The sequence below is a fragment of the Sus scrofa genome, chromosome 13 (assembly GCF_054392235.1).
Source record: "Sus scrofa isolate SSC_HxYL_T2T_F1_AM1 chromosome 13, Sscrofa_HxYL_maternal_Yorkshire_Landrace_v2.0, whole genome shotgun sequence".
NCBI classification, from domain to species: Eukaryota; Metazoa; Chordata; class Mammalia; order Artiodactyla; family Suidae; genus Sus; species Sus scrofa.
The window spans coordinates 69,019,690-70,173,122 of NC_139395.1; the positions used below are offsets into that span (position 1 = coordinate 69,019,690).

A 1,153,433-nucleotide genomic window follows, 5' to 3' on the forward strand; every position below is an offset into this window, starting at 1 on the left:
TTCTCCCTGTCTTCTTCCTTGGCTTTGCTCCATTCTGCGCCTGATTTTTGCCTGTTTTCTGAGTATTCCTTCATCCCTCAACTTATTTACATGTCTACACTGACATTTTCTTTGTTTTCACATCAATTTTTTTTCCTTATGGCTTTTGTTTATTTACACTTGTTTTTCTTGGTCACTTCAGTATTGTGATTTTTTAAAATCATAGTTTGTAGCGAATCAGATGTCTTCACTCTTTAGAAAAAACATAAGGAAACAAGCAAATTTAAACTTATGTCTTCATGGCAACAGAAGTTCCAGCCAATGGAACAGAGCCTGTTGCCACCATTATCATAGTTTATGGATTTTTTTTTTCATCCTGGAAAATAATATTTGAGTTCTTTCTTTTTCCTCTGGGCAATACTGCCCACAAGTTATCATATATTTATGGTATAAATTTTATCCGTGATAATGTCTGGTATTCATTGGTTGCTTATTGTATATGAGCCATTTTTCCAAGTAGTTTGCAAACAATATTATTATTTCATCCCCCATATCAGCTCTAGGAGGAAACAACCATTATATCGCCACCACCATCATTTTACAGATGTGGAAACTTGGACTTAAGGAGGTTTGCTGACTGCCCAGGTCCTCTGGGACCCCTGAATTATCCCACTTCCAGTCCACTGTCTATAAAACACGTTTCTGTTCTTGATGATCTGGGAAGGGAGAAGAGATAATATAGATGAAAGGATACTCTGATTTTTCTTCTGATCATATAAATCTTTCACATTTTACCTTTTAAAAGATGAAATAAATGATCTCTAACTTTAAATAATTTAGGAGTTCCCGTCATGGCTCAGTGGAAATCTGACTAGCATCCATGAGGACGCAGGATTGATCCCTGGCCTTGATTTGTGGGTTAAGGATCCGGCATTGCCGTTAGCTTTGGTGCAGGTCACAGATATGGCTTGGATCTGGCTTTGCAGTAGTGTAGACCAGCAGGTGCAGCTGGGGTTCAACCCATAGCCTGGGAACTTCCATATGCCAGGGGTACAGCCCTAAAAAGCCCCCCCCCCAAAAAAAAGGATCCAGCATTGCTGTAGTACACATAGGTATGTGGTCAGTCCCTGACCCAGGAACTTTCATTTGCTGCAGGTACAACCATAAAAAATAAATTATTTTTATATAAAGTGACTGTTTCAAATTGTAGGTTTGGGGGAGGTCTGCTGTGCAGCAATGGATGAATGGAATATCAGTGAAAGACAATCGAACGCACAAATGAAATCAAAGAGATCCAGAGATAGAGAAATGCATGGGGTTTGAAACAATTGCAAAAGCCTTATCTCTGATAAGTCTGGGGCTTGAGCTAAGGCTCCCAGGAGAAAAAGTACAGATAAATGAGGTTGAACCAGGCTACCTTATCTGATATGGCAGACAAGAGAACTGAAGCAACAAGCAATAGCATTAGAAACAGAGTTCAGGGCAATTGGTGAGGGTGGTGAATGTCCAGGAAAAGAATTCTACAACTGAACAGGACTATAAAAATCATGTGGTATAACCCACTATCTTTTTTAAGATACAGAAATCAAAACTCAGAGAAATAAAGTGATTTGGGAAAGGTCACATAGCAGGTTGGTGGCAAAAATTAATACTCAAGCCCAAGACTTTCTTTTCTCTAAGAACCCACAGTTGTTTAAGGAAATAGAATCACTATTCTGCGTCTGAAATTAGATAAGCTTTCTCCCCTGGCATCAAAAATACAGAGGTATATGCATCCTAAACATCTGGACAGATATTGTAGTGTTGAAAGCTAGATTCTTTCGACTAGTATCCATGAGGTTGCAGGTTCAATCCCTGGCCTTGCTCAGTGGGTTAGGGATCCAGCATTGTCATGAGCTGTGTGTAGGTCGCAGATGCGGCTCGGATCCCGCATTGCTGTGGCTATGGTGTAGGCCAGCAGCTACAGCTCCAATTAGACCCCTAGCCAGGGAACCTCCCTATGCCTCAGGTACGGCCCTAAAAAGACAAAAAGCCAAAAAAATAAAAAATACAAACCAAAACCAAACCTCTAAACCTTTTAGTCTCTGAACTTTCACCAAATTCTCCATTAAGTTTTTTTAAACTTTACGGGGGCATAAATTACATTTCATAAAATTCACTCTGTTTTGAGTGTACTAGTCAGCAATTTTTACTATTGAGTTATGCAATCATCACCTTAATCCAGTTACAGAAAATTTCTATCACCCCAACAAAACCTCTGTGTATCTGCAGTTAACCCTTGTTCCTGCCTTGAGATGCAAGTAACAAATACTTTACTTTGTGTCTCTTCTCAGGGCATTTCAGATAAATGGTCCATACAATAAGTGGCCCTTTGTGTCTAGCTTTCTTCACACAGCATGATGTTTTTGAGGTTCATCCGTGCTGTAGCGTGAATCAGTAGTTAATTCCCTTTTGTAGCTGAATAGTATTCTATTGTATGAGTTTACTGTGTTTATTTATCCTTTAACCAGTTAATGGACATTGGACTTGGTTCTACTTTTAGGCTATCATGAATAAAGCTGCTTCCACTGATTTTCTTTTAAATTTTTTATATGCCCCACGGCATATGGAGGTTCCCAGGCCAGAGATTAGATCCCTGCAGCTGAGGTCTACACCACACTGGATTCTTTAACCCACTGCTCTGGGCCAGGGATCAAACTTGTGGCCCTGTAGCAACCCAGGCCATTGCAGTTGAAATCTTAATCCATTGCACCAGAGTGGAAACACCTGCTTCCATTGATTTTTAAAAGTAGTAAGGATTACTTGGTACAAAGGAGTCTTTCGCAGAAGTTATGGGGTTTTTTAGGAGATCGTTTATTTAAATAAGAAAATACAAAAAAAAAAAAAAGAAAAAAAAGAGTATAAGTTCACCATTCAGAGATAGCCAAACTATTAAATTCCATACTTTTTTGCCAAGTATGTATAGACTTTTTCCTTGCAATAAGCACATGCTTTTTTAAAAAGCTTATTTTATTTTATTTTTTATTTTTGGTCATGCCCGTAGCATGTGGAACTTCCTGAGTCAGGGATCAAACCTCCACCACAGCAGCCCCTGGAGCTGCAGCAGTGACAATGCCAAGTCCTTAACCTGCTGAGCCACAAGGTAACTCCCCAATAGGTTATTTTAAAATTAATGTCATCATGAATAATCTGAGTTATGTTGTATTGACGTATCATAATTTGTTTATCTGATATCAATGATTAAGTAATTCAATTGCATCCAATTTGCTTCCCATTATAAACAACAATGACCTTGACTATGCTCACAAGTTGTCTCCAAAACTATTTACTCTTTTACAGTTTATTGTTTATAGTCAGCTTTTTTTCCATCCTGAAGGTAGTTTGGCATTTGTTCACCCCCAAAGTCATCCTTTCACACTGACTTAAAAAGCATTCCTTAAGGAGTTCCTGTTGTGGCTCAGGGAGTTAAGGATCTGATGTTGTCTCTGTAAGTTTGATCCCTGGCCCCACTTGGGGAGTTAAGGATCTATCATTGCTGCAAGATGCACTATAAATTGCAGATGCAGGTCGGATCCCATGTTGCCCTGACTGTGTAGACCTCACCTGCTGCTCTCCTAGCCCAGGAACTTCCATATACCATAGGTGCAGCCATTAAAAAAAAAAAAAAAAAAAAGTGCATTCTTTAATGCACAGATTAATATTGTCCAGAATTATTTCTTAGTTTATACTCTATTTCAACAAATGACTTCAAGTCCCAGTTCCATCCTGTTGTAATCAGAGCTGACTAGAGTGTGATCAAATACGTAGAAGTGTTTGTTTCCTCTTGACGCTATCATGTTTCATAGCACCCAGTTCCACATCAAAAAATCTTGGCAAATTGAATTTTAGTTAATATTTGTAGCCTGAAAATTTTGATAAAATTCACACATTTTATTACATTATTTATTTATTTATTTATTTATTTATTTGCTTTTTAGGGCTGTACCCGAGGCATATGGAGGTTCCCAGGCTAGGGGTCAAATCGGAGCTACAGCTGCCGGCCTACACCACAGTCACAGCAATGCAGGATCCGAGCCACATCTTCGACCTACACCACAGATCATGGCAACACCAGATCCTTAACTCACTGAGCGAGGCCAGGGATTGAACCTGCAACCTCATGGTTCCTAGTCAGATTCATTTCCACTGCACCACAATGGGAACTCCAAAATTCACACATTTTAATAGCAAAGTTGTTTTTGGAGTTTGTCAAGAGAATTCCTGTTCAAAGGGACTTCAGTGATTTTCGGTGACAAAGTCACCTTAGGGTGACTACTTATAATAGGTATCACCATGGGACACCCCCCCCACCCCCACCAAAGATTGGTTGGGCCCATTTTTGCATTTTAGACAAATAAAATCAAACAGTTTGTATTCAGCTGTGTCTGGCTTCTTTCCCTCAATATTAGGGTAGTTACATTCACTCACTACTTGTATGTAGCAGTATCTTATTTAATCTCATCGATAGGTGGTATTCTATTATATGAATATACCACTAAGTATCCATTCTTCTTTTGATGAACATTTGGATAATATGGATATATATAAGTTGTTAGTAATTATAACTAAAACCACCACGAACTTTCTTTTACATATATTTTGGGGCCCGTATGCATGAGTTGTATTAAATATTTACTATACCTAAGAGTAGGATTTCTGGATCATAGAAAGTACATGTTTTCTTGAGTCACCACTGCTTCTTTCTTCCTACCCCTTCTCGGGTTCAATTTTCTTCTTCTCAACATAACTCTCATACTGAGATACTATGAGCAGTAAACTTTTCAACTTCATGTGTCCATATTTTACCCTTTGTGTTAGTTTCCTAATATGAATTTATTTGCTTACAGTTCTGAAGACCAGAAATCTAAAATTAATTTCAGTGGGCAAAAGTCAAAGTGTCGAAAGGGCAGGATCCTTCTGTAGGCTCTGAGAGAGGATCTATTTCCTCGACTTCTCTAGCTTTAAAGCTGCCTGAATTCCCTGGCTTATGGCCCTATCTTGAATTGCTCCTGTTTCTTGCTTCAGTCCTCCTATCAACTACCTCCTCCTTTTACCTTCTTGCCTCTCTCCTATAAGGACCTTTATGATTAGAGTACATTTAGGATCCACCTGGAAAAGCAAGGATGTGAACAGCTTCAAAAGGCAAGAGTGGCCCAGTATCATCTTTAACATCTATATTTCTACCAATAGCCTAAGGAAATCTAAAGTTTTTCTATAACCTGCCTCAAAATTCTTCTACACTCAATCTATACCCACTTCCAAAATCTATTCAATATTTTTAGGTCTTTGTTACCTTAGTGTCCTCCAAGTTGGATGACTATTTTGCAGGGTATAGAAGTCTAAGTTCATACATTTTTCCTCCACACAATGAAAACATTATTTCACTGTGTTGGCTATGTTATAGCTGATGATAAGTCTGATTTTTATTCCCTTGCAGGTATACAGACTTTTTTCCTTGTGAATTTAAGATTCTCTCTTCTTCCTTTACGTTCTGTAATATTATTGAAATATATATAGGCATAGATTCCTTTTTAAGTTACCCTGTTTACAACTTATTAAGCTTTTTCAGTATAAGGACTGGTATTTTCTTTCAGTTCTGTAAAACTCTTAACCACTTTTTTTTTTAGTTCTTTTTATGGCCACACTTGCAACAAATGGAAGTTCCCGGGCCAGGTGTTGAATCAGAGCTGCAGCTGCCACAGCCATGGCAGCACTTGTTCTGAGCTACATCTGCAAACTACTCTGTAGCTTGAGGCAACACTCGATCCTTAACCCACAGATCAAGGCCAGGGATCAAATCTGCAGCCTCGCAGAAACAACATCAGGTCCTTAACTCACTGAGCCACAACAAGAGCTCCCATTTTTATTTTTAATATGCCTTCTCCAGCCCCCATTCTTTCCCTCTGGAAATCTGATGAGAAGTATATTAAATCTTCTCACAATATACTTCTTGTCTTTTACCCTTTTAATTTTTTTTATTTCTGTAAGAGATACACTTTCTGTATCTCTTTGTGCTACATTTTCAGTAACTTCCTTTCATCTAGTTTCCATTTTTTATAGCCTACTCCTCAACTAGAAGTTACATGCTGTTTAACCCATAAATTGTTCCTAATTTTAATCATTACACATTTTACATTTTTAGAAGATATATATTTTTGGAGTTCCCGTCGTGGCTCAGTGGTTAACTGATCCAACTAGGAACCATGAGGTTGCGGGTTCGGTCCCTGGCCTTGCTCAGTGGTTTAAGGATCTGGAGTTGCTGTGAGCTGTGGCGCAGGCCGGCAGCTACAGCTCAGATTAGATCCCTAGCCTGGGAACCTCCATATACTGCAGGTGCGGCCCTAAAAAGACAAAAATAAATGTATAAATAAATAAATAAAGACAAAAAAAGATCTTAACTGGAGTTCCTGTTGTGGCTCAGTGGCTTAAGAATCTGACTAGTATCCAAAAGGACATGGGTTTGATCTTTGACCTTTCTCAGCGGGTTAAGGATCTGGCATTAATGCAAGCTGCAGAATAGGTCGAAGATGCAGTTCAGATCTGGCATTACTGTGGCTGTGATGTAGGCCATAATAAATAAATAAATAAATAAATATTTGAACAAATAACATAATCTTGTTCAATTGGCAAAATAACATCATGGAGATGTTAATTCACTGTAAATTAATTTATGAATTTGTCTTAATACCACCAAAGTTCTTAAAATTTTAGAACAAGACAAATTCTGGGGTGATATAAGAAAATAAATAGGAATAGCTTGGAAAGCTCTAAAATAATAGGACTCATCCCACTAGATACATAAATACATTACAATGCTAAGTAAATAAAACCTCCCTCTTATGTGGGGGACAGAGATATAAAATGGAAGAGGAAGCCCAGGAATATTCCGAAATACACATGGGAATGCAGCACACGACCAAGGCGCATCTCAGCTTGACGTGGGAAATATGGACTGTGCAATATGGGTGCTGAGTAACTATCTGAAAAAAAGTAACTTTGGGCCCACCCCCCACCCATGGAAAACTTCAAATGAAGCAAAGATTATAATTTAAAAATGAAGCTCTATTTATTGATAAGAGTTCTTTACACAGGAGTTCCTGTCATGGCTCAGTGGTTAATGAATCCAATTAGGAACCATGAGGTTGCAGGTTCGATCTCTGGCCTCGCTCAGTGGGTTAAGGATTCAGCATTGCCATGAGCTGTGGTGTAGGTCGAAGATGCGGCTCGGATCCTGCGTTGCTGCTGCTGTGGTGTAGGCCGGCGGCTACAGCTCCAATTAGACCCCTAGCCTGGGAACCTCCATATGCCACGGGAGCGGCGGCCCTGGAGAAGGCAAAAAGGCAAAAAAAAAAAAAAAGAGAGAGAGAGTTCTTTACACAGATTCTGGAGAATCCTACTAACCAATTAAAGACAGGCAATCCAATAGAAAAATGAGCAAAAGACTAGAGCAGATATTTCATAAAATAGAATGTCTAGTTGGGTCAATACATACATGAAAAGATGCTTACCTTCATTAGTTCTCAGGGAAATACAAATTAAAACCACAATGAAATACCAGTACACACCACCAGAATGGTTAAAATGGAAAACAAAAACAAAATTTAGAGAGGATGTTTAGCAACCAGGACTCTCAGGCATTGCTGGGAGGTGTGTGAGTTGATAACAATCACAGGGGGAAACTGTTGGGAGGCATCCACTGAAGCTAAGCTTATGCCTACTTTGTAACACAGCAATTTCCCACCCATATCCAGTGCACATGCATTCACATGCTCACCAAAAGACAAGTATGAGAATGTTCACAGCAGGTATACAGTGAAAATATTTCTTTCCACCCCTGTCCTCCATCTGTTCTCGACTTACTATGTAAAAATAAATATATCTTTATTATTCAGTGCTTGCTACTCAAATTGTTGGATCACCACCAGCATCAGGAACACCATCTCAGACCTTCTTAGAAATACAGACTCTCTACCTGGCCCAGAAATACTACATTGATATCTGCATTTTAACAAGATCTCCCAATAATTTGTCCACATATTAAAGTCTGAAAAGCTGTAGTTTAAGCCGTGGTTTGTCAGATATTCTTCTGTTCCTTCTAACTGCTATAGACATAACCCCCAAATCTCCTGTCCTGTTCACTGATGTATTTATTGGCTTCCATCTTGTATAGCTCAGTTTACACCCTTCTCTTTGTTCAAGCAACAGATATGCACTATACTCAGGGGAGCACAGTTCACAACACAGACAGGTGAGCCACAGGAGTTAAGCAGAAGATCCCATATCTGCTTTTTTTTTTGTGGGGGGGGGAGAAAAGATTTTCTTTTTTAGAGAAAATTTTTTAGGTTCACTGGAAAACTGAGGGTAAGGAAAGTACAGAGTTCTAATACACTTACTATCTCCACATATACTCAGCCTCCTCCCCTATCAGCAGCCCAGCACCAGAAGGGTACATTTGTTACAATCGATAAACATACACATTGTTATCCCCCAAAATCCACACTTGAGATACTCCACTGTCTGCATGCAGAACACTTTATGTATCTATTCACCTGCTGAGGGACATCATCTTGGTCATCTCCAACTGTTCATGATTACTAATAAAACTGCTATAAGTATCTTTCATTCACTTAGTTGCTATATGTATATTATCTGTGACGAAGTGTCTGTTAAGATCTTTGGCCCATTTTCAAACCAAGTTGTTTGTTTTCTTACTGTTGAGTTGTAAGTGTTCTTTGCCTGTTTTGGATAACAGTCCTTTGTCAGATGTGTCTTCTGCAAATATTTTCTTCCAGTCTGTAGCTTGTCTTCCAATTCTTTTAATTTTGTCTTTCACAGAAGTTTTCTTTTTTATTATAAAAGAATCCAGCTACTCAATCATTTCTTTCATGGATTGTGCCTTTGGTATTTTATCATCGTCATACCCAGGGTCATCTGGGTTTTTTGCTTTGCTATTTTCTAGGAGTTTTATAGTTTTGCATTTTACATTTAGATCTATGATCCATGGAGTTCGCACTGTGGCACAGTGGGTTAAGGATGCAACTGCAGTGGCTAAGGTCCCTGCAGAGATGTAGGTTCAATCCCCAGCCCCAGTGCAGTGGGTTAAGGATCCAGTGTTACCACAGCTGTGGTGTTAAGTTGCAGCCTGGCCTGGGAACTCCCATATGCTTTGGGTGTGGCTGAAAAAAATCTGTGATACATTTTGAGTTAATTTTTGTGAAGGGTCTAAGGTCTATATATACATACTTTTTTTTTTTTTGGTCTTTTTTATTAGGGCCACATCTGCTTCATATGGAAGTTCCTAGGCTGGGGGTTGAATGGGAGCCACAGCTGCTGGCCTATACCACAGCCACAGCAACACAGGATCAGAGCTATGACTGCGACCTACACCAGAGCTCATAGCAATGTTGGATCCTTAACCTACTGAGTGGGGCCAGGAATTGATCCCACATCCTCATTGATACTAGTCAGGCTCATTACCACTGAGCCACAACAGGAACTCCATTTTTGTTTTTGTTTTTGCATATGGCTGTCCAATTGTTTCAGTGCCATTTGTTGAAGAGACTATCTTTACCCCATTGTCATAGATCAGTTGGCTATATTTACTGGGATCTATTTTTGGGTTCTCTATTCTGCTCCATTGATCTGTTGTTTATTCTTTTACCAATACCACAATGTCATAATTGCAGTAGCTTTACAGTAAGTCTTGAAGTTGGGTAGCATCAGTCCTCCAACTTTGTTTTTCTTTTCCAATATTATTTTGGCTATTTTGAGCCCTTTGCCTCTCCATAAAATGTTAGAACCATTTTATCAATATGCACAGAATAACTTGATGGTATCTTGAGATTGCTTTGAACAGGTATCTTGACAACATCAATTCTTTCTATCCATGGACATGAAATATTTCTCTATTTATTTAGTTCTCCTTTGATTTTGTTCATAAGAGTTTTGTAGTGTCCCACATATAAATCTTGTATATTTTTTGTTGGATTTATACATAAGCATTTCATTTTTGGAGGTGCTAATATAAATGGTATTGTGTTTTATTTAACTGTACAGTTGCATTATTTAATTATAATTATCATAAATTCTTTGATGGAGAGGAAATCAGAATCAGTTCTAAGAAGACTTCAGCATTCCAAGAATGATGTCCAATGACCCCCTTCATGGTGGATTATGCACTTATTTACTATGAGATAGATGTATTTCTTCTTCGGAGATTCCTTGTTTGTATATCAATTGTAAATTTTTGGTTTGCAATTATTCTGAAGTTTTGATATACGAGTCTACATGTATATGAGATTGTTTTAAGTTGTTGTCCTCTTAATTGCAAGTTCATCTCCAGTGCCCTGCATTTGTACCCACCTCTTCTCATGATTTCTGATTTTGGTGGTATAATTGTGCATGGATGATTTCGTATCTTTACTGTATATATACATTTACTGGTGAGCCTTGTCATTTGTGCTATTTTTGTTTCTGGTTGCAGCCTTTTCTTTTCTGCCTAGAGAAGTTCTTTTAGTATTTGTTGTAAGGCTGGTTTAGTGTTGCTGAATTCTCTCAGCATTTGCTTATCTGTGAAGGTTTTGATTTCTCCTTCGAATCTGAATGACAGCCTGCCTTGCTGGGTAGAGTCATCTCGGTTGGAGGTTTTTTGCTTTCATCACGTTAGGTATATCATGCCACTCCCTTCTGGCCTGCAGAGTTTCTGCTGACAAATCTGCCCATAACCTTATTGGGGTTTCCTTGTATGTTATTTGTTTCTTTTCCCTAGCTGCTTTCAAGATTTTCTTTTTGTCTAATTTTGGTCAGTTTGATTAATATGTGTCTCAGGGTGTTCCTCCTTGGGTTTATTTTATATGGTACTCATTGTGCTTCCTGGATTTGAGTGAGTGGTTCCTTTCCCACTTAGGGAAGTTTTCGACTATCATCTCTTGGAATATTTTTTCTGTCCCCTTCTCTCTCTCTTCTCCTTCTGGCACCCGTATAAGACAGATGTTGTTGCATTTCATGTTGTCCCAGAGTTCTCGGAGACTCTCTTCATTTGTTTTCAATCTTTTTTCTCTTTTCTGTTCTGCATCCGTAATTTCCACTAATCTGTCCTCCACCTCACTTATTCATTCTTCTGCCTCCTGTATTCTGCTGTTAGCTGCTTCTAGTGAGTTTTTTATTTCAGTTATTGTATTTTGCATCTCTTCTTGTTTAAGTTTTATATCTTGTATCTCTTTGCTCAGTGTTTCCTGTAAGTTATCCATCTTTGCCTCCAGTTTATTTCCAATGTCTTGCATCATCTTCAGTATCAACAATCTAAAGTCTTTTTCCTGGAGGCTGAGAAATCTCCTCATTGCTGATTTTCTGGGGTTTTTCCTTTCTCCCTCATCTGAGTTATAGTTCTCTGTCTTTTCATTTTTATAGGTTTTTGGTGTGGTGACCTTTTTACAGATAATAAGGTTGTAGCCTCTCTTACTTCTGATGTCTGCCCCCCTTGTGGCTGAAGTCAGTATGGAGGTTTGCTGTAGGCTTCTTGATGGGAGGGGCTGATGCCTGCCCCCTGGTAGGAGGAGCCGATTCTACTCCCTCTGGTGGGTGGGGCTTAGTCTCTGGATGGGATTAGAGGCAGCTGTGTGCCTGAGGGGTCTTTAGACAGCCTGTTTACTGAGGGGCAGGACTGTGATCCCACCTGGATTGTTGTTTGCCCTGGAGCTTCTCAGCTCTGACTGACAGGTGGGGCCAGATTTTCCCAAAATGGCCACCTCCAGAGAAAGGCACTGCTGCTGAATATTCCCCAGAGCTTTGCTTTCAATGTCCTTCCCTCACAACAAGCGACATTCACCCCTGTTTTCCCAGGATGTCCTCCAAGAACTGCAGTCAGGTTTGACCCAGATTCCCATGGAGACTTTGCTTTACCCTGAGACCTGGTGCATGTGAGAGTCTGTGTGCGCCTTTTAAGAATGGGGTCTCCGTTTCCCCCAGTCCTGTGGAGCTCCTTCGCACAAGCCCCACTGGCCTTCAATGCCAGATGCTCCAGGGGCTCTTTCTCCCAGTGCTGGATCCCCGCACGTGAGGGTTTGATGTGGGGCTCAGAGCTCTCACTCCTGTATGTGAGTCTCTGTGAGCCAGTTAGTTTTCAGTCTGTGGAGCTTCCCACCCGGGATGTATGGGGTTGTTTATATCACGAAATCATCCCTCCTACCTCTTGATGTGGTCTCCTCTTTTTCTTCTGGAGTAGAGTATCTTTTTTAAGGTTTCCAGTCCATTTGGGTGGAGATTGCTCAGCTTTTCATTGTGAATTTTGTTGTTTTTAGGAGAGAAGTTGAGCTCCAGTCCTTCAGTTCCACCATCTTAATCCTCTCTCCTGGTATTGTGTTTTAAATTTCAAATTTCACTTATTCATTGCTGGCCTATGGGAAAGTGATCCAGGTCTATATACTAATCTTGTATCTTGCAAACTTGCTGTAATTGCATATTAGTTCTAGGAGAGTTTTTCTATCAAGTCTTTTGGATTTTCTACATATACAATTATGTCATCTGCAAAAGAGAGTTTTATTTCTTCCTTCTCAAATTGTATCAATTTTACTTTCCTTTCTAGTTTTACTGAATTATCTAGAAACCACCAAAATGGCTGAAATTAAACTAGCACACAAAATCAAGTTATAGGTGAGGATGTGGAGTAAAATGTAGAACTTACCCTCCACTGATGGGAGTGTGAGTTGGCCTAATCATTTCAAAAACTGTTTGGCAGCATTTATGAAAACCATATGACTCAGAAATTCCACTTTTGGACATATACCCAAAAGAGAGGTGTGCCTTTGTCCAGCAAAAGATTTGTATAAGAAGGGGAGTTCCTGTTGTAGCTCAGTGGTAATGAACTCAACCAGTATTCATGGAGATGTGGGTTCGATTCTTCGCCTTGCTCAGTAGGTTAAGGATCCAACATTGCTGTGAGCTGTGGCGTAGTTTACAGATGTGGCTCGGATCCTGCACTGCCGTGTCTGTGGCTAGGCCAGCAGCTACAGCTCTGATTCAACCCCTAGTCTAGGAATTTCCATATGCTGCAAGGGAGACCCTAAAAAGCAAGGGAAAAAAAAAAGTCTAATTATGCTCAGTAGTAAAATGAACAAATAAATAGTGAACTATGGTATATTCATCAATTCATATAATAGAATATTATCCATCAAAAAACAAATAAATAGTAGTTCCCTTGTGGTCCAGCAGGTTAAGGATCTGGCATTATTATTGCAGCAGCTCCCATCACTGCTGTAGCGAGAGTTCAGTCCCTGGCACATTAACTTTTGTATGCCATAGCTGCAGCCAAAACACACACCTACACACACACACACACACACACACACACAAATATACAAAGAAACTTACAGATAAATGGTAAAAGATGAATTAGCCTCACAAACAAAATGTTGAATGTTGAAGAGGGGTATTGTATGTTTACATAAAATTTCCGAAAATCAGAAAAATTAATCTACAATTATAGAAATTATCAGTTATTACCTTTGAATATAACCACTGTGAAAGAGCTTAAGGAGTCTTCTGAGATGCTGGAAATGTTCTTAATCTTGATCTTTGTGGTATATCAAGCTGTACACTTGAGAATTATGTGGTTTACTCTCTATAATTCCAGCTTAAAAAATATATATATATTCATGTATATATGTACATACACAATTTGTAGTAAGTGTTGTACAAGAAGCAAAGTAGGCAAATAATAGAGCATTATGGGAGGAGCAATATCTCCTTAAAGAGCCTGGCTAGAAAACATTTTTTAAGGAAGTGGCAGTAAGCTAAGATCTAAAGCTTAAGCTTCTAGAGCCTAGAATCAGGCAAGAGAAACCACAGTGCAGAAGTACTGAAGCAAGTTATAGCCAGGAAAAGTAGAGGTCCTGATGGCAGGCCAACGCAGTGAGAGTGAGTTCCAGAATGGATGCAGAACAGGCCAAAGTCAGGGGCCAGATCGTGTTGGATTTAGAGGCCATGGCAAGGAGTTCAGACCTTTCTAATCAGCCAGGAAGAACCCTTGAATAGTAGTAAGTGGGGAGAAATTGGGATCAATTTATGTTTTTGAAAGAATTATTCTGGTTTAAAGATGGGAAGAAGTCATGGGAAAAAAGCAAAAGCAGTTGGAATGTTTCTAGGCCCTAGGATAGCCGCATCATACAATTCAGAGTGGTGGCGGTGGGGTGGGAATAATTTATGTGAAATACAGTGGGAATGAGACCATTAGGAAATGTGCACAAGTTGGTCTTTTCAAGCAATCCCTATTGACAATTCGGGAGAGAAGTAGATAAATGCCAATGATGTTTTGGAGGTAGAGTCGACAGAATTTCCTAACTCTCTGGATAGGGGAGGTGAGGGAACAGCCTTCTTTCTAAAGGGCTTCCAATAATCCTTCTAGAATTCAGGCCCTTATGTAATCCTCTCCACTTGAGTGCAGAAAGGATTTCACCACTTGCTTTCAACAAGTTAAACATGGCCTTGTGATGGGATGTCACTTCCAAAAATAGATAACAAAAGATTGTCACTTCTGTCTCAATGGAATTCTCTCACTGGCTCTTTCTGATGTGTTTATCCCAATAGAGCAGACCACCTGGCAAGGCAATGAAGCCAGCCTCTGGCCCAGAGCCAGCAAGGAACAGAAACTCTCAGTCTAATGACCTGAAAGAAAACAGTTCTTCCAACAACCATGTGTGTGGGCTTAGAGCACACATGAAAGAGGATCCTTCCCCAGTTGAGCCTTCAAATGAGACCATCAGACTCAGACCAATATTTTGTTTTTGTTTAAAATTTTATTTTTTGGTCACATCTGTACCACGTGGAAGTTCCCGGGCTAAGGATCAAACCAGCAGCAACCAGAACCGCTGCAGTGACAATGCCAGATTCCTAACGCACTGTGCCACACGGGAACTTCAGACCAACATTTGATGACAGCCTTTTTAGAGCCTGTGAAGCAGAGGATCTAGCTAAACTGTGCAGGATTACTGACCCATAGAAAGGATGAGATTATATATTTATTATCCTAAGCCATCAAATTTTGGGGGTAGTTTGTTATCAGCAGTAGACAACTAATACAGCAGTGAAGGAAACAGAGAAACCAAGCTAGCTCCTACTTAATTCCTGGCTTGAACAATTGATTATCAAGATATGTCAAATTTCCAAGGGGAGAAATAGATTTCTGTTTACGGCGACAAATATGCAAGCAGTTAGTGTATTAGACACCCATGAGGGAAACTGGGTGAGTCACAGGTATGGTATCTGGAAACCTTTTTCCATGATATTAGATGTCAGAGCAGTAACTAAAAGATGAATTTGGACTCAGGGGAAGGTAAATCAGGCCTTACCTTTTATCCTAGCAAGGCTTAGGAAAAAAGAGTCCTCCCATCAAATTAGCTGTCTCAAGTTCTGCTTTTGGGTTTGAGGTCAAAACGCCAGGTATTAATCAAGTGTTACTTTGCCTCGTTTTATCCTCATTACATGTGTCTTACTGAGGAAGGGGGAGGTGGCAAGAGAGAGTTTTGGAATCCTTGCTTCATTGGGCCACATATCAACATAACAGTGGCCATTCCTAAACTTAGAAGGCCTGAACACCAGGCCTTACTTAGCCTAGCCCAGTGTTTCTCCACAGGGCCACCATGTTGGACCCTGGCCCAGGACAATTCTTTGTGATGCAGAGTGTCCTCCTTATAGGAGGTCTCTCCCATGCCAGTAGAACCTGTCAGTTATTATAACAACCCAAAACATCCTTCCCACAATTTCAAATGCATCCTGGTGGGATGGTACCTCACTCTCAGTGAGAACAAATGGATTCTTTTGTGCTTGCTCACCTGCAACACCTGCCATCTCACCTTGAACCTTTGCCCAGCTATTTCCTAGATGCCTGACTGGTGAGAGGTTCTAGATGTTTAAATATTCTTATTCCTAGAATTTTAAATACAATGGGATCTCAAAGAATTAAAATAGAATGCTAATATGAGGAAAATTTGGAATATGACTGAATTTTAGATGATTTAGAAGGCCACATGGAATCGTGCAGAAGCTCAGAGACAGTCATAGCTGGTGTTCTTTGTTCCATGGCTGTGCCGAAAAGAGTTAATCCAACGTGGCTGTCAGTTCATGGTCAATAAGAGGAGGTGTCCTCATCCTTCAGCTTTGGGGACACTCCAAAGAATAGCTGGAAAATTCTGGAACCTTGATCTGGTGGTTGCAGCTGTTGAAGTCTCAGAAGAATTCATTTCTACACTGGCCTGTGAAGTTATTACTCTCTCTCAAGCCTATGCCAGAAAGGAATTAAAATGTGCATTTATGGGAGTTCCCATCTTGGCTCAGGAAAAGGAATCCAACTAGGAACCATGAGGTTGTAGGTTCAATCCCTGGCCTGGTCCATCAGGTTAAGGATCCTGCATTGCTGTGACTGTGATGTAGGCTGGCAGCTGTAGTGGGCGCGGCCCTAAAAAGCAAAAAAAAAAAAAAAAAAAAAAAAAAAAGTTAATTTATGTATATACAACAGCTACGTTTTACTGTATTAATTACAAGACAGGACCACTTGTGAGCCAGGCCCTGTGCTAGTTTCTTGGAACGCTTTGTTCATTGTAATGCCTGCAAAATGCCGCTGCGAAGAGCGGCAATACAATCCCAGTTCGCATGTAAAGAAATTAAGGATCAAGAAAGTTGTGCAACTTACTCAGGATCAACTAGCCATTGAATGGCAGAGTCAGATTTCACATCCAGACTCTCAAATTCATTCTGAAACTTGTTTAAAGACTACATGGATCTGGAATGATGTTATCCTACTCATATCCACCAAGTGCCAGGACCTGAACTGGGCAAACCGGGCAGAGACGTCCATGCCTGATTGGATGTATGCATAAGCACATGAGTGCCTGGATAGATAAGACAAAAATAAATGATGTGGAAAATGCGAGGAGTAATGAGGGCCTCCAGTGAAAAGGGGATGAAATAGGAGAGTGAGTGTGTGAATTGAGGGAAGTAAACGATAAAACAAAACGGAGTGGGAGAGAATGAATGAATGAGCAAGTGAGGAGTTCTGAGACCACCCTAACGAAGTCGGAGCGCTTGGCGGCTGGCCGGTGGGCGGACGGGCGGCTACTCCACACAGTACGGTAGGCGCGGGCAGCTCCTCCTTGGGCCCCGCTCACGCCTCCTCTTCCCTCCCCCTTCCTCCTCCGTTGCCCGCCCGCCCGTCGGCCGGCGGGACCCCAGTCCCCGGCTGGCGGGCGGAGGAGGCGGCTGCCGCGCGCCGCTGCCCTCGCCCCGCCGCCGCCGCCGCCGCCGCCGCCCAGCGCGCCGCGATGCGCAGAGGGGCCGCGTCGCTCGGGGGCCGCCGCCGCCGCGCCGCACCATGAAGCTCCGCAGCAAGGCGGCGGCGCTGCTCCTGCTCGCGCTGGCAGCGCTGCTGCTCGCGCTGCTGTCCCTGCGCGCCGGCCGCGCCGCACCCCCCGCCCCGCTCGCGCGCCCAGCGTCTGCCCTGCCGCGACGCCCCGTGCCGGCCCCCGCGCGCCTCCCAGGCCTGGGCGCCCTTCCCGGGGCCGGCCAGGGCCCCCGCCGGCGCTCGCCACCGCGTCTGCGCCCCCGAGCCGGCCGTCGAGGCGCTGCGAGCCTGAAGAAGTTGGTGAGGTGAGTCGTGGCAGCCCCAGAATCCCATCTCCGGACCTGTGTCTCCCTCCCTCCACCCGTGCCAAGTCAAAGGGAGGCTTTGGGCTCCAGGGACGCACACTCCAAATTCGCCCACCGGCTGCCCACTCTGTCTCTTACCCGACTAGAAATGAAAGACCGGCTTCGTGGAGTCCTCGTCACAGCGCAGTACTGGTCATCACGTACCTTTTTGTAAGAGAAGTGTCAGGGAAAGTGCATTGCATAGTAAGCTCTTAACTGTCAGAGTAAAGCTTATTTTTGGATCCTTGCAAACATGCGCCCGTTGTTTAATTTCTCAAAAGCCATCGCTATGCAAGAATGCTTTATCTAATTCTCATGTTTCACTGGTTGTTTTCTGGACGGTTTTTTTTGGGGGGGGTTGTTGTTTGTTTTGTTTTGTTTTGTTTACCAAAAACTTAGGTCTGATTGAGTTGGAAAAGTTAGATGTTTACCGAAGACTGACTGCTTCTCATTGTTGAACTCGCCCTGTGCTTCCAACAGAAGGAGGCACTGGACCTGAGTGTATTAAAAAGAAGTTTTCTCCTTGGAAGGAGTGATGTGTGGCACGGGAAGACGGGGCGGGCATCTCTCTTCCTCCTCCTACTCTGGATTCGTGTATGGTCAGAGTCCTGGAAAGGAAACATCTCAGCCTCGACGTTATCTTTGATACCCTCTTTCTCTACACAGAGCTTAACCTGCTACAGCTTTTCCTTCTGGTGTTTTATCTTTGGCCCTAGGGTTTTTGGAACGCCCGCAGGTTAGGGATTCGTATTCATTTACTTTGTTGTGGGGAGCTTTTTAACAATCCTCTCTTCTAGTGTAGCCGGTTTGTTTCCTCTACCCTTTTTGAGGTTGTTGATGTTTCTAACTGCCAGTTAGAACGTCCCCGTTTGCTGGGCTCCTTAATTATTTGACAAGAGTGGAAGAATTCTTTTTGACCGTAATGACTAAATCTGGTTTGACGTTTTTACTGTAAGTGAGAGAAAAGTCAGGAAACTTCAGCAAGTAGCTGTGTCAGCTTTTGTTTCTCTTCTGCCTGGTGAGAAATGTTCAGATGGGTACTGACAGGTTTTAGGGGGAAAAACCCAATGAGCTATAGAATTGCTTTGAAGAATGTAGAACCATTTACAACCTCTTATGAATACAGTCACTCCTTAAAAGAAGGATATCTCTGTGAGGAACCTAATAGGGTCTTCTCTCCTGTGTACTGAGGTTTCTTGTAATGAATTTTATTATGATTTCACTACAGATCTGCTATGATCTCTAAGCTGATGGGACAGCTTGGAAGATGATAATGATGGACACTATGTATCATGGCTAAATTCCTACCAGCATAGTGTTAACAGCAGTACATTCAAATAGGCGTTGTTAGCACTTAGGTTAGTTCTTTAACTACGACATCCACATCGTAGCCCTATGATAGTGGTTCTCATAGAGTGAGCTTTAAAGCAGCAGTACCAGCTGGGGCTTTGTTAGAAATGCAGAGGCTCCCTCCTCCCCTAGCCCCACTAAATCAGAACATCAGGATGATGAGGTCAATAAGCTGTGTTTTAACAAGCTCTGCTCTGGTTTTGATGCACACCAAACTGTGAGAATCTGCTCTGTAAAGTAAGCATGAAATCAGTACTGACATTATTCCCATTTTATGGATGAAAATACTACACAAGGTTTAGCAATTTGTCTGAGGTTCAGAGATAAGGATGCAGATCCACACGGTCTGGGTCCAGGTTCAGCCCTTTCCTGCTGTGCAGATGTCATACACTAGCTTGCCTGCATTTCATAATTTTACTGAGACTTTCTCAAGAAACATCGCCAATTTTTGGAACCATCTTCATTCCTCAAGGTGTTGGGGACATTGGGGCAGCACCTTCCTATCTGTACCTGAACAAATTGGCTCTCACTAGCAAGAGATCATGAATAGAATCCAAATGGATGTTTTTAGGGAAGGATTATTTCCATGAGCAACAGAACTGCCTGAAGCCATTTTTCTTTTGAACATATCTCTTAGATTATCACAGAGATCATGGCTAACATCATAAGAATAAAGGACAACATTTTCAAACTTAGGAAAGAGTGCAAAACAAAATAAAAAAAGGCCACAGCAAGTCTCAGGCTCAAATGCATCAGCATGAAAGCCTAGCATCCTCTGCAGAAGTAGACATTTCTGGGGACTTATAAATATTTCTTTTGCTACCTGGACTGAAATGGCGAGAGAAGATCGTGAAGCAGTAAGGGAGCAGCAGGGAAGATGTCTGCATGAAGTCTTTTATTGCTTTCCTAATCCTGCCTGGGTTAAATTTTTGTGGTTTAGGAGGAATTTCATTTTAGGGAGGGAAAAGAAAGCCTCATGTTTTCAGAAAATGAGTGCTTTAATCTCTGTACGTGGCTGGAATCCAGAAGAGATGAAGGCTCTGTACGTGATCGCCTATCTCGGGCCTGGGGAGCAGTCAGCAGAAAGCGTGGAGTTGGACGTGACCCAGCCCACCACCTGCTGACCATCCATGGACCCGGCTGTGCGCTCCCCCCAGGCTCCTGCTGTAAGTGAAATCCTGCCACGTCAGCGAAGGAAGCAGGGCACTCTCCTTCCACATCTTGTTTTCATTTCAGAGAAGTTTCCAGGGACTTGCCTAGTGAGCAGGCAGACCCTACAATTTTATAACTAGTCATTTGTATGCAATCTGTCCTGTGGTGGCCTCCCCTTTCTATAAATGTAAAGCCAGGAGGTAAAGTCTGAGGGTTTAGGTCAAGGGTGGGATCTGAAAATGGCCACCACACTGTAAGTAGCGGTTCTAGTGCACAAAAGAAGTGAGATCTTCCTTCTACTTTTTTTTTCTTTTTTTGGTTATTTATACCTGGCTGACTTCCAAAACAAATCTGAGACAACTAACAGTAAAAGACATATACAATAAGGCCTTTGAGATACTTGTAAAACATGAAAAATCACCATGAGGAGGGGGAAATAAGCACTGTTTGTCAAAAACTAAGGCCACTATTGTTATGAGGATTAAGTGTTAAATTTAGCTTTAAGCTTCCTAGTGGCCAGGTCAAAAAGGGAGCCAAGATGCCTTGCCTTCTTTTCTTTGAAGGATAAGAGGAAAAATTTACCAAGAGAGATGATTTGGGTATTCATGCTATGGCACAACAGGATCTCTACAGTGTCGGGGATGTGGGTTCGATTCCTGGCCCAGAGCACTGGGTTAAGGACCCAGTGTTGCTGTGGTGTAGGTCACAGCTCCAGCTCAGATTCCATTCCTGGCCTGGGAACTCCATATGCCTCAGGGTGGTCAAAAAAGTAAAAAATAGTAAAAGACGACTTGTGTTTCAAGGGACTGAATTCTACAATGAGGGTGGTACATTAGAATAGGCTTCAGACTTTGGAAGACTCTCTCCAGACTGCTTCTGAAAACTCCTCTTTGAGCCTTCATACAGAAAAGGAAGCTTAATACTTCCCAACAGCGTGATATGAAAAAGGATATGGCATCTGAAGTCCCAAGAAATTGGTTCTAGTCCTGAGCCATTTTGCCTTAATTTCCTTATCTGTCAAATGAGTGAGTCGATTCAAAAGTTTTCTAAATATCTCTTCTAGCTCTGATATTTGGTGGTCCTGTGATGAGAATATTAAGTTTAGCTGCATAATCCCAACAATGACTGTTGCTTAGCCCTTTGCTCCGCCTCTTGCAAAATCATTCTGTTTCTCATTTGTTGGCTGGAGTCTAGAACCCTTACTGATTACTCAACCTCACCCCTTCCCTGAACTTCTGTGTCAGCCTGGATATTGCTGTTGTCTCTTAATATGGTTTCTAAGGGAGACTTGGGCTACCTCTAAGCTCCTCTGTCATTTTATTTCACAGTCATTGAGCAAGTGTTTATTGTACAGGCATTTTGGGCCAGGTACTCATTGTGCAATGGTAAATGGAGTTGCTTCCCTCCAAGAATTTGGGGGAGGCAGGAGTGGGGAGATGATACAGAAACACATTATACACTTGGCAGCCTCCCCAGCTGCCCCAAAGAGAGGAAGCAAGTGTATTTGCTCATCAAGAGACGCCACTTCCTGCAGTTCCCTTTGGTCTCTGAGATAAATCTTCTCAGTGGGTTCAAGCCTGAAAAAAGGTCTCACTAAAGAGATATCATGTTATACAGAAAAATGTTAAGCCTGTGGCCATCCTGAAATTAACTGGTCTCCTCAGAGCTCATTAATGATCTCTGGATCTTAGGGACCATCTATGATATTTTATCATTGTGAGTCTTGATTGTAGTCACATTCATTTTTGTTGATTAGCCCATGAGACCCCTCTTTCATCCTCTCCATGTATTCAGTTATTAAGTCTTCTTGGTTTTGTCTCAAAATATAATCCTAGTCCCACCATTTCTACCACTTCCATGGTTCCTGCCTCCTAAACCCAATAGTTTGGCATCTGGAACACTGCAGCAGCTTCCTCTCTGGCTTGGGGTATCCACTCTAGCACCCACTTCAATCCATTTTCCATACAGTTGCTGGAATAATTGTGTGTGTGTGTATATATATGTGTGTGTGTGTGTGTGTGTGTTATATGTTAAAGTATAGTTGATTTACAGTGTTGTGCCAATTTCTTCTGTACACCAAAGTGACCCATCATACATATACATACTTTCCCTTATATTATCTTCCGTCATGTTCTATCCCAAGAGACTGGTTATAATTCTCTGTGCTATACAGTATATTGCTTAACCATTATGCTCATTGCTTATCCATTGAAAATGAAATAGTTTGCAATCTGCTCACCTCAAACTCTCCATCCATCCCACTCCATTCCTGGAGTGATCTCAAATATGTAATGGAGATCACTTTGCTGGTTCCAGTCACTTCCCATCATGCAGAGTAAAATTCAACTTAGTGTGGCCTTTGAACTCTTTCCTGATTTCAGCCCCCTTAGCTTTCTGGCCTCAACTCATACCCATCCCCACTTCATTCACTCTGCTTTCTAGCCTTCAAATGCACTCATTCCTATCTCAGCACTGTTTACTTGTTCCTGTGCTGGAATGTTCTTTGCTCACATCCTTGCATGGCCAGCTCTCTCACTTCTTTGAGGTCTATACTTTAAGGTTTTCTCCTCAGAGGGGTCTTCCCAGCTGCTTTATCCTGCCTCCTTACCCTATTTAGTATTTTTTTTTTAAACAGCACTCCATGTTATATGAAAATTCTCTTTTATTTGCTCCTCTCCCCTTTCACATGCACTCGGTGTCTTATTAATCATTCCGCGGCTGGTACCTTTAACAGAGATGATCTCACAGTAGGTAATAAATATTCCTCAGATGGCCAAATGAATGGAATGAATGAATGTGGTACCCTTCCTCTTGTGCCAGCACTATGTGAAGACTTTGCTTACATTATTAAATTACATATTATCTAATAATGTTCAAAACAATCCCACACCCTTTAGGGGAATGGTATCTTTACTAGTAATATCCTTCCAAGACAGGGAATGTTTTTCTTTTTAATAGGTTTTCTTCTTTAGAACAGTTTTAAATCTGTAGGAAAATTGGGGTCTAGGGAATACAAAGAGTTTCCATATACCCTGCACTGAGTTTCCTCTGTGGCTCACATCATACACTAGTATGATTTATCAAGTAATATCAAGACATTATTACCAACATTGAGTGTGTATTTAGATTTCCTTAGTTTTTACTTAATGCTCTTTTCTGTTTCAAGATTCTATCCATGAGGAGTTCCCCTTGGGGCTCAGCAGGTTAAAAATCCAACACAGTGTCTGTGAGGATGCAGGTTGGATCCCTGGCCTCGCTCGGTAGGTTAAGGATCTGATGTTGCTGGGAGCTGCCCTGTAGGTCACAGATGCAGCTCTGATTCAGCCCCTAGCCCAAGAACTTCCATATGCCACTGATGTGGCTGTTTAAAAAAAAAAAAAAAAAAGATTCTATCCATGATACCGCATTATCTTTAGCGGTCATGTCTCTTTAAGCTCCTCTTGGCTGTTACAGTTTCTCAGATCTCCTTGTTTTTAATGACCTTGTGAGTTTTGGAGAGCACCTGTCAGATATTTTCTAAGATGCTCCACTATTGGCATGTGTCTGGTGTTCTACTCATGGCAATACCGGGGTTATGGATTATTGGGAGGAAGACGTAGTGGCCAAGTGCCATTTTCCTCACGTCATATCAAGTGTATGTATTATTGCTATGATTTAATGTTGGCCTGGTGACCTGCCTGAGGTGGTATTTGTCAGCTTTCTCCACCCCACATACTCTTCCTACCCTGCCTCTGCTCCCACATACTGTACACTTGAGAAAGAAATCACTCTGCATGGTCCCCTCCAAAGGACCGTGGAATTATGTTCCCTTTCCTTGACGGTAAAGTATCTCTATATAAATTATTTGAAAATTTTCTGCATGGGAGATGTGTTTCCCCTCGTTTATTGATTCAATCATACATCAGTATGGATTCATGGATATTTATTTTATACTTTGAGTTACAATCTGATATGACTTAATTTTATTGCTAAAATTGTTTCAGTTTTGGTCACTAGTAGCTCTTTCAGTTGGTTGCTGTGCTCCTTTGACTGACCCCCGTCAGTATCTTTTTGGTTTTTGTTTTCATTTTTGTCTTTCTGAGTATTTCCTTATTACTCTGGCCCTAAAAGATGCTCCAGGCTCATCTTGAATATTTCCTGTTTCAGTCTTAGAATCAGCCATTCCTTCTAGGAGCTCTGATTTCTCTGATTGGAAAATGGTATTAGAAACGTAGATTTGGGAGTTCCTGTTGTGGCTCAGCAATAACGAACCTGATTAGTATCCATGAGGATGTGGTTTCGATCCCTGGCCTCACTCAGTTGGGTTAAGGATCCAGTGTTGCTGTGAGTTCTGGTATAGATTGCAGATGCAGCTTGGATCTGGCATTGCTATGGCTATGGTGTAGGCTGGTAGCTACAGCTCCAACTTGACCCCTAGCTTGGAACTTCCATATGCTGTGGGTTTGGCCCTAAAAAGACGAAAAAGCAGATTTGGACACTAGGCGTGTTGCAACTGGAGTGTCATTTGCTTTAGCCCTCACAGCTGACAGAGAAAAACAGATATGTGTGTGCATACTATCCTGTGTATGTAAACATATCTATGAGGTTTTCCATGTGTAACCATATCTATCTATGTTAAGTTAAATATGGGTTTATAGTGATGTCTCCAACTATAATCCATTACCACATGGATCATTCTAGCCTCTTCCTCGCCTCTTTGAGAAAAGGAATGTTTTTATTTCCTTGAAGCCCCAGCAAATGTTTTCTCCCATCTTATTGGCTCTGGCTGCTTTAAATGCCTATAGTAGATGGGGAAGTGGGAAAAAATAAATGGGATCAGCTAATTGACCTAAACCAAGCAAGGCCCACCCCTTGAGTTCGGAATGCATCCAGGACCACCCAAACCACCCAGATGTGGGGGATGGTATAATAGACGTTGTGGTTAGCTCCTGACCTCTGTTCTCCCAATCCACCCCCAGCTTCTCAGTGGACCATATCTCCAAGAAACAGTCCAAGCCTGCCATGACTGTCTCAATGTAAACTTGGTCAATTCAGAACTGGGACGTTCAATATAAATAATTTCATTTCTTTGGCAGCAGTTACTGGCCCATAGGTATTCCATGACCCTGGCTGACCCAATCAGCTGGAAGAGATTTGGGCTTACTTTACATCATGGGACATTATTTTACTAATTTTGCATTATCGGACAAAAGACTTTATCCTCTAAATAGGAACAGAAGAATAAATAGCTGCTTGTCACTACAATCCTTAGAGAACCAGCTTGGCTGAAGTCATCGCCACAGCCAGTAGAGAGAGAAGGAGATAATAGGTCCTTGAGGACAGTGCTGAGCCCTGGGACCCACAGATCCTGAGGTCTGCCCTATCCTGAACCCTCCTGTTCCATGTTAGAGTTGAGGTTTCAGTTACTTGCATCCAAAATCTTCTCAGCAGAACCTTTAAATCAAAATCTCGGGAGTTAATGATGGAGAGAAAGGGGAATGGCTGCAGGGGGCACTCAGGAGCCGCCATGCTGTGCACTTGCCCTTGTCCCAGATGGCAGGCGATTCAGGGGTAGGTTCCCTGGCCAAATTAGAGCCTTTCTTAGGGATTTTAAAAATTGGCGTCTGAGACAGGATAGGGCAAACTGTTGCCAGTAGCTGAAGCTGTATGATGGGAAACTCAAGATGTGGCAGTGTGTCTCTGCCAGGTGGAGAAAGCTGGTCTGCACAAAGAGCTCATGGACAATGCAGAGGGATGAGAAGCAGTGCAGAGCACCTGGGCTGGGGGCGGATCCTAACGTAGCTCCCAAGAATGCCTTCCGCCCTTCACTGGCAGTTCTGTCCCATCCCTGCCCCAGCTCCCATGAACTGAGTTTCTGTCACTCACTGCCCAAGAGTCCTAATGTGGATATGCCACACCTGCCTTTAGGACCTTTAGAAAGTTCTGTAAACAGTGGCCACATGGGCATTTTAGCCTCCTACAAAGTCACAGGTGAGATTCCTTGGAAGAAAATTTGAGAACAGATTTGTTTTCCTTGGAAATATTTCTGTGTTCTAATTCAAGTAGGAAAATAAGAGATGAAGTTTTATGTTACATCTGTTTTTACCACCATTTAAAATATTTTAAAAAAAGAAAGAAAAGAAGGGGGAGTTCCTGTGATGGCTCAGCAGGTTACAAACCTGACTAATATCTGTAAGGATGCAGGTTCAATTCCTGGCCTCACTCAGTGGGCTAAGGATCCGGCATTGCCATGAGCTGTGGTGTAGGTTGCAGATGTGGCTGGGATCTTATGTTGCTGTGGCTGTTGTGTAGACCGGCATCTGCAGCTCCAATTTGACCGCTAGCTGAAGGTGTGACCCTAAAAAAAAAAAAGAGGCTTCAGGTGAAGATGGAATTCATTTTATGTTCCTCTCCAAATCTTCCCCCGTACTTGATTTATTTCGTAATGGGAAATTTTGAAAACTGCCCCTGGAGAGGGTAGTTTCTCAACTTGCTGCCTTTATTGGGATTCCATGATTTTTTTTGGCAGCCAAGAATCACTGTGGTATATTTGAGGGTGATGTTTTAATTCCTGCCCTTACCCCCTCCCCAGCCTCTTTTAGCAACACAGAAGATAGTAATCTTCTGGCAAAAATTCATCACGGTACAATTCAGGATCCAAGCTTTACACACGTAAGAGACAATAGAGAACATATCATCAGAAATGTGATTTCCTTTTATATGGGAGAGAACTGGGGTCCAGAGAGCTAAAATAATAATAATGCACCTAAAGCATGCCGCACAGGGCTACCTCACAGTGATCCCAGAGCAAGGGACGTGCTTCTATGAGTGCTGTTATTGTCCATGGTTGCTTTATTATTTAGGAACTGAATCCTAACTAGATCCAGCTGACTGGCTGGGCAGCTTTGCATGAGTCAGTACTCCTCGGCAAATCTAGACTTTCTCACAAGTTCAACAAGGAAATGAAATGATGCAAGTCAAAGGCTGGCACAGTACATGCAACACGAGAAGCTCTTTACAAATGTTAGCCAGGGCTAAGAGGTGGATTCAGGCAGGCTTTTCGTTAGGTTGTATCTTGAAGACTCAGCTTCCGTATATAATGAACGCTACCCCAACCCCGGTGTCCTGATCCTTAGTAAAATCTGGAGGAGTAGATGGGACAGGACCCTTTGCACCCCCATCTCATAGAGTTGGGCAGTTGCTATGGAGACTTACAGACTTGGAATTCTGGCTCCGTGTGGCTATGATTTCTACTCAAGGGCAGAGAGCTATTGTTTGCCAGCTTAGAAAAGCCGAGGGAGAGAGAAGAGTTGGCGAGAATTGGGAGGTGTCCTCAGGAACCCAAATGTGGAATTTTGTCCACAGACACTGCTATTCAGGCGCCTGTGTCTCTGGATGGGCTTAAACCCTTGCTCTGCTCTTTCTTCTTCCCAATTTTATGGAATTACAAGAACCCCAGTTGTTTGATCACTGGCCCCAAAGTAACAAGCCATAGTGTTCAAGTGTCACATTTTATGCCTCAAGAGGAATGGGTTAACGGATGTTGGTGTTCAAGTCTGAGAAGTTTAAAAAGTTTACAAAACCTTCCAGTCTGATTTGCAATAATTTCGAGTATGGAGACTTACAATAATAACAAGTGTTTTGCTGCTCTGCTTAGCCCATTGTGGGCATGTATATAAAAATATTTGGAGAAAAAGGCTTCTGATGCATCTAAGTTAATATCTAATAGTAATACCGACACTAACAGCTGATATCAGATGGTGACTTCAGCATGCTGGGTGCTGTATGAAGCATTTCACCGCATGATTTCATTTATTCTTCATAACCACCTAAGAGGTAGGTACTATCATTGGACAAGTCAGGTTCTTTCAGTTGCAAGTGAGACTCCCAGCTCATCAGCTGATGTCACTTAATCTTCATAAGGGATTTACTAGCTCACAAAACTGTAAGGTGTAAAGGAGATAAAACTTCCATTACAGATGTGTCTAGGATGACTGACCACCTTGTTTCCATCTTTCAGCTCTGCTTCCTTGTGTGTGGCCCACACTCTTAGGTAAGTTTTATTCATGCTGTAGTTCTGACAGATCTGGGCTTCCATCCTCCTCCCTCAGAGACCTTGAAGGGAAAGGCTTTGTTCAGCAAGAGTCCCAAGGCTGCCTCAGTTTGGCATGACTGGGGTCACATGCATACCCAGTCACTGATGGCCACCCCTGGGGGAGGAAGCGTCAGCCCCCCTAAACCTCATGGGCTTAGAAGAACAGTCCTTTCCCCTAAAGAAAATGGAGGTGTTCTTACCGGCAACTCCTGAAAAAGGCTGCTAATAAGAAATACCAAAAGCTGGGAGCCACTAGAATCAATAAGCCCATTTTACAGATGGGGAAACTGAGGGTTAGAGGTGGTTAAAGCACTTGCCCAAGATGGAAAGACCTAGAATTTGAAGCCAGGTCCCTGTGCATCTAGAGCCAAATTGCTTACAACCATGCTGAACTTGGGAACAAATCTTGAAATTTGATGGCTTTCTAGAGTCCCTTTGAAGAAGGTCCCTTTGATACAACCCCTCTCTCTTTAAATTTCAAAATAGTTCATACTTGTAAAGGAAAAAACAGATTATAAAAATCATCCCATTCTTTAAAAATTTTGTATATTTCTGGGAATTCCCTTCATGGTGCAGTGGAAGGAATCCGACTAGAATCCCTGAGGATGTGGATTTTATCCCTGGACTTGCTCAGTGGGTTGGGGATCTGGCATTGCCGTGAGCTGTGGTGTAGGTCGCAGATGCAGCTCGGATCCCAAGTTGTGGCTGTGGAATAGGCCTGCAACTGCAGCCTCTGATTTGATCCCTAGCCTAGAAACTTCCGTATGGCATGGGTACAACCCTAAGAAGCAAAAAAAAAAAAAGTTTTTATATATTTCCGTATTTATGTACACATTCCCACAAATATTAGTTATAGTTCTGGAAGATGGTGTACCAAAATTTTAACAGAGTTTATGAAATTGGGTACCCATCCTTTTGCTTTTCTGTATTTTCCATTTTTCCTATGATAAATATATGCATTACATTTGTAATTTATAGAACAAGTTAAAGTATATAAATTATCATAAAACTAAAAATTCATTATTGGCCCGAGGCATACGAGGATGGAAATGAGTGTGGGAAACCATTTTTCCTCCCTTTGAGTTGGTAAGTCCTTCATGATCTTTTTCAGGAAATGGGACAGAGATGCCCATTTGCAGAATATGTAACCCTCATCCTTCTCCCTACCTTGTCACCAGCCTTTTATTTCCAACTCACACTGCTGGCTCATGTTTTAAAGTCTCAATAACATCTTAATTTGGAAAGAGGAGGGAGATGGAGAAATAGAATCCCCTTTGTGTCAGGAACAGTCGTAAGGGGAAAAAATGAAATGAGAATTAGTCCAGGCAGCATTATAGAGTTTTGGAAGGAGAAGAATTTTAAATGCCTTTGTGTGTAACTTTGTCTAAGGGTGGATGGATGGGTTACGGAGGCAGAGATGGTGCGAGTATCCTGTGGGGGTCACACCTGGCGAGGCTGTGAGTGGAGGGGCTGAAATCCAGTCCACAGTCTGTCTGATCACTGAGTCAGGAGCTCTGAGGGAAAAAGCCTTCATCCACCTTTTCTGACTTGTGTATCCCCAAATACAGCATCATAATTAAAAGCAGGGTCTCTTTAATTCCAACTCCCTGAGTTGGAATCCTTGCTCTGCTCTTTGCTAATCATAAAGCACATGCATGTGTACAATGATGGCTAGAAGCAGACACACATGCACATGCAGACACATAGATAAAATCACCCAGTTTTGGTCTTTGAACATCTACTGTGCAATAGACCTAGGATCACAGCCATGTTTAGGAGCACAGCCATGTTTGAAATAATCATGATCCAAACTAAATGCAAACTATTAATAACTGAGTGCACTTATCAAATGATTTTATTGTCTCCCCCTCATGGCTGATTTTTTTGGCATTGTGTCAACATGAGGCGTGTAATGTGGAGACTTCAAGGCAAATGTCAGCTTTTCGGTCTGTCTTGGATGATTAACGATGGTTGACTTAACTCCAAACCATGGGTCATTAAAAGTGATTTAACTGTTAGCACAGTCCTTAGCGTCATGTCTGGGTGTCTTAAGTGAAGGCTCTGCTCAACTTCAGTGCGGAAATTTTTTGTCAATGTTTTCATGTGTTTCCAAACCTGTGGTTTGCAAGGAACTTCGCAAGTGCCTCTTGCTGCCAACATTTGACGTGGCTGTTATCACCCATCCCCAAATTCTCCCACTAGGGGCTGAATCAAGGTGTTTCCACTTCTTCAACTGCCACTCTGACCTCATTTGCAAACCTTCTCCATGTTCAAATAGCCATGGCTTCCTCTTGTAAAAGATTCCACTGAGGAGGGGCATTCTGCTAATCTAGTCTTCCCCTAAGGTGAGCATATTCAACCTCTTAAAATTTATCTCCTTCCATCCTCCCTCCCCGTATTTCTGTGTTTCCTTCCCTGTTGAAACTAGTCACCAACAGCACTCTTTCCAGCTGTATTTGCAAGAACTGTGATTTTCCGTCTCGCTCACACTGTCTGCCGCTATCAGAGCATCAGCTTTACCTGAGTTAATTTCGCCTGTCAGTTAAGGGGAAGCCCTGATAAGAGGTAGCTGGAGAGGCAGAACAGAGGGTCTGAGTAGAACCAATTACTCGCTTTAATAATTCAGTGTGTTTTGCAGTAATAGGCTCCAAAGTAAATAGCACTACACATAAATGCCGTATTTCATTATTTATACACTCCACAAATTGAAGTTTAATTAAGTCACACGCTTGAGACTTTTAAGCAATTAAGGAGACTCTCTGTCTCGGGCATCGTGGAGGCAGTGAGGCTGTTTCTGAGCCTTTTCTATTATTCAGAGCATCATTACTGGAGCACGGGGCAGGCTTAAGCCAGAACAGTTGAGGCGGTGTTTTCCAAACCTCGGACATGCCCTATGTCAGTGTCACGATTCTTATGACTACACTACTATATGCTACCTTTGAAAGAAAAAAAAATTAAATCTATTCTTGTTATAAATATGTGCCTTTTGTACTTATTTAATGACAGCTTTATTGCATTGTAATTCATGTGCCTTTGAAAAGTGTACGGTGTGACTATTTTTTGTTTATTCATGAAGTTGTACAACCACCCCGGCTAGCGAATTTCAAAACACTTTCATCACCTGAAAAAGAAGCCCTATATCTGTGAAGTAGCCACTCCCCATTTGCTCCTATTGTGAGTCCCTAATCAGCCTTATGTCCCTCTGGACCTTCCAGTCCTGGACTTTTTGTATATATGGAATTATAAAACATGTGGTCTTCTGTATTTTCACAAGGTTCACAGTACATGGTTTTAAAGGTTCATGTATGTATCAGTACTTCATTCCTTTTTATTGCCAAATAATATGCCAATGTATGGATATTCCACATTGTATTCATTCATCAGTTGGTGAACTTTTGCGTTTGCATTTTTTGCTTTTGTGAATAATGCTATTATGAACGTTTATAAATGTCCAAAGTTTTTTTTTTCCACCTGTAGCACATGGAAGTTTCCAAGTCAGGGATGGAACCCATGCCGTGGCAGCAACACAAGCCGCTTCAGCGACAATGTCAGACCCTTAACCTGCTGCACCACAAGAGAACTCCTTAAATGTACAGTCTTTGTGAGGATATATATATTCATCTCTCTTGGGTATGTACCCAGGAGTAGAATTGCTGAGTCATATGGTAGTTCTATATTTAATTTTGAGGAACCGTAGAACTGTTTTCCAAAGTGGCTGTACCATTTTGCAATCCTACCAATAATGTTTGAGGGTGCTAATTTCTGCACGTTCTAAGTATATTTATTTCTAAAGGAAACTATATCACTGCCATAAACTCTCAATGCTAACATAAATAGGAGGTAATTGTTTCAAACACCAAAGAAAACTAAACAATGTTGTTTATTTCTAACTTGGTACTTCTGTCTGCTGAAGATTCTCTGAGGTCTGGTGGGTTTTCAGTTGAAAGGGATGAATAGGCAGTGTTAGAAAGGTGTTCAAGACATAGCAGCATCAGCTGACCCTCTTTTATTGATATTGTTGGAAAAGAACTGAAGATGGAATAACTTTCACTGTGAGAGGCAATGTTATTTGATGCAGTGTATAAATGATAACTACAACCTAGGTATCACCCCTTTGAAACATAAGGAATTTGGAAGCACTGATGCCATATGCAAGCCTGTTGCGTCTTGTTTCAGCAGTCGGCTCTTGGTTACCTCATACAAGGGGCTCAGAGATGGCTGAGCTGGTATTTGTTATGCTTTTTTTGTTTTTCTTTTCATGGTCTTGTGTTTTCTAAGAGCTCTTGGGTGAATTTGAGAGTCGTCACAATTACCACATTCTTGATAGGATAATAGCTATTAACCCAGTAAATCCATTTCTGGAAATGTGGTGGAAGGAAATAATGGAAAAGAAGGAAGAAAAGCTATTGGCTCACACATGTTTAGTCTAAGGTTTTGTTTTGTTTTAATAACTGAGAATAGTTGGAAACAGCCAACAAAAAGGAAATGATGATAAGCTATGGTGTTTTAGTTGGATGGAATAGTAGATAGCTGGTTAAAATGATGGTCCTGAAGACTTAAAAAGTAACAAGAAAGGTTAAAGAATCAGATTAAAAAAGCAAAATATAAAATCATATGTACACCATTAGTGCAGCTGTAAAAATATGTATCCAATGAAGTAAAGACCAGAATGTAGTATTTAAAAAAATTTTTTTATGGGGCAAGATTATTTTTCATGTACCAGCTTTACTCACGCAACACATAATGTTTTATATATTTTAAGCGGAAAACATTGTGTCTTATTCTGATCTTATTTTCTAAAGGTATTTTTAATTTACATTGTCCTATAATGACTGGAAATAACATCATGCACTTGCTATAAATTACAATGAAAGGACATATAAATCACCAGCTGAGGTAAGGTTTTGGAATCAAATAAACAAAGACTGTGATAGAAAATAAAAGGCAGGGGTGCCTCTTCAATGAGGTGGTCAGGGAAGGCCATTCTGTTCAAAAGAGAAGGAGGTGGCTATGCAAAGAGCTAGGGAAGAACATTCCAGAGGGAACACAGTTTATGTGAAGGCCCAGGATATGAGCACGGCACTGGGTGTCTCGGGAAGTAAGAAGGAAAAGGTGGAGGCTGGGCAGCTCCCAAAACTAAAGGATCCAGGTGGTGGAACCATCTTCTCAAGAGCAGTTGAAGTCCCTCCTGTGATGACAGGAGCTGGGGTGGGGAGACATACTGAGTGCAAGAGGCTCACCTCCTCAGGGAACGAGGAGGAGTAGCCGGGAAGATACCACCAGCGAGGAATGGGGGATAGTTGCATCCACAGACTTTGCCATGAAGCCCTGTTCCACAGCTGGATGTGGCAGTGAGGAGCAAGAAGAAAACCGCCCCATCCGCTGCCTGGGATAGGAGAGGAAGGGCTTCCTCTACCTGAGGAATCTCCCGGGGAGGTGGTACCCTCATGAGGGAGCTGTGCTTTCATTAAGGTGAGAGGTGACGAGAAGCCCTCAAGAAAAGGCCGAGGACAGAGTGGGTGTTGCTGAGGGCCTGGGAAGAGTTTGGGAGAGAGAGGAGAGGTAAGAGGTCAGCTCAGGTGGTGAGTGCCTGGCAGGAGATAAACTGTGGGTGGTTGTAGGGCAAATGTGTTAATGTGCAACTCCAAGGCCTCACCCAGGACCCATGGTCTCACCATCTCTGTGGGCTGAGGGTCCAAATACTAACACACACTGCCAGTGATTACGACACACAGCCAGGTGGGGAAGCCCCCCCGCCCCTGCACTGGGTGGTATCTGGTATCCTTGACACCTGTGAAGCTGGTGCAGGGATGAGGATTTACATCAAGGTCCTAGCAGTGAGCTACAAGCAGGGGATGGGTTCACTGAGCATTTCGGGATGACTCAAGGTGAGAATATGAGAGGCAGAGTGAGTCCAGGGTGATTGAAAAAATTATGTTTTTGGCTGCACCTGCCACATGCATATCTTCCCAAGCCAGTGATCGAACCCGCACCACAGCAGTGACCCAAGCTGCTGCAGTGACAATCCTGATCCTTTTTTTTTTTTTTTTTTTTTTTTTTTTTTTGGTCTTTTATCTTTTCAGGGCCGCACCTGTGGCATATGGAGGTTCTTGGGCTAGGGGTCTAATTGGAGCTACAGCTGCCAGCCTACACCACAACCACAGCAACCCTGGATCTGAGCCACGTCTGCAACTTACACCACAGCTCATGCCATCGCCAGATCCTTAACCCACTGAGTGAGGCTGAGGATCAAACCTGCTTCCTCATGGATGCTAGTCAGATTTGTTTCTGCTGAGCCATGACGGGAACTCCAACAATGCCAGATCCTTAACTTGCTGTGTCACAGGAGCACTTCAGAAACATATATTTGTTTTCTTTTTAGGGCCACACCTGAGGCACATGGAAGTCCCCAGGCTAGGGGTCAAATTTGAGCTGTAGCTGCCAGCCTGTGCCACATCCACCGTGATGTAGGATCTGAGCCAAAATCTTTAACCTACTCCAGATCTTTAACCTGCTGATCAAGGCCAGGGATTGAACCTACATCCTCATGGATACGAGTCAGGTTCTTAACCTGCTGAGCCACAATGGGAACTCCCAGAAACATTTTTAAGACCTACATTTAGACTCTTTTTTAAATTTAATTTTTTTTTATATTGGAGTTTGGTTGATTTACATTGCTATGTTTGTTTCAGGTGTTCAGCAAAGTGTTTCAATTATGCTTATACATATATCCATTCTTTTTCAGATCCTTTTCCCATATAGGTTATTACAGAATATTGAGTAGAGTTCCCTGTGCCAGTTTTTGATGCTGAGTTCTAAGCTTGCTTCCAGCTGACTTCAGCAGAGGAGAATTGGCTTGATAATGAATTGCCAAGGTTAGACTCAGGTGCACCTGGATTCAGGTGCTCAAATCTGACTCTACCTTGTGGCTCTGCCTTCCTCTCTGTTGTGTTTCTTTCAGGCTGTACCAGCACAGTGGTCAAGGTGGTTACCATCAGCTCAGCCTCAGCAACAGGTCTTTAAAAATCCTGGGCAGCAAAAGGTCCACTCCAGTCTTCTTTTATTTATTTATTTATTTTTTAGTTTTTTGTCTTTTTTTTTTTTTTTTGTCTTTTTAGGGCTGTACCCACGGCATATGGAGGTTCTAAGGCCAGGAGTCTAATCAGAGCTACAGCTGCTGGTCTATGCCACAGCCACAGCAATGCCAGATCCTAACTCACTGAGCAAGGCTGGGGATCGAATCCGCAACCTCATGGTTCCTAGTCGGATTTGCTAACCACTGAGCCACGATGGGAACTCCCAGTCTTTTTTATAAAGTAAATAAATGTAGTTAGCCATCAGTCAGAGTTTGGGAAGTACAATTCCCCATCTCCCATCCCCCACCAGTGCCTCGTGATTCAAGGGATTAAGAAGTCTTAGGTTCATAGACTGGACCTCCCTTCATCCTTGTAGAGTCTTCAGGTGACATTTGAGAGGGGTTGAGTGTGGCTTTGGTAGGAGTTGGTGAAAGGCACACTGTTTCAGCGCCCTTAAACTTGATTATTCATTGTGACCTCACTACACACATGCTTATTACCTGAAGCCTAAGATCTTTGATGTAACATGAGAGGTAATAGAGTGGGGGCAGCAAACGTCTCGTTAAACCCCAGCCACTGATACTTGAACTGCCACCAGGAAAAGCTTTAATTTTTCTTTCTGAGTACTTGTCATCAGACACCAAAAAAGACTGCACGCCCCAGCCCCTGTGCTTCGTACCATGCAGGCCCAAATCACTGAAGCCTGCAAAGAAGTAACCTGCTGTGCTCCAGGGAAGTGGTGATTTTCTTAATTAAAAAGAAAAAAAAGTATTTATAGTTTAGGCCCATGAATGATATAGACAATTACATCATGAATTTCTCTGTACCCTGCACTCAAGAAATAAAAACTTGAAGTTCCCTGGTGACCTAGTGGTTCAGGATTTGGCATTGTCACTGCTGTGGTGCAGGTGCAATTCCTGGCCTGGGAGCCTCCACAAGCTGTGGGCATGGGCAAAAAATTAAAAATTATATAAAAATGGAGTTCCCATCGTGGTGCTGTGGAAACAAATCCAATTAGGAACCATGAGGTTTTGGGTTCAAACCCTGGCCTTTCTCAGTGGATTAAGGATCCGGCGTTGCTGTGAGCTGTGGTATAGGCCAGCAGCTATAGCTCTGATTAGATCCCTGGCCTGGGAACCTCCATATGCCATGGTTGCAGCCATAAAAAGCAAAAAAAAAAAAAAAAAAAAACCCAGAAAAAAACAAAAACAAAAAATTAAAACCAAAAATTCTTTAGTCCCCAGAGATTATCACTATCCTGCTTGTGTTTTTCATCCTCATGCATGATGACTTTTCCTCTATGCATCTGTGAACAGCATACAGTGCTATTTTGCTGGGTTTTAAACTTCATGGAAATGGTCTCATTCTATCACCATCCTGCTCCAAATTGGTCTTTTTCCTCTTTGTCCTTATGTTGATACATAACTTTCTGAGTTGTTCATTTTCGCTGTTGTGTAGTATTCCACTTAAACTTGTCAAATATGTTCATGATTACTCTGTTCATGGACAGGAAGGTGTTTTCCACCTTTTCACTCTTACAAAGGAACTGCTGCGAATGTTCTTGTGTAGGTCTTTTGCAAAGATGTAAGAGTTTTTTCAGGTTGCCTATGCAGGTGTAGACCCAAAAACGTGAGGGTGGATATATATATCTTCACTCCTGCTAGATGTTGCCAGAAGCCACCCCAAAGCATTTGGGTCAACTTCCACTGCTTCTGAGCTGTCCCCCACCTCCTATATACTCTGAAACTCATATGATCTAACATTTGTTTTGTTTTTGTTTTTTTGGCAGTGTCTGTGGCATGTGGAAGTTCCTGGCCGGGGATCAAACCCATGCCTCAGCAGCAACCTGAGCCACTGCAGTGACAATGCTGGATCCTTAATGCTGGATCTACTGTGCTACAAGGGAGCTCTGCCAACTTTTATTTTTTAAGTTTTGCCAGTCCAGGACCAAATGGAACATCTTTATGGTTTGAATTTGTCTTTCCCTGACTACTGAGGTTAAAACTTTGTATCATGTAGAAGCCCAATGTGTAAAGCCACATTATGCACAGATATTCTGTTGGAAAGCAGTGTAATGGTCATATTTAAAGTATCTAAGGTATTGCATTTATTATTTTAGTTCCTTTGAATACCTATGTTCCTAAATATTGAGCATAACTAAGCAAGTGAGTTTGCATTAAGTCTCTTTTGTAGCATATTTTGGGTGATATTTTTACTATCTTTGTTTAAATTGACTATGGTTTTAGTGTTATCTGTGACACATCCATCCAATCTTTTTACATAAATAAGTTGGGAGTTGGCTTTAATAGCAGGTATGAAAACCCACGATTAAGTTGAGGGAGAGAGGACATCTAAGCCCTGAAGGCATGGGTTCTGGAATTGACCAGGCATGTTCCTGCTTTAGTGCCTTTGCTCTGACTGTCCCTCTGTCTGGAATCCTCCTCTCTGAGAAGTGCATGTGACCACTCTGTCCCCACCTTCAGAATATCATCGGACCTCACCTTATCAGTGAGGACTCAGTGTTCAGTGAAGACTTCTTCAACATTGTACCATATAGTATGTTCCAGCCCATCAGCCACTCCTATATCCCTCCTGGCTCCACTATGTATTTCCTCTTAGTGCATATCACTGGATAACTTTCTATGTAAGTTACTTAGTTATTATTTACTTTGGCTGTTACTCTGTCATTCCTCTACCAACTGTAGAATGTAACTTCTGCTAAGGCAGGCGTCTTGGTCTGTTTTGTTCACTACTGTCTTCTTGATGCCTAGAACAGTGCCTGGCACATAGAAGGTACTCAAGATAGATTTGTGGGCTAATAAATCAGCTGGACTTAGCAAGGAAAAGAGAGCAGAGAATTTCCTTTTTATTATTTTTTAAAATTAAAGTGTAGGAATTCTTGTCATGGCTCAGTGGCAACGAATCTGACTAGGAGCCATGAGGTTGCAGATTTGATCCCTGGCCTCACTCAGTGAGTTAAGGATCTGGTGTTGCTGTGAGCTGTGGTGAAGTTCACAAACACAGCTCAGATCTGGCGTTGCTGTGGCTGTCGCATAGGCCGGCAGCTACAGCTTCAATTTGACCCCCTGGTCTGGAAACCTCCATATGCCGCAGGTGCAGCCCTAAAAAGTAAAAAAGTAAAAATAAAAATATAGTTGATTTACACTGTTGTGCCAATTTCTGCTGTACAGCAGTGAGTGAATAATACATATATATTCATACATATATATATATTCTTTTTTAATATTATTTCCCATCATGGTCTCTCCCAGGAGATTGGATATAGTTCCCTGTGCTATACAGTAGGACCTCATTGCTTATTTGTTCTAAATGTAATAGTTTGTATCTATTAACACCAGACTCCCAGTCCATCTCACTCCATTCTCCCTCCTCCTTGGCAACCACAAGTCTGTTCTCCATGTCTGTGAATTTTTTTCTATTCTGTAGATAGGTTCATTTGTGGCATATTTTAGATTTGCATATAAGTGGTATCATATGGTATTTGTCTTTCTCTTTCTGAGTTACTTCCCTTAATATGAGAATCTCTAGTTACTTCCATGTTGATGCAAATGGCATTATTTCATTCTTTTTGGGGGTGAGTAATATTCCATTGTATATATGTACCACAACTTCTTAGTCCATTCCTCTGTCAATGAGCATTTAGATTGTTTCTATGTCTTGGCTATTGTGAATAGTGCATCATTGAACATAGGGGAGCATGTCCCTTTTTTTATTACTCAATGAATTTATTACATTTGCAGTTGTACAATGTCATCACAATCCAATTTTATAGGATTCCCAACCCACAACCCCAGCGCATCCCCCCACCCCCCAAACTGTCTCCTTTGGAAACCATAAGTTTTTCAATGTCTGTGAGTCAGTATCTGTTCTGCAAAGAAGTTCATGTCAGTGAAAGCATTTGATGTTGGTGTCTCGTTGTATGGCTGACTTCACTTAGCATGATAATTTCTAGGTCCATCCATGTTGCTAAAAATGCTGGTATTTCATTCCTTTTAATGGCTGAGTAATATTTCATTGTGTATATGTACCACATCTTCTTGATCCACTCCTCTGTCGATGGACATTTAGGTTGTTTCCATGTCTTGGCTGTTGAAAAGAGTGCTGCAATGAACATTGGAGTACATGGTGTCTTTGTGAGTCATGGTTTTCTCTGGATAGATGCCCAGGAGTGGGATTGCTGGATCAAATGGTAGTTCTATTTTGAGTTTTCTAAGGAATCTCCATACTGTTTTCCATAGTGGTTGCACCAATTTACATTCCCACCAACAGTGTAATAGGGTTCCTTTTTCTCCACACCCTCTCTAGCACTTATTGTTTGTAGACTTTTTGATGATAGCCATTCTGGCTGGTGTAAAGTGGCACCTCATTGTGGGTTTGATTTGCATTTCTCTAATAATGAGTGATGTTGAACATCTTTTCATGTGTTTCTCAGCCATCTGTATGTCTTCTTTGGAGAACTGTCTGTTTAGATCTGCCGATTTTTTGATGGGGTTGTTTGTTTTTTTGGTATGGAGCTGCAGAAGGTGTTTGTAACTTTTGGAGATTAATCCCTTGTCAGTTGATTCATTTGCAAAGAAGCATGTCCCTTTTTGAGTTATCATTTTGTCCAGATATATACCCAGGAGTGGGATTACTCTATATCATAGTTCTATATTTAGTTTCATGAGGTACCACCATACTGTTTTCCATAGGGGTTGTACCAGCTTACATTCCTATCAGCAGTACAGGAGGGTTGCCTTTTCTCCACACCCTCCCCAGCATTTGTTATTTGTAGACTTATTAACGATGACCACGAGAAAAGCATTTCTGAGAGAGAGTACATATGCCAAGACTAGAAATAAGATGGAGAGCAGTCATTTATGTAAGCGTGATTATGAATGACTGTCCATCCAGGCTGGGAGTGCTGGAGGCAATCACAAGAGATATAAGTAGGACCATGATCAGCAGTTTGGACCTGATCTTGAAGGCAGTCAGGAGCCTTTACATTTTTATTGAGGGAATAATGCAGTCCTATTTGCATTTTAGAAGAACATCACTTGGGCACCCAACAGGAAGAAATCACAGGATGGGGGTTAAGGATCAGATTGGAGGCAGGTGGATGATCCCGGAACTGTCACAGTGATCCAGTGAGGGAAGATGGTGACCTTATCAGGTAGCAGTAGGGGGATGAAAAGACATGGACAATTTCAGGGGATACGAAGAACATCTCTACTGTCTTCCTGCCATCCTCCAAGTAAGTGGAATCTGAGTAACTCTGCATCTCGACTTAAGTTAGCCAGGAAGCCATGCCCTTACAAAGCATACTCTTAAGTAATCAAACTGGGAAGCTCTCCAAAGTGCTCCACCCACATCTTCAACTTCCCCTTGGCTCAAGAAATCTGGAGCAAGACTGCCTTTGTTTGACTGAGAAGTGCATAATGGAGCAGCACGCTGATGGAGCTCAAAGTTTTTGGAAGGAAGGTAGCATTCCTCATCCAAGTTCCCCTGGTCTCCAAATCTTTTGTGCAAGTAAATTAGTTTCATTTGTCTCAGGGCACCTTTTCCAGGCCAGCTTCTTCCAACTTGCTTGCAAATGTTTCTCAGTGGTGTGTTTGAGGCTTGGCTGTGTCTCCTTGTCTGGAACAAATCTTTTATTACGAGGAAATAGCTGGATGATGATTCTGGACTTTTGGAGCCTGTTCCCCTCTCAGCTGTTGACTCAGTATATGAGACTTTGGTAGTTTGCAGCATAACCTGCCCCTTCTCCTGCCTGCTTCTTGTTAATATGCATTTTATCCTCGAAGCTGAATTTCATACCTACCAGCTCAGCACCATGGAGTGAGATGGTTGGAATTAACACCTGTTTCTTCAAGACTCTCCGGAGATGCCGTGGAGGGCCATGTGTTGTTTTCTTTGCTCACCTCCCGGGTTTGCATGATTTTTCCTTTGGTGCCGTGGTCACGCATTCCACGGCAACCTAAAACCCTCCAGATGATGGGAGTATCGTGTTGCTCTTTCACATGGGAAAGCCACTGCCCACCCTCCTCTGTTCAAGTTGCATTCAAATCTAATTTCCATGGCCCATGTGAGTGGGAGCTTCACAGCCCTGTGTCAGCTGTCAGAGTTTAGCAATACCATTTCCAAACATGGGCCACTAGGCAGCCAGCAGGCACTAGACAGTTGAATGCTGGCAGCAAAAGCCTCAGACACCTAGAGCCGTCCAAACACTGACTCACCCTGCTATTGCCAGGATAAATATGGGAATAAATGGTATTTTTTTTCTCTAAGCAGGAAGAATTGTCAAAATGCTTATCACTTTATAAAATATAACAGATTGTGCCTGTTCATGTTTTGAAATGTTCCAACCCTTTACTAGCTTGTTTTTTTTTTTTTAAGTGAATTCAATAATAGCTCTAACCTGTTTTTCTTCTTTCTAGGAGGCCTGTAGAATCCAGAAGTTTCCAAGTTGTGCTGCCCCACGAGCTCTGGATCCACCTGGCTGTGGTGGCCTGTGGCAATCGGCTGGAGGAGACGCTGGTCATGCTCAAATCGGCCGTGCTCTTCAGCCACAGGAAGATGCAATTTCATATCTTCACAGAAGAATCTCTGAAGCCAGAGTTTGACAAGCAGGTGAATGCGCAGAAATTATGACCGTATTTACTGAGTGCAGGCAGACTGCATTTTGGGAAACGCGTATCCTATTTCCTACTGTATTTCTGCTGCATGCTCAGCTGTGTGCCCATGAACCCTTGACTCCGAGGCTTGCTATTCTCATCTATAACATAGGGAAAATTACACCTCTCCTTCAAGAGAGATGGTGAGGATTAAATGAGATGATGCATTTGACCCAAGGCAGCAGCCCTCCTGTTGTTAATCACATTGTTCCCACTGGGAATTAGGGAGCTTACTTCTGTCTATCTATCTATCACCTATCTATCCATCTATTTTTTGAACAACAAATAATATATTCTCATCACAATAAATTCAAATAGTATCAATGTTGTAAATTATAAATGTAGAAGTCCTTGCCGCCCTTCATTCCCACACACGAAACTAGTGGAGTCCACACTTTTGAGGGATTCTTCCATGTTATCTTTATATACAGGTGTGTGTGTATGTTTATGTATCTGGGTGATTGTGTATGTATGTATGTATACCTGTGTTTTTATGTAAGTATAGACATGTGTAACACGTGTGCATGCATGTGTTATTACATATTTATAAACATAGAAATATGTTTATTTATTTAAACATTTACAGAATCAAGATTGTTCTCCATGGATCATTCTGGAACTTTCTTTTCCTCACTTAAAACCATGTCATGAGAGCCTTGTTCCTGGTCAGAACTCATACTTTCTCACCTCATTCCTTTTTGTTGACTACTTAGTCTTTGATGTCTTTCATGATGTGGCTGGGTCATCATTTGTTTCATTCTTTCTGTGCTGAGGAACATGTAATGGTCTCCTCCCTGGAGAGGAGCTGTGGAAATGCCTCTTCTCCAGGGCATGGTTCTTGTGTGACTGCAGACCGCTCTTCCTTCTCCTTGAGAGTCTTCTTGTGTGGTGAGTTCCTGAGTTACTGGCAGAAAGAGAAGCTGTTTCGTTTTCTATCTACTCACTTTAGTCCCCAGGGCTGCATCCCCCCCACCCCCCCGCGGTAGCCACCAAAAGGGCAAAGCAGCATGTTGGGCAAAGAAAGGCTAATCAGAGAAAAGTAGAAAACATGTTATGTTTTTGTAAAGAAAAAAAAATCACTCTGACATCCTCACCAAGAGAGCCAGGGAAGAAGCAGTCCTGGGGCTTTGAAATGCATTGGAAAATGCTTCGAGAAATCTTTGAGTCTGGGGAAGGGGCAAAGAAAGACTGAAACACCCAAGGGTAGCGTGTCTGAAGCTGGGGCGTAAGGGGCATTATAGTTAATAATAGTAGTAGTAATAATAATAATTTTAAAAGTAAAATAGCCTTTCTCAAGGGCTTATGATTTATGATTTACTCCTTTTTTTTTAGGGCCACACCTGCATCATATGGCAGTTCCCAGGCTACAGGTTAAATAGGAGCTGTAGCTGCCAGCCTACACCACAGCCACAGCAATGCCAGATCTGAGATGCCTCTGCGACCTACACCACAGGTCATGGCAATGCCAGAGCTTTAACCCACTGAGTATAGCTGGGCATCAAATCCATATCCTAGTCAGGTTCATTACCATTGAGCCACAATGGGAACTCCAATTTATGATTTACTCTTATTTTAATCCTAACCACAATCCTTTGAAGAAGGTAACAACCATGCCCCTATTTTGCTCTCTGAGATCAGTGTGGCTTGGAAGGTGTCAGTTCAAGGTTACCAACTCAAACTTCCACGAACTTAGTCACTCTGCTGTACTTCCTCTGTAACTAATAGATGGAAGGCTGGAATTCAAAACTCAGCTCCATGTTCACTTACTGCGAGATCTTGGGCAAGTCTCTTGGGTTTTCTGGGCTTCAGTTTCTCCTTCTGCAGCTTGGAGCCCGCAGGAGTGAAAAGAACTGCTTCTCTATAGTTGGGATAAGCTAGATCAGGCTGCATTGAGAGCTGTCAGGAAACCAGACATGGTTCATGCAGGCAGTGGGGGCTACATGGTTCATGCAGGCAGTGGGGGCCTGTCCACTCGGCCCCCTTGGTCTGGGACCACAGTTGACAGAGATGGTTCATGTATGTAGCCACAGTTGCTAGAGCATTTGGCCCCTGCAGTTCTTGAGATACCACTATAGGAAAGAGAGGGACGGCCACTGTGCTTTTTACTCCCTCAGCTTGACAGTGACATATCTGCTCATATTTAACTCCTGAAGCAGTCACAAGGCCTACCCAACTGCAGGGAGGCTGATAAGTGTTCACAGGGATGGAGGACAAGTGGCTCCGGGCCAACACTAGTCATGTCCTGTATAATATCCACGGAACAAGTGTTTATTGAATACCTATTGTATGCAAGAAGTTGAGGCATGAGGATGGAGCAGGACAGAGTACAGACTTGGACTTTAAAAAGATGAGAGAAGGAAGATCTGTATATATAACTATAGATGTATAACAGATTGTGTTTTCCAAGGTGTCTCCAGTGGCCCAGCCTCCTGCTATTCACACCTCTGTGTATTTCTCATCTGCACTGTCCCAGGGCTAGTCTGCATGACAGTAGCTTAGGGAAGATGTGATGCTGTGTCACTTCTGAGCCCTCTTGGTTTCCTCTTTTGGATTCCTTGCCCTGGGGAAGGCCAGCTTTAAGTCTGAGTAGCCCTCATCAAGGCCCATGTGTTAAAAAATGAAGCCCTCTTGCTGACACTCAGTAAGTGAGCTTGGAGTCAGGACTTGCAGCCCCATCCAGCCTTCGTATGACTCACCCTCATGGGAGGTCCTTATCCTAAGAGATTATATGAGATAATGAATGTTTGTGGTTTAAAACTACTAAGAAGCTACTAAGTTTGGGGGTAATTTTTCATCAGGCAAGAGCTAATCCAGATACATCTACATACATAATATATATGTGTATATAAAATAGAGTATGCCAGGAGTTCCCATGGTGGCTCAGCAGGTTAAGAATCCACTAGTATCCATGAGGATGCAGGTACGATCCTTGGCCTCATTCACTGGATTAAGGATCCAGAATTGCCACAAGCTGCAGCACAGGTCACAGATGCGGTTCAGACCCAGTGTTGCCATGGATGTGATGTTGGCTGGCAGCTATAGCTCTGTTTCAAGCCCTAGCCTGGCAACTTCCGTATGCTGCAGATGCGGCCCTAAAAAGAAAAAAGGAATAGAGTATGCAAAATGACCTACTTGTGACATCTGAGGCCACATCCAAGAAAGGATACAGCTCCTGCCTGTTTTTTTCTTGGGGTGCCTGACCCTGGAACCTGGCCACCATGTGGTAAGGAAATCCATACTCACCCATAGGGAGAGTCCCACACAGAGAAGAGCTGATAGCTAACCTGCACCACCAGATATGTGAGAAGGAGCCTATAGATGATTCTAGCCCCTAGCCTCCAAGTCTTCTAGCTGGAGCCCCAGATGTTGAGCAGAGTCAAGCCATCCCTCCTGAGTGTCTGAATTCCTGATCCTTGGACTCTCCAAGTATAAGAGATGGTTGTTTTATACTACTCAATTTTTGGGTAATTTGCTATGAGCCATAGTAACTGGGACATTATAAATCAGGAACTAGGGTCTGGGAGAATTCTTGTAGATACTTGTCAGGACGTACCATGTTTTGTGGTGCCCTGATGACTTTATTCCTCTGATGGTTTATTCCCTCAGGTCTTTGTTAGACCAGCGAAGCTCAGTTGACAAAGGAAATTAAAATTGGGTGTTAAAAATCTCAACAGGGCATATGGTGTCACCCCTTTCTTGTACTCATTTCAGAGTATAATTGTGAGGCTGAAACAGATAATCTATTGATTCTCTTGCCACAAAGATTCCTTGGAACATCTCCCTGTATTGGGCACTGTGTCAGCCCTGAAACGGTAGATCAGCAGCAGTTGGTTTCTTTTCAGCTGCATGAGTTGCTGGTGTGGGAGGAACAGGTTATACTAACCTTCTCAAGGCTGTCAATTTCAACACTGAGGCATTGTGGGAATATCCAGAACTTCTTGTGATAAATTCATGGGAAGCTCAGGGCCCCATACCTCAGGGTCAAAACAAGGTGCTAGTTGCCATCATTATCCCCCTGGAAACTGCATTGTTATGTTTAAGGAGAATTTTTAAATTTTTTATTTATTTTTATTTTTTATTTTATTTTTTTGTCCTTTGTCCATTTAGGGCCGCATCCGTTGCATATGGAGGTTCCCAGCCTAGGGGTCCACTCAGAGCTGTTGTTGCTTGCCTACACCAGAGCCACAGCAGCGTATATTTAAGTAGATTTTTTTTTAAAGCTGCTGAACTCTACTGGTTGTATTTACCATCTACATTGTTAATATTTAATATTTGAAAGTTTCATTTATTTCTGTCACCTTCTAACATAGAAGCTGAAAATGTCAACTGGTTGACTTCCTAGCCTCTTCAGGCAGTTCAGGATCAAATATATGATTTTTTTTTCTTTTTTATTTTTTCTTTTTAGGTACACACCTGTGGCATATGCAAGTTCCCAGGCTAAGGGTTGAATCAGTGCTGCAGCTGAGGCCTATGTCACAGCCATAGCAATGCATGTCTGAGCTGCATCTATGACCTATGCCACTGTTCATGGGAATGCTGGATCCTTAACACACTGAGCAAGGCCAGGGATCAAACTCCCATTCTCATGGATACTGGTCAGGTTCTTAACCCATTGAACCACAATGGAACTTCCAAATACATGATTTAAGTTTGGCTAGTCTGTGCTCTTGCCCCAGACTCAGAATCAAGAAATAGTGGGGAGTTCCCGTCGTGGCGCAGTGGTTGACGAATCCGACTAGGAACCATGAGGTTGCGGGTTCGGTCCCTGCCCTTGCTCAGTGGGTTAATGATCCGGCGTTGCCTTGAGCTGTGGTGTAGGCTGCAGACGCGGCTCGGATCCCGCGTTGCTGTGGCTCTGGCGTAGGCCGGTGGCTACAGCTCCGATTGGACCCCTAGCCTGGGAACCTCCATATGCCGTGGGAGCGGCCCAAGAAATAGCAACAACAACAACAACAACAAAAAAAAGACAAAAGACAAAAAAAAAAAAAAAAAAAGAAATAGTGGGACACAAAAGTGGGAATGGCAGAGTTCCCATTGTGGCTCAGTGGGTTAAGAGCCCAACTAGTACCCATAAGGATATGGGTCTGATTCCTGGCCTTGCTCAGTGAGTTAAGGATCCTGCATGGCTGTGAGCTGTGGTGTAGTCACAGGTAAGACTCAGAACTGGTGTTGCTCTGGCTGTGGTATTGGCCAGCAGCTGCACCTTCAATTCAGCCCCTAGCCTGGGAACTTCCTTATGCCATATGTACAACTGTAAAAAGGAAAAAAAAAAAGTGGTGATCCCACCAATGTATTCTGGGATAGGTGGGGCCCATGGTACATTGACATACTCTGTGTGTGTGTGTGTGTGTGTGTGTGTGCACTCATGCATGTGCAAGCCATGAGAAAAGGTGTCAATAGGAATTTCCTGTGGCTGGAATCAGTATACTATTCAAATAAAGAGATAGAAACAGATGTAAATGGACTAAACGTTCCACTGAAAAGACAGTTTGGTAAAGGTTGATAAACCCTTTTAGAAGAGAGGATGCTAGAGATCAAGGAATCAAGCAAATTCATAGACCATGGGCCCTTTGCCTTCTCCTACTAGGGCTGATTTGGGACCATCATGCAGTGGCACAGTGGTCCTGGGTGTTTGAGCCCAGTGTCCATTCAGGTTGGCTGTTGCTATTCCCCTGAATGTTTGTGCCCGTGTCATTCCTGATATGCTCGTGCACCTGTACTGGGTGTTGTGCCTGATGTGGGTTTTAATCAGTCAGTGCCTTCATAAATCAGTTGTCAAATACTATGACTATCATTCCTACTCTCCTCATGCTGAGATTTCTCTCCCAAATAGTCATCTCAAAATTGCAAATTTAAAGTATTCCCAATGGCATATTTTTTTCAAAAATTGTATACAAATATATAAGCAATGTATGTACATTGTAAAAAATAAGTTATAAAATCAGAAATGAAAAAAATCATCCTATTGGAGTTCTTGTTGTAGTGCAGTGGAAACGAACCCAACTAGTATCCATGAGGATGTGGGTTCGGTCCCTGGCCTCACTCAGTGGGTCAAGGAACCAGTGTGGCCATGAGTGTGGTGTAGGTTGCAGACATGGCTCAGATCCTGCATTGCTGTGTCTCCGGCATAGGCTGGCAGCTGCAGCTCCAATATGACCCCTAGCCTGGGTACTTCCATATGCTATGGGTGCAGCCCAAAAAAGTAAAAAAAAAAAAAAAAAAAAAAAAAAACATCCTATTAATGCTGAGGAGAACAATTTTGGTGTATGTACTTACATTTCTTTTCATATCAACATCAGAAGTGGAATCACAGTCTATATTCTCTTTCATAATCTTTCACAATAACTGACACTATGTTAGTGCATTTCTTCTTAAACAGGGGTTAAAAAAAAAAAAAAACCAAAATGGAGTTCCCGTTATGGCACAGCAGGAACGAATCCGACTAGGAACCATGAGGTTGTAGGTTCGATCCCTGGCCTTGCTCAGTGGGTTAAGGATCCAGAGTTGCCGTGAACTGTGGTGTAGGTCGCAGACGGGGCTCAGATCTGGCATTGCTGTGGCTCTGGCATAGGCTGGCAGCAACAGCTCTGATTAGACCCCTAGCCTGGGAACCTCCATATGCCACTGGTGTGGCCCTAGAAAGGACAAAAGACCAAAAAAAAAAAAAAAAAAAAAAAAAGAGAGAAAAAGAAAACCAGGGATTTGATCAACCTTTTCTGTGAAAGACCAGCTAGTAAAGCTAGTAATTATTTTAGGCTTTGCAGAGTGTATGGTCTCACAGTTACTCAGCTGTATATCATAAAAGTAGCCATAGAAATATGTAGACAGATGGGTGTGGCTGTGTTTCAACAAAATTTGTAGCTGTGGACACTGAAATTCAAATTTCATATGATTTTCACATGTCACAAAATGTTACCCTTGTTTTTATTTTTTCAACATTTTTTTTTCTTTTTTGGCTGTACCCACAGCATGTAGAAATTCCCAGGCCTGGGATGGAATCCAGCCTATATCTCAGCTTAGGCAACACCAAATCATTAACCTACTATGCCACAGAGGGAACGCCTATTTTTTTCAACTATTTAATTTAATTTATTATTATTATTTTTTTAGGGCCACACCTGTGGCATATAGAATTTCCTAGGCTAGGGGTTAAATTGGAGCTGCAGCTGTGGCCCACACCACAGCTCACAACAAGGCCAGATCCATAACCCACTAAGTGAGGCCAGGAATCGAACCTGCATCCTCATGGATACTAGTCAGATTTGATACCACTGAGCCATGACAGGAACTCCTATTTTTTCAACTATTTTAAATGTCTAACCTGTTCTTGGCTTGTCTGTTATTTGTAGCAGGTCGGGTGTGGCCCTTCTACTACCATGCTTTGCTGACTCTTGTTCTGCAACCCTGTCACTGAGAGCTGCGTAGTATCTCAGAGCTTATTTAACCAACTTCTTATTTATATTGTTTTCCATTTTTCACTCTTACAAACAATACTATAATAAATAACCTTGTAATAAATATCTATGCACTTTTGGAATTTTTCCTTAAGGTAAATTCTTAGAGGTAGAGTTATTGTATCTTTGAAAAGGCATTAACTAAAAAAAGTTAAGGATGAAGTTCCTGTTGTGGTTCAGTGGGTTAAGAACCCAACATAGTGTCCTTGAGGATGCAGGTTCAATCCCTTGCCTTGCTCAGTGGGTTAAGGATCCAGCATTGCTGCAAGCTGCTATGTAGATCACAGATGCATCTTGGGTGAATCCAGTGTTGCTGTAGCTATAGTGTAGGCCAGCAGCTGCAGCTCCAATTCAACCCCTAGCTAGGGAACTTTCTTATGTCACTGGTGTGGCCCTAAAAATAAATAAATCAATAAATAAATTTTAAAAATAAAAAATTAAGGACATACACAGATATATATAGGCACATAAGCATATAAAATGATGCATAAGATTCCATGTCATTAGAGAATTGTAAATGAAAGCACTGAGATACCACTACCATTCATTAGAACAACTAATATCCACAACAATGACAACACCACATGCTGATACGGATGTGGAGCAACAGGAACTCTCACTCATTGCTGGTGGGAATACAAAATAACACAGCCACTTTGGAAGATAGCTTGGCAGTTTCTTAGAAAGCTAAATGTAAGCTGACCATACAATCTGGCAGTTGTACTCCTTGGTATTTACCTATATGGGTTGAAAAATTGTGCACACAAAAACTGGCACATAAATGTTTATAGCAACTTTTTTCACAATCACCCAAAACTGGAAACAGTCAAGATGCCCTTCAGTAGGCAAATGGATAAGCAAACTGTGATGTATCTATACTATGAAATATTGGTCAGTGATAGAAAATAAGTTATGAATCCATAAAAAGACATGGAGAAAGGTTAAGTGCATACTGCTAAGGAGAAAACCCAATCTGAAAAGGCTAAATATTGTATCATTCCAACCTTATCACATTTGTAAAAGGTAAAGCTGAGAGACAATAAAAATATCAGTGGTTGCTGGGAGTTCAGAAGAGAGGAGGGAGGGAGGAGGAATGAATAGGTGGCACAGAGGGGATTTTTAGGGCAGTGAAAATATTTTGTATGATGCTGTAGTGGTAGATACAGAACAACATGCCTTTGTTGAAACCCATAAAATTATACGACATGAAGAATAAACCCTAATATAAACTCTGGGCTTTACTTAATGTATTGGTATTGGCTCATTATTTGTAGCATATGTGCCAGTTTAACACAAGATATTAATGATGGGAGAAACTGGGGAGGGGGAGGAAGGAAAGAGGGTATATGGAACTTTCTGTACTTTCTGCTCAGTTTTTCTGTAAACAGAATTGCTCTGAAAAATAAAGTCTATTCCTTGATGTAATTTTATTATAAAATTAATATATGCAGGGAAATTAATATACTTTCTGTAAAAGTTCAAGAGTATAGGAATACAGACCTAGAAAATGAACTGCCACCAACTACACCTCGACAGGTACTCACTTTTAACAATTTGGTGCAACTGCTCAGATTTTTTTCTCTGCGATAAAGTATATATACATATATTTTCTCCTGTAAGATAGAACAATATTATAAATTTCTTTTTGCACTTTGCTTTTCCTGAAAAGGTAACTGTATGTCATAACCATTTTTCATGACAGCACATACAGGTCTACTTTATTTTAACTGTCCACTGGTCCATTGTGTATTTTTATCATAATGCATTTGCCCAGTTCCTTATTATTGAGCATTTGATGGGTTCCCAAGGTTTCTTTCTTTTTCTTTCTTTTTTTTTAAGTATTATTACACACTATGTTTGGTGAAAGTCCTTGTACCTCTGTCTACGGGTTTGTTGTTACCAATTTCTAAATTGCCCTCCTGGAAGTTTGTTCACATTTACCCTTGCAGTGTTTAGGTGCCAGTTTCCCATCATCCTTGCCAACTCTGGATGTTATTTTTTTAAGTCATAGCAATAGTCTTTTAGTCAATGAGTATTTATTGTGGTGATAGAGTTAGGCTTTCTGTGTATGCTGCCTGAAGGATTTCCACCTGGAGTTCCCATTGTGGCTCATCAGGTTAAGAACCTGACTGGTATCCATGAGGATGCCAGTTTGATACCTGGCCTCGATAAATGGGTTAAGGGTCCAGCGTTGCCTTGAGCTGTGGTGTAGGTTGCAGATGTAGCTTGGATCTGGTGTTGCTGTGGCTGTGGTATAGGCTGGCAGCTGCCGCTCCAGTTTGACTCCTAGCCCAGGAACTTCATATGTTGTGGATGTGGGCCTTAAAAAAAAAAAAAAAAAAAAAAAAATTCTACCTGGCCACCCAGAAGTTTTAGGTGTTTTCCATCTTTCTGAGGTCTTATGACCCTTCTCTTCCCTTCCATGTTTTTCAGCTACGACAGTGGCCTGACTCCTATACAAAGAAGTTTGAGCACAGAATCTACCCCATCACATTTTCGGTTGGAAACCCTCAGGAATGGAAGAAATTATTCAAGCCCTGTGCTGCCCAGAGACTCTTTCTACCGGTAGGAACACCTGCTTTTAATAAGATGTTGCTTGGAAGAGAATTGTGCTTGGAAACATCATGAAATTAACTAGGGTGTGTTTAGAAACATTTTACTGACAGTTGGAAGTATGTTCCTCTTGGATTCTGTAGTTGATGCTTTCAGTGTTCAGGTTTATCAAGAGATGGTCCCTGGATTTGAGAAATTGTCTTTCCCAAGGTTTGAGTGACCAATTGAAGAGCATCCAAAGCATGTCTTGGATTCTGTGTCTTTGTGACTATGGCTCCACCATTTACTGGCTCTGTGGACTTGAGAAAAATCACCCAACTTCTCTAAGACTCACATTCCTCCATAAGTTAGGCACATGGTTGGCCCTCAGATGTTATTTTCAGTTATTATTTCTCTTATAACAATAGCCACTACCAAATGTAGCCATGCTAAGGGATGATTCAGAGACGGTCCAGGGTTCCAGCTCACCTTTTCAGTTTTGAATTTTCAAATTGAATGTTTTTGTTTCCTTTAAAAAAAAAAAATCCTAAACATGGAATTCCCTGGTGGTTCAGTGAGTTAAGTATCTGGCATTGTCATTGCTGTGGTGTGGGTTCAGGAATTTCCACATGCTATGAGTGTAGCAAAAAAATCCTAAATAGAGGGGGTTCCGTGGTGGCCTAGTGGTTAGGACTCAGCATTTTCACTGCTGTGGCCCAGGTTCAGTTTCTGGTCTGGGAACTGAGATCCCACGTCAGGCTGCTGTACACTGTGGCCAAAAATAACAAACAAAACAAAAAACAAATGAAAATCCTTAATAGAAAAATCACTGAAGATATACCAGAACTGAGACAATTACTGAATGAAGATGGAAGCTTTGAACCATGAATTGCAACCTTGACACTTGTGAGGGCTAACACCTTCAGTAAACATTTCTTGAGTGCCCATTAGGTGCTAAGCCCTGGCTTAGTGATGGTGATATGGTAGTGAACAAGATAGCCATGATCTTGCCTTTGTGGAATCTGAGTCTAGCAAGGCATTGAACAGGTAGTTAGTAATGGTATCCATGCTGAGGTGGAGGTAACATGGGTTTCCAACTGGTCTGGGGCATGTGTAGAGAGAGGGTTCTCTTGAGGCATGGCTTTTACGCTGAGATGTGAAAGAAAGCACAGTAGGGGTCACTGAGTGACAAAAGCCTGGGAGGTAATGAAAGAGAAAAGGGTTCCATGCAGATGGAATAGTAGGTCCAAAGGCCCTGAGATGGGAGGGAGCATGTATGAGAAGAGAGAAGTCCCAGTAACCAGAAAATAGAGTGTGGTAGGATGGAAGAGATCAATAGGGGCTGGAGTTAGCAGACTCTCTGAGCTATGTTGAGATGTCTCATCTTTGTGTTAAGGGTAGTCAGAAACCATTGAACAGTTTCTAGCATGGAAGTGAGATGATCTGACTTAGGTTTTAGAGAGGACTCACTGGTTCACTGTAATGTGGACAGTAGAGTTGCTGAGGCCGTTTAATGATGACTTCTATGGTAGGTGTCCTGGAGCTGGATACAGAATATGCCTGAGAAATAGAATTACTAGTTCTTGTGATTGGCTGGCTGGGAAAGTCAATGGGTAGTGAGAATGATAAAGATTTCACCCAGGTTTCTGACCTGAACAACTATTAAAGTTGACCCATTTGAAATTGCCAATATTCAGGTATTTGTGACATACAAAAAAAGGCATCTTTCTTATGGTTCAGCCTACAAAATGGATGGCAATGCTATTTAATAATGGAAAAAGCTAAAGAAAGACCATTATTTATAAGGGAAGAGATGAGTTTAATTCAGGTCATATTTTGATTTTGAGGTGCCTGGAAAGATGCACACATCTCTTGATCTGAAATCCCAAATGGCAAATGACATTTTTAGCGTTTCTACACAGAACCTGTGGGAAAAAAATAAGGCCTGATGTACTCTTAGTGCTGATTTGCTATACAAGTCCATCACTATCAAATAACCTCTTTTTTACATGCCATAGCCTTTTATACATGTTGTGAGATGGGATCTATTACATAAAAATGAAAAGAAAAGATTCCCTCAAATTGGAAGTAAAATCTCTAGGTGGGTGATATGAGAATTAACTCCCTGCTGTGCGATATCACTTATATGTGGAACCTAAAAAAGTTAAATGAACTAATGAATATAACAAAAAAGAAACAGATTGACAGATAAAGAGAACAAACTAGTGGTTACCAGTGGGAAGAGGGAATGGAGGAAGGGCACGGTAGAGTTAGGAGATTAACAGGTACAATTACTGTGTATAAAATAAATAATCTATAAGGAGGAGTTGCCGTCATGGCTCAGTGGTTAATGAACCCAACTAGTATCCATGAGGACATGGGTTCGATCACTGGCCTCACTCAGTGGGTTAAGGATCTGGTGTTGCCACAATCTGTGGTGTAGCTCACAGATGTGGCTCAGACCCAGTGTTGCTGTGGCTATGGCATAGGCCGACAGCTGCAGCTCTGATTTGACCCCAATCCTGGGAACCTCCATATGTTATGGGTGCGGCTGTAAAAAAAATAATAATAATAAGCTACAAGAATATATTACATAGTACAGGGAATATAGTCAATACTTTATAATAACTATACATAGAGTTTAATCTTTAAAAATTGTGTATCGCTGGAGCTCTGCTGTGGTACAGTGGGTTAAAAATCTGACTGCAGCAGCTTGGGTCACTGTGGAGGTTCAGATTCTATCCCTGGTCTGGTGCAGTGGGTTAAAGGATCCAGCATTCCCACATCTATGGTGTAGGTGGCAGCTGCAGCTCAGATTCGGTCCCTTGGTCCAGGAACTTCCATATGCCATGCGTGCAGCCATTAAAAAAAAAAAAAAGTAAAAATTGTGAATCACTAGGTTGTACACTTGAAACTTATATAATATTGTACATCAAATATGCCTCAATAAAAAAACATTTAATAGGAGTTCCCTAGTGGCCCAGCAGTTAAGGGTGCAGTGTTGTCACTGCTGTGGCTCAGGCCACTACAAGGCATGTGTTCGATCCCTGGACCAGAAACTTCTGCATGCCACAGCATGGCCCCAAAAAAATTTAAATAAAAATTACCATTTGAGAAGATGAGAGAAAAAATCTCAGGTTTCTGCTTCTTATCTCTGTTTTAGGGGAAAAGAATATTAGAAAGCTCAAGTTATGTTGGAAAATTGTTTCCCCAACCTATCTAAAAATATAATAGCAACCCTTTAGAAAACATTTGAAATTTCCCTGACCTTGAATTGTGACTTTATTGCTGCTGCACACACACAAAAAAAACAAACCCCACTACATGATGGTTTTCATTCATTCCCAGCTAAACAAGTCTGTGGCATTTTGAATGACAAATGGGTTCCAGCGTTCCTTATCTGCTATTGATAATGGAAACTAGCCCTTCTTAAAAATAATAAAGAGAGATTGTGGTTGACAGGACATTTACCTTCCCTGAGTTGTGTATCATAATAGCAGATTATAAACATGGTGTTTCTGGACATCAGTGAGATATATTGATCCTCAGGGTAATTTGAAATAAAGTCTAGGTGATGTTTTCCTTGAAATTCATCTTTATAAAACCAAATCAGGTATGCTGCTGAGGTAACACAAAGGAGATGGAGATTCTAAAATGCAAGCATTCTAGCCCTGGCCAGTCTTTTGACTTAGAATCACAGTCTCAACCTTTTTTCCTAAGGGCGTGTCATCTACCCCAAATCGATAGATGAAGCTCTTTCTTAGGTAAATTTTACATATCAGAATAAGATCAGAGCACAGCCTTGAGTATTAGAACTCGAATATTAGATTCTCAAGTACAATTAGTGGAATTCAGATTCCTCCAATTCAAGAGTTATGGAGTCCTAAAAATCAGTGGATGTTTACTTTTCTGTTCCTGTGAATAATGGACCTGCGAGCAGGACCATTATTAGTGCCACTTAAACAGCAGAGAGTATGATTAAGCTCTCTAGGCTGCATCCTGCTTTCAGATAATTCAGAAGCTCAAAGTATTTAAAACAATATGCCAATCACAAATAAATCAAATCTATCCGTTCAGTTGATCCTGGAGGACTTTTCCCTTTTTCCTTAGTAAAGGTTGGGAGCCTTTTCTTTTCTTTTCTTTTCTTTTTTTTTTTTCCTTGTCTTTTTAAGGCTGCAACCATGGCATGTGAGGTGCCCAGGCTAGGGGTCGAATTGGAGCTACATCACAGCCATGGCAATGCAGGATCAGAGCCACATCTGCCACCTACACCACAGCTCATGGCAATGCCAGATCCTTAACCCAATGAGGAAGGCCAAGGATCAAACCTACGTCCTCGTGGGTGCTAGTCAAATTCGTTTCTGCTGAGCCCTGACGGGAACTCCAGGAGCCTTTTCTTAATGTAAGAAAAATTGTTTTGTGAATTTATAAAACTTATCTCTCATTTAATAGGAATTAGTGAGGTTTTATAATGGACATCCATATTTTGTTATACAGTGTGCCTATTTGATTATAAAGATCTATCTTAATAATCTTCTTGTCTGGAGATTCTGGACATATTTAAAATATGACAAGAGATCATTGGATTGCAGAATCATCTGATTCTGATTGCAGAACCTTCTTACATTTGGCAAGTGACACCCAATATGGTAATATGAGGTCGGTTAAGGCACTGTCGAGGCTTCACCCTGAGAAAGGAGTTATAACTGCCAGCCTATGCCACAGCCACAGCAACACAGGCGGATTCAAGCCATATCTGCAACCTACACCACAGCTCACAGCAATACTGGATCCTTAACCCACTGAGCAAGGGCTGGGATCAAACCCGCAACCTCATGGTTCCTAGTCGAATTAAATTCTGCTGAGCCACAACAGGAACTCCGGAACAACCTTTCCACAGTACTTATCATTTACTCACATATTATTAAAAGTTTGACATTCGTGATAATAGTTACAACTTTTGGTCGCATGTGAGAGAAACTCAGTTTCAACTAGCTAAGCAAAGAAGGCAATTTATTCACTTATCTGACTGTGGAGTCCAGATGATAGGGCTAATCTTAAGCACAGCCAGATCCAGAGACTCATCTAATGTCACTAGGGCCCTGTCTGTCTCTCTCCCAGTCCCTTGCAAGGCTCAGTCTGTGAGAATGCAGATTGCCTGAGGCAGCCTGAGATCCAAATTCTAGAAGCTTAGCTATTATAGCAGAAAAATACCCTGGCAAGGTGGTGACATCTGAAATGGTGACATGAGAAGCTAAGTGAAATCACTCCCCAATGAAACAACCATAACTGATTAAAATTATTTGTAAAACAATTATCTGGACTCTTTGAAAATTCTCCTAAGGGCCTAAAGAAGAAACATATTTCTGACTCAAGAAAATCTACTAAAACTTAAAGAGTGAGAGACTTTGACATTTGAATCATGACCCTCCCTGTCCCTTCCCCTTCTAGCTCAGCATGATGGAACCCCAACTCTAGGCAGTTCAGTTAAGTACATAGGGATCCTCCAGTGTTGTGACAGCTGTGGCATAGATCACAGCTGCAGTTTGGATTTGATCCCTGGCCCAGGAACTTTCATATGCCACTGGTGCAGCCACACCTCCCATATGAGGTCTATGGTATTTCCTCGGGAGGAGTAGGTCGTCAGCATTTCTCATCTCTACCAGCTATGTGTTACAGAGCTTAAATTCCTGACAAGTGTGGCCAGGGTTTCAGAAGCTCCCTCCGTTAAGAGGAAGCTCCATGAGAGCAGCAAGCTGAACTACAAGCCAGTTAGTTTACACTGGAGAACCAGGGAAAGAGACAAATAAAAAATACCTTCCTAACTCTATCAGAACAGAGTGCAAAGACCAGCCTCTAAAGCTACCCCTGCAAATAGACCTGGATTGAATGGATCAGACTGCAAAGCAATTTAGGCTCAGGCCATTGTGAAAATCAGTAGAGCAATCAGTTGGCCATAAGTAAAGGATATTAGCTGGGTGTAATACCAACAGAAATGGACAGCTTAAGAGAATGATTGGAGGAAGAGTTAGTCAAAGAGAGCCCTGAAAAAAACATTGTCATCCTGGGTGACTGTGAGTTTGCACAAGGCTGCTCTTGTTGAAGAACAGCATCATAGGTTTCACACAGTGGGTGAAGTGGACTCCGCTGTAATAGTCCAGTCAAGATACTAAACGAACAAGCAAACAACATCAACCAGCCCTGCATGTCAGGTTGGGGTGTGGGGTGGGGAGGGTAGAGGATCATTATCCAGCATTGCCACTATATATTATCTAAAACATCCTAAAATGTATTATCATGCTAAAATATATTAATGTGGTGAAAATAGTATCTAAATTTTTTTCAACAAAAAAAATAAGAGACAGGCAAATAAACAGGAAAGTGTGACTCATTCACAAAGAAAAATACAGGCAACAGAGACTGCTGCTGAGAGGACTCAGCTGTCAGATTGCATAGAGAAACACTTAAAAACAGCCATTACAAATATGTTCAAGCAGCAAAAGGAACTTGTGCTTAAAGAAGTAAAATAACATATGATGACAATATTTCATAAAAATAAGGACTATCCATAAATAAATTTGTTATTTTTTTTAAGAGCCAAATAGAAGTTCTGCAGTTGAAAGGTAAAGTAACTGAAATAAATAAAAAAAACTGGAGGTCCCGTTATGTCACAGAAGAAACAAATCCGACTAGGAACCACGAGGTGGCGGGTTTGATCCCTGGCCTTGCTCAGTGGGTTAGGGACCCAGCATTTCCGTGAGCTGTGGTGTAGGTTGCAGACGCTGCTCAGATCCCCACGTTGCTGTGGCTGTGGCATAGGCCGGTGGCTACAGCTCTGATTGGACCCCTAGCCTGGGAACCTCCATATGCCGCAGGTGTGCCCCTCAAAAAGACAAAAGACCAAAAAAAAAAAAAAAAAGAAAGAAAGAAAAATCTTTGGGAGGGCTCACTATTGCTTTAAACCTAAAATGGAAAGAATCAAGATGGGATTAAAATGGCAGAATAGAAGGACTGGAGCTCAACTTCTCTCATTAAAACAACAAATTACAACCAAATGCTGAACAACCTTCAGCCAAATGGACTGGAAACTTTCAAAAAGATATCCTACTCCAGAAGACAAAGAGCAGGCCACATCAAGAGGTAGGAGAGGCAATTACACAGTATAAGCAAGCCCATCCCTCCCAGGCAGGAAGCACACAGACCGGAAAGTAACTCTATCACAGAGACTCACCTACGGGAGTGAGTGTTCTGAGCCCCACCTCAGGTCCCCACACCTGGGGATCTGGCATTGGGAGAGCCCCCAGAGTATCTGTCATTGAAGGCCAGAGGGGCTTGTGTGCAGGAGCTCCATGGGACTGGGGGAAATGGAGACGCCATTGTGCATTCATGTGCACTGGATCCCAGGGCAAAGTAGAGGCTCCATAGGAATCTGGATTGGACCTGACTGCACTTCCTGGAAGATCTTCTGGGAAAACAGGGTGACTGTGGCTCATTGTGGGGGAAGGACATTGGAAGCAAAGCTCTTGGGAATACTCGTCAATGTGTGTTTCTCTGGAGATGGCCATTTTGGGAAAATCTGGCCTAATCCATCAGTGCTGAGAAGCCCCAGCCTGGGATCACAGCCCCACCCATCAATAAACAGGATGCCTAAAGACCCCCCCAGGCACACAGACACCTGTAATCTCACCCAGAGACAAAACCCCATCCACCAGAGGGATAGGAATCCACCCCCACCTACCCGGGGGTTGGCCCCAGTCCCTCCAATCAGGAAGCCTACAGCAAACCCCCATATTAGCTTCAGCCACAAGGGGGGCCGACATCAGAAGTAAGAGAGGCTATAACTCTATTGTCTGCAAAAGGGAGATTACACTAAAAACCTATAAAAATGAAAAAGCAGAAAACTATAAATTAGATGAGGGAGAAAGAAACCCTCCCCCCAAAACAGCTAAGTGATCAAGAGATTATCAGCCTCCAGGAAAAAGACTTTAGACTGAAGATGATGCAAAATATCTGAAATAAACTGGAGGCAAAGATTGATAATTTACAGGTATCACTGAGCAAAGAAATACAAGATTTAAACCTTAAGCAAGCAGATATACAAAATGCATTACCTGAAATAAAAAATTTGTTAGAAGCAACCAACAGCAGAATACAGGAGGCAGAAGAACGAATAAGCGAGGTGGAGGACAGACTAGTGGAAATCACTGATGTGGAACAGAAAAGAGAAAAAAGGTTGAAAAGAAATGAAGACAGTCTCAGAGAACTCTGGGACAATGTTAAGCACACCAACATCCATATTATAGGTGTTCCAGAAGAAGAAGAGAGAGAGAAAAGACAGAAAAAATATTCGAAGAGATAATAGCCAAAAACTTCCCTAACATGGGAAAGGAATCACTCACTCAAATCGAGGAAGCATGACGAGTACCATATAAAATAAACCCAAGGAGGAACACCCTGAGACACCTATTAATAAAACTGACCAAGTTAAAGACAAAGAGAAAATACTGAGAGGAGCTAGGGAAAAGAAACAAATAACATCCAAGGGAACCCCGATAAGTTATCGGCAGATTTTTCAGCAGAAGCTCTACAGACCAGAAGGGAGTGGCATGATATATTTAAAGTGATGAAAGAAAAAAAACCTCCAACCAAAATTACTTTACCCAGCAAGGCTCTTATTCAGATTTGAAGGAGAAATCAAAAGCTTTACAGATAAACAAAAGCTAAGAAAATTCAGCACCACAAAACCAGCTTTACAGCAAGTACTAAAGGGACTTCTCTAGGTGGAAAAGAAAAGAAACAAAAATACCACAAATGACAAGGCTCATCAGTAAAGGCATATATACAGTAAAGGAAGGAAATCATCTACACACAATTATGCTACCAAAATCAGAAATCATGAGAAGAGGAGGGTACAAATGCAGGACACTGGAGATGCACTTGCAATTAAGAGTCCAACAACTTGAAACAATCTTGTATATATATAGACTCCTATATCAAAACTTCAGGGTAACTGCAAATCAAAAATCTACACTTGATAAAAAAACAAATAAGAGAAATCAACTCAAATACAGCACTAAATAGAGTCACCAAACCACACGAGGAGAAAACAAGAAAAGAAGGGAAGAAAAAAGAGCAACAAAAACAAATCCAAAACAGTTAATAAAATGGCAATAAGAACATACATATCAATAATTACCTTAAGTGTTAATGGACTAAATGCCCCAACTAAAAGACATAGACTGGATAAATGGATATAAAAACAAGATCCATATATATGCTGTCCTCAAGAGACCCACTTCACTTCTAGGGACACATACTAATTGAAATTGAGAGGATGGAAGAAAATATTCCATGAAAACGGGAATGAAAAGAAAGTTGGAGTAGCAATACTCATATCAGAAAAAATAGACTTTAAAATGAAGAATATTTTAAGAGACAAAGAAGGACATTACATAATGATCAGTGGATCAATCCAAGGAGAAAATATAACAATTTTAAATATATACACACCCAACATAGGTTCACCTCAATATATAAGGCAACTGCTAACAACCTTAAAAGGACACATCAACAATAACACAATCATAGTGGGGGACTTTAACACCCCACTTACAGCAATGGACAGATCGTCCAGACAGAAAATCAATAAGGAAGCGCAGGCCCTGAATGAAGCATTAGACCAGATGAACTTAATAGATATTTATAGGACTTTCCATCCCAAAGCAACAGAATACACATTCTTCTCAAGTGCAAACAGAACATTCTCTAAGATCGATCACATCCTTGGCTACAAATCAAGCTTCAGTAACTTTAAGAAAATTGGATTCATACCAAGCGTCTTTTCTGACCACAACGCTATACGACTGGAAATCAACAAGAAAAAAACTGGAAAAAAACACAAACACATGGAGACTAAACAACATGCTACTAGACAACTGATAGATCACTGAAGAAATCAAAGAGAAAATTAAAAAATACCTCAAAGCAAATGACAACAAAGATACGACACTCCAAAACCTATGAAATGCAGCAAAAGCAGTACTAAGAGGGAAGTTTATAGCAATATAAGCCTACCTCAGGAAACGAGAAAAAGCTCAAATAAACAATCTAACTTTATATATAAAGCAGCTAGAGAGAGAGGAACAGACAAGACCTAAAGTTAGCAGAAGGAAAGAAAACATAAAGATCAGAGCAGAAATCAATGAAATAGAAATGAAGAAAACCATGGAAAAGATCAATGAAACTAAAAGCCGGTTCTTGAAAAGATCAACAAAATTGATAAACCCTTAGCCAGACTTACCAGGAAAAAAAGAGAGAGGACTCAAGTCAATAAAATTAGAAATGAAAAAGAAGTTACAAAGGACACCACAGAAATGCAAAGGATCCTAAGAGACTACTATATGCAACTATATGCTAATAAAATGGAAAACCTAGAAGAAATGGACAAATTCTTAGAAAGGTACAATCTTCCAACACTAAACCAGGATGAAATAGAAAAGATGAATGGACTAATCACAAGAACTAAAGTTGAAACTCTGATTAAAAAAACTTCCAACAAACAAAAGTCAGTAACAGATGGCTTCACAGACAAATTCTATCAAACATTTAGAGAAGAGCTAACACCTGTCCTGAAACTATTCCAAAAGACTGCAGAGGAAGGTACACTCCCAAACTCATTCTATGAGCCCACCATCACCCTGATACCAAAACCAGACAAAGATACCACAAAAAAAGAAAATTACAGGCCAACCTCACTGGATTAACATAGCTGCAAAAATCCTCAACAAAAGACTAGCAAGCTGAATCCAACAATACATTCAAAGGATTGTACATCATGATCAAGTGGGATTTATCCCAGGGATGCAAGGGTTCTTCAGTATCCATAAGTCAATCAGTGTGATACACCACATTAACAAACTGAAGAATAAAAACCATATGATCCTCTCAGTAGACGCAGAAAAAGCCTTTGACAAAATACAACACTCATTTCTGATAAAAACCCTTCAGAAAGTGGGCCAAGAGGGAACCTATCTGAACATAATAAAGGCCATATGTGGCATACCCAGAGCTAATATCATTCTCAATGTTGAAAAGGTGAAAGAATTCCTGCTGAGATCAGGAACAAGACAAGGATGTCCTCTCTCGCCATTACTATTCAACATAGTTTTGGAAATCCTAGCCACAGCAATCAGAGAAGAAAAAGAGATAAAAGGAATCCAAATTGGAAAAGAAGAAGAAAAACTATTACTATTTGCAGATGACATGATAGAATCCTAAAGATGCTACCAGAAAACTGTTAGAGCTCATCAATGAATTTGGCAAAGTTGCAGGATACAAAATTAATACACAGAAATCAACTGCATTTCCATATACTGACAACAAAAGATCAGAAAGAGAAATTAGAGAAACAATCCCATTTACCATTACATCAAAAAGAATAAAATACTTAGGAATATACCTACCTAAAGAGACAAAATACCTGTACTCTGAAAACTATAAGACACTTATGAAAGAATCAAAGATGACGCAAAGAGATGGAAAGACATACCATGCTCTTGGATTGGAAGAGTCAATATTGTCAAAATGACTATGCTGCCCAAGGCAATCTACAGATTCAATGCAATCCCTATTAAATTACCAAGGAAATTTTTCACAGAACTAGAACAAAATATATTAAAGGTTTTTTTTTTGGAAGCACAAAAGATCCAGAATAGCCAATGCCATCCTGATAAAGAAAAGTGGAGCTGGAAGAATCAGGCTCCCTGACTTCAGACAATACTACAAAGCTACAGTAATCAAAACCATATGGTACTGGCACAAAGGCAGAAATATAGCCCAGTGGAAAGAATATATAGGATAGAAAGCCCAGAAGTAAACCCACGCACCTATAGTCAACTAATCTATGACAAAGGAGGCAAGAATATACAATGGAGAAAAGGCAGCCCCTTCAATAAGTGGTGCTGGGAAAACTGGACAGCCACATGGAAAAGAATGAAATTAGAACACTTCCTAACACTATACACAAAAATAAACTCAAAATGGATGAAGATCTAGATGTAGGACCAGATACTATAAAACTCTTAGAGGAAATCATAGGCCATACACTCTTGAACATGAGTGACAGCAACATCTCCTCCTATAGTAATGACAATAAAAGCGAAAACAAATGGGACTTAAGTAAGCTTAAAAGTTTCTGCACAGCAAAGGAAACCCAAACAAAATGAAAAGACAGCCCACAGAATGTGAGATAATATTTGCAAATGAAGCAACTGACAAGGGATTAATCTCCAAAATTTATAAACACCTCCCTCCAGTCAATACCAAAAAAAACAAACAACCCCATCAAAAAATGGGCAGATATAAACAGACAATTCTCTAAAGAAGACGTATGGATGGCCAAAAAACACATGAAAAGATGTTCAACATCACTCATTATTAGAGAAATGCAAATCAAACCCACAATGAGGTACCACATTACACCAGCCAGTATGGCCATCATCAAAAAGTCTACAAACAATAAGTGCTAGAGAGGGTGTGGAGAAAAGGGAACCCTATTACACTGTTGGTGGGAATGAAAATTGATGCAAGCACTGTGGAAAACAGTATGGAGATTCCTTAGAAAACTCAAAATAGAACTACCATTTGATCCAGCAATCCCACTCCTGGGCATCTATCCAGAGAAATCCATGACTCGAAAAGACACATGTACTCCAGTGTTCATAGGAACACTATATACAATAGCCAAGACATGGAAACAGCCTAAATGTCCATTGACAGAAGAGTGGATAAAGATGTGGTACATATACACAGTGGAATATTACTCAGCCATTAAAAGGAACGATAAAATGGCATTTGCAGCAACATGGATGGACCTAGAAATTATCATGCTAAGTGAAGTCAGTCAAACAATGAAACACCAACATCAAATGCTATCACATGTGGAATCTAAAAAATGGACACAATGAACTTCTTTGCAGAACAGATATGGACTCACAGACTTTGAAAACCTTATGGTTTTCAAATGAGACAGGTTGGGGGGTGGGGGGATGCCCTGAGGGTTTGGGATGGAAATGCTATAAAATTGGGTTGTGATGATTGCTGTATAGCTATAAATGTAATAAAACTCATTGAATAATAAAAAGAATCAGTAAATTTTTGAATATAATCAATACTAATTATACAATCTGAAGAACAAATGAAATAAAAAATAAAATTAAACAGACTCAGAGATATAAAATACCATTAGACCCACCAGGACATATATAATGGGAGCACCAGAAGGAGGGAGGAGAGAAAGGAATAGAAAAAATTTTTGAAAAAGTAATGTTTGAAAACTTGCAAATTTGATGAAAAATAATCTATACATCAAAAATTAACTGCAAGTAAGATAAGCTCAGAGATCCACACAAAGATAAATCATAGTAAAAATTCTAAAAGACAAAGAGAAAGTCTTATAAGCAGCAAGTGAAAAATTACTTCTAACATATAAAGGAACTCCAATAGGAGTAACAGCTGGCTTACTCATTAGAAACTGTGGAGGCCGCGTGCCATGAGATGACATTATTTGAAGTGCCAAAAAAGGTGGGGAACAGAGAGGATTGTCAGCCAAAAATCTTTTATCCAGAAAAATTATTTTTTAAATGAAGGTGAAATAAGTCACTGCCAGATAAACAAAATATTAGCCAGTTCATTTATAGCAGAACCATCATAAAAACAAAAGAAATTCTTCAGGCTGAAAGCAAGTGACTCTATATAGTAATTAAAATGATATTTTTTTAAAAGAGCACCAATAAAGGCATTTATGCAAAAGACAATGTAAATGAATATTTCTTATTCCTTATTCTCTTGATTTATTTAAAAAACAATTGTAGGAAACATTGTGTATATACAGTGGGCCTATAACATAGAAATGTAATATATTTAACAATAATAGCACAAAGGAGGTGGGACTAGAGAAAAATTGTATGAAGTAAGAAAAAAATGACACCAGACAGTAATTTGAATCCACAGGAATAAATGAAGAAAATTAAAAAATGGTAGGTATGTAAGAAAATTAATGTAACAAACTTCATAAATATATGCTTCCTCTTCTTCCTCTCTTAGCTTCTTTAAAACACAAAATTATATGAAGTAGCAGTTATACTGTTGCATTTGTAACATAATAGATGTAATATGTATAAGAATGATGTCATAAAATGGAAGAGAAGAAATAGAGTTATATATGACTAACACTTGTGTATATCATTGAAATGAAGTTAGTGTAAATCTGAAGTGTGGAGTTCCTGTCGTGGTGCAGCAGAAATGAATCCAACTAGGAACCATGAGGTTTCGGGTTCAATCCCTGGCCTCTCTCAGTGGGTTAAGGATCCGGCATTGCCTTGAGCTGTGGTATAGGTCACAGATGTGGCTCAGATCCCAAGTTACTGCAGCTCTGGTGTAGGCTGGCAGCTACAGCTCCCATTGGACCCCTAGCCTGGGAACCCCCATATGCTATGCGTGCGGCCCTAAAAAGACAACAGACAAAAAAATGCTACATTAGAAAATACTCAGTGCAAGGAGTTCCTGTTGTGGCTCAGCAGAAAAGAGCCTGACTAGTATCTATGAGGATGCAGGCTCCATCCTTGGCCTTGCTCAGTGGTTTAAAGATCCAGTATTGCTGCGAGCTGTGGTGTAGGTTGCAGTCGTGGCTCAGATCCTGTGTTGCTGTGGCTGTGGCATAGGCCAGAAGTTGCAGCTCAGATTCGACCCCTAGCCTGGGAACTTTGATATGCCCTAAAAAACAAAAGAAAGCAAGCAAGCAAGACAGCAAGAAAGAAAGAAAATAGTGCAAAAGAAAGCACTAAAAGAAGCCTAAAGGAATAGAAAAACATAAGACATTGAAAACAAAAGTAAATTAGCAGACATAAATTCAGCTTTAACTGTATTAACATTAAATCAGATTGGATAGAAATCCAGTCAAAAGACAAATTACTAGGGATAGATGAAAAAGAATACAATCTAACTCTGTGCTATTCACAGGAAATACACCTTAGGTTCAAAATACATACAGGTTGGAAGCAAAAGAATGGGAAAATATGTCAATCAAAGAAAAACAAAAAAGCTGGAGTAGGAGTTCCCATGGTGGCTCAGCGGAAAAAATCTGACTAGCATCCGTGAGGATGCAGGTTTGATCCCTGGCCTCGCTCAGTAGGCTAAGGATCCAGTGTTGCGGTGAGCTGTGGTGTAGGTGGCAGATATGGCTCAAATCTCGCATTGCTGTGGCTCTGGTGTAGGCTGGCAGCCATAGCTCCAATTTGACCCCTAGTCTGGGAACCTCCATATGCCACGGGTGTGGCCCTGAAAAGACAAAGGACAAAAAAAAAAAAAAAAAACCATCAAAAGCTGGAGTAGCTATACTAATATCAGATAAAATAGAATTTAAAAGGAAACATTACTAGAGAAAAACTGGCATATTTTATGATAAGAGTGTGAGTCCACCAAGAAAATATAACAGTTATAAATATATATATAGCTCCCAAAATACATGAAAAAAAATGGACAGAATTAAAGGGAGAAATATGCAATCCACCAATAATAGTAGGACTCTTCAGTGCCCCACATTCAGTGATGGATTAAGCAGTAGGCAGAACATCAACAAAGAAATAGAATACTTGAACAACACTGTAAACCAGCTGGATGAATAGACATCTGTAGAACATTCCACTCAACACCAGCAGAACACATATTCTTCTGAGTGGATATGGAATATTCTCCAAGATAGACTGTACGTTAGGCCATAAAAAGAAGCCTTAATAAACTTAAAAAGACTGAAGCCATGCAAAATATGTTCTCTGACCACGATGGAACGAAATTAGAAGTCAGTAACAAAACAAAATTTGGGAAGGGCACAAATATATGAAAATTAAACACCACATTCCTAAATAACCAATGAACCAAGAAAAAATTATCAGGGAAATTCAAAGATGAATGAAAATGAAGATACAACATACCAAAACTTATGGGAGGTAGCTAAGGCAGTAGTTAGATTGAAATTTATAGTTGTAAGCTGCTACATGACAATTAAAGTTTTCAAATTAATAACTTAACCTTCGACCATGAGACACTTGAAAAAGAACAAATTAAATCAAAACAAGCAGAAGGAAATAATAAAGGTTAGAGTAAAAATTAATGAAATAAAGAATAGAAAAACAATAGTGGATAACAACAACAGTCTAAGAGAAAAATCTCTTGATTATAGTAAGGTTGTAGCATACAAGGTTAATATTTAAAAGTCAATCACTTTCCAGAGTTCCCTTTGTGGCTCAGCAAGTTAAGCCCAACTAGTATCCATGAAGACGCAGGTTCGATCTCTAGCTTCACTCAGTGGGTTAAGGATCTGGCATCACCACAAGCTGTGATGTAGGGCACAAATGCGGCTTGGATCTGGAGTTGCTGTGGCTGTGACATAGGCCAGCAGCTGCAGCTCTGATTCAGCCTTTAGCTTGGGAACTTACATATGTCACAGGTGCAGCCCTCCACACCCCCCAAAAAAGTCAATCACTTTCCTACATACCAGCAATAAAATACGGGGAATTTGAAATTAAAAACACAGTATCATTACATTAGAACTCCGCCCAAATTAAATACTTAGGTATAAATCTAACAAAATATATGCAAAGTCTCTATGTGGAAAACTACAATATTCTGATGAACGAAATCAAAGATGAACTAAGTAAATGAAGAAATATTCCACATTCATGGATAGATAGGAAGACTCGATATTGGTAAGGTATCCATTCTTCCCAACTTGATCTATAGATTCAATGCTATCCCAATCAAAATCCCTGTAATTTTATATTATGGATATGGAAAAGACTGATTCTAAAAGTTTATATGGAGATGCAAAAGACTCAGAATAGCCAACACGGTATTGAAAGAGAAGAACAAAGTTGGAGGACCCACACTACGCAACTTCAGGTTTGACTATAAAGCCACAGTAATTACTCTTAGTGTTCTACATTGTTTACTGTGAATGGGTAAATTGTATGATATGTAAGTAATATTTTACGAAAGCCATTACAAGAGAAAGTAAAAGAATGATGCCTAATAACTCTGTCATTAAAATCTTGGAGTAGACTATGTTTTGCTCAGTAGTGTTCATATGCTTCTCCCTAAACAATTATTTATATGGCTAGGAAAATAGGATATTCTGATTGGCTTGACTTAAGTTACATTCTCTCACCTGGGCGACAGGGACCAACTGTATCTGAACTATGTGGATTCAGTTTTTCCCCTGGAGATGGAGTTGCTCTTGGCAGAAGTTGGATGATGATAGGCTGGGGTGACCAAACAATAGATACCAATCTGACTTAAGAATGAATAATTCCATAACATCTCTTCTCAGGCCTTCTGAGAGGTCCTTTTACTCTGTTAAGGTGAGGAGTATATATAAACACAGAGAGGCCTTTAGAAAACTTAATCACCAGTATTGAGGAAGCATTTAATGGAGACAGAAATTAATTTGAGATATATAGAGGCAATGTAGTATAGTTGTTGAGCCCACAGGCTCTAAAGGCAGTCCAAGTATGTTCAGATCTTGCTTCTACTCCTCTACTTACTACTTTATAACCTAAAGAAATAATTCTATCTTGCCTCAATTTTCTTATTTGTAAAATGAAAATAAGAGAATAAAATTACCAACTCATAGCGTTGTGAACATTTAAATTAGTTAATGCACTGAACACCATTAGGAATGATGCCTGGCACACAATAAAGTGTTAGCTGCCATCCTTATTATTATTGCTGTTTTCGTGAGGACTGATGAGTAGCATGGAACTACTGAAACCATTAACTTCTTTCCCAAGAGGATAGTATCTTGGTTAACAGCAGCAAGATTTTTTTGGTCTAGTTGGCTAAGCTATAACCAACATTAAACAATTATAACATGCCCTAGCAGAGAACACTCCCATTATGATGTCAGACACATTGTAGGGAATTGTTTTTTTGACCTCACCATGATTACCATCTTAGTAGTTCTGGGATTATCAAGCTTGTGCTGAAGCATAGTCTAAGAATTGTGACTCAATACTGGTGATGGTTGGAGGAGAAGGAAGGAAGGTAGAAAAAAAGGAAGGAAGGGAAGGAGGGAGGAGGAGGATGGGTGAATGGATGCCTGAATGGATGGATTTATAACAAGGTCTTTGCCAAGTTCATCAAGGGATTGTAGGGAGGATTTGAAGATAACAGTGCTTATGAAGCGCTCAGACTTAAACCCAGTAAATGTTAGTTGGATTTGATTTTCCCCTACAAAGAAAAGGAAAATTTTCTTTAAAAACCAGTCCAATTCAAGTGAAGAGCTACAGTTCCTTGTGACACAGTGATCTTGTTTCCAGCAACACCCTAGCAGCAAGCACATCCTCTGGGGAGGCACCATCTGACTAAGAAACTGGACTCTGCTTTCGGTGAGAGTTGCCATGGTTAACAGGATGTCTACAGCCTACAAGAGAAGATAGTATATTCTTGCTGGCTGGGATTGCAACACCTGATAAGAGGAGGAAGCAAGCCAAAAGGGATGGAAGCAGATGGAAGATCTGAGAGGGCCATTATCTCAGAGCACCCCAGAGAAACGAGACACCTTTGGTAACGCAAGGCCTGTGGAAAATGTCCTGCATGCAATTTTAACAGTTGGCCCCACAGCTGAGATGATGAAATCACAGACGAAACACAAGCTTGATGAGCCAGAATTTTAGAAAACCATCCTGAACAAAGCCATCATTGATTTGCCCAACTCAGAGGCAATCTGAATCTTGTTTGCCTGGAGATCAAAGGTTAAACTGATCAGAAGAGTCTATTTCATTGATGGGAACATGCGTGAATATAGCCATGACATGGGTACAATCTGCTCTTTGTTAAAACTTCATAAAAATGAATATGTAAGTTATATGTCATTCCACAAGAGGGCACAGTAGAAGCAAAAATAAAAATTGATATACTTTAATTTTCTCCTGTACCACTGCATTTTAAGCTAACAATTTAGTGACCCTTAAAATCTCAAAAGTGTTTAAATGGTGGGTCACTATTTGATCTAGCGGTTATTATTTTCATACAAATTCCCAAAAACAAACAGGAAAAAAGATTACTATATAAGAATGATACTTTCCAACTATTCATAATTCTCTCTCCTATCTTAAACTATTTTAACATTATAAAGGGTATTTAAAAACATACAGCATTAAACAGAAATGCTTTCTTTGTCCTTTGTACATCCAAGATGAAAATATCCCAAAGGAAACAATTAGAAAGTATGTATAATGTGAATCCATTGGTATTTTTAAAGTTACAAAAGCATGAGTATTTGTGTACAATCATTCATATACACAAACATACATGCATCAATACTTATTGAGCCCCAACTATCGACTGGCCTTGGAAATATGATTGTCAATAAGATATCCAAATGTCCTGCTTTCACGAAGCTTACATCCTCCTCAGGGAAGAATGACATAAACAATTAAATTTAAGTTAATTTCAGGTAGCTATAAGAATAATAAAAAAAATAAAGCATTTAGAGAGTGGTGGGCAATGAGGTTCGCTGAGGAGTTAACAATTGAATTGAGATCTGAATTCCTGGCCTTGCAAAGATTGCATATATAGATAAGTGTAGAGAAAATGTCTGGGGTGATAATCACTGAACCATGATGACTAATTAATTCTTAAAAGTGAGGGTTGTGGGGACTTGGAGTCATGGCATGGTAGGGATAGGGAGAAAAACAGCAATGGAATTTCTTAGTCTGTGGATTCCCAAATTGTCCATATTTTCATAACACACAAGCATGGGTGTGTGTATTGTGTAATTTAGACCATTTTTTGAAATGGCAAACCAGTAAGAAGGAAAAAAAAATTAAGAGCTTTTCACAATTTCCAATACAAAGAAAAGGAAAACTTTCTTTGAAAACCAGTCCAATTCAAGTGATGAGCTACAGTTCCTTGTGACACAATGATCTTGTTTCTTGTGAATGATCTTTTCGCATACAGACACACCAGAATTTCAGAGTGATGGGAAATACTGGCCTTTTTCTGACCAGGTGTTCTGATTCTGGGTATGTTTACATTAATACAAACAGTAAATGTGGCAGTGATAATAGAGAAAAGGTTGATTGTACTGATCTATTTCTCTGCCACCTGTGTCCCTTCCTTCCTTTGTGCCACTCCTGTATTTTTGGATTTTGAATGCTACTCTCCTGTTGATTTTCAGCTGAGAGCCTACCCAGAGTTCCTGTTGTCTTCTTGTCAGATCAAGTTGCAACCCCTCAGCCTGGGGTTCAAGGCCCTTTGCATTCTGACCAAATTAATGTGTTATTTTTTAGCATTATTCCCAATCATGAATTCCCATTCCAGCCAGGCTTGTCTGCCACTATCCTCTCAAAATGCTGTTGGGCATCCCCTCCCACCCATACTGTTATGTGGGCACCAAGCCTCTCCACTCTCCCACCTCCAGCCTCACTTATTAAAATAATGACCAGTAATTCAAAACTCAGCCTAATACCCTAATAATTTAAGCTCAAAATAGTCTTTCCCCTTTAACAAATTATTTCTCAAAAGCACACGCAAAAGTTCCTGAAATCAGGTATCAATATGGATTTTTTGTTTGTTCGTTTTTTGCTTTTTAGGGCCAAACCCACGGCATATGGAGATTCCCAGGCTATGGGTCTAATCGGAGCTGTGGCTGCTGGCCTACACCACAGTTCATGACAATGCCAGATCCTTAACCCACTGAGCCAGGCCAGGGATTGAACCTGAAACCTCATGGTTCCTAGTCAGATTCGTTTCCACTGTGCCACAACGGGAGCTCTGATTCATTTTTTTAAAAACAGATGATAGGTAGAGAGAGAGAGATGAGCGATATGGGAGTATACAGTGGTTAGTGTACATGTATTTCCTAGAAATTGACTAAGAGAGGCTAGAAGCAGTGACACCCCGGTAGCAGTGAACATACCTTACAACCAGATCTTGGTTTCTAAATTCCATCCTCCAAAGAATGAAACCAGGGCTCCTTGGAGAATTTGTTGACTGTAGAGCTTAGGGCAGGGAAAGTACACGACAAGCATGGAGTGTCTTGTAAAGCTAGAAAGCTTAGTTTCTGTGCAAAAAGAAAAAAGAGAAAAAAAAGGAAGGGCATGCATATTGAAAGGGCACAGGAGCCAATCTAAAAGAGCAAACAGCTTGAGCAACAAAATAATGATAGTGTTTAAATTATAACCCCCCCAAAATAATTTTCCTGATTCCATACTGATATAAATGAGTAATTCAACAAGTAAATGTATGGGAGAAATGACAACTCTTTCTTACAGAAAAATTCAATTAATAGACGTAGAAATAAATGAGGGAAATATAAAATCACCATTAGAACACTACAGTACTAATTACTACAGGTAAAATCTACTAATGAGTACTAAAATTAAGAGAACTAAGTTTAAGCAGAAACAGGATATTTTCCTGGTTTCAAAGTGTCTTCTTGACAGTATTTAGTAATTACAGAGGGAAAATAATAAGTTTACTGTGGAGAATATTGGCAGATAGGACCTTAGCCAAGTGATCAAGGGTCACATAACCAGTAATACATTGCACCATCACATACACCCAGAGAGGGGCATACATGCAGAAAGGACACTTCACCTCTGTAGTATTTTTCCTGGTGGTGCATAACCTCAGTCTAATCATGAGAAAACACCCCAATTGAGAGACTTTGTACAAAATAGCTGACTAGTATTCTTCCAAAGTGTCAAGCTCATGAATAGACAAGGAAAGACTGAGGAATTGTCATGGATTGGAGGAAAGTATGGGCAGCTCAGTGCATGGTGAGATCCTCAAGTGGATTTTTGAACAGAAAAAAGACATTAGTAGAAAAATTGGTAAAATCAGAGTAATTCTATAGTTAACAGTATTGTACCAAAGTTAATCTCTTAGTTTTAATAAATGTTTGGTGGCTATGTAAAATATTAACACAAGAGAAACTCAGCCTTTTCTCAGCCTTTTTTTTTTTTTTTTTTTTGGACTTTTTGCAACTCTTCAATAAGTCTGAAATGGTCTCAGAGTAAAAGATTTAAAAGCACACATGGGAGTTCCCATCATGTCTCAGCAGGACCGAATCTGACTAGTATCCATGAGGATGCAGGTTCGATCCCTGGCCTCACTCAGTGGGTTAAGGATCCCGCATTGCTGGGAACTGTGGCATAGGTCGAAGATGCAGCTCGCATCTGGCATTGCTGTGGCTGTGGTGTAGACCAGCAGCTGCAGCTCCAATTAGACCCCTAGCCTGGGAACCTCCATATGCCATGTGCATGGCCTTAAAGAGATAAATAAATAAATAAATAATCACACGTGTATGTACATATGTGCACATTCTGAGGGTCCATGTCATACCTTATAATTCAGAATCTGGAAGTAGGGCTTGGGAGTCTGCATTTTAAACAAGTTTCTTAGATGATTCTCATGTAGACTGAAATTTAAGAACAATTGCTCTGACACAGCCGCCTCTATCATTCCCATTGTGAATATGTATGGTTATTGCTTTGTGTCAGATGGAAAACAACATGGTGGAGCAAAAGGAATGTGAGCTTTGGTGTCTAAGAACCCTCGTTTCATCCTATTGCTGTCATTTACTAGTGCTGAGGCATAATCGCTTACACAGACTGTGGCTTTCTTACTGTACAGATGAATTGTTGCTATTCTAATTATATTCAGCTCTCTTTGTTTTTCATACATGTGGGGGTTGTCTTCCCTTGGTTAAAAAAAAGAGAAGTAGGGAATTCCTATTGTGCCTCAGTGGAAAGGAATCTAACTAGTAACCATGAGGTTGCGGGTTCAATCCCTGGCCTTGCTCAGTGGTTAAGGATCCAGTGTTGCCAGGAGCTGTGGTGTAGGTCACAGACTTGGCTCAGATCTGGTGTTGCTATGGCTGTGGCTGTGGTGTAGGCCAGCGGCTGTAGCTCCAATTCGACCCCTAGCCTGGGAACCTCCATATGCTGTGGGTACAGCCCTAAAACGCCAAAAAAAGAGAGAGAAGTGTTTCTTTTTTCCTTCTTCGTGAAACCTGTCCTTTCCTCCTCTCTGTTTTCACCTCCTGCTTTAACCCTCTTTAAATATTTTTTCTTCTAGTAATAATCACTAATATCATTTACCAGAGATACCCCCTCTGGAATTCAGTTGTCCGTGAATCTAAATGGCTGTTTTTGACTTTACATCTGTTCTGTCCGTTCCCTCTTTCAGCTCCCTTTCCATTCCTTCAGTTTCTAGGGTCTTTTAAAAATGGTGGAGAGGTAAGGGAAGAATGGTTTACAATCTTAGTGACTTAGCTGTCCAATCAAGGGGCCTGAAGGGTGATGTACTGAACAACAGCAAGCAAAAGAATGATATTCAACATGGGAGGTGTTAGGCTGGTTTTCTCTTTGGAGACTTGGGTCTTTTTTTCTTCAATTATTCATAGACCTTTTCATTTCCCAGAACCCGTCCTTACTCCTGCAGTCAGCCTTGAAGCATATTTAACATTACAATGGTTCTGAGACAGTTCAGAAGTTGAATACCTTATTTTGTGTGAATATTTATTGGATGCCTAATATATTTACTAGCCATTGTATTAGGCATACAAACTTCAGAAGTTTATTGAACTCTGGACTTTCCTTTGTGGCCCAGGGGTAGCAATCCTGACTAGTATCCATGAGGATGTGGATTCAATCCCTGGCCTTGCTCAGTAGGTTAAGGATCCAGTGTTGCTGTGAGCTGTGGTATAGGTTGCAGGCATGGCTCAGCTCCCACATTGCTGCGGCTGTGGCGTAGACCTGCAGCTGCAGCTCTGATTCAACCCCTGGCCTGGGAACCTCCATATGCCACACGTCCAACCCCCCCCAAAAAAAGGAAACTTACTAGATCCAGAAAGTCCCTGCCCCTATGGGGCTTCTTCTACTTGGAGGAAGCAAGCAATAGGTGAGAAAATAATTTAACAAAAGGCCATTGGTTATGGACAGAAATAAGTATAGTGCTGTGAAGGAGAGACTGGAGGAAGAGAGGAAGGATGCTCTCAGGTAAACGTTTCTGAGAAGGTGACACCTGAGCTTTGATCTCCAAGATGAGCTGGGCATTCAAGAATGGTAAGTGGAAAGCTCTGCTTCACATCGAGGATGCTATTGGTAGCACTTTGCCACAGGCCTGGGAAGATGCTTGTCCTAAATCACAGCAGCTCCCTAGAGCTTAATCTCCAAACCCAAGGAAAGGAGGAGAAATGTGAAGTTACTACTAATTGACTTCTGTCAACACATACTATCTGAAGACATCATTCATTTTCACCCTGATCATAGTTTTGACACTTTCAGCAATGACCTAAAATGATAGCTCATAAACCTGGAAAACGACTAAAGCATCAGGGCTGCACATATTTTTCATAACCGATAAACCCACTGTTTTTCAGCAAATTTGAGCACCTTGAATGAAGTGAGTGAAAATATTCCAGAAGACAATTCCATTGTTAAGATAGTTTCTCATTTATGTTTTCTTTCTGAAAGCCAGAGGAGGGGGACTTATGTGTTCATTTCTATCTAAGCCTAGACTTAAGAACACCTCTGACAGAGGAAACCCTGGCCACAGGCAGGAAGGGAAGTAGGAGCTCATTTGCTCCCTTTAAGTTCATCTTGATTTTGCTTCCTATACTCTGTTGATTTTGACAGTAACTGAGCCATAATGAAAAGTTGAAGGCCCTAAAGCTGGAAGAACCTTAGGCTGTCTGAAGAGCTGAAAGATCACCACTGACAGGAACTAGGTTGCCCTTAGAGACAGAGCCTGTCCATCCTGCAGAGGCTTTTTGGGACCATGGTTCATGTGTAACACAGTGGAGTGAAGAGCCCTAAGAGGTGTAAAGATGAAAGTGGCATCCTCTAATGTAAATTCTTTTTTTCTTTTTCAGGCCGCACCTGAGGCATGTGGAGGTTCCCAGCTAGGAGATACAGCTGCCAGCCTACACCATAGCCACAATTCACAATCCAAGCCATGTCTGTGGCTGCACCACAGCTCATGGCAATGCCAGATCTCCAACCCACTGAGCAAGGCCAGGGATCCAACCCACATCATGGATACTGGTAGATTTGTTTCCACTGTGCCACAACAGGAACTCCTAATGTAAATTTTTTAAAAGCCCAGGTATTTCAGTCCTTCAGGAAGACGTATTCAGCCTAAATGGGTATGCACCTAATAACAGAGGGCCCAAATCTACAAAGCAAAACCATGCTTAGACAAATAGAGAAATAGACAAATCCGAACTCAGAGTTGGAGACTTCAGCACTCCTCTTTTAATAATCGTGTATTGGTGTGAAAATGAATGATGGCTCCCAAATCGTATTTGTTAATATAAATGAATTTATAGTGACTTCATATTTTCCCCTCTTTCTTTGTGTCTGAAGATGAAAAACTCCATAAAGCTCCTGTGATTAAAATAAGCAAACAGAAAATGAGTTAGGACTTAGAAATCCTTGACAACACTATCAACCAACTGACCTAATCAGCAGCTATAGAATTTATAGAATACTCCACCCCACAACTGCAAAATAAACATTCAACATTCACCAAGATAGAACATATGCTGGGCTATAAAACAAGTCTCAGTGCATTTGAGAGGGTTGTAATCATGCAAAGTATGCTTTCTGACTACAAGGAAATTAAAGTAGAAATGAGTAATAAAAAGATATCTGGAAAATCCCAAATGTTTGGGAATGAGGCAATACTCTTGTAAATAACCCATGGGTCAAAAAAGAAATCACAGTGGAGATTAAACATCCCTCTGGCTACTCTCTGAGGAATAAATTAGAGGAGGCAAGTATGAACACTAGGAGACCTAGAATTCTGGAAAAGTGCATTGGATGGACCTTTCCAGAATTCTAAGGGAGCTGCAGTGTTGCCTTGGACTCAGAATGAGGCTGTGGAAAGAGAGAAAAATGACAGATTCAGATTTTGGAGGAAGAGCATATGGGGCTTGCTGAGGTTCGGATGTAGGCATCCAAAGGAAGATTTCTGGTCATGTCATATTCCATATTTCCATTGCTCTTAGGATCAGGTCCACATTGGTCAGCATATCTCTTGATGGAGCCCCTGCCCACTTTGCTGGCCTAATCTCTTAACCACTCCTGGCTCCTGGCCGTCCCACTTGTAAGCTCTGGCTCCACCAAACAGCTTGCCATCTACCCCTGTGCATTGTCCTCTCCTGGTCACTGGGCCTTTACACATCCCATTCCATTTATCTCCAACACTCTTTGCCTTGCTCTTCACTTACTTATCTCTTGGCTTAGATGTCATTTCTTCTGGGAAGCCTTCCCCGTTTCCACTCTAGAACAGTTTAGGAGCACTGTTGTGTTTTTCTACTATCCCTACCATTAGCCATGCCTTTCTTTGCTTTGCCTTTTACCTGTCTCTTCCACTAAAGCTCCCTGAGAACCGAGAATATCTCATTTTTTACTACTACTAGTATTATTGCTACAGTACTGCTACAACTACTACTGTTGTTGTTGCTAGTACTATTGCTAGTACTGCTGCTGCTGCTAGTTCTACTAGTAGTGCTGCTACTAGTTCTACTACTGTTGCTGCTGCTAGTGCTACTAGCAATACTGTAGCGAGTACTACTAGTAGTACTGTTACTAGTACTGCTGCTAGTACTACCAGTAGTCCTGCTATCAGTACTGCTACTAGTGCTGCTGGTGCTCCTATAGTTACCGGCTGAGAGTCAAAGAACCAGCCCTTGTGAGAGTGAGACGATGAGAATGTCATGTAGCATTTATTCAGTCCTTACTGTATGTACAGAGGCTTCCCACACATTATTTCATTTAATCATCCTGGCAGCACTCTAAAGTGAAATGACCAGTCGCACCTACAAGTTAAAGAAACTAAGGCTGAGAAAGCTTAAAGCAGCTTGCCCAAGGCCACAGTCAGTAGTGTACGCAGAATCTAAATGCAGGAAGTTAGATTTCAAACCCAGAGCTTTCTACCACAAAGTTGTGCTGTCCAATCAGAACAAGCTGGGAGCAAAATGACCTTGAAGGAGAGATAGTGGTCCCTGATCATCTTGCTGCCCATGGCGACCCTTGGTCCTTACTTAAAGCAGAGAGTCAGGGTTCCCTGAGGCAGCTGCCCAGGTTGGGGTGGTGAATGGAGCGGGGGCAGCATCATATACAAGTAGCTATTGTTTGCTGCCTCTTTTCCCCTTTCTCTAAGAAAACAAAGGCCTCATTTCTACTGCTGACTAATTTCCATAAGGGAATTAGAATGGCTAATTTTATATCCTTTCAGTAAATATTCCTCTGCCCATTAGAACATATCCACAGTGATCCTCTTCAAATTAATACCAGCAATAATTGTTGCAGAATTAGCCTCCAGAGATGCAATATTATAGGAACAGTGGGGTTTTTTCTGGTCTTTTGTTTTCCCAGATAAAAAGTAAAAAAGGCCTGTGTTCTTGTTTTCAGTTGAAGTACTAAGTGGATTATGGTATTAGAAAGGTTCAAAAACTTCCATTTTTCTGTGCTTGACTTTGACTATATAAAAGATGTTTTGTGATCGACACAAGCTTTGAAGTGCCATGGGCTTTGATGCAAATGGTAAAGAATTACATTTGACACTTTCAAAGGAAAAGCATAGAGACTTCTTATAGTAACAACCTGGCTATTTACTGAATGCTTACTAGGTACCAGCCACTGTACTGAGTTCCTTGTGTGTTTTATTTCACAGGGTGATTGTGACGACCTGGGGACAGGGGAGGTGGTAGAGATCTTGCTTTCCACTTTGTACAAATTAGGAACCGAGGAGCTTGTCCAGAGTCACAGGGCTCATGATGCCAGGATTTGAACTCAGGAATGCCAGACTCAGGATTCCGAAGGATTGTCCTCTATCCCAACTCTGAGATGTACGATTAGGACGATTTGGTGTCTGTTTGGAAATATTATCTACATACCATGAAGAGCCCACCAAAATGCTATATGCTTAGTTTAACAAACTCACACCTGTGTGACCGCTGTTGTGGTCCACAACTAGACGTAGAAATCACTGTCAGTGCATCCCTTCCCAGGCCCACATGGGCTTCTTTATATTTCAGGAAGAGCAGAAGCAGAGGAAGAGGGAGGGAGGGAGACTTCAGCAGCTGCAGACTCTGATACAAATGTGCAAGGGCCAGACAGGTAACTCAGGAATGACACACATCAGATGCAATCTCAGTTAAAGGTGATCCCAGCATACCTGCTGCTCAGGTTAAAACCATGGAGTTGCCCTTAACTCTTCCCTCTTTGCCCATTCTGCCTCCAGTCTGTTGGGGAAATCCTGTTGGCTCTATTTCAAACTATATTAAGGATTCAAGCATTCTCATCCCCAGGTTGTTATCACCTGGACCAGGCCACCAACACATCTCAGGTAAATTATTAAAATAGTGTCCTGATATTATTAAAATAGGGTCCCTGCTTCTGCTGGGCACCCCAGTCATCTTAACGCAGCATCCGAAGTGATCCTATAATCTAAGGCAGACCATGTCTCTTTTAAAAGCCTTTCAATGGCTACCATATCCCTTAGAGTAAAAACTGAAGTTCTTTCAAAGCAGTGAATGAAGTGACCAGCCCACTCACCATTCTGTCCTCATCTCCAGCTCTTCTCATTGCTTGCTGTGGTGCAGCTGCCCTAGCCTGCTGCCCTTCTGAGCATGGTGAAGCCATGCCCCCATTATTTCTGCCTGCCCTCCTCCTTCTCAGCAAGGCCCTTCCAACGGCCCTATTTAAAATCACAAACCCAGAGTTCCCGTCATGGCTCAGCTATTAACGAACCTGACTAGCATCCATAGGACTCGGGTTCAATCCCTGGCCTCATTCAGTGGGTTAAGGATCTGGTGTTGCCATGAGCTGTGGTGTAGGTTGCAGATATGGTTCGGATCCGATGTTGCTGTGGCTGTGGTACAGGCTGGTAGCTGTAACTCCAACTGGACCCCTAGCCTGGGAACCTCCATATGCTGCAGGTGTGGCCCTAAAAAGACAAAAAGACCAAAAAAAAAAAAAAAAAAAAATGCAAATCCAGAGTTCCTGATGTGGCTCAATGGGTTAAGAACCCAACTAGTGTCCACAAGGATATGGGTTCAATCCCTGGCCTCATTCAATGGGTTATGGTTCCAGTGTTGCCACAGGCTGTGGTGTAGGCCAGCAGCTGCTGCTCCAGTTCAACCCCTAGCCCAAGAACTTCCATATACCGCAGGTGTGGCCTTAAAAAGAAAAAAGAAAATTTAAAAAATAATAATAATAAAATAAAAGCGTAAATCCCTCCCAACCTAGAACCCCTGTCCCTTCCCAGGTTTATTTTTCACCTACTTCTCTACTATATAATCAATATATTTATCTTGCTTATTGTCTGACTCCCTCATGAGGACAGATATTGTCTGCCTTGGTCATTGCCGGTTACACCTGGCACCTAGTGGATGCTCCATAAATATTTATTATATGAATGAACTGAGAACATGGTGGGGGGGGGCAGGGGTGGCTGTGGCCAAACACACTAGTAGATTTTTCCCATACAGGATGCAGGCTATTCTTTGTAGATAGATAGATAGATAGATAGATAGATAGATAGATAGGGATAGATTTATATATATATATATATATATATATAAAATGATTTTTTTTTCATTATAGCTGGTTTACAGTGTTCTGTCAATTTTATGCTATACAGCATGGTGACCCAGTTGCACATACATGTATAGATTCTTTTTTCTCACTTAATCATTCCCCATCATAAGTGACTAGACATAGTTACCAGTGCTACACAGCAGGATCCCATTGCTAATCCATTCCAAAGGCAATAGTCTGCATCTATTAACCCCAAGTTCCCAATCCATCCTGCTCCCTCCCCTCCCCCTTGGCAGCCATGAGTCTATTCTCCAAGTCTATGATTTTCTTTTTTTTTTATATAATGATTTTTATTTTTTTTTCATTAAAGGATACAGACTATTCTTTTTTTTTTTTTTTTTTTTTAATTTTCCCACTGTACAGCAAGGGGGTCAGGTTATCCTTAGATGTATACATTGCAGTTACAGTTTTTTCCCCCACCCTTTCTTCTGTTGCAACATGAGTATCTAGACATAGTTCTCAATGCTATTCAGCAGGATCTCCTTGTAAATCTATTCTAAGTTGTGTCTGATAAGCCCAAGCTACCGATCCCTCCCACTCCCTCCCCCTCCCATCAGGCAACCACAAGTCTCTTCTCCAAGTCCATGATTTTCTTTTCTGAGGAGATGTTCATTTGTGCTGGATATTAGATTCCAGTTATAAGTGATATCATATGGTATTTGTCTTTGTCTTTCTGGCTCATTTCACTGAGTATGAGATTCTCTAGTTCCATCCATGTTGCTGCAAATGACATTATGTCATCCTTGCCTGAGTTATAGATTTTTCAAAAGAAGACAGAAATATTTGGATATTATTATGAAATCTCCAGTTTTTAAAAATGTGGCAACTCATTCAAAAATGTCAAATCACTGTATATTTTAAAAATCCAAAGTTCCCACTGTGGCGCAGTGTGTTAAGAATCCAACTGCAGCAGCTCGGGTTGCTGCAGAGGCATGGGTTCAAACCCTAACCCTGTGCAGTTGTTTAAATGATCTGGCATTGCTGCAACTGCAGTATGAGTTGCAGCTGCAGCTCAGATTCATTCCTTCTCCCAGTAACTTCCATATGCCACGGGTGTAGCCATTTAAAAAAAAAAAAAAAATCCATCCATGGGCTGAATTCATCCATTCAGGTCCTACTTTGTAATCTGTAGTTTAGGTTGAATTGGACTTTCCACCTTAATGAAAGACTTGCAGCTTACCAAAAGCAGCAGCTATGTATTCATGGATGTTTTTCTTCCTTGTTCTTCAATCCCAGTCAGGAAGTGTGTCTCAGAATCAAACCCCATCAGGGAATGGATTAGGTCTGGTTCTGGAGGAGGACTGTGTAAAGGGCCTGCTGTCCTGAGGGTTCTGATCTGGGGCCTGTGTGGTGGTATCTAGTAGAAACCAGCGCTGTTATTCATGTATCCCTCTATGCTTGTTGCTTGCCTTCCATACATGTATCACCGTCTGCCACCAGGCTAGATGCCACAACCAGCCCACCAGGCAAGACTGGCAGGAAATTTGGAACTAAAACGAGTTGTTAGACCAGGACCGTGGGAGGTCTTTCAGCTCCCTAGAGTCTGATCATCCGCTGTGCTGGCAGAGATGAGGGGAAAGAGGGCCCCCTTACCTTGCTGGTTGGAGCCTAAATTTACGCACGTCTAGGATGTAGCTTGGGAAGATCTGTCACATTCACACATGCATGTATTCTTTGACTAGGGAATTACATTTTAATGAGGATACACTTTTATATATTTGAAGTGAATTAAGAGGATTTTTTTCATTGTGACATCGTTTGTAATTAACAAAAGGTTGAAAAGAACCTAAATGTTCTATAGTAAGTGGCTAGATAAATTGTGGAAGTTCCATACAATGGAATGCTGTACAGACATGAAAAATAAATAAAACCTATATGTACTGGAAGTTCTCTTGTGGTGCAGTAGGTTAAGGATCTGGCATTGTCACTGCAGTGGGTCAGGTCACTGCTGTAGTGCAGGTTTAATCCCTGGCCTGGGAAATTCCATATGCCACAAGTGCCGCCAAAAAAAAAAAAATATGTATGTAGTGATATGGAAAGCCCTCCTATATTTATTTTTTGGGTTAATAAAAAAGTAAGCAGGCTGGTGACATTTGTGTGCCCTCTATTGCCATTTGTGGTGTAAAAGAGGGAATTGTGTATGCACGACTGATTTTTCTTATGTGCGTGAAATATCTGTGGCACAACACAGAGCAGTCCAATAACATGGGCACCCCTTAGAACAGGACTTGGTGATAGAAACACAGGAAAATTAACTTTTCAGGGAATTAATTTTTTTTTCTTTTTTGTCCTCCCTGAATATGGAGTCCCTAGGCCAGGGATCAGATCCAAGCCTCATTTGCAACCTACACTGCAGCTGCGGCACTGCTGGACCTTAACCCACTGTGCCAGGCCTGGGGATCAAACCTGTGTCCAGTGCTCCAGAGATGCCACTGATCCCATTGTGTCACAGTGGGAACTCCAATGTTTTTATTTTTGAAACATGTAAATATTTACTAAGTTAAAAATAAAAAGAAATGCCATATTATGGGTTTAAAATTTTCCCTAAAAATAACCCATTGTAGTGTTGTTTATTTGTTTGTTTGTTTTGTCTTTTTAGGGCCTCACGTGAAGTTCCCAGGCTAGGTGTCTAATCAGAGCTGTAGCTGCCAGCCTATGCCACCGCCACAGCAATGCCAGATCCGAGCCACAGCTGTGACCTACACCAGAGCTCATGGCAACGCTGGATCCTTAACCCGCTGAGCGAGGCCAGGGATAGAACCTGTGTCCTCATAGATACTAGTTTCTGCTGAGTCACTATAGGAACTCCTCAGAATCGTTTCCGCTGAGCCACGATAGGGACTCCCTGTAGTGTTGTTTATGATAGTAAAAAAAGAAAAGTGGAAGAAATTTGCATATCAAATAAGGGAATATTAGTTCGATGAAAATGTTAACATTATTTAAGTTTGTTCTGATATTATAAATTTTTGATAATATTTTTTGTCTTTTGTCTTTCCTGTTTGAAGATATTGCCTGTAGCTTTGTAATGGAATGCCTCCATCCTAGGAAATTTTAGGTTTTCCTTTTCCAGATCTTTCTCCAGGTCTTTTTTTTTTTTTTCTTTTTTGTTTTGATGAAGGGCAGTAACTTTTATTTTATAGAAGAAAGTCAAGAGTTCCGTCATGGCTCAATGGTTAATGAATCCAACTAGTAACTATGAGGTTGCGGGTTCCATCCCTGGCCTTGCTCAGTGGGTTAAGCATCTGACGTTGCCGTGAGCTGTGGTGTAAGTTACAGACACGACTTGGATCCTGGGTTGCTGTGGCTCTGGCGTAGGCTGGCAGCTACAGCTCTGATTAGACACCTAGCTTGGGAACCTCCATATGCTTTATGGGAAGCAGCCCTAGAAAAAGCGAAAAGACAAAAAAAAAAAAAAAAAAAGTGATAATTTTAACAATAATTAAGACCAAGGAAAAAATTAATCAAGTTATACAGCTTGAATTTTGGAGCTAGATGTCCACATAACCTTTAACTTATAAAAACATTAATATCATATGATTTCATTCAAGGCTTAGATAATCAGCCATAAAGAGAAATGTGTTTTCTTTCACATGGGTTGAAATAGCTTTCTTGTCTACTCTGATTCTGTAATTATAAATTAGCTTTTTAGTGAAACACTGTGCAGTCTTTTATTCTGTTAAACACATTCTAGAAAGTGACTTTTTTGGAGTTCCCATCATGGTTCAGCAATAATGAACCTGACTAGTATCCATGAGGATATGGGTTCACTCCCAGGCCTCACTCAGTGGGTTAAGGATCCAATGTTGCTATGAGCTGTGGTGTAGGTCACAGACAAGGCTTGGATCCCAGGTTGCTGTGGCTGTGGTGTAGGCTGGCAGCTGTAGCTCCAATTCGACTCCTAGCCTGGGAACCTCCATATGCTGTAGGTTCGGCTGTAAAAATACAAGAAAAAAAAGAGAGAGAGAGAGACTTGATCATGTTATAACCTTATTAGCCAAACTCCAGCAATTCTTAGTATTATTTGACACACTTGCTTGGACAGAACACTTTTCCATGCATTAGTTTTCCTTCGAAGTAAAATAAGATTGGCATGATGTTGAGTTCTTCAGAGGGTCTTCAGCATACAAACCATCAAAACTGCATTTATATGTGATACATAACTTGTATCGTAATTGTGTCTTTTACTAATACTTTTGTCCAGAGTTTGCCCTTTCTCCACAGCACTCTGGAGCTGTGATTAAAAAAGAAAAAAATTCAGGAGTTCCCTTGTGTTAGGGATGTTAAGGATCTGGCATTGTCACTGCAGTAGCTCAGATCACTGTATGGTATGGTTTGATTCCTGGCCCAGGGAACTTCCACATGGCTCTGGGCGTGGCCCCCTCCTCTAAAAAGAAAAGAAAAATTCAGCAGACTGGTGCTAATCTTTGTTAAAGTTTTTACCTTTCCATGGCTAAAGAGGAAAAAAGAAGTATAATGTGGTAGATTTTTTTGTTGTTGTTTAAATATGTGTATTCAGTTTAAAGAATTCATCGTAATTCTGGAATTAGGATCTCTAAATTGTTTAGATGGATGTTAAGATAATCTCCTTGTATGATGTGGTAGATGATCATTATTGACTTGTAATTTCATTTGATTGACTTGTAAATTCCATTCCTCTAGTAAATGGGGAAGGGAAGGTACGTCCTGCAGCTAATTGTGTAAATGTGGACATCTCCATGATGCCCATAACTCCATGATGTCCATGTCCATTCATTTGAAATGTTGGGATCCCAGTGGAATGTTGTCTTAGCTGGCCATAACAAAATACCACGTCTGGGTGGCTTGAACCACAAAAATATATTTTCTGGAGGCTAAAAGTCTGAGAATCCTATCTCGAGGGTTCACCCTCAGGACCCCATCTAATCCCAGTTAGCTCCCAAAGACCCCATCTCCAAATACCATCACACTGGGGGTTAGGACTTCAATGTAGGAATTTTGGAAAGACACAGATCTTAAGTGCATTACAAATATTGTTAGGATTTTAGGATGATGATCCTTCCTTGGTTAACCTACCTCTAAATTTGGGGAACAATGGCAAAACAAGGCAAATCACACTATTCTGACTAAGGCTTTAAAGCCTCAAACCCCAGAGCAAAACTCTGGTAAGCTAAACATTTAGCATAGGAGAACTTATTTACTCAAGGTGGATGCCTCATATGATCTACAACAGAGGTAGATGAACATACCCCGTAAGGCAAAAATGGTTTTCGTGTTTCCACTAGTTGAAAAAAAATCAAAAAAATGTTTCTCCGCACCTGAAAAATATATGAAATTATGATTTTAGTGTACTTAAAGTTTTATAGGAACCCAGCCATGCTCATTTGTTTGTATATTGTCCGGGGCTGTTTTGATGCTGCAACAGCCGAGTAATTGTAACAGAGCCCAATATATTTTCTCTCTGGCCCTTTAGAGTGAAATGTTAGCCAGTCTGCAGACAAAGCAGGCCAGTGACTCACTTTGCCTATTCCCAAGTCTAAATCATAGCTGAAAATATAACTCCAAAAAGATGCAGAGCCATATCCATCAACACTAGAAAAAAAGAATCCACAGACAAGAGCATTTACTTTAAAGCCTGGTTTAAAGATTGTCCACTTCAAGGGATCTAATGCCAGCCCTAGCTGTTCCAAGAAATAACTGAAAGAGAAAGACTGATGATCTCATTGGAAGATGGAAGAAGAAAGCCACAGTCATTTGCTGATGTTTGTATTCCTTGGGGAGTTCAACCCTTACCAAATATAGTCCAGGGTCTTGGAATTGGACCAAACTGAATCAAGATTGTTCTTCCTTTGAGTCTCTGCCCTTTGACACTTATCTATAAAGTCCAAGGAGAAGGGAGGAATGGGGGCTAAGAGTGGTACACTTTCTAAGATTAACATTATTCAATGACACTGATTGACCTATCAGGTCACTTTCTGTTGTTCTGACTTGCTTTGTTTTCTCCCTCCTCGCCCAATACGCACAAAGGTGATTTTAAAGGATGTGGACTCCCTTCTTTATGTGGACACTGACGTTCTCTTTCTGAGACCTGTCGATGACATCTGGAAGCTTCTGAGGCAGTTTAATTCCACGCAGCTTGCAGCCATGGCCCCTGAGCACGAGATCCCCAAGATCGGCTGGTACAGCCGCTTTGCCCGGCACCCTTTCTATGGCTCTGCGGGAGTAAACTCAGGAGTCATGCTGATGAACCTGACTCGGATAAGAAGTGCACAGTTCAAGGTAAGGAAGTATGTTATACCTCCTTGTTTAAACACTGGGACTTTGTATTCTCAGCAGTGATGTTCCTGGAGTGTCAGTGTGCTGCTTTTGGAAGTAGGTGGCTTATAGGTGAAACGGGAAGAGCCAGGGAAGAGAAAGGACTTTGGAAAGTTATGGAATATTTGTTGGTTTAGGAAAACCCCAGGTGATTATGGAATTCCAGGCTTCTGTAGTGTTACTATTCAGGAATATTATGTGGCATTTTTCTGAATTCCATGCTTAAACCCTGTGTGAATATCAAGCTTCAAAAACCATGGACAACTTCTTGGAATTATCCAAGGATATATTTACATCAATATACAGAGAAAAATGTACAGAGCTGTTCTTGGCATCCTCTTTTATCCTAGCAAAAAACTGGAAAAACTTATCTGAATATCAGTAGAGAACAAATATTTAAAAAGTATCTTCCCATTACAAAGAATTAGGTAAATCTATAAGTGAGATAAGATCTCTTAAAAATATTAATTGAAAAACTTAAAATGCAACAAAGCATAATACCATAGAGTGTGATCCCTTTTGTGCCTTAGAAACTTCCACAAGAAGTTTTTTTTTTTAACGTTTGTATGCTATTTGAATATTTTAGTCTGAGTATGTTTGCCTTTTGTCTTTTTTTTTAACGTTTTTTTTTTTAACGTTTGTATGCTATTTGAATATTTTAGTCTGAGTATGTTTGCCTTTTGTCTTTTTTTAAATGGCCTCACATGGACATTCCTGGGCCAGGGATTGAATCTAAGCCGCAGCTTTGACCTACGCAGCAACTGTGGCAATGGCAGATCCTTTAAACCATTGTGCTGGGCCATGGATTGAACTCTCGTACCTCTGCAATGACTCGAGCCTTTGCAGTCAGATTATTTTATTATTTTGCTTTTTTTCATTAGGGCTGCATCCGCAGCATATGGAGGTTCCCAGGTTGAGTCAGAACTATAGCTGCCAGCCTAGGCCACAGCCACAGCAACACGGAATCCAAGCAGCATCGGCAACCTATACCACAGTTCATGGCCATGCTGGATCTGAGACCCACTGAGTGAGGCCAGGGATCAAATCCGCATCCTCATGGATGCTAGTCAGATTTTGTTTCTGCTGTGCCAGAGAAAGAACTTCTGCGGTCGGATTCTTAACTCACTGCACCACAACGGTAACTCCTCTTTTTCCTTCTTTTTTTTTTTTTTTGCTTTTATTTTAAAAGTAAATAGTTATTGTAAGATAAGGATATTTTTTCTTAAGATAGCTTAATTATGTTATCTGTATTTTATTCCTTCACTTTAGAGGCAGGAATTAAGCATAATAAAGAGAGATTCAATTTGGGGCATGGTTTTCTGAGCCTTAGGCCCAGCTACCAGTTCCTGGTCCAACTGGTGTCCATGTGTACACCTATATAATCTGCAGCCCTAGATTTGCTTTGTTCCAAGCCTTGAGGCCAGCAGGACCCCTCCTCTAATTTATTTCATGTTCCTTCTATGGGGCAGGGTGGGGGTTCAAGGGAGAACAAGTGCCTCTGACTTGACGGTCAGTGAACAAGATGCATAGCTGTGCCTTAGCCACTCTGATGGTTTTCTCTTTTCCAGAATAGCATGATTCCAACAGGCTTGGCTTGGGAGGACATGCTGTACCCTCTGTACCAGAAGTACAAGAATGCCATCACATGGGGAGACCAGGACTTATTAAATATTATTTTTTATTTCAACCCAGGTAGGTTCTCCTTTGAGAATGCCGTGGGTGGACTCCTCCACCCACCTCCCCACCCAGAGCACATTCTAGCCCTGGGCCACCCTTGATGAAGTTTGAATGGTGACTGTGTCCCTTGTAAAGTGTGCCCTTTCATCCGCCCCCGGGGTCTCACACAGGCGGTCCTTGCACTCCTGACACAAAAGGCCAAATGTTGAAACCTCCAACGCGCGCTTCATTTTCCAAGGGTATCTTTTAGATCTGGCCACGCCTTTCTTCTGAGAAGTACACGCCAAACCAATGGGCGGCCCAGAACTAAATGCAAACGTTATTATCTAGGCTCAAGACCCTACAGAGCCTGAACAATGGCTAGGCTGCAGGGAATTGCTTCTTGGAATCCCTACAGTTAAGTGACTTGTTCAAGGGTAAAAGGGTCTAGAATAAGGATACCCACATCCCTTTCTTTTCATCTTGGGCAAAATAAAGTCTTCTTTATTGTTAAGTCAGTGATCTGGTGGAATTGGGAAAGGAAGGGAGATGGAAATTTCTCGTCTTTTTTCTTTAAATTTTATTGGTGTGTAGTTGATTCACAATGTTGTATGAGTCAGGGGACACAGCAAAGTGAATCAGTCATATGTATAAATATATCCATTCTTTTTTCTCGTATAGGTTATTACAAACCATTGAGTAGATTTTCCTGTGCTATGCAGTTGGTCCTCGTTAATCATCCACTTTATAAAGCGGTGTGTCTGTGGACTTCCCGTGTGGCTCTCAACATAAAGCAGTGTGTCTGTTTTTATATTGACACCTAAAGCTAAAAACGGTCCTTCTTTCATCTTTTCTAAAACCTTATTTAATGTTATGAAAATCAAAAGCATGTTTTTTTTTTTTTTCCTTTGAAAAAGATCTCTGGGGATGGGCAGAGGGAAGTAGTCCTCACCCTGATCTACTCAAGCCTCTCCTTTTTCTTTAAAAATCCTGAAATAGAGATTCCTGTTTATAAAGACTTCTGTGTATGGTAGCTTATTACCTTAGAAGCACCTACTCTGTACCTTTGTTTTTTAACAATATTCGGAAATAAATTCAGAAATAAAACCTCACCTCATATGCCTTTGGATCAAAAAGGAGCAAATCCTGGAAAAGGAAAAAAGCAGACTGGTTTGAAATTCATTTCAAGGAAAGATTCTTAGTCCTAATTGATTAGATGACAGGAATGTCTTGGCTATTTGCCTGTGGCATGTTTTAATCCATTTCTCTCTGATAGCAACAGGGATTTTAAAGCCTGTATTTCCTACTCTTTCTTTCTCTCTCCCTTTCTCTCTCTTTCTTTCTTTCTCCCTCCCTCCCTCTCTCTTTCTCTCTCTTCCTTCCTTTTTGTCTTTTTAGGGCCACACCTGAAGCATATGGAAGTTCCCAGGCTAGGGGTCAAATTGGAGCTGCAGCTGCCGGCCTACACCACAGCTCACAGCAACACCAGATCCTTAATCCACTGAGCAAGGCCAGGGATCAGATCTGCTTCTTCTTGGGTACTAGTCGGGTTCATTACTCACTGAGCTGCAATGGGAACTCCACCTAATTTTTCAAGTAGATTTCATCTTTTTTAAATCTAGGTGTAGTGTATTGATTAGGATTCTTGACTGCAAATACAAGAGCTCTAGAGTTAGTCTAAGCACAAAGGATACTTTCTTTTTAAAAGGTGACTTTATTTATTTATTTGGCTTTTTGTCTTTTCAGGGCCACACCCGCAGCATATGGAGGTTCCCAGGCTAGGGGTCTAATCGGAGCTGTAGCCACTGGCCTGCGCCACAGCCACAGCAATGCCAGATCCAAGCCGTGTCTTCGACCTACTCCACAGTTCACAGCAACACCGGATCCTTAACCCACTGAACGAGGCCAGGGATCAAACACGCCACCTCATGTTTCCTAGTTGAATTTGTTTCCACTGCACCATGACAGGAACTCCTAAGAGGCAACTTTTAAAAAAAAAGTTTTTATAAACTTTTTTTTTTTTAGTTTTCCATAGAAACCTAAGGCGGTAAGTCCAGCAGGCTGGGCCCAGGACCTGAAGTAGGAAAGGTTAAAGGATAAGCAATCCAGGCTGGGCTTTTCTTCTCCCACTGAGCTGTTGATTCCTCTCTTTGAAGATTCTCATTCTGTGCTCAGAGTACCAAGGTTTTATAGCCCAGGTCCAGCCACACAGAAAGACTTACTTCATCCCAGTTCCACATTCCCAGGGGAGAAACCAGATACTGCCAGCGTGGGCCCACAGTGATGTGGGAGCAGGAGCTAAAGAGTAGTGGCTGACGTTTGATTATGTACTGTCAGGTGCTCTTCTGAACATTACCTCACAACAACCCTGAGAATAGAATCCTCACTTTAAAGACAAAGGTACCAAGGGAAAGAGAGTTAAATAATCTGCAGTCGAGCTAATGCATGCCAGAGCAAGGGAACAAACCCAGGCCACTCCAACTTCACCTCTGTGTGTGGGGAGGGGGGGGAAGGTCTCAGAGCCAGGAGGTGGGAGGGTGGATCCTGGACTGCTGGACAGGCATCCCCAACTGTGCCTCTCCCCCTCATTATTTCTGTCCTTTCAATATTGCATTTTTCCTTTCTTGTTGTATGGCTAAAACCCTCTTCCATAAGCCTATCTCTTTGTATTCCCAAACTGAGAAATTCAGAAGATTCACACAATTGCCTTCTCACAAACCCTCTTAGCCTGTTGCAGATTATTTGAGAATTTGATCAGTGAATAAATAATACTCAGAGGTGGTTCCAAGCAGCTCTGAAATTAGACACAAGCCCCTTGTCTTTAATTAGGGCTGAAAACCAACTGAGTTGGATGGTGTCACACTGCCCCGTCTTAGATCCTCTGAGTACAGGGATATTATAAAATAATTACAAAGTTGTTCTGAAGCCTGAGTCTGAGCAGTAGCAAGTATAGCAGAATTTCCTAACTTTAGGTCAGTATTAGTTAACACCTTGATTGTTCTTCATATGGCCTGCCTTTGATCTTTTGTACTTTATCCAGGGACTTCATAAAACATGAGCTCTTTGACCTGAAATCCAGTGAGAGCCATCACATTGAAAGCCTTTTCTTTGTTTTATTGATGGTGAGCACTTTCTCTAAATCAGAACAAACTATATTTGAAAAAAAAAAAATCTGAGTTCCCGTCATGGCTCATTGGTAACAATTTCAACTAGTATCTGCGAGGACATGGGTTCGATCCCTGGCCTCGCTCATTCGGTTAAGGATCCAAGTGGCTATGAGCTGTGGTGTAGGTCACAGACGTGGCATGGATCTGGTGTTGCTGTGGCTGTGATATAGGCCAGCAGCTGCAGCTCCAATTCACCCCTAGCCTGGGAACTTCCATATGCTGTAGGTGCGGCTCCCCGCCACAAAAAAAAATTGTCACCTTTATCCCTGGGAAGGAGAGAGGGAGAGAAGATTGGCCCCAACCCAGGAGATAAACATGCTTATTGTTTTGATTCTTTGGGTTGCCATGGGTGAAGCAATACACACAAAACCTGAGACCTGAGCCCATGTCTAGAATGTTTTTATTATTACAGCCTCCCCTAGCCAATAACATTGCTTTTAAAATGTGTTTAAAAGTCATTAGCTCAAAAATGTTGTAAAACTGTTTCTATAATTAGATAGTAAATGCCTGTGGGTGTGTAATTGCCCTGCTGGGTAATAGACTGACTCAGGAGGAGACAGCTGAAGCCCATGAGGGCATGCGGGGAGCTCATCTCCCAGGACGTTTCTTGGCAAGTGAGCCAAAGCAGCTTCTTCAGAGGATGGCAGGCTGAACTCACATCTTTACAGGTGAATTTGAATCAAGAGCAAAGTTCTTAGGGTAAAATTTGTGGGGTTTTTTTTGTTTTTTTTTTGTTTTTTTTGGTGTTTTTTGTCTTTGTAAGACCACACCCATGGAAGTTCCTGGGCTAGGAGGCAAATTTGAGCTGCAGCTGCTGGCCTGCATCACAGCCACAGCACCATGGGATCTGAGCCCTGTCTGCGGCCTACACCACAGCTTACGACAGTGCTGGATCCTTAACCCACTGAGCAATGCCAGGAATTGAACCTGCATCCTCATGGATACTAATCAGGCTCCTAACCCACTGAACCACAGGTTCTTAACCCACTGAACCACAATGGGAACTCAAGGAAGCATAAATTTGACAAGGGCTAAAAGAGAACCCTGTGTAGAAAGATGTGCTTGGATTTGTGCATGTTGGTGGCCCAGGTGCCAGCCCCATGAGCACATGAATCAGATCACACCAGGCCTTAGGAGAACTAGTTCTGGGCCAGTGTTCAGGACCAAAGCTGATTTCTTCATCTGTCAAGAGGCTGATTTCTTCTCTCCATGCCCATCTGACTCCATTCCACCTCTCAAGCAGTCTACTCTGTTTGCACATGGCCCAACCCTGAGTCAATACAACCTTATAAGTCCATACTAATGGTAATGGATTTGCTATGTTTCCTAATTCAAATTCTTAAAGAAAAAAGAGAGAGATTGGCCTGGCATGGCCTATGAATTGATTGTCAGCCCTGCTATGAACCAATTTGCTTCATATAGGAAGACCACCCTGGATCTGATAATCAGGGGCCAGAGGAACAAACCATGTGGCATTTTCCTCTCTCAAACATGACCACCTAGGTCTGACCCTTCTTCAGGAGAAATTTTTAGAAAAGTGGGCTGTGGGTAGGGAAGGAAGGGAAACCAGCCCAGTAGAGATGACAAGGTAGGGCATCCAGCCTGAGTAGAAGCAGTTGGATTCCAACCACAAAAAGAGAAGACCTGAAAGGCCCATGGAATGTACATAGATTGCCCATGAATGGGATCCTGGGGAGTCAGGAGGGTTTGCTGGGGCCACAGGGAGCAGAACACAGAGTCACATGGAACAGGCCCCTTCGGTGGGCCCGTCAGGCTGCCTTCTCATCCTGCCTGGGTTGCTGGAGCTCTGTGCTTCAGCGTGCAGTGTACTTACTCCACCCAAAACACCCAGCAGCTGGCAGTTATGAGTGTGTTTTGGGGTGGACAGGCCCAATTATTTTGTTTTAGGACCATCCTGGAAAACCGGTCACAGATCATTGTTTTGGGAGCCTAGCAAGTTCATGAGCTCTGACACAATGCACAAGAATGAAGATTGTAGGGTCCTTGTGGGAAGAGGTCACGCTACTTTGTCTTCATAGAGTGATTCCATTGCGAGGTTTGATACCTTAAATGGAGTTAGTCTTTAGAAATGTTGACTGGTTGGATGAATGGACTTAAGAGAAGGTCATGAGAGATGGAAGGAAATGGAAGAGAAAGAGCACATCCAGGAAAGCAAGAGGAAAGGATTGTGGGGAGAGAAAGGAGAGGAAGAAAGGAGCAAAATACAGATGGTAGAGGAAGGTATAAACTTTCATTCTTCTGTTCATTCAGCAGATATCTTTTGAGCACCAACTAGGAACCAGCCACAGGGTTAGTGTCGGGGATAGGCAGCAAACAGGAGTCACTTTCTACTTTCCTGAAACCTATCTTTTATTGGGAAAGGTGGACTTTCAAAGAGTTGCAATGAGTTGTTCAAAATCACAAATTGAGGAATTCCCATTGTGGCTCAATGGTTTAAGGATCCAACCTTGTTTCTGTGAGGATGGCAAATCGATCCCTGTTCTCACTTACTGGGTTAAGGATCCAGAGTTACAGCAAGCTGTCTCGTAGGTCCCAGATGTGGCTCAGATCCAGTGTTGCCATGGCTGTGACCTAGGTCACAGCTATAGCTCTGATTTGACCCCTGGCCAGGAACTTCCATATGCTGCAGGTGTGGCTGTAGAAAAAAAAGTCGCAAATTGTGATCAATGCTATGAAAAGACAGATGCAGGTTTGAAGAGAACTGTTTTCAAGGCTGGGAGAGAGGGTTGCTTTTTTAGATTATGATTCAGAAATGTCTTCTTAGAGGAATGAATTGTCCTTTTCTGGAACAAGGTGCATTTGGGAAGAAGGAAGAAGAGGCTGGGAAAGCTCCATTCCAGAATGAGACATAAACAAACAAAATGCTATGAATCATGCAAACAGCCTCTGTTCTTTTGACAGAGTGTAGAGAGTAAATAGCAAACCTATTTCACCACGAAGTTAAAATGATCAGGCATAAGCTACTCCATCATCTTAGAGACCCCAAGAGTAGGAAATGATAGGAAATGTAAGGGCCAATCAATTCATATAGTACTTTGCAAGTAGTTAGGAGACTCTGGAAATAAATAAATGTAGGCTCCTGAAGCTATCACTTAGGGATTTCAGTGTCATGAATAATCAATTAATGAGCTGCTTTATCCATGTAAAATCAAGAGGAAAAATAGCAAAGACCCAGGGTCTGAAGAGAGGTCAGCTTGAAAAAAATGTTTTTAATAAATTGCCATGGTTTGAGGCTTTGGGGATTTGGAATTTAAAAACCATTCACTGTATTATTTCCTCAGCAGTAGAAGAAAATAACCTGCACATTTCACCATGCTGTCATTTTTAAACATTAGATTTTGACAGCCATGATAATCTTGCTTAAACTAGATTCGTTTTGGAGTAGTTATTGATCATGTGCCAAGTAGCCATCATTAATTCACGCTACGTGTTCATTGGCTGGCCTACAGCGGTTTCCATCTTCACCCCACCCCAGGATGCTGGGTAGCCCCTCTCCTCCTCCTTCCCCTGTTAACAACGTGGAGATTTCGTACTGTAACCCACGTAAAATGTATCTGTGAATAAAATGGCACATCTGCTATTTTTACCTGTGCGCTTTTTTTTTTTTTGGCCACAGCAACAGCATATGGAAATTCAGAGCCAGAGATCAAACCCATGCCACATCAGTGACAATGCTGGATACTTAACCTGTCACACCACCAGGGAGCTCCTCACCTGTGCACTCTTGATTGCCCTTTCTTTTAGTAATGGCACCCAGTTTTCTTGGGGGGAATTCCTCTTCCCCCACTGCATATAGTCTCAGAGTCCTGCCTGCCCCTGACTCGCACTGAACCAGTCAGACTACCTCCTGGGGACCTGAGTCTGGGAATCCAAGACAGAAAGTAGGCGAGGCTCGTTCATCCTGGCAGCAATGCCAAGACACTGGTTAATTAGTCCCCACACTTAGGCCCCAGGCACTGTCCCACTTGCTGCCCCATTTCAGCTTTCCCTCAGATTTTATGAAATGCCTCCTCTCTTTCCAAAGAAGAAGAAAAAAAAAATTCTTTTGCCTCACAAGTTAGAATCAAAATTGGTAACTTGCAACCAAAAATAGATTTACATTTCTTTTTTTTTTAGTTTCAATATCTGTTGGGTTTTTTTTTAATTGACATGTAATTGATTTACAATATCCTGTTAGTTTCAGGTGTACACAGTGATTCAGTTATATATATATATATATATTCTAGATTATTTTCCTTTATAGATAATTATGAAATATTGAGTATAATTCCCTATGCTATATAGTAGGTCCTTGTTGGTTATCTATTTTATATGTAGTAGAGTGTGTGTGTGTGTGTGTGTGTGTGTGTGTGTGTGTTTTAATCCCAACCTCCTGATTTCTCTCTCCCTAGATTTATATTTTTTGAATATTTTAGGTCAAAGCAATTTATTTGTGTGACAAATTTCCTACTTTTAACTGCTTTGAAGAAATTGAATTTAGCCCAGAAAAATTAAATGGCTTATCTTTTCTGAAACACACTCTGATTTCCAAACTCTTCACCGTGAGCAGGTCATTTTCTTCTCCTCGAATGCTCTTCCAAGGCTTCTATTTTTAAGTATCAGGATCCTAGCCTCACTATAGAAGTCTAAGTTTAAATAAATCTTTATTGATATGCCTTCCTTTCTATGAACTCTAATAAAACGTGTTCATTTTGATGACACTCTGTGCTATTTCCCTTATAAGTTTACAAGTAAAACTCCTCAAGGGCAGAAGCAGTGCCTTATCCCCCAGTGACACCAACGCCTTGCATTGTGGTGAACAAATACTTGTTTCAGTTATATTCTCAATGTATTTTGTGTTTCTTCCTCTCGAAAATTCAGAAGAGGAGGTAAACATGTGAATTGAATTTTGTTTGGGACTAAACCTCACACGTGGCTTTTAGGACATCTGCAAACCCCTAAACTTGTAAGCAAATATTCTTCTCATATTTTTTCAGAGACACAGTCTAAAGCTTTCGTTAGAGTCTCAGATCTGTGAGTCATAAAAAGGTTCAGAATGACTGGCCACTGCAGGTCTAAAGGCAATTGCAGTAAAACATTTACTACTGACATACTATACATCAGGAACTATGCTAGGCTTGTTCCATTTAAGTTCTCTTGTTTTATCCTTCTAGCAGCCTAATGCAATAGTTGTTGTTACAGCAAAAACAATGATAATAGTAATGATTACAGCTTACCTTTACTCTGTGCCTTCTATTACCAAGCACTGTTTCAAGTACTTGAATATATGAGCTCATTTTATATTTCCCCAAATGCTAATGGACAAGTGACATTTAAAGTCTTCCCCCTTTTACAGATGATGAAACTGAGGCCCAGAAAATCTATGCAATTTGCTTGAATCCATGCAACTAATGGCAGAGTTCTATGTTCAAACCCAGTAGACTGACTCCAGAGGTTACTCTCTCTGCCACTCTGCTATTCAGTCACAGCTAACACATGATAAACCTGGATCTCAAACCCAGATCATTTAGCTTCTCTTTATTGGTTCTAAACTGAGGTCAAATTGTTCAGTAACTCACTGGTTTTAGAGCTAGAAGGTTGAAGCCAACTTTGAAGCTACATCTCATTCCCAAGTTTTTTTTTTTTTATTAGAGTGTTATAGTTGATTTACAGTCTTGTGTGGTTTCTGCTGGGTCAGCATAGTGACCCAGTCATACACATATATACACTCTTTGTCTCATATTACCTTCCATGATATTCTACCTCAAGAGACTGGATATAGTTCCCTGTACAATACAGTAGGACCTCATTGCTTATCCATTCTAAATTGTAATGGTTTGTATCTGCCAACCCTAAACTCCCTGTCCATCCCACTTCCTCTCCCCTCCCTCCTGGTAACCACAAGTCTGTTCTCTATGTCTATGAGTCTGTTTCTATTTTGTGGATAGGATCATTTGTGCCATATTTTAGATTCCATATGTAATTAACATCATATGGTATTTGTCTTTCTCTTTCTGACTTCACTTAGTTTAAGAATCTCTAGCTGCATCCATGTTGCTGCAAATAGCATTATTTCATTCTTTTTTATGGCTGAGTAGTATTCCATAATATATATGTATCACATCTTCTTAGTCCCAAGCCTTTCTGTTTCATCTTCTGCCTTAGAGTGATGCCCTCACTGGGCTTACTCCTCTAAGAAGAGTGCAAAGAGAGGACAGTTTTCCTTTGGTGGTGAGATCTCTTCAGGAAGAGATAAAAAACCTTCATCACCAATCTTAAACACCATGAAGGCAGGATCTGTACACAGAGTAGACACTAGATAAATATTTGTTGATTCCATCAATCACTGTGTATACAAAAACAGAGATGGAGTCTAGGGCAATTCTTTCAGCAGAGAACATTATCAGGTACCTAATGATTCTCAAATGCATAATGCCAGGCAGGCATTAGAAAGGCATGAAGTGACTCACTGTGTTTAAAAAAGGCAGCTCTTCCAAAAAACAAACGCTAGAGAGGGTAGGGCAAAAAAGCAACCCTCCTACACTGTTGGTGGCACAACCACTATGGAAAACAGTCTGGAGGTTCCTCAGAAAATTGAATGTAGAACTATCACGTGATCCAGTAATCACACTCTTGGGCACACTCTTGGGCGTCTATCTGGATAAGATTACAATTCAAAAAGGTACATGCACCCCTGTGTTCATTACAGCACTATTCACAATGGCCAAGACTTGGAAACCACCTAAATGTCAATTCACAAATGAATGGATTAAGAAGATGAGCTACGTATGTTCAATGGAGTACTACTCAGCCATAAAAAAGAATGAAATAATGCTATTTGCAGCAACTTGTATATAACTAGAGATTCTCTTATTAGATGAAGTAAGTCAGAAAGAAAAAGCCAGATACCATATGGTATCACTTACATATACAATCTAAAATATGGCACAAATGAGTCCTATCTACAAAACAGAAACAGATCATAGACATGGAGAACAGACTTGTGGCTGCGGGTGGGAGGAAGTGAGATGGACAGGAAGTTTAGGGTTAATCTAAACTATTACATTTAGAATGGAAAAGCAATGAGGTCCTATATAGCAAAGAGAACTATATTCAGTCTCTTGGGATAGAACATCATGGAAGATAATATGAGAAAAAGAGTATATATATATGTGTATGACTGGGGCATTATGCTGTACAGCAAAAATTGACTCAACATTGTAAATCAACTACACTTTAAAAATTAAAAAAACAAATTTAAGAAGCAGCTGTTGGGCTGAGGTCAGGCCACAGTTCAGAAGCACATGAGCACGTTTAGATATTTTAACTCCTGTTATCCTCACATCCACCCTCTGCACTGAAATGTAAAAAAATCACACAGCAAATACAGTGGCTGGGATTCACATCTTCATAGTATGACTCCGGGATGAGCAGGACGCCCTCCTGGCTATGGATTATGTAAGTGCTAGCGTGAAGGTGAATGCAAGTAAGAGAAACCTCATGGTGGAATGGGGTTGTCCTGAAGAAAGGACAATCTTGTAGTGTGTTGCAAACAGTTAGGAATTAGAGGGTGCCTGAATGTCACAGTAGTGTGTAAGTTCACACCATCTGCCAGAAGGGAGGTGTAGTGTTGTCTTGATCCTTTGCTTTCCAGCTTGAAGCTTTCTGTAAATAACCCCCGAGCCCTCGACCTTTCCATGAGAAGGAGATGCCATCTACCCAACCAAAATGCGTGTCTTTATATTGCCTTTCTGACAGGGGTAATTGATTTGATCTAATCCTGTGCTTTCACATGGGGGCGTTGCTCATGATCAGTGACACATATTTGCAAAGAGCTCTGGTTCATCCTCCTCTAGACCTGGCCCTTTAAAAGGCATCTGGAAGGAGGAGCCAGGAAACTCAGGGGTTATGAACTTACTGTTAATTTTATATTCCTAGTCACCAAGAGGAGATTTACCAAGTCCAACAGGGTCAGAGCAGAGTTTCTCGACCTTGGCACTACTACTGTTGTGGGGGTGTGCTATTCACTGAAGGATGTTTCCTGATCCCTGGTCTCTACCCACACTGGATGCCAGTAGCACCCTCCTTATGTATGATAAGCAATGTCTCCCTTCAAACACTGCCAAGTGGTCCCAGAAGACTGGGGTTGCATCATCCTTGTCTAAGAACCGCAGGATTAGAGATGTAAATACACACAAGTATGCATGTGCACATGCTCACCCACTGTGTATATTTTCACACTGTTACCTTGATTTGGGGACTTTTTTTGGTTTTGCTTTTCTTTATTTTAGGTCACACCCTTAGCATGTGGAAGTTCCTGGTTCAGAAATCAAACCCAGACCACAATGTTGACTGGAGCCATAGTATTGACAACACCAGATCCGTAACCCTCTGAGCCACCAGGGAACTCCTTGTTTTGCTTTTCTGTTGTTTTTTTCCCCCTTCACTATTGTAATATTTTGTTTGTTGTTTTTTTCTTTTGTTTTTGTTGTTGTTTTTTGTTTTTGTCTTTTTGTATTTTTGATGGCCACACCCACAGCATATGGAGGTTCCCAGGCTAGGGTCTAATTGGAGCTGTCGCTGCTGGCCTATGCCACAGCCACAGCAATGCCAGATCCAAGCCGTGTCTATAACCTACACCACAGCAATGCCGAATCCTTAATCCACTGAGTGAGGCCAGGGATTGAACCTGCAAATGGTTCCTAGTCGGATTCTTTTCCACTGCACCAGGACAAGAACTCCTGTTGGTTGGTTGGTTTTTAATCCAAAAAGGAAACTTTGCTTCAACCTTGACTCTAAAATTCATTGCACAGAACTTCTCCAAAGAGTTGTTTATAACTGTTAGCACTGCTGGCCACCACTATGTGCTTGATATTCTCACATACATTTTATAAGCGCTTTTAAAAAACTGAATCATCAAAGTAAGAGGGAGATCCTATTATGTTCCTCTTGCAGGTGCGGAAACTGAAGCACAGGGCAGTTAAGTCACTGCGCCTTGATTGCACTGTTTTTAAGTGGCAGAGTTGGGATTCTGACTCCAATTGTCTGCTGCCCTTGTTTGCCTTCTTGTCCAAGATGCTCTACTGCCCTCTTCTTTGGGGCGAAACTTCCAACCGCACTAACGGGTGCCCCCTCAATGCCTGACCTCAGAATATTGACAAAGGTGGTGAAATTTGGGATATGAGTCACGATCGCACTCTCATGCTTTGAAATACCATGTGGTATGCAGTTGATGGAAACACTGATTTCATCCTTGGTGCTGACTGTGCACATGTCTTTCTCTTGTCCCCACGCACCGCCCCCCCGCCCTCCCAGAGTGTCTCTACGTGTTCCCCTGCCAGTGGAACTACCGTCCTGATCACTGCATGTATGGGAGCAACTGCAGAGAGGCTGAGCAGGAAGGTGTGTCTGTCCTGCATGGTAACCGAGGCGTCTACCATGACGAGAAGCAGCCGACTTTCAAAGCACTCTATGAAGCAATCCGGGATGTAAGTGTCTTCTCACACCAGTTCAGCAGAAAGTGTCTATCATGAGAAGCTGTGCCGGTGCTTTGGTCACTGTCCATTTGAAAGCCAAAAATATTCCCCAGAAGCTTTGAGTTCTACCAGTTGTCCCCCACCTCAGGCACTCTGTGTCACTCTTTTCACTACCACCTCATACTCTACTTTGTCCGCTCTTGACTTAATATTTCCAAGGAAGTCACCATTTTCCCCCCAAATGAGTTCACTAAAGAAGGAAATTTCATGTCAGAAAAAAAAAAAAAACCCACCTGTGCCAGTTGTCATAATAAAGGGTCATAAGTTAGGGTATAAATTCTACAATACACATAAAACGATATTCTTCAGCTCAAGCTAAGTGTGTTTCCTGGTTGCCAGCTCCACCCTGCCAAACACACAGGTGTTGGGATGGTCAGTTAGGACAAGGAGCCAAACCAAAGTAACCATCAGGTCTGTTTCTGGAGTGTAACAGTACAAGTGAGAGGCAAGCCAAGTACTAGCTCCCAGTGGTCCATTTTTATGGGCCAAAGGATGCTGGGCAGGGTCAAGTGGCCGCAACACAGAGGCAGGAATATCTCCTGAACAAAAACTTCTGCATCTTTACAGACCCATGAACCAGGGGGAAGAGGGAGAAGGAGGAAGATGGAAGGAGGAGAAAGGTATAACCCCCCTTCCAAAGGAGACCTCAAAATAGAAGTGCCTAGGACCAGGATGCAGATACGGGGTGGAGGGTCTGAGTCCTTGACTGCAGCTCCCTCAAGAAAACTATTATAGCTCAGTGCCTGGGCACCAAATCTGTATTGGGGAGGGCAGCTTCTCCTCCCCTCTCCCCACTCCAGACCTGCCAGGAAACCTTGCAGTTACTTCTGGTTAAGGATAAAGATGCAATTTGGTCTGGAACTGAGGCCCCCTTTTACTACCTTGAAGAGATTGGTTAGTGGGAAATAAGGAAAAGTTAAAGCCCTCTGTGAACCGTTATCTTGCAGTGAATGGGAAGATTGAAAGGACCTGGCTTTGTGGTCCACCACCTAGTACTATGCCAAGTACTGCCCCATAGGACTGCATTCCTCACTTTGGGAAACTGTGCTTTCCAAATGGCCTGTCACCTTGAGATGGCAGAGGGAGGACCAGCAACAGCTACTTTCAGAGATTTTCCTCTTGAAACAGTCATTCCAAAACATAGAGTATAGGAGTCAGCCAACTTGGGCCAAATCTGGCCTGTTTTGCAAGATCTGTAGGCTAAGAATAGTTTCTTTCTTTTTTTTTTTTTTTTTTTTTGTCTTTTCTAGGGCCACACCTGCAGCATTGGAGGTTCCCAGGCTAGGGGTCTAATCAGAGCTCTAGGCACCAGGCTACACCAGAGTCACAGCAACGCCAGATCCAAGCCGTGTTTGAGACCTACACCACAACTCCCAGCAACGCTGGATCCTTGACCCACTGAGCAAGGCCAGGGATTGAACCTGCAACCTCATGGTTCCTAGTTGGAACTCTTATTATTATTATTATTATCATTATTGTATTTTTAGAGTGGCACCCGCTGCATATGGAGGTTCCCAGGCTAGGGGGTCCAATCGGAACTCTATCTCCCAGCCTACATGCCACAGCCACAGCAATGCCAGGTCTGAGCCGTGTCTGAGACCTACACCGCCGCTCACAGCAATGCTGGATCCTTAACCCACTGAGCAAGGCCAGGGATCGAATCCACAACCTCATAGTTCCTGGTTGTATTCGTCTCCTATGAGCCACGATGGCAACTCAAAACAGTTTCTTAAATAGTTGGATAAAAATGAAAAGAAGAATGTTTCATAATAAAAGGAAGTTTTCTGACTTTCAGCTTTCACCATTCCTAAGTACAGTCTTATCGGGACACAGCTACAATTGTTCCTGTATATGTTGTCCATGGCCACTTTTGTGCTTCAACGGCAGAGATGAGTGACTGTGACAGACTGTGTGACTAACAAAGACTGAAATATTTACAATTAAGCCCTTTACAGAAAAAGTTTGCCAACCCCTGACCTAGAACATGCGTATTTTATTAAGAGTGTTTTTTCTTGAACCCTTATGATTCATGAGCAGGCTTTGTCAGGAGTGAGGGGGGGCTGAGTCCTGCAGCATAGTAACACAATTTTTTTTTTTTTTACAGCCACACCTGCGGCATATGAAGGTTCCCAGGCTATGGGGCAAATCGAAGCTGCAGCTGCTGGCCTGCGTCACAGCCACAGCAATGCAGGGTCCAGGCTGTATCTGTGACCCACAGCACAGCTTGTGGCAACACCAGATCCTTAACCCACTGAACAGGGCCAAGGATAGAACCCATATCCTCACATAGAGAACGTGGGTCCTTAACCCACTGAGCCACAAAGGGAACTTCTCGTAATACATTTTGCTAAAGAAAATCCCAGTGAATTGTCTTCTTTGCCGGGGTAGAGTTTCAAGTGCCTGTAAGCTAACACCTCTTTCTTCCCCTAAGTTTCCTCCTATTGGTTCTCAAAGGCCAGGTGATTTAATTACACAGAAAATCTGTTCTGTACTTACTAATTCTATCACAGATATTCAAATGCTGGCCCCAGGAACAAACCCCTCTAGGAGTACCTGTGGAAGTTAAGTAAGTATGCAGACATGGACATCAGAACCACAGTCCAGGTTGCTCTGTGATCTGTCAGCCTGACCTGGGATTGAGCAACTCTGGTTCTTGAGTTACAATCCATCTTGTTTGTTTTCTGGGTGGATCAGAAAGACAGCCAAAAAACGGTTTCATAAATTATCCTGCCTAATACACTCACTGACTTTCCTCAGTTGGTCCTAAAAAACGATTTTCATTCAAGCATGTCAGTCAGAAGCATCACTAACCCCATCCTGAAATGTGAGTACGTATAGACAGACTGTATCATGAAAGTTGTATTTCCCCACTCACCACTGGGCACCATAGTGTAGTGGGGTCAGGACTTGCCATGGGGCGTTGACAGACCTGGGTTCAGGTTCCAATTTTGTCACTTTCTGGTGAATAGTCATTAACTCTGTGTTCTTGCCTTACTGAGCTTTTTCCTCATGTGTGAAATGAGATACTGATATTATCTACTTCATAAAAAGCTTTGTGAGAATTCAAGAAAATGATGGTTTTTACACTTTTTTTTTTCCGCCTTGCCTCTCTCTCTTTCTCTCTCTCTCTCTCTTTTTTTTTTTTTTTTTTTTTTTTTTTTTTTTTTTTTTGCTTTTTTTAGGGCCACACCTGCATCATGTGGAAGTTCCCAAGCTAAGGGTCAAATTGAGCTGCAGCTGCCAGCCACAGCCACAGCAATACTGGATCCCATCCCACTGAGTAAGGCCAGGGATCAAACCTGTGTTCTCATGGATTCTAGTCGGATTCGTTTCTGGCACGCCACAACAGGAACTCTGGTTTTTACACTTTTAAGTACAACTTGCCTAACAGAGTTGTGCTCAGTAATTAGTAGAAGTTGTTTGGATGGTAACAGTTTCACAGTTTTTCCTCTACCTTGTCCACATTTTCTCACTTGCTCTCTCTCTATTTTTTTCTCTCTTTCTTTCACTAATATATGTCTTTCTTCCTTTGTCTCTCTGAAAATAATTCCTCTTCTCCCTCTTCCTTCTTTCCTTCCCTTCTCATTTCTCCCTTTCTCTTTCCTCCTCCCCCCCCTTTCACACACACACACACACACACACACTCTCTAACCTTGTATGTATGATTCTGTAAAGGAAAGTCATCTACCAGGCAGACATTCTGTCAGTAAATCTTTCAGTAATCATCTCAGGAGAAGCTATTTTTTCTTTTTCTTTTTCTTTTTTTTTTTTTTTTTTGAGCCGCACCGTGGCATATGGTGGTTTCCAGGCTTGGGGTCGAATCATAGCTGTAGCTGCTGGCCTACACCACAGCCACAGCAATGTGGTATCCAAATCGCTCTGCAACCTACACCACAGCTCGAGGCAATGCCAGACCTTTACCCACCGAGCAAGGCCAGGGAGTGAACCCGAGTCCTTATGGATACTAGTCAGGTTCGTTAACCACTAAGCCACGATGGTAAGTCCGAGGAAATCCTCTTTTATGCAGGAACAATTTTTGGTTCTTGGAACTCAGAAGTCAGCAAAACTGAAAAAGCGCAGTCCTCATGAAGGGTGTATTCTGGGTGGAGAAAGCTAGACAGCACTCACATAATCCAAGAACCAAGTAAAGTCCTATTAGCTAGTGAAGGCATGAAGGGAACCAGGGCAGGTGACAGGCCGAGTCCCAGCCAGAGACCAATATTCACAAGCTCAGGTTAGGGATGCCTCTGCCAGCCTGAGCCTTGATCCCTGGAGGCAGCTCCCCGGGGAAACCTCGGGGGAGAGCCTGCTAAGTGGAAGAAATAACCCAGGAAAAGTCCCTGAGGCAGCAATAAGCTGTGTGCCCAAGACAGAGGAGAGGGCCCCTGTGACCAGAAGGACCAGAAAAGGGGAGAGAAGAGGAGATGCAGTGGAGAGGGCCAGGTCACACTGAACCTTGGGGACAAGAGTTGGAATCTTTTTTTTCCCTCTTTTTTTTTATTTTTTATTTTTTTAAAAATTTTTTCTTTCTTTTTCCTTTTACGGCTGCATCTGCAGCATATGGAAATTCCCAGGCTAGGAGTCAAATCAGAGCTACAGCTGCTGGTCTATGCCATATCCACAGCAATGCTGGATCTAAACCACATCTGTGACCTACGCTGCAGCTTTTGGCAATGCCAGATCCTTTACCCATTGAGCAAAGCCAGGGATTGAACCCTCATTCTCATGGAGACTGTGACGGGTCCTTAACCCACTGAACCACAGTGGGAACTCCTGGAGTCTTATTCTAATTGCTCTGGGAAGCCCCTGGAGGAAAATGATATGGTCTGATTTATGCTTTAAAAATAGGTCCTTGGTAACTTGGCGGCAGGGGTGCAAGAGTAAAAGCACAAAGACTGTTTATGAGATTCATTGCAACCATCCAGGTGAGAGATGGGACTAGCATGCACTTGTGTGCTCTCGGAAAGATGGGAGGAAATGCCATACTCAGGATATGTTGTATAAGGCAAGAATTAAGAATGACTCCAGGAGTTCCCGTTGTGACTGAGTGGTAATGAACCGACTAGTATCCATGAGGAAATGGGTTCAGTCCCTGGCCTTGCTCATTGGTGTTGACATGAGCTGTGGTGTATGTTGCAGACACAGCTGCAGCTCCCATTTGACCAGTAGCCTGGGTCAGCCCTAAAAGGGAAAAAAAAAAAAAAAAAAATGACTCCAAGGTTTTGACCTAGTCTATTCCTGTCACTGGGGATATAGTAGTGAAAAGAAGCTTATCATTGGTCTCAACTGTACTATGAAACAAAGTGTCCCAAACATGGTCTCGGACAGAACCTTTTCTGCATTACATAATGTATAGTCTCCTTCTGGGAAGAAATTTACATTTCTGATAAACATGCTTAAGCAGTATTTCTGATGAACTTTAAATGGATTAAGAGTTCTGGAAAACTAAGCTTAAAGATGGCAAGATTTGAAGATACAAAAGAAAATAGAAAAAAACTTAAATGGAATTTTCAAATTTCAAATAAAAAAGAAAAGTTCAAAATCTAAAGAAGTGCAGAAGTATTTAGATTGAAAGGGACGACTGATTTCCTGACACAATAAAAAAGAGAAAAATATTGATTTTTAAGAAACTTTTGCCTTCAACTAGTTACGGACCAGCTAGACACAATGAGTTATGACAGCAGGGCAAAAACGCAATATTTATTTTATAAAAGAGTTTTAAAAATGAATATATAGACTTATTATACAATAAATCACAGTAATATTTAAGCAAAAAAAAAAGTTCTAGAAAACTAGACACTCACCCACTATGCTGTCAAGCAGTAGTATACTGACTTTTCGTCATTCTTATTTTCCTTTTTTTTTTCTCTAGTCTTACTGTTTAAAATATCTTTGCCAACAATGAATCCTTGACTTGACCTACTCTAGCCCTTTTCCCTTTCAACAGAACTGTGATAGTTTCAACCGAACTTTGATTCATGCTTATAACTAGGTGATCTGAAAGATTTATTTTGGAAAATACACACACACTCCATAGGAAAACAAAGTGATTTTTTTGCCTCTTTTTTTTTTTGGAGATGGGGGGCCATACCTGTGGCATGTGGAGGTTCCTAGGCCAGGGGTAGAATCAAAGCTACAGCTGCCGGCCTACATCACAGGCATGGCAACACCAGATCCTTAACCCACTGAGCAAGGTCAGGGATTAAACCCGAAACCTCACGGTTCCTAGTCAGATTTATTTCTGCTGCGCCACAACGGAAACCCCCCAAGGTAATTTTTTTAAAAAGCTGAGAAACTAATTTTTCTGAAAGCTGACAAAAGCTAATTTTTTTAAAAAGTCTGACAAACTACCTCAATGAGACGATCAGGTTAATATCAACAGTGGTAAGTATCTTGATAGTAAGTAGTATCAAGATGGAATGTGTAGGATGTGATAGGAATGGCAATTTATCTCTGTGATTATCTTCCTCCTAGAAACTCGTAATCCCAGTCTGTAATTTTTAAAAAAAGCTCATTATTAATTGGGAAAAAAACCAACCACCAATATTCGGCACCTGAACTATTAAAGTACAGTAATGATATGTTTTACTAGTAGTGTTAAACTCTAGACTTCGTGACATTACCATCATTTCTTCTTTAAGATTGCTACAAAGGGCAAAAAGTATGAAGAATTCAGTGTTTTACTGTCAGATTTTCAAGTATCTATATGAGTCTTGCTTCTACTCCTTCTATATATACTCATGCTATATGTAGAATATCCTGTCCTGGGAGATAATACTTTTACTCTTATATTTTAAGAGCTTTTAAAACTCAACTGAATTATCTTTTTTTTTTTTTTTTTTTTTTTAATTTTAAAAAGGAAAGAAACTGAGGTACCAAAAGGGTAAGTGACTAACTGGGGTTGCATAGGATTGAATCAGTGTTTGAACCTCAGCACTCAGAGGTCATTTCTGCTTTAAGAACTTACCAACCTGGAGTTTCCATGTCACTCAGTGGGTTCAGTATTAGGCATTGTCACTGTACTGGCTTGAGTCACTCTTGATGTGCAGGTGACTGAACTTCTGTATGCCCTGGGTGTGGCATGCAGGCCTGAACTTCTGCATGCCCTGGGTGTGGCAAACAAAAACAAAAACAACATACCAGAGTTCCCATCGTGGCTCAGTGAGTTAAGAACCTAACATAGTGTCCGTGAGGATTCAGTGTTCGATTCCTGCCTTGATCAATGGGTTAAGGATCCCACGTTGCTGCAAGCTGTGGTGTAGGTTGCAGATGTAACTTAAATTCAGCGTTGGCTGTGGCTATGACTGTGGTGTAGACTGGTAGCTGCAACTCCAATTTAACCCCTAGCCTGGGAACTTCCATATGCTATAGGTGTGGCCCTAAAAAGAAAAACAAAAACAAAAACAAAACAACTTGTGCCTGCATGTTTGCTGTAATTCCCTGTCATTTCTCAGTAAAAGTTATTTGCATTTTAATTGGTGTTTCAGTAACTAAAAATAAACTTTCTCTTTTTTCTTTTTTTTATATCATCTTTCAGTTTCCTTTTCAAGACAATCTCTTTCAATCCATGTATTACCCTCTTCAGCTGAAGTTTTTGGAGACTGTGCACACTTTGTGTGGACGAATCCCACAAGTCTTTCTGAAGCAAATTGAGAAAACCATGAAGAGGGCTTATGAGAAACATGTCATCATCCGTGTGGGCCCCAACCAGATGCACTGAGTAATTCACATTGTTGCAAGTCAATTAGGCATCTCACCAAGGAGGAAATACTCACCTTCAAGCTGCCTGGGTCTCTTTTACATGAATATTTCATGGTGCTCTATGAAAGTTAACTTTAAAAAGCCTTGTTAAATGTTGCTGAATTAGTTGCCCCTGAAAGGAAATGTTTTAATTTTTTTTTCTCAAATGCTATTTATCTCTTTGTCTTTTTTTTTTTTTTTTAATGACATTGTTGCTCTTTAACATTGTTGCAGCAGGTTAAGCTAGCTGTGAAAAGGAACTCTTGTGAGCCTTCCAGTTTCTAAATGTCTGACATAATGTCAGTGGCATCTGACGTGGCATATTTCATCCAGCACTTTCTGTGCAGTTGGTTCCCCCAACCCTTGTTGTCGTTTTGGGGGTTTGTGTGTGTTACCCCCTTTCCTTGTTATAAAAGTAATACATGATGGTTGTAAAACAAACACATTTTTAAAACTTATAAGGAATATATAGGTCAGTGGACCAGAATCAAGGTGAGATTAGTTATAATCCTGTTCAACCAGGGGAAATGATTGTTTTTTTAGTGTAGTCCCTTCTAGCCTTCTTCTCCCTGCCTCTATATTTATCTGCTGGTTGTCTTCTCCAGCGTAATACATATCTAAAACAGGTAGCCTAAGTAAACGTCAGTCCCTGTTCTGAGAATTTTATGTCAGAGATAAGAAATATAGACAAAATGATTTTATTTACAGCACTTTCTTTAAAATCTGGGAGAACCACATTTTAGTTAATTGGGCAGTGGTAAAGGATGAAGCATATTGGGGGAGGGGGTTTAAGAAAAATTTGTTTAGATTTTCCAAGTCATAAGAAATAACTAGGAGTTCCTGTTGTGGCTCAGTGGTTAACAAACCCAGCTAGTATCCATGAGAACACAGGTTCGATCCTTGGCCTTGCTCAGTGGGTTAAGGATCTGGTGTTGCCATGGGCTGTGGGGTAGGTTGCAGACTTGGCTTGGATCTGGTATTGCTGTGGCTGTGGCGTAGGAATGCAGCTACAGCTCTGATTCGACCCCTAGCTTGGGAATTTCCATATGCTGTGAATGTGGCGCTAAAAAGACAAAAGACAAAAAAAGAAAGAAAAGAAAAGGAAAAAAAGAAATGGCTATTCAGCCACAGCTTCTGAAATTCAGTAATTGTGTTAAACCTAAAGAGGTCTGTTTAGCAAAGAGATGTGATAATGCAAATTTTTTTTTTTTTTTTTTTTTGTCTTTTTGCTATCTCTTGGACCGCTCCCACAGCACATGGAGGTTCCCAGGCTAGGGGTCCAATCGGAGCTGTAGCCACCAGCCTATGCCAGAGCCACAGCAACGCAGGATCCGAGCCTCATCTGTGACCTACACCACAGCTCACAGCAACGCCAGATCGTTAACCCACTGAGCAAGGGCAGGGGTCAAACCTGCAACCTCATGGTTCCTAGTTGGATGCGTTAACCACTGCGCCATGACGGGAACTCCTGATAATGTGATTTTATGTTTACCAACAAACAAAAATAATTTACCTCTTTTACCTCTTTGTGGCCTTCTCTCTTTAAACTCTTGAAAAATAGGTGGAAATTAAAGGCCAACTTGGAAAATCATGTGTATAAATCCATAGTTCAGCAGATTCCATTGGCAAGAAAATTCAACTTCCTACCAGCCTTCAAAAATTCTCTCAAATGTTTTTTTCTTCTCTAGGGTTATCTGGCTGTTAGCCAAGGAAAAAGGCAGGTCTTATCACCTAGCTACAGTAGAGGAAGTTCTATATTCTTTCCCCAAAGGGATCTAAGTTAAGCTCTAGTTGCTCATGTAGCTACTCTTAGCATAAGGGCATTTTGCATAAGGCTTGATTTATCTCAGAAAACTTTTGCATAAATGATCTTGATGTTTGCAACAGCCAAGTGAACTTAGTAGGGGCCTGTATTATCTCCACAAGGCAAATAAAAAAATTGTAACACAAAGAAATAAATATATCCAATATAATTACTGTTTTTTAAGGCATACAGATGTGTACAAGATGCATCTTGTTTTACAGAGAAATTTTTGGAAACAAAAATATTAAATACTTTTCATCGTATATAGACAGTGATCTGAAAGTACAAAATGAGTTTTTTTAATTTTGGTATTGCAAATGTGGTATCCTATATATTTGAATCTGGTAGGATATCAGATTCTATAGCAGCAAAAGATGTCTTACTTTGCAAAAATATTCGAAAACCTCAGCACTACCAAAAAATACGTAAATGTCAATCAATATTAATATGTAGCACCATTATGGTAGTAACAAATTTAAACCTAAAATGGTTGAGTAATAACCCATACTTTCCTTTTGATACGTTGGGTGGTCTGTGGTTTGTTATTTTTGTTAAGGGAAATTACCATTATGATGTGAAACTCATCTTTGCTGTTGTATTTTGTTTCCTTATTTCACCACTAAAGGTGACATCACTCATTATTTTATATCTAATGCATGTGGGAGAATTTCTGGATGGGCTTTTGGATGGGGAAAATGCATCCTATACACCCATAAAAAGAGTTTTGATGGAAGAGCCAGGATATAAGATGATTCCCTGACTTCCATTCAAGTTTTCTTTCTACTTGTTCAACATGGCTAGTAAACCCCACACATGTCACTCAGATCTCCTGGTGGCTCACAGACCTAAAGAAGTTCCTTTCCTGCTTTCGCAAGTCCTGCCAAAAAAAATCTGCTTGTAAAGACTTGAAATACAACAGTGCCTTTTCTGACAGCCTTGTTTACCCATAACTCTCAACTATTGGTTCTGGGCCTCAAGATGCACAATACAATTTCCAGCAAAGGTCAGTGATAAAACTCTAAAACATTCTAGAATAGTGCATTATGAGCATGTGAAAACTTAGAACTTGGTATGGCTTTCTGCATTGTAATTCCTTTGCTGTAACCTGAAAGGTTAGGTGAGTTTGGTAGAAAATTTAGAAAAAAATCTCATCTTCCAATCCCCACTGCAAACATGCTCATTGTTTTCTGTAGTTAGGATGTTACCACGAGGGAGTATTTTCTCTGCCTTGGTTAATTTTCAAAAAACTACTACATTAGCACCTTTGAAATATGATGACCACAAATTTAAATTCAGTGGACTCCTAAAACATTCAGTCTGTGGTCTAAAGTTTGCCAAAGGTTGTGTTGCCCCATGTGGCACATTGAATCTGTATGGGTTGAGCCTGGGTCTGGGTTTCTGCTGTCCTCCTATCTCTTGTCCTGTCTTCTTCTTGTTTCCTTTAAAATTTTGTTTAATGCTTGACTACAGAGTTCTATTGGAGAATGAAAGAACACTTTTTTTTTTTTAATTTCCTTTTTTAGGGCCACACCTGTAGCATATGGAAGTTTCCAGGCCAGGAGTCGAATCAGAGCTGCAGCTACGGGCCTATCCAAGCCACATCTGAGACCTACAAAACAGCTCATGGCAATGCTGGATTCTTAACCCACTGAGCAAAGCCAGGGATTGAAACTCCTTCCTCCCACTGAGCCACAATGGGAACTCTGAAAGAATACTTTCTAATAGCAAAATATGGTAATATTTTTGTGTGCATGACAATCGAGACTGGCAATAGCATGGTCACTCAGAACGCTGACCATATTTGTCACGCTGAGTTTTCTCCCCAATATAAATCTCTGAAATTGTGACTTACATTGGAAATTCCAATTTTTGAACAATTAACTGGCTAAAGAATCTTAAGTTGTCCTTCAACTTCCAAAATGACAATTTAGGGTATATTGCTCCAAGCTTAATTATGTATTTGAAATGTCTGTCATATTCAGTGCCTCCATTGCAAATTATTGTGACTTCTACTGAATTTATTGTTGAAATAGATATGTATACAGACTCATAGAGGTTGGTGAGTATTTATTTCATTGGAATTTATGGCAAGTAAATCATAAAAAACCTTATTCACAGTCACAAAATAGTGATCCAATAATGGAATAATCCCTGCAACCCACCCTAAAGACAGCACAGCATTCATACAGATTCAGGATTAGGTATAAATATTGTATGATACTTATACAAAAAAAGATAAATTTCATGTGTAGGATAAACCAAAAACATGATTTCATGACTGAACTCAGAAATACATTGAATTTAGGAGTTCCCGTCGTGGCGCAGTGGTTAACTTTTTTGAGGTTGCGGATTCGGTCCCTGCCCTTGCTCAGTGGGTTAACCAGCATTGCCGTGAGCTATGATGTAGGTTGCAGACTCGGCTTGGATCCTGCGTTGCTGTGACTCTGGCGTAGGCCGGTGGCTACAGCTCCGATTCAACCCCTAGCCTGGGAACCTCCATATGCCTCGGGAGCAGCCCAAAGAAATAGCAAAAAGACCAAAAAAAAAAAAAAAAAAAAAAAAAAACTATAAAAAAAAAGAAAAGAAAAGAAATACATTGAATTTAGAAATACGTATCATGTTGTGGGAGTACAAATCATTATGTCTTCATTTATTAGTATGGTAAACAAGTTTCCTTATGTTTTTCTGCATGTTGCCTACATTTTTATCTTCATTATTCTTTTCTTTTTTTACCCGCACCTACAGCATGTGAAAGTACCTGGGCCAATGATCAAACCTGAGCCACAGCAGCAACCCCAGGCCACTGCAGTGACAACATCAGATCTTTAACCCACTGCACCACCAGGGAACTCTTCTTCTTCATCTTTTTTTGTTTTTGCCTTTCATTTCCTGTCTTTGATGTTAGCTTCCCAGGGGCACCAAGGTGCTTGGAATCAGTGCCAGAGCCATGACACCTGGGATCCCTGTGCCGGCAGATTGAGTTCTGATCCTAAGGTCAAATCTTTATGATGAGAAATTTCCAAAATTAAAAAAAAAAAATCACACAACATGTACACACACACACACACACCACAAGCCTTTTTAAAAAATACTCAGCGTTTGTTGTGCATTGTTTGTTGTGCTTTGTTTGTTGAAGGATCATAGTGACCCCTTGGGTGAAATCATTTCACAGTTGCCATGTTGGTTTTTAAAACTGGCAAACAGAGAAAGTTTTACAGGTCAAAACTGGAAATACTCTCTTGAGCTTTAAGATAAAGTGCTTATGTTTGTATCACCACGTGCATGAATATGTAAGAATCAGATGTAATTTCTGCTTCATCAGTTTTACATGTTTGTGTTGTCACTGAAAAGTGCACCTGTTGTTTATAACTCCCAAGGAGAACCTGAACGCATTTTTATGATGGAAAACTTTTATTTTTTAGTGATTCTTTTCTTTGGGAAGAAGTGAGCAAAAGAAAGAACACTAAAGAAAAAGAATTATTACAGCAAATTAAAAAGAACATGGTATTATGACTTAATTACTATCTTGTCTTTTTAAATGCCATCTCCTCTTTTACTTTTTTTAATTAAAAGTTTTTTTTTTAATTCCTGTCTTTTGCTGTTATTTTAGGAGTGTGCTTATTTTATGATTTCAAGTTTAAGATTTTATAATATTAAATAGTAATATTTAAGTCCTTCTGGCTGCTAAAGAGATAGTTGATTTAGCAAGTAGCTTAGCTTATTATTTTATTTTATTTTTTTGCTTTTTTTTTGGGGGGGGCTGCACCCATAGTGTATGAAGATTCCCAGGCTAGGGGTCTAATCGGAGCTACAGCTGCCAGCCACAGCCACAGCAACGCAGGATCCGAGCCGTGTCTGCAACCTACACCACAGCTCATGGCAACGCCAGGTCCTTGACCCACTGAGCAAGGCCAGGGATCGAACCCGCAACCTCATGGTTCCTAGTCGGATTCGTTTCTGCTGCTCGTGACGGGAATTCCAACTTTTTAAAAAAATCATTAAAAATCTTCTTTGTTTATAAAAATACTGTACTATGAATTATGTTATTTGGTAAGTTCTCATTGTGGCTCAGCATGTTAAGGACCTGATGTTTTCTTTGTGAGGATGTGGGTTTGATCCCTGGCCTTGCTCAGTGAGTTAAGTATCCAGAATTGCTGCAAGCTGCAGAATAGGTCACAGATATGGCTGGGATCCTTGGTTGCCATGGCTGTGGTATAGACCTGCATCTGCAGCTCCAATTCAACCCCTGGCCTAAGAACTTCCATATGCCACAGGAGTGGCTGCATAAACAAGCAAACAAACAATGTTATTTGGTTTCAAAGGTATTTGGTGTTTGAGATACAATGAAGAAAATTTGGAAGATATGAAATCAGTTCTCACCTTCCTTTTTATTTAGCAAAATCGAGCTGGACTTGTTATCTAATAACATCAAAAAAAATAACGTACCAAGTATTTTCAGTCTTTATAAGGGTTTTTTCCCCCCAATCCCAAGACTCTTTTTAAAATCAGCAGAAGGTACTCAGTTCATCTACTGAATTTTCCCTATGTTTTAAAACATTTAAAATGCTAAGGTATTTGGATATGGATTTCTGGAATAACTGGGAGCCCACCTCAAATTATTACGTAAGATAGAAAATTCATCTACTATATTTAGACAGCATTTAAATCCTAGTTCTGCTGTTTTCTGACTGCGTATGACCCAGATGACCTTTTTGAGCATCTTTGCCCTTCAGACTTCCCATTTGTAAACACAAGGCCAACAATCCCTCATAGACTATGGAGAAATAAACACAAAAATATGAAATTTTTGAAATACTAAAAATTCCTTGTTTGTGGCCCTTGTTACCTCTACTAAATTAATGACTAATGGGTTTTTAAAGAGTATCAGATTGAAAAAAATGTCACTTTTACTTATTAGTCTGCCATGGTATCAGATGTTTACCTGTCAGAGTGTCCACATGTGGAAGTTCTGCCCTCCTTGTCTTTTTAGGGAAACATTTGTGGAAAAATTTGAGCATCTCTGGCTTCCATAGTTTTACCATTCCCAAAGCAATCCTGTTTCTGGTTGGTTCCTACCATGCCCTTTAGCTCTTAAATAGCTCAGCAGTAGTCCTCTGTCCTTCATCATGATCTCATAATGTTCCCCTTTCGCTTCCTTCACTCTTCCATAAATCAGCAAATGTCACCACCTTATCCTAGAAGCCTCAGCATTACTCGTCTCCTCCCCATCTCTGATTTCACATCACCCTCATCATTGAGTCATCACACCCCTGCTGAAATACCCAACTCCCAGTACCAGTCCTATAAGTCCCTTCAAATTTTAAGTGACAACACAAACAACTCAAACTAGTGCAGGATATCTTAACTCCAAAATATTCACTGTGTCAGCTTCCTTGATTTATCATCCCTGTTGTCTCCACTCTCCATTACTCTCTGGGTTGCTGCCCTCCCTGGCCTGGATTGTTGTTCTAATGCCTTTCTTATTACTCTGCATTCAGTCTGGTCCTCTCTGAACCATAGCCCACCCCGACCCTGTGTAAAGCTACTCATTTTTTCCTGTTTGCTCCTGGGATAAGTTCCAAGCTCTTTTCCAAAGTTCTCAGAAAGTCCCCATGTATTTACCTCCTACTACCTCCCTGGCTTCATTGAGTTCTCCTTCCTCACTCCACTACTGTTCACTTATGGTGGTTTGTTTTCTGTTCCTTTGAGAAGCCAACCTCTTATCAAAGGGCTTTGCACATGCTTGGAGTCATTTACCCTAGAAATTCACCTGGGAAATTCTACTATACTTTACTACTGCCTACATAAAGACTGTTCTCCCTCTTATATTCACTCATACAGTCCTCCACTTTTTCTCTGCAGTCTGTGTTATAACAGCAACAGTACTTGTTTGGGTAAGTCTCTTAGTTTATTGACTGCCTTCCTCACTAGATATGAAGTTCTTTGAGGGAACAGTCCTTGCTGATCTTGTTCCCTCCTCTGTGTGTATCACCTAACTCAATGACTAAAGAATTTCTGGTGCTCAAAAATATTCATTCAAAATAAAGTGAATCTGCTACATCATGAACTGGGACCAGTTCCTATCAGTGAACCTTCATAATATACTATATTTGAGTGTTGTTCTCAAAATCTATTCCTCCTACAAATATTCAGGTTGCTGGGTTCTAATAACCCATTCTCTCAAGTCTCATTCGCTAAAAGTATAGTGGTTTATTTAATTTCCTGGAGATTTATTTACTTACCCATAAAATGACATGGTTGAGTCAGATGATATTTAAGTTCCTTTTTACTTGAATGTTCTATGTTTCCAAAATCTCTTTTTTATGTCTCTGTTGTAGACATTTGTGGGATTTTGGCTGCCTGGAAAAACCCCACTTCTGGTGCCAATTTCTGTATTAGTTGAAAACTTTTAAAATTGCAAGTGACAGCAACACAACTGAAACTGATTCAGAGGAAAGAGGGAATGCACTAGCTCATGTAAGTGAAAAATCCAGAAATAGCTCTGGATTCAAAGGCTTGAACAATGTCAAGAGAAATCTGTCACCCTGACAATGCTTTTTGCATTAATATTTGATTGAAAACCACACTTCCTTCTAGGATTCCAGCCATGAAATTTTCATGTCATTTCAATAGAATCATTGAATCTTTGGAAAAATACATTGTCTCTGTGTCCGGCTGAAAAAATGCTATTGTTAACTTGGGTTAATACATCAAGTAAATTGTTCTCTTAGTGTATATTTTAAAATAACAGTAATAGATGTTTTCCCCCTTATTGAGAACTACAGTTAACCAGATAAAGCCTTCATACCAGAAATGATTCAGCAATCTGAAATGAATCAATAGGAGTTTCCTTGTGGCTTAATGGGTTAAGGATCTGGCGTTGTCACTGCTGTGGCTCTGGTTAATGCTGTGAGGTGGGTTCAATCCTTGGTCCAGGAACTTCTGCATGCTGTGGGCACAGCCAGAAAAATTTTAATTTTTAAAGATAAAATGAATGATTTGGGGTTTTGGGGGGATGCATTTTTGTGAACTGTTGGCAAGAGTGGTTTCATCATTCCGCAACTCCTCAGTCCCCATAGATTCATGGAGGTGATAGACAAAACATGAGTTTCAATGTATCTTAGGCTATGACTATAAGCGGACTCCTGGGAATGTCTACACCTGTCTCTTTACTGAGCATTTAGGTCTTACCAAAATAATAGCACCTCCTTTTTTTTTTTTTCTTTTGATTGCCAGGAGGTATGAGTATGAGGTTTGTTTTTTTTTAAGCTCAATGAATTGTATTACATTTATAGTTGTACAGCAATCATTACAACCCAATTTTATAGCATTTCCATCCCCAACTCCCAGCCCATTCCTCCACCCCCCAACCTGTCTCCTTTGGAAACCATAAGTTCTTCAAAGTCTGTGAGTCAGTGTCTGTTCTGCAAAGTTCATTGTGACCTTTTTTTAGATTCCACATGTAAGTGATAGCATATGATGTTAGTGCCTCACTGTCTGACTGACTTCACTTAGCATGATAATTTCTAGGTCCATCCATGTTGCTGCAAATGCCATTATTTCTTTCCTTTTAATGGCCAAGTAATATTCCATTGTGTATATGTACCACATCTTCTTGATCCACTCCTCTGTCGATGGGCATTTAGGTTGTTTCCATGTCTTGGCTATTGTATATATTGCTGCAATGAATATTGGAGTACATGTATCTTTTTGAGTCATGATTTCCGCTGGATAGATGCCCAGGAGTGGGATTGCTGGATCAAAAGGTAATTCTATTTTTAGTTTTCTGAGGAATCTTTATACTGTTTTCCACAGTGGTTGCACCAATTTACATTCCCACCAACAGTGTAACAGGGTTCCTTTTTCTCTACACCCTCTCCAGCATTTTTTGTTTGTAGGCTTTGATGACGCCCATTCTGGCAGGTGTAAGGATACACCTCCTTTTTTAGGATTGCTGCTTTGGGTCTAGTGATGAAGTCTAAATGTCACATTAGGAAATTGAGTCCTCTTGCACCTAAATTATTGTTACTAGAAATGATTGCAAGCACACAGAGATGAAAGAAAAATAAAAGGACTGATACCAGCTTTGGTATAGTAAATGTGTAAAACTTGATAGCTATTTATAATGATAGCTGATATTCAGCTGTCATTTGCATGTGTGTTTTGGTTTAGGAGAGAACCAATATAAAATTAAGAGATTGTGTTCAATTGAGATTAAATTTAGATAAGGTCAAGAATTAATTCAGAGAATAGTTGGTGTATTAGGTGTTGGAATTTAAGCTTCTTGGAGTTCCTGCTGTGGTGCAGAGGAAACGGATCCAACTAGTATCCATGAGGACGCAGGTTTGATCCCTGGCCCCACTCATTGGGTGGGGGATCCAGCATTGCCGTGTTGCTGTGGCTATGGCATAGGCTGGCAGCTGCAGCTCTGAAAAAGAAAAAAAAAAAAAAAAAAAAAAAAGAAAGAATGAATGAAAGAAAAGAAGTTTAAGCTTCTTAAGATTGCTGTCTCTTTAGACCTCACAGTATGTGGTACATAACAGATGACTAGCACAGCATACCCTGACTTATTTCTTTAGCACACATTATTTTCATGCATGCCAGCTCCAAATATAATTTCCAGCCCTTGAGACTCTTTGCCTGAAGACTCTTTTTCCAACCTGGCCTGCTCTGCTTGCCTATGGGTAGGCTGGACATGTTGGAAAATCAGGACATCTGGGAGTAGCTTTCAACCATTGACTGAGAGGACTTGGTGGATAAATACCACAGCTCCCTCTCTTCTCAACTTTTAGCTGTCTTCTGGAATTCTGAGCCAGAATTCTACAATGGGAGCATATTCAAACCTCCCACATTAGTAACTTCCTTGATAATATATTCCCTACTGGCTTTTTTCCTTTCTCTGTCTCACTACCCCACTCTTCCATTAGCCTTTCCTTGGCTATAGGCCTGAAATAAATCACTTGCGCTAGATCTTTATTTCATCATCTGTAACTGACAATTTTGTACATGAGTAACACAAATAAATTTTAAATAAGATATTATTTTACTTATAAAAATTCTTCTCCTCCTCCTCCTCCCCAGCCTCTCCCCCTCCTCTTCTCTTCTCCTTTTCTTCCTCCACCTCCTTCTTCATCATGTCTGTTTCCATTTTGGAAAATTTAAATTAACTCCTTGCACGCAATACTTAGAAATTAGTATTCTTATACAGATTCCTAATTACTTTTCTCCTACCACTAGATTTTATTAGCTATTATTATTTGACATATTCAAGGTTTATAACATTACATTCCAATTTGTTTAGAACATTTACATTCCAATGGATATTATTTTAATTTTATTATGAATGATGCCATTGTTGGTATTAAGTTCTATCATGTTTTATTAAGTTCTAAAGATCCCCAAATGCTTTGAATTCTATTATCCCTTATTTTCCCTTTTAAGCTGCAAATTTTAAATACATTGTATTTTAGTTCCCATTGTGGCTCAGGGGAGCAAGAACCCACCTGGTATCGTGAGGTTGTGGGTTCTATCCCTGGTTTCACTCAGTGGGTTAAGGATCTGGCATTGCTGCAAGCTGTGCTGTAGGTTGCAGATGCATCTCAGATCCAGTGTTGCCATGGCTGTGGTGTAGGCCTGCAGCTGTAGCTCCTATTTGACCCCTAGCCTGGGAATTTCCATATGCCACAGGGGCAGCCCTAAAAAGAAGAAAAAAGAAAAAAAAATACATTGTATTTTAGACTAGGGTTTTTATTTAGTTTTTGCATTTATGATTTGTGTTTGGCTAGTCATTAATATTTCTGTACAACTTTTGTTAAGGTATAATTGAAATATGATAAACTACTATATTTAAAAGATACTATTTGATTGATTTTAACTTATGTTCCCTTCCTTGAAACAATTTCACACTCAAGATAACAAATATTTCCATCACCCCAATAGTCTTTTTATACCCTTTCAATCCATCCCTTGCTCCATCCCATCCCCAGCTAAACTGTGACTTACTTCCTATTACTATACATAAGAGTGCATGCTCTAGGATTTTATATAAATGGAACCATAAATTAAGTGCTCTTTTTTTCTTGGCTTTTTCCACTCAGCATAACTCAGATTCATCCACATTGTTGCATGTATTGATAGCTCATTCCTTTTTACGTCATTCTCTTATTGATGGATTTGCTTGTCTCCAGTTTTTGGCTTACAAATAAAGTTCTTATAGACATTTGTGAATAAGTCTTTGGACATGTTTTTCCATTCTGTTGGGTAAAATTTAGGACTGGAATGACTGAGCTCTATGGTAAGTGCATGTTTAACTTTTCAAGAAACTGTTTAACTGTTTTCTGAGTTGGTTGTACCACTTACATTCCCACTAACAGTTTTCTCTTTCTCCACATACTTGGCAGGATTATATGGACAATCTTTAAAATTTTAGCCAGTCTATGAGTATGAAGTGATATCTATCTCATTGTAGTATTAAGTTGCATTTTCCTAGTGACTAAGGATACTTCATGCATTCAACATTCATATGTAAAATGTCTGTTCAAACCTTTAGCCCATTTTTTAAAAAATTGAATGGTCGTGTCCTATTCTTAAATTTTGGGAGTCTTCATATATCCTGGATACAAATCCTTTGATATATATGTTACAAATCTTTTTTGTTAGTCTGTGTCTTACCTTTTCATTTTCTCAGTTTATCTTTCCAAGAGCAAAAGATTTTTTAAAAAATGATATTTGACATGCCCACAGCATGTGGAAGTTCCCAGGCCAAGGATCAAATCCATGCCACAGCAGACCCTTAACCCACGGTACCACGAGTGAACTCCAAAAGATTTTATGTTGGTAAAGTTCAGTATCTCAACTTTATCTTTTATGCTTTGTGGGTTTGTGGGGTTTTTTGGCTATGCCTGTAGCATGCAGACATTCCTGGGCCAGGGATCACATTTGTGCCACAGCAGCAATCTAAGTCAAAGCAATGACAAAGTGAGTCTTTAACCCACTGAGCCACCATGGGACTCTTGTGCTTTTTGTTTTAAGAAATGATCACCTTTCCCAAGTTGCAAAGATTTTTCCTCTGTGTCTTTTTCCAGAAATTTTAGTTTTAGGTTTTATACTATTATAGGCTGAATGCTTGTGTCCTCCTCAGATTCTTCTGTTGAAATTTAAACCTCATGTGATAGTACTAGGAGGTAGGTCCTTTGGGAGGTAATTAGGGTGTGAGGGTCAGCTAATGCCCTTAGAAGAAGAAAAAAGAGAGACACAATTTCTCTCTCAACCCTGTGAGGATACATGGTCCATTTTGAGTTAATTTTTATGTGTAGCAAGAGATAATAGTTGACCTTCATTGATTTCCATACAGTTATCCAACTGATTCAACAGTTGATCCAATTGATTTGTGTTTAGCAAAATATTAATTTGTATCAATGTTGGATAATGACAGTCAAACTTAGTAGACCCTTATCTTATTCATTCATTCACTAAATATCTCTTGATTATGTATTAAATGCCCTAGTAGGCTTTGGAGACACATGATGAATAAGACACAACCCCATCCTTCAAATATATTACACTTTAATTAAGGAGATAAATATCTAAATATTTAATAAATCTTTTAAAAATTACAATGTGGTATGAGAAAAGTATACTAAAGCTGTGTTTCATACCCCAGTCAATTTAAAAAGTTATGGTCAACTTAGAAAAATAAGACTATCAGAGTATATATTAAGGTAAGTATTATTTGGATTTCCTGTCGTGGCTCAGCAGAAAGGAATCTGACTAGTATCCATGAGGACACAGGTTTGATCCCCAGCCTCATTCAGTGAGTTGAGGATCCGGCATTGCCATGAGCTGTGGTGTAAGTCACAGATGCAGCTCAGATGTGGCATTGCTGTGGCTCTGGAATAGGGCGGCAGCTATAGCTCTGATTAGACCCCTAGCCTGGGTATATCCATATGCTGCAAGTGTGGCCCTAAAATTTAAAAAAAGACTGAAAAAATAAATATTATTTTATAAAATCGTATATTAATTTTGTGTAATAAATCAGCATATGGTTATTGGGCAGCATGATATGATGAATTTTTTACTACTAGTCTTGGTCAAAATAGTTTTCATGCTCTTATGTTAGAGATGTGTTCAACATGTCAGGCAGTCCAATGAAAGGAGCAACAAATATCTAGCAGAGAGCTGGGAAACACTTAACTCAGAAGGGATAACATTCAGGCAGGGTGTTGAGGAAACGCTTGGGGGAAGGGCATTACAAGCAGTAGGAACAGCATGTGCAAAGGCCAGAAAGTATGCACAGTCATGACAGATTCCAGCAGTGGTGAGAAATTTTCCTGTGCCAAGAGCAAAGAATGCCAGCGTATAGCCTAGCGCAGAGAGTGGGTGGGAAAAGACTAGCCAGAAAGAGAGGCTGGGGAGATATTAGGAAGGTCCTTTATGGCAGGGTAAGCTTAGCTTTAGTCCCTGCTGCCTGTGTTTCTCAAAGAATGGTCCCAAGAATCACCTTTATGAGAATCGCCCTGGATAGTAGTTCTTAAAACGTGGTTCCTGGACCAGTGGCCTCCGTGTTGCCTGGGAACTTGTTAGAATGAAGTTTCTGAATCAGAAACTTTAAGAAGTGGGGCCTACAAATCCATGAGTTTGGGGTTTGGCTTTGGTTTGGGGGAGGATTGTCTCTTTTTGTAGGGTCGCACCCACAGCATATGGATTTTCCCAGGCTAGGAGTTGAATCTGAGCTGCAGCTGCTGGCCTACACCACAGCTCACAGCAATGCTGGATCCTTAACCCACTGAGCAAGGCTAGGGATGGAACCAGTGTCCTCATGGATACTAGTTGAATTCATTACCACTGAGCCACAATGGGGACTCCGATTGGTGCTGTGGTTTAATAAGGCTTCCAAGTGCAGGCTAATTTGAGGACCACTGACCTGGGGGTTTGGTGAAATGGAAATATCTGGCTCCTACCTCAGGCTTTACTAAATCAGAATCTCTGGGGTCAGGACCTAGAGTACCCACTTTTATCAAGCTCCGCAAGTAATTCTACCTCACTCCAAACTATGAGAATTACAGTCTAGGTGGTGTGTCATCAGTTTTAGGTTTTAGAAGGCTAGAGGAAATGACAGGAACTGGGAATCCCTGAAAGAAGGCCCCCGGGGTCGGGGGGCCTGGAAAGGAAGACTGGACAAGAAACTCCAGGGATTTTGACAAATAGAAATTGGATCATGTCATTTTCTTAAAACATTCCACTTCCTATCACACTCACGATCAGAAGCAGACTCATTAACAGGGCTTGGAAGGACCCAGAGTTTCCAGCTTCTGCCTCCTTTAGCCTTGCTGTGCTCTCTCCTCTCTCATCATCCAACCCACTTCCAGATTCCTTGAACACATTATTCCCTGTCCTGTCTCAAAACTTCTGCATCTTTAGTTTCCTCACTTCTCCCTCAGCATGGTTACTTTTCTTTTCTTTTTTTTTTTTTTTTTTTTTTTTTGCCATTTCTTGGGCCGCTCCCACGGCATATGGAGTTTTCCCAGGCTAGGGGTCTAATCGGAGGTGTATCTGCCAGTCTACGCCAGACCACGGCAACGCAGGATCTGAGCCGCGTCTGCGACCTATACCACAGCTCACGGCAACGCCGGATTGTTAACCCACTGAGCAAGGCCAGGGATCGAACCCACAACCTCATGGTTCCTAGTCGGATTCATTAACCACTGAGCCACGATGGGAACTCCAGCATGGTTACTTTTCAAGTCACAACACCAAACACCTTCTTTTCAGAGAGAGACCTCCTGTGACCACCCCATCCAAAGTGGCTTAGCCAATGGCTCTCAGACCATCCTGTATATTTCCTTCTTATCCCTTACTACCGTCTGTAACTCCTGGGCCTTCATGGAGTGGACTACTTCCTTTACATCCTCTGTCCCACTAGACGGTAAGGTCGAGGAGGACCAGGATCCTGTGTGCCTTGCTGAACACTGTCTCTGTGATCAGTTCCTGATGTAAAATATACACTCTCAGAATTTCCTGAGCTCTGCTTTATGTTCTGTCTCTATGACTTTGCTGATATAGGCTGATCCTTTCCCTACCATCCTACTCCACACTTCTGGGTGGGGACACTAACAAAATCCACCTGCCATCAGGCCATTGCAGAAGTGACATACCTTGTGGAGACCCAGTAGATAGCCAGATCCCAAGAGTGTGATTTTGGATTGTCTGGAAAGTCTTTAGGGACTTAAATGTAATGAAAGGTGAAACTACACCCTGGGGAGGGGAGGGAAACAAGGAAAAAAATGTTCCAACTAACGGATACATCTTGGAAATGAAAATCGCAACACAGAGGCGTTTTGTTTTGTTTTGTTTTGTTTTCTACTCATCAGATTGACAAAAATTACTGAGTCCACAAGTATGAACTCAGTAAAATATGTACAGTCACATATTTTCACAAGGTGACAGTGCTGTTTGAGGAAGTCCATTGTCAGTGTCGATATAGGATGTCTATCCAGCAACTGCTCTCCTGGAGAAATGGTTGCAAAGAAGTTTGCAGGAGTAGCCACAGCAGCACAAGTAATAATAGTATAAAAACATAGTAATAGATTTGCCAGGTCCTACCCTAGGATCTCTTTTAATCCTCAGTCTTTTTTTTTTTTTTTTTTTTTTTTTTTGCTTTTTAGGGCTGCACTTGAGGCATATGGAGGTTCCCAGGCTAGGGGTCGAATCGGAACTACAGCTGCCAGTCTATGCCACAGCCACAGCAACGTGGGATCCGAGCTGCATCTTCGACCTACACCACAGCTCACAGCAATTCGAGGCCAGGGATTGAACCCACAACCTCAGAGTTCCTAGTTGGATTTGTTTCTGCCGTACCACAATGGGAACTCCAATCCTCAGTCTTTTATAAAGTGAATACTGTCTTTATTTTATAAAAGAGGACACTGAGATTTGAATTATACAAGAGCTTGTTCATAATAAAGAAAAATTGAATAGCCCTACATGTCATGCATAGAAGACTGGTAAATAATAATATTCCATCTATACTTCACAGTACAAAGCAAAATAAGATTTTAATTAGTATCTCTAAGATAAAACAGAAAGATCCCAAGACATACGGTTAATTAAAAAAAACAAAAATCAAATTGCTGAAGACTGTGTTACCTTTTGCAAGAAGTTTAAGCCAAAAAGAACAACTTGAATATGTTTATGCAATAAACATTTATTTATTGAGGCCCTGTGACGTATAGACACTGCACAAGGCTTCAAGGCACTTGGGAAAAACCTGTGAGCAAAACAGTTTTCTGTCCTTGGGGTGTTTATGTTCTAGTAATATAGAAAGATGAAATAAACATAATTTCAAAAGGAACTGACATAATATGTTACAAGATGAAAAGAGCTAGGAGCAAAGAAACAAACAGAGCCTGGTTGGGTTGGCGGAGGTGGTCAGGGGTGCAAGGGAGGGCAGGGTGCCAGTGTAGCCTGAGGAGGCCTCATCAGAAAGGTGGTTATCAAGGAGAGGAGAAGGTCACATGGATGCCCCTGGGAAGAGGGATCCTGGCAGAAGGAAGAGCTAGGGCACTGTCCAAAGTGGGGAGTATGCTCATAGGTTTAAGGGTACATCCTGGAGGCCAGTGAGGCTGGAGCAGCTTGAAGAAAAGCTGGGGGGGAGGGGTGGTGGTGGGACATGGGGAGGGGGAGGGGAGTGGCACATTGTGCCTATAGGACCCCAGTATGGCCCATGGCAAGGACTGTGGCTTCTCCTCTGAGTGAAATGAGGAGTAACTGTGGGGAGTGGAGCATGATCTGATCTTACTAAAAATGTTGGCTGCTGTGTTGAAATAAATTGTAGTAAGGCAAGGATGGGAGACAGGAGAACAGTTGGAGACTGTTGTAACAATACAGGTGAGGAGTTCCCGTCGTGGCTCAGTGGTTAACGAATCTGACTAGGAACCATGAGGTTGCGTGTTTGATCCCTGGCCTCACTCAGTAGGTTAGGGATCTGGCGTTGCCGTGAGCTGTGGTGTAGGTCACAGACGTGGCTTGGATCCTGCGTTGCTGTGGCTGTGGCATAGGCCAGCAGCTACAGCTCAGATTGGACCCCTAGCCTGGGAACCTCCATGTGCCATGGGTGCAACCCTAGAAAAGACAAAACAAAAAAATTAATAAAAATAAGTAAAGGTGAGACACGTAAACACCTCTAAGTCTCAGAGCAAACTCATAAAGCTCCATCATGCCATGGTGGGTATTGGGTGGGGGCGAACATCTTGAGAGATTTTGCTTGTCTCGTGTTCTTTGAATTTCTTTATAAAATATTATTTATTAGTCATTTGAAAAATTAAAGGTGACTATTATTATTATGAATACTGATAATTTATACTGTTTCTTCCAGACTAATTAAAGGTCAAACCAGTTAAGTATGGCCAAGAGAAGTAGGTCTACAGGGTGGTGGGGGACAGTACCCTGGGATAGGATGTCAGAGCCCAAGGGAGTAAAGGGACTGGTGACAGGTCACTTGCATACCGGGGAGATTGATAAAATAAATGAATATATTGAGGAGAATGGAAGCCAGTCTCTTTATTGTTGGAGAGTTAAGTACACGGAAAGGGAGAAAACTGGAATGAATCCTCTAGTGTTGGACTGGAATTAGAAGCTTGTGAACTCATAGTTTTCCATATATATATTTATATAGATAGATGTAGAAATAAATATATTCGTGGATGTGTCTGCCAAGAGAGCTTGGGAGCAATGACATCCCAGTGGCAATGCACACCCTAGCAACCTCATTAAATTCCTAACCGTCATCCTCCACTTAAAAGGAATCAGGTCTTCTTGGAGAAAAGGCTAATTCTTAGAGAATGGGTTAGGGAGGAAGACGCAGAAGCCTGGAATACCTTTTGGTACCAGAAAATAAAGAAGTGCTCTAAGAAGTTTGGGGACATGTCCAAAGGATGTAGAAGGTAGCTTAAAGAAGGTCCCATGGCCAAGTCTAGGAAAATTTAGGTATCAAAATAAATAATGAGAGCAGTGGATCATAATCCCTTGAATAAAATAGGGATCAGTGAATCTAAAGTGTTATAAGTAAAAACAAATAAATGAGAGAAGATGACTCTTTATTGTAGGATGCCAAATGTAAATGCAAAAGGAATGACGGAATTAGAAAACCACCGTTTGGCAACCATCACAGGAATGATAAATTCAGCCAAGAAACATCAACGGATGCGAAAACTTGAGAGCGAAATTTGGAGTTCCTATTGTGGTTCAGCAGCAATGAACCTAACTAGTATCCGGGAGAATGTGGGCTTGACCCCTGCCTCCGCTCAGTGGGTTAAGGATCCAGCGTTGCCATAAACTGCAGTGAGGTCACAGACTTGGCGTGGATCGGGCATTGCTGTGGCTGTGGTGTAGGCCAGCACCTGCCACTGCAATTTGACCCTTAGCCTGGAAATGTCCATATGCTGCAGGTGTGGCCCTAAACACACACACACACACACACACACAATGTAAATTTGATGAGAAATAGGATATTTACAAAGTTTCAAAATACCTTCCCACATAACAATTTTAATTGCTGTGGTGGAGCTAATAGTAGACCCCAAAATGATACATCTGCACCCTTATTCCTGGAACTTGTAATTGTCACCTTACTGGGAAAAAGAGTGTAGATGTAATTTACACTAAGAATCTTGAGCTAAGGAGATCAGCCTGGATTATCCAGATGGGCTCTTAATCCAATAACTAGTGTCCTTTTAAGAGTAAGGTCAAGGGAGATTTGACAGACAGAAGAGACAATGTGTGGAGGAGGGGGAGAGTTCCTGGATAATTCAGTGCTTAGGACTCAGCTCTTTTACCACTGCAGGCCCAGGTTCAATCCCTGGTCTGCTCCCACTCCCACTCCAAATGGCAATATGACCACAGGGCCAGAGAGGGGAGTGATGCTTGCAGTCACAAGTCAAGGAATGCCCAGAGTAGGCAGGAATGGGGAGAGGTAGAGAACAGATTCCCCCCAGAGCCTCCAGGGGATGTGATCTTAGACTCCAGGCCTCCAGAACTGTGAGAAAATGTTTTTCTGTTTTTTAAAGCCACCCAGTTTGTGGTAACTTGTGATAGCGGCTACAGGAAACTATTACAAAGGGGAACAGACCAATCTAAAAAGGAGAAATCTGGGAGTTCCCATTATGGCTCCCATTATGGCTCAGTTCCTATTGTGGTTCTTATGGCTTAAGAACCTGACTTTGTCTTTCTGAGGATGCAGGTTCAATCCCTGGGCTCACTCAGCGGATAAAGGATCTGGCGTTTGCCTCAAGCTGCATGGTAGTTCAAACACAGATGCAGCTCAGATTCAGTGTTGCCATGGCTGTGGCATAGGCCTCAGCTGCAGCTCCAATTCAGTCCCTAGCCCGGGAACTTCCATTTGCCACAGATATGGCTATAAAAAGAAAATAAATAAATAAAAATAAAAAGGAGAAATCTGGCAGTCGCTATCTTAATCACAAGGTTAAAATGAACATCCTCAGTAATGGGACAGATTGCAATTGTGGGCCACTCATGAGGATGGAATGAAAAGAACATAGTGTCCCTGCCATGGCATTCCTGCCAGGGATGCATCACCTGAATTCAAGTGTGAGGAAATGCCACGCAAAGCCAATATGAGGGACCATCTACAGCTGTAATCTTCAACAGGATCAAGGTTATGAAAGTCAAGGAAAGACTGATAAATTCTCTCAGCCTGAAGGAAACCAAAAAGCAATTATACCCCAATTTTAAAAAAATTATATATTAAAAATATGAATTAATTATATTTTACATAATTATAAAAATATGTAATTTGCTATATATTAAAATATATATAGTTGCTATATATATATATATATATATATACACACACACAATTTTTAAAAATTATATATTAAAAAAAGACAGAATAACTGAATGGAACAAGTGATCCAGGATTGGATTCTTCTCATAGAAGGGACGTTATGGAGTAAATGGCTGCATCTTAGATTGGGTCCGAGAATCAGATGGAAAGAATGGGTACTAACTTCCTCATCTTGATAGCATTGAGGCTACGTAGCACAATATCCTTCTCGGAATTGCATACTAAAGGGCATGTCATTTCAGTGGTTTTAAGGTACGTGTTCATTAACTCAAGTCTCAAATGGTTTAGAAAAAAAAATGTTCTTTGTACTGGTTGCAACTTTTTTGTGAGTTTGAAGTTATTTCAAAAGAAAAAGTAAGCAAAATCATATTATTTTGGCAATTCTTTTTTTTTTTTTTTTTTTTTTTTTTTTTTGCTTTTTAGGGCCACACCTATGGTATAAGGAAATTCCAAGGCTAGAGGTCACATCGGAGCTGTGGCTGCCCATCTACACCATGACTTCAGCAATGCAGGATCCAAGCCGTGTCTGCGACCTATGCCACAGCTCACAGCAACTCGGGGTTCTTAACCTACTGAGCAAGTCCAGAGATCAAACCTGCGACCTTGTGGATGCTAATCAGATTAGTTAACCACTGAGCCACAATGGGAACTCCTATTTTGGCAATTCTTAGCCTAAATAACAACAGTAGCTAACATTGGTCAAGTCAGATTACTTGCTTAATTCTCGTGCAAACCTATGACTCAGTTACCAGTATTAACTCCGATGTACACATGAAGAAACAGACATTTTGACATGAGTCATTTCCCAGAGTTCATATATCTTGGAAGTGATAAACCAGGAATTAAATCCAGATCTGTTTGATTTTAGACCATTTCCTCCTAAACCGTACACCATTTAATTTTTCCATATTCAATTACTGAATAATGTGGGTATATATGTTTCTGTCTTTATGCATGCAATATATGTATTTGTCAGATATCTGCAGAGAAAACCAATAGGATGTGTGGTGTGTGTGTCTACTTGGGCATCTATTATAATGAATTGGCTTATAGTAATTAGTAATTATGGAGTTGGGCAAGCCCCAAGATCTACAGGGTCAGTCTGCAAGCTGGAGGCCCAGGGAAGCCAAGGGTTGAATTTCAGTCTGAGTCTGAAGGCCCAGCAGAGTCAAGCGGTTAGTTCTAGTGTGAAGGCCAGTAGACTGGAAACCTAGGAAGAGCCCATGTTTCACTTTAAGTCCAAAGGCAGGTCAAAAAGCCAATGTCCCAATTTGAAAGCCATTAGGTAGGAAGAATTCTCTTTTACTCAAGGAGTGGGGTGGGTAGCAAACTTCTGTTTGATTCAGGCCTTCCACTGACTGGACGAGGCTCATCCACATTAGGGAGGGCAATCTGCTTTACTTAGTCTACTGCTGTAAATATTTTTCTCCTCTCAGGACACCCAGAATAATGTTTTATTGAATATCTGGGCACTCTGTAGTCTAGTCAAGTTGACAAAAAAAATTAACCATAATAGTGTATGTGTGTGTGTGTGTGTGTGTGTTGTGGTGAGGGGGGGTGCGGGGGGAGAGAGAGACTAGGAGAGACTAGGCTAACAAATGGTGATAGCAAAGAATTGATGCCTGACAGAGAGGGATGTGTACTCTTCACAAGGAGATGGGGTGGTATTTGCAAAATTACCCACAGTCAGGATAAACTTTCTCTCAGATTGCTCATTTGCTTGGGCTCCATCTGGCACCATCCTGCCTCCTACGTGAGTTGGGTTAAGGCCAGTTAGTCCCTATTGTCATCACCTTTGGGGGGGCTCTGGCCACTGCCCCCCTACTTCTCTGGAAATCTCTACGCTTGGCCTGATAGATTCCCCCACCCCTACCCCACTGCTGCCAATGCATGGCCAAAGCATTTAGGTTTACCCTAGAAGATCTTGTGCTCTAGGCCACAGGTGAGTGGATGCTGGCCCCATGTTGGGTCAGATACTCTGACTGTGACTAAGAGATGCTGGTCAGTTGTCTCAGTGAGTCACTGGAAGACCTCTTTCTACTGTGGTCCACAAACATCGATTCAGAGACAAAGAGAGAAATGTGCCGAGCTGTAGAAGACAAGGGCTATTGGGTTCATGAAAGTGTGCTGGATCCAGTGGAATACTCTTCTCTCTCCATAAATTCCCCTTTTCCTTCACACAGTTTGGAGTGAACCCCACAATTTCAGTCAGGCCTAATGAAGGCGTCCACCCAGCCATACTTACTGCTCTTTGCCAGCCTCCTCTCCTAACACTGTTCTGCAACCCAACATGGCCACTGGGAGCAAGTGCATCATTGCAGCACCATGGGAAAAAAACCCTGGATCTTTTGGAGTAGATCCTTTGTTGTCCTTATTTCCAAACAAAACAAAACAACAGCTTTTCAAAGTCTCTGGAAAAAAAGGTTAACCTTAGTGATATGTGAAGCTATTCTCTCATTTGTCTAGAAAACTGTATTTACCCTATTTTGTCTGCCTTCCTACATCAGCTTCATCTTGGTATCCATTGCGATATACAAATAAGGACTAAGAAGCATGAATAAAAGGCCGTGAGAATCGAAGACCCTCCATGTCTTTCTGTAGTGGTATTTTACCTCAGACTGTTCTGTGTAATTCAGCCCTTGTAGATGGTCTATGAGTTTTTTCCTAGACTTTTCCTCAATCCCCTCTTGTTGTCCCTCTCACAAAATCATCTCAGAGGGATGGCTCAACTCCAGGAATTCTCCCTAGGGTTACGAGAAGATCCTTGCACACTGTTTGCGACACAGACCCAGCTATTTCCTCTTTCCCCTTCTCTTTCTATCTCCAACCTCTGCCTTCTATTCTGTGTCATTGGGCTTTTCCTTCCTGCATATCCCCAGGGCCATGGGCCAGTCTTCTTGCCTGTTTATGTGCATTTAAAGTTCATCTCCTCCATTACACCCTGACTCTGGATGGAAAGAAATTCCATGCATGTCTTCTCCCCAGCCCCTACGAGGTCCTCGCAGACTGTCTGCCTGGTTAATACCATTTCCTCTGCATAGAAGCCTCTTCTCTTTTGGTGCGAATCTTTTCCAGTCTCTGGTGGAGGCCCTTCCGAAAAACAACTTCTGTCCTTGCCTGGGAGAGATATCACAGAGTTCCCACCACCAGATTTGCATTCTTGCTTTCTACTTTGCATCAATGTCTATACTTATGTCTTACGTCTCCTGGTCTTTTGCCACCTTCTTGAGGACAAGAGTCTAGGACTTTGAAATCAGTCTAGGTTTGAATTATGGGTCATTCACTTGCCTGTGTAGTTGTGTGACCTTGGATGAGTTAGTTCACTTCTTTATACCTCAGTTTTCTATTAAATGGGGGTAATAATATTGCTTATCTCATAGGATTATTGCAAGGATTAAATTAGACCTTTTTTTGGATGTGTCCTCAGCATGCAGAAATCCCTAGGCCAGGGATTGAACCCACACCACAGCCATGACCCACACCACAGCAGTAATAACACTGAATCCTTAACACACTGAGCCAGCAGGGAACTTCAAATTAGATATTTTTATAAAGTGCTTAAAAGTATACTAGCCATATAGAGAGTGTTTGCTAAATGTTAGCTGTTACTCTTAACATCCTCCTTTGCTGCTTTAGTTATCTAGTGCTATGTAACAAATCATCTCAGAATCTAGAAGCTAAGAATAATTATAAACATTAGTCATCTTTCATAGTTTCTGTGGACCAGGAATTAAGGCGCAGCTTAGTTGGGTGGTTCTGGCTTGGGATCCCTTACAAGGTTGCAGTGGTCTAGATGCCAGCTTGAGCTGCAGGGATGTGAAGGATTTCCTGGGGCTGAAGGACCCATGTTAAAGGCACCAGTTCTTCTCCATTTGAGTGTTTCCCTAGGGCTTCTGTGATGTTCTTGCAACTTGGCAGCTGGCTTCCTCTAGCGAGAGCAATCCAAGTACCCAGAGCAGAAGCCTCCACACCTTTTATAACAACCTCAGAAGTCAAGTACCATCCTTTCCTCCATGCTTAGTGTTTACACAGAACTGCTCTGATTCACATAGGAGGAAATTATACTGGAACATGAACCCCAGGAGACAAGGATCATTGGGGACAATTGTCAAAGTTGGATCCCCCCCCCCATTTTGTTTTTCTGGCTGTGTCAGGGGCATACGGAAGATCCTGGGTCAGGGATTGAACCTAAGCGTAGCAGTAACCTGAGCCACAGCAGTGACCACACCAAGTCTTTAACCTCTAGGCCACTAGAGAACTCCCTAGATGTCTTTTTTTTTTTTTTTTTTTTTTTTTTTGCTTTTTCTAGGGCCGCACCCTCGGCATATGGAGGTTCCCAGGCTAGGGTTCTAATCGGAGCTGTTGCCGCCGGCCTACGCCAGAGCCATAGCAACGTGGGATCTGAGTTGCGTCTGCGACCTACACCACAGCTCACAGCAGAGCTGGATCCTTAACCCACTGAGCATGGGCAGGGATCGAACCCGCAACCTCATGGTTCCCAGTCGGATTCGTCAACCATTGCGCCACGATGGGAACTCCAGATGTCACATTTTATTTTGTTTTGTTCTAAGAGAATTTGTACCAGTGAGAGGCTCTAGTAATCACAGACATTGGGATATATGCTAGATGGAGAAGAATTCCAAGGAAGAAATGAACCAAAGGAAATATTTCTTCAGCCTTATCCCTTGTCTTTTCTGCCTTTGCCAGACTGAACCCACCTGGCACTTCTGTCTCATTTCAAGGTCCATGTACCTATAGTTTTTCTCTTTAAAAGTTTCTCCTCTCCACTTCACTTATCAACCTTCCTCTTAGAATTCAGCTCTTAGCTTAAACACCACTACTTCCTCTGGGGAAACTTTCCCGATTCCCTTAGGCTGTCACTGCTTTGTGCACTTTGTCTCCTTTAATGGACCTTATCCAGTTTTTGGAAGTCGAGGCATCTCTAAGTGAGGGGGACAGCTGATAAAAAGGAACGAAACAAGGTGGAAGAAATTAGCATGGACGTTCTTTAACAGAAAGTTCCAGAAGAATTTTTTGGCGATCGTGGCATTTTTTCTCAGTGTTGTACAGCACAAAAGCCACTAGCCACTTGCAGCTATATTGCACATGAAATGTGGCTAGTTTGACTGAGGAAATGAATTTCATTGAAGAACTCATGAACTGAATTTTAAATTTTATTTAATTTTAATTTGTTTAAATTTAAACACCCACACATGGCTAGTGGCAACTGTATTGTTCCACAGATGTCTTATGGGAAGACACCTGCCTCAAGAGAGTACAGGGGCAGAGAGAGTGGAGGCTAAGCTTTGCTACATAGAGCAATGGCTCCTTCAGACTGGAAGAAACCGCAATAAACTAAATCTAGTGCCTCTGAAGTGCTGGCCAAGTGTAATGGTGCACCCCCCATAAGACTATTTATAATTTGAGCAGGATGCTTGGAACAATGAAATGGTCTAAAGATATTCCAAGACTGGTTCTCTTACGGCCAAATTGAGAAAAGTTTTTTTTTCTTTCTTTCTTTTTTTTGTTTAGGGCCACACACACAGCATATGGAGGTTCCCAGGCTAGGGGCCAAATTGGAGCTGTAGCCACTGGCCTACACCACAGCCACAGCAATGCCGAATCGTTAACACACTGAGCCAGGCCAGGGCTTGAACCTGTGTCCTCACGGATACTAGTCAGATTTGTCTCTGCTGAGCCATGCATGGTGGGAACTCAGAGAAAAGTTTTTTGGTTTTTTTTTTTTTTTGTCTTTTTGCCATTTCTTGGGCCACTCCCATGGCATATGGAGGTTCCCAGGCTAGGGGTCGAATTGGAGCTGTAGCCACCAGCCTATGCCAGCGCCACAGCAATGCGGGATCTGAGCCAAGTCTACAACCCACACCACAGCTCACAGCAACGCTGGATCCTTAACCCACTGAGCAAGGTCAGGGATTGAACTCGCAACTCCGTGGTTCCTAGACGAATTCGATAACCACTGAGCCATGACGGGAGCTCCAGAAAAGTATTTTTTTTTTTTTTTTTTTTTTTGAAGGAGGGCTTTTGCCTACCTCTGCCACCTGGGGTCAGGGTCAGAGCCACTATCTTTTCAGAGGGTTAATAGTTACAGTGCCTGTATCCAAATTCGCAGTTTCAACACCAGTCTAGATAATAGCCTTCTGCCCTCCCTTCGTTTCATGGCTTTGTACTAGGCTTTGAGAAGAGAAGGTGGAACAATTCAGTATCTTTTCCTTAAAAAGCTCACAGACAAGAGAAGATAATAAACATGGCCACACACTAGCTGGTTGCCAGATGTTCTAGGCTCTGCTGCTATTTTGCCAGACTAGCTAGCTCTCTGTGCCTCAACTCTCCCATTTGTAAAATGTCAGGGCAGGAGAGGACTTCTGAGGTCTCCGCCCTCTCTGACTTCCTGGGCACTTACATAATGTAATCAAAATTATAATGATAATAATAACAGCCGCATTAGCAGAGCCGCATTATGAATTCTAGGCATCGCGCTCCATGCTCCAGTGTCATTTCACTCAATCCACAGGACTGTTTTGTTAACTCCCATTTTGTGGATAAGGAAACTGAGGCTACTTGAGTTTAACTAACTAGGTCACACAGTAAATGGTAAATAGTAAATAGCAGTTGGGTTTTAAATCCAGGGATTCCGTTGCCTAAGCTTCTAATCCCTTTGCTGTGTGCACTGCTTCTCTTCAAGGGTGGATCAGTGAGGAGTTCTGGATTCAAGCAGGGAGGTATTTTTGTCACGATTATTAGCAATGACTGTTTTTTTGTGCGTACTCTGACCGCTATACTGTATATGGTGGTCCATACTAGCGCCCTCAGTGTACAGATGGGGAAGTGGGATTCAGGCTCAGTAAACTGCTCAAGGTCACACAAATAGCAAATGACAGGGGATCATATCCTGGAGGTCTGCCCCCACCCTCTCCACCTCCAGCTCAGCTCCCGCACCTCAAGCGCCGGGTTAGGGAAGAAGCAGAGAGGCCGCCGCGGACCAGGTCTGCGGGATGGCTGGGTCTGCACGCCTCCGCCGCGCACGCGCTCTCGGGCTCCGGGTCCGGGCGCGCCGCGGGCGCGAGGACGGCAGCTGGGAGCGTGCGCGCGGTGACGTGCCGGGCGCCATGTTGGAGGGCTGGTGGTAGCGGCTCGGGGAGGTGCTCGCTCTCTCGGTCTCGCTCTCTTGCTCGCTTCCCCCGGCTCCCTTCGGTGCCCCCCCCGGTCGCCTGCGTGCCGGAGTGTGTGCGAGGGAGGGGGAGGGCGTCGGGGGGGTGGGGGGAGGCCTTCCGGTCCCCGGGAGACCCGCGGAAGGAGGCGGAGGCTGCGAGGGACTCCGGGAAGCCATGGACGTCGAGAGGTTGCAGGAGGCGCTGAAAGGTGGGGGTTGCTGCCCCCTCTCCCTTCCTCTCAGTCTTCGAGGCCCTCTCCTTTCTCCTTTGGCGGCGGGGGGCTCCGCGGGCCTGGGCCGGGCTGGGAGGAGGGCGCCCTTCACCAGCTCCCCTCCCCCTCCCACCTCCCCAGGGGCGGGGAGCCCCGTGGGCAGCTCCCTCCCGCCCCGCTCTGGGCTTTGTGTCGGCCGCCGGCGTCTGGGCTGGGGGAGGGGAGCCGGGAAGCCTTCGCTGGGGCCCCGGCCCCTCTCGTACTCCCCGAGCCCGGGTCGTGGGCCCTCAGCCCCCTCCCAGGCGAGCTTCGTTCTCCATCAGGCCCCCGCACGCCGGACTTCGTGGGGAGAGAGAAAGTAAAAGGTTTCGGGGGGTGGGTAGAGGGGCGGCAAAGCAACTTTCAAGTGTCTCTCGGAAAGCCTTTTTCGGGGCCTCTGAAGTCATTTCTTAACGCGCCCTAATTTTAAGGTGGTTGCCTTCCCCGCTCTGAATTGGCAGGCTGGCCTTCCATGCAACAGGCTTGGGAACAGTGGTTCTCAAACTTAGGATAGCGTGATTTCAGCGTTTTGAGAAATAGGCGTTTTTGGGAGATAGCTACAAGAGGTAGTTGGTGTTTCTTAAAATGTAGATTTATGAACGTACCCTAAAAACAATTTGTGGGCATCGGGATCTGGGGTTTGTATTTAATCAATCTCAGATGGATCTGGTCTTGGTGTTCCCTTGGACCACACTTTGAGAAGCATTGCATTAAGGATGGTTTGTGGAGAAATTTAGTGCCCCCTTTAGGACGAGTCTTGTTACCTGTGAAGAGGTACATTTGAAGTCGAACTAGGAGAGTCAAGAGGTGGATATTTGGTTGAGAGGCTGATTTTTAAAAATTTTTAAATTGATGCTTAATATGAGGAAGGACTGGGAGGAAAGTTTGTTTTTAGAGGACATTGGAACTGGTTGGTGCACTTTGAGAAATACTAATAACTTTTCTTTCTTTCCTTATCTAGATTTTGAGAAGAGGGGGAAAAAGGAAGTTTGTCCGGTCCTGGATCAGTTTCTTTGTCATGTAGCCAAGACTGGAGAAACAATGTGAGTGAAAACACGTAGTCGTTGTTATAGTTCAATGTATCCTTCAGAATTGCTTAGACAAGGGACTAAAGTCTGTTTCAGAAGCGTTGAATAATTCATCTGTCTAAACTGTACAAGCCCCAGTAATTTAAAGCATGTATTAAGTGTATATAGCTTTATTTACTTCATAGTGCTCTATAATGAATTTTAAGAATTTGTTAAAATTTTCTTTGTGCGTTTGCACATGTAGTATTTATTATTCTCGAAGAGCTAGAGAAAGGAAGACTGCATATTCCATTATGACCACTTTTGGCCATAACAAACAGGCTTATTTCCAGAATTTTGTGGCTTTGATTCTGTTTCAGATTCTTTTGGTGGTATTTTCTCATATTGTCCAGTATTCAACCTTTTGTTGTTGTGTTTATATATGTGGGTGCTTGAAGTTTCACTTCTGTTTATTCTCTTGAGCTCTTAGGGTGATTATCTGACATATTCCAGATGCTACAGTTTTGACTGTCCTGTAAACTTTCTAGGATAGCTAGCTTGTTAACATATGCTCAGCATTTTATTAGGCTTGTTTCCAAATGTTGTGAATCTGAAACTTATACGATGAAGTTGAGAACTGTTTCCAAAAGAACATTTTAGTTCATTGTTGTGTGTGTAGTTTGTTTGCCAGGAGTTTTCACATTGAGTCTACGTTTATTTGTAGAGAGAAGTGCAGATTTGGTGATTTACTTGTAATCTTTGTGTGAGGGATAGGGAGCTGGAAGGGGAGAGGTTTCTTTGGATGTAGTATTAAAAGGGGGGCTCTTTTTGGCTCCTCTATAAATGCCTAGTTTTATTTATTTATTTATTTATTTTTTTTGAGATCTAATAGAAGAGTATTAGCTTCCACAAGTGATGTGTACTTGCTTTGGCTTTATTACCAAATGTTCGTTTCTCACAAGATTGCTTACATTTGCAACTTAGCCTTCTGATAACTAGCCTGATTTTAGAAAGAAAAAAAAAAAAACTATTTTAATGGTCAGGCAGGCAAGCTGAAACTCTTTAGTGCTTATTAAAATTACTAGTCATCTTAAGAATGTGACATGATATGTTCAATCTTAAATTTTTTATCTAGTACTTTTAAAAATGGAACCCTTTACGGGAAAAAAAAGGCAAATTTTTGCCTCAAAAGTACAGTAGCTCAGATACCTTGATTTAAAAAAATTGATGCAGAATGACTGATTTGTATTTGTATTGGTTGCTAGTGGTCCAGACTTTTACCTGTCTACAATATCAAGAGGAATAGCATTTTACTTTCAGAGTTTTGACAGACAAGATTATTTGGAGTTAAATACTTAAAACCTCTAGGTCTATACAAACTGCCTTCCCATTTTGATAAAATGCATTGACCGTAAATGCGTAAGTAGTTGAAAGTTTCTATAAGAAAGCTTTTAAATATCCTGTCTGACTGGATCACTAAGTGCCTGGGGAAATTTAACCTGATTTTTCTGGACAATTATTTTTCCTGATAGAGGACTTAAGAGGTCATCAGTTGTCTCAACCCTGTCTCTTGTCCACCCCCACCCTCCAATCCTTAGGGGTTTTTTTACATTTACTAAAGTATTTTGTATAAAAATGATTGGTGGTGTTAGTTTCTTCATGGAGTTTGGAAAATATTTTAAAATTTATGATTGAAACGGTTTTTACATTTAGCTTTTATTTACCCTTTGTTGGTTTTTTAAAAATCAATATGGGCATACCTTAACTTTTGATACATTAATTTGTAGTTTCTGTCATCATTTACAGGTAAACTGAGTTTGGTCTAACTTGTAACATTATAAACATGAGAGTGAAGACCTAAAGAATAGCAGTTCAGATCTTTTTAATGTTAGGTTGGATGGGTCCCTTAATATTAAGAATTCTGGGAGTTCCCTTCGTGGCTAAGCAGTTAATGAACCCGACTAGGATCCATGAGGATGCCAGTTCAGTCCCTGGCCTTAACTCAGTGCATTAAGGATCCGGCGTTGCTGTGAGCTGTGGTGTAGGTTGCCGACTTGGCTTGGATCCCTAGTTGCTGTGGCTGTGGGGTAGGTCAGCACCTGTAGCTCGGATTCAGCCTCTAGCATGGGAACCTCCATATGCCACGTGTGGCCCTAAAAAGGAGAAAAAAAAAAAAAAAAGAATTTTGGGACTTCCTGTTGTGGCGCAGCAGAAACGAATCCAGCCAGGAACCATGAGGTTGTGGGTTCGATCCCTGGCCTGGCTCAGTGGGTTAAGGATCCAGCATTGCCATGAGCTGCAGTGTAGGTCACAGACGTGGCTCTGATCTGGCATTCCTGTGGCTGTGGTATAGGCCGGCGGCTACAGCTCTGATTAGACCCCTAGCCTGGGATCCTCCATATGCGTATGTGCAGCCCTAAAAAAAAAGACAAAAGACAAGAAAAAAAATTCTGTAGTTCTCTTTGTTTTCATTGATACGTTATAGCAAGAAGCACAACAAGAGGTATGTAAACCTTTGTTTATGGGCAAAAATTAGTGACAGTCTAGGCTATTTATCTTTCATTTAAAAAAATTGATTTTTAGCTGTTTTTAGCTTCAGAGATATTCTAGAAGTTTAGGTTCTTACTGAGGAGGTTGTAGGAAAAATTACAGAGCATTGGAACAGTTTTCTTTCTAGTCTATTAAAAATTACCTGTAAACATCTAATATGGGAAATTGGGAGATGCCAAGACATGGGTTATTGAATGGTATGAAGAGAAGATTCCTTGAAGCAATCCCCAAATGAGTTGCTTTTGGCTACTTCAAAAAATTATTTTTGTGTTGGTAAGTTTACTTTCTCCTGAAAATGGGACATTTCCTTGAGCAACACTTTTCTGAAGGTAACAGTAAATGCCAAGTATAAAGTACTGAATAAGCAGATACACATGTGGTAGGTTTCAGTCATGAATTTAAACAAATGGGTTTTAATTGCAGTTATTCTATTTGATGGTCAAATTATCCCATATTTGGCCAGTGGGAGCCCCTTCTACTTGTTTTCCAGAGTCATTTTGACTTGACCCTAATGGTTTTTGATAGCACCCTTACTTTTCTGTTATGAGAATATGTTCTAAGCTCATTCCTGTCCCAGATCTGTAATCAGCCGTTTCTCAAGAAGCCCTGTCTTCTTTAAGTGGGAAATGGTGTTTAAAAACTACAGCTTGGGTGCTAGAGAAGCTTTTACTGAGTTTGTCATTGTTTCTAGCCTCTTCAAGAGACAGAACTAGATAAACTACTTCATGAATCATACTTTAATTTCTTCCAAACCAGTAATCATGGTTCTTAGGGACACGGGTTGGTAGAATTAGGGTATCCCATAATTATTGACTATATCTAACAAAGTCTAAAAATCATACCAATACCATTAATATAATTACTAAGAACATAAAATTTTTACATATGGTCTCCCAATATCTAGCTCCTGTATAGGAAAACTACTTGTTATCTACATTATCTGAGCATAAAGCTGTTAAACATAATTTTCCCTTTTAACTGTCACTTAGTCCTAATTTTACAGTGGTTAAGTATCCATTGCTTTCTACCAGTCTGTATATCAGTGTCCCTAGTCAGTTTGGCTGTCTGAAGCTCATTCTTTTTTTCGGGGGAGGGTCTATTTAGGGCACATGGAGGTTCCTAGGCTAGGAGTCCAGTCAGAGCTGTAGCCGCTGGCCTGAACCACAGCCACAGCAGCGTGGGATCCCAGTCACATCTATGACTTACACCACAGCTCATGGCCATGCCACGTCCCCAATCCCAAATCCCCAGTCCCCAAATTGAGGCCAGGGATTGAACCTGTGACCTCATGGATACTGGTCAGATTCGTTTCTGCTGAGTCATGATGGGAACTCCTGAAGCTCATTCTTTAGTAGATTATTTAGGCAGGGCTCATGAGAACAATATGTCTTGAGTGAGTTCTTGTATGTTGCTAACAGTTTGTCTATGCCCTTTATTCTTAAAGGTCAGTTTGGCTGTAAATAAAATCTTTGGTTTACATATTTTGTCCTTGAGTAGCTTAAATGTGTTAATTCTAGTGTTCCCCCCCAATTTAGAGTTACTGTCAAAAAAAATGTGATAATCTGATTTCCTTTACCTATAAATCACCTATTCACCTTGCCTCAATTCCCAAAGGATGTTTTCTTTAAGGTGCAGTAGTTTTTCTAGACTATGTTTTCGTGTTGGGCTTTTTGGGTTGGCATACTCAAGTATGTGATGTGCTCTTTGAACATGTATTTTCACATTTAAAAGAAAAATTCAGGAAAATGATTCGTGAATTATTTCCTTTGGCTTTCTTTTTCAGGGATTTCTTGTATTTCTCTATTGAATTATCTTTGCGTATCTTCAGTATTTTTTTATTTTGTCCCGGAGTTTTTCCCCTCATTCTTGTTTTTAGGAGAGAACTTTACTCAATAATGCTGGGGTTTTTTTTGTTTTTTTTGTTTTTGTTTTTGTTTTGCATTTTTTTAGGGCCACACCTGCGGCATATGGAGGTTCCCAGGCTAGGGGTTGAATCGGAGCTACAACTGCGGGCCGACGCCACAGCCGCAGCAACGCTGGGTCCCTTAACCCACTAAATGAGGCCAGGGATTGAACCCGCAACCTCATGGTTCCTAGTCAGATTCATCTCCTCTATACCACGACGGGAACTCCCAATAATGCTGTTTTTTAAAGCTTCATTGATGGAAAACAGTTAACTTCATTTATGGAAAATATATGGTTTGGTAAATTTTGACATCTACACTCAGTGAAAAAAAATCACCACACTCGAGATTGACAGTATATCCATTACTCTGAGAAACGTCCTCTTGCCCTTTGTAATCTTCCTTTTGTGTGCTCTCCTCCTCTCAGGCAACAAAAGATCTGCCTTTTGTCATTGTAGATTATTTAGCATGTTCTAGAGTTCTGTATAAATGGAATCATGCAGTATATTCTTTGCCTTTTTTTACTCAACATAATTTGAGATTGATCCATGTTGTTTAGAAGTCAACAGTTCATTCCTTTTACTTCTTAGCATTCATTGCATGAATATCCTACTTTTTTGGAGGTGAGGGGGGTGTGCAACCGAGAAGTAGAAGTTCCTGGCCAGGAACTGAGCTGCAGTTGCATCCTGTACCATAGCTGAGGCAACACCGGATCCTTAACCCTCTGAGCCACACTGTAACTTGCAGATACCCTACAATTTCTGATTTGTTCACCTGTTGATAGACATTTGGGTTATTTCTAGCTTTTTCTTTGCCTTTTTTTTTTTTTTTTTGGTCTTTTTGCTATTTCTTGGGCTGCTCCCGCAGCATATGGAGGTTCCCAGGCTAGGGTTCTAATCAGAGCTGTAGCCCCTGGCCTACACCAGAGCCACAGCAACGCAGGATCCGAGCCCTGTCTGCAACCTACACCACAGCTCACAGCAATGCCGGATCCTTAACCCACTGAGCAAGGCCAGCGAACCCGAAACCTCATGGTTCCTAGTCGGATTCGTTAACCACTGAGCCATGATGGGAACTCCCTAGCTTTTTCTTTGTTAAAAACAGAAACAAAAAAAACTGCTATGAACTTTTGTGTATATGTCTTTCTATGCATTCTTTTTTCTTGGTTAAGAACCCAAGGGGAGTGGTTGGATCATGTGATAAGTGTATGTTTAACCTAAGAAATGGCCAAATTGTTTTCTAGTGTGATTGTACTAGTTTGCTTTTCCACCATTATTAATGGGAGTGGAGATCAGTTTCTCCACATCCTTTCCAACACTTAGTATGGTTAGTCTTTCTCACTTTAGGTGTTCTAATAGGTGCATTGTGGTTTTAATTTGTATTTGCCTAATGACTCATGATGTTGAGCATCTTTTCATGTATTTATTTGTTCTTTGTATATCTTCTTTAGTGAATTGTTTCTTCACATCTTTGTCCATTTTAAAATGGGGTTTTCTTATTGGCTTTTAAAAATTTCCTCCTTTGAAGGGCTCTTAACTGCATTATCTTTTATGATCATTTGCTCTTGTATGGTTTCTAGTTTAGTCTTAATCTCATGAAGTAATTTTTTTTCCTCTTCTAATTGTTGTATTCTGTTGCTTCATTTTTCTGAGTTTCTCTGATTTTGACTTCTGTCATTTTTCTGTGTCTTTAGCTCATTTTGAAATAGTGTAAGATTTTGATCTGTTTTTCAACAAGTCTTTCCAGCTTCTCCTTGCTATCCTGAGGGATGTTATTCTGGTCCTTACTTTCCTTTTTTTCTTAAAATGATTTTTTTTTTTTTTTTTGGCTTTTTGCTTTTTTTTTTAGGGCCACAGCTGCGGCATATGGAGGTTCCCAGGCTAGGGGTCAAATCCGAGCTACAGCTGCTGGCCTACACCACAGCCAGCTCTGAGTTGTGTCTGCAGCCTACACCACAGCTTGCAGCAATGCCGGATCTTTAACCCACTGAGTGAGGCCAGGGATCGAACCTGCAACCTCATGGTTCCTAGTCGGGATTGTTTCCTCTGTGCCACAACAGGAGCTCCTCTTACAATGATTTCGTATTTGATTTGTCCTTGATATTTTTCTCTTGGTTCATTTTTATGTGATACCAGTTTTCCTGAATGTTGAGGAAGAGGCATGGTTCAGAGTAGCTATTCCATAACTTCACAGCGCTCACTCATTGTTTTTGTGAAGTGTTAAGAATGTGGAGCTTGCTTTCAAAATTTCTGGACTCTGTTTTCCTATTTTTATTTGGACCTTATCTTTCCTTCATCTCTATTGTCCCTTTCTCTTGTCTGTCAGCTCTTCTCTGCTTGGGAGCTCTGGTGGGTCACTTTCAGGAGCTCATGGGAGCAGGGCTGCTTCTCTCTTTCAGCATTAACTGGACGTCCTTTCTGTCCACTCCTTACTAGTGTGGGCAAAACTTTTCTTAGTTTTAGGTGCTATTCTCAGATTGATCTGCCATTATTTCTTGGGAACTACTGGCTCTTTGTGGTTCTCTTATTTGTAGGCCTTTCAGATTCACTACAGCTTGTCTGTTTTCTCTTGTAGAGATTCTCTTAATGTACAGATTTTTTGACCATCAGTTTTTCCTCATCCACTTATTTTTTGGGAGTTTCTGAGACAATCTTGTCAGCTAGTTTTGTTGCAAATGTTTTTGTTTATTGGCTTTGGTATTTGCTGTCTAGTTATGTCTGATATATAGGATTTTGGATAGATGAAAAATTGTAGCACCTCTGCCATCCTCTCAAAATTACACTTTTTAGGAGAACTTTTTAAGCCAGTCCTTATTAAGATAGTACCTCATAGTATGAGTATGTAGTACATAGAAAACTTAGGACACTGCTTAGTAAACAGAGTAAATGATCAGAAAATTGTAGTTGTTGTTATGTTGATAATGCTTACATTGAGTTTGCATCCACCACCCCCTGCAGTTTCAAGCTCTTTATGTTCAGCAATTTTGACACAGCAGTAAGAAAATAAAAGTTAAGTTACTTAGTCATGGTAATGAACAACAAATCTGCATTATTGTAAGTAAAATTTCCATAAGTTCATGAGATCCATCTTCTGTGGGCTTCTTGGGAATTTTTGTTTTGATTAACATAATTTTTATTGAACACTTCAACATTATTTCTTTTTTTAAATAAAACTTTAATTTTAGTTTTTATTTTTTTAATGGCTACTCCTGTGTCATATGGAAGTTTCCAGGCCAGGGATTGAATCTGAGCCATGCTGCACCCTTCACCACAACTGTAGCAATGCTGGATCCTTTTATCCACTGCACTGGGCCAGGGATTGAACCCACACATTTGCAGTGGCCCCAGTGGATTCTTAACCCACTGCACCAACAGCGGGAGCTCCCTGAACATTATTTCTAAAATGTCAGTTTTAGACATATTACTGTCACATACTTTCTTACTGATTTTTCCCACATTCTTAGAACATCTGTATAATTACTTACTTAATGCTCTTTTTTAGGTCAGCTTACTTTTTAACTTCGATGATTAAGATAGGACCATGAGGGAGTTCCCACTGTGGCTTAATAGTAATGAACCCAACTAGTATGCATGAGGATGTGGTTCAATCCCTGGCCTTGCCCAGTGGGTTAAGGATCTGGCATTGCTGAGCTGTGGTGTAGGCTGGCAGTTGCAGCTCTGATTTGACCCCCAGTCTGGAAACTTCCATATGCTGCACATGGGGCCCTAAAAAGGAAAAAAAAAAAAAAAAAAAGACCATGAAGAAAATTATAGTTGTTTTCATTTGTTTCATCACATATTGCTGTTAACCTGATGTGTTATGTATGCTGCACAAAATCTACTTAATGATGTGCTAGAAGCTAGGCATGCCAAAATCGTTTTCTTACTAGAATTAACCGGATCTTCAGTCTTTTTTGGTGTGCAGGTGGGTTCGTATTTTCCGTGTTCAGTCCAGATTTTTACTAGTAGTTGGTTAGTCCCCTAATTTCATGAGAGTTAGCATGTGGTAATGTCATTTTTAGAAGGAGCGTGGCTTGATTTTGAATTTAACTTGGCAGCTTATCGGTGCAAATTAGGGCAGATCATTTGTGAGTTTGTATCCTCAGTTGAAAAATGGGGTTTACACCATATATTTGCCTTGGCTATGGTGAGGAATAAATGAAAATATGTAGCTGTAGACAGTAAAATTTGGGAGATAATAGAAGTTAGGATGTTCTCTCTGTTGAGCATGCAGCAAGTCTGGGGTACTGCATCCTGTGGAAGGGGCTCTGGTTTGAGAGTTAGGAGAGCACAAGACAGACCTGGATTTGAAATCCCAGCTCCACCACTTGATTACTCTGTTGCCAGGGCTGACTTCTCTGTGCCTTAACTTCCTTGTAAAATACGAGTAATAAATATATCTTAAGGATGTTGTAGAGATTCACTGAGTTTATAAGTGTATAACGTGGTGATTAGCACATGGTGACACCCCCCTCACCCCTGCTACTATTTTAGTCTCCGTTAAGTCACTTAAATTACTGTGGGCCACACTTCCCTCATATACTAAGTGAGGAGCTTGTAAAAGATGATTTCCAAGTTTCCTTCCAGGTCAGAAGCCTATAGGAGTCTATGTTTGTGATAGTAGTTGCCCCAGTGGTATTGTGATTAACAGTGATTAAAGGTGGGGCACAGTCACAGTGGTTCTTAAATGTCTACTGATGGTGAAGATGTTAACTGTTGGGAATGTGTTTGGTGACAGTGAAAACATTGAAAATCATTTGTCTATACTTAGATGAGGGAGAACAATCAATGTTACCACTGACTCATGAGAACCACAAAGGGGCTTCCCAGAATGCCTGTCTTCACGTTACCTATTTGTACATGTGTGGTTTTTACCTTCATCTAGAGATGCTTTTTGTACCTTCCAGTGAATGAGGGTTTGTGATGCTTATTGTGGAATATTACTGGAAGCCTGTCACCAACTTCATGTTGCTTCAGAATTTCTTGTTAGTAAGAAGATAAGGAATTTATGGTCCAGAATTTACAGTGATTTATTTGCCTCTGTTTTGTGCACTGTAGGTTTTGGATATGGGAGTTTATTATTGGGGTAAGTAGGTGAGTGACGAGTGTGTGTGTTTGTGTCTGTCTACCTAAATCAATTTTTAGTATCACTAGCAAAAAATTAAATGATTAAAACAGTATGGACAGTTGAGTATAATATTGGCTGTTTTATTTAATATATATAGCTACAAAGGCATTATACTTTAAAATACCTAATGAATTTGAGAATGTTTTTCACATTTTCATTTTTGCTAGGCCCTCAGATGTGTTCAGTTGTTCATCCTTGTTCTGTCTGGTTTCACCCATAGCAATCCTTTCTGTATATCAGTCTGCCTGGGTTTTGTACTTCTAGTGTGGAATCTACCTTGTATAGTAGGCACTTCTGTAATAACCCCAAACTCCATTCCTACCAAAATAGATTGAATGTTACTGAGAACATACACCATTGTAAAGCATATAATAGCTAATTTAAGTCACAATTTAGTAAAAGTATAGAATAATAGTAATAGTAACCCATGGCTTTTAAAAAAATGTGCCATATATGTGGTAGTTCAATTACGGCTTTTTTGTTATCATCTACCAGTTTAACTTTGTAGAGGGGGGAGAGAAAGCTTTATGAGAGGATTTACTCTAGAGTGAAGACACCCTTGGATCTGTATGTGTCGACTTATTTCTGTTATCCCTGTCCTTGACCCTAGGTTATCAGGCACTCATGGTTAAAATTCTAGTTTCATTCATTATAACCTATTTGAATGACCATGGTGGAACAAGTTTAGTCACCTAAGCTATCTTTTCCTCTGTTCCTCAGCTGAAAATGTGAATAACGATGCTTAGGTCTTAGAATTTTTTGTGAAATAGCAGGCATTCAACAGATCTTATATTCTTTTGTTTATACACTGTGATGTAAGAAATAAAAATTAGTAGTCAAAGTAACATTTATTTAATACCAGTTTTGATACCTAAAAGTTTTTGCAGCTTACTGAAATGAAGTCCTAAGTTTGAAAACATACCGACTAGTAATAGTGATCTTTCTCAAGATCCAAAAGTTCCCTAATCTCATCAAGCTGAGCAAGCTGTTCATTTGGCTTGCCAAAATTTTGCTTCAGCTATTATGTTTTCTTTCTTTCCTAAAGCTAGGTCTGACTTAGATTCTCTCAGACATGCAGTACCTGTTCTTGTACTATTTCCTTATGGTTTGTCTGGCCTCGCTGCAGTGGGTGGGACCTCTTCAGTACTTTAAGTCTCATTCTAATGTTATTTTTTGTTTTATGTGGTGTTTGTCAGTACTTCTATCTACTTAGAGTCTTTGATTTTAAAATCTTTATGGTACTAGGATTTTCATATAAAAACTTTGTTTTGGGTTATTGTTCCTTTTCTTCCTAAAAGACTTTTAATGAACATTTATTTTGTACCAGACACTATCAAATGTTTTGATAATCTAATCTGATCTTTACTACTATTCTCTGGAGTAGGTGTTGCCCCTTTTTAAAAATAAGGATACTGAGGCTTGCACAACTTAAATAATTTTAAGATTGTGCAACTGATGAATGACAGAATTGGGATTTAAAGCCGGGCATTCTGGCTCAGAGTCTCTCGTTACCTGTACTTCATACCACTTGTTACTTGTTGTCTTCTCACATCTTTACTCTATCTTTCTAGAATCCTTCAGAACTACTCACAATTTGAAGCTATGCATTTGGTAGGAATTTATTATGACTGTTGTTTTTGTAATTTCTGAGGCTTTCAAGCTGCTTATCTAAGCCAGACCCCATGTACCTGTCCAGCTCTCTTTCCTTGTGCTGTTCTATAATATGACCTTGTAGGTACTGACACCACAGATAGTTTTCTGGGCCAGGGAGGGGATTGTGGCAAGTATGGGAGGAGGCTGGTTTTGGTGGTAGGTGATTTAAGAAAAACTATAGTAGGGGCTATTTAGTGAAAGGGTCAACAAGTAGGTGACTTGATGTACACTAACATTTTTGATTTTGACCATTTTCTGGTGACTTCAAAGACTGAAAACTTTCAGTAATTATAATTTTGCAGAGGTATAAATTTGAAGCATGTAGGTGGTGTAACTGATGTATGAATTTCAGCTGGAAAGTGTAAGCCTCTGTAATATATGCTTCTTGGATTTGTTATTCTCAGTCACCCAAAAATCTTACCTTTGCAATATTGGGAGGTAGTTGATAGTATTTGGAGGTGGTGAAACCTCCACTAAATGTATGCTACAGAAGGATTTGATATTTGAGAGATGTAAGAGGTCTTGTGAGTATATTTATAATTTTTGCGCTATTGTGTATTATTGGTGGGAAGGAGGGTGAGGTGGCTTTTCTGTTAACAAAATACTTCTATTCAGAATTGTTTGTACTAAAGTGCATTTAATATTTTTGAAAATTGTCAGATATTGTCCATGAGGACTCCTGGATAACTTTTGAGATTATGGCTATTTCTGTCTCAAAGTGGTTCTTGAACTGGAGGCTTGTCCACCTTTTCTAGGGCTTTTGTGCACAAAAGTGTTTCTGCTAGGAGTAATCTTGAATGTGAGTTGAATGTGGCCTGGTTTTCTTTTTTTCTGCCATTGAGGACTTTTGGTCAGCTGTGGCTTTTCCTATTCATAGGCTGTTGTAAGACAGCTTGTTTTTCTTTTCCTGCTGTATAGATATTAGTTCCTCTCTAATTTTGTCTTAACCTTATCATATTAGAGGCTGAGGGATAAAACCTTGTTACTGTGTCATCCACTTTTGTAAATATTGTCATAGCATTTAGCTTTGCTGTCTTATTAGTTGCCTCTAGTATATGGTGAAGTTAATGCCACATCCAGGATGTTGCCACTTGAAAAAACTCCAAAATATTAAGTGACTATACTAACAGTTGATAGATATTAAATACTTATTTTAGAACTTTCAGTCTTTCTGAAAGTATCTTAAATATGGAGACTATCATATAATGCTTTTAATTTAATTTTTTTAAAATTTATTTGGCTTTTTTTTTTTTTTTTTAGGGCTGCATCTGCTGCACATAGAAGTTCCCAGGCTAGGGGTCAAATCAGAGCTGCAGCTGCTGGCCTACACCACAACCACAGCAACTCAGGATCTGAGGTTGCGTCTGTCATTTACACCATAGCTCACAGCAACACCAGATCCTTAACCCATTGAGCAAGACCAGAGGTCGAACCCTCATCTTCATGGATACAAGTCTGGTTTGTAACCTGCTGAACCACAGCTGGAACTGGCATAGTTTTTACTTTTAATTTTTGAATTTTTAAAAATTTTATTGGAGTATAGTTGATTTAAATGTTGTTAGTTTTAGTAGAGTGGTTCATTTATACATATACATTTATCCATTGTTTTCCAGATTCTTTTCCTATATTATTACAGAATATTGAGTAGAGTTCCTGTGCTTATACAATAGGTCCTTGTTGGTTATCTATTTTATATATAGTAGTAGAGTATATATGTTAATAATACCAGACTCCTAATTTATTCCCCCCCCCCCACCGACTCCATGTTTCCCCTTTGGTTACCATAAATTTGTTTTGGAAATCTGTAAATCTCTTTGGTAAACAAGTTCATTTGTGTCCTTTCAAAAATTAGATTCCGGAGGTCTCTTTGTGGTGCAGATGAAACAATCCGACTAGGAACCATGAGGTTGCGGGTTTGATTCCTGGCCTTGCTCAGTGGATTAAGGACCTGGTGTTGCTGTGAGCTTTGGTGTAGGTTGCAGATGCAGCCCAAATCTAATGTTGCTGTGGCTGTTGCATAGGCCGGCAGCTGTAGCTCCAATTTGAGCCCAAGCCTGGGAACCTCCATGTGCCATGGGTGTGGCCCCAAAAAGCAAAAACAAAACAAAACAAAAACAAAACAAAAATTGCACATGTAAGTGATACTTTTTTCTTTTTTCTGTACATTTTTTCTGATTGAAGTGTAGTTGATTTACAGTGTTGTGCCGATTTCTGTTGTATAGCAAACTGACCAAGTCTTACACGTATATGCATTCTTTTTCTCATATTGTCTTCCATCATATTCTATCCCAAGAGACTGGATATAGTTCCCTTTGCTCTACAGTAGGACCACCTGGATTATCCATTCTAAATGTAATAGTTTGCATCTAGTAACTCCAAACTCCCAGTCCATCCTCTTCCTCCCTTCTCCCCCTTGGCCACCACAAGTCTGTTCTCTTATGTTTGTGATTCTGTTTCTGTTCTATAGATAGGTTCATTTGTGTCATATTTTAGATTCCACACACAGGTGATAACATGTGGTATTTGTCTCTTTCTTTCTGACTGACTTCACCTAGTATGATAATCTTTAGTTGCATCCATGTTGCTGCAAATGGCATTATTTTGTTCTTTTTTATGGCTGAGTAGTCTTCCATCGTGTATATATACCACATCTTCTTAATCCATTCATCTCTCAGTGGACTTCTAGGTTTTCGTGTCTCAGCTATTGTGAATAGTGCTGCTATGAACACAGGGGTGCATTCTCTTTTTGAATTGTGGTTTTATCTGTGTAAAAGAGTGGGATTGCTAGATTATGTGGTAATTCCATATTTAGTTTTCTGAGGAGCCTCTTTACTGTTTTCCATAGTAGTTGTGCCAATTTACATTCCTACTTACAGTGTAGGAGGTTTCCCTTTTCTCCACACCCTCTCCAGCATTTGTTATTTGTAGACTTATTAATGATGGCCCTTCTGGCCGGTATGAAGTGGTACCTCACTGTAGTTTTGATGTGCATTTCTCTAATAATAATCAGTGATGTTGAGCATCTTTTCATGTGCTTTTTAACCGTCTCTCTTCTTTGGAGAAATATCTGTTTGTGTCTTCTGCCCATTTTTTGATCGGGTTGTTTGGTTTTTTCTTTTTCATATAGAGCTGCATGAGCTGTTTGTATATTTTGGAGATTAATCCCTTGTTGATCACTTTTGAAAAGATTTTCTCCCATTTTGTGGGATGTATTTTTTTGTTTTCTTTATGGTTTTCCTTTGCTGTGCAAAAACTTTTAGGTTTAATTAGGTCTTATTTGTTTATTTTTATTTTTATTTTCATTACTTTAGGGGGTGAATCCGAAAGATACTGCTGTGATTTGTCCAAGAGTGTTCTGCTTATATTTTCCTTTAAAAGTTTTTATAGTATCTGGCCTTGCATTTAGGTCTTTTTAATCCACTTTGAGTTTGTGTATGGTGTTAGAGAAGGTTCAGATTTCATTTTTTTTTTTTTTTTACATATAACTGTCCTTTTGCCCAGCACTACTACTTAAAGAGACTGTTTTTGCTCCATTGTCCATTCTACTTTGACCATAAGTGTGTGGGTTTGTTTCTAGGCATATTTTGCAAAAACCTGAAAAGGAAACGAATCATAGTTTAATAAATAAGAGAAGATAGAAAACTACGAACAGCAGTAAACAAATGGAATGATGCTGGTGTAAAATAAAGAGGCCAAATTAAAATGAGATACCAATTTTCACCCATCAGATTTTCAGAAGTGACAGTCACTCCAATTTCTTTGTCCCCAAATGTGCTTAATGTTTACATGATCTCAGTAAAATAAAAAAAAAACAATTTAGTAAGTAGCCTTTAAAGAAGTCATCAGAAAAAACTAAAGTATACTTGAGCAAACCTTTGTGTTTTGAGGAATTAAATTCAGATTTTTCAGGTATACTTGAAAAAAGAAATCCAGTAGCCCTTTAGAAATAAAATTGGTTCAACTTGGCTTTTTTGTATTCAGTTTGAATGCTTTTTTTTCTGAATTACAAAATTTCACCATTTGTGGTTTAATTTTTCTAAATTTGTAATTTCACTGACTTTAAGCAGTTATCTTTTTTTGTTTGTTTGTTTTAGCCATAACCCAAGGCATATGGAAGTTCCTGGGCCAGGGATTGAACCTGAGCCGCAATTGTGACCTATGCTACAGTTGTGGCAATGCCGGATCTGTAACCCACTGCACCACAGTGGGACCTAATTATCTTTTTTGTACTTTTAAAAGGTGAAAAGCTCATACTGAAAAGAAAAATTTTATACATATGATTGGTTGAAATGTACAAACTTTAGTCTTTCAGATTCATAAATATACTTACAAATCAGATCTAATTTTTAACGTAGGAAAATCAGACTTTTGGCCTGATGCAGGAGCATTTATATATTTTGAAGGCCTAGGATATTTATATTGGAAAAAGATAAAATTCACCCAACCATAGTCAGTGTTGAAGTTCAAATTAGGAAGAAAGTAGCCATAAAATAATATGTCATAAAGAGATTATTAGTGTGTATAAGACATTCTGGATCTTTGACAATCTGGGGAGTTATATGTGGAGAAACTTAAAAACCCAGTTCTCTGAATACCGTGGGTATTCTGCTAGATCGAATTCTCAGATGGCTCATTTGGGAAGGCCACTCAGACTTGAATTAATGTACTACTGTTACAGCATTTTAAATAATAAAATATAAGAACTAAACTTTTAAGTTGTAATTTGAAAATCCAGAAGAGACTTTTTGCCACAGCTCAGATTTCTGCTTAAACCTAGAGCATTAAAGATTTAATCCCAAAGGAATTTTTAGCTTCCTGAAAGCATGAAATTAATTTAAAACTTTTTTGCTTTCAAGCATCACAAACTGATTTTGGTTCACATAAGCCCAGAAGAAAACAAGAAGAGAAAAAGATTTACTGGAAGAATATCGAAGTAGTGCTTGGAATCAAAAGTTGAGTTATACCACCAAGCCAAGGATATGAGGATGGGATACTTCACGGCATTAGCAGTAGAAGTTGCTGGAGTTTTTTTGGGTTTTTTTTTGTTTGTTTGTTTTCATAAGTTCCTGACAAAGGAATAGCTCCAATAAATTCCTTTCCCTGGACTCTTTCTATTTTGGGCTCTTCCTATTTTATGTTGGCCTACTTCAGGATTAATTCTCTTTTAGCAGGGGAGCAGATGGTATAGGCAGGGAACCAGCTGACTACTGCAGGTCCATCCTCATATTCTTTTCTAGGAAAGGAAAGTGGGAAAACAACTCATTGGTATATGCTGTCACCAGCATATGTATATACAGTATCCTCAATTTTTGTTATACAGGTAACATGTATTAAAATGGGCTTAAAATTGTGGTGAGGTTATAGCTCTGACTTACATATGAGCAGAAAATTACCTTGACTTTTAAGGATCTAGGTAAAATTAGTACTAACCCCTATTCTATTGTGAGAAATTTGGTATTCTTACCAACTTCTCTGAATTGCTGAAATGCTTAATTGTGATTTAAAGCTGTAGCTTTTGCCAAGTTAGTATCAAAGTGTTTTCATGACAGAGTTTCCTCCCCAAAGAGAAAGTCTGTTGAATAATTTTTAACTTCTTAAGATTCCTAACCAGATCTTGTAAGGAAAAAAAGACGTAGAACTATTGCTCATGGTCTGGGGCAGAATATAATAGTTGTTTTAAGGGTTAAATACATAAACTAAGTGTTTTGGGAGCCGTAGTGTCAGAATTTGATTTCTGGCAAGGAGAATTAGGGAGAGCTTCATGGTATAAGGAAAAGCTAGAAGGAAAAGTGAATGAAGGAATAGAAAATTCAGGGCTATGAAGATAGATTTGGGATAGATCAGGGAGTGTCTTGTTATCACATAGAATTTTGTGTTTAGAAAGACTTTACAAGTTATTGATGATTTTTGAGCAAGGGAGAGATAAATCATAGCTTTGTCTGGGGAAACTTGAGTCTAATTCAGGGGAGTTAGGGCAGTCACTTAGGAGGCTATTTATTACCAGCATTTAAGCTAGAGGAAAAGAGAACTTAAAATAGGGTAGTGTTAGTGTGAATGGACAAGTGTGAATGGACATGAGGATTCAAAGATCACATCAAGTTATGATTATTTAGACATTATCATTTTCCTCTTGCTTGAGTTTCTGTCTAGGCTTTCTAAATAGTTTCCTAACTGGAATTCTACTTGCCCTTTTTAGTCTGTCTAATCTATGCTATTATCAGTGATTGTGCCACTATGTAAGTATGTTCTTCCCATGATTAAAATCTTTACTTAGCACCTTCCCCCTTGCTCAGGTAATAGTTTAAGATAATTATAATGACATTTAAAATGTATATGATAATGGAGGTTGGCATGTGGCACAGCAGGTTAAGGATCTGGTGTTGTTGAAGTTGTAGCACTGGTTGCAGCTGTGACACGGGTTCAGTCACTGGCCCAGGAACTTCCACATGCCCCTTGTGTGCCCCCCCCCCCCAAAAAAGCATATGATTGTTCATGACTCTACTTGGCTAATCTCTGCTTTGCTTCTTTTGTTTTTCTGCTCCTAAACTACTCGCAATTCTCAGGTGAATCACTCTTCCGCATCTTAGTGCTTAAGCATATATTGTTTCCTCTCCCTGGAGCAAAGACCTTTCTTTTCCTTTGTGTTCATCTTTTAGGATATATACAAATTGTCTGAAAAACCTTCCATGACCCTGGATTAAGTGCTTCCTAGCCTATTCTAGAATTTCATTGATTACTTCTGTCATTGCATTTTTGTTAAATTTTTTGTTTAGCTTGTGAATTCCCTGAAGGCCAGTAGACTTTTTTTTTCCTGTCACAGGATAGCTTAGAGATAACATATTTGCATTGATTGGGCTTTGCCTTTTTGGTGAGGGCAGGGTTGTGGGGGAGAGCTTATTGTTTTCACGTAACTAGATGTATTGACTTATTAAGAGTCAGTGGATTCTGAAGCCAAAATGCCTGGGTTGAAATTTTGGCTCTCTTGCTAACTAGCTCTGCAACCATGGGTAGGTTATTGAACCCCACCTTATTTCTTGGTTGCTTTATTGGTACTAAAATAAGCGAAATAATATTGTTTAACTCATAGGGTTGTTGTGAGGGTTGAGTTATTAGATACATAGTGCTTAGAACAGTGATGCTAGTTGTGTGTTTGCTGCTCTTAATATTATGCATTGCATTTTAAATATGGATCTATGCTCCTATTGCTAAAGTAACAGTTGCACATATAATATTTCTCAAAGCTACTTGGAAAGTGGTACTTTTCTTCCTGATTTCTTACACTGTAGATGAATTGCTACTATTATTCTAGAGTAGGCTTCAGGATATTTACCAAATAATTACTGAGCACTTACGTTTGCCAGACATATTATTGGTACTTGTGTTATATATTGGTGAACAAATATGTGAGCAGACAAAAATATGTAATAAATACATAGTGTTATGTTACTGGAAGAATAAGAAATATAGTAAGGGAAATGAGAGTTTAAAGGTGGAGAGGTAGTTGTAATTTTAAATAAGGTGGTCAGAGTAAGCTTCATTTTTAAGGTCATATTTGAGCAAGACATCAAATTGGCCATGCATATACTTAGTAGAAGAGCATTCCAGTTACAGGACTTGCAGCACAATGGCCCTTAAGAAGGAGTGTGTCTCACTCTTTCAAAGACTAACAAAGGAGACCACTGTGGCTGGAGTAGACTACAAAGGAGAGGATATCAGAAAGTTAAGGGGATTGAGGTCAAATCATGTAAGGCAGTGTGGATCATGGTAAGGACATTAGCTTTTACTCAGTGAAATCAGGAACCACTGTGGAGTTTTGAGTTGATAAGTGACATCAGATTTAACTATTAAGAGAATTGTATGAACAGCTTTGCTGAAAACATGCTTTAGGTAAAGGAAGCTAGAAGCAGGGGTTGTTGTTTAAAATATTTTTGAAGAGATGAATTAAGTGGTAGCAGGAGGTGGTGAGAATTAGTCACAGTTTTTAAATATTTTGAAGGTACAGCTGCTAGGATTTCCTGAAGATAGGGTGTGGTATGTGAAAGGAGTAGTGTCAAAAATGGTGCCCGTTTGCCTTAGCAGCTGGAGGGATGGAATTTCTCCACAGCTGACATGGGAAAGGCTGTGGGAGGAACAATGTGGAAAAGACCAGGAGCTCAGTTTTGGACTTGCTGAATGCTCTTTTGATATAAAGCAGGTGCTCGGATGGGTGAATGTGGGGATCCAGAGATATCAGTGGCAGATAGATATTATTTAAATTCTCCAGTATTACCAAGTGTAGAGAAGTGATTGACTAAGCTTTGGATCATTTCCAGCATGGAGCAGTTTGTGAAACCAGGAAAGGACAATGAGCAAAAAGGATCAGCTAGTTAAAAGATAGTATAAGAAAGTAATTAAGGGAGTTCCTGAAGTGGCACAACAGGATCTGTGGGGTCTCTGCAGTTCCTGGACGAAGGTTCTATCCCAGCCCTGTACAGTGGGTTAAAGGAACTGGTGTTGTTGCAGCTATGGAGCAGGCCACAACCGCAGCTCAGATTTCATCCCTGGCTCTGGAACTCCATATGCCTTGGGGTGCCAAAAAAGGGGGACGGGGAGTAATTCAGGATGAATGATCAACTATGAAATACTCATTAAAGGCCAGTTAAGTCGAGATGTGAGGAATGATCATTGAATTTAGTGGTATATGGAGGTAATTGATGATCTTGATACGAACAGATGAGTTTTAGTGGTGAGACTAAAAGCTTGTTTGAAGTGAGTTTCGGGGATTATGGGAGACAACTCTTTCCAGGAACAAAGGAGAGAGAATAAATTATGTGGTGGCTAGGAGGGTAAGTGGAGGGAGGAAAAAATTTTTGAGATGAAGGAAGTGTAGATGTATTTGTATGGTAGTGAAAATGATCCATTAGAGATTAAAAAGTTGATGTAGTTGATGAAAGGGAAGAATTAACACAAGTGATGCTTTTGAGTGGATACACAAATGGAGAATATGGCATATGGGTAGATGAGAGCATGGATAGTTTATAATAGGTGGAAATTAAGAGTGTGTTCATGAGTATGCTAGTGGGTGGGTAAATGTGGGACTCTGGAAATTCAAGGTCTTTGAGTAGGAGAGTGGGGGGGAGAACTTATTGAGGTTGAGGGGAGAGAAGATATGAAATACTTGTCTAGAAGAGTCTTAAGAGTGAATAAACTAGGCAAATATTAACCTGGGAGTTCTCTTGTGGTACAGTGGATTAAGATCAGACATTGTCACTGCAGCTGCTTTGGCAGCTGCTCTGGTGCAGGTTCTATCCCTGGCCTGGTAACTTCCACATGCTATGGTCATGGCCAAAATAAAATAAATATTTTTATTTTATACATCCCTGGGATACTGGAAACCAGGCAACATGGTGATGTATTTTTCTATAACTTGGTGTTTGTACCCATGTGTGCTGCTGTATAGGCTCAGATTTGGTAGGAATTGCATTTTAACCAGTAAAATTGATCCTTGTGAGTACAGTGAAGCCAGAGAGGGACTAGAGAATCAACTGTATGCAAGGGGGTAACTAATGATAAATTAGTTAACATCCTGAGTTTCTTGAGGGCAGATAGATAACCATTGTGTGCTTCCTAGATGTCAGCTACTTTGCTAAGCACTTTGCTTACACTAATGTAATCCTCACAGCAGTTCTGCGAAGTAGATACTGTTACCCCATTTTACAGATGGGAAACAGAGGGAGACGAGAGCCATAAATGGAAAAGTGACTGAACTAAAATTGGAACTCAAACAAGCTTTCAGACCCTAGAACAGTGCTTTTAAATTTTTTTCTTTTTTACTATGTTGTTTTTACCTTTTTTTTTTTTTTTTTTTGTCTCTTTGCCTTTTCTAGGGCTACTCCTGCGGCATATGGAGGTTCCCAGGCTAGGGGTCCAATCGGAGCTGTAGCCACTGTCCTACACCAGAGCCACAGCAACGCGGGATCTGAGCCACGTCTGCGACCTACACCACAGCTCATGGCAATGCCAGATCCTTAACCCACTGAGGGAGGCCAGGGATCGAACCCGCAACCTCGTGGTTCCTAGTCGGTTTCGTTAACCACTGTGCCACGATGGGAACTCCTGTTGTTTTTACTTTCATCAAAGTTTTACACCTGTGAGATTTGGGGAGTTTATTAATAAACACAGGTAACAAAAAGAACTTCTGTATTCTTTCCTTTATTTCCTGTTTCCTAGAGACAGACCCTGTAAAAGTCATTGGTGTTTTTTTTTTTTTTTTTTTCTTTTCTTTTTCTTGAGGGGAGTAGGGGTGTTAACTTGCTTATTTCTAAGTTATGGTCATACAATATTACTTTTTTCTTTAGATTTTTAAAATCAGTTAATTAATTTTTGCTTTTTAGGGTCGCAGGTTCGACATTTGGAAGTTCCCAGGCCAGGGGTCAAATTGGACCCATAGCTGCCGGCCCATGAGCGAGGCCAAGGATCAAACCCACATCCTCATGGATATGAGTCACATTCATTTCCCTGCGCCACAATGGGAACTCCCAATTATTGATTTCTTAATAATAACAGTGGAGGATTTAGTTTCTTTTACCTGCCCTCCCTGGCTCCACTTCTCACTTCCATTGCCCATTTTCTTCAGTGTAATTAATTACATTGAAACTTTAGCTCAACATTTGTTACATACATTGTTTTAGTGAATGCTGCTTTTTCATTTAACTTTCATTATATTTATGGCTCATTCAACCCCAGACTTGAGTTATTTAGATCTCATTGCAAAATACGAGTTGTATTGGGTCTTCTGTCAATTTTATATTAAAAAAAAATAGCAAAACTCTTGTGGAGCCTTTTTAACTACTCCATCCTAGACTGATTGCTCTTAGACCTGCCTTAATCCTCCCGTCCTGAAATCTGTCTTTATCATCATCCTGAAATTCACTTGTCTTGGGTCTTTAGTTTCCTAGCTATCATGTCATACTCTTTCTTGGTTTATTTCATTGTTTTGGTGGAGTGAGAGAAAGCAAGTAGCAAATACATCTTTTTTGTACTTTCAACATCTGAAAGTGTGTTTTTCTTCTACTCACACTTAAGTGGATAGTTGGGGAACAAAATTCTGGGTTGAAGAGAATTCTCTTCAAATTTTCAATGCATTTTCCTTTTGCTTTCTTGCAGTGAAGCCCCATACGCGACCTGTTTTATATCTCTGGAATTTTGTAGACTCTTTTTGATTCTAGAATTACACAGTTTTACTATGATGTCTTATTAACCTGGGTCTGTTTGTTAGGCTTTGTGAGGCTCTCTCAATTTGAAAAGTAGTGTTTTTTAAATATGAGAATTTAAGTTTATGTATTAAATTTATATGTATTTTTTACTATGATGAAAAACACATAAAATGTATGTACCACTTAGCCATCCCCCCAGTTTTATTTGAGACATAATTGACATATAACTAACCATTTTTAAGTGTAAAGTTCAGTGACATTAAGTATATATACAATAGTGTGCAACCATCCCCACTATCCATTTTCAGAACATTTTTATCATGACAAACAGGAATTCTGAGCCCATTAAATAATAACTCCCCATCCTCACCTGCCCTGAGCCCCTGGCAACTGCCATTATACTTTTCTCTATAAATTTGGCTGTTCTAGTTTATCTCATATAAGTAGAATCATACAGTATTTTTTTCTTTTGTAGTTGGCTTATTTCACTTAGCATAATGTTTTTGAGATTTATCCATGTTAGCATATGTCAGAATTTCCTTTTTTTAACAAGGCTGAATATATATGGGAGTGTCCTTTTTTAAGGTTGAATACACACCCACATGTTTTGTTATCTATTCATTTGTAGATGGACATTTAGGTTGTTTTCACCTTTTGGCTGTGGCAGGTTATGTAGCTGTTAACATCGGTGATCAAGTATCTGTCTGAGTCCCTGCTTCCAGTTCTTTAGGGTATATCCCTAGGAGTGGAATCACTGGATCTTATGGTAATTATGTGTTTTAACTTTTTGAGGAACTGTTTCATGTGGCTGTACCATTTTACATTGCCACTAACAATGTACAGGGATTCCATTTTCTCCACATCCTTGCCAGTGCTTGTTATTTTCTGTTTAGAGGAAATGTTTTTTGATTTAAAATGGAAATCCATTTTCTGTGTCCTTATTTTCTTTGAGCTCTGATCATGGAAACCTTGAACTTCTCATGCTACCCTGATTTTCTGATAGCTTACCTTTCTTTTTTTCTGTTTCTTAAATAGTAAACCTTTTAAAAAGTGTGTTAAATGGAAATGGTGCCATTATTAAATTAGAAGTTCTTCTGTGCAGAATTACCCAGATACTGAGAAAACTCAATAGAGATTCCTATTGCTCTAATTTTTTCATATTAAAAAAATCCTAATTCTATTTGATAAGTATGAGTAGTTTTTTCCCCTTCAAAACATTAATAACCCTTTTATTTGAGGAGCTCAGTGCATTCCTTTTTTTCCCCTCCAGCTCTTTTGAGGTAAAATTGATAAGAAAGTTAAACATTGTGCTGATTCTATATATATATATATAGAAAGGATTCCTCCCATCTAGTTAACTAGTGCATCTGTAACTTCACATATTTATATATTTTCTTTTTTCTTTTGATTTTTTTTTTTTTTATTTTGAATGAGAATATTTAAGTTCTACTGTCAGCAGATTTCAGTTATACAATAGTGTTACCAAACTATAGTCATCATGTTAGGCATTAGATTCTCAGACTTTATTCTTTTTTTTTTTTTTTTTTTTTCCTTTTTAGGGCCATACCTGCGGCATATGGAGGTTCCCAGGCTAGGAGGTGAATCAGAGGTAGAGCTGCCAGCCTACACCACAGCTGCAACGCCAGATCCTTAACCCACTGAGCAAGGTTAAGAATAGAACCTGCCTCCTGAATGCCATTGAGATTTGTTAACCTCTGAGCCACGACGGGAACTCCAGACTTTATTCATCTTAGAGTTGCACGTTTGTACCCTTTATCTTCCTCTTCCTGTTTCTCCAACCCCAAGGCCCTGGCTACCACTTCATGCCCAGAAGTTGGATTTCTGGATCATATAGTAGTTGTCTCTAATTTTTGAGGAATCTCCATGCTGTTTCTCATGGTGGCTGTGCCTGTTTATATTTCCACGAACAATATACGGCTTCTCCTTCTCTACACCCTTGCCAGCACTTACCTCTTTTTGATAATAGCCATCATAATAGATGTGAAATGTTAGCTCATTGTGGTTTTCATGTGCATTTTCCTGAAGAGTAGGAATGTTAAGCGCTTTTTCTTGTATGTGATGGCCATTAAATGTCTTGGTTGCAAAAAAATCTCCTCTGCCCATTTTCAAATAAAGTTGTTTCTTACTATTGCATTGTATGAATTCCTTATGTCTCTTGGAACCGTGAGGCTGCCACAATGGGAACTCCTAATGCAGTCTGCAAATAGAGATGGTTTTATTCTTCCTTTCAGACATGGTTGCCTTTTTTCCCCCTTGCCTAGTTGCTTTGGCTAGGACTACCACTACCACTAGTGAGAGTGCACATTCTTGTCTTATTGACATTAGAGGAAAAGCTTTTAGCTTTTTGCCACTGTGGGGGCTTGTCAGTTAACTTGTTTTTAAAACATTTCTATTTTAAAAAAAAATCCAGTTTATCCTCTTAGTTTCATTTTATGTAGATGGAGATTTTCAGGAAGGGTTATCCATTTCAGTGTTGATGTGTTCATTTTTCTCATATTCAGACAATTCTTGGACCAGAATACAAATCGTTCTTGCAGTAGATGCTATACTTCTAGTGTTTATTATTTTGCTTCAGTTTGAGTATGTAGATGCAGAAAAATGTTTTCTAAATAATTATATCTTTATTAGTAATTGTAGCCCATAACACTGAAGCATACTTTAGAATACTAATAAAAAATTATCTCTCTATATATGAAATAGCACAAAATAGACACCTACCACACTATAAAAAAACCAATATTGCAGACACTGTAAGGACACTTGGAGCTTTACCTTTAGACTCTAAAAAGGATTCTCCAAGATGAAACCTCTGTACTAGAATGTACAATAATCTGCCGCCACTCCTGTGTCAACTCATTTTATATAGCAGTAACAGATTATAAAGAGTAATCATTTATGTGTGTTCACTCCAGCCTCTTTAAAAAAACTGGTATTTCATTGCTTCTTTTGTTTTGCACCACATGAGTTGGTCTCTGGGTCCACATGGAAAGGTTTTTTTGTTGTTTTGTTTACTTCACTTTTTTCAATGAACAGACGACTACACCAGAGAAAAAAATTCTAGATCACATTTCTACAGCACATTTTCCTGTATGACTGGAATGATTCATAAGATAGATTTTAATGCTAATGAATGTTTATTTTTTGAATGAATCTTAGATTTTAGAATTTTTCTTCTGCTTCTTCACACACACACACACACGCACGCTATTTTGTTCTTCACATTTTGTGAGAGTTTGGTCTTGTCCCTCTGATTTTCCCAGCCTTAGGGTTTTTGAGAAACCAGTGTACTTTCCAACTAAAGGGATTGTGTATTGCAGTGCTTTTCAAAGGGTGCAGCTCCCCCACCTCCAGTTCATTTGGTAGTGTCTAGAGACATTTTAGCTGTCACTATTTGGTCAAATTTGTGGTAGGAATTACTGCCATCAAGGTGTAGAGGGCCACAGATGTTGTTGAACATCCTACCACAACAGAGAACCCTCCAGCCTAAAATGTCAATAGTGCTGAGTTTGAAAAATTCATTTGCCCATGTTAAACTCCTTCTGTCTTTAAGGTCTATACTGTTCCACTTCCTTTTTCCTTATTCTACTCATGCTTTTAAGGTCCACCTTAAAGTCCAACTTTGTCCTGAAGCTTTTCCTTGATGTTTGTAAACCTGCCTTTCATCTCTCTTTTCTCTGGGTTCTGCTATACCATCACTAACATCTTTGCATGTAATAGTTTATGCAGTCTTATTTCTATTTATTATCTTTTGTTTTCCAAACTATTTTTTTTTTTTAATTTTTTGTTTTTGTCTGTTTAGGGCCGTGCCCGTGGCAGATGAAGGTTCCCAGGCTAGGGGTTGAGTGAGAGCTGTAGCCACTGACTGGCCTATACCACAGCCACAGCAACACGAGATCCAAGCTGTGTCTGCAACCTTCACCATAGCTCATGGCAACGCCAGATCCTTAACCCACTGAGAGAGGCCAGGGATCAAACCCGCAACCTCATGGTTGCTAGTTGGATTCGTTTCCGCCACACCACGATGGGAACTCCAGAACACTGTTTTTTGAACTTATTGTTTTAATTGGTAGGGAGAGATCAGTGTGTGGAGGAACATCAGTCTTTAGCCATATTAGAATCCTTACCATGAATATACGGGTTGCCAAAGAAGAAACCCGTTTATACTGAGGCATTATCTGAACGTTAGTGTTACCTATTGAAGCTTTATCTTCCATATGATGAGATCTTTTGTGTGTACAATCATCATTAGGTATTTAAAACTTTTTGAAAAATTCACTTTTAGTGGCAAGTACTTTCTCTTCAGAATTTGTTTCATAATTTTATTGCTTTGGAGCAGGTATTGTCCCATTTTCGAATATGAGTTTCTGAGTGAGGAAATGTATGGCGTTTCAAAGATAATATTTAAATGGGAACAATTAGATAAATATTTTAGTGTCACTTAAACATTTATATAAAACAGCAACTTTTGTTTTTGTAGCAGTTGGTATGAGAACCCAAAAGTTATGTTCATAATTGTTATACAGAGTAACTTTACTTTTTCTATATTACCACGAGAGTCAGAAAAAGACAATTTTAAAGAGGCTGAGTAGGCAATGGTTTTTGTTTTGTCTTCTTTTCTTTTTTGGCTGCCCTACAGCCTATGGAGTTCTTGGGCCAAGGATCATATTCTAAGCTGCAGTTGCTACCTGAGCCGCAGCTGCATCAATGCCAGATCCTTAACCCACTGTGCCGGGCTGGGGTTCGAACCCTGCATGCCTGTGCTCCCAAGGTGCAACCGATCCCATTGTGCTATAGTGGGAACTCCAAGTGGGCGGCGGCTTTTAACTGGGGATACCTTTTGCCTCCAGTGAACATTTGGCAACATTTATAGACATTTTTTATTGTCAAAACTTGAAGGCGGCGGGTGTAGGTTGGTCACTGCTGACTTCTGATGGGTAGACATCAAGGATTACTGCTCACAGAGTTCCCATTGTGGCTCAGCGGTAACAAACCCAACTAAGTATCCATGACGATGTTGGTTTGATCCCTGGCCCTGCTCAGTGGGTTAAGGATCTCGCGTTGCGGTGAGCTTTGATGTAGGTCGCAGAAACGGCTCAGATCTGGCATTACTGTGGCTGTGGATTAGGCATTGGCTGTGGAGTAGGCTGGCTGCTGCAGTTCCAATTCGACCCCTAGCCTCGGATCCTCTATATGCTTCAATTGTGGCCCAAAAAATAATTTTAAAGGATTACTGCTCAACCATTTTACAATTCATTAGGATATCCCCTTTTGATGAGGAATTGTTGGGCTTACAGTGTCAGTGATGCTAAAATTGAGGAACTCTGGGGAGAGGGATTGCAAAAGACTTACTCAAACTGAAAAATGTCTTGTGGCCAGTAAACATAGGTAAAAAATCACTCGCTAGCAATCAATAAAAGACAAATTAAAGTGTTTTTCTACTGTTAAACATTTAAGTGTTTTGAAAGCATGCAGTTTTCAAAATAGGTTTTTCTATATTGACAGCACTGTAAATTGATGGAGTGTTTCTCAGGGACTTTTGAAAATATGTATCTAAAATGTTTATATTTTGTACTTTTGACTTGGTAATTCCACTTGATTGGAATCTGTCCAAGATAATAAACAGATGCCTATGTTGGAAATTAAGATAACTCTGGCTCAGGTCGTCAGTGAGACATGTGGACAAGGAGAAATTTCGACAAGGCTCTTTACTTCGGCAGAAGGGCACGGGTACTCCAAAAAGCATGCACTCAGAACAAAGGACTCTCCCTTATTTATCCCTAACACAGGTGATTTACCTGTCCCCTTCCCATTGGTCAGGTCAGGGCGCACACTCTTCCCGGTTGGCCTGAAACAAATTGTTGCTGGGAAAAGAGGTAAAGAAGAAAGGGGTCGTAGGGGGTGTTTCAGCCAAAACCAGAGCAAAATGGAGTAACCAAGATTTCCTTTGATAGAAAAGACATGTTACTTTCCACACCTACAAAGTTTGTTACTGGGATTTTAACCATAGTTATTTTTAACTGTAATGTGCTGGAAGCAAACCTAGATTCTTTTAAAAAATAAATATTGGTGAAAAAATGGAGTAAAAATGTACTTTAGTAATGATTACTGGGCACATTATGGACAGTTTTCATTTTGTTTCTGTCTTTCTGTGTTATATAAATTTTTCCAGTGACTATCCTATTTATGGAATCAGAAGAAGGGAAGACAGACCAGACGTCTTTTTAATTTTTAAACTCTAGTAAAATTTTGTAGTAGTTTTGTCATTTCTCAAAATATTTATTGAAAAGTCTGTGCATATAGCAAGTTCCCATTTATGCGTGGGCCTGTTTCTGGGCTGTCTCTTCCACTGATATATTTTAATATTTGCTCAATAAAGTATAATATATATACTTTGTAATTAGGCAAAAGGAATGCTCTTTAGATTGGGCCCCACTCGTAGAGGTTTTCTGAACTAGTAATTTGTATTTTTATAGTTCATGAAAATGTCATGATTTTGTGTAAGCAGTTGTGTTCTTATTTTTGCTCTTCTTTCGCTCATGTAATTCAATATTTAGATTAAATATACTTGTCTTTGTTTGCTTCATTCAGAAAGTTAAGGCTGAATTCTTTGACACTTTGTGTCCTGATTCAAAGTCTGTCACTGTGTGTCAATGACTGTCCCATTAAATTTCCTTTGTTTTCTTTCATTTGTCTTTTTCCATATTCCCCTTTGCTTACAAGTGGTACAGTATGTGCTGTTCCTTGGAGGTAATTACAGCACTCCCATGTTCTCTTTTGTTAGCTTTCCACACAGATTTTGGGTGGAAACAGGCTAAATAGGGAGTAATCTTAGTAGAATTTGGAACTGTAAGAGGCAGCAAGTTAGGATGTGACTTGATACTTCCCCCTAAAATGTTCTAGAACTGGCTAGGAAATAACAGTTGGATTTTGCTCTTGAACCTGTGAAAAAATACCTTTAACCTGAGCATTGTCAGGGAAATATGTTCGTTTTAGTATAGACTTGTGAGTTCCTTTGGAAGAAAAAGGTCATTGTGGTGTTGGTAGGAGGATATATTTATCTGAGTTGTTTTGCCTTTCTAGAGGAAAAGCTGCATAAAGGGGAAAGTGGAAGGGAAAGAGAAGAAGAGGGAGTTGAAGTTACTTAAAAAAATTAATGGATAATGAATTTCATTAAATACTTAATTCTAGCCAAGTAGATTTAAATTCTGAGTATGTATTTTATCTTGGGAGGAAATTTTTATGTGAAAGAATTGATTCTCAAGTTGAATATGTGTTTATGTTTCATGAGCATCTGTTTAGAGTAATTTATTTTCATTTGAAAAATAAGGGTTTTTTTGTTTGTTTTTTAGCTTTTTATGGAATGAGTACATTACTAGGAAAATTATTTTTGTTGCCAAATTTTTAGTTGATTTATTCATGGCGTGGTTTTGTGCTCAAATTACATAATTTCCAGTGATGCATTTTCTGCTTTTGTTTTTATCAGATGGTTGTGTTGCATCAAAATGCATTCTTCCATTTTTTCCACACGTATTTTTTCTATTGTATATGGCACAGTAACTTTTGAATTGCATCTCAGATCTGATTTAGGATAACTTTACCTGATACATTCGAAACTTAAAATACAAGTTGTACGTAATTGATTTTATGGCATTTAATTCCTGACTGATCTAGAGTCTTTGATGCTCCTCATAGTTTTGCTTTACCTACTAGTTTCCTTCACTTCTCCTCTCCCTATTCCTATTAATATGTTGTTGATGTTTGGATGTCATGGGTAGATTTGCAAACAGTTAATGGGAAGATGGGTTAGAAAACTGTGTGTGTATGGAAATTCTAATTCGTGAAACAGGTTATGACTAAGTGGGTGATTGTTAAAACTACAGGAAGAATTCTTAATTTAAGAAATGAAAAGTTTAAGACTCCTATTTCAGTAACCTTACCTGGTGTGTTTAAGTATTAGTTAAATGTCTGTAGGGAGTGTAGTGAAATTTAAAGATTAAATTTTAGTAATCACTGACAGTAGTATAGTACACAGAAATTAATATTAGGCAAGTCAAAAATTACAATGTGCCACCTCCTGATTGTTAAACCTCAAATTCTCCTTCCCAGAAAAAAACTTGGGAAAGGAGGGAAAAGGTAATCATATAAATAGCTTTAAATAATGACCCTGAATGAATTTTTTAAATAATAATAAAATTTACCTGCCATGTAATTCACTCATTTAACAGAGTGGAGTTGTCAGGTTACATATCAGCTCTGTTTAACTTTTTGAGAAGCTGCCAAGCTAAACTTTTCCAAAATGGCTACACCATTTTGCATTTCCATCCATGTATAGGTTTCCACTTGACCTTCATCCTCTCTAGCACTTGTTATTGTCCATCATTTTTATTATAACAGCCTTAGTGGGTGAGAAATGCTATCTTGTGATTTTGATGAGTACTGGCTAATAATGTTAAGAATCTTTGTGTGCTTATTGGCTATTTATCTGTCTTCTGAAACTCTGCAACTCATTAAACAATAACCTCTTACCCATTCCTTTTCCAAGCCCCTGACAAATGCCCTTCTGCTGTCTCTCTGAATTTGACTATTCTGGATTACCTCTGACAAGTGGAATCAAAATATTTATTCTTTTGTGTCTGGTTTACTTCGAGGGTTTAGCATAATGTATTCAAGATTCTTTGTTGTAGTATGTGTCAGAATTTCCTTCTTTAAGGCCGTATTTCATTTTACATATATATTGTACATTTTGTTTATACATTTGGGTAGTTCCTACCGTTGCGTATAAGTGAATTTCGTGTGATTGAGTTTCTGTTTTCACATTTTTGGAGTGTCCAGAAATGGAATTGCTGAATCATTCGGTAAATTCTTTAATTTTTTTTTTTTTTTTTTTTTTTTTTTTTTAGGAGGACCCACCATACTGTTTTCCGTAGTGTCCTCACCATTTTATATTCCCACAAGCAATGAATAAGGGTTTCTTTACATACTGGGCAGTGGTTGTTATTTTATGTGTGTGTTTAAAATAGTTAATGTAACGGATGTGAATGAAGTTCTATCTTCCTGTGATTTTGATGTTCATTTCCCAAATGATTAACATTTAATCTTTCCATTTGCTTGTTGGCCATTTGTAGATCTTTAAAGAAATGCCTGTTAATATACTTTGCCCATTTTTATATAAGTTGGTTTGGTTTTTTGCTGATGAGTTGTGGGAGTTCTATATATATCCTGAATATTTACACTCTACCAGATGGATGATTTGCAGATAGTTTCTCCCATTCTGTGGGTTGCCTTTTCACTCTTTCTGATAGTGTCCCTTTGATGCACAAGGTTTTTTTTTGTTTGTTTTGTTTGTTTTTATGACCACACCTGAAGCATATGGAAGTTCCCAGGCTAGGGGCTCAATTGGAGCTGCAGCTGAGGCCAGCCATGGCAACACTGGATCCAAGCCACACAAGAAGGTAATCACTACCAGTATTGTTTGGTATTGCTGCCTTGATTTGTGCAAGTATCGTCCGTTTTACTCACTGCTGTTTTTGCACCTATCATCGTTGCAGATGTCAACTCAGTGAAAAAGTTATCTCTATTCTTAGGGAGATAGCTTTGACCTCTTGGGCCACACTTAGAGAATTGCTGCCTTAGTTTATAGGATTGCTGGATGGAATGGAAGAGTGACTATGGAGTAGTAGTCTTATCTTGCCTGAGTAGTCTCTTGTCTAAGATGTTTGGAGAAATGGTTGCCATTCCTCACTCTTGTATTTCCTGTAATTTAGGCTATTCAGGCTGGTATCAGCATAAAATTTCCTTATATTAGTGGTAGAATGTGAGGGGACCGGGATAAAAAGATGTTAAATTCATGAATAGATATGGAATGTACATAAGGATATTATGTATTTTTACTTTGCAAGATACATTTTGGATAGAACCCTATGATAAATACTTTTTAAATGACAAAATATTTAAAAAATTAGTTGAAAGCAAAAGAAAAAGGAGAAATTAAAGGGTTTTTTTTTGGTACTCATCAGATACAAGACAAGAAATATTTACTAGTCTTATAAGCATTATGGCTTGGATGATAACAACTTGAGGTATGGAGTCATTCTGATTTGTCCAGTTAAAATTATCACTGTAAAGTTGGGCTAGTTTCTAGTAACCTACTTTAAAATGGGGGCAGTAACACCTCCCTGGTTAGGTTTTTATGAGGAACAGAGTCAAAATAATGTTTTAAAAATGTGAAGAATGGGACTTAGACAATAAGCTTTAATTGAGAAATAGTTAATTTTAAAGATTTTAAGCTGAGATTTAGATTTTGTTTGGGTCGGGAGTAGGGAGAATTTAGAAGGAACCAAGTTGGAGTGTGTGAGTCATATTGATCAGGCCTGGTACAGGATACTGAAGAAACACACTCCCACTACTCCTTGTCCAAATCTTAAGCTGTATTTGTGCTTTGTGTTCAAGCTACATGGTATTACATTTTCAAAATTTTTTACTTATAGGATTCAGTGGTCCCAATTTAAAGGCTATTTTATTTTCAAACTGGAGAAAGTGATGGATGATTTCAGAACTTCAGCTCCTGAACCAAGAGGTCCTCCTAACCCTAATGTCGAATATATTCCTTTTGATGAAATGAAGGAAAGAATACTGAAAATTGTCACTGGATTTAATGGGTATGCATTTAATTCTACTTTTAAAGGTTTAATTTTTAGCTGAACAGTGATTGTTCTCTTAGTTCTGATGTGTCTGGTTCTTTAATAACTGATTATCCATTAGAATAAATTCTGTCTCTTGTGGTATATATAGTAGTTACTGATTTCCAGCTTACATATATTTAAAATAGTTACACCTTTTTTTTTTGAAACTCGAATCATCTTTATATGGTTTTGTGGCATTTTAGATTTTAAATGTGTATGACAGTGGAAATGATATCAGGAAATATTTTAAAATTTTTTCTTTCCATTTTTTACTTAATGTTATAAATTTTTATACTTTGTCTAGAACCTGTTTAACATTGAGATAAGTAACATTTCTTTTAAAATGAAAAATAACAATTTATGGAAGAATTCAGCTTAGTGACTTTTTATTTTAAGAATATTTTTTGGAGTCCTTTTTTTCCCCTCAGTAAGTAACCATTTTAGCCCTTTGTAAAACATGGCTCTGGAAAGTTACTCTTCACTGAAATGAAACTGACCTTTAAATGGCTGTGTGTCATACTCTATGTTGTTTTAAATATTTCTCTTTTTAGGACTTTGTATTTTTACGGTTTCCTTCATTGAAGGAACGAAGTATTTGTAAAGTTGAATTGTTCAGTATTTAGATTGTTATTAACAATTTGGGTGGTGACAATACCTAATCTGATGTATTGTGTCTATGTTAACCATGAATTCATATTTACGGTCAATTTTTATTTGAAGGGATTTCATTTGTATTTTTAGGTAGCATAAATGCTTTTGTTTTTTTCTTCAGATACTTAATGACATGGGATTTTGCAACAAGATAGTGTAATTCAGATAACCGTTTTGCTGTATGTACTGTTCCCCACTTTTAAGTTTGTTTGGTTTAAAATATCAAATCCTTAAGCTTTGGTTTTAGGTATTGTTGCCAAAATACTTTTCTTTTGGGAGAAATTAAAGCTTTATCTTTGAGCTGCCCTTGGGGATTTGGAATTGGAGGGAGACTTACTTTCACTGTCTACCCTGTTGTATTATTGAACATCATTTAATTGTATGCATATATTTACTTATAAGTACTAATTTTTTTTTAAAGCCCATACCCAGATGAAGCCACATGCTATGTATTAGAAATATGTAAGATTTACTGTTGAAATGAATGTGCCTAAGAGTACCTCTTGGGTGTTTTTTTAAGGGCCTCACCTGAGGCACATAGATGTTCCCAGGCTAGGGACTGAATCGGAGCTGTAGCTGCTGGCCTGCACCACAGCCACAGCAACGCTAAGCTGCCTCTGCCACCTACACCATAGTTCAGGGCAGCACTGGATCCTTAACCCACTGAGGGAGGCCAGGGATTGAACCCGCTTCCTCATGGATACTAGTCACATTTGTTTCTGCTGAGCCACTATGGGAACTCCGGGGATATTGTTAAATAGTGCAGAAGCAGATAGGTAGTACTTAGATATTATGGGAACTCATCTTTTATTTCAATGAATTATGGCTATCATTTTAAAATAAGAGTTACAGTGAAACAGGTCAGATTATACCACTACTTTGTGAGTGTGAAGCTACTTTACTTGTTCTGAATTAGTAATACTGTTTTCACTTCTTTCAAATTAAGCTGGATGAAACACAGATATATGGGTATTAAATAAATTAAATATTTGTAATTTCTTAATTTCTGAAACAGGTTATTGACCTACCTTTGAAAATGACTTGGTCATTAACTGCCTAAGCATAATTAAACATAGTTGCTTTTAAAACATTTTTCATCTTTGAACCATAAATGTTTTGTCTGTATATTGATACATGCTACATTGAAATAATGTGTATAATATTTTTCAATTTCACTTTTGTGTTTTGAATATACACAGATTAGTTGTTGGCTTTTAAAACACATTTTTGCTGGGAGTGGTAGGTAGAAGTATCATTTTGTATTTTTTTTTTCAGTACATGTAAGTTTGTCCTTGCCAGCATACCTTTCCTGCTATTTGTAATAGATTATCTTTCAAATTATAAAAGTGTCATAAGTGTGTTAATAGTTTAAAAAGATCCCTAGTTGTCCTCGGAATATATAGAGAAAAGAAACTAGGATAATGCTAGTTATAGTTTACTTGACCCATCTTCTTTTTTTTTGTCTTTTTGCTATTTCTTGGGCCGCTCCCGCGGCATATGGAGGTTCCCAGGCTAGGGGTCGAATTGGAGCTGTAGCCACCAGCCTACGCCAGAGCCACAGCAACGCGGGAACTGAGCCGAGTCTGCAACCTGCACCGCACGCAGCTCACGGCAATGCCGGGTTGTTAACCCACTGAGCAAGGGCAGGGATCGAACCCGCAACCTCATGGTTCCTAGTCGGATTCGTTCACCACTGCGCCACGCTGGGAACTCCTGACTCATCTTTATATCAGTATATTTACAGCTTCTGTGTATTTGAATTATTTTCTACTATATGAATAGATTATATAGTTCGTTTTCCCTGTTCCCATTGGTGGTGGATGTTTGGCTGTTACAAGTGCAAGTGCGTACAAGTGCTCATCCTTGTACGTAGTTTTTTGTGTTGGTGAATGTCATATGTTGAATATATGTATAGATTGTTGCTTTTTTTTTTTTGGTTTTTAGGGCCGCACTTGCGGCATCTGGAGGTTCCCAGCCTAGGGATCCAATCAGAGCTACAACTACCAGCCTATACCACAGCTGTAGCAAAGCCAGATCCAAGCCCTATCTGCGACCTCCTCCACAGCTCAGGGCAGTGCCGGATCCTTAATCCACTGAGCAAGGCCGCAACCTCATGGTTCCTAGTTGAAATTTGTTTCCCCTGCGCGCCATGATGGGAACTCCTAGATTGTTGCTTTTTTTTTAATTTGTAGAAAAGGAGTTAATAGGTCGTAGTGTATGCACACTTAAAATTTCTATTAATACTGCCAGATAGATCTTACAGAATGTGTTCATTTATGCTTCTGTGTGTATATAAAAGCAGATAGTTTATTTCTTCAATATTTTTGTGGGTATGTGTGTGAATTTGTGTCTCTTTGATTGCAAATGAAATTGAACATCCATATCTTTGATGAATTGTGGCTTTATATCTTTTTTCATTTTTCTTTTGCTGATTTTCTTATTGGTAAGTTCGTATTGTTTTTGTTTTTGCTTTCATTTAGTAGAACCTCTATTAAATACTTCAGAATACTTTGGCATGAAAAGATTATCCATTTTCCAAAATTAGTGTTATTAGTATATAAATATTCCCTCTTCATAAAGAGGAAATTGTCAGTTCACTTGATTAATCTGCTTGATCGATTGTTTGCTTGATTTCCTGATCTTGGATACCAGGGGTGACTATCTTTTTCATTACAAGGCCTAGAATAGTGAATGCCTGAACATCATAGCTCTCAAATAGATATTGAATGAGTGAGTGAAAGGAATAAAAGCATGTTTCTCTATCTATATTTTGTTTAATGGGGCATGGTAGATAGAAGTCCATAGTTGAATGCTTAAAGGTCTTTAAAAAAATTTTGGTCATATTATCCTTTTAAAATTATTTTTGAACTTTAAAATTTTATAGGAGAAAATGGATTATAGCTACTCTCCAGAACTGAAGTTAAAGTTTCTTAGGTGAGAAAAACCAAAAATTAAAAATCAACAAAATTTAAAATTTCAATGAATGGTCGATTAAAAGACATTTGTTAGCGTTTTATGCCCTCTGTATGGGATTAATATGGGTTTACTCACACTGGGGCCATTTATGAAAATCCTCTTCCTATCAAAGATACCATGAATAAATTTAGAAACTGCTTGTAGCTAGTAGTTCATTCCTATAATGGTACACAAAGATTTTGAGAGGTAGAGAGAATATAACTTACATTCCTGATAGTTTAGAAAGATCATTTCCTCTAAAGTAATGAAATGGAAGAATAATGAATTTAAATTAATTGCTTACGTCTTCTTCCACCTTTGACAGTCTCTGTTAGACCTAAGATCTCTCTAAAGTAAGCAGTAAGTCTCACTTATGGTGAGTAGTTGACTGAAAGGTCATGGCTATGTATTTATGACAGGATTTAAGCAAAGTGCACAACAATTTCACGCCTAATAATCTTTAATTGTTACATCATCTCTAAGGCGTCATTTTGTAACTGAGGAGTGCTTATCTTTTGTCATGTTAGTCTGACTATTATTGAATTTCTTCTCCAAAGTTATTTTAATGTACATAATTGTGTTTTGCCTAAATCTTAAAAACATTCATGATTGTTATACATATGTGTGTGCACAGATACGTTTTAAGTTTCTACCCTTGAGAGTTTGCCTCTTCATACTTTTTTAAAAGGTTCTTATGCAAAGTTTTTAATACTTGTAAATCTAGACTTGTAGATTCAAAACATTCACTCCTTTTCTGATTTTGTAATGTTTTACAATATTATTACAATCTTATTATAAGATTACTCAGGAATGGAAGGAGGGGTTCTATCTAGCCTTTTGTTACTTTGTTCTTTTACTCCTATGACCTGTTTTATTGCTTGCTGGAGTGTCTACTCCTCTGTTCAGAAAAATAAGAGTTTTTGCATTTTTTGTTAATTATTTGTGTGAGTATTTGTTGAGCATATTGAATCTATTAGGTGAAATTTTTTTTTTGTCACTCCTTTTCTTAGTATAACTAGTTCAGAATAAGAATTATTTAGTTAACTTCCCTCCTTACTCTACTTCCTGCCTTGCCTTGTCTAATAGAAATAGAGTTTTATGTGATTTTTTTTCCCATAAAATATTATAATTGAAAGAGGAAATAGCAGAAATATATTTTTTCTTAAGACATTTATTTGATGTGAGGAAAGTTTAGGCGCTACAGAAAATGATAAATTTGATTAAAACTTGACAGTTGCTATAGATTTGTTTTGGTGTGGGGAATAGTGCAGATACTAGTTCAGGGTTACTTAAAGGAGTTAATTTTTCATTTTCCTAATTTTTTTTTTTTTTTTAATCTTTTTAGGGCCGTGCCCTCGGCATGTAGAGGTTCCCAGCCTAGGGGTTGAATTGGAGCTTTAGCTGCTGGCCTACACCACAGCCACGACAACTCAGGATACTAGCCACATCTGTAACCTACACCACAGCTCACAGCAGCGCCGGATCCTTAACCCACTGAGTGAGGCCAGGGGGGATCAAACCTGCAGCTTCATGGATACTAGTCAGATTTGTTTCCGCTGAGCCACTGTGATGGAACTCCCTCAAGAAAAAATTTTCTTAAGTTTTTATACTTGCCATTTTACAGTGCTGTTTTCGATAAATTTCAGAATTTCTAACATTTGATATAAGGTATAAAATATATTCATATTAATATTTATGGTGTGCATATTTATATAGATGTTAAGTAAAGCCTGATACAGAAACAGCATGTTTAAGTAAGATGATGTCGCTTTAAGTAAGGTGATGTCGCTTTAAGTAAGTGTGGTGATTTCTGACTTCTTTAGGACTTGGGTAAATAAAAACTTAACCCATTTAACCTTTGATATTTAAGAGATATTTAAGTTAGTTTCCACTTAAATGGTTCAGGTAGTACTCAAATAATTCTGTAACAACCAAGGCACAATATAAATATGGCCATTGGGAAAATTACATCTTTATGTATAAAACAAAAGTAAATTGTTATATTAGCATTTTTTAATAGGATGTCTGATTTTATGGTTATCTCTCTCCCTTTTTTTTTTTTTTTCTGTCTTTTTTTTTTTTTTTTTTTTTTTTACAGCTGCATCTGGGGCATATGGAAGTTCCCACGCTAGGGGTCTAATCAGAGCTCCAGCTGCCAGCTTACACCACAGCTCACAGCCAGATTCTTAACCCACTGAGCGAGGTCAGGGATCAAAGCTGCATCTTATGGATACTAGTCGGGCTCATTTCTGCTGAGCCACAAAGGGAACTCCTGATTTTATGGTTATCTCCTTAGTCTTTTACTCTGATGGCCTCTGTATTTTCCCTCTTTGATCTTATTTTTATGAGTCATGCTCCTTATATAATGTAGATTTAAAGTATAGGTTATCTGATTTTTTTTTTAATACTAAGACTGAAATGTGCGTTTCTCTTTTTTTGTATGTATCTAAAAAAATATGGCATATCTTTTTTTTTCCTTTTTTCTTTTTAGGGCTGTACCCGTGGCATATGGAAGTTCCCAGGCTAGGGGTCAAATTGGAGCTGCAGCTGCTGGCCTACACTACTGTTACAGCAATGCTGGATCTGAGTCATGTCTTTGACCTACACCACAGCTCACAGCAATGCTATATCCTTAACCCACTGATCGAGGCCAGGGATCGAGCCCTCATCCTCAGGGATGCTAGTCAGGTTTGTTTCCACTGCACCACAATGGGAACTCCTTAATTGATACATCTTGATGATGAGACATTTATACAGATTAAGATAACTTAAAAGCAAAATATAAATTGTAGTCACTATAATCTTTCTTAGGTTAAAATACAGTATAAAAAAATTTCTACCTTTAGGGCTTAGTGTTATTGTTTAAAATTTCCAGGTTTTGCTTAGATTCTTTCTTTGATATTTAGTAGCTTTCTTGGTATTTGAATTCTCATAGTGTTTAGGTATACAAGATTTCATTTTTTTTTTTAAGTCAGTAGATGGGGCCAGATTGCAGAAAAATTCAGATCTGTAAGTCATGTAAAACGTATGATCCTATTTGATCAGGTTTGTTACTTTCTTTGGAATAAAAAAGAATATTTTTTAAAACATTTTTTGTATTATTGCGCTATAGCTGGTCGTTGGAGGGTTTCTGCCTTTTCACAGTCTACAACAAATACTACATGGGATCTGGATGATGATAGGAACTAAGATTTATTGAGCACTTGGTAAAATATTTCAGACCCTAAGTGATTTATATGTATGGCACCATAGTCATTGCTCATGATAATCACATGAGAAGTGCACATTTACAGTCCTTGACTTCCAGAAAAGGACATGAACACTTGAAGAGATATATTCACTTGAGCAAGGTCTGCTAGTGGACTGGCCAGTATTTTTGTTTTTAAAACTACACTACCTAATATGTAATTTGTAGACATTAAAAGTAGACTGGTTGATTGTATTCTGTAGCATTTCTTAGTAATACAGTTTGAAATACTTAATTTTTTTAAGTGTTATTGGATATTATAGATGTACATTTTTTTGGTTTGCACAATAAAATGGAAGCTGGTCGTATCCTAAAAAGTTTTTCTTTCATTTCCTTAGTTTTCATTTTATGTGGGCTAAGAAAATGATAGATTTGGTAGTATTTTTCAGAGTAAACTGAATGCATTTTATTTTGAATAACCCAAGGTATTTCTTTCCTCCTTTTTTTCTTTTTTTGTCCGTGCCTACAACATGTGGAAGTTCCTGGGCCAGGGATTGAACCTGCGTCACAACTTTGGCCCAAGCTGCTGCAGTGACATTTCTGGATCCTTAACCCACTGCACCACAAGGAAACTCCCTAAAATACGTTTCTAGTAAATGATTTTATAGTACACCTTTGCTAATGAACATCTTCCTCCATCTTCCTCATTTCAGGATTCTGGTTCACATTTTTAATTGAGTGTTAGTAACATTTTTTTTTTCTCTTTTTTCTTCTTAGCATGTGTCTTAATTTAGCTAGTGATATTTATTGGGAAGAGTGTTAACATTTTCAGGACTTAGAATAAGGTGTCTTTGTGTGCTTATGTGTAGTGAAAGAGTAACAGAAGGCAGAGCTTTCATATAGTGGTACCCGACATTCATTTTAGATTTATCTGGTTTATTTTTATACCTCCTTTTAAAGACCCACCTCAAATTAAGTTTTCCCACATTTATGTTCCATACCCTGGCATACATTTTATTCTGTTTCCATAGCACCATATATATAATTTTATTAACATTTATTTTTGTAATTTTTTTTATTTGTAGTTATTTACACTTCTGACAGGTCTGCTATTGAGTATAAATACTTCTAGCTGATAGTAGACTTTCTGGTTATATAAAGGCTAAGAAGTACAAACTTTATGGAGAGACCTTCAGTGCAGTTGTCAGAATTACTATGTTGTTTCCAATGGTTACCTTGATTTACAAGGAATGCTGTTAATTTTAAGGCTGTTCACTTGAGGAAAGGGGAAGTTGTCTAACATTTTAGTGCCATCTATTGGATACTTGGTAAAATGACTTTAAAAGCTGGGAGTGCCTAGGAATTGTTGCTAAGAATATGAGAACTAAACATTGTTTGTCCAGCTAGAAAATAAACACATGATTTTTATGTATGCATGGGTAGTCGAAGAGAAGGCATGGAATTTGAAGTTAGAGAAACTGGGTTTGAGTCTTGTGCTATTAATCACTAGCTGCCTTTCTTTGTGGGGGAGAGAGTTTTGTGTTATCAATAAAACTTATTAACAAAAACAGAAAACTTTGTGAATGATAACTATTAATTTGAGGCTTTTAAATTGTCTTTTTAAGGAGAATAAATAGATTTGTGTGGCAAATACTGAAGTCTTAAGCTTATGTTTACTTTTTAGCTGCATTTGTCATATCTCTGCTCACATGTTTGCTGTTAATGTAATTCTAAGGCATGCTAATATATGAGATAAAACCATTATTTATAAAATGACTTTAGGTCCACTTTATGTTTTATATTTGCTATGATCAAGTGAAAGTTTCATTGTGGTTATGGTTGAAATATTTGGTGAAGTTAATAATAAGGTACTTACCAAAATACTGAGTGTATTTGTAGGTGTTTTAAGTTTGATGAAACATGTAGGTTGTATATAAAATTGTAACTATGAAACAGAACTATTTTCATTGGTATCATTTGTCAGCTGATAACAAAACATTTATAGTTTTATTTGTGTGCCTAAGAATATGTGGGAAAGTTTTCGTAAATAAACTCATTTGATTATTTGTGATTCCTCTTGTAAACTTAAAATTGAATTATCATAGTTAAGAATTTTAATATTTTCATAGTTTTGTAGCTTTCTCAACTTTGGATGTTCTTTCTTAATGCTTTTTAAGGCAAGGGAGGGAAAATTGTTTCTTTTAAGAGGACTAGTGTGCTTATTGATTTGCCTGTTTTTAAGTAACTCACTCATCCATTCATTCATTTGTAGCGTTTTTGTTTGTTAGACTCAAAAAATCCTTTAATGATTTAATAGGAGTTTCTCAACTACTCTGTTTTATTTTAATAGACAAGTATATCAAGAACAGCTTTGGTGATAAAATTCATAACCACTTCTTTTATGAACCAAATGAATTCTTAATTGTTTTCAGAAATGAATCTCCACCCATGAGACATTCATAATAACAGAACAAATGAAAATTCAGTCTTTTTAAGTAATGTAGCATTTTCTTTTGTAGCTTAACACAGGGGTGACTGTATAAAGCTGTAAATAGCAAGAGTAATATTATTCCTAATTTCCTTGATAATTAATAACCTCAAACAATAAAATTATATTCTTTTGCAGTATACCTTTTACTATTCAGCGACTATGTGAATTGCTAACAGATCCAAGGAGAAACTATACAGGAACAGACAAATTTCTCAGAGGAGTAGAAAAGGTATTTATTTTATTATTGGAATTATATTAAAATGTGTATAATAGATTTCAGGAAAGTACTTTGAGTAGGTTCTGTTTCAGGCACCGGCTGCCCCAATATTTTAATACAACTTTGTATTGTGAGATAAATAGGCAAAACAGGCAACAGATGGCCAGGAGCCTTCCACTCAGCTTCCCTGAAGAACTAGAGCAGAAAAACACAGTAGATACTCAGGTTTCAGTTATATTTGATACAAAACAAGCAGGATCAAACTGCTAAGTTCTTTAAAGGCTAATTTCCCCAGTACCTGAGGGATATTGAGTCATACCTCTATTCTTCAGGAATATGGAACATTAGTAGTCCCCCTCTTCATTTTGTTTGCAATACCCTGATTGAAACTGAAACAGTTTCAAAATGTGCAAAGGATGAGGGAAGCTACTTCGATCTGGAGTCAGACAAGTCAGACAAGACGCACATTTCCTTGAAATAGGTTTTTCAGCCTACCTGAAGTATTTCCCAAGTTGTTTTCCACATTGTGTTCTAAGTTTTAGAGAAAGATTCAATAGGAGAGAGGCAAAGGAATACTTTAGATCAGTTAAGTTTGGGAAAAGCAGTTGATTATTGTCTCTTGGAAATTCCTAGTATACCTCAACATATTAACAGTTCTGAGAAGTTCTGTAATTATTATTTTAATAATAGAGGGTTTTGCAAATTTGTTTATCCCCAGAATTAATTTCTTCAGTTTTAGAGTTCAGAGATACGTTATTTGGAAAATCACTCATACAAAGCATAGATACTAAGAAAGATACAGATCGTGTTTAAGAATGATGGAAACATTAGGTTTTTAGGTAGGTGAGGGGATGTTAAAAGGGCATTCTGCACCAAGGAAACAATCTGAGAAACAAAGACATCCATGTGGTTGAGGGAAGGAAAAGCAAGAAATTATTTTGTCTGGAGTAAAGAGTGAATGAAAGAGCCCTGTGGGAACCAAGATTGGACCTTTAGTTTTGCTAATTCCCTTGGTGACTGATCCTGAAGTACAGTCCAGTATTCATTTTGGATTGATACGTTTTGTTGAGCTTCTTCTATACCTTCAATTTATTAATAAGATTCTAAAGGGCAGGAAACTGAGATGATTCTTCAGTACTTATTTTCAGCTCAGAGACTTTAAATAATTAAATCTTTGGCAATCTCTGGATGAAGAGGCAGTGTCACAGTAATCATAGTTGTGTGACCATGGCGTTTCTTGTCCACAAAGTGTGGATTATAAGTCTGTGAGAGGAGAATGAAATGTAAAGCATGTACTTGGGCTCAGCAGACTTTGAATGAATATTGACTACCCTTAAGAAAGCTATTATCAGGAAGATTTTATTTTAAAAGAGGTTTGAATCTCTTTCCTTGTGGTGTATGACTGTACACCTCATGCTTTTGATTGGGTACTGCTTTTATAAGGAAATTCTTTGCAGTAGCCCTGAAGACTTCAACTTCTTAAGTATTCGGTTTGATTCTATCTAAAATAAGAGAGCGTGGTTTCATTCTATTGCGTATACTATATAATGTCAGGACTCCAAAGTAACTGGAGTAGAGTTTAAAAGAGAGAGAGACTGGCCAAAAAAGCCATAGTTTAGAAGTTCCCACTGCAGCACAGCGGCTTGGTTTGCTGTGGAGGCTTGGGTTGGATCACCAGCTTGGCCCAGTGGGTTAAAAGATCTGGCATTGCCACAAATGTGGCATAGGTTGCAGCTGTGACTTGGATTCAGTCCCTGGTCTGGGAACTTCCATATGCCTGGCCATAAAAGTAAACAAAGAAAACATAGTTTAGTAGAATATTAGATTTTAGTCTTTTGTTGTTCTAGTTTTTGTGTAGTAGTTTAGTTGTTAGAATTTTTTTTTTTCCTTTGGTCTTTTGTCATTTTAGGGCCACACCAACGGCATATGGGCGTTCACAGGTTAGGGATCTAATTGGAGCTACACCTGCCGGCCTATGCCACAGCTCGGATCTGAGCCTCATCTGTGACCTTACACCACAGTTCAGGCAACGCCGAATCCTTAACCCAATGAGCGAGGCCAGGGATCAAATCCGCAACATCATGGTTCTTAGTTGGATTCGTTTCTGCTGTGCTACGACAGAAACTCCAGAAGTTTTAATTTTTAACTGTTTATTAGTGAAAATAGAATAAATGGAAACTTAATACCAGGGTGATTTTGAGAAATTAAAAACACATAATTGGGAGTTCCTGATGTGGCTCAACGTGTTAAGAACCCAAGTAGTGTTCCTGAGGATGTAGGTTCAATCCCTGGCCTCCCTCAGTGGGTTAAGGATCTGGCCTTGCCATAACCTGAGGCATATGTTATGGATGCTGCTTTGATCTGGTGTTGCTGTGGCTATGGTATAGGCCAGCAGCTGCAGCTCCCATTCGACTGCTGGCCCAGGAATTTCTGTATGCTGCAGGTGTGGCCATAAAAAAACAAAAAACAAATTATTAAACTTTATGTTGTATTTTTTCTTCATACTAATCACCAATTTTTGTTATTCCAGAATGTGATGGTTGTTAGCTGTGTTTATCCTTCTTCAGAGTAAGTATAAAGATTTTTCTTCTTCTAGTATATTCTTATTATTAGAGAATTTCTAATATATTGGTCTTAAAAATAGGTTGCATTTATTTTATATGTAATTATGATAACATTTGTAAGTACTTAGGAATCCTACCACCCAGTCCCCTAGGTAGAATATTATTAATGACATTACCTATATGTTTTTGCAATGAAAAGATTTGTATTAAAGAGGTTCATGATTTACTGCAGTCTTAACATTGTTGGATTCATGTATTGTCATGACATTCAGGACCTTGGGATCCCATCCTAGATGCCTCTCCAGGGCATAACTCATAGGTTTTTAATAGCTACTTGATGACATCATTCTTCATGATGTAAAAGTATTTCCAGTCTTCAATTTATATAGTAAATTAAGATAGCAGTTTAGGGTATGCTCCTTGGCACTGATATTTTATTATGAGTGGATGTTCTGGGATTACAGGTTTAGCAGTGTCCGTGGCTTCCAGTGAATGCCAGTAGTGTCCCCCACTTCCCCCAAAAAATGTCTTTAGACATTGCTAAATGTCTCTTGTGGATGAGGAGTGAGGGACGGGGGATTATAGGAGGGTGTTGCCTCCCATTGAGAAACATTGGTTTAACGGTTAAAGTATCTCTGATTTCATAGAACAACAGTGAATTTGTTTTTAAAACTCTTGAAGAATATACCTGTATGTTTTAAAGAAGATAGTAAGATAACCCCATAATTATGTGATTTCTCTCAGAGGTCTTTCATTTGGTTCTGTGACAGTGAGATCTTACCAAAGATCTTTTAGGCCCATGATTCTTATCAAAATTAAAGAACTAAACTGTCTATAAAAGTATTTGTTCTTTTTTCATAGGAAGAACAATTCCAATAGTTTAAATCGAATGAATGGTGTTATGTTTCCTGGAAATTCACCAAGTTACACTGACAGGTGAGATTATTGATTTTTATTATTCAGAGTTGCAGTTTCTTAATTTTGATTAGGAAAATCAGTATACTTTTAAAAAAATTTGAGTATTTTATGGAGCGTATAGGATACCAAACAGAATTAGTTAATTTGATAACCCATGGTTCTGAAACTCAAAATTACAGCAAGTATTTCTGTGATGTGTTCAAATAAATCCTGGGAGGGATAACATTGCAAAAATGGGAAAATGATGTTCATTTTTCTTACTGCAGGTCTAATATAAATGGGCCTGGGACACCGAGGCCACTTAATCGACCAAAGGTTTCTTTGTCAGTCCCCATGACAACAAATGGCTTGCCTGAGAGCACAGACAGCAAAGAATCAAACTTAAAGCAAAATGAGGACAAAAATCACAGGTTTGTATGCAATTTATATGTTTTTTTAAAGTTTTCATAGAAAATTGACATTTACTGATGTTTTTTCAGCACTCACTATTATTATTTACAATTTACTGTTGTTTTAAGGGCTTGCAAAGGTTTTAATGGAATTTAGAAGGGCTGTGGCTTCAGTTGCAGCATTAGTAAATGCTGACGGTAGAGAAAGGGCTTTTAAAAACAGCTAATTTGGAGAGATCCTATTTATAGGTCTTAAGTAAGTGGTCATGACAGATTATTTTGTTTGTGAAAGTTACTTAAGATACTTGTAAATGAGTAAATTTTTTGAATCATTTTTCACTGTAGATCATCAAAGGATACCTTTTTTTTTATATCACATCTTAAATTTTCTCCATCACATTAAGGTAAAGAAGATTGAGTGAGGAGAATTAAAGAGTATGTCCCTATGGAAGACTTGTAGTTTTATTACAGGACAGTTAACTTACTGGAGAATTGAACAGATAGCTCATGTAACTTACTGTCTCATTCCTAGTGGGAAATATTTATTTATTAAACAATTTAGGTCTCCTTGAAATTATTCTCAGAGTTCCCGGTGTGGCTCAGTGGGTTAAGAACCTGAATAATATCCATGAGGATGCAAGTTTGATTGCCAGCCTCACTTAGTGGGTTAAGGATCTGGCGTTGCATGAGCAGCGATGTACATTTCAGATGTGCCTTGGATCCTGCATTACTGTGGCTGTGGCATATGCCGGCAGCTGCAGCTCTGATTTGACCCCTAGCCTGGGAACTTCTATATGCCGAAGGTGCAGCCCTTAAAAAAATAAAGAATGAAAAAAAAAAAACCTTTAAAGAAATTATTCTCTTGTGTTTTTCTTTCCTACATGTTATAATTTAATTTGGACACTGAAATACAGTTAAGACATTATTAGACCTTTATAAAAATAAGAATGTAGAAGTTGAAGAAACAATCTTATTAATGGACACTTTAAAAAATTATTTACAGTGACTCTTCAACATCAGAATCAGAAGGTTCCTCAGTGAGCCCTATAAAAAACAAACATCCAGATGAAGATGCTGTGGAAGCTGAAGGGCATGAGGTAAAAAGACTCAGGTTTGACAAAGAAAGTGAAGTCAGAGAGATGGCCAGTCAGACATCCTCCAGTGAAATTTCTTCAGATATGGTAGAAGAAACAGAAGCTCCGTCTTCATCTCAGAATAAAGACAAAGAAAGTAGTTGTACCAGGCAGCACTGTACAGAAGAGGATGAAGAAGAGGATGAAGAGGAAGAAGAAGGTATTTAGAGACCATCTGTAAAAGGGTGGAGTAAGGAGATCCTCAAATTCTTGTACTTCATTTTTGCGTGAAAGAATTTAACATAATGGAACTCCTTATAATGCTGATGTTGGGCTTTTCTCCCACCTGTATGTAGTTGCCGCTGAGTTTCAGGGGATATGATTTGAACTATAGAATATCAGAATTCATGAAACTTAACAAACTTAACTGTGGAGGTATTTTGAAAAGTAAATTTAACTACAACAACATTTGCTTATTTTTAGAGTCTTTTATGACATCAAGAGAAATGATCCCAGAAAGAAAAAATCAAGAAAAAGAATCTGATGATGCCTTAACTGTGAATGAAGAGACTTCTGAGGAAAATAATCAAATGGAGGAATCTGATCTGACTCAAGTTGAGAGAGATTTACATTCTGAAGGTAGTGAAAATACAGGCCCTGTAAGTAGTGGTTCCGATTGCCATGAAACAGAAGAATTAGTAGGATCCAATTCCAGTAAAACTGGGGAGATTCTCTCAGAATCAACCATGGAAAATGACGAAGCCACAGAAGTCACAGATGAACCAATGGAGCAAGACTAACTGTTTAGAAACATTTAGATGCAGTATTTTACATACAGTTCTGGTTTTACACTGTATAAAACTTTTATGTAATAAAGTGGACCTTTAGTTTTACAAGAGAAGCAGGTTGTAAAATAAAGTACTTTATGGGATAAATCCTGAAAGAGTTGTACATGTAAGAACTGTGACTATCAGCTCCTCTGGGTCCTGCTTACCGCTGACTTTTTTTGGGGGCAAGGGGGTGGGGGGGGTCTGGTCAAATCAGTGGTTTGTGTATAGATTTTTTTTTAATTTAGAATTAAAATTTTTAAACTGGAAGATAATTATAATTTTGAAAACTTTTTGGAGATTATCACATTTAGTTTATACATCATACACAAGAAAGCTTTTTGTCTTGTCTTTTTTTCTGACAGCACTAGTAGCAGTTTTCATATTTTGGTCATAGTTTCAGCATTATAACATGTGAATTATAGGGTTTCATGCTGGTTTCCAGATTTTATTGTTTGTGTACAATGGAACTTTAAGTCATATATACACATACATATATATATATTATTCTAAGGGGGGGAAATGTTATATTTTTCTGTTTCTATGAGAGATGAATACAGTGGATACTTTTTCTATTGGTAATGATTGAGTTCACCTCTTTCAGAAGACAGTTTCTTTCTCTTCTGAGTAAATTCAAATAAAATCTGGCCCTTGTGAAACCCTGGAAATCTTAAGTCTGTTGAAATACCAGGTTAAACACATTCCAAGACATCTGTTCAAACTAAAATTCTTTTGTATACTTCTGAGGTGCCTGAGAAAAAGACTTCATTATTTATGAGAAAATGTGCTTTATCTTGGAAATTGTGTTCACACATTAGCTTACTATTTTGTAGAATGAATGCTTCTAAAGCTGACATGAGACCATCTCAGAAGGACCGGACAGGTTCCTTTACCTTTTGCTTGCTTTTCTGAACATTGTGAATATTACACATTTCTTTCTAAATTATTCTAGAGTATGCAAATGTCAGTGATATGATGAAACACCACTGTACTGGAAGAATTAATATATTACTTTAGTAATGTACCCGAGCTAAATGATGAAGCTTTAGAGGTGCATAGAAGCCACCATAATTTGTATGACATTTTGAAGTGAATTAAATATTTTTGAACATGCTTCTTCGACAGCCAGTGTTATATTTTTCAGATCAACACAAAGCACAATGATTACTCTAAACTCAATATTTTCAAATTCACATTTAAAGTCATGCAAGCTTCAACTTCCCTGTCTAAATTACTGGCTGCCAAATTTATACCTGTTTCTTCAGCTGTACCTTTTGATATTTAGAATTTTTAAATTTCTGTAAAGTAGATTTTGTAGAATGTAATGTGTTCACTGCCTTTGTGAAACGGTATATAATTGTATAATTTCTGTGTGTAAACTGAATGCTTGGGCTTTCAATACAGTATTCATATAAAGCAATAAATATTAATGTTATAAAATATTCGAGTACATTTTTATCAAAATATACAAGAATTCCTTTTTTTAATTTCAGATACCTGAAGTACACAGATGAACTTATAAAACTGATGCAAACATTTTCTGACACTGTTATCGTATGCTCTGGGGTAATTTGGGCAGCGACCACAGGTTTTGCATTTTTGACTACTTCAATTGCTATGACTAAAAATACCAAAATTAGCTGGCTCCATTTGTCTGTAGGGTATTATACTACTGACTGACTTGACTGTCAGGTTCACAGCAGCTAGATGATGTATTTGTGAATATGTCTTATAGTTGAAATAAGAACTGGATATTGACTTACTGTATCCAAGAGGGAAGAATCACACGTTGTAAATTTTTTAAAAATTTTTGCAAAAATGTTAAAATGAAGCAAATTTTAAATGTGACATTCATTTGTAGTGACCTATTCTTTATTTTGTTGAGGGATATTTTGCCAATGAGAACAGATTTTAAACATTTTAAGTTTAGAAATTTTGAAGTTTTCTTTAGAATATTTATGAAATTATTGTCAATAAACCTATTCTTTAAGATCCTGAGACCTTTTGATATTTTTATTTTAATTGTGCCATGGACCATTTGTAAACTGATTGATTTACTTTTGTTGGATATTAGTTGAAGGTTTAGCATCATGACTTTGAGGTCTGTGGTTTTATTTGTAAACTTGCAATTACTATTTTTGCAAGGGCAAATGTATTTCTTTATTAAATAAAGTACAATAATGGTGAATGTACCAAAATGCCATCACTCAACTCTATGAGAGATCTGCATTTTAATCTATAGTTTAATAGTTTTAATATTTATTAGATATTCTTATGTTGATCTTAGATCAAACTTGTTGCTGTTTATACAGATAATTGTAGAATGCTTATGGAATATTTTCTTTAGCGTAGGTGGAATACTTTAGTAGTTAAACCAGGAAACCTTGTTCAGCTGGTTTAAGATATTGATGCCCGTTGGGAAGTAAATTTCCTCAAGTATGCATAGGTGCACTTACACAGACTTTGCTTCGTAAAAATGTCAGTTCTAATAGTAACTGATTGAGATGTGTATTTTTGAAAGGCTAATTTTAGGCACATTTTTCTTAACACATCAGCAAAGTCATATTATGAGATCTAAATGGAAAATTAAGACCTCAGTAATTTAAAATACTATTTTCTGTTTGGCTTTGAGCAGATTGTTTACCTGTTAGACTCTAGACTCTGAACCCAACATGTGAAAAGATTTGAAATGCTGATGAAAGTGAGAATATATATAATATGTTTTTAGCACTTTTCCCTTAAAAGAAAGTGAAACATTTATCCAAGTGCATTTAAAAAAAAAAACGGTATCTTTCTGATTTTGAAAATGTTGGAAAACAGAGATGAGTAGTGGAAAATGCCATATTTTAAATGTTGATTATTAGGTAAATTTATTTCACTTAAGAGTTTATTATAACTATTCCTTTCAAAAGTGCGGCTGGAGCAGTGGAATTGCCCATCAGAGCTTTAAAACCCTCTGGGTTGGAAAGGCATCCCAGAAGTCCTGGGTCAGAAGGTGTGGCCTGTTAAAGTATGGAGGTTCAGAGTATTTTGTTTTGCTGGTGTAGATAGGCATGTACTTATGCATTTTTGCATTTGTAAAATCAGCAACTTTTCAAATAATGTAACTGTAATATACTAGTTTACTTAAAAAGGTACTTGGGGCAGAATCTGAAGCTATGATGTTTGATTATGAGAAATGTAACATGGTAAGGATGAAAATGCAACTTGTAGAACCAAAGGAAATAAAAATTTTGAATAGTGTTTCAAAATGTCTTCTTAACAGGAATTTCTTAAATATATTGGTTTTTGATCAAATGAAGCTCAGTTCTCTCTTGAGATTTGTGCTAATCATAAAATGGATGAATGCAAAAAAACTTGTAATTTCATATGGAATTATTATAATTAGGTTTATTGGATTATTGGCCTAGTAAGAATGCTAGTATGTATTGGTTAGAATACATCTAATATTTCACATTTTAAAAATAATCAGTACACTTTTCTTCAGCATTTTCTTTTATCTCAACTTGGAGCCTAGATTACTTTGCCAAATAAATGTATTATTTTCATAATGCAATAAAATATAAATTAGAAGACTGTCTTTATGTGTGTAATTATTTCATTTGTCATAATAGTACACACTCCTCCCAACACCCCATCTTTGCTCGCCTCAGTTGTCGCTCTAGATCCACAAGCATGTATGTGTAGGGAGAAGAGATGGCATGTCTGAGGTGAATGAACAGTTGTTCTTTGCTGGGTAGCTCAAACCTGATACCTGAAAAATTCAGACCTACTGTGAAAATGTCTCTGGGCATAATTCGACAGTAGTTGGCACGCACAGATCTCCAACGTTTGTATTTGAAATGTTTTATAAATGTCAGTTTCAGACAACTACATGGCAAGTGTAGAATGCTAAGTGGAGAGGAAGAGTACCATTTTCAGTTCTGGATTCTCATTTCTTCACAGTATTGCACAGTAGGTGATGGTAAATACCGACCTCTCGCTCTGAACTCAGAAGATGGTACTAATGCGCGTGTTTCTGGATTTAAGTATTTTTGGCTCTGAGTTTATTCACGTGAGCTCTAACATCCCCACTTATTACTAGATGGTGTAGCTTATACAGAGTTGGGTTCATGATAGGAAGACTGATTACCACTGATTAGGAATAAAGCACATAGTCTGGCCACTTGCTCATCTAGAATGAAGAGTACACTGCTGCTTTATTCTGTTAGAACAACAGATTACTTACCTTTTTTTTTTTTAGCTTAAAATTCAGCAGTAAATGGTTTGTGGTCTTTGGCTTTCACGCTTTCAGAGTTTTTCTACCCAAAGGCAGTGCATTTTTTAAAAACTAAAAATAATAAATACACAAAATATGCCAGCAACTAATTGTCCTTGTCGGAAGATGCCACTGTTTTACTCAATTTTATAATCTCAGGCTAGTCCTATGCTTGGCAAGTCGTTAACAGTTGAAGTCAGGTGTGCTTTGTGGATACAGGCTACAAACACTAGTGATTACTGTGACTACCTGCTGCCTCCTAGAAAGGTTCCAAGTTCATCCCTGAAGTCTTTCATTGCTGTTGGGTTTGTGGAGTTGGGGGCAGTACACGCTTTTGAATGTCCTGCCTATGGAATTCCACAGGCAGTTAGACTGGGAATTACCAGAAAATGTGCATCCCAGTAAGACCACTTTGACTGTACAACCAGCTCCCTCTGACATAAAGGCACAGTACCACACCCTTGCCTGATGGGAAATAGGTGTTTCTGTGGGTGCAAAGTTGGTTCCTTAAACTAGCAAGACTAGTGTCTGTGTTTGCTGAGACTTGGGATAAACACATGGTCAGTATTTGGCTGTATTCATTTTGGATCATAGATTTTCTTTCCATTGCTCACAGTGCTACAGAATTGGGGGTAAAGCCTGATTGATGGTGACTAACCAAATTCCCATATGCATTTAGGAATGCCCACAATCTCCAACTTTCAGTCTGGGCACCTAAGGTTTTTTGGTGGTAACTTGTATGAATTGCAGTGTATTGGCGGGGGCTGGTCCATTTAGTCACCTGTGGAGAACAGTAAACTAGGCAAGTTTTTAGCCAAAGGTGGCCTATGACTTGAAGAGATGCACAGGAACGACATTGTGAGGTCGTGGCAGTCTGGGAAGGCTTCTGTGATGAGGTAGGGTTTGGTTTGCCCTTGAGAGGTGCACGGGGCAGTCTGGGAGGTAGCGTGGTGTAGAGTACAGAGGCCACAGGTGTAGGAATTGCCATGATAGGGCTTAAGTCACAGCTTCACTGTCACCATATGAGGTTCCGTGGGTCACTAACAGTAATTCTTTGAGCTTCAGTTTCCTTATTTATGAAGTGGGGAAAATAATAATACCTACCTGGTAGGATTGTTGGGAGCATTCATGGAGTTACAGGTATAAAGCTTGATCTAGTCCAGGACCTGACACTCTTTTAAGGAGGACAGTCATGGACAGGGAAATATGGGTTGTTCCTGGGGAAAACATCAGTATTGCTGAAATCAAAATCAAAATCAAGGTTTCACTACTGGTCAATACCTGGGTAATAACAGAAAGCACCCACTGAATCCTTACTTTATGTGCTATGTATCCTTAGCTTGTGTCATGGATTATCTCATTTAACCTTTCCATGAACCCTATGAGATTCTCAGTATTAGCCTCATTTTACAGATGAGCTATCTGAGATGATGGGAGCTTGTCCCGGAACCCTTCGAAAGTGGAAGGCTAGAAATACAAAGCCTGATGATTTTTTTATCCATTATGCTTTGGTGGCGTCTAGTCTTAGAAGACCTGTAGACTTAAGGTGAAGGCAGCAAAGAGGAAGCCATTCCGGGCATCACAAGATTCTCAGAGACACTCAGACCTGCCCACATGCAGGTACATCAAAAGGCTTCACTAGGGAGTTCCTGACGGGGCTAAGTGGTTAACGCTAAGTGGTTAACGAACCCAACTAGTATACACGAGGATGTGGGTTTGATCCCTGGCCTCGCTCAGTGTGTTAAGGATCTGGCATTGCCCTGAGCTCTGGTGTAGATCGCAGACTTGGCTCGGATCTGGTGTTGCTGTGGCTGTGGCATAGACCAGCAGCTACAGCTTTGAATGGACCCTTGGCCTCTGAAACTCCACATGCCGTGGGTGCAACCCTAAAAAGACCAAAAAAAAAAAAAAAAAAAAAAAAAAAGGCTTCGTAAGTCACAAACGCAAGGCTTGGTTTCATACTCCTCTGCCTACATCACTTTCTAGCCTCACCTTATTTTTCCTATTACCTTTGTTTTTCCAGCTAGACATTTTGAGTATGTGATTCATTTAATTTTTTTTCTCCCTATGCTTTTATAGATAGACTTTATATTTGAGAGTAGTTTTAGGTTCACAGAAAAACAGAAAATTATAGAGAGTTTCCATATGTTCTCTGTCCCCACACATGCATGGCCCCTCCCACTATCAAAATGGTAAGTAGTGTATTTTTTATAATAGATGAACCTACACTGGCACATCATTATCACCTCAAGTCCTTAGTTTACATTTGGAGGGATAACTCATTATACAATCTATGTTGATTATTTTTAAGGGAAGAAGCATATTACAAAATAGTATAAAGCATACTATCCCTTGTTCATTAAAAATATGATTTAGAAACTTTTGATCTATGAAACAAAATATTAATGTGTATTATCTCAATACATTAGTAATGAAGTTAATTTTCATTGATATGTACATCATATATATATAAGAACATTTTATATTCTTTTTTTCTAGTTGTACAACAACCATCATAAACTAATTTCGTATCATTTCCAGTCCAAATTGGATTCATCCTCCCACCCCCCCAATCTGTCTCATTTGGAAATTATGTTTTTCAAAGTCTGTGAGTCAGTCTGTTCTTCAAAGAAGTTCATTGTGACCTTTTTTTAGATTCCACATGTAAGTGATAGCATATGATGTTGGTGTCTGTCTGACTGATTTCACTTAGTATGATAAATTCTAGGTCCATCCTTGTTGCTGCAAATGCCATTATTTTTTTTCTTGTAATGGCTGAGTAATATTCCATTGTGTATATGTACCACCTCTTCTTGATCCACTCCTCTGTCGATGGACATTTAGGATGTTTCCATGTCCTGGCTATTGAAAATAGTGCTGCAATGAACGTCGGAGTACATGTGTCCTTTCGAGTCATGGTTTTCTCTGGGTAGATGCCCAGGAATGGGATTGCTGGATCAAATGGTAATTCTATTTTTAATTTCCTGAAGAATCTCCATACTGTTTTCCACAGTGGTTGCACCAATTTTCATTCCCACCAACAGTATAATAGGGTTCCCTTTTCTCCACACCCTCTCCAGCACTTATTGTTTGTAGACTTTTTGATGATGGCAATTCTGGCCAGTGTAGGGTGGTATCTCATAGTGGTTTTGATTTGCATTTCTCTAATAATGAGTGATGTTGAACATCTTTTCATGTGTTTTTTGGCCATCTGTATGTCTTCTTTGGAGAATTGTCTGTTTAGATCCTCTGCCCGTTTTTTGATGGGGTTGTTTGTTTTTTTTGGTATGGAGCTGCAGAAGGTGTTTATAAATTTTGGAGATGAATCCCTTGTCTGTTGATTCACTTGCAAAGATTTTCTCCCACTCTGTGGGTTGTCTTTTCATTTTGTTTAGGGTTTCCTTTGCTGTGCAGAAACTTTTCAGTTTGATTAGGTCCCATTTGTTTATCTTTGTTTTTATTGTCAATACTCTAAGAGGTGGATCTGAGAAGATGTTGCTGTCGTTTATGTCAGAGAGGGTTTGGCCCTATGTTTTCCTGTAAGGGTTTTATAGTGTCTGGTCTTATATCTAGGTCTTTAATCCATTTGGAGTTTCTTTTTGTGTATGGTGTTAGGGAGTGTTCTCATTTCATTCTTTTCCATGTGGCTGTCCAGTTTTCCAGGCACCGCTTATTGAACAAGTTGTCTTTTCTCCATTGTGTATTCTTGCCTCCTTTGTCATAGATTAGTTGGCTGTAGGTGCATGGGTTGAATTCTGAGCTTTCTATCCTGTTCCACTGATCTGTGTTTCTGTCTTTGTGCCAGTACCATATGGTTTTGATGACTGTCGCTTTGTAGTATAGTCTGAAGTCAGGGAGCCTGATTCCTCCAGCTCCCATTTTTCTTTTTCAGGATGTCTTTGGCTCTTCTGGGTCTTTTGTGCTTCCAAAGAAACTTTAAAATATTTTGTTTGAGTTCTGTGAAGAATGTCCTTGGTAGTTTCATAGGGATTGCATTGAATCTGTAGATTGCTTTAGGCAGTATAGTCATTTTGATAATGTTAACTCTTCCAATCCAAGAGCCTGGTATATCTTTCCATCTATTTGTGTCATCTTTGATTTCTTTCATCAGTGGCTTATAGTTTTCAGAGTACAGGTCTTTTGTCTCTTTAGGTAGGTTTACTCCTAGGGATTTTATTCTTTTGGATGTGATGGGAAATGGGATGCTTCCTTAATTTCTTTTTCTGCTCTTTCATTGTTAGTGTATAGAAATGCTGTCCATTTCTGTGTATTAATTTTGTATCCTGTGACTTTGCCAAATTCGTGGATGAGCTCTAACAGTTTTCTGGTAGAGTCTTTAGGATTCTCTAGGTTTAGTAACATGTCATCTGCAAATAGTGATAGTTTTACTTCTTCCTTTCCAATTCAGATTCCTTTTATTTCTTTTTCTTCTCTGATTGCTGTGGCTAGGATTTCCAAAACTATGTTGAAGAGTAGTGGTGAGAGTGGACATCCTTGTCTTGTTCCTGATCTCAGCAGGAATTCTTTCAGATTTTCAACATTCAGAATGATCTTTGCTGTGGGTTTGTTGTATATGGTCTTTATCATGTTAAGGTAGGTTCCTGCTGTACCCACTTTCTGAAGGGTTTTTTTTTATCAGAAATGGGTGGTAGATTTTGTCAAAGGCTTTTTCTATGTCTATTGAGAGGATCATATGGTTTTTATTCTTCAGTTTGTTAACGTGGTGTATCGCACAGATGGATTTGTGGATGGTGAAGACCCCTTGCATCCCTGGGATAAATCCCACTTGATCATGATGTACAATCCTTTGAATGTATTGTTGGAAGCAGTTTGCTAGTCTTTTGTTGAGGATTTTTTGCATCGCTGTTCATCAGTGAATTTGGCCTGTAGTTTTCTCTTTTGTGTGTGGTATCTTTGTCTGGTTTTGGTATCAGGGTGATGGTGGCCTCATAGAATGAGTTGGGGAGTATCCCTTCTTCTGCCATTTTTTGAAATAGTTTCAGAAGGATAGGTGTTAGCTCTTCTCTAAATGTTTGATAGAATTCGCCTGTGAAGCCATCTGGTCATGGACTTTTGTTTGTTGGAAGTTTTTTTTTCATCACAGTTTCAATTTCAGTTCTTGTGAGTGGTCCATTCATCTCTTCTATTTCATCTTGGTTTAGTCTTGGAAGATTGTACTTTTCTAAGAATTTGTCCATTTCTTCTAGGTTTTCTGTTTTATTGGCCTATTTTTTGCATATAGTAGTCTCTTATGATCCTTTGTATTTCTGTGATGTCCGTTGCTACTTCTCCTTTTTCATTTCTCATTTTATTGATTTGAGTCCTCTCTCTTTTTTGCTTGATAAGTCTGGCTAAGGGTATATCAATTTTGTTGATCTTTTCAAGAACAAGCTTTTTGTTTCATTGATTTTTTCTATGGTTTTCTCTGTTTCTATTTCATTGATTTCTCTGATCTTTATGATTTCTTTCCTTCTACTAACTTTAGGTCTTGTCTGTTGTTCTCTTTTGAGCTGCTTAACATGTAAAGTTAGCTTGTTTATTTGGGCTTTTTCTTGTTTCCTGAGGTGGGCTTGTATTGCTATAAACTTTCCTCTTAGAATGGTTTTTGCTGCATCCCATAGGTTTTGGAGTGTCATATCTTCACTGTCATTTGCTGCTAAGTATTTTTTAATTTCCTCTTTGATTTCTTCATTGATCCATTGGTGGTTTAGTAGCATGTTGTTTAGTCTCCATGTGTTTGTGTTTTTTTGCAGTTTTTCTTCTTGTTGTTGATTTCAAGTTGTATAGCATTGTGGTCGGAAAAGATGCTTGATATGATTTCAATTTTCTTAAAGTTACCAAGGTTGGATTTGTAGCCGAGGATGTGATCAATCTTAGAAAATGTTCTGTTTGCACTTGAGAAGAATGTGTATTCTGTTGCTTTTGGATGGAATGTCCTATAAATATCTATTAAGTCCATCTGGTTTAATGCTTCATTCAGGGCCTGGGTTTCCTTATTGATTTTCTGCCTGGATGATCTGTCCATTGCTATAAGTGGGGTGTTAAAGTCCCCACTATGATTGTGTTATTGTTGATTTGTCCTTTTAAGGTTGTTAGCAGATGCCTTATGAATTGTGGTGAAGCTATGTTGGGTGCGTAGATATTTAAAATTGTTATATCTTCTTCTTGGATTGATCCTTTGATCATTATGTAATGACCTTCTTTGTCTCTTAAAATAATCTTCATTTTAAAGTCTATTTTGTCTGATATGAGTATTGCTACTCCAGCTTTCTTTTTCATTCCCGTTTTCGTGGAATATTTTCTTCCATCCTCTCAATTTCAATTAGTACGTGTCCCTAGAAGTGAAGTGGGTCTCTTGAAGACAGCATATATATGCGTCTTGTGTTTGTATCCATTCAGCCAGTCTGTGTCTTTTGGTTGGGGCGTTTAGTACATTAACATTTAAGGTAATTATTGATATGTATGTTCTTATTGCCATTTTATTAATTGCTTTGGATTTGTTTTTGTTGCTCTTTTTTCTTTCCTTCCTCTCTCCTTCTCTCCTGTTCTGGTTTGAAGACTATCTTTAGTGTGGTATTTGAGTTGATTTTTCTTTGTTTGTGTATCAATTGTAGGTTTTCAGGTTTCAGTTATTCTGAAGCTTTGATATGAGTCTATATGTATATGAGATTGTTTTAAGTTGTTGTTCTCTTAATTGCAAGTTCATCTCCAGTGCCCTGCATTTGTACCCACCTCTTCTCATGATTTCTGATTTTGGTGATATAATTCTGCATGGATGACTTCATATCTTTGCTGTATATATACTTTTATCGATGAGCCTTGTCATTTGTGGAATATTTGTTTCCTGTTGCTGTCTTTTCTGCCTAGAGAAGTTCCGTTAGTATTTGTTGTAAGGCTGGTTTAGTGTTGCTGAATTCTCTCAGCTTTTGCTTATCTGTGAAGGTTTTGATTTCTCCTTCAAATCTGAATGAGACCCTTGCTGGGTAGAGTAATCTTGGTTGGAGGTTTTTTCCTTTCATCACGTTAAGTACATCAGGCCACTCCCTTCTGGCCTGCAGAGTTCCTGTTGAAAAATCTGCCGATAACCCTATTGGGGTTCCCCTGTATGTTATTTGTTTCTTTTCCCTAGCTGCTTTCAAGATTTTCTCTTTGTCTTTAATTTTGGTCAGTTTGATTAATATGTGTCTCAGGGTGTTCCTCCTTGGGTTTATTTTATATGGTATTAGTTGTGCTTCCTGGATTTGAGTGAGTGGTTCCTTTCCCATGTTAGGGAAGTTTTTGGCTATTATCTCTTGGAATATTTTTTCTGTCCCTTTCTCTCTCTCTTCTCCTTCTGCCACCCCTATAATATGGATGTTGGTGCACTTAACATTGTCCCAGAATTCTCGGAGACTCTCTTCATTTGTTTTCAATCTTTTTTCTCTTTTCTGTTCTGCATTTGTAATTTTTTCTAATCTGTCCTCCACCTCGCTTATTCATTCTTCTGCCTCCTGTATTCTTTTTTTTTTTCCTGCTGTACAGCATGGGGATCAAGTTATTCTTACATGTATACATTTTTTCCCCTTGCCTCCTGTATTCTGCTGTTAGCTGCTTCTAGTGAATTTTTTATTTCAGTTATTGTATTTTGTGTTTCTTCTTAAGTTTTATATCTTGTATCTCTTTGCTCAGTGTTTCCTGTAAGTTACCCATCTTTGCCTCCAGTTTATTTCCAATGCGTTGCATCATCTTCAGCATCAACAGTCTAAAGTCTTTTTCCTGGAGGCTGAGAATCTCCTCATCACTTAGCTGATTTTCCGGGGTTTTTCCTTTCTCCCTCATCTGAGTTATAGTTCTCTGTCTTTTCATTTTTATAGGTTTTTGGTGTGGTGACCTTTTTACAGATAATAGGGTTGTAGCTTCTCTTAGTTCTGATGTCTCTCCCCCTTGCAGCCAAAGTCAGTATGGGGGGCTTGCTGTAGGCTTCTTGATGGGTGGGGCTGATGCCTGCCCACTAGTGGGTGGAGCTGATTCTAATCCTTCTGGTGGGTGGGGCTTAGTCTCTGGATGGGATTAGAGGCAGCTGTGTGCCTGAGGGGTCTTTAGTTAGCCTGTTTACTGAGGGGCAGGACTGTGATCCCACCTGGATTGTTGTTTGCCCTGGGGCTTCTCAGTGCTGAGTGACAGGTGGGGCCAGATTTTCCCAAAATGGCCACCTCCAGAGAAAGGCACACTGCTGAATATTCCTGAGAGCTTTGCTTCCAATGTCCTTCCCTCACAACAAGCCACATTCACCCCTGTTTTCCCAGGATGTTCCAGAGGCTAGCTCCGGTGGCCAGGGAGTGTACACTTTTTCCCGAAGGAGATGGACAGTGGAGACAGCCTCTTTGTCCCTTCTTTCAGGGTTCTGGACTGTTCAAATTTTATTGGCATAAGTGGTTGATTATATAGACAGTTTCTAACTACAGATTACATCATAGTGTTAAAAGTACATCGGTTAATTTTACATGGTACAGCAGCTATACATCACCTTCTAAGATCTTTGTTTTAACTAAATTTAGTGAGTACAATTTAAAGGCAGTCAGGTACAATACATTACATTAGGAATGGAGGAGACTCAGTACAAGTCCCATGGCCAGCCAGTCTCCACAAGTTGAAGAGGTCACAGACACACGAATTTGGCATTCACAAATCTTGTTTTTAGACTGGTGCTTATCTTTAAAGCATTATGGCAAGGGACAGTGTAAGAAAATATAAACCAACTTAACTAGCTGCCACTTAAAACCTTCTATAACTCATAGCTAGGTGTCTTTTGATCAAGAATAATATATGTCTAACTTCTATGAACCTCATTAAGATTCTAACTCTAAAGTTTACTGTATAACTAGTTAGTAGTTAAAACACTATGTTTTAATTAAGTTGAATTTAAACAGGGAAAAGTTCTTCAGGATGAAATTCTTATTATATTATTGTTGTAATTTTGTTAAATCAAAAATCACCGCATGAAAATAAGAATGGAAAATAAGAATAATAAGCAAATAATCAGGAAAGACTGAGGAAAAACTGAATAACAAATAAAACAGGAAAGATTAGGTCACCCGAGAAACAATCCTTGTTCTCCGGCGCAAACATGGAAATTTTTTTCCCAGGAAAGCCCCACTTCTTCCCCATCAGCATCAGAATGAGCGCTGTGTAACCTGAGGCCTGTCCTCAGTTTATACTGTACAGGCAGGCTTCAGCCTGACCAGAAGCCCACCTTTGGCATGCACTGTTCAGGCAGGCTTTTATCCTGACCAGAAGCCCATCTTCGGCTTGTACTGTTCAGGTGAGCGCCTTTTTTTGATTAGTAACCTGCCTTCAGGTTTTTCTGCCATTAGGCAAGGTCCTTTTTTCGAGTCCCTGCATCTCCTCTGCTCCCTGCAAAGATGTCCTCCGAGAACTGCAGTCAGGTTTGACCCAGATTCCTATGGAGACTTTGCTTTGCCCTGGGACCCAGTGCATGTGAAAGTCTGTGTGTGCCTTTTAAAAATAGGGTCTCCATTTCCCCCAGCCCCATGGAGCTACACAAGCCCCACTGGCCTTCAATGCCAGATGCTCCAGGGGCTCTTTCTCCCAGTGCCAGATCCCCACATGTGAGAGTTTGTTGTGGGGCTCAGAACTCTCACTCCTGTAGGTGAGTCTCTGTGAACCAGTTAGTTTCCAGTCTGTGGAGCTTCCCACCCAGTGGGGGGGGTATGGGGTTGTTAATATCGTGAAATCACCCCTCCTACCTCTTGATGTGTCCTCCTCTTTTTCTTCTGGAGTAGGATATCTTTTTTAAGGTTTCTGGTCCATTTGAATGAAGATTGCTCAGCCTTTAGTTATGAATTTTGTTGTTTTTAGGAGAGAAGTTGAGCTCCAGTCCTTCTATTCCGCCATCTTAATCCCTGGGTTCTATTTTGTCTCTTTAGGTATGTTTATTCATAAGTATTTTATTCTTTTTGATGTAATGGTAAATGGGATTGCTTCTCTAATTTCTCTTTCTGATCTTTTGTTGTCAGTATATGGAAATGCAGTTGATTTCTCTGCATTAATTTTGTATCATGCGACTTTGCCAAATTCATTGATGAGCTCTAACAGTTTTCTGGTAGTGTCTTTAGGATTCTCTAGGTATAGTATCATGTCTTTTGCAAATAGTGATAGCCTTTCTTCTTCCTTTCCAATTTGGATTCCTTTTATTTCTTTTTCTTCTCTGATTGCTGTGGCGAGGATTTCCAAAACAGTGTTGAATAGTAATGGTGAGACAGGACATCCTTGTCTTGTTCCTGATCTCAGCAGGAATTCTTTCAGATTTTCAACATTGAGAATGATGTTAGCTCTGGGTTTGCCATATATGACCTTTATTATGTTGAGGTAGGTTCCCTCTTGGCCCACTTTCTGAAGGGTTTTTATCAGAAATGGGTGTTGGATTGTCAAAGGCTTTTTCTGTGTCTCTTGAGAGGATCATATGGTTTTTGTTCCTCAGTTTGTTAATGCGGTGTATCACACTGATGGATTTGCGGATGTTGAAGAACCCTTGCATCCCTGGGATAAATCCCACTTGATCATGATGTACAATCCTTTTAATGTCTTGTTGGATTCGGTTTGCCAGTCTTTTGTTGAGGATTTTTTGCATCAATGTTCATCAGTGAAATTGGCCTGTAGTTTTCTTTTCTTGTGGTATCTTTGTCTGGTTTCGTTATCACCTTTGTTATGAGGGTGATGGTGGCCTCATAGAATGAGTTTGGGAGTGTTCCTTCCTCTGTGGGCTTTTGCAATAGTTTCAGAAGGACATGTGTTAGCTCTTCTCTCAATGTTTGATAGAATTCACCTGTGAAGCCATCTAATCCTGGACTTTTGTTTGTTGGAAGTTTTTTTTAAATCACAGTTTCAATTTCAGTTCTTGTGAGTGGTCCATTCATCTTTTCTATTTAATCTTGATTTAGTCTTGGAAAATTGTACTTTTCTAAGAATTTGTCCATTTCTTCTAGGTTTTCTGTTTTATTGGCCTATTTTTTGCATATAGTAGTCTCTTATGATCCTTTGTATTTCTGTGATGTCCATTGTTACTTCTTCTTTCTCATTTCTCATTTTATTGATTTGAATCCTCTCTCTTTTTTGCTTGATAAGTCTGGCTGAGGGTTTATCAATTTTGTTGATCTTTTCAAGAACAAGCCTTTAGTTTCATTGATCTTTTCTGTAGTTTTCTTCATTTCTATTTCATTGTTTTCTGCTCTGTTCTTTATGATTTCTTTCCTTCTTCTAACTTTAAGTCTTGTCTGTTCCTCTGCTCTTTTTTCTTCCCTTCTTCCCTTGTTCTCTCCTCGTGTGGTTTGGTGACTCTCTTTAGTGTTGTATTTGAATAGATTTTTCTTATTTGTTTTTTTATCAAGTGTAGATTTTTGGTTTGCAGTTACCCTGATGTTTTGATATAGGAGTCTATATATACACAAGATTGTTTCAAGTTGTTGGACTCTTAATTGCAAGTGCATCTCCAGTGTCCTGCATTTGTACCCTCCTCTTCTCATGATTTCTGATTTTGGTAGCATAACTGTGTGTGGATGATTTCCTTCCTTTACTGTATAAATGCCTTTACTGATGAACCTTGTCATTTGTGGTATTTTTGTTTCTGATTGCAGCCTTTTCTTTTCTGCCTAGGGAAGTTTCTGTGGTATTTGTTATAATGCTGGTTTTGTGGTGCTGAATTCTCTTAACTTTTGTTTATCTGTAAAGCTTTTGATTTCTCCTTCAAATCTGAATGAGAGCCTTGCTGGGTAAAGTAATTTGGGTTGGGTTTTTTTTCCTTTCATCACGTTAGGTATATCATGCCACTCCCTTCTGGCCTGCAGAGTTTCTGCTGAAAAATCTGCCGATAACCTTATCGGGATTCCCTTGGATGTTATTTGTTTCTTTTCCCTAGCTCCTCTCAGTATTTTCTCTTTGTCTTTAACTTTGGTCAGTTTTATTAATAGCTGTCTCAAGGTGTTCATCTTTGGGTTTATTTTATATGGTACTCGTCATGCTTCCTGGATTTGAGTGAGTGGTTCCTTTCCCATGTTAGGGAAGTTTTCAGCTATTGTCTCTTTGAATATTTTTTCTGTCCCTTTCTCTCTCTCTCCTGCTTCTGGCACCCCTATAATAAAGGGTCTCCATTTCCCCCAGTCCCATGGAGCTCATGCACACTAGCCCCACTGGCCCTCAATGCCAGATGTTCTGGGGGCTCTTTCTCCCAATGCCAGATCCCTAGGCATGGGGACTTGAAGTGGGCTCAGAACTGTCACTGTTGTAGGTGAGTCTCTGTGATACAGTTACTTTTCAGTCTGTGTGCTTCCCACCCCTCTCTTATGAGGTTGCTTATATCACATAATCACCCCTCCTACCATCTTGATGTAGCCTCCTCTTTGTCTACTGGAGTAGGATATCTTTTTGAAAGTTTCCATTCCATTTTGTTGAAGGTTGTTCAGCCTTTGGTTGTAATTCTGTTGTTTTTATGAAAGAAGGTGAGCTCCAGTCCTTCTCTTCCACCATCTTATTGCCATCTCCTCTTCAGACTTTCTGAAGACTCTGGAGACTTCCTCTGTTCTGGAGACTGGAAGTCCAAGGTCAAGGTGCCAGCAGGGCTGGTGTCTGGTGTGGCCACTCTTCCTGCCTTGTAGAAAGCTGTATTCTGGTTATGGGCTTACACAGCCTTTCCTTGGTGGGAGCTTTCCTATCTCTTCCTCTTCCTATAAAGGTAGTGGTGATTCATTTTAAAAATTTATTTTAGGGAGTTCCCATCATGGCTCAGTGATTAACGAATCTGACTAGGAACCATGAGGTTGCGGATTCGATCCCTGGCTTTGCTCAGTGGGTTAAGGGTCCAGCGTTGCTGTGAGCTGTGGTGTAGGTTGCAGACGTGGCTCAGATCCCACGTTGCTGTGGCTCTGGGTGTAGGCTGGTGGCTATAGCTCCAATTCGACCCCTAGCTTGGGAACCTCCATATGCCATGGGAGCAGCCCAAGAAATGGCAAAAAGACAAAAAAAAAAAAAAATTATGTTAGGAGCTCCTGTCATGGCTCAGCAGTTTACCGAATCTGACTGGCATCCACGAGGTTGCAGGTTCAATCCCTGGCCTCGCTCAGTGGGTTAAGTATCCGGCATTGCTGTGAGGTGTGCTGTAGGTTGCAGACACAGCTTGGATCCTGTGTTGCTGTGGCCCTGGTGTAGGCTGGCAGTTACAGTTCTGATTGGACCACTAGCCTGGGAACCTCCATATGCCTTGGGTGTGGCCCTAAAAGGAGAGAAAGACAAAAAAAATTTCTTTTAGAAGCTAGACAATGCACACCTGGCAAAAATTCAAGTAAAATAATATATATCAGACTTTCTGTCCTACTACTTTTGCTTTCAAACCCCTCAGTTAAATCCCTGCCCCCTCAGCCCCTAGGGAAGTGTCCTTCCCAGCCAGGTTTAGTGCTTGAAGCAAAGATCCCTGACTTTCAGTCCCAAATCTGCCACTGGCTGTTGTATGATTTCTACATCTGTAAGATGAAGTTGGGGTCCCAACCTCACAGGGCTGTTATATTAACCATTAGAAATGAGTCTGGCCCACATAAGCAATACATGCATATGGGTTTAAAAGTCAGAATTTTAAAGAAATTTGCTGTATCTGAAAATAACCTAAGACTATTGCATGCACAATGTTTTTCCCTCCTCCCCCGATTTCCTTTTCCACAATAAATGCACATAACACACACTGAGATAACCCTGCTCATTTTTTCTTCCAAATTTATTATATCTGTGTGAGACTTTTTCTGCTTTCATACCTGGAAAACCACTCCAGTCGTTTTAACAGCTGTAGAATTTCAGGAGTAGATGAATCATAATTTCTTTAACCAGTTTCCCTTAAAGTGACCTCGTGATGTTTTGACTTGTGGCCATTTGCTCAGTGTGAGTAGTCTGATTTAAAATCAAGCCCTCTTCCCCAGAAACCAACAACTTAACCATTGGATTTGAAGTATTTCTTAAAGAATTTTGTGTGAAACAGGCTCCTTTGCCCCCAGGAATGTGGTGGAAGAGATGATGGGAAATTATCTGTCAGGCAAGCCACATACTCTATTTCAGGCCATTTAAATTAGGAGTTCCTGTCATGGTTCAGTGGGTTAAGAACCTGACATAGTCTCCATGAGAACATGGGTTTGATCCCTGGCCTCACTCAGTGGGTCAGGGATCTGGTGTTGCCATGAGCTATGGTGTAGGTCAAAGACTTGGCTTGGATCTGTCATTGCTGTGGCAGTGACATTGGGTGGCAGCTACAGCTCTGAATCAATCCCTAGCCTGGGAACATCTACATGCTGGGAGTGGGGTCATAAAACAAAAAGAAAAAAAAAAGAAAACGAAATGTCTTAGTTAATAAAACTCACAAATTTGGGAACCACATCTTTGTGTATTAAGCAATGGAGTTGCCAGGTAGCATTTCACAAGCCTGGGTTACAAACTCCTGCAATTGCTGGAAACTTTAAAATTACATTTGGCAGATATGATCATCCAGTGAATTCTTGAGGAACCTCTTGTTAACTCTCGCAGTGTTTTTTGGGGAAAGACTCCTTTAAAGAAGAATGTTGCCCAGTCCCCCTCTTCCCTGCTCCTCCCTTCACCCCTAAACTTTGTAATAAGCAGGCTTTGGGTGATCTGTGAAACCTGTGTCATTCAAATGCTTTCTAAAGTATTTTGAAAATTCTTTTAGATCAGCCATCAACTGGATGTTGAAATCAACAAGATAGAAGAGTAAGTCCTTAACCACCTCTCTCTCTACTGTAGTAGGACAGTCTGAAGGAAGGCAGTTATCAAGGGGTGTTACTTTTTAGGTCTTTGAATTTGAAACTCCTTAAATCTTTCCTGGAAGGTCTTGTGGAATTTCAAAGGGGACCTAATTCATAATCCATAGCAACATAGAGACATTTCCTTTATGGACACTCAGAGGTGGCATTTGTCCAGTCATTTCACCTGTCCACCATGAGCATGTGAAGTAATTTAGTGTGACTTTTTTAGCATCCCAACGCTAACAACCAGAAGGGCTATTATCTCATTGTAGAAATTTATAAAAAAGGTAGGTGCAGAGAAGTTAATGGATCTCTCTAATGACACACAGTTAAATAAATATCAAAAGGGTTCTCCAATGTCAGTTTTCCTTTTTGCCTCAACCCTATGTTAGGGCAACTGATAACATCTACTTACATGTTTAAAACCTTTTCCTATTCCCTTCCCCCACTTCTTCCAAATTCATCAAACCATCCCATTTACAGTATTATTGAAGGTGACAAACAAGTTGTGTTACTACCTAAGAAGTTGATGGAGTAGGATGGCTCTGTTGGTGACAAAAGAGTCTAAGTTTCCCTTTATCCCTTTCAACTCTTCCATTAGTCTGGTTTGGAGATTCTATGATGGGGCAAATTCTCCTGAAGGCCATAACTTACAGGAGTTTTGGGTTTCTTTGATCTATGCTTATAGCTTTGACCTGTTTCACATATAACACTTTCACTCAATCCTGATAAAGAACTTAGAATATTTGAGTAAATACGGTACTTTTGTTATGTCACTATTAACTGAAGTCCTGCAATTTGTTATTTACTGTCATTATTATTAATGTTCTCCAAGCCTACTCCTGGAAGGGTGTGGGACCAATGAAAAATGAATGAAGAAAGATTAAGGGTCCAGGTGTTTTCCATCCATTTTACACAAAGCAAAACACGGCCTCAGGGTGCCCTCTCGTGGTCCTACATTTAGTTGCAAGATGGTGATGGAGTTTTTCTTAAAAATTAAAGAAAAAGAAGGAAAAAAAAGGTCGTGCATATGCTTTTAGTCAGCAATAAGTTTTGAGATGTGACAGTCCTGTCAAAACAAAACAATTCAACAAACTTCAAAGTAACCACAACAGAAGATATGCAGACACATATGGAAGCTTAAAGACAGAGCTTTGGAGTGAAATATACCAAAACCATGCTGAAGGACAAAACTTAGGATCTGAAAGGGGAGTGGGGTAGGTCATACTCAGGTGTGTGAGAATGAGGACAAGGACCTAAAGAACACTCACTGAGAAACAGAGGCAGAGAATCAGAGAAAAGGCAGAACAGAACGTCCATTTTCAATTTTCTGTGGCTGAAAGCTGGGTTTGCTGCCCATTTTTTTTTTTTAAGAACACAAATTCTCTAGTTCCTTCATTGATTTCTCTCTCCAGGAGTGCACAAGACAGTGTCTCTGTCTTCATGGAGCTTACATTTGTGGGGATGGTGGGGGGAGGCAAGATAAACACACAAGGAAAGAGATATAATTTCAGAAAGTGGAAAGCCTCCTGGAGAAAATAAAACCTCACGATGAGATGGAGATAGAAATTGAGAGCAATGCCAAGAAATGGGAGAGAGAGGGGAAGAGAAAAGATTCCAGTGAAAGAAAGGATACTGGGAGTTCCTGTGGTGGCTCGGTGGTAGCAAACCTGGCTAGTATCCATGAGGACTCAGGTTAGATCCCTGGCCTTGCTCAGTGGGTTGAGGATCCAGCATTGCTGTGAGCTATGGTGTAGGCTGTAGATGAGACTTGGATCTGGTGTTACTGTGACTATGGTGTAGGCCGGCAGCTGCAGCTCCATTCGATCCCTAGCCTGGGAACTTCCATATGTCACAGTGGCTCCAAAAAGATCAAAAAGAAAAAGAAAGACATAAAGGGTGCAATTCTGGGTACATATTGAAGGTGGGTCTGACAAGTTCTGTGCACAGATTGCTTTGGATAGTGGGAGGAAATGAGTCAGAGTGATGCCAAGATTTTTGACTTGAGCAACTGCCATATATTGATTTGGGAAGAGTCCGGATGGGTCACATTTGCGAGTCAGGTCTTGAAGATGGTGGGTTTGCAGTTGAGCATCTCGTGGGATATGGTGATTACTTGAGTTGCCCTTTGCCTTCTGGCTCACCTTTGACCTTTGCATGGCAAAACAAAACACGCACAGAGCTACATCCTTCCTGTCAAAGGAGAGTTGAGAAGGCCTGGTCTCCAGGACAGGTGGAGGTGACAGACAACAGCTCATTACTGAGCAACATGGGGGAGGTTCCTGCTGTGGTGCTGTGGGTTAGGTGGCATCTCTGGAGCCCTGGGACGAGGGTTCAATCCCCAGCCCGGCATATTGGGTTAAGGATTGCGGTGTAGGTCGCAACTGCAGCTGGGATTCAACCCCTGGCCTGGGAACTCCACATGCCAAACAAGAAAAGAAAAAAAAAAAAGCATCATGGAAAACACTACGTGGGTTTAGATTAAGTCTCTCCAGGGACTGAGCTTTGAGACTGAAGAACTTGAAAGGAGAGGCAGTGTGAGATCCCCGGGGTGGAGGGGCATCGAGAGAGGGTGACGGGAGTAGGGGCTAGGCCTCATCTCTGCCACTTCAGAATAATGCTCCTGCTCGGTGCTCTGCCTGCTCCAAAACCCCCCAACCTGGGGCTTCAGGATTCTGGGGCCCCGGTGGGGGATCCTGGGAACCTGAGTTTTAATTAAGGGTCAGGGTTCTGATGCCAGGATAGCCAAAGAAGCAGTGGACCAGAGCATCTCCAGGGCCCCTCCCACCTGCCCTAATTGAGGCAACTCTTGGAAATGAGCCACACCTGGGCTCCAGGAGGCTCTTGGTCACGCGGCCTCTTATGCTTGGTGCTCCTGACACGTGAGGATGGGGAGGGTCATTATTTCTGCTCCTTATGGTGCTGGGGGGAAGGGAAGAAGCAAAGTGGGCACACCTGGTCTGTATGGGCTCTGAGTCCATCACTTCTGCCTGCAGAGCAGAATACAGCCCCTGAGTGGGGCTGGAGCACAGGGAACAGGCAGAGTGGTACAGAGCAAGCTTTCTCATGCCCACAACTAAAAGAACAAAAAATGCTCTTATGTGTTTGGAAATGTAACTTATGGACCAACGAAGAAGTCATTGTGGAAACTTCAGTGCTTAGCACATGATTTTCGAGCTTGCCATGACCCAGAGCAAATCTGTTTATAAGAATCTGGGCATCTGCTTTTGGAGCCTGCTGAAGGGGCCTCCAGCCAGTCACATACAAGCAGAGTTCTCTGCCCGTTGAGGTCTGAGGGAAGCAAGCAAACAGGGCTACCAGGCAGGACACAGGATGGCCTGTTCCAGGTGGAATTTCAGAAAGGCAGTAACTTTTTAGTATGGGTATGTCCCATGCAACATTTGGGATAGACTTAACCTAAAATATTTCACTCTGTCTCTGAAATTCCACTTGAATTGGGCATCGTATGTATGTGCGCATGTGCAGTTTGAAGGCGGTCACCCTTGCAGGGTGCGGCACAGCTGTGAGGGAACGATGAGCTGGGGGTGGAGGGGGCGGGGGATGGGGGTGGGAGTGGGAATTGGGGGGCGGGGCTTGAGCCCAAGGCCGTTGCAGGGTCCATGGAGCCCGGCGGTTCCTCCAAGGCCTCCCTTCTTCTGCTTCTGCTGGGCCTCGTCCTGTCTCAGGAGGCACACCTGGGTGGCAGAGGGGTCTCCTCTTTCCAGGAGGCTGAGGAGCTGGCCTGCCCCATCTGCTCCATGCTAAGACCCACATCCTGCCCCGATCCCTGGGCCTGCGTCTCCTGGTTGCTGCTCCCACCGGGTGATGCCTGACCTTGAGCCCAGACTGTGGGGACCGTCCGGACCTCACTTGACCGTGGTGGAGCAGGAAAGACCACATCGGGAACGGTATTCCCCTAGCCTGAAGCTGCCTCTTTATTTTGGAAAAACCAGCAAAAGGAATCCCAGCCTGGAATCTTCAACCAAACAAAAACCCATCCAGCAGGACCTCAGGTAAATCGCCCAAGTTTTCTGACTTTGGTTTCCTTGTCTGTAAAATGGGGAGAACTGCATAATCTCATGGATTCATTATGAGGTCAAGGGAGGGGCTCACGCCTGGGGCCCCAGAACTGGTTTAAGTTTTATTTGGTATTGACGTGGAGAGTCTAAAGGGCCTTAATGTGCTGGGTGGGGATGGTCTTAAAGCCGCACTTACATGGACATCACATAAACCAAAAATGTCACTTTTGAAGGATGTGGTGGGCTGAGATGTCATGGTTTCCAGGACCCCTGATTTCCTTGTGTCTGGGCTGCTGGTATGACTTGCACCTTTCTGTGCCTGAGTTTCCTCATGTCAAGACTCCTTCCTCCCAGGACTTGAATGAGAACTCACCTTAGCTCTTGGTGCTCTCCTGAGTCGGAGGAGGAACTTGCTGTTACTGATGGTCTTAGGACCTATGTTGCCATGGCCCCCTCTCTCCTGGGTGCAGGAGCCCTGCTGGGCTTCTGGAGGAGAGGGCCTGGTGCATGGGAGCAGGCTGGTGAAAGGTCCCTTTGCTCTAAAACCTTCCTTCTGGGCACACGGGGGTCCACAGGCAGGAAGCACTGGGAATCGTTTGGTCAGACAAGTAACCTGTAGAGAGTTCCAGAAAGTTCCTGCAGGGGCCGATGGGCAGTTGGTAGTATGAATAGAACCGTCTTTTCAAGTCTTTTTCTGTTTAAGTACTGCGGATTTGAATTTTTTCTTAGACATTTGAACAAGCTCTCTCTAAAGCAGAGTCGCTTAACCTACTGTATTTCATGCACATTCTACCTTTTTGTTTTTTATGTTTTGGTGTTATTTCTCAGCCCATAAGATTTTAAATTATGTACAGGTAAATCCAGCAGTTCCCGAATCTGGCTATGCCTTAGACTCCCCTTGGTGGGGGGAGAATTATTTCCAAAAATGCAGATTCTGGGGCTCTATCCTTAGCTTCAGATAACAGGCCTGGGACGCTTAACAGACTTGGGATGCTGTATTTCAAGCAGCTGAAGGCAGGGTGTAATTCTGATGGGTAACCACAACTGGGATCTCTGGGTTCAATCTTACTTTTCTGTGTGTCATTTCTTTCTTTGCTTAAAAGGGAGTCAGCAGCCTGAAAATCACAGAGCAGCTGTTCTCAGTGTGGGGCTGTGTGGTCCCTGAGCATCAGCATCACGTTGGAATTGCTGGAAGTGCCAGTGCTCATGCCTCATGGCAGTCCTACAGAATCAGAAACTCTGGGGTGGGGCTCAGCATCCATCCAGTACCAAGCCCTCTGCCAGGAGGAGGTGCTGAAGTATACAAACCGCCAGGGGTGCCCTGTGCTTGGCATGAGGTAGTTCCAGGGCCAGGCGTTGAATCCGCATCACAGCAGTGGGTAATGTTTGGTGCTTTCCACTGAGTTGTTGAATTCACCTGGGATTTAATTTGTGTGCTTTTCCAGTCATTTCCCCTAGTTGTTAGGAATTTATCCCCAAATGATTTATTAAGTGATTCCTCCCATTCCTGAACTTTGGAAAGCATTTACTGAGCACCCACTGCATACGGGCTGCCTAGGTATAGGAGCTCAAATGCTCAAAATCTAGGGGCAAATGAGACCCAGACGGGAGTGCCGAAATAGGCTGAAGAAGATGGCAGCAGTTCCAGCAGGGAAATACAGGCAGGAGAGAGGGTGCCTGATTATGGGGAGTTGGGAAAGATGCCTCCGAAAGGACTGGAGCATCTTCTTAACCAATGAGATACAGAACAGAAAGAAAACGCCCCCCCCCGCCTCACCCCCATCTTGCCCGCTTGAAGTGGCCATATCATCTGTTTGTAGCCTACTCTTGTTCATGCAAATACATCCCAAATTTTTTTTTGCTTTTTAGGGCCACACCTGCAGTATATGGAGGGTCCCAGGCTAGGGGCTGAATCAGAGCTACAGCTGCTGGCCTACACCACAGCCACAGCAAAGCCAAATCCTTAACCCACTTAGCGAGGTCAGGGATCTAACCTCTGACCTAATGGTTATTAGTCGGATTCATTTCCTCTGTGCCACAATGGGAACTCCCTGCATCCCATACATAAATGCCACTTCTGGGGTATCCTGCACAGGACTCCACAGCTTTCCTCCCTCACCAACACACACGGCCACCCCTTTTGGTCTGGGGACCAAGTTTACACTCCTGTTTTCTCATAGGGCAGAGTTCTCCTTGGCATGGGAAACATACTCTGATTCAACAGTCTTCCCATTGATGGCCTTCAGCCTGGTGTCTAGGTTTTGGCTGCTTAGGATGAACAAAGGGGCATTTTGGTTGGTACTCATGGTGGGGCGTAGCAAAGAGTCCAGCTCTCTTTCCAGAACAGGGTCAGAAAATTGGGCAGTTTTATACTTGAGCGGAGGAAAACACTTATCAAGAAAGAGAGGGAAGGAGTTCCCGTCGTGGCTCAGTGGTTAATGAACCTGAACCATGAAGTTGCGGGTTCGATCCCTGGGCTTGCTCAGTGGGTTAAGATCCGGCGTTGGCATGAGTTGTGGTATAGGTTGCAGTTGTGGCTCGGATCCCACGTTGCTGTGGCTCTGGCATAGGCCGGTGGCTACAACTCCGATTCGACCCCTAGCCTGGGAACCTCCATATGCCACGGGTGCGGCCCTAGAAAAGGCAAAAAGACAACAAACAAACAAACAAACAAACAAAACCGGAGGGGGAGATACTGATTTCTGGCTGGGAAATCTGGGAAATGTCTACACCTTTAAAGTTGTCCAGAGCTTGAACTGTGTTGGGTTTTTCCTGATTTCCAGTGGGCGCTGGCCCCCCCTCTGCCCCCACATTCACAGGATCTGGGATCCTCCTTTGGGGTCTAGGCAGCCATCACACAGCTGGCATCTGTCTCCCTCCGCTTGGCAGGACCCAGCCCCAGCTTTCTGCCCCAAGCCTCCATTTCCCTTCATGTTCCGCCCGGGTGGATTTCCAGGGAAATCACCTCCACTTATTTCCTTAAATTTGCCCCCCCCATCAAAGGGGATGGCAATTGCATAAGAAAAGTTGGCGGCCCAAGGAGTCTGTGAATGCTTCAGATCTGGTCCTCTTAGCAGCAGGAAGTCCTTTCTTGCTCAGCATAAACAAAGGCCCCACTCCCCTCACCTCCCCTTCCCCTCAAGGTTCAGGTTTGCTTTGAAATTCACAGCAAAACATTGGATTGGAGGTGTGGCCTTATTTTGGCATCAGCCTTATTTCCCATTATCTTACAAGTCTGTACCCATTGCCCTCCCCCATCACATATAACTTAATAAAAGGCACACGTGAGGAGGGATTATCCTTCATTCAGCTGGAGTAAAAGGTGGTCTCTGTGTCTTAAGACCATTTACCATTGTTTCCCAGGGGCAGGCACTGGGGGACGAGGGTGGATACTGGTGTTGCAGTTTGAATAATGACCACCAGAGGGAGCACCAAGCTTTGAAAACTACCTAGTTCCTCCTTCCCTTTCTGGAAAAAGGGAGGCCTATTTGCTACCCTCTCTGTATAATAGAGGGGTTGTCATCTCCCTTCCCCATGTGGAGCAGCTAATGAGATAAGGCAGGAGGGTTCTTGCTGGGAATTTGAGTATTCAAGGAGAGACACATCCAATAATGCAAACATTAGGATCTGTAAATAATTCACACCACTGGGCAGCTCATGGGTGTGGACGCAGTTAGCTATAATCAAGTGGCCTTTACAGCTCTAAGTAGACAGTGGACAGAAGCTTGTTTCCTGCATTAATGAGTAAGTCAGAACCTTCCTCAGAGGCCCTGTTAGTTTTTAAAAACTGATTTTTGAGCTGAGTTGTAAACAAGTGACAATTAATAATACTTGGTCCCCAGAACCTGTTTCATAATTATCTTCAACTGTCTATAGCAGCTATAAAGAGACCGGTGCCGTGCCTGTTCTGGTAAAATTATGCATTTGGAAGCACAGGGAAGAATAGGAGGTAGCAACAGAACCTGTCATAGCTGGGTTTGCTCTAGGAAGACTTTTGTTCTCCACTTACCCTGCCGGGCACTGGTCTCTGGGCTTTGTGGGCAATATCTCAGTCTTCTCAACCATCTAACAGGGTGGGAGCTTTCTTGCACCCATTAGAAAAATAAGGAACTGACTTAGCATAGTTAGCTTTTTACCCTGGGTCATGTTATGGTAGAACTTGGATTTGAACCTGGGCCTGTAGGCCTTCATTTATTCATTCATTCATTCACTCATAGACTGTATGCTGAGTGATGGGGATGAGGTAAGGAATAAGGAGGAGGAGACCCCTTTCCTCATGGCATATACCTTCTGGTAGGGGATGGCAGACTCTCAACAAGTAAAGTAAAAGCCAGGCACATTTTTTTTTTGGACCACCTTGTGGCATGTGGTATTCTTGGGACAAGGATTAGATCTAAGCCTCAGTTGTGACCTATGCTGCAGCAATGCTGGATCATTTAACCTACTGTGCCAGGCCAGGGATTGAACCTGCATCCTGGCGCTTCAGAGATGCCACCAATCCCGTCATGCCACAGTGGGAACTCCTAAACCAAGATACTTTGTTTTTTTTTTCTTTGCTACAAATTCCTTTATTTCATATTTTTAATTGATACAGACTGTTTTGTTTTGTTCTATATTCTTCCTTTTTTTTTTTTTTTTGTTTTGGTCTTTTTATGGCTGCATCTGTGGCTTACGGAAGTCCCAGGCTAGGGGTGAAATCAGAGCTGCAGCTGCTGGCCTACAACACAGCCACAGCAATGCCAGATCCAAGCCGAGTCTGCGACCTATGCCGCAGCTTGTGGCAATGCCAGATGCTTAACCCACTGAGCGAGGCCAGGGATCAAACTGGCATCCTCATGGATACTAGCTGGGTTCTTAACCCAGTTAGCCACAATGGGAACTCCTTGTTCTATATTTTCTGATGTTGTTTTAAAATGATAGCCAGGAGAGGTATAGCTTTGGGAATGCAATTGTATGAAAAAGATTAGCAAAATGGATTTATATTCCTTTGGTTTATGGGTAGAAACATCTAGAAATATGGAAGAGGAGTAGAGGATGGACAATGAGTAATGAGGGAAAATATAAGCATGTTTTTGCCCTTGTAGTATTCATTTCTGTTAGAATTCTGCTTTCTATAGCTCAGGTGTCTGTCTTCACTCCATGATTCCTTCTCATTTCCACACTTGAAATAGTTTTTGCAAAACAGAAGGTACTTAGTGACAAAAACTGGGACACAAGGACTGAGTAGCAGAAGCATTAAGTAGGAAATATTGTCAAATCATTTAGGTATCCCTTTTTGAACAGTCCTTAGCCTTGCTTTAGGTAGATAAAAGAAGAAAATACAAGATGGCAAATAATAATAATACAATTCACCCATTTTTCTCCTTAAATGAGTATTTATCTGTTGCCCACAATACATCAGGCCTATTACATAGCACTTTACAGCTTAAAAATTATAACCATAAATATGCCTAGAGCTGGAGCCAGACTTTGGAATAAAGCTGGAATTCCTTCTTTGGGGAGATTAAAATGTCCTAAGAATTATCTTAGGGGGGACAGAGGTGAGGAGACAAGGAGTGTTTTCTTTCAAGCTGACCTGAATCTCTTTTGTATTTTTATTACCAAGATACTTTGGATGGATGCTTTAGAGAAAATAAAGAGGAAAATTTGATTGACAGTCACGAGGCTGGTGCAGGGAAGAAGGACTGTTTTCAGTAGGATGTTGAGTGGAGGCTTTGTGGAGAGGGGACAGGAGAAGGAAACCTGTGTAGTGAGACGTTTCCATCCGAAGGAGGATAGGGGGAGGTTTATTCCAGAAGGAGGTTCAGCCAGTGCAGAGCTTTGGGATGGGGATGGATGGGCAGGTGGATGAATAGTCAGGAGGCCGGAGAGGCTGGAGCACAGAGCTCTGGTGGGCGAGAGAGCCTTGGGAGGGTGTGTGTGGGGTGGGGGGTAGAGGTGAGGCAGGCAGGATGTAACCTTCTGTCACCACTACCCTGCACTTCCCCTGAAACTCTCCTCTCTGAGTCAGCTCCTGGACATGTGTGCCACTCTTGGATGCAAGCTGAGCTTGTGGCTGGAATCCAGCTCATTTCCCTTTTTTTTTTTTTTTTGGTTTAACATCTAATTCATCTTTCCTGGCCTCCCTGATTCCCAAAGGCAGACCCAGCTACCAGTTCACTTTTTATTCTAATCTCTCTCTGGATCCACCATCTGCTTTGGGTCAGGGTAGAAAATGGCCATCTTTACCTCTGCCCCAAGCAAGCCCTCCATCTTTTTTTTTTTTTTAAAACCTAACTGGCCCTCAGACACCCAGCCCTCAGATCAAGGGCAAGCTGAACTTTTGGGACAACCAAAGAGCTGAGGAAAAGAGCATTCAGCCGCGCTGAGTTGGAGGGAAAAATCTGGGCTGATGCATGCTCCAGGATGGTCATTGTGGTTTGTCCACAAAAGGAGGAAAATGGAAACCACTTAGGTGTCTATCAACAGAATCTGTGTATCAGATAAAGTCTGGTCTCTTACTAAAATGGTATATCAAGCTACTATTAAAATCATGCCCCAGAGTCATATTCATCGACCTTAAATGATGACGGCCACACATTGTGAAGAGCAAAAAGCAGACTAGAAAGAGACTGTGGGGAGTTTCCATTGTGGCTCAGTGGGTTAAGAACCATAATGGTATCCATGAGGATGCAGGTTTGATCCCTGGTCTTACTCAATGGGTTAAGGATCTGGCATTGCCCATGAACTGTGGCATAGGTTGCAGATGTGTCTTGGATCTGGTATTGCTGTGGCTGTGGTGTAGGCCAGCAGCTGCAGCTCCAATTTGACTCCTAGCCTGGGAACTTCCATATGCCTCTGGTGCAGCCCTAAAAAGACAAAAAAATAAAGTAAAATAAAAGAGACTCTGTTCTCTGCTTCTGCATTTACAAAAGTTCTCAGTCTGTGCTTGTGACCATAAGTGCCTAGAAAAAGTTTCCAAAGGATCCACAGCAAAATATTGACAGTTGGTTGTCATGTCTGGATGGTGGGATCTGTGTGAATTTATATTTGGATTCTCTTGTTTCAGACCCTAGGATGGTGCTCGCCCCTCCAAAGCTGAAGCTTTCTAGTCCTCATGTGACATGCTCACAAGGCCTTGTGTTGTCCCACCATTCCTGTCCCACCAACCTGATCTGCTCACTCTTGGAGACCACAGGCCATCTCCTTTCCTCCAACCAGCTCTGTCCCTACCTGTCTCAGGACCTTTGCACAGACTCTTTCCTTTGCAGGAGTCTTCTTTTCTGATGGCTCACCCCACCCACTTGCTGCCTCTCCTTCCTTCACCAGCTTGATCTTCATTTCCTTAGAGACCCGCCCTGCCCTGATGCTGCCCAGGCCAGGCTGCCTTCCTCCCTACCCCCAACCCCACCCCTCCATGAAGCGCCTAGCCTTCTCCCCTGCCAGGATGTCAGCTCTAGGAAGGCAGGTGAGGTGTTGGTCTCTCCTCCTATCTGCTCTGTGTCCCTCATAGCAGCTGCTCACAGCTTTGCTGTTAGGAATGACACAAAAACCTTTCTGCACTCTGTGCATTTCATTTTTTTTTTTCTTTTTACAGCTGCACTTGTGGCATATGGAAATTTCTGGGCTAGGAGTTGAATTGCTGTTGCAGCTGAAGCCTATGCCACAGCTGCAGCAATGCCAGATCCAAGCCACATCTGCGACTTATACTGCACCTTGCTGCAACGCCAGGTCTTTAACCCACTGAGCAAGACCAGGGATTGAACCCACATCTTCATGGAGACTATGTCAGATTCTTAACCCACTGAGCCACAGTGGGAACTCCACTGTGTGCATTTCTGTAACCAGCTTTATTTATGCTTCATTTGGGAAAAAACAGTGAAAAATAAAAAAATTTTCTGATATTTCATGGTCATTGCAAAAGGGTGAAATATTTCAGAGAGTGCTGGAGTTCCCATCGTGGTGCAGCACAAACAAATCTGACTAGGACCCATGAGATTGAGGGTTCAATCTCTAGCCTCACTCAGTGGGTTAAGGATCCAGCATTGCCATGAGCTGTGGTGTAGGTCACAGATGCAGCTCAGATCCTGTGTTGCTGTGGCTCTGGCGTAGGCTGGCAGCCGTAGCTTTGATTAGACCTCTAGCCTGAGAATCTCCATATGCCACGGGTATGGCCCCAAAAAAGACCAAAAAAAGAGAAAAATTCAGAGAATGTTAAATTATCCCTATTAAATCCCTTTGGGGATCAGAATACTCTTTCTTTCTTGAAAAGCACAATGTGACCAGCTGTAATGGAAAAAATAAAAATCATTATAAAATTAAAAAAATAAAAATAATTGCAAATTTTTTAAAAAAAGAAGAAGAAAAGCATGATGTGGTTGAATGTGGCCTCTGGAATCAGGCTGCCTAAAATTAGTACTTTCTCAGCAGCAGTCTTGACCAGCTGTGTGACTTTGGGCAAGTGACTTAACCTCTCTGAGTCTCTGTGTTCCCATCTCTTAAAGGAAGAAAGTAGTAATGCCTGCCTATGGCTGTTGTGAAGACCAAATAGATAATGGTTGTAAAGTGCTTAGTACAGGAATTCAACAGTGATTCACCTACCCACCCACCCATCTCTCCTTAACTAACTCAGAGCCCAGAGTTGGTCATATGAAGGTTCCAGAAAAGCAGGGACATGGTCTGTTTTTCTCCCTACCATAATTCCAGTCTTAGGATGGAACTTAATACATATTAAGGTTAAATAACTATTTCTTGAATAAATATGAAGAAATTCCTGTGCTTCCTGAGATGCTTGTCAGCCTTACTCAGTTTTCTTAGGCTGTGGCAATAATACACCTGTCTATTATTGCCTTTTCTCTGCTGATTTTAGATGCAGCAGCCTTCAGAGGTCAACAACTCCGAAAGCTTTGGACTTGAGGTCTGAGGAGCAGAAGCCCTCAGCCATAGGAGGGTAGGAACTGCCCCAGGTTGATGCTCTGAAATGATGTTGCCTGTGGTCCCTTGAGATGGAGCCACGTCTGATGGGTGTTTGGGTGTCCGCTAAGCCTTGTTCTCTTGTTGTGCAAGGCTGAGGGACAGAGCTTTGTGGTCAAGTCATGGCCAGATCTCTGTGAAGTTCATGATTGGCTGTGGGCAAACCTCAAAGATGTATCTTGTGTCATCCTCTTTGGCCTCATGAGTTAGATTCAAAATCTTTATTGCAAGTCTTCCTCCTTGCTTTCCTCTCCTTGACTTCTCTTTGTACATCTACGGGTCATTCCAAAGGGATCCCATATATAGCGCATATATAGCATCATCCTTTTTTTTCGGTTTGTTTTAGGGCCACACTTTTGGCATATGGAAGTTCCCAGGCTAAGGATCGAATCAGAGCTGCAGCTCCTGGCCTAGGCCACAGTCACAGCAACACCAGATCGGAGCTGCGTCTGCAACCTACACCACAGAAATGCTTGATCCCAGACTCAGTGAGGCCAGGGATCAAACCCGCAACCTCATGGATTGTAGTTGGGTTCATTACCACTGAGCCCCAACAGGAACTCTCTAGAATCATCTTGGGAAAATGGGGAGAATGGGCATGTAGGTGAAGAGCTCCAACCAGAATTATGAATATACTCTCACTCGACTGCATCCCGTTTTCTTTTAAAGAGGCAGTTGGTTCTAAGCTCTTGCCTGTTCATCCAACAAAGCTAAGGTCATAGCTCTTAAATTTCCTAAATTGTTCTCAGAGGAACTTGGGTTCTATAAGATTTTTTTTTTTTTTTTTTTTTTTTTTTGCTTTTCAGGGCCGCAACCGTGTCATATGGAGAGTCCCAGGCTAGGGGTCCAATTGGAGCTATAGCTGCCGGCCTACACCACAGCCATGCTGGATCCTTAACCCACTGAGTGAGTCTAGGGATTGAACCTGCAACCTCATGGTTCCTAGTTAGATTTGTTTTCATTGAGCCACAGCAGGGTCTACATATAAGACATTGTTTTACATCAGTTAAGTAATCTAAAAATGTGTGTTTGTGTGTGTATACACATTGAACATTTGTTGAATCTGTACTAAGTGATGTAAGGCACTGTCGTATTTGCTTTATCTCCATTAACTCAGTGATCCTCATAACACCTCTGTGAACTCAGTTTTCATCAGTGACAAAACAAACCCAGAGAGGGTGAGGAACTTCTCTGGGGTCACACAGTCAAGGGCCAAGTCAGAATATAGACCCAGATACTGGTTCCAGAGCTTACACTTGCCTGCTGTGCACTGCCACCTCTTAAATAGGCCTGGGGTTTGTGATGGCTTGGATTTGGTGTTGTAGGATTTTGCAGAGCCTTTAATATGCTGATGTGCATTGTGAAATATTAAACTCCAAAAGTTCAGAGGAGGGAAAAACCTTTTCTCAAGTTCACTTGACTATACCCCCCTTTTTCCAAATACCTAGTAACATCTTTAGGAACTAATGTTCCATGAAAACATTGGACAGGGAACCCTATGGGTTAGGTTGGGTCATTTTGGTTCTTTCATTAGGAATTCTTTTTTAGAATGAAATTTCAAGTGGTTTGTCCCTGGGGTTGAACTAAAACTCTAAACCTGGTATAAAGACGAACATAATTTTGATTCTGTGTCTAATTGCTTTTGCTAATAAATTCAATGGGTTTGCTTTCCTGGTCCTGAAAAAGGGACAGGGCTGGAACTCACTGGTGCCTAGGGATACTTATAAGCTTCAGTGCTGCTGGCACCATCCTTGAACCTCCTCCTGCTTTATCTTGAGGAAACATTTGCCACTTTGGTCTCAGCTGGTCTGGTGGGCACATGCCCCAGCCCACCCAAGCCAGATGAAGATGGACGTGCCAGGCCTGCCAAAGCCATCCCTGGCCGGGGCAGTGATGCCCAGGTCTGGATGTGCTATGGGGAGAGTCCGCACACCTTGAAAGTAGGATGCTCCCACCCCCTACTGGCTGGTAACAGGTGCGCATAATAACGGAAACCCATGTAAACCCACCCCAACACCAGCCCTTGCACTCCTAATTTCAGTGAATCCGGCATTCGTTCCTTTTCTTGTGGAGTGTTTGGTTTGAGACTGGCTAAGTGCTGCTGAGAATAAGACTTGATTTCTGGGCACAAGGCAGTGGTCCTCAAACTCTAGCACTTCTGAATTGCTTGGAGGGAGTGAAAACCCAGATTGCTGAGCCCTGCCTCAGAGCTGCTGATTTAGGAGGACTGGGATGGGGGCCTCAGAATGTGAATTTTTTTTTTGAAAAAAATACAGTTCCCTGTGCTGTACAGGAGGTCCTTGTTGTTTATCTCTTTTATATTCAGCAGTGTTTGACTCTTAAGCTCCTAATTGACCCCCTCCCCACCCCTTTTACCTTTTGGTAACCATAAGTTTGTTTTCTATGTGAGTTTGTTTCTGTTCTGTAAATAAGTTCATTTGTACCATTTTTAAAGATTCCACGTATAAGTGATATCATATGATATCTATCTTTGACTTAGTTCACTTAGTGTGATAATCTCTAGGTCCATTCATGCTGATGCAAATGGCATTATTTCATCAGAATGTGCATTTTTAACAAGCTTCCAGGTGCTGCTGCTACTGCCAGTCCAGGAATCACACTTGGAGAATCACTGATGTAAGAAGACCTCTTAGTCAGAGTCCCTGGTTTAAACTCCCAGCTCTGTCATTAAAAAAAAAAAATATTGAGAAATTCACCTATCATAAAAATTAACCTTTTAAAAATGAACAGTTCAGTGACATTTAGTTTATTTACACTGGTTTGCAATTACTGTCTCTGTCTTATTTCAAAATATTTCTAGTTCCCATTGTGGCACAGTGGTTAATGAATCCGGCTAGGAACCATGAGGTTGTTGGTTCGATCCCTGGCCTTGCTCAGTGGGTTAAGGATCTGGCATTGCCGTGAGCTGTGGTATAGGTGCTATGAGCTGTGGTGTAGGTCTCAGACGCAGCTCAGATCCCACGTTGCTGTGGCTGTGGCCAGCAGCAGTAGCTCTGATTAGACCCCTAGCCTGGGAACTCCATATGCCGTGCCAGCAGCCCTAGAAAAGACAAAAAAAAAAAAAAAAAAAAAAAAAAAAAAAAAATTTCCATCCTCCCAAAGTAAACCTTGTACTGATTAAGAAATTTCTCTCTGTTCCACTCCTCCCTTCAGCCCCTGGCAGCTGCCCATTTGAGTTCTTTCTCTCTGGATTCATCTATTCTGGATATTTCTTATGAATGGATCATGCTACATGTAGTCTTTTCTGTCTGTCTTCTTTCAGTTAGCATGATGTTTTTGAGATTCACCCATGTTGTAGCATGTATCACTACTTCATTCCTTTCTTTAAAAAACAAGTTTTATTGCAGTATAGTTGACTTACAATGTTATGTTAATACATCACTCCTTTTAATGCTTTGTTCATCAATTTATCTGTTGATGTCTACCATTTTTTGAGCTGTGTGTTGTTGAACAAGTTACTTAACTTCTCTGAGCCTCAGCTTTGTCTCTTGAGTACAGTAATGGTACTTCCTACTTTGGGGATTTGTTGTGAAGATAAGTAAGAGAATGTATGTAGGTTGCCTGGCTCAATTCTAGGTACATAAAGTCTCCATGAATGGAAGCAGTTATTAATATACTCTTTGCCTTAATTTGTTACTTCTTACCTCTTGTGATCAGGATTTGAGTGCAAGCAACTTATTTGGGAGATCATCCCAAGAAACATCTTTAGGGGAGTTGAGAAGTGAGACAGAGCAGGGAAAGAGTTAATCTAGATTGTGTCATCGAGCTGGCTACCACTGCAGGCACCTGGAGCTTAATCCTGTGGAAATCTCTTAGAAACAGTGTCCCACAAACTCTCCAGTGCTGTCCCACCACAGGGCAAGGGAGATGGGGTATTTTTTTTTTTTTTCTTAGGGCTGCACCAGCAGCATATGGAGGTTCCCAGGCTAGAGGTCAAATCGGAGCTGTTGTTGCCGGCCTACACCAGAGCCACAGCAACACCAGATCCAAGCCTACACCACAGCCACTGGCCTACACCACAGCCACAGCGGTGCCAGATCTGAGCTGCATTTGTGACCTACACCACAGCTCACAGCAACGCTAGATCCTTAACCCAATGAGCAAGACTGGGAATTGAACCCATATCCTCATGGGTACTAGTCAGTTTCTTAACTTGCTGAGCCATAGCGGGAACTCCTTGGGAGCTGGGGTATTTATATACCAGTCCTTCTGGCTATCTGGTAATTATCCAGCATTTGGGACCAGGGTTAAGTGTGGGACTCAGAAAGATCAGATAAAAAGATGCAGGTGCTGGTTGCTGAAGTGGCACGGCCAGGAGGGTGTGGGCTGATTCTGGCAGCATCCTTTCTCTTCTATGCAGATGTTTCTCTTTTCTTGCCAGCGCTTCCTTCCCCACCTTCCTTAGCAGTCAAGCCTATCTACGTTTGCATGAGAGAGACAGTGCTGTGAGAAGGGTCTATATTGCATCTCTATCTGGATTTCTCACAGAGCCTTGCAAGGTGCTTTTTCTGTAGAAACTCTTAGAAGGGATCCCACTTAACATCCCATCAGCTGGTGGTGTTTGTCCCTCAATAGAGTGTTCCAGGTGAGGACCTAGACTTCCTCATGAGATACTTCTCAGCGGACTGAGCTGAATATCCTCACAACCCACCTCCAACTCCCACCACCCAGGACTGAGTTTGCTCCCAAACCTGTTTATGTTGATTGTGTTGTAATTTAGAATCAATCACTTCAATTAAGTGAATTAACTAATACATGAATTAAATTGAATATCATAATCCAATTAGATACAAGTACAAAAATGATCATATCAATGAAAACTACAATGAATGCTTTGGAAAGATAGTTTACTGGGGAAAAAATGCTCTTGAATTAGATGTGGGGAAGAAAACTAAAATACTGAACAAGTTTTGTTAGAATCTAGAAGTCTATATTCAGATGGCTTTGAAATTCTTGTAGGTTTTCTCTCTTTTGTAGATGCTGTTGACTGGGTAACTCATGATCTGTTTCTACCTTCTTTCTTCCTGGTCTGTCTCTTGCACAGATCTGGAAAGTTAAGTACATAAATTCCAAACTTTTTGGGAACTGGATATGTCTGTGATTCATTTCTAACTGAAAAATAGGTGAAAATGTCCTGAGGAGGGTGTGGTTCTGATAAAATATATGTTGCTGATACAAGGAACAAATGTGTTAGGCCCTACTGTTTCATCATCTTCCTGCCTTGAATGCAGATGTAATATCTGGAAGTGCAGCAACCATTTTGTGATCATGGGGCTACAAGCCTACACCTAAGGCTAGTGGGGTGGAAAGACAGAAGAAATGTGGGTCTTGCTAGAGCATGAATGCCAAAATGCCTACTTTCAGACTCTTTGGTAAGTTAAATAATTAAATGCCTGCATTGCTTACACCATTTTTAGTTGCAGCTCAAAGCACTCCTAACTGATACAGCCTCTTCTAAGAACTTGTAATCATAATTTGCAAATGGTACATTATGGGTAGGGTTCATGCAAGAAAGATAGTGTACATCTCCAGTCAGAACATTTGTCCTCAGAAGTATTGCTCATTCATCAGTATATTGGCTAGTGATGGTACATAAATAAAATGTTATATATGTAATCTCGATCTAGAAAAACATCAGTCAAGCCCACAATAGGGGACATTCTACATTACTCCTCAAGACTGTCATAATCTTGAAAACAAGGAAAGACGGGGGAACCATCATGGATGAGGAGACCGGGGAGGCGTGATGACTAAATGAAACATGGAGCTAGGACAGGATTCTGGAGCAGAAGAGAACATACATGAAAAGAATTGGTGAAATCCAGATCAAGCCAGGAGCTCAGTTACTAGTATTATATCATTGTCACCTGGGTTTTGACAAATATATCATGATAATAAAAGATGTTAATGTGACAGGGGAAGCCTGATGAAGCCTATGTGGGATTTTCTGTTGTTGACATTTTATTTCTATAAATCTAAAGTCATTCCAAGATAAAAAGTTTACTTTAAGAACGCTTTGTAAGCATTATTTCTTGTTTTCTGGTATCCTCACTTGATCAGAGTCTTGATTAACTTAGCAGGTACCAGCCTTTCAAGCTGAGAAATGAGGGCTTCTACCATGCTTGGGGAACTCATACATTCTCCCCTTGGTGACGTGGAAGAAGAAAGATTTTACAAGTGGCTTTCTCTCCCTTTCCAGTTTGCATCTCACAGCCTCACTGCCATAGGGTTTTAAAAGTTCATTTTTTAAGAATTTATTTTATGTATATATCTATTTAAAATGTAAAGTTGTATTAAATTTAAATTACTTATTTTCACTATTTAATTTGTAACACTATTTTTTACTAAATGAATCTGCTGTTTTGCTTTGACGTGTTTATTGTGTGATGCTGGGAGAGCAGATAAACATGTGGTCAGAGTTGACATCTGTTGACATGCAGTGGTTGGTTTAGGGACAAGTGTAGGGTTCAGGATGTCATTGGTGTCCCTGGGAGTGATGCCCTGTCTTTTGGCTGGGAATGCTAAGCCGATGGATGTCTGCCCAGAGTGGGTGACATCTGTGCCATTGTTAGTGCAGAGGCCTGCATGGCAGTGAAACCAGGGGTAAGCAGAGCCCACACTTAGAGGTGAGCCTTCCCTGACATTGTTTGAGCCACTGGGATCCAGCCACGTTCAAATCCATGGCCTTTTCCATTTAACGAGCCAATGAGTTTCCTTGTTCTCTTTTTAAAGCTACAAGGAGTTGGATTTCTATTTATTTTTCTTTTTTTTTCTTTTTCGTCTTCTTAGGGCCTCACCCATGGCATATGGAGGTTCCCAGGCTAGGAGTTGAATTGGAGCTGTAGCCACTGGCCTACACCACAGCCACAGCAACATGGCATCTGAGCCACGTCTGTGACCGACGCCACAGTTCATGGCAACGCTGGATCTTTAACCCACTGAGCAAGTCCAGGGATGAAACCTGCATCTTCATGGATGCTAGTCAGAATCATTTCCACTGAGCCACGATAGGAGCTCTGGATTTCTATTTCTGTCACTTGCAACCACAGGAGTTTTGTTGAAACAGTAGCTGTCCCTGTCCCTCTGATTGACAGTTCTGTTCCTTTCCTCTGCCCTCCCATGGTCCTTAGCACAGAGCCATCCACTGCCTGGTTTTGCCCAGTATTCCTCACTCTACTGGGGAAGCATTCTTGCTCTGCCCCTTCCTAGCTATGAGCAAGTTATAACCAGGGCAAATTCCTTACGTTCTCAGAGTCTTAGTTTCCTTATTTGTTAAATGGGAACAAAAACTTTGCCTGCGAAAGGCATATTAGGAGAATGAAATAATGAAACACCTATAAGACATTAACAAGATTTCATATTAAATATTCAGATGTTATTTTTATCTTTTGATAAATAAATGGCAAGGTGGGAGTTCCTGTTGTGGCTCAGTGGTTAAAAACCCTCATGGTTTGATCCCTGGCCTCACTCAGTGGGTTAAGGACTGGTGTTGCCGCAATCTGCGGTGTAGCTCAAAGATGTGGCTCAGATCCAGTGTGGCAGTGGCAGTGGGGTAGGTGGCAGCTGCAGCTCTGATTGGACCCCTAGCCTGGGAACTTCCATGTGCCATGGTTGCAGCCATAAAAAGAAAAAAAAAGTGGCAAGGTTATCGAAGGCAGTAATCCTGTCTTATTTTCTTTTTTTTGTATCTTCTACCATACCCAATATATAATAGGAGGCTAAAACAGTTTAAAAAGTGTTAAGGGCCTCTGTGTTGGTTTCTAGGTATAAAAGGATGAGGAGGACAGTCTGTCCCCTGTAGTTCTTCAAGGCTAGTGAGAGCTGTTGCCCGAGGGAAGGTCAATCAAGAACAAACAGGGCTGTACCAGTTTACATTCCCACCAATAGTGTAGAAGGGTTCACTTTTCTCCATACCCTCTCCAGCATTTGTTATTTGTAGAATTATTCATGATGGCCATTCTGAGCATCGTGAGATTGTACCTTGTAGTTTTTTTTTTCTGTTTGAAATTAGTCACTATTTAGTAATTGACCAGATTACAGAAATAATCATGGTAGATACCTTAGTTCATCCTTCTAATCAGCCTGATGATCTGGTCTTCCTTGTTGCCAGCATCTCCACCTTCTACAAAATGGGTGGTCTTTTTCTTCATTCCACTTCGTGGGGAAGACAATTATGAGGGCCACAGGAAGTTGTTTGCTTCTTTGAAATGTTTTCCAACAGTATAGATCTCATGAATCAGATCTTCCATGCAAATGATGCCGTATTTACCAAGAGACCACACAGTCAATGCGTTATCTGTCAGGACAATTCACTTCTTGTTGATTTTGCTGTAACCATGCTTGTAGATCAATTCATTTACTGACTTCAGGTTTGGATACCCCCGGGGGATATATGGTTCTGCAATTCTCAGAATGTTAATTGAAGCCTTGTTGAGCTTCACAAAGGTGCCACTGAGGATCTGACAGTGGCAAAGAAGCTGCAACATCTTTCTGACCTTTGGGCTCATATCATTGATACCTCTGGTCCTGATGATAAATGCCGACTTAGGTTCTGCAGTTACATAGAAGTTGCCAGCTTTTCTTGCCATCCTAACCATTTGAATCTCAGTTCTGTACATTTGCCTGTATTCCTTGTTACAGTGCTTAGCTTTTTTGTAGATAAGCTTTCTCCTTGCCTTTCAAAGCATCTTCTGGGCAAACTTCTTTCTCAGGCACTTGATCTTAAACTTTGTGAAAATCTTTCGCTTTTTCTTTAGGGTTCCGGTATAGCAGGAACCTTCTTTTTCTTCTCTTTGACATCTGTGCCCTCCATGGTTCCAGCCAGGAAAGAGGGGTACCTCATAGTTTTGATTTGCATTTCTCTAGTAATTAGCGATGTTGAGCATCTTTTCATGAGCCTACTGGCCATCTGTATGTCTTCTTTGGAGAAATGTCTATTTAGGTTTTCTGCCCATTTTTCAATTGTTTTTTTTTGTTGTTGAGTTCTATGTGTTGTTTGTGTATTTTGGAGATTAAGCCCTTGTCAGCAGTTCTGTGGGTTTTTTTTTTTTTTTTTCATTTTGTTTTATAGTTTCCTTTGCTGTGCAAAAGCTTGTAAGTTTGATTAGGTCCCATTTGTTTGTTTTTGTTTTTATTTCCATTGCCTTGGGAGATTGGCCTAAGAAAACATTTTACAGTTTATGTCAGAGAATGTTTTGCCTATGTTCTCTTCTGGGAGTTTTATGGTGAAGTGTCTCGTGTTTAAATCTTTGAGCCATTTTGAGTAAAGCAACACGTGTTTACAATGGTGGGCACTGTGCTGGCAGAGCAGTGTGACAGGTAAGCCCCTGCTCTTACCTGTCAGGTGGTGAGAGGGATGCAGAACTTGCTTATCAGTTTTAGGACCAGGAAAAGAGGTATAGCATAAATGGAGTCAACCCTGAGTTTGAAGGCCACTTGTCCAAGAAGGATCTAAACTTGATGGGCTATTGGATGGATGGACCCAGAGAAAAGCTTTCCCCCCAGACAGGATGGGCTAGATACCCTCTGTTATAAAGGTAGCTGCAACTTTTTTTTTTAATTCACTCATCTATTCATTCATTTGAACTCTTTTTTTTTTTTTTTCGGTCTTTTTAGGGCCATACCTGCAGCATATGGAAGTTCCCAGGCTAGGGGTTGAATTGGAGCTGTAGCTGCTGGCCTATGCCACAGCCACAGCAATGCAGGATTTGAGCTGCATCTGCAACCTACACCACACCTCACAGCAATGCCGGATCCTTAACCCACTGAGCAAGGCCAGGGATTGAACCCTTGTCCTCACGGATACTAGTTGGTAACTGCTGATCCATGATGGGAACTCCAAACTCTTCTGTTTTTGTTTGGTATATTATATATAATTTACCATTTAAACTATTCTTCTGGGTAAAATTCAGGGACATTAAGTCCATTTCCATTGTCGTGCAACCATCTCCGTTCTCCAAGCTCAGACCTCATCAAACTTAATGTAATCTCTTTTACCTCAAAATAGTTACTCTTATTCCTCCTCCAGAGTCCATGAATTTGACAGTTCTAATTACCTCATAGAAGTAGAGTCATTCTCTGTTTCTCCTTCGTGGACTGGCTTATTTCACTTAGCATAATATTTTTAAGATTCATGCTCATTGTTACGTGTGTCAGAAATCTATTTTCTTTTTGAGGCTGAATAGTAATCCATTGTATGAATATACCACATTTTGCTTATCTATTCATCCATCAATGGACATTTGGGTTGATTCTATCTTTTGGTTATTGTAAGCAGTAGTACTGAGAACATTGTTCAAATATCTATTCAAGTTACTGCATTCGGTTCTTTTTGGCATAGATCTAAAAGGGGATTGGCTCCATCTTATGATACTTCTACGCTTAATTTGTTTCTACTTGTTAGGTTCTTTTTTTAACTGAGGTGTAGTTGATATAGTAGTTTCATGTATCTAGTGTAGTAGTGATTAGATATTTTTATAGATTATACTCCATTAGTAGCTGCAAATTTTAAATTCAGACAAAAGAAGCCAGCATCAAACTTGTCATGGTTTTAAAAGAATTATTTTCTCTAGGTATGATTTTGTAAATATTAATACAGAGAAAAACAATGTCTCTCACCACTCTTTCTAGAATTTGCCTTGAAAAATGTAGATTTCCTTTTGCTTCTTTTCTTTATGCAACAAAATCACTTAAGAAGCCAAATTTAAGCCATTTCAGAATTGCAGACATGCAAAAATCTTTATGAGGAACATTTGACCTGATTTGTTTTCCTAATTAACAAAGAACCCTCCCCTGAATGGCGTGTTTCACCCCACAGCACATTTTTAATCAAGGCATAAATTGTAGCAAACCAAGGTTTCGAAGTAAACCATGAAAGGCCACCTCTCACCGGAAGGATGGGAGGTATCAGAGCAATAACACAGCAGGGACCAGCATGAAAGGAGTAAGGAGTTAATGTGTGAGGGAATAAACAGTCTACGATGGAATCACAGCTCCTGCCCTGTCTGGACAAGCAGCAAACGGCCACCAGGAGGTGGCTGGGGGACGTCTCCTGTAACAGCTCAAGGTGAGGCCCAGCTGTCACCAAAGGCCTGATGGCATCTGCTGGCATCAAGAAATGGTTTGGAGAAAAAAGATGTCAAGTAGTGCATTTCCCTGTGAGCAGTAATGTTGGGGCCAAATAGCTTTAGTCAAGACTGAGCAGTTACAGCGCTAGGGCCGTAGGAAGAGAGTTCACTGCTGTTCCCTGGGAACTGAAATGCTGAAGGGGTCTGTGCTCTGCTTGGGGCGCAGCTAAACCCTGGTGCTGGAAGGTGGTTTATGACAGACCATAGGTGACCTTGACTTGACTAGCCTCATGTATAGAAATGAGAGGCTGATCCAGGATCACAGTCCCCCCAGGCATTTAGAGAGAGAGGCTGCATCTGGGCTGTTTATATTTGGGGGCATTGCTGTGTTTCATTTCCAACTTCAAAACATTAGTCTTTGATTGTTCTTGACTATGCAGCAGTTAAGTGGGGAAGACCCTGCATTAAAGGAGGAGCTGAGTTGCTCTCTCTCCCAATGTCCCTGACCCCTTTTCTTCTCTTTACCCCCTTCCTTTTGAAGACAAGTCTTCGGTGGAACTCTTAAATCTAAATGGTAGCTCAGGAGTTCCCTTGTGGTGCAGAAGGTTAATGATCCAGCATTGTCACTTTAGTGGCTGGGTTACAGTTGTGATGCAGATTTGATCCCTGGCCCAGGAATTTTCACATGCCATGGATGCCCCCCCCCCAAAAAAAAAAGAAAAGGAAAAGAAAAAATAAATAAATGCAGCTCAAATGAAGTAGAATAAAAAAAACCCTTAATATATCCTGTTAATTAAAATTCAATCATCTTATAAATACACAACCTCAAAAATAAACATCTCTTATGTTCTAATTTCCCAAGGATGATGACTTAGCACATTTGGGTGTATAGTCTTCCAAAGTTATTATTTTTTATTTTTATATTTTGCTTTTTGAGGCTCATACCCTTGGCATATGGAGGTTCCCAGGCTAGAAATTGAATTGCTGGAGCTGCCCACCTACAGCACAGCAACGCTGGATCCTTAGCCCACTGAGTTAGGCTGGGGATTGAACCCACAACCTCCTGGTTCCTAGTCGGATTCGTTTCTTCTGCACCATGATGGGACCTCCCCAAATTTATTTTTAATGTAAGAACAAACCTGTCTGATTGTTTAAACAGAAATGGGAGTTTTCATACATCTTTTCTTTGCTCACTCTTGGTAGCTGTTCACCTTCGTGGTTGCCAGATATCTTTGAACACCTTTGTGATGTTTTGACAGTTTTCCACTTGCTGATCTGCTTTACTTGTTTAGTGATCTGTCATGGAGATTTTTCCATATTGGGATTGATGCACTGCTTCACTGCTGTCTGTGTTTAATGACTGTGGCTTCATGGTATTCCACTCTGTGGATAGATCACTTTTTTTTTTTTTCCCATTTCTCACCGATAGGCTGGAGCAGAAGGTATGAATTTAGAATCTCTCTCAACCTCTACACATACACACACAGACAGTTGGAGTTTATAGCTCTGCTCTGCAGGGTTAAGGAAGAGAAAAATAAGGTTGATCTGTGTGCATGCATATTTACACAAACATGCAGGATCTTTATACCTGTGTGTGAATTCAGAGGCAATGGAATCTCATTGTGTATGAATTACTTATATATTATATATATTGCATGAGCGATGAGGAAAGTTGTGCTGGGAAAGATGGTGAAGATCCTGTTCTTCCTAGAAAGACTTGATGAATAAGAAAGAGACTGTAGGCAACAGATTCATGCTTTGAGATATGCAGGTTGTGGATGTGCAAAGAATAATGTCAGACTCTGGCTTGGAAAAGAGAAGCAGAGTAGCCACAAGACCTTTATAGGAATACCAGTGCATAGTAAGGAGCTGTTAAATAAATACTGTTTCAACTCAAGCAGTGTCTCAAGAATTTGGTGGTTTAGGAAGAAGGATGCTAGGAAAGATACTCTTTTATTCCAAAATATTTTGAGAGGCAAGCTGGACAGAGAAAAAAAAATAAGAACTAAACTGGAAGTCAAAAGAATTCGGTTTGATGCTCCTTTACCTAGGAATTTTGGGGTAAAATGAACAAGCCCATAACACTCTTATGGTAATTTTCGTGTCCTTGGCCCATGTAGACATGACGAGTTGATCACAGCATCATTCTCCCTTTGAACCCAAGGCGGCTTCAAGTCTCTCTGTATTGTTTCAGATCCATCTGCATGAGTCAGAGTTGACCAGCAAGATGGAATTTATTGGCAGCTCAAATCTGTAGGAGACCTTATCTAGGTGAGGGGTTTGGTGTCAAGGTGATAGGGCTTAGCACGTCCCTTGGTGGGTTCACCTACTGTATCTAAACCTTTGTCATCTCAGAAGGGAAACAGCAATAGCAAACAACTCAGTATGGAATGGTGGCACAAGCAAGGCCTTTGAAGTTATCCAGAGTAGAAGTAAACTTGGAAACCTTGGATAAATTAACTAATTTATCTTTGACTAAATTTCTGCATTTGTAAAGTAAAGACTACCCCACAAGACCATAGGGCACATTAAAAAGCGAATAGCGTGCTAATTGAGACAATGTAAGTGCTAGGTGAGCATTATTTTCTTATTTCTTTATCAACTTATTTTTATTCTTTCTCAGAAGTTAGGTGAATTTGCATGTTGGTGGGGCTGCAGAGCTCATGGTGGTCAGTTTACGCTGTATCTTTTTTTCTGCCCGCTGCAGCCATTTGATCTGAGAACCATGTCTCTCTGACCAGAGTCATTGGTTGAAGGGTTGTTCCTGACACAAATGAGCCAATCATAGTATCCTGTTCCCTGGCTGCTGTGGTTGGTCTATGAGAGAGCACGTCTTCCAGGTCGTGCAATCAGAGTCCTTCTCTGGGCTTTCTCAAATTGGAGCTGGGAAGGAAAAGTCCCAGTTCTCTCTGGCCAAGGCTACAGGGATATGAGTCGGGAAGCTGGTGTGTGTTATGTCCCTGTGACCTCTGGCATGTGATAGAGGCCAGTCTATGGGAAGAGATGCAAGACAGATGTGTAGAGAGATGATGAGACAAGAGGATGGTGCAGTCTGAGAGGGTCCTGGTTCCTGTCTTTAGCCATCTCAGTGGTCCCATGGTTTGGGAATGTGACTCAAAAATTTCCCTTTTGTCTGAGCTGTCTGGGCCAAGGTTTCTGTCATTTGTAACCAAGAGAGTGTTGAGTAATAGAATGGCCAAGGTTCTAGGCTCTGTTTTTTGTTTTTTGAATATTACTCTAGTTGAATGTAATTATTGGGGCAGAGCTGAGCAGGTGGTTTGGTCCTGAACCTACTGCTGGGCCTGCTGCTGCTTCTGCCACTTCTGAGCCACAGCTGCACCAGAGAAGGCATGACTGGAAAGAGTAGAGACATTGCTCCTTCCAGAAGGTGCCTGAGTGGGCAGGAAGGGGCCTCAGATTTCAGAAGTTTTGTTTCTTCTTCTTGGGTTATATTCTCTTTAAGGGTCTACCTACCAAGAGAAGCCCCCCCCCCCTCCATGAGTATTATAGAGAATGTGTAGGCTATGAGCAGTAAATTCAGTTTACCACAAAGAGGGGATTTATTTTAAAGACAAAGGTTCACTGCCCAGCACTTTACCTGGATTATTACATAATCACCCCCATTTAACAAATGAGGAAACTGAGGCCCAGAGAGGGTAAGGAACTTTCCGAAGAGTATGTAGCTTGTTAGAGAAATGCCCCCCCCCCCCTTTTTGGGCTGTGCTCACAGCCTGTGGAATTTCCCAGCTAGTGATGGAACCTGTGCCACAACAGTAACCTGAGCCACAGCAGTGACAACACCGGATCCTTAACCCATTAGGCTGCCAGGGAACTCCTAGAGAAACTCCTTTTTTTGTGACTATTCTCTTTCTTGCCTGTAAGTGCCAGGGTACTACTCATGGAATCTTTGACGCTTGTGTCTCTGCTCCCTTTCTTTTCTGGATTAATCATGTGTGTCTGTGTGCCAGTTTCCTCTTAGAAGGACACAAGTCATTTTGGATTAGAACCCACCCTAATGGCCCCATTTTAAACTTTGTCACCTCTTTAAAGACCCCATCTCCAAATATGGTCACGTTCTATGGTACTGGGATGAAGATGTCCACATATAAGTTGTTTCTTTGGTGAGGGGGCAGAATTAAGCCCATAGCTGTGGCAGGAAACAGAGATCACTCTAGGTATCTTAAGCAGACAGAGATTTAATACAGGGGACTAGGTATTTCCAAAGTATAGGAAGGGGTAAAGGAAAAGTCTCCTGGAATGACTCTCTTAGGAATGCTGCAGAACCCACCCACCAAGGGAGCTGCTGTTTCCTCCATAATCAGGGAAGAGGTGACTAAGGACCTTGTCACTGGAACTGTTGACTCTAGAGATGCCACCGTGGCAGCTTCTCTCTGGAGATTCTGAAGGTGCCATTCTATGTTGGCTCTAGAGCCACACTGAGTCAGAGCAGATGGCTACAGGACTTCCACCCTCTGGGGCTGGCTGTGGAAGAATCCGATTTCATCTTCCCACCGTGCTTGCCTGCCATGCAGCAGAAACTTCCATGTTGTTTCTCACATGAGTCTAACTGGTGGACCCTGGTTTCTATGAAGAGCCCTGGTTGCAAGGAACTCTGGGAAGTATGGTGCCCTCAAAGGGGAAGCACACCAGGAAGAGGGAAGAACAGGTGCTGAGCACCCACATGGTCTATCAAGCACATTCCTCATATACCTGTTGCAGCAGCTCTCTGTGCTGACTCAGTGTCTGCTCCTTTATAACCTCAACTTATAAATGGCCTTGACTTGTCATTTTCCCCTGCAGCTTTCACAGCTCCCTGCCTCTGTTTCTGTGCTTCTCAGATCAAATGTGGATGCAGAAGAGTCTGATTGGCTTTGCTCAGCCTTACAAGCTTGGCCATGACCTTGGTCATTAGACAGCTCTTGGGTTGATTGGCTGCCTGCCCTTGGTCTTGCACCCATTCTCCTCCCATTCAGCTTTGTCCAAGAAAGGTGGGCATGGGGGGCAAGTGGTAGGGGATATAGCCTGGCTGCCTTGGCTCTTGTGGCTGAGGGTAGAGGGTTTCACTTGGAAAAGTGTGGGAATATGACAGACAATCACTGATGAATCTGGCACACCTTGCATTCATGCCTCTACTGTGACATGAACACTGCAGCTTCTTTCTCTGACTCCTGGGAGACCCATTCCAGTTTCCATGGCACCGGGTCTGTCTTTAGCACCCCTGTTTTGTTTTACATGTCTCCTTGACTTCCTTACGCAAATATCAGCACCATCCTTCCTTGTCCCCTTGCCAAGCTTTTTTTTTTGATTTTATCATTATATATCTAAGAGGTTTTCATCTATTTTTATGTCTCTCTCTACCTCCCACTAGAATGTCGTCTCTGTAGGAGATTGTGCTCAGTGTGTGTTTGTGACTGTATTGTGCTGTTGTTGAGGGCAGAAGGCATAAGTATCAGAGTCTGGGTGGGTGACAGACAAGCAGAATGGCATGTGGTCAAGAGCATGCATGTGAAATGAAATAGAACTAGGCAGAAATCATATTTCTACCAAATTCTAGCTGTGCAACCAGGGGCTTGTTATTTCTTCTCTGAGCCTCAGTGGTTTCATCTGCAAAGTACAGTTACTGGTGACTTGGGAAGTCTTTGACACAGCCAGGGCTAACCCTTAAATATGTTGAGAGTCTGCTGAAGGTGGTGACAGATGAGCATGATGACCAGGGTAGTATGTCCCTGGCTAAAGAAGCAACTTCTCCTTGGTTCCTGCAGAGCATGGAAACCATGGCCTCGTATAGCCAGCCCTTCTAATATTTCTGGAGATGCTAGAAATCCAGATTCTTAAATGTTGTATCCATGAAATAAAACTGCTCTGTGGGCCAGCTAAAAGATAGACACACCCGACACTGTTGGTGTGTTGAGTTGGAGTGTGTGACTTTTTTTTTAAATTTAATATTTACTTTATATTTGGAGTGTACTTGATTAACAATGTTATGTTAGTTTCAGTGTACAGCAAAGTGAATCAGTTATATATATACATGTATATATATATATACACACACACATATATACATGTGTATATATTTTCCACTCTTTTTCAGATACTTTTCCCATGTAGGTTATTACAGAATATCAGGTAGAGTTCCCTGTGCTATACAGTAGGTCTTGTTGATTATCTATTTTAAATATAATAGCATGTATATGTTAACCCCAAATGCCCCTACCCACACCTTTCCCCTTTGCTAACCGTAAGTTTATTTTCTAAGTTTCTGAGTCTGTTTCTGTTTGTAAATAAATTCATTTGTATAATTTTTAAAGATTCCACATATAAGTGACATCCTATGATGTTTGTTGTTATCTGATTTACTTCACCTAGTGTGATAATCTCTAGGCCCCTCAATGTCTCTGCAAATGACATTATTTCATTCTTTTTTCCATTGTGTGTATGTACTACATCTTCTTTATCCATTCCTTTTTCGATGGACATTTAGGTTGTTTCCATGTCTTGGCTATTGTAAATAGCGCTGCAATGAGAGCTTGTGACTTTTGATAAGAGTGAATAGGTAGCTTTTACAAAATTTATAGGTGATTCGAAAGCCTCCTCTTTTCCTATCTTCTCTATGGCTTTGCCAATTAAAAGGAATCCCCAAATAAAAGCCCAAGCAACAAAAGGAAAATAAACTGAATTTCATCAAAACTAAAAAGAGTTGTGATTCAAAAGACACCACCAAGAAAGTGAAAAGGTAATTCAGAGGCTAGAAGAAAATATTAGCAAATCACAGATCTAATAAGGGCATAGGGTCTGGAATATCTAAGAATGCATGCATTTCAACAATAAAGGCTAGTCAGTACATGGGCAAAAGATGGAATTAGGTGCTTCTCCAAGAGACATATAAATGGCCAATAATGCTAAAGAGATCAGTGCTTAACAAATCAAAACCACAATATATTACCACTTCACATCCACTAGGATGGCTACAGTAAAACAGATAGTGACAAGTATTGGTGAGAACAGGGGTGATTGGAACTCTGATATACTTCTGGTAGGAATGTAAAATGGTGCAGACACATTGGAAAACAGTCTGTCATTGCCTCAAAAAGTTAAGCATAGAGTGACCATATGACCCAGAAATTCCACTCTAGGTATACACCCAAGAGAGCTGGAAATGTACGTGTGCACAATAGCTTGTCTGTGAATTTTCATAGTAGCCTAATTCACTGTAGCCAAAACATGGAAACATCCCAAATGTCCAGGTAAATGAAACATGGTATATACATACAAGGGAGTATTATTCAGCCATGAAAAGGAAGGCAATACTCTTACATGGATGCATCTTAAAAACTTGATGCTAAGTGAAAGTAGCCAGACACAAAAGGCTGTGTACCGTATGATTCCATTTATGTGAAATGTCCTGAATGGGCAGACCTCTAGAGACATAATGTCAATAGGTGGTTGCTAGGAGATGGGGGAGGGGAAATGGCCACTGGCAATGGTATCGTCTATCCCTTCATCCCCCTCTGAGCCTGTGTCCAGCATTCGTTTCTAACTAGGTTGACAGTGTCAACCTCTTAGCTTCCCCACATCCCATCAATCCTAAGCTATGATGACTCCACTTTCTTTGATTAATGGCTTTCAGGAAGGATTTTGTTCCTGCTGGATGTTGATAAATTGTGGGATGAACTGAGGCCACAAAACCTGTTTTCTCTTGTGGCTTCAGTGAGGTTTGAACCCAGGTCTCCAGAGATGAAAAATTACTTCTTTAACCCACTACACCAGGAGTCTTCCCTTAATATAATTCCAGTGGGGCCTGATGCGAGCTGGCCACATGGCTGTTACGGCAGATCGGCTATTAATCAAAATACCCACAAATGCGGGGAGAGCAACTCCTTGCTGCTGAAAAGACTCAGGTGGCTCAGCTGTGCCATGTCAATAAGCCGTGTGATCAATGAAGGGATGGCTGTAAAGCATCCTTTTGAATCCTTGAAAGGAAGGGAGCATTTACAATAGTGATAGGGGATGTTGGGTATCAAAGGATCAGTCACTCTAGCCATTAAAATAAAGATTTAGGGATTTATGACGGCTTTTTAGGTATTTGCCTCAATTGCGGATGGATGAAGTTTGACATATGTCCTTTCCTGTTGCTAAAACTCACAGGTCAGTTATTATACATTGCCTTCTCCTACCAGGAGGTATGATAAAGTAAGGAGCTTCCATGTTCAAACAAAGAATGAGTTTGTTATGTCCCATGTAATGTTGTTATTAAAGTAGGCACCACTCTAAATTCTTTACAGTTACATTCACCAAGTTTAAACAACAATCCTAGGAGCCTCATGCTGTTATAACCCCTATATTACAGATAGGGATACTGAAGCACGGAGAGGTTAAGTGACTTGGCCAAGGTCACACAGATAATGGGTGGTGGAGCCAGGATATAAACTGAGCCTGGACTTCTTCTCAACTACTCTGCCAAACTAACTCTGAGTGAAGTATTGCTCATTTAAAGAAGTTTCTGTACTCAAGATTTTCAGAACTTTTACTGTAGTAATAAACCTTATAAACCTTTAATATTTGGGTATAGGATATGGCATTTTTCAAATTGTTTAATTGCCCAAAGTCGGGGCATTGGTAATTTTGCGGAAGAGCTTAATTCAGACCTATACAACCTGGTTCCAGAGCCCAAACATTCATTAAACCATTCTGTCACACTGTCTCTTAATGTGGCCTAATTTTTCAGAGCTGTTTTCCCCTAAAATGAAAAAAATGAGAGTTGTGAATTCTAAATCTATTTTTAGAAGCTGATCACCACCCTAGTGTAACTAAATACAGCCTATCTATCACGGCAGAGGACATCTGTCATTTTTCCTGGCTGGCATCCATTAAATCTTCTTTTTCTTGGACTCCACATTTCCTTTGGGGTCCCACACACTCTCACTGCATGCAGTCACAGTGTCCTGCTGTTTTCTGCAAAGAGATGAGCACAGGATTGAAGCAAAGGCAGACAGACACTCCCCTGGGAATCTGATTTTTTTGTACTTGCGGTAAAGGACTCAAGTTCAAAAACTGGTGGGGGCAGCTAGGTCCCTGTATATGGGAGCCTTGATATCATTGGGCTGCCTACATCTCCGGGTTACCTCAGTTGTATTTTTTCTGAGACCTGGCTGTTGTATTAGTTATTGGTAGGCTTACTGACAATATCAGTTATGGTATCTGTTGCAATAATAATACTGTATGACAAAAAGCCACAAAACCCAGTGGCATTTGGTGATAAGCCTTAGTTGTGTGTGTGTCTGGGTCAGTTGGGATTTGGCTCTACTGATTTCCCTGGGTTACTCACAAGACCGGATGATGGCTGGCTGTTGGCAGATCTAGGATGGCCTTGGCTGGGGAAACTGGGGTCATGTGTCTCTCATCCTCCAGCAGGCTCATTCTGGCATGTTTTCATGGCCGTGGTAGAGGCACAAGAGAGAAAGTTCTAATACATGAGTCCGTTTACAAGCAAAATTCTAATTTTTTCTCTTAAAAATTATTTTGAGGAGTTCCCATTATGGCACAGTGGAAACGAATCCAACTAGGAACCATGAGGTTCGATCCCTGGGTTGTGGGTTCGATCCCTGGCCTCGCTCAGTAGATTAATGATCTGGCCTTGCCACGAACTGTGGTGTAGTGTAGGCCGGCAGCTGTAGCTCTGATTAGACCCCTAGCCTAGGAATCTCCATATGCGGTGAGAGTGGCCCTAAAAAAAAAAAAAAAAGCAAAAAATATTTTGAGATAATTATAGATTCTTATGAAGTTGTAAGAAATACAGCAAGATCCCATGTACCCTTTACCTGATTTCCCTCAATGGTGCTATCTTGCCAGACTACAGGATTGCAACCAATAGTTGATGTTGATATAGCCCGCTGATCTTGTTCATATTTTCCCAGTTTATTTGCACTCATTTATGTGCATTTGTATATATTTTGTTCTATGCAATTTTATCACAAATGTAGATTTCCATATCTCCCATTACAGTCAAGATATAGTAAAGTTCCATCAAGACAAATATCCCTTTTTATAATCATACTCCCAACACTAGGTCCTAACCCTTGGAAACCACTAATATTTTCTCCATTTCTATAATTTTGTCATGCAAGAGTATTGGATAAATGGAATCTTATATAATTTGGGGGGTGGGATTGGCCTTTTCACAGCATAATTCTCTGGACATTCATCCAAATTGTTGAGTATAACAATAGTTCCTTTTCTTTTTTTTGGCTGTGCCTGTGGAATGTGGAGGTTCCCATGCCAGGGTTCAAATCCAAGCCACAGCAGTGACAATACCGAGTCTTGACCGCTAGGCCACTGGGGAACTCCAGTAGTTCCTTTTTATTCCTGGGTAGTATTCCAGAGTACTGATGTACCATGGTTTATTTAACCATTTACTGATTGAGAAATATCTGGTTTGTTTCTGGTTTTGGTGTTAGGAACAAAGCTGCTATTAATGGTTGCTTTTTATTGTGTACAAGTTTTTGTGTAAATGTAAGTGTCCATTTCTCTGGATAAATGCCTGAAGTGAAGCTGCTGGGAGCATATGGTAATTGCATGTTTAGTTGCATAGGTGACCCTTGAACAATGTGAGGTTAGGGGTGCTTACCTGCTTCAAAGTTGAAAATCAGCCTGTAAATTATAGTTGGTCCTCTATATCCATGGTTCCAGTTATCTGTGGATTCAACCAACAGAGGGCGTAATACTGTACTATTTACTACTGAAAAAAAATCTGTGTATATGTGGACTTAGTTCAAACCCATGTTTATTCAAAGATCAACTGTATAAAAAACTGCCAAACTCAGCGTTGCTTTACCATTAGCATTCCTACTAGCAATGTACAAATGTTCTAGTTTCTCTGCATCTTGGCATTTGGTTATCACTATTTTTTCTTTTTGTGATTTTGATCAGTGTGCAGTGATACCTCATTAGGGTTTTAATTTACATTTTCCTAATGGCTAATAAAGTTGAAAATCTTTTCATGTCCTTATTTGCCACCTGAATATTATCTTCAGTGAAATATCTGTTCATATCTTTTCCCCATTTTAAAATTGGATTGCTTGCTTTTTTACTGTTCAGTTTTTGAGAGTTCTCTATGTATGCTGCAAGACTTTAGTTGGGTGTACTGTCTTCTAGTCTATAGCTTGTCTTTCTATGCTCTTAACAGGGTCTTTTTTTTTTTGGCTTTTTGCTTTTTAGGGCCACACCCACGCCATATGGAAGTTCCTAGGCCAGGGGTCTAATCAGAGCTTCACCTGCCCACCACAGCCACAGCAACATGGGATCCTAGCTGTGTCTATGACCTATACCACAGCTGAAGACAGCACTGGATCCTCAACCCACTGAGTGAGGCCAGGGATTGAACCTTGTGTCTTCATGGTTTCTAGTCAGGTTCATTACCATTGAGCCACAAAAGGAACTCCTTAGCAGGGTCTTCTAAAGAGCAAAAGGTTTTAATTTTGATGCTGTTCAATTTTTCTTCATGAGTCATGCTTTTGGTGTTAAGCGTTCTTTGCCCAGCTCTAGGTCTCCATTTTCTCCTATGTTTGTTTTAAATGTTTTAGAGTTTTACATTTATGTTTATGATGTATTTTGAGTCAGTTTTTGCATAATGTGTAAGGTTCAAGTCATGGTTCATTTTTAGCTTGTGCATGTTCATTTGTTTCAGCACCAGTAGTTGAAAAGGCTGCCTGTCTTTGAAATGCTTTTTCACCTTTGTGAAAAACAACTGAGACATATTTGTGTGTCTATTTGCAGGTTCTTTATTCTGGTCTATCAATCAGTGTGTCTCTCCCTAAACCAATACCACATTGTTTTGATTACTGCAGCTATACAGTAAGCTTTAATATCAGATAGAGTGAATACTCCTAACTTTTATTTTTCAAGATTATTTTAGCTATTTTAAGTCTTATTCCTTTCTATCTAAATGTTAGAATAAGCTTGTCTGTGTCTATACAAAGCCTTACTGGGATTTTGATAGAAAAGATATGACACCTATAGAACAATTTGGAAAGAATAGACGTCATTGATGTGTTGAATCTGACAATCCTTGTTGTCAGAGTTTTACATTTATTTAGATCTTCTTTTTAAAATTTTTTTTATTTTTAATTTTTTTCTTTTTAAGACTGCACTGCGACATATGGAAGTTGCCAGGCTGGCGGTCAAATTGGAGCTACAGCTGCTAACCTACACCACAGCCACAGCAATGCCAGATCCAATCCACATCTGCCACCTACACTACAGCTTACAGCAATGCCAGATCCTTAACCCACTGAGCGAGGCCAGGGATTGAACCTGCATCCTCGTGGATACTAGTTAGAATTGTTTCCTCTGTGCCACAAGGGGAGCTCCCTTCTTTGCATTCTCTAATCAGAATTTTGTGTTTTTCATCATATAGATCCTGTATCTAGTTTGTTGTATTTATACTTGAGCTTTTCATTTTCCTTGATGTAGTTGTAAAAACTATTGTGTTTTTAATTGGTTACTGCATGTTCTTTTTTTTTTTTTTTTTTTTTTTTGGCCGCATCCAAAGCATGTGGAAGTTCCCAGGCCAGGGAATGAATACGTGCCATAGCAGCGAGCTGAGCAGCTGTAGTGACAACACCAGATCCTTAACCCCCTGAACCCCTGTATGTTATTTTTTAATATACAAAAATGTGATTGATTTTTGTGTGTTGGTTGATTAGTTTCCTGATATTTTGCTGAACTCACATATTAGTTCTAGAAGGTTTTTTTCTTCTTCCTTTTTGGTAGATACCTTGAGGTTTTTCCATGTAGACAGTTATAACATTTGCAAATAGAGACAGTTTTATTGCTTTCTTTACAATCTGTATGCCTTTTATTTCTTTTTCCTGCTTTATTTCAGTGGTTGGAAATTTCATTGCTGTGTTAAATAAGAATTGTGAGGAAGAACATCCTACTCTGTCTCTAGTATTGGGGGGATGCAGTCAACCTTTCATCATGAAGTGTGACACTAGCTGTAGGTTTTTGTAGGTTTTTTATACCAAGATGAAGTAGTTCCCCTCTAATCTCAGCTTGCTGAGAGTTTTTTTAAATTAAATCATAAATAAGTATTGGATTTTGTCAAATATTTTTACTGGATCAATTGATATGAGCATAAGGTTTTTCTCCTTTAGCCTGTTGATATGGTGGTTTCTGATAGGTTTTCAAATATTGGACCATTGAACATAAATCCCACATGCTTAAATCCCATTATGCATAAATCCCACATGATTATAGCATATAACTCTTTGCATTGTTGGATTCTATTTGTAATATATTAAAGATTTTTGCATCTAGATACCATTTCTGTAATTTTCCTTTGTTAGCACCATGTTTTTCTGGTTTTGGTATCAAGGTAATACTATCCTCATGAAATGAGAAGCATGTCTTAACTCCTCAATTTTCTAGAAGAAGAGATTGTGTGAAGTTAGTGTTAATTCTCCTTTACATTCTCCAGGGAAGCTATCTGGTCCAGAGCATTTCTTTTTCAGGTAACTTTTAAATTATACACTGATTTTCCGACTAGGAGATTAAAATGGCAGAATAGAAGGACTGGAGCTCAAGTTCTCTCCTAAAAACAACAAAATTGAGAACTAAAGACTGAGCATTCTTCAACCAAATGGACCATAAACCTTAAAAAAGATATCCTACTCCAGAGGGAAAAGAGGAGGACACATCAAGAGGTAGGGGGGTGATTTCATGATATAAACAACCCCATACCTCCCGGGTGGGAGGCTCCACAGACTGGAAACTAACTGGTTCACAGAGACTCACCTACAGGAGTGAGAGTTCTGAGCCCCACATCAGACTCTCACATGTAGGGATCTGGCACTGGGAGAAAGAGCCACTGGAGCATCTGGCATTGAAGGCCAGTGGGGCTTGTGCGCAAGAGCTCCACGGGACTGGGGGAAACAGAAACCCCATTCTTACAAGGCACACACAGATTTTCACATGCACTGGGTCCCAGGGCAAAGCAAAGTCCCCATAGGAATCTGGGTCAAACCTGACCGCAGTTCTTGGAGGACATCCTGGGAAAACAGGAGTGAACATGGCTTGTTGTGAGGGAAGGACATTGGAAGCAAAGCTCTGGGGAATATTCAGCAGTGTGCCTTTCTCTGGAGGTGGCCATTTTGGGAAAACCTGGCCCCACCTGTCACTCAGCTGCTGAGAAGCCCCAGGGCAAACAACAAGCCAGGTGGGATCACAGCCCCACCCCTGAGTAAGCAGGCTACCTAAAGACCCCTCAGGCACACAGCTGCCTCTAATCCCATCCAGAGACTAAGCCCCACCCAGCAGAGGGAGTAGAATCAGCTCCTCCTACCAGGGGGCAGGCATCAGCCCCTCCCATCAAGAAGCCTACAGCAAGCCCTCCATACCGACTTCAGCCACAAGGGGGCAGACACCAGAAGTAAGAGAGGCTACAACTATTATCTGTGAAAAGTCACCACACCAAAAACCTATAAACATGAAAAGACAGAGAACTATAACTCAGATGAGGGAGAAAGGAAAAACCCCAGAAAAACAGCTAAGCAATGAGGAGATTCTCAGCCTCCAGGAAAAAGACTTTAGACTGTTGATGCTGAAGATGATGCAAGGCACTGGAAATAAACTGGAGGTAAAGATGGATAACTTACAGGAAACACTGAGCAAAGAGATGCAAGATATAAAACTTAAACAAGAAGAGATGCAAAATACAATAACCGAAATAAAAAATTCACTAGAAGCAGCTAACAGCAGACTACAGGAGGCAGAAGAATGAATAAGCGAGGTGGAGGACAGATTAGTGGAAATTACAGATGCAGAACAGAAAAGAGAAAAAAGACTGAAAAGAAAAAAGAGAGTCTCCGAGAACTCTGGGAAAACGTTAAACTAACCAACATCCGTATTATAGGGGTGCCAGAAGAAGAGAGAGAGAAGGGGACAGAAAAAATATTCCAAGAGATGATAGCCAAAAACTTCCCTAACATGGAGAAGGAACCACTCACTCAAATCCAGGAAGCACAACGAGTACCATATAAAATAAACCCAAGGAGGATCACCCCGAGACACATATTAATCAAACTGACCAAAATTAAAGACAAAGAGAAAATCTTGAAAGCAGCTAGGGAAAAGAAACAAGTAACATACAGGGGAACCCCAATAGGGTTATTGGCAGATTTTTCAACAGGAACTCTGCAGGCCAGAAGGGAGTGGCCTGATAAACTTAACGTGATGAAAGGGAAAAAACCTCCAACCAAGATTACTCTACCCAGCAAGGGTCTCATTCAGATTTGAAGGAGAAATCAAAAGCTTCACAGATAAGCAAAAGCTGAGAGAATTCAGCAACACTAAACCAGCCTTACAACAAATACTAAAGGAACTTCTCTAGTCAGAAAAGAACAAGAGAAGAAGGAAAGAAAAAAGAGCAACAAAAAAAATCCAAAGCAATTAATAAAATGGCAATAAGAACATACATATCAATAATTACCTTAAATGTGAATGGACTACACGCCCCAACCAAAAGACATAGACTGGGTGAATGGATACAAAAACAAGACCCATATATATGCTGTCTTCAAGAGACCCACTTCACTTCTAGGGACACGTACTAATTGAAATTGAGAGGATGGAAGAAAATAAGAAAATGGGAATGAAAAAGAAAGCTGGAGTAGGAATACTCATATCAGACAAAATAGACTTTAAAATGAAGATTATTTTAAGAGACAAAGAAGGTCATTACATAATGATCAAAGGATCAATCCAAGAAGAAGATATAACAATTTTAAATATCTATGCACCCAACATAGGTTCACCACAATATGTAAGGCAACTGCTATCAACCTTAAAAGGAGAAATTGACAATAACACAGTCATGGTGGGGGACTTGAGCAGTCCACTTACAGCAATGGACAGATCACCCAGACAGAAAATCAATAAGGAAACACAGGCCCTGAATGATGCATTAAACCAGATGGACTTAATAGATATTTATAGGACATTCCATTCAAAAGCAATAGAACATTCCATCCAAAAGCAACACATTCTCCTCAAGTGCACACGGAACATTTTCTAAGATTGATCACATCCTGGGCTACAAGTCCAACCTTGGTAACTTTAAGAAAACTGAAATCATATCAAGCATCTTTTCTGACCACAACGCTATACAACTCGAAATCAACAACAAGAAAAAAACTGGAAAAAACACAAACACGTGGAGACTAATCAACATGCTACTAAACCACCAATGGATCACTGAAGAAATCAAAGAGGAAATTAAAAAATACTTAGCAGCAAATGACAGTGAAGATATGACACTCCATAACCTATGGGATGCAGCAAAAGCCATTCTAAGAGGAAAGTTTATAGCAATACAAGCCCACCGTGGGAAAAAAGAAAAAGCTCAAATAAAAAAACGAACTTCACATCTAAAGCAGCTCGAGAGAGAAGAACAGACAAGACCTAGGTTAGTAGAAGGAAAGAAATCATAAAGATCAGAGCAGAAATCAATGAAATAGAAACAGAAAACCATAGAAAAAATCAATGAAACAAAAAGCTGGTTCTTTGAAAAGATCAACAAAATTGATAAACTCTTAGCCAGACTTATCAAGCAAAAAAGAGAGAGGACTCAAATCAATAAAATGAGAAATGAAAAAGGAGAAGTAGCAATGGACATCACAGAAATACAAAGGATCATAAGAGACTACTATATGCAACTATACGCCAATAAAACAGAAAACCTAGAAGAAATGGACAAATTCTTAGAAAAGTACAATCTTCCAAGACTAAACCAAGATGAAATAGAAGAGATGAATGGACCACTCACAAGAACTGAAATTGAAACTGTGATGAAAAAAAAACTTCCAACAAACAAAAGTCCATGACCAGATGGCTTCACAGGCGAATTCTATCAAACATTTAAAGAGCTAACACCTATCCTTCTGAAACTATTTCAAAAAATGGCAGAAGAAGGGATACTCCCCAACTCATTCTATGAGGCCACCATCACCCTGATACCAAAACCAGACAAAGATACCACACACAAAAAAGAAAACTACAGGCCAATTTCACTGATGAACAGCGATGCAAAAATCCTCAACCAAAGACTAGCAAACTGCATCCAACAATACATTCAAAGGATTGTACATCATGATCAAGTGGGATTTATCCCAGGGATGCAAGGGGTTTTCACCATCCACAAATCTATCTGTGCGATACACCACATTAACAAACTGAAGAATAAAAACCATATGATCCTCTCAATAGACACGGAAAAAGCCTTTGACAAAATCCAAAACCCATTTCTGATAAAAACCCTCCAGAAAGTGGGTATAACAGGAACCTACCTCAACATGATAAAGGCCATATACAACAAACCCACAGCAAACATCATTCTCAATGTTGAAAATCTGAAAGAATTCCTGCTGAGATCAGGAACAAGACAAGGATGTCCACTCTCACCACTACTCTTCAACATAGTTTTGGACGTCCTATCATGGCAATCAGAGAAGAAAAAGAAATAAAAGGAATCCGAATTGGAAAGGAAGAAGTAAAACTATCACTATTTGCAGATGACATGTTACTAAACCTAGAGAATCCTAAAGACACTACCAGAAAACTGTTAGAGCTCATCCACGAATTTGGCAAAGTCGCAGGATACGATATTGATACACAGAAATCGACAGCATTTCTATACACTAACAATGAAAGAGCAGAAAAAGAAATTAAGGAAGCATCCCATTTCCCATCACATCCAAAAGAATAAAATCCCTAGGAGTAAACCTACCTAAAGAGACAAAAGACCTGTACTCTGAAAACTATAAGCCACTGATGAAAGAAATCAAAGATGACACAAATAGATGGAAAGATATACCAGGCTCTTGGATTGGAAGAGTTAACATTATCAAAATGACTATACTGCCTAAAGCAATCTACAGATTCAATGCAATCCCTATGAAACTACCAAGGACATTCTTCACAGAACTCAAACAAAATATTTTAAAGTTTCTTTGGAAGCACAAAAGACCCAGAAGAGCCAAAGACATCCTGAAAAAGAAAAATGGGAGCTGGAGGAATCAGGCTCCCTGACTTCAGACTATACTACAAAGCGACAGTCATCAAAACCATATGGTACTGGCACAAAGACAGAAACACAGATCAGTGGAACAGGATAGAAAGCTCAGAATTCAACCCATGCACCTACAGCCAACTAATCTATGACAAAGGAGGCAAGAATACACAATGGAGAAAAGACAACTTGTTCAATAAACGATGCCTGGAAAACTGGACAGCCACATGGAAAAGAATGAAATGAGAACACTCCCTAACACCATACACAAAAAGAAACTCCAAATGGGTTAAAGACCTAGATATAAGACCAGACACTATAAAACCCTTACAGGAAAACATAGGCCAAACCCTCTCTGACATAAAGGACAGCACCATCTTCTCAGATCCACCTCTTAGAATACTGACAATAAAAACAAAGATAAACAAATGGGACCTAATCATTCTGAAAAGTTTCTGCACAGCAAAGGAAACCCTAAACAAAATGAAAAGACAACCCACAGAGTGGGAGAAAATCTTTGCAAGTGAATCAACAGACAAGGGATTCATCTCCAAAATTTATAAACACCTTCTGCAGCTCCATACCAAAAAAAACAAACAACCCCATCAAAACATGGGCAGAAGATCTAAACAGACATTTCTCCAAAGAAGACATACAGATGGCTGAGAAACATATGAAAAGATGTTCAACATCACTTATTATTAGAGCAATGCAAATCAAAACCATGATGAGGTACCACCTTTCACCAGCCAGAATTGCCATCATCAAAAAGTCTACAAACAATAAGTGCTGGAGAGGGTGTGGAGAAAAAGGAACCCTAGTACACTGTTGGTGGGATTGTAAATTGGTGCAGCCACACTGGAAAGCAGTATGGAGATTCCTCAGAAAACTAAAAATAGAATTACCATTTGATCCAGCAATCCCACTCCTGGGCACCTATCCAGAGAAAACCATGACTTGCAAAGACACATGTACTTCGATGTTCATTGCAGCACTATTTTCAATAGCCAGGACATGGAAACATCCTAAATGTCCAGTCCATCGACAGAGGAGTGGATCAAGAAGAGGTGGTACATATACACAATGGAATATTACTCGGCCATTAAAAAGACCGAAATACCAGCATTTTTAGCAACATGGATGGACCTAGAAATTATCATGCTACGTGAAGTCAGCCATACAATGAGACACCAACATCAAATGCTTTCAGTGCCATGTGAAATCTGAAAAAAGGACAGAATAGATGCTGACTCACAGACATTGAAAAACTTATGGTCTCCGGAGGAGACAGTTTGGCGGGGGGGGATGTGCTTGGGTTGTGAGATGGAAATCCTGTGAAACCAGATTGTTATGATCATTATACAACTACAGATGTGATAAATTCATTTGAGTAATAAAAAATAAAAAAAAGTAAATAAAATATACCCTGATTTCCTTTAATGATTATAGGAGTATCCACATTATCTAGCTTATCATGGTTAATTTTAATAGTGTGTGGTTTGCCAGAAATTTACTCATTCTTCTAATTGGTTGGATTTATGTGTAAAGTTATTTTTTAGTGTGCCCTTCTTCTTCTTTTTATGGATTCAGCATCTGTACTGATTTGCCTGTTTCATTGCTGATAGTTGTGATGTGTCTTTTTTTTCTTCTTTTTTTCGGTATTTCTAGAGGTTGATTGATTTAGTTGATATTTTGCCCTTCAGATAACCAGTTTTGGTTTCAGGGGTGTTCTCTTTTTTCTTTATTTTCAGTTTCACTGATTTCTGTACTTATTGTTATTTTCTTCTTATTTTTGGTATCTTTTCGTGGTTTTTTTCAATGTAGTAAATAGGTTTAATTTGAGATTTTTTTGTCTTTTTTAATGTAAGTAGTTAGTATTACAAATTTTTGTGTCATTCTTTCCAGCATTGCTTTAACTATACACCACACTTTTTTTTTTTTTTTTTAGGTTTGCACCTGCAGTATATGGAGGTTCCCAGTAGGGGTCCAGTCGAGTTACAGCTGCTGGCCTACGCCATAGTCACAGCCACATCAGATCCAAGTCTTGTCTGTGACCTACGCCACATCTCATGGCGTTGCTGGATCCTTAACCCTGAGTGAGACCAGGGATCAAACCGGCAACCTCATGTTTACTAGTTGGATTCATTGCCACTGTTTCATAATGGGAACTCCTACATCCCTCATCTTTTAAAATGTTATATTTTAATTTTTATTAATTTCTTGTATACTTTAATATATTTCCTTTGAGGCTTTCCCTTTGACCCATGAATTGTTTGGAAGCATGTCATCCAAAGTGTTTGAAGATATTCCTTTTGTCTTTCTGTTATTGATTTCTAGTTTGATTCCATTCTAGTTGAAAAACAAACTATACAGTTTTAATTCTTTTATGTTTGTTGTACTTTGTTCTATGTTCCTGGATATGGTTTATCTTGGTAAATACTCCATGGGCACATGAAAAATGTATCCTTCTGTTGTTGATTATTGTATAAATGTCAATTAATTCCTGTTGGTTGATAGTATTATTAAATTATTCTATATTTTTGCCTGTTTTCTGTATAATAGATGTATTAGTTACTGAGGGTAGGGTGTTGACAGCCCCAGTCATAATTGTAGACTTATCTATTTCTCTTTTTGGTTTTTAACATGTTTTGAAGCTGTGTTTTGGTGCATCCACGTTTTTTAGGATCACTGTGGCTTCTTGAAACTGTTTTCAATTGTTATGTAATGTCCTTCTTTGTCCCCTGTCATTTTCTTTGCTCTGAAGTCAACTTTACTTGGAATTAATATAGCCACTTGTGCTTTTTAAAATTATTATTTATGCTAGCATGATATATCTTTTCCCATTCTTTTACTTTCAAACTGTGTCACTGTGTTTGAAGAGAGTTTCTTGTAAACATTATATTGGTAGGTCATGTATGTTTATCCATTCTCTGAATCCTTGGCTTTTATTTCTTTTTTTCTTTTTGAGCTGCACCTGCAGCATAAGGAAGTTTCCCTGAGCCACACATTGAATCAGAGCTTCAGCTGTGAATTACACAACAGCTGTGGCAACGCCAGATCCTTAACTCACTGTGTTGGGCCAGGGATCAAACTCTCATCACTGCATTGTCTTTGGGGGTGGGACTGCCACTCCCTGTCTTTTAATTGGTGTACTTGGCCTGCTTACATTTCTAGTATCTATTGATGTGCTAGGGCTTTTTTCCTCTGTTTCTTATTTCTCTGCTCCTCTTTTCTTAACTTCCTATGATTATTTGTCTGTCTTAAAGAATTCTTTTGTTTTTTTAAAGTATATATCTCTTTCATTGTTTGTATTATCTTTTGTATTATAATTTATAGATGTACATTTTCATGGCTGCCATACATTGTATAATGTATGTATGGAGTTTATCACAGCCCATATCTGTCACTGGTATTGATGTTTTGTCACAGTGAATGAAATATTGAGGCCGTAGTTCTATTTAGTTTTGTGTACTCTCTCTACTTTAAAAATACAATTGTTTCAAGTATTTTCTCCACATACATTAAGCACCACACAAATGGTGTCATAGTTTTTGCTTTAACCATAAAATATGATTTATACAATCCATGAGTATGAGCTACTATTTATACCCCCATTTTAAGCTATTTGAGAGTGTGTGTGTGTGTGTGTGTGTGTGTGTGTGTGTGTGTGTGACATTCCAATCCTCCTTCTCTTACCATTCTCATTCTAGTCTAAGAACTACCTTTAGCTGTTCTTTAAGGGTAGATCTGCTAGCAATAAATTCTCATTTTTTTTTCTCATTTTGGAGTGTCTTTATTTCCCCTTCTTTCTTGGACAAGAGTTTCACCAAGACCCAAAACTCATGGTTGACAGCTAATTTATTTGTTGAAAAATGAGTTCAGATGAGAAATACATTGTTGAAATTCGTTGGGAGTTCCCTGGTGGTCCAGTGTGTTAAGGGTCTGGCACTGTCATTGCTGTGGCTCAGGTCACTGCTGTGGTGCAGGTTTGATTCCTGGCCTAGGAACTTCTCATGCCTTGAGTATGGCCAAAAATATAAATAACTAAATTTATATTCCCTTGTAAGTGATGTTAAGCAATCAGGTTCTCTCTGGTTGCTTTTAGGATTTTTCTTAGTTTTTAGCTTTGTATTGATTACTTTGTTTTCTGCTTTTTTGTTTGTTTGTTTGTTTTGTCTTTTTGCCTTTCTAGGGCCGTTCCTGCAGCATATGGAGGTTTCCAGGCGAAGGGTCTAATTGGAGCTGTAGCCCCTGGCCTACACCAGAGCCACAGCAACACAGGACCCAAGCCACCTCTGCAACCTACACCAAAGCTCACGGCAATGCCAGATCCTTAACGCACTGAGCAAGGCCAGGGATTGAATTCGAAACCTCATGGTTTCTAGTTGGATTTGTTAACCACTGAGCTACGACAGGAACTCCATGTATTGATTACTTTGGATTTATCATATTTGAAGTTCAGTCAACTTCTTGAATCTGTAGTTTACATCTTCTGTCAAATTTGGGAAGTTTTCAGCCACTGTTTCTTTGAACTTTTTTTTCTCCATGTTTTCCTCTTTTGCTTCAATGATTCCAAAGTTAGAAATGCTTATTGTTGTTCCATAGGTCCCTGGATTGCTGTTTATTTTTTTCTTTCTATTTTCTCTCTTTTGCTCAGATTGAACAAATTTGATTTATCTGTTCTCAGGTTGATTCTGTTTTGTCATCTCCACTCTATTCTTGAGCCCATGCATTGAATTTTTAATTTCAATTATTGTATTTTCTAGTTCTATAATTTCCATTTAAAATGTTTAATTGTTGAAGTTTTAATTTAAGAGTATTTTAATTTATTGAAGAGAATTAATAATTACTCCTTGAAGCAATTTTGCAACATCTTTAAAATCTTTTTTTTTTTTTTGTTTTTTTGTTTTTTGTCTTTTTGCTATTTCTTGTGCCGCTCCCACGGCATATGGAGGTTCCCAGGCTAGGGGTCTAATCGGAGCTGTAGCCACTGGCCTACACCAGGGCCACAGCAACGCGGGATCCAAGCCGCGTCTGCAACCTACACCATAGTTCACGGCAACGCCGGATCATTAACCCACTGAGCAAGGGCAGGGACCGAACCCGCAACCTCATGGTTCCTAGTCTGATTCGTTAACCACTGCACCATGACGGGAACTCCTAAAATCTTTGTCAGATAGTTCTAATGTCTCATTTATCTCAGTCATGGTGTTAGTTGACTGTCTTTCTCATTCAGGTTGAGATTTTCCTAGTTCTTATTCCTATTTAAATCTTTTAAATTTTAGCAGGAAGTCACTTAGTTTCGTGTAGTGTGTATGTTCCAGCCTACTTTTGTGGGCTGTAGTCTTGCTGGCTGTCTCCAAGCCCAGACTTGGACCCAGATGCCCCATGCAGCTGTATTTCATTGATGAGGCAGTCACTGTGATCCAGATGTATGCTTGCATCTTCACTATGTTGTATGGTTAAGTGTGTTACCCTTGAACTTTCTCTTAAAATGGCTACCACAGACCACAAATCCCAATGCTTCGAAATCTGGTAAATTGGGCTGGCACATGTAAACCTCCCTATTCCTCTTAGGTCATTTGGGTGGAGACCACAGAGGATGATGAGGCTTGATCTGGTCTCCCCAGGACCCTAGACTTAGATCTCACAGCTCTCCAGGCAGCTGCGTAGAAAGTAGGCAGAAGAGAGAACTGTGTTACATACTCCTAACACACAGTGACCCTTCTGAAAGGCATTGTGCCCATCCATGGAAACGGAACATAGTTGGAGGACATTTTGCCATGTTACTGGGCCAGGTACATAGAAGCTCTTTAGGTGTTAGTTTCTTTCAGTATTGTTTATTCTCTGCCATTTCAGCTTCTGCAGTGATGAAGATGATATTGCTATGAGTAGTAACAGCAATAAGGAACAAGAATTCATTTATGCAATGAATGTTTACATAAACTTTCAAAGTCCTAATAACCATCCTAATAAGTAGGCATGGTGACTCTTTCCATTTTATGGATGAGGAACCTGAGGCACAGAGCATTTATCTAATTTGAATACTATCTCTTAGCTAGTGAGGAGTGGAGCCTGAAAAATGCTCCCTTAATTCCCTGCTGCTTCATACAACCCCAGTCTTTGGGGAGGAGGAAGGCAGGCAACTGAATTCCCAAAGAAATGATCTCCTCTTTCACCACTGGGGGACTCACACTGATCCTACCTCCAGCAGTTTTTCTTCTCTAGCAGTTTTGCAATATCGGCGGATGGCCTCTGATTTCTCTGATATAGCTAAATGCCAATTCTGGGCTGCCTATTAATTTCCTCGTAATTTTTGCTTTGATCCCACACTCTCAGACCACAGCCTGTCCCTATAAGTCACTGTCAGCCACCTGTCTGTGCAATCAGATCGGAACCCAGTCCTAACAGGGAAGGGGAAGGAGTGACAGAGCAGCTGCGCTGCCATTGTCAGGAGTGCCTGGGAAATTAATTGAGAATCAAATATTTGCCTACTCCACAGTGATTTATCGCAATTAAAAGGAATAATTATTTGCCCCTTGGGTCAAGTCAGAGATTCTGAGGGTTTGAATGCCGTAATGTGTAAATAAATCAAGCTACAGTAGAGGAGCCCTCAAGATTTGTGAGGCACAGCAGAACTTCCCACTTGTGAGGCCTGTGGGCATTCAGGAGAGTTAATTCCTGGACCTGGGAAGGCTCTAAAGGCAGTGCATCAGGGGGCTATGGAGAGCAGCCCCTGTTATGCTTGAAAAATCCTTTAGGAATGCCTCCTTTTGGAAACCAAGAGTCCATCTCACATTGTGTCCAACATTGTAAACGTCTTCACCTCCCCGCCCCCTGCCACCGAAGTGGAACTCAGTGTGGTTTCTTCATTTGAGAGCAGATGTGATGGAGAGTTGGCTCAGGCCGAGAGTGACTGTGGGGACAGCTGAATCCTATTTCCAATCTCATGTTCGCCGTAGGACATATGTTCATCAAGTGGATGGAGGGCAAAGTCATTTGCACTATTTCAGCTATTTCCCTTTCCACCCTCCCCCCGCCCCTTTTTGGGCCAGTGCATGCAATTTGGATTTGCAAAAGTCAAACCCACCATACCCTAGCTAGATACCAAGAAGCTGTGACCCTTCAAAGTTTGAAAGCACTTTGGTGGCAGTTCTGGAAAATTCCTTCCTAGAAGCCACAATGACAGCTGGTATTGATTAACTTTCACTAATGATTCCGGTCAAGCTAGGAGCTGGCTCAGGTGATCAGACCTGACGTAGGAGTTAAAATGTAACAGTGTCTTGGTGGCAGAGACTTTTGTCTTGGATAAGGCTCTGACAGATCAACGTGGAGGGATGTTATTTGGAAGCAGGAAAATTTGGGTTGCGTTGAAGCTTTTTTTCAGTGAGAAAGGAGGGCTTTTCTCAAGATTGCCCGAGAGGCATAAAGCTACCCCATGAACTGTTTAGAGGCATCAGCCTGCAGCTCCAGGATATCACACGCTTGTGGAGAGGGGAGAGGTTTTGATTCCAGGGAGAGTGGCTTGTGTGCAGAGCCTGCTGCATAGCTGCCTGCCTGCTTGCCTGAGCTGAAGGCCAGACCTAATTAACTCGACACCACCTGCAGCGCGCACCTGCCTTCAGGCTCTCAAGGCCTTTGCCGTCCCAGTGACCCGCAACTCTGCCCTTTCTCCTCCCCAGGGGGCAAGTGGCTGGCCGCGTTGCACTCAGATTGGAGAAGGGAACTGCCAGCAGCTGCCCTCAGATGCCCTAACCCACAGAGAGCTACTGTTCTGTCATCCCGCCTCTGCCCTCCACCCCCGACGTGTTCTGTTTTCTGCTTTAATGACCGAGGCTACCTTTTGGGCCAGCTCTTTCCTAATGCCGTCTGAAATGGAGACTCAAATAGTAAAATATATATAACCGGCCATTTTACCCAGTCATCATTTATGAATATAGCTCGATTAATGTGTTTAGTCAGATGTAGAGGGGCAATAAAAAGTGATTGACTAAAAACAATTAAAACAGTAAAAGTAAATTGTTTGTGTCCATTAAAACCTGCTGAGGCCATCAGTTGAAAATTGTGGGCCTCAATGTGAAAATTAAAACTATTGATTTTTCCCCCGTATGTATGTGAATATCAGAGTTCTAATTTGTTTTGTTTTTACTGGCTGAAAGCCCCTGAGGTCAAAATGAAGGTGGGCTTCCAATAAGCTCTTTTGGTGGAGTTAATAAAGATTTGGAAAGGCAGATACGATAAGAAATGGCTGAGATGTTTTAGGGGAGAATTATGTGTCTGATTGGTACCAAGTTGCGCTGCTGCATGCTAATACTTTGTAATTTATTGCATTTTGGGAATGAAAATGGAAAATCAACTGCAGAATATATGATATTCATAGGTTGAATTTTTAAGGGCTCTGCCTTAATTTATGTGCGTGAGATGGATTTTTTTTTATTATTGTCATTTTATTTTTTTTATGTGCTACACTAAATCTTGTATTCCATGAACTATTATTTTTTAGTGTTCAATTAAAATACCAACATAAAAAGAATTTTGCGTGGACAAATTTTGACTCATAAGAAGAAAACTCAGGGGGAAAAACCCTCTGGATCAGAGGAGGAGGTTTTCAGTCAAGAGATATGATAGGATTAAACCTTGGAAGGTTGTAAAAATAGTGCAGCATGTTTGGAGTTCCAAGTCTTAGGCTATCTATCATTGTACTAGGTTGGGCATGAGTTAATATCAGGTTTTACATTCTTAATAAATCATACAGTGAGAATGCAAGCTGTTATATTTGGTAATTAAATTAATGATCACTAAACAAGTCAGACTTTTAGTCTTTAAAAATGAGTCAGGCATATTTTTTGGAGAAGGATTTATAAGGATAGAGATTTGGTCCTTTGACTATGACTTTTAAAAAGCTGTTCCATTTGTGAAGTTATCGGAATTTGATTTTTACACACTGATTTTTCAGGGAAAAAATATTCAAATAGCTAATTTTCCCTTTTTGGGGGATTTTTTTTTTTTTTTTAGTTGCTGCACCTGAAGCATATGGAAGTTCCCAGGCCAGGGATTGAATCCAAGCCACAGCTGCAACCTACACCCCAGCTGTGGCAATGTGGGATCCTTTAACCCACTGTGCTGGGCTGGGGATCAAACCCATCCCTTCTCAGTGACCTGAGCCATGGCAGTTGGATTCTTAATCTACTGTGCCACAGTGGGAACTCCTTTTGGGAGTTTTTGTTTTATTCTCCACCTCTACCCCACCCTGAAGAGTTTTCTGAAGAGAATATAAATTCTTCACCCGTGGGAAATGCTGTGACCTCTGAATTCTTTTTTTTTTAATTTCATTTTTCCAGCATTTTTGAGGTACATTTGGCAAATAAAAAATGTATATATTTAAGGTGTGAAAAGTGATGATTTGATACCCACATACATTGTGAAATGATACCACAATCTAATTAACATATCCATAACCTCATGTAGTTACTATTTTTTGGTGTGATAATAACACTTAAAAACTGCTTTCTCGGCAGATTTTAAGTATGCAATACAGTATCATTAATTATAGTCACCATGCTATAATTTGACCTCTAGAACATATTCATCTTGAATAAATGAACTTTTGTACCCTTTGATCAACACCTCCCTTGACTCCTGGCCCTGGGAGCCACCATTCTACACTCTGCCTCTATGAGTTGGATTTTTTTTTTTTTTTCAGATTCCACATATAAACAAAATCATTCAGTATTTATCTTTCTGTGTTGGGCTTATTTCACTTAGCTTCCTGTCCTCAAGGAAGGTGGAATGGAATACTATTCCATTATCTATATAAAGCACATTTTGTGTATCAATTCATCTGGTGACAAACACTTGGGTTGCTTCCTTGCCACATTCACTGCAGTATTAGTTACAATAGTAAAGATAGGGAAACAACCTGAATACTTCTCACATCAGTGACTCAAATGCAAGTGAGCTGGAGACCCCTGTTTGTTTTATAGATGGACCCCTAGGCACTGCCAGCAGATATTCTACAGTGAGAGGTGGCCAGGTTGTATGTGGATTTAAAAAAAGTGTTGTAGGTGGCCCTGATAGGGGAACTATTAGGACCACATATGGAGATGCATACTTCAGAACAATGATGCTCAAGTCTTTTGGGCTCAGAAATCCTCAAGAATCTTCTCAGAACAATCTACATAGTTTTTTGGTTTGTTTTTCTTTTTTATGCCCTCACCTGTGACATATGGAAGTTCCTGGGCTAGGGGTCAAATCAGAGCGGCAGCTGTGGCATACATTACAGCCAGGGCAATGCTGGATCCAAGCCACATCTGTGATGTATATTGCAGCTTGTGGCAATGCTGGATCCTTACCCCACTGAGGCCACGGATTGAACCTGCATCCTCACAGTGACAACTTTGGATCTTTAACCCACTGAGTCACAACGGGAACTCCTACATGTTTGATTTTTTTTTTTTGGAAAATGTCTGAATTTTATGGTCTTATATTAAGAATTCCTGCTATAATATTTAAAATGGGGGTGGGTGAGTAGTTTCACCTGGAAAAATTAAGCAGAAAAACACCCAGTTTCCAGTTGTTACTCGAGGCCTTCTTGTGGTCCTCAGAGGTTTACTTATCTGTGAGCTGAGGGTTTGTGTGATTTGGTGGCTTCTGGTTGGTGTCTGAATGTCAGAAATACCAGGTAAGTGGTGCCATGTATTCAGCCTGCTCTGTTGTGATCAGTCCCTCTCCTTGCTTTGCAGGTTATTTCTGTGGTCATCATTCTGAAGTTATTTGGGAACACTAAATCCTGTGCAGTTTAAGTTGGAGGGTTAAATGGTGGATAGGGATTGGGTTGTGTTTGGGATGGAGGGGGTTTACCCAGTGGAATATTACTCAGCCATAGAAAAGAATGAAACATTGCCATTTGCAGCCACATGGATGGGCGTAGAGAATATTATACTTAGTAACGTTTGAGGAAGGCAAATTTATATAACTTTATATACGGAGTCTAAAAAATAATACAAATGAACCTATGTACAAAACAGATTCACAGACATAGAAAACAAACTTAGGGTTACCAAAGGGGAAAGGGAAAAGGGGGAAGGGGGAGGGATAAATTAGGAGTATACATATACACACCACTATACATAAAATAGATTAGCAACAGGATTTACTGTATAGCACAGGAAATTGTATTCATTATCTTGTAATAACGTATAATGGAAAACAGTCTGAAAAAAAATAACTGAATCACATTGTTGTACACATGAAACTAACACAGTACTGTGAATCAACTACACCTATTCAAAAAGTACAACCAAATTTAACAATGTAGGTATGCCATGCAGTTCCAAGGTTCACAACTTTAAAAGTATAGAAGACTGCAGAACAGAAAACCTTCTCCCATCACTGGCCTCTAGTTTGCTATGTAACTAAGGGGAAATGCAAATGAAAGCAGGTAATAGATGTATATGTAATTATCTTCCTTTTTGTTTCAACACAAATGGTGGCAGATGAAAGTGGGGTTTTTTGGTTTTAAAATCTATGTTTGTATTATTTTCTGGAGCAAAATTTAGAAAGAGAATGTGATAATGCCTGTGTAAATTTTTATTGCTCTGTCTCTCATACTAAACACTGTATAATCCCAAACAGATGTGGAGTGGGTTTAGTCATCAGCTCTTTTCTCGAGGGCTGATTCTTCGAGTTTGGAGCCAAGCTCTGGGGTAAGGCCAGAGACCTTGGATTGTCTAAGACGCTGCATTTTAAGTATCCACTAAGGATCCAGGGCCGGGGTGGGGGTTGTAACAAATAAAAATATGGAGGGAGATCTGGCCATGATTGGCACCAAGTCCCCTCAAATTGGTGCCTTTGGTTTCCTGGTTCCCAGGGGGCAGAAGGGGTTCTCTGGGCAGCTAACACACTCGTATAGAGTGCTCGTTGTGGAATCACAACTGGGACTGTGGCCTGTCGCTTTGCTTTTCTCAGTTACAAGAGGAAGTTTTTGTGGTTCTCTAACCCCATGATCACCAGAACCACAGGGAGGATTCTAAACAACACAGCTTTCCGAGTTCCTTTCTGGAAGTTCTGCATTAGTCCTGGTGGGGTGGGGGGACAGCGTCTAGGACAATGCATGATTAAGGAGGTTCCCCCCACCTCCCCACCCCACCCCACCGGCCCAGGTGATTCTTATGCAGGTGGTTCATGGACTGGAGGCTTTCTAAAATTCTGCCAACTTTGAATTGAAATCATTTCATCGCTATCGCTAAGAACGTATCTTACCTGGACCAGCAGGAGTTAATGTTGATTTGACTCCCCACCTTGAGGCTGAATCTACATCATACAGAATGTTGGCATCTGTCTTAGACTAAACAAAACCTCTAAACCATGAACCACAGAGTCCCAAACTTTCCCACCAATGAACTGCACCAGCTGTGGTTCAGACACCCCTTCTGTCCTCGTTAGGAGCAGGTCTTTTCCCAACCAGCCACCTAATAAATGATCCCCACCATCCCATCACTCTTGGGAATCCCACCTTCACTGCAGTGTCTTGCTTTACAGCTTAGTACATACACAGATGGCTTCTGTGTGTGTATGTGAAGTGGGGGATATATTGAAGAGTGGACAAGGTTTACTTCTTGTCCACCTTCATCCCCAGAGTCCTCCTCTTCCTGCTGCCAGAGAAAAGCCCTTCTAAATCAAAATGATTTTCTTTTGAGCTCAAAGCGTAATGGTGAAACCCTGCAGTGTTTAGTACGCTGTGTATCTGGATCACCTGCATCAAAATCACATGGGGAGCTGGGCCCCACAAGCAGGTTTCTAGGTCTTAGCGAAGCCCATGGAATCAGGGTGTCTGGTGGCAGGGCCATGGACTCAGAATGATACTGTGTTCCAGAGGCACCCACCACAGCGCCAGGGCCAGCGTGTCACTGATGGCTGACACACAGGCTTGGTCCCGTCTGTGTTCCTGTGAGAACAAGTGGGTGGAGGCTCCCTTAAGCTTAACTTTCCGATTTTTTTTTTTTTTAGCAGAGAAAGGTTTATTGCAGGGTCATGCAAGGAGAACATGTGGCTCATGCTCAAAAGACCTGGTTGTCAAGGAAGAGTTTTTTTTCGTCTTCAGCAGATGTCTTTTTATTTCTATTTTTATTTTTTTAAACTCAGTGAATTGTATTATACTTATAGTTGTTACAACGATCATCACAACCCAATTTTACAGCATTTCCATCCCAAACCCCTAGTCATCCCTCCCCCGCAACCTGTCTCTTTGGTTACCATAAGTTTTTCAGTCTGATCCTTTTAATCAAGGGCTCCATCCACACAGATGAATAGCCGTTTTTAATTATGGCATTGTTGCTGCTGAAATTGTTTGCTTCATCCATCCTCTGGCACAGTTTTCCTCAAACTTCACTATGCTTGTGAGCCCCTTGTGGGGACTTGTTGAAATTGCAGATTCTGACCCAGTGGGTCTGCAGTGGGGCCCGAAAGTCTGTATTTCTAAGAGGTGCCCACATGATGCTGACACAGCTGGTCTGTGGATCACCCTTGGATCCATTGGTCTGTTAGGCAGATGAGTACCACCTCTGACATGGGTGCCCTCCCTCCTGGCTGAAGGTGAGTTACTTTAATAGAGCTAAGACTGTCACAAGTGGCTTCCTGGTCACATGAGTGAACTGTACTGCCTCTGAAATCCTCTGGTTTTATCCTTTTTGTAGACCAAGGCACCCCCAAGAAGCAGGCAGGACTCTGTCCCCACCACCTGTGCCTGTGGTGGAGGAGGACGGTAGATAATATCTCCAGCCTGAGACGATTGGTCTGGGACGTGGGCTGGGCTTGAGTTGGAAACAGGCAGCTCCCTGGTTTCCAGGGGCACCCCCAGAGAGTGGCAACATTCTTGGCTTTATTTTGTTACTAAGGGGAAAAGAGCCCAACCTAAAAATGGTGCTTGAGGGCCCTGGCTTTTAAATTTATGTTTCTGAACAGCCTATGAATCAAGGCACTCAGTTTGAAGCTGTTACTTCTGATACCGGTTCTGTTTCTCAGTGGCTTTATGCAAATACTCTGAGCTCTCTAGGCAGTAAGCTAAATGGGGGCTCCAGGCCTCTGATTATGGAACTGCTACTGTTCTGTCTCCTCAGCCTGGAGAACAGAGGTTACCTCTAGTATTTCAGAGTCCTGTTTGAGGGGAATGGACTGGGAAGTTCTGAGTGTGAAGATTTATAAGCCTTAAATCAGATTCCAGTACAAAGCAGTTTCAGTTCAGTAAAAACATCTCTTGAGCCCTCTCCCCTTTTTTTGGCCACATCTGTGGCATGCAGAAGTTTCTGGGCCAAGGATTGAACCCAAGCCTCAGCAGTGACCTGAGCCGCAGCAGTGATGATGCTAGATCCTTAACCACTAGGCTACCAGAGAACTCCTTTTGTTCTTTTAGAAATCAACAAAATTAAATAACCCTGAAAGACACCTAGTTAAAACATATAAAATTGATAGAAAGTAGCTATCTATTTTAGCTACTTTAGCTAAAACCACCAAATCTTTGTGTGGTTTTTAACTCCAATCATAGAGAGTTTGCTTTTATGATCTTGATGATGATTCATTTAGCCCTACCATAGACCAGGATTTTTGCTAAGTCTGGGAACAACAACAGTGAAAGAATGGTCACAACATAAGTACACTATTTCAGAATTTATAGCAGTTGTATGTGTGCCTTTCTGTTTACACGGCAGGTTTTTTTTTTTTTTTTTTTTTTTTTCTTTTCTTTTTAAGGCCACACCCACGGCATATGGAAGTTCCCAGGCTAGGGGGTGAATCAGAGCTGCACCTGCTGGCCACAGCCACAGCAAGGTGGGATCCGAGCTACATCTGTGACTAACACCACAGCTCATTGCAATGCAGGAACCTTAACCCATTGAGCAAGGCCAGGGATGGAACCCACATTCTCATGGATACTAGTTGGGTTCTTAACTCACTGAGCCATAGCAGGAACTCCCACAGTTTTGTAATAATCAGGTAATATTTTTGGTGGGATGGAAGTTTGGAGATTCTGATGCTGTGATTACATTGTTCTATCTCGTTCATGTAAAACGTAGGCAAACTGATTCCATATTAGTGCAGATGCTGGATGTGCAGCCCAGATTCCCCTGCTTGCCCCTTAGAGATCTGGTTAAGCTGGACCTGGACGTTTAATTTCTCCATCTTCCCAGGTTCCAGAGACTTGCTCCATCTTTGCTAGAGATCTGAAACTTTCTTTCCTCCTGTTTCTCTCTGTCCTCCACTCTTGTTTCCCAAATGTACTGCTTTGGTTTATAGGTGAGTTCATTTAGTCTTTCCAACCAGATTTTTAGGAATTTGAGATGAGGAACTATGGCTGTTTCTAGGGAACTGCTCCTAATTCTCAGGCCAGCATTTGGAGCATCTAATGGTCCTCATGGACCAGTTCAGCTTTGGAGGGATGTTGAACTGGTCCATGAGTACTGCTAGTTTCTCAGATCCTCTGACTTCTATCTCTGCTGTTGAGGTAGCTACTGGAATTGGGCAGCCCCCAGTCAGTAAGAAGGGATACTGAGTTCTGTTACAAATTCCAGGTCAGCTGGATCATGGGGCAGGGTGCTTGCCCATGTCTTTTAAGGTCAGTACTTAATTTGCTTCCTCTTTTTTGCTTTCTCTGTTTTATCATGCCTAGTAAAATGGAGTGCTTGCTTTACTCTTTCATAATTTCTAAGATCAAAGGAAGTTAAGCAGTCATTTCTGCTCTGATTAATTAGTCTTTTCTTTCTCCAATTAGTTTTCCATTGATGTTCTCAACAGATTAATGTAATGTCATTTATTCCTCTCCACGAAGGCCATTTAAAGTCTTAGTGGATTTAGCTTTTCATGTATTCTTGAATTTTAAATAGGAGAAAGAAATGGGAATGTAAGTTAGAGCACATATGTTTAAAAGAACACATCATCTGTTTTTCCCTTTTGGATTGTCATCTTTCTTAAGCTCGCTGTCCTAGCACCCAAGATTCCAGCATTATTGTACTTACAAGTACCAGCTATTGTTTGTTGTTTGTGGGTGAGATAGAGGGGAATCCTGGCCAGGGAGTGAAATAAATAAATCTATTGATTTCTAATCTTTGTGGCAGATGTTCTAATGGTATATTTTTATTCAACTAAATAGTGCTTTATTCCAGAAATTTTTTGGCAGTCTTAAGCTTTGGAACTTTAGGTGTGTCTGTGATCACAGAAGGCACTCTACCCTTGTGGAAACAAAAACTCTGGGGACGTTCCCATAAGTGTGACACTCCCAAACGGGGACTAGGCATTCACAATTCCAATTCCCGGGGACCTGTGGAAAGTCACTGTCAGAGCAAAAAATATGAGCAGTTCCATTCCTCAGTTCTATTCACGGACCATGCTGGACACTTTCATTGTAGCAGGAGCCAGGGTTATCTCTGGTTGAGGAAGAAAAATGCTTTGCTGTGCTTTCCTATAAGTCAGGTTGGCGGGCAGGCCCATCTATCAAAGGGAAGGTGGTTTGCGGGGCTTTTTAATCCTATTAGGTTACTTGTTAATTGGCAATTTTAAAACCTGGGACTACCTTGAAAATGAATAAATAAACCTGTGAGGTCAGGGTGGAAAAGTTGATCCACTGTGTGTTACATGAAAGTCTTCTTAAGCTGTTTGGGGTTACTTTCTGTAGTTAAAACAACATTTGAAAAAATGGAGAGTTTTCAGAGATATCAACATGCAAATATTTGTAGGAAAACAGCAACAGACCATATCTTAAAGGACTTGAAAGGATGCTTGGATGGTGTTATCTTCCCAGAAGCTAAAGGCTTGGAGCCAACCAGGGCAGAACCTCCCAGTCTGAGCCACCAACTCTTTTGGAAAAGGCTCACGGCAACAAATAGGTCCCAACCCTTATTTTCCCTTTGATTTTTTTTTTTTTAACTGTAGTTTTGATTAATGACAAATATTGATGTTTAGCTATGAGGTGTGGATGTTTTTCTGCACTTTCTCAGTGAAGGTTGGACCAAGGTAGCAAACAAAATCTAGTCCTTTTGAAGTCAGCTCCAAACCCCATTTCTTTCTAAACCTCTTCCTTTGATAGTCTAATGTTAAGTGTGTGGTCTCTTCTTTTTGTAGAAGGATTTTTATTATTTATGTATTTAAAAGCAGTTTACATGCTGTGCATATGGAAATATTTAGGGAGAAGTATACATGTGCCTGCAACTTTGAAAGCTGGGTTGACGGAGGAGCAGATGGATAGATGTGGGATAAAATAAGAATAGCAAAATGTGAACTGCAAAATTACATAGCAGGCATGTAGAGATTTACTGTCAAATTTAACTTTTATGGATGTATGTAAATTTTTGTAACTAAATATTGGGAGGGTAAAAAGGGTATGTTTCCATCATGTAGGATTCTGATAAAACCCAGGCTCTGGAAAGAATTTTTTTCATTTTAAAAAATTTTACTGAGATACAGTTGATTTACACTGTTGTATTAATTTCTCTGTACAGCAAAGTAGTTCTCAGTTATATATATATACCTTATACATATATCCATTCTTTTTCAGATTCTTTCCTTTCTTTTTTTCCCCCTCTCTTTAGGGCCACATTTGTGGCATTTGGGAGTTTCCAGGCTATGGTTGGATCGAGTCAGAACTGTAACCACCGGCCTGTGCCACAACCACAGCAATGTGAGATCCAAGCTGTGTCTGTGACCTATACCACAGATCACAGCAATGCCACATCCTTAACCCACTGAGGAATGCTGGGGATTGAACCTGTGTCCTCATGCATACTAGCTGGGTTCATTACCACTGAGCCACAATAGGAACTCCTAAACTTGCTTTTTTTAAACATAAGAATTATAGGAGTTCCTGTCATGGCTCAGTGGTAACAAACCTGACTAGGATCCATGAGGTTGTAGGTTTCATCCCCGGCCTTGCTCAGTGAGTCTGGGATCAAGCATTTCCATTAACTGTGGTGTAGGTCGAAGATGTGGCTCAGATATGGAGTTGCTGTGGCTGGGGTATAGGATGGCAACTGTAGCTGCGATTGGACCCCTAGCCTGGGAACCTCCATCTGCCACAGGTGCAGCCCTAAAAAGATATATATATATATATGACCTAAAAAAGTGAAACTTCTTCCAATATTTCTTTTTCCTAATATCCCTCATTCCCTCCTTGTAACTATGATCTCTTTAGATCTGAAAGATCTTGATGGACCTATATAGCACTTTTTTGTGTTGATACTTTCATTGTTTATTTTTAGTGTCCTTAATTTTCACACAGAATTTTTGTGTTTGTTTTTTAAAATTTTTATTGAAATAGAGTTGACAAAAATGTATTAATTTCAGGTGTACAGCAAAGTAAGTCAATTATACATATACATATAACCATTCCTTTTCAGATTCTTTTCCCATGTAGGCTATTACACAGTATTGAGTAAATTTCTTTGTGCTATACAGTAGGTCCTTTTTCCATCTAATTTATATATAGTAGTGTGTATATATCAATACCAACTCCTAATTTATCCCTCCCCCCACGTTTCCCCTTTGGTAAACATAAGTTTGATCTCGGAACCTTTGAGTCTGCTTCTGTTTTGTGAGTACTATTGTATCATTTTTATTGGATTCCACGTATTAGTGATCTCGTATATTTGTTTTTGTCTTACCTCACTTAGTATGATAATTTCTAGGTCCATGCATATTGCTGCAAATGTCATTATTTCATGCTTTTTTATGGGTGAGTAATACTCCATTGTATATATGTACTATATCTTCTTTATCCAATCCTCTGTCAATGGACATTTATGTTGCTTCCATTTCTTGGCCGTTGTAAATAGTATAGCACTTTGTTTTTCAATAGGACCATGCTATACATGTAGTGACAACTTGTTTTTAATAACACAGTGTAGGTGGGGCATCTTTCCCATGGCATTATGTGTGACTCTATCTCAATTTCTTCTTAAAGCCTCTATATTAAGTAGATTATGTAGTTTATGTAACCTATGAATATTATGTAGTTTATGTAACCAATTTCTGACTGATATTTTGTATTTGCTATAACAAAATACCACATGGCTTAAACAGCAGACACTTAGGAGTTCCCTTGTGGTGCAATGGGTTAAGGACCCAGCATTTTCACTGCAGTGGCTCTGGTTGCTGCTGTGGTGTGGGTTTGATCCTTGGACTGGGAACTTCTGTATGCCACAGGTGCAGCCAGGAACAAAACAAAACAAAATACCAATTAGACATTTATTTTTTCACATTTCTGGAGGCTGAAAATCCAAGATCAAGGTGCTGGGAGATTCACTTACTGCTGAGGACTCTCTTCCTGTCTTATGAGCAGCCACCTTCTTGCTCTGTCCTCACATGGCCTTTCTTCTGGGCTTATGTGGAGGGAGAGAGCTCTGGTGTCTCTTCCTCTTCTTACAAGGACACCAACCCTATAGGATTGAGGTTATGACTTCACTTAACCTCCTGATAGGCCTTGCCTGCAGTCACAGTGAGTTTAGGGTCAGGGCTTCAACATACACATTTGGAGGAGAAACAGTTCAGTCCAACAATAGGCATTTAAGTTGTTTCAAATTTGGGGGCTATTATAAGCAAGTCTGCAATGAATTTACATCTTCTCCCATTCATTAGGTATCCTTTTCGTTTTGTTGATAGAGTAGAAACAACCTGGAAGTTGGCCTCCCTGCAATCATCCTACATGGATTACAAATTCTCTAAATTGTATGTATGTAATATTGTGCATGTATATATATATACAATGAAATTACCATTTTCATCATTTTTTATTTTAAATTGTGATTACCTGGACGCAACATAACATTTAACCATTTTTAAGTGTATAGTTCAGCAGTTTTATGTATAATTACATTATTGGGCAACCCATCTCCAGAACTTTACCATCTTGCAAAACTGAAAATATATCCCTATTAAACTCTTCTCCCCCAACCCTGGCAACCACCATTCTACTTTCTGTCTCTATGAATTTGACTGTTCGAGGTACCTCAACTAAGTGGAATTACACAGTATTTGTCTTTTTGTGAGGGATTATTTCACTTAGCTTGTCTTCAAGGTCCATCTGAGTTATCTCATATGTAAGAATTTCCTTTCTTTTTAAAGGCTGAATAATATTCTGTTGTGTGTATATGCATAACACATTTTGCTTATCCATTCATTCATCCATGGTCATTTAGGTTGTTTCTACCTTTTGACTGTTGTGAAAATGCTCCTGTGAATATTAGTGGTCAAGTATCTGTTTGAGTCCCCATTTTTTTTTTTAGGGCTGCACTCACGGCATATGGAGATTCCCAGGCTAGGGGTCTAATTGGAGCTATAGCTGCTGGCCTACACCACAGCCACAGCAATGCCAGATAGGAGCTGCATCTGTGACCTACACCACAGCTCATGGCAATGCCACAAGGGGAACTCCTGAGTCCCCACTTTGAATACTTGTGGGTATATACCCAAAAGTATAGTTGCTAGAGCAAATGATAATTCCGTTTAAAGATTTGAGGGACCGCCATATTGCTTTCTACAGTGGCCGCATCATTTTACATTCCCACCTGTACTGCACAAAGGTTCCAATTTCTCCATATCCTTTCCAACACTTGTTTTCTGTTTTTTTCTTTGTTTTGAGACTAGCCTTCCTAATGCATATAAAGTGGTATCTCATGTGGTTTTGACTTGCATTTACCTTTTCCCTAATGACTAGTGAGTTGAGCATCTTTCCATGTGCTTATTGGCCATGTGAATACATGTGTATATCTTCTTTGAAGAACCATCTGTTTCATAGAGAACAGACTTATGGTTACCAAGGGGGAGGAAGGAGGAAGTGGGGTGGACTGGGAGTTTGGGGCTAGTAGTTGTAAACTATGACATTTAGAATGGATAGACAATAAGATCCTACTGTATAGTACAGGGAACTACATATAATCTTCTGGGATAGGCCATGATGGAAAAGAATGTATAAAAAAAGAATATAAATGTATAACTGAGTCACTTTGCTATGTAGCAGAAATTGACATAACATTGAAAATCAAATATACTTTAATTAAAAAGGGAAAAAACTACAAAAAGTAAAAAAAAAAAAGAAAAGAACTGTCTGTTTAATTGCTTTGCCTATTTTTAAATTAGGTTGTTTTTTGTTGTTGCTTTGGAGGATTTCTCCTACGTGGATTCCCTTTTCCCCAAAATGTGTTCCTTGGAGCACTGGTTCTATACGATCTTAATGGGCTTTTTGAGTAAAAAGCATTCTGAGATCAAATACCTAGAATATGTTATGAATTAAAGTTTAAACTGGTTTCTTACTTAATACACATAGTAAATCTCCAAGAGGGAGAGTATGAAATATTTCTCAAACTTAATTGACCGCAGAATCCTTTTTTTGTAGGACATTTTGCAGGACTAGAGCTTTGCAGAACAGGATTTAGACTGATCCACTCTATCAGTTTTTGTAAATTTCCTTCTTTAACCTCATGCCAACATTCTGTTCTCTCACCATCTATTTACTTACAGCTTCTGGTTTCTCCTCAGTCTCTTCACTTCCCTTTTCCTCCCTCCTGATCTCTGGACAGCAAGTCTGTTGATCCTTCCTCCCTAAAGATATCTTGAGGCCACCCCCTTCCTTGTTGCCCAGTTCTTGGTATCAGTGGTTTGGACGTCTTCAAAAGTCCAAAGTGGTCTTCCTTTACACCAGGCTACTAGAGTGAGCTTTTACAAATGTAAATTAGGGAGTTCCCATTGTAGTATAGCAGAAACGAATCTGACTAGTATCCATGAGGATGTGGGTTCAATCCCTGGCCTCATTGCCATGAGCTCAGGTGTAGATCGAAGAGGTGGCTTAGATCCCAAGTTACTGTGGCTGTGGTGTAAGACGGCAGCTGTAGCTGCTATTGAACCGCTAACCTGGGAACCTCCATATGCTGCAGGTGCCGCCCTAAAAAGCAAAAAAAAAAAAAAAAAAAAAAAAAGATAAAGTCATATCCCTCCTTAAATTCTAGATTGGCACTTAGCTGTGGTGTGTCGCAGTCATTTTGGGCTATGTTGGAAAATGTTAGTCAAGTGCCAAATTTAGTGATGTCTACTTAAAAACAATGAATTAGAGCAGATTCAGTTATTTTTGATCCTTTACTGTCTATCACTTGCATTCTTCTTGAAAAGAAAGAAAATAATCCTTTCTTGAGGGGCAGAGTTACAGGGGTGTGATGTAAATTGCATGTGACCCACAGTCTAATGTCTATACCATAGTAACCAACTGTACAATGCACTGTTGTACAGTTTGTATTTTGTGGCAGTTGTTTATGGCAATGACTTGGCATTTCTTGAGTTTTGTTCAAATGTTGATTATATTTCCAGTGTCCTTGAAGAAAATCCAAGTAAGTCTTACCAATGGCTCTCAGCAGGGGGCAGTATTTCTTCCAGTCCTGGAGGTGTTTGGAATGGGTGTGAGAGTTGAGGATGTCATAATTACTGGGGTGCTACAGGCATTGGGTGTGTGTTGCCCAGGATGTTAAATACCCTGTAGTGGGTTGAACAGTTGAACACATAAAGAATTGTCCCACCCTGAACATCCTCATGATGAGACACTGTTGGTTATCATAGCACAAACTTCAGCCTGAGATATGGCTATATTGGTGCCCTCAGTGATTATAGATGGGAAGAATGTTATATCTTTGATGTAGCACCTCATCAAACCTAACCCCCAGCTCTATGTTCAGCCTAACACATGTACCCTCTATTTCTGCCTCCCTATTCTTCTCCAATCCATACAAATTTATCAGACATTTATGTGTTGTTTTTCTATCTGGAGTGCAGCTCTGTCCTGACTAGTTAGTAAACTCGCCCTACTTAGCTGTTGTTCCTCTGCAAAACCAGCTCTGATCCTTTCTCCTCTGAAGGGAGGTTAGTTGCTCTTTTCTGTGTTCTCACAGCAGCCAGCACACCTCTGATAGTCATGGGGGATGGTCATAAATACCTAATATCCTATAGTGTGGGAAGTTGGTAGGATTATATTTCCCTGTCTCTCCTTAAACTTCAGCACAATCAAATGACTGTAATGTCCAGGTGGGAGCTTTAAGAGGCAGCCATGATTTGCCATTTTCTCTTCCTTCCAGAAGACAGATAGTGGCTGCTCTGACTCTCAGTCCTAGAATTAGGATGTCAGGGAGCTCAACCACAGTGGACATATAACATGATGAAGAAATACGCTGTGGAAGTTTCCTTCGTGGCTCAGTGGTTAACAAACTCAACTAGGATCCATGAAGACACAGGTTAGATCCCTGGCCTTGCTTAGTGGGTTTAGGATCCAGCATTGCTGTGAGATGTAGTGTAGGTCACAGACTTAACTTGGATCCCGTGTTGCTGTGGCTGTGGCTGCAGCTCAGATTTGATCCCTAGCCTGGAAACTTGCATATGCACAAGTGTGGCTCTAAGCAAAAAAAAAAAAAAAAAAAAAAAAAAAAAAAAAGAAAGAAATAAGGTGTGCTACTTTAAGCCACTGAAATGCTAGGTTGCTTGTCACTACAGCATAATCATGCTCATACTGATGATACTGACTCCTCTATATTAGCTCTTATCATGTAGTGGTGGTGGTGTTGGTTTTGCTCAGCTGAAACTTTGCAGTGGGGCAGTAGAGATTTGTCCTAGTAGAGACTATGTTGTCTTCACTCCTATGTTGCCAAAATTTTGCAAAGTAACAAGCCATATTAGTTATCTATAGCTGCATGACCGATTACCTCAACACTTAGTGGCTTAGAATGACCACAAATATAGTTATTATCCTCATGGTTCCTGTGGGCAACTCTGGCTCTGAGTCACTCATGAAATTGCTGTCAAGATGTCATTGGGTCTCCAGTCCTCCGAAGGCTGGACAGAGCCTGAAGGATCCAAGTCTAAGGTTACTCTCATGTGACTGGCAGGCTGGTGCTTGCTATTGTGAGAGGCCTCAGTTCGTGCCACAGGGCCTGTCCATAGGCTGTTTGAGTGTCCTCCCAACATGGCAGCTGGCTTCTCATGGAGCAATAACCCCAGAGTAAGTGAGACGAGTGATAGTATGTTTTATGACTTAGCTTCAGCACATCTGACATCTGCCATGTTCTGTTGGTTAGAAGTGATGTTACTGAGTTGGGTCCACATTCAAGAGAAGGAAAATTAGATTCTACCTTTTGAAGGGAAGAGTATTGGTGTGTTTGGAACAAATGTGCCTCCCCCAAATCATCCATGAAGTTCTTATTCCTGCAGATGATGGGATTAAGGTGTAGGGCCTTTGGGGAGTGATTAGGTCATGAGAATGGAGCCCTCATGAATGACATTGGTGCTTTTATAAAAGAGACTCCCCCCTCCACCCAGGGGACCCCTTGCCCCTTTTACCACAGGAAGACAAGGTGGGAAGACTTCAGCTATGAAGCAGGAAGAGGGCTGTCACCACAGTGTGGCCGTGCTGGGGTCTTGATGTTGAACTTTCCAGCCTGCATAACCATGGGAAATAAATTTTTGTTGCACAGAAGCTACCCAGTCTGTGGTATTTTTTATTATAGCCCGAATGGACTAAGACAAGTGTTTAAAAAAAGAGTCTGTGGCCATGCCTTTCAAGCATCACATGGGAATTCCCTTGTGGCGTAGCAGGTTAAGGATCCAGCATCATCACTGCTGTGGCTCAGATCGTTACTGTGGTATGGGTTCAGTCCTTAGCCTGGGATATGCCATAGGTGCAGCCAGAAAAATAAAAACCCCAAAACCCACCAAACAAGCACATAGTGTGTCCTCAGTAAATACTTTCTGAAGGAATGCTTAGCTTTTTTTCATCAGCTTGGGCCGGAAGTGCCTGAGCTGTTTTTCTCTTTTATTTCAACAAGTCCAGGTTGTTTTCCCCCCTCTTTAATTAACCTTTACTTCTAACTTCATCCCTGAGTTTCTTTAGCTTATTTATGCTCCAGCGAATGAATTATGTATAACCAGTACCACACATTTTTTTTGAGTGTGCCTGAGGAGCTTAAAATAGTAAGAAAGCTACGTCTCATGTATCCTGTAAATTAGACCCCCCCAAAATCATCACAGGAAATAGAATGGCATTTCAAGTTTTATCCTTTCCAAAGGTTGACAAAAGCATCTTTACCTTGTTATTAGCTGCCTTGCCTTAGCATGGCCTGCAATGCTAAATATATTCCTTTTTGAAATTCATGGACTTCTAGGTTTGTTAAAGTGGATCATGTTAAGTGTTAACATCTTCAATGCAAGAAATAATTATTTTACCCTAGTTTTCTTAGGGAGCAATGGAACTTCTCCTTGGCTAATACTCTCCCAGGAACTGTCTCCTCATGGAGAGGCACTTGCTGAGCTTGATTAGTGGTGATTTTTCTCAGCTTATCAGGTGGGAATAGAGTACCTGGGGGCCAGGTCTGGTGCACCCACCGAGGTGACAGCTTCCATGTTAGTGAGGAAAGGTGATAGCTAAAGCCCCTCCTTGGCCCTTGGTTTTGCACACACACGCTGTGGCAAATTTGGAGGCAGAGATTTTCTATCCTTCATAAGCCAACTCACCATCCATGTTCCATCTATGGTGCCATGTAGTGCCCACTCCTTACCCCTCCCCAGTCAAAGGAACCCCTGCGGTGCCTAAGCTATTCAGTGTCTTCTGTTTCTCTCCTTCAAGGATATTTTCACATGTACTTATGCTAATCTCCTTTATGTCAAAAGGAAACTTCGCTGTACCCTACTGTCTTCTTTTAACCTTCTTTTTCTTGTAATTTTTATAGCTGAGCCTCACCAGAAGGGTTACATGCTCTGTATTCATTTCTTCACAGTGAAGTCCCTTTTGATCCTCCTGTGCTTGCAGTATTTCCTGTCCTGCATTTCATTGCATTGATGCCTCCTGGTGACATTTTGGGAATTGGTGGGGGCCCTGCAATGATTGGGGGGCTCTACAGCCCCATAGCAGGTAGAAACCAGGGGTGTGAGAGACTCTACATATAGGGAATCATTCTATTTACTTAGTAATGAATTGCTTTAAACCTGTTTAACTCTTAAATGTCCTGCCAGTTACTTATACAAGAGAAAAACCTGTTTGATTATACAACTACTTTTTACATAATAAAATATATTTTTTTAATCCTTCAATTTTGGTCTTTTTAGGGCCAAACCTGTGGCATATGGAGGTTCCCAGGCTAGGGGTCGAATCAGAGCTGTAGCTGCTGGCCTACACCACAGCCACAGCAATGACAGATCTAAGCCACGTCTGCAACCTACACCACAGCTCATGGCAACACCGGATCCTTATCCCACTGAGTGAGGCCAGGGATCAAACCTGCATCCTCATGGATACTGGTCGGGTTTGTTAACCACTGAGCCATGACAGGAACTCAAAAACCTTTTTTTTATTTTTTATTTAAATAGTTCATGTATATGGTGAACATTGCAATAATGCTACTACCAAGAGTTTAGCATCTTAGAAAATTCCCTGACACCTGGAAATTGCTGGGAGTGTTCAGACTGTCAGTCCTACACGCTTATCCCAGTCTGTTCTTTTAAACAGCAGCATTCTTTGTGATTCTACATGTAGGTAGCTGTCTTTGTCTTTTTTATGCAAGATTCTTTTCCCTGTTTCTGAAAATCTACCTACTTTGGGGGTTCTGAACCTTGCATGTTTATGCCAAAGTAACCTAAGCAGCAATGGATTTAGGTTATCTATTGCTTTTAAGTGGAGTGGCAGCATAGTATAATTTATAAAAGTACAAATTCTGCCCAGCTTTGCCTGGGAGCAAGTCCTGGCTCTAATTCTTTTTTTTTTTTTTTTTTTTTTTTTTTTTTTTGCTGGTGGCATGCAGAAGTTCCTGGGCCAGGGATCAAACTTGAGTCACAGCCGTGACAACACCAGGTCCTTAAGCGCTAGGCCACCAGGGAACTCCCTGGCTCTAATTCTTAGTAGTTGTTTGACCTGGGAACACAGCATCCTTATCTGTGAATGATGGGACTCATTGAAGAGGTTGGGGGTGGGGGGTGAGGGCTAGGTACTCTCCCATAATATATTTATCAGGGTTACTGACTAACAAAATGGATTCAGACAAAATTCCAGCACATAAACTGGCATTGGTTAGTCAAAAAGTAACAGGTGAATGGGAAAATACATACCCCTTATTTTGTAAGTGCTAGATGCTGTGCCAGTTTTAGCTGTTCTGGCCAGTGCCTTTCATGCAAGGGTGACTTGGGGTGCTCCTAAAGGTAGAATCAGGAACATTGCTAATGTAAAGGACCAGTAAATTCATCCCCTCAAGGTGTGAAAGCCTAGGAACCCTGGCTACCTATGAAACAGCTACTCAAGCTACCCTCCATAGAATGGTGCTAATGTGCTCCAAGAAACTGTCTGGATCTGCCTTTGGAACATCAGTGAAGAATTGGCACATAAAGGTCATATTTATTTATTTGGTCTGGTTGGCAAGGAGTTTTTGGGTAAAATTTCAAGCCAGTTGTCAATATTTCAATTGGAAAATTTTACCAAGAATTTGCATGGAGCCTCTCTGAGAAAAAGCTGTGTATCTGAGAACACGTGGCTTATAATCCCACATCTGCCATTGCCTGAAGCTGACGGCAGCTTCCTCACCACAGCAAGCTTGAGCTTTCTCTTCCACAGCCCCCTGGGCCCACCCCTCCCTTTCACCTGCTGGGCCTCGAAGGCAAGGCTGATATATGCTGACAGGGCCGGTTCTGAACCCGTTGGTGCCCAGGCAGCACCAGTTGTTAAATATTTTCAATACCACCCCTGCCTGGAGCCCTCTGAGCTGCTAACCTCGCTCTGCAGAGAAGCAGCTGTCAGCTTCTTGCTAAAAAACAAATTTAAATTCTGACTCCTGGGTCACTCTGCCACACTGATTAATCTGTTAGATTGTCACGATTCTCTACCATTTCATTTATTGGGAGCAGGGCTTCTAGATGAGTCTAGGAGGAATTCACAAGTCTGGCTTTGTCTGTGCTGATGGAGGGGGGCCCCTGGGAAGCCAATTTGCATGAGGGCTGAGGCCCTTCCTGGGGGATAATTCATTCTGATGAAATGAGGAGCCAGGTACGGGGAACCCTAGCCTGTTAGAGGAAGCTCAGTTGTCAGATAATGGCATGAAGTCTGACATCTTGATTTCTCTCTGCATCCAGCTGTCTCTGGCTCCTCTGTATCCTTGGAGAACAGAGTACCAAGTAAAAAAAGAATAGCGTTCTCTACAAAATCCTGAGTATCCTTGCAACAGAGTTGAACATGAAGGAGATAGATGTTGTCCCATCAATTCCCCGTGGGCACTTTTGACACTGTGAACACACCTGCACACCTGGCGGACACTCTAGAAGACATGTGGGCCCATTGGTGTTTCAGGGTCCTAACTAATCATCTACATACCTTTCAACATCTTGAAACTATTGCAGACAGACATAAGGAGCTAAATTATTTCAAATTCAGAGATTGAGAATCTGGCAGGGTAATTATATTGTCTGCAATTTTCTTAAAATATTTCAGTGTAGATGGTGCTCTGTGTGTGTATATTAAATTCAGTATATGCCCCAGAAACTGCTGGTTAGCATTTTTCAAAAATAAATTTTATTGGAGTATAGGTGACAGAAAGTTGTGTTAGTTTCAGATGTACAGCAAAGTAAATCAATTATACATAAACATATATCTGTTCTTTTTCAGATTCTTTTCCCATATAGATTATTACACAGTACTGAGTAGATTACTCTATGCTATTCAGGAAGTCCTTGTTACCTATCTCTTTTTTTGTCTTTTGTTTTTGTTTCTTTTTGCTTTTTAGGGCCACACCCTTTGCATAATGGAGTTTCCCAAGCTAGGGGTTGAAACGGAGCTGCACATGCTGGCCTATACTAGAGTCCAGCCACAGACATGTGGGATCCCACCACCGTCTTCAACCTACACCACAGCTCACGGCAACGCCGGATCCTTAACCCACTGAGTAAGGCCAGGGATTTATCCAGTGTCCTCATAGATACCAGTCAGGTTTGATATCGCTGAGCCATGACGGGAATTCCTTCCGTATCTATTTTATATATAGCAGTGTGTATATATCAATCCCAACCCCATAATTTATCCCTCCTACCCCACATTTCCTTCCTGGAAATGCTAGTTAACATTTGGATTATCCTGGAGTTGCTGTTGTGGCTCAGTGAGTTAAAAAGCCGAGTATTATCTGTGAGGACGCTGGTTTGATTCCTGGCCTTACTGGATTAAGCATCAAGCATTGCTGCAAGCTGTGGCATAGGTCACAGATGTGGCTTGGATCTGGTGTTGCTGTGGCTCCGGCATAGGCCAGCAGCAACACCTCCGATTAGACCCCTAGCCTGGGAACCTCCATATGCTATGTGTGCAGCCCCAAAAAGACAAAAGACAAAAAAAAAAAAAAGATGATATATATTTAATATGTATACATTATAATCTGACATACATATACATAGTGAAATGATTACTGTATCAAGATAATTGACCTGTATTCTCACATAGTTATCATTTTTTGTGCGTGTGAGCCCCTTAAATCATTCAGCCAAGGTCCAACATTTAACACAGTGTTATGAACTCTAGTCAGCATGCTGTGTATTAGCTCTCTAGACTAATTTATCCTATAGAACTCCAGCTTTGTGTCCTTTGACTAACATCTCCCCATTTCGCCCAGCTCTTCTACCCTGGAAACCACCATTCTACTTTCTATTTCACCTTTTTTGGAATTCACCTATAACTGAGATCTTGCAGTTTTTTGTTTTTTTGTTTTTTTTTTTTCCCCTTTCTGTGTCTGGCTTATTGCAGTTCATCTCATGTGTTCCAGGTTTGTCCATGTTGTTTGCAACTACTTGGGAAAGTTGTTGAGAAAACTCCTATTTTTATTTTTACAAGTTTTTATTGAAGTATAGTTAACAACATTGTGATAATTCCTGCTGTATAACAAAGTGATTCAGGTATACACAGACACATGACCACTCTTTCTCAGATTCTTTTCCCACATAGACCATCACAGAATACTGGGTGGAGTTCTCTGTGACATACAGCAGGTCCCCATCGGCCAATCATTTCATACAACCCAGTGTGCATATGCCAGTCCCCGACCCCCAGTCCATCCCTCCCCCGAGAAAACTCCTTTTAAACAGAAGCCGACTTAAGACTTCTAGAGTCAATTTAACATTTTCAACTGGGGACCATCATGTCCTTCAGGGGACCTGGGGGAATGTCTGGGCACATTTTTTTGGCAGTTGTCATATAAGAAGGGATGCTACTGTCATCAGTGGGTAGGGGCCAGGGCTGCTGGTAAATATCCCATGACACACAGAACAGCCCCGTGACTTGTCCCGCCCCTACGTCACTAGCATGGAGGCTGAGAAACCACACTCTAGGTGTTACCTCTCACGTCTGCGGTGCCCTACAAGATCAACACAAACTTAAAAGCCCAGAGGAATAAGACTATAAATCTGTTGAAGTTTAAATTAACAATGTTAATGAAAAGTTAAGGATGTGGTTGTTTTGCTGAACTTGAACTGCTGCTCACAGTACAAGGTGGTCCTGGCCTGTTTGGTGCTGGTTGTGTGTGAGTTTGGTGGATGTAGAACCTTAAACTGGGCAAATCCCTTCTCTCCCAACACCTGTCTTCTCCTGCTGCCAGGAAATCTTTGCTCCTAGGGCACACAGCGGGGTTTTGTAGGCTTTTACTTGGCGCCGATATAATTTTCATCTAAAGCCTATCATTATCATTTCTCTCATTAACTCGTGGCAATGGAAGTTACACTAATTAGTGCCAATATAAACATGATTATCAAGGAGAACCCTATGGCAGTACTCTGTCCTTCAGATATTTTTTCAAGATTTCATAGAAATTAAGGCAGGAGATTAAAATAAGATGTTTATAGAGCACTCATGGAGCCCTTAGAAGCTATCCTTGGAATCCTGGGAGAGAAACGCTTTTCTGCTATTTGATGGAAAATGGAAACAGATCTCCATTCCTTTTCCTGGTTGATGATGGAAATAGAGAAAGCTTCCACTGTGGGCAGAAGGTTTTGTTAGGGGAAAACCACAGCTTTCTTCTTGGTTCTTTTTGTAGTGCCTCAAAGATAAAAAAGGGCTTTCTAATAAAAGCTTTATCCCCTAGCTGCACAGTGGGAAGTTCTCACACATTCCAATCCATGTCTTTTGCTTTCTCAGCTCTGGCTTCTAAATGAACTTCCCCTGTGACAGGAGCATAGCAACATGAGATTTTTCTCTTCATGAAAAGAGATATGTTAGATTCCCTCCTTTTTCCCCTGGCTGGGGAGTGTGTTAAGCTTCTGAGGGCTGTCGAGTTTGCAGTGTACAGATCAGCTCTCTAAAGAGCCCATATTCTAAATTCCACCCAGACCACACCAACCTTATTCCTGTATCTAATAACACGTGCGGGCAACCGTATCAATCACAAAATCTTGTGTTGCTCTTTATTTTGTTCACATGTTAGCACCTTTTGCAAATCTAAAACAATTATGAAACCATTTAGAAACAATAATGCTTAAGTGCAAATACTTAAATGTTATTAAACTGTTAGCATCTTGCTGAATTATTTCCTTATGGTTAATTACTTCATTTCTTTATAGCTAGCCATGATTGATTGCTGGTTAGGGTTGTTTCTACTCTGTAAGAAAATAGAGTTGTGTGCTTTGAAACTGTTAGGGATGCCCACCACCACTTAAGAAACTGTCTTAAAGCTTTCTTTTTGGCCATGGAGGTTTTTAATTTTAATTTAGTTTTTATTTTTAAATAAATATTTAGCTACAGTGATTTTGATGAAAAGCTCTTTACTAGCTTAATGAAGGAATTTTATGGGTCTATATAACATCAGTGTCTTAATTACTACAAATGGATAATAAACCCTTTCTCATATACGGGAATGGGAAACACACAGAGTGAGTGCCATTAGGAACAATTGGATTTTCACTTGATAATTCAGTAAAAAAAAAAAAAAAAAGTAAATACTGCAAATAACAGCCCAAGGGGTAGTCTCCGCAGCTCCACCAGAAACCATAGAGCATAACTAATTTTTACAGAGATTTTCTCCATGTTTTTTGGGCTGTGACAAGAGCAAAATATAAATTCATGCAGGGAATGAAATAGTTGTTCATTTGGTGGGTGCTAATTGATTTCTCTCTGTATGCCAGAGACATTTAATTCCTCATCATAAAAGGTCCTTGAATTTAAGAGGACACCCGTCGAGGAATCTGACTCTAGGCCATAGCTGCGGTGTGCCAGGAGAAGTGGTATGGGTTCTTATCTTGCCTATGTGGCTTTCTTTTTTTCTTTTTTTTAATTTTTAATTTTTTTGCTTTTTTTTTTGTTTTTTTTTGTTTTTTCAGGGCCTCACCCATGGCATATGGAGGTTCCCAGGCTAGGGGTTGAATCAGAGCTGTAGTCGCCCACCTACACCACAGCCACAGGAATGTGGGATTGGATCTGTGTCTGCAACCTACACCACAGCTCAGGGCAACACCAGATCCTTAACCCACTGAACGAGGCCAGGGATTGAACCTGCAATCTTATGGTTCCTAGTCAGATTCGTTTCTGCTGCGCCATGACAGGAATTCCGCCTGTGTGGCTTTCAGAAAGTCACTTGGTTTTGAAAACTGTCCCTTGGAGTTCCCGTCGTGGCGCAGTGGTTAACGAATCCGACTAGGAACCATGAGGTTGCGGGTTCGGTCCCTGCCCTTGCTCAGTGGGTTAACGATCCGGCGTTGCCGTGAGCTGTGGTGTAGGTTGCAGACGCGGCTCGGATCCTGCGTTGCTGTGGCTCTGGCGTAGACCGGTGGCTACAGCTCCGATTCAACCCCTAGCCTGGGAACCTCCATATGCCGCGGGAGTGGCCCAAGAAATAGCAACAACAACAACAACAAAAAAAGACAAAAGACAAAAAAAAAAAAAAAGACAAAAAAAAAAGAAAACTGTCTCTTACTGCTAATGCAGAGTGGACTTTTCCTGGTTAGTGAAAAGCCAACCAGAAGATAATCTCAATGTCATAGTATGTCAGTGCTTCAAATAAGCAAATGAAGAGCTGTTTAGCAGGTCTTGCGTGAACTATTGAATTAGCTTCCTCTTCATAATTTCCTAATCAGAGGTTTTCAAGATAGAGTGTGTCTAAGAACTGCCTAGAAAACTGGGGAAAAGGAAGATTTAGGAACTCCAGTCCAAGATGCTGATTCAGCAGGTTTGGGTGGGGGTCTGGGGATCTTTTCTTGGTAAGGATTACAGGAATGCACCTATCTGGAGCATATTGATTTCTTTTAGTAGGTTAAACATTCCCCTTGAAATTATTCATTTTCTTTTAATTTTCCCCCCATTACTTAAAAGTATTTAATTTTACTCAGTCCTTATTCAGATGGGTTCAAATTTCTTTTCTTTTTTTGTCTTTTTTTAAAGGGCAGCACCCATGGTATATGGAAGTTCCCAGGCGTAGGGGTCAAATTGGAGCTGCAGCTGCTGGCCTATGACACAGCCACAGCAATTCGGGATCTGAGCCGCGTCTGTGACCTACACCATAGCTCACGGCAATGCTGGATCCTTAACCCACTGAGTGAGGCCAGGGATAGAACCTGTGTCCTCATGGATACTAGTCAGATTCGTTTCCACTGAGCCACAACAGGAACTCCTCAAATTTCAAGTTAAAAATCTTCAAGCCTACTTATGTGCAGAAGGTATGCTTCTCTCACCTTCTTAGTTATCTAGCATGTCTTTGGATTATAGGAGATCAGAGATAGTTCTAGCAAATGGCAATTATTTGAAAAAAGTGGCTCATGAATTGAGTATATAACTGTCTCTCTACCTTTTTTTCACAGCTCTGGTTTGAATTCAGACAGGGGCCTAGGGAATCCATAGCCCAGGTCTGAATAAGGGTTTGGTTGGAACTAGGTCTATAGTGGTATTTGATTAAAGATTTATCACTTAAATTGGGATTTAGCTTTTATTTCCAATGGTAGAAAGCATTTCCTTTACCTTCTACTTTGTTCCTTTGTGTCCCCCCTACCCCCAATTAAAAATACTCAATGTTCCATAATGTGTCGTTTGCTTTCAGATGAACTAGTTACAAAACCAAAACATTTTCTTCTTCTACTGCAATTTCAGGATCTGACAAAACTTACCCATTTTCCCCTTTGGAAAAAAAAAAAAGGGTCCAACATATCCAACCCAAGAAGACACCTGGGGTCCTAGGTAATTCTGAGGTTTCACTTAATAGTGCAAAAATTGATTTTTTTTGTGGGGGGGAGAGGGGCGGTTAGGGCTGTATCAGTGGCATATATAAGTTCCCAGGCTAGGGGTCGAATCAGAGCTATAGCTGCCATTCTACGCCACAGCCATAGATAGCAATGGAGGATCCAAGTTATGTCTGTGACCTATACCACAGCTCATGGCAACACTGGATCCTTAACCCACTGCCTGAGGCCAGGGATTGAACCCAAGTCCTCATGCATACTAGTTAGGTTCATTACTGCTGAGCCACGACAGGAAAACCCCCAAACTGTGATTTGATTAAAAAAAAAAACAAACATTTTCAATTCTTAGAAGATTTTAAAAGTACAAAGGAAAAAGAAAAATTGCTCAATTGTACCACCCTGGCGTAACTCAGTTCACATTTGGGCATGGTTGACTTTCCATCTTCCAAGTCTAGATTTTTGTTAAAAGAGTTTATATTTTTAACAGTACTCACTCTTAGCAGTTTGGTAAAAAACCTTCGACCTAGGTGGCCACATTTTGTCCTGCCTTTTGGAGCATCTCCTAAGAGGAGAGAGTATATACCGTAGGATTCTTGGAGACAGTTCAGAGGCTTTGCACCAATTGTGTTATCAGCTCCCTTCTACCTGCTTCCCTCCCTAATCCTCTTGGGGTTTATGAGGTCCGACTTGAGGACCAGTGCAAGAAATTTCTCTCTTCCTCCTCTTCCTTCCTTCCCCTCCTCCCCTTTCCTCCTCCTCGTCCTCCTCCTGCTCCCTGTCCTATTCCCACTCCTTTCTTTCCTCAGCTGGCCCTTGTCTGGTTGAAAACACAGATCTTCCCAGGGGGATCTTATTAATCAATACCCCCATGACACACTAGAGAGGTAGATTTTTCTCTCTGTTGTGGCTGCCGTAATTTGATATTTGCCATGCCAATAGCCACTCCATGCTTTCTTGTAGTTAAGTGACATTTATTTGACATCCTTTGTCACATGAGTAATCTTTATCCTATGCCACCCATTCATCTTCTTTCAGTCTTTGGCGACAATCTTTGTTCAGATAATAACAGTAGCATGTATCTGTCAGTTAGCGACCGTTTACAGTGTGCCTGAGCCTGGTGGGACTCACTGTCAGAATCCTTGCATTCTTCTCTGAGGCTAGTGGCGGCATCGTAGTTTAACAGGTGAGGCCACAAGGTTCAAGGAGTTAAGGAATTTGCCTGGACACGGCAGATTCCCACCCTAGGGTCTTGCATGCTAAAGTCAGGGAATTATTAAAATGTTCTCCCAACAAAGGAAGGAACTTTATAGAAGGACATTTCAGGTGTCCACCAGATGAGTGACCTCATACAACAGAAAAGCTTCATTCTGCCGGGAGCTTCAGTGAACGGAAACGAACCCTATGAACTCTCACAAGGCCCAGGTTCTCATGGAGTGATTCTCAAGGTCCTACCCACCAAGTCTCTCACACTTAGGGCATCCCAGACTTAGGGTTTACTCCTCAGCCTCCCTTTGCCTGAGGCTCTAATTTGGCATCTTGAACAGAGCCCTTGAGGACTCAACAGTGGAGGGTTTCTTGTTACAGCCATGGGAAATCTTACCCGGAACTGTGGTCTGACAGAGTTAGTCATGCAGCAGACAAGACAGGGTAGGTTGTGCAAGCCCTCTGTCTGCTTGAGGATAGAGTAGTCATGGAATGAGAGCTGGTGACGTGAGATTGGGTGTCTGTCTCATGCGGAAAGAGGGTAAGTCTTCAGGCATAGAGAAGGTGAGAGACAAGGGTGGAGTCTGGGAAGACAAGAGGGGATGTGGATGCTATTGGCCCGTTAGAATAAGCTCCACTAGGTGAGCCTCACACCCTGTCAGACCTGAGTCTGCTTTTAGTCAAATTCAGCAGCTAGTTTTTTGAGGAAAAAAAAATGAATCAAGGATCCAAGCTCTTGTTCAGGTTGTGTGGAGGCTGACAGAGGAGGGGAACAAACTAAATGGTTTTTTTCTTCAACAAAGACTTACCTGCACCTACTATACCTGACCTCTCCCTTCTCTATACAACAAAATGATTTTTGTAAGAATTATAAAATGAAACAAATAATAGTAATGGATAGAAAGGAAAAACAGGAAGTCTGAATTTTTTTATAGACGTAGTATATAATAATGCTATTAAAAAATAAGAAACATTACTGAGCCAAAAAGGAAAAAAGTAATAGATTAAATCCTGAGATTGATTTTTTTTTTTGTCTTTTTAGGACCAAACCTGCAGCATATGGAGGTTCCCAGGCTAGGGGTCTAATCGGAGCTGTAGCCACCAGTCTACGCCACAGCCACAGCAACACCAGATCCAAGCTGTCTGCGACCTATACCGCAGCTCACAGCAACGCCACATCCTTAACCCACTGAGTGAGGCCAGGGATCGAACCTGCAACCTCAAGGTTCCTAGTTTGATTTGTTTCCACTGGGCCAGAATGGGAACTCCCTGATTTTTTTTTTTTTTTTTGATTAAAGGGAGAGAATCCTTATATTATTTTGCAGTGATAAATACAGGCATTCTTTTCAAGGGTTCTGAGAATTTCATCAATTTTACCTCAACAAAATTGATTTTCTTCAGATATTCAGGTTCAGTTGATGGTATAGACAGTGTTTTCAGTCTATGCCCATGATTGCTGGAAAAACTGTGTTAAAATTAGTATTAAAGCATTTCTTTCATATGAAACAACAGATGAACAAACAGTTGGGAAAAGTCTTAAACATAAGGCTAAATTGGACAGGGATCCATAAAAATCTTATTTCGTCATAAATTCCACCAATCACAACAGTGTCTTTGTTTATCCAGGATGGATTGTAGTGGCTTTCAAATATCTTTGTAGCTGGAAAGATTTAAACACACCTAAGTGGTCACACTGAAGTTCACAGTTGAAGCAATTCAAACTCTGTTTCTTGCTTTCACAACCACTGTGTTGTCTTTATTTATTTTGAAGCTCCTGTTTAAACACAGAAATATGTTGTTCCAGAGAGACTGGAAATAGGAACTGTCCCCCAAACCAGCTCAGACCATTAAGGACTCTTGAAACCAACACAGGCAGTTGAGTCCTTGCGTGTTGCGGGCCAGCTTTACAATTTATTAGTATTTCCTTTCATGGAGAATGTGGTGTTTCTTAAAGGATCCATAGCTAAACCATGCTTATTTGAAGGTTACATACATGTTACTAAAACCAAATTAGGTAACTGCAGAAATTGTTTAGAATCTCGATCAAGGAAGGTGCTTTTTTCTCCTAAGTAAGGAGTATTTTTTTCATTGGCATTCTTTAGAATTGCCAACTTGGGAGTTCCTGCTGTGGCGAAGTGGGTTAAGAATCCCCCTACAGCCATTTGGGTTGTTGCAGATTCGATTCGATCCCTGGCTCAGCACAGTGGGTTAAGGGATCTGGCATTGACGCAGCTGTGGCTCAGATTCAGTCCCTGGCCTAGGAACTTCCTTATGCTGTGAAAAAAAAAAAGAAAAAAGAAAAAAGAATTGCTAGCTCCTGGTTGTAATAAATGGAGACTGATGACTAGGCATAATTGCTGTTGTTTAAAAAATTTTTTATAGTCAACACACTTCCTTGGTTCCTGTACTTGGGAAGGATCACATCTCCCAGCCCACTCACTGGCCTTTGGTACTTCCCTGCTTAAAAGATTGCTTTGGCTTCAGGATTGTTTTGAGCTATTTCTAATCCACTTATTTTCTTTTTCCACTTTTTTTTTGTCCATGCCCTGGTGGCAAGTAGAAGTTCCAAGGCCAGAGATTGAACCTGGGCCATTGCAGTGACCTAAGCTATATGCAGTTAAAATGTTGGATCCTTAACATGCTAGGCCGCCAGGGAACTCCCTCTAATCCATTTCTTATTTCCGTTTTCCCACGGTTTTTCTCAAATGAAGGATCCTGGAGGGCAGTCTGGGCTGGGGTTAGAAGTGTCTGATAGAGGACATCACTGGTCTGAGGCTCTGAGCCCACAGCCCCACTGCCATGAAAAGAGGACCATGGCAATGCTCACTGGAGGGGCAAGTTTGCCTCAGTCATCAGCGTGCTCACTGCCTGTCCCCAGGGAGACCGCTGGCCTGGTGTCTCACACAGTTGGAATACCCCACGACCCTGGTACAGGGAGAAAGTAAACCGTCTGCATCCAGACCGAATCCCTTTCTAATCTGGGTTCTTTAGGAAGGTGCCCAGGTAAACCAGTCCCCCGTGCCACTCCCTCATTTCCACCAGAGGCAGAAACAGTCCCAACCTAGCTCTCCAGGTTCAGCCAACAAGCTGTGTTCACCAGCTGTGTCACCCCCAACCCCCCCTCTCCCCCATTGCTTTTTCTTCTACAATGTCTGCTTAACAGCACTATGTAATCTTGATGTGCTAATCCCATTAGGAGATGGTCCCTTTGCAGGGCAATCTCATCAGAAATTCCCCTGGAGAAAAAAATATTACATTTGGTTGAGGGAATCCTAATTCCATCCATTCCAGCCTCTCTAAAATATATCCCTCTTGTGATGGGACCAGAAAGGTCTATGCATTCACCATTATCTTGCTGGTACTTGCTTCTTAGAAATTTTCTTTTTACTGTAGAAATGATAAACACTGCAGGTGTATTCCATTTGGCTTTCACTGTGAGATAAAATACTCATAGAAATGAGGAGCGTTAGAAGCCTCTGAGACCAGTAAGCCCAAGAACATCTGGAGGGGAGACTAGGAAAATGCTTTTGTAGGAATTTGCTAAGGGGAAGACAAATGGGATTTGAGTTATAGGAAGTAGGTGACTGAAATGCTTTGTTTCATTGGAAAAGAGGGAGTAGGATTAGGCTGGGAGGTTCCCAAGGAGCCTTGAACCATGTGAACTAAAGCCAACTGTAGGCATAACACGCTTTATGTGTGCCTGTGGGTTTGCCATTCCTGAGACTATTGGCCTGGAATCCAATCTGGATGAGGAGCGATGGCTCCTGTGGGCTCCTGTATGAGCTGGCTCCAACTGGGCAGTGGGATGTATGGGTGGGAGGTTGGAGACATAGGTAGGGGTAGACCAGGAATATTTCCTCTCATCCCTATCTTTCTGCTCTGGGCAGTGTCTCTGGTAGCAGCTGTGACTCCTGTGTGGCCTCAGGCATGCAGGCATCAGCTTTGGCATGGCTTGGGCTTAGATAAGGCTACCCCTTCCCTCTGTTGCTTCATGGCTATAATGACTTTCTGCTGTTACTTTTTTCTAGGGCTACCTCCCTGCCCTTTATTGGCTTCTTAGCTCTCGAAGTTCCCTGCTTTAAATTCCCTCTGCCTCAAAGACAGAGAAGTTTCTGGGTTTTTTTGTTTTTTCTTTCTTTTTTTCTGGCAGGATCATGAAGGATATAATCTGAATTCTTTGGCATTTAGAAGTGGCCCTCTGCGTACCATCCATGGCAGATGTTTGGTTTAGTCTTCACTTAGAGACATTCCCATCCTTCTTATCTTCCTCCTTAGATTCCATCAAGGCCTGGACCTAGATTGTTCTAGACTTGTATCTCTGCTGATCAGAGCACCATTGGAAAAGATTGTTGGTTTCATACTGATAGTTTAACTGATTGGATGCATTTGGGGGGTTCAGTAACTTGACGCTGCAGCTGCAGAGTTGGGAAGAGGTAGGAAGCCCAGCACCACCCTGGTTGTAGAAACGCTCCTGCTACCAGCACCAGGGCTGACCTCTAACATGACTTTCAATCCTGGTTACCCCCAAGACTGAGAATCCTGGGGGAGAGCATACTGTTGGCTGAGTTTAAGTCCTGAGCCCCCTCTATCTCAAGAGGAGATGGGAGTGGGGAGGAACGCTTTGACTCTCACAATGGCTGTGAGACTCTGCCATCACCATCCTACTAAGACCACACCCAGTGGAAAAGGGGTACTTCCCCAGGGGCCACTTGGGGAAGGGGATGTGGAGACTGGGCAGCCACAGGGGGATAATACTCACCACGTGCTCATTGAAGGATAGTTCTGGTTGGTTACTATTCCTGTTCTGACTTCTCTGGGGAGGGTCTGATAGTAATTATTATTTTTTTTTGACATTCAGCTAAGTGCACCATCTCTTTGCCAGTTTATAGATGAGGAAAGGGTGGCCAAAAATGCTGAAATAAATGCCAAAGACCACATAACTGGAGAAGTAGGTTTTGGTTCAAGTATGTCTGACCTCAAGGTCTCTGATGGCAACCAGGAAACTTCTTTCTAAAGAAGCTAGTTATGCTTGCTGCTTTTGTGGTTGGAGCACTGTGGGGTTATCTGCCTGCAGGGATTTATGGTATACACCATACTAGAGGTTCTGAAAAATCCTAAAATGATAAGCCCTATCGAGCTTTGTTGAACTTGGAATTTATAAAGCTAACTTGACAGTGAAACCCATCATGCTCATTAACATCTGCATTAGGTAGAATTCTCCAGAGAAATGGAGCCAGCAGGATCCATCTTCTAAGCTGGAGATGCAAGGAAGCCAGTAGTGTCATTCCAGTCCGAAGACCTGAGAACCAGGGGTGCCAGTGGTATAAATCCCAGTCCCATGGCAGGAGATGAGCTGAGATGTCCCAGCTTCAGCAAGCAGGAAGGAAAAGGGGCCAATTCCTCCTTCCTCACCTTTTGTTCTAGTCAGACCCTCAATGGATTGAGTCCAACCCACAATGGACTTTATTGAGTCCACTGCGAATCTCATCTGGAAAGACACTTGCAGACACACCCAGAGATAATGCCTGATCTGGGTACCCCCATGGCCAGTCAAAGTGATGCCTGAAACTAACCACCCCACTATGTCTTCTGAAGGACACCCTACTGGAAAATTGTACTGCACCATCGTTTTCCCATCTGGGTGAATAGATTAGGATGCTCCTGGCTGAAGATGACCAGCCTAGGGGCTGTGGCTGCTGTGAGTATTGGGGGCAGATATCTTGGCAACTTCGTGTGCAGTGTCACCCTCGTGGGGACTATGCCGTGTAGTTTTGCTGCCCATTTGCTGAAGTCCTGGACTTTTTCTTCTCCTCCTCAAATAAACAGACATGGCACCTTGCTATGTCCCCTCATGAAATTGTTGAAATGGACTTAAATGGATTTGGCGACTGTTATGACATCAGTTAAGGTAACTAGAGGTCTCCTAGGTGTTTTTAAATTACATTTGGGGTCAGCCTTGGTTTCAGTGTTCTGTTACTAGATTACTGTATTCTGGGATTGACTGCACACCCACGTCAAATCTTTTATACTGACTTCCTTTTAGAAATCAGCACCACAGCAGTCTTTCCAAGTGGAATTTTCTAGCACATGTGTGGGTGTGGATGTTCATGGTGGCAGCATTGTTCATTTCCTAGTGTCTTCATTAGAGAATTGAAGAATGAGGTCTCTGCAGAATTACAGTGACTATATTTGAATAGTCAGCCATCTTCCCATGATATGTCGCAGCTTGTATCTTTTGGCTGTAGAGCTGTGATGGTATAAATCTGGAAAGAGACAGGCAAATTACAAATTAGGCATACTGTGCCATTAGCTGCAGATTTCATGATAAATTCTGCACATAAAAATTTTCTGCAATGGTTCTATCTGTGAGAATTTGCACTCCTTATATATCTTTCAAAATGAAGATCGATGAATAATGGTTTAGCCAAGCAATAAATACATAATGAAGCATCACCTTTGATCTTTCTTGCTTTCTATGAGGTCAAAGTTGGGATGGATTATAAATTATGATTTATGCTTTTAAATCTCTTGTTTTCTTTTTTTAAGTAGCCTTTCCCCCCATTGGTTTGATTTTGAGTTGTTTAATTATTCATCAACCTGCAGTACTTTCACCTCTTTAATATTAGGTATATTTGCTTAACTTTGGATACAGTTTGGTTTTGGAGATTTGCCTTTGTTTTTCCACTCCAGTGCACTGTCTTGGCCTTTAATCAATTGCATTTTATTAACATTAACGTGAAGCCGTAGTTGCAATTATAAAAACCTAAAACACATCTGTATATCCATGGGATCAACTGCAATGGAAATAATAGATTGTTAAATGAAATTTTTTGGCATTTTTTTCACTGGAAACATCTTTTCCTGTTTTTCTTCAAAACATCTCAGTGCTCCTAGGAGCTGTGGGGACTCAGAAACATGAGATGTTTCCCACGCAATTATCATGAATTTTAAAATACTGCCTGACTTGATGGTATAGGCATTTTATGATATGGAATTTTTTGAAATAGCATTTCTTTATAAGATAATGGGTTAATGGTGAGAGAAAACTCGAAGTGGTTTTGCAATCCTAGGGACAGAGCATGGGGGTAAGGGGGAGGCATAGGTTCTTTTCCAACTAGAGGGACAGCATGCACATTCCTTTTTATCTTAGAGGCTGGTTTTAAATTTTAGGCTTGATAGATGGACAAGACTGTAACGTCTCTAGCCTCTAAACTCTGTTCTCCAATGTTAAAATACATCAATCAACCTTTTAGCATAACTGGATGCTATAATTGGATACTGCAAAAGCTTATTTCATACATTACTTCTGTTAATTTGTTTTTATACCCCAGTTAAATTTCCCTGCTGCTTAGCACCTCACAGGGAAGAACCAGTTGACACTATACTTAAGAAAAACCCCGGAGTAGCTCACATTCAGGGTAAAATACCTCTTTTCTCCCATATATTGTCTTCCTACTTTGAAAGTTAGTTCTCTTAACAATGAGATTGTTGGAACAGCACAGAATATTTTAGTGAAACCAGCATCACCTCATTAAGCATCCCTCAGCCAGGATTGAACGTGGCCTTGTGGCCACTCTGGTGAATATAGTCCCTGCACTAAAAAACATTTATCGCCACCATTAAAAAAAAAGAACTTTTAAAATGAGTTTGAAAGAAAGCCATTACCCCCTTAACTACCAAATAAACTCAGTGGTCTATGTAGATTATGATGAAATATCTCTAGTGCTTCTACCATCTTCTCTTTGTTCCATAAGCTGTAATTCTTGCTGCATTTTGCTGACAGTCGGGTAACTGTCCCCTCACCCCCCGCACCCTGTCCCTCCCCACGCCTGTCAGCAGCCTCTGCTCACTTTTGGTTTTTGCTTTGTTTGCTTTATGCTCTTGTTCTCATCTTGGAAATAAACTTACTTACTCCTTATTTTCTTTTTAGGGGTGTGCGTGTGTGCGCGCATGCATGTGTGTTCGTATATGGTCTAACTTCAATTAAAACTTTGTTGCTTTGGGAGGGGTGTATCTTGCAAATACTGTAATTCACTGATAGTATAGGCTGCGGTGTATTTGGGTAAACTTAAATGAATTGATCTATGTCATCAAGAATAGAGGAATGTCTGGTTTCTCTACCATTAAATAGACCTAGGTTTAAAAATTTAGTTTCTCAAAGGCAGTTTTCCATTCTGAGGGGACAGAACACAAAAGCTTTTTATTCTCCCCATTTCTTCTGCCTGCTTGGCAAGGCAAGCACGTTCTGGATGTGGCTGTGCTCTGTCTTTAAATACAAAGATGAGAGTGGAGTTTGGCAAACTCTTGTAGGAGCCATATAATCCCTGGGGCCAGGGGCGGCGGGGGGTGGTCTCTACTGTTATGGCAATTGGCCTTTTCTTAGCCTTATTCCTAACATTTCCCTAGTGTCATCCAACGTGCTTTGGGCAAGAATTAGCTAAGTCTCCCTTTTCAGTAAGGCCGTAGTTTTAAAATTCATTGGCAATCATTGGTACCATTTTATGACCAGAGGTTTTCTGAAATTCAACCCAAGTCTTCCAGTGAACAGAGGCTTGCAAAGAACAGCTACCTAATAGGAAAGCAAGCAGGAGTTCCCGTTGTAGCTCGGTGGATTAAGAATCTGACCAGTATCCGTGAGGATTCCGGCTCCATCCCTGGTCTCACTCAGTGGGTTGAGGGTCCAGCGTTGCCATGAGCTTCAGTGAAGGTTGGAGATGTGGCTCGGATCTGGCATGGCTGCGGCATGGGATGGACCCCTGATTTGACCCCTAGCTGGGGAACCTCCATATGCCACAGGTGTGGCCCTAAAAATAAAAAAAATAAGCAAGCAAGCAAACAATTATCACATCAAAGTATGTGAAAATGTTTGTGACCCCTTTTCTATCATTCTGACTCCTATGTCAGTCACTCTTAATTAGATTGTACACAGGAGAGGAAAAAGAATGGTATTGAAATACCAGCTTCCTAACATCTATGACCACAGTTTGTGGTTTCATCTCACCAACTTAGAAACCTGGAAAGAAAAGCTCTTTTCTCTGTATTGCGTTAGCAGAAGTCTCCATGTTATCCTCAGGGGGTAGGCTTGAGTCTTGCGCCTATCCGTGAACCAGCCTGTTATAGATTATCCTCACCTAAGGGTCAGCCCCACTGGGGTCACATAGACAGTGAGCAGAGAAAGGGTGGGTGTCTTAAGACAGCGTTTCCCAAACTGTACCTACAAACAAAGTACTTGTGGATCTCTTGAAAATGGAGATTCTGAGTCAGTAGGCTCCTAGGGTAGGTCCTGAGATTCTGCATTTCTGATGCTAACGCTGCTGGCCCATGGACCAACTTTTGAGTAACAAAGTCTTAAGGAACACTTCAGCGTGGTTACCCTAGGGGTAATGATGTGGGGCAGGAGTAAAAAATACAGCTGGTCATCATGCTTCCTACTGTCCACCTCTTCTGCTCAGTGAACATTAAGTCTTAAATATCCCAGGAAACTTTCCTCTATCTGTTCCTCATCTATCTCTTTAATATGTACTGTATGAAATAATTCAGTTCTTTGTGATGGTAAGACATACCAGCATGAAAAAAATCCTTGAGAAGAAATATCTCCTTAAAAAAACTAAAAGAGGAATTCCCATTGTGGCTCAGCAGGTTAAGAACCCAACAGAGCATCCATGAGGATGCAGGTTAGATCCCTGGCCTCACTCAGTGGGTTAAGGATCCAGCATTGCCACAAATTGCGGTGTAGGTCACAAATGTGGCTCAGATCTGGGGTGGCTGTGGTGCAGGCCTGTGGTATAGACCTGAAAGTGCAGCTCTGATTGGACCTCTAGCCTGGGAACTTTTATATGTCACAGGTGTTGCCATAAAAAGAAAAAAAAAAAAGAAAGGATGAAGCACTGTTTCCTATGTTAGAGGACTGTTCTATAGAGCTCTTACTGTGGGGCCATCCATTCCATAGGTAGATAGGAACTGAAAGGCTTATATAGCCTGGCCCATGGAATAGAGAGCTGGCATCACTGGAGAAAACTGGTTGTGTGTTCCAAACCAATCATTTATAAAAACAGTCTTCTGGAACAAAGAATACCTGGTTGAGCAGCCTTTTTCCTTTGCTTGGGAATAAGAAATCCATTTATCATTCAAGAGTAGTATATGTTGAAATGGTTACTGGTTTACCTGAAGTTGATGGGATTGGTCATTTGTTATCTAATGCTCTATAACAGGCCATTCCTGAAACTTAGTGGCTTAACCCAACAGCCATTTACTTGACTCAGGAGTCTGCGACCTGGGCCGAGTTTGATGAGGATATCTCGTCTTTGTTCTACTTGGCATTAGTGGGTGGGTGGATAGAAGGCTGGAATCACTGGAAGTGTCACTCGTTTGTCTGGTGGAGACATGCTACAGGTGTGGTCCTAAAAAAAAGGTAGAGCAACTTTGCCCTGTAGAGTGTGACTATTCTCAGGACCCAGAGATCCCTGTCATCTTCCTCTTCTTGCTAATTCCTTTCTAAAGCCATCTTCTTGCTTGGCTTGTCTAGTGTCATGGCTTTCATGGGGTTGGGTGTGTTTGCAAACCACAGGAAAGGCAACAACAGCCTGCTTCTGCTTTCTCCCCTATTGAAAAAAAAAATCCCTGAAACAAACACTGTAGAAGGGACTATCTACCTTCCTGGAGGGAAAAACAGGGAGAAAAACACATAAAGCAACTTTTCAAAATCCATCCTTCTAGTTGCATCCATGTCCTAGCTACAAAACAGAAACCGACTCCCAGACATAGAAAGCAGACTTGTGGTTGCCAAGGGAATGGGAGGAGGGAGTGGGATGGATTGGGAGTTTGGGGTAGTAGATGACAACTATCACATTTAGAATGGATAAGCAGGAGGTGCTACTGTATGGCACAGGGAACTATGTCCAGTCTCTTGGGATAGACCATGATGTAAGATAATATGAGACAAAGAAAGTATATATTTCTATGTATGACTATGTCACTGTGCTGTACAGCAGAAATTGATACAACACTGTAAATCAACTATAATAAAAAAAAACCCATATCCTTCTGTATCACTGATTCTGGTGTGGCCTATGGATTCTGCACACGAGGAAACCAAGTCCTAGGGAGGTGAACAGATTTTGACACAATGACAACATTAGAGGCTGGTCTAGGCCAAGGTTTTGCCAGCTGAAGCCCACTGTGTCTGAGTCCATCTCTGCCAGTCAGAACCAGCTCTGCTCATCAAATAGATGATGCACCACTGAGGGTTTACTCTTGGCATGGTTATGACTTCTGTCCTCTCAGCAGATGAATGGACTGTCAGAAGGCCTCAAAATTCCAGCTTTCAAGCAGCCATAGTTGTGTGATTGATCTTGGACAAGTCACCAGATTTCTCCTGATTTCCAATTTTTAAAATTGAAAACACGTATTCAGTCAACCTCACAAGACAGTGAGGATTAGATGAAAATACTGAAAGTCTTCTGTGTGTTACAGGCCCCCCACGGGTGGAGTCTAAGTGATCATGATTGCTATGATCTGTTTTGCTTGCTTCAGACTTCAAGTGATCCTATTCTTCACCTCTCCTAGTCTTGAAAATCTCCCCAGAGTCATGACGTCCCCATGTGGGCATTAGAGGCATTTATTTGCTTATTATTTTTTACGACCTGGGACTGTATCTCGCCTCATTGGGATTTGACTCCTCCTACGCAGAAGTTGTTTGCAATGTCATCACATGGACAGAAATCACTGAACAATTAACCCATGTCCTTCATAGTTTGTTACCAATCTCTTTGCTGATGCGTGGCCCTGGCTGTCTCAATTAACCATTGTGCCTCCTTAGTCCATTGTGAAAGGGGTTGACTGTGCTCCAGGGCAGTTCTATCTTGGAGGAAGTTCTTCTTATTGAAAATAAAAGGCTCTTCTCACATCTGCTTTGTGAATACAGCCCCTTCCCTGGCTCAAGACCTGTAGGTCTTAGGTGCCAAGTAAAGTAGAATGCTTCCTTTGTAGGTCTTTGTTATCATCTGCATAATGGATCTCTTGTTCTTGTAACTGACTTCTTCCCTGGCCAGACTGCATTGCCAGGGGGTCAGGGCCCCTCTGTTCTTTCTCGTATTACCAACACCATGTAGCTAGATGTCTAGTATATTGTATTTGGTGGATAAAGCTTGTTTGAGTTGACTTTTACTAGTGAGTTGCCTTAGCTAAACAGAATGGCTGGTAATCATCTCCAAACAGAATGGCTGGTGGGCTGTTGAGCTCTTGGTCTTAAACTAGCAATTTATCCACAAAATAAGCTTGTTTTATTAACTGTAGAGGGTAGGTCCAGAGACTCATCTGGTGCCATGTATGATTGTACCAAAGAGTATGCTGGAGTAGGAGAAAGTCATGACATAGGCAGGCCCAAATGTCTTACTACTGCAGCTGCCAAAATGCATCTAGAATTATTTTGGAAATTGACTTGAAAATAAGCCAACTTGGCATTTAAGAAGATCCTCAGACCAGAAAGTATGTATGTTGGGCACGAGGGGAGCATTTAAAAATACATGTTTTGGAGTTCCTATTGAGGCTCAGTGGGTTAAGAATCTGACTAGTATCTATGAGGATGTGGGTTTGATCTCGTCTCACTCTTTGAGTAAGGATCTGGCTTTGCCGCAGGCTGCCACGTAGGTTGCAGGTTCGGCTTGGATCCTGTGTGGCTGTTGCTACGGTGTAGGCCTACAGCTGCAGCCCTGAATCAACTCCAGCCCAGGAACTTCGATATGCCACAGGTGTAGCCCTAATAAGAAAAACAAAGCAAAACAAAACAGGAGTTCCTGTTGTGGCTCATTGGGAACGAACCCAACTAGGATGAGGAAAGTGTTTAAAAATACATGTTTTGGAGTTCCTGTTTTATCTCAGCAGGTTAAGAACCCAACTAGTATCCATGAGGATGTAGGTTCAATCCCTGGCCCCTCTCAGTAGGTTAAGGATCCGATGTTGCCTTGAGCTTTGGTATAGGTTGCAGACGAGGCTCAGATCTAGTGTTGCTGTGGCTGTGGTACAGGCCAGTGGCTGTAGCTCTGATTCTACCCCTAGCCTGGGAACTTTTTTTTGCCATTTCTTGGGCCGCTCTCGCGGCATATGGAGGTTCCCAGGCTAGGGGTAGAATCGGAGCTGTAGCCACTGGCCTACGCCAGAGCCACAGCAACGCGGGATCCGAGCTGCGTCTGCAACCTACACCACAGCTCACGGCAACGCCGGATCCTTAACCCACTGAGCAAGGGCAGGGACTGAACCCACAACCTCATGGTTCCTAGTCGGATTCGTTAACCACTGTGCCACGACTGGAACTCCCCTAGCCTGGGAACTTCTATATGCCGTGGGCGTGGCCCTAAAAAACAAGCAAACATGTTTCTAGTCCCTACTGTCAGAGATGAGTGTTCACTGGGTTTGAGATGGAACCTAGGAGTCTGCATATTTAACAATCCCAGCTCTTCAGATGAAGTGGTCCTCAGAACACAGTTTAAGATACACTGGTCTTTTCTCTCAATTCATTAACAAAAAGAAAACCAAACATTAGAGTGATTGGCAACACAGATTTCTGAAGAACTATTGAAAAGTTGCATGACTCAAAATTTCAGAGAAGGACGAAATCCTTAGAATTCAACATGAGCAAAATACACATTTTCTAGGTGAAGTTCAAGTGTGGAAGATTAATGTTCTGGTTGTCTATTGCTGCATAGACAACTATCTAAATTGTAGGCTAAAATAACCATTTTATTTTGCTTTTGATTTTTTGGATCAGGAATTGGAGAAGGACTAGGCAGGGCAGTGGGGAGTCTGATTCATAGGCCATCAGATGGGTCCATGGAGCTGGACGGTCCACTTCTAATATGGCCTGTACCATCACGTGTCTGGTGCCAGTAGTTCTTCTTGGTCTTTCTCTGTCCATATCCTGCAAGGCCTCTCCATGAGTTTCCTGAGCATGGTGGTTTCAGCATAACTGTATTTTTTCAGAGTTGCTAATTTTCAAGAAGGAGGAACAGGAAACCAACAGGTCAGGGAAGGTTTCCTGTGTAATTGGCACAGTGTGGATTCTGCTGCATTGCAGTGGTGAGAACATTCACGGGCCTGCATAGGTTTAATGGGATAAAGGCACAGATTTCACCATCTGATAGGGTGTGGTGTGGTCCCATTGCACGAAGAACCTGTGAGATGTTGTTGAAGTCACCCATTGAAAATACATCCTGCCTCCCATTAACTTGCCCAGGATTAGATGAAGCAGAGTTCACTGCATAGGGGAGGAGATTATGTTGTGTGCATCATTTAGGAACAAATGCATGTATTGGTAATGAAGATGTTGGTGGTAGGACATTGTAGCACATGATTAATAATCTCCACATTTACAGAATGTTGATTCTGTTTCTTTGTATATTTTCTTGGCTTTTTTTTTTTTGACAAACTCTCATCACCCTCACATTTCACACCATTCACTGTTTGTCCTACATACCTTCTTGAAGAGAGAGACACTACATTATATATGCCTCCAACTTCCTGCATGCCTTTGGAATGTGTGCTCATGGGTCACTTTTAAATTTATATATTCTCTCTTTTATTTTTTAGTTAAAAATTCATACCCTCACATCTTTGCTCCTTAGTGGTATTTCCTCTTTTCCGATGATACTTTAAAATCCAATTCCATTGCACCATTAGATGTGGATCTTGTATTTTGATTTTTGCTTTTTCCATATTTTGCAATTGGTTGCTATCATATCAGTGATGCTAACTAGTGGCTTTATTACACTGAAGTGCAAAAGGATTGCATTTCCTTTCCTTTTATAAATGTCCTACCTACATCTGAGTTGTGCATAGATATCACTGAAATGCCCTGAATGTGTTAGTTGTTCCACAATAACTCTTCTCTGTATTAATGGCAATACTTTATGCTGAACAACAATTTCACACTTAGAACTGTCCCTGTTGGTTTGTCCATTTTAAATGTCAACTGCTCATATTTATAGATGTGGAATGAGCTTACTTAAATTAGATTTTTTGGGTCCAAGATACTTCTGATTTTCCTAATGACCAAATAACCAAAAAGCAGAACAGATTAAGAAGAAAAAAAAAAAAAAAGGAAATCTCAGGCATACTCAATCTCCAAGTGGTTAGGGTTTGTTTAAAGCTGCTTTGTTTCACAGGAATGGTTAATAAAAGAAACATTTCCCCAAAGAATTGTTGTGGTCTTTAATTAAAATCCTTTCCCATAGGTTGGTAATATAGCATTGAACAGTATTTGGTCAGTTTCTCTGCCTCTTTTTCTTAGTCACAGGCTGGACTTTATTGGATCCCAGGTCCCAAGGGAACATTAGGAACAGAGAGAGGCAGGCTGCATCGGATGGAAAGTTAATTGTGTTTAAGCTGTGTTGGAAACCAGCCTCCTGGGATGTTTCAACCAAGAGCCACGTTCACCACTATGCAGGTGCCCTGGCTGTCAGACTGGATCCATAGCTGAAAGTTTACCTGTCATACAGAAGGTGTAACAGCACGGAGACTAGTGACTGTGGAAAATGGCCAATCTATAGCTTGCCTGTTCGGCTGTCACAGGCTCTGGGACAGTGGACGAAGGAGACAATTTGTTTTGCTGGTGGAGCTGGTGATTGGGGTTTTCTCTTAGAAGAAAAATGCTGCTGGGCAGCAGTTTTTATCCATAGTTTGAGAACTGTTTCATGGAAAAGCTGTGATGAATTGCTGTAAATCATCTGGGAGCTAATCACTGTTGAAATTGTTGGGGTCTTTCCTCTGGATTTTTTCCTGCCCTTAGGTTGAGAATCAGAGCAGACACAGGCAATGGTGTGCCCTGCATTTTTGCAGAGGGCCATTTTTTAGAGAAAACACCCCCTTTCCTCTTTGTCTGCACCTAGGATGGACCACTCCCATCTTCCTCAGGCCTGGCACATCCCCAGGCCTGAACACACATGATTGGAAAGGATACTTAGAGGTTTTCTGGAAGCACTGGGAACATTCTATTTCTTCATCTGGATGGTGGTACCATTCCCACACCATTTGTGATTGCCTATCAGTTCACATGTTTTACTTACCTGAGGGCTTGAATTAAGATAAAAAATGGCTAATCATTGATCATTTTGCAACCTATAAAAATGGTAATTTTGCAAGGTAAAATATATTTTACAAGGAAATCATAAAATAACAGTGTAAATACATCAAATAGATCAATAGGCATGAGATATATGTAGGCCAAAAAGAGGCCTTTTTAAAAAATAATCTAGTGTTGGTGGTAATTATAGACGCTATTCCGTCGCATAATTGGTCCTCTCTTCTTTTGCTCTGAGAACAGTGCTGTGTCGTGCCTCCATGGCCAGACATGCTTGGAGTTTGATCCTCTGCTCTACCATCGACCAGCTTGGGTTGGCTTTGGGGAAAGTTCTGGGCTCTAGTTTTTCATCTGAAAATGGGGCTGGTAGTGGTACCCACTTTTTAGGATTGCTGTGCAGATCATGTTCAATAACACAGTTGATCCTTGGACAACATGGGTTTGAACTGCATTGGTTCACTTATATTCAGAGTGTTTTCGATAAATATATACTACTGCACTACATGATCTATAGCTAGTTGAATCCACAGTTGGTTTATACATGGATGCATGCACTGACTGTAAATTTATACTTGGATTTTCTACTGCTAAGGGAGTTTCTGCCTCTAATTCCTGCTTTGTTCAAGGGTCACATATGACTCTTTCTTGTCAGATGCCTCTCCCACCACATCCCTTTCAATGTGATGCTCTAGATGCTGTGGACTTCTTTTTACTTGGTCTTCTGGGTCTTCCCTTCTGCCCCTGAGGTTCAGCTATTTTTCCATTCTCCACAATGTTCTCCCATGCATTTGCCTAAGTGATTCCCCTTCCTGCTTGAGATCTGAGCTTATTTCTTGTTTTCTTTGCTGCCCTTGACTTTTTTAGGTGGGTCATGATTATTGACTCAAACTTAGTGGAATGCTGTAACTTTCCTTTGAATTACCGATGACAGAGTAAGATATGTGATGGTTTGATCCACCTCTCACCACCGTTTCTCTGTGAGCTCCATATGGGCAGAAAATGAGATGTTTCTTCTCATTGTTTTTCTCTGGGGGATCTATCACATAGTTGGGGTTCCAGAAACATTTGATGTATGAAAGGGCTTATGTAGTAGCAGTTCTTATAATTTAGGACTTTCTGATATTTCTATAAAATAATGAAATTGGAAACCATGTACATAGTGTGTGTATGTGTTTGCATAAGAATAATTGATAATCCCATCAGCTTTCAAAAAATCATTCTTGGCATTTTGTGCAAAGTAGTGGGTGGGCAGTGAAGTTCAAGGTATAAGAGCAAAGTCTTTGTCAGAAGTCTAGGTTCAAGCTTAGCTCTTTATTTGAGTGCTCCGTGATTTTGAAAAAGATTGTTTTTCTGGAACTCAAATTCTTTAACTATAAACTGAATATTAAAAATAGTTCTTATATGCTGCAGGTAGAATTACATCCCTCCAAAATTCACATGTTGAAGTCCTACCCTCCAGCTGCTTCAGAATATGTCTGTATTGGGTGGGGTCTTTACAGAGGCCATTGAATTAAAGCAAGTTAGTTAGGGTGGGCCCTAATGAAATAGGATGGTGTCCTGAAAAAAAGAGGAAACTTAGACATAGAAACATAGATAAGAAGGAACGTGGTCAAAGAGATACAGAGAGAAGATGGTCATCTACAAGCTAAGGAGAGAGGTCCCACCACCTTCGGAAGGAACCAGTCCTGTGGACCCCTTGATTTTGGACTTCTAGTCACCTGAACTATGAGATGATAAATTTCTATTGTGGAAGCCATTCAATCTGTGGTACTTCTTTTTTTTTTTTTCATTACTCAATGAATTTATTACATTTATAGTTGTACAATGATCATCACAACCCAATTTTATAGCATTTCCATCCCAAACCCTCAGTGCATCTCCCCACCCCCCCAAACTGTCTCCTTTGGAAACCATAAATTTTTCAAAGTCTGTGAGTCAGTATCTGTTCTGCAAGGAAGTTCATTGTGTCCTTTTTTCAGATTCCACACGTCAGTGAAAGTATTTGATATTGGTGCCTCATTGTCTGACTGACTTCCCTTAGCATGATAATTTCTTGGTCCATCCATGTTGCTAAAAATGCCAGTATTTTGTTCCTTTTAATGGCTGAGTAATATTCCATTGTGTATATGTACAAGTCTGTGGTACTTCTTTCCCCAGCAACCTTAGCAAACAATATACTGACTTACTAATACAGTAATGAACTGACACAGTAATGCATTCTGTTGAACAAGCCAAAAATCTCAGTGATCTACAGCAGAAAACATGCATTTTTCTTGCCTGTGGGCCTGTGAGGTGGTTGCAGTTCACCCAGAACCAAGAGGATTTAGGTTCAGATCCTCTTTTGCATTTATCCATCCTGGCACTGGCAGCCACCTGGGGCAAGTTCTGTCAGGGAAGAAGGTAAGAGAAATGCCCAATGCAAATGATGCAGACCCATTGAGCATCTTTCATGGCATCATCATCATCATCCCTGGTGACCTTCACTGGCCAAAGCAAATCACCTGGCCAGATCTGCTTCAAATAGGCAGAAATATACACACTTGGTTCCTTTAGTGGGAGGCACTGAAAGTCACGTGGAAAAGGCAGAGAGTGAAACAATCCAATGGACCATAATATGTACCCATGACTAGGTTGTCTTCATTAGATAAAATTTTGTAGGTAAAGCTCTTTGCACAGTGCCTGGCAACTGGTCGGTGCTTGAGCAATGGTCATTGCTGTTGTTTTTGTCCTTATTCTTGAACGTATTCTAGGTTCATCCTCGATGGCAAGCCTACGTGGACATTTTCCTTTCAAAAAAGTAGAATTAGCTGAGTAAATTACATTAATACTTGGTTACGTAAAAGTCTCTGTAGACCACATTCTCGCAGCTGTGATTAATTCTTTGAAATTCTTTTAAATGGCATGTCTGCTTCAATGGCTTGGAACAGAGATATGACTTCAAGCTTATGTTTCTCGTTAGGACATTTAGGCCACAATTAAACGTCCTTTTTATTCTTCTTTGAAAAAAATCAAAGACTCTTAAAATGGATTGTTGAGAAAGGACACATAAATATGTTTTAGTCGATAGTTGAATTCTCCAAAGCACCATCAAGACAAAGTGTTAAATGTTCTGATTAAATTTGTGATTGGTTAAGCTAGAAATCCATACAGTTGCATGTCACACAATATTTAATAAATGGCATGTAGAGTATCTTAATTGTGCCCATTTATCACTTCCCTCTGTTTCTAACTGCATAAAGTTATCAGAATCTGGAAACTCACACATTTTTATTTTCACTTGCTTGGTTAGGCTTTGTTCTCTGTATGTCTTACTGTATTGGGTCTGGTTTTGAGTTAAATGTTTCTGACACAACCTTCGTGACTCATTTACATTTAAATAGTAACAGGAAATCTCTTTGCCAAGAAAGCCATTGGAATCAAATTTTACACCAGATCTTTTCTTTTAAAGATGTTATTATCGATTATTTTGTACATCAAAGTACTTTTGTTTTTGCTTTCTTTTTTGTAAATCTAAGTACTATAGGCTGTGTACAAGTTGTTCATTTTTCATCTTGGATGATTATTATTGTTTCTGATGCTCATAATTTATGCCAGTTGCTGTAATATTAAAAATGAGAAATAGACTTCTGAGATATTCATTGCTATTGAAGTTTTCTTAAAGAGAGCTTAAAATATAATGAATGCCCTTGAACTTGTCATTTCATGTTGAATGAGATCTGCTTCTAGGATAGGGAGTATATAATTAGAGGAAAGGAGATGAAATCAAATAGATTCCTAATCAGCAAATTGAGGTGTGATTTACAGACATCCAAATGATGAGAAGATTTAATAGAGCTTGTGCGAGTTGAAGACGATCAAGAGTAAATCTCTCTAGCTGGGAAAACAGCATCTTTAATAGAGGATCAAAGAAAAAAAAAATTCCCAGGCATCCAGATGGATTTTGCTTACCACACTACCTCATCTCCCCAGGAATTCTTTTAAGGAGATGTTAGAATCACAAGAAGACTTCCAAGCTTGTAAACCAGCGTCAGTGCCTCAGCTTCATTAGATGTTGTTCTTTGCAATGTCAGTGGGAGGAAGAACAAAATCATTGTGTGCTGAGATCTTGTCATGATTCTCCCTGAACTGGACTTTTAAAAAAAGACTGGAGAAAACCTTAATAGTAACTTACATTTGGTTGAGCACTTACTCTATCCCAGGCCTTGAGAATCTTTTCTTTTTTGCTCTTTAGGGTCACACCCACAGCATATGGAAAGTCCCAGGCCAGGGGTCCAATCGAAGCTGCAGCTGCCGGCCTACATCACAGCCACAGCAATGCCAGATCTGAGCCACGTCTGCAACCTACACCGCAGCTCAGGGCAACGCCGGATCCTTAACCCACTGAGCAAGGCCAGAGATTGAACTCGCAACCTGGTGGTTCCTAGTCAGATTTGTTTCCGCTGCACCACGACAGGAACTCTTAGAATCTTAACATATATCAGTTCTGTCTGATTGCTCCCCCAAATATTTTTTTGTTTATTTAGAGGTGATGAATGTGTTTATTACCTTGATTATAGTGATGGTTTCATGCATGTATGTATATGTCCAAATTCATAAAATGGTAGGTGTTAAATATGTGCAGTTTTTAAGTATGTCAGTTATACCCCAGTAAACCTTAAATAAAATAAGACACAGAATTCTCAGAGAAATTCTCCTGGAAAGTCCTTGTGTATTTATATCACTGGGACAGGTGGGGGTGGGGGTCTCCTCCCCTAAGTCTTTTGCAATAGATTCTATTGTCCCCATTTTCAGAAGACAAAAGAGACGAGGAGGATGGGCAGCATGCCACGTGGTGGAGCTGGGTGCAGAAACTTGGCAGCCATCCTGACCCCCCAGCCTTAACTACTATGCTTGTCTTCTTGCTGCCTTTCCTGCACCTCTCTACCACAGCCCTTCAGGGACTTATGAGACATTGTGCTCTGTTTTAGGCACTGGGGATGAGATGCTTTTACAACAGAAATGATGCTTGTCTTCAAGGACTTCATAGTTGCCTCCTGGGGAAAAGAGACCATAAACAAGTAAACATATAAAGACATAACACAATTTTAGGTTGTGCAAAGTGCTTTAAAAATAAAGCCAAGTAAGGAACTAGAAATGCCAGAAGGAGAGGTGCTGTCATAGAGATGTGGATGTTTGAGAGATTTCCAACAAAGGATATCAAGATGTTGAACAATTCATTGACTTGCTTGTTGGAAAGTGAGCAAGTATGCTCTACCAGTGTAACTAAGGCTGTGGTCTGGAATGCCTGGGAACCTCTCTGTGGATCTTTTGCCATACCAGAGCACAGATGGAGAAAGTATCAGAGCCTGTAGGCAGCATTTCTAATGATCTCAGGACAATCCTGAGACTTCTTGCCCTACTTGCCAATCAACCCCCACTGCCCCCCTGTATTTCCCCTTTGAAAATTCAGGCTGGGAGAAGCAGCCAAGTCAGTTGTTTAGTCCTTCATTGGAAAGGCATGACAACTAAACTTCTTCCCTTATATTACAGACCTAACCAGAGAGAGCTGCCATTTAGGAAGATTAGGTAGGAGGATTTAAAAACATTGCAGAGTGAAAGCTGGAAGCTCATTAACATACCATAAATGCTGAAAAATGTGAGATAAAAATAGCCCTCAGTCACCTGCTTATTCCTTTCTTCATTTAGCTAAGTAGAGAAACATCAGGGACTATGGGTGTACTAGGATGGGGAAAAAACTAGTTGAGGAACCAGCACTAGGCTGCATCTCAAGTGCCTACTCTGATGCTTATTAGAGGCTTCTTGGAGTGCAGTGTTGAGAAGGATTTTGAGGTTGCAGTTGGGCTTGGTGGTAAGAATGCTGTGGCCAGTAGTGTTACCTGCTCAGAACCCAGGTAGGAGGAGTGGTTCTGTATTTGTAGAGCAGCGGTGTTGAAACCAGATTGTGGAATCCTTTATACTCTGGCTCCTTTAGCCTGATTAAGGTCAAGAAACACAGTGAGGAAATATAACAGGTGGACTTTAAGTCTGACTTCCTTCCCTTCCTTCCTTCCTTCCTTCCTTCCCTCCCCTCCCCTCCTTCCTTTGCCTCCTCACCCTCCTCTCCTTCCTTTCTCCTTCCTCTCTCCTCCTCACCATCCCCTTCCTCCTCCTTCTCAGCCAAAGAGTCCAATGTGACAAAGTCTACTGTTATGAAGATCTCAAGTTCTAGCATTGGACATCCTGGTTCTAGTACCTTTACTTGTGTGACCTTACACAAGACACTTTAGCTTCCTTATCTGAAGTATGGAAGAACATTGCCTCCTTCCTCATGCCTCTCATTTTTGGTCTCTCCTAATATTACTTTGAAGACATACACCCCAATAGGCAGTAAATTTAAGATGATTTTAGGTATTTTGCAGACAGAATGTTAATAATACTGTCTTGCCGAGTGAGATGTTAATCTTCTTTTGCTTCTCTTTGAATCCTTCTGAGAACTAAAGAGTAGAGTCTCAGATTAGAGTTCTTTTCTTTCACTCTCTTCTAACACTTGCTCATCTGTGTTATTGGCTAAAAGAGCAGACCTGACACTCAGGGCATTCTGTTGGGGCCATCTCTAGCCTGAAATTAGTAATGTCATTTGTATCATATTGCATTTTGGAATTAGATTTCTTCATGGCCAGTGATACTAGTTTTATGCTGAGGGAGAGGGTACAAAATTTCCAGTCACTTTTTTGTGCAAATAGAAGAATTCAGTCTCTTTAAAGAAAAAAATTCCAAATACACAGCAGAATGGCATATAGTCATGACTGAGAGGTGTCATGCACAAGGCTGATACTCTGGTGTGTGCAGTGGGACAGATGGAGAAGGACAGAAAGATGCCACCAGCTGGGACTAAGTTGGAACAGGGTTCCTTTGTTCAAGTCACACTGGCCTTCTCTCTCTCCTGCCACCAGCTCTTTGTAGGACTTTTGCCTGATTATTCCCTCTGCCCCTCTTTCCACTCCCCTGCACCTAGTGTTTTAATCTTTCAGATTTCTACTCATTTATCACATTCTCATAAAAGCCTTCCTTGATTCCCCACCCAAGGCCATATTCTTTGTTATTGGTCCTCCTAGGCTGGTGTTTAATTCTTGTGAGCACACATCTCTTTGATTGACATTTTGTGTGAGTGGTGTCTGGCTGTGTTGCTATATGACAAGCTCCCATGGAGAGGGTTCATGTCTGCTTTAGCTCATCAGTTATCCCTAGAACCTACCAGAATATAGAATTTTTTATGTCTTTTGTGGTTTATTGCAAACACATCAATTTGCTGTATCTCTTCATCTGGGTAAAAGTCAACTCTAAATTCTACTGTGGTGGTAGTCATCGTTTAGATTAATCTAATCATGGGCCCCTACTCCAAGGCTGCCATCACATATTACTCTCTGAATCTGCACCGTTGGGCCTATTAATTTACATAAGGGATGTTAGAAATGGTGAAATGAATGGTGTTCAATATACCCAACTTGTTGGAATCTGTTCTTGCACAGATGAGGTCGTTAAAGAGGAAGATTATTTATGACACTCATTATAAATGGTATAGATGGTAAAACAGGCTTTATTCAGAACCATCATGATAGGCTCAAAGAGTCTACTGCAAAGGGATTTTAAGAGTGTGTGTCTGGCGGGGAGAGATTGAATTCAGCTCTGAATACAACCTGGGGAAATAGGGATTTATACCGAAGGAGCAGGATGGGGTCCGTGGAGGGGAAGTTACTAAGAGGAAGCATCTGTGGTCAGGAGGATTCTGGCTAAACCAACTAATGGGATTCCTGCTGAGAATGCACCAAGATGATCAGACATCACCTGGGGCGGGGGTGGAGGATGAGGAACCTGGTCAGATATCAAGGGTTATCAGTGTGTAGGGTTCTGATGAAACTAAATCAGCAGGGTTCTTACTCAACCTGGATTTTGTGAGGAGGTGCCCAGACAGCCTAAGAGAAGGTTCCGGAGCCTGACTTAAGTGTGGTTAATAGAGAGTCTTGGTCAGAGTTTAGGAATAAGGTTAATAAAGTTCTACAACTTGGAAAGATTCTAGTCCTCTGCTCAAGGGAGAATTCTGTTGCCTGAATTGATTACGTAGGAGCTGAACCAGCCTTTGAAAGATAGTTGTAAGTGTTCCCATTGTGGCTAAGGGTAACCAACCCTACTAGTATCCATGGGATGCAGGTTTGATCCCTGGCCTCACTCATTGGTTTGAGGATCCAACATTGCCATAAGCTGTGGTGTAGGTCACAGATGCAGCTCAGATGGATCCTGTGTTGCTGTGGCTGTGGTGTAGGCTGACAGCTGCAGCTCTGATTTGACCCTTAGCCCAGGAACCTCCTTGTACCACATGTACAGCCCAAAAAGAAAAAAAAAGAAAAAGAAGACAACAGTTGCATTTACCTGAGGCTGAATCTGTGCAACGTGCTTTTTAAAAGGACAGGGACTTTGCTCTGCTTAGGCCCAGGTGGTGTTATTCTCTGGGGACCTGCTTGCTCATAAACGTTTGTAGGCGTCATGGAATTCAGCATGAGACTTGTTTGAATTGTGGGTGGGGAGAAGGGCGTGAGGAGACCTAGGGCTCTCAGGCACCACTAAACACTGGAGGCTCCCTCTTAGGCACTGAGAGAGCCTGGCAACCATTACTGGCCAATTGGCTCTGGTCATCTTATCACAAGGGAGCCAGAGACCATTGCTGAAGGAAGGCCTGCATGGGCCAGGCAGTGGTGGGTGGGAGAAGGTCGAGATGGAGTCAGTAGGTCTTGATGATAGATTTACTTGGATGTGAGGGAGGAGACACGGATGACTGCATCATCAGGAGACCAGATGACTGGTAGTGGGTTTTGAGATATGGGTTGGTTGAAGGAGGCTTATTTTTCCATCTTGTAAATTGGGTTGGTCCCTGGCTGTGTTAGGAAGCAGACAATGTTGGTCTTTGATGACTTCTCACTTCTGTCACTGTGGCCCATTTTGAGAGTTCTCCCCCCTCCCCCGCTGCCCCAGTTCTGTCTTAAATAACATCCTGCCTGTTTGGTGTGCTGTAACAGCAGGTTCCCAGTATCTGTATTGCAGAAAAGGTGCTTTGGAGCCATCTATTTACCCAAGCTATGTTGCAGTGATTATGGCTGGAAATCCATAGGACTCCAGCTCACTGAAATAAATCTGTGGTTTCAAAAAAATCTTAATTTCAACCCATGTTATTTATTTATTTATTTATAGCTGCACCTGAAGCATATGGAAGTTCTTGGGCTAAGATTTGAATCTGAGCTGCAGCTGAAGGCCTATGCCATAGCCACAGCAATGCCAGATCTGAGCCACATCTTTGACCTTTGCCACAGCTTGTAGCAGTGCCAGATCCTTAACCCACTGAGTGAGGCCAGGGATTAAGCCTGCATCCTCAAAGAGACAATGTCAGGTCTTTAATCTGCTGAGCCACAATGGGAACTCTTTAACTCATTCTAGAATCAATGAAAAGTTGCAAAAATACTAAAGTAAACTCTCAAATATCATTCCACTTGTCTTTATCATAACATCTTATATAACCACAGTGGTATTGTCAAAAGTAAGAATTTGAGAAGTTCCTACCATGGCACAGGGGGTTAAGAATCTGACTGCAGCAGTTTAGGTCACTGCAGAAGTGTGGGTTTGATACTCAGCCTGGCACAGTGGGTTAAGGATCTGGTGTTGCTGCAGCTGTGGCTCAGATCCAGTCCCTGGCCTGGGAACTTTCATGTGTCATGTGTGTGGCCATGAAAAATAAGAATTTGCTTTTTGTAAGGTATTACTAACTAAACTACAGACCTTATTTGAAATTCACCAGCTTTTACTCTAATGCTCTCATTCAGTTTCACGATCCCATCTAGTTTGCCAGGTTGCATTTAGTTATTTCTCCTTACCTTTCCTGCATTCTGGGACAGCTCTTGGATCTTTCCTTGTCTTCATGACCTTGACACTTTTGAAGGGTCCTGGTCAGTTATTTTCTACATAGACATTCTTTGTGGTTTGTTCAATGTTTTCTCATGATTGGACTGAGGTTTTGCATTTGGGGCATGAATTTAGCACAAGTATTGCGTCCTTCTCAGTGAATTATATGAAGGGATTCATGATTCATTTCATGAGGTGCTGTTTTCAATTGCAACTTGGTACCTTGGCATTTGCTAAGTTTTCCTGTACAAAGTTACCATCTTTGTCTTTGTAGTTGATAAGCACATCTGTGATTTTAAACCTGGTAACTAGCCAATGAGGGCAGTGAAATTTGCGACAGGAGAAATGGTCTCCCTCCTCATTACCTCATTTAAAAAGTCTTCATTCATTCGTTCATTGAACACTGTTCAAATGAATGGCTTGTCCTGGAAGACCCATTCAGAATGGTTAATATAGCTCAAATAAAGCTATCTTTTGGCTGTTTTGGTGGTGATTTTAAAAAATGAAAATAGTGATCCTTCCTTTCTCCCATCTGCCATCAGTATAAAAACCTATCTTTACACACCGAGGTATATGGAATGATTGGCTGATGGGGACTTGCTGTATAGCAAAGGGAACTCAACCCAGTATTCTTTGATGATCTATGTGGGAAAAAAATCTGAAAGAGAATGGATGTGTGTACATGTATAGTTGAATCATTTTTGTTGTACAGCAGAAATTATCACAACATTGTAAATCAGCTACACTTCAATAAAACTTAAAAAGAAAAACCCTATCTTCAGTTACTTTTTTTTAAAAATTAGAGTATAGTTGGTTTATAGTGTTGTGTCAATTTCTGCTGCACAACACAGTGACCCAGTCATACATATATATACATATCTTACTGATTAAAAACATTTGACATGTTCCAAATGACTATAGGAGAATGCAGAACTTCCCAATGTGCCACCCAGGACCCTCCACAATAGGACTGCAATCTATTTGCCATTTTCTTTCCTTTTCTGTCTTTTTTGGGGGGGCCACACCCACAGCAGCATATGCCAGTTCCCTGGCTAGGGATCAAATCAGAGCTGCAGCAGCCGGCATACGCCTTAGCACAGCAGTGTGGAATTTGAGCTGTGTCTGCGACCTACACCAGTGCTCACGGCCATGGTGGATTCTTAACCCACCGAGCGAGGCCAGGGGTTGAACTTGAATACTTATGGATACTAGTCCGTTTGTTACCACTGAGCCACAATGGGAACTCCGCCATTTCCTTTCCTACTTTCTCTTTCCTCTGCCCTCTACATCCATGAATCCCAAATGTCATCCTGTTCAGCCAGCACCTATCCCTGGATCTCTGTTCTGGCTTGTGCTGTGCTCTCAGCCAGACGCCTCTTCTTTTCTCACCTCTTAAAACTCTTGTTCTGTGTGCATAAACATCATTACATCATTAGTAATTAAGCTATTGTCTCTCGGCTCCCAACCCATCTTTCTGTACTCTGCTTTGTGAGGCTTGGGACACTGCAAACTGCATCTCTGCCTATGCCAACTGCTTCCTAGAAGGCTTTGCCGGTGTGGGGGACCAGAGGATCCTGGAAGATATTGTATTCCTGTAGTGTTACCACCATCACTCTTTACCTGGGCAGTGGTGGTTTCTTCCTGGAGCAGCACTAGATTTCATCTGCAGTTTCCCAACACAATCAGAAGCACCTTGTGCCTTCTCAGACAGTGGTACCAGCTGGCCAGTGCCCTGGTCCTTGGAGAGCTGAGTCCTGGCCCCATGGGAATCCCTCCTCTAAGCTTGGACCTATCAGCATCAGCCTGGCAGTTCCTCATCATTGAAGGTCTATGTTTCAGCTCTGCAGAGAACCTTTTCTAATCTTTGAGATTCTTCTAATTCCAACCTCTTCCCTTCATTCCCACGGTCCAGAAGTGGTAGCTTTCTTCCTAAGTGAGAGCTTACTGTTCTTTTTTTGTTCTGGCTCTCTTTAAAGTTAATACTCTTATCCTTAGGTAACACTTATTTTCATTAAATTCCCTGTTACAAAACCAACCAAGCAAACCAAAAACCCTGGTGTACTTTCTGTCTCCTAATTGGACCCAGTATGATATGGGCGTTGGTGCCAGCATCAGTCCTTAGAAACGTAGGCTGCAAGACAGGTTTGGGGGTTTGTTTCATAAGGCCCTAAAGCCTCACACACTGCAGAGTTTTGCCAGTAGAAGATGCAAGACCAGGACTCCATGCAATAGGTCACGTTATGATTGATCAGATCTGTGGTACCTTCTAAAGCAAGGATCAGGGGTCCAAGTGACTTCTGCCTGTGGCTGTGATGGCAGACACGATGACTGTTCAGACGACACCCTCAGGTATTTAAGCTCTGAGCTCATGTCATGATCAGAGAACCAGAGAGCTTCCTTGACATCTGGGAAACAACTTGCTTACTAAAGCTGTAGTTGGAGATGATGAACTCTCTTTGTCATCCTGACTCCTTGGTTTGAGAGAAAGAGAGAATATGAAGAAACTCAGCTTGGGAGTCCCTGTTGTGGCTCAGCAGTAACGAACCTGACTAGTATCCACAAGGGTGCAGGTTTGATCCCTGGCCCTGTTTAGTGGGTTAAGGATCCAGTGTTGCTGTGAACTGCAGCATAGGTTGCAGATGCTTGGCTTGGATCTGGTGTTGCTGTGGCTGTGGTGTAGGCTTCAGCTGCAGCTCGGATTTGAACCCTAGCCTGGGAACTTCCATACGCTGCAAGTGTGGCCCTAAAAGGAAAAGAAAAGAAAAAAAAATTTCTTGGCTCAGAAGTCTTCTGCAGGGTAGTTAGCTCTGGTCAGGCAGGAAATGCCGCACAGTGGAAACAGGGCTGCTAGCTATGGGTGGCTGTTCCCACAGCAGAGGGTGGAGGCAAAATACCCATAAGTGTCTTTTTAATAAATTGAGATATAATTGACATATAACGTTGTGTAAGTTGAAAGGGCTCATAGTGATTTGATATGTTTATATTGCAATACGATCGCCATTGTAGTGATAGCTAACAGCATCCTCTCACATAAATACCATTCTTATCATAGTTCTTATCATAATTCTTATTATCATAATTCTTCTAGTGATGGGAACAATTGAGATTTGGTCTCTTAGGAAATTTCAAGTTTTGTTGTTTCTAATCCATGTACTATGTATTAGGTCTCTAGGACTTATTTATCTGCCAGCTCAATATATACCCTTAAATTAGATCTTCCCAATTTCCTGCCTCCCCATCCCCAGCCCTTGGTAACCCATTCTACTCTCTGCTCTTTTAGATTCTGCATATATAACATTTGTATAGTTTTTGTCTTTGACTTATCTCACTTAGCATAATGTTCTTAAGGTCCATCCATGTTGGGAATGGTGGGATTTCCTTATTTTTCAAGGCCAAGTAATTTTCCACTGTGTGTGTGTATATACACACATACATACATACACATGTATATGTGTGTGTATATGTATACACACATACATTACACATGCACGTGCACACACACACACACACATGTTCTTTATCCATTCATCTGTTGATGGGCACTTATATATTTCCCTAACTTGGCTACTATAAATGATGCTTCAGTAAACATGAGAGTGCTTCTATCTCCTTGATAACCTATTCTTTCTTCCCTTGGATATATACCCAGAAGTGGAATTGTTGAATTGTACGGTGGTTCTCTTTTTTAATTTTTTGAGGAGCCCCCACTCTGTTCTCCATCGTGGCCATACCAGTTTACATCACCACCACCAATTGGTGGTGCAGACCATGGCCCTGGGGAGGAAATCTAGTGCCTGTCACCTTTGGAGAGTTGTTTTTCAGCTCAGTCTCAAAAACAAAGTCTGACCTTTAAACCAAGAGGGCATCTAGCAGATAATTGAAGATGCGTTTGCATGAAGGATTTTGAGATTCAGGGCAAAAGCTTGACAACCCTGTGCCTTGGTAACAGAGCAGGTGTCAGAGAGAGGGAAGGGACCTTCTTTCCTTTTCTGCCTAGAACTCAGTATGGCTTCAGAACAGCAAAGACTGAGGGGTCCACAATCCATGTGCACCTTAAAAACCATGTAGGTTTCCTCTTTGGGAACCTTAAGGAGACTGCACCCCAAGCAAGGAATCAACCTTGGGTGATTTCCTTATTTTTCAAGGCCAAGTTATTTTCCACTGTGTGTGTATGTATACACACATACATACATACACATGTATATTTGTGTGTGTATACATATGGGTGTCGTGGTGTCCTTCCCCAAGCAGATGCCAATCAGGAGGCCAGGGCTGAAAGATAAACCACAAGGACTCCCCTAAATGGGGAGAGCTTTTGAAGGGGGGCAGGGAGCTGCAGAGCCAGTGTAATTCAGATATAAATGTAATTTCATTTATGCTCTCACACTAGTGAGACTTGGGATTTCTCAGTTTCCATCAAAACCTGCCTAAACACCTTTAAAAAAAACAACCCAGTAGTATTATTCTGGACTGTCAGCTCATCATGGCAGGCTCTCCTCTTTCTGAAGACTTAAGCATCTGAAACTCAGACCAAGAGAATGACAAAGAAAGCCGTGGACATTAATCCCCTGGTTTTCACTTACATGTCATTTTCACTGGCATCTTTTCAAGGTTTCCAGAGGAATGAGGCTGATTGGCAAGGGGCTTCTGAGACTGTTAATTCCCCAGAGGGAATTAGGGTTTTGTTGTTAGTGGACCTGGCCAAGCACACATTGAAATAACTTATTACTTGTTCTACCTGTTGTTTTAAAAAGGCAGCTTTGAGACACTGAATATTTTGCTGTGGGGATTTTGGCAGAATGTATTTCCAGTGAGGTGGGGGTGGGGCTGGGGTGGGCATAACAAACAGTGTGAAAGAGCAAATGAATTTCCTATGAAGGATGGCTCATTAGGACACATGTGTATGTTGCTTGTGGATGTAAATTACAATATTGGGAGACCATGTGGTATTATTTCTGAGGCGCTTTACTTATTATTCATGGTTTCATTATGGCCCCTTTTATTCACACACACACACATCTAGGCGTGGAGTAGGGGAGGGGGGCAGGTGCTGGGGTTAGCCTTTAAAAAAAAACTAAACATAAAACTCATCATATATTTTAGAGTTATAGGTGCATGCATTTTTTTCCTCCCATCAAATCTTGCTTTTCCATTTTAGCCACATAAATGGTTGTCATAGTGACATTTGCTTCCAGCCTCCATGGCTTTGATAGAGTAGAGAGCTCGGATTATATCCATTGACCATAAATTCAGCTGTAACTGTCCCCTTAGCCCTCTGAAACTAATCAGAAATGAGGGCTGCCACAGAACCGCGCCTGCTATCTCAGAAAAAGTGAAAATTATATTGAAATTAGGCTACAGTGGACCCTTTGTCTGAGCTACTCAGAATGGTGCTATTCATTTTTAGGGAAAATTTTGCAAATTCAGCCTTTCAAAGATCACTTAGCCTGCAAAAGTCATGATTTCTGTGATTCAGCAGTCAGGTAGAGTCTTTTATTCCTTCTAACAGTCTCTTCATATCTCGGATCTTGAGTTGACCCTTCAAAGTTGTGAGATGGTTCAAAGAATAATTGTTCAAAATTTCTTCAAGCGGACTTCAAACTCTCCTCTTCTGTATGATTTACTAATGCTATTTTGTAAAACTTCTGTTTGTCTTCTGATCAAGCATCATCTCTAAAGATATTTCCTTAAGAATTTTTTTTTTGATTGAAAGATTTAGCCATCATCCAGAAGCAAAGTCTGCACGTTAAATTGAGCAGTCAGAGCTTCCAAGTTGTTGAGCAGTCTGTGGAAGATCACAGACGGGAACTAATTAATGGGAGAGGGGATGGAAAATAACTCCCTTGTCTTCATTTAGGCTGAGTGTCCATGGAGGACTAGGTATGTCCCTCAAGTCATTCCTGGAGGACATATGGGTCTTCCTGTGGACAGTCTGCCATCCATCAGAATAGCTGTCATCAGTGCACAAAATATGCAAAAAAAAAAAAAAGAGGCAAAATGACCTGGTATAATATATCATTTGGGATGCTTTTGGCTGCAAGAAAGAAAATGACACCTAAAAATGGCTTAGTTAGTTTGGACTTAGTTTTCTTCTTACAGTAAGAAGTCAGGAGGCAGAGAATATCAGGGTGGGCTCAGCATATCCATAATGCCCTGGATCTTGGTCATTGTCTATGCCATTATCTTACCCTTTCCCTCCTCCTGCCACTTCATCTTTACTTCCAAAGTTGGAACCCTCCTTTGTTGAAGGAGAGAGAAGATGAGCACACTCACTGCTTGCCCTTCCATCTGTCTCTTTTTCTCTTTTCTCACTCTATCTTTTTATTCTAAGATAGTTCCCTATTCCCCCAGATGCCCACATAGGGGTCATTGGTAGACTCGTATACGAGTGCCAGGAAGGGTAGGGTGAGTATCAAGATTTTCAGCCTCCCTTGTGGGAGGGGGAATCTGCCTCCAGAGTAGAAGGGAGAAGAGAACATTTAGGATTGAGTGTTGACCACCCACAGTGTCAGCCCTATATGGAGTTTGGGGACTGAAGACAATTAATGGCATTGCTTTGCCCCTCTAGTCTTACTTAGGGAGAAACTGGCACCAGAAGAGAATAGGCCTGCCCACATAGTGTGGTGTAAGATCCAAAATCTGAGTCTAGATCTTCTGGCTCACGCCATGGAACTGTGGTGGACAATGACTAACATCCGATTTGCATATTCTACCTGGCACAGCGAGGGCTTTGTGTAGCGTGTGTCAGCTTGCTTCCTTTCTGCCTTTGCACTGGGTTGGGGGTGGGTCCCTGCTGGCATCTCAGCAGAGGGCCCGTATGCTGCCATGTTTTGCTTTTCCCACTGAAAAGCAGCCAATCACGGCTCCCTAATTAAAGATCAAACATTATTTCAGATGGTCCCCTTCCTAAGATGTCACAAGAGATGTTCTTCATATCTGTCAATGGTACCGATCATGTTGTCATTCTTGGCAACTAATTCCTGGAATGACTAATACAATTATAATAATCTCACGCCAGAGGGAGGACAACCAATTTGTAAAGTCCATTAAGAATTGAGCAAAGGATTGTCCTCTAATGAGCTGGAGCACGTCAGGGAGACCATACATCAAACTGCTCTCTCACCAAGGCACAAAGGAGTCCTGGAGGGAGGAGCTCCTGTAATGCTGGCAGACTGGGAAAGTTGTCTTGGATGCACATTTACATATTGTCATTGATCAGCTGCCGGAGAAGGAGATGACAGGAAGAACACCAGGGTTCTCCATTGTGCGGCTTGGGGAGCGTTTATGCCACTGGTGATTCATTGCCTCCAGGGCAAGAAACATCACTCACCATTTCTGCATGTGCCAGAAAGAGAAATGGAATCAACGGGCATATCATCTCCTTGTTGGAAAATGACAGCTCCCTTATTATAAATCCCCAAGGAATTGATGGAAGAACCATTCAAGCTTCATAGATATAAATGTTTCCTGGGATTAACGGGAAGTTATTCCTAGAAATGACTTACAGTTGAGGAACCAGTCTTTGAATTTTGAGGTACTGGTTTTTTGTTTTTGTTCTCCTCAAAGTGGCTGAGCGCTTGGCATTTTTCCATTTACCTCATTCCTGCATCCACCGTTTCCCCCACTTCCTGTTACCAAACATTTATAACTTAATTTCAAAAGTTAAATTCCTACCTTTTGGAGGAACTCTTCTTCCTTTTTAAACTCCTTTGTAGGGAAATTTTAAAAGTACAAATCTATTTGTGTCTCTGGGGAAGACATAAACCCTACTTGGTAGCATAGTAGCTAAACGGTGGCCTGCTATTGGATTTTATTCAGTCGGTATCTTAGCCTTTTTTGCTTTTAGTGTCCTTTGTAAGCCAGAATATTGAGCCACTTGACTGTTAGCTTGGGAGGGGGTTATGCCAACAATGGCTTCTTTTCTGAATCATTAGGGTTCTTCTCCAAAATGGCCTCTAATTGTCATTTGGGGACTGTCACTTGGTGTTTATATTAACGTTGATACTCTTTAACTGAGTGCTTTTACAAATGGAACTGGATCTTTTGTCCAGCACCAGGAGCAGGTGGACACTTAATAAGTCCCAATCAATAGCTTTTGCAGATATTGAAATGTAGACCCGTCCACTTCCCAGATGGCTCTATGGGGAGAGATGCGTTAATAGCTTGTGGTTTATTCTAAAAAGGAAGTTAAGGGTTGCCCACTATATCGCCTTTGCTGAACGGGTGCTGGGTATGAGCTTATACCCATCGATGGCATTTCTATCTGCCATTGGCTGCGGAGCTAAAACTACAGTTGCTCTTTCATATGATTTGCTGCATTTCTAATTTGTCCCAAGAGCAGCTGACAGGGTGAGGGAGGGGTGAGGGTGTTGTCTGTAAGCCTGCCAGCTTTCAATATGGCCTTAAACCCACATCTTAGCCTCCTGCCTAGATTTCTAAGAAATCAGAAGAGGCCATTCCACAGGTCACCTAGATTTTCCAAGGCAAGCAGAATTCTGGTGACTGCTATCTTCTTGCCATCTCTACAAGTACTGACTCATTCCACCTCCTCCGTCTCCCACCCCGACCTCAACCCCACAGTCCCAGTACCACATGGATGTTGTGTATAAAATGTGTTACAGAATGGAGGATAAAGGAGGAGGGCAGGAGCGTAGGGAACATGTTAAATCTGATAATTAGACATCACTTAAAAAAAAAATCCAGCCTCTTGTTTCCCTCATTAAGGGAGACCTCTCAAGTGGTCTTGACTCCTCATGTTCCGGACTCCTGCTGTGCTGCTGTAACTTTGCTTATTCAGTCAACAAACATCAAGTATCTACTCTATATCAGACCATAGGCCAGGATAGAGAGCAGTAAATGCAAAACAGACACCAGCCATGACAGTTGGGGGCTTTCTGTCTACACTGGAGGGTTAGAGAGGAGAGGTTAGCCACACAACATGCACATAAACTCTCACTGTGATAAACTGTGACAAGGACTGAGGGAAGTGCTGGATTCTCTGAGCAAGAGCCCTATCCTTCCTGTTTCCTAGCTCTCTGCATCTCACCACTTCGCTGGGTCCCCTGTGAAGCTCCAAATTCCCCTCTTGTCATTTTTCTTTTCCTTTGCCTCTTTTTGTTTTGATGGCCTCATTCTGGCTGTGTTCCAGATCAAGCATCTTCCCATTCCCTATGCAGAGAGGCTGATGAGGTACTTCCTTTAAGAATGCCATCTTCCTGTCTAAGAATTAAGCCACTATTTTCCTATTGGAAAGCATCAAGGTTGTGGTTTTATTTTTTTTTAATTTTTTATTACTCAAATGAATTTATCACATCTGTAGTTGTATAATGATCATAACAATCTGATTTCACAGGATTTCCATCCCACAGCCCAGGCACATCCTCCCACCCCCCAAAACTGTCTCCTCAGGAGACCATAAGTTTTTCAGTGTCTGTGAGTCAGCATCTGTTCTGCAAAGAAGTTCAGTCTGTCCTTAATGTTGCGGTTTTATTTTAGAGTGCAGTGATTTCCTCCTTGAAATATTGTCTCAGTGTGAGTTGTCCAACATGAGTTGTAAGATGTGAGTTTTCCAGGGTGAGGGTTTAGAAGCTGTTTTAGATGGTCTGTGGGAGAATATTAAACAACAACATAGCTCACAGTGATAGAGACATTTTCTCCTTCACTTTTTGTTTTTAATTGAGATATGATTGACATATGACATTGCATTAGTTTTAGTTGTACACCGTAATGATGTAAAATGATTACCAGAGTAAGTGTAGTTCACATCCATCACCATTCACAGTCATAATATGTGTATGTATTATTATGTAATATGTAGATATGAATGATTTCATTTATTTCTTACTTCATTGTTATCCTCCTCACCTTTCTTTTGTATTTGCTACAGAGTAAAACCTAACACTTACCAGCTACCCATTTAGGTGTCTGAAAACTTTTTTATAGTCCTCGCTATGTTCCTGGCACTGTTCTAAGTATTGATTCCAAATGGATACTCTCTATTTTCAGGAGAAAATCTCGTTGGGTGGTGCTATTTCCCCCTCTGAACTCATAATGAGCATTCCTGGGCTCATAAGCTCTGAAATACCGCTAGAGTTACAAACTCTGTTTTGTTTTCCTATCTTAGTTTAAAGGTTAGCTTCTACCCATAGCAATTGACTAAAAGTCTCTCTTTAAAAAATTTATCTGTGATTTTTAACAATTAAAGTATAGTGTTTTATAATGTGTCAAAGTTTCTTTTGAAACAAGTTTATGAATAACATTATATATAACATAATTAATAAATATATGAGGGCGGGTGGTGCCTGGATATAGCAACATCATGGAGCTAACTAGGCTGTCTAAAGCTTAGCTGTCCTTGGTATCGTGTGTGTCAGCAGAGAATGAGGTCGATAGGCTGATGTTGCATAAAGTGAATGGAGAAGGACATTGGGATAGAATCAGAAGACCTGATGTGGGAGTTCCTTCTGTTGCACAGCGGGTTAAGACTCTGACTTCAGTGGCTTGTGTCACTGTGGAGGCCTGGGTTTGATCCCTGGTCTGCTGCATTGGGTTAAAGGATCCCAACATTTCTGCAGCTGCACCACAGGTTACAGATGTGGTACCGATTCAGTCCCTGGCCCAGGAATTTCTATATGCTGTGGGTGTGGCCATGCAAAAAAAAAAAAAAAAAAAAAAAAAGACCTGGTATGAATCCAGGCTTTGCCCAATCTTGTGTACTTGGTCTTGGGCAAGTCACATTTTTCTCTCAGCTTTGACTTCCTTTCCTCCCAAATTGTGATGAAAACTGGGCTGCTGTAAAGATAAATGAGAAAACGCTTGAGGAAACCCTTGATATGGTATTTAGCAAGTAGTTGATGTAGCATTAAAAACAAATGCTTGTTTTTAATCGGGAATTGCAACATTTTATTGAATCAAGAATTAATTATTTATAAATTGCAAAGTCATCACTGGGGGTAGTGCCAGTGATGGAGAAGACGGACTGGGTCTACTGCTTATGAAACTTCAATGCAAAAGGACAGACCAGACAAATTTTACAACTCCTGGAATGAGAGTTGTGATCACCTCGAGGAAGAAGAGAGAGTTCAATGTTACAGCAATGTTTCACAAGCAGGCTTCACATTTACCAGAGAATGAAAAAGGTAAAGCAGAACAGGGATGTCAAGAAATTGCTTAAACTGAGATGCTCCAAAAGTGTAGGTGTCAGCAGACAAAGGGGAGGAAGAGAGAATAACATTTTTTGATCAAGAGCCTTCTCTCTCTTGTGCCTGAGAACTTGTATGGAGCAGATAAAATCTTCCCATGAGCAAGCTCAGTTTATGGCATCCATAAATGCATTTCGTCCATCCCCACTTCTCAAGGCAGTCCCTTTATGGTGGTGATCTTTCTTCCTGTTTTATATTAGGAGCAAAGCTGTTCCTTTTCCAAATTGCCCAGCAGCCAGGGGAGTTTTATGCCTACTTGGGTCTCTAGAAACAAGTTAGGGTTCCAAGCCAGCCTCCAGACACAGCACTGTCCTTTGAATGAGAATCTCATTCTGTGGCTCCTGATTTTAAGAAAGTCTTGTTTGATGAGGATAAGAAGACCAGATTAAATACTATAGTGGAAGGCATCTCCCTTTATCTTTTTGACTCCCTTTAAATGGAGGGTCTCTGTCACTGTTCACAATGATGTGCCCTCTAGCGAGAGGGTCATGTCAGCAGCCAGGCCTGAGTTAGGATGGAGGTTATTAAACTGTTCCTATTTATTAGCTTTAAAAAAAAAATCCTATTCCTGGAGTTCCCTGGTGGTTCAGGTTAAGGACCTGTTGTTCTCACAACTGTGGCTCCAGTTAGTGCTGTGCCATGGGTTCAATCCCTGGCTGCAGAACTTCTAAATGCTGTGGGCATAGCTAAAAAAAAAAAAAAAAAAATCCCTGTTTCAGTAAGGAGAACTTGACCAGAAAGAGATAGTTTCACTAGGTTTCTCCTTCTAACTTGCCTGTTATTTCAGTCAAGGATTCTTTGTGGTTATGCAAATTTGCATTTCTGCTTTCATTGCTCTAAATATAGTCCCAATTTTGTCTAGTCTAGTCTCATCTCTTGCAGGCATGCTAAGCATGAGCTATACTGAACTTTTTAGTTTCTCAAATAATACTTGTCCCCACTCACCTCTTGGATTTGCTCATGAAAGATCTGTTTCCTAAAATGCTCCTCTGCCTAGAACACTGCCCACCACCCCCTTTCACCTGAGCTGCTCCTTCTGGTCTCAGCTGACATAACTTCTGGGAAGCTTTCTCTGAAAGTGCAAGGTGAGGTTGGAGCTCCCTTTTTTGCACACATGTTCATATGAAACTCTGTAATTCTCCCACCAGGACACTTACCATAACTGACTATATTAGCCTGATTCCTTGTTAGTTTGACCCCTGCTTTCTGTTGAAGTTGGGGCAAGCCACCATGTTTACATCTGTATTCCTTGTGTCTAGCAAAATCCCTACACTGGGCTTGTGTTCAATATATGTTTAAATGAATGAATAATGAGTAAATAATGTGAATGTTATCGTATGGGTTTGGTTTTGAATTCAGAATCACTAGAGGTCAGTATTTTTCCCAGTACCTTGACATGTTTCTTCATGTTCACTCAAGACATACCTCTCTTAAAAATATGTAAAAGACAGAATACTAGCTTGGGTTTCATGTCATCTGCATTGCTCTGGACAGTTCTTGTAGAGTAGTATCTTTCTTCCTGTTTTATATACAATTGGTCCAATTCAAAGTAGTACTGCAGTAGAGCTTTTCCAATAGACTCCTAGCAATAAACTCAGTGGCTGAAGCAGGAATATTGAGGGTATAATAAATTTAGTCAAATCCTGACTTGCCACTGGACAAGTGACTTATTACCTCTTGAATTCTTGGATCCTCATCTGTAAAATGGGAATATTCATAATATATACTTCACAGCATTGGTGTGAAGAATAAATGCTAGATATTTGAGTGATGTATAACTGAAATAGACAAAGGTGGCTGGAAAATGATGCTTGGAGCAATGACCTTTCTTAGCAGCACATGTTGTACCATAAATTAAAAGCTCACATTAATTTTAAACAGCTAGGATACAAGGCCAGGCACTGGATGAGTACTCAATAAATAGTAGCCGCCATGGTAATGCTCATTCATGCTAGCTTATGGATATACATCACTGCTTGTCTTAACCTGGAGCACCCTGGAAAATGAAAGCATGTTCCAAACTTGAGAGTGAAAGCAAAGGAATCTTCACCTCTGCTATCTTGAGAAGTCTATGTCAAAAGACATATCAAGCACCTCTCAGATGAACCTCCCATCACCATCTCTTTCGCTCTTTCTCCGGGCAACCCAGTGACTAAACTCACCCTATAACAGGGTAGATGGTGACAGGAGGCAAATGACTGTGAGGGAAAACTCTTGGGTAGGTGTTTAAGATTAAGATATGCTTTACAGATACCCCTAGAGGCACTCATCAGAGAGTTTCGGCCAGCTGACATTATTCATGATCTAGCATGAAAAATTGGTACTGAAGTTGCTTTGAGCTTTGAAGTTAATTTGAGCTTTTTATTTTCTTTCACGGATTTATGATACTGACCACTTTGGCAATGTTGTTGAACTATGAGGCTAACCTCTTTAACCCCCAAAGCAGTATTCATAGCCAATCAGATTGTTTTGATTAATTAAATACCATTGACATGTTTTTGGAAATAACCTTCAGACTTAATGATAGGGTTTTATGCTTAATTTTCATGGAACTGGGCTCACATTAGCATTTTGATTCTTCTTCAAATCTTATCTGCCTGGAAGTAGGAAACAGTATACTCAGAATGTCTTTTCTGTCTCTGTAGATGACAGTATACCTAGGCATGTGACCAGAATTAGATTAATAGGAAATCTGAAGTTCATATAGCTTAATTAGAACCATCACAATAATGGATGTGAAATGAGGAATAAAGCTGTTTTAGCATGCATGTTTTTATATGCATCTATAGATGAACACAAACATATTCTGAGATATATGTGTATCTATGTGTGTGTCCACATACACATGTGTACATACATAGGCAGAATTGCAATTCAGTGCTTTAAAACAGCTGTCACTTGCCAAGACATACAAATGACATAGAACAACCCTTTCAACTTGTAAATTATGTTTGGGACTGATAGTAATATAAATGTGATCAGCCGTTTTTACCTGTCCCATTCTTCCCCAATTGATGGATCAGTCTATCATGACATCCCCCACGAGACAGTCATAACCTTGCAAATCATTCTATCACTACACTCTGTGTGTTATTTACAGTGGTATGATTTTAAAATTGAATTATTGGCAGGACTTCCAGGTATGGCTGAATAAGGAAGTCAGTAAATCCTTTCCTCCAAATGCATCTGTATAGCTGGACAAAATGGACAAAGCAACTCTTTCAGCATTCTGGAAATTAACCAGTGGCATACAACAATTTAAGAAGCATTTATGCTTGAAAAACTGCCGAAATTCGGGGAAGAACATGGGGGGAGTCTGGTGTGCTGGTCTGGAGTTACTTCTCTTTCTGGCTCAGTTGGTGCTGCCACAGTAGAAGGGGATTTGCATGATTTGGAGCAGTGGGTGACATGGTGGTTATTGGTCAAAGTGATGATCTTGGTGACCAGCGAGTGGAGAGGGTCAGTTGCTCTACAAGCCTGAGTTTTTAGTCATGTTTGGGGCATGGTCTGAGGTTGTGTATATGCACAGTTGAGACCAGAGGGAGTGCAAGCTGTTTGTTTATTCCTGGCCAACCCTAAAACTTTGTGCATATCCACAGAATACATGAAAATTTCCATTGGAAGCAAAAGCTGGAAGAGACTTGAGAATAGCCTGGTGTTTTAATGTTCACTCCTATGCTCTTTTATCAGCAGAGGGTAGTTGACTTACTGGTTCAATAAGTACCAACCTTTGAGTAACAACCTTTTCCCAATTATTAGGTGACTACTGAGCTCTGTTAGTGCAGGAGCAACCCATTTGACACCAGGCGTCAAAGTCGAAAACTTAGAAATATTTAGGCAGAGACATCAGCAGCTACACTTTCTGCTGGAAACAGGTTTCAAAGTTTAGCCAAGGAAAACTTCTAAATAAATAGAACCAATGAAATAGCAACGATTGCTCTCAGAGGGAAAACAAAACAAAACAGAATCCAGAGTTACTACAATATAATATCCAAAATGTTCAGTGTTTAATAAAGCATATGAGGCATACAGAAAAACAGGAAACATGACCTATAATTGGAAGAAATTGCAACTAAGAGAACTATCTCTGAATATCCCCATATGTTGGATTTAACAGATAAGGCTTTCAAAGCAGGTTATATAAATATGTTCAAAGAAGTGAAGGAAACTATATTAATCGTGGTTCTTCCAGAGAAACAATACCAATACGTACAAACAAAGGGTAAGGGAATGGAGCCATGCTGGGGCAAATTTCTGTGTTTTATTAGGGTCATGTTAGTATTAATCTGAAGTAATTTTCAATAAATAAGACACACATTTTAATCCCTAGAGTGGCCACTAAGAAGATAACAAAAATTAATAGAGGAATTAAAATGATACACTAAAAGGTATTTATTTATTTATTTATGTTTTGTCTTTATAGGGCTGTACCTGTGGCATATGGAGGTTCCCAGGCTAGGGGTCTAATCAGAGCTGTAGCCACTGGCCTATGCCAGAGTCACAGCAACATGGGATCTGAGCCATGTTTGTGACCTACACCACAGCTCATGGCAATGCCAGATTCTTAACCCACTGAGCAAGGCCAGAGATTGAACCCACAACCCCATGGTTTTTAGTCAGATACATTTCCACTGCGCCACAATGGGAACTCCTTAAAAAGTATTTAATAAAGAAGACTATCAAGAAGGAACAACAAAAACAACAACAACAAAATAAAAAGGAAGAAAAAATATAGAAAACAAAATGGAAAATATTAACCCAACCATATCAATAATTTCAATAGCTGAAAATGATCTAAATATTCTAATCAAAAAGTAAATTGTCAAGCTAGATTTGTTAAGCAAGACCATCCCAGAGAGGCAACACAAAGAGCCCACCTATAAAAGAAAAAAATCTGCAACTTTGTATATGTGCTTTAAAGTATACCATTAAGAAAATGAAAAGACAAGACACACACTGGAAGAAAGTACTCACAAATCATATATCTGGTAAAGAACTGTATCCAAAATATACTTTTAAAACTGTCAAAATTGAATAGTAAGAAGACAAAAAACCCAGTTTTTAAAAATGGTCAAAATATTTGAAGAGACTATTCATCATAGAAAATACAGATGGCTAATAAGTGTATACAAAGATGTTCAACATCATAAATCATTACAGAAACTCGAAAGTGACATGAGGAACAATTACACATCCACTAAAATGGCTATAACCAAAAAGGTGGACAACACCAAATGTTGACAGCATGTAGAGAAATTTTATTATAAAGTGTGGATTTGTACAGCCTCTTAGGAAAACAGTTGCACAGTTTCTTTAAAAGTTAAAAATAACTTATCAGATGACCCAGCAATTCCACTTATAGGAATCTACCCCAAAGAAATGAAAACATAAATCCACACAAAGGCAAGTACACATAGCAGCATTATTTATAACAGCCTCAAACTGGAAACATTCTAAATGTCCATTGATTGTGAATGGATGAATAAAATGTGGAATATTAGTACAATGGGATACTATGCAGAAATTAAAAGGAACCTGTACATGCTGCCACAAGGATAATCCTCAAAACATTGTGATGAATAAAAGAAGCCAGATGCAAATGACCACATGTTGTATTCTTCCATTTATATGAAGGGCCCAGAAAAATTTAATGGAGGTAGAAAGCAAAATTTAATGGAGGTAGAAAGCAGAACAGTGGTTGGCTAGGGCTGTGAAAGAAATTAGAAGTTAAGTCAAAATGAACATGAGGAAACTTTTGGGTGGAATGGCTAAGTTTTATAGTATGTGAGTTATACCTCAATAAAGCTCTTTTAAAAACACTACATCATGAAATATTAAATTATCATTGGAAAAAATGTTTAAACAATTCAGATAAATTCTTCCAATATGTGGCTATCTGAACAAAGGATCTACTCTATGGTCACATATGAGGAAATCAGTTTGAAATTAATATTTGTAGTACATTATTTAATTTTGCTTTTCACTGGTGGTTTACACAGACCCAGAACTATACTTTGAAGTTACTGCTTTCCCAACCATTCATTTTTGTGGGATGTCATTCGCATAAAATATCTTTTTTTTTTTTTTGTCTTTTTGTCTTTTTGCTATTTCTTGGGCTGCTCCCACGGCATATGGAAGTTCCCAGGCTGGGGGTCTAATCGGAGCTGTAGCCACCTGCCTACGCCAGAGCCACAGCAACGTGGGATCCGAGCCGCGTCTGCAACCTACACCGCAGCTCACGGCAACGCGGGATCATTAACCCACCGAGCAAGGGCAGGGACTGAACCCGCAACCTCATGGTTCCTAGTCAGATTCGTTAACCACTGCGCCACAACGGGAACTCCCACATAAAATATCTTAATGAATAAGAGCTTTTCTTAAGTACAGGCCCTGTTAAGTATCAACTAGTACAGATTTTTTGCAATGCTACTTTTGGGATGCATTTTCAAAATATATTCACATATAGCCCTCCTTCATAGTATATTATAGGATGTAAATACATTCCCCTATAATCTGCATACTATATCATATGCTCTCATCTAATAGGGTTTGGCAGGCAGTAGCCTATGGATTTTGTTGGTGAGTGTCACTGTGTGTTGCATACAGTGAAAGCTTTTGGCCAGTTAGTGTTCTCCCATGTTATTTTTAGTGTGTTATATAATGTGTTCTGCATCCTCTACTTCTTCTGTTGAGCATTATCATGAAGAGTTATGACTTAAAAATGGTACCAGAGGCATGTAAGTGATAATACAGGGTCCGCTCCAGAGAATCAGTGGAAGAGCCTCCAGTTAGATATAGAGGTAAGACTAGCATTTAATAGGTGTGGCTGATGCACTTTTAGGGAAATGCTTGAGGTAAAGCAGTCAAAATCAGCAGGCACTTGGGGACTGGTGGGAGTCCTTTGACCTTATGACAAGCCTTGCCAGCTGGGACTTGTGACCAACATTTGTACGAAGGATTTATGGGAAAAAGAACCTCTAGCCCAAGGATGGAAAAAGATATTCCATGAAGTAGAAATCAAAAGAAAGACAGAGTAACAATACTTATATCAGACAAAACAGACTTTAAAGACTGTTACAAGAGTCAAAGGAAGATGTTATATAACGATCAAAGGGTCAAAGATATAATAATTGTGTATATATATGCACCCTACATAGGAGCACCTAAATACATAAAGCAATTATTAACAGACATAAAGAAACTGACAGTAATACAATAATAGAGATTTTTAACATGCCACTTACTTCAATGGATAGATCATTCAGACAGGAAAAATCAGTGAGGAAACACTGGCCTTAGATTATACGTTAGACCAAATGAACTTAGCAGATATATACAGGACATTCCATCCCCAAATAACAGTATACACATTCTATTCTGGTGCACATGGAACATTCTCCAGGAGAAATCGTATGCTAGGCCACCAAACAAGCTTTGGTAAATTTAAGTAGGTTAAAATCATATCAAGCATTTTTTTTTCTTGGTCTGTGACCACAACATGTGGAAGTTTTCAGGCCAGGGATCAAACCCGGGCCATAAGAGCAACCCAAGCTGTTTCAGTGACAATGCTGGATCCTTAACCCGCTGCACGCAAGAGAATATTTTCCAATCACAATGCTATGGGATTAGAAATCAAGTATAAGAAAAAAAAATTCAAAAAGCACAAACATGGAGGCTAAACAATATCCCACTAAACATTCACTGGATCACCGAAAAAATCAAAGAGGAAATTAAAAAATAGCTGGAGACAAATGAAAATGAAAACACAACAATCCAAAATCTATGAGACACAGCAAAAACATTTCTAAGAGGAAAGGTTATAGTGATACAACTTGACATCAGGAAACAAGAAAAATCTCAGACTAACTTTATACCTAAAGTTAGGAAAAGAAGAACAAACAAAACCCAAAGTTAGTAGAAGGAAAGAAATAAACATCAGAGCAGATACAAAAATGGAGCCTAAAAAAGATAGAAAAGGTTAGTGAAAGTAAGGGTTGAAAATATAAACAAAATTGACAAGCCTTTAGCCAGACTTATCAGGAGAAAAGGGGAGAGGGCCCAAATCAACAAAATAAGAAATTAAAAGGGAGAAATTACAACAGACATCATAGAAGTACGTAAGAGGTTAAGGGACTGCTACAAATAACTACATGTCAATAAAATGGACAAGCTAGAAGAAATGGACAAATTCTTAGACATGTACAATCTTCTAAGACCGAACCAGGAAGAAACAGAAAATGTGAACAGACCAATTACCAGAAATGCCATTGAATCAGTAATTTTATTTATTTTTTAATTTTCTTGGCATAGAGTTGACTTACAATTTTGTGTTAGTTTTAGGAATATAGCCAAGTGTATCAGTTATACGTATATCTATTCTATTTCAGATTATTTTCCTATATAAATTATTACAGAGTATTGAGTAGATTTCCCTGTCCTATTCACTTGGTCCTATTTATATATTTTACATATAGTAGTGTGTTTATGTTAATCCCAACCTCCTCCCTCCTCCTAGTGTTTTCCATTTGGTAACCATCTGTTAGGTTTCAAAATCTTTGAGTGTGTTTCTGTTTTGTGAATAAATTCATTTGTATCATTTTCTAAGATTTTACATATAAGTGATATCATATGATATTTGTTTTTCTCTGTCTGACTTCAGTTAGTATGATAATCTCTAGGTCCATCAATGTTGCTGCAAATGGCATTATTTCATTCTTTTTTATGGCTGAGTAATATTGCACTGTACATATGTACCACATCTTTTTTATCCATTCCTCCTTTGATGGACATTCAGGTTGCTTCCATGTCTTGGCTATTGTAAATGGTGCTGTGATGAACACTGGAGTCCATGTACCTTTTCAGATTAGAGTTTTTTCTGGATATACATCCAGTAGTGGGATTGCTGGATCATAAGGTAGTTCTATATTTAATTTTGTAAGGAATCTCCATACTGTTCTCCATAGTGGTTGCATTTACACAATGCAATTTACATTCTTAGTAACAGCATAGAAGGGTTCCCTTTTCTCCACACCCACTCCAGCATTAATTGTTTTTAGACTTTTTTTTCTTTTTTGGCCACCCATGGCATATGGAGTTCTGGGTCGGGGATCAGATCCAAGCTGCCGTTGCAACCTAAGCTGCAGCTGTAGCAATGCCAGATCCTTAACCCACTGTGGCAGTCTGGGGAGCAAACCTGTATCTCAGCACTCCCAAGATACCACCAATCCATTGTACCATAGCCTGAACTGCTTTTAGACTTTTTGATGACAGCCATTTTGGCTGGTGTGAGGTGATACTTATTGTAGTTTTGACTTGCATTGCTGTAATAATTAGTGATATTGAGTATTTTTTTCATGCATTTTTGGCCAGGTGTCTGTCTTTGGAGAAATATCTATTTAGATCTTCTGACCATTTTTTGATTGTCTTTTTTTTTAATATGTAAATCTGCATGAGATGTTTGTATCTTTTGGAGATTAATCCCTTGTCAGCTGCATTGTTTGCAAAACTTTTCCCCCATTCTGTGTTTTGTTTTTTTCATTTTGTTTATGTTTTTCTTTGCTGTACAAAAGCTTTTAAGTTTAATTAAGTACCATTTATTTATTTTTGATTTTATTTTCATTACTCTAGGAGGTGGATCCAAAAAGATATTGCTGTGATTTATGTCAAAGAGTCTTCTGCCTATGTTTTCCTCTAAGAGTTTTATAGTATCCAGCCTTACATTTAGTAGGCTAAATGTAATCCATTTTGAGTTTAATGACTTTAATCTGTTAAATCCAATTTAATCCATTTTGAGTTTGTTTTTGTGTATGGTATAAAAGAATATTATAATTTCATTCTTTCACAAGTAGCTGTCCAATTTTCCCAGCACCACTTACTGAAGAGACTCTCTTTCTTTCACTCTATGTTCTTGCTTCCTTTGTCATAGATTAGTTGACCTTAGATGCTTGGGTTTATTTCTGGGCTTTCTATCCTGTTCCGCTTATCTGTAGATCTTTTTTGGTGCACAAACCATACTGTTTGTTTGTTTATTTACTTATTTATTTATGTTTAAATTACTCAAATGAATTTATCACATCTGTAGTTGTATAATGATCATAACAATCTGGTTTCACAGGATTTCCATCTCACAGCCCAAGCACATCCCCCCTCCCCCCAAACTGTCTCCTCCGGAGACCATAAGTTTTTCAATGTCTGTGAATCAGCATCTGTTCTGCAAAGAAGTTCCGTCTGTCCTTTTTTCAGATTTCACATGTCAGTGAAAGCGTTTGATGTTGGTGTCTCATTGTATGGCTGACTTCACTTAGCATGATAATTTCTAGGTCCATCCATGTTGCTAAAAATGCTGGTATTTCGGTCTTTTTAATGGCCGAGTAATATTCCATTGTGTATATGTACCACCTTTTCTTGATCCACTCCTCTGTCGATGGACATTTACGATGTTGCCATGTCCTGGCTATTGAAAATAGTGCTGCAATGAACGTCGGAGTACATGTGTCTTTGCAAGTCATGGTTTTCTCTGGATAGGTGCCCAGGAGTGGGATTGCTGGATCAAGTGGTAATTCTATTTTTAGTTTTCTGAGGAATCTCCATACTGCTTTCCAGTGTGGCTGCACCAATTTACAATCCCACCAACAGTGTACTAGGGTTCCTTTTTCTCCACACCCTCTCTAGCACTTATTGTTTGTAGACTTTTTGATGATGGCCATTCTGGCTGGTGTAAGGTGGTACCTCATCATGGTTTTGATTTGCATTGCTCTAATAACGAGTGATGTTGAACATCTTTCCATTTGTTTCTCAGCCATCTGTATGTCTTCTTTGGAGAAATGTCTGTTTAGATCTTCTGCTCATTTTTTGATGGTGTTGTTTGTTTTTTTTTTTTTTTTTTTGGTATGGAGCTGCAGAAGGTGTTTATAAATTTTAGAGATTAATCCCTTGTCTGCTGATTCACTTGCAAAGATTTTCTCCCATTCTGTGGGTTGTCTTTTCATTTTGTTTAGGGTTTCCTTTGCTGTGCAGAAACTTTTCAGAATGATTAGGTCCCATTTGTTTATCTTTGTTTTTATTGTCAGTATTCTAAGAGGTGGATCTGAGAAGATGGTGCTGTCCTTTATGTCAGAGAGGGTTTGGCCTATGTTTTCCTGTAAGGGTTTTTATAGTGTCTGGTCTTATATCTAGGTCTTTAACCCATTTGGAGTTTCTTTTTGTGTATGGTGTTAGGGAGTGTTCTCATTTCATTCTTTTCCATGTGGAGGTCCAGTTTTCCCAGCACCACTTATTGAACAAGCTGTCCTTTCTCCATTGTATATCCTTGTCTCCTTTGTCATAGATTAGTTGGCTGTAGGTGCGTGGGTTTAATTCTGGGCTTTCTATCCTGTTCCATGGATCCGTATTTCTGTCTTGTGCCAGTTCCATGAGGTTTTGATTATTGTTGCTTTGTAGTGTAGTCTGAAGTAAGGGAGCCTGATTCCTCCAGCTCCCATTTTTCTTTTTCAGGATGTCTTTGGCTCTTCTGGGTCTTTTGTGCTTCCAAAGAAACTTTAAAATATTTTGTTTGAGTTCTGTGAAAAATGTCCTTGGTAGTTTCATAGGCATTGCATTGAATCTGTAGATTGCTTTAGGCAGTATAGTCATTTTGATAATGTTAACTCTTCCAATCCAAGAGCCTGGTATATCTTTCCATCTATTTGTGTCATCTTTGATTTCTTTCATCAGTGGCTTATAGTTTTCAGAGTACAGGTCTTTTGTCTCTTTAGGTAGGTTTACTCCTAGGGATTTTATTCTTTTGGATGTGATGGGAAATGGGATGCTTCCTTAATTTCTTTTTCTGCTCTTTCATTGTTAGTGTATAGAAATGCTGTCGATTTCTGTGTATTAATATCGTATCCTGTGACTTTGCCAAATTCGTGGATGAGCGCTAACAGTTTTCTGGTAGAGTCTTTAGGATTCTCTAGGTTTAGTAACATGTCATCTGCAAATAGTGATAGTTTTACTTCTTCCTTTCCAATTCGGATTCCTTTTATCTCTTTTTCTTCTCTGATTGCCATGGATAGGACTTCCAAAACTATGTTGAAGAGCAGTGGTGAGAGTGGACATCCTTGTCTTGTTCCTGATCTCAGCGCGAATTCTTTCAGCTTTTCAACATTGAGAATGATGTTTGCTGTGGGTTTGTCATATATGGCCTTTATCATGTTGAGGTAGGTTCCAGTTATACCCACTTTCTGGAGGGTTTTTATCAGAAATGGGTGTTGGATTTTGTCAAAGGGTTTTTCCGCGTCTGTTGAGAGGATCATATGGTTTTTATTCTTCAGTTTGTTAATGTGGTGTATCACACAGATAGATTTGTGGATGGTGAAGACCCCTTGCATCCCTGGGATAAATCCCACTTGCTCATGATGTACAATCCTTTGAATGTATTGTTGGAAGCAGTTTGCTAGTCTTTGGTTGAGGATTTTTTGCATCGCTGTTCATCAGTGAAATTGGCCTGTAGTTTTCTTTTTTGTGTGTGGTATCTTTGTCTGGTTTTGGTATCAGGGTGATGGTGGCCTCATAGAATGAGGTGGGGAGTATCCCTTCTTCTGCCATTTTTTGAAATAGTTTCAGAAGGATAGGTGTTAGCTGTTCTCTAAATGTTTGATAGAATTTGCCTGTGAAGCCATCTGGTCCTGGACTTTTGTTTGTTGGAAGTTTCTTAATCACAGTTTCAATTTCAGTTCTTGTGACGGGTCCACTCATTTTTTTCTATTTCATCTTGTTTTAGTCTTGGAAGATTGTACTTTTCTAAGAATTTGTCCATTTCTTCTAGGTTTTCTGTTTTATTGGCGTATAGTTGCATATAGTAGTCTCTTATGATCCTTTGTATTTCTGTGATGTCCGTTGCTACTTCTCCTTTTTCATTTCTTATTTTATTTTATTTTGTTTTTTTTTTGTCTTTTTGCCTCTTCTAGGGCCACTCCCACAGCATTTGGTGGTTCCCAGGCTAGGGGTCGAATCGGAGCTGTAGTCACTGGCCTACGCCAGAGCCACAGCAACACGGGATCCGAGCTGCGTCTGCAACCTAAACCACAGCTCACGGCAACACCGGAGTGTTAACCCACTGAGCAAGGGCAGGTACCGAACCCACAACCTCATGGTTCCTAGTCGGATTCGTTAACCACTGTGCCACGATGGGAACTCCATTTCTCATTTTATTGATTTGAGTCCTCTCTCTTTTTTGCTTGATAAGTCTGGCTAAGGGTTTATCAATTTTGTTGATCTTTTCAAAGAACCAGCTTTTTGTTTCATTGATTTTTTCTATGGTTTTCTTTGTTTCTATTTCACTGATTTCTGCTCTGATCATTATGATTTCTTTCCTTCTACTAACCTTAGGTCTTGTCTTTTCTTCTCTCTCAAGCTGCTTTAGATGTGAAGTTAGGTTTTTTTTTTGTTTCATGAGGTGGGCTTGTATTGCTATAAACTTTCCTCTTAGAATGGCTTTTGCTGCATCCCATAGGTTTTGGAGTGTCGTATCTTAACTGTCATTTGCTGCTAAGTATTTTTTAATTTCCTTTTTGATTTCTTCATTGATCCATTGGTGGTTTAGTAGCATGTTGATTAGTCTCCACGTGTTTGTGTTTTTTTTTTCAGTTTTTTTCTTGTTGTTGCTTTCCAGTCATATAGTGTTGTGGTCGGAAAAGATGCTTGACATGATTTCAATTTTTTTAAAGTTACCAAGGTTGGATTTGTAGCCAAGGATATGATCAATCTGAGAGAATGCTCCATGTGCACTTGAGAAGAATGTGTATTCTATTGCTTTTGGATGAAATGTCCTATAAATATCTATTAAGTCCATCTGGTTTAATGCTTCATTCAGGGCCTGTGTTTCCTTATTGATTTTCTGTCTGGGTGATCTGTCCATTGCTGTAAGTGGGGTGTTAACCTCCTCCACTATGATTGTGTTATTGTTGATTTGTCTTTTTAAGGTTGTTAGCAGTTGCCTTATATATTGTGGTGAACCCATGTTGGGTGCGTAGATATTTAAAATTGTTATATCTTCCTCTTGGATTGATCCTTTGATCATTATGTAATGTCCTTCCTTGTCCCTTAAAATAATATTCATTTTAATGTCTATTTGTCTGATATGAGATTGCTACTCCCTGTTTCTTTTGATCCCTGTTTGCATGAAATATTTTTTTCTATCTTCTCACTTTCAATTAGTACGTGTCCCTAGAAGTGAAGTGGGTCTCTTGAAGACAGCATATATATGGGTCTTGTTTTTGTATCCTTTCAGCCAGTCTATGTCTTTTGGTTGGGGCGTATAGTTCATTCACATTTAAGGTAATTATTGATATGTATGTTCTTATGCCATTTTATAATTGCTTTGGATTTGTTTTTGTTGCTCTTTTTCCTTTCCTTCTTCTCTTTTTTCTTTTCTGACTAGAGAAGTTCCTTTAGTATTTGTTGTAAGGCTGGTTTAGTGTTGCTGAATTCTCTCAGCTTTTGCTTATCTGTGAAGCTTTTGATTTCTCCTTCAAATCTGAATGAGAGCCTTGCTGGGTAAAGCAATCCTGGTTGGAGCTTTTTTCCTTTCATCAGTTAAGTACATCAGGCCACTCCCTTCTGGCCTGCAGAGTTCCTGTTGAAAAATCTGCCAATAACCCTATTGGGGTTCCCCTGTATGTTACTTGTTTCTTTTCCCTAGCTGCTTTCAAGATTTTCTCTTTGTCTTTAATTTTGGTCAGTTTGATTAATATGTGTCTCGGGGTGATCCTCCTTGGGTTTATTTTATATGGTACTCGTTGTGCTTCCTGGATTTGAGTGAGTGATTCCTTCCCCATGTTAGGGAAGTTTTTGGCTATCATCTCTTGGAATATTTTTTCTGTCTCCTTCTCTCTCTCTTCTTCTGGCACCCCTATAATACGGATGTTGGTTAGTTTAACATTTTCCCAGAGTTCTCAGAGACTCTCTTTTTTCTTTTCAGTCTTTTTTCTCTTTTCTGTTCCACATCTGTAATTTCCACTAATCTGTCCTCCACCTCGCTTATTCATTCTTCTGCCTCCTGTAGTCTGCTGTTAGCTGCTTCTAGTGAATTTTTTATTTCAGTTATTGTATTTTGCATCTCTTCTTGTTTAAGTTTTATATCTTGCATCTCTTTGCTCAGTGTTTCCTGTAAGTTATCCATCTTTACCTCCAGTTTATTTCCAATGCCTTGCATCATCTTCAGCATCAACAGTCTAAAGTCTTTTTCCTGGAGGCTGAGAATCTCCTCATTGCTTAGCTGTTTTTCTGGGGTTTTTCCTTTCTCCCTCATCTGAGTTACAGTTCTCTGTCTTTTCATGTTTATAGGTTTTTGGTGTGGTGACTTTTCACAGATAATAGTTGTAGCCTCTCTTACTTCTGGTGTCTGCCCCCTTGTGGCTGAAGTCGGTATGGAGGGCTTGCTGTAGGTTTCTTGATGGGAGGGGCTGATGCCTGCCCCCTGGTAGGAGGAGCCAATTCTACTCCCTATGGTGGGTGGGGCTTAGTCTCTGGATGGGATTAGAGGCAGCTGTGTGCCTGAGGGGTCTTTAGGTAGCCTGCTTACTCAGGGGTGGGGCTGTGATCCCACCTGGCTTGTTGTTTGCCCTGGGGCTTCTCAGCAGCTGAGTGACAGGTGGGGCCAGATTTTCCCAAAATGGCCACCTTCAGAGAAAGGCACACTGCTGAATATTCCCCAGAGCTTTGCTTCCAATGTCCTTCCCTCACAACAAGCCACGTTCAGTCCTGTTTTCCCAGGTTGTCTTCCAAGAACTGCGGTCATGTTTGACCCAGATTTCTATGGGGACTTTGCTTTACCCTGGGACCCAGTGCATGTGAAAATCTGTGTATGCCTTGTAAGAATGGGGTTTCCGTTTCCCCCAGTCCGGTGGAGTTCCTGTGCACAAGCTCCACTGGCCTTCAATGCCAGATGCTCCAGTGGCTCTTTCTCCCAGTGCCAGATCCCCACACGTGAAAGTTTGATGTGTGGCTCAGAACTCTCACTCCTGTAGGTGAGTCTCTGTGAAACAGTTAGTTTCCAGTCTGTGGAGCCTCCCACCCGGGAAGTATGGGGTTGTTTATATCATGAAATCACCCCCCTACCTCTTGATGTGTCCTCCTCTTTTTCTTCTGGAGTAGGGTATCTTTTTAAGGTTTACAGTCCATTTGGTTGATGAGTACTCAGCCTTTAGTTGTGAATTTTGTTGTTTCTAGAAGAGAAGTTGAGCTCCAGTCCTTCTATTCTGCCATCTTTATCCCTCCTTCCAAACCATACTGTTTTGAAGAGTGTAATTTTGTAGCTTAGCCTGAAGTCTGGGAGTCTGTAAATCAGTAATTTTAAGACTCCCAACAAACAAAAGTCCAGGACCAGATGGCTTGAGAGGTGAATTCTACCAAACATTTAGAGGAGTGTTAATACCTATTGTTCCCAACATATCCCAAAAAACTGCAGAGGAAGCAATATTTCTTTATTTAAAAAAATCACTCAATGAATTTTATTACATTTATAGGTGTACAACAATCATCATAACTAAATTTTATAGCATTTCCATCCCGAACTTTCAGTGCTTCCCCCATCCCCCAACATATCTCTTGGAAATCATAAGTTTTTCAAAGTCTTAATTTTCCACATGTAATTGATAGCATTTGATGTTGGTATTTCATTGTCTGACTAACTTCACTTAGCATGATAATTTCTAGGTCCATCCGTGTGGCTGCAAACGGCATTATTTCTTTCCTTTTAATGTCTGAGTACTATTTCACTGTGTATATGTACCAAATCTTCTTTATCCTCTCCTCTGTGAGGGACATTTATGTTGTTTCCATGTGTTGGCCATTGTATATAGTTCTGCAGTGAATATTGGAGTACATGTGTCTTTTCGAGTCACAGTTTTCTCTGGATAGATGCCCAGGAGTGGGATTGCTGGATCAAATGGTAATTCTATTTTTAGTTTTCTGAGGAGAGGAAGCAGTATTTCTGAATGAATTCTCTGAGGCCACTCTCACCCTGATACCAAAACTAAAGATATCACACACATACAAATAAAATTACAGGCTAATATCACTGATGAACTAAATCCAACAATATATTAAAAGGATCATAGACCATGATCAAGTGGGATTTATCCCAGGGGTGCAAGGATTTTTTCAATATCCACAAATCAATCATTGTGATACACCATATTAACCAATTGAAGAATAAAAACCATGTGATCATCTCAATAGATGTAGAAAAATCTTTTGATAAAATTCATTATCCATTTATGATAAAAACTCCTCATAGAGTAGGCAAAAAGATATGTACCTCAACATAATAAAGGCCATGTATGACAAACCCACAGCTAACATCACACTCAATGGTGTACAGCTGAAAGCCTTTCCTCTAAGATATGGAACAAGATAAGGATGCCCAGTCTTGCCACTTTTATTCAACATACTATTGGAAGTCCTAGCCACAGCAATCAGACAAGACAAAGAAATAAAAGAATCCAAATTGAAAGGAAGAAGTAAAACAGTCACTGTTTTCAGATGATGTGTTTTTATACATAGAAAAATCCTAAAGACACCACAGGAAATTAATAGAGGTCATTAATTAATTTGGTAAAGTTGCAGGATACAAAATTAATACATAGAAATCTGTTGCATATACACTAACAACAAACTATCAGAAAGGGAAATTAAGAAAACAATTCTATTTTTACATCAAAAAAATAAGATTCCTAGAAAAAAAGCTACCTAAGGAGGTAAAAGACCTATACTTGGAAAACTATAAGACACTGTGATGAAAGAAATTTAAGATGATGCAAGCAGATGGAAAGATATACTATATTCATGGATTGGAAGAATTAATATAGTTAAAATGACTATACTACGCAAGGCAGCCTACAGATTCAATGCAATCCTTATAAAAATACCAATGGCATTTTTCAGAGAAATAGAATAAATAATTTTAAAAATTTTATGGAAACCCAGAAGACCCTAAATAGTCTAAACTGTCTTGAGAAAGGATGGAGCTGGAGGAGTCATGCTCCCTGACCTCAGACTGTACCACAAAGCTACAGGCAAAACAATGTTGTGCTGGCACAGAACCAAACACAGACCAATGAAAGAGAATAGGGAGTTCAGAAATAAATACACATTTATGGTTAATTAATCTATTAGGCAATATACAATGCCTAAGGAGGAGGCAATATACTATGGAGAAAAGGCAGTCTCTTTGGTAAGTGGTGCTGAGAAAACTGGACAGGTACATGTAAAGAATAAAATTAGAACATTTTATCACCCACTCTAAAATAAATTAAAGACCTAAGTATAAGACTGGAAACTATAAAAATCCTCAAAGAAAACATAGGCTGAACATTCTTTGACATAATTTGTAACAATACAATTGGATCTATTCCTAAGGGAGAGGAAAAAATGAACAAATGGGACCTAATCAAACTTAAAAGCTTTTGCACAGCAAAGGAAATCATCAATAAGACAAAAATGCAATGCACTGAGTGGGAGAAGGTATTTGCAAATGATATGACTAGCAAGGGGATAATATCTAATACATGTACTGCTCATACAACTCAACAACAAAAATACAAGCAACTCAATTAAAAAAAATGCATGGTAGGAGTTCCTGTCATGGCTCAGTGGTTAACGAATCCAACTAGGAACCATGGGGTTGTGGGTTCAATCCCTGGCCTTGCTCAGTGGGTTAAGGATCCCGCATTGCCATGAGCTGTGGTGTAGGTTGCAGACACAGCTTGGATCTGCTGTTGCTGTGGCTGTGGTGTAGGCTGGTGGCTACAGCTCCGAGTGGACCTCTAGCCTGGGAACCTCCATATGCTGTGGAAGCAGGCCTAGAAAAGGCAAAAAGACAAAAAAAAAATGCATGGTATATGTGAATAAGCATTTTCCAAGGAAGACACACAGTCAATAGGCACATGAAAAGATGCTCAACATTATTAATCATCAGATGAATACAAATTAAAACACAATGAAATATTACCTCACATCTGTCAGAAAGGCTGTCATTGAAAAGATCACAAATAGAGTTTCAAAGATGTGGAAAAAAGGGAATCATATACATTGTTGGTAAGAATATAAACTGAATTGGTGCAGCCACTGTGGAGAACAGTATGGTGGTTTCTCAAAAAAGTAAATATAGAACTACTTCTAGGTATATAACTGAAAAAAAGAAAACAAAGACACTAATTTTAAAAGATTCATGCACCTCAATGTTCATAGTAGCAATATTTATACTTGACAAGCTATGGAAACAACCTAGGTGTCCATCAACAGATGAATGGATAAAGAAGATGTGGCATCATGCTCCCTGAATTCATGTATTCAATGGAATACTACTAAGTCATAAAAAGAATGAAGTTTTGTCATGTGTAGTAAAATGGATGCACTTGAAGGATATTATTGCTAAATGAAATAAGTCAGAGAAAGACAAATACTGTATGACATGAGTTATATATGAAATCTAAAAAATAAGTGAATGTAACACAAAGGAAACAAACTGAAAGATATGGAGAATAAACTAGTAATTAGTAGTGGGCAGGAGGAAGGAAGGGAAGGGGCAAGATAGATGTAGGAGAATGAGAGGTACAAACTATTCTGTATAAAATAAATAAGCTACAAGGATATATATATATTGTACAACACAAGGAATATAGCCAAAATTTTATAATGAATATAAATGGGGTATAAGCTTTAAAAATGGTAAATTACTCTTGGATATCTATAAATTACATAACATTATATATCAACTCTATCTCAATTTAAAAATAATAAATGATTAATTAGGATAAACAGAAAAAACCCTCTAGTCCAAGGTTGTCACATCTTCAAGGACTGAACAAAATGAAAGTCATGTTGTGTTTCAGGAACTCATCTCCATAGGGATTTTCTATGACAGCTATGTATAGCACAGACTCAGGTGGTGTCTCTATTTCTAACAAAGATTTCCAACTCCCACACCTGGCTAATGACTAAGGAGTGGGGTAATCTGCTTGCATTGTGCAGAGATAACCATCTCATCTTTCTGTCCTCAGTGATGCTGCCCTGGCTTCCTTGTGTCAGGTCTCGTCTCCCCACTACAAAGGTGCTCCATGTTGCAGTTGGGTGATATCTTAAAATGTTTTGATAGTGCCATTTCCCTGTTTTAAACCTACTGATGGCTCCCCATTACCCCTAGGATATCAAATATCAATAACATGAACTGCAACAACCTATCTCACCTTCTCTGCTCCTCCTTCCCCCATTCTAACCTTTGTGCATGTGTTTTCTTCTGCTTGGACCATCTTCATACTGATGCCACACATATCCCACTGCTTTTAAGTAAATACGCAGTAACTATTCCTTACTTTAATTTTCAGTCTCTGTTTGCACTTCTGGGAGACTCCACTCTCCCCTTACTGCTCAAGGGTAGCTGGCATGCCTCTCCTAAGTGTTCCCTTAGCATTTCCAAAGTCTTGATTTCTTCCACTCACTGCACTGTGGGAAGCACTGCTAATTACCACCCCAGTATCCACTCTACCTTTTTCATTACCAGAACCCTGATTTTTTTTCATACCAACAGTGTGCCCAGTTAAGAATGCTTACCTTTTCAGACTCCCTTGTAGGTATGTGTGGTCATGTGACCCAGTAGTAACCAATGAGATGGAAGGATAGGACTACTGGGTAAAATTTCCAGGCAATCATTCCCATTTAAAAGGGAAGTCAATCTAACTGGTTTGTACATTGCTTTGCCCTTGTCCTTTGTTGGGTCTCCTTTGTCCATTTGGAATTCAGCTTTGAGCCTTGAGAAGTATCAGACTTCTTGTGAGAACAGAAATGAGGCAAAATATTAGGGATGGCAGAGAAGGAAAATGAATGGAAGTGGATGTTGTCTGTGTCCTTTTTCACTGGCTTACATCTGCTTGACCTTAGGGTCCTTTTCACATGAAAACACACCTGGCTTAGTCAAACTCCTCTTTGATTCAAGTATAACATGCAGCTGATCTCATCTTCCTAACTGACAGCACAATTTTTTAATGTGTTATTTACTTAACTGGCTTTTGTTTTGTTTTGTTTTTTTTAGGGTGCAGCACATGGAGGTTCTCAGGCTAAGGGTCCATTCGGAGCTGTTGCTGCCCACCTATGCCAGAGCCACAGCAATGCCAGATCTGAGCCATGACGGGAACTCCAACTGGCTTTATTTCTAAGGAGCAGCTTCCATAGAAGCTGGGGACCCCTTCTTGTTCATGTCTATATTCCCTGTGACATGGTCATGATATTTGACACAGTGTAGGTGTTTGGTAAAAGTTTGTTGAATAGATGTTTGGTTGGATGAATGAGTCCAGGTGAAAAGTATGGATTTTCCTCATGATGTATGTTTATGCTCTTTGGGTCATATGGAGCTGGATCTGGGTATTCAGTAAGAATTTTTGGCATACTCCCTGGAGTGGGATTTCTCAGCCTTGGCACAGCCAACACTGTGGGCCAGATAATTCCTCATTGTAGGAAATGGTACCGGGTTTTATAGGATGTTTAAGAGCATCCTGGGCCTCTGTCCTCTAGATAGCTGTAGCATTCCACCCCCTTCATTTGTAACAACCACCAGTGTCTCTGGACATGGGCCAGAGTCCCTAAGAGAGCAAATTTGACCCTGGGTGAGAACTACTGGTGCGGAGGAGGGATTCTAGAGTTGAGTTCTATGAACTACTACTTAGCGTGTGTGTGTAAGTCCTGAAATAACACAAAATTTGTTACATGTTTGCACATTGTTTTGGGCAGAACATCTGTATTTCTTAGATGTCCTCAAGAGGGCCAACAGTCCAACAAAGTTCAGAACCATTGCTCTAGAATTTTCAAGCTGTTTCTAAACTTTTCATCTCGTTCTTTTAATCTCCTATACATCGTTGAATTTAATAGGTCGAGAGGCTGATTAAGACCACCGCTTAATAACTATTCAAGTTCTGATCAAGTGTTAAAGTCTAATAAACTGAAATTGCTATGAGGCCCACAGAACAAGCCATTTGAAATATTTTGAAGAGCCACTATAAATATGGAAATCGAGGAGAGTATTCTTGTGCCTTATAACATAATGGTCAGTCCACTTAACAAAGGAGAATTGAATTGCAGTTCTGAAACTCTAAATGCAGCAGTAATTGGATGAAAAGTAAGAAGAGAAACTCTCATAAACAGATTACTTAAAAATGGTCTCAGGTGAATATATACTGGCAGGAAAATTTAAATAATAAAAAAGAAATAAGATGGATGTAAGCATGACTGAACTGAATTTAATGGTTGATGTTCTCACTTATTTAATCACATAATGCCACTACTTGGGACTCTATTACTGAAGCAAATCATTTGTTGCATCCAAAGGGAGCCATAATAATGCAAAATGTGCCATGAAATACCCAATTAAATTATTTTAACACGTTGGAGAGTGTGGACTGCTGCACATGTCCTCGTCTTTTCTCTTCCTGACAGTCTAGAGGGTATGATCTGTATTTAATATCTCGTTTGTATTTCTTTGCTCTGGCTTCTGTGTGTGTGTGTGTGTTTATGTGTGTTTGGACGTGTCTACTTGTGGATTCACGGCTCTGCCCTAGCTATGAAAATGTTTAAGCATGGCACAGCTGGAAATATAAGGAATAAAAAGAATCTGTAAATAAGACAGTTGCATCCTGGTGCACTCCTAGGGGAAGCTGGGAATGTAACTTACCAGGAACTTGGAAATGAGGTTTCCTAAACTTGATCCCATGGCAGAAGCTTATTGCAACCAATATGCTGGAGACACGTTCCTTGCTAACTGATAAAGTAGAGTTGACTGCTGGAGACAATCGTTTCATTTGTTTGCATTGGTTTTGGGAGGTGGGAGGGGAAAGACTGTACAAAACTCCCCTTTCCGCCTGTGAAGTCTTTTTATAAATGTAAATTTTTATCATCCAAGTTACTCTTGACAGTAATTAAGCATGTAGACAAACCATGTATAGTTAAAATATATGTTCTCTGTATGAAAGTTATATGCATACATTATAGAAAAAAAAAAGGAAAATTAGAATTTATGTACTTCCACCAGAAGACAACTGCTCAGTATATTTCCTCTCATGCATATTGAAATCTAAAGAGCAATTTTTTTTAAATAAAAAAAAATTATCATTAATACACAAAGCTGGGGACGTAGCCCGTAATACCTGGGATCAGAGATAGTTATTCTTTTTTGTAGGTAAATGTTCCATTTTCTTCCACCCTAAAACTCTTGCACTTGAACCCACATACATACATACATAGATGGGATGTTACCCACCTGTGGGCATCTTTCCAAGCCAGTAAACAGGTCTATGTTGTACATAGAGCTTTGTTTTCTCTCTCTCTCTCTCTCTCTCTTATTTTTTTTTTTTTTTTTTGTCTTTTTGGGCCTCACCTGTGGCATATGGAGGTTCCCAGGCTAGGGGTCGAATGGGAGCAATAGCCACTGGCCTATGCCACAGCCACAGCAACATCAGATCCATGCTGCACCTGCAGCCTGCACCACAGGTCATGGCTACACTGGATCCTTAACCTACTGAGCAAGGCCAGGGATGGAACCTGCATCCTCATGGATGCTAGCCAGATTCACTTCCACTGAGCCACGATGGGAACTCCAGCTTTATTGTGTTTATACAAAAAGATAAGTTCTAGGGGATAGGAGGAAAGGACATCTACAGAAAGGTTCAGATAAGAGAGTAATAATATCCCAAGCTCAGCATCCATTAACATGGATTGACATTTAAAAGTGCATATACATTCATTTATTCAATGTTACATGATACTGTAAGAGAGCCAGCTTTCACCTAAGAAAGTGCTTTAGTGCAAATTGTGAAAGGTACTCCCTTCCTGATGTATACAGCCCCCTTTTTCCCTTCAAGTATGGGGAGGGCTCAAAGTGCTTAAACATAGGGAGTAAACCTTGATTCTTTCACTCAGCAATATGTGGAGGACATGTATTATTACATATGGAGGTACCACCCCCTCCACACATCAACAGCTCCTCTGTGAGTGAGAACACTAAGTCTGGTGCCTGTTGCATTACAGCACTGAGTTTTACAAATATCACCCCATTTAACACTTAGACAACTATGCATAGGTACTGTTAATTTTCTCCATTTTATTGATGAGAAAACTGAAGCACAGAGAAATTAAACCACTGCTCCAAAGTCATCCAGCTAGTGAGTGGCAGGGCTGGGATTTGAATCCTAAACTGGTGGTGCTCTTCACCACCCTGCTATTCAAATTAACCTCTTGTTGGCAATTTACTTTCATTTTTTTTCCTTTGACAACTTTGCAATGAATATTTTTATCTAATTATATCCTTAGGATAATTTTATACTTAATTTTTGTTTAACACACTATTAAATAACACTATATGCCTGACACTATTCCAGATATTTTATAGAAATTAACTCACTTAATTCTCTTACAAACCCTAGGATTCAGCATTTATTATATTTCTTTTTCTTTCTTTCTTTCTTTTTTTTTTTTTTTTGATTTTTAGGGCCACACCCATGGCATATGGAGGTTTCCAGGCTAGGGGTCTAATGGGAGCTACTACTGCTGGCCTACACCACAGCCACAGCAACACCAAATCCTTAACCCACTGAGCCAAGCAAGGGATCAAACCTGCAACCTCATGGTTTCTAGTCAGATGTGTTTCCTCTGCGCCACAATGAGAACTCCCTCAGCATTTATTGTAGATATTAATATCATCATATTATAGATGAGGCAGAGAGAGATGACCTAAAGTGCCAGGGCTGGAATTCCCACCCAGGCATTATGGCTCCAGGTCCTGTTCCCTGACCATCAAGTTTTGTATCTTCTTCCTTTTTCTCTCAGGAAAGCAAGGAAGTACCACGGGCCAGAAATTTGTTATACAACTGTCAGATTACATACACTAAAAAGAGTATCTCAATGGATGATTCCAATACTAGGAATTTCGTTCTAGCCATATTTTAAAATGTACATCAAAGTAGAATTTAAATCATACCCTACATATAAATTTATTCAGTAATTGTTTTTTTATTAAAAGTAATTTAGAGTACAAAATACAAAAGAAATATTAAATTTGCCAATAACAACTCATGCAGATATCACCATTGATGTGCTGTAGGTTTTTTGAATGGAAGTATAGCCATATACATATTAAAAAGCCTTTTTGCAAAGAAAATTATTTTTGACATTAATAGTTTTAAAACTTTTTTACTGCTTGTGTCACAAGGAATTGCAAAAAGTAGTATATTTAACAGGTCTTTTATTGAAACAGATTACATCAAATTTTCATTTTTTATAGAAAAAAATATCACATTGATGAACTTGAACTTTTTTTTTTTAAGAACTGTACCTGTGGCATATAGAAGTTCTCAGGCCAGGGTCTGAGTTGGAGCTGCAGCTGGCCTATGCCACAGCTGTAGCCATGCGGGATCCAAGCTGCATCTGTGACCTACACTATAGCTCATGGCGATGCCAAATCCTTTAACCCACTGAGTGAGGCTGGAGATCAAACCCACACCCTCCTGTATAATCAGGTTCTTAACCCACTGAGCCACAATGGGAGCTCTGATGAATATCTTTTTATATTATTCTTGGTGTGATTTTCTATTCCCTCAATATACATTCCTGGGAAAGGAATAATTAAGTCAAAGACTATGAATATTTTAGGGCTTTATATACACATTTTTGGCTAATTTGTACAGAGGCAATTTTCTAAGTTATTAAAGACTGTTCATAAGTACCATTTTACTCTCTGAATAATATGCAGTTATATATTTAGACCATACCATACTGAACTATTTCCCTCTTGCCTGATAAATTTTATTTAGAATGGTGTTTTTTGACCATTTAAATTTAAAGATGCTTTTTGATAAACATTAATACCTAACAACTCCTTTAATGTGGTTTTTAAATAGTATTCAAATCATTGACAATTTTAGGAATAAAAGTTTTACTTTGACTTTGAAAAATTATTTCCCTTCAGCCTGAAAAATCTCACTTTAACAACATTTTCTGGAGTTCAGCTCTGATAGCAGAAACTTCTTTGAGTTTTTTTTTTTTTTTTCCATCTGAAAATGTTTTTACTTTTGCCTTCCTTCTGAAGGAGATTTTAGCTGGGTATAGAATTCCCTTTTGACATATTTTTCTTCAAGCTGTTATAGATCTTCTATTATCTTCTGGTCTCCATAGTTTCTGATGAGAAGCCTGTGATGATTTACATTGTTGCTTCTCTGTATTTAACATGTCATCCTTCTCTGGCTGGCTTTAAGATTTTCTGTGTATTTTTGGCTATCAGTCATTTGGCTATACTTTGCTAAGCATGGTTTTCTTTGCCTTTATCCTGCTTGAAGTTTGGTGAGTTTTGTAAATCTATAAATGTGTGATCTTTAGCAAATTGGAAAAATTCTGGATTTTGTATGTTCAAATATTTTTCTGCTCTTCTTTCTTCTTTGTAGGACAGCAATTATATAAAAGCTCCTCCATATGATGTTATTCCAAATTTCTCTGAGGCTGTGTATATTTTCTCAATCCCTTTTCTCTGTTTACCTTAGGTTAGTATGTCTTTTGATCTAGCTTCAGTTTTATGAACTCTTTTCTTCTGTTGTCTCCATTCTTCTATTAAGCTCATACACTGACTTAAATTTTCAACTTTTAAATTTTGAGTTTGAGAATTTCCACTGGAGTATTTTTTCATAGTTTATATTTCTCTTCTTATTCAACATGAGAAAAATTTTAATATCCTTTATTAAACGTTAGAACAGCTGTTTCAAATGCCCAAATTGGCAAAATTTCAGGATTAGTTTCTATTGATTATATCTACTCTTGCAATTGGATTACAGTTTTTTGTTTTTTGAATATTGAATAATTTTGGATTGTATTCCCGATATTGTGATGTTATAATGTAGAAACTGTGGGTTTTGTGATATTTCTCTGAAGAGTATTGATGTTTTTGTTTTATCAAGCAATTAACTTCATTGAAGTCAAAAGGCAAACTCTTGGCTTTTGAGCAGCAGCTCAAATCTCTGTTTAATTCTTTTATCTTTAGCTTAACTCCTTTGAAATCTGCCCAGTTATGGGTCACCCAGACACCTGGGCAGAAATTATGTGTAGAAATTGGAGTTTTCCCACTTGGGCTTTCTCCTTTCTTTCCTCACTTTCTAGTGGCAGTAGTTGACCCAGCCTCTGTCCTCTAATTCTTCAGTTCAGAAATATTGGGATATTTCTTTCAAACTTTTAGCCATTCCATATGGGGCTGACTTCAGCCTCACCCCAGGCTTAAAGCTATAGAAACAGGCAACTTGTTGCCTGTTTTCCAAATTTTATCTGGCCTCCAGAATGTCTTCTTTGTTCATGCTCCAGTATTTTCAGGTCTTTACTTGTGTGTGTGTGTTTTGTCCAGAGTTTACAGCTATTATGTGCAGGACCCCTGGGTTCTATAGGCTTCTCCTTAGCTGGATTAGAAGCTGGACTTCTGAATATTCTAAAGATGTAATAATTTATGTTTCAATAACTGAACATCAAAGGCAGTTACACTGATTATCCACTTAAATAGCACTTCTTGGGTAGCACTTATGGTATTTGTTATTAGACAACTATTTGTATACTTATTTATCTAACATTTCTTTTCCATGAGAGCACATGAAATCTGGTGGTTGCATAATATAAGCTTGGTACATAGTTGCATCTCCTTAAATATTTGTTAAACAAACAAATACAGCCAGGAGATGATAAGGGTCTATACTTCCAGGAGATGCTGAGGGTCTAAACCAGGGCACAGGGTAGAAAGAATAGGGTGCATTTAAGACAGTGCTCATAGAGAGCTTTCAGGGAACTTGCTCATTGGCTAGATGGTAGGGGGAGTTGTGGAAGATAGACAAGTTTGGGTAAAACCCCAAGGCCTCTAGCTGGGTTTACTTGGTGGATGAGAGCTTTGATTGAGACTGGAATTCTGAGCATTGAGAAAAATGATTCTTTGGTCTTGGCATGTTGATGGTCACTCCTAATATTTGATTAACATTTATCCTGCTCTTGGCTCATCCTTCACTGGAGATGAGATTAAAGAAGGAGCAGTAGCCAAATTTCCAGTTCTTTGGTCCTGATCAGGTGCAGTTGGCTCTGCTGAGAGTGAAATGAGTGAGTTTGGAATTCAGGGCATCTATTAAGGAAGGGTGTTTCTCTATGATAAGAAGCTGAGTGTTGAAATGTAATCCTCCAAACCCCTGCCTCCTGAGGATTCCATTAAATTGTTCCTATTAGCGTGATTACTCCCAGAGAACAAAAGAGCAGGAGAAATATTAGAAAGCCTGAAAGTGAAGGGAGCAATATTGGAAGATGTGGCTCAGTCATGATTTAGGAGCCTCACTAAATTCATAAGTGGAACTGTCTGACAGCCTTGAACCTGAAATCTTTCATCTTCCAGGTGGAATACGGGTTAGCTTGTACAGTAAAATGAAAACCAGTGTTGAGCACCGCTGTCAAGTCCATGTTCCCTTAGTAGCAGGGTTTTGGATGAGAGCATAATTACATACAGAAACGGTGCCCTGGGCTTCCTTTCCTGCAAGTAGCCATGATAAAGGCAGCGTCTATTCCCTGATGCTGGGAAACCTGCTCTAGCCAAAGGTTTCTCATTAGCACCTCTGATTTCATCTAGAGTCACACTCGTTTGTCTAATCCTTCAGTGGAGAGCTGCTGTTCTTGCCAGCCAAGGCATTTAGCACCAGGAATGCTGCTCCTAATGGCCTCCCTCTGCAATTAAGAAAAACAGGTTTCCAAGTAGAGGAACTAGTGGAGGACTGTGATTTGCAGTGGGGTTTCTGCTGCTATTTCTGTTTTGAGGCAGGTCTCACCAGGATGTCTGGGTCTCTGCCACCCCTACAGGCCATGCACTGGGGAACTGATTACCTAGCTATTATCAGGGATTTGTATGTTCTTCTTGTCCTGCAGTTAGAGGTAGAGATTAGGAATTGTTGAAGGAAGAAGCAAGCCCAGCCATTGGACAGGACTTGTAGAAATGCAGCCTGGAGTGCATTTGTAGTATTTGCATAACAGAACACCATTGCTAACCAAAAGTCAATGACCCTCACCTGTGGGGTGACTGCAGAGTTTTCAAAGCACATCTCCTCTTTTTTTTTTTTTTTTGTCTTTTTGTCATTTTTAGGGCCTCACCTGCACCACATGGAGGTTCCCAGGCTAGGGGTCTAATCAGAGCTGTAGCCGCCTGCCTAGGCCAGAGCCACAGCAACGCGGGATCCGAGCTGCATCTGTGGCAACCTATACCACAGCTCACAGCAACACTGGATCCTTAACCCACTGAGCGAGGCCAGGGATCGAACCTGCAACCTCATGGTTCTTATTCAGATTTGTTTCCGCTGCACCATGACGGGAACTCCACATCGTTTCTTTTGATGCTTCACATCTCTTCTTTTGATGCTTCACATCTCTTCATTTGATGCTAGCTTCCTTACTGTGTTCCACTGCCCTCAAGCCACATGGCAGTGCAACCACGGCACCAGCTTGGTCCTGCTGAACAGGTGCTGCTGCCTCTCAGAGCTTCTCCTCCGAGCACCGGTATCTCTCTGCTGCTTCCTTGTGCATTGATGTCCCAGTACGGCCCACCTAAGTCCGCAGAGTCCCAAAGTCAGGCTGGAGTAGGGTCCAAGGATTCCCTCTTTAATTCCCCTGCAGAGTGACCTTGTATGTGGCCAGAGCGTCATGATATTCTTTTGGAAAACAGCCCTTACATTTCTTCCCTGCTGCCCCTCACTCCACAGCCCAGGTTCACACATATGGCTGCACAGTGGCATCGTGCAGGCAGTTTATTGTAGATAGTCTTGTCCAGATCGCAGCCCAGAGCTTGGAAATTAGCATCTCATAGGGTGGGTGTTGTGGTTTGTAAGGTTCCCAGTGACTGTCAGGTGATACCAGGGCTGAGAACCACTGCTGTCCAGGAAGCAGGGAAGAATCTGACTGCAGTGTGGGCTGGGCTATCCATGCTGTCCACACCCTTGTCTCCAGTCCCATCCTTGGATGCCTGCCTGGACCCTCTCCTCCTGCACAATAAATGTCTGTCCTTGGATGGTCCTGGTAGTGGGCCCTTCCTGCTGTTTATAGGGAAACCAGACTTTGGATTCCATTTCCCTCTTAAACATTTTTTTCTCTTGTTTTGCCTGCACCTGTGGCATATGGAAGTTCCCAGGCCAGAGAACACAGCTGCAGCAACATTGAATTCTTAACCCACTGTGCCAGGCCAGGAATCGAACCCTCACTGCCATGGAGACAACGCCATATTTTCACCCTACTGTGCCACTGAGAGAACTCCTTAAACATTTTAAAGTGGTCATTTCAAATACTAGTTTTGCTTGGGTCAGATAAATCTGATCTGAAGCTGTTGGCTCAGCATCACATAGATGGGAAAGAGGTGTGGGATAGAAGCCTTAAATTAGCCGCAGGATCCATTTCTAGCTGTGCCATCCTCAACAAGTGACTCAAGTGATCTGACTCTCAGCTCCCCTACCTATAAAATGGGACTAGAATCTACCTCGTGGAGTGGTTGCCATATAGTCAGGTGCCTAATGTGAAAGCATTTTGTGAGAAGAAAGCAACACCTTGGTATGTGACTCTTATCCAGCCATCTTGCATATCTGGGACTTCGACTTCTTGGGGTGGTTAAGAGTGGTTCAAAGAGAATTCTTTACCACTTTTGGAAAAGCTATTCCAGGCACACATTCTGGTGGTGAGAACCTGAGGTCTTATTTTTGCAAATGGGGAGCAGCTCTATCACTAGGCTTTCATTCTATGATCCTCTGTAAGAATGCTACTCCCGATTTTTTTGTTGTGTTAAAATATGCTTAACACACCTTTACCATTCCCATCATTTTAAAGTGTATATTTCAGTATTTAAGTATATTCATAACATTATGTAACATTACCACCACACATCTCCAGAACTTCATCACCCCGAACAGCAACTTTCTACATAGGAGATGACACTACACTTCCCTGTCTCCTAGGTCCCTGGTACTTCTATTTTACTTTCTATTTGTATGAACTTCCCTTTCCTCTGTACTGCACATGGGTGAATCAGGTAATGTTTGTCCTTTTCCATTTGTTTGTATCACTTAGCCAAATATTTTCAAGGTTTATCCATGTTGTAACACGTATCATAATCTTACACCTTATAATGAGATATCAACAGATAAATGGATAAATGTGACATATATACTGTTGATGGATGCTTGGGTTGTTTCCAGTGTTTGTTATGAATAGTGCTACTGTGATCATGGGTGTACAAAGTAGTCATTTAAGTTCTTGCTTTCAATTACTTTGAATTTATGCCTAAGAGTGGAATTGATGGATAGTATGGTAATTTTATATTTAACAATTGATGAAATGTCAAGCTTTTCCACAGTGGCTGCACAATTTTACAATGCCACCAGCTATGAACATCTTACTTCTCCACATTATCCCCCACATTATTGTTTCCTATTTTTTTCTTAATAGTTACCCTAATAAATACAAAGTGATATCTCACAAAGTGGTATCTCTCTCTCTCTCTCTCTCTCTCCCTCTCTCTCTCTCTCTCTCTCTCTCTCTCTCACACACACACACACACACACACACACACACACACACACAGAGCAGAATTATCAGTTTTTCCCAGTACTGAGAATTCTGGCCCTGGAGTATTTTCCTTTTTTTTTTTTTTTTTTTTTTTTTAAAGAACTAGAAGTTCTTAAACCTTAGAGGCATCAGAATCACCTGGAAGGTTTGTTAAGACAGATTGCCCCACCTTCAAAATTTTGGATTCAGTAGGTCTGGGGTGGGGTCCAAGAACTTGCATTTTAATAAGCTGCCAGGTGGTGCTTCTGGTTCAGAGTGCATACTTGGAGAACCACCAGGCAGACTTTTTCTAGTGTCACAGTGTTTCCTCCAGGGCCATGATTCTTATCCTTGACTGTGCATTACAGTTACCCCAGGAGCTTTTAAAAATGGTGATCCAGGGCCTTACCCTACAGCATCTGAGTTGGTCTCTGTGGGTGGGGCCAGGGTATCATTATGTACAAAATGCTCAGGGTCATTCTCATGTGCAACCAGAGGTGAAATCCCGAGTTTCCCTGATTTCTGTTTTTTGCCCTATAAGCCATTCTCCATTTGGCAACAGAACCTCTTTTAAAAATACAAATCAGATTATTTCATGGCCTTTCTCTGCTTCAAACCCCTCGTTTACTTTCCACTGTGCTTAGGAGAAAGTCCTAGCTGTGTACTATGCCTCCAAACTCCTGCCAGATTGTTTCCATCCTGACCCCACATCCTCATGCTGCCATTTCCACAGCTCACCTCCGTGCCAGCACCTGGGATTCCTTTCTTTCCTCTGACAGACCTAGCCCTGCCCTGTCTGAGGGCCTGGCTCTGGTCTTCTGGCTGGGATGCTGCACCCTAATACCCCACACTGCTGTTTCCTTCCATCCCTTGTCCTCAGCTCTGGTGTCCCTTCCACCTAGAGCCCTGCTCTGGTCCTCCTGTTAATGACTAATGGTGATGCTGCTACTAAAACAAATGCTTTCCCATCCCCCAGTTCTTGCACTCATATTTGCCTGATCGAATTTTAGTATCTTTTTTTCTTTTTTTTTAGGGTCCCACCCATGGCATATGAAGGTTCCCAGGCTAGGGGTTGAATTGGAGCTACAGCTTCTGGCCTACACCAGAGCCACAGCAACGCCAAATCCGAGCTCTGTCTGCAACCTACACCACAGCTCATGGCAACTCTGGACACTTAACCCACTGAGCAAGGCCAAAGATCGAACTTGCAACCTCATGGTTCCTAGTTGGACTCGTTTCTGCTGCACCACGAGAGGAACTCCAAATTTTAGTATCTTATTTATTTATGAGATTGCTTGTATATCATCTGTCTCTAGAAATTGTCATGAGGGCAGAGATCTTGTCCATTTTGTTCACTATTGTTCAATGTGCCTGCCAGGTAGAAGGGCCATAGATACACTTACTGAATGCATGAATGAATGAACCCTACAAATTATGGGCTATAGGAACCTACTCTGTTCTTGACTGTTACTGGAAGCACCATCAACTTCAGGCAAATGTGACAAGAGATTCTTCCAGATCATTGAGCTACCATTGGCCACACTGGAGGCCACACACCCATGGTGTCATCTCTTGAACTGGGTTGACTTTTCCTTGACTGCCCAGCACAGCTTAGGGCAGACAGTGGTGGGAGAGACCAGTCCCATATTTGCATCTGGCAGGGAGATTTGACAGGGGTGATTAAGGGGTCCCAGAATCCTTTACAACATGATTCCCTTACAGAGGGGTGGATCCATGGAAGTGTCAGTAATCGATAATTGCCTTTTTTCTATGGATGGTTTATAGGCTCATCGAAATTAATTGTTTCTGAAAGAGTAGTAAAATTAGGCAAGGAGGCCATCCACGGTGATGGCCTGTCAGGGGCGGTGGCACAGACAGGCTATTAGCATCGTGGAGGTCATAGTGGGCTCTCTGTGAAGGGCATCAGCACCCAGAAAGAGTCATCCAGACTGGAGCAAAATCTTCCTGGGAGTTTAAATGGCACACTAAGCTATTTAGCCTCCTGTATAAGAAAAAGGCTGAGAAGATAGAGTCTGCACTGTGGGGAAGGGTCAGATGGAAAATCGGGTAATCAGAGCAAGCAGGTCTTTTTCTAAAGTTGTGGGGTTTTTTTTCCTTAGGCACAAAGAAGTTTTTCACAATCAGTACAGCTCTTTACAGTTGCAGTATTTTCTCCTTGTCATACAAAAGTGAAGCAATGTGCACATTTCTATGTGAAACTGAAGTGAGGTGGAGAAAAAAATTGTGCTTCTCAAATAATTATCTCTGAACTCCAGGCTAATTGGCAGGATAGTTCAAAACAATGCCCCCAGCCCTTACTTTTTTTTTTTTTTAATCATTGAGAGGGTATTAGGAGTAGGTATATACGTATTTACCATTAAACAATTTAATAGTATGGGAAAAGATCTCTAACTAGGGCATCATACCTGTGTTCTTTCCTTGGTATTGTGGTGTAAAGTCTTGTGTACAAATAAATTTAGTTGAAAAAGTAGTCGATTTTAAAGAAAACACTTAAGGGACTATCAGGAGGAAGTAAGGAGATAAAGCAACAATTATTTGGGATTTGGGAACTCCTGGGAATAAGGACTAGGGTACCCAGACCTAAGCAAATGATTAAGCAACTTTTTCCTTTTTTTCTTTTGTTTTTGTCTTTTTTCTGTTGTATTTTTAGGGTCGCACCTGCGGCACATGGAGGTTCCCAAGCTAGGGGTCCATTTGGAGCTGTAGCTGCCAGCCTACGCCACAGCCACAGCAATGCTGGGTCTGAGCCCCATCTGCTATACCACAGCTAATGGCAATGCCGGATCCTTAACCTGCTGAGCGAGTCCAGGGATCCAAACAGCGTCCTCATGGATACTAGTCAGGTTTGTTAACCACTGAGCCATGACAGGAACTCCAACAATTTTTTCTTTATTTAATGGATGGCAATTGTGAGAAAAATTGGCTTTGCTCAACATCTTTGGCATAAATCCTTGAGGAAAAGAGCAAGGTTAACCAGCACCTTTGACCACCTGTTTATTTGTTGCATGAGCTGGAGGTTTCCCACCATGGGCCCAGAGCAGGAGAGATGAGTGAGGATATTAGATTTGGGTGGATTAGCCAAATCAACGTTGGTTTTTTTGTGAGTGCAAGGTGGACACTGCCACCAGATGATGCTAACTTCCTCAAAAAACCCTGTGCTGGCTTAGGACACAAGAACTCATCAATCTTTTCTAGCAATCCTTGACCCCAATAGCAGCAAGACAAAGTTGGGCAAGGTTTAGCAAAGTTGGGTCTCTTCCTAACTCAGTTACTAGAGAGGGAACAGTTTGTACCACTGACCACACTAAAATACCTGTGATTGCCTGTGTTGTGGGAAGACCCAGAGTAACAAATTTAGCATGGTAATATATTCAGATGATTAAAATGTGGGTCTTCCATTGTCAACCACTGCTAGTAGTGCCCGACAATGGCTCTTAGCCCATTTCTCTTGATGGTTTTACTCTAATGGAAAAGAGACTTGGGCAGGAGAATTTCTAAACATATAGGCACTTGGTTATTGTTGATCTGCACTGTCCAGCATGGTAACCATTAGCCACTGGGACCACTTAAATCTCACTTAATTAAAGTGAAATTAAATTTTAAATTCACCCAAAGCAACAGAAATAAAAGCAAAAATAAACCAATGGGAGCCAATCAAACTGACAAGCTTTTGCACAGCAAAAGAAACCAAAAAGAAAACAAAAAGACAACTTACAGAATGGGAGAAAATAGTTTCAAATGATGCAACTGAAAAGGGCTTTATCTCTAAAATATACAAACAACTTATACAACTCAACTGCAGAAAACCAACAACCCAATTGAAAAATGGGCAAAAGACCTGAATAGACATTTCTCCAAGGAAGATATACAGATGGCCAAAAAGCACTTGAAACAATGCTCAACATCCCTGATTATTAGAGAAATGCAAATTAAAACTACCATGGGGGAAAAATTGTGTTGGGAAAATAATAAAAAAATAATTGTCCACAAATGTAGTGTCAGAGTAATACACAACAAGAAGTCAGAGAAAATGCAGGTGTTAGATAGGTGCACTCAGGTGTGAGTTACAGTGCTGTTGGCCCTGAGTTTTATGTTTATGAATCAATAGTATATATTAAATTTTTTAAAACAGAAAAAAAAGCTACCATGAGATACCACCTCACACCAGTCAGAATGGCCATCATTAATAAGTCCACAAATAACAAATACTGGAGGGGTGTAGAGAAAAGGGAACCCTCCTGCACTGTTGGTGGGAATGTAAGCTGGTACAACCACTGTGGAAAACAGTGTGGAGGTACCTTAGCAAACTATACATTGAACTACCGTATGACCCAGCAATCCCAAACTCTTGGGCATATATCTGGACAAAACTTTCCTTGAAAAAACACATGCACCCGCATGTTCATTGCAGCTCTCACTATTCACAATAGCCAAGACATGGAAACAACCCAAATGTCCATTGACAGATGATTGGATTAGGAAGATGTGGTATATATATACACAATGGAATACTACTCAGCCATAAAAAAGAACAAAATAATGCTATTTGCAGCAACATGGATGGAACTAGAGACTCTCATACTGAGTGAAGTAAGTCAGTAAGTCAAATATCTGGAACATAATATAAGGCACAAATGAACTTTTCCACAGAAAATAAAATCATGGAGTTGGAGAATAGACTTGCGGTTGCCAAGGGAGAGGTTGAGGGAGTGGGATGACTTGGGAGGTTGGGGTTAACAGATGCAGACTATTGCTTTTGGCATGGATTAGCAATGAGATCCTGCTGTGTAGCACTGGGAACTATGTCTGGTCACTTATGATGGAGCATGATACTGTGAAAAAAATAATGTGTACATGAATGTGTAACTGGGTCATCATGCTGTACAGTAGAAAAAAATAATGTATTGGGGAAATTAAAAATTTTTAAATTCACTTTAAATGTAAGAGTCAAAGTTTAGCTTAAAATTCTTTGCACTAGCCACATTCCATATCATGTTAGATATCATATTGGATAACACAAACACAGAATATTCACTCAGGACAGAAATTTCTTTGGACAGGTAGCTCTCTGTGAAGGAATCAGACTGAATCAGCCTGTTTTCACAAAGGATCATCCCATCCTAGGGGATTTGGGTGGGTTGGGGTGGGGTGGGGAGGCAGCAATCAGTGATTAGTGAAGTTTTTCAGTTTCCCAATTCCTAGCCATTTCTCAGTGTATTTGCATCACCCCAGGATGTGCCTCTTGTCAACATACCTACTCCATCTGAGGTTGATTGGCTTCTCCACATGAGTGTGTCATCTCTTCTGGGTTTTCTAATTCCAAGAAATTCTTGTCATTTCTGGAGAGAGTTAATAGCCAGTGAATCAAAAAGGACAAGTCACAATTAAATCCACTCCTCAGACTTTCACTCTGTGATTGTCTTCTCCTTAAGGTGGTGAAATAGTCTGTAAACAATGCTTAATCTTTTTGGTAGAGAGTAGGTTTAAAAGAATAAGAAAAGAGGGGATCTCTAGGTGGGAGGAAATGTATTCTGGGATTTCTTTAGGTGGAGTCAGTATATTGGCTTTTCTCAAATCCGGAACAGGGCGTTGAAAACTCTGGACATTTTTGTTGAATGGGTCTTGCCCCTTACAGTACAGATTCCCCACCGCCCTTTGAGTGATGGCGGAAGAGACATTGATTGAGCCTCTGCTAAGAAAACAAGTATCGCCACTCTACTCGAGAAAATACAATGTGTCATACACTTAGCAAAAATCAATAAGGCAGGAAAATTTACTGGCTGCTATTCAAATCTCAGCTCCTCTAATTGTAGGGGCTGGCAAAATCCCTGGTTTTTGAAGTTTAGAGGTTTCTTAGTAAGTCCCAATCACTCCCTCTTTGGGCAATCAGAAAATAGTCTCAATTGAGCTGTTTTCTATGATAATGACATGGGAAACAAGGGGAGGAAGCCAAGGACACAGACTCCCAGACTGAAGGTACCTGTGCTCATGGCTGCTCCCCAGGCTGAAGGCTCACTGTGTAGAAGAGAATGACAAATTAGGGCTTTTGGGGGGTTTCTTCAAGCCTCCCCTGTCTTATTTGACCCACATGAGCTATCTGCCTGCACTGGTTGGGGTCTGAGTTTATGACCCAGCTCTAGGGAAACTGAGACATTGCTTATAATTAAATGGATTTGAAGGCAAAGAGGGAAGAAAAGGGGTGCCCTTCAGGAACCCTGGAATTATCTATTGTGATCAAAATGGAGGCACACGTCACTTACCAGGCTCCATCTCTTCCATTAAAAAAAGCAATTTAACAATGGGAGGAAAAATTATGTTACATGTATGTGTAACTTGGTCCCCATGCTGTACAGTGGAAAAAAATTAAAAAAAAAAAGAAAAGCCAACCAAATCCCCTAGCAGACTCCAGCTGTGATACTCATTCCCCTCAGAACCTGGCAACCACCATTCCACTTTCTGTCCCTATGAATTTGAATACTCTAGATGCCTTATATAAGTGAAATCATGCAATTTTTTATTTTTGTGACTGGCTTATTTTACTGAGCATTAATGTCCTCAAGATTCATCCATGTTGTATCATGTGTTGAAATTTCTTTCCTTTTTTAGGATATAAATTCTATTGTGTGTATATAACCAATTTTCTTTATCCATTCATCCATCATTGGACACTTGGTTTACATTCACCTCTTTGCTATTGTGAACAATGCTATAGTGAACATAGCTGTACAAATATCTCTTCAAGACCCTGATTTCAACTTTGGGTATATACCAGAAATGGAATTGCTGGACCACATTTTTTGAGAAAGTGACATACTATTTTTCATTGTGGTAATACAATTTTACATCTTGTATGATTATGATTTTAAGTATTAAAATTATGCATATAATAAAAAAAAAGCAGTTTAGAAGCAGAATAAGAGACTTGTTGAATGCAGGGCAGGGGTGGACTGGAGGAGACAGATTCGGAAGGACAGATGAGAACTTGTAACTGAGTGTTGAACTGTGGGCAGTCACATGGTGAATTACAGCCCCAGCCCTTGAATGATGGCTGGAAGTCATCTAATCTCTAGATTTCACTAAGTTGTCATTCACTTGTTCTATTAGCTGCAACTGTATCGGCTGCCTCCTTCTCAGAGGGGGAAATGGCTCTCCATGCTGTGTTACCGCCTCCGTGGTATTGATTTTGTGTGACTGGGCAGTGATTCATGAGACCCTCCCCCACCTTTTCTGCCCACAGCTCCAGATTTTCAAGAGTCATGTGTGTGAATTACCCTGGTCTAGTGACAACCCAGCAGGCAATCTTGCGATTGCAAATGATTACTTGGGATTTGTCAGAGAGAGAAGGAATAGAGAAGTACCACCAAATATAAGGTAAAATCATTAAGGCTGGGAATAAGGTGACATTTGGATCTATCAGGGGCTGAAGGAAACAGTTCTACCTGGAATTCTTGCCCTTTAACTCAGTAGCATCCCTGGAGAAGAAGATCGGGGAAGGGAAATACTTGGACTGTAGTTATCTCTATGTTCTATTAACAGTGTCCAAGCCAATCTCCCCCCCCCCCTTTTGTTTTTGCTGAAAAACTTTCCTAAAGCTCAGCTGCAGAGAAAAGAATTAAATGTTTATGAAGACCGTAGTCAAGGGCTTTCAGTGAGACAGAGCTAATTTTGTTCATCAGTGGTATTTGGTACTTAGATGCTTTTCTGCCTCTTAATTCTCAGCTGGGACTTGGGATCCAAAGGAGGCATTCATCCAGACATGACCAGACATGGAGCCTCAATTCCACTCCCCACTATGCCTCACCCCTAAACTTGGCTGATGTGAATGGTGACATTCTTGCTAATCTTAAAATCTTAAGTTTTTTTTTTTCATGAGTGATGTCTTGACCTTGATCTTTGACCTAAAAATCCACTGGTTTCATTCTGGGTATTTTATTTCCTATAATTCTCTTCTGTTTTATTCCATTCTATCTCCTTGATTTTAGATGACCTATTTAGCAAGCAGCTCTCATTTGAGATGCAAAATAATAATAAAAATACATAATAATAACAATAATCATTATCGTTATACTTTTAAGAATATATTCCATAGTATTTATATTAGCATATGCTAATTGTTGAAATTTTTATTACTGTTGATACAATAATAATTCTTTGTCACTGCTAGCATTTATTGAGCTCTTCCTATGAACCAGATAATGTGTTAAGTGCTTTTCATGTATGAAATGATTTGATTCTTGCAAAATCTTGTCAGTGAGTTTTATTATTTTACCCAGTTCATAGATGAGGAAACTGAACCTTAAAGAGTTTAAGAGAACTTCCCTAGGACACACAGCAAGATGACAGGAGAGCTTGGCATTCTGTCTGCGTTGTCATCATCCGTCACCCCTGTGAACACTGCTGTGTGATATGGCATGGCAGGACAGGTGCCTCCAGGCCCAGGTGCCTGGCCTTCCTTCAAGTGTTCTGTTCTGGGGATGATGTAGAAGCCAATTTCAGCCTCCAGAATGATGTCATTTTCCAGTTAACTGATGATGGCCCCAAGCCCCATTAGCTGGCCAGCATGGTGGGTTTCAGGTTGGCTATTTAATGGATTGCGGGGTCAGTTCACTTCTGGGTCACACCCTCCTCGCTGACCCCTGTGACGCACTGATAGATGGGCATGGGGCTCCCCCCAGCAGTGGATGCATTCTGCAGGGTACGGCTGCAGGGGCAGCGCAACGAATTGGATCTGCAGATTAGCAGGCTCTCTCCTCTCACTGCTGGCTGCCTCCTCTAAGTAATGTGTGAGGAACTGAGCGGGAAGCCGTGCAAAGATGAATGATGGCTGTCGCCAGGGCTGGAAGTGAACGAAATCGACCCGGTCCTGTCTTTGTTCTCATTGACAAGAATAACAACGAATCCCAGCTGTTGAAGGTGGAACCTTCTACCCCATCCCATGGAATCAGAATGGCCTGAGTCTGCCTTATTCATTCTGTTCTGAGGGACCCAAATCAGCATGCAGTGCTAGTCTGGGCAGCCATGTGCTGCGAGCACCAGGAAGCAAGCATCTGTAATTTATCCTATAAAAGATACCTAGGAATTTACAATAGCATTGTCCTTCCAGCCCATCCTGAGAGCCCCTGGCAGGTCCAAAGGCCCACCCAGTGGACCTTCCTGCTAGAGAATATTCCAGTGAGGTCACCTGTCCCAGTGGAAGAGGGTTGCCTGGGATAGTCACAATTTACACCTGTCATTCTATAATAATTAGTAATAGCTTCCCCTTTCACTCTGAAAATTTCCTGTTGGAATATAAATTAGATGGTCATTTTATGACCTCATAGAGAATGTAGGCTTTGAAGTTCACAGACGAAATGTCATTCTTGGGTTTTCCTATTCCTAGCTCTGTGGCCTTGGATGCTTAGCTTCCGAAGCTTTGACTGCCTCATCTCAAAACTGGGTGGAGTAAGGACCACTGTTTCAGAAGGTGGTTCTGAGGCTTAAATGAGAAGCTCTTTGTAGGAGGGGCCTGCGTGATAAGCACTCAGTGCACACTGAGTACTCATGCAGTGTGTTTGTGACTCTTGTACGTTCTGTGGGGCTAGCAATGAAAAGCAGCTTGTGTTCTATATTGTAATTGAATTTTTGATTTGGATTTTTTTTTTTTTTTGCTTTTTAGGGCTGCGCTCAGGGCATATGGAGGTTCCCAGGCTAGGAGTCCAATCAGACCCACAGTTACCAGCCTACACCACAGCCATAGCAATGCCAGATCCAAGCCATGTCTGCAGCCTACACCACAGCTCATGGCAACAGCGGATCCTTAACCCACTGAGCGAGGGCAGGGGTAGAACCCGCAACTTCATGGCTCCTCATCAGATTGCTTTCCGCTGCTCCACTACAGGAACTCCTGGAGTCTTTTTTTCAAAGTGGATAATATTTATCTAATCTATGAGTCTCTGCTCACATTTTGACTGGTGAATAGGTGTGCTTCAGTATTCTCTTCTTTTTTTTTTTGGCTTTCTGGGGCTGCACCTGAGGCATATGGACATTCCCAGGCTAGGGGTTGAATCGGAGCTACAGCTGCCAGCCTACACCACAGCCACAGCAATTCTAGATCAGAGTTGCATCTGTGAACTACACCATAGCTCATGGCAATACCAGATCCTTAACCCACTGAGTGAGGCCAGGGAGAGAACCCTCATCCTCAAGATACTAGTTGGGTTTGTAACCCACTGAATCACAACAGGAACTCCTCAGTATTCTCTTCTTTAAGATGAAGAGATTATTACGGTTTAAGACTCTGGAAGCTGAAGCCAGGTGCCTGCTCTCAAATCCTGGCTCCAGCACCCCATTGCCAGTTCACTTTGGGGAATGTTGTTCACCTCTTTGTTTCTATCTCCCATCCCTGAAATGGGTATAGAATCTACCCTATAGGACATTGTGAACTGTCCCCAACAAATAGCACTTGATGAATGTTAAATATAGTATTATTTTTCAGGGATGTATGAAGAAATTTTCTTAAAATTTCATGATTCCATCATCTGGAAATACCCATTAAAATTTTAGTGTATTTCCTTTTATTTATTTATTTATTTATTTATTTATTTTTGTCTTTTTGCCTTTTCTATGGCTGCACCCAAGGTACATGGAGGTTCCTGGACTAGGGGTCTAATTGGAGCTGTAGCCAGATCTGTAGCCGCCTGCCTACGCCAGAGCCACAGCAACGTGGGATCCGAGCCACGTCTGTGACCTACACCACAGCTCATGGCAACGCCGGATCCTTAACCCACTGAGCAAGGCCAGGGGTTGAACCCACACCTTCATGGTTCCTAGTCGGATTCGTTAACCACTGAGCCACGATGGGAACTCCCATTTCATTTATATTTTCGTATGTAATTTTAAAGAGTATAGAATGACACATAGACATTTTGCTCTGTTTTTCTCTTATGTCACACTTATTTCCCCCATTTCAATGGTGTTAATTTTTAAAATCAGCATTATATTCCATCATAGGATGAAAACTATTTTTATTTTTCTATTATTTATTTACATGATTTCTAACCTTATTCTCTGGCAAGTAATTGTTCAGCCAGTATTTTGAATGAAAAATGTAGAAATTTCAAGACTACTTCTTTGGTTACTTCCTTAGGATAGAATCTTGCCTGCAGAAACACTGGGCTAAAGAACGTTGATTGTTTTTAAGGTCCTTGATAAGATTGTCCACTTGAGCTCTAGAAATGTTGTACTGAATTTATGCTCTCAGCCTCAGTGTGGAACAGGGCCATTTTATCACACCAGCTTTGAGTGGTTTTTTTTTGTTTGTTTGTTTTTTCTCCTAACTCACTGGCTTTTGGAAACAACCTACTCTGTTATCTCTAGGCTAGTGCTTTTTTTTTTTTTTTTTTTTTTTTTGGTCTTTTTGCTATTTCTTGGGCCGCTCCCACGGCATATGGAGGTTCCCAGGCCAGGGGTCCAATCGGAGCTGTAGCCACCGGCCTACACCAGAGCCACAGCAACGTGGGATCCGAGCCGCGTCTGCAACCTACACCACAGCTCACGGCAATGCCAGATCCCCCACCCACTGAGCAAGGGCAGGGACCGAACCTGCAACCTCATGGTTCCTAGTCGGATTCGTTAACCACTGTGCCACGACAGGAACTCCTCTAGGCCAGTGCTTTTTAACAGAACTTCCGGGGATGATGGAAATGTCCTATATCAGCATTGTTCAATGTGGTAGCTGCTAATATCATGGGGCTATTGAACCCTTGAAGTGTGGCTAGTGAAACCAAGGAAGTGAATTTTTAATTTAGTTTGGATAAATTTGAATTTAAATATCCACTTGTGGCGGGTGCCCAGTGCTGGTGGGGGGAGCTCTGAACTCACATGAATGCATCAAGGCAGCACCGTACAGCATCACCCAGGAGCTTGTTTAGTGTTCTCTTCAGGTCCTCATAGGGGTGCAGAGGGATGTGATGGGACTACTGCCAGTTGGTGATATTGGGGGGACCATCTTATTTTCCTCCAGTGTCCCTCAGCAACCTTCCCTCCAGGATCTGAGGATATTCCTTCTGTTAAAGGAGATTTAGGTTGTGTGCCAAATCCTTGTCCATTTTCTTTTCCGTTTTGTCCAAGGTTGCTGCCTCTCCTACCCTACTATTTTTAGACCTATTTCCCATGGGATGTAGAAGCCCTGGAATAGTTTCTTTCTGCTCCTTATGTCACTAGCTCATATTGGTTTGAAAAGTAATAATCTGGTTCTTTGCTTCCTACAGCTACTTCTGCAGATGATGCCTCTTATAGCTCAGCATCCAGGGTTTCCTTTTCTCACTCTTCAAATGCTTGGCTTGTAACACCTCCTGTTAATGTTTGTCCGGTCATGGGACTGTGACCCCGTGCAGTTTACTGCAGGCCTGAGCTCAGGACCTCTGAGATGGAGAACTGCCCTGATCTCCTTCAAAGTATGTGATTCCATCCGCTCAGCTAGCCCTGGTGGCCAAACCGTCCAAGGCAACAGCTCCCAAATAGCTCTTGGCGGATGTAGAGATGCCTGCTTCCACCCACATCACGAGAGAAATTCACAAGCTACTGTATCTTCTCACTGTTTAATTCTTGGCAAGACCAAGCTCCTGATAATCTCATTTGTAAACAGATGTAAATAGATGAACTTAGAAATAAGGCAGCAGAAAGTGATTTAAAAAAAAAAAAAAAAAAGCCTTGAAATCTGCTTTTGGGTAGCACTTGCCCACCCTTCTGTTCAGATAAGAGTTCACTGCCATGGTCCCCTGGGGTCTGTCTTCGCCTTTAGTATTTAATCATAACTTTTAATTCCACTGATTAAAGAAAAGACCCAGAATTTACACAGGTAAACTATTATGTATGACTTTCCTCAAAGGCAAATTCTTTCCCAGATAGCTGGGACACAGAGACAGCCCACTAGGACTGCAACTATGTGTTTGCTGAGTGTCAGCTGTGTGCTCCATGTTGCACATGGGTTATTGTGTTTCATCCTTACAACATCCTCCTAGAGGCAGTGACATTTTTGTTTCCATTTGAAGATGAAGCAGTTTTAAGGGTAGGTGGCTTGCCTCATGTTACCCACTTAGTAGGTGATTAAGCTGAGATTGCCATCCAAGATGGTCTACATTCCTATCCTCTGTACTTAGCATATTTACAGGGGTGAACATACATGCCAGGCACTGTGCCGGGCATTTTAGGAGGATTCTTCTTTTATTATTATTTTTAAAAATTTCACAGCAATCTTATAGGTTATGGGTACTACTTCTTCCCCCAATTTACAGATGAGCAAACTGAGGCTTACAGCTTCTAGGGAAGGGGACCCAGGTCACATAGGAAGGAAAGTGGTGAAATCAAGATGGACTATAGGCTGGCTCTCTCCAGAGCCCAAGTTCTTGTATTTTCACCCTACCAGTTTGAAGATTTATATAGGGAGGTGCCCACAGAGAGATTTCCAACTGATAAGTAACATAGTTACAAGCTTTTCAGCTAGACTAGCTCTGCTGTGATTGGTGGGAGAGATTTAATGGTAACATCAGTGCTTCTCAAACTAGTAAACATGGTGAAGGACTAGGTTTTAAACAACTTTCCAATCTGCCATGGCCCCACCGTGCATGGACAAGATGGCAGTTGGGCCACATACAACTTGCTGGGGAGTTGGAAAGACCTGGAATTCAGAAAGACTGGACTATGGACCTATGCTTAGATGCCAACATTGTCATCTTGTCATAAAGGTTTCTCAATATTTAGTCTCATTTTTGTACTTATATCACTGCAGATAGATAACGAAGAGTTCATGGACCATGGGACCACACTTTGAGAATCATTACCAAAAATGAGATTTCAGGAAACAGTCGTTTCTAGTCTATTCCTGTTTTTCTCTCTGGCCCTAGGGAAAGTCACTTAAACTCTCTGACTTCAGTTTCTTCATCTGTCAATGAACAGGTTTGCCAGTTCTGGGCACTATGATTCTATGTGGATTTCAATGGTCTTCTGCATTAGAGAGGCCACCGATGAGAAGTTTAAGAACTACGTATTTTTAAAATATATTGAAAATGGTCTGTTTCTTAACAGCACCTGCTACAGGCAATTGGGAGCTTTGCCTAATAAAGGGCTTTTATAATTTATAGCCTGTTACATCCCTTTGTTTGAAAAATGAATTTCAAGGGCATGGAGGTAGGTTGAATTTGCTGGAAATCAAAGCATGCCCAACGTGCCCGCCTGAGCTCTGTATGGTAAATCTTTGAGTTTGATTACAGTGACAGTTAAAATAACAGGAAATAAAATGAGCTTTGTAAAGTACAATTCCCTTGTTGGTTGTTAAATGTGGTTTCTTTCAACATTAGTCAGGAAGCTGGAGCCGGCTTCCTGGGTTTCTATATCAATAGTATTTGAGAAATTGATTCAAGGGTCCCTGTTTATAGTGTAGCTTTAGTGACATTTCTTTACTCTGTGTTTTTTTGAAACCTTACCATCATCTGAAGTGTGGTCCATGAGCCAGCAGCCTTGGCATCTCCTAGGAACTTGTTAGAAAGGCTGAATCTCATGTCTCACCCCAGACTGAGTCGGAATCTGCTTTCTAACAAGATCCCTAAGTGAACCATATGCATTAAAGTGTGAGAAGGGCTGCTCAAGGTCCCTGGAATTGCTCTTGAAAAGGTGAAAGTGGAAAATGTGGTTGTTCAGTAAGTAGTACCCTTGGTGGCCTGTTGGATGGCAGGCCCTATACTGGGCACTGGACTGGCATTTCCAGGGGAGAGATGTGGTCTCCTCCTCTTAGACAGACAGCCACATGGCCATTTACATCACACTGAACTTGGAGCTCTGACAGGGCCCACGAATGGGTCTAGACCCATCCAGAGGAGGGGCAGACATCCAGCCTGGGAGAGCCAGGGAAGTCTTCCTGGGGGTGTGGCTTTTAAGCCAAGACACAAAAGCATAATTAAAAATGAAGGTGAAATGTTGTTGTTTCTAGTAGGGGGAGAGGGGGCGAGCTTTGCTTGCTGTCTTGGAAGGTTCCTGGTTCTCCTAGACCAATGGCAGGAAAATTGTGGCCCATGAGGTCTAATCCAACCTACCATTTATTTTTGGAAATAATATTTCATTGGAATATAGCATGCTCATTTCTCTACAAATTGTCTATGGCTGCATTCCTGATACAATGGCAGAGTTACATAGCTGCAACAAAGACTTGATAGCCTGCAAGGTGAAAATATATTTACTGTCTACCTCCTGACATAACGGTTGCAGACTTCTCTTCCAGAGTGTGGTTCTCAATGTGTGGATTTCAGCTCGGTAGTGTCAGCATTGGCTGGGGACATGGTAAACCCGAAAATCCTCAGGCCCCACCCCAGACTCACTGAACCAGACTCTGGGGGGGGGGGGGGCCCTTCAGATGACACAGAGAAAATTAGTGAAACACTGCCTCAGACCCACCTCTGCTGTGCTTCTCGTTGTCACATCTTTTCCCAAGACCGGGAGGCCCTTGCTGTCCTCCAGACCTCAGCTCTGATGATCCCCCGCTTTAGGAAGACTTGCCTTAAATACCCATTCTAAAGGTGTTTGGCTGGTCTGTCCCATCACCTGTTATTCTGCTACTTCTTTTTTTGCATGTGTTTTATTTTTTTTTTTATTAGCATGTAGTTGATTTACAATATTGTGCCAATTTCTGCTGTATAGCAAAGTGACATGTATATATAAATATAAACATATATGTGCATGTATATATATAAGTGTGTGTGTGTGTGTGTGTGTGTGTGTATAGCTTATATTATCTTCCATTTTGGTCTCTCCTAAGAGACTGGATATAGTTCTCTGTGCTATATAGCAGGACCTCATTGTTTATCAGTTTCTCATAGCACACACACTGTTTCCTCCACTTACTGTCACTCCCTTCTTTAAAAAATAATTCTGGGAGTTCCCGTTGTGGCTCAGTGGTTAATGAATCCAACTAGAAACCATAAGGTTGAGGGTTCGATCCCTGGCCTTGCTCAGTGGGTCAAGGATCTGGCATTGCCGTGAGCTGTGGTATAGGTCACAGACGTGGCTTGGATCCTGCATTGCTATGGCTGTGGTGTAGGCTGGCAGCTACAGCTCTGATTAGACCCCTAGATGGGAACCTTCATATGCCACGGGAGCGGCCCTAGAAAAAGGCAAAAAGACGAAAAAAAAAAAAAATTCTGGGAAGTCATTCTCATTTTGCTTCCGTTTCCTCATCTGTAAAATGGAGATGCTATCAGGTTATTGTGGGGAGTAAATGAGTGAACATGTTAAGTGTTTAGTCTCTGGCACTGGAGGTATCAGCCTAAGATTGGAGAGAGTGCTCTAGAAGTGTCCAGGGGTTCCTTGGCTGGAGTCACTTGACACAGTGAGTGAACTGGCCTTAGTTTGGAACCCACACACCCTGGATTCAGAGTTACCTATTTTCCCTGGGCTGCCTGGCTCTCTGTTCTGATAACTGAACCTTAGAATATTGGCGCTGATGAAGCTTGAAGGTCATCAGGTCTAAGGCTCTTTACAAGGGAACTGGGCTGGGGTAGGAAGCCCTGTCTGCTCTGTGGCTGAGGAATGCTAAGAACTTGAAAATCCTATCTCTTTAGTCCCATAGCCACTCCTCCATATCCCTAAGTTGAGGTGAAATACCCTTGGCTCAAAGAATTTCATGAATTTGGCTAAGATCACACAGCTGGAAAAGAGTGGTGGTTCTCAAGAGATTAATAAATTCATCCTACAGGGTCAATGCAAGCAGGTTTCCACATGGGGTGGCTCCTTTGGCGGTTGTCTTTTTCTGGAAGTGTAGCATCTCAGCTTCTCACGTAGACCTAAGACTTACTGACACTCTTACTGCTCTTTGCTGGATTGATGTTATAGCCTCTTCTCCATGGACGAGTGATTCAAGGAAATCTTGGATGGAGGAGATGCCCAAGAGATAGGATAGACTTCTTTTCTTTGTATGCTTTACTTCTTTCATAATATTTGAAGTTGTTGGAATAGCCTTTAGCAACCAGTTAGCTTGAGATCTGGTTGGAGGCGAGGTGTGGGGGACAAAAAAAGGGCACTATATAAGAAATTAAATTTTCAGCATTGCTTACAAAAGTAAGGGCAGTAAGATACAGAGGTGCAGGAGGGTTCTCTAAGATGCTATGGAAAAATATTCACATGCACTGAATAATTACTGGCAAAAACAAATACATGCTTTCTTTGTATGTTTTAAGGGAGAGGTCCTCTGAAGTGAGGCAGGCATGAGCCAGGTCCTCCTGGTTCTAAGAATTAAAAAATAATAAGCAATGCAGGGTTTCCCAGGCAGCCCAGTCCAGGACTTTGTAATTACTTTCATCCTAATAACATCCTGGGCTAGGATATTTTTATTGCTTGCAAAGAAGTGCCCTCAAGTTATCTAAGAAAAGCCTGTCAAAGGCACAGTTATAAAGGTATTGACCTTAAGATAATAATAAAGTGTGCAGCTGAGGGAGTGTGAAGGCATATTGGGTTTGTGCGAGATTTGGAAGGAAGAGGGTTGTCACGGGGGAGCGGAAGGGTGGAAGAAGAATTGGAGAGCTGAACGCTAGCAAAAGATGGAAACACATTTGGATTCTTTTATTTTGTCCTGATTTGGAGAGGCCAGAAGTAGTTAGAGAACGACAATAATCATGGTGCCTGGTGCCCGTCTGGCTTTCCTTGAGGCAACTTCAGTGTTTGGAAAGCACAGGAAGAAAAGAAAAGGATTTAAGAGAAATCCACTGGTTCAGGGTTCATACTGTCTCCTTTTCAGAGTGTCATATAGCTAGGATTACAGAAAACGAAGCTTTTTCAGATCAAATCACTGTATCCTCAATGCCTGATTTGGAGACCTTTAATAAACAAAGAGGTTTACTTGCCTCAGTTCCACAGGTGGTTGTGCCTAGAACAACCGTGACACCATGAAGCAAGAGTTAGCAAACTTTTTCTGTCAAGGCCGGACAGTAACTATTTTAAGGCTTTGTGGGTCAAAAGGCAAAATCAAGGATATTATGCAGGTACTTATATAACCATTTAAAGATGTAAGAACTGTTCTTAGTTCGTGGGCCATACAAAAATACGTGGTGTGTTTGATTTGGCCCACGAGCTCTAGTTTGCTGACCTCTGATACAGTAGATTGAATGATGAATTGATTTGTCTTTTTAGGGCCTCACACTTGGCATATGGAAGTTCCCAGGCTAGGGGTCAAATCAGAGCTGCAGCTGCTGGCATACGCCACAGCCATAGCAATAGCAACACCAGATCCAAGCCATATATTCGACCTACACCACAGCTCACAGCAATACTGGACCCTTGACCCATTGAGCGAGGCCAGGGATTGAACCCACGTCCTCATGGATACTAGTTGGGTTCATTACCTCTAAGCCACAACAGGAAGTCCTGATACAGATTTAGAAACAGACATCACCATAGAGACAGCTACCCCTACCCCCACCCCCACCCCCTTCAGTTTCCCAGAGACCACTCTGCTCCCATAGGCTGGCAGCTTCATTTATTTACATCACCTGTGTGGATCACTCAGGTAATTAAGTTTGCAACTCCTGGGCTCTTTATGTGTCATGTCTTCAAAGAGCTAGTGTCAATGTGGGGAGTGAGGGGGACAGAGACAGATGGTTGAGGGTAGGCAAGTGTTATGAGCTAAGAGAACAAGGTCTAGGGGGTTCCAGTAGTTGGTTCTCTTCGGTTGGAATGATTCATTAGGACAAAGGCCATCTGCAAGCTGCGTGGCCTTGGACCAGCCACCTCTCCAAGCCTCAGTGCCTTCATCCACAAAATGGGAGGATGATACCTGCCTCCTGGCTGAATAGGCTTGTTGTAAGACTCAGTTCATGTTCCTTTATCACGTGACGATGTGTTGGGAAATGTGTGTAATATTTTTTCTCTCCCATGTTTAGTATTTTTGACTTTGGATCATGGAAGATTGAATGAAGATGAATTTGACGTATGATTTCATGGGCCTGGCACTCTAGCCTGAGACCAGAATTGGAGACTCTTGAATGGTTTAGTGTTAGAAATGAGAGAAGGAGATGCATCAGCATTTGGCAGGCAATTCATGAGAAGCCGTTACTGTGTAAAGCCTGATGGATGAGAAGTGTCCATTTAGAGACTTAATTAGGGCAAATATAGTAACTCTCTTTGGTCCAGAATCTGGCCCTTGGCCATGTGGCCTTAGACTATCCACACTATCATGACTGACAATTTTTCAGGAAAGGACTCAGGCTGGCCAGACTCCTATGACCAACGCCCCAGACCAGACTATTTATTCATTTCTGGTTAAACGTCTGAGTGCCACAGGGATCAAAATACTGAAGCCTGGATATCACTGGCTTTTCTCCCTCTGGACATAACTACGTGAAAAGCCCAGCCTTACCTGGAAGGCTGCTTGGGGAGTGGGGCATGGGTACCACAGAGGGACATGAAGTGAGTCTGCATGCCCGAGGTGGGGGTAGCCTCCTCTTATCATCTTCCAAGGCCTATGGATGGCTTTGCCCAGGAAACTGGAAAACTCAGTCTTCTGCCTGAAATCTCCTTTATCTCTCTGTATAAATATAAATATATGCCTATTTTTTTTATTATAACAGCATTTGGAAAATATACACACACAAAAATAGCAGTTGCCTGTAATCCTATCACTCAGCTTTAACCTCAGCTAATACATAATGGTAGGTTTTTTTCTATGTATAGACTCATTTTTAACAAGAATGTCATTATATAATACAATACTATACTGGTCAGGGTTCTAAAGAGAAACAGAACCAATAGGATGGGTAGATGGGTGGATAGGTAGACAGAAGACTGACAGAGGCAGAGACAGAGTGGGTGGGGGTAGGAAATACACAAGTATACAAGGAATTGCTTTGGCTCACATGATTATGGAGGCTGAGAATACCTAAGATTTGGGTCATCAAAGTGGATACCCAGGAAAGCTGAATGTGTACTTCCAGGCCCAAAGCCAGCAGGCTTAAGACCCAAGTAGAGTCAATGTTTCAGTTCTAGTCTGAAAACAGGACAACACTGATATCCTGGCTCAAGGCAATCAGGCAGAATGTTCCTCTTATTCTAGGGAAGGTCAACCTTTTTGTTCTGTTCAGAGCTTCACTGCATTGGATGGGGTCAGCCACGTTAGGGAGGGCCATCTGCTTTACTCAGTCTATCAATTCTAGTGTAATCTCATCCATAAAACACCTTCATATCACACGCAGAACAGTATTTAACAAAGTATCTGGGTACCCCATGGCCCAGCCAAGTTGACACATAAACTGTCACAAATACTGCTTTAGAAACTACCTTTCCTGTATAATATATTGGGTACATTTTCCCATTTTATTATATATAATCTTTAAAATTTTTTTGACTTATAATGTATTAGTTTCAGGTGTACAGCGAAGAGATTCAGTTACACATATACATGTATCCATTCTTTTTCAGAATCCTTTTACACATAGGTTATTACAGAATATTGAGTAGAGTTCCCCGTGCTATACTAAGAAGTCCTTGTCAATTATCTATTTTATATACAGTAGTGTGTATATGTTAATTCCCAACTCCTAATTTATCCCTCCCCCTTACCACCACAGTTTCCCCTTTGGTAGTCATAAGATTTATTTAGAAATCTATAAGTCTGTTTCTATTTCATAAATAAGTTTTCATTTCCTTTTTATTAGATTCCACATATAAGTTATATCATAATGATATTTGTCTTTATCTGACTTACTTCAGTTAGTATGATAATCTCTAGGTCCATCCATGCTGCTGCAAATGGAATTATTTTGTTCTTTTTTAAATGGCTGAGTAATTATACATGTACCACATCTTTATCCATTCTTCTGTCAGTGGACATTTAGGTTGCTTCCATGTGTTAGCTATTGTGAGTAGTGCTGTCGTGAATACTGGGGTGCATGTATCTTTTGAATTATGATTTTCTCCAGATCTATGCCCATGAGTAGCATTGCTGGATCATATGGTAGTCCTATATTGAGTTTTTTAAGGAACCTCCATACTGTTCCCCATAGTGGCTGCACCAATTTACCTTCCCTCCAACAGTGTAGGAGGGTTCCTTTTTCTCCACACTCTCTCTAGCATTTATTGTTTCTAGCTTTTTTGATGATGGCCATATTATATATAATATTTTATAATACCATTTTAATTATACCACATTTTAAAGAACCGATTCGCCATTGCTTTACATTTACATTGTCATTCCTAGCTATTGGTGCACTTCCTGAAAAGCCTTTCTGGAATAAGAATTGTATAAATAAAGAAGTAATATACTCTATACATAAAGGGAGCAATACCACTGACCCTTCAACACCACAGACATTAGGGATACTGACCCTCCACACCCTCAAAAATCCACTTTTCATCTATAGTTTGGCCCCCATATTAATGGTTCCTCAAAATCTGGAGTTCCACATCTTCAGATTCAACCCGCATCGACTGTGTAGTACTGTAGTATTTACTATTTTAAAAAATCTGCATTTAAATGGATCCTCACATTTAAAACCTGTGTTGTTCAAGGGTCAAGTGTATATGTCATGGGGCATAAAATGCCTCCCCAGAAAACTACTTGTTATTCACTATCAGTGATGGCCCATGGGTCTAAATCATGGGACAGCTCTAGTTGTGCTGCCCGAAACCCCTTTGTGCAGATTTTTCTTTTCCTCTCCGGTCAGCATTTTCCAGCCCTTTCCCTAACAATGACTGCAGTTCCTGGCATATGACCCTGTGTTTCTTGTCTAAAATGATCTCCCCATTTTCTTATGCTGTACACTGCTATTGTTTTACCTTCATAGCTTCTACTGCTACCTAAAATATTCTTGTTTATTTCTTATTTATGTGTCTTCCCAACTAGAATGGAGACTCTCTGTGTACAGGGACTATTGTATCTTATGCTCTTAGAACATAGGCACCCAGTCAGTGTTCAACAAACATCTCGTAAATGAAAAACAAATGCCTAGTTGACGATTCTTGGAAAAAAATCTCTGAATTTCCAGAATCAAATTTGTTGGTCTGGGAGGGAAAAGTATTTGATTCTCTGTTATAGTTAAAAATGGTACAAATATTAACCATATTTTGATTAACTTTTGCCACGATTACACTGTGACTTTTTTTTAATATTATTTCCCATTTTTAATTAATGTATAGTTGGTTTATAATGTTGTGCCAATTTTCTTCTGTACAGCAAAGTGACCCAGTCTTACATGTATATACATTTCCTTTCTTATATTATTTTCCATCATAGTCTGTTACAAGAGACTGGATATAGTTCCCTGTGCTATACAGTAGGACCTCATTGCTTATCCATTTTAAATGGAATACTTTGTATCTACTAACCCCAAACTACCAGTCCCTCCTACTCCCTCCCCTTGGCAACCGCTAGTCTGTCCTCTATGTATAGGAGTCTATTTCTGTTTTGTAGGTAGGTTCATATTTTAGATTCCACATATAAGTGATGCCATATGGTATTTGTCTATCTCTTTCTGACTTACTTTACTTAGTATAATCATCTCTAGTTCCATCCATGTTGCTGCAAATGGCATTATTTCTTTTTTTCTTATGGCTGAATAGTTTTCATTGTATATGTGTACCACATCTTCTTAATCCATTCATCTGTTGATGGATATTTAGGTTATTTCCATGTCTTGCCAATTGTGAATAATGATGCTATGAACACAGGGGTGCATGTATATTTTTCAATGAAAGTTTTGTCCCAATATATGCCCAGGGGTGGAATCGCGGGATCATATGATAATTCTATGTTTAGTTTTCTGAGGAACTGCCATACTGTTTTCCATGGTGGTTATACAAGTTTACAGTCCCAGCAACAGTGTAGGAGAGTTCCCTTTTCTCCATACCCTCTCCAGCTTTTGTTATGAATGATGGCCATTCTGACCAGTGTGAGTGGTACCTCATTGTAGTTTTGATTTGCATTTGCAAAATATTCTTCGGAGTTCCTGTTGTGGCGCAGCAGAAATGAATCCGACTAGGAACCATGAGGTTGCAGGTTTGATCCCTGGCCTCGCTCAGTGGGTTAAGGATCCGGCATTGCTGTGAGCTGTAGTGTAAGTCAAAAATGTAGTTTGGATCCCAAGTTGCTGTGGCTCTGGCGTAGGCTGGGGGCAACAGCTCCAATTAGATCCCTAGCCTGGGAACCTCCATATGCCGTGGGTATGGCCCTAAAAAGACAAAAGACCAAAAAAATAAAAAATAAAAATAAAAAAAATAAGATAATCTTCACTGTGAAATTTTGAGCACTTTTTGCGGTCTTCTTTAATGCACTGGCATGTATTTGCAGTGGTATCCTTTCAAACCAGAATTTGGGAAGTATGTCCTGCAGAGTGGTCTCTTCTTGCTCTTCTGCAGCTTGGTATCTCCATTCATTAAGCTTGTCCATCTCCAGGAAAAGGCTGTCCCTGGGCAGCTGGCAGATAATGTCAGGAACATCTGTGGGTCCATCCACAGAAGGCATGGGCCTTGCTCACCTTACCTGACAGGGGCCTGTTTGTGGGGAAGAGGAGTCAGTGATAGAAGATGCAGGGAGATATGTGACTGGTCCAAAAAGACCTCCTGGGCCTTCTCTCTTTTGACCTCCATTCATCTAGTAAGCGGAAGACTTCTTTTATGTTAGGGGGCAAGACGTAGCCTGCAAAATAGCAGAGTTGGTCAGATGAGGCTGGGCCATCGTGATGTAGAAGGCTGCCACGTGGACTTGGTGTCTACTCTATGGGGAGATTCTGTCTGGCACTGAACATTATCAGTTATGGATTTTGGTCTCTTGTGCTACTCAGTTGTGTCATCTTCTTCTTATCAACGGGGGTGTTATACCATATTAGGGGGGTCAGCAAGCTTTTTCTGGTCAGGGATCGGACAGTGGCTGTCTTTGGTTTTGTGGGCGATGTGGTCTTGGCTTCAATTACCTACCTTTCCTGCTGGAGTGTGGAAGCAGCTCTGGATGGTACCCATGTGAATGGCATGGCTGTATTCTAATAAAACTTTATTTGTAGGGACAGGCGGCGGGCTCTCATTTGTGCCTCCCCCACCCCCACCCCCCTGCACTTTAGTATTGTAATTACAGATGTGGATTCTGGAAGCTGAGGCTCCTGGTTTCAGAAGCCAGCTCCACTGCTTTGCGGCCAAGTGATCTGGGAAGGACAGTCTTGAATTCTGTTTCTTTGTTGGAGAATCAGGAGCTCTGATAAGAATATCACTCAGCACAGAGACTTTGCATCAATCTTATTTTTCTCCAAGAATTTACATCAGGAACATTTTACTGAGGATCTCTTCAGTGGGAAAGAAAAAAAAATCCAAGGCAAAAAGTGAAACCCTTCTCTAATTTGGCACAGTGTGATTCGGTGCCCACCTGAGGCAGCCACTAGCTTACAGCATCAGAAAGGAAACTGAGCCACTAAAGAACCTTTTACATTTAAAGGCATCGGATGAGCCAAATTACAATTGGCGTGCTTTAAAAAGTGTTCACTGTTGTTTTCCTAGAGAAAATAAAAATAGATTTCTAAAATCAAATCTCCCTTTGTTTCCCATGCAAATGTACTTAGAATAAATGGAACAGCCTCAACTTGCCTGCAAGGCCTCCTCCGTGTGGTCCAGCCGGAACTGCCACCTGGCCGGCCTCTCACGGCAGCACTGCTCAGTGAAATCCAGGGGGGCTGCTTAATGAGGGGTGAAGACAATATGGGTTCAGGGATGCGGCCAGTTGCTTTTTCACAGTTGGTAGGCAGTGTTGCAGGTGCATTCTCTTAATGAGGGTTAATTTGTCTCATATTTTAATCTGACAGAATCTGGCCATGTTGCTCTGTGTTCCTTGGAGGTGACTTGGTTTGTTCTTGGTTGGCATAAAGAGAGAAAACGGAATGTGATTTGGGGGGTTATTCAAATGATGAAGCAGTGAGCTGGCCTTTGTAAGAAATCCTACATTAAGGGGGCCCAGAGTAACAGTTAGGTGGAGGAAGAGCATTTTAGCAGAAATGGCAAATATGAAGGAGACCTAAATGATGTTTCTGGAAGATTCCAGTTTGCAGTGGCTCACCGTACAATGAACTGAATCAGCAAATAAACTAGAGGTGTGTTGTGTGTGCAAAATTTCCAGTTTCAGATATTGCTACCCATGGGGTATTCAGTGGTCGCTTCTTGAAAATGAACAATATTCATCCTCTCCTTTATTGGAGACAAAAGTGTTTCTGGAGTTCCCTTGCAGTGCAGTAGGTTAAGGATCCGACAGTGTCCCTGAAGAGGCTTGGGAACTTCCACAGGCCACTGGCATGGTAGAAAAAAATTTTTAAAGTATTTCTGAAAAAGGCAATGTTTTATCTGAAAAATAAATCATAAAAAATAATAGATACCTACTGCAAAAATTAAAATAAGTAAAATGGAATATTTTTTTCCTACCTTAAATTTCAGCCATAGATTTTCAGGCAAAAATGCTATTAAACTTCTGGGATGTGATTTGAATTGGGGAGGAGGCATACAAAAGCATACACGTATATACTCATGGTATTTGGGAGAATTCTTTAATTTGCACACAATAGAAACCAAAACTCAAACTAGCTTGAGCCCAAAGTAGAATTAATCACTGTATTATTGGGAAATCCAGGAGTGGATCCGAATTCCAACATGAAGGAATCCTGGGGTTCATTTGAGGTCTTCCTCCTCCTTTCTCTCCCTTTCTCCTTTCGCATTATCCACTTTTTTACTTTTCATTTCAACCCAAGGGAGATGGATCTCTTCCCCTCTCTCCATTTTTGGCCTTGCCAATGGCACGTAGAACTTGCTAGGCCAGGGATTGAACTTGCACCACAGTCGTAACTAGAACCACAGCCGTGAAAACCTGCTGAGCCACCAGGGAACTCTGGAACTCCTTGGCTTGACAGCAAAGACGCTTCCCTGTATCCCCAGGCTTATAACACACCAGTTCAGTGACCCCCATGAAGAGAAGAAATTATTTCTTTATCTAGGGACCTGTGGATCATTCCCAGGAAGGGATGGTGATGGCTCTGTTTGGGCCAATCTCTGTGGACAGTTGAGACTATAACAGATCAAGGTCAACTTGGTCTTTGTGACCAGGTGGGGGTGTTATTATTGGACACATAAGTACAGAACCACATGAACTAAAAGGAGGAGTTTCCGATACTGGAAAGAGGAGACATTTCTACTTTAATGCCAGTTAAATAAGCACACATATATGTGCGTGAGCACACATGCACACTTAATTTAAACAACAGAAAGAGGACTATAGATTTCTTTCTATTCTACAGTTATAGTTTTCACTTGGTGCATAACTTTGTGTGTGCATGTATGTGTGTCCTTCTAGCTTTCTTTTGAAAAGCTAAGTGAAGTTCATAATTGGCATACATTCTGTTTTACTAAAGCCAAATGTATAGCCATTGAATGAAAAACAACCCTATTGCATCTAGCTTAGAAATCATGACAACTTATATTTCAGTATTTCCTTGTGTGTCTTTGACAGCTCTTCCCAAACTCCTAATTTTGTTACGTAGATTTAAACACAGAGAGACATCATATTATGTGTCTGATTGGCCTTCCTTTGCAGAAGAGAGAGAGATTTTGATCTGATCTGTGTCTTAATGCCTGGTGTTCCCCTTCTTCAGCCCCTTTACTTTTGGCTTGAAAAAATGAAAATCTGAGTCCTGAAGGGATGGTGATTTTAGCAATTTTTATTCCTTAATGTTAATGAATTCGTTAGAGCCTTTCTCTGCTTAGAGGTTTTGAGAGGCGATGAGGGGGAACCCTGAGCACTGCTTGGAGTGTGGGCTGTACGTGGAAGGGGGAGAGGGGTAAAGAGGTAAGGGTGACGCAAAATACATGGGTGCTTCTTGTGCGTGGTGGAGCTCAGTGCTTCATTAGAGAAAGGACAGAAAACTCCCCTCCTCTTATGGGGAGGTGGCTCCATAGGAGCCAAGACCTGGAAGAGTCCCAAATCCCCCTACCCTCAGCCACCCCACCTACCACCTGTCCTGGTCTGTGTAAAATACATACTCATCCCCCAACCATTGGTGAACATAATTTTTTTAGTGAAAATCCTTAGGGAATTCCTGGGAAAGGAATAATACTGGGATTCATGTGACTCTTTCTACCATCCATGGCAGCAACATGATTTTTTCTTTATTCCCATCTGCCTTTCTGGGATAAAAAGAAATTCTTCTGCTTCCTATCGCATAGCTCTGTGTGCAGTCCTGAGTCCTCATTACTCCAGGTACTTTTCAAGAGGTCAAATAATGTTCTCCATCTGTCTAAAACAGTGTAGGAGAAAGAACAACATGTGTTGGAATCAGGCAGGCTTGATTTCAAATTCTTGCCCTTCTGCCAGCTAACTGTGCGACCTTGGGCCGGTAACAAAGCCTCTCCAGCCTCAGTTTCCTTGGCTGTGGGATGGTGATCAAGCCGCTCACCTGAAAGCATTGCTGTGAGCATGACGTTGAGCTTCCTGGGCAGAAAACCCAATGTCTGGACACTGGTGGGGCTGGAGGATAGGGTACAGGCAACTCTGTAAGAGGTGGGATTAAAAAGGTGAGCAGAGGCTACATTCTGGAATCTGCTAAATGTCAACCCATTTTTTGACCTTAGTTTTAATCCACTTTGGAGCCATTAGAGGTATATTAATAGAGCTGGGCCTTAGAAAGATTACTTGGGGAGCATGGAGGAATATGGGTGGTCCAGGCAGGCCTGGTGCTGGTGAGCTCTGATGCCAGCGCCACAGCAGATCTGAGCCATGTTGGAGGTGGTGTCCACAGAATTGGATAAATTATTAGATTCTGCTTGGGAGTCAGCTTCCAGTCATCCCTTTCCCTCTGTATTGAGTTTTATGATTTGCTGGTATTCATTCATTTTGCCTATCATGTATTTTTTCTAACCCTTTATTATTATTTTTGAATGGCAACCAAGGGAACTCCTTTGCAAGCCATGTATCCTTTGTAGGTTCTGGTTTGCAAGAAGGAGGGCTCCGTCTTTTATCATGGTCCCCTAGAGAACTTGCATCCAGCACACTGGGGGCCTCTAATAAATATTAAATGAGCTGTTATCTTTTCGCTTGTTTGCTGTAGAGGCATGAATTGAGAGGTATGAATTGTTAGGCTGTTCAATGGACAATTTGGAAGGAAACAAATCTCTCTCCCAGGCAAAATGGCAAACAATTCTCTACAAATGGTAGTCATCTGTGATTATGGGTATCACTCAGAGTACATATCTCAATAGAATTCTGTTGCTGTGATGCGATACCAGCTCCTCAGTTGCAGGCGTTCAAGATGGTGCTTTAGGCTCCCATGATGCCTGCTCAGTAGGGCGGGATGGTTGGAGGAGAGGCACTGGAACTATTTGCAGGAAAGGGGATTGGATAATGCCATGAGAAATTCTGTATTCAGGCAAAGCATAAAGCTGCTGGTGATGAGAATTTTCTGTTTTGGCAAAGGCACAAGGGCTTCAGAATTTCCCCACATCTCAGGTGTGAAAGGTATAGTTACCTCTAGGCTGTTTGAGCTAAATTGTGTGATTGGTGCTGCTTTGATAAACCCCAGTCTCTAAAGGCTTGGCAACCAGTAAGGCTGACCTTTCATAGGACTGAACAGTTCTCAAACAATTTCCCTGGCCTTTGAGGCGTTAACTGGGCTTTCCCCCACCCCCACCCCAATCCTGCCTTGTTCTACTCTTGAGTTTATTTACTGTGGAATAGACTTAGCATGAAATTCCCCATTTGTTTATGTCTGACATGCCCCATGTTTATCAGGCTCATCTCTCCTTAATTATGAAATATAGAGATGGACCTTTGAAATAGAAGCCAAATCTTATTAAAGAGTTAATCATAGGTGTTGAAGTCATGTAATTGCTTGTGATCTTCCTCTCTCGGTCCTTGTTAAGCAAATTAAGTTAGGTATCTAAAGTTCTGTAAGGTCACTGAACTAGAAGAGGCTGTGTCCAGTAGAAGTCCATCCAAATTGTGTGGAAAAGTGTGTGTGTGTGTCTCTAGGGAGAATGGATTTTTATTACATAACTTGCATGGCGGTTTTTTGCTCTTTTTAGATGTGTTACTACTACATCAAAAGCCATGTCAGCATCTCTGGGTTCTGGGTGAACTCTGGAGAAGTGAGGCCTGCAAGCCAGACTGGCTCAGCAGAATGATCAGCCTTGTTGAATGACTTGAGTCATTTAAGTGCTACCTGCATGTTTGATGTGGGGGTCTGTGTCTGGATTTCTCTTTCAGTAGATCCAAGAGCCTTCAAACCTCATGCCCAGAGATCTTTGAGACCCATCTTTCAGTGAAACAAGAAATTTTCCTGAGTCAGATAACGTTCGGGTCTGCCTAAGGGCTGGAGTGTCAGGGAATGAGAAAATGAAGGATGCTGTGCTTATTGAACAAAGCTGCCCATCTGGAGTTCATCCTACCAAGGCTGAAATAAAATGGGTAAAAAAAAGAAAATGAAATGAGAAACTTTGCTTAGTTTGATTTCATTTCTTGCCCGCTGTAGCCAGAAGTTTTCATTGCCCATTTGCTGGATAATATGCAAGTTACCCCCTGTTATCCTTGTCTATACTTCATAGCTCTTGAAAAATCAGACTGCCCTTTATTTTGACTGTTTTTCATCAAATTCAAATGCTTACAAATACACCAAGGCATAAGGTCAGAAATCAATTCCATCTTCCTAAAATTACTTGTATGCGGGAGACGGTTGCTCCAGGGAACCTAGTTCAATATCTCACATTTCACTCTTAGAGATTACTTGTTTAGCCTCCTAATAACTGGAACATGCTATGGGATATTTTCTCTTATTTTCTTTTAAAGCAAATAATTCAAAAGTGCTTGATGAAAGGAGGCTAGTAGGGGAGGCATGCCAGTATTTAAAAATCCAGCAGCCCTGGAGAAGCAGTTAGGCCGAGGGTTCTGTTTGTGGCTCACATGGGCCCTAGAGCATCTGAAAGTTGTGTTTTGTCATGAGATTCTAGGAGTCCTTACCCCTTAAATGTTACTAGCGCTGCATTAGGGGCATTGTTTCTTTTCAAAGTAGATGGATGTTTCTTTCCATGAATAAACTTAAACGTTTGTCTTAAACATTCTTTGGTCCCATCAGTAGATGTAGCCCCATCCATTGTGAACTGCGTTGCAGGTGATTTGATCCAAATGATTATGCGATAAATCCAAACCCTTCAGTTATTATTTTTTTGAAAGGAAATGAGTGTTTGCAAGGTCATTTCTCTCACAGCACCCCTCTCACCTGAGTCCTGATAGTTTTCTTGAGTGGGACAAAAGGAATAGAATTACATTTAGTAAAACATAAATGCGTTCATCTTTCCAGCTACCTGTCTATCCATCCATCCAGTGCTTGGCAAACAGTGCTCTGTGCCAGGCACTGTGATAGGAGCTTCGGATAAGTGGTGCACAAGAGAGACAGGATTCTTAACCTCATCCAGCTTCCAGTCTATTGGGAGAAATAGAAATTAAAAGGTGAACCAAGTATTAATAAATGAAGAATTAAAAAAATAAAAAGGCAGAGTTCCCTGGTGGCCCAGTGGTTAAGGATTTGGCATTGTCACTGCTGTGGCTCAGAGTTCCATCCCTGGCCAGGAACTTCTGTGTGCAGGGGGTGCCGACAAACATTTAAAAAATGAAAATAAAATAAAAAGGCAATTCAGATAGCAGTAACTGTCATGAAATAAATGAGACAGAGAGTAGAGGAACAGAGATGGAATGGAGCTCTGTACATAAGATAATCAGGGGAGTATTTTCCTGGAGAATCAGCATTAGAGCTGAAATCTTACCCCTTAGAAAAAAGGGTCCAGGCCAAGACTGGGGGAAGAGCCTTGAAAGCAAGGAAAAGAGCAAGTGCAAAGGCCCTGACATGAGAATGAATGTGACAGAGAGGAAGAACAGAAAGGAGGCTGGGAGGGAGGAGTAGATGATGGAAAGAGAGACAGCATAGAGTTGGGTTTAAAGAACGTGGACTCGAAAGCTGTGTCTGCCTAGACTGGAATCCCGGTTGCCCCACTTATTAGGATACAGTTTTTTTTTTTTTTTCTTTCTCTTTTTAGGGCCACACCAAGGCATATTTAAGTTCCCAGCTATGGGTCGAATTGGAGCTGCAGCTTCTGGCAATCCCAGATCCTTAACCCACTGAGCAAGGTCAGGGATCAAACCCACTTCCTCATGGATACTAGTTGGATTCTTAACCCACTGAGCTACAGTGGGAACTCTTTCTTTTATTTTTTAAATTGTAATTCTTTTTATTGAATGAAAGATTGTTTAAATTCTCTAGTGTTTTACAATTTTCAAAAGTTTTACACACAGGATTTAATGTAGTCTCATAATGACCCTCCTTGGCTAAGTTTCTTACCTTTTTACCAATGCTTAGTAATTGTAGTAACTCCATAGACACAAATCTTGCAAGGTCATGTTTCAAAAAAAAAAAAAGTCGAATTGCTGACCTAGCCTAATACCATCCTTTGAGAGAAGAAACTGAGGTTTCCTTTAAATTATTAAGTACAGTGTATGAGGACTGTGTTCTTCTTATAAGAGGTTCACAGAATACTTCCAAAGCTGATTTCTGCACTGTTCTCACCCTCAATCCTGGTCCCTTTCCTGGAGGCCACCATTCAGCCCTGGCTGACATTTATTTATGCCTTTATATGTTTAGTCATCCATTTGAAAATACACAACCTTGTCTTTAAAAACATCTTTTAAAAAATTAACCATAAGGTTGCAGGCTCGATCCCTGGCCTTGCTCAGTGAGTTAAGGATCCGACGTTGCTGTGAGCTGTGGTGTAGGTTGCAGATGCAGCTCAGATCCTGCGTTGCTGTGGCTCTGGCATAGGCTGGTGGCTACAGCTCCAATTAGACCCCTAGCCTGGGAACCTCCATATGCCGCAGGAGCGGCCCCAGAAAAAAGACAAGAAAGAAAAAAAAAGAAAAAATTAAAAAAAAGAAAAAATTGTGACAAAAAATACACATAACTTAAAATTACCATCTTAAAAACCATTTTTAAGCACACAGTGGCATTAAGCGCATTCCCATTGTTGAGGCTAGAACATCTTGTCCTTAAACTTTGTTGTTGATTTCACGCTGAATTTTATTTTTTTCCTACTAAGTGTGTCTCGGAGATTTTCCTTCAGCATTTATGCAGCTTTTCCTCATACTTCTTAATTTAGCTCAGCCTTTCATGGTGTTGTAAATAGTTCTTTGAATCCTTTCTATAGCAGACATTAAATTTCTTACAAGTTTTTGCAATTGCCAGAAAACTGAGGTCGTCAATTATCTTCCCCCCCCCCTTGACTGCCAAATAATAAAAACAATCCAGACCCATACTGAGTAAAAGTGCAACTTTTTGTGTCTCCTTGTTGGTTGTAAAGCAGAATGACCCCTTCCTGTTTGGCAGAAAGACACCTTTAAGTCAGAAAGCAAGTGATGGGATATCGTGCCCTAATGATCATCTAAAGTTTCAAGTTTTAAATAAAATCCTTTCAAGTTTTAAATAAAATCCTTTTCAGAATTGCAATCTGCTTCGTCTCCTGTTTGTTTTCCTTCCTTCATAATTTGAAGGGTGCTCAGATGTAGCCTTGATAAGTAATGGCAGTGTGATTTTTAATCAGACACCTGTCTATCCCATCACAACTGTCAGGATTCACAGGGGTCCTGTCACAATGTGGTGTTGCTGGCAGCTGCCCACAGAGCTGAGCAATCTCTTTGTGCCTGAGAGAGTGTGAGAGGGTTAGGCTTTCCCGGAGGTGCCAGCCATGGAATCAAAGCACTGAACCCTCAGTTCCTCCCTCCACCCTGGGTTTTAAGTAGACTGTCCTGTGTGATGTTGTCATGGATCAGTTGAGAGGCTGCATTTGCATAGCTAGGACAGTTGCAAAGCAGGTGCACAAAACAGGCAAATAAGACTAGGAAGGGTTTTATGTTCCTACCATGCTGTACCTTACAGCTCTGGCACTTATTTAATAACTGAAAGTTTGTACCTTTTAACAACCTTCACCCATTTTGCCCACCTCATCACCCCCACCTTTGGCAACTACCAATCTCTTCTCTGTATCTGAGTTGTAAGTGTGTGTGTATGTGTGTTTAGATTCTATATATAAATGAGATCATTCAGTATTTGTCTTTTTCTGTCTGATTTATTTCATTTAGCATAACACCTTCAGGGTTCATCCATATTGTAAATGGCTAGATTTCTTTCTTTTTATGGCTGGATAATATTCCAGTGTGTGTATGATGTCTTTTTTATTCATTTATTCATCATTGAATGCTTATATTGTTTCCATGTTTTGACTATTATAAATAACATTTCAGTGAATGTGGGGGTGCAGGTATCTTTTCAGGAGTTTGATTTCATTTCCTTTAGATTCATACCCAGAAATGGTATTGCTGGATCATATGGTAATTTTATTTTTTTATTTTTTGAAGAGCCTCCATACTGTCTTCTACAGTGGCTGTACCACCAAAGAAAAAAAAAGCAAAGATTTGAAAAGATGTTTTTATAGAGTTCCTGTGATGTGACAACATCACCCAGGACAGTCTACCTAAAACCCAGGGTGGAGGGTTAAGGATCTGGCATTGTCTCTGCAGTGACTGTGGAACCCTGTGTTGCTATAGCTGTGGCGTAGGTCACTTCTGTAGCCTGGATTCGATTCCTGGCCCAGGAACTTCCATATGCCATGGATGTGGCCAAACCAAAAAAAAAAAAAAAAAGGAAAAGGTGTTTTCTTTCATAAACATTCTATGTAAGATTTAGCCATGTTGATTGTCAACATCAAGCATTGTTATTGTTGCTCTGTTGTTATTGTTGCCTCTATGACTACTTACTGGAGTGGCTTTGGGGAAAGGCAAGATTTTTTGATGGGCCTCAAGTCTCTGTCAAAATAATCCCTCCTAGCACTACTCTTTCCTTCACTCTCATCTGTTTGTTTGCAGGTAATTCTCTCTGCCACTGGTTTCTAACAAGGAGGACTCATGAACCACATTTCCACAAACTGGGCCCACTTTCCTACCTCCTCAGGTGAGCTAACCCTATCAATATCAGCTCGACCTGAAAAAATAGAGTTTAGTCTTGGAACGTTTATTTATTTATTTATTTATTTTTGGAAAAGTCATGAATTTTTCTGCCTGACACTAGTGTTTGGTGAGTGTATTAAAGAATGGGGCCTGCTGGGTGTCTTAAAGAGTTGGTGGAGTTGTGGTATGTGTGCAGTAAGGTTCAACTCTCTCATAAATCCTATGATAGGCCGGGTTTTGCTAGATCTTTTCAAAGAAAAAAGGAGACAAAACATAAAACAAACTAATGCTGTCAATAGAAACAAAAAACCTGCCACAAAGGCCCTTACCCAAAGGAACAATCCAAAATCGACCTTCTCAAGAAGACAGGAGGCTATTTGGATATTTTGGGTGGAGTGTGCACAGTTTGGTGCATTAGGAATTCCAAGTTGCCCCAAAGTGAGGGGGGAACAGAAGTTTTGGGCTCTCAAGTGACCCCGTCACCTTTATTGCTCACAGACCATTAATGTCCTCAGTGATACATTGTATACTCTGGTGGGGACAGCCACTGTGTACTTTGTAACTGACCAGTTCCAGACTGTTCAAAGGAAGATGTAATGGATCCTGGTCCCCCAGACTCCCTTCGTTTAGGGATGTTAAGTCATCAGTTGCCATGGCAGCTTGTCCAAAGTCTACCACACCAGCAGGGCTGACAACCCAGCAGGATCTTTGTCCAGGTCTCGTGAGGAGACTGGTGTCCTGGGGCATTGTCAGTGAGAAAGTGGCCTCAGAGCTTGGATTAAATCAAGTTAGTGAGTTTGCTCATAATGAGAGCTGGCATTTATTTAGTGTTTACTATGTACCAAGCCTCATGAGGAATTCTTTACCTGCAGCAGGTCACTTAATCCTTCCAGCACCCCTAGGAGGTGGGTGGTATGATTATCCCATTTTAGAGCTCAGCAAATGGCGGCTTAGAGGGCTTAACCTACCCAAGGTCACATAACAGCTCTCACTCTGGAGCTTACCCAGGGCTCAGCTAACTACGGCCCGGCCCGGCCCGTGGCCCACATCTGATGATTTTAGATGGTTCACACCCAAGAATAGTTTTTACATTTTTGAAATGGTTTGAAAAGAAATTCAAAGGAGAGTGATATTTGGTGACAGGTGACAGTTGTACATAATTCAGGTCTTGGTGTCCATAATCAAAGTTTTCCTATGGCAAAGCCCCTTCATTCCTTTAGGTACTTTTAAGGGCAGCTTTTGCGCTGCAATAGAAATTGAGTGGCCTGCAAAAAGCCTAAAATATTTTACTCTGTGGCCATTTACAGAAAAAGCCCACCCATCCCTGCTCTCAATCATTGTACAATCAATGCCTGTTGATCATCACTAATAATCCTAATCACGCTTCTCTTATACATGCTGCGTCCCAGGCAGCATCCTAGGCTGTTAGAGTTACTCAATAATGGCCCTTTGAATCTAGTGTCATCATTACCCCCAGTCAAGAGGCAGGATCTGGGCACCTTATAGAACACCCACTGCTCTGTGCACAGGAGCCTTCCTTGCCTGCATTTGATGGGGGAGGAGAAGGTGAGACAGAGAGGACCTGTGACACTCCCTGGGTTGCACAGAAAGCTGGAGGTACATGTACGCCAGCCCCCACGCTCCTAAACACCAGCTCAGAGCAGGCCAGCCTCGCCCTTGCCCTATGTCCCACAGGTGAGGTTGTGGCCCTGGGTGACCCTGTGCCCTATTCCAAGCCAGGCACACCATCTTTCATCCTTTGAGAGCCGGCTCCCCTCCTCTCCCCCCCTCTCCATTCCCATTCATCTCTCCCAGCTAAACAGAGCCTCAGTAATGATCTAACTTATATCTGGGGGGTAGGAGGAAGGAAGATTTAGTTCAAAACCGCGTGGGCAAAGGCATCTTCAGTGGTGCGCCTTTTAAGCTTGTTCTAAATCAAGGCTGGGTAATTCCTGCTACACCTCTCCTCCCAGAGCCAGAGGATTCAAATCCCAGCAGGCCCTTCCCCTTTCAAGTCAGATAAGTGGAGGCTCACACAGCATCCGTGAGAATAGTTTTGATGGTCTCACAAGGTGAGAGCCTTTCCTTTCTCTTTGAAGGCATCACTTTTCAGGCATTATTACCGAGTCCCTGTTAGAATAAATACATGTAGTATTTCTTGAAAGCTCTCAAGCTCACTCTACAGATGCATAAGTAAGACATGTCTTTTGGAGGCATGAGAAGAGAAAGGTACTCTTTATATGCTTAAAGCTGCTTCCTTTCCAGAGCCTTCCATCTCATGCTAAAACACTCTCCCCACTTTATCTCCCTCTCTCTCTTTCACAGCTTGCATCAGTTCCAAGAACATTCTCAAGCACCGCATGCCAAAAGCAACCTCATTTATATTTTTGGGACTTGTGTTTATTCCTAGAAATTCTCACTTCCTTTAAAAAAATTGGACAAAACAGAGAATTATACAGGCATCTGAATGTACTGTGAGAAAACTCTGTTGTGTGTATTTAAGCATGGGCTACAGGGAGGAGAGACGCAGGCATTTAACATAGAAGACAAAATATTTTAAAATCCACACCAAGGCAAGGCAGGGTATGAAACCCTATAGTTTATGTTGATTTACAACAACCTGTGAGTGTGCAGAGAGAGATAAATTTGTGGTGTGTGGCTGGGGACAGTTTTCAGATACTCCCTAACCGAGGTAGGATTAGGAATCAGCTTTGAAGTGAGAATAAGATTTATGGAAGAACATTGGGGATGGATTAGCAACAGGAAATGGGCAACGTCATTCAAGAAGTAAAAAGACAAGAAACATGCTTGAATTCCTTACCAAAGGCAGGAAGAGCACAGTTCAAGGGCTGGTGAACTACTGGCCAGGGGCCAAATCTGGCCCACTGCCTGTTTTTATAAATAAAGTTTTACGGGGGCACAGCCATGCCCCCATCTGTTTGCGTATTATTTTTCATTGCTTTGTGCTGCTCCGTGGCAAAGTTGAGTAGTTACAACAGGAACTGAATGGCTATGCAAAGCCTAAAATCTTTATGATAGATCCCTTTCCAGAAAAAGTTAGGAAGATGTACTAGGTAAATAGAATGGAAGAAAAGTTGCAAAAAGGGGAAAGCAAGGAAAGTTTAGAAAAGTAGTATGAGAAAGAAAAGGGAGATGGAGAGAGGTGGAAGGTAAGAGTTTACTAGGTTTTGTTCGTGTGAATGTTGAACCCACTTTCACCTGAATATGGCATCACTGTTGACAGTGCCACTCTCTGTGGGACTGTGGAATCACAGTATGATTACCGTTGGCCAAAGGAACCCTTCAGTAATAACAGCCTGCCCTAAAGGGTTCAGTGTCATATAAAATCTGAAAGTAAAAATTCAAATCTCTGGAGTTCCTGCTGTGGTGCAGTGGGTTAGTGATATGGCTTGTCTCTCTGGTGTTGCATGTTCAATCCTTGGCCCTGGAACTTCCATATGCTGCGAGTGCAGCCCACCTCCCCCCCCAAAAAAGAAAAGAACTTCAATACATACTAATTATACTGTAATACTGTATTTAAAAAAAATTCAAAATTCTACAGAGCTATAGGATGTATGGAAAAGAGCCACATGTGGCCTGAAAGCAAAAACATTACCATCCTGCTTAGAAGTTGCACACTAAATATGACAGCCAGAGCAGCTCACCAGGTTGAATGCATGGGTTAAAATACAGTTGAACATATTTACTTGCTGTAGGACTTCTCATAGCTCTTAATATGTCTCACAAAGCTCTGGGAGTAGAAGAAAAGGCACAGGGCTTCTCAAATTTATTTGACATGAGCCTCCTCGGGATTTTAAAATAAAGCCCATTTTGGGATGCAGTGGCTGAGGCATTATTTTGAGATTAATATATTCATATACAGACTGAATCTTAAAGGTCATGCAGCCCCATGCCTTCCTAATAATGTTATGACTCTTCTTCCCAGGAACTTTATAAAATCAAATTTAGGCTTGACAATTTGTACTATTGATTTTAATGTTGCTCTTGGACATTCGTTCATGGTGTTTGGGTTTAGAGATTTTGTACTTGTGATCTCTAATCAAATTGCAATCTCAGGTCCTGCTTTGCTCTTGGCCTCTGAATTCTCTCCTTCCTGAGAGGGTAATGGCAAAAAAAAAAAAAAAGAAGCTGAAAATGATAAAACTTTGTAATTGGACATTTAAAGGTCAGTTGCTGGAAAAAACGAACCAGCATGTTGCCTCAGTGGTCGTGGAGGATGAGTTTTTTTTTTTTGTTTTTTGTTTTTTTTTTTTAAATACTGTATTTCAAATGCAGCCCAGAATCAGCCTGAATTACCTGAATAGTGGGCTTCCAAATGAATGTTTGGAAATTGGCAATCAGCACAAGTCCACATCTGCTGTGATAAACTCCTGACTCCACTGTGTCCTTGATCATGTGAAGAAGCGTTGCTTATTTTCTTCATAATACTGTCACCTCAATGCAGATTTTGCTTCCTTGGTGACCTGCTTTGCAAACAAGGAAGGGCTTTGCAAAGGTGTACAGGATTTACTCAAAGCTCTAGGATAAAGCCAGTTTATTTTCCTGGAGAGCATTTAAAAGTAACTTTTTAGTGAAGTATAACACACATACCCCCACACACACATCCTAGATTTTCAGTATAGGAACATACCCACATAACCAATATACCTGGAGCAACACTTTGCATCACCTATTTTATATTAAGTCAAGTGCAGCTGTATTATCAAGTAATAGACCTGATATTTCAGAATAAACTGAAATTTCAAGTACTTTTCAGAGCTCTGCGTGGATCACTGCAGGCTCTCTCCTCAGGAGAGCTGGTGTCCACTTCTCAAAGGAAACAAGTGTATTCTGCTATTTGGTGAAGTTCCCAGAGCGGTGACTAGGCAGACATCGGACGTAATCAGCATCACCTTGAGTCCGTACCCTGCGTCGAGCTTCGGATGAGTATTGTTGTGACCGTTCCTGACATGCCTGGGGTAAGTGCACAACTCACTTGAAGCCACTGAGGCTTCCAGGCATCATGTGCGTGATAGAGCTAGGATCCTACCTCCGTCTGAGCCAAACGCCCTTTCTCTTAATCGCTCTGTTCAGCTGCCTCTGTGACATTTCCCTGTTTCCTTTTGTTTGGCGCCAAGTGATCTACAAAAGAATATTGTTATCATTGTTGGAATGAATTGGACATTCTGACTTCTTGCGGGAGCACTTTCAAAGCAGAAAATTCATTTTTAGGATGGAGACACACACCAATGGTCTTGTAACACAGCCCCCTGTCAGTTTTAGAGGAAAAGCAATCCAAGTTGAATTCGGAATGAATTACCTTCAAATGGCCATGCTCTGCAATGTACTACTGTAATCTGGGATATTGCAAGGCAGCTTAATGTGCTGGGTGATGACACGTATGACCATTATGTGGCTCTCCCTCATTGAATGCGTTGGGCGCAACCCAAACCATAAATCTGCCAGCAGACAAAACATAAAATTTACATGCAAGATCAAATCTCCCCTGTCCTGATTTTTATACAAGGGTCACCAGTGGGTAGTAAATTAAGATTCAGAATACAAGTTACCTGCAGGTGCTAAATCACTAGACCATGGCAGGATCATAGCATTTTCTTTTGTTAATAACGTCACTGTTTGTTATCAGAGCCTGTGCTGACATAAAGCACGGGTCACTGTTTGTATAAGGAAAGGTGCCCTTTGTCCCTTAGAGATTTTGGATTTCTTTTGTCAAGTGTACTCACGTGGTTTGCTGGAACAGCAGGCTATCTGGTACCAAGATCTGGATTTGAAAGCTAAACGTAGGAGAACAGACATGCTTGGATGGTCTGTCATACTAATAAATCTCTGGTTGCCAAGAAATTACACATATATTTTAATTTCATTAGCTTGCAAGAAATATTTATTGAGCACCTGCTGCCAGATCCTGTGTTAGGCACTGAGTGTGCAAATAGGAAGACGATGATTCCACTGAGAAATGATCAACCAGGGATCAGTGCAAGAAAATACCACCCTAGGTCATTTAAGCAGGTTGAGATTTGACCCTGGAAGGCAGATGCTGAGAAAATCACAGGAAGCCTTGAAAGGGTTCGGATTTCCTGAGCTCCCCCAGTCAGCAGGAAGGAGGTACCAAGAGTTGGTTGTTACCAGCCCTGCGCCTCAACTGCCTTTTGACACACAAAGACTAGAGAAGGCGTGCTGAACACTGCTGTGCCAAGCCTCATGCTTCTGAGCCCTTCCTTGATGACACACAGCATCATACAGAGGCAGGGAGGTGGTCTCTGCCTCACTCCTGCCTTCCAATGATTTCATGAGTGCAGTTAAGTTGCTGAGTCTAATTTATATCCAGCTGCAAAGGAGTCTGGGAAAAGTCATTTGAAACTCTACCAGGGGAAGGGGGATGGCACATAGATCAGGAGAGCTGGTCTGAATATCTCCCACTGGATGTCAAGCAGGGGGTGGTGTAAACATGAAAACTTCAAGATAATATGTTACAAATAGCCACTGTCCTCTCCCTCAAGTGCTGCAGGAATAGAGGGGGCCAGTGCTCACCCTAGCCCAAGGCACATCTGAGATGCATCTCTTGGTGGGAGATGACTCTGCATTGAATCTCAGAGGGCAAGTAGGAGTTATCCAGGTGGAGGGGTAGAGGAACAGTCCTGGGGCCAGTGTGCAAACGTGGAGGGGTGTGGGCATGTGCGCACGCATATGTGTGTGTCTGCCTCTGCCCACACACATACAAACCATAAAAATTCAGTGTTAATAGATAATAAAGTGTAGAGTGGGTTTTATTAGGAGATGGGTTGGAGAGAGATACAAATAGGATTAAGTTAAAAAGGCCTTGTTTCCCATCCCCAGGAACATGGATTCTCTGAAATGAGTGTTACGAACATTTATTTCCTTTTGTGTATTGTTGTTTGTCCCTCGTACCTTTAAGAGCATTGTTTAATTTTTTCTGGGGAAATTCTTCTCCCTAGTCTCAGTCAGCCTGGCTCAAGAGAGGCTGATGCCACCTTCTGACTGCCGTGAAAGTCATGGTACCCAGGCCTGCCCACCGATAATTGAGTATAGTCCTTGCCATGCAAACAGGAGACTGGAGACAAGTCACAGATAATATGCCCCAGACCTTAGACTCATACTCTCTTTATTAGCATATATAAGTACTTTTAAATCCTCCTGGGGTTGCTAAGTGAAGACACTGGCATTCCCTTGGAGAGTGCCTGAGAACGATATCAACAGGGAGAAAACAAAACCCAGAGCTAGAGAAAGGCCAGGTGCTAGTAATTTCCCTTGGGTCCACCAGCCATTGGGCTTGCTGGTCATCATCTTAACAGCCTCCCCAGTTACCTGAGCCAATATACTCTCCTTTGCTGTTCAAACCATTGGGAATTGGTTGTCAGGTTCAGTGGAAGGAAACTTGAGGATAATTCGGGACCCTTGAAAGGTTTTAAGACAAGGATCAATATGATCAGACAGAGTGAATAGGTCTATGCCTGAAAGCAGGAAGATGAGCCTGGAGGCTACCATGCTCATCTGATGGGAAGACTGTGCACACCAGGCTCAGGAGGGGCAGTGTGGAAGGGACAGACATGGGAAATGACTAGCAGCGAAGATCAGCAGTGCTTGCGACTGCTAATTTTATCTGGGTCGACGGCCACATTCCATAGCCTGGCTTGCAGCTTCACCAGTCATGTGACTTGGTAGCTGCTGCGAGGTGTGTGAAAGGGCTCTGTGCCAACCCTGGTCATGTCTTTAAAACCAAGCTGCATATCCTCCATCTCTTCTTGTCCTCTTCTTCCTCCCTGCCCACTGGTGGACTGACACACAGACCTGGGGGTTGTTGGCCAGCTCAGCCATCCAGGTGAGACCAGTGCTCTGAGGATGCAGGCTGGTAGGGCCCTGGATTCTGATGGCCACATGGAACCAAACTGCCTATCTTCTTGTACCACCCACCACCAGGAAATTTGATCTTGTTTAATACACTTGTTTTTCAGAAGTCACACTGTGGCACAGTGGATTAAGGATCCTGCCTTGCTGCAGCTGTGGCACGGGTTGTAACTATGGCATGGATTTGATCCCTGGCCTGGGAACTTCCACATGCTGGGGTAGAGCCAAAATTAAAACAAACAAATGAACAAACAAACAAACAAAACACTGGAAGCCACTAGTTCTGAGTCTATTGAGGCAGCTGAGTCATTATCCTAATTAACATTCATATTTAAATACAGAGTTTGAGGACAGAAAAAGAATCCAGAGGAATGACTGCTGGGCAGTTTGTGTTTCAGAAAGATTGGTCTGATGGATTTAGAAGGTTTGGAGGACAGCACCAGCTGAGGACTTGGAGGCTGGTCCCATGGCCCTGGGGGAACAATGGTGTTAGCAGATGGGACAGACCGAGAGAAGAGGGGGCTACATATACATGTAGGAGCTAGAACCAAAAGGACCAGATGAATGGCTGGCTAGAGGGTGAGAGGAAAGAAAGGATCAGCTCGCCTTACGCCAGTGAGTGAAAGATGGCACCACTTGCTGAGTTTGGACAGGTGAAGAGAAAGAAGTCAAGGTGGGCTCACTGAGTTTGAACATGGACACCCCAGAGCGGATGCCCGGTAGGTTTTAATGTACAAGGCCCTAAAGCTGAGGGGATAAAGTGGGACTAGAAGTAAAGATCTGAAAGTCAGCTACAGATAAATGGTAATTAAATTCATGCATCTTGAGGGAATTGGATGAGAAGAGGACAAGGTCTAGAGCAGAATTTCACGTGTGTGGCATTTATGAAAAGAGAGAGAAGAGTCCATGAAAGAGACACAAAAGGAGTGGTCAGAGAGGTGGGGAAAGGTGGCAGTAGGAAGAAGGTGGGTTTTGAGAGGAAGAAGGGGTTAGAAATAGCCTTCTGCTGAGGAGCTGGGAGAGGAGACATTCTGGAAATTGTCAAGGTGTGTTGATGACCAGTGGAGAAGTGGGGCCGGAAACTACCCTGGAATGGTTTGAGGAGTGAGTTGGGAGTAAGATAGGCAAGATGGGGTGTAGACAACCCCTTCAAGAAGTTACAAAGGGAAAGGAGGGGGTTCAGTAGCATTTGAAGAATGATATTAGACTCACGATGACACTGTAATTTTTTTCTTTACTGTTTCTAGCTCATACCAGCATGTGAATCATGGGTCTTCATAAAGGCTGTAACATTTTCTCAAGAGGACTCAGAAATGACATATTTTAACATTCTACTTAGATATTACTTGGCCATATAAAAGGAGTCAGCGTCTGGGTCTGTAATACATGTAGCAGATTCACTCCATGCTTTTGTTCAGCCACATGGTATTTACTGTGGACTTACTGTGAGCTTAGCACCATGCTAGATGCTGCTAGGGCTACAGAAGTTGGGTACAATTTCTGTTCTGCAGGGGTTTACAATAACAACATCAGGAAACAGCTCAGCATTTGAACATGACCAAGTGCTCTTGAACACATTTTCTTTTTCTTTTTCTTTTTTTTTTTTTCCTCTCTTTTTAGGGCCTCACATGCGGCACATGAGAATTTCTGGGCTAGGGGTCTAATCAGAGATACAGCTGCCAGCCTACACCACAGCCACGGCAACACAGGATCAGAAATGCATCTGGGACCTACACTGCAGCTGTAGCAATGCTGGATCCTTAACCCACTGAGCGAAGCCAGGAATGGAACCTGCATCCTCATGGATACTATGTCTGGTTCTTAACCTGCTGAGCCACAAAGGGAACTCTGAATACATTTTCTTAATGTGAGTCCGATATGTGCAGTTGCATACCTGGGAGTGTGGAGTGCTAGGTACCATGGGAACAGAGCAGCAGTGAGCTACCTAGAAGCACTCTCCACCTCCCAGAACATGGGCCCCAGAATGGAGAGCAGAGGGGAAGCCGAGCCTTTCCTTCTCACCTCAGGATTAGGCAGGCCTTCCCCAAGGGCATCCAGCCTGGGCACAGGATGAGGGTTGTATTGGCAGAGAGCCACATCAGGCGAAAGAATCTGGCTGTTCAGGGCTCCAGCGGGGGATCAAGGTGGCTTTGGGTGACAAAGAACCCAGGGCTTTGCATTAATTGTCTCATGCTTGTCAGCCTCTGTAGATGAAGCTTCCATAGCTGGAAGGCTCCTTCAGGTTCCAAGGAACAGAGTGATGCACTGTCTTTCTCAGGTGATGTTAAGGTCGAGGAGGGGTATGGGGAGTGGGTGGGGAGGAGTTAGTTTAAGGATCAAGTGTAATCAATATAGAAACTTTGGTCCAGGTCCCAGGAGGCCAAGGCCATCGTGGAGGACACAGCAGGAGTTCTATGTCTGATGCAGGTTTCCAGGGCAGTAATAATGATAAATAATCATCACCAAAGGCATTCATAGTTATTCAAAGCTTATTGCATTTTATGCACTGTGCTAAGAGCTGGATATCCACCACTTTTTTTTTTATTTTATTTGTCGAATAGGTAATAGAGTCACAATTCTGAACAGATACATGGATATTCCTATCCCCTGGGTGATGAGCCTATGAATGATTTTGGTATAACCTTGCAGAGATATTTTATGCTTACATAAGCAAATATCTATGTTTATTCTTTATCCTTATCTTGTTTCTTTTTAAAAACATAAACAGAAGGATTCCATACACCTGTTCTGTACCCAGAATTTTCACTTAACAAGGTACTATAACTTGTGATTCTTTCCAAGTCAGAAATAAAAGAACCCATTTATTTTTGTTTACTTTGGGGAAGATAGCCTTCTATTACATTATTTGGAGTAACATACTCTGTACTGTTCTCTCTTAAAAACCATTGTTTCCATTCGTTTGCAAATACATTATCATGCTGCAATGAAAAACCTTGCACATAAGTCATTTCCCAATGCAAATAAAACTGTAGGATGAAGTCCTAGAAGTGTAATTAATGTGTCAAAGGGTATGTGCCCTTGTGATTTTGGTAGTAATGCTGAAATGTCCTGCGTGGTCATCACATTTATTTATACAGCCTGCCACCCTGTATCTATTCCCCACAGCACAATGGGTTTTTCAACTTTTGTGTTGTCCACAAGCTAGGTAAAAACTGATGTCTTAGTCAAATTACAAAAGACATTTCTCTTATTCTGAGCAAGCATCTTTTTGTGTGTTTGGAAATTTGGTACTTGGATATATATGCTTTTTTCTGCTTTGGGGTTGTCTCTTTGTCTTGAATTTCCGGATATTCTTATTTATGAAATAAGTTGACTTTTTGTCTGTGATGCAAGTTGTTGATCTTTCGCCCAGTTTGTCTGTTGGTCTTTTCATTTTGCCATGCAGATTTTTTAAAATTTGTGTATAACTGAATTTATCAGTCTTCTCTATTTTGTGCTGTATCAGGATGTCTCCACTGTGATGTTATAAAAATGTACTCCAATTTTTTTCCCAGGGCTTCTATGCCTTTATATTCATACTTCCATCTTTGATCCATTACATTTATTCTGCTATAAGGTGTAGATACATGTTCTGGGTTGTGTATTTCTGATGGCTACTGGCTTAGCCCAGCACCATTTATTGAAAATCACTCTTTTTTTCTCACTGATTTGAGACGCTTCATTTATTATATGCCATTGTTTCATTTAGTTCTCACAAGCCTTTGGAGTTAGTGTTGGTCTCTCATTATACCGATGTGGTAAGTGAGGCTTGGTGAGGCTACGTAACCTGAATCACACATCTGGATAGCCAGGGTTTGAGTCTAAGTGGCCCCTATGCTACTCTAGTGGCCACTATGCTGTACTTCACTACAAAGCAATTCTAGAAGTTTCCTAGACAGGGGCTTTTACTTCTGCTTGACCCCAGTGCCCTCATATTATTGTTGCTTTCACTTATCTGTCTCCAGTGCTACTATTCCAGCCACTATTTACTGAAGTCCTATTTCTGCAGCTTTTGGACTCACATGCTTTAAAAGCGAGACTGTTTGCATCCGCCTCCAGCTGGCCATGAGAGCACTCTTGCTGAGCAGAGCTCTCAGGCAAGACTGCCTTCTAGTCCATGACCAGCTGGCTGTGTGTAGATCCACTGCCCACTCCATGGGTAGCCACAGCCAAGGTCAAGGGGCCATACTAGGTAGTGCCAGCCACCTGCAGAAAAGGAGGGACCTCCAGGCTGTGGCTTCTCAGAGTGGGGCACTCTGCTCATCTGACGAGGGGTGTGAGCCATGTTCAGCCTTCCTGGTCTGAACAAAGTCATGTATCCTCTGTACAGATCAGAACTCTTTGGATTGTAAGTGACAGAAACCCAGCTTGAACTTATGCAAATGGGAAGTTTCTCTTCTAATCAAGTCACAGAAAAAGCTGTGATCTTACAGAATTCAGGACCCTTAAAACCATCAAGTGTCTGTGTGTCTGTCTTCTTTCCCCTTGTGACTACTTCTCTTTCTGCAAGTGCATAATTTCAGAAAAGGCAGTTCTGAGCTTACAATATTACTGTTCACAAATTTTGGGGAAAGATTCTGATAGGCTGGACTTGGGACATAGCTCTTTCCTAAAACAATCACTGTGTCCAGTGAAGAGAGGCATGGGCTTTATGACTGGCCCACTTGGCCAAGGGACCACCACCTGAGTGAGGGTGAGTGAGTGAGATTGTGGGATATTCCAGCCAATAAAATTGTGTGGCTGGAATAGAGAGGGAACGAAGGGGATAACTTTTAGCGAAGGCCATCAGGCAGAGCAAGAGAACAGATTGGTTCCATTTGGTTCAAAGCCAGAGCAAAGTACTTTTCTGGCATTATTTAATTTTGGCGCCAAATACCACCTCCTTCTCTCCTTCCTGTTTCTAGAAAGGTGCTCATTCTACTTAGCCGTTCCCATGAATTTTGCATCAACGGTTCAACAGTTCTCTTTTTGATTTGTGCCTACCAGTTTGTCTCAGATAAATTTATTCACCTATTTACAGATCTTCTCCTTCAGTAAACTCACCTTAAATTCTCCTCTGTGCAGGTGGGTTATTAGCTCTGTTACCATTAATGTGGGATTGGAGATTCACAGTTTAGCAATGCTCAGTATGGGAGGTCTTAGGAGAAACAGAAATCACTGCAGCCATGGAGTTTCCATAGTGGTTCAGCAGTAACGAACCTGACTAGTATCCAGGAGGACTCTGGTTCAATCCCTGGCCTTGCTCAGTGGCTTAAGGATCTGGTGTTGCTGTGGCTGTGCCGTAGGCCAGCAGCTACATCTTTAATTCGGCCCCCAGCCTGGGAACCTCTGTATGCCACAAGTGCAGCCCTAAAAAGACAAAAAAAGAAAAAAGAAATTCCCTGCAACCAGCTCAGAATGGTGGGAACCAATTAAGGGACATTGAAAATGAAAAACCTCAGAAAGGGACCAGAACCAAGCCTAGAAAGCATTTAGCAATTCTGTACCTCTCCTGACTGCCTCTGCCCCTGGGCCTTTTTCCTTCTTGAGCTCAGCTGACTGCCTCTCCCACTGGCCACATGGACCCTCCCACCCTCATCTCTGGAGTTTTGCATTGTAGCTCTGGATACCTACAGGGACCCACTCTTATCAGTTTGCTGGAACTGCCGTAATGGAGTACCATCAGCAATGGAAATGTGTTGTCTCTCAGCTTTGGAGGTTGGAAGTCCTAGATCAAGAGGTCCATGAGTCTGGGTCCTTCTGACTGCCATGAGTGAGAATCTCTTCCATATCTCACTTCCAGCTCCCAGTGGTTTGCTGTCAACCTGTGTGTTCCTTGGCTTGCAGAAGCATCATCCCATCTCTGCCTTCATTTTAACATGGGGGTCTCCCTGTGTGTCCTGTCTGTGTGACCAGATTCTCCCCCCTCCTTTTTTTTCTTTTTACATCCATACCTGCAGCAAATGGAAGTTCTTGAGCTAGGAGTCGAACTGCAGCTGCAGCTATGCCACAGCCACGTCAACACCAGATCCGAGCTGCATCTGTGACCTACACTGCAATTCTGAATCTTCAACTCATTGAGCAAGGCCAAGGATTAAACCCACACCCTCAAGGAGACACAACATTGGGTCTCTCACCCATTGCACTACCATGGGAGCACCCAGATTTCCCTTTTTTATAAGGATGCCAGTCTGATTGGATTAGGGCCCCTCCAAATGACCTCGTTTGAGCTAAGTACATCTGCAGGGGTCCTATTATAAGTAAGATCACATTCTGAGGTACTGGGGGTTAGAACTTCAACAGGTAAATTGAGAGAGGGGTTGTAGTTCAACCTGTAAGACCAACTGATTGTCCACATTCTGAAGCTCCAGAAGAAGGGAGCTGACCTTTCCATCTTGAGTCAGGTGGCAGCTATCTACTTCTGAGTCAAAACAGTGGTTTAAGGGTTGAGAGAGGTGGCATCCACCCCTCTGGGTTGGGAAGCTTTCCAGAAACCACAACAAAGTTTTGCTCTATTAGCTCCAAACATTACCTTTTCAAATCTACTTCAAAACTTCAAATTCATGAGTGGTGGACATTATGGTGATGAATTAGCAGAGAGCTGTTAAGACTGTCCTCAACAAACTGGTAACCAAAATAAGCTTGCCCTGCCCAAACTGGGACCCCAGGTCACATTCCCTGAGCTTGGTTATGCCTGGAAAAATGTGCTCCATTTATTCAAATACCTGTTTTCTTATTTTCCCAAAGAAAGGAATGCACTTTGTTTCATGTTATAAATGTTCTTTTTGTTTGTTTTTTTAAAGAAAAATGAATAAGACAAAATACTAAGAAGAAAGTATCAAGCACTCCTAACTCTACCTGCCTTAAATAAACAGTTAACCGTTTGGTGCACTTTCTTCCATTCTGTTGTTGTTGATGTTATTATTATTATTTGTCTCTTTTTAGAGCTGCACCTGTGACACATGGAGGTTCCCAGGCTAGGGGTTGAATCAGAGCTGTAGCCATCGGCCTATGCCACAGCAACTCCAGATCTGAGCTGTGTCTTTGACCTATACCAAAGCTCATGGCAATTCCTGATCCTTAACCCAAAGAGCAAGGCCAGGGATCAAACCCACGTCCTCATGGATACTAGTCAGATTTGTTTCCATTGAGCCACGACGGGAACTCCCATTATTATTATTTTTTAATGGCTGCACCCGTGGCATATGGAAGTTCCTGGGCCAGGGATTGAATATGAGTTATAGCTGTGACTTACACCATGGCTGCAGCAATGCTGGATCCTTTATCCTGCTGCACCAGGCCAAGGATCAAACCTTCATCTCAGCAGCCACTGGAGCCACTGCAGTTGCATTCTTAACCCACTGTGCCACACAGGAACTCCTCTTCCAGTCCATTGTCATTTACAAATAAATAAATACGCAAATGCATGCACCCATGTGTTAATGTATTAATGGGATTGTATTATATATAAATTTGCCCTTTTTGCTAAAATGTTATTGATGTCATTCCACATTAATCTCTGTGCATCTACATCAACTTTGTAAAATAGCTCCCTGGCATTTCATAATATATTTGCCTCTATTAACGGATAGTTGAGGTTGCTGTCAAATTTGTATTAGTGATTATCCTTATCCATGTGTCTTTATGAATTCCTAGAAGGAGAATTGCCAGGTCAGAGGGTGTGCTCTGCCTTAGAAGGAAAAAGAGTAGGATGGGAAAAGCAGTAGCCTGACAGTCACACCCTCTCCCCACTTCTGAAACACACACAGACATTTAGAGAAGAGCTCATTTTGAGTAGCATCTAGTAAATGAGACAATGTGGTTTTCCTGGTAGGGTTCTCACTTGGCTGGAGTTTGCATCGGGTTGCTTTTGTCACTGGGCAGTTTCCTTTGCTTTCTTATATCAGTTTACAGCCTCAAGCCCCATGATCCTGAGGTAGCAGGAGCAGACCGGGCAATTAGGCACCCACCCACCGGAGAAAGTTTTGTTCCATTTCTGGTCTAGTTGCAGATTTCTTCTCTTCCTGTGTCTAGGCTGAAACTTTGCCTGTGAGATGGTCTGATGCCTGCTTAGCCCACACTGGGTGCCAAGTAGAGCAGGTGGTGGGTCTGCTGTGGCCCCAGAGGCTGGGGAGGACAGGTTTTATGTTGACTGGACTGGACAGGCAGTTTCCTCCTTTAAGCCACCTGTGAACCTACAAAATGGTAACAAGAGGCAAGTCAAATGGCCCCTTGGTCTCCAGGAAAATGTCCTGGTGTTTCTGATTTTCAAAGCATCTGCATGGCACAGGGGGATCAATATGTGGCATGTTCTTTAAGCTGGTCTTACCTGTAATGTTGCTGCCATCTGTTTCCAAATCACCTGCACATGACAGATGATAAAAATTAGGCCCTTGTGACATCTGAGTTGAGAGAGGGTGCTGGCAGAGGAACTCTGCAGGGGGGCAGTGAAAGGGGTATGTGCGTATGGGGGCACATGTGCCCGCTCCTATGCACACATGTGTGAGATGCACACCCATATCCATAACCATCAGGCACACTGTTAATGCATCATCAAGAGATTCCCCCCACCAGGCACAGTTGTACAGCTTCTTAAAAGCTTTGCATGAGGAGTTTCCATTGTGGCTCAGCAGGTTAAGGACCCGACATAGTCTCTGTGAGGATGTGGCTTTGATCCCTGTCCTCACTCAATGGGTTAAGGATCTGGTATTGCAACAAGCTGGCTCAGATCCAGTATTGCCAGAGCTGTGGCATAGGCCTCACTTGCAGCTCAGATTTGACCCCGAGCCCAGGAACTTCCATATGCTACAGGTGCAGTGGTAAAAAGAAAAAAAAAAAATGACACAAGCATATATTTTTTAAAAGTGCCCCCTTACTCACTGTCTTCCCTGTAATTCATCCTGAGTTTATTGTGATTAATGACAGGCTTTGTTTTCTGTCAGCCATTCATCAGCCCATCCCTGAGTCACAGTGATGGTGCCTCAGGGGAGTAATGGAGAAGACCAAGGGAGAGCGGGTCCACCAGGCACTGGACACAGTGGTCTCTAGGGGAGGAGGAGGTGCTAGCATGTTGCTCAGAAAAAACCTGTGCTATAGGATGTGGAGTCAGAGAAATAGATGAAGCAAATATAGAGAGATCCTGACAAATGCACATTTAAGTCATGTTTGTAGAGAGACTGGACTATGCTAATCTTACCATTTGTAAGATAAATTTTACATACCCAGAACTTACCAGGCATCTGGCATCAGTGCTCAATGCTTACAGACATCATTTCATTAAATACTCATAAAAAGCCTCGGTGGCATTGTTAGTATTTTTCCCATTTTACAGACAAGCTGAGTCTAGAAGTTCTATCATGTGCCCAGGATCACACAGCCATGATTTCCTCCCATTCCTCTCAGATTTCAACACCCCTGTGTCCTCAGCCACAGTCCCATATGGTCTCACAAGTTCATGTACAGTGTTTGGTTTTGGGCAGAATGGTTTTGCTTTTCTGAGACAATAATGAAGTCTAGGTGAACATCATCTCACCACTCATACATTTCCTCTCAACACTGGAAAGATGATTCTTTCCTTCAAAGGGTGAGATGATAACAGTAGTTGCTTATAATAATAGTTTAGAGTTGGCTAAACATGGACTGGGGGCCAGTTTTTGCATGAAGTCCTTGACATATATTATCTCATTTAATCATTATATAACCCTGCGATAGATACAGTTATGGTCCCTACAATTTCCAAAAATGTTGCCTCTTTACTTCTATTTTTTTTTAAATCCGCCTCTCTGTGATTAGAATCCAGGCTTCTTGAGGGCAGGAAATATTTTTGCTGGTTCACTGACAATTACTAGCATCTCACCCAGTGCCTGACAGATGATGAGGATTCCATAAATCATCATTGAATCCAAGAATGACTCAGTATTTTAGGGACAATAAGTGAAGCCTGGAGAGATTGGATAACTTGCCTGATCTGCAGGCTGACTAGTAAGCTGAGTGCCAGGAGCACTTTGTTACTTTATATACTCTTACTTATGTAAGTAAGAGTTAACTTCACTGATGGATGCAACTAGAGATTCTCATGCTAAGTGAAGTCAGAAAGAGAAAGACAAATACCATATGATATCACTTATATGCTGAATCTATAATATGGCACAAATGATCCTATCTACAAAATAGAAACAGACTCCCAGACCTAGAGAACAGACTTGTGGTTTCCAAGGGGGAGGGGGAGGGAGTGGGATGGACAGGGAATTTGGGGTTGCAAAGTATAAATACTTTGTAGTTGCTAAATATGAATACTTTGTAGTTGCTAAGTATGAATACTTTGTAGATGCAAAGTATTACATTTAGAATGGATAAGCAATGAGGTTCCAATGTACAGCACAGGAAAATATATCCAATCTCTTGGGATAGACCATGATGGAAGATAATATAAGAAAAGGAGTGTGTGTGTGTGTGTGTGTGTGTGTGTGTGTGTGTGTGTGTGTGTGTGTGTGTATAGATGCCTGGGTCACTATGCTATACAGCTGAAATTGACACAATGCTGTAAATCAACTATACTCTGTTAAAATAAAATAAACAACTGCACTGACTACAAGAGGACTAATGAGGATGGTTACGATTAGGGGAGATCAGAATTTTAGGGCAGATTTTGGAAGACTCTGAACTGTTTCACCTTGGGTAAGCAGTGAGTATCACCTGTGAAGATCATTAAGCCAATTACTTTTCGGGAGCGGGGCTACACACCTGTGGGCATGCTGGCCTCAAAGTCCATGGTCCTTCTCTGGTTGGGATGCCTCGATCCCAGCCTAGGAGTTAGAGCAAGCTGCACTTTAAACTCGTTTTTACCCACAGTGAGAAACATCAAGGTTCCTATGTGAAAACTGTATAGTTGTTATGCAAGAAGGGACCTGGTTTCCCAGGTATTTCTTGCTCTGAAGTTGGTCTCCTAATGAGACCACTGAACATCATGCCATGTGGCTCTGCATGTGAGACCGCTGTGCCCAGACATATCTTTCTCCAAATCCAGCAGGGGAACCTCAAGGATGACATTTGTAACAAAAAGTTATTGGGTTACTGCAACGCAGACCCCAGAGACTGGCTCATTTCCACTGCCTGAGCAGTCCCCTTGCTTCTGGACAGGGGCTGGTGAGACTAGGCCAGGATGGGCCAAGAAGGTGCCTAATGTGGGCTGCAGATGAGATATAGCTGATTTGCAAACAGGCACTGGCTTCTTTTCTCCTTGTCCCTTTTAGTCCTTTGTTACCTAAATATATTAGGCATTCAGTGAGTTCTTTCTCCATTACTAGCTGTGGTGCTAAGTCAGGGTTTCTCATTCTGGACACTCATGGCATTTAGGGCCGGACCATTCTGTGGTGGTGGAGCTGCCCCGAGCGTTTAGTGACATCCCCTGTCTCTACTCACTAGAGGCCAGTAGCACTCCCTTCCCATTTGTGATGATGGAAAATGCCCAAGACATGCAAAATCACCCCCAGATAAGCATCACTGTGCTAAGTAACTTATATACATTTTAGAGTTTAATCCTCTACAGCCCACTAGCTCTTATTCCCCATTTGCAGGGTTGGAGACTAGGGCACAGGGAAGTTCAGTGTTACACCCAGATTCCACATCCAAGAAAGCAGGAATGTTTCCCCAGGGCTGAGATTGGTTTGCTTATTTATTCAAGTACAGTTGACGTACAATATTGCATTAGTTTCGGGTATGCAGCATAGGGATCCATTATTTTTACATATTATATTCCATTTAGTTTATTATAAGATAATAGATATAATTCCCCGAGCTATATAGTAAATCCTCGTTGCTTATCCCTTTTATACATAGTAGTTTGTATTTGTTAATCCCATACCCTTCATTTGTCCCTCCCTCCTTCTTCTCCACTTTGATAACCACAAGTTTGTTTCTTATAAGTGTGTGTCTGTTTCTCCTTTCCATATACATTCATTCACATTATTTTTTAGGTTTTTAGCAGTGTTCTCTGTCACCTTGAGAAGTACAGTAGGGTCTTAGTGGAAGCCCGGGTTGCCTGCTTGAGCTCAGCAATCTATATTGAAGGAGAGGCTTCTCATTTGTTCTGTTCATTTGCTTGGCACATATGTTTCTGGAGCACCTACAATGTGGCAGCAGTGCTCTGGGTGCTGAATGGGATACAGCAAAGAATGAAGTCATATATATCCCTGCTTTGTAGGGTTTCAAATATACAAAAATGAAGCATTTCATTCCCTGAGCCCTCAGGATGTGTGAAGGGTTGGCATCCCACCTCATCACATAGGTGATGGTGTGTCACCGTGCTTTTCTTCCTATTATTAGTACTGATATTATTGACATTGTACTAATAGTGATCTCAGTTGAAGAGCTTTACTCCAGCCAAGCTATGAATTCCTGAGCACTGTCATTCTCCCTTTAGAACTAAACTCTCTACAGCTTTGGTAGAAATTGAAGTAAGGCTTATGATCAGAAAGCATATGTATTTTTAATGCCATCTTGCAAAGTAGCTGCTCAGCATTTTTTTCAAGTCCAATCAGTTAAACTTTTTTTCTCAACTTCTCTCCCTTCCTGTGTAAACAGTGAGGTTTTGATGTTCTTGTGAGTCATTTAATAATAAAGACATGGATCTTGCCCATTCAACCTCTCTCCTAATGGGCTAGAGTTGAGGTTGTAATGTTTTTTCTCAAATTTTGTTTCATTTTAGGTTCAATGTGAATTCTTACCATAAGAGCACACACATAAGTTTCTAACACTTATGGAAGTCTTTTGATAAATGGTACCATAAACACAGGCAATTTTCTGCCTCATGTTCGTAAGCTTTTGAAATTTACAAGGTTTCTCTTTAATACAATTGTCTCTGCCAGCTAACAGGCAGTTTTACAGTCTATCCGTATTTATCATTAGGATAAAAAATAGCCTCACCTTAGAGTCTTTATTCTCACAGGAACATAAATAATCCCAAATAACCAGCAATATCTTGGCCAGAGCTTGCTTTGGTAGCTCTGGGGGAAATCATTTCTATTTTGCTAACTGTTAAACTCGTTTCTACCACCTGCATTTGAGTTTTGAGACACCTGGGCAAATTCTAAAATGTGTGCTATGAATCTGATTAATATGTCCAAAAATGTCAAAATGTGGTTTTGAAATAATTGGTACATGTTTCAAGTTCCTCCAAACCCTTTCCACACCTTTCTACTAGGCTGCACTGGAGGAAAGGCAGAGTCAAGCATTCAGAGTGGCCAGAGTTTTCAGGTTCCACGTGAGACTGTCACAGCTCACAAACTCACAGAATTGTTGAAAATCAAGTTACCTTTCTCTTACATCAGTACAATTGGTCAAACATTTCATCATCCTATTAAGACTATAAGATCAAATCAGCTTGACTCCCAAATGTGTAAATCAAACTATTTCAGTAGTTCTTTTCTTCTTTTTTTTTTTTTTTTCTTTTTACAGCTGCACCTTTAGCATATGGAACTTCCCAGGCTTGGGGTCAAATTGGAGCTGTAGTTGCTGGCCTATGCCACACCCACGGCAACACCAGATCCAAGCTGCATCTGCAACCTACACCACAGCTTGCAGCAATGTCAGAGCCATAACCCACTGAGCTAGGAGAAGGATCAAACCTGCATCCTCATGGACACTATGTCAGGTTCTTAACCTGCTGAACCGCAACGGGAATTCCTCAATAGCTCTTAATAGTCATTTTAAAAACAGATTTTTGGCTCCTATTGTATGTACAACTACTACCAACATGTTATATAACAAGATAGATACAAGTGTAGCAGGAGATATAGTAAATCTTAGGTGGGTAAAAAATTATCTTTCCCTATTGGCTATTATTTATTGGCTGTAGCTCACAAGCCACTTTATCAAGACTGTTTCAGCTTTATACTACTACAACAGGTAATAGGAAAATGACAGACTTTAACAAGATCAACTTTTCTTCCACATTTAAAAAAAAAGTCTGGAGGTGGCAGATTGACGATTGAGTAGATTTCCCTGTGCTATACAGTAGGTTCTAGTTAATCAGCTATTTTATACAGTAATGTGTATATGTTGTTATTCCCACCCTTGCAGTTCTTCCCTCCCTCCAGTGGATGCACCAATGGTAACCATAACATTGGTGCTGAAACCTGTGTGTTTGTTTCTGTTTTTTAAACCGTTTTTATTAGATTCCACATATACATGATGTCATATGATATTTGTCTTTCTCTTTCTGACTTATTTCACTCAGTATAATAACCTCTAGGTCAGTCCCTGTTGCTGTGAATGGCATTTTTTATGGTTGAATAATATTCCACAGTATGTATGTACTGCATCTTCTTTATCTATTCCTCTGTTGATGGACACTTAGGTTGCTTCCATGTCTTAGATATTGTAAACAGTGATGCGATGAACAACGCGGTGTGTGTATCTTTCAGAATTAGCATTTTCCCTGGAAATATGCCCAGGAGGGGATTACTGGATCATAAGGTAGTTTTATTTATTTATTTATTTTTTTATTTTTTGTCATTTGTCTTTTTGTCTTTTGTTGTTGTTGTTGTTGCTATTTCTTGGGCCGCTCCCGCAGCATATGGAGGTTCCCAGGCTAGGGGTTGAATCGGAGCTGTTGGATCATAAGGCAGTTTTAGATTTAGTTTTTTAAGAAACCTCCATACTGCCCTCCATAGTGGTTGCACCAATTTACATTCCTACCAACAGTGTAGGAGGATTCCCTTTTCTCGACACCTGCTCCAACATTTATCGTTTTTAGACTTTTTTGATGATGGCCATTCTGACTGATGTGAGGTGATACCTCACTGTAGTTTTGACTTGAATTTCTCTAATGATTAGTAATGTGAGCATCTTTTTCATGTGATTTTTGGCCATCTATATGTTTTCTTTGGAAAAGTATCTGTTTAGATCTTCTGCCTATTTTTTGGTTTTTGTTTTGTTTTGTTTTTTGACATAAAGCTCAATGAGGTGGTTGTATATTTTGGAGATTAATGCCTTGTTGGTTGCATCATTTGCAAAGATTTTCTACCTTTCTGTGTGTTGTCTTTTCACTTTTTATGGTTTCCTTTGCTACGAAAAAGCTTTTAAGTTTCATTAGGTACCATTGGCTTTTTTTTTTTTAAATTGTCATTATTCTAGGAGGTGGATCAAACAAGATATTGCTGCTATTTATGTCAAAGAGTGTTCTACCTATGATTTCCTCTAGGATTTTTATAGTAGCTGACCTTACATTTAGGTCTTTATTCCATTTTGATTTACTTGTGTGTATTGTGTTAGAGAATGTTCTAATTTCATTCTTTTACATGTAGCTGTCCAGTTTTCCCAGCACCACTTATTGAAAAGGCTATCTTTCTTCCATTATTATGTTCTTGCCTCACTTGTCATAGATGAGTTGACCATAGGTGCTTGGGTTTATTTCTGGGTTTTCTATCCTGTTCCACTGATCTCTTTCTGTTTTTGTGACTGAACCATACTGTTTTGATTACTTTGTTGTAGTATAGTCTGAAGTCAGGGAGCCTGATCCCTCCAGTTCCATTTTTCTTTTTCAATATTGCTTTGGCTATTTGGGGTCTTTTGTGTTTCCACACAAAGTTTAAAATATTTTGTTCTAGTTCTGTGAAGAATGACATCGGTAACTTGATAGAGATTGACAGTGCCATCATTTGTGATGACTGCTTCTGGCCATTTGTTCTCCTTCCATAGAGTGTGACCATTGACTCATGGTACTAAATAGTTGCCAGTGTACCAGGAAGAGGAAGGAGAGAAGTTTCTGCTCACGTTCTTTCAAGGAGGTTTTGTGGGCATCTCATACAACATTTTGATTATATTTTATTCACCAAAATTTAATTACATGGTCACATCTACTTCCAAGGGGCAGGAGTGGGGAAATACAATTTTTTAGTTGGTTTGCAGTGTAAACAGCTGAAAAATCAGGATCCTTTTACTGAGAATGTTGGACAAAAAGCCACACTCTCATTCCATTAGGGGAGAGAGACTTGCCTATTAAAGGTAACTAGGACTTTTCCTGTTTAAAATAGCTGCTTGCAGGATAACTCTGTCTCTCAAATAAATATTGATGCTCTCCTTTCCTCTCCTTTTTTTTTTCCTGGTTAAGGAGAAGGTTAGAAAACTTATAGGGGGACACCTGGATGGAAGGAGGTACCTTGTTTGTGCTGACACTCTGGACCTGATGGTTCCTGCCAGGTGGCGATGTGGTCCAGGACATCAGGCTGGTCAGTGTTGCCCTGTGCCTGGTCTCGTTCTCTCTTTGACGGTTGCACTGGCTCCTTGTGGCTGCCAACCACAGGCATACCTTCCATTCATGTGGTCTCTTCTAGACTCTCCTGATTTCTCAAAATCTCCACAGCCATGCCCTGGAGCACCCACAAAGTTCCCACATTAGCACACGCATGTAGGAAGAACCAGAGGTGGGATGTCAGACCTGTATCTTTTCCCTTAAATGTTGTCCTCCTACGTTACACCTGATCAGAGGGGTGAGGTCCCACCACACAGTTCTAGAAGAAATGCTGGCCCCCAAGCTTCCCACATCTCCTTCTCTCATCCAACCCAGTTGCTGGAGGAAGGAGAAAATTGGAGGTTCTGATGTCTTAGGTCTTTGTCCTGTTTTCCTTTTGTTTCACATGTCTGTATGTCTCCCTGTTCTGTGGACTTCATTGTTTCAGGATATACTCCCTTTTCCTTTCCCAGTAAGCTTTATGGCTAAACCTTAGTGGTGAAAGAATTGCAGGGGAAATAATTAAAAGAAAAAACTGATCATAAGGAAAAATACTTCATAAAATGTCTTTTGACACATGCAGAAGCTACTTATTTTCTGGTACAGAGAGAGTATGGCAATATCTGGTGCTTGTGTGTGTTTTATTGTAGATGGCGTTAAAATCAGCTTTAATTCTGCCCTGGTCCAATGATCAACAACACCAAATTAACAATCCTAGTCAAAAGTTATTTATAATATTATTAATATGTGGTGTGATTAAAATATGCACCATTCGAATGAATACTGAGTGACTGAGATTGTTTTTTAAAACGTATTGTTTTGTACTACTCTCCATGTTTCTGGTTCCTGGCATGTCCTTGTTGAATGAATGAATAAATGAATGAATGAACAACAGATATATCTGAAATCAAGACTGCATCATGGAGGAAAAAAAAAAGAAAAAGAATTCACAGTTTTCAAGCTCAGTCTTGCATTTTAAGTTTAGCTATTCTTTCCCCTTTGGCATTTTGATTGTCTTAATTCAAACTCAGATGCCCCTCGGCATAAGCTTTATGCTACTCAGAGGCGATATGAAATTTACGCTGTCTGTCAGGGGCCGTAATTGCTTTGGGGAGCCTCATCAACACCGCCCCCCTCCAGCTCCCTGCGTGGGGCTGCGCCTCCCGCCACACATCAGCTTATCTCTGTCGAAATGCATGGCACCCACATTAAGAACATGTTTTATTCTGCCTCCCTTACTGGGTGACAGTCAGAAAGGAGGATCGTTAGCGAGCTGAAAGGGGAGCACTGCTGCTTCTAGGGCAATAAACATTTTCACCCTCTCTTCCCTCTTTCCTGCTAATAATTGTCAACTTTCACGACATCAGGAACAGTAAAAAGGGCAATAAAATTGTTCCTGTGAATTGTGGGGCTTTGGGCCTGTGGCGTTTACTTGTTTAGAAATTTATTTATTAAATTTTTTTCTTCTTTAAAGATCTAATAAGTCTGGTTGAGATGCCCAGGGTAGCCACTCTTATAAGGTGACCAAATATTAATCTAAAGATTAATAAAGTTCTGCCAGTTTCCCGGGGCTATACAAGGTATTCTGACTTTTGGTCATACTTATCTTTCTTTTTTTAAAAAGATTCCTTTGAGAGATGAAAATGTTTTATGATTTCAGACGGGCTTTATTGAACTGTAAGTGGAAATTTGAGGTTTTGTAATTTATCTAAGAGAAAGGGTCACCTTTGTATTACTGGTCTATCTACTGGATGTTTTATCTGTGGCAAACATTTCCTTTGGAAAGAGAAGGCAGATTTTTCACTCTTCCCCCTCTCCCACCCCACCCCCAGTGGGCTCTTGCAATGATACCTCTGGGTCAACATGGATCCTTGGAGAAGTTTAAACCTGTGAAATTCCCAAAGTCCTAAACCACTTTCTAAAGCAAAACCTAAAGAGCTATGACTGTGGGTTTCTCAGCATAGGATCCTGCATGGTTGCATGCTGCAGTGTAGGCCACAGCTGCAGCTCTGATTCAACCCCCAGCCCAAAAGCTTCCATATGCTGCAGGTGTGGCTGCAAAAGGAAGAGAAAAAGTAAATAGAAAAAGATTAAAAAATTAAAAAACATATTAAAAAGTAAGAAGAGGCAAATTAATGCCACTATTCTGTTTGATTGTAAACCAGTAGGTTCACAACATTACCATTTCAACATGTAAGAATGTAGAATACTATGTCAGATTCTTAACCCACTAAAGCCACAATAGGAACTCCTCTTTTTTTTTTTTTTTTTTTTTAATGTGGCTAACAAAATGTTTTAAGTGATACATGTGTATCACATTAGATTTTTATTGGACAGCCCTGCTCTAGGCTATGGAGCCAAACAGACCCTGGTTTCTGTCTTAGCTCCACCAGTGTCTTGCAGTGAGACCTCATAGGAGTTGCTTCATCTATAAAGACAGAGCACATCTGTCCCCCAAGAATATTATGAGGACTAAGTAAATTGATGATGAACATAAAGGCCCATAGGAAATGGTCGTCTTTGTTCTTCTGCCTTCCTCAATTATGTATTTGTTTAGAGGTTTCCTTTTAAATTCCTATTTGTCCCCCCGCCCCAAAGGTTGGGAGTGGGGCAGTTAATTTATAGCTTCTAAATGCTTCTGGAACTCAGAACGTTGGAGTCATGAGTTAGAGGAACTGGTTGGGCCAATGTCTTGCTCTCAGTAACATGAGCGAGGCCTTCTCATTCTGTTTGTGTACTTTGTCTTCCCTGGCGGGTAGAGAATTGTCTTGGATTACTGTTCACCCTGATTTCATTATTCACCGCTTTAGAAAATGCAAGTGGCTTGGGCACTCTAATAGATTATATTGGGATGTTCATCTTGAAATCATTCATCTTTATTGATTCTTTCGGCACAACACATTTGGGGTGCGCGAACAGCAAATTCCCTGTGGAATCCAAATTAATTTCCTTCATGAATCTAGTCAAAGAATGCAGGTTAGTTTATTTATCCTGATGGCTGAGCCATGAGACAGTTTGAATTTGTGAAAAATTTCTTAACTAGTTTAAAACATTTTAATATAAAGACTTCCCTCCATTTTAGTTAGATATTCAAATTAATTTATATGTATTTTATGAATATCTGGAATCTGAGAATTTCTTAGTTTCTTGCATATGTGTGAAGCTGTCTGCCAAGTATTAAAGCATCATTAATATCACAAACCTATTGATTATAGAATTTTTAAATTGTGAGTTTCTTTTTTTTTTTTTTTTTTTTTGTCTTTTTGTCTTTTGTTGTTGTTGTTGTTGCTATTTCTTGGGCCGCTCCCGCGGCATATGGAGGTTCCCAGGCTAGGGGTTGAATCAGAGCTGTAGCCACCGGCCTAGCCAGAGCCACAGCAACGCGGGATCCGAGCCGCGTCTGCAACCTACACCACAGCTCACGGCAACGCCGGATCGTTAACCCACTGAGCAAGGGCAGGGACCGAACCCGCGACCTCATGGTTCCTAGTCGGATTCGTTAACCACTGCGCCACGACGGGAACTCCAAATTGTGAGTTTCTTAATGCTATGTTAGCAATTTATGAAACTGCAAGCTTTATGCTCCATGACCCAAGTATTGGACATCACCCTTCTTTGTGGCCCTAATGCTACCTTCCAAAAAAAAAAAAAAAAAAGAGATTTCTCCTATTTCCATCAGCAAGGTGTGAATGAAAAGAGTGGAGATTGGATCCACCTTCATGGGAAGCATATAAAAGATCCATGGTTGAGGCACTGTGGTTGTCATTCCCAGCACCATCACCACCATCAGCAGCCTATGTTTCTGGGCTCTTATATATGCCAGGCACTGTACTGAGCACTTCCTGGAGCTTCTTATCTGCCACAGTGTCCATTAGCCCATCGCATTGCTTGGGATATTCTTTTCCACATAATGGGATGCTCAGTCTTCTTAATCACCTTTATTATTTAACTAGGGTTCAGCTACAAATCAAGGCTGACCCAAAGTGACTAATTTAAATAAGATCAAAGTTTATTTCTCTCCTTTGTTAATAAAGACCTGTGGTAGACAACTAGGGCTGCAAGTATGACTGCCCCAAATACCTTCTTTCTGGCTGTTTCGCAGTTCTCCACCTCAATGTCCGGAATGGCTTCTTGAACACTGCTATAATGTCCACTCACCAGTCAGCAGAAAAGAAAGAAAGACAAGTCGGCCCATAGCCTTTTAAGAGAGTATTAGATCTAATGCTTCCATTATGAGAGTATTCTAGACATAACACATGTAACACTTCTGCTTACCTATAATTGCCCAGCACTTTGGCTCTTGGTTATAACAAGCTGCCAGGGAGATGGGGAGATACTGCCTTGATTCTGATCAGCCATCCTCCTGCTGAAAATAACAGGCTCTATTAATAAGGAAGAAGAGGAGAGAAGATACTGAGGTTAAGAATCAGTGGTCTTTTCTTATCATCCTCATTTAATAATCCTTAAAAAGAGAGTTTTGTGGACTTTATTTTACAATACCTGATTCATCCTTTCTCCCAGCCAGAAGAGAGAAGTGCTATTATCTTCATTTTTCAGATAAGAAACCGAAGTTCAGAAAGTTCGCCTTTTTACTAAATCAAGGTCATAATAATAAAGGCAATTATTATTACTGTGAACATTTAACGTGAATAACTGCCATTAATTTTGGTCTCTCCAAAACCCAGTGAGTTGGCTCTATTATACTCCAATTTTACATATGAGGAAATATTGAATAACTTGTCCAAGGTCACAGGCTACTCAATAAAGAGAAGAACTTGTAAAACACAATTCTCAGCTTCAAACTTTCGGGGACTTTGTCCTCTTCTATTGCTACATAACAATTACCAAAAATTTATGGGCTCGAAGCTATACCCTTTTATGATGTCACTGTTGTATAGGTCAGAAGTCCTGTAGATCATGGACACGGAGAGCAGACTTGTGGTTGCCAGGAGAGGAGGGGGGAGAAATTGGGATGGGCAGGAAGTTTGGGGGTTGGTAGATGCACACTGTTACATTTGCAATAGATAAACATTGGGGTAGTACTGTACAGCACAGGGAACCATGTCTAATCTCTTAGGTTAGAACTTGATGGAAGATAGTATGGAAAAAAAAAGAATGTAATATATGTATGACTGGGTCACTTTGCTACACAGCAGAAATTGAAGGAGCATTGTAAATCAACTATAGTTTAATAAAAATTAAAAAAAAAAAAGTCCTGTGGCCTTGGCTAGTTTCTTGGTTGGTTCCAGGACCCACAAGTCTGAAATCACTGGGCCCCATAATCATATTTTGAGAAAATCTCCTTCTTTTAAGGGTAGCTGATTAGTAACATGAATCCCCTCTTCAAAATTGCCTTTTCCATGTAATGTAACGTATTCACAAATTCAGGGAACTAGGATATGGAATCTTTCCAGGTTGGAGTGTTATTATTCAGCCTGCCACAGACTGTGACCCACGATACCTTTTACTTTGCAAACCAGCACATGTATGCAATAAAGAGTTGAAATGCATTTCACCAGCAACAGTTAGCTATTCACATCTTCAGTACTATCAGTACAATATCTCAGTATTAAGGAAGCTGAACATAAGGCAGCAAATTGATTTCATGACCCACAGCTTGAAAAAGACTGCCTCAGGAAAAAGAATCTCCAATGTTCACTGCCACTAACTTCCTCTCTTGACCAGACTGTTTTGAGCAGTAGCCTCCCCAGTACTATCCGTTCTCAGCTCTCCCCCTTCCAGAGAACCCACCAATCCCAGCACTATTGCCCTCACTACATATGTACCACTCTTGCCCTGATAATATGAATGCCGGTGAGCATTTCTAAGGTGATCCTGAGTGAGGTGATCACTGATTCTCATAACCAAGGCTCAGGGAGAGACTGTAACTTCAAAAATTGCAAATGGATTTGACTTTGATCTACTGGTAATGTCTAAGGGCAGAAAGCCACAAAAAGCACTGTGAACTCTTACAAAGGACTGGCAGAGGGTACTGGAATCAATTAAGGATGTCTGTCATGGTCTCGGGGGAGGAGAGATGACTTCACAGTCAGGCATTTGCTGGGGTTAGTGGATGTTTGTCACACTGTTCTTTCAATTAGCAAAACCAGAATAAACACATCCCTCAAAGAGCAAAACCAAAATAAAAGGGCAGGAGCTTTAAGCAGGACTAGATCTGAATTTTAAGAAGGAAATGTTTTCCTGTACTTGTGTGGTACACAAGAGAAATAAGATGAAGTGATTTGTAGGAGTCTGGAGAATAAATGACTTTTGTAATTTGGGAGTGTAGAACTGGGAAGGATAGATATCACTCTCTTAGGTTGAAAGGATTCTTAGCTCATGAAAGGCTTCTGCTGTTCTGACAACCACCCTGAGCATCATAAATCTGTACTTCATCATTTTGAGAGGTTTCTGTATTTTCCTTGGTTGGTCTTCTCTTCCTCAGACCAGAGATCAGCAGCTTCAGTACCTACAAGGAAGACATTTGGAGCCAACATCATGACTGGATTCAGAGCTGTCTGGATTCAAATCCCAGCTCTACTTCTTACAACCTTGAATTGCAGCAAGGTGCTTCACTTTTGGGGGCTTTGGGTTTTTTTTTTTTTTAATACTGTTGACAACTTGGGGAGCTGGGAAACTGGGAGGCATTTGCCAGTTGATGGTTTGTGAATCAGGCCTCCTGCTTTGTGGGGTCTTTTTGTGGAATAAGTCAGAAAACGTGTGAAGAATGTGTGGCATTTGTCCATGACTGAGAGATGGCTGTTGTTATTATTATTGTTTAGTCAGATTTAGTGCCTCTTATCTGTACCGTAGCTTAGCCATGTTTTAATTGTTTCTTTACCTGCTTTCCCCCCTGAGAGGGTCCATTAAAGGCTGGCTTCATCTTAGCATCTAACAGAGTGGGCTGAATTTCAGTCATGTTCTTTGTCTACCTTTTCTCCCCAGAATCCCCTCTCCCCACAGTGGCCGCTCCTACACCTGATCACGTTGTTGTCCCCCAGTCAAACTCTCTGATGATTTCAGTGACCACAGGGCACAGTGACTCTCTCCATCTATATCTCTTTGACGTCATCACCTATATCACCTCATTCCATGCCAGCACACAGCTCCTTGTTAATTGAACATGCCAACCAGGTACCCACCTTAACCTTTGTACTAGCTATTCCCACCTTCTAGAAAATTCTTCCCTCAGAGATGTTCGTCATGTCTGTGCTTTTTTAAATCAAATGATTTTTATTTTTTTCCGTTATAGCTGGTTACAGTGTTCTGTCAATTTTCTACTCTACAGCAAGGTGACCCAATCACACATACATATATATACATTCCTTTTTGTCACATTATCATGCTCTGTCATAAGTGACTAGATACAGTTCCCAGTGCTATACAGTGGGATCTCATTGCTTATCCATTCCAAAGGTAATAGTTTGCATCTATTAACCCCAAATTCCTAGTCCATCCCACTCCCTCCCACTCCCCCACTCCCTTGGCAACCACAAGTCTGTTCTCCATGTCCATGATTTTCTTTTCTGTGGAAAGGTTCTTCTGTGCCATATATTAGATTCTAGATATAAATGATATCATATGGTATTTGTCTTTCCCTTTCTGACTTAGTTCGTTAGTATGAGAGTATCTAGTTCCATCCATGTTGCTGCAAATGGGATTATTTTGTTCTTCTTTATGGCTGAGTAGTATTCCATTGTGTATGTATACTACATCTTCTTACTTCATCCATCAATGGACAATTAGGTTGTTGCCATGTCTTGGCTATAGTGAATAGTGCTGCAATGAACATATATGTGCATGTATCTTTCTCAAGGAAAGTTTTGTCTGGATATGTGCCCAAGAGTGGGATTACTGGGTCATATGGCAGTTCTATGTATAGTTTTCTAAGGTACTTCCATACTGTTTTCCATAGTGGCTGTACCAACTTACATTCCCACCAACAGTTCAGGAGGGTTCCCTTTTCTCCATACCCTCTCCAGCATTTGTTATTTACGGACTTGTTAATGATGGCCATTCTCACTGGTGTGAGGTGGTACATCATAGTAGTTTTGATTTGCATTCCTTTAATAATCAGTTTGATGCTGAGCATTTTTTCATGTATTTGTTGACCATCTGTATATCTTCTTTGGAGATATTCAGGTCTTTGGCCCATTTTTCAATTGGTTCTTTGGAGACATTCAGGTCTTTGGCCCATTTTTCAATTGGGTTTCTGGCTTTTTTGCTGTTGGGTTATGTAAGTTGTATATTTTAGAGATTAAGCCCTTGTCAGTTGCATCATTTGAAACTATTTTCGCCCATTCTGTAAGTTGTCTTTTTTTTTTTTTTAATGGTTTCTTTTGCTGTGCAAAACTTGTCAGTTTGATTAGGTCCCAGGTTGCTTTATTTTTGCTCTTATTTCTGTTGCCTTGGGAGACTGACTGAGAAAACATTTGTAAGGTTGATATCAGAGAATGTTTTGCTTATGTTCTCTTCTAGGAGTTTGAGGGTGTCTTGTCTTATGTTTAAGTCTCTAAGCCTTTTTGAGTTTATTTTCGTGCATGGTATGAGGGTGTGTTCTAGTTTCATTGATTTGCATGCACCTGTCCAGTTTTCCCAGCACAACTTGATAAAAAGACTATCTTTTTCCCATTTTATATTCTTGCCTACTTTGTTGAAGATTAATTGACCATAGGTGTCTGGGTTTATTTCTGGGCTCTCTATTCTGTTTGATTGGTCTGTATGTCTGTTTTGGTACCAGTACCACACTGTCTTGATTACTGTAGCTTTATAACATTGTCTGAAGTCTGGGAGAGTTATACCTCCTGCTTGGTTTTTTGTTCCTCAGGATTGCTTTGGCAGTTCTGGGTCTTTTGTGGTTCCATATAAATTTTTGGATTGTATGTTCTAGTTCTGTGAAAAATGTCATGGGTCATTTGATAGGGATTGCATTGACTCTGCACATTGCTTTGGGTAGTATGGCCATTTTTACAATATTAATTTTTCCCACCCAGGAGCATGGAATATCTTTTCTCTTTGAATCCTTTTTAATTTCCTTGATTAATGTTTTATAGTACTTCACATATAAGTCTTTTACCTCCTTGGTCAGGTTTATTCCTAGGTATTTGATTTTTTTGGGTGTGTAATTTTAAAAGTTATTATATTTTTGTATTCCTTTTCTAATATTTCATTGTTAGTATACAGAAACACAACTGATTTCTGAATGTTAATCTTATACCCTGCTACTTTGCTGAATTTGTTGATCAGTTTGAGTAGTTTTTGTGTGGATTCCTTAGGGTTTTCTGTGCATAGTATCATGTCATCTGCATACAGTGACAGTTTTACCTCTTCTCTTCCTATTTGGATACCTTTTATTTCTTTTGTTTGTCTGATTGCTGTGGCTAGGACTTCCAGTACTATGTTGCATAACAGTGGTGAGAGTGGGCATCCTTGTCTTGTTCCAGGCTTTCAGCTTTTCTCCATTGAGCATTATGTTTGTTGTGGGTTTGTCATAAATGGCTTTTATTATGTTAATGTATATTCCCTTTATACCCGCTTTGGTAAGAGTTTTTATCCTGAATGGATATTGGACTTTGTCAAATGCTTTTTCTGCATCTATTGAGATAATCATGTGATTTTTAACTTTTCTTTTGTTAATGTGGTGTATGATGTTGATTGATTTGTGTATGTTGAACCATCCTTGTAAACTTGGGATGAATCCCACTTGGTCATGGCGTATGATCTTTATTTTTTTTATTTTATTTATTTATTTTTTTGCGTATGATCTTTTTTATATGTTGTTGGATTTAATTGGCTAAAATTTTGTTGAGTATTTTTGCATCTATATTCATCAAAGATATTGGCCTATAGTTTTCTTTTTCGGTAGTATCTTTGTCTGGTTTTGGTATTAGGGTGATGGTGGCATCATAGAATGTCTTTGGGAGTGTTCCTTCTTCTTTAACCTTTTTGAAAAGTTTAAGGAGGATAGGTATAAATTCCTCTTTGAATGTTCGGTAGAATTCGCCTGTGAAGCCATCTGGTCCTGGACTTTTATTTGTAGGGAGTGTTTTTATGACATATTCAATTTCCTTTCTAGTGATCAGTCTGTTCAGTTGATCTTCTTCATGATTCAGTTTTGATTCTTATATTTTTTGTGTGTATATAGGAGTTTGTATCCATCAATCCCATACTCCTCTTCCCTGCCCCCTCTTTTCCCCTTGTTAACCATAAGTTTGTATTCCATGTCTGTGAGTCTATTTCTGTTTTGTATATAGATTCATTTGTATAATTTTTTAGATTCCACATGTAAATGATACATAATATTTGTCTTTCTTGGTCTGACTTCACTAAGAATAACATTCTCTTGGTGCATCCATATTGCTGAAAATGGCAATATTTCATTCTTTCTATGGCTGAGTAATATTCTATTACATATATGTATACATGTATGTATTTGTGTGTGTGCATGTATTTACATATATACACATACACATCTTATTAAGCCAGTTGTCTGTTGATGGAAGCTTGGGTTGTTTCCATGTCTCAGCTATTGCAAATAGTGCTGCTGTGAACATTGGGGTGCATGTATCTTTTTTAATTAGGATGTCCGTCTTTTCTAGCTGTATACCCAGGAGTCGGTTTGCTGGATCATAGGGTAGCTCTGTTCTCATTTTTTTTAAGGAACCTCCATACTCTTTCCATAGTGGCTATATCAATTTATCTTCCCACCAACAATACATTTTCTCCAGTGCAGTGTTTATTATTTGTAGGCTTTTTGATAATAGACAGCTATTCTGACTGGCAAGAGGTGATACTTCATTGTGGGTTTTTTTTTTTTTTTTTTTTTTTTTTTGTCTTTTTGCTATTTCTTTGCGCCGCTCCCGCGGCATATGGAGGTTCCCAGGCTAGGGGTCGTATCGGAGCTGTAGCCACCGGCCTACGCCAGAGCCACAGCAACGCGGGATCCGAGCCGCGTCTGCAACCTACACCACAGCTCACGGCAACGCCGGATCGTTAACCCACTGCGCAAGGGCGGGGCGGGGACCGAACCCGCAACCTCATGGTTCCTAGTCGGATTCGTTAACCACTGCGCCACGACGGGAACTCCCTTCATTGTGGTTTTGATTTGCATTTCTCTAGTATTTAGTGACGGTGATCATTTTTTTTCATGTGCCCGTTGACTATTTGTATGTCTTCTGTGGAAAAATGTCTGTTTAGGTCTTCTGCCCATTTTTTGTCTCTTCCACGTTGAATTGTATGTGCTATTTGTATAGTTTGGATATTAACCTCTTGCTGGTCATATCATTTACAAATGTTTTCTCCCAGTTCATAGGTTGTCTTTTCATTTTGTTGATGGTTTTGTTTGCTGTGCAAAAAGCTTTTAAGTTTGATTAGGTCTCATTTGTTTACTTTCACTTTTATTTCTCTTGCCTTGGGAGACTGATGTAAGAAAATATTGCTATGATTGAAGTCTGAGAATGTTTTGCTTATGTTCTCTTGTAGGAGTTTTATGATGCCTTGTCTTATATTTTGGTCTTTAATCCATTTTGAGTTTATTTTTGTATACGATATGTCTATTCTAATTTCATTGGTATGCATATGGTTGTCCGGCTTTCCCAACACCATTCATTGAAGAGACTGACTTTTCTCCACTATATATTCTTACCTCCTTTGTCATAGATTAATTGACCGTGGGTGTGTGGGTTTATTTCTGGGCTCTCTATTCTGTTCTATTGACCTATATGTCTTTTTTTTTTTTTTTTTTTTTTTTTTTTGCTAGTACTGTGATCTTTTGATTTCTATAGCTTTGTAGTATTATCTGAAGTCTGGGAGGGTTATACCTCCAGCTTTGTTCTTTTTCCTCAGGATTGCTCTGGCAATTCTGGGTCTTTTGTGGTTCCATTTAAATTTTAGGATTATTTGTTTTAGTTCTGTGAGAAATGTCATGGATATTTTGGTAGGGATCACATTAAATCTGCAGATTGCTTTGGGTAGTATAGTCATTTTAACAATATTCTTCCAGTCCAAGATCCTGGGATATATTTCCATGTTTTTGAATCATCTTCAGTTTCCTTTATCAATATTTTATAGATCTCAGCATGCAAATCTTTTACCTCTTTTGGTCAGGTTTATTCCTAAGTGTTTTATTTATTGATTGATGTGATTTTTAAAAGGGATTTTTCTTCCTTTAATTAAATTATTAATTGTAGTTATAATCACTTTTGCAAATAATTTTTGATTGTTTTTTATTCTGTGTTCTGACTTAAGTGATTGTCAATTCTTTTATTTATTTGCCTTTCCTATTGTGTTTTTCACCTTCCTATAGATTCTTCTATTTAGAGGCAAACTTATGATATTTCTTTCAGGGTAATGTTAGTATTGCTAAATTCCTTTAGTTTTTTCCTCATCTGAAAGAATCTTTCTCCTTCTACTTTAATTGATTATCTTTCTCAGTATAATATCCTAGTTTGTAGGTTTTTCCCTTTCAGGACTTTGAATGTATCATGCCATTCCCTTCTGACCTGCTGAATTTCTATAGAGAAATCAGCTGATAACCTTATGTGAGTTCCCTTATAGCTGACTCTGTTTTTCTCTTGCTGTTCATGACTTTGTGTCATTTCATTCACAGCTTTGCTCAACTATCATCTTCTCAGAGAAGCCTTCCATAATTCCCTTTTCTAAAATAGAAAACCCTCACTTCACAATCACTCTTTGTCACGTTGCTTTGTTTTTCTTCTAAACATTTTATTGTTCCTAAGCATGCTGTATTTTCTTGATTTTTAGTTTTTAAAATTACTGTTATGGTGGTAGTGGTTTGGGGGTTTTTTGTTTTTTATTTTATCCCTTTTTTAAAAACTGTCTTTACCTCTTTAAAATGAAAGCTCCCTTAGAGGGAAGACTTATTTGATTTTGTTCACAGCTGTATCTGCTGTCCCTGACACCCTGACCAGCATACAATAGGCTCTTAATAATATTTATTGATAGAATGGCTAAAGAAAATCCACTCAGAAGTTTTTAACTGAGGCTCTACCATGTGCCAGGCAGTGCATCGTTCTCCAGTAAATACACATTGAACAAGATTGGACGTGGTTTCTGCCATCTTAATTTTATGGTTGATTAAAGGTGACACACAGATGAGCACATAATATTTCAAATATGTAAATAGCATTATGATAAAGGAACTAGAGAGGGCTTGGGGGAAATACTGATGAGGGTCCTCTCTAATCTTGGGCTTTGCAGAGGAAAGAATGTTTAATCTATACCTAGGGAATCATCAGTAAGACTTCAAATGAATGATAGAGTATCTTGGGGGTGGAAAAGTGTGTTTCAGGCTGAACTGGAAATTTAACCAATACTTGGAGACTTTCTTTATGATCTAGGTTTCTGAGACTCTATCTTTTACAGATGAAAGTAGACATTCTGTGGAGGCCCCAACATCTCTACACACTAGGGAGTGAGGGACAACAATTTGGTTGAAGGGGGATTGCTTTTAAGCTATATTGGTGCAAGAAGAAATTTATACTTAGATCTTATTTTATTTTCAGTAGGAGCCCAGGGCTCTGAGGAAGATTAATTAAGGGCTAGAGCCACCCTTGGCCACAGTTAGTGCCACAATTATGGATGTTTCTTGCAAAGGCTGTCTGGCAAAGCTAATGGAGTGTGATTTCTGAGGTAAGGCCTGGTGGCTTCCGCCTTGTCCTCTCTTGGCTCACTTTCCTTGAAGGAAGCCAACCACCACATCCTGAGGACCCTTAAGCAGCCCATGGAGAGACCCCCAGTGGGAGGAAGTGAGGTCTTCTGCTAGCACCAGCGTATCTAGCACCATGGGTGTGAACCATCTTGGGAAAGACTCTTTAGTCCCAGTCAAGTCTACAGATGCCCACTGCCTTCGGCACTATATTGAATGAGACTTAGGAGATCCAGGCCAGAACCACTCAGTAAAGATCATCTCGAATTCCTGCCCCAAGGCAAAAAAAATGTTTGTTTTAAGCTGCTAACTTTTAGGCTAATTTGACAAACAGGAAAAGCTAACTCATCCATAATTGCACTATTATTATTGTTCTGTCCCTCCTTCAAGAACCAATGCTTTCTCATCTCTTATCCCAACTTCCAAACTTGTTCTTTTTCTGCTTTCTCCATTGCTGTGTTTTGAGTCATTACTAACCCCCTTGAATAAAGTATGATTTTGAAACAAGACTTTCATAAAGAGTCCATAACAAACCTGTAGTTGGTCCCATTGGTGCTTGTTTATTACTCCACCTTTTTACCATTGATTGAGCACCAACTGTGTGCCAGGCATCTCATGGTGAGCTTTGGCATACGTTATCTCATTTCATTCTTTCATCAGCACCTTGAAATCGGTACTATTATTTCCCCTTAATTTCAAATGAGCAGACTGAGAGTCAGTGAGGGTAAGAAAGATTACTAAGATCACACAGCTCATCAATGGCAAAGCTATTCTCTCACTAATGACATCTTTAACTACACTCTTAGGACCTGTCTGGAGTTCAGGGATAGAAGCAGTAATGGGAGAGGTCAGCATGATGCTGGTGTAGTCCAGGCTTTCTCAAGCTTTAATGGGCCTGCAAATCACATGCAAACTTTGGGGAAATATAGCTACTGATTGAGTAAGTCTGGGCTGGAGCCTGGACATTTGCATTTCTAAGAAGCATCCAGGCCCCAAACTACACTGTGAATGGGTTAGCATGGGTAAACAAAACCTGAGATGGGAGATAAAACTGCCAAGGGGATCCTCTGGCCCCAGCCTAGCACCATGTGATAAAGCTTTGCAGATCAGATTTCTTGGAGCAGTAAGTGCTAAGAAAGCTTTTAAAAAGCCCTGGCACTCGGGATATTGCCTCATTTTGGAAACAGTTACCCAACTGATTTGGTTTTATCATCACAGGAAAAATGCAGACAGAAAGGAGAAGGTACACAGCCCTCATCTACTGTGTTGTGTTCAGGCTGCCAGACCTCTCGACTATGGGCTTTTGCTGATATTACATGAAGGATTTATATGTGGAATGAATATTCTTAAATCTTAGGAAGATGCCTAAAATATTTATGGTTGTTTTAGTTTGCTTTGCATGCCATATTGTGCTGTTCCATTAAGCAGTTTTTATACCATGGGGCTCTTTCATTAATCATTGTGGCCTCTTCCCAGCTATCTTAACTGATGGTAGATCTATTACATTCTATGACCAGAGCCAAATGATCTAATTTCTCCTTTGGCTGTTTCACCAAATGGTTCATAAACCGATGGCTATTATTGTATTAGGAAGACATATTGTGATCTTCAAGTGTCATGTTGACATGTTTATGTTTCTTTTTCTTAAGAGAAATCATGATTAAAACGGAATATTCTTTCACGGGAGGACGGTTTATAACGATTTTGGTCTGATGAAGTTAAAAAAATGGGGGACATCCGGCCTGCAACAATTGCTAAATTGCTTGAATCAATGTCATGGAAAGATCAAAACCACCCCCTCCCTTTTTTCTTACTAGCCAGAACTATTCCAGTAGAGCTTTAAAGAAGAGAGAGATTTGCTAAGCAAGAATATAGATGTCCTGGGAGGACAGAAGTGGGGGATGTATTTTTTAGGAGACGTGGGGACCTGGCTTGGGAGCTCTTGATGGTCTTACTATTTCCCTGTCAACTGAGTGTGTACATATTCTTGAAAAATAATTTTCTGGGTATCTCCAAGTCCAGTTTGAGTCTTCTGAAATTGATCTTATAATAGGTAAGAACTGAAGATGAAAACGGCCATTTTTTAATTTGAACCTAGTTGATGTACACTACTATATGTATCAGGGTAGAATACAGAGATTCACAATTTTTAAAGGTTATATTCCCAGTATAATTATTATATGATATCAGCTATATAGATAAATGGCATTTTTAATTAATGTTAAACAGTAGAGAAAGAGGAATTCCCTGGTGGCTCAACTGGTTAAGGATCTGGTGTTGTCACTGCTGTGGCTTGGGTCACTTCTATGGTGTGCATTCAATCCTGGGCCCCAGAACATTTGCATGCTGCAGGCACAGCCAAAACAAACAAACAAACAATTGAACAAAAACAGAATAAAGATAAAGATTTCCTCATATATGTGGTTTCCATTTATTTCTTTGGATGTCTGTCTGTGTGTGTTTGTGAGTTTGTGCATGCATGTGCTTCAGTTTTTAAAAAAATTTTTATTATGATTTACAATGTTCTAGCAATTTCTGCTATACAACAAAATGACCCAGTTAACATATATATACATTCTTTTTCTCACATTATTTTCCATCATGTTCCATTACAAATGATTTGATATAGTTCCCTGTGCTATACAGCAGGATCTCATTGCTTATCCATTCCAAATGCAATAGTTTGTATCTGCTAACCCCAAACTCCCAGTCCATCCCACTCCCTCCCCCTCCCTGTTGGCAACAACAAGCCTGTTCTTCATGTCCCTGAGTTTGTTCCTTTTCTATAGATAGGTTCATTTGTGTCATATGTTAGATGTACTTTATTTTTGACTGGAGGTTAAATGGACATGATCATTCCTGCACCTAAGCCACATTCAGACTTCTTCACATACAGGCTAATGTTAACAAGCACCATCACAAAAACAAACTTTCAGTCTAACTTCTTTAATCATGGGATAGTTTTTTAGGAGAATGCAAAGCCTGAAATCTAAGTTATAAAATTAACTTAAAATTTAACTTTTTAGGAGTTCCCGTTGTGGCTCAGTGGTTAGTGAATCCGACTAGGAACCATGAGGTTGTGGGTTCGATCCCTGGCCTTGCTCAGTGGGTTAAAAGATCCGGCGTTGCCGTGAGCTGTGGTGTAGGTTGCAGACGCGGCTCGGATCCCGCGTTGCTGTGGCTCTGGGGTAGGCCGGTGGCTACAGCTCCGATTGGACCCCTAGTCTGGGAACCTCCATATGCCGTGTGAGTGGCCCAAGAAATGGCCAAAAGACAAAAAAAAAAAAAAAAAAAAAAAAAAAAATTTAACTTTTTAAACTTCCCTTTGTTAACATACCCATCTAAAGTTAAAGTGCTCCAGGAGTTCCTCTTATGGCTCAGTAGGTTAAGAACAGACATAGTGTTCCTGAGGATGCAGGTTTGATCCCTGGCCTTGCTCAAGTGGCTTAAGGATCTAGTGTTGCCCCAAGCTGCCATGTAGGTCGAGACTGCAGTCACATCTGGCATTGCTGTGGCTCCGGTTTAGGCTGGCAGCTGCAGCTCTGATTTGACCCCTACCCTGGGTGTTTCTGTATGGTGCCAGCGTGGCCCTGAAAAGAAAAAAAAAGTTAAAATGCTCTGGAAATAAATATGTTATTTTTCACTTTACTAAAAAGAGAATTTATAAATAAGATGTATGTAAGTTCAGAAGCTGTTTTTGTAAATAGTTCCTTTCATTCACAGAGTCATCACTAGCAGAATGTGGACAGCACACAGCCACACCACATTCCTTTGAAAACCATACATCCTGCAGTAATTTTCCAAAGGATCTCTCTTTGCTTTTGACTGTCATTTTGCATTTTTATAGGCAGATAAGAAAGAACTACTCTTGCCACAGTCTGCCATGTCAACCTGGTCAGTTTGCTTCGGGATCCAAAATTACGCATGGCAGTCAGGGAAGGAAATTCCCACATAATCACAGCCAGTTCAAATCAAGCCACTGGGCTGAGCCACAAGCCCTGGAGACCCTCACCCACCCATCCACAGTCATGGCTGCTTTTGTGAATCTGAGATGTAAGATTCAGTGTTTTTATTATAACTTCTAATGTCTTCAGCAGTTCTTCCTGGAATTCTTGGAGTTCGCAGTGATGAAGAGAAATGATGGTGGACTAGAATTCAGTATTGGTGACCAGGATTCAAAACCTAACCAAAGTTTTTTTTTTTGCAGGTTGACAATCCCCAACAGTCCATTAAAAATACATGAATGCAGATGGCTGTACTTAGGCAAGTCACAGCTGTTCAAGCAGCATGATTCGTGTGCACATGTTCTCAGCCGAGGTATTTAACGCTTTAAGCAGAGAGGCACAACAGGGGGTGTCCTTGTTTTTCATATAATCACCCTTTACCTCTGCCCTTCCTTGCTCCCCTCCCCCACCTCCAGCATCATGAAGCCTGAAACACACACAGGTTCCCTGAGTCTCATGGGGCCATGATTATTTCATGATAACAACACTCCCTGGAGTGGTCTTATTGGCATTATAAAAAGTGTTTCTTGTAGAGAAAGCCAATATTTTTGGTGCTGGCAGTAAAGGCTATTGAGCGGTAAGCACAGCTGTGGTTATGATGTGAATGGATAAATCTCATGCTTTTGACATCTCATTAGCCAATCAAAGTAATCCTAAAATAAGAAAGGGATTTGTAGAGAGAGGCTAAGCACATGGATGATAAGGCCAGTCCTGTCTTCTTGCTGCAAACAGCATCCCTGCTTCTCCTTAGTCCTGATTGCTCTGCTCTCGTTGCAGGAGGAACTGATTCTAGTCAAATCCTTCCCTCCCACAGTCAAATTCAAGTAGCTCATTCGCCCTCAGTGGCCAACATGTTTCCTATGCCATGAAGGATGGGTTGCTTTTATTCTCAGAGAGATTTGGGGCAAAACAATTGAGGGGGCAGCAAAAAGTCACGTGAAGACCACCATAGGTGTGAGGATATCTGCACCATGACAGGAGGTGGGAGATGGAGGGGGTAATTCTCGTGCTTTCTGGAGGGAATGAACGTGTCCCTTGTTCAGTCATTGGCTCCAGAATCACACCTGGGTGGAGTCCTTGGTGTAGGTCATAGAAAGGAATCTAATGGCATTTCTTTAGCACACATGTCCAGTCAGGGCTTGCTGTCAGAGGCTGAGCTGATGCTGCCTGACATTCCAAACGGCACAGTGTAGGCCCCACAGTGTGGGGAGGGATGAACTTGGAGTCTCTAGGGTCGAGAGTGGTGCTGGAAGTGTTTGGTTGTCTCAAGGACAGAAATGGCTTAAAAACCTAGTTGATTCTGTCTGCCTACAAAACAGCCTTACTCTCTGGCCTCAGTGGCAAAAATCTCATTGTACATGGCTAGTGGAGTGTCAAAGAGCTTTTTATCAGGGACTGTTTATTGAGCATCTATTATGTGTGCTGTGCTGTGCTGTGCTTGGGTTGTGGGGATCTCAGAGGTGAGTGAGGCATAGACTTTGCCCTTGAGTCAAGGGGCTCAGCATCTGGGCCTTTAAGGGGTGATTCTTATCCTGTCTGCCATGACCTTCTTTACCCATCTGGTGAAACCTCAGGCTCCCTGCTCAGAATACTGGTTTTTTGTTTGTTTGTTTTTCATTTTTTAAGGGCCACACCTGCAGCATATGGAAGTTCCCAGGCTAGGGGTCAAATTGGAGGCATGGTCAGAGGCCTACGCCACAGCCACAGCAAGGCCAGATCCAAGTCGCATCTGCCATCTATACCACAGCTCACGGATCCTTAACCTACTGAGCAAGGCCAGGGATCAAACTTGCATCCTCACCTGTACTAGTCAGGTTCATTACTGCTGAGCCACAGTGGGAACTCAAGGACACAGTTTTTAATTTCAGTAAAAAAAATAACATAGGGTCACAAAGGACACTAATGATCCTGACAGTTATCAAAATATTTTTAAAAATCTGTGATCTAGTACTAAATATAGTTCTTTGTTAATGCAATATGTAACCACAGCTTGTAGTGGGTCTAAGAAGTAATTCTTAAGTAATTTTATATTAGGAATTTGTATAAATAACATTTGAATGTAGCTACAATAACTGTGACTTGATGTGAAAATATTTGCATTCTCTGTGAAAAAGTCTTGGGTACTTATTGCCTTTATTTATAATTGAAGGATAAGCACAATTTCATTAGATACCAGTGTAGGTGTAGATTTTTTCACATGTAAGTACAGAGACTCTTGAATTGTCTCTTAGGCCCAGGCTAAAAGCTGAGACCAACAAGGTATGACAGAAATTCATTCACAGCAATCTCAGGTGATTGTTATCTGGGTGATGGAAGCAGGATGAGAGGAGATTACCTATCTGAGGGAGTCCAGAAACTCTTTGTAAGAGAGCTAACATTTCAACTGAAGGATAGAGCTCCAAGGGAATGGAAGTACGGATGGGTTGAAGTAGAGACCTGGTAGGTCTGGGACCCTCTTCTAATAAAACCCCTTCTTTCTCAGTCTTATAGCTTCACCCTCCTATGTTAAGCTGGCAGAGTAACACTCTTGGGTATAGCCCGAAGGTACATAGCCTGGATGCTGCCCCTCCACAGTCCCATGCCCAGGACAGATATAACCAATCAGTCAGAGTCCTAAGCATCAATGTGGTCCCATGGATCTTAGGAAGAGTTTCAAATAGCCTTTCCCTATTTATGCATATTCTGAGATCAAACATACTGGTCATTGCAGCCCTAAGCTCAAAATTGTCCTCCAGTTCCCTGGTGGCCTAATGGTTAAGGATCTGGTGTTGTCACTCTGGTTCGAGTTCAATCCCTGGCCTGGGAACTTTGGCATGCCATAGGCACGGCCAAAAAAAAGTGTCCTAATAATGTTTAGAGGGATGATTGTTTATAAGGTCAGACACTGAATACCCAGCTCCAGCTATGTGGTGTTCATGAGCAGTCAGGTTGCTTAATCTTACTGTGTTTCCTCCACTCATGATACTTTTGTGCAATCAAATGCAGATTGTACTCAGCAGGGCTATTGACTGTGGTGTTTGGATATCTTTTTACCTGTATACACTTACAACCTCTGCTAGTATTTTCTTAACTATTAAAAATAAATCTTACTTTAAAAACTTAGCACACAGAAAAGGAAAACTTTAATTTGAAACCATAAGTAGAAAATAGAAACTAATTGCCATAAATAGGAGGTAAAAGCAAGCATTATGCTATGAAAAACAAATGTTGATTTTAATTTCTGGTTAAATACTATTGTCTCAAGGCCTACTCTCTGTTGGTTAGCAGAGTATGTAAGTATTAAAGAAGTTTTAAGGACACATTTGTACCAATGTGAGGCTTTCTCTTAAGAAGAACTGGAAGATAGTTGAAAAGGAAATATGTTTTTCTCTGTTTTTAAATTTATTATTGTTTGAAGCCTCATATAGAGACCCTGTTCCACCTCACCTTGTCCTATAAAGGAAAGCATTTCTGTTTCCATACAGTTAGATAACAGTCTCATTTTACAAGATGTAAGGAAATGGTTTATGCTAGCCAACTCATTCCCAACTAAATGTGGATGAACACTTTCCAGATTTCATCACCTCGATTCGATTGTTATTTCCAGAGCTGATTTGAGTGGGTCTTGAAGAGGCAGCTGGCATGGTTGGGGGTGGGAATGCTCATTATCAAGGCAGTCCTTTGCCCTCATCTAATCCCCATGTGTATTTCTGTGATCAAGCTGTGCTCAGCCTCACAATCAGCCCCACAGGTATAATAAGTCAGCTGCCAGGTCTCCTAGGAGCAAGTCATTTGATGAGGAAACAGCATGACAAGAGTTTTGGTTGTTTATGGGACATGTTTTCATGACTTTGTCACCACAATCTCCTGGGCTCCTTTCCCACTGCCTTCTGGTATCTAAAGAGGGGGCTCTGTTGGCCTATAGCAGGGTTTCTTAACATCAGCAGTAATTGGCATTTTAGGGAAGATTATTCTTTGGTGTTGGGGGGGGCGGGTCTGTCTTGTGTTTAACAGCATCCTTGGTCCCCTACCCGCTAGATTCCAGTAGTACTTCCCTCCTCCCCATCCTGTGCAACACCAAAAATGCCTCAAGGCATTGTCAAATATTCCCCAGAGGGTAAAATCCACCCACTCATCCATGTTGAGAATCACTGGTCTAAAGGCTTGAATTTCTTGATGTACTTTGGGATGTAAACAGACTAAGCACCAAAGGACTCAACACCTCTTTGTTGTCCTCCCCCTCTAGATGCTTTCTGTCCTCTTCTGACACTGCGTAGTTACTGGATGGGCAGTGAGTGTGTGGGTAACGGCTGGTGAGGAAATAATGGTGTGGTCGTCTTTACTCTTGAAACTCCAGCACACGATGCAGCCTGTGGCTGATATTAGCACTCTGTTTGTGGAATGAATGAGTCTGACAGGCTGCAAGAGCCATTTTTGGGATTCAGGTCATTAATGGTTTGAAAGACCAACATTGCTTTGCATATAAGAGACTCACTTTAGCTTTAAAGATATGTGTCACTTAGAGTGAAGGGATATTCTAGGCAAATGGTAACCAAAGAAAGCAAGGGTAGCTATGCTTACATCATACAAAATGGACTTTAAACTAAAAATGGTGATAAGAGACAAAAGGATCATTTTATAATGACTTCATCAAGATGATATAATATTTATAAATACATATACATCTGCCATCAGAACATTTAAATATATAAACAAATACTAATAGAACTAAAAGGAGAAATAAACAGCAATATGATAATAATTGGGGACTTTAATACCCCCCTCAACAATGGATAGATCATCTAGACAGAGAATCAATAAGGAAACCATGAATTTGAACACTTTAGACCAAATACACCTTCTAGAGATATTCAGAACATTCCATCCAACAGCAGCAGAATATACATCCTTCTCAAGCACACATGGAACACTTTTGGTATAGATCATATGTTAGGCAATGAAACAAGTCTTAACAAATCAAGAAGAAAGTATATTTTCTAACCATAATGGTATGAAACTAGAAATCAGTACTAGGAAGAAAGCTATAAAGTTCACAAATATGTGGAAATTAAACACACTTCTGAATAACCAATGGATCAAAGAAAATATTGGGAGGGAAATAAAATATCTTAAGTAAAGATAGAATCATAATACATCAACATCTGTGAATGTAGCAAAAGTAGTTTTAAGAAGAAAGTTTCCAGCTATAAACACATAAAAAAGAATGATATCAAACAATTTAACATTACATATGAAGGAACTAGAAAAAGAACAAACAGCCCAAATTTAGCAGAATAAAGGAAACAATAAAGATGAGAATAGACCTAAATAAAATAGAGAATAAAGAAAATAGAAAAGATTAGAGAAGATTAACAAAGTGTTCTTTGAAAAGCTAAATGAAATTGACAAAGCTCTAGCTAGATTCACCAAGGAAAAAAGAGTGCAAACTCAGATAAAATTTATAAATGAAAGAGGAGACATTAGCTGACACCACAGAAATACAAAGAAAAATTCTATGTCAACAAATGGATAAGTTCCTAAAAACATACAACCTGTAAAGAGTGAATCATGAAGATACAGAAAATATGAATAGATCAATAAAGAATAAGGAAGTTAAATCAGTAATCAGAAACTTCCCAGCAAAGAAAAGCCTGAATAAAAGATGGTTTCTCTGGTGAATTAAAAAGAATTAATGCCAATTCTTCTCAAACTCTTACAAAAAAATTGAAGAGGACCAAACATTCCCAAAGTCATTTTATAAAGCTAGTATTACCCTTATACCAAAGACACATGATGACACTACAAGAAAAGCAAATGGTTGGCCCATATCCCTGTTGCATATAGATGCAACTGTTCTCAGCAAGATCCTAGCAAACTAATTGTAACAGGGCATTGAAAGCACATATACCATGCTCAAGTAGGATTTATCACTGAGATGCAAGAATGGTTCAACATATGCAAATCAGTATTATAAATTATACTAGTAGGATGAAAGATAAAACTAATATAATCATCTATATATTTAATAAATGCATAAAAATATTTGACAAGGTTCAACATGTTTTCATGATAAAATCTCAACAAATTGGAGGTAGAGAGAACATACCTCAATATGATTAAGACCATAAAGACAAGCCCACGTATAACATCATGCTTAGTGCTGAAAGTTTGAAAGCTATTCCTCAAAGATCAGGAATAAGATAGGGTACCTACTCTCACTGCTCCTATTCAACATAGTACTGGAAGTCCCAGCCAGAGCAACCATGCAAGAAAAAGAGATAAAAGGCATCTAATTTGGAAATAAGTAAAATATGTTCAATTTGCAGATGACAATTTTATATATATAAAATCTTAAAGACTCCACCAAAAATTGTTAAAAGTAATTAATGAATTCATTAAAATTGCAGGGTACAAAATTAATATACAAAAAAATTCATTGTTTTTCTATACATTAACAGTAAACTATTTGAAAAAGAGATAAAATAATTCCTTGCATAATAGCAACAACAATAATGAAATACTTAGGAATAAATTTAACCAAGGAAGTCAAAGATCTCTACATTGAAAGCTGTAAGATATCAATAAAAAACTTTAAATCAGACACAAATAAATGGAAAGATATTCCCTGTTCCTGGACTGCAAAAATTAATCTTGTTAAAATGCCCATCTTACCTAAAGCCATCTATGGATTCAATGCAAGTCCTATCAAAATTCAAATGATATTTTTCACAGAAATAGAAAAACCAATTTTAAAATTCACATAAACCCACAAAAGACTCTGAGTAGCCAAATCACCTCTGAGAAAGAAGAACTATGCTAGAGGCAATCACACTTCCTGATTTCAAACTATACTCCAAAGCTATAGCAATCAAAATGATATGATACTGGCATAAAAACAAACACATAGAGCGATGGTATAGAATCAAGAGCATACAAATAAACCCACACATATACAGTCTACTAATATTTGACAAGGGACCATAAATACTCAATGGAGAAAAAATGTTGTTTATTAATGCTCTTGGGAAAATTGGATATCCACATGTAAAAGAATGAAACTGGATCTCTCTTTTATACCACTTACAAAAATGAACTTGAAATGGATTAAAGACTTAAATATTAATATAAAGATATGATACTCCTAGAAGAAAATGTAGGGGGAAAACCCCATGACACTGGGTTTGGGAATAGTTTTTGTAATCGACAGTAAACTAGGACCACATCACACTAAAAAGCTTCTTCATTGCAAAGGTAATTATCAGCAAAATGACAGGGGAATCTATGGGATGGGAGAAAATATCTACAAATCACATATCCAATAAAGAGTTAATATCCAAAATACATAAGGAACTTGTATAACTCAATAGCAAAGTAACATAATCCAGTTAAAAAATGAGCAAAGGATCTGAGTAGATATTTTCCCAAAAATAATATATAGGGTCAACAGATACATGAAAGGAAAATGCAAATCAAGATCTCAGTTAAATGTAACCTCATTAGAATGTTAGAAAGGTTATTATCAAAAAGAAAAGAGTTAACAGGTGCTGATAAGGACATAAAGAGGAGGGAGCCCTTGCGCATGCTTGGTAAGAATGTAATTTGATGCAGCCGTATGGAAAACAGAGGCTCTTATATCATCCAGTAATCTCAGTTTTGGGTATATATCTGAAGGAAATTAAACCACAATCTGGAGGACCCAAATAAATAAAATTAGAAATGAAAAAGGAGAAATCTCAACTGATATTGCAGAAATCCAAAACACCACAAGAGACTACTACAAACAATTATATGTCAACAAATTTGACAACCTAAAAGAAATACAACTTTCTAGAAACATATACCCCACTAAAACTAAATCCAGAAGCAATAGAAAAATTTGAACAGACTGATAACTAGAAAAGAAATTGAATATGTAATAATAAAAGAGACTCCCTACAAACAAAAGTCCAGGACCAGATGGCTTCACAGGTGAATTCTACCAAAAGTACAAAGAACTTATACCCATCCTTCTTAAACTTTAAAAGATTGATGAAGTAAGAATATTCCCAAAGACATTCTATAAAGCCACAATCACCCTAATATTAAAACCAGACAAATACTACCAAAAAAGAAAATTATAGGCCAATGTCTTTGATGAATATAGATGCAAAAATTACCAAAAAAGTTTTAGCCAACTGAATCCAACAACACACAAAAAAGATCATACGCCATGAAGTGGGATTCATTCCAAGTTCTCAAGGATGATTCAACATATGTAAATCAATCAACGTCATACACCACATTAACAAAAGAAGTCAAAAACTACATGATCAATAGATGGAAACAAGCATTTAACAAAATCCAAAATCCATTTATGATTAAAAACTCTTACCAACAAACCCACAGTCAATATAATACTGAATAGAGAAAAGCTGAAAGCCTTCTTGATAAGGTCTTGAACAAAACAAGGATGCCCACTCTAACCACTTTTATTCAACATAGTAATGGAATCAGACAAAAAATAAATAAAAAGAATTAAAAGTATCCAAGTTGGAAGAAAAGAGGTAAAATTGTCACTATATGAAGACAATGTGATACTGTATCTAGAAAACCCCAAGGACTCCACACAAAAACTACTTAAAGTGATAAATGGATTCGGCAAAGTAGCAGAATACAAGATTAACATTCAGAAATTAGTTGCATTTCTGCATACTAACAATGAAATATTAGAAAAGGAATATAAAAAACAATACCTTTTAAAATAATACCAAAAAAAAAAAATACCTGGGAATAAACCTGACCAAGGAGGTGAAAGACTTATACACCAAAAACTATAAAACAATAATCAAGGAAATTAAAGAGGATTCAAAGAAATGGAAAGATATCCCATGCTCCTGGACTGGAAGAATTAATATATTTAGAATGGCTGTACTACCCACAGCAATCTACAGATTTAATGTGATCCCTATCAAATTACCCATGACATTTTTCACTGAACTGGAACAAACAATCCAAAAATTCATAGGAACCATAAAAGACCCATAATTGCCAAAACAATCCTGAAGGAGGGTAAAAACCAAACAGAAGGCATAACTCTCTCAGATTTCAGACAATATTACAAAGCTACTGTAATCAAGATAATGTGGCACTGGCACAAAAACAGACATATAGATCAGTGGAACAGAATAGAGAGCTCAGAAATAAACCCAGACACCTATGATAAGTTAATCTTTGACAAAGGAGGCAACAATATAAAATGGGAAAAAGACAGTGTCTTCAGCAGGTGGTGCTGTGAAAACTAGACAGCTGCATGTAAGTCAGTGAAACTAGAATACACCCTCACATCATGCATGAAAACAAACTCAGAATGGCTTAAAACTTAAGCATAAGATATGACACCATAAAACTAGAAGAGAACATAGGCAAAACATTCTCAGACATAAATGGTACAAATGTTTTCTTAGGTCAATTTTCCAAGGCAATGGAAATAAAAACAAAAATAAACAAATAGGACCTAATCAAACTTAGAAGCTTTTTTTGCAGCAAAGGAAACCATAAAAAAAAAGCTAAAAGACATCCTACAGAATGGGAGAAAATTGCAAACGATGCAAGCAACAAGGACATAATCTCCAAAATATACAAACAGCTCATACAACTCAACAACAAAAACAACCCAATCAAAAAATGGGCAGAAGACCTAAATGGACATTTCTCCAAAGAAGACACATGGATGGCCAGTAGCTACATGAAAAAATGCTCAACATTACTAGTTATTAGAGAAATGCAAATCAAAACTAAAATAAGGTACCACCTTATGTCAGTCAGAATGGCCATCATTAATAATGCTACAAGTGACAAATGTTGGAGAGGGTGTGGAGCAAAGCGAACCCTCCTACATTGTTGGTTGGAATGTAAATTGGTACAACCACTATGGAAAACAGTATGGAGCTTCCTCAGAAAACTAAAAATAGAATTACCGTGTGAGCCAGCAATCCCAGTCCTGGGCATATATCTGAACATGACTATAATTCAAGAAGATACGTGCACCTATATGTTCATAGCAGCACTATTCACAATAACCAAGACATGGAAACAACCTAAATGTACATCGACAAATGAATGGATTAAGATGTGATATGTGTATACACACACACACACACAATGTAATACTACTTAGAGATAAAAAAGAACAAAATGATACCATTCGTAGCAATATGGATGCCACTAAATTTTATCATACTAAGTGATAAAAGTTAGAAAGACAAATACCATATATTACTTATATGTGGGATCTAAAATAAGGCACAAATGAACTTATTTACAAAACAGAAACAGACTCACAGACATAGTGAATAGACTTGTGCTTGCCAAGGGGGAGCGGGAAGTGGGGTGGATGGGGCGTTTGGGATTAGTAGATGTAAAGTATTACATTTAGACTGGATAAGCAACGGGTCCTACTGTATAGCACAGGGAACTATATCTAATCTCTTGGGAAAGAACATGATGGAAGACAATGTAAGAAAGGGAATGCATTCATATATATGACTGGGTCACTTTGTGGTAGAGCAGAAATTGGCACAACATTTTAAATCACCTATACTTTAAACAAATAAAAAAATCACAGTCTGGAAGAGATCTCTGCATCCCCCCTCGTCATTGCAGCATTACTTAATAGCCAAGAAATGGAAACAATCTAGGGATCCATTAGTGGATGAATGAAGAAAGTGTGGTATATAAACATAATGGAATATTGTTAATCCATCAAGAGGTAGAAATCCTGCCATTTGCAACAGTTTTGATGAAACTTGAAGGCATTATCTTCAGTGAAGTAAGTCAGAGAAAGATAAAGGCTATATGATCTTATGCGTATAATCTAAAAAAAATGAACTCATAGAAACAGAGAATAGATAGGTGGTTGCCAAGGGTGGAAGGGTGCAGGAAATGGGTGAAAGTGATCAAAAAGTATAAACTTCCAATAATAAGATGCATGAATTCTGAGGATCTAATGTACAGAGTGGTGACCATAGTGAATGATACTGTATTGTATATCTGAAAGATGCTAAGCGATTGGATCTTAAAATTTTCACCACACACACACACACAGAATTGTAACTGTGTGTGTGTATTTAAAATCACCATGCTGTATACCTCACTGTTACAGTCTTATGGGGAATTATATCTCATTAAAACTAGAAAATTAAACTTTAATATATAAAAAGCATAGTAGTGTTAAAGGAAGGAGGTTCAGAATGGAGTGTGGGGTCGGGTAATGGTACCAAAAGTGACTCTTGCAATAAATCAAGAATGAAGTGGTGGAAGTTAGGTGATATGGTCAGCTGCTTGGGCCAGGCTACCTGATACAGTTTGACATCTTTTCTTCCATTTGATCATTATGACAGCCTTATGAGTCAGGTGTTATTATCTCCATTTTCTTGAGAATACTGAGGGTAGGTGGGTTAAATAATTTACCCAGAGTCAAGCAAGTCCATTTTCCATCACCAAGAGGCTGTGTAACTTTTTGAAGGCCGCACCACTTTCTCTTCCCCTTTGTCCTCATGCCTTTTCTTTCTTTCTTCATTTTTCTTTATGGCCACACCTGTGGCATATGGAAGTCCCCAGGTTAGGAGTCGAATCAGAGCTGCAGCTGCCAGCCTATGCCACAGCCACAGCAATGTGGGATCCAAGCCACATCTGTGTCCTACACTGAAGTTCATGGCAACACTGGATCCTTAACCCACTGATGCTGGGGTCAAACTCACATCCTCATGGTTATTAGTCGGGTTCTTAAGCCACCGAGCCACAACAAGAACTCCTTTTCTGTAATTTTCAGGGAGGTCCTCATTTATAAAATCGGGAAACTAAACCATTTGTTCTGAGCTCTAAAGCTCTACCACAAACTGGGTGGCTTAAAACAACAGACATGTATTCGTCACAGTTCTGGAGCATAGAAGTCCAAAATGAAGGTGTCATCAGGGCCACACTCCCTCCACAGGTTCTGCGGGAGAATCCTTTCTTTCTTCTTGTGGCTCCAAGTCATTCCTTGGCTTGTGGTTGCACTACTGCAACCTCCCCTTCAGTCTTCACAGACTCTCCTTTTCTATCTATTCTCCTCCTTTCTGTCTCTCCTAGGGATGCTTGTTGGATTGAGGGCCAACCTAGAGAATTCACTATGATTTCATCTCAAGACTCTTAATTATAACTTTGAGACTTCTTTTCCGAAATAAGATCACATTTACAGATTTAGGGCTGTAGGACACAGATGCATCTTGGGCAGCTACCATTCAACCCACTACGCTGAGGGGTTTCCCCGCTGGATAAGGAAGAAACTCATTGACCCTGACACTTCTCTCCAGTCCTAAAATGCTGAAACCCTCTGCCCTCGCAGTAGGATGGTGGCACTGAGAAAGGGCAGAGAGAAATAAATCTGGGAGACACTGAAATGGAAGAAAGAACCTTTCTCAGTCGTGGCGTTCCCTGGCTGCAGTGTAGGGCAAAGCTGAGTCACTGGGTGGCCCACCTGTTGTTTGTACCTATGGGACCAGAGTTTCTTAGAAAAGTCATCCCAGAATTGCTTGGACAAGTGGCTCACCCCACAGCCTGAGACTCTCCCCAGGTTTTCAGCTCTGTTTCCCAAAGAACTGCAAAACCTTCCTACCCCCCTCCCCCACCCCCTCGCTCCCCCCCATTAAACCAAGTCATCATTCAGAAAAGACCTGCTGATGTCCTCACATTTGCATATCCTAGATGAGGCTGCAAAGCCATTTATCTCTTGAGAGCAGCCTGCTGTGGTCCCTTTTATTTTTTTATGGGATTGTCCTTAAATGGCTGATTAGTTTGAGGTGATTTATAAATGCTTCAAGCTTGGCAGTTTCCTCCTTAATGATTGGACAGCTTTGTGCCTGGCTTTAAACAGCCTTGGCTTTGTTGTTGTCCTTTGTTTTCGTGTATCCCCCACTGCCTGCCACCCTCCACCTACCACCCCATTCTGAGTTAACTTCAGTCTAAGTCAGTTTATCTTTCTCCAAGTTTTCCCAACATTTAAAAATAGCCTGTCTTTGGTCATTTATTTATTTTTTTTTGGGGGGGGGGTAAGGCAGAAAACCGGGTACAGGTAGTTTTTTCTCCTCATCTCCTTCTTTTCAGGCCCAAGGGAGAAATTGCACTCTCCTTGGAGTGGTTATTTATCCTTTTTTGAGCCCTGGTTTACTTACTGGAAAAATGGGAAAATGGTGGAATCTTATTCTATCTCAGGGGTCATTTGGGAATGGACCTAGATAATGTTAGGAAACTGCTTAGCACTATTCTCTGTTCCCCTTGATAAGTGTTAGCTGCTGTTTGCACTGTTATGATGACAGGGCAGGAGGCAAGCAAGAAAGGTGAGGAGACTGAGTTTATCCTCTTAAACCCATTTTCACAATTGCTTATGCCTGGCCTCTTCCCAGTGAAGCGTACTTATGGTGAGTCTAGTTTTCCACTTCCCTGTGATAATATACTCTCACTTGTTAAGTAACTCCTTTATATTTTGCTTTTTTTTTTTCTATTTTTACTTTAATTTTTAGTCTTACTAAAGTAATATATGTACACCAAAAGTCACTTTTCCATTCTTGGGTCTCTTTTTCCAGAGGGAAACGACTTCCATCACTTTTAGCTATTTCTTATTGCTGGTTTCTTTTATATTTTTAAGGAATGTGTTTGTATTGCATTTCTTAACTTTTGTATTTTATACTATTTATAGGCTTCCTAAAATGGAAGATGATAATTCAATTTCTTTTTTTTTTCTTTTGTCTGTTTAGGGCCACACCCCTGGCACATGAAGGTTCCCAAACTAGGGGTCGAGTCAGAGCTGTAACTGCCAGCCTATGCCACAGCTGTAGCAATGCAGGATCCAAGTCATGTCTGTAACCTACACCACAGCTCACAGCAATGCCGTATCTTTAACCCACTGAGCGAGGCCAGGGATCAAACCCGCATCTTCATGGATACCAGTCAGGTTCGTTAACCACTGAGTCATGACAGGAACTCCCTAATAATTCAATTTCTTTTATGCCCTACCATGAAGACACAAACCCATACAGCAATTTCTCTATGTATTCTTTCATTATTATATCATAAGTTTATGTCAAATAAGTATCATGTAATCATATTTTTATTATGTAAATATTGTTCACTGCTAAGCCATGAAGTGTACTATATAGTTAATTTTTCTTTTCCTATACAGACTTCTGATTTTCCTAGAGGTAGTAATTGCTTTGATTATTTTAATTTGATTAATTTTCTGTGTACTTGTCACTTATTTTTTTTCCTCAAGTATTCTGATAAAACTATAATGCTCTTCTCAGTTTAGACCAACACATAAGAGAAGCCATAATTTTATTTTCTGAGAGGCATTCCTTCTGTACCAACCTGAGCTGTTGTCCTGTAGGCCACCTGCACCCTTATCTTTTCTTTCACCATCAAACAAGGTGTTTCCTTTTTTTCTTGTGATTGATGTTCTCTTTCCTGCATTTCTTGGAAATTATCCTTGGTTTAATTACTCTTTTAGCTGGCACAAATCCCCTAGTAACTTGCTGAAGAAGGATACCTAGAAGGCCAGAAAAAAATGAAGTATGTGTCTGAAAATGTAAATACATTTTATTGTTACATTTTACTAACTTATTTGGGTGTGTACTTCTGGGTTGGAAGTAGTTATTTCTCAGGATGTTCAAGGCCTTGCTCTATTGCCTTCTCATTTTCAGGCTTGCTCTTGAGAAGTCTAATGCTCATTCCTAGTCTTTTGTAAGTGATATGTTGTATGTATTTGCCTCCCAGGAAGTCCTTAGCTCTCTGTTCACAGTATTCTGAAATGTTCTGATTACAATGGACTTCTAATGAGTTGCGTGTTCTGAGCATCCTCTGGGCCATTTCATTCTAGAAATTCATTTCCTGTTGCTCTGGCACATTTTCTTTCTCTCTCTCTTTTTTTTTTTTTTTTTTTTTTTTTTTTTTTTTTTTTTTTTGGCTTAGGTTCCCAGGCTGGGCGTCTAATCAGAGCCACAGCTGCTGACCTACACCACAGCCACAGCAATGCAAGATCCAACCTGTGTCTGCCATATATACCAGAGCTCATGGCAGTGCCAGATCCTTAAGCCAGGGATCAAACCTCATGGATGCTAGTTAGACTTCTGCCAAGCTGTGATGGGAACTCTTCTGGCACATTTTCGTGCTTTACATCATCGACAGATTACTTTCCTTTCCTTTCCTTTATTTCCCCTGTTTACCACTTCCGAGCCTTCCATTTTAGACTCTTTGGATTAAGCCTTTATCTATTCTCTTTATCTTTCCACATATTTTGTCTTTTTATTACACTTTCTGAGAAGCTTTTTCCAAGCATTTATACCATTTCCTGAAGTGATTTTTTTCCAGTATATTTTAGATTTCTAGATCCTCTTTGTAACTTTTAAAATATATTCTTTTATAGATATCTGGTTTTGGTTTTGTTTCACGGATGCAGTATCTTTTAATCTCTCTCAGTATTATGATTATGCCTTTTGGAAATTTTATTCTGTTCTCTGGTTCTATTTTTTAATTCTTTTTTTTTTTTCCTGGGCTTTTTAGGGCCACACCTGTGGCATATGGTTGTTCCCAGGCTAGAGGTCAAATAAAAGCTGTAGCTGCCAGCCTATGCCACAGCCACAGCAATGCCAGATCTGAGCCACATCCACAACCTACACCACAGCTCATGGCAATGCTGGATCCCTGACCCACCAGTGAAACCAGGGATTGAACCCAAATCCTCACGGATACCAATCAGATTCGTTTCCACTGCGCCATGATGGGAACTCCTTTTTTAAAAAATTCTGAACTCTCCTTCCTGCCCAAACTCATCCAATCAAAAAAAAATTTTTTTTGGTTTTAATCTTTCATTTTAAAAAATTGATTTATGTATCTTGTTGTCTTTGTCCAGTCTTACTATAGGAATTAGAGGAAAAGTCTCTTGAAAGTAAAGTGTATGTGTTTGAGGTGTGTGTGTATATATGTATAAAGTATGTATACATGTCTGAGATATTTAGTGTTTGTTATTTGTGGGGTGTGTGTGTGTGTTGTGCATATATGTATGTTTGGTATATGGGTTTGTGGGTGTTTGGGATATGGTATAGATGTCTTTGGGATATGTGTGTGGGGGTAGAGTATGTTTATATTTGTGTTTGTATGGCGTGTGTGTATCTAGAGTGTATGTGTGCGTGCATGTGTGCATGCATTTGTGTTTGGAAGTGAGTATGTTTGGTGGAAGAGGATTGATGGCATCACTGTAAGGTAAGCAGGTGCATTCCTTCCATTTTACCATGATACTCCTCAAATGTCAGGATTTGGAGGCTTTTTTTTCTCTCAGATCAGTTAGTTTTGCAAGCTAGAGTCTTTGACTTCTTGCTTCCTTCTGTGTCAGCTCAGCTCCCAGGACGATTCTAGGAGTCACTGTGGATAGAAGTTACAAGCATTTGTTACTAGTGTGTAGACTTTGCACCCCAATTTTCACTTTGATGCCTCGTTTGAATCTGCATGGTACTTGGAATTTTCATGTTCAGAAAGTATGTCTGTTTTGATATTTCCAGATATAAAAACTCTTCCAACTCTGGGGGTCAGAAGCTAGCCATATTGTGTTTGGGGAGATCCCCTGGTGGTTGAAATGTTCCTTTCATGAACTTTGAGCTAATTTTCCTCTTTTTTGCCTCATCCATTGCCCCTTCCCACCCCTGCCTCTAGAGATAGCTGTTACCTCTGATTATTGAATCTTTCTGTGGTTGGTTCTGTGTTACAAGTTGGCATCCTGTTGCCTTCCCCCCTCATCCAGGCACACTTAGGTCCCAGTGTTCTGTGTACAGAAAAATATATCCTTCACTTATTAGGATCTTATCTCCTATTCTCTTTGTCCTTGTGAGTTTATACCTTTTTGTACCCTGACAGTATTTACTGAGACTTTTGGAAGGAAGAAGAAACAATTGCATGAGTTTAATCAGTCACAGCTTTCCAGGAGTCTCAGTTCTTTTTATAACTTATCATAAAGTCCCTAAGTCTTTAAGCAGCGTGATGGAAAGTGGGAGTCACACATGTGCATGCACACATACGCACAAACACATGCATGTGTTTTCTGGGCTAGGTTCTGTGCATTATGTGTTGTGCAAATTCCTTCCTTCCAACATATATTTATGAAGCATCTACCATATGGCCAGGCAGCGTTGGAAATCAGGGTGTGGGTGGATGCACAGGCCAACAGACATCTCTTTGTGAGGGGACTTGTATTCTCAATGGCGATAGGAGACAGGCTATAAAATATTAGCTAAGTAAGCATTGCCAGAGGATCTTAAGTGCTATATGGAAAGTGAAAGAGGTGAGTGCTAAAAGGTTACAAAGGGACTAGTTTAAATTGGGTGGTCAGGACAGACCTTCCTGGAACTAGGACATTTCAGCTGACCCCTGAGGGACCAGAGGGAACCAATGCTGCCGAGGCCAGGGTCAGGGGGCACAGAAACCCCGGGAGCTGCTGGAGCAAGAGCTCGAGGTGGACACTGATGTCACTAAGAAGCATAAAGAAGGCTAGATGGTCAGGGCTCTGTGAGTGAGAGGCAGAGTAGTATAAGTGAGGCTGGAGGCTCAGGGGCAAGGCCATGAATACCCAGGCCAGGTGAGGTGGCCAGATTTATCCTAAGGAAGCTTTGGGCAGGTTTTCCTTTCTGTGAGGGGAGGAGGACAAAGCAGCTCGATCTGCCTGCAGCTTTTGTCAGCACATGGTGGATGCTCATTTGGGGGCAGACAGAGAGAAAGGAGGCTTGGATGTAATCCACAGAGCCTGTTGGAAACTTCCAGTAGCCCAGGGAGAGGTGCTGATGTCTAGCCCATGTGGCAGGGAGGGGACTGAGAAGGGACTTGTTTGGTAGCAGAAAAGGCAGAATGTGCAGGTGAACTAAATGTGAAAAGAGAATCATCAAGGGTAAGGTTGGTCTGGGGGCTTCTTTGGGGGATTCTCAGAAAAGAGTTTAAGGAAAAGAGCAACTGAGGAGTCCCCATTGTAGCTCTGTGGGTTAAGAGCCATAGTGTCCATGAAGATGCAGTTTTGATCCCTGGCCTTGCTCAGTGGGTTAAGGATCCAGCGTTGCCATGAGCTGTGGTCTAGGTCACAGATCTGGTGTTGCTGTGGCTGTGGTATAGGCTGCAGCTTCAGCTCTGATTCGTCCCCTGGTCCTGGGAACTTCCATATGCTGCCAGTGCGGCTCTAAAAAGAAAAAAAAAAAAAGAGCAACTGAGAGCACATGTTTCCAGAATGTTAATTTTGTAAAAAATGCTTTTTATTTCAATATGAGCTACATATAGAGAAATACAACTATCGTCAGGGATGAATTCTTACTGAGTGAATCCATTCACACGAGCTCCATGGAGATCAGGACCTGGAGAAAGTTGCTCCAGGCTGTGCTGAGATTCGGCATCCTTGGTGCACAGGCAAGAATATGAAATATGTATCTGGGGAACAGGGGTCCAGGTAAAGGTTACAGAGCCCTTGGCATCTAAATGATTTTCAAAGCCATGGATCTAGATAAAATGAACTAGAAGGTGCTTATGGTAGAATCCAGGTTTTCTGCTGCCACACAGTGGGTGAAGTGGGTTGTCAGGTTGGGAGCCGGGGGGTGAGATGACATTAGGATACTGAGCAGCAGCTGTCAATTAACACAGATGGGGGCCCAGGGTGGTCCCTGTGCATTGCTCAAGGGAGCACTTAGAGCAATGCAACATCAGATACGCTGGAAGGGGGTGGGAAACTGGGGGAAGATGAAGTCAGACCTGTGCTCTCTGCCCTGGTTGGCATGAGGGTCCCCCAGTGACGCTGGGGACTAGACTCACTTGTGGGGATGGACGTCCAGCTGGAGTCAATGAGGAAGGAAACAGGCTTTGAGGAAGTGGCAACAGCAGGAGGACATGGAATTAGATCACTGATGTGAAGGGAGATGCTAAGCTGTCTGCAGGGGTCCTGGGATTAAGTAGGAGGATTTTTTTTTTTTTTAATTTTTGGTGGAGTATAGTTGACTTACAATGTTGCGTTGGTTTCAGGTGTATAGCAACACAAATCAGTTATACATAGACATATCCATTCTTTTTTCCCATATAGGTTATTAAAGACTTTTGAGTAGATTTCCCTGTGGTCTACAGTAGGAACTTGTTAATGTTCTGCCTTATATACAGTAGTGTGTGTATGTTATTCCCATCCTCCTCATTTATCCCTCCCCCCATCATTGTTTCCCCTTGGCGACCGTAAGTTTTGTGTTGAAATCTTTGAGTCTGTTTCTGGTTTTTTTTGTTTCCTTTTTAGGGCCGTACCCAGGGCATATGGAGGTTCCCAGGCTAGGGGTGGAATCGGAGCTACAGCTGCCAGCCTACACTACAGCCACAGCAATGCCAGATCCGAGCCGTGTCTGCAATCTACACCACAGATCACGGCAACGCCAGATCCTTAACCCACTGAGGGAAGCCAGGGATTGAACCTGCAGATCCCAGTTGGATTTGTTAACTGCTGAGCCACAAAGGGAACTCCTGTTTCTGTTTTGTAAATAAGTTCTTTCGTGTTCTTTTTATTAGATTCCATGTATAAGTGGTATCATACAATAGTTGTCTTTCTCTTCTGACTTACTTCACTTAGTATGATAATCTCTAGGTCCATCCATGTTGCTGCCAGTGGCATTATTTTGTTCTTTTTCATGGCTAAATTTCATTCCATTGTAAAATATATGTTACATCTTGATACATTCTTCCGTTGATGGACATTAGTTTACTTCTATGTGGATTTTAAGATGTGAGCTTTTTTTTTTTTTTTAATGTGTGCTCTTGGATGATCCAGTAGCAAAGAAATAATGATGACGTGGAAAACAGTGGATCTAAGCTCTAAGGAAGGAGAAGCATTCAGAGGACAGTTAATTTTAAGGAATTATGACATTTTCCTGATTAGGATAGAAATTTTAAGCAGAGAGGGGCCTCTCCCTGCAGGTCAGGTGGTGGACCTCTTGGTGGAGTTCTTGTCTTAGCACTTCTACTTTCTTCATGAAGTATCAGGCTAGGGCATTGGCTAGAAAAGGGCAAGGGAGAGAAGTGTGGGTGTTTGAGGAAGAAATACCAGAGAGATGCAGTTGGCCTGGAAATCCTTGGTGCCCACCTAAGATCTGAGAGCGTGAATCTCCAATGAGATCAGCCAGCTCTCTGGCAGCTTTGTTTCCTGAAGCCATATGCCAATACGTAGGTGCCAGCATGTCAGAGGGAGTAGAAGGTGGTCAGTGTCATCCTTTAGTCCCACAACAGCTCTACCAGAGATGGGAAGAGCTGCCCAGAGACCAGAGCTTGTGGGTGGTGGAGCCAGAGCCCCTCTGCCTCCGTAGATAGTCTTGCTTTGTCCTGCAGAGCCACTGTCATGGCGTGGAGACAGATGGCAAAGTAAGAGGGCAAAATTCAGTAAGCAAATATATGTATTTAAAAGTCCTTCCTGAAGTTGGGTGCTTTGGGGTTTTTAATCTCAAAGAGGGCCCTCTTGATTTCTGCATCGCTGGAGATCCTGGCACACACAGAGGTCTGCTGCACTTTGAGCTGTGCTACTCTGGAAGGTTATTCAGCAGTGTAGCACGTGCAGAGCCCTGGGCATGGGGAGAACCCTGAGAACCTGCTTTGCCCCTGTGAAGTCCTCTATCCATGAGGCTGGTAATGAGGATTTATAATAGTTGTTCCTAAGGTGCCACTAGTAACTACTGTGCCAAGCACATCACGACAACCTTCCTTCTCCCCAAAACGAGAAAGAATTGGAAGAGCAGATAGTGTCTGCGACAGCCACTCAAGGAGAGAGCAGACACCTGAGCATTCCTGGACAGCTTCTTCCCACACTTCATGCCTGCAGGCAAAACAAGAGTATCAGGGTTTACACAAAGGAAAGGGGCCACCACTGCGTGCCACTGGCTGCTGAGCATCTCGGGAAGGTGCGCCCCTTCCTAACCAGCCTGAATAGGGACAACAGCTCTCTCCCCACAATGTGTTGGAGCTGCTCTTAACACAATATTTATCTTACCACGTAAACCAATCTAGCTGGTTAGAACAACAAGTTTTATTGCGTTCTTCAGCAGGGCACTTAGCTGTCTGGTCTCCTATAAAGCCATCTGGATCTGACAGTAGAAATAACTTATCAGCATAAAGGCTGGGTAAATTGGATTAAGAAATCACTGTGTGCTGAGAAAGTAGACAGAATAAATTTAGAAATGGAAGAGACAGAAAAAAAAAAAGAGGGAGAAAGGAAGAAAGATCTGGAGGCTGAGCTTCTCTGCAGAGCTGGAATTCCTGAGTTCCATCCCCAGCTCCTCTGCTAGCTGTGTGTCTGGGGCAAGTTACTGGACTTCTCTGTGTCTTAGTTTACACACTCAATGGGAAATTCAGTAAGCAAATATATATATTTAAAAGTCCTTTGAGAAGTTTGCATTGTGGCTCAGAGAGTTAATAACCTGACATAGTATCCATGAGGATGCAGATTCATCCTGGCCTCACTCAGTGGGTTAAGGATCCATTGTTGCCATGGCTGTGGTGTAGGCCAGCTCCGATTCAATCCCTAGCCTGGGAACTTCTATATGCTGAAAGTGCAGCCATAGAAAGAAAGAGAGAAAAAAAAATTGGTGTCCGAACAGTGCCTGCAAATAGTAACAGCTTGGCAATATCAGTTATAACAGAACTTTGTAAAAGTTGATTTGTGGGCTTTGGGGGGTGGTGCTGGGACAGGGAGAGGAGTGTGGGGCACTCACTTGCAGTGTAAAATAACACATATTGGCAAGGAATAGAGAAAATTTTGATATTTTTTAGCTATGGATTTTTCTATTCTAAAAATATCATACTTTAATATTTTTTAGAATAGCAAAATCCACTGTAAAATATTAGCAAAAATTTAAAACAAAGACAGAATATGACCCCGCAGTTGTCCCACCCTGCCTCTCTTGCCTTACTCTCATCCCAGCCCTGGACTTCCAATAAAACTTTATTTGCAAAAACAGGTGGCCAACACAAGGGCCATAGGCTGATGCTTTAATTTTTTGTAAGGATTGCATTAAAATATTATTTATCCCTGTTATTGAGGGTTTGCCCCTCCCTCTTAAATTTTATACCCAAGGGCAGTGCCTCTCCCAGTCCTACCTCTGGATGTTTTCTTTCTCGGAGAATATCAGAGAAATTCTAAATTGTCCACTGACCTCAGAGCTCTTAGGGACAAATAGAAGTTTCCCTTTGGCTGGAGGATGCAGACAATTAATTGATGACCTGCATTTGGCACTTTGGGATAGAGTGAGGCTAAAAGAACTGCTCTGAGGTCACCTTAAGACTGAACTGCCAACCCAGAAATGGGGAAAACAAACAAACCAACCAACCAACCTGGTTTCACATATTCTCCTGCCTGAAAAGTACATTTCTGAAATTAAACTAAATGTTGTGGGGAGGGAACGGCCAACACAGAGAGAAGGCTGGATGACAAATTCCAGGAACAGGAGTTGCTGCCTTTCTCTTTGTTGTTTTAACCTTCTTGGTGCTCTTCAAAAGGAGGCATTTGTCAGCACCACCATCAACTTTAGTGCCGTCTGTGTTTATAGCTTTGAATTTAATAGAAAGGACATAAACATATACTTTTCATCCATTTTCATTGTTACTTGCTCAGCTCAGACGACAGCTAGGATTCTCACCACCCTTTGGAGGGAGATATTATGGGCCTGACGTCTATCCCTGACCTAGCAGAGCCATAAAGCCAGTGCTCTGTGCGCAGAGACACACCATTAACGTGGCCAGGTCATTATCAAAGGCCCCCATCCCGCCTTATTTGTTAGGATTAATCCCCTCTTTTCAGGGCTTAAAGTCAACGAGCATTTAGCTCTCCCCTGACAGTTGCTCAGATGTTGCAGAGGATGAGTATAAAACGCAGGCTGTGAACCGACCTTTCTCAAGGTCAAATAAGTTAGGGCTTGCTTGGAGTTTTGCTACTTTGGCCCAGGAGCTAGAGCAGTGGCGCCTCTGGTTTAGGAAATAGAAGGCTGCCTACTCCCGAGAGCCAGGGAGGAAATGAGCATTCTCCCTGGCTGAGCTCCCAGCAGCCATCTGAGCCAGGCCAGTTAAGTGGGTGGAAGACAAGAGAGTGTCATTTCAACCAGGGGTAAGTAAGGTGATGCTGATGGGAGGCGCTGGTGTGACTGCCACATCCCAGATTAGGAGCTTGGGGCTTGTGGTTATAGACTTTGCAGCTTTAAAACAATACAAAACACAAACAACGTCCTTTACTAGTACTCGAAGAAATGGAAATTAAGGTAACTGGATAATTAATATTGTAAAGTGTAAGTTCTTTGCTGCTGAAGCTATGAAGGGGGAGTTTCTTAACACTCTGCTGATCAGATGTTGCAGCTTTGCAGAGAGTCCAGCATTGGAGTCTTTCAACTATTTAGACTGACATGAAGGAGAGTGCTTAAGAAATTACTCAATAGAAAAAACAATTCAAAATGTACACACACACACACACACACACACCAAACAACCATCCTTTCCTGATGAGACCATTCCAACACAGCAAATAAGGCTCATTTTTTTCTCATTTCAATACCAATAGTTCACTTTTGGGGGAATTGTTTCTTTTTGTTCATGTGAATTTTGTGACATCCAATATGGTTTTAAATTATTTAGTAGTTCTTAAAATAAGTCACTTTACTAGAGTCACACTCTTAATTTTTCCTCAAACTTTTATTTCCAATTTCTAAATCTTATTATCTTGTTTATACATCTCATGTTTTAGCAATCTCATTAAAGGAGATTTTGTTTACTATTAAGGTAATTTATTATTAAATTTAATTAAGCTTTTAAAACATTTTAAACTTAATTTTTAGCTGATTATATTTAACTTCCTTTTTAAGAACTTCAGTTTATTCAATTGTTTGAGTTCCCAAAACTTTCCACATACTCAAGTAGTTGAGAAAATTGTAATAAATTAAACTTATGTAAATATGGTGAGTCCTAAGATCTCTTAAATGTTACAATATTCTTTTTTAAACAGATTGCAGTTTAATAATTGAAAGTTTATGTCAGTTAGTCAAGATTACATCTCAAGTGGGAATTTATGGGGTGATTAATTAATTCCGTCAGGTTGATTTCTCATAAATAGTAACGGTATATAAGAAATGAGGAGTTCCTGCTGTGGCGCAGGAACGAATCTAACTAGTACCCATGAGGATTAGATCCCTGGCCTCGCTCAGTGGTTAAGGCTCTGGCATTGCTGGGAGCTGTGGTTTCGGTCACAGAAGTAGCTTGGATCCCCTGTTGCTATGGCTGTGGTGTAGGCCAGTAGCTGTAGCTCGGATTTGACCCCTAGCCTGGGAACTTCCATATGCCACAGGTATGGTGCCCGCCAAAAAAGCTCTATTTGACTCACGAATTCATGAATACTGCCATGAGTTGATTGTGTGTCCTCAAAAAAGATATGTTTAAGTCCTAACTCCCAGCATCTCACAATGTGACCTTATTTGGAGAGAGGGTGTTTATAGAAGGAATAAATACAAATTGAGGTCATTGAGGTGGGCCCTAAACACATATGACCGGTGTCCTTAGAAATGGGGAAGTTTGGACCTAGAGACAGACACGCACAGAGGGAAGGCAAAGTGAAGATGGCCACGTGACATTACAGTCAGAACTGAGGTGATACATCCAGAAGCCAAGAACACCTGAGGCTACCAGAAGCTGGAGGAGAGGCATGGATTCTTCCATGGAGCCTTCACAGTTCTTGTCATCACCTTGATTGCAAACTTCTAGCCTCCCAAACTCTAAGACAACATGTTACTGCTGTTTTAAGCCCTCAGATTATGGTATGTTAGCGGGACATCCCTAGAAAACTATTCTGCGTACTAAGGGTGTCATCTTATTCCTCTCAGTTGGATGGATTCACCTTTGCTTTAGAGCACATTGACTATATTTTTATTTTTAAAAAACACCTTCTACTTTTCCCTGGCCTCAGTCCTTCTTGTTGCCAAACATCACCTCTTCCAAGAGGCTGTCCCTGACCCCCATGTCAGGAACAGCAGTTTCCACTTGTTCTGCGTGACCTGCCCATGTTAAGGGCTTCTTCAGTCGAGAGTTGTCCTGTTGAGGCATTTGTGCAATATTTACTTGTTCTCTCCTCTCCATCCTAAGACAGGAGCTCCAGAAGGCTAAGGATCTCCTGTGCTGTCTCCCAGTGCCAGGGACAAATGGGCACCTGATCAATGCTTGATGCCTGAGTCTGAAATAAATCTGAGGTTAAAAATAATAATAATAATAATAATAATAATAATAATAGAGCTTCTATTGCTAGTTCTCCACTCAATCCTGTAAGTTCTTCCTCCTCCTCCTTTCTAGTTTCCCTGGAAGATCTTAGAATCTAAGTCCCCTCTTCCCCTCGTTCCCTCTCATCTTCCTATTTCTTTCCTTTTTTCCCCACCCTCCCTCTCTCTATGCCTCCCTTCATCACAGTGTCATCATGCAGCTCCTGTCAGAAGCACTGTGCTAGGTCTCAGCATGTCCTCATGGGGCTTAGAGTCAATCAGAGATGGCAGACATCAAACTCATTGTAGCATTTTAATATATTTTTAGGAGGTGAAATTCCGAGGTGCTCTGCATGTTTACAAAGGAAGACCTTCCTTAGTCTGGAAGGTGTATGTGGAAGGCAAAGCTTCTCTGAGGAGATGACATCTTACCTGGAACCTGAAAGGAGAGGAGTGACCTGGGAGAGAGGTGAGGAAGAGAGAAGAAAAGAATAAAACAGTGTGTGCCAAGGTCCCAAATTGGAAAGAATGCTCTGGAAGAAAGGAAGGAAGGAAGTCATTTGTGGCTGGAGCACCAGTAGGGCTGGAGAGAGATGTGGGAGTGGTTGTCTTCAGGATCTGGGATCTTTGCATAAGAGCAGTGAACAGCGTAGGATTTAGGCTAAGGGGTGACACGATCACATTGGTATTTAAAAGAGATTATTTTGTTGTGGCTCAGTGGGTTAAGAACCTGACAAGTATCCATGAGGAGGCAGGTTTGATCCTTGGCCTCACTCAGTTGGTTAAGGATCCAGCGTTGCTGTGAGCTGCTGTGTAGGTCGCAGATGTTGTTCAGATCTGGCATTGCTGTGGCTATGGTATAGGCCAGTAGCTGAAGCTCCAATTCGACCCCTAGCCTGGGAACTTCCATATGCCCCAGGTGCAGCCCTAAAAAGGCAAAAAAATAAAGAAAAATAAAAGAGATCATTTTGACTTTGAGAGGAAGCACATGCGTGATGAGTAAGACCGTTCAGTTTGAGAGACCAGTTAAAAGACTAGGGTAGTATCACTGCTGCGGGCTTGTGTTCCCCCTTTGCCAAGAGGCAGGTGTGTGTGTGGAATTGTTTCTCTGGTTGTCTGGTGGAAGGAACTTGCTAACACACTCCACACAGCTGGGCAGCCCACTCTTGGCCCAGCCTTCCTGGAAGTGGTATCACTCATAATGAAAAAGAATATTGCAGTTCCACTTCTGGGACTGCTAAATTACCAAATGATGCAGCAGAAGTGCCGAGATGATTCTGATAGCCAGTTTACTGCAGGGCTAGTTAGGGTAGTCAGATAGCGGCAACAGTATGTGTGGACACATGTGATGGCCCACCATGCACTTGTGAAAGCCATGATGCAGACTTTTATTCATTTTCACAAGGAAATGTCCACTGGGTCTTTTTTTGAAGGGGAAAAACTTCAAAAATTTTCTACAGAAAATTATTCTACTTTTGTAAAGAAGCAGACACTTGCACTCCAATCCAGGCAAATACAGAAGTGCTTCTTGGAATATTTTCTTGTGTAAGAAACTCTTAAGATTTGCTCTCACTCTGGCCTGAGAGGAAGAAAAGACTCTTTGGGGGAGGGTTTAGGTGGTCACCTACAGAAACATAAGGGCAGAGGCAAAGTGACCTCATGGGTTCATGCTTATTCCATTGGTTTTATGACTATCTTTGCACTCTAAGGGAAATCCCCAAAACATATTCCTGGTTTTTTAAAGTGGTGCCCTCAATTTCATGAGTACCCATGAGAGGGTCATGAAGGTGGTGGTTAAAAGCTCTGGCCTTGGAATGAGCCCTGAGAGTTCCCTGCATACTGTGTGTGTGACTTCAAACAGGTCACTTAGCCTTGCAGAAGGCTGGAATCCTCCCTGAGGCAAAGCACAAACTTCAGGGTTTCTTTTAAGAGCCTCATGAGATTTAAGAACTTAGTTCAGCACCTGGCACATAGTAAGTGCTTAGTAAATATTAAGAACTTGTCACTGCTGCTTTTTTAGCACCTCCTTGCTTCCAGGCACTGGTTCCTCTCGATTTTATTTGAGTTCTACGGCCCTTGCGGACATGGTAAAAGGAGCATCATGTAGTGATAAACAAGAGTCTGAAATTTTCCTGCTCTTGGTTTTCCATGAACCTACTAAGTGACCTTTAGTACCACTCAGCTCCTCTGGGCTGAGATTTTTTTTTTAATGTTAAAGTGAGCCAGTTAGATTGAGAAAGTTTCCAGTTCTACAATTCTCTGCCTGCATGGCCTAAGGATCTGATAAAACCTATTTGACCATCTTGTTGAAGCTTCCAGGTAGAGGCTGTTATCTGTGTGCCCTAGGCTAGAAGGCAACTTTAGTGGCCTAATAGAAAAGAATTCAGTTTCTGTTGGCTTTCTGATTCTGTTGCTCCAGCTGATAGGCCGGCAGAAGGCTGTTATCAACAATTTATGGTCACCTCCATGCCATGCTTTTATCAGCAAAGCTAATCACATTTTAAGCTCTTTGAGTTTTTCGGCTTGGAATAATTGCTTACTTTTACTGCCTAACAAATCTTTAAGTACTAGTTTGGTTTCTTGGTGTGGGAGAACTGGGGGATGTTTCTTACCAACTCCAGCTCTTTCTGCCCCCGGGTAGGGCCCTGTTAGGAGAAAATGGCAGTGACAAACTTTTCCTTTCTCTGCAGGGGTGCCATGGGCCCTCAGTTAGGGCTGGCTTAATACTGACTGACTTAATGCTTTCTCTTCTGTATGTCTCCCTAAATTTATCCATAACTCAAAGCTCATTACCAGCATTTCCCAATTAGTTTCCCTAGTAAGTTGTTCTCAGAGAGGTGACTGGATGTTGTGAAAGGAAATACAAGATGACAAAAAAAGTTGGCAATGAAATAAAATTGGAGTCTCTGTGGGTTATATTTCTTTCTTTCTTTTTTTGCAGACTCATAAAGTGACGTGTCTTATCAAAGTCACTACAGAGTCCTGCGGTCAAGAATTATTTTTCATTTGGTTTATTCTTTGCAGAACCTGAAACATTTTGACAAATAGTACATCTTAGCATCTTGCCAAAGTAATATTTTGAACAACTTCAAGATGGTGCTGTTGACTCTTTAAGTAAAATTGGACACAAATGGTGAAAAATCTTTCTTACATGTAGGGTTGACCACCAGTCAACTCAAGGGGGTGGCGGTATGAACTCTCTTTAGTCGATGCTTAAAGGCTCTCTCTCCCTCCCCATCAGGTTGTGTGCACCTTTGGGGGCTCCCTGAGAGGTCTTCTCTCTCCTGCTCCTCAGGCCTTTCTGGGCCAGGCTTCCAGGGTCAGAGGTGAGGGAAGCATAACCTCCTCTTACCCCTTCCCCCTTCCCTCCTGTTCTGCAGCTCTAGGGCAGGCCAGAGGTCCTGTAGCTGTTCTGGGTCCTGATATCCCAGGGGAGGGACCAGACTCCCCTTCACCTTCCTGCTCTTATTTTTTGTTTTTATTTTTTGTCTTTTTAGGGCCGCATCCATGGCGTAAGGGAGTTCCCAGGCTAGGAGTCAAATCGGAGATGCTGCTGCTGGTCTATATCACAGCTGCAGCAACGCCAGACCCGAGCTGCATCTGTGACCTACACCACAGCTCTTGGCAACACCAGATCCTTAACCTGCTGATGGAGGCCAGGAATTGAACTCACATCCTCATGAATACTAGTCAGGTTTGTTCCTGCTGAGCCAAGTCGACCTTCCTGCTCTTCTAGCACTGGAAATCTGAGCTGCCTGCTTCTTGTCTCCATGCCATTGTCCTCCCTCATATTGACCCAGGGGTGATCCCTGTACCTGGCCCTTTGGTGACTGGCTCTGATTTTATTTTATCTTTTAAATAGGTACTCGGGTGTTTCCATTGTGGCTCAGTGGGTTATGAACCTGACTAGTGTCCATGAGGACACAGGTTTGATCCCTGGCCTCGCTCAGTGGGTTAAGGATCTGGCATTGCTGTGGCTGTGGTGTAGGCTGGCAGCTGCAGCTCCGATTTGATCCCTAACCTGGGAACTTCCCATATGCTGTAGGTAAGGTCCTGAAAAGAAAAAAAAAGTAGTGAATAAATAAACCAATGGGCACTCAAAAAATAGGCAGTGATCCTACTTGAGAGAAAGCAAGAAGAGCCATGGGAAAACTTCACTACAGAGGGAGGCCATGGCAGACACCTTACCCTCTTCTGTGCTTGTGCATTCATTGACCACGCTGATGTCATGAAGTACCACACGGGGGGCCAAAGGAACAGAAATTCATTCTCTCACAGCTGTGGGTCAGAAGTTGAAGGGTCACAATGTCAGTAGGTTTTGTTCCTTCGAAGGGCCGTGAGGGAGCATCTGTTTCAGGGCTCTCTCTTCGCTTCTGGTGGTTTACTAGCAATCTTCGGCCTCGCTTGGCTTGTGGAAGCATCAGCTTGATCTCTGCCTTCATCTTCACATGGCCTTTTCCATGTGCGTGTCTGTCTCCAGACTTCTCCTTTTTATAAGGACATTAGTCATATTGGATTAGGCCCACCCGAAGGATCTCGTTTTAAATCGATGACGTTTGGAAAGACCCTGTCTCCAATAAGGTCACATTCTGAGGTTCTATAGGTAAGGAATTCCACATAGGAATTTGCGGCGGAGGGTACACAATTCAACTGTGACTTTGAGTGTTAGGGACACGAGGATGGTGGTGATAATATGGCATCCCTCCTGCCTCCAGATGGACGCCTGCCATGATCTGTGTGAGACTGTGGTGACCAAATATTTTGGACCTAGCATTCATTTAATGCTTACAGAGCGTCAGTCAGGTTTGCTTAAATCATTTCATGGAGTCCTTATGAAAACTACACCCCATTTCCCTGTACACACCTGCAAGCCTCCTCTCAGTGCCTCCCCTCACCTACCTATCTGACCATGTCTCTAGTCATTTCCCTCTTGTTTTCCTGCTCCAGCCCCACAGGTCTCATTTACTCAAAAGGAAAACATTATTGGGCAGTTTGGCAGAGGTCAGATAGAAAAACTAAGGGCAAATGCATTTGCCAAACCCTTGGCAGAAGCTCTTAGCCATCAAAGTCAGGCCATAATACATGCTGGGAGCGGATGGATTATTAACGGAGTTTCTTAGAGCAGTTAGGGCAGGAAGCACAGAATAGTTTGTACTAAGCTAAAGTCAGAAATAAAGTCGAAGGACATTTCTGTATATATTATGCACCCAGAAAGTTGTTTTCCAACTGGAGGTTGAAGGAAGGGGAGCTTGGGGAGGAGAAGTGGACCTTCAGGGAGTCTAGGAGACATGTGTTCCTAAGGATGGCTTGGATGCAGGCATTTGTGGCATCTCTAGGGTCATTTTGGGCCCCAGCTGAATAAAGCCGGACCCACCACCTGCATTATGGAGCTGTACCTGTCCACGTATAGTTAGGACCACATGCCCTCTCACAGTCTTAGGAAAGCAGGTTATATTGCTTTCATGGCAGTTTTCCAGGAGATGCCTTTTTGGCAGTTGGAGCTGTGGGGAGGAGGAGGGAGGCTTGATTTTTGAGACCATGGTTTCATGTGGCGTCCTAAAATATGGATGGTATGGTCTGTGGTGGTCAACTCGATGTGTCCACTTGCCTGGCCATGGGGTTCCCAGTTATTTGGTCACACAGTGTACTGGGTATTCCTGTGAAGGTGTTTTTGGATGAGAAGAACATATCAATAGATTCAGTAAAGTAGGTTGCTCTCCCCAAGGTGGGTGGGCTGCATCTAATCAGTTGATGTTCTGGATAGAACAAAAATATTGCTCTTCCTCCCAAGTAAGAGAGAGTTCTCCTTGCTTGGTGGTCTTTGGACTGGGACATCAGTTTTATCCTGCCTTTGGACTCAAACCAAAACACTAGCAATTCCTGGGTCCTGAGCTAACCAAGACTTTGGACAAGAATTATACCATTGGCTCTGCTGGGTGTCCAGCTTGCCAATTGACACTGCCAGTATTGGGCCTTGCCTGCTTCCATAACTGTGTGAGCCAATTCCTTCTCATACCTACCTTTCTATCTACATGGACACATTCATACATATATATGTGTTCACACACACATACCCACACACACATACATGTGCAGTGGTTGTGTTTCTCTGTAGAATCCTGAGTCTAAGCAAGAAGTTAGCAAACTAGGGCTCACAAGCTAAATCCAGCCTGCCACCTGTTTTTGTATAGCCCATGTGCAAAGAATGGCTTTTACTGATGAATGTGATCAATTTGATGACAGAACACTTTGATCCACAAGCAAGCAAAATGTTATGTCCCAACCCTGATTCCTTTCATCTTATGAGTAGACCCATTTTACTAAAAATCATACTCATGTCTTTGAAATTTATCAATAAGTCTTGTGGAAATTAGTTCTCTCTCTTACATAAGTACCTACTTCACATCCTTGATTTTGTCTCTGATCTCACATATCCTAAGATATTTATTGCAAATGTTTGCTGGCCGGTCATCAAAGTTCTGATCATATAAGAGAAAAATATATTGTATCTTAAAGACATCCACAGCACATTTTTTCCCCTTTATAACTTTAAAAGGTATCTCTGGAGTTCCCACTGTGGCTCAGCGGAAACGAATCTGACTAGCATCCATGAGGACGCAGGTTCGATCCTTGGCCTCACTAAGTGGGTTAAGGATCTGGCATTGCCATGAACTGTGTGTAGGTCACAGATGTGGCTCAGATCTGACATTGCTGTGGCTGTGGCGTAGGCCGGTGGCTGCAGCTCTGATTCGACCCCTAGTCTGGGAACCTCCATATGCTGTGGGTGCAACCCTAAAAGAGACCTCCCCTCAAAAAAAAGCTATCTCTGTTACTGTTCTGTAGCTATTTTTTTTTAACATTAAAAAAAATAAAGGGCGGGCACGCCCCTTGTGGCTCAGCGGGTTAAGAACCCAACATAATATCAATGAAGATGCAGGTTTGATCCCTGGCCTTGCTCAGGTTAAGGATATGACATGGCTGTGAACTGTGGCATAGTTTGCAGATGCTGCTAGGGTCTGGTGTTGTTGTGGCTGTGGTATAGGCTGGCAGCTGAAGCTCTGATTTGACCCCTAGCCTGGGAACTTCCATATGGCCTGAGTGCAGGCATAAAAAGGAAGGGAAAGGGAAAGGAAGAGAAAAAAGAGAAAGAAAGGAAAATTTTCTCTTTTCTGGCCGTCTGTGTGTGTTCTGCAGCCTGGAAGTGGGCCTTTCCAGCATCCTGAGTATCAGCCTTGACTTGACCCCAACCCCTTCCTCTGGCTCCAGGTGCCTTGAGTCACTGCAGTTATGTTTGTCATTACTTTCTTTCATTTTGCGCCGTTCATCTCCTTTTTATGAAGCCATCCTGGTTTTGTCCTGAAGCATTCTTTGTTTATTGTCTTTGTTTATTGTCTTGAGATGAGGAGGACTGGGTTGGCTTCAGAATACGTTGTAGAAGTGTCTCCTGCCTTGTTTACTGGGTGACACCTTGGGAGCCCCTTTGCCCAAGGCTGCTGAGAGTTCATCCTGATGGGAAAAGCAGCCAGGCTCTGGAAATGACAGCCTGGGCTGCAGCAGGCCCTGCTTGGTGCTTTTACATGCACAGCCAAACAAGAAAGGTGGTCAGGCTCACAGAGAGGGTAGGTTTTCACCTGCTAGTTAAGCTAGGAGACCTACCTTTGTGTTCCTTGAGGAGGTAAGACTCTGGATCCCAGAGTCAGAAATGGGACTCTTAAATTGCAAAGCATGGTTTGTCAAGCAGTCTGATTCCAAAGAATGTTTTCCTACCCCAGGGTTTGTGCACTTGCATTTATATTTGGCTTGGAACTTTCTTTTCTTTTCTTTTTTTTCTTTTTATGGCCACACCTTTCACATATGGAAGTTCCTGGGCTAGGGGTCAAATCAGGGCTACAGCTGTGGCTTACACCACTGCCATGGTAAGAGCATATCTGAGCTTCTTCTGGGACCTACGCCACAGCTTGCAGCAATGCTGGATCCTTAACCCACTGAGCAAGGCCAGGGATGGAACCCACATTTTTACAGAGACAATGTAGGGTCCTTAATCCACTGAGCTTCCATGTGCACTCCTGGCTTGGAACGTTCTTGCCCATACTGCATGACTATCTCTTTCTCAAACTAGATCTCAGTTTAGATAGTTAGAGAGGTCTTTTCCAATCAGTCAGCTTAAAGTACAATATCCTAACTGATTGCTTATTCAGCATATTTTGTAACATGCCCATTGTGTTGAGGCATTGTTCTCAGAATTATGGGTCAAAACAAAAAAACCCAACCAAAAATGGTCCAAATTTTTGTTTATCTGAAGTATTTATCAAGCTTTAGCATACATCTGGTAGGCTTGGAAAAATGGACTCTTTGACCCCTGAGTGTCTGAATTAGTAGGTCCCGGATGGGGTTCAAGAATTTACATTTCCAACAACATCCTAGGTGCTGCTGGTCCAGGGAACCCCACTTTGAGAATCACCAGCTGAGTGGGTAATGCTCCTCTCAGCCCCATGCTTGTATCTTTACTGTGATCAGCAAGTCTTCTCTGTCTTTGTTTACTTGTCCTTCTTCTCTCTCCCCCTGCCAGAATGGGGGCTTGATGAGGGGGACTCACCTCTGATTGTCCCCAGTGTATCCCCATTCCCGGAAGAGTGACCTGCCCATAGTAGGCGCTCTGTGGATACTGAAGGGCTGAGAAAGGGCAAAGGCTGGTGGACAGCAAGAGCGTTCTCCCTTCTGCCACTTTCAGGATCCGTGAGGAAATCTTGGCAGGAAGGACAGAGAGCACCCAGGTTCACTTCTCCAGTGAAAATGTCATGATAACCCAAGGGAAAACATTCCTTTATGCCATAAGGGGGTGAGATTGTAGAGCTGGTGGGTGAATGAAAGAGGAATCATGTGTGAGAGAGATGATATTCAGGAATGGTGGGCGCCCCCGTCGAAGGCATGGGTGGTGTGAGGGAGGATGACCCTCTGACATTTAAGCATCCTGAAAGTTTTAAAAAGAGTTCCCCAAATTAGGGTAGTAAGATAACCCTTGTTTAGAGCTGTCGTCATACCCATGGTTTTTAGATTAGTGAGAATTCTGTGCTATGACGTCTTCCCATATAGGCAACAAGAGGCAAGTCAGTCAGCTGTACTTAATGTTTGGAGGCAGACCTTTGTCCCCTGCCAGTTACAGCAGAGCCCAAAGTGTCTTTGTAACTCACATCTAACATCTTAAGGAGTTTTCTAAAAAGAAATGTGTTGGTATCATTTGACACCCTTTGCCATGAATGATTCCTCCAAGAGAAACCAAATGTCTTAGTCTGGCTGCTGTAACAAAATACCATTGACAGGGTGGCTTATAATCAGCAGTTCTGGATGCTGGAAGTCAAAGACCAGGGTGTGAGCAAACTCTGGTTCTGGAGAAGGTCCTCTTCCTGGCAGCAGACAAGTGCCTTCTTGTCTCCTCACATGGCAGAAGATGGGAGGGATCTCCATGAGGCCTCGTTTATAAGGGCACTAATTTCATTCAGGAAGGCTCCATCCTCATGTGCTAATCACCTCCCAGAAGCCCCTCCTCCTAATACACCACCTTGGGGATTAGGTTTCAACATATGACATGGGGGGCACCCAGAGCTCCCATTGTGGTTCAGCGGGTTAAGGACCCAACATAGTCTCAATGAGGATGTGAGTTCAATCCCTGGCCTTGCTCAGTGGGTTAAATATCTGGCACTGCCACAAGCTGTGGCATAGGCCAGCAGCTGCAGCTCTGATTGGATCCCTAGTTGGGAATTTCCATATGCTGCAGGTATGGCCATAAAAAGAAAATAAAAGGAATTTGGGAGGGAGAGGGACACAAATACTCCATCTATAGTACCAAGTAGGCTTGGCCCAGGAGACATACGTATAATTTGTTTCCTGGGCATCCGATGACAAAAGTAGCCTGAGCACAAATGAAGAGTCACTAGCTGCTTTCTGCTTTGGATCTCTTCCAACCTTAGATGAGATCCAACCTGGCGTATGGAAGGACTTCTGGCGAAACTATGAACCCCCTGTGATTGCAAATTAAATGTGGCAACTCTGTTCATTTTCTGATCCAGGGGATGTGTGTAGCTCTCACCAATGCTATGTGCCTAGGAACCCAAGTACCCAAGGGGAATTTGGTTTGAGAGAAGACATGAATTTTGTTTTGTTTTGTTTTTTGTCTTTTAAGGGCTGCACCTGCAATATATGGAGGTTCCCAGGCTGGGGTTGAATAGGAGATGCCACTGCCAGCCTATGCCACAGCCACGGCAGCACCAGATCTGAGCCATGTCTGCAACCTAGACCACAGCTCATGGCAATGCTGGATCCTTAACCCACTGAGCGAGGCCAGGGATCGAACCTGTGTCCTTATGGATACTAGTCAGATTAATTTCCTCTGAGCCACAATGGAACTCCGAGGTATTTATTTATTTTTTATTTTTTTAACAGCATGCATGTTATTTAATTTCTTTTCTATTACTTAATGAATTTTACTATATTTATAGGTGTACAACAATCATTACAAAAATATATTACAGCATTTCCATCCTCTGAGGTTTTTAAAATTGTGATTATTTATATATGTATGTATATACATTTAAGAGTATATTTATCATAAAATTTGGCATTTTCATCATTTTAAGTGCACAATTTAGTGCATTAATTAAATCCACAATGTGTGTAACCATCACCACTATTTGTTTCCAAATTTGTTTCCAGCTTTTTCATCACTCTAAACAGATACTCTGTATCCATTTAGCAGAAATTCTCCATCCTTCTCTAACTGCCCCTGGTAACCAGTTTTTATTTCCTGTCTCTTTGAATTTGCTTATTCTAGATACTTCATATAAGTGGAATGATACAATATTTGTCCCTTTATGTCTGGCTTGTTTCACTTAGCATAATGTTTTTAACCTTCGCGTATGTTGTGACATATATCGCAACTCCATTCACTTTTCATGGCTGAATAATATTCCATTTTATGTATATACCACATTTTGTTTATCTGTTCATCTCTTGATGGAAACTTGTATTGTTTCCATCTTTTGACTGTTTTGAATAATGCTGCTATGAAAATTAGCTATCCGATATCTTTTGGGGTCTCTGCTTTCACTTCTTTTGGGTTTATACCCAGAAGTGAAATTGCTGAATCATATGGTATTTTTACACCTCATTTTTTGAGGAATGGCCAGACTGCTTTCTAGAGTGGCTGCACCATTTTTGCCTTTCCACTGGCAAAGTTCAAGTGTTCCAATTTTTCTACTCCTTACCACCACTCCTCACTTTCCGTTTTTCTGATAGCAGCCATCATAGTAGATGTGTGGTGGCTTCTCAGTGTGGTTTTGATGTGCATTTCCCTCATGATTAGTGATGTTAAACATATTTTCATGTGCTTATTGGTCATCTGTATGTCTTCTTTGGAAGAATGTCTCTTGAAGACTTTTGCCCATTTAAACATGTGTTATCTTTTTTGTTGATAAGTTCAGTTAATGTGGGCCTCTAATCCAACATGCCTGGAGTTTTTTTGTATTAAAAACTCCAGGCATGTTGAGAGAGTAAACCCTTATCACACATATGATTTACAAATCCCTTATTCCATTCCGTAAGTTGTCGTTTCACTTTCTTAACAATACCCCTCAGTGCACAAAGTTTACGTTTTAACAAAGTCCAATTTATCTATTTTTCCTTTTCTCCTCATGCATTTGGTATCATATCTAAGAATCCATTTTGAAATCCAAGTTCATGGAGATGACAGGAGGATTTTTTGGACTAGAAGATCAAGTCAACATGTATCATGTCTTTGCTTAAGACAATACATTGGTTCTGTGACTCCTCTAACTTACATGCCAAATTTTGTGCTCTCTCTGGCACTTACAGGTGTCACTTTATTTACCAGTAAATAACAATGAAGCATTTTGGTATAACATGAATAACCAATCCATCACTGCTTTGGGGGCCTGACTGCTGCCATCTCCTGAGGTGTTACTTTGAGAGGTGGGTGTCTAGGCTCACCATGGGGAGGATCTGGAATATGGTGGTGGGTCTGTCATACTTGCTGCTCTTTTCCCTTTATGCAGGCTGAGTATTCACTGAGCTCTCCTGGGTTTTAAGAAACACATTTAACATTTGGCCTTGTTTCAAAATGTTTTGAAAAGTATACACACCCAAGCATGTACTTCTTTCAGAATTCCACTCTTGATGCTGAATGAAGGAATGAATTCTGAGCTTAGTTTATTAATTGTGCTTGTTGTTCTTAAGGAAAATCAGATTGTGGTACCTTAGGTAAGTATTAACAAGTCACTCTGGTAAGGAAGAGGGAAAAGCAGAAAGGTTAATAGAGTGGAAAATAGAAACAGGTCACCGTCCTGAAAAGGCGGGGTCAACAAGAGCCAGGAGGTTTAAAACTCAGTGAAAAACTGGTCACATATAAGTCTCCCCTCAAAAGTACCACTTAAAAAGTTGGTTCTGGGGTTCCCCTTGTGGCTCAGCAGGTTAAGAACCTGACACAATTCCCATAAGGGTATGAGTTTGATCCCTGGCGTCACTCAGTGGGTTAAGGATCCAGTGTTGCCATGAGCTTTAGGGTAGGTTGCAGACTCCATTTGTATCCTGTGTTGCTGTGGCTGTGGTGTAGACTGGCAGCTATAGCTCAGATTTTCCCCCTAGCCTAGGAACCTCCATATGCCATGGATGCTGCCGTAAACAAAGTAAAAAAAAAAAGAAAAGAAAAAATAATTGGCTCCAAATCCAGCGAGCACACATGCCCATGTACTTAAGGTAACAGAGTCCATATATACTGGCAATAGGGCTCAGGTCATCCTGAAGGTGGTTCTTATAAAAACTCCTTTTTCCATCAACACCCAATGCCCCTTGTCCCTAAGACTCAGCTCCTAAACCAAATGGGCAGGTTTTGTTTGTTCATTCTGGATAAATGTTAAGATTTGCAAAGTCCACGTTGTCTTAAACACTCTGCTTCTCCGAAAATGGAAAAGATTAAATCATTTTTAACTGGGATTCATTTAGCTCCTCTGTGCTTCCAGTTCATCAGCATGGAGAAACTTCTTTATGGAGGTGGTTGTTTAGTGCCTTTGGAACCTTGTGTCCTCTGCTTATGACACTTTAGAGATCACTTATGGAAGGAAGAGCTGATTGGGTGGCAGCAGGGGTTGTAAAACCTCTCTCTTTGACAGGGAGTCAGGGGCATTAGTTTACACAGCAGGGGACCATTCAGGAGAGTGTTTCAGAAGGCTGGCTAATTAGAGAAGCTCTGTGGCCCTAAAACAAAATTGCCTTCTTCATTATATATTTGATGGGACCGTTTCGTCATATGAGGTACTGGTCCTCTGGATGGTGGTGAAAACTGGTAGGAAAAGCTTTAGCTGGAAAGTAATAGGGGAGGAATCTCACTTTTTTCCTAAGCTCCACCTGATATTGGGTGATAGAAAATGGAGTCTTGACTAGAGAAATGGGTTCTAGCCAGAGGTCAACTTGCACTTTGCAGAAGACAATTCTAAGCTTGTAAAGTTTCTCGTCTGCAATGTCATGGAAATGGAAAGTAACAGTTATAAACAGCTTTATCCTAGAGTTGGAAAAAGAGCATGAAATGGGTAACAGGTTATCCAGGCGTTTAACAACTAAATGCTTTCTTCCCCCAAATTCCTATGTTGAAGCCCTAACTTTCCAGTGTGATGGTATTTGGAGGTGGGACAACTGGGGGGTGATTAGGTTTAGATGAGGTCATGAGGGTGGAGCACCCATGATGGGTTAGTGAAGAAGAGACCAGAGTTTCTTCTCTCTCCCTGCCACGTGAGGACACAACAAGAAGGTGGCTATCTTCAAGCCAGAAAGAGAGTTGTCATTATAGCCCTACCATGCTGGCACTGTGATCTTAGACTTCCAGGCTCCAGAGCTGTGAGAAACAAATTACTATTGTTTAAGCCACCCAGTCCATGGTATTTTGTTATGGCAGCCTGAGCTAAGACACAGGCAGTAGTTAGGAACTTCTCCCAGAGTGCAAATCCATGAGCCCCTGTCATGGAGACGTGACTTCCTAGCACAGTAAGTGTGGGCGGAGAGAACAGGTTTCACTTCACCTCTCAGCCTGTACAGCTCTTTCACTTTGTGGGAGTTGCTTCTCTAAGTCATCTTTGTTTACTTATCTGCAAAATAAGGATAATAAACTCACCCCCATCTCATAGGCTGTTGATGGTTAAGCAAGTCAGTACATGTAAAATATTGAGCATAGTTCCTAGCACTTAGTAGGTAGTTTCTAGCATATAGTAGGTGTTCAATAAACGTTGGCCATATTGAATGTGGGCTTATAGTCAAGTATTTGGCTTCTCCCTTCCTCTTTTTTTTTTTTGTCTTTTTTTGTTGTTGTTGCTATTTCTTGGGCCGCTCCCATGGCATATGGAGGTTCCCAGGCTAGGGGTTGAATCGGAGCTGTAGCCACCGGCCTACGCCAGAGCCACAGCAACGCGGGATCCGAGCCGCGTCTGCAACCTACACCACAGCTCACGGCAACGCCGGATCCCCCACCCACTGAGCAAGGGCAGGGACCGAACCCGCAACCTCATGGTTCCTAGTCGGATTCGTTAACCACTGCGCCACGACGGGAACTCCCTCCCTTCCTCTTAATCTTACCACAAGGAGCCATTTGGCTCCTCCTGCCTCTTACTCTTACCACACACCTTTTATTCTTGCTATTCTTACCACATACCCTTAAACATCCGCCATATTGAATGCAGGTTTATGGTCAAGAATTTGGCTCCTTCCTGCCTCTTATTCTTCTATTGCTTTATGAGTTCAAGCCACTCTGGCTGTCTTTTCTGTTTGTTTTAAATGAACCCTGTCTCTCCCACCTCAGGGCCTTCCCATATGCTGTGCCCTCTGCCTGTAACATTACCCCTGTCTCTGCGTAGTTAACTCCCATCCACCAATTGGCTCTCAGCTCGAGACTCTCCTTGAAACTGTGGCACCAGCTCTTTTGTCCACCCCCTACTCTAATCTGGTTGATATTTTTTAAAAGTATTTGTGTGATGATTGGATTTTTATTTTCTTTCCCACCAGACTGTAAACTCTACGGCAACTCATTATGGTGCTAAACCCAGCAGGCACAAACACTCCTGGCTGAACAAATCCGTGCTGGCCTCTGACACAGCTCCCAGAGAGAGAGTGATTCCTCAGAGCTGAAACTGCTGAATTGAACCCACAAAGTCTGGGGTTGCAGCTAAAGAGAGGAGGGATGAACACGAGTCAACTTAATCCTGATACATATTTTTTAAGACTCTGATGTCAAGGGAGTTTCTTTTGGCTTTTGAGGACTGTGATGAGAATCATTGAATTGGTAAGCAAGTTTAACTTGGCAATAGCCCCATTCAAGCAAGGATCATTAATTTCTCATCTGTCATTTTAAAAAGATGCAGAGCGCATGGAGGTCAGTGTTCTGCCCTTGAAAGGCAAAACCGTGTTAGGACAAATCACATGCCTCCATAGACTATGCCCTTTCAGGATTAGTTGAAACTGGAAGCTAAAAGAAAATGGATCATTTAAGCAGGAAAACCCATTGAATGAAACCAAAGAACCACACTTTGTTTTCTAACTGCTTTAGGGAATTCTCATTTAATCAAAATCAAGTACAGCATTTGCCATGAGAATTCTTGCATCTTATCTCCATTTTAGTGATTTCTTTTTAATTAGTTGATGCTTCGCAGAAATTCTAATGTGCTTAAAACAATGGAGAAACAGAACTAAAAGTGGGGGTTGAGTTGCTTCTGGCAGAATTGTCTTTGCTTCCTTGGATTTGGGCAATTTTGCTACCAAGTAACCTATAACCTAATTCTGAGGCTTCAGGTTGCTAATTATTTTGTTAATTTTCATATTTTAGTTTATAATCCTACTTAGTTCTCCAAGTCGTGTTCCCTAGGCAATGTACAGTCAGTCCTGCCTCATCATATTTGTGATTCTTGCTTTTGGGGGTGTCTCCTCTTTTCATTTAAAGAATGAAAAGCTTCATTTGTGGCTCTGAGTACTCTATTTTTAGACATTGTCTTATGTTTTTGCCAGTAGAGTTAGAATGTTCTGTCCTTTAAAACTCAAAGGGAACTGGGTGAAATGTCTGTCTCTTTGAAATAATTTTTTCTTTTTAAATTGTAATTGTGACTAGGTTAAAAGACTAATATAACTAGAACAGACATTGACTTCCTTCTTGAGAAGCCCATGGAAGTGGAGTGGTGAAAGGGAAAGGGTTTGGCCTCAGGTGGATGCAAACTCAAATCACATCTCTGTCTTCATCTGGACAATGTTCTTAATCTGCATCTAAGCTGTTGACAAGGCCATTGGCCTGGCAGAACTGCCTCATGAGTTGGTGAGATCATGAGGTCACATGTTTTGCATATGCATGTGTGCTGGTCTCCGAATTGGTGCTATCCAGTAAAAATAAGAGGAGTTCCCATTGTGGCTCATTGGTTAATGAACCTGACTAGCATCCATGAGGACGTGGGTTCAGTCCCTGGCCTTGCTCAGTGGGTTAAGGATCCAGCATTGTCGTGAGCTGTGATGTAGGTCCCAGACTCAGCTCAGATCCCGTGTTGCTCTGACTGTGGTGTAGGCCGGTAGCTACAGCTCCGATTTGACCCCCAGCCTCTGAACTTCCATATACCGCATGCCAAATAAATAAATATGACAAATAAATGAATAGTTTGAAAAATATAGAGCTGTCGCATTCAGTTAGTCTAAACTTGGGATTTTTGCACCTTTAGAGGAGGAATTAATGGACTTTGGGGGCACATAAATCCTCCAAACTTATATGCAGTTTATTTGTGTTATTATACGTATATTTTTCTGTGGAGAGAATTGATGGCTTCCATCAGATTCTTGAAGGGCCAAGGAAATAAAAAAGTGTAAGTGGTTGTGGTGGCTGAAAGGTCTGTTGGCTACAGGGGACGTTCTGTTTACACAGGAACCAGGGTTTCACGTCTGGGAGAGCAGAAGTTGTAAATCGTCTCTTGTCGCCCTGACCCGAAAAAATCCTTTACCTTGCCCACTGGCTCAGAAATGCCTGTGCTTGGAGGTACATAGGAGCTCAGACTCAGTGAAAAATGGCAGATTCACGTCTCCTGGCTGATGTTCACTCCAGGGCATCCGCTGGTGAAGTGTGTTTATGTTTTGGTTGAGGGCACAGGACTGAATGCATCTGAGTTAACAGCACACGTGGCAGTGACCTCTCCCCTGTAGACATGGTGAGCAGGGCTGAGGGAACAGGTGTTGGGTTCTGCATTCTAATCCATTTGCTTATTAATGAGCCCCCTTCGTCTCCTTGAATTTCCTGCTCATTGACAAAGTGACTACTTCTCAGGTCTTTTCCAATTCCTTTTAGGAGTCGGTTTGCCAGTGTTGGTTTGGGAAATGTATTACATTGCAAATTATGAACAAGTGTAACCATATGAAAAGGTGATATAAAAAACAAGGATCTGGAATTGGATTTGAATGTTTGTCATTTTTCATTTCCCTCCACGTTCTCATATGGGCATAGGCTGACCCCCTAAATCCAGAGGCACACAGGGCGCTCTAATCAGAAACCCCTTAGCTTGACTCTGATGTCACTCAACCGTTTAGGTTGGAGCTCTCTGGGAAAACTGTGGTGCTAATAGTCCATCTTTGGCAAAACTAATGTGGCAGATGTAATTATCTTTTCAATGCTTGGTCTGGAAGAGGTAATGAACAGATCTCTTCATAGTGAGGAATAAATACAACAGTGTCTTAATCTTCATTAAGTTGTGCTATTGGAATTATGACTACTAATTGGCCTCAAGAGAGGAATGTGGGTTAGACCAGAGTGTGTGGGAGGAATCCATGTCTGAGATGCCAATATCTGGCCATTTCAATCAAAATTTCTGTGAGAAAACCAGCTGCCTGGCATTGTGGTAAAGGAAAAATGATACCCTTTCTGTTCATTCATTCATTCACTCAGTTGTGTATGTATGTGTGTCTTTTTAGTAGTTATTACAGCTGAAATTTGTGTGATCACTATAACCAGGGAACAGTTTGTACTAAATTTATTATTTAGGATCCTGTGTGTTATTGGAGTCTGAAAGGTAACAGTTTTGAAGCCCACCCACTTTGGTGACCCTTGTTATTTTATGAGACTATTGTGGAATTTGCAGATGCATTTTAGAAATGGAAAGTTAGGTTTAGCTACTCAGAGATGGTAGGTATTACCAACAAATAGGTAGCAATGGTTGCAATAAATCAAAGAGGTTTCATTGACTACACAACCTTGGTTGACAAACTTGTTCACGGTTATTTTATTTTTTCAATTATTATATTTTTGGCTGCACTCATAGCATATGGGAGTTCCTAGGCCAGGGATTAAGTCCAAGAGCCCCAGTTACAGCCTAGGCCTCAGTAGCAGTAATGGTCAATTTTTAACCCAACTCTCAGGGCTGGGTATCAAATCCAAGCCATGACAGGGACAGTGTGGGATCTTAACCCATTGTGCCACAGTGGAAATTCCCATTTTAGTTTATAGGATATTGGGCCAAGCTAAGGCTTTCTGCAAGACAGTCAAAATTCAAGATTAAATGATGCAGTTGATTCCTTTTTTTCCCGACAGATCTTGGTTTTACAGCTACTTTGGGATTTCAGGCAGAATGAAGGCACTGGAGGATCTGAAAGACTCAGATTGTTCAAAGCAGCAGGTAACACAATGAAGGTTAAAAAAATAAATAAATAAACACAGCAAAAGGCTTTTATTTTATAGGCACCAGTGCAAAATGAGGAATCACTTCAAAAGATATCAAATAGAAAATAATTTATTTAACTTCATTTTACTTAATGTTTGTAACTAATCATGATTTTGTAAATCTCGTAAAAGTCCGTCCCTTCGAACCTACAAAGCAAAGGTTTACTACAATAAGCACTTAAAATTCCACAAACCATCTCCATCCACAACTTTCCTGTACATGCAAAGTCTTCCAACGGCTGCAATATTTGCAAACATGCTTTAAACTTCCACAAATCTGCATTATATTTTGCTTTCTGTTAAAACCTTTACACTCTCTTGGGAACTTTGACCAGAAAAATGTTTAAATATGTATCCCAAATCTAAACACTGCTGGTATCGTTATGTGTATTGAATTGTTACCAAAGAGTTTGGTGGCTTTGAGTTGAAGCTCTGACCTAAATAATATATTAACGGTCACCCATATGAAATACATTCAGCAAAGTAACATTATAAAATAGAGTTCCATTAAAAATACATACTGGCAGTCATATCTGTGGTTTCGGCAGGAAAAAAAAGCGTGTTTAACTTTTTTTTTATATGAATATAGGTTTAAACAAATTCTGTGAAAGTATGCTTAATAAAAGATCTTTTTGAAATTTAAACACTTTATGTAAAAGATAACAAGTAAAAAAGTACCACTGCTATTTGAAAAGAGCTCTGTTTGTTAATATTGCCTTCCAAGATAGATCGTTATATGGGTGGTTTTTCTCCACTTAAAATAGAGCTAGGACACCCAGAGTTGTAGGGCTCGCCAATTTCGACTATAAACACGATGACGGTATTTATCTTATATACAAAAACTTGCCACATTGAACGAGGCAGGAATTTCTACCCCAATGGTAGTGTTCTCCTTTCTGTACATAATGCAGAAGTGGAAATTATACAGTAGTCACCGATAGGAACGAATTGTATACTCTAGTGCCGTCTGGAGATTTCGTGCCATGGGTTAAGAGTTCTTGGATTGTCATCCAGTTATCAAATATCTTTTTATTCCTCTTCTTCATCATCTTTTTGTGGCTGAGTTCGAGGATGTTCATCTCCTTCCGGTCGTCGGCCCCTTGCTGCTCCTTCAGGCAGTCGAGCCGGCTCTGCATCATGAACTCGCGCCTGCGCCTCTGCTCCTTGGCCTTCACCACATGCTGCTTCCTCTCCTCCTTGCTCCAGTACCGCCCCATCTTCATCTCGCTCACTGCATCGTCGTCCGTGGTCATGCCGCTGCGCTCCTCCCGGATCTTGAGTGCCCGCTCCCGCAGCAGACGGTCCCGCACCGGCCGCTTGGTGATGTAACGTGTCCCGTCGCTCCGGATCTTCACTTTCCATTCCATCCTCGGCTCCAACTGGTTGGCGGAGTTCAGGTCCTTGCACATGCTCACCAGGCTCATCTGGCTCTGTGCGTACTCGACAGCCGACTTCTGCTGGATCAGCTGCATGTAGCTCTGGTAGTGCTGCGCATGCGCTGGGATGTGGGCGTGCTTGTAGGGGGAGTGGGGGAAGGGCGACAGGTAGGAGCCACCCAGCTTCTGGCCAGGGATGGGGCTGCTGCTGTCGTCGCTGGGTTTCCTCTCCTTGTTCTCCAGGGTCTGGCTGGGGTCAAGCTCTTTAGGAGAGGGGCTGTAGTCAGGGGGGCCCACTTCGGGATCTTCTGTGATGGAGAGCAGATTCTTTGAGGATGGCCCGTAAGCTTCCGCGGCCCCAGCGGCGCCTTCGCTCCCGGGACAGCCGATGCCCTCGGCTGCTCTCCTCAGGGAGTTGTCTGGGGACATCTCTAGGGTGAGCGGGGTGCTCCGGCAGCTCTCTCCGGTGTTGTAGGCGCTCGAGCTGTCCTTGTCGGACTTCTCTGGAAGCTCGGTGATGTCCGAGAGCTCGTGCCGGCGCACATCCACGCTGGTGTTGTAGTTGCGGAAGCCGCTGTTGTGCAGCATCCAGGACTCACGGTACTGCTCCTTGAGTTGCTGCATCTTGTGCGCGCGCACGATGCTGAGGCACTCCAGCTCGATACTGCGCAGCTCCTCGTTGAGCAACTCCAGCTCCTTGTCCACGCTCTCGGGGTCGCTCTTGCTGGCGTCCAGGGGGCTGCTGGGGTAGTATAGGCTATAGGGGCTGGCGCTCTTCACCTGGCACTTGAGCTCCAGCAGCTCCCGGAAGCGCTCGCATTCGTCCACCGGGATGCCCAGGTAGTCGGCGTCAGCGCAGTCTGCGGAGATGAAGGACTCATTGCTGAAGGGCAGGTCGCCGCTGCCCAGGGTGTCTTGGCTGCATGTGAGCTTCCTCTGCCCCGCCAGCGGTGGGGAGGACACAGGGGCGTCGTCGCCGTTGTTCTCCTGCTCCGAGCTCTCATCATTGCGCGTGCTCTCATCCGTCCGCCCCACACCACTGTCCTTTTCGTGCTGGTTGGACAGGATGGTGGCTGTGTCTGTGGTTCCGCCGTCTTCTTCTTGCTTCTTCTGCACAACAGAAAACAAACAATAGTCACAGTGAGGGAGGCCAGAGGTGCAGTTCCCAGTTATGACTTTTCCTGAAGGACCAGGGCCTGGGAATGCGCTACCAGCGAACCTCTCTAGGCGCCCTAACTCAGGTGAGTCACTTATCCTCGTTTTTATCACCAGTTTCCCTGTCTGGCAAATGCATATATACCTTCATGAATGATTCTAGCTATTCGAAGACTTTGTGCATGGGAAGCAGGAGACACAGAGGACCTCCTTTAGCTCATAAAGCTCTGGAGTAGTAGTTCTGATACTTCTGACCATGGTGGTAAGTGACATAGCGTAGAGGGGAAGGGAAATGCTTTACTTTTGAAAACCCGACTTTGTCTGCTCTGCGTTAATACTGGCATGTGTTTATTAAACAAACATCAGAAGGTCAGGGGTATCTTGGCATTACCTCTCCACTCTATAAGCCAAGCAGCACTCCGGGGGAGAGTATCCGCTTGCATTTCAATCACAGGCAAACCGAAAAGCACTCTTTCCCTGCCATCTTCCAGGCAGAGTGGTTGTGGGGCAGGAAGAAGGGGGAGGCAAGGAGTAGATCTTACCACGGATGCTCCCCCTAAGGGGAGGGGCAGGCGGGAAGTAGGATGGGGGTGGGGGATGGTGGGGGGTAGGGGTTGTGTTTGTGTGTGTGTGTGTGTGTGTGTCTGTTACCTGCTGCAGCACGCTGGCCGTGAACTGCATGGCCTGATGGTGCTGCTCCTCCAGCATGTCCATGTGCAGGTCATCCAGAAAGTCGTTTCTGTCATCATCCATCCAACCCTCATCCAGCTAGAGAGAGGCAGCAGCCCACACATGTTTCAGAAGAGGTTCCTTTTGCTTTCATTTTATATTATCTTTTAAGAAAGGCCATTACCCCGGGAGAGAACATTTCTAGGGTTCCCTCTGGGAGTCATGGAGATGCAGTCTGCCTGCTGTTGTGATCTAGGACAGAGAGCTACCCCAACCTCACAGCAAAGACAGCCCCCACCCTACACCACAAGTTGGGGAAATCTCTCAGCTGCTGTTTGATTTTTGCAGGGTGAAATGCTTTCACCCCAGTTTACTACTTTCAGTCAGGAAGGCCACTGAGCAGGGGTCAGGGAGCCTTAGCCCAGCTCCCTCTCCTGCTTGCCCGCCCACACACAACTCACTAGGTCCCAAAGAAAATGAACTTGTAGGGAGAGTTCTTTCACACAAGAAAATGTAGATCTACTAACTAGCTGTCAGTCTTGGGCAAGGCCTATCACTTTAATCTCTTTTAATAACTCTCTTGCTCATAAAAGAGCAAACTATTCAGGGGTCTGAGGTCTACTGCCTATGGGTTAAATCTGGCATGTGGCCCATTTTTTTTTTTTTTTTTTAGTTTAATTGGAACATAGCCATGCCCATTTGTTTATGTATTGTCCGTGGCCACTTCCACACTACAATGGCAAGAAGCTAGCCACTGCACCAGAGACCATATATGGTTCCCAAAGCCACTCACATTCCATACGTGGCCCTTTAAAAAAGTCAAAGAAATATTAGCAGACTTTTTCTCAAAGTAAAAACTGTATTATGCATAAGATGTACATCATGATGATTTTATGTGTATATACAAGTGAAAGGATTACTATGGTCAATTAACATATCATCTCCTCACAGTATTTTTGTTGTGATGAGAACACTGAAATTTACTCCTAGCAAATTTCCAATAGTCAATACTGTGTGCCTAACTGTAGTCATCACGCTATATACCTCACCTATCTGCAATTGTAAATGAGACCAGTACACGCACTGGTCAGGTCTTGGGAGGGTGAACATGTTGATGGGCATGACCCTGGCTGTTCTCCATGCCATTATGTTTCTTTCTGTCTTCATTACGATCCCTGCATTAATGAACCTGCGGGGCCTGCAGTGTAAATGCCAGGTAGATGTCAGTGCCACCCTTAAAAGGTCAAAACAAAAAAGAGATTTGAAATTACAGCATGTCAGATTACCTTCCCAGGGTACCGTGTACCTTCAAGTTCAGATTCAATACTTAGGCAGTGTTCTGCAGGCCCAGGGACTCTACTATTGCTTTTAGAACTACAGATGCACCTTCCCGTGTAGGAAGCAGACTCACCTGGAGTTCGGGCCTTGCAATTAGCAAGGAAAAGTTCTTGTTTTCTTCACTGGTTAGAAGAGCCACAGCCTCTTCACGGTTCTGTACCTCTATCCCATTAATCTTAAAAGAAAAAAGAAAAAGGTGAAGTGGAAGACCGTGGCATAATGAGGTTGTGCAAAATCATTCTCTACTGTTTCAGGCCTGCCTCAGTCACCCACTTACAGATGGGACATAGAACTTCCATGTAGCTTGAAAGGAATGCTGCTTTTTAGAAGGAAAGGCCTTGCTCAGACTGATGCAGTGCCTCTGGTCTACCAGGCAGCTTCCATGAGTTAGTTCACAAGATGAGGCTATGTGAACAGAAGTGGCATGGGCTTCTGAAGGCAGCGCTGAGAAAAATCACAGTGTTGTGAAGAGGGAAAACATCTCATCAATTTAATGAGACATAATTAAATACACTCAGGCAGGAATATAAATAGAATATGCTGAAGCATTACTACAGATATTTTCAAATAATATGGGAGAAAAAAGAACAGTGGGTCTGATGCGAACATTCTGCAATTATACAGGTGTTTCATGTCCCCATTTTGACACTGTGACTTCTTTGGGTGAGAAAGAAGGTCAAGGGGGGGGACTCTCTCACTATCACACCTGATAACTTTCTTGCAGGATTTTTGGCTCCTGTTCTGGCAACTTCGAGCTCTGCTGGCCTGGGGTTCTCAGCTCCAGAGGATGCAGCAATGGTCTCACTGAGCTGCAAGGTGAGCCTTCTATCCATCTGACTCTTGATACCAGTGAAGCAAGAGGCAGCAAAGGGGGTGATGCTACTACTGGTTGGGTGATTGATCTTGTTACCAAGGGGGGTAGGGTTTCTATGACAAAATGGAGTTAAGGAGGGCTGTGTAAGGAACTCAGTACTCCCATGCCCATGGGGAGGTGCTAGTGGAAATCTACAGCAAGTACTGCTGAGGATTCAGCCCCTTCAGATATGAAGGTTTGGGCTGAAGTCTGGGGAGGTGTCGAGTAAGCAGAGGAAACAGAAAATGAAAATTACTCACAGTGAGCTCTGTAATGATATGTATAAACACACTGGATTAGAAATGAGACGGTAGGAATGAGCAGAGGTAGAAGCTAAGCTAAGCCTTCTAGCCAAGAACCAAAGAATCTCAATTTTTTTGAGATCAGAAAAGACTGTAGCTTAAAGAGAAACAATGGTCTCATTTTGACTCCAAAGAGCAAAGGGTGACAGATAAAGAAGCTACTCTTAAAAGCTATTCCAGCAGTTCCCACTGTGGTGCAGCAGGATTGGCAGCCTCTCTGGAGCACCAGGACATTGGTTTGATTCCCACCCAGCACAGTGGGTTAAAGGAACCAGTGCTGCCACAGCTGCAGCATAGGTTACAACTGCAGCTCAGATCCCTGGCTTGGGAACTCCATATGCCTCAGGGCAGCCAAAGAAGAAGAAGAAAAAAAGCCATTCCATATAGTACTTAAAGGTGGAGTCCTAAAGTGTAAGAGACTTCTTTAACGTGAAGTGATCAGTCTGAAATTTATCTTTCAGAGAAAGCTAAAATGAGATTGTGGTTCATAAATTGCAGACTTATTTGGCCCAGTGATATGTTATCTTTGGCCCAAAGAGAATGAAAGGAAGTGAGGTGAGCTGGTATAGATCCTGTAAGGTGCTGGGGTGGCTGTCTTAGACCAGGCATCCTCTCTCCAGTTTGTCTCAGGCCTCACCACTTCCTGCTACCTGGTATTTTTCAGTTTGTGCTTCTGTCATTAGTATAACATGAATTAACTTCACCACATATTTGATTTTGTGAACCCTGTTCACGGACTTCTGCATTTGCAACCCTAAATCTATTTCTAGAACCAGTTTGCTCTTCAGTGATGGCCAGAGGAGCTGTCTGGAAGCTGACCTACCTGGATAATTCGGTCTCCTTCCCGGATGCGCCCATCCTTGGCTGCGATGCTGTTGGGGTCGATCTGAAACACAGAGCAGACATCTCAGCACTGAGGGAGTGACTCAGACATGCACAAAAATAAATACTGGTGCTTCCCAGCATCCGCTTCACTTCTAACACATAGTCATGCGTGGAAATAAACAAGACTCAGTATTGTGCAAGGAGAGACAAACATGGACTCATCTGGTGCCAAGCCCTTTCCAGACTATGTTCCCAGGTCCCTGTGTGCCAACCGTGCTACACAAGAGCATGCACAGACCCCACCGACCTGAGTGGGTGGAGATGCACAGCCAACTTTTGTTCCATGCACAGGAAGGAAAATCAGACGTGTGATGGAGAATAGGTTAAAGGGTACCCTTCATTACACTAACTAGCAACTGTCTCTTAATTGTTTTACCAAATATGTACATTAAACTTTGGAGAATAACTTTAAAAATTAAAGATAGTGGGTAAACCACAAGATCCTACTGGATAGCACAGGGAGCTATATTCAATATGCTGTGATAAACTGTAATGGAAGAGAATTGAAAAAGAATGTATGTATAACTGAGTCACCTTGCTGTGCAGCAGAAATTAACATAACATTGTAAATCAACTATACTTCAATAAAATTAAAAAAATATAATTGAGAGAAGTGGGCTTGAACTTGGGAGAGATACCTCCAAATGCAGTAATGATGGATGAACTTAAGCTTGGTGGAGCAAGTATAACCAAAGGGATAATTATGAAGCCTAGGAGACACATCCCTTGGCTCCTCCCATAGAGACAGAGTTCATTTCCTGACAAAATTGGATTGCTATGCTTGCAAAGATGGGGGCATGTGGTAATGAATCCACACTGGAACTGTGACTTCGAATTGTCTTCTCTGGAAAGGTCAAAATAGCTTCCATCTATGCACTTTGAAGTTGCATTCGAACTTATATGGCTCCAACTATATACACTTGCCAAAAGCAAAAAGAGAAACAGATACAGAAATACTTGAAAAAGTGTAAGTGCTTTCCTCCACCATCCCATTCTGTGGACACGAGATAGGAAATGTGAATCTGCTGTCCCCTCAGGGGTGAACACACAAAACCATGTCAATGGCTTCGTTTTATGGCCAATTGGCAGGCTTCAGGAGGGTAATTTTGCCTTATGTGCTGACATGGGAACTTACGCTCTACAAAGATATGCAACTCCATGGACTGTGGTAAAAGGGACAAAGACATTTGTGTCTTTCCAAAGACATTTCAATTAGCCAGAGTTAAGGCTGGTTAACACATAAAAGGAAGAAAAAAAAAAAACCAAAACACAAAAACCCTCTTTGTCTTGATATGATAGTTATAAAAAATGAGCCTTGATACCTCGCTTATATAAATCCCAATATCATCTTCGTCATCTGTCCGGTAGCACACGGTGAGGCCCAGCTTGTCCTGGCTGTTCATTCTGTAGAGATCCACTTCCTAGACAAAGAAAGGGCATTTCCAGTGAGCCCAGCCAGCAGAGAAGCTGCGAGGACGTCAGATGCTTGAAAAACACTGTTTTCAATGAGGACCTGGATTTCTTTGCATTCAGCTGCGCAGGGAAGTTAACTTACTAAACCAAAAGTGATTATGGACATGGGATCAATGCCCAGGGCATTTCTGACCTTTCAGTCAATATAAAGTCATTTTGAAAATAGTTATTTTATTGATCCCCCAAAGAAAAATTAGCCATATTTCACTCAGCGTTGAGACTTCTGGGATAGGGCTTTGAAAAAGTGTTCTTTCAATGTCTGCCACAAAAAGTATATTTTCCAACCCCGGACCATCCAGCCATTTCAGTGCAAATGTTTCAAATGTGTTTGGTTAGATTATTTCATGTCGTGTTCCCTCATATGCACAGTAATAGAACTTGCAAACAGATTACACATAAATTGATCCAAGGAGGAGGGTAACGTGATAGCACACAATTAATGCTTTCCACAACAGCTGTGATATTTACAGTCGAGAAATTAGTTTCAGCCGCTATTACAGCAAATTAAATAAGATAAAGGCAAAGCGAGTCCAAATGCGAGACACATGAGCATGGGGAATGCTGCTGTATTTGCCAATTAGTCTGCACCTCAGAATGAAGTCAGAACTTTGAAAATTGTTGGAGCCTGGGGAGGGGGCTGTGCAATTCTCTAAACGTGTTCACAGGCCACATCACCCATACTGCCAGCCACCCCTGGAAGACTGCGGTGGGAAACTCCAGGCCTTCAAGCTACTGTTTGAAGGGATGCCTGCTAATAAGTTCTCAGGCAGATCCCCTGGTCTGGTGGTGTTATCTGCTTGCCAACCAGGTGGGGCTCTGAGATGGGGTCTGACTCTGGGAGCATCTTCTCTTTCCTGGCTCTTATTGGCAGGTGCTGAGGACACAACAGTTTTTGTAATGAAGCTCAAAGCTGTTATATAGCAGACACTTTCTGACGGCCTCCCCTGGGTGCCTAATACAATGGACACTTTCTAGACAGAAGAGCAGGAGGTGCAAAGGCCCTGGGGCCAGTAGAGCCAACGTGCAGCGAGCAAGGAAAAATGAGGGAATTGAACATGGCTTTTATTTCAACTTATGGGAAGCCTTGGAAAACTTTTAAGTGAGGACTGCTATGATCTGGTGGATATTTACAGTATCCTTTCTGGCTGATGTGTGGCTTATAAGGTGTTGGCGAAGACAGGCAGACCTGAGTGCAGATGCCAACTCTAGCTCTTTCGAGAAGCTTCACCTTGGGGTTTCAGGGGCTTGTTACTCCATCTAAGCCTGTCTTTTCACTAGTACACATCATCCTGCTACTTGCACAGGGTGACATGTCACTGAGATGAGGTCTGCCCAGAGACAGTCCCCCGAAAATGGTAGTATAACTGGTATGTGCAGGGTAGGTTACTTGCCTGAAGTCACAGCAGTTGTTTGGAGCCGAGTGCAAAGAATTCTCATGCCTCCCACCCCCCCATAAGATAATTTTGTTTTCTGAACACTGATATGTTAATTAATTCAATGACTTCCTAATTATAGCTATAGCAATCTGGCATATTTTCCTTAAATGAAATCCTATTAATTTCTGATAATTTAGTTGAGTTGCATAGAAATTTCTTTGCTCTGAGAAACAGACAAAGATGTCATGTGGGTATGGTCCAAAGGGAGGACTTGGTCTGTTTGTTTTCTGGAATAGGTTCATGTGCATCCAGAGCAGAGAGAAGGATAACTGGAGAGGTCGTAAGAAGAAAAATGAGAAAGATAATAAATGTTGTGCTATGACTTTTACCAGAATGAAAAGGATAATACTGGCTATAGTTTCTCTGAATGATTGGCCACTGAGGTAACTCTCTCAAAGAAAGTCAAAAGATATCACGGCCCCACAGAACTTCATCCTACTACTACTCAGAGTAGACTTCAAGGTCATAATGAGGTCAGGGCAGGAACTGAGGGGAGTGTTTAGAAACTTTTACAGCACATAGACACTGTCACAACAGCCAAGGATGAGAAGAGCAGACTTCTCCCACTGACCAAGGTGTAGACCAAGCGAGGTATTGTTGAACTGAAGTGGCCAGAGATGAGCTGCACAGTCACACATGGAAGAATTACGTACTGGTCAGTGACACATTACAATTAAAACTACCAGCCAACTCGGTCCCCTAGTCTTTCACCACTTGAGAGTCTGAGAAGCAAGACTCTGTGATACCCACCTAGAGTTGAGGGCTCCATTTAAGAACCCAGAAAAGTGAGAAGACTGGAAAGGATGTCTTGGGGGAGAAAGCAGCATGAGGTACTAGGGATATTTGAGTAGGGAAATAAGAAAGCTCACAAGGAATGTGATAGCTTAAGGTCTGAAATGTAAAATAAAAAAAGATTGCATTTATCTGCCCTAGTACCCAATAGCCATAGTCAAGGTAATTTTGATCAAAACCTAACCTGAAAAGTATTTCTGCTCTTTTTGGTCAATATTTTGTTTGACAGATGTTGGGAGAACCAATGAGCTATTAAAGTAGACGTTAGTTCATGTTGCTACTGATGAGGTGATTTTTTTCCTCATGTACTTTTCCCTTCTGAATCCTCCAGTTTCTTAAAAAAAATCTAATACTTTAAGAACCAGAAAGAAAATTTTCTTGGAATAAAATGTCAGGCTGGCATGGAAAACATCCTAAAACATTTGTTGCTTTACAATATTTTCACCTGAATCACTGATAATTAAGAACTGTATCTTACCTTATTCCTTACTTAAATATTTTTAATATGCTGCTATTAACCACATATGTGGTTAGCAAATTAGTCATAGATTCCCCATAAATATTGTTGGGGCTTATGTTCCATACCATACATTATGGTCAAACATATGACATTTTTGCCTGGTGAAGAAGGTCTGTATGCAGTTACTGATATTCTGACAATGATGTGTCCTCACTACAGTAGAGTAATATAGACCCCAGAACTGCATAGAGCCTTGAAGTCCCATTGCACACCTTCCCAGGAGAGGCTATTATGGGGACAGTCACATTCTCACTTTGGCTGGACTTGACTTAAAAGCAACAAAGGCCAATCATCAAAAAGTCTACGAATAACAAGCTGGAGAGGGTGTGGAGAAAAGAGAACCTTCCTACACTGTTGGTGGGAATGTAAATTGGTGCAGCCACTATGGAAAACAGTATGGAAGTACCTCAGAAAACTAAATATAGAATTACCATGTGATGTAGCAATCTGTCATGACAAAACTGTAATTCAAAAAGATACACGCACCTCTGTGTTAATGCCAGCACTGTTCACAATGGCTAAGACATGGAAACAACCTAAATGTCCATCAACAAAAGAATGGATTAAGATATGTTACATATACATAATGGAATACTACTCAGCTGTAAAAAAAATGAAATAATGCCATATGCAACAACAGGGATGCAACTAGAGGTTCTTGTACTTAAGTGAAGTAAATCAGAAAGAGAAAGACAAATATATCACTTATATGTGGAATCTCAAATACGGCACAAATGAACCTACCTACAAAACAGAAACAGCCTCACAGACATAGAGGATAGACTTGCGGTTGCAAAGGGGGAGGGAGTGGAATGGACTGGGAGTTTGGAGTTCATAGATGCAAACAATTACATTTAGAATGGATAGACAAAAAGGTCCTATTGTATAGCACAGGGTACAATAGTCAATATCCTGGGATGGACTATGATGGAAAATAGTAAAAAAGAATGAATATATATATATGTGTGACCGAATCTCTTTGATGTACAGCAGAAATTGGCACAACATGGTTAATCAACTATGCCTTAATAAAAAAAGCTTTAAAACCTGCAGAGGCCAAATTCCATTATTTCTGTGGTTGAGAAGCCCCAGCCTGGCTCCAGCTAAGGCGCACACACTGTGTGTCAGGGCAGCACATGGGGGGAGCTGTCTCCAGTCCAAGTATGTCCAGGCTCTCTTCTGCACCCCCAATTCTAACTGGCTGTGAAGCACAACGTTAGGACATGATGTTTCATACAGACTCAAGAAAGGGAGTGTCCTTCTGATTTAAGGGCAGTACTCTGGTAACTGCTTTCTATCCTGGAAATGGTCTGGCTTTAAAAGGATGAGTGATAATAGAAAAACTGATGCTGGTAAAGCACATTTCCAGTAATAAAAAAGTGTAAGGTATTCTCAGGTTTACTCTAGGTATGTACTTGACATTGATGTTAGCTAGGATGGCACTGGCTGTATTTCCTTGTGTTATCTGGATCTTCCTGGGAAATAAAAGCAAAAGTTGGGAAAGTGTCACGTAGCAGGCATACGACAGGATTTAGCTGTGGTGACTCTATTTCCAAGAGATGGTTCCACATCACAGAGAAGAGCATGGCTGCTAATCGTTAAGCAAAGAGTGAACCATGAAACGTTTTCAGAAGCACTGAAAGTACAACAGTGTAAGAGGTGAAACTTTCTTGAGACTTGTATAGATTTGGGTTTTATCTTGGTTGCTCAAAAGGATTATACTAATGTAACAGAAGTTGAGTAAATGAATTGTGCAGTAAAAGAAATATCTAGCTTTATAGACTGTGCATGGTAGGTGCTCACTAAAATTGAGTGAACTGACTTGAGATTCCAAGGTAAACCAAAGATCCAAATGAAAAATAAACTTGATACAGAATATTACTCAGTCATAAGAATGAAATAGTGCCATCTGTAGCAACATGGATGAACCTAGAGATGGTCAAACTAGGTAAAATTAGACAGCTGATGAATAACACTGTATCACTTGTATGTGGAATCTAAAAAAAAGGATACAAAAGATACAAATTAACTCATTTGCAGAACAGACTCATAGACATAGAAAACAAACTTACAGTTATTAAAGGGGACAGGTGGGGGGGGGTGAAGGGATGGACTGGGGGTTTGGGACTGGCATATGCCCACTGTGGTATATGGAATGATTGTCCCAATGGGGACCTGCTATATACCACAGGGTACTCTACTCAATATTCTGTGATCATCTATATGGGAAAAGAGTCTGAAGGAGAATGGATGTGGGTATTCGTATAACTGAATCACTTAGTTGTATAGCAGAAATTTCTCAGCTATTCTACCATTTTATAAACACAGGCAGCATTTTGAGGTTCAGTGGAAATGGCAGTTCCTCAAACTTACAGGTTTGTTTGTCAATTCTCCACAATGCATTCTGACTCTGAGCTAGAGCTAGAGCCCTATAACCACTGAGCACATCAGGAAAGCTTATCAATATATATCAGTCTGTGATGATGGAGATAAGACTGTGAAGAAGACATTAATCAAGCTGGTATAAATAATGTATTACCATTATCTGGATTACAGCTCCTGCACCACGGGTGTCCTGTTGCTTACTGGTCTAGATGGACCACTGGATAAAAATGAACAGCAAAGCCTGACATTTTAGATGAAATTGAAACGACAGTTCAATTAAGAGAATTAAGGCGGGGGGGCATTCCGCCTTGGTGATCCAAGCTGTTGCAACAGCAGCCACTTTAATCAGAGAGAGGCCCAAAGACTAAGCATTGGACACAAGATTGAGCCATGCTGAGCTATGCTAGGACCTAGGGGGATGATACACAGGCCAAGATAAGAGCAGGTGGAAGGTCCTTAATACAGGTGGTGGGACAAAAATGGTCAAGTGCTGATGGAACTGGGAGTGTGATAAGGTGGCTGACATAGGGCAGGGCTGAGCTGGGAGGGTTCCCTGGAGGAGCCCTTGTGCTGTGCCTTAAAGGCTAAAGAAAAATGCATGCCTGCTATAGAGCACAGAGAACTCTACCCAGTATTCTGTGATAATCTATGTGGGAAGAGATTCTGAGAGAGAATGGATGTGTGTATATGTATGACTGGGTCACTTTGTTGTACAGCAGAAATGATCACAACCTTGTAAATTAACTATTCTTCAAGAAAACTTTAAAATAAGAAAAATGCATCGGTTGCCTGGAGGGGCAGCCTGCATCATCCCTAGGATGATCTCAATTTTCTTGGGATCTGCGGAGACTGTGGTGGGAAACCAGCTCTGGAGATCATTTTAGTCTCCCTGTTGAAAGTGTAGCTTTCCTTTCTTTCTGGCCTCAAAATTACGTCATCAGACACAACAAAGGTGATGGCAGCTTAACAGCCCAGGTAGGATGCTACTGATGAATCAACTGGGAAATCAAAACAAAAGCAAGAAAAAAAAAAGCCTTCTTCAGATGCCTATTTTCTTTCTTAATTGCCTACAGGAAGATCTAGAGCAGGTGTTCAGTACCTGCAAATTTATGGGTAATTATTTGGCGGCTCAACCCTTGGGCATACTCTTGTGTAATCCTTTTACCGCTAAGCAGTTTCACAATAACAGGGATTTGACACTTACCTAAATATGATCATTTTGTGTGCTTTAACAGAGAGAACATCTGTTTTTCTCTGTGCATTTGCTCCCATAATATCCCCAAACACTCATAGAGTTCCCTCCCGTATAATATCCATGAAACTAGTTCTTTTCAAAGGGTGTGGACGTTGATCTAATTGAACTGACATGATGAGCGGTGTGTTGAGATGGGACCCCTGACTCACAACAAGCCTGGGCGGAAGTAAAACTGGCTGATGGAACCAACCACAGACAGACTGCTGACCCATTTAAGAAATCTCGAGAAGGAGTGGGGTGACAGCCAGGCAGTCTCCCAGAAAACTGGGTCTGCTGTAGAAAACTCAGCTCTTGGCAGTGCCATTGTTCATTAACCTTCTCAGATTTACCAGGCTACCTTCCAGGGACGCATCTCTGAAACAGAGCCTTCCTGGGCATACAGACACTGTTCCCTCCTGGACACTCTGTCCTGGAGAGAAGCCACAGGAGCCTCAGGAAGAACCTACCTGAGTCTTGACCTCAAAACTTAAGAAGGGTTGTTTATCCAAACCCAGCAGGTTCACTTTATGCAATGGTGCTCAGTCAACATAAATAACCTGGTGACATCTAAGTGGCCATGAACAAAAGTCCAAATGTAAAAGCAGCCTTCCTTCTCTTCATAGCAACGGATGTTCATTTGCTGCCTGAGCCAGTGATAACAGCATTTCTTTTAAAATAAATTTTCCAGCAGTGCCACGGTAGCTGTTCTGAGTCACTTAGTTTAAATGAGTTGGGTTGAGTTAAAGGGAAATAGGAAGCAAACAATGGTTCTGGTCATAAGCAGATAAAACAAAATAACTAAGGCAGAATGGGCCAAATTGGGCAGATGTTGTGGCAACTCAGTGACCTCCCCCACCCCTATCCCCGAAATCACATGCAAGCCTTAGAGACAGGAACATTCTTTTGGGGAGAGACCTCAGCTTCCAGATTCTCAAAGGCGTTAGAAACTAACAACTAAAGAATCCACTGCTATAAAGTGAAGTTGAACTAAATACCACAGACTTCCGAAGCCTGCACCTGACTCCATCAGTCCAGCTCCTGAGACATCGGATAGCCTTTTAAAGACTTCTACTTTTGTCACAGTGGTCACAGAAAAGCATTCTTGGCATATAAACATGATTCAGCAGCCCTTCTTCTTGAAAAGCCATGTTCCAAAGAGCCCTAGACCCACTGAAGGGGTTTTTGTAAAAGAAATCCCCAAAAAGAGGACATTCCATGAGGTTCCACTATCTAAATTTATGCTGATAGTGAACTTACCAGTCTTTTTTTTTTTTTTTTTTGGTCTTTTTAGGGCTGCACCTGTGGCATATGGAAATTCCCAGGCTATGGATCGAACTGGAGCTGGAGCTGCTGGCCTGCACCACAGCCACGGCAACATGGGACCCCAGCCACATCTGTGACCTATGCCACGGTTCATGGCAATGCCAGATCCTTAAGCCACTGAGCAAGGCAAGGGATCGAACTTGTGTTCTCGTGGATGCTAGTCAGATTCATTTCTGATGAGCCACCACAGGAACTCCATTATTAGTCTTAACAATGGTTGTTCAAATGAGACATGGACGTTCTTCTTACCTCCAGCTCCAGCTCCTCCCTGTCCATCTCCTGATGGATGCCTCCAATGTAGTCATTTGGGTCATAGTACTCATGGGCTGAGGGATGCCTGAAAAGAGACGGAAGACCAGTAAGGCACTGCTTCCAGTACTGAGTATCTGTCATCATGACCCCCTGGCCAGGTTCAGTAGTGTCAGGATGGCCGTTCTCAGAGTCTGAGGCTCTAAGTTCATGTCTCTCTGGTTGTGTTTCCTGGCAGTGTCAGGACCTCCCGCGTAATACTTCCACCACCTTTGCTCAAGCTGCAAGCTAATGGAACCTCTGGGAGCAGAGGCATTGGGAATTACAACAGGCTTGGTCAGGTCAGTGGTTCTGAAAGGTGTCAGATATGGATGGAGAGCTTCACCCTGATTGTTGGCTGGGGACCCAAATCCTCATGCTCTCAAAGGTCAGTGCAGCAATCAATGGGCTCTGGTCTTCCCACCCAGGCACTTAACTTTGGAAACAACAGAGCAGACAGGAGTGGTCATTCAGAAGAGGACTGGCTTTCAATTTGCTGGACCCATCGGGCAAATAAACTGCCTGCACTTAGGGGGCTGTGAGTGTTGAGGATGCTGCTGCAGGCCTGGGCTTTCAGGCCTCACGTCACCACTCCCCCGCCCCATTCTGCCCCTCACACATGCCTGCTCTTCTCTGACCTTGGAGCTAAAACCACGACAGGGCTGACCTTTGCACTCTTCTGACATTTCTCAAATTGCCCCTGGGGGGTGAGTCATGTCATGTTAACTAGACTTAAGAGGAAATTAAGGGTTTGGCATCTAAAAAGCCTGTCACCATGACGGTTCAACAGCTGAGCGTCAGGAGTTGCCTTCAAGGCTCATCAATAGGAGAGGCAGTTGGGGTCTAAAACGTCAAATAATTGGTTTGAATGATCATAGTCAGGGAATAGTCTCATCGTTTTCCAGCAACTGGGATGCTTTGGAGTATTGTGGTTAAGATCTGTGAGAGGAGGTAAGACAAACCTGCTTTTAATCCAGCTGCCAACCTAGGCTGGGTAGAACTGCTGAGTCTGCACTGGAGGGAAAGTCTTAAGAAATGAGTGACAGTTCTTTGCATACTGCCTTGTACACTGTGAGTGTCAGACAGGTACCCCCTCCTCCTCCACCTTTACACACTGTCAGCAGCAACCGAATCCACTTTGTCATGCCAGGGGGATTAGCCCTGGCTTCTGATGACAGGTAACCATCCAAACCATGGGATAAAAGGCCAGCCTGTGTCTGGCATCTGTCAGAACAACAGGACACATGTGTGTTCACTCCAGCTATTGAGTTACCAATAGAAACCCAACAGGTACCACTTAGAAGAGGCAGAGATGCCCTTTGAAAAAAAGCATGGAGGCAATGATCTGAACTGGGAACAAGATGGGCAGAGACAAGCAGGATTCTAACAGCAGCCAGAGAGGCTAAGGTGGGGAAGTAGACACCTTGCTCACAGACATGCAGAATTACATGCAAAAAGCCACAGTCCACTGGATTTTTTTTTCTTTTCTTTTTTCTTTTTTTTTCTTTTTAAGGCTGCAGCATATGGTAGTTCTCAGGCTAGGGGTCAAACTGGAGCTGCGGCTGCCAGCCTATGCCACAGCCACAGCAACATGGGATCTGAGCCATGTCTGTGGTCTATACCACAGCTCACGGCAACACCAGATCATTAACTGAGCCAGGTCAGGGATTGAGCCAACATCCTCACAGACACTAGTTGTGTTCGTTACTGCTGAGCCACAATGTAACTTCCACTAGACATCTTTTAAGCCACCTGTCTATAGGAGAAAACTTCTTGCTCTTCATTTTTTCTCCTATATATTTTACATTAATCCCGAAATTAAGGATGATCTCTGCTATCATTTATCCAGTGCTTACCACATGCCATGCTGAGAACTTTCCACACATTATTTCAACCAACCCTATGACATGGGTACTATTCTTATCCCTATTTTAATGTAGGAAAAATAAAGTCCAGGGAAAAAGAAAACTACTCAAGGTGCACAGCTAGAAGATTAGTTTGAGCCTCTGATTTGCCTGACTCAGGGGCTCTGAACCACTCGATGTCTCTGATAGTAAGAAAGGTAAGAGGGGTGACATGGAAAGTAATTAATGGGATGTGTTGGGTCACAGGTGTTCCGTAATTGGTAGGTGTACTTACACAAGGCACATGTGGACTTACTCCATGGATCCAGGTTTGAAACAAGCCCCAAAATGGTGGAAGGCACCCCTGCTCCCCAGGGCTCTCTTTATACTCACCACTTACAACTTACTCTGTCGTCTCTTGAAAGGACCATCTGCATTCCCTCTGGTTCTAACTACGCAACCTCCCCACTGCCGTTTGTGGGGATCCAATTCTACTCTGAAACAACTTTTACAACATTTGTAAGCAACTCTGTTCTTGGATTATAATTTGAATAACTCCACTCCAGGGTTATAATACAGTAATTAATGTATCGGAGTGGTTCCGAGCAGGATTCAATTTATTGCCTCTACAAACAATAAAGTGAGCCATGGGCGACTTGGTGGGAAACAGTTAGGATGCGTTCATTTCTTTCACCACTTGGAAGGCAAGAAGCCAGCTCCCTGGTACTTCTCAACCACGCTTGCTTGACATGTTCAAGAGACATCATCGTGCTACTTACTCCTCTGGCAAGAGATAGGGATCCAGCACCGGTGGGGTGGGTGGTGACATCTTGGTAAGAGCCATGATGTGCTCGAAGGTGATGTCCGTCTGGGTGGCCGTGTCCACCGTTTGTGATTCTGCTGGAGGCGTGAACATTTTGGTCCGTGGCGTTCTCCTCAACACCTGCACCACGATGGGCTCTTTAGCAGTCTTGAAGGCTTCCACAGCCTGGTCATGAGTTGCTCTGGATAAGTCTTTGCCGTTGACCTGTTGAGAAACAGGAAACAGGGAGAGGATTACTGTTAAGCAGAAGCTGGAAAGGCAGTTTTTGTGGGTAATCAGCTAAAAGGAAAACGGGGGGATGGCAGAGAACTTGGTGTCTCTGTTTCAGGTTTCCCAAGGAAAGCCCTGTGGGAAGGGGGGAGTTTTGAGGTGTGCAGGTCTGGCATGAAATGATGACTCTCAAGGGATGGGGGTAGGGGGTGGAGGAAGTCTGGGCTTCCTACCGGAAGGTCTTTAACACAATTTCATCCTCTGCTCTCGCCTGTGAGAGAAAAGTGTGGCCTCAGGGCCTCAGGCTCACAGCCTTTATCAGGCAGTAAGAGCTAACTGGTAATTAATTACACTGTTATGTTTTCAAGGGGTGTGTTTTTCTGGTTTGTGTCAGGTGACATCAGTTTTCCTTTGATTGAAGTCAGATGCTGTTTCCTTCTTAAATGAATGCCTTTGCTTTTCTTTACAAAGTCAATGGAGAATATTAGGTCAATAATAATCCAGGCCACAGGTGGATATGGCAGGGGTCACAGAGAAATTCAAACGACTGCCTTTTGCGGAATAAAGGGCTGCTTAATTGCTGTGTTCCTGCCCACTGTGGGCAGTTCTCTGCTCCTGCTGCACCCCCAGTGACCAAAAGTATGTTCCTCTCCCTCTCTCTGCAGGCACAAACAAGCTGCAGGAGATCACCTTGTGAGTTATTTGGGGGTCAGAATTTAGGATGCTGCATTCAGGATTCTTCCCAATGGTGGCATCCAAACAAAGGAACAGCTATCTTTAGAACAGCTTATGCCAGAGGGAATAGAAGTCAGAACCCTAGGTCTAGAAAAGGAAGTCATGTCAGACAACACAGAAGCCCAACTATTTAACTTACCCTCCCCTACCCATAGCAAAGAACGATGACGTTGTGTCCCAACAGACTGGTGATGTCTAATGACTGTAACTGCATGACAGTTGTATTTTGCTATCATTCCCCAAGGGATTGGTCTACTTTTTAAAGTCACTCTACAGAATATGTGTTTGCAGGAGTTCCTCAGCTTCACAAATCTGCTCAGGGCAGCACCACCGACAAATTCATGCCATTTAATGATAAGCACCAAAACCAACACTCAACCTTTTCCCTGTCCAGCATCTACATTTCCCCCTTCGCATCATGCACTTCAAAGCACACAGACGATGAGCTCCATCCTCTGAGGTAGAGCACCTTATGTTCTCCTTGTCCAAGCAGAACATGAGTATTGATTAGGCAGCTGTTTTTCTATTTTTTCCAAGCCCTTTCACTCTGGCCCTATAGGGACAAGAACGCTTAGGTTGAAGTTCCTTGTTGACAACTGTTGAGCTGAGGAATAGATTTTGGATTCTTTCCTTGTGATGAAGCCCAAATGAATCACTCCAGTGGAGATTATTAATGATGTGGATTCAATCCACTTAATTTACTATCATCATGAGGGAGTTAAGCAGAGCAAGAACTGAGTTGCAAAATGACTCCAGTGCACCAGTAAATAAGTGAAAGGCTGAACGATCAAACTCTTAAAACCCTTCACCCTGGAGGATTGGAAACACCAGGACTTAACACCAGGACTGCCTTTGCTCTTCCTCCACTGAGGAAAGAAAGAAAGGGGAACAAAGGAATTCTTTCTAGTTTTTCTAGAGCAGTTGATCACCTTGACCCCTTCCCTGCTCAGAGCCTGGAACTCTGGGGGCTTGAAAAATGAGGTGGGGGTTGGGAGACGAAAGACAAGCTGGATGGCCGTGAAATTCATGCTGAGGCCGAATTATCTGAGCCTTATTTTCCATTACTGCATGATACCAAGAGTCAAATCATGTAGGAATTTTTGATGCAATAGTAAATTTGTCCCTGGATTAAATTAGTGCCACAGGCAGCACCCTAAGGAGATGTCAGTTTGGCCAATGCCAGCTCACCCCTCTGGGGATGGCTTGTACTAAAGGTATTTTACCCATAATGAACTCAGACATGACGGCTTTTGAATGGATTCTGTAAGTTATGTCATATCTGTGCCTTCTCTATGTAAGTGCAAGAGAATTGCATTTTTGCAAAAAGGGAATGAACATGAGGTTTTCTTCTAGGAGTCCTCCTATTGTGCTTAAAAAAATTCATCCTAAGAGCCTTTGCTTTTACTCACACAATTAGGTCTTGCAAATACTGCAGCAGAAAGGTCAGCTGCCTGATAAAAAGCACCCCTCCTCGTTCTTCCAGCTTCCTCTAGGTTAAGAGAGCTCGGATTTCAGGATTTCATTTCTTTTCCACCAGATCAGTAGGCATTCCCTGGGGCGGGGGTGGCGTGGGGAGCTTGCTGTGAGGGGTTAATTGTCTTTAGCTTATACTGGTGGCCTGGTTCCTTGTGTTCAGTGATGGATTTAGGCACAGGCATGCCACACACTTCTGGTGGTTAGAAAGGGGCCATGCCAGCTCTGAGGTTTTATCCATTCTTCATAGGACACGAGGGAGGGATGGTTCTTTTCTGCTTCCTGGCAAGTCATCTGCTTGTGTTGCCTGGACGCACAGGAGCATCTTGGTACCACTTTAGGAGCTGGGTCTCTGAGGCCAGGTTAACACTGAGGGATGCAGAGTGAAAAATGGAGAATTGGGGTCTCTGGATGATTTTCATTGAGCGAATGAACTGATCAAACTTAGAATTCTTAACCCCAAACTTCTTAGCACATTTGAAACACAATCCTTATACTTCAGGCCATTTTAACTTGGGTCTTAATTCCTTGTAACCTCACACACCCCAACAGGTGTGGCTGTCACACCAGCTGTATTGTAAAGTTAGATGGGGATGTACTATAATGCTCCTATAGACATTCCTCTTATCTGTATAAAACAGTGAGAGGAGAAATGCTTTTCTGATTGGGAATATATCTTCATTAGCTTCTTATAGAAAAGTGAGGGAAACTACTGCTTTACTTGGATAGGTTTTATCAACCAATGCAAGAACCACTGAGCATAAGTGTAAATGGTACCTAGGGAGTGAAACAGGAAGCCCTCACCTGTGTGTGGCTAAGCTTAGAGGATTCTCAGGGGCAAACAGCTCCTCTGTGTCTCAGCGCACACAATTATAAACGCAGGCAGGCTTTTCCCAATCTGTGTGACACTGGGTGTTATTAAAAAGCAACAATGCAACAACATCTGTAACATCCCTATGGCCTAAGATGCAGAGAAACAGTAATGGCAAACCCAAAGTGGGGCCAGGACCTTTGTGGTGACTGTGAAATGCCCTCTCACCCCCCACCAGACCGTCACACCCCTTTATGGCTGGATCCTACAGGATGGGCAGTTCCGATGACTATGCCCGAGGGGACACTTTCAGTAGCCCAGTGCTGTGCATATTTTAATCAAACTCAGTTCAAGTATGCTCACCCCTCTACAAGCCAGGTGAGTACCTCCTTTCTTATACCTCAGGGTCGGAGGGCCCAGGAGCTGCATGGTGGGGTCAGACCAGGGTTAGAATCCTGAGTGTTGTTTTGGGCAATTTATTCTGAATCTCGGTTTCCTCATGTGCGAATCAATGCAATTATAGTGTCATGCCTCCTAGGTTAGTGTAAAGTTTAATGAGATAATCTACTTTACAGCCTAACATGCAAATAATAAGAATTTACTAAGACCCCAGTGCTAAGGGGGCTTCTACCCCAGAACAGTCACATTTTCCCAGGAGAAAATAGCCTGCAAATCAAAGAAGCAGATGCAGCCTAGTCAGGTGGTCTAGAGAGACCTCTGTATACTGAAAGGCTTCTTTACTTCTCAGGGAAGTTTCCAGCCCAAATGTTCCTGGGCTACTGACATACACATTAATATTTTCAGCCCGCAGGTTGGGATCCTCTGTAGGCTGTGGGGGTGGGTGTATGCAACAGATAAATTTTACAGGACTTGACCCCTGCCATGCAAGCTCCTTGACAAGGCATTTTAGCTATCATTACATTCTCTTAAAAGACATGAGACAAGGCAGGGAGTTTACTATCCTAAACAATCCATTTTTGCAGCCAAATTTGTTTTGAATTACCTTATGCACATAACAGTTATTACCCTGTCATCTTGGAATCACATCACCGAGAGACTTAGTGAGGTGATGACTCTGGTGCACGCCGTCAGCCAGCCGAGAATGACAACCTTTATTCCCGGGATTAGCATTACATGTACATTACACAAAACGGCAGCGATGATGGCTGCAATTACAGGCGGAATGTGTGTCCCGTGACGTTTGGCCCAGTCAAATTAAATATCATTAACTCGCCCAATTGAGCAGATTGCTTTTAAAACAGTTTATGCTGCTCTAAAACCAAGTAAATGGAATGTTTGTAGAGAAGAAATGCTGATTGCAAACTTTATTATAAATTAAATGCTTATGTTATTCACCTAAGGATCCTGGGACATAGGTGCAATTGGGGTGAAAATCCCATCAGTTGGTCTCAGGGCAAACACCACTACTGCAAATCTGACAGGACACTAGGGGCCTTGACGAGGACCTTTGGCATAAGGTCTCCAGTGACAAGACAGACACTTAGGCTGTGGGCATAGAAGGATTCCTTTCTGGTTGCATTTAAGCCTAGGGAGCATGACTGTGGCTCTTTGTAGAGGTGCCCATGAATGCTTTGCACAGTCCTAAGAACTAATGCAAAGCTGGTGGGATTTTCCATTTGGGGGCAAATTTCATCAATAACCTTCTGTACATCTTTCACTCATTCCCCACTTATTTACTGAGGTTATTTAGTGAGACCTGACCCCCTCTTGGCTGTTGGGTTGCTAGTTAGAAGATTATCTGGGGAAAAATGAGGCCATAGCATGTGTAAGCCACTTAAGAAATGGTCATATGAGGAGTTTCTGCTGTGGCTCAGTGAGTTAAGAACTTGATATAGTGTCCATAAGAATGTGAGTTTGATCCCTGGCCTCACTCAGTGGGTTAAGGATCAGGTGTTACTGCAAGTTACAGTATAGGCTGCAGATGCGGCTCGGATCTGGCATTGTTGTGGCTGTGGTATAGACCGGCAGTTGTAGCTCCGATTCCACCCCTGGATGGGGAACTTCCATATGGTGCTGGTGCAGCCATAAAGAAGAAGAAAGAAAAGAAAGGAAGAGAAAAGAAAAGAAAAGGTCAGATGAATGCACAGCGTCTAGTGAGGGATTTGTTCTGGCAGAGGAGGCAGACACTATGCACACTGCAACATTCTTTGAGGTCATGACTTAATAAGAGTCTAGGTTTTCATGGTCTACCTAGAAATTCCATTGGTGAAACTACCGTCACACACTTAAAAAAAAAAAAAATCACCTTTCAAAACAGGAGCCAGAGAGCTTTCATGGTTCCCTACAACATATTTGTAAGCAGGTCAGGATATTTGGAAAAGACATAGCACATGCTCTCCAAATTAGAAAATAAGTTTGTATTTATGGGAAGACATTTAGTTTCTGAGGATCAGCATGTCTCAATCACCTCGATTTCTATTACATGTACAAACGACCTCCATATAAAGTGCTAATGCAATTTTAAATTCAGCCTACTATAAATTATGCCCCAGGCTAAAACCCAACTTTTATAGGGTTCATTTAATTAAATACAGGGGCAGTGATTTCATTTTATAAAATATCACACCTATGTTTTCAAACTAATTAAAACTTAGATTCCACTGGAAGCAATAGACGATAATAAACTACGTAACAAAAAGTAAAAGGTTTCACGCTCTGATTTAGGTTGGATTAAAAAAAATCTTTTTTCATTCAGGAAACTCCTGCCGTCTTAATTTATTTCACATTTACAGTCTGCTCTGGGGCTCGATAAAGGGAAGGCCAACTTGTTTAACATGGAGGTATTATGACAGTGAAGAAGGAATATGACTGTTAATGAACAAATGCTGTTCAGATTAATACGTTTCTGTGGAAAGTACTCAGTTTAAAGATTTGTCTGAATAAAGAGACTACACTCATATAGACCCCAATTCTTATGTAGTAAAACCTTAAATCTGGACAGGTGCATCCGATTTGCCATAGGGGAAGCAGTAGGGTTTGTACATGGTAATTTCTTTTCTTTTCTTCTTTCCTTCTTTCTTTCTTTCCTTTCTTTGTTTCCTTCTTTCTCCTTCCTTTCCTTTCTTTATTTCTTTCCTTCTTTCTTTCCCTCTCTTTCTCTCTCTCCCTCCCTCGCTTTGCTTTGCTTTTTAGGGCCACACCTGCGGCATATAGAAGTTCCCAGGCTAGGGATCAAATTGGAGCTGCGGGTACTGGTCTACATGACAGCCACAGCAACACTAGATCCAAGCCATGTCTGTGACTTACACCACAGTTCACGGCAATGCCAGATCCTTTAACCCATTGAGCGAGGCCAGGGATTGAACCCATATCCTCACGGGCACTAGTCAGGTTCTTAACCTGCTAAGCCACAACGGGAATTCCCTGTCCATGGTACTTTCTAAATGTGTCCTGATGTTATTCCCCCAGGTTTGATAATTCTTCAAAAGGAAGACCCCTTCTTATTACATTCTGAATGCCCTACACAGAACAATTTATAGCCTGTTCAATTTTCCTATAGGAGTCTTCCTTCTGTCAAACTTAAGCTTATAATGTTTTAAAAGCCTTTATACTCTTTTCCCTAAATATAGAATATACCTGGCTACTGGCCTCAGAGGGATAAAAGAGATGACATGTCTTAAAGAAAGAGGCTAAAAATCATATATGTAATTAAAAAATATCATTCCTGGAGCTCCCTCGTGGCTCCGTGGGCTAAGGATCCAACGTTGTCACTGCTGTAGTGCAGGTGTGAACCCTGGCGTGAGAACTTCTACATGTCATGTGTGCAGCTGAAAAAAATACTAGTCCTAAAATATTATAAGATGCTTTCTTCTCAGGTAAAAATCCTACTTTCATCCATAAAATCTTTTTTTTGTCTTTTTTTTTTTTTTGAGCTGTACCTGTGGCATAAGGAGCTTCCCAGGCTAGGGGTCTAATCACAGCTACAGCTTCTGGCCTACACCACAGCTACATCAATGCCAGATCCGAGCCATGTCTGTGACCTACACTGCAGCTCACAGCAACACCGGATACTTAACACACTGAGCAAGGCCAGGGATCAAACGTGCGTCCTCATGGATGCTAGTCAGATTCGTTTCCGCTGAGCCATGATGGGAAGTCTCATCCATAAAATCTTGCTTGTCTCCTGTTGGAAGCCTTTGAGATCATCTCCCCAAAATCCCACTATAAGTGACAGTTTACAGATTTCCATTAAATCATAGTATAACCAAACCATTTTACATCTTTAAATCAACAGGTGTATTTTAACCTCATCTTTAAGGTGGTAACTTAAAGAAGCAGTTCAACAGGTGACAGGAAAGCCTAGTGGTGAGTACCTGGAAACAAGTCATGTTTCTATGGCTGCATCTCCCTACTTTCTAGGTCTCAAGTTCTTTGAAACTTGAGTGTCTTCCCTAGGTATCTATTTAAGTTTTCTGGAGAAGGGATTGGTTTCAGGCTATAAGTCAGTTAAATATGGTCCCTTATAGTCCATGGTTCATCACTCTTCACCCCTGGAAGACAATCTTGCAAATGTCTCCAACCATCCTTGCCTCTCTCTTATTCCTTCTTATTGGTCTGCAAAGTTCTGGTCAATCCTTCTGGTCCAAGCACCTGTCTCCCCATTTTTCCACGTAGTTTAGTGATGCTGGATGATCTTCAGAAAACGAGATGTCACTGAGTCAGATGGGTTCATCTCATCCTTCGCAGCTTTCTGTGATGTGCAATTACATAGTTACTTGGTTTTCTGTGGGTTGTCTATATTTTCTCACAGGGCCCTAAGCTCCAGGAGGGCAAGAACCATGTGTTTTGTTCCCTACAGGACACCCAGAGCTTAGTCCAGCACCTGGCATGTGGCAGTCTCACAAATATTTATCACCTGAGTGACCTATTCACACATCCATAGACTGTCACTGTCCTTCCTACTCTTAAAAACATTTTCTGCTCTGTGATCTTCTATGCGTATCTGAGATGAACACAAACCTGTTCATGAGTCCATCTGTACTAATTTTTATAATTTTCAGATTCCAAACAAAAATAAAACCTAAGTGTGCTGGATTTTGTTACATACATACACATTCAAGGAGGAGCATTTTCCATCTTAAATGTGTACTGTTCCATTTCTGGATATGATCAAATTGGAATCAAGGAAAGTGTCCTCTGATTTTTGAAGACTGAAATACATGAAGCCCAGAGAGGTCCTGCAGTGTCTATGCAGGAATGAGGCAGCCTTACCTAAGCCCTCCTGCTATCTCTGAGTTCTGAACTGGCAGGTGACAGGCTAGGGCCATTTAAAGTTAAACAACAACAACAACAATAACAAAGGAGTTCCCATAATGACTCAGTGGTAATGAACCTGACTAGGACCCATGAGGACACAGGTTTGATCCCTGGCCTTGCTTGGTGGGTTAAGGATCTGGCATTGCTGTGACCTGTGGCATAGATCACAGACACACCTTGGATCCTGTGTTGCTGTGGCTGTGGCCTAGGCCGGCAGCTGCAGCTCCAACTGGACCTCTAGCCTTGGAACTTCCATACACTATGGGTGTGGCCCTAAGCAAACAAATGAACAACAACCAAAAAATGAAAGCAAAACAACCAATCCCCAGTGTAGAGGAGAGAGACAAGAAATAAAAATTTATAGACCTCAATGGAAATCAGAAAAATCAGAAAAGAGGATCAACAACAGGGTCCTACTGTATAGCACAGAGAACTATATTCAATGTCTTATGATAAACCATCATGGAAGAGAATATTTTTAAAAAGGATATATATATATATAAAATACCGAATCACTTTGCACTGTAGCAGAAATTAACACAACACTGTACATCAAGTATACATCTATGAAAAACAAAGAAAATGCAAATTTGCTCTTTCTCTTTCTTGGACAATTCTCTCCCCTCCCTAACCCCTGCCTTCCAGGGTCACAGTCTGTAGTTGCATGGAGTTGGCTATGAGCAACATGCCCAGGCCGGGAGGGTGGGGTGAAAGACAGCCACTAGCGAGAGATAAGGCCAGGCCCCAGACGAGGAACAGACTCACATTGGAAGAGCAAAAGTCCTCACCGAAGGAGACCATTCACTGACGTGCCTTGGTGGGGATGGGAGAGCTTGGCCACACTGAACCAGGACAGCTCAGCCAGCTGACCTTTCCCAGGAGCTCACCTTGGTAATGGTACCATGTTTCATGAGAAGAGAGGAGAAAACACCAGTTGTAGATCTTCACTAATCTAGCTCTTCCTATTTCACTGCAGAGAGGCTCAAGACAGAGGGAAATCTATTTTTCTCTCAATTCTTCTCTAAGTTGTCTCCTCAGATTTCAGCATGTTATGTTCTGTGGACATTCATGTTCTGAGGCATTTTGTGAAGCTGTCGCAAGGGAACACCATTTGAAATAGTTCCATTAGGGCAAAAATAGTCTTTTGTTAAAAGAGGAAACTTTTGAGCAGTAATGACATAAGTAGCGTCAGACTTTTCTTTTTTGGAAGCTTTTGAATGTTAAAGAGGAGTCGGGCCAAGAAAGGCTAATTCTGAAAGATGCTTACTGGCCTTAATGGCCTGCACTTTATTTGCTTCTCTTAACAAGATTATGACATTTCCTAACTCTCTCTAAACAATACAAAGGTCAGGTAACAAACCAATGAATTTCGGAAAGAAAATCAAAGCTAAAGTTGATTCACTTTAAATAGAATTTCCTGTCTTCAGAGATTTGTGTAACCTCAACAGTAGTTTGGAATCATTTTTGTTCTTTGTTTGTTTTTGGTTTCCTATCCAAAGAAATAAAATTATGATGTGTACCACTTACATGAAAACTAATTTTGGCTCCTGCACCACCAACTAGTTCATCTAGTGATTTACACACCCATTAGTGAAACTTCCGTTAAAATGACTGTGATAGAGATCCTTGAAGAAAACGCTATAAAGATTAAATGTAGTCTTAGTGGGTAAAAAACATCAGTTAAAAAATATCAGCTGGGAGTTCCCATGTGGCTCAGTGGTAATGAACCTGACTAGTATCTATAAGGACATGGGTTTGATCCCTGGCCTTGCTCTGTGGGTTAAAGGATCTGGCATTGCCGCGAGCTGTGGTGTAGGCTGCAGATGTGGCTCGGATCCTGTGTTGCTGTGGCTGTGGTGTAGGCCGGCAGCTGCAGCTCTGATTTAACCCCTAGCCTGGGAACTTGCATATGCCATGGGTGTGACCCTAAAAAAAAAAGAAAAAAAAAAGAAAAAAAAAAAGAAAAAAAAAACCAAACAAGCAAACATCAGCTGAAAAGGCCCTTGTGTCAGTATGAAAATAAAACTACCACTGAATATTGAGAGAATGGCTAGTTTTTCTTTCGTCTTCACATAAGTAGTAATTATCAGTTGACTTGTTCATAGTCACCTTCTAAAATAAATTTTGCTATATTTTCTCCAATACCTCCAATTTCCTAAAAAGAAGTTTTAAAAATTCCACACCAGGAGAAAACTAGAAAGATGGCTGGAATTTGAAAGACCAAGGCTACTTGATGGTAGAAAGCCTTTTACTTCTTTGAACGAATAATGTCTAACACTTCTGAATAGTTTCCGTGCACTGTACACGAGGCTCAGGCACTGAACATTCGATACCTCATTCCTGTGAGATCAGCACACAAATAATACACACTGAGAATGACCATGTGCCTTTACTGAAACCCCAGTGCCTTAGTGAGAAAAACCAGAAATGGGAGCTGTCCCAGGAAGTTCACTGTCTGGTTAAGGAGGCTGATGCTAATAATCCTATAGCTGAGGAAAGGAGAGAGAAATTTGGCAGGGGTGGAGGGCAGGTGTTAGGAAAAGGGGGGTCTCTCCTGAGGAAGAAATGTTGAGGACAAATACACAGGATTTATGTGGGGAAGAAGAGAGGAGAGAGTATTTCTGATGGAGGTAGCAGCATGTACAAAGGCCCTGTGGCTGGGAGAAACCTGGTACATGAGGGTCAGGAAAGGTGGAACAGAGACGCTCATGTGATGATACTAGAGGTGTGGGCAGGTGCAGACCATGTTGACTCTCAGAGGCTATAGGTAGGGCTGTGGTTTTGAGGCAATTTAAGAGGAGGCGGGGTTGGCAGGATTCAAAGGCTATGTGTTCATGTTTACATCTTAGAAACATAATCATAGCAGCTGGCTGCTGTGAGAAGAATGGACTGGAAGAGGCTAGGAAGGAGGCAACTGGAATGGCCCAAGCAAAGCAAAGAGATGTTTAGGATATGGAGACCTCCCAATAACCCTATGAGTTATTTCCATTTTCACAGGATGCTGAGAGTTGACGTGTAAGTGACTGGCCTAAGGTTTGTGCAGCTATTAACAGTAGTGTGGGGGAGCTTGAACTTGGTCTCCTAACTCCAAATACAGCATCTTTGCTAAGGTAAAACACTGGCTGAGATGTGACTGTCAAGACAAAATAAACACAAATACCTAATTTCAAAACTTTGAAGAGAATAAGAGCCTAGGCCGTTCCTGGGCTTCCTGAGAGTTTGTGCGGTTCTGCTACTGGATCATTCCCTCAACACACACAGGTTCTCTGTCCCCACCAGGGTCTTAAGTCCTTGCTCCCGCCTGGGAGCTTTCCCCCCAAGTTCATGTGTATGCCAAGTGCACCATCACACCACTAGCTGTTCTGCCCTGACTTAACCTACTAGTTACTGCTGGAGACTTTGCTTCCTAAGACTCTGGAATCCCGTATCTCTACCCTTTTGCTGGAAAACCATAATGAAGTTAGATTCAAGGTGGAAGAATGATTTATTTTGCCAACTGATAAAAAAGATACTCAAAGACTGTATATACATGTATGAGTGAGTCATTTTGCTGTACAGGAGAAGTTGGCACAACATTGTAAATGTACTATAATTTAAAAAAAGCAAAAAAAAAGCACTACTCAATCTTGTATATTGACAATACTCTCTGCGAAATGGGACACATACACCCCACTCTCAAAGAGAAAAGCTCCTCCTACTTTCTCCTATACCTGTTTGTCCTTTACATAAACTGTCCCACATTGTTGGTGTTTTGGTAGGAAAAAAAAATCCAAACTGTGTCCACTGACAGATTTCCTAGATTTTTAGTTTTAAGCTTTACTGGATCATCATCAGTTCCAAGAGGTACTGGGATGGGTAATTGTGGGCATTTTCATTATGAAAAATTTCCCAATCTTCCCATGGGGAGAATTAAATAGGAAAAGAAAAACCACAAAACTGAAGGCTACAGTTAGCAGGACAGCCCTCCTGCTTATGTGTTCTCAGCGTAGGGAACACGGCTCCATATTTTAGTCTAATAGAATCTTTCTGGAGGGCGGTGCTATGTGACTGAGGGAGGGGTACCATTTCACTGCTTATCTAGTTGACATAATTAAGGCATAAAAACTAACCCTGTGTTTGTCCTCACCCTTGACAAAATCCTGTATTTTTTAGAAAAAATTTTTATGAAATTATTTTTATTTTTCCATTATAGCTATATTTTAATATTATTTTTTATTTCTTTTTTTTTTTTTTTTATGGCTGCACCCGTGGCATATAGAAATTCCCAGGTTACGGGTCAAATTGCAGTTAGATGCCAGCCTACACCACAGCTATGGCAACACTGGATCTGAACTACATCTGTGACCTACACCGCAGCCTGCAGCAATGCCAGATCCTTAACCCACTGAGTGAGGCCAGGGTTACAACCTGCGTCCTTACAGAGACTACACTGGGTCCTTAATGCACAGAGCCACAACGGGAACTCCAAAATTCTGTATTTTAGCTGCAAATTATTGCTCTATTTGTTTAGGAACTTCAGGTTAGAAGAGAATATATTTGCCTCTTTTCTGCTCCGCTGAGATATCCTTCCAAATTTGAATAAAATCCCCCTCCACAGCAAAAAAAAAAAAAAAACCCAACTTCATCCTACCAGCTCATGGTTCATCTGTAATGGGTACTGATGATCCATTTAGGGTGCTTACATGCAGTAATGAATCCAGATCATCTTTACCAGATTGCCAAAATATTCATAGTATACCCTCCCTGGAAACCAAAGTCCAAGAACAACGTCACATCAATAAACTGCACAAAGTCTAAGTAATTGCCACTGAAATATGCAGTTACCTAATGGCTGCTGTGAGAAATTAATGCAGCTACTAGAAATATTGGCTTGGAAAGAAAGATGAATGAAAACAAGTGGGAATAACTGACTCTGGAGATACCTGTGGTGGAAGAAACCGAAACTGGGAAGATTTAGAACCTTTATGAATCAAAAATAAACTTAGGTTGGTGCTTCTTTCTCAAAGATTTATCCACGTGATTTATAAATGGCACAAAAAGAATAATGGTGACATCCTAAGATATTTATCACCTCTAAAATAGGAAATAAAATGACTCTCCCTCTTGACTTCACAGGCACCGAAGGGCTTAATATATGACCGCATTATAATAATTGATCCTCGCTTTTTGGTGATTAAACTCTGGGAAATAAGAATGGCAGAATAATTGCATATTTTAGCTGCACAGAACACCTAGCCCACAGAAGGCCCATGTTAAGTTTGTTGCACTGAACAGAAATAAAAAATAAAATGAAAGCTATTTGTAGAAAACATGAACTGGGTTAAATACACTAAATCACATATTCATGAGTCTTAGGAGTTGATAAATGCTGAGAACCAAGATAAAGTGAGCAAAATATTATACTTTTGTCACAAGAAACCACGTGTCCTTGGTGGGCCTCAGTTTCCTCACCTGTAAATGGGGCAATTGTCTAGAGGATGATGGTGATGACCACAGTGGTGATTTTTAATGTGGAGCGAAGGCCATCCTGGATCTTTTCAGATTACTCAACACCTGCCCTATACCTTACAGCCCCTGCTCCCACAATTGTGTCACATCCTAGGAGCGAGACCTGTGCCCCCAAATCCTTTCACACCCTCTGGATACTCAGTTAAAACCTCCTGATTTCATTTTCTTGTTCTCTGGTTTGGTTACAAGGAAGCAGCCCACCAGGCTAATGACACCTGCCCCCGCCCCCTAATGTGGACTCTCAGGTCCAGCGGGGCACAGAGAGGAGATGGACCCCTGGCCTGCAGCCACCTGAAGAAACTATGGAGGACAAAACAACCTTGAGTATGTTCCAGCAAAGAGAGCAACAGAATACTCCAATGAGAGGGCGGCCAGGGCACCGTTCTGAAATCTCTCTTCTGCTCTTGGCTTGTTAGAGAGTTTCAATAATGAAGCTGAAGAGGTTTCTTTCTTTCTTTCTCTCTTTCTTTCTCTCTTTCTTTCTTTCTTTCTTTCTTTCTTTCTTTCTTTCTTTCTTTCTTTCTTTCTTTCTTTCTTTCTTTCTTTCTTTCTTTTCTTTCCTTTCCTTTTCTTTTCTTTTCTCTCTCTCTCTCTCTCTCTCTCTCTCTCTCTCTCTCTCTCTCTCTCCCTTCCTCCCTCCCTCCCTCCCTCCCTCCCTTCCTTTCTTTTTGTGTGTGTGAGAGGCAGGAGAAGAAAGCTCTTTTCTTTGCAGGGGCACAGGACGTTAGTCCCTAGGATAGAGAAGAAACCTGCAGCGTTTTCTAAGATGATTTATTAGACAGGAGTAGAACTTGCTAGAAACCTCCCAGGAGCAAATCATCTGGGAAGGAATTAATGAACCAAACAAAACACTTGATAATGCAATTAGAATATGAGGAAACGGAGGGGTTTTCCAGGGGGAGGGGGCGCACAAATCTGTGGACATGATTTTGATTATGTCAAATTTAAGGCTGGGAAAAGACTGCAACAGTATTTTTAAAGAGGAAAGTTATCAGAGGGGAGATGACCGAGGTTGATATTTATAGTTCAGATGCTTCAGGAGGGTTAGCGAGTGTGCCCAGCTAAGTGGAAATTCACTTGCAGCTATGTTTCAGCAAAATGGTGAGTGGGTCTGAGAAAAAGAAATTAGATCGCTGGCAGCAAAAATATGATTCCCATCACATGCCACGGCAAGAGGGCAGCTCTGGGAACGCGGCATTTCTCCTTAGCTGCTTTAGGCAACAATAGTTTTTCTCCCTGCTTTTGTTTGGGTCAGGGATTCTTCCTTCAAATCTTTTCTTAGTTGGGTTAGAAACCAGGAGTCTGAAGCTCTTGAAACTTCTCTTTGACCTCCTTTCATTGTGCCTCTCGGATGAGGTCACTGAAAAACATGTGTGGCAGTGGTAATACTCGCTGTGTGTGTCTGAAGGAAAATTTCTGGCTAGATACTTGTCCTAACTGCTGCGGCAGGCTTTGCATAAAACTCTATTTGGGTATAACACAGGCTTCTTTTTACTGATATGACTGTATAGTCTAAACACTTACTTTTAAAATTTTTATTTGTTATTGAGGTATAGTTAATTAACAATGTTGTGTTTCAAGTGTATCACAAAGTGATTTAGTTATAGATATATGTATATGTGTGTGTGTGTGTGTGTGTGTGTATATATATATATATATATATATAAACACTCTTTTTCATATTCTTTTCCATTATGGCTTATTACAGGATGTTAAATATAGTCCCCCGCCCCCCCCTTTGTCTTTTTCAGGCCACACCCATGGCATATGGAAGTTCCCAGGCTAGGGGTCGAATTGGAGATGCAGCTGTCAGTTTATGCCACAGCCACAGCAATGCCACATCTGAGCCACTTCTGTGACCTATACCACAGCTCCTGGCAACACCAAATCCTTAACCCACTGAGGGAGGCCAGGAACTGAATCCACATACTCATGGATACTAGTCGGGTTCTTAACCCACTGAGCCACAATGGGAACTCCTAGTTCCCTATTTTTAAAATCTGTAACTGGATAACTTATGTTCCATCATCCCCTTCTCTAGCTTTTTAGTTTGGCAGGGCTATGATTAACATTTTTAATGTCTTCCCAAAATATTTCTTCTTTTAAGTATATAGTCATCTCACCACCTACTACTTCTGAAAGTGTTTTTGTGGCTTTAGCTTAATGGCTGAATATGTGAATGAATATACAGCAAGGTCAGGACGGCACCCTGGACACAAAGCCCACCCCGGATACAAGAGTACATATACATGGGACATGTACACATGCAAGTATTATTTATGAAACACTTTTCCTTGAAATCCAGGACTCCTACCCCAGAGCGTTTGCCTGGTAACCCCTGACTGCTCCATGTTCACAGGTCAAGAAACCCAGCCTGGCCGAGATGAGGTCCTAACTCCCAGTAAAGGGGGAACCTAGTACTTGGCACTGGACGCCCATACTGTCTCCCTCCATCGCTGGGTGGTAAGAACCTGAGTTAGTTTTGCAACCACTACAACATCGTTAGTGGCTCTTCCTACTTGGAACACTGCAAGGTCTTAAAAAAATAACCTCTTGAACAAATGTCTGCTCCTGATCATTTGCTCCAAACATACAGCACAGTTCCACCTCTGCATATGATTTTGAGGAAACCTTGGCCTTACATACATCTCTTGAAAGCTCTGTTCTCCACCGTTTCTTTAACAGAAATGACTTGGCAAAAGTGGAACGCAAGAATGTCCACAGAAGTTAGCCTTTCTGCTTTTTTTTTTAGGGTCATACTGGTGGCACATGGAGGTTCCCAGGCTAGGGGTCGAATCGGAGCTACAACTGCCAGCCTACACCACAGCCACAGCAATGCCAGATCCAAGCTGCGTCTGTGACCTACACCAGAGCTCATGGAAATGCCGGATCCTTAACCCGTTGAGCAAGGCCAGGGATTGAACCTGCCTCCTCATGGATCCTAGTCAGGTTTGTTACCGCTAAGCCACGGTGGGAACTCCGGAAGTTGGCCCTTCTGGATCCATTCCCATTACTTCCTGCATTCTGATAGAGATCTACAACTCTTAATGTTCCTCTTCTTTGATCCAATTTTGGAAACCTGGCTGCCCCCACCTCCTCCAGAAATGCCAGCTTTCTCCCTTGGTCCCTACAGCCTTCAATAGACTTGTTTGACAATCTGTTACAGCAGCCAGTGCAATGCTGCACTGTAACTGTTCCAGGTATGCCCATGCCAACATTTCAGAGCTCCCTTGCACACTTCCAACACCCTAGAAGAAGGAAGAATCTGTATTCTTGTGCTTCGGAGGAGGAGTCTAAGGTTCACAGAGGCTCAGAGAACGTTCCACAGTACAAAGATAATCCTTGGCACAGATCTGAGTTTCTCCCTTTAATCCATTAACTCTGAGTGAACGGGGACCTCTTGTTTGTCTGCTCAGATAGGCCATGGATGCTGTGGGCACAGGGGCTCTTTTCAGTCTTTCTCTCAGCATGTACCCCAGAAAACACAGGGGGCACTCAATAAGAGCTGGTGTTAGGACCACCAGAGGTTGACTATCAATGGGATAACTTGCAGCTGGAATCCCTCTTCTGCTTTCATCAATTAATAAGATGAACTTGCACTTGAGGGAGTATCACACTTTTACATCATATAACCTCTAAGGTTGTAGATATACCTCCATTTTACAGAGGACAAGACCAAACACAGTTCCTGGGACAGGTCTTTCGATGATGCTTTTGTAACAGACTCACGTTCCTTCGCAGTTTCCCTTACGCTGTAATTATAAGCTCACTGGTGTAAGATTTATTTTGGACCTCCTTTCCCCCTTCTCCCCACCAATGTCAGCCCAATAGGACATGGACTCTGCACTGCAATGCCTGATACTTGGCACGACACCAGGGCCATGGAGGGACCTCTTAGTGTGTGTGGAGGCAACTGAGGGGACCTGCTCACTGTCAGGTCTGTGCTTGAGTCAGACAGTCCTGTGTTAGGAGAACGGATCCCGGGCAAGTTGGTCAGCTTCTCTCACTACCTTCAATTGTCTCATCTATAAAATGGAAATAACAACAGCACCTTGACTTTAAGGGGCTGTGTGAGAACTACATGTTTATAAACCATGTGCCCGACAAAGAACTCAGTAACTTCTTTTATCATTGCTATTACTGTTATTTATTCTATGCTAATGAGCATAACCCCCATATCGTTAGAATATATTAACCTTGGGCCTTCACTATGAATTCGAGGATAAGTCAGACAGGGCTGGAATTGCTTCCTCCTTCATCTGGACATTTTTAAACTGTGGCTGGAGATGGAATGGAGCTGGTTCTAAAACTTCGGGGCCAACTGAAAGAAAATGCACTCACTCTTCAGGTTGATTTCTCTGTGGCAGTGGTTACCTCCCTCCCTCCACTCTTAAGGGAACAAGTACTGGCTCCCATGTTCCAGTCCAGGGAAGAACTTGAACAGAAACTTCATTCAGAGATTAGATCGACATGCCCAACAACTCAAACTTTAATTCCTGCCAAGTTTCCAGATACCCAGCCCTATCCTATAAATGTTCGATGTAGGAGGTTGCTAGAGTGAGAACTAAAAAGGAGAAAATGCCAGACCCAGGCTAAGAGAGGCCCTCCTTGCTAAGGAGTTGTTCCAAACAGGAACGCACTACATGCAGGAAAGCACAGCACACGGTCGCTGGTATCCAGCCTGGAGAGGGTGAGCAATACTAGCTCTTCATGCCAGGTATCTCATAACTCGATAGAAAGAAACGGCAGCCCGGATGGAAAAGACCGTTGTGATTCTGAGGGGAAACATCCGCTGCTTTTCACCTCCTGATGCCAAATGAAACAGTGTTATGAACGATAGTAATTTCTCTCTAGGCTTTTCCAACTCCCCAAATAGTGAGCAGCTGCCTGATAAAAGGAAATTGGTTCCTATCCTTTAGAGTTTTCTTTTATTAAAATGCACGTCACTTTTAATGTTATGTGCCACCACTGCTGACACTCTGGTGGGGGAGCAGAATCATTAATTGTCACGTATGGCAAAACAGGAATGTGTCTGGTAATTCTATGGTAAACTGCTTAAAACACTGGCAGGAAACTGTTAGCTCCCCAGATGTCTAACAAATTAACTTGGTTTTCATTGGTTTAATGTTTGGAATAGCAAGTGTCTGCTTTACTTGGTTTAGGCGTTGTTTGTTCACAAAAAAAGACCACATTTTTGCTGAAGACTTCTTTACATAAAAACATGCAGAGATGCAAACTCTTAGGAAATGTGTTTATAAAGACGCCTCCTCTAACTGTTATCTTACAGATGTCTTCTGTTACAACAAATGTTATGGTTTGAGAGAACTCTTTTATGGATGAAGAATACTTTACGTTAAGGAAAAAATAAAGCAGTCTTCTACACTTTTTAAAGATCTTTATAGCTTTTCAACTCTCCCCCATTGTAATTTACTTTCCTTCAGAACTAGGGGGAGAAGGAGGCTTTAAAATAAGGTATTTCTTCTTGGGTTTTTTAATTACTATTTTTATTCTATGAAATACTGAATAAATTGGAATTCCCGTTGTGGCACAGCAGAAATGAATCTGAGTAGGAACCATGAGGTTGCAGGCTTGATCCCTGGCCTTGCTCAGTGGGTTAAGGATCTGGCATTGCCGTGAGCTATGGTGTAGGTTGCAGACACAGCTCAGATCTGGCATCGCTATAGGTCTGGTGTAGGCCGGCAGCTACAGCTCCAATTGGACCCCTAGCCTTGGAACCTCCATATGCCACAGGTGTGGCCCTAAAAAGACAAAAGACAAAGACAAAAAAAAAAGGAATTATTGAATAAATTAACAAATATCTATGATTATATGTGATTATAAATGATACTACAATGAATACATGTAAATATACCACCCACTTTGAGATAACTATCACTATGGCATCTTTTCAAGCTGAACATCCCATATCCATGAATGATCAGAGCACCACAAACAGCCAAGAAGAAGGCACCAAGATGCCTGCTCTACTAGGGACCAAGAATTACTGTGTAACTGTAGCAGGATACAATATACCCTCCAAGTGCAATCCTGATGGATGCAGGAGAAATACATGGACAAGAACAGAAAGGCCAGAAACAGTCTGGGCCGCACAGAGAAACTGGCATTGTCTATTGATGGGGAAGAGATGGGCTTTTGTCCAAGTGGAAAAGCCATATTAAAAAATGAAATTGGACTCCAACCTTACACCATATATGAAAAGGTAACTGTGAAAGGCAAAATTTGTATGAAATTTTTAAGAAAACGTAAGTGAGTAGCTCTATGACTTCAAGGTAGAGATCATGTTTTCCAAAGGGACTAAAAGAAAAGACAGATGTATTTGATGACATTCAATTAAGGGATCCGGGTCAGTGGAAGACATAATAAAGATAGGTTACAAACTGGGAGAAAATGTTTACAACTCATCACTGATGAGGGACTCATATCTGGACTATGTTTTTAAAAAGCACATAAACAAGAGAAAAAGATGAAAAATCCAACAGAGAACTGGGCAAAGCCTGCACAGGCAGTGCACACACACACAGAGACTCAAATATGATAAGTATATGCTGGGTATTACACAGAGACGCTATTTAGGGGGTAACTTGGCAACATGTATGAAGACCTCTAAAAATGTTGATCTTCTCAAATACAGATATATCCTAAGAGAATGATTTAGGATTGGCCTGATGATGCTTAACTGACAGGTAAAAGTTACACCAAGCCCTGTCACCTGAATGTCCCCAATCTATAAACTGTGGTCTGTCATTATAGTGATAGTTACATGGCTTACAGAGAAAGAAGTCTGATCAAACTTACTTTCCAATATTTCTGAGAAATTAGGATTTGTTTGGTAACAAGGTCCTTCCTAAAAACACATTCTCCTCTGGCAGGAGGATTCTGCCCATCATGAATGACATTATTCAGAAATACTTTAATTAGATGATTTTCTCACTTACAATCGTGAAGGGAGTATCTGCAAGAGTAGGAACATATGTGGTTAGGAGGACACAGGATGATTTTGGAGCCTGGGGTGATTCTGAGGACAGCGGTTGAAAAAACCTAAAGTTTAGTGAAGTTTTATCTGTAAAACCACTCACACACTCACATATATACATATACACACACTGTGTGTATGTATGTGTGTCTATCTTTTACAGACAAAACTTCACTAACCTACAGTTTCACCTGTAAACTAGCTAGTACACAATCATTTACTTGAAAGCTCTGCTTGAGCAAAATAATACTTTTGATATTAACCAACAGTTGGTTAAATTTTCAATCTGCATGTGCATCTGAAATAAGAACTTGTGCTGCCTATTCATCCAAGGAAGATTTAAAAAAATCTGCCAGGGAGCCTAGCTAGCATGAGAGTCCTTCTCTTCCAGCTTTTTGGTTTAATGCAGAACAGAGGTTCTCGACCTTGAACAAGCACCTGGTGGGCTTGTTAAACACAGGCTGTCGGCTGGAAAACCTGTGTTTTAACAAGCTCCTGGGTAACGGTGATGGGGCCAGGCCAAGACCATACTTTGAAAAACAGTGACTTAGAAGAAACTTCTGGAGACTCTCTCTTTCTTTCTCTCTTTTTATGGCTGCACCTGTGGCATATGGCAGTTCCCAGGCCAGGGGTCAAATTGGAGCTGCAACTGCAGCCTATGCCACAGTCACAACAACACCAGATGTGAATTGCATCCGTGACCTACACCACAGCTTGTGGCAACGCTGGATCCTTAACCCACTGAGCGAGGCCAAGGATCGAACCAGCATCCTCACAGAGACATCAGGTTCTTAACCCACTGAGCCACAAGGGAACTCGTGAAGACTCTTCAACAGTCAGAAAAGCTCTCTTTGATCCCTACTGCCACCCAACTCAAAATGCATGTTGTCCACAATTGGACAGTAGGGCCATTCACTTTATTTCACTTTGGCACTACTTCAAATTATTCTTCATTATGAGCTGATGAGTATCATCAAATGCATTTGATAAAAATAGCATCTTATTAGGCAAGGGACCAGCAGATTGGCAAAGAGACCCTTCCCTAAAGTTCCCCAACAGACATGCACACTGCAATATGCCCTCGGTGAACAAAGCAAGCAGGCCATTCGGAATAGATGAACTCATTCTTGAAAATTCCATGCTTGCCTCTGGCAGCACGGTCCGGCAGCACCTCACTAATATTATGACACCTGCCACACCACTGAAGGTGACGCTGGCTGCCAGGAACAGGGATCTGTGGGCTTCAGAGAGAGAGAATGTAAGGCTCCCTGCTGAATCCCACACCCGCAGAGAACACAGGAGGGTTATGTTGGCTCTGGTGGGCCTTTAGCCAGATTTGCTGACAGTATTCTTTTGTACCACCCCCTTCCCAACTTAGCCATGGCCTCTCCCTGCATAGTTAATGAGCATAAGAAAAGTCATTTATAAAAACAGCATGCTTTCACTGTTCCATATGTTTATTTCTGCCTGCCATGGCAGGCAGGTGACAGGAATGCAACAAGCGGGGTGGTTCCCTCCCCTGTGACCCTGTACTGCTGCCTCATGGCAATGTGTGGCTGTGCCTATGGAAACCATTAGAGGCCTGAGACCTGGGCTCATCTGTCATTGCATAAACCTTCCCAGACCAGAATGGAACCCCCGTGATCCATTCCTCATTTAGAAGTTAATTTGGTAAACATGTCCTGATTAGTTATTGCTTATGTGTCAGGAGTGAGGGTGCCACAGAGAACAAGGCAGCGTCCCCACCTTCACATTTTCCTGGGGGCTGAGGGTTGGAGACAAATGATAAGCAGGTTAATAAGTGCATTTGCTGTGATAAGTGCCAGAAAGGAAGTAAACTCTGCACAGAGAGGTGGACGCAGGTGGGGCCGGGGGGACTCAAATCGGGGGGAGCTCTAGGGAGAGGGACATTTAGGCTGCCTCAAGGATGGGTTAGTTGACCAGCTGCAGGTAGAGGGGAATGGTCAGGTCAAAAGTCTTGGGAGGGAAGAGGAGGGGAGGGTTCTGGGTACTGAAAGGAGCCCTGGGGGACCAGGGCGGATGAGGAGTAGGGAGGTGTGTGATGAGGCTTATGGAGCAAGCAGTAAGAGGAGACTGGGCCACAGGACCTTGCAGCCAGAATTAAATGGTTTCATCCTTAGGGTGCTGGGCAGCCAGCGAGCAAGGCATGGAAAAAGCTCAGATCTCAGCACATGGTTGGCTGGTTGAACATGTTGACTTAATGAATGAAAGATAAACGTCTTGTGTTCTCTCTGTTTTCCCTCCCTCACCTTCGTGGTCCAAATCATGGTCATCTAGCTAGCAGCTAGATTGCTTTCAGGGCGCCTAACCAGTTCCTTTATTTCTCTTCTGGCTCCTCAATCCCTCACAAACACATACAAACCCCCACATGTTCAATGAGCCATATGCTGAGGGCAAATGTGGTGATGAGACGTCCCAGGAAGTCACAGTATAGCAGAGGTGGTAGAGTGAACAGAGAACATAGAAACCAGGTGGGAGGAAGTGCAGGAATAGAGTGAGGTACACAAGGGCTCATGGGAAGGCTCAGTGCAGGGACACAGTGAAGCACAGGGCATCATGGGAAAGTTCAGAATAGGAACACAAGTGTGCACAGAGCATTGGGGGAAGGCTCTGGGCAGAGACACAGGGATGCGCAGGGCCTCATGGGAAGACTCTATGTAGGGAAACACTGATATGCAGGGCATCATGGGGAGGCTCAGAATAGGAATACAATTGTGCACAGAGCATCATGGGAAAGCTTGGTGCAAAGACATAGGGATGGGCAGGGCCTCATGGAAAGGCTCCGTGCAGGGACAAAGCAACACGCAGAGCATCATGGGAAGGCTCAGAATAGGCTTACAAGGGTGGAGCACAGCCTCTTGGGAACACTCTTTTTTGACCCTCCTCCCCAAAACCTTTCCTCCTAAAAAAAGAGATAGGTAGAAAGAGGGGAGTAAGCCCTGGTCTATCTTAAACTATTTCCATTTCCATTTCTTAACATAAAAGTGGCTTATAATCCATTGTTAACTGAAGAGAAAACAACAGATCTTAACAGTAAATGCACTGTTCTCAACAATGACTCTCGGCCATAGACAGATACCATACTCATCAATCAAGGGCTTGCAGTTTGTCAAGGCAGGAGTAGACGGGCTTTCTTTTTCCATACCTGTTTTGCCTAAACTAATTCAGAATCTAAAGCCATTTCTAAAACAAAGTTTCCAGGACCTACCGATAAGCTGTTTAAGCAAACCCACTCCTATTTGCAAGAAAAGGATGCCAGGTTCAATACTGCTGTGCAGAGGTCAAGTTTATGTTCATCTAATTAACCGCCATTAACTCTGTTCATACTTAATCGTACCACGACCGCGCTGATTCTCAGTGGACTCACAGTTGCTTTCTTTAAAGCAGTAAACTCACCTAATTGAGGACTGAATATAGCTAATTAAATATGAAAACAGGACTGTGTGTAGTCAGGTTTCCAGAATACTCCTTAAACTTGTTGATTCTGGTTGTCATTTACTATAGAAATCTGTATTTCCTAGCCAACTGGCTTATTAACAGATTGATGGAGAAAGGTCACAAATGCATACATCCCTCAAGTTCTCTGGCAAGTTACAGTTACTGGGTGAAATTTTTGCTTTTCAAAACCAACAACATTAATGGCAAAAAAAGGGACAAGTTACTCTTAACTGATATTTTTTGTCACTCAGAGGCTAAACAACATGAGCTTTGTCAAATCATCCATTCTTCAAGCTGCCTGGGAGGTTAATGGGAACTCTCTGTTCTTCTTGAGGTCATTTCTCTTTGCCCACCACTCTCTCCTCCCCCCTCCCCCCACTGTGAGGGACCTGAGGCTCTACAGAAAGCCCTCTCATTTGTAAGAGAACAGATCCAAGTAACAGCAGGCTGACAGAGGTGCCAAGCAGCACATGGCCTTGTCTGAGAATGTAGCATCTGCAATGTGAGGTGGGTGAATTTTGAAAACTAATCTCAGTGTTCCATATAATGCTGGTGATCTATTCAGTGACTTTGATGAAAGTGATTTATGCAAGAGAAGAATGCACAGATTTTGGAATTACAGCACAGATGTGGCTCCCAGCCCCATTTATAACTCCTTTGTGTTTCAGTCTCTTCCTCTGTGAGATGAGGATAATACTATCACCAATCTTCTGGGGCTCCTGTGAGGATGGGATGGCGTGATTCATGGTTGGCTCTTAGCATTGCACAGGCACATAGCAAGTGCTCAAGAAATAACACTGTGCTTAGAGTTTGGGATCAACAGATACATACTACTGTACACAAAACACATACACAACAAGGACTTATTGCATAGTGCAGGGAACTATATTCAATACCTTGTAATAACCAATCATGCAGAAGAGTCTGAAAAAGAATACATTTATATGTATAACTGAATTACTCTGCTATATGCCTGACAATCAACTCTACTTCAATCAAAAAAGACCATGGTTACTGAAAAGAATATCACTGCAATTTATCTATGTTTTACCTGCCATCTTAATTTGCATGCAGGTTTTAGTGAATGTGTTCATTGTTGTAATTTTTTTATTTGAAGCCTAAGTCCTAATCAGAATAATTTCTCTGCTGTGTAATCAAACAGCAAAGGTCACTACTCTGCCAAAAGTCTCTGGCTGACCTTAGAGGAGGTGGAAAGAATGAATGACACTGCCTCATATGTCACCCTTTTCCCCTCCCCCAGGCCTCCCTCCATGGGAAGACCCACCCCCCCCCAAGAAGCATCCACAGGTTGGCTTTCCCCTTGTCCTAAAGGGACACAGCTGGGTGGAGGGCTGGGGCCTCGCCTATGATGGGATCATGGGCACAAAACCAACTGAGACACACACCTGCCACCCCTGCACCCTTCCCTTATAATAGGTAATCAGCTTTGGCTGGATTCCAGCCACAGCCCTAGAGCTGAGAGGCTCCCTATCCCATTACACCATCAATGTGAGATCTCCTGGGCCAATTAATTTACCCAGGTAGAAGACTGTGCATCCCTTGAGAGCAGGAGACTATCTTCCTTTCCAACTTCCCCATACTTTCACCTGACCGGCACTTCTGAGTATTCTGGGTTACTCAAGACTGGCAAAAGCATTCCCATGCATGAAGCAGCTGCTAAGTTACATTTTCAATCTCTGGTAGGCACAGAACCCGTCTTGATGCTCTAAAGGATGCCACAGTCACCGTTAAAGCATAAAGAACTGCTCTAACTCAACTGATCTTCAACCCCAGGGCAGGCAGGAGGCACATCTGATACTCCCCTCCGAAGTACTCCAAACATCCCCAAATAACTGCTCTAACTCAACTGATCTTCAACCCCAGGGCAGGCAGGAGGCACATCTGATACTCCCCTCCGAAGTACTCCAAACATCCCCAAATAACTCAGTGCATCCCTTAACACATGGCACAGATCACTTAGTATGTGTGCACTCTCGGCAATGTCCTTTAACGATCGGGCAACTTTGTGTGTCGGTGGTGTTCTATTGTGATTAAAGGTATAATAAGGTATGTGTATGACAAGAGGCAAAGCCATTGTTCTGCATCATTAAGCTCACAGCAGCCCCCCAAAGAAAGTGTAGGCAGTTTGCCAAAGGCCCTAGTGAAGAGCCTCTCTTTGAATTATCTCTGGATGAGAAAAGGATCAAGTCTGAGCCCCAGAATATTTGATCCTCTTTGTGCTGCTGTTACAAGGGCTTACTGAAGCCAGACACACTGGACCTACTGGAACTCTAATTTATGGAAACCTTAATTTCTCTGCTCTAATAAGGCTTTGCATAATAAGAGTGGGAATGCAATTATTAAGTCCTGCAAGTGTTTTGTGAATTCCTTTATGCTATGGTTCAGGACTCCCAAAGAATAGGAGAAAGGGGGATTTTACTTAGTTGGCACAAGGGTAATGGGTCTGAAAAGTAGTTTGAGTTTCCTGAAAATAAATCTGCATGGCTTCCTAAATTGCTGACAAAGTGTATTCCAGATGGAAGTCATTTCTCAGCAATTTACTGCACGATGCTTTGGCCAGAAATATTTCCACATAAATCCACCTAGTACAAAACAAACAAAACCCAGGCTCCCTCTTTTGGGGGCTGAGGGGGAATGAGCCCAAATCATACAGATGAATTAAGCACAAGTTAATGAAGATTTACAGGAGATGTGGTAATATTACCTTTTGGCGGGTACAATTCTATGATTATTTCCACAGCAATGAAAGTGAAACAGTATTGTCATGCAGTGATGGTTTAGAGGAAAAAACTCCAGTCAGTTATCAAAAGTACATTTATTTTAGCGCACGGTATTTATTTCATAGGCAGTTGTGAGCATTGGTATACAACTGCCTCAGTGATGCTTCTGTTTTTCTACTTGTTTCACTTCTGAATGCCTGACTCACTGAGAACTGGGGCTCACTGCACATGAGAACTTGGCAAATTTCAGATTACAACATCACCATATGATCACATAAGGGATGGGGGCCAGATCTCCAGTGGCAAGAGCACTTTTGCCCAGACCTCCAATGTACCCCTAGACTGCTCTGAAAGGATGGGAGTCCAGTAGAGCTCTGAGCATGAAGTCATATGTCAGAAGTATTATTTCCAAAATTTATTTGATGCTTATTTTTTGGAAGGTTTTGCCCTCTTCACAGGAGGGTGGCTCAGGCACCTAAGACCCAAAAGATTTGTTTTGACACTCTCCATGCCTCAATACAGAAAGAAACACACACACACACACACACCCCTACCTTTTATTCATCCAGAGTCACTGTATCATTAGATTTTGTCTACAGAGGCAGCCAATTCACATGCACAGCTGTCTTGCTGTATTTTTAATGGTAAGTGCCCTCTTCTGGCTTGTGCAAAAATGGCACCCAACTGACAGCTAATCAAATTCTTTTTAAAGCTGTCCAGCTCCTTTAAAAAATATAGTAATATACCGTTTATTGTGAAATTTAAGGAACAAGAATATTTTCTCCTCTAACAGCCTTCTTCAAATACGCTAATGTTCAAATTCCTCTGTATCAGAATTATATGATTTTTTGAACAGTGGGGAAAAACTGGAAGGAGTTAGAATGACATAAGGGGAAAATATTTACCTGCCAGGTCTAGTAGTATCAAAACCTCCTAGTTCAGCATAAGACTTGAATATTGAAAAATAAAACACTCAACATGAGTGTAAGATAAAGTTCTGTGGGTTGTACCTTAAATACCCATTTCATTTCCACTGAAATTTCCTATCAGTGATGCCACACAAGTTTTAGAGAAGTTACAGGCTGTGGATGATGGCACCTGTGATCAAGCCACTTGTTCTTCACGTGCTTAAAGTTTTTGCAGGGGGAGGCACAGAAATGGCAAGTGTGAGGTGTGAATCTGAACCACATGTCCCATTAGGAGGAGCTGCTCAGAGACTGGGAGAGCCTGTGCTCTCCTGAAAGGAGCGCTAAAACTATTTGTAAACAGAGACAAAACCATGCCAGCATTAATCATCCACCACGTCTTCTCCAACTTGTTCAAAGGGCGAGTGACCATGCGCTGACCCTGCCTAGGACATCCAGCCGCCACCCGGGGTGGGGCGGGAGAGCGGGCGTTTGGAAAGGAGCTTTGCGACATGACAGCTTGAAACACATTTTATGATCCTCAACATCTATTTAAATATTCAGAGAGAAGCACCTAAGTGCCACAATCAGGGAAATCACTTTAGAGACTGAATGGAAAACACACAGAAACGTCAGAAAGGCCCTCTCATTCCCAACACAAACAGGCACAGAAATCCCCAGTTCCTTTCCCAGAAGTAACGCTCAGCAAGGTGAGTGCCTGGCCACTCCCACAGGCTAAAATGCGGTGCGTTACCTGACAAACTTCGTAGAGTAATTTGTACTGCTCCTCTTGCTTCTGCAGGCTGCACAGACTGCATCCCATGTTTAGAGAGCCGGCTGAGGACGGCTGCAGGGTTGGCGGGCGCCTGGGAGGAGCAGCGCCCTCAGCACGCAGGCATGAGGTGTGCTCCAGGAGCCTCAGTGCCAGATGCTGGGACACCGCAGGCTGGCGGTGCTCTAGGAGGCTGCACACAACTCTCCCCCTTCCACGCTCCCCTTCTTCCTCTTGCAGCCTCATGCACGCACGCACAAACAGACATACACGTACTCACACACTGCTCCCTCCTCTGAGTGACTCTGGCAGCTGGATTGTGGTCCAATGCACACGCTATATATACTGCCGCTCATGCATATTAATCAGCCCTCATTGACTATTCATAACAGACAATGATACAGAAGCTATAATTGCCAACGATGACAGTTGAAATTTCTCTAATTAACAAGCAAGTGCTCCACTGGCAGGGAATAATAAAAGACACTAACAATTTTGCAAGCCATTTTCTGGCAGTTACAAATAAACATGACTGCATTTTTAGCCATGTCTCAGGATAATTTCCTAATGCATTTAAGCTAAGTAGAAATTCATTTTTAAATATATCATAAAATTTCTGATGATATAAAATGTATTTAATGCTGCAGATAATGATGGCATATAAATAGGTTTAATGGAATGGACATGTTTTGAATAATGTTCATATAATATTTAGTGCTTTACTAAGCTGTAGGAAAAATCCTCCACATATGAATAAAATATACAAATTTAAATTGTGAGATACATGCATGTGTAAGCAAAATAACCAGAGGGTATAAGGAGAGAGGCTGCCCTAAAGGTGAGCAAGCAGATAATCATTGCTAAGGGTGCATCTTCAATTCCCAAAGCAGAAAGTTATTTGTGAAAGGGCTGCTGGGTTAACTGGAAGGAAGAGAAGCAGCCAGTCTCATGCCATTGCCACAGCCATGTAGCCCATCTCAGAGCCCAGGCCACTGTGCTAAGTGTCACTGGCTATTCAGTATCTGCATTTGATGTTCTGTATCTACCTAGACTTCCATAGCTTTGTTCTGCTCTGAGTGTCAAAGAGGCAGTGACTTGCCATTGCCTGTGGAAGGTGAGCAGGGACAGGATTGAAAATTTTGATCATTGCTGCATCGCTTCCTGATCCCCTTGAATTTAGCTTCTGTGCTACTATGTAAGTTTGATGGTTTAAAAAAAAAACCCTGTGTCTTCATAAATAATCACCTCACTGCCAGAATGAGGGCACTGGTCCCATTTTCCCAACCCAAGTGGTTGATGTTTAAAATTCTCACAATTGTATCCATAGCCTTCACCCCTTCATTTTATAAAGCTTCAACTGTTTCTCAAGAGGACTCCCACGTCTCCTGTCAAGAGGCATCACGGGGCCTGAAGAATAAAGCTCCCTTTCTTTGGGAACCAAGACACACCTGCAGTGTGAGTAAACTAATCCAAATAAACTTCTTTGTGGGCTGGTGGCCAGCAGACACAGCTGGCCCCATTTCTCAGGCCCGGAAGATGAGGCATAGGGACAGGGCTGGGATTAGCTAAAGGCCTGGATCTCTGGAGGGGAAGGAAGGGAACCTTTGACTCAGGCCCTTACTTGGTGTCACCACCTGGGCTGGAGCAGAGAGCTAACACCAGGGAAAGCAAGCCACAGATGGAGTTGGGTAGTGGCAGTGACCTCTGACTTGCTTTGATCCTGGGAAGGGTTTTATGGATCCATGAATAAGTCGCTGAGACCTCAGTTTCCAGATCTCCGAAGAGACATAATACTAACCACGTTGCAGAGTTTTGTTGCCATGATGTGAGAAAACACAGGTGGTTCAAGCCCAAACCAGAGGCCATGTCTGTTCACTCCCCTGGCCTCATCCCCAGAGCCTTCTGTTGTAAGGCTGCCCCCATGCATCCACACTGGATCTCACATTTGCGCACTTCTCTGTCCCCCCCCGACCCCGCCCCACCATCCGCTCTCACCTGGATGGCGTCAACAACCTCCTGCTGTGCTCGCCCTCTCTGAATCTCTTCTTGCCTTCCCACTGACCACCCCTCCCCCCAATCCACTCTCCACATGCCAGATTGTTTCTCACCAGGCAGAAGTCGGACCACTTCTTAAAGACCCTCCCATGACTTCTTGTCACACTTGAATCAAAATCAAAATGTCCACCAGGGCTGCCAAAGCCCTGTAAGATCCTTACCCAAAGAATGCTCCATTCCTGTCATCTTTCCCCTCCCCACCCCATCCTGATGCTCACCTCACTGCCATCCAAGCCATTGTACATGCAGTTCCCCAGGGCCTCTGTATGTGCAGTTCCCTCTGCCAGAATGGCTCCTCCCCTTCTCCTTCTTACCCACCCAGCACTGCCATCTCAGCTCAAATGAAGCCTTCTTGGGAAAGCTCTTGCCTGACACCATGTGTGAATTGCTCTCTCAGTCCCGCAAATGCCTGTCATTTCATCCCAGCCACTTCCTTTGCATTGCTCTCCAAAATGAGTAATGATCCTGTCCACTCATGCTTACTGGCTTACTGAGCATCTCCCTGTCTCGGAATTCTAGCATCTCGAGGACAGGGCCCGGGTCTGACTTTCCACCACAGTCCAACCAGGGAAGTGCCTGGGAGAGACATTTTCTTTAGCTGAATGAATAGACAAGGCTGGGCCAGTGGGGCTCAGCAGCCATCAGTTCCAGTGAAGACTGGAAGTGAAACATACAGAGGAACACAGTGTGTTTGGGTCCCTATGAGGGAAGCATGGCTGCTATTCCTCTCCCAGTCTTTTGAGGCTTTAAATTATTATTATTATTATTATTATTATTATTATTATTATTATTTTGGCAAGTTCTGACATAGTTAGCTTTTCTCATCTTTTCCGTGTACACCCCAAAATTAATGCAGGAATGGGCCCTGGCTGAATAGATGGGGAACTTGGGCCAATCCTTGTAATATTAGAAAACTTTCAGATTTCAACCACAGGCTGAAAGTATCGCCCTATACTTCAGAGCAGTGTTTCTCAAATCTGGGAGTTTACGGACATTTCACATTCTTAAAAATTACTGAGACTCTCCCCATAGGATTATTGTTTGGGTGGGTTATGTCTACTGATATTTATCATGTTAGAAGCAATTGGACAATTTAAAATATGTATTCCCTGATTTATTTAAAATACCAATAACAAATCCACTAGGAATTCACAAAAAATAACATTTTGTAAAGGAAAAGCGACCCTATTTTCCAAAACAAAAGAATGCCCTGAAAAGAATGGCACTGCTTTACATTTTCAAACTCTTTAGTTCTCCTAGATGGAAGACAGCTGGCCTTTCATAGCGGTTTCTGCATTTAATCCTTTGTGACACCATGTCATAGAGGAGCTTCTAGAAAGCTCTACTGTACACTCATAAAGGAATGAGAGTGAAAGAAAGAGGAAAATAAAACCTTAGCATTTTTATGAAAATGGTTTTGACCTCGCAGACCCCCTGAAACAGTGTCAAGGACTCTGGCTGGTACCTGGGTCACCTGAATACTGCTGCTTTAGGAAGACATGACCTGGGGATCAAGAGCCTCCTGTGTGGGGGAGGGGAAGAGTAGAGAAGATACTCATTCAAATGCAATTCATGGTTGGTTTTCCACTTGCTCTTGTGATTAATGATGCATAATTTGGAATCAACAATGCAAAACACTCTTGTACCCATGCTGGCCAAAACAATTCTTTCTGAAGTGATTATGTGCCTTAAAACTAACTGTTACTTTGGAAAATCATCTAGTGATTTTCATTTTCAAAATGTTGCTGTCATAGAGTACGTAGGAAATGTAATTGTGTGAAGGGAGGGTTGCCTATGCTGTGCCGTACACAAGGCTTTTCATGTTGCAGATCCAAGAGACACAGAGCCCGTTAGCAAAGGGGAAGTTATTTTCTTTCTTTTCTTTTTTGGCTGCCCCATGGCATGGAAGTTCCCGGGCCAGGGATCAGATCTGAGCCACAGCTGCGGCAATGCTGGATCCTTTACCCTACTGTGCTGGGCCAGGGATGGAATCTATGACCTGGCGCTGTGGAGACACGACCAATCCTGTTGTGCCACAGTGGACACTCCAAGAGGAAGTTATTTTCAACAGAACTGTGTTTTGAGAGAACAGCTGCACCAGTAAAAATGAAAACTACTGGCTACACAAAGGCATGCCTTGTTTGCCAAAGATGCTGAACATCCTTTAAAAGTTCATTATCACATCCTCAGAAAGCGCCTCCTATGCTCACCAGTACACAAGGCTTTCCCACCTCTCTGTAACATCTATGCTGGCTTCTTCCTGCCTTAGTGGAATTGGAAGCTATAGTGCAAAGCACGGGCTTCGAAGAATACGCACGGAGACAGACGGACATGAGATGCCATACAGGGGGGCAGAAGGTACCCAGGGAGCATCCTTTATAATCATTCTTTGAACTCCCATAAGTCATCAGGGATGCTGCAGGAGCAGGCAGATGGAGTACCACACTTAGGCTCACTTAATTGCAGAATCACATATCTAAGGCAAGCATATTATTTTCAGCACAAAGCCTGAGGTGTCTGTTTGTCTGACACCTGTAATATGACCCTCTTGTTTTTCCCAGTGTGAGCCAAGTACGGCCCTTCAGCTGAACTCTATATTCTTATGTGAAGAGCCATGACAGAAAAGAGGAGGGACGGGGTGGAGCGCACAAGGAGGAAACAAGTCCACATGGAGCAATGGACCTTTGGGGCCATACAGGGGACTACATCCCATCTCCCCCAAATCCCTGAGGCCTGCCTCCACCCCCACCTCTGCTCTGCCTGGCCTTGGGCTCTTTTCAGCTTTCCTCTGGACCCCACTGATTTCTTGAACCTGGCTTCTTCCTGTTTTGCACCTCACTCTCACTTCAATTCCTCCCTTACGCAGGTGATAAGCCCATTGCCCTCAAGATGCAGTCTAAGCCCGAGTGTGAGGCTCTGGCCCTCCTACTTTGCCCTCCACTGTCTTCTCTGTTGTCAGCAGCACCTCCTGTATTCAGCTCCACCTCACCTCCATGCCTAGACTGTGTACACATAGGAAATCTTGCATGGACCGGCCAAGTCCATCCCCTTCAAAGTGCCCCCCAAATCTCCCTACCTCGGCCCCCAGCAACAAGGACCTCATGCTTTGTGGCCTCTTTGTGTCTGCATCTCCTCCTCACCCAAGAGGGCCATTTCACTGCAAGGACCAGCCTGGTCCAGCTGTGTGAGCCTACCACCCTCCCCCAACCTGAGATGCTCAATAATGAATACATACAGCCTGGATATCTACTGAGAGCTTGCTCTATAACTGGCACTTGCCTGAGTTCTGAGACTTTAACAGTGACTCAAATGGACCAAGAAGCCTGCTCTCACCTACAGGATCAAGGCTATCAACCTGGAAAAAAAAGCACTATTTATGCCTGCTAGGGTCTGGATGTTAGTATGCTCCCCCAATTTTTCTGTTAAAACCTAACGCCCCAAGTGATGGTAGGAGGTGGGGTCTTGGGGAGGGGTGTAGGTCACGAGAGCGGAGCCCTCCTACATGGGATTACTGCTCTGACAAAAGCAACCCTAGTGGTCCTGGTCCCTTCCACCATGTGATAATACAACTCAAAGTCTGTGACTTAGAAGCAAGCCCTCACCCATCATGCTGGCACTGTGGACTTCTTGGACTTTTAGCTTCTAGAACCGTGAGCAATAAATGTCTGCCGTTTATATGCCACAAAATCTATGCTAATTTGTTACAGCAACTGGAACAGATAAAGGACAAAAATTTCTCCTACAAGCTCCCCTGCTTGTAGTGGCCAGAGATTCAAAATCACAGTCTGTTGAGGAAACGGGTCAGTAACTTCTAGTTAAGCGTCATCTTTGTCAAGGTGACTTTTTTATAGCTTGTCTGAACCATGTTTACTGAGCTCTGGAACTGATTATTATTATTTTTTTATAGTTGATTTATAATGTTCTGTCAATTTCTGCTGTACAGCAAAGTGAACCAGTTATACACACACATACATTATTTTCTCAGATTATTTTCTATCACGTTCCATCACAAGTGATTGGATATAGTTCCCTGTGCTTTACAGCAGGACTTCATTGCTTAGCCATTCTAAATGTAATAGTTTGCGTCTACTCACCCCAAACTCCCAGTCCATCCCACTCCTTCCCCCTCCCTTTTGGGAACCACAGGTCTATTCTCTATGTCCCTGAGTCTGTTTCTGCTCTGCAGAGGCAACTGATTCTTGAACAGAAGGTAAAGCATTACTAGAAAGCCAAGCGTGGATGGAAGCCACAGCCTTGAAGCAAAGAGCAAAAGCAACTTCAAAGGTGTCAGAAGACACTCGCCAATGTCAGATGAGCCGAAAGAATATATCACAGCAGCTGTGAGTGCTGCTTAATTTCTGAAACGCTACCTAAGCTCAGAACATCTGCTTAGGACCTCAAATCTTTTTAAAAATGAAAGGATATTTTTCCCTTGCCAAGTCTGATTGAGGGGCTGCTGTCCTGAGGGCATTTGCTCTGGGTTCCAGGTGCCTGACAAGCACCCTGGCTGCTGGGGGTGGAGAGCTGGCAGTTTCTGCTGGGAGCCATGTGGGGAAAAGGGGTACCCTGGGCCCTGCAGGAAGGGGGGTGCAGGGGGTAGCCTGGCTGTGGCTCCCACTCAAACCCCATGTGGGTGGGCAGACCAAGAGTTGCTCCAGAAATGAGGAAACAGGCCACTGGACACGAAGGCAGCAAGGATGACAGGAATCAGCCCTGGGGAGGTTGGAACAGGGCACTGAGGGGGACACAGCTGGGGGAAGAGCTCTGATCCTCCATGACTTCAAAAGAAAATTCAAGTTTTCTGATGGGCTTGAAGCCCCGGGGATGCCCCTGGAGAAGCTTTTAATCCTTGGGTGTTTCTGAGGGTGCTGGTGCCTCCATTTCCCCAACTGGACTTGCAATTCCTGGAGTGTGGATTCCTGAGTCACTGCTGTGGCCCCCAAAATGCCTAGAAAGTATCCTACAGCATCAGCCAGTGTGAGTTCCTCGTGGAGAGGAGAAGGTGCCAGGCTCCTGGCTCAGGTCTGAGTGAGGCAGGGAAGGGTGGTGGGCCACTTAGCCCAGCCAATCAGAATGACTCGCAGACTGGGGGCCACTCGAATCTCACACACACCATTTTCTCACCTTGAGTGTGGTGCCCCCAGGCTTCTGGGGAGGGTGGGGCTTTAACAGAGGTAAATAAAGCCTGTGGAAGTTCCTGGAACACAGCCTGCATTATCTGCAATAAACTAAAAGGCAAGTGACAATGGGGGGCAGTGGTGGGGAGGCCCCTCCAGCATGTTCTAGTGCAGGAGTCAGCATATTTTTATCATAAAGGACCAGATAGTAAATATTTTATGTTTTGTGGACCAAGAGGCAAAAATCAAGAATGCTAGATAGGAACTTATGTAAAATCATTAAACATGTTAAAAAAAAATTCTTGGTTTGCAGATTATACCAAAATGGGTTATGGGCTGGATGTGGCCTGCGGATGAGTCTGCCAACGAGACCATCACGGACTCAGCAGAGAGGCCTCTGATACTTATGATGTGATGAAGCTGTGACCCCTCTTCTTTCTGAGGCTCAGGCGGGCAGAGGGATTCACCCAGGAGCACACGACGGGCACAAGGCAGTGATGAGATCAGAATTCAGACCCAGTGACTCCAAAGCAATGGAGCAACTGTGTTTCCACCTGTTTCCTAAGGCCTTATATCTGCGCTTGGAATGCTGGTGCCTGAAAACAAGCTCCAAAAGCTGGCTCCTTTGAGGAGCCGCTAAGGAAAAGCACCTAGGAAATTCAACAGACTCATAATATTCTTGGTCATGATGCAAAAATCTCTAAATGATTTGCCCAGTGAACAGGGCAAGGCAAGGTTGCTGAAACTCTGATGTGTGCCTATTTCATTCTGGATATCATGTTCCCTTTACCTATTTTTTTTCTTCTTTTTTATGGCCATACCTGGTGGCATATGGAATATCCTAGGCCAGGGGTTGAATATGGCAGCTGCCAGTGTACATCATAGCCACAGCAACACTGGATCCAAACTGCATCTGTTACCTACGCTGCAGCCTGCAGCAGTGCCTTGTCCTTAACCCACTGAGCAAGGCCAGGGATTGAGCCCACATCCTCACAGAGACTATGTTGGGTTCTTAACCCACTGAGCCACAATGGGAACTCCCCCTTTTTCTATTTACAGCCACTGAGCATCCTCACCCAGGTGTCCCTGCCAAATCTGGGGGATAACAAGTGTCTCAATTCCTCTACCTCCCACCCTAAATGTGACAGACGCATCAAAGGCTTCATTCTGAAAGGCATGTGGAAGTGACAAAAGCTATAGCTCTGTGACCCCAGCCAGGCTCCCAGCGACCCTGGGGGGGTGATCTGGGTTCTGCCAGGACCTTGGTGGGTCTCCATCCTCTGGACTTGAGTCCCCCTGACAGTAGGAAAGAAGATTTGAGGCTGGGAGTCCAGGCAGGAGACTCGAAGAGAAGGAGATGTGGACACAGGGGTGGAGGAAAGGGACTGAAGGGGGCCTCTGGGGGATGAGAGGGAACTGAGATGGGGCCATGCGCCCCCTTCAAAGTCCCAGGTGGCTTAAGCCTGGCTCTGCTGAGAGGAGAGAGATTCAGATGAGATGGAAAGAAAGTAAGCAGCAGGACAGAATAGCCAGGATAAAGAAAACTCAGGAAGAGGAAGAGGGGAGAGATGCAGAACCGAAGTGGAGGGACATGTGAAAAATGGCACCAAGTGTGCTGTCCCATGGATTCAGAAAAAAGACCAGAGTAACAGGCCAGAAAAAAAGGACATAAGGGGACACGTGAACATGACAAAACCTTGGAGAGGCAGAGGAGGAGATGTGACCTCATTAAGCTAAAAAAATTAAGTTAGAGGTCACCAACTCTAAGCTGGACCAGTGTAGCATCCTCAGCATTGTGGATCAGGTGCTAGTCCAATCAATCAGGAGCTTCCACCTAAATGTGTGGACTGTACTTGTTTTTTTAAACATCTTTTGATAAATTTTCTAAGTCTGGCACACAGGGCCTTGCATCCTCATGAAACCGATACAAGCAACTACAGAACTAGAGCTGTCTCCTTGAGACAACAGCTTTCCACTCAGGGTCTTCCTGTGTCTACATCTGCACGTTCCAAACTTCCAGCATAGGGTGCTACCATGATGTGTGATGGACAAGCCTCAACACTGTTCACTTTAATAATTTCTTGAAAGCTACTCACCTGGTTTTATTTCAATACATGCATTTTAAAGTGAAATCTAATCCTGACTATAAATGGGAAATCATTCTCACTGCCTATGGATAAAAATTACAATAAAAATTAGACCACAAATTTCAAAATTAAAAGGGGTTCATTCCCATACCGCACATTCTTCTGACAGCCCATCCTGTCAGCAGCAGGTGGAATGTATATCCACTTGGTGCTGAATTCTGGCCTCACCATGACCTTGGCCACATCTGTTCTGCCAGCTTTCTCTATTTCCCACTCCCTCTTCTACCTGAATCTTTTCACCCCATTGTGCTTATATTGAGGCTGTGAGCTCCAACTCGAATACCCTATGCAGAGACCTTGGCCTGTCGAAATTTGAACTCCATCCTCCAAATCCCATTCATATTAAAGCCAGCTCCCATTTCCCCATCAAAATTCCTCTCTTGTTCTTGGGGGCTCCGCCAGAGCATCTGCTGTAATCTGTATTTCACTGGCTTCTCGGAAGCATGTCTGTCTTCCCCATTATTACATTCAAGCTGGCAAACATTAGACTAAGGGTCTGGGACAGAGTGGTGACTGTGGCCAGCTTCTTTCTTCTAAGAAGAAAGCTACAAGGTCCTGGAGACAGAAACTCTGCCATGTTTTATGACCAATAAATAGCTTCATTATAGTGATGAATCAATAAGCCAGCCATTACTGAGCATCTGTGCTGCTCCACGTTGGACAAGCTGAGGGGTCAGAGAAAAACTATCAAACCTCTTCTCCATCCTCAGGGAGCTTATGACTTGTACTGGAAGACAGGGCTGAGCTGTGAAGACAGGCAGGGGAAGGCAGCACTGCACAAGGACACCGAGGAACATTTCTCCTCGTCACCCCACTGGCACAACTACTGCCACGCTCCTTGGGGCCATGCTTCTGGGTTTGCAGTGACAACCACAGTCTCTGGAGCAGGCACACTGGAGGTAAAGCTGGGGGCCTGGGACAGGTAAGCCCCCAGGAATGTGGTCTAGAAGGCAAAGGACTGCTGGGACAGAAGTGGTATCCAAGAAAGTGGCCTGGGATGGATGTTCCTGTTGATGTGAAGGGGGACAGGTATAAAACGGCAAGTGGTAACACCAGGGTAGGGCAGGGAGCAGAGAGAAAGAGCCCACATCTGAATTCAGAACTGTGTCTCAGACAGCAAATCACCCTCTGCTTTCTTCAATGGATGTCAGTTTGTACCACAGCCACCAGTGGATCTCAACGCAGCTTCTTGCTTTCATTTGTGGCCACATTCCAAGATGCAGGACTCATCCCTGTAGTGGACTGTCCTTTCCAAGAGCCTGTAACCGAGCCCTGGGCTACCTGACTGTTCGTGTCTGAAGGGACTTGGAAGGCAGGGGAAGCACAGGCTGGATGGATGGCTTGGGCACTAAGCAGAAGCTCATTCAGGTTTTTTTTTTTTTTTTCTTCCTTTTTAGAGCAGTACCCAGGGCATATGGAAGTTCCCAGGCTAGGGGTCGAATTGGAGCTATAGCTGCTGGCCTATGCCATAGCCACAGCAATGCCAGAATTAAGCCAAATCTGCAACCTACACTACAGTTCATGGTAACATCAGATCTTTAACCCACTGAGCAAGGCCTGGGTTTGAACCCACATCCTCATGGATACTAGTCAAATTTTTTTCTGCTAAGCCACAATGGGAACTCCCTCATTCAATATTTTAAGATCACTCAGAAGATAAACAAGTAGTTGCGACAAGGGGAGTTGAAGGAAAAAAAAAAGCATCACAAGGTGAGGCTTCATAATTCATTCGTACCTAAAAGGTTCATGTGCTATCAAGTCTGAAATTACTTATCAAGCTTCTACCCTGGATTTACTTTCTATATAAAATAGCACTTCAGAGAATAAGTAAGTAAACACCATTATGACCAATGGTTGGTTTTAAGAGAAAAATGCTCTCACCAATGGCAATACTAATTTTTTTTTAACATTCTCGTGGAGAATATAACAACTCAATATACTTGAGAACCAGGTAAGAACTATTGACATTGTACTTAATCTTTAAAACTGATATATGTGTGTCCAAAAGCTAATATAAGTTCCCTCTAATATAAATGGGAGTGTGGGGAGTGAAACACTAGATCACAGGCAGCTCTTACACTTCAGATTCTGGACTTATGGGCAGAGCCCAAGGGCAGGGAAAATTGAAGTGATTTAAAATAGTCCCTGATAGGAGATATCTGATATTTGTGGGCTTGCTGAGGCGAAACAGTAATATCGGAGAAATACAAAGGTGTAAAACCCATTAATGTGCATCCAAATGTTTTGATAGCTGGACCTCAACATCTTTCAGGTGATCTGCCCGTGGGACTGGCTGACTTGTGCTGGGTAATATCAGCAAGAAAGCCGGGAAGTGGATGCTCTAAAACCACAATTTGTTTGATGGGCTGCAGCGAAGAACACTAACAGCTTCTTTCACTTGGCACCTTTCACAGCAAGCATGTCCCCATCGGGTCAGCATTCTGAGTTCTGCCCATCTTGTTTTTGTGTCATGTACCATGACCTACCTTGGGGCCAAGCATTTTATTACAGGGAAAGGAACGAATACACGGTTATGTAGACAGAGAGTGTTCTTTCAAAGCTTGCTTGACCAAGCCTTACTTCATTCTCACTCACTCACCCTGCATGCCAGCTAATCTTTAAGTTGTACCATGCACACAACCTCTATCTCTCAACTGTCACAAAGAGAACCTTTTGCAAGTCTTTGATTCAAATGATCTAAGCAGGAGGACATGGAGATCCACAGTCCAAGTTTCACATCTATCAACTTAATAGTTAAGTTTCTGTCCAAAAAGACTGGAGGCATGTGGCCAAGGTGACCTAGCTACTTAGTGGCAGAAGGCAGTTGTGACCCAGCCTTCTGGCCATGATGTTAGTGTTCTTCTTCTTAAATACCACCACCTGCCTTGCCTTCTCCAATAAAATCTGACCCTGGGGACCAGTTACTCCATCTTTATTCCTCCTTAGTCCTCCAGTTAGTATATAGGCCTCATCCCCAAGAATATCTCTGGTGACTTGAGCTGATTTCTCTTCTTCCTCTAAACTTATAAATAAAGGTTGATGCACACAAATGTCACAGCCTTTTCAGCGATCAGGAGAACATCTAGTCAAGATGTTAACTTCCTTCTGCCCATCTCTCTATGTCCTCCTGTGATGGCAGTTGGACATAGCAGAAATGTCCTTCTCCATCCAAAAATGTCCTTCCCTTTCATCATCTGTGAGCATACACCCATCGTGGGAGGTTCAGAAGGGTGAAGGGGCAGTGATCAGGGCTCAGAATACCCCATCCCTGCTCAGTCTTTAATTAGCACTTGACTTTGGGACTTGGCAAGCTTCTTCCTAAGCCTTCACTTCCTCAATCCAACCACATAGGACTATTGGAAAGTTTTTGTGAATTACTCAGCAGAGTGGCTGGCTCATAGCACTCATGGTAAGTTCTGAGCAGATTTTGTTTTCTTCTTTTTATTTGCATCTTCATTATTAATGTTTGCCAGAGATTATGCTAAGCCCTAGTTCCTTCTTTTGAGTAGCTCAGTGTCTTGTAAGGCCCATAGATGTGTCAACTAAATGGTGCCATCAACTTCTGATGCCCTATGGCAAATATGTGCAGAGGTGGTATGTAGAGAAAGGAGGAAATAGCTCATTCTACTCAGGGCATCAGAGAAAGCTTCCATTACACATACTGATGGCTAAACTAACAAACAAAAAAATGAGAAAAGATGCTCAACCTCATTAATTATTAGAGAAATGCAAATCAAAATTACAATGAGATATCACCTCACACCAGTCAGAAAGTCAGAATGGCCGTCACCAAAAAGTCTAGAAACAAGAAATGCTGTACAGGGTATGGAGAAAATGGAACCTTCCTACATTGTGTGGGTGGGAATGTAGGTTGGCACAACCACTGTGGAGGGCAACATGAAGGTTAAAAAACTAAATGAAGAACTCCATATGATCCAGCAATTCCACTCCTAGGCCTATATTCAGAGAAAACCATAATTTTAAATGATACATGTAACCCAGTCTTCACTCCAGCACTATTTACAACAGCCAAGACATGGAAGCAACATAAATGTCCATCAACAGAGGAATGGATAAAGATGTGGTACACAGATAATGTACTCAGCCATAAAAAAGAATGAAATAATGCCATTTGTAATGACATGGATGGGCCTAGAGATTATCATACTAAGGGAAATTAGACAGTGAAAGACAAACATCTTATGCTATCACTTACATGTGTAATCTAATTAAAATGATATGAAACCAAAACAGACTTAAAGATTTTGAAACCAAACTTATGGTTACCAAAGAGCAGAGGGATGGATGTGGAGATTGGTATCGGTACATACGCACTACTCTATACACAACTGATGGGTAACAAGGAACTACTATATAGCACGGGGAAATCTATTCGAAACTCTTTGACAGCCTGTATTGGGAAAGAATTTGAAAAAGAATGGCTGAATATATTTATACACAGCTGATACACTTTGCTAATACAATACCATAACTCAACTAAACTCTAATGAAATTTATAGCAAAGAAAAGAAAAAGCTTCCTTCAAAGAGTTGAACATTGATCTGAATCTTGTTTTCCCCCACAGAAATGGATCTCCTTTATGGACCACATGCAAACTTTACATAAAAGAAAACTTTGCAAAAGAACAATATCATGGCAAGGAAAAATTTCCAAAACATTTAGAACAGAATTACTCAGACTCTGGGCAGGGGCATCAGAATCCCCCTTTGTTTGTTAATCAGATTCCCAGGACCCACTCCCTCAAGAGGCCCAGGCACCCATATTTTGCATGTGGGTGGTCCCTGAATTGTAAGACAAGCACCCTGATTGTGGAGAAGATGGATGCAATGACAGAGACGGGCCAAAGTCACTTCTGATGATCACTGCATGTGCTCATCTCTTTCCAGGAGGGACCTCTCTGGCTTGGGTGGCAAACATGCTTATGGATTCAGAAAAGAAAAGTGGCATTTCACAAATGTCATGGGTTAGTAAACAGTCACCAACTGTGATGGTTCACCCCACAAAAACAGTCTGGGTAGTCTGAGGAAACCCTGTGGCACTCCATGTCTGCTGGTCTCTTATTCAGAAGGAAACCAGTTCATGATTTCTTGCTTCATTCTAGCCCCCGATGATGGGCAAGAAACACGAGCCAGTATAATCCACGCCTCCCCCCACTCCCCACACCCAAGGCCTTCATAATAGTTAACACTTCAAGCCAGAGAAGCCATGGAAACACCTGGAAGGATACACCCACACCTGCAGCAACCAAGTCAGAGCAGGGGCTTTCCATTTTAAACCAATCACCATGACTACCACCACTCAGCTTCCAAAGCTGTTAAGATCCCCCGTTTTCTCGCTGAGTTGCACCATGTGGTATGGTAGGGGTCATAAGGCTGATGTTCATGGGCCTTTGAACCTCCAATTTCTTGTATGTTTCTTTGAGTTTCATGTAAAGCCTGGTCTGTCAGAGATCAGGGTGGTGGTGGGGAGGAGAAATCACAGATAATTACAGCTTAAAATATTCTCATTCATGGCGGGGCTAACAAGTGAAACTACGAGTAATGATGTAATCCAACTTGTCAAAAAGGAAAATGAAAAGAGGAGACAGAAGGCAGGTCAGAGCCTGGGGACCCGGCATGCCATGTCATCTTCTAATTAGCTAACTGATCCTTTAAACTGTCAAACTCGGAGAGGAACTCCCTGGCTTGGCATCTGATTAATATTCATATTTGGCCACAGGATGCTCAGATTGAGGTCCCAGTGGTTGCAGTTAAACATCAGTCTTGAAAAAAGAGAGAAATAAACCCCTGCCTAGCCAGCCAGAGTCTCCAGGTCTCACATTCAAAGGGAAATGAGGGGAGGCCACCCAGAGCCCATAACCCACGGCCAGCACCAATCCTCCATGGAGGCACATTGATTTCTGAATCATAAGGAGGACATGTATATTGAAGAAATAATTATTTTGCTTCTTCCTCCTGGCAGCCACATTGTTAATCACACACCGTGCCTCATTGTTAGATAAGGGAACAGCACGTGTAAAATTACAGAGAGTTCGGTAATATAATCAAGCATTTAATTTCAAACAAAAATAATTGAATATGTAATTTCATCCAAGCAAGCTAGAATTGATCATTTCATTCAACGCTAATAAGTGGCAACCTGGACTTTTGCACTTACGGCACAGGCTGCAAAAGGCTGTATTCCCTCCCCTGTACTATGAACTTCCTTTGACTAAAAAAATGTTTCCGTTCAGGGTGTGAGAAGGTCCTGTTCTAACCACATGCTTTTTATGGAAAAGGCAAATGGTTTAAAAAAAATAAAACCAGCACCCCAGATGGTATCTGAGTCCAGTTCATGTGCTCAGCCGCCAATAGCCAGACAGGACACCCTGTGGGTTGCTTCTTTGGAAGATGGTGACATGAAGACATGTCCTTCAGAGGCACTGGACTGACCAGGCCTTTCCCTTTACTCTCAATTCACCATTTATTCAAGGCATCCAATGGAGGAATATAATTCAACCCGTTTCCACAGCGAGCTTTAACAGTATGGGCTTTTAGAAAATATTTTCTAAAATAAAATTTGAGCCTTGCCTTATGGTGTCAACACCATGTTACTCCATCCTGGATTGAGATGCCTTGAATTCAGAAGCGTCCTCCGAAGGCATTCTTCTTTTTTTTAACTCAATGATTTTTATTACATTTATAGTTGTACCAACCATCATCACAACCCAATTTTACAACATTGCCAACCGAAGCCATTCTTCTTGAACCTTTGAGCTTATTCAACATTCTTCAGCCTGTGCTAAACTAGTGCTAAGCTATTTCAACTCATTTTAAAAATGGGCAACACTGCTAATGAATGCACCCAACGGGATCATAACTCACAAGCATATGGGATACAAATGGCGTGGAATAGCTAGACTCAAGCTGATCAACTCAACCAATAGCTACTGAGGCCAACCGTGCCATTGGACACATTGCTAAGTCACAGTTCATTTCCTTTTTGGGGGTTGGGGTGGGAAAGAGGACATGCCACACACACGATCAACACATTTTTAAAGAAAGAATAGCCTCCTCCTAGTAAATAAATGTATACGTTCCAAGTGACTTGTTGGGTTTGCCAGTCTGAGAAGAAACTCACACTCAAGCTGGTTTAAGACATAAATTCATGTCCCAGAAGGCATCCTCATATTTTTGCTAACTAGAATAGAAGGAGGAAAACTGTTCCACCCCATCAGGATTATTCTAGCTAGGTCATGAAAGATCAGAACCAGAAAGCTAAAGAGCAAAGTTTGGCCCATCAGGAGCCTTGGTTCTATTTGGCCCTTTGGATGAGAAATTAATTATCAAAAATGGTCTTTCCCCTGAGAATTGTTTCAGGATGATTTAAAACATTTCTCATGCTCTTGAAAAGCCAGGAAAAAAAAAAGCTGACAACCTCCAAATTCACACATGCCCACCTTGGCGTGGAGTTGAGACCACGGGGAAAAACTTACCATCACTGCCAAGCCTGACCTTTGAACTCCACAGTGGAAAACTCCAATCCTACAGCAAGGAGAGCCTTGACATTTCATTCCTGAAGTCATTACACAGTGTCAGGGTGCTGCACACCAGGCAACACCCTGAATTCTGTTTCTCCAAGCTGCAAATGCTCCTTTGGGTGAGAACCAGGCACTAGGGTCACCGAAACCGGCTCAGATCCACAGGCAGTAAAGCAATTAATGGTGTCTTTCAGGGAAAGGGCCATAAAAATAATTGCTCTCAAATTTTTACTGTTAAGGAAGGATCAGGACAGTTGATATTTGTGGTGAAGGAAGTGGATGAGTGGCTCTGTGAAAGAGAAGAGCCTAGAAGAAGAGGTTCATCTTAGATGCAAAGACCCAAACCAGCCCCTCAGCTCAGTTAACAACTCTGAACTGTCAGACCACAAAGACTGAACACGTTGACTTTCAATGTCTCTGGGGAACATGTGCCTCGGATCAGAGAGCACACTGATTAATCCAACAGAGACCGAAGTCTATCACTTTGGTCATGATGCAAAAATGCACCAAACAGGGTCATGAAAGAGAGTAAACAAAGAGGAGAAAAATACCAATTGGCTTCAAAGAGGGGTCTGTCCATGTATGACTTGATGAAGGGAAGTCTCCTTCCTCCCCCAGCACATCTCCCCACATGTGTTACAACAGCGCTTCTCCTTTCTTAAAACAATGACCAGTCTGCTGACGCCAGGTAACTCTCACTCACACAGTTACCATTTAATATCATATGAGGTCATCCGCTTTGCCGCTACAGAATCCCACAGAAACACTAGCTTCTCATAACACACACAGCCCTATAAACAGAGATGTAAAGATAACTCCTGCTCACCTTGTTTACTGGGGAGTCAGTTCTCATAAGTAACAGGAATCCATTGCTAGGATGAGCAGTGAACATAGGGAGAAAACTGTGAGAGCCCAATGCAATTGGATCTCTACCAGTGTACATAAGCTGCCATGTTTTTATGGACTAGTTCGCTTGGTCGGTTGAACACAGATAAAGCTGAGGACACAGTGGTCTGATTCCCCTGGAGAAAGGACAAATGGCCTCATGCTACAGAATGAATCCTTAACTTCCACCCATCATGCCACAAATATAAACTCTTTGGGTGAGGATGGAGCACAGGACTAAAAGATATAGCTGAGATGGTAGATTAGTTATGGGGTCTTAAGTGGAGGTGGTGGGAGGTAGGGAGTGGATTTCTATTCAAGTAACAAATGCATTTCTTTTCTTTGCCACCAACATGATGACCATCATTTGGTATTTTCCCTCAAGAGACCACAACATGTCTGTCACACAGACATTCTCCAGACTGATATGGGAATACACACTTTGGGTAATTCTATGTAAATCTGCTTCCTTCTAATTTCACAGAAGGTTCATCCATGTGCTGGGAACTCTATGTTCACAGGAAATAAAGGGTGAGATAAAGTCAGTTCTACCTGAGCCTGGCTCCTAAGACCATCCCACAGTCACCCCAACTGGTGGTGTGCTTTGTGCATTGATTTAATACTTAGAATTCCAGAGCACAGACTCTCTTTGGGGGAAGGGACCATATTTTACTTGGTTTCACATTTTGAGTTCCCTTGCTGCCATCCCCAACACCATGCTAAACATTTTACTAAAGGGATACAGTGGAATTAATTTATAAGTTATTCACAAAGTAACAACTGGGACTCACACAGCAACTTTTCCACAGGAAATTCTTTTTTACTGGCTACATACTTGATTTGTTTTGTTTTGTTTTTTTTGAACGTCCACTGCAGTTGTCCTTAACTTGTTGCTCTGCCTAATTTACCGGGCAGCTGTCAAACATACACGTTCTCTTGTTGCATATCTGACATTTGTACAGTGAGGAATGACATGGGAAACAGGCTACAAACAGACTGTTTCTTTTTCACCAACATGATGACCATGTTGTGGTCATCAACAACAAGTGATGAAAGAAAGAAAGAAAACAAGTGCAATGATGAGAGAAAACAGTTGGGAGGAAGCATCCTACTTCCTTTTGCAGTAAGGCATTCACTGTAATTCTGGAAGAGTCCGCAAAAACAGACTTCCTTCGCACAAACGCTTACTTCACGATGGCTTTTTTTTTTAACTCAATACTTTTAATGTACATAAAGTTATTTTCTTCATGCTTCAAGTATATAAATCTCTACAGACAGTTATTACATATGATCTTATACAACTGTACAATAATTTTATCAACAGTGTTGATATTTATCATGAAAAACAAAGTTTGAAAAACTCTTGTAAATGTTAGGTGTGCTCTCTCGCAAGAGCGCGCCTAACACCTCCAAGTGGGCCAAACAGCACAGTTCTGAAAATCTTAGACAGTCACTCTCTGCATTGACCCACAAAGCATTGCTACTGAGCTAACATTCATTCTTTTTGATCTTTCTCCACTTCCTACATTGTATTTGGTGTCTCTTATCCTTGTCCAATATCAACAGGTCATTTCACAGAGGGGTCTGTGTTGGCCAATATAAATAACCATTAGAAAACCTCGAGCATGCTTTGAGTCAATAACCCAAGTGGCCTACACTGTTTAAAGAATAAATTCCAAATATTTTCATGGCACAGGGCAGCCAAGGCCTGTGAAAAGTACAGAATCAGATGGAAGCAAGCTACTCGAGCACAAGATTCCCAAATATATAGATAGCAGTGACCCTTGGGCAGGAGCTAAGCATGGGCTCTGTACCACAGGCAGGTATGTTTCAGAAGAAGTCCATACACCTGGCTCAAATGCTCACCATGTCCACAAACACAAGGGTCTCAGCCAAATCTACAAGAGCCAGCGAATTATAGAGAGGCCAGAGAAGCTAAGAGCAGGGAGAGGAAGTGACACTCAGTTTCTAGCTGCCTCTTTCCCACTACCCTGCAAAACCCATTAGAAATGCTTCACCTGAGCAAGGTGATGCTTTGCAACATCACTGTGGCACCAAACTCTCCCTTTGAAAAGAAAGAAGTCACTGAAGGAGGCTATTGTGAATAGTCCAAGAGTTACTGATATCTGGTCCTGGGAAGTGCTGTGGGTATCCTGATTCCAGATTTACCTCTTCTGTCTGTTTTCCCTTGGTTGTTATTGAAATGATGTGCATTACCTAGGGACACACTCATTAAGCTGGGTGGAGCAGTATCTATAAACACAAAAGACCAAGAAGGCCAAGAATAATATTGACCATGACCATGATGAAGATGTACATTTATTGCCATGGAGAGATGACTAGAACATGGTGCCGACTGAGAAAGAGGAGGTTCTGGAACAAGCATAAACAGTGTGGAATTATTTTACATTGAGAACTAAAGAGGTATATTAAAAATGCATGAGTAAATAAATGAATACCTAATATCCAAAGCATGTTTATTCAAATCTCATCTCTGTGTACTGGGATAACAGCTGATACTAAATCTCATCATCATCATCATCATCATTTTTTGTATTGATATTTTGGTTTGATTGACTTAACATCTTTATGAAATTTGTCTGAATTTCTACACTTTATTATGCACTGGCTGGCTTCTCCTGGAATTCCATCCAATTTAGCACCTCCTGTTTCAAGCTGTTGATTTAGGTGTGTACACAAATTCCTACTATATTGAGCCCTTATCCTTTGGGAGGACCTCTCCTAGTTTTCAGAATAAGTTAAAAATTTTCTTTTAATTAGGGGGAAAAAAACCTGTTTTCATATTAGAGAAAGAATCACCATGAGTAATGACCAAAGACTATTCCTAAACCATCATCATCAATATACTTTAAGAGTTATTCTCAGAGTCCTTCTGTGGCACAAGGGGTTAAGGATCTGATGTTGTCACTGCAGGGGCTTGGGTCACTGTTGTGGTGCAGGTCTAATCTGTAGCCCAGACACTCCTATATCCCTTGGACATGACCCCCCCCAACCACAAAAAATACTTGGTACCATGCATTATTTAATTTAATCCTTACAGTAACTTTGTAAGATAAAAATATTCTTTCTAGTTTATAGCTAAGAAAGGTGAGGTCAAGAAGGTTAAGTGACCTAGTCAGAATCACACAGTAAGTGCTGGAACCATAAGTCAACCTCAGTTGACACAACTCTAGAGTTTTTGCTCTTATTGATTACACAATGCTCTGCTGACACTAAGAAATGGATACACTGCTATGCCCACACTGGAGGAAAAGACCCTCCAGATCCAAGAAGTCAAGACATTGCTACTACATGCCACCTATAGAAATCTACTTTCTCAGCAGCAGCCAGGCATATGTAATTTCAGAGCTTCCATTTTTCTCACCCGCAAAACAGGTGTTGGCATAAATTGTCTTTGAAAGATGAAATAAGCTTTGTTTCCAAAATCCTCTGAGGGGGTGGGATATGTTAGGCTAGTTTAAACAATGATGGATTGTTTTGTTCTGTTTTGTTTTCTTCTAGTATTGGGCAAATGAAAGCATGAAGCTGCATTTAGGCTTTTTAAACATAAATTCAGACAAGGCAAAATGTTTATTTTTTTCACTTTCTTTCCAAGGCCAACTGTCCTCCTCTGACCTCTGGCTCATTTTCCTGATGATGTCTGAACAGAACATGCTGATTTGGGTAATTCCATGTCCATGTTAAAAAATAATTGATGACATCAGCATAGTTATGGGAATTATACTTATTAGTTAATTACAGAACCAGCAGAGGGAGCACAAAGCCTGCATAAATAATAACTATTTCTTCTGAGCTTCTGAAAAGACAGAAGTGGGGAGGAAGAAACATATTTAAAACTTGACTCTCTGTAGCTCAGTAGTCACAAGATGGTCTTTGCTTTATTGGAACAGTGTTAGGATAAAAAACCAATCCAATGTCCATACAATCTATAAATGCTAGCTTCTTGGATATCTAAGAGGAAGAAATTTGTTGTGTGTGTTTCCCCTGGTATCACGGTGATACCCTCTCCACTGGTGGTAGAGTAATTCAGGTCACATGGTAAGACTTGCCTAGAGTTGGCAAATATTTATTTCACCCTGATATGAGGGTAGCTTTCATTTTAGCCTTGTTCTTTCTAAAAAAGTCTTGAGTGAATAGGCCCATATTATTCTAAGATGCAATCAAGGTTTACATCTATGAGTGAATAAAAATTTGACTCAAGTAAAAGAAAATAATGTCTAGTGGTAAAAAAAAAAGGTAATTACATTTAAAAAAAACATCTGCCTTAATTACAGCTAACATTTTTAAGAAATGGTCATATTTTTGGATTTGCAGCAAATGAAGTTCACCTTTTCTTCTGAAATAAAACTGATAGATAGTAAAAAGACACAGACCTTCAACCAAATTAACATTTTCATGTACAACAAAAGTTAAGAGAAAAACATCCATTTATCCATCCTTCCACAGGTTAGGCCAATTGCTTTAAAGATAAACTATGATCACCACACTGCCACTACCCAGTAAAATTTAGACACAGAGATGAATAACAAAACAAAGGACTTGTTTTCTATGCTGTAAATTTCTTTTGTTGATTTTGAAAAGATACCACGTGTGAAGTGAGAAAGTTAAAAAGGAAATAATGTTACTTATATATTAATGTTTAAATTATATGCATCGCAATAGTACACTGAAACAAAATATTTGCTTTGAAGAAGTCTCTGGGTAGGGGATGGTGGACAGAAACTTCAGCTCTAGTGCATATGCAGAGACCCATCCAGGCTCCGGAGCAGAGAAATTGTGTTGGGTGAAGATTGGTCTCCACATGGGCTTATCCAGCTGGAGCTAAAACCAACCCAGGGACACTAGGGACAGCCAGACTGCCAGAGTGCCTGCTGTTCCATGTGTCCTCCTGGGCCTTGGCTGATCTCTTCTTCCACATCAGGCCCCTGGCCTGTGGATGCTGTTTCCCATCATCCTGCTAACCCAGCACCTGCCACCCCAGGGTCAGGGAAGGGTAGTCAGAAGCAGCTGCCATGGAAACTGGAGAGGCACTCAGGTTCAGAGACCTGGGGTTGGGCTACCAATTGGAGAACTGTGCTCTGCCCTTGCTTTTCATCCTTCTTCTCAGTTGAAAGACTGTAGAAACTCACAGGACCCTCCAAATGCCACCCTCATCAACCAGCAGTGGTTGACCTTGGGGCACTGTGCTTCCTCCATCACTGTGATCAGAAAAGAGGAGGCACCAGGCTTGTCCTGGTGGGTGGATTCACATCTGGGCCCAGAAGGTGCTCATATCAGCTGTCAACCCTTTGCTCCCAAATCAGATGCAAACACCTCTCCTTCAGAGATGGGCCACCTCTGAGTGGGACTTGCTTTCACCGCTTTGACAAAATTCAAATGCGTTTATCTTATAGAGTCAGGGAACTCCCTGTCCTAGGTCTCAGGGTAGATATTTCTTCATCTTTTCTCCAAGGAAAGTAATTTTCCCCCAACTTTTTCGCATATCAGGGTTTTGTGGCAACCTAGGCTGTATGGCACACCTACCATATATAAGCATCATGCCAAAAGCCTTTGCCACATGACCTCATTTAGTCCTCAAAATAACTGGATGAGATCAGCACTCCCTTTTATTCCAAATTCACTGATGGGAAGCCCAGGACCTAGAGCAGTTGGTAACTTGCCCAAGGTCACCTTTCCAGGACATGGTGGTTAGGGGTCATAGCCAGATGGCTATCTGTGTCACAAGCATGCTTGCCTCTTCCATTGGAGCTCACTGTACCTCCCATTTCAAGAGAAAAAGATAGATGACGATGTTTATAAAAGATGGTGAAATCTATTATTCTTAGAATTCTCATACACACATCACGGAGGGAGGTGGTATTTCTGTTTTATGCGACAGAAAGTCTTCTGGTTTTGAGAAGTAACAGCAAAAGAATCCTGTCACTGGAAAGAATATCTACCTGTGAGATAATGATGATTGGGATAATGATGGCCTATGCAAACATTCTCTCCAGTGAGTCTCAGTGCCTGAGTTATGAGGGGTGTTTTCCACAGGAAGGAAGCTTCCTTTCCCTCCTGATGGCTGACGAACATTACAGACCCCATCAGCAGGCCCACTGGCCCCTCATCTATCAGAGTCATCAAGACCAAAATAAACGGGACCAACAATCAGAAGCCTCAACTTCTGACTGATCTTGACAATCCACTGGAGACTATAGGTTTCTTATGAATGAAGGAAGTTTTAAATTCTCCTCCAGGAGCACATTAGGTACATGGCAAGTAGAGCTCAATCGTTTTCTTTCTTTACGATGCCCCATCTTCTAAATGAAGAGTTTTAACACTGGCTATAAGAGGAGTGTATTCTTAGTAAGCTTTTGTAATTGATCAAGAATAAATCAATGAGGAGTTCCCATCCTGGCTCAGTGATAATGAAAGCAGCTACTATCCATGAGGTTGTGGGTTTGATCCCTGGCCTCGATCAGTGGGTTAAGGATCTGGTGTTGCCGTGAGCTATGGTGTAGGTCGCAGATGTGGCTCGGATCTGGCCTTGCTGTGGCTGTGGTATAGGCCAACAGCTGTAGCTCCAATTTGACCCCTAGCCTGGGAATACCCATATGTCTCTGATGTGAGCCTATAAAGACAAAAATAAATAAATAAATGAAAAGAAGTCAGCAAATTAACAAAGCGTATTTTCATCCAGCAAATGAATTTAGTACAGTTTACCTATGGATTAGGCATGAGTGCAGGGACCTAGAGACAGTACCATGTCATCGGGACTGTGAGGGATTGTGGAAGTGTCCTATCCCAGTCATGTCATGCATGGGAGAAAGTACATGTCACAGCAACTGCCAAGTCATCCATAGCCTGAAGGTCCCGAAGGACAGGGGTTCAGCCACAGGGCGGCCAGAGAAAGGCCATGATTCACGCTGGCGGAGTGGGGGCCAGGACAGAGGTGTCTTTAATTGCCTGGTTGTCAACTCTGAGATACTCCTGGGTGACATTGTGGCTAGAGTAATGACGAAAATAAATACACAGGATCCCATATATTCTGGGATCGTGAAATGCTCTACGTATTTGCTCAATATTCATTAATGGGGAAAAAAATTAGAGTTCATCTTTCATGTTTCACATTGACATCATATATCATTTTTTTTTTTGTTCAAGCATACATGGGAATGTGAGTTCTTTCAATGCTATAAAAAGTAAGGCGTCAAATAGACTGTACATTGGAAATGATGCTTTCTTTATCCTTACATTTTTTAATTGGGAAGGCCTGTAGTTGGAAGGCAAGGGTAATATGCCAAGAACAATCTGAATGGTAAATTTGCACTCAGGGTGGAAAAATCATAATTTCATCACTGAAGTATAAAGGCTTGTGAACCTTTAAAAAGGGATCTTATTCTAGTTCAGGTGTAGACCTTCTCTTCCTATAATATAATGGAGCGAGAAGTCCAGTGTTTGGCTTGGGTACATGGCATATCAAGGGGAAACCAAGCCCTCTGCTTCTTCTGCATGTGCCATTGGGGGCTGGCCCCATTCTCTCAATTAACTACAGCAGTGGCCATGCCTTGTAGGTATTTAGTGTCCACCACCAAATACCAGGACCCACACCAAGCAGTTTGCACATCTTATCACATTTATAGCAACACCCTTTTTCCATAAGCAATACCTGTCACACTTTTTTTTTTGGTCTTTTTAGGGCTGCACCCATGGCATATGGAAATTCCCAGGCTAGGGGGTTGAATCTGGCCTACGATACAGCCAGAGCAATGCCAGATCTAAGCTGCATCCTAAATCTACACTGCAGCTTGTGGCAACACTAGATCCTTAAGGCCAGGGATCTAACTCACATCCTCATGGATACTAGTTGGGTTCTTAACCTGCTGAGCCACAATGGGAACTCCCTGTCACATTTTTATAAACAAGAGTGCAAGGCTTCGAGGGACTAAGCATGATGTTCAGAGTCTGAATTCATACCCAGGTCCATCTTGCTCCCAAGCTTGGGCTCACGACCACCAAAGCATGCCACCCCCTTTAGCTGCTCCAGTTGTTTTGGGACTACTCAATGTTGAGACCACTAATGCTGGAAGGGAAAAGACAAAGAGAGATGACAGGATAAAGTTTAAGCCTTGCAAGGGAGGTCTGCATACGTGTGAGGAGAGCAAGCAAACTGCAAAAAGCAGTGGTCATCTTTTTGGAAGAGCAGTGGCAGAGTCCCTGATCTCCTAGGGGTCATTGCCCTGTGATCTCCATTGGGGTCCATCCTTGCTCTCTCAGACTTGGGAAGAAAGGTCTAGTAAAATCAAGCAGCAGACAGCTGAGATCCTCAGATGACAGAGGCTGATTCCTAGGACAGTGTGTAGGAGCCACTAGGTTACTCAGTGTCAAGGTGACCCAGGATACTAGCAGGATGCAAAGCTGTTTTATCATTCACATGATACCACTAATCATGGATGGTCCTCATTCTTGGGAGACTTTTCTTTCTTTCCCTTTTTTTTTTTTCTCTTTTTACTGCTGAATCTGTGGCATATGGAAGTTCTCAGGCTAAGGGTCAAATCAGCTGCAGGTTTCAGCCTACACCTCAGCCACAGCAACACCAGATCCAAGACACATCTATGACCTATGCCGCAGCTTGCGGCAACACCGTATCCTTTAACACACAGGGCGAGAGCAGGATCAAACCTGCAACCTTATGGATTGGGTTCTTAACCTGCTGAGCCACATTGGGAACTCCTGGAGACTTTATATCTAAATGTTTATGTTTACTCTAAGAGTAGTTATAAATTAGAAACAGGTGTCTCTTTTTAAAAAAAAAAATCTAGAAGCAGACTCTGCCCTAAGTTTTTGGATGCCTTTGATCACAAATTTCAGTGGCTACACTGTCCCTAGGTTGATAAGCTGTAACTTAATGAATTTAATTATAATGGAATAGAGTATGCATCCTCTCTCTCCTCTGCTAGAACAAAGCACTCACTGGAAGGCTTGGTGTGTATCTTCTGCTTTATGGCATATGCTGGGCACACACTAAGTATGTGAAAAATGATGATGTGTATTTTTTGTGTTTTTTCATTTTTGCACCTTGAATCTCAGCCTTCCCTCTTTTTCTGTGTATTTCCCTTCCTTCACCTCAGACCAATCATTCTTTTTCTAAAACAAACTGCCCTCCTTAGGCATGGGGTTTTAAACACAGTCTGAACATCCACTAAGTGGCTTTTTCCAGGCTGCAAGATGCAAAGGAGGAGATCTGGAAAACAAAACTGGAAATGAAACCAAAGAGCCCTTTCTAATTTTCTTAAGGACACCCTCATAAGGGCCTGGGGTTGATGAACAACTCAACCTCTATACAACGATCAAGCCACTGCTGAGGATCAGGAAACGGCTACTGGGCAAGTCACCGTGACTGTCATACATGATTTGTGTTTAGTGCTAGAGAAACGATTTTCCTTCTGCAATATCTCTGTCCCAATAAAATGAAGAACTTAGTGCAGGGTCCAAATTCCCCCCAAAGGAGTCAGCTTAAAAAATATCTACTGGTTCTCCTGCCGCAGGGAGTTATGGGTTCTTTTTTAATCGCTGCAGTCGGCTACACCGTCAGTTTCTTGGGTCATCAGGTAGATTCATTTATCTTTCCTTTGAACATTTTAAGCAAATTCTGGCTCCGCACATTGACTGAATTTTTTACATTGAGGAATAAACTGCAGAATGGGGTTGAGATACATCTCTCAAACAAGAAGACCTTGAAATAAAAACAGATCCTGCGTCTGTATTTTCCTGATTGTCAGTCAAGCTAATTACACTTTAGTCTAAAGCCCTGTCTATCAGGCAAGAAAGGAAAAAGCCATTTGGGGGCCCTCTCCTCCAACCGCCTGATGTCTGGAATACACCAGTTTATTCACAGCAGGAGCCTGCTGTAATTGGCAGCTCCGTTTCCTCCTACTGGAGGGTAATTCTCTGGCGAAGAAAACACAATGTTAACAAGATTTTACAAATCTGACACACAGTATCCGATCTGAAATGACCAACGGAAGCTCTTTGACTCCCCAAGCCAGCAGTTATCGTTGTTTAGGACTACAAGATGGTATGATAAAAGGAGATAAAGGCCCCTGGAGTTCTTTTAGGGGGATGATAACTCTGTGGTAGTTAAAAAGGGGGGGGGGGCAATTAATAACAAAAGGTAAGTTGCTAGGGTAGCTGTGTCTCTGAGAGGTGGAGAAGAAATGAGAGGAACAACCTCACTTGGAATGTGAGCTGCATTAATGCCATTCGATCAGGCCTAAGACATTCAATGTTAGGGTTTGTATCCAGGACAGAATCCTTTGTGAGTTCATTAAGGTAGGGTTGGGATTGGGGGTGGTGGGAATTAGATGCTGCTTTACTATGTGAGTGAAAGTAGGAATCCTTAAAGATACATTGGAACCCAGAATCAGTTCTGGCCTTATCTTTATCCCTGCTCTAAACATATAGGAACACCAGGATAAATTTTTAGGGAAGGTCAAATTGCTTTGATGTGACTCCAGAAACTTTATCACAACATAATTCTTGTTTGAAATTACTTCCCCCCTCAATGGTGTAGTCTGTTTTAACTAACAAAGGAATGTAAGAAAGAATATTCTGATACATAAAAAACTAGGCAGAAACTAATGCAGACTTTCCCAGAAAAGAGGAACAATAATTTTCCCCTTTCCTCTTGAGCATGTTAAGTGACGCGTCATTTCACTCTGTCTCAGTGGGACGCTTGGCAGACTCTAAAGAGGGGCAAAAATAGGTCCCCAGGAAGTTATCCTAGATTCACTAAGGTACCCACAGTTTAGCACCTACAGCCAAAAAGCAGGGACTGAGTGTTGCCAGACCCTGTCTGATGTTTCATCTGACCCTGGCTGCAGAGATGGATACAGACTGCAGATGCATTTGAAGGCTGGCGATCTCAGGCAGATTACAGCAAGGAAATAATAAGCAATTTCCAACCACCGGGTACTCAGAGTAAAGACACAGAGTCAGGTCAAGTCCTAATTTTCACGGGGAATTAAACTGCTTTTTGTTACCTCCTGGTGACACATAACTGAAAATCACCTGGGATCCACCCAGGTGGAGGAAAGGAAGGATGGCAGGCAGAGCCCCTCTTGGTTTCAGTGTGCCCCATGGCACAGGCACTGCAAATGCTCCAAGAACAGTATCTGTTTCTCCACTGAGATCATTTGCTTGTGCACTATACCTGAACATTTCCTTTTTTTTCATTTATAATTATTTTTATTTTTTCCATTATAGCTGGCTTTCAGTGATCTGTCAATTTTATACTGCATAGCAAGGTGGCCCAGTTACACATATATGTATACATGCTTTTTTCTCACATTATCATGCTCCATCATAAGTGACTGTACATGGTTTCCAGTGCTATACAGCAAGATCTCATGGCTTATCCATTCCAAAGGCAATAGTTTGCATCTATTTACCCCAAATTCCCAATCCATCCTACTCCCTTTCCCTCCCTCTTGGTAATCACAAGTCTGTTCTCCATGATTTTCTTTTCTGTGGAAAGGTTCATTTGTCCCATATACTGGATTCCAGATATAAGTGAAATCATATGGTATTTGTTTTTCTCTTTCTGACTTACTTCACTTAGTGTGAGAATCTCTAGTTCCATCCATGTTGCTGCAAATGGCATTATTTCATTCTTTTTTATGGCTGAGTAGTATTCCACTGTGTACATATGCCGCATTTTATTAATCCAATCATCTGTCGATGGACATTTAGGTTGTTTCCGTATCTTGGCTATTGTGAATAGTTCTACAGTGAACATGAAGGTACACCTGCCCATTTCTTCTTTCCTTCCTGGATGTTTCACAGTGGTGATTCCCAGGGGCACCTGAACTGTTTTTCAGTAGTACAAGGACAGGCCTTGAATTAGCACTGAAGCACACAAGGGAGAGTTTTTTTTTCTCAAGCGTCCTGCTAACCCCCAGGTAATGAAAAAGGGAGGTTCTCGGTTTGGTGCTAATATCCCATGCATATCTAATATCTGCTAATCTCAAAGTGAAAGAACATCAGAGTGCCCAAGAGACAGTAGAACTCAGCATCTAATAATGGGCTGTTTTCATTACATTCACTTCACGCTTATACCTTCTATGACAATCAGGGCTGATTTTCCATTTCTATAAGTGAGAGGAAATTTCCATTCAAAATACAGTATCTCAAACAAAATGAAATAAGCCAGTCACCGAAAGACCAGTATTGTAGGATTCCACTTACATGAGGTAACTAGAGCAGTCAAACTGCTATAAATAGAACAGTATAGGAGTTCTTGCTGTGGTGCAACAGGATCCATAGCATTTCTGGAGAGCTGGCGTACAGATTCAATCCCTGGCCCAGGAACTCCATATGCCACAGTGCTGCCAAAAAAAAAAAAAAAAAAAAAAAGAAAAAAAGAAAAAGAAAAAGAAAAAAAAGAAAAAGAAAGAAAACCCAAGCGAAATTTATGGAGGTCCTCTGTGGCTCAGCAGGTTAAAGACCTGCCATTCTCATGGCTGTGGCTCCTGTTGGTGGTGTGGAGTGAGTTTTACCCCTGGTCCAGGAACTTCACATGATTCAAGTGTGGCTAAAAAGAAAAAAAAAATGAAAAACACTTAAGTGTCTCTAGAAAGTAGGATGGTTGCCAGGGACTGGGGGAAAGAGGGACTGGGGAGTAGTCTAATGGGTACAGAGCTTTTCAGTTTTGCATGATGAAAAAGTTCTGGAGATCGGTTTCATAACAATGTGAATATACTTAACACTAGTGAACTGCACTCATAAATAGTTAAGATGTAAATTTTATGGTATGCATGTTTTAGTTCAATGGAAAAAAGGTAAAAGAGGTAGAGGAAGATGTGGCAATGGAAGAGAGATGTAACGTAGCTGGATCTGAACAAAGAAGATGGGGCCACAAGCTGAGGGAAGCAGGTGGCCTTTAAAAGCAGCAAAAGGCAAGGAAATAGGTTTTCCTCCAGAGCCACGAGGAAGGGAAGCAGTCTTGCCAACACCTTGATTAGGACTCAGTAAGACACATTTTAGACTTCTGGCTTCCAGAATTGGAAGATAATAAATTTGTGTCTTCTCTCCCTCGGACCCTAAAACATATAGTTAGCTAATGTTTTTTGTTTTAGGATCTATTAGAACATATTTGGAAATGATGGTGATAAGGTACATGTCTATGGGAAAACTGCAAAGATGGCATGTGAACACCTGCTGTCTGTCAAACACACACTATCTTTTGGGCTGTAAAAGAAAACCAAGTTTTCCAAGATTTTTTTATACATCAGAGGCAGCCTGACCATTGGGATGGACTGAAAATTTGGTGTCTAAGATACTTTCCACACAATTCAACTCTAGGCAGAGGTCTTTTTTTGGGGAGTGGGTAGGTGACCAGGGCATGCTTAAGTTCCAAGACCAGGGATTAAACCTGAACCACAGCAGTGACAATGCTGGGTCCTTAACTACTAGGCCACGAGGGAACTCCACAGGTCTTTAATTATTAAATGCACCCCCCCCAAACTCCTTCATCATGTTTGATGCAAATATGAACCAGGAGTTAAGTTGGGATCTGAAGGCAACAATCCTACATTTAACCCTGGTTCTACCATTTACCAACTGCATGAACTTGGACTTGTCACCTAATCTCAGAGGTTCAGTCTCTGCAATTGGAAAATGGGATAATCAGCACTTCCTTCAAAAGAGATGCTCTTATGATTATGATTACCAGGCATTGTGACCCTACCAAATATCTAATTTTACTTTTGAAAAGACAAAGGATTCAGTGCTTTAATGTAAATTAAGTCTGAGCAACTCAGCCTTTCCATATTTGGAAGGTCACATTATATGGAATCACTGTGACCCTGGATTCCTCCAACATGACGGGGCAGGCGTGCTCTATAGTTGGACTGATTCTGAGTGAAATTCATCAGTGCTGTCTGCTCACTCACTATGCCACTGCAGTGGATGCAGGGGCCACCCCAAAGCTTCAGCCATTTGATGTTTAAAGCCTGGCCTGAGTGCCTGGTTCCTCTGTAGCTGCTATTAAACAGCAACATAGTACCCCAGGGATAGGTATTTATCAAATGCTTATTGACTTAAGCTGCAAGTTTTTTTTTTTTTCCCCATAACGCTAGAAAATATTGCTTCTGATTTAAATATTTTTCTTTGCATGAGGGAAATAAAAAACAAAGTGCTATTACATGGCACCCATTTTCTGATTGGATGCATTGATTGATATTTACTCATGAAAATATGTTGGGAGCTTCAGGTAGGGTTTCTCAGGCATGGCACTGCTGCCATCTTGGGCTGAATGATTCTACATTGCAGGGGCTATTCTATGCTTGCACAATGTTGAGCAGCACCTTTTTGCTTTACCTACTAGATGCCAATAGAATCCTCATCCCCCATCTGTGACAACCAAAAATGTCTCCAGATATTGCCAAATGTCCCCTGGTGGTAAAAATCACCGGCAGTTGAGAACCACTGCACTAAAGTATATTATCAGCACTGAGATTGCTAAGTGCAACCATTTGTTTTATAAAAAAAAGAAAATAAGAAAAAATTTAACACATGAAGATTCAGTTATGGCTACCAATTGTAAATTAATTGTAAAGAAGCATTCTTATATTTGTAACGGTGCCTACCCATCCAATAAATATCAATTAAACATAATAATATGGAAAACTGCTTTGTAAACTATAAAGTATGGTGTGAATGATTATTAACATTATATCAGCATGCTCTTGGCATAAACAAAGGATGGGCTGCTCGAGGAATTAACTTTTTACTAAGGCAGTGCTATGAGCTCATTAAATACTTTGCTTATACCTTATACCATCTCCTCTGAGTTGCATCCTCTCATTTTTATGGATGAGGGAATACAATCAAGGCCATTCAGCAGTCACAGAACCAAGATCACTCAGCAGGTAAGAATGGTGGCAGGATTTGAACGTTGGTCTGAAACTCTGCAAACGCACACTCTTCTATTTCACCCACTGCCTGCCACATGCTGTGGATGCCATTCTTAAATGGAAGAGAAATATGCACATGCTCTTTGACAAACAATGGTACCTATATCTAGAGAAGCTAGAAGGGTTGGAGTAAAAGCTATACCTGGAGCTAAGGCCATTTGAACCAGTTAGCTTGGGCCTAAATGCAGGACCGAAGACTCATGAAGCCAATCATCTAAACCAATTTGTTAACCTTGAATTTTGAGGGTCAATTTTTTTTATTACTCAATGAATTTATTACATTTGTAGTTGTACAATGATCATCACAATCCAATTTTATAGGGTTTCCATGCCACAACCCAAGCACATCCCCCTACCCCCACAAACTGTCTCCTCCAGAGACCGTAAGTTTTTCAAAGTCTGTGAGTCAGCATCTGTTCTGCAAAGAAGTTCAGTCTGTCCTTTTTTCAGATTTCACATGTCACTGAAAGCATTTGATGTTGGTGTCTCATTGTATGGCTGACTTCACTTAGCATGATAATTTCCAGGTCCATCCATGTTGCTAAAAATGCTGGTATTTTGCTCCTTTTAATGGCTGAGTAATATTCCACTGTGTATAATATGTACCACCTCTTCTTTATCCACTCCTCTGTCGATGGAAATTTAGGTTTTTTCCATGTCCTGGCTATTGAAAAGAGTGCTGCAATGAACATCAGAGTATATGTGTCTTTGCGAGTCATGGTTTTCTTTGGATAGATGCCCAGGAGTGGGATTGCTGAAGAAAATGGTAGTTCTATGTTTAGTTTTCTGAGGAATCTCCATACTGTTTTCCACAGTGGTTGCACCAATTTACAATCCTATCAAGAGTGTACCAGGGTTCCTTTTTCTCCATACCCTCTCCAGCACTTACTGTTTGTAGACTTTTTGATGACGGCCATTCTGGCTGGTGTAAGGTGGTACCTCACCATGGTTTTGATTTGCATTGCTCTAATAATGAGTGATGTTGAACATCTTTTCATGTGTTTTTTGGTCATCTGTAGGTCTTCTTTGGAGAACTGTCTGTTTAGATCTTCTGCCCGTTTTTTGATGGTGTTGTTTGTGTTTTTTTGGTATGGAGCTACAGAAGGCGTTTGTAAATTTTGGAGATTAATCCCTTGTCAGTTGATTCATTTGCAAAGATTTTCTCCCATTCTGTGGGTTGTCTTTTCATTTTGTTTAGGGTTTCCTTTGCTGTGCAGAAACTTTTCAGTTTGATTAAGTCCCATTTGTTTATTTTTGTTTTTACTGTCATGACTCTAAGAGGTGGATCTGAGAAGATGTTGCTGTCGTTTATATCAGAGAGTGTTTGGCCGATGTTTTTCTCTAAGAGTTTTATAGTGTCTGGTCTATATCTAGGTCTGTAATCCATTTTGAGTTTATTTTTGTGTATGGTGTTAGGGAGTGTTCTAATTTCATTCTTTTCCACATGGCTGTCCAGTTTTCCCAGCACCACTTATTGAACACGCTGTCTTTTCTCCATTGTATATTCTTGCCTCCTTCGTCATAGATTAGTTGGCTGTAGGTGCGTTGGGTTTAATTCTGGGCTTTCTGTTCTGGAGGTTCAACTGTTACTACTTGCTATTCCTTCTTTTTCCCTTAAATACTCATAAATTTCAGTTTGACAGAAATATCTGGGAGAAATAAATTCCAAATTTGCTTAGATGACAAGAATTTAGATTTTTTTTTTTTTTTTTTTGTCTTTTGTCTCTTTTTGTTGTTGTTGTTGTTGCTATTTCTTGGGCCGCTCCCGCGGCATATGGAGGTTCCCAGGCTAGGGGTCGAATTGGAGTTGTAGCCACCGGCCTACGCCAGAGCCACAGCAACGCGGGATCCGAGCCGCGTCTGCAACCTACACCACAGCTCACGGCAACGCCGGATCGTTAACCCACTGAGCAAGGGCAGGGACCGAACCCGCAACCTCATGGTTCCTAGTCAGATTCGTTAACCACTGCGCCACGACGGGAACTCCTAGATTCTTTTTTGCAATTTTTTTTAGGGCCACACCTGTGGCATATAGAAGTTCCTGGGTTAGGGGTCAAATCAGAGCTGCAACTACTGGCCTAGAGTAACACAGGATCTGAGCTGCATCTGTGACGTACGCCATAGCTCATAGCAATGCCAGATCCTTAGCCCATTGAGCAAGGCCATGAGCTGAGTCCTCATGGATGCGAGTCAGATTCATTTCTGCTGAGCCACGACAGGAACTCTGTGCTCTGCAATTTTTAAACTCAGTATCTCTAGTAGGTTGAAATGTGTCCCCCAGAAAGGATTATGGTGAAGCCCTAATCTCAAGTCCCTGAGAATGTGACCTTCTTTGGATAGAGAGTCTTTCCAGGGGTAATCAAGTTAAAACGAGCTCACTGGAGTAGGACCTAATCCAATATGACTGGTGTCCTTATAATAAGGGGAAATCTGGACAAAGAGGGAAGATGATATGAAGAGACACAAGGAGAATGCCTCGCAAAGCCAGAGGACCAGAGTGGTGCTTCTATAAGCTAAGGAATGCCAAAGGCTCCAGGCCAACTACTGGAAGCCGGAAGAGCCAAGGAAAGGTTCCTCTACAGCTTTCTCAGAGGGCGCATAGCCCTGCTAACACTGATTTCCAACTAACAGCCTCTAGAGCTTTGTTTGGGTCAATACATTTCTCCCTCTCCCTCTCTCTTTTTTTCAGTACTGCACCCATGGCATATGGAAGTTCCTGGCTAGAGATTGAATCAGAACTGCAGATGCTGGCCTCTACCACAGCCAGGGCAACGCCAAATTTGAGCCATGTCTGACCTACACCACAGCTTACAGCAGCGCTGGATCTTTAACCCACTGAGCAAGGCTAGGAATCAAACCTACATCCTCATGGATACCAGTCAGGTTGTTAACCCGCTGAGCCACGACAGGAACTCTGATACATTTCTCTTTTTAAAGTCACCCAGTTTGTGACTTAACAGATAAAGGAAACAAATGTTTGGGCAGCCTTTGGAAACCTAATAAAGTGTCTATGTTTCGCAAATGAATCCATTAGCAGATGTGGAGGAGTACATATGGTATATTTTCAGGAGGGGGGCTGTTTTAGAATATTGCATTCATAGGAGGGTAAAGCAGTCCAAATTTTCTGAGGTGGCCTGTCATTGAGTTGCGCTTGCCATATGCATGTTTTGGCCCACTGCCATGTAGTCACAGGGCGCTCACCGTGCCAGCTGGCAGCTAGGCCCTGGCCAGCCTTCTCCTCTGGTTTTACTCTCAAGGAGGCTGGGACTCCCTTGTTGTCTGTCACTGGCTTCTCCCTGATCCCTGACCTCACTCATCCTCATCCTCAGAGCACCTTTCTTCTAAGTCCCAGGCAAAATGACCTCCTGGCTTTAGCCCCTCCAATAGTGAAGGTTTATACACATGAAGTCTAAGATATCTGTAAAAATCATATCTTGAAGTAAAATTTTTATTACACAACAGCTACATGAATAGGTTCAGAGGAAGACTATTTACTAAACACAGAAACATGAGGGGCATTATGTGGACATCCATCTGGAAGATGGGCAAAAATGGGGTTAGCAGGAAGAAAAAAAATAAACTAAAAAACCATTTCTTGCCATGTTCTGAACCAAAGTATAATGGTGATCTACTGTCTTTAAGAGACTGTGGTGGAGGAAAATCTAGGTGGAAAGCTACAAAGTTCACATCTGGCATTAGCAAGCAAAGCAGAAAACCACCCTGCTCCTCTCTGGTAGGCCAGGCTGGGGCTATTACTGGATGACTGCAATTCTGGCTTTGTCAGAGCTGCCGGCTTGGGGCTTTGTTTATAGGTGTCCTTTCCTTCGAATCTGCCTGCAGGGGCTCACCCACGTCATTTGTCAGGGGCTAAAGAACCCCAGGCCAGGAGTAGACATTTACTTACAGCATCCTGAGACTCTTTTAAATAGACCCCCGGGACTCTGCTGCTGACCGCTCTGTGGCACCAGGCTTTGGGATGCCTTGTGCTGGGTGTTCCTTTTAATTGACTCCCCTCGATGGTGCGGTTCAAAACCGCTGTAACCCATGCCTGCCCTCATCTGAAGCTTCTAATGACCTTTCTCTGGCCCTCCACACATATGGCTGAGACAATGCAAACATCATTTGGAAGATGAGTAAATTCAATAACTCAATTACAGCTGCACCAAAGCGCCATTGATCAAACTTGGACGGCAGCACTCTGTCTCTCTTAGCCCTCTGGTTTTCCACGGCCAGGCATTTGGGGAAAGTCACTAATCGATTTAGGAATGATTAAATTGGAATTTGTAACACTTCCCATTATTAAACCTTCAATCTTCATTATGGCAACTTAATGATTACATCATGGTGGAGCAAAACGAATTATGGGTAGCTGGCATCCTTCAGAAAGCTGGAACAACAAGGAAATTATCAAAAACACCCAAAGTCTAATACATGTGGGTGTATAAGTGATGGCTTGATGTGTCCGAGGAACACCAAATTGCTCTCTGCTTTATATAAAAATATGCATTAAAACATGACACACTATGTATATGGCCTTTGCTGCATTCTGGCTTTTTCTACATAGACTGAGTTGATTTTTCTGGAATAAATGGATGAGAATGGGGAAACTTATGAAATCCTATGCAAACCTGGATGGGTGCACATGAGCTTTATTCCAGGAAGAAGGTCCAAAGATTTTATTTGATCATTAAAGGGCTGCATGAATGAAATGGTCTCTACTGAGTAAGGGAGGGCATCTTCTATAACTTTACATTCTCTTTCCCTCTTTTTTTTTTTTTTTTTCTTACTATGACCCTTGTCCTCTGTTTTTCACGCTCCAGTACTAGTTTTCTGACCAACAACTCTTTCACAGAAAAAAATTTTCTCATTGTTTCAGTGACACAGCCAATGTTTTGTGCAGGTTGTCTTCAAATTCTACCTTTAATTATATGCTCAATGTTTGGGCAGTCAGCAAAGCCTTGGCAGGGCTGCCCATCTGATTGTAGGTACTAATGTTCTGCTGGGTTCTTGTGGGCGGCCAGAAAAGAGTGTGAAACTCAAGGAAGTGGGAGGATTAGTCATGGCAAAGAACTTAAAAAGCCCCAGAAGTTGGAGATAAACAGGTCCATCTAAACAGAGCAGAAATTTATAGGGTGGATATTGACAATGATGATGATAAACAATAGTAAGTAATACTGAGAGTTTATCAGGATACTTGATATACAACGTTGTGATCATTTCTGCTATACAACAAGGTGAATCAGTTGTACAAGTACACACATCCATTCTCTTTTAGATTCTTTTCTCATATCACAGAATATTGGGTAGCATTCCTTGTGCTATACAGCAGGTCTCCCAATGGCCAATCATTCCATATCTTCACTATAACCCTTGCAAGTAAGGATTATTTTTCATTTTCTAGATGAAGGAATGGAGGCTCAGAGAGGTTAAGTAACATGCCTGGTTGTGAAAGTCAGAGACCCACCAGGCTGTGGAGTTCTCAGTCTTGTCATACTTCCTATAATATACCAGGGCTGGTCTGTGTGACCAACAGAATATGGCCCAAGTGTCCAGATGATTAGGGTAAAGATGACACCAAGGCTTCTGTCTTGGGCACTCTCTTTCTTAGATTACCTGCTCTTAGAGAAAGCTGTCATACCAAGAGCAGACTGCCTTGGTAAGGAACTGAGGCTTCTTGCCAACAACCATGGCCGTGAACTTAGAGGTGGAATCTCTAGCCTCAGCCAAGCCTCAGATGTGTGCTGCCCCTGCCAACAATCTGACTATAGCCTTGGGTGAGATCTTGAACTATAACCACTGAGACCTAAGCCACTCAGGTTCCTGACACTCAGAAACTGTAACATAACACGTGCTGCTTGTATGGAGCTACGAGCTTGGGATTAATGTGCTACTGTGCAGTCACACGTCATCTACTGAGTACCAGAGGCTGAATTCAAACCCAAGCCTGCCTAGTTCTTGAGTTCATGTTCTTTACCATAGTGCTACCTATCTCCTCAGTGGTTTTCTTTTCTTTCTTTCTTTTTTTTTTTTTTTGTCTTTTTAGGGTCACACCCACAGCATATGGAGGTTCCCAGGCTAGGGGTCGAATTGAAGCTGCAGCTGCAGGCCTACACCACAGCTCACGGCAATGCCAGATCCTTAATCCACTGAGCAAGGCCAAGAATTGAACCCATGTCCTTGTGGATAATAGTCAGGTTCATTACTGCTGAGCTACAATGGGAAGTCCCTCAGTGTTTTTCTAAATCACTCCATTATGCACGTTTAAATGTACTCATGGTCTTCCCCAGCCTGACAATCACCAAAGAAAAAGTAACATAGCTTATCATCTAGACAGATGGGAAAAATCCCAGTGTTTAGCAGGTGTGTCCTCTCCTTGGTTCTATAGGCTTTGGAAGTTTATTTTAAACACACGGGATTTCTGAGGCAGTCTGCTATCCATGGTGATCAGTGGGAAAACATAATCATATCTCACAATTACTTTATTTATGGAAAAAGTGGAACCGATTAAACTCACCAAATACAACCTTCCGACATGCAGTTTACACATGAGAGTAAATTTACTGAATAATAAAGTCATCTTCTTGCATTTCCATCTTCATTTAAAAATTGTCGATGTTAAAACACCACAGGCCAGTAAGTACTTTGCAATCCAAACTTTGTTTATAGTGAGAGGGCAGAGCAAATGCCACTATTCTGGCGATGGTGTACACTTTTAAGCTCAGAGAATAGAGAGGCATTAAACAAAAAAGGACCAGCGGGAGACCCATCCATTTCAAGCCCTGGGAAAGGTTCCTCTCACCAAGTGAAGGGGGAAAAAAATGAGCCGTAAGGCATTAAGAAAGGAACAAGCTGTGAAATGAACCAAGGGGTGGATGGTGCGGTTCATGACCCCACAGCCTCATAACACAGTCCTTCAGCCACGGGGTCGCTAATGAAGGGCGATGCCTGGAAATTAATGGAGTGATGTGGGGTGTGAGGGTGAAAATGGGAGCACGGTGATTTTTCCAGTCTTTTCTGCTCAAAGAAGTCAGGGCAGAATGGTTATTAAAGCTTCCAGCGCTTTGCTAAGTTAATATTTCACCATTATGTTATCAGAATGAGCAAGCCCAGGCTTCAAGTACCCAAACATCTTCTTTTGGAAAGACAGAAGGGCTCGCTAGCCCTAGAGAGAAGAAAGAGAAAAAAGACATGCTCATCTGATTCTAAGCTCTGATGTTCTGAGCAGGCAAGAGGCTTCCTCTTCCTTTGTTTTAATTCTAAAGGCCCCTTTAGCCAAGTGGACCCTATGAAAATTCTTTGCTGGGAGCTCACAGCCTGATCACGTCTTTCCAAAGCTTCACAAATAGATATTTATGGCAAATACAAAACACCAAGCCTGCTGCCTTATGAAAGGCGATTTGCTCCATCTGTGAATTGAGACCTGAAACCTTTCTACTTTCATCTGAGCTGTCATTTTTCTCCCACAAATGAAATGAATAATTCCTCCTCATGGCAGTCAATTTCAAATTCGCCAGGTTCCCCCTCCCTGCTCTGAACCCATTATATTTTGTTGCATAAAACCCATCTCATAAAATAAACCTCTCAAAGTTGTAAATTAAAAAATAAACATTCTTGAGAAAATGTCAAATGTGGGCCTGAGAGAAAGGCCAAAAAATCCATTTAAGGGAATATCACAGTGAATCCATCCCCAGAAAATTGAGGTGGGGGAACACTCAGACCTGTGATTGAATATAAATTCACTGCCTTCAGCCAGTTTGTAATGAAATGAACCTTTAGCTAGGAGTTGCTATATACTTTTAGAACTGATTGTAGGATGAGCTGTGCCTGCAGTGGAGGGAGATCAAAAAATATGTACCAGAATATTAAAATAAAAGCTAGGGTGAACAAATGGCAGAAGGGGCCAACACAACTGCTTGGCACCATCTCTGGGTATGCAAATACAAAGTCACAAAAAATACTCCCCACACATACTTGGTGGTTGCACTGAACCTTAACAATGTACCCATAAACTAGAATGGTCAGCTTGCTAGTCTTTCAGGGGCAGAGCCTTAATTCCAGGCAAGTTTTCCTAGGATCTCTGGTCAACTTCCCACCTTCAGGGTTTGGCAAGTGATTCAATGTAGTACTAAGAAATGCACAAGTAGCACTGTGGCAGTCAGCCTCTGAGATGGCCCAAACCACCACTACCTCCTGGCATTCACACCCCTGGGAAGTCCCCTCCCACGTCATGGTGGAATTGCTTTGTGTGACTAACAGAATATGGTAGAGGTTATGGCACATCACTTTCAAGACTGGGTTATAAAAGAGACTGCAGAAAGTTCCCTTGTGGTGCAGTGGGTTAAGGAGCTGGTGTTGCCACAGCTGTGGTACAGGTTGCAACTGTGGCGTGGGTTCATCCTTGGCTTGTGAACTTCCATGTGCTGCGGGCACACCAAAGAAAGAAAAAGAGTCACCACAGTTTCCCTGTTCTGCTCACTCTCCATCTTTCTCTCTAGTTCTGGTCATTTACTCTGGGGGAAGCCAGTTGGCATGTCTTAAGCATCCTTCTGGAGGCCCACCTGCTGAGGAACTAAGACCCCCTGCCCACAGCCACTGAAGACCTGAGGAAGCCTCACCTCCCTATGAGGGAACCACTGTGGGCCCTCAATTAAGCCTTCAGATGACCACGGTGCTGGTTGACATCTTGCCTGCAACCTCCTGAGAGACCTTGAACCAGAACCACCCAGCTGAGTTTCCCTGAGATTCCTGACCTTCAGAAACTGTGAGATAATCGGTTTTGTTTTTCATTAGTGTACTAAATTTGGGGGCAATCTGTGACACAGCAAATAGATTATCTATTAAAACCACTGCCAACACCATTTTTTAAATTGAATTTTTATAACGTACTGACAATATGTAAAATGCTTTTCATGAACTATCTCATTTAATAGTACATCACACCCTACTAGGCAGGTCCCAATTTATTATTCCCAGGGGCAGGTCACTGGGTTACAATGAGGACCAACTGACATATAAAACACTCAGAACAGTGCCAGGCCTAGAGTAAGCACTTACTAAATGCAAGCTATCAAGATTATTATTACTCCCATCAGAGGAGGAAATCAAGGCTCAGCAAGAGAAAGTGCTTGGTTCTAGGCCACACAGCTGAGAAGTAGCAAACATTCTAAGGCTCATATGCTTAATCCAGGATGCTTCCTCTGGGAGAGCAGTCTTCAATTAACAAAATAAAATGCATTATAAAAGCAAAGATAGGTAATTCCTGGAATGTCTACAATTTCGGATTATCCATGATTTTGGATTACTCACATTAAAATCTCCTTCATGTACACTTAAATTGACATTTCCTCAAAAAAGACATATAGATGGATAATAGCACATGAAAAGATGCTCAACATCACTAATTACTAGAAAAATGCAAATCAAAACAATAATGCAAGGTACCACCCCATGCCAGTCAGAATGGCCGTTGTTAACAAGTCTACAAATAACAAATGCTGGAGAGGGTATGGACAAAAGGCAACCCTCCTACATTGTTGGTGGGAATGTAAATTGGTACAAATCACTATGGAAAACAGGTTCCTCAGAAAACTAAATAGAGAATCACCATATGATCCAGCAATCCCATTCTTTGGAATATACCCAGACAAAATTATAAATCAAAAAGATACATGCACCCCAATTTCATAGCAGTGCTATTCCTAGCACCCAAGATATGGAAACAACCTAAATGTCCATCAATAGTGAATGGATTAAGATGTGGTACATATATACAATGGAATACTACTCAGCCATAAAAAAGAACAGAATAATGCCATTTGCAGCAACATGGATACAACTAGAAATTCTCATACTAAGTGAAGTAAGTCAGAAGGAGAAAGACAAATACCATATGGTATCACACATATGTGAAGTCTCAAATATGGCACAAATGAACCTATCTACAAAATAGAAACAGACTTACAGACATAGAGAACAGACTTGTGGGTACCAAGGGGGAGATGGGAGGGAGAGGGATGGACTGGGAGTTTGGAATTAGTAGATGCAAACTATTACATTTAGAATAAGTAATGAGGTCCTACTGAAAAGCACAGGGCTAAACCAAGATGGAGGCTAATATAAGAAGAAGAATGTAGGGAGTTCCCATCGTGGCTCAGTGTTTAACAAATCTGACTAGGAACCCATGAGGTTGTGGATTCAATCCCTGGCCTTGTGCAGTGGGTTAAGGATCCAGTGTTACTGAGAGCTGTGGTGTAGGTCGCCAATGCAGCTCAGATCCTGAGTTGCTGTGGCTCTGGAGTAGGCAGGTGGCTACAGCTCCAATTAGACCCCTAGCATGGGAACCTTCACATGCCAAGGGTGAGGCCTTAGAATAGACAAAAAGATAAAAAAAAAAAAAGAATGCATATATATATATGACTGAGTCACTATGCTGTACAGAAAAAATTGGCACAACATTGTAAATCAACTGTACTTTAATAAAAAAATAAATTAAACAAATCCCCTTCATGTGGGCTACCAACTTAGCCAATAGTATTTCTTAATGCTCTAAAAGTATTCTCATCCATTAAAAAAAATGAAGGCAAGGACTTACCAAAAATAAAAAGCCTATAACGAATCAAGGTTTTTACTTGGTGTAAAAATTTGTTGAATATCAATGACATTTAGAGCATGGAATTGGCTAAATGCTGCTATGAGTCACTAAATCATGGGTCTTTTAAAGATGAAATCAAAGCAGAGTCAGGTGAATATGCCTAATTCTGGCCACATCCTGAACCTGCTGAAAAACTGTAACTTACGAGTTTCTGTTACTGGGTTCAGCAATGGTGGAAGAATTTTAAACAAAGAGGTCCAGCCCTGACTCATGTTGCCTTTTTTCTTCAGTGAATCCCAGGTGGAGTTATCCTCTCTATAAGATTAATAAGGATTAACAGAAACTGCCTGCTGATACTGTTTCAAAATCACGTTTTGACCAAGTCTTACAGAATTGATTTATCAATATATGGCTTTTATCCTTAGAGCAGAACCTCAGATTCTATATAATTCATCACTGAATGCACAGTGGTTCATTGTGGAGACTTATTTATCATTAGCATTTGTGGGATGGAAAAAGAAGAAATGCAGCCTGCATCTTACTATACACCTTTAAGAGTTCTCTGCTCCTGTGAGTTCAGGCAGCTTGAAAAAGGTCCTCAAAGTTTCAGACCTCATTTATTTAAGATACTATCATCATCGAGGAAAGTAACCCAGCAACTTCAAATACAATTGCCACTCAGAACATCCAATGCTTACTGGCCCGCAAGGAAGGAAAGCTAAATTCCTTCTATTTACCAGTGTTTTCACCTTGGGAAGGGAGCAGTTAGCAGAATCCAGCCCTGAGTGAGAATCTCTCCTTCGTCCTCTCTTTTTGTTAACAGTCAACCAAGAGGTCCCTTTCCACTGTTATTTCACCGAAGGGCCACATTCAGCAACTCTCAGAGAACCCTGGGAGGCCATCACCCTCAGTCTGTCATAGTCCAGGGCAGTCACCTGTTGGAATCTCAGCCTGAGAAGGAGATCCCCATCCCTGTGGCCATAAGGTGGGGGGGGGGGGGCTTCAAAATAGTCTTTGTAATGAGAGATGAGACCAACTTCACCAGCCCTTTGCCTCTGCCCTCCTCCCCAGCATGGCCAACAGATGGGATGACCCAAAGCACCCTGGCTCTGTGCCCAGGCTCCCAAGTCATTATATGGGAAACTCAACTCAGTGTTTACAAGTGTCCTGGGCTCTTGCATATTCTCTAAAAAACCAGAGCCACCATCACTGCTGGCTGTGTTATTTGTCGAGGTGAGAGGGACAGGCTGAGCTGGAGGGGGAACTGATGGGCGGAAGCCAAGGAAATCAGGTTTAGAGGCGAGGGACAGTGTAGTGCATGGAATACAATTTCCAACAGCAATGCTGGCACCAGGTGTTCCAATAAACCCTTTTGTTTGTAATGTGATTTTATTGGGGGGAATCTAATTACGGAGAAGTTCAAACCACCATCCTCAGGGTAAGACCTGAGGCCAGTGCTAACTATTAATAACTCTATTAATACTCTTCACCAGACAAACCAAACCACGTCTGCTCTTGGCAGTGGTGACTGCCCTGCAGAGAGCACCCTGATCCTAAAACCACTGGGGCACGAAAGTCTGGCAGGGCTGCAGCCACTGTGATCAGAATTATGACCAACGGGCTTCAGTTCTGGAGGCATTCAAGCTTCTGAGAACCAAGCAGCCAGGGAGCCCTGCGTGAACCACGTTTCCTACTGCCCTGCAGCCCACTGGACCCTTTCCGTCCTGCTGCCGCTGACACAATGTCAGTTCAAACTGCAAGGAGAGCAGGCTCAAGCCTTCGGACCTGGACAAGCATGGGGCTCCACGCTTGGAAAGGCTTCCCCATGGTAGCCTGACTTCTTCATCTAGCTCTCTCCTAAACCAGGCTCAAGGCAGTCTCTCTGTTCTTTCCAGAAACCTGTATCTAGTCTGCTTTGCAAGTCTGAAAAGCTCTCCCCAGACTTCGTCCTTACCTTGGGGCCAGCTTCTGTAAGAGCACTTGGCCCATGAGAAGGACAGTGGTAAGTCCACAGCTCTCCACTGGACTGAGTGCTCCTTGGTGGTGGTGGGGCTTTTCCTTCTTCCTTCTGTACCCCCAGCACCCAGCACAACAGCCCAACCACACAACGGATCAGCCTAAAGAATGATGGTCCCATAGCAGGTCCTTGCTTTCAATTCAGGGTGTTCCCAGTGGCTGCTGCCTTGGACACATACTGCTGCCTTAACCAACCTCACTCCCGAGTTTCCCCCACATCACAGTAAGATGTATCCGCTTCCCTACCTCACTTTCTTGGGGTTGCTGACTGCTAATTTACCCACACTATCTTACTTACCTCTAACACCTCTGTGAACCAGAAACTCATATTATTACTATTTTTTTTTTGCAATTTTTTTACATTGGAAGTAGTTTATTTATAATGTTATGAAAGTCTCAAGTGTACAGAAAGATTCATTTATATGTATACACACATACACATATGGTCACGCTCGAGGCATATGGAAGTTCCCAGGCCAGGGACTGAATCTGAGCTGCAGCTCTGATCCATCCTGCAGCTGTGGCAATGCTGGATTCTTTAACCTGCTGCGCTAGGCCAGGTATTGAAGCCGCACATCCGCAGTGACCTGAGCTGCTGCAGTCAGATTTTTAACCCACTGAGCCACAATGGGAACTCCCTATGTATGTATTCTTTTTAAAATTTTTTTCCATATATGTTATTTCAAGATACTGACTATAGTTCCCTCTGCTATACAGTAAGTCCTTGCTTTTATCTCTTTTATATATAATAGTGAGTATTTGTAAATCCCAAATTCCTAACTTATCCCTCCCCCCTTCCCCTCTGGTAACCATAAGTTTGTTTTTCAGGTCTGTGAGTCTATTTCTGTTTTGTAAACAAGTTCACTTGTATCATTTTTTTAGATTCCACATATAAGTGATATCATATATTATTTGTCTTTGTCTAACTTACTTCACTTAGCATGGTAAGCTCTAGACTCATATTACTTTTTTTTTTTTTGTCTTTTTGTCTTTTTCGGGGCCACACCTGTGGCATATAGAGGTTCCCAGGCTAGGGGTCGAATCAGAGCTGTGGCTGCCAGCCTACACCATAGACACAGCAACGCAGGATCCAAGCCACATCTGCAACCTACACCACAGCTCACGGCAATGCTGGATCCTTGACCCACTGAGCAAAGCCAGGGGTCAAACCAGCGTCATCCTCATAGATGCCAGTCGGGTTCATTAGCCACTGAGCTACCTTGGGAACTTGGTATTATTCTTGATTTATAGCTGGGTCATAGGTTTTGAGTAAGTGACTTGTCCAAGGTCACAATAGTCTAGTAAGTGGCAAAGCTGAGGCTTGGCTCCAGTCTATCCCGGCCTTGAAACCTGTGCTATTCACAGCCATGCACATAGATTTCTTGTCTGTACAGGGCTTCTTACAGGCTTCTGAATCCTCTTACATAGGACTGTGTGTGGTGTTAGATATGCCAAAAGGTAATCAGAATATAATGCCCATTCAAGAGGATATCACTTTGGAGAATAATTCTCTCCTCCTCCCTTAAAATAACAAAGAATAAAGAGAAGATAAATAATTAAACTTAACAAAAAGCTTTAAGGCAAAAAGCTGGACACATGAACACACACTGAACTCATGGGCAACAAACTTCCCATTCTTACGTCTTACCCTTGAAAAAAAAAAGGAATATAATATTCAAATTTATGAACAGGTTATTCATTAAACATAGAGTGTCAATTAAAAAATACCAGACATTATCCAACCCACTTCACTTATTTTATAGAGGACAACAGAAAGGTCCAAGAAGAGCAAAAAAAGACCAAAACCACAAAGCTAAACCAGTGGTAGCCTCAGGACTAAACACAGAGGCATCCTGCATCTCAGACCAGTATTCTATCATCCAAGCAGAGCAAAGCATTTTCAATATAAGGGCATTTCTGACTGACTGGCAGTGGCTGCAGTGGGCTCTGAGGATAAGAAGGCAAGAATTGATTACTTATGCCTGGTGCAGCTATGGGATGAGAGCATAGAAAAGCAAGCTGTTCCCTTCTTAAGTTCATTTTTCACAGAAATGTCTCTATTTAATTGTGTAAATTCTTAGTTTACCTCAAGAGATGTTACTACTATCACAAGTCTACTTCATTAGATAGTTATAGCTCTAAGAGAACACCCATTTTGAGTGGTAAAATAGGATGCTTAGACCCATCCTTAGAAGTAAGACATCAGAAAGGGAGACAAAGTAGGAACTCACTGGAGATTGATTCATTAGAAAGTCTTAACTCTTTATTCCTCTAAAAAAACAAGTAATGACTTTAGATGGATATATCCTTTTTCAGTTCAGCTACAGTGGTGGCCATTACTCATGTCAGCTGTATTACAACAGCCAAATCACACATTTACCATCTAGTTCCTTAAAGCATTTGAGATTTTTTTAATGTAACATCTGTGACAATCTTCAACTCCTTTTATCAAAACACCATGCATCCAAAAGTACCCAAGGAAGGTATTAAGAGGGAGCTCATCTATTTTGGAGTTGAGCAAGCTCAGTGAAGTACCTAAGGACACCCCAGGGAGCAGGGCCATGCCCTACGATACCCACAGAGCTAGTCCTTCCACAGTAAGCGTAGAGGGCCCTGGGTTATCACAGGAAACCATTTCATAGTAATAATAGCATTTATGGGGTCTTGAACCCATATTGTTTCTGAGGACAGACTACATCCTGCCTATCTGCAGGATGGATTCAGAAGCTAGCCTACCTGCCCTGGTTCAATTCAAAACAAGCACTGTTCTTCCACTTTCCTCATTACACTTGCATGATTTTCCTCTGGGCACCACAGGGCTTAGAGAATTGCTAATGATAGTTTCTTATTCTAGAGTAAATTCAGCTCTCCTGAAGTGGAGAATGGAAGAGAATACACATTAACACCTTGCCTTTGCATCGTAGTCTATAGAAGATGGAACTTCTGCTTCAGAGAAGGCCAACAAAAGAAGAAAAAATGACTGTAATTGTCATAGAGATCTCAAGCAGATCAAAGTTCTCTGAAGGGACAATGTCACCAAGAAAAATCTACCAGGATTAAGGGAAAAGCTTTGTTTTTAAGCAGTCCAAAAGAAACCACAGAGATACGCTTTTTGGAACTCACTTTTCCCCCACCTGTACAGTCAACATAACGGAGATGCAAAAAAGAGCAGTTAACATAAAGCATTTCAGCTGGATGCACTTCTGCAAGCATGGGAGCTCTGTCAACCATGTCGCTGATGCATTGTAGGGTGTCCCAAGGAAAAAATGTGCCCAGGGTTCATGATGCTGAGGTGTTTATAGAGTAGGAAAAATTTATTTTTAGTTCTCCCGACACTGTCATGCCAGCTATCATGATGCTATTTCAGGTTTGCTGTCACTCTCTGGTCTGGGCAATGTAGGTTCCATGTAATGAAGCCAATGTAATCCTCTTTAAAAGGCAAACGTGGAGGTGATGTAAGTTAATTGTATACACTATAAAGTGCAGGTGATAATCTGATTGATCGTGTTATTCACAACACAGAGCCTTACAGAAGAACTGCATGGAAGGGTTTAGGATGAAGCTGCAAATACAACCCTGTCTACTAATCATTAAGGGCCTGCTGACTCCTAACAATGGCCTCATTAAGAATTTGGTGGAAAATATTTGCATATTTGTGAACCATGACCTGCATAGGCTCCTGAGTTATCATTGAAACACTGTTGCTTTCTGCTGATTTGTTGTTGGAGTATGGATAGAAAGTCAATTCTTTTTGTCCCTTTCCTAGAAATGAATGTGCAAGCCCACTGGTTGAAAGATGTGCCGGATTAAATGGACAAGCCTGGGAAGGGCAGCCTAGTTGGAAGAGACAGCGGATGCAAAGGCCGGAAGCAGGACATTCTCGCTGTACTGGGGATGCAGAAAGGCTAGTGTGGAAGGTTCAGGTGAGAGCAGGCTAAAGAGGTAATTGGGGGCTGGGAGGGGCTGGGCAGGGCCCTGGAGGCCAGGCTAAATTAGTGGAACTATGGCAGCCAGTGGAACTTTTCTTCATAAGGGAAAGGTATATCAGACAAGGGTTTGAGAAAAATTTTAATGCTTGGAGATGGTATTTAAAAAAGGTTTGGAGGAGTTCCTACTGTGACAGTGGGTTAATAACCTGCAGTGGCTTGGGTCACTGTGGAGCCACGGGTCCAATCCACGGCCTGGTAACAGGGCTGGTGGGGAGGTTTGGGGCTGAACATGTAGAGAAGAGGGATATAAGAGACAAAAGGAGGTTAGAACTGGCAGGAATTGATGGGTAGGTGAGCAAGGAGAGTCCTGAGTATCTCCAAGATTTCTAGCTCGAGCAACGGAGTGCGTGATGGTGATGCTAAGCAGGAGTGGGAAGGTGAGGAGGAGGAAGAGGAGAGCAGGAGGAGTTTGGGTTTATATACCATAGATTTGAGCAGAGACATCCCAGAGGCAGGAACTCACAGGTCTGGGCTCTGCGAAAGCCACGGCTGCCCTGAGTGTGCATGAGGGAGGTGAAGTCAGAGGACCATTTTCCAGAGATGGGGAGTGGCCGGTCGCATTCCCCAGAGGGCCCAGGGTAAGGTAAGACGTGACAGGATGTGCCGGATACAAGGGCCTTTCTGCCCTATGAGGTCCTGTTCCAGACAAGCTTCAGCAGAGAGCTGAGAGCAGAAGCCAGGCTGTGACAGAGTCAGGACAGCAAGCAGGGACCGAGTGTTCTTTCAAGATGGCTGCTGTTAAATGTGATGGAGATGGGGTGGGACCTCCAAGGGGGGCAGGTGCAGCCCTGGAAAGGAGTGAAATATGAAGCCTTGCTGGGTCAAGTATGGTCCCTGGAGCAGCAGTGCAGCAGCACCCATGAGCTTGTTAGGAACTCAGACTCCCAGACCCCTCTCTAGAGTAAGGGAGTTAGACCTTGTACTTTAGCCAGATTCTCAGCTGCTGTGTCTGCACATTAAAGACTAAGAAACTGGCATCAAGGAAGCTTGGGCTTTTTCTGTAAGCGGAATGGGAAGCCCCTGCAAAGGAGCATAATCGTCCTTCTAGATGAAGCGAGGTGAGATTAAAATAGGAGTGAATTCAATGTTCAAATGAAGCCAGACATAAAGTCTGTTCTTTCTTCCTTTTCCCATCTCCAACCAATCTACTTGGGTGATGAAGATACGCTTTTTATGAGGATCCAGTTCTCCGATTTGTAAAATAAGGATAATGAATCATTTAACTGAACAATCAAATTTGAAACATCATCACCATGGGATGAGAAACAACTTCCTAAAACTCTTTTTACCTCTTTACAGAATGAGACCCTTAAGGAATTTAAATGGATGACAGAAGGATTTTTCTGGGGTTCTGATAATGCTCCTCACTCAGATTCCTTCTAGGAGAAGTACTTTTCCTACCACTCTTTGGCTGCTAAATGCTCGGCAGCATCAAAGTCAAATGCAGTTTGACTGCCTCACAAAGAATTAAGCTCTAATTTTAGGCTAGGTGGTAATATTTTAATCTTTCAACAACTTCCTGAATGAGAGCTTGGTCAAGTCCAAACTTACTAGTAGCAGGAAATATTTGTTCATTTTAAGCTATAAGACCATGAAAAATGGTTTTTTTAAAGGCAGGCACTCAAGGGAGTTCCTGTCGTGGTGCAGTGGTTAACGAATCCGACTAGGAACCATGAGGTTGCAGGTTCGATCCCTGGCCTTGCTCAGTGGGTTAAGGATCCAGTGTTGCTGTGAGCTGTGGTGTAGGTTGCAGACGCAGCTCGGATCCCACATTGCTGTGGCTGTGGTGTAGGCCGGCGGCTACAGCTCCGATTTGACCCCTAGCCTGGGAACCTCCATATGCTGCAGGAGTGGCCCTAGAAAAGGCAAAAAAACAACAAACAAACAAATAAATAAATAAATAAAGGCACTCAAGGAAACACAGCCAGCATGCAAAGGATGACAATTAAATAAGTGAAGTCAATTTCAGGGAAATTTGCATTTATCTGATGTGTGCTAACCTACCCGTCTCCACTTGTAATCTTTAGAAAGAAATTTGGAAAAACTTACAGGCAAGGATGATAAAAACCTATAATTACAACCAAAAGGCAGCCCGTGTAGCATCACTATCAAGTAATTAACAACATGTCTGGCAATGATTGCACATGACTCACTGTTTCCAATTTCTTTAAGTGAATTTTAAAGCGATTACCCATGCCCTTGCAACACATGGCATGGGATGTGGCTGGGCAGCTTTTGTGCAAAAAAACTTTATCTTCATCAGCAGAAGGTAAGTGGATCAGGCTGGCAGGAAGCTGGGAAACAGCACACTGCAAGGGCAGACACGGGTGGTGAGGGCAACAGAAAAATAATAAGCACATTACCAGCCGGTGGGCTCTGGGAGATGCTGGTGGCTGGGAATGGCTTGCTTTTAGGTCAACAGCTTGAATCTGACGCTGATGGGCAATAACTCTGAATTCTATGGCTTGCAGGAGCCCATGGATGTGAGGGGGCGGATGATAATCCAGGCACCAGTATACAGATGGGAATTTCCAAGGCTTTAGAGCTGGCAAGGTACTCCCAGACTGGGGGGCTAGGGGGGGAGGGGTCAGATGAAAGATCATTCCTCCCCCTACAACTCCTATTAAAACACCCAACAAAAAAGCTACCCATTTACTTAGTGGTTACAGAGTTTCTTAATGAGACTGGGAAACAGAATGAGCTTAGTTGTACAACATTAGTGAGTAGAATTAATGCTGCTGAATTAGACATTTAAAAATGGTTGAAATGGTGTTATTTTTTGCCACAATAAGAACAGAAAGAAAAAGGCACGCATTTAATTTATCCAGTCCATGAAAGTTTTCTCATGGCTCAGCTAGGGGTCAGAGATGGAAGGTATTTTGTTTTGTGGTTATTTGTGAAGTTGCCAGAAGCACACTGGCATAGGTAACATCTAAGCCTGATCATCAGACATGTCAAAGGTCTAAAATTTTATTTCCTATCAGACAAACTAGATATTTTGACGGAAAGATGTGAATAAATAAACCTAAGAAATTGTCTTAAGTCTATTATAAACTAAATCTGCCTTGTCTAGTTAAAAGTGGGTGGCCATTGACTTTTATACTGTACTTTTTTCCCCAACAACTTTAGTCTCTCTACAGAATGTTTCCTGGGTGACAGTTTCCGATTTTGATATTTATAGCACTTTTTTTAAAAAAAATTGTTTTTAATTAAATTTACATAGTATTTAATTCTGTCTTATTATTAGAAGGTTATGTTCTTCCTTAAAAAGAAAAAAAATTGCTTTTTCTTTTAACCACTGGGAAAACAACACCAATACAATAAGTACTCCAATCATAAAACGCAGCAGAGGAACCTAAATTGTCATTTTATACTTTCTCTCTACAACTCCCAGGAGGAGGAGGAGGGCTGTCTTCCTTTTCTGTGTTTTCTGCGAGGTGGACTAATCAATTCATTATAATCCACAAGATGAAAATGTCACAATTACCTGATCCTAACTAATTACTGCTGAGACTGTCCCGGGCCATTTCAGAGCTCTGCTCTCTGGTGACACTCAAGCTTTCTTCTCTGGCTGAAAAGAAATGTCCCCCCCCCCCTTTTTTGTGGCAAATCTGGAGCAAATATGGCCTCCGCCCCCATTAAGTGACCAAAACATTCAGAATCTTGAATTTGCCAAATGTCCAAAAACGGCTCTAGTGTAAGTGGAATAATTTGTGTCATTGTTTGCAATAAGTGCAGACAGTTTGGGGGAAACAATGTGACATTCCTAACAATGGCTCTCTCTCTCTGCCAAAAGGGAGGCATTTCACTGCTCACCAATTAAAACATTCACCTTTGAGACCCTTTCACAACAGGGCCAGGCTCCCGGAAACATCATCTAATGAGAATCCCAGGATCTTAGCTGATAGCAGGGTGCTGAAAAAGCCATGTTGGATATCTACTGAAGGCTGATTTCCCCCAATTTTAGATAAGCTCTTTTCAATACAGTCGTGATGGGCTTTTATAGTTCATGGGGGCAAATGAAAAGTACAAAGTGTGGTTTGATTTCTAGATTAATTGTCAAACATGCTGACGGGTGTTCCAGCTATGAAACGAAATCCCCCTTTGAAGGAAACAAACTAAAACCTTGTCTTTTCTCTCAAAGGTCTCCTTGGGGTGAAAAAGCTGAGCCTTTCAGGCAGGAATTAACTCAAGAATATGACATGTAAAAATACACAGGTACTATTTAAGAAAAAAAAAAAAAGGGCCATGAAGAACAAAACTTATTCTGTCCCCAGGTACCTTCAGCAGTCTATCCCAGCTTCTCCCATGCTGGCTCCATGTTAGTCCTCAAGCCCCAGCCTCAACATTTGCTTTCATTTTTGACAACAAGCCAAGTGTTTTTCTGGCCTCAGGAGCTTTGCACATGCTGTTTTCTCTGCTGAGAACAACCTTCTTCCCCACTCTTCCTTTGACTACTGCCTTTCATAGCTGGATTCAATGGCTCCTTATCCAAGAGGCCACCTGCCTACCATCACTAAAAGTCTGTCATCGTCTTGGCCTTTCTTTGCCCTGGCTTCCTTGTTTCTTTCTTACCTCAGTAGAAATTATATGCATTGGAAGGGAGGTGGTGGGGTTGGATGTATTCCTGTCTTTCTCTTCTCCTGTAAGGCTGGCTTCATGCACTCAGACAGGTCCTGTGCTTGGAGCTTCATACCCTGTGGCCACTGTCTTGAAATTTTCCATGTTTTTATCTTTGAATATGCAATCTGTAAGTGAAATCTGATGGGACAACAGAGTGCGAACCCGGAGCATGGAGATCTGGCTCATGAGCCATCCCACAGCCCTGCCTGGCTTTCTCCTCTGCCTCTGCTGCTGACCTTGTCCTCCGTTGGGAACGGGCAAGGGGAGGGGTGGAGTCAGGTGTGTGTACCTGGAGCATCTTGGGGTAGGGCAGGGCATGGCAGTCTCTGCCCCAGGTTGGCCATTCCATAATATGTTTGATGGGCCAAGCACATCCTGGCCTATTGGTTGTAATAGTCTGGAGCCTTGCCCATCAGCTGTGGATTAGGGCTGCAGGCCCATGCAACGGGGAGTTATCTCACTCAACTTCTTTCCCTGGCAGAGACACAGTGCACCGTGCAGGTGACTGGCAGGCAGGGGACCCAGGAGCTGGAGGCTGTGTGTGTGCCATGCTGCAGGGCGGGGCCCTGGAAGCCGGTAAGGGTCTGTAAGGGTCTGCACTGCACTTGCCTGTGAGTAGCTCCATATCTGAGAGAGCTTGGCATTAAACAGCAAATCAAAACATGACAGGTGGACAGAGAAACCATGGAAGAAAAGAAAAAGTTTTATATTTTATTGTTTTAATGGCATTTTTCCCCCTGCTTTTTTTGAATAATGAGGTCCTACATTGTCATTTTGCATGGGTCCCTGTAAATTATGAGGCTAATGCAGCTTTTATCACTGTATCCCCAGCCTCCAGCCCAGAGAAGATACTCAACTTCTACTGAACAAAACCCTCTACCCCACTCAGTTCTGGGAGGTAAGAGGACTTTGGTGGAGTTGTACAGAAGACTGAACATACTACCTGAGGTTGTAAATACAATTCCTAAGGTTTTCCTCGCTGGGCTCAGGGGCAGTTACCAATATTCCTACAGGCACACGAGGTGGCTGTGGTTCAGGCTGTTTCCCGTGTACCTGAAGCCACAAATGTGATTATAAGGTAATGAGCCAATGTCATGAGCAGCTTGTGGAATCAGCCACATTACTCATAATCACACCTCTTCATATGTGAACCTATGGACTGACTAAAAATGCTTTGATGAACTGACTTTAATTGGCACTACTGCCGTGCAGAAGCTTAAAGACATTATTTTCCAAACCACTAATTTCATCTTCATGGCCCAGCATACCTCCCTGAGGATGCATTAGCTGCAGAGCCGGCTTTCCTCCCTCGGGTTCAAAGGGAGAGCCTCCTACACAAGGGGGCCTGTTCCATCTTGGGACCGGCTCTTACCACTGTGCACAGAATCCCAGGACCCTCCAACCATCCAGGGGAGAGATCCCTGACTTGGTTAGGATCCATTTTTTATGTACAACCAGAACATCCCCAAGGTTCTCAGCTCCTCTGCTCTCACTCATTGGTAGACTGGTTCTCACTTCTTTTGCCATTGGCACCCATATCTTCCAGAGTGGTAGGTGTGGGTGAAACCCTTGCTGCCATATTGGCACCAAAGGAAAATCAGAGGTATTTTTCTGCACCGGTTCTCTAGTCATAAAATCAAATGTGAGCAGAGTTGGCAAAAACTGGGGGATTTGGGGTGATTCTTCTTTACTACTGAATTAGCAGGACATCCCACTGAAGGGGGGAGAGGCTGATGTTAGGGTATGGTACATTCAGACCAAAATGACCTTTCTAGTGAAGGCCTGGTTCTTTGGCAGACAAGCCACTGCAGATTCCAGTCCTGCTGAAATGCATGAGGAATGCAGGCAGCAGCCTCTGGTCTCTGATCCCTTGAACTTTAAAGGCAGCCACGTGACCTGGCCCAGCTGACTGACAAAGGAAACAGTGCCTGAGGACCCCCCGGCCAGAGGCAAGTGTGCCTACCATAGTCCTTAAACCACAGGACCCCTCTTTCCCTGTCCCTCTAAGACTGAAACTGCAGTATCAGGAGTCAGTAAAAACTTGCCAGGCAAACTTTCCAAGTTCACCGGAAGTTCAGCAAACTCCAGGAAAGCTCAAGGAGGTGGCTGCGATTCCCAACAGCCTGGTTCAGCTCATGCTCACACAGGATGACCCTGGCCTCTTGGCAGGCAGGCTGCTTAAGCACCTGCACCAGGAGGGCTCCTGCTCAGGTTACTGAAACTCGTATTTTCATGTGGTAAAACGCTCTCCAGGGGACTTAGGAAGAATTCCTGCAGCCCAGGTTATTCCCTACTCTGGGGGCTGCACTAAAATTAGCCTATAAATGAGTTGAGGGTTCACCAGGGGCCCCTTTCCCAGTCTCCTCCATGGAACAAGCAGCAAGGAGGGGAATGGTGATGTCTGAATGCCTTTGACCCCTCGCCTGGGTCTGGGTCTGAGCTGGCTCCCCCCCATCATAAACTCGCTTCTCAGAGCCTCTTCTCCCTGGTGATGCAATTTATACTGCTGGTTGGGCTTTGCAGTAGTTGCTCCAACAGATTTTGAACTGCGAGGGTGAGGTCATGAGAGAAGGGGGGTTCCTAATTCAGATGAGGAGACTTCCCAATCACTGGGAAGAACAAAAGAATAACCTCTTGTGGAAGGTTCTGGACTGGACCAGAGAGGTCCAGTGGGCCAAGCGTCCCTCACAATGCTCTGCAGCTCTAGCAGCACATGAAGCTGGGCACCCATCTGCATTCCCCCAGACCCCTCCCCACTAAAGAAATACACTCATACCACTGCACAGAGCCATCTTAAAGGCTGCAGTGAAGAAACCTTCAGCTGGTGTTTCTCATATGCACGAATCCTTGAATCCCTGTCCCAGGCCTTATCAGGCCCCTACGCCAGTTTCAAGGGGTCTCTGAAATTTTTTAATTGGTTTCCAACACTAAACGGTCAATATATTTCACCAGAAAAGCATAGTTTTCTCTTTCTCTTGCAAAAGCCTAGAAGTACCGGCAGCGGCTGGCTTACATCTCCTCCTGGCTATAACCAGCTGGCTTTGGGCAGTGGCTTCTGTGCCCACAAACCCCCCATAGTACACCCCTCACCCCCTCTTGTCTTGTGCCTCTTGGGCTGTAGGAGGCACGTGTGTTTACAACCCTTGTGTAATCACGCTCTGGAAAATGTGACATTTACCAAGTGTCCAGAGCACAAGTGTAGGATACTCACCGAGCGCCCATATGTATGGCTATGCTCTTGGTGACCTGGGACTGCAGAGGTGATAGAAAGGGCTCCTCACAGGAGCTTAGATCAAGTAGAAAAGACCATGTGGACTTAAAAAGAGAGCACTTGACACTGAAAATGATACAAATGAACTTATTTACACACCAGAAATAGACTCACAGACATAGAATACAAACTTATGGTTACCAAAAGGGAAAGGGCAGGAAGGAGATAAATTAGGAGTTTGGAACTCACATATACATACTACCATGTATAACACAGGTAAACAACAGGGATCTACTGTATAGTACAGGGAACTACATATATATACATCTCTTGTAATAACCTACAGTGGAGAAGAATCTGAAAAAGAATATATATATATATATATACACACACACACAAAAAAAAAACCAAATATATATATATATATATATATACATACACACATATATATGTTCATATATTCAGTTTCATATAAATAACCTATATTCTTTACCGCTATAGGTTATTTATATGAAACTGAATACACACACACACATATAACTGAATCACTTTGCTCTACACTTGAAACTACTACAACACTGGAAACTAACTATACTTCAACTGAAAAAAGATACATACAAGCAATTTAAAAAAAGAGCACTCAGGAGGTAGGGTGTTCCTGAGGCTCTTGATCCCTACACTTTAGCAAGACACCTGGCCTTTCTGGGCCTCCATACGAATAAGCATTTCCTTTTCTTCTTTACTTAATTTTGGGAAAATCTTCTTGTGCAAAATTTTACAGAAGAGAAAATCGAAGGGGATGGGGCAGGATATGTCTGGGGTCCCCATCTCCGTGCCTTTCCCTTCTTACTTTATACCTTTTTCCTGGCCCCAGAGGGACCTCTATACTGGACTTCAAGACTTCCTAAAGCCCAGGTTGGGTATCAATGCCTGTGTGATGCCCGAGATCGCTCACAATCTAATGTGCTACCTGCCTTTCTGAAAAGCCTCATGGAAATGCAGATGTGACACGGGAGAATTCCCTTGTCCCTGACCGAAGAAAACTGGAAGGAAAGATAGTGACAGCACTTGTGACCTCATATACATGGAGCACATGACCCTGAAGCTGTACCACGGAAGGTCAAGTACCTTCTCAAAAGCATTTCCAAACCTGGTGTAGTATAACACATGACAGAGCATAACATCACTCAATAGCAGCACCCTAGTAGATGATGAGGACATGTGTGTATGTGTCTGTGTTTGTACACACACACACACACACACACACGCATGCATGAAGAATATGAGCCCCCTTGTAGAAAAAGATAAAGCCCACAGGACCTAATAGCTCTGAAATGCACATCTCTTTCTGCCTGCCCATATCTAATCTGGGTAACAGCTTCTGATTTCCCCTTTGACAACTATCCATTCTTCTCTCCACATGGTTCACCTAAAGTTGACTCCATCAGTAGTTCCAATAATGAGCATGTGCCTCAGGCCTGGCCAATCAGAGTGCTACAAATCTTTGGTATCAGTGACTGGTTACAGGATGGCACATGACTTAATCTGGGCCACTGAGAAAGTGCCCTAAGATTTTTATCGGCATTATCAAGGAAAGAACTTGCTTTTATTCCGGGGATACTGTGCTGAGAGGATCAATCCTGGAGGTGCTCAGGGGCCACTTTTCCCACCTGTGGGAAAAAACCTGGCCCAAAATGAAGTCAACAGAGTTAGGCACAGCTAAGAAATAGAAAAAGCTCCATGTTGGATGATAAGACTGGAATGGCTGGCACTAGCTGAGCTGAAGGCTAGATATGCTTGTATTTTTCCACAGCCTGAGCTGATGAACTGCCATCTGTTTTTTGTTTTGTTTACTGCTATGGCCAATTTGGGCTGGGCTTCTGACACAGGTATTCCAAAGAATCCTAACCAATATAATCCTTCTTCACTGGCCACTACAGTACTTTATGTTAATACTTTAAATTCAGGATTTTTTTTTACCATAAAAGAAAGATGAAATCAGAGAATTAAAGAGTAAAAGGCTGTTTTCATTATTTCCAGTATTACTTCTAAGAAAACTAAGTTTGACCAGATGTCCAAATCTAATCATTCTCTAAAATAATGCACTTTCCTTGGTTACCTATGAAGCTCAGGGCAGGACAGATCTGACACAATTATGTGAAACTATTCCTGGACTCCTGGGAAGAGGTGTGAAAGAAATCTATGTCTTCCTTATGCAAGGTCATTTGCTCTCATCCAAAACAGCAATAAAGGAACTTAAATACCTCATGGAACACTTATCAAGGGAAATACTTATAACCTATGAAATAAAATGTGCAAAAAAGTTTCATGGCAACTACATATGAATTATATTATTGAAATGGAATATTTAAGAGCTGTTGGTTTTGGACATAATTCTTTAGCTTCTTTAAGAAGCTTAATTTATAAAGTAATCTTTGCCAGTCCATGACCTTTTTCTTCTGCACTATTTTAGGAATACTTAGGTAACCTCATTTATTTACTTAGTTCCATGCACCATTCAATGCTGAAAGGCAACATCTAAAGAGTGTTAACATTTTTTTTAAAGGAAGAACATGACTTCTGGTTTCTTAACATGTCACAATTTAGAGCCTACTTTTCAAAACCCAAATAGACAAAAATCCAGTATTAAAAAACAAATAAGACAAAGAAAATCACTTTACAAAATGATTTACTGAAGAAATTTTTTCAACATTGAGAGGTACTTACCAAGTGGCATGCCTTTTACATAACTACACAATAGACAAATATATATGCTTGTAAAAAAACGCAAAGCATGCCTGATACAGCTAAAATTCCTCTGATAATCTCCTTTTCCAAGAGGTAACCTCTGTCATCTGCCTGGATATACCCTCCCAGATCTTGCTACTTTGAGATCTATATTGTGTGGTAGGTATGTTTCTTTCCATAAATGCCATTACAACATTGTGTAGTATTTTTTAACTTCCTTTATTCTCTCATTAGAATGTTTTCGAGATTTTCCCGTTAGTGCACATGTATCTGTCTCATTATTTTTGACTCCATAGTTATTTAACCATCCTGTTGCTGATGGGCATTCAAGATGTTTCTGATCGTTTTTTCCTCCTATTACATACAACAACGCAATGCACACATGGGAATGGACTTCTCTTGGGCTGATTTACACTTACTTCTTCAGGCAGAGAGCTGTTATATGTAACAAGGTGGACTTCTAGGAAAGTATTGGCAACCACAACAACAAAAGCAACTCCAAAGGCTATCATGAACTAAAAAAAAGTTTTTTTGAAGTATAGTTGATCTACAATGTTGTGTCACTTTCTGCTATACAGCAAAGTGACACAGTCATACATATATACACATTTTTTTAAATGTTCTTTTCCATCATGGTTCACCCCAGGAGAAGAGATGTCATTCCCTGTGCCATACAGTAGGCCCTCACTGCTTATCCACTCTAAATGCAATAGTTTGCATCTACTAACCCCAAACTCCCAATCCATCCCACTCCCTACATGTCTCCCCTTGGCAACCACAAGTGTGTTCTCCAGGTCTGTGAGTCTGCTTCTGCTTTGTAGATGGGACCATTTGTGCCATATTTTAACCTAAGTTGGTTTTTGTACACTTTTAAAAGGTCAGATTGCTTTTGTGCTTTTTAAGAACCGTTGTGGCTTTAAGGAAAGCTGCCCAATTCAGACAGAAACCCACAGCTGGTACAAAAGCCATTTTTTACATGATCAAATACCCCTGTTCTGCCCCCTCCCAAGAATTCCAGCACCGTATACCTGCTTTTAATTGATGTGTTAATTGTAAGGACTGTTGATCCACCAAAATACCTACAGTCTTAAAGACTTTTACCAAGTCACAGTGAAGGCAGGTATTTGAGAAAACAAAACTGTTCCATATAGATGAGCTTCATTTAAAATATGGAATTCTGGAGTTCCTGCTGTGGCACAGTAGGTTAAGAATCCAGCACCGTTTCTACAGTGGCTTGGGTTGCCACTGAGGCTGGAGTTTAATCCCCAGCCTTGGAATTTCCATATGCCATGGGTGTGGCCAGAAAAAAAAAAAAAAAAGGAACGTATAATACATACTAAATAACATGCCCCCACACAGTGTAAGCAGTACAAAGTACGGTAAATTAAATAGCCGTGATAGCCATGTCCCCACCATTCAGTTTAATAACACTGTCCAAACTGTAGGTGCTTCTTGAGGGTTCCAACCCAATTTCCCTACTTATTCTCAGGGTAAACATTATTCTGATTTTTCTGTTTATGTTTTCCTTCATTTTGTTATTAATATTTTTATTGTGGAAATCTCCAAACATACATGAAAAATTGGAGAGAGTTAACTCATTAATCCCCATGTATCCAACACACAATTTAAACAAATATCAACTTTTTGCTACTCTTGTTTTATCTACCCCTCACTCCCCCATTTTAAAAAATTTCCTGTGCTCTTTGAACACAAATCTCTGAGAACATGTCATTTCACACATAAATACTATGTAAGGTGATCTTTAAATAAAGAATATTTTTTTAAAAAAACCTGCCATGCCATTATCACACCCAACACAATCAACAGTAATTCCTTAATTTCACCTAACACCTGCCCATATTCAAATTTTTTCAACATGCAAAGATGCCTTTTTTTACAGTTGGTAAAAACTTAGGCTCAAACCCAAGAATCTGACACCTAAAAAATATTTTTCTTCAACTTATTAAATGGCCAATCTTTCCCACAAATTAGCATGCAGTAATGAAGTTTTACTGCATAATCAATAACTCAGTGAATATTACCAAGTTTATTGAAGGAAACTAAGCAAGGACACCGTTTTCCCTTCCCCTCCCCCACATCTGCCTTAAGACACAACAGACTCATGAATGTATGGGTGAAGCAATTGGTAGGGTTTTAAGATTCACAAGTGTATTGATGCGGGTCACAAATGAAGTAAATATATGGTGACTACAGTGTTACAATGTGACTATTATACACTCTGGGCCTTATTTTCCAAGCTTAGAAATAATTGGGTAGCCACCAGAAAGCGTTTGAGTTAGAAGCTTGTTTATTTTGCTTCCTTTAGGAAGCATATGATTAATTTAAACATGGCTATTCAGAAACATTTGCTTCCTTGTTCTGTTTGCTTTTACACTCAAAAGAAAAAAAAGTATGTTTGGGAAGTGGTAACTTTTGACAGAAAGACTGTTAAGTAAATGCTGAAACTGCTGCTGTAAGATTTTGGTCCTGCCTTTCTTGGTGTATTTATGAACAGTGAAGAAATACCTGAAAATTCATCTTTAAGCTGAATGATCAGAATTTTGTATGCTCAGTGACTTTTCTAAGCAAAAGTCTCGTTATCATTTCTGATACTACAGGTGCATCTTGATTTAAGAAAATGCAAAATCCAAAAGGCTCAAGAGTTAGAGGATGACTAAAGATGTTACAAAAACTATTTTTTATTATAGAAAACTTGAAACATGTATAGAAGAAGAGCTAGTAATGAAACCCTATGCACTCATCACCAACAATTATCAACTCATTGTTAACATTGTTTTAGGTACACCATGGAGAATTTAACAATGGTGACATCACATGGGGACTAATTTGCCCCCAGGAATATCTTAGGAATATGAAGAAGGAAAGAAAAATCACCTCCAGGCAGGGCATAGCACCTTCTAAGCTTAGCACTGTGCCAGGCACATAATGAGAGCTCAAACATTTGCTGAGCACATCAAGACCCACAAACCTCCCATCCTCCAGGGAGGGAGAAGTGACCTAGGTGTGCTAGGCTAATTTCTGAAGAGACTTGTAAGGGTATCAGGATCTGGAGAGATGCTGAGCTACAGGCTCAGAGACAACAACATCTAAGAGTTTATGGTTTAACTCTTTCCTCTCCTCCAGGGAGTGACCTGATGCTTCTGAAGTTCCCTTGGAGAGGGTAAGGCCAGGGGTTCAGGGTTTGTGCCTTTGTCCTATACAGACACACAAAAATCACCTTGTTTCCCCTCACTTTTCAGATGTGGTCACTCCCTTTGAGAATACAGTTGCCTCTTGGTATCTGCAGGGGATGGCTTCCAAGTCTCATCTTGGATGACAAACCTACAAATGCCCCAGGTCCATGGTCAGCCCTCCAGATCTGTAGATTCCATTCCCATGGATTCCACCAACCACAGAGTGTAAACCTAATACATGTTCCCTGTCTGGTTCAACCTGCAGATAAGGAGGGCCAATTGTATTTATTAAAAAATAGGAGTTCCTATTGTGGTTAAGCAGTAACAAACCCAACTAGTATCCATGAGGATGTGGGTTCAATCCCTGGCCTCGATCTATGGGTTAAGTATCCAGCGTTGTGAGCTGTGGTGTAGGTCGCAGACATGGCTCAGATCCTGTGTTGCTGTGGCTGTGGTGTAGGCCAGCAGCTGTAGATCTGATTGAACCCCTAGCCTGGAATTTCCATAGGCCATGACTGTGGCCCTAGAAAGACAAAATAATAAAGTAAAAAATAAAAAATAAAAAACTTACATATGAATGGACACATGCAGCCCAAAACCCTGTTGTTTAGAGTCATCTGTACCTCCCAGACCTGTCCCCTTTCTCCATCCCCCTGCCACTACTCCTTCCTTCTTTAGGGTCCATCAATGGCTGACTCCATATGTAACCAAACTTGAAAAGACCCTCATTTTGTATCTGGGCTTAGCTCTGTAAGGGCAGCTGTTCCAGAATTACTCCCAGCATCTAGGTATCCATGGAGAACACAAAAGTTCCAACATGGTTCTCACCCAAAATTTAACCATTACCACCACCACCACCTAGATGTTGGAAAAATGGGAGAGTACATATTTGAGTGCCTTTTCCTAACTGCTACACCAAAAAAATGAATGACTTGCTATCAACAGGAACCTAAGTCTCATGCCAGTAGCAGAAAGGGGGTGGGCAAAACGCTCCAAATCTGTGATGACCCAATTTAACAAGCTGACTCTTTCACAACACAACCTGGTGGGCCAGACAGTAGCCGTGTGACTCACTGGCTACACTCGCTGTTGTTTTCTGATGTGAAAGCTGTGCATCCCGATAGCATGGAAATCCTGCCCTGTCCTTGGCTGAGGTGGAGAAGATGCAATCAGGCCACTCTCAGCAACATCACAGAGAAGGGACTCATGGTCACAGGCCTTGTTCTTATGCTCAGTAAGCATGTGACTGAATTTCCTAGACCCCTTTAGTAACCGCCAATGGCATGCTTGATGCCTTACCCTCTTCAACACACAGCAGGTCCTGGGCACTGGCACAGAACTGTGGAAAAGACTTGTTGGTCCCTGACCTCATGGGGTTGCCTTCAGAACCTCCAGAGTGTGCTTAGGGAATCACCCATGACCATGACCAAGGCATGGACCTACACAGCTCATGCTGCCTGAGATGATGCTGGCAACACGCATGGCCACAGGTTACAGCGTCCACACCTGGAGGCTGACTACGAGCCACCATCCTCCCAGGCTCTCAGATGTGATCTGCAGTCACAGGCTCCCTGCTGAGTCCTCACACCAACACCTTGCCTTACACATCTCAGAGGCATCTACTACTATTAATGTACGGCTTGGGGGTAGGTGCTCTAGGTATGAATGACTAAATACTGGATTTTCCAGAAATATCCTAATTCTAATGACTCTGTAGATGGTAAGAAACCACTAAAATTTCAACACCATGGCATCCAACTGACATCCTCCAAAATGCCCATGCCTCAGGGATGGGGCAGGAGATGAAGGGCAAAGAGACCTCCTATTGAATTGCAAGAGGAAGTAGGGGGTCTGGAGAGGATTCCTGGATCACACCTGGATTTGCTACCTATTGGCTGCATCTTTTTGTGCAAATTACAGAACCTTCCATGCCATAACTTCCTTGCCTATAAAATGAGGATCATGACAATACCTACCACCAGGTTGTTGTGATGATTAAATGACTTAATTCAGTTCAGTGCCTAGAAAGAGACAGCCACACAGAAAGCTGGATGGATGTTAGCTAACATTATGGTGTGGTTGTTGTTACTGTCATTACTTGTCAGAGATTTCTTTTAATGTTTGGAAAAACCCAGTCACTGCAGGATGGGGTGGGGTTACAAACAATACTAAGGGAAGTCTTAGCTGTTTTCAAAGTCTGCTGTTTAAGACTGAACTTGAACGTGGCCTTTTTAACTTCTTTCCTTCCCCTCCCCATTTCCACCTGTGGTGAAATCCATTCCACGTTGGTCCCTGACTATCTCTGAGCTGAATTACTAGGACTGCAGCGCGTTAATCGCCACGGCTCCAGTCTCCATCGGCTTCACCGTGGGAGTAATCCTTCTAAAACACAGCCCTTAACAGACTCTTCCATCCTGACAATGGTTCCTTGTAGACAGGATTAAGAACGAGCTTCTCATCCTTTTATTGTGGCATCTAACAAACCCCAGCCCGGCTCACATGCCAGTTTCCACCTCCACCCAAGCTGGGTCACCCCGGTTAAACCACCTAATAAATATTCCAGGCCATTTCTGCCTTTGTCCACCATAGCCACACCTCCTCCTGTTCTCTCTAAACCTGTCTGCCTTAATGCTCTGATTTCTTCATGATGCCCCATATACCTACAGAAGCCCTTGTGAATCTCTCAATCAACTCCTCTGCTCATTTTAAGCGATGCCATTTCTTTCCCTGTTTTATTGGGTTGCACTTGGCCTCTTCCTTGCAAATCTGGTCCCCCAAGACGGACTCAAAATTTCTCATGAACAAGCGTGGCATCATACATTCTTTGTGATTGCCACCTTCCCTTTCCTTTTCCTATCAAGGTCGAGTCAGGTGATTCAGAAACCCTGTAATCCTTGGAACTATTTGGACATGTTATCATTACAGACTCTTGCTGAAATTTTGCTATGACTTCATGAGCCTGATTACGGTTGCAAAATCCAAACACAGACCCACAGTCGCCTTGGTTTTCGGCAGGGCTCTTAATAACCGAACTCATTTCTCCACATGATTTCCACCTCTGATTAAAGTCGTGCCCATTCCTGTTCTGAGCTAAGGGTCCTTTCCAAGTCCTTTCCATTCTCAACTGGAAGTGGATTTTAAAGATGATAAACTCATGGACATGGAGAACAGACCTGTGGTTGCCAAGGGGGATAGGGAGGAAGGGAGTGGGATCGACTGGGAGTCTGGGGTTAGTAGATGTAAACTACTGCATTTGGAGTGGCTAAGCAATGAGATCCTGCTGTATAGCACAGGGAATTATATCTAGTCACTTGTAATGGAACATGATGGAGGATAATGTGAGGAAAAGAATGTATATAGATGTATAACTGGGTCGCTTTGCTGTATAGCAGAAATTGACAGAATATTGTAAATAAACTATAATTTTTTTTTTTTTGGTCTTTTTAGGGCCACACCCATGGCATGTGGAAATTCTCAGACTAGGGGTCAAATCAAAGCTGTAGCTGCCAGCCCTTGCTGTGGCCACAGCAAGGCAAGATCCGAGCTGTCTGCAACTTCTACCACAGCTCACAGCAATGCAGGACCCTTAACCAACTGAGGGAGGCCAGGGATCGAACCCGCGTCCTCATGGATACTGGTCGGATTTGTTACCGCTGAGCTACAAAGGGAACTCCTAATAAATTTTTTTTTTTTAAAAAGATGAAGCCCTCTACTTAAGGCCCCATTTACTCTTACTAAATAGGTTTCTCTTGTTTGTTTCTAGGATCTATGCCATCTGCCTCCAAAAGAGAGGATGCCTAAGCTCTCGCCAGTACTAGTTCTATGTCTTGATTTTCAAATGAGAGTCAAGGACATTAAAAATGTATGTATACAAGATATTTGAGGAAAGGCTGATATAATTAAGTCAGATGGATATTAGCCTAATAGAGAATTCATTAAAAATATTGTTGGAGCCATTTACATGAAGTCATGAGTTTAAAAGAAATTACACAGCAACATGCTCATGGATAATTCTTATGAACAATAAAACAAACATCACCAACTATTAAACAAACAAACAAACAGGGTACCTCTATCCTGTCTCAATTTCTCCACATTTCCCCATGTAAGCCATCATCACTGTTCACCCTGAAGGCTGTAGAAGACTCTTAATCACTTCCTCCATGCCCAGTCTCTCTTCTTCTAAACTAGCAACCATTCATTCAACACATACCAGATTGGCCCCTACTACATAGAGAGAAACAACTAAACTGGAAAGAGTGAAGGCCCCCTAGGCTCACAGGGTGTCCAAAAGAAGCCGTGCTAAAACTGAGCCTCTGGTTTCATATTTGGTGGGAACTAGGTGGGTGACACTGTCCTCTAAACTGTAAAACAAGCCATCAGTAAATGGAGCTCCTAGAATTGTCTCTGGCTTTTAGATTAAACAAGACCCTTTTCTGAGAGATGAACTATTAAGCAAAGAGGAAAACACGGCAGCAGGCACCAGGAGAGCAGGTCAGGGGCTATTGCACAGGCATCTTGATTCACTTGGCTCGTGAATGCATGGAATCAAGCGCAAAACCTTTTGTCTGGGGTAATTACTATGTTTTCAGTCAAAATTACAACTTGGTTGCAGCCCAAATGATAGGTTTTTGTAGAGAAGATTTCATTTCCATAATGGTGTTCTTTAGTGTCTAAATAAATGGCTTCCCAAAAGAGTGAGACTGTCAGATGGATCTGAGAAGAGAAAAAGAAGATGCTTAGTGTTTGCTAAGTTTAGACCACTAACAAGTAAAATTATTTTCTTCAATAATCAATTCTATTTAATGTTCGCCTTTATGAATGTGCTTTTAGTAGTATCCTCTCCCCTCTGCCTTCATATATGAGGCTGCTTGATCAGAGTCCCTATTCTGTGCTATGTTATGTTCTAGAACAGGCATCATGAAACCAGGAAAGCATAAGAAATGGTAACTTTCAATGTAGAGCAACAGAGAAAGCGGCTCGGTCAAGGAGTGGTCAGATGGAAAGGAAATACCTCAGGGATGCAGGTATCTCTAAAGATAAGCTGTGTGGTGTCTTACAGAAAATCCTGGAGCGTGGTTTATCCCTCTTTCATAGAAAGAAAGGATGCAGAGGTGTGGTGCCAGAGCGCCACCTTCTGGCAGAACTATGCCAATGTTTTACCTACAACACTTCCTTAAGGACAGTCATTTCAATCCTCTTTCAATCAAGAAAAAAGAAAACAAAAACAAAAACTCTTACTATGTCCAAAAGAGACAGATACAAAAACACAGCTGTACTTTTGGGTTATTAAGGATGGGCATATGGATATCAATGATCAGAGAAGATGATACTACCAGAGCTAGTTGTTCTGTCATTTTTTAGATAAGGCAGTTTTTACCTCAGTGCTTTCTTGATCTCAACTTTGAAACAGTAACATTTTATTATAAACATAAAATATCATCATGAAAAACTCTGGCAACTTAGTCTTATTAAAAGCAACCAAACAAGTGTTCCATAGCTGCATTTCCTTCATAGGCTAAATCTAGGCTTATTTTAATGGTTCCTTCAATTTTTTTTTTAAATAGGTGCTACTTTTACAAGCAAATGTTCCAGGGGCCCATTATTTATCTTGAAGATTCTACTGAGGTCATAAATCTGATGTGAGTTCCATTTACACGTTAAACATCTGGGAATGCATAACCAATGCCTAACATTACACATGGATAATTCTTTATTTTTAAACCTCAAGGAAGTATGATTTCATAGTTTAAATACCAGACTTGGAGAAGAAACCAAAAGAGCCATTTCTTCATTTTAAATGAATCATTTATCCATAACACTTTATTCTAAATATCACTGCCATTGTTGTCTTCTCCTCACCAGCTAACAATGAAAACTCCTTCTTTTGCTTGGTTTGGTAGTTTTTGATTATAGGGGACATCATGTAATGCTTTTCTCCATGCACTTTGGAAGGTCTCAAATGACAGAACACATTTCCAAAAATATAACACAGCATTTACTGTGTCTGAACTTAACGGTCTCAGTGCAACCCTGGATGAGACTTGAGAAACTTGGTCAAAAAGCTTTGAACTTCTGTGGGGCAGAAAGGCATCACAGGCTGAAATTAAAAACCTACAATTAAAGCTTTCATACAAAATTTATACTCAGATCAGGTTGTGCTCTCTGACACACAGGCAAGAAGGCAAGGCAAGGAGGGAGAGAGTTCGGACAGATACGTTTTTGTATTACAGAGACAACCTCTCCCTCTGAAGCATAACTCAGTGAAACAGAAATCCCAGCTGTGTTATTCCTTTTCCAGGGACATGAGAAATGCAAATACTGTCTTCTAAAGTCATGACGAGGTCCATGCTAGATGTTCATTTATTCATACATCAAAAAGATATGTGCACCCCGATGTTCATGGCAGCATTATTTACAATAATCCTCTTTTTTTCGATGGAAATTGATATTACACTGTTGGCTGCGTATGTATGTCTGTCTTTCATGGCGCCATTATTCTTCTTTCCAGATGACCACCCAATAGCCCTCATTCTCACCATTAATTAAAAGTGATATAGTTAAATGCCTAAGAATACGGGGTTAGTTAGCTAGGGTTGTGTAACAAAGGAATTCATATAAAATTTGCATGTGATTTAATTAGCTGATAATGCGTCATTAATGGAGGGGCTAAAGAAAGGAAACATATTCTTTTGGACACATAAAGGCGCCATTCAGGAAGAGCAGATTTGTTTTGACCCAGCCCTTCTCAGCTAGGAGAACCACCTGTGCAAATAACGGGGCTCAAGTCAGATGACAAGCAGAGTTTTTATGGTACCAGGAAGATTTCCATCTCCATGACAACTCTCCTGGTTCCAAACAGAGAATGTTATGTTTTCTGGAGTCAACACCTGAGCCACACTAGTGGACACAATTCAGGCCTGGGGCGCCTGTGAACACCCTTCCTTGGGCAGGCGATATGAACTAGGGCTGCTTCTGCCAATTCATTATTGGTGAGTGATTACAGTTTATAATCACTCCATCTTCTGAGTGCTTCATTTTCAAGAAATGAAGTAATGCTCTGACTCAACCATTCACTGGAACCATAAACCACTTTCCCCATCTCCAAAGCGTAACACTCAGTATTAAGTAAGTCTATACTCATGGAAGTCATTAGATTTTATAGAGAGAGATAAAGTGTTAGTGTCACTTACATGCATGTGTATAAATTATCATTCAGATAGTAATTAACAACATGGTTGACCCATATGTGTGGTGGAGGAATACACAAAAAGGCTCTCTGGGAAATTATTTCAAAGTTAAGCATGGGAAAAAACCCAAACCACCATGTTCTTACAGAACTGCGCATGTGAAATGAAAAGGACAGTTTTTGCATCAACTCCATCAAGTGCTCCTGGCTCTTTGGAAATGACAGTCTACCAAGGTTTTGATTTATAGCCAAATCCCAATCCTATTCCAAGACAGCCCCACACCCTGGGGAGGGAGTTCGGAATAAAAGAGTATTCAATTACAGAACTCAAGGCCAAGGGTTTGCTGTCTTAATTAAGAGCTACGCTACACTTTCATACACAATGCCATTTCAGGTCCCTGGTTTCCTGTGAATAATCATTTTGGGCACTTTTGGAAGGAATTCCCTCCCTGAAAGCCCGCTTTTAATAAATCCAAGTCCCTTCAAGTTATAGACTGATTCACGATTCAAGGCACAGACTTTGGCTCAGAATTAAAAGTCTTGGAATTTACTTCATGCAACTTTCTTCACTGTGCCTGACATGCTATTGTTGGCTTTATTAGACCTGAACTACGATGTACTGGGGAGCAACAATATCACACAAAAACCTCCAGGGCAAAAACTTCAGGACCTTGATTAACCCGATCAGAAAAATAAATAAATAAATAAAACAGTAGTCCTATCAGCCTAAATATCAGAATGTTCAAACTTCCCATCTTGTGAAAGATAGGCTACAAAATGTACCAACTCTTTGAAGCTTGAAACCCTTATGTATTATTTATTTCTTTAATATATTATTTATTAAATAAACAATTTCTTAACTAAAGGCTATTTATCTATCTATGGCACATCTCAGGAAAAGGCAAACCAAATGGGGATAAATGTTTGTAACAAAGATGCAAATGTTGCTATGTCTACATAAATGAAGCTTTCTACACCAGGAAGATAAAAGATGAATATCCCAACCCAAACCCAGGGAAGGCAACAAGCCTTGCACCAAAGAGAAAATATAACTGGCTAAAAATACATGAAAAAAAGTCCAACCCAATTAGATGTAAAACAAGCACTAATTTAAATAATGAGGGGCTGTTTTTCACTTATCCCACAGCAAAGGTTAAAAATGACTCAGTACTAGCAAAAAGGCAGAGAAAAGATAGCACCTGTTGGAAAGTTCCTGTTCTGATGCAGGGGCAATGAACCCATCAGGATTTGGGTTCAATCCCTAATCTCACTCAGTCGGCTGGGGATCTAGCGTTGCCATGAGCTGTTGCTGTAGGTGGCAGATACGGGTTGGATCCCGTGTTGCTGTGGTGTAGGCCCGTGGCTACAGCTCCAATTCAACCCTCAGCCTGGGAACATCAATATGCTGCAGGTGTGGCCGTAAAAAGCAAAAAAAAAAAAAAAAAAAAAAAGAGAGAGAGAGAGAGAGAGAGAGAGATAGTACCTGTGTGGCAAACCAGTTCTCCCCAGTACCATGCCAGTGAGATATCCATAAGGGTGTGAAACTTTTAAGAAAAATATATAAATTGATAGAAGTATTTATAAAGAAGAATCCTCAACACAGCACTGTTGATAATGGTAAAAATGACAATAGCAATATGCAAAGGAAATTACAGTACAGCCATATATGGAAAATTACACAGCCATTAAAAGTGCTGAGGCCAAAAATTTAACAACAAAGGATACTGTTTATGGTAACATCTAAGTGAAAACAGGCTCTAGTGCCCCAGGAAAAAGATGATACCTTATAAAACCTCTGTGTGTGTGAACTCAATTTTTTTATCACTTTGTAGCACACTTATTTACACTTTCACACCCACACCATAAAGCACAAATATGGCATAAACTAAAAGGGTAAAAGCTTTTTTTTTTCTGCTTCATCAGAGAACAGGTGATACCTTTTCACTCTTGGTTTTGCAATGTTTTTATGAACAAGACTGTATTACATCAGCAACTAAGAGAAGTGATGGAGTTTCATAATGTTGGGTTTAATTAAAATCAGCCAAATGAGAAATCACTATCGGCAGGTGAACATTTGGCAAAGGAAAGATGGCTCTAAATGAAGCTTTACCTATCTCTACAACTGTATGTGGGAGGGAGGGCTCAAGCATTAGCAATGATTACTCAGACTTTAACAAATTCTGTAATGAAAACAGCTGCTGCCAGCCCCATTTCCCATTCTTAACAACGTGTGTGGCTATCTATTAGAAGTTTGCTTGAAAAAAAACCTCTCTTCCCTGAAATGCTGGACACCCCAGCTGAGCTGCAGTCACTTGCCATCATGCAGCCCTGAACAGAATAACTGCCAAGAAAGGGCCCTCTCTCTTGGTCATCAGAGCCTTAAAGCCTTGCATCATCTCTCGAACTCAGGGGACAGCAGCACATAAATAAAGGGAAAACCATAAGAATGAAAGAAGAAAAGCCAACCAGTTGCTCTGTGCAAAATTCTGTCACCACAATGGCCAACCTCACCTCTGAGTCTGAAGGTGGTGCTTTCAACGGGGACCAACCAGATCAGCCCGCTCCTTTTGTAGGAGACATCAATGACCCGTGGGACCACTAGGGGGCGATCTAAGAGCGAAGTTCTCTATCCTTAAGACAGACAAACAAGAAAGCCTCTAATTTCCACCCTTCAGTCACTTGAAGGGAACTGGCTCCCAGGTAAGGCCTGTTTTAAGTTTTAATTCTAAATATAAGCAAGGTCTTTCTTTTTAACGGCTCTGCAAATGTAAAGCATAAAGGGCTGTGTGTAAGAGATTTGAGAAAGCACACCATATGGCACACAAAGTTGATAAGTTCTAGAACAAATATTTTTTCTCTCCCCATCTACTTCCGAAGACAAGCGCAAGGCTTTCTCCTCCAAAAGACAAAATAAATAAATAAGCCTCTGGCAACAGCGCCTCCAGTGTCCCTGTGAGGTTCTATTTATATATTATGACCATGGCTTATACAGACAGACTGACAAGCGTTCTTTAGCAGTTAAGACAACTACAATTACCCCAGCCTCTCAGCATTTGTTCTCTGTAAGCCGCATGTGGCAATTAGTCACCGAGTGCCTAGTGAGGGCCCCATTATTGGCATTTAATGCTCATAAGCTGCCTCAAATCCTTTGTGGAAGGAGGCAAGATATAAATAATAATTTTTAAAACAGGCAGGCTTACTCTGCTGTTTACATTTTTTATGTGTTTGACTTTTCCTTTCTTATTTTTCCAAGACGCCCACATGAGGAAGTGACTTTGCCTTCATAGGCACATTGGAAACCAGCCATCCTGGGACAGGATGCTAAGGATGACATGTTCAGTGAACACCTACCACGTGACCGATGCTTGGTTAGGTTCTGGAAGTGAACACAGCAGGACACAGACCCCAGCGGTGGTCCCTGCCCCTGGAAGGCAGAGGACAGGCCCTCTGCAGCGAAGGTCCCCTGATTTCTCTATCACGTGTGCCTTAGTTTCCTCCTCGGTGATAACCAAGGAGTTGAACTAGAAGATGGCTAATGTCCCTTTTGGCTCTCCCAGTGCTACAGCCCCAAGAGGTATCTGTTGCTATTTATTAACTTACTGAGGAATGAGGCTTTGAGCCCTGAAGGACAGAAGTAACTCTTTGGAAGAGTCACACCAGAATTTAATTTTAAAGTTGAGGTCTCAGGCTTTTAGGAGGAAAAAAAAAAGCCTTTTTATGGCTAATATTCTATTGTATATATGTACCACCTCTTTATCCATTCCTCTGCTGATAGATATTTAGGTTGCTTGCATATCTTGGCTATTGTGAATATTGTTGCTATGGACATGCATCCTTTTGAGTCATGGTTTTCTCCGGATAGATGCCCAGGAGTGGGATTGCTGGATCATATGGTGATTCTATTTTTAGTTACTTGAGGAACCTCCATGCTGTTTTCCATAGCAGTTGTACAAATTTACATTCCTATCTACAGCGCAGGGGGCTTCTCGATGTTACTTGTCCATAAAAAAAAAAAATGCATTAATGGTATTTGCAGCAACATGGATAGGCGGTAGAAATTATCATAGTAAGTGAAGTTAGAGACAATTTAGGACAAACATCATAGGATATCATTTATATGTGGAATCTAAGAAAAGGCTACGAATGAACTCATTTGCAGAACAGACTCACAGACTTTGAAAAACTTATGGTTACCAAAGGGGACACGTGTGCAGGAGGGAGGGGTAGATTGGGGATTTGGGATGGAAATGTTCTCAAATTAGGTTGTGGTGATGTCTATACAACTATAAATATAATAAAATTCATTGAATGATTAAAAAGAAAAAAAACAGCCTCTTGCCTCCCCATCTAATCAACTGCAAGCAGCTACTTTCAGCTCTGATTGAATAATCAATTCTTGCCAGAAGATGCCTGAGTAAATACCAAACAGACAACTTCCTGCCTTGAGTCCTGGCCTGGGGTGGCTCTTTCCTAAGGAAAAAAACTGCTGCAAATGTTTCCACCTGAGGAAAACAGAGGCCAGAGCCTCCCTGCACCCATTCCTTGAAAGCAATACTTGCAAATGTTTTGAAAACAACAGATTATCTTTAAAGAAGCAGCAGCAACAACAGAAAGCCATTTGTTGCTTCCACCAGGCCTGATTCATTTGTTGTACACTGGGGGGTGGAGGTGGGGGATAGGGGTGGGGAGGAGAGGCGCTGCTCTACCAAATGTTTCCTATCAGAGACAAGTATTCTGATTATCAGCAAAACACTAGATGGATGTGCCAGCAACTTGGTCAACGACTGAGCTTGGGGATTCCATAGAATCCATACTACATTCTTTCTGCCTCTTGCCTCCGTCCATTTTCCTGTCTACGAATCTGCTGCCTGGCAATCAGGCATGACTGTAAGGAGTGGATTACTGTGAGAGATGAAATTAGTGCTCTTGTCTTGTCCTGGAACTCCACTCCTAGGTCTCAACCACAGAAGAAATACCAGCATGCATGCACAGGGAGAAATATGCAAGGCAGTTCACAAAAACACAAGACCAGAGTAGCCAACAACCTCGAGATCCAGGAAGAGGGCCATGGAAAATGTGTGTGTGCTCTAGGCTGGGGAAAAGGCCTGGACCAGAGAGAAATCTGAAAGACCCAGAAGTATGAAATACAGTGGGAAAGAACCCAGAGCAGATTCATAGCAGGGCTTGCCCTCTGCACCGGGGAAGGGTCTAGCTGGGGAGTGGGTGGGAGGCGGGTTCAGATCCAAGGAGGGCTTTATATCTAGATGTAACATTCTTCAACTCTAACACGAGACTATGAAGGAAACTGAGTTCAGATAGTCTCACTATATAAATAGAGGAAGAAAAAAAAAAAACCCTCTGAAAGTGGGTGTAATGGGACTACTTTTAGAGGGCAGGTGTACAGGTGACTCAATTTCTCCTTTGTGCTTCTCTCTTTTTCATTCTTTACCCTCAATAAAAAAAACACAAACACACCTTTCTCCTGTGGCCTTCTGGATGCCCACCATGAAGAACAAAAGCTACAATGCAAGAGACAAGGGCTAAAGCAGGAAGCAGGTACTGGCTATTTTTCATTTTTGGCTGGTCCACAGCATATGGAGCTCCTGCGCCAGGAATCAGATCTGAGCCAAGGTGTGAACTAAGCTGTCAGTGTGACACCATCAGATCCTTAGGCCGCTATGCGGAGCCTGGGGTCAAACCCATATTGCCGTACGTCCAAGATGCTGCCAATCCCGTTGCGCCACAGTGGGAGCTCCCAGGTACTTGCCTCATTCCTTCTTGTTTGTGCCAGAAAAAGGGTCCTCCTTTGCAACCCTGCCCCTGCCCCCGCCCCCGAGCCCAGTCCTGGATATCCGCTGATCCTCTTCTGCAGCCAGGGGCCCCTGGGGCTGGCTTTCGGGGTGAATCTGGTTGGATCCCATACTTGGTCTTGCTTGTGTCTTTGAACAGTCTTTGCAGGCAAGTTTTCCACTCTCGGGTTCCAAGTGCTCCAGGCGGTGGGAATGGTTTTGCTGCCAGTCTCCTCTTGAGGCTCGGGGCCTGGGGCAGCTCAGGGATGGAAAGAGAGTGTGGCCCTGTTTCTCACCGCCCCGCAGTCCCGGCTGCAGCTTCGGCACACAAAGCGGGTGTTGCTGTAAAAAAGCCGTTCTGCTGGCACTCGGAAAACAAATCTGTAGAGGATCTGAACCAAGGCTCAGCCGCCAAACAGACATCTCATTGTGCTCAGGGTTTCAAAAAGGAGCCCTTCCGAAGTGGGGGCCTTTCAGGCTGACAGTTAAATCACAACGGCCGGTATTTACAGCAACAGCTTCCAACTGTCTGGCCGAATCCATCATATTCCTATTTCACAGAAACCAGGGGTGGTTAACAACACAGAAGCTGGGGGCGACCCGAAAGTAAAGGGCGGGTGAGCCAGAATGTGTGTAAGAAACCAGACCTTCCATACGGCAGGAGTTAACACATGCCTTCGCCTTTCGTAAACAAGTTTTGTTGTTGTTGTTTTTCAATCAAGTGACAAATGTAATAGATCAGAAGACACCCACACAGACAGGTCTTAAGGCAGCTTTATGCTCATTAAATCAAGTCCATTCCTGGAGCACTTTCAGCCGTGGGGGGGCTGGGGGTGGCAAGGAGGTTGCGTGATTCTTAGCTTCTTACTAAAAGCTTGGAAAGCAGAGCTCCGTGGGCCCAGAGCAGCAGCCAACCATTCCAAATGCAGACAGGAAACACCTGGAACTCTGCGCCACTCGGGCCTGCACTTTACGTTTCAAAACAGAGGATTCTGAATTGTTCATAAATATTTGTCTTGTTTCAATAAAACACTCTTCAACCAGTTTCATAAACCCTCGGTTCAGAAGGCTCAAACATACACGCTACTAGTCGTCCACATTCTTTTAACATTGCATCTATTTATGTGGACGATATTCTGGAAACCTAAAACCCAAAGGAAGGCGTTTAATGGTGTCATAAGGGAATTGCAGGGCTTTTTTTGGGGAGGGGAGGACAAGTTTCCCCATCAATAAAGCCCAAATCATGCTTGTTTTCTGAAAAAGGTTTTTAAAAATACTAAATTGGAGTATAAATTAAACCCAAGTTTCCCTAACTTGCCCATTACAGTAAATAAAACCCAGACAAACCCTTCTAGGGACTTAGAAAAGGCCTTAGTATAACTGACAATTAAACCTCCAGCTATAGGGCAGAGTCAGACCAAGGGCTCTGGAGCCAAACATTCATACCTGCACGTCCATGAACATGTCAAACCCTTTAAAATATTTTAAAAAGCAAGTTTTAGACACTGCAACGAAAATTAACTCGGCTTTCTTGTTGAAAATTCAATTTCTGAAAGCTGTTTTCTTCCTATTTTTACTCTTCCAGATTTTCTACCATGTACGTAGACATGTATTGCTTTCATTTACTGTAAAATGTACTTTGATAATCAGAAAAATGAAAATGTCACACACACGTAGACATAGAGATGGAAGTGATCGGGGAGGAAAGGGAAAAGATGGGACCTGTCCGGAGCCGTTCAGAGATGCTGTGTGTCTCCCCCAGGAGAGCCCTGGGGTGCTGGGAGCACCTATGGAAATTACGAAGGCTGGTTCCAGGGCAGGGACTCTGCCAGGGCGGGGCGTGGGGTGGGGGTGGGGGGCTGAGATGAGGCTCCAAGGAAGTACCAGCTGCATCCTTGAACCCAGCTTGCCTGCTGGGGCTCCCTGACTTCCCCCCCTGCAAACTTAGTCCTCCAAAGTTGACAAGAAAATGGAGAGGTTCAGGGTTCTCAAGAATTAAGTGGGAAAGTAGGTCATGAAAATATGAATAAAGACAGCAATGAGTGAGCTACGCTTCTCCTTTCTTCCTTCCTCTTCCTTCCTTTCACTCCTTTCTTTCTTCCTTTTCTCTTTTACTCTTCCTTTTTCTTTCTTCCTTTCTTTCTTTTTTTCTCTCTTCTCTTTCTCTATCTCTTCTATTTCTCTCTTCTCTTTTTAAGAAGTTGCGGTTAAAATTCTTCAATTGGCCATAAACGGCTCACTCTGGTCCAACTGAGAAATTTATCAGCGCTCTGCACCCCCCCCCCAGCACAGCTGATGAAGATTAGGCCTGGCAGTGATAAGAGATTTCATAGAAGCTCTTCGGAACCATAAAAGGCAGTAGTTAGAGGTAATGATAAACTAATTCTGAATACACGGGGCAGCAGACGCTCAGGCTCAGGTTGATGATTAACGTGCTGGACTCTGGCCAGTTAAGAAGTTGTTTAACCAGCGCCCCTGAGAAGCAAACCTGTTAACATTCACATGTCCATAACGACAGCCACTGTTTTCCCTCCATCTACACAGAACTGAACTGCAAGGAAGTTTTCACCTTTCTCTGCCTCAGATCAGGACATTTAACATCCAGGTCCTGAGCTAAGACCTAAGGATGGGGCACTTGAAATTTTCTAGGATCTTGAACTTCGAACAATTGACTGAAGACGTATGGGTCTCCCGCTAAAAGCAAATATTCTGACCCACAATTGAATGGTAACTGGTAATAGCTTAGCCTGTTGCTTTTTAATGAATCAATTGTTATAACTCTTGAAAATAGATGCCCACAAAATTTAGGCATGCTGATGGGATTATATCTAAAATAAAGGACGAGAGAGAAGAATCCCATTTGTTTCTATATACAAACCCTCTTGTTGGAAACTTCAGAGAGGCCAACTCATATTGAAGGGTCAGACTGCTTTTGACAAACACAGAGAAACTGTTTAAGGACATTTAATCTAATTTTAGGAACAAGGCATCTGAAGAGGGTGATTAGTAATGCGAATGCAAAATCACCTTTGGTGGAGGATAAGCAGGATAAACAAAGGGTTCTTAGAGGCACTGGTGCTGTCTTCTGAGGTAGGAAATGCTGCTTTGATCATGTTGAAAGGCAGATTTAAAAAGAGATTGAAAAGCTAGATCTCCAGGGTAAGAGGTCTGGGTCTGTTTATCCTGCTGAGTTCAAGTTGGAATGAGTGCATGTAAAGGTCTTGGATGACCCTAAACTACTCTTCCTCCTGGCAGGCCTGAGCCAAGTGGCTAATGTAGGCAAATGGACCATAATGAGGTCTGTGTGTAACAATGAAATATAAACCCTTCAAGATTATGGTTGAAAAGAAGATATGACAAAAGGGGTAGGTTAGCAGACTGGTGTGGTAGGTAGAAGGGGCGTGGTATTTAGGAGATTACTTAGATCTTTTTTTTTTTTTTTTTTCCTTTTCTTTTTTGATTGCTCTTCAGCATCCGGAGTTCTCCAGAAGGATCAGATGCAAGCTGCAGTTGCAAACTATGCCGCAGCTATAGCAATGCCAGATCCTTAACCCACTGTACCAGGCCGGAAGTCGAACCTGCACCCCAGCATTACAGAGACCCAGCCGATCCTCTTGCACCACACCGGGAACTCCTACTTATATCTTTTTATCTGGGCAAATTCTCTGGTCTTGAATTGGGCTGTGAGGGCAATGAATAACTGCATAAATACACCTGCATCCCTACAATTCCACGACATCTCCATCTGAAGACATTTCGACCCACAGGTCTGGATTTTAGATATTTTGTACTTCACATCACGTAACTAGCGTTCTGACCCTGTGACCTACTTTCTTGATCAGTGCTGGTTCTGCAACCAATTAAAAAACTGTCAGAATCCTAATCGAATGACCCATCTGACCTGGTTTGAGCAGGCTGACACAAACTCTTGAGTTAGGGCTGTACAGCAATGGTTCAACAGGAATGTCAGATGCCAACAATGGCTTTTCATACACAGAATTTCACCTGCATCATTCCACTGAACGTTTATCAACTCTGTCATCGAGGTGTCCTTCCTGAACCCATATTACAGATGAGGAAACAAGCTCTGCTAGATTACAAAGTAAGAAAGTGATGGAAGCCAATTGACAGCCAGTGTATCTGACTGCAAAGCAAATCCCCCCATACGTTTCCCAGCATGAAAACCCAACTCTTCAAAGAAGAGTTTTACCCTTACGGGTTCATTCATGGCCTGGCACAGAAGGGCTCCAAAGATATCAGCCAGGGTGTGCTTTTCTGACCAGGCAAACCAGTAAGTCTCCTTTTCTCTTCAAATCGACCCTGCTTACAGCCTAGAAGCAAATGTGCTTTCTTCCCACCCAGAAAAGCTCTTGTAAGGAAATGACCTCACTTACACAGTCTGCTTCCAATGCAACTCCACCCGAGACTTGTAAAAGTTGGATTTCCACAGAAAGGTAGTGCCCAGGTTATATCCAAATCATGGTCTATTTTGGAAAACAGCTCTCAGCCCCCAAATAGAGAATAACCCTGTATTTTTCCCTCCCCAAAGAACTGCTCTGGACAACTGTATTGCACAGATTAGATCAAGACTTAAAGCTAAATCTGATTGGGAGTTTCCTTTGTGGCTCAGCGGTAATGAACCTGACTTAGTATCCATGAGGATGCGAGTTGGATTCTTGGCCCTGCTCAGTGGGTTAAGAATCTGGCATTGCCATGAGCTGTGGTGCAGGTAACAGATGCGGCTCAGATCCTGTGTTGCTGTGGCTGTGGTGTCGGCTGCCAGGTGCAGCTCCAATTCAACCTCTAGCTTGGGAACTTCCACATGTTGTGAGTGGAGCCCCAAAAAGCAAAAAACAAACAAACAAAAAAAAGCTACATCTGATTAACCATAACTGCTAGAACCATTTTCAAATGGATTTCAATCAAATTTTAATTTTTTTAAAAATAAATAGACTCCACTGGGGAAAACTTTTTTTTTTTAAAGACAATGTATACAATGAAAAAAGCAAAAACAAATGCTCATCCAGATCCCTAAAACAGCAGTCCCAAAACTTTAACCACTTACACAATTCCCTGGGTATCTTTCCAGGTAAAAACATATTCGTACAAACAGCTGGCCCTCCAAAATATGCTGGTTTCACATTCACAGATACAACCAATCGTGGATTTTCAATCATGAAATTTCAGTCTGTGGATACGAGGGACTGACTAGATTCACTGGACCATGCAGCTTACATAAGGACTTGAGCATCCGGGGATTTTGGTATCGACTGGAGGGGAGATTGGAACTAATCACCCTGGGGATACTAAGGGGCGACTATACCAGTATGAAGACATCACTTTAAGAAAAATGGTTTACATAAATACTTGCAGTGAAGTTTGAAACTGTCCAATTGGGCCCTTGCAAATCTACTTCACTCTTTTGAATAGTGATTGTCATTAATCTCACATTCAACTTGTTTCTAACCTGGGATAAAGGGCTATTGGTTTTCCATAGCAAGTAGCATCCTTGCCAGTGTGTGTATGTGTGTGTGTGTGCACACTTGCACACATACACAAATCTTGGCATACTCTCTTGTGATTATACCCACAGTGGAGATGCCTAACAATGGAATTTATGAGCCAGTCAGAATGCAGATTTTAATAGATATTGCCAAAAGCTGCACCAACTTAAACTCCCACCAACAGTTTATGAGGGTGCTTATGTCAACACACTCATCAATGATGCATATTATCAGATGCTTCCATCTTTGCCAGCATCATCTCGTTTTGCATTTTCTTAATTATGAATGAAGCTGAGCACCTTTTCATACGTTTCTTGATGGTACTGTTGGCTCATTTTTCTATTGAGTAGTTTGTCTTTTTCCTGTGGACATGTAGGAGCACATTAGGAAAGCAGGAAATCAGCCCTTGTCTGCTCTTGCCAGATAATTTTTATTATATTTCTGCTTGCCATATGTAAGTTCTAAATTTTGTAAGTCAAATTATCAATCTTTTTCTTTATGGCTTCTGGGTAGACTCGATGAAAAAAAAAAACCAGATTGAGATTGAAACCTATAAATAGGTACCCAACAAAAATGCAAAACTGCACCTGGCCAAAATTATCCTCGAGTTCTGACATTTAAAACAAACACTCCAGAAAGAGGTCTACACTTGTTATAGTACAAAGAGTTCTGGACACCTGCCCAAACCTTCCAGAGCAGAGCTCTAAACATCCATTTATGGTCTTGATCTGCTGCTAGTTGTGCTCATTTGCCTAAGACTTTGAGGATTCTTTCAGGTCAAAGCAAACACTACAAACAATAGAAAAGCTGAGTTCAAGTTGCTGAGCTGAGCTCCAGCCATGGCCATGCTGGAGCTCTGGTGGGATTTCCATCCATCTGGTTCCTCTAATTCCACCCCCTTGGAAAAAAATACAAAGACATTTTATTTAATATTTGGGGAGAGTACTCACTGGCTACCACAAAGGAGGTGTTAAAAGCAGTGAGGTATCTGTGGGTGTGTGCATGTGTGTTTCCTATCACAGGTGGTGTATGTGGAAGAAGAGAGTGTGGACAAAGTGCAAAGACCAGGGTTTAAGTTCTATAACCTCCGTTTACCACCTCTGTGACTTTGCGTAACTTAGGTTTTAACCTCTCTGAATCCCAATTTTCTTGTCTAATAAATCAGGATGATAATTTTATTATCTTTCAGAGTTATGAAAGTAATAAGACCAGACACACAGGTCTAATTGCTAAGTCCTTGAGCTACTTGCTATTATTAATGTTGCTTGCTATTATTATGTAAAAAAATTTACCTGTGTGACTAACTTTTGAGCATAGTATAATACAATTCCAAAAAAAAAGAGACTGTTTCTTTTAAATTTACAATCCTGGTATACCAAGAATTTTCCAAATAGGTCTTCTTCCTATATTAAAAGAAAATATGGTCAATTTGACCACATGTAACATGCTATTACTACAAGTACCTAAAATTTAACTGTAGAAGAATAAATATTAGATAAACAAGCAAGAGCCCCCAAACTTAATATCACAGCTAGGTTTGGGCCCAAAAGGATGCTAAGAGGCACTTTAAAAGGTTGGAGGCTGGACAACTGAGGTAGGATACTCTCCAAATAACAGGAAGGAAACAGAGGATATTTGTAGAATCTGTAGCCATGGCAATCAAAATATTCAGTATGCCATATAATTGAATCCATATCTGTAATTTACACATCTGCTTTGAAAATTGGCTTCACATTTCACAAGCAAGATGATGTAAAGTTTCTGCAATGCACTTTGCTAAAAGTTTCTGTGGATCGAAATATTCACCAACATCAAAATGATAAATGGGTTAAGACAAAAGCAGCTGACCTCACAGACAGGACAAAAATAAGTCTTTTTGATGTGGGACACCATACAGACAGAGCAACTATAAGAGTTAGCTTTTCTGGTCAAAGCAAATAGTAGAAATAATGGAAGATGAAAATAGTATAGTGGATCCTCAAAAAATTAAAAATAGAATTACCATATGATCTGGCAATCCCACTTACAGCTATATACCCAAAGGAATTGAGAGCAGAGTCTTGAAAAGATATCTGGAGATTCATGTTCTTAGGTACATTATTCACAAAAGCAGAACGTTGGAAGCAACCGTAGTATCCTTTGGTGGATGAGTGGATAAGCAACATGTGGTACATACATACAACAGGATAATATTCAGCTTAGAAAAGAAGGAAATTCTGACCTGTCCTACAGCCCGGATGAACCCGAGGACATCATGCCAAGTGAAATAAGTCAGTCAAAAAAGGACAAATACTATGTGAGTCCACTTCTCTAAGGTGCCAGAAGTCAGATTTGTAGAGACAGAAGTAGAGTGGTGGCTGCCTAGGGCTGGGGAGTAGGGGACAGGAGACTAATGTCATCTAATGAGTAGAGTTTCCATTTGGGTTTGTGAAGAAGTTCTGGAGATGGACAGTGGTGACTGCCATGGAACTTCACACTTAAAAAAGGTTAAGACAGTAAATGTAATGCTATGTATATTTTACCACAATTTATTTGAAAAAGAGTCAGGTATACCTGTGCAGTGAGGTTCCCAGCAGGAAAAGGATGACATGCTTAAGACAAATCAGGTTGACCTGCAAAGTAGATCTCAGGGGACCACAAGGACCAGTGGCAGTGACTTGGCCCAAGGACAGCATGTCCTACAGATGGTGCCTTGAGAGAGGCAGGGAGTGTCCCTCCACAGCTGCAGCCGGCCTAAGACAAGCTCACAGCGGGAGGGTGAGGAACAGGTCCCCAACTCCACTTTTCTTCCTTACTCTGAGATCCCACAAACCCACTAGATGCCAGGGATCGCTGGAACTGCTGGGAGGATCCCTGAGCAGAGGGGTGGGAGTGAGGAGACTGTCAAATGAACTTCAGATCAGTCTGTGACGTTTCCAAAATTTCCAAGAAGAATGTGCTCATGTGCTCTTTGTACAAGTCAATATTAATATGAAAACAGGCAGATGCTCTCATTTAACTCGATTTTGTACAATAGAGATACCTCTAGCTCTCAGAAAATTGAAATTATGTTGCTCAGGCCCAGGCGTGTCCTAGAAGCCCTAAGTGAGTGAAGTGTTCCAGAAGAACAAGTTTCCCGTTATGTCACGCTACATTTATGTCAGTGGTTCTACACGTGTGGTCCTTGGATTGGCAGCATCATGTCACCTAGGAACACCGACAGAAACAGGTTTTCAGGGCTGACCCCAGATCAGAAACTCTGGGGTTGGGTTTCAAAGTGCTGTATGGGAGGTGGTGAGATAGGAGTTTAAGAATGGATGCTGCTAGGCCCTGTGAGCCAAATTTGCCATGTACAGTAGTACAGGATGTACTCTGCAAAACTGAAGGAGACACTATCACACAGTATAGGATGAGACTAGAGCCCCCTAGGGTTGTGCAGGTCAAAACCTGCATACCATACTTGGCAGTCCTTAAAAGAGCAGCAACCCACAGAAGGGTTTGAAGCAGAGAGAAAACAGTGTCAGGTTTGTACTGGACACTGGGGTTATACAGGAGAGAGGTGATGGGAACCACATTAGCCATCCACTTTGCCCCGTGTATGTCCCTATGAGCTGTCTGAGGTGTGAACCAAAGTACAAGACCTCTTGAACAGAATTCAAGTTGTCTTTATGGCCAAACCTCAAAGTCAGACTGGAAGATACTTGGGTCTAGATGAGAAGAGGGACAGGGGAAAGAAAAAGGAAGACTACGAAAAACTTGCAGTTTAATTTAGCTCCCCCACTGCCCCCTGGGGGGGGAGGGGAAAGAGATAGAACAGTGAGGGATTAGGGGAGAGAGTTGGGGGAGGGATAGGGACAGAGGGAGACAGAAAAGGAGGGAGGAGCACAGAGAGAGAGAGGGAAATGGAGACAGAGAAGAGGCAACAGGTTTGGTGAGGAAGTCGTGAGCTACTGAGCAGGCAGTTTGAGGAAGAAGTTTGAAGCCAGAAGCCACAGTAGGGGGCATGTCTAGCTGGGGATACTGATCTGAAAGCCATCAGCACCCAGGTGGTAGTGAAATGACAAGCAAAGATAATAAGCTCTTGGAGGGAGTGTGTCAACCCTGGGAAACGTGTGCTGGGGAACCTCCACGTTGAAGCAGAAGAGGGGCTGGTGAGGGCATGTGTTATACCTGGCTTGGAAGCTAGGGGACCTGAAAAAGCCAGCAGGGGCGCAACCAAAGAACTCTTGGCATCAAGTGACAGAACTTAATTCCAGAGTGACACATCAGCAGCAAGACAAAGCAGGACATAAGCACAGACAGCCCTGCCCATGTGCCTTGTCCCTGGGAGCACCCTACTGGTGGGCCATCAAACTGGGTGGAGTGCATGTGACCCCACCAGGCTCACCCCTGCTCAGCCTTGAGGAAGACTTCACCCTTCTGGACCATCTCTGCTGGGACCTATGAACAGACCCCCATTCCCCATCCATTCTCACTTTTGAGGAGCTAGACCCGCTGAGGGAAGTTTCATCAAGCTTCAGAGCATCAAAATGTGCATCTGGGAGGGGTGGAAGGGTGGATGGCTCCTGATGAAAAAAGACACTGGGTTCGCCTGATGCTCTGTGGTCTCTGAATGGTCTCCAGCACAGCAGTGTAGAACCAGAACTCCATCATATGACCTGAAAACATGTGTGTCTCTTTCACAACCCCCACAAGACGCTGAGGGGAAAGAACAGCAGTTCCAGAGAGTCTGGGATTCTAGATAGCCCGCGATTCACCAGGAGCTGCTGGGGTCAATGATCCTGTCCATACTCTGCTGCAAGTCTGAAGTATTTTCCATATTGCATTGCCATGTTTATTCCCTTTCCCTGCTACCCTACCCCTTTCTCCAACTAGGCTGTAAATTCTTTGGAAACAAGGATCATCTTATGCATCTCTGTCTTTGCTCTGCAAGTCATGGCCTCCAGGCAGTAGGTAGCCCTCAAAAATGTTTCAAGGAATCTATGTCCAATCTCTTGGGATAGAACATGATGGACGACAGTATGAGAAAAATAATGTATACACACACACACACACATTTATCCCAGGTTCTAAGACTGAAGTCCACAGAGTGGGGTTAACACACTATGGCCAGGAAGCCAACTCTAGCCCAGGTGCTGGTTTTGTAAAGCTTTCAAATAACTGGAAAAAATATTTTATGTGTGATGTATGAAATAATATGAAAATGACATTTCTGAGTCCATCAATAAAATTTTATTGGAACAACAGCCATATCTCTTTCATGCTGTCAATGGCTACTCTGGGGATATTTCAACCAGTAGTTGCTCCAGAAATGGCATGGCCCAAAAAGCCTAAAATATTTACCCTCTGGCCCTTTATAGAAAAAGTTTGCTGACTCCCCATATCAAATAACACTACATGAGGAGATAAACATAATATATTCATCAGAATAGAATCTTCCTCAAAAGTAGAGTTCTTTTTACTTTGAGATTTTCTAGTCCCTGACATGAAAACAAAAGACATTTTAACATGGGGCATGACCATCAAAGCATCTTGGCACCGTAAGGAGGCAGGGTCTGGACTTGGAAGGGCTTGCATGTAATCATCATGCTCTGAGAATGTTTAACGGGTTATTTACTTTCTAAATCTCAGTCTCCTGGGCAGTAAAACAGGCACAATGGTAAAGACCTTTTCTCAGAAAGTCATTTTAAGAATCAAATAGCGCAGTGTATCTTTACGTGTAAACCTGGTATCTGACCTCCAGTAAGCATCTGATAAAGAAAGAAGCTATGATACTTCTCCTTACTGTCTTTGGAGGAATGTTTCATTTTGTGGAAGATGTGCTCTTTGGTAGCTGTCTCTGAAGTAAATTATCTATCTTAGTCTGCAGTTTTTATGTTTAAAGACAACAATGTGAATTACTGCTCTAGGACCTAGTTGCTAACTATGGGTTCACTCAAACCTCAACAATCTATGTCTCAATGAAAACTTAGATTCTTATGATAGAGTAAGATGTTCTAGCCAATGAAATATGACAAGAAAAAAGCAAAAAGGTAAGTGATATTTTAAAGTGAGAATCAATTCTCATTATTTAGAGATGACATGATACATGGCTTCAAAAAAGACCCCTAGACTAGACTATAAAATTATTTAAGTCATCACCAATGATAAAAGCTATATGTATGTAGGGATATACACACATATGCATGTACAACATATACACATAAACACATACACAAATATGAAACAGCAAACAGCAAAAGAAATGTGCAGTGACTCTCTATAGAAAAACAGTTTTTACTGAGGCATACAAAAGAATGTTAGGAAAGAATACTAATTATAACCTTTCATATCAGTGAAAAATAAGACCTCAGAGACAGAACAGTCAGTTAAGGGTCCAAAGAGAAACCTGATGGCATTACTACAGGGATAGAAGGATTTAGAACAAACCTCAACCTCGGTATTACACAGCAGGATGACACCCAGCCCTCCCATTGTTCAGATGTTGGCTAGGGTTTTCTTGAAGCTGCTTTTGTTTAGCAGTGAGCAGATGCAACTGGAAGAAAGGAAGTGGGAGGCTTTCTGAAAAGCTGCAGGAAATGAACAAGCAGGGAACACATTCACTGAGATCCTGGCAGAGGATCCAGCGTGTTCTGTAAAAGGATTTGGAGCCTGTGAGTTGATTCATTGGATTTACAAATCAGGAAGGGATCGTTTCAGTATTGTGAACTATTTCTTACACAAGGATACCAGAGAGCATGCTAACCTATTACTGGAATCTCTCTTTTCACCCAACACCTGTATTCTGGGTGTTTGAGAAACATTTTAGTAGGACTGATTTATTTTCTTCAATATAAAATACTTCGATAAGAAGAGAGGCCTTGACTACAACATCCCTTCTTATAGCCAAGGATGCAAGTGCTTCAAAAATTTTTGGAGACTAGAAAACAGTCAAGGTGGGAGAACCCAAAAAAAAAAAAAAAAAAAAAAAAAAAGCTTAAAAACTGCAGTGATGCCTATTACGGCCAGTAGCCTAAAAGCAATCACAGAGATTTCAAGTTTTCTCTGATTAACAAATTAGCCCCTCAAAACACACCAAGTTCAGAAAAAGCAGTGACCTCTGAAACTAGACTGTGACCTCCATAGGCCTCTCATCACAGGCAGTGTGGTCAGGTGCTCCCTGGGAGAGCTGCAAACCTCTTTATTAAAAAGCAAAGAGAACTTGGTCTTCGCTTACTGCTTTGATGTGAGATCAGCAATTTCTAATAAAAGGGATTTTTTTTTTTCCTGGACAGGGTTACAGAACTGAAATCTATATTTAGAAGGGTATGTTTTCACTGGCAAACTCTCATTTAATTAATTTCGATTTACAAAGGAATAGCAAAGGTTAGTGACACTGTTACTCAAGGCAGGCAAATTAAAAGTGAACATAATCCTAGTTTACATTTGGGGCAAATATCTAGTGTGTCTTGGGAGGTGAAAGGTACCGTAGAGGGACATGGGATATAGGAATGCAATAATTTAGAAAAAAAAAAAAATGTTGCCTTCTATGGCAGATTCAAAAGACAGGAGCAGGCACTAGCAGAAGGTTTTTCATGAAAGTTTTAGGTGGGCTGCATGATGTTGCTCTGTTTAAAGTAGAACAAATCAATTAGCATTCATTAATTTTATGCAGAGCATTATTTCAGCATTTACAATTACTATGCTCTTTTGAGGGCTTCCTTGCTCAGAGTTATGACTCCGTTAAATCTTTTTTTTTTTTTTTTTTTTAAAGAAAAAGAATGTATATAAAGGCAGAGGAACATCATGTTTTATGAACACATGTCAGGTTCTAAGGAGCCAAGCCCCATAAAAGCCCACTAAGGAAATATTTGGAGGCAGAACTTCAAACCTTCTCCTTCCTTCTGTTTTCCCACATGAGAGAGCGGGAAGGGGATGGTGAAATGTGGTCAGTTATAGGCATTCATGAAAAGGCTGGATCTCTTTCATGTTTATAAAACTGAATGTATGTAATAAAATAGAGAAAACACTAAAGGCACAGAGGCAGCTGCAGAATCTTTTTTCTGATCCTAACTGATTGTGGATGGATGTGAAGCTCCAAGTATTCTTCACCAATAAACTGGGTTGCTTGTTTTGATCAGCTCTTCTCTATGAGCCCCCGGTTATCAATTTTTCCCACCATGACGTCCCCTCTGCTGAAGCCCTCTGCTCCCCACCTGTCACTTGCCCAAGAGCAATGCATGTCTAGACCTTAGCTTAAATGACACCCCCTCAGAGAGGCCCTCCCAGATTTACCCCTGTCACTTACTAGCTCCTCCAGACTATCTCTTTCAGTTCATCCTGTTTATTTCCTTCTTAGCCCTTAGCACAGTGTGTTGTCTTTATGTTTGCTTAATTTCATCCTTTCTCTACTGGACTCTGAGCTTTCTGAGGGTAGAGCTCCTCTACGCCAGTAAAGCACAGACACTATGATGTCATGGTTAAAATTCAGGTTTTCGTTGTGGACTGTTGGGTTCCAATCCTACCACCATGTACAAGCTGCGTGACCTCAGCAAGTCAATTAACCTCTCTGGGCAATGATGTCTTCCTCTTCTGTTTTTACCTACCTCACATTTTCTATGGTTAAAATCAAACAACGACGATGCAAATAAAGCACTTAAAATGAGCCCTAGCACACAAAGCACTTCATAAAGGAGCACTATTTAACACTGTATACCTAGTGCCAAGCACAGTTCTCACACTATATGATGCTTTACAAATACCTACTAAACTGATACATTTTATTTTTATTTATTTATTTATTTTTTAATTTTTTTAATGAGAGGTGCAATGTTTATTTCAGGTTTTCTCTCTCTCTCTCTTTTTTTTTTTTTTTTGTATTCTTTTTTCTTTTTTGCCACACAGGCAGTATGTGGGAATTCCTGGGCCAGGGATTGAATCTACACCACATAGCAGCAACCAGAGCCACAGTGGTGAGAACGCAGGAGCCTCAACTTGCTAGGCCATCAGAGAACTCCCTACATTTTATTTTTTATTTTATTTTATTTTACTCTTTAGGGCCACACCCAGGGCTTATGGAAGTTCGTTCTCAGGTTAGGGATGGAATTGCAGCTGTAGCTGCCGGCCTACACCACAGCCACAGAAATGCTGGATCTGAGCTGCATCTGCAACCTACACCACAGCTCACAACAACAGCAGATCCTTGACCTACAGATCGAGGCCATGGATTGAAACCCCCTCCTCATGGATACTAGTCTGGCTCATTTCTGCTGCACCTGATACATTTTAATGTAACTATATCAGAGTGAGTAGTTCTACACTTACTTCACAGATAAGGGACTGGAGAGATTAGCAAGGTGCCTTCCTCGAAGGTTCACAGCATCTGGAAAGTTCTTGAGCTCCAGCCCCACCAGCATAAACTGAGGACATTATTTCCACTACATTTCTCCCAGGTTTCACATCAACCTATTGTGGGCAGGGGTGGTCAGAAACAAAGTACATACAGAGTAAATATAGTAAGAACAAATTTATGTCATGAAACAATGTTCATTTCATGACGATATTTATTCCATGATGTTCTCCAGTTCTATGATCCTATAAATCTTTGAGCCTCAGTTTTTACCTTCTGTGAAATGGGGATAATAAAGATGGAAGGAGATAATACGTGCAAAAGGCCTCCCACAGGGATTGGCATTAAACAGGGGCTCAAAAAAAGGCAGCTCTTGCCACGCACTTCCTTCTCCTTCCCAGAGGATGTGAACTGGTAAATGACTTTTAAAGCTACAAGTTACACTTTACCCTGTATCTCATTAATTCAATGGTGAGAAACCACTAAAAATAGCTATTTTGCTTTGAAAGTACAGGGCAGCTAGAATGCTGAGGTCCTTGAATTTGCAAGATATAATTATGAAGGCCCATTCTCCCTAAAAGTTTCTAAACTCTCTTAAGATACAATATGGGAGGAGTTCCTGATGTGGCTAAGTAAGTTAAGAACTGAACATAGTGTCTGTGAGGATGTGGATTTGATCCCTGGCCTGACTCAGTGGGTTAAGGATCCCTCATTGCTGCAAGCTGCAGTGTTACTATTGCTGTGGCGTGGGCTGGTAGCTGAAGCTCCATTTCAACTCCTAGCCCAGGAACTTCCATATTCCACAGATGTGGCCATAAAAAGAAAGAAAGAAAAATATATACATATACGCACTATGAAGAAAATCTCAAATCTAGGGCATGAAAAAGAAATCATACATTCTCAGATATCCTTAGAATTCTTAGACTCATGAATAAAACTGTTTCAGGGAAATTGGCTGCCTTTCTTTGAGCTATTTAAAGAATATGCCCATGCCTAACATTAACAAGATTTTTTTTACCACAACTCTAGTTAAGGTGGACTCAGCACTGGAACAAGATGGACAAGGGGGAGGGGGTCCTAAATAATCATGGCTCCTGCCACGTCCCAGACCATTCCCAAAGACCACAAGACCTAAAAGCCAAATGATGGAAATAAAGCCCTGTAGACATGGGCTAAAATACAAATGTGTTGGGCAAAAGACGGGTTTGCCCACGGGTTGGAAAAAATACAAACACAGAGAACTCATCTCCTAGGAAGAGTAGATGGATGAGGCTCCATTCGTGAACCCTCCCTATTGGCATCGTCCACAGCACACAGGCTTATGTCAACACACAACCAGCTGACACTCAGAGCTAGGAAGGTCATGATCAAAGAGCAGTGGGATTTGAGGTCAAGGGCCACCCGCCATTGACTAAAGAGGCCAGAGGCAAGATCACTTACTACCGATTTGGTTGGTGTTCTTGGATCCCTCGTGACCTAGGCTTGCCTGAGAAGTGGGTATTCTCTAGCAGCTGGTTTAAAACCTTGCTGGTTAATTCTTCAAACACCCAGTTCTGTTTTTATGCAGTGTTTTGTTTTGTTTTTTGTTTTTTTATTGCCACACCCACAGCATATTGAATATGGAAGTTCCTAGGTCAGGGACAGAATCTGAGCCACAGCTACAATATTTACCAGATCCTTTAACTCACTGTGCCAGGCGGAGGACTGAACCTACACCTCTGCAGCAACCCAATCCACTGCAGTCAGATTCTTAACCCTCTGCACCAAGGTGGGAACTCCCATCCAGTGCGTTGAGAAAGTTAAACTAAATGACCTCCCTTCTGAAGGTCAGGGAAGCTTGTAAAGGAGTTTGAAGACTACTCCTGTAGAGAAAAACATTTCAATAGGAATAACGGCCAAGAGGAGCAAGCAGCAAGCAAATATTAATAAGGCTTAGACAAATGCAATGTGTAGTATGGCTCTGTTAGAGTAACACCTCAAAAAGACAACATGGCCCCATTTTAGCCCAAGGAAGAGCAGAGATCCAGGAGTAAACCAACAACTCAGCAAGCTGACCATCTTTTACATGTAATTATGAAGCAATGTGGGTGGTTGCAAATTCTGCTGATTTAAACATTAAATTCCATTCCTCACTCTATTTCTGGCTACATTCTTCTTTATACTCACAGCATAAGAGGGCCATGTAGTAAGGATTGAGACAAACCAAAAAAGTAACAAAACCAACCCATTTTCACAGGCTGGTGAAATAGCATGAAACAGAAAGAGGATTTCACATGGGACTGGGGAAGGGTTTGCTGTCTTGCACAGGATCTGACCTTGAGGACCGGACATTTATGCCTTTTGGGATAAAGGGCAAGAGGGATGGCTATTTTCAGCCTCTAAAACCTTTCTGAAACAAACAGAAAATAGCAATTGCTTTAAAATCTTTTAAAAATGAAAGAGCTAACCCAAAGGGAGATAAAATTTGCCGACCCACCTATGTTCACCAAAAGAGCTCTGGCAAGCATAATATACACTAAAAATATACATAAGAGGCTTTTATGGCCCCATGGCTAGGGCTGTGGAATGAAGATGTGGAAGCGGGATTCATGAGGGCAAATACAAACTAGGCATCTGTGCTGGCAGGAGTTTTACATGCTGCCTTTTTTTTTAATGTCTTGAAACTTTTAAAAAATTAAATATAGGTGATTTACAGTGTTGTGTCAATTTCTGCTGTACAGCAGAGTGACCCAGTCATACACATATATACATTCTTTTCTACCTAAGTGGGCTTCACTCATTATATCCCTAAAACGAAGACTTGGAAACCACAAAACCTGAAGGGCTGCTGGGAGGAGCGCTCAGTCCTTGCCCAGGAACTTGGAAGTGCTCTGAGGGTCACCTCTGCCCAACCCCTTTCCCCAAGACAATAAGATGAAAAGGATCTGCCCCTAGATAGGGATGTGGACAGGTAGCCTGTGGGCTCTACTGTGCACTCCTCGGGACCCTGTCCCTTCTCCCCCGGTTCTTATGCACTGTGGCTCTCACCCTGCCCAGTATAGACCAGATTGTCCATCTCCAACTTAAGCTGGCAAACACTGACTCTGTCATCTGCAAAGCATTGTGCATAAGCAAGGGGACCTTCAGGGGTGGGAAGTGGGAAAGGAAGATCCTGAAATAGTCGACAGAGCCTGTCCTCAAGGGGATGGCAAGGCACTGGCCAGGAAAATAAGAAACCTTTCTTTTTTAAAATGCCTAGGTCTAATGACATCACCCTGATGGTCTTATTGAGAGAAAAAGAAGAGGAGGAAGAACTGTGTAAAGGAAAAAGCAGAAGTGAAATAAATGAGGCCTGGATGTCTTTACTCAGGGAACCTGGGCTGCTTTCTTGTCTACACCACATTCAAAATCAGAAGCTTGGTTTGGGATTGACACATACACACTTCTATTTATAAAATAATCTATAAAGAGCTACTGCATAACAGTGGGAACTCTCCTCAATATTCTGTAATAACCTATATGGGAAAAGAATCTGAAAAAGAAGGGCTATATGTATGTGTATAATGGAATCATGTTGCTGCATACCTGAAACTAACACAACACTATAAATCAGCTATACTACAATACAAAATAAAAAGTAAATTTAAAAAATAAGAAGGGAGTTCCCGTCGTGGCTCAGTGGAAATGAATCTGACTAGCATCCATGAGGATGCAGGTTTGATCCCTGGCTCCGCTCAGTGGGTTGGGGATACAGTGTTGCCACAAGCTGTGGTGCAGGTTGCAGACATGGTTTGGATCTTGCATTGCTGTGGCTGTAGCGTAGGTAGGCAGCTGTAGCTCTGATTCAACCATGAGTCTGGGAACCTCCATATGCCATGCGTGCCACTAAAAAGACCAAAAAAAAAAAAAAAAAAAAATCAGAAGCAGGAAGAGAGAGAGGAAGGGAAGGGAAAGATTAGCACCTAAAATCCAACAGTAGGGAGAAGACCAGAAAAAAACAAAAAACGTAAAAATGTCCATTTATGAACTCTAAAGTACAGTTTGGGACTCTAAAGAGTAAAAGAGCCTGATGCAGTAACTCCTGCAAGAGGAACTGTCCTGGAGATTCAAGGTCATTGAAGAAGATGTGTGTTATATCCACCATCTGCTCCTTAAGGCAACAGGAAAGTACAACACACTTTCTGAGTTGCAGCAAACTAGCATTCTGCTAGTCAATGAACTCTGTGAGAAAGTTTCCATTCATTTCCTGATGTTGCAAGATAAGAACTGCTGTGCGGCCTCAAGAAAGGTTCCGGCCACAGTGAATTAATCAACAGGTGAAAAATCAATGTTTCTATTCATGTGCGTTTTTTCCACCTGTTCTTAAAAGGGGACACAGACCTTAAAAACATCAGCCAGGTTGGGTTGTCTAAATCCTATCACTTCATTAAATGCACTAACATGGGCCAGTCATTTCAGGTGTCTGTGCCTCAGGCTCCTTAGGTGTAAATAAGGGAAAATAATAACGCCCTCTTCATGGGACTGTTGTGAAAATTATGCAAAGTAATGTGCATCAAACCCTTATAACAGGCCTGGCCCAATTAAGTACTCTCTAAAAGGGAGCTGTCAACATCTTCACTGTTATTGTTAGCATGATTTTACTTCTCACCCATTCACTCAACCATAATTCCTCAGGTGTCTGATAACCACCGTAAAAGCCTAATGCCAAGTCGCAGAACACATATTCTCCACACAATGTGGGGGTCAGAGTTTGGCCTCACTGCGGCAGTTCTCTTCAACCAGACCCCCTACCAGCCTTGAGGGAACTTGGCAATGCTGGAACAAGGACCACAAAGATGTCTAGAGAGGTCTGGTTCTTTTACTGGGCAAAGTGTAGACACTTTTTACGACTTAATATTCATGCAATAAAAACTAAGTGGTTACATAAGACCACTACCAAATGACAAAAACACGATTATGTATTGGTTCACTACAAAACCCTTCACAGAAATGGATACGATAATTAAGAACTAGTTATTAAGAGCAACAACCTTAAGATCAATGCCAATGTAGTCATGTTTTTATGAAAACAAAGGTAATTCTTGGTTCCTTGAAAATTAAAAAAAAAAAAAAGCCATTGTCAAAGTGATTGTATAAAAAGTTCTGATATATAGGGTTATGCTAAATCTAGGTCAAATATAAGAAGTGAATGGCCAAAAAATTGTAGCTGTCATTTAAAGCAGAATGTAGCCCCTTAAATTGTAGTGAGAACAGTACTGCTTGCATGTAATTTTTTAAGACAATTTAAGCCAGAAGTCTGAATTTATTTCTTGGGAGAAAATCATGGATATTTTAAATTTACATTCATTTCTTATATATCCCAAAATGTAATAAATCGAAACTTTGAAATTTTAAGGAAGAAATACCATGAGTTTTTGACTGGACCAATGTATCAACAGACAACTTTTCTATCACTTTATGGTGAAAAATTTGTCAGGTTGTGATGAAGACCAAATAGGGGATATTATATAGTGTTGAATAAAAGCCATACAAGTCAAGGAAATGAAAAATTTTACTGACTGACTCACATTTTTAATTATCTTAACTTGATGAACAATGCTGATTTTGTCCCAAAACATGTTTGCTAATGAAATATCCTGTTTGTTTTAGACAAAATGAATCCTGCCTTTTCTCCTGGTCTTTCCACTGTAAGCCATATGGCCTATTCTATTCACGTTATTGCTATAATTTTTCCCCATTCATAATCCCTACCATTGCTATGTTTGCCTTTGCTACACGGACAGTGACTCAGGTGCAACCCATCACTACAATCAATGGCTGGTGTAGGGGCCGATCTTGCCTGAACCAGTGTTCCAACTCCTTTCCTGAATGCCTTAGCTGATTAGTTGAGGCCAAAGCTGAATTGTCAGTCAAACAGATAGCCTCCCTGGAAGGAGGTACCTCTCTTTCTTCAGCCTGGTGTGTGCAAGGGATTACTTTCCCTGGGTAGAATCAAGCACATCTCAAGGCCCAGAAGTAGCCTCCAAACTTCTCAATGCCACACACAGAAAATACACACATTGGCTTACTGAGTCCCATCAGTCCATGTCTAGACTGGTACTACTAACATGTGAGGTATCCTCGGGGAGGAGTCAGGAACAAAGAGAGAAGGGAAGTTAGTACCCACAGTCTCCTGAAGGGAAGCCACCCCTGCATAGCTCCTGCTCATTGCCAGTTCTGATAGGGATAGAGTAGGCACAGGTAGTTTCAGAAGTCCCAATAAAGGACCATGGATAATGAGGGAAACTTAGGGGACATTGGGAGATCACTGTAAGTAAATAAATTGCTCAAAAAAAGCCGTCAGAACAAGGCAGGCTTCCTTGACTAGTGGAAGTGTGAGAACTGCCTCAGGTCATTTGGTGGGGTTTCAGATTCAGACCTAGGGCAAGAGTTTGAGGACCGCCCTTCTACTGATTTAAATACACACCTTACAGATACCAAGGAGGAGCTGCTACTCCCAGAAAGGAAGAGGTGGGCTTTTCCAACCCCCATCCCTCTTAAGAGGTGGATAAAACTGTAGCCCATCAGATCCTCTGGAAAGAGCTTCCTTACCTGCCCACTTGTACCTCTCACAAGCGTCCTATCCTAATAAATCCATTTCTTGCCTATCACTTTGTCTCTCATTGAATGCCTTCTCTGCTGAGGCATAAAGAACCTGAACCTCATTAAGTCCAGACACTGGGTGAGTGCTAATTTAAAACATGTGTTCAAGTCCCAATCTGGGTTTAGGCCAGGTTTGAGCACTGGCACGTAGGTTCTAGTACCAATCTGCGTTTGGGCCAGGTTCGAGTCCCGGCACATGTGTTCAAGTTCCAATCTGGGTTTAGGCCGGGTTCAGGACGTTAGTGCTGTCGGTTTCAGTTCTGCAGGGCAGGGTAGGTAAAGTCTGGTGTCACCAGTCTCAATTTTCAAGAAAAGCCAGAAACTCAGACCTCTCTGTAAAAATCTCTCAATTTTGAAATGGTGGCAACAAATTCCCAACATTTTAAAACACAGTGATCATTTTCCACACACTTCTTTTAGCCATATCTAGCCTGCAGGCTGCCCATCACAGGGATGACTCCCCCAAAAGGGATGGGCACCTTGAGTAATACTTTGCATCTCTACATATTTGCAAAGGGCCAACACATAATGATCCCCTGCCATGTGCCAGGCCCCATGCTGACTGCTCTCCATGACTCATTTCATTTTGCTCCTCATTACAAACTATCTGTAACATTCATACCCAGGTTGAAAAGATAAAGAAAAGCTTTCAGGAAAGTTCAGACCTCGTTGAAGTGTTTGTTTGTTCCCAGCTATACCTGTGGCACATGGAAATTCCCAGAGTAGGGTTCTAATCAGAGTCATAGCTGAGGCCTATGCCACAGCCATAGCAATGCCAGATCCAAGCTGCATATGCAACCTATGCTAAATACTGGATCCTTACCCCACTGAGTGAGGCCAGGGATCGAACCTGCATCCTCATGGACACTAAGTCAGGTTTTTAACCCAGTGAGCCACAATGGGAACTCCAGACCTTGGATAAATTTTAATAGCCAGGCCATAGTGGGATTTGACCTTAAGTCTGCATGTCTTTATACCCCACCTGCTTTCCACTAACCTATAGGATCCACTTAGAAACAAGAGGGGAATAAAGCAGACCTTGCAGGAGGGTCTTCTTATGCCCTAAAGGAAGCAGCTGAAGTGGCATATAGATCTCTATATTTGTTGGGTGTACACTACTAAGGCTGCTGTTTTGGGGTCAGTGGTTTAATGTGGTCACCTAAGTTATAAGAAATAACAGTGTATTTGACCACTTTTCAAATTTATGATTCAGCCCTTCAGTGTGATGATTGCTGACTGGTGTGCTACTGGCCAGAAGAAGCCAGAAATCTGGCCACTAACTCTATTTACAAGTTAAACTGTTCCTAAAACAACAAGAGCAAAAACAACAATCTTTTAAATGGTAAACCAGAAATTTTTTTCAGAAGCTTTTACTCAATGACTTTTCCTTACATCTAGAAGTTTCACAACATTTAACAAGTTGATTTTAACCTTATTTAAACATCAAAGAGAGACATTCAACATCAAATGGATTGGAAATGAAGTATCTTACAAAAAATTTCCAATAATCTCACGCAGCACTCTTTCCTAATCAAGTTAAATTTCTTTATTCCTTAATGCTCATTTTTGGCAAAAATTAAAGCAAAAGCAACTGCATCTAAAATTAGTGCACAGGCCAGTTGCGCTTTTTATTTGCCTTAATTTGACTTGACAATAGAACTATTGTGAAGGAGACAGCTTCCTCCCAAGTATTCCACCTTCAACCTTTCATGCTAACCATTTACAGAACAAACTTCCAAGTATTTATATACAGCCGCATAACTATAGCTTTTAACTGTATATGAATCCACTATCAAACTGTAACTCCAAATGCAAAAAAATAAATACATCAAAAAAACATCTATCCATGAGTATATTGTAAACTCAAAGGGTGATTTTTTTACTTAAAAAAAAAAAAAAAGCCTGAAATTATGTTGGCTACATTTTTGAGTGCTTTATGTAACAGGAGTGGCTTACTGGAACTGTCTAGGTGACATATACCACAGAGCAGACAGAATATCTATTACATGTCTATGGGAACTGCCACGCTCTGTGTAAAAGGCATAGCTGCCTCTGCAGGAGAAGTGGGAAGTTCTTATAAAGAACCTTCTAATACAAAGTTAGAAGCCCAGGCTAGAGAGAACCCCAAATATCAGCTATGGATGTTGCTGCTGGGCCTTCCACACCAGGCTTTGTTTCCTCACTCTGGAACATCCTTCACCAGACGTTACCTTCCTTTCCTCCAGGTCTCTGCCTCTGTGTTACCTCTTCCATGACCCCTAACCTGACCACTCACATCAAAGAGCACACTCAAAGCCAACCCCCTCCCCCAAACTCCCTACCCCGCTGACCTTCACATGTTATCACAGCTTTCTGCACCACCTCACATTCTGTATATCAGGTCACAGTTGATAATCTTTCATCCCCGCCAGATGAATGGCATGTCCTTGAGGGTGGGACCCTGGCCTGTCCTGTTCAGTGCTGAGCCCCAGTATCTAATACTTAATCTACAGTTATCTTTTTAAATAAAGTAATTAAAGCACAAGTGATAGTTCATCAACTAGATAGTTCATTCACTGGAATGGAAATGCCTCGAAAGCAAGGGTCCTGTTTCTCTTGGTCTCCCCTGCAGTCCCCCCATACCTATAGCAATGCCTCACACACGGTAATTGATGCCTGGATTGGTGGGTGAATTCACTCTCTGGTTTGCTAAGAAGTTAAGCAATTCTACCAGCCAGGCTACCATGCTCTTCCCAAGTTTGGTCAAGACTCCAGTAAGGGTTCACCATCTATGTCTCCTTCAGTGGATCTCTGGAAGCGAATCCTGCAACTAGGGAATCTCATCTTTTCTGTGCTAATTTTGTTATTTTAACTCTTTCTTTTTTTTCTTTTTATGGCAGCATATGCAAGTTCCCAGGCTAGGTGTTGAATTGGAGCTGCAGCTGCCAGCCCACACCACAGCCACAGCAACACCAGATCTGAGCCATACCTGCAAACCTATGCCACAGCTCACAGCAATGCTGAATCCTTAACCCACTATACAGGGCCAGGGATTGAACCTGCATCCTCATGGACACTATGTTGGGTTCTAAACTCACTGAGCCGCAAGAGAGGGTAATAGGAACCCTTATTTTAACTCTTAAAAGAGCGCTGGTGAAAGGAACAGACTTACTCCAGCTGCTTCGTGAGATGGAACGTGGGGAAAGGAAAATGTTTACAGTAACCAAGGCCAAACAATGACCAGATCCCTGAGGAGGTTCAGAAGATGCTGATTCAGAAGAAATCTGCTCACCTCAAAGCAGAAGCACCTACGTTTTGCCAGCACAGTCTTTCTCTCTCATAAGCTCACATTTTGCCCCACTTTTCACAGATTTCCTATTCTCCTCCCTTCTCATAGGCAACACTTTAGACACTGGAGATTTTTAGTCACTCTGTGGTAGCAAGGACCTGCCCAGAATGAAGATTTCATCTCTGTCCTACCTATGCATGCATGTCAGTCATCTACTGGCCACTGTGAAATAATTCTGGTTGACAGGGCAGCAGTGAGAAAATCGATTTTGCCTTGCAGGGCGCAGCAGGCTCTACTATGGCTGCCCTTCCCTGCAGGAGGATTATACCTCCCTGTTCTGGGGTTGTCCAACTGGCTCATGTCACTCATGAGAGACACGTGACTTGGGGGGAGTGTGCCCCTTCTCAGCTGAAGCTTAAGGACCGTCAGCTGGTTCTGCTGTGGTGTCTTTCCCTTCTCCCTTGTGATGAGCAATGTCCCGGGGGGGAGCCATTCCTTCAGCCTGGGTTCTGGAAGGCTGATGACACAGAATGGAGCTCCTGCTGACCCGAGATGGATACAGAGCAAGAGCAAGAAATAAACCACTACTGTCAGAAGTGTCTGACATTTTTGAAAGGTGCTACTGCAGCAGAGCTCAACCTGAGCAGAATGACATGCTGATAATGGTTTCATGGGAACTGATTTCCTGACACTTCAGTCCCTTATTAAGACATGGAAATAAGCACTTGGTAAATGCCTTTCCCTTCTCTTCACAGAGTAAAGACTAAGTGGGGCGCCAGGAATACACATGCCCAGTAACTGCAAAGGCGAAGGTCATTCAGTCAAGTCACAGATGATCTGTGCCCCCAGCCCCACTCCCAAGGCTTAAAATTAAGTTTGACATGAAAGCAAAAGCCCTTGGAAAAATAAAAACAGAAACCTAGTCACAGAGCTGGCTCCGTGGGGAGAGAGCATCTTGTGAAAGCTTCACCTGACAATTCACATGGGCAGACGGTTCCCTATAGGTCCATAATTAGTGTAATTACATGCTTACAACCTGCATTTCCTCAACTGTCATCTTTTGTTACCTATGGTGTAGCCCTCACACCTAATGCACACTTTGAAGGTGATTAGAAAATAGTATTTATTATGCACCCACATGTGGGGGGGCCCAACACAAACAAGCAGACTCCGGCTATGCCCTGGAGTAACTCTGCTTAGGGTTTAACCGTGGGGACAGGGGGGATTTACAAGGGTATGAGCTGGGAGTTTCTCCATAATTATGTTATGAGGTAACATCACTATAAAAGGAAAAATGATATGATCCAGACTGACTCCCTTAAACACACACAGAGACACACAACTTAATAGATGTGACAGAAATAAAAGCTAAGCTAAATAAAAGTACTGTCATTTCTTTCGAGTCACGACTTTTGCTCACAGTCACCAATACAAAGGTCTATGCCACCGCACTCCACAAGAAACCATTTCTGACAGATCAAAGGCAACAAAAAGATTGTGTATCCTTGAGATGTTGTAAGTTTCATGAAGTCGAACCAATTAATATGATCTCAAGATTCAGGGCCCCCTATTGGATTCTCCTGGAATCCTCTCAGCTTATCTGCAGGCAGGAATGACCAGATGAAGTAGAGGAGAAGTTCCCGTGACAGGACCTAGGAAGTTAACTTTGAGGTGGTCCAGAGCCACGCCAAGAGCCCAGTGTTACTTCTGATGGTGTGGATGCCCCAAGAATGTGACTCTGCCTGCAGGACAGACGTGTGTCATTTCAGATCATCTGCCATGCCCACTGAGAAAACTCAGACACATCTTAAACCTCTGCCCCTTCGCAAAGACTTCCAGCTGCTTATAATCCTGAGTTCCAAGGACTTACTTTCAAAGAGACAAAGGTTTATTTAACCCAATGTCCATATTTTACAGCCTGGAAGGAAGGCCTGTGTTTAAAATGCCACATGTGTTCTTCAGCTGTCCCTGTCCTTGAATCCCCCATGGTGGCAGGTCTCTGCACAAGAAAAACATGTTTTCCAAACTCAGGAACCACTGTATCAGAGACAAGAAGAGCAATGTACCCATCTGGGGGTGGGAGAATTGGCCCACATGACCCAACTTCCAGTGGGTGGCAGGGGTAGGGTGGGGTCTAGATCACAACGGAAAGCATCTTAGGCTTACAGAGAATTTCTCTTGTATGACAAGAGTCATCTTCACTGCATATCATCCCAGGTTCACTGGTAAAGCCTCCCAGTGTTGATGCTCAGACTGGTAAATAACTGCATCGGAGCCCCAGGGGCAATTATCCACTCCCTCATCCTCACCTGGAAAGCGAGGACCCAGGCAGAGAGGACCCACTGACACTGCCCATCTTCTCAGCTCACTACTCCCTTCAGCCTCACCTGCAGTTACCTGAGATCATGTAGCAGGGTTCTGGCCAAGAGAATGTGAGCAGATGCCACACAGGTCACTTCTGAGTCTGGCCCCTATTCACCTCCCCTGCCAGATCCTTCCTTACCAAGTGGAGGGACTCCTGAGTTCTAGAGAAGGTGGGACTACAAGAAGGGAGAAGCCTGGGACCTTGAACCGCTGCCAAGAACAGAGTCCCCAGGCCCTCCCCAACTGCCTGGGGCCCCTAATTTGAATAAATAATAAATATTTATTGTGTAAAGCCTCTGAAGCTTTGGAGTCACTTGTTTCAACAGTCATCTACTCTAATACAGTGATAACTTTGCTTTAATTGGCCAGTTGGCTTAAGCCTACAGTGCTGAATTGGCTAACATTTGGAAACATGTTGATACTTGGCACCAACAAAAACTAGGTAACAGTTTCTCCATCTTCTACAGAGCACTACAGAATCTGGACAGTACCAGTCAAAGTATGGCCAATAAGACTCAACTCTTACCTTCTCCAAGAGATGATGGGAGGCTTTTCTTCCATGTTTTCCCATGTGGAGACCTGCCACCACAGGGGATTTAAGAAGAGGGACAGATGAAGACCAAGTGTGGCATTCTAGACACAGACTCTTCTTCCAGTCTCTAAATGATGCATAATGGTTTAAGGAAACTTTGTTAAAATGTGTTAGACATCATCACCCAACTCACTGTTCTAACAGGGCCTTCTGGACCAAAATGACCCTGGAAAGCTCCACTGAAGCACGAGGGAGCAGGGTTACGGAATCCATGAGGAAAGGTGACAACTGGAAATGCATAAACTGCGTTCAACTGCCCCAGGCTTGGACCATCACCTGAAGATCTAGGACATACTGAGATGAGTCCTACTTTCATTTTCTACCCTTGTTTTACACTTCAGACTGCCAGGAGTCCTGCATCTGTTTTCCAGCAGCCACAAAAGACATCCTCTAATTGCTTCTGCATGAAAAGCAGAGACTTTTAATTTCCTTGCACAGACTGTGCACGTATTACACACACTCCTAGCATGATGTGGGGTGTCTCCTTCTCTGTAAATGTTGTGCTTCGTCTCACTGGCTAAGAGCTTTCTCGAATCAAAATAATACTCCTGCGAAAGGCCATCTCCTTTTCTGAGGTTTTGTACAACAAGCTTAGCCAGAACTCCTGGGACTCCGATTACACATACTTACCTGATGTACTTTTATGGGAAACATAATTCAAAAATCACAGGCTGCCTTTTACACTGTGTACTATGCATTTTAAAAATATACTTATGACGTCGAGACCTTTCTTTTGTGGTTTCTTGATGCTACCACTCATTGTGAGTAGCTTCCTGGTCTTTCCTTTGTGAGGCTATGCAGTTAATCTTCAGCAATATAATGCACTTAAATGGTTTTGCAAGCCTAGTTTTGCATCCATTTTTCTCCTGCATGGAACATTTGATTTTTCATCTGGTTTTAATCTTATACAACGATGTAGGTAAAGGCAAACTCCAAGACCTGGTAATTAAGCCCTCATGGTAGCCTAACAGATGCACATGAGATGTTTGCTAACCATAGTGATATGATGGGTCTATGCTTCTGAAGGGCTCACTGTGTTTCTTGAGGTGTCCCAAAAGTTCCTTAATCTTGCTGCTTCCGCAAAGACACACAATGGCCAAACTGTTTCCTTGTAACAAAGCATATTCTCAAAGAAATGCTATTTTTATAAAATATCTCCAAGGGTTTTGACAAGAACAGTACATCGCTTTGTTTCCCTACTCCCATCCTCCACAGGAGCACCACCGCTTGCTCAAATCTGTCCCATCCCCCAAGGCTGACCTTGGACTTGTGTCTGTTTAAGCGTCATCTTCCCTGACTTTACTGTGTTTACCAAAATGAAACATAAGGCAATTAACCATTCTTCAGAGGAGGAAGTCCCCTCATATTTGGGCCCTTAAACGGGTTTTCATATTACAGGTCACTCTCTTTAACTACTTGGTTCTGAACCACAAAACCACAGTGAGGGAAGACCCATTAGTGTGAAATGTTTTCAATCAAAGAAACTTTGGGATGCCTGTAGAATCACTGGAGGGAATCAGTTAAAAATGAGGTTGTGGTGGGTTAAAAACGGCCACATATTCTCTGCTGCTCCTCTCTCCAAGCAGTGGATTCTACTTGCTGACTTCAGATCTGGGCTGTCCTTCTGACTAATTCTGACCAATAGAAAGCAGGGATGGAAATAACACTGGGTGACTTGTGAGTGACATCTCAAGGACCTCTCAAATTCTACTCTTCCCTCTTTTTCTAAAATTAATTATAGTTCATTTACAATGTTACATTAATTTCTGCTGTACAGGAAAGTGACTCAGTTATACATATATACATTATTTTTTTTCATATTATCTTCTGTCATTTTCTATCCTAAGAATTGGACATAGTTCCCTGTGTGATACAGAAGGACCTCACCGCTTACTCATTCTAAATCTAATAGTTTGCATCTACCAACCCCAAACTCCCAGTCCTTTGAATTCTCTCCCTCTCCCCCTTGGCAACCAGGTGTCTGTTCTCCATGTCTGTGAGTCCTGTGAATGGATTTAGAAGATGTGGTACATACACACAATGCAATACTACTCAGCCATAAAAAACTACTCTTCCCTTTTGATGCTCAGAGTCTAATATACCAAGAAGCCTGCATTAGCCACCTGAAGCAGGAAAGCCTCTGTGGACAGAGGGGCCCAACCAACACCCAGCCCTGAATGCTAGACACATGGGAGTGACCATCTCAGACAACCTGGCTATCACATGAGGGAACCCAAGCGAGACCAGTGGAAGAAGGGCACACTGAATTTAACACACCATGAGTAATTATAAATCACTGTTCTTCCAACGAACTTGGAGAAGGCTTGAGACAGAGCAGAAGCAAATGGAAATCCAAAGGAAAGAATAGACAAAGATGTATTATTTACTCCTGGTAGATATATTTATATAATTCCAAGTATCAGACATCACTGGAAAGAAGTCTTTTAAAGATTAAGTTGAAAGTGATCACTAAGGGGTTAACTGTGGAGAGCATAAACACTTTGCATACGATGAATGGGGAAATATGCTGAAAGGCTGCATCTGAAGATTTATGGCTCAGGATGAAACTTCCTATGACATAATATGACACAAAAAGTGTTCCGCCTCTAATAAAAGTGAGGATGGCGTGCTTTGAAAAACTTCTGGATTGAAAAAACTGGTGCTAAATAAGCTGGTGAAGTTTTAATAAAACTGGTCTATGAGACATGATAATAAAAATACCCTATTTCTAATTTAGCACATGATTTTATATGTGACATCTCAAATCCTACAGAAAAAATTATGAGTTAATATTTGAATATTTCATTTGCATCTCTAAAAGTTCACATATTGATGTAGGCCCCTTCCAAAACAAAACAGGTTTTTGAATTTTCTTACTGGAGAAACGAGGGAACCGTCTTCTATTTGGGTATCTATGGTATTTTATAAAGTGATAAAACATAAAAGTGTAACAATGATTAGGGACCCCAAATTGGCCAAAGTTACTCTAAGCAAGCACAAAAATTCTAGCTACTTTCTGGAAACAACTGCAGCTAATTAAATTACTAAGATCCCTAAGTATCCAATTCTTAAAATAGACTTTACCATTCATTACAAATGATAAAGGGAATGAAACAGTTTATCCTAATGTACACTAAAACTTCTTGAGAAGCAAAGAGGTTCTGGAAACTTACAGGAAACTTTTCATTCCATTTTTAGAGGTTAATAAGGAATTTGAGTTGAATGTTAGGAAAAAATGTTGCCTAACTTCATGGAAATATGTTCTAAAGGGCTTTGCAGTCATCTAAATGTGACTCACCTGTGGTAGACAAGTATTTAAAACCCTACTAAGAGACCTGACTTAAAATTTTTTTTTCTCAATCTTAAAAAATTTTTTTTCCTCTAACTGTGAAAGTTACATGTATTCACTGGAGAAAAACAAAATATAGTCTCTCATCAATCATCTCACCATTCCAATATGGCCAATTAGCTAATACTTACCAAACATTCACTATAAGTCAGACAGTAGTCTAAATTCTTTCTATATACTAATTCATTTAATCCACCTAACCTCCGAGTTATGTCTCAGAACTGTTTCTGTTTTACAAATAAGGAAGCTGAGGCAAAGTAAGATCTTAGAGCCACTTTGGTTACATGGTCCGGTAGCCAGTAAAAGGAAGATCTGCATGTTTGGGCTCAAGATTCAGTCTCTGAATCACCACATCTGCTGCTGCCACGGAGCTGTCCTTCTACTTCCTTTCAGTCTTTTTTCTACATTCTTTTTATGATGTACACATCCTGGACTCACCCTGAGGGTCCTCTTCTTGTAGAGACACCTAATAACCACCAAGGTGAGTCTTACCTTGGCCACCAAGTCTTTCCAAGGGTCTCAAACTCACACTAATTTCCCCCAAGTGGCTATTCCAGCTATTTCAAATATTCAACATTTAAACTGTGGTGTTTTGTTCAATATTGTCCCATAGATCATTGAGCACAGGGACCACATCTTATTTTATTATCTCTCAACTCTCAGATACCATCTAAAATTCTATCAGTGCTAGAAGCATTTGGGTGTGTGACATATTTCCAGCAGAGAGGTATCCCAGAAGAGCAGTATTTGAGTGACTAATTTTCAAAAACTCTTTGGAAATACTCTAGACCTTAAGCTCCTGATGAAAGAGATGCCATCACAAACTAATGTTGTGGGAAAAATAAATAGAAGATAAGAATAATCTGTAGTTTCTGTGGAGTAGGAACTATTAACAATGGGGTCAGAGTCAGAATTGGTCTCCAGGGTCTTATAAATGACCTGGGGAAATAAGTACACAGTAAAAGTCTCACTTTGATAGCATTATTAAATAATTATGGACTGAGGAATGCAAAGCAAAAGAGAAATCGGCAAGAATATTGCAGAGGTCTCTCTGGATGACCAGATAGCAGGGGGTCAGTGGTATCCAGGCAGGAATACACTGGGGTGTTTGTGTTGCTAAGAGCAACGGCCTGCCATCACGCCATCACTCTGCCTGGGTTTCAACCCCGGCCCAAGCCAACCGTATCAGTGGATCTTCAGCAAGCAACAGATTTATAAGTTAAATATAAATAAATCTTTCATTACATCAAGGCACAATAAAAGGGCATTTTAAGACCTTTTCCGATGATCATTGTATGAAAGCATACAAACATTGTAACTTCATACAGTTATGTGGCATGTCATCAAAACTGGTACTTCATGAAACCCCAAGCACTCACATGATGAAAGTCCAAAACTGAGGTTGGTCAGGGAAAATGACATCTCCTGCTAAGTCCCTGACAAATGTTGGGCACTTTTGGCCACATGGGTTCTATCCTGGGATTTGTATTTCACCTGTACAAATACAAATAGGCACACTTCATATTCAGGGACAGCTGTAAGAAAGTAAAGATGCTGTCCAGAAAGAATCCCCCAGGGCTCAGACCTGCTTTCTATTTCCAGGCATCTCTATCAGCGGTGAGCCGAGCTGAGAAGAGACTAGGCCTCTAATTTCAGCAGACAGATGAGTCTGGAGACACGTACCTAGGAGGTCAGTGCCCAGCCCATGGCACTCCCTGGGGCCCTCCTCAGAATCAGGAGGGCAGCTTCTGTGGTGAGATGTGGGGCGGGGGGGAGGCATCTAAGACAGGAGTGGGTTCCTTCCTACACAAACCAGGCTGGGATGGATCTTATATTGAAAAGAAAAAAAGGCCTCTCATCCAGACTTTAAATTTACTGTTGCAAGTTTACAAATGCTATTTGGCTATATATATATATGTATGATTGTGTGTGTGTGTGTGTGTGTGTGTGTGTGTGTGTGTGTATCCCCAGTCTTAGTCTTAACCAAAACTTAAAAATGGAGGGCTTTGTAACAGATAAAAGATTGTCTTTCCTTTAGGTTTTTTGCTTCTTCCACAGTTATTTCCAAGGAAAGTTCCCAAGGCAGCTGGCAAGGACAGACGCCACAAGCATATTTCATAAAAGCGGACCAAGTGGAGTGTCTGTGTGGCTCAACAGTAATGAACCCAACTAGTATATCTGAAGATGCATGTTCGACCCCTGGCCTCACTCAGTAGGTTAAGGATCTGGCGTTGCTGTGGCTGTGGCATAGGTTGGCGGCTGTAGCTCCAATTTGATCCCTAGCCTGGGAACCTCCATATGCCATGGGTACAACCCTAAAAAGCAAATAAAATAAAATAAAATAATTAAAAAAAAATGAAGTTCATTGCGGGGAATAGGTCCAGCACAGTCCTTGGGGCTACAACATAGGAGATCAGATACTTTCACATCTAAACCGTACTATTCAAATTGACTGGAGACCAATAAGCACAAGGAAAGGAAAGAGCCTACACCTGTTTAACACAGATTCAGTACTTTTAGTTATCAAAATAAATACATGTTCATTATTAAAAAACTAAGGAATAAAACACATATAATGAACTAGTTAGAGTTACCTATGCTCGTTCAAGATGACCTCTAACCAGCAGTGAACTGTGTGCTTCTCTAAACTGCTGTTCTATGCACAATGTACCCCATGTGTGTTGTTGTTTTACACAGATGAGATCTCAAGACACATGATGTTTTAAAACTTGCTCTTTTTAGTTAACAATGCATCTTAAACTGTGCATGCTTCAGCTATAAAGGAAACTGTAAAGAAAAACTCTCAAAGGTGCTATTCCTTCATCATGCCATGATAGCCCATTTTACTGAATTTTTCCCACTGACTGCCTTGAATCTCCACTCTTGGACTTTTTCCTGAGAATATTAAGTCAAGGAGAAGCCTTGGCATTTAGGAAAGTGTAAGAAAAATGGTCTTTCATTAGGGAGTCCATTTCATTTTGAGAAGGAAGGAAGGAACTACCTGCTGGAGTTACTGTTGATGACATCTTCTGCAAGCTCATTATGTACTGGCATCAACCCGTGCTCTGTTTCCTCACAGATTTCAGAATATACACAAGAGCTGATATGAAAACCGAACCTAATTCTATACGTTTTCATCAAAATCTCCACAGTTGCTTTCCCCACCTCCAAGGACTTACACACATATATACACAAAAATAAAAACCGCAAAGCAACAGAACCAATTTTCAAGGGAAAAAAAGTAAAGAAAAAAGTCTGTTTAGATTATTCTGGTCATTTCCCAGCATCTCCTATAGTGGCGTTTAATGACAAGAATAAAGCCACCTGCTAGCTTTTCCTGAATCCTCCAAGCACCTGTGTCTCAGGACAGGGTGTGAGTGAGGCCAGGTAAGCGGGAGCCCTCAGCGCTAACAGTCCTGAAAACATAACTGGTTTGTCTCCTGCACCTCCATAGGAGGTGGTGATAAGGGCATCTTCTTGCTCCCTAAGGTTGCAATCTAAGAGTCAGAGAGTTTAAGCAACCCTTTGCAAAAGGGCAGATTGCACCGTGAAAACTAATGTCAGCCACTGCTGTAAAGGTTACAAATATCAAGTTTTATTTTTATTTTCATTTTATTTAGGGCCACACCTGTGGCATATGGAAGTTCCCAGGCTGGGGGTGAATCGGAGCTGCAGCTGCTGGCCAATGCCACAGCAACACAGGATTCAAGCCACTTCTGTAAACTATGCCTCAGCTCACCATAATGCCAGATCCTTAACCCACTGAGCCAGACCAGGGATCAAACCCATGTCCTCATGGATACTAATCAAGTTTGTTACTGCTAAGCCACAACAGGAATGCCAGGAATATCCAGTTTTAAGCAAACATTGTATCACATTAGCTACTTACAGAAATAAAAACACAAAATGGACAAAAGCTTAGACTGCTAGAAAATGCCTGAGCTCCTGGAACTAAATGTAGCAATTGTGCTTACATTTATTAAGCACTTACTATATACCAGGTACAAAGAGGAAGGAAAAATATCAGATCAAGCCAGAAGAAATTGCCAATATTCACCCATTCTGACCTACAGCAAAAGGTAGTGTCACATGGCTCACCCCCAGCAGTTCTGATCCTTGAGACATTTTCACCTAGAAACTACTCAAATATGTAGGCAAAAATCCTCAGCTCTTTAAACTTCTCGGCAATGGCAAGACTTTGATAAAAGTATTTTTCTCCACAAAGCCTTAATGTGGGGAATCTGGCTGCAAGCAATGGCAGCTTTTTCACACATGGTGGTGGAAGTGCTGAGGGGAGGCAATGATGGTGTGAATGGGGACGAAAGTCACCACTTCTTGAACAAAACCGAAGGTCCAGGCTCACCAACTGGCTCTGCCACTCCCTGTGTGACCACTAGGATGCAAGCTCCACCCACAAGAACAGAAGCCCTGTGAGGACACTTCTGTCTGGACACTATGTCCCCAGGACCTAGAAGAAAGACCATATGCAGGGAAGGCACTTATTACCTGTTGAATAAATGAGCAATTAAGTGAGTGAATCCCACTGGGCAAAATTCACTGGATGAATACCATCTTTTCAGGTGCAGACAGAGACGATGGTACTGAAAGATGCAAGAGGAGATAAACAGACAATGTGTGTCATGTTCATTTATCTGTAAACCTAGGGTGGCATCTACCACTGGAAAATAAGGACCAGCAGGAGGCAGCACAGAACAAAGAAAACCTTACACATGTAGCCAAGTGGTCCTATAAAAGTTGCAAGTTATCTGTCCTCGGATCACAAAAAGCACTGGATTATTCACTTTGTGAAATAACTAACCAAGGAAACCCAGCACTTTCACCAGTAGAAAAAGAGCTTCAGCACAGGCGTTTTTGGTCCTGGTTCTCCCTGCACGGGGATTTCAGGTGACGCTCAGATTTCAAGGTTTCAAAGCTGGAATTCAGACTCTTTTCCAACTTGCCTAAAACATTTTATGATTGCTGTTAAATATTTTTAAAATGCTGCTGAGAATGGTTCCCCCACTTACATACACACACAAAATTGTAGATGGATAATATTTATATTGTCTTCATGTTGAAGCTAAACACTGACTTCGTCAAACTTTTTACACTGGAAGGTGATGCGTGCTTCTGCAGATGTATACTCTTCGAGTCCATGCAACTTATGAATGCGCGAATGACTGTTACTATACGGGAAGAAAAGAGCACACTTTGGAACCAGCCGAGCCTGAGCTCTGTAGCTGCAACGTAGGGTGGGAACACTGAGGCCCAGCTCTGCTCCCCACTCCCTGCCCCTTGCATTTCCAAGTGCCTGGGTTTTGGTGCCTGAAAGGCCCAGCACCATCCCCAAGGGCAGAATTCCTTCCATCCCACTCACGACAACAGCCCAAGTGAGGAATCCTAAGCGTCCCTAATTCATCATCTTCAGGATGGAGGAGAAAAAAATTCCCCACAAGCCCTCACTAACGCAACTCTGGAAGCAGGTTGACTCATTTCATTTCTGTGGTTTGACAGACTAAAAGCTCTGGAGTCTTATTGGCAGTAGGTAGTTTTTTCCTTAAAGCTTAAGGAAAAACGAAAACACTCAAAAATATCATGAGCTGACAGCAAAGTTACCCTTCCTGGTTTATGGTTGTGGGTGTTTCTGCCAGCATCCCAGCAGCAAGAGCAAAGTTACTGGTGCAGAGTAAACCACTTGGTAAGAATCTGTGGCTGGTAAAGAGATAAAACTTAGTGACCCCAAGTGGTCAGAGGTGGGGAATACCTATAAAAGCCACTCTGAGCTCTGGTCCAGGCAGAGGCCCCATCTGCTCTCCTGTCTGCTCTTTGCTTATAGGCCAGAGAGAAGAGGCTCGGCTGCAAAACAACCATGTGGAGGCAGTCTGCTGCCTGGGTGGGGGGGTGAGCCGAACTCACTGCCCTGTGGGGTGTATGTGGGACGAGGGTCACTTCCCTGCCACCCCAAAAAGGGGGAGGAGAGTCTTCTCCATTGTCGCTAACGTTGTGAGCCCACTGAAGCCTGGTGTGTCAGCCCCGAGACAAAGTCAACCCTGAAGCTTGATTTTATTTGTTCTTGGCAAGTCCCAACTTCCTGGTTCTAAGGGGATGGAGGGGTGCTGGTTGGGGGGGGTAGTTAAAAGTCTCATAAAAAGGCTCCAAATGCTTCTTGGACACCAAAGAGCTCTTACAAAACTACATTTTGATGAGCTACATGTAAATGAATCAGAAACATATGGATTTCATTTCCTTCATAATACACAGGGGTTTAGGAATGAAGAGGTGGGGGAATTCTTGGCAAGAGCAGTCCAGGCTCTGGCGAAAATGTTACAGGGTTGGGGGGATGGCTTCAGATATTGGCTAAACCTAAATTAAGATGAGGACAACCACACACCCACCCCTTCGTCTGTGAGGCTTTTGATATCTACCCGCCAACCTGAGATGCCAGTGAGAAAAAGGACCACCTCCACCAAAGCGACGGGCACAGGAGTCTGGGGTTGTCCTCTCATGTTGTTCTGTGAGCAACTGAAGAATACTGGCTGTTCTGGGGCTGCTGGGACTTATGAAGCAGGAGAGAGAAACATTTTATACCTCAGATTTCCACTAAAGGGAAGGCAGGCGGCATTTTCATAAAAAGCCTATCAAAGTACCATGGCAAAGAAGGGATCCTATTTTTGAACACTCGCCAATTTGAATCTCTCATGGAAGGGGGGGCACCTCATTTTTGGAGGCTTGATTCTCCCACTGGGAGCCTGACCACCTCAAATCCCGGATGGAGGCAGGGGTGCTTGAGGCACCCACATCACACAGAGGTGCTTTTCATCTGGGCCTTTCACACATGTGTTTTATTAAGCTAAAGAATTACGGGGGGTGGGTGCAGATAGAGAAGCCAGGAGCAAATGAGGTTTCTGGAGTGAGCCCCGCAATAGGGTCAATTGCTCAACACCTGTTTTGGCTAAAAATTAAATGGGCAGTTTTAATGTTACCTATCAGAAGCCGAGGGGTGTGGTCCAAGTGGAGATGAGGGATTCTTGCCAAAGAAGAAAATAAATAAAACCAAAAGCAGATGGGCAGATGTGAGGGAGGGAGGATACACAGAGAAATGGCAAAGAGGCATATGTTCCCAAGACAGAACTGATGAGGAAGCACTTTAAAACAGTCCAGAGAGAGAGAAAATGCTACAGAAAATGGCACCTGCCCCCCACCAGGCACAGAGCTGACTGTATGGGTGGGGGACATCAAACATCCTCAAACTATTTTCTTTTCATGGGTCACATGCTTGGTGGCTTATCTCTTCTCGCCTCTGAACACAAGTACAATCACTTTCTGTTGATAATCATGTTCAGCTTAATTACACAGAGGTTGCACTTGGGCATTTCCTTCCTTGATGCTGAAGTGATGCCATTATTTTTCATGTAATTGCAGAATAAGGGGTGCTCTGTTCATGCAGTCCAGGAATTGCTAATCCAACAATGGTGAATACCAAGGCAGTGCACAACTTCAATTTTCATGATTACTATTAATTAAGGGTCTGTCAAAGGGACAGAATGGGCTCTTTTCTTCTCTATCAGCAGCACAGGCACTTTCCCCAAGAGAGGATGCATGACAGGAAGGAAGAGTGAGTCAGGCTGCACCATCTCTTGGGTTCAAAGCCCAATCCCACCAGCTCAAGATGGGTATTGGAACAGCCACTTTTACAAGTTCGCTCTTCCAGAGAGGCCGGGTGCAGACAAGGAGACGGCAATGCAGCAGGCCTCCTCCAGAGCCGCAACAGAGCTGGCATCCTAGAATACCAGTTTCGTCATGGGGTTTTCACTTAAAGACTGAAGGAAGTGCTTGGAAAGGAAATATGGCCAGAAGGCCTAAGAATTGGATAAAGAGAAATTTACAGTGTCCACTCCTACATGAACTGAATATTCTGCAGCTAAAATGTCCTCTTCGAGGGGCCAAGTATAATGTGCTTTTGTTTGTTTGTTTTTAATGCCACGCCTTCAGCATATGGAAGTGTCCAGGCTAGGGGCTGAATTGGAGCTACAACTGAGGTCTACACGGCAGCTCACAGCAATTCCAGATCCTTAACCCACTGAGCAAGGCCAGGGATCAAACCCACATCCTCATAGACACTATGGTGAGTTCTTAACCCACTGAGCCACAATGGGAACTCCATGTTTTTCACTCATCTTTGCACTTCAATGCCATGTTTTATACTGTACAGAACATTAAAAGTGTTTCCATTTCAGCTTTTCCCAAGCTTAATGTCTCAGTACATCTGCATAGTCCATGGGTAACTGGCTAAGTGGAGCAAGGAACACATGCACTCCTGCAACATTTTCTATTTAAAAAAAAAAAAATTCTAACCTGCCTTTAGTTTAGTTCCTTTTAGACCCTGAGTCTCCAGTTGCCTGCTAGTGAGAATACTGGTTTAAAGAAAAAAAAAACAAAAACCTAATGGTCCAACTTACCCAGGAATAGGGAAATGTATTTTAATATGTGTCTAAAGCGGTTGTTCTATTAAAAGCAATGGTGAATATTTGTGTTGGCATCATTTCTTTTTTTTTTTTTTTTTTTTTGTGAGAGAATCATATTAAACTACTGGAAAAATCCCACTAGGTCAGAGATTCTCAAAGTGGGTTCCCAGAACCAGCAGCATCAGTGCTGCCTGGAAACACAGAAATGCAGAATCTGGAGTTCTCATTGCATCTTGGTGGGTTAAGAGCCTGACATGGTATCCATAAGGATGCAGGTCCCATCCCTAGTCTCACTCAGTGGGTTAAGGATCCAATGTTGCCACAAGCTTTGGTGTAGGTCCAGATGCAGCTCGTATCTGGTGTGGCTGTGGTGAAGGCCTGAAACTGCAGCTGCGATTCGACCCCTAGCCTGGGAACTTCCATATGCCACAGGTGCGGCCATAAAAAGGAAAAAAAAAGGAAGCAGAAACTTAGACCCCACATCTCAGACCTATTGCACTAGAAATTCTGGGGGAGAGGGGATGGTCTGGGGGGTCTGTGTTTTCACAAGGCCTCAAGAAGACTTTGCTACACACTTAAGTGTGAGAATCACTGCTCTCAAGTACTGGTTCTCCCATCCTGGCTGTGCATCATAAACACCAAGAGATCTTTTAAAACTACTGATATCTATCCCACTCCACATCAATTACAACAGACATCTCTCAAGGTGGGGCCTGGGTTTCCATCTCTGTGAAGTCCCCCAGCTGATTTAGGTCACACTCAAAATCAAAAATCACTGCTACTCAACAGACATGTCTTGTGCAGCTTCAACGTAAATCTCACCACAGTAGGCATTTTAGTGACCCCAAAGAACTTTATTATTGTGGATGAACTACTGCTTTCAAAAATCAAGGCACATTTACATACTGCAGCTGTCACTCAAATAGGTCTCTCTCTAATATGAAGTTTGGATGTTAGAAAGAAATAGACATGCCGGGGATCACTGCAAGGAGAGGAGAGATGGACAAATGATCAAGAAAATAAATGTCAGCCTCTGGGCCTGCATCAGAAACGATGTTGGGACAAGGGTTATATGAAAATAATGCTCCAAAGTGCCCCTGCTCTGCTGAAGCAGAATGTTACAGAATGTTCTTTTGAATATTTATAATGAGAGACTCAGAAAGAAAACTAGTTAAGGCTGAAGAGTACAGAAAACACTTCTAGATGCTCTCAAAGACCTAGTTTCTTTTTTTGTCACCATCCCAATTTATGTTTCTTGGTGTTTTTTTGTTTGTTTGTTTATGTTTTATTTATTGTTTTTCTTTTTAGGGCTGCACTTGCAGCATATGGAAGTTTCCAGCTAGGGGTCAAATCAGAGTTGCAGCTGCAAGCCTAAGCCACAGCCACAGCAAAGCAGGATCCAAGCCACATCTGTGACCTACACCACAGCTTGTGGCAATGCTAGATCCTTAACCCACTGTGCGAGGCCAGGGATGAAAACTGCATCCCCAGGAAGACAATGTCAGGTCCTTAACCCACTGAGCTCACAACAGGAACTCCCCAAATCATGTTAACAGTGATAACTGATAATGTCATTTACTTAAGTTCAAGTGCAAGGAGGTCCTGGGACCAGGTCGCTAGTCAGACATCACTGTGTTTGTGTGTGCAGGGGTTCCATCCAGCTTCTGCTTCAAGGGAGAGTGGTTCTGGCTCAGGGTCTCAGGCAGCTGAAAGCAGACCTGTCTTCAACTCCCTTTCCTCATAGGCCTCGTGGGGCAGGTATCCAACTGCAATATCTGAAACATGACCCATGTGGGCCACAGCCCAGGAAAGCAAGGCTCTGGTCTGGCTCGGCTTCCTCATCTGGAAACTGGGATGTCACCTACATCCCAGTGCCTTCAAAGGAGATCATACTTGGGAAGCCCTGCTCTACAATCAAGTTATTATCATTAAATTTTAAGTATGTACTTCTATGTAACAGCTCCTTCCCTTATTTCCCAAATTGCTCTTCACCAGGGCCCCCAAGTTCCATACTGAATATCCTACTCCAATAAATATATTCTCTGTTCCTAGGCTGCAGACAGTAAATTTGCTACTATGTGCTCTTCAATTTCAGTGTAGTTTATGTTCACCTCAATGTGACAGTTCACAAGGATGAGAAAGAGTAAAGCAGTGCACTTGGAACACAGACTCTGAGGTCACACCAACAGGGCCCCACACTGGCCACTCCACTTGCAAGCTCTGTAGCTTCAGTAAGGATCACTTTGAATTGAAGTCTCAGTTTCTGCATATGCAAGTGGAGATAGTAATAGTACCCATTTGAGGGTTAACTATAAGGAATGAATGGAGGAATCTTTTTTCATATCTGATTTGTAATCTATGAAAACATCTGTCTTAATTCCAGAATTAGTCTTTAAAATAAATTAGGAGTTTAGGGACGGGATTAAGATGGCAGAATAGAAGGACTGGAGCTCAACTTCTCTCCTAAAAACAACAAAATTCACAACTAAAGACTGAGCACACTTCACCAAAATGGACCAGGAACCTTAAAAAAGATACCCTACTCCAGAAGAAAAAGAGGAGGCCACATCAAGAGGTAGGAAGGGCGATTTCACGATATAAACAACTCCATACCTCCTGGGTGGGAAGCTCCACAGACTGGAAACTAACTGGTTCACAGAGACTCACCTACAGGAGTGACAGTTCTGAGCCCCACATCAAACCCTCACGTGTGGGGATCTGGCATAGGGAGAAAGAGCCCTGGAGCATCTGGCATTGAAGGTCAGTGGGGCTTGTGTACTGGAGCTCCACAGGACTGGGGGAAACGGAGACCCCATTCTTACAAGGCACACACAGATTTTCACGTGCACTGGGTCCCAGGGCAAAGCAAAGTCTCCAAGGGAATCTGGGTCAAACCTGACTGCAGTTCGTGGAGGACATCCTGGGAAAACAGGGGTGAATGTGGCTTGTTGTGAGGGAAGGACATTGAAAGCAAAGCTCTCGGGAACATTCAGCAGCAGTGCCTTTCTCTGGAGGTGGCCATTTTTGGGAAAATCTGGCCCTACCCGTCAGTCAGTGCTGAGAAGCCCCAGGCCAAACAACAATCCAGGTGGGATCACAGCCCCACCCCTCAGTAAACAGGCTGTCTAAAGACCCCCTCAGGCACACAGCTGCCTCTAATCCCATCCAGAGACTAAGCCCCACCCACCAGAGGGAGTAGAATCAGCTCCTTCTACCAGTGGGCAGGCATCAGCCCCTCCCATCAGGAAGCCTACAGCAAGCCCCCATACTGACTTCAGCCACAAGGGGGGCAGACATCAGAAGTAAGAGAGGCTACAACTCTATTATCTGTAAGAAGGTCACCACACCAAAAACCTATAAAAATGTAAAGACAGAGGACTATAACTCAGATGAGGGAGAAAGGAAAAACCCCAGAAAAACAGCTAAGCCATGAGGAGATTCTCAGCCTCCAGGAAAAAGACTTTAGATTGTTGATGCTGAAGATGATGCAAGACATTGGAAATAAACTGGAGGCAAAGATGGATAACTTACAGGAAACAGTGAACAAAGAGATACAAGATATAAAACTTAAATAAGAAGAGATGCAAAATACAATAACTGAAATAAAAAATTCGCTAGAAGCAGCTAACAGCAGAATACAGGAGGCAGAAGAACGAATAAGCGAGGTGGAGGACAGATTAGTGGAAATTACGGATGCAGAACAGAAAAGAGAAAAAAGATTGAAAACAAATGAAGAGAGGCTCAGAGAATTCTGGGACAACGTGAAACGCACCAACATCCATATTATAGGGGTGCCAGTAGGAGAAGAGAGAGAGAAGGAGACAGAAAAAATATTTCAAGAGATAATAGCCGAAAACTTCCCTAACATGGGGAAGGAATCACTCACTCAAATCCAGGAAGCACAACAAGTACCATATAAAATAAATTAGGAGTTTAGGATTAACACACACACACTATTACATCTAAAATAGGTAAACAAGAAGGACCTACTATATAGCCCAGGGAACTATACTCAATATATTGTAATAACCTATAAAATAAAATAATCTGAAAAAGAACATATATATTTGAATCACTTTGGTATACAAACTGGCAACATTGTAAATTAAACATACTTTAACTAAAAATACAAAGAGACAGCAAATCAGAAACCAACTTTAGAAGAGTCTTTATATATCTGGGGAGGGAAGGAATGGGATTAACCAGAGCTGGAAATTGGGTGAGAGCTTCCTCCACTGTATTTATCCCTTAAAAAACTTCCAAGATTTTATGGTAAACTGTGAAAAATTATTAGAATAAGCCCACAATGATGTTTTTAGTCACTCTTTGTAGAATTTGATGTATTTGAATACAATATCTGATTAAAAATAAATTTAAGGGAAGCAAGCAAAAGATAAAAGCATGCACAAAACCTTTAGATGTGATCACTCTTACAAAAAAAAATACCAGCTCAAATTATTCAGAAATTATATTTTTAGTTATTTTCCAAAATTATGGTTTTGCCAATGTTCAGTTTAGGGTTAATTATGTCACTTCTATTGCGCCTAGGTAAGGAAATGTGTATGTGTTTTTAGAGACAGATACTGAAGGAGGGAGGGAGAGAAGAGGGAGGGAAAGAAGAAGGAGGCAAAGAAAAGCAACTGCTGCAAAAATCATGATCTGTGTTGGACGTTATGTTGCGGTTACAGTTGTTCTTAGAGTTATTCAGTGTTCCTTTGGCTACAACTGGAACTTACAGAATTATTTTTTCCTAATTCTCATCTTAGAAGCCTGCAGAGAAAATACTGAAAGTGGTAATGGAACAGACTCTGGGTACTACAGCCTTGAAGCAGTAGACCAGTAACCCTATTGTTGTACATTATTGTATTCTTTGTTTCACAGCAGCACAATGACCATTATCTTTCCCATGATGTACTAGGGAGGAATCGGGGGCCCAGAGAGGGTTAGTAACTCACTTAAGGCCAATGGCTAGGAAGCAGCTGAGCTTAAATCCCCATCCCTGTCCCAGTGGCCCTGATGCCAGAGTCTCCCAGGCCCCCCCCTTCACAGCTGCTCCTTCCATGTGGACCATCCCCCCTACTTCAGCTCAGGGACAATCTCTGCCAAGGGCAACACTTCAGTCCCATGAAGCAATTCACTTCCTGATTTCCTTCTCAGTCTCTCATCTTCTCTGGACCTTGGTGTCTTTACCTAAACACAGCCTCTTGGAGTTCTTGGGGAATGAAAGGAGTCAATGTGTGCCTACCTATAAACCGACAAACCGCAGCACAGTCCCTGGATATAGGAAGTGCTAGGCCAATAACCACTATTATCCCTGTCATTAGGTACTAGTTACCACAGCAACTGCTCAACCACTCAGAACTTTCCCCTCATCAAGTGTCTTAATGACTAACTTTAGAGGATAATAACTGTAGCTAGATAGTAGGTTTAGGCAATTATCTCATTTATTCTTCATGATCCTATAAAATTAGGCTATTTTCTTCTCAGAGAAAACTATAAACTATAAAGAGCAGGTATCTTCAGTGTGGATGAGGTTTAGGTGTGTTTTTGTGAGTCCATGATAGTTTTCAAAAGGACAGTTCATTTCTTACCAAGTGAATTTTGCAGAAACTAGGAGAAACATTGTATTAAAAAAAAGCTAATGCTGGAGTTCCCACTGTGGTGCAACAGGACCGGCGGCATCTTGGGAACACTGGGATGCAGGTTCAATCTCTAGTCAGGCACAGTGGGTTAAGGATCTGGCATTGCCGCAGCTTCAGCTTAGGTTGAGATTAAAGCTTAGATCTGATTCCTGGTCTGGAATCTCCACATGCCGCAGGACAGCCGAAAACGAAAAAAAAAATATATATATATATTGCTAAGACATCACTATTTGTGCTATGTAGCAAATTTGAACTAGATTGATCTCAGTGTATGCCTGTGGAATATTTGTCCAGAGAAAATAGGTGCCACTTCTAGGGAGAAGTAGGATTGATAAACTGTTTGGAATTTGAAGGTACTCAGATACAGAATTTAAAAAACACCTCTTCAGAATTAAGGTAAATGTTTCTATTCATGGATAAACAGAGCACAGTCATCCAGAGCCCAGTTGCTCAGTGTGATGACTCAGGCATTCTTGGCAATGCAGCTCTCAGCAACTACAGGCTCTACTGCCTGCTCACACTGTGGGCTGGCACTCCAGGGGCCAGGGAAGGACCAGGTGACCAGAGAGCCAATATTCCAAAGAGGCCAAACTAATACGTACAGTAGCATAATTAAGGGTTCAAGTAGAAGCTGCAGAGAGGAAAGCATTTTGAGAATGTAAATGGTAGTACAAAGATAACTGGCTTTCTTTAAAACATTATTTCATTTATTCTTCATGAGTGAAGGAAGGACTATTATCCCCATTTTACAAATGAGGTAGCTAAAGTCAGCAAAGCTAAGTATTTTAGGGCCAGCGTTTAAGGCCAGGCCCTCTAATTCCACAGCTCACATCTGGAAGCTTTCCAGGATATGATTTCAGAATACAGAAGAAGACATGTCAACACAGGTTAGAGTGGATGGGGGGCAAAGGTGACACAGAAGAGACTCTTCAGCTCTGGCAAAGGGTTGGCAGAACAAGGATTAATGAGGAGGGCAGTGCCAGGGTGAGGACAGATGCTGAAATATGCATGGCACATATATGACAAGGGAAACCATCCTGACCAGAATCTGTATGAGGGGTATAAGGAAAACAAAAGTGAGAAAGAGTGGAGGTGGGGAGCATGAGACCTAAAACTGTATGCAAATGTCCCACCAGCAGCTGGAGATGCAATGCAGAGGCAAATGAAGGGCACCAGCAGAGAGCTGCTAGCTAAAGATTACATGTCACTTCGAGATTAAAGAAGAGAAGGTCAAAGCTTTGGTCTGAGTAATGGCCACCATTTAGGGCAGGAGAAAGAACCAGGGAACAAGAATATGTATTCTAATGGATTTATATATATCAGTAAGGTTCTAGTAAGAACCTTGGTTCTTTGTTACCTTGGTCAAATTAGAAGGGCTAAATTGGAGTTCTTTTTACTCAAATACAAAATGGGAATAATAAGCATACTTATCCCACATGATTGCTGTGAAGACTAAAACATACATACAAACACACTCCATTGATAAAAATCAAAACAACTCCTGGCACGTAGTAAGTACTGTCTAAGTGTCTGCTTATTGTTGTTACTATTGTTGTCATCAACACCATTATCATCATCATCCCTGTTCATATAAGCATGGTCTGTAGCACTGTATGCAGTAGGGAAAAATTATAAACAATCTTAGCATACATTCATAGAAAAATGGCTCTTCAATGGAATACCATGCAGTAGTTTAAAAAAACTAGAGTTCTCTATATCCCAACCTGGAAACGTCTTCAAGATATAAAATAACAGAAGTAAATAAGCCAGATTCCACAATTCCTATCTATATTCACTAACTGTGACAAGGCAGTGACCTGACATCTGTCAAACATCTTAGTAAGTTCCCAGCAGAATGAGTCTTTGCAGACTCCTACAAGGTAGGGAGAGCAGTTTTCTATTGATGCGTTTAGCAGGGCAAGCATGTTGTGAGACCTAAGCTGAAGCCCTTAGTGGCAGGCAAAGAACCAGATTCCAACAAGCCTAACTGGCTGCCGCCTGCTTTAATCACCAGACAAAGCAGATAAGTTGCACAGGGGATAGAAAAATTAAACATGTCTGTTTTTGCTTTTTAGAGGCAATTAGGGATTTATGGCCAAAGTGTTGTAATTTTTTGGATCAGAGCCAGGAATTTTTTTTTCTTTCAAGGAAGATGATTATACCATAATCATTGACATTTTAAAGGAATATTTTAGAGCAACCACTTTATTCTCTTAGAACAAACACTAGTTACTAAAACCTAGCCATGTCCCTTGAGATAACAAAGAAATTTTTTTGAGTAGGAGGCCTTGAAGAAGCTCTTGGAAGGAGCACCTTTGTTCTCAGAGTAAAACAACAAAACAGCTGCAGTGGTTATCGAAAAGCAGAGCTAAACTCTGAATCCATAAACCCATAGGGAGAACTCTAATTTGTGGAGATTCCTACATTCCAGGATGTTTAGAAACAGTTCAACTATCTTAAGCAATTAAAATTTTCCTAGTGACATTTTGTAAAAACTATTGTTCTCCTTGGCATCCCCTTTCCTTATGAAAAATAGGGTTGTCTTCAGCCTTGCTCCAGCCTGATGACCTCTAATTCCACATTACTTCACTCTGAATCAATGCAACATCTCAACGTCCTAAACATTGGAAAGATAAAAGAGTGAACTTACAGACAGGGTAGAGGGGAAACTTTATGTAAAGAATTAAGTTCAAGATACATAGAGATGACAGGGAGGAGGCAATTGTAACCAGGGTTCTGTATTTATGAATTTAAAGCAACTGTTGTTTAAAATGTATAAAAGTAAAAAGAACAGCCTTAAACACAAGACTATTTCTGGTTGGATCTATATCTTTCTTCTGTGTCCCTATCCATAACTAAATACATCCGTAAGTTCAAACATTTACCCAATACTTAACACATACAGGGTACTGTGTAGTATCTGAAGAGGGCAAAGTAAGTGAAAAGAGAATAATTATAAAATATGCTAAGGATTCACAAGAGAAAACTCAAAATGCTCCTAGTGCCCAATTTGCTCCCCCAAATCTATCAGTGATTTGAGAAATTCTCTCAACCTTCAAAATTCTCATTTCAAAAAGTACATAATTATTACAAACTCACTCTTTACTCTTTGAAATTTTGAGTACAGCTTAAACACCAAGGAAATCTCCAACACAATAAGCAATGCTCATTCATAATCTATAAATATCTTTCATTTAAGAAAACAATTTGAATAAAAAGTTCTTAGGACTTTGCCAAAAGCAGTTTGAGGTATTAATAACATAAGATGTACATAAAATAACATAGTATTATTTTATAATAATATAAAATTATATTAAATATAATTAATATCAAATATAAGGAATACTGTAATTGTCCTTTTCCTGTTGGCAAATGTAATGCTATGTCAAAAAAAGAGATCGAAGTTTCCATAAATATTTTCATCAAGAATTTTTTTTTTACCTTTTTATGGCCACACCTATGGCATATGGAAGTTTTCAGGCTAGGGGGTGAATCAGAGCTACAGCTGCCAACCTACGCCATAGCCACAGCATTGCAGGATCCAAGCCTGTCTTAGACCTACACCACAGCTCATGGCAATGTCAGATCCTCAGCCCACATCCTCATGGATACTAGATGAGTTCCAAACCTGCTGAGCCACAAAAGGAACTCCTCATCAAGAGATTCTAGATTCCTAGATTAAGCAACGAGAGGTTAAATACTCTGTCAGAAATTCTTTTCTTTTTCCTTTGATGAATATTTAGCCAGCGTTTCGGGTCAACCAGGGATGGTGCCTGATCCTGAGGATGAAGTAGTGGACAAAATAGGGAAAAGAAGGCATTAATCAAATAATCTTAAGAGATAATGACTACAAACTGGGCTTGGACGTGATTTTGTGCCAGGGATCAAAAGCATATAACCCTGAAGAAATGAGATGTGGGTAGCTCTCTGACACAGGTCCCATGACAAGTTTGCAGAAGCAGCTGGGGAACTAGGGAACCTCCTGGCCCCAGCCTCAAGGGTGCTCCCCACTGGTCCCTCTGGAGAATGTTGTGGGCAGTGACTCAAGTGCCAGGCATGCAATTCTGCAGTGAACCTGAGTAATGCATAACTAAGAAGAACCACTGCCCCCCACCCCCCGGTCCCTCCTCAGATCTGCCTCCTATTCCTCCCACCCAAGTTTCTACAGATGGCTGTACCTCCTGCTCCCCACTTTCTGGGTCCCTGGGGCAGGGTTTATGATGGTGGGACACACAGCAGTCGGGCTGTTTCAGAGGAAATAAGAATGAGGCACCCTGCATAGGGTCTTGGAAGCCTGCTTCTTCTCCCCCATTCCCCAGCTCCTTCACAGGGAAAACATCCAGAATCCAGCTCAACACTAAGAAGCCAGCTGCTTGCAAAAAACCAACACAAGTATTCTTTATTTTAAAAGACCTTTTCCATTTCCGGGGGGAAGGGAGGAGGGGAGAAAAGTAGTGTATTATGGACAACAGCTGCTTCAAGTTAATAAAATCTGAATTATCTTTGCTTGGAAACTGATCACTATTTTAAGTTAAGAAGCTAGATTTCTGTGACAACTTCTCATCGTGTGACTTGAATCTTGTGGTGGTAATAAAATTGAGTGTGTGGTGATTCTTTGTTCTTGTGTGGTTAATAATGATCCATTTTAAATCTAAGGCCTCATATAAAAAACTATGCAATCAAACTAATGGTTGTAAATAAAATTACAAATCTAGAATGTAGCTCAGAATTTTTAATCAACTTCTTTTGCTATCTTCTTAATTTAATATTTAAATATCCTATCTTATGCCTAAAGATTAATGTTATATTTCTGAAGACAGTATACTGTGACAGTATACTTTCTGTCACCATGATTCAAAAAGGCAGGCAATTTTATAAGGTTTTAACACATCGTTTCAAGTCATTTAATTAACTCTACAAGTAGTGAGTTTAAAACATAAATATCATTTACCTCAACTTGTCTTATACACAAGGAGAGAAGCAAAAATAAGAAAATTTACAGAGTGGTTTCATCTCAATACTTTTTCTGTATTTTCTCTATTAAAAATAAAAGAGTAGAAGAAACACCCAAACATTAACAGTTAGCTATCTCTAGTTGGTAGGATGTGTCACTCTGTCACCTATTTTTCCAAATATTCTATAAAATGGAAATACATTACTTTCATAATTTGAAAAAATAAGTTTATATATTTAATAATAGTGTCTTTTATCTTTAGGACTAAAAAAATTAAATGCAGAAATTCTGTTTCCAAAAATAACCCTTTGTAATGTAGCCATTATTTTTATATAATAAGAATAAAATCCATGGCTAGCTATGTACTAGAGCAATAAAGCTCCCTGGGTACATGAAAAAGCAAGCAGGCAACCAAAAAAACCCCTGGGAGCATATCCACAAAGCTAGCAGGCAGGTAATTTTTTTTAAGTTAAGTACTCAATGTTAGTTTAAATGTCCTAATTTTTGCACAGTATGATAGTTCTCTGTAAGCATGGTTCAAAATATTATTTTGAAAACAATTTTTTTACTCTAAGTAACAGCCCTCCCCCCAAAAAATTATGATAAACTTAGAATATCCACTCAACCACACAGAAAAGTAGGCAAAAATGAATGAAATGATTTATCCCTCATTGTTTTTCATCCAGTCTGAGGGCACACTGGGAGCCCAGGCCCAAGAATTTGAACAGGCAAAGTCTCCTTCCTACTCCTTTTTCTCTCCAGCTTCCCTCCAGGTCAGGGGCTGCCACTCCAGGACTAACAAGGTGGGGGGAGAAGTAGGTGGCTCCCAAGAGTCCATTCCAAGACCCTTGTAAATGCAAATGGCAGGGTAACATTTTTAATTACCTAGCTGTGCTGTCAGCTTCACTTTTTTTTTTTTTTTGAGAAAATGAACGGCATTTATTTTATTTTGGCTACCCAGCAGCATGCAGAAGCACCTTAGATCATGGACCCTTTATTTGTCTTTGAGTTTCATCACTGTGCCCACAAGCCAAGAGCACCTGAGACCTGTTTGGTGGTCTCTGCAGGAGGAAGACAAAAGCTTCCAAGGACATGGACTGCTCTGCTTGGCAAGCTGTTGGAAGCTCCTCGTCTGCCCAACAATTAAGTATGGGGTCCACCATATGCACAGCACCAGGCACAGAATACAAGAGAAATGCTACAGTGGCATTCAAACAGGGCTCCTGTCTTCCAGAAGTGCCCAGGTACCCAATAATCAGGACACCCAGGAAGCCTCAATTAGCCGGTGCTGGGCATGGCCAGTCTCTGGCTAATGTCTTTCAGTGTGTTTGGATTTATTATGTTCTGCCTGGTTGACAATGTCCTTTCTGACCAGAAGGTCTAAATGAGGAAGAATTACTCAAATCTATGCTTCTTTATTAAAAGCACAGCTCAAAAGGAATATAAAAAAATACCTTGAGACAAATGATAACGCAAATACAACCATTCAAAATCTCTGGGATACCGCAAAATCATTGCTTAGAGGAAAGTTCATAGCAATACAGGCCTTCTTCACAAAGGAGAAAAATCTCAAATCAACAACTTAATCTACTACCTAAAAGAATTAGAAGGAGATGAACAAACAAAACCCAAGGTCAGGAGAAGGAAGGAAATCATAAAGATCAGAGAGTTAATTAAAAAGATAGAGATTCAAAAAACAATAGAAAAAAAATCAGTAAAACCACGGGCTGGTTCTTTGAAAGGGTAAACAAAATTGACAAACCTCTGGCCAGATTCAGCAAGACGGAAGAACTCAAACAAAATAAGAAATTAAAAAGGAGAAATCTCAATGGATACTACAAAAATACAAAAAAAAAATAAGAAAATACTATGAACAATTATATGCCAACAAATTTAACAACCTAGAAGAAATGGGACAATTTTCTACAGACATACAGTCTGCCAAAACTGAATCAAGAAGAAATAGATCAATCAAACAGACCAATCACTAGAAATGAAATTGAACATGTAACAAAAATACTCTGTACAAACAAAAAGTCCAGGACCAGAAGGCTTCACAGGCAAATTCTACCAAACATGCAAAGAAGAACTTATACCCATTCTTCTTAAACTTTTCCAAAAAAACTGAAGAAGAAGGTATACTCCCAAGACATTCTATGAAGCCACCATCACCCTAATACCCAAGCCAAAGATACTACCAAAAAAAGAAAATTATAGGCCAATATCTTTGATGAATACAGACACATAAATTCTCAACAAAATTTTAGCCAACCAAATCCAACAACATATAAAAAAGATTATACACCATGACCAAGTGGGATTCATCCCAGGTTCACAAGGATGGTTCAACATATACAAATCAATCAACATCATACACCACATGAACAAAAGAAAAGTCAAAAACCACAGGATCATCTCAATAGATGCAGAAAAAGCATTTGACAAAGTTCAACATCCATTCAGGATAAAAACTCTTACCAAAGAGGGTAAAGAGGGAACATACTTTAATATAACAAAAGTCATTTATGACAAACCCACAGCAAATATAATACTCAATGGAGAAAAGCTGAAAGCCTTACCACTAAAGTTTGGAACAAGACAAGGATGCCCATTCTCACTACTTTTATTCAATATAGTATTGGAAGCCCTAGCCACAGCAATCAAACAAACAAAATAAAAGGTATCCAAATTGGAAGAGAAGAGGTAAAATTGTCACTGTACACAGATGACATGATACTATATATAGAAAACCCTAAGGACTCCATACAAAAACTACTGATCAGAGAATTCGGCAAAGTAGCAGGATACACTCAAATCAGTTGCATTTCTACATACTAATAATGAAATATTAGAAAACAAATGTAAAAAATACAATACGTTTTAAAATCATACCCCCCAAAATTAAATACCTTAGAATAAACCTGACCAAGGAGGTGAAAGACTTATATGCTGAGAACTATAAAACATTAATTAAGGAAATTAAAGAGGATTCAAAGAAATGGAAAGATATTCCATGCTCCTGGGTTAGAAAAATTAATGTTGCAAAAATGGCCATACTACCCAAAGCAATCTACAGATTCAATGCAATCCCTGACAAACTACCCATGATATTTTTCACAGAACTAGAAAAAGCAATCCAAATATTTATATGGAATCATAAAAGACCCAGAATTTCCAAAGCAATCCTAAGGAACAAAAACCAAGCTGGAGGAGTTCCCGTCGTGGCGCAGTGGTTAACAAATACGACTAGGAACCATGAGGTTGCGGGTTCGATCCCGCCTTGCTCAGTGGGTTAAGGATCCTGCGTTGCTGTGAGCTGTGATGTAGGTTGCGGACACGGCTAGGATCCAGCGTTGCGGTGGCTCTGGCGAAGGCCAGTGGCTATGGCTCCAATTAGACCCCTAGTCTGGGAATCTCCACATGCCGTGGAAGCGGCCCTAGAAAAGGCAAAAAGACAAAAAATAAATAAATAAATAAATAAATAAAAATAAAAAAATAAAAAGTAAAAAAAAAAAAAAAAAAAAAAAACCAAGCTGGAGGCATAACACTCCCAGACTTCAGGCAATATTACAAAGCTACAGTAATCCAGACAGTGTAGTACTATTACCAAAACAGATATACAGACCAATGGAACAGAACGGAGAACCCAGAAATAAACCCAGATACCTACAGTCAACTAATCTTCAATAAAGGAGGCAAGAAAATGAAATGAGAAAAAGTCTCTTCAACAAGTGGTACTGGGAAAACTGGACAGCCACAGTTAAATCAATGAAGCTGGAACACACCCTCACACCATTCACAAAAATAAACTCAAAATGGCTGAAAGACTTAAACATAAGAAAAGATACGATCAAACTCCTAGAAGAGAACATAGGCAAAACATTATCTGACATCAACCATGCAAATATTTTCTTAGGTTAGTCTCCCAAGGCAACAGAAATAGAAGCAAAAATAAACCAATGGGACCTAATCAAACTGACAAGCTTTTGCACAGAAAAGGAAAACAAAACAAAACAAAAAGACAACCTAGAGAATGGGAGAAAAGAGCTGAAAACTATGCAACTGAGAAGGGCTTAATCTCTAAAATATACAAACTACTTAGACAACTCAATAGCAAAAAACCCAACAACCCAATTGAAAAATGGGCAAAAGACCTGAATAGACATTTCTCCAAAGAAGATACACAGATGGTCAACAAGCACATGAAAAAATGCTCAACATCACTGATTATTAGAGAAATTTGAATGAAAACTACTATGAGGTACCACCTCACACCTGTCAGAATGGCCATCATTAACAAGTCAACAAATAACAAATGCTGGGTGGTAAAGGGAACCCTGCTACACTGTTGGTGGGAATGTAAATTGGTACAACCGCCATGGAAAACAGTATGGAGATACCTCAGAAAACTAAATATAGAACTACCATATGACCCAGCTATTCCACTCCTGGGCATGTATCTGGACAAAACTTTCCTTGAAAAAGACACATTCACCCGCATGTTCATTGCAGCACTATTCACAATAGCCAAGACATTGAAACAACCTAAATGCCCACTAGCAGATGAATGGATTAAGAAGATGTGGTATATACACAACAGAATACTACTCAGTCATAAAAAAGAACAAAATAATGCCATTTTCAGCAACATGGATGGAACTGGAGACTCTCACACTAAGTGAATTAAGTCAGAAAGAGAAAGACAAACACCATAGGCTATCACTTATATCTGGAATCTCATATATGGCACAAATGAACCTTTACAGAAAAGAAACTCATAGACCTGGAGAAAAGACTTGTGGTTGCCAAGGGGGAAGGGGAGGGAGTGGGATGGACTGGGAGTTTGAGGTTAATAAATGCAAACTATTACATTTAGAGTGAATAAGCAATGAGATCCTGCTGTATAACAAAGGGAACTGTATCTAGTCACTTGTGATAGAACATGATGGAGGATAATGTGAGAAAAATAATATATATGTATATGAATATATATTAAGAATATATAAGAATATAAAAATAATATACACAAAATGTACATATAAATATATAATATGTATTATATATAACACACATATATGACTGGGTCACTTTGCTGTACAGTACAAATTGACAGAACACTGTAAATTAACTATAATGGAAAAAATAAAAATCTTAAAAGCACAGCTGCAGCTCTGAACTTTGTTTCCAGAGGAGGAGGGAATGATAATGGTTAATGTAAAATTAGGTGATGGCATTAAATGGGGTAATCTACAAAATATGTTGATGCAGGAATCCAAACAGAAAACTCTTATAACTTGAAGAAGGTGTTCACATTAAGGAGAAAATCTCTGATTCATGCTAACATTCTTACACATCTCTCTCACCCACTTGTTAATTTCCTTTTGCACAAGGGCTACAAGCCTTAAACTTGGTGCCTTCAGCTGACCCTGAAGACACTGCTCACTTGCACATGAAGGTGCATTCCAGTTACTGCATGCTGCAGTTTTACACTTATGTAAGGAGAAGACTGTCTCCTTTTAAAATAAATTCTAATTTTAAAAGAGTGAATTTAAATAAAAATATTAAACAAATAACAATATGGCTCACAGAAGAACTGACAGTGACATCTGGATGCCTTAAGTCTGGTCAGGCTGGGATGTAGTTTCAATGTGCACTCAATCAAATAAAACAAGACAAAAATCTAAACTTCAAGAAGATGTCCCACCATAACTACAATTTCCGTTCTTCCCTAGAATCAATATTTGCACTTACAGAGGACATGTGAGCATAGGGTTCATTTACAAATCACAGATAGGATGTTCCCCAAGGTCCTTAATAATATCTAATTAGCATGGGCAATGTCAAAACTTATACCTGCATGGGACATCTCCTCAGAATCTCCCCAGTGCCTGTTCTCAAGGTAACCAATGCTCGGTAGATATTAACACAGCTTTAATATAAGAAGGCTTACCATCTTATTCCTTTTTTTTTTTTTTTGCTAAGAAAAAGCTGCGTTTAATTAAGAACCATTTCCCTGGAAAGCAACGTAGTAGAGACTTCTAAGAGAAATCGTATATATCCTGCTCACTTTTTTTTTTTTTTTTAATTTTCCCACTGTACAGCAAGGAGGTCAGGTTATCCTTACATGTATACATTACAATTACATTTTTCCCCCACCTCCATCTTATTCCTTAAAGGCTTAAAATCATTTCCCTTAAAGCCTCAGGGAGCCTCTTTCATGTGCCAAGGGCTGTGCTGGGAATTTATACATATCCTCCTAACTGGATTATCACAAGGATCCTATGACTTAGCATTATGAATGTACCCATTTTACAATGACAAAAGAGGCTAAAAAAAGATGGAGTGACAGGAATAATCTCAAAGCTGAGTATTCTTCCCCCACTCCTACCGTACAAGGGTTTGAGAATACAATCTCTGCAGCCCAATTTATATACACATATTGACCAACAGAACAATCTATAAGAAAACCTACATCGCTGTACACAGGGGAGAAGAATTAGGAAATTGTTTAAATATATCTCTACTCAATGGCATGTCAGATAAATTTTGTTGCATAACTGGAAATACTCAACCTACTCAAAGGTGTTTATCAAATTTTTGTCAACTCCACCAATTTTATCTGCCCCTTTTCTCATCATCCTGAGTTGATGCTTTTGCCTTTGGCCTCTTTGCATCAGAATCAGATTATTTATATAGAGTCTGAGGTGCTAACACAGGGATTTTTCTCTATTAGTACAGCCATGACTAGGCCTCCCTCATGGGCAGGAAAACTGCATTATGAAGATCAAGATCTTTTAATACAGAAAGTCTCCTGGCTACTACAGACAATCACAAGGGTTGTGGATCATGTGGATGAATGGGTTTGGCATTTTTGAACCCTTAAAATTATTTGCTAGGTGTAATTGATGTTTGCTAGAGGGAAACTAGGAAAGAGAGGGGAATAGGAAAGGGAGAAGGACAAGCAACCATGTCAACAGCTCGTTTGGGGAAAAGATTTAAAAATAATCCAATTTGGCTATCAGCAAAACATATCCAAATAAATGGACCCAGAAATTTAACTTTCTGCAATGACTTCCTTACTTTCAGGAAGGACCTATTCTCACTGATCAACTGGATACTGGGATAAAATGTGTGTTTTGTCTAAGATTTGACTGATCTGAGAGCTCAATCATGTTTAGACTTTACATCTGCTAAACTGCTCTTCTGGAGCTGCTTTAAGAGAAGTGGCAAACATACTGCAACTTTTCCATCTCTCAGCGATTAGGGCTTAGTCCCACCTGGACAAGCTCCTGTCCCTTCTCTCCTCTTCATTACTGCTGAGACCAGAGCAAGCTGCCCTCGGCCCAGGAGCTGTGATGGAGTACGTTCCCCAGCTTCGATCACCCTCTGATCACCCCAGAAGAGGCTGTTGCACACGCCTGAGGGCAAGGCTTCCTGGACCATGGACACTGTTCCTTGTCACTAATGGAGACCCCTATGTGGCTTCTACATGCAGGTGCCAAGTGTGCAAGCTTCCTTTCTCAGCATCAGACATGGCTAATCTGCCCTGGTGCTGGAATGACAGTGTTGTCAGAGAAACACTGAACTGAGCTAGGGCTTGAAAGATACCAAGGTCCACGTGATGGGACCTGAGCAAGTCTACACGCTCACACCCTTGTGCACTTGGTCCACCATGATGAGGCGCTGCTGAGGCAATGTCAGACCAAGCTTAAGTTCTATGTCTCTCTTTCTGGACAATCACACTTAAAGGAAAAAAAAGAAAAGAAAAGAAAACAGTTCTCTTTATCCAGTCTCTTGGGACAGACAATGATGGGAGATAATATAAAAAGGGAATGTATAAATATATATGTGACTGGGCCACTTTGCTGTAGAGCAGAAATTGGCATAACATTGCAAATCAACTATACCTTAATTAAAAAAAGTTCTCTTTCCTCATTTTTTGGTGTGATTTTAAACAAATAAGTACAATTTGGTACAATTAACAGCTCACAGCAACTCACATTATCTTTTATGTTAGAAAAGCTTTTTTTTTTTTCTTATCAGGAATCTTCCATCTGATCTTGCTAGATTTCAACAAGATATATTCTGCTCAGCAAACTCCATGGCCACCATTCTTTGGGAGACTTAAAAATTTTGGTCAAAAAAATTTTTTTTTTCTTTTCTTTTTAAGGCTGTACCCACAGCATACAGATGTTCCCAGGCTAGGGATCAAATCAGAGCTACAGCTGTTGGCCTACAGCTGCATTACAGTCACAGTAATGCAGGATCTGAGCCGTATATTCAACCCACAGCTCATGGCAAAGCTGGATCCCCGCCTGACCCACTGAGTAAGTCCAGGGATCGAACCGTATCTCGTGGATACTAGTCAGATTCATTTCCACTGCACCACAAAGGGAACTCCTCAAAAAACATCTTCTGCTTTGAGTCTATGCTAATCTCCAAAGCAGCACAAAGAAGCTTGAGTCTTATGACTTACACATTCCCAGGGAGAAATGGCCTGACATCCTCCTAGTCTCTTATTGCTGTATGCTACACACAGTAGGATCTCACCGACACACAGTAAATTAATGCCAAACAGATTAAAAAAAAAGAGCAATGAGAACTTCTTTACAATAATCCAGGTCAAGCTAATAAAAGAACTCTAACAGGTGATGTAATGTGGCGTGTATGTGACTACAAGACATCCTATTACATGGTGACCAGGAAATGCAGTTCTTATCAAACACAGACCCAAGAAACCCCTGATGTTAGGAGGTGTTTCATTAGACTGAAATTAGACATGGTTTCCAGTTTCTTTGAAAAAAATAAACAAAAAAGGACCCGTTCCTTGGAAACTACAGACAAAATATGTCATTACTCAGACCTCAATTTGCTTTTGGAGAATCATGTTACAAAACCATCCTTCTGCCCCACAAACCCTTATTTGCCAAGGTCAGCCCCATACTAGGCCCCCCATGTACTTTCTCCTGCCTTCATGTAGTTCAAGAGCATATAAAGGTGACAAAATTGGGGACATAATGGAAACACTTGGGCATCACCCCCCAAATCGGAGCTCAAATAGATCACCACGGGACAGGTTTTTTTTTCACTTTCTTCACTTCTCTTTTTAATTTGAGGAGCGGGGAAAAGAATTCTTTACCTAAGGTTCCAACATACACTTCTCACCTTAAGAATGAAGTGTATGTCCTTTTAGTGGTACTGTCAACAAATAATATTCTCAAGTCAGCTTAACCCTTTTTTCTATAAATGGAAAACGTATCTTCAGATTGCAGAGTGATCCTTATTTAACCATGGGCTACAACTTGCCAAATTAGAGTTCTATTTCCAAAAAATGGTAGATGAGCCGGATAAATCAAAAGCAGTGTTAAGAGAAAGTTGAGCTGACCTAGAAAAGGAACATACTTTTTTCTTTTTTTTTTTCTTTTTTCTTTTTTTTTTCGTCTTTTTAGCACTGCACCCATAGCATGTGGAAATTTCTAGGCTAGGGGGTCAAATTGGCACTGTAGCTGCTGACCTACACCACAGCCACAGCAACTCAGAATCTGAGCTGCATTGTGATCTACACCACTGCTCAAGGCAACGTCAGATCCTTAACCCACTGAGTGGGGCCAGGGATTGAACCCACATCCGCATGGATACTAGTCGGGTTTGTTACCGCCGAGCCACAATAGGAACGCTAGAACATACCTCTTATAGTCACATTTACACAGACTGAAACCTTGTATTTAAAAAACAAGTTATTTGTTTTTTTGTATTTGACTGTGTTGACAATTTGGGGTTTGAAGTCGAACATTTATGGCTACTGCTTTATGCATTTTCATTCATAAGCCAAGGGCCACTTGTGTACTGCGGGCTTTTCTGTAAAACTTCCATGGCAAATAATATATTTTCAAATGCCTGAGTTTTCCACCAACTTATGGCAGAATGGAACAGTCTTGCGAAAGACCATGTGGTCCCCAAGGCCAAACACATATCCCTTTACAGAAAGGTTTGCTGACTCTTGCTCTAAATCTCACTGAATTCTTCCAACTCTCTATGAGGTACTATTCTTCTCTCTCTCTCTTTTTTTTTTTTTTTTTTTTTTTTTTAGGGCTGTACCCGCAGCATGTAGAAGTTCCCAGGCTAGGGGTCTGCTTGGAGCTATAGCTGCTGGTCTGTGCCAGAACCACAGCAAACAGGATCCAAGCCATGTCTACGACCTACACCACAGCTCATAGCAAGGCCAGGTCCTTAACTCACTGAGTTGGGCCAAGGATTGAACCCGCATCTCTGAGGTACTATTCTCATGACAATTTTACAGAAGAGGCAACTGAGGCCCAGAGAGGGAAAGCAGCCTGCTAGAAGTAACACAGCCAAAGATACAAAAGCTAAGATTTGAAGCAGTCTGCTTCCAGGGCCCAGGCTCATAACCACGGTGTAACTTCTCCATTAGCAGTATTATTGTAATGCTAATCAGCAACATGCACTGACTGGAACATACATGTTCTTCCCTGGACTTCTAGGTGCTCAGGAGCGTGGTGGCTGGTTTAGAGATTTCACTTCTTCTGTCTTTGATGGTCTGCCTTCTTCCTGGTTCCTATCATTCTCGCTTCCTGAGCCATATCTTCTAGAACCAAACTTGTGTAACTCTACATCTAGTATCAAATCCAGGGCCTGAATAACTTGGAGCTCTGGGCTTGGAAAGGTCAGTTGACGTCTCTACGATTCCATTTTCCCACCTGAAAAAGCTCTTTATAATCCTGGGACCCACTGTCTACCTTGCAGGGCTCTTTCAGACCTCAGCTGTTGTCTCCCCTTAGGAAGCCGCCTGGCCATGGGTGCCAGGCCCATCTTTTACTTAAGCCAGCATCTGGTCTATTCTCACCAGCAGCCATATGGCCTCCATCTGGAGCGGGTGCAAGAGGGAGCTGGGATTCCCCACCCCAGCCCTGTCATTGTTTCCTTCAGCACCAGGAGCCGACTTTGCATTTCAAAGCTTAAACCCCTGGGTAAGTTTTCCTCTCTCCCCTGCTCTTCTTCTAGTGGGACAGGAAAAAAGTTCTAGTTCCACTTGATATAAACGGTACCTAAGCCCACTGGATGATCTGGTCCTCCAGGCTGGTCATGCCTGATGCCACTCAGGACCTTTCCTTCTCAGTGTCCTCATGACCGCCCCTTTCCACACCATGATTAATGGGAAGCCTCTTTGTTAAGAACCCAGGCTCTAACATCAGCCAAACATGGGCTGGAATCCCAGCTCTGCTACTCACCAGCTCTGCGATACTGGGCTAGTCTACCCTTCAAGCTTCACTTTTCTCACTTGCAAATGGGGAATAATACGGTTACTGTGAGGCTGAAGTGGTCTCACGTCAGATGAGCCCTACACCTGCTGTCTGGTACACAGTTAGTGCTCAATAAATGGCAGGGCCTGGTTTTTCTGATTTTTTATTGTCATCATCACTATTACCACCACTCCCTATTCCTACATTTATAACAAATATCAAAGTCACTGAAGGAGAGAACTGTTAGAGTAACTGCATATACCACACTACACAATACTGTATGTGCTGTGTGTTCTCTGGGGTAAAAGGAAATATTACATCCCCCCAAATTAACATAGGTGAACAGAGCCTCCATTTCTTCATCTGAAAAGGAAAAAAGTTGGGTGAACTGACAGTGTTTCTGAATGCTGTCTCCAAAAATAAGGCTGATAAACCTGTAGGCTGATTTCAATGGCCCATGCTGCCCTGCGAAGAGGAAACCAATCCTACAGGTTTCCAAGCTGGCAGTGAGGGTTGAAAACTATGTTTCCAATGAAAAGCATCTCTGTTCTCCTAAAAGCCGGGCTTGTCTTCATTCCTCAACCCATTTCCTGGAGCTTATCCTGTGAGATAAGGATTTTTATGTCAAAGAAGTAAGTGACATTTGGGAAAAGTAAAAATAAACTCAATGCCTTCGCTCAATTTCAGAAAAGTCAAACATTTGAAAGAATAAAAGTTCCATGTATCAACATAATTAGAAAAAAAGGCAAGATGGTGAAAGCTTGAAGTTTCCAGTGACCACATGATAACGGTTTGAAAATTCTGAGTTTTATTTCAATTTTAGGTCCCAAGAGAGAAGAGCAAGGGATTTTGCAATTCTGCAGATTTAGTTGAACAAATTTCCTTTCCTGGATTACACAAAAATGACATCTTTCCTAGTTTAAGGAATACAGAAAACCTCTCCTGGTAAACAGACATGCTCATGGAGTATATCTGGATTAAAAGACAATTTTAAAATCTTATCAAAAGAGTCATGACCTATGAGCATGGCATTCATCTCAGAAGGAAAAACACTGAAGGAGGAGCTTTTTTTATTTTTGTCTTTTGTCTTTTAGGCCCTTGCCCACAGTGTATGGAGATTCCCAGGCTAGTAGTCCAATTGGAGCTGCAGCCCCCAGCCTACACCACAGCCATAGCAACATGGGAACCAAGCCACGTCTGTGACCTACACCACAGCTCACAGCAACACCAGATCCTTAACCCACTGAGCAAGGCCAGGGATCGAACCCTCATTCTCATGGATACTGGTCAGGCTTGTAAACCACTGAGCCACAACGGGAACTCCCTGATGGAACAGCCTTGATCACAGAATTCTCCAGGAGGAAAATCTGACTTGAAGATGGGAACACTCCACCTACTGTGAATGTTCAGTATCAGACAGCAATAAACACATCCATGAAGGGGGCTTCCAAGAGGATGAACCTTGGAAGGTAGTGACCACTTACTGTCTGCGTGTCTCTCTCTCACCTTTTCTGTGACAGAACAAACCGCATTTTCATCACCCTCAGAGAAAGTGAATAGATGCCAAGTAGTCCAAGCCCATCACAGTCACTCAGGTCCCAAAATTGGGGGAAGGATGTGACCCATTCCATTGAGAGCAAGACACTATAATGGTGTGATCTCTTCTGGGGCTTTGGGGAAAGCACCTTTCACAGTTATACACAGAGACAGGGAAATTATGTCTTGTGGGCTGTCTCTAGAGACTGGTCCAAATGTGATGCCAGGATCTTCAGCAGCTATGTTGGACCATGAAGAAACCAAGCAAACATGCTAAGGATAACCAAGAAGAACCTGGGTCCTTGACAAGATCACTGAGCTGTTCAACTCACTGACCTGGGAATTGGCCAGCTGTTATCTACAGGCCAAGAGTCTTACCACCTTGCTGAAAATACCTTAAGTAAGAGTTGGACTAGTGGGAAAAGTGTAAGGGAACAATCTAGTTGTTAATTAGACACGTTTGCTAACGGTTATTCAGAACTGGATTGTTCTGCCTCACCCAAAGGGCAAGACATAAAAGGAACGTGTTTTAAGAATCAGATGCTTTGGGAGTTCCCGTCGTGGCGCAGTGGTTAACGAATCCGACTAGGAACCATGAGGTTGCGGGTTCGGTCCCTGCCCTTGCTCAGTGGGTTAACGATCCGGCGTTGCTGTGAGCTGTAGTGTAGGTTGCAGACGCGGCTCGGATCCCGCGTTGCTGTGGCTCTGGCGTAGGCCGGTGGCTACAGCTCTGATTAGACCCCTAGCCTGGGAACCTCCATATGCCGCGGGAGCGGATCAAGAAATAGCAATAACAACAACAACAACAACAAAAGACAAACGACAAAAAAAAAAAAAAAGAATCAGATGCTTTGAATAACTCGGATGTTTATCATAGCATGGAGGAAGGAGCTCTTTACAGCTTATCTGGGCACTTCCACATCAGGTAGACAACGTCTTCATCCTCCCCATGTTAGACTCTGCAATCTTTAAGATGAGGATTTAGGAACAAGCCTTATAAACTACATGCAGAAAACAATTAGTAACTATACAATCTGTTAAAAAAATGTCAGGTATGACTGTTACGAGAAATATAAATTCAAGATCCTGGCCTGCTTACCCAAAGTTCAAAAATTCCTCAGGCGTTTAAAGCAAAACTGATGATTACCAGATTTTATCAATTCTACTCAAGTAGAGTAGGTATTAATCCTTCCACTAACTCAAAGTCCAATATATTCTTTTTTTTAATTTTTTTTTGGTCTATTTTTTCTATTTCTTGGGCCGCTTCCGCGGCATATGGAGATTCCCAGGCTAGGGGTCGAATCGGAGCTGCAGCCACCGGCCTACGCCAGAGCCACAGCAACGCGGGATCCGAGCCGCGTCTGCAACCTACACCACAGCTCACGGCATCGCCGGATCGTTAACCCACTGAGCAAGGGCAGGGACCGAACCCGCAACCTCATGGTTCCTAGTTGGATTCGCTAACCACTGCGCCATGATGGGAACTCCCCCAATATATTTTTTAAAAGCTTCCTAAATCAAGTCTTATTTATCTGCCAGACATTATTCATAAAACTTTACACATATGAAAGTAGAAACCTGGCTCATTTGCAAAAGTGTGTTTGCATACCAATTTTCACACCTCAATCAAGCTTCTTTCAGTCTATTTTTCTGACTTTTTTTTTTTTTTTTTTTTTTTGCTTTTTAGCACTGCACTGCAGCATATGGAAGTTCCCAGGCTAGGGGTCCAATCGGAGCTACAGCTGCCAGCCTACACCACAGCCAGAACAATGCCAGACCCGAGCTGCGTCTTTGACCTACACCACAGATCATGGCAATATCGGATCTTAATCCACTGATGGAGACCAGGGATCGAAACTGCAACCTCATGGTTCCTAGTTGGATTCACTTCTGCTGCATCACGATCGGAACTCCTGTTTTTCTTACTTTTGAACATCAACATTCAACTAACTGCTTAGCCTTTCAAACCTCAGCTCCGATCCTCCTTGCTTCAACATTAACAACAGAGGTGCCAGGCGCTGTCCTAGGGGAGCAGACACAAAGATGGGGGCCTGGCCTTTATAGAGTGCATGTTCTCTTGAGACAAACTAAGGAACAAAATGAAGGAATAAATACTCATAACAAGCTACTATAAAGAAATAAAATTAAAGCTCCTGACTAGTGCTAAGAAGGGACTAAAAGACAAAGGGAAACAATGAGTGGGGAAGGCAGTTTTGCTTCCAGAGAGAATTATACAAGGCCTCTTTGCCAGGCAACATCCCAGATAAGAGCTTATGGATAAGCAACCCACCAAGGGGAGGAGCCATGAGAAACCAGGTGTCAAAGAGAAATAGATGCTGGTCCTGAAGCCACAAACCAGCTCAGTGATTGCATCTGTAAGATGGTACAGACTGTCACTAACCTGCCAATCAACCCAGGAGCTGGTTATAATTACAGAAAAAGAGAGTCCTCTTCTTTTTAAATTCAAGACTAAAAGTCCTGCAAGCAATAAAGTATCTTTATTGCTAACCTTCCCTTGGCAAAGCATGAGGCTCTAACTGCTCCAAAAAATCCACACTCATCGCTGCCTTAGGTTTCACACTGCACCCTTGAAGAAGTAGTGGATTAAAACTAGTTTTGACTTGAGAACGTTCATAGCCTTTGAGATACCTGGAGATCCACAGGACTCTGTCCACACAGAGCCAAGGAGGACCCTCCCGTAGAATTTGGTAAGTGCCTGTCATGACTAGGATGACCAACACAGTAACTCAGGAGAACTACCTTCGATACAGTCACCCAAGCCAGAAAGGCCAATCAATGTCAGACGGAGGCTCCCTGGGCAACTCATCTGATACCACAGCACGTGGCAGCAAAGGCAGCTTGGAATGTGCTGGCCGATGACCAAATGCTGTTTGCAGCACACTCTTTTTATAGCCCCAACTCCTAATGCGTGATATTTGCCACACAATTACATAAAAATTAAATAATCAGCCACGGTGCAAAAAGAAAGTAAAATCTTATGATTAAAACAAGCAACAAGCCTACTAACAAGCTCAGGGCATTACCTAGAAACTATTTCTCTTTGATGAGGGTAAGCCAGACCTACAGATCTACAGTTTTTTTGTTTGTTTTTTTCATTATAGTTGGCTTACAACGTTCTGTCTGGACCTGTAGTTTTTTAAAGAGGGTTGCACTGCAACTGGGGACAGGTAATGGGAATTAGAGAGCATTACTGAAATTCCTCTTTATCCCCAGATCCCTAAGGATGGAGGTATCATATTAGTCCCATTTCTAGACACAAAACTGAGGTCCTAAGAAGTAAAAGGACTTGCCCATGGTATGTGATGCCAGTGAAATCTGAATCAAGCTCGTCTTATAGCAAGTCACGTGTCCTTTTTTCGTCATCACCCTGTCTCACCTGGTGAATTGTGTTTCGGTCTTTCAATCCTTGAATCACCAGGTTTTAACAATATTTTTTTGGGGGGGGGGGGCAGGTCCTTCCTAAGAATATCAGTCCCTCAAGACGAACCTGGAGAACATTTTAGGAAATGAAAACTGAGTTCCTCTCCACAAAGCCACCAGTTAACATCAGAACAGGCAGGCTACTGATTCTTCAGGAAGAATAGATGATGGGGCTGCCCTGAACGCTGGGGTCCCTGAAGGATGGGACATGTTCCTATCTCCTGGGGGCTGTGTTTTTTCAAGCCTCTAGGAGTCTTCACTGATAAGCGCCCCTGCTGGAAATGCCCTTCTCTTCTCTGCTGTATACCAAGGCTGCTCCCTACTCCGTGAAGGTCTTTGAGAAGCTCTCCCCACGCCCCTCCTGAACCACCACACAGAGGGACAGACCCCAGCAGCCCTGCCTCCACAGGGCCCGCAGTGCTAAGACTGTGACACTCAGAGTGCAGTGACAGAGGGTCTCTGGGGCTCTCCTCATTGCACTGGTACCTCTCCAGGCAGGACCTGAGTTTACATTTATTTTCCTCCCCAGTATGGAGCACAGTGCCTTCAAGTATCAAGTTCAAACAGACACTCATTAAGCCCTTACCTGGCCAAGAGGGCCACATGCTAGGCTAGGGGTGGCAGTGGTAGAGATAAGGGACTCTTGGGAGGTTGAGAAAGGGTTTCTGGGTGACCCAACATCTACCCTCTGGGTCACCTCACCTGTCCCTGTAAATGACAGGGATGACAGCCCTGCCAAGCCCCTGACAGAGTTGCTGTCAGGATGACAGAGAAGGTGAAGGGTCCCTGACACCTGGAGAGGCTGAGACAGAAGGGGCGCCTTCTGCCACCCCAACCCTGCTACATTTACCTCCAGGCACTTAAGACTCAGCTGACACATTACCAGCTGGCTTTGCTTATTGCCAGGCTCTGTCCTATTAGAAAATAAGCCCTCGAGGATGGGACTCTTGTTTTCTTGTCTGCTTGATACTGGCACTGAGGGCAGTACCTGGCAGGTAGAGGCCTCAAATATTTCTTGAGTGAATGAATGAGCCAATGACCAACAGAATGAATGACTCAACAAATCCTGACTGACCAACTCAAGGCACACATACTGCCTAGAGGAGACCAGGAGCATCAAGAAAGTGGAAGACTCTGAATTGACATTTTATGGCACTAATTACAGGGATTTTCTTTTCTGTGATGGTCACAAAGTAATGGCTGCACACACCTAACATTCTTAGACATGAACTAATGGCTGATTTCCATGCTAGGTGGCACAGGTGTCCTCACACCTGCACACCTTTCCTGTTCCCAGACTACCTCTTATGGAAGAACTGCTGTGTGAACCCACATACTCATTACTTTGCTTTATCAAATTATACTTTATTAAAGCCCTCTGGAAAAGAAAGAGTCCTCTGTAAGAAAATCTATCGCTCCAGGTGGCCAGCTGCCTACATTCAGACTTCCTCAAAGGCCAGTCTTTGACTGGCCAGGGCCTTCCTATCCACAAGGAAGCATCAAGGGAGGCCAGCAGGAGCCCCCATCCACCCAAGGGGCCATGGTCTCAAGTATTGTGAGCACTGAGAATGGAGGAGAAGGAGGGAGTAGAGGGGATGAGGGTGCCCAGGAAAGAACACCATAAGCTTCATCATCTCCCTAAAAAATCTACTGCTTTGTTCTCACCCTTAACATCTTATACATGCACCTGTTTTTTCAGATCTACCCAGCTGTGGGCAGTAAGAGAACTCAGACGACGAAGATAAAGGTCTTGATTTTTATCATTATCATAGTTACCTGTTCAACTTGCAAGAAAGCTCTAAGTTAAAAAGCATCATTTAGGAGTTCCTGTTGTGACTCAGCAGGTTAAGAACCCAACGCAATATCTGTGAGGATGCAGGTTTGATCCCTGGCCTCACTCACTGGACTTAGGACACAGTATTGCTGCAAGCTGTGGTGTAGGTTGCAGGTGTGGCTCAGATCTGGTATTGCTGTGGCTGTGGCTGGCACCTGCAGCTCTAATTTGACCCCCAGTCCAGGAACTTTCACATGCTGCAGGTGTGGCCCTTAACAAAAAAAAAAAAAAAAAAAAAAAAAAGAAAGAAAAAAAGAAAAAAGCAAAGCAAAGCATCATTTACTCCATCCAAGGTATGGACTCAGTTTTCAAGATTCCATTTTCTAAAAATAAATCTTAACTTTCTCACTCTTCTCAAAACAAAACTAAAACATTTCATTTAACAACACACAGATCCATAATCTTGGCTCTCCTGTCAACTTTCCACACTGTGTTACGTATAAACCAAAATACTCTGGAGTGCTTTTACTTTTCCTATTTTTAAAAGGTCTCTGTATCCCTTTCTTCTAAATATCCAGTGGTAAGAAAATTGATTTATTGCCTGCCACAGTAGCTACTCAGTCTTCCCACCATAAATTGTGCCTTTGTGACAAAACCCTTATCTTCAAAAACAGATAGCATCAACCATTACTGCTTTTTATGTTAATGTCCTTTTATTTAAGAATGGCTCTGTTTTCCTTATAAACCCTTAAACATATTAGCAGAGGACTCATTCGCAGCCAATGCCTTCAGTGAGGGGCCATCTAGTTGAAGCCCGTTCTCACTTCTAAGCAAGGGCGAAATCCCTAAGTAAACACAGTCCCCAGGGGCTGTGCCGAAGTACATTTTTCAAAGACCAATGCCAGCAGCTTGGAGTCAGCTCCGGAGGGCTGCATACCTTTTCAATCAAAGCCACAGCTGCTTAAGACCCCCATATCCAAGAGCAGGGGGGGCCCACCTCAGCAAAGACTCTCCCCCAAGAGTTCAGCTCTAAGTTGGCTGCTCAGGACCCAGATGGCAGAGGCAGAGCTGGGAAAGCGGATAGGGGTCACAGCTGCCTCCAGAAAAGAGAGGGATGTAACATCCCCACACATACAGGTGGGGCCATCCCAGTAGGGGACAGGGTGGGACGAAGAAGGGAACAGAGGGTTAGGTTTGGGGAAAGTGTCCCTGGCAGTTTGGTACCTAAGGTTGCTTTTCAGAAAATCAGGCTTACGTCAAGAGCATTTTAACTCATACCAAAGAAAGGTCTCTTTATGGAGCATCTTCCTCTCACAGAGAAGCAAGCTGCAGTGCTTCACCAGGAGTCATTCTCAAAGTTATTCTCCCTTTTCCCACTCAGGAATAAGACAAAAAAAAAATCAAACATCAGATCTGTTTGCTCATAGCTGTGTGTTTCCTAACCTTTGACCAATTTCATGGGCAGTCATGTGGATTATCTTTCTCTGCCCCTCACCCCTCTTTCGAAGATTTTAATCAGTTCTTCTCAAGGTTTAAAGTTCCTATGATCAAATTGCAAGTTTTGCTAACTCTTAACTCTGTTGGGTGAAAAGCCGATGCTCCGTTTTATTCTAGGAGACTCTGGTTGATGAGAGAATAGAAAAGAAGTCCTGGATCAATGTATCAGATCGTTTAGGAATTTCACAAGTTTCCCTCTGTTCCTTGGGTTGTGCTTCTCTCTCAGGGCCTCCAGACAAAGCATGGCTTCAAGGAATCAAGCTATCTGCTGATCTCTGTGTGAACAACCCCATAAATCACAGTGTACATTCTGGCTGTCATAGTGCATATAACTGAGCCACAGCTGCTTGCATCCCAGTTACAGGCACACCTGAGACATTTCGAGCAGGGGACAGCAGGACTGCAAGAAACCAGGAATCGGGCACTAGTAAAAACAACCACACCAATCCAAGAGGGGTTGGACAAAGATTTGCTTGATTTTGCAAAAGACCCCCAACAACTTCCTGATAAAAAAAATACAGATTCCAGAGTTCCCACTGTGCCACAGTGGGTTAAGAATCTGACTGCAGTGGCTCGGGTTGCTGCATATATGTGGGTTAGATCCCGGCCTGGAGCAGTGCATTAAAGGATCTAGGGATCCCTGGCCCCGGGGAATTTCCACATGCCACAGGTGTGGCCATAAAAAAAAAATGCAGATTCCTTCCTGGATTTGAGAAAACAATACCCATCTTTCACTTGGATTTCAACAGTTTAAGGAGAAACCTGGAAAAACTTCTGTTACTGGTGCTTTCATGCTGGGGACCTCGGATGAATGAAGAAAACGCCCCCAAACTCTTTAGCAAAACGGAGGTTTTCAGCAATTCTTTTCTGTCCCTCGGACTCTGGCTTATCTCAAAGTCTATGGTAAGATATAGCACTTGTTGATAGTTGGCTGGAAACCAGCTGTGACTTGTACAAATGCTGAGCCCTCTTACTTGTTGTCCCAAAGGTTTCTCTCAGGCCCTGAGGTGCCCATATCTGGCAGTACGAGGACCCAGAGCAGACAGTGAGGCATGATTTTCAGGGCCTTCAGTTGCCAGGGAAGGACAGAGTGTATACAACACATTGCAGAACTGATTGCTTTTATTATAAGGCGTAGTAAGTGACAATCTGGAATGTCAGTGCCCTGGAGGACCAGGAGAGAAAAAAAGGGAAAGACTGGCCCCAAGATGAAATCTAGCCACAAAACCAGACCTATAAATCAAAAGCAGTACTTTCTAGCAGAGGGTAGCAAACCACAGCCTGCCAGCCAAGTATGGCCCACCGCCTTTTCTATTTTGTGTTTTAATAAAGTTTTATTGGAACACAGTCATGCTTATCTCCTTACACACTGTCTGTGGCTATTTAAACACCAAGATGGCTATGCTGATGAGTTGCGAGAGATGGTACAGGCCCCTAAGCTGAAAACATTTATCATCTGCCTTTTACACAGCACTAAACCCCTGTGCAACGGTAAAATGTTAATATTATGGGCCATTTTTGGTCTTCCAAATCTACATAAGACCTCCAAAATTACCTTTTATAGGGCTTTAAAAACATCTCCAAAATATACACTTTGCCCTTCCCCTCCATGGGTCTTAAGCACAGTAGGCCCTAAAATCAACCTATGCTGTAAATTTCTTTTCAAAAATCACAGCAAACTTTGAAGGGTATTTCCACCCCACTCAAGATAGCTGTTCCCATCTGCCTTGCCACTAACTTTCAGCAGCCAGGAAGAGCATGTAGCTGGACTCTCATCACATCCTCTGGTTTGTGGGCGGCAAGAAGGCCTGAAATTAATAGGGCAAATACCCTTTATGCTAACATCACAGAGAAGCCAGTTGCCAGGATTAATGAGCTGGCTCTAGCCCTGCCCTATATTTGACACACAGCCCGTAAAGGAAAAAAAAAAAAAAAAAAAAAGGTCCAACATTAATTACTATCTAGGGCTAAAGGCCGTCCTCTAAGTACATTCTAACCCCCCCACACTCAGAGCCTCTTGACTGCTAATCTCACCATCAAGAAAACCTGCCCCAGGGTAGAAGTGCTTTCTTGGCTAATGCTGTACAAAGCTTCTAAAACCTGACTGAGTGCGTACTTGACCATGCTAATCGGGCAGTGGAGAGCTGAGAAATCCTTGCTCAGCCTCCTTCCCCAGCTTTTCTCTAAAGAGAGAAAGGAAATGGAGTTGGGTCAAACAAGCACAGTTATTAAGGTCAAACAGCCAACAGGGCAAAACCAACATGGACTCAACGCAAAAGATAGGAAGGAGATTTTTTTATATGGAATTCACGTTTCTCCCCTCATCTGGCAGGTCTCTGTCTCTGTCTCTCTCTCTCACTGAACAATCACTCCATTTACAAGACAGGTCCCATTGGGACACACTGTCCAAGAGACCTGAGCTCCCTGCCTCTCAGCTCCCCAGAGCTGCCATAAGTTGCCACTGCACTGAAGGGTGGGACAAGAGAGCCAAGTGATGGTTTTTCAAAGACAGGGAAGAAAAGAGTTAATAAATCTCCAAGCTCTGAGGGATATCATCTTCCTCATAATAACAAGTTCTTTCAACAGCATTGCCTATCAAAGCAATAAACACAAACAGCCTTCTACTGTACTTAATAGGAAGAACAGGAGCTAATAATTACACAACTCTCTTTTTTTGTTTGTTTTCTTTTTAGGGCTGCACCTGTGGCATATGGAAGTTCCCAGGCTAGGGGCTGAATTGGAGCTGCAGCTGCCGGCCTACACCACAGCCACGGCAATGCCGGGTCCGAGCCTCATCTGTGACCTACACCACAGCTCAGGGCAACGCCGATCCTTATACACCACTGAGCAAGGCCAGGGGTCAAACCCACATCCTCATGGATACTGGTCAGGTTCATTACCACTGAGCCACAATGGGAACTCCCTATAAACACTGTGTCTTTTAAACACATGTCCCATTTGTGGTCTGGCATTGCTTGGCTATGGCATAGCCCGGCAGCTGCAGCTCCAATTCAGCCCCTAACCTGGGAACTTCCATATGCCGTGGGTTCAGCCCTAAATAGACATTTAAAAAAAACAGACAACGTGTTTATAGAAATGTAAGGACTCTAGAAGAAGAAGTACAGAACAAAGAACCAGAATAGCATTTGACAACAAAGTGCTGTGTTGGAAATGTGCACTTCAGCCCAAAAGCCCAGTTCCCACCAAGCTCTGCCACCCAGCAGATAGTGGGGTGGGATGACTATGGGTCCTTCAGTGCCGTGTGGCTCCGTTTCCTCACTACACAAGCAGGAGACTGAACAAACTGACCTCCCCGGATCTTCCAATTGTTTCTGCGATTCTCTATGTATGCTGATCAAAATCAATTTTTGTATCATATCTCAGCAGTAGTAACCCTTTTAAACAAATATATGTTTGACTGCCAAGAACACGTTAAAGAGTGATGTAATCTGGAAGTCAGGGTGAAATATCATAGAGAGAAGGGCGATGGCAAGATGAGGATGGAAAGGAGGAAAGAAAAGGCAAGAAAAACCCGACTAAGCCACATTTAGTTATTTTGCTATCATTCTGCAAGGAATGACTGCATGTCCTTTAGAAGAAACTACCTGTGTGTGCATATCCCTCCCCATCACACACACAGGCACACTCACTGGGGTAGGGAGATGCCTATTTTCTGCCCAAATCTTTTCTTTACCCCCCACCCCAAAGTGGGTAATTGAAATCTGAATGTTTGGGACATGAGGATAATTATCTCCAAACTGAAAATGATTAAAATAATGCAGTTAACATACCTAATGAGAAGTATTACCAAAGTATAATATACCTAATGAAAAATAAAGCTTATCTAAAAGGAAAGTCACTTACCTAAAAAAGGGATACAGGTTGAACCAAACTACAGCCTCAAGATCTAAGCTACATTTTTCTCCCACTGCCAATCTACAGGTTAGGATAGCTGTGTATCTTTTCCGCCTGCAATGTGCCAAATGAGGATGACCATTGCCCAGACTTTTAGTGCACCTTTTTCTGAAAGTAAAAATACATAAATGATCCAAGCTACAAAAATTCAGAGAAACAAGGTTGCTTTTGTTCTTGTTTTGAGTTTTTTGGGGGGCCACGCCCATGGCATGTGGAAGTTCCCGGACCAGGGATTGAACCCGAACCACAGGAGCGACCCAAGCCACTGCAGTGACATCAGATCCTTAACCCACTATGCCATCAGGAACTCAAAAAAAAAAAAAACAACTTTTCAGGGTGATACAAGGAGAATTCTAAGACTCCTCCCAAAATACCAAGAAATTATCTTTTCAAGATAATTTGTCAGAATACAAGCATCAATACTAAACACAAATTCCCTGAAAAGCCAGCTGAAATCATCAACCTCTTGCCTGTTATTATTTTGCTTGATTAAAATCACTGAATAGATATACTTGTTGACAGAAACCAAGACCTGTGTACCCTGGTTCCTATACAAGTGGACTTTACAGAATTATCTTGTTGGTGTGGGTTACTATACTTTTTTTTTTTCTTTTTATGGCCTCACTTGTGGCATGTGGAAGTTCCCAGGCTAATGGGTAGAATCAGAGCTGTAGCTTGAGGCCTACACCACAGCCATGTCAGTGCCAGATCTAAGACACATTTGCAACCCTACGCCACAGCTCGTGGCAACACTGGATCCTTAACCTACTGAGTGAGGCCAGAGATTGAACCCACATCCTCAGGGACACTATGTCGGTTTTTAACCTGCTGAGCCACAATGGGAACTCCCAGTTACCATGCATTTAGAGTGAAAGCTTTGAGAACTATAAAGATGTCAAGGTCCCAGAGGTAAGTACAATTTCTAGAGAAAGCATCAAGAAACTGAATTATGAGTGAAAAAAAAAAATCAAGAGGGGAAGAGACAATTTAGAAATACAGAAGGAAGAGGTACAACCCATTAGGTACAAAATAAACCACAAGGATTTATGGTACAACACCTGGAATATAGCCAACACATTACAATAACTATCAATGGAGTATAAACTTTAAAAATTGTGAACTGCTATAATGTACATCTGTAACATAATATTGTATAAAAACTACACTTCAATTAAAATAAATAATTTTTTAAAGAGTAAAAAAATCAGGATAAACCAAGCACATCACATATTCTTAAGATACCTATTTTCAATATGTGTATTGGTGAGGACTGCAAGCTTATCAAGACATTCATTTTGTTGGCCTTTATCACTTTCAGGTGAAGTGTGATGTGATGTTTGGGGATGTGACTCAAGTAATACTTTCCTTAAGTGGAAGTACTTGCTCCTATAAAGGGTCAATTTTCATTCATTCATTGTGGCAAGCATGGTTTCCCTCCTTTCAAACCCCAGTGGACAGCTTAGTATCACGTCTTTCCAAAAGCATCCTTGTAGAAGGAAAAGTCTAAAGGAGAGCGTGCTTGGTCCAGGGGACTGTAAACTATTAGATGACAAATTCCTGCATTGAGTAGGTCTCTACGGAACATTCCGTTCGTGTTCTCTTTAGTCCTTTACTCTTTAGATTATAAATTGAAAGAATGCACATAAACCCTACATGTAATCAGAGATGGAGATGTTTATGATGACTAGGATTAGTAAACAACAACAGGAAAACAGTGTTTACAGAGCTCTTGGTACCAGGGAATCTACGCTAAGAATTCGGCTACCGTATTCCATTAACTCCACCTGCACTTTTTCACCCTGTTCCCAGCAAGGACACCCTTTACAGGCCAGGCCAGGGGGCTCTCTTGTTCTGCTGGCTTCTAGCCGACTTTAGTCAAAGGGGCCACACCAAAGGAGAAGCAAAAGACAGGGGAGAAATAAGACCTGGATATCTGTCCCCCAGTGCCCTCCTTGTGGAGTGGTTTCTGGATAAGAGCATCTATCCAGGGACCACAGCACCCCTCTGGGAAGCTGGCTCCACAGCGCCTCCTCCTTCTGGCTTCTGGTACCTCCTTCCTGTCTTTCAGGCCAAAGGCAGTCATAGCATTGCCCCTAGCCCGGTACGACCCCATCGCCCAAATGTCCTTAAACTAGGGATGGACGAACCAAAGCCCATGAGCCAGACCCAGCCCAAAGCCTGTTTTTGTTAATAAAGTTTTATTGGAGGCCACCTCCCCTCCTGGAAGTGCTGTCCATTGCTGCTTTCATACCAACAGCAGAGTCAAGGGGCTGAAACAGAGGCCACGTGGCCCCAAAGCTGAAAATATTGACTCTTTGGCCCCTTCCAGAAAAAGTTTGCTCAGCCCCGCCCCACAATCTTTCCATATCCATGAAAAGTTTCCTTTCACTACCCTCTCCTGACTTATCCTCCTTCAGGGGGATTCTGAATGACACAGTTTTCAACTACGCCCTTAAGAAGTACCTCTAGTTACTATAATTATTCCCATTTCACAGAAAACAAGGAAATTGAAAATTCCTCTAGGAGGAAAACATTTAGGTGAAAGGAAATGGGAGTGAGAATGAGTTATCCAAAAAAAAAAAAAAGTTTACTGAAAGAGAGTGATGGAGTGACTGGTGAAGTGTTAAAAATATTTTAATGTATTAAGGATCTGGAGGATTCTCCTCCCTTGCATTTAAAACATAAACTAATAGCAGCCAGGAATCCAAGTTGCTTTGGCAATGGATGAGAAGCCCGCCTGCCTTGCTATTTTTCGCTCTTTTTCACTTGGCTATGAGAAGCGTTAATACTTCAGAGAGTAAAATGGAAAGACTCTGCTACAGAATTCTCTCTTCATTCATAAGTGGTGAATGGGAAAACAACTGCCTGGGTTCTCGGTGAATGGAAAACTACATGGTTAAACACATTTCATCCTAGCCAGGCCCCACTCCCTAAATTTTGCAAATTAACTCAGTAATATCTGAGTTCTGTCTAAAGACCAATATCTTCCAAGACACATAGACTCTGCCAGGCCACACTCTGTGGGGTCTGAGACCCACCAACAGCTACTACTGGATAATAATAAATGGTCATCAATTTCAGTTACTGGTTATTTAGCACTTAGATGTGCCAAAGCCAATGTAAACACTTTGTTATTTTTTTCATTTACTTACTGCAACAAACTTATTTTTAAAAACATTACTTCGGATTTCCTTTTTTTGGATGAGAAAATGAAGGTGAACAGGTATTGAAAACTGGCTCAAATTTATACCAAATTGAAATTTTAGCCAGCTTTTCTGTTTGTTGGGGTTTGTTTTCTTTTTTCTTATCACCAGCCTCTTTCCAAATGAGGCACACCAAAAACTGTCCCTGCATGCGAGTTACTGTTACTCTTAAGAAATCAGCAACCTGCTCTTGATGTTTTAACTATAAAAGTGCAACTCAGGGATTATCACATAAATCATGGCACCATTATTCCTGGAGCTCCCAGTGGTTTGCAACTATTAATGAGGCCCCATCGCTAAAAGGACAGATGGAAAGTTTGATCCATGGGATCTATGTTATTACATATAGAATTTTGGGGGGGATATGTTTATGTCATGTTAGACTATGCTCCTTCAGGACCATGCAGAAAAAAGTATGCGTCAAACCTCAGTGGAGAGGGCAATGATTCCAGATAAAGTCATCCCGAGAAAGGAAGGTCCTTCCCATCACCCGATCAATTTCCATGGTATGTGGAACTTCATCCCTTTAAAGCCCTTATGTTGGGAAATGCTCCATGGATGTTGAGAAATACAGGTGAAGAAACAGAAACAGTATCCTGGGATTGAGTTCATCTTGGCTGAAGGAGAATAATGATTTTCAGAGCATTGTCTAGAACCCTGCAAACTTAAGAATCCTTAACAGGAGGTTCATGGACGGGTTCCAAGAGTCCATGTGTCCCAGGACACTGTGTGTACACACCTGTGGAAGAAGGAGTGAGAGAAGATGAGAGTTCCCCATTTCTGGGCAAGAAGACCCAGAACTGTCATCAGATCCTTCTGGGGAGGGGTCCTCTCCTCTTCATGCTCACACAGGTGCATCTGCACAGGCAGAAGCAAGCAGGGCAGCATGGAGTTTGTTCCTCTAACAAGCCTACAGCACTTGCCATCACTCTTGGAACTATGCCTTATTCCCCAGTGACTCAAAACCTCCCTGTGACATCGCTATTCCCTAGAGTGGAATCCGACACAAAGCAAAGGCTGGACTGGATTCCTTCCAAATGGTACTGGACTCAAGTAACGCCAGGGCCTCTTCTGTGGCCGTTTCACCTGTGAGGTAATTTCTTGACATCCTGCCTAAAACTCAAAATAGGGCTTTTCTTTCATCCTGACTTCAGCCTGACGACAAAAAATGCACACAGACCTCCTCATGTACCATCTCTGTGGTTTCGTAATTCTCCATAAATGACTATGTTGTTACTGTTGTTATTTTTCCAGAGCCTGGCTTGAATTATATCTCTCTTCATAACAATAAAATTTACCTCAAATGAGTTCTGAAATACAATACATCCACCTTAACAGTATCCAGTCAACAACTGCCACATAACATAGCAGAAACAACCAGCAACTGTTTTTATTTTAGTAAAAGGCCTTTTTTTGTGTGTGGAGAGGGAATGAATTCTGGGGTTTGAGGTTTCCCAAAGTAAAAAAAAGTCAAGGTTCATACATATTCTAATATACAGAGGAATAAGCCCATGAAAAAGCATAAGGAACATTCCTTTGGGATTCTTCTTTGTAGAAAGAACCGTGTCTATGTGCATGAATATGTGTGTGAGGGTGTGTATGTGTGTTTATGAGTGTGTGTGAGAGAGACAGAGTGTGTGTGTGTGTGTGTGTGTGTGTGTGTGTGTGGCTTTCTCCCAGGGAGCTGAGCAAAGTGAAGAGACAGTTTTGCTCACTGTGTTTACCAGAGAGGAAGGTAAGCAGAGAGCTGTCATTTTGGTTTTAAAATTTCTATTGTTTCAACAAGGTCCTATATAACACAGGGAACTATATTCAATATTCTGTGATAAACCATAATGGAAAAGAATGTGAATGTGTGAGTGTGTGTGTGTGTGTGTGTGTGTGTGTAATGGAATCACTTTGCTATACACCAGAAACTACCACAACAATACAAATCAAACATAGTTTTGTAGTAATGCTTATTCACTTAATGAGGCTTCAACCCTCTTCCCATGGGCATGGAGTCTGGCTGGGCAGAAATGTGATATAAAGGAAAGCACACAGAGAGTCAGCGAGTCAGGTGGGGGATTGGATCCTGTCATCCTAACTGCCAGCTGTAAGACCCCAGATAAGGCACTCAGCCTGAGTCTTAGCGGTGTCAGTTCTCCAATGGGAATGAGAAGACCTCCTAATGTAGGGCTGTGGGAGAATTAAATGAAATAACACATTAGGATAAGGAAGTTTCCTGCCTGGCCTCCAAGAAGCACTCAAAAACAGAAAATCTCACTAAGAATGATATAATATATAAAATGTCACTGAATATTTGCTGTGTGCTAAAAACTCTTCTAGGAGCTGCTAAAATCTGGAGATACATTAACTCATTTAAATCTGCATGCAACTCGTGAGGTTGGTGCTATCATCTTCATTTTTCAGAAAAGCAAGATCCGCCTAAGTTAAGTAACCAACCTCAGGCCACACAGCTAATCATATCAGAGCTGGGATTCCAGAGCTGGGATTCCATCCCAAGCAGCTAGCTTATTACCCTTATGCACTCCACTCACTGCTGCTCAACACTGTGACTGTGGTGGGAGGTTCTTCTACAGGAGCTTTGTGTGCACCATGTTTCAACAGCTGGACCACACAAGCTCGATCAGCCTGAGGCTAGCGGGAGATCTTCTCAGCACTGGTTCTCAGAACTTTTCACCTGGGAACACAAATGTGCCCAGACCCAGGCATCCCAAATGCGCCCACCTGGGATGTTTAGCACTCTCTCCCCACCTCTCCCTGTTGTCCATCACTCCAGTTATACTCCACAAGGGAAATTCACCAGCCAGAAGATTCTTTTTCTGCATAAGCACTTCCAGCACTTGAAACAGAACTGAACCAAGAAAGGGAAAAAAAATGGCCCAAGTGAAATAGGAAAAAATGGCCTCAGGCTGGCCCCCAGCTGAAACACAGTACTTGCCTGTGCCACCCCAGGAGTCTGCACCCCAAGGAGACAGCCCTTGTCAGTGACTGTCTCACTAGATTACGAGGGAATGGAAGGTCCCGCAGGCTCTGATCAGGGGAGTCCCAGACCACTTTATTAAATAAACAGGCAACTGTCATTTCATGCAAAGACAATTTGTTTCCAATCTGCACATTTAGCAATGTGTCTACCACTTTTTCAGGACTCTCCTAAATTAAATCAAAATTTCATTTCTGTTTCCTTAAGGACCCAAAAGACCTCAAAAGTTTGAGCATTGTCTCATAGGTGGTCTGTAACATTAACCATGAACATTTATGCTTTCACTTCCAATGCCACAGCAACTCTTTTCTCTCTTTGACAAGGCCAGGACATTCCCTCTGTCTGCTGTGGTAAATGAGAGAAGAAAGAGAAAAAGCTGGTTATTTATAACCCAAGAGTTCACTTCGATGCTCTTAAGGAGAAGAATCAGACATCTGTGTTATAGGAGCATCTTCTGTGATCACTGATGAAGCTCAGGTGCCTCGAGGGTGAAGTAAGGAAGGAAGACAAAGAGAGGAAAGGAGCCACTTCTACTCCAGAAACAGGATAAGGGCAGACAGACCCCTTCCTCTTTGGAGTTGAACTTGAGCGCTAACATGTTTTTCTCAGGGCAATGGCTATATTTTCAGCAGAAGTTACCAACACTTCATGGCAGTTTCTCTAAAGTAAATATAAACACTGTATTGCATTCTTTTATTAATATTGTGCATTCTTGTTTTCTTAGAAACATTTAAAATCACTGATATAGATTAACAAAAGCAGCTAATTATGCACAGAGAAAAAATGAAGGGCTATCTTTTCAACTTTAGTAACAGGGCTATCACTTCTTTAGTAAAATGTTGACTGAATGAATTCTGCTACTCCACATCTTGAAAGGTGAGAGAAACTGCCATGTTTTTGTTGTATCTCCTCCTTTTGAAACCTTTAACAAAAAATTATTTTTTTCAGAATAAACTCTTAATGTTAGTAGAGGCTGCCTTGACCTTTGAGAGAGAACATTTCAGCTTTGAGCTGGCTGGGACACAAACATAAAAGCAAATGCCCAACTCTACACAATTTTAATTTCCTTTCTTGGCTCAAGTGTTTAAAGGGTTTAAAAAAAAATTCAGTTGTTCTATATAAATGTATATAGTCTTATCATTCTAGAACTTAGGAATTCAAGTTTTAAGGTTTCTGTCAATAAATGTTATTTTAAAAAGAGCAGAAACGGGTCTCTGAAGACATTTCTACCTGATTTCTTCACTTTTACTCACACTTGCATTGTTTTTAGCTTAATATTAATTCCGTGAGGACATTTATCTAGTTTCAACTTGTCACCTTTTCTCCTAAATATGGCACAGAACCCAAATCTTGAACATTTTAGCACAAAGATAACAGCAGAAAGGTAAGATAAATCTGTTTACTACATCAGACTGTAAACATTGCATCAGTCATCATCCTGGGCTGTGATCTAGGGGCAAAAAGCAGTGAAGACCTTCCCCAAGGCCTTCGTCTAAAGCTCTCATTTGCATTTCCCTCCAAAGAAGCCCTCAGAAAGTTCTACCAAGGTTTATGGCTTCACTGACAGCTTAGTTTGATGAAGTAACTGTGACAGGGGAATTATTTCCTGGAACATGTACCAAAATTCCACAGCAACAATAATGGTGAAACTTCACCTAAAAAAATGACACACCCAAAATAAAAGTGAGTAAAAGCATCTTCCAGAACTTCACTGCTATTGATTTTATGTTGCTAAAACTTGGTCCCCACCGGGGCTAAGACTGAAGTCAGTGACAGGACAATGACAATCACCAAGTCAATGACCAATGTTAAATATTTTCCAAATATGATGGCAAAGCCTATAGCCTCATAAGCAAAGAATGCAACTGCTAAAGGGAACTCAGACTGAGTTAACCAGAGGGAACACAATTTCCTCCATCTTACTGCTGAAAGTGACAAAGAACAATGTTGACATAAAATATAGAGACTGGGGAGTTCCTGTCATGGCTCAGTGGTAACAAACCTGACTAGTATCCATGAGGACTGGCCTCACTCAGTGGGTTAAGGAGCTGGCATTGCTCTGAGCTGTGGTGTGGGTCGCAGATGCAGCTTGGATCATGAGTTGCTGTGGCTGCAGTGCAGGCCAGCAGCTACAGTTCCAATTTGACTCCTTGCCTGGGAACTTCCATATGTCATGGGTGTGGCCCTAAAAAGACAATAAAATAAAATAAAATATGAAGACTGGAATTTATAAATGTACTAGACTTTTTTAAGTTTTGTTTATAAAACCCAATGTGATATACCAAAAACTGAACTCTTGATTTCCCTATATAACCATGATATTTCTTTTAAAGAAAAAAGCAAAAACAGGGCTTCCTTATGATTTCTGACAGGCCCATTTACTCCCTTGCTTCCAAATATAAAAGGAACTCTACTCCCAAATTCCCCTCAGGCACTGGAGATGAGTCTATTTTAAGCCAATGTTATTTCTGTATGGACAGCTGGCTGATTCCACCTGTCTGCAGAAGGTGTTGTCAAAGTGTCAAATGTCCCTGAGACCTCATGACTTACTATCACCTGCCTTCAAGGCTTCTAATGTTAGACTTCCTGCAGCTTTGCCCTCAGGAGCTGGTCATGTGACTTGAAAAAATCTATTTTTTTCTGAGAACAATGCAATTACAAAGCTTCATAGCCAAGTCCCTGCTCTGCTCAGGAGTTTATACACAAGCAGGATCCTCCTTGGTCCATTTATAATCAACTGCAAGCTTCCCAGGGAAAACTCCTCCTCCACAGAGTCCAAGACAGGCTGAGCTCAGAAGCCTGTGTGGGTGTAACTGACCAGCTTACCCCTAGGACTCTGTAAGTCATTCATGACACACGGCACTCAGAACATTTACATCCACCATCAGGCAGATACACATTTCCTCCATGAGAGGAGAAAACACCCTGCACACCACAGCTTCGCAAAAAGAAGCAAGTTAGGCTTCCAAAGCCTGGTCCGAGGTCCCCTTCGTAGTCAGTCCATCATGACGCCAGGGGCCGCTAACTGATGACCTCCATGTTGGTGGTCGACGCAGTCCACGAACTTTGCCTCAGGCAAGAAGTTCCTAAGTAGAATGCTGACAGGTAGCAGAGCTTAATTTTCTAAATACAGGCACAGATCCTAATAGATCTGACTCCATGCTTTGGCAAGAGGTTGGGAGGTAGATGAGTCACCAGAGACCCAACAGACTCCAGGGTACAATATCACAAAAAGATACATGGTCTTTCCTCCAAAATAGAATGTTGCCAAACTCTTGGCCACTGCCTTTTAGTGAGCCAAGAAATCAACTCAGTGGGTGGCAAACAGCATTAAAAGGAAAAGAATAAAATTGAAATACCAGAACTGCTCTCGATTTCTAAGAATAAATCTCTCTCATGAAGCTTTTTTTTTTTCCAATTTTTATACACATATGCCAGGACCCACTTACGGGGGTGAGGGCTGTGCTGGGTTGTGTATAAAATCTATTTCTTAGCAAAAAGGTTTGCAAATGCCCTTCAAAGAGCAGTGTAGCAGGAGAAGCTGTTGGGGTAGGACTTAAATATCTAAGTTCTGGTCCTCGATTGACAAATGTGCACACTAGGTCCCTGTTGGCCTCTACCCAATATTCTGTGATAATCTAAGTGGGATAGGACAGTTTTTCAAAAATTTATAAAAATAAATACAACTTTATCAAAGATGAACCCTCTGATGTCTTTGCCTCTGAAATTCTTTTCTTTTATTTTTTTATTTTATTTTTTTTTTTCTTTTTAGGGCCACACCTGCGGCATAAGGAAGTTTCCAGGTTAGGGGTCGAATCGGAGCTACAGCTGCTGGCCTACACCACAGCCAGAGCAACAGGGGATCCAAGCCATGTCTGTGATCTACACCACAGCTCACGGCGCTAGATCCTTAACCCACCAAGCAAGGCCAGAGGTAGAACTTGTATCCTCATGGATGCTGGCCAGATTCATTTCCATCGAGCTACAACGAGAACTCATGCCTTTGAAATTCTCGAACGGTGACAGAATTACACCCCCTTGTGTGGTGGATCTCTAACCCCCAAAAGCTCTTCACTCCTTCACCAACTGAACTCAAGGCCTACACAAAATGTTGAGCTTAAACAGGTACATGGCAATGGTGTGCAAGATGAAGTCTGGAGCACTTGACCTTAGCGGAGGTGGTTCTGGGCTATGGCATTAAAGGACCCGGTTGACATGATGAGCAAGTTACTCTGCTGTCAATCTGCAACCTGTCTGACTGCAGGTTCTGTCTAGAGAAATTTGAGCCCAAGTGTTCATAAAATACATGTTATCAAGTTGTAACACATGTACAGGAGGTGAATACATCTTAAGGGGACATCCTGACGCATTTTCACGGCCTGAGCATATCCACTGACAATTTTCCAGAGGAAGGATAGAATGGGACCAGAAGCTCTCCTAGGTCTGCTCCCAGTCACCCTCCTCATTTCCAATTCTCACAATAATTTTGCTCTTTAAGAGTAAGCAAGGCTCAGAACCAGAGTCACCTGCAAGCAACAGTATCTAGACAAAATTGACTAGCTCTACACTTTTTACCATTACCCTCTCTTTACAGCATGTGCAAATGGTTTTCCACTTGCAATCATGACATTTGGTTTCCTCAAAAAAAAAAATAAATCTAGATGAAAGAAAGCATGCTGCTTTAAGAAGAGTGTTAAGCGTTGAACAAAACAGGTGCTACATATATGGTGAAGACAGGGCAGGTGGTATATAACTGACAAGTCTGAGAAACACCTGTTCAAGGTTTGCTGATTAGTCTGAAATGCTCAACTGACTTTCTGACAATCCTTCACTATGATTTTCCAAGATTATGGTGGATTCTCTCCCCCCAACCTCCAGGTTGCATCAGACAGACTAATTTCCTCCCTTGCATAATCTTAAAATAGTTTAAGGATTTGCCCTCCCTGGAGATGATACAATGTTATATTTATACCCCTCTGGCTTGTACTTCTCATAAAGAAGAATCCTGCTTATTTAAAACCAATATAAGGTGATTCTGAATGAGAAGAAACATCCATCTTTCTCAAACCTCCACTATTTTAAGGAGTTTTATTTTGTTTGTACTTTAGGGCTGCATCTGCAGAATATGGAAGTTCCCAGTTTAAGGGTCAAATTGGAGCTACAGCTGCCAGCCTGTGCCACAACCACAGCAACACTGGATCAAAGCCACATCTGTAACCTACACTAACAGTTCAAGTCAACGCCAGATCCTTAACCCAATAAGTGAGGCCAGAGATCGAACCCACATCCTCATGGATTCTAGTTGGGTTCATTTCCACTGAGCCACAACCAGAACTCCTATTTTAAGTTTTAAAGGGTCACTTAGGACTGGGATCAGTTATAACAAAAGGCCAAAAACATGATATTGAAAGCTTTTAATCATTTAATTATGGCAACAACAACAACAAACCCTTCCATGGACTTAACGTTTAAACAAACTAAAGGAGCAAGGAAAATATTTCAATTGACATAGCAACTTCCTTTCTTGCCCTCTTCTCTCTCAATTAGTGTAATTCCCTATATGTTCTATTAAATCTAGTAAGTTCAGCAGATGAAACTTTAAGCATTTCATTTATGAGATGTACTTAACGTATCAAGTAAATTCATCTAAGCTTACCTCTGAACAGGCTTTGCAGTAATTAAATAACACTGTCAAAACAAAGATTTCCTTGCCTGCACTTTACATAATACCACCTACCCAAAGGAGTCTCCTTTCATTTCTTAACAAAGTATAAAAAAAGAGGCTTTAAACAAGGACTATATTTAAAACAGCTTAAAACTTCATCTGATTTGTCCTGGGTCTGCAATGAGCAACCCACATGAGATAAAGGCAAATCTCACAAGTAACTAGTGTGAAGTCAACGTATTCAGGCATTTATATAATTCATTCACAGATTCATGTATGCATATATTCATACATAGAGTCAAACACATAATACAGTTTTAATAAGCTCTTTAAGCAATCCTAGAAAAATCTTATTTGTCCAAACACAGTCAATTAAAGGTCTGTGGCTAATAAAAGTTAGAGTGTGGTTTAGAACTTGATGAAAACACAGATACCAAGATTAAGGTAATGTTTCTCTGAAAATAATTCAGCCAAACATGGCATTAAATGTCCTTCCTCTCTTTGATCATGTTTCTCTCTGCTGTTTCATTACCAAAGGCCCTTAGATATCAAGAGATGGATCGGGGCAGCTGAATGAAAAACTGATAAACTTCACCAATTTTGTTACCATGATCACTAGTCCTTTTAAAGGAAACAGGCAAAAAATAATTCTTTTTTTCTGGTTTTTAATCTTACCTTTCAGCCACCAAAAAAATGTACGATGTTCTTCCACTGATGGTACTAAGATGGTTCGAGCTTTCAATAAAAATAGGATGAAATGGTTTTATTCTTCATTCCCTCTTTTCTAAAAATTTCTTTATCGGCAGCTATAGTCTATTCCAAGTCCCCAACCATATGTTTCTGTTACCTCACCAAAGGTTCCTGTAGGCCCACTGACTCTGCCAGGTATTTCAGAGAATGACACAAAGAATTTGAAATCCAGTAACACTGCTGCAAAAAAAAATCGCACTTCATCCTATTTTTACTTGTGCTCCTCCCATTTCACTTAAGCTAGAGTTTAGAACAAGTAACGACAATCCTATAGGCTCCACATGTTATTTCCATGTCGCATCAGATTCCAGACACAGGCTGTTGTACCCTGTGATTGAGCAAACTGATTAAAAATTTTTGGCAAAATAATGCTTACTACCAGTAAATTTTCCTATTTTTATTTTTACTCTTTATTGCACTTTTCACTTTTTCTATGTTGGTATATCACATTAATGCCAATATATAAAAATGTTATTACCCTAAAAAGAATTCGATGTAACTTGCCATCTTTTTTTGTTTGTTTCCTTTTTTCTTCTTTTTAGGGCTGCACCTGTGGCATAAGGACATTCCCAGGCTAGGGGTCAAGTTGGAGCTACATCTACAGGCCTATGGCACAGCCATGGCAACACCAGACCTAAGCTGCACCTGTAACCTACGCTGCAGCTTGTGGCAATGCCAGAACCTTAACCCACTGAGCCACAATGGGAACTCTCATCACTTGCCATCCTAATGGAAGATTTTGTTCAAAGAGCTACAAACTTCACAATATAAAAAAAGGAGATATTAATCTGTTTGGAGGGGGCACTTCAAAAATAGCTGATATTAAACACACAATTATCTTACTTTATTTTTAGAAAACTGAAGTCGGTACATATGCAACGAATTACCAGGTTGTTCACACTAAGATGTAAACTAAGAATGATTCCTGACAGATCAGTTATTGTCATTTACGGGGACTGAGGAAGAGACAGCTCTTTTCCAATCCAGATTCAAAGGGTCACTAATTAAAAAAACAAACAAACAAAAAAAAACAAATTGTCTTTTTGTTTTCTTTTTGGTTTCCTTTGCTATGCAAAAGCTTGTTGGTTTGATTAGGTTCCATTGGTTACTTTTTGCTTTTATTTCTGTTGCTTTAGGAGACTAACCTGAGAAAAATTTGTAAGGTAGATGTCATAGAATGTTTTGCCTGTGTTCTCTTCCTGGAGTTTGATGGTGTTTTGTCTTCTATTTAAGTCTTTAAGCCATTTTATTTTCGTGCATGGTGTGAGGGTGTGTTCTAGTTTTCATTGATTTGCATGCAGCTGTCCAGGTTTCCCAGCAATATGTGCTGAAAAGACTGTCTTTTTCCCATTTTATGTTCTTGCCTCCTTTGTCAAAGATTAATTGACCATAGGTGTCTGGGTTTATTTCTGGGTTCTCTATTCTGTTCCATTGGTCTGTATGTCTGTTTTGGTACTAGCACCACACTGTCTGGATTACTGTAGCTTTGTAATATTGCCTAAAGTCTGGAAAAGTTATGCTTCCTGCTTGGTTTTTGTTTCTCAGAATCAAAGAAAACAAAAAGACAACTTACAGAATGGGAGAAAATAGTTTCAAATGAGGCAACGGCCAAGGGCTTGATCTCTAAAATGTACAAGCAATTTATACAACTCAACAGCAAAGAAGCCCACAACCCAATGAAAAAATGGGCAAAAGACCCGAATAGACATTTCTCCAAGGAAGACATAGAGATGGCCAACAAGCACATGAAAAAATGCTCAACATCACTGATTATTAGAGAAATGCCAATCAAAACTACATGAGATACCACCTCATACCAGTCAGAATGGCCATCATAAACAAGTCCACAAATAACAAATGCTGGAGGGGGTGTGGAGAAAAGGGAACCCTCCTGCACTGTTGGCGGGAATGTAAGCTGGTACAACCACTGTGGAAAAGAGTATGGAGATACCTTAGCAAACTATACATAGAACTACCATATGACCCAGCAATCCCACTCTTGGGCATATATCTGGACAAAACTTTCCTTGAAAAAGACACATGCACCCGCATGTTCACTGCAGCAGCACTATTCACAATAGCCAAGACATGGAAACAATCCAAATGTCCATTGACAGATGATTGGATTAGGAAGAGGTGATATATATACTACTCAGCCATAAAAAAGAACAAAATAATGTCATTTGCAGCAACATGGATGGAACTAGAAACTTTCACTAAGTGAATTAAATCAGAAAGAGAAAGACAAATACCATAGGATATCATTATATCTGGAATCTCATATATAGCACAAATGAAACTTTCCATAGAAAAGAAAATTCTGGACTTGGAAAATAGACTTGTGGTTGCCATGGGGAAGGGAGAGGGAGTGGGATGGATTGGAGCTTGGGGTTAACAGATGCAAACTATTGCTTTTGGAATGAATTAGCAATGAGATTCTGTTGTGTAGCACTGAGAACTATGTCTAGTCACTTATAATGGAGCATGATAATGGGAGAAAAAAGAATGTATACATGTATGTGTAACTGGGTCACCATGCTGTACAGTAGAAAAAAAAATGTATTGGGGAAATAACAATAAAAAAATTAAAAAACATTAAAATGATATATTCACAACTGGAATTTTGGGTTTATGAAACTTACACACAACTATCACTGGCTTGTTAGAAGGTCCCTCTAGCCCAGCCTCTACAGAACAACAGAAAGGAAACAACACAGCAAAGCTAACCACCTGGGGAGCATTTATTCTGGAGCCAAACTGACAGTTTTCAGACACATGCATCACATTTTTTATTGCAGCAAACTTACGTATATGTACAGGCAAACTGCTTTGTATACTTTATTGCACCTCTATACTTTAAAGATGATTTTATTTCTGTTACTTTTTTTAACAAATGGAAGATTTGTGGCAACCCTATATCAGGCAAGTCTACTGGCACCATTTTCAACAGCATTGGTTTCCTTCATATCTCTGACACATTTTAATCATTCTGGCAGTACTTCAAACATTTTCATGATTATTATATTGTTACAGTGACAGGTGATTGGTGAGGTCTGGCAATTTTTAGCAATAAGGGATTTTTAATTAAGGTCTGTACATTTTCTTTTAAAGACATAATGCCACTGCATACTTAGTAGACTCCACTTTTATATGCACTCTGTTGAGATATTTACTTTACTGCAGTGGTCTGAAACTAGGCCTGCCACATCTTCAAGGTATGCCTAAAGGGCATCCATATTTTACAGAAGAAAGCAATATCAGAGATGAGAAGTAGTTTGTCCAAGGTCACAAAGCTAGTAATGATAGAACCATGATTCAAAATCTGGTCTGATTCCCAACTTTGTGACTCTTAACCACTTTATAAACTGACTGTCCTTCTCATGACTCTAGTGTCAGTTACCTTCCTCTGTCCATATGGCTGACATGGCAAGTCCCAGAGCCAGGGACCACACATTACCTCTCTGCTGATAGTTTCTCTCCCCCTCTGAGCCTAAGAGCACACACAACTGGATGATTTTCTGCAAGCCACAACCAGATCACTCTGCATAATTCACTGACCTCCCAATTTTTAAAATAAACACCTAATATGAATTGCATGCTTCGGGCTAATGAATTCTCAAAACAACGTGCTAGGAAAAGAACACAACTGCCTTCTTTTAGTGTGTATGGCTGCACCCATGGCATGGGAATTTTCCAGGCTAGGGACTGAACCCATGCCATAGCAGTGACCCAAGCTGCTGCAATGATAATGCTAGATCCTTAACCCACTGCATTGCAAAGGAACTCCCCAAATTGCCTTCTATGATTAGCGGCTGCCAGCATCTTCTATTCCATTCCAGAGTTTCTTAGAAAATAAAACATAACTACATTGAGCTCATTTTAAAAGCAGACTGGCACATCTCTTTTAGGAGGGGAGTGGCTAAGAAACCCAATACTCTAAGGCTTTCAGTTCTCTTGGTCCCCAAGAGCTGTCAAATTATTTGCTAGGGCCAGGAGGGAAAGAGGAAGTGATGAAAGATGGAAATTAAGAGAATAAAAAGAGCCAAAAGGAACGGGGAGTGCCACCCTCCTGAGAAGAAGGATGGGACCCAGACTCTCTGCAGCTCAAATGACTATCAAAATAGACAAAGGCAAATAGACAAAATGGAAAAGCTAAAGGTCTTGGAACAGTGTGGTGCTCAGTGTGGCAGGGAGCTCCCTTCTAGCTGCCCTCCCTGCCAGGCTCATGGGAGTCATTCATCACTATTAGATGAAATCTTGCTGCTGCAGCTGCCTACCCTGGGGTACTTGGGGTTTTCAGTGAAAGTGGCATAACTGCAAACCCGTGATTGTAGCTGCCAGTCTGCCCGTCTTTGAAGTGTAATTCCCATAGACAATTCCTAACCAAATGCTCCCTTTTCCTGCTCCTAGCACCCTGGTAGACAGGCCCTGGGCTCAATTTATATTTGCAAAATGGTGTCAACCTATTGCTTTGAAATGTTTCCCCAGGGCCTCTCCCATAAAGCTTATTTTACACACACTTCACAGTTGATAATTAAAGTGAGACCATTCCAAACATACCTTCCTAATTTGATAGAAGTGCATCTAGCTCTTTGTGTCTCATACCAACAGAAAGACAGAAACTTAATTAAGAAAATGACATGGGTTATTGTTCTCAAAACCCCCATACTTAAAGATAAGGGTCTAGATATGATGTACAAAGAAGAAAATGGGAGTTCCTGTTGTGGCTCAGTGAGTTATGAATATCACATAGCATCTGTGAGGATGCAGGTTTGATCCCTGGCTTGCTCAGTGGGTTAAGGATCTGGCACTGCCACAAGCTGCAGCAAGGTCATGGATGTGGCTTAGATCTGGTGTGGCTATGGAATAGGCTGGCAGGTACAGCTCCAATTCAACTCCTAGCTCAGGAACTTCCATTTGCTGTAGATGCAGCCATAAAAAGAAAAAAAAAAAGAAGAAGAAAACTGAGTAGAGAATGTCGCTTACCTGTACTATTGTCAAGGGTTTGCATTTTGGTGGTCTTAAGAAATTACCAGAGATTTAATTTTTGCACCTAATCTTCATCCAAAAAATTTAATGGGGATGCCAGTCGTTTCTGATTTATTTTTTATTTAAAAATGCTTTGCCAGACTTTTGGTTCAGTGGGTTAAAAATCTGGGGTTGTCACTGCTCGTAACACTCCCAAAATTAACACATCTTTACAGAAGATTGTACAAGATGATGGCTATTGGCAACAGAGGGCTCAAGTCCCTAGCCTTCCCTGAAACTGCATTTACCATCTCAAAGCAGAACAGAACACAGCGTTTAACCCAGACAACTGTTAAATCAATTCACGTGCTGCCAAGTGGGAGACTAAGCACAAGGCAAAAGTGAGCTTAATTCTCTAAGCCAAGAAGCTTGAACCCTCGTGACAATAGACGCTTGGATGGCCTCTAGAATCTTTGAGGAGGAATTTCAGTGCAGTGCTCATTTAACTTATCTACAAACCATGTGAATAAAAAATCCTGGGAGTTCCCACTGTGGCTCAAGGGGATTGGCAGCATCTTGGGAGCCATGGGATCAAAATTTGATCCCTGGCCCAGCGCAGTGGGTTAAGGATCTGATGTTGCTGTAGCTGTGGCTTAGTGTCATCACAACTACAGCTTGGATCTGATCCTTGGCCCGGTAACTCCATAAGCCATAGGGTAGCCAAAAAAAATCCAGATCAAGAGGGAAATGAATGTGAGGTTAGCACATGCCTTAATAGGACTTTGCTGGTTTCTCAGTAGGCCTTAGTTTCCCTGAGCTCTTCCCACAGTTTTTCAAGTGAGGCAAATGCATAACAAGTGGGGGGCCTCCCATGTCAGTCAGCTGATGAACCAGGGAAATCCTCAAGAGCTGGGGAAGAGAGCTGGCTGGAAAGAAGGAAAGATGCTATGTTCCTCATTAGAAAATATTAAGATTTCTAATAATCCTTATAGCAATAGCCACCACTGTATCTGATTGTTCACCTTTTGTTCATTTCTCAATAACTCAGGATAGAGCAGAATGTGATTGGTCCGTAAGAGTCTCGAGGTCACAGAAAAAGATGTTACATATGTGATGAAACCTGCTTATGTTGGTCGCCCCATTTCCCAGGACCCTGAGCAGATTTTTCCAAAAGTTTCAAGTGGTTCGAAAGAACAGCATCATTCCACAAAGCAATCCTGTGGTTTGAGGTGTAGGAGCACAGCCCTGTCTTCAAAAGGCAGTTCAGAAAGTATGCTCTGAGGCAGAAAAACTACAACCACTGGGGTACTGATGGTATAGGTGCAGAATGAACACAAAAGGTTCTGCGGGGAAATTATATTTAGTTTTCTACATAGGAGCTGAGTATATGCAGTCAAAGGTGGGAGAAGAGCTTGTGAAAAGGGCCTGGGGCAGCTCGTCAGGCAGGACAGGGAGAAAACAGATACAAAATTATCAGAAGAAAACAATGTATCTCAGGACCAGAAGTGAGGCAGGATGACATAGCAGTCTGTCTGTCCCAACCTAGGGCAGATGGGAGACCTGACGCCAGTGGAGAACTTGAGCTCCTGGATCAGTGAGGCTCCAAAGGTGCAGCCACATGGGCTGGGAGTGCACTTGATCTAAGGGGCCCCAAGGTTCCCAGCCGCAGCTCTAGGACTGGCCCTCACAGGCTTGCTTCTCAGGCCCTGGGAGCCCCTAGGCAGCGAACCCAGTCACAGCTGTCACGTAGCAGTCAGGCTAGAAAGGAGACATGGTGACAGCTCTGTTTCTGAGCAACTTAACTTGCATTCCAAGGTCTGGGAATAAGATCAATCTCTACCTGTGATTCTGCTTGGGGTCTCTAACATGTCCTGAGGTAGAGCTGGAAATCTATGAAAGCATTTTTCACTGTCACAAGGATTGGAGTGGGGGGCAGGGATGCTGAAAGTTCTACAATGCACAGAGTTCCAGGCAATGAGAAACTATTATTCTTCCAGCATAAGTTTTCTGTATCCTCCCAGACATTAGTAAAGGTAAAATAATGAACTTTTATAACTACCCGAGTATAGACCCTAAGTCTGTTTTATATATAAACGCTAAGGGTTTCTTTATTTTTTCCTGCAGTTGAAATATAGAAGTTACATACTCATGTTCACAACAGCATTATTCACCATAGCCTAAAGGCAGAAGCAACCCCAGAGCCTGTCCAAAGATGAATGGATAAACAAAACATGGTATGTACTTTTATACAAAGAGTAGAATAGGACTCAGCTTTAAAAGGGAAAGAATTCTGACACATGCCACCACAAAGATGACTGGGGGGGGTTGCATCACACTAAGTGAAATGGACCACATGCATAAAGAGTAACACTGTATGATTCTAATTATAGGGCACCTGTTGGGCTTCAAGGTCCCTTCAAGGGGATAGAACTCAAAGCCTTTGGCCAAGCCAAGAATTATCAGACCCTTATCATCACCCTACCCATCTCACTGTAATGCTCCCTCCTTCCCCACCTTGAGCAACCTGGCCTACTCCTTCCTACCTCCTACTAGGAAAGGTATGTGGCCTACTCCTCACCCTGCCCCTATAGGACCATTAAACATCCCCAACCAACCAGCAAGTGTATCCTAAGACCCCATCTTTCCCCAACCAATCAGCAGGTCAGCAGGTGTATCCAGAGACCTCTCCTCTCCCTAGGCTATAAAAACAGACATGACCAGGAGCACAGGGTAGGCTCTCCCTGATTATCAGGAAGTCATCTGTGCTTGCAGTGTCTCTCATTTTAAAGTCTTCTTTCTCTTTGGGGTTTGCTCTCCCTGATTATCAGGAGTCTGCTTGCTGTGTTAACAGCATATCTTGCCTCAATAAACTTGTCTTTTCTTTATCTTGCTTTGAATGTGGAAAATTCTTCTTTCTGACCCACATGCACAGACCACTACAGCACCTAAAATAGAAGGGTAGCATCCAGGAGTTAGGGGTGATTAGGGGTGAGGAGGGGGCTGTTGTTTAATGGCTGCAGCTGCGTCTGGGAAGGCAAAAAGCTCTGGGAATGGATGGTGGTGATGGCTGCAGAACCATGTGCAGGCACTTAATGCCACAGAAAGTTACACCTAAGAATAGTTAACATGGTAATTTTCTAAGTTTTTTTTAATTTAATTTTATTTTTAATTAGAGTATAGTTGACTTACAGTATTATGTCATTTTCTGCTGTATAGCATAGTGACCCAGTCATACATACATATACATATATACATATTCTTTTTCTCATACTATCTTCCATCATATTCTATCCCAAGGGACTGGATATAGTTCCCTGTGCTATAGAGCAGGACCTCATTGCTTATTTATTCTAAATGTAATAGTTTGGGGTTGGTAAATTGTAAATTTTGTGTGGTGTATATTTTATCATAATATAAATACACACACATATAAATCAATAGAAGACTGTACTCTGTTGTCCCATATCTTAACCACAGTCTGTTCACCACCATGGAAAATTCAACCATGGCCTGTGATGCCACTTGCGGTACCTCCTAGACCCTGCAGCACCTGCAGGAGGGGCACCATATGGAGTTCATAAGGAGGTGCCAGCATCTGGCAACAAACATCACAGAGTCTTCTAAATTTGCTGTGCCCAAGCATTTATATGTTGATACACACATGTAATTTTTTTTTTGGCTGCACCCAAGGCCTCTGGAAGTTTCCCAGCTGGGAACTGAACTCATGCCACAACAATGACAACACTGGACCCTTAAACTGCTGAGCCACCAGGGAACTCCCTATATACATTTTATTATAAATGACCTTCCTTTTCTTTTTCTTTCCATGATAGTATACAGATTCTACCAGTTGCTGTGTATGTATATAAATATTATTTATGAATTTCATTCATGATAGTTTTGATGTTATTTCAAAACATTTATTATAAAAAACAAGGCAAATAGGCCTGACTCTGAGGTGGGTGGAAACCATTGCTCTGGTCTCAGGGTAGAGACCAGCAGGAACAGAGTTAACTGCTGATGACTCTGCACTGAGGATAAGACTTGGTCAGTCACTCGGATTTGAGATAAGCATCCTTGTGCCAGGATTGAAGTTCATATGGTGAAAGCCTTGTGGGAGTTTGCCCACTCCTTTGAGAAGAAATCTGGTGGAAAACTAGAAAGCTCCTGACTCTTCTTAGTGATGAAATCCACACGCACACTTAAAACAATCAAATTCATGCCTGGTAATAAACTCAGACAGAGACGAGGTGAACCAGAGAACACAGTTTTCAGGCATGGGAATTGCTGTATCGTGTCAAAAGAGATTAGAATTTGACGAAGAAGGGCACGGGGTGTCAACTGCAATTACCCATACATTGTTTCTCTATTGTGATCATCCTTCTTTCCACCTCAGCACTGGGACATGATTAATATTTTACATACTGTCCAAAGGGGGAATGTGACTTACCAGAAAGCGTACTGAATGTTTCAAATACAGATCCCCCCCTTGCCAAGAGAAAATCCTGCCCAGCTGTACATTTCTCATTTGCAAAACATAAGAGCAATGAAATTCCATTACTTAGGGAAACTGGCTGTTCCACCAAACCCCTGGCAACGGAAGCTGTATTTATCTTTCAGAACAATAGTCTCAGAAAATGTATTCGCTCTCTCTTAAAAAAAAAAAAAAAAAAAAAAAAAAAAAAAAAAAAAAAAAGACAGTAAGGACACATTTTAGCTCTTGAAAAAGCACTCTTATCCAAGCAATTTCCTAGGAGGGAACATCCACTACCCCCAACCAAACTGGGAAGTATAGAGACTGATGCTAAAAGCCAAAAGAGCTGCAAATTCAAGAACCCTTCAAAAAATCAAGGGCAAAGTAACAATATTAATAAGATCCTTAAAGCAAAATCAAGGGTCCTTTTAATATGTAAGTTGCCACACTGCACCCACTCCTTCAGAAGAGTAACTCTTACAATCTAAGTCATTCGGTTTGTTTTCCTGGGGAGAGAGAACCATCTATTCTTCCAAGGATTTAGGTTAACCTGAAGTGTACCACTTTGCATACTGAGGAATTCATCCAAATGAGACCAGAAAAGTGAGACTTTGTTTTCCTCTTTCCAATGTTCCCTTCCACGTGGCCGCATTCCAGTGGGTTAACTCAATCTCCCTCATGGCTTATCCCATGGTCAGAGTTCCCACTTGTTCCCAGGTTTGAAAGAGGCCATGAATATACTCAAGAAATATAGGTGTTCCCGAGATGGTGCAGCAGGTTAAGCATCCGACTACTGTGTCTCGGATTGCTGTGGAGGTCTGAGTTTAATCCCTCAGCCCAGCATCGCCGTGGCTTGGATTCAATCCCTGTCCCAGGAAGAAACTTCCATGTGCTGCGGGTGTGGCCATTAGCAAAATATATATACAGATGATATGCAAATGCATTTGGAACAAAATAACATTCCATGGTCAGGGTATCATTTGTCGGGTTCCCTATTTAAAGTGCTATATTATGGCAACGGCCCATGGGTGGGCTTCTTGTAAGCTTTAGCATCTCATCTTGGATTCTCATGATGAATTTTTTTCCTCAGAAGGGATCCAACAAACTGAGCCCATATATTTACCCATTAAAAGTGCAATCGAAATGGTCAAAATCACAGCAAAAAATAGTCATTTCTATCAAACTTTGCAACATACAAACAGTCAGGAATATAATTCTCTCCCTTTCAGAAACACGATGCACGCTAGGACACTGTGCAACTCTATTCCAAAGTGTCCTGGATGGGGTGGAGGGAGCCATCTTGCCCCAGCATAAATCTGTAAGTCTCCCGAGTAGAATTTTAAAAGATAAATCAAGAAATGAAAATGAGGAAGGTGCTGGCAATATTACTGACCCTCCTGACTATCTACCTTTGCCTGCACAGCCCTGGACAATCAGCTGGTGTTACAGACCACAGGCGAAGATGACATCAAAGAGGAAACAATGCCTTTGCAGAAATAACTGCACTATAAGTAAGCTCTGAGGACTTTGAAATGACGCCAAAGCTGGCACGATTATCCCCCGGTCACTGATCTGAACAGAGTCATCAGTGGCACAACAGGGATTGTCCATCTGGTTCTAACTAGCACGCGACTCCCCACTGGTTTTCACACAAAGCTGTAACTGCAGCACATGAAAGAGATGCAAGGCCGCATGACAAGAGCCACATTGGGAGCAAGCTACTCGTAACCTGGCTTCTCTATATTTAATACAAACGAACACCTAACGCCAAGGCAGTCAACACCCAAGCTGGTCTCACACAATCAGAGAATTCTGCCTCCTGCTCAAACATCTACCAGTTTCAGCTTCCCTCCCCACCACACATCTTGCCTTGAGCTGGATGAAGACGGGATGGCATTCAGCCTCCAAAAGACACCAGCAGTGTTCACATACCTCAATGATCCTGTCATGAATTTGCAGGCCTCCGTCCTTGGCTGCCGGCCCACTGTCGACTATTTTGGATACAAAGATTCCTTCACTGGATGATCCATCTTGGTTGTCCTTTGGGTTAAAAAAACATAAGCATGAATGCCAGGCATGAAGCTGGTTATGAAAATAAAGCTTACACTCTTAAAAGAGTCATGGACTCTCATTGGTGTCACAAGCATCACAAGAGGGTCAAAGCCAGCTGTCTCCCTTCATTTCTGTTTGAAACTAAAATTAACACATGCTAAAATGATTCAAGCCACACCAAAAGGTATAAAATGCAAAGTCCCTGCCATCTTTAACCCTCTGTCCTTCTATCCTTTTGCAGCATCTTTTGGCAGCTTATCCATCCTTTCCACATTTTGATGGATCACCTTAAACGTATATCTGGTTCCTTTTTCATGAACATAAATGGGACTATGTTCCCCATATTCTTGGGTAACCTGCCTCTTTCACTTCACTTAAAAACTTTTAGAGATTTTTTTCGCCATCAGTTCACTGCTCCATCACCCTTTTAAGTGGCTGGATAGTCTCTCCACACAAAGATAATACTGCTTCCAGTTGTTGCTATTAGGAGATAATTAGCACTCCTTCCAGTTGTTGTTATTTGAGATAATTAGTACTGCTTCCAATTGTTATTATTAGAGACCATGTCATCCCCTCTAATACCTGTACTCTGAAATATCTTTACCAGTACATATTGGGGCAAATCCCTGACAATGGAACTGCTGGGTCAAAGGGTATGCGTATCTGATAGAGGCTGCTAAATTATCTTTCAGAGAGCTTGTACTGGTCGCTCATTAGACAGTTTCTTTTCACATTCTCATAAGCATGGTGTATTGTTAAACTTTTAAATATCCAATAATCCAATGGTTAAAGCAGGCGTTTTATCTTTGTTCTGATTTACATCAGAAAAGCCCACCATGCCCCCTCTCCCACAATCCTAATAAATTCTGGTCTCCAATCTCCTTGAATCCCTTTAGATCTTTCAAAGTCCAGGCTGAAACTTTCTGGGAAAGAAGACAGCTCACTGCTCAAACTCCTTCCTTTATTTAAAATCAAAAAGCTCTAACAAGCTCATAAAAAAAAAAAAAAAATCCTCACAGCTTGCTCATGAACTTCTTTCCAAATAGCTCTCCAAGCCTGTGGATTAAGTTTCTCGTGATTAACAGATGGATTTATAAATGAAATGGCAAAAGTATGTGCTGTTTCCAAACAAAAGCATTTGGAAAGTTAAGTTCAGGATGTTCCACAAAACCTCCCAAACTACCATCATGAAAATTTCCTTGCCATAATGCCATAAGAAGATCTACATCTATCAGAATTTTTCTACATGCAAATACATCAAAATTTCATTTGTTAAAAAATAACTATGAGGAGTTCCCATCGTGGTGCAGCGGTTAACGAATCCGACTAGGAACCATGAGGTTGCGGGTTTGATCCCTGCCCTTGCTCAGCAGGTTAAGGATCCAGCATTGCCGTGAGCTGTGGTGTAGGTTGCAGACAAGGCTTGGATCCCGTGCTGCTGTGGCTCTGGCATAGGCCAGCGGCTACAGCTCCGATTAGACCCCTAGCCTGGGAACCTCCACATGCCGCGGGAGCGGCCCAAGAAATGGCAAAAAGACAAAACAAAACAAAACAAAACAAAACTATGAAACCGAAACCAAACTTATGGTTACCAAAGGGGAAACCTGGGGGTGGAGAGGGATAAATTAGGGGGTTGGGACTGACATATACACGCTATCATACATAAAATAAGATAGGCAACAAGGACCTAATGTATAGCACAGGAAAATCTACTCAGTACTGTGTAGTAACATACATGGGAAAAGAATCTGAAAAGGAATGGATATATGTATGTGTACAACTGATTTACTTTGCTTTATACCTGAAACTAACACACTTTCTAAGTCAACTATATTCCTATAAAATCTATTTTAAATAACTATGAAAATACAAGTTTCTTCTTTAAAAGGCAAAAAAACAAAACAAAACAAAATCCAACCCTATATTCTAAAGAGGGAAAGAGATGGCTTTGAAGTGGTTCTATCTACCCCTTGAAGTTCAACAGCAGTAACCAGGGTAGGAAAATGCATACTCCCCACTTCTTCTCTCCCTCCCCTTCTCTCTCTCTCTCTCACACGCACACACTATATAATGATATAAATAGGATTCAAAAGAAACCAAAAGCACAATCTAAAATAACCACTAAGTGTTTTCCCATCATTTATCCCCATAGGACAAAGAGGAGTCTCTCACTGCCATCTGGATTCGATCAACACTCTTCCAGGAAAAAAGGAGCAGCAGGATAGGGGGTGCTGGGCTAGCTTAGCTGTCCCCCCAAAGGCATCACTGCCCAGCATCCCCCTCGCTCTGCTCAGGCCTGCTGCACACTGACTCTTTCCCATCTGAACTTGTCTGAGCCTCCTTTCCCTGCTCCAGCCAGGGACTAATAATGCCCTAGTCCCAACACATGCATGCAGTTCCCTACATGTGTATTTCAGATGTAAATACAAAACAGCACAGCAGCTTCTATGTCCTGAACACACACTATGTACCAGGTACGCAGCAAGTGTCTGTCGACCATTTGATCCTCACAATAACCAGGAGTGGCAAGTACTGTCATTATCCATTTCATAAATGAAAAACCTGAGACAGAGAGGTTAAGCAACTCACTCAAGGTCACCCCAGTTAAAAGCGGCATAGGTCCGATTCGAACAAAGGAGAGGATGATTCTCTTACACAAGCTCTAAGCACCATACTATCCTCCATTGAGGGGATTCTCAAAAATATATTTCAATTCAGAAATCCAACATTCTAGGCTATGGAATATTATTGCATGAGAGGATCCTGAGGAGTCTCAATGGACCACAAAGAATTTATGGACAAGCTTGGGTTCCCAAAGAGGGGACATCAATATATCAAAGGAAAAGAGATCCGTGTTTACTCTGATTTTACTACTCTGCATTTCTTGGCTGGGGAGGAAGGGAGAGCTAGGGGCTGGGGTCTGGGCTTGGGCTCCTTGTCCAGAATAATATACCATACATGTCATTTTTCTTAAGAAGCATATGAAAGTCCAATTAAAAGCCAGAGAGGAACAGGGAAAAGCAAATACCACAACTGAGGTTAAAGGAAGACAGTGGGGGGGAGGGGGAAGAGAATGCAAAAACTAGAGAGTGCACACTATCCAAGAAAACCAAATCAAGTCCATCCTTGAGAGCGAGACTCTTCTCTTAAAAGGAATCTCTTCATCTTTTGTTGGCCCTCTCCAAAGACATTTTAAGGGAGAGCTATTTATCGAGGTGAAGCGATATGGACTTCAGATTTCTTTTGTTTTGCAGGCTTGAGAAACAGAAAAATGAAAGGGACTGTTCTGATCTCAGCGTGCCTGACGATGAAGTATACTTGCCGAAGGCTGAAAGGAAAGGCTTTATACACCAGACTGGCTGCTGTTTCTTTAGGGTTTTGAGCACTCATGAATGGGTGGTGTGATTCTGCTAAGAGCATTACATACTGCATCATGCAATGAAAAGCCTTATGTCAGAGCCCCCTGGCTGGGCTTATGTCACAACCCAACCGTGCATCCAATACAAGAATTCCTTGGGAAACACACACGTCATCCATACTGTCTTCTACTTCCAGTAACTAACAATGATTGTGCATTGTTGCACATCTTGGCTTCCTAGCATGTTCTCAGTGACCTGCCAGATTTCCAGGCAACAGGGCAGAATCCATTTAGGTTTCATTATGCTGCTTCTGCTAATCAGGACAAGTTTTAAAAAACACTATGGCAAACACATGCATGTGGAATTTAATTTTCCTCCCCATGACCATGCATGTAGTTCTTGCAAAAGGACCACAAACTGAAAACATTTATGAACACTACAAAATTCAGCCCTGGTTTGTGCTTAAATCATCTTTTTAAAGGAACAAGAAAATAACCTAAAACATGTTCTTTGATAAGTCATAAAAAACTGCATTCCAGTGAGGATGGAAGCATCCTTTCACCCCTGTGCAAAAACTAAAATACCATCTTTGCAGGCTTTCCCATAGTCAGCTGCCCCAAAACTGTCAAGACATAGACGTGTCTCTCTGTTTCAGGCATTTTGAAGACATCAGGCTCCTTTTTCCTATGTAAGCTTTGGTGTGCAGAGAATTGATCTTTCTGGTTTGGGCTCTTTTGGCCACAGAAGCTTCCTTTACTGTAGTTATTTCTTAAAACTGACAATGATGGGTAGGGAGAGGAGGAATAATAATCATGAAGGTAAACCAAATACAGCTAACTCTCTGTCATTCATGCCAAACAGCAAAACATGATCTTGATGATAAGTTGGAGGACTTGGGTCTTTCGGTCCCGGCATTTCCTAGGATATTTACTGAGAAGGTCAAGCCCCTATTGGATTGCTTCCTGCCCCCACCCATCTTAATTCTCCCATTTTAACCTCAGTGTCCAGAAGTGTTCTTTTTTATGTATGTTTTATAAGGTTTATAATGTACTAGTTCATCATTTTAATGACTACATAGCACCTACAAATAAGCTGTCATTTCTTGCCAAAAACTATGTTCATGTTTGTTCTTAAAACCATGGCTTTGGCCAAAAGCAAAGTGAATTCCATCATAACCTGCCTCTTGTCTCTTCCCTGTCCTCTTCCCTAGCCTCCTTCTGACCATTTCCTGTCCCACACTCAACTCTATCCTTGTTCCCGTTTGGGCTTCCCTAGGCCCATCCATCTTCTTTTAGTTCAGTGGTCTTCAATGATGGTTACATGCAATGTAACACGATGGAATGATGAATGAGCTCCTTAAAAATTGTTTTCAGGAGTTCTCGCTGTGGCAGAAGGGACTGGAGGTGTCTCTGCAGCACCAGGATGTAGGTTCAATCCCTGGCCAGCACAGTGGGTTAAAGGATCCAGCATTGCAGCAATTGTGGTGTAGGTCACAACTGTGCCTTGGATCTGTCTGATCCCTGGCCTGGGAACTCCATATACCTTGGGGCAGTCAAAAAAAAAAAACTATTCAATTTCATTATTTGAAATGTCTCTTTTGCATGTAAATTTTATAAGACAGGTAACATTAGTTCAGTAGTGAATACATATATATATAATTTATAGCTAATTAAATATACTCAATTTATTTTGCAGTTAAGACTGCTCAATTAAATGATATAGTGACCTCTGGATCTAGCAAACTCCTACTCATCCTTTAGAACTCAGGTCCAGTGGCCCTGCTCAGCATGTCTCCTTCTCAAGGGTTTACTGCCCCCCCCCCAAGGTATCTTTAACTGGACCCAGGCACAGAGTATATCAATGAGAATAGTACTTTTCTCTCCTAACTCATCAGTTCCCCCATCTAGACATAAGCTCAATGAAGGCAGAACAAATATCAACCACATCTGTATAGCTGACTTCTTATCCTTTAGGATTCAGCTTACTATCCCTTCCTCTATTTCCTGATTATTCCAGACAATGATGCCCCTTGCTCCCTGGTATCTACCATATGCCATCCTCCCATTTTTTTTCCTTCACTGTACTTCTTCCAACCTATAATTTCTGTATTTACATATTTCTTGCCTGATGTCTCCCAGCCCATAAAATCAATGACCACAGGGATGCAGTCTCCCTGGCCTCTGTATCTTCCAGCCCCTAGCAAATAATCCATGTTCAATACTTTTATGCTGAATGACTGACTTTGATTTTCTTTTCCTTTCTTTGTACTATTTTCCTTTTAAGCTAGCAAAGAAGGAAAAGGTCATAAAAAAAAAAAAGCAAGAGATGACATATATTCAGATAATACCATAACCCTGTCTGAAAGGCAGGATCCCAAAGCACATCCTTGGAAACCTCCCTGGAGCCCTATCAGCAGATGCTTTGCTTGCAGTTAAATAGACAGATGTGAATTTAGCCTCTGCTTTCAGGAGGAGGGGATCGTGATGAATGGGGTGGCCATAGAGCTGCAGTGGGAGAAAATAGCAAAGGATGCACTAGCTCATAAATGAGGGAGATGCCCCCTTGGATGAAGAGTGGACAGAACAGAACTCTAGATCTGACTGCCAACCTCAGGGCCCGAGTTCCAGCCAAGTCACCCAATTTAACTGCACACACCTTAAGTGACTTTCCTCAGCTCAAATGCTACACAACCAGACATACATTCCCAAAGCTAAGCAGCTGGGATTAGTTACTGTCCTACTGGGAAAATGCTATACTAGGAGACCAACATTATATAAAAATCCCCCAAACTGAATCACTTTACTGTACCCCTGAAACTAACACAACATGGTAAATCAATATTCCAACAGGAAATAAAATGATAAAAATCCACGAGTGTGAAATTGTTAGATACACAATGAACTCCTTAACCACAGCAGAATGAAGTAAGTGAGCCTTCCTACCCCTTACCTCCCAAAACCCAATCCTTCTCCCAGCTACATCAGGGACCAGCAAATGCTTTGCAGCAATTAACATACCGCACAAGGCCGACCGCCGATAATATTGAACCCCAGTGAACCGCAGTCTCGATGCAGGACCAGAGTCAGGCTTTTGGTTTCTTCACCCTGGAGGAGAGAAACGTGTTCAAACTGCACTTACTAACAGCAAAAACAAATGGGAAGAATTTTCTTTCTAAGGTGTACTCATGGACTGCCAAGCTGCTCATTAAAAATCTTATGTCTTAGAGTTCCCATCATGGCTCAGCAGAAAAGAACCTGACTTGCATCCATGAGGACATAGGTTTGAATCCCTGACCTCGCTCAGTGTGTTAACGACCAACTCAGCATTGCCATGAGCTGTGGTGTAGGTCACAGACATGGCTCAGATCCCAAGTTGCTGTGAGCTGTGGTGTAGGCCAGTGACTACAGCTCCATTCAACCCCTAGCCTAGGAACATCCATGTGCCTCAGGCGCAGCTCTGAAAAAAAAAAAAAAATCCTATGTCTCTGGGGAGGTTTAACCAAGGAAAATGTGAGGGCCTGCACTGAACCTTAGTCCTATGTTGAGGGGGTTACAAACATTTCTGAGCACTGTTTAACCCTAGAGTGACCCACAAGGTTTAGAGACATCCACACACACACGTGGTGAACACTGCCTCTTAGGAACAACTTGGTCTCCAAATGCATTTTTCCTCTGTGACCAGCCTGCTCTAGACTGACTATCTAGATGGCTACTGTCTGTTTCTCAAACATTCTCAACACGAATATTCATGATATGTCCTAAACAGTTATGACAGCAAGCCTCTAAGAGGTTTGAGCACATGCATGGCCCATCACTACTCATCTGTGTTTGGGAGACTTAGGGGGAAAAATCTTGCTTGAAAAGCCAGATGCAAACATGGGTGAGAAAAAGAAAAATCCTGACTTACTGAAAAGGGAGGTGGGGGCATTTTCACAAAGTAATGACTTTCCAGTCTTGAGGAGATGCCGGGCTGTTGAACAGAAAACACCCTGTTTAAGGTAGGTGGATCAAGGTGAACCCCTTTAAATCAAATGGGCAGAAGTGGCCCAGGCAGGTCTCAGTGGTGCAGTGTTCAACAGTCCAACGAGATGGAGATGTCTGGATATCACAACTAATATTCTCGGGTAACAGACAAGTGAATAAAAATAGATCTAACCTTGTGTGCAAACCATCAGTTAATAGGCTTTGACATCAATATTAACCTCACTGATACTCCTCTGAAAGGGTTCCAACTATTTGAACGGTATGCAAAACTCTACATGTACTGGCTATAAATTTGCAAATGCTTCACTCAACGTTTTCGGTTTAAATAGGGTCTTACTTAATGTGGTCTTTTTCTTTTAAATATGAAATGCTTCACTATAAGCTTTCTCAAAAATAGCACTGAAAGCTTATCACGAAAGGGATTTTATTCTGATTACTGTTTTCCTGATGAAACGCAACTTTTACTTCTGTTGGGGAAATAAACAGCAACATTCAAATGATACGAATGCAACTGTCTGACTCTACCACACGGGCAAAGAAAATGACGCTTTCCAACCTGTGATGCCTGGTGGTTTTTTCTGAAGCACAGCTTCATTTTATTGCTGTTGTTGTCAATATAAAACATTGTTCATGTTTGGCCAGGAAAACTGTGCAAGAGAGCCAGACACACACACACACACACTAAAGACTAATGGTCTCAAGGTGTAAAATTATCTCCATGCCTAAGCTCTAGCAATCACAGCTATTTCTCATGACTAGTTGGTGTATAGCAGAATGCAAAATATTTTCCAAAATTTCATGTACCATCAATTACAAAGACCCTGTAAAAACAAAAATGGTAATTTATTATTAGAAAAAGGCTGTTTCTAATGAAAGAATTAGGTGTCCTCTAAGAACAAAACAACAAAATCTTCATTTCTGCTGGGCCACTTATGTGATATAGAAAAAAAAAATGAGTGTTTTAATATAAAAGGGAAGCAAGTCTCAACCAGGCTACTGTACTTAAACAGTACAGTACAGTAGCCACACTGATGACAACCTAGTTATGAACTTTAAAAATAAAGTCCAGTTCCCAGCACCACCATCAATGCTATCAATCTTTATCATTACTTTGATCTGCAGCAAGATAACAGGCAATAGCTCTCACTGCTGTCAAGAGCATAAAAGTTCAGAATCAGGACTTCCCATTGTGGCCTGGTGGGTTAAGGACTCTGTGAGGATCCAGTGTTGTGGTGGCTATGGTGCAGGCCACAGCTGCAGCTCTGATTCAACCCCTGGCCCTGGCCCTGGCCCATGAACATCCATGTGCCACAGGTGCAGTTGTAAAAAGAAGAAAAAAAAGTTCCAAATCAACCTAACAGTTTGGAGGTGTAAAGACATTGATTTGTAAACTGAAATGGTTTATCATCTTTTTGCCTTGGAAATGAAAAGTGTTGGTAAGAAAGATCATTTCTTGCTTTGTTATCTTTGAGAGGTGAAAAAGTTAGAAATACATGGGAATTTGAGCACATCAACATAACGTTTTTTTACATTTCTGGCTTTCATAACTCATCAATGATAGAAACTGCACAGTTACACAGTAATCCAAGGCAGATGGCTCTGGTTGGACAATCCCAAATGATGCACAAAGGAGAATGTACAGCCAAATGATTAAAATAGACTATTTTTAAATTTACCATGACAGCCATCTATTCTTTTCAAAAATGAAAAAAATATAAAGAAATCTCATTGCATTGCATTAAATAATAGCTAACATTCATAAATAAGTATTATGCACCAGAAATCATATTGAACATTTAAGTGCTTTATTTTACTTACTAATCCAATCAATCTTATCAACTGGCACTATTGCTATCCCAGAGATACAGGTGGGAAGAGGAAGAGAGAATAACTAAGAAAGCTGTCCCGGGGTCAAGAGCTAGGAAGGGGTTGAGCTGGGATTTAAACCCACAACTGATCTCCAATTCTAGATCTTAAACTCTATAGTACACCTTTCTTGTGTGGAATGTAGAAAAGAGAACCACGTAGGCTGGCAATATCTTAGGTCCTTCCCAAGATAGTTCACTTGCTGGAGTTTCAAAAAGTTCCATAAAGGAACTCACTATAGGAGATCTTACCCAGGAAGCCAAGATCAGAACAAAACTCCAAACTCTTTATTGAATTATTTATCTCAACCTGAGATGCCCAGGGACACCAAACTCAGAGATCTCTCTCCAGGGATGAAAGAGACAAACTGAGACAATGCCTGAAACAACATTCCTTAGCCAAACAGCCATTTGCCAAGAATATTTTGGAACAAATATGTTGACCATCTACTGCTCCCTGCCAGATGCAGTCAACTGCAAGGGACAAAGAAGGGGTGTTCTCATTTTTTAGAAACATCCTGACCTGGTCTAACGTCCAGGCAGGTTAGACACTGGCTTCAAATGACATGCCTATTTTAGGACTGATTTACAGGACTAAGCCACCATGCTGGATATTCAACACATGATGCTGGGAGCCATGACATACATAAGAGAAGAGAAAAGCTCTGTCTGGCCTGAATTCCTCTCATGTCTCCATCTAATGACCAAAGGCCATCATTGCCTTTTCTCTGATACCCTGGTCTTAATTCTGACTTTTTCCTTTCTACTCCAGTCCTCCCAGACAACCTTAACCAATTTTACTTAATTTCTAATTCTTAAGGAGAAATAATAACAGAAAATGTAAACACTAAGCTTTACCTAACACATTTAACAGGTTAACTTTCATTCCTACTTAATCATTTAACCTGTCCCTGGGCTAAAAATGCATAAGGCAGGGAGCCCTTCAATGATTCTCATCCAATTATATTCCACCAAGAGAAGGGATATATAAAGGGAAGAGCGGCAAAGGCTCATTGATGCTGCTCTTCCGGCCGTTCACAGGTACTGTGTTAACAAGTGACATCATTACTTAAAGGGAAAATTTAACCGATATTGCTCTGTTTTGGTAGCTTATCATAACCCATGCTTTTATTTATTTACTTATATTTTTATTTATTTATTGCTTTTTAGGGCCACACCTGTGGCCTATGGAAGTTCCCAGTCTAGGGGTCAAATCAGAGCTACAACTGCCAGCCTACACCTCAGCCACAGCAACTTGGGATTTGAGCTGTGTCTGTGACCTACACCACAGCTCATGGTAACATCAGATCCTTAACCTACTGAGCACAGCCAGAGATCAAATCTGCATCCTCATGGATCCTAGTCAGGTTCCTAACTGCTGAGCCACAGAGAAAACTCCCTTTGCTTTTATTTATTTATTTTCTTTACAGACATCTGTAGCATATGGAATTTCCCCAGCTAAGGGTCAAATTGGAGCTGCAGCTGCCAACCTATGCCACAACACCAGCTCTGAGCCTCATCTGCAACCTACACTGCAGCTTGTGGCCACACTTTATCCTTGACCCACTGAGTGAGGCCAGAGATCAACCACACATCCTCTTGGATACTAGTGGGTTCTTAACCTGCTCAGCCACAAGAGGAACTCCCTCATAAACTGGGATTTGAAACTTTCTCAATGGTCTGGCATAGTAAAACAAAGGCAAAGAGCTCTGCTTCACATAAACTACTGAATAACCAAAACATCAGCCTTTGGAAGCAGGTATTATATCTACATCTGAAAAACAAGGCTTTGAGAAATTCATACATTTATTTAAGACCACGGAACTGCCAGGAGGGAAGGCAGGGCTGGAAGTCAGGTCTTCAGGACTTCAACACCCATGCTCTCTGTACTGGGCTGGTCTATGTGTGCATACTACCCTAACTCGCTTCACCTCAAAGACTCAGCTTTCACATTAAAATGTCATGAAGGATTAGACATCTAATTAGTTTTGTAATTAGAGTTTTAAGCAAGGATTCTTTGGAGTATGCAATGACAGTGGTAAAGATTAGAGTATCTATTATACCCTGAAGGGTGCATAACAATACTATGCTCTTGACAAATGCAGAGTAATGGTTGGACCTCAGAGTGAGAACCTGAGTTTAGTTTAGAACCATGTAAGCATAAATGAGACCATCACTGCCCAGTACCTCAGTACCACACCTGGCCAATAGAAAGGGCTCCAAACCTGAGCACAGCATAGGTGGGATGGACACTACTGCAGTTCAGCACTGAGGCCAAGGTGCTTGTTTACCACATGAATGACTCTAATACGAAATCCAAGAAACAGAGAATATCTAATCTTAAATTAACTCAGTCGATCTACGGGAAGTTTGGGAAAGTTGAAGCCTGCTGCCACCGAACAAACAGAGTTACATGTTCTTCACAACATCCAGCCATCTGATGGGAGCTATGTCTAATGGGCACATTCCTCCTTCTCCCAAGCTGGGAGCAAGCATGGCACATTCTTGGAGAACTGCTGAAGAGCCAGGAGACAGATTTCCTCCTGGATGAGGTGGGAGGGAAAGGTGATGAAGGCAAAGGACGTGGCTCAGCCTGGACCTTCGTTAGTGTGGAGACAGGACAGGCAAAGGGTACCAACCAGGAGGCTGGGAGCATGAGGAGGGGAAATCAGAAAAGGGACATCCCCAGGCTTGGAGGCAGGTGGCCCAGGAGCAAAGTGAATGGGGAACAGACATTGGCTCACAACAGCACAGGAGCAATGTCAAATCCAAGAAAGAGTAAACATGGACCCCAACAGTGGAGGGAGCACCTGGGAGCACAGGACACTCGAGGATTCACTGGGACCACTCCAAGGGCTGCCAGATGAGTGAGTCTTGATGGGTCCGGAAGAAAAGGTGAAGAACAGGGCAGGGGGGACATTAACAATAAAAATGGATTTGTGGAGTTCCCATCATGGCTCAGCAGAAATGAATCCGACTAGGAACCATGAGGTGGGTTCAATCCCTGGCCTTGCTCAGTGGGTTAAGGATCTGGCATTGCTGTGAGCTGTGGTATAGGTTGCAGACACGGCTTGGATCTGGCGTTGCTGTGGCTGTGGTGAAGGCTGGCAGCTATAGCTCCAATTAGACCCCTAGCCTAGGAACCTCCACGTACCACAAGTGCGACCCTAAAAAAAAAAAAAAAAAAAAAAAATGGATTTGAGACAGCACCTCCTTGGTAACTTTTCCCTCTAGCCACCCCCATTTTATGACTCTTCCTAAGTGGCATGGTTTCTTCCCTCTCACCAAGAGTGCAAATGCAGAATGGAGAAGGAAGATACCTTCATATTCTAGAGACTAGTGACAGCACTGTCTTCTAGGGGGCCAGGCACAAAGCTCCAACAGATGTCCAGCACACTGTGTCCACACCAGAGCCCAACTCAAGCAGACAGTCGGGTTCTTAATGCCGTACAGGCTCTCCTTGGGAGACGCTTGGGTTTTAGGATGGAGAAAGGGCAAAGATACAGTAACCTTGAAGAAGGGGGCATGGCATACTATCTGTAGCCAGGAGGCCTCAAGCAGAAACAGAAGATCCGTGTTCAGGAGCATACAGTCAATTCTGCTTCAAATAAGTGTGGCTATCATATTTGAACTCATATAACTATTGATCAATGTTAAAATGACCTGATTCATAATGTGCCCAGTTCAAGGTCGAACTGGGCAAGAATTTGGGGAGGGAATAAGAGGGGGTTTTTTTTGTTAAAAAACAAAAGTCAAACGTATTTTATCAAAAAGACAAGTTATGGTAGCTGTTTTTCTTCTTAGACATCCAAGAATGCAAACTGACTTCTCTGGGCAAAGTCCCTCTTCCTTTCAGCATCACTCCATCACTGTTCTTCTTCAAATAATCCAGTCTCAGCAGCCTGGACATCAGCCATCTCCTAATCAGTATGGTGACTCCCCAAGGCCATCCGTGCCACTCTCAGTGTAGATTCTTTCCAAAAGCTCCTTTCCACCCAAAGGTGGGTGTTCCAGCTACTCCTTGATTACTGCTGCTGTGGGATTGGCAGCTGGGAACCGGCTAGACTGGAAAGCTGCCCAGCGGGTTTGAAGCACTATAATTGACTGACCGCTAGTCTGCCTATCTGGGGTGACATAACACCTCTGGGCCTCAGATTAGGCAAAGCGCCCCAGAGACTCACACAGCTGGGAAACTGCTCTGGTGACTAGTGACAAGAGAGTGAAAAAAAATGTGGAGTGGCGGAGGCTGGGGGGACTGGGAGGAGAGCTGTCTGCCAGAAATCCTGTGCTAAAGAGATGAGGATGCCTCCCAACCTGCACCAAGATGCTTCTGTCCTCTTGGTCAGTTGGGCAAATTATGTTTAATGGAGAAACAGCCTGGACCAGTCCTTCCCTGCAATCCCAACTTCAGTTCTGAAGAAGACATTTCATGGAGGAAGCATAAAAGGGGGAAACAAGCCTAAGACTGAAAGCAGTCATGGCCATGATGATTGAAAATGAATTGGATATAGCACAGAATACTATCCAGTATCCTGTGATAATCTATGTGGGAAAAGAATCTGAAAGAGAATGGATGTGTGGACATGTATAACTGAATCCCTCTGTTGTACAGCAGAAACGATCACAACCTTGTAAATTAACTGTACCTCAAAAAAAAGAACATGAATTGGAGACGGATGAGACCATCGGCAGAAGTGTTATGAGTGCGTACCCACTGCCCAAACAGATGCAGAGAGGATGGAAAGAGGCAGAGTATGGGGAAGTGGGTAGAAAGGAACAAAGACATCGCTTTTCCAGAGACATAATATCCACAGAAGAGTATATACTCATCCATAAGCCAAAGAGATGCTTTTGAAAGATTACCTCAGAAATGAATTAAAAGACTGTCAGTGTTGCCCAAGGCCAAAAATGTACATCTATGTTTAGTTTGTTGCTGCATCTAAATAACCTGAGAAATTTCTAAAGGTCTACTTGTCTATTTTCAGGAGTTTAAGATCTCTTATCTTCATCATCTGCTCATCTGCTTTTCTGATGAACACCCACAAGCAGCGCTTTCACCAACAAACAGAAAACAACACACTGACTGAAGAAGGCACTACAGCACTTTCATACTGCCACTTGATGGACTACGAGGAGGTTTCAGATTTTAAAATGTAAACATCCCATGACCCAACCTGGAGCATGTTCTTCTCCAAATCAAAAACAAAGAAGAGGCTGCTTTAAGTTCTCTTTTAAACGGAAGGCAGGAACTTGCCTGGCCTACCTCTCCCTAGCTTTGGTAACTACAGTGGGACAAAGATAAATACATAGAAACATGAAGTCAGCTCATCTTATGCACAGCTTTAGCCTCCTCCTTTACCCCTTAAGCTCCCAGAGCTGCTACCCAGATGCAGTGAAATGGACGTCCGCTAAGTTTCCACCACTGGCAAGCAGGCAGAGAACAGAAGCCCAGAGAATGGGTCACCCAGGGGCAGGCAGAGGCTCACTATGAGCCTGTGACACTTTGAGTAAAACAATCTGTTTCCTTCTCCATTCAACCATCTCCAACTTCTAATGTTTCTTCAGTGATTTATTCGCCAAAGATCCTCCAACCTACAGGTATTTAATACACATTCAACAAATGCCTAAGCGTTACTCTGAACGGTGTCTACAACATCTCATTTAATCCTAATGCCAGTCCTACTGGCGGGCATATCATTATCCCACTTTGGAGATGAAGCAATTAAGGCTTAGAGGAGGTTAGAAGAGCCTTACCAAGACCCTCGAGGCAGAGGCAGAAGGAGCATGGGAACCAGAATATCAATGACTCCAGAGTCGGATACTAACCACACACCAGCTCAACTCAGGGTACCCTAGGGCTGCCGGTGACCCAAGGGCCTAAATCTAGCTATGATCCACAACCTGAGAGGGTCTTCATCCCCTTTCTGATGCATGTGCAGGAAAGACATGGGGTACCTGAAAGCAGCCTCAAGCAAAAGTCTCAGTGATTTCTCTGCCCAGGACTTATTTCTGCACACCTGCTGCCCTCTGCCAGGGCAATGCTCATTCAACCCCCCTTCCTGGAGAAGGGGCTGCTAGAGGGCCCAAGCACACAGGGGCTGCAGTGTGGCCCCACCCCTTAGGCTTTCTCATGGGGGAAAAAGATGGATGCTGGGTCCATGTGTTATTTTCTCTACAGAAGTAATCATTATGTTATACCCCTTCTCTTTCTTATTGCAACAGGCTTATTACAATACCATTAGTTGGAAGGACAGAGGTAACTCACGACTGAAAAGCTTGGGTGAGCAAAGAACAGTAAGACTTGGGTTGTTTTCAAAGGTGCAAATGTGTGTCTGATTGATCCCAAAGGTGCAAGCCACTCAAGAGCCCCTGTGTACCCTGGCACGGACATGGTGAGCATGGAAGGATCTAAATAGAAGGGATGCAAATGAAAATTTCCTTTCACTTCCTACCACCAACCACTCTTTCACCCACTATATTAAAAATTAAGGAGATCATGAGAGTTCCCATGATGGCTCAGTATTAACCAATCCAACTGGTATCCATGAGGACATAACTTCAATCCCTGGTCTTGCTCAGTGGGTTAAGGATCCGGCATTGCCATGAGCTGTGATGTAGGTTGAAGATGTGGCTTGGATCTGGCATGGTTATGGCTGTGGTGTAGGCTGGCAGCTGCAACTCCAATTTGTCCCCTAGCCTGGGAACTTCCATATGCTGTGGGTACAGCCCTAAAAGACAAAAAGAAAAAAAAAAAAAAAAAAAGAAGGAGATGAGGCACTATTCCATCCAGAACATCAGCCCTTTCTTTTACTTTTTAAATTCTGTCTGACTCTCTTTTACAGGCAGGGCCTGTTTTATTTTATACCCTATTCCACACCAGACCTTTGAGAATGGGGATTACGGCATGGATGAATACACCTCATCACTGTGGACCAAAAGCCAATGGACCAACTAACTGGAGCAAGAAAATGATGCTGGAGAAGTTATTTCACCTTTGGCATCTCTATTTTTCCACCTGTAATGGGAAGGGTAAAAGGCTATCGGTACTAACCTCACAGGGTCTTTCTGAAAATGTACCTATATCCCTAAGCCACAGAGCACTTGCGTGTATAGTACTAGTCCTTTGGAAAACCGTATAACACTTTGAAAGGGACAATGCTCAGGAGCAAATACTCTGCTTATTTTGGTAACAGCTTAGAGTGGGGGGTTGGGTGCAAATCTCAGCTCTATACTTTGAATCTGTGTAACTTCTGGCCTTACCCCAGCTATTTGATAATTTGTTTCATAATCTGCCTCTCTTCTCAAAAAATAAAAAAGTCAACTTGATGAAGATGAGAAAGCTAATGTATGTACATACACAATGATGCACCCTAAGTGTGCAGCACCCCAAAAACTCAATGAATATTACTTCCTTTCCTTTTAAGTTACTTGGTCTGCAGACATCACTAAACCACCTTATAGATTCTATCTCATCAAATACTTTTACAGAGAGGAAATCATCATTTCCGAACTCAGAAAGAACCACTTATAGATAAAGAGCAACAGAATTCCCAATTCAAATTATTCAGTTATGATCGTTTAATCCTGTGTAGCTGGGTAACATATTTGTAAGCCAAATTCTAGTTTTCTTTATAAATCACTGAAATGACATGGCTTTAACAGCCCATAATCCCTTTCGCTGAACTGGGCTGTTCTGTCAGATATACCACAGAAGGGGTATTGGCTGAAGCTTTTCAGAAACAGAAAATACAGTGAACTGTGAACACTTTGATAGATACATTTCAAAGTGTTTGGGCATCTGGAACACCTTTTGATACAACTGTCTGTTAGATTCATTTCTCTCCAGGAGTTCTCAAATGGACAAAATCGGTCCTGGGATTTGGGGCTTAATACAATTTGATCTGGGTGGATCTTGGGAAACAAAAAGAATGCCTGCCTCAAACCTGGAAACAATTTTGCTAACTTGCAAGTCTCAGAAACACTCATTCCATTTTAAGATTTTAAGAGTAATCCCTCTTGGTCAGCAATCTGAAGAGTTTGGATGGCTGACAAGACAGCCCTTTCAATCCTGAATTCATTCACTGAACAAATATATATTGACAATTTATAGGGCACATGGTAATGGAACTGGTGCCAGGCCATAGCCCCAAAGAACACACCTGAGGTCCCCTGGGGAGACAGACAATAAACAGCTCTTCCCACCGTTCAGCCACAGCCATGATAAAGGCCCAGCCAGAGGAGCACCACTGTGAGAGTTTCAGGGGGCCAGACCTGGTCTGTGAGGTAAGAGAGAGCTTCTTGGAAGCAGTGATGCTTGAACTAGCATGGGAAGAAAGGATGGAAAGGTTAAGTACAACTACGATGGAAAATAGTATGGAGATACCTCAGAAAACTAAATATAGAACTATATCATCCACCAATCCCACTCCTGGGCATATATCCAGATAAAACTTTCATTTAAAAAGATATATGCACCCCTATGTTCATCACAGCACTATTCACAAGGGCCAAGACAGATGTATGGATTAAGAAGATGTGGTACATACACACAATGGAATACTACTCAGCCATAAAAAACAACAAAATAATCCCATCTGCAGCAATGTGGATGGAACTAGAGATTCTCACACTAAGTGAATTAGGTCAGAAGGACAAATACCACATGGTATCCCTTTTATGTGGAATCTAAAATATGGCACAAATAAACCTTTCTACAGAACAGATACAAACTCATGGACATAGAGAACAGACTACAGACTGTTCTCCATAGTCTATGGAGAACATAGACTATGGAGACTATGTCTGTTCTATGAACAGACAATGGACACAACCATAGATTTGTGGTTGCCAAGGTGGGAGGGGGGAAAGTGGGATGGACTGGGAGTTTGGGGTTAGCAGCTGCAAACTATTGCATTTTGAGTGGATAAGCAATGAGGTCCTGCTGTAGAGCATAGGGAACTATAGCCTACCACTTGTGATGGAACATGTGGAAGATAATGAGAAAAAATTACATATATGTATAACTGGGTCACTTTGCTGTACAGCAGTAATGACAGAACAATGTAAATCAACTATAATTAAAACAAAATTTAAAAGAAAGGTTATCTAGCAATGAGCAGACCCTAAGTGCTAAAAGAAAGGCAGCAGGTATGAGAGGAGAGTTAGAAAACTTGCAGGTTACCTAATATGAATAGGTGGAAAGACTATTCCAAAAAGAACAATGGCAAAGGCCAGGGGCAGGAAGGAGCTGGGGCATAGTCATAGAACTACCAGAGCCCAGGGAACCTGGGGAGAAAGATTCAAGGGGAGAAGAGTACAGGCAGGTGGAGGCCAATAGGATCCAGAGCGTGCCTGACCTTCTGTCCACCCAGATAAATTCAAGGCACGGCATGGTTTAAGGAAGCGTAACAGCTAATTTATAAGATATTATTGCCACAGGGTAATTGGAGGGGAGCTAGAAGACAGCAGAGGGAGCAGTTGTGGTCTAGGCAAGAGAAGATGGTGGTGGAGCCTAAGACTGGTTTTGCCCTGTAGGAGACAATGGCAGTGTCTAGAGATATTTCTGAGAGTCACTACATGGGGGATGCTCCTGACATCTAGTAGGGAGAGGCCAGAGATGCTGTTAAATGTCCTAGAATACACACAACACCCTCACCACATCACACACAGAACCCAGAATCATCCGGCCTGAAATGTTGATAGTGCAGAGGTCAGGAAACCCTGGTTTGGATCAAGGAGATCATCTGATGGAGTGCAGTGAACAGACTCAAGAAGGGTTTAGGAGATAAAATCAACAAGATTTAACAACAGACTGGATGGAGGGGTAAAGGAGCAAAAGCTATCAAGATGGTCTCAAGTTTCTCAACAATTCCAAGGAAAGTTATGTCTGGACCTTTCCCTTTCCAAGAAAGCCAAAGAAGTGTTTAGCTGTGGAATACTTGTGTTCTTAGATTCAGGTGTTTAAGTCAGGGTGGGGAACTGAGGCTGGGAACAAAATACTTTAACATACTCAAAGCATAGCATTACCGAGTCTGCTGTAGCTGGGATGGGGCTTCAGATTAAGATGCCTTTCTGGGCTATGGTTACCTCTCATGAAACTGCTAAGCAGTGTGGATTTAGAACTTTACCGTCGTCTTTCAGAAAACATTCAGGAAGAGATCTTTAGACAATGATTGGTAAAATCATAACTATGTAGAGAAGACCAACACGTTTGTCTACGCCTGTACTTGAGCCTCAAGGTTTTGTCTAGCTGAGGTGCTACCCAGACCATGATGGCTGGCCCAGCATCACCTGGGAGCTTGTTAGAAATGTAGCATCTCACACCCCACTCCAGGCCTGATGGGTCAGACTCTCTAAGGCTAAGACTCAGGAATCTGCTTTAACAGGCTGTCCACGTGGTTCCAATCATGTCAAGGTTTGGTGAGACCTTTTTAAGCTCACATTTTAGAACATGAGGGACAATACCTATGTAGGTACAAACTCTCAGTGTTCCACTGGCATCAAAAATCCAAAACCGAAGATTATTTAAATAATGCAAGATCATGGAGCAAGTCCTAGGCCTTGAAGAAAGGGTATGGAAAAATCTTCTGAGTGTTTCTTCCCTACTTCAGCTTGTAACAGAGAGGTAAATGATAGGGCTTAAAAAATAATAATAATAAAAGTGTTTTGCATGCGAATTTCCAAGCAATATAAATCCTTCTGCCTTTTAGAAGAGAATAAACAGTACCCAGCGGGAGCAGAGAGTCCAGCCAATGAAATAAACAAGTTCTTAAACAGCTTGCAGTGGGAGGAGGCTGTCTGACAGATGTAGGAACAGCAAAAGCTTTCCGCCAGGGTGACTGAGAAGGGTTAACTTCAGGGGAAAAGTAGCTAGCTTGCCTAAGGCCTTGGCTGAGGCTGGCCAGGCTCAGAGGTCAGAGAAATGAACCAGTGACACTTTCAGGAGAGGCCATTCTTGGCTGTCCTCAAGCCCAGCAAGAGGTCCATCAAAGTCGTGAGCAGGGCCCCAACTCCAGAAGGAAACTTTCCTTGTAAGCTCAAAAAGCAACATCTTACCCCTAAGCTTAATACCCCTGATTATCCCACTGACTCACCCACCAGAGCTTCAAAAACATCCACGGTTTTGATTCAAGTCTCATATTTTTGATTCTGAGAGAGAGTTTACCCAAACACTCCAGAAAGAAAACAGAAAGGCAAGAAGAAATAATAAACTAGCTTAACAATGAAGGATGTATAAACCCTAGGGGAGTAAATGGCTTTATTTATAAATAAGCATCACTTAAAACTCCACAGGAAGTCCGGATGACAGCATCAACAGGAGAAACTCCGGGAACTCCTTTGCCCCACACAGGGCGCCTGCTTGAAGATCAAGCTTTGCCCTCTACTTGGGTGACTCTCAGGCTCGCGTCAGTCTTTTGTGTGCCTGTGCGGTCCCAGGGTGAGCCTCAGAGCTGTAAATATTTGCCCTTCGCCCAGAGCCAGCCAGCTGCTGAGGCTGCAGTTGACAGACAGGCCGGGGCCAGGATGGGGTGGAGGCGGGGAGGGGTTGGAAAGTTTGCAGGCCTGGTGTGCGCAGGGAAAAGGGGCCGGGAAAGGGCAGAGAGAGGCAAGACAGGCAAGCAGATGCAGGCGGGCCCCTGGGGGCCCCTCAGGCAAATACATTCTCCTCTGCTGCAACATATGAAACAGGCAACCAAAAGAGTGGCAGCCACATACCCCAGCCCCTCCCCAGTGGCTGAAAATGTGGCCTTTGCCATCAGGGAAACCCTGGTTTTCACAGGGTGACCGTGCCTGATCAGAGAACATGAGACAATACATGGAAACATTTCTGGGTGTCACCACGTGGGGGAGGGGTGCTACTGGTATCCAGTGGGTGGAGGCCAGGGATGCTGCTCAACTACCTACAGTGCACAGGGCCACCTCCCATGACAAAGAATGTGGGGGCCCAAAATGTCAAAAGGCCCCAAGGCTGACAAATTGAGGAATAACCTGAATCCCAGCCCTGTCCCCTGAGTCACTGTTTGACTTTGGACAAGTTCCATGACCTAAGCCTCCTTCTGCATCTCAGAGGATTAAATAGATAATGTGTACTGAGCGCTTGCCACAGACACTGGGGCATAGTAAACCCTCAATAAACGGTACTTGTGGCTACACGGAGAAGCCACCCGATGGATGGTTAAGAGCTCTGGATGGAGAGACGGCCATACACAGGTTCAGAATTCAACTCTGGCACTGAAAAGCCCTGACTCAGAGGTACACGACTGGCCCTCATTGGGCCTCCGTCTTCACCTACAAAACAAGAAGCATCATGCCTCCTTTATTTGATTAAATAAAAAACGCCTGAGAAGTAGAAGTGCTAAGCATAAGGCCTAGAGTAAAGCAAGCCTCAGTAGCAGTGCCTGTTAGAATTACACCAACTACCAGGACAAGTGGAAAGCTTACAAGGTAAAGATGTTAAAGATAATTGCAGTCAACACTTGTTGAGCATTCACTCTCCACCGGGCACTGCGCCAGATCTCTTTCAAATAGTCTTTCCCTGATGGGTGAAAAGAAACTATTTTACATTTAGGGAAACAGAGGCACCTGGAGGTTCATCTGCAAAGTCACTCAGCTGGCAGAGCAAAAGCCCAGATTCGGAAACAGTTCTAATCCCCAAAGACTCACCATCAATTATTACTTTATGTCTTGTGGCTGTTCCTTTAATTCTTTCTGGAATTCTTTCAATCCCTGGAGGCATACCAAAGAGGGGGCCTGGCTATGTTTCACACCCCCACCCCACCCCCTGTGTCACATCTCTAGGGCCACACTTTCCAACTTTAGAGAGCTTAAGCAGCTTGCTCAAGGTCAGCCAGCCAGTTGGCAGCAAAGCCCATGTCTGAATCCAGCTTTTGCTTCAGAGGCCTTTCCTCTGGCAACCTTCTTATTCTACATGGGCCGTGGGCTCCATTTATTCTTTCTGGAACTCTTCAGGGTGCGTGAATACAGTTCACACTGTGTGTCATATCTTATCCTGTGCATCATGTGTGTAGCGACCAAGTTTCCCACCCTTTAAAGAGGTTAAGGGACCTCCGCAGGATCACCCAGCTGGTCCAAAGGAAAGCCTTTGCTCAGTTCTGACTTGGAGCTACACTCACTCTTACTCTACCCTGATCACAGATTCCTTTCAGTCTTTACGGAAACACTGAAGCTGCTGTCTAATCTGTAGGGACCACAATTTCTAAGTTTAGACTGATTCCCCGACCTGCCCACGGTGATATATCTGGCAAGCAGTGCCGGAGGAGGGAGGCAGGGATGCTCCGGGCATCCTGGTGCCCGCAGGGGCAGGGAGACGCCCTGGGGACCAGAGGGCCTGGCTGGGGGTCTGTGCTGGTGGTGGGCGCCTACCTTGCCGCCGGGCGGCGCGGCCACGCAGCGGCTGAGTGAATCGAGGCGTGCGCTGTACTCGGTGAACTTCTTCTGGTAGCGCAGGGCGGTCATCTGCAGCTCCAGCTGTGCGGCGGCCAGCTGCGCCACCAGCGACTTTTCCCGCTTGCCCGCGCGCAGCGCCTCCTTCTTGAGCGCCTTGTGCAGCGCGCCCAGGCGGGCCTGTAGGGCGCCGTTGTGCGCCCGCAGGGCCCGCGCGCAGCAGTGGCCGCCCGCGCGCTGCTCGCCGTGCGTCAGGGGCAGCCCGCAGCCCTCCTGGCAGCGGCCCACGGGCCGCGCGTCGCACGCGTCGCGCATGTGCGCCTCCACGTCTCGCCGCAGCAACACCTGGCCGCAGCCCGCGTGGCGGCAGCGCGCGGGCGCGAAGTCGCAGCGCTCTAGGTGCTCCGGCAGCTGCTGCAGCTTGACCACCCGGCCACAGCCGCGCGCGGCGTGCGCACACTTGATGTCCAGCTTGAGGATGAGACGCTTGAGCGGCAGGACGTGGTTAAGCTCCTTGGCCGAGAGGCGACCGCGGCAGCGTGCGGGGCAGCTGCCCTCCTGTACCACCCAGGGTAGCACGCAGCCGGCGCAGAAGACGTGGCCGCACGGCGTGGTGAGCGGGTCCTCCAGGACCTTGTGGCACAGCGCACACTTGAGGTCCGGGTCCACGTCGCCCTCGAAGCGGTCCAGCTCGAAGCCCATGGTGGCGGCCGGGGCCCGGGGTCGCCGCCGGGCGGCCGGCCGCCCACTCCCTCCCTGCGAAGCAGCCCAGACGCGCCGGCTGCGCCGCCGGCTCGCTCGCTCTCCCCGGACTGAGCCTAATTGCTGCAGACTTCCTCGGAAAAAGCCTGAGGAACAAAACTCCTCAGCCGTATTTACCAGAGCGCGTGCGCACAAACATCCTGCCTCGGCTGCCTCACGCCCGCCCCCTGCGAAAGGGAGGGGAAAAAGAGACAGGAGGGTAAGGAGACCCAGAGGCTCGCCGCCGAGGGAACTAGCGCGCCCAGAATGCGGCCACAGGCCCTCTCTCCGGAAACTCCTCTCCCCCCTTGTAGTTTTCGCTGTAGGAGACAAAACGCCAACCGAGAAAAGATCACTGAGGGGCGGAGGATGCTGCTGTCGTCCAGACAAGTTTTCCTGGAGCTCCTTCCTGGCCACATGGAGACTTATTACCCCCCCCCCCCCCCACCTCTTTTCTTGCCTGATTGCAGAGAGCGAAAAATATCTTGGGGCCCGCTATCTGAGCACTTACGGTCTTTATTTATTTATTTCTTACCAGGGAAAGTTACTGAGCCTTTGGGACGCTCCTGCAACTACAGTTCCGCCCAGAGGTTCTGCAGACCCCTTGGTTTGCCTGGCCTAGGTTTCTAGGAGCAGAGGGCGAGTCTACGGTGGCAAATTTTCAGGGATGAGAGTTACTCGCCGGCTGCCTGCCGGGCTGTCTCTGTCCACTTCACCTAACAGCTCTGAAGTGTTTCCACTGCAGTGTAGCATGCGTTGTGTTGGGTGGGCCCTGCTAAATAGGTCCCTTTAAGAATAACTGGTAGAGGAGTTCCCGTCGTGGCGCAGTGGTTAGCGAATCCGACTAGGAACCATGAGGTTGCGGGTTCGGTCCCTGCCCTTGCTCAGTGGGTTGATGACCTGGCGTTGCCATGAGCTGTGGTGTAGGTTGCAGACGCGGCTCGGATCCCGCGTTGCTGTGGCTCTGGCGTAGGCCAGTGGCTACAGCTCCGATTAGACCCCTAGCCTGGGAACCTCCATATGCCGCGGGAGCGGCCCAAGAAATAACAAAAAGACAAAAAAAAAAAAAAAAAAAAAAAAAGAATAACTGGTAGAATATTGTGAGAGAGTGTTAGCAGTTTTAAAAGATAATTTCCCCCATTACAAAAGAAGGAACGCTGGTCCTACAGTATTAAAAACTGCCTCTATAGAACTTGGAGAAGTTTCCCTGTAATCCTCTGCAATCATATAAACTGTGTTCCTTAAGGTTTTTTTTTTCCCTATGGTTTGTTTGTACACTGTTATATTTTCATTTGCCACACTCAGAGAGGCAAAATAAAAGTCTTGTAGGGCCTGTAGAGCAGTCTTAAATTTTAAGGTGGATGCAGATTCTGATCCAAGTACGTCTGGGGTGCTGATGCTATTGGCCTATGGATTTCCACTTGTTTGGGAAGCAGCCATTCATGAATATGGAATATGGACTCTTTTCCTCTGCCACGGGGGTGGGGGGGGGTAGCTTTTTTCAATCAGGGCAGTTTTCGGCAACACTTATGAGTGCTGAGGGAATCCTCTGGGCTTCCAACCCAGGAGATCAATTCATAGCATCATCCATGGATTTGGTGGTTTTTTTTTTTTTTTTTTTTTTTTTTTTTTTTTTTTTCTCTCCTCAGGCCTTAGACCATGCTAAGAAAGACCCAGCCAACATTTGGTAAGAAAGAAATCAAGCTGTGGAATTCTTATTTGGAATGTGCTGCCGGTTCCTGAAGAGTGAAGTGGAAAAGTTGGATCCCTGTGTTGAGTGTGGCTCTGGGGCCTGGAAAGTGGGATTACAGCATCCATTTTTGTCTAATTGCTTTTATTTCTCTCCTTTATGTGTCTGCGAAAGCCCCGTGACCTTCACTACTAACTGCTTCACCAGAGTGAAAGGGTTGCCTTGATGTTCATAAGGATTACTTGTTTTGAACTGACCTTTAAAAAGTTGTCACTGCTTAGATTTTTCAGTGCCTGGTCGAGGTCACTAGACGTGTTCTTTCATCATTGTCGGTGGCATTTGTTGTCTGTTTGTGGTTGGGACTTTCTTTTAATTGCTTTAATCAATTAATGCATTCCTTTGCTAGTACTTCGGGTGGAGTATAATTGGCCTTTGTTCAGATAAGCATGTGCCAGAAATCCTCCATCAGTATATTTATTAAGCTGCTCACAGGTTCTCAGATAATGGGGAAGAAACACATTCTTTCAACAAAGGTGTGTGGGCCTGTCAGTTTCACAGGGTGGGCTAGTGTCAACAGGGGGATAATCTTCAAACCAGACTGGTTCTGAGAAACAGAGAAAGCTCACCCTACACCATAAGTGGGAAATTACTGCTTACTCTGGGTGTAGGCTTCTCTTAAGGGTTGTCCTCCCAACCCCCCACCCCGATGCCACTGAGAGGCTGTTGATGAGATGCTGCAGCTGAGGCCACAGCACAGCCATAGCAGACTCTGGACCAGCCTCTTTCAGAAAAAGAAAGTCTGTCTAAACCACTCCTCGGCTAATTTTAGAATCAAAGTTCTTGGAGGCCAGGGGAAAAAAAAAAAAACCTCCTAGAACATTACCTTTGGCAGGTCATGTATATTATTTAGTGGCTGAAATTAATGGATAGGGTAATTAAGAACCAGAAAGATTTTAAAAAGAACAGTTTAGGAGTTCTTACTGTGGCACGGTGGGTTAAGGATCTGATTGCAGCAGCTCTGGTCACTGAGGAGGTGTGGGTTCATCCATGGCCAGGCACAGTGGGTTAGGAATCCAGCAATGCTGCGACTGTGGCACAGGTTGTAGCTGCGGCTCAGATTTGATCCCTGGCGGGAGAACTTCAATATGTTGCCTGTTCAGCCAAAAGGCAAGGTTTCCAGATTTCTGTTTTCAATCAAGTAATTTTTTTGTTCCAGGAGCTTGCCCTGTGCACTGAAGGACCCACTTTTAGCAGCTGGTTACCACCCACTAGATGCCAGTGGCAAACACCCGTCCTCCAGTGGTGTCAATCAGATGTTGTCAATGTTCACCGGAGGCTAAACTACCCTAGATTGAGAACCTCTGGTTTAGTGCAACCCTTCATTCATTGCTAACATCTGGCACACTAGCAGCCTGCATTCTCTGCTGGCTATGGAATGACCCAGTGAATCAGGGTAGCTAGAGAGAAGTGCTAAAGTGAAATGTTGAAGCACCCCATTAATAACCATGAATATAAACAGTAGGTAGGTGAACCTGTGTCATGGCAAGTCATCTGAGAAAAGTGGCTGGTTGTTCTGACGTGTATTAGATACTTGAGCATCTCAGAAGCGTCTGAATATTTATGAAGGAATGATTCCTTGTAGACAAGAACATCGGTCACTTTGCAAATGATTCTCACAGATTTCACCATCTCGGCCATCTCTCCATCCTTTCACAGTTCAATTCTGTACTTTCAAAACAAAGCATGGCCCCAAGCCTAGCAAAAATGTGATATTCACTGTCACCCTGGTTTAGAATCTGGTCTTACTGTCCTCTCTATCAACGTGTTGAATCTGAAGACGATAATAATAATATCTACAATCTTTTGAGCTGCTACTGAGTGCCAAGCATTGTACTCACCACTTGGCCATTGGTACTTTATTAGTCCTCACAGTACGTCAAGTGGTAGATATGTTGTTAGCCCCATTTTACAGATGAAGAAACTGAGGCTAGCAGAGGTTACGGCAGTTATCGAAGTGGCAGTCAAGAATGTATACAGGAGGAATTCCTGTTCTGGCTCAGTGGTAATGAACCCAGCTAGTATCCATGAGAACGCAGGTTCAATCCCTGGCCTGACTCAGTGGGTTAAGGATCTGGCATTGCTGTGAGCTGTGGTGTAGGTTACAGACATGGCTCAGATCTCATGTTGCTGTGGCTGTAGCATAGGCCTGCAGCTGCAGCTCCAATTCCACCCCTAGCCTGGGAACTTCCATATGCTGCAGGTGAGGCCCTAAAAAGGAAAAAAAAAAAAAAAATGTAGACAGAAGATTCCAGAACCTTCACCCTGAACCTTTGTGAACACATGTTACTGTGCTACTTTCTCCACAGTCACTACCTTGAGAGTTGTTACCTTACAAATTTTGCAGATGATCACTCCACACCTGTGTTTCACACTACCCCCCACCAATTCCCTGTATCAGTTTTTGGTTTCCCTTGGGCTTTAGATAATTTGTGGGTTCAATACTAGAGAAAGCAAAAAAAAAAAAAAAAAAAAAAGGCAATTTTTTCCCTTGTTTTTTGGTGACTTCCCTGAACTTAAATATTTGTATTCCACTTGGTGAAATAGCACCAGAAAATTAGATTAAGAAGTTTTTTAGCCAAATAGAAGTCCCACTAGAGAGCAATAAGGTATATCCATCATCCACAAACAAGCGTGAAACAGCTGGGTCAGATTGCTTGCCTCCTATTCTAGCCGATGTCAGCCATTTTTGGGCCTGGGAAATTCATGTAGCCTTGGGCAGGAAGAAGAAGAAGTCCTCCTTGGAGTTCCCGCTGTGGCTCAGCAGAAACAAATCCAACTAGTATCCATGAGGTTGCAGGTTTGATCCCTGACCTTGCTCAGTGGTCATAGCATTGCTGTGAGCTGTGGTGTAGGCCTGGCGGCTATAGGTCCAATTCCACCCCTAGTCTGGGAACTTCCATATGCCCTGGGTACAGCCCTAAAAAGAAAAAAAAAAAAAAAAAAAAATAGGTCCTTTTTGACCCTGGAGACTTTGGAAGACTATTAAGGCAGGATGAGCTACCACAATGGAAACATTGGAGTGAGAAGAGGAAGAGTTGGGAAAAGGCTTATTATGAATTTGTGTAAAAGTCTGGGGCCACATATTCTCAAGGTCTCCATCCCTCTCCCTCCAAATGGGATTAGCTTCTACAGCACCAAGTACATTCCCTTGTGTAGTACTCATCACCTGTGAAATCTCTGCATTTATCCTGCAGTTATTTTTTTAGCAGCTACTGTGTGCAAGGAAGTCACTGTTCAGGCACCCAGGTAACAGGGCTGAACATGCAGGGCAATGCTGCCTTACCGAGCTCTTGTGCTGGGATGGGGAGGGGCCAGCATCCAGAAACAATGAGCTTCCTGAGACATCAGTAGGATGGGATTGGTTCTCTAAAGCGGGGCCACTCAAAGTGTAGTCAGAGGCCCGGACATCACCGGAGAGCTTGTTGGAAATGCAGTCTCAGGCTTCACCCTGGACCTACTGAGTTAGGACCTGCATTTTAACAAGACTCCCAAGAGATCAGCACTTGAAGTGAAAGAAGCACTGCTATAAAGACTGTAAGTTGGCCCGATGTGCTGGAGAGAAATTGGAGGAGCCTGTTCCAAGCAGGGAGGTCTGATGAGAGGAAATGAGTTGTTGCTTGAAGGGGAGATGGGGCCAGCAATGGTCAGCAGAAGATTCCAGACAGAGAAGCAACAGAATGTGCAGTTGTCCAGAGGGAGTCAAGCACTTGGTTTATTGAAGTTGGATAGAGCATGCCTGGAACTTAGAACAGGGTGGGAAGTGGGGAGAACAGACTCTAATAAGGGGAGAGAAGCAGCCAGGAGGCAAACACCCATGCTTGTTTGACATATATTGTAAAGAAGGTACATTGGTTGTGCCAGTGATGAATGAAGGGGTTTGGGGCAGTGGAGGGGCTCCTGTGATCAATGTCTGCTTCGCATTCAGCCTGTGAAGCAGCCAGGGCCTCTCGTTATATCTCATATGTGTAGCATTTGGCAGAGGCTTAATTCATGTTGAACAAATAAGTGTTCCCTCTCCCTGCTTCATGTAAGTTCCTACTTCTAGGATCCTGAGCACGGGCTGATGCTAAGAGCATGGGGTATCTGTGTCACAGGATGGGGTAAACAGGCCTCTGTGGCCAGTTTAGAGCACAGCATCATTGAGCTCATTGTTCCCAGAACAAGATGTATTCTGAAATTGGGAACAATCAACTCTCATAGGAACAGCTGGATCATGTCTGGTTGTGAATTGGCAGGCTTTACACAGAAGTGCATGTGTGCGTGTGACAAACAGGACTCTAAAGACCCATGACATTGTAGAAATTTGGAGCTGGAAGAGAAATTCTCTTTCATTCCCAAAATACTTATGGAACCACTCTCATCTAGTGAATAGAAGGTTAAGTATGTAAGAAAGGACATAGGCCTGAACTCTTACCTTTGGAGAGTTTACTGGGACCCCAAGGTTGCCAACTGAGTGAAAGTACAGTTAGTTCTGATACAAAAGACGAAAGTCTTGAGTATTTTATCCAGTCCAAACTACTTACTGGCAGAGAAAGGAACAGATGTGCAAAGAAATCAGATGATTTTCTAAATATTTATGATGGAACATATTGTTGTTTCAGACACCCAGATACCCTGCACCCCAGGAGAGTAGAGAAAGGAGTGGACTGAGTGTCAGGAGATGTGTGTTACACTGACCACTGAATGACCATGGGTCAGTTACATGATTTTAGGTGAGCATGAATGTATGTGTATGTGCAAGTTAATTAGGATAAGCACACCCCAAATTCCTAGAGACCTCATGCTAAAGAATTTTTTTTTTGTTCACTTGTGTCCCCTGGTATGAATATCCATGTGATCACTCAGAGCCCCAGGCTCCTGCCATCTCATGGCTCTGCCTTCCTCAAATCCTCTCCCCAGAGTCATCTCCATTTAGTCAGCAGGTGGGGAAAAAGAATGCAAGATGGTTTCATTGACCAGGCATGGGGATGGTGTACATTTTTTCCACCACATCTACTGGCTCTCATATGTTCTCAGGGCTGCAGTGACAGCAAGGGAATCTGGGATGTGTGGTCTCGCTATGTTGAGCTAAAGTAGCAGAACATCCAAGTAGTCCTGGAATAAACAAGCTAGAATTTTATTTCTCTTGCCAGTAAAAACATGTGATTCATAGTCAGTAGCCCAAGGCTGATACTGTGGCTTCCGAGTCACAGGGACTCAGGATTCTTTTGTTTTCTGCGCTAACATTTGCAGGACCTGGTCTCTACACTCACTTCCTGGACCAAGATGGCTGCTGCTGAGCCAATGATCCCTGGCAGCAAAATGGACAAAGGAAGGAAAGACCAAAAATGACTACTCTTAGCCAGCCTTTTTAAAGAGATTTTCTGGAAGCCCCATCCAACTATGTTCTCAGCTTAACAGCAACCCCTAAATGCAAAGAAAGGAAGTTGTGAAATGTAGTCATTTATGAGGGCACATTGCTTCATGGAATAGGAAAAGGGTTTTACCACTAGGTATCAATCAGACTCACTGCAATGGTTAACATCAAAAAGACAGATCATAACAAGGGTTGGCAAGGATATAGGAGAGATTGGAACCCTCATACATTGTTAGTGGAACTGTAAAATGGGACAGCCACTTTGGAAAACAGTTTATTAGCTCCTCAGAATACTAAACTTTGAATGACTATATGACACAGCAATTTCACTCCTAGGTGTATACCTAAGAGGAATGAAACCACGTATCAATAAAAAAATTTATAAACCAGTGTTCACAGCAGCCAAGACATTTAAACAACCCAAATAGCCATCAACTGATAAACATATAAGCAAACGTGGTGTATCCATGCAACAGAATATCATTTGCCATAAAGAGAGACTGGCATATGCATACTGTGGTATATGAAATGACTGGAAAATGGGCACCTCCTGTATAGCACAGGGAATGCTACCCAATATTCTGTGATAATCTATATGGGAAAAGAATCTGAAAAAGAATGGCTTTGTGTACATGTATAACTGAATCATTTTGTTGTACAGCAGAAATGATCACAACAATATAAATCAACTATACTTCAATAAAACTTTTAAAAAATGAAAAAAATGAAATATTGATTCATGCTATAACATGGACTGACAATGAAAACATTGTTCTAACAAAGCCAAACACAAAAGGCCACATATCATAAGATTCCATTTATATGAACTCTATAGAGACAGAAATTAGATTAGTGCTTGTCACAAGCTGGGAAGAGGGAGAAATGGAGAGTGGAATGGATTTGGGATTTCTTTTTGAGGTGTAGAAAGGTTCTAAAATTAATTGTGAATATATTTAAAGGTACTGAATCATACATTTTAAAAGAGTGAATGTCATGGTATGTGAAATATATATATATATATATATATATATATGTTTTTTAGGGCCATACCTGCTGTAGCATATGGAAGTTCCCAGGCTATGGGTTGAATTGAAGCTGCAGCTGCTGGCCTACACCACAGCCACAGCAACACCAGATCTGAGTTGCATCTGCGACCTATGCAACGCTGGATCTTTAACCCACTGAGCAAGGCCAGGGATCAAACCCACACCCTCATGGATACTAGTTGGGTTCATAACATGCTGAGCCACAAAGGGAACTCTTGAATTATATCTTAGAAAAGCTATTATAATACACAAAGATATTAATAGGGCTTTCTTAAGGAAGAAGGAAATGATGGATATTAGATACACAGGTAGTACTCTGAATGTATCTTTTTTTTGTCAAAATTATATCTATTAAACTAGGATTTATTTTCTTGTTCACACCAAAGATATTATTTTTTTAAATTACTGATTAGAATTGAATTAGAACTCTTTTTGCCTGCAATTTCCTGACACCCAATTCAAAGTGACTTAGGCATTGGGGGCAGGGATGGGGAAAGACTAGGCTGCATCACTGAAAAGTCCAGGGGGTAAAAATGGCTTCAGGTATAGCTGAAAGCAGGTGTTCACATGAACACATTATGAATCTGCCCTGCTTTTCTCTGGATTGGCTTGTTTCTCAGGCAGGTGCTCCCTACATGGTTACACAGACAGCCCCTGCAGTCCAGGTTTGCATTTCACAATCAAAAAGAGCTTCCTTTTCCTAATAGTTCTAATAAATGTCCTGAGGCATGATTCTTGGCCTGGGATAGCTCACTTGACCATTCCTGAACCAAGGAATGGGGGACAATCACACCCCAACCACAAGAAATGAAGGTAGAGAAGGGTGTGGTTTCCCAGAGAGATGCTATAAAGGCTAAAAAATGTATGCCCAGTATAATCTTATTACAAAATTACTGCTAGTTCTAAAGGAAGAAGGAGCATTGCCTGTAAAGTGTACACCCCTTGTCTAGGGGTGACATTTTAAAACACCATCAGCTTCCCTAACATAATGTTATGAGTTACATGATTTGAAACAATCATCTGTGAAGGAAAAGCAAATACACATGATAAGAAAATTAAATGTTTTTTTGTTTGTTTGTTTGTTTCCCTATCTCCCAGAGGTCCCTATCCTTGCCTTTTGTACAGTGTTTCTTTTTTTCTTTTATTTTTTATTTATTTTTTTTTTTTTTGTCTTTTTGCTGTTTCTTGGGCCGCTCCCGCGGCATATGGAGGTTCCCAGGCTAGGGGTCCAATTGGAGCTGTAGCCACTGGCCTACACCAGAGCCACAGCAACGCGGGATCCGAGCCGCATCTGCAACCTACACCACAGCTCACGGCAACGCCGGATCATTAACCCACTGAGCAAGGGCAGGGACTGAACCCGCAACCTCATGGTTCCTAGTCGGATTCGTTAACCACTGCGCCACGATGGGAACTCCTCTTTTTTTCTTTTTTCCTTTTTTTTATTACTCAAATGAGTTTATCACATGTGTAGTTGTATAATTGTTTCTTTTTAGGGCAGTACCTGGGGTATATGGAAGATCCCAGGCTACAGATCAAATCAGAGCTGCAGCTGCCAGCCTATGCCACAAGCACAGCAACACTGGATCTGAGCCACATTTGTGACCTGTGCCACAGCAATGCCGGATCCTTAACCCACTGACCACAGCCAGGGATCAAACCTGCATCCTCACAGAGACAATGTTGGGTCCTTAACTTTCTCAGCCACAACATGAACTCCTGCTGAGCTACAACTGCAACTCCTGTAATGCTCTTTTAAATAAATATATTCATGCAACTTTTTTTGCAACAAGAGACCCTCTTCCTTCAGCCAAATCACATGAAGAGACAGTTTCTATCTTAAAATTTAAAAAGTATCTGTCTCGTCAGTCAGTGCTGGACACCCAGACTCTGGGACAGTGTTTGGTTCAGAGTGGACACTCACTGAACACGCGGACTGCCCAGGGAACTTACGCAAATATTTGCTGGTCCAAAAATGTGCTTTCTGGTTTCCAAAACCTCAGAGATCTTTGATTATTCCCAGAGCGAGAGAGAGAGAGAGAGAGAGAGAGAGAGAGAGAGAGAGAGAGAGAGAGAGAGAGAGAAGCAATGCAATTTGAAGAGTGAGAGTTGTAATTACATGGAATCCTCCATCAAAAATACGGAGTTCCCATTGTGGCTCAGTGGTTAACAAATCCAACTAGGAACCATGAGGTTTAGGGTTTGATCCCTGGCCTTGCTCAGTGGGTTAGGGATCCAGCATTGCCATGAGATGTGGTGCATGTTGCAGACATGGCTCAGATGTGGCATTGCTGTGGCTCTGGCGTAGGCTGGTGGCTACAACTCCGATTAGACCCCTAGCCTGGGAACCTTCATATGCTGCGGGTGCAGCCCTAAAAAGCAAAAAAAAAAAAAAAAAAAAAAAAAAAAAAAAAAAAAAAAAAAGATCATCACAGATATATGGGAATATATAAAATCATAAAAAGAAATACTCATAAATAAAAAACAGAATCCCAGCACTCGTTCCATCAATAAATGTGACTTTTTAATTTGGAAAATCCGCTATTCCAAAATTTAAATTTTACTTTAGGAAAGCATGTTCTTTAAAATAGGCAATCGCTTTAAAAATCTTGGCCACACAGGCCTATGATTTAGGAACTCATTAATTTTAATTTGTCTCCTGACACCTTCTTCATCATTCTCATTTACTCTGTAAAATTATGATAATAACAACCCATGCTTACCTAGCATATGGTAATAATTGCTAATTGACTAATTTTTATAGGTCAAATTCTATAGGGTTTATAGAAACCCTTGAAGAACTCAAACTGGTGCTAAATGTATTATTTTAGGCTGACGGGGAAGATAGGACTTTTTATTTTCAAGGATGCTGTCCCCTCCCCAGGCATGGAATATCATACACCATTGCCACAGATCTTCCCTAACTGATGGAATGGACGAGCAAAACCTTCAATGTGATACCACTTTCTGTTGTCCCCCAGGACCTGAACTAGACAGAGCTGTGCTCAGGGTTTCATCAATGGGGAGCTTTTTACAGCAAGATATAAACCACTTGGGTTCTGGCAGCAAAAAAGGTTTGAGCTCAAATGATGTAAGGAGTGGCAACTCTCAAACTAGTAGATTTCCAGAGTCCCCTCCCCCGACACTGCCTCCATGAAGTATAACACACAATTGCTTTCACTTAAATCCCATTTGATTGCATTAAAATAGTCTTCCCATTGTTTTTTTTTTTCCCTTGTCTTTTCTTTTCATAATTTTTACAACAAAAGAATAATGTCTTTTCTTCTGGGAGGGCTTTAGGCAAAACATTTTTGAGATGTCAGCCAACCAAGAGACATGAAACCTTGCTGTTCTTTGAAATCTTGTCCTGAAACTGTGGTTTTGGTACCCAGATCAAGCGGGGACTTGGCAATGAAAAAGCTGAAACATATATGAGAGAAAATAGCACTACTGTGGTATGGTGTTTCTAGGATAATCGTTCGTTGTATTTTCAAAAACAAAAGTCATTTTAACCTATCATTCTCTTTTCCTCACCATGCAGGAACAGACACGAAGCATTTCACAAAGCTGGCTCTGAGCTCTTTTTCACAGGGGCAAAAAGCAATCATGGAAAAAAACCTCAGCCATAGTAATGTTTTCTGATACAGGTAAAATGGAAAATATGTCCCAATGCTGGCCTACTCCGTGTAATTTTGGCAAATAGCACACTCCATCTTGACAGAATATAAAGAGGCTTAGCAGTAGAATCCAGAGAGATGAAAGCACTTGGAGGCCAGTGAGTCACTATGTCATTGGTGGGAATCTTTGTCATAACTTATAATTTATCTGTGAGTTGTGTAAGCTTCAAGATGAAGATAAAGGTGGACTCACAGAGCTCATAATGGTTTTCTTTCTATTCCAGAACTGCAGAGTTTCTGATGGTTCTTTCAACTGTAGGCAATAAGTGAAAGTATATTTCCTTTTTTTTTTTTTTGTCTTTTTGCCTTTTCTAGGGCCGCTCCCACGGCATATGGAGGTTCCCAGACTAGGGGTCTAATTGGAGCTGTAGCTGCTGGCCTAAGCCAGAGCCACAGCAACTCGGGATCCAAGCCGCATCTGCGACCTACACCACAGCTCACAGCAAGGCCGGCTCCTTAACCCACTGAGTGAGGCCAGGGATCAAACCCGTAACCTCATGGTTCCTAGTCGCATTCGCTAACCACTGAGCATCCACGGGAACTCCTGAGAGTATATTTCTAATATGTGTATTATATGCTTTGTTTTTGTTTTCCAAGAAGGGCAGTAACCAACTAGCAAAAATGGGAGCTACTCAGTTTGAAAATGGAATCGTGGGGTGATGGTGCCAGAAGTGCACACAACCCCAGGTAGGGGCAAAAACTTAGGAGAAACTTTTCTTTTTGGGAATAATAAAAGAAGTTTCACATGATACACTTTTATAGTGAAGGGTGACTTTTCTCCTCCATACAGAAATCCCCCATGGATGGACTTAAATCCTTTTTTTGCAGGGAGAAGTTGGGGGTGTTTGATAAAAAATGTATTGAACAGAGTAATATATACATATAAATTTAACAGCTAAACTGACTCAATGCCATTGAATACCATCCATCTATTCACTAGATTTTTTTTTTTGCTTTTTTTAGGGCCACACCTGCGGCATATGGAAGTTTCCAGGCTAGGGGTCAAATCTGAGCTACAGCTGTCAGCCTACACCACAGCCAGCAACACCACATCCAAGCTGTGTCTGCAACCTGCACCACAGCTCACGGCAATGCTGGATCCCCGACCCATTGAGCAAGACCAGGGATTGAACCCAAATCTTCATGGAAACCACTCAGATTCGCTTCTGCTGCTCCACAACAGGAACTCTCATTAGAATTTAATCAAATAAAAAACATATTTGACCATGCTCAATATCAGAGTTTGACAATTTTATTTTCTCTTTGGCTGCCCCATGGCATATAGAGTTCTTGGGCCAGGGACTGAATCTGAGCTGCAGCTGTGGCAATACTGGATCCTCAACACACTGCACTGGGCTGGGGATCAAACCTGGGTCCCTGCCCATGCAGAGGCACTTTCAATTCCATTGTGCCACAGCAGGAACTCTGATAATTTTTTTTTTTTTTTTTTTTTGGTAAAGAACCATGTAGTAAATGTTTTAACTTTGTGACAGCTCTGTGGGCTTTCTCTGTCATAACTACTCAATTCAATGATGAGGCACAAAAGCAGCCATAGACACTATGTCCACTAATGACTGCACCTGTGTTCCAATACAGCTTTGCTTTCAAAGGACTGGATTTGGCTCATGGGCCTTAGTTTGGCAACTCTTGCTATTGGAATACACTGCCTTTTCAGTGAGTCAAAATCAATTAAAGTTGAAACCATCAAGATCATCACAATGTTACAGAGTGATATGGACTGTATGATAAGGAGATGCTCAATAAATAATAATCCTTTGAACATAGGGGCTGAGAGTATTATACATTGAAAGTCAGAAAAAACTACCTTCAAATACTGGCTCCAGCACCTGTTGGCTGTATGACCTTTGCAACTTTCCTCACTTTTAAAAAGGGAGAGGTAGTCAATGCCTACTTCATAGGGTTGATAAAGATGAAATAGGATAACATTTAAGTTAGGAAGCCCATGCGAAGTGAGGAAGTGGGCACAGTGCCAGGCACACACAGAAATGAATAATACTAAGACCAATTGAGTGGCTACAGAGAAGGAGCAGATTCTAGTGGACTGGCATTGTTAGTGCTGTTTAAAGTTAACCCCTGCAAATGATGCCCAGACTCTCTGTCCTACAGCCCAAGAATTACAGCATCCTAATGCTCATGTATACCGACTGTGGAAATGTGGCGACAAACGGAGTAATACTAAGAAGCAATTTACTGGCAAACTTCACCAGAAAGGAATAAGGGGAAGGAAAGGCCACAACAGAGCCACATATGAATCATCTCTCTCTTTGGAAGTGATTTATTATTCTGTGAATTAGCTGATTAGTCACTATAACACCGTTGACAAACCAAAAAATAAAGAAGAGAAGATGGATGTGATGTCCTTTCTCATTAGAAAAATGGTGCCAATTGTCATTCATGCAATTCCTTGAAAGTAAATTACTGAGTGGCATTGTCTTTCAAGGTCAAATGTGTCCACCATACTAAGTAGAAAAACCAAAGGATTGTTTTAGGAGTTCTAGAGCTCAGATTGCCAAGACGCCTTCAGTACTGGAAACCCATGTTAAGCAAATTAGGGAAATATTTGTTCATCCTTTGTTTATAGGGACCAGAGGCAGAAACTAGGGAGCTATTTTTTTTTTCTTTTTGTGGCCAAACCTGCAGCATATGGAAGTTCCTGGCAGCCATAGCAACACTGGATATGGGCTGCATCTACTACACATACCCACCCCTACACCACAGCTTGAAGCAATACCAGGTCCTTAATCCACTGAGTAAGGCCAGGGATGGAACCCACATCCTTATAGAGACAACAGCAGGTCCTTAACACACTGAGTCACAGTGGGAACTCCCTAGGGAGCTATTTAATTGAGGAAGTCACAAGGTCATGCTTTATTCCTCTATGTCCCCAGGATTGAGCGTGGTCCTTGGCATACAGTAGGTGCTCTGTAAATGCCTACTACACTATTGACTGAAAGAGAAGAAGGTGCCATGGCTTTCTTGGGCTTCCAATGGCACAGACACACAGGTGTGGAACATTCTGCTATTCAAAGCCCTTGTACTGCACTGCAGGGCATACTGGATGCAGTCTGATTGCATCATATTGTACGCTTGGCATAATTATACTGTAAGCTTTTGTCTCCTTTGGTGCCAGTCAGTCTCAAAACATGCCGTTTCCTGGCCTGGATTATGTCAAGCACCGGGGTTGCCCACTCATTACATTTGGGACTTGTGAACTTTGTGTCCACATCCTGAGTTATTTCAGCCCAGAGTCTCATGCTTGGGCGAACCAGATGGGCTTTACCCAGAAAAGATATTCAACGATGGGCTTGTGAGTCCTGAAGGAAGAAGAGGAAGGTAGCAGACAAGGACAAGCTGGGGCCCGATCAGATGCCCAGCATGGACCATGGTGATTGAGTCTTCTTTTCCATTTAAAAAAATTAATGATGATTTTTCTTAACTCGCCCAAAGGGATTTTAATCTGAAGGATGCCATAAATTCTCCTCTCCCATCTATTTACTTCATGTCTTGACCACCATCCTCATTCAAGCCACCATTTCTCTTACCCAGAGGATGGCAACATTTTCCAAAGTTGTCTCCCCACGTCCCTGAAATCCCCTTCCATGCTGCTGCCAGGGTGATATTTTTAAAATGGAAAAATGTCTCCCACCCACTGCTGCTTAGAAGCATTCAGTAGATTCCCATTTCTCTTAAGAGAAAAATTGTAACCTTACACTTCACTTCACCTCTAAGGCTGGCCTGATCTCACTCTGGCTCTCTTGCCAATATCATTTTGTGCTTCTCTCTGAGCTCTCTCTATATTTCAGCTACTGAAGACACTGCCTACTTTCCCTCAGTTTCTATTCTCTCTTGTGTTTTTTTTTTTTTGTTTTTTAAGAGCTGAGTTCCCCCCACCCCCCAGGCCCATGACTGCCCAACCAAGAACTACATTTCTGGCCTTTGAATTTTGGACAATAGGATGTGAACAGAAGTCATGCTGTTCCCTCAAAAAGATATAAGGCTTCCCCTCCCATTGGCAGGCATGTAGACCAAGCAGAGGTGACCAGGAAGGGGGCAAAATTACAACTTACAGGCTAAGCCCAGTCCATCACATTTATGTCAATCAAGTTAGACTAGAACACAATAATATCCATTCACTTAGGCGTTGTCTGCAGCTGCTTTCACAGGACAGTGTCACAGTTGAAAAGTTGTGATCAAGACCATATAACCTGCAAAGATAAAATATTTCTAATCTTGGAATTCCTTGGTGGCTCAGTGGGTTAAGGATCTGGCATTGACACTCTGTGGCTCTGGTTACAGCTGTGGTGCGGGTTTGAGCCCTGGCCCAGGAATCACTGAATGCTGTGGGCATGGCCAATGAACCAAAATATTTCCAATCTGTTGCTTCCTGGAGAAGTTTGTCCATCTGTACCCAAGAGGACACGGAGCAACATGGTGGAAAGAATCTGGGTTCATGGTGCCATATAGCTGGTCATATGAGAAAAATCAGTCCATCTGGGCTGTTAAGTTAAAAAGAAAAAGCCCTATCTTGTTGAATCCTCTGTGTTTGGGCTTCCTATTTCTCAACCTTGACATTAAGGACAATGTGAGAGAGATAATTCTTAAGGGGATTGTGCTATGTGTTGTAGCATCCATGGCATCTGCTCATCAGTTTTCAGCAGCATCCATCCCCCAGGTTGTGAAGACTAAAAATATCTCCAGGCATTGCCAAATGTCCCATGGGGGACTGAATCTCTCCTGTGTTGAGAGCCACTGTGTTAGAGCAGCTTAACCAGCTATGCAAAGCCTCTTTCTCTCCCTCACTGTGCCAAAACTTCTCCTGCAAGGCTAAAGACTCTCATGTGCTGTTCCCTTTTGCTCTCACCCCCTCACTTAGTTGTCTTCTATCTCCTTTCCACAACACTTCCTCAAGGGACCCTCCATGGGTCCTCCTACCAAATTAAATGCTCCGATAGTCACCTGTGGAGCAGTAGTGCAATTATTGAAAGATGTTTACCTTTCATAAACACACTGAAAGCCACTCAGTTAATAAATACTGGGAGCTCCCTGGTGGTGCAACAGGTTGTGTGGGTTTGACCCCTGGTTTGGGAAATTTCACAGGCTGAAATGTGGCCAAAAAAAAGGAAAAAAAAGTTAGTGACTGGCTTACCCATGAGACATTAAGATTGTTTAGGGGAAAGCAAGAGATTAATCATGGTAGAGGAGACAAGCTCGAGTCTTGCCATGGTCTGGTCTGGGGAAGAGGAGTTCATACGGACAACTGGAGAAGGAGGGAGAAGCAGGCAGCCAGAGATGAGATCTCCTTACCTCCCAGCCCCAAAATTTGCATAAACAAGGATACCACCCTTCTTTCCATAGCAGCCAAAACATCTGCCACAGCGGGTGGATTTCTGTACTTCAGAGCAACACATAGATTTGTACTTTGTCTTTGGTTTTGAAATTGGTTGCATTTTAGCCCTGTACTTTACAGGCTAAGTTGTGTATGATATGATTTATTAACTCCGTACTACACTCTTCTAAATAAAGTTAAAAATAATCCCTATAATCACTTTTTAAATTCACACACAGATAAATAATTGCACCCTACATTCTCCAGCTCCACCAGTATCCGAACTAGGAGGCTAAATATTCAGAGGTCTAGATGCTTCCTTGGCACAAGGCCATAAAGGGAGATGTGTGTGGTCTACTTAATGCCTTTAGGTTTTTCTATTTAATGAGTTTGTATTCACTCTCAATCCCTCTCTTTAGAACTCTGTGCTTTTCTTTTTTTATTAGAGTTGATTTACGGTGTTGTGTCAATTTTGGCTGTACAGCATAGTGACCCAGTCATTTATATATATACACATGCTCTTTGTCTCATCATTATTTTCCATCATGTTCTATCCCAAGAGACTAGATATAGTTCCCTGTGCTGTACAGTAGGACCTCATCACTTATCTATTCTAAATGTTAGAGTTTGTAACTATTGACCCCAAATTAAGCCAAAATCTCATTCTTAAGATTCTTAGCATTCTGCAAGTGAACCTATATATGTTTATAATAAGGGCACCCTTCTCATCCTCCCTTAGTTGTTCTACTAAGGGTTGCAAGAGATATTTTACCAACAGACCAAGTGTATGTATTTCACAGCCAGATCTGGTGTTAAGGCTTAGTACAACCAATTCTTAGGATGCTACAATGACAGTGAGCAATTGCATAATTTATCTGAATCTCAGTTTGTTCATTATTATTATTATTATTTTTTTAGTTGTGCCCAGGGATGCAGAAATTCCAGGGCCAGAGATTGAACCTGTACCACAGAAGTAACCAGAGCCACAGCAGTAACAACACTAGATCCTTAACTCACTGAGCCAGCAGGGAACTCGTGTGTGTGTGTGTGTGTGTGTTCATCTTTTTAATGGGACTAATAATGTACTTACCTCAAGGTGACATTGTATGGGTTGAATAATTCAACTTCTTGCATAGATGAGGCATTTGATGAGTGTTTCTGTGATCAATTCACCTAGTCTTTCCTAGAACCCCTGAGATAGGTCACAGACCTTCTTGAGATGACCAGCGGGTTCATCAGACAGACAGTGACTGTGCTTTGCTAACCAGACCATAGAGGACTTCACCATTCCTCCTCAACTCAACCATGTGAAGTAGCTCCTGGCAGACACTGTAAAGAATGGAATATGTTTCTCATGCTAATTCTAGGATGTACACACATAGTGAGCAGGAGACCCCTGCCCCAACACTTGCAGGTGTGCAGAGCTTCACTGTCTCCATGTCTGCATCCATGAGCACATGTATGCCAGCTTTTGTGTGGGCTTGTGTGCACACAAAAATACCACCTGCACACACACACCTCTGGAACCTCTGTATCCTACTCAGAACATCTCTGAGTAAACACTGGGGCTTTTCTGGGAAAAAAAAAAAACCTGTGTTAAGCTCTGTCAGTTTTCAAAGAAGCAAAAAATAATTTGCCCAGCTTCACAGCCCAGATCCTCTTTCTTTCTCGTCCTCCCTCTGCCCCTAAAGCTGTGTAGAGTAATGGATCCAAGGTTGGAAGATGTTCAGAATTGCTCAGGGAAGCCCAGGAATAGGAGAGGGCAGGAGGAAAGATTGTGAAATCACAAAAGAGTGAGGGTGGGTTGAAAAGACAAGAATAAGGACAAAGTATAAGACCTATCAAACTCTAAATTTTCAAGCTAAGTAGGACTAAGCATTATCCTGAGTTAGGTAATAATACTAATAGATGTTATTTACTTTGCTCTATAACAAAAGCTTTGCAAAAAAGATAAAAATGACTTCATTTAATCCTCATTTCAATCCTACTGTGGTAGATATTATTATTCACATTTGACACATGAGGACAATGAGGCCCATCCCTGCTAAGACTTCCTGCAAACCTGTGAGGGACCCAGGAGAATATCAAGCTCTAGGGTGCTTGATGCCAGCCCCTTAACTCACTACGCCACAGAGTGGGGTTCCAGGGATTCTACATAGTGGGAAGGCTGAAGATTTCTGTGGTGGGGATGCTAGGATGCTAGCAGCCACTATCTCTCCATTCTCCCCACCTATGGCATAATGCTGCTGCTTTGACAGGGCTGCCTGACCCTTGAACCCCTCCTTGCATTGAGGTGAACTGTAACACTCACATTCACTCATGGAGCCTAAGAGGAAGTGATCTGTGCCACTGCAAAGCCAACATTTTTAAGAGGTAGGCATAGAGTTTCCATTGTGGTTCAGTGGGTTAAGAACCTGACATAGTATCCACAAGGATGTAGGTTCTACCCCGGCCTTGCTCAGTGGGTTAAGGATATGGCATTGCCACAAGCTGTGGCATAGGTTGCAGATGTGGCTTGGATCCAGCACTTCCATTGCTATGGCAGAGACCGGCATCTGCAGCTCCAATTTGGCCCCTAGCCAGGGAACTTCAGGTGCAGCCCTAAAAAGAAAAAAATAAATAAAAATAAAAAGAAAGAAAGAAAGGCAGACAAGGCTCTTTCACGTTGCTTTTCCTTTCCACTAGCATGACTCACAAGACCACTAAGAACCAAACTATGATTGAACTTGGAGGTGGAAGGAACCTGTGTCTCTGAATCACTGCATGGACATGAGCAAGGGTGGTGAGCAACACTCTCCAGGAACACTTCCCTGAGGAAGAAATGAACTTTTATTGAAATGGAAAGTATAATGCCATCATAATTTTTAGGCCTTCTTTGTTGATAGACATCAGACTATCCTAACTATTATAACTTCTCATTCTAATCTAAGGAACAAAAATGGTCCCTTACTAGTCTAATTGGATGAAAAGAGGCCCTCAGATAGCAGAAGTAAATGGAAAATGATTATGGCTCCATAAAATAAATATCACCATAATTTGGAGACAAAATTAGTTCCAACATGACTTATGAAACACAGCTATTATTTAAAACTTTTTATCCCATCTCTGTCCTTTCCAATAAAGCAAGACAGTAGTTTAATAGAGAAGATGCTGAAAGACAGTGGGCAATGCTAATAGCATTCTAAACAGCTAAACGGTGAATGGTGTTCTGACTTTTAAATTATTCCATATTAATAACAGGAGAAGAGAATGAAGTATTTACTTTAAAAATATCATTAGCTGCTTTTTCCTTTGCCTTGGAATTATTTTTCATCATTTGCTTCAGTCACACTCTATTCAGTGGAGTGTCTGGTTTTCTGAGGCAGCTTGTCTATTATGAATTTTCCAGGTGTTTGAAACCCTGATTAACTTTGTGACTTCTGCAGGGTTACAAAGAGCTGTCAGGTCTGGCGCCTCCTCTCCTCACCTCTAGCTACCCTTCTCTTCTCATCTCTAAGCCTGAAACCAAATCAATATGAGTCATTTTTTCTTAAAAAAGAGCATAAATTCTCCTTTATCCTGAAAATTAACTTACCTACTGACCACTTCTAAACCATCACATTTTAATTTTGGGAATTCATATTTTTAAAAAAAAATTTTTATTAAAGTATAGTTGATTTACAGTGTTGTATCAATTTCTGCTCTACAGCAAAATGACCCAGTCATACATATAGATATATTCCCTTTCTTATATTATCTTCCACCATGGTCTATCCCAAGAGACTGGATACAGTTCTCTGTGCTGTCTAGCAGGACCTCATTGCTTATACATTCTAGATGTAATAGTTTGCATTTACTAACCCCAAACTCCCAATCCATTCCACTCCTTCCCCTGCTCCCTTGGCAACCACAGTCTGTTCTCCATGTCTGTGAATCTGTTTCTGAAATGTGGCACAAATGAATCTATCTACAGAACAGAAACAGACTCACAGACAAGGGAATTCACATTTGACAAGCCAAATCCTAAGAGCGTAAAGATTCAGAACTACATTGGCTCAAGTTGACACCTGGTGTGTATTCCCAAGGAAACTGGAAACTGACCCTCTGCCTTTCTCTCTGCTCTGTAGTTTGTGCCTTTGCAGCAAAAGAGGAAAGGCATGGAATGAAAACCCAGACGTGACACCCAGTTTCAACTCTGGTTCTGGCTTTCTGCTTTTATAAGACAGGCTCAGAAGAGAGACAATAGTTAGTGCAGGAGCCTAATTGCTCGTGTGTGCTACTTGCAAGCTGCAGTCTGGACCTGGGTTTGATTTAGGGCTTTTGAATAGAACAGAGAGAGCAGACCTCAGACTCATTACTGCAGTTGCAATTTCCAAGCTGTCACACCCACACAGAAATTCTGGGTCAGGCTCCATTTCTAAAAGCTGCAAATATTTTACCTAGCTCCATACCCCTTCCCACCAAGTTTACAAATGGGTCTGTAAGCTGTGTCTTATAAACTTATCCCTTAGAGTACACATTCTAAGGTCTCTTACTAGCACCTAGGCCCTTGACCCTGACAGAATTCTCAGCTATTGACCTTGGGGCAAGGTAAAACTGTAAAAGTGGCTTATTCAACACAATGTCACCTGATCCTGTTAGAATCTTGAGTCTGGCCACTTCCATAAACAGCCACCCTCATCTCTCTGACTTCCTCTATATCAGTCCATTTGTAGTCTTACTTTTGAGGGTAGGAATCTAACCTCTTGATTTTGACCTCTTAGTTTTAGGGTCATCCTGAAAAAAGCCCACCCCAAACCCACTCACAGCTACCCTGAGGGTTTGGCACATAATGGCCACCCACTAAAGGGATGGCCACTTTTATGTTGATTGCCTGATGAGACAAACAGAAATATCAGATGCTTCATATTTGGGAGACAGAAGTGAACTCTAATCATGGCTGTTGCTTTTCTTGGTCTAGCATCAATGTCCTCTTCTTCTAGAAGTGGCCCTCTGATTTTTACTTTGAGGTATTATATGTATACCTCTGTTTCCAAACCATGCTGCTGTCCACACCTCTTGGATCTAGGAATGGGCATGGGACCCAGCCTGGCTAAACAGCATATTCTGAGCATATGCTGTAGACTAAATGTTTCTGTTGCTCATCAAATTTATATTAAATATAAATGTCTGACATGATAGAACTAGGAAGTAGGGCCTTTGCAAGGTAATTAGGTAATAAGGGCAGAGCCCTCATGAATAAGATTAGTGCCCTTATCAAAAACACCCTGGAGAGCTCCCTTACCCCTTATGCCATATAAGGGTACAGCAAAAAGATGGCTATCTAGGTGGTAGGCCCGCATCAGACACCAAATTTGCCAGTGCTGGGTGCTGTGATCTTGGACTTGCCAGCCTCCAGAGTGGGAGAAATAGATGTTGGTTGTATATAAAACATTTGGTTGGTAGGATTTTGTTGCAGCAAACAGATGAAGACATCAAGCTAGTACAACCAGAAGAAATCTACAAATGTTTCTAGAACTACTGGAATGGGAAGCTCTCTTTAACTTTAGGTTTGCTTATAGAAGAATGTTAAGTCTGGCCCTATGGCATTCCAAGTAAACAGAGCTGGTCTGGCATGAAGCCAAGAGAGAGGAAAACAATGTGAAGCAATAATGAGTGACTGAGTCCTAGTGACATATAAGATCTCCTGGATCTATCTGTGCCTGAAGGCATACTGATCCTTGATCTTACAAGTGTTTGCACAAACAATTACCTTTCTTGCTTAATATAACTTGATGGGGGTTTCTGTCATGGGTGACCTAAAGAGTTGATTACAATAAGGCCAATGTAACTATATATTCAATAGTTTTCAACTTATAGCCCATGGAAAGACTTAAAACTGCTCAGGCTCCTTCCTTCAGTTTTTCTATACTATGTCACTCACTCATATGACTATAAATACCGTTTGTACTGTGCTGCCCAGATTTCTTCTCGGTGCCCTAGTTTACCTAAATTGTATCCTACCATGACACACAGAAGCATCTCAAACACTATGTGTCTAAGACAGAACTCTTGATTTCCCCTCTCAAACACATTATTTTCTTGGTCACTCTCATGTCAGTAAAGACCCTCACCATCTACTCTGTTGTCCAAGCCAGAAACCAGAGACACAGCTTGGATTCCTCCCTCTCCTTCATTACCCACATTCAAACCATCTGCATGTCCTATCTGTTCTACCTCCTAAATATATCTAAAATCTGCAGACTTCTCTCCATCTTTCTGTCTACACTCTAGTTCAATAATCACCAAGTGTCTCCAGGATTACAGCTTAAGTCCATTTTCATATTCTTTTACAGTCACTTTCAAATCCATTCTCTATACTATAGCCACTAAAAAACAGATGTAATTAGAGCATGGCATACCCCTGCCGAATGCACTTTGCTTCATAGATGGATGCATGAATGTCAATGTTGGATGTAGAATTCACTTCTCACCATGGCCTAAAGGGGCTTTGTATGCTCTGATTCCATCTGCTTCTCTGATATCATTTTGTACCAAATCTTTCGCCTCATATCCAGCCCTACAAGGCTTTTCTTGCTGTCCAGGACATCTGCAGGCCACTTTAGAGACTTCCTTCTCCTCCAGCTCTTCATGTGACTTTGAGTTTTTGCTCTCAGGAGGCCATCTCTGTATGCAGGTCATTTTCCATCTCTACCTCCATTCATTTCCTTTACAAACTTCCACATTTTGAAGCCATTTTTTTATTGGTTTACCTATTTACTATCTGTTTAGCCACTAGACCAAACGCCCCGAGGACATGTGGTGAGCACCTGATAAACAGAATTGAATGAAAAGGAGTTCTGTGAATCCATGTGTGGACAAGGCATTTTCCACAGACAGAATAAATAGCATATGTTGCCCATACATGGGCTCTTCGTAAAATGTTTGCAGATGCTATTGTGTGTTCCAAAACAAAAGTTCATTTGCAATGCTAATGAATTCATATTGTCTTTTGGTCTTTAGGTATTTTTTTAACCCAGTGTTTCTTTACATGGTATTTCCCCCAGTTCCACTTCCTGACCACCAGGCTGTGGTCATCCATATAGGTCTATCCCCTAGCATCGCAGCACCCCTCTTTTAATGTTAAAAATTAGTCCTCATTTGGATCTTCTTGCTGAGAAATTCTAATTTTGGATTTTTTAAAAAATGAGGGGGCTATATCCTCAGGAAATTAAAAAGATAATAGACTTGATGAGAGAATATAATAGACCATAAATCTGAGTAGATGCTATGGATTGTTTCAACAGTAACACAAGTATAATGCTCCCCACTGCCTTCAGCAGGTTGTGTGACTTATTCAAAGATGTTAGTAAGAAATGGATCAACCTGAAGCTGAGGTACAAAAACTGGAAAAATATAAGCAAGGAAAATTATATATTATCTCTTTCTAAGATAAAAATAAATATACAAAATATGACAGACACCATTATCAAAGCAAGTATATACAATATCATCTCACTGTATTTCAAATAGGAGATACAAGGTTTCAAAGCAAGTATATACAATATCATCTCACTGTATTTCAAATAAGAGATACAAGGATTCAAAGAAATGGCTATCTGACAATAGAAGATGATAAAAATGAGTTGGCAAAGTTTTTGGGAAAGGAGTGAAAGAGAAAAAAAATGTAGCAAATTTCACAAGAGGACAAAAAATCATAACTGCAAACCGATGACAAATTTAAAGAAGTCCTGCAAAATAAAAGGAAAAATAATGAAGATAACTGTTGAAGAAAAGGTAGGTGTGGAAGGTAGGCAAAGGAGATAACAACTTTTGTATAAGTGAGGTTGCTGGAGAAGAATAGCAATAAATGTTGTAAAAGAATACATTCAAAGATGAAATGGAAAAGAATTTCTTGAAATAAACACTTTCATTTGAAGAAAAAGGGCCATACTACATTCTTGGAAAAGGGCCATCTTACAATGAGCAAAAGAAATATTATAGAAATTAATGTTATTTCATTAAAAAAAAGAAAAAAAAAAGGAATTTCCACTGTAATTCAGTGGGTTAAGGATCCAGCATTGCTGCAGCTGTGGCTCAGATTCCATCCCTGAGCTGGGAACTTCCATATGCTGTGTGTGCAGCCAATAATAATAATAATAATAATAATAATAATAATAATAATAAAGCAAACAAACCAAAAAGATTATTTGGACCATTCTTCAGAACAAATGTTCTTTTTGTTTTGTTTTTTAAAAACAAAACAAAAAGAACAGAGCATTCAGGGGAATGATCAAGGAACGTATAAGGCAGAAAGATGCTTCAGCCAGGGTGCTCTTGCCCATATAAAGTTCTGACTCAAGCTGGCTTACAAATGACAACTTTACTGCTCCAGAAGTCCTCCCTTAGCAGCAGTGTAGGCTCACCAGGGAACCTGATAGAAAGGCAGAGTTTCAGGTCTTACCCCAGATCTACTGAATCAGAATCTTCATTTAAATAAGATCCCCTAGTGATTCATATATACATCACAATTTGAGAAACACCAGCTTACATGATGAAAAATTGGTTTTTAGCACTATTCTCAACTTGGCTATATGTTAGAATCTCCTTAGTAGTTTAAGCAATCTTGCCACAGAGGCTAAACTCCATACTGATTCTATTAAAAAACCTGGGAGTCAGGCTACTACATTTTATTTTATTTTTAACATTCCGGGAAATTCTAGTGTAAAGCCATGTTTGAGAAGTACTGTATTAGACGTTGAGAAGTAGGTGGGATTTTAGGGTTGGCTAATTCCACAGTTCAAAGGAATCATGATGAATCCAGGATCTTCCCACATCTTTGCTTTGCCATGCCATCTTTAGGACTGATTTTAATTCATAAGGTACCTGCCTGATTTCATCTATCTTACTTTCTATCCCTCCTTTTTTTGGGGGGAGGGAGGCACACCTGCAGCTATGGAAGTTCCCAGGCCAGGGGTCAAACTGCAGCTACAGCTGCTGGCCTTCACCACAGCCACAGCCATGCCAGATCTGAGCTGCATCTGCAAACTACGCCACAGCTCATGACAATGCTGGGAGCCTTAGCCCACTGAGCAAGGCCAGGGATCGAACCCACATCCTCAGGGATACTAGCTGGGTTCTGAGCCACAACAGGATCTCCTCTTCCTTCATTTTTAATTTTTTCTATTTTCCCTGTCTTTCTGCTTTCCTGTCCTCCTTTTCTTCTTATGCCTTTAGAGTGATATTGAATGTAATTATCATCAAACATTAAAATGGTTATTTTTTGGAATTTTGAGTGATTTGAGGTAAAAAATTTGTACAACTATATTATAGTCCTCAAAGTTATATTTTAAAATATGGATTGAGTCCCCATCATTAAAAACATTGAGAACCAATGGCTTAGCCTAACACTCTTACGTTACAGATGAGGAGACAGGCCCTAGAGCACAGCCTGAGGTACAGCATGGAGGGGAGAGGAAATGGGGAAGAGTCCTTGTGCTACTTTGTATGGTCCAGAACCATCAATAATGTTCAGGGCATTGGGGATCCCTCTGAGGATCAAGTGGTTCCAGCAATCTTAAGTACTTGGATTCAGGTAAGGAAAAGTGGTGCGAAGTAAAGCCTGGGGTCTAGAGCCAGATTTAGACAATGATCACCTTGGGGAGGCACAGCTCCTGAGAAAATGCCAGAAAGAAAAAGAAAGGCATCTATATTAATGGAATCTTGAACTGGTAACAGTTAGCAAGGAAAAAACCACATCTCTGAAATCACAAATGACAGGGAGGAAGCCATTGGTGTTCAAAGCCATGCAGAGTTGTGCCAGAGTGGGGTGGTTACACTCTGAGGAGGTGACTTTGGAGCAGAGATGTGAAGGAGGCAAAGAGGTGAGGTTTAAGTCCATTTTAGCCAAGTTATACCAAAACTCAGAGCTTTTGTTTCTTGGTATATTTGTTTATATATCTTTTTAAAAAACTTTTATTGGAATATAGTTGATTTACAATGCTATGTCATTGTTTGTATAGCTTGATGGGTGAAAGAAAGACATAGTTTTCCACCATTAGAGAAAGATCAGAATTGTTTCCTATGTTCATAATTTACATAACCGATATTGTCTCCTTTGGATCATTTTGCTAGGTTTGTAATAATCACAAGTTCTTCCTCTGTGGACTTTGGAACCCATAAACTCTGTCCCAAGAGCTACCGTGACACTGTAATTTTGGTCACACAGAATATATTGTTGTTATCTAGGACTATGCTGTCCAAATTGGTGGCATCTAGCTACATATGGCTATTAAGCACCTGAAATGTGTCTCATCTGAAATTAGATGTGCCGTAAGTATAAACTTACTTAAAATTTGATGACTTAGAATGAAAAAAAAAACTCATCAATACTCCTCTTTATATTTATTACATATCAAAATGATAATATTTTGGATATATTAGGTTAAGGAAAAAATTTTTTTAATTCATTTCACACAGAGTTCCCATTGTGGCCCAGCAAGTTAAGGACCTGATGTTGTCTCTTTGAACATGCGGGTTTAATCCCCAGCCTCACTCAGTGGGTTAAGGATCTAACATTGCTACAAGCTGAGGCGTAGGTTGCAGATGCATCTCGGATCCAGCGGTGCTGTGGCTATGGCACGGGCCAGCACCTGCAGCTCCGATTCAACCCCTAGCCTGGGGACTTCTGTATGCTGCAGGTGTGGCCATAAAAAGAAAAAAATAAAATTAATTCCACCCACTTTTACTTTTTATACTATTACTACTAGAAAATTTTAACTTACATATGTGGCTTGCATTATATTGCTAATGGACAGTGCTGTTCTGTTCCAGAAACATTTCTAAAGCTCAAGTCAGTTCTCCAAAGCAGTAGGTGACCAGTGGTATTTTTAGGTGGTTCAGCCTTTAGGGCCTAGTTTGTTACCAGAATCATTGAGGCAGAGGCCATGATAATGATAATGTCAGTCTTCACTGGTGTGATGTTACTATGACTATTGCTACCATAACCACTCTCACTCTACAATTCTTATGACTGCTTCTACTGCTACCACCATCCACGCTCTCCTTTTGAGAGTTCCAGATACTGAGCCAAGTCCTCTTTACACACATTCTTTATGAACTTGACAAGCCTGCATGTGTGTTTGGTTTTCTCACTGCTAATAGAAGAGGAAACAGAGATTCAGAGGGATGAGTTCCTTTCCCCTGGACATAGGGGATTAGGTGGCACAATGGGAATCAAAGCCACAGTGCCACTCTCCCCCTTTTTACTCGCAGCCACCTCCCCATACTTGGCTTTGGGCCATCCATTCTCATGTTGTTGAGGGTGGTTTGTCCAAAGGGAGTCTAATAGGCTGGCCTCTGCTAATACATGCATTTCCTCCCCAGGTAACACTAAATGTGGAGCCAAAGTAAACCAATCCAGCTTCTCCAGAGGACCTTTCGAGAATAAAACAAATGCCGGATCTTTCAGTCAAAAGCCCAGGCCCATGGGGTGGTAGATATTTCTGCCTAAGCTCCTATGGACAGCCCTGAAATTCTACATATCATCATGTGCTCTGCTTACAAAGAAGTATGATCCTCTAGCCAACAATAAAACCAAATTTCAATAGACATTTCTCCAAGGAAGATATACAGATGGCCAACAAACACATGAAAAAATGCTCAACATCGCTGATTACAAGAGAAATGCAAATCAAAACTACCATGAGATACCACCTCACACCAGTCAGAATGGCCATCATTAATAAATCGACAAATAACAAGTGCTGGAGGGGCTGTGGAGAAAAGGGAACCCTCCTGCACTGCTGGTGGGAATGTAAACTGGTACAGCCACTATGGAGAACAGTTTGGAGATACCTTAGAAATCTATACATAGAACTTCCATATGACCCTGCAATCCCACTCTTGGGCATCTATCCGGACAAAGCTCTACTTAAAAGAGACACATGCACCCGCATGTTCATTGCAGCCCTATTCACAATAGCCAGGACATGGAAACAATCCAAATGTCCATCGACAGATGATTGGATTCGGAAGAGGTGGTATATATACACAATGGAATACTACTCAGCCATAAAAAAGGATGACATCATGCCATTTGCAGCAACATGGATGGAACTAGAGAATCTCATACTGAGTGAAATGAGCCAGAAAGACAAAGACAAATACCATATGATATCACTTATAACTGGAATCTAATATCCAGCACAAATGAACATCTCCTCAGAAAAGAAAATCATGGACTTGGAGAAGAGACTTGTGGTTGCCTGATGGGAGGGGGAGGGAGTGGGAGGGATCGGGAGCTTGGGCTTATCAGACACAGCCTAGAATAGATTTATAAGGAGATCCTGCTGAATAGCATTGAGAACTATGTCTAGATACTCATGTCGCAACAGAAGAAAGGGTGGGGGAAAAAACTGTAACTGCAATGTATACATGTAAGGATGACCTGACCCCCTTGCTGTACAGTGGGAAAATAATTAAAAAAAAAAAAACAACCAAATTTCTGAATTTTACATTTTCCAGTAAAGAGTGGTCTTCAGACTCTTGCTCCTGGAACATATTTCGTCAGCTCTTGGCTTCCTTACCCTACATCCCCCCATTCTTAGTTCTCACTTTAAATGCCCCCCCACCCCCGCCACCTTGCAGGCCTTCTCTGCTCTAAAGGGTACCCATCCTGAGTCTCCCCCAGATCTTTGTTTATTTTATTCAAAGTGGTTATGGCCATGATAATTAGTTTCTTTTCTCTCATTCATCCTCCTGCTAAAAGTTAAGTTCTGTGAAGAGCTCATTGTCATATCTACAGCCTTTATGCCAGCATCTGAAACAAAGTAGGTGCTCCACAAATATCTGAAGTATGAATAAATGATTCTAACACATTTTCTTTTTTAATAAATGTTTCCTTTGCTCTAAAAGAGAGACTATACTGTTATCAGAGAGAATATCCTATGGCAATTAATGCAATAGTCATCAAGAAATAGTCATCGATAATAACTTAGCATCAGCATATCTATGAAACAAAAAGAGACTCATGAACATAGAGAGCAGGCTTGTGGTTGCCAAGACGGAGCAGAGAGGAAAGGAGTGGGAGTGTGGGAATAGCAGAGGCAAATCATTACATATAGGATGGATAAACAACAGGGTCCCACTGTATAGCACAAGGAACTCTGTTCAATCTCCTGTGAAAAATCATAATGGAAAAAGAATTCGAATAAGAATATAAGGAGACAGCTGGATGGTAGGAAGGGATGAAGTGGTGGTCTGGGATTGGCATATGCACACTGAGGTACATGGAATGACTGGACAGTGGGGACCTTCTGTATGGCACAGAGAACTCTACCCAATATTCTGTGATAATTTCTGTGGGTAAAGAATCTGAGAGGGAGAGTTCCTATCGTGGTTCAGTAGAATCCATGAGGATGCAGGTTCAGTCCCTGGCCTTGCTCTGTGGGTTAAAGGATCTGGCATTGCCATGAGCTGTAGTGTAGGTGGCTTGGATCTGGAGTAGGCCAGTAGGTGCAGCTCCAATTTGACCCCTAGCCTGGGAAGCTTCATATGCCACAAGTGTGACCCTGAAAAGCAAAACAAACAAACAAACAAACAAACAAAAGAATCTGAAAGAGAATGAATGGATGTCTGTATATGTATAACTGAATCACTTTGTTGTACAGCAGAAATCACAACCTTGTAAATCGACTATCAAATTTTTAATAAAACTTTAAAGAATGAAAAAAAGAATATATATACATGATATGTATGTGCGTGTAAATATATTTACATATATCTGAGTCATTTTGCTGTATAGAAGAAATTAATACAACATTGTAAATCGACTATACTTCAATAAAATTTTTAAAAGAATAAAAAAGAAAATGAATAATTTAGTGAATCAAGGGCCATTGCCACAGGTGCAGGAGTATAGGATCAAAGTCTGTTCATTCCCATCCATATGACCTTGGGTAAGTTGTTCACCCTCTCTGAGCCTCAGTTTTCTGCCCTGTGTGATGGAAGTAGTCATACTAGTCTGAAGGATTATACAGATGATGCTCTCGAAGCATTTGGAAAATGCTTTAGATACATCCCAAGAAACAGGTTTCTATTGCAACATGCTTTACACCAGAAGACAGAACTTGAACACACTTGTTGTAATCCCATGGCTTAGGTGGGTCCTCAGGAGTAGAGCCTTAGATGAGGAAATGTGTGAAAGAACTGTATTAGGACATATCCTGGGGAAAATGAGTGGAAGAGTAGGAGCATGAAGCAGAGAAGATGGGAGCTGAAGCAAGGATGCACTGTCTTACTGACAGTGACTCCGTCCCGAGGGGGAGGTCTGGACACAGCAAGGGTCAGTCTCAGTTGTCCCAATAAGGAACGAAGGAGTGGGAGTGTTTATAGCCCCCCACCCATCAGTCATTGGTCAAGAGCTGCCGCCAGGGAGAGGGTGCATGAATTCCAAGGTACTTCTACTTCAAGTGGGCAAAGCAGGCTCCAGTAGCCTGAGGGCAGCTCTCTAACAGAGAACCAGTGTGCTGGCTGTTGGGCGTGATAATATCCAAGAACTGGTGAGCATAGAAATGGTAAAGGGATTAAGGTGAGAGGAAGCAAGGACAGCACATACATCAGGAAATTCCTGTCTCAATCAGAGACTATTATACTTGGCAATAAGGTTCAAGGTAGAAGTTAAGATTAGATTTGAGATCATGACTACCTTGTATTTATGTAGCATTTCTGTTTTCTCTTTGAAGTGTTTCTCGGTATAACTCATATGAAAGGATCACCGAGAGCAGGCTTGGTTGGATCACGTGCAAACCATAAAAAAGTACATTTTCAAGGGCAATAGGTTAAATAAAGGAAAGAGGTTCACTGGTTTTACAGCCATGGGTGGTTTCTATTTTTCAATAAGTCAAGCCCCTTAGAAGACATGGCTGAATGGGCAAAGAACCCTCTTGGGAAAATTCATGCTTTTATAGTTTGGTTTTCTTTGGGGTAAAAGGAAAAACAAAAGCCATGGCTCAAAACTATTCATTTCATCAGGATCCTAAAAAAAGATTGTGGTATTTTTTTGTCACAGAGAGAATATTTTATAAAACATGCTCTAAAAGTATGACTTTTAGAAGATAAGTGTTGCCTTCACAATCAACACTCTCTTTCCATCCACTAGAACATACTAACTTTACTGACTGTCAAGAGCTGACCCATGGGGATGCTGCAGGCCAGGAGGGAGCTATCTTTCTATTAGCCTCTGGCTTGTCCCTAGCTGGGGAAAGCCCTTTTCTTTTTCCTCTCTGTGCAGAAATTTCATGGTTCGGTGGCACAAGGTCTGGTTTGGAACCGGACTAGATTTAGTGACATGACCTAGGCCAAGGGTTGCCAAACACTGACCTGTGCATAAATCCTGCCTGCCCCCTGCTTTTGCCTGGTCCATGAGCTTAGAGTAGATTTTACATGTTTAAATGGTTGAAAAGAAATCAAAAGAAGAAGTGTAATCTGTGTCACATGAAAATTATACAAAATTCACATTTTGCTGTCTGTACATAAGGTTTTGTTGGAACATAGCCACTCCCATTTGTTTGTTTTTCTCTGACAGCTTTTGTGCCATGAGAGCAGAGGGGCATGGTGGTGACAAAGACTTAAGGCCACAAAGGCAAAGGTACTTACTCTCTAGCTCTTTACAGGAAAAGTCTGTTGACTCCTGAACCAGAACAACTCCTTTGTCTGAACCTCACCTTCCTTGCCTGTAAAATGGGATAATCAGAGTACCTGCCTCCCAGACTGGCATCTGAGTGAGGCAAAATACCTGGGCAAGAGCAGACAGTTTAAGGCTTACTACTTACTAGTTATCTTTGGGAAAGTAACTTAAACTCTCAGTGCCTCAGCTTCTGTTTCTTTTTTTTTTTTTTCTTTTCCTTTTTTGCTTTTTAGGGCCACACTCACAGCATATGGAAGTTCCCAGGCTAGGGGTCAAATTGGAGCAGCAGCTGCTGGCCTACACTACAGCTACAGCAACATGGGATCTGAGCCACGTTGGCGACCTACACCACAGCTCATAGCAATGCCTGATCCTTAACCCACTGATCAAGGCCAGGGATCGAAACCACATCTTCATGGATACTAGGCAAATTCGTTTCCACTGAGCCATGACAGGAACTCCTCAGTTTCTGTTTCTAATGAGCATACTCGAGCCTCTGCCTCCTAGTTAAGAGTTTATTGTACATGTGTCATCCAGAAGACTATCTGGTATGCATTAAGTGCTAAGCGATGTTAGCTACTGTTACAGAGTTGTGGTGAAGAGAAACCTTAATGTTTATGAAAAAGAAGAAAGGTGAAGTCATGTTCTTTGTTCAAAATACCTAGCAGTGTCTCATCTCCCAGTAGAGACCCTTGCTACAGTGTAGAAAGAGCAAGGACTCTGTTGCCAGACTGACTGAGTGTACACCCAGGCTCCTCCACTCACTAGTCTTGTGACCTTGAGCATGTTACTTAACCCCTCTGGGCCTTGGATTTAAAATATGGGTAATAAGAATGATGATGATCCCCTCCCTGTATTTTTATGAAGATTCAATGAGTTTGAATGTGTGCAAAGGACTGAGCATAGTGCCTGGCAGAGTAAGTACATTTTACTTTTCAGCTTTTATTTCTGAATACCATGAAAATAAATGCAAGGAGTTCCCGTCTTGGCGCAGTGGTTAACGAATCCGACTAGGAACCATGAGGTCGCGGGTTCGATCCCTGCCCTTGCTCAGTGGGTTGATGATCTGGCGTTGCCGTGAGCTGTGGTGTAGGTTGCAGACGCGGCTCGGATCCTGCATTGCTGTGGTTCTGGCGTAGGCTGGTGGCTACAGCTCTGATTCGACCCCTAGCCCGGGAACCTCCATATGCCTCAGGAGCAGCCCAAGAAATAGCAAAAAGACAAAAAAAAAAAAAAAAAGAAATAAATGCAAAATGATGGGGAAAAAAAGTTTACTCAGTGATCACCTATAAATCACCTCTCTTGCACTAAAGTACATGCGCCATGATTTGGGAAGCATGGACTGGCTAACACATGGACAGAAATATGTGAAAGGCAAAGAGGAGCAGGTAATAGCTTGTCTCTGCCCTATTAATCACCAGGATCTATCCCCAAAAAATCTGCAAAGAGAAGCACTATATGTGACATGAGTTTCCTGACTCCAGATTTTGGCTTACAAGTGCATCCCCACTCACTGCCGTGCTCCACTAGCCCCTGCTCATGTCTTTCCTGTTATTTTGGCCCAGGATACTGTGAACCTCTTCTGCTCCCATCACTCAGCTACTGTCAATGCTGCTTCAACCTCCATCCTGGGAAGCCTCCCTGGCTTACCTGCCCTTTCACAGATGCATTCCTGGCCCTGGACCCAGCCTACTGGCCAGAGGGAGTGGACTTCTGACATTGCAGCTGCATGACATCTCAGTATTCATTCCATCTGGGGCAAAGAAAAGTAAGAGCAATGCCAAGCCCACTCCTCATTACAAAAGCTAAGAGAATGTCATGCATATCCTCATTCTTGCTTCTTGACCTCACAGACCATCAGGTGCAGAAGCCCTGGTCTCTGAATCTCAGTGGAGAGACACAAAGGCATGGGATAAGAGAGGGATGATGTACTGAAGATTGGGGGTCCATCTATGGCAGTGGCTCTAGAAGAGTGGCAATAGCCCCATGGGAGCATGCTAAGTGGGTCATTCCTGTGGTTTGACTTGGCTTTGCAGCGCCTGCCCTGGCTCCTGCCTGAGCTGGGTCTCTGCCTTTGATGCTGTGGGCTATGTGATATCTTTCCAATAAATTTCATTTCTGAATAAGCCAACCAGAGACGTTCCCATTGTTTGTAACCAAAACCCTGACCAGGGCACCAGGGTTGGGGAGGGGACTGTAGTTGAGAGTCTACATTTACTCTCAAGCCCAGCCTTGTGGTTCCGCCATCACTGAGCCAGAATCTCTGCTGAGACACTCCTGAGGAGCACAGATAAGGACTACATTTCTACTCTAGCTGTCATTTTTTTTTTTTTAGACATCATTATTGTCATACTCATCCTTTTCTGCCCTTGCCATGATTTGCTTTCATTCCACATTCCTTTCTGACCATATACCATTCATTTGGTTTACAAAATCCAAAAATGTTGGAAACCTAGGAACAAACCAGCAAGAAGGAGGAAAAATTTTTATTAAAAATGCATGTCAGACTTCTTCAGATTAAGCCAAGGAACGGTGTCGGGAAAGATTTCGGTCTCATTTTCATTTTTTTTCCTTTTTTTGTCTTTTTTCCATTTCTTAGGCCACTCCTGTGGCACATGGAGGTTCCCAGGCTAGGGGTTGAATCGGAGCTCTAGCCGCCAGCCTATGCCAGAGCCACAGCGACGAAGGATCTGAGCCATGTCTGCGACCCACACCACAGCTCACCACGGCAATGCCAGATCCTTAACCCACTGAGCAAGGCCAGGGACTGAACCTGCAACCTCATGGTTCCTAGTCGGATTCGTTAACCACTGAGCCATGACGGGAACTCCTGTCTCATTTTCTTTACTGAGTTTTCAGTGATTTGGTAGTACTGTGTCACCTATTCCATGAAGGGCTTCTAACTTTTAATTTCCATTATTATTCATTATTGGATTTTTTTCAATTGCATTTAGAAAGTACATCCTTTGGGGCTCCTGGGGTTGATATTTAGAGAAGAAATGAAGATAAGTTTTTGTCTCATGAAATATTGAAGCAATTATCAAGAAATGTAAAATAGGGAGTTTCCATTGTGGCCCAGTGGCAATGAATCCAAGTAGTATCCATGAGGATGTGGGTTCAATCCCTGGCCTTGCTTAGTGGGTCAGGGATCTAGTGTTGCCATGAGCTATGGTGTAGGTCACAGACACGGTTCAGATCCCACATTGTTCTGGCTGTTGTGTAGGCCAGCAGCTGCAGCTGTGATTCAACCCCTAGCCTGGGAACTTCCATATGTCAGGAGTGTGGCCCTAAAAATCAAAAGAAAAAGAAAGGATTAAAAAAAGAAACTGTAAAATATACATAGATCACACAAAATAATGTCTACTAATAATTCCAAAGGATAGAAGCAGAAACATTACCGTATTACTCAGTAACTTAGATTTCTTTCTTTTTATTGGTTTCTCCTATTAGATGTACTTATAGCCTCCTTTATGTCCTTTTTCAACATAGATATTTACTTAACACATATTTATCATGAGCCCATATTCTTCCAGGCACATAAAGACATGAAGAGAAAACATCTTTCCCTTTGATTTTTGTTTGTCCAGATCGAAAGGTCACTGAGGACAAATTCATAACCTGTGACTTATTCATTTGCACAGGACTAGAGCCAATCCCTGAGCCTGGTATATAGCAAGTGTTTAATAAATGCTTGTTAAATGAATGATTGTTTCCACTCTCAAAGAACTCATGGTTTGCCGGCACAGGCAAATATGTACAGGTGTAAATGCGGCATGGGAGGACTGGTGTCATTAATGGAGGTAGAAAAATAAATTAGGGTGGGTACCCACAAAACGGAAAAATACCAGTCTGTTTAGGGAGGTCAGGACCAATATCTCATTATTTTTTGCATCCTAATATAATGCAATTATCCTACCACTTTCAAATCTACCTTTTATTTAGTTTATTTTTTTATAGCTACAGGTGCCGCATATGGAAGTTCCCAGGCTAGGGGTGGAATTGGAGCTGTAGCTGCCAGCCTACACCACAGCCACAGCAATGCTGGATCCTTAACCCACTGAACAAGGCCAGGGATTGAACCCGTGTCCTCAAGGATACTAGTCAGGTTCTTAACCCTCTGAACCACAGTAAGAACTCCCTCAAATCCTCATTTTAAAGTAAATGTATGGGAGTTCTCATTATGGTTCAGTGGGTTAAGGATCTGACATTGTGAGGATGTGGGTTTGATCCCTGGCCTTGCTCAGTGGGTTAAGTATCCAGCATGGCCACAAGCTGTAGGTCACAGATGCTGCTCTGAGCTGGTGTTGCTGTGGCTGTGGTGTAGGTCACAGCTGCAGGTGTGATGCAGCCCTGTAACTTCCATATGCCACAGGTGTGGCTGTAAAAAGTAAAAAAAAAGTAAATACGTGAAAAAGGGAGGATGACATTGACACTCACAGCAGCTGCTTGGTGGTACTGCTGCTGTTTCTCTGGGTATCTTCTGCACTATATAGCCTTTGGTATCGTCTTCTGGCACTGCCAGACTTTCTCACCACCTCTATCCTAGACTCCTTTGCCTTCCTTTCCTCCAAAGCACTTTAAACTGAAATGTCATGGGGAGCCGCAGGCTTTTACTGGATATTGGGATAGTCATGGACCCTAGCTGGATATGACACCAGACTCAGTGTTTGCCATCCCTGTTCTAAACATCTGGTTGACCACTCCTGATGCCTGAGACTTTTCTTACTGGTCATTAACACCCTCTCTCTAATCTCCCCATACCTCCCCTCCTCCCCCACACCCTGACCCCTGTCCCCAAATTCCCTGGTGAGTCTTTCAAGAAGAGCAGGTGAGCTCTTCTCCACCTACTCCTAACTCAGGTCTGGACTTTCATTTGTTTTTCCAAGATATCTTGGGGGATGCCCTACCACTCAAAGGACTACTACTGGTATCCAGCCCTGGAATGCTGGGGAGCTGGAAGGAGCTTCAGACTTTGACGCGGGAAGCCATTTGCTGACAAGACAGCACACAGTCAGACAGGAACAGGCACTCAAAGGTGTTGAGCAGCAGCATGAACAGAATGAAAAGGAGAAAGAAAGAACAGGTGACTGGGGAGACAAGTTCCCTGAAGAGTCAAGCACAGATAAATACAGGCTCTCAGGCTAGTTCTGGCAGGGAAAGGGGGATTTTTTTTTCCTGTCACATGGAGGTTCCCAGGCTAGGGGACAAATCAGACCTGTAGCTGCCAGCCTACACCATAGCCACAGCAACACAAGATCCAAGCCCCATCTGCGAACTACACCACAGCTCAGAGCAGTACCAGATCCTTAACCCACTGAGTGAGGCCAGGGATTGAACCTGCATCCTCATGGATACTAGTCAGGTTCATTACCTCTGAGCCACGATGGGAACTCAGGAATGCTCTTAAAACAAAAAAAAAGAAAAAAAAAAGGCAAGAAAGACAGAACGGGTAGGATAAAAAAATGAAATACATTGTGCTGGGTTTCCCCCTTGGTTTCTTCTGTACTAGATATGAACAGGGAAGGGTTGGGGAGCATTTTCAACTCTGAGATTTGTCCCAGGCCTCCTGTGCTGGAAGTGGGGCATCAGTATGCCTGGAAAGGGAACTCTAAACTGGGAAAACCACTCTAGGGAAACAAAGAGTTTGGATACGTGGAATCAGCTCTAAATGTCCCTTATAGAACTTCAGGTGTCCGTCTGTTGAGTTTATAGGAGTTATTTCTCTTCTAGAAAATAAAAAATTAGCAAGCCTGGCCCTGATTTCCTCTCTTTGGTTTGTGTGGGGTCCCCTTTTTATCATCTGTCAGTTCCAAGGATGGCTAATACATAAGGAACAAAGTGTAACTGGATGCCAGCCACTGCTTTTTTTTTTTTTGTCTTTTTGTCTTTTTGACTTTTCTAGGGCCACTCCTGTGGCATATGGAGGTTCCTAGGCTAGGGGTCTAATCGGAGCTGTAGCTGCCAGCCTGAGCCACAGCAACTCGGGATCCACCCGTCTGCGACCCACACCACAGCTCACGGCAACGCCGGATCCTTAACCCACTGAGCAAGGCCAGGGATGGAACCTGCAACCTCATGGTTCCTAGTCGGATTTGTTAGCCACTGAGCCACGAAGGGAACTCCCAGCCACTGCTTTTATAGTCCATAGTCTGCTACCTTTCTAGACAACATAGATGCGTAGGTTTTCCAGCTTTACACCAAGAAAATAAAGGAAAGACAATAACAAACCACACCCTTTTGTCTTCCCAGGATGTCCTGACTTTGAAAAGGGATTGTCTTAGGCTGAAGTAATGAACAGTGAGTGTATCACAGGAAGGAGAAACCAATGTTCAGGCCCCCTAATTGGGTGAAGTTTGAAACAAGTAAGACACGATTTAACTCTATTTTTATTTCTTTCTATCTGCATGAATAGTAACAGATCATGAGTTACTTATCAATTCTGTAAACCTCATAGTTGAAGAAAATTCATTATGGGAAGGACATTTGCAAGTCACTAAATTCCACGTCTTATTCGAATTTGAGTACTGCTCCCTGTCCCCATTTTTTTGGCTGAACCATAGCAATGTTCAAGTTCATGGGCCAGTGATGGAATCCTTGTCCAGTAGTGACAACTTGAGAGTCTTAACCCACTGCACCACCACGGAACCCCGACATCTGAGTCCCTTTACAAAGCCTCCACCTAGCAGTTGTCTCTCTGACCTGTGCCAACCTCCTGTGTTGGAAAACTCATCACGTTTAAAGACACTTCATTCCTTTCTTTGCCAGATATGACGGTTGGAAAGTCCTTATTTATACAGCATTGCAGTCCACCTACCACCAGTTCTATTTTTCCTCTATCAGGCCATATGGTAATTAGATTTCAGTCATGCAGTTGCTCAGGCCAAAAAATGGAGAGTGATTTTTTATTCTTTCCTGTCTCCTATACTTGCTTTTCAATTCACTGGCAAATGTCACTGACCTATGCTCAAACTGATATCAAGCTTCATCACTTTTCATTTTTCTTCTGACCACCCTAGTCTGAGCCTCATCAGTCTCTAGCCTGGATTACGACCATAACTTCTCATTGGTTTCCATGCTGTCATATTTACCTGCCTTCATCTGTTGTCTGTATATCAGCCAAGGGGGACGCATTTTAAAAATACATTCTATCATGTTACTGCGATGGTCAAAACTTCCTGGTGGTGCTACAAACCATCAATACCGTAGCCATACAAGGCTCCATGTGATCGGACCCTTGGCTTGCTCTCATTCTCTCTGATCCATCCTCCTGTCTGTTTTCCTCTCATGCACCACTTTCTACCAATTCCTGGACATCCTTTGAAAAAAACAAAAAAATGAAGCCTGTGCATCTGCTGTTCCCTCTGTCTGGAATACTCTTCCTTCAGAAAGCCCTGGGGTTAGTGTCTTCATACTGGTTTCTGCTCAGGTGTTGACTCCTGAGTCTCAAAGACTACCACCACTCTTCATAGAATTTATCACCTCCTGACATTTGATACATTGATTTCTAATATGTATTTATTGCCCATTATCCCAAACCAGATTGCAAGCTCCATGAGAACACAGATACTGTGTTTATGCCTTCTGTAACCCCAGTGCCTGATACATTTCAATAAAAATAGGTTGTGAAAAGAGTGGATGAATAAATGACTATAGTGCATCTTGAATCTTTCTTCCAAACAACAGTCCTTTGTTCATTTGAAGAGATTTACTGATCTCCCTATAAATGTTTCTCTGGAATACAACAACAGCAACAATCTCATCCATTGCTGGTTTACTCATGATTTCCAATCCCCTTCGCTCCTGGTCTCCCTTTTCTCTCCTCCATGCAATTTGCCAACTCTCTTCTCCTGGGGGCTGGTTTTGGGCCAGAGCACCAGTTAACTATGGGTTCTAGAGTCAGCCTGAAAGGTTTGAAGGACTTGTTTACCTTGATTTAAGTCACTTGATATTGCTTATTATAAGCCTAGTAACTGGCTAAATTAAACAATAAAAAAGTGTAATTATTAGAAGTATATGGACTGGCTCAGAGGTCTGATGAAAAAAAAATCCGACCTGAGAAAAGTCAGAAACAAGCAGAGTTTTGAAATCAAAGCAGTAAGACCATTTCTTCAGGGCACTGATGTTGGGTGTTATTAGTTCCATTTTTTTTTTGTCCTTATTATTCTCTATTCATAGCTCAAATACCTGGGAGAGGGGATACCATGAGTTTGGTTCGATTCCCATTTTTACCCTTTGGCCTGAAATTTGACTGATGTTCAATGAAGGCTATACATAATGATAGAGAGGTGGTTCCCCAAAGAATGAGGAGGGAATGACTACTGGACAGGCCAGTGGTCAGATGCCCATTCCACTCTGCAACCTGCCATTAGCTCAACCGTGCAAGGGGCTTAACAATAGCAATTGTCATATTGAGTATCTGAGGCCTAAATAAGATAATATGCATACAGGGTTCAGCATAGGTCTTGGCACGTAGTTAGTCTACTAAGCCCATGGCAAGTAGGGGACCCAGATTAGGATTTAATACTCCAGGTATGATAGAGTGGGCGGCTATAGTCCTCCTTTCAGACCCTGGTAACAAAGGCTAAGATGGAAGGCACATTTTTACCAGCCACAGCAATGACTGACTCTAACTGAGCTTTTTATCAACCAATATCCTTGAGATGTTACCATCAGCACTTCTGCCAGGTCGTGAATTCCCCTCTCACATGAACACATCTGACTGTTTGGTCCTTACACTCACCCCATAATACTTAATCTTGTCAGGTAATGACTCATCACTGCTATCTCCTCCACAGTCTGAAATCTAGAGTCTAACTTCTAACAAAACCACCTACATGCCTGAGATGAACTAAAATTATCAGAGAAACTGTATATGAAATTCTTTGCAAATACACAGCCCAACACAAATTAAAGGTGTTTTAGTTATCATTTCAGTCTTTCCAAATGGTGATGGGTAGAAATGACTCAGTTCAGTATTCATTTTACTGGCCCAGGCCCAAAGTCTCTTTTTTTTCCTCTTTCAGTTCCACTTGGTGAAATAATGCCGTGTCCCTTCCCAGGGCAAGCAAAGTTAACTATTTTACAAGCAAGAATGTGTGGGGTTTTTCCATTAGCATCAGTCTTCTAGATAGCTTCAAGGAATTCAGGTTTTAAATAGACGCAATCTAGTTCTTAAGCCATATGGGCATATGTTCCCCATCTTGAAAGTTTGACCTTGGCTGGCTTCAAAAGCAACAGCCAGTGCTATTTCAGAGCAAATGTAATTTACATTATCTGATTGTCAACAATGCAATATCTCTGCTCTACATGGTCATGGTCATGGAGATAGCTACAATAAAGACTTTATATGAATAGCTCTGGTTAGGGATTTAGGGTAATGTTATTTACATAACTTCAGTTTCTTCTGAGGAAACCATGCAGACCACAGATACTCTGTGAAGAATATACTAATGATATATTTCTTCTGGGTGCATGTCCTTCACCTTTTTACAGTTTTACTTAGATGCCAAACACCATTCCTTAGCACTACCGTTCTTTGACTGGCGTTAAATTCACCCATCTAAAACACAATAGAGATGTCTTAGCATACAAACACATTATATATCCATGCACTTTGAGCCATGGTCTATACACCTTAGTGCATAATGGATTGTTTGATACTGTTATCCTTTTATATTTCTATTATCCATGCCATTATAAATGTCCATGCCTTTCCCATTCATCTTTTCATACTGACATGTATTATGTTTATATGTTTGAGGAAAATAAATGACTTTCTTGTTCTGTTAAAAAATGAACATTTTTAAGTTACCAAACTCATTGGATGATAGTGGATTTTTTTTGGCTTTCCAAATCCAGGTATCTTTAAAATAAGACATGAGGCTTTGGAAAGTGATTAAAGGCCTTTGTGCCCCCCACACCAGCCCTTGGTCCTCAAAGGAAAATGATTATAGCCATAGCTGAGGTTTAATGGAATAAGGCAGAGAGAATGGCTGAAAGCAAGAGTGAGCGCTTAGGGAAAACACTGATGGTGAACAGACACTTTCCTTCTGTCTTTGAGAATTTGCCATCCCATACGTCTGATCAAGCTAAACTTCTGTGATTCTTAAACAGTTCTGGAGCCCTTTGAGGGCACTCTGGTTTCTATCCTCTTGGAGGTAAAAAATCTCCGTTGTGACAAGAGGCATTTTCAGGATAGAGCATGTATGTTACAGCATAGGGCTGGAGAGGACGGCAAGGTTGTGGCAGAGAAGACTCGAGACAAAGACCTTTGAAAATGAGAGTCCCCCACAGAAGGACATGGTGTTTTCATGTATATCCCCCTTCCTGAGGCATGGAAGAGACTGACATCTTCTCAGAGCTTTGATGTTCTGCATACGAATTAGAAAATATAAACCCCATAATGCCTTTCTCTCGTCTATTTATTATTTGTACTTGGATGAATTCTGACCTCACAAGGCACACTCATGATCTTTAGTCTAAGATTCTTTCTATGGGCAATGTTTTTTACTTTTTCCTTCTGTGCTATTATTTAAACATCCTGGGGCCAGATTCCATGACTTCATCTTTCTCTTCAGACTCCATGAAGCAGATGATGATTCTGATAAATGGCCTCTTCCTTTCTTTTCTTTCTTTCTTGCTACTAACAAGAGGTGATACAAAACCTGCATAAGTTTCCCTATAAGATCAGCCCCATGTGAGCCTACACAATGAATACATATGAAGTAGTGTAAGTAACTAAAACAGAATGCAGCTTCAGTAACATGACATCATGACTTGGTATTTGAGAGTAAATACAGGCTGGAATTTAACAACCAAGCATGAATGAGGTGGAGGAAAATATAGGCTGAGGGGTTACCTAGTGAGACCTTGTCACCTCCCTATCTCCTTTAGTAACAGGGTCTCAGAATGAATTCAAGCTCAGGATAACTTGTGGGATTTGGTGCTGATCATGCAATCTCACCAACGGCCCTGAGGTCAGAGGATGGCTCTTATCTCAGGGCCTGTTTTGTGTCATCCTCTCGGGTTCACTCTTCCATGAAAATGATGATCTTCAGAGCCCTAGGCTGCACTGTGGAATGTCACATGTGTTATAACAAATGACCTGCCATGCATGGGGCAGATGAAGAGTGCCTAGCATAGCATTAAGGTCCCTGCTTGGCATAGCTTGTTTCATATCATCTGTGGGAAAAATGATCTGCTCCAGGTTTTGTTGTTTGAGATTAAACGTTGTTTACCATGTGTCTGGTGGAATTGCAGAGCCTAGCAGCATTTCAAACATTCTATACTATGCTGAGGTCTATCAGAGCATATAGCTGAGGTGGAAGAAAGGCCAGAATACTGAGATGTCTCCAGAGGAGAGGGAAAACTCCTTAAGAAAATAAATGCGTAGAGAGGAAAATACTTGTGGAGCAGCAATTCTCAAATCAATGTGCATAAGATTCACATGGGACGTGCCTTCTTTCCCTTCCTCTCCCCCACCCCCTGCCACACACGTGTGCATACACTATTCTAGGTGCCAGTCATGGAGAACCAAATTCCCTACGATTTAGTCAAGGCTCTCTATATTTTTAACAAGCTCCACGTGACTTGGAGGCAAGTAGTCCATTGACCATACTTTCAGAAACACTCATCTGGAAAGAGCTGCATGGTATAGGTAAGAACACAGACACAGGAGCCCAGACAGCAATGGTCTGACTGCAGTGTTGCTCACTGGTCAAATTTCTTGACTCCTTTGAGCTTTATTTTGCTCCTCTATAAAATCAGTACAACAGTACCCCCTGAAGTGTACTGGTGTCAGTAAAACACTTAGTACACTGCTGGGTATATTCTTATTACTACTATTATTTTTAAAAATCATGGTCAAGGAAGTGCTAAAGTGACTTAAATACCAGACAAATGCCACACAGCAGGGAATGGGGGAAGAAGCCAAGCCAAGGAGAGGGCTTTGGATAACTGGTTGATATCCTACTATCAATCCCTCATGCTGGCCAGGTTATCCTTCTGTATTTGCAGTTTCCTTGTTTTTATTCTCTGTGACATCCTCCTCTTTCTTATTTAAAGGTAACTGTCACAGAACTTGTTATCATCAATTATATTTTCTTCTGGATATACCCATAAAAATGTGGTGTGATATACTCCTAATTTTCTTTATTTCCTCATGCCCCCTATAAGGTGATTGCCAACAACACCAGGGCTGCTCTACTCTTCTAAAGAAGTATTTCATGGTCAATAGGCACATGAAAAGATGCTCAACACCACTAATTATCAGATAAATACAAATCAAAACTACAATGAGGTACCACCTCAAACTGGCCAGAAAGGCCATCATTAACAAGTCAACAAATACAGATGCTAGAGAGGGTGTGGAGAAAAGAGAACTCTTACACTGTTGGTGGGAATGTAATTTGGTACAACCACTATGGAATACAGTATGGAGGGTCTTCAGAAAACTAAATATAGAACTACCATATGATCCAGCTATTCCACTCCTGGGTATGTATCTGGACAAAACTAAATTCAAAAACATACATGCACCCCTATATTCATTGTGGCACTATTCACAATAGTCAAGACATGGAAACAACCTAAATGTCCATTGACAGATGAAATGATTAAGAAGATATGATATATGTGTATATATATATATATATATATGAATACCATTCACCCATTAAAAAGAATGAAATAATGGCATTTATAGCAACATGAATGCAACTAGAGATTCTCATACTAAGTGAATTAAATCAGAAAGACAAAGACAAATACCATATGATATCTTATATGTGGAATCTAAAATATGGTACAAATGACCTCTTGTCTAAAAAACAGACTTGTGGTTGGCCAAGGGGGATGGGGGAAGCAGTGGGATGGACTGGGAGTTTGGGGTTAGTAGATGTAAACTATTACATTTAGAATAGATAAGCAATGAGATCCTACTATACAGCACAGGGAATTATATCCAGTCTCTTGGGATAGACCATGATGGAAGATAATATAAAAAGGGAAAGTATATATATGTGTGACTGGGTCACTTTGTTATACATCAGAAATTGGCATAACATTGTAAATAAACTATTCTTTAATAAAAAACAAAGAAGTACTTGAAGATACAGTGACTGTAGTAAAGAAAAATGCCAGGAAGATATGTTCTGAAACCCAAATACCGTCAACAGGGATGGGAGCTGTGTATATGGACCGCTTCATTTTCTAAACTAGGATTCAGTGCTCCAATGTACTGGCTGGACAAAAAAAAAAAAAGTACCACATGTCAGAGGATTGATGGTTCTGCTAGTCAAGTCTGGGATGGTTTCATGGTTTGGTGACCCTTGAAGTGGGACTGAGTTCCACGATGACAAGGACCCCACCTTATTTTAGTAATCTCCCTGCTGCCATCTTAAAATTTGCAATCATATTGAACCAAGACCCCACACTTTTTCATTTTGCTCTGGGCTCCTTGTTTTACAGTTGGTCTTTGGGGCAGCTGAAGGCAAAAATTAGGAAGGATGTTGAAACTTATTATTAGGGATACCATCAGAAAGTTTTAAACACAGATGTTCTCTGATTTATACTTATACTCTGAAGAGGTTTTTTTTTGTCTTTTTGCCATTTCTTGGGCCACTCCCACGGCATATGGAAGTTCCTAGACTAGGGGTCTAATCAGAGCTGTAGCTGCCGTCCTATACCAGAGCCACAGCAACACAGGATCCGAGCCATGTCTGCGACCCACACCACAGCTCACGGCAACTACGGATCCTTAACCCACTGAGCAAGGCCAGGGATTGAACCCACAACCTCATGGTTCCTAGTCGGATTTGTTAACCACTGCGCCACAATGGGAACTCCTGAAGAGGTCATTTTTGTTTTTTCTGCTGAAGAAGAATAGATCACAGGTGAATGGGAAGAAGAGTGAAAGTAAAAAAAAACATAAGAAAGGAGGTTATTTTGGTATCTGAGTGAGAGGCAACAGTGGATTGGGGGTAGATTCCAGAAATGGAGTACTCCAGGCCCCAGAAAGAATAGAGGAGAGATACAATTTTGGTGGCAAGGCCAACAAGACTAAATTTTAACAACAACAACAACAACAACAACAACAACGGCAACAACAAAAGATACTGATTTCTAAACTTCTTTCATCAGCAAGATGGATTCTTGTCAAGCCAGGAGAATGCTTACAGAACCACACTGGTGGGAACCGCAAATTTTACATGAGATTTTTGGCACTGACTCTGACAACTTTCAGGCCTGGAGTCTAATGACCAAGCCAAATGAGAGCTCTACCGAGCAGGTTTCTGGCCTAGCAAGGTCATGCACAGACAACCTTGTGGCTGGGGTCAGAGAAAGACCCCAACTTGCAGCTGTGGCTCAAAGCTACCCATGACAGCAATTATTGATGGCTACCCTTTGTCCAGACTTGGTGGCAGTCATCTGACAATGAACATAAGCAGAATAAAGAGACTAATGTTAGACCGAATATGTGAACACAAGCTTGTGCAGCGAAAAGAGCAGAAAAAACTGCCCAAACATTTAGTTAAAGGGTTCTTTTCAGAGTTCCAATATTGTCTAGACTAGAGGAGGCAGCCTGTAAATATTTATAGTGATTTCTTGTTTATTATACTTTATTTTATTTGGACTTTGGAAAATATTACAAAGATGAATTTTATTGTTGTTACTGATGATTAAATTCCACAATTAATTTCCAACTCAACATGACCTACCGCTATTTCTTTAACGAATGAGACTCCTTGAAATTTACTTGAGCCAATTAATCAACGTGACCTTAGGGAAGATACTAGGGCTGCAAGTTCTCATAGCCATAAAGGCAAGAGTCCATTCAAAGTTAGAAGCCTCAGAGACCAAGGTTTATTTTATCCCCACCTACACTGCCATTAAGGCTGTTGATAAAGTGCAATGAGCTACCATTATTGTCCTCTAGTTTCTTTAGCTTATTCTGATTTTGGAACTGAGCATGTCACATGGTTTTGAGATAATGAGCTTCTTTTGTAATGGCCCCATGACAGGCTTTTGTGCTTGCTCCATTAAAATGGAAAATGAAAGCCAGCTTGGCTGTTCCTAAATGAAAAATGATTCTCCAAATCTGTGAGACACTGAGTTAACAACTCTACAGTCCTGTGTTAAAAATGCAAATGAAACCCTAAAAAAGGCTCACTGCCCACCCATCCATTTTTCTTCAAAAGCAACTGAAACACAACTTGAAGGTACTCAAGTCAGTTCTACCTTGCACCTTGTTTTACTGTGTTGGTTTTTTGCTAAGGTAGCATCACTCTTTGATGAAATAAATGGCAAAGGAAGGAAGGAATGTAAATTCCCTCAAAAACAAGATAACAGAAACAAATAAAACTCTCTTTCATCAGAATTAAAACTTTTAGCTTCTTTTCATGTGTATAGCACAACTAGGTCCTCAGACAGGCATTGGCCAGCAGGCAGATATATTTGTTTTAATTTGTGTATTCAATTAGTCTTAGAATCCACTTTAAAAATACGTAAATATTTTCCTTGGAAATGCACATACTTCCTGCATTTATGAAGGGAAAAAATAAATGAAAGCTCTGTTTGTTTTGCATGACCAGATGTGGGATGGAGCAGAAAAGAATTGGGCTGGCTTGGGGTCCCACACAATCACCAGCTATGACCTTGGGTGAGTCACACAGACCCTTCCTCCAGCTTCTGTGATAACTATAAAATATCAATCAAATAGTGATGAGAATGCTAAGGTTTCTTCCATTTCTACAATTTGTCACCAGCCAAAGCCACTTTCTTTTCTTCTTTCATTTCTATATTTTCAATCATTTCGGGAGATGTTTAAAATTTACAACATTTTTCAGTATTTTCTCCATATTTCCAACTTCTCCTTCACTAACTTTTTTTTTTTTTCTTTTACCCTCTGGTGAACCTCAAGGCAAAGCAAACTATCTGTCCAAAGGGATTTAATTACAGGTTTATTGATTTTCCTCACATTGGTCCATTGTCTTTGGGGTTTTTGGTGGTTTATAAACACACAAACTTGTATTTAAGTGTTTACAGGCACAGATTATGTAAACAAATATTGGAGAGTTAAGAAAACATATAATCACAGAATGAGTTGTTGGTTGATACATTTGCAATATTTTATTTTTCTCTTGGAAGAAAAGGGGTGAACAGCCCACAGTCTGCATATCTTATGTAAACTTAGATCTAATTTAATCCATCCAACCATTCACCCATCTTTCTTTCTTCCTAGTGGGAAACACTGATGTATTTATTATAAGGAATTAAGGCTCATCTCTGGAATTATTGGAACTTCAGTACTATAAACGTTAGAGTTGCCACATAATTTCACTGTTTGACTAAGTAATGCTGTTTTCCTCTATCAAGGATAGACTGTCTCCCATATTCAAAGCATTAAGACAAAATTATAATAGGCCCAGTGAGCTACATATTTGACAGAACTATTCCAGGTCTCAGGAATGATTTCAAGTCCCCTATAAATTATTCTAATATCACCCTCATATTTCCTTGCTGAGCTGCTAGCATTTTTCTAACTCTAAGTTAATTTTCCCTTAGGAAAAAGAAGCTTCACAGAAATTGACCACTGCAAAATGTTAATCAAAGTACCACTGTTCCTATCTTCTGAATAGTGACTAGTCTGTTGGAAATGAGATAAAATTTTGAAATACACTAGTGGAAGATACTACTAAAACTTTCACAGGCATAAAAATACCAATATTGTATAATTCCACTTATATGAGGTGCTTATATCAGTCAAACCCACAGAAACAGAAATGATAATAGTGATTGCTAGAGGCTAGAGGGAGGGGAAATTAGAAATTAGTGTTTAATGGGTACAGACTCTCAGTTTGGGAAGATGAAAAGTCCCAGGAGATGGATGGTGGTGATGATTGTGCAACAATGTACTTAATAACAGAGAAATACACACTTGAAAATGTTAAAAAGAGAAAATGTTTGTTTGTGTTTTGCAACAATTTGGAAACAAATGAACCAAAGAAACCCTTTCAAAATAGTCTCACACCTTCATTTATTTTTCACCCTCAGAACATTCCTACATGATTAATTAAGGATACTGATTTAATTAATAAGATTGTAAAATAATGAATATTCCAGATGTTCAAGTTGAAATTTGGTGGAATCCATGAGCAAAAAATATAAATTACATTTTTGACTTTGAGTATCTTAATATTTTCTTAATAGTCAAGAAAATCTAAGACAGTAAATGCAACAAAAATTGTCACAAGTGTATCAGATCTCTAGCATAACAGTGGCCCATGGAAATACAATGTCAGTCACATGTGCAGTTTTAAAGTTACTGGTAGCCACATTTGAAAAAACTAAAAAGAAAGAGGTGAAATTAATACCAATAATATACTTCATTTAATCATATAATCCACATCATCATATCAACATACAATCAATATAAATTGTTAACTAGATATTTTATATTTTTGCATGTTAAATCTTTATATTTGGTGCATATTTTAGAGTTAAAGCACACCTCAGTGTAGGTACTGTGTTTTCATTGGAAATTCTTCATCTGTGTATAGATAACATACAATTTACAGTTGAAAAAGTAGATTGTCATACCTATATTGTTCCAAACATACATGCATGTTTTCTAATAACTGAAATGAACATCAAAAATTAATTTCCTTTCATATTTGCATCCGCATGGAAAAAACTGGTTCATTTCTTTTAGCAGAATTGATGTGACTTTGACATAGAAGTCTATCAATTTCATATCACTTATATAGGGAATCTAAAATAGGCACAAATGAACCTATCTGAAAAACAGAAACAGACTCACAGACACAGAGAAAAGACTTGTAGTTGCCAAGGGGAACGGGGGAGAGAGTGGAATGGACTGGGAGTTTGGGGTTAGCAGATACAAACTATTACATTTAGAACAGATAAACAATAAGGTCTTTCTATACAGCATGGGGAACTATATCCGATCTCCTGGGATAGATCATGATGGGAAATTACGTAAAAAAAAGTCACTTTGCAGGACAGCAGAAAAAATTGGCATTATAAATCAACTTTGTGTGTATATATATACATGTATAATTTTTATTTTTAATTAAAAAAATTTTTTTGAGGACCGCATCTGCAGCATATGGAAGTTTCTAGGCCAGGAATTGAATTGGAGCTATACCTGCCAGCTTATACCACAGCCACAATGCGGGATCTGAGCCCAGTCTGAGAACGTCACCACAGTTCACCGAAACACTGGACCCTTAACCCATTGAGCAAGGCCAGGGATCACACCTGAGTCCTCATGGATACTCGTTGAGTTTGTTTCCACTGAGCCACAACAGGAACTCCTATACATTAATTTTTTTTTTAAAAAAGCCTGTCAATTTCAGATCTGTGTGTGGCCAAATTAAATAAATTTTCCACACTTTTTAATTCATGATGATTAATATCATATCCAAAAGTTATAGTATGTATTGAAAAGAAACTCTAATTTTTTTAATACCAGCAAAGCATTCTGCAATTTTTTTCTTGTTTTCATAACCAGGTAATATAGGGCTACCAATCATAATAAATATCTTTTGCATGCTGATTCACTATAGAAAATATATAAAATAATTTTTACTGGTATATATAATTTTACATTTTAACATAAATTCTCATACTTGTTTAGCTTAGTCACAGGCTCTTCTTTTAATGAGGACTCTTTTTTTTTTTTGCCACCCATGGGGTTCCCAGGATTGGATCTAAGCTAGAATTGTGACCTATGCCATAGCTGCAGCCAGATCCTAAACCCACTCTGCTGGGCCAGGGACTAAACCTGAGTCCCTACCAGTTTAGACACAGTTGATCCCATTACTCCACAGTAGGAACTCCTATAATGACAATTTTTATCTTTTTTTTTTTTTCTTCTTGTCTTTTCCAGGGCCACACTCATGGCCTATGGTGGTTTCCAGGCTAGGGGTCTAAATGGAGCTGTTGCTGCTGGCCTACACCAGAGCCACAGAAATGCCGGATCCAAGCCACATCTGCCACCTATACCACAGCTCATGGCAATGCTGGATCTCTAACCCACTGAGCAAGGCCAGGGATGGAACCTCCATCCTCATGGTTCCTAGTCGGATTCGTTAAACACTGAGCCATGAAGGGAACTCCCTATAATGACTATTTTTTAAAGAACAGTTTTAGGTTTACAATTCATATGAGAGGAAGATAGATTTCCCTTATATCACTGGCCCCCACACATGCATAGTCTGGGGGCTGCATTATCAATGTCACTCATCAAAATGGTGCTTTATTAAATCAAGGATAAATTTATATTAATGCATAACAATCATCTAGAGTCTATAGGTTATATAGGGGTTCACTTTTGATGTTGCATATTCAGTGGCTTTAGACAATGTATAATGACATATTTCCATCACTGTAACATCATTTAAACTGCCCTTAAAAATCTCCTGTGCTCTACCCATTCATCTCTTCCTCTGTTTCCAAGCCCCTGTCAATCAATGATCTTTTCATTGTCTCTACAGTTTTGCCTCTTTCAGACTATCGCAGAGTTGAAATCACACAGTTTTGTAGCCTTCTCAGATAGACTTATATCACTTAGTGAAATGTATTTACGTTTCCTTTATATCTTTAGATGGCCTGACAGGTTATTTCTCTTTAATACTGAATAACGTTCCATTGTCTGGATGTTCCATGTTTATTTGTCTGTTCATCTACTGAATAATATCTTGGTTATGTCCAAGTTTTGACAATTATCTATAAAGCTACTATGACCAGCTCTGTGCAGGATTTTGTGCAGACATAAATTTTTACTTTCTTTGGATAAATACCAATGGGCATGACTACTGGATTGTATGGTATTTAGTCTGTATGAAACTGCCAACATGTCTTCCAAAGTGGATGTATGAATCATTTTGCATTTCTACCAGCAAGCAGTGTATGAGAATTCCTGTTGCTCCATATCCTCACTAGTACTTGTTGTATATTTTGGCCATTCTAATAGGTGTGTAGTGGTATCTCCTTGTTGTTTTCATTTATGATCCTCTGAAGACATACTATGTAGAGTATCTTTTCACATACTTAGTTTCCACCTGTGTATCTCTTTGGTGAGGTATCTGTTAAAGTCTTTGGACCATTTTAAAAATCAGGTTGTTTTCTTACTGTTAAGTTTTTAGAGTTTTTTGGTATCTTGTGGACAACAATCCTTTATTAGATGTGTCTTTTGAAAACATATTTTCCTACTCTTTGGCTTGTCTTCTAATTCTCCTGATACTGTCTTCCATGGAGGAGAAGGTTTTAATTTTAATGAAGTCTAGCTTACTGGTTATTTCTTTTGTGGATCATGTCTTTGGTGTTGTATCTAAAGAGGCTTCACCATGTCCAGGGTCACTTAGTTTTTCTCCTATGTTATCTTCTAGGAATTTTATAGCTTTGCCTTTTATATTTAAGTATCTGATCTGTTTTCAGTTAATTTTTGTAAAGGGTGTAATTTCTGTGTCTACTGTGTCTAGATTCATTTTTTTGCATGTAGATGTCCAATTATTTCAGCATAACTGTTGGAGTATCTTTTCTCCACAAAAATGTCTTTTCCCCCTTGTCAAAGATCATTTAATTTCATTTATGTAGGACTATTTCTGTGATAACTGTTCTGTTTCATTAATTTATTTGTCCATTCTTTCATCCATACCACACTGTCTTTTAAGTTAGAGCAATTAGGCAAGAAAAAGAAATAAAAGATATTCAGATTAGAAAGGGAGAAGTAAAACTGTTACTATTTGCAGATGACATGATGTTATATATAGAAAACCTTAAAAAACTGTTAGAACAAGTAAATAAATTTAGTAAAGTTGCAAGATACAAAAATCAATATGCAAATATCAGTTGTATTTCTATATACTAATAACAAACTATTAGAAATTAAGAAAATAGTCTCATTTGTAATTGTGCCAAAAAGAATAAAAGACCTAAGAATAAATTCAACCAAGCTGGTAAAAGACTTGTATAATGAAAACTATGGGATATTGATGAAAGAAATTGAAAAGACACAAATAAATAAAAAGATATTCTATGCTCCTGGTTTGGAAGAATTTGTATTGTTAAAATGTCAACATTACCCAAAGAAAACTACAGATTCAATAAAATCCCTATCAAAATTCCAATGACTTTTTTTTTAATTAGAAATAGTGACCCCCTTGCTGTACAGTGGGAAAAAAAATATTAAAAAAAAAGAAATAGAACACATAATCCTAAAATAAGTATGAATCTCAAAAGATCTGTGACAGCCAAAGAAATCTTGAGAAAGAAGCACAAAGCTGGAGGCATCACACTCACTAATTTCAAACTATATTACAAAGGTATAGTAATGAAAACAGCATGCTACTGCCATTAAAAACAGACACATAGACCAATGGAACAGAATAGAGAGCCCAGAAACAAACTCATACATATAGAGTTAGTTAATTTACCACAAAGGAGGCAAGAATATACAATGGCTCAGGTCACTGCTGTGAAGCAGGTTTGACCCAAGGCCTGGGAACTTCTGCATGCCAAAAAAATATAGTCTTGGGAAGGTTTGATAGCCACATGTAAAAAACACAAATCTAGACTACTATCTTATACCATGAACAAAAAATTAACTTTAAATGGGATTAAGGACTTGCTCGTAAGACCTGAAATCATAAAACTTCTACAATAAAATAGAGGCAGTAGTTCCTTGACATCAGTCTTATGTGCATGTGTGTATATATATGTGTGTGCGTGTGTGTATTTATATTTGGATTGGACTCCAAAAGCAATGGCAACAAAATTCAAATGAGATTACATCAAACTAAAAACCTTCTGTGTTACAAAAGGAATTACCATGGAGTTCCCGTGGTGGCACAGTGGTTAATGAATCCGACTAGGAACCGTGAGGTTGTGGGTTTGATCCCTGGCCTTGCTCAGTGGGTTAAGGATCCGGTGTTGCTGTGAGCTGTGGTTGTAGGTGGCAGATGCGGCTTGGATCTGGCATTGCTCTGGCTCTGGTGTAGGTCGGCGGCTACAGCTCCAATTGGACCCCTAGCCTGGGAACCTCCATATGCCTCAGAGAGCAGCCCCAGAAAAGGCAGAAAGACAAAAAAAAAAAAAAAAAAAAAAGGGAATTACCAACAAAATAAAAAGGCAATTACTGACAGGGAGAAGATATTTGTAAATCGTATATTCAATAAGGAATTAATATCCAAAATATATGAAGAACTCTTGCATCTCAACAACAAAAACAACAAAAACAATCTGATTTTAAAAACAATGGCAGATGTTCTAAACAAACGTTTTCCCACAGAATACATACAAACAGCCAACATGTACATGAAAGGACACTCACATCACTAATTATCAGGGAAATGCACATCAGAACCACAATGAGGTGTCACTTCATACCTATTAGAACAGGTATTATTAAAACAAAACAAAACAAAACAGGAAACAACAAGTGCTGGTGAAGATGTGAAGAAAAGGGAACTCTTGTGTGCTGTTTGGAATGTAAATTGGTGCAGCCACTGTGGAAAACAGTATGGAGGTTCTTCAATAAATTAAAAGCTGAACTATTAATGCTCCATCAATTCTCCTTCTGTGCTACAATTTCTATTCTTTAAAAAATTTTAAGGTATTATTTATGGCCCAAGATGTGATCTATCTCGGTGAATGCTCCATGTGATTTTGAGAAAAATGTGTATTTTGCTATTGTTGGTAGCAACATGTATAAATGTCCATTATATACAGTTGATGCAAATAAACTTTTTGAGGCTTCAAATTTAGCTTGCTCATAGGTAGTGTGATATTGGTGCAAAATATAAATCATCTGCCATTTTCTTATTTAGATTATTAAATATTTGACCAGCACTTATTTTGTTTCAAGAGACTCTTGAAGTTAAATCTTTATAAAAGTCTTCCATGACTCAACTGATGTGTATTGGCTCCTAACCCAGTGAGCCACAACAGGAACTCCATATTTTTTTTCTTTTTATACTTTACATACTTTATAAAAGTCTTCCATGACTCAACTGATGTGTATTGTCCTAGTCTCATCAAGAGTTCTGTTAACTGGGGAAAATTTATAGCATTTCTATCTATACTAAAGAATTTTTAACAATTCCATCTATAACACTTTTCAGAGATTGTTTTAGTAAACTGAACACAAATAATTTCAATATGAATCTTATGATGAAGCAAACCATTAAAGGAATCATCTATCTTTTATTTTAAAGTTCCATTATGGAGTTCCCATTGTGGTGCAGTGGAAATGAATCCTACTAGGAACCACAATCCTGGCCTCTCTCAGCATTGCCATGGGCTGTTGTGTATGTTGCAGATGTGGCTCGGATCTGGTGTTGCTATGGCTGTGGCTGTGGCCGGCAGCTGTAGCTCCAATTAGACCCCTAGCCTGGGAACCTCCATATGCTGCAGGTGCGGCCCTAAAAAGACAAAAAGACCAAAAAAAAAAAAAAAAAAGTTCCACTAACTTTAGATTTTTAAACTAACAAAACTGGAACACAAATACATCTTGATAGAAACTGCTTTTTCATGTCTAGCCTAAATTCTTCTTTGACAGATACAAAAACTTGAAAAATACCTGCACAGCTTTGATTTTTTTTTTTTTTTTTTTTTTTTTTTTTTTTTTTTTTTTGCGGGAGAGGCTTGATTTGACATTTCTTAGTAAACCTGGAAGCCCTTTAGGACAAAATATACCCAAAGTATTAACTAGACTGTGTATTTTATATAAGTCATTGAAAGCTAAAGTGACGTACTTGCAATGATTGGTGGATTGAATCATTTGCTCTTTGAAATTGTTAGAAAAGTCATGCATTCTCTGGTAAACTGCTTTTTTTTTTAAAGTGAATTAATTTTTTTTTCTTTTTTTGGCTTTGTTGAAGGTCTTTCATTTTTCATACATTATTTTGTCTTTTCCTCATGATTCTCTAGGGCAGTTTTCATAATAGGATTCATTTATTTTACCATATTCTGTCTAAAAAATAGTTTCCCTTTTTCTGTGCAAGAATCCAAGATAGTTATAGCTGGCCAAAATGAGAAGCCCAGATTTGGTAAAAAAAAAAATAATAATTTGGATTTCAGATGACTATTTCATTGACTCCTTTTTGAATTTTGAGAGGAAACTTACTACCAATATTATGGAATAATATTTTAAAATGGATTTTTGCAGAATGAACACAGAAGTATTAGACTCAATCATTCTTCACTCTCAATGATGAAAGTGGCTACTCAGAGCTAGTGTGAGGATTTAGATGCTAAATCCAAACTTTATGGTAAATATTTCTGGTTTAATCAGCCATAGCTGTCTTAAGCATGGAGTGGGAGTTGTAGCAAATATACTACCATGTGTTTGGAAAAACCAGGGATTGAAAAGTCTGTTTATATGTGACCTTGGGTAAAAATCACTTATATTTTCTGTTCTTAAAACTATGGAATATAACTGCTAAATGGAAAACTAAAACAGCTTAGTGACCCAGCTTTAATCATTTTCTAACAGACTCTGTCTCTCCCAATTTGCTGTAAATTCCTTTATCTACCAAAAACCTTTTCCTGATATTTTGAAAATTCTGCTCTTTTATAACATGGCTCTGCTTGCTTTGGCACCGGTTATGCTTTGTAGCCCCTTTGTGGAGTGATTTCAGTACTTTCTACCAATTCTAAGTGGCTCAAGCACTTCATGTTTCCCAGGTGGAAATGCTAAGAGCAATGGCATGACTCACCAGCTTAGCTTTTCACATTTAGCATGTCACCAGCCAGCCTACTAGGCTGAGCCAATCAGCTATGGAAGCAAAGTCATGTGGAAGAAACCAGGGCCATATGGGCGGCAGTGGCTCTATAGGTGGCTGCCTTTAGAAAGAGGTGTGGGCAAGCAGGCAAGAATTGACATTGGAAATCCTCAGCCTTGGCCTAGAAAATTACTTTAGCTCCTGTCTGTAGATCAAATCATTTGAAAGATTAAGAACTTTCTGAAGAAGCAGAAAGATTTGTGAAGGAGAATTCTTTATCCCAACATAACAGAAGAAAACTAAGGCACCAATATTATCAGTGTTCCTAAACTAAGTATGTCTAAATTTGACCTTAGCCTTCCACAATTTCCTATCCATAGCACTGCTGTATGCACCATCCTTCACCTTGTACAGACTCCTTCTCTGGTAGTAAAATCCTGGCTGGCCGCCTTCCAGTCATCTCTCTGTCTTTTGACTTGTCCATGTACAAACAGAGTCTATTATATTACTTCAATGTGATGCCTGATTTTCACTTCCTAGAACTGAGTTGTCATTTTTAATTAATTTCATTCCTAAAGAAAATATTAAACGTATACTCTGCTAGATGTTTTGGGGAATATAATCATGAAGAGGATATGTATCCTCCCCTTGAGAATTGCACAATCTAGAAGAAATTTTAGGACTTATAAGAAAGGTTCTGTTGGAGTCCGGCAGTGGCTCAGTGGTTGACAAATCTGACTAGGAACCATGAGGTTGCAGGTTTGATCCCTGGCACCGCCCAGTGGGTAAAGGATCCAGCGTTGCTGTAAGCTGTGATGCAGGTTGGAGATGCGGCTCGGATCCTGCATTGCTGTGGCTCTGGTGTAGGCCGGCGGCTACAGCTCTGATTAGATCTCTAGCCTGGGAACCTCCATATGCTGAGGATGCAGCCTAGAAAAGGCAAAAATAAATAAATAAATAAATAAATAAAAGGATCTGTAACATAAAGAAGAGCATTGTATCCTAAGACAGGTATAGATATTTTGAAAAATTGGAAGTCAAAAGAAGGCTAAAAGCAATGTTGTGTTGGTAAATGTTTCACAACTAATTCTAGGTTATGGGCATAACGGAAGCTCTGATTTGCAGTGGCTGTTGATTTCCATAGTGTAAATATTCCCATGATGGCCAATTTTAAGCTGCCAGTCTAAAATCACTGAACACATAGCCAGGGAGAGACATGTAGTAATCACATACGGTATTTCCATCATCCAGGTAAGGTACACCTATATGACCTCAAGGACATAGACAGTAACAAAATGTAAAATAATTAGGAAGTGTGGTATCTTTGTATTCACTGAATTCTAGGTTTAAATAATGTTTATTAATGGCTATATTTAATAACTGGCTTAAGATTCCTAACAAAATTAATGATTTCTACTCTCAAGCTGGTATAGGCCAGTCCATTGCACTGCTAGATAAAGGGCCGAGTACTTGGATTCTAACTGGGGGAAGGAAAGATCAAAAGGAGGCCCTTGAGTTGAGCTTGAATGCTGACATAGGATTTTGCCTCTGGACATTGGGGAGGATTTTGCCTCTGGACATTGGGGTGGAGGGAAAGCCATATTCCTAAGAATGGAAATCAGGAGAAGGACAAAAAGTTGGAGGCATGAATGGAAAAAAATGCACAGACTGATTCTCTAATCCAGCTCCCATCACTGACTGTCATCCCCAGTTTGGCACATCTCATCTCTGACTCCACACATTTCAAAGCAAGGACAGCAATAACAATAACAATAATACTGACGGATAATATTTGCTGAATGATTGCTTTGTGCCAGGTACTGTTCTAAGGAACAAACCTTCCATTTCCTTATTTACCATGTTGCTGAGCAGCTGCTGTCTCTTCTGGGTGAGGCCACACCATTCTCCCTGCTCACCACATGGCCTGCCAGGCGCCATTGTCTTTCCCACACCAAAGTGCAAGCTGCCATTTGTCACGGAGCTTGCGCAAGTGCGTTAGGCAGAGTGAGGAAATCTCTCTGTCTCCATGACTCAGAAATGTGAAAACAAAGTGCAGATGACCACATCTTTCAAGGAAGATGGGAAAGAGCATATTTCTTTGTAGACATAAAGGATATGTCTATGTGTTTAATGTGGAACTAGTTGGCCTTGTTCATTAATTTATATTCCATTGGCATTCCCATCAAGCATTTGAGTTTGAGGTCCTGTTTCTGGCAACCAGACAGCTCCATCAACAAGTAGTAAAAGGAAAGACAATCGGTTCCATAGGCAAAGACTTGCTGTCCACAGTTTTAAAATGTTTCCAAAAATGTTTAAGTCAGTGTGGAACTTGATATGCATTAAAAGAGTTGTGAGGCAGACTCTCTGTACAAGAGTTTTAAGCAGTTAGGATGAAGGGAGGAAAAACAGAAACCTGTTTTTTTTCCCTTTTGCTAGTTTCTCTTACAACCTGTCTCTTTGGAAGCAATCCTCTTTCTCACAATTTCAAGTGAAGAAATGAAAGGAGCATCCCACTGTGTTGTCAGTCATATTCCAAGAATGATGGGATATAGAAAAAAATGAAAGCAAAATTAAGATGAATGGTATTGTGAATCTGGCAAGACTAGCAATTCTATTTTTATTTGGAAATCCATTTACTTTGGTAAAATTTACCTATATTCAACTTGGAGGAAATGTCTACTCAGGGAGAAGAAATTGCTATGACTCAAGTTTAAATTTTGTTTGTATAAGGACAGATGAAATGTACAGGTGGAAGGAAAGGGAGAGGACACGTGAGGATACTTTTGAGGATTACATCTCACGCGTCTCACAAAAACCCATGTTAAGTGAGAAACTCTATAGCTTGAGACACTGGGGAGACAAAATAACTTTTTAAATACATAGGTAAAATGTGAGTGTTTGTGTGTGTGTCCATGAAAGCACATAAGGCAGATTAAACAAATGATGCTTTCTTAGAATGTTTTTGGCTTGCATCTACAAAACGCCCAAGAGGTACATAGTCTTTCTGTTCTCCAGTAAGATATGCCGAGTTACATCAACATTATTTTCATGTTAAGATAAGCCCAGTTGTTTGCTGAGGGTAACATGAGGTATATGGCTTTAGAATAATCACCCCCACCCTTGCCAATAAACAACTCTTAGGGAACCCAATTTTCTCTAATTTATAGTCAGCCTGTTTAAATTACTGTTATTTGGTCAGGATTATTTCATAGGGATTTAATTGTGCCTGCAAATCAAGTTTCTTTCAAATTCATCTCTTTATTCACTTCATTTCCCTCCCCCATGTCTCATTTTGCATATGCTCCAAAACATATCAATAATTTATGCCACAAAGCCTTGTTTTCTCATTTTTAATGACACACATGTTCTGCATTGTGTAGTGATGTCAAAGGAAAAGTGTACATTGTGAAAAGATCTTGAATTTTTCATGAAAGCTAGTGAGGGCCAAATGGCCATTTGCAGCTATATGGGAGAAGGAAAAATCCAGTTTTTTAAAGGGTTTCAGAATTGAGTGAAATCAACAAAGATAATGTTTGCTGAGTGTGGGTTTTTTTTTTATCATGAATAAATCTAAGAATTTATACACACTAATTTTTATAACCTTGTTACATTACAAGGAGAGTGTTTTTTATTAACTCCATTTTACAGATCAGGAAACCGAGGTTCAGTCATAAGAAGTCACTGGCTTGGAATTCCCGTTGTGGCTCGGTGGTAATGGAACACAACTAACATCCATGAGGATGCGGGTTTGATCCCTGGCCTTGCTCAGTGGGTTAAGGATCTGGCCTTTCCCTGAGTTGTGGTGTAGGTCGCAGACCCAGCTCCTCAAATCTGGCATTGCGTGGCTATGGTGTAGGCTGGTAGCTGCAACTCTGATTTGACCCCCAGCCCAGGAAATTCCATATGCCACTGGTGGAAAAAAAAAAAAAAGGAAGTCACTGGCTCAACAAGGCTCAACAACACACAACCAAGGGGTGTCAGAAGGAAATTAAACTAGGCCTTTTGGACCTCAAAGCCCACTTGGAATTTTCATAAGGTCACTTCTATAACTTATTTGAGCTATAAGAGTTCAGACCAGTTTTGCTTTAGTTCTAGATCTAAAACTTGAACCCCAACTCTTCCTCTTTTCTTTTTCTTTTTTTGCTTTTTAGGGCTGCACCTGTGGCATATGCAAGTTCCCAGGCTAGGGGTCGATTCAGAGCTGCAGATGCTGGCCTACACCACAGCCACAGCAATGCAGGATCTGTGCCTCATCTGCAACCAACACCGAGATCACAGATCACAGCAATGCTTGACCCTTAACCCACTGAGTGAGGCCAGGGATTGAACCTGCATCCTCATGGATCCCAGTCAGGTTCTTTTCTTTAAAAAAAAAAAAGATTTTTTTTTTCATTTTGTCTGTCGTCCTTTCTTCTGGCTTCCTCTTAACTGACCACCAAATCAAGTGAACAAATCCTGATGGAATTTTCAGCAGAAGTCAAAGGGAATGACATCATCTACACTGATGTCTGAGGGCACAGACAGTCTGAGAACATCCTGAGTTGATATTAAGTAATGCAGAATATCCATTCCTTTAGTATTTATTGAATCCCAACTATATGCTAGATCAGAGGTCAAGAAATTGTGGCTCATGAAGCAAATACACCCTGCCTCCTATCATCATCAGTTTTACTAGAACCCAGCTATGCCTTTCAATACGCATGGTCCACAACTGCTTTTGTGCGACAACACCAACACTGAGTGGTTGTGACAGACGCTGTGTGTTCTGCAATAATCAGAATATCCATCCTCTTGCCCCTTTCAGAAAATGTTTGTTGACCCTGTGCTAGGTCATGATCAATACAGATGCGGCCTCTACCCTTATGAAGACTATGATCTCTCGAGACACATAATCTAATAATCACTTATCATTAAAAACTGTAATCTGTGCTATGGAAGCAAAGCATAGTAGAGTGGAAAGTGGATTTTACTTGCCCTCAGCACTTGCCATTGGTTTTTGATATTCAATCATGTGGGCTTTATCTTTCACATTACAAAGTACTTCTTACCTGGGCTGACAAAAATGTTATCCATTTATTCAAATTCAGTGAATACATACTGAGCACGTGCCATGAACTGGACACTGCATTAAGCTCTTCGATATTGAATGAATACAATATCCAAATGTCTCCCATTTGGCTTTAATCCTCAGTTGGTTTATAATGTAGGAAATGAGGAGGAGTTCTATTTATTGGACCCCATCAGCCTCCCAACAGAGTCTGTTGTAAGATTTGGTTCATTCTTACCCTTGAATTTTCCAAAATGGACTTGTGCCCTGTACTATATTCTCTTTTAAAACGGAAGCTAGTTCGAGTGGGTTTCTGTTACCCCAAACCCCCAACACATGGGCTTTTGAGACCAAGTCAACTAGGTGAGGACTTGGCCTCAGAGACCCTTTGGTGGCAGGACACAATGGAACATGATGTTGGCATGGCCTTTATGTAGACCGCTGTGTCTGGCCCAGTTCCGTTCTTGGCTTTCTTATCTTCCTTCACTCTGTTCTTCCTCATCTCAGCCTTGAGGACTTGAACTACCACCACTCTCCCAGTGGTTTCCAGGCCTTAGCTCTGTCTCAAGTCCTCTTTTCCAGTTGCCTGCCACTCATTGGAGATGCGAATGTCTCACTGGTGTCTCAAACCTAACAGGACACATCAGCTTCCTCCATCGCTCAGGACTTGTTCCTTGTCTTGACTGCACCCTTCGAGGTAAACATGGATCATAGAAACAGCTAAAACCACAAGCACTTGTCACATCCCAGTGGGGAAACAGCTGTAGGCTAAGGTGGAGGTCACACTGGTAGGAACATCCAGGTGACTTCTTCCTCTCCTTGTCCTTAGCCAGGCCCTGTTTAGCATCCTGGAAACATGCCCTTATTGTCTCTCCTCACTCTGATGACCTATTCCTCCTAAACCGAGTCTTGATGCTCTAATTCTGAGCCCTGAGTTCCTGAACTTGATTTTGTATTTTCCAGCTCTCTGTCATCCTTGATCTTGGAAAATTCACTTATTGGACTCTAAGTGTGTTGTATTATCTCACATAGTCCTTAAAATCAACTTGTGAAAAAGGTACAATTATTATTAAAATCTATTTCCAGATGAGGAGGCTGGAAACCAATGGGTTTAAACACAGATGTATGTATTTGGAACATACTATGTTCCAACTATGTTTGTTTGGCTCCAAAGTACAGATGACTTTAATTCCCTCTTCCTATAATTGGAAATTGATTTCTGTTTCCTTCTTTCTTAATTGTACTACTTTGGGGGTCCTGATCTTGTAACTTATTTTAACATCTATACCAGGGGTTAGCTTACCAGACAGTAAATATTATTTGTTATGCAGAACATACAGTCTTTGTCACAATTATTTAGCTCTGTCACAGACAATGACATAGACAAAACCACACTGAGTGTGGCCATAGACAATACATAAATGATGTGTGTGGCTCTGTTCCAATGAAACTTTATTTTGGACATTGAAATTTGAATTTTATATAATTTTCACATGTTGCTAATTATTATCATTCTTTTTTAAAAATGTAAAACCATTCTTAGCTTATGAGCCATAAAAAGTAGACAGGGGAACACATTAGGCCCCTGGGTCAGTAATAGTTTGCCAACTACTGTTCTATAACCCATTATGCGGATTTATCGCTTTTCTGAAACCCCTATCCATCAGCTACTATTTATGGTGAGCTTACTATACACTGATGTTCTAAGCATTTTTCAAATACTAACCAATGTGGTCCTCAAAGACACCCTCTAAGGAAGATGCTATTATCATCCAAAATTTACAGATGAAGAAAAAAAAGCTGCAGAGAGATGAACTATTTTGCACAAGGTTGCACTAAACTAGGAAGTCTCGTGGACTTGAAATTGGACCCCAGGCAGTTCCACCCCAGGGCTGGCATCTTAAGCACAAAACTATGCTTCCTCTCTGGTTCCTATGAGGTAATATACTTTAAAGTGTTTTGAAAACTATAAAGGGTTCTATAAATATAAGTTAATAACTATCATAATTATTAGTGTTACCTATTTATCTAGGTTTCTGAAGGATTGGATAGCAATCAAATTGATGTTAATCAAAACAAAAACACCCAGGCATGTCGTGGGATGGTACCTATTTTTCTGTCTATCTTAGTAATAAACATTTTTAAGCATTGAGTTTCCATCTCAAATAACAATGGAAGAGACTTCTGGTGTAGGGTTTGCTCTTTGCTCCCATCTCCCCTGAACTTGGCATTGTTCCTCAGTTCTGAGTAAAACCAAAATAAAGCTGCAGATATGAAAGAAGTTGCATATCAATAAGGGTTGTGATTAAGTGTGATTCCCCACCCCACTATTTCATTTCTTTCAGGTTCTTAAATTAGATAGCAAGAGACATGACTTAATTATTGAGAATACTTTGGAGCCAAATGGAAAATTATACTACTACTTACTCAGATGCCAGAGTAATTAGAGCCCAATTATTTCTCTCATTTGGCACTAATGAATGAAGATCAATTAAAAAAATAATATAACTGTGAATTGCTTTTATTGAGCAGGGAACTCTAAGCAGCTGAAATTGTCTCCTCTTTCACTAATTGAAAATACTAAACGAAGGCAACCCAGGATGTGATTGTCTCCATGTAATTTTAGATTTTCAAAATTCATGCAGATGGCCAAAGCCTTGGATTAGATTCATTTCCTGGGTACAGCATGCTGCTCTCTCTTCCATAAGGAAAGTCAAAACAGGGCTCAAGAAATTCCTATTTTGCTCATGATAACATCAGGTCTGCTGGCAGGGCTTTATTTGTTTCTGGGCTGGTCGTGCTTGGACTAAGATGGAATGTCTGATTTGCTTGGCTATTTCACTTTTCTTCTGATTACTATATCCATTTCATCAAATGTATTCTGAAAACAACATCTATTTTACTGTAAAAATCTGATTGGAAAAGGCATCTCCTTGATTAAAATTTGAGACTCAGTTTCTTTGTGGATATAGACTTACCTGCTCCAAGATCACCTAGGAGGTCAGTTGGACTTCTAACATAATGTTTAAATAGCAACCAGTTAACAAAACAAAACAAAACATAAACAACAAAAACCCAAGCTCGTGCTGTTTTGTGTTATCGAGCATACAGATTTTTTTGAGGGGTTGGTGTAAGAATATTCTTTAACTTTGTTTGTGGTCTGAATAAACATTGCCATGAAGGAGTCAGAGGGTAGTGTTAGGACTTGCATTCTAGAGTAATGGAGCCATTTATAACAATGGGCTCCTGCTTGTACAAACATGGTGGGTCAATTGTCTACTCCAACCCCAACACACGCTTCACACACTCCCTAAAGAACTTTGCGACTCATGAGGTGTTCACCTCTAGTGTTTCATTACACTGTCAAACAGCTTTGCAAAGTCAGTAAGGCAGGTTCTATCTTCAGCTTACAAAGGATAAGGTGAAATTTCAGAGAGCTTAAAGGGCGCCAAAGCATCATTGATTTGAGCTGTCAAGTCTCTTTCTATGAATGGTAACCACCCAGAGTTATGCAGTGTGTCACACTGACACCCTGACTATGACCCCTAACTTGGCTTTAAAGAGAATGGAAAAGAAAAGCAAAAGAAAAATTCTACAAAGCATGACTCATAATGAAGGTAAGTCTTAGAACATTTGTTCGCTTAGCATTTCCCCAATGAAAAAGGACTGTGTGTGACCACAATATGAATCAGCTTTGGTCATCAGGGCTTGGCTATATGGATGAGCAAGTGGGAACTCAGGACAAATCCCCTTTATCTGGAAATGCAGTCCAAATGGTACATGTGCGCCATGTTCAGACTGTGCACTGACACTGATCCAGAAGGATGGAGATCCTGCACTCAGCTCTTAAGATATGGCTTTGGACTTGCTGGCCTTCAGCCCACTGTCTGGGCCTTTCACCAGTGAGGAGCCAGCAAAGAGAGATATTTTGCTTTCTAGCAACCTGGGACCTTGCGTTACTACAACCAATGGAGGCTGTGTCTGTGGTCCCAGAGCCTAGTGACAGGATTAGAAGAAGATCTTTTTGTGTCTTACAACTGCATCTCCCCACCTTTAGTTCATCACAAATTACCACTTGCTTTTTAATTACCCCATTATCACTTTGTAAATGGTACTCACAGCTCATTGTGGTTTTGGTGTATCTTGGATGTGAGAAGTGTAACTTTGCTGAGCAAACATATTTAAACGATTCCACAATTTTTTTCACCCCATTTTAGTATGTCTTCCTTAAATACAAAAAAAGAGCTTAAAAAAAGGAAGTAATTCCCCCCGCCCCGGCCCCAACTCGGAGAAGCTTGTTCAGTGCCTTGGGGATGTAGGAGGGATGTAGGAGGGATGTAGAAGGGGAACAGTGTAATTCTGAGGTCAGAACACTTGAGATAAATTCTGGCTTATCATACCCAAGCCTTGCACAAGGCAGTTCTTCTTAAATCTTAGTTTCTCATCATTAAAATGGAGACAATTAGAATTAACTTCCTCATAGCATTGTTCTGAGAATTAGTGAGATCTTGTAGGTCAAGAGCTTGGTGTAACACCTGCCACATACAGAGGCACACAGAACATGGAACCTGATTCTCTCTTTAACTAGGATGAACACATTTATCTGTGGGGAAATTCTGGGTGAGTGGTGTATTTTCCCAAAGGCACAGGAGAGGTGGGGGGAAATGAGAGCTCTGAGGCTGCTAGGGCTGAAGCAGATGCTAGGATGTCAATTAATTCAATAGACATTTATCAGGTTCTGCAAAGAAGAGACCCATATAAGTCATGGGAGATTCAGTGGTGAACAAAACAACTGTTTGCCCTCTGGAGCTTGCATTCTAGTGAGGGAAACAGATGAACAGATCTCACATATGTAATATGTGCTATGAACAAGGGTGAATCAAGGTAACAGTTGGCGAGAGGGAATGATTAGGTTTGTGCATAGCAGGTGTGAATTCAGGTGGGGGGGTTACTTTAATAGTGGTGACAAGGGACTCCTCTCTAATGAGGTGCCATCTGAAAAAACTCCTGGAGAAAGGGAGAAAATCAGTTACGTGAGAAGTGAGGAGTTGATTTCTAGGAAGAGGGAATGATATGTGCAAAGGCCCTGAGGTGGGAATGAACTTGGCCATTTCAAGCAATAAGACCTCTGAATGTCTAGACCAGAGATTTTGTGTTGGCTGTAGGCATTGGTATGGAGGATGTCAATAAGAGAATCAGGCAGGGCACATGGTCTCTGAGGACCAAGATAATGACTTTGGATTTTATTCTGGGTTTGTGGTGCAAAGCAAATAGGTAAGGCACAAGAGAGAAATCATCTGATTTGCCTTCTTCAAAGATCACTTTGCTTTCTGGATGCAGGACTGATTCCATGAGGCAAGAGAGGAAGCAGAGGAGATAGGAGGCTATTGTAATTGTTGCTAAGAAATGACGGTGGTGTGGAGTAGAGAAGTGGTGACGAAGAGTGTGAAGAGTGGACCAAACAAGCATAATCTTGGAAAGTTCCAAGGAAGGACTTGCTTGGACTGGATATGGTTGTGAGGGAAAAAGAATTGAATATTTATGACTTTAAGATTTCTGGCCTGAACAAACAGGCGAATAATGGCATTCTTTACCACCATGGGGAAGACTGGAATGCAAGTAGGTATGGATGATGAAATCAAGAATTCCTTTTGAGATGCCTATTCAAATGATGTCATGTAGCCCATTGGATGCAGGAGTCTGAAATTTAGAGGAGAATGGGATCTGGTGGTACTTGGGAGCCATTAGCTTACAGGTGGTGTTCAAAATTCCATAATACACCTTCAAATTTATTAATTCAAACATGAAGGTTCACCAGAAGTGTCCTCTCTCATACATTCAATCACTGGGTCTTAAACTTTGCTATAGTTTTCTGTAGCTCAAAATCATCTAGAAAAAGTTTATCAAAAATGCCATTGTTCAAAGCTGTATTTCTGAGAAAAATTATACCTGCATTTATGACTTTTAATTTCTGTTTTGTGTAGTAAAGGTACACATCTGTTAATTATTCCATTTTCTTCCTTGGCAGCTCTCCTAACATTTGAGAACAGGACTCAAAATAATCATGGCTATTAATATTGAGCACACGCCATATGGCCGCCGTTCATTTTCAGAACGATTAGGAGAATTTCAGGGGTGTGAGCAGTGTGAGGGATGGGCTCACCAACCCTAGCAAGAAGAGAAATGATGATGGTTTTGTCTTGATTTGCATAATTGGAGAGTATATAATCTGTATCTGAGACATTTCAAAAAGTCTACCAAACCCAGTGAATGTGATTGTCTTCTATGACACACATGTGCTCTAGTGCTAAATGCTGGGGCAGGGTGCAGGCATAGGAGGACTGAGTGTAGTAGGAATAGTGAATAATTTCAGTCTTTCACGTGAAAGACTTTGACTTGAACCTAAAACTATGCCTTGGGAAGGTGCACGTCTACATGGCTTGCAGGTGACACAACCCAAACACACTGTTTCAAGCAAAAAGGAGAGCAGAAAAGTTAAGCAACCAATTTCAAACAAGGCTGAATCCAGGGGCTAAGATGAAGTGGTCAGGAATATCTCTCTACTCTTTGAGACATGAATTGAAAAGTAGACAGTGTTATTCTGCAAAAGAGAATCAACTTTCTATCACCAGAAAGTGGAAGAAGGGTGATGGAGAGATAAAAATAATACATGTCTACTACACACAGGAGAGAAGGGAAAATGAACCCTTGTTTCACAGGTTCTTTGAGAAGTGAGATTTGTATTTTTCGAATCACATTTAAAACAAAACAACACCCAGGACAACTAGCTCAAAGTAAAAAGGGTAAATAGGACCTAGTCTTTGAAAGTTCTTTGTCATTAAGGGAGGAGGAGGAGGGGCTGGTAATCAGGATGGTGAAGGCTTTCGCCAGATCATTTGGGCTCTGGTCCAGTTTGATGAGGCACAAGCTGTTAAAGTTAAAGAAAGATGTAATTTTCAGAATAAACCTGATTCACATTGAAGCTTTAAATCCTACCCTTTGTGCAAAGATGGTGTTGTGAGCCTGGCATGATAGATTGGGGATGCAGCTCACAATCAGTCTGATCCAGTGTCAAGTCATAGTTCAGCCACTTGTTAGTCATATGACTCAGGAAATATTTCTCTACCTACTTACCCTTCGGGTTTCTCATCTGCACAATGTGAGTGGAGTCTTCTTCTGAGGGCTCTGATGAGGACGCAATGAAATCCTGCTCACCTTGCACCCAACACAGCGCACTGGACATGGTAATCACTCAATTAGGCGATGATTTCTCCTCCTCCATGTCCTTATCATTATTGGCCTTATTTTTTGGCCGCACCTGTGGCAGGTGGGTCAGGGGTCAAACCCGAGATACAGCAGTGACCCTAGCCACAGCAATGATCTGACAACACCGGATCCTTAATCTGCCAGGTTACCAGGGAGCTCCTATTGCTCTTATCTTGGCTAAATTGGATTCAGAATGAGTGATTAAATGTGCATAAGGCTGACTCAAGACATTTTATCATCTGCTTAGTCCCAAAAGGATTGTGTTTTGTTAAGAAATAACACTTTTTTGACAGCTAATAGCTCAGATTTGGGTGCAGAGAGACTAAGCTGTTTTATCTATTTTATCTTAGTAGTTAACCTCTCTGAGCCTCAGTTTCCCCATATGATAACTCTCATAGGGCAGTGAGAGTAGCATGAATAATCCATCTATTGTGCTTGGCATAGTGCCAGTAAGATTTCAAGAAATAAGTAATAATAACAGTCAGAATATATGTATCATTGTTCTATAGCAATGTCTGCCAGGCAGACATGGGTCTTGTGAAAAGCAAGGGTTCTGGAAGAAAGAAAGATTTTCCGCTGAGGAAGATACAGCTGTCATAGGATAAACCTTTTCCACCATATGGATCACCTTAGTCATCCTCGTTCTACTTGGTAGGAATGTGACATCAGAGTCGACCTGCCTGCTGAGGAGGTCCTTGATTCCAGTCCGCGGATGATTTATTTAGCAATGCCCGGGAGCCTAGAGACACGGAATGTTCTGAAAAGTCAATGTGTGCACCTTGTCCCAGGGTGATTTCATGACTGTTCATTTGCTGTTTACAGGCTTAAGTCTCTAATTTATAGACTCTGAAAGCACTGGTGAAAGCAACAAACTAGCTTTTGGACTGCCTAATATAGTTTATAGTACAACCGTAAATTTGGAACCATTTATGGAACATTATGACTTGCTAACATCTCCCCCCATTTTATTACTCAGGCAAAAATGTGTGGAGCTCACAATTGCTCTAAAAACTGTAAAAGCATGAAAAAAATCACATGGCACTCACAGACCATACAGTGTAGGACGTTAGCTTTTATTTTGAGTAGCATATTGAAAGCCTAATTTTTTACTAAAATGTCAGCTCATTTCAAAACACACAAGAAGACTGGCTTGGAATTCTGGCTGAAAAGAACTCATCTTTGCTCTTTCCACTTTCAAAAAGAAACTCTGCACTATGCTTAAGGAGGAATTTAGCAATTAGATGATTGCTGTAAAATAGCAATTGACATCTGCCCTATTTTTTTCTACCATCAAAGATGTTTAATTTGAATAAAAGCTTTCTCCTCCATAATCTGACATTCTCCGGGAGTTTTATCTTACTCTAAATCATTATCTTACAATTAGGTCTGAACTTAGGGGTGAAACAACAACAACACAAACTAGGAACTTCGACACAGAGACCTTACTTGGGCTGTCCCTGTCTGATGCTATCTGGGTTGTGTTGCCTTTTATCCTCCTGGTGTTTAAAGGGAAAAGGTCTCTGTTCTATTGCCTCCCACCCCTGCCGTGCCTCTCCCAGACACTATTATTCTTTTCACTTGAACCTGCTGAGTAGTCCCAGGCCTGTGTGTGTCAGGACAAGATATTGTTATCATAAAAATGAATGTGGAGGTCATGTGTTTATCAGTCTCTTTACCTCCCCTGCAGGTTCCAGAGAATGAAAAAATTATGGATGAGGGGCTTTTATCCAAGCAAAGTTCAGATAGAGATAAATAGTCAGGGTGGAGAGCAAAGAGAAACAGAACTGGGCTAGGGAGAGTCTCAGGAAAGAAAATTCTGTCTATTGAGTCCTGTAATTGGCACCACAGAAGCGATCTTAGAAATAATCTGGTGGGACTCCATTAGGGCACTGAAACAGTGCAGCGTGGGAGATTTGGGAAAGTGCAAATTCCTTCCCTATTGTTGTTACATTAGGAATTTAAGGGCTCAAGAGGGTACAGGTTAAGTGTAAGGGGCTTAGAGTCAGACAGTTTGGTTTGAATCTTGCCTGTGTCACTCTTTGGTAGTGTAAAGGCAAGAAATATAAATTCTCTAGGCCACAGTGCCCCAGCTGTCAAATGTGAAAGAACATACATCATGCATTATTGAGTTTATTACCTAAAGTAATGAATGGAAAGCTATGCCTGACAGCATTTTTGTGTTTTTTAAATTGTTTTCTTTTTTTGGGGGAGGGGGTAGAATTTTTTCTTTATTCAGTAGGAAAGCTCCATCTAGTCTTAGTTTACTGAGAGTTTTTAATCATGAATGAGCATTAGATTTTATCAAGTACATTTTCTGCATAAATCGATATGATCATATGATTTTTTTTCTCAAGTCCATAGATGTAGTAGATTATATTGATTGCTTTTCCAATGCTGAGTCAACCTTGTATACCTGGAATAAATCCCATTTGATTAGTCTATATAATTTTATTTTATTTTATTTTATTTTTTTAGAGAAAGATGAATATTGTATGATTTTTTTTTTATCTACTTTTTTTTTTTTTTATTTTCCCACTGTACAGCAAGGGGGTCAGGTTATCCTTACATGTATACATTGCAGTTACAGTTTTTTCCCCCACCCTTTCTTCTGTTGCAACATGAGTATCTAGACATAGTTCTCAATGCTATTCAGCAGGATCTCCTTGTAAATCTATTCTAAGTTGTGTCTGATAAGCCCAAGCTCCCGATCCCTCCCACTCCCTCCCTCTCCCATCAGGCAACCACAAGTCTCTTCTCCAAGTCCATGATTTTCTTTTCTGAGGAGATGTTCATTTGTGCTGGATATTAGATTCCAGTTATAAGTGATATCATATGGTATTTGTCTTTGTCTTTCTGGCTCATTTCACTCAGTATGAGATTCTCTAGTTCCATCCATGTGGCTGCAAATGGCATTATGTCATCCTTTTTTATGGCTGAGTAGTATTCCATTGTGTATATATACCACTTCTTCCGAATCCAATCATCTGTCGATGGACATTTGGATTGTTTCCATGTCCTGGTTATTGTGCATAGTGCTGCAATGAACATGCGGGTGCATGTGTCTCTTTTAAGTAGAGCTTTGTCCGGATAGATGCCCAAGAGTGGGGTTGCAGGGTCATATGGAAGTTCTACGTATAGATTTCTAAGGTATCTCCAAACTGTTCTCCATAGTGGCTGTACCAGTTTACATTCCCACCAGCAGTGCAGGAGGGTTGATTAGTCTATATAATTTTAAAATACTTTGGATTTTATTTGCAATATTTGATTGAGGCTATTGGTCTGTAATTTTCCTTTGTTATGATGCTTTTTTCTTTTTTTTTGGTGTTAGAGTAACACAAGCTTCATAGAATAATATGCATTTGATTCCATGGATTTCCAAGCACTGCTTTCACTGCATCCCAGAATTTTTGATAAGGTATATTTTCACTTTAATTTACTTCAAGGTATTTTAAAATTTCTTGTGAGACTTTTTTATTACCATAGATTATTTAGAATTGTGTTTTAAAATTTCCAAGTAATGAGGGATTTTGTTATTGATTTCTACTTTAATTCCATTGTGATCTGAGAACATTATTTTCATAATCTGTATTTTAAAATTTGTTAAGATTTGGGGAGTTCCTGCTGTGGTGTAACGGTATCAGTGGTAAGGTTCAATCCCTGGCCCAACTCAGTGGGTTAAGGATCTGGGGTTGCTGCAGGTGTGGTACAGGTTGTAACTATGGCTCAGATCTCATCCCTGGCCCAGAAACTCCATATGACTTGGGATGGCCAAAAAAGACAAAAAAAATTAGTTCCATAATCCCAAATGTGGTCTCTCTTGGTGAATATCCCATACAAACTTGAGAAGAATGTCTATTACATTGTTCTGGCATGGAGTATTCTGTAGGGTGTCAATTAGGTCAAGTTGGCTGATAGTGCTGGTCAGGTCAAATCTAAAATTTCTTTTTGTCTGCTTAGTTTAATTACTGAAAGAGGCATATTGAAGTCCCCAACTAGAATAGTCCATAGTCAACCTTTGTAGTTCAATTAGTTTTTGTCTTCCTTTTTTTTTTTTTTTTTTTGTCTTTTCCAGACTACACCCATGGCATATGGAGGTTCCCAGGCTAGGGGTCTAATCTAAGCTGCAGCCGCTGGCCTATGCCAGAGTCACAGCAATGCTGGATCCGAGCCACATCTGTGACCTACACCACAGCTCACGGCAATGCCGGATCCTTAACCCACTGAGTGAAGCCAGGGATTGAACCCAAAACCTCATGGTTCCAAGTTGGATTCGTTAACCACTGAGCCACGATGGAAACTCCAGTTTTTGTCTTACATTTTTGACACAGTTGTTTGATACAAAAGATTAGGAGTGTTTTGTCTCTTAGAGAATCGACCTCTTTATAATTATGAAATCCCTTGGTTTCTCCCTGATCACTTTCTTTCTCAGATGTTACCTTCAGACTTTGGATGTAGGAGGCGATCTCAAGAATCAAGGGAGACAGAATTCCCATTGTGGTTCAGTAGGTTTAGAGGCCAATATAGTGTTTGTGAGGGTGCCAGTTTGACCCCTGGCCTTGTTCAATGGGTTAAGGATCTGGTGTTGCCTTAAGCTGCCACATAGTTTGTATATGAGGTTCAGATCCTGCATTGCAGTGGCTGTGACATAGGCTTCAGCTGTAGCTCCAATTTGACCCCTGGCCTGAGAACTTCTATATGTCTTAGGGGTAGCCTTAAAAAGAAAAAAAAAAAAAAAAAAAAAAAAAGGCATCAAGGGGGATAAAACAGGGAAGGAGCCAAAGGCCCAAATAGTAGTTACTGAGGCTGCCTTGCTGGGACATGAGGGCCTTGATTGTGGTGGGACAGCTGGGAGACATGTGGAATGCTTCCCAGCATTGTCCATTCCAAAGATGAAAGGCTGAAATATTCATCTATTAGCTTCCAAGCACCTTTGGATGATGGTGGAAACTTGGGGTCATTAACTTCCCTACACTTAGGGAATGGGCTAGATCTGAGTCTAGTAGACACCAGCAATGCCACAGAAAATGCTGAGGCAGAATGTAAGATATGATCAGGCACTTGAGGAGAGTGTCACCTGCCAGGGCAAGGTGGATGGCACCATCTGTTGCAGCTGTAACTAGAATAGGATTCAGGCTAAGCTAAAAGGATACATTTAGTTTAGAGCAAAAAAAGAGCACTTGCTATAATGGGTTCCTATTGCAATCCTTAGTGTGTTAAATTGTTCTCAAATACTCCCATCTACTTTCCAACCTGGGCAGTATTCCTGGATAGTGCCAAGTGGTGCAATTTATGTGTCCTCACCATGCTGAAGGCCACCTCAAATAAACATACTGAGGAAAACCAGTATCCTTATTATGGTCTGCACCTTTAAAACAATTACTTTGGCTGCTCATTTCCAGCTTTTTTTTTTTTTTTTTTGTCTTTTTAGGGCCACACCTGAGGCATATGGAAGTTCCCAGGCTAAGGGTTTAATCGGAGCTGTAGCTGCTGGCCTATGCCGCAGCCACATCAATGCCAGATCTGAGTCATGTCTGTGACCTACACCACAGCTCATGGCAATGCCAGATCAAGGTCAGGGATCAAATCCGCAACCTCATGGTTCTAAGTTGGATTTGTTTCTGCTGCGCCAAGACTGGAACTCCCTCACTTTCACTTTGAGAGCTGCTACAGAATAAAAATTCTGAAACCTCTATACATGTCATGACACACAGAATGAGACTGACTTCTTGTTAGAACACCGAGAAATTAACAGGTCATCTCCATTGGAATATTCCTTCTTCTCAAATTCCATTACATCCTTGTTTATTTCTTACACGTTCTCTGTAAATTACGTGTGGAAAAGGACACTGTTTTCCAAAAAGATGAGTTAGTTTAAATGTATCCAAATAATGCAGTTGTGTAACTGAGGTGTGAGTTACTTAGAATTTCTTATGACAACAGTCTAGGAGGCAAAGGAGAGAATGACTGTGCTACTCAGTCCAATGGACTCTCATTACCAGGTAAAGCAGGAGGTCCTGCAACATAACGGCAGCAGGGAGAAATAAGCCTGAAACCCAGGGCATTCATTAGGGATGTCTCTTCTTGTTTCCAAGCTGTTGATAATGGTATGTGGGGAAAGGCAACAACTATAGTCCCACAATGGCAAGGATTCCAAGGGCTTATCTGAAGGTGAATATTTGAGTCATTACCAGCATCCCAGTTGAAGTGCGAGCCCATGGGGAAGGGTGTCTGGAATGGTTGGTGGTAGAGAGGTCTATTGAATGTCAATTACAGCCACAGGACTGGCTATAGTCATTCAGCCTGCTCCACTAACTGCTTTGTTTAAATCTTTGCAGAGCCTGTGGTGGCTACCACTTGGAAATTACTGTGTAATTGTTTGGACTGAGAGAGCAAAAGCAAAGGATAAAAGGGTAGACTGTATCTGACATACCTTGGGTACCACCTCAGAGCTTCAACTGTTCTTATCTTCACTGCTTATTCTAGCTGATCTGAGATAACTGGTTCCACTCATCCTTCATCCAGCTTCATGCAGGTACAATCTGACAGTGCTTTATAGGATTCCTCTGCACATATCCTGCTTTCCACTCCAGGACTTCTCTCATATATGGTGTGGGATGCCTTTGGGAATCCATTTGGCACTAGCTCAGGCACAGTCCATGGAGCAATAATTCATCCACAAAGAATAGGAGCCAGTGGTAAATGCTTCCTCCTTTATTCCTCTGGCGTGGATGGCTCTACGAAGCATTTCATCTCGCTTCTCTGAAAGTCCAATGGCATGAAACACCCAGCCTCACCTAGTGCTTGTCAATTCAAAAAATATATCTGTGTCTTTGTTCTTAATAATTTCCTGTGTTTATTGGTCTGACACTCCTGAATAAGCTACTTGCTCATAAGTCTTTTTCCTAGGAGCTGCTTTTGGGGAAATCTAAAACTAATCAAAATGAAAGCAGATTAAGAAAAATAATTTTATATGGAAAATGACCATTCAATAATTTTTATATGAACCAAGAATAAAAGCATCTTAGGAATATTTGCCATTTTAACTATCACATATCATATTATTAAAAGCATCAAGGTTCCAATGCAGATAGAGTACCAAGACAAATCCTCTTACAACCAAACTGTAATTCTTATAGAGAATTGTTGAGATGCCACTCAATGAGAAACTCTGACATCAGTGTAAATGAGTATAGAATTGCCATTTTTTTAGCCATTAAGAACAGGACTGGAGGAAGGTTGGGTTTGTGTAATTGGATGGTGGGGGTGGTTGCCATTTCTAAAAGTGCATTATCATTTTCTCACTCTATTTGTCTCATGTTTTCAACATTGATGTTTCAGTTAGGTACTGAAGAGAATAATCTTTGTTTTTCCTCTGATACCTTTTCATCATGGTCTGAACTTCATTAAAGATGCTTCGTGAAAGATACTCCATTAGAAACATGGTTTTTTTTTTGAGGTGTATGTTCCAAATATCTATTTATCTGTAAGGAATCACCCCAAATACAGTGGCTTTAAACAGCAAAATCATTTGGTTTTGGAACCTGCAATTTAGGCAAGGTATAGCAAGAACATCTTTTCTCTGCTCCACATGGAGTGACTCAAAGGCTGGCGTTCTCAGAAAGCTCCCAGGTCTTAAATTTAATGCTCGGTATCAGCTGGGGCTGTGGTGAGAGCTGTTGGCCAGAGCATCTCTACACGGCCTTTTGATGTGGCCTGGGCTTCCTCACACAGCATGGCAGCTGGATTCCAAAGTAAGCATTCCCAGAGAAAGCCAGATAGAAACCCTTTCACCTTTTCTAACATAGCCTCAGAAATCCCGCAGCTTCACTTCTACCACTTTCTATTCAATAGAAGCACGACACTAATCACCCATGTCAGGAAAAGGGGAATTAGATTCCACATTTTGATGGTTGAAGGGTGGATGACATGTTCTAAAGTCACCAAAGTGTGCATAAGAAATAAGAGCTCCCCCTGGTAATTATCTAGCTATGGCACTATTTTTCATGTAAATCATTTGTTTCATGATACTTGAAGTTATTTTGCAGCATAAAACTCTCCAACAGAACTTCCTGTGATGAAGTAAATGTTCTATACATTCTCTGTCCAATACCAGAGTCACTAGCCACATGAGGCTATTGTGTACTGGTAATATGGCTAATCAGAGTGATTTTTTTTTTCTGTTTTTTAGGGCTGCACCCATGGCATATGGAGGTTCCCAGGCTAGGTGCTAAATTAGAGCTATAGCCACTGGCCTACACCACAGCCACAGCAATACTACATCCAAGCTGCGTCTGTGACCTACAATGCCAGATCCTTAACCCACTGAGTGAGGCTGGGGACTGAACATGCATCTTCATGGATATTAGTCAGATTCTTTTCTGCTAAGCAAAGACAGAAACTCTCAGAGTGAATTTTCAATTTTACTTAATTTCAAACAACTTAAATATAAATATATGCCTGTGTATTAATAGCTACTCTATTGGACAGCTCAGTTCTAGAAAAATAAGTAAAGGAATAAGAGTTCAAATTCCAGCTGTGATGTAAGTTTTGGGTAGGCTTTCTAGGACAATCCTACAACATTCCCATTACAAGCAAAATGCTTCCAGGTCTGACTGCATTCAAATGTACTAATGGAGATGATTTGACCTGGGATGTCCTAGAGAAGAGAAATTTCTTAATGTGTAGGTGTGAAAAAGCAGAATAATCACTGGTGAGAAGAGTCAGGACAACACCTCATGTGGGCAATATGCTGGAACCGTTTAGACATGCAGAACCTTGCTCAACAATCCATCTCTTCACATGGAGAGGCTAGCCAACTTATTTTGGCCCGAAGTGGGAGCACTGCTGAAGGCTGGATTTCACAGGAGGACAACTTTGGAAATGCCTGTGTGCGCCTGTGTCTCATGCTCACTTTCCTTAGCATCTCTGCCCTCCTTCCCCTCATCCTTCCTAATCGTTCATCTTGAAATTTGTGATTTTGAAGTCACAGTGTTGAAAAGATTACAGCTCACCTATCCAAAAAACGAGCCATCATTATCCAAAAAAGATTTCTTGATAATCTCCTATGTGTAAGGCTCTTTGCTAGGTATGTCAAGAAGAATTAACCCCTGCTCTTAGAATGTTATCCTCTAGTTGGTGAGATTTACTAGAACAATAAATATTTACATAGTACTTACTATTTCCTGATACCATGCCAATATTCTTCTGAATATGCTCTCATTTGTCCTTTTAAAAACCTATGACACTGAAACTTCATAATCCTAGCATTACAAATGAAGAACCAGATGTCCAGTGAGGTTAAAATAGATCATCCAAAGGAAAACATCTATTACGTGGTTGAGTAGATTTGTACCTAGGCTGAGTAAATGCCAAAGCTTAAGCCCATAACCACTCTACTATGCTTATGCTGCATTCTTCAGAATGGCACCTCCTACTTCTTTGGGGAATGATGTTTGACAAAGCTAAGTCACCAAGTGTTGAGGAGATCTAGCAGAGCTTCTGAAGAATAGAAAGATATTGGTCTTTGAGGCACACTGAAGAGTGAGGGTGGTAAAATTTGCTCATCTATTTCAAAGACATGATAATAGTTGGATGAGAGAGTCAGCAAAAGAGTCCATGAGAAAATCATGTTTTTAGCATTACCCATTGGAAGAAAACATTTTCAGAACAATGACAAGGTCACTAGGAAGGGATTAGTGGTAAATGAGAGGCTTTTCTGAGAAGCACAGATCTATGAAATCTTGAGTCTTGCCAACTCACTCTACCTGGGAAGGAATGCTATATTAGTAGTGCATGTTTAAACTTAGCTCATCGCAAAGCCTTGAGGAATTGTATTTGAATGCCAGCATAAGCCTCCTTGAGAGAATGAAACGATCCATATCATTGTGAAATTCAATGTGAAGGACTTTGATTAGCTATAGGGAGGGGGAAATATATCTGCTGAGGATACTCTGAAAGATACAGAATTTAATGGGATGACCATTTGTCTAAAATCAAACATGGGATTGAGATTAATTTCCTCAAGCCCTGGATTCAGACTTGGATTCAAATCCCAACTCTGTTATTTCCTAGATAAATAACCCTGGATAATATATTGAACTTCTTTCTGAATTCCTTGTTATAAAAGTAGGGACAATACTAAGAATGATCCTGCAGGATAGATGGAGGATGAGATGAAATAATTAAATGTAAAATGGCTAGTGCAGTGCCTGGTACATAACAAGCGTTCATTAAATTGTAGCTGTTCTTTGCTTTAAATGGTCTCTGGAGAACAGTGTCGATTCTGGAGCTACACTATTTGGGTGTGAATACCAAGTCTACTGTCACTTAATGAATATGCAATCTTGGGCAGGTTATTTTCTCTGTGTCTCAGTTTCTTCACTTATAAAATGGAGATTGAAAATAGCCCCTCACACGCATTAAGATGGCTATTACATTAAAAAAAAAAAACAAAGACAAAGACAAAACAGAAATAGGTATTGGCAAGGATGTGGAGAAACTGGAACACTTGTCCATTCATAGTTGGAAGGTAAAATAATGCAGTCTCTTTGGAAAACAGAATGGTGGTTCTTTAAAAAACTACACCTAGAATTACATGATCCATCAGTCCTACTTCTGAGTATATACGCAAAATAATTGAAATCAGGGACTAGAAAATCTATTTTTATATTCTTGTTCTTAGCAACATTATTCATGATGGCCAAAATATGAAAGCAACCCAAATGTCCAGGGGCAGATGACTGGATAAACAAAAGGTGGTGTATACGTCCAGCAGAACATTACTTGGCCTAAAAAAATCAAGTGAACTTTGGTGCATGCTACCACATGGATCAACTTTGAGGACATTAAGCTAAATAAAATAAGCCAGTCACAAAGGACAAATATTATATGATTCCTCCTGTATGAGTTTCCTAGAGTAGACAAATTTGTGGAGTCAGAAAGTAGAATGGTATTTGTGGGGATGGCAGGGAGGGAAGAAAGGGGAGTTAGTGTTTAATGGGTATACGTTTGGGAAGATGAAAAAGTTCTGAAGATGGATGATGGTGATGGTTGCACAACAGTATGAATGTACTCAGCACCATGGAACTGTACACTTAAAAGTGGTTAAGATGATGAATTTTATATTATGTGCATTTTTATCACAGTAAAAAAGAGTTACTGTATGTCAAGTGTTTACAGTATTAGCTGGCACTTAGTATAAGGCTTTGCTATGATGGTGATGACCTTTTTCTTTCTTTTTTAATGGCTGCACCCATGGCATATGGAAGTTCCCAGGCCAGAAGTTGAATCCTAGTCACAGCTTCAACCTACACCTCAGCTGTGGCAATGCTGGATCTTTAACATATGTGCTGGGCCAGGGATCAAACCCACACTTCAGTGGAAACCTGAGCCACTGTAGTTGGATTCTTTATACTGTGCCACAGTGGGAACTCTATTTTATGTCTTTGTGTACTAGCCTTGCATAATACTTCATAAATTAATATCCCTTATTTGTCTCCATATGACAAGGATAATAATCAGCCAAGAGTTAAACAAAATATTAGCACTTAGCCTAACCCACCTGCCAGATTCTTCAGAACACTGCTTTTTTAATGGGTGAGAATAAATGAATATTAATAACTTTCAATTTCTTTCTTTTATCTTCATGACCAACCTTATAGAATCGACATAAAGAGGACTGGAAGGCAGGAAGATTAAACAAATGGGTTTTTTTTTCAATAACAATTTTTAAAAATTCAGGTGTCTGACTGTTCAGAGTCTAGAAGGAAATTAGAAAACCAAAGAAATATGTCATCCCATCATTAGTTAAAAGATGAAGAACAAACTGCAAACCGTGAGGCTGGAAGAAATTGCTCACAATGCTAAAACTCATAATGGTAATTTTCAAATGCCAAACTAGTTGAACTGTCACCTTCTGGGAAATTGTGTGTTCCCAGTGATGGTAATTCCTAAGGTTGAAGAGAAAAAGGAAATTAAGTGAGAGGCTTATTCAACTTTGGTAATTACAAAGGCTGAGACTTGCTTCTCGGATATGTCTAAGAACCAGGGACAGTGTGACCAAAACCACAGATGAGACAGCAGACAAATTAGTCCCTGAGACTTAGTTTCCTGACCCAAAAGGTGACTTACAGCTCCTCTATCAGAATTATTGTCACATTAGATAATACAGGATGGATAATTATATAATAATTAGACACAAATTTTGATTATTAAGTTACTGTTAGACGATACATTGGATATGGATTGATAAATAGATAATTACATAATAAAGAAATAAGATAATACATGTCAATGTTTAGTAAACATTAGTGGCGGTAGTGGTGATGATGGTGGTGATGATGATAAAGGAGTCCAGAACCTCTCACCTCACTCCAGTTCTGTCGTCAGCTCTCTGGGGTACCCTGAGTAGATCACTAGGCTTTCCTTTATAAATAATGATTTTAGAAACCAGTAAGGGAAAACTCAACTTAAATTGGCTAACAAAATAAATAAAGATTTATGAAGAAAGAGTTCTCTCACCATGGCCCAAAGCCTCAGTGATCTAAGAGCTAGCCTCTCTGTGAGTTCCTTGGCCCTTTTTCATTCTCATTGCCTCATGGTCACAAGATGGCTGCTGTAGCTCTAGACAGCAATTCCAAATTCAAGCAGGAACAATGGTCAATGGAAGGCACCAGATATATTAGTTTTCTTTCATCAGGAAAAAGTCTAGACCCAAAAGTCTAGCAGAATTGTGCTTACAACCTATTGGACAGAACTGTGCCAAAGGTGACCTCTTCCAAGTAAACCTAGAAAACAAATATTTAGCTGGGTACTGAACTGCTGCCTTTAACAAACTGGTGTTATGACAGCAAGGAAGGAGGGAGCAGATGCAGTTACCGCAGTTATATTTGCCCTCATGTTTTCCCTTTAAAAATTTAGTGGCATTCTGGATGCTAACTTAGAGGCTTTTTCTGTAAGAATTACATCAGAAAACAGACAGTAATGACAGCACAGACATCACTTTCAGCACACATTAGGCTGTAGTTGTTATTTTGTCAGACTTCTAGATCAGGGTTGGCAACTTATGTTACATAGGCCAGATTTGATCCCTGGGCTTTTTTGGTAAGGCCACGGAGAATGGTAAATCTTACATCTATAAAGTGTGGCAAAAACAAACAATTAAACAAATGACGTGACACATATGCAACAAAGATGCTACATGGCCCATGAGGCTTTACACTATTTACTTTCTAACCCTTAACAGAAAACCTCTGCTGATTCTTTCTGGTCTGGGGATGACCTGAGAGCCCTGCTGTCATTTCCTCTCTCACTCTCTTTTTTGTCTTTTTACGGTCACACCTGTGGCATGTGGAAGTTCCTGGGCCGGGGTCAAATCAGAGCAGCAGCTGCAGTCCTGAACCACAGCCAGGCAACACTGGATCAAGCCACATCTGTGACCTACACCACAGCTTGTGGCAATGCTGGATCTTTAACCCACTGAGCGAGGCCAGGGATCGCACCTACATCCTCGAGGACACAATGTCGGGTTCTTAACCCACTGAACCACAATAGGAACCCCTCATTCTCTTTATCTTTGGGTCTCTATAGATTCTGGTACATATTAGGTGCTCAGTGAAAGTGTTATGAATGAATATAGACTGTCATGAATGAATGAATGAATGAATGAATGGTGTATCTATAAAGAGTTTTATATGAATTAGAGCTTCCAAATAATTTCACTGAATCTTCAATAACCATCCTGCTGATTGATGCCCACATTTCTTCAGCTAATAAAGCCTGCCCCAGACTTGTAGTTTCAAATCATGAACCACCTCTCTTCTGCTGGTCTCTGTGGACCTGGCATCACTGGGGGGATAAGTGAGGGAAGGCGAGCCTCTGAGCTGGAACAGTCTTGATTACTTATTTCTCTTGTTTACTCTCTATGAGGGCAGGGCTCCTGTCCATTTTATTTGCTTACTATTAAAGCCCCGGGTCTCAAAAAATATTTGTCTAATAAGTGAGTGCAAGAATTTGAGCTTTCCCTTATTAGGAAATGTGGGGCCATGTCTTAGTGGGGCGGTTGTATTCTTTGTTCTCATTCTGTCAGGGGTTGGTGTGAACTATGTTTACCTGGTTTGTTTTCCTAAGGAAAGATGCATTCCTCATATTCCTTGTATTCAGTGGACTTATTCAGCTCTGATTTCACACACATGCCTCAGGTCACCGAGAACCTTGTTCCCTAATTCTTATGGGAAATACACATGTGAACACAAAATCTCTGTTCCCAACTTGTGTACAGAGGATCCAATCTTTTCTTTACATCCTGCAAGACTCCACTCATACAAATGCCAGCTGGTTAATTCATGAACTCACCCATTAGCAAATGACGTTTGAGCCTCCACTGCATCAGCCAAGGTGCTGGGGTTCTAGAGAGGTGCAGAACCTAGATGGGGAGACAGATGATGAGCAAATAAATTCCTAGTGGTTCTACATGTGACGATGAAGTGACATTTTGAGGTTGAGTTTTGTTTGTGTGTTACTCTGGCTTGGTACTTTGTGAAAAGAGAAGGAAGCCACAAGGAGCCAGCTCTTTAATGAAGAAGCTGATCAGGATAGAAAGATTTGGTTAACAAACCAACCATCACCTCTTAGGGGTGTCAATCACAGGGCATTTTATTGCTTTGCTAACTGGCTTTGTTTTCCTGGCTAGATGTCTGCTAGATTTTGCAGCTAGATGTCTGCAGAAGCAGCGGAGATGGGGAGAGTGGAATGTTAGCTTTTAATGTAATCTGAGCCCTAGTCTGGACACACAAGTAACAGCATCCTTAAACTCATGTCATTTAACATGGGTGACATTCTTCAATTTTTAAAATGTCCTTTTATTTTTGAGATAATGTTAGACTTACAGAAAAGATGCAAAGACAGTAAAGTTAGTTCCTATATATCCTTTATTCAACTCTCCTAATATTACATCTAATCTAACTCTAGCAGATTTGTCAAAACTAGGAAATTAGCATTAGTACATTGTTATACTAAACTCAAGATTATGTGCATATTTCACTAGTTTTCCTACTAATGTATTTTTTTCCATTCCCAAACTAAATACTGTATATAATATTATTCATTTGGGGGATAAAGCATTGTGGATAAAAGTGCCTTTTCCTTTTAAAGTCTGTAAATACGTGAGATTCGCTTTTGAAATTGCTTTGTCTCTGTATAAAATTGTATAAAAAACTGGTAAAATATTACCAGTAATTTAAAATTTGTCTAATGTTCGTGAGCGCCTATGCATGTCAAAATGATTCCCCATATTTAACATAGAGACTGACAAAAATAGATATATTATCTAGAAGAATTAAAAGCTACAAACTTTTTTGGTAGTAATCACTAAAGATGTTGAAGCATACGCCAGTAAAATATGCTGGCAAAGGATAATGTTTGCCTACTAAAAATATGCATCCAAAACACAGAAAGGGCCTTATGAAGGCTATTTTAAAGTGAAAAAACATGGGTTTAGAAAAAAAATTCTTCCAACTCTGCTGCATGAAACTCTCTCTTCAACAAAGTCCCAAATATTATATATAATTAGAATTGCCTGTAAAAACGTTTTTCACCTAACAGTCTGAGATTTTTCTCTGCTGATTTTAGCCAATAATTAATTTTTATAGGCAAGCCAGGGAGATGGTGACAGGTTTGTGATGTCTGAATGGTGTCTCTTTACTGGGTTATATTTAAGTGTACTAATCCTATGTGGCCATGTCACATCCCCACACTTTAGTTACTTTATATCTGAAAGCCGTTCCTTTATGGAAAGGAAACTCCCCTTACCTTGTACACACTCCAGAGGTTTAATTACTTTCAGACCAGACTGAAATAGGTTTCCATTCTGCACCCGGCTCTGAGATTAGCAGTGGAGTTAACCTGGAATATTGGAACCATGAGAAGAGATGCAAGATGTTAGACATTGTGCATCAGTGTTTTCACTTAAGCCTATTTAGTGTTTCTCAAAGTATGTTTCTCAAGAATAGGCAGAAGGGTGGAGGGCTGAGAATATGGGCATTGGAATTAGGTAATATTTTAAATCTGAGCTCTGTCACTAGCTGTACAGCCATGAACCCAACCACTTAGCATTTCTGAACCTCAGTTTATCACTCTGTAAAATGAGAATAGTAATAATGACCTCTTAAGGCTATTGCAGGGAATTTGATTATGTTTAAAGAGTGTAACACCATGTCTGGAATGGAGTTCACGGTCCACAAATGTTAAGTCTCATCATTGTTATAATTAGCCCTTAGTATGTTAATAGGTCTTCCTAGAGAAAAGTTTGAGAAGCCGTGGGTTTCCAAGAGTTAGAAATGGTTCTTTAGTGCAATATATCTCACTGTATATTATGGAGGATTGCCCAAATTTATTTAATTGAGGTATCTATTTTTTATAAGTTACTTGTATGAGTTTTTTCTTGCTGCTGTAACAAATGATCATAAATTTAAGGGCTCAAAATGACACAAATTTATTCTCTTCCAGTTATTAGGTCGAAGTCTATAATGAGTCTTACTCATCATGTTATCTAGGGCTTTGTGATGTTCCATTCCTTCCAGAAGCTTGAGGGGAGAATGTGTCCCCTGCCTTTCCAGCCTCTACAGCCTGTGCCTTCCTTCGTTCATGGTCCCTTTCTCCAACTGCAAAGCCAGCAGCATAACATCTTATCTCTCTCTCTGACCTCTGCTTTTCTTGCCATATCTCTTCATATTGTGACCCTCTGGCCTTTCTTTTATAAAGACATTTGTGATTAGGCGAAGCCATGGGTGGAGTTCAGATCTTTCCACCATAAGAACTTTGAGGTCAGCAAAGTCTCTTTTGTCATGAAAAGGAACATGTTTACAGGTGCGGGGGATGAGGATGTGGATAACTTTGTGAGACCATTATTCTGTCTTCCATACCTGACCTAACAGGTTCATGGTTCTGAGGAAATTAAAAAAAAAAAAAAACCCACTGGACTGCATTATTCAACAATTTAGGAGATGAGAGGTTGGCAGGGAAGGATAAGAAAAAAGTGGTTAATGAATGCAAACTATTACACTTAGAATGGATAAGCTATGGGGTTCTACTGTACAGCACAGGGAACTATATCCAAGCTCTTGGGATAGAACATGATGGAAGATAATATGAGAAAAAGAATGTGCATATATATATATATATGTATATATATGAGACTGGGTCACTGTGCTGTACAGCAGAAATTGGCATAATATTGTAAATCAACTATACTTTCATAAAAAATAAAAAAGAAATAAAATGAAATATTGAAGAAAGGAAAAAGGAACATTTCATTTATATTGATTTTAAATTAACATGGATGGTTTGCTAGTGGGTGTCCCAAAAGAAATTGGGTAACACAACAGGGGTTTATAATGAACAAAGGAAAGCACAATAAAGTAAAAATAAAGGTATTTAAAGGTGTGTGCCAGGGATAGGGGAACTACCAGAAAAGTCCCAGCGTTACAATCTACCCTCCATTTGATCCCCTAGTAGGGCTACTCATTGACTGAGCCCAATCACAAAGCCAAGGAACAGGAGGGCTTTTGATGTAGACCAGTGATTTTCAAACTGGAGCATGCATCAGAAACCCCTGGATAGCTTCCTACAAAAGACTAATGCAGTCCATCCTCAGAGTCTCTGATTCCACAGGCTGGCAGGTGAGTCTGATGCTGTGGTTTTGGGTTACACTTTTAGAACCACTATAGTAACCCAAGAGGGTCAACCTCCAGGGCACAGCACAGGGAGGAGAAGGATGAATAATGGATTTGGAGTGACAAAGTGAAGAAATTTGGCACAGTAGCCAAAAAAAAAAAAAAAAAAAAAAAAAAAAAAACCAACATGTTCAGAGTTCTCTGTTGGCTCAGTGGGTTAAGGATCTGACGTCATTCCTGTGGCTCAGGTTATGACTGTAGCATGGGTTCTATCCCTGACCCAGGAACTTCTGCATGCCACAGGCATGCCCCCATTCCCAGCCCCAGAATAAAGAAGAAAAAGTGTGTTGATGTTGATGGCAAGTGCAATAGGAGTCCTGGCAGAATTGAAAGCCAAAGAGCTAGAGCAATTGAGGAAGGATTCACAGAGGAGGTGGAAATTCATCAAAGTGAAATTAAAGATTTCAAAAGCAGGAGTTCCTGTCATGGCACAGCAGAAACGAATTGACTAGGAAACATTAGGTGGCAGATTTGATCCCTGGTCTCGCTTAGTGGGTTAAGGATCTGACATTGCTGTGAGCTGTGGTGTAAGTTGCAGATGCAGCTAGGATTCTACATTGCTGTGGCTGTGGCACCGGCTGGCAGCTGTAACTGTGGTTCGACCCCAAGCATGAACCGCCATATGGCATGGATGTGGCCCTAAAAAAAATTTCCAAGCAGGTCACTCAGGTAGTGTGAAGTACATGGACTAGGGTATCTTGGCATGATCCTTTTTAGGAGGTTTAGTTGCCTAAAGAAAGCCATCTTGCTCAGTGAAAAAATCAACTTTTAGGAACATGTGGAAAATAGGGGCAGAAGGATGGATTACAGCACCTAGGATTGATGGGGTGGGAAGAGGGAGCCAGTGCAGGTTCTTGAGTGAGGGAATAAGGTTCAGAATGACCAGGATGACTGGAAGGGAAAAGGAGTCTTGTTTGGTGACACTAGTTAAGAAAGCTTTAAAAAACACTTTTGGTGTAGTAAAACAAAACAGCAAACATAAATAAATAATCTCCACTAGATTTGGGAACAAGAGACGAGGCTTCTAATTCAGGCTCTGTTATTAACTAAGTGGGTAAGTTTGGTCCAACCATTGAACCACTCTGCAATGAGTGGTTTTATGTTATTACAAGAGTGAGTTGATTACTTGGAGAAAAAAGAGCACATAGGAAAGACATTTCAAATGAAACCCACATCCACATCTGGAAAACAGCAACATTTGACAACCAGGGTGTAAATTTTGTCAATCTTTGGTAACAACAAACTAATCATTATTGGTGGTGACTCATTGCTGACCATAAAAGAACTATGGCTCATACTTCAAGGAGAAGAAATATACTGTTAATTTGAAAAAAAGAAAAAAAATAAGAAAAAATTACACTACAGAAGTTAATTTACTTTGATTGACTGATTGATTTGATCTGTACAGGTGATAAAATAATTGCTTCCACACATGAGAACACCAAGCCTTGAAGACTATGAGCCTTAGTATACAATAGTTTTTACTGAAGAAATTTATTCTTTTCAAAGTAATAAACATGGAACTGACTTTAGCCATCTGCCTTCCTGTGATGGCGAGAGACATTTGGGATGTACCATGTTAAGGGTACCACATTCAATCTGGAGGATCCCAGGGAGACCCCCAAGACTTGGTGGCCTTCCTTCAGAACAGGCAAAGTGGATGGACAGGGCCTGGAGGATGCCAGTGGTGGGGCAAGCTGGCCTGGCCCTGAGGTGTCGTGGACAATGAAAACATGGTTTTCAAGATCAGCTCCAGAAGAAGGTTCACAGGGATGGACACCAAGCAAGGTTCAAAGGGCAAAAAGGAGTATCGTTTTCTTGAAAGTTTTTCTGTTTAAATACATTTTCCCCCAGATTTATTTGCTTCTGCTTTGTATTCTATGCTTTTCTTCCTTGGAATGGATGGAAAAACACAGAATTTAAGATAAGTCAATTTTTAAAAAAGTTAATTAAGGTTTTGATAGACTCATAAACACAAAAAAAGAAAAGTATTGAAATGGTTATTTTGTTTTTCCTGCAAAGCTTGGCAATGCCTGATTTCAAAAGTAAGTATATGAGGTTTGCCTTCAATGATGTGATCACTAATAATTTAAAACCATGGAGTGTTTACTCTCTGCAAAGTCAGATATTTCATGGGGATTCTTTTAATCTACGCGATATACTCTGTGAAGTATTTACTATTATCTTTTGAGGACACTGAAAAAAAAGAAGAAACAGAAGCTTAGAAATTTAATGTTTGTCCGAGGTCACATGGCGCTGAATAGGTGTATGCTGGGTTTCTTTTTCCTTTTTCTTTTCTTTCTTTCTTTTTTTGAGTAAATGTGTATTTTTAACCATTTTAAAAAGAATTTTATAATATGATTTCTACATCAGATGTAAATTAAGCTAATATCTATAGGACAATAAAACAATAAAGACTCACATTATCTTTTAGCCTAGAGAGAAATCACTTGCATTTCTAGAAGGCACAATTCTGTAAATTAAAATATAACTTCCCAGAGTCTGGGCTTTAATCAAATAGTAGGTAGCAAAGTCAAGCACATCCTTAGAGCTGCATTTCAAATTCATGCCTGATTTATTTAAAAGTTCAAGCTCTTCATCATCCTAAGATTCTCTTCCCATAACCCACATATAGTGCCTTCTCTCTCTCTCTTTTCTGTTTTTATGGACTGATGGTTTATACTCAATGCCTCTATTTTTCCCACCATATATTATGTATTACTGCATAACAAATTACTCAAAGTTTAATGGATTACAACAACAAGAATTTTTTTATCTCTCAATCTCTCTGGGTCAGGAGTTCAGGAGTTGCTTAGCTGGGTGATTCCACCTCAGGGTCTCCAGTGTCAGCTGGGGCTACTGTTATCTAAAAATTTGACTGGGCCTTGGGGGATCCAAGTTCAAGAGCGCTCACTGATGTGACTATGGCCTACAGGACCCAGTTCTCCACAGGCCGATGGCAGGAGGCCTCCATCCCTCACCACATGGACTTTCACAGAGCTTCTTGAGTGGCCTCATATCATGGCAGTAGGATTCCCCAGAGCAAGTGATCAAACAGAGAGCAAGACAAAAGCCAGAGTACTTTTAGGACCTAGCTGTAGACATTACCCTCATTATTTTGGCAATATCCTGTCAGTTATATAGGCCACCTCTATCCTGCACAGGGTATGCATACCAGAAGGTGAGAATACTTGGAACCTGGCTACAACACCTACCACTGGGGAAGCTGGCTACCATACCAACTATTCATTTCTTTTTAAACTCACAGTGTTTAATTTTTCTCCTCCTTGTCTAGGTGTTTAGAGACTTCCTCCCAACACATTTTGTAATTCCCTTTTTAATTATGATATTTTAAAATTTTGTGGCTGATTTAACACGTCCTTATTATTCTCTCCTTCTTTTCTTATTTTTCATTCAGATTTGGTGCTTGGGACAATCCAGGGCACGTGCGGTGTGGTGGCCACTTAACGTACACTTGTTACATGAATGAACACATTCAGTGAATGAACTCCTGTGTCCTGGCCCCTGCTTCACCAGGGCTCAGTTGCAGTCTGGGCATATTTGGGCCAACTGATGTATTTTATTTGGCTCACATACAATTTTACGAATTGAGCCAACATTTGAAAAGAGGAGGTTTCACATAAAAATATGAGTTCCTGCTTTTCTTGAAAAATGAGAAGGCCTGGATTGGAAATGGTTACTGGAGCTAAGAAATGAAATCCTCCCCCCCCCCACCGCCCCCCGGCCTGCCCACTTGGAAAAGGCAGGTATCCTTCTATTTGCCATGGTCTCCAGCATCCTTGCCTCTCTCTCCCTGACACCAAGGTTATAGCAGCTTGCTATTTATTACTGTGCTTCCAGTGTTATTTTCTTAGAGTACAGGAAGGTGCCTACAACTGCCTCTATCAAAATAGAAAATAAAAGACAACCCAGGTGTGCATGTGATTTTTCTTATACCTGTTTGGCTGAAGTAGGCAAGAGTGCTATGACCCATGCTCTCTGCTAAATGATTTCCTATAGTTGCTTCAGCTGGCTCATCTCTGATCTCTGTCCTTTCTTATTGGTCCAGGTTTGAAATGAAGAGTGAAGTCCATGCTTAACTGCAAGAGAGACAAATTTTTCTTTTAGTGTGTGGTAGACAGAGACCACCATGGAAAGAAACCACTGTCTTGTCTTCCTATAAAAATACACACTGGAATAATTTTGTTTTGTTCTAGAAATTCATTTGGCCAAACCTTCAGTTCCACTGTTGGAAACTCTTCTCCAATTTCTACTCATTTCTCTATTTCAGACATCCCAGTGTGTCTAGATGAGTCTGTTTCTGTGTGTTGTATACAGAGTTCATTGATGTGTGGAGCGATGAAAGAATGCGAAGAGGAGGGTGCCTTATTCAATGTGCAAAGTTGGAAGTAATTGAGTGATTCTTATCTCCCCAAAGGTAAAGTGAAGTCTAGGTTGAAAGGAAGGATCACTTCATCACCACAGAGGTAAGGGATGGAAAGGGTGACAAACTAGTTACAGAGTATCTGTTGGCAGGTCAACATGAAAGTGAAAGGAATTTTAGAAGTTCTTCAAGTTTACTTATTTAGTAGCTAGGAATTGTACTTTGCTCTTAATAATAGAAATCCGTCTAAGTGGCTCAAATCTATTAGGGACTCACTTCTCCCATTTAAAAGAGCATTGATTATAGTCTTCCAGGACTGATATGGAGCCTCCCTAGAATCCTTGTGGATCCAGGTTTCCACTGTGTTTTTGTCCTACCAGCCCCACTGCATGGTTTTCATCCTTAGGTCACAAGATAGCTGCTGGAGTTCCAGCCATCATAACAGCTTTCTGAATAGGAGAAAGGAAATGAGCAAGGGTTTTCCTAGATACCCTAAACCCAACACTTGTACATACATCTCAGTGACCATCTTGGTGTGTAAGGGAGGGTAGAAATATAGTTCATTCAGCTGGACTCCTTGCTCAAGGTCCCAGTATTGAGGATCAATTTGTGAATAAATGTAACAAACTATGACAAATCTATTTAAGAAAAGTAAGTATAATTTATTAACCACTTATTATGAGCTGGTACCATTTCATGAATAATCTTAGCACTCAAACAACCATATTAAATAAGACATTGTATGGATTTCTATATTATAGATAAGGATACTGAGGCTCAGAGAGGTTAAATAACTTGTCTAAGGTCACGTAGTAAGTATGCCAACATTTCTAAAAGTTGTTGATTTGTTCTTCAAAGTTTAAAGGAGATGAGCTAGTCTTTCTGGAGTTAACTTTCTTAGGGAAACTCTCTTGGACTTTCTAATTTCTCTTAGTGTGGTAGAATTCTTGCAGATCAATGTTGAGATGTAAAGCCAAAATAAAATAGCAGTTAAAAGTCTTTAAGAACTTTAGGAAAGTGGTAAACTATTTTTAGATTTTCTCTGTTCCTGGACATTTAACTTAGCAATTATTGAGGCCCCACAATGGACGAGGTGTTCTACTGGAAGCTATGTTATTATATATGTACTATGCTCATGAAAATCAAGACTTGCCTCACAGGTGAATATTCCTTGTTCTTGTTTATGCATTTTGTCATTGTAAGATGAGAAGTAAGTTGTGCTTATTCTGCTCAGTTATAAATTTTGTCCTACAAACAAAATTATGAACTGTAAATTGCCTACTGTCAAAATTAGAGCATAATTCTATTGTTCTAATATGCTAGTTCATTTTTATCCATAAAGTTAAACTCAGCAACTTATGAGTGAGATTTTCAAAGAAAGCATATTACTCATAAAGTTCATGAAGGGAAATTTGGAAGTTAAGCTAGACTAAGCATAGTGTCATGGGCTTTGTTTTCTGTGGAGAACAAAAGGGGGATTTTCTCAAACCCAGGAAGGAAATAAGTCTCACCTAGGAGACTGAGCTGTGGATCAAATGTTCAAAGCTTGGATCACATAATATAAGCCATTGTCTTTTCCAACACACTTTGAGTGCTGAGTTAAAAAGATATATTGTTGCTAACTCCTCAAGTGTCTTTCTTAGTCACTTCCAGAAAGAAAATTCAAAGCTTGCTGTGTTAGCATATCTTTGAGGACCCTGAATGCCTGTGTGCAGAAAATACTAACACTGAGTCTTTCCAAAGAAGTGATCATATTTTCCTTGTTTGCTGAATATCAAGCACACAGTAGGCAGGTGCTTACATATTTACTCAATGAATGGGTGAAAGAACATCAGATTTCCTCTCTCTTTTTTTTTCTTTTTCCTTTTTTGGGCCACACCTGCGGCGTATGGAGGTTCTCAAGCTAAGGGTCAAATTGGAGCTGTAGCTGCTGGCCTATACCACAGCCATCTGTTGCTACACCAGATCTGAGCTTCGTCCACACCACAGCTCACAGCAACGCCGGATCCTTAACCCACTGATTGAGGCCTGGAATCAAACCTGCATCCTCATGGATCCTAGTCAGATTCATTTCTGCTGTGCCATGACAGGAACTCCCAGATTTTCTCTTAAAATTTGAGGATCTAACTAGGATCACATGTCCGGCTTCTGGACTTAGAGGCCACCTCTACAATTTCTTCTCATCCCCTTTAATAGCTGGCCTCTGTCTACTTTGGTCTAATGAAATGGTCTTGAACGTCACCCTTGCATCTTGCTCATCAACTCCTCTAACTATCTCTCAGTCCTCTTTCTGCCTGATCTGAGGTTGGTCAAGGTTAGCTTGATTGTATAGCAATCTCCTCTTTTAGTTTCTGCTATACTACATGATCTTGATTATGACCTCATCTCTGTCATTCTCTGAATTTTCTTCCATTGTTCTACAGTAAGTCACTGATGATCTCCTCCTACCTTTCTAAATCCTTTCTCTAAAGCCTTGTCTCTACATGTATTCTCAAATATTCTCTCAAGATTAAGCCTAACCTCAGTTTTCTGCCTTGCTTTTTCTCTTTTCTCACATCACATTTTTTTTTTTTTTTTTTTTGTCTTTTTGCTATTTCTTGGGCCGCTCCCGTGGCATATGGAGGTTCCCAGGCTAGGGGTCGAATCAGAGCTGTAGCCGCCGGCCTACGACAGAGCCACAGCAACGCGGGATCTGAGCCGCGTCTGTGACCTACACCACAGCTCACGGCAACGCCAGATCATTAACCCACTGAGCAAGGGCAGGGACCGAACCCGCAACCTCATGGCTCCTAGTCAGATTCGTTAACCCCTGTGCCACGACGGGAACTCCTCACATCACATTTTTATTACACAACTGCTGGAGGACTTTGGCACACATATCTAGGATGGAAGTTATTATCTCATCTGCTACACATGCACGCACACACAAACACACAGAGTCACACATACACTCACTCACAGTCACAAAAACTGATACATAGACACTTACTGTTTTAGTTGACTTTATGTGTCGACTGAGGCATGAAGGCCCCAGATATCTGGTTAAACAATATCTGTGGGTTGTTTGTGAGGGTATTTCTGGTTGGGAAGAACAGGTGACTCATTAAACTGTATAAACCAGAGTGCCCTCCCCAGTGTGGCTGAGTATCACTCAATCCTTTGAGGGCCCCCAAATAGAATAAAAGCCTAGTAAAAAAGAATTCTCTCTACCTGATGGTCTTTAAGCTAGGCCACTAGTCATTTCCTGACTTTGGACTTGAACGCAGATAGATGTTTATACCATCAGCTTTTCTGGTTCTCGGACCTTCAGTTTTGAACCGGAAATTATATTACTGGGTTTTATGGGTTTGGACTCTCCAGTGTCCTAATCAACTGGGCCAATTCATGATAATCTCACTCCCTTCTGTATACAGATATCTCTATATGCATCAATATGATTTATATGTCCTATTTCATCCTATTGGTTCTGTTTCTCTGAAGAACCCTGGCACACCTAATGCACTCACACATATATACACACCCTCACGAATACCCAGAGAAGCAGCTCCACACTAATGGACTTCCTCAGTTCTGGATCTTGTACCACAACTTCAAGGAACAATCTTCAAGGTAGTTTTGATTCTCTGCTACTCCTCAGTCTTTAAAGAGGTTCTTTAAAAAACTAAGTATAGAACAACTACTTGGTCCAGCAACCCCACTCCTGGGCATATACCTGAAGAAAACTGTAATTTGAAAAGATACATGCACCCCTATGTTCATAGCAGTAGTGTTCACAATAGCCAAGACCAATGGTAAGATAAATGTTCATCAACATATGAATTGATTAAGAAGAAGATGTGGTATATTATAAAAAGCCATAAAAAGAATGAAATAATGCCATTTTCAGGAACATGGATGGACATAGAGATTATCACACTCAGTGAAGCAAGTCAGACAGGGAAAGACAAATGTATGATATCATTTACATGTACAAGCTAATAAAAATGGTACAGAAGAACTTATTTATAAAATGGAAGCAAATTCACAAATTTCAAAATCAAACTTAGAGTTACCTCAGGGGAAACTCTGGGTGGGAGTGATTAATTAAGAGGAAAGGATAACATATATACACTACTCTAAAAAATAAATTAACTAAAAACTACTGTAGAGCACAGGGAAATCTACTCAACTGTTTGTAATAATCTATATGGGAAAAATAATGGTTATGTGTATATGCATAACCGATTCACTTCGCTATACACCTGAAGCTAATACAACATTGTGAGTCAACTATACTTCAAAAAAATTAAAAAGAAATAATCACTGTCTTTTACACTTATGGCCAGGTGTGGCCCTAAAAAGATGAAAAGACAAAATAAAATAAAATAAATTTTAAAAAATACTTTTAGTCTCATAGAAAAGCTGAAAAATAATACAGAGTGTTCCTGTATATCCATCACCCAGCTTCCCTTCATATTAACATCCAATACCACAATGGGACAATTATCAAAGCCATGCAATTAACATTAGCACAGTACCATTAACTCAACTACAGATTTTATTTAAATTTCACTGATTTCCACTTTTTTTTTTTTTTTTTTTTTCAGTTCCTGGACCCCACTTTGCAGTTAGCCGTCCTGTCTTGTTGGTCTCCTCCAATTTGTGACAATGCTATGTTCATCTTTAACACTTTGGAAAATATGTCTTCTGGGTTCTCCACAGTAAACTTACTACCCTTTGTAATTATTAAGTATCCTGGAGGAGATACTTTGCGACTATACAGACACACTATTTCTCCTAATGTTTTTTGCCCAGTACTTTTGGCATTCACTGCTCTGTCTTACATGTGATAATTATTGCTGTGGTATTCTAACGGTGATTTTCTCTTTCCCTCATTCTTTTGACCTTTGTTAATTCCTTCCATTCCACTTGAAATTAAAAATATTAACAAAATTCACAAATAGTATTTTGGGTTTTTACTTTGTATCAGGTATTAGACTTAATCACCATGTCATTTAAGGCCCGAAGAAGCCCATTGAATTAGGTGTGGCTATTTCTATTTTATATTTCTTTAAAAAAATTTTTTTTTGTCTTTTTGTCTTTTTTAGGGCCGCACTTGTGGCACATGGAGATTCCCAGGCTAGGGGTCTAATTGGAGCTGTATCAGCCAGCCTACACCACAGCCACAGCAATGCCAGATCCGAACCATGTCTGCAACCTACACCACAGCTCATGGCAATGCCAGATCCTTAACACACTAAGCGAGGCCAGGGATTGAACCCGCAACCTCATGGTTCCTGGTCGGATTTGTTTCCACTGTGCCACAACAGGAACTCCTCTATTTTACATTTCAACTTGACCATGGCAAACAGGCTATGTTGATCTGATGCTAAAATCTATCCTAATCCCTACACAATGCTGCTACTACTTTGGTTCATATGCTCATGTCATTAGAACTTCTGCAAGAGAGCTCTCTGCAACCACAACCTAACCCCTCAATGGGTCCTGTTCATTGCCCTAAACTGTATTTCCATCATGGTATTCTTCTTAATATATTTCAAAGTCTCCCATTAAAGATGAGAGTAGGTCTAAAATTTTTAACCCACACTGGTGGTATCTAACATCTGACTCTAAGCCCACCTTCTGTTCTCTCCCCATATCCATTCTTCATTCAATCAAGTTTTCTCCTTACAGTGGTCTGCCCATTAATTGTGCTTTCTCTCCCTCTGCTTTGCCTAATATTTCATTTAGTATGCAATGCCCTTTGTCTTTCTCTTCCTGGTGATTCTGCCCATTTCTTAAAGCTCATGGTCCAGGTGAAGTGGCAAAGCTGTTGGCTCTATCTTCCAAACAGACAGACTCATGGACAGAAGGGACAGACTTGTGGTTGCCAAGGGGCAGTGGGGAGGAAGAGGGATGAATGGTGAATTTGGGGTTGGTAGATACAAACTATTACATTTAGAATGGATAAGAAATGAAGCCCTACTGCACAGCACAGGGAGCTATGTCTGATATTTTGGAATACAACAAGGTGGAAGACAGTCTGAGAAAAATAATGCATGTATTATGTATGATTGGGTTACTATGCTGTACAGCAGAAATTGATACAATACTGTAAATCAACTATATTCTAATAATAAAAATACAGGCACAGGATTGGAGCCAAAAAAAAAAAAAATATCTGGCTCATTCCCACTCCTACTGCTAATCCTCAGTTCCAATCCTTCATCACAATGCCTTTGGATTTCTGCCGTAACCCCCTAACAGTTTCATGCTTTAGTCTTCTCCCTGTTACAGCCTATCCTCCACACAGCAGCCAGAGTGATCTTTTAAAACACATGTTAGGGAGTTCCTATTGTGGCTCAGCAGAAATAAATCTGACTAGCATCCATGAGGACACAGATTCCATCCCTGGCCTTGCTCAGTGGATTAAGGATCTGGCATTGCCATGAGCTGTGATGTTGGTTGGAGACACGGCTCGGATCCTTGTTGCTATGGCTGTGGTGTAGGCTGGCAACTTTATCTCCAGTTGGATCCCTAGCCTGGAACTTCCATATGCCATGGGTGCGGCCCTAAAAAGACAAAGGAAACAAAAAAGTATGTTAGAAGAGGTCCCTCGTCTTCTAGACCCCATTTCATGAAGGCTATAAATCAAAGTGCTCTCGGGAAATACCCCATTGGATCTGCACCCCCTCCCTGCTTCCCCACCATCACCTCTCCAACCTGACCTCTTTCCATTCTCAGCTTTGCTCACTCCACTACAGCTACACTGAACTCTGTGGTGTTGCTAGAATATTCTAGGTACAGAGAGGCTACAGATATTAGTCTTGGTGGATCATCTGCCAGGAACATTCTTTTCTCAGATATGTGCATGGCTAATTCTCTCAGGCCCTTGAAGTATTTATTCAAATGTCACCTTCTCAACAAAGACCAATTTAACTTTCAAAAATTTCCAACCTCCCCTATATTACTCTGCTTTCCTTTTCACAGTACCCATCACTTTCTGATAAACTCTATGCTCTACTTGTGTTTACATCTATGGTATATTGTCTCTCTAGAATGGGAGCACTAGGGAGGCAGGGACCTTTGTTTGTTTAGCTCACTGACATATTCTAAGTCAGAATATTAGATTAGAGCCTTGTACACTGAAGATATTCAGGAAATTTTTGTTGAATGCCTGGAGTGTCTCATTCCCAATAACCTCCCCCACTATATCATCCCATGACATATACAATGTCTGCACCATTTTTCTGGCTCATATCATGCATGCAGTGCCTTACTCCATTTCTGTACCCATGACCTGTCTCCCCAGCTAGCCTCTAAATTTGGAGACATTACATCAGTGGTTTTGTCCCTCCCAGGATCCAGTCCACCTTCTTTGGCTTACCACTATATTTTCCTTTGTGAAAGCTATCTTTTCCCCAGCTCTCAATCTATGTAGTTCTGGTTGGGCTAATGTTACTCCCTACTCCAGGGATGGATGTGTGATCCTTAGCCATCTAAAGTGAAAATAGCACTGCCTAGCAACAGGGATTGGTGTGAGAATGTCTAGTGACTCAAGCCAGGTATTACTGGGGAAATTTCATGTACCATTTCTTTTGAGATGGCCAGAAGCTAGTGGTGCTTCTCTTTGCCATTAATTTTTTTTGAGTTCCTGACTGGAAATAAAGCCTAATCAGAGGAAAGCAGAGTCTACAGATGGAGAGTGGAAGATCTGTGACACCATTCTCTAAGTATCAAGATCCAGTGGCGCCTGAAGTCGATCACTAGAGTTTCCCAGTTGTATGAACCAAAATGTCCTTTTTAAAACCAGTTTTACTGAAGTCAATAATACAGTGCCCCATACTATTTATTTATTCCCAACTTCGCTTTACAAAGGATTTAAAGAGGCTCACAAAGTTACATACCACAGCAAAAATAAAAATATTTGAGGAAAACAAGACAATAAAACAAAAAAAAAAAAAAGAAAGAAAAACATAGAAGATAGAAGAGCTTAGTCCTCAAACACCTACCAGGAAGTCCTGTACATTTTTAGTAGATGGTCACACATTTATCTCTGATCTGTAGAGTGAAGATGTAAAAGAAAATGCAATCAATTTTAACAATGTACATAAGCTAAGATATGAGATGGTGAGATTTTAGAGTAGAGGGGCTGGTCTCACTCATCATCTGTTTGTGGAACTTTGTAAGTTTATTAAAAGGATTGAATAAATAAATGCAAACAAGTTGTACAGAGATGTCCAACTATTCATGATGATTGAGGCTACAGGGAATTATCTGTAATGAGCTGATACTTGGTTTCATAGAGTTATTCAGAATCACAAAAATCTGTCATCCAGGCCCCTTCTAGAATTGTAAACATTATACATACAAATGTTTGTGGATATTTTTTGACCCCAAATGAAAAAAAAATTCTCCAATTTTCATTTAGTTTATGGTTATATTTTATTTTGCTTTGTTCAAAAAGAGTGTTGTTTACAAAGCAGATTCTGTTTACCCATACAAACTAATTTTTATGCCCTGACATTTATATGCTCCTTGAGGCAAGGAGAGTAACCTTATTTTTTTTTTTCCTGTTTTGCATACAACTTTGAAATTGTCAGTGATTACTGGTTATATCACTGAATGATAACCTATCATTACTTTGAGTATTTTGTCCTTTTCAGCTTCCATCTCTTAGTTTCACAACACAGCCAGCACACTGGCTTCTCTATCCTTTGACCTCATCACTCCCACCAAGTTTTTTCTGCTGTCTCACCTCAGTCAACCCACCCCTGAGTCTGTTGCTATATTTTTTTGTCATACTTCCTTCATTTCTTCCAATTCATGCGGCCAGTGCAACAACCCATCCATCCTTTTCAGTCTTAAGAACATGGATTCTGCCATTCTGTCTCCCACTGAGAACTCTTTCCTACCATTCATGGTGACCATCTATGGTCTGTCACTGTCATTCCCTTGCATATAATCTCAAACTTCTTGCCCCTTACCAGGCACATCTTATTCCTGGTCATAGCCCAAACCAACCCCTCTGCCTACTCCATGCTTTGTCCCCAGCAGGGAAATAAAACTTGAAGAAAACACGAACCACACGGATGGGCTTCACATCACATCCATCTCTTGATTATCAAGTGGGATGTAGTGTAGTTCAGCAACTTGATTACTTTTCCTTAGTTATTCTCGTACTCGTGAAGGTGACCATCTTGTGCTCATTAAACTATCACCTTTCCTTGAGAACTTCCTCACCTTCCTCCTTGCTGCCTCTGTATCCACATGCTCAATCTGCCACTTTGTTTCCATCTGGGCTGAGCCCCCACTTGCGGACTAGGTCTTGTCCTTTCCCACTTATTCAACCACTTTACTACTCCAGTTGATTCTGCTCTTTTCCACATTATCAAGCGCTCCCTCTCTCCGGCATGCCCTTACCCAGACCGAACACTCTCCCTTCTTTGAAAAATCTCCTAAATTCCCACTTCCATTTTCTGCTGCTGTCTCCTTTCTCTGCTCTCTCTTATCAAGAAGGATCATTGGAATAATTACCAATACTCACTGTTCCTTCTTCTTCACACACTACTCTTTCCTCACCTATTCCAGTTGGGTTTTCCTTTCTGCCACTTCGCTGAAACTGCTCTTGCCAAGGGGGCCTCCATTTTGCAACCTCAAGGGGTCAATTCTTTGTCTTCCTTGACCACTGGACATGGTTGAGCACCAGCTTCCTTCTGGAAACACATGTCTTCTGGCTCTTCCTTCCCTTTCCACCCTCAAAATGTTGGAACCTCAGGCCTTAAGCTTTGATCCTCTTTTCTCTCTGCAGGCACATCCCAGGGGATCCAGGCTTTGGGCAATCTCTCCACTGATGATTCTCAAATGTACATTCCAAGATGGACCTCTCTGCTAAGCTCTAGATTTGTAGAGTCACTCAAAACCCTTACTTGGAAGTCAAATGGCAACTCATGAATTGTCCAAAAGAGAACTAGTCATGTCCTGCTCGTCCTCATCTTAGCAAATACCACCTCCATTCATTAAAAAATACAATGAGTCAAACTTTATTCCTTCCTTTTTTTACACTTTGTAGCCAATTTAACAGCAACTGCAGTTGGATCTACCTTCAAAATACATCTCAAATCTCACCACTTCTTATCTCATTTACCATCAATACCTTCATCTAAATTATAATCACTATGTGTCTGGATTATTGTAGTAGCCTCTACCTGCTCTCCTCACTTCCATTATTTCCTCTAATACAGCCTTTAAAAGAAAACCATGTAATAATGCTTCCCCAGTCAAAGCCATCCATAGTCCTCTCCCATCAAACTCAGGATAAAAATCCAAACTCACTGCCTTTTTTTTTTTTTTTTCCTTTTTAAGTCCACACCTGCAGCATATGGAAGTTCCCAGGCCAGGGGTCTAATCAGAGCTGCAACTGAAGTCTATACCACAGCAACAACAATGCAGGATCTGAGCCATGTGTGCGACCTATGCCACAGCTTGTGGCAATGCCAGACCCTTAACTCATTCAGCCCGAACGAGGTCAGGGGTCAAACCCGCATCCTCATGAACACTGTGTCAATTTCTCAACCTGCTGAACCAGGATGGGATCTCCAACTTTCTAACTTGTTCACTTATTTCATACATTTTTCTGCAAACATCTCTTCCTTGAAGAAGCCTCCCCTGAAACCCTACCTGTAGGCACCTCCTATCCCCATCACTCTTTGTCCTCTTGTCCTGCTGTAATTTTCTTCATAGCATTTATCACAGGTTAAAATCATCTCACAAATGTGCTTCTTCTGGGAGTTTCCACTGTGGCTCAGTGGGTTACAAACCTGACTAGTATGCATGAGGATGTGGGTTTGATTCCTGGCCTCCATCAGTGGGTTAAGGATCTGGCCATGGTATAGGTCTCAGATGTGGCTTAGATCCCACTTTTTGTGGCTGTGGTGCAGGGTGGCAACTGCAGCTCCAATTCGACCTCTAGCCTGGGAACTTCTGTATGCCACCGGTGTGGCCTAAAAAGCATAAAAAAGAAAAAAAAAGTGCTTCTTTCTTGACTGTCTTACTAGAATGGAAGCTCTCTGATCACACAAAAGTTCTGTCTTATTCACTGTAGAATCCCTACAACAGCTATAAATGTAGTAGATACTGAATAACTACTAGTCAAATGAGTTCGTAGAATTGATCATTTATTGGAATTTGTATTTGTGCCAGACACAGGACAAGGTGTTACGAAAAAGGGATGATCAAGCCAATTCCTGCCCTCGAGAAGCTCACAGTCTCGACGGAGCATTTCCTGACATGTTCTCTTCCAGCCAGCAGCATCAGTATCACCTGGGAACTTATCAGAGAGGCAGATTCTCAGGCCCCACCTGGAGCTTACAAATTAACAGTACTGGGGTTGGGGCAGCTGTCTGTGTTTTAATACGTCCTCCTGGCAATTCTGATGTGCTGCAGAGTTTGAAAACCGCTGTTCTAGAGGGGAACTCAGACCTAAACAAGCAATTACAGTTTAGTGGGGGCCAGTACTATTTGCAAACGCTCGACATTTTAAAGAAACACTTTGTTAAGAGTCAGGCTGCTGTGCCAGTATAAATAACCCCCCCCACAAACTACTTGTCATTTTCCATTTTCTTATCCTTTTCATTTTTCTAAAGGGAGTGAACATACACTTCAAACAGAGGGGGAAAAAAAAAAACACAACAACAACAAAAATAAAACACAAATAGCAGGTCCAAGACCAGGGAGCTGTAGCCTTGTTTAACCAGTTTTCGAAATCCAGTTAAACTAGGCTATAACTCTTGAGGCTGGCCCACACTCTGCATTGTTGAAACTCCAGAATTTCCAAAGGGATGGAAACAAGAGGCTCAGTGTTGCCTGGTATTAGCCAACAGAACACCTAGACAATAGGAGTCACTCACAAAACCAGGACTTAATACAGAGCTCAGGATCTGAACCTCAGTGGAAAAGTAGCCTGTGTCCAAGAGAGCAGGCCAGTCTGATTTCAGCCTTCCTCTGTCTGCAATGACCACCTTGAGCGTCTCTGCTCACAGTTTCTGACTGTTGGCAAGAGCTATGGTCAGCACAATTTTTAGTGAGCACCAGTGGGCTATTTCCCTACTATCCTGACAAAGACCAATTGGCCTTTGCAGCTGTCTCTGATTTTAGCTGGAAAAAAAAAAAAAAAAGACTCCCCACCTCTGGACTTTTCTATCTCATATTTATCCACTGAGCAATACTTGGTAAGCCTGTTTAATTGGTCTGAATAACTCAGACTTATTATCAGCTGATAAATCAGCAGGATATTCTTAGAAAATTAGGTTGGCCCTAATTGCGTTTTATTATTTTTTTAGGCAAGAAGATTTATTAAGATAGGATGCTTGCGAGAGGTGCAGGCGGACAGGCATGGAACCTCTCCTTAATCATATTTTAAAATTTGGAAGTATAGCACACGCACACACACACACACACACACACACACACACACACACAAAGGATAAAAAAGAAAAAAAAAAAAGGGAAAAAGAGTTTGAGAGTTTGACTCAGTTTTGAAGCAGTGAAATTATTGGCCATTTCATATTTTCTAAGATGTCAGCTGAAGCCCATATGAAAACAGTTAAATGCTATTCTAAGAGAATCCAATATGCTAGGAATATGATAGGGGATGTTGAATGGAAAATTCTGTAATTACTATGTTCATATTTCATGGTAAAATATATTCAAGATTAACTGTATTCTAATGAAATGGTACATGTATCCAAAACATTTGGGAGCAGCTTTGTGGGGTGGGAAGGAGGAATAATTTAATTAGGCCACAGATAGAGTTTTCATAGAATTCCTTGCCGTACACAACTGGTTTTGAAACACTTCTTTCACAGCTTTGAGCAACCAGTTGTGAAATCTGCATTGCTAGGAAATAGAGCAGCCAGATCTTTTCTGTGCTACACACATGGGCCTGTATTTGATGCCATGGGAGCCATGAGGCTCAGGACAGACCCAAGGTATTGCTTGTATACACAAAGCCCTCTGTGGGTTTCACAAGCATCCACTGACTTTGGAAATCAGTCAATTCTTCTGAAAATATATACAATGTTAAACCACAGGCTGAGTTTTCAATGTTGTAAACATTCTCACAGCAAGAGCAAAAATAGCCCACGTTGATTCATGATCTGTCAGTGCTCACTCTTAAGAGTGGCCAAGAGGAGCAAAGAAGCAGGAAAGAAAGGAGTTTGGGGTGGTAGATGCAAACTATGACACTTAGAAAGGAAAAGCAATGACGTCCTACTGGGGAACTATATCAAGTCTCTTGGGATAGAAGAGGATAGAAGGTAATATAAGACAAGGAATACATGTATATATATGACTGGGCCACTTTGCTGTACAGCAGAAATTGGCACAACACTGTAAATCGACTGTACTTTAAAAAGAGAGAGATAGACAGACAGACAGACACACAGAGAGAGGGGAACAGAGAGGGAGACAGACAGAGAGAAAGGATAGATTTCAAATAAACCAGCAGGCCTAAGTACCCTGGAATTTTCAAACTGCCAGAAATTTCAGTGAAACAGTTCAAGGGCAAATCTTACTTGGAGGCTCCTTGGATAATAATAAGATACCTTAGATGTGTGAAGGTGACCGGCACTGGCAGAGCTGCTGGCTGGCTGCCCACCTAGTTCCACGACTTTAGAACTTCACTTCGATTTTGGATTCACGCAGATATGAGTATCAGAGAGGAAACAGCCCCAGCTGATGTCCAGAGAGAATTTCTCATCAGGGCTCATCAGTACATCATTATTGCAAAGCAAGGAGGGGTTTTCCAGGCTTTCCCAATTCTCAATGTATCTTGCACTTAGAGAAAAAAGAATCACTGGATTCCATTCATGGGTTGAGGAGAGAGAGGAAAATGCAGGAAGAAATGGTGTTCATGATATTTATAATATGCACATAGGAGGAAAAAAAGAGATTCAAAATAAACAATATTGATTATGTGAATATTTTAATTGTAAAGGTTTTTAAAAATTTAGTTAATGGTATTTTTCTTCAATTGTTCTCTATAGTTTTCATGGCAAATTTACTGAGTTTAATAATCATTTTTTTAATAGGGGTGTTTTAAACTGATTTTTGTAAACCTTAATACCTGTTTAAATCCATCATACTTTCACATCATTCAAATGAGCTTGCTCCTGGATCTCACAGCCTCAATTTTAGAACTCATATTCACTGTTTGAGCCCACCATGTTTGCTCAATTTAATGACATATATGATTCTAGGAATTTCATAGATCACCAAGAAAGTTCTGTTTTTCTACTTCATCCAAGTACTTGAGTTCAAATCTCAGTTTCACAACTTATTCATCGTGTAAATTTGGGTGAGTTAAATACTTTTTCTGTAATTCAGCATCCTCATTTGTAAAATGGAGATAATAATAATACCACATAGGGTTGTCATAGAGGTTAAAATGAAATGATATAAATTAAGCACTTACGATAATACCTAGAATATCATAAATGCCATAGACACATTAGCTGATATTCTGAGTCAATCATTCATCATATACTGGTTTTTTATTTCTTATTTTTATTTTTTTTTTATGGCTGCACCTGCAGCATACAGAAGTTCCTGGGCCAGAGAGTGAATCTGAGCTGTAGCTGCCACTTGTGTCACAGTTGCAGAGGTTGGATCTTTTAACCCACTGGTCTGGGCCAGGGAATGAACATGTGCTTCTGCAGTGACCTGAGACACTGCAGTCAGATTCTCAACACACTGCACGACAGCAGGAACTCCCATTTAACCATTTTTTTATTGATCAACTACTCTGTTCCACACTTCCTCTGATCACAGAGTCTTTGCAACTATAGTTCCCTTTGCCTGGAATGTTTTCCTCCTTTTTATTTGACTAAATTATATCTATCTTTCAGCTCTTAGCTCAAATGTCCATTTCTACTGGAAGCTTTCCCTGAATCTCCAGAAGAGATCACATTTTCTTTATGGGGGGTGGAGGGGGTGCAGCATGCAGCAGCTTGGTGTGGAATCTTAGTTCCCAAATCTGGACCACAGCAGTGAAAGCACCGAATTCTAACCACCAGACTACCAGAGAACTCCCAGAGATCAGATTCTTAATGTCCTGAGTTCCTTTTCTTTATAGCATTTATAAGAGTTTGTAATATCCATTTGGCTTTTATTATTTGATTCCTATTTGCCCCTCACTAGACCATGACCATGTGCTCCAAAAAAATCATGGACCATACAGGTTTTTGTTCACCACTATGCTCTCCATGATTAGAGTAGATTCTCACTAAATAATGGTGGCCTGAATCAGTGGGTACATGAGCTATCACTGTGCTGATCATTAATGATGAAAGGTCAGCACTTCCTGCCCTCAAGGATCTCACAGTCAACTAGAGGGTGGAGGCCAATCTGGAATCAACCTCAGTTGTGCAAATGAATAATGAAAAGCCTGACCCAAGGCAGCAACAATGCACTGCCATACTCAGCAACTGGCCTAGTGCCCTGCCATGAGAGCTTCCAAAGCAATTGAGGGCATGGTCCTAGGACCAATGGGAATCATGTTAGTGAAGCAGGATAATGGGTCCCCTTCAGAAAGTTGCATTTGGGAATCTTCTATTCATATTTACCCTCTCATCAATTGTTAGCTGGAAACTCCAAGATGTTTCTCTGTATTTTTGTGTCCATGCAACTTATTCAGGCTGTTACTAACAGTATTTTGGCAAAACTTTATTTTTGAAAAGAAATTTTACTTTGTAGTTGTGAGTTCAGTGTTATTTGTGACTCTCTGATGTCTGCTCTTCCTGAAATTTTGGCTGTCTACTGTTCTATGCATAACATTTGACTGCATCTTCAAATCTTGCTTTGGTTTCACTTTCAGGCATTTCCATCCATCTATATAGTATGGAAGGAGATGGAGATTGGAGGGCTTTCTCCTAAAACCTAAATTCAGCTGAGCTTGTATGTTATTCTGCTTTTTTTTTTTTTAACTTGTAAGAGCAATGACTTTACAATGGTGAACATTATCAATATGCATTTATTAACTACTTAGTATTTTAGTGGGCTCTGAAATATAGGATTTGATGTGATAGAACTTTAGTATCTCTGCCACCAGCTGGCTATACAACTGTGGGTTAATTAATTCCATTATGTGTTATACCTTAACTTTCTTTCTGGACTATAGGGATAAGCGTGATATCTGCATCATCAGGCTGCTATGAAGTTTAAGTGTGATAATGCATAAAGCATTATGCATATACAGAATAAGTGCACAGTAATGGTAGGAATAAAGATGCTGACATTGATGCTCCTCAATTGTGAAGTCCATTAGTATCTCAATCCAGAAATTTATTTTAAAGATGTCCTAGATTGATAATGTATCTAGCTAGTGGTAGAAGCAACTCAGATTATCTCTGGAGGAAGCCATCTTCAACTTAAATCACATAGAATCCCTACAAACACTTTTTAAGGATAATGACAAACATACACAATTAAAAATAATCAAGCATGTAAGGAACAAGGCACCAAGAATGAGAACCAGCAGAAACAACAAAGAGCAAAAGAAATTTGTATGGATATCAGATATGGGACTCATCAATAAAATATTATAAATGATAATTTTAGAATGTTTAAATAAATGAAAGACAAGCATCAGAATATCTATAAGCTGTTATCCAACTCCAGAAACAGCAAAGATGAACTCTTCAGTATCCGTGTTGCTGAATATCTTTCCTTTAGTTGTTCCATTCACCTTGACCCTCTAATCAGCCTGTTCTACCAAGTTCTAATTTTAGATTTAGGCCTGGCCTTGAACCCTAGTCCATATGGATTGGAATCCTAAACCATGCTTATGAGTTTTTCCATTTCCTTGAGGAGGAGAGCTGATTTTACTTGCTGTACTTTCTTAGTTGAGTTGGAAATGTTCCCATGCAGGGACAGACGTTCTGGGACCTCAGCTTTTCTTAGGGTAGGAACAAATCTCATTCCCTGCCCTCAGTCCATTTTGGTTCCTATTTCACAGAAAACAGGCCTCCAACTGGTTAAAAAAAAATAAGGGAATGTATTATTTCATACAAGAGAAAATCAAAGGTAGGCTGGGTTTAGAAGAGGTTAATTAGCTGTTCAGCAGCAGACCCAAATTCTGTCTTTCTGCATTAACTATCCACACCATTGAGTTCATTCTACACCTAATTCTATTCATCACCTCAAGATGGCTGTTGGTGCAATCAGACAAATGTGTGTCTTTATTCAAGCCCAATCAGAGATAGTGAAAGAGGCACTTTTCCAGTGGATTATTCTCCCCTATAATCTGATTGGGCCACTACAGGTCATGGGAATACTGTGGTCTAAGAAGATTTAATGATTGGCTTAAGGCTGAATTCCTGAGCAAATCACTGGCAAGGAAGAATTCATTTATGTAAATTGTTCGACCAGTGATTGAAACTAGCCCTGTGGGAAAATTTAAGGGGTTGTTATTGTCCTTACAATGACTTAGGGGGAACAAGTGGCTGAGAAGCTAAAGGTTTTGTTAAGCATAAAGAGGACTGTAATGTAATTTCACACAGTAATGAATTGTCCTCTGCTCTGCAAGACATTAAAAAATAACTTTATTAAGATATAATTATTTACCATAGAACTTAAAAGTATACAATCCAATATTTTTTTTGGATTTCTCAAAGTTATGCAACTATGATCACAACCAATTTTAGGACATTTTCATTACCCCTCTCCCTGGCAAATAAACCCCCATAGAAATCTCTCAGCCACATCCTCACCTCCCCAACACACACACCTTAGAAACCTAATCTATCAGAAGATAGTTTTGTCTCTATAGATTTTCCTATTCTAGATTATTTCATATAAATGGCCTTTGGTGACTGGCTTCTTTCACTTAGTATAATGTTTTCAAAATTCATCCATGTTGTAGCATGATTCCCATACTTCATTTTTTTTTAAGTTCAAAAAATACTCCATTATATGGATATACCACATTTTATTTATCTGTCCATCAGTTGACAGACATTTGAGTTGTAACCACTTTTCAACTATTATTAGTAATGCTGCTTGAGGCAGTCACATACAAGTTTTCACATGGACACATGTTTACATTTCCCTTGGATATTTACCTAGGAATGGAATTGCTGGGTCATATGGAAACTCTGTTTAAACTTTTGAAGAACTGCCAGACTGTCCAAAACATTTTATATTTTTACATGATATGCAGATGGAAATACCCCTGTTTCAAATTATTTGAGCCCATTATGCAATCCTGATTTACATATAAACATAAAACATTGTTTTGCAGGGTACTTGTGTACACTGAATTTTTACAGTGCAGCCATCTTGTGAACCAAGGAAAGACTTCACCATGTTTGTTGGGAGCTTTACCAGGAGTTGGTCATTGTTTTAGAAAAACTGTCACTTCACTGACAACCATACTTTTTGTTATATTTGAGTTATCAACAAAACACACCTTTTATCAGTCTACACCAGTGGTTCTTAACCATAGGTGAGTCTGCCTATTGCCCCAGGGGTCAATGGCAATGACTGGAGATGTTTCTCTTGGTCTGAGAGGTGGGTGAGAGGGGCTACTAGCCTCTGGGGGCAGAGCCCAGGGATGCTGATAAACATCCTTCAATGCTTAGGGCAGCCCCTAGCACAATGAATTTTCCAGTCCCAAATGTAAGTAGTGTAGAGGTTGAGAAGCCCTGGTATACACACAGAGTTCTCAGATTCACAGTGCATTTTCCACCAGGCACAATCTTCCCACTATTTATTATGTGCTTTAGTGGAGCTGTACTGGGGCATTGTCTGATTGAAACGCATATGATTTTATTATTTGAATTTGTTTGTACCCTTTGCATGGGAGTTAGGGAATGATAGTAACTTTATACATTACGTATCTCTGAATTTCTTTTCATGATAATATAGGGGGAGTACAAATTACATAACTCTGCCAGAATGGGAGCTAGTGGTCTGGGCCTCCCTGGGAGCTGGACTGGGCGTCCTCTGCCAATCCTAGGCTCTGGAAGGGAAAGCTGGACACTGAGGAGAATTGAGAATTCATGAGGAAGAAGGAAGGGACTCCTAGGAAGACAGTCAGCCAGGGGCAATGTACAATGTCATGTTTGCCAAGATCCTGGTTTTAGATCCCTGGGAAAGACTGAATTTATTTCCTACCTTGAATGATTACTGTATACCCTGATCACCTAATAACTCCCATTCTTTCTTCACTTAAATTCATTTCAGTAGAGTCCATTATTCTTACCCCCAAAAGGCTAGAAGTAAAACAAAAGCAGGTGGGAAAATATAAGTGGGAAAACATGGCACAGCATTCTTAGAAGCTGAGAGAAGGACTGCCATTCATATGATTTAAACTTTGTTTTCCCAGTGGTTCTCAGCAGCAACAGATGTTGCTATGGAAAGTCTCCATCTAAGAAGACGACTATAGGTAGGTAGAGAAACTGAAGTTCCATCTTGAGAGGAGTACAAAGCTTGAATGTGGACAGCAGAGACTCCACAACAAAAGATCGATCATGGGAGGAGTAAGAGCTGAAAATACTTCCTGCCCTTGGGAAGTGGATGCTATGAAACTTTCTTTTACTCAGCAGGACTTTGTTCCTGACTGAGGCAAGAGTCAAGAAAGGAAACACTGCCAGAGTTTTTCCTGCTGTAGGGAGCTTACTCGGATCCGTTTCTCAGCTCAGCTTTCTGGCTGCTTACAGAGGGCCAGAGAAATTGGCTCTTCTAGGGCTGGCTGACATTCCCTCTGCAATGGAATTTCCTTTGTTGCAGAACCTGTGGCCTGCCTCATGCTGAGTGCAGATTTTGTTGCTACTCAGGAAAATTTCCTTGAAGTGGCCCCAATTGCCCAATGGTTAGGAATAGGGGGGTGTGAGGGCCCTGGGATCACGTGATATGGAGTATGGCTGTGATCCACAGTTTGGCTACACAAGGGAAAGAGCCCACTGTCACCCCTCAAGAGTATGATTATGTCAGCTGTTTTTTGAAATACGCTTCTCCTGCCCTTGTAAAGGAGTTACTCTTGATAAAGACCAGGGTTAGAGGAAGTGATAGGTGTATTTACGTATGTATATAACCCCTAATGGTTTGAGGTTTCTGTTTCTCCAATGGACTTTGATGTGGAGGAGAAAATAGATGGCAAGAAATCCTTGTCAGAGAGAAGGCTTAGGTGCCCTCCCTACTCCCTCCCCAACAAAGTCTTCTGAACCAGATAGAAAGCAGGTCCTGAAGAGATGAAAAGTTGAAGTGCAGTGGAAAACAGTCATTTCAGCTGGGATTGCTGGTGGGTGTGGCGAGATGACTCAGATTCAAGAGAATCCAAGAGAGGCTGAAAGGGAGAAATGATTTTGGTTGCATATGACTGTTTTGCCTTTGTCTTTCTGGGAACAGGGTTGGGGGCAGGGGCTTCAAGAGGAGAGAATATAGATCATATAGCAGTGTTTGGGAAAACCAGAGAAGTGCTTCCTGCCAAGGCCAGCTATATCCTCAGAAAGGATTACAAACCATTTTGGTGACAAAAAGGGTTCCAGATCTTCATGGACAGAAAATACCAGGCACTTATGTCACCATAAGTCTGTGAGACATTGCCAATGGATCACTGGCAGCCATTAGCAATTGATCAGAGTTAGTACTCAAGATGAGATAGAAGAAAATTAAAGATTCCCCAGTGAAGATCTGAGGGAATATCTTGGACTACGTAAGATGTAGAAATAAGACTAATGTCAAGATTCCAAAGCCTCAAGAATCTTGGGGGAATTCTCTGCTTCCTATCCCAGGACACTGGGGAACCTAGGATAGTTTATATCAAATATTAATAAGAGCAACTTCTATTTATTAAATCTTCTCAATGTACACTGAACTACTTTTGTGTCATTTCATCCTTACATCAGTACTACAAGGGGCTAGTATTCCCATTTTATAGATAAGGGAACTGAGGCTCAGAGAAGTTAAGAAACTTCCTGAGGTCATGCAGCCAGGAAATGGCTGAGCAGACATTCTTACCCAAGAAATTTGAGTATAGAGTATCACCTTGAAGCTCAGAGGGCTTCATTCCAAGCTCATCTCTCCCAGTGTGGGTGAACATGGGGTAAGATAAAGGCATAGCCTAAGACAGACTTTTGGCCAGCTTCCTCAGATGTGTTTATCCCCTAAATTAGCTGTGTGGAGATTCCTTCCATCCACCATCTCCCTTCTCTGTTAGTAGAGGGTGGACCCTGTCATAAGGAGAGACACGCAGAGATTGTAAGCTGACACCACACCCTGGTCACTTCCGTGACTTGGGAGCGCATAGCAGAAACACAGTTGCCAAACCCCCTTGCATGCTACTCATTTTCCTCAGTTCCCAGCTGCCTGTGAGTCCAGAAAGAAAGCTGGGGCCAGATCCAGGGTCAGCCGAATGGACAGATGGGGATGCGCAGAGGTGACACTTGATCACGCCCTGGCATCTGTTGCGCCTGTTGCGGCTGCTTCGGAGGGCCGATGTCTTGACCTAGCTAATCCTCTTGGTCATCCTGGTGCCAGCTGTGTTGTGTCACTCATCCCAGCCCTTGTGGTAACTACTGCTTCCAGAGAGTTTCCTTTGGAAAGTCAAGCTGATGGTGCTCTGACTGCTTCAATTTTGACCTTGGGTCAGCCTTCAGCAGACAAAACCTATGCATGGGCTAATGGAGGATCTGAGATGCCTGATTCTAGGTAATTTACTGATCACACTGGTCTATGTTCAGGTCTTTCTTTCTTTCTTTCTTTCTTTCTTTCTTTCTTTCTTTCTTTCTTTTTTTATTTTTTGTCTTTTTGCCATTTCTTGGGCCGCACCCATGGCATATGGAGGTTCCCAGGCTAGGGGTTGAACCAGAGCCGTAGCCACTGGCCTACACCACAGCCACAGCAATGGTGATCCGAGCCGCATCTGCAACCTACACCACAGCCCATGGCAATGTCGGACCTTAACCCACTGAGCAAGGCCAGGGATCGAACCTGCAACCTCATGGTTCCTAGTCAGAGTCATTAACTACTGAGCCATGAGGGGAACTCCCCTTTTTTATTTATTTTTTTAATGGCCACACAAATGGCATATGGACGTTCCAGGCCAGGGATTGAATTCTAGCCACCTGGGGCAACCCCAGATCCTTTGAACCACTGCAAGGGGCCAGAGATGGAATCTATACCTCTGCAGCAACCAGAGCCACTGTAGTCAGATTCTTAACCCACTGTACCACAGGGGGAACTCCGGTACTTCCTTTTTTGACATCTGTCATCTGACACCAACAAAACTCATATACCTGCTATGGTTAGCTAGCTTTTTTAGAATACCATGTTAAAAGAAGGAAGGAAACAGGCTTAATTGGGTCAATCAGCCTTATTTGGGCATTGGAAAACAAATGATGAAAAACTCAACTTCATTATTGCCATTATGGAAATTACAGTCTGCTGGAAGAGGCTGAAAAATAAACTAGTTAGAACAGTATGATTAAAATTTCAATAGAATTATAAGGGAAAAGAACCTTTCAGTGTCCGATGTATGAAAACCCAGAATAAAAAAAAAAATGCTTGGCTTGTTCTAGAAACTGAAAGGTTGCCATGGGGGCTGGAGTGTAGTGGGCTGTTGGGGTGAGATTAAGAGGGAGAGGCAAGCATAGGTTAGATCCTGGAGTGTCAGGCTAAGGGGCTTAAATTTTGCTTGAGATTCATTGCAACACATAGAAGGATTTTAAACAGGAGAATAGCATAATCTGGGCAGTGTTTTAAAATAAACGGTTTTTCTATAATGTGGAGAATATTTTAGACAAAGCTAGAGTGGAAGAAGTAATGCAGATTAAGAGACTATTACGCAACCTCAAGCAAACTGATGGCTATAATGGGAATGGAGAATAGTCAGAGATCTCTCAATAGTCTTCTTTCTAATTATGTGGGAACAAAATGGTAACAGGTGGATGGCCTGAGTGATTCAACTTCCCCATTGTGAGTTTAAAATTTATAAAAGAAAATCTAATTAAAAACTGAAGTGGGAGTTCCTGTTGTGGTCAGCTGGTTACAAACCTGACTAGTATCCATGAGGATGTGGGTTTGATACCTGGCTTCGCTTACTGGATGAAGGATCTGGCGTTGCCATGAGCTGTGGTGTAGGTCACAGATGCAGCTTGGATTCTGCATTGCTGTAGCCCTGGCCTAGGCCTGCAGCTGCAGCTGCAGCTCCAATTTGACCCTTACCTTGGGAATATCCATATGCCACAGATATAGCCTTAAAAAGCATCCCCCCCCCAAAAAAATTGCATTTCTAGATGTGGCACATATATATAATGGAATATTAACCATAAAAAAGCACGAAATAATGACATTCACAGCAACTTGGACAGACTTAGAAATTACCATACTAAGTGAAGAAAGTCAGACAGAGAAAGACAAACATCATATGAAATCACTAATATGTAGACTCTAATAAAAAAGTTACAATAGAACTTACCAAACTGAAACAGACTCAGAGATTTCAAAATCAAACCTATGTTTACCAAGGGAGAAACGTGGTTAGGGGTGGATAAGTTAGGGGATTGGGATTGATATATAACCTGACTATATATAAAATAGATAGGTAACAAGGACATGCTGTATAGTAGAAGAAAATTTACTCAATACTATTTAATAATCTGTATGGGAAAATAATCTGAAAAGGAATGGATATATGTATTTGTATAACTGGTTTACTTTGCAGTATGCATGAAATTAACACAACCTTGTAAGTCAACTATATTCCAAAAAATTGAAAAAAAACATTCCCAGGCCAAAAAAAAAAAAAAAAAAATTGCACTTCTAATAATGTATTACTTGGAAGTAAAAAACTGAACACATGGAGCTCCCATCATGGCACAGCGGAAATGAATCCTACTAGGAACCATGAGGTTGTGGGTTCGATCCCTGGCCTCACTCAGTGGCTTAAGGATCCAGTGTTGCCATGAGCTGTGGCGTAGGTCGCAGACGAGGCTCAGATTCCGTGTTGCTATGGCTCTGGTGTAGGCCGGTGGCTACAGCTCCGATTTGATCCTTAGCCTGGGAAACTCCACATGCTGCACCGTGGCCCTAAAAAAAAAAAAGACAAAACAAACAAAAAACCTGAACACAGGTTTTCTATAATAATGTTCATTACAACAATGTTTTTAGTAGCAAAAAATTATAGTGTGAATGTCCCAAATATTCAACCTAGGAACTTGCTTAGCATGTCATAATTCATCTATATAATGAATTTTCTGAAGCAATTACCACATACACAAAATAAATCTATTTAATGATATGGACTGTTTTCCATAATGAAGAAATGAAGTAAACAGGCTTATTTAAGATCAATATGGACAATATGATGCCATTTTGGGGTTGCATTTGCAAAGAAAAAAATCCCTCAAATGACATTCAAGAAAATATTAACAGTGGTGAACACTAGCAGCTAGACATTAGGGGCCATTATAAATCCTCTTTATTCTCATGTCCATTTTTTGTTTATTCTACTAGAGAATTGTTTTATATAATTTTAAGAAGTTAAATTTAAATAATTTCCTATATGTAGGTAGTAGATTGGTGGTAACAAACGTTATATACAAATTATATATGCACATTTCTGCTATTACTAAACACATAGCTTTATTCACTGAGCCTTGGCATGTGCCTATGTCTTATTTTCTTTTTGAGCTTCCTTATAATCTTTGTTTATTCATTTCTGGAATATCCTTCCCACCCTTCATGCAAGTTTTCTTTTAAGAATTTCAAGGAACCAGTGTTATACCACTAAGCATGAACTAGTGTTTTCTCAGCCAAATCAGAACATCTGGTCAACCTCTTAAATGCCCTTGCTCATTTTGCATCTCCTCTGTAACACTCTCTTTGCCATTTTGAACTCAAATTATTTACTTCATCCTCTGGAAAGAGTTGAAAATATTTTTCATGTCTATTTTTTGTTTATTCTACTAGAGAATTGTTTTATATAATTTTAAGAAGTTAAATTTAAATAATTTAAATTTAACATCCTTGTCCTTATAGTTCTTTACATTTGTGACTGTTATTGATTGTTTCACCTGCTTCTGTCTTCTTTCTCAACTGGACACTAAGCTCGGTGATGGCAAACACTATATCATCAACCCACCCTCCCTCATTTTAATGCCAGTGCAAGTCTGATCCCTAATAAATGCTCAATAAATGTATTCCTTATTTAGCAGTAAAATTATTACATCATTCCAAGCAAATTGAAAAAAATTTACACAGGTCAGTAAGAGAGTTAAGGCAAGCCTCCTGGGAAGGTGCAGCTAGCAGAAACACTGCCAGATCAAGCCAGGTTTCCAGTTTTCCAAGAGTCAGGGAGCCCTATGGATGTACTCTAACCCAAACTGTGGAAATTGGGAACAAATGCTTTTGGAAACTTCACATGTTTGGGGGTGGAGGATGCTTTGCAGGCTTGTAGGCCACATGGCAGTTTCAAGTTTTGGTGCACAAGGCTGGGGAGTGAAAGTCAGATGTGATTAAAAATACACGTCTTACAGATGTCTGGATGCTGTTCAAACCCCCAAAAGTGGGAGAGAAAACCTAGCTGCTTTCCAGATTTTAAGGGCGGAAAAAAAGGCTATCATGGCCTCTTTGTCTCTTTATTGAATGGATATGTTCAAGTGACATTTTAAATTTGTACTGTTATCTCAGCTGCTTGTTTACCTTTTTAGCAGCCCTCTTCACTGCCCTGAAACTGAAAGCAGGGTAATTGGAGGAACATGTGACATGCCCCAGGAGATGAAAAGTCCTTATTATTTTTAGCATATGCTAAGTAAGCCTAGGTAAGTGTAAGACATATAAATACAATTTATGGGGATCAAAAATATAAAATTTTAGATTCTGCCTCCTTGATACCAATACAGAAAAATATTATTTTCTTTAACATTTTCCTACATCCACACTTTTAAAAAGAGAATTTAAATTTTATTTATTTTACTTATATTTTTAAAAACATTCTCTAACTGTATCCAGCTGTCTGGCTTTGTTTATAATAACCTGTTTACTCATCATCAATTTAAACATACGATCTGAACATCTGTCTCCTTCTACCCCAGCTTATTTGCTTTCAGTCTTCATTTTAGCTTGAACTTGAAGTCAACATCTTTTCCTCTGAGGCTCAAAGGAGTTGTAGAAACCCCAGAGACATTTCCTTGCAATGAGCTCGAGAGGTATGTCTAATTTAAAAATTCACATCCCACTTCACAAAAAAAGAAGGAAAAAAGCATTGGTCTCTGTTACACAGGCAGAGAACAAAATGGGAAAGAAAGGCACTTTGTTGTGCCAGACAAAGACAGGCTATCAATTTTCATAAATCTGCATTCCCAAGACAACTGCTCATGTCTGGTAAAAGGTCTATTTCTTTGAACTTAAATACCAGAAAGTATTTTTTCCTTTGTCTTAGAAACTGAAGAATACAGTTAACTATAGTAAAACTTAAGTGATATAACACAGATGATTTTGTTAATTTCAAGAATTCTATTTTATAAGGTTGGGGGTTCTGGGGCTGGGAAAGTGGTCCACTGTCAAATAGGGAAGGTCATAAACACAACTTATACAAATACACTTTCTGGTTTTCTAGAAAACATTATTTGCAACCATAGTATGTATGTGTGTTTATGTATTGGTTTGCTAATTATAAGATGGACATTTAAATATATTAATTAAACAATGAGAACCTGGCTCATCTCAGATGGGACTGACAATATGTGATTAAAACTATTTTGCATCAAAGAGTCAAAAACTGCCAACATTTACTGGTTTTCAAGTCTTATGTTTCCTCTTCTTCTTTTCCTTCTTCCCCTCCAGTTTTCTGTTTTCTTTATATATATATAAATATATATAGACATTCCCACGCTAGGGGTAGAATGGGAGCAGCAGCTGCCAAGCATACATCACATCATCCACTTATCCACAGCAACGCCAGATCAGAACCACACCTGTGACCTACACCGCAGCTCTCAGCAACACCAGATCCTTAACCCACTGGGCGGGGCCAGGGATCAAAACTGTATCCTCATAGACACTAGTCGGGTTCATTACTGCTGAGCCACAACAGGAATGAACCTCTTTTCCTCCAGTTTTAACCACTGACCAACTAAAATTATTGTACAAATAAAACTCTAGTCATATATACTCACCAATAGCAAGCATACCTAAGCATGATATCTGTTGGTCTTAATCTATTACTCAGAAAAATTTTATAGCTGGGTCTTTGAGTCAAACAGACCTCAGACCGCCTAATATACATACACTTCATTATATAATGAGGTTCCATGAATCACTAAGAATAAATGGCATAGGTCAATTGAAATGACACACTGAAACAGGTTAAGGCTTTGATTTTAAAAACTGATAGTGGTTCTGGTATATTCATAGTATTAAAGAATTTCAGGGTTGAATTTTTACCAACCTGAGATTCCAACCACGCTGATGATTTGTCATTTCATATGTCTGATGGACAATTAATTTTTTTTACCTCTCTTCTAGATATTTTTATTCAGCAGGATGGGGTGGTTCTTGCAGGTATTCTTTTCACACATGCTTCAGGTAAGCCTTGTGATGCACTGTATGGACAACAACACTCTAGACCCCTGGTGCTCAGAGTGTGGTCCATGTAATGGCAGCATCAGTATTATCTGGAAGCCAGGGAGAAGCACAGACTTTCAGGCCCCACTCCAGGTCTACCGAGCGAGAATCTGCACTTTAGCAATATCCCTAGATGATTCACACTCACAGTAATATTTGAGCACAGGGTAGTGACCCCACTGCCTTTGTTATATATTTGCAGCCTCAAATTCTATTTTATTTTGTTTTATTTCATTGTACTTTTTGGCAGCTAAATATATTCTACAATTTTTGTTTTGAATCTCTTTTCAAGGGATTGTTGTTTCATGATGCTGAACCTACTGGTTGAAATAATCAGTCTGGTCAAGTGTGTAGTTAATCCTGTGGGGAAAAACATACTTTCACAAAATCCCTAAACCATCAGCCAACATAATCACCCGTTATAGTGTCAACCAAAACACCTACTTGTGCAGTTGAGGTACACCCATGGTGGAGCCTTGTTCTGATGGGAAGCTGGGTTGACTTGCAGTGACTCACCCAGGATGCACCTTATATGTCTTTACTGAAGCCATGGTGTGTTGGGTAAAAGCCTGGGTTTTGGAAAGGAAAAGAACTGGCTTTGAATCCTGGTTCTTCTACTTATTACCTCTATGTTCTTCAGCATTTGTTTTTGTTTTTCTCTTTGAACCTCAGTTTCCTCACATATTAAATGAGAATAATAAGAGGGCCCATCTACAGTGCATCTTATCCTCATCCTGTGAAGGTTAGTTTTCATCACTGGAATGGCTTTAGGGAGTAATTGGCTTTTACGTTGTTTTTAACCAAGACACAACTCACCTATTCTGGAATATACTTTATTTCCTGTGTGGAGGGAATAGTTTTGTTTTAGGGTTGGTTTCATTGGATTTGGAGGATTTTATTGGTGTTTTAAGGGTGAAGAAGCTTTATCAGTGGGCATTCTATGTATATAGAAGCAGATTAAGGGGACCTGAATGGGTCTCATTTAATTTCTAGATATTGGTGTTCCTATTAGAGAGATGCAGGACATGATCCAAGCATATGCACTCTGTTTAGAATAAATCCTCTTTTCTTGAACTCTGAAGATAGTTCTTGTATAACTATGACTTCATTTAATATTTCTTATTGAGCTTGTAAGATCCATAGGTCTTCTGAGAGACATTGTCTTTCTTTGAAAACCATTTATTGAATATGGCCAGGCTAAGGGGGATTGGAGTAGATAGTGAAACATAATGTAGGTGGCCTTGCTTCTAGCCTAACATTTGAATTCAGTGATTTTAGGTTAAAATAAAAGCTAAGGGTAAATGATACAAAAGTCACCAAAAAAAAAAAAAAAAATGGCCTGGAGTTTGGCAGTAGGGAGAAGGATTCCTTAGATGATGCTTATCTATGCACATGAGTCTTATATACTGTTCAGCGTCACCCCATCTTACTTTTTCATCTACTGCTCCCAGAACACTGCCCATTGCTGGGTCTCCTCAATGCTGGATAACACCTCATTGTTTACCTGCTCAAGCACTGATTTGCTAATTATACACAAACAAATTGACAGAAAATATTTTGGATTTCAAAATTATTTTTCCTCCAGTAATGACTTGCATTATCAATAAAAGAAATACAATTGATAACGGTAATATTTCCTTCACTTAACCAATGAGTAAATTTTTTTTGAATATCTATATTAAAGGTTGGGTAAGTGTCTATTGACCATTTGGTCATAATCACTGATGATGAGACTAGAAACGAATTTGACAATACGTAGGGAGAATCTTCAAAATTTTCTATTTTTTTTGAACATGGTATTTGGACTATAAATTCCTAGGTTGGATATAAAGAAATTATTAACAAATACTCATCTCTGCCTAACAACTTTTCTTTTCCCCACAGAATTGTGGGTTAGCAATTTTGAAATGAATTTCTATGTAAACTAGAATTAAGGAAATAAACATATTGTAAATAATTATAGCCATGTTTCAGGTTATTGGAGAATGGGGTTACAAATAAGAACAAAAGGCAGAAGTTAGAAGAAATACCATTCTGTTGAATTGGCTTTGGAGGTCATCCCAATTGGATGTCATCAAACACTCATTATTTTCAAAATGTATAGCTATGGATATAATTATAGACATGGAGACAAACAGAAATGGGTATGTAAACGTATACACATAAGTACACATGAGTGAAATACCTATTTATATTTTCTAGCTAGCCCTGTATGTTGAGAGGATACAGAAGAAATGACACTTTGGTAAACATATAAACACCTATCTTGGTTTCAAAATACCATTTCCCCATAAGAGGAAGTAGAGTCCTTTAGATAAAATAGCTGACTCCAGGAGAGAGGCAAAAAACAAACCAAAAAACTCACAAGAAACAAGATGGACCTGGAACTTTATGTTATGCCAGAAAGTACAAAGTGCTCAAAGAGTTATGGGGACAGGCCAAGAGGACACAGGAGCCACCTTAAGGGAGCCCTTACTGGCTAAATTTGAGCAACAAAATAGTAATAATTACAGATTATGAGCTACTGAATAAGATAGAAAACCATGAGTCCACATGAATATAAAAAAATTAATAAGTTGCAGAAAAGGCAAGTTTCTCCTTCCAGGAGAACATGCCTAATAAATGCAGAAGGAATGACAGGATCAGAAAATCACCATTTGGCAATCATCATAGTAACAAAGTATTTAAGCTAAAATAGATAATAGTCCATAGATACTAACACCAGTGGGTCAAAGTTTGATGAGTCATAGCACACTCACATAGTTTCATAAAATACGTATTAATTGTAAAGGGGAAAAAGGTATATTTAGAGTGGAGAAAGCTGGGAGATACCCCCTTAACGGAGTGGTCAAAGTTAACATCATGAATAGGGGGACAAATCAACATCACGGGCCTTATGAAAACAACATTATCACCTCTAGAGCACTGCAGCCCCAAGTGAATAACCAGAAATTACTCATGGGAAAGTATCCAAAGTGAAGGACATTTTAGAACATGACTGGCCTTCATTCTCCAAAGTTGTCAACATCGTGAAAGACAGAACAGATGAGGATTGTTCTAGTTTAAAGAAAACCAGAGACGTGACAACTGAAAACAACATATAATCCAGAATTTTCTTTTGCTATAAAAATTATTATTAGGACAACTGGAGGAATTTGCACAAATTCTGTGGGTTGTATAGTGTATATACAGTCAATGTTACTTTTCTATCTTAATTCTTACACATTGTTATGTAGGAGATTAATTGTATGAAATATACACTGAAGTACTTAAGAGTTAAGATGTATCATGCCTGCAAGGAACTCTAAAATGGGAGCAGAAGAGGGCGGGAAGGAGAGGGAGAGGAAAGGATGGAGTGAGAGAATTTTCATAAAGCAAATGTGGTGAAATATTAAAATTTGGGAAATCTAGGTGAACACATATATGTTAATTTTTTATACTATCCTTCCAATTTGTAAGTTTAAAAGTCAAAATAAAATGTTGAAAAATGGCTGGATAATTTCACTTCTCAACATCTTCCTTAGATAAGAATGCAAATAACTCTTACGTACAAGTATGTTTATCGAAGCATTATTTACAATCATGAAAAATTAGAAAAAGTGTACCTGTTAAATAACAAGAGAAGGGTTAACTGATTACATATAGCAGTGAAAAATATGTAGCCAGTAAAATGAAGTTTTTCAAATAGACATAATTTAATGGGAAATGCTATAATAGTAATTATAAATATGAACTCAATTATGCAGAGTATATATAAAGAGGAAGCACATTAATAGGTTGATAGATGATTTCTTCAAAGAGAAGAACTAAATATTATTTACTTAAATTTGTGTTAATTTTCACAATTTGTATATAGTTTGTTCACAATTGATATATTTTTAATGAAAAAGGAAAAATTTTCTGATTTTTATACCTTCTAATTTGAGACTCTTCTTAATTTGTGCAAAGGCTACATTTTCAGTAAAAGGTTTTCTTAGTCAAAAAGTAGAAAAATCATTTCAACCACAAAATTATTTCAAATGTTGGACAATTTAGAGACCTCAATTTATAAACAATCAGTATGCTAATTACAAACTGCAACTCTTCAACACTTTGGAGGTTTAATTACTTTTTTACTGCATGTATTTCAAAGAAATATAATTACACTTACATGTACTGGAATAAACGTTTCTTCTATTTCAAATTTGCCTTCCCTCTAATACATGCAAATTCTATATATTATACATCCTTCTGAAATGTCAGTTCAAAGGATGGGAGGTGGCTTCTGTTAGACTAGCAGCTGCTTTTGATAGAGAACAGAGGACATAGGGGTGGGAGCAATGATTTATCTCTCATTTAAAGAGTTTATAAAATGTTGGTAAGGAGAGAACTTGACTAAAGATGACACAAGAATATATTGAAGAATTTCTAGTCATGAATAGATGCATGTATGTGTATGTGTGTATAAAAATCTCCACAGTTATGTAAGTGACTAGAGAAGAATTTGTAATTTGAAACCTTAACACTGGTGGTGGTGAAAGACATGGTGCCAGTGTTTCCATGGCTGAGAGTCTTCTTTGGAATCAGACACATGTGGTGTTTATTGAGGATTTCTTCTTTGGAGGTTGTTGGTTTAGGGACCTTTACATTTTTGGAAAAAAAAAAAAAAGATCATGCAGAATGTCCCATCTTACTGAAAAAGGATATCAGGAGAAGAACTCACAAGTGGAACATTTGTTACGCAAAATAAAAACTGCCTTGAAGTTGGGATTTACCAAAACCAGGTTGGTAAATGAAAGTCAATAATAACAACAATGATCATTTATTGAACATCTTCTTTTCTGCTCAGCACTTTGCCTGCTTTGCTCCCATTATTGCTAGTTTCTAAACTGGATAGCCTAGAAAAGACAAAAATAAAAATTGTCTTGCAATGGCTTAGCATCATCTTCTATGCTTAGTGCCCAATGGCTCAAGGAAGATAGCCTGGATGACTTGTCTGAGAGATAGGAATTGAGCATGAGCAAGAAATAGAAGAAGTGGGGCATCAGGTAAGCTGGAGGATTTGGCAAAGGAAGACATGAGGCAACGTTTCCATTAGGGATGACTGGAAAAGAGGATGGAAAGGAAATACCCACAGGCTGTTGAGTTGCCAAGAAGAACATGACTCACCAAAGAGAGATCTGTTATCTGAGCCTCTAGGTCCCTTCTTGAAAAGTGATACTTTTCCTGAGGTGGATTGGACTCAGGAAGCATGATACACGGGAAGCTGGATGGGTTCCATTCCGAGGGGGAGTGATACCAGATTGCTCTCTGCCGCCAATACTTTAGAGGCGAGGTATTGAGTTTCCCTGGACCATCTGATAGATGTACAAGACTGATGGGTAACTGGAACACAGGAGCAGGATCAGCTCCAACTGGTGAATCTCTTGACTGATCCTTGAGCCTTTACTCACTCTTGCAACCTCTTTGCTTCCTTCTCTTTCTCCTCCACATTTCTCCCCACATGTTGCAATCCTGCTGTACTTGAAAGGTTAAGCCACAAATATAGTCTCCACCGAGAAATCTTCCCTGAACCTGTTAAGGAGGAACCAACTGTTCCCTACTTGGTGCTTTCATAGCACTTGGCTTATTTTGCTTTTTGTTAAATCATGTCTTTCTTAAGCATAGCATGCCTTCTACTGAAGCATTTGTTGTAGATGGAGTTTTCCCTGCTACTGTGAAAGCTCTTTGAGGGCAGGGACAAAGTCTTATTGTTCCTAGATTATGACTCATTATCTTGCCCAAATCAAAGATCAGTAGGGACTTTTTTTGGGAGTTGAAAGGAAAGGGTCCATTTCTGAGATAGGCATTCTTATAGCGAAGATAGTGAGAAGAGGCTAAGAGGCATAAGTGGTGGGGTGGTGGTATAGGTGAATATGATGCAGTAAAGAATAGATTTACAGTCATCAGGAAGAAAAGTCAGCTGTATTCTTTACTCTTTCCTCTGAAGGAACCTGCAGATTGATTTCAAGTCAGTAATGATACTGAAGACACTGAAAGTCAAAGAGGTCAGCATGACACTGCAGGAAGAACACTTAATCTGACTTTAAGAGGCCACTTAATTTTGTGCAACTTAATCTTCCCATCTGACTTTAAGAGGCCACTTAATTTTGTGCAACTTAGTCTTCACCTTCCTGCAAAATAGACACAAAACACTTGCCCACCCTTCCCAATGGTTTGTTGTCAAGCTCCTTTGAGGAGCGTGACCTCCTTTGAGGTCACTGTACAAACATCCTATAGGATCTAAGGAGTCCTTGTGATTGTTGGACAAATATCATTGGCATCCCCTGGGAGCTGGTTATAAATGAAGAGTCTCAGATCCCAACCTAGAATTCCTGAATCATAATTTCCATCTTTGCAAGGTCTTCAGGCAACTTGCACGCAGGTAAACAGCTTCAGAAGTGCTACTCTAAATGGCTATGGAATATAAGGTGCAATTGTTATTAAGAAGGTATGTGTGCATTGGGGAAATAAACATGGGCTTAGTCCTGAGGACTCAGCGTTGGAAAGGGAACAAGACTGGTGAATGAAAGAGTGCTGTTGGATGGGGAGCTTACCAGTCAGGTAGGAAACAAGGGTCCTCTCTTGTTGCATTTAAAGAGGTAGACAAGCTCACCTCATTGAATAGATTGTGTCCCTTTGATGCTGCCTTTGCTTAGGACCTTTATCTGTTCTTTCCCCTCAACAAAACTCATCTGTCCTGTGTTCCCTTTTCTCAAGAATCCCTGCCAGATGAGTACTAGGTAACACAAAGTACTTTCTCAGTGTTAATGGGTGCTATGTTGGTATCAGAATTTACTTTATGTTGGGGATCTTCCCAGCATAGCACTTTCATCCCAAAGAGTTAAGTAGGTGGTAGAAAATTCAGAGGGTCAAGCAGGACCCAAGGGACTCATTAAACACCACCATGTAGATAATCAACCATACTCTTGAGTATCCCAGAATAGCAGGGCTATCATGAGACTATCCGGTTGCATTCATCTTTGGGCAGTAAGACACTTGAGAAGAGGTTAGAAAGAGGGTGGTAATAGTAATGAGTAGTAATAGTAATGAGAGATACATACTGTGTACCGGGCATCATGCATTTTAGCTTTGTAGATATCATCACATTCATTCTACTCTTCATAATTATGCCTGTTTTATAAGCACAGCAGCTGAGGTTATGAAACTTGCACAAGGTCACATAACTAGTTTATATAATGGGGCTGAGGCTGGAACTCAATTTGGATCGGTAACAGAGATTTCTACAGAAAAGAATTTAAGTAAGAGGGCTCTAACGAGGCTTTCAAAAGACATGCCTGTAGATTTCCAAATTTTGATGCCATAGCTGCAATAAAATTTAGGGGAACTGGTCAGGACACAAAAAAGAATTTTCCTCTTTGTAATTTATTTCTGCATGAGACAATAGTTTATATTGGAAGTAAAGACTGGATAGTAACTAGAATTATCTTTAAACTTTGTCCTCGATTTTGCACTTGGCAAATAAAACCAAAAATGCTCACCACTTTAATTATGTCTTCATTTTGTTTTTTGCTGAATTTAAAACAATTCTAATATGGAGACATGATAAGGGTTAATTGAATTTGACCTGGAAGAAAATTTCTGTGTTTACATGGAGAGATGAGAAATTTTGGTTTCATAAAAGTCTATCTTAGAGAACAAATTATATATTTTTCCTTTACATTGTTTAACCATATTCTAAAGGACAAATAATTTTAAAGATACTTTTGAGCTTATATAGTTAAGAAATGATAGAGTATTAGTATATGCTTCCTATTAATTCTTTGAGAAAATTACAATATTGTGCCCTTGTTTAGGTAAATAGTCATCAAGGACCAGGATTCTCCACCCCCCACATTCCCCCTGGTACCAAAATCTGAAGATGTTCAAGTCCATTACAGATTGAGTAATATTTTTGATCCATATTTGGTTGGACCCACAGATGCAGAACAAGTGGAAACAGAGGGCTGAATATACACACGTTCTACCAGATGTGCACTATCACAATTTTAATTTCAGAAGACCAGGACTTTGGAATGATATGATACGAGTATATTTCATAATAACAGCCCTTGAATTTATCCTATTTCTTTTCTATTAGTTTCAATGTTAGGGGCTGAATCACGTGCGATGGTATTCTTTCCAACCATTTGGGAACACAGATGTTTAACTGCTCACTAATAGGAGTCACTGAAAAAAAAAAGAGCTGGGCTGCAGCAGCAAGAAACCTCTTTGCAAATATGTAACATCAGTGCATCTGTTCTAAGGGTGTCATGTAATTCTCTCTAGCTCTATGCTAAAAGGCAAGCAGAGAAGATTTAAATTTATAGGGGAAGTAGGAGTGTGGCAAAGTGTTAGGAGAATGGATTTGATGTCAGCCACGTATTCAGGCACAGCATTTGTCACTTCCTGTGGAAATGTGAACAGGTTATTGAACACTGAGTTCACAGTTTTCCCATACAACGATGACCCCAGCAGTATCTTATGATGTAGACAGGCTAATTGGGTGAACTGGAGGACGTAATGCATGTTAAACTTCAGCACAGGAACTGGCATACTACAGTTAAGAGAAAGTTGCTATTCTCGAAAATTGCAAATGCTACCTCTGATTATTTATAGAAATAAAAGGAATTCTGATTTCAGCTATATGTGGGAGCCCTGGATGAAACTGGGGTGAATTAAATTTGGAATTGTTGAAGTTTGTTTGAAAACTTGGCCACCCCATCCCCCTTCCTGGATTTGGCTCAATTGCCAAGAACTGTGGTTTTACATTGGGTTCTGCAAGTCCTTAAGTCTCAGAAGACAACAGTTGTGATTCCTTAAGAAAGTGGAATTGTGGGAGATATATTGATTTGTGTTGGTACCAGGCTCTTTAAGATGCCCTAAAATATGCCAGGAATTGGGTTTTCAAAGTCCCACCAGATCTGAGATTTTGAAAACCAATGATGGGAAATTTGATAACTAGACCAATGTGCCATGAATAATATTCCCCAAAGATCAACAAAGCATCTTAGCTCAGGCTGTGGCTGACACTTCTGTTCTTAATCGAAACATTTCTGCTTTCAAGGCTAGCAACAGTCTTCACTAGGGACTGACAGAGTATTATGTGGGAAAATGATAAATTGCACATGAACTCTTTCATCTTTAGATAATTACGGTTTCGATTGTATTGTTTATGTGTAACAATGTGGATGAAATTGAGTCTTCTGGCAGCTGGCTTGAAGATTTTTTTTTTTTTTTTTTTTTTTTTTTTTTTTTTTTTAAACTGAGGAAATGCAGCCTTTGCTAAGAAGTTACATTCAGCCAGCTGTTGGGAAGGAGAAAGCGCCTTGCTAAGAAGTTACATTCAGCCAGCTGTTGGGAAGGAGAAAGTGCCGGGCTGGAACTAGTTCTCATATAGAAGGAGGAAGTGACCTTACATTTATAAGAATCAGAAGCTGGAGTGGAAAAAGGGGCCAAGGGAGATCGAGAGGCTCGAGGGGCAAACATATGAGATGAGAAGAGGAAACCCACTGGTTAATGGGAAAAGAGCCCTTATCCAAGAGAAAGGCTAATGGGAAATTTTTTAAGATAAACACTGTGAGCTCCGAGGAGAAAGCTTCCCCTTTCTCTCACTTAAAATCTTCTATAGAATTTTCATTGCTCATTAGAGCTCACGGTGTCGGATTCTTTTTGGAAAAGGAAGAAAGGTACTGAAGCTGCTTCAAACTTGGCGTGAGGGAAAAGCAGAGGAGGCGTGGGAGGAAACCAACACATGGTACCCACCAATGGCACATGCTAATTGTGGAAAAGTGAGAAAATCTGGGTGAGTGAAAGGAAGGAAAGAAGCCATCCAGATTTATGCAGTCCCAAGATAGCTATTGTTAGCGTGCCCATGCCTTCTGGTCCTTGCTCTAGATTTTTGTGAACATTTGTGTTGTTCCATAATAGAGTTTTTTTTTTTTTTTTTTTCAACAAAGTAGGATCCATGTAGTATACACTGCTTCACAACTTTTTTCATTGGTTTAACAAAATGCTGGGCCCATCTCTCTACCTGTAAGTTGTCACTGGTAGAGGCTATATAGAATATTGATACTAGAAACACTGATTCCTAGCTTTTGTGATTGTAATTACTGATCTGATGAATATGCTGAGTTCAGTCTTGTACACTTATCTGGTTATTTCCTTCAGATAGATTTCCCTCTTCCCTTTCTTCCTCCGTCTTCTGTTTATCAAAAAATAGTTGCTGAGTCAGCTTGTGTTGCTATAACAAAATATACTATGGACCGAGTGGCTTACACAACATACATAAAACATGCATTTATTCCCAAGTCTGGAGACTGGGAAATTCAAAATTCAGTTCGTGGTGAGAGCCCTCTTCCAGATTTCAATTTGTGGTGAGAGCCCTCTTCCAGGTTTGCAGGTAACCACCTTCCCTCTGTCCTCACATAATGGAGAGGGAGAGAGAGAAAGAAAGAAAAGGAGAGACAAAGAGAAAGAAAGAGGGAGAGAGAAACAGAGGAGAAAAAGATAGAGATAGAAAGAAATGAAAGGAGAGAGAAAAAGAGAGAGGGAGAGAGAGAGAGGAGAAAGCTCTCTTTCCCATGCTTATCAGGATACTAACCCCATCATGGGGGTCCTGCTTTCATGGACTCATCTAACCAAATCATTTCCCACCTCCAAATATCATCATAATTGGGGATAGAGTTTAAACATATGAATTTGGGGAAGGACACAGAACAGTGAGTCCATAACAATTGTTAAATGTTTCCCCAGAGTTGGGGACCCTGGGGTAGGTTCTGGAGATACATATCTATTGACCTTCATGTGAAACTTAATCAACTAGCCCTGTAGAAAAAATATTAAATAACCACTGAAACAAGCACTACACCAAGGAGATTCACAGTGCCATGGGGATCTAGAGAGGGGATTTGGCTCATTTAGGGAAGTCATGGAAGACTTCACTGAAGAGGTAATACTTGAGCCAGGATGTGAAAGATGAATAGGAATGAATTAGAGCAAGTATGAAGGGAAGAGGGTCACAGAGAGAAGGGAGAATAGGTGCGGAGCCTTGAGGGTATGGAGGAATATGCTAGAACAAAGGACTAAATGAAGATCAGTATTACGAAAATAGATGTAGCCAGGAGGTGGCAAGGAACAGTGGATTGAAAAGAGTATAGTATTTCCAGGCCTTACTTGAATTAAAATTGCCCTTAAGATATGTTGCATCACATTTAATTGTAATGTTTTAAATATTCCATTGAAGGGGGTGTGGAATAAAGGGAATCCTCCTATACTATTTGTGGGAATGTAAATTGGTACAACCACTATGGGAAAAGCAGTATGGAGTTTCCTCAGAAAACATAGTGATCCCACTCCTGGGCATCTATCCAGAGAAAACCATAATTCAAAAAGATACATGCATCCCAGTATTCAATGCATCACTATTTACAATACACAAGACATGGGAGCAACCTAAATGTCCATCAACAGAGGAATGGGCAAAGAAGATGTGGTTCATATATACAATGGAATATTACTCAGCCATAAAAAAGAATGAAATAACACTTTGCAACACTATGGATGGATCTAGAGATTATCATATCAAGTAAGTCAGACAAAGATAAATATCATATGCTTTCACTTATATATGGAATCTAATTTTAAAAAATACCACATTAAATATCAAACCATTCCAATGAAAAATTTTAAAGAAGCATTTGGACAATAGATATAGTGTTGAGAATGTAGAGTAATCCCAAGTGAATCTGATAAAAACATAGAAGAAATGCCACTTTCATAGAACCTGTGACTCCTTTTAACAGCCCACCCCCAAAGCTCGTCTGGGTTGGGCTTAGAGAAGACACAAATCACCAGCTCAACAAATCAACACAGTAACTCGATGGGCTCAGTCACAAGGACCATTTCCTCAGTCTCTAATGCTGGGCCCTATCTTTTCTCAGCCAGCAAAAATAGGGTATCCATAGAGCAAAACAATATGGAACCAAGGCAAGAATGGTATCGCTCAGCTGATAGAACTCCACATTATTCTGGGATCAGGTACAGAATGAGAACGTAATTTCTTAAAAATGTCCATGATTTATTTGCTGACAATACTAGTGAAGCTTCTAAAGAAACTATCATTTGTTACTCAAATGTAATACTTGGCAATCACTTTAGCTTTACTTGCCCTGTCATCTGGTATCTTTGTGTCAGGTGCAATCAACAAGATCATGCTGGCAGTCCTGCTTTGCCTTATGCTAATTTTGATGTAAGGTAAAGGCTATTTGGTTTCTTGCTTCATCTTTAGTTTGGTGATTTTTCACAGGAAAAGTGAAAAAAGAAAAAAAAAAGGTGAAATTAGAAAAATATCTCTTCTTTAACTCCCTTTCCCAATATTTGATACAACATGTAACCTGATCTTACATTCATACTGAAGAAAATCAGATCGTATGGCATAACTGATGTCTCATTTCCTTAGGGAAACTTGGCAAATTGATCCAGTTTTATTTGTTATTAAGGAGACAGTTCATGTTAGAGTTTGGTCTTTTCTTAAAATTTTCACTGACTCTATGCCACAGTATAACTTTTACTCACAGATTCTTTTCTAGTTATTTACTTCCCTTTATTAGTGGTCTAGAAGGACCCTGATTTAAAGCACTTTACTGAGCCTATCAGAAAGACAAAACTGGTAGCAGTTTGAAGTGAATATGCTTTGTTTCAAACAATGTTTCTTCATTTAAGAAACAAATGATTTAACTGTCAAAGAACTGAAAGAGAAACAAACAAAATGGATTGGCAGGAAAGCTCTCTCCCCTCAAACCACTGTATTCAGTGAAAATTATAAAAATATTCTCCCCTGGTCCAGAGAGGGTATGTTCCAAGACCCCCAGTGGATGCCTGAAACCATGAAGAGTACCAAATTCTGTACACACCATGTTTTTTTCCCTATACATACATAAGTGTGATCAAGTTTAATTATAAATTAAGTACAGTAAGAGATTAACAAAAATAACTAAAATAAAATAGAATGGGTATAATACCATATTGCAATGAAAGTTATGTAAATGTGGTCTCTCTCAAAATATCTTATTGTACAAAATTAGTACCTCTTCCATCTTAACTAAGCACTTGTGAAGCAGTGTGGCCATAATTTTTGCAGTTTGAGATGAAACCTCAAAACTAGCCTGAGTTTCTTTTTCCTTCTTCACAGTTTCACTGATAGAAGATCCATTCTTACCATAGATCTAAGCAACCTCAGCAGGTTTCTTTCCATATTAAGGACAGTTCTCCAAAGAAGACATGCAGAAGGCCAAAAAACACATGAAAAGATGTTCAACATCACTCATTATTAGAGAAAGGCAAATCAAAACCACGATGAGGTACCACCTTACACCAGCCAGAATGGCCATCATCAAAAAGTCTACAAACAATAAGTGTTGGAGAGGGTGTGCAGAAAAAGTAACCCTATTACCCTGTTGGTGGGATTGTAAATTGGTGCAACCACTGTGGAAAACAGTATGGAGATTCCTCAGAAAACTCAAAATAGAACTACCATTTTTTTCATCAATCCCACTCATGGGCATCTATCCAGAGAAAACCACGACTCAGAAAGACACACGTACTCTGATGTTCACTGCAGCACTATTTGCAGTAGCCAAGACATGGAAACAACCTAAATGTCCATTGACAGAGGAGTGGATCCAGAAGATGTGGTACATTTACACAATGGAATATTACTCAGCCATTAAAATGAATGAAATACCAGCATTTTTTGCAACATGGATGGACCTAGAAATTATCATACTAAGTGAAGTCAGCCATACAATGAGACATGAACATCAAATGCTTTCACTGACATGTGGAATTTGAAAAAAGGACAGACGGAACTTCTTTGCAGAACAGATGCTGACTCACAGACATTGAAAATCTTATGGTCTCCGGAGGAGACAGTTTGGGGGGTGGGGGGATGTGCTTGGGGTATGGGATGGAAATCCTACGAAACTGGATTTTTATGATCATTATACAACTACAGATGTGATAAATTCATTTGAGTAAAAAAAAATAAAAAATTAAATTAAATTTAAAAAAAAGCATTAAAAAAAGAATTTTGAGCTGTTCATTTAAAGGAAACACTTTATGTCTTCTCTTTGGCACATCTGACTTGTCAGCATCACAACTCAGGCTTTGGAGGTCATTATTAAGTAAAATAGGGGTCACTTAAACGCAAGCCCTGTGATACCCTGAGAGTAGGTCTGATAACCCAGATGGCTACTAAGTGGCTAATATGTGTGATCTTCTGGACAAAGGAATGGATCCCATCCTGGCTGGGACAGTGGGACAGGGGAGATTTCATCAAGTTACTCGGAAAGGCACACAATTTAAAATGTATCAATTGCTCATTTCTGGAATTTTCCATATAGTCTTTTCAGACCAGAGTTGACTGTGGATAAATGAAAATGTTGGAAGTGAAACTGCGGAAAAACAGGGACTACTTTAGTGGCAATAGATGAAAACAGTGTTTTCCATTGAATCACTCATCTTTTGTTCCTGAATTATATAGTTTTCAAGTACTAAATCAGTGCACCAAATATTGATTGGCTCTCTTTAGGCCAACGATTGCATAGAGCCTGGCACCAATTATTTTTTTCTTTTTAGGGCCACATCTCTGGCATATGGAAGCTCCTGGGCTAGGGGTCTAACCAGAGCTGTAGTTGAGGTCACAGACAAAGCCACATCAGATCTGACATATGCCACAGCTCACAGCAATGCCAGATCCTTAACCCACTGAGCAAGGCCAGAGATTAAACCCACATCCTCATGGACACAATGTCAGGTTCTTAATTCACTGAGCCATAATGGGAACTACTGGCACCAATTTTTTAATAATGTTGCAACACAACACAGGTAATGGATTCTGTGCAATTGGAATATATGGACAAATGTTTCTCAAAACATTTCCGAGAAACACAAATCCACGGGAGTTTGGTCCACTCAAGGGTCTCTTCTAAGCTCTTAGATGCTATTTGAGTCATTTTTTAGCAACTGAAGTTTCTATTCCTCCCCTCTTTATTACACTGTTTTTTCCACTTGGAGGAAACATCTCTTTCTTTCAAATCCATTTTCAAGGTAAACAAAATGAGCTTTCTCTCTCACCATGTGCCAAGCTTTGCTGGGAACAAAAACAAAGAGCGAAAGAAAGAAAAATCAACACAGCAACAATTATTCCAGACACGATGAACACCAATTTAGGAAATAAACTCAAGTGTGTCAGAGGTGTAAGGGGGTGGCACACCAGGGTAGCTTGGAAGTGTCCCAGAGAACTAGGGTTCAGCAATAATATCACCCCATAAATACCTGATCTCTTATCTTGTTCTAGAAACTGTGATTGTGAGGCCACAGTGGCAGGATATTTGACCACTGAGAGCTGCTTTATCTAAATTTCTTTTTATTTTTGTTTAATGGCAAGTAAAGCAAGTTGGGTTAGGAAATTTGGAGCTCTGTCCCAGCTCTGCCCTTTTGTTTTAGTTAGCTATTGTCTTAATTATGCTGCAAAACAAAACACCCCAGATCTCAGTGGCATACAACTAAAAACATCTATTGCTCTCTCATTGGATTGTAGGTTGGCAGGTACAGCTTTGAGTCTATGGGTCATTTACCAATCCACTCCAGACTGCCAGTCAAAGTCAAGGCTACTTCCAGGATCTCTCACACCTGGGCCAGTCTGAAGGGGCCCAGCTACCTGGGGCATATTTTTCTTATGGAGCAGATCAGAAACTCCTGGAGGGCAAATGGAAACATGTAATTCCTCGGAAGGCCAACTATTGGAACTGGTCCACTGTCACTTCCACTCATTGACTTTCCTTCCTTAATTGGCTAAATGAAGTCACCTAGCCAAACCTAAAATCAAAGAAGGGGACAGGGATGAGTGGAAAATTCACCTCCATTGAAGGAGGCTGAAAAAGAATAGCATTTGTCACAACCTAATTTCAAGTAACAACTGTATTTCAGTTTTTGTTTTGTTTTGTTTTGTTATCTAAATTATAAAATAAGGCACAGAGGCAGAGAGAAATCTATCCTGCCAAAGATCAAGACAGGAAACAGTATTTATTAACTACACATTTAAAAGGTATTTAAAATTAAATACACTGAATGACTTCCCTAAAATTCAAAATTTAGGTTGTGTATATTATTAAACATTGGAACATCAATGAGAAAGTTGCCATTGCTTTTTATCCTCCTGGATTTTTCTACTCTAGTCTATTGGAAAAGAAGGCACACTCAGGAATAACCAAAGCTTGCCAGGCTGCATAAAGCAAGCTCCCACCTCCAGCCAAGGGTTTCTGCTACTGGGTTAAATCAGAGGTTAAAAACCATGGCCTCTATAGGTCAGATTTCCAAATCTGGCCAACTGCCTGTTTCTATAGAGCCTGTGACCCAAGAATGCTCATTTTTTTACATTTATAAATGGGTATAAAAAAGCAAAAGAAAATATTTTGTAACATGTGAAAATACATGAAATTTAAATTTCAGTGGCCATGGAAATACTTTACTGGCACATAGCCATTGCCTTTCATTTATGTATAACATCTGACTGACCGTATCACACTGGTGTTAGAGCAGCCGAGTCAAGTAGTTGCCATAGAGACCACATGGCCTTAAAGACTCAAAATATTTGCTTCATCTTTATTGTCCTATGATAAGAAACATGTGCCAACCTCTGGACTAAATGATTCCTCAGACATAAAATGTCATAATCGTATGTGTTTCCTAAATAGTCTGAAGAATTTTTTTTTTTTTTTTTTTGGCTGCACCCGTGACAAATGGAAGTTCCCAGGCTAGGGGCAGAATCGAAGCTACAAGTGCTCGCCTGCACCACAGCCACAGCAGCATGGGATCCAAGCCGCATCTGCAACCTACACCACAACTCACAGCAATACCAGATCCTTAACCCACTGAGTGAGGCCAGGGATGGAATCTACATTCTCATAGATTCTAGACAGGTTGGGTAACCTCTGAGCCATGAAGGGAACTCCTAAAGACAATTTTTAAATAGGTTGGAAGCCTCGCCAATCTGTGCCATGAGACTGAAAGGTGGGCACAATATGTGATGGGTCCATTTGTACCCTTGAATCTCTATCATTCTGAGAAAGCAGGAAACCCAGCCATAGTGGTCCCTGACTTTTCCCTCATACTTTCCACAGATGACACTTGGAGTCACCATCTCCTGCAGCGGCAGAAGCAATACCATCCTTCTGTTTATAAAATTCCATTTTTCTTTCTTCTAGGTGTGTCTTAACATAGGCAAGAGTTAAATATACAGCAATTCTAGGGTTTACGGCGCGTGAATCCACGTCCTCTTGATTTATGTTTCCTATTGCATTTCGAGTAATGCCAAAAATAGTCCCTTTGTTAAAAATGATTTACATTTCATGTTGGTTTATGTGACAATTTGTTTTTTGCCCATTGCCTTTCACACACTTAAAAAAAAAACTTTCATAAGCTTCAATTTTGATTTAATTTTTGTTTTATAAAAACAAATGTCATCCCGCAAGGGGAGACAGCTCTTGTTATAAACACACGTGCGGAGGACTGTAAAACTTAATGAAATTCACAACCAAATGTTATAATAAAATGGCCTCGGGACAGAAACAATCTAATCAGCCTCCCGTGAGTCACAGATGATCGGCTGGAATTGTACACAGGTGGCTGAGGGCACAAGGCCGTTGGCGTCTTGCCGCACAACACACAGGGGACATGCGTTTTATGACCCAACTCTGCGTGCCCTGTGGTGCTTTATTGTTTGCATATTTCTGTCCAAACCTGCCCTGGCAATGTAGCTGCCTAGACATTATGGTCTGCACACCACCCTCATTAGGAGACATTAGCCAATATTTCCCTGCCCGAGAAAGGACCAATTCCTTTCAGAGAAGTGTACAGATGAAGGTCACTCAAGCTGTGGGGGCCCGAGCTGAGGTGTGCAACTTTGAAAAAGAAGCACAAATGCCTAACTTCCCCTTCTGCTTACTTGCTTTGGAATCTTCTTTTGGGAATTCTGTGGGGGAAGAGAAAAGATGTTCTACAATTTGGACTACATGCTGTACTGAGTTGAACAGAATCACTGAGTAAGTTGACATGAATTTTAGTTAATGCAATGTAAACATCTGAGCAGCTTTGAGAAGCAGCAGTGTGAGGAGAGCTTTCCAGGCTTTCATTCCAAAATTAAATTGTGAGCTCTCTCATGGAATCTTGGGAGGTATTGCAAGGTCATTGAAATTATCCAGGGAGCCATTTGCTGCACTTGGTTGTGTACCAAGGCTGAACAAGACAGGTGGGTAGCACAAGTACTTTCTAAGAAAGATAATCCAGGCCTTGCCATGGTGTTGGCTGATGTTAACAAAGGAAAATGTATGGGATCATCTGACCACATGAGGCTACTGTGACTTAAGAAAAAACTATCTTATTTGAAAATAAATGAGTAAGTATTATTTCATTATTCTGAGAACAAAGCAAGCATCTCACTTTTGGGGCTCACATCAACCATGGCACCACCCCCAGTAACTACTTCCAAGGGTACCTGCAGCCCTTTTTTATGGCATTTAGATAGCACAGTGGTCAGGAGTAGGCTCTAGAACCAGACCACCAGGAATCGAATCCTGGTCTACCATGTAAAAGTTCTGTGACCTTCAGCAACTTATCCAATATCTCTGTGCCTCTGTTTCCATTGTAGAAAGACCAAGATAATAACAGGACCTAACAAGAAGGTCATTTTTCTGATGCTATGAGTTCATCCATGCAAAGAGCACAGTTCCTGGCACACCATGCTTCATTAAATCAGTTATTATCACTGTAATTATTTGGTATATATGTTCATACATCCACCTAGGACTCTATAAACAAAAGTATTTAAGAAGAAGGGGGCATGAGAAGTAACATTTATGCATATGGGTTAGGTCTCAGCTGACTGATCTCTATTTATTATCTTAGATAATACTTCTAATAATCTTAGAGTGGCATATATTATCTCCACAAATGTTAAAACAAGTTCTAAAAAGGCAAACACATCAGAAAGTGCCCATCATCTAGGGTAGAGCTAGAGTCAGCAACTTCCTTAGAAATCTATGCCTGGTTAAAGAGCTGGTGCTTTGGGATTAATTCCTGCCTCTATCTCTTACCAAGTGTGATCCTGGGTGATGTAATCTCTTCAAATTTCATTTTTCTCCCTGCAAAAAGTACAAAATAATATAAACTATCTCACAGGTATGGTGGAAACATTAAATGATTTATTAAACCTAAGAATGTTTAGGACAGTTATCTCACAGGTGCAGTAGAAACATTAAATGATAGTGTTAATAGGTATGAATGTTTAGCACAGGGCTCAGTACTTGAAAGATAGTGATCAGTAACCAGTAGTCATGATAACATCGATCTGTGGGTACCTATGGCTCGGTGTTGCCCCCTTTACAACATTTATTGTGTTGTTAACCCACCCATCACCACTACCAAAGAGTGAGCTGTGTGTCAGGGGTTAATTTCCCTCTGTTGACCATTGTATGTCTCCTGCTTCTGGCACAAAGATTTTGGAACATTTCAGATATTAAATAAATACAATAAATACTTGCTGAATGGCTAAATCCATTCATTTTTATATTGAAGTCATCCATTCTTGTGTTTTCACCACAAAGTATCAAAAAGAGACACTATATTTACAGGGCAATATTATTCAGCCTTGAAAAAGAAGGAAATCCTTGCCATCTGAGACAACGGAGATGTACTGGGGGATATAACACTACCTGAAATAAGTCTGGGACAAAAGGTCAAATGCTGCAGGATACTGCAGCTGTGATGTAGCTAACACGGTCAAGCTTAGAAGAAGAGAGCAGAGTGGTGGTTTGCAGGGGTTGGGATGAGGGGAAATACGTAATTGCCAATTATTGGTATAAAGTTTTAGTTATGCAAGATGGTCAGGTTGTAGAGATCTTCTGTGTAATACTGTGTAATACTCTAATACTGTGCTTGTAGTTAATAATGGTATTGCACCCTTAAACATTTGTTATGAGGGTAGATCTCATGTATTCTTAACTCAATATATAAGGGGAGAGAAAGAGAGAGAGAATATTTTCCTCTGGACCTTTTTCTCTATCTTCTCCTTCTGGAACCCCTATAATGTGAATGTTGGTGCATTTAAGGTTGTCCCAGAATGGAAAAGGATAGAAATCCCAGAAATAAACCTAAGAACTTATGGTCAATTAATCTATGACAAAGGAGGCAAGAATATACAGTGGAGAAAAGAAAGTCTCTTCAGTAAGTGGTAGCGGGTAAACTGAACAGCTACATGCAAAAGAATGAAATTGGAACATTCTCTAACACCACAAACAAAAACAAACTCAAAATGGATTAAAGACCTACATCTAAGACTGGATAATATAAGACTCTTAGGGGAAAACATAGGCTGAACACTCTCTGACATTATCTTCTCAGATCCACCTCCTAGAGTAATGTCAATAAAAACAAAAATAAACAAATGGAACCTAATTAAATTTAAAAGTTTTTTCACAGCAAACAAAACAAAACCAACATAAACATAACAAAGCACAAACATAATGAAAAACAACCCACAAAATGGGAGAAAATATTTGCAAATGAAGCAACTGTCAAGGGGTTAATCTCCAAAATATACAAACACCTCCTACAGCTCAATATAAAAAATAAAATAAAAAATAAAAAATGGGCATGAGATCTAAATAGACGTTTCTCCAAAGAAGACATACAGATGGCCAAAAACATATGAAAAGATGCTCAACATAACTAATTATTAGATAAATGCAAATCAATACTACTATGAAATATCACCTTACACCAGCCAGAATGTCCATCATCAAAAAGTCTACTAATAATGAATGCTGGAAAGGGTATGGAGAAAAGGGAACCCTCTACAGTGTTGGTGGGAATGTACATTGGTGCAACCAATATGGAAAACGGTATGGAGGTTCCTCGAAAAACTAAAAATAGAATTACCATATGATTCAGTTACCCCACTCCTTGGGCATCTATCCAAAGAAAACCATAATTTGAAAAGATACATTCACCTCAATGTTCACTGCAGCATTATTCACAATAGCCAAGACATGGAGGCAATCTACATGTCCATCTACAGAGGAATGGGTAAAGAAGATGTGGTACATATATACAAGGGAATGTTACTCGGCCATAAAAAGAATGAAGCAATGCCATTTGTAGCAACATGGATGAACCTAGAAACTATCATACTAAGTTAGTCAGACAGTGAAAGACAAATACCATATGATATCACTTATATGCGGACTCCAAAAACAAACAAACAAACAAACAAAAAGAGGATACAAATGAACTTATTTGCAGAACAGAAACAGACTCAGAGACTTTGAAACACTTACAGTTACCAAAGGGAAAAGGTGGGGTAGAGAGGGATGGCCTAGGGGTTTGGGATTGGCATATGCACACTGAGCTATATGGAATGATTGGCCAATGGGGACATGCTGTATAGCACAGAGAACTCTACCCAATATTCTATGATAATCTATGTGGGAAAAGAATCCGAAAGAGAACGGGGATGTGTATGGGCATGACTGGGTCACTCTATTATACAGCAGAAATTATCACAACCTTAAAATTAACTACACTTCAATAAAACTTTAAAAAAGAAAGGGGGGGGGAGAGGGAGGCAGGGAGAGAGAAAAAGAGGGAAAGGCACCAGAACTGAAATTTTTGAGATAGTTTCCAACTTAATTTTCACGGAAGTTTTGCCCAAGAAATTTGTTCTGATTCTTCCTTTAATTTGGCTTGAACAATGGGTATCTTATGAACAACGCCAAAGGGCCATTTTGCACTTTAAATAAAAAGAAATAGCAATGGAAACAAGAAGTTATCCTGCCAGCAGTCACTTTAAAGACTCTCCTTAATGACATGGCACCATCACCATCATACTGCTACCAACTTCTCTGTGCAGCAAACTGTATAAAGACCTTTTAAACAATATCTTATTTAGCTTTCCCATCAAATCTACGAATGAGAATTTTCATTCCTTGTTTTCTGAGTGAAAAAAAAAAGATGTCCAAGGAAGTTAAGTGCCTCGCCCAAGGTCACGCAGTGGAAAGGTGTCAGATCTAGAGCTGAAACATGGCTCAGGGTGACCCCAGAGCCACACCCTTGCTATCTCCTTTTATTCACCCAGTCTATAAATGTTTACCCAGTATCCACCAATAAGTGAGTAAATGTTTTTAAAATGTTTAGAACAGTGTCAGATACAAAAGTTCTGTATGTGTTTGAGAAATAAATAGATACCTAATTGGAACATATCAGTGATCAAAACACACTACAATCCCTGATCATGTTAAACTCACATATGACAAAAGGTAAATAGAAACATAGTAAGCAAGCAGGAAGGTCTAGTAGAAGGTCATGAACATGGTGGGAAAATCCAGCAGGACCTGGGAGATGGGGCAGGAATGCTCAAGAGGCTGGTGGGTTGCATTTCAACATGGTGATCAGGGCAGGATTTGGGGAGCAGATAAACTCTGAGGGCAAAAGTGTGTCTCTCTCCTGAAAGGGTACACCTGACAGGTAACAGCTAGAGCAAGGCCCCAGGGGTGACTGAGGAAGAGCAAGCAGCCTGTGTCTGGACTGGAATGACCAAAGGCAAGAGAGGCAGGAAATGAAGTTGGAGAAGTGACAGGGTGACGGGATGATGGGTGGGGGACACCATGGAGGGTACTGGCTCCAGGCTGCTAAACTAGGACCCCCACATCCTGACCCCTAGAGGCTGTTCCGTTATTTGCAATTCCTGCTTGGGGACATGGAGGTCTCAGTAACCTCCCCCAATGTGTGGTGACATCTAGGGGTGGAGAGTTAAGATAGAATGTTCAGGCACCAGCTGGTCAGCAGAGTCTGCTTATCCCATGAACATTAGATCCTGCAAAGGGTGGGGGTTGCTGGAGGGGCTGCAAGCCTACAACATCTGTCAGCCATGCACAAATAAAGGGACCACCTCGACTAATTTGAAAAAAATAAATACGCGACTCAGGGAAGGTTGCTGCGCAGAGAATAAAGGGTGGAGTGACAAGAAAAAAAAACTAAAGGTGTGTGTAGACATGTGTACATAGATATGTATATATGCCTGTGGGTATGAATATATGTACATATGTGTGTATGTTTAATTCAATTAAATCACTGTGTAAAAACTACCCACCATGCACAAGTCACAAAGAAGAAGACAAGAGATTTTTACGACATGGAGCAAATTTTCAGGCATCTTGAAATACTGGAAAGAATATTGATATTTGAGGTCAAGAGCAGGGGTTAGCAAACTTTTTCTGTGAAGGGCCAGAGAGTAAATATTTTAGGCTTTGAGGGCCATGAATTCTGGGTTGTAACTACTCAACTCACTGTTCTAGAATGAAAGCTGCATAGACATCATGTAAACAGATGGGTGTGGTCATGTCAAAATAACTTTATTTACACATGCAGGGAGCAGTCAGGATTTGGCTCCTAGCAGTAATTTGCTGTTATCTCAGCAAGAGACTTGTATTTCTATTAGTTCTACGGAAATTGTTGTCTACTCACTATCCCTACTCACTGCCAGGACCACATTAGGTGCTTCTCCTACAAATCTTCAGCTAATCATTATACCAGAAATATTATTATCCCTATTTTGCAGATGAAGAAATAGAGGTTCTGCTCAGAAAGGGTAAATAAATTGCTTAGGGCCACACAGCAAATAAGTTGCAAAACTGAGAGGCACATTGTGGAACATGATTCCACAGGGCATGTTTTTTTTTTTTTATCACAACATGCTTAACCACAAAGAAGAGAAATGCAGATAGTAATCAGACGCTTAGTCCTTTGCCTAAAGCATGAAAATCTGAGTGGAAATAAATGGAGATTTTTGTTGCTGTATATTCTTACATTTACAGTGTCCATTTCAGCTTTGCGGAAAGGAAGAAAAAAAAAAAGACACGTTTTGACTTTGCCTTCTTTGGCATGTATGCAAACTTCTCTCCAGGGATTTCAAAGCTGCCTGACACTCAGGTACTGTATTTTTCTTGGAAACAGTCTGTGCCTTTATGAATGATGGGGAGAGGGGGAAATTTAGGCTATGGGGAACGAATTAACTCCCCCTTGGTTCTGTGTGATGGATTGGCAAACCCAAGGATGAAGTCAGCAGAGTGAGTGAAATGCACAAATACTTTTTGAGTCACATGCAAACTTAGAAGATACACAGAAATAAGGCCACCACCACATAGTGTCTCCTCCACTCCTCCATGCTTTCTTCCCATGGGGCTCTGACAAGTTCAGACTTCTTCTGGACACAACAAGAAATGCCAGCCTCAGTCCTGAGGCCCTTGGCCTCACCCTCTCTGCCTGGAATGCTCTGCTCCTAGATTCTCCCAGTCCTGGTGTCTCTTACTATTCAGGTCAGAGTTCAATCCTCTGTTTATAGGCCCTTCTTGGAATTCCTAGTCTAAATTATCCAAGAGCAGGTCTTTCTCTATCACATTAGCATTAACCTCTGTTCATGTGTAACATTAAACACTTCCTATCTTGTTCATTTACTCATTTCCTTTTTATCTTTTGTTTCCTCTGATGAAGTCATGCACTCATGGAATCAAAAACCTTGTCTGTTTTGCTCATCACTGCTCATGGTGCTCAGGACTATGTTTCACACAGAAAAGGCATTCGAAGAATATTTGATGAATGAATACATGATCAGTAGCAGCAAATAAACACAAGTATTGAGTGCTTATTATCTGGCAGGCACCAGGCTGAGCCTTTATAGACTTTCCCTCACTGGTGTGTTTAACTTAACTTCTTTAAAGAAAGCTGACTATCCTCAGTTTACAGATGATGCAGTGGAGGCTTGAAACAGTCAGCCCCATGAGGGCACCGCTGTGAACTGGTAAACAGCAGAGTCACTATTTCTGCCCTAGCCCATCTGACTTAAAGCCACTTGGCAAGATATTGGGAAACTGGAAGATTGAACCACACATTTATTACCCTGAAGGATAAAGAACATGTTCTAACCAAGAGGGTGAGCAACAGGTCAAGAAAGACAGCAGAACTATGCCAGCCTCAGTGTCTCAGAACACCGATGCAATGGTGCAGGAACTGTCATCTGTGTCCAATTCAAGGCAGTGTCCAATAAAGGGCAGAAGGTGGGCCCTTCATGGATGTCCAGGAATACCTGAGGCCACACCCTGCTCTGGTGTCCCAGGGGAAGCAGCACCTGGGTCATCTGTCTTTCCTGCCTTTTCAAGGTGCATTATTAAAGTGAAAATCTTTTTTTTTTTTTTCTTTTTAGGGCCATACCTGAAGCTAATGGAGGTTCCCAGGCCAGGGGGCAAATTGTAGCTGGCCTATACCACAGCTCACGGCAACATCAGATCCTTAACCCACTGAGTGAAGCCAGGGATCGAACCTGCATCCTCATGGATGCTAGCCAGATTTGTTTTCACTGAGCCACGATGTGAACTACTTAAAGAGACAACCTTAAGGGGAGATGTGATCTTGGTGGGGAGCCCTCCTCTCTGCCCAGCCTGGCCTGCCTGAATTCTGCTCTGGGTGTGACAGTTGTCACCTCTGCCTGTTTCATGGGCTGCATTTCATGGGCTGCATTTCATGGGTTTCAATCGGCCCATTCCATTTGTGCTTTTGGTACATTTGCTTTGAGCTTCGGGCTTTGATGTCACCCTTGCTCAGCCAGCTTTGGGCCTTGAGGTGTGGGAGCTTCAGCAAGAGGAGGAAGGCTTCCTGTTTGAACCGGCACAGTGATTGATTAACCCTTCCTGTAACTTGTCTGGTGAAAAAGAGACAGCTTGGCAAAGCAGGCTCCAGATGGCCACAGGATGAAGGCCACACTTCCTGAGATGCTGATTTAGGGGGGAGAGAGGGGATTGGGATAGCCTGGAGCAGACTGAGTTTGACATGTGGCCATACTCACCTGTGAACTCCAAAGAGACTGGTGGCCTGGTGTGCCTCTAAAGAGTTTGCAATTGGAGATTTCATTCTCTGATCAAGCGTTCATCTCAGGCCCTTGTTCCCACATGGCAAACAAATCAATCCAAACAGAAGGGACAAAAATACACTCAAAATAAATCATGTTTACAACTTATTTTGGTCTTGATTGTTTTGTTTTGTCTTGTGTAAACTCCACTATTAACTCCCAAGCTCTAAATACAATTAAGTAGCAGGAAAGTAAGAAAGAAAAAATAGGAAGGAAAGAAGGAAGGAAGGGAGGAAGGAAGTTAAGAAGGAACTAATTTTATAATGAACTTCTAAAGAAGGTTATAAACACAACCCTGTTGCTCCAATATCGCTTAGTATTTTAAAGCAAGAGATACTTGCCCTTCTTTTCCATTTACTCCATTATTCCAAACAAACTTCTTCTGGAATAAAGTGAAGATAAGACAGCTCTATTCTCTTGCTCACATGAAAAAGAAGGCAGGGTTTATAAAATGCTTTTAATCAGATTTTAAAATTCTTATGTGTTTATTTTTTGCCCTTTACCAAACATGTTGCTGGTTCTTTCCAGGAAGAGAAAACACCATATGAAATACACTTCAGTTCTCTCTGTGGCTCTACTCATAGGTCCAGCCTTTACAGTGACTGTTCCTGAGGGTGGGGGACTTGGTCATCTGCCATCACGAAACCAGAGGGTAATTTAAGGACTGATTTGGCAGCTGGGCCAAGCTCCTCATACAACCTCAGAAACCAAATTAAAAATCAGAACAAATACGCCCTGCTCCATTTCTTAAGTATGTTTGTGGTGGGAAACTGGATGCAAATGCACAGAGTGGTTCACTATTGATTTAGGCATAGGTTTAAAAAAAAATAGCCAGTTAGACAAGGCTATTACTGTGTTAACAGTAACTCACACTGCACCATTGGATCAAAGCACATTCAGAATCAACTACTAGAATATGAGTTTTATACTGAGCAATGGGCAGCCAGGGGAGTGCCATGATCTGACCTGTTAGGCTCTCTCTGGCTGCTCAATTGAGAACAGACTTTCAGGGGACCAGGGTGGAACAGAAGAACTATTTACAGACTATTGCAGCAGTCCTGAAGAAGTTGTGGTGGTTAATATTTGGGGTTGAATTCCAGACATATTTTGAAGGTGAAAACCTGTAAGATTTGCTGACTCATTGGCTACAGCACATGAGAGAAGCTGTGGCTGTCTAGCAGGAAGAGATGGAAGGCTAGGGCTGCCTTTAATCAAGATGAGGAAGACTGGCTGAGAAGAGTTCAGCTTGGACTTACTTCACGTATGATGCCTGTGAGACACTCGAGTGACGGATCAGGTGGGCAGTTGGACGTATGAATTCTGAGTATAAGGGAGAGGTCTGGGGTGAAGACAGGCATCTGGAGACAAATTGGAAAGGGCTATTTCAAGCTGAAACCAGATGAGATCACCTAGGAAGAGAGTATAGACAGGATAAAGAAGACATTCAGTGGAATCCTAAGATACTCCATCATTCCCAGGTCAAGAAGAGGAGGAAGCTGCTGAAAAACAAACCAAGATGGAAAGATTGAGCTACAGTGCCTTGTAACCAGAAACAAAAAAAAGCAATAATTTTTGTGCTTCTGTTTTTCTCTATTTTACCTAATATCACTTCCTTTTCACTTAGTACAGTACTTTCTCATTCAATAGCAGGAAAGCCAGACTGTGAGTACAGAGAATCACTGAGGCAGAGTTTTCTTTCTTTCTTTCTTTCTTTTTTAATCACATCTGTAGTTGTATAATGATCATAACAATCCAATTTCACAGGATCTCCATCCCATAACCCAAGCACATCCCCCAGAGGCGGAGTTTCCTTAGGGATAAATTTAAACCAAGTCATAGGACACTGGACTTAAAGAAGATATAACTCTTGATTGCAATGCAAGGTGAATACAGGATGAAGGGGACATTCTAGGGAAATGAGGCACCTTTCAGGGAATCTGATACTAGATATCAGATATTAGAACTACATGATAAGTTAAAACCATAAGACAGACAGAGGTGAAAGGAACGACAGCTACCCAGTGATAGATGAGGAAAAACAATGGGCAAGATGTATTTAGATAAGGGTCCATCAGGCTCAGAACCTTGAAACAGAAGGTGGGAGTTCCAAATCGAGGTGCCTGATTAATACCCAGATCCTGAACTACATACAGAGTAGGCCAGTTTTTAAACCTTTTTTTAATGGTTTGAATACCTTTTATTCTACATTTGGGGTCCTCTTTGCTCTCAAGGAACTGGCAAATTTTAAAGCTTGGCTCTGTCACTCACTCAACTAGAATGCCAATTTCCTCACCTATAAAGAAGGACAAAGTTTACTGTGAATAATAATAATAACAAAAATCAACATGTCAAAGTGCCTTCCATATGTCAGGCACTTGTCTGAAGCCTCATTTTATACTTACTATCTTCCCATTTTACAGATGAAGAAATGGGACTTAGCAATTAAGGGATGAGCCTAAGTGAGTACAAAGGATACAATTCAAACCTAGAGCTTTGTGACAACACCCTGGCAATGTCAGAACTGTGTTGGGTCAGGGTCAGTAAGTGCTGGGTGAAGTGGGGCTAGATGAACATGGGTTTGAATGAGGGGCTGTTTGGCCATGGGGGCCAAATTAAGGGATGAACAAAAGTGATGGCAGGGATCATTTGTAACACATGACATAGGTGTGTACCAAAATCTGCCATCTTGGATCAGAACATCTGCCTAGTGAAAAAGAAAGACAAATACCATATGATATCACTTATATCTGGAATCTAATATATGGCACAAATGAAAATTTTCCACAGAAAAGAAACTCATGGGAGAATAGATTTGTGGTTGCCGAGGGGGAGGGAGGGAGTGGGATGGAATAGGAATCTGGGGTTAATTGATGCAAACTATTGCATTTGGAATGGATAAGCAATGAGATCTTGGTGTATAGCACTGGGAACTCTAGCCACTTGTGATGGAGCATGATGGAGGATAATGTGTGTGTGTGTGTGGGTGTGTGCGCGCGTAGCTGGGTTACTTCGCTGTACAGTAGAAAACTGACAGAACACTGTAAACCAACTATAACGGAAAAAATAAAAATCATTTTAAAATAAGAATATCTGCCTAGCAAAAGAAGGGGCTTGATTTAGATGAGTCTAGGAAGCTAGGATATGATGCTTCTTCTGAGCTCAGGGCCTATGGTCAAAAGCCACATTCCCCCTAGAGAAGGAAGGTAGGGAACACACACTTACTGAGAATATGTTCAGCCAAGGAGCAAGGCACTTACCATGTGCAGATTTAGTACCTTCTTATAACAATTCTGTAGTACAGGTGTTACTTCCACTGTCTTACAAATGAAGAAACTAAGACTCAGGTGAGGAACCTACACAGGCTTGTCTGGTAGGGAAAGGGACAAGGCTGGTTTGCACCAGACTGGTCTTGATTCTAAAGCTCATGTTCTTTCTTATATTCCCAGGGAAAAGATATTCTTTCCTGTTTCCAAAACCAGTACAAAATCAGACGTGTCTTTTCTTGCCATTTTGATCTCTTTTGTAATAGCTTTTTTTTTTTTTCTGCACCTGTGGTATGCAGAAGTTCCCAGGTCAGGGATTGAACCTGTGCCACAGCAGTGACAACATTGGAACATTGGGTCCTTAACCTAGCAAGCCATCGGGGAACTCCAAGACTTTTTTTTGGCCATCTTTCATAATACTTTTTCTTCTTCTGCCCCAATTCTACCAAAATAATTCTACCCCAATATGGGTGAAGACCAATAGCCCTTTCTGTCATTCCTGCTCCCTCTTATGTGAGTCTCTTCAGCACATTTGAAAGTTTGTCTTCATTCCCTTCCCCCAAAGTGAAAGTTGCTGTCTTTTGGTTAACTCAGAACTATAGGAATAAATTCTTGGGAAAGTCATGTGTTTTCATTATTATGTTATTTAGTCATGTACTTGAAACACATTTATACTGGTAGGCTATTCATAAAATAAACCATTCAGATGAAAACAAACAAACAAACAAACAAAACAACAACAAAAACCAAGCCAGCAAGTTTTGGAGTTATCTTGAGAAAACAAAGAGAAGCCTCCTATAGCAAAACATGCTTAACTCTTCTGTCTCATTTCCTAATGCAGGACCCTATTGACCACCATCATGGTTGAGAGCAATCCCAGTCTTTCCATGTGAAAGTCATCATAGCAGACACTTGGTGTTTGTTATCATTATAAAGGAAACATATTGCCCAGAGTTTACTGGAATCCCATGCAAAGTGAATAAAGTCAGTGCCTTTAGCTACCTGCCTTCAACTTTCCTTTTCAAATTCCTTGTTAAGGGTGCATGTTTCCATGGAGGGTAGGAGTAGAGAGCTAATATCAATTAAGTACTATGATCACGCACTCTGGATCCTTGCTACTGAAAGTGTGATCCAGGGACCTGACCCATAGCATTGGCATCCTTGGGAATGTGTTAGAAATGGCACAATCTCAGAGCCCACCCCAACCCTACTCAACCAGAATTTACATTTTCACAAGATCCCTAGGAAAATTTCCCCATGTATTAAAGATTGAGAATGCTTTTTAGGCATTTTCTTGAAGCATTTCATACATTTAGGAAAGCATTTCATACATTTATGTCAGTGTTACTTAAATGAGAAAACAAAATATAGTGAAGTAGTAGCTTGGCCGAATTCTTGGCTAGCTTGTGTCAGGACCAATATTTGAGTCCTCCTGTGTCTGACTTCAAGGCTTGTCTATTTTCTACTGTCTTGCATTACCTTCATTTTTTTTTCTCTAAAGGTTAGGTTGCAGTGCACTGCTTTCATTTCAATGAGAGGAAACATGAGACTTGAATTTCCACAAGAAGAGACTCAGTGAGGGAAAAATGAGGGGCCCAGATAATGGTAGGCCAAGGGAAGCACTGGGCAAGTCAAATGAAGACAGGCTCTCATAGGCGAGGGTGAAAAGGGCACGGCCTGAAGATCTGGGCTGCTCTCTATATGTACTCAGGCCGGGGAAGTATGGCCTGGAAATACATCAATGCACGCTGGAATGTTGTAGCTATGTCTGGCCTTTTCCTTTCTCCCCTACTTTTGAATGAGTGGTAGAAAAACCAGCAATTTTCCCCCATTAAGTCCTCTAAATTAAAGCTGATAAAGAATGACCTTGAGGGCTTAATTCAGCCCACAGATGAGTATTATTTGGCTTAGAGGATGTTAGCTCAGATCATGTGTTAAAATTTTCTTAAAATGCTAACACTTTTAAAAACTTTTCTTTGAACTTTAAGAGACATACAGAAAAGTGTGTATATAAATGCCTGGCCAGCCTCAAAAATTTTTACAAAGAACACACCTATGTAATTAGCACCAAGATAAAGAAAGAAAATATAACAAGCATCTCAAAATTCTACTTGTAATTTCTATACAAGGGTTGTTGGTATCCTGACATCTTACTGTATGGATTAGTTTACTTGCCAACATTTAAAAATGTGAAGATTTAAAAGAAAAATCTGAGATTTCTGGCTTCTCTTGAAGACCTGAAGCTTCAAGAAACATTGTGCTCATGTTCTCACAGAGCAATGATCAGCTGGACTTGGGAAGGGAGTACTCTCTTCAGTAAGGCATGCCCTCACTGATTTGCCATAGTCCCCACCACTCCCTACTACATATATTTGGAGCTAGTGGCAATGGTCTTTAATCAATGCACCTGCGGTTAAAGTAGAATTAAGAGTTAAAATATGATCCAGCAATCCCACTACTGGGCATATATTCAGACAATACTAAATTCACAAAGATACACACATCCCTATATTCATTGCAGCAATATTCATAGTAATCAAGACTTGAAAACAACCTAAACATCCATCAACAGATGAATGGATTAAGGTGTGGTTCGTATATACAATGGAATACTACTCAGCCATAAAAAGAACAAAATAGTGCCATTTGCAGCAACATAGTTGCAACTAGAGATTCTCATACTAAGTGAAGTCAGAAAGAGAAAGACAAATACCATAGGATATCATTTATATATGGAATCAAAAAGATGGCACAAAAAAAACCCTATCTGCAAAACAGAAACAGACTCACAGACATAGAGAACAGACATGGTTGCCAAGAGGTGGGGGGAAGAAGTGGTAAAGATGGGGCATTTAGGGTTGGTAGATGCAAACTATTATATTTAGAGTAGATAAGCAATGAGGTCCTACTGTATAGCACAGGGAACCATATCCAGTCTCTTGGGATAGACCACTATGGAAGATAACGTAAGAAAAAGAATGTATGTATGTGTATGACTGAGTCACCAGCAGAAATTGACTCAACATTGTAAATCAATTATATCCTAATAAAAATAAATTTTAAAAAATGGGAGAAAAGAATTAAAATACAATTAAGTAAAAACATTTCTTATACTCTCTTGCTTCCCTAATTTACATTATATGCCTGGCCCCTATAGCCATTTAAATTTGAAATGAATCCCTGCTCCAAGTCTGAGGAGTCTTCATGTAATTGTGAACTTCAGAGGCTGGCTCAAATATTTCTTAAAAATAGATATTGTAAAAATCCTCTCTTATCCTCACAATTTGGTTTAGGGAGCTAAGTAAGAGGTTAAATATACTTGACAAAGTTACTGCAAAGGAAAGAAGATTCATTTTCTCAAGAGATTATTTTCTTTTCCTCTGTTTGACATGGCGAAGGGTTTTTGTAGGGGCTTGGGATGTGGAAGAAGCAAACCCAGGAAGGAAGCTGAGCACATAGCCTGGGTAGGTAGGCAGGATGAGAACATCCAGACATGAGTTCTCTGGTTGCTCTCTTTCTCTGCTGAAATACACATCTACTCTCACTTAATTTGCCCCGATTTACAAACTGGAGAAAAAAATATTCTCATGGAATAGGTGTTGGTCTGGAAAACTTCAAGAGAAAGAAAAGTAAGCCAGGTACTGGGTAGGAGTTTTCCAAACAAGAAAGAATAAACATAACAACAGCAACTGTACCATTTCCAAGGTGGAAGAGTGGGGTTGAAGGAGAGCAAAGCCAAGCTGGGATGAATGTACAACCCCTTTCTCAAGGCTCTCCATCCTCTCTTGAAGGAAGACGTATCAAACCTTAAGAAAACTGCTTTGATTCTATGAAAGAAGCCCACATTCCTTGCCGGATAACACAGTTATGGAATGATCCCCTGAGGTAATAGAAGTTGAAAATAAGTTTAAGAAAGGTTTGATGAATGATTCTAGGCTAATAAAGGGAAGCTGTAAGCCAAAGTTTTCAGCCCTGAGGTTGATGTCAGTGAGGACAAGCTTGCCCTTTTCCTCAATGGCAAGATATTGAGAGATGAAATTTGGAGATGGATTATCTTTAACAAATAATGTTGAGAAAACTGGATATCCCCAAGAAAAAGAATGAAATTTGACCCTTATCTTACACTATACCCAAAAGTCAACTAAACATGGATAAAAGATTTAAATATATAACTTGGAACTGTGAAACTACCAGAAGAAAACATAGGGGATAAGCTTCATGATATCAATCTTGGCAATAATTTCTTAGACATGACACCAAAATCACAAGCAACAAAAGCAAAAATAGACAAGTGGGACCACATACAACTAAAAACTTTGGCGGAAATAATTAACAAAGTGAAAAGGCAAAGGAAACAGTTAACAGTATAAAGCCAACCTATAGGATTTTCAAACTCTATCTGATGATGAGTTAATACCCAAAACATATAAGTAATTCAAAGAACTCATTAGCAAAAAAATGATAACCTGATTAAAAAAACAAAGACTTGAATTGACATTTCTCCAAAGAAGACATACAGATGGCCAATATATACATTTGAAAAGGTGAGCAACATCATTAATCGTCCAAGACACTAGGAGATATCACCTCACACCTGTTAGGTTGACTTATAAAACAAAAAGAAAAGATAACAAGTGTTAGCAAGGATATGGAGAAATTGAAGCTCTGGCACGTTATTAATGAGAATGTCAGATGGTGGAGCCAGTGTGGAAAACAGTATGGAGATTCCTCAAAAAGTTAAAAATAAAACTACCATACAATCTAGTAATCCCACTACTGGGTATATGTCCAAAAGAATAGACATGGAGAGTAGATTTGTGATTGCCAGGGGGCAGGAGAAAGGGAGAGGGATGTTTGGGGAGTTTAGGGTCGGTAGATGTAAACTATTATATTTGGAAGAGATAAGCAATGGGGTCCTACTGTACAACACAGGGAACAATGTCCAATCTCTTGGGTTAGAACAAGATGGAAGATAGTATGGGAAAAAAAGAGAGGAAAAAAATATATATGTATATAACTGGGTCAATTTTGCTATACAGCAGAAATTTAAGGAACATTGTAAATCAACTATACATTAATGAAAAAATTTTAAAAACATAATAGAAAGCAGGATCTTGAAGAGAGATTTGTATTCTTATGTTTGCTGAGGCATTATTCACAAAACGTAGATACAACCTAAGTGTCTTTTGGTGCATGAATGGATAAAGAATGTGTATTACAGATACAATAGAATATTACCCAACCTTAAAAAAAGAAGACTATCCTTCCATATCCAACAGCATGGCTTAAACTTCAGGATATTATGCTCAGTGAAAAAGTTAATCACATAGGGAAAAATGTGGCATGATACCACTTGTAAGGGGCATATAAAATAATAGAATGCAGAGAGTAGAATGGTGGTTTCCTGGAGCCAGGCAGACGGGAAGTGGAGAGTTGCAACTCACTGGTGTAAAGTTTCAGTTATGCAAGGTGGTGGAGTTCTAAAGAACTGCATTGTGCCGATAGTTGACAATACTGTATTGTACACTTTAAAATGGGTTCGGAAGGAAAAACTCATGGTAAATGTTTTTTTTTTTTTTTTTTTTCACAACAACAAAAAAAAATGAGGGGCTGGTTACATCATTCATTCTTAAGGAAAGTGAAAATAAACCCCTTGGTAAAAGGACAGTGACTATCCTTCAGGCTCTGTGATACCCTAATCAGTTTTTGTGACATCATAATGGCAAAGGCCCTAACTACCCTTAGTCATGTGCTGTGTGTGTGTGTCAAGCTCTTTATGAGGCACTCAAGTGACATAGCTCATATAACTTCAAAATTGACCCTGTGAGGAGTTCCCGTCATGGTGCAACGAAAACAACTTCAACTAGTATCCATGACGATTCGGATTCAGTGCTTAGCCTTGTTCAGTGGATTAAGGATCCAGCATTGCTGTGAGCTGTGGTGGAGGTTGCAGATGTGGCTTGGACCTTGAGTTACTGTGACTGTGCTGCATCTCTGATTTGACCCCTAGCCTGGGAACTACCATATGCGGTGGGTGCAGCCCTAAAAACCAAAAAAAAAAAAAAAAAAAAAAGACCCTGTGAGGTAAACAATCAAAGGATGCAATCTCACCTTTTAACCTTTTACAGATGAGGAAGTGGAGGCTACCGGGAGTGTCAAGCCCTACGTCCATGTTCAGACTCTAAAGTGTGTTGTTTTAAAGCCAAAACCCCCCACTTTTCAAAACTGTGCCAGTTGTCTCATCAGTGCTAAAGCAAGTGTTTGCGGTTGACCCCTGGCGCCTGTGCCCTTCTTTCAGCTTCCTAATTGGGATGATAAAGAGATAGAAATGAAGTATCAACTGGGAGAGCCTTTAGCTTGGCTAGGGCATTCTCACATGGAAAGTATGAGGTGTTGTCACAGGAGTAATTGGCCACCTGGGAAGGAGAGGGAGAGCCATTTTGCTTATGAAAATCCAGCTGGGCTCTTGTGGATTCTCTTCGTAACTCTTTACGAGGAAGTGTCTTGGGTACGTTTTCTATTCCAAAAAGACTGCTGCTAAAATGATGTGGGTTAGGAATGTGACAGAGCTCTGGCCCCGGAGCATTTGGTATGGAAATAAACAGCAGGGCTGATTATCTCTATTCAAGCTTAAATAAAACCTTATGAAGAGCTCAGCTGGTCCCTCCCCCACCATCCCCACCTCATCTCTTAGGAAAGACCGATGAGTTTTGGAACATCTATTACGAGAGAGCTTTTCCTTTCCTCCTTCTTTCTCTCTTCTCCTGAAATGAGGCCCTTTACTCCCAGCTGAGAGCCGCGAATCAGCACCACCCTTCACTCTTTCCTAAAATGTCTAAAGGCTAAAGAAACCCCTAAAATATTTCCACCAGATCTCCTTCTCTTGAAATTTTAAAAGACTGCATTTTCAGAAATGTAATCAGAAAGAGTAGGATGCAACCGAGCTTTGTTCATTAAAGTGGTGTTTTGCAAGAGCCATTAGATGTCAAGTAAGTTTTATTTTTTAAAGTCTTCTCTCTGCTCCCACCTCCCTCCCCACCCCCAAGTCTTTTATCTTAGAACCAGGAAGTCACATTTTGCCAGCCAGCTATGAACTGTAACCACAAAAAGTTGGAGATTGGTTCAAAGCTCGGGACGCATGAGGCTTGAATATGTTTTAACCTTGGCAGAAGGGATCCCTTGCTCATTATGGGGGAATGTGCATCCGCGGGCTGATGGGGCAGCTGTGTTACTGGTGACACGGCTGATGGGTTGTTCTCACAGTCTGAGGACGGTGCGAGCAAAACAGCCTTGTTCTGGGAGGTACTGTCCAGGCTGGAAGGGGTTAGTTTTATTTTCCACTGGGACGTAGTTATGGAAAGAATCTGCCAGGATTCGCTCCCTTTCTCTGCTCTCTCTCTGAGCTCAGCCGTTAAGGGGAAGGTCCCCACTAGTTCTCTTCCACTGGGAAAGAAAAAGCTAAGCCGTCCTGAGCATTTGCTCTCACACTCAGAATCTAACAGGGGATTTTCTCTCCTTAGTTTCATCTCTTCCATTAACCTTCCTTGCCCCTCAGTTTTTCTGCTTCCCCGGAAGCAGCTCCAGTTCCCTGAGCATAACTTGTGTGGTGTGTTGTCTTCCTTAAAGACTTGCACATGATGGGACTCTTCAGAGGCCTTTCTCCTTCCTGAAATGGATGACTCCTTGAATATCATCTTTTGTGTCGAGGCTTCCATTAAAATGATCTGTCCCTCTAAATCTTCTTGGCCACCACTGCAAAGAGTTCATTGCTCTTTTCAATTTGTTTGTTTTACCTCCCTATTCTCATATTGATTTGTGAAAGCACTTTTGAAACGGATTATAAACTTCTATAAGTCTATTTAACTTTCCAGACCCATGTTGTCCAACAGAAATTTCTATAAGGTAGAAATGCTCTCTATGTACATTACATGATATGGTATACCTACTAGTCACATAAGGCTATCAAGCACTTAAAATGTGGCCAGTGCACTCCAGGAACTGAAGTTTTAATCTTACATAATTTTACTTAATATAAATATAAATAGCTGCCCATGGTTAGACAATGCCATATTGGACAGCACAGCCATAGACTATGAACTTCTTCAGGATAAAGTCAATGTAGTGCTCATTCCCTGGGCTTGACACAATGCCTGGTACATAGCAGGAGCTCAGTCAACATTTAGGGGACTCAACTATTGCATACACTTCTGATAATGATCCTATCAGGCTGATATTACTAACTCTAGTAATTTCGTCTCTAGATACATTAACAGAAATAAGACAAAAACAAAATGTGTCTCAGAGGAGTTAAGGGATGGAGCCACGCTCTGAACCAAAATTTGTTTAAAATAAATCCCCCGTTCTTTCTGTTTCCATTGGCAGTGCTTTGGTACTTAGTAAATATGCATGTAAGTGGTTATATAAATGAGATGGACAGAAGCAACATTTTACAGAACAGTTAATTGTTTTTATACAGTAAGACATACAAAGACTTGCTTGTATAAAAGCCGTAAAAAGAAAAAAGGAAAATGGCAGGTTGGCATGGTGTTTGTGCATCTTCAGCATTGCGCACATGTTTAAAGGACGTATTGGCTAAATGGATTGTTTTTAACAGGAGTGTTTCATAAAAGAGAGGTTAAAACAGCCAACAAGTTGGGCAGCTGGGAAGCAATTTGTGACTGTTAATTTTCAAAAGATAGCCTCAGAGTTTGGTAGCTGAAGATCAACATGGTGGAGGTAATGCTGCCATCTACTGGTCATCATTCACAGTTAACTGGTATTACAAAGCTTAAAAAAAAATTCAAGATGGATGGATGATGTTACTTATTCTTTTAATTTGTTATTGCCTAACTCTACGCATTAAAAATAGTTTCAAAATTATTCTAAATTTGAATAAAAACAGTAGATATACTTCAAAATTTCCTTTATTTTTATTTTTTGCAAATAAATACAACTCCTCCTCCTCATGTAGCTGACTGCTTACTAAAATTTGACAATAGTTTTAATTGGCTTTTCTTTGGTTTGTGATCTATCTCCTGATGGGATGACACATAATCATGGACCCCCAACCAGGTAGAGAGTCTCTTCTTTTCTACATCCCATCTATTTCTAGATCAGTGTTGAAGGTTGCACCTGAAGATACATATACAGCTGGGCCAAACTATGGGATTTGGTGGTAGTGCAGAGTCAGATCCTCTCAATCTAAAGAAATCTTAAAGTAAATTCCAGTTATAATCAATGGGGGTGGATTAATCAATACTATTTGCCAACAAGCAGGACTCATACTGTCATCTTGATCAATCATAAGTGCCCAAGAGACCATATGGGGCATGAGATATTCTGAGTTGGACTCTCTGAAATGGGATATAATCTACAGCTGGTGATTTTCTATGAAGAATCACACTGCATACCCCTCTGTCCCTACATGTTCAGGCAGCTGGGAATAAGGGAAGCTATATGAGCCTTGTAAAGTAGATGAAGAAAGGAAAAGAAGAATTTCTACATTGGTTCAGGGCCAGATTGTTTATACATATATGAGCTTCAGTGGACTTTGAGTGACCGATGGTTTAAAGTTCATCATGCGACCTTTCCCCTCCAGGATCCAGCTGCCCCAGTGGGTCATTGTTCAACCTTCGAGCATCTAATCAGTCTGTGCTCTAAGCAGCTCCTTGGATAAATCTTACTAGAAATGAATTACATTGACACTCATCCATTTGATTCATTGATCTACATATTCACTCAACAAACATTATTGGACATAAACTAACTATTTTACATATTGCTAGGTACACAAAATATATTCATAAATGATAATTGATCCATTGGCCCATTTTGTATACACTGTATATTTTTTAAGAACTCTTACTGTGGGCCAGGTACAAAGTTAAACATTTTATAACTATTATATTTGTTATTCATTTATTCAACAGTGTTCAACTAAGGGCCTCCTCTGTGTTAGGGGTTGTGCTGAGTGCATAATAAAATGGTTCACAAGACTGATACAGTTCCTGGCCTCACTGATATTGCTGCCTTTTGGGAAAGGCAGAGGAATAAACAAGGAAACATGGCGTGTTTAACATCTGCAATTTATTTTAGCCACTTAGCACTTTACTTGATTTCTATACTGAGAAGCGTTTTATCGAGATGGAGCGAAGACCTCTTCCAGGTGTAAAAGTTGAAGAAACTGGGTATTTTTTCCTGGCATTCCTTGAAGCTGTGTCATAGGCATGTGAAATAAGTTGTGCCAATCAGACAACACCTTGCTAGACTTTGCATATGTTCTAGTGTCTCAAGGATGCGACAGGGCATATTATTTCTCTGATGGTGGCTGTGCTGGGGGTAGGATTTTACCACCAAAATCTCTCCAAATCATGGTTTTCACTATCTTTTCCCTACTGCCTGCTCTAAGCCACCTTCTCCAGCTTTCCCAGTGATGCTGAAGGCCTCTTATTCTTTTGAAAGTTACTTTTCTTTTTGTACAGACTGAGTCACTTTCTACTGTGTGAAACCAGGTATACAGATGAATTCCACTGTGATGTGGAAAAGACATGAATGTGGTGTCATCAGTGCACAGCACTCACTGCCTTCCTAGAGGAAGCCAAATTCACATTTACATCTAAAGACATACAGAGGGCCAGCGGCACATGGAAAGATACTCAACATCACTAATTATTAGGGAAATGCAAATCAAAACTTCAATGAGGTACTACCTCACACCAGTCCGAATGACCATCATTAAAAAATCTACAAATACTGGAGACAGTGTAGAGAAAAGGGAACCATCCTACACTGTCAGTGGGAATGTAGAGTGGTGCAGCTACTACAGAACATAGTATGGAAGTTCCTCAAAAAATTAAAAATAGAGTTGCAAATCCAGCAATCCCATTCCTGAGCATCTATCTGGAGAAAACTATAATTTGAAAAAGATATATGCACCTCAGTGTTCATAGCAGCACTATTCACAGTAGCCAAGACATGGAAACAATCTAAATATCGATCAACAAATGAATGGATAAAGAAGTCATGGCATATAATGGAATATATTACATATAATGGAATATTACTCAACCATAAAAAAGAATGAAATCATGCCCTTTGCACCAACACAGAAGGATCTAGAGATAATCATACTAAGTGAAGTAAGTTATAAAGAGAAAGATAAATACCATATGATATTATTTATATGGGGAATCTAAAATAGGACACAAATGAACTTATCTAGGAAATAGAAACATACTCACAGACATAGAAACCAGATTGTGGTTGCCAAGGAGGAAGGAGGGTAGAAGAGAGATAGACTGTCAATTTGGGATTAGCAGACACAAAGTAGTATATATAGAATGGATAAACAACAAAGCGCTACTGTATAGCACAGGGAACAAGATTCAATATCCTGAGATAAACCACCATGGAAAAGAATATGAAAAGGGATATGTATATATCTATAAAACTGAGTCACTTTGTTGTATAGCAGAAATTAGTATAACATTGTAAATCAATTATACTTCAATAAAATAAATTATAAAAAAAACACATTTGCATCTTAAATACAAGTAAGAATTAGCCAGTGTAAATGAGCTGGAGGAAGAGGCCAGAAAAAGAAAAACAAGCAGAGGAATGCATATTTGAAAATTCAAGGCAATTTTTTAAGGTAGGAACCCTCAGGATTCTTATATCCGGGAAAATTGAGGCTCAGGAAGAGCAAATTCAGGTCTGAATGAAGAGTTTAGCCACCATGGCTCTTTTCCAATCAAAGCCTAGAAATATATTTATTCCAGTGATTGCTGGTAGCATTTTTTTTAAACTTTTAATTTTTAAGGGTCCATACACAGAAAAATGTCCAACTGATAAATGTACAACTGAAATTATAGATCATTCACTTAACTACCACTGAGATCAAAGACTTAGAACACTGGGTACCTCAGCGGGCTCCCCCTAGCCCCTTCCAATCAATAGCCTTCCTTCGGCCCCAGAAGAGACTACTATGATTTCTAACACCATAGTAGTTGTACATGTTTTTCGGCTTTGTATAAATAGAATAGTACCATATGTATTCTTTGGTGTTTGGCCTCCTTCCCTCAACATTAAGTTCCTAAGAGCCATGTATGTCATTTGCATTTCTGTATAGCATTAATTGCATAGATTTACTTATCTTTTATAGTTGATGGACATTTTATTATTTTAACTTTATGACAATTACAAATTATGTTTGTCATTAAAGACATTCTTGTACATATTTTTTGTATGTGTGAATAAATTTGTTGGACATATACAAAAAGGTGGAATTGTAGGTCACAAAGTGTTATATATGTATAAAGTTATATATATGTATGTGTGTGTGTGTGTGTGTGTATAAAATTATATATATAACTTTAGTGGATAATACCAAATAGTTTTCCAAAACTGCTAAAGCAGTTTAAGTTCCCACCTGCAATTTATTAAAGTTCCAATTTCTCTATCCTCTGCCATACATCCTCTTTTTAACTTGAGACATTCTGGTAGGTGTAATTCTATCCCATTGTGATTTTAATTTGCATTTCCCTGATGACTAAAGATGTTGAGTAACTTTTCGTATGTTTATTGGCTGTATCCCCAGTACTATTTATCAGATAGCCACTTGGCACATATTGCAGGGTTAAGCACCTTAAGGATGAATGCATATTATTTCCAAAGATAGTGCAGTCTTTTTAAAAAGAAAATTCTCCAAGTCATGGTTTTTGTTATTTCTCTTAAGATAGATACCCTCTAGATCTGTGAGGTTCTGTTCTTTCTCAGGAAGTGGCTCTCTTGGGACAAACTTACCCTATGTAGAATTGGTTCAATAAATGTAGAAAATCAAGGACAGACTGAAGCTAAAGTGACCGAGGCCCTTGACTGGGTCATTAGTGATCTCTTGGATCTTGTTTGGCAAATACTGGTCTTGACAATATTTGTATTTTCCCTCACATTCACTGGTAAAAGTCTCAATGGACATGTTACTGTGAATTTACGATGCTCTTTGAGGGATTGGGGTAGGTTCTGTAATAAAAATTCTGGCATATGGAGACATATGTCTGGTTCCCACAGTTTTTAAGGCTAGAGAGAGTAGAGATACATTTTCCTTGGTCAGCTTACTGATGTCTCCAAAGATAAAAGGCACCTTCTGATTGAAAGCTTGCTCTGAAAATATTTTTGGCAAAGGATTGCCAAGTTCCATTCTTCTGGGATGATCAAATTGAGTTCTTCTTTGTCTGTTGTTTTGACAAACTCACTTTGGCAGGGAAAAGGGTTCATTGCAGGCCTTTCTGCTTTGCTTTCAAGATTTTATAATCAGAGGCAAGAAGACAATTGCAATCAATGGAAACCATTCACTCATAATACAGAATAGTATATGAATACACAACGTAAACCAGTAACAGAAATCATAGCCATATATATATATATATATATATATATATATATATATATATATATATATATACTTTTTTTTGTCTTTTTGCCAATTTCTTGGGCCGCTCTCGCGGCATATGGAGGTTCGCAGGCTAGGGGTCCAATCGGAGTTGCAGCCACTGGCCTACACCACAGCTCATGGCAACGCTGGATTGTTAATCCACTGAGCAAGGCCAGGGATCGAACCCTCAACCTCATGGTTCCTAGTCGGATTCATTAACCACTGCGCCATGAAATCACAGCCCTATTTGTGGTTTCCAAAAAGGTTCACTACACTTGGAGATTTGCATTCAGGTTAAGTCCATAACCCCCACCATTTTTAGCCTTATCCCATGATGCACAGATAAGATTCTTGCTTATTGTACCAATGTCATAATATCCACAGTCTCTCAAATATATGACTATCAACTATCCAGAACCCTTTGAAAAAAAAAAAAAACCTTTATTGTAGCCAGGATTTTGGTTGTTAGCAACAGGCTCTGCGAACAGTTACGTTAAAGAAGGGGGAATTTATCTAAAGAATATCAGAAGCTTACAGACTCAGTGAGAAGCTGGGCATTAGACTTAGAAAATGGACCAGAAACCAGAGAGCTGTAGAGGGCTGGCATCAAAGAACACTGCAATAGTCAGCCAATAATGAGCTGGGAATATTGAAATCTTTCTTCTGGAAAAAGCATCTAAGCAGAGACACGTGAAAAGGGGTCTTGGAGTTGATTCGTCTCATGGCAGCACTTGGGCAAATCAATTCTCCTTGACTTGTACAAACAAGCCTGGAGCTATTCTATCTTCCCCTGTACATAGTTCTTCATCTCTTCCATGGATTCAGTGAATTAGCCAGTATTCCTCCAATAAATGATTTCTATGGCTGCTGGCCAGAGTTTTCTCTTACATGCAACCCAAAAACTCTAACAGAGATGCTAATGACGGCAAATGTGGCCCAGGCTTGTGTTCTTCTCTAAGAAAGATGAGAGAGAAAATACATTTATGTATTCAGTAAAGTGGGAAGGCTCATGCAGTCCAAGAAGAACTTCAGCCTCCTTCATATCTCCATCACATGAATCACTCCTTGCATTCACATATGAAGAATGGATTCTGGACAAAAGAAACATAAATGGACGTAGTGCATGCAAATTTTGGGAAGTGTCTTTAAGGAAGTGTCATGACTTTTTCCTTTATCTCTTCCAGTGGCCTAGAATGAAACCATGAAAGAATTGAAGCAGATATCTTGGATCATGATATGAACTTGAGAACAGAGGCCAAGAGTGGTAGAGCAAGAACGTAGGAGGCTAAGTTCCTGGAAAAGTAGAATCCCATTCCAGCCCTGAATGGCCTACACCGAATTTCTCAGGAATAAGAAACAGACTTCTACATTTTAAACATTGATATTCTGTTTTTTGGTAAAGTTGCAGCTAAAAGCATGGAGCATTCCAGGCCCAGAAAACAGAATTCTTTAGAATAATGACTCAGAATTTAGCACTCAAAAATATCACCTGGAGTGCTTGTTAAAACATAAAGTTCTGGATTCCACCCCCAGAAATTGATTTGGTAGATCAGGAGTAGAATCTGAGAATTTGCATTTCCTACCACTTCTCAAATGTTATAGATGACCGACCCTTGGACCACACTTGGAGAAGCACTGTTCTAGGGTTTTGAGGCAGAAAAGAGTTTGGCACATTTAAGAAACTGAATCAAGGCTAGATTTACAGACTACTGTGAGGCATGGAATAAGGCTGGAGAGGTAGGAAGAGGTAGGCAGAGCCAGATCATGCAGGGCTCCTTCTGTAAGCCAGGAAAACGAATGTTATTCTTCTAAGTGCAGTGGAAAATCATTGAAGAATATTGATTTAATTTTATTCTACTATGGGAGAATGGACAGCAAAGGACTAGGATGCTATACCAGCAGGCAAGGCCAGAGATACTGGTGGTTTGGTCCAGGGTGGTAGCAGTGGAGATGGAGTCAAGAGTTTGCAAATAAGAATAACAAGTATTTTGCTGATGGATTCAGCAAAAATAAATAAAAGAAGAGGAATCAAGGATAATTCTCAGGTTCTTGTCTTGAGAAAATGGGTGGAACACTCGCAAGATACAGTAAGCTGATTCCTATGCAACCAGTCACAAGCCAGAATTTTGAGAGATGGCTGTCCACCACTCCCATTTGCGGCCAGCCTTTCAGATTATCCCTCCACCACCCAAACTGTGCCCTGCAATTGCCTAATAAACCCTCTGGGTGTGTCAACCCCACCCACTTGACATCTCTTCTAAGCAATTGTGCCTTAGATGTGGTTTAGATATTTTTGGCTGTTTTCCAGAGATGATCTCCAAGGTTTTGTTTTTGTGTGTTTGTGTGTGCATATCTTCCCTTTGGCAGGATGCATTGTGATTCTTCAGTCTCAGGGCACAATGGGTTCTCAGAAATACTGCAGTTCTGGAAGTATCTAGATATCTTGGCCAATTTGTACAAATGACCTGTTTTTCAGCACATTTCAATTATAATTTACCTCCTTTGGAACAAAGATCACAAGAAGAGTCATTAAATTTTCTCTGGTCCTATGTCCTGTCCTATGACTTCCTGTTGTTCATAGAATAATGTCCTACATCTTTACCAGGAATATGATCTGACTCCTACCTACTCTACTAGGCTCATAGTGGCTACTCTTCCCCCAATTTTTTTCCACTTTACTATCTCTCACTTTACACACTCAGTCTGCTTTCTCCTACCTTGAGGCCTTTGTACAAGCTGTTCGCTATTTGTAGAAATCCTTTCTCCATTGTTAACTTAGCCAACTCTCAATTATCCAGGATCCTTGAATAAATGATGCTTCCTGTGTCTTCCCCATTCCACTAGATTGGATGGACCTCCTTATTAAATGGTCCTGAGGTTTCCTTAATAGTTATTTTGCAAATTTACTATAATTTCATTAATCATCTATAAGTACTTGTCTTATTATTATTACTTACTACTCATCTTCTCTAGTGGACTATAAATGCTATAGGATTACACCTGCCTGGCTTCCCTTGGTACATCCGCAGTGCCTGGCACACAGCAGGTTCTCAATAAGTAATTATTATTTCAGAGAATGATTTCAACACTCTAACTCTAGGAATAATTATCATAGGCTTTTAACAGCTCAGATAATTTTCAACTCTAAAATCACACACTGACTTTAGTTGAATTCCAGTGCATTTGGTGGGCAATATAATATAATTCCCCCAAATTTCCCTCATACTGCTTTTGTCTTTTATTTCCAATAATTTCAAACTTAGGTTTTCCTTCACAAATCTATCTGTAGACAAATTATTTGTTTTGTTTCTTAGTCAATTTCAATAGTGGCTTCTTCTCTGTTAAAAATTTCTTTCACTTATACCTATTTCTCCTTTCCTTTACCATGAGTATTTTGGGGGCCTTATTTTGGATTTTCCTTTATAGTCAAACACTGTCAGTTCTCAAATAATGTCACTTACTTCAAAAGAACAAGTCAGAACATTCTCTACAACATACCCACCCATTCTGTGGTTGTTTTCCAGTTTCCTAGATTAAAGTTAAGTGCCTCTATCTTCAGATTGTAAAATTTCTCTAGCTGGGAGGTTTTCTGCTCTGTACTTTTATGACATTTTGTAAGCATTAATGATATGCTACAACAGTTCTGTAGAGTCCCATAACAGAGAATTATATATTAGAGAAAAAATAAGGCCATCAAGCCTGTAATCAGATCTTAGGAGAACTGCTGAATATCTCAAATGAATTTTGGATTTTTATAAAATTTGGCTTGGCATTTATATGGGGTTCCAAATAGTTTTTCTCTCTCTCATCTTCATGATCACCCTAACTCTTGCACTGTGGTTTTAAATTTTGCTGGAAAAATCAGCAAAATAAACTTATAGATCAAGTCAGAACTGGTAAAGCCAAAAAATCAACTTTTCACTTTCTCAGTCTATTTTTCAAGTCAAGAGAAATATATTTAGTTACCCCCATTTCCCCAAATGGTTGACTTGATTAAAATGTAAATATCAACTGATACCCCAAACACAAAACAAAGAAGGAGTTAAAAGAAGTTAATCTGTTAAAAGGCTAGCAAGGGACAAGTCCTTTGATTGGCCCTTAAGAGGTGCTTTTAGTTAATGCTCACAAAATTCCTGTAGAGAGATTATCTCTGTGCTGGGGTGAGAAAACAGGTTCAGCAATTAGGTAACTTGCTCCAGGTCTTCTAGTTAGAAAACTGTGAAACTGAGATGTAAACCTAGATCTGAATGGTTCATCATTTGTGTTCTTAATAAGACAAATAATTCAGACCAGGTGTCTGCCCTCAAGGAACTTATATTCTAGAGAGGATGGAAAGGTAAACCAATTCACTGACATCATGATTTGAGAGATCTAAGATGCTGGGGAAAACATCAAATGGGACAAAGCAGAGTGACCAAATGCAGTTAATGAGGCTGAGGGCCAGGGGTTGGGAGTGGGGGATGGGAATTATTTTATGTTCACTTTAAAAAATTACTTCAAGTAGTTCCCTGGTAGCCTTGCAGTTAAAGATCCAGTGTCGTTACTGCTATGGCTCATGTTCTATCTCTGGTCTAGGAACTTCTGCATGGGTGTGGCCAAAGGAAATTACTTCGAAATTGGATATGGAAAAATTCAAACACACAAAGTAGAAAGGACAGTAAAATGAACCCCCATCTAACTGTAGCCTCCTTCAAAAATGAGCAATCTTATTTCTTCTCTATCTCCAACAATTCTGCCTGATTATTTCATTTATAAATATTTCATAATATACTTCTAAAAAATAACTAACCATTTTTTTCTTTGGATGAAAAGCAAACCATCATTATTACAACTGAAGAAAAGGCCATGATTTGTGATAAGAGTTTAGATTTTAGGTTTGAGGAAACTCCTATAAGAGTAGGCATGTTTTGATGAGATCCAAGTGAGAAAAGGAACCAATATAGAGATGACCTGGAGAGAGGGCAAAACTTTTATTTATTTATTTATTTATTTTTACAAAATTGAAAGTTTGTTAGCTAGGGAAAAATGACTCCTCAAAATAAATTCTTGTTGTTCCTTGTCAAATATGAAACTTATAGAAAATTACCTTCTCAAGAAGAGAAGGTCTATGCTTTTGCCCTAAGATATACTGGGTTGTTTCTTTCTTTCTTAGATGACAGATGTCTATAGTGGAATCAGTGAAAAAACATCCTGTGACATCAGCACAGAAAACTCAGAACCAATACTAGAACCAGGCCAACTTTGAGCCCCCATGAACCTACTGTGTAGAATCCTATTTCCAAAATACCAACAAGGTCTTCTGGCCACCATCTTGTTCTTTAGTTGGCCAGACATTAGATGCCACTGCCTCACTTTTTCATGATCTCTCCTTTGAACATCCACTTAAACAAACCTTTCTGGAACTAAGAGACTAAAATACTCTAAAAATTTGGATTGCCTCCTACCACTTTGAGAAGCACCTCTGTGCTTACTTGTTCTTTGCCTGGATGAAAATCAGCCCAACACAGAAGCCGCATTAATGTTCCTTTGCTGGCAGTTCCCATCCAACGTCTCTGGGCAGGCATTTTGCCAAGCCCTCCTATGCCTATTTGAAATTCAAATCTCTTGCATAAGCCTCAGTGCCACCTTTGTCCAAAAAACCTCAAGAGCCCCAGTCCATGTTTATCTGCCTTGAAACTATAAAAGGACATATTACTGTGTAGGAGGATAAACTGTGTTGAAATAACATCCAGGGTGGTTGTTAAATAAATTCAGGAAAACCAAGACATTCACTGTTAAGCTGAAACTCTGTCCTCAACTCCCCTTGCAGGCGAAAAGTGGGCAGAGAAACCACAAACTGGGGGCTGACAGTCTTGAAGCACCGACAGATTTTAAGGTCTTCAACGGTTATTTTACTTAAAAATAATGAAGCTTAGCAACCTCTAGTAGTCTCTGAGCTACTGTTCCAGGCATCTAAAGAGGCATACTTAAAATTTTCACTTAAGGAAATTTCAGTTAAGATAGGAGAAAGGGGTTTGTTTCCTAGTTCAGCGATTTTATTGCTGTATGAACCTGGAAAATCACAGAACCATCTGGAACTTTATTTTCCATGTCTACAAAATGGGAATATTCAGATGTGGATTACAGAGTTATTTTAAAGAACTAATAAGAGGCATAGGAAGGTGATTTGAGAATCAAAAGGTCCAAAGTAATGTAAACTTTGAAAATCAGAAATAGTCTAAGGAAGGATGCAGCTGTCCTTTGTGACTGGTGGGGATTTGCAGTCTGTGGATCAACTTAATTAGGCACCTACTCTGCATTGAGGAGCCTTTACCTATTTCCTGAGAACTTGTGAGGGTGGCAGTGGGGTGAGAAGGAAACAAGAAATACACAAACAAGGTGATTAAATGGAAACACATGGCACTGTGCCTCCTTGAACAAGGTAAACCTCTCGAAGTCTGAGTTTATTAATAAAATAGTGACAACAACAAAACCTACTTCATGCAATTCTGGTCAGGGTTAAACGAGAAAATGAGCAAAGCATTTAGCACAGTTTCTGGCACACAGAAAGCTCCACAAATTTTATCTATTTTTTGAGACTTCCTCAGTAAAGGCAGTTAAATCTTGATATTTTCCCCTCTCTATCAGCTTTAAGAAAGGTGGATTTTTTTTTTTTCTATTTGTAATAGGAGCCAAGAAGGTTTCTGAACAGGAGTAGCTGTGCAAGATTAACCTGGCAATAGGTGTGGGAGGGAATGGGATGAGGTAAGGCAGGAATGAGGAGGCCTGATAAGATGTTATTTTAATGATTTCTGAGAAGGAGGCCTGCATGGAAAAATGTGATTGAGAAGGAGGATAAATGGTAGAGTCAAGGCTCAGAGGAGCCAGGTCCAAGAACTTGGATTTGGTGGTAACCATCGACCACCCTTTCTATCCGGCTCCTGTCTGTAGAAGAGGGTGGACAGCAGCGTTTGGTCATGGGCAGGCTTTCACAGTGCACAAGTGCAGTAGGAGCCATTGCCATTGGATCACACTGGGCAAACCCATGAGATCTTTTGCAAGAGGGAAGAGAAAGGCTCCTAAGGGAAGAGCATGATTTTTGCAGATTCGGGAGCTAAGGAAGAAGGAGAGGGTGAATGCAGAGAGCAGTCTCATAATGGAAATGGCTGGATAATCTCCACTGCTTGTTCCATGTAGGAGCCTGGCTTATGATCTGCACTCACCAGATAGCAACAGGGTGAGTACTATGGGGATAAGCAACAGAGAGATCATCTGCAGAATAATGATGATAAATATAGTTTTTGAGCAACCATTATGAGCTAGGTCCTCTGTTAAGTTCTTTGCATGTCTTTCCTCATTTAATCCTTACAAAGACCTGATAAAGTTGGTCATATTACAACCTCCATTTCAAAGATGAGGAAACTGAGGTGAAGTAGTCAAAATTATTTAGGGGCCAAGTGGCAAACCTAAGAATTGAACTCCGTGAGTTCCCGTCGTGGCTCAGTCGTTAACGAATCTGACTAGGAACCATGAGGTTTCGTGTTTGATCCCTGGTCTTGCTCAGTGGGTTAACAATCCGGCGTTGCTGTTAGCTGTGGTGTAGGTTGCAGACATGGCTCAGATCCCGCGTTGCTATGGCTCTGGTGTAGGCCGGCGGCTACAGCTCCAATTCGACGCCTAGCCTGGGAACCTCCATATGCCACGGGAGCGGCCCTAGAAATGGCAAAAAGACAAAAATAAATAAATAAATAATTGAACTCCGGCAGTGTGACTCTGGAGTCTAAGCACTACATTAAACTGAGCATTTTGAATGTATTAAGGAAAAAGAAGTGGGTAAGACCCCATGAGTGAGAACGTGAAGTGGATTTTGCATTCACACTTTAGGACTTTATTTAGTCTCAAAAATATTTTTATGGCAATTAAAACTGAGGAAAACTGAAATTGCTTTTTTGACATAAACTAGGGACAAAGACTTTCAGGCTATCCTTATTTGGTAAGGAGAAAGAATACTTCTGGGTGTGTTAAAGGGAGAATTGACTATCAAGGCTACAATGAAAAGGTTTTTCTTGTTGTTGTTTTTGTTTGTTTTGTTTTTTGTTTGTTTTTTACAGTAACGATACCCTCAAAATAACCTGCTGTTTGTGGACACAGGGTAAGAACAATAAATCCATCTGTGTACATACCTGTCTGTATTATGTGGTTTAGCCATTCTGCTAAAAACAGCTGGAAATTATAGGAGAAATCATCTAACCAGAAAACAGCTAAGCGATTGCTTTAAAAGGTTGGGTTGTCATATCATATTCCTTTGCTGCATTCTTATTTTTCACTTTTAAACCTCACCCCAATGACCCGTTCAGTGGTGCTTCATAGTGGAGCTTATTTAGTCTTAAATAGGATGATTTTCAATCAGATGTGATTTTTTTTTTTTAAAAAAAAGTGTGAATGTATCAGATGTCTAAAAGAAACACACTATGAGGGCAGGATTCCTCTCAATCTGCATTTCTATTAAAGAAGACTGTTTACTGATAGACGGCAGCTTTCAAAAGTGTTCCATTTCCCACTCAACAGTACATAACATTCATGCAGTCAGATGCTTGTTATATAATTCATGCATTTAAGGATTTATTTTTGGTTTCATGTTTATCACTATCGATTATAATCAATTACTGGTTTGAAATGAAGACCTAAGTTCTGCCATGATGACATACAGTAGATAGAGCATTTATATTTAGAATTGAACAAAACCCTCCTATTAGTTTTCTTTGAGTGCCAAGGAAAGGCTTTGGGGGTAGAACCAACATGAATAAGGCATATTTTCTTTTTCTTAGCCTTCTTTCCTAACTAGTTCAACTTTTAGAAATAACACTGGCTAGCCAATGAAAACACTTCTTTGATAAAGGCTAAAAATTTAAGATAAAAAACAGCTGGACAGTTTTTTTTTTATATTCAAAAGGAAACAACTTTGAACTACATAGACAATGTCGTTTAAACCCAAACAGATGTGGCTTAATCTTGTTTTTGATCCTCTTGTAGATTTTTCTCAAAATGCCTGCATATGCATAGAAATGATGACTTTCAGATGTTTGAACATAATTTGTCTCTGTTAGAATAGCACCTTGGTACATAGATCATGGACACCAAATACTCCCGGTCTTTGAACATAGACAGCAGGGTACCAGGGAGAATTTATGTTGGTCTTTTGGTTTTGCCCACCAATTCTGTGAGAAACCAAAAGGGGAGAGAGAAAAAGCAACGGTATCCACACGCTATCATTTTCAAAACAAGAGTCACATGTGTTCTCCATGACTTCAGTAAATCATGGCGATGGTTTCAAATCCTAACACTGAGAAATGCTTTTAAGATGAATCATCTCACATGAGCACTCTAAAAATAACACAGAGTTGATTTGTACACCACCCTGTGTCCCTGCTGATTACTATCCACTTAGCATATGATATCCTCATGTATTACGGTTTTCCCATCCATTGCTAGGAGAAGGAACCGCTGGAGCAAAACTCTTAGGACATGAAATGTCATCAGTCAGACTGTAAAGGCACTGATTGAAATATACTCAAATCCACTTTTAACTTCAAAGGCCGTTAGAGTTGTTACCTTAGGCATTAGCCAAGAGACTGAAGGAAGGGTTGTGCTGATAGAAATTTTATCCAGTTTTCTCTTTCTCTTTGCCTCTCCTCCTCCCACTTGAATGAATATAGTGGTGGATGGAAGAGGAAGAGTCTGTGAAACATGTGGAGAGTCCTAAAAATCCCTTGTAGGAATCAGAAGGAAAGAGAATTTGGGATGGGAGTGTGGGCAGAGGGCACTGGGTAATTAACAAGCAAGCACCATCCAGTGACCTTGGAGAAGTTCACAGGCACTGTTGCTCCCATTTAGCCTTTCCTTTAAGGCACCTCATCCTTGGTTTATACAGTTCTCTCCACAGTCATAAGCATGAAGAGTTATTTAGAAGACCACAACTGGAGAAGGAGGAAATGAGGTATAAACATTTGTTGGCAGAATTCTGAAAAGAGCATTGAGCGTGTGTCTGGGAGAGAGAAGTATGTAGGGGGAGTGAGTACAGGGAGAGATGGGGCTGAGAGGGCCTGATGGTGACGGAGGATTTGAGCTTGATCCCTAGGAAACGGGCCCAATGGCTCTCATCAAAACACACAAGAAGGGTCTGATGTGTAAGTGGTCAAACATTTTCTAGAACTCTGGTGGCTTTCTGGCAAGAAGCTCTTGTTCTGTGTAATGTCTCACCCCATCAAAACCCTCCTCGGGGCATATGTGCAATGTGAGGTCATCGTGACCACAATCTAATCTACACCAATGGCATGGCATTTATATGCAAACACTTATTATTTAAAAAGTGCAGTTTTGTTTATACTGTTGGAGTCTCTAAGTCCTCTCCCCCCGCCCATCCATTCCTGCTGTCTGTCTGGCTGTGTTTCCTGTTCTTTGTATAAGGAGTCTACCCCTGTTCAACATAGCTCACAAAGAAAACACTAGACTCTGATGCCCTGTGTTGTCATGATTCCCATGCCAGGGGCTTTGGGAATGATGTTTCCCACCAGGAATTCCAGGAGCTGCCAAAGGATGGAGGAGGCGGGCACTGGCCTGATTGCAGAGCAGTGAGTCAGAGGTCCAGAGGCTTCTTGAACTTCACCTGACTCCCACCTGGAGAAGGGCAAGAGACTGGAGAGGGGACAGAGGAAGAAGTGGGCCACCCTCAACTAGGGGTGCTTGGAATCTGAGCCAAGAGGGAGAGGACCTCAAGGCAGCTGTATACCTCTGCTCTTCTGCAGAGAATGGTTTTAGGACCTGGAGAGAGAGAAAGGGGAGTGAAAATGTCACAGGTATCGCATTAGAAGGGAGGTTAACAAGAGGGAAAAGTCACTGGATTAGCCTCAAAATGGAGTCTTATTTCTAGAATTTACTGTGTGCTTTTAGATAAGGGACAACTTTCTTACATACCTTGTGTACAATGAAAGAGTTTGGATGAGATGTCTTGGAAAGATCCTTCCAACTCGAGCCTAGCAGTTTTGTCACAGCTTATGATTCTATCAATGTACATCTCTAACTCATTCCATTTCAACTCTATATGTGGCAGAAAAGAGAAGGGGTGGATGAGTTCCCATTGTGGCTCAGCCAATTAAGAAGTCAATTAATATCCATGAAGATACGGGTTCGATCCTTGGCCTCACTCAGTGGGTTAAGGATCCAGCATTGCCACCAGCATAGATGACAAATGCAGTTCGAATCCCGAGTTGCTGTGGCTGTGGTGTAGGCCAGCAGCTGCAGCTCCGATTTGACCCCTAGCCTGGGAACATCCATATGCCATGGGTGTGGCCCTAAAAAGATTAAAAAAGAAAAAAAAGAAAAAAGAAAAGGGGTGGAGAGAATGGCATGGGAGAGAGAAACAAAGACCAAGACAGAAGCAACATGGAAATAAAACAGTTACGATAATTCTGGCCAGCCTCCAGGTCTAGAAGGGCATGTCTAGAGTGACTGAGAAGACATGTGAATCTTTGTCTACATTTGGTCTCAGACCCCAGGAGCCTCCCATTCTGGGAGAATCTCCCTTTGCTGAGAAAGATTCTGCTAGTCACACAGACTAGTGGCATACATTTCTATTATTGTTTTTGGTACAATAGAGGCTCTAAAGAAGCCATATACTCCATCTGGTATTCAACCCAAGAATCTTTGATCTGTTGTGTTGCTGGCAGCAAACTGGGCTGGGTTGGCCTTGCAGAAACTCTTCTCCTACAGAATCTGCAAGGGTAATTCAAACTATATGTGATTTTCCACCTCATATGCTGACTTTAGAATAGTTAAAAAGCTATATACCTCTCGGAGTGGTGGGAATCTCTAGTGAAACCTGAGGAGCATACAAAGGGGATCCACCAGGAGGCAGAGAAAGGGGGGAGATAAATCATTAAGTCAGGCATCTTCTTAGAGTCTCTATATGGAAGGTACTGATAATAGTACAAATAATTAACTGGTCCTTCAGTGTGCCCTGTGAAACATTTTACACATACTCTTCTGGGTCTCACAACAATTTCATCCTTCGTTCTAACTCATTTTATTGCCCACTCACTAAATGCCAAAAACTCTCCTGAATTCCAGGAAGAGAGCAGCAAACAAAACCAAAGCAAGATTCTGCTCTCATGGGGTTGAATTCTAGCTGGTGAGAGAGATGATCGATGCATATGGTGTCTGGTGGTAATAAGAACTATGGTAAAAGTGGAAGCCAAGTAAAGGAACATAGAGTGCCAGGACAGGTGGGTGCTACTAGACAGGGTGGTCAGAGAGGCCTTCCAGGGGGAGGCCTGGTGCTCCCGCAGAGGAAGCAGTCATATGGCCCTCTCTGCAGCTGGGGAAACTGAGCTTCCCAGACTCTTGTATTCAGTAAGCTGTGATGATCCCACTGGATCCCAAAGCAGCATGTGCTTCCCCTGATAAAAGGATGCAGGTTCAAAGAGCATTGTGCCTACAAGAGGCCAGCAAGTCTGGCACTAAAAACTGCACGAGTCTTTGAACAACATGCACTATTCTGTCCCTGCGGTGCATGATCCTGCTGGTTTCTTCTGGCTTTGCTGAACAGAACTGGCGGGTTGCACAGAAAAGGTGTACATTTTCCTGGATGTTATTCCCCTTATCTTTCTCTCTAGGCCATGGACAAAGAATCAAGGAAGACTGGTCTTCAGACAGTGTTCACAGAATAACAGGGGGCTCCTTGATTCAGCCTCAAGGACTTCTGGGCGAGAGGACAAGGAAGGTCAGTAGTTAGAGCTCTGGGGGAACAACGCCTGCTTTCACCGTCTACTGGGGCTCTGAAAATGAGATTCCTGAGACTGGTACAAAGGTCGAAAAAAATTGGAACGTGGTGGCTCTTTGGGAATAGAAAATAAAGACTTTTTTGAGCCATCTTAAAAATTTGGCATTAAACACACAGTTTCTTAAAAAGTTCTCAGTGAAATTAAAGCCCTTAGGGGTAGCTTTAAAGTTCTTTGAACTAAATGGCGTGTGCAAGTGTTCTGTTGGAGGAGAATGCCTGCAGACCCAATGGACTGTTGAACAACTCTGATCAAAGATTTGGAGCATCCATGGGGCGGGGGGTGGGGACAGCAGGGAGATCCCAGTGTAACTAAACTTTTCTCTCTCCTCTTTCCTATGGCACATACCACACACACACACACACACACACACACACACACACACACACACACACACACACCCCTGACAAGAGGTTCAGTTTTCTTTTATGAGCCACCTTTCAGTAAGTGGGTGAGAAATGACAGGATAGCAGAGCCACCCCCAGAAGGAAGAAGAAGGCTAGACACTTGGATGACTTCTCAGAAAGGAGCTCCCTACAACCTGGACCATGTGCCTGCCTTTGGAATACTTCATGAAGGATGAACCTCTGTTTTGTTTGAGCTACTGCGTTTTCATTGCTCTTACTGCTATGCGTTTTGCTTTGAAGCCATTTATCATAAAATCCAACCAATAACCTATTGGATATAAGACAAGGTTAAAAGCAGCCTTGGGTTTACTGAATTTTTGAATCCTGCCCTCAACGGCCACTGTCCTTTTAGATCCACAAGGGAATTACAGTGTCGATGAGGGTTTGGCCTCAAAACTTAGTCCTCTACTGAGCTTGACTGCATCATGCAGAATAGATATTATGAATTAAGTCACAAGTAGGGGTCAGGCAAGTAAATGTGAAGAAGCAAAGAGTACTGAGTAAAGACAGCTATAGTGGAGGATGTTTGATCCACTGGAAGGACTGTCATTCAGAAATATGGGCTCAGTATTTCTTGATACATTTATCAGTTTAAAAGAAAATGAAAGTCAGATTTTTAAAAGGTAAAATCTATAGATTTAAATTAATGGGCTAATTTTTTAAAAAATTAAGAGAAAAAATGCTGTATGCACCAAAGAAAGTATTTCTGTAGGACAGGGTGCTAAAGCTTAAGAGAAGTTCCCTGGTGCCTGGGCTAAAAGTTAGTCTGGGACCTAGAACTAAATCTATGTGATTTAGCGGATTTTCAGAGTCATTCCCTGAAGTCTCATACCAAAACCCTGGAAATCTTATTAGTTACTGGTAAGCTTGTTCCTGTTCAAATATATTTAGGCAGAAAAAAACAAAGACCAAAATCAATAGAGGAAGCCTACTGTCTTGAGTGGACATGGTGTGGCCCATTTGATCAAATATTTTGGGGTCAAGCTAGTAGTTCTGGCTCCTACTTTCTTTTGCCAGTCAGTGAGTTAAGTTTCCTCAGTTCCAAACAAACAAAATAATTATTGCTAGCAAGCAAAGTTAATAACTTATTGGAATTTTGTAATTAAACAACCATGACTTAGGGAAGAACAAGAACCAATGAAACTCCTAGAATCTTGGTTCTGCCAATGTGTAGACGCAATATCAAGTATCTTTTAACTCTTTCTTTCATATCTTCTCTGAAGCTCCATGACCATAGCTAACAACAACTAAGTGGCTCTGATAAGGGATCAGTTAACTATAACATGGTACCCATAGTCAATGACAAAGCTGCAGCCATTAGAAAGAATGCGGTAGATGTGTTTAGTACATAGTACATGGGAAGTGGGGCACCATGCTAGAGGGCCAAAGAGTGGGCCAGGGAAGTGCCATAAGTGAAAATCAGGTGGTGCTCCTAAAAGAAGAGTAAAATATTTCTGGTTAGGCAAAAACATAGAAACCGTTGCAATAACTGTTGCCATGTGGAGATTCCCTGCTGGCATTTCTTGGGAATTTTTTTTCCTGAATTTCACATTCTGAGAAAAATGAATTTTAAAAATCAGGAAAATGGAAAAAAAAGTATTTTAATTCTCCTGTGAGCATACAAGATTAATATTCAACATGGATACATTACTCTTCAAAGGATTCCAGTGATGTCAAGAACAAACAAAATGCAGGAAAAAGCAGACATGTAGAGATGGTCAAAATCAAGATTCCTGGTAAATGGGACGGAGCAAGAAGGAGTGGATTGGTCACAGTTTAACCAATTCTGCCTGCTGCTGTGGCCATGTTATAAATCCATGTCCAAGACCCAGTCAGCTGCTAATGATGAGTTAGTTCTTCTTACAGATAAAGCGAATGTTGAGGTTATTCACATGGTATTCTCTATACTAAGCCAATGGGTAATACTCCAAGTTTCGAAAGAAAAATAGGTTCATAAACTGGCAAATTCCACACATGCTTTTGTGTCAAGCTGTTAATCTTACTAGAATATGAGAATATTATTATTCAAAAACCACCCAATTATGTCCCTGTAGGTTTTCCAGTGTTTGTTATTCAATATAGACCACAGTTCTTTAGGAATATTACTACCCATATGCATCTTTCTTCTTTCTGTCTGTCTTTTTAGGGCCCCACCCATGGCATATGGAGGCTCCCAGGCTAGGGATCGAATCGGAGCTACTGCTGCTGGCCTATGCCACAGCCATATCAATGCAAGATCTGAGCCACATCTGCGAACTACACAACAGCCCGTGGCAACACTGGATCCTTAACCCACCGAGCAAGGCCAGGGATCAAACCTGCAAACTCATGGTTCCTGGTAGGATTCATTTCCACTGAACCATGATGGGAACTCCCATTTTTAGATAGCTCTAAGAATGAGTTCAATGCAGCAAGGACATTGGGGGTATGTTAATAATAATTTATGATTTAGGGTATTCCAGATAATTCCCATTTTATTTTTCCAATTCTGTAATATTAATATCTGTCTGGACTTTGGAAACTAATTATACCTGCCATTGGGACCAGGGGTTGTCTGAAGAGAGCAAAGGAGAGGAGAGAAAAAAAGTGTGCAGTCTTCCTATGTGTGTGTGTGTGTGTGTGTGTGTGTGTAATCAGAGAGAGAACAGGAGGGAAGGAAGAAAGCAAAAATGAGCTTGTTCTAAGGGACAAGACAATCTATTAGGATATGAACTTTTTTTGAGTGTCTAAGTTCAGAGGATAGTGCCAGTGTGGCTCTGGGAGCTCCACTGGGGCTCCTGACCATGGGAAGGGGAAGCATCTGCACACTCTCTCTCATGGGGCCAGTGGATCCTCCTCTGTCAGGAGAAGCTATAGTGTTCCACTGGCCCTAAGGTCTCCAGGACCTACACAGCTAGTGTCCCTAGATAAGTGCTGTAAACAGTGGGAAAATGCTGTGAATCTACACTCACCCCAACTCCAGAGAAGCCCCCAAAATACTCACCTTGAAGGAAAGGAATAGCTGCACGAGGGCTCAGAAAAAGGGTTGTTCTATCAGTGACTTACAAGATAGATTTAAGGAATCTGTGAGGGGCATGAGGCTGGGAGGCAGACTGAGCACATGCCCACACAGCCAGAATGTGGTCAGAATTTGACAAGATGGAACAAGGAACCAAATCCAGTGATGTCCAACCTCTTATAGACAAGTGTCAAGTTTTGGCCTTGGGTCAAAACTCTACCTGAGCAAGTGCAAGAAGAGTTCAGAATTTAAACAGGCAAGAAACTCAGTGTGAATGAAGAGTGGACAAGCCTGCCAAAAATCACCTACTACATGTGACAAAGGAACAATGCTATCTGTTGTGAACATTGAATAAAATACTGCATGCAGTGTCGGAAATATATTCAGTGTTCAATAAAAATTAGTCATGGCTATTACTATAGCTGCTCTTTGACTTGGATCAGGAACCAACTTTATTTTAATCTTTCCTATCTATGAGGCCCATGTCAAAGGTTGTGTATGGATTATATGGCTGAATCATACCAACAACTCCCAAAGTTAGAAATTACACTTTTCACTTTCTAGATAATAAACTGAGCCTCAGAAAGTGACTTCACCACTGTTATAGAGCGAATAGGAGGCTGACCTGGGATTTAAACCTACATTTTTATACTTTTCTAGATGGCTTTCTCTCTCTGACTATAGACCCCAGCAGTAGCAGCGACAATATTCTGGGTCTGTAGCCGGGATGCATGCGGGTTGGGGGTGGAAATGGGGGTCATGGGAAAGTTCTAGGCGGTTTTGGGTGGGGAGAGGAAATGAAGGGGATTAACGAAGCCATTAATATGTCTACATTATATTTCCAAACTATTCAAAACCTTTGGTCCCCTCAGGGTGGCTTAAATACAGTATCTTTGCCTTTAATTCCCCCCAAAAGTGGTTGGCTTTTGGATTTCTAATATTCCCACAGCCACTGATGGGTCAGATGAAAGACTTGCAATTTTAAATGACCTTACAAGGAAAACTGAATTGTGAGATCCACTTGGTAGATTTTTATTTTCCTTTCTACTCAACCCTGACAAAGCTATCATATGCAATTTAGGATTTAAAAAACAGTTTATAGGAAGAAAAAAGCTTTTCCTTTAAAGATAAAAATAGCATCTGCCTCTTCTGAGAGCGAGTCAGCAGCTGGAGGAAATTATTTATATCTTATCTCTGACACTTTGTGATGTTTGCTGGTCACCTTTCTGTTTAATTACTTTTGCCATTGTGATTTAAAACTATGACAATTTTAGCATTCATTACTTCAGTAGCACTTGCATGTTTGGATTTTTTTTCTCAGCTTTAAAGTTTTTCCCATTATACCGAATAGTAATTTTGAACAAGCTCTTTCTTCTTTCTCTTCTCAACACTTTACCCTGCAAACAATGGCTAAAGTTTTAGAATAATAAGCTCCCAAATAGTCAATGACTTCACTCAAGTCACAAAATTTCAGCAAACTCTCTGGGTCTGAATTAAGCTAACATTTCCCAAAACCATGTAGGAAAAACAATCAAGTCTAGGGAGCTATCTTTGTTTTCTCTTCAAGTACTATATTTTATAATAAATTATATTTTGGGAGCATGGAGAAGAATATGTATTTAAAATGTGAATTTTTTTCCACTTACAGAAATCTTTTCTGGTACCCAGTGGACTTGGGGTAGGCAGAAACCTTATTATTAAACTAAAATTTGAGAACTCTGTAGTGTGGTCACTTTGAAGTGGGTCTTTGTTGTGGTTTGAATTCTGGGATGGGAGCAAAAGCTGATGGCAACCTTGGGGAATTACTTAACTTTTCCTGCATTTGTTCCTTACCAACTGCGAACACTGTATACTATAGAGAGTAAGGAAGCATGCTTTAAAAAGAAAGGCAGGATAGTTTTTCTCTTCCTTTGAATTCTCTTATCCTTGGGAAGAAGGAACCAGCTTCTAAATGGAACTTCGTATCCTTGGAAATCAAAAAATATTGCTGCTGAGGAGAAAACAAGGATAACGAAAAGCAGAAAGGGAAATAGAGAAAAGTCTCCTTCTCACCATCACTACATTCAGATCAGAAGGCTAATAGTTATTTATGAGGTGGCCAAGTCATGAATTATTAACTACAGGGCTGTGACTCTCCCCGTGATAATATGTTATCAGTGCTATGTTTATGTTGGCAAAGACATACTTGCAGTGTATTAAGAGTGAACATTTAACAGAACTCTACTGAAGTATTTTTGTCAATGTGTTTGTCATTTACAATTTGAGAAGAAAAAGAGAACACTGTCCTCATGCAATGAAACCTCTCACGTGCAGCCTGAGAGAAACTAGGAGGTAGGGTAGGGGCCAGATAAGCACTTGGGGGTGGAGGGGCAGCAAGAATGGGTGGGTGTCTGCTTTGCAGGCCCAGCAGCCCTGAGAGAACCTTATTGTTAGGAACAAAATCAGAACAGAGTAGCTTTACACCTTTCTGGGCTGTTTTATTTCAAAACCTCTTAAAGGAATTGAAAATAAGTCTCATGGACAAGGGAGTGGAATCAATTAGACAAAACTTGCCTTGCAAGGTGAACTGGGCCAGCCACCTGCCTTTGAGCAGGATGTATGTAAAGGAAACAGGAAAGTGAATGTCCTACAGCAGACCCATCTCCCCTTAGAAGGAAATATTTGACTTTAATGAAATAACAGTCCAGGACTAAAGCTATATTTAACTTGACAAATGTAGTTTTGAATCCCTCATTAATGCTGTCTAATTTTTGGTTTAGAACTAAACAAAAAGAATCCTGTGATCTCAAACTTCTAGTTCACAATATAAAAGCTAAATATTATAAAATTCTGAGTTACATCAGAATACAAAATTCAGTGACCCATTTCCATAATACACGTTGTAAGATTTTGTTTTTTCCAAAACTGACTAGCTAAGAGCAAAAGCATCCTTCTGAGGCTAAAAGAATTTCACATTTGGCACTCTCTGAAACTCTTTCAACCTTGTGGTTTTAATTAATTTTCAAAATACTTGACCATTAGAGTCAATCCCCCAGCTTTCCATTTTGCACTCAATTGAAAATAAAAGCTCAATATATAAATTCGATAAAGCATTCAAAGAATTTCATAAGTTCTACTTTAGAGGCAAAGTTGGAGATACTATGGTTCTATGAACCAAAAAAGTAAGGCAAACAGAATATCTGAAATATTTGTTCAGTCAAAATACCAAAGTAGATGTTTGGCTCTTGAGGGCTCTAAGGTAATCTATGTGTGAATGAACTGACTGTACATTAGGGGACCACCTGAAAGAACTAAGACCCTGTATTTATACAACAGTTGTGCTTCTTGGAAACAGTGGTAGACTCTTACAAAAGTAGTGAATTTCTCTTATACATTTGAAAGAACATGCATCTATCAAAGGACCAAATGAGGTTATTGCAACAGCTTTGATAACTGTAGTGACGGTGACATCAGAAGCTAGGGTTTGAATTTCTGTTTTGAGGACAGAGAAAATCAATTTTCTTAAAAATGCAACATTGATTATGGAAGAGAATATGAGAAAAAGAATGTATATATGTGTGTATAACTTGGTCACTTTTCTGTATAGCAGAAATTGACGGTACATTTAAATCAACTATAATAAAAAATGGGGATTAAAAAAATGCATTGTTGGAGTTCCCTTTGTGGTGCAGTGGAAACGAATCTGACTAGGAACCAGGAGGTTGCAGGTTCAATCCCTGCCCTTTCTCAGTGGGTTGAGGATCTGGCATTGCCATGACATGTGATGTAAGTTGCAGACATGGCTCAGATCCTGCATTGCTGTGGCTGTGGCATAGGCCAGCAGCTACAGCTCCAATTCGACCCCTAGCCTGGGAACCTCCATATGCCAGGAATGCGGCACTAAAAAGCAAGCAAGCAAACAAACAAACAAACAAACAAACAATGCATTGTTGACTCAGTTCAGGCAACAGTGCCTTCATCTCCAACTTTCTATTTTTTTTTTTTTATTTGTAAAACTTAATAACCTGTTGACAACTCTCAGACTTAAAAGCAATTGGGAGATAATTTCTGCTCTTGGAAATTTCATGTATAACAAAATAGACTAGACACAATTTTAAAAGCATCTGAAGGAGGTGGTGTCATGGCTTAGCGGCAACGAACCCAACTAGTATCTGTGAATACTCGGGTTCAATCCCTGGCCTTGCTCAGTGGGTTGATTCCCACATTGCCATGAGCTGTGGTGTAGGCCAATAGCTGCAGCTCCAGTTTGACCCCTAGTCTGGGAACTTCCATATGCAGTGGGTGCAGTCCTAAAATAAATTAAAAGAAAAAAGAAAAAGAAAAATATTTTGGAGGAGGTTTATGATCAATTTTCATTTTATAAACAAAAAATTAAATATTGGTGGAGAATGTCCAAAGGGAAGTTAAACAATTAAGACCCTTGTTTTGTTCAGAGGGTCGGTGATCCTGTGTTGCTGTGGCTGTGGTGTATGCTGGCAGCAAGAACTCTAGTTCGACCCCTTAGCCCGGGAATGTCCATATGCTGCAGGTATGGCCCTAAAAATAACTAACTAAATAAAAATAAAATAAAAAGCATCTGAATAAGTGTTCTATAATGCCTACAAATAGGTATCCTACCTCTGTCATTTTTCCACTGTGGGACTATGCGCAAAGCACCAAAACTCCATGCCTCAGTTTCTTATCTGTGAAGTGGGAGATGGAAGTCCTTGTGCATAGTTATTGAGAGAAGTAAAAACTGGATACATGTACATATCTTGGAGCCAGGCCTGGCTCAGAAAGTATCTTAATGTTTTGGTTGAATCTATACATATGAGTACTTTCTACTACACTCTTTCTTATTATTCATTATTTTACTTATTTACCTTAGACACTCTGAGTACTTTAAGAATAACTTCAGTCATTAAAACCATGTGCCTATGGACAATTAATCTATGAAAATGTAACCAAGAATAAACCATGGAGGAAAAAACACTTCAATAAGCGGTGCTAGGAAAGCTGGACAGCTATGTGAAAGAATGAGGTTATGATACTTCTTCACACCATACAAAAATAAATTCAAAATGGATTAGAGACCTAAATGTAAGATCTGAAACCATAAAACCCCTAGAAGAGAATGTAGGCAGAACTCATTGATATAAATTGTAGCAATATTTTTTTGGCTCTGTTTCCTCAGGTGAAATAAAGAAAAGTAAAAATAAGCAAATGTGACTAATTATACTAGAAAGCTTTTGCACAGTAAAGGAAACCATCAACAAAATGGAAGCGCAACCTATGAACTTTAAGAAAATATTTGCAAAAAATATGACTGACCAGGGGTTAATATCCAAAATATATAAACAACTCATATAATTCAGTATCAAAAATCAACCCAATCAAAAAATGGGCAGATGGACTTGTATATACAGTTTCCCAAAGAAGATAAACAGACGCTAACAGGCATATGAAAAGATGCTCAAAACTGCTAATTATTAGAGAAACGCAAATCAAAACAGCAATGAAATACCACCTCACACTGATTAAAATGGCCATCATGGAAAAGGCTACAAGTGACAAAAGGTGGCAAGGATGTGGAGAAGAGGGACCACTCACTCTGCACTGTTGTTGGGAATATAAACTGATGCAGCCACTATGGAAGACAGTATAGGGTTCCTCAAAAAAAAAAAAAAAAAAAAAAAAAAAAAAACCTAACCCTAAAAATGGAACTATCATATGATCTAGCAGTCCCACTTCTGGGTACTTAACTGGAAAAAATTAAAACATTAATTCAAAAAGATGATGTTCCCCAATGTGCAGAGCAGCACTGTTTACAATAGCCAAGATATGGAAGGAACCCAAGTGACCATCAACAAATGAATAAAGAAGATGTGGTATACACACACACACACACATACACACACACACAGGAATATTACTCAGCGATAAAAAGAATGAAATTCTGCCATTTGCAACAATGTGGGTGGACCTGCAGAATGTTATGCTTAGTGAAAATAAACCAGAAAGACAAAGTATGGTGTCACTTATAAATGGAATCTAAAAAATAAAACAAACAGATGTATACAGCAAGAGTAACTTCAGTCAGTACAAAATAAGAGATATTATAGGGCCAATCAATTAATATAAAAGACAAAATTTGAAAGGGAAATGAATAAATTCTAATAAGAATTCCTGGTTGAAGAAAGACACAGCAATGAACATGAAACTTAGTTCTAAGATTCCAGCCAGGGTAGGGAGGGAAAAAAAGTGGATCAACCAGTGTATAACACTGCTAACTAGAAGAAAGCATTCTGATTTGTTTCAGTTACCAGCAACTGCATAACTAGCCACGCCAAAATTTATGGCTTAAACCATGATGATTAATTTTTTTTTTCCAGGATTCTATGGGTTGGCTAAGTGATTCTTCTACTGATCTTCTCGGGGCTAGACATGTACTATGTGTAGCTGGAAGATGACTAGAAACTGGGATTGGTTGAGACTGTTCATTAGGAAGGATATCTTGGTTTATCTTCACTTGGTCAACTTGAGTTTCCTCACAGCAAGGCAACCTCAAGGAAAAAAGAGTGCCAGTAGGACAAGCCCCATTATGCAAGCACCTATCAAGTCTCTACTTGTGTCATGCTTGCTAATGGCCCATTGATGAAATCAAGCCATGTGCCCAAGCCCAGAGTAACACAGAGTTGGAATACCAGGTTGCATAGTTCATGTGGTCCACGGTCTACCATAGTTTCTTAGGACAGTAGCAGTTAGAAATCTAAGTTAGACTCATTGTCTCCTATTACTTGAAAAAGCCCTCTTTTCATGGTTTATATTCTTTTAACTATTAAAACTTGCTTTCATGTGTTATATTCTTTTTTTTCATATTTTCATTTAGTGAGACTGCCAGTCCAGGACTTAGCAGATCCTATCAACTGGACTACAAAGCCTCTAGGGAACTATTCTTTAAATTTTGAGTTCTTCATTTGGCAGTCCCTGATAAAGGCTGCCGGCAACCCTGGAATCGTTTTCTCTGCCCTTTTGTTGATGACACTCCTGCCTTTCTCTGATAGAAGTTCAGCAATGGTCCTGCACATGTTGTTCATGGATGCAAATGCCTTAGCAGTTCTCCTGTGAGTGATGATGAATCATCAGAAAAGTTTTCTAGCTGTAGGAGGTGTGAATTAGATAAGCTGGAGGAACATCCAAAATGCAGACATCTAGGCCTATCCAAACTTAATCTACAGAGAGCTATGTGGGGCATGTGGGGCATCTGATGAGCACACATAAAGACGGATTTTGAACTACACTCTTCTTGCCTTCTTTTGCCTTCTGACACATTTTATTTTCAGTATTTTAATGATTCACCCTTGGTCTTACTTTTTTTGCCACTGTATATAGGAGAAGGGGTAAGAGAGTGAGAGCTACAACCAGATAGACTTGAGTTCAACTCTCCTTTTCAACTCTTTGGATAAATTACTTCTCTGAGCCTCTGTTTCTTCATAGGTTAAGTTGAAATAATACTTCCTACCTCCTATTATCATTGCAGAGACTAAATAAGACAAATAGGTGAAGTGTGGTGCCTGAAGCAAAGAATTCCATCACTATTGTTGTTGCTATTACTGCTGCTACTACGATTGTTATTATTACTACTTCTTGTGGTGTTTTAAGTTGTGCTTAAGAATAAAACCAATGTAGAGGATAATAGAACTGACAGATAGGGGAGCCCTTCAATCTCTGATGACATTGTTTGAGCACATGGATCCAACTGTGCCTGAAGCCATCACCTTATTGGACTTTTTAGTTCCTAGGGTCAACTGGTTCTCTTTTTGCTTTAAGTCAGATGGAATTAAATGTCTCACTTGCACTGGTAAAGTCCTAAATTATGTAGGAATCACACTTGCTCTGTATCAGTTTCACCTAATGAACATGATTAAAATACAGACTCTGGTTTCTATCCTTGGAGATTCTGATTTTGTTGGCTTGGGGTAGGGCTTGGGAAATATGTAATTTCAGAGCATTCTAAATGACTCAGATGTCACCAGCCTACATATTAACTTTAGGGAACTATTTTTTTAAATTTTGAATTCTTTATTTGGCAGTCCCTAAAGGACCTTGTAAGATGCCTTACACATAGAAGCCCCACTAAATATTTGTTGAATTGAACACACATTCCAAGAACATGAGTAATGAGATAGGACAGATTTTCTTGATAGGCTGATTATACGAAGTTGGCAAGATAGTTAAAAAGGATCGGATTACTTCCAGAAATTTGTAGCATCATGGGGTAGCTACCTTGTTTGAATTAATTTAATACCAATTTAAAATGCTATTTGTTTTTCTCTTTCTAGCTTTAATATTTTGGTTTTGTGACCATTTCATCATATGGCCTTGGACCTGTTTCCTGATGTAATTTAATGCTGCATTTTGGTTTTTTTTTTTTTTTTTTTTTTTTTTTTTTTTTTTTTTTTGGTTTCAGATTAAGATCTCTTTGCTACATATTAAGATTTCATGTTAGGGTTGCCCTTTATGATACATTTTATTTCAGCTGATTGATTGTCTAATAGAAGGTTCAGCCTCATTCCAACCACATCAAGGGGTTCCCAGAGAAAATGGTTTCATACATTTTGGATCCTGACAAATGGTGTGGGAATCCTCCTTTATGCAAGACAGTCAGTAAAAGGTGCTGCTGATGAAAGCATGAACAGCACATGCTAGCAAAGTGGGGAAGAAATCAGAGCCCACCTGGATGAGAACATTGCTTCCTTGATGTGATGCTCACTTTGGTATTTTCATGCTCTTTGTGCCTCAAATATAATAATGGCTCCTTTTGAAAAATGCATCTGAAGGCCTGTCTAGATGGATTTCTAGGAGTTATAGACCAGAGCTGACAATGTGACCACAGAAAAAGACTTATTCCAAAGACTTTCAAGGGAAACCACCCATCATCTACACCAAGAGGGAGTGAATTTGGATGTGAGTTCTGAAAGATTATTTTTCAAAGCAGCATTGCATCCATGGTTTGGATTATAAAGCTGAAGAAAGCCAAAGATAACTAAATTCAAACCATTGGAACTGCATTAGAACATAGAAATTCATAAGCCAGACCCCCTACCCCCCAAAAAATGCACACAGTCACACATCAGATCTCCCTCTGATTAGATTCACCATAAGGGGTGGGGACAAGAGGCATCCCCCACTTTAAACATCATGACAAAATCCTTACCCCTGTAGGCATCATTCTATGTGATCACCAGCAATGACTACATCAGAGCTGTAGGCTCCCTAAGTGCAAGGAGAAATGCTGAGGATCTCCAGGAGGGAGAAAAATGTCCCATTCCTCCTGCTAAAATGAGACATGTTTTTAGATGGAAGAAGACCTTGGCATCATGAAGCCCACAGATCCTTATCTTTGATTTAAGGATCTAGTGCAGGGAAAGTGGGTCAGTGATTGAGGTCCATGGCATAACTGGAAATCATAAAACCATACATAAGATTTTGTGTCTGTGTGTATATGAGAGTTTATGGGTAAGAAGTCCTTGAGCAAGATTAAGAATCACCAATTTTCTCCCACGTAACTCATTTTGAAGATGAGAGTACTAGGAAAGGACATCGCTGACCTGTCTACAACACAGTGGCTTAAAGATCTGAGTTGTCACTGCAGTGGCTTGGATTGCTGCTGTGGCATGGGTTTGATCCCTGACCTGGGAACTTCTACATGCTGTGGGAATAGGCAAAAAAAAAAAAAAAAAGAAAAAAAAGGGGAAAGAAAAGAAACTAGCTCTAAATCTTTGGGTTACAGCAACAGCTGGAAACCTGGTTATGAACTTGAGGCAGGGGTTGGAAACTGACAACCCCAGAGTGAACTTAACCCACAGTCCAGCTTTCTTTCACTTAAACAGTATTTAATCCATTACTAAAAGTCACAAATAGCCAGCTGCTTCTGAAATGGTGCCCAGGTTGGCAAGATGGAGCCCACCTTTCTTTGATGGGTACCCAGCTCTTCACCCCATCTCTTCCACCCTCTTTCTGGATGCTCACCTCTGTTTCATTTATCCCCCCCCTTCCCCTGCCCAGTCATGAAACACTTGAGTTCATACTAACGAGTACAGATCACCCTGACACCAGCTGAGTCCCTTTGGAGGTCTACAAAGCTCCTTTGGGTCTAGTTCTGGATCAGCTGGTGGTGGTGGTGGGTTTAAAAAACACAGAAACTCAAATCACAATGGCTTAGAATCACAAATCTTTCCTTCTCACTCAGGTTACATGTCCATCAGGGATGAGACTGGAGCTCTGCTCAAGTTGTTCAGGGACTCCCAGGCAGCCTAAAGCATCACCATTCAGAGTTCGGGATGGTCTCACACACTTTGGCCTGAAGGTGACACAGGTGGCATCTGCTTAAGTTCATGTGTTGGCCCTAGTCACACGGCACCACCTTGCCTCAAGTGGGCTTGGAAGATGTAATCCTATGGCGCGTGCAGATTTCAGAGGCTGAGGAACATTGAACACCACTGGGTTCTGTTATCAGTCTAGTTGTGGAAACCTGCCCTGGGTGGTGAGCAGTGAGTGTAATTTCCAGAAGGACTAGATTGCTTTGGTTTCCACATGGATACCTTTTCCATAGTGACACAGCACTCTGTGTGTGAGGAATAGGCAGGCAGCAAAAACCACATGAGTTTAGGAGGTCCAATGGAGATGCTGTCAAAATTTTGCCCTTGATTCAGGTCCCAGATTTTATTACTCTGTGATATTGGTTAAAGGTGCTATTTATCTGAGCCTTAGTTTCCTCATCTATCACTGGAGTAAGAATATCATGCTCCATGTTTGTGGGAATAATTACATTACGTGAACTCAAACAATGTGTGTAAAGCAATGTTTTCATCAATGGTAGCACCTGCTTTTGGAGGTGGTACATCCTAATTGTTATAAGAATGGGCTTGCAAGTAGCTGTATGACTTTGGGAAAACCACCAACCCTTCCTGAGCCTCAGTGCCCCATCTTAAAAATGAGAACTCATTGTGCCTGCTCCCATGATGACTCAATAAAGTTATGTATGAAAAGCACCACATACAAATTAAGCACTCAAGAAAGAGGGCATCTGAGTATTTTAAAAGCATTGCTATGAGGATCAGGATATAGAAATACAAAGCCTTTCATTTCTTTAAAAAATGGAAAAAACAACATGAATTATTGCCCTTGCTGATCAATATCACTATCACTTGATTTGAGGCTGCTTTTGGCATAAAATGTTCCTACTTTATGAGCTTCTTGGATATAAACCATTGTTTGCTCAGGGCTCCAGGCCTCCCTGGTGTTTCCTGATGAGGATGATTTCCTTGCTGAGTACTTGGCAGCTCTGCTGATCTTTGATCCATTTGGTACATTTGTGTAGCAGTCCAAAAATTGTAAAGCGGTTCCAGGGAGCTGCTGCCACTATGGATCAGTGTCGAACTGCTTAGACAAAACTGTGGGGAACTTCCAGTCTTATCCACTTAAATCCTCCCCTAAGAACCCAATGAACAAACTGATGCCAGGAAATCAAGATTACTTCTGCTACAGATCGTCTTGTGAATATCCTGAACAAATAGAGGGACAATAGAAGATGCCTGACACAAACAAAGAAATAAAATCAAGAAATCCAGAGAGGGTGGTCTGTATCCAAACTTGAACCCTGGATTCCAAATATCAGTCTTCAGTGCAGACACTGAAGGGGGAGAAAGCACATCTTCCTGGGAACTCCTAAGTGCTTTTATATGTTATTTACTTCTCTCGTCAATGCTCTTGGAGAGGGTTCTACTTGTTCCCATTTTACAGATGAGGAAACTGAGGCCCAGAGAGGTGAAGCAATTGTTCAAGGTCACACAGGACACATGGTAGATCTCAAATCTGAACCACACATCTGAGTAGCTTTTTCTACTTTAGCAGGCAATTATCCTTCCAGAGAAAAGTCACCTCCAAAATATTAGCTCTAGAGTTTCTTCAAAATGGGGCCTGGAGAGGTTAATGAGTTTTCCAGAGAAATCAAATAATCTGCTGAAGATCTCACAGCTGGTTAATGGGAGGAAATGGCTCCAAAGCCTGTATTTTCTTCTTGATTCCACACAACCTCCCACACCAGGCAGATGCTCCATCCAAGTGCTGACTCTTTGGGCTCCATCAGTTTTTGTCAGTCGCCGGGAAACTTAGAGATCACTCAGGAATTTCCCCAACTTCATTTTGAATGAAAAGATGTTTTCCAGATCAACACAAAGCCTGGCCAGTTTCTCCTGGCTTTGGAATAAAGGGCCAGAGTGGAGAACCACCCTACCATCTTTCATGTGGGGACCACGCTGATCCCAAGTTGCCAAGCATTTTGAACCAATCTGTCAGCCAAAGATCACTTTAACTTCTCATCTGCCTTTTACAGGCAACTTCTGAATCTCAGCTCTGATTGACACAAGACAGGACACCGTTCATGCCCAGGCAAACTGCTTCAAGTGAACTGGAGGTGAGCGTCCCCGGATTCTGAGCCAAGTGGAGAGAGATGAGGTCAGTGGATCAAGTTTCAGCCCCCAGACTTTTTTTTTTTTTTTCTTACAGAGGAAGGAAGCATGAGCTTCTTTAAGAAGTTACAGGGAAGGATGGGTGCCCCAAAGATCCCATCTTTCCCCTACCTTGGGCATGTTCATGTCCTTTAGCAACAAGTGGGCTGAGGCTCTGAGGACAGCTAGTGCTAGACTGAGCAGTTTTCCTGTGTGATAGGGAATTTGTTTCAAAGGTGTCAAGAGATTGAAACCATGCCTGACACTTGAAACCCCAGCTGGTTCTCAAGCGAAGCTAGTGGGTAGGGTTGGGAGCTGGGGGTGCGGAGACACTGGTTGGTGGTTCCCAGAGTAGAGGAAATGTGCAGTTGGCTAGAGGAGTATACATGGTCCTGGCTAAGTCTTGGGCAGAGTTTCTATAGGTTTTCGAAGGCTCCAAACAGAAGTATCCAGAGTGTCCATTTCACAGACAACATTTCTAAGGGCCTAAACAGGAAGTATAAACAGCACTGTTCATCAATAAGAAAAATGACGGTGGTGGTGAAGACAGAAGAACGTTGGGAGGTGAAATGATCCTTCTTGACTCCTGACAGTTCCTTCCTGTGCAGGGCCTCCAGTTGACAAAAAGGGCTCTACTCTCTGCCCTTTGATGGACTTTCCTCCAGTGTCATGGAGAAACTTATCTGATAGGAAAATCTGGGAAGGGAAAATCCTTCTTTCTTTCTATCTTTCCAAGTGTGAACCTGTCAGCAGCAAAATAAGTTCCTCCCAGGAACTCTATGCTGGAAATCTTGTCTGGCAGCCCCGCCTGTGCTGCTTGTGTCCATCTACCTGGCAAAGGGGGCAGGGTGGGGGGGTTCCTAATTTCATAGCACCCACTTAAACCTGCAAATATAAACCACAACTTCCATTCTAGCCTTTGCCTATCGTATAAGTTATGGTTAGATTTTCCAACCTGCAACTCTTTTGTCTTATTTCTCCTTTTGCTCAGGACCCAGGTAGAGAAGGGTATCATATTTATTGGGTCTGTGGGATGGTTAATTGCATGTATCAACTTGGCTAGGCTATGGTGGCCAAGTGATTAGTCAAATGTCAATCTAGATATTACTGTGCTTATATTTTTTTAGATGCAAGTAGCATCTTTTTTTTTTTCATTTTTTTAACGGCCACACCTGCGGATATGGAAGTGCCCAGGCTAGGGGTCAGATTAGACCTATGGATGCCAACCTATGCCACAGCCTCAACGGCAGGACCTGAGCCATGTGTGTGACCTATGCCACAACTTGCTGCAGTGCTGGATCATTAACCTACTGAGAGAGGCTAGGGATCAAACCCACATCCTCATGGATACTAGTCAGGTTCTTAACCCACTGAGCCACAACAGGAACTCCATGAATAGCATTTAAATCAGTGACAAAATTAGCAGATTAACTGCCCAATGTGGGTGGGCCTCATCTAATCAGCAGAAGGCCTTAAGAGCAAAGACTGGCGTTTCCACAAGAAGCAATTGCATCTCAAGACTACCAGAGAAGCTCCTGCCTGAATTTCCAGCCTTCAGACTCACAACTACAAAAGCAAATCTTACCTGAATTCCCAGCCTGCCAACTCATCCTACAGAGTCCATCCTTGTGAGCTTCCACACTGCATGAATCAGTTTCTTAAAATGTTTATCCTTCTCTTCTCTCTCTCTTTCTTCTTTCTATGTATTTAAGGGTTTTCTTTCTCTAAAAAGCTGTAACTAACAGTTACCATAAATGCCCACAGATTACAACTAATAACTGGCTTACATCATGTAGTCCCCACTTAATCCTTACAATTACTTACAAGATAAGAAACTGCATTCTTCCCATTTTAAAGATGAGGAAACTGAGGGTAGAATAGTTAAGTAACTTGTTCAAGGCCATGAAGCTAGAGAGTGCAGAGGCAGCACTTGGATTCAAATATTCTTGAAATGATAGCTGATTTTCTTTAACATTATATCACAGATCAGGGAAGAAAGGCATACTCAAAGGTATGATATGGTACCAAGTTAAAGGTAAGTTGAATATACCCATCTGATTGTGGTCAAGTGAGGAAAATATTTTTCCATGAATTGTCTCCTGCTGTGTGTGTATATTTTGAGGCTTTCTTTGCTTCAGCACTAGAGGAAATAATGACAAATTCAAGGTGATACTCAGAGTCCAGGGGATGTTCCTCTGGCCAGCTATCCTGGTGTTTACAGGGCCTGGTTTGTCATGTGACCTCTGGTTCTGTGTGTCCTTCTTGTATCTGTTACTCTAATATTCACCTTAATTAATAACTCCCAAGGCTGGCTATAATAGAGCACACATTCTCCTTTTCTAGTTAGGTCTACAATTTGCTATTATAAAACCTTCCAAAATTAGCAAGAATAATGTAAAGAAATAAAGGAATCTTCCCTGATAAAATTCACCTGAGGGTTCATTCATATGTTCACCTACTCATATATTTATCCGAGAGTCAAATGGAAAGATTTACTGAGAATCACACTGTGCATGTAGTTTTCTTCATCCATCCACTCAAAAATAATTAGGGAATTCTCACTACACAATCTCTCTTCCTAGGTAGATTCTCTCAAGTTTCCTTTCTTTTTCACATGAACTGATGTCCACACTGTGCTCTGACAACAAAGGGCATCCCTCCTACTGTGATGTTTTCCTATCTTCCTCCTGAAAATGAACGTAACTTGTATCCTCCTAAATGCACCTACTCCCTCAGAGTCATGCTCTTTATCTTTCATGACGATATTTCATTTGACAAACGAATACAGAGAAATAGATTTATGGATATTGAATGGCATATTCATCGTACTCCTTCTGGGTAAGGTATATCCATTTTGAGAAAGAATGCCATCTTGATGCTAAAGGAATGGATTTCATGATAGATGTTTTGGGTAATACATTATAGGTTGTTTTGGTCAGATGAGCCTTCTCAGTGTCCTCTTAAATCTCACTACCCATGTTGAGGATAACACTATCATTTTAGGGGATGTCAGCAATGATGTTATCTTGTATGACATCATTTTATTTGTTAGGGGGATGACTGTGTAATTAAGTAAGAAGAACCAAATAACTATTTGAATTAAGAAAAATCATTTATAAAATATTTATATAAGTAAATGGTTTTAAAAGAAGCTAGCAAGCTTCAAAGCGTCTTCTCTCCAGTTTCAGGAAAATATTACTTTACCTTTGGGACATACTGAAACTGATTAATCAATATCCACTCTCCTTGAACTTTTAGTAAATGGGCCAATATTTTGGTTAGGATGGCAACAAAGTGCTGGCTAAAAGACTGCATTTTCCAGCCTCCATGCATTTAGCTGGTAATGTATTTACTGGTTACTGTAACCAGTAAGGTATTCCTCCTAGGAAGGTCCTTCAGTTAGAGCTGATTCAAGTAGGAGGTGTTCACTTCTTACTCTCCCTGCTTTCTCCTGCCTGGAAGGCAGATGTAAAGGCTGCAGTCAAACAGCCATTTTGGCACATGAGTCAACATTGGAGAATCAACCCACATAATAGAATTGTAGACCATAAAGATAGAGATTGCTCAGGAGAGTATAGAATTCTCCTCTCAATGTTAGACTACCTCCCCCTCCTCCAGAATTCTATTATGTAAGAAAGATGCAAATTTCTATCACATTTAAACTATTCAAATTTGGGAGAGGATTGTGTATGTATAGTTTACATAGCTTAACATAACTGTAATTAAAACATCCTTCAGATTTATTACTAAAATCTATAAACTGTATTATTCCACTAAGTTTTCACTCATGAAGCCAATCTGGGATTATGAGTTTATTCGGAGCTGAATGTTCCAGACAGTTTGTGTGAGCAGAAAATAAGTTCCTGAACATTCTGGTTCTGGCTCCTTATCTTTTGCCTTGAACATAGATCCTTAATTTTTTTTTTTCTTTTTAGGGCTGCACCTGCAGCATACAGAAATTCACAGGTTACAGGTCGAATCAGAGCTGCATCTGGAGCCTATGCCACTGTCACAGCAACACCCAATCCAAGAAGTATCTGTGACCTATGCCATAGATTGTGGCAATGCTGGATGCTTAACCCACTGAGCAAGATTTAACCCACATCCTCATGGAGGCTACATTGGGTTCTTTTTGTTTTTACTGTCTTTCTTTAAAAAAAACTTTTTTTTTTATTATGGTTGATTTACAATGTCTGGTCAACTTCTGCTGAAATTGCAAAATTACCTAGTTATACATTTATATACATTATTTTTTTCACATTATTCTCTGTCATGTTCCATCACCAGTCATTATATGTATTTCCCTGTGCTATATAGCAGGATACATTGGGTTTTTAACCTCCTGAGCTACAATGAGAACTCCACAGACCCTTTATTTTTTTGGTACCTTACTATGCTATTCGTGGATTGTCCATCATATTTTTAAAGAAGCCATTGTCCAGAAAATGTAACTTTCACTTAAAGTTAAAAGATGCTTCCTACTCTTCCTTCTTTTCTCCTCTGAGTTTGGGTATTATCATGCCTGGTGTAATTTATTGTAATTCCACTCCCTCACCATTTTTTTCTAAACCCTATCTTTCTTGGAGATTTTCAGACATGTAAAATGTTTGTTCCTTTCACTTGCCCTAATCAGAAATGTGAGAAAAAGAATGTGTATATATACATATATGTGTGTATGTGAGACTGGTATCATTTTGTTGTACAGTAGAAAACTGTCAGAACACTGTAAACCAACTATGATGGGAAAAATAAAAATCATTTAAAAAAGAAATTGAATAAAAAGGCATTTTGAAATCTCGGAAAGACTGAGGGCTTCTGAACTTTAGCTGATCTGTTAAATCAGTTGAGCAAGGCCGGATGAGCCCTCAGGAAAAATCATGAAAACTAAATTAAACTAAACACAAAAAAGCAATTTGCCAGCAGTGAACCTAATTCATAATTTGCCTCCTCCAGAGCAGAATATTCCTCCTTGGCTACGTGCCAACAAGAGTTCCCTGTGATAATCTATAGGCTTGCACAATTCCTCTTAGGACAGTTATGAAAGGAAAAATAACATTTGTTCTGCCAAAGTATGTGGACTTGCTGACATGTGCTGAAATACAGATATCATCTGAGCAAAAAGTGAACAGGATATTCACTCAAGGTGCTTGAGAGAGCAAGTATGTAACACATCCTTTCCACACATACATAAGGCAGCTTGAATTTAGTAATTGTGATGGCTTGACTCTTGCAAATATTTCCAAGAGACCTCTGGTGGCTTTGGGGCTTTGGGAAGATCATCCCATGATGTACTCAACCTGATGAAACTGTTCTTTGAAATTTTCACTTGTGTTTGTCTATTTCTCCCCTCCTTGGAATGGTGATTTAAGGGGATAGAATCTGGCTTGCTGGTGGGTAGGGGAGTCAGCACACTTTAAATCAAGGGCAGCTGTCATGTGAATTGCTTGATTCTAGACTGAACAGAAGAAGCATGCTGAGAAAGGATGGGAAAAAAAGAAGTTATATTTTCTGATGGAGATGGTAGGGGGGGAGGATTTTTACATGATGGAGTATCTAATTCATGCTGGATGCTTTCATGGCCAAAGGCTCTGGGTAGAGATTTGTGGAGGGCAAAATACAAGAAATTCGACAGCTAATGGTGAATCTGGAGAGCCCTGATTAAATGATATTTAAATTATTTATACTGAGGGTATTCAAACATTTCCATTATTTGTGGATAATTTCACTGTTGGAAGATTCAGATCCAAAGCAGGCTTAAGTGGATGAAATGGAACTGGATTCTGGCTAAAGAACATAGCAGAAATTGAGCATAATCAAAATTAAACATAGATGAGTAGCACTGTGTGTATGATATAAGCACCTCAGAATGAAATATAGTGGATTGCTCAGAAACAGTAAATATAAGCAATAATGGACAAATTGCTTCAGTCACAGAGTCAAAAAACCCTGGCCAAAAGTCATCGAAATATTTGAAACTCAAAAAATAATCCACAGGAATTGGAAGATATGTGTGTGTATTCCTTATGTTTGCAAATATAATTGCAGAAGATTTTGTGTAGACATAGGTTGGACTTGATACCTCCCAATTCCATTGTTACAATTCTTTTATTCACTAGTAAATATAAGAACCACTTTAGACTGCTGGTCTGCAGTGCTGAAACAGTAGCCTTCTTTAACATAACAACTGGGTTTGAAGATCATTGATAGCTGGAAGTGGGGTTAGTTAGAAGCTAATAAACCATTACTAAGTGAATATGTCATGTTATAAGGGGCCTTTGATACCACAAAGTTGTAAAATGCTATAGATAAGCTAGAATGTTGCAGTCATACAGCACAGTTTGGGTAGGTGAAGTGGTTAATGAGATGAGAGATACAGCTGTCAATGAATCAAATCCAATTTAATTCACATCAGTAAATACATACAGAGTACCCACTGTAGGTCTGGTATTGTGCCAGTTGCTGGGAAGCCAAAATGAATACATTGGAGCACCTGTCCCAAAAAAACTTACACTCCACTGAAAGACGCAAAGAAGACATAAGCAATAAGCTGGAAGGTGATGTGATGGAATGCATGTAATGAGAAATATGCAATTCTAGGACACGTATAAGGCATAGAGATTATAATATAAGGGAACAAGGAGCATTAGTTTATGCATGTGACTTTTTCTTGGTGTGAGGGGAGGAGGGAAAAATGGAAAGTTTTAGGGAGAAATTTTCATCTGATCTGTTTAAAAATGAAGAGGAGCAAATCAGAGATATTCAAGGGCTGAGCACAGGAAAAAATTGGGGAGCAATGATGTAAATGTTTGCTTTCTTGAGAGAAGGGAGATGGATAATGGATGGAGATCATCAATTCGCTTCTTTTCCAGGCCAAGTATTAAAAATCTAGAATGTCATGACTTTGATTCAAATTTTAGTTTTGCATACTCATCTCATTAATTTTAAGCATTTTTGATAGAACTGAACTGAAAATCCCCCTCATGCTTAAAGTTTGAAAGAACTTTGAAGTCATCTTTGGTTTTCCCATCACTTATTCAACTCAAGGAATATTTATGGAGAACCTACTATGTGCCATGTTGCCAAGTACTATTCTATACACTTAGAATACATAAATAAATGAGACTGATATCCTTGCCCTCACAAAGCTTAGGTTTTAAGAGAGAAAGCAGTAACGAATACACCTAAGATGTAAATATTATAGTCTGCCAAAAGGCAGCAAATGCACAGGGGAAAAGTTGGTGTATGCCTCTGTTTGCCCAAGACATGCTCAGTTTATTCCTATTGCCCTAATATAGAGTTATTAGCATCACATCCTTAACTCTAAAATATGCCCCAGTTTGGATCAGACACTATATAAACTGGTAATTATAGTTAAAGGGAATCAGGAACATGTGTGTGTGTGTGTGTCTGCACGTGTGTGTGTGCATGCACTTGCACATGTGTGGGGCCACATTATGATATTTAACACAGTAATCCAGGTAAGCCTCATTGAGAAGAAGACGTATGAGCAAAAATTGAAGGTAGTGAGAGAGTGAGTCACCCAGATATCTTTGTGAGCACAATTTCTGGGCAAAGCCCTAGGATTTCCAAGGAAGACAAGGTAGTTAGGACCCTGAAAGGGAATGAATGAAGAAAGATCAATTGGAGATGCCATCAGGAAAAAAAGGAGAAGGAGTTGGAGAGGGAAGGACCTATACCATTGAGAGGGAGATGAATCCTCCTCTGAGTCCAGTGGGAGGAGACTGGGAAATCCTACACACAAAAGACAATCTGATTCATATTTAAAAATCATTACTTTGCCAATTCTTGGTGGTATCCTCTTTGTAAAGAGTATACTCTAGAGGGTAAAAGTAAGGCAAGTTGTCTAGATAGGAGGCTCTCACAGTGAACTAAGTGAGAGATGCCATGGCTTGGAACAGGATGGTGGCGGCAGATAGGGAGAGAAGTGCATTTCCTGACAGACAAGAGAGGAGGTTCCCATGTCATGCAGTAACAACAAAAAATTCCCTAAAGAACTAGTTTAACAACTCTTGGGTTTTAGTCCTAACTGAGCTCTTAAAAAATGAGTCGCTTCTCCAACTTGGCTTCAAAGTCTTGCCTTCTCTTTCAGAGCATTTGCAAAATGGTAAATCCCATGAAAGCTTAGTTCTACAAATAAAACCTTCTGTCTAAGAAATATTAAGGATGGTTCTGATAGGGATAATTCTGGTTCAGTGCAATGTGGTATATTTGCCATGTTGAAATAGAGAATTTTGTCAAATACACGGCTTTCCAAATTGGAGCAAGTAGCTAATAGATATTAAAATAGTGAATAATGTTGATGACAGGACAACACATGGAGACATATTATTGTGACTGGTGGAGCAGAGAGAGTCAAGACCTCTGCTTGTGTCACCAACTGCGACTGTCACCACATCCTTTAACCTCTCAGAGTTGAATGCCCTTGGTTGTACATGAAACTTCTTGGGATTATAGCTCTGAATTTGGGGATTCACTTTGTTTTCACCTCTGACATTGCATGACTATGTAAACGCTTTGAAATCAGATACTAGGAATAAGGCTCTAATAGACAATAATGATCCTGAACTCACAGAGCCAGTTTTAATATTTTATGGTTATCTCAGTCCTCTTATATGTGTGCATGTACAACTTGTGGTCAAGGACTGATACCTTTTCTAATATATTAAATCCATGGTCCATAAATCAGAGAGGCCCATTTAGTGATGATGAAGAACACAGGTATGTTTATAAATTGGAAAAAAAGAGGAACTACATCCTAGGAATATTGTGGTATTATACAAAACTTTGAGTGATAATAACCATCAATTATTATAATCAAGGTTAGCTGAAACTTTACTATGAGTAAAGTGCTAGGTTCGATACTTTACTATATCTTTTAATGCTAAACAAAAAAGGAAGATTCTATGTGTAGGACTTCTTTTCATACCCATTTTAGAGAGAGAGAAGCAGAACCACAGAGACCTGAGTAACTTCCACAAAGTTATTCAAACCTTGACAGTTGGCCTCCAGATCGTGCACAATCTTAACCACAATACCCAACTCTTTCCTCAATATACAGAGAGGGTTAGTAGTTTCTGGCAATAATGAGAAGTCAATAAACAGAAGCTATAATGATGATGATGGTTATTATAGCAGGGGGAATTCAATACTTGCTAGGTAATGAATGAATTCATGAGTCATCTACACTGAGAAACTTAGGTGATAACTGAAATCATGAAGAAATGAGCTCATCCAAGGGTAGAGGCCAGAGAAGAGCTGAGGATGGAAATTTGGAGGACAGATAACCATATGCCCTGATGCACACTTGGATGGTGTTCAACCAGAAGTGACTATTTTCATGACCTACAGCAGAAACAAATGTTTCCTCCAGGACTAGTTGAGTGACTCCTGAATTTTGGTTCTAACTTTAAAACTGCTTCTCCCAGTTTTCTTCAAAGCCTTGTCTTCCCTTTCAAAACATTTGAAAGATGGAAAATCCCACCTCCAAAGAGTCCATTGAAGTTTAGATGCAAACATAACTGCTCCTGTCTGGTAAAGATTAATGATGTCTCTGATATGGATATTTTTGATTAATTGCTGTTGAAACTCTTGAGCTGAATGTCAAAGCTAGAAAAGGAACTCTTAAATGGACTCAAAAGACAAGAGGCCCCTCTGTCCTTGAACATAATCCAATCAAAGAGACTGCAAAGGAAAACACAAGAGACAGTGTTAAATTCATGGTGACATGAGAGATCCTTCTTTTTCCATTTGTGAAAAAGAAACACACCAGGCCATCATTCTTTTAGAGACTATCCTTTGATATTGACCTGCCTAAAATGCAAAAAACAAAAACACACTTTTTCTTTTTTTTTTTTTTTTTTTGCTTTTTTTTAGTGCTGCACCCATGGCATATGGAGCTTCCTGGGCTAGGGGTTGAATCAGACTGTAGCTGCCAGCCTATGCCACAACAACAGCAATGCAGGATCCGAGCCACATCTGTGACCTACACCACAGCTCACGGCAATGCCAGATCCTTAACCCACTGAGTGAGGCCAGGGATCAAACCTGCAACCTCATGGTTCCTAGTTGGATTTGGTTCTGCTGCACCACAACGGGAACTCCAAAAGAAGTTTCTAAAACACGACACTTGACTTGTTAAACGTCTATCAGCCCTGCAAAACCTCTTGTTTACCAAGTCTTGATGTTCAAAGTCATATTAAAACAACCAAATAAAAGGAAATGCAGTCAAGAAAATATAATGTCTATAAGGTAGAAAATTGAGGGGCGTAATAGTTAGCAACATCTCCTGCCGCTCTGTCATTCTATTGAGGCTGAGAGTTTGGTCTTAGTTAATTTGTCCCAAAGGCACGATGGGCTCCCAATTCTGGACTCTTCTGCATCAGTATTATTGGATGGTTATATTATAATCAGACAAAACTAATACATATCATTCGTTCTTAAAAATTGACTGGTATTAAGTTGGATGGTGTTATGAGCATGTTACTTAAGAAAAAAAAAAAAAACTACCAACACTATTAGTATTGTCATCCTAACTTACTACTGTATCAGTTAAAGTTACCAGTGATAGCAGTGCAGGGACTAGGCAAAGGTTAAGCTGTGACAAGCCCACAGCTCATATCGTACTCAGCAGCTAGTGATAAACATTCAATTTTAAATGCTTCCCACAGATTCTTCCTCCCCCTTTTTTCTCTCAACAATGTTAGGTAAAACTGGGTACATCCTGCACGAACATCATCTGGGAATCTAAAGAAAATGTAAATTTCAGGGCCCCACACCAGAAACATTGAATTAGAGTTTCCAGAAGGTAGAAATCAGAATCTATATTTTAAACAAAATCTTCATTTGATTCTCAGGCATACAAAGTTTGAAAATCATTGGTCAGTGTGCAAAGACATGTGCTGGAGTTCAAGCTTTGCCTGTAAATAGCCCTGTAACCTTGGACAAGTCACTTAATGTTTCAGAGTCTCATTTCACTTTGGTATAAAACAAGGCTATTAACACCAGTTCTGTTTATAGCAAGTTCTATGCAAGGTGAAAGGAGGTTACAGATGTGAAGTTTCTTTGTAAATCACAAAGCATTGTGTAAGTGTAATACATTACTATTGTGTTTGTTTACCCTCCTCCTCAGCTATTCAGCTGCCTTGTGATACCATGGGTAACAATTGTTTGTGAAACATGGGGCAGAGAATTGCTGCGGTGTTTGGTGTCTTGAAATCTGTTTTAAGCTCATAAATGTGGATTACTAAAAGGAATGCATCTGTCTTCAACCCTTTCTATGAGTTCTGACATAAATTTTTTCTTTATGATGCAGTCCATGTTTTGAATCTGCTCTGTTAATTCATCTACTCTGTGGAAAATAAGACATAAGATTTCAGACAAAAATTCAGATGCTCTCACCCAGCCATGATGAATTAGAGTTGGGAACATTAGCTCTTTTTATTTTATTTATTTTTGGTCTTTTTAGGGCTACACCCACCCATGTCATATGGAAGTTCCATGGCTAGGGGTCAAATTGGAGCTGCAACTGCTGGTCTTTTCCATAGCCACAGCAATGAGGCATCCGAGCCACCTCTGTGACCTACAACACAGCTTATAGCAATGCCAGATACTTCCTGCATCCTCATGGATACTAGTTGGGTTTGTTACCACTAAGCCATGATAGGAACTCCAGCATTAGCTCTTTTAGGATAGGAAAGTATGTCCATTTCATGTATACATGGTTTAAAACTAATAAAATGGATATATTGATTTTTAAAATAATATTGATTGATAACTATATTTGGTTCAATAACATCTCTTAGGGAAATATATATATACATGGAAAATACATACTTTTATAATTGTAGCTAGATTTAAAACTCTCAACAAAGTGGGTAGAGAGAGAAAGTATCTCAATGTAAAGAAGACCATATAAGACAAGCCGACAGCTCACATCATACACAGCAGTGAAAAACTATAAATTTTTGCTTTAAGATCAGGAAGAAGACAAGGATGCCCACTCTCAACCACTTTTATTCAACATTGTATTGGATGCCTAGCCAGAGCAATTAGGCAAGAAGAAGAAATAAAAGTCATCCAAATCAGTAAAGAAAAAGGAAAAGTGTCTTTATTTGCAGATGACATGATATTACATATAGAAATCCTTAAAGACTTCACCAAAAGGCTGTTAGAATAAATAAATTTAGTAAAGTTTCAGAATACAAAAATCACTTGCATTTTATAAAATAATATACTATCATAAATAAATTAAGAAAAAATTCCCACTTAAACTGCATCAAATATAATAAAATACTTATAAATAAATTTAACTAAGGAGATGAAAGACCTGTAGAATGTAAACTCTAAGAAAATGAATGAAGTTGAAGACACAAATAAATGGAAATTTATTTCATGCTTATGAGTTGGAAGAATTAATATTGTTAAAATGTTGATAAAAAAACCCCAAAGCAATCTGCAGATTCAAGGGAATCTTTATCCAAAGTGCAATGCCATTTTTCATGGCAATAGAACAAACCATCTTCAATTTGTGAGTACCCATAAGAGATCCCAACCTAGCCAAAGCAATCTTGAAAAGAAAGAACAAACTTAGAGGCATCATGGTTCCTGATTTCAAACTATGTTACAAAGCTAGAGTAATCAAAACAGTATGGTATTGGCATAAAAACAGACATTTGGATCAATGAAAGAGAATAGAGAACCCAGAAATAAACCTATGCATATATGGTCAGTTAATTTATAACAAAGGAGATAAGAATATGCAATGGAGATTGACAGTCTCTTCAATAAGTGGTGGTGGGAAAAGGGGGTATCCATATGTTAAAGAATGAAATTGGACAATCATCTTGCACTATATGGATTAAAAAGACTTACATGTAACACCTGAAAACAGAAAATACCTAGAAGAAAATGTAGGCCATATTTTCCTTGACTTTGGTTTTGGAAATGTTTTTTTTTGGATTTGACACCAAAAGCAAAAATAAACATGTGAGACTACATCAAACTAAATAGCTTCTATTTAGCAAAGGAAACCATCAACAAAACAAAAAGACACCCCTTGAAATGGGATAAAATATTTGCAAATCACATATCTGATAAGAAGTTAATATCTAAAATATATTTTTAAAAACTCAGACAACTCAGTAGAAAGAATCCCAAACAATCTAGCCAGACAATAGGCAGAGGATATGAACAGATATTTTGCCAAAGAGAACAGATAGCCCACAGGTACATAAGAAGGAGCTCAACACACTAATCATAAGGGAAATGCAAATCAAAACCACAAGGAGACATCCTTTTACAGGTGTTAGAATATGCTATTATCAAAAAGATGAGAGGTAAGTGTTGACAAGGATATGGAGAAAAGTGAAACCTTGTCCATTTTTTTAAGAGTATAGTTGATTTACAATGTGTCAATTTCTGCTGCACAGCAGAGACATAATCATACATACAGATACATTCCCTTTCTTATATTATCTTCCATCATGGTCTATCTCAAGAGACGGGATATAATTCCGTGTGCTGTACAGCAGGACCTCATTGTTTATCCATTCTAAATGTAATAGTTTATATCTACCAACCCTAAACTCCCAGTCCATCCAACTCCCTCCCCTCCATTGGTAACCACAACTCTGTTCTGTCTGTGAGTTGTTTCTGTTTTGTAGGTAGGTCCATTTGTGCAATTTTTTATATTCCATATATTAGTGCTATCATATGATATTTGTTTTTCTGATTTATTTCACTTAGTGTGAGAATATCTAGTTGCATCCATGTTGATGCAAATGGCAATATTTCATTATTTTTTATGGATGAGCAATGTTCCATTTTTCATATGCACCACTTTTTCTTAATCCGTTCATCTAATGATGAACATTTAGGTTATTTCCATGTTCTGGCTATTGTGACTAGTGCTGCAATGAACATAGGTGTGCAATGTAGCTTTGTCCAGATATGTGCACAGGAATGGGATTGCTGGATCATATGGTAGTTCCATATTCTGTTTTCTGAGGAACCTCTCTACTGTTCTCTATTGGAGTAGTACCAATTTACATTCCCACCAACAGTATAGGAGGGTTCTCTTTTTGCCACACCTTCTCCAGCATGTGTTATTTGTAGATTAATTAATGATGGCCATTCTGACCAGTGTGAGGTGGTAGCTCATAGTAGTTTTCATTTGCATTTCTCTAATAATCTCTGATATAAACTGTATAAGTGTTTTCTTAGGTCAGCTTCCCAAGACAATAGAAATAAAAACAAAAATAGGAGTTCCCATTGTGGCACAGAGGAAATGAATCCAACTAGTATTCCTGAGGATGTGGGTTCAAGCTCTGGCCTCGCTCAGTGGGTTGGGGATCTAGCTTTGACATGAGCTGTGGTGTAGTTCATAGACATGGTTGGATCCTGCGTTGCTGTGCCTCCAATTTGACCCTTACCTGGGAACTTCCATATGCCCTGGGTGTGGCCCTAAAAAGGAAACAAAACAAAACAAACCAAAAAACCCCAAATGGGACATAATGAAATTTATAGCATTTTGCATGGCAAAGGAAACCTTAAAAAAAAGACAACGTGTAGAATGGGAGAAAATAGTTGCAAATGATGCAACTGGGAAGGGCTTAATCTTCAAAATAAACAAAAAGCTCATACAATTCAACAACCACAAAGCCAACAACCCAATCGAAAAATAGGCAGAAGACCAAACAGACATTTTTCCAAAGAAGACACATGGATGACCAGTAGGCACATGAAAAAATGCTCAACATCCCCCTGTGGATTGTTGATAGGAATGTAAATAGGTGTACTCACTAAGAAAAATAGTATGGAGGCGCCTCAAAAAATTATAAATTGAACTGCCATATGATCCAGCAATTCAATTCTTGGTATTTATTAAAAGGAACCAAAATCACTGTCTCAAAAAGTTATTTGCACCTTGATGTTCATTTATTTACATTAGCCAATACTTGCAAAACAGGGAAGCAAACTATGTGTCCATCCATGGATGAATGGACAAAGAAATGTGATATATATATTTATACATATATATATATTTCCTTTCTTTCTTCCTTCCTTTTTTCCTTCTTTCTTTCCTGCCTTCCATAAGAAAGTAGGAAATTCTGCCATGCACAGACTATGAGGACATTATGCTAACTGAAATAAATCAGACTGAAAAAGGAAAACACCATATGATATCACTTAGAGGTAGCAGCTAAAAATGAAAATGACAATTTGGTTGTTGTCAGAGTTGGGGTTTGGGGATATGCAAAATTTGTTAAGGTGGTCAAAAGGTTATTAGCTTCCAGTTATTAGATAAATAAGTTCTGGGACGTGATGTAAACCTTGGTGAATATAGTTAACAATATAGTTAACCTTTATTGTATATTTGAAAGTTGCTAAAAGAGTCAATCTTAAAAGTTCTCATCACAAGAAAAAAAAATTCTATTTATGATGATGGATGATAATTAAACATATTGTGGTGATCCTTTTACAATATGTATATATCTTACATCATTAAAACTAATTCAATGCTATATGTTTATTATATCTCGATTTAAAAAATAAAGGAAAGAAAAAATAATTTAACTTAAACAAATGAGGAGGAAATGTGATATAGGAGATATAACCAGGTTATAATGTAAAAAGAAAAAAGGGAATAGGAAACACTGCCAAGTTACTCTTAGAGAAGAAGCAGTTTAATCAGATAATCTTATGTGAACAGAGATAAGATAATTTCCAAGTAACAGTTGCTTGGAAAAAGATGACATAAGGAAAACATAATGGTTAGGAAATACCACATGTGTGATGGATGCAGTATTTGCTTAAAATACTTGGTTCCTCCTTTTAGGTCCATTTCTCATAGGCCGTCCCCATGGCCTGTTCCTCCTGTAGGATAATTACAACCCTGCAGATAGCAAGCTTGGCCATAAGATGTGCTTTGGCCAAAGAGCTCTAAGTTGAAGTGACCTGTTCTATTTGGCAGCAGAAGCATTCAAAGAAGTTATTGCCTTGCTCTGCAATCACTCTTACCCTACTGCCACAAGAAAGGTTCTGCCTTAGAAAAGCGATACTCCTTCAGCTGAGATCACAAAGAAAGATGACATGAAGGAAAGTTGAAGTTGACTCCTATTGCCATGTTACTTGAAAAAGAAATAAGCCCTGATTTTTCCAAATCATTAAGACGGGAGTTATTTGTTATTGCAGCATAACCTAGTGAGACCTACTGCACACAGCATGTTTATTCTGTTCCCCTCTCCCCTGTTTTATCTAAAATCAACTCTTATAAATAAATACTGACAGGAAAGTATGGCCAAAAGATCATGCTAGTCTTGATGCCTCTGACCATGAAATTTATAGCCAAGTGGCTGGGAAAAAGAATCCTCTTTTACATGTTCAGTATAAAAAGCATTTCTCTGCCAGGCTGAAATAAACAAAACCCTTTAGATGGATGATTGATCAGAGACTGAATTGATATTTTGGCAGAAGGGAATAAAATTTTACATTACTTTGTGGTCTACTTATAGTTAATCCTGCTATTTTTTGTTGGCTTTGTTTTTTGGTATATGGAAATACGTTTTGTCTTATTTTTTTATTGATTGGCCTTTATACATTTTTATATAATTCTTTCAGTGGTTAATTTCAATATGCATCCTTGATTTACAACAGCCCACCTAAAATTAGTGTTTTGATCACTAAGAGAAATGTAAAAGTTTAATTCTTTTCATCCTCCTTCTACCCTTTGTGCTATGGGTGCCATATATCTTATATCACAATTCCTTTTAAAGCACACAAGATACTATTAGTATTAATATTATAATAGTCATTATTCATTGACAATTATTCTTGTTTTCCCTGTATGCTTCCTTCCCCTTACAGTTCTGTGCTTTCATCTGAAACTATTTTCTTAAGCCAAAGTATTTCCTTTATAATTTTCTTGAAGTAGAATTCTTCTAGTGAAAATTCTAGAGTTTTTATGTATCTCAAAACATCCTGATCTAGTATAAGTATCTGAAGGATGTCTTTCTTGGCTGTAGATCTCTAGGCTGATTCTTCTTTCTTTAAGAACTTTATTTTTACTTTTGGTCATGCCCACATCAGGTGGAAGTTCCCAAGCCAGGGGTCGAACCTGAAGCACAGCAGTGACAAAACCAAATGCTTAGCTGTTTAACCATTAGGCCACTCCATTTCAACATTTTATAAAGATGCTATTCCATCTTCTAGAGTCCACAATTTCTGTTGAAAATTTAACTCTTGGACTTACTGTTTCTCTTTTGCAAATAGCCAGTGTTTTTTCTCTGGATGTTTTTAAGATTTTTTTTCATTTGGTTTTCAAATTTGACAATTATGTGTCCTGATATGATCTTCTTTATTTATTCTGCACAGGAATCACTGAACTTATGGAATATTTGAATTGGTGTTTTTAATATGAGGTCAGTATAAACACTGTAATTATCTCTGGGTCTAATGTTCCCTTGAAAACCATAACCCAATCTCAACAATTGAGAATGATTTTTAAAACCAATAAACAGAGTCAATCAAAAGGTCAAAATTTCTACTCTTCAAAGGACACCTAGAAAACATGAAAAAGGAACACCCTGACTGGGATAAATATTCCCAACACATATACCTCACAAAGGATTTATATCTGAGGTATATAAAGAACTCCTACACATCAAGAGTAAGAAAAAAAAAAAACCCAACTTAAAAAAATGAGGAAAGATTTAAATGGATATATAAATGACAAATAAGCACATTAAAAAATGCTCCATGTCATCATTTATCATTGGAAATGCAATTTAAAACCACAATGAGATACTACACCATGCTCATCAGAATGGCTAAAATTTAAAAGTCTAACACCACCCAGTGCTAGCCATGGAATGGAACCACCTGGCGCTCATACATCATTGGTGGGAGTGTAAAGTAGTACTCCCACCTTGGAAAAAGGTTGGGTGTTTTCTTAGAATGGAAACTAAGGACTCGTGATTACTGACAAAGGTGTACGAAAAATCTAATTTGTCATTGTTTTAAAAACAATGTATCTCATTCATTCAGTCACCTATACCTGGTTGTGTGAGTTGCTCCCAGTTTGGGACCTCTGTATATAAACATGCTATGAACATTTGTGTACAAGTTTTCTGTCATATATGATAGGAGGTTGAGAAATGGAAACTCTCAAGGATTGCAGGTAGGAGTATAAATGTACAATCACATTGACGATCAGTATTTCTAAAAATTGAGCAAATCAAAGAATTGTGGGGGGTACCTTAAATTGACTTTTCTTCTGTTCTTTAGAGTCTGATGTTTGGGGCTGCCTTGGAGAAAACCCCAGAAAGCAGCTTCTCCCTGCTCTTTGCAAGTACCACATTCCAGAGAGATAATCAAGATATTCAACAACTGGTATAGCTCAGGTACTGGCTAGTTAGAATTGATGCCTAGCTGGGAGGCCCTCTGCTGTAGGGGGTGTTAACCCCTTATATTACTGGATCAAGAAGGGGTCCAAGCACTCCAAAGGCTTTTGAGAAAGGGGTCACTGATAGTTGTTCAACCAACCAGTAGGAAAGTAATTTTATATTTTAACAAGTGTTGCAATACAACAATATGAATTGTATTTAACACATGATAACAGTACTTCCTAGCTTAGTATCATAGCCCTGGTTATCTTCCTGTAGCATGTTTGTAGATGTGAGGAAAAAGCATTTATCTCATGTTTATCCAGAGTTTGACTCTCAATTCTCTCTGGGCTTTGGTGTTTTTTATTCTCACTCGGTACTAGTGACTCAATACTAGGTTTAATAGGGTATCGCTGGTCCTTCAGTAATATAAGATGACTGTCCGTCATTCCCAGTGAACAATAACCTAAAAAATTACCATTAGATATTTCTGTCTTTTAAGGGGCTTAAGTTACTATCATGACCTCCAATGCATGTCCACATCCTCTACCATGGCCCATCAGCCATCTTTACCCATTCATTGGGCATTATGACCTACATGCTGTTTTGCTTGTATTAACTCCCAAATTATTGCTTTTTAGTTTGTTTCGTATTTTTAGGACCACACCAGTGGCATATGGAAGTTCCCAGACTAGGCATCAAATCAAAGCTACAACTGCCAGCCTATGCCACAGCATGCAGCTGCATCTGCAACCTACACCACAGCTCATGGCAATGCCAGATCCTTAACCTGCTGAGCGAGGCCAGGGATCAAACCCAGATCCTCATGGAAAATAGCCGGGTTTGTTACTGCTGAGCCACAATGGGAACTCCCCCAAACTCTTGCTTTTTTGAATATAAAACTTTAGTTTTCTGTCTCATCCTTCTACTGTCCCAGCCACGCCATTCAATCATTGATGCATTGATTCACTCACAAAATAGTTGAGCTTCTTGTAGGAACCTAGCATTGTGGAAAAATGAGCCAGACTGGGCTGGGTCCCTACCCTGATGGAGTTTGTAGTCTAACTGGGGAAATAAAGGTGAGAGATGAATTATAATAGAAAAGTCAAACTTAAACTATGTGAAGTATGTGGGCAAGAGGAAGAAGAAAGCATATAATAGGGAGATGGGAATTATGGGGGGAGGAGAGGTCCCAGAAGAATCGATGATCAGGCTGATGTGGGAAGAATGAAGGGGAGGTGGTTTCAGCTGGAACTTAAGCTTACTGATAGCCCCTTATTAGGCACAAGAGGCTATGGATGGAGCACAATGAAATCTCTATTTCCTTACATAAAATACCTTAAAATATAAAATCAAGGTCTAAGACAAGTTGGACTACTTTGGATTACATAATATACTGAAGTTCTCCTGGATTAATGGTGATCACTATTTCTGGCCTTACTGTTCCCCTGTGGGAGTTAAAGACTTATGGAAGAGACACAAGCGCTCCTAACTGAACAAAGAAATTTAGCTGTATAGCTCGGGGATGTTACTGTCAAATTGCCTTTAAAAAAAGTTTAAGCTTAAGAAACACCCATTAGGGCATAGTGGAAATGAATCTGACTAGTATCCATGAGGATGCAGATTTGATGCCTGGCCTTGCTCAGTGGGTCCAGGATCTGGTGTTGCCATAAGCTGTGGTATAGGTCGCAGATGCAGCTCGGATCTGGTGTTGCTGTGGTTGTGGTGTAGGCCTACCACTGCAGCTCCAATTTGACCCCTATCCTGGGCACTTCCATATGCCATAGGCGCAGCCCTAAAAAAAAAAAAAAAAGCAATGTTTGTAGTGGCTCATTGGAAATGAATCTGACTAGCATCCATGAGGATGCAGGTTCAACCACTGGCCTCACTCGGGGGGTTAAGGATCTGGTGTTGTCGTGAGCTGTGGTGTAGGCTGCAGTTGCAGCTTGGATCTGGCATTGCTGTGGCTATGGTGTAGGGCAGTAGCTACAGCTCTGACTCGACCCCTAGCCTGGGAACCTCCATATGCCAAGGGTGCAGACCTAAAACAAACAAACAAACACCAAAAAAGAGTTTAAGCTCAATCCTCTTCCACAAACAGTGGTATGATTGGTGCTCTGTGCTCCCTACCCCACTATGCACCCTAACCCTCCATACCATTCAGTCCTCTAAAACTACTTATTTCCTTTGGGCTTAAAATAAGAGAAATGGAAGCAATCGTTAACTTCACCAAGGTGAACTTGAAAATCCCTTTGTAGGCTAAAATAATCTATTAAAGAATATATTGGGGAGTTCCTACCATGGCTCAGTGGGGTAAGAATCTGACTGCAGCAACTGGGGTTGCTGAAGCTTGGTGCAGTGGGTTTAAAGGATCAAGCAGTGACAGATATGGCTTGGATTCAATCCCTGACCCAGGAACTCCTATATGCCCCAAGCGCAGCCATAAAATTAAAAGAATATATTGATGCATCCTTACCTTACTGTTTTAAAGGTCATGTATGTATTGGTTAAAGGAAAATAGTCAACAAAAATTGTTGCTGAAAGTTAAGGAATTCCTAACACATTTGGTGTTTCTGGGTAACATGAGAACAGAGGAAATGAGCTGACCATTTGTGATGATGTCAGTGGGTCAACAGTTCATTTGACTATGTAATTAATTTTAAAGTGACACTTTTAATTACTTTACAGATTAACCAGGTCATCCTCTGAGAATTGAGCTACTTTGATAGGGCAGTGTGAGCCCTCATTCACTTTCAGTGGTTCTTAAATCTTTAATTGTTTCTGGCCAGGTATTTTGGACTTTGACTTATTTCTCACCATGCCCTCTTTTACTTCGGGTGCTTTTGAGCTGCCAGGGGTGAAGCCTCTGTGTTATCCCACAGCAGGACCAGCCATTCTATGTGATGTTGTATAGTCAAAGCTTAACATGTGATCAGATTTCATTAAGATAAAATTGAAACAAGATTTTGCCCTTAAATATTGTGGAAATAAACAAAAACCACCTAAATGAGAACAAGCAATGGCTATTCAGAGCTTGTTGTAAGAGAGTTGGCCACCATCATTTGGGTTTTGGTAGAGACTCAGAGGCAGGAAGAAGAGTGGGGAAGCTGTATAGTGGGGAAAAGGGAAGGCTCAGGTTGCCCTGATTGAAGGCTGGTGCCATGAGAAGCAGTAGCCAGGGACACTAGAAGCAGGGCATCCTGTGGAATTGGTTAGGGTACACATTTGGCTTTCGCTGGTTGGACCTAGCTTGGAAACAGGGATACAAATTAGGGAAACTGTTAATAATAATTATGGTAATCAAGTCCTGACTGTTCAGGCCCCAGTGTTATAGCGGTTATTGTTTGACTTCCTAGACTGTTGTGGGTGATAGCAGTCTGCCTACTACAAGTCTAACTTACAACTAACCAGCTGATTTCCTGATCTGGTGGCGGCAGATTGAGGAATTAAAATGTTATTACATATGTAACGTCCACAATATGTTTGCATATTCAGTCTTTCAATGTATTTACTGTGCTCTGTTTGTTGTATGAGTTTTGCATCTCAGATCGTGCGCGTATGTTTGTTTCTCTACACAGTCTAAACACTGGGATTTTGTATTATCTCTGGCTCTTGCCAATTTCCTGAGTGCCTTCTCATTACCCGATTTAGGGTATTTTTAAGAGGTGGTATAAGAATGTTTGCACTATAAAACCAAGTTAAGTATTCCTATCTGGGCACAGGCAGGCATTTCTAATTAAACTACAGCAGGGAATAGTAGGATGGGAGAGACTGAAACCCTGAAACTAAACTGTGCACAGGGTGGGCCAGGCCATGCCAAGGGTAAGAAGAAAAAGAAGGTTCAGGAATCCAATTATGATAAAGATCTTGGATGAAGACTTCTCTTAGAATCAGAAGAAAAAATCAATAGTTACATTGATTTGCCAACATTAAATATATTTTTACTTCATTCTAAGCACTGTATTAAACATCTTTCTTTCACTGTTTGGTGTATTCCTGATTAATATCCTCTAAAGCCAACTGTCAATCCCTTTCTACAGATAGGAAAAATTAAGGCTTAGAAAAATGAAGTGCTTTGCTCAAGTCCCTGTAGCCAATGAGGAATACAGCTGGTACTAGAGACCAGTAGGCTGACTCCAGAGTCAGATTCATGTTCAACCCCCTTCCTCTGCCTCTGTCGCTTGTTCCTCCTGCTCTCAAAAGCCCAGTCCACACCTTGTACCACACAATTCTCTGGGCTGACAGATAGCCCTTTTGCTTGACAACAACTAAGTGGCTTGAACTGTTAAGATTGAATGACATGCCATCTTTCCCCAGAAGTTCTCTCTGGGCAGAAAGAAAAGAAAGAAATTTCAAGTCCATGGTATAAGCAAATATCCAACCAGAGTCAGAAATTCTGGTCCTCCTCTCATTTCATACATTCCTTCTGGGAGTGCATGTCTCAAAATCCTTCTCACTTTTGTGGAAATGGGGTGTGAAGACGATTCTAGGGAGAAGAGCATGAAAAAGGATCAGACTGTTGGAGAGTCTGTGGCATATGAATTTGACTTCCTTTTCTACCTCTTCCCTGCTAGAGCTTAGTTAAATGAATATTTGTCAAGTGGAGCACAGGGTGTCAAATGGTAAGTTGTGGTTCAATAACAGACCCAAAGAGAAAGTGAAATAGAGAAGTTTATTACTCACAGGTCCTGAAGGAAGTTCACAGCATGCCTCCAGGTGCTACACAGGGAGGTCAAGGCCGAGAGAGAGAAAGAGAAAGATGAAGAGAGAGGAGATGCAGAACCTGGGGCACATTCCTTTATGAGGATCTGGAGGTGGAATACTTTGGAGTTCCCAGGCTAGGGACAGAATGATCCATTCAATCCATAAGACCAGGTTTTTGGTAATCCCCACAGGAGTCTTACCTAAGAGGCAAATAAGACATACAGATGCAGAGAGGCAGGAAAGAATACTGATCACAAGTGCTGCTGAGGAAGTCTTACATTTTTTGGTTATTCTGCAGGCCGCTACAGAGGATATGTGCTAGCAGGAGGGAGCTAGTGTTAGTTTAAGGTCTTCACAGGCCACTTAGCCAAACAAAATGGATGCTGAGGCAGCAGTATCACTGGAGTAGCTGAGCTCAACTGGACATTTCCCCTCTTTAATCATTAGTTTATGTGAATGGGGACTAGCAGGTGGAGCTGATGGATTGTGGTAAGGACTTGTTAGCCAACTACTGGAAAGCCTGTGGTGCAAGTTGTTGCTTCAACTGCTGGTAGCTCTCTTTACATTGTGGAATAATTGTGTCTGTATTCAGCTGTTTTAAGGAAATGATATGATGAAATTGATCACAGAGGTATGTAGAGGTGGGCAGAGAGGAACAGTACCTTCTTTTAATTTGGAAGTCTTAGTAATGAGATGATACCTGCACTTTGTCTTATGAAGCATATGTAAGCAGAAAAAGAAGGTTGGAGAAAAGAATGTACAATGCAAAGAAGGGAATGAGCAGAAGCAAGGAGGACTGGAGTTCCCATCGTGGCGCAGTGGTTAACGAATCTGACTAGGAACCGTGAGGTTGCAGGTTCTGTCCCTGGCCTTGCTCAGTGGGTTAAGCATCCAGCGTTGCTGTGAGCTGTGGTGTAGGTTGCAAACGCGGCTCGGATCCCACGTTGCTGTGGCTCTGGTATAGGCTGGTGGCTACTAGCCTGGGAACCTCCATATGCCACAGGAGCGGCCCTAGAAAAGGCGCAAAGATGAAAAAAAAAAAAAAAAAAAAAAGAAGGCAAGGAGGACTGAATAAGCAGAGGGATTGCCCAGGTAAAATAATTATAAAAAAAAATTCCTGCCATTAGATAATCAAAAACATGGGGTGGGTGGTATTATCAAACTAGAGGTCTTTAAACATCCCATACTTAGTTGAGGGTTATTTTAAAGTAAAAAAACCCAACATTCTGAATGCAAAGAAAATCAGATGATCTAAAGCACTGTCAAAGGAAGCTGCAGAGATTAGCATCAGAACTCCAAGTTTCTCAGTGGTCATCAACTTTCTACCTAAAATAGCAACAATATACTGAGCAAACTACTTAAGTGGAGAGTAAATTCTTAAATAAAAATCTATTTCTAGGTGCTTCCTCAAGATCAATGAAATTAATGATCTCTATCATCCTTGCTTTTTAAGATAATTGTTTTTGTCTTTGTAAACTAAATTTTTTTCTTTAAAAAATTTTTATAATTTGATTAAAAGTGAAGCAATAACCACATCAGGCCTGTTAACTACTGTATTTCTAGTCAGTACCGAGAATAATGCCTGGGGAGTTCCTGCTGTGGCACAGAGGAAATGAATCAGACTAGTATCCTTTAGGATGTGGGTTCAATCCTTGGCCTCACTCAGTGGGTTGGGGCTCTGGCGTTGCCCCTAACTGCAGCGTAGGTCACAGATGTGGCACAAATCCTGTGTTGCTATGGCTATGGCCTAGCCTGGCAGCTGTAGCTCTGATTCAACCCCTAGCCTTGGAATTCCATATGAAACAGGTGCAGCCCTAAACAGACCAAAAAAAAAAAAAAAAAGAATAGTGCCTGGAATATCAGAGATTTGAGGGGAAGTAAGGCAGAAGGAGCAAGACAAATACCATATGATATCACTTATAACTGGATTCTAATATATGGCACAGATGAACCTATCTACATAAAAGAAACAAGCTCATGGACATGGAGAATAGAGTTATAGTTGCCAGGAGGGAGGGGGAAGAAGTGGGAGGGACTTGGAATTTGGGGTTAGTAGATGCAAACTATTTCATTTGGGATGGAAAAGCAATGAGATTCTGCTGTAGAGCACAGGGAACCATATCTGATCACTTGTGATGGAACATGATGAAAGATAATGAGAAAAAAAAGAATGTGTGTGTGTGTGTGTGTAAAACTGGGTCACTTTTCTGTACAGCAGAAATTGGCAGAACATTGCAAATCAAAGAGAATAAAAATTTAAAAAAACAAAAGGAAAAAAGAAAACCTTCAAAGCAGTTAGAAAAAAGCAAAGCTCAGTACTTTCAAAAGACAAGCAACAAAACTAAGAGCCAACTTATCAATAGAAACTATAGAATATTTAAGATAAGGGGAATGGGGATTGATCAGCAGTATTTCCAGTTTGGCAGTATTTTTCAAGTTAAACGCATTAATACAGCCTTTTATTATCATTCTTTTAAATGTAACTGTCCAGTTTTCCCAGCACCGCTTATTGAAAAAGTGTTTTTCTCCATTGTATCATCTTGCCTTTTTCACAGATTAGTTGACCATAGATGCATGAGTTTATTTCTAGGCTCTCTATTATAAACATTCTCTTATTCCATGCACAAACGTAAAATCAAAATGAATTAAAATCCTCAACATAAGACCAGTACTATAAAATTCCTAGAGAAAAACATAGGGAGAACACTCTTTAACATAAAGCATGGCAATGTTTTCCTTTGGTCCACCTCCCAAGATTAATGAAAATAGAAACAAAAATAGGCAAATAACACCTAATTTAACTTTTAAAAAGCTTTGTACAGCAAAAGAAACCATTAAAAAAATGAAAACACAACCCACAGAATGGGAGAATGTCTTTGCAAATGAAGTGATCAACAAGGGATTACTGTCTAAAACATATAAGTATATTATATGGCTTTATACTAAAAAAAAAAATCAAAAATGGTCAGAAGATCTAAATACACATTTCTGCAAAGAAGACAGACAGATGCCAAAAATCCCATGAAAAGATGCTCAACACCACTAATTACTAGAGAAATCCAAATCAAAATGAAGTATCAGCTCACACTGGTCAGAATGGCCATCATCAAAAAAGTCTATAAACAATGCATTCTGGATAGACTGTGGAGAAAAGGGAATCCTCCTACAGTGTTGGTGGGAATGTAAATTAGTACAATCACTATGGAAAACAGTATGGAGGTTTCTCAGACTAAAAACAGAATTGCCATGTGATCCAGCAATCTCACTCCTGGGTGTATATCAAGACAAAACTATAATTCAAAAAGAACATGCACTCCTATGTTCATAGCAGCACTATTCATAATAACCAAGACATGGAAGCAATCTAAGTATTCATCAATAAAGGAGTAGATAATGAACAAAGAAGATGTGGTACATATACAACAGAATATTTATTTCATTAAAAATAATGAAATGCCATTTGCAGCAACATAGATGGACCTACAGATTATCATACTAAGTGAAATCAGAAAGGATAAAAACCATTTGATATCACTTATATTTGCAGTTTAAAATATAACACAAATGTACTTATCTATAAAACAGAAACAGATCCATAGACATAGACAACAGACGTGTGGTTGCCAAGAAGAGGGTGGATGTTGGATGGATTGAGAGTTTGGGATTAGCAGAGGCTAACTGTTACATATAGGATGGATAAACAACAAAGTCCTACTGTCAAGCAAAGGGAACTATATTCAATATCCTATAATAAACCATACTGGAAAAGAATAATAAAAAGACTATATACACATGATTCAATGAATACAAATGATTCACTGTGCTATACAGCATAATTTAACACATTTTAAATCAAGTATACTACAATAAAAATTTTTTTAAAAGTATGTGGTGTTTGTCTTATAAGTTAGCTATTCTGGTGGTCATGTAATGGTATCTCTATAGTTTTTACTTGGATTTCCATGATGAATAATGATACTAAACATTTTTTCATGTGCTTATTGCTCACTTAAACATCTGTTAAAAAACTTTTCCCATTTAAAAAAGGAATTGTTAGTCTTCTTATATTGAGTATAAACTGTGGATATGAATTTTTTGTTAGGTATATTTACTGACAATATTTTATCCCAGTCTATTGTTTATTTTCATTTATTCCAGAGTCTTCTGAAGAGGAAAAGTTTCAAGTTATTGATTATAAACCAATTTATCAATGTTTTTGAGACAGATTTGTGGCTTTGAAGGTGAGGGATAGTTTCAGAGACAGTTGAAAGCATTTACCCTAATCTTCTGGCCCCTAAAAGTATACACAATGAAGTTAATGTATTTACTTCTAGGCAGCATTTAATCACTTAAAGCAGGTCAACACTCCCATTGCAAGAACAAGAAAAGCCAGGCAATTTACCAAAGACATGTTTGAAGATACTGGGGAGCTAAAGAAATAACAAGGGCTAAATAAGATGGACCTCAGAGTAGAACTGAGGGGACCTCAAATGTGAGCTCAGATTCTTTTTTTCATTTTCAGCCACATCCACAGCATATGGAAGTTCCCTTGCTAGGGATCGAATCCAAGCCACAGCTGCAACCTATGCCACAGCTGCAGCTATGGCAGATCCTTAACCCATTGTGCCACAATGGGAACTCCCATGAGTTAAAAATTATCAGTCATTTTTTTCTCCTGGAATATTTGCTTATTTGGGCTGCAGCAGGCTAAGGCTTGATCCAAACAGAAAAATCTGTTAAAGGAAAGGGAAAATTTAATATACATATTTTTTTTGTGGGTTCTTGATTCTAGTTGATGGACTGGGAATTTGAAGAGGCCCAAGTGCAATTGTTTTTCTCTCTAAGACATTTATTAAATTCTGGTGTGTACATGGGAAAATGGGAGAATAGACAATTGGCTCCTAAAGCCAGAAGTGAAATTTCCAGCCATCTTGACAAGCACACAAGACAAATGGGAGAAAGGAAGTGCTCTTGAAACACATATTCACTTTCTCTTAGAAAACTTTTGTTAAACTTTGCATTGAAACCTCCCAAGAGCAGCATTGAATCCCCTGTTATTTTTTCAGGCCAAGATTTAGGCTTTGCAAGCAAACATCAGAAGGGCCATGCCCAAGGAACAGGATGAAGCAGAAAAGGATCTTATTTTACCGAGAGTAAAATTTAGCCCTAGGCTATCTCAGTCTGGTTGGATTGAGAAAATAGGCTTCTCCCCTTACTTTCAAAGAGAAGAAAGGGGAACTCTCTGGGGAAAACATTATTTGTAACATCTAGGGTTCTTTAAGACACAATGTCTGGTATATAACTCAAGAAGTACCAGACATGAAATGTGGAATAAAACTGTGACTGGTAATCACAAAAGAAACACACAGTATAAGCAGACCCACAGATGGTCCAGATATGGAAATTAACAAATGATATTTTTTTCAAATAGCCACGATGAATAGAAGGCAGCTAAAATTGATCAAAAGTTTGAGAATTTCATTAGAAAATTTGAATCTATAAATATCAAATATCCTAGAAATGAAAACATTTGAAATGACACATAAATTGAATACATTTAACAAATTACTGGAGGGAGCAAATAAACATAGTGAATCTGAATATGACAATAAAAATTAGCCAAATTGAAACAAAAACAAAGATAATTTTAAAAAAATATGAGAGACATGAGAAACAACAGGCTAAAAAAAATATGAGAGACATGAGAAACAACAGGCTAAAAATACATTTATTTGGATTATTAGAGCGAGAGACAATAATGGGTCAGAAAAAACAGGTGAAGAGATAATGACCAAGGATTTTCAAAATTGGTGAAAAACCTCATTTTCCAGATTCTATAAGCTCAATGACTCCCACAAAGGATTAAAAACAAGAATACACTGGAACCTACTATTATCAAATTATTGAAAACAAAAGGAAAAAAGAAGATATTCAAAGCAATTAGAAAAAGAGAAAAGAAAAGCACAATGCTTTCAAAAATGAATAACAAGAGTAAGAACTAACTTTTCAGTAGAAACTATAGAATCTTTAAGGAATAGCAGGGGGGATTAATTAGCAGTATTTCTAGTTTGGCAGTATTTCTCAAGTTAAAAATGTTCATACGTTTCTAATTGCTAGGGAAAAACCATAGGCAGAATACTCTTTGACATGAATCACAGCAATATTTTTTTTGAATCCACCTCCCAGAGTAATAAAATAAGCCAAAAATAAAGAAACGGCACCTAATGAAACTTAAAAGCTTTTGTGCAGAAAAGGAAAACATAAAAAAATGAAAAGATAGCCCACAGATTGGGAGAAAATCTTTACAAACAAGCAACCGACAAGGGATTATTCTCCAAAATACACAAATATCTCATACAGCCTTATACAAAATAAATAAATAAATAAATGATCAGAAGATCTAAATAGAAATTTTTCTAAAGAAGCCAGACAGATGGCCAAAAGTCCATGGAAAGATGCTCAACATCACTAATTATTAAATAAATGCAAATCAAAACTACAATGAAGTATATTACCTCACACCAGTCAGACTGGCTATCATCAAAAAGTCTACAAACAATAAATGTAGAGAAAAGGGAATCCTTTTACTCTGGTTGGAATGTAATTGGTAGAACCAGTATGGAGAATAGCATGGAGGTTCTTAAAAAACTAGATATGGAACAACCATATGATCCAGCAATCCCACTCCTGGGCATCTATCCAGAGAAAACCTTAATTCAAAAAGATACTTGTAACCCCACATTCATTGCAGCACTATTTACAACAGCCAAGACATGGAAGCAACATAAATGTCCATCAAGAGAGCACTGGATAAAGAAGATGTGGTACATATATGTGATTGAACATTATTCAGCCATGAAAAAAAATGCCATTTACAGCAACATGGATGGACCTAGAGATTATCATACTAAGTGAAGTCAGACAGAAAAAAACAAATATCATATAGCATTGCTAATATGTTAAATCTAATAAAAATGATACAAAAGAACTTATCCACAAAACAGAAACAGACTCACAGGTTTTGAAACCAAACTTGCAGTTATCAAAGGGAAAATGTTGGAGGTAAAGACGGATTGGGAGGTTGAGATTGGCATATACTATATATTACCATTACTATATACAGAATCGATAGGTAACAGCAGCCTACTGTATAGCACAAGGAAATGTGGGAAAAGAGTATGAAAGGCAATGGATACCTCTATATGTATAGCTAATTCACTGTTAACCTGAAGCTAACATCAAGTGGTAGATCAACTCTACTCCAAAAAAGCTTTTTTAAAAGGATGTTCATACTTTTATACTGAGAAAATGTTTATCAAAAAATATTTAGTACAATTGTAAAAACGTACATGGATCAGAAAGTATTTCACAAGGAGAATTCAATTACATCTTGTTTAATTCTTCAAAATAATGAGGAAATGAAATAACTTCACAATGTTTATTTCATGATGTATATAAGTGAAATCATTATATTAACACTTTAAACTTTTACAGTGTTGTATGTCAATTATACTTTAATAAGGCTGGAAGAAAAAATAAAAATAATCAAAATTTTTAAGACTTGGCCAAAATTAAATATGCAGTGTTTCTAGGGATGTTTCTTAATTTTTTTCTTTACATTATTTTTTTAAAAATTCTGGAAGGCAATGGTGTGATTTAGGGCATTTCTAGTTATTCTCAATGCCATCCTAAGCTCAGAGCACTGCCTGTTCCATGGAGCTGTCTATATAAGTAGAGCTGGTTGCAAAAATGGAAAAGAGTATTTTTATTTCCATTTGATCTAGAAAGTTAGCAAAATTGGAGAAATGCTTAGCTGACAAAAAAAAAAAAAAATCTATCCAAAGAGGCCCCTTGAAAACTTCAGGTTTATTTATTTATTTATTGGCATCATTCCCAAATCTAGTTGCTTTTTCCTATGGGTTCTTTGTTCTGGAAGGAAACTGCTGCTTTTAGCACTGGGTAACATTTCGGCAAAGCTTATCAGCTGATGCCCTCTTTGTTCAGAATTTTGAGGTATTATGAGAAAATAAGGCTCCTTGCTAGGTGTCATAAAACAAATTTTGAGATATGCTGTTCCAGATGCCTTAGCTTAATCTGACTACCTGGGACTGTTTAGCCTGATAGATGGCACCCTCTAACATCTGCAAGCGGCAATGATCATCTACAGTTATGACCAAAACCAAACCCCATACCAAAAAATGAGTAACTTGTATTCATGAAAGTGGTTTTACCTTTTGCACAAATGGCCAACAAGCTGTTATGTTAAAGGGTTTGTATATAAACTCATCAAGGGGAAAAGGTCACTTAAAAAAAAAGTCACCTACTTGGAAATATAAACACGAAGGAGGAGCAAAATTTGAATTACATTATAAATCAAGCAGCTTTTTTGAATATTCATTCCATGCTACTTTATTACTTACCAAAGTTTTAAGTAAAGGGTAGCTGGATTACCTGTTTGAAATGGGCAGAGTAAAGTTTTATCATTCATTTGTGATTACTCAGTGACTGAGTTTAGAAAAAGATTTGAATAATTTAAACAGGGAAATCACACTAGATTATACTGCATTTATCACACCTCTCAGCAAAAAACAGACTGGAGGCACTTACTTTTTCTTTCCTCATCTTTTTCTGTGACTGGGAAGAAAATTTTATAGTGAAAATTTATGGGTAAAGACATAAACTGCAACCTAAGCAGATGGTGTGGTAGCTTGACCTTAACTTTCATTTTAAATCAAGCTCAAATTACTTGAATCCCAAAAAATAGTAAATCACGATTTTTTTCCTGCTCTTTACACCAAGGTACACATACATCTTGGAATACTATCATTTCTTTGGGATACAAGGGCAAGTATGTACTATTTCCTTCTTGATTTGGGATCGATATGGGTGATATTACGTAAAGATCGATACAAAATGTCAGCAGAAATCCATTAGAGAGGCACTCTTTACCTTAATGGGCCAGCCAGGCATTTCTTCCCATGAACAAATATTTAGTTGGACAATAAACTTAGAGAAAAGAGCCAATGGCCTTTATCAAATCAAAGGTAGACTATATCAAAGCAAAAAAGGGCCCTTTAAATGATACCTTCAATTGATGATACCATATGGGACAAAGATGAAGGAAAACTCTTTTAGTAATCACCACTGAAAGATAAAAAATCATAAGTAAAAATTTTGTTATAGGGACTTGAAAGATGCTTGTATAAGTAAGGGGCTCTGAAATTTAATTTTCATGGTACATTCACTTCTGCTCAAAATCCTTAGGAGTGGATACCATTGACCTAGCAACCTCATTCTTGATTGTATTAAAAATAATTGTTTTGGAGTTCCCCTCATGGCTCAGTGGTTAAAGAATCCGACTAGGAAACGGGAGGTTGCAGGTTCGATCTTTGCCTCGCTCAGTGGGTTAAGGATCCAGCATTGCCGAGAGCTGTGGTGTAGGTCACAGACACAGCTCGGATGCCGTTTTGCTGTGGCTCTGGCTTAGGCTGGTGGCTACAGCTCCAAATAGACCCCTAGCCTGGAAACCTCGATATGCCGTGGATGCGGCACTAAAAAAAGACCAAAAAAAAAATAATAATAATTGTTTTGATAAATGTGCAAAGCTACACATTCAAAGATCACTTTCAAAGCACTTATGAGGATACTCAAAGATCTGGACCAACCTAAATACCTACCAGTAAAAGATGAGTTAAATGATTGCACAACTGTTCAATAGAATATTACAATTATAAAGATAATAATGTAGGTCTATATTTTAATAAGGTCCATTATTAACTGCTAAGTACATAAAAATGAGGTTACCAAATACAAAGCATAAAAACAAGTAAAATGTAATTTCATTTAAAAAATATTTATCCTCCATGAAAAATGAAGGGAAGAAGGGTTTGAATTAAATGGTGAATTGTGGATCTAGAAATTAAAGCTAAAATAATGAAACTTTTAGAAAAACAAAGTGGGAGAATATCTTCTTGGAGTTCCCGTCATGGTGCAGTGGTTAACGAATCTGACTAGGAACCATGAGGTTGCAGGTTTGATCCCTGGCCTCACTCAGTGGGTCAAGGATCTGGTGTTGCTGTGAGCTGAGGTGTAGTCACAGACGAGGCTTAGATCCCATGTTGCTGTTGTTTTGGTGTAGGCTGGCGGCTGCAGCTCCGATTGGACCCCTTGTCTGGGAACCTCTACATGCTACAGGCATGGCCCTAGGGAAAAAAAAAGACAAAAAAAAAAAAAAAAAAAAAGAACATCTTCTTGACTAGAGGAAGCTAAAAGTTTGCTAAGTAGAATACCAGTAGTGCTTTTATAAAAGAAAGGTAATATGCACTGCATTTAAAGAACTTCTGTTTATCAAAAAATACTATTTAGGGGGTAAAAACGCAACTTAAAAAGTAGAGGAAATAAAATAAAAAATGAAAAAAAAGAAAATCATGGACATGGAGAACAGTCTTGTGGTTCCCAAGGGGGAGAGGGAGGGAGTGGGATGGACTGGGAATTTGAGGTTAATAGATGCAAACTATTGCCTTTGGAATGGATAAGGAATGAGATCCTGCTATATAGCATTGGAGACTGTATCATAATTGATGGAGCATGATAATATGAGAAAAAAGAATGTACATAAGCATGTGTGACTGGGTCAGGTTGTTGTACAGTCGAAAATTGATAGAACACTGTAAACCAGGCATAATGGAAAAAATAAAAATCACTTAAAAAAAGTATAGGAAGATATTCACAGAATATAAATAAAAAAGACTAAGAACTAGAACATATAAAAGTATTCAATCAATCGATAACAGAAAAAGCTGATGATCTAATAGAAAATTGGGCCAAAACTTGAACAGACAATTGACAAAAAAGAGAGACCCAAACACAAGAAAAGTCACTCAATTTCGCTTGTCATAAAATTCAATTATATGTACCACATCTTTATACAATGGGATATTACTCAGCCGTGAAAAAGAATGAAGTAATGCCATTTGCAGCAACATGGATGGACCTAGAGATTATCATACTAAGTGAAGCAAGTCAGACAGAGAAAGGCAAATATATGATATCAGTTACATGTATAATCTAATAAAAATGATACTTATTTACAAAACAGAAGTAGACTCCCAGATTTCAAAATCAAACTTAACGGTTACCAAATGGGAAATGGGGAAGAGATAAATTAGCAGTTAGGAATTAACACAGACACATTACTATATACAAAATAGACAACAAGGACCTATTGTATAGCACAGAGAAATCTACTCAGTATTCTAAAATAACTTACATAGGAAGAGAAGCTGAAAAAGAATTATATGTACAACTGATTCATATTGCTCTACACCTGAAACTAACAACATTTTAAGTAGACTATACTCCAATAAAATTAAGAAGAAAAATGTGATTAAACCCTAATGAGATATTATCCCACACCATGAGAATGGCTAAATTAAAAAGAGAGCTAATCCTACATATAGATAATGATATGGAATAAGTTCCACTTCCACGTACTGTTAGTAGGATGACAAATGAGTACAATCACTTTGAAAACTCTGTCAATATTTACTAAAGCTCAATATAAGCCTGCCCTGTGACCTAGTGGTCCCCTTCTAGCTATGCAACCAAAAGAAATGGGTAAACCTGTGCATGTAAAGGCTTGTGCTAAATGTTCCTAGCAGCACTATTCATAATACCCCTGGATCCAAAGCAATCCAAATGTTTACCTAAAGGATGGACACACAGAGCCATAGCTATACAATGGCATCCTAGAAAGCAACGAGATGAAACAAATGGAAGGGCTCATGAAAAAAATCTCAACTTGATGTTGCACCAAAGCAATCAGACCTCAAACAACACAAAGTATATGCATCTGTTTACAAAGAGTTCAGCAACAGGTAAAACAAATCTCTCACATGCGTAGTCACTGCTTACCTGGTGGAGGAGAGCCATTAGGCTTCTTCTGGAGCTAGTGATGCCATATTTTCTGATTTGTGCGCCAGCTGCATGGCTAGACTTACTTTGTTTAAAAACACTGAGCCCTATACTCATGTCGAGTGCACTTTTCTGGTATGTACACTATACTCCTACAAAATGTTTATTTTTAAAACTGGGTGTAAGATATTGAAATGCTGCACTGAAATATTGCTTCTATAAACTATTGTTAGTCTTAAAATAGTAGATGATATATCTTCCAAGTTAAGATGACCTAATCAAAAGAAAGCAAATTTATTTCTGAAATGTATCCTAAAATCAAACAAAAACAAAACAAAACACAGAGATAAATATTTCTATTCTAAATTCTTCCTATTGAATTTGTTTTTTTCTCTTTCCACCTTACTTTTTCCCCATAGATCTATTCTCAAGGAAATCTTTGCCTATATTTAAGATGTCTCTGAAGAGTGTCAGTGAACAAAGAATTACCAAACAAGTAGAAAGTGATTAATGGATCTCACCACATCCTGGATTTCTTACATTTCTCTGTTTCTTTGCAGTTTTTAAGAGTGACGTCCTTTATCCCAGAGGCTGTGCCTGAAACCATATACTCTACTCTGTGATTAGCTGAATTAATTATTGGCTTGTGTCAATATACCAATGGGCACCAGAGAAACCATTATGGTCCATCACAGCAAGAGTCCAAGGACTAAGGAGTCTGAGAATTCAATTATGCAGGGGATAATTCCATCCAGTGGAGAGAGCCAATGACCTCTAATTCAACATATAATAACGCAATTGCAGACAGGGAACTGCCATTTGCCAAAATGAATAAATAATATTTTATTTCCAAAATGACTAAATTTAGCCCTGTGGAGAAACTGATGACGCTAATGCACAGACATTGCAAATCATCTCTTCTTCCTTCTACAATATCTTCCGTTACCAGCAATCAGCAAAGAGGCTGGTCATCCAAACTAACATCTGGGAGGAGCCAATTAGCAACTTCTAGCCGGGTTAACAGTTCATAAGTAGCAAAGTGCTATTGCAGGAGTGTGCTGGTCTGGCCCACATTTTACAGCAAATATTTCCTTTTGATAGGAGTTATTGTATCAGAAGGAAAAAAATAAAACTTCAAGTAAACAAGTTCTTCACATAGTCAGATCTCACATGCCTCTGATAACACAGAAAGGTAACATACACAGGGATGTATTCAGGGTCTTCAAGGTCCAGATATATGGCTATGCCACGATGGTACTTACAATAGCTATTTTTGAAAGCATCTACTGGAGTTCTGTTGTGGCTCCGTGGGTGAAGAACCTGACGTAGTTTCTGTGAGGATGTAAGTTCGATCCTCGGCCTTGTTTAGTGGGTTAAGGATCTGTCATTGCTTCAAACTGTGGCATAGGTCACAGATGCATCTTGGATTCCATGTTGCTGTGGCTGTGGCATAGGCCACAGCTACTGGTGTAGTTCAGCCCCTGGCCTGCAACTTCCATATGCTGCAGGTGTGGTCATAAAAAGCAAAAAGTAGAAGCACCTACTATGGTCCAGGTTCTTCATTCTCAAACAACCCTGAAACTAATGAGAAAAACAGGAGCAGCTTGAAAACGACTGCTCCCCATTTCTATGTGCTTATGTTTTGCCAGGCACTAGACTGAGATTGTAACTTAATACACTTGCAAGGTGTGATAGCAGTTCTTCAGAGGAGAATATATTGGAATTTCATCATTAATGTATTTAACTGCCACAAATTAAACCACAGTCTCTTGGCAAAGTGAAAGGAAGAAACAGAAGCCGAGGGAAGAAAGGGGGTTTTCCTTCCAATTGTGGTGAGTTTGCTCTGTGTTCTATAGAAGGACTTCAGGTTCAAGAGAGGTTTGAGAAGGAAGAGGTAGAATGTTTCTTTGTTCCTTTCAATGGGTAGGAATCACATCTGGGGGTGAGGATAAGTCAGATGTTTAAAGATGCATTCCCACCCACCCCCACCTCCCACACACATGCTCACTAAAAGCAACAAGTCTTAATTTACAACTGAAAAAGTAGAAGTCTTTCAATGCTGGGCAATTGTAATGTTATTTATTTTCAAGAGTAATTTGAATTACCACTGATTTCTGTTTTGTGTTCTTACTTTAAAACCTCTCCTTGGCTATCACCCACCCCCAATTTGCCCCTGCGTTCCTGGCACAAAGATGCTACTCAAATTCCCTGGACTGGGGTTTAAATGCCTAAGCTTAGAAAGTTGCTAAGGTGTGGTGGTGAGATTCTAACCCAAATCAACCTCAAAACCTTGCAAGTACCACAGGCTGTATCTCCAATATCCTGGGTTACTTTCAGAGGGAAATGTGAGGCACTAGACTACCATCACCTTGCCCTTGATTATTGGCACTTACTCAAAGGTCCTACTGTGGTGGTGCCTCGCCAAAGGCAACAGGACGGCAGTGATGCTCCAACTTCAAACACAGCCTGGATGCTTGTTCAAGAGGCATACACCTGATCTAGGTCTGGGAGGGGGAGGGGGAGGGTGGGTCTTAATAAGTGCTCAGGTTAAGATAGTGTAGGGGAAAAAAACAGGAGTACCTAGGAACTCAGAATTAAAGGAAGACTCCAGAAAAAAGTTTCTTAAACAAACAAAAAATGTCTCATTACCTAAGAAATAGGAAGTTACAATTTCAAGTGCATTCTTTCAAACTGGATTTGCACCACCCTCCACGTAGAGTCTGATTTTTTTCCCCCCACCTTCTAGGGATAATGTCTGAATGGAATCTCTGTTCTGTAGTCTGATTTTCCTAATAGACCTGAAAAAATTTCTTCCTATTAATGTAGTGAAACTGTAATTTTGTGACACTGTCATTAAAGCAATGGTGCTAAAGAAAAATGACTTCTAATTTGTTAAATCCGCCTTCATTAAAAAGATGTGAGCCATTAAACAGAGCCATAAGACATGTCTCATTTTTTTTTTACACTTACTATAATGACTGAGAGGCATTTAAAGGGGGTGGACAGAATGAAGTTTGGAGTTTGACAATGTGACGTGGAGACTCTGGACTGCCCTCTGGGAGCTGTTGTGACCTGTGGAAGTTATTCAACCTCTCTCTGTACTTTGCCAGCATCACTCCATCTCTGCCTCCGTCTTAAAGGGCCTCTCCTCTTCTCCCTGGCTGTCTCTAATAAAGACACTTGCCTTTGGACTTAGGGCCCACTAGGATAATCCAGGATGAGCTCATTTTGAGATGCTTAATGTAATTACATCTGTGAAAATATTTTTTTCTCAAATAAAGTCACATTCACAGGGGGATATTGGGATGTAAACCTATTTTTGCGGGAGGCATCTTTCAACTCACTACCCACTGTTATGTCTGTATGGCCTTGCTTTATTTTTTTAAAAAAGTAACTGATGCATATTGCATCATTTAAAATTGTAATCACCACAACATGAATGAGGAACATGAGGACACAAACACCAGTGATCCAAGACTACTAAAATATTGTGATGAGAGTGGAGAGGAGGAAGATATGGGAGACATTGCTTCATATATGAGGATACTGAGAAAAGTTTCAGGGACCAAGTAAAAGCCTAAATAGAACTTGAAGGTTGAGCAGAATTTTGGACCTTAGATTTGCTTTGCCTTTAACAGTGAAAATAATTAACATTATAGGCTTGTTCTAAGCATAACGACAGATCTCACATGAAGTAATCAATACACAGCCTGGTATATATTATTTAAAATCTATTTAGAGTGATTATTCAATGTTGCTTCTTCAAGACCTGACAAAGAAATTAACCAAAGAGTGAATAACATTAATTTTCCTGGGAAGAATGTTGTATCCATTATATTTACAAATAGTTTCCTTTATTTTTCTTTAACACACCAAGTGATTTTCATAAATCCTCATGAAAGTTGTCAATCATTGTACAAGGGAAACAGAAGATGACACTTACTCTAGAATATCCTGCCACCTGCAGGTAGCTAAGGGGCACTACAATTCTCAAGAAAACTAGCTGCATATGCTGATTGATTAAAAGGGCTCTTGCTCAGAATCTGGGAGGACTCAATCAATATTTGTAGCTTTTTGTTAATATATTACTGTTAGTAGATATTAGTCAAAAACACTCCTTTAGATATCTGTGGTTTACTACTATGCTTCTGATTCTTGAACTTCAGAAAACGAAACAGCTTTTAATAGTACATTTGATCATTGAAAATCAGTAGTTCCCAAAGTACTATTCCGGGACCAGCAGGGCCACCTGGGACCCTGTTAGAAATGCAAATACTTGGGATTCAGCCCAGAATTATCAATCAGAAATTCTACAGGAGGGGTTCAGAAATCTGTGTTTTACCAGGATTGCCAAATGGATACATGGCATGAGAAGCAGGGATCTGAATGCTTGGAAGTGGGGTGGGTGGACTATGGAATATGTTGCAGCTGGGGCTTGTAGAAGGTAATGCAGGTGTGAGAGGCAGTGAGAACAGTCCAGCCCACCTGCATTGGCTTCACAAACAGGCCAACAAAAAATATTAGTTTTGAGAAAAATAGATCTCATGTATTGGCAACATTAGGACTTCAATGTTTCTTTTTTCTCCAGCTACAGAGTTAGATTTTTTTTTTAAGATGTAAAAATAAAAGGAAATATTGACTTAGATTTTCTATGTTCTCATACATTAAAATCATTTATGAAATTAAATCCCATAAGCAATCGAAGTTTTACTCACACACATAGCTAAAACCCAAACTGCAAATCCCTTTATAGAGTAAAAATACCTACTCTTCCACCTTGCTTAATTTAAAAATCAGCAAAAAGTAATAATAAAACCAAGCCATTATCATCAAATATCCTAGAGTGCACTAGAAGGGGAGAATATTGTTATTTGCCAATGTGGATTTGGAATCAAGTCAGGTCCTTTTTTAATTACGTCAGGGTCTCAGGATTTCTTCCTAATACAAAATCTTTTATTTGGGATTTTTAAGTTTCTTGAGCTAAAAAGCATCATTAAAAGGGTAAAAATGGCATGAGCATGTAAGGAGAGCTAGTCCAAGAAACATGAAGTGCCGCAATTAAGGAAAGAAAATGGAGCATCATGGGGACAGTCTTACCTGGCAGCAAGTGGTGTGGGGTTCAGGGTGACCGGGCTCAATTTAGCAGTGCTGACTCAGGAGAGGTTTTTGGAGTTCCAGCGTCTGCCTGCTCAAGCTCAAGTTGCCTCTTCACCGCGGACTGGCTGACTGAGGGATCTGAGCACGTGCTTAATTTCCCTGAACCTTGGTTTTCTCATCTGTAAAATGTGCCAACAGCAAACCTACCTCCCAAGGAGGGAGCGAAGCTTCTCAAACAGGTGCGCAAATTTTCTCAAACTTAGTGGCGCAAGTGATTCACCTGGGCATCTTTAAAACCTACTACAAGAAGGTGTTACAAGGAAAAAGCTGGGCACCATGCTTGCCCTGTAAGTAGAACGTGACCCCCCGTTAGCAGTAATTGTTGCTACCTGTAAGATACCAGGCTTTGTGGTGGCTGCCAAGAGCACATTAAAATCACCTGGAAAACACTGACACCAGGTCCCTGCTGGAGGCGTCTGATCTACTTGGTCAGGACTGGGCATCTGAATTTTTTTGTATGTTCGTTTTTTTGCTTTTTAGGGCCCCACTCCCGGCATATGGCAGTTGCCAGGCTAGGGTTCAAACTGGAGCTGCAGCTGTCGGCCTACTCCACGATCACAGCAACATGGGATTGGAGCTGCATTTGTGATAGCAACTCTGGATTTTAACCCACTGAGCAAGGCCAGGGATTGAACCTGAGTCCTCAGGGATGCTAGCTGGATTTATTTATGCTGTGCTGCAAGGGGAACTCCCTGAATATTTTTTTTCAAACTCCCTCAGTGACTGTGATGTGCAGCCAAAGTGCAGAAAAGAATTGCCACACTGTTTACTGAAAGATGAATAAATTAGAAGTCTTCTCCTTAAGGTCTCCACAATCTTATAGGAGAGACAGATAAACCTCAATGGACTTGATGACAAAGGTCTAAGACCTTAGTGCTTAGCGAGGCACTTGATGTCACCTCTGTATGACAACGCCATGAGGGGGGTGCTGCTATTATCACTGGTACAAAAAAAGTTAATTTTGCAGTTACTTCCTAAGAAGTGGAGGGGTCCTCTGTTTCACAAAGATGGGAGCTAAGTTGAAAATTTCATGGATGGATGCAGGAATCACAGGAAGAGTAAACTTCGCTGCATAATGGAGGCTGAAGCATTTAAAATGTCTGAGAGAACAAGAGAAGAGAAATCAAAAACATAGAGGCTGAAGTGCTGAGTGAGGGGGTGAAAGGAGAATTGGGGGAGCGGAAGATGACTTTAGCAAAGGGGGAGAACTTTGCAGAAGGTATACACATACACGCACACATACAAATTCAAATAAAATAGCTGTTTCACAAAAAGTATAAACATAAAATGTATGGCATGAGTGGATAACTTGCAGAAACTGTGAATTAGTTGATGTGGATAGTCAATTCCTATGGACAAGGGGACAGCTACACTTGAGGGACAGACTCATTAGAGAGGTGAGGAAGCTGAGGTTTAACAGTTTAAAGAAATTGCTTAGCCTTAAGCACTAGTTTATAGACGGGATTGACTCACAGGCACAAATTTCTTTCCATTTCACCTTATTGGGTAGATGTGTTTTACAAAGTTATGGAATGGCTGGCCAACAGGAATGTGCTGTGTAGCAGAGAGGACACTACCCAGTATTCTGTGATAGTCTCTGTGGGAAAGGAATCTGAAAGAGAATGGATGAATCACTTGGTTGTACAGCAGAAATTATCACACCATTGGAAATCAGCCATGCTTCAATAAAACTTTTAAAAAATGAAAAAAAAAATTATTGATGGACATCTACTTTTTCACTCCCAGGACTGTGTGAAAAAGAAGCCATTTGAGATTGGCTTTGGGTGAGATGGGGGAGGAGAGAACATCCTGCTTGGGATCGTGATCAGGCTGAGCAAGATGCAGCCCCAGGAAGCACAGAGCCCAGGCAGGTGACGTGAGGCAGGCTCAAGGGGCCGAAATTTGGGAAGTCAGGGGAAAATGGATGCTTGAGTCAGATTTCAGAGTTCTGCATTTTCTGAAGCTTGGACTTGATGTGGAGAAAAGTGGGGCAACATTGTGGATTTTTGAGCAGGGAAACAACACAATACAGGAAACAACTGCACTTTAAAAACATGTCTTAGCAGTGGTAAGTTTTCTCACTAAAAATCCAAATGAAGAATTTTTGAACTGAAAGAAACTCTAGAGTTTTTGTCCATCGGTTTCAAGCTGCTGCCCGTGGGCCAGACACAGCCCAAATATCTGTTTGCTTTGGTTTGGTCCTCAGAACGTGTCTTACTTTTTCTTTTTTCCTTTTAGTTTTTAGCCAGAACACATACCCTTCGCTGTGCGTTTCTTCTCATGGTAGGTCAGTTGAATTCTGCAGAATGGCCAGGGGCAGCTAGGACACAAGATACCTCTTTGCCAAAAAAACGAAAAGTTCTGATCAAAGGAAAAGTGTTTTTTGGGTGGCGTGTTTCATCCCACTGAAGTCTTATTTCAAAGATAGTCTTTTTTTTTTTTTTTTTTTTTAAACAGCCATGAATCTTGTGTAACTGCAGTGGGTGGGAACTCCTAAACTGAGAACATGCACAACAACCCAGAACTATCTTCAAAACCAGAAGATTTGAGTCTTGGAAACTGAGTGTGTATTTGAGCCAGACTTATAACTGGCCACGCTTTGCTGATGATGCCCTTTTAATAGGACATGCATAAATTCCCAGGCCACTTTGTAATTATGCCAATTGATTATTACTGGCAAGTTCTCATTCCCCAAGAAGGGCCTGATTTTCCCAGGAGAATTTCTTCTGTTTACAAAGATGTAAAGCATAAAAGAGCTGGCATAAATATAATGAAATACATTTTTTTTTTAGCTGTCTGCTTTCCTGAGTCTTTGCCACACCCTGTCCTCTTCCTCTTCTTAAATGAACCACAGACCAATATTTGCATATAACCCTTCATTTCTGAGCACAAAGTACTTTGAAGGGAGACAAAAATAACCATCAACATTTTTAAATTGAAAGCAACGTCTTAATGATTTTTCCATGGTCAGGGATTGAAAATCCACAACTTATGTGGAATAGGTAAATTTTTTTAAAAAAAGCTTTATGTAAGATTTCTCAGCCTCAGCCCTATTATCATTTGGGGCCAGGAGATAACTCTGTTGTGGAGACTGTTTTGTGCATTGTGATGTTTAGGAACATAATACTCTTTACTCACTGGACACCAGTAGCACCCACAATCCCACTTATGACACCCAGAAATGTCCCAGTCATTGCTAAATGTCTCCCTGAGTGGGAATAATCTCCCTCAATTGAGAAACACTGGTTTATAGCAATCTCAGTTTTGCTTTTGTAGTTTTCACCCTGAACTCTCTAGACAGCACAGTTAATAGAAATATTAAATTTGGAAATGTGAATTAAAATGATAAAATCAAGCACATTTTAATGTTTTAAAATTAAAATTTTAAGAGCACTGAATTGTCCAGAAGTTGTAAATAGATGAAGAAACTTATTAAAAGGATCCCTAAAAAAAAAATCAGAGGATCTGAAAGGAAAAAGGAAGGCTAAAGAAAATATTTTAAATCTTAAAAATTGTGTCCCTCTCTAAAGGAATTAATAGTTATTCTTTATGCTACTTTGCTATTAATACAATATGGGATGTGTGAGTAATAGCATATTTTTTCTTCCTTGCCTAAAGTAATTACAGTGGGACATCTAAATATAAATCTAGAAGAGGTTTCTAAGCTTGATGTAGGAACTAGTAACTAATAAGATGCAAAAAAGGAAATATAAAAGTGACAAAGGCTATGTATATTTTTTTCTTTTATAGTGATTCTTTTTGAAATAAGCAAAATGAAATTCATCTTGTTCTCTAAGGCTATTAAAGAGAAGGCACAGAAAGAAATAGTTTAGATTCTCATTTGCCATATTTCATCATGTTTTAATGTGCAGTAGTTGTATTCTGAACATATAATTTTTATCCGGTAGCTGTCTACACATTCAGGCTAGAATGGTATAAAAAAAAAGTTAATGATTTCAGAATCAGGACACTGTCACATGGACAGAACCTTAGGGAATACTTTGTCCAGCAGGTCTTTACCCTGGATGTAGATTTTAAATACCTGAGCAGTTTTTTTTTGTTGCTTTTTTTTTTGTTGTTTTTTTTTTTTTTAATATATAGATGTCCAGGCCCTATGGGAAGATACTGACTTAAGTGGTATGGAAGAAGCTTAATTATTATTCTTAAACATTTCCCAGATGATGTTAACATTAATAACCACTAGTCTAATCCATGGGTTGCAAACCTAAATGGTTATAGGGACCAGGAAAGTAGTGCAAGTTAATTAGGCGGTCTCAAGGTAAGGCAACAGGGCATGGTGGGGACTGTGGTGAACTGGATCATGGACGCCCTACCTGAAAACATTCTGCTGCTTAGTTACAGCTGTCTAGAAATGCTACCTTGACTTTTATTGGAAACCAGACATCTCAATATTTTAGATAAATTCCTCTAATTTTTTTGAATATTGTTAAAGGGCCAAAAAGCATGTTCTAAGCTGCCAATTTGAAACACTAAATCCAGTCCAATTGTTTACTTCATCAGTGAAGAAATAGAGAACCGGAAATTATACAGTGCCCATGACAAGATGATTAGTGACAGAATGGAGGTTAGATTCAGAGCCTGGCTCAAATTGCAGCATTTGATTTTTCCAATTATCTCACATTGCTATGCTATAACTGTTCATGATAACAAGAACATTTATTAAGTACCAACAGGGTGCCAGCCACTGTGCTAAGTGAAACATACATACTGTTTTTTTTTTTTTAAAAAAACCTCTTAGGGAACCCATAGAATACGGCTTAATATTTTCCCCATGTTACAGATGAGGAAAGTGAGGCTGACAGACATTGGCCCACACAGGTCCAGTAGAGCCTAGCATTGAATTCAAGTCACCTAATCACAAAGCTTATGCTATTAACTCTTGGTTACCCTGGTTTCCTGGATGGTTCTTTCCATGTTATGTAAGGAGTCTCTGGAATCCATTAGGAAGATATTCACAGAGTTCTAGTCCCTAGGGCATAAATCCAGGCCCAGCCCAGCAATGCTCTTCCTCTGTCCATCTTTGGTGTTTATTATTACAGTTGACCTTTCTTGAGGTATGAGGTCAGCTCTTCACTAGGTCTGCTGGAAGTCCAAGAAAAATGACAGCCCTAATGAAATGTACCCTTTGCGAGCCCCTGTCAGGCTTGCCATGGTTATGCACAATTTGCCTGTTTCAGAAGAGATGGAATAAATGGAACATTGGCCTCTATGTCCCTCCCTGCACTCTCAGTCAGCCTGCATACAAAGACAAAGGTTTCCACTGAAAGGCATCTTAAGGACAAGCCTGCTTTGCAATGGGAAAAAAAAAATGTGTTTAAGAAGAATGTGGAAGATGAATGAAGACAGTTCTCTAGTAAGTGCTAGTCAGAATCAATGAGCATATTTGCATAACTGACTCAGCATTTGCTTCTCTCTTCTTTTTGACCTCAAGCTAACATTATTTCAACAACTGACAATTCCAAAGTGTATAAATATCATTCAGACAGTCTCCAAATTTGGGATGAGGACTAGAAAAAAGAATCATGCTTTCTTCAAAGCACAGGTGTTCGAATTAAAAACAGAAACGGAGAGCTCATGCACTTAGTATTTAGTCCTTATTCTGTCAAACCGAGTGCTCAAGGGAAGGAGTTGACACCTAAGAGCATGATTTGACTCCCAAAACTTGAGGTGAATCAGCAGTATAAATCAAGTGGCAGGGCAACCATGGTCACAATTACTGTTGTTAGTTTAGAACAGCTATCTTAATTTTTAAAATGTTTTTATTTCACCAGGTATACAGTTTAGTTACAGGAAAAAAAAAAAAAGAGAAAAGAAAACCTCAACAATAGAAATAAAAAGCTCAAAAATTCTCCATCATCTCTCCACTCCAGAAATGGCAATCATTATCAACTGGCATGTTTCTTCTATATTTTCTCATACACATATAAGTGGCTTTCTTTTTTTTAATGCAAGTGGGGTCATAAGTGAACAGGTCTTCATAATTTGCCTTTTTCTCCATGAGCAATGTAAAGAAAGGAGGTGCAAGGAAGTGCAAGATTATTCCTAGACTATGATTCATTTGTAAAGGGGACGTTGTATTAGTAGCCTTTGTGTTTGGGTTGGAGCTATAAGTACTCATGGCGCCATGTTGGTGCAGACAAGAGCAGAACTATGGTGATGGGGGAACAGGGAGCCCGGGTTCTGGACATAGTAAAGAATAACACAGAGCAGTAACTGTCATATCTCCTCCACCCCAGTCTTCTCACTTTAGTGCAGACATGGGGAGTTTAGCCTAAACATACCATGGTATTTTAGATTCTGAAATCCAGTTAGATCAATAACTGACAGATTATATAAACTGACAAACAGCCACTGACTTGGCTCTTGTTATTTACCTTGACTTTGATTACCTTAGCCTTCTCTCAGGGAAACAAGTCTGCCATACTTTCACTCGCAGCTTTCATTATTTACAGAACCATCCTCCCAAGGGTCCATTTACATCCACTCATCCATTTAACCCTACATTCAACAGACCATCTTAAGTATCAACAGTAAACCAGGCACTGATGAGATTATAGAAAACGGAGACAACCTCAGCTTCAAGAAAGCTGTGGTCCAAGGATGCAAGTAAGACAAGCAGCAACCACTGTACAGAGTGACTGGAGTGACTGGAATTATTATAAGAGAAGGAAGTGGATGCCATAGGAACGAAGAAGGGATGCTAATTCAGTATTGGGGACTCAGGAAGGGACTGTGGGTGGAAGGAGTTTCATTTTAGTTCAGCCATCTATAAAATAATTTGAAAAAGACACTACTGTTGTGTCTAAGAGCAAGGTCTTGGAGTCAGATGTGAATTCAGATCACATGTCTAAATGTGAATCCTCGCATTGCTGCTGAATTATGTCTCTAAGTCCAACTTTGCAATTTTTTTGTTTTGTTTTGTTTTTTAGGGCTGCACCCACGGTGTGTGGAGGTTCCCAGGCTAGGGGTCGAATTGGAGCTGTTGCCGCCAGCCTACGACACAGCCACAGAAATGCTGGATCCTTAACCCACTGAGCAAGGCCAGGGATTGAACCCACTACCTCATGGTTCCTAGTCAGGTTCGTTTCCACTGCACCACGAGGGCAACTCCAAACTTTGTAGTCTGTAGTAGGACCACCTTATACTTGCACTCTATCTGCCTAAAGTGTATATTCCCAGAACAGTTTCCCTTTCGTTCCTTCATCCCGCCATTTTCTCAACCTACACAATATTGTTTCCACCCATGGATTCCCAGGCTGCCTACTGTGCTTCTGAGGACGACTTCCTGCCTTGTTTCTTTTGAATAAAATCATTCCAATAATGTAGGTTTATTCCCTCAGGTCTCAGGAACTTCCAGGAATTCCTTTCCAATGCTATAGCGTCTAAGACGCTGTAGTAACTAATACATTTTTATTGATTGCGTTGGGAGGTAGTTGAAATAGAAGGACATCCTATGCTACTCTCTTGAACTGAAGAGCTTTATAGCTGCATATTCCCCTTAAAAATGATTCCTTGAAATTTCAGCTTTACCATTTATAGCTGCTTGATTGCTCATGAAATGGCATCTCCCCAAAGGCAGACTTTTGGTATTTTTCTTGCCTGCTCCTAGATAAATTAAATAATGCAAACTTGTACTAAGTGAAGAGCCTCTGAATATCCTAACAGACTGTGGAAATATTTGCTTCTTAACTTATCTACAATCTTATAATTTTCAGCCCTAGAGGAGGTTCACATTCAAGTTATCAGGTCACTGGTCCTAAAATTCACTTTTTGGACTACTTGGTAGGTATGTCCTTGAAGAAATCATCTCTGGTTAAAACACGGGTACAAAGGCACACAGGAAAAAAAATAGAGGGAGGATAAAGGAAGAAAAACATAATAGAGTAGCTGGGCCTTATGGAGAAAAGTTAAAGTTTCAGAACTACAGGAGTGTCTTTGGTTTTGGAAGGCAGATTAGAGTTCAAAGTAATGTGTGGTGAAGAACTTTTGGAAGCAAAAGGGAGAAAAATATTGGCTTATTTTAATGTGGGTCCCACTGGAATAGTATCAAAGTCCTGTTCTTCTGAAGGATGTCTAGCATGGGTAATACTCCAAATTAGGCACAGAAGATTACATACCTTGACAACGTACTGGTTGATTGAATGGGCTGATGTGCTAAGGATTTTATTTTATTATTTTACTCTATTTTATTTTATTTTACTATTTTATTTTATTTTATTATACTTCTTAGGACAGCATCTGTGGCTTATGGAAGTTTCCAGGCCAGGGATCGAATTAGAGCTGTGGCTGCTGGCCTGTACCACAGCCCAGCAATGCAGGATCTGAGCTACCTCTGTGACCTATACCACGGATCCCAACAAAATAGGATCTTTAACCCACTGAGCAAAGCCAGGGATTGAACTAGCAACGTGATTTATACCAGTCAGGCTTGTAACCCACTGAGTCACAATGGGAACTCCAGCTAAGTATTTTAAATATACTTATTTGTTATCCATGGGATAGTCATATTTTAAGATCTGTAAGTAAGAAAACTAAGACTAAGACTTAAAGGGGTTCATGACTCAAGGATCCAAGGCTAGTAAGAGAAAGGACCAAAATTCAAATGTAAATGTGAATTTAAATCTATTTCAATTTTCCAGACACAGTGTGCAGAAATAAAAAATTAGCTTATCATTTAGAGAGCTCGTGTTTCACCTTTATCATTTAATCCTCATCACCACACAGTTTTTCATTTCTAAGTTAGGGAAAATGATAGTTGGGAACACTGCAAAGAGGAGAGCAGCCAAGTACCCATGCAGACATGTCTGACCTTGTTTTCCAAGTATGCCCAAGATCTTAATCTGCTCATTTTGGCTGTTTTTGTTTGTTTGTTTGTTTGTTTTTGTTTTCTTTTTTTCCCTTGTGTGTTCTACTTGCTTCTCCATTGAGCTTGGGGCTTATACTCCAATTTTTATGTATCAGTGAGACAGCTATTGCACTAAGAAAGTTAATAAAAGGTGAAACTCAGCTGCCACTGCTTATGAACATCTCTAGAATTTAAATTAGGAGGGAACCTTAACAAAAAACTTCAGCAGATCTTGTTGTTTTTCTTTTCAGCTTTTCATCTGGGTATTTCTTTGAGAAATTTAACTTTGGGTGGGGATGTTTGCCAAGAGCCTGGGTTGGGAATAAGAAATGTTAACGTTCTTGAAAGGGGAACCTGAAGCCTGGGAATAGAATTTGTATGAGTCACATACCACAGATATCCCAGGGAAGCTAGAGTATGCCAACCCACATCAACTGAAATAATGGCATCTTGAATGTCAATATCTCACAAACTTTCAGAATAGACTGTTGATTAAGCGAAACTATGTGTATTAGACTTACTGCCGCAAAGGAGACGCCACCATGGCAGAGTTAAGCAGGGTTTTGGAATGGGGTAGTAAGGGAAGGGCATTTATAAGGGTATTTATAAGGTTTTAGAGCCCAGTATAAATATATGTATATAAGCCCACTTTTGAAGTGGGTCTTACAAGATGGAATTGAAACTGGGCATATTTTATGACATATTAGCTGTCATTGGTAGGCACAGAGAGGATAAAGTCCTAAATTTAGTCTTAGTGAAAAAGCTCTAAAACAACCTATTTTCATCTGTAGACATTCTTATCTTCCATGAGGAAGTATTTCCTTTCAGATGCAGGTGGGTATTTATTTTTACCTGTTCTTAGTATTAAGATATGTCTGAGAAAATATGCCCAAGCCCAGAACTGTTTAACCAGGGACAGGAAATTAGGCTGCTTTCAGTTCTCAGACAAAAAGTATCAGGACTGTTCAAAAGGAGGCCAAGGCTATATTGGCCTGTATTAGCTCAAGTCCTCCTTATAGGCACAACAAAAGAGTCCTTCTTTCAAAAATTACCTGATGACTAGGCAAGTCCCAGCTTTACTTTCCCCAAGGGCTTCTCCTAGAGTGTAAGTATTTCTAAGCCAAAGAGATACAAAAGTGAAAGTGATTCTTTCCCCTCCTACAATCACTATAAACCTCTGGTTTGCATAACAGTCAGTCAAGTAATTCTTATAGAGGAAAATCCTGGAACCCACCCAGGGATGGTTGTGAAGTAGGACCTAAGATTCCAAATTTTATTCGAGTATCTCTCCTCCTGTCCCCAGCCACCACTGCCATTATCAAAGGATTTTTGTGTAATGGTCCCAGGACCACTTTTAGAAACCCTGGGAATCCTGAGTTTTCCCTGATAGTGGAGGGTCTGGAACTGCCACCTGCTGTTGGTAGATTATCTCTGGAGTTCCCTGTTGGTCCACTGACATCTCTGGATATTTCAGCATGGCATGGGTTAAGAAATTAATTGGGTTTATCTTAATTCTCTGGTAGCTTATTTAAGAGATTTTTGTCCCAGAATCTACAGGATTTGTTTAGAAAGGCAATTCACTTTGTTCATTCTATTAATTATCTTACTCTTTTTCAATACTCTGCACTTTTGATACTTCAGTGGAAGATAATCACACTGTGCATGATCTTTAATGGGGATTTTTTTTTATTTGCATATTTGGAGGACTACAATCCCCCTTCTGTTTTTAAATAAATGTGTTTATAGATTTCTTTAAAAAGATGATACTACAGGGAAGTATAAAGAAACATGTAAGGAACACCTAAAATCCTACCTTCTAGGTATCCATCCTTACATCTGTGCCGACTTACACACTTTCTCTACAAACAAAAAAGTTGTGTAAAAGTTAGATTATGCTATACTACTTTTTCACTTCTTTAAAGAAACTTACTATGACATGAATATTGTTTAACAGATTTAGTTGAATATTTACAGAATTGTTGATTTTTTTATTATGAGGAATATGCTCCAGGAAATATTTTTGTACACATATTTTGGCACTGTTGTTCTAATAATTGCTTGTGTTAAACTACTACAAGTACAATTGCTAGATCATACTTAAGATTTAAACACATTCTATTGAATTAGCGTCTGGTAAAACTTACAATTGTGAGTGTTCCACACTGTCAAATGTTGAGGACTCAAAGAAGACTTCCTTGAATCAAACTATCACCTCTACCCCAAAGCTTTTTACCCTATTATCTTTTTCACTGCACCTATCAACTGTTGACATATTATATATTTCTTTGTTTATTCATATTCTCTCCCTTGGTGAACTATTTGCTCCACGAGTGGAGGGCTTTTTTTTTTTTTTTGCTTTTGCTTTTTTATCTGCAGCTCTTAGAAGATAGTAGTCGCTCGATAAATTTTTGTTGACTGACTCAACAATCTGTTCCTAACAGGATCTGTTTCTTAGTCTCCTTTGTAAAGAGCCATATTCCAGTTGAATAGGAATGCAAAGTACAGTCATATGAGGTAGCTTAGCCTATTAGTGTGTTCTACTATACCTGCTCCCCATCTGTTCAGCCAGCTCTTCTTCAAAAGTCCCAGATTTGCTTACTTCAACTATGAAAACATTATTACTGTCAGGGTGACAACACTTTTATCCCACTCATGTAGTAGAAATACCCTTAGATCTGGGGTTGGCAAACTTTTTTGTACAGAAGCAGATAAATATTTTAAATTTTTTGGTTATATGATTTTGTCACAGCACTCAAGTCTGATCATAGCATGAAAACAGCCAGAGACAATAGGTAAACAAATGAGTATGAACTACGTTCCAATAAAACTTGATTTACAAAAACAGGTGGCGGCTGGGTTTGGCTCACAGCCTGTAGTTTGTTTCCCTTTACTTTAGAATCAAACTCTTAATTAGTTTTCATTGATTCCATGTTACAGAAAATCTAGAACAGCTCTATCCAATAAAAATGTAATGGAACCAAATATATCATTTTAAATTTTCTAGGAGTCACATGACAAAAAGGAAAAACAGGTGAAATTAATTTTAATAATACATTTCATTTAGATAAATGTATTCTAAATATTGTTTCAATATGTAAATACATTGATGCCATAATTTGCTTTTTTTACGTGAAGTCTTGGGGGTCTGCAGTGTATTTGACAGTGATAGCACATCTTAATTCATACTACCCATGTTTCAAGAGTTCAGTAGCCACACTGGCTCCTGATTGTTGTGTTGGACAGTGTGGATCTGGAGCAAGTTTTCTTAATTGTGGCACTACTCACATTTTGTACAGGAATGCACTTGGCTGGGGGCTGTAACAGTACATGATAGGAGGTCATCCCTTGCTTTTACTTACTAGATTCCAGTAGTCCCTTTTCAAGTGTGACAATCAAAATTGTCTCCATGGAGTTCCCTTCGTGGGAAAGTGGTTAACAAACCCCACTAGGGACCATGAGGATGCACTGTTGATCCCTGGCCTCACTCGGTGGGTTAAGAATCCGGTGATGTCTTGAAGTGTGGTATAGGTCGCACAGCTCAGATCCCGTGTTGCTGTGGCTATGGGATAGGCCAGCAGCTGTAGCTCTGATTCTACCCCTAGCCTGAGATAGCCTGGGAATTTCCACATGCTGAGGGTGGGGCCCCCCCAAAAAAAAAAGAAAGAAAGAAAAGCTGTTTCCATACACGGCCAAAATCACTCCAGTTGAAAATCACTGATCTAGAATAAGCATTTTTAAATTTTAAACATATTTATTTATTTATTTATTTATAGTCCTTTAAGGGTGCACACATGGTGTAAGGAATTTCCCAGGCTAGGGGTCTAATTGGATCTGCATCTTCTGGACTACGCCAGATGCCACAGCCACAGAAACAGATGATCTGAGCCACGTCTGCCATCTATACCGCAGCTCGAGGCAATGCTGGATCCTTTAACTCACTGAGCCAGGCCAGGGATTGAACCCACATCCTCATGGATGCTAGTCAGATTCTTAACCCACTGAGCCACAGCAGGAACCCATACATCTTAAAATGAACCTGAAGAATCCTCTGGAACTGGACATGACAGTCAATGACTATGTGCTTGGGTGCGTTGTGTGGTGTGAGTCATAAAACAGTGAGAAGATCTACAGTCTTCTATATTTTCTCTAAGATAGCTGTGACCCCAAGCAGACTGAAATGACTGACTTAGTGGAAAGTGATGTTAAATTATGCAATGAGGTGCACACAGATCCAAACTTTTGCCTTCAAAATGAAATCAACTCCCATGCTGAAGCTAAATATTTTAGTCTCCTTAAGCTGTACCATTGTTTTGCCCTCTTGATCCTTTCATGTTGTGATACTGGTTTTGAACATTTCATTTCTACCACTGAATATCAAGAAAATCCATGAAGAAGTAGATTCTGGTCAAAATACTACAACATTGAAGATCGTCATTGAAACTTCAAATTAGCAAAATGGAAAGGTGGAGAGACTGGAAATTATATGTTCTAAATAGCTATGTGAGCTTAGGTTGAGTGGGGCTGGCCCACGTGCTTTCTTAGATTATACGGGAAGAAAAGGAGGTAAGTGATGCAGAGGGCATTAAGGTTACTGTTTTTGATTTACACTCAAAACTCTGCTTGACTGCTTCTGTCTATCTGCAAACAGAGTGAAGAAGTTTGCCTACAGTGACAAGGCTAATGAGCTTTTCCTATTTTCTCCAAATGCTGTAAAATATTAGGAAGAGTTGATAAAATCATTAGAATATGAACTGATTCTACTGGATATGGCATCTAAAAAGCTCCTCAACTATCAGCTTCTGTTGTGAAGCAATTATTACCCTTGAAATGGTACACTCCCTCCCCACCCCCATCCCCAAGCTGTGGTTGGGGGGGTGGGGGACCCAAGTACTTTTCATGCAGTTAAAATTTGTGTGCTTCCCATATGAACTGTCTGAGGATTTTGTGGGTGGCTGTTACTAAGAGATTGTCTAACTCTTTCCTGTAATTGAAATTCTTTCCTCAATCCCTGCTTGTTTCCGTGCCGAAACTCACACCATGCTTAGTTGCATGGAAACACTTCACTTTTCACTCACTGTCATGGAGGAGGCTGAGTCATCATTTTGTCCACACTTCCTATTCAGGAAGGGCTTACACTTTTGATGTTGCTGCCCTTTAGACTTTAGATGCTACTACATTATCTTTTGGTGAATTTATTTATTTATTTATTTATTGCTTTTTAGGGCTGCACCTGCAGCATATGGAGTTTCCCAAGCTAGATGTCGAATCAGAGCTAGAGCTGCTGGCCTATGCCACAGCCACAGCAACACAGGATCCGAGCTGCATCTGTGAGCTATGCCACAGCTCATGACAATGCCGGATCCGTAACCCACTGAGCAAGGCCAGGGATCGAACCTGTATCTTTATGGATACTAGTTGGGTTCCCTAACCACTGAGCCATGTCAGGAACTCCTTTCAGTGAATTTAAATGTATTGGTAAAGAAATGTACAAGACTGAAGGAGGGTGGTATTCTTCACACATCTTTATATTCATGAGCTTGTGCTCAATCACTCTTTTCATAGTTCGCTTGGAGCCAAATTTTACACATTATCACCTATAATCATCTCATAGGTAATACAATCATATTGCATTAGTGTTACAATTATTAACTGAAAAATGCCTTCCAATTGTGGAAGTAAAAAATAGAACGCATTTCTGCTTAATCTGTCTTGGCATTCCTTTATGTTTTAATATACCAAGATCTTCAGAAATATAGGTGCCTTGAGGCTCTCTTGATGTCTGATAGGCTGATCTGCCCCCTCAGATCCAAAGGGAAGGGAAGACAAGGACCCTTGCTAAAAGGGATACTCTGTAGGAAGGTAAAGGGAGACAGTGGGAGAAACAGACAGGACCCAGAGAAATCCTGGGGTGGTTGAGGCAAAATAAGAAGGGAAATAAATGACCCAGAGTGTGACTAGGAGACTCAAAGCTAGACATTTGTCCTGTGAATGCCTGGCCATCCCAGCTTCACTGAGCATTCACATCAGCAGGCAGGTTTGCTGTGCCTCCAACAGGGAGCAAATCCTTTGTAACCCCATGTGAGGACACTCATTCCAGAAGGGTGATTCCTTCCAGCAGAAATTCATAAAAGAATGTGATAAAAGGGAGACCAATTAGCCTGAGGATTGGAAAATGCCTTCCCAATCTCTTCCAGCTAAGTCAACTGAAATTGAAATTGAAACTCAGCACCTGTGGCTCTCAGCCTCTTGCCCCTCCTGAGATGACTTAACTTTAAAGCCAAACACACAGCCTCCTTCACTGGCATCTTACACCGACGGTAGGATGTAAAACAAAGTCCTATCTAAAGCCTCTGTGGTTTTATTCTTAACTATTAGGCTCTCAAAAGATTTGGGCTCATTTGTTCAAAAAACCTGAGACTCAAAAAGAGAAGACACTTTGAATTTTACTTAACTAAGTCCTGCTTTCAGTTTAGCCACTGGAGGGCACCCGTTGACAATATTATTCTCCCAATTTTCATTTACATTTTATTTTCCTTGCTAACTCGACCAAAGGCTCTAAATAAAAGTCCTGTTTCACAGATTAAATTGGAGGCGCTTTATCCTTCCTAATTCAGGATTTCAAAGACCAATTTCTTAGAATAATTGGAAATCACAACATTTCAAACTCATTTCTGGAATCAATATTTTTTGCCCAGTTTACATTAACCAGAAGGGTCACTCTCTAAGGAAATGACAGGGAAATATTTACTCATCATCATTCAGCAATTATTGTTTATTGTAAGAGTAGATCTGCATGATCTAACCACTGAAGATGTCCAGCTTAGTAACATTTAAAGAGTGATAAAATCAAATATAAATATTTAAGTTCATTTTAAAAATATTTTTTTCAGCTCCCTGCAGAACTAGATATCTGAATAGACACTTCCATCTCAATCTCAGCACCTAACTGCATCATTCATGTGCGTTAATGGTCTTACAGGAATAATTGTCAATTAATAATCTGTTTCTACAGCACATTCCGTGGTTCTCTCCACCAAATGCTGCTGAGGCTGATGCATGTGAACCAAGGAAAAATAATTTTGGTGGGGAATTCTGTCTTTCAGAATCCTATTTTGAACTCAAAAAATTCTCTTGAGACCATCTTCTATAGAGAAGGTAACCTTTCCAACCTCCTTTTGAAGTTCAAGTTATATAGATTTGGTTTTATCCTTTTATTGGATACTCCCATCCTATTTCTCATATACCTATCTGCTTGCCTCCTTTTACTCTAGTCATCGTTGTTAGGCTTATGATTTCTGTGTACTAGTCTTCTTGGCTGATGTTAGTTTTCACTACTCACCCCAGTGTGAATTCATATAAAACTTGGACACACTAAAATTGCACACTGGGATTATTTCATTCTCATGAGTTTGCCAACAAGTGAATATTAAATGGCCAGCTCAGCAGAAGACAGGAATTTTGGTGTTATTCACAGAGCTGTCCATGTGCTTACTCTCTGCAGAGCTTTTCTGATAACACTGGCTCCTATAGAACTCAATTTCTTCCTCTGTGTAATATATCTTTGAATCTACACTCCAGAATTTTGTCTTCAAAGAAAAAAAATGTTATCACCTCTCAAATACCTCACAGGGATGTTTGACATTAAATGAGTTATGTTAAATAATCAGTGCCAGCATAGTGCCTGACCCAGAGAGGCTTAATAAATATTTCAATTCTGCCTTCCTATTTCCATTTCCTTTTTCTCTTAGAGCCTGGAGCCAGATTTTATATCAATCAGAGCAACAGGATTGACCAATTTGGTAACTGACTTGCTTTCCTCCTCTTTTTTCAAGCTTGCTGTTTTGCTATAGAGGCATACATTGTTTCATTGCACTTTGAAGATACTACATTTGCAGTTTTTACAAATTGAAGGTTTATGGTAACACTGTGCCAAGCAAGTCTATTGGCACCATTTTTCCAACAACATTTGCTCATGTCTGTGTCACATTTTGGTAATTCTCATAGTATTTCAAGCTTTTTCATTATCAGTAGTACGTTTGTTGTGGTGATCTGTGATGAATGATCTTTGATGTTGTAGTTATTGTTTTGGGACCCCATCAACTGTATCCATGTAAGGTGGTTAATTTAATCAATGAATGTTGTGTGTGTGTGCTCTGACTGCTCCAATGTCCTGCTGTCTGACTCACTATCCTAGGGCCTCCCTATTCCCTGAGACAACAATATTGAAATGAAGCAAATAAATTGCCCTACAATGGCTTCAATATGTCCATGTGAAAGGAGTCAATCGATGAGGCAGACTTCATTTCCATCTTATTTTAAGAAACTGCCACAGCACCTCAACCTTCACTGTGATCAGTCAGCAGCCATCGACATGGAGGCAATGTGCTCCACCAGCAAAAGTATTATACCTCATTGAAGTCTAAAATGATGGTTAGAAATTTTAACAATAAAGTATATTTAAATATGACATGTAAGTATATTTGTACATAATGCTATTGTATACTTAAGAGACTACAATATAAGCAACTTTCATATGCACTGGGAAACAAAAAAATTCATGCAAATTGTTTTATTGCAATATTTGCTTTATTGCTCGATCTGCAACTGAACCCACAATATCTCTGAAGTGTACCTGTACATTTCTTTCTTTTCAAATGTCTTTTCAAAAGTGAGGAAAGTCTAATTTTTTTTCAGTTATCTAAGTGACTTGTTGCAGAAATGAATATCTCAGGAAAGAATGCAGTAGTTCCTCCTGGGTTATGATATTTTTGAATAGTCCCCAACATTACAGATGTTTAACCAAAGATTGGGTTAACACTAATATTTTTTATAAGGATCTATGTTTTTCAATTAGGGTAGAGCCAGTATATTGTGGTTGAAAATATATATGCTCAGAGCAGCACAGATATGAGTTCAAATTCTTGCTCTGGCATTTATAAGTTAGGTAAATGTGGATAGGAGAGAATTAAGACTTTGGGAACTCCTTTCAGCTATGGAACAGAGAACGATCATCTTTAGTTGATGGTATTGCTATGAAAATTAAATAAGGTAATGAAAATTAAATAAGGTAATGAAAATAAATGTATTTGATGTCATTATTTTGTTGCTGTTGTTACTCAACTAGATGGTTTCTAAAGGGTCCTCTGATTCTGGATTTTATACAATGGATTGCCTAAGATGGTAAGTTTCTGTGATGCTTTAAACAGTCCCTCTGCTTCATCTAACTGCCCATCCACACACTTGACTCTCTCCAACACTGTACTTCAGTTGACATCATTCTTTTCCATTAGAACCTGCCCCACTATCACCCTATCTCTTTCCTCTCCTTCCAGGTGCAACTCACATCACACATCTCTGAAGCATCCCTGACCCAGACCAAGGGGACTGATTTCTCTCTCTCCAATTATTTCTCATTCTTACTATTTTCTTCTTGCTGGAGGCAGTTTCTCTGGTTCCCTAAAAGCTAGGTAGATTATTTCACTGGTTGGTATATTTGACTCCAGCAAAGCACTTATCATAAGACTAAACTCCTTGAAGGTAGGGTCTCTGTACACAAACACCTAACTTGATTCCTAGCAGGGTAGTCACTCAATGAATACTGCAAGAATGAGTTAGTAAAGAAACAATGAATTTTGGATTGTTGCTACATTTTTTAAATATTTATTTTATGTTCCCATAAGAGATATAAACTTCTGTGAGGTCAAGGACTTAGAAAGAACACTGACATTGAAAAACAAATTTGGGGGAAAGAAGCAAAAACAGACATTGTGTATCTCCAAATGGAAGAATGTATCACCTCTGAAGGATTCTTGTCAAAAGAATTAAAACTGAATCTGATAATGCCTCAGATCCAACCACAATTTATAGGAAACAGAAAGAGTAGAGAAACATGTTGATGAGAACATGAGCTTTCAATGAGCAAAATCCAGATCTGAGATGAGATGTTCTATTATAATAATCAGCAAACTACAGCCTGCCCTTTGCATGTTTGGGTATATCCTCAAGATAAGATTGGCCTTACATTTTGAAAAGTTTGAAAAAAATAAACGAGAAGAAAATGTGACAGAGATGACTGCTCTAGAGGACCAATGACCGAGTTTTTTTTTTTTTCCCCCAAAAATAAATTGCAAATGAAAGAGAGAGATTAAAGGAGACTGAAGTCCTAAATATACTGTTTGCAATGACTTGATTTTACTTGATTCTGATTTAAACTAACTCTAAAACAGCAAAATAAATATTACTAACAATTATTATATAATGGATATTTAATATATTTAGATATTACTGACAATATTTTAAGGTATGATAATGGTTATTTTTAAAAAATAGTCCTTATCTTTGTGGTGTATATCCTGAAATATTTATGGATGGCTCTGTGTGGGATCTGCTGCACAGTAATAAGTAAAGGAGGAAATGGATTGAGTTATGGATGAAATAAAATTGTCCATGAATTAGTAACTATTGTAACTGAACAACTGATTCATGAGAGTTGTGATACTCTTCTATTCTAAAATATATTTGAAATCCTGTATAATAAAAAGTTAAAGAAAAAAGCAAACAGATTTTGAAGTTCCAGTCAAAAAATCTCTCTCAAAATGCTTGGCTTCTCTGATTTTTCCTTATCTATAAAATGGAGATACAATAATGTTTACGTCCTGGGGTTATGGTAAAAATTATGTGAACTAATCCATAATCAGAGCTTAATTAATGCCTTGCACATAAGGAAGCATTCAATTATTGCCAGATACTGTCATTGCTGATGTTGTTGTTTTACTCCTCATTATATGTTGATATTTGTGGGCATTTGGTGATGAAATGGAAGAGGACAGCACGAGAGCAGATCACTGTGTTAGTACAGGGAGTAGGTGGTCCTGGAGGAGCGCAGCGGCCACGGAGGATAGTGGGGAACACAGAGTCCCCAGTAACTTGTAGGTAGCAATGAGTACTCTGGACTTAGTTGTATTAGACCTTGCAGTGCTGTGGTGTGGGACAGACTGCCTGGCTGGGCACTCAGCTTTTCCACTTGGGAATATTATCTTGGAACTTGAAGGTCAGGGAACAAGCAATACCATCCATCCTCACACCAAACCTGAAAGCTGTTTCTCAAGCTCTGCTTTACCAAAATCTTGTCACTGATGAATGATGTTTTGCCAGAATAAACACTGCTTCATACAGGCTTAAGAGGAAAATAACTCTCAAACTATTGACTTATCAAATCTTTATTGAGCATCACCATTTTATGAAAGCAACATAGCATTGTGATCTAGAGCATTCTTAGTGCATAATGCTATCTTTGAAGAGATAAAGAGCTTGCCCCAGAATGAAAATATGCACACTGCTTTTTTTCTTTGAAAAATTCATTTGTAGTAAATAATATGCCTAGTAACATAATAAATTTGCATTCTGGCCCAAGTTTCTTATGTTGGCTGTATGGAAGCCAGTGAATAGTCCACATTTTCTTGAGTAAGAATAGTTCAGAGCAACTGGGGGCAATTTTGCCTCCTAGGGGCATATTGTTTTGCTTGGAGACAGTTTTGATTGTCACACCTGAATTGGGGTATTCTTGCTACTGGCGTCATGTGGGTAGAAACCAAAGATCCTGCTAAATATCCCACAGTATAGGACAGCCCCTACAACAAAGAATTATCCAGATCCAAACTGTAAGAGTTCTGAGGTTGATAAATCTTTTTAAAGCATGGCTTTAGAAACAGACAGAAGTGGGAGTCAAATTCCTGCTCTGCCACAGGGTAACTGTGGGCAAAATGTTTGGTCTCTGTAAACACCAGTTTCCCCTGCTTCCAGGTGTTGACTTGGCAGGGTTGTTTGCAAATGAAGTGAGCAAATGCAGACTGACTTTTTTTTTCTTTCTGTTTTTTTGAGATATAATTGCCCTACAGCACTTAAGGTTTAAGATAATGATGTGACTTACATACATTATGACATGATGGCCTCAGTAAGTTTAGAGAACATCCATCATCTCCTACAGATTCAAAATAAAAGAAAAAGAAATATTTTTTTCCTTGTTGATGAGAACTCTTAGGATTTACTTTCCTACAACTTTGGCATACAACATACAGTGGTTGACTCTCTAATATAAACCCAGAGAAAGTAAGTCACTGTAAAGCAGATGTTATTATCACACTTTTTAGACATGGCCCATGAACTGACCAAGGACTTACTAAATTAAGGACAAAACAGTTTGTGTTTTCCTTCCTCCTTTCCTTCCTTCCTTCTTCCTTCTTTCCTTCCCTCCTTCCTTCTTTCCTTCCCTCCTTCCTCTCCCCTCCCCTCCATTCCCTCTCCTCCCCTCCCCTCTCCCCCCTTCCCTTCCCTTTTTCCTTTCTTATTTAATGTATTGCAATGACTTATTTGCAATCTTTTACTTTGAGGACCTAAACTGTGAATGAATTTCATGTTTCATTGAAGATGAATGCAAAACCAAAACAAACCCCGAGTTTGATTCCTTAAGACATAAACTTTATTGTCAGAAAGATCCATACCATAGACAGATCTGGGAAATTCACTTGAAATTCCTCTTTTGTCCCTTAGGATAAAGTATGATGCATGTCCAGAAGCTAATGGTTTACAAGTTGGGACTCCCAACTGTGTATTTTTTTGCTGGTGGTTTTATGAGTATTCTACACACAACATGATGGATTCTTGAGTATCCCCAGCTTTGAATCTGTACTTTTCTTTTTTTTTGCAGCTTGAGTGAAACCCTTCAGGCAGAGCTGTGAAGATGTGGTTCTTAAATAAAATATTTTTCTACTGTGCCAATAATTCATACATTCTCCACATTTCTCTTCTATACTCAGGGTCAGTGGGATACATCCATTTTTCTTAATTCTATCTGGCCTGTTTCTTTCTGGCTTCCAACAGCTTTTTATGAAAGCACAGCATGGCTTATTCCAGGTGCTGGCATTTGGGGAGGGCAGAGGTTTAGGAGGGAGAGGGGACACTTTCTTATTCTTTTCCCATCATTCTATTAACTTATAATGATTTGAAAACTCTTTTTATAAGAGATCTAATGTGAAATATTGCATTACAAACCCACATGGGAGACACAATTCAAACAATAAAAGCAATAACACACTTTCATCCTGCTTCTGAGTTTTAATAGAGTGTATTTTATTGAGAGCCAGTATACCTTTTTTTTTCCCCACCTAAGAAGCTGGGGGATTTACTTGCTGGATTGCTAAATTTCTATAGAGTTGACATTCTTCCTTTGAAAAACTGGGTGTTTAGCTTTCTGGGTCAGGTGGAAAGATGGCAGTGTCAGATGTAAACATGTTACACATTTCAAGTATGAGCATATGACCTCACTTAGGTACATGTGCCACCATGGTCTACCAGGAAAAGATGGGTCATCAGTAAACACTGATACCTGTTTAAGCCTCCTGCTCACCACAAGACCTTTAGACCATGTGATGTGGCCTACATAATACTATTCTTTAATCAAAATACCAAAATTGCATTTGGATAAATGAGTAAATAAACAGTACAAAATTGGTATATTTTTAAAACTTTACTTTGGGGACTCTAGACATACAAAATCTCTAAACATGATCTAAAGCCTTTTTTTTTTTTCTTTTTTTAGCATATGTACTTTCTTAAAAATCTGACATTAAAGTCACAGGAAGTTTGAAGCATTCTGTGTTCTTCCTTTTGCACTCTCATCTATTGTGGTTATGTGATTTAGTTAAGTGATTTAGTCTCATGCTTCCGGGTGTCTTTGAGAGGGAGAACCCCTGTTCTTTTCTTCCTGTATTTCTTTCTGGTCTTCTAAACAGGAAATACTTTTTTCTAATCTTGTCTCCTTTCCTGTTTGATTGTGAGTCCGGTTGAAGGTCCCTGCTCATGTCATGGCTGGAGCCTGGTTCACTCTCTTTCAAGGCCATCCCAGGGGTTGTGTGCTCTCCTTTCCACTATGGCCACTGCATTGGAACCTCATCAGGGGCAGGGTCTCTATCCTGCCCAGGAGGCCTCGGTGCCTCCAGCTGCCAGGTCTGTGATGGTCAGGCACAACCAAGGTCAGGGAACTTCTTATAGGAAGTTCCATTTTGGCCTTGGATCCAAATGAACTTTTCCAATCTAATTTTACCACTAAGAAAGATAATCATTCAAACTCCATTTCTGGGTCAATTTCTCAACTGAGTTAGAATTTGAAAGGGAGTAATGATGAGTAGTTAGGTTTCCTGCAATTCAGAACAGCTTTTAAAAAAATTTTTAGTACAGTTTATTTCTTGTGCCAAGATTGCCAAGACTTGTTGTACAGTTAAAAATCAATACACTTCATTCATCAGCATGCATTACAAGTATCTACAAGGACTTCCTAGGGCCTAGCCAATCTGTTAAATCACCCAGGATGAGATATATGTCATGGATCAAGCAGTCAAAAAGCTTCAATCTACCAAGGGATTTAAAATACATATATTGATAAAAAGAATGTGAAATAAAAAATAAATTGTAAATTAAGGGAGATATACACAAAATGTCATAAAAAAGTGACCGTGGCACAAATAGGAAGGACTAGGTCTTTTATTGAGAGATGGGATTTGTGTTGGACCCCAATGAAGGGTACAAATAGATACAGAGAGAAAGGAACGATGATGTTGTTTAAAGACTTTCGAAGTAGAGGAAACAGTGAGTGTGTGTATGTGAGAGAAAATATTGAAGACAAAACCCCCAGGATTTTATTAAATAATTTATTAAAAAAAAAAAACCCTTGTAGTTCACTTTACTAAAAAACTAAGTCAAGTGCAGGAAGGAAGTTCACATAGTTCTCTGAGTACATACAACTCCTTCTTGACCCTGGTTATTGATCCCTAACAATCAGAATAGGATGGGTTATGCTGCAGTAATAGCAACTCCCAAATCTCAGTGCCTTCTTAAGTGTTTTCTTAAAACAAAGATTTACTTCTTATTCACTCTCTATGTCTCCTGTAGGTGAGGAGAGAGGTTCTGCTTGGAAGGGGAATTTCAGAGAACTGAATATTGGCAATTAAATTTTGACTCATATTTCACTGGCCAGAGCAAACTTGTCATACCTGCCTCCTGATGGGCAGGAAAATCCTATCGTTTTGTGGGCTTAAGCAATGGAGAATGGTCTCAACGTCTGTTAGCATCTCCTTGGGTGGTTCCCTCAAGAACACATCCTCATTTCAGCATTAGGACTCATATACCTCTTACATATTCCTGAAGATGATTTCACTTATTGAATGTTTAATCTATGCCTGGTACTGGGCTGATTTTTTTTTTTTTTTTGTCCTTTTAGGGCCAACCCTGCAGCATGTGAAGGTTACCAAGCTAGGGGTCCAATCGGAGCTGCAGCTGTCAGCCTATGCCACAGCCACAGAAATGCAGGGTCTGAGCTGTGTCTGTGACCTACATGACAGCTCATGGCAATGCCAGATCCTTAACCCACTGAGTAAGGCAAGGGATCGAACCCACAACCTCATGGATGATAGTTGGATTGGTACGCTGCTGAGCCATGACTAGAATTTCTTGGGCTGACCTTTTTATATGAACTTCCACTTTGAATTCTGACAGAAATTCTCTGGTGTTTCTTTTAGCATCCTCCAGTTGGTCAGCTCCTGGAATTTGTGCTTTTCCTTATAGGAGACATATAAGGCTGACTGTCTTACTTGGTCATTAAATGCATGCTTTCAGGAGCTTCTGGAAGATTACCAGATAAACAAGAGAGGATGAAGACAGGGCCTCTAGGTGCTGTCACTACTACACCCTGGTCATCATCTGCATACTCAGGAGCCCTCATAGTTACTGAACACTCACTATGTGCCAGACACTAGGTTCTGCACCTGTGAGACAGGTACTATTATTTTTCCTATTTTACAAATTAAAAACTGATTTTCAGAGAGATTAATGTTACAGTTCAAGGTTACACAGCTGGTAAGTGGCAGAGATGGGGTTCAACCTGAGTCCTGTTTACACCAGAACTGATATTCTTAATAACCATATGGTCCTTCTAGAGGGGCTGGATAGGAAGCGAGAAGAGATGAAATTATGAGATTTAGGATATACAGAAAAGAATGTTGCAAACATTAGAAAAATGAATGCCAATCTAGAGTATGAGATTTGGGATTGGGGGAAAAGGGGATTTTTTTTTTTTTTAATAGCCGTACCTGCAGCATATGGAAATTCCCAAGCTAGGGGTCAAATCAGAGCTGTAGCTACTGGCCTGCACCACAGCCAAAGCAGCACCAGAACTGAGCCACATCTATGACTTACTGCTGCAGTTTGAGGCAGCATCAGTTCCTTAACCAACTGAGGAAGGCTGGATATTGAGCCCACATCTTCAGGGACACTATGTTGGGTTCTTTACCCACTGAGCCACAATGAGAACTCTTGAAAAGAGATTTTAAATGTTTTATAGATGCAGAACTCAGAAGATTATGGAAACTGATAGACTGTAAGATAAAGAGAGAAAATGAGAATGAGCTCAAATATAGGTGTGACACTTATGGCTAGGGAAACATTGAAAGGAAGACTTGGCCATGAGTATAGATGGGGAAATAAATTCATTGTTGGATTTATTGCATTTTTATGTACAAATTGGAAATTTGTGTAAAAAGAGTGATTTGTTCATTCATTTACTCATTAATTCAGCATCTAAAGAACCCAGATCTATGCTGGGCATTAGCGATACATAATAAATAAAACTCAGTTCCATATATGTTGAGAAATACATGGATCTAAAAGATAATGACTTGAGCTTTGTACATTTATTAAATAAACATGTGTTTAGGACTTCTAAAGAATGTGATAGATAAAGCAGAGGAGACAGAGGAATTCAGAAAAATAAATGGGATCATTAAGGGACAAAGTAAGAGAAGGTGAGATCCTGGACCTGAGAGAATGCTTATATTAAAGGATGTGGGGGGAGGAAGAGAAGTTTGAAAAGAAGTGATTGTCAAAGAAGGAAGGGACCAGAACAATATAAAGTCCCATCATTTGATATATGAGAATTATTTTAGGAAGAAAAACATGAGGATTCAATATGGCCAAATATCACAGAGATATCAAGAATGGTAAGAAGCATTTACAGATGTGTTTTAGAGGGATGAGATACGTGAATGCAGAAAAAGCATATGTGCTTCTTCTTTAAAGAAGTTTAGCAGGAGGAAAAGAGCAAGAAAGGTGGTCCTCTAAAGGTAATAGGTCTGGTCCACAGGGAGGCTTTTGAAGGGCAAGTCTACAAAAGGGGCAAGTTAAAAGGGAGGGGTTCTAGACAGGAGTAGTGGGATTGGGAGAGGCAGGTATTTTACTGGAATAAGATGATGCATTAGGTGGAAAAAACAGAGTTAAGGCCAAAGATGGTGCCCCTGGATAACATTTTTTTCCAGCAAGACTTGCAGCTAAAGGGAACCAGAAGTAAAAATTGCAAAGGATTCAGGATTGGGGACTCATAACTGATAAGATAGTGAGGGAATTCAGGGCTAGTGTAATTATTTCTTAGGACTGTCTTAAGTTCCAAAAACAGATAGTATAAAATAATAGACTTGGAAGTTCCTGCCGTGGCTCAGGGGTTAACAAATCTGACTAGGAACCATGAGGTTGCAGGTTTGATCACTGACCCAGTTCAGTGGGTTAAGGATCTGGCATTGCCATGAGCTGTGGTGTAGGTCACAGATACAGTTTAGATCCTGCGTTGCTGTGGCTGTGGCATAGGCTGACAGCTGCAGCTCCGATTGGACCTCTAGCCTGGGAATCTCCATATACTGTGGGTGCGGCCCCAGAAAAGACAAAAAAGACAATAATAATAACAATAATAATAATTAGAATTGTATATCCTCACAGTGCTGGAGGCTAAATCAGAAACCAAGGTTTTGGGAGGGCTGTGCTCATACCAAAGACTCTAGGCAAAGATCCTTCCTTGCCTCTTCCTAGCTTCTGCTGGTTGCCAGCAATGCTTAGCATCCCTTGGTTTGTGGCAGTGCAACTGCAATCTCTGTCCACCTGGCCTTCTTCCCTGTATGTCTGTTTGTGTCTCTAGATGTCCGTCTTCTTATAAGTACATCAGTCATTGGATTTATGGTCCAGGCTAATCCAATATGGCCTCATCTCAACTTGATAATAAGGTCACATTCTGAGGTTCCAAGTGGATATGGATTTTAGGGAGATTATTATTCAATACAGTACAGCTATTAAGAGCATCTTTGAAGTAAGGGCTATGGAAGAGAACCAAGAGTTGAGAATTGACAAAATGATGATGAATAAAAACAATACAGTGTGGTTAAGGGACCAATGAAGAGTCTGAGGTTAAGAATAAGAGAAGAGGATGAGGGTTTTATTCATTGAAGCAAAAGACTTTGGGGATTAGGCACTTAGTCAAAGTAAAGCGTTCTTTAGGCCTCTTAAGTTCTTAAAGGCCTTAGGTTCTTCATGGATTCCTGTAGTCTCCTCATCCTACTTATAGAAAGATAACATATAAAGATCAAAAATTCATGAGAAACAAAACTGTCACAAGGTTTACTTATGAGATCGCTACTTTCCTCATATATCCATTCATTCAAAAATATTTATTGAATGCTTATCATTCATCATAAATGGTTCTAGGTTCTAGGGATACAGCAGTAAAACAAACAAACACACACACACATATTGAGAAAAAGATGATAAACCGAGATATAAATATACAAACACAGAGTATGGCTCATATCCTCGTATAGAAAAAGCACTATAGCCATTAAGCTTAACATCCTCCTTAATCTTGCATGTAGTTATAAGCTCTTGTCTCAAAAGTAGATTTTGAGAAATTTTTGTGCAATTTTTCTCTGTGTCCAGAGGGAGTTAAAATATGGCTGGTAGCACAATAAATAGATCAATCAAGAAGTCATTCAGAAATATGCCTGCATATTGAGTTGAGAGATTAAGAGAAAGAAAGGTAGGCTCTTGGAATTTTTTTGGTATGGTTTGGTGTGGTATGGTATAGTAGGATTAATTATTTTCACCATAGGTCATATTTCTTTGGATGGAATTAGAGAATTAAAATAACAGTGGGTGTATTTGAGTATAATGAGTCCTTCTTTTTGGCCAACTGACATCTGCCAAATCATACATCCTATGTTTTCTGGGAAACTTCCCTTCTATTAATCCTTGATGTGGGCGGTTGGGGATGGGTGAGGTAGCAGATGCTGAATCACATCGAGATGCTGTGAATGCCTTTGCAGCTAGAGTACTGGCATGGACATTGCTTCAACCCAAAGCAGCCACACAAGGTTTGATGGTCATTCAAGATCAAATTCTGAGAGCAGAAGCAGCAGCGATACAAATATGTTGTCATAATCAGTGCTGCTACCAGTTCTGCCCTCTGAGTGTGAATTTGGGGGCTGCCTTGGGTGCTTGGCCTCAGGTCTGGTTCCTTCATGCTCTCCATAATTTTGGGACTCCCCATCTATTAACCTTTTAAAATAAATATTTTTTTCTGCTTTAATCTGTCTGCTGTTAGCTTCAGTTACTTATATCTAAGAAAACTAATAGATATGTTGAGTTTCTAGAGACATGTTTGGGTTATTTTTTATTTGTTTTTCATTCCTTCAGATACTTATAGAGTACTTACTCTATGCTAGGTATTTTGATGAAAATTGAAGCTATAATGGTAAATAAAGAGTACTTAGTCCAAGCCCTTGGAAAAGTCATAGTTTGGGGCAGAAGACAGACAGGTAAGCAAGGAATTGCAATAAGATGGACTATATTTTTAAATGATAGGACAAGAACACAGAAGGTTGGTTTTCATCCTAATCCACACTTGGTGGTCTAAAGGGAGAGGAGGCTAGTTAGATGCTTGGGGTTAGAGAAAGCAGAATCCATACCTTGCAGAAAACAAACTGTCAAGAACTATGTAGGGAAGGAAGAGTCTTAATCTAGCAAAGAATTGAAGTCAGACACTGAACCACGTTGGAAACCCAAGCAAACAGGTACCTCAAGTGAAGCCAGATCAGTGTACATTGAGTACAAAGGACTAATTCCAGACCTTTTCCTGATGGAGCAGAAACTTCTAATTTTCTGTCAGAGGTGGGTCTTATTTGTGCTAGGATTAAATGAAATTGAGTTAGCTGGTTGTCTGTTTTCACCCTGACATTTGAGTTGATCAAATAGGACTATCATTAATAACGGGCTTACAAATATTGAACACTAACTATGTGCCAGGTACAAATATGTGTGATTTAATTTAGTCACCTGAGGATTTTGAGATAGTTCTATTACAATTGTGGTGGAGAGTTCTAATTCTACATCTTTATCTGTCTTCCATAGTCCTGGGCCCATGCAAAACTACATTTCTCAATCTCCTTGCAGTTAAATGTGGTCATGTGACTAAGTCTACTTTAATGGAATATGAGTAGAAGTATATGTGCTAGTCAAGCCTAGTGCTATAAGACCATGGACAAATTTCCTTGATATTCTATACTCCTCTCAGTGAGCCAGACTCTGAGAAACACAGCCTGGACTCTCCAGGTAAAAAGAAAGTTTTAGGGAATAACAGAGAGACATGAAGACTTCTGAGAGACTATGTTGGGTAGGGTCACCCACCAAACTGGAATATTCCCTTCAGACTCTGATGTGTGGAAGAGAGAACCTTCTTTAATAGGTAAGCTACTGGGTCAATGTCAATGTTGTTATAGTGGCCTAGACTCAGGCTAAATGTGCACCGATGCGTTCTGTACTTGCCAGGTGTTGCCATTACTCTGTTGGAGATGAGAATGCTGAGCTCGAAGGGAGAAGGACTAACCATCCTCAGACCACACATATAAGAGATATGAGTCAGATCTGCTTGACTTCAGACTTTGCAATCTCAAACCCTCTTCCCGTTGCCTTAGGACTGGCTGGCATAAACTGGAGAGACTAAATATTATAATGTTTGCACCTGAGAAAAATGCTGCCTAGGAGGCCAGAGGCGAACGTTCCCCACAGTAGTGCTCCGATGGAGAAAACCTCTAGTTAGGCTCTGGTCAAGAGGCGAAGTAAAAGGAAAAACTATTTGAAAGGCTTCCTGTGGAAAATGGAAGAGAGCTCATTACTAAGAACATGTGCCATTTGAGGAGCAGAACAAACAAACAGATTTTTGGCAAAGAGATTTACTTCCGAGAAGAAAAGAAGTGCCTGCAGTGGTGGGGTGGGGCGGCAGGCTGCTGACACGCAGATGTGAGAGCAAGATGCCTGCACCAGCTGTGCACTAAAGAAAGTTATCGCAACTATCAATTTTCTATTTTGGTTTTAGTAATTTATCAGTTAGACTTATCACACTGAGAGGGCCTCCTAATAGGGGCTGTGGTTTTGAAAATACAAGAACCAGAGTTAGCAAATATTCCAAGTCCACGCATAGGCTGACACACAATCTGGGAAGAGAATCTATACAAAGGACAAAAGTCAGCTCTGTGTGTTGTGTGCATCCAGGGGCCCCCATTACCTTGGCAGCGAATTATGCTTGTTCATGAAGAACAGGTGTTTGAAATAAAATCAAGGGTAAAGCCGCTATGAATTCAGCCCCTCTAAAGTCACTGCAAGAATTTCTAAAATTACTCTTCTTAGACAAATTGCTCCCACAAGCCCATATGATTTTTTATCTGGAGGGTGCACTGGGGATACTAAATCTTCCTGCCCACACTAACTCCTTTTCAGACGGGCCAGAAATCCCATTCATCATGCATGCAGGGCTTAGGGTGCTCAAATCATAGTAAAGGTTAAAGCTGGGAAAGTAGTGGAGGTTCTGCCCTGGACTGGCGGGAGGTTCTGCCCTGGACTGGCGTGGGGAGGCCATGTCCATACACGCTGAGGTAGGAGGGACTTTTCCTTTCAGCAACACACTAGGATGAGTAAGCTCATTGTTGGTTTACATTAGCAAAAAGCCCAGGATTCAAGTGAAAACATTTAAACTCATTCGTGGAAACAGAATCTTTCAAGATGAAGAGATTAAATGATTTAAGTATTAAGGAGCTCCAAGGGAGTAGAATGTGTGTGTGTGTGTGTGTGTGTGTGTGTGTGTGTGTGTGTGTATGTAAATATGTATATGTGTATGTAATTATTTATATGTTTACGTACTTTTTTAAAAGAGTGAGATAGACAAGGGAATTAGATAACCTAAAAGTGAAGAAACATTTTTCCAATGGCTTCTCAACCAAACCTGTAATGTATTAAATATATTTCTTAGTGTGAGATACTACTGGCTGGCAGCTGCTGGGATCAATAGCATTTACTTGGATGAATGGAATTTTCTTTAGAGTCAAAAGAATTCTCTCTGAATGAAAACCTTTCCCAGTTCTTCAAAAACATGGCAACAGAGTTTTCTCTCGGACCAAGGAGAGTAGAGTAAAGGCAGACATCAAAGAAGACAGCCAATTTCACTTGTTAGCAACTTCATAAACACTTTGTTTAACTGACGTTTTGTCGCAAAAATTGGAGAAGTGTGTTTTTTTTCCCCTCAATCAGATCCTGTGTCATTGGTCTTAGCCTTCAGCTGATCAGAAGGGAGAATGTAATCAACTGACTCAAACCTTGGCTTTAGTCAAATGTAGACAAAATAAATTATGGGATAAAGACATCATCTTAGATTATCTTTCAAAAATTGACAGTCAGGACAGGAAAGATTAGGATTTTATCTAACAAATTAGTTGCATTCATCTCTTGGACCGATGCTGCCAAAGTGTCAGAAATCAAACTGATCACATCCAAGAAATATTGAAAGAGGTAAAACCTGAGGGGAAATGAAAATGCATTCAGCCAAAGAAGCAAATACAAATAAATACAAATAAAAATGGAAGTAGACATCTTTTAGTTAATTCTTGGTAGGAAACTGACTCTTTGCTGGGGTACTAGGGACATGTACATTTGCGCCAAGCCTGAACAGCTTAAAAATCTGAATTCAGGGCTTCTGGATGCTTAGGCCATTTGGTGTGGACAAAATGGAATTTTAGTGCAGGTTTAAGAATCGATAAGTGGTATTTCATCTCTTACTCCCACTCAAGGAAGGCACTGGAAACAGTCACCACTTTACCTCTATATTAAAAAGTTGACAGGGAAGGATTTAAAATGCAAGGCAATGGATGAATGGTTTACCACCTGGTTTCCACCTAAATCAGGCCAAATCCAGGAGCGTGTAAACTATTCATTGACTCTTAATTTTAACTCTTATATATGAAACTAATTTTAAAAGATTGAGATTCTATACCACTGCAAATTATTAATTTTTTTCTTTTAATGGCTGTACCTGTGGCATATGGAAGTTCCCAGGCTAGGGATCAAATAAGAGCTGCAGCTGCTGGCCTGCATCACAGCCATGGCAACACCAGACATGAGCTGCATATGCAACCTACACCATAGCTTGTGGCAATGCTGTTCCTTAAACCTCTGAGCTAAGCCAGGGAATGATCCCACATCCTCACAGAGACTACGTGAGGATTCTTAACCAGCTGAGCCACAATGGGACCTCCCCAATTATTAATTATATCAAGATAAAACTATGTGAAATCTTTTGCTTATTTTTATCACAAGGACCAATGAATTTCACCTACTTGATAGTCTTTCTTGCTTGAATTGAAGCCTCATCACTGTGTAGAGATAGGGATGGCCTGCCCCCAAGAAATAATGGTCACAGTAAATTCCATTGGCAATTCAGAGTGGGTTAGAGCAAGGTTTTGGGATTCTGGCCCATTTTCTAGATGATGCCCATAGACATGGCAAAGAGAAAGTTTTGGGAGCTCAAGGAAGGGAAGTGATTGGTTAAAAGAGACCAAAGGGAAACATGCAGGAAATAAACCAGTTTTATTGACCTATTGGATAAGTCTGGTAGGGCTTCTGTAACATGTGCCATAAAGTGAGTGGCTTAAACAGAAGAAATTTATCATCTTACAATTCTGGAGTCTAGAAAATCCACCATTAAAGTGTTGACAGAGTTTGTTCCTCCTGAGGCTGTGAGGGAAGGAAATGGTCCTCTCTTGGCTTGCTGGTGGCCCTCTTTTCCCTGTGTCTCTTCACAGCATCTTCCATCTATGCAAATTCCTGGGTCCAATTTTCCCATTTTTATAAGGACACCAGTCAGGTTGGTTTAGCACCCCCCTCAATGATTTCACCCTTAATGTGAAGTCATAACCGCCCTCAATGATTTCACATTAACTTGATTACTTCTGTTAGGATTCTCTTTCCAAATAATGTCACCTGCTAAGCAACTGGGGTTAGGACTTACATATCGGACTTTTGAGGTGATGCAGTTCAACCCATCAACCTATTATAAATGTGTCTAGTTTTTGTATATTTTTCTATTTGTATAGAATCTCAAATCGTCAGAATGATTCCACAAAGCTGGTATCATAGCCTTCTTTTTAGTCTTTGTTTAAGATTCAGAGAGCAAAAGAAAATTCTTCCAAATTAGTTACTGAGCTACGTGAAGGAGTAAGAATTTGAAGCCAGGTCTCAAGGATTCAAAGACCATAGTGTTTCCACTCTATGATGTTATCAGAGCAATGTTCACAAAGCACCAGTGAGCGTCAGACTGTGCAATAAACACTAAGGAATTCAGAGATGATGAAAACCCTTCATACTTTTGAGGACCGCATATTCTCACCAGGAGACATTTTATTCCATGAAAGCTCCAGGAGTAACAATTCTTCTCTAAAGTATATAATCATAAAACATGCATGCAAACAACACAGAATGCTTTTGGGGGGCCAAAATATTTGATGAGATTAGTGTCATCCTTATTGCTAGGAAATGGTTAAAAAGGATAGAAACCTATTGGAACAAATAAACATTCCAGTGAAAATTAAGTGTTTGTCAAAAATGTCAGGCATGTGAGATGTTTAAAATAGGAATATCAGAGGAAATGTAAACATTTAATTTTGACAAACCTGTCAAAAATTTTACAGTTTTATGATAAGAAAATCTGGAATTTTAATTTCAATATATAGTAATACTTCACGTTTGTGGCCTAGTATTTTTTAATGTATTGCTTCAGTGTTTATGCCCTCAAATTCTCAGTCAAAAGCACTGGGGAACTCCTTCTCTCCTTCCAATTCTATTTCCAAATGCCAAAGGTGTAGAGGCTGAGTGAAGACTGTATTTATGAATAGATGCAATGAATTAGACACAACGAATTGAGAACAATGACTTACATCTAGTGAGTTTTTCATCCTTTTCTTTCATGAAATAAACCACTGTGTATAGTATCACTCTTACTCTTTCATGTTATTAAATTTCTTGTCAAAAATATTCCTTAAACCACAGAGACAAAGATGAATTCTCCCTCTGTGAGTCTGAGCAGTTAAATTTACTTCTCTGACACACTGCAAGTTGATTTAGAACTAATATGTCTGCTTTTTATTGGCTTTGGGTAAAACATTGCTTTTCTTGGTTTCTTTTGCTCCACATTGTCTTGTAGAAATATGTAATTTCAGTTTATACCAAAAGAAATTAGTATCTCTGAGAAAAATCCAGGAAGAATTTTATAAGAAACCATAACTGAAAAAAAAAAAACCTTACTCATATGCTTTTGGAACCACACACCCCTCCAACCCCATGTAACAACAGGCTGGAATGCCCACAATCTGAGGGGAGCAAGGCGTGAGAATTAATACTTTAAAAGTAATACTAATGATAAGTAAAAAACACAATACAGACACACTTAGCAACATAACAAACTGTTGCTTCTAGTATTCATCTGAGCTAAAGTCTGACCTTCTGTTCCACTAAAGGCTAAGAATATTTGGCTTAGATTCATAATATCACATTCAATCTCCCTATTTATTTTCATAATAAACAGATAAGTTGTGGTCATGTAGGAATTGAAGACAAGAAACACATCAATAATCTTAGAAAACCAATAGAGATTTACTTAAAAACAGTCCAAGAAGTGAATTTCATTTTCTGATATTTGCAAAATTTGAGATGTGGGCAAATGATACCTTAGTTCAGGGAAAGTTCCGTCTGAAGCTTCTAGGATATCCTTTTGGAGAAATTTGGATTGGGTGATAGGACAGTTATGTAGACTGCCATCTCTTTGAACAATTATATTTAAAATCGATTGATGAATTAACGTCAATTTAGAAGAATTCTAGTAGTATGATCACAGAATCCAAAGACAGTTTTTTCCTTATTCAACACTTTTTAATTCATTAAAACTTTATTGATAGCCTTCTATGTGCCAGGTGCTTGGGCCACATGTTGGGGATGTCACATGCATTAAGATATGGTCTCATATTCAAGGAACTTGCAGTTTTGAGGGGAAATGCAAGGAAGACGAAAACACTAACAGTAGGGAGTAATACATCCTAAATATGCTATAAATACTATGATAGGATTAGGGTTCTATATGGTGCTAGAGGGGTGTCAAAGAGAGAGAGAGTGTAAGAGAATTTTAGGGAAGATGTTGTGGAGAAAATGCCATCTTGAGTGTGAGCTGAAAAATAACTAAAATCAAACCAGGTAAAATGCTAAGGTGAGTGTGGGACAACGACCTCAGGGAAAAATGTTCCAGGGAGAAGTAAAAGCACATACAAAAGTCTTGAATCTCTTCAATGACTCCTTTAAGGATTGAAGAGGTCAGCATAGTGGTTGTTGGTACAGTCTCCCTAGTAATTACTGTATACCAACTCCATTCTGAAGGTTAAGTGTTTGTACACTGACCATGTTTCCAGGAGTTGGTCTCGATTGGTTAAATCAATCTTAGCCACCTCATGTCCTTTGCCAATGAATGGTTTGGGGTTCAGGCGTAAGACATTAGGTGCAAGGTTCTTTGTTAGTTTGTTTTTGTTTGGGGCTGCATCTGCAGCATATGGAAGATCCCAGGCCAGGGAACAAATTGAAGACAGAGCTTTGACCTACACTGTAGCTAGTGATGCTGGATCCTTAACCTACTGTGCCCAGCTGGGGATTGAACCAGCATCTCCATAGAGACAAGCTGGATCATTAACCCATGGCACCTCAGCATGAACTCCTCATGGTGCTTTCTGTCATGAGAGTTTGGAAGAGGTGGGCCAGTGTGATACAATGAGACATTTTCTGGGAACTGCCAGGAAATTGTCACTGGAATAAAAGGTGTATCCTGTCTCATATGTGACTGTGACAGCCTGTAGCATGCTATGATTATAAGGGGGGACATTAAGCCCTTCTATTTCTTTTTTAATTGAAGTAGAATTGATTTATAATACATTAGTTTCAGATGTATAGCATAGTGATTTAGTATTTTTATAGGCTATATTCCATTAAAGGTAATTATAAAATACTGGCTATAATTCCTTATGCTATACAATATATCCTTATTGCTTGTCTATTTCATACATAGTAGTTTATGTCTCTTAATCCCATATCACTATTTAACCCCTCATTCCCTCTCCCTGCTGGATAGCCACTAGTTTGTTTTCTGTGTCTGAGAGTTTATTTCTGCTCTGCTATATACATTCATTTAAAAATTTTTTTAGATTTCATATATAAGTGATATCCTACAGTATTTTTCTTTTGCTGATTATTTCACAAACACAATATTCTCTTGGATTGGAGCAATTAATATTATTAAAATGGCCATACTGCACAAAGCAATCTACAGATTTAATGTAATCTCTATGAAAATACCCATGACATTTTCTCTAGAAATATAAAAATGTCCCCAAATTTATATGGAACCACAAAAGATTCTGAATTGCCAAAACAACCTTGAGAAAAAAGAACGAAGCTGGTGGTATCACCCTCCCTGACTTCACCCTATAATACAAAACTACAGGTATTAAAAGAGCATAGTAATGGCACAAAAACAGACACACAGAAAAATGGAACAGAATAGAGAGCAAAGAAATAAACCCACACACCTATGGTCAATTAATCTATGACAAATGAGGCAAAAATATACAATGCAGAGAAGATAATCTCTTCACTAAGTGGTACTAGGAAAACTGGACCCATACAGGTAAAAGAGTGAGATTAGAACATTTCCTCATACCATATACAAAAATAAACTCAAAAGGGATTATAGACTTCTGTTTGCAGCTGAAACATCTTAAGTCATAATGACTGCTAATCATATTGACAGATGATGCAAGATTAGGAAAGAGAGCAAATAATTTAGATGAAAATAATAGGATTCATTCAAAGAGTTACTAATGGGGCAGCTAGGGGTTTGAGTAAACATGAGTTGATTTAATAAGGATAAATATAAAAGTTGGTGATTATACGCATGTAATACATATTACATTAATAATATATAATATAAATAAAAATAATAAGAAGTATATTAAATATATATTTAATTATACAAAACAATAGCATAGAGGAAGTACAGACGCTATCTATATGTGTGAAGAATCTTCAGGGATGCCGTGATACTGCAAATTCAACACAATTAAATGTACAACATGGATACCAATATATACAGCTGAGGTTATTATTAGCATAAATTTCCACAAGTCACAGTCCTATTTTATTCCATGAGATGTTAGTCTCCACATTCTTGGAACCATATTTGAAAAAGTTCAATGATAAACTGGGGAAGCAGAGAAAAGTCTAAGCATAGAAATGAAGCTGTTAAGGGGACTGTAAGTGAGGAACATGGGAATTACAAATGATGGTACATATGCAACCCTTCCTCTCCTTTGCCTTCATAACACACATGAGTCTTCAATCAAGGGTTCTTTCACACTGAACTTTATTGTCTCTGACATTTTTCACAAGTCAGCTTCCCAGGCATAAGTTCTCAAATAAAACCCAAGCTGGCATACAAGATAAATTTACTTATAATCCCTAATTTTCTTAGAAAAGTCATGCCTCGAGCAGAGGATTGCAACTAAAATGGCTTTGGAAGCCAGGTAGGAAGCCCAATGGAAGAGGTCATTGTGTAAAAGCTACAGTGTGGTAGAAACTGGGACAGAGAATGCTTGCTCCGAAAGCATTCAAGCTCAAAATTATACACAACAACAACTAAATTGTTCAGCCTAACACTTGTCTGCAGATCTAATCTAGTCCCTAAGTAGTAGTGTACCTTCTGATTTAGGGAACTATAAAAACGTTCTTCAAATAGTCAAAGTACTGATATATGAAAGAATGATTATTTTATGTCTCTTTCAAGAAAAGAAAGGACCACATGCTGGGGATGAGGCAGAGAGAGAGAGAGAGAGAGAGAGAGAGAGAGAGAGAGAGGGAGAGGACAAATGAGTGGTTGAAGTTATGGGTAGATGAGAGTATAAATAATTTTATAATCACTGAAACTGTCAAATACAAACAACTCTCAGCGTTGTTGTATACCAGAATTTTCAAGGCTAGATCCACAAAATTTTTGAAATTATATCATGTGCATTTCTTCCAGGGAAAAATTACATGGCTTTTTTTCTAGGTTATTTAAAATTCAGTTCTAATTGTTTAAGTTGTTGTGGTAGAAAAAACGGTGTGTGTTTCTTAAACCCTGCTTTTGTTTCCTCCAGGGCACAGAAAATCACTGTGTTTCTCTGTCTCTTCTGCAGTTCAATGGGACAATATGACTGAGGTCTAGACACGGAACTGGGGTCAAGTTCAGACCTACTCCCTAAAACTGACCACTTTTTCTTTGTGCTCCTTCTTTTCCCTTGTTTTGGAGAAATAAATAATTTCCTAAGCCCCTGAGATTTGTGATTTTTTGTTATAGAAGTTAGCCTCTTCTGGCCAATTCAAAAGTAATACTTGAACAGTAAGTTTAAATTGATAATTTATCAAGTCTGCCACTGTAAGGCACAAATCAAAACAACTAAAGTATTTTGAAACAAATCAGATTTTTACATAGAAATTCTTTAATATAGGTATTTCAAAATTGACATGCACATATTTTGGTTTAGATTAATGATATTAAAACTACAAATAATAAGATACTTTTACATTTTTGCAAATAATTTCTAAAGAGATATTCAAGTTCCAAATGTTCATTGGTTTTAGTTCTATACGTTAAGGTCATATTTACACAAGTCTTTTATAAAAGTCATTTATATTGACAAGGCAATTTTCCTCCACATTTATGTTATGAATGAACCTATGAATGGTATGCTATATTAACAGTTTGCTCTAAAAATTTCCAGTTCTCTCCAGTAAAGTTCAGATGCACTTTTCTGAATTCTGACTGCACTTTGGAATCACTTGAAGCAAAGTTTAAAAACATATTTAATTCTACCACTAGAAATTAAAAAAAAATTATCGAAGTATAGTTGATTTGGAGTCCTCGTTGTGACGCAGCAGAAGCAAATCCAACTAGGAATGAGGAGGTTGTGGGTTTGATCCCCAGACTCGCTCAGTGGGTTAAGAATCTGGCATTGCTGTGAGCTGTGGTGAAGGTCGCAGACCTGGCTCGGATCCCATATTGCTGTGTCTGTGGCATAGGCCAATGGCTATAGCTCCAATTGGACCACTAGCCTAGGAACTTCTATATGTTGAGGGTGTGGCCCTAAAAAGCAAAAAAAAAAAAAAAAAAAAGTATAGTTGATTTAAAATGTGTCAATTTTGGAGTTCCCGTCGTGGTGCAGTGGTTACTGAATCCAACTAGGAACCATGAGGTTGCGGGTTCGGTCCCTGCCCTTGCTCAGTGGGTTACCGATCCAGCGTTGCCGTGAGCTGTGGTGTAGGTTGCAGACGCGGCTCGGATCCTGCGTTGCTGTGGCTGTGGTGTAGGCCGGTGGCTACAGCTCCGATTAGACCCCTAGCCTGGGAACCTCCATATGCTGCGGGAGCGGCCCAAGAAATGGCAAAAAGACAAAATAAAATAAAATAAAATAAAATGTGTCAATTTCTGCTGCACAGCAAAGTGACCCAGTCATACACACACACACACACACACACACACACACACACATATATATATATATTCTTTTCTCATATTATCTTTTCCTTTCTTTTTTTTTAATGGCCACACCTGTGGCATATGGAACTTCCCAGGCCAGAGATTGAACACGTGCCTCTGAAGTGACCTGAGCCCCTGCAGTTGGATTCTTAACCTAATGTACATGGCAGAAACTCCTCTTGTTATTTTTAAAATTGCTTTGTCTTTCTAAATGATACCTTGAGAGGGTGTGGAGAAAAAGGAACCCTGTACACTGTTGGTGGGATTGTAAATTGGTGCAACCACTGTGGAAAGCAGTATGGAGATTCCTCAGAAAACTAAAAATAGAACTACCATTTGATTCAGCAATCCCACTCCTGGGCATCTATCCAGAGAAAACCACGACTCAAAAAGACACATGTACTCTGATGTTCATTGCAGCACTATTTACAATAGCCAAAACATGGAAATAACCTAAATGTCCATCGACAGAGGAGTGGATCCAGAAGATGTGGTACATATACACAATGGAATATTACTAAGCCATCAAAGAGAACAAAATACCAGCATTTTTAGCAACATGGATGGACCTAGAAACTATCACGCTAAGTGAAGTCAGCCATACAATGAGACACCAACATCAAATGCTTTCACTGACATGTGGAATCTGAAAAAAGGACAGACGGAACTTCTTTGCAGAACAGATGCTGACTCACAGACAATGAAAAACTTATGGTCTCCAGAGGAGACAGTTTGGGGGGTGGGGGGATGTGCTTGGGGTATGGGATGGAAATCCTGTGAAATCAGATTGTTATTATCATTATACAACTACAGATGTGGTAAATTCATTTGAGTAATAAAAAAAATGAAAAAAAAATGATACCTTGAGTAATTCGCATGGTTTCCTTTTATATTCTGAAATAGGAATAAACCGAAAATACAGAAGTTTGTTCCAAAGTCATTCACAGTCCTAGTCACCTTTGTTTGCTAGTAATATACAGATAAGCAAGTCAAAACATTCTATTTCATGACTCTGATGGCGTTGTGAATTGGCCAGTTTATATAATTTTTGCTGATGAGGTCAAAATTCCTGAGAAGTTTTTCTTCCCTGAAATAAAGGAAAAATCTGGACTTAGGGGAAAAAAATAACCTCTTGTACTCTTCCTTCCTTCCTGCATACAAATGTGAAGCCTAGTAGTTCTGCAGCCATTTTATGATCATGAGGTAAATAACATGAATGAAGGCCTACACAATGAAGTTAGAAAAACAGAATAACCTATGTCCATTTTGTTGATGTCACTGAACTGCTATGTTACTCCTGAACCACCAACCCACCACTGTACCAAAGTGTGCTTTTAAGCCATAATAGTAGGGTTTTTTTTTCCTTTTAGGGCCACACCTGGGATATATGGAAGTTCCCAGGCCAGGGGTCGAATTGGAGCCACAGCAAAGCCATATCCAAGCTGTATCTGAGACCTATGTCACAGCTTGTGGCAATGCTGGTTCCTTGCCACTGAGCAAGGCCAGGAATAAAATTTTCATCCTCATGGACACTGTCAGGTTCTTAACCCTCTGAGCCACAATGGGAAGTCCACAAAATAGGTCTTTCTGTGATTTGCAGCAAAGTGTGTTCCTAAATAAAATTACTGTGATTATATTTTGAATTATTTGATTCAGCAGATTACCAAAAAATATATCCACTTTAAAAAAAAATAGTGAGTTTTCAAGACAATTTTGATGTCAGAACTGAAGATAAACAATATACTACAACACTATGATTAATTTTTAATAAGAAGATATTATACTTAGGTGGGCAAGGGAAACACTGTACGGGGATGTCCAGAAAAATGTTGTTTGCCTGTTTGTTTTTTAAATGGCTTCAGAAATGTGCTTTTTCTTTAGCATCTCTATTTTAAAAAATTTTTGCCACAGGTCTATCAATACTTTTATTCATTCATTTATGAAACCAGTGTGGCACCTCAGATCTACGAAATGGTTGGTGGTTGTAACTAAATAATTCATTCAGGATTAATAAGGCTTTTAAATGAACATGACTTTGGTTATTCATGGATTGCATAAATTCATAATGGGGTACAAGGTCTTTCTTGCGAAGGATGCACATTGCGTTTGTCACTCAAGAATGTTCCTTTGATGAATTCAGTTAAAATTTACTCAGTTGCCAGGGCCTATTGAATAATGAAAAAATTGATCCCAGGAAATTTAGATATCGGATGTGGAATACTGTATATTTAAAATATATCCTTTATTGAGCATATCCATTTTAAAATCAAATGGCTAGATTTATAATCAAAAAAATTTTGGAGCCCACGTTGCTTTTTTGGGGGTAATGAAAATGGTCTATAAAGCATTTATGACAAAGTTCAAAATCTAAGGTTAATACAAAAGGGTTTGAAAGCGATCACCAGATAAGTAGAAATTTAGCGTAGGAAATGAAAGGCAAAGATGGGGAAATAAAATGAAGAGAAGCAGTGGGCAGAAAGGGATTTGAAAGGAACATTAATACTTCACATAATGAAAAAGAATATAGGTAGATGGCAGTGAATATGGTAATGGTGAGAAATAATGGATGGAGTTACTTCAGTCTACACTAGAGAAAATTGATAATAAATAAAAGTCAGTTGGCAGATCTGTGGGTGTTCTGGACTTTTAAAAGACCAATAAATCAAATGCTTGTAATGTAAGTTTCAGGATGAGAAGAGCACGTGGGGCCTGCATCTAATTTCCCTGGCTTCAGGAAAATGCATGTCATGTCTATTGCCAAACAGAAACAAATCCAGGAGAGCTATTTAACATACACCAGTGAAAATAAAGATCAACAGAAATTGCCTTCTAAAAATATTTTTGGAGGAATTTAACAGCAACGAGGCCCCAATTATTTCCATTTCTCTACAGATTGCCAATGTGCCTCTATTATTTTCCGCTCTTTTCTTTTCAGTAAATGCTAATGAGAAAATGATATGCATATGCATAATCTGGGCACAGCTACATATGTGAGATGATGCTCTGTGCATTAATTTGCCAGCTTCGTTTCTGTCAGCCTCACATATTTGAAGAGCTGGAAGAAAGTTCTGGAGGAAAAAATTTTACCCAATCATTGTGAGTACTTAAGAAGTCAGGTCATTTTTCATGATAATTACTACCATACAATGATGAAACTAGCTGGGACACTAAAACCTGTTCATCCTTCTCTTACTAATCTCTTCACTTTCAAAAACCAACATTGTTTTTGGTCAGATTGCATGTTCTTCTATCATTATCTCTAAGACTTATGCCTGTTCATTGCACACATAAAAAAATGAACATTCTGAGTAATAAACTTCCAATTTATCAATGTGACAAAATTCGTGAAAGAGAAAAAAAGAAGTACCTGAGACATCATTACATAAGCAGTTTTGGCAAACAAATTTGGCCAAGATTCTATGTAATAAAACAGGAAATGCTATGGAATTTCATTTTTGAAGAGTTACACAGAATTGATAGAATTAGATATTAATTATTTTTTTTAAGATCCTGACATGTATTACATCTGCAAGTGGTTAAATTCCTTGGACAACCTGGGCCCAATTCTTAGATCTACCACCTACTAGACATTTGACCTTGGGCCAGTGAATTAACCAAGAATTTTATATTTTATGAAATGGAGGTGATGGTAACACCTAGTTCGAAGCATTGCTATATGATTTAAATGAGTCAATGAATGTATACCTCTTGAATAGTGATGTTTTGCAGTGTATCAGGTCACTTACTGTTAGGTCACAAAACATAGAATAGGTGATTGGTATGAAAAGGCAGCCTGTACCTTTTAATTATAGGACAGAATATATTGGACTTGTTTCTGATTACATTTAGTCTCACCAACTTGTATAAGATTAGAATTAGGTATGCGTGAAGTTATGCCTTAAAACAGATGCCCAGTAGTGACTAGTTAATAAGGAGAGAATCCATGAGTTCCTGAGGAGGGAAGAGCACAGGATCATAAGGGTTCAGGGGGAATCTAAGATCAGGGGCCCTTAAGGGCATTTGATTATTTAGGTAATCTCAGTTTTCATATTTCATTTTTTTTGCTACTTTTCCAGCATGCTGAGAGTGATAAAGATAGTGAAGTTTTGGGGTACATAGAAAGACCTTGCTTAATTCCCCAATAACTGTCCCAGTGAAGTGTGTTTTTCTATTCTTTGTTAGGTTAAGCTGGAACATCCCTGGTATGGAACTGGCTTAAGGCCTTTAATGGTTTCAGCTAAAAGGGCATTGAGAAAACTTAGGTGAAGTTTTAGGAAAGCAGCCTGGAATTTGATAGGTTCTGCTCTAGTTATTTTAGCTGAAGTGTGAAAAGTCTTTTGCCCATAGAGTTTCTGGACCCATCCCTAACAACATGTGTTTTCTTTTTTTTTTTTTAATAAAATTTCTATTTTTTCTATTATAGCTGGTTTACAGTGTTCTGTCAATTTTTTACTGTACAGCAAGGTGACCCTGTCACACATACATGTATACATTCTTTTTTCTCACATTATCATGCTCCATCAGAAGTGACTAGATATAGTTCCTAGTGCTATACAGCAGGATCTCATTACTTACCCATTCCAAAGGCAATAGTTTGCATCTATTAACCCCAATTTCCCAATCTATCCCACTCCCTCCCCCTCCTCCTCAGCAACCACAAGTCTGTTCTCCATGTCCATGATTTTCTTTTGGAACTGTGTGCAATGTAGGTCTATTGCTATCAACATCAGTTGTAATTTCATTGTATGTATAAACATTTTCTGCAACTTCTAAAAATAATCTTGCTTTCATATATTTTATCTCTCAGTTCCATTTGCTAGATAGATACTTATCCATTAGATTTGTAGAAGCTGTGTCATAGAAGAGAAAGGAATGTATTTCTAATCATGGTGCCAAGGTAAGACTCTCAAGTCGGGACACTGGAACATTGGAAGGGATTTACAGTTGTAACCACTGTTGTGTGGTTTTAGCTCTCTGACTGACCTATGCTGCTCTGGCAGTGGAAGAGAAGGTGTGCAGAGTGACATTGTGTCAACAAGTAAAGGGTATTGATGTTCATTTTTATTGGTAAATGATTCACCTCAAGAGTTTAAAGGAAGGATTGGAATTATTGGGTTCTAATATTCTCTTGGGGCATCATTGATGAACAGATTGTGAAAGCTGTTATTTTGTTTTTCAACCAATGAGGGATGTTCACTCTTCCAATGACTTTTTAATTGTCAATATCTACAAGCATCCTTATTTGCAGATTTTTGATTCTTAAAGAACATACAACACTGTTCAGTTTGCAATATCTACAAGTATCTTATTTATAGATTTATGATTGTTAAAGAACATAGAATGCTCTGTTCATGTTTTTATTTGGGAGGTTATTTTATCTGTAGATGTTTATTTTCATTTCTAGCTTATTTACTTTCTAGAACATTTTGAAATATTTAGTCACATCTTGGAGGTCTTCTAAATTGGTAGCTGCCACTCCAATTATTTTTCTGACTATGCCCACATTTCAGGCCCATATTTTCAGTCCATTACAAAAAAGAGAAGAAAGCTTCTTTGACTTCTACTATTGAATCTGCTCTAGAATATTGTTACAAAAAGTGTATTTTTAAGGTATTCTATTTACTCATCTTTTGTTTTGTTTACAATTTGGTCTCTTTGACCAATCTAATCTTAAGGGAAATACTTTGGGTGCTTATGTAACGCATTTTGAATTTTTCTTGCCATTTTAGGGCCAATTTTCAAACTGCATACATTTGGAGTACTTAAACATTCTCATCTTTCTCCTCCTGCCATTTTAACCTTTTCCCCTGACTTGGGAGCTTATAATTTAGGGAATATGTTGTTTTGATATAGCATTCAGGATTATATCTTTTAAAATTGAGAATTCTATAGGTTTTTTTTTTTCCTGTCTTCCTGAGTTGTAGTACATTAAGACCCTTAACTCAGCTCTGAACTGAGGTTTAAATTCAACCTATCTAGATCTGCATTTTGGTTTAGCAATTATAAGAGAATACTATGCAATGTGGTTGTTTGTTTAAAGTCCACATTTCTTCTCCTATCAGGGGCTATTTAGTTGGTATTTCTTCTAGAGTCCTCAGTAGAATTTAGTCACAATACTGTCACAGTAAGTTAGTGTCTAGGATGTAAGGAAAAGTGACATTTTCCCCAAAGTATATTCTTATCTCCTTGAACATTCATATATTCTCTATCTCTTGGCAAGCTTGAATTACCTCAAATTCCATCAGTTTAAAGAGATAAAAATGATCTGTTAATGAACTAAGTTTTTCTAATTTAAGAATTTTACACCTGACCACCATCCTGTATTCAAGAAGCATTATCTGTTTCTGTTCTTGGAGTAAAACACTAATAGGGATTGAGGGAAAATCAATTTTCTTCCCTGCTTATCTCAACTGTTGATCTCTTTTCTGAAAAGATTTCCAGGCTAATATCGAGAATGGGCAATAGGAGTGAAAAAAAAAAGATTTATTTTAAAAAATCCATAAGCTGTAAATCTTTGTGAAAATCAATAAACTTAATCTAAAGTATACGTCATAGTCCTAAGTAATTGTTAAAATATACAGTCATAAAAGTGGTTAAATCTCCTGGTCACTCTCCCCTCCAGACCTCTTGATACCTTCTAGAGAGGTGGAGAGAAAAATTGTTGACTTGAACTAAACCGCATCAAGAAGGCTTCAAGTTTTAAAGCATTTGATTTATATTAGGACTCTATTTTCTTTCTTTTTTTTTTTTAGGAAAATGGGTTTTAGTCACAAACTCCTTCTAGGGATTTATTACTCCTGAAATCTGCGTTAATGTGTAGATAATTTTCACCTTTTTTCTCCTTTATTTCCCCTTTCTCTTTCTATGATACAGCCACTTTTAATTTGTAATTCCTTAGAAAGTTTCTTCCACTTAAGATTTCAAATGTATTATTCCCCTTTTTGGAATATATTCCCTATCTTTCCCTCTATCTTTGACCTCAGTATCTTGATTAAGGTTGATCAGCTGTCAAGTCTAATCTTAAGCAGTTATTTCCCCTATTTAATACTTTTCTTCTCTCCTAAAACTGTAAGAAACTCATTGGGCTTGTTCTCTGATATCTTTGCGTGATGACCCAGCACATGGTGCATAATGCATACTCAAAAAAAAAAAATTGCTGAAAAAATAGCTAATACTCTATGTAATGGGTTCTAAGGCAGTAGAGGGAAATTGTAGGATTACCCATGGATATTAAAACATTATAATTTTTTGTCAGAGAAGGTTCAAGATGGCCACATTGGAGGATCCTAAACTCACTTCCTCCCATGGACATAACATATAGAACTATGGAACAATTCCCCTGGAAAGGGAATTGGAAACTGGCTGAATAGAGCCTTCATAACAAAGTGTAAAAGGACAGCATCAAGATGGGAAAGGAGAGGCAGAGAGATGGGTTTGCCAAGGAAAAACTCATATTCTAGCTGCTGAGATCCAAAACTGGGAGGAACCATAATGGTATAAATCTTTTCCCTGAGAAGCAAAGGATCCAAACTCCACACTGGGCAACCCAAACCTATATATCTTACACAGAAGAAACCAGCTTCCAAAACACCTGCCTTTGAAAATCAAGAGGATATATACTGAGAAAAACTATGGAAATGCAGGAAAAGAAAAATTCACTCAAAATTCTCACATGCAACTTTACTCAACCCCAAAAACGGTATGGAAATACCAGATTAAAAAGTACGTGGACTATAGGTGAAGGGGATTCACAATAATCTTGAAGCATTTGCTAGAGAGGCAGAAAGCAGTTGGGACACTGCCCAGTGACTGAGTGTTCCATGGAAATATCTGTTGATGTAATCTCAGGCTACCTTGCTAATACTGGTGGTGGTGGGAGCCATTTTGGAATTCTCTAACATCTTAGCATCAGTGGGCACTCTCCACTGAAAACCCCATCTACCTTTGTGTTTCAACCAAGATTCACAGACAGCCAAAGTAATAGCCCCAATCACAGCATGCTGTGGTGGTAACCACTAGAGCCTTCAGACTTTCCAGAGGCCAGAGCCACCCACCAGAATATTGTGGCAGCCACATCCCTGCCATAACAGGAGGATGCATGCACCCCATATACAGGATACCCCTTGACAGCTTGGCCCTCATGGCCAGATCAGAATGTACTACTGAGCCACAGAGGTTACCTCTTAAATAAGGCCATACCTTCACGACTGAGAGGGATAGATGCTATAAGGTATACATTTAAAAAATTAAAAACCATAGAGAATTGGGCAAAATGAGAAGAGAGAGGAATATGATCCAATTGCAAGAATAGGACAAAACCTGAGAAAAAGAATTAAATGAAAAGGAGATAAGCAATGTACCTGACAACAAGTTAAAAGTAATGGTCATGAAGATGCTCACCACTTTTGGGAGGAAAAAGGATGAACACAGTGAGAACTTCAACAAAATGACAGGAAGTATAAGAAATTACCACATACAGCTGTATCAGAAATGAAAAATATAACTAAAGGGTGTGCATAGCATACTGGATGAAGTAGAAAAATCAATGAGCTAGAAGACAAAGCAATAGAATTTATCCAGACAGAGAAGAATAATGAAAAATGAATTTTAAGTAGTGGAGATACTTTATGGGACATTTAGGACAACATTAAGTGAAATAACATTTATATTATAGGAGTCCCATAAGATGAGAGAGAAAGGGTTGGAAAAATTATCTGAAGATATAGTGGCTGAAAACATCTCTAAAACGGGGGAGGAAACAGTCATCCAAGCCCAGGAAGCCCAGGGAGTTTCAAATAAGATGAACCCAAAGACAGCAAATGCAAACTATAACATGTATAATGGATAAGACTTGAGGTCATACTATATAGCACAGAGAACTATATCCAACCTCTTAGGATAGACCATGATGGAAGATAATATAAAAAGGGAGTGTATATACATATGTATGACTGTGTCACTATGCTGTACAGCAGAAATTTGCGCAACATTGTAAATCAACTATAAAAAGACAAAAGATGACCTAAAGAGACACACACCAAGACAAATTATAATTAAAACCACAAAAGTGAAGGGTAAAGAGAGAATTCTAAAAGAATCAAGAAACAAGCTGTTATATACAAGGGAAGCCCCATAGTGCTATTAGCAGATTTTCTAGGAGAAACTATATGGGCAAGAGGAGAGTGGCATGACATATACAAAGTGTTGACAGGAAAAATTTCCAACAAAGAATACTCTAGCCAGCAAGGTTATCATTCAGAATTAAAAATGAGATTAAATTTCCCAGAATAGCAAAAGCTAAAAAAGTTTAGGGATGGATTGGGAACTTGGGGTAAATAGATGCAGACTATTGCCTTTGGAATCAATAAGCAATGAGATCCTGCTGTGTAGTGCTGGGAACTATGTCTAGTCACGTATGATGGAGCATGATAATGTGAGAAAAAAGAATGTATACTTGTATGTGTAACTGGGTCACCATGCTGTACAGTGGAAAACTGACAGAACACTGTAAACTAGCTATAAAGAAAAGAATAAAAATCATTATATAAATAAGTTTATCATCAATAAACTGACCCTCCAAGAAACATTAAAGTGCTTATATAATCCAAAAAGAAATACCACTAATTAATAATAAGAAAACATAGAAGTAAAAAAATCTCAATCTCAATAATAAGAAAACATAGAAATAAAAAATCTCAATTTTACTCATAGAAGTAAAAAATCTCAATCTCAAACATAGAAGTAAAAAATCTCAATTACTCAAAAAGTAAATACATAATAAAAGTAGTGGATTGATCATTAGTAAAGCAAGCATGGAATTAGTTAAAAGACAATAGTAGCAAAAATAACTAAAATTAAAATAATTTGTAAAGGGATTTATAAAATAAAATACATAAAATGTATCTTCAAAATATGGGGAGTTCCCACCATGGCAAAGTGGGTTAAGAATTTGACTGCAGCAGCTTGGGTCACTGCAGAGGTGATGGTTCAATCTCTGGCCTGGCACAGTAGGTTAAAGGATTTGGCATTGACACAGCTGTGGTTTAGGTTGCAGCTGTGTCTCAGATTCAATCCCTGTCCTGGGAACTTCTATTATCTGTGGATATGGGGGTGGGGGAAGCATGAAACTTTGAGAAGGGAGATAAAAAATAAATCTTTAGAATGTGCTCAAATTTAATTTGGTACCAACTTAAAATATCCTTAAAACTTACACAGGACATCATATATGAAGCTCACACAGTGACAAGGAATAAACATATAGTTAATACACAACAAAAATGAGAAAAGAATCTAAATATAACTCTAAAGAAAACTACCAGAGCACAAGGGAAAAGGGAAAGAGAAGAAAAGTACAGAGAGGAACTATAAAAGAGCCTGAAAGCAAAGAAACCAAAATGGTAACAAGTACGGATTTATCATAATTACTTTAAATATAAAGGAATTAAATCTTCCAATCAAAAGACATAGAGTAGCTGAATAGATAAAAACCAAGAACCATCTATACGATGCCTACAAAAGACTCACTTCAGAAGAAAGGACACCCAAAGTATGAAATATAAAGGATGAAAAAATGCACTCCATACAGATGGAAATGAAAAGGCTTATGTAGTTATACTCATATCAGACAAAACAGACTTTAAAAGAAAAACTATAACAAAAGACCAAAAAGCATTACATAATGATAAAGAAGTCAATCCAGCAAGAGGATATAACATTTGTAAATATAAACATACCCAACAGAGGAGCATCAAGGTAGATAAGGGAAATATTAATGGATTTAAAGGGAGAAATTAAAAGTAATACAATGACAGTAGAAGACTTTAAACTCTACCTACATCAAAGGATAAATCATCAAGACAAAAATATCAGTAAGGAAATATCAGTCTTAAACAACACATTAGATCAAGTGACTTAATATATATATATGCATAGAACACTCTATCCAACAACAGAATATTCTCAAATGCACATGGAGTATTATTTAGGATAAATTCAAGTTATGTCACAAAACAAGTCTCCGTAAATTCAGGAACACTGAAATTATATCACATATCTTCCCTAACCACAAGGATATGAAATTATATCAAGCATCTTCCCTAACCACAAGGATATGAATCAATCAGAAGACAAGAAGCAAAAAAATCCCTCCAAAATGTGGATATTAAAAATCATGGTACTGAACAACAAATAGGTCATCAAAGAAATCAAAGAAGTTTAAAATACCTAGAGACAAATGAAACAGAAATACAACTTACTGAAATCTATGAGCTGCAGCAAAAGTTGTTCTAAGATGGAAGTTCATAGTAATATAGACCTATCTCAAGAAACAAAAAAGATATTCCAAATAAATAATCTAACTCCACATATAATAGAACTAGAAGAAGCAGAACAAACAGCCTCAAATTAGTGGTATAAGGAAATGATAAAAATCAGAATGGAAATAAATGAAATAGACAAGAAAAAATTAGAAAAAACCCAATAATACTGAGAGCTGGTTCTTTGAAAAGATAAACAAAACTGACAATTCTTTAGGTAGACTAACCAATTGGAAAAAGAGAGAGCTCAAATAAACAATATCAGAAATGAAAGAGAAGGGAGTTCCCATCATGGCTCAGCAATAACAAACCCTACTAGTATTCATGAGGACATGTGTTTGATCCCTGGCCTTGCTCAGTGGGTTAAGAATCTGATGTTGCCATGAGCTGTGATGTGTGTTGCAGATGTGGCTTAGATCTCCCATTGTTGTGGCTGTGGTGAAGGCTGGCCAATATATATCTGATTCAATCCCTAGCTTGGGAATTTCCATTTGTTATGGGTGTGGCCCTAACAAGACAACAAAGAAAGGAAGGAAGGAAGGAAGGAAGGAAGGAAGGAAGGAAGGAAGGAAGAAAGAAAGAAAGAAAGAAAGAAAGAAAGAAAGAAAGAAAGAAAGAAAGAAAGAAAGAAAGAAAGAAAGAAAGAAAGAAAGAAAAAAGTTAAAACTGATACCACAGAAATACAAAGGATGATAAGAGATTACCATGAAGAGGTGAGATCAAGATGGCAGAGGAGTAAGATGTGGTGCTCACCTTCTCCAACAAACACATAAAAAAAAAACTACATGTTGATAATTTGCACAGAACATCTACTGAACATGGGAAGAAGACTTTAACCTTGAAAAAGAACAAGAAACCCTCCACATAACTGGGTAGAAGAAAAGGAAAAAAGAGAGAGTAAAAGAGAGAAAGTAATTAGGATGGGACTAACATTCCTGAGAGGGAACTATAAAAGAGGAAAGGAACCCACACCCTGGGAAGCCACTTAACTGACAGGGAGATCAGCTGACATGGAGGTACCTCCAAAGTCTCAGAGAAAAGTGCAGCAGTTATACTGAGGAGGACAAAGCAGAGAGAGCTGCTCAGACCCTTGGTACCACCTCCTGGGACACCACAGCCTGAGATGCTCAGAAGGGGGCTGGGCACTGAGACTCAAGCTCCAGAGGTCATTTCCAGGGAGAGGACTAGGGCTGGCTGTGTGGAGACAGTTTTAGAGGCTAGGAAGTGGTGCACTGTGGGCTGGGAAGTAGAGGATCACAGCCAAGGGAACCTGGGAGGAGGTCTGGATCCACAAGAGAAGCAAGGCGCCATTGTTGGGGAGGGCAAGAGGAGGGAGGATGGACTGCCATAGCAATATCTCTCTGTGCAGGCAAAGAGAAAATTTCATAGCAATACAGGCTTTCCTCAAAAAAGAAGAAAAATCTCAAATCAACAACTTAACCTACCACCTCAAAGAATTAGAAAAAGAAGAGTAAACAAAATCTAAAGCCAGCAGAAGTAAGGAAATCATAAAGAACACAGAGGAAATAAATAAAATAGAGATTCAAAAGACAATAGAAAAAAGTCAATACAACCAAGAGCTGATTCTTTGAAAGGCTAAACAAAATTGACAAATCTCTGGCCAGACTCACAAAGGAGAGGAGAGAAAGAACTCAAAAAAAAAAAAAAATAAGAAATGAAAAAGGAGAAATCTCAATGGACACTTCAGAAAAAAAAAAAAAAGCCATAAGAGAATACTATGAACAGTTATATAGCAACAAATTTGACAACCTAGAAGAAATGGACAACTTTCTAGACAGCCAACCAGAACTGATTGAAGAAGAAATAGATCAACTGAACAGACTGAACACTAAAAATGAAATTGCTTATGTAATAAAAACACTCCCTATAAACAAAAGTCCAGGACCAGATAGCTTCACAGGCAAATTCTACCAAACATACAAAGAACAACATATAAAAAAGGTCATACATCATAGCCAAGAAGGATTCATCCCAAGTTCACAAGGAGGGTTGAACATATGCAAATCAATCAACATCATACTTCACATTAACAAAAGAAAAGTCAAAAACCACATTATCATCTCAACAGATGCAGAAAAAGCATTTGACAAAGTCCAGCATCCATTCATGATAAAAACTCTTACCAAAGTGGGTACAGAGGGAACATACTTAACATAATAAAAGCCATTTATGACAAATGAACAACAAATATCGTCCTCGATGGAGAAAAGCTGAAAGCCTTTCTGCTAAAATCTGAATAAGAAAATGATGCCCACTCTCACCAATTTTATTCAACATAGTATTGGAAGTCCTAGCCACAGCAATCAGATAAACAAAAGAAATAAAGGGTATCCAAATCAGAAGAGAAGAGGTAAAACTGTCACTGTGTGCAGATGACATGATACTGTATATAGATAACCTATAAGGACTCCATACAAAAACTACTCAAACTGATCAATGAATTCAGCAAAGTAGCCGGGTATAAGATTAACATTCAGAAATTGGTTGCATTTCTGTATATTAACAATGAAATATTAGAGAAAGAATATAAATATCCAATATCTTTCAAAATCACAACCCCAAAATTAAATACCTGGAAATAAACCTGACTAAGCAAATGAAAGACATATACTGAGAACTGTAAAACATTATTCAAAGAAGTTGAGGATTTAGAAAAATGGAAAGACATTCCATGCTCCTGGATTGGAAGAATTAATATCGTTAAAATGTCCATACTACCCAAAGCAATCTACAGATTCATTGCAATCCCTATCAAATTACCCATGACATTTTTCACAGAACTAGAGCAAACAATCCAAAAATTCATATGGAATAACAAAAGACCCAGAATTGCCAAAGCAATCCTGAGTTTAAAAAAAACAAGCAGGAGACATAATTCTCCCAGACTTCAGACAATATCACAGTTATAATAATCAAGACATTGTGGTACTGGTACCAAAACATACAGACCAATGGAATAGAATAGAGAGCCTAGAAATAGACATGTATGGACAGTTAATTTAAAAGAAAGGAATAAACAACATACATTATTCCTATTGTGGCTCAGTGGGTTAAGAACCCAACACTATCTCTCTTAGGAAATGGGTTCAACCCTTGGCCTTGCTCATTAGATTAACGATCTGGAGTTGCCACAAGCTATGGTATAGTTGGCAGATGTGACTCAGATCTGGTGTTGCTATGGTTGTAGTGTAGACATGCAGTTGTACTCTGATTCAAGTCCTAGCCCAGGAACTTCCATATGATGCATGTATGGCCATAAAAAGGAAGAAAAAGAGAAGGAAAAAAAAGAATATACAATGGAGAAAGGACATTTCTTCAGTAAATAGTACTGGGAAAACTGGACAGCTACACGCAAAAGAATGAAATTCTACTACTACCATACACCATATACAAAAATTAACTGAAAATGTATTAATGACTTGAAAGTTAGGCCTGAATTCATAAGATTTCTAGAAGAAAACATAGGCAGTAACTTGACAGACATTTATCTTAACAATGTTTTTCTGGATCTAACACCAAAAGCAAGGAAACAAAAGGAAAAATAAATAAAAATACTACATCAAACTAAAAAGCTTCTGTACTGTGATGGAAACTATCATCAAAATGAAAAGGCAGCTTATTGAATGGTAAAAGATGTTTGTGGATCATATGTTTGATAAGGGGTTAACATGAAAGATATGTAAGAAACTCATTCAACTCAAAACAACAACCCCATTAAAAAATGGGCAGAGGATCTGAATAGACATTTTTTTCAAATTAAATGTACAGATGGCCAACTGGAATATGAAAATATGTTTAACATCATTAATTATTAGTGATATGAAAATCAAAACCACAATGAGATACATGCATCTGTGAAAAGGGCTATTATCAAAAAAGAAAGAATACCAAATGTTGAAGATAATGTAGAAAGGGAACCCTCTTACATTATTGGTGCGACTGAAAATTAGTGCAGCCACTGTTGAAAATGGTGTGAAGGCTTCCTATAAAATTAAGTATAAAATTGTTATTTTAATTTAATTATTCCCTATAAAATTAATAGAATTACCATACGACTCATCTATTCCACTTCTGGGTATTTATGCAAAGAACATGAAAACACTAGTTCAAAAAGATTTTTGTATCCCTATGTTTATTGCATCATTATTTACAATAGCCAAGATATGGAAAAAATCTACATGTCCATCAATGGACAAATGGAAAAAAAGATGTATACACACATATACATATATAAATACACATATACACATGATGGAATACTATTCAGCCATAAAAAGGAATGAAATCCTGCCATTTACAACACCATGAATGGACATTGTAAGTATCATGCTAAGTGAAATAAATCATATAGAGAAATACAGTTATGACTTCACCCACATGTAGAAAAAAAATAATAAAGCAGCAAATAATCAAAATAAAACAAAACAAACTCATAGATACAGAGAACAGATTAGTGAATACCAGAGAACAATGGGATATGGCAGTAAGTGAAATGGGTGAAGAGGGTCCACAACTAGACTTGTGGATGGATATCACTTAGTAGTGTAGACAGATGTCAAATTATAATGCTCTACACCTGAAACTTATATAATAAAAATAAATTTTCAACTTCAAAATTACACTCAGCTTTGAAAATGCCACCCAATACTGTCATCAAGTAATAAGAGTTTGCAAAACAGACTCTAATATATGGAATGTGTATACTCAGGGAATTGAGTTAATGTATAGGTTAGATGTTTGTAATAACTTTAGATACTCCATCTTTAAACTAGAAAGGGATACTTTAAAACTTTATCTATAATTACATAAGGATCATGATTTATTTATATAATACCACGGTCAATGAACTAGAACAGTTCAATAAGTATTTACACATATTTGAGTGCTCACTATGTGCCAGACATCACGTGAGAACTCGAGACAGAATGGTGGATGGATGACTGCAATGAATAATTCAGCAACTAGTTATTATTTAAACATTTTAATTCTACCACCCTTCATTACCCACCAATTGTTTTGGGCAGCAAGTGTAAGTCATAGATCACAAATCAAGAAATGTAAGAATTGGAAACATTTTAAAATTCTAGAACTTAATGTTTATCATATGATTCTGTTTTTCTAAAAGGTAAAATATTAATATCAATGAATTCAGGGTTCTACTCTTTCCTCCCTTTATTGCTAGGTTTATATGCAATGTCAGGGCATAGTAGCTTATTGTGCTGGTGTAAACAAGCTTGTTTGGGTCAACATTTTTATAGACATTGGCATTTGCTGGTAAATTCTCATTCCTGTCTGGATGTGCTCAGTGGTCTATATGGCTATTGCAATTCTTCCTTCTTTCCAACTACTAGCCATTTTCAGATGCTCTGCTCTCTGTCATTTGGGGGCACATGGTGAACCATCTTCATCTTCACACCATGCTGAATGGTAGGCTTCTGCTACAAAGCTTCCCGTCTCTCCCAAACTCTGCTGTAGCCATGGAACTCCCAAGGAGGTCTCAGGCTCATCTACCTACACACGCCTTGCAGAAATTTATTCTAGGCTCACACATGCTGGGTGGGGAAAACCAATATATAGCCATCTTTGGGGGCTTATCAGGAATATCAGGATAGTAATTGAGCTCTTTTATCAAACATCAAATTAATGTCACCTAAGTAAGACAGAAGTTTATTTCTTCCTTATGGAAAAAGGTTCTGTGCTGACACAAATTTTTATTTATTTATTTATTTATTTATTTATTTATTTATTTATTTATTTTTTCCCACTGTACAGCAAGGGGATCAAGTTATCCTTATATATATACATTTTTTCCCCACCCTTTGTTGTGTTGCAATATGAGTATCTAGACATAGTTCTCAATGCTACTCAGCAGGATCTCCTTGTAAATCTATTCTAAGTTGTGTCTGATAACCCCAAGCTCCAGATCCCTCCCACTCCCTCCCTCTCCAATCAGGCAGCCACAAGTCTATTTTCCAAGTCCATGATTTTCTTTTCTGTGGAAAGGTTCATTTGTGCCGTATATTAGATTCCAGATATAAGTGATATCATATTGTATTTGTCTTTGTCTTTCTGGCTCATTTCACTCAGTATGAGAGTCTCTAGTTCCATTTATGTTGCTGCAAATGGCATTATGTCATTCTTTTCTATGGCTGAGTAGTATTCCATTGTGTATATATACCACATCTTCCTACTCCAATCATCTGTCAATAACATTTGGGTTGTTTCCATGTCCTGGATATTGTGAATAGTGCTGCGATGAACACGAGGGTGCATGTGTCTCTTTTAAGGCAAGTTTTGTCTGGATATATGCCCAAGAGTGGGACTGATGGGTCTTATGGTAGTTCTATGTATAGATTTCTAAGGTACCTCCATAGTCTTCTCCATAGTGGCTGTACCAGCTTACATTCCCACCAACAGTGCAGGAGGGTTCCCTTTTCTCCACACCCCCTCCAGCACTTGTTCTTTGTGGACTTATTAATGATGGCCATTCTGACTGGTGTGAGGTGGTACCTCATGGTAGTTTTGATTTGCATTTCTCTAATAATCAGGGATGTTAACCATTTTTTCATGTGTTTGCTGGCCATGTGTATATCTCCCTTGGAGAACAGTCTATTCAGGTCTTTTGCCCATTTTTCCATTGATTGATTGGCTTTTTTGCTGCTGAGTTGTATAAGTTGCTCATATATTCTAGAGATTAAGCCCTTGTCCATTGCATCATTTGAAACTTTTCTCCCATTCTGTAAGTTGTCTTTTTGTTTTCTTTTTGGTTTCCTTTGCTGTGAAAAAGCTTTTCAGTTTGATTAGGTCCCATGGGTTTATTTTTGCTTTTATTTCTGTTGCCTTGGGAGACTGACCTGAGAGAATATTCATGATGTTGATGTCAGAGAGTGTTTTGCCTATGTTTTGATACCAGTACCACACTGTTTTGATGACTGTGGCTCTGTAATATTGCCTGAAGTCTGAAAGAGTTATGCCTCCTGCTTGGTTTTTGTTTCTCAGGATTGCTTTGGCGATTCTGGGTCTTTTGTGGTTCCATATGAATTTTTGGATTGTTTGTTCTAGTTCTATGAAAAATGTCATGGGTAATTTGATAGGGATTGCATCAAATCTGTAGATTGCTTTGGGTAGAATGGCCATTTTTACAATATTAGTTTTTCCAATCCATGAACATGGAATATCTTTCCATTTCTTTACATATTCTTTGATTAAAGTTTTATCGTTCTCAGCATATAAGTCCTTTACCTCCCTGGTCAGGTGTATTCTGAGATATTTCATTTTGTGAGGTGCAATTTTCAAAAGTATTGTATTTTCGTATTCCTTTTCTAATATTTCATTGCTGGTATACAGAAATGTGACTGACTTCTGAATGTTAATCTTATATCCTGCTCCTTTGTTGAATTTTTTAATGAGTTAAATAGTTTTTGGGTTGAGTTCTTATGGTTTTCTATGTATAGTATCATGTCATCTGCATACAGTGACAGCTTCATCTCTTCTCTTCCTATATGGATGCCTTTTATTTCTTTTGTTTGTCTAATTGCTGTGGCTAGGACTTCTAAAACTATGTTGAAGAGCAGTGGTGAGAGTGGGCATCCCTGTCTTGTTCCAGATTTGAGTGAGAAGGCTTTCAATTTTTCCCCATTGAGGATTATATTTGCTGTGGGTTTATCATAAATGGCTTTGATTATGTTCAGGAATGTTTCCTCTATACCCTCTTTGGCGAGGGTCTTGATCATGAGTGGATGTTGGACTTTGTCAAATGCTTTTTCTGCATCTACTGAGATGATCATATGATTTTTGACTTTTTTCTTGTTAATGTGGTATATGATGCTGATTGATTTGCGTATGTTGAACCATCCTTGTGAACCTGGGATGAACCCAACCTGGTCATGGTGTATAATTTTTTTGATATGTTGTTGGATTCAGTTGGCTAAGATTTTGTTGAGAATTTTTGCATCTATATTCATCAAAGATATTGGGCGATAGTTTTCTTTTTTGGTGGTATCTCTGTCTGGTTTTGGAATTAGGGTGATGGTGGCATCATAGAATGTCTTTGGAAGTATTCTTTCTTCTTCCACCTTTTGAAAGAGTTTAAGGAGGATGGGCACCTGTTCCTCTTTATATGTTTGATAAAATTCACCTGTGAAGCCATCTGGTCCTGGACTTTTATTTGTAGGGAGTGTTTTTATGACCTCTTCAATTTCATTTCTAGTGATCGGTCTGTTCAGTTGGTCTGTTTCTTCTTGATTCAGTTTTGGCAGGCTGTAAGATTCTAGAAAATTGTCCATTTCTTCCAGATTGTCAAACTTGTTGCCATACAGTTGTTCATAGTATTCTCTTATGGTTTTTTGTATTTCTGCTGTATCCGTTGTGATTTCTCCTTTTTCATTTATAATTTTGGTTATTTGGGTTCTTTCTCTCCTCTTTTTAGTGAGTCTGGCCAGGGGGTTGTCAATTTTGTTTACCTTTTCAAAGAACCAGCTCTCGGTTTTATTAATTTTCTCTACTGTTTTTTGAGTCTCTATTTTATTGATTTCCTCTTTGATCTTGATAATTTCCTTCCTTCTGCTGACTTTAGGTCTTTTTTGTTCTTCTTCTTCTAATTCTTTTAGGTGAAGGGTTAAGTTGTCAATTTGGGATCTTTCTTTTTTGAGAAAGGCCTGTATCGCTATAAATTTCCCTTTCAGCATCCCATAGATTTTGAGAGGTTGTGTCTTCATTATCATTTGTTTCAAGGTAGTTTTTAATTTCCTTCTTGATTTCCTCATTGACCCATTGGTTTTTTAGTAGCATGTTGTTGAGTCTCCACATAGTAGGTTTTTTCTCATTTCTTTTCCCATGGTTGATTTCTAATTTCATGGCATTGTGGTCAGAGAAGATACTTGAGATAATTTTTATGCTCCTAAATTTGTTGAGGTTAGCTTTGTGTCCCAATATGTGGTCGATTCTTGAGAATGTTCCATGTGCACTTGAGAAGAATATGTACTCTGATTTTTTTGGATGTAGTGTCCTGAAGATGTTAATTAAGTCTAACTTTTCTATTGTTTCCTCTAGGATCTCTGTTGCTTTATTGATTTTCTGTCTAGAGTATCTGTCCATGTTAAAGGCTCCTACTATGTATTCCCATCAATTTCTCCCTTTATGTCTGTTAATATTTGCTGTATGCATCTGGGTGCTCCTGTATTTGGGGTATATATGTTGACGATAGTAATATCCTCTTCTTTGATGGATCACTTAATCATTAAATAGTGTCCTTCTTTGTCTTTCTTTAAGTCTTTTGTTTTAAAGTCTATTTTTTCTGATATGAGTGTTGCAACTCCTTCTTTCCTGTCACGTCTATTAGCGTGAAATATTTTTCCCCACCCCTTCACTTTCAATCTATATGTATCCTTTGTCCTAAGATGAGTTTCTTGTAGGCAGCATATTGAAGGTTTTTGCCTTTTTATCCACTCAGCCACTCTGTGTCTTTTGATTGGGGCATTCAGTTCATTGACATTTAAGGTGATAATTGATAGATGATTATTTCTTGCCATTTTGAACCTCGTGTTCCAGTTGATTCTATGGTTCTCCATTCTTCCTTTTTTTGGTTGGATGGTCTCTGGTTATTATCTGCTTGAGTGTTTTTTCTTTCATTTTTTTGTGAATGCAATGTTTGGTTTTGGCTTGTGGTTGCCCTGTTTCTTAAGTATGCTAAACGCTTCCCATAATTGTGTGTTTTAGCCTGATGGTCCTGTAGGCTCAAACACTTCATTACTATATTAAAATTAAGAAGAGAAACAAACAAACAAAGAAACAAAGGGTCTATATATTTCCTAACATCCCCTGCCCACATTTTATGATTTTTATGACCCTTTATTTTTCTTTTTAATTTTATTTTGTTTGAAACATGTTCATGATTAAATCTGTATGCTGGCTTATTTGAGTGACTGCTCTCTGATTGTGGTTTCCTCAATCCTAGTTTTTCCTCTTCTTTTTTTTTTCTTTTTGCTCCCTTTCTTTCCTTCCTTTCTTTTTGGTTTAGAGAAGCCCTTTCAGTATTTCTTTTAGTCTGGGTTTTGTATTGCTGTATTCTTTTAGCTTTTGTTTGTTGGAGAAATTTTTATTTCTCCTTCTATTTTAAATGATATTCTTGCTGGATAGAGTATTCTAGGTTGCATATTTTTTTCCTTTCAGTGCTTTAAATATCTCTTGCCATTCCCTCCTGGCCTGTAGTGTTTCTGTAGAAAAATCAGCTATAGCCTTATGGGGGTTCCCTTATAACTGACTCTTTGCTTTTATCTTGCTGCCTTTAGGATCCTCTCTTTATCACTAATTTTGCCATTTTTATTATAATGTGTCTTAGTGTGGGTCTATTTTGGTTCCGCTTGTTTGGGGCCCTCTGTGCTTCCTGTATCTTGAAATCAGTATCATTTAGATTTGGAAAGTTTCCAGTGATAATTTCTTCAAATATATTTTCCATCCCCTTATCTTTTTCTTATCCTTCTGGAATTCCTATTATGTGTAGATTGGCCCATTTTATGTTATCCCATAGGTCTCTTATATTGCTTTCATGTTTTTTCATTTGGTTTTCTGTCTGCTGTCCTGATTGGGTGATTTCCATTATTCTATCTTACATATCACTGATTCATTCCCCTGCATTATTCATTCTGGTTTTTACTGCCCCTAGTTCAGTTTGCATCTCTGCCAATGAATTTTCTAGTTTTTCTTGGCTTCTCCTTATATTTTCTAGTTCCTTTCTTAGGGTGTCTGCATTACTGTTCATATCTTCTCTTAATTCCTTCAGCATTTTCACTATTTCTCTTTTGAACTCCAGGTCTGTCAGACTGCAGAGATCAGTTTCATTGTTGACTGCTTTAGGTGAGTTCTCCTGTTGGTTTAACTGGGGGGTCATTTCTCAGCTTCTTCATCTTGCTTGTTGTTTTCTTTTTCCTGGTGGAGTTATACTCTCTGTGGCCAGTCAGTGTTTGCCTTGTCACTGCTGTGGAATGTTTCCTGAGGGCTGGCCTTGTTTGTCAGTCTTCTTTGAGGCAGTATGGCTTTTCTGGAGGGGCTGACAGGGTTTCTCTGAAGCAAAGAAGGACTTCCTGAGGGCAGACAGGACTGGGAGGTCTACACTACGATGGGAGCAGATTTCACTCAGCCAGGCAGAGCTTGCTCTGGTGTTCTTGGGCTGTGGGGCTCCTGCAGAGGGCTGGCGGTCCTAGGCAGCTGTTCTGTGGGAGTGTGGCACACCCCTGCCCCCGAGGGCTGGAGCGGCTAGCTGTGCCACTGTGAACCCAAGAGACTCTTCCCCAGGGCAGCCCAACTCGGAAAGACTTTCTGAGAATTAGGCAGATCTTTTCGCTGCCTGGCCAAGCTTGTTCTAGCTTTTCTGGGCTACAGGCCTTTTCCCGGGGGCTGGTGGTGTTTGGTGCTGCTCCGCGGGGGGTGTAGCTCCTCCAAAGGGCAAGCAGGCCAGGGCAGGGACAGCCCCTGTGGTGGTAGGCTTCTGGCAATTGTTAAGGCCAGCCCTTATGGATGGCACACAGCCCCAGGTCCTGCGTGTGCTTAAGGGGTGGCATGGGGTGGGGGGATGCACTGGGAAGCACAGCTTTCTGATAGCTGGTGGGCCACTAAGCTCACTGTGGCGTGGGGAGTATTCTATGGGGCTCCACCCCTTCTTCTCTCCCCTCCCCAACACTGGTGCAGTCCCAGCTCTTCTCCCAGGTTCCCTCTGATATGGCTTTCCACTTCTCCTCCCTTAGCGTATTGCTCCCTCCCCCTGTGACGGTCTGCTTTCTAATCTCCCAGGTAGTCTCTGCCCAGTCAAACTTGACAGACTGGTTTCTAGACCCCCCCCCCCAATCAGTCTCCGCTCCGCCCCGCCCCCCAGCCCTTTCCTGGCGACTAACCTCCGGAGCAGAGGTCTCAGTGCCCGGCCCCCACCCAGGTGTCTCAATTTTTGGTGACTGTGCCTGTAGTTCAGATGATATGTTCGGTTCTCGCTCTGCTTTTCAGAACTCCAACTTACTTCTACAGTCTTCTCTGCATCTGGAGATTCCTCCGGTTTGGTTGATCTTTCAGTCAAGTAGGTGTCTTTCCAGGGTGTGGGATCCCTTTCTCCTCCACAGTTCCCTTTCAGGAGTGCCTGTCCAGCTCAGATTCACCTTCTCTCACTCCCTCTTTTCTCTTGTTTTACCTAGTAATGTCCTGAGATTCTTGCCGTTATTGGAGTTTAGGTTCTTTTGCCAGCAATTGGTTGCTGTTCTGTGCAAGTCGTTTATCCTGTAGATGTGGGTTTTTTTGCTGTGTTTGTGGGAGAGGGTGAGCGTGTCCCCCAATTCTTCCACCATCTTGCCTCCCTCCTCAATTTTTTTAACTGATGATGTTTTTGTTACATTATTCTCCAAGTCCATGATTATCTTTTCTGTGGAAACGTTCATTTGTGCCGTATATTAGATTCCAGATATAAGTGAAATCATATGGTATTTGTCTTAGTCTTTATGACTTACTTCACTCAGGATGAGAGTCTCTAGTTCCATCCACGGTGCTGCAAATGACATTATTTCATTCTTTTTTATGGCTGAGTAGCATTCCATTGTGTATATATACCACATCTTCCTACTCCAATCATCTGTCAATAACATTTGGGTTGTTTCCATGTCTTGGCTATTGTGAATAGTGCTGCGATGAACATGCAGGTGCATGTGTCTTTTTTAAGGCAAGTTTCCTCTGGATATATGCCCAAGAGTGGGACTGATGGGTCATATGGTAGTTCTATGTATAGATTTCTAAGGTACCTCCATAGTCTTCTCCATAGTGGCTGTACCAGCTTACATTCCCACCAACAGTGCAGGAGGGTTCCCTTTTCTCCACACCCCCTCCAGCATTTGTCCTTTGTGGACTTATTAATGATGGCCATTCTGACTGGTGTGAGGTGGTACCTCATGGTAGTTTTGATTTGCATTTCTCTTATAATCAGGGATGTTGACCATTTTTCATGTGCTTGCTGGCCATGTGTATATCTCCCTTGGAGAACAGTCTATTCAGGTCTTTTGCCCTTTTTTCCATTGGGTTGTTGACTTGTGTAAGTTGCTTATATATTCTAGAGATTAAGCCCTTGTCCGTTGCATTATTTGAAACTATTTTCTCCCATTCTGTAAGTTGTCTTTTTGTTTTTTTTTTGGTTTCCTTTGCTGTGAAAAAGCTTTTCAGTTTGATTAGGTCCCATGGGTTTATTTTTGCTTTTATTTCTTTTCAGCAAGTATTGCTGGGAAACCTGGACAGCTGCATGCAAATCAATGAAACTAGAACACCCCCTAACACCATGCATGAGAATAAACTCAAAATGGTTTAAAGACTTAAATATAAGTCAAGACACCATCAAGCTCCTGGAAGAGATCATAGGTAAAACATTCTCTGACATCAACCTTACAAATGTTTTCTCAGGTCAGTCTCCCAAAGCAACAGAAATAAAAGGAAAAACAAACCAATGTGCTGACACAATGTTTAAATGTGCCATTATCTGGGCTTCATTTACTTTAATGTTCTGCTGTCCTCAACCTGTGGTTTCCATTTTGCGGCCCAGTTTTCACCAAAAATTTTTTTTTATTATAGTCAAGAGAAAGAAAGGGAAAAGGCCATACTTAGTCACATGAATCAAACCTAGCTACACAGAAGGCCAAGAAAAATAGACTTTTGCCTTGAACGCAAAAGTTCTAAGAATAACGAAAGAGAAAATGGATATGATATGGTGTACATTTGGGCTAACCAGAAATAGCTGCTACACCAGGGACAAATCACCTTCACCTTTTTCTAGGTTTTCCATTGTCACCATCTTGAGACTAAACCTGAGAGTTTAGGGTTCTTTCTGCCCACCCATGTCCAAGTTCTCTCCTGCTCACCCCTAACCCAGTCCTTCCTTTTCATAATCCCTTGCTGTTTTTCTTGTTATAGGAGTTATGGAGAGGAATAGAGAAGTTCAGCAAGTCTTCTCTCATGAAGCAAGTCATCTTTTGCTTTTACAATTCTTATGCTTCCTAAAAATCAAAGGCCAAAAATGGACAGTTTTGTGTTCTTCTGGGCTATCATTTTTCTGAGATTTTGTTCATAAAACATTTAAATGAGGGCCTTAATCATGAAGGCCATGAAGTAATGATAAATACTTGGAACTGAAAACACACTGGTTAAAATATCAAAATATTATCTGATTACACATGAATAAACTGGACTTTAACTTAAACTGAATTCTAAATCTTGGACCTCTAATTGGACCTCTTAGTTCACTCTGATAAAATTCTGAGTTTCACTATTTTCTTAGACAATTGTCTATATAAACAAAGAATATGAAAACTACTTTTAAAAAAATGACTAAGCCTGCTTTGTGACAGAAAAAAAAGAAAAGAAAACTACAGTAAAGAAATTTCAGGAAGGAGGTAAGATGGCAGAAGAGTGGGGGGGATGTGCTCACCCTCTCCCACAAACAACAAAAAAACCCATCTACACATAAAATGACTCACACAGAACAGCAACTGGATGCTGGCAAAAGAACTTAAACCTACAAAACTGGCAAGAATCTCTTGACATAACTGGGTAAAACAAGAGAAAAGAGGGAGTTCCCGTCGTGGCGCAGTGGTTAACGAATCCGACTAGGAACCATGAGGTTGCGGGTTCGGTCCCTGCCCTTGCTCAGTGGGTTAACGATCCGGCGTTGCCGTGAGCTGTGGTGTAGGTTGCAGACGCGGCTCGGATCCCGCGTTGCTGTGGCTCTGGCGTAGGCCGGTGGCTACAGCTCCGATTCAACCCCTAGCCTGGGAACCTCCATATGCCGCGGGAGCGGCCCAAGAAATAGCAACAACAACAACAAAAGACAAAAAGACAAAAGACAAAAAAAAAAACAAGAGAAAAGAGGAGAGAGAGAGAAGGGGAATCAGGACCAGAAGGACACTCCTGAGAGGGAACTGTGAAGGAGAAAGGGAACCCACACCCTTGAAAGTCACCTAACCAACGGAAAGATCAACTGAGTTGGAGGGATTCCCAGATGCTGAGAAAAGCACAGCAGCAGGTCTGAGAACTGAAAAGCAGAGTGAGAGAGGCACAGATCATCTGAACCACTGGCACAGACACCAAAGACTTAAGACACTTGGGTGGGGGCAGGGCACTGAGACCTAGACTCCAGAGGCTAGTCCCTGGGAGTGGGCCGGGTTTGGCCGTGTGGAGACAGCCTAAGGGACTAGGAAGCAGTGCATTGTGGGTGGAGAGAGCATACACTAAGGGTTGGGGTGTGGAAAACCACAACAGAGGGAACCCAGGAGAAGGTATGGACCTACAGGAGAGACAAGGCACCAGTGTTGGGAGGGGAGAGGAGGAGGGATGGTCTGCCATAGAATACTCCTTGCACCCCAGCATGCGTGCTTGCCCACCAGATAGCAGAGGGCAGAGCTTCCCAGCCCATCTCCCCTCCCCCACCCCAGCATGCCTGGCCAGAAGCCGCCTGCCATCCTGGCAGACTGGCCCCGCCACCTCTGGGAAGCCAACCACCACTGTGGATTTCCCCAGGCGGGCCTGCCCACACACAGGAAGCACCCCACTCCTGCTGGAGCAAGGCGGGCAGCATCGCAGGCCCTCAGGAAGTGCTCCTTTGCCTCTGAGTCAGCTGGCTAGCCCCACCCACCCTCAGGAAGCACCCTCCACCTTGGAGTGACCCAGCTAGTCCTGCCTGCCCTCGGGAAACACTCCTCTCCTGCAGAGCAATGGAGCAAGCTGGCCAGTACCGCCTGCCTCCGGGAAGAGCTCTGTGGCCCAGCAGTGCCAGGGCAAGCCTTGCCCAGCCACAGGAAGTGCACCTCCACTGTGGTGCACACCTGCCAGTCCCGCCCACCCTCGGGTAGTACTCCTTTGCCTCAGAGTGACCTGGCTAGCCCCACGTGCCCTTAGGAAGTGCTCTACTCCTGCAGAGCAAGCTGGCCAGCACCACCCACCTTCGGGAAGAGCTCTGTGGCTCAGGAGCACCAGGGCAAGCCCTGCTGGGCCATGGGCAGTGCACCTCCACAGTGTTGCATACCTGCCAATCCCACCCACCCTCAGAAAGTGCTCCTTTGTCTCAGAGTGACCTGGCTAGCCCATTGCATCCTCAGGAAGCACTCCACTACTTTGGAGCAAGCCGGCCAGCACTGCCTACACTCAGGAAGTGCTCAGCTGCCTCGGAGTGTCCCAGCTAGCCCCGCCTGCCTCCAGAAGCACCCTCTGCTGTGGAGTGACCCAGCTAGCCCCACCCACCCTTGGGAAAAGCACCACTGCCTCAAAACAGACCAGCCAACACTACCTGGCCTTGGGAAGCATTCCTTGGCAGCACCAGAGCAAACACTTTCCAGTCACAGGGAGTGCACCTCAACCACGAAAAAGAAAAACACAATCAAGATGAAGAATCTCAGAAACCATTCCCAGTTAAACCAACAGGAGAATTCACCTAAAGCAATCACAATGAAACAGACCTTTGCAGTCTGAAAAACTTGGAGTTCAAAAGAGAGACAGTGAAAATACTGAAGGAATTAAGAGAAGATATGAACAGTAATGCAGACACCCTAAGAAAGGAACTAGAAAATATAAGGAGAAGCCAAGAAAAACTAGAAAATTCATTGGCAGAGATACAAACTGAGCTAAGGGCAGTAAAAACCAGAATGAATAATGCAGGGGAATGAATTAGTGATGTGAAAGATAGAATAATGGAAGTCACCCAATCAGCACAGCAGATAGAAAACCAAATGAAAAAACATGAAAGCAATATAAGAGACCTATGGGATAACATAAAATGGGCCAATCTACACATAATAGGAATTCCAGAAGGATAAGAAAAAGAAAAGAGGATTGAAAATATATATGAAGAAATTATCGCTGGAAACTTTCCAAATCTAAATGATACTGATTTCCAGATACAGGAAGCACAGAGGGCCCCAAACAAGTGGAACCAAAATAGACCCACACCAAGACACATTATAATAAAAATGGCAAAAGTTAGTGATAAAGAGTGGATTCTAAAGGCAGCAAGATAAAAGCAGAGTCAGTTACAAGGGAACCCCCATAAGGCTATCAGCTTATTTCTCTACAGAAACTCTACAGGCCAGGAGGGAATGGCAAGAGATATTTAAAGCACTGAAAAGAAAAAATATGCAACCTAGAATACTCTATCCAGCAAGAATATCATTTAAAATAGAAGGGGAAATAAAAAATTTCTCCAACAAACAAAAGCTAAAAGAATACAGTAAAAAGGGAAAGAAAAACTGAAAGGGCTTCTCTAAATTAAAAAATAAAAAGAGGAAGAACTAGGATGGAGTAAACCACAATTGGAAATCAGGCATTTAAATAAGCCAGCATACAGATCTAATCATGAAGATGTTTAAAATAAAATTTAAAAAGACATGAAAATCATAAAATGTGGGCAAGGGAAGTAAAGAAATAAATAGGTTCTTTTTTTTTTCTTTTTCTTTTTTCATTTTATTATGGTAATGAAGTGTTTGAGCCTACAGGACTATCAGGCTAAAACACACAATAGTAGGATGGGGTTAATATGCTTAAAAAACAGGACAAGCAAAAATCAAAACCAAACATTACATTCACAAAAAGTGAAAAGTACTCAAGCAGAAAATAATTGGAGACCAACCAACCAAAAAAAGAAAGGAAGAATGGAGAATCATAGAATCAACTGGAAAAATGAGGTTTAAAATGGCAATAAATAAATATCTATCAATTATCACCTTAAATGTCAATGGACTGAATGCTTCAATCAAAAGACACAGAGTAGCTGACTGGATGAAAAATCAAAAACATTGAATCTTCTGCCTACAAGAAACTCACCTTAGGACAAAAGACACATGTACATTGAATGTGAGGAGGTGGAAAAGATATTTCATGCCGATAGACAAGACAGGAAACCAGGAGCTGCAATACTCATATCAGACAAAATAGATTTTAAAATTAAGGCCATAAAGGAAGACAAAGAAGGATACTATTTAATGGTTAAAGGATCCATTCAAGAAGAGGATATTACAATCATCAACATATATGCCCCAAATATAGGAGCACCCAGATACATACAAAAAATATTAACTGATAAAAAAGGGGAAATTGATGGGAATACAATCATAGTAGGAGCCTTTAACATCCAACTCACATCAATGGACAGATCCTCTAGACAGAAAATCAATAAAGCAATAGAGATCCTAGAGGAAACAATAGAAAAGTTAGACTTAATTGACAATTTCAGGACACTACATCCAAAAAATTCAGAATACACATTCTTCTCAAGTGCACATGGAACATTCTCAAGAATTGATCACATCAAAGCTAACCTCAACAAACTCAAGAGTGTAGAAATTATTTCAAGTATCTTTTCTGACCACAATGGCATGAAACTAAAAATCAACAACAGGAAAAGAAATGAGAAAAAATAACTACATGGAGACTAAACAACATGCTACTAAAAAACCAGTGTGTCAATGAGTAAATCAAGAAAGAAATTAAAAAATACCTCCATAATAATGATAATGAAGACACAACCTCTCAAAATCTATGGGACACTGCAAAAGCAGTGCTCAGAGGGAAGTTCACAGCAACAGGCCTTTCTCAAAAAAGAAGAAAGATATCAAATTGACTGCTTAACCCACAACCTAGATGAATTAGACAAAGAAGAACCAAAAAATCCTAAAGTCAGCAGAAGGAAGGAAATTATCAAGATCAAAGAAGAAATAAATAAAATAGAGATTCAAAAAAACAGTAGAAAAAAATCAATAAAACCAAGAGCTGGTTCTTTGAAAAGGTAAACAAAATTGACAAACCTCTGGCTAGACTAAGACGAGGAGAGAAGGAACCAAATAAACAAAATAAGAAATGAAAAAGGAAAAATCACAACGGATACTGCAGAAATACAAAAAAAAATAAGAGAATACTATGAAGAATTATATGCCAACAAATTTGACAATCTGGAAGAAATGGACAACTTTCTAGAGTCTAATATCCTTCCAAAACTGAATCAAGAAGAAATAGATCAACTGAACAGACCGATCACTAGAAAGGAAATTGAAGAAGTCATAAAAACACTCCCTACAAATAAAAGTCCAGGACCAGATGCCTTCACAGGCGAATCCTATCAAACATAAAGAGGAATTTATATCCATCCTCCTTAAATATTTCCAAAAGGCTGAAGAAGAAGGAACGCACCCAAAGATGTCCTATGATGAAATCAACACCCTAATTCCAAAGCCAGACAAAGATACCACCAAAAAAGAAAACTATAGGCCAATATCTTTGATGAATATAGTCAAAAAAATTCTCAACAAAATTTTAGTCAAATGAATCCAACAAAATATCAAAAAGATCGTACACCATGACCAGGTGGGATTCATCCCAGGTTCACAAGGATGGTTCAACATACACAAATCAATCAATGTCATACACTACATTAACAAAAGTCAAAAAGCACATGATTATCTCAATAGATGCAGAAAAAGCATTTGACAAAGTACTACATCTGTTTATGATAAAAACGCTTGCCAAAGTGGGTATAGAGGGAATATTCCTGAACAAAATCAAAGCCATTTATGATAAACCCACAGTAAATATAATAATGGAGAAATGCTGAAAAGTTCCCACTAAAATTTGGAATAAGACAGGGATGCCCACTTTCACAACTGCTATTCAACATAGTATTGGAATTCCTAGCTACAGCAATCAGACAAACAAAAAAATAAAAGGTTTCCATATAGGAAGAGAAGAGACAAAACCATCAGTGTATGCAGATGACATGGTACTCTACATAGAAAACCCTAAGAACTCAACCCAAAAACTACTTGAACTGATCAACAAATTCAGCAAAGTAGCAGGATATAAGATTAACATTCAGAAATCAGTCTCTTTTCTGTATACTAACAATGAAATATTAGAAAAGGAATACAAAAACACAATATCTTTTAAAATTGCACCCCCAAAAATAAAATACCTGGGGATACACCTGACCAAAGAGGTAAAGGACCTATATGCCGAGAACTATAAAACATTAATCAAGGAAATTAAAGAAGATGTAAAGAAATGGAAAGATATTCCATGTTCCTGGGTTGGAAAAATCAATATTGTAAAAATGGCCATACTACCCAAAGCAATCTACAGATTCAATGCAATCCCTATCAAATTACCCAGGACATTTTTCATAGAACTAGAACAAACAATCCAAAAATTCATATGGAACCACAAAAGACCCAGAATCGCCAAAGCAATCCTGAGAAACAAAAACCAAGCAGGAGGCATAACTCTTTCAGACTTCAGGCAAATATTACAGAGCCTTAGTCATCAAGATAGTGTGGTACTGGTACCAAAACAGACAGACCAATGGAACAGAATAGAGAACCCAGAAATAAGCCCAGACACCTATGGTCAATTAATCTTTGACAAGGGAGGCAAGAACATAAAATGGGAAAAAGACAGTCTATTCAGGAAGTAGCGCTGGGAAACCTGGACAGCTGCATGCAAAGCAATGAACTAGAACACACCCTCACACCGTGAACAAAAATAAACTCAAAATGGCTTAAATACTTAAGCATAAGACAAGACACCATCAAACTCCTAGAAGAGAACATAGGCAAAACACTCTCTGACATCAACATCATGAACATTTTCTCAGGTCAGTCTCCCAAGGCAACAGAAATAAAAGCAAAAATAAACCCATGGGACCTAATCAAACTGAAAAGCTTTTTCACAGCAAAGGAAACCAAAAAAAAACAAAAAGACAACTTACAGAATGGGAGAAAATAGTTTCAAATAATGCAACGGACAAGGGCTTAATCTCTAGAATATATAAGCAACTTACACAAGTCAACAACCCAATGGAAAAAAAGGGCAAAAGACCTGAATAGACTGTTCTCCAAGGGAGATATACACATGGCCAGCAAGCACATGAAAAAATGGTCAACATCCCTGATTATAAGAGAAATGCAAATCAAAACTACCATGAGGTACCACCTCACACCAGTCAGAATGGCCATCATTAATAAGTCCACAAAGGACAAATGCTGGAGGGGGTGTGGAGAAAAGGGAACCCTCCTGCACTGTTGGTGGGAATGTAAGCTGGTACAGCCACTATGGAGAAGACTATGGAGGTACCTTAGAAATCTATACATAGAACTACCATATGACCCATCAGTCCCACTCTTGGGCATATATCCAGAGGAAACTTGCCTTAAAAAAGACACATGCAAAAATAAATAGGGAGAAGATGGCGGAGGAGTAGGAGGACACGCTCGCCCTCTCCCACAAACACAACAAAAAAAGCACATCTACAGAATAAATGACTCTCACAGAACAGCAACCAATCGCTGGCAGAGGAACCTAAACTCCAATAACCGCAAGAAATTCGTGACATTATTGGGCAGAACGGGAGAAAAGAGGAGAGTGAGAGAAGGTGAATCCGAGCGGGACGGGTGCTCCTGAAAGGGAACTGCGGAGGAGAAAGGGATCCCGCACCCTGGAAAGTCATCTACCGGGGGAAAGATCAAACGAACCGGAGGAATCTCCAGATGCAGAGAAGAGTGTAGCAGTAAGTTGGAGTACGGAAAAACCGATCAAGAACCCAACGGACCATCTGAACTACGGGCACAGTCACCAAAAATTGAGACGCCTGGGTGGGGGCTGGGCACCGAATCCTCGGCTCCAGAGGTTAGTCCCCAGGAAAGGGCCGGGGGATGCCTGGGTGGGGGCTGGGCACCAAGACCTCGCCTCTGAAGGTTAATCCCTGAGAAAGGGCCGGGGGACGCCTGGGGGGGGGCGGGGCTGGGCACCGAGACCTAGGCTCCAGAGATTAGTCCCCGGGCTAGGGGGGCGGGGCAGAGCGGAAACTGCTTGGGAGGTCTAGAAACCATTTGACGGGGCAGAGACTGCCTGGGAGACTAGAAAACAAAGCTGTCGCAGAGGAAGGGAGCAATACTCCAGGGGCGGGGAAGTGGAAAGCCACATCAGAGGGAACCTGGGAGAAGAGCCTGGTCTGCGCCCGTGCTGGGGAGGGGAGAAAAGAAGGGGTGGGTCCCCATAGAATACCCCCCACGCCACAGCAAGCTTACAGGCCCGCTAGCTAGCTGAAAGCTGTGCTTCCCAGTGCATCCCCTCCCCCCACCCCCGCCACGCCCTACGATCTCACAGACCTGGGGCTGCCTGCCATCCAGGAGGGCTGGCCTCAACAATTGCCTGAAGCCTACCACCGCAGGGGCTGTTCCTGCACAGGCCTGCTTGCCCTTTGGTGGGGCTACACTTGCGCAGAGCAGCACCAAACACCACCAGCCCCTGAGAAAAGGCCTGCAGCCCAGAAAAGCTAGAACAAGCTTAGCCAGGCTGTGAATAGATCGGCCTAATTCTTGGACGGTTTTTCTGAGTTGGGTTGCCCCGGGGAGGAGCCTCTTCAGTTTCCAAAGGCCCTGCTACCCGCCCAAGCCCCCAGGGGATGCTCTAGTGGACCAGCTACATAGGACTGCCAGCTCCAGGAAGGACCCCCTGCAGCCCAGAAAAGCTGCAACAAGCCTGGCCGAGTTGGGAAAAGATCTCAGATGGTTTTTCTGAGTTGGGCTGCCCTGGGGAGGAGCCTCTTGGATCTCCAATGGCCCTGCTACCCGCCCAAGTCCCCAGGGGGTGCCCCACTCCCGTGAAATAACTGCTCAGCACCACCAGCCCCCTGGAAGAGCCCCTGCAGCCCAGAAAAGCTGCAACAAGCTTGGCCAGACTGTGAAAAGATCCGCCTACATTCTCAGGCTGTCCTGAGTTGGGCTACCCTAGGGAAGAGCCTCATAGGTTCTCAGTGACCCAGATAGCTGCTCCAGCCCCCAGGGGGTGATGCACCCCTGAAGACCAGCTGCCCAACACCACCAACCCCCTGCAAGAACCCCACAGACTAAAAACACCAGAGCAAGCTCTGCATGACCAAGTGAAATCTGCTACCATCTTGGGGTGGACCTCCCAGTCCTGTCTGTCCTCAGGAAGTCCTCCTTTGCTTCAAAGAAACACTGTTAGCCCCATCAACACTCCAGAAAAGCCACACTGCCTCAAAAAAGATTGACCAACAACGCCAGCCCTCAGGAAATATTCCACGGCAGTGACAAGGCAAACACTGACTGGCCACAGAGAGTATAACTCCACCAGGAAAAAGAAAACAACAAGCAAGATGAAAAAGCTGAGAAACCACCCCCAGTCAAACCAACAGGAGAACTCACCTAAAACAGTCAACAATGAAATAGATCTCTGCAGTCTGACAGACCTGGAGTTCAAAAGAGAAATAGTGAAAATACTGAAGGAATTAAGAGAAGATATGAACAGTAATGCAGATACCCTCAGAAAGGAACTAGAAAATATAAGGAGAAGCCAAGAAAAACTAGAACATTCATTTGCAGAGATGCAAACTGAACTAGGGGCAGTAAAAACCAGAATGAATAATGCAGAAGAACGAATCAGTGATATGGAAGATAGAATAATGGAAATCACTCAATCTGGTCAACAGACAGAAAACCAAATCAAAAAACTGGAAAGCAATATAAGAGACCTATGGGATAATATAAAGTGGGCCAATCTACGCATAATAGGAATTCCAGAAGGAGTAGAAAAAGATAAGGGAATGGAAAATATATTTGAAGAAATTATTGCTGGAAACTTCCCAAATCTAAAGGATACTGGATTCAAGATACAAGAAGCACAGAGGGCCCCAAACAAACTGAACCCAAACAGACCCACACCAAGACACATCATAATAAAAATGGTAAAAGTTAGTGATAAAGAGAGGATCCTAAAGGCAGCAAGAGAAAAACAGAATGTTACCTACAAGGGAACCCCCATAAGAATATCAGCTGATTTCTCTACAGAAACACTACAGGCCAGGAGGGAATGGCAAGAGATATTTAAAGTGCTCAAAGGAAAAAATATGCAACCTAGAATACTCTATCCAGCAAGAATATCATTTAAAATATAAGGGGAAATAAAAATTTTTCCCAACAAACAAAAACTAAAAGAATACAGCAACACAAAACCCAGGTTAAAGGAAATATTGAAAGGGCTTCTCTAAACCAAAAAGAAAGGAAGGAAAGGGAAGAAAAAAGAAAAGAAAAAAAAAAAAGAAGAAGAAGAGGAAGAACTAGGACTGAGGAAACTGCAATCAGATAGCAGTCACTCAAATAAGCCAGCATACAGATTTAATCATGAACATGCTTCAAACAAAATAAAATTAAAAAGAAAAAAATAAAAAAGAGTCATCAAAACCATAAAATGTGGGCAAGGGATGTCAGGAGGTAAATAACCCTTTTTGTTTATATGTATGTCTCTCTTCTTAATTTTAATATAGTAATGAAGTGTTTGAACTTACAGGACCATCAGGCTAAAACACACAATTATGGGAAGCGTTTAGCATACTTAAAAAACAGGGCAACCACAAGCCAAAACCAAATATTGCATTTGCAAAAAATGAAAAAAAAATACACTCAAGCAGATAATAACAGGAGACCATCCAACCAAAAAAAAAAAAAAAAAAAAAGAAAAAAAAAAAAGAAAGGAAAGAAAGAATGGAGAACCATAGAATCAACTGGAACACGAGGTTCAAATGGCAATAAATAATCATCTATCAATTATCACCTTAAATGTCAATGGACTGAATGCCCCAATCAAAAGACACAGAGTGGCTGAGTGGATAAAAAGGCAAAAACCTTCAATATGCTGCCTACAAGAAACTCACCTTAGGACAAAAGATACATATAGATTGAAAGTGAAAGGGTGGGGAAAAATATTTCACGCCAATAGACATGACAGAAAAGCAGGAGTCGCAACGCTCATATCAGACAAAATAGACTTTAAAACAAAAGACTTAAAGAAAGACAAAGACGGACGCTATTTAATGATTAAGGGATCCATCCAAGGAGAGGATGTTACTATCATCAACATATCTGCCCCAAATATAGGAGCACCCAGATACATACAACAAATATTAACAGACATAAAGGGAGATATTGATGAGAATACAATCATAGTAGGAGACCTAAATACCCCCCTTACATCAATGGACAGATCCTCTAGACAGAAAACCAATAAAGCAACAGAGATCCTAAAGGAAACAATAGAAAAGTTAGACTTCATTGATATCTTCAGGACACTACATCCAAAAAAAGCAGAATACACATTCTTCTCAAATGCTCATGGAACATTCTCAAGAATCGACCACATATTGGGACACAAAGCGAATCTCAATAAATTTAGGAGCGTAGAAATTATCTCAAGTATCTTCTCTGACCACAATGCCATGAAATTAGAAATCAACCATGGGAAAAAGAAAGAGAAAAAACCTACTACATGGAGACTCAACAACATGCTACTAAAAAACCAATGGGTCAATGAGGAAATCAAGAAGGAAATTAAAAACTACCTTGAAACAAATGATAATGAAGACACAACCTCTCAAAATCTATGGGATGCTTCGAAAGCAGTGCTCAGAGGGAAATTTATAGCAATACAGGCCTTTCTCAAAAAAGAAGAAATATCCCAAATTGACAACTTAACCCTCCATCTAAACCAATTAGAAAAAGAAGAACAAAAAAGTCCTAAAGTCAGCAGAAGGAAGGAAATTATCAAGATCAAAGAAGAAATCAATAAAATAGAGACTCAAAAAACAATAGAGAAAATTCATAAAACCAAGAGCTGGTTCTTTGAAAAGGTGAACAAAATTGACAAACCCCTGGCCAGACTCACTAAAAAGAGGAGAGAAAGAACCCAAATAACCAAAATTATAAATGAAAAAGGAGAAATCACAACGGATACAGCAGAAATACAAAAAACCATAAGAGAATACTATGAACAACTGTATGGCAACAAGTTTGACAATCTGGAAGAAATGGACAATTTTCTAGAATCTTACAGCCTGCCAAAACTGAATCAAGCAGAAACAGACCAACTGAACAGACCGATCACTAGAAATGAAATTGAAGAGGTCATAAAATCACTCCCTACAAATAAAAGTCAAGGACCAGATGGCTTCATAGGTGAATTCTATAAAACATATAAAGAGGAATTGGTGCCCATCCTCCTTAAACTCTTTCAAAAGGTTGAAGAAGAAGGAATACTCCCAATGACATTCTATGAGGCCACCATCACCCTCATTCCAAAACCAGACAGAGATACCACCAAAAAAGAAAACTATCGGCCAATATCATTGATGAATATAGATGCAAAAATTCTCAACAAAATCTTAGCCAACCGAATCCAACAACATACCAAAAAAATTATACACCATGACCAGGTTGGGTTCATCCCAGGTTCACAAGGATGGTTCAACATACGCAAATCAATCAGCATCATATACCACATTAACAAAAAGAAAAGTCAAAAATCATATGATCATCTCAATAGATGCAGAAAAAGCATTTGACAAAGTCCAACATCCATTCATGATCAAGACCCTCGCCAAAGTGGGTATAGAGGGAACATTCCTGAATAAAATCAAAGCCATTTATGATAAACCCACAGCAAATATAATACTCAATGGGGAAAAACTGAAAGCCTTCTCACTCAAATCTGGAACAAGACAGGGATGCCCACTCTCACCACTGCTCTTCAACATAGTTTTGGAAGTCTTAGCCACAGCAATTAGACAAACAAAAGAAATAAAAGGCATCCATATAGGAGGAGAAGAGATCAAACTGTCACTGTATGCAGATGATATGATACTATACCTAGAAAACCCTAAGGACTCAACCCCAAAACTACTTGAACTGATTAATAAATTCAGCAAAGTGGCAGGATATAAGATTAACATTCAGAAGTCAGTTGCATTTCTGTATACCAGCAATGAAACATTAGAAAAGGAATACAAAAATATGATACCTTTTAAAATTATATCTCACAAAATCAAATACCTCGGAATACACCTGACCAAAGAGGTAAAGGACCTATATGCCGAGAACTATAAAACTATAATCAAAGAAATCAAAGAAGATGGAAAGAAATGGAAATATATTCCATGTTCCTGGATTGGAAAAATCAACATTGTGAAAATGGCCATACTACCCAAAGCAATCTACAGATTCAATGCAATCCCTATCAAATTACCCAGGACATTTTTCACAGAACTAGAACAAACAATCCAAACATTTGTATGGAACCACAAAAGACCCAGAATCGCCAAAGCAATCCTGAGAAACAAAAACCAAGCAGGAGGCATCACTCTCCCAGACTTCAAGAAATACTACAAAGCCACAGTCATCAAAACAGTGTGGTACTGGTATCAAAACAGACAGACAGACCAATGGAACAGAATAGAGAATCTGGAAATTAACCCTGACACCTATGGTCAATTAATCTTTGACAAGGGAGGCAAGAACATAAAATGGGAAAAGGAAAGTCTATTCAGCAAGCATTGCTGGGAAACCTGGACAGCTGCATGCAAAGCAATGAAACTAGAACACACCCTCACACCATGCACAAAAATAAACTCCAAATGGCTGAAAGACTTAAATATACGACAGGACACCATCAAACTCCTAGAAGAAAACATAGGCAAAACACTCTCTGACATCAACATCATGAATATTTTCTCAGGTCAGTCTCACAAAGCAATAGAAACTAGAGCAAAAATAAACCCATGGGACCTCATCAAACTGAAAAGCTTTTTCACAGCAAAGGAAACCAAAAAGAAAACAAAAAGACAACTTACAGAATGGGAGAAAATAGTTTCAAATGATGCAACTGACAAGGGCTTAATCTCTAGAATATATAAGCAACTTATACAACCCAACAGCAAATAAACCAATCAATCAATGGAAAAATGGGCAAAAGACCTGAATAGACATTTCTCCAAAGAAGATATACAGATGGCCAACAAACACATGAAAAAATGCTCAACATCGCTGATTATCAGAGAAATGCAAATCAAAACTACCATGAGATACCACCTCACACCAGTCAGAATGGCCATCATTAATAAATCAACAAATAACAAGTGCTAGAGGGGCTGTGGAGAAAAGGGAACCCTCCTGCACTGCTGGTGGGAATGTAAACGGGTACAGCCACTATGGAGAACAATTTGGAGATACCTTAGAAATCTATACATAGAACTTCCATATGACCCTGCAATCCCACTCTTGGGCATCCTCCGGACAAAGCTCTACTTAAAAGAGACACATGCACCCGCATGTTCATTGCAGCACTATTCACAATAGCCAGGACATGGAAACAACCCAAATGTCCATCGACAGAGGATTGGATTCGGAAGAGGTGGTATATATACACAATGGAATACTACTCAGCCATAAAAAAGGATGACATAATGCCATTTGTAGCAACATGGATGGAACTAGAGAATCTCATACTTAGTGAAATGAGCCAGAAAGACAAAGACAAATACCATATGATATCACTTAGAACTGGAATCTAATATCCAGCACAAATGAACATCTCCTCAGAAAAGAAAATCATGGACTTGGAGAAGAGACTTGTGGTTGCCTGATGGGAGAGGGAGGGAATGAGAGGGATTGGGAGCTTGGGCTTATCAGACACAACCTAGAATAGATTTACAAGGAGATCCTGCTGAATAGCATTGAGAACTATGTCTAGATACTCATGTCGCAACAGAAGAAAGGGTGGGGGAAAAAACTATAACGGCAATGTATACATCTAAGGATAACCTGACCCCCTTGCTGTACAGTGGGAAAATAAAAAAAAAAAAAAAAATAAATAAATAAATAAACCATGAGGATATAAAAAAAAAAAAAAAAGACACATGCACCCGCATGTTCATCGCAGCACTATTCACAATAGCCAAGACATGGAAACAACCTAAATGTTATTGACAGATGATTGGATTAGGAAGATGTGGTATATATACACAATGGAATGCTACTCAGCCATAAAAAAGAATGAAATAATGTCATTTGCAGCACCGTGGATGGAACTAGAGACTCTCATACTTAGCGAAATGAGCCAGAAAGACAAAGACAAATACCATATGATTTCACTTATATCTGGAATCTAATATACGGCACAAATGAACGTTTCCACAGAAAAGAAAATCATGGACTTGTAGAATAGACTTGTGGTTGCCCAGGAGGAGGGAGTTGGATGCATTGGGAGCTTGGGGTTAATGGATGCAAACTATTGCTCTTGGAATGGACTAACAATGAGATCCTGCTGTGTAGCACTGAGAACTATGTCTAGATACTTACAATGCAGCATGGTAATGGGAGAAAAAATTATGTATACATGTATATGTATCTGGGTCCCCATGCTATATGGTGGGGAAAAAAGTGTGTTGGGGGCAATAACAATAAAAAAATAGTTTTTAAAAAAGAAATTTCTTGCAAAGTGTTAATGGTGAGAGATATTTCCCTCCCATGAACTGACAATCTTTTCTTCTAATACAGCTCAGGCAGAACTCTGGAATAAACTTTAAACTTTCATAATAGGTATATAACTTGAAGCAACTGTATTAGTTTATATATTAATGTTTTTCAGAGAAATTTTTCTTACATACTTTTTGGCAGGTATCCTAGAGTAGATAGAATATATATAGAAGAATAGGTGTAACTAAAGTATGGCTTTATCAATATACTATGGGTCTGGTGAGGTAAAGTTCCCAATGCTTGCAGACAAAAATCAGAAATCATACTTTTTAAATATTTCTCTTGTATTTATTATGAATGGAATTTCACCTTTGCCCAATAAATTCTTTAAATGTGTAAAAATGCTATAAAGAGTTATTTTTTCTAACATTTCCTCAAATTAAACACTTGGCTGTAAATTGTAGATGGTTTTTTAATCTGAAATGGTTATAAATACTAATCTCACTGACAATAGGCTTCTGACTCAAGGGTTAATTTAATAAAGGTATTTCTCTATTTGCTGACTGCACAGTGAATTGTGCCTGAGATGTTAGTCCTATTTTTTATTTACGAATTGCTGTCAAGGGACAACTCACAAAAATAGAATCTCATTAGTATTAATCTTAATAATTCACTCAGCAAGCTCATATGCCCAATTCTGTCTGACTATTCTCTATGCCACAAAATGGCTTCCTAGCTCTGATTTTCATAATGAAGCTTTAACCAAATCATCTCCTAGTCAAATTATTCTGCATACAGAATGGGATTTAATGTATTTAAAATGAGAATGATACTACTGGAAGGTGCACAGTGATTAAAAAGTCCTACCCACTGGTTTTACAGATGATGAAACAGAATTTATGTGACTAGTTCAAGGTTATACAGCTATGCTATGAGTGTTTCAAATTCAATTATGATGAAAATAATAAGGTATGTGTCAATAAGTACACACGTTCAAAGCTTAGGTTTAGGACAATATCATAAATATGATGGAGTTGCATCTCTCTTGGGTGTTATAAAGGCATTAGGTAAGATGAAATTACCATTTAATGACCATTTAATAGTAATGGTCAAATTACCATTATCTTGTACCTAATTCTCAACATGATACTCAGTGGAATGCTTGGTAGCATGGTTTGTTTATGTTCTAAATATTCTTGGTACCATGGATCCAAGATTTTCTATGGCATCTCTCTGATGAAAAGCTAAAAGATTTTCCTCTAAGATCAGGAAACAAAATCTGTGTACATGAAATGGAAAAAATTAACAATTAAAATAGCCATACAACCCAAAGTAATACAAATTCAGTGTAAACCCTATCAAGATCCCAATGGCATTTTCCACAGAAATAGAAAAAAAAAAGTCAATTCTATAATTCATACAGAATCACAAAAAAACCCCAAATTTTTTGCCTTTTTTAGGGCTGCACCTGGAGCATATGGAAGTTCCCAGGGGTTGAATCAGAGCTAGACCTGCTGGCCTGCGCTACAGCTACAGCAATGATGGGATCTGAGCTGCATCTGCAACCTACACCATAGCTCACAGCAATGCCAGATTACTAAGTGAGTCCAGGAATCGAACCTGCATCCTCATGGATTCTAGTCAGATTCATTTCCACTGAACCATGAAGGGAACTACTCACTCAAAACATTTATAGTTATCTTGAAAAAGAATAAATTTGGATGCATCACATTACTTGATTTCAAAATACACTAGAGAGCTACAATACTTAAGACAGTATTGTACTGGCATAAAACAAATATATAGATCAATATGCTGTTTCAGAAGAGAGAATCACAAAATAAATCCACACATGTATAAACAAATGATCTCCCACAATGGTGTCAAGGACACATAATAGGGAAAGGACAGTTAGGGTGTCAGAAAAACTATATATTTACATGCTGAAGAATGAAATTGAAACTTTACCTCATGCCATATACAAAACACTATCCAAAATGTATTTAAAGACTTAAACATAAAACCTAAAACTGTAAAACTACTAGAAGAAAACATAGAGAAAAGCTTCCTGACATTGGTCTGGGCAATGATTTTTGAATATGACACCAAAAGAACAGGCAAAAGAAAAAAATAGACAAATGGAATTTCATCAAATCACGAAGCTTCTATATAGCAAATTAAACCATCAACAAAGTGAAAAGACAACCTATGGAATGGGAGAAAGTAATTGCAAACCATAATCTGATAAGGGGTTAATATCTAAAATCTACAAGGACTGAAACAACTCAATAGCAAGAAAATAAACTGATTTAAAATTGGACAAATGATTTGAGTAGATAATTCTCAAAGAAAACATACAGGTGGCCAGAATATATATGAAAATATGTTCAAAAGTGCTAATCATCAGGGAAATCCAAGTCAAAGCCACAATGAGATATCACCTGACACATGTTATAATTACTATTATCAAAACCACAATAGATAACAAGTGTCAATGAGGATATGGAGAAAAGAAAACAACTTGTACATGGTTGATGGGAATCTTAACTGGTATAAGTATTATGAAATTTAATATTGCAGCATTATTCATGATAGTCAAGGTGTGGAAACAACTGAAGTGTCTATCCATGATGAATGCATACAGAAAACTATATATATATGCCAGTATATAGGCATTTGACAAGCTTTTCAGAAATGTATAAATGATAGAATGGCTGTATGCTTGATGTCACAACTGGACTGTGAAGTCTTAAATTCAGATACAAAGGCTGATGCTTTTCTTCCAAGATATATTTTTCCCCTTAGCACTTGGCACAAAGTTGAACACATGGCAGACTCTCAGTAAAGGCACCTTGGATGGGTTAATGGAGGTAGCATACTTGCCTTTAGAGCCTCTACAATTTTATCTTTCTCCTTTTTGTTCTATAATATCTTCAGGTCAATAAGGATGTCTCCTCTACTTTTCATCTGTTCTTTTTCTGAACTGACCTCCAAATAGTTCTGGCCTTATCTCTTGTCTTCTCATTTCCTAATGGCTCTCAGAAAATACCCAAATCTTCTAGTTCCTTTAATGATCTAATGAGGTCACTGCCACAATTCAAGTAGTTGATTTACATAACTTTTTTTGGAAGGAGAAGTAACTGATACAAAGAAAAGCTCCATTGTAATGTTTTCCTATTATTAAACCTCTCATTTCATCTCCAGCTCAAAACTCTTTAGTCACAAAATAAGATCTGAAAGAAAGTGATGATTTTACAGCAGAAAGTATAGTTCATCTCTCTAGAGAATAAAACTGTCATTGATGTTTATGACAAATTGAATCTCAGGGTCTGAAAATATAGACTCTGTTTTCCTTCTTTTTTTTTTTTTCATTATAAGGATGACCTTGCCTCTATTGTAAATCAAAAGTAACTAGGGCTTTGTGGCTTCTATAAAGTTACAAGGAACAAAAAGGGTTCATGGCACAGGTATGTTTCCAGGCACCTCATCCAGGAGACTTCATGGGTATGTTCTTTTCTTCTACATATTGAGATTTGCTCTTCAGCCTCTTGGTTAAAGAGAGGGGACATGCAAACTAAATACTCCCATTGTGAGGGAATGATTCTTTTAGGAAAGTTTCATGGTTATACAAAGAAAAACAAAAGGCAGTAGTAATAGCTCAATCAGACATCAATTTTTCTTTTCTCTCTCTTTTAATTTTTTTATTACTATAGTTGATTTACAATGTTCTGTCAATTTCCACTGTACAGCAAAGTGAATCAGCCATACATGTATATACACTCGTTACTCATAATGATTTTTATTTTGTCTTAATATAACAAGGATGTCAAAAGACAAGGGAAAAAGGTACCAGATTTAATTTCCATTTGCTAATTTAAACAAGTAAGATTAACAATTTTGATTAACTGTTGTTGCTCACATTCCCCTGGGAACACACCTGCTCTGCTGCTGCTACTGCCAAATGCTCCGGTCAGTGCCCACATGCTTGATCACTGTCACTTCCCAGAACCTGCAACTAGGAGCAACCTGTGCAGCACCTCCTGCATGGGCTAAGTGGGTTGAGGTGCTTCTTGCATGGTCTACAGGTGGAAGGGCAAACCACCCCAGTTATCTCTGACTCCAGAGATAGGCATGGCCCACCACTATTAGGCATCCATGAAGAGGCACCACTTGTGGCCTCAATCGCAGAGGAGGGCATTGTGAGTGAACACCATCTGTTGTTGCTCTCACTCCCCTGGGAACACACACCATGCCACTGCCACTGCCACTGCCACATGCTCTGGGCATCTTCTATATCTGCCTAAGGCTCATTACCACTTCCCAGGGCCCTGCAATGAGGAGTAGCCAGCACCACCCTCCTGCAGGTCCTTGCTACTGTCAAAAATCCACCAACCAGGCAATGATTACTAGCCCTATCCATTCCTCCTTCTTCCTGGAAATGGGGATAATGGCCTGCTCACACCAAAGAAAGAAACAACAAATATCCAAACTCCCATGCCAGAAATAAACAGTAACCCTCCACAAACCACAAAAGGGCATTCTTGCCTAGAAATATAAGAGCTACTGCAAGACTATAGTTTGTTTTCCCTAAACTCACAGAAAAATATAAATATAAGCAAGATGAAGAAGCTGAGGAACCATTCCCAGTTAAAAGAACAGGATAATACATCTGAAGCAGCAAACAATGAAACAGACCCCTGTAGTCTAATAGACACTGAGTTCAAAAGGGAAATAGTGAAAATACAGGAGGAATTAAGGGTGAATATGAAGGAATTAAAGGTGGATATACACAGTAATGCAGATTACTTTAGAAAGGAACTAGAAAATATAAGGAGGAACCAAGAAAAATTATAAAATTCATTTGCAGAGATGCAAACTGAACTAAAGACACTAAAGAGCAGACTGAATAATGTAGAGAAATGAATTAGGGACTTGGAAGATAGAATAATGGAAATCACCCAATCAGGACAGCAGAAAACCAAATGAAAAAACACAAAAGGAATATAAAATATCTATGGGATAATATAAAGTGGGCCAATCTACACATAAAAGGAATTCCAGAAGGAAAAGAAAAAGGGTATTGAAAATATATGCAAAGAAAGTATGTCTGAAAACTTTCCAAATCTAAAGAAAACAGATATTAAGATACAGGATGCACAGAGGGCCCCAATCAAGTTGAACCCAAACAGGTTCAACACCAAGACATATTATAATAAAAATGGTAAAAGTTAAAGAGAGGATTCTAAAGGGAGTGAAGAAACACAAAGCATTAATTATATGAGAGCCCCCATAAGGCTATCAGCTGTTTTCTCTACAGAAACACTGCAGGCCATAAGAGAGTGGCAAGATATATTCAAAGTTCTAAAAGGGAAAAATGTGTGGCCTAGAATATTCTACCCAGCAAGGATATCATTTAAAATAGAAGAATAAATAAGAAATTTCTCCAACAAACAAAAGCTAAATCTAAGAGAGTAAAGCAATACTAAACCCATTCTAAAATAAATACAGAAGGGGCTTCTCTAAATAAAAAAGAATTAAGAAGAAATAGGATGGAGGAAATCACAATTGGAAAGCAATCACTTAAGACAGTATACATATATAAAAGGAAAAAAAACCCACTGTAAAAGTAACAATAAACACAAGGAATAGCAAAAGGACAAACATTAAGATGTTAAAAAAAGGACATCGAAATCATAGAATGTGGAGAAGAAATGTAAGAAAATCTAGACTCTTTTTTTTAAAAATAATGATATATATATATCCTGATAAAGCAAGCAGATATAGGAAGGGATTAACATACTTCAAAAACGGGGCAACCACAAATCTATACCAAACATTACATTCACAAAAACTAAAGAGAAAAGTAGGCAAGCATAAAATAAATGGAAATCACCCCAACCACAAAAAGAAAGGAACAAAGGAGAAACATAGAATCAACTGGAAAACAAGGTTTAAAATGGCAATAAATAATATTTATCAATAATTACCTTAAATGTCAATTGACTGAATGCTCTAATCAAAAGACACAAAGTCATAGATTGGATAAAAAAGCAAAAGCCTACAATATGCTGTCTACAAGAGACTCACCTTAGGACAAAGTACACATATAGACTGAAAGAGAGGGGATGGGAAAAGATATTTCATACCAATTGATAAGACAGGAAAGTAGAAGTTGCAATACTCATATCATACAGAATAGATTTTAAAATGAAGGCCATAAAGAAAGACAAAGAAGGACACTATTTAATGATAAAAGGATCCATTCAAGAAGAGGATATTACAATCATCAATATATATGTCGCTAATGTAGGAGCACTCAGATAGCTATGACAACTACTAACAGACATAAAAGGAGAAATTTATGGTACAATAATAGTAGGAGACTTCAATATGCCACTCACATCATTGGAGAGATTTTCTAGACAGAAAATCAATAAGGCAACAGAGATCCTAAATGACATAGTAGAAAAGTTAGACTTAATCGACATTTTCAAGACATTACATCCATAAAAATCAGAATATATATTCTCCTCAGATGCACATGGAACATTCTCAGGGATTGACTACATACTAGGGCAGAAAACTAAACTCAACAAAATTAAGAGTATAGAAATTATTTCAAGTATCTTCTCTGAAAAAAATGGCATAAAGCTAGAAATCAATCTAATTTCTCTCTGGAAGAGAAATTAGAAAAAACTAACCACATGGAGACTAAACAACATGCTTCTAAAAAACCAATGGGTCAATGAGAAAATAAAAAATGAAATTAAAAAATACCTCAATAAAAAATGATAATGAAGACAAAACCATTCCATATCTACAAAATCAGTGCTTAGAGGGAAATTCATCGCAATACAGGCCTTCCTCAAAAAAGAAGAAAAATCTCAAATTGACAAATTAACCCACCACCTAAATGAATTAGAAAAAAACAAACAAAACCCAAAGTCAGCAGAAGGAAGGAAATAAACCTGACCAAGAAGGTGGCAGGAGGTTAACTATAAACCATTAATCAAGGAAATTAAAAGGGATTCAAAGAAATGGAAAAATATTCCATGCTCCTGGATTGAAAGAATTGATATCATTAAAATGGCCACACTACCCAAAGTAATCTACAGATTCAATGCAATCTACATCAAATTGCCCAGGACATTTTTCACAGAACTGGAACAAACAATTCCAAATCCAATGTGGAATCATTAAAGACCCAGAATTGCAAAAGCAATGCTGAGAAACAAAAACCAAGCAGGAGGCATAACTCTTCCAGACTTCAGGCAATATTACAAAGCAACGGTTATTAATATAGAGTGGTGTCAGTACCAAAATAGACATACAGACCAATGAAACAGAATAGAGAACCCAGAAGTAAACCAGGACATCTATGGTCAATTAATTTTTGACAAAGGAGGCAAGGATATAAAATGGGGGAAAGAAAGTCCTTTCAGCAAGCAGTGCTGGGAAACCTGGACAGCCACATGTAAATCAGTGCAACCAGAACATGCCCTCTACTGTCCACAAAAATACACTCTAAATGGCTTAAAGACTTACACATAAGACACCATCAAACTCCTAGAAGAGAACATAAGGAAAATATTCTCTGACATCAAACTTACAAATGTTTTCTTATGTCAGTCTCCCAAGGGAATAGAAATGAAAGCAAAAATAAACCAATGGGCCCACTCCCCCTTTCCTTGGATTATAAAAATGTAGCCCACCTAAACCTTGGGGCAGAGTCTCCTTACCTTCCTGCTTGTATCTCTCATGTGTCCTATCTTAATAAACCTGTTTCTTGCCTATCACGTTTTCTTTCACTGAATTCCTTCTGTGCTGAAGATGCAAAGAACCTGAGCCTGTTATTATGCAGAAACTAAGACCTCCACCCAGATGGAGATGGTGACTATATGCTAACCACCAGCTGGAACCAGAAGGATGACAATTAGGATTCCAGAAACTGAGAGATGGGATTAAGATGGTGGAATAGAAGGACTGGAGCTCAACTTCTCTCCTAAAAACAACAAAATTCACAACTAAAGACTGAGTATTCTTCACCCAAATGGACTGGAAACCTTAAAAAAGATATCCTACTCTAAAAGACAAAGAGGAGGCCACATCAAGAGGTAGGAGGGACAATTACATGATATAAGCAACCATATACCTCCTGGGTGGGAATCCCCACAAACTGAAAACTAACTGGTTCACAGAGACTCACCTACAGGAGTGAAAGTTCTGAGCCCCACAACAAACTCCCATGTGTGGGGATCTGGCACTGGGAGAAAGAGCCCCTGGAGCATCTGGCATTGAAGGCCACTGGGGCTTGTGCACAGGAGCTCCACAGGACTCTGGGAAATGGAGACCCCGTTCTTGAAAGGTGCACACAGACTTTCACGTGCACTGGGTCCCAGGGCAAAGCAAGGTCTCCATAGGAATCTGGGTCAAACCTGACTGCAGTTCTTGGAGGACAACCTGGGGAAACAGGGTGAATGTGGCTTGTTGTGAGGGAAGGATATTGGAAGCAAAGCTCTCAGGAATATTCATCAGTGCGCCTTTCTCTGGAGGTGGCCATTTTGGGAAAATCTGGCCCCACCCATCAGCACTGAGAAGCCCCAGGCTAAACAACAATACAGGTGGGGAAACAGCCCTGCCCCTCAGTAAACAGGCTGCCTAAAGAAAGCTTAGGCACACAGCAGCCTCTAATTCCATCCAGACAGAAAGCCCCACCCACCAGAGGGATACGAATCAGCTCCACCCACCAGTGGGGAGGCATCAGTCCCTCCCATAAAGAAGCCTACAGCAAGCCCCCACACCAACATCAGCCACAAGGGGGGCAGACACCAGAAGTAAGAGAGGCTACAACTCCATTATCTGTAAAATGATCACCACACCAAAAACCTATATAAATGAAAAGGCAGAGAACTATAACTCAGAAGAGGGAGAAAGAAAAAACCCCAGAAAATCAGCTAAGTGATCAGGAGATTCTCAGTCTCTAGGAAAAAGACTTTAGATTGTTGATGCTGAAGATGATGCAAGACATTGGAAATAAACTGGAGGCAAAGATGGATAACTTACAGGAATGGCTGAGCAAAGAGTTACAAGATATAAAACTTAAACAAGAGATGCAAAATACAATAACTGAAATAAAAAATTCGCTGGAAGCAGCTAACAGCAGAATACAGGAGGCAGAAGAACGAATAAGCGAGGTGGAGGACAGATTAGTAGAAATTATGGATTCAGAACAGAAAAGAGAAAAAAGATTTAAAACAAATGAAGAGAGTCTCAGAGAACCCTGGGACAAAGTTAAATGCACCAACATCCGTATTATAGGGGTGCCAGAAGGAGAAGAGAGAGAGAAGGGGACAGAAAAAATATTCCAAGAGATAATAGCCCAAAACTTCCCTAACATGGGAAAGGAACCATTCACTCAAATCCAGCAAGCACAACCAGTACCATATAAATAAACCCAAGGAGGAACACCCCGAGACACATATTAATCAAACTGACCAAAATTAAAGATAAAGAGAAAATCTTGAAAGCTGCTAGGGAAAAGAAACAAATAACATACAAGGGAACCCCAATAAGGTTATCAGCAGATTTTTCAGCAGAAACTGCAGGCCAGAAGGGAGTGGCATGATATACTTAATGTGATGAAAGGAAAAAAACCTCCAACCAAGATTACTTTACCCAGCAAGGCTCTCATTCAGATTTGAAGGAGAAATTAAAAGCTTCACAGATAAGCAAAAGCTAAGAGAATTCGTCAACGTTAAACAAATACTAAAGAACTTCTCTAGGCAGAAGAGAAAAGGACACAACTAGAAACAAAAATAACACAAATGACAAGGCTCACCAGTAAAGCCATTTATACAGTAAAGGAAGGAAATCATCCACACACAGTTATGATACCAAAATCAGAAATCGTGAGAAGAGGAGAGTACAAATGCAGGACACTGGAGATGAACTTGCAGTTAAGAAAACAACTTAGTCTCATATACATATAGACTCATATCAAAACTTCAGAATAATTGCAAACCAAAAATATACAATTGATACACAAACAAATAAGAAAAATCATATGAAATATGACACTAAATATAGTCATTAAACCAGAAGAGGAGAGAACAAGAGAAGGAGGAAAGAAAAAAGAGCAACAAAAACAAATCCAAAGTAATTAATAAAATGGCCAATAAGAACATACATATCAATAATTACCTTAAATGTGAATGGACTAAACACCCCAACCAAAAGACATAGACTGGCTGAATGGATACAAAAACAAGATCCATATATATGCTGTCTTCAAGAGACCCACTTCACTTCTAGGGACACATACAAATTGAAAGTGGGAAGATGGAAGAAAATATTTCATGCAAATGGGGATCAAAAGAAAGCTGGAGTAGCAATACTCATATCAGACAAAATAGACTTTAAAATGAAGAATATTTTAAGGGACAAAGAAGGTCACTACATAATGATCAAAGGATCAATCCAAGAAGAAGATATAACAATTTTAAATATCTACACACCCAACATAGGTTCACCACAATATATAAGGCAACTGATAACAACCTTAAAAGAACGAAATGACAATAACACAATCATAGTGGGGGAGTTTAACATCCCACTTACAGCAATGGACAGATCATCCAGACAGAAAATCAATAAGGAAACACAGGCCCTGAATGAAGCATTAAACCAGATGGACTTATAGATATTTATAGGACATTCCATCCAAAAGCAACAGAATACACATTCTTCTCAAGTGCACATGGAACATTCTCTAAGATTGATCAAATCCTGGGCTATAAATCCAACCTTGGTAACTTTAAGAAAATTGAAATCATATCAAGAATCTTTTTTGACCACAACACTATATGACTGGAAAAAAACTGCAAAAAACACAAACATGTGGAGACTCAACAACATGCTACTAAACAACCAATGGATCACTGAAGAAATCAAAGAGGAAATTAAAAAATACCTAGAAGCAAATGACAATGAAGATACAACACTCCAAAACCTATGGGATGCAGCAAAAGCCATTCTAAGAGGAAATTTATAGCAATACAAGCCCACTTCAGGAAACAAGAAAAGCTCAAATAAACAAGCTAACTTTACATCTAAAGCAGCTCGAGAGAGAAGAACAGACAAGACCTAAAGTTAGTAGAAGGAAAGAAATCATAAAGATCAGAGCAGAAATCAATGCAATAGAAATGAACAAAACCATAGAAAAGATCAATGAAATGAAAAGCTGGTTCTTTGAAAAGATCAATAAAATTGATAAACCCTTATCCAGACTTATCAAGAAAAAAAAAGAGGACCCAAATCAATAAAATTAGAAATGAAAAGGGAGAAGTAACAATAGATATCACAGAAATACAAAGGATCATAAGAGACTACTATATGCAACTATACGCCAATAAAACAGAAAACCTAGAAGAAACGGACAAATTCTTAGAAAAGTACAATCTTCCAAGACAAAGCCAAGATGAAATAGAAAAGATGAACAGACAAATCACAAGAACTGAAATTGAAAATGTGATTAAGAAACTTCCAACAAACAAAAATCCAGGACCAGATGGCTACACAGGTGAATTCTATCAAACATTTAGAGAAGAGCTAACATCTATCCCTCTGAAACTATTCCAAAAAATTGCAGAGGAAGGGATACTCCCAAACTCATTCTATGAGGCCATCATCACCTTGATACCAAAACCAGACAAAGATTCCACAAAAAAAGAAAACTACCGGCCAATTTCACTGATGAACATTGATGCAAATATCCTCAACAAAATACTAGCAAACTGCATCCAACAATACATTAAAAGGATTGAATATCATTATCAAGTGGGATTTATCCTAGGGATGCAAGTGTTCTTCAATATCCGCAAATCTATCAGTGTGATATACCACATTAACAAACTGAAGAATAAAAATTATATGATCCTCTCAATCAATAGACGTGGAAAAGGCCTTTGACTAAATCCAACACCCATTTCTGATAAAAACCCTTCAGAAAGTGGGCATATAGGGAAATTACCTCAACATAATAAAGGCCATATATGACAAACCCTCAATACTGAAAGCTGAAGGAATTCCCACTGAGATCAGGAACAAGACAAGGATGTCCGCTCTTGCCACCACTACTCAATATAGTTTTGGAAGCCCTAGCCACAGCAAGCAGAGAAGTAAAAGAGATAAAAGGAATTCAAATTGGGAAGGAAGAAGTAAAACTATCACTATTTGCAGATGGCATGTTACTATACCTAGAGAATCCTAAAGACTCTACCAGAAAACTGTTAGAGCTAACCCATGAATTTGGCAAAGTCGCAGGATACAAAACTAATACACAGAAATCAATGGCATTTCTATACACTAACAATGAAAGATCAGAAAAAGAAATTAGGGAAGCAGTTCCATTTACCATTGCATTCAAAAGAATAAAATACCTAGGAGTACACCTACCAAAAGAGACAAAAGACCTGTACTCTGAAAACTATAAGATGCTGATGAAAGAAATCAAAGATGACACAAATAGATGGAAAGACATACAATACTCTTGGATTGGAAGAGGTCAATATTATCAAAATGACTATACTACCTAAGGCAATCTACAGATTCAATGCAATCCCTATCAAATTACCAAGGACATTTTTCACAGAACTCAAACAAAATATTTTAAGTTTGTTTGGAAGCACAAAAGACCCAGAATAACCAAGGACATCCTGAAAAAGAAAAAATGGAGCTGGAGGAATCAGGCTCCCAGACTTCAGACCATATTACAAAGCTACAGTCATCAAAACCATATGGTACTGGCACAAAGACAAAGACAGAAATATAGATCAGTGGAACAGGATAGAAAGGCCAGAATTCAACCCATGCACCTACGGCCAACTAATCTATGACAAAGGAGGCAAGAATATATAATGGAGAAAATACAGCTTGTTCAATAAGTGGTGCTGGGAAAACTGGACAGCCACATGGAAAAGAAAGAAATTAGAACACTCCCTAACACCATACACAAAAATAAACTTCAAATGGATTAAAGACCTCGATATAAGACCAGATACTCTAAAACACTTAGAGGAAAACAGGCCAAACACTCTCCGACATAAATGAGAGCAACATCTTCTCAGATCCACATTTTAGAGTAATGACAGTAAATACAAAAATAAACAAATGGGACCTAATCAAACTTCAAAGTTTCTGCATAGCAAAGGAAACCCTAAACAAAATGAAAAGACAACCTACAGAATGGGAGAAAATCTTTGCAATTGAATAAACAGACAAGGGATTAATCTCCAAAATTTATAAACAACTTCCACAGCTCCATACCAAAAAAACCAAACAACCCTATCAAAAAAATGGGCAGATCTAAACAGACACTTCTCCAAAGAAGACATACAGATGGCCAAAAAACACATGAAAAGATGTTCAACATTGCTCATCATTAGAGACATGCAAATCAAAACCACCATGAGGTACCACCTTACACCAGCCAGAATGGCCATCATCAAAAAGGCTACAAACAGTAAGTGCTGGAGAGGGTGTGGAGAGAAAGGAACCCTATTACACCTTTGGTGGGATTGTAAATGTATGCAGACACTGTGGAAAAGAATATGGAGATTCCTCAGAAAACTCAAAATAGAACTACCATTTGATCCGGCAATCCCACTCCTGGGCATCTATCCAGAGAAAACCATGACTCACAAAGACACATGTACTCCAATGTTCATTGCAGCACTATTTGCAATAGCCAAGACATGGAAACACCTAAATGTGCATCGGCAGAGGAGTGGATCAAGAAGAGGTGGTACATATACACAATGGAATATTATTCAGCCATTAAAAAGAATGAAATACTGGCATTTTTAGCAACACAGATGGACCTGAAATTATCATGCTAAGTGAAGTCAGCCATACAATGAGACACCAACATCAAATGCTTTCACTGACATGTGGAATCTGAAAACAGGACAGACTGAACTTTGCATAATAGATGCTGACTCACAGACTTTGAAAAATGTATGGTCTCCAGAGGAGACAGTTTGGGGGTAGGGAGATGTGCTTGGGTTGTGGGATGGAAATCCTGTGAAATTGGACTGTGATGATCACTATATAACTACAGGTGTGATAAATACATTGAGTAATAATAATAAAAAAATGGGTATTATATTTGCTGTGGCTTTGTCATAAATGGGTTTTAGTATGTTAAGATATTTTCCCTCTGTATGCATTTTGGTAAGAGTTTTGATCCTGAATGTATGTTGGACATTTTCAAATGCTTTTTCTGCATCTATTGAGATGATCATGTGTTTTTTGACTTTTCTTTTGTTAATGTGGTGTATGACATTGATTGATTTGTATATGTTGAACCATCCTTGTGAACCTGGGATGAATCCCACTTGGTCATGGTGTATGATCTTTTTTATATGTTGTTGAATTTGGTTGGCTAAACTTTTGTTGAGAATTTTTGCCACTATATTCATCAAAACATTGGCCTATGGTTTTCTTTTTTTGTAGTATCCTTGCCTGATTTTGGAATTAGGGTGATGGTGGCTTCATAGAATGTCTTTGGGAGTGTTACTTCTTCTTCAACCTTTTGGAAAAGCTTAAGGAGGATGGATATTAGTTCCTCTTTGTATTTTTGGTAGAATTTGCCTGTGAAGCCAGCTGGTCCTTGCTTTTATTTGTAGGGAGTGTTTTTATGACATATTCCATTTCATTTCTAGTGATTAGTCTGTTCAGTTGATCTATTTCTTGTTAATTCAGTTTTGGTTCAAGAAAGTTGTCCATTTCTTCTAGGTTGTCAAATTTGTTGGCATATAATTATTCAGAGTATCCTCTTATGCTTTTTTGTATTTCTGCAGTATCCATTGAGATTTTTCCATTTTCATTTCTTATTTTACATATTTGGGAGACTTCCCACTAAAATCTGAAACAAGACAAGGATGCCCACTCTCACCACTGCTATTCAACATAGTTTTGGAAATCCTAGCTACAGCAATAAGACACACAAAAGAAATAAAAGGCATCCAAATAGGAAGAGAAGAGGTAAATCTGTGACTGTATGCAGATGACATGATACTATATACAGAAAAACCCTAAGGACTCAACCCCAAAACTACTCGAACTGATCAACAAATTCAGCAAAGTAGCAGGATATAGGATTAACATTCAGAAATCAGTCACATGTCTGTATATTAACAATGAAATATTAGAAAAGGAATACAAATAACTTTTAAAGGATTTCAATATCTTTTAAAATTTCACCCCAAAAAATCAAATACCTGGGAATAAACATGACCAAGGAGGAGAAAGACTTATATGCTGAGAACTATATAATATCAATCAAGGAAATTAAAGAGGATTCAAAGAAATGGAAAGATATTCCATGCTCTTGGGCTGGAAAAATTAATATTGTAAAAATGGCCATACTACCCAAAGCAATCTACAGATTCAATGAAATCCCTATCAAATTACCCATGACATTTTTCACAGAACTAGAGCAAACAATCCAAAAATTCATATGGAACCACCAAAGACCCAGAATTGCCAGAGCAATCCTGAGAATCAAAAACCAAGCAGGAGGCATAACTATTCCAGACTTCAGGCAATATTGCAGAGCCTTACTCATCAAGACAGTGTGGTACTGGTACCAAAACAGATATACAGACCAATGGAACAGAATAGAGAAACCCAGAAATAAACCCAGACACCTATGGTCAGTTAATCCTCGAGCAAGGAGGCAAGAATATAAAATGGGAAAAAGATAGTCTATTCAGCAAGTAGTGCTGGGAAATCTGGACAGCCACATGTAAATCAATTAAACTGGAACACACCTTCACACCATGCACAAAAATAAACTCAAAATGGCTGGAAGACTTAAGCATAAGACAAGGTGCCCTCAAACTCCTACAAGAGAACATAGGCAAAACATTCTCTGATATCAACCTTACAAATATTTTCTCAGGTCATTCTCCAAAGCAACAGAAATAAAAGCAAAAATAAACCAATGGGATCTAATCAAACTGACAAGATTTTTCACAGCAATGAAATCATAAAAAAAAACCAAAAAGAACTTACAGAATGGGAGAAAATATTTTCCAATGATGCAACTGACAAGGACTTCATCTCAAAATATACAAAAAACTTATACATCTCAACAGCAAAAAAGCCAACTCAATTGAAAAATGGGCAAAAGACCTGAATAGACATTTCTCCAAAGAAGATATACAGTTGGCCAACAAGCACATGAAAAAATGCTCATCATCCCTGATTATTAGAGAAATGCAAATCAAAACTGCCTGGAGGTACCACCTCACACCAGTCAGAATGGCCATCATTGATAAGTCCACAAATGACAAATGCTGGAGAGATTGTGGAGAAAAGGGAACCCTCCTGCACTGTAGGTTGGAATGTAAATTGGTACAACTACTATGGAAAACAGTATGGAGGCACCTTAGAAAACTATGCATAAAACTATCATATGACCTAGCAACACCACTCTTGGGCATATATCCAGAAAAAACTTTCCTTAAAAAAGACATATTCACCTGCATGTTCATTGCAGCACTATTCACAATAGCCAAGATATGGAAACAACCTAAATGTCCATTGACAGATTATTGGATTAGGAACTGTGTTATATATACACAATTTTTACTCAGCCATAAAAAAGAACAAAACAATGCCATTTGCAGCAACATGGATGGAACTAGAGACATCCTGAGTGAAGTAAGTCAGAAAGAGAAAGACAAATACCATATGATTCCACCTATTTCTGGAATCTAATATATGGCACAAATGAATCTTTCTACAGAAAAGAAAATCATGGACATGGAGAATAGACTTGTGGTTGCCAAGAGGGAGGGAAGGGACTGGGAGGGGTGAGAATTTGGGGTTAATGAGTGCAAAGCATTGTCTTTGGAATAGATAAGCAATGGGATCCTGCTGTAAAGCACTGGGAACTATGCCTTGTCACTTGTGATGGAGCATGACAATGTGAGAAAGAATGTATACCTGTATGTGTGACCAGGTCATCTTGCTGTGCAGTAGAAAATTGACAAAACACTGTAAATCAGCTACAATATAAAAAATAAAAATCATTATATTAAAAAAAATAAACCAATGTGACCTAGTCAAACTGACAAGCTTTTGTGTAGCAAAGGAAACCTCCCCCCGCCCCCAAAAAAGACAACCTACAGAATAGGAGAAAATAGTTTCAAAGAATGCAACAAGGGCTTAATCTCTAAAATATACAAACAACTTATACAACTCAACAGCAAAAAGCCAATAACCCAATTGAAAAATGGCAAAAGACCTTAATAGACATTTATCCAAAGAAGATATATAGATGGCCAACAAGCACATGAAAAAATGCTGAATATCCCTGATTATTAGAGAAATGCAAATCAGAACTACTCTGAGATACCACCTCACACCAATGAGAATGGCCATCATTGATAAGTCTTCAAATAACAACTGCTGGAGGGGGTGTGGAGAAAATATTACCCACCCTCCTTCACTGTTGGAGTGTATGTAAATTGGTACAACCACTATGGAAAACAGTATGAAGGTACATCAGAAAATTAAATATAGAACTACCATGTGACCCAGCAATCCCACTCTTGGGCATATATCTGGACAAAACTTTCCTTGAAAAAGATACATGCACCCATGTGTTCACTGCAGCACTATTCACAATAGCCAAGATAACTTAATATAGATAACAGAGAATAGCATAAGCAGATGCTGGAGCAGTAATGTACAAGACATGTTCATAGACCATGGATGTGCAGCTCTGTATTTCAGGAGTATTGCGGTAGATATTGGTAGGAAGACAGCATCGAGTTCTAGCATGGAGAATATTGGATGATAGATTAAGAAGCTTGATATTGATTCTGTAGGCAATAAAGCATGGGGGCTATACATGCGAGTGTGAAATCTGGCAAAACTGAGTTCAATACCTAGTGTCAATATTTAGCAGCCTTAAGTGTGGCCTTAAGTAGTTTACTAGGTCTCCTTCAGAGAGTGATTGATGATGTGGGTGTGCAAGTTCCCACCTCATTTGAATATTGAGAGAGGAAAATGACCTAAAGCCTGCAAACTTTTAGTGCTGTTCCAGGACCAAATTGGTGTGTGTGCCTTTTACTATTCAAGGAAATGGGGAACCATCAAAAGCTGGGGGATACTGTCACACGTTTTGGGTAACCAGAGAGTTAAAGGCAGTGTGAAGTGTGGATTTGGTGTATATTAACATTAAAAACAGAAGGATCATTTGAGAGATGCTTGCAAGAGACAACAAAAGTCAAGAGCAATAGGGAGCAAGATCAGTTGCTAGAGGCAATGACTGGAAGAGGATTACGAATTTGACTAGGGGCTTGAGAAAAACTAGAAAGTTTTCAGCTCTTCATCGTTAGGGTGTGCTAAAGGATGTCAGCCAAGATACACAAATTTGTATGCTGATGATTCAAACAACATTTACTTTTTAAAGAAAACCAGCATAGCAGATTGAGAGTGCAACTATTATAGAGGTGGAATTAATGATCATATTCTAGAACACTGCAATTCAAATGGTATTTAGTTACATAGAACTGAGTTCCTATGTGCCCAATAAAATGCCAACAAAGTTTCAATGAATTTAACAAAATATTTTAACCTTCTAAGTGTTTTATAACAAAGGTATAGCAAACCAAATATATATTTATAATTAAACTAATAAGAGTTAATTGCTTGGAGGGCTCCCGTTATCTCAAGTGAATCTTTGCCAAGCAAACATGTTAAAGCAATATTTTGAGATAATCTTGTTTCTGACAAACCTTCTTATCTCAAGATGGACTTGTAAAATCAGTGAGTTATAGTGAAAATCTTCAACAAAAAAAAAGCCACACAAAATTTATAGCATGTTTGTAATGATTAGGATTTCTAGGTAGATACAAAGTGGCCTACAACATCAAGGTTAGTATGAACCAAAACAGAGTCTGCAGACCCTGTGTCAGACCATCAGCCACTCTCTGGACTGTAAAATGTTTGCTGGTTGAAATTAGTCTAAATTTAAGTATATTTATTTTTATGGCTGAGTAATATTCTATTATATAAATGTATCACATCTTCTTTATCCAATCCCCTGTTGATGGAGATTTAAGTTATTTCTATGTCTTGGCTATTGTAAATACTGGTACGATGAACACTGGGGTACATGTATCATTTTGAATTATGGTTTTCTCCAGGCATATGCCCAGGGGTGGGATTGCTGGATCATACGGTAATTTCTATATTTAATTTTTTAAGGAACCTCCATACTGTTCTCCATAGTGGGCACCAGCTTAAATTCCTACCAACAGTGTAGGAGAGTTCCTTCTTCTCCCCATTCTTTCCAGATATGGGACAAGAATCTGAAAAAAAAAAAAAGGATATATGTATAAATGATTTACTTTGCTGTACACCTAAAACCAACACAACTTTGTAAGTCAACTATAGTCCATTAAAATTCAAAATTTTAAGTCTATATTAACATTTTTTTTGGTCTTTTTGCCTTTTCTAGGGCCGCTCCCATGGCATATGGAGGTCCCCAGGCTAGAGGTCTAATCAGAGCTGTAGCCGCTGTCCTACGCCAGGGCCACAGCAACACAGGATTCGAGCTGCGTCTGTGACCTATACCACAGCTCTCGTCAATGCAGGATACTTAACCCACTGAGTGAGGCCAGGGATCAAACCCACAACCTCGTGGTTCCCAGTCAGATTCGTCAACCACTGAGCCACAACAGCAACTCCTATATTAATATTTTTAAATTAGGCAATTAAAACATTTTATAAAATTCAGGGTTTCTTTAAATTAAAACTTCTAACAACAGCTTTCATGTTACTGTCTGTATTTGAAAATATTGTAGCCACTTGAAGTCATCAGTACATATAGTTTGGCTTCCTGAAAAAAAAATCCATTAATTTAATTAGTAAATAAGTTAGATGTGATGGAACATAAAAATTAATTAATTAAAAATGAAATCAATGGGTTATGAGAGCACATGGGCCAGGACTGAGCATTATATATTAGTGTGAAGCAACCCTGTCTTGACTGTACCTTTGATCAATTAAGTAGAATACACTTAAGCTAGCATTACAATAATCAGTCTGGAATCCAATAAAGCTTGGGTTGATAGCCACAATTTCTAGGATTGGCTACTGTTTGATCAAAGAGAGCTGACTTTGCTAACTGAAAGAGAGAGAAAGAGAGAGGTGAGAGACTTGAAAAGCAAAGCCTAGGAGTTCCCATTGTGACTCAGTGGGTTAAGAAGCTGACATGTGTCTGTGAGGATGTGGGTTTGCTCCCTGGCCTCAGTGGGTTAAGGATCCAGTGTTGCCCCAAGCTGTGGTGCAGGTCACAGATGCAGCTCAGAGGCAGTGTTGGTGTGGCTGTGGTGTAGGCCAACAGCTACAGCTCTGATTCAACCCCTAGCCTGGGAACTTCAGTATGCCATAGCAATGGCCGAAAAAAAAAATAAATAAATAAAAAATAAAAGAGAAGAAAATAGGAAAGAAAACCAAGGCCTGAAATCAATCACTGAAAAGCTTTTGCTATCAAGGTAACTAAAAGAAAGGGTGAAGTTCTTAGAGCCAAAGGAAGAAAAGGAGGGCAGACACACGATATTTACTTAGGAAAAATGTATACTTTTGCAAGAAAATAACTTTACGGATAGTTACTATCTATTGAATGCTAAGCCTACTTTTTGTTGAGAGTTACATTTCTCAAGTATATTATCTTATTCAATCTTCATGGTGCCCATAAGAGGGGACATTAATTATTTGTATGCTGTGGAGCAGAAAGCCATGATAAGAGAGGGGAAGCATGTTGGCCAAGGTGGCAAAGCCAGTGTGTGGTGGAGCAGAGCCTTGAAACCCTGTCAGTTGGACTCCAAATCAAAGCTTTTAATCGCTACTCTCTGCAGCAGTTACTTAACATATAGAAAAGAAACAATTTATTATAAACCTGTGTTTTGATTTTGAAGAATTTTCCGCACAGGGCATCACACTCATCAATACTGCTGAATATTCAATATAGCAACTGCGGCTGGTTGAAATCTTGGATTTTTTTTTAAACTACACTTTTTTATGCATAAATTTCATAAGTAAAAGGGAAAACTGAAAGATGAGTTCAATAAGATTAGAGCATGACACTGTAATTTCTAAAATCTTTAGTGTTTCCTTTTTTCTCAATAACAAAGGAGAGGTGGTTAAGGAGGCTAATTATGAATGTTTTCTTGGGGGAAGAACTAAAAAGAAATTTTTTCAATTAAGTTAAGCTTTAATGGAAGTGAGTCAGACTCTCATGGAGCAGGAAAGAAAAAAATTCAGGTGCAACTTTTATCAACAGGATTGTATTTCTGCTTAATAGAATCCATCTCTACTTTGTCATACAGTAGAAATATCACAACATTGTAAATCAACTATAATTCAATACGACTTTTAAAAAAAGAATTCATCTCTGCAGTAGATGGGAAGTCTCAAAATGAAAGTCAGAGGAATGGCAGAGGTGAAAGGTAAGTATTTTAGCACCAACAGAACTGTATTTGAGATTCAGATCTACCACTTATCAGCCATAGAATTTAGTTCTTTAAAATTGAAATAAAGTAGTAGCTACCAGTTAGACTAATTGTGAATAATAAGATAATGCATGTGAAGTGCTTGACACAGTTTCTGGCTTCTGCTTAAACTCAGTAAGTAATAGGAGATGGTGATGCTGGTGATGGTTTTTTTGGGAAAAAAAATGTATCCTTTAGAGCAGACCTTCACATATTTTACTGTGTTTACAAATCACCTGGAAATCTTGTTAAAATACAGATTCTAATTCAGTAGATCTGGGGTAGGGTCCATGATTTTTCATCTCTAATAAAGTCTGAGGTGATAGTGGTCCTGTTGGTCTGAGGACCACACTTGGAGCAAAGTTTGAGGACACTGGGCACAGATCATACATGGAACAAATTGTAGAAAATACCACTTCATCCCAGTGAAGTAAAGAGTGTAGTGACTCTTAATAGTAATCGTATTCTTTGGAAATGATTTTTGTTTCCCAATCTTGTGCTTTGACCATTGCACTATTAAATTTAGTTCAGATAAGTTCTTTTGAGCAGTTCCTTCCTGACCTCCACAGTGGCAGACAGATATGCAGATGTGGGTCCTTCTTGAGGGGAATTTACAATTTACTGACAGTGACAGGATTCACATGAATAATACATTTCAATGGCAATACAAGGATGAATAAAGCACAAAAACAGATAGAATGAGAAATCGATGCTTCTACAGGAAGGAAAGTAGGGAGAGCTGCTTGCAGTCACCCATCGTGATTATTTTAGAGGCTCTTTTGTGGGGTGGGGGGCACCCATGTGATATGTGAAGTTCCTGGGCTAGGGATGGAACCACATCACAGCAGTGACCTGAGCTGCTGCATGACAATGCTGTATCTTTAACCAGCTTGTGCCACAGGAGAAGTAACAGGGGATTTTTACTATCTTTTCACAGACAGGTCACTATGCAGATAAGGACCCATCTCAAGGAAGCACAAGCAACTTTTCCTAACATCGGTGGAAATTAGGAGGACCCCCACCCATTCCAAGATGTGGAAACTTGACATTTTATTAGGAATATCACAAGAGGTCCCTGGCGAAGATGGAAACAAAGTTGAGGCTGGGGGAACCACTGCCCTTGGTGGTAATCTAAACCCTCTGATTCAGCTTATCTCATTAGGGTGGGAAAGTTACTATCAGTGATCATCAAAATATGCATGAGGTTCTTGGCTATTTCAAACCTCGAAATTGCAGATCTATCCAAGCCTCAAATAGTGACCTATTCTTAATAGTTTTGAGATGGTCTGATGGTGAGAGGGGTTAGACAATGTTCTAGATATTCTTACCCCTCAAATAGGGTAAAAAAACACTGAAAAGGGCTGAAGACATACCTCAAATCAGAAAATGAAAACCACATATGGTGAAAATATTTTATCGTATACAACATATATTTTCTTTTCGTCTCTTTTCAAGACTTTTATTGGGCAAAGTCAATGGAATACACTTGGAGATGTACACTCAGCTGAGTAGATATACATACAAACTCACACACAAACTTTGACAAAGGCCCACAGGCAAAAGTGCTTCATCATTTCACAAAAATTAATTAAAGCAAGTGAAGAATGGAATCAATTAGAGGTAAAGTGCTGTGTCATATAAAATACTTTCTAATCATTGCATCTAATTAAAAGGAAGAAAAAAATCATGACTTTTAAAGGGCCTTAATTATTACGAAGAAGAAAATTAATTAGCAGCCTTTCTCAGCTGGACATTCGGGGGCATCTTTGGATAAAAGGAATATCTAACTAAAGAGACTTGGCAGGCTGAAAAGATCAATGGAATGACTGAGAGTATAAGTTCTTGATAACTCTGAATAATACAAGCTTATTTGCTAATCAGGGGCATGGTCACAATATACACGAGGACCTCAGAAGAATATACACTATTAACTTGATAGAATAGGCTATGGAGACTTTTAGTAAATGAGCCAGCCTTATTTTTATCTCAGGTATGAGATAAAAATGAGACTATGAGACTAGTTTTCAAAGAATTAGCTTTGTGCATCAATCTACATTGAACAATCCAAAATTATTTCCAGATCTTTCAGTGGCCTCAGAGTTTTCATTATAAGCATGAATTATTTATTCCAGTGATGAAGTAGAATCTGTTGGTCATTATTGTTCTGGTTAATAACATGGTGGATATCAGCTTTACTTTGATTAATTCAACTTTCTCAATCTCATATTCTTTGTTTTAGGATATTATCTTTCTTCTTAGAATATTTATTTTACTTTTCTCTTTTATGGCTGCATCTGTGGCATATGGAAATTCCCAGGCCATGGATTGAATCTTTGCTGCAGCAGCAACACCAGGTCCTTTAACCCACTGCACCAGGCCAGGGATGAAACCTGCACCTCTGCAGGGATCCGAGTGACTGCAGTCGGATTCTTAACCCACTGCACCACAGTGGGAACTCAAAAGTTATTTTCTCATTGTACATGGCACATGCTCATTGAAGATGCTGTAGAAAACTGAGTAAAGGCACAAAAGAAACAAAGGAAAATTAGGTCATTTTATTTCAAAACAACTATGGCAAAAAGCCTAGTGTTGGTACTGAGATTTCAGAGCACCCAGTGATTTCCTATGCCTGATAGGATAGTGTTAATCTACTTTGATGACAGTTTTTATCATTTCTGTTATATAGTATCCTTAAGAGATGTTATTTTGCTATTATTTTAAAAAAATCAGATGGGGAGTTCCCGTCATGGATCAGTGGCTAACGAATCTGCCTAGGAGCTATGAGGTTGCAGGTTCGATCCCTGGCCTTGCTCAGTGGGTTAAGGATCTGGCATTGCTGTGAGCTGTGGTGCAGATCTCAGACTCGGCTCGGATCCAGCGTTGCTGTGGCTGTGGTGTAGGCTGGCAGCTACAGTTCTGATTACACCCCTAACCTGGGAACCTCCACATGCCACGGGAGCAGCCCTAGAAAAGGAAAAAAAAAAAAAAAATCAGATGGATACAACATTTGTGTGACCAGTTTGTTGAACAAGCCATAATGGTAGAATTTGAGTAGAAAGTAAACTTGCTTATACTTTCTCACAATCTATTCTCATGGATTTCTGCTTTTTTGCTCTTAGATGACATCTCAGGATAGTCTCAAGGATTTTATGACTAGTTTCATGTAAATAGCCCAGATTCTCAGCAGCGTAAAACTTTTTCCCTTCTTTAGGTCAGACCCAGTTTGGGCTCACCAGCCTGACATGGGGAGAGAATGGGGAAATAGGGAAATTTCCAACTAGCTCCTTCATAATTATTTCACCTTATGTTTTACTTTCAACTGTCAATTTCCTGTTTTTTGCCTAGGTTCCCTAAGACAGGAACAGAAAGAAAGTGAGACGTAAGGATTAGTAAATGTCACATCAGGCTGGTATAGTTACAATCTGACTTGTCTACTTGGTATGTCCAATGTCCAAAATGGATTCTGTATTTCCTGGGTAACTGTATGAGTCCTTAAGAGAGTTGAAAATTACCGTGATGAAAGTATCATCAACTATGTATATGGACACCAATTTAGCACCTAGTTTCTGGAAGGCTACCATTCTTTTGGACCTACCTCTCCCCTCCAGGAAGTTCTCTTAGAAGGATGGCTCTGAAAGCAACCCTACCTCACTTGTCTACATCTCTGAGCGCTTTGTCCCCTCTAAGCTTCAGTAAGGCAAGCTGTTCTCAAGTTAACCCAAACTCTGCCATCCTGGCAGGCAGATCTCCCTGGAGTGTGCATCCTCAAACTCCAGTTCCACGTTGCAAACTCTCAGAGTCTTTTTCTCAGAAGCAGACTCTGAGACAGAGATTTCAGTATAAGTAATTTATAAGAGAAGTGATCCCAGGAAGCATCATTAGGGGTGTGAGACAGGGAAGCAGAGGAAGCCAATAATAAGCATATTATCAAGCAATCAGGCAAGTGAGGTCTTATTCCCAGTAGGGGCTCTAAGAGACAGTGGTGGATGTGTCTTAGAGTCATCTCCTTTGCAGAAAGATGAGTTGGAGCATTAAATGACCAATTCCTTTTGGCCTTTCAGTTGGGGTTGCTTCCAGGGGATATTGTATTTCCTGAACCTCTGCCTGGCTCATGCACAGACCAAGTGAGCTCAAGGGTCTAGAGAAAGCCTCAGTCAGAATTCTGAATGCTGGCCTTTGAATTTGTTGGGTCAGCTCAACTGGAGGGGAAGAGGAGGGCAGTCTTTTTTCCATTACCAAGCATTTTTTATTTTGAAATCTCATATGTAAGCATGTATGTACACACCTAAATATATGTATATGCATATAGGTAGATATGTATGTATTTGTATAGGTAGATATGTTTGTATTTGTAATACACATAGCATAAAATTAATCATTATATCAATTTTTAAGTGTACAATTTAGAGGCACTGAGTACCTTCATGATATTATACAACCATCACCGCTGCCTATTTCCAGAACTTTTTCATTGTTCCAAACAGACTTCTATACTCATTAAACAATAACTCCCTGTGCTTCCTCCCCACAACCCCTGGCAATCTCTATTCTACTTTCTAACTCTATGCGTCTGCCTATTCTAAGTACCACATATGAGTGGAATCATAGACTATTTGGCCTTTTGTGTCTACTAGCAGTTCTTTTGAATGTTGTCATGGTGGATGATAAGCTCTAGGAGTTCACAAAACTAGTTTCACAAGTTTTCATCACATCTTGCTGTGGTGGCCTGGTACTTCTTATGGTGTTCTTGGTTTCAAAGCCTCAGCCAAAAGAAAGGAAGAGTTCCATTTTGAGAGCCTGTCCACATCTGTTTTAGATGAAGATATTCTAAATGATGGGAGTTCCACTGAGGGAAATCAAACATATGATTTTGCTCATTTGCACTACATCTTTCCATATCACACTTGGATGGACCTAGTTGCTTTAAAGAGTAGTGTGGGTTTCCATTGGCAAGAGTACTTTTCTCTTTGAGATTTTGAAATACTCCGCAAATCTGGAAGGAGACAGAAATAAGTTTAAATGTGTACTTATTCTCTAGGTTTAAGTGTTTATATACTTTGAAGCTCTTTAAAAGGAAAATGATATTATTAATAAAGGGTAAAAAAATTCCAGACTTTACTGGATTTTAAGGCCAAGAAGTGATGATGAAAAGAGAAAGTTTTTCTGCTTGAGTGCCATTTCTGCAATTTATTTATTTGACAGCTTTATTATTTCATTTATATTTAGTGTTGTTTCAAGGAAGAGTTGAGGTTGGTTTCAAATGACTTGGTAGTGTTCATGAAGATAGCTATATTGACAACTCATTTTAGCTCTGTTCAGAAAAAAGATATTCTCGACATAAATTGATCATGTCCTCCTTAGTAGCTTCTGATTTATAGAAATGAATACAGAGATTTACAGATTAAAAGTTTCAGATTTCTCTATCTCTATTCTAAAAAAAAAAAACAAAAAACAAAACAAAAAAAAAACTAAGGAGAAAATCACCTGAAGGAAGAACTTGTTTATGCCTGTTTATAACCTAGAGACAGAATTATGTATGAGGCATCCATATTTTTTCAAGATAATACAAAGTGCTGGTGGTGGGGGAAGTAGGTGGGACTGGCCTCCTTGGAGATGAACATACTAAGGATTTTGTTATGTTCTAACAGAAATCCAACATAATTTTAGATTGAGGCTTGGAGTAGAACTGAGGATGAGGAGAAAGGTAAGAACTAAACTGACTGAGAATTGGAGAGCATTGTAGCGACTTCTTTAAAAGAAAGAAAAAAAAAAGGAAAACCTTGTAATTAAAGATACGCTTACCTTAATCTTTATTTACTTATCCATTTACCAGGAAATGGGGAAAGTGAGAAATTTTAAGTTTACTTTCACACAAATAAGGGTAAAGCTGGATCAAACTGACCACGATTCCAAATCATCTTGGTCCCTACAACTTTCTTTCTCCATCTATTGCAACTGCTATTACAACATTGATGTTTAAAGAGGTTTTGTACATCTATACATGTCTAGGTAAGTAAAGCAACATTTATTCAGCATGAATTAGGGAAATGAGGACTGAGATGGATTTGGATTGGAAGTAGAAGAAACAAACATCATCATCCCTGCCTGTGAGGATTAGACGTATTCAATTCTTTTAAATTGTTCCAAGACTAAATTTCATTTTCAAAAACATTTTGTAATACTTCCAGTACATTCACAAGCGATACACAACTGCATCCAATTAATGAGTATATGACCAATTTGAAATTTGTATATAGGATCTGGACTGGAATTTGCTCTTTTGTCATCAGTTTTGACAAAGAAAGAGGATAGTAAATGCAAGTAGTTTATTGAACAGTGAACTGGACAGGGCACCAGCATAAAATCCTCTATTTTTTTTTCACTAATTCCCATCAACCCTGCAGTGTCAAATATTTCCTGTCCTTTATGGACATCATCAATAGAATTTATAACATCTCCCTGCCAATGACCTCTAATCAAGGATTTCCAGACTATAGCTGTTTTGACAAGTTGGGGTCATTACTAGGTTCAGTGAGGGAGAACATGGGCCCTGGGGAACTGTGTGGGGATTTTCATTTAAAAGCATGATAGTGAACTGGTTACAGGTTCTGGCTCCTGTTAGGTGATTTCAGGAAGGGTTTAAGGTTTGGGGAAGGGTTTCAGGAAGGGTGGCCTGGCCCTGGATTGTGTGCTAGCAGAGGTAGAGTTAACTCTAAGACAGGGGATTTTATTGAATCCCTCTAGAGGCAGTACTGACTAGAGCTGGATGTTGGTAGAGAAGCAGTGATCACTTCTCTTAGCCAGCAGAGGAGTTGTTTGGAATTCCAGTTTATAATGGGCTTTTGTCTCTGCTTAGAAAAAATTATGAAGTAGTGTTGTTTTCTCTCACTTCACAGTTGTAGAGCAGCTTTGTCTGATGTTGACTGTCTTTGAAATTGTTTATGGCCAAAAGGGGAATCTCAAGCCCTAGTTGTGAGGGACATGGTGGGCCTAACAACACCAAGGCCTAGCTGGTAGAACGAGATCAGTTCTTGGCTGTCAGCAAATATATTCATCTTTCACATTCATCATGTTTAGCTATTATCAAGTCTAGCCTGTATAATACATCTCCTTTCCTTTCTAGCTCAGGCTTGATGTGTCATTTAAGGACCCACAGTGGAAATGGGGCCTTGCCCACTGCTTGATCTCCACTGGAGAACATGTATTTGATAGCTGGGGGGCCTGAAAATCTTTTTTTTTTCACTGTACCACATGGGGACCAAGTTACACATATATGTATACATAATTTTTCTCCCATTGTCATGCTACGTTCTCAATGCTACACAGCAGGATCTCATTGTAAATCCATTCTGAGCAATAGTTTGCATTCATTAACCCCAAGATCCTGATCCCTCCCACGCCCTCCCTCTCCCCCTGGGCAGCCACAAGTCTATTCTCCAAGTCCATGATTTTCTTTTCTGTGGAAACGTTCATTTGTGCTGGATATTAGATTCCAGTTATAAGTGATATCATATGGTATTTGCTTTCTCTTTCTGACTTATTTCACTCAGTATGAGATTCTCTAGTTCCATCCATGGTGCTGCAAATGGCATTATGTCATTCTTTTTTATGGCCGAGTAGTATTCCATTGTGTATATATACCACATCTTCCTGATCCAATCATCTGGTGATGGACATTTGGGTTGTTTCCATGTCTTGGCTATTGTGAATAGTGCTGCAATGAACAATGTGGGTGCATGTGTTTTTTTAAGGAAAGTTTTCTCTGGATATGTGCCCAGGAGTGAGACTGCTGGGTCATATGGTATTTCTATGTATAGATTTATAAGATACCTCCATACTCTTCTCCATAGTGGTTGTATCAGCTTACATTCCCACCAACAGAGCAGGAGGGTTCTCTTTTCTCCACAACCCCTCTAGCACTTGCTTTTAGTGAACTTATTAAGGCTGGCCATTCTGACTGGTGTGAGGTGGTACCTCATGGTAGTTTTGATTTGCATTTCTCTAATAATCAGGGATGTTGAGCATTTTTTCATGTGCTTGTTGGCCATCTGTATATCTTCCTTGGAGAGCTGTCTATTCAGGTCTTTTGCCCATTTTTCCATTGGGTTGTTGGCTTTTTTGCTGTTGACTCGTGTAAGTTGCTTATATATTCTCAAGATTAAACCCTTGTCTTTTGCATTGTTTGAAACCATTTTCTCCCATTCTGTAAGTTGTCTTTTTGTTTTCTTTTTGGTTTCCTTTACACCACATTAACAAATGAAAGTCTTGCTCAGATGTTTTTGTTTTTTGTGGCATATGGCAAATGGGAGCTCCCAGGTTAGGGGTCAAATTGAAGCTGCAGTTGCTGGCCTATACCACAGCCACAGCAACACCAGAGCTGATCCACATTTGTGAACTATGCTGCAGCTTGCTGCAGTGCTGGCTTCTTAATACACTGAGTAAGGCCAGGGATCAAACCCACATCGTCACAGAGACACTGTCAGGTCCTTAACTCACTGAGCCACAATGGGAACTCCACACTCAAGTTTTAATTCTCTGATTCAGAAGATTAAATTCCTGCTAGAACTCTTCCACCATCCCCTTATTTTCTTCCTTCCCATTGGCTAACTTCATGCACCAGGATCTTTTTTCTCTTCTTCATCATTTCCCCATGATTCTCTTCTTTCCTGTCTACATAGGCTCAGGGCAGGTCAGCAAATCCTTCGCCTAAGCAGAAGCTCAAGGGAGCTCTTTCCTCTTCTTGCATGGTTTCCTTGAAAGGCAAACATCTGCCTCACTCTCCCACAAATATGAAGCAGAGATGTGCAGCACATTAGTTAGGCAGAACTTTCACTAGTCCCTGTCAAGTTGAACCATTGAAGGTGGGAGTGGCTAACTTTTTCAGGGGCTACCAGAGCTTATTTGGCAACTGTTTTATAAATCCTGAAGGTGGCATTTATTCTTACTTTTGGCTGCAACCTTCAGAATTATGCTTTTTTCTGTCCCAGCTTTGAGTCCTAGTCTGTAACTCCAGACCAGTGAGAGAAGTCATGCTGAGAATCACATTCTAGAGGACTGCAAGTAAGGGTCCTAAATTCCTTTAAAGACTTAATTATTGAGAGTCACTCATCCTTGTACCTTTATGTTAATTGAAAATACCTCCCCCACATTGATAAAGGCATTTCCGCTTGACCTAGAATGGAATCCAATCTTTGCTAATGCCTGCTTCACGTACATTTTTAAGAAAGATTTCAAGTGCTTGAGAAAGAGTGTCATGATTAATGAATAATGCCTGCCATGGATATGGCATAGGAAAGTGGAGGTATGCTTGCCAAGCATATGCCATCCTATAGTATGTAATACATGTTTACACTAGCAAGAGTATTATATGTTGTTGAAAGCAGCAAACTATTGTGGAGCATTTTTATAATTTTGACACTTTTATTAATTCAATTTGAATTTCTCTGCCAAGAGAAGTGAACTTGGAAGTCAGTTTATATAGGCAAATAAAAATAATAAGGTACATAGAGAAAATGTTGAATGGAAATACAGAAATAATATATAAATCTCAGTTACAACTAGATATTCTCTATGCCAATTTTCTTTTAGTAAGAAAATATACTTGACCTCCTGAAGGGACTTATTCAGGTTATTTATAAAAATTGGCCTTGAAACTGTTTTTAAATGTATCATTTTTTAAATAGTGACTGAAAGAAGTAAGCCTAACTAAGCAGTGAATTCACTGAACATTCAGAGATATAGAACTGGCATTCATGAAGAAATTAGATGAGGGAATCTGGGAATTCAAATAGCACACACAACAATGAAAACCGCTAGAAAATATGATAAACAAAAATTCCTTCAATGTTAGGAGGAGAAATTATCAATGCAATAAGCACCAAGAGAAAATTATTCCGAGAGCTGAATCTGGTCAATGTAAAGGTGGAGAAGAAATGTACTGTCATCAGCACTTTCACCTGTGTCATTTAACATTATAAGTCCTCCTGCCTTATTGGTCAATGGGGAATAATCAGTATGTTCAGGAAATTGTTGCCTTTTATCCACATGGACTTTTGTAGAAATAAAAAGGAGCATTTACAATTACAGCATGTTAGCTGACAAAGACAAAACAGTGAAAACTTCAAAAAGTGTATTCATATTGGTATCTAGAATTAATACTTCATTCATTCTGGGTCAGTAATTGGTGGGCAAGTAAAGAGAATGTTGTCCAAAGATGAGCCTATAAATACACATATAATGCTGTAAACTTAACAATGAAGCTGATATGAAATGAAATTTCATGGTGCTTTGGTTACTGTCATAGAAATCATTTAAATTTAAATTATAGCAAACAAACCCAAGAAAACCCATTTAAAATCCAAAGTGTTATTGTTGAATAATACCAGAATACTTCATATTTTAGGCTTGGAAATTTGGTCTTCATTGCAGTTAATTGTATGTAGAGGGAAGTGAACAAACAAACCTACTCTTTTTCAATTAGACCCAGAACTGAGGTTGGGACATTCTCGAATTTGGGGCTCCAGTCTTTTTTGCCAAAGCAACCAAACTCAGAGCTTCAATTCTTAGCTTTGTTCTCATGAAGGGAATGGCCAAAAGCAATACTAATCAGCAAATTATACTTGCTTTCATTTCTTTTTCCACATTTAAATTTTTACTTGGAAATACACAATGAGCCATTTAGAAGTGAAGTGCATGTAATTTGGAGGCAAGCTTGACTTGAGTTTGTGTCTATACAATATCAGCATCTGTGTAACTGATATGGAGCAATATCATAAAATGCCTCAAATTCCTTATTTGTACAATGGGAATAATAATGATACCTAAAAACTGAACTTTATGGGAGACAACTTGGATCATACCTATGAAACATGATGCATAGTTTGTAGCACAGGATAACCACCCATAAGTATTAGCTGTTCCACTAAACCATCAAAATCTTTACTTTTTTGACATATCTAGTTAATAAAACAATATAGGGAGTTCCCATTGTGGCTCAACAGTAATGAATTCCCCTACTATCCATGAGGACACAAGCTTAAACTCTGGCCTTGCTCAGTGGGTTAAGGATCTGGTGTTTCTCTGAGCTGTGGTGTATGTTGCAGACATGGCTCAGATCTCGTGTTGCTGTGGCTGTGGTGTAGGCTAGTAGCTGCAGCTCTGATTTGATCCCTAACCTGGGAACTTCCATATGCCACAAGAGCAGCCCCCCCCCCAAAGCAATAGAATATGACATATACACACAATCCATTCATATTTTTCCACTGTGGTATTACCAGTCTAGCCCATAGTAAATCTTCCATAGTATTTGTTTTTAGTAATAACAAAGTTATATTAGCCATCATGAAAATGCAAATAAAAATCATATAATACCATTTAATATCTACTAGGATGACTAATCAAATAGATAATATGGAGAAACTGAACAACCCGAATTTGCATCACTTGATGAATAGATAAACAACATGCATTATGTCTAGACAATGGGAATTATTCAGCAATAGAAATGGAATAATATAGTGATATATGCTATAACATGAATGAAGACTGAAAATATTACACTATTTATAATGAAGCCATTAAGTGAAAGAAGCCAGTCAGCAATAGAAATGGAATAATATAGTGATATATGCTATAACATGAATGAAGACTGAAAATATTACACTATTTATAATGAAGCCATTAAGTGAAAGAAGCCAGTCAGGGAAAACCACATATTACATGATTCCATTTATATGAAATTCCCATAATAAGGAATCTATTGAGGAAGAAAAGTAGATTAATAGTTGCTTAGGGTTGTAGGGTTAGGGTGGGGTGTTTAGGCATGATGGCTAATGGGTTTCTTTTTAGAATGATGAAAATATTCTGAAATTTATTGTGATGAGTTACATAACTCTGTGACTATATTAAAAGCCATTTAACTATACACTTAAAAATAATGGTAAAATTATCAATACTAGAAATTCTGACACTACATGAGTACAGTTAATAGACCTGACCATAGCTTCACCATAAGCTGTTGTTAAAACCCAGAATTAAAATATACTAAATTTCCATTTCAAGATTTAAACTTCTCAAAGTGCAAATGGCCCTGTTGTGGATAACTGATTAACTAGCGCTAAATATTAACCCCTTCATGGAAGGTAGTTATTTCTTTGGCAGGTGACAAACCTTAAGCATATTTTGTTGAGAAGAAGGCAAAAAAAAAAAAGTCTTTTGATTACCAAGCAGTTGATAAGTTAGAACTTGCATTGTTCCTGAAAACAAGCATTCCTTCTAAAGTCAGTCTCCCTCAGGTGCTATATGAATTCATTCATTCATCAGTCTGAATTCTTCATCAGCGTCAGATCCTAAACAAAAGTCAACATTCACCTTGGTTGCAAGAATATGTAAGTATTGAGGCAAAAATCCTTCAACTTCTTAGTGCACTAAACTTGTTTTGAAGTAACCAATCCATTTTGTATGAATCAGAAAGCTTAAGTCAAGATAACATCCATCCTTATTTCCTACAGTATGGCTCGAAAGAAAACATCTAACCAAGACCACAACTAGGCTGCCTGCAGGACAAACTGGTACCCCAAAGAAATGATTTGCTAGGTCTGCATAGTGTTCCAGTTTTTTTAAATTTTTTTTCCCACTGTACAACATGGGGACCAAGTTACACATATATGTATACATAATTTTTCTCCCATTGTCATGCTACGTTCTCAATGCTACACAGCAGGATCTCATTGTAAATCCATTCTGAGCAATAGTTTGCATTCATTAACCCCAAGATCCTGATCCCTCCCACGCCCTCCCTCTCCCCCTGGGCAGCCACAAGTCTATTCTCCAAGTCCATGATTTTCTTTTCTGTGGAAACGTTCATTTGTGCTGGATATTAGATTCCAGTTATAAGTGATATCATATGGTATTTGCTTTCTCTTTCTGACTTATTTCACTCAGTATGAGATTCTCTAGTTCCATCCATGGTGCTGCAAATGGCATTATGTCATTCTTTTTTATGGCCGAGTAGTATTCCATTGTGTATATATACCACATCTTCCTGATCCAATCATCTGGTGATGGACATTTGGGTTGTTTCCATGTCTTGGCTATTGTGAATAGTGCTGCAATGAACAATGTGGGTGCATGTGTTTTTTTAAGGAAAGTTTTCTCTGGATATGTGCCCAGGAGTGAGACTGCTGGGTCATATGGTATTTCTATGTATAGATTTATAAGATACCTCCATACTCTTCTCCATAGTGGTTGTATCAGCTTACATTCCCACCAACAGAGCAGGAGGGTTCTCTTTTCTCCACAACCCCTCTAGCACTTGCTTTTAGTGAACTTATTAAGGCTGGCCATTCTGACTGGTGTGAGGTGGTACCTCATGGTAGTTTTGATTTGCATTTCTCTAATAATCACTCAAATCTGGGACAAGACAGGGATGCCCACTCTCACCACTGCTATTCAACATAGTTTTGGAAGTCCTAGCCACAGAAATTAGACAAACAAAAGAAATAAAAGGCATCCATATAGGAAGAGAAGAGATGAAGCTGTCACTGTATGCAGATGACATGATACTATACATTGAAAACCCTAAGGACTCAACCCCAAAACTACTCGAACTGATCAACAAATTCAGCAAAGTAGCAGGATAGAAGATTAACATTCAGAAATCAGTTGCATTTCTGTATACTAACAATGAAATATTAGAAAAGGAATACAAATGACTTTTAAAGGAATTCAACACCTTTTAAAATTGCACCCCAAAAAATCAAATACCTGGGAACATGACCAAGGAGGAGAAAGACTTATATGCTGAGAACTATATAATATCATTCAAGGAAATTAAAGAGGATTCAAAGAAATAGAAAGATATTCCATGCTCCTGGGTTGGAAAAACTAATATTGTAAAAATGGCCATACTACCCAAAGCAATCTACAGATTCAGTGCCATCCCTATCAAATTACCCATGACATTTTTCATAGAACTAAAACAAACAGTCTAAAAATTCAGAGATTCTTTTTGAACCACCAAAGACCCAGAATTGCCAAAGCAATCCTTAGAATCAAAAACCAAGCAGGAGGCATAACTGTTCCAAGACTTCAAGCAATATTAAAAAGCCACAGTCATCAAGACAGTGTGGTACTGGTACCAAAACAGACACAGACCAATGGAACAGAATAGAGAAACCCAGAAATAAACCCAGACACCTATGGTCAATTAATCTTTGAGAAAGGAGGCAAGAGTACAGAATTGGAAAAAGAAAGTCTATTCAGCAAGGATTGCTGGGAAACCTGGACAGCTGCATGCAAATCAATGAAACTAGAACACACCCTCACACCATGCATGAAAATAAACTCAAAATGGCTTAAATACTTAAGCATAAGACAAGACACCATCAAACTCCTGGAAGAGAACATAGGCAAAATATTCTCTGACATCAACCTTTTTGATTGATTATTCAATGGAAGAAGAAAATTTGACTTGGAGACTTAAGTCATTCTTCAAGGAATTTATCATTCCCCAAGGGCATAAATCTCAGTTTCTGGTGCTTTACAGAAGCTCCCAAGTGGGGACCAAGGCCCACACTATGGGATGCAGCACAATCCCATTCCTCCCTGAGCTCCAGCCATCTGGCTAGGCCAGAGAATAGGTCACGCCCCCTGTCCTTCTGAATTAAAGAAAGTGATATTCCAAAAGTGGTCTATCTGCAGCATCCTCCACACTGACTCTATAGAGTTATTCTCTTCCTTTGCTACGGCTATTTGAGTGTTTCAGTATTAACTCATTTCCACCAACACGACAAAGCTATAAAATTTCCCCCAGAGCTTTAATTAAATGTTGCAACCTACCATATCAATTACAGGAAAAGGAGAGAGAAGCAATTTGCACTAGTCTTATGAAATCAGCCTTTCTTATGGCTTCTTTTCCTCTTTCTGGAATATATGTGTGTAGGACTTGCTTTTCCAAACCCTAACCTGGGCCCTGCTCAGGTGCATGACATGAGAAAATGCACTTGTTCTGCCTGGGGTGCACCCGGGGTGCACCTGAATTAAGCTTTTTTTATGAACCTAAGAATATTTTGGCAACATTTATAAAAATATTTAATCATTTGTCTCTCGTAGATTATTTATATGCACATCTAGCTTCTTTTCATGCCTATCCTTCTTGTCCCTTTTCCTCGACAAAATGACTGATTAGAAAGGTTTCCATTTCTATACCTTCCATTTATCTTCAGTGTCTCTCATAAATGTTGAATTAAGCAGGTTTCATGAAACTTATCATAAATTGTAGTTTTCATCGAAAGTGACTGTGACAGAGTAGATTTCTATACACTCAACTTCAATTACAATAACTCAGGGTTTCCAGGCTTTAAATTGTAAAGTTCCCACACTACAGAAATTGTGTATTAGTCCTGTGATTAGAGCTTTTGGGGCGTCTTTTCATTTCTGTTTCTCAAATACATTAGAACTTAGCAAACTTGAAGAAAAAGGAAACAATGATTTTTTTTTTTTATAAATCAGAGATAGTTATAATGATTATACTTCCCACTATAGGCCTAAAGACATTGTTATTCCTGAAGCTAACAAAATATTGAAAATCAACTGTACTTTAATTATCAAAAAAGACACTATATTATTTTTCAAAAGGTTTTTGAAAATGAACACTTATCAGGAACTTAGTGTGTGTCAGGTATTTCAAATGTTTCATAGCATTTAACCCTTAAAATAACCCTACGAAACAGGTACCATCTCTAGTGCCATTTTAGACATGAAAAATTGAGGCAAAGTTAAAGTTAATTGTCCCATAGAAAGTACAAGGAAGAAACATCATTTCAAGCTAAGATAGCCTAATTAAAATTATACATATGAATCTATCTATCAACTATACACACATATACATGCATACAAATATATTAATGTAACAACGTATTTGATTGTGGAAAACCAAGAACTATAATCAGTACCTCTCTACTATGTTAGCACTGCTATTTCTACAACTTCTTCCATCATCATTATTTCTACTTTTATTACATGCTGTACATTTGACACAAACCATCTCAATTAAATGTCTCAAAACCCTATGACTTAGGGACTATTATTGCCTAGTTTTACAAGTGATTAAACCAAATCTAAGGAACTTACTCAGGGTCACACGGCAGGTAAGTTAGAACATGTCTGACTTCAAAACTTAACCTCTAAATTACTGAACCATAACTACAATGCAATGCCGAACACAAGGAAGAGTTTTCTACAGGAGGCAGTGAGGACCCACACACAGTTTTAAAGCAGACACTTAACAAGATCGAAGGATGCCGAGTAGGCTCTAGTAAGCATGTTCTGGAAATCATTAACTTAACTGCTGAAAATGTTCTGTCCCTTGTTTAAAAATTTCTTGTGGCTGGCAGCTGGTGTCCTCATTATGGATTGTTAATACATCACTGAGCCTGGCAAAGTGCTGGTCCCTGCTGGATGGAGGCCAGTTGAAGTTTTGCCATTATATGTGTGGAAAGCACTTGGTTATTTATGTATCTGCATTTACTAATCAGTGGTGAATGATTTGACCTCTCCTTCTCTATGTTTGTATGCCATACAGAGTTTTCTACATTGTAAATTTGCAGAAATTAAAGGGGGAAAAGAATGCAAAATTCATTCTTAGGTGACAAGAGAAGGGAAAGAACATTCTATGAGCATCTGTTGGTAATTTGGTCACACACAAGTGTCTTCTGAATAGCAGTATTACCTACTTGCCAGGCTGGCAGATTTTTCATTTATTCCAGAATCCTGGGAAATACAAGTCACCTCTCTTCTTTTTCAGCATCACTATAGAAATAATCCAATTCTCTGATGAAAAAGGTGGAGATTTTTTCTTAGAAAAAAAATGTAAGAGGATCTGATTTATGTCAGGCCACCTCTTACAGATGCATCAACGTCACTGCCTCCCAAAATAACCAAATTAAATGGCTGGAAAAGGGCAATCAAGGTGGCTGTCACATTCCAGTGAGTGGAAGTCAGTGCAACATCTGTTTTGCCTGCTGTTTTGGAAGTCACTGGAACATTCCATAATCTGTGAGTTAAAATTTCTACTTTTTTATTCCTTTTTGGTGGACCCTGCAAGAATTACAATCACTTTGCAAGGTTGTTCTTTCATAAGCTAATGTGTAAAGGGAAGAATCACGAGTGGCACAAAATAAACCTTAAAAAATGCTATTATTGTCATTGTCAAGAGTTAAAGCAGATTCACATTTTTGCATTGGCAAAAATAAAGATACAAGATTCGAGAGCAAAGATCATACTTGTACTTTTTACCTTGAGCTTGCATTTTCAGCCTCCTTCCTGCTCCTTAACTTCTCCTCACTTAGCATCACTTTTGTTTTCTTGAACAATGGGTAACAAACATTTTTATTTACTTTCATTTCTTAGGCTACAAAGGGATCAATAACGTATTCCATCAGGGTTCACTGAATATCTATTTTATGTCAAGTTCTAAGGTAGCCGTTAGGCATACAACAATTAAAGTGGACCCTTAAGGAGTTCACAGGCAAATGGGGAAAGGAGACATGGAAACAAGCGTAACAAGAGACTGTTTTAGTGTCAGAAAACTGATTTTGTTTATTTGTTTTTAATTAAGTGATGGGAGAGAATTTTCTGGGTCATTGGGAGAAATTTCCCAAGGGAAGTTAAAAAAATTATTCTAGCCTTTAAATGATTCGTGGTATTTGAGCAGACTGAGATAGGGCATATCAGGCAAAAAGCATTGTATCAGCAAGGACAGAGTATGTGGTATGAACGAAGATGCTCAGGAATCGTGCATATTAGAGAGTGACCAAGGCAAGGCTTTCCCATCTATATTCTGGAGAACTCTAGCATTAACCAGCATTCCATGGAAGAGGAATTTCAATGGTTAAGTAATTTTGGGAAATGCCAGGCAAAAGAAATTAGATAGGCTTCTAATCTAGAGAACCTCACCAACATGATAACATACTCCCAAAGAGAACACACAGGACATATGGTTCACCAACCTCTTCTTTGTTGAGAAAGGATAATATTAATCTTTTGCTTTATTGGTGTATGTGTAGGAAGTCAGTTAAGGCAGTTACAACACTGCTTAGCACAGTTCATGGTACACTAAAGTCTTCAGTTAAATATTTGCCATTCTTTTTCATTTCACTATAAAATTATCCTGTAATATCATATTGCTTAAACAAAGCAGATTTACATTTTGGATGAAGTGAACAATTCTTTTCAAAGTAGATCATGTGGTTTGATGCTCTGTATCAAATTTTGGACCATAAATCATCCTTTCTTCTTTGAAGGAAAATAAGAATTACTACCTACAAATCAGATATAGCAGAAAAATAGCAACTTCAGTTTAAAAAGTTTTAGCCCTCCAGCTACATTTGACCTTTCTTCTTAGAGAAAAATTTTAAACTATTAGAAAAGTTTTTAATATTTACTTCATTATCATGATAGTAAATAATGAGAGTTAAAAAAAAAAAAAAAAAAAAAACTTCCTGCAAAGCCAAATCCATATGAAGGCATTCATGATAATCTGAGAGGGCATAGAGAAGGAGTTCCTGTTGTGGCTTAGTGGGTTAAAAACCTGACAGTGTCCCTGAGGATGTAGGTTTGATCCCTGGCCTCACTCAGTGGATTAAGCACTGGGGCAGCTGCAAACTGCAGCGTAGGTTGCAGACGCAGCTGGGATCTGGCATTGCTGTGGCTGTGGCACAGGCCAGCAGCTGCAGCTCTGATTCGACCCCTAGCCTGGGAACTTACATATTGTCACAGGTACAACCATAAAAAGAAAAAAAAAAAAAAAAAGCTAAGAGGGTACAGAGAGAAACTCACTTCTGAAACTCTTGGTGTCAAAGAATTATAGCAATAATTTCCTCTGCAGCAAGACCTCTCAAATCCTGGCACACAGGCTTTGCTCTAAAGACTTGAATCCTTGGAGTTCCTGTCATGGCTCAGTGGTTAATGAATCCGACTAGGAACCATGAGGTTGCTGGTTCAATCCCTGGCCTCGCTTAGTGGGTTAAGGATCTGGTGTTGCCGTGAGCTGTGGTGTAGGCTGCAGACATGGCTCGAATCCCGTGTTGCTGTGGCTCTGGCATAGGTCAGAGGCTATGGCTCCCATTAGACCCCTAGCCTGGGAACATCCATATGCCGTGGGTGCTGCCCTAGGAAAAAAAAAAAAAAAGACATGAATCCTTGTGATACCTCAGAGGTGGGGATGGATAATAATTTCAGTTTCCCCTGTGTGGATCAGGGTGGGAAAGGTCAGCCTCTGAACCTGGAAGAGAGTGCTAAGCTATGTGATGCTATGCCAGACCCGAGGCTCACAATCACTTCTCTACAGCAAAGAATATGACAAGACTCCTGCTCTTTGGGAACAATCTTAATTTTTCTCCCTCTCATAGTTCTTTCTGCCATTTCTCACTTCCAATAAAAACCAATTTACAAAACTCAATCTGCAAAAGTCAAGGCTAATTCTCATTAACTGGCAGGAGGTCTTCCTCTGAGAATTGCCAATTTAACACATTAGGAAGCAACAGGGAAGGGACATAAAAAAAATCTTTCCACCAGGTCTATGGGATATGAAATGAGGGTCAGTGGACAGATTCCTGCTTGGTCAAACATGATGTGATTAAACAATAGAAATTGATTATTGGGAGCTGTATGTTTGACAGGACACTAGAACTTGGACTCTGATTTCCACGGCTGCTGTCCCATCAATTGTTTGAATTGCTCTAACAAGAGGCACATTATGAACACAAAAATACCACTGTGATGTGCTAGAAAAGGAGAGAACCAGCATGCTCACTTCTATTTAACCAGCCTGCATAATCGCTAGGCTATGTCTTTATAGCCTGTCTGTGTCATAATTGTGACAAAGTTGTAAAGGTTACCCTTGATGCTCCCGTCTCTTCTTCCCTTGTTCTGCTACCCTAATAACTGCTATGAATACATGCCATGAATACACATCTTTCATTTCCCTGTGTTCTATTTATTTATTTGTCTTTTTAAAGGGCTATACTGGTGGCATATGGAAGTTCCAAGGCTATGGGGCATATTGGAGTGGCAAGTGCCAGCCTATACCACAGCTATAGCAACCTGGGATCTGAGCTGTGTCTGTGACCTACATTAGCTCACGGCAATGCCAGATCCTTAATCCAGTGAGCAAGACAAGGGATCAAACCCACATCCTCATGGATACTAGTCAGGTTTGTTACCACTGAGCCACAGTGGGAACTCCCCGATCCCTGTGTTTTAGAAAATCTGCTAGGTTTAAACAAACTCCCATTAGTGGCCAATGTGGGCAGTTTATCAAGGTGTCAGTTTCAAGGAGGTGATACACTATCACTGGAAAAGCAAAGGAATGGAAACATCCGTATTTCCTAGACGTTCTCTGGGGGAAGTTTTAAATGTCAGAATTGCATACTTAAGTACCTAGGGGAGCAAGGAGGTCATGGAGAAGAGAGAAGCAGGGGAGCAATGGGGTAGCATATACAGGCCTTTATGAGGTCTCAGGGGATATTCATCTCCATTCAGATTCCACTGGATTGTGGCTATGAAGAAATACAACCCCAGGGATGGAACATTTTTTGTTTGTTTGTTTTCAAAATAAGGAAATGTAGAGCTCTATATTAAAATCTCTTTTTTTTTTTTTTTTTTTTTTAGCTGACATCTAATTCTAATTTCCTTATGGCTAGTGAGCAGCATAGACACACCGCACTCAGGTCACACATTTCAAACCTCATCTGAATGTGCTTTGTAGGACAAATATGAAAAGGTAGACAGCGTGAGTAGGTATGGCTTTTGGGGGAGGTGGTAAGAAGGGTCAAATGCATCCAAAGGTCTGGTTGAGTCAAGGTAATTGATACTAACCGGCTTCAATAAACCACCTTCTAAGAATGATTGATGCCTTTTTTGAGACTAAATGGAGGACGCAAATTTGGGGCCAGAGCTGATTTACACTGTTTTGGATTTTTTTTCCTATTTTTTTAGGGCCACTCCTGCAGCAATGGAAATTCCCAAGCTAGGGGTCGAATCAGAGCTACAGCTGCTGGGCACAGCCACAGCCACAGCAATGTGGGATCCAAGCCACATCTTCAACATACACCACAACTAATGCCAGATCCTTAACCCCCTGAGAAAGGCCAGGGAATGAACCTACATCCTCATGGATCCTAATTGGGTTCGTTAACACTGAGCCACGAAGGGAACTCCCTGTATTTTTTTTTTTTTCTTTTTAGGACCACACCTGCAGAATATGGAAATTTCAGGACTAGGGGTCAAACTGCAGCTGCAGCTGCTGGACTACACCACAGCCATGGCAACCCCAGATCTAAGCTGTATCCACAAACTATACTGCAGCTTGAGGCAATGCCAGATCCTTAACCCACTGAGTGAGTCCAGAGATTGAACCTACATCCTTAGATATGCTATGTCTGGTTCTTAATCCACTGAGCCACAGTGGGAACTCAGAATACTTCGTGTTAATAACAGAGTCAGACCTTGGAAAGAAATGACCAAATTTCCTAGATCCTCCCTTACACAGTTTTTTAGCCTCTCTTTTAAATGAATGTTTGACAAACATTTGGAAGATTTTGATTTACATAAAAGCCAAACCATTAGCAAATTTTCAGTGTCCATATATGTGGTGAGGTCTTAGATTTGTATCAGAGATGGAATGGAAGAAAATGTTGACAACTGGAATAGACTCAGGTAGTTCATTACAGATCTCTATGTTTAAGTGGAAATTTCCAGCCAGAAAATATCTTTCCTCACCCCAATGCTTCTGTTTCTCCATTTCATTTTGATATAATACATTTATTTTCACCAAGGAGAAATGAGTTTGTACTACTCTTTCTGAAAGAAGCAAACATATGTGAGAGTATTATAAGATGTCCTTCCCACTTTAGTATAAACTAGGTCAATAAGCTTACTCCATCTTAACACATAGGGAGCATCAGTTACCTTGAAGTGCTGGCACACCTGGAGATGGGTAGGTGCTATGGAACATGCAGTACCTTAGGGAAGTTCAAGGGATGTGTGTTCTAGGAGAAATCTGAAGGTGACCCAGTATGTTTTGATCTTGAATCAAAATTCTAGGATACAAAAAGGGCCATTTCAAAGAAAAATTTCTATTTTAAACTGTAAGTAGGGCTACACCAAATGTACCTGGGCTTTCCTTCACCCCTCTTTTTCATCCAGTATTTTTGTTATTCATTACTGCAACTAGTGCTGCAATTTGGCAAACCATGTGAGTTAAATGGACTCATAAGTAGATCTAAGATTTTAACCATTGTAAAATACACACATACATGCACACACACAAAGGCAGAAACAAACAGAGATAGATGGTGACAGAGAAATGGAGAGAAAATAAATGATTTAGCAAATTTCATATTGATGAATCAGAGTTAATCCTGTTAACCGTGTCTACGCTCTGGTTTTCTTATGGGTTGAGTTGTGTCTCTGCAAATTCATATGCTGAAATCCTAACTACCCATGTGATTGTCTTTGGATGTAGGACCTTTAAGGAGGTGATTACGGTTAAATGAGATCTCAAGAGTGGGGCCTGACTTGATAGGCTGGTGTTAATTTAAGAGGCAAAAGAGACACCAGAAGTGCGTGGGTGCAGAGGAATGGCCATGTGAGGACACAGTGAGGATATGGGTGTCTGTTTTTTCATTGTGTGTTTGTTGGCTGCACCTGCAGTATGTGGAAGTTCCTGGGTCAGAGATCAAACCTGAGCCACAGCTGTAACCAGAGCTATGGCAGTGACAGGTCCAGATCCTTTACCTGCTAAGCCACCAGGGAACTCAGAAGTAGGGTTTCTGCAAGACAGGAATAGAGGACCCCCCAGAAACTAATCCTACTGTCACCTTTAGGTGGGACTTCCAGCCTCTAAAAATCTGAGAAAAAAAAATTTCTGTTGCTGAAGACTCTCAGTCTGTGGTATTCTGTTGGGGCAAACATAACAGACTAATATAGATCCTTATTCTTTCTTGAAGTAAATATTTTGCTAGAGGAATGTCAGGTTCTTCTTTATGTGCATTTGAATTATTAATTGAAGAATCTCTGTCACAGATTTATTGCTACCTGTGTCCAATCAGGGGTTTTAACCTGGTGTCCACACCTCTACAAGTTCATAGTAAGAATTCAGTGGCAAAAATAGCATTGCCATGTTCACCAACTTTTAATTGAAATATAGCATTTCTTTATTGACAACAAACCACAGTAGAATAGAGTAACCATGACTTTGTCACTAATAGAAATCATCATCTTTTCTCAATCAGATTACAATTGTTGCAAATATCTTAAATAATCATTTCTGCTCAACACTATTTTGAAATTATGGTAATTGTCACATCCACAGCTATTTCTCATCATCTTATTGATTAAAAAGAAGCACACATTATATGACAAATGTGTTTTTAACGTTTTGGTAAATTTATTTTAACATAATTGGATTCCCTTACAACTTTATGTATTTTATTTGAGTCATTTCAAAACAGTATTCTAAGGGGAATTCATAAGCATTACTATGCTGCACAGCAGTCATGGAAGAGAAAATGTAAAGAGCTCTATGGTCTAAACTCTTATCTCCAGGTTACTGTGAAAGGCCTGGCCTTTGTCTTCCAAGCACAAGAAATTAATTTGAGCTGCCCAAGCAAGTTTATTTGAAAATCTGGTGTTGTCAATCAATACTAGTTGATGGCACAGCACCCCTTACGGGCACAGCTCCAACCAGGAGAGTCACCAAGCTAGTGTTTTCCATTCCAGGAGCTCAACCTGCCCTTGAACCATCCCTTCTCCATCATGTGCAAAAGACTTCCAGCTAAGTCAGCCTTATCTTTTTTACCACTATGGCTCATTCAACTTTTCCCAGCTGGATCATCACCTCCAAGTAAGAAGGCAAAAATAAGACTGCCTTTAAAATTATCATTTTCTCTGGCTATATGCCCAGGAGTGGAAGTGCTGGATCATAAGGTAGTTCCATATTTACTTTTTAAAGGAACTTCCATACTGTTCTCCATAGTGGCATACCAATTTACATTCCCACCAACAGTGTAGGAGAGTTCCCTTTTCTCCACACCCTCTTTGGCATCATTGTTTGTAGACTTTTTGATAACGGCCATTCTGACTGGTGTGAGATGATACCTCATTGTAGTTTTGACTTGCATTTCTCTAATTATTAGTGATGTTGAACATCTTCTCGTGTGTTTTCTTTTGTTTTGTTTTTTTGGACTGTCTTCTTTGGAGAAATGTGTATTTAGATCTTCTGCCCATTTGAACTTATTTATAAAACAGAAACAAACTCACAGATTTCAAGACCAATCTTATGGCTACCATAGGTGAAACCATTGAGGGGAGGGAAGAATTGGGAGGGTGAGAATAACATATACACACTACTGTATAAAATAGAGGATTAACAAGAGTCTAGTGTAAGCATAGGAAAATCTACTCAATAGTTTGTAATAACTCTGTATGGGAAAAAAGAATGGATATATTTATATGTATGACTTATTCACTTTGCTGTACATCTGAAACTAAAACAACATTGTAAGTCAACTACGCTCTAGTAAAAATTTTTAATAAAGTGAGCATGCCTTGTTTACAGCAGAACCACACTGGACAGGAGATTTCCTGGTGTTCAGCAGGTGCTTGGGAAACATGGATGTGAGTGAGAACATGAAAACCCAGAGCACAACCCAGCAGAGCACATCACTTGTCTGACCCCTGTTCATCCTGAGCTCATTCCATGCCTCTGTGCCCTCATCTAACACCACAACCATCTGCTCTTCCCTGCCTCTCCTGTCTGATTACAAGTCATATTTGGTTCTAGGCCACATCCTGCTTCTTACTCCAATAACAGTATATTTTTATTTTACCAAAAATGTGTGGCTCTTTATTTGTCAAGCGCTGTGCTACCAAGTCTTGCCTATCATTCCTTATTGGATCCTCCTAATAAGCCTGTGAAGTATTAGAATTGTACCCAGTTTCCAGAGGAGAAAAGTGAGACTTGAAAGACCACCTAATTTGATCAAAATAATATAGTTTTCAAACTGCAGGAAGAGGAATCTACCATAGGTCTCTGCAACATCAGAGCCCAGCTTTCCACTTCCCACTGGACAAATACCCAACTTAGAATCTGAAATTGATCACCTATTACATGATAAATATTCAATGACTTAGTAGGTAATGTCAATAGTCTATTGACTTATAATAGAGAGAAAGGTTATATTTTGTAAGAACTTCCATTCATAAGCATTTCTAGATGTTTTGGGGTTTGTTTAATTCTTCTAACGATGGGGGAAATGGGCTTAGACAGATCAAGTGACTTTCCCAAGGTTGTACCACTTATAAGCAAAAGAACTGAAATCCTCACCCAACTCTCACTTTACTATACTTGGGTTTCCTTATGGTTCCATCCATCTCCCTTGGCCAGACCAGGCACAGGATTGATGCAAATGAAGGCAAGCAAACCAAAAGAAATCTGCAATGTGCCCCCATGTCCTGCTTCACTTTAGCAATGGAAAAGAGGCCTCGCTGGGCCATTGTTCACAACTGTAGGAGAATGGAGTGGTTTTGCCATCTTATGCTCTACTGGGATGGTGTTTGCTCCAAATCTGCCTGGGCTCTGTGCAGATTCTCCCAGAGGAAGGCAAATGTACAGAATCAGTAACTGACTCATGTTTCCATCTGATTCTTGACTACTTGTGTCCTCAGGAGTATAATCTGTTAAAGCCACTCTTCCAGGGATGCATGCCTCCCAAGCCTGCCCCAGGGCTCAGTTCCCTGGCTTTCATCATTCACGCCCCCAGTTTGAAGAAACCACCACCTGGGTAGGTTGGGATCACTTCTGTACTACAGTCTCTGAGCTTCCTTTGAAAAGGTCTAGATTTTATTAATAGTGTCCATCTAGTAAAACAACAGAGGAATGAGGACATTGTGATTGCCCTTTTATTAAGGGATCTTTGAAAAACCAGAGTAATTAACACTTTAAAAAGTGATCTAATTTCATCAGGATTTTCTCCATAAGATCTTAACTGGCATCAGAAGAGAAGTTAAATTATCACAGTCATTATTTTTTGGAGGGAAGAGAAGGATAAAGAAATGCTTTATTTTCTTGAGGTTGGCAGGCCTTTGAAGAAGCCTTCCTCTCTCCTCTGTCACTTGTATAAAAAAATCTATAAAATCCTGTCAGGGAGAGCATTTCGCATCTTTTTTGGCAATGTTCATGGTTTGAAGTGGTGGGTAGGGATTTAGAGGTGAAATTACCCCAGATTTTAAGGCAAGTTGTTTCAGCTACACTCTGAGAATTGCTTACAAACATGGTGTCAGATACCTTTCAAATAAAGGGCACTGGTTTTTCAGTGTCATTCCCTCTTGTCACTTTAATTAAAACAAAATAGACACGTTAAAAAAAAAAAAAAAAGGAAATGCAATTGGCACCTTCACCCATTTTGTGTGCTTCCCAAATTCTCAATGGCTTTTGAAAGAAAAGAAAGTTTAAAGTGACAGTCTTGGATCCAGGCACTGCTATTTGTGGATTTCTCTTGCACTCTCATGAGATCCTAGGGGCACCCAAAAGCAATGCTTTTTCCTTGATTTCTCATACAGTTTGGCCTGGAGTGAGAGGGAAAGGAGTGAGCAGGAATTTCAGAAGTGAAAATGACCTTGGTCTTCTGGCAATATTGAGGCTATATTCTGGGGTCTGTTTATGTTTAATAGCAGGATCAAGGGAGGTCTTTATTGGAACTGAAAAGGGGCCCTGCATACAGTAGGCTGCCTGACTCTAGCTACCCAAGTCTGAGTGTGTGAAAAAAGGTACACATTCAATACTGTGGCGTAGACAACGAACTGGCACTGAGGCCAGGCAGAGCTGGCTTCCAAATTCTACTCAATCACTAACAAGCTGCATGAGCTTGGGCAAAGCCTTGAATGACTATAATTCTTAGTGTCTTCATCTGTTTTGCCGAGATAATTGTAGCCCCTCCCCAAAAGTGCAGTGCAGCACAGAAGCTCCATAAAATCAAGGAACACTGTCTGTTCTGTTTATTGGTATATCCTGGTGCCTAGCACAGGGTTGGGGCACATGGCACTCAATAAATATTTACTTATTTAGAAGTAATTTTATATCAATTTTAGTTAATCATAAAATAATATTTCATCACTATCATGTAATCAAAATATTAAAATATGATTGATAATATTTATTTTTTACTTTTAATAATGAATAAATACTTATTTCTTTAGAATCAACGAAGATCTATTATTTAGAATAAATGCAGAGGATAAAAGTTTTTAATAGAGTTGCCAGTCTATGAAGGCCCAATAAATAGCTGCTATTATTATTATTTCTCCCACAGGTGTTACAAATTGGCCTCATACAGACTAAACAGGCTGCATGATTGACACCCCTTTCCTTCTTTTACTTGAATCTTTATTCTATTTTCAAGTCTTTGTGGCTTTATATTTCAGTGACAAATATTAAATACTTTTTGAGCACAATCATTATGTTCAATGTCAGCTGTTATATAAATAAAAAAAACTTTCAAGAAAAATGTATATGAATATTAAATAGGAAAAATAGACGTTGACACTTTTCATCTTCCAAAATTATAATAAGTTAAATTATTGTTTTAGGTGGCTTTTAACAGTTAACATCATGAGGGGGGTGCTTTAAGAACTCTTTGAATGAATTCCCTACTCCAATATCACCAATTTTTCAAATACGCTTTCATTTAGTTTCTACTTTATTTAAATAAGCTTTGCAAAATGTTGCTGCAATTTAAGGGGGTTCCCTCCCTCTTTAATTAGATACAACTAGATCTTTGCAGAGTTTTCATATGCTTTGTTTCATTGTCTATGTCTTAAGTTCTACTCTTGGCTCATAAGGGAATGACTCTGTACTGAAATAGTGGCCTTCAGTTAACTTCAGTGACAAGAAGTGAGTTGAGGGCAATGTGAGAGCTGGGAGAAGGGTGGAGGGTTAGGACTGGGTGGGGGGCAAAGGGACAAGTGGAGAGGCTGTTGTCAGTCAGCCCCCTCCAGAGAAATGCAATAGGACTGCATGGAGTGTAAGACACTAGTGTGCTATTTCTTAAAGCATATTAGGAAGAGTCCTCACATATATAAAACCACATATACCTGGGCCATAAAATAGATATTTGGGGATAAAGACAAACACCTCTATTTTTGAAATAAGTCTTCATGTGGATACCTTCAGCAACAAAGCTCACAAACACAGGAAAACCTGCTTAAGCAAGGAGAGCTGGGATTTGCAGCCATCAGACTTTTCTTTTTTCTTCTTTTTAGGGCCACACCCATGGCGTATGGAATTCCTAGGCTAGGGGTCGAATCAGAGCTGCAGCTACCAGCCTACACCACAGCCACAACAACTTGGGATCTGAGCTGCGTCTGCAACCTACACCACAGCTCATGGCAACACCAGATTCTCAACCTACTAAGTGAGGCCAGGGGTTGAACCTGCAACCTCATGGATACTAGTTAGGTTTGTTACCACTGAACTATAATAGGAACTTCCCAGACCCCCCCCTTTTTTTAATAGTACTATTTTATAACACTTCTTGAGCCTCTTAGAGAATTCATAGAAAATGTAACTTACCTATGCACATAGTGCCCCCCATATCTACATATTTTCCTACATGTAATAAAAACTAGAAATGAAGCAAAAGTAATTTATAATAACTACATTTTGAGATGTAAGTGCATATCCAGCTACACTTCAGAAGGCAATGAACAAGTTCATGCTCGTACTCAAACATGATGTTACCATGAAAATAACAGCAATAAAACATGTTGGTTCAGGATTTCCCACTGTGGCACAGTGTGTTAAAAACCTGACTGCAGTGTCTTAGAGGCACAGGTTGGATCCCTAACCCAGGAATTACAGGTGCAGCCATTCGAAAGCAAAACACTACAAAACAAAACAAAATGTTGGTCCAGGTGTTTTGTGTTGGCAACTCAAAAACTAAGATACCACTGCCATTAGTGATATAGTTCTCTAAAATGGTGAACAACTCTTGAGTAAAATTTTGAACAGAAGGCCATCTTCCCTTAAATTACATTTTGGTTGCTTTCTTGGCAAAATCAATGACATAAAAACTGCTAGGAAGACTTTGTAGATCCCATGGAGTTAGTTTATTTAACGCTAATTATTACAAACAGGCTTTTAAGCTACCAGAATGTCCAGTGAGACTTTCAAACCCCATGCCAAATGCAGGCTGGAGAATAGTTCACTGTGTGGTTTCTCTCTTCTGTGCAGGAAATTCAACATCCCTGACTCCTATCCACCAAATGGGAGGAGGATGCCCTGCAGACACCAATTTCCATAACTAAAAACAGTCCTTCCCCCATTTAGAACCACTGAACTAGAGGATTAGGAACCAGGGAGAGTCATTGCAGGGCAAAGCCTGAAGAAGACCTGTTATTAGAGCACAGAGCCATCTAATCGTCTACGAACTACCAGAGATTCAGGAGGCTAATTGCTTTACATCTGGTTAGTCATTTATTTGTCATTAATACCCTTTGAAGTAGGTTTATAGCCTTAACTTTCCACATAAAGAAACTGATTTTTGGAAGTAAGTGGCCTGTCCAAGATCCTTGAGTTATGTGATTAATACATGAACTAAAATTAAAATGTCTGATGTCCAAAGTATGGTCTTTCCATGGCACCTGCCACCTTCCAGAACAAAGAGGGCAACGCTGACCATTAGCAGTGCCAGTCTACAGTGAAAGAACCCAGAGGAAACAGAGAAGTTTGAGTGGAACTTATAACAATGAATGTAATAGTATTTAAGGCAGGGTATAGACATACTTATTTTCACTAAAACTTCCATTTGTGGTGTTGAATCAAGTTCATCTGAAGGGATCTGAGTTTAGGGTTTGCTGCTGCTATGGTTGTCCTTACACCCCTAAGTGTCCCAACTCCTTAGACACTGCTTTTGATTTAAGGAAGATTTTTCTCAGGATCTGCTCCAACCCAGCTTGATAGGTTCTTTGCACCCAAACCTAAGAGCTCTTTCTCTGTGTTCATGTTCTTGTCCCAACTAAAGACTATCACTTGTTATCTGACGTTTGCTAGCCTGATGTGGGAGCAGAGGAAGGGCACACCCTGTCTTTCGTGTTCAGCTTCAGACTAAGCAAGTGCTGTGTCTCTAGGTCACAAGGGTGGGGACTTCTTAGGCCCTGCTTCTATTTTAAGGGGTCTCTAAAGATCTGGGCCCAGATTGTCTTCCATCCCTTCCCCTGGGTTACACGGCTTTTGTTTTGTTTTCTCTTCTGCTTTCTTTCCCAGTTTCTGGGACCCTTGACCTATGCATTGAGGGTGACAAGTTTAAACTGTGTTCTCCACCCGCGGCTGCAGGGAGACAGAGCTAAGGATTTGGAGGGGGAGTTCCTTATGTTTCACACACAGTCTACTGTCCCCTTCTCCAGGCCTCCCCCAGCTTCTTGCTTTGGTTATAGTCTTTCTTGTAAGCATGTTTCACTGTCCATGGAGACCTTGCAAGTTGGTGCAAATTCCCTTGTGGCCCCCTGGGGCTCGCTCTTCCTTCCTTCCTTCCTTCCTTCCTTCCTTCCTTCCTTCCTTTCTTTCTTCCTTTCTTCCTTCCTTTCTTTCTTTCTTTCTTCCTTTCTTCCTTCCTTTCTTTCTTTCTCTCTTTCTTTCTTTCTTTTTCTTTCTTTCTTCCTTTCTTTCTTTCTTTCTTTCTTTCTTTCTTTCTTTCTTTCTTTCTTTCTTTCTTTCTTTCTTTCTTTCTTTCTCTCTCTCTCTCTCTCTCTCCCTCCCTCCCTCTCTCTCTCTCTCTCTCTCTCTCTCTCTTTCTTTCTTTCTTTCTTTCTCTTGGTCTTTTTAGGGCTGCACCCCCGGCATATGGAGGTTCCCAGGCTAGGGGTGAAATCGGAGCTATAGCTGCTGGCCTATGCCACAGCAATGCAGGATCCAGGCCTCATCTGTGACCTACACCACAGCTCATGGCAATGCTGGATCCTTAACCCACTGAGTGAGGCCAGGGATCGAACCCTAATCCTCATGGGTACTAGTTGAGTTCATTAACCCCTGAGCCAGGATGGGAACTCCACCCCTGGGGTTCTAGACTTCCTTGCTAGCCCACAGTTGGGCTCTGCTGACTTCTTAATTGCTTGCAGGCTTTTCACCTCTGGCACAAGGAGTGCTCAGATCCCATATCTTCTTGAAAATGCTTCTCTTCCTTGAGATTTCAGTTTAGAGCTCTGATGGGTTCAAGAAAAGTTGTGGATTGGGAGAGCTGATTTATTTATTTTTTTTTGTATGGTTGTAAAGATGGAAAGGACACTTTTTCAGCTTTCTTCACCCTAAGTGGAGGCTGAAAACTGCTTTATGAAAAAAAAATAAGTATTTCAAATAATCACATGCACATGATTAAGCCTTAAAATGGTGCCTAAGGATTTAGTGTGGAAAAAAATTAATCCTTTCGGCAATCCTTTATTATTCACATGCTATGAGCCAGAATGAGTTCTTCATATTTATTTTAACTCTTTCTGTTTTTTTTTTCTTTGGTTTTATTTTATTTAATTAGTTATATTGCTAAACATGTGGATATACAGCTATTTCTTGATTAATCAATGTTAGACCTTATCTATTGATTACCTGATAAAACAGATGAAGATTTAGCTCAATAGTATAATCATCTACATCCCTTCCCTGAAATATAATTATATTTCTATATTTAGTTTCTATCTTGATAATGTTTATAATTTAAATTTTGTATTTTCATCCCACCTTTATCATCTCATTCACTATAAATTGCATTTGATCCCCCTGTTTACACTCAAGGTTTTGATTTCTCTACTATTACTTTCCACTTTCCACCAATCCTTCTTATTTTCCTAATTTATCTATACACATTAAAAATTTTTTTTGTTTGTGTTTTTCAGAAGTTTAATTAAGAGTATCTTGCTCTACAGAGAGCTTGAATCTAATAACTCTAAATCAATGAGCAGGGATTACATTATTACAATGCTGCAAATATTGACAAAAGAGCCAAGTAGTGTGCTATGATTATATTTCATTTCTTTTAGAGGTTTTGATTTTTCCTTTTTGTCTTTTTTTTTCAGGTATAATCTGCTTTTTTGTTTTTGTTTTTGTTTTGCTTTTTAGGGCCATACCTGCATCATATGGAGGTTCCAGGCCAGGGCTCACATTGCAGCTACAACTTCTAGTCTACACAACAGCCACAGAAATGCAGGATCTGAGTCACATCTGTGGCCTGTACCTCAGCTCAGGGCAACGCCAGATCCCTGACCCACTGAGCAAGGCCAGGGATCGAACCTGCATCCTCATGGATACTGGTTGGATTCATTTCTGCTGTGCCACAACGGGAACTCCAGGTATCACCTGCTTTTAATGTAGCCTGGAGTTCCCATCTTGGCACGGTGGTTAACAAATCCAACTAGGAACCATGAGGTTGTGGGTTCGATCATTGGTCTTGCTCAGTGGGTTGGGGATCTGGCATTGCCATGAGCTGTGGTGTAGGTCGCAGACACAGTTTGGATCCGGGGTTGCTGTGGCTGTGGCAATGGGCCGGCAGCTACAGCTCTGATTAGATCCCTAGCCTGGGAAACTCCATATGCCATGGGAGCAGCCCTAGAAAAGGCAAAAGGAAAAAAAAAAAAAAAGTACCCTGATGTTCCTCCAGTGTCTCATGGGTGATATCAAGTCAATGACTGCCTTTCTCCTGGGTTTACTTAATCTTTTGCTTCATGACAGGCTCTCCAGGCCTATTGCTAACTATCTTCCTGGATGTCCACCTTTGCTCTTCTGAGTTGGAACCAGTCTACACAGGACTCTACTTCCTCTTTCCTGATTTATTGTTTTGTTAGCACACATCCTCAAATAATATCCTGAGTCAATTGGTTGCTGCCACAACAAGTCACAACAAACTGGGTGACTTAAAACAATAGCAATTTCTGGAGTTCCCATCGTGGCTCAGTTGCTAATGAATCTGACTAGGAACCATGAGGGTATGGGTTCGGTCCCCGGCCTTGTTCAGTGGGTTAAGGATCCAGTGTTTCCGTGAGCTGTGGTGTAGGTTGCAGACGCAGCTCGGAGCCCACGTTGCTGTGGCTCTGGTGTAGACAGGTGGCTACAGCTCCGATTAGACCCCTAGCCTGAAAACCTCCATATGCCACAGAATTGGCCTTAGAAATGGCAAGAAAAAAGACAAAAAAAAAAAAGGAAAAAAGAAAAAAAAATGCCTGGGCATTAATAAAGATATATTAAACAAACAAACAAAAAAAAATAGCAATTTCTTTTCTCTGGGGTTGGGGGCCCAATTCCAAGATTAAGGTGTTGGGAGCACTGTGTTCCTGCTAGAGGCTCTGGGGAGGACCCTTCCTTGCCTCTTCCTGTTTCTGGGAGCTCCAGGCATTATTAGGCTTTCTAGGCTGCATCAGTAAAATCTCTGTCATCATGGTCCTGTTGACTCCTTCTCTCATGTGTCTTTTCCTCTTTCGTCTTCTGAGGATATTTGTCATATTTAAGGCCCACTCAGATAACTAAGGATGATCTCATCTTTAGACCTTAACTTAATTGTATATCCAGAGACCATTTTTTTTAGCTTCTCAGAGTACAGAATTCTAGATTTAAAATAACTTTCCCTTTTGCTACTGAAGACACTGCTTCTGTCTCCCAGGGACACTGATAAGGAGTCTGGTGTAGATACGATACACACCCCTTAAAACAATCTACTGATAATTTCCTGAAGCTACTGGGATTGTTTTGTCATCTATGGATTCTTATGTTTCACAGTCATCTGTCTCGTTAGGCCGATTTTACTCAAAATGTTGAGTAGGTGTGGGCTTTTTATTTACTTATAAAAAATTCCGATCCTTTTATAAGTTATCTTAAACTTTGGCAATTATTTTTAATTTATGAGAATTCCTTATAATCTTCTGACAGTTCCTTCTCAGTTGTGACCTGCTCTTTCTTTGTGGTTGAAATATTTTCATGATTCCTTTGATAGGACTGTGTGTTTTCTAAGCTTCTTTAAATATTTTTTTGTATTATCCCAGCTTTGTCTGTTTATCTTTTGTTTCTTTCTTTTTTACTGCCACACCTGTGGCATATGGAAGTTCCCAGGCTATGGGTGGGATCAGAGGTGGAGCTGCTGGTGGACACCACAGCCATGGCAATGAGGGATCTGAGCCTCATTGGTGACCTACACTACAGCTTGGATATTAGTCAGGTTCTTAATCCACTGAGCCACAACAGGAACTCCTGCTCTGTTTATCTTGATTTTCCCTTTTACAAACTCTCGTCAACTGTTTCAAATTTCTGGATGGTCTATTCCGACTTAAGGATGAGAAAATAAATCATCCAAGGGAAGCTGTTCATACGCAGGCTCTCTGGAAGAATTTCCTATAGACTGAGTAGATACGGAGACAGATCAGACATCTATTGAGGAATTCCCAAATGCCAGCATGCAGAGATAGCAACACCATATTGAGAGACCTGGTTCTCTTTTTTTAGAGTGATTCTTCATTTTCCCTAAAGGAAATAAATCCCTGGCTAGCAGGCATTTTTCATGCAGGGCCAGAGGTAGTTTGGCTGAATCTATTTTTAGCCTCTTATCTTACTTCCAAAGTCTTCTCACTACCAGTTCTGGGTTCACATCTTCTCTAGCATTCTCCAGGTTAACTCTCTCACCCCACAGTCACAGCCACTCTTCAGGTCTCTACATTTCCTCCCACCTCCATCTCTCGTCACTGCTCTTCTCATCACTGATTTTATTTTCCAGCAATATGCTCAAGTATCATGTCCATGTGCAATGGTCCTTGTAGGGAGTTTAAACACTTTGAATTTGTTTACTACATTTTTTTTTCTTTTTAGGGCTGCATCTGAGGCATATGGAAGTTCCCAGGATGGGGGTTGAATTGGAGCTGCAGCTGCCAGCCTATGCCATAGCCACAACCATGCCAGATCCAAGCTACATCTGTGACCTACTCCACAGCTCATGGCAACACTGGATCCTTAACCCACTGAGCGAGGCCAGGGGTCGAACCCGTGTCCTCATGGATACTAGTCCAGTTCATTCCACTGAGCCACAATGGGAACTCCTCTTTACTACAATTTTAATAGAGTCTTTGGAAGGAGAACACATAAATGCATGAGGTCAGTCAGCATCCTGAATCACAGACTGTGTACAGTTTCATGAGGTTGGTCTGCTTCCCAAGGGAAGAGCAGAAGAGTGTTTGTGTTGAGAGATAGCGGCAATCTGAAACTGCGCATTATAAATTATACAAAGGCACAAGTGATGAGCCCGGTAGGTTATCAAGAAACATTATTTCCTAACTTTAATTTGAGTTCTCAAAAAGCTATAGTTATTGCTCACACAAGAAGACACAGACAGTCTGCTGATAGTCAGTCTTAAAAGAGAACAAGAGAGATGTATAGACCATGCACTCTGGATGTGTAAGAGGTAATGGAAACAAGAAAAGTCTTATAAACAGGGAGTGTGCAGTTCACCATCAGATCCAACCATCCCACCAAGATGGCTGAGGTAAATCTTGACAGCAAGAAGTTTCACATAATTTTTTTCTGTTAAATTGAATGACAAATTTATAAGCCTTTCTCACCTCAACTATATCTAGTTCCTTAGCTCATCTACTGCCATTAATGGTAACTGGAAGCAAATTGATCCCTTAAGAAAAGCAAATGAGTAGACAAGACTTACCAGCAAAGGGAAATTTGGAGGGTCACACTATGGGGTTCATTTTTTTTTTAACATTGAGAAGATATTTACTGAATAACTACTTTGTTCTCTACCACATCCTATTAGGATAGCTTTGAACAAGTTAACTTCTGAGTGTCTAATTGCTTTTCTATGAAGTGAGGATAAAAATAGTATCTACCTCTTAGAATTGATATGTGAATTAAGTAAATTAATACACATGAAGTACTTAGTAAAGTATCTGAAATGACTAAATGCTTCGCTAATTTTATTTTAAGATTAACCAAAGTATCTGTCCTTGAGGATTTGAAGTAGGAAAGAAATATACAGGTAATTTAATATTGACATTAAAATATAAAATAGGTATTAGGAAAATAAAACAGATGGGTTAAATAGAAAACAATAATAAGATGGTAGAAATAAGCCTAAATACACTAATAACATAATAAATATAAAAATTAAAAGACAAAGATTGCCCAGATGGATTAAATAACTCACAATATAATGCTAAGAGAAAACCTTAAATTTAAAAGTTGCAGGAAAGCTGAAAACAAGAAGATGCAAGAGTAATAAAAAAAAGAAGATGCAAGAAGATATGCCATAAAACTCTAACAGAAAGAGAGCTTGCAGTCAAATAATTATTTCTTCTTCACACACATAGTTATAAAAATGGTCAGGGAAGGTCATGTGATCAAATAGAGCCAATAACAGGCATAGAAACTTTCATAGGTGGTATTTTAAGGAGCTATGCCCTAGCTTTCTTTCCATTCTAGCATTGCCATGGACCTCCATATGGAAAATGAGAATGAAATGGGCTTGATGATATAAATAAATGACTTTGAATCCTGAATCCAACCAAGTGGAGTGAGTTCTACACCAGTACTTTTTAGCTGCATGAGCCAATACCTTCTTTTTGGTCAATTGTTGGCTTCATTTATCTCTTAGGTCTCTCTATGTTAATTTTGTCTTTAAGTCAATTTGGTTTATTTTGTTGTTGCTGTTGTTGTTACTGACACAGTAAAAACCTTAGATGATAAAACCAAGCAGGACCCTTCCAGGTTCCCTGCCTCTTGTTTATAGAAAAGCTTTAGCTTCCTCAGCCTCCAAAGAGGAAATTTATCTAAGAAGTGAGCAAATACAGAAACAAAACAGTCAAGCAAGACATAATAATAATAGTTTAGCCATTAAACAAAGTCAAGGATTTTTAGCTCCTCCTCAAGGGCAAGAGGTAATAGCCCGAGCTATATCCTTGAGTTGTTTTACAGAGACTGAAACTCCCATCAAGTGGAAGTAGTTAACTGTATGCTTACCACAAGCATTTAGACTCCAGATAGGCTGGAACCAGAAAGTTAATGAGGTTGATTCCTGATTAGCTCACTACCAACTAATCACAGAAATGTCCTTGAGCTTATCAGGAACCCTGTGACCCTTTCCCTTACCCTTTTCTTGAAAGCCATCAGTAAGTTTGGGTCTGTTGAGCATTAGCCATCCATACATCTTGCTTCGCCTTGCAATAAACACTGTACTTTTCCAGGACATGGTGTCAATATATTGTCTTTACTTTGCACAGGCAAGTTGATACATGTTTGGTTCAGTAATAATGATGCATATAAAATGTATCAAATCTAAGCACTGGAGGAGCATGATGGGATACTGAAATGGGTCAGACATAGAGTAAATGGTATTATAGAGTCCAATAGAAATTAATTCACTACAAGAATGCTGAGAGAGTGCTTAATTTGGTGTATTTGGGAAAGAAACTGACCACAAATGAAGGCATGTTCCCTCCTAGGCATTTGTCCCTTGTTCAGTCCCCTGGGCTAGCTCCACAGCCCAGCCTTGTCCCAGTTTCAATGATGAATCAAGCTTCTGTGCGGGGAAGCCAAAGGTCCCTCAGTGAGAACCTATCCAGAGTCCATATCCTTTAGACCCCTAGCCTGGGAACTTCCACATGCTGTGAGTGCAGCCTTAAAAATAAAAAGAAAAAAAAAATAAAAGCAAAATTGAAAAAAAAAAAAAAAGAATTCATATCCTGGTATCCTGGTGATAGTAATCTGGTTTGCCCCTTCTAATGTCACAACTAGAAATGACCCTAGGAATAACCTAGTCCAAGAAGCAGGCATCAGTTTAGGGAAACTGAAACTCCTAAACTTGAAGATAATTTCTTGGTAACACAGAAATAAAAAGGGCCAAGATTTAGACTAGAATTTGGTTCTCTGTCTGCCTGATCAGTAAATCACACCTAGATAAGCAGGTTCACAGGATGTCAGGATGGCATTATCCATAAATCAGTTTTGACCCAGGTGAGAAGAGTTGTACTTCTCTGTGTTCATCAAGTCAACTTGCCGAGCTCAATGGGCAGGAGAAATTCAAATTGCCAAGACAATTTTAAAATATTTTTCGGAAGTCTTTTATAATGTATTTTATGTTTTATTAGAGTTGATTTATAATGTTCTCCCAATTTATGTTTTAGTCAAGTGACCTAGTCATATATACATTATAAATATTCATCTGAACTCCTCAGTCTCTAAATAGCAAGTCACAAAACTTACGTACATGTTTAGGCTTTAATTCTTTTAACTTCATTATGTTTTCATTTATTTATTTTTAAAATATGAATAATAATAGTGTATTTCTCCTCAGACTAGTGTGAAAAAAAAAGGTGAGATAGTCAGCTGCTTAGCAGAGAACTTACACAACATCAGCACTCTGCTGTTATGATAATCAACTCTCATTACTATCTCTAATGGTATTATTGCACTATGACTACACCTTGGAAAATGTCCTTAAGTAAACAATAATGCCTAGCTACATGTTCTTTACTTAATAATAACTAAAACATGCTTGTATTTTACTTGGCTTAATTAGTTAAAATCTTTTTTTTAGGTCTTTTTTTAAATTTATTTTTTATTGTTATTTCCCCCAACATACTTTTTTTTCCCCCACTATACAGCATGGGGACCCAGTTACACATACATGTGTACATAATTTTTCTCCCATTGTCATGCTATGTTGTAAGTATCTAGACATAGTTCTCAGTGCTACACAGCAGGATCTCATTGTTAATCCATTCCAAGAGCAATAGTTTGCATCCATTAACCCCAAGATCCCAATACATTCCACTCCCTCCCCCTCCCCCCAGGCAACCACAAGTCTCTTCTCCATGATTTTCTTTTCTGTGGGAAGGTTCATTTGTGCTGTATATTAGATTCCAGATAGAATTGATATCATATGGTATTTGTCTTTCTCTTTTTGACTTATTTCACTCAGTATGAGAGTCTCTAGTTCCATCCATGGTGCTGCAAATGGCATTGTGTCATTCCTTTTTAGGGCTGAGTAGTATTACTTTGTGTATATATACCACATCTTCCTAATCCAATCGTCTGTTGATGGACATTTGGGTTGTTTCCATGTCTTGGCTATTGTGAATAGAGCTGCAATGAATATGCGGGTGCATGTGTCTTTTTTAAGGCAAGTTTTCTCTGGATATATGCCCAAGAGTGGGATTGCTAAATCATATGGTAATTCTATGTATAGATTTCTAAGGTACCTCCATAGTCTTCTCCATAGTGGTTGTACCAGCTTACATTCCCACCAACAGTGTAGGAGTGTTCCCTTTTTTCCACACCCCCTCCAACGCTTATTATTTGTGGACTTATTAATGATGGCCATTCTGACTGGTGTGAGGTGCTATCTCATGGTAGTTTTGATTTGCATTTCTCTAATAATCAGGGATGTTGAACATTTTTTCATGTGCTTGTTGGCCATCTGTATATATTCCTTGGAGAGCTGTCTATTCAGGTCTTTTGCCCATCTTTCAGTTGGATTGTTGGGTTTTTTGCTGTTGAGCTTATAAATTGTTTTTATATTTTAGAGATTAGGTCCTTGTCCATTGCATCATTTGAAACTATTTTCTCCCATTCTGTAAGTTGTCCTTTTCTTTTTAGTTTCCTTTGCTGTGCAAAAGCTTGTCAGTTTGATTAGGTCCCACTGGTTTATTTTTGCTCTTATTTCTGTTGCTTTGGGACACTGACCTGAGAAAATATTCATAAGGTTGATGTCAGAGAATGTTTTGCCTATGTTCTCTTCCAGGAGTTTGATGGTGTCTTGTCTTATGTTTAAGTCTTTAAGTCATTTTGAGTTTATTTTCATGCATGGTGTGAGGGTGTATTGTGTTCTAGTGTCATTGATTTGCATGCAGCTGTCCAGATTACCCAGAAATTCTTGCTGAATAGACTGTCTTTTTTCCAATTTTATGTTTTGGCCTCCTTTGTCAAAGATTAATTGACCAAAGGTGTCAGGGTTTATTTCTGGGTTCTCTATTCTGTCCCATTGGTCTCTCTGTCTGTTTTGGTACCAGTACCACACTGTCTTGATGACTGTGGCTTTGTAATATTGCTTGAAGTCTGGAAGTGTTATGCCTCCTGCTTTGTTTTTGTTTCTCAGGATTGCTTTGGCAATTCTGGGTTTTTTATGGTTCCATATGAATTTTTGTATTGTTTGTTCTAGTTCTATGAAAAATGTCATGGGTAATTTGATAAGGATTGCACTGAATCTGTAGATTGCTTTGGGTAGTATGGCCATTTTTAAAATATTAATTTTACTTAAAATCTTATCAGAAGAATGTTCTTGTATAAAGGTAAGGATGCCCAGAAACTCTCTGCTGAATTGCCTCATTCAAGCATGATTTAATCACTGGTGTAAACTAACTCACTAAGCCAATCCAACCATCACTTAGGAATTGCATTGATAAAAGATACGGATTTGTGCAGCATTTCTGTATCTTTCTAATAAGTGTATTCTGTTGACTTCTTTTTATAAAAATGTTGTCTTTTACACTTCCTAGTCACTAAGCAGAGAGGAAATAAAGAGGAAATGGAATAGTTTCCTAATGAGATTGAAAGGAAAGTGTGTCTAACAAGCCTCAGAGTCTCAGAAGCATTAATGCAAAACATGGCTGGTGATAAACACACACAGTTATTCTTGAATAACAAGAGGATTGTACAATTTAATTCAAAGAAATAGGAAGCATTCAGTTCACAGTTTAAGTACGATATTCTTGGACACCATAAACCATCAAAATGGTCCCTCTTGACCCAGGGAGGAAGAATGTGGTAGAAAACAGCACATTCTTTTATGGTGTAAAAACACAAGTTTATGTCTTTGCTTGTGGCCTCAAGAGAATGTGCCAGCAGAGAACGGTGTTCACTTTGTTTAGCAGCTCTTACAATGAGAACTTGACGGGAAGAGACTAAGTCCTTAACCCATGAAAATATTTTCTGAAAAGTCAATTGTAATATATTTCCCTCTATTCTCAATGGAATATAAAGGAAGAAAAAGAAAAGGAAAGAGAAAGCTTTTCTAGAAAAGGAAATAGAGCAGAGAGCTGTAGAAATGCAAAACCTCACAGACACATACAAGATAGTTCTGGTAATGAGAATTCAGTGGCCTGGTCCTTTGATTCTTGAGCTTCCAAATAATGAAGCCTCTATTCCCCTTGATTTGAAAATTAATGCAGAAAACTTAAAAGGTTTAAGCATGCTCCAACCACCCAAGATAACCAATGTGATTATTTCGGAATATCTCCTTTAAGGAAGTTTTTCCAGGTCTGAAAATCATGACACATTGTCATATTTTTTTTTCTGCTTGCTTTAAAATAATTATCATGAAAATAATTCCCCTACAACATGGTTTTCAATGGCTTCTCACCACACCCATTGCTGTCATGTTTATTCAAAGTACCATCATCTTTTACCTGGATTATGGCAAATCTTCTAATTGATCTTCCATCTTCTGCTCTTTTCCCTTTCAAACTAGCCTCAACCAGCCAGAGATTTAGCACTTAAATTTATGTCAGGTAGGCTCTTCTTTGCTTAGATAAAACCCTCCATTGATAACGGCTTCACATTACACTCGGAGTAAAAGACAAAATTCAATACACCACACCAAGCATCCTCACCTTTTTTTTTTTCTGACCCCATATCTTATTAGCTTCAGTCTCATTCATTCTGTGCCAGCCACACTGGCTGCTATCCATGGAAAACCCAAGGCGTGCTCTTGTCTCAGGGCTTAGAATGCACTGTTCCTTTTGCATGAGTATTTTTCTTCTAGACACTATATAACTGGCTGCCTCGCTTCTTTCAGGATTTCATTCTGTCTCTGTCTCATTGTGACTTCCATCGATCATCTTATCTAAAACTACAATACATGCCCATCCATGCTTTCTTTTTTTTTTTTTTTTTGGTTCAAGGTGTGTATTTGATGGTAACCCCAGGAGATTCCGTGAAGGAGTATGGAAGTGAGACAGGGAAGGAAGGGGCCATTAGGAGTATGATAATTAAAGGGTCACTAATGTGGGCAATGAGGCTGAATCCATTGGGAAGTCCCTGAGAGACTTCATGGAATGTGCCTCAAAGCTGAGGTATTTATCTACCCACCCTAGTTCTTTCTTGGGGCCAGAGTGGGCTCTCAACAGAGGAACACCCAGGAAGCTATCAGCATGTATGGTGATTGCCTGCAAAGATTTCTGGAGATGGGGATAGGGGGATATGTGCTTGGCAGTGATAACACACAATTAATATTTCATAACTGGTCATTTTGCCTCTTATCTTGCCCCTTTCCTCCCACCCAACCCCAACTGCTGCTCCCAAAGTGATCCTTCTAAAAGACCTAATAGATTAAGCTATTAACCTGTTTAAAGTATGTCATTGGCTCCCCACTTCTTTCAGAATAAAATCCAACTAGAATAACTCTACACCTCACTCTTTTTTTTTTTTCTTTTTAGGACTGCACCCACAGAATATAGAGTTTCCCAGGCTAGGGGTTGAAATGGAGCTAAAGGGGCTGGACATAGCCACAGCAACACGAGATCGAAGCTGAGTCTGCAAACTACACCACAGCTCTCAGCAACACCAGATCCTTAACTTACTGAGAGAGGCCAGGGATTGAACCTGCAACCTTATGGTTACTAGTCAGATTCATTTATGCTGCACCTCAATGGGAATTCCCTACACTCCACTCTTAACCACTCTACAAGCTTTATCTGTTACTCAAACAAGGCTCCAGGCAACCATACTAACTCTGAATTCTCAAACCCCACACATGATGTCCCCCTACACAGCAATCTTTCTGTCTGAAGGCCACTCATAAATATTTAGCAAATATTTATTTGATTGGCTGCTACAGGCCAGGCACTGTGCTAGACAATGAGGAGTAAATCACAGTTCTTGTCTTCAAAGAGCTCACCATCTAAAGTCTACCTGGAGGTTTTTTTCTTTCCATGTTTCATTTTCTAAGTACTTAATTATCTAATGTACTATATTATTTATCTTGTCTATTGACTTTCTGTCTCAATGGATAACTTGGTTGAAAAGATAAAGATTTTTTTTTTCTTCCCCTGAATCTCAAGTGTCCAGAATGGCATGTGGCATATAATAGGAGAAAGGCTTAATAAATATGTGTTGAATGAGTTCTTTATTTAAACAACTTAATGAGTAGCTTCATAGGATGTCCTTGTTTTCAAATAACATATTTTACCAATCACCTACTTTTGGCCACTTAATTTGCTTCCATTTATAGTTTTCCAATAAGTGACACTTTAGTGAACCTCTGGGGAACATATTTCTTTGCCTATATTTGTAATTATTTCCTTAAGTTAAATTTGTAGAAGTCAAATTGCTGGATTTAACCAGTTTATAACTCTCTATCAGTTGTATATCAATCTTGCAATATAAGTAAGACACTATTTTTTCACACCCCATCTGACATGAGGTATAAGCAGGCTTCTACCCAGTTTGATAGGTATTTAACTGTGGTTTTAATTTGCAATAAGTAACATCACTTTTTGAAAACATCAGTTTTGCCCTGTCCTATTTTATGTAATATTCCAAGTTGGCTGTGAAGAAGTAGTTACTAAAAGAACCACACAGAAGTCCATTTGGTTCTCTCTTGGCCTGTATGCATTTTATATTAAAATATGACTATGATCTATGTGGGAAAAGAATCTGAAAGAGAACAGATGTGTGTATAAGTACAACTGAATCACACTGCTGTACAGAAGAAATTTTCACAAACTTGTAAATCAACTCCACTTCAATAAAGCTTAAAAAATAAAACATGGCTATGAAAAGCTGTTATGCTCAGAGGTGATGAGGGTACTTGGATGACTGATGATGTCATTGGATGACTGAGGATATCATCTTTGGAAAGGATACCATACAGTTTTGGTCAGAAACCCAACTGAACAGATAAACATTTGTGCAAACTAACCTCAGAAGTAATAATTTCTGAGACATTTCCCACTCAAGACTTTGATGAGAAATTCTCAGTACACTCAACCTTGGATTGTCTGCTTTTGAGCTCAGAAAGCCACTTAAAACATCTGTCACTTGCAAGAAATATCATCTTTCGATGCTAATAAGCAAACCAAGAGCCTATCTAGAAATCCAAGGTATTGCATGCTTTTCTTTCTCCCTACTCTATTTCCCTGAGTAAATACTGGCAGGCAGAGTGAGAAATGTTAAACCAACTTGAAAGAAGTCTCTATCCATTTTCTGAACGTTGAGGTCAAATTGACTATGCCTAGATATCTGAGACTTTAACATAGTGTTTTTAAATTCAAGCCCACCACACAGACTAATCCTATTCTGGAAGAATCAACACCCGCAGACATCATGGCTAGAGAGTGGATCCCTGGGCTCCTATTCATGACTAACACAGCCCTCATTGGCTCCAGTATGTGTTTCCAATGAATCACATCAGGATTCTGACCACAGAAACCCAGCCTCGATGCTCATTTCGGGAAGCCAATTTCTTTTTCGAGCTTAAAAAATTTATCAGCAAAATAATATCATCAAAGAAACTATTGCCATATCAGCTAGCATAGGAACCTGCAAGAGGGGAATTTTTCTTTAATGTTTCCTCAGAATTCCTCCCACTTATGAACTGGCTTGAAAAGGTAGGTGATATTCAAAAGTTTTCTTTAGGTAAATATTTTGTTTTTCTTATGTTGTGAGCTTTTTAAAGTAGACTCTTAATTTTAGGAACTTTTTAAATAACTTGTTTTCTCCTTGGATCAAAGAGGAATAGCTCTCCCTTCTACTTCCAGTTTAGCTAAATTTTGAGGTTGGGGCTTATAGAAAGTGATCTGTATGGAAATAAAGAAGCTGTCCCTGCTCTCTGCCAAACTCATCACACTTAACCTCCACAGATGCTAATGAGAATCCTAGCTGACTGGTCCCAGAGGAGTGCCACAGGAAGCCAAATTGTGTTCCTTCTGTGTTTGAAAGTCCTTTAAATGAAACCTGCAGCTGTTTAGAATACAGTTAGGAAGACTTCCTGTGGTCTTATTTTTCAGACTGCTGAGGCAGATATAATGAGAGGTCTAAGTTTTAGGGGAAAGAGATCAAACGACATGAATCTCAACTTTTTCTTTCAGAAAAGTGAGGGAAATTTTCAGAATATAAACTGCAAAATGCACCTTAGATCATTGTGGACTCACACTTTTGAGAATATTGTTTGCTGCATTCATCCATTCCTTCATGAGATGAACACAAGTTTTAAGTATATATAATCTTCCAAATATGAATTTAGATGCCTTAGAGAATGTGAATAATATGCTACCGAGGGAGATGAAAATAAAGAGGACCCTTAAATTTAGCATTTACTGGAAGATGTATAGAAGGAAATTAAAAAGGCTCTGTGGTGGAGAATAGCTGAGAAGGATGCTCTTTAATCAGGGTGGTCAAGGAGAACTTCCAGGAAGAGGAGATATTTGGATAGAGCTGTTAAGAATTAGAGAGTGGTGGCTATTTAAATATTTTTATTCACAGTATTACAGTGACTTGGAACCTCTTGTGTTCTTGAGAGAGTCAATATTCCCTTCTTGCATGAATGGCAAGTCTTGCTATTCAGTTTCTTTGATAACTTCAAAGGACCAGATTCTCCTGGTCATCTGCCAATGGAAGAGCTCAGAGGATAACCACAGACAAAGGACTAATAGAACATTTCCCCTTCTGCATAAGAACTTAAAATTTTGGTTAATTCTATAGTTCTGTTTCCCTGGTAACCTGATAAGGGTAATATGTCAGCTGTTTCTAGGCAACGTTATTAATGACAAAATGACTCTACACAGGAAGATTACATTTAGGCTGGGAGAAGTACAGCTACCTGATGGGAAGTCATAGCCATGGGCTCTCCGGAGTGGGGCAAATACTCTTGTCATGGAGCATAGTCTTGTATGGACCCTGAGAATTCTCTATGCTGCTACTATGACAGATATTGGCTACTGTGGGGCCAGAATCACTCATACACCTGCCCCATGTAGTTGCCTCAAACTAGTGCTACCACCTTAGGACAGATGCTCTGATAACCATGATAACTGCCCCATGGACACTGCATGGATTTCCACAGGTGAAAAATACTTGCTGCTGGCCTCTTGGGAGGTTTGGATTCTGAATCTTCTTAGTAGACTGTGGCATGTGGTGGCTCTTGTGTCTGAACGTTTGCTTGAACCTAAGAAAATCTCCATTAGTCTCAGCAGAGCAATACTTAGCAGAAGTGGAACTTTTAGAACACTGTAAGTTTGGGGTACCAAAGTCAAATGCAGAGTGATAGTCCCAAGTTGGGAAGAAACCAGTAAAACTAATCTCTACCAGAAACATTCCTCTTCCTGTCACATGCATAGCCTTCTCGTCTCACTGACTCTATTACGAGCCATTTGGTGAGATGGATAGAGAAGATTTTGAAACAGTGGCCGCATCCACTCTGGCCTGCTAATTCCAAGTTTCTTGGCTTTCATAGAACAATGAATATTTTAAAATATTGAAGGAGAAAACACCAGGTTTGTGAAATTTTATTCTGCCGAGTAAGGTACAAATAATTGCAGCAAAAGCACATACCCTCAAACGTCAATGTCATTTCCAAAAGAAGGGAAATCTCAATAGGAAAAAAAAAAGGTAGAATATTCTTAGGTTGAATAAATTTAGCTTTATGAAACTCTACATGTACAAGAAGACACAGTCCATGTTAGGTTGATACGGGGAAAGCCCTGCCTTAAAACCCTCAATAAGCTTGTTGTGATAGTTTTTCTCTTTTCATCGGTAAGTAGGGAAAAATTCATCATAGGCTGACACTGGCTCATGGCCCAGCACTTGGGAACCCCTAAATCAGATGTCTTCAAAGCTGTTTTCCAGCTCTGAAATTTTCTGGTTCCAGTCCGGTCACTCTACAAAGACCATTTCCATCATATAGTTTTCTGCAATGGCACCAGTCTAATCTCTCCTTTCTGAATTATTTATATAAATGCAATCAATACTGCACAAATTTGACACTTATTCAATTCTATCACATATTATTAACTAAATATCTCCTCTGTGATCAACTTCCCAATCTAGTGAGATGGCACACTCCTTAAGGCAAATGAAGAGCCCTTTTCCCTTTATTTCATCATTTTACTTAGCAAAGGCTAGGCTAGAGGCTGGCAAACTTTTTTGGGAAAAATCCAGATAGTATGTATTTTCAGCTGTAAGGGCCAAATGATCCTTGTTGCAATGACTCAATTCTGAAGGTGTAGTGCAAAAGTCATCAGTGATAACACATAAGTAGATTGGTGTGGATTTTTTTCAAATTATGTACAAAAGCAAGAGGCAGGCTAGGTTTGGCCTTGGGCCATAGTTTTCCAACTCTGTTCTTGGCAAAAGAATAGACACTCTTTGCCTATTTGAAAATGGACTAAGGATTGACATCCCACTGCTGCTGCTTGGGGCACCATTGATTTATGAGCTGTTCATTTCCACATGGTAAAATCATTTTCCCAGCAGAGCTCCATACTGGGAATGAGGGAGGAGAGAATGCCCACTCAGTAAGCAGAATGACAAACTTAATTTTGGGTTATGATGTCATGGACAACTTCTCTTCCATTAATTTGTAGTTTATCCTGGAAGAGTCTTCTCATAGATTCTCAGGGTTATAGAGTGAAACCTTGTTTTTCATGGCACTGATGATGGAAAAGGAGATAAAATGAGAGGTAGAGGTAGGAAGGGAAGGAGAAAATGAAGATGAAGAAAGGGAAGAGTAAGAAGAGGAGGATGAAAAGCAGAAGAAGGGTCAGATTTCTTATTCAGGGAGGATTATTTTAAGTTGTCCTGTTTTGCTTACTTCTCTATAATCTTTAATAAAACATTGACTTTGATGAGAGAATGTTGTAGATGAAAAGGTCTTATGATGTCTTTCTCTGAAATGAGACTGACTGCTTACCAAAATAGGGGTCCATGTTAATCAAAGTGTTGATTTTGGGGTTTGGTCTTCAAAGAGTTACTCTGTTTTGTAAAACTCTCTAGACAGCTTTTCCCTAGGAACACTATGTAAATTCTTGTGATTGATTGATTGATGGATTGATCTGGGGGCTGCCCTACTGTTTTTAAAACATTTTAAACTGCCAGCAGTGGCTCTGACCCACTGTGCAGAAATTAGGAGGCAGTGACTTGCTTTCAACCTTAAATGACAGCCAGATGCAAGCGTCTTGTTTTAAGGTCCTTTGTCCTTATGGGAATGAGATAAAAATTAATGGCCAGACAACCAGTAACAGTCAACTCTGTTTACCTGTGTGGGAATCACAAGAGAACACATCTTTGCAGGCCCTGCCTCACAGTTCAAGTTCAAAGAAATGGTATGCAATCAGCCCATCACTACATACATTTGAAATAATGTGTTTCACAGCAAGACATTTATTTATAGAACAGCAAAAGGTGTGTTTTGTTCCTATTATTTGACATAATACCAGGGCAGGTTGCTAGTCCCTAACCATTATGTCCTCACACTAAAAGAAGCGTGGCCACAACTTTTGGAATATTTGTTTCTTTTAAGGCAACTACTCAGAGTGTCTTAGCAATTCAGCAAATAGTCTCCAATCAGGAATAAGTTCTCTCACCTAATTAATGATTGTATGACAAATTAATGACTAAACTAATATTCACCACTGTCCACAAAAGCAAACTAGATAAAATGTAATCAGAAAATGAATTGCACAGACGTTAATATTTTGGGCTGACCAACACTCATGCTACATTTTGGAGAAATATAATACCACCGCCTCGTGCACCCATTGCTTATTTGGCGAGGTATCCACTCAAGAGCCCCTGTACTCCCTTTTCCAAAAGACCAACCCAAGTTAAACCAAAGGAAATTCATCTTCTATCTTCTGGAATTTGAATCTTTGGAAAGTTGTGCAAAGATGGAAACCCATAAAAGCTTTTTCACTGCAATGCTCATGCCTTGAAATGCTATTGTTTAGCTCCTAAGACTCACATAGAAGCCCTTTCATTGCAATGCTCATGCCTTGAAATGCTGTTGGTTAGTTCCTAAGGCTCATATCTTGGGGCCATTACTAGACTCCTGTTTCCACTCAACACCTTTAGTCTTCCTTGGGTTCTTCATACAGCTTCCTTGAGCTGCCCTTCACACATCCAATACATTCCTTTTATGCCTAAATTAGACAGAATCTGGTTTTGTTGCTTGCCACCAAAGGACTCTGACTGAGACAATAAGCAAATAAGAATTTTAAGAAAATACAGAATTTATAGTTCTTGGTTCATTTTTTTTTTCCTACCAGAAAGATCTATAACTATAACATGGTAGGGACCTTTCCCAGTGTGAGAAGATAATGAAAATGCTATAGGCTGCTAAATAAATGTTTAGGATTCAGGAGTTTCTAAAAAATCAATAACTTTTTTTTAAAAATAATAACATAAGATCAAATACTGGCTATGGTCATGCATTTGGTGGACATAGGGAAATGCATATTTGATTTAAAATAGAGTGCAATTGTAGTAAAAATCACAAAGATCAGCATCATTTTGTTGCTATGGCTCCATTTTCTAGGCAAGTTAGACAGGAAGTTGAGAGACTCACCCTTATAATAAATCTTCAGTGGATGTGGAAAAAAGAAAGACGATTTCATAACCCCCTGTAACGGGCATCTTTCTTAAAATACTCTCACTACTGAGATCAAGTCAGTTGTGGGTGATTTATTACCAATTGTGTGTCCCATTTCTTTGTTTAACTGTAACCTTTACCTCCAGGTTCCTGTTATTTCTGTTTTCTCTAGAACTATTATTTCAACTACCTGAAGCACATACCTCTTCTTTAGCTTTTTTTTTTTCCTTCTTGTTCAATATGATTTGATGTGGATTCATTTTTCCAAAAATACATCTCTGGTTCCATATTTTCTATGTTGAATATGGTAATGTGACTCTTAATGAAAGCATTTCTCTCTCACATTCTGGTAAATGTTTATCTCTGCTGAAAAATGATTAAATAACCGAATCATGATGCCTTCTCTTTAGGTAAAAATGAGCTTGCAGTCGTAATTTAAATATATGGGCCTGGAAATGTACTTCTCCATTTGCTGTGTCCTGCATTCTATGAAGAGTAATTATATGCTTTTGCTGTTCAACAGCAATGAACTTGTAATGCGATAATGCTCTAATCAATGTCTTATGCTTATAAGCAGCCAGACTATCACTCCCTTTAATCTTCAGTACACTGACTTGACTTCTCAGAAGAGCATTAGGAGAATGAAAGCCTATTTTCTTTCTTAACTATAGTTGTGTATTTACCCTTAACCCTAGGATTTGATCATAACAAAGACTGACTTGCTTGTTGTCCTTCAGTGCGGCTTTGTGTTCACGGGTAAGATGTCTAATTGAAGGTGTATTTGGCCACCTGAACTTACAAAGATTAAGCAATTTAGAACTAAAAGCAGCCACAGCAATGCTTTATAGGTCTATTATAACAGCAGCAGTTTGATTTTCTGAACCAGGAAGCCAATTACAACACAAACTTTAATACATTTTCAAAGAGAGATGAGGAAGAGGAAAGGCATAGTGGAATAAACATTTTGCAAAACATTAAGAGAAGTGTATTCTAGTTCTGCCACTAACTAGCTTGTGATCAAGGACAAATTCCCTAACTCTCAGCCAAAAATTTATCTGTAAAATAAGTCTAGTAAAATATGCATTATATATCCCAAAGAAACACTAATGGATTCCTATATAATAATATACAAAGTCTTAGAAAAGTATAAAGCAATGGGGAACTATAAAGCATTCTTATTAAGAGCTAAGTTGCCATGACACCAGAAATTAGATTAATGTATCACTGAATTCTGACATGGATTCTTATTCTTTTCCCACCCACTGGGTCTCAACCCTACCATTTAAGAGGGACAGATCAGCTCCCAAGTTGGCATAAAGCAATAGGCACAAGTTCATCTCTCTTGCTAAAGCGTTAGTTCAGGGATGGATACACAAACACAAGGCATTCACGAGCTACAAATATGGTTCAGGGTAGGCACATGATTTCAAGGGTCTAAAGAGGGATTCTAATATTGTGAATTGTATCCCCACTCTAGGCAATGTGCTGGGCAGACATGAGGTGGGGATTACTAAAGCTATTTTGCTATCAAACAGAGCAAGGCAAAAGTCAAAGGGCTCCAGAGGAACTGATCTAATTGTACATAAAGCCTGCCCTCCCTCTAGACTGTTTGAACCTTGGGAGCCAAAGACTTTCTATCATCGTTCAAACCAATGTAAGCTTGTATTTTTGATATTTCAGCTAAAAGCAAACTGATATATACACAGCCTCCAGTACATTATAGGAATAAGACATGGAGTAAGGATTAAGAAGCCATCAAAGAAATGCCAGTTAAGTGAAAGAAAAAGAAGAACATCTTTAGAGGATAGGAGATGGATATCTTCTCATCTCTTTCTTCCTTCTTCTTTTCTCAAGAGTGATGGTTGGATTTTCTGAGAGGAAGCATACAGGGATGGATGAAGAGACAATTACTTCTTGGATTAACTAAAGTAACTCTTCAAATGTCAGTGACTTAAGAGAATGTTAATTGAGGATCCAATTTTTTATGTGGAGAGAGGGCATAAGGAAGTTGGCTCCTGGCAGTTATTTAAGAACCAAGTTGTTGAAGTCTTTGCAGTTTTACATGTGTAGTTTCCAAGATTACTCAGGGTATTGATATCTAGCCTGGCATGCAAGCAGAAAAAGAAAACAGGGTAACACCCCGCTTCCATGATAAAACTTAATGACATAGCAAAGACAACTGCAAAAAAAAAAAAAAAAAAAACTGGGAAATATAGTTTAGCTGTCTGTTCAGATTAACAGAGTAAAATGGTTGGTGAATAGCTAGCCATCAGGTCTCTGCCTCACACCTATAAGGGCTGTTGGTTTTGGCTTGTGCATTTGGTCAAAATAGTTTATGCTACAGATTTGAGCAGGCACCAGACCAGGTAGATAATACAGCATAGTGAAACCATCCAGGCAGAATACAGTAGAGAATGGCAAAGTTTTGGTCAATACAGTGATTAAGTCATTTTGACTAATGGAGGGAACTATTGATCACTCAGACAGTTATCACAAATTTAAAAACATAGCAGAGCCAGGGAGATAACATAGAGTAGTGAAACTGGTCAGGCAGAATGTAGTGAAAAATGGCAGGGATTTGCTCAATACAGAGATGTAGTCCTTTTGACTAAAGGAGAGAGCTATTGATCATTCAGCTGGCTGCTGTCACACAAGAATCAAAATTCTGTCTTTCTAGATTTTCTTATTTCCCAAGGTCAACTAGAAATCTAGATTTTTATGTTCAATATTTTGATTCTTAAATGTTGTAAGACACTTTTTCACTTTATATTTTTGTTGTTTGTTTGTTTTTAGGAATACCCTTTTTGATCATCAAGAAATCCCAAAAGGGATGTGATTCTGACATCCAGTTCCATTGGCTGGCCACCAATCTATGACATACACTGCCAGCTTCTTAGTCTATCAAGGAATTTCTCTGAGTTGCAGCACGAACACAAATGTGCATATATTTATTAAAATTATATCAAAAAATCCATATTTATTTCCAGTTTACTACATCTTTATTTCTAATAATTTGGATATCAAAGTAAAGTAACTTTTTCGCATTTGTCCCCTGACTCTTGGGGACTGTTATGTACACATCAGATATCAGAGATAACAAATCTATGAGTTCACTATTCTTTTGACATTGGAATATCTTTTGAGAAATTTTTGTTCTCTGAAAATTTTATCTTGTATACTCACACATATAAAACCTGTTATGCAATTAAGTGAGTCTAAAGTGATTAGACCTCCCATGATGCCCATCAATAATTTTTTCTTTATTATTTCAGACAAACTATGACACTGACGTTTTGTAGGATTATCAGGCCCATATCTTCTTTATGTGAAAAGTCTGTGTTTCATCCCCATGCTTTGAGATCAAAACATTCCAAGGGTTTTGTCTTTTACTTTCTTACCCCAAAGCCTACATACATATTTTTACCATTTATAGAAAACCACTTCTGACTGTGACAATAATACAGAAGTTTTAATACAGGAAGGTTTTTTAAACTTGAAGAACAATACAAATATGTGTACCAAGGGAAATCTTGATAAAATATACTCTGTAGATAAGCATTATCTGATATTCAAAACATAATATTCAGGCTAGCAAAGATACTTGTTTATCATTTTCTTTTCTGTATACCCTAATCACTTTTAGAAAGTATTTTTTTTTACATTTATCTAATTTAACAGCATTTATCATGGGCTAGATTCTTTCTACCACAGCCTGAGATCAGTGTAATCAAGAATTTTTCAAGAGAACAAGATACTCAGCAATGGGTATAGATTGTAATTAAATTCTACCCCTTGGGTCTGTTCATAGACTTGATTATAAAAAGGAAAGTAATAGGAAAGGTCTAAAAGAATGCTTTCATGTCAGTGAGTCTTTGAATTAGAAGGCTGAGAGAAATCCTCATGTATGCTCAGGTCAATAAAAAGTAAGGATTATGTCTGGGTCATTGAGCTCAATGGGAACACTGAATACTACATATACACTGCTAACAACTGTTCAAAGCACTAAAGGGCTGCTTTGATTTGATCTCATTTCATTCTTTTAATTTTACTTTCACTGACTTTAGCCAAGGAAATGATATAACTTAGGTTGTGCCTGTTTGTTTTTAAATAACAGTTTCATGAAGATGTTATTCATGTCACAACCAGCTCAGAAAATTGTACAATTCATCTCAACATCACTAGTTATTAGAGAAATACAGATCAAAACTACAATGGGCTATTACCTCACACTGGCCAGAATGGCCATTATTAAAATGTTTATGAATGATAAATTCTGAAGAGGATGTGAATAAAAGGAAACCATCCTACACTATTAGTGGGGAGGTAAATTTGTCCAGCCACTATGGAAAAGAGTATGGAGTTTCCTTAAAAAACTAAAAACAGTTGCTATATAATCCAGCAATCCCACTACTGGGCATATATCCAGACAAAACTCTAATTCAAAAAGATATATGCACCCCAGTTTTCATAGAAGCAATATTTACAATAGCCAAGACATGGGGGATATCAATGGATGAATGGATAATGAAGATGTTATATAATGTTATAATGAAATATTACTCAGGCATAAAAAAGAAAAATGCCATTGCAGTAACATGGATAGATCTAGAGATTATCACACTAAATGAAGTCAGAAAGAGAAAGACAAATATCATATAATACCACTCATATGTGAAACCTAGAATATGATACAAATGAACTTATTCACAAAACAGAAACAGACTCAGATATAGAATATAAACTTATGGCTACTCAAGAGGAAAGAGGTGGGGGGAGGGATAATTTAGGAGCTTGGAATTAGTATATACAAACTACTATATACAAAATAGATAAACAACAAGGTCCTACTGTATAGCATAGGAAATTATTCAATATCTTGTAATAACCCATAATGGAAAATATGATGAAAGAATATGAAAAAGAATGTGTATATGTGTATGGTATATGTGTATGTGTGTGTATGTGTAGCTGAACCACTTTGCTGCACACCAGACTCTAATACAACATGGTAAATCAACTATACTTAATTTTTTATTCCTTTTACAGTCATACCTGTGACATATGGAAGCTCCTGGGCTAGGAGTTGAATGGAATGGCAGCTAAGGCCTACGCCACAGCCATGGCAACACTGGATATGAGCTGCATCTATGACCTATGCTGTGGCTTGCCACAAGGCCATATCCTTAACCCACTGAGCAAGGTCAGATATGATACCTGCATCTTCACGGAAAATATATTGGGTCGTTAATCCACTCAGCTACAATGGGAAATCCATACCTCAATTTTTTAAATCAGTACAATTCAGTGGTTTTAATATAATCAGAGTTAAGTTTTACATCACTACAATTTTATAACATTTTTGTTACTGCAACAAAAAAGTCCATGCTCATTAGCAATCACTCCCATTTCCCCTCAACAACCCCCCAACCCAAGAACGAGACAACCACTAATCTCCTTTGTAACTTGATAGATTTGCCTAATCTTAGAGTTTAATACCAATGACATCATGCAATATCTGGTATTTTGTAACTGCATTCTTTCACCTGGTTTATAAAGTTCATATATGGTAGCATATATCGGTACTCCATTCTTTTTTATTGCTAAATAATATTTCATCATGTAGGTAGACCACATTTTCTTTATCTACTCATCAGGTGATAAACATTTGAGTTGTATCAACTTTTTAAGTTTCTGAAATGCTGCCACAAATGTTTGTGTACAAGTTTTTGTGGGAACGTATGTTTATTTTTTTATTTTTTTCAAATAATGCCATTTTTTATTTCTCAATGAATTTATTACATTTATAGTTGTACAATGATCATCACAATCCAATTTTATAGGATTTCCATCCCACACCCCGAGTGTGTCCCCCACCCCCCCAAACTGTCTCCTTTGGAAACCATAAGTTTTTCAAGGTCTGTGAGTCCGTATCTATTCTGCAAAGAAGTTCATTCTGTTCTTTTATCAGATTCCACATGTCAGTGAAAGCATTTGATGTTGGTGTCTCATTGTGTGACTGAGTTCACTTAGCATGATAATTTCTAGGTCCATCCATGTTGCTAAACATGCTGGTATTTTGTACATTTTAATGGCTGAGTAATATTCCATTGTGTATATATACCACATCTTCTTGATCCACTCCTCTGTCGATAGGCATTTAGGTTGTTTCCATGTCTTGGCTATTGAAAATAGTGCTGTAATGAACATTGGAGTACATGTGTCTTTTTGAGTCATGGTTTTTTCTGGGTAGATGGCCAGGAGTGAGATTGCTGGATGTTGTAAGGCTTTTTATGAATATACTGAGGAGTAGCATTGTTGATCATAAGATAATTCTAGGTATAACTTTTGAGGAACCACCAGACTTATTTCTAAAGCACTTGCACCATTTCACATTTCCACCAGCAATGTATGAAGGTGCCAGTTTCTCCATACTTGTGACTATCTGTCTTTTTGTTGATAGTCATCCTAGTGGGTAAGAGGTATTATCTCATTGAGGTTTTGAATTGCATTTATTTGATGAATAATAAACTGATTTTTAAGGCTTTAGAGTAACTTGATCAGTAAAAATGGGAAAAATGAAATAGTTTCATAATTTAAAAATATTATGGCATATGTGTGTTAATAGCATGAACTAAAAAAGGGATACACTGAAAGGGGTAAATTATTCCTATTTCACTGGACCCAGCTGTCAAATTTCTTAATAGAATGGCATATCTATGCATTATGCTTTCCATAGTAAAAGAAACTGGCAATATGCCTATTCCAACTATACTTTTTGTTTGTTTGTTTTGGGCTGCACCCATGGCATATGGAGGTTTCCAAGCTAGGGGTCAAATTGGAGCTACAGCTGCCGGCCTTTGCCACAGCCACAGAAATGCCAGATCTGAGCTGCATCTGTGATCTATACCACAACTCATGGCAACTCCGAATCCTTAACCCACTGAGAAAGCCCAGGGATTGAACCTGCATCCTCATGAATATCAGTTAGATTTGCTTCAGCTTTGCCATAATGGGAACTCCTCCAACTGTACTTTGATGAGACTAGAAGGATGTTCTTGATGGAGAATCTTCTAAGAAGAGAGAATGGGAACCAGGGAGATCAGTTAGTAAGCTCTTGTAGAAGTATGGGTTGGAGAAGATGGTGACTTGGATTACATGGCAGCAGGCTGGAGGATTCAGGAAATGCTTTACAAGTTACACATCATGAAAACATGAGTGGCAGAAGGGGACTTGAAGGACGGGCAAAATGTCAACAGGCAGAGAGAGTGTGAGAAAAAGAAGTCTAGCATAGAGAATTTCACTTTGAAGATTAAAGGGGACATTAAAGCAATGTACAAGCAACTGAATCATATACTAAAACAGTAGTTCTCAAAATGGAGTTCTGTCTCCTGTACCATCAGTTTCACCTGGGAACTAATTAAACAGGCACATCCCAAGGTCCCACCCAGACATACTAAGTCAGAAACTTTGGGGGTAGGACCCAGAGATCTGTCTTTTAATATGCCCTGTAGTTGACACTGATACATACCAAAGTTCTAGAGTCACATTTTACAGTGTAGAGTGGAGGCATTGTTGGAAAGGGCTGGAGAGGTAAGGGGGCACCAATGGGGGTGAGGGTCCCCAGGAATTTGGTAGCTCATAGAGAGGTCATGAGAGTTTTATGAGCATAAGAGCAATTAATCAGACTGGCTTTGGGGAGTATTTAATCAATTTCAGGTTGAAATTGCCTAAAAGGAATTCACATAATTATAGTACAAACATCTAACATGTTTCTGATTTGAGCACAGAGCCTTAGATAAAAGTTTTGTTTCCCTCAATCTTAATAAAAATGAGATGGGCAAAGAAAAGCATTTCTTCAGGTTCTTATCATTGGATAACATTCTACTGGCCTGGGTAAGAAATAGAAATGAACTGACATTGTACTAAAAATGCCTGTCTTCTAATGAGAGTGAAAATAAGCGAATGCATATGGAAAGAAAATAGATAATCGTCAAAGACCTCTTTATTGTTTGGATAGGACGGCTGTGTTGCAGAGCTTCATAGAGCACTTTTCAGATCAGAGGTGATGTGAGTCATGCTCCACTGAGATGTGTAAGTACATAGCTACCACTGCTATATGCATCCCACCAGCATCTGTGGCTGTAATGGGCTATAAGTGATATATGTCCATGTAAGTTTTAATCTCCTAAAATCCATGGGATGTATTGCTAAGTGAAACATGCCATGTGAAAAAGCTGTACACTGTATAATTCCAAACATATGGCTTTCTGGAAAAGGTAAGTATATTGAAACAGTAGAGAGATCATTGCCTGCCAGGGTTTCAGGGGATGAAGTAAAATTCTTCTTTCAATTCTTTTGGATATATAACCAGAAGTACAACAACTGGATCACATGTTAATTCTATTTTTAATTATTTGTGGAAATGCTATTCTGTTTTCCATAGTGACAACAATTTTATATTTGCAGTGGTAAAGCACCAGGGTTCCAATATTTCCACATCTTCTCCAGTGCTTGTTATTTTTGTTTTCTTTTGGTTTGGAGAGTTATCATCCCAAGTATTCATTGGCAGTTGAATAATAACATAAAATGTGGTATATACATAAAATGGAGTATTATTTAGCCTTAAAAATGAAGGAAATCCTATCACAAAATAGATGAACTTTGAGAACCAAATGCTAAGTGAAATGAGTCAGCCACAAAATGACAGATGCTGTATGATTCCACTTATATGAGTGGAATCTATATATCTATATATTTTATAGATATGCCGATAGTAGTCACATTTATAGATAAAGAAAATAAATATAATGGTGGCTGCCAGGGGCTGGGAAGAGGGGAAAATGGGGAGTTGCAGTTTCACGGGCATAGAATTTTAGTTTTACAAGATGAAAAAGTTTCGGAGCTCTGTTGTACAACAATGGAAATATATGCTACACTATTGAACTTATAAATGGTTTAGATGTGGTTTTTGCTATGTGGTTTTACCATAATTTTGCTATGTGGTTTTACCATAATTCAAAATAAGAGCAAACAAAAACTCCGAATCTGTCATTGTTTCTAGTAGATCAGCCAGGTTCATGGGTAATTTCATAGTCACTGTCAACTATGTTGTTGGTAGAAGGTTAGGGAATATACACTGTATTCCATCTACAGGCCACTGCAGCCCTTTACTCTACAAGAGTTAAAAAAATATCTTTCCACCTGAAGCCACTGGGATCTCTAATTATCCCTACTAGCTTGGACTACTGCAAATTTCATGTATAAAATGTGATCCCTTTCTCATTTTTCCTCTGCTAAATTTATAATATTGTTATAGTGAGTTTTCATTATTTTAAAAATTATTCCTATTTTAGATATTTTATAGTTAAATAATGAATTGTTTCTGTCTCTTTTAAAAATATTCCCACATCACACTGCCTACTCTCAAAAGGAGTATAATTTCTTATTCCCAAAGCTAAACATGTTTAGTTCAAAAAGAAGAAAATATTACACATAATACAGCTGATAACAATTATTTTTTGTTTATCTTTCCTGTTCTTTTTCCTGTGCATAGATCTTTTAAAACGCAAATCATACATTCTATATCCTAGAGCTAACCTGCCTCTTTTTTTTTTTTTTGGTAACTATTATGCATCTTTATAAATAACTGCATTGAAAATACTGTTTGCTAAATTATAGCACCGAGCCTTGAAACTTCCTGAGGATATATTCTTATAAGTGAAATTACTGCACTAAAAGTTTATATATTTTCAGAGCTCAGCTATAAATGGCCAAAATTATCTTCCTTTTTAGAACGCCATCACAATGGTGCCTATTTCACTACATCTTTACTAAGACTGTGTACAATTGCTGTTTTCAATGTTTTATAAGCTAATGGCTGGCCAATCTGTGGGGTTTTTTTTAATTGATTTAATGTGTATTTATTTGATTACTTGAGAAAATAAATACACTTTTAAAATGTTTATTGGTCATTTGATATCTTCTTTTTATTATCTATTAATTTATTTACTTACTTTTTTTTAATGACTGCACCCATGGCCTATGGAAGTTCCCAGACCAGGGACTGAATCTGAGCCACAGGTGAGAGCCACAGCTACAGCAATGCTGGATCCTTAACCAACTGTGCCATAGCAGGAACACCATTTCCTGGATGATATTGAGACAGGTTCCCTACTTATTCAAGCTTCAGTTTTGCCATCTCTAAAATGGGATGATGATTATAAACAAACTTACCTCACAGAATTATTGTGTGGATTAAATGAGACAGAGCATATGGAGAGCTCAATGCCTATCAGATATTATTATAACTGGAACCCTAGGCATGGAATTGGCTATTATATGAATTATTTTGTAGCCTTCAGTCAGCTCAAAGCAACAGCTGAAGAACATAACCCAGTGTGCCACTGAGATGGAAAATTACCACATCATTAGCTGCCTGTGTCTTATTTCAAGACATTTTTCTAATTCTATAAAGTAATGCTAAGACTGAAGAAAGCCTGCCAAGAAGGGGATTTGTGACTTCTTACTTCTTACTCATAACCCAAAGAAAATATACAAGTTGCTCCTTAACCATATACAGAGCTCCTCACAAGCATACCTTGGAAGGATTTTAATTGGCATTAGTTTCATGAGCTTTCCAGTATCACATTTGAATGTGCACAGGAACCCAATCTATAAAAGCTGACAGACAACCTCAAGAGATAGTCTGGTGATCATTTCCTCCAATCTTTCCCCAGTGATGTTCTTTTGTTAAGGCTCATTTTAGTACCATCAATAGCTTTTCCAAGACACCCTGGGGAGGAAGCCTCTGTGGTTCTACTTTCAGTACCATGAATGAATTATTCATATATGTCACAGAGATTCATAAGAAAGTGAAAGCATTAGTTCAGAACATTCTCACAAGTGTGGATTTAACATGCAAGGTACAAGCCTTACTCATAGACATCTGAATGCTTGACAGCCTTTGATGAGTCAAAATTAACTGACGTATTTTGAGCAGCTGAAATGATGTGGAGATGAGTGAGAGCTCTGTGTTATGTAACTCTATGTCTTATATTGAGATAAGACTTTGGAAAGCTCTTTACTACCTGTTTAATAACTACACAGACATCTTACAAGTCCTGAGGGACGCTTTCCAAAGACCACTTGTGTGCCTCTGTGACCACTTTGAATACAGTAAAATGCTCAACAGCCTCAGAATATAGATCCAAGAGAAATACTTTTGCAGACAATCAAAAGAGCTCTGCTAAAACTTCAGGCAATTCTTCCAAGGGCTTATGTCTCAGCAACATCTCAACTGCACTGTTAACAAGCCAAATCAAGCACAGTCAAAAAGAAGAGGTAACCAAAGTGAAAGTTAATGGCCCTTCCTGTCATTACTTGACAACAAATGTAGTTCCCAACAGACTCCTTGGTTCTGGAGCATCTATCACACTCAGCAAGAAAGTGAAATTCCTAATGGGTCTTTGGTTATACAAATTTGAGGAACTGATCTGAAGAATGACAGGAACATTCTTGCCACCTATAGAATTTTCCCCAAAAAGCATCAAAAAGGAGTAATGACTCTACATGACAACATTTTGTTGGTAAAGAAGAGCCACAGAATTTGAAATCCAGCTCAGCCCTGAAATTAAGATGTCATGCTGGTATGACCAGCAACCTCGCCATACTTCCATTTTCCAGCCAGCAATTGGGAGTATGGGATTTTATCTTTTCTCCAGTTGAGCCCCACAGTTTGAATTTTGCCTACTAAGCAAAAATGCCACTTCTACAGTGATGATATTAACAATCTTCTGCATGATTAAGCACATTATTATGAACTAGATATTTCGTATGCCTTTTACCTACTTAACTCATTTAATCCTCAAAACAATCTTATGTGAATAGGATTTTTTATATTCTCATGTTACAGGTGAAGAAACTAAGGCTGCAAGATGTGTAAAAAAAGTAACAGCCATAATTCTAACTCATTTACCTAAAGTTAAAGGAAGTCTTTTTTCTTTTGAAAATTTTATTATTAAGGTATAGTTGATTTACAGTGTTGTATCAATTCTGCTGTACAGCATAGTGACCTGGTCATATATACATATATATATATACATATACATTCTTTTTTTCATACTATCTTCCGTCACGTTCTATCCCAAGAGATTAGATAGTTTCCTTTGCTATATGGTAGGACTTCCTTGATTATCCATTCTAAATGTAATAGTTTGCATCTACCAACCCCATAATCTCTGTAAAGGCAGTCCACTTAACCACTCTATGAATCATCCTCATGATTTTCAATGTTTTAGAACAAAGAAATGCATAATTGCAAATATGACATTTTGGACAGCATTATAAAATAAACTTTAACAAAGAATTCTAGATATAAGCAAAATATTTGAAATTTCATCAATCTACCAAGTATTTATATTTTCTAGTATAAACTTTTAGTTGGGTGTGTTTTGAAATATTGAAAATAAGTGAAAAATCTTAATTCTTACTTCTTCTTCCACTATTGTCATTCTGTATTCTTAATGTTATTAGGGCTTCAGTTAGAGAAACAGATTACTAAAGGTAAAAGTTAAGAGCTTTTCTACTGAAAAGAATGAACAAAAATCATTTTCTTACTTCAATAAAAAGTTTTAAAATTATTGATGCATCTTTTAGCATGGCTATTCATATACCTCTGTCCATCAGTTTTTAAAAGGTGCACAGTAGTACTCAAATTTGCATGCACAGAAGAATTCTGCTTGGGATTCCAGGCCCTTTCCAAAGACTTTGATGCTTAATTTAGGGATCTACACGTCTTAGCACCTAGATAACTATATTCCTAATGAGCCTCCAACCAGATTCTGAAGCAGATAACCCTCAGACTCAAACTCCTTACTCCTTAGTCAGACCTTCCTCAGTTTCTCCTGCACTTGCACAATTCACTGTCAGCATAGCATTGAGAGTGATCCTGGGCAGGTACTGCCCTCTTTAAAAGACTCCTATGGCTTTGCAATGCATTGAGAAAACATTCAACCTTGTTAGCTTGGCCCACAGGGCTATAATTTTCTGGACTTCACCTACCTTCTGAATTCATCTCTTGTCATTCTTTTGTCATTCCCAAATTCACTCTGTCCCAGCACCTTTGGCTTGTTCCATTGTTCATAAAGGCCTGACTTGATCTAGTTCCAGGGCCTGGGAACACTGTTCTGACTGCTCTACAAAGCTGGTTCCTTCTTGCCATGTATTTTAGATACACTAAAATATATGTGCCTTCAGGGAGCTTTCCTGATCAATCCTAGTCTTGTATCCTCACTCCAGACTCTCTATATTTTCTCCCTTTTGATAATCTCCATCAGGCTTGGTCCTACCATTCCCAGGGCTGGGGCAAGATTTCCATCAGAGGGTCTCTGCTTCTCTACTGTTTCTTCCCAACTGAGCGTCTTTCAAGCACTTTTGGATGGAAGAATCATACAATTCCACACGTAGCCAAGACCCAGTGCCCACAATCGTGCTACTTGGCTTCCTCTAGGTCTAGGGGTTCCTATACTATAGGCCTACGGCTGCCTCCATAGGATAGGAAAAGGCATTGGAGGATTCTAGAAGTGGCCAGAGCCACTGGAAAGGGAATTCTGTGGATCTGAAGATCTGGAGCATTAACCCTTGCTGGCACATTCCCTCAGCCCACAAAACCCTGACCTTGTGGGAAAAGCTATGGCCAGAACACGGTCTTATAAACTATATGGCCCAAGGCAGGGGCAGGAAGAGGAGGGGAGGTTGGGGGCTCTGATGTGATGCCCCAAAAGGTCTATCACTTTTATAATCAGAAACTGCCTTCTCAGTTGCTTCTACATATCCAAGCCATGCTTATTAAAACAGAAATTACATAAAGGCAGATACCTTGTCCACCCTATCTGCAGCTGCATCTCCAATGTGTATGACAATTTGGTAAATTCTGTTGAATGAGTGAACAAGTTAAACATAATAGCTTACAAATATGCATAAACAAAACATGCAAACAAATAAAAGCCAACCACCACCACCACCACAAATATGCCGGGAGCCCTTCTAGGTATTCTGCATATAAGACCCCCTCTATTCCTTAAAACAACTGATTGAAGAAGGTAGAAGGAAAACCTATACTTTAACATATGGCACAGAAAAGTTAAGTGATTTGACTGATATATAGCTAGCAAAAGGCTCAGGAGACTATTCGTTTTTATGATGAAACACTGAGTGGATGAATAAGTGTACAAGTAAATAAATGACTGCGTAAGGGTGGCGAGGTAAAGAAGTGAATGAAGGAGTGTAATCAACTCAGCACACTAGATTGAAAAAAGCAAACTCTTCTTCAGATTTAAAGAAAACAGGGCAAAATTTACAATTCAAATGTAATCCAAAAGTGTATCATGTGAAAGAGCTCATAATCATAGAGCGTTTGCCTTAACAGAATGAACTCTAACTAGAAAGCTGGGAACTGGCCACAGGGAAGGGTGGTGGAAGGGAATGCAGCATCTTGCCTGCCCAGATGGTGACACACACCTAAGCTCCAGGTTCAAACAAGCATCCTTCTCGCTGTGAAAAGGAGACACTTCTTTTGGAGACTGGCCAGGCTTTGGAAGCTTGGGTACAAAAGACTTGAGCATTTGGTAGATGATAATTAGCAGTGCATCCTCTGGCTTTCTTGGTCCACACAGTACCTAGGATTGGGCTTCATTCAGGACATCAGGATGCTGACTACTGACTTTTAGGTAAAAACAGCCAGTGCAAACTACTGGAGTTCCCACATACAGCTAGCTCTAGGGCTTGGCCATAGAGACAGTTTTACTTCTCAAATGAAATATAGAAGGGAGATTTCTTAGAGGAGTGGAAGATGGCATGATTAAATACCTGCCATCTTTTCATTCTTTCTTTTATGCTAGTTGAAAGCTGTCCCTAGCCTCTCCAAGTGGATTATATTTGGGTGGTGGGGGGCAGTGGGAGGGCAGGCATGCAGCACTGGGAAGTTCCCAGGCCAGGGGTGGAACCTGTACCATAGCAGTAACCAGAACCACAGCAATTACAACACTGGATCCTTAACCCACTGAGCCACCAGGGCACTCCTGGAATTTGATTTCAAAAGAAAGAATAAGAGGAAGAGAGGAGGGAAGAACAGAGGTGTGGAAGGGAAAGGATTGGCAAGGGAACAGAACATTAGTTGGAGAGGAGGGGCACAGGGGAAGGAAAAAAAAGGGGAGGAAAGAGAAAGAGGGCTTGTCACCTCTGGCTGAAAACAAGCAACCTGTAGAAACATATTTCCTGGAATTCCCTGGTGGCTCAGTGGTTAAGGATCTGGCTGTGGTGTGGGTTTGGTCCCTGGCCTGAGAACTTCTGCATGCTGCAAATGCAGCCCCCTCTCCAAAAAAAAAAAAAAAAAAAGACAAAAAGACAAAGAAAATTTCTTAGAGCCCAAGAATCATTAATGTCCTCAGTCCTAACATGAGTAATTTCAGTGAGAAATTCATTGGGTTGCCTCCCTGTGACCTCACGAGAACCTCATGATTGACATGCCTCCAGCTCCAAAGCATCAGCTATTTGTGTCGTTGTCAACCACCCTCATCTCCTTCCCACAAAAAAAGTAAAAAGAATTTTTTTTAAAAAGTAGTACACAGAACACACACACACATACACACACACACATACATGTTTGGTTTGTTATAAAAATGTTTTTGTTTTTGCTTTTAATTTTTAATTTTATATTTTTTAATGATTTTTATTTTTTTCTGTTATAGCTGGTTTACAGTGTTCTGTCAATTTGCTTTTAAATGCATAACTCCTTAGTCACTCTGAGATAAGTGAGATAATTCAGTGAATTAACTGTACTTGCCCAAAGCATTGAGAAGCATTGTTTACTGCAGCAAACTCTGAAGGTGGTCAATGTGGAATTTGCTTGTTTGTATTCTGTAAACATTCATGTCTCCATGATTATTGTTTTATTATTACTACCTCTCCTATAATTATCACCATCATCATCATATCATTATGAATAATTATTATTCTGAATTCATCTCCATCTTCTTCAACATTTATGTCATGGTTGCCTTTTTCTCACACATTAGCTTTTGTTGTTCAGAGTGCTTTTTCAACTTTTTTTATTTTTTAATGCTTTAAATTTTCCCTTATAGAGTTATACAATGGAGTGCTGATATATGGATTTTTCCATAATTTATACAATGAAAAATTACATGAAAATGTATATAGATAATAACAAAATACACTGAAGCATTAAATGTAAGAAATAATTTCCTTCTTAGCTCACTTCTCATTTCCTTCCTGGTCATCTCAATTCACTCTCCAAAGGAATGGAAATGTTGATACATTTCCCACAGCCTTCAAGTTATCTCACATACAAACACATATTTGTACCTCTTTATACATACACACAAGTGTGCTCATATTAAGCATACTATTACATAACTTTTTTCCTTTGAACACTATGATGTATCTCTTTCTTTATTAGTAGTAGTCACCTCATTCTTTTTACTAACTTTCTGGTACTCAGTTGTTTAAATGTATCATATTAAAAAAAAAAAAACTCTATTCATGAACACTTAAATTTTTTCCACTTATCAACAGTTTAAACCCAACTGCAGGAATATCCATTCGTGTTGAGACACACACATATACAAACATTCTTTAAAAATGAGATTAAAACTTACAAGTAGAATTGTAGCTATAAAAGTATTATTTTAAATTTTAACACACCTTGCCAAATTTCCTGATGTAATATCAACATGGAATTTTTTTATTTAATCGGTGTTTGTGAATTTTGAAATTAAAAATTAATCCATGCTCATTTTAACAAGTAAAAATCATTTAGAGACGTACTGAGGGCCTGCCTCCCGGCCTTCCAATTACATTCCTTTAAAATACTGAGTATTAACTATTTGTTTAATGGGTTTGCAATGAATAAGAATGTCTTATTTTTCTACACCCTCACCAGCAAAGAAGGTTGTCAATCTTTAATTTTTTAATGGGTGACCAAAAATGTTATTGTATTTACTGTAATCTAAAGGCATTTATTCACTGTACATTTACATTTCACTTTCCAAAAAATTTAATCTATTACTTTTGTATATTTATTTTATTTGCTTTTTTTTTTTTAATTTTTTGTCTTTTTGCATTTCTTGGGCTGCTCCTGTGGCATGTGGAGGTTCCCAGGCTAGGGGTCGAATCAGAGCTGTAGCCACCGGCCTATGCCAGAGTCACAGCAACGCAGGATCCAAGCCCCATCTGCAACCTACACCACAGCTCACGACAACTCCGGATCCTTAACCCACTGAGCAAGGCCAGGGCGTTAACCACTGAGCCACGACAAGAACTCCGCTTTTTTTCTTTTTTTAGTGATGTACCCACAGCATATAGAACTTCCCAATCTAGGGGTTGAATCAGACATTTCTGTATATTTAATACCAAATTATTTTTTTGTCAGTTTATTGGAGCATTTTTAATATTGTGTGTGTGTGTGTGTGTGTGTGTGTGTGTATATATGTATATGCATTACATAGTTTTGATCCATTATCTTTTAGGCTATTCTGAGTATTTTGCCATTTTGAAATTTTAAATTTTCTATATATTCATAGATAACACCTGGGGTTTTATTTGAATGTTATGTACGTTAATATAAAAAATCCAGGCATTAATTTTAAGATCCCTTAACTTTCATCTCAACATTTTTCTCTTTATTTCTCTTCATGTTCTTAAGACGTGAAGTACCTCTTATTCTTAAAGGCAAACTTTTTTTCTTGAGTTTTAAACCTAATAGCCATACTCCACAACATTTTTAACTTATAGTTGCTTGAGGTAAAGCCTTTTTTTCTTTTAAATATTCATGTTATAGAAGTATTTTTCTAATTTTATAATTAAATTCTACCTATATATCATTATAACAAGAGACTACACTTCATGCATTTTCAAAGTATTCATTGTGTGCTATTTTAAGAACATTTTTCTGACTGTCATAATGGAAACTTTTAAATCAGGTATGCTCTCTTTTTACATCATGTAAAATTATGGGCTTATCTATATCTATACACACAATTCTCAGCATATATATATGGACACATATAGAACCTATTTCTGTAATTGATATTTATGTCTTCCCCCACTTGATGTCATAGACTTAGATAAATGGATAAAGTTATATTATTATGTTTATTTCTTGTTTCTCCTATTGTTTTTGCTTAATAAATGTTGAGTTCATGATATCTGGTATACAGATTTCTGTAAATATTATATCTTTACTATTAATTTTTCCTCTTTATCTCCTTTTTTAATGCTTACAACCTCAAATTCCAGTATATCTATTTGAGGGGTTGTGTTTGTGTGCATTTGTGCATATGTGTGTGTTGAACATTAATTCTATTTATTTAAGACAAAAAGAATTATGTTTATAGTACTGGAGTGTGACTGTGTGTGAGCATTTTCCTATTGCTTACATTTACATTTTAATTGCACTCTATGGTTTTTTGGCTTTACAAAACTTGGCCAAAATAAAGTGACACATATGTTTTTCATTCTAAAGAATTATAAATATTAAATGCTATGTTACAATATGCATGCAAAAGTAATTTTAACATAATGGCAATCAATAAATTAATAGTAACAATTGGCTTATTAAAAGGTAATTCATCACTGATGCTGCATAAATCTCTTCATTCATGCCGTCTGGACTCATCTCAGGCAGAAGTGACCTTCTTGAAGGGTGGACTGGCTAATGCCTGCACGGATTCTGCTGCACAAAGGAACATTCCCTTTTCCTAAAAGCAGTTTTGCCTAATTAGAGTATTTATCATCATTCTTTCACAGAGAGAATACATAAAATAGGATAAAATCTAATGTATTGTATAAGTAAACATAGTTTTAGGTAAACTAAACAAAATCTAAATAACTACAAAATCTCCATATTTTATCACACTGACTTTAGTATTTTGGTTTGATTCTGATGTGCCCTCATATCAAATCTAGGATAAAATTTCTGACCCACCCACCAAAATGTTGGGATTTATCTAATCTTCTAAGCTCCAAACTAAATTTAGGATGCAGTGTTTCATTGGTGACAACTTCTATTTCCACTACTATTTTTTTTATGGATTATATTTGGCTTTTATGAATCTAATTTTTCTCCTTTCTTTAGGTTACCACGGTTGGTTTTTGTAGCAGTATGTTTATAGAATTTATCTTATGGTAATCGATCCTGGTCATTATTCTCAGTAGATTCAAGGGTTATTTGCAATTTAGTTTTCTTTCGTTTTTCACTTCATTCTCACTTGTTTTTATTTTCCTTGTCAATATTATATTAAAAATCTTTGGTTAATGTGGACACTGAAATCCTTGTGTCTGCATCTCACTAATTTTCAGATGTATAAATATTCCTTTGAAAGAAGTCTTGATGGGCAATGACCTAAAGAAAGCTTAGGAGAAAGATAGACTGTTAGGTGAATTTTATCTTTGTCTATTTTATTCACCTTGTCAGTACCATTAAATGCTATATGTAAAAGCCATATTAATTAACTGACTCAGCAGGTAGGAACCTCCGGGATGGATTGCTAAGGGAAAGTAAGAAAGTCACTAATATTGAGCTCATTCTCCAAAGTCATGGAGTCAGGCTGGTCATTCTTACACTGATCTGGATCTGGAAGAGAAATAAATTCCTATGACCTGGAATGACAGATGTTCTTCAATCTGCCTTTGAAATGTTTCTGCTTGACATGAGTTGTTCCCTTACTATAGCACTCTCAGTTTTTAGCTTGGTGTTAACAGAAAGCCTTCTCAGCGCTTTCCTAGAAATTTTCCAGACTGGAACATCTCCTACTCCCATTCATTAGGCTTAGGAACGCCAAAATTTGGAGATGCTTTAAAATAGGCAAGACAAAAATCTAAGAGCATAAGGAGAAGAAAGCATAACTGTCCCTATTGTATGGATGGGACAGCTGGGACCCAGAGAGATTACTTGACTCACTAATCAATGGTGGAGTTGAGGGAAGACCTAGAAATCATCCTTGAATTCTTACTGGATATGTGACACTCACGTAAAAATAAATAAGATTTGACACACACCACTGAAGGTAACATTTTAAAAACAGTAAGTTGGAGTTCCCATCGTGGCACAGCGGAAACGAATCCAACTAGGAACCATGAGGTTGTGGGTGCGATCCCTGGCCTAGCTCAGTGAGTTAAGGATCCAGGGTTGCCATGAGATTTGGTGTAGGTCTCAGATGCTGCTCAGATCTGGCATTGCTGTGGCTCTGGTGTAGGTTGGTGCAACAGCTCTAATTAGACCCCTGGCCTGGGAATCTCCAAATGCCGGGGCTGAAGCCCTAAAAAGACAAAAGACCAAAAAAATAAAAAATTAAAAATTAAAAAAAAAATAAAAATAAAAAAATAAAGAGCCATACCATGAGGAGTCCTGAAAGTGTGTGAGGCTCTTCCAAAAAGTAAATAAATAAATAATAAAAATAGTAAGTTGCTTTTCTTTGCTGTCTTTCAGCAGAGTATATGCAACTTGATAACATAGCTGTTTGTTGGGTTTTACTGCCAGATGGTAGATTTTTTTTTTACTCTTTATTGTTTCCACAGTAGATATTTGCAGGTGACAATTATTGCTGTTACAAATGTCAGTAAATATTTTATACTTCAGACTGCTAGTCTCAGATAATCATATGGACTATAAATCTAAAATAAGGAGCGTTCTCACTGAGATCTACTTTTGGAATGCCATCAGACTCAAAGCCTATAACCCTATCTCCTTCAAAATGCTGGAGTTGATTTTTTATTCACTTTAAGAGACATCAGAAGATGGATTCTTAATTCATTGTTTAATTATATCTGAAAATGGAAAGAGTTTAGTTATGTTTCACATGTGAATGTACCTTCAAAATATGTCTTAAAATAAACCATCATTTTCTTTTTCTAATCAATGAAGAAATAATCTCTTTTGGGAAGAGTCTTTGTGGTTAAGAGTCTACACTGTAATTTTGTTTTTGAGATACCTTAGTTTCAAGAGTAAAAAAAAAAAAAAAGAGGGGCAGTCCTTCTGGCCCTGTAGTGCTAGGGTCATTCTGCTCCTGATACTAAATATATTGCTGACATACACCACTTGAGCAAACCGCATACAATCAAAGAAATGATCTAAACTATTATTCGTAGCATCACGAAAGAGATTATCTCTCACTTCAAAACTGCTCTCTGAACAACTTTTTTTTTCTAAAAGCCAGCATACTTCAGAGTAGAAAATCACAGGTCTCTCAATCTATGTCATCATTTGTTTTTTAATTTGAATCAAAGTAGAAAAGCCGAGTAACAAATTTTCTTGGCAAATACAACATCTGATGATTGGCATTAAGGTACAAATCCTTTTCTTTGCAAAGCAATGCCCATCCTTGCTACCTATGGGTTTGTTGGACTCCAACTGGATTGATCCCATCGCGTAAGTTCCAGTCTGTCTCAGCAATCACAAAAAAAGAATTGTAAACCAACAGACACATCCCTTTTTTCTACAGCCTGGATGAACAGAGTAAAACTTGTCAAGCACTTCTCTTTCATTTATGTACTGCACTTATGCCAAGAGCAGCTAATTCATACGCTGTTCATCAGCAACATCACCCAAGTCTAAAGTGAAATATCTACCAGCAGATGCACAAGAGTGTAATTGCTCTTCCACAATGTCTGCCATTGATATTTTGCAACATCCATCAGTGTTATTTGATAAGGAATTTTGCCAGTAGCTCATTCTGCTTTCCCTGTGATCATACTATTTGTCATTAACATGGCAGCTGCTTTTATTAGCTTCTTGGCACTGGTGTGACTTGTACCTGGGTTTTGGCAAGATGAATGCAACCTTGAAAGATACTTCTGTAGTTCTGGTCTTGTTTCCAACCACTGACAACAAAAGTCATCAATTTTGCCTCAGGAAGCATTACTTTGAGCTTGTTCAGGATTAAAAACAGAGAGGTCACTCTCCTTTGAAAATAATATGAACGGTTCTGTGGCTTTATTCCAATAATGGATAAGGTTTTATAGTGAAGTTTTATATAGCTTGATGGTCTAATTACGTGCAATCTTTAAAATATTAGTGAAATTATCGCTTAAGACTCGTTTTTTAATAGAATTATACCCATTCGTATTATAAATATATATTAGAGTCCCAGTCACTGTTTATATTTGTGATGCTTTCTGAGTTGTAGTATTTATACTCCAATTTATTCACCACTTTTATGCACCAATGAACTCCTTTTTGTGACTTGAAGTTTTGTTGAATGAGTATCATATATTCAATAGGAATAAAAATGCAAAGTTAACACTTAAGTACATGTTGGCTGATATGAACTGACCATAAGTCTTGGTCAAATATACAAAACCATAATACGTAATGAGAATTCTATGACTAACACAATAAGGTTTACATCCTGTTTTTGTGAAATGCCTGTGAAAAAGTGTGTTAATTGGCATCACCCTAAAACGTCTGAGCAATGTGTGACGGACACTGTAGACACCACTGAGTTAGAAACAAATAGGGTTGGAGAGCCCCACTTTGAGAAAAACTATTGCAGTGCAATGAATTGTTCTTTCCACAGAACAGTTTTCACCCTAAAAAGCCTGCCATCTTTGGGAGAAGACCCCACCAGTAAATAAGGAAAAGTCCATAAAGAATTCTGCAGGGTGATTAGTTTCTGCTCTTTTGCTCTCCCTGAATCCAATCTTTTACTCTTTACCTGAGTTTTACCATTCTGACAATACGCTCTCTTAAGCACTATTCACTACATACCTGGTTCTGAATTTATAGTCAACCTGTAGGCCTTTCTTACTGACTGTGTAAGTTTGTATTAAGCCCCCTATAGAGAAAAGGAAACTGAAACTTTAAAGTTTATTAACTTGTCCCCTAATCATTTACCAATACGTGGCAGAGTTGGGCCCAAACCCAGGCCTTTTGGTTCCTAAATCTGATGCCAGTGGCCTACATGATTCACTGCCTTGTTAGAATGCACACAAAATCTTTTACTTTCTTGCTCTAAAATCTTTGGTGATGTTCCATTCCCTGCAGGAAATGGACATTCTGGCCTTGACCTGCTCTTCCAGCCTGACTCCCACAGACTGAACACGTTCCCCAAGAGCACTATGGCCATCTCTGCCCCATGACTAAATTCAGAATCATCCCTCTCGCCAATCATTCTTGGGTGTGTCTGCCTATCTAAATCCAGCCCACCTTGCCTACCTCTGCTCCCAGGTCATATAGCATATCCCGATTCCCTCAGCTAACCGCTTTTCCACAGGAGGCACTGGAAAAGCAAGAGAATGACACCTGAAAAAGTGTATTCACGCCAAAATTCTCTGGTCCAGTGATAGTCTGTAAGTGGTCATCCAACCACCAACGGAACCATCTGAAAGTGTTTTTAAAAACGTAGACATCAAGGTTTATTTTTCTTTATTTTTTTATACAAAAAGTAATGTTTATTTTTGTATGAACAAATCCCAATTTTATTGCTACTTTCATTGCTACTTTCATTCGAATATTACTCTAAGAAAAAGAAAAACCTATCTTTAATTATATGTTCACTGATTTTTAAATTTTTTATTAAAGTTGATTTACAAAGTTGTGCAAACCCAATGACTGGGTACAGCAAAATGACCCAGTCATACACACATATATATATATATCTCCCATGATGCTCCATCCCATGAGATTGGATATAGTTCCCTGTACTGTACAGTAGGAACCTTGTTGATTACCCATTCTAAATGTAATGGTTTTCATTTACTAAACCCCAACTCCCAGTCCTCCTGCTTCCTCCCCACTTCCCCTTGGTAACCACAAGAGTGTTTGTTTGTGAGTTTCTTTCTATTTTGTAAAAAGGTTCATTTGTGCCATATTTTAGATTCCACATATAATATCAAGATTTCTTTCCAGATACACTCCTGGGGTAGAATAGAGTGTCTGAGTCTTCAACAAACTTCTAAAAAATAATCTTTTGTATTGTAAACTGTGCCTATCTGTATGTATATAAGGGATGAACACTGATCGGGGCTCCATGAAGTTTGGAGGATCACATAGAACTGGAGACGTTCAGTTATCCTTACAAGTCCCTTGGGTACAAGAGTTGAGCTGTTCATCTTACAGGGAAGGGAGCATGAGTGAAGGCAATGAGGGCAGTCTGGACAGGTAAGGCTCTATCTGCGTCAACACCCTAAGTCTTTCCTCTCTGTCCTTCTGTGACCTCCCCACACTCTTGCTTGAATCCATTAACATGTTCCTCTCTTGAGAGCACCTCTTATTTTCTTATTATGAATTGGTATCTATTTTTGAAGGAAAATTAAAGCATATAGAAAAATTTATATTAAAACTGAAGACTAGTTAGCCCATGTTAATATTGTGGCCATTTCTTTTCAATTTTTTCCCTATGCACGTATAATTTTAAAAGAAAAAAATAGCACAGAATCAGATAATGGATATATAGGGACTTTGCATTCTCTTTTTGTTCTATTAATTTTATGCTAACTTCTTTCATATCTTTAATTATTTTTTAAGTCAAGATTTTTAATAGCATCATAAGAGCCAAATCCTGTGATTTTTTTGCTTACCAGTGATTATGCAATGCCAGACATATGGTACGTACTTGATAAAACTGTTTCAAATAAACTGTTTCCATTATGTATATATATATATATATATATATATATATATATATATAGAGAGAGAGAGAGAGAGAGAGAGTTCTGGATAACAGAGTGCATTATTTCTGGAAGTTCTATACATCTGAGGCGCTGCCCAAACATCATTTTCCTCATTGCTATAGTTCATGAAAACATGTTGGCTCACCATTATTGCCTAGTGGCATCACTGAATAAAATATACCCTGGAATATAAGGTGGAAAAGGCAGATTTTATGAGTTGGGATCATATCCTGGCATTGAAGCTTGCTGATTCTATTGCTCTGTTTGCACTTTCTTTCCCCCAGAGAGGCATTAGGATTAGATGGGTGAAGAGATTATTACGGAATAGTAAATTCAATTATTGATAGACATTTAGATTACTTCCATTTCTTTCTCTATTATAAATAACATGGCAATTTTTGGGCCTGATGACCTCCTTCAGTTGAATTTCTAAAAATGATAATTTGTATCATATATATATATATATATATATATATATATATATATATGACCTTAATAAGTGATTATCAATAGGGCCAAGTGCTTTTTAGCATTAAATACTTCATACATAACATAAAATACTTCAAACATCCAGAAACTACAGAAAATATAATACCTATCCAACATGGATTTAACAAATATTTACATCTTGCCATTCCTGTCTCAGATTGTTTCAAAGAATAGAGACTAAACATTTTATAAGCACTGCCTCAAATAACACTCAAGACTAGTTGATGTAGTGGGTGCATGTATTATTTCCTGTTCACAGTCTGTCCCTCTGGGAGCATTCTCTAGCCTTCTATGTGTCCTGCTACCCCCATGGGCTGCACTTAGAATATTCTTGGATTTTGGATTTCAGCTGATTTCCCCCAAGAGAGAGTACTCCCTGGAGACTGGAGGTAGAGAGGAGGGCACTCAGAGTCTCTCTCACTATGAGGTCACTTTATGATGACTGTGTCCATGGCAGCCAGCAGGACACTGCTTCTCTCAAAGTAGCTTGTGCTCCCTATTTTTTCAGGTCCCAGTAACCTCTCCCTGGCTTCTCCCATGAGGTTTGGAGGTGGGAACAGTTTGGCTGCTACTGATCTCAGGTTCTGGGATGGCATCTCTTGGTTCCTCTATATCTAAAACACACCTTTGCAATTAACCTCGTTGCAGATAAATCTCTTCAGATTAACCTAATATGGATGTGTCATTTGTTTGTTAGAACCTTGACAGTGCCACCCTATATTATTGTTAAGAAAACTGAAGCTCACAGAAGAAGTAGCAGAATCCAAACTTAATCCCAATCCACTGACTCTAGAATTCCTGCTCTTATACACTCTGGAACATCATCTCTCTGTGTTAGGGGAGGAAAGTAAACTAAGGATGCAGAGAGAGCCAAGTGGGACATTGTTAGAAGGGACTTTTTAGTTTCCCAAATAACTCAAGCTAGTGCCCAAATCTAGATCTTATTTTTACTCTTTAGTTTGTGTATAATTCTCTTCTGAATCCACTTTTTCTCATCACTGGCCTCTGAACAAAAAAATCGTATTTTCCAAGTGGCTTCTTCTGGTTCCTAATTGATGACATTCGCTCATTGTCACCGAGACAGTCAATCAGATCATCCTGTTTTATTTTCTTTAGCGTATGTAAATTCTCCAGACATACCTCTTCATTTATTTGTTTTCTTATTTATCAGTGTCTTTCCTATGGCTCACCCTCTGAGAGATAAGAGGATTAAGGGGCCAGGGACCACATGCGTGGTGTTTACCTTTAAATTCCCATTAATGAAGATGTTGCCTGATACCTACAAGGAAGTGCTCAGTAGTAATCAGTGAATGTATGAAAGAACCAAAATGGAAGGAATCAACAGATGAATGCAATTACATAATTTGGAGGAAAACTAAGAGAAGAGATAGCTGAGGAGTGAGCAGTGGCCAGCTAAGAAAGAAAGTGAATACAGATTTTTCTTCCTAGATGTTTGATGTTGAAGAGAGAGAGGTAGCTCAATGAGATGGAGCCACATATCCCAGCTGAATATATTGTTCAAAGAAAACAAAGTCCACACTTCTGAAATTCTACTTTTTTTTTGGCTGCCCTACAGTATATGGAGTTTTGTTGCCTGGTCAGAGATCAGATCCTAGGCAGTAGTCACAGCTGCGACAACACCAGATCATTTAACTTACTGTGCTGGTCCAGGGATTGAACCTGTATCCTCGAGCTGCAGAGATGCCACTGATCCCTTTGAATACAGTGGGAATTCCTGAAATTCTTTTTAAGGAACCAATTCACTATGATTATATGGTATTTTAACACTTTCAATTATAAAACCAAAATAAATGCCTTGAAATAGAATCATATATACAATGGAATATGACTCAGCCATTAAAAATATGAAATAATGCCATTTGTAGCAACATGGCTAAAACTAGAGATTCTCATGCTAAGTGAATCAAGTCAGAAAGAGGACAAATACCATATGATATTACTTACACATGGAATCTAAAATATGGAACAAATGAACCTACCTACAAAATAGAAACAAATGCATAAACATGGTGGACAGACTTGTTGCCAACGGGGAGATGGTGGGGGGAGTGGGCTGGATGGGGAGTATGGCATTGGTAAATGCAAATTATTCCATTTAGAATGGCTACACAATGAGGTCCTACTGTATAGCATAGGGAACTATATCCAATGTCCTAGGATAGAACTTGATGGAAGATAGTATGACAAAAAGAATATGAATATATATGTATGACTGGGTCACTGTGCTGTATAATAGATATCAGCACAACACTATAAATAAACTATATTTTAATAAAATAACATTTTGTAAATGTGCAAAAAAGAAAGAGAGAGAGAAAGAAAATGGATTATAGTTCTCCTGGTACATAAATCATATTGGTATAGCTCTCACTTGGGAAGATGTTTCCCCTATTTCTCATTATGAAATGGCAGCCTGTTGCATTTCTGTTGCTGCTGCAAGAAAACCCAAAGATACAAAATAAATGGTTTGTTTTGGAATGACTGTCCTTGTAAATCTCTATCATTTGAAATTCAAAGGTCAATGATACTTTCTATATGCAAATTTAGTTGTTAAATGCATTACACCTGACTAGTCTGGGCAGATAGGGAAAACTACAAATTTATCATAACGATGGCTTCAGGAAAATGGTGGGTCATTACGCACACAGTATGACAACTAACAACAGTCTTTTTAAGACTCTCCTTTCAGTGGCCTCTTCCACATCCACACAAAACCAAAGTCTACTTTGCCCATGTGTCAAAACCAAATTCAATATCTTTCTAGTAATGGATTGCAATTCTTCATTCTGCTAAAGATTAAGCTGAACTTCTGCCCTTTAATAAAAACTTTAATAAAAACTGTCCTAGAAAATCTCACATGGACAAGTCTTATTTTTACTTTTGATTTGGATGCTTTATATTGAAAGTAAATAATTTGAAATAGCAGCAACTGCTGTTATTGTAATATTTTGAATTTGATATGATTCATTTAAGGAGCTTAAAATGCTTTCACTCACAGTGTTTTATATTCTTCAAAATGTCAGTCCAAAAGGGAGAGGTTGGTTTCCATATACTCTTTTGTGCTTAAAAAAACTTTGGACTTCTCATATGGATGTATTAATTCCAAAAAAAAAAAAAAAAGATGAAGAAGAGAGAGACAGAGAAAGGAAAATGGAGAGATGGTGGTATCATGGACTACTGGAATCTGACCATAAAAGATAGATAATCCATTAGTCTTGGTCCCAAGAGCAGAGGATGTGGAATATTGTCTTAAGCCAGTGAGATTTTGGGGCTCTTTTATGACAGCATTGCCTCACCTATCCTGACTATACAATATGAATATACTTACCTACATTAAAAACTTCTTTGTACCATCTATGAAAATTACCACATTTAACAACAATTCTAGGCTTTAACCCCATTTCAAATACTACCCACTGTGTAGCTACAGCAAAGCAAAAAAACTTTTCTGAATCTCAATTTCCATTTTTATATAATGAAACCCAAACTGCCTATCTCCATGGTCATTGTAATAATTAATACACACCTCTGACCAGTGCCTGACATATATTAATAACTATTAAATGGGAGTTCCCAGTGTGGCTCAGTGGTAATGAACCTGACTAGTATCCATGGGATGTGGGATCAATCCCTGGCCTCGCTAAGTGGGTTAAGGATCCAGCATTGCAGTGAACTGTGGTATAGGTCACAGATGTGGCTTGGATCCCATGTTGCTGTGGCTGTGGTATAGGCTGGAAGCTACAGCCCCAATTCGACTCCTAGCCTGAGAATTTCCATATGCCACAGGTTCAGCCCTAACAAGACAAAAAAAAAAATTATTAAATGGAAACCACGAATACAGAATCCACCATTCCAATGTAGAGGACTATTATTGACTGTCACTTAAATAGGTCAGATTGGCTTCTGTCTCCAGAAATACTAAGCCTTCAATTGTAGTTACTTCTACTAAATTGTTGTTTCTTCAGTCCTGTCAGTTTTGTTAATTTGTTAACTATAGGGAGTGGTGACTAGGAACTGTATTCTTTCTTCCTTTGCCTTGATCTAGGCTTTGCCAGACTTAGATTTCTGACTCTCTTTTTGGAAACAGGAGGCAAAGTTCACTCTTTATCACATCTCTAGGGAACTACCTAATTTCAAAGCTCTCATTCTATTTTTTTTTTATAATTATTTTCATTTTTTCCATTACAGCTGGTTTACAGTGTTCTGTCAATTTTCTACTCTACAGCAAGGTAACCCAGTAACACATACATGTATACATTCTTTTCTCTCACATTATCATGCTCCATCATAAGTGACTAGATATAGTTCCCATGGCTATATAGCAGGATCTCATTGCTTAACCTTTCCAAAGGCAAGAGTTTGCATCTATTAACCCCAAATTCCCAGTGCATCCCACACCCTCCCCCTACACCTTGGCAACCACAACTCTGTTCTCAAAGTCCATGATTTTCTCTTCTGTGGAAAATTTCATTTGTGCTATATACTAGATTCCAGATATAAGTGAAATCAAATGGTATTTGTCTTTCTCTTTCTGATTACTTCACTTAGCATGGGTCTCTAGTTCCACCATGTTGCAGCAAATGGCAGTATTTTGTTCTTTTTATGGCTGAGTAGTATTCCATTGTGTATATATACCACATTTTCCTAATCCAGTCATCTGTCAATGGACATTTAGGTTTTTTCCATGTCTTGGTTCTTGTGAATAGTGCTGCAATGGATATGTGGGTGCGTGTGTCTTTTTTTAAGGAAAGTTTTGTCCAGATATACACTCAAGAGTGGGATTTCTGGATCATATGGAGGATTGATGTATAGTTTTCTAAGGTACCTCCATACTGTTCTCCATACTGGTTATACCAGCTTGCATTCCCATCAATAGTGCAGGAGGGTTCGGTTTTTTCTACACCCTCTCCAGCATTTGTCATTTGTGGACTTATTAATGATGGCCGTCCTGATTGGTATGAGGTGGTACCTAATGGTAGTTTTGATTTGCATTTCTCTAATAGTCAGGGATGCTGAGCATTTTTTTATGTGCTTGTTGCCATCTGTATATCTTCTTTGGAGAAATGTCTATTCAGGTCTTTTCCCCTTTTTTCAATTGGGTCATTGACTGTTTGCTGTGAGTTGTATAAATTGTTTGTATATTTTAGAGATTAAGCCCTTGTCAGTTGCATAGTTTGCAACTATTTTCTCTCATTCTGAGGTTGTCTCTTTTTTTAATGGTTTCCTGTGCTGTGGAAAACTTTTCAGTTTGATAGGTCTCATAGGTTTATTTTGGCTCTTATTTCTGTTGCTATGGGAGACTAACCTGAGAAAACTTTTGCAAGGTTGATATCAGAGAATGTTTTGCTTATGTTCTCTTCTACGAGTTTGATGATATTTAAGTCTTTCAGCCATTTTGAGTTTATTTTTGTGCATGGTGTGAGGGTATGTGCCATTTTCATTGATTTCCATGCAGCTGTCCAGGTTTCCCAGAACCACTTAATGAAAAGACCATCTTTTTCCCATTTTATATTCTTGGCTCCTCTGTCAAAGATTAATTGACCATAGGTGTCTGGGTTTATTTCTGGGTTCTCTATTCTGTTCCATTGGTCTGCATGTCTGTTTTGGTACCAGTACCACACTGTCTTGATGACTGTGGCTTTGTAGTATTGCCTGAGGTCTGGAAGAGTTATGCCTCCTGCTTGGTTTTTGTTCCTCAGAATTGCTTTGGTGATTCTGGGTCTTTTGTGGTTCCGTATGAATTTTTGTATTGTTTGTTCTAGTTCTATGAAAAATGTCATGGGTAATTTGATAGGGATTGCATTGAATCTTTTTACAATATAAATTTTTCCAATTCAGCAGCATTGAATGTCTTTTCATTTATTTGAATCCTCTTTAATTTCCTTGATGAATATTTTATAGTTCTCAGCATATAAGTCTTTCACCTCCTTGGTCAAGTTTACTCCCAGGTATTTGATTTTTTGGAGTAAAATTTTAAAAGCTATTGTATTTCTTTGTATTCTTTTTTTTTTTTTTTTTTTTTTTTTGCTATTTCTTGGGCTGCTCCCGTGGCATATGGAGGTTCCCAGGCTAGGGGTCGAATTGGAGCTGTAGCCACCGGCCTATGCCAGAGCCACAGCAATGCAGGATCTGAGCCGCATTTGCTACATACACCACAGCTCACGACAATGCCGGATCGTTAACCCACTGAGCAAGGGCAGGGACTGAACCCGCAACCTCATGGTTCCTAGTCGGATTCGTTAACTACTGCGCCACGACGGGAACTCCTGTATTCTTTTCTAATAATTCATTGTTAGTATACAGAAATGCAACTGATTTCTGAATGTTAATCCTATAGCCTGCTACTGGACAAAACCTTCCTTAAAAAGGACACATTCACCTGCATGTTCATTGCAACACTATTCACAATAGCCAAGACATGGAAACAACGCAAATGTCCACTGAGAGGTGATTGGATTAGGAAGAAATGGTATATATACACAATGGAATACTACTCAACCATCAAAAGGAAGAAAATAATGCCATTTGCAGCAACATGAATGGAACTAGAGACTCTTATTCTGAGTGAAGTAAGTCAGAAAGAGAAAGACAAATACCATATGATATCACTTAGATCTGGAATCTAATATATGGCACAAATGAACCTTTCCACAGAAATGAACATTATGGACTTGAAGAATAGACTTGTGGTTGCCAAGGGGAAGGGGGAGGGAGTGGGATGGATTAGGAGCTTAGGGTTAATAGATACAAACTATTTCTTTTGGAATGATTAGCAATGAGATCCTGCTGTGTAGCACTGAGAATTATGTCTAGTCACTTATGATGGGGCATGATAATGAATGAAAAAAGAATGTATACATGCATTGTGTAACCGGGTCACCATGCTGTAGAGTAGAAAAAAAATTGTATTGGGTAAATAACAATTAAATTGAAATAAATAAATAATATGTTGTTTCAAGGATCAAAGACAGCAAGGCTTTCTCAAGATCAAGGACCAGGGAGGGAAGCCCACTTCAACACTCGTATTCGAAAGGCATTCAACTCGGTACTTTTTTTTTAAATGGCTACACCTGTGTCATATAAATGTTCCCAGGCAAGGGTTCAAATCAGAATTGCAGCTGAGACCTACACCACGGCAACAGCAACACCCGACTTGAGCTGCATCTACAACCTATGCTTCAGCTTATGATAATGCCAGATCCTTATCCTACAAGTGAGAGGACAGGGATTGAACCAACATCCTCACAGAGACAATGTTGGGTCCTTAACCCAATGAACTACCACAGGAACCCTTTCAACCCCCTATTAGAAGTTCAGTTAGGCATCAAAATAGACAAAGGGCATTATTGTTGGAAAGGAAGAAGTAAAACCAACTTTTTTCCCAAGTGACATGATTCTATATAGGGAAAACCCTAAAGAATTCACAAACATACACACTCACACACACACAAGACATTAAATTTAGCAAAGTTGAAGGGTATCAGATCAATATGCAAAAGTCAAATTTATCCCTACACACTAGCAATGAATAATCTGAAAAAGAAATTACAGAGCATCAAAAAAACTGAATACTTGGGAATAAATTTAACCAAGTAGGTGTAAGACTTGTACACTGAAAACAAACAGAAACAAAAAAAACATTGTTGAAAGAAATTAAAGACACAAATAGAAATGTCCCTGAAATTTTACCCAACATAGTTTCACTTTTAAAAGTTTAGTATATATTATCTTATACTTTTTTTTTAATTCTGTAATAATTATTATTCTTGGTTGGAAGCAATAGAAACTATCATACTGTGTGACATTTGGCAAGTGACTTTACCTCTCCAAGTTTTACTTTACTCATCTGGTAAATTAAGATAATATTAGGAATTACCGCACTGGTTATTATGAGAATTAAAGGAGATATGGCTTTTAAAAAAGGTCGAATAGTAACTGTTGCAAAGAAAGAGGTTAACACAGGATTACTATTATAATTTTCATATTGTAATTATTGATGGTATAATTGGTTTTCTAAATCAAGTATGGTTTATCAAAACTACTCTAGGCAGCCTTAAGTTACATTCTAACTAACCACTCTCAAGTCAAAAAATTATTTTCCTCTCTAATAAGAATATTTTCCTTTGTAGTTAGTAGATGGAAACTATAATGTTTAGAATTGATAAGCAATGAGATCCTACTGTATAGCACAGGGAACTATATCTAGTCTCTTGGGGATAGACCATGATGGGTGATAATATAAAGAATGAATATATCTGTATGACCGAGTCACTGTGCTGTACAGCAGAAATTTGCACAACGTTGTAAATCAACTGTACTTTACTAACAATTAATTAAATAAAAAAAGAATACTTTCCTTATTATTATTCAATCTGACTTGTTAATTTTCTTCATCTGTATTTTAACTTACAAAGAAATTTTTTCTTAAATGCTATTTCTTTCTATCAGCAAATCCAATGCAGAACATTTATGTAAAATCTATTCAAGTCTCTCCTCTTCTACCACAGTCTCTGATTATTACAACTTCTGCTCTCATCTAGTGGAGATAACATGTGTGTTAGATTGCATTATTCTTCCAACTTCTGCCTTTCAATATGAGATCCCTCTCGACAGGAGGCTTTTCTACCTAAGGTTACATGACTTTCTTGAGCCAATGGAAGCTAGTAGAAGTGACATGAACTATTAATTCTGGTGACAGTTGCACAACTTTGTGAACAAATTAAAAACTGTATTATACATATTAAATGAATAGATTATATGGAATATGAATTACATATCACAGGATGTGTTCCCTACAATATAATAAATATTACAATAGTAAAATATAATAAAATTTAACATATTTTAAAAGGAATTAATGATAAGAGATGATAAAGTATTTTAGATTCTAAAAATATGGGAATTACTTCAAAGAAGAAAAGTCACAAGACATAATTAATGCTTGTGAGTTGTGAAGTTTCTGAGGTACTCATTCCAATTTATATAAGTTATAAAGAAAATTTATGATCAAAATAATGCTTGATATTGAACATATGTCAATATAATAGTATCAGTTTGGATTAACTCCCTCTATAAGTGACATAAATCCCCAAAAATAGTGATATAAGCATTACTGAAATATATACCTCTACAGTATAAATGTAGGTAGTTCAGGACAGGTAACTTGGCACAACAATCACTTAGAATCCAGGTGCCTTTTGATTAGTTGTTACATTATCCTCAACTCTTGCCTTCTACCTTATGCTTCAAGATGACTACACCAATTCCAGCCATCATACCCACAGTTTGGCCCCAAGGAAACAAGAAAGAGCAGGAGAGGATCATGCCTCCTTCTTTAATGATGTTTTACCCCAAGTGCTATGTATAACTCTTTCACTTATTCACATTAACACGCCAAAGTGAAAGGGATACTTGGTAGTTTTTCATTCAGCAATGAGCTCAGCTCACATTAGGGAACTTGTGCTGGAGAAACAAGGGAGAATTTGTGTTTGGTGATAATCTATGGTCTCTGCTTAAACTAACCAAAAGGCACAATATCCAGAACTGCTTCACAAATGATTTCATTATGTTCCAGGGCAAAGGCCATTTACAGAAATCCTGTTCTTTATATTGCCTCTAGTCTAAATACTTTGTGAACATTAGTATAGCTTATGTAGGGAGAACAAGAAGCCAAAAGCAGGTAACAGGTATAAAAATGAAGAGTTACTGTGCTGGGTGACACTCAATTCTACATGTGGAAGGCACTGACCTGTTTAATGTGACAGAAGGTTCACAGCTCCCACTTACTAAAACATGTGGAGTCCTGAATCTACAGCTAAAAGACTCCAACTAGTGAAGATAAGTCAGCTATCTGAATTTTTATTGAAACATGGATCTTATGGGAAATCTCTTTTTTTCTTAATTTTTTTAAAGAAAGCATGCTTTATGTTGTGTGTATTACATTATCAGAGGTACTTTACAAAGATTCACAGATATCTACACATTACTTAAATGAATGCCCAAAGGCTAGTGGGCATGATTTTTATTTCAAATTTGATTCAGGTTTATGACAATGAGTAAGGTGAACTTTTTTTCTTTTACTTTTTAAAAATTGTAGTTGATTTATAATGTGTCAATTTCTGCAGTACAGCAAAGTGACCCAGTCATACATACACTTACATTCTTTTTCTCATATTATCTTCTGCCATATTCTATATGTTTAAAAACTATGTGCAGCCTGCCTGTGGACCACCAATTTGAGACATCTGGCTGAGTACAGTGAGATAATGTATCAGCTACTTAAAAATGGATGGCCCATCATACACTGCAAGTAACCATTATACTGAAAATCATTATAAAGGCTGGTGAAAATGAGGCAGGGCTTATCATCATTACCAACTTACCAAGTATTCACCTTTATTGAGAATTTCCTGTTGGTAGGTATGGTACTCAACTCTTTTTTATGTTTATTATCTCGCCTAACTTCGCAAGGCTTGTTTTATTTCTTTATTTAAAGGGGAGTAGATGGAAATTGTGGGCCAGAAAGCTTTAGAAACAGACCCTGGGTCACAGAGCTGGTAAGTGAAAGAGCTGGGACTCCAGTTTGGCCCTGTGAGATGTTCAAACCCATGTCCTTAATCCTCATGTAATACCATATGCAATTTCTATGCTTCTCCTAGAAGAATCTAGGGTAGGTTTGCCAGAAGATAAAAATAAGAATATAGGTAGTTATATAGAATCCTAACCTTTAAATTTAAACATGGAGTCATCTTATCAGAGAAACAACATGGAGGATGTAAGAGGAGGATTAACCAAGGTCTGGGGAAAAAAAAAAGCCTCCAGAGGAACTCCCTGCTCAAAATATCATACATTATCTTTAAACAACATCTGGAGGGCCCTCACACCATTAATCCCATTAAATAAAAAAGAGCTTTTGATGGTTACCATTTTGCGTCTTGAAACCCACAGTGGAGCTATGCAACTTATTTAGCACAGGTGTTTAATTGTGATAAATTGGAGGAAGTCCTGGTATTCACTGTCCTCAAATTAACACTACCATCTGGGTAGAGAAGGGTAGTGGCTTTCTGTCAACAAACTTCTTTGTAAAATGTCAAGGGTAGTGGCCCAGAAGAGACCTACAGGTTTAGATCAGGTGGTTAGGCATGTGGAGGCGAGGGGGCAGAGTTTTTAAACATTCCCCAGGATGACAAAGCACTACGGAGGATAAACAGGATTATCTTTTTGATAATCTATTTCCTTTTCAATGTAATATTCAATATTAAGAACACTTGGGTGTCTTGGTGAGCAGCAGATCCCATTCCATTTTGTGTGTTAAGGAAAATTTAGGTTGACTACTTTTGGCCAATCCCTCCACTCATGAAGAGTACATATGTGTTTCTAGGGTCTGCCACTAGAAAACAGGGCATGTATTAGTTCCTCAAAGACAGAGAAAAAAAAAAAAAGCGTTGTGAGCCCTACAGTTGACCAAGCAAACTGACTTGAGAGATTTCAGGCTACAAGACAAGGCAGAACCGAGGCACAAGCTGGACTCCCTAGTGCAGAGACAGAGCTGAAAGTCTGAGAAGGCCAAAGCTTCTCAAGTGGGCAAAGTTCTGAGAAGGAAGGAGAAAATTCAGAGGACTTTAGAAAATCTCAGACATCCAGTGGAGGACTCAATGTGAGGTGTTAGAGGGAACTACTGGAAACCTGACAAAGCCCACCTGCAAAGTGCACAGCATCTTTACAGTGCACAGCAGCCAGGGAGGGCCTAAAGGAGTCTATTCTCTCCAGCAAAAATGGAAACACTCCAAATCCACAAGGCATTAGATGGAATAATCAGAAGACTCTTGCTTAGGTGTTGGTAATAATTAGCCCTGAGAAAATACTGCTCTGGTTCTGCCTAACAAATCTTAAAAAAGGAAAAGGAAACTGAAAAGAAAAAGTGCTTTCTAAATAATTGAGCTGCATACCAAAACAAGGCTCAAGAATATTTATAGGAATATAAAGTATCCAACACCCAAAAATATAAAATTAATAATGCATGGTATTTTATCAAAAATTACTGATGTAGGAAAATAAGAGAATATGAGGAGAAAAAAATCAAATGACCAAAACTGAATTGGAACTGAGACAGATGTTGGGATTAGCAGACCAAACCATTAAAACAGTTAATATTACTGTATTCCCTATATTTGTAAAGTTAGATAACACATGAAAGAATAAAAAGTAAAAGCTATAATATCTGAGATGAAAAATATACCAAATAGTATGTGGCTGATTCACCACGGACAAAAACGGTAAGTGTACTTGAAGATAGAGCAATAGAAAATATCTAAAATGAAATGCACAAAGTAAAATGATTTTTTAAAATGAACAGAGCATTATTAAGCTTTGGGACAAATTTAAGCAACCTAATATGTATGTAACTGGAGTCCTTAAAAAGATAAGGGTGGGAGAGAAAAATATTTGAATGAATAATATCCAAAAGTTTCCAGATTTGTTGAAAATAATAAAAAAAAGATCCAAAAACACAACAAATGCCCAGTGCAAAAAACATGGAGAAAAAATCATACTGAGGCGCATCATAATCATGTTGCTTAAAAGGGGGGAATTAAAAGAAAAATTCAAAAAGCAGCCAGAGAAAAAAGATGTATTATGCACAGAGAAATTAAATGAGGGAACAGTGTATTTTGTGATGAAAATAATACAACTGAAAAGCAGTAGAGTAACATCTGGAAAGTACTAAAAGAAGAGGAAAAAACTATTAACTGAGAATGTAAAAGTATATAAAGTAAAAATATCTTTTTTTAAAATGAAAATTCATTAGAGACTTTCAGGCATATAAAAACTAAAATAATTCACTGTCATCAGACTTGCTTTACAAGTAATGTTAAAGGAAATCTATTAGGCAGAAGGAAAATGATACCCATTGGAAATATGAATGTACAAAAAGAATAAAGAGGGCTGGAAATACTAACTACATGGGTAAATATACAAGATATTTTCTTATTATTTAAACCTCTTTAAATGATTATTAAATGTCCAAACAAAAATAATCACAGTGGGTGTGGGGTTTATAACATCTATAAAAGAAAAATATATGACAGCAATAACGCAAAGTCAAAGAGGAGAGAAACTGAAGTATATGATCATAAGGTTCTTCATAAGTGAAACGGAGCACCATCACTTGATGTTAAACAGTGGAAGCTAAAAATACATAGTATAAATCCTAAAGCCACCAAAAATATACCTATTCTCAATTGTAGACTAATAAGCTGATAAAAGAGGCAAAGTATAATGTTAAAAAAATAAACATTTTATCCAAAAGAATGAAGAAAATGTGGGAAATGAAACAAAAACCAGATATTTCAAAGAAAAAAACAAATAGTAAAATGAAAAGTTTACATTTAATCATATAAAATGTTAAAATGACTTTGATTGCACTTAAAATGAAAAGATTGTTAAATTGGTGAAAAAAGCAAGAACAAACCATAAGATGCCCAGAAGCAATGCATTTTAAATATTTAAACACACATAGGTTGAAATTAAGATTGTTGAAGATATACCACAGTGACACTAATCAAAGGGACTAAAAGGGAGCTGCACTAATATCAGGCAAACTAGATTCCAGAGCAAAGAATATTTCCAGAGAGAAAGAAGCTTATTTCATAATGGTAAAGGGGTCAGTTTATCAAGCAGGCAAAAGAATATAAAATGTCTAAGTACCTAATAACAGACCTTCAAAACAATTGAAGCAAAGGCCTCTGCAAGGAAAAACAGACATATCCACGACTATAATGGGAAATCTTAATACTTCTCTCTTGATAATTGAAAATCCTGGAGTTCCCGTTGTGGCGCAGTGGTTAACGAATCCAACTAGGAACCATGAGGTTGCAGGTTCGGTCCCTGCCCTCGCTTGGTGGGTTAAGGATCCGGCGTTGCCATGAGCTGTGGTGTAGGTCCCAGATGCAGTTCGGATCCCACGTTGCTGTGGCTCTGGCGTAGTCCAGTGGCTATAGCTCCAATTGGACCCCTAGCTTGGGAAGCTCCATATGCTGCAGGAGTGGCCCTAGAAAAGGCAAAAAGACAAAAAAAGAAAAAAAAGAAAATCCTAAACGAATTCCCAGAAGGCTTTTTTGAAACTGGGAAAATTATTCTGAACTGTGTATAGAAATGCAAAGGATCTAGAATAGACAAAATAACTTTGAACAAGAAGAATGAAATTGGAGAACACTACCTGATTTGAACACTTAAAAATCTACACTAAATTGACAGCTTGTTATCAGCATTAAGTTAGACAAATAGGTCAATGGTACAGAAGAGAGATTTTAGAAACACACCCATGCATATAAGGGCAACTGATTTTTGACAAAGATGCAAGGCAAATTCAGAAAAGGAAGAATTATTTTTCAACAAATAATAATGAAATACTTGGATATCAGAATGGAAAATTCCTTCTCTTCCCCTATGTACAAATATTGACTCAAATAATACTGAACCTAAACTATAAAACTTCTAGAAGAAAATGTGGGGAAAAAAATCTATCCGTCCTTAGGTTAGGCAAACATTTCTTAGGTATAATACCAAAAGCACGATTCACAAAGAACAAAATGATCAAGTGGACATGATCAGAATTAAAAACCGTTTTCAAAAGACATTTTTAAGGAAGTGAAAAGACAAGCCACAGGCTGGGAGAAAATTATTTTCAAAGCACACGTCTGATAAAGGATTTGTATCCAAAAATACATATAATTCTCAAAAAAAAGAAAATCTGATTTAAAATATGGACAAAAATTATAAACAGACTCTTCACAAAAGAAAATATATGGATAGCAAATAAGAACATGTAATGATATGACACATCATTAGCATTAATGAAATGCAAATTAAAGCCAAATTCATGTACATAACTTTGAGAATAGCTAAAATTAAAAGGTCTTACCATTACAAGCAGTTGTAAGGCAACTGGAATTCTTACCAAATGCTGGTGAGAAAGTAACATTAAGCAACCCTGGAAAATGAATGGTTCAGCACCATCTTCAAAAGTTAAACATATACCTACCAGATGATCCAACTATTCTACTCCTAGGTATTTACCTAAGAGCTATCAAATTGTGTATTCATGTGGCTATGTTCACAGCAGCTTTCTTTGTAATAGTCAAAAACTGGAAACATTCCAAATGCCCATCAATAGGTGAATGACTAAACAAATTCATATAGATCCATACAATGGAATACAAATTAGCAATGATAAGAAATGAAACAGTGATAAATACAATAAATTTCTCATGGATGAATATCAAATAGTTATGCTGAGTGAAAGACAAAGTACATACTCTTTTCAATAAATGATGTGTGGAAAACAACTTCCACATGAGAAAGAATGAAACTGTTATCTTACCACATACTAAAATTAACTCAACATGCATCAAAAACCTAAACCTTTCTTGTCTATGACACCAAAAGCACAATCAACAAAAGAGAAAAATAAATGGGATTTCATCAAAATTAAAAATTTTGTGCAACAAAGATACTATTATTGGAGTGAAAAACAGCTGATGAATGGGAGAAAAATATTGGCAAATTTTTTTGGTGATAAAGGAATAACAGCTTGGATATATTTGAAATTTCTACCACAAAAAAACAACCTGATTAAAAAATGAGCAAAGTAATTGAATAGACATTTATCCAAAAGATATACAAATTGATAATAAGCACATGAAAAGAAACTCAACATCTCTAATCATTGAGAAAATGTAAATCAAAACCACAATGAGATACCATTTTATACTCTTTAGGTTGGCTATCATAAAAACAAACAGAAAATGACAACTGCTGGTGAGGATGCTGAAAAATCACAGTCTTTGTGTATTGCTGATGGGAATGTTAAATGATGCAGGCACTATGGAAAACAGAAGGTAGTTTCCTCAAAAAATTAAACATATAATTATGATACGACCCAGCAATTCCACTTTAGGATATACAAACCAAAGAAGTGAAAGCAGAGACTTGAACAAATATCTGTACACTTAGGTTGAAGCCAAAAGTTGAAAGCAACCCTAGTATCCAGCAACAGATGAACAAATAAACAAAGTGTGATATATCCATTCAATGGAATATATTTAGTCTTAAAAAGCCTATCTGAAACATGCGACAACATAGATGAGCCTAGGAGATGTTATGATATATGAAATTAGCCGGTCATAAAAGGAAAAATACTGTATGATTCCAATTATATGAGCTATCTAGAGTGGTCAAATTCATAGAAACATAAAGTAGAATGGTGGCCATGGGCTGAGAAGAAAGAGAAAACCAGAGTTATTGTTTAATGAGCACAGAACTTTAGTTCAGGAAGATGAAAATAACTCTAGAGATGAATGGTGATGATGTTTATATACCAGTGTAAATGTACTTAATGCCAAAAAAATGTATACCTTAAAACAGTTAAAATGGTAATTGAATATTATCTATATTTTATCACATTTTTTAAAAAGAATCAAAAAAGTACATACTGTGGGGTTCTTTCACATAGAAATCTTAAAAGTTTAAACCAAGCTATATTGATAGAAAGCAAAACAATGGTGGCCTGGGGATGTAGGATGGGGAAATATGGAAAGACATATTATAAAAGGGTATGAGGACCCTTTGGGGAATAATGGATAATATGTTCCTTATCTAGAAGTGATGATGCTTTCACAGATGTATACATATGTGTAACTGCACACATTAAATATATAAAGTTCATTATATATCAATCATATCCTAACAGACCTTTCAACAAATGATTAAGTATAAATAAACAGACTTTGAATCAAAGACCTAAATGTAAGAACTAAAACTATAAAACCTTTAAAAGAAAATTTAGCAGTAATTTTTCATGGCTCTGGCTTTGGCACAATTTTCTTAGATATGACACCAAAATGTGAGCAATAAAAGAAAAAAATGTAGAAAATTAAACATCATTAAAATTAAAAACATTTTCTTGCTTCAAAGGAGACCATTAAGAAAGTGAAAAGATTAAAGAAGAAGACATACTTACATGTCATATAATCAATAGCAACTCATATTCAGTATCTATAAAAAATTCTCATAACTCAATAATAAAAAGGTAAGTAATTCAATTAAAAATGGGCAAAGGATCTGAGTTGGCATTTCTCTAAAATATCCAAATGGCTTATGAGAAAATGAAATGCCACCTCACCTCCAGTGGGAAGGCTGGAATCAAAAAGTCAGATGGTAACAAATGCTGGAGAAAATATGAATTGGTACAAAATAGTGGTGAGGCTACTTTGGAATAGAGTCTGGCAGTTCCTCATATGAGGAAACAAAGAAATATCTTTTGACTCAGCAGTTTAATCTCCAGGTATAGACTTAAAAGAAATGAAAATATACCTCAGCACATAAACTTGTACCCAAAGTTCTGTATCCACATTATTCATAATAGTCAAAATGGGGAAACACAATGCCCATCAATGGACCAACAGATAAATAAGATGTAGTTTATCCATAAGATAAAATATTACTCTGCCATAAAAAGTAGGAAAGTGTTGATATATGCTACAATGACCTAATCTTGAAAATATTATGCCAAATGAAGGAAGCCAGTCACAAAAGACTACATACTACATGATTCCATCCATACAAAATGTCCAGAACATGGAAATCTACAGAGACAGAGCACTGAATAGTGGTTTCTTATGGCAAACTCAGTGTGAGAGTGTGGTGGGGAGGTTGCGGTGTGGTGGGGAGGTTAGGGTGGGGTGGGGTAGGGAATTGGGTAATGATAGCTAAAGAGTATAGGATTTCTTGATGAGGTGATAAAAATGTTCTAAAATTGACTGTGGTGATGACTGCACAAAGTTTTTGTGAGTATACTAAAAAACATTGAATTGTATAATTTAATGGGAGAATTGTATGGTATGTGAATCTCAATAAAGCCACTTTTTTTCCAAAATATAATAATTAGACTTGTATGTGAATATATTTATGAATCACTTTCATTCAGTCCATTCTATCTCTTTAACAGGAAGATCAGAATTACAGTTTCATCAGTCAGGATGGGCTAGTTTATGCTATTTGACAAAGAGTTCTCAAATCTCAGTGGCCTAAGATAATAAAGATCTGTTTTTCACTCATGTGTCCATCACTAGTTGGCTGGGAGATCAGCTCTTGCATCCGCATTCCAGGGTCCAGGCTGCTGATAGTGCCAGAAAATAAATTATTACCTGGAGGGAGGAAAACCAAAACTCTGGAGGGTCTAGTAACCAAAAGCTCTGCCTGAAAGTGAGACCTTTCTCTTCTCCTCACAACTCATTGGCCAAAAATAGTTACATGGCCTTCTCTAACCACAGGGGACCAGGACATTCAACTGGACTTTTTCCCAAAGACAGAGAGCTGGAACTATTTGACAAATAGCCCTAATAAACCACATCTAATATCCATTCAGTGTTTACTACGTATCAGCTATTGTTCCAAACCCTTGCACGTATCATCTCAATACTCATCTAAATAAATAAATAAAACCTGCTGAGGTTGGTGCTATTATCATGAACACCATTCTTTTCTGCATGAGAGAATTAAAGCATGGAGACATTCCTAAGGTTAGTATAATAACTGGTAATTGGGATTTGAATCCAGATGAGGAACCAGAGCCTGGTCTTATCTACTACATAATATCACCACTCGGTGTTCACATATCCCTCTGCCCCTTTTTCAGATTGAAATCTATCACAAAATCCAAAAAAAAGGTAAGATGGCTGTACCAGCCTATGTTATTAAATGATGACATGTTAGAATTCAGGTCACCTAGCTTCTTTCTGTTGTCTCTCTATCTAACACACTGATGTTTCTCCTGCTGTCTTTGGCAGAGCCCTTGTTTCTCAGACTCATCTCAGGCCTGCTGAGGCTTCTGGAAGCTTCAGACAGAACAACTCTTTTGTATCCTTTATGCTTCCACTTATTTTGTGTCCTTCTTGGCTGATGAAAAGAAAGAAAGATGGGACAAGTGTATATTGTCTCACTCACTAATCTCCATCCCCATTAAAGAGATAAACCCTTAGTGAGAGCAAATTCAAGCAAATGCTAAGTCAGGCTCCTCTTTTATTTCTGTGGTTAAAAATGCTTATTTATAGGTCACACCAAGGGCAAACGTTTGGATAAACACTAACATTTACGTGAAGCACGTGAAGCATTAACTAAATCAGACTCTAGCTTGGAAAAAATAAAAAATATACAATTCGCACAAAGATCTCATTAAGTTAGGAGTTAGCTGTGGATGATACTAACAATGACCTAGTTCAAGATCATTAGGGCTTAGAGGTTGAGAAATAGTGACTTTGATCTTTCAATGCAGCCTGTTATTCAAGTTCAGGGTTCATTGCATTAGTGCTAACTGATCACCTGCAAGGCCCAGCACAGTGCCAACCTCATGGGAGGTGTTTAATGATACTGGCTGAATTATTTGAGAAAATGAGTAAAAACTGGGGACAAGTAGAAGGAGCTATTCCAGAGCCACCAGGAATAGGAAACAACTGGGTGGATAGACACCAGTCAAGCCTAAGATTAAAGACATTACGTAATCTTTGTGTTCCTTTGTGGTTTCTAATGATATAGATTCTGTTCATTTTTATGAGTGAAACAAATATTTGAAGAGGTTAATATTTTTAAAAATGTGGACTGGATCACTGACATCAATTGTAGGGGGGGGCAATAGGAGAAAAACAATGGGGGGGTCTTCCCCAAACAACATGCGAAAGAGAAGCATCTTTACCAAGGTAGTGCTCCCAAGTCTCCCATTAGCAGTAGAAACTAGTCTAATGTGATAATAACCTTTCTCTGGGGTGGCATCTTAAAAGAAGACAAGCTTCCTAGTTTTGTGACCTTTCAGAAGAATGTCCCAGCAGGGTTTGAGGGTATTGGAAAACACCCTCCAGCACTATGAAATCTTTGAAGACACCTACCTTTGAAGAGTGCCCACCGTTATTGTGAGCATGCATACACAATTAGGGAGAAAACAACTCCACTCTGATTTCCAAAACCCATTTGAACTTCCCCCTAGATCGCCTCTTTGATAGAAGGTGACCAACCCCCCTTGGAGATTTTTCAGAGGCAATGAGAAGCCACAGAAAAAGCACATTTTCATCAGACTGTTATTATGGGAATGCTGCCAACAGGAAAAATAATGGGCAAAGGAAGAAAATTCTGATTATCCCACCAAGAGGCTTGAAGCATCTATGGCTTAAGGCCAAGAGATGGAAGGAAATTAAATGACAAAATAAATCAAAGATGTCTTTACCCTGCAATGTGTTTGAAAGGGCAGAATGCTGCCTTACTTGTGCTTCTCAAGGTTTTCCCCAAGTAACATATTTAGAGTTGATTTTTAGCTCATTATTGCAATTTTCTTTCAAGAGCTTTAACAGTCACAATTCAATTCAACTCCATTCTCTCCCTCCCCTTTTTTTGGCCAGTAGCAAATCAAGCATTCTGTATAGATCCTACCTATGGTTTTCACTTATCTTGGAGATTTTTCCCTTGACAAAGAGAAAAAAGGAAGACTTCAAAAGATTTTAGAATCAAGGGGATGTCACCTTTCATATACGGATGGAGGAGGAGTTCAAAGATGGGCTAGTACAGGGCTGCTCATGGGAATTACTAAAAACATACTTACCAAGGCTAAGCACATGGGAAAATAATCATGTTATTAATACTAGAAATACTCCTCAAACTTTACTCTGTCCCAGGCACTCTGCAATGAATTTTATATTCATAATCACACTTTATTAGAATGAGAAACATGGCAGTCTGCTTTCTAAAGGATTAAGTCTGTAAAAAGGCTTTAGAAACAGGAAGCAATTTGGGAATTATTTTATAGTTTACATATGTTAGTTATTATTTTAATATATCAACCAATGTGTTTTTCATTTCCCGTAACTCCTTTTTATCTTCTGGCCACTCTCCATGTAAGCAAGATTAGAGAATGTTCATTGCCTCAAAGAATAGTTAGTACAACAAAAAGGCAGAGAAATGAATTTTTGAGTTTCAAAAGCCCTGCAGAGCTGACACCATAAACAATAGATCTGGGAGAATAATGATGGTAAGAAGCAACTTTTCTACCTCCAGGCCAGAGGATCTACTGCTTTCTGCCCAATGACCCCAAGAAGCAGCCCTGGATTTAACCCCTTAGTAGAGTGCGGTAGAAACCTCAGGTCAATTTGGAAGAACCTGAAGTTTTAAAGATCTGTGATTTGTTCCCTTGATCCACCCTAAGCAACATGCCATCCACCACTCCCTCTCCCTTCTGACCACTGGGATGTTTAAAGAGTTGGTCCCAGTGGGTCTCTAGGAAGATGAGACGGAGGAATCATGAAAGATTTTCTCTGGGTTTCATTTGGTTCCAGAAAAGACCAAATGTTTCTCTTATCTCTAGATAATCATGAAAAGAGCTGAAAGGCAACCAACATGGAAGGTACCAGGGTTAGGATAAAATAAAGGAAGAGCAGTGATGAACTGACCTCTCCAGCACACAAGAGCTTGGGTGGGACATGACACCTTGGTTCATTCCTTGGCACAACTCAGGGTAATACATTGATGGAAGTGACCCTGAATAGACTGAAGTCTCTGCTTCTTGGAAGAGTGAGCACTTGAGAAAACAATTAGGCTCAAGTGTACAAAACTAAGGAGACCTGTGTTTCTGCCCACTGTGTACTCACCTCTACCCCTGTTCCAGGTACCCATACCATTTCAGTGCTCAGAAAGGAAGTACGTACCTCATCCATCAGCTCTTCAGAAAATATGGGCAAATATGCTACCTTTCTGAATTTCAATACCTCATCTGTTGAGCAAAAGAATTGGAAAAAAAAATTCTGAGGAAATACCTCAAGGGCTGTACAGAAAAGTAAGGGAGGTGTGGGGCAGGCCATTTCATGGGACCTCCTTCAAGATTTTCCTGCTCCACCCTTCAAATGGCAGCTCGGTTTTAATCTTTTTCTTTATGTATTGGAACCAAAGTACTTGGAGCACAGTTGATTATTCATTTAACGGCATGTTTTCATCATGGCATCATTCCTGATCTTTTCTGACTTCACTTTTTCCCTTTCTTCCCCCAGCCTCTTCTTTTGTTTTTGACAGTAATACTGACAACCTCGCATATTTCCAAAAGCTGTCTTTTTACTTTGTTTACATGGAGGATGTGTAAGAATTATTTTTGGAAAAAAAGAAAGAAAGGATTAACTCCAGTTCTATGTAGAGAAGTTTAAAAACAACTTGATTAGTTACTGACTTCTAAGGTCCTCTCTACCTTCTCTATCCTAGGGAGATATTGTGGGGTGAACTGTGACCTTCCTATAAAAACATGTACTGAAGCCCTAACTCCCAGCACTTCAGATTGTGACCTTATTTGAAATTAGGGTCATTTCAGATGTAATCAGTCAAGATGAAGTCATATAGGAGTAGGGTTCCCCTACTGCAGGAGTAGGGTAACCTTGTAAGGAAGATGACAATGTAAAGACAGGGGCATCCATGGAGATTTTCATGTGATGACCAGGTTGGAGGTTGTAGTGAGCAGCTATAAGCCAACAAGCACCAAAAACCATCAGCAAACTCCCTGAAGGTAGGAAGTCAAGGAGAGATTCCACTACAGGTTTCAGAGGGATCCTGGCCTGTGGACACCTCGATAACGTGATCTCAGACTTCCAGCCTCCAGAACTTTGAAACAGTATATTTCTATTGTTTTAGTGGTACTTTGTTATAACTGTCCCAGGAAGTTCAGAGAGAAGAGAAATAGGAAATAGTAATTTACAGATACAATCATTCTACTTCTCTCTTCCTGGATGAATAGGAAACATTTCAGTATGGCCTCACTCCTTTCTTACATTTCTTACATATAGTTTATTATTCCCTCCTCTCTTCCTCCTAGTTTCTTTTTTTCTTTTTCTTTTCTTTCCTTTTTTTTTTACTGTCCACACTATGAGATGGATTGCCAGAAGATAAAAGAAGCCAATTTCATGACTTTGAAAACAAAAAACTTTTCTCCTAGCACAAGACCAACCCTCTAGGGAATTTCATCTATAAATGTGTATACCGCCACCCACGAGAAGAGGTTGTCTCATTCTCAAGGCATGTTTTGCAGTCATCTCCTAGAGCAGGACTCCAGAAACTGATCAACTCCTGCTATCTTAGCAACTGTTTCGGGATGCTTTCTGCTTTGGCAACATCACACATTTGATGGTCTCCCTGTAGAAATACAGTGAATATAGTTCTGTGCTGGAAGGCTTTGGTTTGGAAAGCCCTAGTCTGAGTGGAGGAAATGGCACTGGAACAAGAGCATCATGGTGCTGGGATGGTGCCATGGCCTGTTCTCTGGCATTGATTATTTATGTGGTGGGACAGATGGAGGACCTCTTTCTAGCATGTGTGTCTCTTTATGCTGGCTTTGCTCAATGAAAGCTATGTAGTGCCAGCACTCAAGTGGGTTAAGAAGTTTTATTTAGATGATTCATTTATACAGGTATATATCCACGTACACAGTCAAAAACATTTATTGAATATCTGCAATGTGTGGGACTCCATGTGCCAGAGATGTAATAGCAAATAAGTTAGAAAAATCCTCATGGATTACATATTGATAGATGGAATGGGACAATACACAAAACAAAAATAGATATGATTTTAGAAAATGGCTATGAGAAAAAAAAAAAGGTACAAGAAGAAGGAATGGCTAGTGTCAGAAGGAAGTAAGGAGTTTGTAATTTTAAACAACAGGGTCAGGGAAGACCTCACTGAGAAGGTGACATTTGAGGGAAATAAGCATTGCTGTTTCCTGCAGGGAAATAGAAATGAACTTGGAATTGGAAAGCCCATACTCAACTCTTGTTATGAACTGAGTAACTTCCTCCCCCCCCACCCAATGCATATGTTGAGGTCCTAAATTTCAGTACTTTAGAATATGACCATATTTGGAAGTAAGGTCTTTAAGGAGTAATTAAGTTAAAATGAAGTCATCAGTGTGGACCCTAAAAACTGATACCATAGGAAGAAGAAGAGATACTAGGGACATGCCTATGTGGAGGAAAGACCTCTTGAGTTCACAGGGAGAAGGCAGAAGGCTTAGAGAAAACCAAACAAGCTGACACTTTGGTTTTGAGCTTGCAACCTCCAGAGCTGTTGTTTATGCCACCCAGTCTGTGGTATTCTGTCACGGCAGTTCAAGCTAAGACCACTCTGAATTGTTACACTTCCCAGACTGCCTTCTTGACTTCTTCGCTTGGAAGTTTGACCTCTCAAACCTAACATGTCCAAAAATGAGCCCTTCTTCTCTGCCCTCATCAATCTTACTCCATTCACAGACCTTCCCACCTCCATAGATTTCAGCTCCAACCTTCTAGTTTCTCAGACCAAAAACCTTACAGTCATCCACCCTCTACTCTTCGTGTCAAACCCTAAATCCAGTATGCTGGGAAATCCTGTTGGTTCTACCTTCAAAGCATGTCCAGATCTAGTTACAACTCCCCACTTCTACTGGTACCATTCTGTTCAAGTCACCAACATATCTGACCTGAATTTCTGCAGGAGAATCCTAATGGGTCTCCCAGTCTCTACCCTCTGCTTCACATGGTCTACTTTTGCAGTGTTCAGTGCTTTCTAGCTCACATATATCTTCCCCATGCAGACAGTATCCAATCAAAACACACTTGAAGCCTTGGTTTTTGTTTTTGTTTTTGTTTTTGTTTTTTCCACTGTAAAACTTTACCACTCCTCTGCCTACCTTGAGTTTTGGGCAAGTTCAAGTGATGGGAGCTAACCCCTTTGCAATAGCAAACTCTGAATAAAGAAAGAATCTTGGCTTGTTCCCATCTGGGTGGCCTTCATTTATTTCCACCCAAGTCATGTTTAAAACATATCTTAATGACACAGACTGGTTTTACAGACCTCACTGAATATCTTTTAACTTTATCTTCATTCAGTAAAGTGCTTATTTTGAAGATTGTTTCTGGATTGAAATAGGAAGAACATTAAGCATGGATAACTAAGCAATTATGGGACTAGATGGAATTGTTTGAGCCTTTCTTGTGCTGTTCCCTACCATAGGGTCATATTTAAACCATCTCCCTCATTCTCTAAAAAATGTGAGTTGTACCCAAGCTCTTTAACCATTTCAGCATTTCATTCACTCCGAGGACCGTCTCTTTCTTTTCTATGCATAACAATTTCCATTTTATTGCAGTTCAAGTTTACGTATATTTGTTCTCTCAAAAGAGATGGAAATCAGCATGTTCTATGTTATCAGCCTGTTAAACACTTGACACACCACTAAACTGGACTTTGTTATATTTTCAATCCTGGAAAATATTTTTTATTTTTCTATGTAATTATTATTTTATAGTACAGCATTCCTAAAAAACCTGTTTTGAGTCATTGCTACGTATGATTTTATCTACCTATCCACATGAAGCATCCCGTGGTTAAGTAGAATGCCAAGTTGAAGTAGAATGGCAGAACTTCTCAGAGCCTAATATACTAAATATGCAGAATGAATTTTTAAGTGGAGATATTTATATAATACTGAAGGATTCTTTCTCTAATTGAGTATCTTCAACTTAGTGTTACATGTGCCCTAATCTTTCCATATTGTCATGACTCTGGCAAACTTTTCCAGGTTCGCACTCAACAAGCCTTATCCCAGGATGGCATTTGCCTTGTTAGTTTGTTAGTGAAAAGATGAGGGCAGAAATCAGCCCATTTTCTTGTAAAATAGCAATACAATACTTTGCAAGTAATTATGTGTTGATTTGAACATTTTTGTGGTCTTGTATAAAATTAATCACTTTTATCTTGTAAATCTTTAAAAATATACTACATCTTGGTTAGGAGTAGAGGAGAAAAATATGTGTTTAAAATAACTGCTGACATAACTTTTGTATTCCATTTTCCTGCTAAGTAAGACTTGTTATTTTAACACATTCTAATTAGTGCCAAGTCAAGATGTCACTGTGCACAGAAATGTTTAATATTATAGAACTCTTTAATAAAATTTTGATCTAATCAATTTTGCTGCTACAATTCTTGCATAATTCTTACTTATTTGAGATGTACTTTGTTAGTTTCTCAAACTTTTTCTCTACCTTTCCTCTTTTTTCATCTGGAATTTTATCCTTCATTCTTTTTATGTCCTTATCTTTCTTCCTAGTTAATTGGAACTTAAAGTATGATTCTCATTCTAAATACATGATGTGTTTTTGTGTATATTTTCAAATTAGTAAGTCTATGATTAAGATGGGTCATATTTCAAGTAAAAATACAATCCAGTTTATGGAAAATAATAATCTCTTATTTTTGTGTAGTACTTGATAATTTTTAAAGTGTATTCATAAGTATTACTCCACTGAGATGTAATAACTGATGTTAGAACTTCAAGCTCAGGGTCAAGGCAGAACTGGGTTTGAATCCAAGACCACCACTTACTGACTCTGGGTAAGTTAGTGAAATTTTCTGCACATCAGCTTACTCGTCTGTAAAATGGATTTGATAAAATACTACTTCAAAGAGTTGGCATAGGATTTCCCATCGTGGTTCAGTGATTAACGAATCTGACTAGGAACCATGAGGTTGCAGTTCAATCCCTGGCCTTGCTCAGTGGGTTAAGGATCTGGTGTTGCCATGAGCTGTGGTGTAGGCTGCAGACGCTGCTCAGATCTGGCATTGCTGTGGCTCTGGTGTAGGTCGGCAACAGCTCCAATTAGACCCCTAGCCTGGGAATTTCCATATGCCACTGGTGCAGCCCTAAAAGGACAAAAGACAAAAGAAAAAAAAATCAGAACAATTAGTTGCTTATAAGATATTATATAAATATTTGGAGTTCCTTCACCAAAATATTTGGGGTCACTGCAGCTGTTACCTGTATGTACTCAACATTTATTTCTTCTTCTGAAAGCAGGCTCTTGTCTTCTATTTGGGATCTAGAGCTCCCCTTCCAGTCACCATTATATTGTCCTGTCCTCCAATGGAACAGGAGTAGAAGAGTGTCTGTGTGACTGTATTTGGCCAAACTCTGTCTCTCTGAATCTTGAAAATGATGCAGATAATGAAATCAGCTGGCTTGTATTTATCCTGATCTGGCCCCTGTGGGCTCCTGGGCACACAAGCATTTCTGTGTCCCCCATTTCTTGTTTTTTAGGGAATGAACTGCAGCTTCCATGACCTTCCCTGAGTTCCAAAGGGCACGTTCAAACTGTTGCTAATCTGGGAAGGGAGGGTTTTGCAGAGACCTGAGAGGAGCAGTCAAGACACAATAGTGCAGCTTTGGGGCCAGGTCCTGGTCCTTCCTCAAAGAATATATATAACAATATCTTTGACTTCTTCTGCAGAACTAAAGCCCCCCCAAAATGGAAGATATTAATGAAGCATTCTTTATTCCAGAAAGAAGACCTCCAGACAACTGAACACCAGCTTTGGAAAAAATGCAAGCTTGCCTCTCCACTGATCCTCTGCTGTGGTCCTATTTTTCACTCCCAAAATTATAAAACCGCTTTCCAATTTCTCCTAAGGGGGGACAGAGTCTTTGAGGCATTAGCCAGCTGTGATCCTCCTTTGCCTGGCAAAACAATAAAGCTATTTTTTTTCTTCTTTGCCCAAAACTGTCTCCACCTTTCTATTTGGCACCAGTGAGCAGAGGCCAAGTTCCAACAATACTTTCTCTCTCTCTTTTTCTCTCTCTTTTTGAAGCCTGTGTCTTTAGTTCTATCCTTGATTGTGATGATTATGACGTATGCTTAAAAAAAAAAAAAAAAAGCCTAACTAGAGTCAGTTTCTTGCAGGAAGAATTCAACTCACAGTAGTAAGCTAATGCCACAAAAAATATTGTAAAACAACTCCAAAATTCAGTGGCATACAACAAAAAGTATTTCCTTCTTATTCACACAACTGCAGGTCAGCTGGGGTTTGACTGATGTAGGCTGGACTCAGCCTCATGCAGTAGGCTGGCTCCAGGTCAACTATATGCATCTCTTATCCTCCTTGTATCAAGGGCATGTTCTTCTTCTGATAAAAGGTAGGAGATCAAGAGAGGAAGCCTCCCATCATGCCAGCACATTTCAAGGCTTTGCTCCCATCTTGTCTGCTAATGTTCCATTGGTTAAAGGAGGTCAAATGAACAAGCTCAACATTAAAGGTGAAAAGGTCTCTAACTTTGGAAATGGTAA

General features: G+C 40.4%; 3 protein-coding genes, 7 long non-coding RNA genes and 1 pseudogene across 16 annotated transcripts; 6 read left to right on the plus strand and 5 right to left on the minus strand.

Moving 5' to 3' along the window:
- The first annotated feature begins 17,239 nt into the window (after window positions 1-17,239).
- On the plus strand, window positions 17,240-115,454 carry GXYLT2 (glucoside xylosyltransferase 2). Its single transcript, XM_005669726.4, has 7 exons — window positions 17,240-17,655; window positions 41,784-41,976; window positions 51,908-52,039; window positions 87,679-87,930; window positions 89,535-89,658; window positions 102,105-102,277; window positions 109,863-115,454. The coding sequence occupies exons 1-7, from the start codon at window positions 17,381-17,383 to the stop codon at window positions 110,043-110,045; spliced, it is 1,332 nt and encodes a 443-aa protein (XP_005669783.3). The 5' UTR covers window positions 17,240-17,380; the 3' UTR covers window positions 110,046-115,454.
- Window positions 20,494-26,315, plus strand: LOC146397389 (uncharacterized). The gene is made up of 2 exons (XR_014823541.1): window positions 20,494-20,716; window positions 20,862-26,315. It is a non-coding gene; the product is annotated as an uncharacterized LOC146397389 (long non-coding RNA).
- A 22,394-nt stretch (window positions 115,455-137,848) lies between the features above and the next one.
- On the plus strand, window positions 137,849-191,141 carry PPP4R2 (protein phosphatase 4 regulatory subunit 2). Of its 3 annotated transcripts, none has more exons than XM_021069219.2 (9): window positions 137,849-138,108; window positions 139,112-139,193; window positions 172,095-172,265; window positions 181,709-181,802; window positions 184,321-184,358; window positions 185,216-185,290; window positions 185,539-185,682; window positions 186,665-186,954; window positions 187,218-191,141. In XM_021069219.2, the coding sequence occupies exons 1-9, from the start codon at window positions 138,075-138,077 to the stop codon at window positions 187,532-187,534; spliced, it is 1,245 nt and encodes a 414-aa protein (XP_020924878.1). In that variant the 5' UTR covers window positions 137,849-138,074; the 3' UTR covers window positions 187,535-191,141. The 3 variants fall into 3 exon arrangements, with proteins under 3 accessions (XP_020924878.1, XP_084845157.1, XP_084845158.1); XM_084989031.1 differs by lacking the exons at window positions 137,849-138,108; window positions 139,112-139,193 and adding exons at window positions 151,652-151,849; window positions 152,244-152,525; XM_084989032.1 differs by lacking the exons at window positions 137,849-138,108; window positions 139,112-139,193; window positions 172,095-172,265 and adding an exon at window positions 177,966-178,022 and having other exon boundaries at window positions 178,418-181,802.
- Window positions 191,142-210,215: 19,074 nt separating this feature from the next.
- Window positions 210,216-480,861, plus strand: LOC146397390 (uncharacterized). Of its 3 annotated transcripts, none has more exons than XR_014823547.1 (8): window positions 210,216-210,624; window positions 360,176-360,309; window positions 386,873-386,957; window positions 428,924-429,033; window positions 469,046-469,322; window positions 472,590-472,674; window positions 477,981-478,072; window positions 479,182-480,861. It is a non-coding gene; the product is annotated as an uncharacterized LOC146397390 (long non-coding RNA). The 3 variants fall into 3 exon arrangements; XR_014823546.1 differs by lacking the exons at window positions 477,981-478,072; window positions 479,182-480,861 and adding exons at window positions 389,279-389,536; window positions 391,721-391,932; XR_014823545.1 differs by lacking the exons at window positions 477,981-478,072; window positions 479,182-480,861 and adding an exon at window positions 391,731-391,932.
- On the minus strand, window positions 227,664-228,432 carry LOC110256274 (large ribosomal subunit protein uL30 pseudogene; annotated as a pseudogene).
- PDZRN3 (PDZ domain containing ring finger 3) lies at window positions 472,773-717,381 on the minus strand. Of its 3 annotated transcripts, XM_084989038.1 has the most exons (11): window positions 716,962-717,381; window positions 716,547-716,804; window positions 700,333-700,419; window positions 693,837-693,944; window positions 491,371-491,618; window positions 488,709-488,796; window positions 480,619-480,717; window positions 479,235-479,297; window positions 477,330-477,431; window positions 475,901-476,017; window positions 472,773-475,204 (listed from the first exon to the last, which is right to left on the minus strand). In XM_084989038.1, the coding sequence occupies exons 2-11, from the start codon at window positions 716,637-716,639 to the stop codon at window positions 473,639-473,641; spliced, it is 2,571 nt and encodes an 856-aa protein (XP_084845164.1). In that variant the 5' UTR covers window positions 716,640-716,804; window positions 716,962-717,381; the 3' UTR covers window positions 472,773-473,638. The 3 variants fall into 3 exon arrangements, with proteins under 3 accessions (XP_084845164.1, XP_020924880.2, XP_013836071.2); XM_021069221.2 differs by having other exon boundaries at window positions 716,547-717,381; XM_013980617.3 differs by lacking the exons at window positions 693,837-693,944; window positions 700,333-700,419; window positions 716,547-716,804; window positions 716,962-717,381 and adding an exon at window positions 520,282-520,613.
- On the minus strand, window positions 497,724-506,029 carry LOC146397391 (uncharacterized). Its single transcript, XR_014823550.1, has 2 exons — window positions 505,100-506,029; window positions 497,724-501,709 (listed from the first exon to the last, which is right to left on the minus strand). It is a non-coding gene; the product is annotated as an uncharacterized LOC146397391 (long non-coding RNA).
- LOC146397392 (uncharacterized) lies at window positions 513,009-519,276 on the minus strand. The gene is made up of 2 exons (XR_014823549.1): window positions 517,736-519,276; window positions 513,009-517,644 (listed from the first exon to the last, which is right to left on the minus strand). It is a non-coding gene; the product is annotated as an uncharacterized LOC146397392 (long non-coding RNA).
- LOC146397393 (uncharacterized) lies at window positions 572,492-579,330 on the minus strand. Its single transcript, XR_014823548.1, has 2 exons — window positions 577,990-579,330; window positions 572,492-577,928 (listed from the first exon to the last, which is right to left on the minus strand). It is a non-coding gene; the product is annotated as an uncharacterized LOC146397393 (long non-coding RNA).
- On the plus strand, window positions 620,625-627,447 carry LOC146397394 (uncharacterized). The gene is made up of 2 exons (XR_014823544.1): window positions 620,625-623,063; window positions 624,045-627,447. It is a non-coding gene; the product is annotated as an uncharacterized LOC146397394 (long non-coding RNA).
- Window positions 717,382-1,011,418: 294,037 nt separating the features above from the next.
- Window positions 1,011,419-1,013,689, plus strand: LOC146397395 (uncharacterized). Its single transcript, XR_014825328.1, has 3 exons — window positions 1,011,419-1,011,580; window positions 1,012,754-1,012,899; window positions 1,013,449-1,013,689. It is a non-coding gene; the product is annotated as an uncharacterized LOC146397395 (long non-coding RNA).
- Window positions 1,013,690-1,153,433: the final 139,744 nt, after the last annotated feature.

Coding starts and splice junctions, on each gene's coding strand:
- PDZRN3 (XM_021069221.2), bottom strand. CDS start 717,269: ATGGGCTTCGAGCTGGACCGCTTCGAGGGCGACGTGGACCCGGACCTC. Junction 700,420..716,546: donor CCGCGCCGCCCGGCGGCAAG/GTAGGCGCCCAC, acceptor TCTCTCCTCCAG/GGTGAAGAAACCAAAAGCCT. Junction 693,945..700,332: donor TCGGCGGTCGGCCTTGTGCG/GTATGTTAATTG, acceptor TTTAACCCAAAG/GACAACCAAGATGGATCATC.
- PPP4R2 (XM_021069219.2), top strand. CDS start 138,075: ATGGACGTCGAGAGGTTGCAGGAGGCGCTGAAAG. Junction 139,194..172,094: donor GCCAAGACTGGAGAAACAAT/GTGAGTGAAAAC, acceptor TTTTACTTATAG/GATTCAGTGGTCCCAATTTA. Junction 184,359..185,215: donor TGTGTTTATCCTTCTTCAGA/GTAAGTATAAAG, acceptor CTTTTTTCATAG/GAAGAACAATTCCAATAGTT.
- GXYLT2 (XM_005669726.4), top strand. CDS start 17,381: ATGAAGCTCCGCAGCAAGGCGGCGGCGCTGCTCCTGCTCGCGCTGGCA. Junction 52,040..87,678: donor CCCAGAGACTCTTTCTACCG/GTAGGAACACCT, acceptor ATACGCACAAAG/GTGATTTTAAAGGATGTGGA. Junction 87,931..89,534: donor TAAGAAGTGCACAGTTCAAG/GTAAGGAAGTAT, acceptor TCTCTTTTCCAG/AATAGCATGATTCCAACAGG.